The sequence below is a fragment of the Pleurodeles waltl genome, chromosome 11 (genome assembly GCF_031143425.1).
Source record: "Pleurodeles waltl isolate 20211129_DDA chromosome 11, aPleWal1.hap1.20221129, whole genome shotgun sequence".
In the NCBI taxonomy this organism is placed as follows: Eukaryota; Metazoa; Chordata; class Amphibia; order Caudata; family Salamandridae; genus Pleurodeles; species Pleurodeles waltl.
Window position 1 is genome coordinate 119,810,859 of NC_090450.1, and position 1,153,433 is coordinate 120,964,291.

A 1,153,433-nucleotide genomic window follows, 5' to 3' on the forward strand; every position below is an offset into this window, starting at 1 on the left:
CAGTCAAATCAGAGCCTACGAATCAGGTCTGTACGGAGCAAGAGGAGATTGAGGGGGCATTCGTATCTTTCTTTCAGGAGATATATTCAGAAAGTTCGGTTAACTTAGAAGAGCCGGTAAGAGAATTCTTAGATAATGTAGATCTCCCAGTTTTAGAGGAGTCGAAGATGCTCCTACTGAATGATAAGTTAAATGAGGCTGAGTTGGTGGAAGGTCTAAAGGCACTAAAAAAAGGTAAGGCAGCGGGGCCAGATAGTCTCCCTAACGAATTATATAGGGCTTTGGGGGAGGAACTTACCCCTTTTTTATCAGAGTTATTCAACTCTATTTTGATAGAAGGGACCCAAATTCCCAATTCCTGGAGAGAGGCGACAATTTGCTTATTGCTAAAGCCGGGTAAGGATTCCACGTCTTGTTCCTCCTAGAGGCCCATCTCTTTGCTGAACGTAGACTATAAACTTTACTCAGGACTTTTAGCCAAGAGACTGGGGAGAGTTGTTGGCAATCTAATCCATTCGGACCAAAAGGGCTTTATGAAGGGGAGGCAGCTTCACGAGATAACTCACGAGTTATTTGCTGCAATTGTTTTGGCGGTTCACGAGAAGGCGCCTCTGGCGATCTTGTCTTTTGATGCGGCCAAGGCCTTTGACCGTGTTAATTGGTTGTTTCTAAAGGCGGTTCTGGAAAAATCGGGCTTGGGAATCCCTTTTATCAGGGCAATAGGAGAACTGTATAGATGTCCTCTAGCGAGAATTCTGGTCAATGGCCATTTAACTCAAGAATTTAGGATTTGGCGAGGTACGAGACAGGGATGCCCCCTATCTCCTTTGCTTTTTAATTTATACATTGAACCCTTGGCAACTTTACTCCGGTCTTCTAAAGAGATTATCCCATTTCGAACTGGGGGATGGGAAAAAAAACTAGCTTTATACGCAGATGATTTGATGATATATACGAGTGATGTTAGCTCTACTCTACCTAAGGTCATTGCTTTGATGGTACAATTTGGAAGACTTTCTGGGTACAGCATAAACGCAGAAAAGACAGAAATAATGTGTTGGAATTTGATGTATGCTTCCCCTTTAGTTAAAAAAGAGATCAGATATTTGGGTATTCGGTTAACAGCTGCTCTTAACGAGGTAGCTAAATTGAACTTCGATATAGTATATAGGGAAACCAAAAAACTGTTAAAAGCGTGGGCTGCTCTTCCTCTTACGATAATTGGGAGATCTAATATCTTGAAGATGTGTATCCTTCCAAAATTTACTTTTTTGTTCAACACTATCCCATTAGAGTTTGAGAAGAGTTGGTTTAAAAAACTACAAGGGGAGCTATCCTCATTTGTATGGGCTTCCAAGGGAGTTAGGATTGCTTGGAAGAAGTTGAGTAGAAAAAGGGAATGGGGAGGTATTGCGTCTCCAGACCTTTTTAAGTACTATTTGGCTTTTCACTTAAAAAATATTAGAGTTTTATTGAATAAAAGGACTGAGCACGATTCACTCTGGGGAGCATTAACGGCTCACCTAGAAGAAGGAGCAGATCACTTTTTATATAAATTTGGACACCCCAGTTACTTCAAGAAAGTTCGCTTGAAACTCCCCAGACATGCATGTAATGTTTGGATGCATTTTCGGAGGGCGTTAGAGATACCTTATTTTTGTAGCTCAGCTCCCATTTGGGATTCGCCTGGCACTCCGGAATGCCTCATAGACAATCTATCAACTCCTTTGAGAACAAGTGGGGTGGAAAGATGGGGACAGTTGATGGAAGGAGATGAAGTGTTAAGCTGGGGCGCATTCCAGGAAGGTACTGGTGGGACAGTTTCTAGATTTAAGTATCTTCAAATATCTAGTTGGGTAAAGTCCCGTCGAATTGGAGAAATAGGGAGGAGTATATGGGAAGGGAAGCTAAATCAGAGAGCTATCAACAAAGAGGTTGCATTGTGGTACCACGCTCTGTTAGAATCATCAGATGATAGCGCTTCCCTCCCCTTGTCGAAGTGGGGAGCAACTTTTCCAACTTTAGATGTTAAAACACTGTGGCAAAAGTCTTGTTCAATACTGTGGCTTACTACTAGTCCTGCAGGGCTGAAGAAAAATCATTTGTTCACACTCCATAGGGTTTACTGGACTCCGGCCAAATTAACAGCTATTGGGAAATCTCAGAAAAATTGTCCAAGGTGCGGGGATGATAAGGCGGATGATATCCATATGTTTTGGCATTGCACTAAGTTGTTGAATTATTGGGGGGACATAGAGAGTATTTTTAAAGTAATTTTTAATGTAAACTTAGTTGTAAATCCAGCATTGGTGGTGTTTGGGGTGTGGGATCAGGATACAAATTATCAGAAATTGTCAGTTCAGCAGGAGCATTTGCTGTTCATATTAATTCTTCTAGCTAGGCGAGAAATTTGTCGTAAATGGATTGATCCTCTGCCTCCTCGGGTGTTGGATTGGCAGATAGCTGTAAATCGAATCTGTACATTGGAACAATGGGGCCCCTTGTCTAGAAAAGATCATTTTTGGTTATATTGGGAAAATGTGTATCAATAACATACTATTTTTTTTTTTTGTCATATAAGCTCCGTATACTTTAAAAAAAATTAAAGTCCAATGATTAAGATCTCCCCCTCGCTCTCTGGAGGTGCTGCTTTGGCTACGATTGAAAGTGACAACTTTTGATCAATGACTCCCGTACGAGAAAGTACAATCAGTAGATTAGAGGGGATGATCTACTGAGGTTTGGTGGCATGTTGTCGTTTGTTGTGCCAATGCCTTTTTTACTTAACCAAAGCAGGGGGGATGAATATGAGGACAAAAAAAAAAAAAAAGAAATATTGAATAATGCACCACTGCTTTTCATGGTGGCCTCAGGTCAGGAGATCAACTGAGTAGATTGGATGTTTGTATTACTGCTTGTGATAATGTTGAAAAGTCAATATTGTGGACAAAGCTTGCCCAATGAAATGCACCTCACAACTCATTTATTTATTTACATTTTTCTAACCACTTCATAGTGATAATTAAGCTCACACAGCGGAACATTCCTTGGGATGATTGTCTAAACATGTACTGATTCAAAATGATATATGCTTGGGTTGTGTCATTTTGGAGTGGACGTTTCCTGGCATAGGTTACTCAGAGCTTTTCTGTCAAATTGGATCCTCTTATATTCCATGCCTCTTTTCTGGTGATGACCTGGCAGAGCCAGACTATATGGAAATGCACTTCAGCATTTGTTAATAGCTCTAAAAAAGTTGTAGGAGATTAATGTGAATTTAGAAAAAAACCTATTGGTTTTGGCTGATCCAGAGTGAAGGGTGTTTGGTGGTCTGTGGGCTACAGCTCAGAAAGAGTTCTAACTTGTAGATATTTATGAATGACATTTTCAGTTTCTGTTTCCATATCTCTTCATCTGATGTTGTCTTGTGCAATTACATCCATGTCCTGATTATTTAGATCTGTTGCCATCTTGGGTAATTCTGGTTTTGCATCCTTATTACAATGTCTTTATTCCTTCAGATTTTTTTAAGTAAAACTATGATTTCTTCTGTGTGTAGAGAAGTGATAATGGACAATGCTAGGAAAAGTTACCAGGGTGTTAGACCTGGCAGCTTTTTGGTGTGTCTCCCCTGTCTTTTTGCCTCCTGACCTCTTGTTTTCTGGTGTACTGGACTCTGTTTTTGCTGCTTCATTGTCTCGGCGCACTTTACCACTGCTAATCATAAATAAAAGTGCAAGTGCTCCCTATGGAAATTGTAGTGTTGATTGGGTTATCCATGATTGGCATGTCTGATTTACTGGTAAGTCCCTAGTAAGGTGCACAAGAGGTGACCAGGGCCTGCAAATCAAATGCTACTAGTGGGCCTACAGTACTGGTTGTGCCACCCACATTAGTAGCAGTGTCTGTGTGTGCACTTTTAAACTGCCAATTCGACTTGGCAAGTGTACCTATTTGCCAGGCCTAAACCTTCCCTTTTACTATATGTAAGGCACCTCTAAGGTAGGTCCTAGGTAGCCCCATGGGCAGGGTGCAGTGTTTGTTATAGGTGGGACATGTACTGATGTGTGTTACATGTCCTAACAGTGAAATACTGCCAAATTCGTTTTTCACTGTTGCAAGGTCTATCTCTCTCATAGGTTAACATGGGGACTGCCTTTAAATAACTTTAAAGTAGAACTTCTCTTTGAGAGCAGGTAGAAATATGGAGTTTAGTGTCTCTGAACTCGCAATTTAAAAATACATATTTTAGTGAAGTTGTTTTTTAAATTGTGTGTTTGAAAATGCCGCTTTTAGAAAGTAAGCATTTTCTTACATAAACCATTCTGTGACTCTGCCTGTTTGTGGATTCCCCGTCTGGGTCAGTTGACAGTTGCCCTGGGCTGATGTTGTTGGCTGGGTGGTAGGGGTGTTAGTGGTGTCCTGGGAGGGGCTGCTGGATGGTGACAGTCCAGGACTGTGTGAGGGGCCAGGGTGTTTGTCACTTTCCAGGGTTCCCTCTCCAGTGTCCTGGGTGGTGCCTCTCTCCCCATGTGGGGTACTGCAACTCCTTGTCCTGTCCGTCAGGGTGGCATGGGTGGTGGTGCCTATTGGGGGAATGGACACGTCAGTTACAATTGCATGATCGGATGAGATGCAGAGGGCTGGGCTGTTTTGTGTAGGTTTTACACTTTGGGGCCATGCAGGGTGCCTTTGTGAGGTTTGCATTGCATTTTGCTTAGGATGTGGAGGTGCATTGTGGGTGGTGTAGTGCCTTTGTGATTCCTTGCAGGGGTGGGTGGCTGTGCACAGGGGGAGCGATGTGGGCCTGTTAGTGGGTTTGTGGGCATGCAGGGTAACTGTATGTTGTGAATGTGGGCTGGGTGGCGTAGTGGTCCTGGTGGATGTTGGAGGGGTGGGGTGGTGCATGCATTACAGGTGTGATGGATATGGGGTAATTCTAGATGACTTACCTGAGTCCATTCCTCCAGTGACTCCAGTGAGGCCCTCAGGGTGCAGGATGGCCAGTACCTTTTCCTCCCAGTCAGTGTAGTCGGGTAGTGTTAGTGGAGGTCCTCCCCCAGTCTTCTGGACTGCAATGTTGTGCCGGGATGCCATGTACCTGACCTTTCCGCGCAGGTCATTCCATCTCTTGAAGATGTCGTCCCTTGTGCATGGATGGTGTCCCACTTCATTGACCTTGTTCACTATTGTCTGCCATAGCTCCATCTTCCTGGCAATGTGTGTGTGCTGGACCTGTGCCTCGAATATTTGTGGCTCGACCTTCAGTATCTCGCCCACCATGGTCCTTAGCTCCCTTTCTGTGAAGCGTGGGTGTTTGGGGGGTGCCATGGTGTGTGTTGTGAGTGGTGTGTTGTGTGGATCTAGGTGAGGGTGCTCTTGTGTGGTTGGGTGGATGTATTGTGTATTATGGCGTTCAGTGTCTGCTTTTGGAGTTCTCTGTATCAGTTGTCCAAATGTCATTGCAAAGGATTGTGGGGTGTGAGTTTTTTATAGTGTTGTGGATTTGTGTCAGGTGTGTGGGTTTCAGACTTGCCAATGTATGCAGTTCTTACTGTTGGGTCCCATTGCTGGCTGTGGCGGGCAGTACCGCCTATGGTCGTTCGGCTTCCACTGACTGCCGCAGTGATTTGTGCATCATTATTTGGAGGGTGGGGAGTTTGTGTGCTCGGCGGTGGCGGGGGGAAGGTCCTGCATTTCCGCCGACAAGGTTCTGGCGGTGACTGTTGGCCTGGATTTTTTTTGCAGAATCTGATTTTTGCATCTTTATATGGCGGGTTTCTGTTCAGCCAATGGCGCTCTTCTGTTCACTGTCGCCACGGCGGCCTATGGTGTTTACCGCTATGTTCATAATGACCACCTGAATGTGCACTCTTTCACCTACATCACCCAGAAGAGAGGTGGAACTTTGTGGCAATACTACCTGCCTCCACCACAGCTGCTTGGTGAAACAGGTGCAAATAAAAGTGAATAGAACAGAAACCTGGCAAGGAATATTCAAAATAAATGCACACAGGCAGTGCGAAACAAATAAAGCGTGAAAATAAAGTAAGAAAATGTGAAAGGTGGAACAGAATGGGGTGAATTGGGAATTATAGAGCCTAGAGAGCAAGAAACACCACTGTATTACAAAGCAGGAGCAGACTGGGGTAAATAAAATGACAGAGCACTTGCGCAACACGTTACTAGCAGATGGAGAAAGCAAGCCTCCACTTTGCCTCGGCATTGTAAAGCAAAGAGGTACAAAATATGATACTATCTGTTCATTATGTCAGGCACATCCTTCTTACCGATGTGATTGACATCACCAATGCCTTTATGTAATTTATTTTGGACATTTTATCATTGTGCAGTCTTCTGATATCACAATTGCAAATACATTTCTGGAGGATGTTATTGTAATGGAATTGTCAAAGTAGGATAAACAACTCAGAGAGGGAGAGATATCATTTCAATAGGTATTAGAAGAATTAGCAAGATGAACATATTATTTGGTGATTATATGATTCCAGTTTTGTTTTATAAAATAAACAGGACTCAGATTGCCAAAATTGTCCCTGATGTTTACATGGAAGCAGAAACCACAGGACCCCTTTACCCTAAGTTTAACAAAGCAATTATTTACCTCATACTCAAACCTGGCAAAGATGTTATTATGTTCTAATTGATACCCTGATTCTCTTCTTTTCGTGGATGTCAAAAACCTGGCAAAGTCAATGTGACTAAATTAAGAAAGGTCATCTGTAATCTTATACTTAAAGTTCAGTTGGATTACTGCCTCGGTCTTTGTCCAGAGATCATGTATGCATACTCTTACCTACTATGGCAGGTTAAGGATTACTCAAGTGAAAGTGTGGTGATTTCATTGGATGCCACGGAGGTATTTGAACAAGTGGACTTGGCTATCTTTTTAGAACCATGGAAAAACAAGTCGGCCAGGAATTCATTTAAAAAGCCTTATGGCTATGCTCAAACCCTATGACATACATTGACTGTGGGAGATTTCCGACTGAAACATATGAGATATATAGAGGCACACAACAGGTTTCCCACATTTACCTCTCACTTGTTTATTACACTAGAACTATTATCAGCAGTTATCAGACAGCATCACTTATAGAATAGAATGTATTGAGTCTCCATCTGGTCATTATAAGGTCCCAGTCTTCCCCAACAACATCCTGCCTAAACCCAGGAACTCCTGCCTTCCACATGTATAGATTAATTCTTTCTTGTGTCCTTCAGTTTGCAAACATTAACTAAAAGCTGAGTGTTACTGTTTTCTAGAGAAACCCCCATGTGCATCTGTGGATGAATACTCAAAAGGCTAATGAACAATCTCCGATTCTTAGACATATATTGGTGAAGATTGGATTGGCACATATGGTTACTGATAGAACCATTAATCACTAAAACACGTACCAATTACTTATTTATTGATAAATATCCCACTACATTATGTAAAAAAAATGGGGTTTCTGAAGTGATTCTCAAGTTGTTCATGAACCGCCCTCCTCTTGAATCAGTTGTAGTGCACTCCTTAAAGCTGATACAGATTTAGGTACTGATTTAAAGTTTGGTGGATGGGTTACTCCATCACAAATGTGACGGATGTCTCACCCTCTGAATTACGATGTCCATAGGACATAATGGAGTCATAATAAGGCGGATGGGTATCTGTCACGTTTGTGATGGAGTAACTCCACCCGCTAAAGTCTAAATCAGGCCCATAGAGATTTTGTGGCCTGGTTAGCAGTACCCTCTTGTCCTGAAACTCTCTACCTCTCCAGGTGTCCCTTGCTTTTCTGCCCTAATGATCATGTTGGTAGTAAATAATAGGGACAAAACTGATGTTAACAACGTAGAAAACAGACTCGGTACTGTATCAAGTAATGAAAGACTGAGCTGTATAATTCACATTTATATGCCCAGCTGGGTTACCCGACTCAAAGCCTGTGCTCTGTATATACACACTCGTATTTCCTACCTTTGCTGTTTCTCACTGTGTGATCACCAGGTACTCCCACCACTTAAGTCTTTTTTCTACTTTGTCTTTTATGGAATCTATTTAAATATGATTTGTTTTATCGGGTAGTCTCTATACTTCTGAGTTATAATAATCGTGTTTCAATATTGAATTGTATACATATGCGTGAAAAAGTGCACTGAATTATTTCATAGTGAACTACTGTTCATTTTACCCGTACATACGGAGTATCCTAGTAGGCAAATTGGCTAGGATTTGTCCTTGTTGTTACAAAGGAATAGGGCAGAGTTTGAAATTGAATATTTGTTGAATGACGCTCCTTAGCCAATTAACATTCACCAAAAAATGTCCAAACAGCAAGGTTAGGCCATCCTGTGCATTGTCATTCATAACTTTGCAAAATGTACACAGTGTTGTATAGTGAAAGGGTATCAAGCCACTGCGCAGCCGTTGTAGAAGTAATTTGAGTCAACTAAATACCTTCCCACCCTATCTTCTTACTAAACAACTAGATTAACTATGGCTATGAAACTATATTACGTAAGTAAAAAAACACAATATTCTTACCTTATGTTTTTCTGCCCTTCAATTTACTTGGCTTGGCAATATTTTTGACATGATGTTGTTGCAGCATTATATTTTTAAAACAGTATTTTTGTCATTCACCTCGCATCACAGTCTTCAAACCATAGGTAATTAAGTTTAAGATAGGTTCTTTACAGATTTGCTGTTTATTTGGATTTTATGCTTATGAACAAAATAAGAATGGTTAAGGTGATAGCATTTATTCAACCAGTAGTACGTTTTGCTGATAGTGAGTCTTTCTAAGATGGCCATTGCTAGCGCAGGTGGTTCATAAAAATGATTCATGAGTGTTCATGTATTCTGAGTAATGGATTTGAGTAGAAAATATAATAACGTAGAAAAATAATGCACATGTTTGAAAATGCGATTACGATGAGTGGCCGCCAATATTCACAAAGTGTACTTATTAATAGTGTAATGCTGTGAAAAGTGGAGCATATGTTTGACTAATGAAGTAATATGTCATATTAAAGGTTATGCATTACGTATTAGCTTTATTAGTTTTAGGCCCTAACTTAGCGAATGCCTTGGCCTACTTGCCAGGCCAAGCTGTATTTCTTAAAGTTTACTAAATGGCTGTCCTAGAGAGTCAAACTGTGATTTTCCATTGTATTGTGTAAATGTGCTCACAGCTGAGAATCTTTTCTCTTGAGAACCGACTACTAAAAGATGCTGTTCTTACTAAATGTAACATTATGTGTGTAATCTGTGTGAGACTGACAATGGAGACACTGACTGGAGTAGAAGCAACAATATTGTTACCTGACGAGCCGGATGATGAGGACATTGCAGGAAAAAACAATCAGTGATATGTGAACGGAGTAATGGTAGAATTCATAGATTTGGAGTTTTAGTTTTATTGGACAAAGTGTGAACATGCGATCCCTTGACCAATAGGATTTTGGGAAGTAGTTTTAGCATATTTAACTTAACGGGACTGCACTGAGAGGAGACCAGCATTTGTATTTGCCATTAGCCCATTGCCCATTTTCCATCTTAACAAGACACATGCTTAACTTTAGTGCTTGAAGACTTTGCGTTTCCTGATCTTTGATGCTGAATCCTGATGCCTTGCTGATCGACTGATGTCCTGATGAAGAAGGCTATCTTGTCTTGCCGATCCAATTGAGGACAGGTATTATTTATACACATGTGTTAGTTATGCATATTTGCTGTTTCTTTCTAGGTACTAACTGCACTGTTTAACAAGAGCAATAGTTAGATGTTTTTCCAAATTCGTGCTACAAAATTGTTTTGCATAAAACCCAACATGCTGATGCCAATCAGGTGTTAGTTAAGGATCCTCACTAATGAAAATCTACTAATAAGGAATGATGCTTGATGAATTTCTTGGCTGAATCTACTTATATGTGATCTTGTGCGCAATTGTTCTTGTTATTAATTTGCACTATAACCTTAGAATGTGTAATAGTTCAAGCTTTGATTACGTTTTCCGTTGCTTTGGACAGCCAGTGTTGTATGTGTATCATTTGATCTTGAGGTTAATTTTACCTGATGTTAGCATTGTAAATATAGGGAAATAAATATGCTAATGCTTACTAAAAGGTGTGGTTATTCATGTCTGAAAAGTCATGGTACGTGACAATTACTGACTCTTTTGATCATTCATTTTATTGTATATTGTTAATTACTGATATTGTGTATTGGTTATTGATTATTGATCTGCATATACTGGAATTATGGTGGGATCACCTAAATTGCAAGTCAAAAGGTTCATCGACCTATTCACGTCCCCTGGAAGTTTACATATAAAGGTCAGACGTGCTAATACCCTCACAGTAGCTATGTTTGCTCCATGTTTTTTCTCTCTTATAAAGTACAGTGGTCATTTCTCTCTTTCACTCTGGTCATACCCAGAGAAGAAGACATAATGAAATAATGTGTAGACTTTTATTTCATGCTTTGTGAGTTTATGGCTCCATACTCCCTGACTCTTAAAATAAGATTGCAGAGATAAATAAAGGTTGTGAATTTGGTAAGAGGTTATGGGGGTGATTCTCAACCTGGCGGGCGGCAGAGGCCGCCCGCCAGAGTTCCCCCCTCCAAAATACCGCTCCGCGGTCGAAAGACCGCTGAGGGTATTTTGGGTTTTGCACTGGGCTGGCGGGCGACCGCCAAAAGGCCGCCCGCCAGCCCAGTGCAAAACAGCCTTCCCACTAGGACGCCGGCTCAGAATTGAGCCGGCGGAGTGGGAAGGTGCGACGGGTGCAGTGGCACCCGTCGCGTATTTCAGTGTCTGCAAAGCAGACACTGAAATACAAAGTGGGGCCCTCTTACGGGGGCCCCTGCAGTGCCCATGCCATTGGCAAGGGCACTGCAGGGGCCCCCAGGGGCCCCACAACACCCCATACCGCCATCCTGTTCCTGGCGGCAGAGCCGCCAGGAACAGGATGGCGGTATGGGGTGTCAGAATCCCCATGGCGGCGCAGCGAGCTGCGCCGCCATGGAGGATTCTACAGGGCAGCGGAAAACCAGCGGGAGACTGCCGGTTTTCCCTTTCTGACCGCGGCTGAACCGCCGCGGTCAAAATGCCCTGCGGGGCACCGCCAGCTTGTTGGCGGTGCTCCCCCCAACCCTGGCCCCGGCGGTCCATGACCGCCGGGGTCAGAATGACCCCCTATGTTTTGGAAAGGTTTCTAGTGCTGCTTGATTAGAAGGCATTTTCAGGTACCAAATCTGTAAAATATTTGCCTACTAATATGTCATGTTTTATAGAAAATTAAGTTTATTCTTACTCATTGCCTTTAAAATAGTGAACAAATATTCTTAGTTCTTTATATGATCAACCCCTATACTCAGAAATGTACATAAAATATGCAACAATCATAATTCCTGGAAATTCTAAGAAATGGCCCAAATCAATCACTATATCTCAACATTTTATCAGGTGTATCAAGTTCATTGCTATTTTACTTGATACCAGAAGTGGGCAGAACTTGTGAAGTTTCACTATGTGGAATTCCGCAGAGTTACATAAGAACTCTGCGATATTCCTCAGAGTTCAGTGAACAAGAGGAAATCAGAACATCACTCTACTCATTCTGATTTTTAGCACCAACAGCTTGTTGCATGCTGAGAAATTTGAACAAACTACACCACACAGCACACCAGAGGGTGCTGCTGCTCGAGTTTGTTTGCTGCTGCTTGAATAGATTTTCCACTTGATCTGCAACTTTTCCCAAATCGAACGATTGCAACCACTCACATTGGGCAAAAAATTGCCTGGTGCCCTCCTAGCACGTGTAAATCACACTGGATATGCCAGTTCTTCCTTGCACTCTGCAACTTACTGTTGGTGAGCTGTGTGCAAGAAAAAAACTCCACCACAGGGCAGAGTGTGGAATTTGGCCTGAATGCCGTGTTACATGTCAATGAGAGCTTGAGATGCAGGGTCTGACATCTCACAGTCAAAGTAATATGGCAGTTCTGAAAAAATATGAGACTACAATAAGAGAACCTGCACTGTCTTTGAGGCTCTCACCAACAAAAGGTTTATAATGCAAAGGAAAGATCTGCATCAGGGAAGCTTTGCATAGTGGCGATTCTAATGCAGGGTGCAAGATCTAAGCAGAATACTTACTCTGAGAGAATCCTTACAGCAGAAGTGATGCATCTGGTCTGCTCGTGCTTGTGCCATAAGTGGAAGAGATGAGTTGGTTCTCCTGGATCCACAGACAGGCTGGCAGAGCACCTTTGGGCCCACTTCAAGGGTCCAGGCCTGCGGAGTCACTACTTGGCAGTGTAGGACTCACAGATGGCAGCGACCGGGTGCTAGGTTCAAGGTTATTGTAGCATTCTAGTCCCAAAAGGCACTCATCAGGAGGCCAGCTTACAAGTCCTTGTAATCACTCGGGGGTCCTGGGTTTGTGATCCTAGTGAAGAGATCCGGGGAGCGGCATCCCTGGCGTCGCGATGTCAGTTCCAGAGTCGGTCCCGGAATCATCAGGACTTTGATGTCATATGCATTGCAGATTGAACTCTGGGCTGATTAAGTCAGGAGTGCTGGCGTGGATGACAGTGCGACTCGAGAAGATACAACATGGGGTGCCCACAGGTCATGTGCATGCAGCAGCTCGGTGACGGCATCCAGTGGTGTTGGTGAGAACAGGGCTGCGGACTGAAGCGGGCGGTGTGACGTGCGGTGTCCCCAGGTCACGGTGCAGGCAGTGGCATCGTTGTTGCGGGAGTGCTGTTGTTGGGAGGCCCAATCCAGCGGGACGGGATGGTGCTTCGTGACCCTCACGAGCTGTGTCCACAGAACACGATGCAAACAGGGATGTCGGGTGACGACAATGGAGTCAATGGTGATGGCGTCATTGGACCGGGGCTGCGGTGCGGGACAGGACAGTGCTTAGTGCTCCTCATGAGTGGTGTCCACAGTACAGGTAGCAACACCGGTGTCAGCAGGAGTAGTGTAGTCAGAGATGCCCAGGCTGCGGTGTGAGCAGGTGATGCCGGAGTGTGGGGCCCACAACTCGCGGCGCAAGCAGCGGCTCAGTGAAGACGTCCGATGATGGTGTTAGTGAGACAAGGGCCACAGTGTGAAGTGGGGAAGTGCGGCTCTGTGCAGCATTGGCAGGTCACGGTGCAGGGCATTGGCTTCGTTAGTGGAGTCACTGTGGCTTCTCCTCTTGATCAGCACAAAACGCACAGTTCCCAGTGCTGTATATCAGGGAAAATGAAGTCTTTGGTGTCCCTCAGACTTTCAACAGGAGGCAAGCTCTACTCCAAGCCCTTGGAGTAGAGCTTGCCTCCTAGAGTATAGTAGAGCAAAGTTCACCCTTTGCACTCTTTTCAGCCAGAAGCAGCAACAGTAGACCAGTCCAGCAAAGCAACACAGCAAAGGGACAGTACTCCTCCTTCAGCTCTTCAGCTCTTCTCCTGGGCAGAGGTTCCTGTTGATTGCAGAAAGGTTCTTAAAGTCTGGGATTTTTGGTCCAATACTTATACCCTTTCTGCCTTTGTAGTTGGATCCTTCCTTGTCCAGGCCAGGCCCCAGACACCCAGCAGGGGGTTAGAGACTACATTGTGTGAGGGCAGGCACAGTCTTTTCAGGTGTAAGTGACCACTTCTCATGGACAGAGACCACAGTTACCCCCTACCAACAGGCAGGAAGATGATGGCCCCAGTACAAGTGGTACCACCAGACCTGTCCAGGGGACACATGCACAGGGGGCTAGGCCCAGTGGGAGGGCATTAGTGGCCCAGGGGGAGGCCACTGGATGGATGCTGCAGCCCAGGATGTGATATCTGAGGCCCTGGGAGCATACCACCATACCCAGGACAGATTGGCCCAGCTAGTTTCCACCCTGGAGCAGAGTCAAAGGATGCAGCTAGCACACCACCAAGAGGCCATGGAGCAGTGGAAACTGCACAATTCCACCATGACCACTATAGCAGGAGCGCTGCTGCACCTTGTCTTGTCCCAACACAGCCTGAGGCCCTCACAGACCAGGAAGCCCCTACTACAGGCCAAGATATAGACCGGTCAACAACGTCAGCAGCAGCAACTGGACTTGTGCCACCATCTCAGGACACACAGGGGACCTGCATCTCAACCCGTACTGGCCAACACTATGCACCCACACGGTCCCACAGGCCCAGATATGGCACAGGAACACCTGGCAAGACCAAGGCCCCCTCATAGAAGTGACTCTGGCAAGAACTGTCCTCCAAGTGTGCCACTGAACCACGTCCACACCGTGTAAAAACAACCCCAAAAACTGTAAATATTAGATGGACATACCACCACTGCCAACAAATTCTGCGACCATGGAGCCATATTGGACATCCACCAGTAACCCACTCCCATCACTGTAAACTTCACGATGTAATCGCTGCACCAAATAAAACACCTTGTCGTAGTTTGGACTCTTGCTCTGAGCAAGACTGCTGGTTTAAGGATAACAGTACTTTTGCCTGTAGGCGACTGAGTCTTTCATACAACAAGTCGCAACTGTTGTCCCAACCTTACCAGCTCACTAGCTGTACCTCACCAGAAACACAATAGTAAAAGGTGATTTATGGCAGTCGCTTACGCATGGACTCAAAGTAAGATATCTCAGGGTATGTCGTGGTTAAACGGAGATTACCCTTTTCTCACAGATATATTATGTCTCATACAAACACAGGCAATGACACAGATGCAGTAAAGTTATAATAGCTTTTTATTTAACATAACTGCAATTTGCGATAAGTTGCATGGAATGCAATGATTAGGACAATGAATATAGCAAGTAACAGTATTGTGAAGAAGAGAGTCATTGTTATAAAGACCCTCACCATTTTGCAATACATGAAAAAGATATATAAGATGGAATATGCCCTATTACCCTCATGTGAATAGGCCTAACCTCCTACCTAAAGGAGAGTGGGGTTCGCTAAACCTAATCTGCCAAAGTCGTGTCCATGAGAGGAGCCCCCAACCCTCGTTACCTTGGAATGAGGTCTCTATCTCAGACTCCGTAGGGACACGAAGACTGGGTCAGCGTCAAGACGACTGCAGCATCGGTATCAGCGATGGTGGCGATGCCCTCTGGTCGGAATCCCTCTGATTATCTGTCTAAAGTGTGATGTATTTATACAGATCTACAAGGTCCCCTGACGTAGGTGTATTCCAAAACAATAGATAACAGGCATGCTTGGGATGGCAATTAATATCAACAATCCCTCGAAAGTATAGAGAGGGAAAATCCCTAAGTGTGAACACCTACTGTTTGTTTGTCTTTGGTGCTTGATCTTGACGCCTTGGCACGGTGACACTGATAATGTAACTCATAACAAGTGGCCTAACTATAAACAAGGCAGCCATCTTAGAAGAAATAAATAATTAAATGGGCTAAGACAGAGCAAGCTAAGTAGGTTAAAAGTCACTAGGTGACGGGGGCACGAGTCTACAAGCCAGCGGCTAAGCTAACTCCTGCCATCCCATTAAAACGAACTACGATTCACTACAACCTGTTCACCAATGTCAATGTCCACTGTCATTATGTTGAAACAAATGGAATTGCGGATGCAATAGTCTTAGAAATCTTTTATTCTTATCTGAGTAGCAGGAATTGCACCCCACACATAACATGTGGTTGTGCCAACAGAACTGTCAAACAATTTGACCATAACGCTGCATGTCCCATGCAAATTGGGTCACAGTGACAATGTTTATAGACCCAACACCCCATAGAGGAAAAAGCACACTGACAGTATGCTGCACAGACTGCAACATCATCGAATAGTCCCACATAGTTATTGTAAGTAAAGTTGTTTCTGTTGGTTCCTGGAATGTACATCTTCCCCCTCCTCATCATCACCATCACTCTCATCCCCTCCCTGAGGAAGCTAGTCTAGATATACAGCACCCACCTCCTCCAAGAGGGGGATAGAATTCCTCACAGCCACGTTGTGCAACATGCAGCAGGCCACCACTATTCACACCTTTTCAGGCTCATAGGCCAGGGATCCGACAGAGATATGGAGGCAACAGAATCTTGCCTTCAGGAGACCTATTGTGCGCTCTATCACCCTCCAAGTCCATCCATGGGCCTCATTGTAATTCCTCTCTGCATCTGTCCTAGGATTCCTCACTGGTGTCAGGAGCCAACGCAAGTTGGGGTAGCCAGAATCACCTAAAAAAGGCTACAAAACAGGACTGTCACTGACAACCCTCAGTGGCAGACAGCCTGGCAGTCTGCTATGTGCTAATAAGTGTCTGACACACTTACCTATGATCCATCCTCTGTACCCTTGTAGTTGTTCCATCTTGTGTAGCCCACTACTGTTCCTCCGCACAAAGGAATCATGGACTGATCCAGGGAACATGGCATTCACATGGGAGATGTACTGGTCTGCAGTACACACCAGTTGAAATTTCATGCGGTGAAAGTTCTTCCTGTTTCTCTACACCTGTTCACTGACTATTGGGGGATGAGAGCAATGTGATTGCCATTCATGTCACCTATCGCATGGGGAATGTTGGCAAAGGCATAGAAGTCCGCACTTTGGGGAAACCTCACATAGAACTGCAGGTGTCGTACAAATGCATTCAGGAATCTGGACAGTATAATGCTAAACATGGGCTGTGAAAAACCTGCACCCATGCCCGCTATCACTTGAAATGAGCCCATGGCCAGGAAATGGAGTGCAGAGAGCACTTGCACTTCAGTAGGCATGGCATGCTGATTCCGATTAGCCGACCTCAGTGCTGGATCCAGTAAAGCACAAAGTTCATGAATATTAGTCTGTAATTGATAATGATGTGACGCTCCACCATGGCCCTCAAATCAAAAGGTGGTCTGTATACCTATGGGGCCCTCCCTCGCCACAAGGGTCTGTACTTAGGAGGAGTATAGAACACATGTGAGGAACACACATACATCTGCCCCAATGTTTCCTATTCAGCACAGCTGGCATACAAGTCGACAACACATAGGGGGTCATTCTGACCTCGGCGGTAAAAGGCGCTTACCGCCGGTCAGAAGACCGCCATAACACCGACACGTCCGCGGTAAACCGCCACGGTCATTCTGACCCGCAACTACCAAACCGCCGAAAACCCGACATCCTCATTAATCCGCCACACCAAAGGTCAGCGAAAAAATGGCGATGACCAAACCTCCACCGTCACGCCAACAGAAATACGCCCATACCATTCCGACCCACAAATCCACGCGGCAGTCTTTCAAACGCGGTATTCCATTGGCGGTACACACCGCCGCGGTCAAAATACACACACCCATAGAAAACTCAGCCACATTGGTCAGTTCGAAATACACACACCTGATACACATACTAACACCACTCCCACACACCCAACACAATATAAAACACACACCCACATCATCGACAAGCCCCACGACCCGAAATCATTGACGAAGGCTAGAGAACGAAGGCTAGAGACAGAGCACAGAATAGAGAATCCCACAACACAGAGGCACACAACACCATCACGCACACAGAATCCACGCACCAAACACCACCACACGCACCACACTCATCACCACAAACGCCACCCACACCTCAACCACACCACCCCATGGCACCCCAAAGACACCCCAGGTTCAGTGACGCCGAACTCAGGGTCATGGTGGAGGAAATAGTCCGTGTAGAGCCCCAGCTCTTCGGGGCACAGGTGCAGCACACCACAATTGCCAGGAAGATGGAGCTATGGCAAAGGATAGTGGACAGGGTCAACGCGGTGGGACAGCATCCAAGCAATTGGGAGGACATCAGGAAGAGATGGAACGACCTACGGGGGAAGGTGCGTTCCATGGTATCAAGGCACAACATAGCGGTGCAGAAGACTGGCGGCGGACCCCCACCTACTCCCCCAGAATTTACCGCGTGGGAGGAGGAAGTCTTGCACATCCTGCATCCTGAGGGCCTCGCTGGAGTAGGCGGAGGAATGGGCTCTGGTAAGGCAAATCTTCACTACTGCTTCCCACCCCCACCCCACCTGAATGCCAAATCATACCCCTACCCTCAACCCCTCCCCCATCACACCAACCCCTAGCGAAAGCCTCACCATCACAACCCACCCATCCCAACACCAAGCCCTGCATGCGACCCCAAAGCATGGACACCCATCACCAAAGCATGCCCACTGCACACACACATCACCCCCACAAGCCACCCTCACAAAAGCCCCCACAAGGAAATGCCTGCACATGGGTACACGGACACCCACCCATCACACGAAATCCCACACACAGAAGCAATAACCATACCTTTATACCCCTGCAGGACCCGAACGCCACCACAATGCCACGGAGGGTCCAGAGATGTCCATCCAAACCCCAGAAGAGGCCCCCAGCGATGACAGCAGCTCTGTCTCCCTGGACCCTGATGACCAGCCCGGCCCATCGGGGACCTCTGGACAGTCGGTTCCCCACAGACAGCCACAGGCTACACCAGACCCAACCCCCTCTGGGAACACCAGCACAGCTCCCACCCAGCGGGCCCATGCCTCTGTCTCCAGGGCACGTAAATCAGCGGTGTGTCCACCACTACAGGTCACCCAGGTTGACCCACCGCCCCAACAACAACAGGGACCTGGGGGCAGTGGTAGTGGGCACACCGGCCAGGGGACAGAGGCCCAGGAACACAGGGGAACTGGGAGGGCTGCTGTGCGACAGGGGGGGGGACAGGCCCGGGGAACCGACTCTCCAAGAGGCCCTCTCCTCCATCTTGGGAGCATACCACCGCTCCCAGGAGACGATGGCGACGGTACTGGCCCGGTTCCAGGAGATCCAGGAACTGCAGGAGGAACGGTACATGGGGTTCAGGGAGGAACTGAGGAACATCGGTTCCGCAATGGGGACCATCGTCCTGGCCCTTACCCAGATCGTCACCACATTGCGGGACCATGTGGCACCCCAAAGGGCCCCTGTCACTAGCCCAGGCCAGGAATAGCCTACCACCTCCGCCGGCGCCAGTGGACAGGAGGCCCCCACACAACGACAGGCCAACAGAACCCCACCTCCTGCAGAAGAAGAACCACCCCGCAAGTGGAACCTGAGATCTCACAAGAAGACAGAGTAGGATTGCAAGACCCCCGCCAGCCTAAGATACCCCCTGATGTCATCCCACTGTCCCACATTGTCACCCTGTCCAACCTTGAACTGCCCCTGCTCCATCCTTCCACAGGCATATGGACAATGCACGTGTGCGACTGAGAACTGGACTCTGCCATGGACATTACTCCACCCCCACCCATCCCCGCTTCCCAATCATTTACCTATATCTAGCACTTTAAATAAATCACTTATTCCACTTAAATAAACAGGAGTCTGCTTGTATTCTTAACAAATGTATTACACATAACGGTTCAATAATGTCCAGTTACTTTGTGATGACAACATACCAATTTCAATAAGCTTTAGTCCATGGACAAACAAAGCTGAAGTCAGGCAGTGGGTCATACAGCTCTGAAAAGGGAAGGAAAAGTCACAAATCAGTTAACAGGAACTGGGGGGAAACACAGACAGTGGAGACGCATGAGGCCTTAAGTAAATGTAAATTGGGGTGGCTGTTTCTTACCTGTGTGCTACTGAAAGTATTGTTGTATGACTGTATCCCTGTTGTCCGTGTCGTCCCCGTCGTCTTCCTCCTCTTGACTTTCCACAGGCTCCACAGCTGCAACAACACCACCATCTGGACCATCCTCCTGCAGAAAAGGCACCTGGCGTCGCAATGCAAGATTGTGAAGCATACAGCAGGCCACGATGATCTGGCACACCTTTTTTGGTGAGTACATGAGGGATCCCCCTGTCATATGCAGGCACCTAAACCTGGCCTTCAGGACCCCGAAGGTCCTTTCTATGATCCTCCTAGTTCGCCCATGGGCCTCATTGTAGCGTTCCTCTGCCCTTGTCCTGGGATTCCTCACTGGGGTCAGTAGCCACGACAGGTTGGGGTAACCAGAGTCACCAATTAGCCACACACAGTGTCTCTGTAGCTGTTCCATCACATAAGGGATGCTGCTATTTCGCATGACATACGCGTCATGCACTGACCCAGGGAACTTGGCATTAACATGGGAGATGTACTGGTCAGCCAAACAGACCACCTGGACATTCATCGAATTATAACTTTTTCTGTTTCGGTACACCTGCTCACTGTCTTTGGGGGGAACCAAAGCCACATGGGTCCCATCAATGGCCCCAATGATGTTGGGGATATGTCCAAGGGCATAGAAATCACCCTTCACTGTAGCCAATTCGCCCACCTCAGGGAAAATAATGTAGCTCCGCATGTATTTCATCAGGGCAGACAACACTCTGGCCAAAACCTTAGAAAACATAGGCTGAGACATCCCAGATGATATGGCCACTGTTGTCTGAAACGACCCACTTGCCAAAAAATGGAGTACTGACAGAACCTGCACCAGAAGGGGAATCCCTGTGGGTTGGCGAATGGGGGACATCAGGTCTGGCTCCAGCTGGGCACATAGTTCATGTATAGTTGCTCTGTCAAGCCGGTATGTAAGTATGATATGTCGTTCTTCCATTGTCGACAGGTCCACCAGCGGTCGGTACACGCGAGGATTCATCCTTCTCCTCGAAAGTCCCAGCGGACGGTGCCTAGGAAGGACAACATGGAGCACAGAGTCAAGCAACCCACAGGTTCGTTCACACAGCTTGCACAGTACACGAATCGCTATGCATGGAACGGCTTGTATGAGTGGTAATGCAAGGCCTAGGCCTGTGTGACGCAGTAGAAATCATGCCATGTGGGCCCTTGAAATGGCGGCTGCCTGACCTGTGAAGTGTGACAGTGGGATGTGAGGTCACTGCGCTGGCGTGGCACACCGTGGCGGTAGGCGGTCGAAGACAGCGGCGCAAAGCAGCATTGGTTAACATTGAACCCTATGGGTCTCAGGAGCCAATGACGATGTGCGCCGGCGGTCGTGGTACGCACCGCCGCGGTACGCACCGCCGCGGCCGTGAGCGCCATTTTCTATCTGATTAATCACTCGAGACCTGATCATCCACAGGAGAGGACCTATACTACAAGTGCTGCTGTGACCTCGGTCTGGGAGATACAATGGCTGCTGCGACTGGGGAAAGGGCCCCTGCCTTCACTTCCGAAGAATTGGAGAAACTTGTTGATGGGGTCCTCCCCCAGTATGCGCTACTCTACGGTCCTCCAGACCAACAGGTTAGTACACAGGGTGCACGCTGAATGGGCTATGCCTGTGTTGAGTGGGGTGGATGTAAGATGGTGGGGAGGGGAGCGAATGAGGAGTACAACGCACGACAGATGGGAACATGTGCCACATGGCAAGGTTGGGGAGGGGGGGCCACTCACATCTACCATGCAGAAAAGTGATGATATTTCCTTTCCCACCCTGTACATGTCAAATAGGTCAGCGCCCATCAGAAGATCGACATTTGGCGTGCCATCGCCAAGGACGTCCGGGCCCTGGGGGTCCACAACAGACGGGCACCCACTGCCGAAAGAGATGGGAGGACATCCGCCGCGGGACCAGAAAGACCGCTGAGTCTCTGCTGGGGATGGCCTCCCAACGTAGGAGGGGTGCCAGCCGCCAATTGACCTCCCTGATGTCCCGGATGCTGGCTGTGGCCTACCCCGATTTGGATGGGCGCGTGAGGACATCACAGCAGACACAAAGGGGTGAGTATCAGCACATTCTGCTATCTTTGCGCGCCGTGGAGGTGTCTGGGTTGGGGAGGAGGGCTGTGGGTAACTCAAGGCCAGGGCGCTTTCTGTAGGCTAGTCCCCTCCGTTAGGCATGGCCCTGTGCCCCCGCCCCCCACCTCTGTAGGGTGCCAAGTACAGCTATCCATGGTCCTGCATCACCCATGTGTGCATTTGTCATCCATAGACCTGTAGGCCTAGTCACAAGAACTGAGTAGTGTACCCCGATTGCGCAGCGTAGTGCAGGGGGCTTCTGTGTCTGTCCTCTCCGCCAACGGTGTTGCCAATGCATGCACTCAACCTGTCTTCATTTCTCCCCCCCCACCCATTTTCTTTTTCTTCCTGTGCATGTGTGCATTAGCATCATCAGGCGGAGGAGAAGTGGCATCGGCGCACGAGGGAGCTGCATCTCACATGGCCCCGGAGGGCCATGCAACCGACTCCGAGTTCAGCAGTGAGACGGAGGGCGAGGGGAGCTCCACAACGGGGACCCGTGGAGACGTCAGCGACACCGACACGTCCTCGGAAGGGAGCTCCCTTGCAGTGGCGGCAGCATCCGTGCCCACCGCAACTACAGGTACAGCCGCCACCCAGCGCACCAGCTCTGCCCTCCAAGCAGCCCCTCAGCGTTCGCCCCGTGCCCGCTCGCACACCAAGGCGGGCATCTCCTTCGCCCCAGGCACCTCAGGCCCTGCCCCAGTCACCCCTGCTGCCCTCAGTGAGTAGGTCATTGGCCTCCTCCGGACGCTCATTGTTGGGCAGTCTACCCTTTTGAATGCCATCCAGGGGGTGGAAAGGGAGGTGCATCGGAGCAATGCATACCTGGAGGGCATTCATTCGGGTCAGGCTGCTTATCAGCGATCGTTCAACGCTCTGGCCTCAGCACTGACGGCAGCCATTGTCCCTGTCTCCAGCCTCCCTCTTCTAACTCCCTCCACCCAGTCCCCTGTTCCTCAGCCTATCCCATCCACACCATCAGACCAGACTGCACACACCTCAACACCCAAGGGCAGTTCATCCGGACATAAGCACCACAGATCCCACAAGCATTCACACAAACAACATCCAGATGCAGACATGCCAACAGTCACTACCACCTCTGTGTCCCCCTCCTCCTCGTCTCCCTCCTCCCTCCCTGTGACGTCTCCACTCACACCTGCATGCACACCACCATCAGCCAGTACTTCCATCACCAGCACACCCTCCATTACAGTCAGCACACGTGCAGTCACCACCCCCACTGCCATTTACACGTCCCCTGTGTCCTCTCCCACTGTGTCTGTCACCCCCTCTTCCAAAACACACAAACGCAGGCAGCCACCCACCCAACAGCCATCCACCTCACGACAGCCTCCAGCCCAAGCACCTGCACTTAAGACAGCACACTTGACTCTCCTACAACCGCATCCTCTTCCTCCACTCCCATACCCACTGCACCTACCCTTCCCATTGCTCCTAAAAAACTTTTCCTCTCCAAAATTAACCTCTTTGCATCACCTGACCCACCCCCTCCATCTGGTAAGAGTCCAAAGAGCACCTCAGCCACCACCAGCCCTGCATCTAGTATCACCATAGTGCAGGGCTATTGGAGTCCACGAGCTCCTAGGGAAGGAACATGGGCCAGCAGCAAGGGGACAGCCAGCCCACCCCCTGGGAAGAGGACAAGAAAACTTAAGGGCCGGCGCGAAAAGCCTGAGATGGCTGCCACCAAGGAGAGTGGCCTTGCCACGTCACCTGCCACATCATCTAAGGGAGGCAAGGGCCAGAGAGCTGCAGCGAAGGAGGGCAAGGGCAGCAGGGCGGAGAAAACATCCAGCAGCCGAGCGCACCAGGAGGGCCCCACCAGCCCCATACCGGGTGTGACGGACGACACCCACGGGCACAAGACTCCATCACAGGAGGGCCCCGCTACCGCAAGGTCGGAGGGTGACTAAGCGGGGAGTCTTGGCCAGGTCTGGCTCCCTTGAAAGACAGGACAAGCACCGCTGAAGAGGGCCCCGCCAAGACAGGCACCGCTGAACAGGGCCCCGCCGTGAGTAGCACCGCTGAAGCGGGCCCCGCCAAGACAGGCACCGCTGAACAGGGCCCCGCCGTGAAGAGCACCGCTGAAGAGGGCCCCGCCAAGACAGGCACCGCTGAACAGGGCCCCACCATCTCAAGCACCACTCCGCTGGGCCCTTCATCTCAAGCACCGCTCCGCTGGGGCCTTCCTGTAAAGCACCGCTCCGCTGGGCACCGCCGTCTCAAGCACCGCTGGTCCATTGACAGTGCCGGTTCTGTGTCCAGCAGGTGTTCACGATGCACTCTGGGCACCATGCCTCCTCCAATACCAGTGGAGTCAGTTATCCATCTGATGGACTGTGGCTTTGCACTCCCCAGGATGGAACAGTGGGCAACCCTCCCACTGTAGAGACTTGTGAGACTGTGGCTTTGCACTCCCCAGGATAATGCAGTGGGCAAACCACCCACTGTAGAGACTTGTGAGACTGTGGCTTTGCACTCCCCAGGATGGCAGAGTGGGCAACCCTCCCACTGTAGAGACTTGTGAGACTGTAGCTTTGCACTCCCCAGGATGGCACAGTGGGCAACCCTCCCACTGTAGAGACTTGTGAGACTGTGGCTTTGCACTCCCCAGGATGGTACAGTGGGCATGGAGGCCCCTCGTGGATCTGGTGTCGTGGACTCATGTGGCTGAGGTGCCCCCCTTTCCCTTCCCCCTGAGGTGCCTGTTGTTTTATCATCTGATGCCCCTGCAGTGTTCTCTCCAATGGTATCCGGTCTCCTGTGTGGGCTTTGCCCATGTGTTTGTACACATTGGCCCACGGACTCTGGATATTGAACGGACTGTGCAGGACTTATTGACTATGTTTATACTTTGCACTATGTTCATTATTTCTTTTGTATATTTCATATGGCATATTTACCATGACTTCAATGAACCTATTTTATACATAAATTTTAAACTTCATTTGAATTATGTCTTTGCATTCTTCCGGGGGGTTTGGGGGGTGTCACTCTGACTTGTTGCTCTGCATTGGTGTGTAGGTATTGGGGGGGTGGGTTGGGGGGGTGGGTGTATCGCGTATGTGTGTGCACGTAACCTTTCCTCCTCCCCCCTCCCCTGTGTCGTAGGTGCAGTACTCACCGTTGTCGTCTGCGCCGGCGTTCGTACTCCTGGTAGATGAGCAGGTACACAATAGCCGGTAGGATGTGAAATTCGGGCTCCATGCTGTCCTCCTTCCTCGTGGAGTGTGTATAGGTGAGCGTTTTCCCGTTCGTAGTCTGCTTCCGCCGTGTTTTTATCGGCGGGGCTCCCGCTCCGGAAAAGGTGGCGGATTGGTGAGTTGTGATAGGGTGGGCGGTACATTGTCTGCCGCCTGCCTGTTGGCGGTGACCGCCGCACTGTTTGTTGGTCACGCCGTGGCAGTCGGAGTGTTAATGTGGCGGTCTGTGCTGGCGGTTCCCGCCAGGGTCAGAATTCCATTTTTTGGACCGCCTGCCTGTTGGCGGGTTGGCCGCCGCTTTATCACCGACCGCCAGGGTTAGAATGACCCCCATATACATAGAAGGTGTGAAATTGTGAAATTGGAGTAACATGTCCTCAATGATACATCAGGACTGTTGTGGTGAGTAAATGTATACTTGTTCATTCCTATGGGGGTTTGGGGACAATAGGGCCTGCATGGGGCTGATGAGGATTTAACAACTGTGTAGTAAAGGCCAAAATGTCTGCCCCCTGTAATCCAGAAATGTTGTAGTGGAAGTGACCTCATACTGCTAGCAGTTGACGTAATAGCATAAGGCGGTGTTCACTGCCGTGCGACCATTCATTGGTTAACATGGTTGTCAATGGGGTTTCTTAGCATATCATAATCACCGCCAGCAGTGATGCTGCACACCGCAGCGGTGCGTACGCTAACTCATCAACCCAACTTCACTTGACTCCCACATCTCATGCATGCAGGTACTCCACTGTGTGTGCTGCTGTGTCCTGCCTCTGGTCATGGAAAAGGCATGTGTGGCAGGGGAAAGGGCGCCAGCCTTCACCAGCGAGGAATTGGAGAAGCTCGTGGACAGGGTCCTGCCCCTGTACGCAAAGCTCTACGGTCGACCAAAGGTTTTGGTGAGTAGGAGGATTGGGGGAAATGGATGTGTGTAATGGTGGAAGATACCTGTAACCATGTGTGCACGTTTGACACTGTGCAATCTTGGGTTCCTGACATGCTGCATGTGTGTGTGTGTTCATCCCATAGTGGACGTTTAGCCAGCTGTATGGAATGGCCATTGTCTGACCTCTGTGTTCCTTTTTCTGTGTGTCCCATATAGGTCAGTGCCCATCAGAAGAGGGGTCTGTGGCAGGCCATCGCCAGGGAGGTGCGGACCCTGGGGGTCTACAACTGGCAGAGCACCCATTTCAGGAAGCGGTGGAAGGACCTGCGGCGCTGGATGAGGAAGACCTCCAAGGCCCAGCTGGAGAAGTCCTCCCAATGAGGAAGGGGTGCCCATCGGGTACTGACCCTCCTTATGTGACAAATTCTGGCACTGGCGTATCAGGACCTGGATGGGCAATTGAAGGCTGCACAGCAGTCACAAGGGGGTGAGTACCGAAACCATAGTATGGCCCCTTGATGGATGTGTGAGTTTGCTGTGTTGTGTATGCTGTCTAGTGCCAGGGACTCTGACTGGTGGTCTCTTACATAATGGCCCCCGTGGGGAGTATGGTTGTAAGGGTCAGCTCTAAAGTACTTCAGGTCTTTCAGTGCTGTGGGCAATGACTGTAGAGCAGGATTGTGGCAACTAGTCAGGGGCATAGCCATGTGTATAGAGGTAGGTGCTGCCTGGTGGAATATTTGCAGGGTGGGTGTATGTGAACCACTTATGTACCTCCATTCAGCTATTTACTATTGTCTCTCCTGTTTTGTCGCCCCATCCCTGTTCTCTTGTGTTGTCTCTGTACATCAGCATCATCTGGCAAGGGAGCTGAGGTACCAGTGAGTAGGGATGCAGCGGCCCACAGTTCCTCGGAGGCAGAGTCATCCGACGCCAAGAGGACCAGTGGATTGGAGGGCGAGGGGAGTACCACGGGGGATGCAACTACCACTGGAGGTAGTGTCTCTGATACCTCCTCCGATGGGAGATTCCTGGCAGTGGTGGACCCTAGTGGGCCCACTCATTCTGTGTCATCTTCCACCACTCCCATACCATCACTGCCCTCCCATTTAATCCCCACCGAGTTGCCCGTGCCTGCTCACCCAGAAGGGTTCACATCTTCTTCGCCCCAGGCACCTCCTGCCCTGCCAGAGTCAGCCCTGCTGCCCTCACGGAGAAGGCTATTGACCTCCTAAGAACCATCTCTGTAGGGCAGACAACCATCGTCAATGCCATCTAGGGGCTAGCATCAGAGGTGCAGCAGACCAATGCCTACCTGGATGGCATTCACACTGCCGTGTCTGGCCTATGGAGATCTTTTCAGGCTCTGACCTCCTCTTTAACGGCAGCCAGTGTTCCTGGTCATTCCGTCCCCCCTCCAACCACCTCTACCCCTTCCAGCACCCCTCTCCCTTCACCCGTCTAAAGCACACATTCTGACACACAGGCACACACCTCAACACACAAGAAGCACATTTCAAAACGCAAGCACCACACATCCTACCACAGGCATACACACAGCCAGCATACACAGGCACACACACCAACATCCTCTTCCCCCAGTGTGTCCGCATCTTCCGCCTCCCTGTCTGTCCCCTCTTCATGCACACCCACAGGCACTGCACCCTCATTCAATGTTGCTGTCCCTATTTTTGCAGTCACCACAAAATCAGACATCCATTCATGCACCCCAGACACCACACCTGTACTCACCACAACAACTTTAGTTGACACATGCAGCACACTCACCAAACTTGCAGACACACAGACAACATACATTTACACTGCCAGCCTGTCTTATCCCACTGTGTCCACCCGCCTCGTCCCAAGACACTCAAATGCACCAAAACACCCTCCCAACACACACCCACCACACCTCAGCATACTGTCCAGTCACCTGCAGCCACGTCATGCACACCTATAACTGTCACAACCACTCCCTCTACCTCCACTCCCTCGCCTTCCTCCAGGTCCACCCCAATTGCCCCTGAAAATCTTTTCCTATTCCGTATATACCTTTTTGAACCCACTGGCCCACCCCGTCTCGTCCCTAAACGTGCCCACCTCCTTGCCCTGTTCACTCCTCCCACGTCACAGTCCCCCTGTCCGCCCTTCCCATTCCTGTGCTATCTCCCCTGTGAGCAAGAGACCCCGTGCTGGCCCTGGAACATCTGCTGCACCCCAGGCCAAGTCCGCTCCAACTGCTTCGAGGTCCAGATCCAAGCCCCCTCCACCTCTGAAATGTAAGTACAAGCCCACCCCTCCCAGTCGTAACTCCACCCCCACCACTCCCTGCCCCTTTTCTCTGAGGTGCCTGGATGCCCCACTGTTGCCCCTATGAGGTGGAGTACCTTTGCACTTGGTGGAGTCAAGTTGGGGTCCAATTTGACCCATGGGACTACGTACTATGGATTGGCCATTGGCCTTATGTTGCACTTATGTTGCTCATTGAGCTGAATTAAAATTTGTGTGGCCAGTGTTGCTTTTGGCACACTCTGGATCCATGGTTCATTGGTTCTTTGGTTGCGGGTGTTGGGCACATGTGTGTACTTTGCAAAGGTTGGATTTGCCTAGTGTTTGGTAAGTACCTCTTGCTGTGGGGTGTATCGCTTGTGCGGTCTTGATCGTGAAGGTATATGGCAAGGAGCAAGGCTGGCATAATCTGCAACTCTCTATCCATGTCTGCTCCGGCGTGTTGTGTGAGCCTCCGGTGAGTGTTTCCTTATATGTGGTTCATTTCTACCTGGCTTTGGGTGTCGGTGGTTCCCGTCCCGGAACTGACAGTGGTCTAGTGCGTCATTATTTGATGGGCGGGTAGGGCCTTTCCGTAGGCCTATGGGTGGGCTCTGCCTCGTTGTCGGCACTCCTCTGCTGGCGGTGAGTGGTTTTTAGGCTGCCTGTTTTTGAGGTGGTTCATAATTTGGCAGTCCAGACCGCCCGACTGTTGGCGGTTGTTACCTCCACCACTGCCGGAGTGGTGTTTACTGCCGTGTTCTTAATGAGGGCCTTAGTTTTTCAGTGAGGTGGAGTTGGCTGATATAATTTGTTTTCACGCAGACAACCTCCTCCTTTATGCTGGTAACATACCGCAGGTACAGAAAGAGCTACGGCTTGGCAGAGTGACAGCTGCAGGGGAAGAGAGAGCGAAGCAGTATGCATTGCCCCACCAGGGTGTTCTGCACCCAGCAGCAAGACATGCACTGGCGTGCCAAGATCCTGGACAGGGAGCAGGACTTAATAACAGTCTAAATGATGGGACTAGGCAGGTGGGGTTTTGTATTATTATAATATCTATTACCTCACACATGGCATTATGTCATAGATACGTTTATGATATATATTTATATATATATGCATATTTACACATAGGATTTTAAACAGGAATAGCACCCAAACCACTGGACAGAATTACAGCAAATTTGGCAGAAAGGTAGCTCTTGGTCCAGAAAGCACCCTTTATGTTATTTGGTGTAAATCTATTCAGTAACTTTTAAGTAATTAAAGAAAAAAACTAATTTGTATATACAAGGACGCAAAGGCTACGCAAACCCTCCCAATCTCATGCTGAGATCTGATTGTCTGCCAACACTTCAACAAGCGTTGGCAGTCTTGTTGGGACTCGGCTGAAGCTTTGGAAAAAAAGATGGAAAAAAGAGAAAAAGGCCAGGGTAGGGATACCCTAATCCCTTAGCTCTGGAGCTGGGGTGCCAGAGGGACCCCCCCCCCCCCCAGAGCAAAAAAGCATTTATTTTTACATTTTTGGTTGGGGATGTGGCAGATCCATGTATCTGCTGATAATTTAAAAAAAACAAAAAGCAAGAAAACACAAGCATGGGCTCTGGCTTGTTTAAATTCAGCCTCCAGGTGGGCCAGGTCCTGGGGCATTACAATTTTGAATGTGGGAGTGAGGGCACCCAGCCCACTGCAGCCCCTAGAACTGCCACCCCCGGGTCACATTGTGTAATGAAATACATGGGGCTGGCTGGCTCCCTCTTCAGGTCCAGTGACAGCTACCGCCACAGTGCTACAAGTAAAGATTATGCGGGGCCTGCATGGCCCCCCTGCAACACTGGGGACCACCTACTCCCTGTGGAACATTGCTTAATGAAATGTGGGAGACCTTCCATCCCCCTCACAGCCCCGATGACTGCCACTTCCCAGAGAATACAACTAAAGATAATGCTCGGTCCCCTGCACCCCCATGGACCACCACCTCCCTGGGGCAATAAGTAAAGAGAATGCAAGGGGGCGCCTGGCCCCCCACAAAGCCCCAGGGACCACTACTTCCCGGGGCTAAAGCTAAAGAGAATGCAGGGGGGATGCAAGCCCCCCCAGAGCCCTGGGGACTGCCACCACCCTGGGGCTACAAGTAAAGAGAAGGTGGGGTAACACGGGCCCTCCTCGCAGTTGTGGGGCCCACTCCGGGGAACACTGTGCTTATTGAAATGTGGGCGCCACGCAGCCACTCTCAGCTCCTGGGAGCACCACTTCTCTGAGGCTACAAATAAAGAGAATTTGGATGGGCTGCCCGGCCCCCTCCAGCCCCGAGGACCACCACCTCTCCAAGGCACAATAAAAGAGAATGTAGGCTGCTTCCCACCCCTGACAGACCCAGTGACTGCCACCTCTCTGGTGCTGCAACTAAAGAGAAAGCAGGGGGGCTGTCTGACAGCCCTGGGGGCCACCACCTTCCCAGGGCTAACACTTACGTGAATGCGGGAGCTACCCGGCCCCCCACAGCCCCAGGGACTGCCACTTCTCTGGAGTTCAATTTAAAAAATAAAATGGTGGTCCATTGCAGACCCCAAGCCCTGGGGACTACAATATCCCTGGGGCTATTTAAGTTGGAGGAGGCCGCATGGGCCCCCTGTAAGAGTCACATATGGCCCTTGTGACCACCACCCCCAGGGCTGGCTTCTGCTATGTCCTGGGGTCCCCACCCCCGGGAAATAGCTGTTTGTCCTGACTTAACAGGAACTTTGACAACTCCCACTAACTTAGAGCAAACACGCTTGGAAACAGAGGAAACATTGTATGTTTAGCAGCTCCCTCTCTGTGACAGCAATGCCGGCTCCCATAGGAGGTGAGGAGCCAGCTGGGTCCATGGGGGCCTTCAGGCTCCCCCCACAGGCCCCAGCATTGCGACAGGGTGCCCTGGGGGGCACCCGGGTCACATCCCCAGACCCTGGGGGGACCCAAGTGGCCCAGGGAGAGGGGCTGCGCACCCCTTCACTAAAAAAAAAAAAAATAATTATAGGCTGGGACCTGGGGGATGGGTTCCCCGGGGCAAAGACCAGACTGGAGAGAGGGCCGAACACTCCCCTCTCCCCCTCAAAAAAATAAATATTTAGGCCAGGCCCTGAGGATGGGGTTTCCAGGGCCAAGTTTGGCCTGGGGAGGGGGGCTGCACAGCCCACCTTCACCCAAAAATTACATATTTTGTTTAGGCCGAGCCCCAGGAATGGGGTCCCCAAGGCTGAAATTTTGGCATAGGAGGTGGGCCCACACTGATCTGGGACCAACTTTTAATGCGCATGTCAAAAGGCCATACACACATGGGGTTGGGTGGTTAGTGGTGTTGGTTACAGGGAGTGGCTGCAGGCCAGGCCCTGCTGCTAACCCTACCACACGTGCCCGGCACAGGGTTGGGTGGCTCATTTTATTTTATATTTGATTTCACAGCATAAATATCAAAGAAATAAAATACTTTCGTTTATAAACAACTATTTAATTTTAAACTTAATTTGAAAACCAACGGCTAACGCAAAGTTATAGTTAGGAAATCTTTATGTATTCTTTCTATACAAACCCAACTTAAACTATACAAACTTTAGAAATTCTAGTTATAGTTCTAACTTAAATTTCAAATGAACACATCACCATTTATAACTTGCATTTATAATTTATGGATCTTCAGTTGACTATATGTCGCACACTTCTGTACACGTCCTTCTTGTATCACTCGCCACACTGCAGTGGAATAGCATTTAGTGGAGTGGTGTATGATGGAGTGTCCTAGACTGGACTGGCATACAGTGGGGTAGAGTGGATTAGCATACAGTGAAACAGGGTACACTTAACTAGCATATAGTGGAGTGCCATACAGTGGAGGGGCATACCATGGAATAACATAAATTGGTGTGGAGTACAGTAAATGCCATAGAGGAGCATGGATTATCATGCAGTGGAGGGGTTTACAGTGTAGTGACATACAGTGCAGTGGCAAACAGTTGAGTGGAGCACAATGGAATAGCATAGAGAGGAGCTTGCCAGAATGGAGTTGCATAAAGTGGAACAGAATATTGCAACAGAGTAGATTGGGGTAGGGTGGAGTAGTGTACAGTGGAGTGTCAGAGTGGAATAGCACATAGTGTGGTGGCATACCGTTGATTAGCGTAGAATGGAGTAGTGTAGTGTCAACTGGCATACAGTGGAATAGCGTGGAATGTTATACAGTGGAGTCTTGTACAGTGGAATGGCTACAGCAGTGGTTCCCATCCTTTTGACTTCAGTGGACCCCCACTTTATCAAAACTGGAACCCGGGGACCTCCACTGAATCATAAATGGAATCCGGTGACCCCCCAATGAGTCATTACTGTTAGCTGGTGACGTCATCTGTTAATATTATTTAATTTTCTAAGCAGTCGTGGACCCCCTGAGGAGGCTTCGTGAACCCACAAGAGTCCACAGACCACAGGTTGGGAACAACTGGTGTGCGGTGAAGTAGCACAAGTGGAGTGACATACAGTTAAGTTGCATAGAGTAGAATGGCATACAGTTAAGTGGCATAGACTGGAATGGCATGCAGTGAAGTGTGGTAGAGTGCAGTAGCATTTAGTGCAGTGGCGTAGAGTATAGATGCATACAGTGGAATAGCATAATGTAGATTGGGGTATATTGGAGGGGCATATAATGGAGTGGCATAGAGTGGAGTGCCTTATAGGGGAATAGCATACAGTTGAGTCATGCTCAATGGAATGGCATACAGCTGAATGACAGACTGGAGTAGTGAACAGTGGAGTGGCATACAGTGGAACAGCATAGAGTGAAGTGGTGTAGAGTCTACTGGCATACAGTTGAATAGCTTACAGTGGTGTGGCATACTATAGAACAGCATAAAGTAGACTATTGTAATGTGGAGAATCATATATTCCAGTGCCGCTACAGTGGTGTTTAGTGGAGTGGCCTAGACTTGATTGGTGAACAGTGGAGTGACATGCGCTGGAGTGTCAAATAGTGGTATAGTGTAGAGTGGGGAGGTATAGAGTGGAGGCATGTACAGTGATATAATGTACACTACAGTAGCATACAGTAGAGTGATGTAGAGTGTAACATTGGACGGTAGAGGGGTATAGAGTGTAGAGGCATAGAGTGGAGTGTGGTAAATTGGAGTGACATACAATGGACTAGTGTATAGTGAAGTAGCATACAGTGGATCACCGTAGTATAGTTATGTAGCGTTGTTGGTAGAGTGTAATTGCATACAGTGGAGTAGCATAGAGTAGAGTGTGGTACTTGAAAGATGTAGCATGAAGGTGGATGAATAAATCTAGATGTAATTTGGAAGGAATGTATATTATGTGGTGCAATTGCTAATTTTTGGTAGTATGTGAAAATAGTGTAAGTAGTTCTAAAGTTATAAGTGTTAAAATCCGTAGTAATATATTGTGCCACAATGTACTGCTTAACTTTGCAGTATACCTCGGTACATGCCGATAACAAGGTAGTATCTGATGGTTAATGGATGTGTATACAGAACGGAAAAGGCAGCCATGTGGTTTTTATCACACTTTTGCTGTTAGACAGACCTCAACTTACAGTTTGATACTTGAGTGATTAGTCTGCATGTTCCTATTGCCTCTTGAGTGACCAGTGTGCATTATCCTTTGTCACTTGAGTAACTAGTCCTACTCCTAAATTAATCAACTCACCTCTTTTCAGTACACAGGAGTAGGCCTCTTTAAGTACTCTTGTTTCCCATAAAAGTACACAGGCATTGTTGCTTCTTCTGGACATTCTTAATGGTACTTGCAGATGCCCTTTCATCCAAAAGGCCTGTTGAACAAGAATATGAAACAAATGGTCATCTTAGGCTAGTCTACATAAACTGAGTGGTCTCAGAAGAACCTAAAAATGATGTACTTAAATTAACGAAAGGGCATCAAAGTAATGTAATTAACAAGATCAGTGAGGCATGAGCGCATCAATAAATCCAGAACAATCACTTAAAAGTTACATATCAAGTTTAGTTTACCTGTAAGGAGTCTGACTCAATCCATGCTATCACATGAATATTGAATAATCATCATTTGGTATACTTTGGGGCATGTTACCTGTTTCAGGTTCGGTGTCCCCACAGAAGCAATATTATTACAGTGCAGCCTTTTTAAACTTCACACTCTGCATGGTAATAAAGCAAAGTAAAGGGGTGGATGCACCTTCTTGTTCTTCTGTTTATGAAATTAAAGCTTACATTGGAGACCATTGCTCTTTTAAAGTCTACACTAGAACAATTTCATTTTGTAGCCTTTAATTGGTGTTCAAATGAAAGATTAATCTGTTCACTGAAACAGCTGCTTCTCCACTGACAATGTAAAATGTTTCTTCCATATTTTGTCATTCTTCCTGCAGCAGATGAAACAAAGAGATTGCTCTGCACAAGGTACTGTGCTTACTGACTTCCAGTGTGATGATTTCAAAAGACAGTAACATTTGAACTAGGCACTCTACTAGCTCCCATTTGTTCACCACTCTTGTCATGGCTTTGGCTGTAGCATGCCCTCTCCTTTGAAGTGTGTAGTCACTGATGCGCCTGCACTGCTCAAATAGTTGTTGCAGTATGTAGTAGGCAGAGCTCCATCAGGTTGCCCCCTAATGTTTGAGGGATTTCACAGGTCTTCTATTACCATGCTGAATAATCCTCAACTACTTCCAGCCCTTGAATGAATGGTGAAGTGGGTACATAATTCTGCAGACGGTGACAAGTGTATTGTTGACTACATATTTTTTTGAGAAAATTTAGCTCAATTATGTTGATGAAATGTGCTAAACCATGTGTCTCCAAACTTTTCTGTAATAGGACCTACTTATGTTCAATGAAAATCATCCTGTGCTGCTAATAATATTACTGTTGCAATAGTGACAGCACCAGGGTAAACTTGTAGTTGTGGCCACCTGAAGCAAGGCTTTGAGCAGAGATCACATCAGCTTACAAAGCAGGGTTGCCAGAAATAATGTAAAACAGCTTTGTAAATGTGAAATGTTCCTCCATAGGTAATAGTTAACAGCCATAGCTGCAGCGCCCTTGGTACTTGGTATTAGGAATAACTCTCCCCAGCACCACATGATTAATCTGTTAATATCAGTTTTAAATATATTTTGGAAATTCACCTATTTATCTCCAAAACTCAGCTAATGAGTTCTGAAAATGTATATATTTTCATCTCAAATATGTGTTTTTAATATCTGGTATACATGTATTATTCAGCAAAGCAAAGCTTCTGATTTGTTGGGCTCGTCTGCACATAGGAGAGCTACTTACAGGTAGCTGGAGAGCTGCTAATAGCTCACAAGCTACTCATTGGAGAAACCAACACTAAACAAAGGACTCTAAAATATCTGCCATCAGCGGTGGCTTTGAATATATTATTGCCACTGTCAGTGGCAACAAATCCAATACTGAGACCTTTTGGTTGAAGCCTTTTTTAGACTTTGATATTTAACTCATCCAAGATGCTGGCAGCTTGAAAGGATTTCTCCATGATGAACTTCGCTACTGATGCATGCTGCTGACTGCATCAAAAGGCATCACCAACAGTGACAACATCAGCTGCTTTTGATTAAATCCCTTAAGAAAGTTCTAGTATGCAGTGATGAACATGTAATCAGTTCCCTTGTCAATTGGTCCATATGTCTGTGGTGGGTCTGTGTTGAGGTAGACGGCTAGAACAGTGGACAGAACATTGCTCTTCTTCATATTGTTGCCAATATTTAGCCATTCAGGGTGCTATGACAGAATATCAAATTTTAGGTATCATGATACATAAATATTGTTATTGAAACACTGTCAAAAATATATTTGATAATAATATTGAAGGCAAGAATATAATTTGAGGATTTTTCTGAATACCACTGTAAAATATATCATTACCTAAAATATCCTTATTGATTAATAGTTGTTACACTATTCTTGTTAATTTAGGGTGCCATATATATATTTTCTGTTTTTATTCTAAAAATAACTTGATGTTATGTGTAGTTCCTTAAAAAATCTATTGCAATGTTTTAATTTGCTGACATTTTAATAAAAATATATGGTTAATAAACTTTTTAGTAGCGGTATGTTGGTTTTATTCAGAAAAAAGATGGGGACATTTTTAAAGTATGCTTGATAAAATAATTATTTTATATAATATTTTGAAACATAAATGTAGGTTTTTATTTGTAATTTTATAATATATACATTTTTTGCTTAAAAATATGAACAGAAAGTTATTAGATAGTTAGTGCTATTGTTATGATCAATAAGGTTTAAATTATTTAACAATAATTTAACAATTTAACATAATTAAGGCCTCATTACGAGTTTGGCAGTCGGACCGCCCGAACTCCAATGCGGCGGTGACGAGGCGGCTGCCAAGTCGGCAGCCTCCCTACTGCCATATTGAAATGTTTCTGCCAGGCTGGCCTGCGGAAAGTGCAGTGGTGTTGGCATCGGTGCCCTCAGTGAGACAAGGACAATGCTGTCGCACAGTGCTCCCAGCATCCTCGGAATGTGCACTGTTTTCTGTACCAGAAAGTGTGCTGCCTAGTGTGCTGAAAAGGGGGCCCCTGCACTGCCCACAACATGGCAGTGGGCAGTGCAGAGGACCCTCTGTGGCCCCCAACTCTACCTTTCTGCCAGCCTTTTCATGGTGGGGAACATGCCATGAGAAGGCTGTCAGAAAGGAAAGTTGTTATCAGGACAGTGGTGCTGAACTTGGCACCACCATTGATAACCTCGACTTTCACCGCTGCCAACCCATGGGCATCTCTGATCCTGGCGGTAGTGTGCTTGCGGTCTGACAACCAGCATCGTAATGTGGCGATTGGACCACCAAGATTGCAGATGTCATAGCCCGCCACCTCAAGTTTGGTGTTCCATGGACCGCCATACTCTCAATTAGGCCCTTCGTTTTTTATGCTTATGTTACGTTATTGTATGTATATTTTGTGTTATTTTGTGAAACAAATCACACATTTTAAAAGTGTATTTATATGTTTTTAAGACATTTGTTATAACCTTATAGGCTATACAGGCCACTGAAGGCCTGCTCCAGCATTAAAAGCCGAAGGCAAGGGCTGTTAACAAGGGAGGTGTCCCTTTCACGGTGGGTATAGTTCAGCTACGGCCACTATAAGACTATTAGAACTTTCTGCCATACGAGGGCAGAATGTTCTAATTAATAAAACAAAGGCCTCACACAGCCCGAGAGGCCCGAGGGGATTGAAAACCTTCGGGCTCTGGGAGCCCTTTATTCAGAGCAACAGCTGTGAACGACAATCATTGGAATGTTGGAGCTTAGGGCTTCTACCATCCATTGGGATCCCGGAGCATTCTGTTATCTTCAATGAAGCTCCCAACATTCCAATGTTCTAGTTAGTTGTAATTTCTATGGAAAAAAAAGCCAACATTTGTTACTATTATATAAATGTTTTAAAAAAAATGAATAAAGCTTTTGGAGAATATAAAATCTGTATTCATTAATTTAAGAAAATTATGATTTTAAGATTATTTTTAATTCTTTTTACAACAAAATGCTTAATAAGATTCATGTACGTAGGATGTTGGGTTGTTAGGGGAAAAGAGCCAGAAGATTTTTTAAAGTATGCATTTTTATATTTGAGTTCATTTTTTAGATTGTAATTGTAACTAGATTGATTCTAAATGTATATTTAAAAATAATACTTAAAAAATTTTTTTTTTTTAAATATTTATATTTGACAACTTTTAATTGTTTTGAATATTCCAATTAAATAAACAATGTAATTATAAAAAAAGTCAGTAATTTGACAAAAAAAACAATGTATTTAAAGACAATGGAATTATTATGTGTTTGAGCATTTATTGCATGTGTGTATTATTTTAACTTTAATAATACATATATTTTACATCTATTTATGTATTCAAAACTATTGAATTTTAAATAAATATTAGATCAGGTTTTTAATTATTTGTTTGTAATTTTTTATAATGTTTTAATTATTTGCATAGTTGTTTCTCAAAATTGTAAAATTTGAATAAAAAAAATATTAATATGTGCTTGATGGTTTTTATACATATTTAAATATTTACTTTTATAATGCTTGATTTTCTTTTTACTTTAGAAAATTGTGTTTCCAGTGTTTCATCTTAAATTGTGTTATGATCATTTATACGGTATTTAACTTATATGTAAATATTTTTTTGCAACAAAAATGTTTTGTGTTTATATAATTTGAATACTTTATAGACTGCTTTATAGTGTTGTGTAAGTAGCAAATTTGATCCTTCTAGTTTCCAACGCATTCCCAAAAATGGTTTAAACTGAATTGGGAATAATAAATCTGACCCCTTTAGTGTCTAACACCTTCCCCAAAATGTTTCATATTGGATTGGGAACAGTGAATCAGGCACTTTTACTGTCCAATACCGTTCCCAAAATGGTGTATTGAAGTGGGAATAGTAAATCAGAACCCTTTAGGTTCTAAAACTTTCCCCAATATGGTTTATATTTGAGTGTGATTAGAAAATGTGACCCTTTTAGTGGCCAACAAATTCCCCAAACTAGTAAGGTTTGAGTAGAAATCGGACATTTGACCACTTCAGTGTCCAACAACATTCCCAAAATAGTTTAGGTTTGAGTGGAAATAGGAAATGTGACCCCTTTAGTGTCGAACATCTCCCCGAAAAGATTGTAGTAGTGATATTAAATGTGCACCCTATAGTGTCCGGAAACTTCCTCAAAATACTTTTGAAAAGAGTGGGAATAGTAAGGGTCTAATTTATAAAAAGTTAGCGCTGCCTTTACGCCATTTTTTTATGCAAAAGCGGTGCAAACTTACAAAATATAATTATGTTTTGTAAGTTTGCACCGCTTTTGTGTAAAAAAATGACATGAAGGCGGCGCTAACTTTCATAAATCAGGTCTTAAGTGTGACCCCTTTTACTGTCCATCACATACCCTGCAATGGTTTATAGTTTAGAATTATGTGTAGTGTGTATTTTCTTAATAGTGATGAATACCTTGTAATGTTTTTACATGTTTTTATTTGTATTTATTATCCTTTTCACTTAGTGATCATTCTCCATTTTTTAAGTTCACATTTTAAGGAAGAAAACAAACTACATTCTTTTTATAAATTAAAATGGTACAATATTTTATTCAATATCTTGGTAATGTATCAGCTGTACTGTATTTTAACTAATTTTTAAGCTATGTATATTTTTAAATATTTTTTGAGAAATGCTAAGTAATTTTTCATAAATTTATTTTTTATTCATAGTACCATAGGGGATTTACATTTTTAAACTAAATGTTTAATATATTAATTAGTACCATTTATATGAATATATTAATATAGTGCTATTTCATTTATATTTCACATATAACATGTGTAATCCATTATTTACCATTTTGTAGATATTTTAACATTTTTACATTCTTTGTTGAATGTTTTTTTTTTTTTGCCGTTACCATTGAGTGTTTTTCTGATTATAGTCTTTCCTTTATTTCCATTAGGCATGAATAATTGTGGGGCGTATTTTGTGCCTGTAGGTTACTGTTTACTATTGCTGCTCGACTGATACTCTAAGAACTTTTGAAAGTTATTGTTTAGCTGTCTCAAGTTAAGGGGGATTTGGACAGGTATAGTTATTGTGGGATTAGTGGTAGATTGTGTTTCAGTGTTATGTAGTGCAGTAGGTATAGTTTGTTTGTGGTGCGTTGTTATTAGGCATTGTGATATATTCTATGATCTTTGTAAAATTGTCATATTATGTTTCCATTGTGTGTGGGATGTATTTTTGTGATGGTGGTATGTTATGTTTCATGTTGTGTATTTTACAGTTTTGCTCATTGAAGTTCAATGTTTATAACAGTTTTCAATGCATTTTAAAAAAACACAATTAATTTGGTTTAAACCAACAATATTTTTGATTTAACCCAACAATATTTTAATTTCATTTTCCTTAGAGTATTCCTGGAGTGCCATTTTCTTTGAATTTTTGATTTTCAAATACTGAGGTTTGCTGTGGTGATTTTTTCTTTGTCGATTTCACTTTTGGATTTGAATTTTGTGTTTCTTTGTTTTTATTTTTCACTTATTTGGAAATTGTAATTTTTGGAAAATGAGGGAGCTCGTGACTATCATGTACACAATTGTAAGCTGTATATTTTAGTTTTTAGGATGGCACGTTATATTTTATTATGTATGTATTTTGTGTTTAGTGCAATTTAAATGTTTCATTTTTTATGTGTGCGCTAAATCATGTTCTACATTTTATAGGTTTTATATGTAATATTTTTGTTATGATTGTTTCAATTTAAATACATTATTTTTTATATATTAGTCTTACTCTATAGATTGTAATATGTTTTAGTATTGAGTGATTTATAAATATATTTTCAAAATATCTCTTTAAATTGTGTATAATATGATGGTGTTGTTTTTTGTCATGTTTTCTTTGTGAGTATATTTGTAGGTAAGTTATAATGGTGATTACACTTTTATTTCAGGGCAGTCTAATTCTTTGTTATTAACAGAGTCTGACTTTGAATTGTAGCACTTCGTACATTTCTTTATTTTAGGTATAATTTGGTTTACTAATTCTTCTATTCTTAGTAGTTAATAGTTTGTTATTTGTGTAGAGCTCATATGCATTGTATAGTGTTGCTTGGCTTTGTCCTAGGGAGCATCAGAAGGCACTGTGCTATCCTTTCACTGTGTTGTAGATTTTGACTTGTTGAGCCTTGGTGCTCTTGTATACATTCCTGAATATTATTAGGAATTTGGGTCGGCAACTGTGACCAGAACAGTGGGTCTGCCAACCAAAGTGTCTTTGAAGTAATCCATTGGTGGACTCGGCCTAATTATGAGTTTGGTGGTCCAAGGACCATCAGACTTGCAGTGGCAGTCTGACCACCACATTATGACATTGGTGGTCAGTCTGCCAGGGGCCCGCTGTCCCCTCCAGAAACATGTGTCCCGACGGGCTGACATCAGTTGGAGTCGTGCTCAGCCACCGTGCTGTGCACAAGCCTCCTTTCTGCCAGCTTTTCCATGGTGGTTGAACCGCCTTGGAAAGGCTGGCAGAAAGTCTGTGCGGGGCCACAGGGGAGGCCAATGCACTGCCCACAAACATGTCATTGGCAATGCAGAGCCCCCTCCCCGCCCAGCACCCTCGGAATGTGCACTGTCTACTTTGCAGACAGTGCACATTCTGAGGCTGCTGTGGTACTATGGTATTGGCCTTGGGTCCCTTAAGGGAGCTAAGACAGATATGTTAGCACTGTTGCCGCTAGGCAGACCGGCAAAGAACATTGTAATATTATGTTCATGCCTGTCAGCCCTGTGGAAACACCATAATACGGTGGGGGTGAGGCAGCCAGGTTGACAGCCCCCTCATCCCCATGAGTTTGACAGTTTGCTTTTCCGATCACCAAACTCGTAATGAGCCCCTTAATTTTTGTTTCTTCTTTGATAAAATGGGTATTATATTAACTAGTGGTGTGTACATCAATGACAGGTACACATGCTAGGGCTATTCATTTTTTAATTTAAAAAGAAAATTGACAGTTTGCTGCATATTCTACACTTGATGGAGATTTTTGCAGATGTTTCCAAAAGTTTGGTTGAGGTTGTAATAGAAGCTTCACATGGTCTTGTGTGTGCATAGTTTTAATGTTGTTTGTATCATTGTCTGTTCAAAGTGTAGTATAACTATATAAATTATTTATTATTATATTATGTATGTTTGTAATTTTGCTTGGAGAATAGTTGTTAGTTTTATTTGATGTAAAAGTACAAAGTTAGTTGAACTTTTCTTGTTAGGCAGCAGTGTGTAAAACAAGGGCATATTGGTATCATGATGTTCACATTGTATGATGAATACTGTAGCTGTGTAAAAGGTGGAGAGCACATTTTCAAAGTTTTGTCCATCATAAATGTTTCATATTGGCTTAGGGCCTCATTACAAGCTTGGTGGTTGGGCCATCGACCACCATGTTGGCAGTACTGAAAAGACCACCACACTGGCGGTCCCCCAGACCTCCATATTATGAATTATACAGGCAGGACCGCTGATCGCAAAGCAAAAAAGGCAGACTGCCAGCGGTGCAGCAGCCTGACTATAGGCGGCCCGACATTTAGCACCGTCAGCATCGCGGCCAACCACAGAGGATATTAAAATCATACAGTCACCATGGCGGTCCCCTCCTGGCGTTCGACCACCGCAGTTTGTGATCAGCAAAGTAACAGACATCTGCACATTGGATGAATTAAAAAGCAACACAGCTGACACACGTTTGTCAAGTGAACACACCTGCAAAGGACACTATAAAACACCCCTTCACAGACCACTGTCCTTTGCCTTTTCACTGGAAGACAACAAAGCATGATCACCTTATTTTGTAGTGTACATAGATTAGACGCCCCTTTTTTCACCATCCCAAAGAACACCATGCACACAATTTTGTCCATTCACACCCAATTGCACTTCCCTTGTTAAGTAAGTCCCAGTCACTCTTTTTCATTTTTTCCCACCATGTCACGTTCAAAAAATCCCTGTTTTTCTGAAGATGAGTTAAGAGTCGTGGTGGCTGAAATCATACAAGTAGTCCAACATACTCCTCTCCATAGGAACATTGAAATGTGGGACAGGATTGTCAACAGAGAATGCTATAGGTACCACCCTGTGCACAAAGGAGGACACTAGGAAGAGGTGGAATAACATCAGGGTTAACGTCCGTTCCCTGGTCTCCAGGCACCAGTTGCACGTAAAGAAGACTGCCAGTGGCCCTCCCAGTGTACCATTGGCCATCCTGCACCCTGAGGGCTTGACAGGAATACCTGGGAAGTGAAGTTCGGTAAGTTAGAACACAAAAAAGTCACAAAAATACACCATCCATGGTATGCGCCAAAATTAAAATGTATGCTCAAACATAAGTGCAGCCTCCCTACAGATATGTAATACACAACAGTTGTCAAGTGCTGGGGAGCACAAAGAGTGACCTGACTGGAACTCCCAGCAGGCCCTGTTTCTGTAACTCCACACACCAACTCAGTGCTCCCTTGCCACAGTATATCTGTATGTGAACTCACAAATTATGTTTACTCACCTGGGGGGGAGAACATTCATCAAGTGTTTGTAGTAGAGAGAGTGACCTGACTGCAAATCCCAGCAGGCCTGGTTTCTGTAACTTCGACCATCAGCCCAGTGTTCTCAATACATCTGTAAGTGAACTTACAAATGAAGCATACTCACCTGGGGGAAGAACATTTTTCAAGTGTGTGTAGTGGAGGGAATGCCCTGACTGCAAATCCCAGCAGGCCCCATTTCTGTAACTCCAACTACCAGCCCTGTCTTCACTTGCCCCAATACATCTGTAAGTAAACTCACAAGTGAAGTATACTGAGCTGGGGGAAGAATATTTGTCAAGTGTGTGTAGTAGTGGCTGTGACCTGACTGCAACTACCAGCAGGCCCTGTTGCTGCAACTCCAATCTTCTGCCCAGTGGTCATGTGCCTTTTACCCCTATTTGTCAAGTCACAAATGAAGTGTACTCACCTTGGGTGTGAGGGGACATTAGTCAAGTGCATGAAGTAGACGGTGTGACCTGACTGCAACTCCAAGCAGGCTCTTTTTCCGTAACTCCAAACATCAGCACACTGTTTCCATGTCAAAAAACCCTGATTGTCAACTCACCAATGAAGTATACTTACCTGGGTGCGATTAAGCACAGATCATGCTCAAATCAGAGACGTGTCTATCTACATAGCTCCATCTTGACATGCTATACCAAGGTGAAACTATTGAGGACCGGAATGACACTTTACCCAGTGTGTACAATAAGTATTCATAAGGCCTCAAGAAGCATCACAGGTTTTTGCAGAAGCAGCAGGCATATTGACACAGCACTGTGCACATGATCACTACAGTCACATATACAACAAAGTCCTGGGTCTGCCTTCATCACACTCAACTATGGCTTAAAAGGAAAAGTAATAACTTGACTCTCCACCGTGTTGGCTGCACTGGTGGCAAGACGACATTTTCAGGCCACCCTCCAAAGTGCAACTGATATGCATATCTCAGCAGCAGCTTGGGTGAAATTGGGTTGCATGCTTCACACATGTCATGTCATATCACCCTATACCATGGTTACTTGCCACAGCTGGATTAACTGCAACCTAACTTTGTCCAAGATCTACGCTTACCGTAACACAGGACTGTTGGAGGTAGATGTCACAATACAAACAGTAACAATGTACGTTATACATCAACAGGTGGATCTGCCGCTGGGCACATGGAGGCCACAGAACAGACTGCCACTACTCTTCTGGATGTAGCCCTCGGTGATGGCAACATTCCTGGATGCCTGAACATGGAGAATGGTTCTGGCCCATCTGGGCAACCTGGTCAGATGGCAATAGTGAGTCACACTGTGCCCACAATGTCACCTCCCAGCCCTGTTGTTTCAACACCCCAGGCAACCATTTGCCCCAAAACCTGTATCCCTATCACAGTGTCCACCATATTTGCCCCCCAGTCTAGGATCCAGAGTTGCAGTGGAACACTTTGGACAATGAGAGTCCAAGAACAAGTTGGAGAGGGCACCCTGTGGCAAGGGCACAGGCCCCTGGAAGGGGGGTGGGTGTTGGAGGGATGCTGTGAGCCAGCAAGGTGAGGCCACTAGGGCTGCTGTTGGCCAGGACACCATCAGCGATGTCATGGGGGTCTACCAGGAGTCCCAAGGTGTGTGGCCCATGTGTTGACCGAAATCAAGCAGATACAGAGGAACATGCATAGGGACATGCGGGAACTGATGAAGGACCGCAGTACCAACATGATCTCCCTAACAGCGGTGTTGAGGGACATACACACCACCCTGATCACTGCTTTGCAACACCAGTCTACCCCTTCCTTTGGCTAATCAACAGCAGGCCCATCAACATTGGTGGCAGACACTGGATGAGAGGTGCTGCGAGAAGAACAAGAAGCCCCAGAGACACCAGCCTCTGTAGCAAGAGAACCCCCATGCAAGAAGGGATGTCCAGCAAAGAATCCAGGAGGTGTGGATGGCAAAACACCCACCACAGTAAGTAATAGCCCTCTTCCTTAAGGATCTCCTTTGTGGATTATACATTCACTGTGGACTGATCCTGAGCCACTTACTTTTTCTAATGGGAGGAGAACTCTGTCTTTTGATTCCCAGTGGTGTGGCATCTGCTCTAATTATTTCAATCACCATGACTGACCCTTCACATTTGAATTTTTGTTGATTCATCTCATGTATATATTCTATGTTAATCATAGCTGCCTAATAAAATCACCCTTCGCTGACTTATTATCTGCCAATTTTGATTTCATATTTAGCCATGTAGATATGTCAGACCATATGAGCCATACAATGATGATCCAAGGTACTTCTTCAAAATTGGATATGTAGTATGTACACAGTGTCCAGCTCAGGATTACAAACCCTCCCACGCAAACATACATAAAAGTGTTGACTCAGACTAAAAGTGTTATTACAGTATTCAGCACACAGGCTGTCAATTTATCTGAACTACTGGAAATCATGAATGATTGACTCATACTGAGTAAATACAAATATTGACAGGTACAGACCTCCAGACCACAGAAGGAAGGGATTTTTCTGACATTTTCATACAGAATAGGCAAACATTGATGTGGTTGATGTCATCAGCTTGGCCTTTCTTATCACATACCACACCAAAGCAATCCAACATCACATAATCCAAGATACAGACAGATGGCAGTGTAACAGTCCCTGATCACAGGGCCAACATAATCCAATGCCCAAGCATTTGGGGGTATAACAACCATATGTCAGTGTTGTGGACAGGTACTCTGGCCTACAATGATGACACATATACAGCTATATACAGCCTATACAAAAAGAGTGTTTAGCCAATGTGAAGGAAAAATGACTTGTTCATAAGCTAGTAATACATATTTTATGACCACATGAGGCATCAGGTCCAACGCAGCACACAAAAGTCCAATGGGCACTTTTGATCTTCCACCCAACCATTGTGCAAGCTGTCTTGGCACAGGTCTCATACCCCCAAACTCTGTGACCTACAATACCTGAAACAACCCATGTCCACTTCGTATGTCAGAACAGCATCACATACCTGCCAATCTCACAACTCTGAAATGCCCACATGAAGATGTCATGGTGAAGTTACCTGTACAATGAACAAAAACAAGGGATATAGGCTTGAGACCATACTCATGACACAAGTCACATAACAAGCAAACTGACACAAACAAAGGGTGATAGAGCACAACCATGTGGGGTAGCATCTGGCCACGGTACCTCCAGTCATGACACAATGGACACAGAGGGACACAGTGGCCTTAAGGGTGAGGGGAGTGCCATGGAGGAGACTTGATCAACATTGTTATCATTGGATTCTACTTCCAGTGGCCACTCCCTAGTGGTGGTGGGACCATTAGGACCTACAATTGAACCATCTTTGTCTGCCACACCCAGATCTACGACCACTCTCCTGGTTGCTCCCCACCCAGTTGGCTGTGCCCACTCACCCAAGAGGGTGGGTGTCTCCTTTGCCGCAGGCACCTCCACCCCAGCCCCTGTTACCCCTGCTGCCTTGAGTGAGGAGGCTATTTACCTCCTGAGGAGTATCTCTTTGGGGCAGACAGCCATTGTGAATGCCATCCAGGGGTTGGCCAGCCAACTTCAGCAGACCAATGCTTTAATGGAAGGCATTCATAGTACCATGTCTGACCTACAGCAGTCTTCTCACTGACAGCAGCCAGTCACTCCTCACATTCCTCCGCCCTCTACCTCTCTCTTCCCAATCCAATCCCCTATTGCACTACCTGTACCAAACACACAGACACATCCACATGCACTCACCACAACAAACACAAGCAGCACACATCAACATACCGCCATGGAGGCACTCAACATACACCCACAAACATGACGGTCACCACTTCACCACCAGACACCCCACCACCAACCCACATATCACATACAGCATACCCACAGAACCACCACAACAGCCAGTGACAAATCCACAACACCCATCATACACCCAGACACCAGCACAACACAGACATCCTCCACATCGAGCAAACTCAAGGACATCACCCCAACAGACACACAAACATCCAGCATACATCCAGATACCACCCCAACACACACACACACACACATCCACCACTCAAATACCCAGCACCTCTACATCCCAGCCCCCCAGCCCTCAAGACACACAAACACCCACTCTCACACATGCAACTGACTCCATCCGAACAGAAGCATACCTCACACATGCACACACCCAAGGCATCTACACCCACACACAAGACAACCACTCCCGCAACCTCCAAATCCCCAACCCCTACTTCAGACCCTTCCTGTTTTCCCAAGGAGAGTTTCCTTTTTTGCTTGCCCTTTCCCCTGTTCCCTCCAACTCCCCTCCCAAACTCAAGAGGCCCCCATCTGCATCCCAACCCATCCGTTCCTTATCTAATTCCTCCCCTGTCACATCTGCCCCCCCCTGAAAGCACACAACCCTCCCCCAAGAAGAAGCCCACCCATTCAAGGAAAAAAGACCCCCCAAATCCTAAACCCAAACTCATCCATCCCAAATCTATTCCCACCCCACCCAAAGTTGTGTTTTTTTGGGCACACATTTGCCCTGCAATTCCTTTTCTACCTTTATGTTGCTCCTGAGTAACTTGTTTTGTATTCCTACAGTGTTGTGTGTTTCAGCCTGATAGCTGATGAAATTGCTGTTGTTTGCAGTGTCTGACTTTATGGGCAGTGCTGGTGTCACCCAAGAAAAAGGTAGATGTTGACTGTATGGATATGTGGGTGTTAATCTAAATGTGGTGTATTTGCACTATGTTTTATTTGGTATGGCAAATATTTAATCTTGTGTCGTCCAATGTCAGCATGTATGGTTTTAGACTTGACACCCTAGTATGAATTGTATATTCATCTCATGTATGGAAGCTGGAGTTTTGTGTGTCCACACATGGAGGGTGTTCAATTCCGCTAGCTTCCTTTGCATTTGACTGTGTCTACCTTGCAACTACTTCATCTACATGTATGGCCCATGCTGTTGTATTTGCTTTCTTGAATTGTACTTCCACATTATGCAGATAGGCATGGCACTTTACTCTACTATTGTTTCCCCCTGAGATACAAGAATGTCCAGTTCTTGTGCAAATGTTGTTTTAGGGGCATGCACAAAGTGTAATATGTCCCAGGGCAGCATCCTTCCATAAGTGCTCCTGAAGCCCCCATCTCCATCGAGCAGGTATTGGTTGCATAGTGAACTTTGGATATTTGTCTCACAAACTTCTGTGCATCCCTTTCTCTTCCATTGTCTTGCAATGTGGGTGATTTGTGGGTCCATTTCAGGGCTGTTTCATGAGAGGGATACATACATATGTGTGTTCAATCTGACGACAGTCCATGGCATGCGTGCAATGTGATGGTGTCAGTTGTATTGGTAGATGTGATGTTGCTGTGTTATTACATGACACAATGTTGTGTACACTTCTCTGTCCCTGTGCCTAAGATGGTCAGGCATGTGTTTTTATGGAGTTTTGTGGAGTAGTGTTGTGCCCAAAGGGGACATTTTGTTCTTGTGTCATTCATTGTGAATAACTCCGACTGTATATGCAATGACACATATACCCGGTGCGTCTACAGTGGGCCCCATGTTGAAGATGGTGCGATGATGTCTTGAAATTAATGACACAGGTAGGAGTGTGTACTTACCGTCAGTTGCGTCCACAGTGGTGTGGATTTTGGCCACCTTTGATGAGCAGCAGTAATGGCAGGACGTGTGTTATGATGTGCTCAATGATGGCACAGGACGTCTAACGCTGCTTGCAGGTGACTTACTTCCTTTATGCTTTCCGTTTCTGCCATCTTGGACGTGGTAGTTGCACCGTCACAGACACATTTGTGGTGTGCAACATCATAACGAAGCCGGTGGAAATCCTGGCTCTGCCGGCCTGTGTGGCCTGCCTCGTCACTCCCTTAGTCTGTGCTGCCAAGTGGTGCCGTCTGGACCATGATGGTCTTTGCTCTATAGGCCTGCCAACATCGTAATACAGTGGTCCGACCACCAAGCTGATGGCGGGATCACCAAACTTGTAATCAAGCCCTTTGTCTTATGAGGTTGTTTGCATTTTAAATATGAGATTTCACCTGTCATAATTGTGACTGTTATGCAGGAGGAAGGGTTTATTGTGTGTAGTGGTTAGGAATTCTACAAGTCCATCATCTAGTGTCAGGAAGGGTTTAACTTGTGGCTTTTTAAGTAGGTGATATTATTTTTTCAAATTGCTAGTAGCTGAAATGTTATGTTCTCTGACACTCTGGGGATTATGGTGGTCAAAGGTGGTGGTTTCACTGCCAACAGGCTGGTGGTGAAGACCACTGCATTATGAGTGTGGCAGGTTGGCCTCTGCCAACCCATAACATCTCCACTTAGACCACCATGGCGGTCAGAGCCGCTAGGACGGAGATGATCATCTCTGACCCAGTGGTCTACAGAAGACCCTCTGGTGGTATTAGGAGCCGTTTTCCACCAGGGTTTCCGCGGCAGTAGCACCGCCACAAAAACCCTGATGGAAAGGATACCACTGACAGGGAATTTCTTCCCTGTCACAGGTAGATGACTCCTCTATCCCCCAGCAAGCACTGAACCCTCCCACTCCCCCTACAGACACAGTGCACCCTCCCCATTCCCCCTCCGCCTTCCCCCTTGAGACACAGTGCCCCACATACTTGTACATGCACACAGACACCCACATCCACCACGGATACAATCATTCACCTACACTTGCATACACGCATTCACTCACACGCATCCATACTCGCATTCACCTCAGCAGTCATACACGCATTCAACCACACATACTCACACCCATCCAAACACTCATATACACATGCATACTCACACCTGTCCAAACACGCATACTCACACCCATCTAAACACGCATTCACCACAACACTCATACTCACATACACACACATACACACTTACATGCATACACAAATTCACTTCTACATTCAGACATGCATACAACCACACTTACAGACATCCATGCACACTCACAGATACCACACACTCACACACGCACACACAACAACCTATACCCTCCCACCCCCTCTAACCCCCCTCCCCTCTTCGGACGATCAACTTACCTGGTCCAGGGCGAAGGTCGTCCTGCAGGGAACGGGAAAGGGCGCTTCCACCGTCAGCAGTGCCCAACCAGCAGGACACTGCCAGCCTGTATTACAGCTCGTAATACGGCTGGTGGAGTCCTTTTGGTGTGGCAGGCAGGTGGTGGAACCGCCCCAGTGCCTCCCCCCGCCAGCAGGACTACTCAAAGTGGGCGGAAATCCAGCAGTACCCGTAATATGGTGGGTGGAAGACCGCCAGCACTGGCAGTCTTCTGGCGCCCATGGCTTTGGCGGTCTTCAAGGAAGAACGCCAAAGTCATAATGACCGCCTATGTCTTTTAAAAATTATGTAGTGGGATCTTGGGAACTAGTGCTTGCTTCTTTTACATCTTGAAATGCATGCCTTACTTCTATCTTTGCTATATTTCTGTGACGGTTATGTTCTTTGACGTTTATTACAAGAACGTTTTTCATTGTAGCCTTCTCATGAAAAACATTTGCATAATATTTAGTGCATTTTCAATTCAAATTCTCTCTGATTGTGCTTTCCCGGTTGTATGTGTTGTCCTTGTGTGATAGAAATTGTTTGCCTTTCTGTGATGTGATATACAGGACTCTGTATGCCGGTCTGCTTGAAGGCAGAATAATTTTATCAGTTAATACCTTTGTAATTAATGTTTATCATTTTCACTAGTAATATTTAAACATGCATTAACATGTTTTGTATTTTATCCTTACACATGTGCTATTGCACTTGATTTTCTACCATTTACCTTTGATTTAATCAAGGTTTTGGCCAAATGGGGCTCTCATTTCTTTTTTTTTTTTTTTGATGCTATGTTAAAAATATAGGTTCTCTTAGTTGTGGGTGTTGGTGGGGTTTTACATTTATTGTACCATAAAGAGGTTGTTTGTTTATTTTATTTATTATGCTTTAGGTGTCTTTGTCCAGCTTCTGAGTGAAGAGTGGGAGTTCTCAGTGAGCAGGATTATGTTTTTGATTAAGTGTTACTAGGATTGAAATGCATGATAAAATAGAGAGTCATATTTATCATTATTGTTTCTGTGCACACTCATCGTTATATTAATGTAATTGTTTTTGTTCTTTTAATTTGTTTTTGAAAAGCAGATATGGGGTGAGTAGATATGGTTTTCTATATGAATCATTGTATGCTTGTGGTTCTAATGTATATTTTTATTTTAATGAACCATGTTTTTCAATAGTTTTTAATGAATATAGCATAAAAAGTACTTTATAATTTAGAATGATAATGTTTGGTTAGTTGTTCTGATATTATTGTAGTTGATGTTGTGTTTCTTTTATATTTGTTACATTGTGTATATAGTTCAATAGATATTGACAGATCCTGTGGGACCCATATGGGAGTTATGGGGGGCAGGAAAATGTCATAAATGAATAAAATAGTTGCTAGAGACCAAGGGTGTTTGTGGGTGGCAGTAGATTGCATGGAAAAACTGAATATGAATATGAAAAAATGAATATGTTAACAAAATAGTTGCAGGAGTCCTTCCAGGGCTAAGGGGTGAAGGGGGAAAAACTAATTAATTAGTCAAAACAACAAAAAACAAACACAAATATCATTTATCGCTGTTCCTAAGTAATGTTTTTTAAAGGTCAAATTAAAGAATTGAAACACACACTGGAGGCACATAATAGTGGTAGCAAGCTCATCTGTCCACTTGTTACCTGAAAACAGAAGAACATAAAACAGACCAGAAGCCCCCCAAACACACACATTCATTGGTTCCACCAAAAAGTGGTCACATGGCCAGCAAAGAAGGAAGCGTAGAGAACAAATTACATTGTTGCATTGTCCTTCTTGGATCACCTAACCAAAAAAGCATCTTGCAGGAAAAGGATTATAAAAATGTATGGGAGGTCATAAAGAAGAAGCTCTACCCTTACTTTTTCATCCACCATGACCCTCCACTCGTCATCAGTAAAACGTGGGTGTTTTTGTGGGGACATGGTTGTGTGGACGGTATGTGGGGGTGTAATGAGTGTAAGGGTACAGTGTTGGGTAATTAATGAGGTGTATGCTGCGATGTGAGTGGAAGACTGCTGCAGCAGATTGTGTGTGCTAGTGTTGTGTGAATTGTAATAGTTGTGCTGATGTGTGGTGTGTGCAGAGTGAAATATGTATGTGTGCCTATGGTGTACAAGTACAAAATCTTTTCTTTTTGGCTTCCTGGTGTTTATGTATGATGTTCTGGATGCAAAGGGTTGTGTATGGATGTGTTATATAGTGCAGTGAGTAGGTGTGTCTGGTGTGTGAATGTGTGTCCATTATGAGGTATTCAAATTATCCAATGTGGTGTTGTGTTCTGACAGGAGTGAGTTATGACTGCTGCGTTTCGGAACACCAATGGTTTTCTGCCATGGAAGAAATGCTATGGTGATTGGTGGATCGAAATTTGGTGGGTGGATTTTGTCGGGTTGGCAGTGCAGGTGGTGGGACTAACTCTTTTCTCTTTTCCATCCTCCAGTGTCCTGGTGGTTTTGGAAATTTGGCGGTCTCTTGGCAGCTTCCACTGCGGCAGTCTTGCCAAAAGACCTCCAAAGTCATAATAAGGCCCATAATGTTTACCCTAAATGTGTTTGGCCCACAAACGCCCCCCATTACCCACCAACGTTGAAACAGCTATAACAAAAAGGAAAATTAACTTAACTTTAAAAAATCCTTAACCACCAATAGTCCAAGGCACCATCAATTACTCCTCCAATATGCTTTTAAATGTTGCAGAAAAAAGTAAAACACAATAGATCAACCATGTCATGCATACACAAACTCACAACAAATTATAGGCACCCATATGGAGAGGAAGATAGCTGGTGTGAGGATCTGGCTGTACTATATGATTGGGCTAGGTAGCCATATTATGGAGTACACTCACAGAGACCTGTGTTGGAAAGAACAAGACCTAGGCAGAGTTAGCGAAGACATGCTATTTAACTCTACAAAGTGGTTAAAATATTCTGCCTCCCTATACAGAGTTTGCGGGTGGGTCGATTTTCCCGGCGTGCCCATTCTTGTTGTGTTTTATATAAAACATAATGCAGAGTACATCCTAGTGTTCAAATTCACGCATGAATGGCACCAAGCGATTTACATGGGCACTGTCATCTTGTTTTCTGACTGTTCATGGTGCTGGGCCTGTTTTGAATCCCTTCATTCCTCTGCCCTCCTAATTAATCTACCCCTAATTTTTATTTATGGGATTAGTGTGTGTTTTTGTGTCTGCGTATTTTATGTTTTTTTCATATTTTTTCATGGCATTTTTTTAATTTTTCCGTCCTTATTTCCTTCCTTCCTTCCTTCTCCTGTTTTTTTATCCCATCCAGCACCATGCCAGAGCAGGGCGACTAGGGGAGCAGTGGTACCAGGCCAGCTGAACAGCTAGCAGCAGCCTACCATGTAAACAGCAGCACCGCCAATGGGGTGCAGTCCCTGGGAAATCGTTTGTGAGGTGGAGATGGCAGCACTGCTTTTTCCTCATGCAGCACCACCTCCCCTCTCTGCTGGCTGCATTTGGGGGAGGATGAGAAGGTGTATGCGGTGCACCAGAGAAGTCCAGCGCACCACCAAGCAGCTGACTCACTGATGCTCGGATATCCTGGACCGGGAGAAGGACCTGCTCAACTTGCTGGGCATCGAGATTCTGGAGCTTAGTGAGTATTCATTGTAATATTTGTAGTGTTTGTGTTTTACAATGCTAACCTGTTTTTCTGAATAGCATGCTGCTCATGCTCAGAGGTAAGTTATGTTTAGTTTATGTTATGTTATTATTATGTGATCCAGTTTGAGCTAGGTAGTTGTGCACCTCTACTTAATCGTACTAGTTGATGCTCACCATTCTAGACTCTTTTATCCTCTATCACCATAGTGAAATAGTGATATCAGTGAGTTAGCTTTCTCTGTGACTTTCTTTGTGTATTTCGTACAGTCCCAAGCAATTTCACAGTGATGTTTAGTACTACTATGAATCTATGTATTGCAAAAAAGGGAGACTAAATTGGTCCATTAATGGGGTTGAGAAATGAGAATAGAGTCAAAGTTCATTCATTGTAATGCATTAGTTCCAAATGTAGTTTTTGTTAAGGACATTTTTAATAGGGATTTTAGGACTAGTATGGCCAACTAGTCAATACTAGTACCATAGGTAATGTGATATAGATAAGTAAAATTTTACTGTGTTAGATAATAATTTTATGGAGATTAACTGTACTATTAATCTTTTTTATCTTCTTTATTTCTTACATCAGCACCCAAGGGAAGAAGAGGGGCAACATAGATGAGGGTCTGGGAAGAGCAGGGGAGGAGGTACTGCTCACCAGCGCCACTACCGAGGGCTCTGCTCAGCCCAGTAAGTCCTATAATTTATTGTTATTATTTCCCCAACTGTTACCTTTGCCCACTATTATGTGACTTTTAATTTTACCTTTTTTATTTTTTTATATTGTCCCAGCATTAGATTTCTCCTTATTTCAAGTTTTTTTCTTTCAGTAGCTGACTTTTTCCCAGTCTGTACTAATCTGTAGTTTTCTTCTACTTTGTTGGTAATCTTTGCCTCTTCCCATTATATCTTGTGGTACTGTAAGACTAACAGCAGACTATTGGTACTCCGTTGTCCACTGTGAATATTGCAGGCCCAAGAAAGTCAGCATTACAAATAATATTCACCTTGTATGTTTGTTGATAAGGCTTTCTTTTTCTTTTTCTTGCTCATGCGCTAACAGTTAATGAGATAGAGTGGCCATGGTCAAGGAACACCCCCCTCACCCTCCCTGACCCCAATGTTGTGCTGTATCATTAATTTATACAGTATACCAGCAGCTTCCATGACAGTGCAGCACAGGTGGAAAGTATGAGATCCATTGTATTTGCCAACAAACACCATGGCCCTCATTACAACCCTGGAGCGACCTCTGACCTGATTTCGGTCAAGAGCTCGCTCCCCCACGTCCGCAGCACCACCTTGCTGTGTCTGTGTCCCTGACACCCGCCCACGCTGCTGCTAGCGTGTTCGAGGCCCTCCTCCACCCGCAGGCATCCACCTGCGCCTCATCCCTGGTGTCTAGTGGGCCTCTGGTAAGCGTCGCTAGACTCGTGTGCATTGTGCCGTTTTCACCGTATTTGTGACTGTATTCTGTGCCTTACTTTATTGTGCCTTTTTGCTCCATTTGCTTCCATATGTGCTTTTTTGACTTTTTTGTGACTGCTTTTGCCCCTTGTGCGCTCCCCTTAGCCATGTTTCCCCGCCGCTGCCTCCCTGCGGCCCCACCCCCCTCGCGCCCCCATTTGCCGCTCCCTTCCGCCTCCCAGCTGCTCCTCCCTCCCCCTCCCTTCTTAATGGCTGGCGCTGCGTGTCGAGGGTGAGCGACCTCTGACCTGATTTCGGTCAAGAGCTCGCTCCCCCAAGCCCTCAGCACCACCTTGCTGTGTCCGTGTCCCTGACCCCCGCCCACGCTGCTGCTAGCGTGTTCGAGGCCCTCCTCCACCCGCAGGCATCCACCTGCGCCTCATCCCTGGTGTCTCGTGGGCTTCTGGTAAGCATCGCTAGACTCATGTGCATTGTGCCGTTTTCACCGTATTTGTGACTGTATTCTGTGCCTTGCTTTATTGTGCCTTTTAGCTCCATTTGCTTCACTTTGTGCTTTTTTGACTTTTTTGTGACTGCTTTTGCCCCTTGTGTGCTCCACTTAGCCGCGTTTCCCCGCCGCTGCCTCCCTGCGGCCCCGCCCCCCTCGTGCCCCCATTGGCTGCTCCCTCCCGCCTCCCAGCTGCTCCTCCCTCCTCCCTCCCTTCTTAATGGCTGGCGCTACGCGTCGAGGGTGAGCGACCTCTGACCTGATTTCGGTCAAGAGCTCGCTCCCCCACGTCCGCAGCACCACCTTGCTGTGTCCGTGTCCCTGACCTCCGCCCACGCTGCTGCTAGCGTGTTCGAGGCCCTCCTCCACCCGCAGGCATCCACCTGCGCCTCATCCCTGGTGTCTAGTGGGCTTCTGGTAAGCGTCGCTAGACTCGTGTGCATTGTGCCGTTTTCACCGTATTTGTGACTGTATTCTGTGCCTTGCTTTATTGTGCCTTTTTGCTCCATTTGCTTCCATTTGTGCTTTTTTGACTTTTTTGTGACTGCTTTTGCCCCTTGTGCGCTCCCCTTAGCCGCGTTTCCCTGCCGCTGCCTCCCTGCAGCCCTGCCCCCCTCGCGCCCCCATTTGCCGCTCCTTCCCGCCTCCCAGCTGCTCCTCTCTCCCCACTCCCTTCTTAATAGCTGGCGCTGCGCGTCCACGCCGCTGACTTTTTTGTGACTGCTTTTGTCCCTTGTGCGCTCCCCTTAGCCGCGTTTCCCCGCCGCTGCCTCCCTGCAGCCCCGCCCCCCTTGCGCCCCCATTTGCCGCTCCCTCCTGCCTCCCAGCTGCTCCTCCCTCCCCCTCCCTTCTTAATGGCTGGCGCTGCACGTTCGCGCCGCTGGCACGCCGGAGGCGCACCAGAGGCAAGCCCGTCTGCGCCCGTCTGCACCTGGACCGCGCCCAGAGCCACCCACCCGGTCCGCACGACCCCCGCACCACCAGATGCCGCTACTCGACCAACCAGCTCATCGCCCTCAACCCCGGCTGCTCCACAACTTGCTTCCAGGCTTCACCAAAGAACACCAAAGGACCCTTCTCCTGCCGCGCCTGCAATTTCACCTGCGACAGAACAAGGAAACCTGCAACAACCGGCACAAACCACCTCCACTGCATACTCCTCAACACACGCTCTGCATGCAAGCACGCCATCGAGCTCTGGGACCTGCTCGACACCACCGCCCCAGACGTAGCCTTCCTGACCGAAACCTGGTGGAACGACTCCTCAGCACCTGACATCGCCATAGCCATCCCGGACGGCTACAAGATCACCAGAAGGGATCGCCCCAACGGAATCGGAGGAGGAATAGCCATCGTCCACAAATCCACCCTCAAAATCCACACCCACACGGACAACACCCTCAAGACCGCCGAACACCTACACTTCCGGATCCACACTGACCCCAACACCACTCTCAGGGGAACGCTCATCTACAGACCCCCAGGACCACGAGCACCCTTCAGCGACTCCATCGCCAACCTCACGAGCACCCACGCGCTCCCTTCTAAGGACTACATCCTCCTTGGAGACCTCAATTTCCACTTGGAGAACAACAACGACGCCAACACTGCATCTCTGATTGACAACCTCTCCAACCTCGGCCTCAGACAACTGGTCAACACACCCACCCACATTGCCGGCCACACGCTTGACCCGATCTTCTCCGCAAGCAACCACGTCACCTTTAACCACACCACCGAACTTCACTGGACTGACCACCACTGCATCCACTTCACATTCAAGAAGCACATCGAGCACCACCGCACCCAACAACCACCACAAAAGAGCAAAGTCACCGATGACCAGCTGACTAGCACCCTCACCCAGAACCCACCCACTGACTCCAACGACCCAGACACCGCCGCACTCAACCTACGACGGTGGATCAACCACTGCGCCAACACCCTCGCACCACTCAAGAGGTCCACCGACAACCAAGAAAGAAAAAAAGCTGCCTGGTTCACTGACGAACTCCTAACCTCCAATTGCGTCTGCCAGAAACTAAAGAAGAAATGGCTCCTTGAACAAACACCTGACAGCCTCTCAGCCCACAAGGAGGCCACCCGCAAGCACCACCAGCTAATCAGACTCGCCAAACGATCCCACTTCACAGAACGCCTGAACAACAATGCACACGACAGCAAAGAACTCTTCTGCATCGTGAAAGAGCTCTCCAACCCGAGCGCCAACGTCAATGACATCCCACCATCCCAAGAACTCTGCAACGCCCTGTCCACCTTTTTCTATCAGAAGATCGCCGACATCCACGACAGCCTCAACACCACGCCTCCGTCAGAACCCACCCCCGAAAACTCCACCTGCACCAACCACTTGACCACCTGGACCTACGTAGACGACACTGAAACACGCAAGATCATGAACTCCATCCACTCAGGATCCCCTTCAGACCCATGCCCCCACCACGTTTACAACAAAGCCGACTCTACCATCGCCCCCCAACTTTGAAAGGTCATCAACTTATCCTTCGAAACCGCAACTTTCCCGGAAAGCTGGAAGCACGCCGAAATCCACGCCCTCCTTAAGAAGCCCAAGGCAGACCCCAACGACCTCAAAAACTTCCGACCGATCTCCCTGCTCCCCTTCACGGCGAAGGTCACCGAGAAGATCGTCAGCGCTCAGCTTACCCACCACCTCGAGGACAACTCCATCCTGGACTCCTCCCAGCCCGGTTTCAGATGCAACCACAGCACCGAGACAGCACTCCTCGCCGCCACAGATGACATCAGACAGCAAATGGACAACGGCAAAACATCAGCCCTCATCCTCCTGGACCTATCCGCAGCCTTCGACACGGTCTGCCATCGCACCCTGTTAACACGCCTCCACGAAGCCGGAATACAAGAAAAAGCCCTCAACTGGATCTCCTCATTCCTCTCCGGCAGAACCCAGAGAGTCTGCCTCCCACCCTTCCACTCCGAAGCCACCAACATCATCTGCGGCGTACCCCAAGGATCCTCACTGAGCCCGACGCTGTTCAACATCTACATGGCCCCCCTCGCACAACTGGCCCGTCAGCACAACCTCAACATTCTCTCTTACGCCGATGACACCCAGCTCATCCTCTCCCTCACCAAAGACCCACACACCGCCAAAGCCAACCTCCACGAGGGAATGAAGTCCATCGCCGAGTGGATGAGATACAGCCGCCTGAAGTTGAACTCTGACAAAACGGAGGTCCTCATCCTCAGACGCACCCCCTCCGCCTGGGACGACTCCTGGTGGCCCACCTCGCTGGGAGCCCAGCCGACGCCAGCCAACCACGCACACAACCTGGGTTTCGTCCTCGACTACGCCCTCACCATGTCCAAGCAGGTCAACGCAGTTTCCTCCTCCTGCTACAACACCCTCTGCATGCTCCGTAGAATCTACAAATGGACCCCGACGGAAACCAGAAGAACGGTGACCCTGGCCCTCGTCAGCAGCAGACTAGACTACGGCAACGCACTCTACACAGGCATCCCAGCAAAAGACCAACGCCTCCAGCGCATCCAAAATGCCTCCGCCCGGTTGATCCTCAACGTACCCCGCCGCTGCCACATCTCCCACCACCTGAGAGACCTCCACTGACTCCCCGTGGACAAGAGGATCACCTTCAAGCTCCTCACCCACGCTCACAAGGCACTCCACAACGCCGGACCAGCCTACCTGAACAACCGACTCAACTTCTACGCCCCCACCCGCCAACTCCGCTCTGCCAACCTCGCCCTCGCCATCGTTCCCCGCATCCAGCGCAAAACCTCCGGTGGCAGATCCTTCTCCTACCTTGCCGCCATGATCTGGAACACCCTCCCGACCTCCCTGCGACAGACCCAGGACCTTCTCACCTTTAGGAGACTTCTTAAGACCTGGCTCTTCGACCAGTAGCAGCACCACCCCTCTCAGCGCCTTGAAACCCTAACGGGTACGTAGTGCGCTCTACAAATGTTGTGATTGATTGATTGATTGATTGGTGGTCGGTGTTAAAGTGGTGGTAATACTGCCAACAGGCCAGCAGTAAAAAAAAGGGGAAACACCCACAACCCCACCCTCACCCACAACCATACACACAAACACATGCATCAACATTATATTTATACCCTGTGACCCCCTGGAAGAATGCAAGGACAAAAGCAATAGAGTCCAATCAGTGATATTTTAGAAATTGACAGATATACGTAACGAATATAAAAACAGTATTTACAAAAACATACAATATCTACATAAGGCCGTACATTGTCCTTTGCAAATGTCCGTGGGCCACTGGGACAAAATCATGGGCCAAACCCACACTTGACTCCTGCCTCAATACGGAGAGAACACTGCAGGGGCATCAGGTCGTAAACACACAGGCACCTCAGAGGGATAGGGAAGGGGGGGGTGCTCCCCAGCCGGAAGATGGTACTACACCACTGCTCCTCGAGGGGGCTACATGCCCACAGCGATGTCCTGGGGGGTGCAAAGCCACAGTCTTTCAAGTGGGTGGGGTGCCCACTGCTTGGTGCTGGGGAGTGCAAACCACAGTCTCTCAAGTGGGTGGTTTGCCCACTGCTTGGTCCTGGGGAGTGCAAGGCCACAGTCTCTTAAGTGGGTGGTTTGCCCACTGCTTGGTCCTGGGGAGTGCAAGGCCACAGTCTCTTAAGTGGGTGGTTTCCCCACTGCTGGGTCCTGGGGAATGCAAGGCCACAGTCTCTCAAGTGGGTGGTTTGCCCACTGCTTGGTCCTGGGGAGTGCAAGGATGCAGTATCTCAAGTGGATGCTTTCTTCCACTGGTTCTGGAGGGGGCCTTGTGCCCAGTCTGCTTCATCCTGCCAAGGAAAGGGTGAGTGGATGCATATCTCCACTGGTTCTGGAGGGGGCCTTGTGCCCAGTGTGCTTCATCCTGCCAAGGAAAGGGTGAGTGGATGCATCTCCACTGGTTCTGGAGGGAGCCTTGTGCCCAGTCTGCTTCATCCTGCCAAGGAAAGGGTGAGTGGATGCATATCTCCACTGGTTCTGGAGGGGGCCTTGTGCCCAGTCTGCTTCATCTGCCAAGGAAAGGGTGAGTGGATGCATATCTGCACTAGTTCTGGAGGGGGCCTTGTGCCCAGTGATGCAGCACTTGAGGTGTGGCAGTTCACATTCCCTCACCTGGGTGTATGAGGCACGAGAATTGCAGGGACCAGGTAGCATGAAAGTCCATGGAGGCAGGGCCAGACTCCATCATGCGGCGACTAAGGCTGCAAACTGGTGGTAGTGCTGGTGCTGATGTGGTGTTGCCAGTGGTGGTGAGAGGCTCCAGGCTGTCTCCTGCAGCCTCGGATGGACACACACTGGAGCTGCTGCTACTTGTAGTGGTCCTACTGTCAGCGGTGCAGGTGGCGGTGCTTGCTGCAGTGCTTGCGGCGGGGATGCTGGCGGTGCTGGCTGTGATGCAGGTGCCGGTGCTGCCAGTGGTGGAGGGAGGCACCAGCCCTTCTCCTGCAGCCTCGGACGGCTGGCCACTGGGGATGCTGCTACTGACAGTATGGTGGCAGTGGCAGTGCAGGTGGCGGTGCAGGTGGCGGTGCTTGCAGCGGGGATGCTGGCGGTGCTGGCCACGGTGCAGGTGGCGGGACTGTCGGTTCTGATGGTGGCCACCAGGCCCTCACCTGCAGCCTCCGACGCCTGAAGTGCCTTGCCGTGGCTTTTCTTCCCCTTCCTCACCTTGGCAGATGCTGTTGGGACCTTGGCTCTGGCAGCTGGACTTTTGGAGGAGGCCTTGCTGGGTGGGTCGTGCTCCTTGCCCTTGCTGCATGCTGTCCCCTTCTTCACCTTGGCAGGTGGCGAAATGGTTTGGTCCTTTGCAGGGGTCGGTGGCACACTGGCGGGACTGACAGGTTCCCGCTTAGAGCATCAGGGAGTTGCAGGTACCACAGCGGATGCCGACTTGGTGGCTGAGATGCTGGCCTGGGTTCTGGACACCCTGGCCCGAGGGCAAGGATGGGAGGGGGAGGGGTAGGGAACAGGTCAATGTTTGCCAGAAAAGTTTTTTAGACACACTGGGGCGGGAAGATGGAGAGGGTTTGGGAGTGGAGGAAGAGGGAGTGGTTGTAGGAGGTGTCTGATGAGTTTGGGTGAAGGTGCATGGGTTGGATGCTATAGTGAGGTGGATGGCTGTTGGGTGTGTGGGTGCTTGCGTTTATTTACTTTGGGAGGAAGGGTCACAGATACACTGGGAGAGGACACAGGGGACGTGTGCATTGATGTGGGGTTGGTGACTGCTCGTGAGGGGTGTGTTGTGATGGGCGTGCTGGTGATGGAGGTAGTGGATGAGGATGTAGTGCATGCAGGTGTGAGTGGAGATGCTACTGGGAGGGAGGTGGACGAAGAGGAGGAGGGGGATGCAGTGGAGGCAGTGGATGTTGTTGTGTTTTCATGGGTATGGTGCTTGTGTGAGTGACTGTGAGATGAAGTGGGGTGCTTATGTTTGCCTGAGCCACTTTTGTGTGGTGATTTGGGGGAATGCTGGTCTGAAGGTGTGCTTGAGATAGGCTGGGGTTGAAGGGATTGGGGCTGGGTAGAGGAAGTTGGAGGGGGGAGGCTAGAGACAGGGACAATGGCTGTCATCAGTGAAGAGCCCAGATCCTGAAACGCTCTCTGTTGGGCTGCCACTTCAGAGTGAATGCCCTCCAGGTATGCATTTGTTTGTTGCAAATTCCTCTCGACACCCTGGATGGCATTTAGAATGGTTGACTGCCCAACAGTGAGGGATCTCAGGAGGTAAATTGCTTCCTCACTGAGGGCAGGAGGGCTGACTGGGGCAGGGCCCGAGGTGCCTGGGGCGAAGGAGATGCCCACCCTCCTGGGTGAGCGGGCATGGGAAACATGCTGAGGAGCTGCTGGGAGGGCAGTGCTGGTAGGTGGGGTGGCAGCTGTACCTGTTGTTGGGGTGGGCACAGAGGTGTCCACCACCATCAGGGAGCTTCCATCGAAGGAGGAGTCGCTGTCTGTGGTCTCCCCTCCTGTCCCCGTCGTGGTGCTCCCCTCGCCCTTCTTCCCACTGGTGCCCTCAGCCTCAGTGGATTCGGCCTCCGGGCCCATGTGGAATGCAGGTCCCTCCGTCGCCGGTGCCTCTGCTCCTCCGCCAGATGATGCTAATGCAAATAAGGACAGGGTGACAAAACAAAAAGGAGGGGAAGAGACAGAGAATACACTTGGTCAATGCAAGCAACACCACTACCGTTGGCATACACAACACACAGGGAGCAGCCCTATGCACCGTGACCCATGACCAACCATTTACTAAGACAATCACCCATCCATGGGGTACAATGCCTAACGCCATCAGCTGCAGACCAGAAACCCACAGGACCCTGCCCAGTAGTAGATGCCCACTGACACTTTTGGGGTAAGAGTGTTCCAGAGCCTGCCCAACAAGGGACCTACCCTGTAATTTTCGCCCTGGCCTAGGGGCACCCATTGCCCACATCCCCCACCTAGGTACCTCCTAACGTGCACAAAGTCAGGTTTCAGATTCAGTACTCACCCCTTTGTGGCTGCTGTGATGCCTTCAAGCACCTATCCCACTCTGGATAGGCCACCGCCAGGATGCAGAACATCAGGGGGTTCATGGTGTAATGGGAAACCCTTCCTTGTTAGGAGGCTAGCCCCAGCTGGGCCTCCGCCGTCTTTTTGCTCAGCGGCGCATGTCCTCCTACCTCTTGCAGCAGTGGGTGCTCCGCCTTTCAAAGACTCCCAGGGTCCGCACCTCCTTGGCGATGGCACGCCAAATACCCTTTTTCTGGTGGGTGCTGACCTGCAGGAAAAAGACAACAGAAAAGGGAATTAGTCACCCGTCCGGACCATCAGACTCATTGCCCACCAAATCCCACCCATCCCCTGATGCACATACATTGACCACCTTACATGCTGCACTCTGGCCAGGACCCCTCTGCCCCCCTACACGTGGCTGACACACACACCACTCCATACATTTATGTCCCACGCATCATGCTCACAGTGTACTTACCAGTTTGTCTGGAGGACCTTAGAATAACGTGTACTGGGGTCGGACCCCATCCACCAGTTTCTCCAACTCCTCCGCAGTGAAGGCAGGGGCCCGTTCCCAAGACACATGAGCCATGGTCAGCTCCAGACACAGGTCACAGCAGCACTTGTAGTGTAGGTCCTCTCCTGTTGAATGTCAAGTAGCAAGTGAGTGATTAGATAGAAAATGGCAGAGACGTCCGCGGCAGTGTGTACTGTCACCGCCAGTGTACATCACCATTGGCTCCTGGAACCCATAGGGCCCAAAGATAACCAATGTGATTTTGTGCAGCGGTCATCGACCACCTACCGCGATGCCGCACAACGCCAGCGCAATTACCTCATTTCCACTTGTCCTTCCTCACATGTCAGGCAGCCGCCATTTCAGGGGGGCACAGGGAATGGCACCTAACTCATTTGACAGACTCCAGATTTGTATTTGTTCCAAGGGTGTTTATTTAGGTGCTCATAAGTAGAGGGGGATGTGTAAGGGGCTGGCCTGATGGTGGGGGAAAGTTCAGGGTAGCGTCCAGTCTCTTGGTATCACAGGTGCAATGTCCAATGGGGCATAGGAAGGGGAGTAATGGCAGTCAAGGTGGACAGGGTGATAGTGTGGGACACAAGGGTGATAATCAGGATAGTCTTATTTCCTGGTGTGGGTCTTGGCAATGTTCTCTGGCTTCTGCCTGGATCGCAGGGACTGTTTGTGGGGTGGTTCTCCTTCTGCAGGGGGTGGGGGGCTGGTGGCCTGTTGGTCCTGTGGTGGTGCCTCCTATCCACTAGTGCCAGCGGAGGTGGAAGGCTGTTCCTCGGTTTGGCTACTGTCAGGTGCCCGTTGTTGTGCCACTGCCTCCCTCATGGTCTTGCCCATGTCAGCCAGCAACCCTGCAATGGTGACCAGGATGGTGTAGATTTTTGTTAGGTCATCCCTGATCCCCAAGTACTGTCCCTCCTGCAGCCACTGGGTCTCCTGCAACTTGGCCAGTATATGTTGGAGAGTGCCTCGTGGAGAGTGGGTTCCCTGGGCCTGTCCTCCCCCGTCGCACAGCATTCCTCCCCCTACCCTGTTGTCCTGTGCCTCTGTCCCCTGAACCATGTGCCCACTGCCACTGACCCCAGGTCCCTGATCGTCCTGGGTTTGTGGTGTTGCCTGGGGTCCTGAACACACTGCTGATTGACGTGTCCTGGGGACAGTGGCATGGGCCCACTGGGTGGGTGCTGTGCTGGTGTTCCCTGAGGGAGGAGGCTCTGTGGTGGGTTGGGACTGTGGCAGAGGAACCGACTGTCCAGAGGTCCCGGATGGGCCAGGTTGGTCATCGAGATCCAGGCGTGGAGAGCTGCTGTCATCACTGTGGGCCTCTTCTGTGGGGGGACTGGATCTAGCTGGCACCTCCTCTCCGGTGACGTTGAGTATGGGTCCTGTGGGGATGCAAATGCACTGTTAGTGTATCTGTGTGTGCCATCTTGTGCATGGGTGTGTTTCCATGTATGATTGTGATTTCCCTGTCAGGTTGGCCTTGTGTGAGTGGTGAATTTGGGGGCTGGGTGAGTCTCTCTACTGGGCATGCTGTGGTGATGGGTGTCCATGCAGGTCTGTGATTGGGGTCCATGCATTGGTGTTGCATGCAGGGCTTGGTATTGGGATGGGTGGGTTGAGATGGTGGGGTATATGTGAGGTGATGGAGTGATGGGAGTGAGGGTAAGGGTGGGGGCATGTGATGGCATGCAGGTAGGGTGGGGGATAGAGTAGCAAAGATTTGACTTACCAGAGTTCAGCCCTCCTGATACTCCTGACAGGCCCTCAGGATGCATGATCGCCAAGACTTGCTCCTCCCATGTTGTTAGTTGTGGGGGAGGAGGTGGGGGTCCACCGCCAGTCCTCTGTACTGCTACCTGGCATCTTGCTACCATGGAACACACTCTTCCTGATGTCATCCCTGGTTCTTGGGTGCTGTCCCAGGGCGTTGACCCTGTCCACGATTCTCCGCCATAGCTCCATCTTCCTTGAAATGGACGTCTGCTGCATCTGTGATCCGAATAGCTGTGGCTCTACCCGGATGATTTCCTCCACTATAACCCTTAGCTCCTCCTCAGAAAACCTGCCGTGTCTTTGGGGTGCCATGGATGTGGTGCGAGTGATATGTGTGTGAATGTGTGGGGTGATGTGTGGAGTGATGTGTAGGGGTGTATGCGGTGATTGCGTGGATGGTGTATGGGTGATGGTGTTCTGTGCCTCAGATTGAGTGCGTTCTCCTGGCTTGTCTCTCTCTGTGTGCTATTGTTTTTTCACTGTAAGGGGTTGTGGGTAATGAGGGTTTGTGTTTTATAGTGGTGTGGGTGTGTGGGTGTGGTGTGTGTATGTGTGTCAGGTGTGTGTAGTTTGAATTGTCCAATGTGGTGCAGTTTTGTAAGTGTGTGTACATTTTGAGCGCAACGGTGTGTACGCCAATGATTTACCACGTTTGAAAGACAGCTGCGGTGGTTCGTGGGTTGTGATACTGTGGGCGTATTCATGTTGGCGTTTATCACTGACCTTTGGGCTGGCGGACTTGTGTGGGTGTCTGTATTGTGGCGGAATTCTCAGTTTGGGTCATAATACCTGTGGCGGAATACCGCCACGTTTGTAATGAGGGCCCATATGTCTTTCATTGACTATTAATATATCACCCATCATTGTGCTCCAATGATTCATAGTCATCATCATATGCTATCGCTCTGTAACTCCATTACAAAAAGCTTTCCTTTGGCTTGACTACATGGCTTTTCTAACATTGTGAACCAACAAAATGACCAGCGTGATATTTTTAATAGATGATAAAGCAGTGCTAACCGAACTGTGGTGATTTATTGCGTTGTATTTAAAAAAAATAAAAAAATAAGGGGAGGCATATGTGGCATCTAAAAAATTTATAATATTTTTTTCTAGCCGCACAGAGTGCAGCGGGCTCAAGTGCTGCTGCAGGAGGAGAAAGAAATTACGTTGGAGGAGGGGGAAGTGAAGTGGTGGCAGGGACGGCGTGGTATGTCACATTGGGTATTGACAATTACTATTATACACACTAGCTACAAGGGCGTAGTTGTGACTTGTGACTCTGAACCCTTTGCTTACTATGTACAATGGTGGCTGAGTTATGGCCTCTTCTATCTGCAAGTCAGCAAAAGCTCACATAATGTACGCTAAAAATGATGGCTAGATGGAAACGGAAAAGAACGGAAGGTTAAAAGAAAGGATGTGTGCCTAGTTAAAAAGATGCTTGGGTGAGTATTGGATAAATGGATTGATGGATGGGTTAAAGGATGATTGAACAAAAGGGTAGATACTGAATGGTTGGAAAATGGATTATACATTTTGGTGAAAGACAGTATGAGAGAAACTAAAGCTTAAATCCTTGTGGCTATCTGTAAATATAGCAGGAAGAATGAAAGAATGATTGAATAATTGCTTGGGTGAGTAGACCAGGGAGCTCTACAGGAGAGGGGCATGCTGCTTACTTTGTTTTACAGTTATCAAAGATATGGTTCAAATTGAGTGGTATTTTAATTGTTGTTCTAATCCCTTGACTCACTGTGTTTGTTAAGTGAGGCATATATTTATCCAACCTATTTCGCCACCCTTGACTAAAGTGCAGTATGGTTCAATTCATGACTGCAGTTTTGGCTTTCCAATGTGCATCTTCTTCAGTTAATGTGGCATTTACAAAGTTATCAATGCATTGCAAACAAGCATGCAAGGGTTGTGTCCCTTTGCCCACACAGTCACCTCTTAGTACTTCACTCCACTATTCTTTCCTAAGTTTTTCCATCCCAGCTTACCAAAAAATTGAAAAATCCCTTATTGGCATGTCCCACATTTTTATGGCCATGTGAAGTGATTTTAAAATATGTTTTATGGTTTTCCATAACATATTTATTTTTTGTCTGATTTGTCCCCTTAGACTTTTGTCTATTATAGTGACTAAATGAGCCAAAGGATAGGCACATGATGAATCAATGATTGGTGACACCCCTCTATTCCATAGCAAAACCTCTCCCTACCCGCCTAATCCCTGTACCTTACCCTGTAGTAGAGTAAGCCCCTTCCTTGCTGCCCAGGGAATTAATTTGTTGGAAGTAATTTGTGGTGGTGGGCGAGGCCAGTGAGTAAAGTAGGACTAAGTAACTGATTTGATTTCAAGTTTGGCATAAGAGATACTCTGTGATGAACATGCCAAATACAATCTATAAAGCTCATCTTTTTCCCTGTAGTGCAGTGCATTATTTTACCCACCACCTACTTACGGCAGACAGGATAATAATATCCGCATTTTATGTGTGATGTAGTATCATATTTATTATTCATTTAAATCTTTGGCGTCAGGGTGGACATTGAAAGGCATTTGGAGAAGAGCAGGGCAATAGTATTTAAAGATTGATAATTGTCAACTGCAGCTGCCCCAGATGCAAACAGTAGCAAAGTACTTGATGCGCTGGCTAGCATGCCTCCTTCAATTTATTAATTGGGCACATCTTGTACTTCATAATAAAAAAAGCCTTACTCATTAATGAGAGGTCATTTAGGATTATTTTTCCATTCAAAGTGTCTGTTTAGTTACTAGAAAACCCTTTAAAAGAAAAAAAATAAAATAACTTTTTTGATTATGGTGTTATTCTGCCTTAATTAATTTCTGTCAGACAGTCAGTACTTTTTATGTGAGACATGTATAGGTAAACAATAAAATTGGCCCAGTGACTCTAATCATAATCATATTAAATTCCAATGGCTCTAGGGAACTAGCAATGTACTGCTATTGAGCCTCCCACTACATAATTTTAAAGTATTTTAAGTGTGCACAGCAAATTGTTCAAAATTTGTCTTTTTATTTTTGTTTTCATCAATATACCTACTCCTGTTAGTCCACCAGCACTGCCCACCAGGTAAGAGATACAGGCCTGTCTGCAGCGGCAGAGCTGGAGACCAACCCCTCCTGCTCCGAAAGGTGGATAGGAAGCATGGAGCAGAGCCTGGACCAGCTCAAGACCCATACAGACAATGCCCTCTTTTTTTAAGGCCTTTTTTTTTTTTTTTTTTTTTTTGGGTGGGTGAGGGACGTTGTTAAGGGAGTTGGGACTGGGCATTGTTTTCCTGGATTTTTGTTGAACATTGGTTTGAGATAGGTGAATTACTTTGGAGAGAGGGTGGACCTATTGTGGGCAGAGAGTGTGGGTGTTTTGCACAATATTAATGGGGAATCCTATTTACCACACTGTATGGCTGAAATAGTTTATTTGTGTTTTACGTTTACTGAATACTGCTGCCTTTTTGGGAAGCCTGTTTTTTCTTTTTTTTTATCTGTTTATAAAAGTGAATAGCTGTTAGTTGTACTTAGTTATATGCCCTTGTCTCATTACCCTCTGTAAGTATCTTGCCCATTTGGGGGATGCTGCCATGACCTATACTGCCTAAAACAACCTAGATAAGCGATTACTTATCTGCAGTAGCGTACTTACTACTAACTTAACTAGTTCACTTCACTCCCTAGTTATCTTACCTGAATATAGATGAAAGAATAACAGGGAAGGCATTACAACTTCACAGGCAAGGTCCCACTCCCACCCAGGTGAGCTCTTATTGTAGGGTTAATCGGAAGGATTATCCATCACAGGAAACTAAATGGAAAAAAAAACACTGAGTGAGTGGGTGATAAATTATATCACAGCTTTACAAAGAATTGAGACCAGAATACTTCATGACACCAAAGAATATAATAGTGATAAAATAACAGAAAATAGCAATAGTAACTTCTGCTGAGCAATGGGGATCTAGTATTTAACTAAAACTAAGTGTCATGATTCACCTTTGGCTTACCGCCCATATCAGATGGGAATGGAGTGTGGCCTCGGATATTGCAAGTCCTACTCTGGCCGAGGTAGGGGCGACCACTTCCAGTAGCCACGGTGCTGCTGACAGTAGTACGGCACCACAGTCTGTGCCCTCCAGAAGGAGTCCCAGAAGAAAAACCCTGAAGGGAAAAAACCTCTAGACAGGAACTCCCTGTAACAGAAAAGAAGACACAAGGAATCAGAACTTCGATGCCTGGAAAATCACTGGAAAGGCAGAGGAAAAACAGGAGCAAAAACTGGAGTCCAAGAGAAGACCAGCCAGAGCGTGACCACCACAGGAGAAGCATTGCAATGCAAAGAGAATAAGAATCTATCCCCTTATGTGCCCCTTGACAGGAAGTGACATGCAGGAAGAAGTAGGACTGCCATCTTGGATTGGGAAAGGGGCTATAGAACAAGATAGGAAAAGGCACCTGTGTAGTAAGGGGAACAGATGCATGCAGGGAAGGTGAAGGATACTGGTATCCTGGGAAAGGGAAATCATGGCTCCTCCAGGAAGAAGAAGGAAAAAGGAGAAGGCCCTAGAATGGGGCACCAGGTAAGCGTAAGGACCGAGGGAGGGGTTTGGGCACCTCGCAACAACACCTGTGGCGCGCATTATATGCCAAAGGACCGATGCCCAATCCTGGGCCTACGGCCCCACCACGGTAAAGGAAACAGAGAGCGGATGGAAAAAAGGGCCGCGGCGGGTCCCGCGATTCGGAAAACGGACCGCAGCCCCCACTGCGTCCTCAGCGGGAGATGGCGCGGGCCTCCGCGGCATGAAACTATGACAAAGACAAACACTACACAAGGTCAATATTTGTCTGGGCGATGAACAGCACATTATTGTCATCTATCTGTTGTGGAAACAAGGAAACAAAGGGGTGAGTATAACACAGTACAGTTTAATGCATTGCAAACAGTCCTTCTGCCCCAGAGACCCAAGTTATCAAATATCTAAATGTTCTGACATTTAAGGTTGGAAAAAAAATCTAATTATGGAGGAGAGAATCCACCCAGTTCTAAAAATATGTTTGTTAAAAGAAAGATTATACTCTATTGCCAAAATGGGTGGTGCATCTGCATTCTCCTTGGGAATATCCATCACACTTGGGTGCCTGTCTGGACCGGACCAGTAGGTAAGCAAGAGTGTTGAGCTCAACATTTGCCTTTTATTCACAAAGAAGACAAGAAAGCCGTTGAATTCTAAAACAGAAACAGTATTGTAGAGTCAAGGAGAAGGACAGAAGGAAGGTAAGCTTCATAAGGAGTGTCCTAGGAAGACTCAGAGGCATAGCAAAAAACAAGAGGACTCGTAGTTTCACTTTTGCCACCCATGCATCACACACTCAGTAGCATTTCCCAGATCAACACACCTCTCTCCATTCCACTGAGCTGAGTACTAGGCCTCATAGACATGAGTCCCTATGAAGTTGATAACGTTTCCTCTAGCTGTTGATGAGGTAGTCCTGCCAAGAGTTCTTCCATCCTCCTAACGTCATCCCAGTCCCAACCCAAGCATGATAGACTTGTAGTGTACTGCTGTTCAAGATCAAATAGAGAAACAGAACTGCAGTATTTTGTGCAGGTTCTTGTTTGTTAACTAAAGTGACTGCTCTGGTCATTGAAGTACCAGAAAAAGGAGTAGACCCTACAAGGGAATCTGGCTAAGTTTAAAAGGGCTAATAACCACCAGGTAAAATGATCACTCATCATTCAGGACCCAAACATTGGAAATCAGCTCAATCAAGTTTAAAAATTACAGTTGAACATCTTCCATCACTTTCTGCCATCACATGAATCACTAATCATCACTCTCACCCACTGTTGCAATAGTTGTAGTTACTTCTTCCAATACAAGCATGGGTAGGTTAGATCCTAGATAGACAATTGTGTCTTTGATCCAGGTAACACATTGGATTTTGATAATGGCAGTCCTGTAAATCAACTATATTCTGGAGCAGTCTGCATAAGTGATGCAAAAAAAGACAAGCATGCGAGGGAGGCAGGCCTTGTCTCCAATGTCAGGAAGGAATGGTGGAGGCTTCTTCTCTGCACCCATGGTCAAACAACAACAACAAGGAGCAAGAGGGCATGGGTAATAAATAAAGAACAGATGCAAGCCTATGGCAAAGGAACACTGGCAAGATGCACAAAATGGCCGTCAGCCACATGGTCAGAAAACTACACCAAGGAGCAAGGAGGCATGGGGGAGAAAGAACACATGTAAGCACATGGCAAAGGCACACTGGCTGGATGCACAAAATGGCTTCAAGCCACATGGTCAAACAACAAGGAGCAAGGAGGCGTGGGAATAAATAAAAAACACATTCAAGCCTGTGGCAAAGGCACACTGACTAGATGCACAAAATGGCCACCAGCCACATGGTAAAACAACAAGGAGAACTAAGAACACATTCAAGCCTATGGAAAACACACACCGGCTGGATGCACAAAATGGCCAACAGACACATGGACAAACAACTGCGATCAAGGAGGCATGGAGAACAAAGAATACACGTGAGCCAAAGGACATACACTACACAAAATTGCACCTGGCCACACAGCATGGAGAACAAAGACAAATGCTGGACAATGAAAAACATACACACACACACACACACACAGGCCATAAAGAGGCATGGTAGTGACACTGAAGAAAACACCAACATTATTTCAGCAATGCAAAACATGAAAATTAACTGTGCTATAACAATTTCACAACACACATCCTTCTATGCTACTGAATATTATCCCACAACACATAAAAGTTTTGCCAAAAAAATGAAGTGCAAACAATAGCCAACATTTATAATTTAATCCTATTCCAGCCCTGCTCTAAATGAATATTTAAAAACATATACCACTGAAAGTTTTATTTCACGCACTGACAGCCACTAGCACTGGGCCTATTGGTTAGATGGCCTATTGGAAATCCAGGCTGCTTAGTAAAATAATACTGCAAATGTTATAAACATGTGGAAAAGGTACTGAGCTGTGCAACAATTTTTCTTTATAAAAGATGAAAAATCAATGAAATGCAAAATAAATAATAACTAGGCCCATACTTAAACTCCAGGTCCCCCAACACTATAAAATGTAAAAATCAAATTAAAGGGCAAAAAAATACTGATGCATGCCCATGCAAACAAACACTGTTATACAATAGTTTTTGAACTTGTGTAATTTCACAAAAAAAGGGTCTGGTTTACAGTTTGGCAGATGGGTTACTCAGTCCCAAACATCATGGATAACCCATCTGCTGTATTATGATTCACATAAGATACAATGGGATCATAATACAATAGACAAGCTATTCGTCATGTTTGTGACAGAGTAACCCCATCCACCAAACTATAAATCAGGCCCAAAGTCCTTAAATCCAAAGGTACATCCAGGAGAAAAAGTAATCTCTCCACTTCAAAATCCAAGTTTAAAATGGCCAGGAGATTGACAAAGCACTGGGAGGAGCCTGCTGGACAGGAACAAGAAGTTAAAGTCTCTGGGACCCTTCCTCCTGGTTGAAAAAAAAAGGTTAGGGGTAATGGCAAAGAGGAGTTAGCAGTGTGGCACACTGCCCTTTACATATGCAGTGGCAGACTATACTAGGGACTTATAAATAAGGCAGTGCTTGCCTATTGGGGATAGCCAATGAAGCATACTTTTGTAGAGGGTTAAATCTCTGGCACTGAGGTCTGAGTTGTAAGCCTCAGTGAAAAACCAGCAGCATCAGTCCCAAAATGTGGGGTTGAACATGCAAAAGGATGTACTTCCTTCTAGCTGAGAAAAAAGGAACATGTTTGACTGCATAGGCCTGGACTCCAGAAGCCACCTAGACGTAGCCACCAACAGGCACAGGTAGACATGAAATAACCTACATGTTTCATTTAATACAAGGCCATTTTCAACCCCCTACATGTTTTAAAAACATAGCACAGTAGAAGTGAGAATGTAAAAAATATTTCAAACATACACCTGAGGCCTCCTGCAAGTCAGACAGAACCTGATCAGCAAAAACAACACTACAGTAAATTGATAACGAAATCAGTACAACATACTCAAAAAAATGGAGAAAAGGTATATTTAACCCTAGGCTTCCACCAACCAAAAATGTACAAACATTTTCCCTTAAAAAAGTTAATTCCACATGGGCCTCTACTCTAAACTTCAGGTATTCAACCAATAAAGATATGAGAAAAACACAAAATATTGGTGCTGGCCCTCCCTCAAACAACAAAATGTTGCCAAAGACCTGCACTGAACGTACTTGATTTTTGTAAAAAAAAAAAAATGAAGATTCCAAGGGTGAATGCAGCAGATTGCAGACAAAATTAGAGTGATGCTTTCCCCCTAAAATACTATACATTGATGACTAAGAGCTGAACAAACCAGATAGAGGAGTCTTGGTGGCAGGAAGAGGAAGTTCCTGTTGTATGTACGGGGTTCTCCCAGCCTTTATGGCACTGTATTCCTGTGTGCCTTCCTATGTTTAGAGTTGGTTTCCCAGTACCTCACATTCAAAACACTCCAACTCAAGTTTGGATTTGTAGTTTACGGATCAAAAATTACCCAAACAATCCACTCAGGTAAAATAACTTACCTTATGTTTGTTTGTGGCCTCTGTTTAAAGGAACTGCTTGCCACTTTTGGAAGATGCTGCCTGTGTTCCTGATGGGTTGTGTCCTTAGATCCTGTATTACAATTTCTCCCTGAACAGAACTGATTTAAGTGATGTGGTGCAATGGTTCATCTCAGTAATTACTTGTAGATTTTGGCACATGAAATTATGGCAATGACCCCCCTTATATCAGTGTAATTTAAATTTTACGCAGGTTTATTAAGAACGCTGCTACTGTACAAAAGCAGGAATAAATGTCATCCAAAAAAGGTGGCCAAAGTAACTCTTTGTGAGGCAATGACATTTGTTGCAGAAGCTGCGGTACAGTAATATTCTTGGGATGAGAGGTTATCTGAACCTGAGCAGTAGGTAAAAATAGTAACATGGTATTCCAAAATAATTGTGGTTACGTGAATGATAATAATTATTGTTTTTGCTTTTATTTTTAATATAATGCAGTGTTTCAGCAATCATAATATAATCCACACCCTTTGTCACACGACAATTGTATATAAAAATGCCTGATTTTCTATTGGATAGAACATCAGATGGGAATAGTTGCCAGGCAATATGTTTAGGGTTGGCTATAAACGCCTTTATCTGTCCATCATGACATCAACACAAATACAGGTTGATTGAGATTTGGGTCGTACACTTTACGCATTGGCTGAAGGGTAAAATCTGCTTTCACCTATTGTTGCTTGTTTAGTATGACTTTCATATTTAGTATGATCTCGGAGAGATATTGTCCGGTTATGTATTTCACTATTGTGATTTTATTTTGATGATTGACTAAAAGGAGTCTGCTACGTTTTTGATTCTCCCTTACATAAGGTGAGCATCAAATCAAGGTGATGATGTTGTGAACATCTTATATGAGCAGAATCAACTGGCCATGCCTTCAAAAAGAGCCACCTCCGGTTTTCAGTTTCAAGCATAGTGACACAGAGGACCTCATATCAAGTGTGGTGGTCTTAAGACCGCCACAGCTGTGGTGGTGATCTTACTTCCGCGGACCCGGCGGTAAAGACCGCCACATTACATTACAAGTAGGCTGAAGACAAACCGCCACAACGCCTCCTGGCCCAACGGTGTGGTTGTACCGACTTTATTATCCACATCAGAACTGTGAAGCATGTAGAGGTTACCTTAGTTACCTCAGGCTTCATAGTAAGCTTCTCATTCAACCAGAAACCAAGGTTCTTTACATTGGGTGACCGGTCTAGGAGGCTACCCATAGCCTCGGGTCAATGGTGAAGGCCCCATAATTGAGGAATTTTCCCCAGGACCATAGCCTCAATCATAGCGCCATTGAGCTTGAGTGAATTTGCTCCCATCCATGTGGAAATCCTGCTCCGACATAGGTTCAGGGTTCCAGTGCCATTACCTTGTGTGATGACAAAGCAACGATGATCTGTGAGTCACCTGGATACAAGAACAAAGTTAGACCGCAGCTCTCAACCACCTCCGTGAGGGGGACATACATAAATGTTGAAGAGCACTGGGCCTAAAATTGACCCTTGGAATATCACAAGCAAGTGCATACAGTTCTGACCGAGCACTGTGCAAGAAGACTTGCAATGAGTGGTCCTCGAGAAACAGAGATATTCAGGTCAGTGCAGTACTCTACAGACCCAATGATTTTAGCCTTTACAGGAGAATGGAATGGGACACAGTGTCAAAAGCCACAATGTGGTCTAATAAATTCAATGCTTCTGTGCCCCCTCATCTAAGATGTTCCATGACCCATAAGAGAGCAGATTCAATGATGTGTCCCCGCCAGGAAACCTAACTGCGATAGATGTAGACCATTCTGATCTTCCATGAAGGGACTACGCTATGAATTAACATGCATTTCCAAAAACAGTGGCACTTAGGTGACAAAATGGCTTTTATATGGATTGCAATATTCCATCATATATTTTTAATGGGTTTAAAATATGTTTTTTGGTTAAGCATGCTGAATATGAATCAAATAATTCAAACCATATGCTTCTGCTTCCTTGAGAAAGACCTCGAATAACAATCTGCAATAAAGCACTCATGCTTCCAACTTCAGAGAGATATCTAATAACGATGTTAAATTCTAAACAATTTCTGCTTACTTCAAAAGACCATCTAATATGGACAGGTGGTATTGCACCCTTGTGCAGTTGGCAGCATAGGAAAGAATCATTAGCTAACTAAATGACTGATGGTTAAGGATGATGAGGGTATAGTGTTAACAGCATAAACACAATGGGTTCCAATTCACAAGGCTCCTTTTAGTTGTTAATATTCTTGTACAACAGAAAATTATCCATTTGCACCTGTTAGGCATCCAAAAAAGGTATGCATGCTTTTACTATTCTTTCAATGCAATCCTCAACTGCATATAGTTACACAGGAAAAAACCTAATAAAGGGGGCTGAGAGTGTGTAAATCAAGCTGTGGTTTGCCATGTGTTTATGAATGGTAACAAACTCATGTATTTGAGGAATTCACAAACTGCTAATATACCTTTAATGACTATTAAATGTTCTGATATTTACTCCAGCAAAATGATAGTGTTAATCTACTTTGAGGGTAGGAAGTAAAATGGTATATGACAGAAAGACCACAAATTTTGTGGCGGGTAGGGGATGGGCTTTACTTTACCCACAGAGAAAAAAAAAAGAAGTAGAATGCTTTAGCAGGGAAAGCTACTTTTCTACAAAGCAGACCTCACAGAGTGAACCACAAAAGTCACTACATCAACCTGTGCTTAATCCTCTAATAGCTTGGCATCAATGCAGTCAGGCTTAACTTGGAGCAATGTGAAAACTTGTATGCAGGACACAAACAGCAATGCAGGTAAAAAAACAACACAAGATAAACCAACTTAGAAACTAGAGTGAAGTTTAATGAAATTACATTATACCAGAATCACAAAAATCAAATCTGTAGAACCGGAGGTATGCAATTTTATAGTTTTTAGTAAAAAGAACACCTAAAAACACAAAATACCACTTGTGGTCATTTGGTTGTTCTAGACCAGGGAAAAGTCCCAACTTCAGTGCCAACTGCGAGGGTTAGATACAGATACCAGGTTAGAACCACCTAAAAAGGTACCTTTACAAAGTCCATTGCCATAAAAGGAGGTTGCGAGGAACAGGGAGCGTGCCACAGATAGTTGTCACTATAGTGCTATGAGTTGTCGGACATCATGGATGGTCGTTGCTGTAGCTTCCCATTGGTGGTTACGGTGGGCTGTTGTTTCTGTAGGACAAAGAGCAGCTCTTGTGTTGTCGATCATCACTAGCAGTGGCTGTAGTGTGAACAGAAGATCTCATGGTAGCTTTGTGTTGGCGATCAATGCCAATGGCAGAGTCTTGGTAGTAATGGGCATATTTGTGGTTGTGAGACACCAAAACCTCAGGATTTCCACCTTTTCCTTAAAAAGGAGTACACTTGGAGGTATGCCAAGAGTCCACAACGTCAGGAATCACCTCTTGGGGGATCAAGGAGTCACTGCAAAAGAGGTCAGCAGGGCTCAGGCAGGTCTAGGTTCAGGTCCAGGCAGGTTCAGGTGCAGCAAATCAGCTGGGCAGTTGCAGGGAGAACTCAGGGGCTTGTTATATCTCTGTGCCTGACAAAGGAGGTCAACCAACTGACTTATGAAGTCATTCAGGTTAACCACAACCAGTCTTTCTTCTCAAGAAGCAAGGCAGTCTTCAGCAGCAGGCAGTCCTTAGTCTGTAATGTCTACAGGTCCATGAGTGTTCTGAAGAGTAACTCTGGACATCCAATATTTATAATTGGTGCCAGTCTTTGTGTGTGGCGAGTCCTCTCCTATCTCCTACATCTTCTTCTGAAAAGTTCTTGCTTTCCTTTATCAAAGCTCTAACAAATCAGTGGTGACAAAAGGCTTTTGTCAGGTTCCTTTGTGTGTGCTAGAAGAAAGCCCTTTGAGTTGAAAACAGAGAGGGGCACCTCAGTCATCCTACAACTAGTTCTCTTTGTGTCACTGTCTGGGAAGAATACAGAAACCCTAACAGCAGAACTATTCACAGTCATGTGACTTGTGGTACTGGCAGGAGGCACAAATGTTTGGGACAAAAAATTCAAACTTTCTAAAAGTGGCATTTTCAGAATTCTGGCCCAATATCCGACTTTACCATTGGAGCAAATTCTGCATTTCAATTATCATTCATTTAAGTGTAAACCCCATATCTCTTCTCCCAATCAAAGGTTATTAGTTATTAAACATATAGTCAATGGGAAAGATAGGCCTTACAGTAGCATGTTTTCATGTCCTGGTGGTGAAAAACTGCAAAAACTTAAACCCACATGTCCTACTTTTAAAATACCATGCACCCTGCTCTTTGAGGATTTAGGGCCTACATCAGGGGAGACATAGGAAAGTTTAGGTCTGGCAAAAGGTTAATTTTCCAGGTCGAAATGGCAGTTTAAAACTGCACCACAGGCTGCAGTGACTGGCCTAAGCATTGTTTTGGAAGCCTACATCAGTGGGTGGCACATTGAGTGTCCCAGGCCCACTAGTAGCATTTGATGTACCGTCTACTAGGTACTGATAAGTTAATACAAATGTGGCAATTTTTACCATGTTTGAAGGAAAGATTCAAAACACTTTAGCACTGGTTAGCAGTGGTAAAGTGTGCTGAGTCCCAAAGCTAGCAAAACAAATTCAGAAAAACGAGTGAAGGTAAAAGGTTTGTGGGAATACCATACCAAGGATACCTGATCTAACAGCACCACTTGCGGTCACCAGTTTGTACCAGGCTAGGGGAAATCACAAGATTAGGCTGACCTTGATGGACAATGGTTTGGATACAGGGACCAGATTACTTCTGTTGAAAAAGTTACAGTCCCAAAGTCCTGTGCAAAGAGTTCCGTTTCTGGTGGAGGAGGGAGAGTGTCATGGATAGTCATCGCTGTAGCGCATATGAGCAGACAGGGCATCGTGACCTACCATTACTGTAGTTTAAACAGAAGGTTGGGCATCACAGACAGTTATTTCTGTAACTTCACCTCAAGCATTCACTGCAGGTTTTCATCGCTGTAGTGTGAACTGCAGCTATCGATTTGCCAGCTGTTGCAGTAGTCACTGTAGCGCAAAGAGCTCTTCTCACTGGAGCTTCATGTTAGCGGTTAGCACAGGCAGTAGAGTCTTGCTGCAATTGAACCCATTTGCGGTCGCAAGGAGCCCAAGCATCAGAATGTTCACCTTTTCTTGCAGAGAAAGGCACTCAAATGCTAGTCAAGGGTCCAAGATCTGGGGGATTAGGGACTCACTCCAACAGAGGCCAGATGGGCTCAGGCAGGTCAGTTGCAGGTCGAGTGGCAGCAGGTCAGCTGCGCAAATGCAGGGAGGTCCTTAGAGCTTATAATGTCCTTGTAACTCACACAGGAGGTCAGCCAACTGACACTTGGAGTCACTCAGGTTAGCCTTGGATGAAGGTAAGTAGGCCCAGTCTTCCTTCTTAAACAACAAGGCTGTCTTCAGCAGCAGGGCAGTCCTCTGGCAGTGGAGCAGTCCTCAGTTTGTGATGTACACAGGTCCAGAAGTGTTCTTTAGAGTGGCTCTGAATGTCAAATATTTATACCTGGTGCCAGCCTTTGTGAGGGTAAGGTAACGTACACAGTTCCAGAAGTGTTCTGAAGAATGGCTTTGAATGCCCGATATTTATACCTGGTGCCATGTTGCCAGCCTTTGAGAGGGGGGGTAATTCCCTCACCTACTCCTACATTTGGTTCTTGAAAGAATCACTTATACCACCAATGCTCCAAGAAGAGTCAGGTAACAAAAGGCTGTTGTCAGGTTCCTTTGAAGGTGCTGGAGGCAAGCCCTTTGAAGTGCAAGTGAGGCAGACCTCCACGGCCACTGCTACAGCCACCCAGTCAGAATGTTCCATCCTATTCAAACCTAGTCCTCTTTGTGTCACTGACTGGGAAAAATACAAAAACCCCAATAGTAGAGCCATTCACAGTCATGTGAGCAAAAGCACAGGCCTAAGGAGCAAATGGCAAGGAAAAGAAAATGCCAACTTTCTAAAAGTGTCACTTCCAGAATTGAGACCTAAAATAGAACTTTACGATTAAAAATAATTTAAAATTATAATTCCATTGAGTGTAAACACTATGGCCCTCATTACAACCTCGGCGGTCTTCTTAGAAAACCGCCAAGGCAGCGGGCACCAGAATACCACCAGTGCTGGCGGTATTCCTGGCTCCCTATTTCGACTTTTCCGCTGGGCCAGTTGACGGTACCAGTGTTACCGCCCGCTGGCCCAGCGGAAAAGTCACATCAACATTGCTGCTGGTTCGTAATGGAGCCGGCGGCAATGCTGATGTGCAGCTGGTGCAGTAGCACCCGTCGCGCATTTCACTGCCCGAAATTCGTGCAGTGAAATGCGCGATGGGGCTATGCCTGGGGGCCCCAGCACTGCACATGCCAAGTGCATGGGCAGTGCAGGGGTCCCCAGGGGCACCCCAAGTCTCCCTTACCGCCAGCCTTTCTATGGCGGTGTTTACCGCCACGGCCAGGCTGGCGGTCGGGGTATGACCGCCAGGCGGAAACCTCGCGGTATAGTGCAGGGCCGGCCGTGTGGCCATGGCTACAGCACCATGGTCATAATAGCTGGCGGAACACCGCCAGCATGTTGGCGGTGTTACCGCCAGCTTACCGCCGGCTGCCAGGGTCGTAATGAGGCCCTATATTTCTATCTAAGCCAAAGTTGTCAATTATTAATTTTAATAAGGTAACCCTGTGTGAGTCCATGTGAGAGATAGGCCTTACAAGAGGGAACAACTTTAGAAGATTTTTATTGCCAGTACTTGTAAAACCTAAGTACACATGTCCTACTTTCTGATTACAATGCTCATTGCACTATGAGTCTTCACCGCCCACTTTAGGGTCCACTTTAGGGCTGACATATGTGTATTAAAAAGGGAGGTTATGTCTGGCAAAAAGCTATTTTGCCAAGTCAAAATGGCAGGTTAAAACTACATTACAGGCTGCAGTGGCATGCAGAGACAAGTTAAAAGGCTACTTTAACGGGGTCAAAAGTTGGTGCTGCAGGTCCACCGAAAAGCAGAAGGAGTGAAGAAAATGTGTTTGGGGGACTATCACACCAAGGATGTCAGATCTAATGGTCCCTGTGCTATTTATATATAACATTATATTATATATGGGATAAATTACCCTATGCCATTGATTATCTATATAATACACTTCAATGAGGAGTTCTGTGACCAAGGCCAAAGACTTAGGACCTGAGTTTGGAGGATTGGTTTCTCCATCACAATTTTGATAGATATCCAGTCCTCCGTATTACTTCAAAATGGGATCGTAATATGGTGGACGGGATATCTGTCATGTTTGTGATGGAGCAACCTGCTCCTCCAAACTCTGAATCAGGCCCCAGTTTCCTTATAAATTCATGGAACTCCGAGGTGACTTACAATACCATATTAATGTACAGGAGGCGGTACTTTATTCCCTATTACACATAGGCCCTCAGTACGACGCTGACGGTCTTCAGACCGTCAGCCTCATGGTGGTGGTCAGGACTGCCGCTGCTGTGGCAGTCCAACCACCACATAAAGATCCAAGCGTTCAGATTGCCAGGGTTCCGCCAACACCGATGATGGATGTGATCATAATCCACCAGAGCAGTGCTGCATGCAGCGCTGCCCTGCGGATTAGGACCTTGTTCTTCTCCAGCCTTTCATGGCAGTGAAACGCCATGAAGAGGCTGGTGCAGAACAGGGGCAGGGGCCACAGGGTGGTTCCTGCTCTGCCCATGCACTAGGCATGGACAGCGTAGTGGTCCCCTGCCCAGAACCATCTCAATGTTCACTGTTTCTCTTGCAGAGAGTGAACATTACATGGATGCTGGTGCACCCTACGGGCTACAGCATTGCCGCTGGCTCAATTATGAGCTGGTGACAATGCTGGAGACAATGCTGTAGCCGGTTTCCCGCTAGGCTGGTGGGCAGAAACTGAGGTTTCTGCCCGCTGACCTAGTGGGAAACTCCTAATAGGTCAGGCGGGGTTGTCACCACAAAGGCAGTGGCCACCTTGTCAGGAGTTTGGCAGACGGGCTTTCCCATCTGCCAAACTCTTAATCGGGCTCATAGTCACACATTCATGCAAATAAGGACATTTGAGAGATAAGTCATACTGAAACATTCACTAATTGTAACTGCCATCAGGGGCAAATTCTGAACATGCAATTAGTAATAATGAGGGATGGCGTACATCTGAACATGCATTAAAGGGGGCAAATCTGTACATACATAACTGTGGCAATTCTCAACCTATGGTGGGCATTCTTGGCTTAATGATGCCCAATCCCATGTGAAGCATACACGGGCATAATGGTTTTAGCTGATTTTAGCTGTTAACACCTTTGTGTAATGCAGTAGCAAAATGTTAGTGTTTCTTTACATGTATTGTGAGAGTACTTATCAGGACAAGACCCAACCTTGGAATCACATTGAAAATTACAGATTTTTTATCACACTTTGACTACTGCCGTTATTAAGACTGGTGTAACCTGTTCCACCCATCTGTACAAGCACTTTTTTCACACTTACCATATTTATCCAGCCATCTGTCAGCCCACTTATTCAACCATTCATCCATCTGGTTATCCATGCCCCCAGACACTTACTTATGCACCCAACCATGGACGCTCTCATCCACCAACTTGTCACACATCACAACATGCACCCAATTAGACACCCCTACAAATAACCCACCAGCCAACCTCAAAAAATCGTTTTTATATTTACAACAATCTGATATTTGGTTTGGCAATTGTTTTCTCTGGCGCCTCTAGCATTATATTTTATGAGGCATATTTATACTCCGTCTGCGCCGAATGTGCGTCAACAATTTTGACGCACATTCAGCGCAAACCATGCCCCGTATTTAAACTTTGACGCCCGAGCCCACGGACAACAAACTTCCGCCGTGTGCGTAATTTTCTGGATGCGGCAACCCGTCTTGCATTAATTATATGCAAGGTAGGCGTTCCCGTCCAAAAAATGACTTAAATGGCTGTGTGTCGTATTTATGCTTTCGAGCAAAAATGACACACGGCCCGGAGGCGGAACCGGAAAATGACGCACAGCCCGATTTGCGTCAAAATGTAATGCCTGGGTCAGGGCAGGCATTAAAATGGGGCACACACACCTGTATTTAATCAGAACACACAGAAGCAACAGCAGAGCAGCAAAAGGGAGACATGGAGGTGCTTCTCATCCAGCGTGGACGCAGACGCAGAGCCCAGCAGCAACAACAGAAGCTACCACAACACCAGCAGGGACCCCAAAGGCAGCGCAGAAGGCGGGAGAGGATATTCCACCCCAGAACAACCCTTCATGGCCTCAGGGAACATGACATCATCCAGAGGTACAGGTTGAACTGGCAGGCTATTCAGCAGCTGCTGCGAGAGCCACAGTTGGCACCCACCTTGCTGACACCCCGCACCATCCCAACAGAAACCAAGCTGCTTGGCGTACTTCACATGCTGGCAAGTGGCTCTTTTCAAAGAACTGGTGCCCTGGTTGCTGCAATATCACAGCCGTCATTCTCTGCCTTTTTGCCCAAAGTACTGGATGCCATCATTGGACTCACACCCTGCCACATCTGCTTCCCTAACACACTGCAGAAGCAGCAGGAAACAAAACAGGGGTTCTACCTCATTAGTGGCTTCCCACATGTCCTTGGTGCAATCGACTGCAAACATGTACGCCTTGTGCCACCTGCTGCAACTGAACACCTCTACCGCAACAGGAAGCACACACATTCCATCAATGTGCAGGCCATTGTCGATCACCAAGGATTGATCACCAACATCATGGCTAAATATCCTGGGAGTGTCCATGACTCATTCATCTTCCGTCACAGCACCATCAATCAACACTTCCAGGATGGACAGTATGGCAATGGACTACTTGTTGGTAAGTACAAAAACCTACTTATATACACACTGCACAGCAACCCTCTAGGACACACAACACATACACCACAACAGGAACATGTCGACAGGATCACACTGAGGTTGTGACATCGCTAGCCATGTTTCATAGGTCACCATTGAACCTGTCACACATCTGAAATAACTGTACAGCCTAATGTTAAGACGTCAATGATCACAACGTTTGGAGTGGGTTGCCTAAATGTCACCTTGCAAATTGTAAGCGTCTCAATTATGTTTACAGTAATCCATTGCATAAATCTAAAGGTATGGGATGTCCAGGGTACATTGATATGAATGTGTTAACAACACTGTCAATGTTAACCTGTGTATGGAACTATCATCTCACCCCCAGTGAAGACACAGGGACACCTGTATCACAAGTCACAATGCTAGGGAGGGCACACTGTACTGCAAATCCCAAAACATACTGCTGACAACTGGTCAGCAGCCAAACACTCGTCCAGCCAAGGAAACAACACAATGCAGAAGGTACATCCTACAAGCCTAGGATGCAACATAATAACACAAAAGAGTCACAGACAACAGAAGACAACTACTGCCATGCAAGGTGATATCAATAGGGCTAGCTTAATCAACATGATCCCATTCATTTTCTCTTTCACATGATCAGGGGTATGGCATCCAGCCATGGATAATGACACCATTTGGCAACCCGAGTACTGCAGCAGAGTGTGCCTACAATGAGGCACATAGGAGGACACGCATCATAGTCGATAGGACCTTCGGCATCCTCAAGTCGAGATTCCGGTGCCTCGACATCACTGGTGGTAGCCTCCTATATTCCCCAGAAATGGTCTGTAAGATCATTCTAACATGTGCCATTCTGCATAACATTTGCATAAGAAGAAAGATTCCCCTCCTGGAACCAGAGCCACCCATGCCTGAAGAGGAGGAAGAGGAGGATGGTGGCCTGCAACATGAGGGGGGACAACAAAACACGGCCGCTGGTTTGCGTAGGCGGCAACATATCGTGAACAATTTCTTTTGAATATAATCACCATCACCACTTTATGAACTAATTTAAATAAACTCCTATCATAATCACCATATCATGGTTTGGCTATTCATTTCTGCACACCTTTATCACTAACTATCAGAATAAAAGTGTTCCCTCATGGAGCATTGCTGATATACCAATTAGGACACTGAAAATCCCAGAGCAAATGTGAGGCGTACCACACAACGGTCACATACACACACACTGTAAATGACATACATCCTGTACATTTCACCTTTGAAGGGCAATAGCAGAGGACCACACCTATTTCACACATACATGATGGAAACATGGTTCATCACAGCATATGGCTCACAACTAAGACACCATCACTCAATAAGGGGAAAACATGCCTCATACATGAGGCAGTTGATGTGCTTTTGTATCAGTAACAGGAATGTATGACCAGACCCTTGACAGCAGTAAGTCCAACTGCATCCAATCTTTGCAAGGACTATCTGTTACTAGAGTTACCTAGAATCAGAACATACACAGCACAAGTGCCACACATATGAGCAGCATTGCACACGTCATTCCATATACATGTCAGCCCATTTCCTAACTCCTGACACACCCATGCACCTGGTCACAACCCACTTGTCTGAAGAGGTCCTTGGAATAGTAAGATGTGTACCCCAATATTCCCTCCTCTTCACACACAGACTAACAAAAGCAATCCAGTGTGCTACACCCTTTCTTATGGTATACCATTGTCATAGTACATCTGACTGCATGGACGTCAGGTGAATTAATACACTGGCTTCTAGTTTCTAAGCCCTGTTAGCACCTGTAGATTGCTTCCCATGTGAAAATGTCTGTTGGCCATTAGAATGCAAATCTCACCTACAGGACTTGTGAGAAACTGATGCAGCCCACACCTGTGATCACCTCCATGCACAACACCCATTTCTACATGCACTGCCCCTGCTGATGCCTGGAAAAACATAGGAGTTGCCATTTAGTCAAATACACCATTAAGCATTGCTACTAATTAAGCTGTGTAACACAGCCCTTGGGTTCATGTGTCACCTTCAAAAACACAGGACATACACAGTTTTACATGTCAACAGTCTAGTTCCTCCTCCAAACAGTCTTAGTCAGACCACTGATTATGTAACATGTAAAATTGCAGGATCCTGATTAACCCTGCATCCTGTCAGCCTGACTGGCATCTGTCTGTTCGTCACCCTAAAGTTTCCCTGTGGCTACATATGTACCACACTTGCTTTACCAAACCTCTCATTCCTCAAAGGGTATTTTGTCATGTGCTTCATCAATGCATACCCAAATACATTGTATAGCATCATCTGCCTTTTAATTGTACCATATGAGTTAAATCCTCTGTGAATACCAAATTTCATGGCCTATCCCTTGTCTGGGTCTCATTTATGCATGAACGACAAAGTGTGACAGTGTCCCAGGGCCGTATGCAGGGATTGGGTACAGGGCCTTCAGCAGAACCAGCAACTTCTGATAATGTCCATGAACAGTCCACACATGTCAGGACCCTGACAGTTCACACACAGAATTACATTGCTCACAACTTATTGATGGGCGGTGTGTGGTGATTACCTGCAAGAATAATCAGCACAGAGGCTATGAAGTTCCCAGAAGTAGTGGGAATTGCAGAGGCCAACCTGTGTACAAATGTTGTAATGACACCTGCTGGAACATTACACCTGAGACATTATCTCACTCAGCAAACCAAGGTTGCCCTGTTGACAGTCTCATTACACGTCTTCAGTGACAGGGTGGGACCATCTCCATGTAGGTTCTCATGTCCTCATCCACTGTACTCTTATTGATCAACCAAGAATACTCAGTAGATACAGGAATAGCTGCCACTGACTCATGATGAGACCTGGACCTAACTGTGACAACATATACCCCTAAAATATACAGGATCAACATTGGACCACACACATGAACAAGACACCTCTGTGCAATTGATCACTGGAAATATGTGGACACGTGCTGCCTCATCTGCTTGTCCACCACAGCCACTGGAGAGTTGTGGGTCAGTTATATGACCTCAACTGTGGTGTCATCATACATTTGTGGATCACCTTTGGCTGTCTGGGCCAATTACATTGTACCCACTTCCTCAATGCATGTGCCTGGCTCACTGTGGGATTCACCAACAAGTGCCTAGGAAGCTGTTACCAAAAATCTAGGACATAGGAACGTGAAATAGTGGATCATTGACATAAACAAGCGTCTGCCATCTATCTGGTGCATGCTTTGTCATTTGTGGTGTCTACGTTATCCAAACTCATTGAAGTGCACATAACAGATGTTGCTACATGTATGACTAACACATGTCCTCTCTCATTTCCACAATGACTTGCATCTAAGGTATGGACACATGAACTTCACATTCATACAAGCATATGTTCAATAATGCATCTTGTGATGCACACATACTCGGTCACAAACTACATTAGTTGCCACTGCACACACATTGAGTCATAGGCATTGAGGAATTGTACTTATGTGCGTCACCTTGCTATCCTCTCATGATGCCAAACATGCCCAAATTGTGCAATAAATATATGTAGGCCCCACATATGGCCATCTAGTGCGTCAGCCAACCGTCCAAATCCTGTTAAGGAAGTAGCGGGTCATAGTCTGCTGCAGTATGATGTCTCACATGTGAACATACACCATCAACATCAAAGTGGGTGCAATCAGCCTATCTCCGATGCATCACAAATGTAATATAACATAAAAACTGAAAAAATGCCCAAAACCACTTCATGCACTGAAATTTTGACGTTGCTAGCGTTATGCGTCATTTTTTTCCACCAACACAGATTGTGCTTCATATTTTTTGACGCACAGGAGTGAAAATTAGGCCGCATCCAAATAATTGTACAGACTATTTACTATTCTTTGGATGTGGCCTAATTTTCACTCCTGTGCGTCGAAAAATATGACGCACAAACTGTATGCGTGAAAAAATAAGACGCATAACGCGAAAAACGGCTGCCATTTTATGCAGGAAGTGATGTAATAGGATATTCTGTTTACAGATTATGTACAGTTGGTGTACTTTCACTTTCACTTTGCAGTCTGTGAATCTTCTAGACTGTGTGGCTGTTTTCAGAGTGGTGTCCAGTGATTTTGTGCTTTTGTGTCCTGTGTGCTATCTCAATTGTCATTTTGTGAAATAAATATTGTTGTTGTATTGTGTCCTAGGGTGTTTTGTTTACATTTGCACTGTATTCTAGTGTTTTTGGTGTTTGTGGGAGTCTGTTGTGGGGATAGTTGGGCTTTTAGAGGTTAAGTTTACTTTTCTTCTTTTTTTGTACCTCTACTTTCCCATTTTTCCCCTTTCTACTTCTTTATCCCCTATTCCCCTTTTCAATGCCGAGATGTCTGGTAGGCCACGTCTTGGCAGGATGGGTGAGGAGGAGTTGGGAGCCTTATATGGCATGTGTGCCATTACCTACCACTGATGATCGAGGCAGGTGGCAGGGTGATACAGGGGTATCACACTGAGGCGCACAGAATCCGGTGGGGAAAGGTGCTGCATCACCTGCAGCGCGTGTATGCCAGCCATAGGAGTGACCACCAGCTGAAGCACCGGTGGGCTGACCTCATCACCATGGAGAAAGATCTGCTGGACCACCTGGGAATAGTGATTGGTGGCCGTGTTGGTGAGTACTAATCATGTAAATGTGCCCAATTAAATGCTCTGTAGTGACATCAGATGATTTGTACAATATCTGCCAGCTAAGTTGCTGACTGTGTGTAATGCTGCAGAAACATACAGGATAATCGATGCACTGTGTGAAGGGTCACAATTGCTAGCTGTCAGGAAGCACGGGCTCTGCAAACTTTCCGGATACTTTTCCATTAAGTGAATTGGTGCCGCCTTTGTGTCAGACAACCAAACCAAATAGGAGCCAATTATGTCTATATAGGTCACATTTGCCAGAGAAGTAAAGATGTACTAAAATATTGGCTAACTTTTTTTGACACAATAGCTAGACTGACTTTATAAACACTACATGATGCAGAAAATGAGTTCTGGCTTAACGTCAATTGATGATAGCAAAGGGGCCCAGACATATGTCTCATGTGAGTCTGGTGAGTGTGGAAGGAAAGCGTTCACGGAAGTTCTATGAATGTTAGGGATAATTGTGGTCCTTCATCTTTTTGGATACATGTCAGATATGGATTTGAAAACATTGTGAAAAGGTGTAAGGTGCCCTCAGCTAACATCTTAGACTGGTATTTGGAGTTAGTTGTGCTACATTCCAATTAGGGATGGCAGTCCAAAGGTATGCACATGGGTTCACATCTCCATGGTTGGTGCAAATCACCATTGCTGGCCCACATCAAATGAAGAAACTATAACAACAGGAGGGCTTACAAAAGTCCATGACCCTCTCTCTGTATATTGTACCTATGCGTAAAAAATGTGTCATGGCCACATGGGCTGTTTGACTGATAATGCAGTCCTCACGTAACCAGGCTTTGGATGTCTCTCTTGGATGCACAAGATGAGACGATTACACTCCATTATTATTACTGATCACTAATGACGGAGCATGTTTGCCACCACATGATAGTTAGGGCCACTGCATGTGTGCAGATATGTGTGTGTAACTGTCACAGGAGACGCATGCTATGTACACGTTGGCCGTGATATATCAGATGCTGTATCATCATGTCTGAAAGGCGGTCATTTCCTTATTCAGTTTACACATTGTATATGTCTTTGAAATCATTGGTCAGTGCACAGATTCTGAGCACATTTCTTCCTTCCATGCCTTAAAGGTGGACCAGCACCCTACACTGTGGGAGAGGTGGCTACATTTGAGGACCCTGACCACTCCAGTAAGTATTGATATGTCTGTTATGTGTTGTGTTTGCTGGTGATGTGTGATGGACTCCTGTGTGTTGAACACATAGCATGGTGTGATGTGCTGGCCAATCATTTGTCTTGTTCCATGAGTGGGATTTCAGTTTCTCAAAAGTTTTGAGTTGGCCAATGCTTCTCCGATTGTATTATCTAGGGATTGTAGGTCATTCCTGTAGGCCCCACAATGAGTACTGGGGTGAGTCATGTGGATAACACTTGTATCAACAAGAGTCGCACTGGAACTCAGCTCAGATTTAGTCAGCCTGTCAGACCCACATTCTCCCAGATTGGTACTGCAAATCGCTTTGAAACAGACTTCTGCTTCCCTATTCACCAAAGTACTCATGAAACTGTAGGTAGAGCTTCCCAGCAGCATGTACTTCCACATGTAGTGCTACTGGTATGTGGAACTTGAGTGCAATGGCCTAGGTGTGCATGCCAATCATGATCATGGGTGTTCTTGCAACTCTGTGTCTGGTGTAAGTCATGCCTTACTGGAAGTATATGATGTGTACCAAGCTCTGCATTTCCCGACATGTGTGGTGCTATGATTGGTCAAGGGTTTGCAGACTCCTAATTGTTGATAGACCTTACCTGTGGTGTGTGTGTAGAGCCAAACACGTGTGGAGTTTTCTATACACTCCTGGGCGTCCATGTTGTTTGGAAATGTTCGTTGTTTCTCCACCCCCCTCTCAAACACAGGCATGGGTTTGTGAATAGGGTTCCTAGGATTGATGCTACCAGTATGTGACACATACATGTGAATAAGTGACTGTTTGGTCAGAACCTATTATACACACTCAGGTATGGCACATGGGTACTATACTAGCAAGTCCAGTTACAACTTGCAGACCATGTGGCTTTAGTTTTTCATTATGTACACTGACATCTGTAGCCCAGGCATTGGCGGAGGATGTGCAGCATGATTGTTAGCTGGTAACTGGCAGAACTCAGACGGCAAGTCAATGCCAGTTGTTACCCATCTCGTAGGTTTTGAATGTGCTATGTGTGATGTGACCTTTGTAGGCTGGCCTGCCATGTCCTTCCTCAGGGACATTCAATGATCTGTATGGTGATATGAGCTGTTACAAGTACAGTAGATGTATTGTCTGATTTACTTGTTGTGCCCTTTCAGACAATTCAGTTCCTAATGTAAATTATCTGCCTTTGTCATCACAGCTGCAAACATGACACCCAACCAGGTCCGTGAGTTCCAGCGGTGGGCCATGAGATACCAACATATCCTGCTGGTAGAGTCGGGGTTCAGGAGGATGACCCGTCGATACCGCCATGAACGGGCATCTGGAGCATGGAGGGCTTTCCCACAGGGTGGCCCTACTTTGCCCACCACAGCCACCACCAGCACAACCACTAGTTCCACCCAGGTGGCACCACCCACAGCTGGGACTGTTGTCCCAACGTCTGCTGTAGTTCCAGGTCCCAGCATTGCAACAGCTTCAGGACAGCCCTAGCCTTGGCTCTACACACCCACAGACCTCTTCCGCCGGTACCCAGACTGCCCCAGCTCCAACAGTTGACCCTGCAGCATTCCACGAAATAGAACGTAAGATGGACCGTGTGTTGCGGAAGATCAGTAATCTGAGCCGGGATGTTCAGCATATTAACAGGCGTGTGAAGTCCATAAAGCGGACCCTCCAGACGGCCAACCTCTAGACTTTGAGGACAATGGACATGATTCCCTCCCCTCCCTCCTCTTTCCTTGTTCTCATACTTAGTGGGCTTAGGGAGCTTAGTGTTAGGTTAGTATAGTCTGTTAGTTTAGTTAGTGTTAGTGGGTGTGGGGTCCTGATTCTTTCCTTTTTAACTTATTAAGTGTGTGGGTTTGGGCTATGTTGGGGTTCTTGTGTGTTTAATAAAACAAATAAAAATAATAACAATAAAATTAAAAAATACAAAAATATATATTTGTTTAGGATAGTATAGTATGTGTTTAGGTTAGTATGTGCTGTCCTCCATGTGTCCCGTCTCATAAGAGGGGTTGGGGGTTGATGTTTAGAATGTTTCATTACTTGTGATAAGTAATTTTAGCTTAGGTTAGTTAGGGACAGTTGTGGGTAATGAGTAGTCAGGGTAGATTAGGGTAGGTAAGACTTTTCCCTCAGTTTCCTCTTCTGTGATTACCATTTAATAAATAAAGTCAACCCTTTACAGTATGTGTTAATTGCTACTTGATCATGGCCTTGGCATTGGTGTACATGAATTTTGTTTGATTACATTTATGTCCTATGCTACGAACAAATCCCAACTGAGCTGTAAGATTGGCAGCTACCCCAGAGCTACTTTGCAAAGATTCCACCATTCGTTGCAACCACCAATCACAGTTAATATGGATCCCAACAAACAGTGCTTCCAGACTGGGGATTGGGGGAACAGTTTCAGGTCTGACTGCAGTTTGATGTTCAAGGACACCCTTATAAGATGAGTTGTTGTATGCACTTTTGTAGTCTTGTCTTCATGACTCACATAGATCATTTGTGACACTGTTCAGCATGATTACCTATTTGGATGTCAACTCACACAACTTCATTCATGCAGTTTTTGTAGTGTTAGCTTAGATTTATGTGCACTGTTATATGTGTTAGTATTGCATGGTGACAACATTTTTCTGCCACTATTTTGTTACTTAGATATCCCTAGAGGAAGCATTATTCTGTCCAACACAGCATGATGGTGTATGGTTTCTCACTTCATCAGATATTACCCTCAGGAAGGGCAGAGTATGATGCAATCCTGGCCACTGTGCAGATTTATCTGACTACATAACATCAGGACAGTTGTATTGACAAGCTACGCAATTTGACAGTAGGCACATTTCAGTTATCTACTGCACAGTTGATGTATCACATTACACAGAGACAAAGTTGTTGTGTAAGTGCTATTTATTGAAAAGTACTGTAGTGCTATATGTACATTGTCCATGATTGTAAGTCCATTATAGTGACATCTTACATAGTGATCCTACACAAGGGTTTAAGGAAATGCTTTTGACATGCTGGGGTGATGTTTCAGACAGTGCAGAGGGACAGAATTTGCCAATGAGTAAGAGAGAGACAATCACTGGGCAGCCTGACAAGATATAGAGTGGTTAGCAGAACAGTCATTGAGTAGAGTTGTTGTAAGACTGGCATTTTACAAAACGCAGGACCTTGGTAATAGTTTGCCATGTGGCAGGGACTAGTGCTTCCGGGTACTTTTCCGTGTGAATGTGATATGTTCCATGTCTTGTTCTTCTGTTGTGTGTGTTCCCTCCTCTGTCCTTGGTGGTGGTGGTTGTGAAGGGGCAACACACACCTCAGTGTTAGAAGATGTGGAGTCAAACATCCCGGTCGCTGCTACCTGTGAAGGTCTTAAGGGCAGTACTGCAGCAAGGAGGATCTGCTGATTCTTAAGAATAGCAGCCACATCACGATGGTAGGCAGCCAGGTTGGCCCTGAGGGGTTCAATGTTGCATTCGTGCACGCGTTGACAGGATTGCTGTTGTAGGTGTTGGGTCAACTGTATTACAGCTGTGCTGATTTCCTTCAGGCTTTTTTGCTGTTCCTGCAAGACAGATGTTAGCCCTTGCATTGCTGCTGCCTGATCTGTAGATGACATCATGCACGAACGCACCTCCTCTAGGCTGGCTGCCATAGTTTGCATCCCTACCCGCACCTCATTGGCCAGCTCCTGCTGTACCCCAACTACAGTTCTCTCAAAGCTGGTGCCTGTGTCGTCAGAGTCCTCAGCTGTATTGGAGCTGGCAGGTCTTACAATTGGGGTGGTGGGTGGGTCCTCTGTGATGGCTGCTTGTTCTGTGCTCCTCCTTGTGACTGAAGGTGGGGTCTGGAGGGTTCCTAGGACCTCTTGGATGATCTGCTGGGGAATGTTTGTCAGCTCGTCATCCATGTCATCAGGGTATTCTGGGACAGGCAAATCCGCAGGAGATCCATCTTCCTCTGCAATGAAACGGGGTACAATTAGTGGGTCTGTGTTGTGGCATTAGTGATGTGACATGCCTGCCTTGTGATGATTTCACATTGTGATCTTGTTTTGTGTTCATTGCTCCAGTCTTTCAAATGGGCATTCTCCCAGGCCTATGGCCCACCTGCATGTCACATGTATAGTATTAAGTTATTGGACTTCCCAGCATCATCTCCTCTAGTATTGTTTTAGGCCAAATAGTGAATTACCACCTTCTTGTCCTACTCAACCCTCCATCTACATCCATTCTCATGGTGAGGCCTTTCACTGGCTGTGGGTGCTCTGATGGCACTGGCAGCACACTTGACACTCTGGACCTGCCCCATTCTCTGATCTTTCACATCCACTTAAATGTAGTTGACATGTAGCGTATCCTATGCATAGCATTGTTATGGCACAATATGGATGTTGGCATTGGTAATGTGTACTCCTGATGTTGGGAATGTGTGGTACATTGGATTGCCCTGATAATCGTATCAGTGTCCTATTTCCTCCCCTGACTGTGCAGGTGTATTTCAGTGACCAGTTACATGTGTCCTCCCCCTCAATGCTGTTGTCTGAGCAGTATGACATTTGGGATGTTACATTGTGACCCAGGCACAGGATGGACCCTGACATATGCAGCATGGGTATGTCCTTAGTGCTGTGTAGCTCCTATTGTTGATAACATTGGCTGATGTTTGAGAAAACTATGGGCATTGACATTTGACAGTACTGGGGCCTTTGTCTTGTTTCAGGGGATTACTGGAGTTGTCATCCTCTACCCACTAATTTAGGTGTGTATGATCCATGGGGAAGTCACTGCCATTGGCTACTTGAGCTGCACACAGAGCGGAGGTGGTAGTGGCAACTGTTGTCGCAGTTACATTCCAGTTGTCGGTATGGCTAGAGGTTGTTAATAGGGCCCTATTTAATGTAGGGGGTATGGTGGCTGACGTGTGCCGGGATGTCAGTTTGATATGGTGCCCTTCCCTCCTGGCGTGGCTTTACCTTTGCTCCATCATTGGCATGGCAGCATGCCCCCATGGGACTGTTGTTGGTGTAGTGTAATGGGGTGCCCCAGCTTCTGTCTGTGCAGGCCATGCCCCCATGCCATACCCCTTTACCCATGCCACTCCATGGATATGATGACTTCCATGCATTTTGTGGTCAGTATCCCCCCGCTTACGGTTGACATCAGTGCATTTTAATTCCTCATGCGACTTACCCTGCATGTGCGTTGTCTCCTGGTATTCTGCGCTGTCCTGTCCTTGAATCCCTGTGACGATCTCCTCAGGGATGACGGCTGCGACCATCTCCTCCATGTGGTCCAGGGCCTCCTGGTGTGCTGGACTCCCACCTCCAGTCTGCAGTGCTGCCTTCCTGTTCCTGGCCATCTTTTCCTTGGTCCTGCGCTTGCAGTCATGCCAGCGTTTCTTGCACTCGATGACTGTTCTGCGTACTTCTGCCACACTATTAATCTTGTCAACAATTTGTTGCCATATAGCCTCTCTCCTACTAATTGGCAATTTTGAGGTGACAAACAGTTGGTGCTGGTGTTCCGTCACCTCTTTAACCAGAATTTCCTGTTCCTCTGCACTGAAGCAACACTTTCTTTTCTTCTTAAAGGTGTCATGGTTCTTGTGTGGGTCCTTCTGACTGGTTCCTGGTCTGTTGTCATCTTCCTGGGGTCTGTAGAGGCATCTGGGATCCATTTTGGCTCTCCTCTGCTGAAATAGCAGTGTTCACAGGGAATTTTGATGCTATTGCGTCAAAAAACACCGCATATCCGGTTTGCGGTGTCGTAAATCGACCCACAGTCATTTCTGCTGCGTTAACGTCGTTTTGCTTTACAACTTGACGCTGCGGTGTGCGTCAAAAAAATTACTCACACCTGTGGTTTGCGTCAAAGTATAAATTTGATGCCCGCACGGCGCACCAAAATGGCATTAACCGGCGGTATTATTTTTGGCGCAAAACTGCTCCAGCGCAGTTTTGCGTCAAAAAGTATAAATATGGCCCTAAGTGTTTGTATTGTATTATATTTTTGTGTGGTATTCAGGGAAAATTGTGATGGGAACACAAATTAACAACATCATAGTGACAAGTTTATTATTATTGTGTTGTTGATTTACCATTTCTCTCAATGCTAGAAAGAAAATCATCACCACCGAGATAACAAGTACAAGCTTAAACAATGCTGAAGATCATTAAAGACGATCAATAATCCATAAACAGATTAGATTCCTCATAAATATGAACAAGTAAAAGCACACATCATTCGCGAAAACAATGTACGAATAAGGCCACCCAAAATCTGTCAGCAGCAATCGTAATACCTCACCTTTTCCATATTCTCAAAAGAAAACACAAAGCATTAGTTCCAACTCGGAAATATACAAGCAATCTTGAACTAGAGTGAAATGCAATAAAGGCATATGAAGCACCAAAGCTGCAGCAGACACAGGTGGGCAAATGGGTCACAAATGATCTTTGAATGCATAATTTCCCCTGAGACTAACAGCAGGTTTTGTTAGCTTTTGTGTCTGAATGTGCCTTGCGCATTAAATGATATAACCAGATGGCACCCTGTTTAGAGTTAGATGGAAAAAACGGGGTTGGCTGTGCAAAGCTATTGGGGATTTTCTTTGAACAGCTTATTAATAGCCAAATAATTTAATAGTTCTGGAAAACAGTTATTATGGGTAAAGAATAATGAAAGTCAGAGGTAATTTATGAGTATATAGTTATCTCCGGGAAGTGAAACCAATGTGGCGAAAAAATACATAAAACTGGAAACAACTGTCATACTAACCCTACATTCACCTATGTTTTACTACAGTGCAAAAGTCGAAGTTTATGTTATTAGAATAGCACAGCCTGAGTAACTGGTAAAATTACTGCTTACTGTCTGAAAGGCTCCAAGCTCTCAGCACTTATTTTTACACAACCCGTTTCTGTAAAATAATATTATTAATTAAAAAATAATAATAATCAAGCTCCTTTGCCTAAAAATAGTATGCCACCAAAGTACTTTCGGGGTCAGATGTTGACACTGCGTCTCCAAATATAGAATAGATAATGATAAAAATACCACACTGGGAGTAAAAATACTAAATTTGTTTGCTTCTGTTGGACAGAGAATACAAAATGTGACTGTTCCAAAGTCCAACACTTACCCTTCTGTTTCTCAAATTGGCATGTGAAGAATCAATCTAACCCATCCAAAGTCCAGCACTTTCCATGATTTTGTTTACATGGGGTTGGCAACGCTGAATTTGACCCTTACAAAGTTTAACACTGTTTTACATTGGAGTGGGGACTTTAAATCCATCCCCTTCAAAACCCAATGCTTTCCATACTACTGTTCAATTAGGACTGATAATAATTTAACATTTTAAAAAAAAATACTATTTATAAAAATAAGCATGTTTAAGTTTTCATTTATATTTTAATTTAATTAATGGTGTGTTCATTTATTTTTTGAGTGGATTTAATAATGTTGTGTTATATATATGTTTTTATTTTAATTATTAGCAATTAAATGGAAAATGTAATAGATTTTTAATTGTTTACATATTGCAATGTTTTAACAATATACATATATGTAATTTACATTAATAATTTAAAATAGTTTTTATATTTTTAAATATGTGCATGTTTTCTATTTTATAATAATGTGAAACATTTTGTATATTTACAATAACATTTTTATTTATTAATTGTTTACATTTGATAGTTTTATTTAAAAAATATTGTTTCTTTTCTTGTATTAATTTCAATTGTTTGTTGTTTTGGATGTCAGGAAGGGAAGTAAATGTATTTTAATTATTTTTATTTTTTTTCTTATTTTAGTTTTCAATATGAACTTTTTATTTGTAATTTAATCGATTTTAAATATATTTGATCAACATTTATGTTTATTCTACATATGTTTAAATATCATTAATATTTAATTAAAAAAAATGTTTATGAGTTTGAATGGTGAATCTCACTTGTAAGAAAGTCATCCTTGTTGCCCTGCTCACCCCCATTCTTTGACTGATACTGGTGTGTGCCGGCTCTGATTGTGCCCTAGGCTCTTCTAACCACACCTATGGCCAGTGCTCTGTTTAAAAGGTATAACGTAATTGGTGGAATTACAATTGGTTCAGACAACCTACCTGAAAGTCCCTAGTATATGGTAGGGCGTGTAAGTTTAGAGATCCCATAGGACGTAATGCACTAAAAGCCCATATTTATACTTTTTGACGCAAACCAGCGGCGGTGCTGGTTTGCGTATTTTTTTTTTACTGCCAGCTAACGCCATTCCTATGCGCCATGCGGGCGCCTTATTTAAGGAATGACGTTAGCCGGTGCTGCGGACTGGTCAGAGTTAAAAAAAATGACTCAAACCAGGCAGCGCCGGCGTAGGGGAAAATGGGGGTTGTGCGTCAAAAAATGGTGCAAGTCAGGTTTGAGGCAAAAATCATGCCTCAAAACAGACTTGCGCCATTTTTTGACACACAACTCCCATTGAAATGACTCCTGTCTTAGCAAAGACAGGAGTCATGCCCCCTTGCCCAATGGCCATGTCCCCTGGGCATGGTCATTGGGCACATTGGCATGTAGGGGGGCACAAATTAGCCCCCCCATGCCACTTTAAAAAAAAAAAAAACACTTACCTCAACTTACCTGTACTTACCTGGAATGGGTACCCCCATCCATGGGTGTCCTCCAGGGGTAGGCGAGGGTGGAAGGGGGTGTCCAGGAGGGCAGGGAAGGGCACCTCTGGACTCATTCCATGGTCAGAAACCATGGAAGTGAGCACAAGGGTCCCTTAACGCCTACCCTGACCCACATCAGGCTGTGCCCCATTTTTTAAGGCCCGCCCTCTCCTGTGCGTCAAAATGACGCAGGAGTATAAATAAGGCACACAGGCCTTAAAGTAATTTTTTAGGCTGGAACGCCTACCTTGCATGTCATTAACGCAAGGCAGTTTCCAGCATCCAAAAAATGACTCACACAGAGGAATTTTGACGTCCGCGGGCGTCAATGTTTAAATACGGTGCACGGTTTGCGCTGAATGTGCGTCAAAATTTTTTATACACATTCCGCGCAAACAGAGTATAAATATGACCCTGGATATCCTTAAGTTACCTAAAACAGCCCTGTAGCAGCCTCTTCAATTGGCCACACATTGAAAACCAGATTCAAGCTCCTCCCTGATTAGGTGTAAAGAGGCCTGGGGAAGAAACAACATAGGCATCTGATGAGTGGAGATATTCTGGCACTAGATGCCAGGACAAGAAGGGGCTGGGTAGCCAAACTGGCCTTCAAAGGGAGAAGCAGCGAAAACACCAGACTCAGGACCACTCCTGTGACCAAGGCCAAAGACTTAGGACCTGACTTAGAGTTTGGAGGATCGGATTCTCCATCACAAATGTGACAGATATCCAGTCCTCCATATTACTTCAAAATGCGATCCTAGTATGGTGGACGGGATATCTGTCATGTTTGTGATGGAGCAAACTGCTCCTCCAAACTCTGAATCAGGCCCTAGTTTCCTTATAAATTCATGGAACTCAGAGGTGGCTTACAATACCATATTAATGTACAGGAGGTGGTACTTTATTCCCTATTCCACATAGGCCCTCATTACGAGGCTAATGGTCTTCAGACCATCAGCCTCATGATGGTGGTCCGGACTGCCGCTGCTGTGGCAGTCCAACCACCACATAAAGATCCAATCGGTCAGATTGCCAGGGTTCCACCAGCACCGGAGGAAAGGCGGGCATCACTGTTTAAATATGGTGCACGGTTTGCGCCGAATGTGTGTCAACATTTTTGACACACATTAAGCGCAAACAGAGTATAAATATGCCCCTAAGTGTGCACAGCTATGTCATTTTAAAGCCAGCCCTGCCTTGCAGGCTGGTTTTAAAATAAAGTATATCCAAATATGAATTTGGAATTAAAAGCCCCTGCAAAGTCTCAAACTACCTTTGTTTTACATATAAGTCACCCCTAAGGTCTGCCCTAGGTACCCCAAGGGTAGAATGCCCTGTTACAAAAAGCAAGGACATTCCCAAAGATGTTTTATATGTCCTGGTGAGGGAAAAGTTGCCAATTTCGATTTTTCCCATTGCAGTGCTCCTAACCCCAAAGGCTCATGGGAAGGCTTTAATAAACTTTAATAAAGTCTAACTTTTTACAGTAATGATCTACCAACTATATTCAAAGTCACAAAATAGTTACAATAAATCCAACAACTTGTCAAGGTCAGATTCATTATAACTATTGCTCAAAAGTAGTTTTAGTACTAGGGCCCATATTTATACTTTTTGACGCAAACCAGCGCCGGTGCTGGTTTGCGTAAAATTTTTTACCGCCAGCTAACGCCATTCCTACGCACCATGCGGGCACCTTATTGAAGGAATGACGTTAGCCGGCGCTGCGGACTGGTCAGAGTAAAAAAAAATGTCTCAAACCAGGCAGCGGCGGCATAGCGGAAAATGGGGGTTGTGCATCAAAAAAAGGTGCAAGTCAGGTTTGAGGCAAAAATCATGCCTCAAACCAGACTTGCACCATTTTTTGACGCACAACTCCCATTGAAATTACTCTTGTCTTAGAAAAGACAGGAGTTATGCCCCCTTGCCCAATGGCCATGCCCAGTAGACTTCTGTCCCCTGGGCATGGTCATCGGACACAGTGGCATGTAGGGGGGCACAAATTAGGCCCCCCTATGCCACTTAAAAAAAAATATATATATATTTACCTCAACTTACCTGTACTTATCATGGGTGTCCTCCAGGGGTGGGCGAGGGTGGCAGGGGGTGTCCCTGGGGGCAGGGAAGGGCACCTCTGGACTCCTTCCATGGTCAGAGACCATGGAAGTGAGCCCACTGGTCCTTTAACGCCTGCCCTGACCCAGGCGTTAAAAAACGGCACACATCAGGCTGTGCGCCATTTTTTAAGGTCATCCCTCTCCTGTGCGCCAAAATGACGCAGGAGTATAAATAAGGCGCACAGGCCTTAAAGTCATTTTTGGGCGGGAACGCCTACCTTGCATGTCATTAACACAAGGCAGTTTCCCGCATTGAAAAAAAAATGACTCACACAGAAGAATTTTGACGTCCATGGGCTCGGGTGTCAATGTTTAAATATGGTGCACGGTTTGCGCTGAATGTGCGTCAACATTTTTGACGCACATTTGGCGCAAACAGAGTATAAATATGCCCCTGGTTATCCTAAATTTACCTAAAACAGCCCTGTAGCAGCCTCTTCAATTGGCCACACTCTGAAAACCAGATTCAAGCTCCTCCCTGATTAGGGGTAAAGAGGCCTGGGGAAGAAACAACATAGGCATCTGATGGGTGGAGATATTCTAGCTCTAGATGCCAGGACAAGAAGGGGCTGGGTAGCCAAACTGGCCTTCAAAGGGAGAAGCAGCAAAAACACCAGACTCAGGCCCACTCCCACTTCCTGCACCACCATCCAGATGGGGGTCTCTCTAATTAGATTAGGAAAGGGTCTAGAAGGGGAGTGTAGAGGACATTTAGTCACACAGGTGGGTTGGGTTCCAAGGAGAGATTTTCTCCATTTTTATTTTTGTAGAGATGTGCATTCTGGGATAGAATATGATACATTTCCCCGGAAGTAGTCATAACAGACTGTGGCAACTTCAACCCCAATATGCATGCCAGCTCATACGAAGATAAAAAATTGACTGGCCCCAACCATTCATTGAAACCTGGCCCGCACTCCATCGCAGTCAGCCTAAAACTTTTACGTGGTCCTGGTCCAGCTTGACCAGATAGTCGCGGTTGGTGTTTTTCACTTTTAGGCACTAGAAAGCACATTTTTGCATTTAGGGCCTGATTATGACCATGGCAGATGGAATACTCCGTCACAAATGTGACGGATATCCCCCCTGCCTGTATTACAAGCTTAATTATATCCTATGGAACTGGTAAAACAGTGGATGGGATTTCCGTCTCATTTGTGACGGAGTAACCCATCCGCCAAGGTCGTAATCAAGCCCTTACTTTCTTAAAGTTAATATCTCTGAATGCCTACATTGGATTTCTGTTGTTTTGTTGTCAATTTAATGATAAAAATATTCTCTATTTTTATAAATTGGTGTTGTATTTTTGTTGTGTGTTGTGTCTTACTTAATTACTGTTTTGATGATATTAAATGCTTTACATACCTGTCTCCCAAGTTAAGTACTTACTGCTCGTTAGCCAAGCTACCAAGGAATGAGATTTGACCGAACCTTATTTGTGATTGTGGTGCCATTATTAGTTTAAGGTACCTACCAGTACGTCCCACATTCCAACATGACACTCCCCGAAAATAAATGTACCCCCTCCAAAGTACAACACTTTCCCCAATGTTGCTCAGGTTGAAGTGGGAATAGTAAATCCACCCCCATGCACAGCCCACAACATTTCCTACTGTTCCCCAGACTGGAATGGGAATAGTAAATCGCACCGCTCCAAAGTCTAAACTTTTCCCCTACTGTTATAAATCATACAACTCTAAATACCCCTACGTGTATTATGATATTTATGTTGCTGATATTTGGTTACATAACTGTAATTAGAGTGATCTACTAAGTAGAGCTTGAGGATCTCATCATGTATGTTACTCAAAATAGAACTCAATGACTTGTATGTGTCATTCACCTCAAAAGGTTATAACACCACAGACACTGCAGTCAGAATATATTGCAATGATGCACGAAGAATTGTATTTTCCATATTTGAGCATAATTAATAACCTGGACAATTATATGCAAACCTCCTAAGCCACCTTGACTTCTGACAGTCCATGTTCTTTCAACAAATATCCAAATTGAAGATTTTCTTTTTGTAATATTTACTGAATAGGTCTTCAAAAAATATTTTTGTTTTTCTTCTGTTGTAATACAATAAAAATCGTTGTTACAAAACATGATTTTCCATAAGGAGAATACATACCTTGGAAAGCATACACTCCATATCAAAAAACTGCTTAATTTATATACTTTTATTTAGGAAGAAGGCATGTGACTCCCCTCCACAGGCCTTTCATTGCTGGGGACCACATTCCTGAACCCAATCCCTTTTTTAAAGAGGAGGGTGTGTGCGGTATGCCCTCCTTGTGGCTTCTGAAGGCCCCAAGGACCCCAACCCTGGGCCAATATGTATTTTTTGGGGAAAAGGTGGCATGATGTCCACCTTCCTGAGACTTGGAATGGCCCAAGGACCCCATTCCCTGGCCAAAAATTGTCTTTATGAGGAGGATGGCATAGGGCCTTTCTCCCTCAGCCATCCAGTGGCCCTGGGACCCCATTTCCTTGGCCTTGATGGCAGCAATGTCCGTGGACCCAATCCCTTGGGACACTACCGGTTCCTGCCCACAAGAACACAGACTGGGAGAACTTAAGAAAGCAAGGCCCATATTTATACTTTTTGGTGCAAAACTGGGCACACACAGTTTTGCGTTAAAAAGTATAGCGCCGTCCAGCGTCATTCCAGAGCGCCAGCAAGGCACCAAATTTATGGAATTCCACAAGCCGGCACAAAGGGTGGGCTAGCGTCTGGGAAAATGACATTATCCAGGTGGTGGTGGTATGGGGGAAGGGGGTTTTGCCTCAAAAAATGATGCTTGGCTCAACAGAGTAAAAAAAATGCCTTTAACCAGCCTAGCGTCATTTCCTGATGCAAAACCATCCATTCCACATGACACCTGTCTTGTAAAAAACAGGAGTCATGCCCACCACCCAAATGGCCAGCACAGGTCACTAGTGTTCCCTGGGGATGGCCATTGCACCCTGTGCCATGTAGGGGGGCCCATTTCAGGGCCCCCAATGGCACTTTAAAATAAAATGTTTAAATACTTACCTATGCTTACCCTACTTACCTGGGATGGGGTCCCCCATCCTCTGCTGTCCCTCTGATGTGGATGGGGGTGTTCCTGGGGCTTGGGTTAGGCACCTGTGGGCTCTTTCCATGGTGTTTGACCATGGAAATGGGTACATAGGTCTCCTAACAACTGCCCTGACCCAAGTGTTAAATAATGGCGCTAACCAGGCTTAGCTCCATTATTTAGGCCGGCCTCCCCCCCGTGCACCATTTTTGCAGGGGAGGATAAATAAGGTGCTAGGGGCTTGTAGTCATTTTTTGGACGGGAACGCCTACCTTGCATCTCATTGGCGCGAGAAGGTTTCACGCATCCAAAAAATGACATTAACTCCAATATTTTGACACTAGATGATCTAGCATCACAATATAAATATGGAGTTAAGTTTGCGCTGAATTTGTGTTAAAACATGACGCAAATTCGGAGCAAACATAGTATAAATTTGCCGCAGGTTTGTGCCCACCAGCAGGATCAGAAAGAAAAACTGCTCCCACCAAGTGGAGCCAAAAAATGCAGCTGGTTCTCACCACACTGGAATAGGTGCAGTTAGAAGGGGCCACAGGAGGCCCTGCAGCTCCCCCCACCACAATCCCAGCACCTGTAATTGAGGTGAGTGTATGAGGTGGGACTGGGACAACCACAACTTAGCTGGCTCAAGAGTTAAATAGGGCCATACATAGTCTAAGGGGGGGGCTGCACAGTGCCTGCCCTTTGAAGAAGGATGCAGTCCTAGGAGATGGTATCCTTGGGACCAAATAATGGCTCCGAAATGTGGAAGCGCATGCTCCATTCCCTTAAAAATTAACATTCAGCCCAGGGTATGATTTGTTTATTTTAATGGTTCATGGATCCACAGTCCTGTCAAACAAAAATACTATTTGTGACCCCAGAGAGATCCCTCCTCCACCCCCGCTGCCAGGCCTAGGGGTGTTCATGCGCTGACCTCCATACTTTTTCAAATATTGTTTTTCATGGCACTGGGACTGAGCCCCTAAGTCCTAAAATGGACTGCAGCTAATCAGATCTAATTTCTTGATCTCTCACATCCTTGGGTTCTCTGCGTCCTGAAATATAGGTACATTTTAACTACAATTCTCAAAAAGTACTAAATGGATATACACCAAATCATGAAAAGCACAATTTCTGAGTAAAGATCTTGCTTTCTGCCAAATATAGTGTAATTATGATCAGCCATTTTTTTAAATATCGCTGTTCAATTTCCCTATTTAAAATTCCACTGGGAAATACATTTAACCCCCCTTCTTGTACTCGACCTCTGCTTAATTGATCACACTGAAACTTTGCAGTAAGAAGCTGAGGTGGATGAGACATTGTGTTGGAAAGTTTACTGAAGATTCTTCAAATGTCACCACAATTATTAGCAAACCAAAACAATTCATTCCCTGTGGAAACATGGTCCTAACTATGATTACCCAGTGGTATGATATAGCTAGATAGCTAGATTCTTTTTTCAATTTGGTGATTGTGTGCACATGGTTTCGGAATTTTATGCTTATATATACTTACGTGAAAAATTACTACTTAAAATCGACCTAAATAAACTAACAAAAGAAAATGCAATACTGATCTATATGTGATTTGTTTATCCTTTCATTAGTTTAAATTGATAAAAACTCTTTGTAAATTATGCCCCTTCGTGAAATTTAGTGCAAAAGTGCACAAGCAAATTGGATGGAATATCTCAATATCACGCTGAAATAAAGTGAGTGTTGGAAATGTGTATGAATCAGTTGAGAGGGGTCTATTTGTCTGTTGTTTAGTGGTATGTGCCACTGTTCTAAGTCATCAACGTTAGATGTACGTGGGTGAAAGGCATGAAAAGTGACATACTTTGTCACTTTAGTTGAGGGGAATGAATACCAACCTTTAAATCCTGCATCCTCATTCTCAAGGATGTGTAAGTACCTGGTTTCCCCCATAAGAAACGGAAGAGGGTCATGCAAATGAGGACACTAAGAAAATACTCAGGTCCTAAACTTTGATTTTTGCCCACTTGGCCATGCTGGGACATCAGAATGGCATTCATGCTTTTGGCTGAGATCCATATTTTAGGTACGGTTAGTAACCATAGTGCAAGCTGCTTGCAAAACAGGCAGCTGACCTAAAGATATGCCAATCTGTCACACAGAGAAAGAAAGAAACTGAGAATTTTTAAGACTAAGAGTCATAGACTGACATTTCAGCTCAGAGTCTCACCTGCAAGGCTCATAAAGGCATGAATCCCGAGGTGGACGTGCCTCCCACACTTACACAGAAGTGTAGGATGGGATGCAAGGCCTCCAAATACTAATTAGTTATCATGTTCAGCATTGGAATGCATCTGTTTAAAGTAGGAAGAGTGTCATTTGCTCATGTCCTCTACCTATACATCCTCTTATTAGCCCACAGTTTCCCTTAGGTTACAAGCGGAGGAAGAGTTAAAGAAGAAGCAACTAAGGGCTTTATAGAGTGCTTGAATGCCCAAGGGTGTCTTGGCACTAGTTTTCCTTAACAGAACGTTAAATTAGTGACAAGTTAGTTGAAAGCTTGAGAAAAGAACCAACTCTTCAACCCGTTCCTAAAAAACTCAAGTTTGATTGGGATCTTAAAAAACAAGGCAGAGAGTTCCATTATTTGGAAGTGCAGAAAGAAAAGCTCCTGCCATCCCATTTTGCTTTTTTTATTCATGGCTTAGCATTTAATTTTGTCCTACTGGACCTAAGAGTACGTCTGGGTAGATACCATTTGAAAATATTCAGGACCTGTCTGGTGGAGGGCTTCGTGAACCACACAAAGGGCCTTAAATGTAATCCTTTCCTGAACTGGGAGCCAGTGAAGGCTCGGAATTTACTGTGAAACTAATCAAATTTTTGAATCTTCAGAAGCAGCCCTGAAGAATCTGTAATCTTTCTTAAGGTTCTAACAAGGTAGAAACAGGCTTAGGTAATTTGAGTAACTTGCTATGAGAAGGATAGAGTCCTATAAAAGATAACTCCCAGATATTTTACATTGTTTACTGAAGTCTGGAGTGGGCCTTAATTTGATGGGCACCATGTAGTGTCACAAAAGGAGCTATTGTTTCCAAAGAGTACTACTTCAGTTTTGTCTGAGAAGCATTTGGTCTACTTATTCCATTGGCTCCAGGATGACTTTCCCATGGGTTTGATCACAATTGAGTTAACATTGATTCTACTGGGGACAAACCGCCCTTGAAAACTGAACCCCAATGATGTATTTCCAAACTGGGGTCCTCAGGTAAGTCCCCCTATACAAAGAGTTACTAGCATGAATTTACTGCTTCCTAAGGTTAGACTTGTGACTTGGTATGTGAATGAAGGATCTATATACTGGTTTATATCACAAGTTTAATCACACTGAAAGACGCCAATTGCTATAAATAAATTAAAGAAGCTTCAGACCGGGCCTATCAAGAGATTTCCCTTTCTAAGAATGTGTGGTAAATGTTTCATGCCTTACCACAGTATTTCCAAGGCTGATGCGGTGCATTGCTCCACAAATAGTCCATTCTGAACTGTAACATCTTTCAATTATATTGTCTTGCCACTGTAGTTATACCACATAACCTGTTTTCTTGCATATACGCTACCTTTCCTGACTCCTTCTGGCCACAGGTAACTGATACAACAGCCCTGTTGAGGGCCTCATTAGCAATTTGTTTGCTCTTGTGTCATAAAATCTGTTTGTTGGCTTTCCACACAACAAGAGACTCCTACTTTTATTACCAGTAGCCATGTTTTCTGATTAAAGATAGTTTGCTATTGGTTCAAGCTGATGGGCAAGTTATAAATGGCATGATGTGATTGGCAAAACTGTGAGTGTGGGAGGAAAACTGCCAATGCTGGGCCGGGCCAGCTATTGGGATGGAAATTCAATGGTCTGTATCCACACGTCGAAGAGAGGATAGAAGGAAAAGAAACAAACAGTCTGGATTTCCCTAACATCACATCGCCATAATGTCGAGGGTAATACCTCTTTCATTGACAGTTCTCACTAACAAAGAACATGCAAAATAGATCCATTTCTTTGCAGTATATCACCAGAGAATCCCTAACATCATGTTTTACTGATATATTTTAGAAAAGCATTATTGTGTTTTTTTAAAGTATGATATGTGAATAATGTTCATCATAATAAAACTTGTCAGTCTAATTATTGACCATTAAAGCACATACAATAATACATCTTCAAATAAATAGTAAAATTAGATCAAAACAATATTTACATAACAAAAGAATTGGAAAAATGAGCTACAATTTCAGTCCCCGGCTGAACACTGATAAAAACACCTCAGATAAAACTTAATATAGCACATACATGCAACCTTACTAATCAGTTTAAGTGCCATATGTTTTCTATAATTTTAAGGCAGCTCTGATGTAACTCACAACAGAAAAACACATTTCCAGATTAGCAACAAATTGCAAATATCTTAGGCCATCCCTTTATGATGTAAAGTGCTTGAGCTTTAAAATGGGGCAGAGAAACTGACCCCTAAGCAAAGAATACACTTTGCAGAAAAGCATAAAATGCACAGTTGATTGTGGCAAAACATCATCACATGGGGAACAAGAAAGTAACTCTTGAGGCAGCTACAGGAAAGGCAACTATATGATGAACTGTGTTGAGCCCGAGCATGGTCAAGTAAAATCTATACTAGGCGCCTCATTTCAACCTTGACAGTTCAAGGACCGCCAGAGCCATGGTGGCGGCCTGACACTGCCAGGTTGCCACCAGCTGATGGCCTGGCAGTGCCGGGGTCTCCATCCGCTCGGGCAGCACTGTAAGCAGTGCTGCCCTGGGGATTACAAGTTCCCTTCCCGCCACCCCCTGCATGGTGATCTCACTGCCATGCAAAGGCTGGCAGAAAGGGGGCATCATGGGCCCCATGGGGGACCCTGCACTTGGCATGGGCAGTGCAGGGGCCCCCATGGACAGCTCCATCGTGCTTTTCCCTGCCCGAATTACGGACAGTGAAAAGTGCAATGGGTGCTGTCACACCTGACATAGCACAAAATTGCCGCCTGCTCAATTACGAGCCAGGGTCAGTGGTGTGGTGGGAGTCCCACTGTGCCAGCCCGCCCCCCGGCCCAGCAGGAGACATGTAATGGGACCAGCAGGTGGAAAACCGAAGTGGGTGTTTTCTGGCCCAATGTGTTTGGCGGGTGGCCTCCACCAACCCACCAAACACATAGGCCCTCACTATGGCCTTGTTGGTCAAAAACGACTCCCGCTGTGGCAACTGCCACCAAAAGACCATTGCCACGTCAATCAGCCACCCGCCGTATTTTGACCACAGCTGGATTTTTGCCAAAAGGATGGCAGAAATCTGTCTGTGGCCATGCTGGCAGATGGCTGTAAGGTGGCGCTGCTGCCAGCAGCAGCACCACGCAGTAGACTGCAGCCGGCTATATTCTGACAATAATACGGCCTGGCGGTGTTCTGCTGGCGGACGCTGTGCTGGCAGCAGCGCCCCATACCTTCTCCTGCCAGAGGACCCCCTGCACACAGGCAAGTCCGGTGCTCCCATGGGGGAGGAGGGTGAGGGGTATTGTTTGTGTTTGTGGGGGGGGGGGTGTATTTCTGTGCGTGTATGCGGTGTGTGTTGCGTGTTGTGTGTGTGTGCATGTATGGATGTGTGAGCGTGTGTATGTTGAGTCATGTGAATGTGTGTGTGCGTGTATGTATGTAAGTGTGTGAATGGATGTATGCATGCATGGGTGAATGTTGGAATGGGTGTGTGTATGCGTGTGTGCATTTGTGACGGGAAGGCGTGTTTGGGGGGGTTTGGAGAGAAAGGGAGGTTGGGGGAAACCTGGGAAGGGGAACGGCAACGAGGAAGATTCCTATCAGTGAAAGGGAAGGGATTCCCTGCCACTGATAATGCCTACCGCCAGGGTTTTCGTGGTGATAAGGAAGCCACAAAAACCATGGTGGTAGGCGGGGTCTCATTCTCGCAGGCTGGCAAGTGCTGGCCGCCGGGCTGGAGAGCGAAGTCTCCAGCATGGCGGTCGTTACTGCCGTGGCGGTCAGAGTGGTACATTGGCGGTTTGGCTTTAGCCAAACTGCCAATGTCATATTATGGAGAAAAGTACCACCAGCCTGTTGGTAGTGCTTTCCTCCATATTAACACCGACCGCCGGGGTCATAATGACCTCCATAACGAGGCCCTGAGTGTTAGTTAACCATAATAAATAAGAATTCATAGCAGAGGCATTAAAAAAACACCATGTAACCCAGCACAGAATCCATATTAAGAGACCTTATGATTCTCCATTTGTCTCTATGAGACAGAGAACACGTTTTGACTCTTTCCTTTATTTGAGGTCAGATATTTTCAGGTCCATCAAATGGTGAGCTCAGATCAAGACTGTAAAAATTACTATTGACGTATTCCAACCAAGGAATGTCATACCTGTTGTCCAGGTTTAGGCAATCTGCTATTATTTCCTGGGAAAATATTGCCTTGGTGGTAACTCCATATTTTAAACCATAACAGAAAGGGAGCTATACCCACAAAATCCTTCAAGAACTCCATTTCAAGTTCAAGACGTGAAATAAAACTTGCCGTACTTTGTGGTATTGCTTAAAGGCGACTGCCAAACCTGTTCTCAATGGCCTGCAGTTTCCCTGGTGCAGCCCCAAAAACCTGCTCCACACACACAAAGCGGGAAACATGTACTCCTTATAACTGGGTCAATTCCCTAATTGGTTTGCTGCCTAGCCTGTTAAATTTAAATATCAGGTCACAAGCCACTCACATTTTCAGTGCTCTTTGGGCAATGAGCGTCTCTCCCAGGATCCACTAGCATCAATCAGGTTGGCTAAATAACTCAAAAAAGATACTTCCTTCATGGCCGGCCCCCCATATTAAAACTTTTAGTTGTAGTATATTTACGCCCACTGGTCAATACAAATGATTTTTGATGGTTAACTACTTTAAGGTGTAATTTTGCCATGAGACCCTTGAATCTGTTTAAAAGATTTTGAAAGTCAATTGCCGTTAATGCCAAAATGACTGCATCGTCCACATACTAGAGGACCGGGAAAGGCTTGCTCGCCAACTCGGGGGACATCTTTACTGTATGACTCTAGAAAAGAACATAAAGATGTAATGTATAATAAACAAAAAAGGAGTTAGAATGCAGCCCGGTCTCACACCTCTGGAAACCCTAAGTGGTCTTGTGCATTCCCCAGACAATGTGTAACGCACCTTCGTAATTGTATCCATATGGAGACGCTGCACTAGATCCAACAATGTATGATCAATTCCCGTCTGTCCCATTAAGTCCCATAATATTTCCCGATCCACTAAGTCGAAGCCACGGGAGAGGTCCATGAAGGCCATATGAAGGACACCTCTCCTAGTTTTGACATTCTTTTCCCCAAATAGGAGTCAAATTTGAAGACTGCCCTACTGTCACCATACAGAGTCTAAAACTATATTGTAAAGGGGGTGGGGGGGACTCATCCCACAGCCCAGGTCTCTAATTTGTCCAAAAATACCCACCCAAGAATCTTTACTGTAGAAGCTAGCAAAGAAATTGGGCAGTAACAAGAGAACAAATTCCAACTGCTCTTTTTAAATATTGGGACTATGATGGATTCTCCCCACGAGCCACGAGTCCATAAGATGACATGCTACGGTTCTGCTAATTTTATTAAAACTCTCCAAAATATCTTCAGAAGACCTATCTGATGACAGACAGCAAAAGATATCACCAGCCGTGGTAGTAATTATCTTATTAAAAAACTTTCAGATTAATATTATTCCACTTTAAGTATACCCCTCTATTTGCCGTATAACTAATGGGAAGGTTAATTGCCTCTGCAGCATCAGGACATTGGTTAATGGTCAAGCAAATATGAATGGGATTGTGTTCACTAAAGGGTGCACTTTAAAATAACCTAAACTCCATGCAGATTCAGAAGTCCTGTAAAGGTAAGGGGATTTATAACATTCTGGCCTTGTAAATCTGATGTGAATAATGTTAAAGACTCCATTTAAAAAAACAAAAATCATGATTGAAAGCTACATTTACAGACCTTTTAAACATTGCATAGTTATTTAAATAATCATGCCATAAGAGAAGTACTCCTGCAGTAAGTGGAGAAATTGCATTGTCTCCGATAGTTTTACTACAAAGAAGTTATTTACGAACATTAAATATATCTCTTTGAATTTGTATTTTTTATCTGCTCTCGCTCGTACTTTTATCGCTTTATCGTACATTTTGCTAAAACATTTGTCAAGTATGTATGCACATTATAATGTAGGGAAACTGCCCTTTAGAAAATCTAAAGGGAGGACAACCATTGCAATTTGCTTCATTTTACAAGTCTGCATTTTTATTTGAGAAACACAGAGTTCTTATGTACTTAAAACGACAAGAGAAAAACAAAGCCAAGAAAAGTAACTGGTGAAAAGGCATCCGGACAAATGTCCTGGCAAGAGAGCGCATACAAATCATAACGATGCAATGTTGCAAAGCAGGCTGCCAATTAAATGTAAATATATTTTGTAGCACCGAAGTGCAAAAGGAAAATATACATATAAACGGGTTCTGCAATTGATTGGAGGAATGCACTTGACCTAATCTTAATGGAATTAGGGCACCCTTAACGGGTGTTATTGTAATCAGTCATTGGCCTCCACACACGACTCAATTATGTTGCTGGTGCTAAACCGTGGTAATTTTTTTGCAAGATCCATTCATTGTGGAATTACAATAAACAGGGTCCAAATGGGACAGAAAGGAGGCCTGGATAAACATTAGCGAATTAGAAAGCTAAACAACGCCCCATGTTGTCACATTTGGGCAGTACTGAACTTATAAAGACGCGTACCCTGATTCCATAAAGGTAAACTTCAATGTTCGTGTAAGTTTACCATTGTTTGCAATTCACAAAGATATTTACGCGTAGTATTTTAGGACTGCAGAGTCTCCCCACTTAATAAAGACCTGTCTTTTTCTGTGCGGTGACTCCTAAAGATGCTACTCGTTACTCCTTTTCTGAATAGCAAATAATCGTGAATTTACAGAAGAGTGTAAATCCACCTTTTTGAATCAGGGCCACTCTGTAAAAGTGCTTTCCAAGCTACAGAAGACTGCATGGGTTTAAGCTTGCTGCAGGCAATATTTGTTTTTACATCAGGGAAATCAAGAGTGAAAACCGGCCAGCAGACAACAAAACAGGGCCACAAACAGCCAAAAACTGACCTACTCAGACAGGCACACCAGATGAAAAAGACTCAGAGTCCGGTGAAATAACCCTCCAGCTCCCCATCAATCCAGAAACGCATGCACACCAGTGGCTGTGGGGCATTGACAAATAAGGTGCCTGAGCTGGTGGTACACTGACACCAAGCAAGGGAAGTTGCACTCCCTGAAAGGCAATGCCGTATTTGTGGGAGATTTGTGTTAGCATCTATTTGTATTTTTTTGTGTAATTTTATGTAGCACCGTAACGCCACGTCCTCTCCCTCTTAGTAGCTAAATTACTAAAACTGTATTTCCCTTAATCTCAAATTGTAGCTGCTCTACTCCTGGTGTATAGCAATCGTCTAGAAAATGTGCAGGGGGTATTCCTCATGAAATTTTGGGGGTGGTTTCCTCAGAGCATGTTCCTATTACGAGACGTGTGCTAGGGCATGTCCAATGGTAACTGCATAATGTGTACTATCAATGTCAAGGTGTACGCAGTCACTGCCGTCTTTTCTTCTCATGAAGTGCGGTGGACTTTTAAGAGCCTGTAAAAGATGCTGTATGTGACTTGGTATGCGTATCTGCTGCACACACAATTAGGGAAAAAACCTAAGGAGAAACTGCAACTGAATTGGCAGTGTTTATTCAACCCTCCACTACACTGCATTTCGAGCAGTACTAGCACTTCTTCAAGGAGAAATGAGCTACAAGTAAAACTTATTTACCAACATCATTAAAGAGGCTCGAAATATAAAGACCTCGCTGTCTACTAGTAAACATATTCTCTGGTGCGACAAATGTACCCAAATGACTGTTTCAGGCAGTATCCATTGTTCATAGTGTTACTTTCATAAAATACACCTGAAAACAAATAAACACCGGTAATCAAAAAACGGTAACAAAACTCAAGGTGAACCATCAAGAAATCCAACACAAGCACCGTGATAAATGACCGCTCACCCGGATAAACCAAGGGTGAATATCCACTTGAATTAATAAATATTCACATCTTGTTAAACCTGACAGCCTTTGGGTGCTCTTCCCCCACACGTTTGTGCCTGCCTTGCCTCACTTTTTCTGATCTGTTTTTGTTGGCCTTAGGACTCTGGGCACTTTACCACTGCTAACCAGCGCTGAAGTGCATGTGCTCAGTACCCTAAAATGTGGTAGCAACTGTGTATCAAAAACTGGCACATTTAATTTACTTATAAATCCCTAGTAAAGTGCATTATATGTTCCCTGAGCAGGTAAATTGAAAGCTACTAGTGGGTCTGCAGCACTGATTGTGCCACCAAGTTAAGTAGCCCTTTAAACATGTTTCAGGACTGTCACTGTAGCACCTGTATGTGCAGTTTCACTGCCATGCTGACTTGGCATTTAATAACCCTTGCCAAGCCTGAAACTCACATTTTATTACACATGAGACACCCAAAAGGTAGGACCTACATAACCCATAGGGCAGGGTGCTGTGTAATAAAAGTCAGCACATATACTTTTTAGTTTAACATGTCCTGGTAGTAAAACACTCCCATATTTGTTTTTCACTACTGTGAGGCCTACCCCTTGTGAGAAAATGCCTCTTTTTGTCATGCTTAGCAACCACATTTTGCTTGGTATGTGTTAGTAGCCTCAAAGCTGTTAGTGCCCAGGGGCCCTGCTAACCTGGTTCCCTCGGCCAGATCTCTTTCCCTAAAAGTGTTGTGATGCATTGGCACAAGTGCAACACCTTTGGCTGCTACTATAAGTCCCTAGTAAATGGTGCCTAGGTACTTAGGGCATGAGGTACTGAGGGTTGGCCCCTGAGGGAAGCAGCACAGATTGTGCCACCCTCTAGGGCTATGCATCTAGAACCACCCTGCACTGTCATTGCAGGCTGAGTGTTCTGATGCAATCCTAAAAGAGATACGCAACATGGCACACAGCCTGTGTGCCCTGTCCACCATACACTGCATGCACTATAGGTAAGTCACTCCTCTGACAGGCCTTCCGGCCCTAAGGCATGGTGCACTATATGGTATGTGTTGGTATGTGTGGGCATAAATGCATGAGCAATATGCCCCTACTGCGTCCTTTCCACACCTGGGACATAGTAAGTGAACAGGGCAGCCATTTGCCAAGTTTAGTGGCACTGCAGACTCCAGTGGCCAGAATGTGCATTAGCCCTAGGCACTGGTCACCTCAGGTCGGATACCCAGAAGGACGGTCCAGTCTGGACTGAAAAAGGACCAGAGGAAGCCAAGTTGAGCGACCTCTGGAGCCACCAAGACCCCCCACCAGAGTGCCCCTGCTGAGCTGCAAGCAACCCTAAAAAAGTGATCTACCTTCTGCTTCCAAGGGGTCCTTTGCACACAGTTCCTGGCTCACCGATTTGCTCTGCACCCGGCTGCCCTCTGCCCTGCACCAAAGAGCCAGCTGTGCCCTAAGGGTTCTGCACCCCTTGTGAGCTGAACACCTCAAGGGGACCCACTGGAATTACCTTTAAGTTGGTCTGTGCAGTACTTTTCTAAGTTGTCCCTTGAAGTGGCCTGGCACCAGCTCCAATGACTTTCTGCAGCTGTGCCCCTCCCAGAACGGGGAGCCACCCAGCTGGTCCAGGATACCCATCGATGACCTCAACATTCCTGCAAAATGAGACATTGGTAATTGCTCAGTGTGCCACGCTTTGCACACTACCTAGTGGGCCAGCATCCTGCAGTCCTCTCGAAAATATAAAATTGGGGATTCTTTAATACATTTATTAAGTGTAATTCCTGATTGGAAGGAGGTAGAGCTGTCATTCTAGTACAGCTGCATATGAAGGTTTTTCCAGATTACATTACAGTGATAATAGGTTATATTAAAGTGTACCTATCACAATAAATTTAAATTTGACAAAAAATGATGTTTGATCTGTAACTATGGGATCTGACTGATGCAGCTTTATGTAAGTAGTTCGCCTGAGAATGGAATCTTTTTGACTGTAAATCTGGGCGGATTACATTGACTGATGGGTCATTAGACTAAAGGCAATGGAACTCAGAATGAACGAGGATAATGAAATGTATCCATTTCAACAGTAATGATATATGTATCATATTGCAACTGTGTGATGTTAGTATCATTTTGGTGTAATGGACATGTGTGGATTTGATGTATACTCAATATTTGATCATCAGGAGTTTAATCTCCTTAGTAATACATCAGTACAATGTGGATTGTATGTATTAGCAAACGATGATACACTTGAACTTGAAATAATTTGTTGCCACATTACATCAATGGTCTCTATGTATAAGACTATCAATGTATCTAATTGTTTTCAGATGGACTATATGTCTAACTAAATTGGAACCTTTATATGTAGGAAGAAATTGTCATGTCACCTCACTGGGTATTTGCCGAATATGGGGATGATTGACGGTCACCTCCTTATACCTATTTTTACACTCTTAAGTTTTCTGGTGTACATCATTAAATGAGGTGCATGATCAAATAGTTGTAATTCGGCTGTATGTGTACGTGGTCACAGAAAAATATGGAGCTAGAAGGTTGTTCTACAACTCCTTCACTCAAACTGGTTGCAGATCAGATGTGGTGTTGCTTGGGATACAATTTCTGTCCCTTTACTTAGAAACTTTTTTACATTTTACAGCACACACTTTTTAACCACGTGCATGGCCGGATAGTCAGAATTGGGCAGCATGTACAATCACAGAGAATTATTGAGCCATTATGCTGGGATACAACTCCTTGATAAGATCCATATCAAGATGACAGTATGATTAAGGAGAGATGTAGTCCTTTGGCCTATGAGGCTCCCTTCTTTTCTATGTGTATGTGATTAAGCAGCAGGGTTTAAATGACACGCTGTTTCAAGTTTTAAGTCAAAATAGTGCAATACCACTCTGTAATGAACACAATTTCAGGATGGATGTGCCTGTTTTGTGTTATTGCCCTTCTGGGTTTGTTGCCCCCCCCTTTGTGGGTATGTGTGGAAACATACCTGGGGTACAACAACTCATGGCTTAAGTTTTTAATGTTTGATGGGGCAGGATGCACTTGGCAATCCGCACATACATTAAGAGTTATAAAGTGATAATCATCAATCAAAAAACTGGATATACGGCATATTGCTAACAATTAAATTAATTTATTTGTGATATGGAACTCACATGAAGATCCACATAAAATACGATATAAATACAAGAAGAAAACCCTGAAATTTACAATCTATAAGCCAACCAAACAGTATACCGACCCCAATTCTAACCAGTTAATTTAAATCATGTAATTAATACAATAAAAAAAAACACTTAAAAAAGTTAACAATTCCATAGCAAAACAATTCATTTGGTGGGACATAAAGAGAGTAGGGAGAGTTGGCGGCAGATTTGGCCTAACTATTTCTAGTGATATAACAACAAAGCAGGGCAAATATAAAGAACATGGTTCATATCTTGGATACCATTCGGACAAAAATTACAAATTGCAGAGAACCCACACCATCTTGCCCATATTACATTGAGCGGTAGCAGCCCCTGTCATAACAGGAGCCAGAAGTGTCTAATCCTGTGTGTTTCATGAACAGCGTAGTCCAGGTCCCCAGCCCCCTGTGACGCTCAGCTTCTGAGTTGTTCTCCCTTGTCCTGGGACTTCCGTGGGTGCTACCTGGTCTTCTGAGTGTTCTCTAGAGGGCTGAGAGACAATTCTGTCTCCTCAGTCTGAGTTGAGACCACCAGGTCCCTCCTGAGTCTGGGCAGCTCCTCTGTGATGCAAAATGCGTTCTTGCGTGAACCAAGGCTTGATGGCGGAATCCAGCAACTCATCCCACTATTTTAGTGCATGTTTTGTGTTGACCCTAGCTCCATTACAATCTATTGTTTTTTTCCCTGTTTGCACTATGCTATGACTGTTTACTTACATGATTTTGGTTACTAGTGTATATATTGTGTATAGTACCTACCTCCAATAGGTGTATTGCCTCTAAGATGTTTTTGGACTTGTGTCACTAAAATAAAGTACCTTTCTTGTTTGTAACACTGAGTATTGTCTTTCTTGTGTATCAGTACTGTGTGACTATAGTGGTTTTGCAAGAGCTTTGCATGTCTCCTAGTTCAGCCTTGGCTGCTCTGATACAGCTGCCCCTAGACAGCCTAAGCTCCTAGACACTGCCTACTTTTCACTAAGGTGGATCACTGGACCTGGTATAAGGTGTAAGTACCTCTGGTACCCACTACAAGCCAGGCAAGCTTCTCAATTGTTGGTGCAGCTGTAGGATAAGTACTTGCAATTGCCTGATCACTTTGTCACTGGTGTTTTTCACAGGAAAAGTATACTCTAATACTTAGAGTTATACCTAGCAGCCTCAATCACACTCTAAAGAAATTGTGTCCAATTTTTTTTCTTTCTCTCTAAAAAGTTAGGTGTAATAGTTGCACTTTCTTCTTACTCCTTTTCCTAACTTTTCTATCACAATGTCTTCTATTGAGGCTACCCCCAGGGTTGTCAAGACAACTTATGAGAATATTAATTTCAAAAGACAGAGGGGACTCTACTTACAAAAAAGCTTAGGGATTGGGAAGAACCCAAATAAGGATTTCCTCTTGAATCTCCTCTTGACGAGGACCAGGAGCATCCTGTAGGTTATGTAAAACCAGAGAGGGAGATAGAGGGGAAACCTGACCAGGTAGATTCAGGAGGGGGCCCTGAAGATGCGGGGGAGGGTCTTTTCACAGATCTTTCTCTCAACAAACCACCTAGTGTAGCTGATAGTGGGAAGGGGTCACACACAAGTAATGCACCCTTCACACCTGGAGGCCAGGTCACTTGGATCACACAAGTTATGGAAAGATCAACCTCTGCTCATTCCCATGTCATTTCTGCATCAGAAGTGTCCCACACATCCAACCCAGAGGACCAGTCCCTAGATGAGGAACTCAGAAAGCTGAGGTTGGAGGAGGCCATACTGAGGTTACATCAGCAACAGTTGGCCTTAGGTAGGGAATCCCCAGCTGTGAAAAGGGAAAGAGAGGAGTTGGGGTTAGTTCCCCATTGTGGCAGCAGCAACAGCAGTTTTAGAAGTTACAATGTCAAAGAACATACATTTGATTCTAGAAACCTGCATAAGATTGTTCCCCCTTACAAGGAGGGGATGACATATACAAGTGGATTGATGCACTTGAGAGGGCCTGTAAAGTTCAGAGGGCCCCTGAGGTATAGTGTGCTGCTATTCTGTGGTTGTCCTTCTCTGGCAAGGGGAGAAATAGGCTCCTTACTGTCAGAGAAGCAGATTCAGATAATTTCAATGTTGTGAAGACTGCCCTCTTGGATGTTTTTGGCTTAACCACTGACCAACATAGGATTACGTTCAGAGAAACCAGAAAAGAGTCCTGACAAGATTGGATAGACTTTGTGGACTGTTCAGTGAAGCCCTTAGAAGGTTGGTTACATGACAGCAAGGTGTCTGATTATGAAATGTTATATAATCTAATCTTGAGAGAGCATATTCTTAACAATTGTGTGTCTGATTTGTTACACCAGTATCTTGTGGACTCAGATCTGACTTCTCTCAAAGAATTGGTAAAGAAAGCAGACAAATGGGTCAGAACAAGGGTGAGCAGAAAAGCTCACACAAGGGGTGACAAAGAAAAGAGGAAAGATGTTGAAACATCTCAGGAATAGCATGGGGATAACAATAAACAGGAAGATCCTTCTTCAGGTCCACAACACTCCTCTGGGGGTGGGGATAAATCATCTTCCACTTCTTCACACTCTACACACAATACAAAACGCTGGTGCTATGTGTGCAGAAGTAAAGGCCATAGGCCAGGGGATAGGTCCTGTGCAGGTAAAGCCCTTAACCCTTCCACCACTAATATATCCACTTCAAACTTTAGTACCCCTAGCAGTAGAAGTAATAGTGATGGGACTACTGGCAATAGTCAAACAAAAGATGTAGTTGGGTTCACTCAGTCTCTCCCCTTAGCTGTAGTGCAACTTAGCTGGGGTGGAGTTACTGGCCCAAAGCAGGTGGTGGTATCACCTAGCTTACTTGTAGACTGTCTCTGAGGTAATGACCTAGAGACCTCAGGTTGGGTGGAGGTAGAGTTTAAGGCCCATGCATCCACAGTGGGTATCCATGAGGAATTGCTTCCTCTCATTTCTGGTGAAATGAAAAAGCAAAGAAGAGAAAGAGTCCTGAAGTCTCAGGATCCTTCGCATCCAAAAAGGGTATCAAAGTATCCCTTTTCCAATCTACCACTAAGGGTACCATTCTAGTGGTAGGGGAAGCCTCTCCTGGGGTGGAACCTGTACCAAGGAAGCCCACAGCTACCACAGCTGAACTCCCAGAGGTAAAAGTCACTCTCTGTGGAACAAGGTAAACAGATAAGCAAAACTGCACTGTTTTAGTAAATGTGGAGCAACTCCACAGCCCTCCCAGAGAAACTTTAGTGCAGCATCCCTGCACTACCTCTGAACACATAGGACAGCAGCCCTGTCCAGGTGTGGAGCTTTATCATCTACCCAAAGGGAAAGAGCAACCCTATTCTCTCTGTCAGCCATATGGACAAGCTTTTTGCCTAGCTATGGCTTTGCTGAGACAGCATCCCTGTCTAGCATTCCCATCTTTAGGACAGCAGCTGTGTCTTGACATAGGACCAGTGGAAAAGTTACACTGCCCCACTTTAAACTTTACAAATAGAGAAACTGTGAGTAAGCACTGTCACTGTTTTCCAGGTACAAATCTCCAAACAGGATGGTTTACCTCCCCACAGGGAAGAAACCAGACAGTGAATGATAAAGGAAGTAACCACTCTATTGCAGAGCCACCTATCACCAGTTAGACAATAATGTCTCAACTGGCTACGGTTAGCCTTATTGTCCCTCGTTTGAAGGCAGTTGTGTCGGAAGGTGGCTTTCTTCTAGCATGGTTACCCCCATTTTTTACCTGTTTGTCAGTCTGTTTTTACTTTCTTACTGGGATCCTGCTAGTCAGCACCCCAGTGCTCATAGTTTTTGGCCTATATGTGTTGCCAGTATGCTTGACCGTGTCACTGGAGCTCTGCTAACCAGAACTCCAGTGCTTACGCGCTCTCTGTTTACCAAATTTGTCACTATAGTCTAGTGACCCCATATTCCAATTCAGATTGGCACACTGGACCCCCTTTATAAGTCCATAGTATATGGTATCTGGATACCCAGGGCATTGGGCTTCCAGGAGATCCTTATGGGCTGCAGCATTTCTTTTGCCTCCCATAAGGAGTTCATACAAACACTCCTCCAAGACTGCCACTGCAACCTGAGTGAAATAGTTCACACACTATTTCACAGCCATTTTCACTGCACCTTATAAGTCACCAAAATATCTAACCTTCTGTTACTGAAGGCTAGGTGCAAAGCTACTGTGTGTGAGAGCACCCTTGCACTAGCAAACGTGCCCCCATGCTGTCCAGGACCAATTTCCCAGACTTCGTGAGTGGGGGGACACCATTGTAAGCGTGCACTACATACATGTCAACACATATATGTATCTTCACAATGGTAACTCCGAATATGGCCATGTGAGGTGTCTAAGATTGTGAAATTGAGCCCTTCATCCAAAGCTGGTATTGGGGGGTCAATTCCATGCACCCTGGAGGCTCTACCGTGGAGCCCCAGCACTGTCAAACCAGCTCTCTGAGGTTTCCACTGCAGCCCCAGCTGCTGCCACCTCACAGACAAGTTTTTGCCCTCCTGGGGATTGAGCATCTCAATCCCAGGAAGGCACAACAATGCTTTTCCTTTAGGAGAGGGGTGATATACCCTCTCCCATTGGAAATAGGTGTTACAGGCACAGGAGGGGTATCCTCCCAGAGCCTCTGGTAACCCTCTGAAGGGCACAAACGGTGCATAATCCAGTCTACACCGGTTCAAGGACCCCCAGTCCCTGCTCTGGTGCAAAACTGAACAAAGGAAAGGGGAGTGACCACTCCCCTGTCCATCACCACCCCAGGGGTGGTGCCCAGAGCTTCTACAGAGTGTCCCTGGGTTCTGCCATCTTGTTTTCAGGATGGTCAGGAAACTCTGGGAACATCTGAGTGGCCAGTGGCAGCAGGTGGCATCAGAGACCCCTCCTGATAGGGCAATACTTGCTTAGGTGATGAATCCCCCTCTGAGGGCTATTTAGGGTCTATCCTCTGGGTGTTTCCTCAGATTCGGTTTGCAAGACTCCACCAGGACTCCTCTGCTTCAGCTTCTGACTGTCGGATCAACCGCAGACTGCTCCAGGAACAGCTGTAACTGCAACAAAGTATCCCGAAAGGCTACTGTGACCCTGCAACTTCAGCTCCAGCCAGCAACTGCAACAGCTTGCAGGTTGTACACTCTCTGAGGACTGCATATCTTCATTCTGCACCAGAAGGACCGAAGGAATCTCCAGTGGAGTGACAGAGTAATTTCCCCGATTCAGCAGGCACCTGTCTGCAATGACAACCAGTACTCTGGGACCCCTCTCATGTCAACAAGTGTGATCCCTGGAACACAGGAGGTAGACCAAAGTGATCCTGACTGTCCAAAGGTCCAGCTGTCCAAATTTGGTGGAGGTAAGAGCTTGCCTCCCCGTGCCAGACAGTCCCACTCTGCCCCATGTCTTCTACAGCTCCTTTGGCTTCTGTGCACTCTTCCAAAGGTTCTTTGTGCACAGAGTAGCTCAGGTCCCCAGCACTCTATCCTGTGACACTCAGCTCCCTGAGTTGTTCTCCGGCGGCGTGGGAACCCTATTTGTAGTGCTGTGACAACTGCAATTTGCAACTCCTTTGTCCCCATGTCCTCGGACTCCTGTGGCCGCTGCCTGGTCTTCTGAGGCCTCTCTAAATTGCTGAGAGACCCTCTGTCTCTTCAGTCTGAGTAGAGACCCCCAGGTCCCTCCTGGGCCCAGGCAACACCTCTTTGACACAAAACCCATCCTTGCATGAACCAAGGCTTTTTGGTGGAATCCAGCAATGAAAACAGCCTGCATCCAACGAATCGACGTGGGACATCTCTTGCACTAAGCAGGAACCCTCAGCTGTCTTCTTTGGTGTATTTCTGTACTTTTCTTCTAACCGGAGAATCCACTTTTGCACTTTCATCCAGGTTGGTATGGGCTCCTGTTCGTCCTGGACTTTTCATCGACTTCTGGACTTGGTCTCCTCTCTCCACAGGACTTCAGGTCCAGGAATCCATTGTTGGTTTCTTGCAGTCTTGCTTGGTTTTTGCATAATCCTTTACCACGACTTCTAGTGTGTTCTGAGGAAACTTGCTGTACTTTACTCCTGATTTCCTGGGCTCTGGGGTGGGGTATTTTACTTACCTTTGATGTTTTCTCACACTCCCAGCACCCCTCCACACACTACACTTGCCTAGGGGGAATCAGGCATTCGCATTCCACTACTTTAGTATGTGGTTTGTGTTGCCCCTAGGCCCATTGCAATCTATTGTGTTTTTCACAGTTTGCACTATTCTATGACTGTTTACTTACCTGATTTTGGTTACTAGTGTATATATTGTGTATAATACTTACATCCAGTAGGCGTATTGCCTCTAAGATTTGTTTGACCTTGTGTCACTAAAATAAAGTACCTTTACAAGTCAGGCCAGCTTCTCACACCCCCTCTCATAAAGACATAGGGGGTTATTCTAACTTTGGAGGAGGTGTTAATCCGTCCCAAAAGTGACGGAAATGTGACGGATTTACCACCAGCCGTATTACGAGTCCATTATATCCTATGGAACTCGTAATACGGCTGGTGGTATATCCGTCACTTTACCGTCACTTTTGGGACGGATTAACACTCCTCCAAAGTTAGAATTACCCCCATAATTTTTATTATTTACCTGAAGGGCGGAGATTTTATCAATTATTCCATGCTTCCTTCTGAACCCCCATTATTCCAGAGGGGTAATTTTGTTTCTTTCTGCCCATTCACCAATCTGAGACAACAAGCATTTAGCAAATACTTTACCAACCGCGTCTAGCAGAGCAATCTCACGATAGTTCCCAAGGCAACTACGATCTCCCTTCTTAAAGGAGGAAACAATAATACTGCCCTTCCAAGATGGAGGAATTTTCCTAGTTTCATAACAACACTGAAAGACCTGAAACAAAATTTTACTCCAATTAAGGACATTGGGGGTCATTCCGACCCCGGCGGTCAAGGACCGCAGGGGCCGGGGATGCGGGAGCACCGCCAACAGGCTGGCGGTGCCCCGCAGGGCATTCTGACCGCGTCGGTTTGGCCGCGGTCAGACCAGGAAAACCGGCGGTCTCCCGCCGGTTTTCCGCTGCCCTGGGAATCCCCCATGGCGGCGCAGCTTGCTGCGCCGCCATGGGGGATTCCGACCCCCTCACCGCCATCCTGTTCCTGGCGGCTCCGACCGCCAGGAACAGGATGGCGGTGAGGGGTGTCGTGGGGCCCCTAGGGGCCCCTGCAGTGCCCATGCCAATGGCATGGGCACTGCAGGGGCCCCCGTAAGAGGGCCCCACTTTGTATTTCAGTGTCTGCTTTGCAGACACTGAAATACACAACGGGTGCCACTGCACCCGTCGCACATACCCACTCCGCCGGCTCCATTCGGAGCCGGCTTCCTCGTGGGGAGGGGTTTCCTGCTGGGCTGGCGGGCGGACTTCTGGCGGTCACCCGCCAGCCCAGCGGGAAAGCCAGAATGGCCTCCGCGGTCTTTCGACCGCGGAGCGGCCATATGGCGGCTCCCTCCAGGTGGGCGGCTCCCGCCGCCCGCGGGGGTCAGAATGACCCCCATTGTGTTTTAAAACTAAAATAGGGATTTCATGTGGCCCCATTGCTGCCAAGCTACGCATGCCTCTAATAACCTCCTTAATGTCTTTTGCAGAGGGGGAAGTATATAAAGAAGATTCGCTACCAGCTAAAGATCGTTCCTCTAGTATCCCATTCGTAGAGTAAAGTCCTCAGATAAATGGGGACCAGCTTGCTTCATTGATGACCAATCTGGAGCGATCTTGTTCTCGAGCCACACCCTTCAGCCACTAACAACCAAAAACACCTAGACTGGCCTTTATCTACTGCTTCACTTATTTTGACCCAAAAACTGTCACTTCCATCTCTTTTTAGGCATGCCCTCAATTGCCTCCTTCTTTTTAGTAGGGACAGCTGAATATTTCTTTACAAAAGTATTCCCTATATTGTTTACGGATGAGGGCATTCATCTCTCTATTTAATAACAGTAAGGGAGGAGATTTTGCCATAATCTTGCCCATGGTCATCTGGCGGGAGTTCTCAAGCAGCTGCTGCATAAGCTTAGAGAACTTCTCAAACACATTTCTGGCCCAGCTTTTAAGATTTCCTGAGGTGGTTTCGAATTTACTTTTCAAAGCCTCAATCCTGTCATGGGTCCAGTGTGTGTTTTAATGTCAAATTTTGATTTAGAACCATCAAAACCCCAAGTATCGGTGGGGAGCACTTTCAGGTTAAGAGACAAAACCAGAATATTATGATCACTAAAAACTGTCTCTATCACTGTTATATCATGTAACAAAGAGAATGTCTGACAACCCGTCACCAGATAGTCTAAGATTGACACTCCCCCTGATGATTTATGTGTATATTGTGCCGGCGAATCTGAGGGAAGTCTACCATTCGCAATAATACAATCACTCATCTTCAATTGCTCAAGGAAGAGCTTTTCTTCTCTGTTCTTATTTTATGGGGAAAAACACATGGGGGGGATTCGATAAGCTTTCTCTTTCCTCATCCCAAAATTGGTGGTGGGCATGACTCGAGACTTTACAGTTTAGGTCCCCAACCAGAATAAAATCGAGGTGCATGCTCCCTTTCACAGAATTTACTGATAAATAAAAATACTTTATTTAGGAGAGCATCATGTGTGGCGCCGAGGGGAATATACTGTAAGCAGTAACGAACATCAAGGGAGCCTTAGCGGCCACCCCTTCCAAACAGCACATAATTATAGCCATTAACAGGTTGCTAGGGTCTCTAAAACATTCATAATGCCTTTTAAGCCTTGTAGTCAACAGGAAAGCTATCCCACCCTATTCGTGACCTCTCATGGAAAGGGTAGCATTGCAATAAAATGAACAAGAATTATCACACAAAAGCACCCGATCACACCAAGGCCCTCATTATGACTTTGGTGTTCTTTCGGCAAGACTGCCGCAGTGGCGTCCACCAACAGACCGCCATGTTGGTGGTATTCCAACTGCCGTATTGAGAGCCAAACACTGAATACTGCCATAAAACAGAAAAAGAAAAACAACCCACCTCCTAATTGGTTCTAATACTGGAATCCTTATAGTGATTCTCTAAACGTCAAGCAAAAAATTATACTTACAAAAAATATTGAACATGATTATTTTTATTTGTATCTATACAAATTATTATTTAATGTCACTATATCTATATCACAAGAAGAAGGACCAACATTAACACCTCCTATTAAAATCATTCATACCCACATACTTTCCTCATTCCCACCAGTTAGAAAAGGGTAAAAATAATACAAATTGGCTAATAGATATTGCTCCCATGCCCCTCCACTGATAAAAAAAAAACAGTAGCATCAGTCGTTAAATTTAATACACAGAGATACTTTTCCAAATTAGACTCAAAACATTTATATTCATCCCAAGTCTTATTGTATTGTTATAAATCAATCATGTTATAATGATCCCATTATTTGATGAAACGTCCTCCAAACGTCTATCGCAATAAGATGTATGTGGAATGATTCAAGGAGAGAAGCATCAAGACTCAGGAGGGCGAGAAGGAGGCAGTTTCACCACCTGTACCACCACACGGACAACTTTCCACCCACCATATTATGACCCACAAATCAGCACATCAGTCCTTCCATGGTGGAATACCATTGGTGGTACAAACCGCTACGTTCAGAACATGCTCCTGTCAGAACTTAACACCACATTGGACAGTTTGAATACCCCACACCTGACACACATACAGACACCAAAATAAGATACTCCCTGTACTATATAACACATCCCCACAATCCTTTGTGACAATAACAACATATAGTGAGACGAGAGCAGGCACAATCACAAAAGTTGCAACTATACACTAGAGGTACATATACACTGCACGCTCAGCGCACACCACACAACTGCATGAATAACACCATACACACATCACAACTACACACAAACACCACAACCTACCAGCACTCACAACCAAACACCCCCACCCACCCAGCACCCTACAATGCACCCTCACACACAACACCCACCCCCACCCACAACGCAACCACCATGTCCCATCAAAATCACCCACACTTCACTGATGATGAGTTGAGGGTCGATAAAATCATCTGGGTAGAGCCATAATTCTTGGGAGCACAGGCACAGCAAACATCCATAGACAGGAAAATGGAGCTTTGGCAGAGAATAGTCGACAGGGTCAACTCAGTGGGTAACCATCCACACACAAGGGAGGACATCAGGAAGAGGTGGAACGATCTACGGGGTAAGGTGCATTCCATGGCGTCACAACACCGGATGGATGCGCACAAGACTGGCAGTCAGCCCCCATCTCCTCTCCCAGAGCTCCCATCATGAGAGGAGAAGGTCTTGGACATATTGCATCCTGAGGGCCTGACTGGAATCACTGGAGGACTGGACTCAGGTGAGTAACTACTACTCCCCTGGCACTAATTTGTCCTATCCAGCATGCTACCTCACCTCCCAAACACTCCCTAATTCACCCCATCTCCCACTACACCTCCTGGCCTTATCACCTAATGCCCTTCACCTGCATGCCACAACACCACCCATCCCAATGCCCACACAGTCCCTTCCAATTACACGCACAGCACATCCAATTACAATCACTATGACTCCCACAATGCACTAGCCCATCTACATCAAAACCTGCAATGTGTACTTCACATCATACCTCTTGCATGTATGACTATTGTACTAACTGCAAAAACTGGATGCTATGACGGAGGACCAGTACATGGCAATGACAGCAATGCAATGGTACTACACAATGCAGAAGAAACCCAAGCACAGCTACAGTACTGTCACCAATCCTAGAGGCCACTGATCCTGGCCTACTACCCTGAAATGGACTGATGATGGTCTTGAAAGTAAGAAGGTGTACACCATGCACAACAGGCACACACAGGACAAACAGCCTTGCACACACACACAAACCCTCCTCCCACTTGGACACCATGCTACAATGTACAGCCATTCCCACTCACTTCTATCAAGTCACAATGGCCACCAGGTTACACCTGTCATGTGAACCATCATGCAGAAACAGAACCCACCCACATAGCCAAAGTTACCAAGCCTGATTCACAACAACCCCTATGGAGCATGGTACACATGTCTCAATCCACTATTCACATACTGTGTTAGCTGTGCTGCACCTGTCATCGCTGGGAATCAAGTCAAGCCACTGTATGCCTCAGACAAACAGACAACCATTTACACCTTCACTATTTAACTTTCTCACTCCATCCACAGAAACCCCTGCCACTGCCACCACAGAGACGTTACCAGAGACAGCCAGCCCTCTTCTGGATAAGGGCCCCAGTGAGAAAAACACTGCTGGATGTCTCAACAGTCTACCAATCTCTTCCTCACCCTGCCACATCAAACCCCACCACCGTATCGCACCAACATCTCAGCCAACCCTTCCTGCCTAAATCTGTGCCCAAGGACTGTTCAATCACTAGTGTGCCCCACAGTACAGGGACCCCAGTCGACCCCTCCCACCCAAGACAATGAAGGTCCTGGTGGAACTGGGAGTGGGCACACCGTTCCATGGCCACGGGCACATGGGGGCAGGGCTAGATTTCATGTGCGCCAACTCTTACCAACTTCTGATTGAGTCGAGCACACATGGCACACACAGGTACTCTTTTGGGTCATTGTACACACTCAGCGAGAGCAGCCTCATCTCTTCGAGGCATGAATACCCTAAAACATCACCAATTGTAGCATCCAGACCAGGAGTATGTGAAGACCATGCCACACACAGAACTCTTGATTAGATGTCTTTGTTCCTCCACATACAATCACACACTAAATAACTGATTATGTCATATCCGTTAATAACCACACCCTAACACTTCCCAGCAGGTTGCGCAATCTCTTCTCTTAGTCCACCTCTAACTGCAAGGGTCTTAGTGCACCTAGGGCTACATATACGTACGTTTTGCGACTCGCAAATCAGTCACAGCACTATTTGCGACCGTGCAAAATGTGAAATGGTATGTTCCAATGCCATTTCGAAGTCCCAAATAGCGATGCGACCAATTACTGAATCGCAAAAATTTGCGACTCGAGTTTGCGAGTCGCAATTAAGAAATCGCAATTTGCGAGTCGCAAAACCAATATACAAGGCAGTCGCAAATTGCAAATAGTCGCAAATAGGCCATTTTTCACACCTAGAATAGCACTGATTCCAAACACGTGGTAACCAGAACCAAAGTATAAAAGCAGACCCAGAAGGCATCAGGGTTTTTCAAAATGGCTGCACTCTACGTGATTGCATGGTGGAGGCGAGTCCAGGCTGCCCAGCAGAGGAGGAGGAGGAGGAGACAGGAGAGGATATACAGAACCAGGCAGACCATATTTCAACAAACTGAGGAGGAAATATGTGACAAATAGAGACTGAGCAGCGCAGTTACCTTAAAGATTACTGAACTGCTGAAACCTCAGCTAGAACTTCAAACCTTGTGCAGCTGCTCCATCCCCACACATTTGCAAGTGCTGTGCTCACTGCACCTCTTGGCCTTGGGTAGCTACTAGGGGGTGATTGCAGTTGCTGGTGGGGTGTCCCAAAGTGCCTTGTCACATTTTTAGATGGTTCTTAGATGCCATACTCACACACATTTTCAGATACATATACCTACCCAATAATGAGGAGGAAATACACAACACCAAATTGGACTTCTACAGAATTGCAAACTTTCCCTATGTAATAGGGTGTGTGGACAGGACACATATACCCATATGTCCACCTGTAAATTGGAATATGTGTTCAGCAATAGGAAATGTACTCGCTCACTCAACATCCAGGTGGTATGCGATGCCCATAATGTCATAACTGATATAGTAGCAAAATTCCCAGGAAGCACACATGATGCTAACATATTCAGGCACAGTGGGATACACCAACACCTAGAACATGGGGAGTTTGGCTGAAGGATATTTTTTAGGTACTGTGTAGTACACGCCAACGTAAGAAATGCATTTCAATGCATAACTATGTGCAGCCATGCTCATATCTGTTGTTTTGTTCCACAGGTAACAGTGCATACGCTCTGAGGCCATGGATACTCACCCCATATCTAACACCTGCCAATCAGAATGAGAGACGCTTCAACATTGGACATCTCAATCCAGAACCATCATTGAGAGGTCCTTTGGCATGTTAAAGTCACATTGTAGATGTCTGCACAAAAGTGGAGGTGCACTCCAGTATGCCCCAAAGACTGCATGCAAGATTGTGGCGACATGTGCCATCCAACACAACATAACAACCAGACGTGGGCTACATCTCACCCTAGATGACACAGATTCGGAGGATGAGGAGCAGGAGCCACCACAACGACAGCCTGGGGAAGGTAGCATCGCAATGGAGGGCAGACAGAGACGAGACCACATAGCAACTCACTACTTTGGCAGGTATGTGGCAACCGTTACAGGACTCACAAATGTAAGACACACATAGCCAGGTTGTGTAAAACAAAACTTTCCTTTAATGTCAGGAGTCTCTTATGGAAATGTTGGCGTTTAGCTAGCAGTAAAGAAGTAAAATGTAAAAAAGTCTGACACATTAATATCATGTGCCTCAGGCTAAACCCAGGGAGACAACATCACACCCTCCTACAGCTACGTCCACTGTGGCCTGTGCTTGGTTGATGCCCTGATGACTGGCGGGCACTGCTACTACGCAGGATGCGGGCATCTGAGGAGAAACGCTGCTTACACTTGATATGTGCCCACTGTCCTGAGGGGTGTCACCAATACCTCCTGCTGCCTGGTAGGTATGTATGAGGTCAACTGCAGCAGTAATGCATCCTTGTCCCCTTGCCACATCTCTGGCAAAATTGCCTAGTTCCACCTGGAGCGTGACAGTGCACCTTGACAGGCAGGTAGTTGTGGTGGCTAGGTGGCCCATGGACAGACTGAGCCGATCCAACTGTGCAGCTGTGTTGCACTCTCTGTGCCTTGCATGGACCCAATCCTCAACCATTTCCCTACACAGGTCATTGATGGCTGTGGTGAGGTTGACCATGTTGGTGTTCGTAGTGGATAATTGGTTCTCAATATTTCCAAATCCCTGTGTGAGGGTATGTTGAATTATGTGCAGGTTCTGGTTCATCCTCTGCATTTGTTTGTTTTTCAGGTGGTAACTGCTCAGTAGGGATGCCTCCAGTCCAAGGAATTATTCTGTTGTGACATCCTCCTCACCTGCATCATGTGTTCGAAGACACCTTCTACGCCCAGACCCTGTTGTTCGCAGTGGCCGACTCCCACCCGTCTGTGGCCCCGGTGTCAGGTTTCCTGCCTCATTGTCCAAATCTGTCTCTTCTGTGGTCTCACGTGCATGATGGACAATCGGTGTGGCACTACACTCCTGTAGGAAAGTACCATCTTGCCTGGCATGTTACCCCCATATTTCACTGTATAAATAAAGTTTTAGTGTATGTGTCACTGGGACCCTGCCAGCCAGGGCCCCAGTGCTCATAAGTTTGCCCTGTATGTGTTCCCTGCGTGATGACTAACTGTCTCACTGAGGCTCTGCTAACCAGAACCTCAGTGGTTATGCTCTCTCTTTGCTTTCCAAATTGTCACTGACAGCCTAGTGACCAATTTCACCAATTCACATTGGCATACTGGAACACCCTTATAATTCCCTAGTATATGGTACTGAGGTACCCAGGGTATTGGGGTTCCAGGAGATCCCTATGGGCTTCAGCATTTCTTTTGCCACCCATAGAGAACTCTGACAATTCTTACACAGGCCTGCCACTGCAGCCTGAGTGAAATAACGTCCACGTTATTTCACAGCCATTTACCACTGCACTTAAGTAACTTATAAGTCACCTATATGTCAAACCTTTACCTGGTAAAGGTTGGGTGCTAAGTTACTTAGTGTGTGGGCACCCTGGCACTAGCCAAGGTGCCCCCACATCGTTCAGGGCAAATTCCCCGGACTTTGTGAGTGCGGGGACACCATTACACGCGTGCACTGGACATAGGTCACTACCTATTTACAGCGTCACAATGGTAACTCCGAACATGGCCATGTAACATGTCTAAGATCATGGAATTGTCACTCCAATGCCATCCTGGCATTGGGGAGACAATTCCATGATCCCCCGAGTCTCTAGCACAGACCCGGATACTGCCAAACTGCCTTTCCCGGGGTTTCACTGCAGCTGCTGCTGCTGCCAACCCCTCAGACAGGTTTCTGCCCTCCTTGGGCCAGCCAGGCTTGGCCCAGGAAGGCAGAACAAAGGACTTCCTCAGAGAGAGGGTGTTACACCCTCTCCCTTTGGAAAAAGGTGTCAGGGCTGGGGAGGAGTAGCCTCCCCCAGCCTCTGAAAATGCTTTGATGGGCACAGATGGTGCCCATCTCTGCATAAGCCAGTCTACACTGGTTCAGGGATCCCTCAGCCCTGCACTGGCGTGAAACTGGACAAAGGAAAGGGGAGTGACCACTCCCCTGACCAGCACCTCCCAGGGGAGGTGCCCAGAGCTCCTCTAGTGTGCTCCAGACCTCTGCCATCTTGGAAACAGAGGTGCTGCTGGCACACTGGACTGCTCTGAGTGGCTAGTGCCAGCAGGTGACGTCAGAGACTCCTCCTGATAGGCTCTTACCTGTGTTGCTAGCCTATCCTCCTTCCTAGGTAGCCAAACCTCCTTTTCTGGCTATTTAGGGTCTCTGCTTTGGGGAATTCTTTAGATAACGAATGCAAGAGCTCATCAGAGTTCCTCTGCATCTCTCTCTTCACCTTCTGCCAAGGAATTGACCGCTGACTGCTCAGGACGCCTGCAAAACCGCAACAAAGTAGCAAAGACGACTACTGCAACCTTGTATCGCTGATCCTGCCGCCTTCTCGACTGTTTTCCTGTTGGTGCATGCTGTGGGGGTAGTCTACCTCCTCTCTGCACTAGAAGCTCCGAAGAAATCTCCCATCGGACGACGGAATCCTCCCCCTGCAACCGCAGGCACCAAAAGAACTGCATCACCGGTCCTCTGGGTCCCCTCTCAGCATGACGAGCGTGGTCCCTGGAACTCAGCAACTCTGTCCAAGTGACTCCCACAGTCCAGTGACTCTTCAGTCCAAGTTTGGTGGAGGTAAGTCCTTGCCTCCCCACGCTAGACTGCATTGCTGGGTACTGCGTGATTTGCAGCTGCTCCAGCTCCTGTGCACTCTTCCAGGATTTCCTTTGTGCACAGCCAAGCCTGGGTCCCCGACACTCTAACCTGCAGTGCACAACCTCCTGAGTTGTCCTCCGGCGTCGTGGGATCTCCTTTTGTGACTTTGGGTGAGCTCCGGTTCACTCCTCTTTGTAGTTCCTGCTCTGGCACTTCTGTGGGTGCTGCCTGAGGGCTCCCTGTCTTGCTGGGCGCCCCCTATGTCTCCTCATGCAAGTGGCGACATCCTGGTCCCTCCTGGGCCACAGAAGCATCCAAAAACCCTAACTTTGACCCTTGAAGCTAGCAAGGCTTGTTTGCGGTCTTTCTGCGTGGTAACACCTCTGCAAACTTCTTCACGACGTGGGACATCCATCCTCCAAAGGGGAAGTTTCTAGCCCTCTTCGTTCTTGCAGAATCCACAGCTTCTACCATCCGGTGGCAGCTTCTTTGCACCCTCAGCTGGCATTTCCTGGGCATCTGCCCAATCTCGACTTTGTCGCGACTCTTGGACTTGGTCCCCTTGTTCCACAGGTACTCTCATCCGGAAATCCACTTTGGTTGCGTTGCTGGTGTTGGTCTTCCTTGCAGAATTCCCCTATCACGACTTTTGTGCTCTCTGGGGAATATAGGTGCACTTTACACCTACTTTTCAGGGTCTTGGGGTGGGCTATTTTTCTAACCCTCACTGTTTTCTTACAGTCCCAGCGACCCTCTACAAGCTCACATAGGTTTGGGGTCCATTCGTGGTTCGCATTCCACTTTTGGAGTATATGGTTTGTGTTGCCCCTATACCTATGTGCACCTATTGCAATCTACTTTGATTCTACATTGCTTGCATTACTTCCTTTTGCTATTACTGCATATTTTTGGTATTGTGTACATATATCTTGTGTATATTTGGCATCCTCATACTGAGGGTACTCACTGAGATACTTTTGGCATATTGTCATAAAAATAAAGTACCTTTATTTTTAGTATATCTGTGTATTGTGTTTTCTTATGATATTGTGCATATGACACCAGTGGTATAGTAGGAGCTTTGCATGTCTCCTAGTTCAGCCTAAGCTGCTCTGCTATAGCTACTTTCTACCAGCCTAAGCTGCTAGAAACACCTCTTCTACACTAATAAAGGATAACTGGACCTGGTACAGAGTGTAAGTACCCCTTGGTACACACTACAAGCCAGGCCAGCCTCCTACAACTCCCATGCGGAAATGCTCACTGCCTCGTCTGCTGTCATGGTGGCATCGTCAGCTCCCTCCACACTAGGGTCATCGGTGGATACTTGAGGGAGACCTATGGGACACAGGGGATACACTGTCAGTGCCTCTCAGATGTGTGGCATATCAAAATAGATATTCCTAAACAGTTGGACTACTGTACTACATTACCCATAATGCACTGACCTGGAGGTTGGCATATAGGCATGGAACAAATTTGGATAATGCATGCTTTTGTGGACTGTGGTTGTGTGCATGGTGCCTTGAATAATGTAAGTAAGTGAGATATGCTACTTACTTTTGGAGGTTCCGGGTGTTGAACTGTCTAGGTCCCCAATTCCTACCACAGCCTCTGGTTCCAGAGTGGTCTCCACCATGCTCTCTATTGCTGTGGGTGGTGGTACTATGGACGGGCCTCCACCTTATCCGTGTGCCTCCTTCAACTGCTGTGCCACCCTTTCCTTGGCTCTGGACCTGTGGTCATACCATATTTTGCGCACCTCCTCGATGGTGCGATGGCTGACTCCTATAGCATTAATCTTGCTCTGTATGTCCAGCCAAATCTTCTTTTTTTGTGCGTCAGGGACACTCATTGCTGCCTTGCCAAACAGGACCTCATGGTGTAGGCAGCTCTACTCAGTCAAGACCTCCAACTCTTTATCAGAGACTTGCCATGGCTGCAGTTGCTCCTCTCAGCTGGGTGTGCCTCTGCAGTATGTGCTGGCTAGATTCCTCCCACTTCCATGTGGGGAACTTCTTGGTTCTGAGGTCATCATCCAGCACCAGGAAGAGTGTTTTCTCTTTACTTTTGCACCCGTTCGCTAATTGCGACACAGTCTCAATTTACGATTCTGTGACACACCCATGTGCACTTTAGGAAATTGCAATCTGCGATTTCACAGATTGCAATGCCACTCAGCACCGAATCGTAAAATGGATTTGCGATTTTTTGTTACATCCCATTTTGAGAGTTGGAAATAGCGAATCGCATTGAGTCACTATTTCCGACTCGCAATTTTTTACCTTCGTACATGTGGTTCCTAGTCTTACAACAATATACTATCCAGTTACAATCCATGCTCAATGCTGCTACCCAAGCCTGCACCATGTCTAACACACCAATCACCAGAGTAAAGCTAATGCAAGCATGGCAATATTTAAATAATCATTTCACAGCTATTGAAATAATAAATCAAAACACATGCTTTCCGAAAAGCTATGAAGAAAGAGAGCATGTGGACCAGTATTTAGCATGGTCAATAAAGAAAAGAAGGAATGATAGCACAGTCAAAACAATGTAAAGTTGTCACTCAGCCAGACTCATTGAAGAGGTTTTTCTTAAACACTGCGCAGTTTTTTACACAATAACTGATAAATCTACAACTGAAAATATAAATTACAATTTGAAATCCTTTAAGCTGACTTCTTTAGCATTCAATCTACAAGATGTAGCTGCTGCGCCCATCACACTATCTGAAGTGGTGAGTGCAATAAAAACATTCCGTAATGTGAAGGCTTGTTGGAGAGATGGCTTACCCGCAACTGATTAAATATTTAGTCACTAATTACAATGACATTTTAGAAAGTAGGGTCCTCCCTAGTTCCTTTACTGAGGCAGTCATCATAAGCTTTTTGAAAAAGGGTATGTCTTTGGATAAGTAAATGAAAGAGGGACAGGGAGATTAAAGGTCCAGTGTATATTCTCCCAAACATATTAGCAAAAAATACAGAATACACTGTTCCTAATAAAGGTAAACACAGGGTAACCCTTAGGTTAGAAGCTAATGCACTCACACATCCAATCAGATGTCATGCTTCATCATCGGGCAAGCTCCTTGTCAGACCGGCGCTGCAATGTCTGATGGGCACCCCTGGACGGGGGCACTGTGCCGGAGATCTTTTTCTCAATGGCACGTTGCCGAAAGTGAATAGTGCCCCAATTTCAGGTACCACGTGAACGAGGTGGAGAAGAAGTGAAAACAAGGGAGTTAAAATTGACTCAAAACCCTAAGAGAACATCAAACTTTAATGAAAACAAGGGTGATGGCCAAGGATAAAAACAAATAGGAGAGTGAGGGTTTAAATAATGTTCAACCACTCTCACATTATGCCTAGAAGCAAGAGTTAAGGAAATACCCTAAATCCTAAGACAAAGGGGTCGACATGTTTCGTGTCCTAGTGGTCACAAAGGATCCAACGACACTTCATCAGGACCAACACATCTATCTCACTATTTCTCCGAACAAAAGTATAAATCGTCAAACCTGTCAGTCACATTAAACTCCAGTCACTTAAAAAAAGACTGCACGTCATGCTAGTCAGAGGTAAGGGTCAACCATCCCAATAAAAGGATCAGGTGTCATAGTAAAACACGAGCCCAGCGGACAGTAATGATATTCCCAATTGAAGCTCTTCAGCCGGGACCTACACGTGGCCGTGTTCCTGCTTTGGTATTTTTTGCTATGTCTTCGGATAGCCTTGGTTCTTATTTTCCCTTTAATAACATTTTTGCAGACATAATCACAAGAATACTGGTCTCGCTAGCCCAAATTCTGTTCGACCAAGATAAAAACTGATTTTTACCAAGAAGATTGATATCCACTGACACTAACTATTTAGTTCAAGCTATTGATCATCATTCTGTTAATGATATTAAGGCAGTCATTATTATGTTAGATGCTTAATTAACTTTTGATTTCTTTCATTGGAAGGACATTTTTGCTATATTTATGAAATTCTGGTTCCCACCTAAACTGGTTAACTTGAGGCGGAATTTATGTAAAAAAGCTGATGCCAAAATTGTAATTCATTCCAAAGTAGTAGGGCACATTATGATTAGAGGGAACAAAGCAGCAATGCCCTGTGTCATCCTTTCTTATTGCACTATTCATCGAGTCGTTGGCCTGTGCACTAAAGCAAGACCCTCGCATTGATGCCTCGGGCAAAGGCACTGCAATATTAAAACTCTTCGCCAATTATACCAAACATCCAAAATATGTTTGCCAGATTGGAGGAGTTCAAAAGTGAAAAAGGTATAAAATCAACCATTCAAAATTGGAAACCTTGTTGTATAATAGCTTTGCTTCCCTTCTACCTGCCAAAATTGGGGCCCATTACAACACTGATGATCCCATCAGATATTTGAGGATTCACGTTACAACTAATTTTGCCGATCTATTTCGTCTTAATTATACCTAAACTTTGACTAAAGTACGTGGGAAAAAAGGAGGTCTAAAATGTAAAATGTTAACACATATTTAGTCTTAAGTTTACCTATAACTGGTGAGTTTCACTGTTTTTTCAAATGTTAAGTTCAAGCGAATATTTTCACCTAATTATGACCTCCTTTAAACTTTGCTTTTTTCAGTACATATTGATCTATCTATCTATCTATCTATCTATCTATCTATCTATCTATCTATCTATCTATCTATCTATCTATCTATCTATCTATCTCTCTATCTGTTTATCCCTCTATCTATCCTTTCTTTCATTTGCAGAGTTCTCCGCACCGACTGCTAATTTACCACAGTCACAAGGAAACTTTTAAATCATTTGGGAATAACAATAAAGAGTAAACTTACACAAAAGTGTAAGTTTGCCTTTGTAAATCAGGCCCTAAGAGTGTGGTGAAAGTGTAAATCCACAAATCTGTTTAAAGTTTTCATCCATTTCAGCAAAACAGTCTAATTTTCATTATGGTGGTGATAGTGGATTAATTCATACACTGTACTGCATTATGTGAATTCTGTGTGAAGCAAAAAAAAAGGATAAAATTAAGAATCACGTACAAAAATGTCAGTGGCCCTAAGAGATGAGCAATGTTGTCTTACTCTCAGACTATCTAATTGCCTATTTGCTGTGAGTACTAAAATTCATGTCTACTTCATTCTTTCCTTGGATTATCCAGGTTCAGGATCCAGCAGGATCTCAGTTGTGTTTCCAGAAGAGAAAGGCCTTTGCAGTGGAGTATTACCACAAAGGCTCTCATGCAGCAACTCCTCAAAATCCTGCAGGAGGCGAAGGAAGTCAAGCAGGCCCTTTAAAAACATATAGGTGGTCATTACAACCCTGGCGGTCGGTGTTAAAGTGGCGGTAAAACCGTCAACAGGCCGGCAGTACAAAAAATTGAATCACGACCGTGGCGGAAACCGCCAACATACACAGCCACTTTAACACTCCCACTGCCACGGCGGTACAAACAAACACCGCAGCGGTAACCGCCAACAGACAGGCGGAAGACAAGGTTCCGCACACTGTATTGTACACAGTCCAATCCGCCACCTTTTCCGGGGCGGATTCAACGTGAACAAAAACACGGGTGAAACAGGACTTAGAAGGGAAAACGCTCACCTCTACACACCCCAGGAGGAACCAGGACACCATGGAACCCGAGCGCCAGATACTCCCAGCCTTTGTCTTCCTGCTCCTCTACCAGGAACATCAAAGACGGCAGCGAAGACCACTTGAGTACTGCACCTACGACAGAGGGAGAGGGAAAAAAGAGTGACACACACACGCAATATGCTACACTCCCACCCCCTCCCTCACCCACTACAACACACAGACAAGTACATGTTGATACATTACATTTGCAACCCCCAACCCCCCCTGGAAGAATGCAAGGACAAAAGGAAATGAGTTGAACGTTTGTAATCTATTAAAATACAGTAATCAAAAATATATATATATTTACACTATAAACAAATATATACACCAAGAATACAAGTCCAAGGTATTCCACTATTAAAGTCCGTGGACCACTGGGCCCAAAATGCATGGGTGAAGCCCACACAAGATACCCGATCAAAACGGAGAGAACACTGCTGGGGCATCAGATAGAAATACAACAGGCACCTCAGGGGGACGGGAAGGGGGGCACCTCAGCCGGATGAGTGCACAACGCCAGATCCACGAAGGGCCTCCATGCCCACAGCTGTATCCTGGGGAGTGCAAAGCCACAGTCTCACAAGTCTTTACAGTGGGTGGTTTGTCCACTGCTGCATCCTGGGGAGTGCAAAGCCACAGTCTCACAGTCCTTTACAGTGGGTGGTTTACCCACTGCTATATCCTGGGGAGTGCAAAGCCACAGTCTCACAAGTCTTTACAGTGGGTGGTTTGCCCACTGCTGTATCATGGGGAGTGCAAAGCCACAGTCTCACAAGTGGATAACAGTCTCCACTAGTTCTGGAGGGGGCTTGGTGCCCAGAGTGCTTCATCCTGCCAAGGACTGAGGTAGTGGATGTGAATCTCCACTGGTTCTGGAGGGGGCTTGGTGCCCAGAGTGCTTCATCCTCCCAAGGACTGAGGTAGAGGATGCCTTTCTCCACTGGTTCTGGAGGGGGCTTTGTGCCCAAGTTGCTTCATCCTGCCAAGGACTGAGGTAGTGGATGCCTTTCTCTACTGGTTCTGGAGGGGACTTTGTGCCCAGAGTGCTTCATCCTGCCAAGGACTGAGGTAGTGGATGCCTTTCTCCACTGGTTCTGGAGGGGGCTTGGTGCCCAGAGTGCTTCATCCTGCCAAGGACTGAGGTAGTGGATCTCCACTGGTTCTGGAGGGGGCTTGGTGCCTAGAGTGCTTCATCCTGCAATGGACTGAGGTAGTGGATGTGAATCTCCACTGGTTCTGGAGGGGGCTTGGTGCCCAGAGTGCTTCATCCTGCTTGTGGCGGCCTCAGTAGCGTCTGAGCTTTTGGTGCTCATTGGCCTGCGGTGCTGGTGGCAGCGGTGTCCTGTTCAGCGGTGCTGGAGGCGGCGGTGTCTTGTTCATTGGTGCTGGTGGCGGCGGTGTCCTGTTCAGTGGTGCTGGTGGCGGTGACGTCTTGTTCAGCGGTGCTGGTGGTGGCGGTATCCTGTTCAGCGGTGCTGGCGGTAGCGGTGTCCATGGCAGCGGTGCTTGTGGCAGCGGTGTCCTTGGTAGCGGTGCTTGTGGCAGCGGTGTCCTGTTCAGCGGTGCTGGTGGCGGTCTTGTCTGCTGTGCAGGTTTCTGGCGACTTGCCTGTTTATCTGTGCCCCTTCCCCACCTTGGATGGTGGCGCAGCTGTCCTCCCACTCTCAACTGTACTCCTTGGAGAGGCTTTGGTGGTAGATGTTTTGCCTCTCTCCCGCCGGGCAGTGGGCAACTTTTTTTGCTTTTGAGGTGGGGGACTGTCCGTGGTCTGGCTCCTTGACACACTGGATGCCCTGCTGCTTGGTGCACTCCAGAAGCCAGTTACTACTGGCACCACTGTTCCCGCAGATGTTGTGGCTGAGGTGTTGGGTTGGGACCTGGAAAGGCGTGCCCTAGAGGACTGAAGGGGTGGGGGAGGTGAGGGGAAGAAGTCAAGGTTGGACAGGAAAAGTTTTTGGGACACACTGGGATGGGTAGATTGAGGGGTTTGGGGGTCGAGGAAGAGGTAGTGGTTGTAGGAGGTGTACGTTTGCTGACTTTGGGTGAAGGTGCATGGCGTGGAGGCTGTTGTGAGGTGGATGGCTGTTGGGTGGGTGTGTGGCTGCGTTTGTATACCTTGGAAGGTGGGCTCACAGACTCACTGGGAGAGGACACAGGGGATGTGTGAATGGTAGTGGGGGTGGTGAGTGCAAGTGAGCGGGGTGTGATGGTGGGTGTGCTGGTGATGGAGGTAGTGGCTGAAGATGTAGTGCATGCAGGTGTGAGTGGAGATGAGACTGGGACGGAAGAGGGAGACGAGGAGGAGGGGGACACAGTGGAGGCAGTGGATGTTGCTATGTCTGCATGGGTATGATTCTTGCGTGAGTGCCTGTGGGATGTGTGGTGCTTATGTTTGCCTGAGCTTCCCTTGTGTGTTGAGGTGTGTGCATGCTGGTCTGATGGTGTGCTTGGGATAGGCTGAGGTACAGGGGTTTGGGTCTGGGAGGAGAAAGTTGGAGGGGGGGCTGGACACAGGAACAATGGCTGCCATCAGTGCTGAGGCCAGAGTCTGAAAAGCTCACTGTTGGGCTGCCTGACCAGAATGAATGCCCTCCAGGTATGCATTTGTCTGTTGCAACTGCCTCTCTACATCCTGGATGACTGCCCAACAGTGAGGGACCTGAGGAGGTCAAAGGCCTCCTCACTGAGGGCAGCAGAGCTGACAGGGGTAGGGGCTGAGGTGCCTGAGGCGAAGGAGATGCCCACCCTCCTGGGTGAGCGGCCACGGGGCACACGCTGAGGGGCTGCTGGGAGGGCGGTGCTGGTAGGGAGGGTGGCGGCTGTACCTGTAGATGCGGGGGGCACAGAGGGGCCCGCCACCACAAGGGAGCTTCCATCAGAGGAGGAGTCTGTGTTGCTGGTTTCAGCTCCTGCCCCCGCTGTGGAACTCCCCTCGCCCTCTGTCCCACGGTTGGCTTCTGACTCCGTTGTGTCGCCCTCCAGGGCCATGTGGGATGCAGCTCCCTCCTGCTCCGGTGCCACTGCTCCTTCGCCTAATGATGCTAATGCACACAAGAACAGGGAGACCACAAAAAGGGGGGGAAGACAGAAGAAAGACATGTTGAGTGCATACAATAGCGCTACCGTTGGCGTACACTACAGACACAGAAGCCCCCTGCACTACGTCGTGCACTTTAAGTTCCCTAATCAATCACAGGGACATGAGGTACACGGCCTATATTCGATTGCTGCACACATGGAAGTTACAGGAGCCTGACTAGGTGTAGTTGGCTCTGAACACAGGTGGGGTGGGTCGCCACATGGCCTGCCTTACGAAGGGACCTTGCCTACTAAACTCGCCCTGGCCTAGGGGAACCCACAGCCCACCTCCCCACCCAAACACCTACAATGCACGCTGAATCAGCAGACTGAGAGTGTACTCACCCCCTTGTGGCTGCTGTGATGCCCTCAAGCGCCCATCCAACTCCGGATACGCCACCGCCAGGATCCGGAACATCAGGGGGTTCATGGTGCGATGGGCATCCCTTCCACGTTGGGAGGCCATCCCCAGCTGGGCCTCCGCCGTCTTCTTGCTCCAGCGGCCAATGTCCTCCCATCTTTTCCGGCAGTGGGTGCTCCGTCTGTGGTGGACCCCCAGGGTCCGGACTTCCTTGGCGATGGCACACCAAATATCCTTCTTCTGGTGGGCACTGACCTACACGAATAGTACAGGGGAAAAGGAGAAGATATAACCATCCTCACAGTCACAGTCATTGGCCTGCATCCCTACCCTTGCCATGACGCACATGCACTCACCGTCAATTCATGCACGCCTCATTCCCCTCCCCCGTCTTTCATCCTCACCACTCCACACAGGCATTGCCCATTCGGCATGCTCACAGTGTACTGACCTGTTTGTCTGGAGGACCGTAGAGTAGCGTGTACTGGGGGAGGACCCCATCCACTAGTTTCTCCAACTCCTCTGTGCTGAAGGCAGGGGCCCTCTTCCCAGACACATGAGCCATTGTCTCTTCCAGACTGTGGTCACAGCAGCACTTGCAGTGTAGGTCCTATCAGGTATCAAGTGAGTGAACAGAGAGAAAATGGCGGTGATGTCCGCGGTAGTGCGTACCGTCACCGCCGATGTACATTGTCATTGGCTCCTGGGACCAATGTTAACCAATGCAGGATTGCGCCACGGTCTTTGACCGCCTACCGAGACGATGTACAACGGCAGCGCAGTTACCTCATATCCCCTTGTCCCACCTTACAGGTCAGGCAGCCGCCATTTCAAGGGGCCACATGGCATTAATTTTGACTGCGTCACACATATCTAGGCCTTGCATTAACACTAATACAGGCATACATCGATTTTCAAAAAGTATGGAATAAAGTTGTGTTTACGTACCTCAGTGTTAGTTGACTCTCTGCTCGCTGTTCTCCTCCATAGAGCACGTCCGCTGGGGCAGGTGAGGAGATGGCGGCATCCTCCAGTGTACAGACTGCTGGTGGACCTGTTGACAATGGAGGAGCGACATGTAATTGTCGCCTACAGACTTGATCATTCCACAATCCAGGTGTGCCCTGTTGGAGCCAGACCTGATGTCAGCTATCCGCCATCCCACAGGAATCTCCCCTCTAGTGCAGGTGCTGTCAGTACTCCATTTCCTGGCAAGTGGGTCTTTTCAAACAACAGTGGCCATAGCATCAGGGATGCCCCAGCCTATGTTCTCCAACGTGTTGTCCAGAGTGTTGTCTGCCCTGCTGAAATAGCTACATTGTGTTCCCTCAGGTGGACGATTTGCCTACAGTGAAAGGTGACTTCTATGCCCTGGGACATATCCCCAACATCATAGGTGCCATTGATGGGACACATGTGGCCTTGGTCCCCCCCGCAGGAGGGAACAGGTGTACAGAAACCGGAAGAGTTACCATTCTATGAATGTGCAGATGGTGTGTTTGGCCGACCAGTACATCTCCCATGTGAACGTCAAGTTTCCTGGCTCAGTGCATGACGCTTATATTCAAAGGAATAGCAGCATCCCTTAAGTGAGCAACTCCAGAGGCACTGTGTGTGGCTATTAGGTGAGAACATGGACTCAATACAGTGTGACTAGGTGTCTGGGTCTGGGGATGTCCCTAAGAGTTAGTGTGTGTCTAACAGGTGTCCCTCTACATTTGCAGGTGACTCTGGTTACCCCAACCTGTCATGGCTACTGACCCCAGGGAGGAATCCCAGGACAAGGGCAGAGGAACGCTACAATGAGGCACATGGGTGAACTAGGAGGATTATAGAAAGGACCTTCGGGCTCCTGAAGGCCAGATGCCTCCATCTGACAGGTGGTTCCCTATTCTACTGACCAAAGAAGGTGTACCAGATCATCGTGGCCTGCTGTATGCTTCACAACTTGGCTTTGTGACAACAGGTGCCTTTTCTGCAGGAGGAAGGTCCAGATGGAGGTGTTGTGGCAGCTGTGGAGCCTGTGGACAGTGAAGACGAGGAAGCAGAAAAAGAGGACATAGACAACAGGAACACAGTGATTCTTCAATACTTCCAGTGAGACACAGGTAAGAAGACAACACTGCCTGCTACATCTGTTTTAATTCTGCTATCTCTCATCTGTCTGTCACTTTCACCCAGTGTATGGACCCTGATTTGTCACTTTCCCTTTCAATTTCACAGATATGGGTCCCACTGTGTGACATCTACTTTGTTTCCGCATGGACTAGAGCTGTGTGACATAGGTACGTTGACAATACATTGGATATAGTATTTTTCCAGTTATCGCAAATACACATTTTCGAAAGACTGACTCTAGATTGTTTTGTGATTTAAGGGTGTTTATTTAAGTGCAAAATAGTGGAGGGGGTTGTAAATTGGTCAGGGATGATGGTGGAGGAATGTCCATGGCATTGTCCAGTCTATTAGTCTCACAGGTGCATTGTCCAAAGGCGCATAGGAAGTGGAGCTAGGGGAGTTTAAGTATGGACAGGGTGACAAAGTGGGACAGAAGGATGACAATCAGGGGGTCTTATTTCTTGGCAGGGGTCTTGGCATTGTTCTCTGTCTTTGTCCTGGTTCTCAGGGACCGTTTGCGGGGTGGTTCTCCATCTGAAGGGGGTGGGGTGCTGGTGTCGTGGTCCTGTGGCGGTGCCTCCTGTCCACTAGCTCCGGCGGAGGTGGTGTGCTGTTCATCCTCCAGGCTAGTGTCAGGGGCCCCTTCTTGTGCCACAGCGTCCCTCCTGGTGTTGACGAGTTCCTTCAGCACCCCTACAATGGTGCCCAGGGTGGTATTGATGGATTTGAGTTCCTCCCTGAACCCCAAATACTGTTCCTCCAGCAGCCGCTGGGTCTCCTGAAACTTGGCCAGTACTGTTGCCATCGTCTCCTGGGAATGGTGGTAGGCTCCCATGATGTTGGAGAAGGCCTCATGGAGAGTGGGTTCCCTGGGCCTGTCCTCCCCCTGTCGAACAGCAGCCCTCCCAGTTCCGCTGTGTTCCTGGGCCTCTGTCCTCTGAACCGTGTGCCCACTACCATTGCCCCCAGGTCCCTGGTGTTGTTGGGGTGGTGGGTTAGCCTGGGTTCCCTGTAGTGGTGAACACACTGCTGCTTGGCGTGTCCTGGGGACAGAGGTATGGGCCCGCTGGGTGGGTGCTGTGCTGGTGTTTCCAGAGGGGGGAAGCTCTGTAGTGGCCTGTGACTATGTGAGGGGAACCGACTGTCCCGAGGTCCCAGATGGGCCGGGCTGGTCATCTAGATCCAGTTGGACAGAGCTGCTGTCATCACTGTGGGCCTCTTCTGCGGGTGGATTGGACATGTCTGGACCCTCCTGTCCGGTGACTTTGGGTAGGGGTCCTGCAGGGGTGTAAAGGCATGATTATTGCATCTGTATGTGCCATGGTGTGCAATGGGTGTGTGACCCTGTACCCCAGTGCTTGCATTCTTGTGTGCGACCTTGTGTGATAATGGTTTAGGGGGGTGTGTGGGTATGTGCAGTGGCCATGCCTTGGTGATGGGTATCCATGCTTTGGTGTTGCACGCAGGGCTTGGGTTTGGGATGTGTGGTTTGTGATAGTGGGACATGTGTGAGGAGTTGGAGTGATGGGGGTGAGGATGAGGGTGGGGGTTTGTGATAGCATGCAGGTAGGGTGGGGGATGAAGTAGTTAAGATTTGACTTACCAGAGTCCATTCCTCCAGCTACTCCTGCGAGGCCCTCAGGATGCAGTATAGCCAAGACCTGCTTCTCCCATGTTGTTATTTGTGGGGGAGGAGGTGGGGGTCCACCGCTAGTCCTCTGAACTGCAATCTGGTGTCTTGAGATCACGGAACGCACCTTCCCCCGTAGGTCGTTCCACCTCTTCCTGATGTCATCCCGTGTTCTTGGGTGCCGTCCCACTGCGTTGACCCTGTCAACGATTCTGCGCCATAGCTCCATCTTCCTAGCTATGGTGGTGTGCTGCACCTGTGATCCGAATAGCCGGATGATTTCCTCCACCATGACCCTGAGCTCCTCCTCAGAAAACCCGGGGTGTCTTTGCGGTGCCATGGTGTGGTGTGGGTGATGTGTGGGGTGGTGTGTGTTGTGATGCGTGGGGTGATATTTAGGGGTCTGTTGTGTGGGGTGCATGGATGTTGTGTGAGTGATGGTGTTGAGTGCCTGTGGATGCTAGTGTTGTTTCTTGTGGCGTCTCTCTCTGGCCTTCTGTCGTAATTTTTGTCGTAGGGGTTTGTTTGTGATGTGGCTGTGTGTTTTATAGTGTATTGGGTGTTTGGGTGTGGTGTGTGTATGTGTATTAGGTGTGTGTATTTCGATTTGTCGAATGTGGATGTGTTTTGTAAGACTGTGTGTATTTTGAGTGCAGTGGTGTGTACCGCCAATGGAATACCGCGGTTGAAAGAACGCCGCGTGGACTCATGGGTCGTGATAGTGTGGGCGGATTCCTGTTGGCGTGACTGTGTCGGTTTTGGTATTGCCAGTTTATCACTGACCTTTGGTGTGGCGGACTTGTGTGGGTGTCTAAATTTTGGCGGATTCCGAGCTGTGGGTCATAATAGCTGTGGCGGAATTCCGCGGCCGGGGCAATGTGTTGGCGGTCTTCTGCACGGCGGTAAGCGGCTTTTACCGCCAATGTTGTAATGACCCCCATAATGATGTACTAAGGAGCCCGGAGGATAAAAAGGATTGTTACTAAAGGGAAGATTTGGGCATGTTGAAAAATGTGAGGAAGAACAGTGAAGAAAAAGATGGGCAATTTGGTTTGTAGTATAATATAGTGAGTTTGTAAAAATTTACCAGGAGGAAAATGGGCATGGGAGTTTAGATTTTATTTTTTATGTAAATAAATGTTTTTCTTCTTGAATATGTTTTTTTTAAATGTATAATGAAGTACGTCTTGCTGGTTTAGCACCTCTGTTAATTAAACAGTAAGGGCCTGATTTACACTTTTTTAGTGCAGCATTTGGCTCATTGTTTGACGCAAAAGTGGTGCAAACTTACAAAATATAATTGAATTTTGTAAGTTTGTGCCATTTTTTTGTCAAAAAGTGACGGAAATGTGGCGCTAAGAAACTATAAATCAGGCCCTAAGTTCCTACAATGTAGTAATGACAGAGGGTGAAACCCACACCTAGACCATCACAAATCAGTTTTCTAACTGTGTACATCCCTTTTGTCCTCTCTTTAGTCTCACTTTACTTGAGTTCACTCTTTTGCCAGGCTAGGACGGTTACCTTACCTTATCTCCTCAAGTCCACCTTCTAGCAATCTGTGTTGGAAAACTGGCCATGACCATGCCCAACCCTGCCCCCTTGTGTGTCTCCAACAGGCTCTGCAACACCCTCTTCATGTTAGTAATTGTTTTACATGTATTACCCCTGCCCTACCTTTGCCACCTGTTGACCACTAATACTGTTGCCTGCACAGAGCCAAATTAACAATTCCATCTTCCCTTTCTTAGAACTTATTTTCTTTCCTAAGTAGAAAAAGTGATATCTGCCACATCCTCCAATTGGCTTAATACCTTAAGGCAGGATTTACTTATCAAAGGACCTAAATCATGGTGACCCGCCAGTAAAGGAATGACAGTCCATCATAGGAACAACAATGTTCTTCTTAGTCCGAAAAATGCTTATGTGAAAGCCAAAGGATTTTCATTCTGCATCACAGAAACTAGACTAAAATAAAACACAGATTGAGTGACAAATCCAAGACAGATACTATCATGATAAAAACAACTAAAAACATAGGGCCTGATTCAAAAAGATAATTTGCCTTTTTGAGTAAATTTACTACTTTGTAGTATTCATAAACTACCAGTGTAAGTTACTGCTGATAAAAGACAGTAGTAAGTGTAGCACCACACATGGTTGACCACTGGTAATGTAACATCCTCCCATTGGCCACATCTAGCGAGGAAATGATTATTTTTTTTTAGCGGTAACTTACACTTCGAGTTTGTGAATACCAAAAGGTAGTAAACTTACTCATTCAAAAGTACTCAAAAGTTCAACTTTACTCAAAAAGTGTAAGTTACCTTTGTGAATCAGGCCCAATGTGAAGAGTTAATTACTAAAACTAAGTATAATGAAACTCTCTATTATCAGGACACTTGAAAACATTATTTCAGTAGAATCCACACGACATAGATTATGGAAAGAAATGTGCACTACTTAAACTTGATCAGTCACTGTTGTAATTTACTCTCTGTACTCTGGTGTCCCTTTCTTGCCTGAATAAGAGAGGTGGCATGGGCCAATGTGCAAATTTCAGAACCTCCTCTTGTGACACTTAGTATAGGTTTAACTACATCTGCCTCATCCAAGTGAGAGCTCTGATGATGATGGGAATTAACAGCACAATAGATCGCACTATTTGGGGAAGGAGAGTCAGGGATTTGATGAATGATAGGTAGGAGGAATTAGAGAAAGGTGATGTAGGAGGCTGGCCTGGCTTATAGTGGGTACCTTGTGGTACTTACACCTTATGCCAGGTCCAGTTATCCCTTATTAGTAGGTTAGAGGTGTTCTAGCAGCTTAGGCTGATAGAGATAGCTATAGCAGAGCAGCTTAGGTTGAACTAGGAGACATGCAAAGCTCCTACTAAACCACTTATATCACTTAGCACTATATCATACAGTACTCAAAATAAAGGTACTTTATTTTAGTGACAATATGCCAAAAGTATCTCAGAGGATATACTCCCTTAGGAGGTAAGTAATATACACAAAATATACACACCCAAACCAAAATCAGGTAAGTAACAGTTAGAAAAGTAGTGCAAACAATGTAGAACACAATAGAATGCAGTAGGAGAAAATAGGCCTAGGGGCAACACAAACCATATACTCCAAAAGTGGAATGCGAACCACAAATGGACCCCAGGCCTAGTGTAGTGTGTAGAGGGTTGCTGGGAATGTAAGAAAACACTAGGGGTGTCCAAGATACCCCATCCCAAGACCCTGAAAAGTAGGAGTAAAGTTACTCTACTACCCCAGAAAGACAGTAAAGTCGAGATAGGGGATTCTGCAAGGACAACAACTGACTGCAAAGCACTGAAGACAGATTCCTGGAACTGAGGACCGGTAAAGGAAGGGGACCAGGTCCAAGAGTCACGCAAGTGTCCAGGGGGGCAGGAGCCCACTAAACCCTGGATGAAGGTGCAAAAGGGCTGCCTCCGGGTGGAAGAAGCCAAAGATTCTGCAACAATGGAAGGTGCCAGGACCTTCTCCTTTGGTCAGAAGATGTCCTACGGTGTGTTAGAGGACACAGAGTTGTTTCCACGCAGAAAGACTGCAAGCAAGCCTTGCTAGCTGCAAGAGTCGTGGTTGAGGATTTTGGGTGCTGCCAGGGCCCAGGAAGGATCAGGAGGTCGCTCCTTGAAGGAAGAGACAGAGGGGGTTCTCAGCAACACAGAGAGCCCACGCAGAAGCAGGCAGCACCCACAGAAGTACCTGAACAGGCACTCAGAAAATCTGAGGACGACGGTCGACTCAGAACAACAAAGGAGGGTCCCACGACGTCGGAGGCCTACTCAGTGAGTTGGGCAATGTAGGACGGAGTGCTAGGGACCTGAGCTAGCCTGTGCATAAAGGAAGTCTTGCAAAAGTGCACAGAAGCCCTAGCAGCTGCAGTTAACACAGTACACAGGATTACTGTCTGGCGTGTGGAGGCAAGGACTTACCTCCACCAAATTTCGACAGAAGGGCCACTGGACTGGCAGGGACACTTGGACCCAGCTCCTGTGTTCCAGGGACCACGCTCGTCAGCATGAGAGGGGACCCAGAGGACCGGTGATGCAGACGTTTGGTGCCTGCGTTGGCAGGGGGAAGATTCCGTTGACCCACAGGAGATTTCTTCTTGGCTTCCAGTGCAGGGTGAAGGCAGACAGAGCATGCACCACCAGGAAACAGTCGAGAAGGCCGGTAGGATGAGGCGCTACAATGTTGCTAGTAGTCTTCTTGCTACTTTGTTGTGGTTTTAAAGGCGTCTTGAAGCAGTCAGCGGTCGATCCTTGGCAGAAGTTGAAGAGGGAAGTGCAGAGGAACTCTGGTGAGCTCTTGCATTTGTTATCTGTGAGATACCCACAGGAGAGACCCTAAATAGCCCTCAGAAAAGGATTGGCTACAGAGAAAGGTAAGCACCTATCAGGAGGGGTCTCTGACGTCACCTGCTGGCACTGGCCACTCAGAGCTGACCATTGTGCCCTCACACCTCTGCATCCAAGATGGCAGAGGTCTGGGACACACTGGAGGAGCACTGGGCACCTCCCCTGGGAGGTGCTGGTCAGGGGAGTGGTCACTCTCTTTTCCTTTGTCCAGTTTCACGCCAGAGCAGGGCTGGGGGGATCCCTGAACCTATGTAGACTGACTTATGCAAGGAGGGCACCATCTGTGCCCTTCAAAGCATTTCCAGAGGCCAGGAGAGGCTACTCCTCCCAGGCCTTTCACACCTGTTTCCCAAGGGAGAGAGTGTAACACCCTCTCTTAGAGGAAATCCTTTGTACTGCCTTCCTGGGACCAGGCTGCCCAGGCCCCAGGGGGGCAGAAACCTGTCTGAGGGTTGGCAGCAGTGGTAGCTGCAGAGAAAACCCCGGAAAGTTAGATTGGAAGTTCCTGGGCTCTGTGCTGGAGACCCAGGGATGCATGGAATTGTCCCCCCAATACCAGAATGGTATTGGGGGGACAATTCCATGATCCTAGAAATGTCACGTGGCCATGTTCGGAGTTACCATTGTGACGCTTCATATAGGTATTGACCCATATGTAGTGCACGCGTGTAATGGTGTCCCCGCACTCACAAAGTCCGGGGAATTTGCCCTGAACAATGTGGGGGCACCTTGGCTAGTGCCAGGGTGCCCACACACTAAGTAACTCTGCACCTAACCTTCACTAAGTGAGGGTAAGACATATAAGTGACTTATAAGTTACTTAAGTGCAGTGTAAAATGGCTGTGAAATAACGTGGATGTTATTTCACAGAGGCTGCAGGGGCAGTCCTGTGTAAGAATTGTCTGAGCTTCCTATGGGTGGCAAAAGAAATGCTGCAGTCCATAGGAATCTCCTGGAACCCCAATACCCTGGGTACCTAGGTACTATATACTAGGGAATTATGAGGGTGTTCCAGTGTGCCAATCAGAATTGTTAAAATAGTCACTAGCCTGCAGTGACAATTTTAAAAGAAGAGAGAGCATAAACACTGAGGTTCTGGTTAGCAGTGCCTCAGTGATACAGTTAGGCACTACACAGGGAACACATACAGGGCATACTTTATGAGCACTGGGGTCCTGGCTAGCAGGATCCCAGTGACACAGGCAAAAATAGACATACATACAGTAATAATGGGGGTAACATGCCAGGCATGATGGTACTTTCCTACAGGTGAGAGATAGACAAACAAAATGTTAATCAAGTTCATGATCATGTCACATCTGTCAAAGAAGGAAGATGACAGTTCATTTACCTAATTCATTCTTTCTATTTAGCAGCCCTCAGACTTCCAACTTAGCTAATAATTACATAGGCTGAAAAATGGAAAATAGGGAACCACACAGTTCAAAAACATTTACAATAACATAATTAAACTTAAATACAAATGGGGGTGCATCTACATTCTTCTGGCATTGACAGCCATTGGTGCAGAGTTGAGCCTCAGAGCACAAGCTCCATGGAGGTTCCTTGCAGGATAAAAGGCCTGTGGAATGCGAAAAGATAATGTCAATATTAGATAAGCATGTTGCATGATGAGTCTGAGGTGAGAGCCAATATCATACTGACCCTATACATCTAGCTACATGTACAGGGCTGATTACCCAAACATTAAACAGGTAATTACTGTGGCCATCATATGAAATATACAGACAACATCACTTAGAGTTTGTCACTTGAACCACCAGTCTACATTATTCTAATCAACACATGGCTCCAGAGTTTACAGAGGATTCTTTGAGTTCTTCGTCTGGCTGTTGGAATTTGCAGATATTATTCAATCCAAAAGGATGTCACCTCCAACCAAGAAAATTAAAACAAATTGAGTCTTAGTCTACTCCAGTTGAACTGAGTGATCTCAGAAGTACACAGAGATGATGGTCTTTTAAGGTAACTGAAAGACATTCAAGAAAAGTGACAATCCCAGCGGCATCTGGAAAGAAATAAAATGATCCAGAATGATCATTCCAGCATTACACATCAAGTTTAGTTTACCTGTACAGACCCTCCCAGTCATCACATAAATCATCATCATTTGGTGTTCACTGGTGCAAGTTACTTGATCCAAGAGTGGTGTTCATTTACCTCAGTGTCTCTCTTTCCAATTGAAGCAATATGAAATACATGTAAGCAGTGCATTCTTTTTAATCTTCACTGGCAGGCAAGCATGGGAAGGAACCAAAGGATAGAGGTAGAAAGGATTCTCTTGCTCTTGTTATGAAACGGAAGCTTCCATTGCAATGACTCAATTTGTCTTTTCAAAGTCAGCTGTTGGATTTAAGGTTGAATTACTCTCTCTTACCTCTCACACCCACTCACTACTAAGTCAACTTTGGCAACAAAATGTCTGTCACCCTTTACTGACTATTGCTGTACATACTGGCCTGTTAAGGTTTAAAACTGTCTGCCTTTCCATCTTGTGACCCTATCCATAGCTCCCGACTACTCAACTTAGATGTTAAATAGGTGCAGAAGTGGACCTGGGATTCAACTCAGAAGGGAACGAAACATGCAGATTTGGATCAGTATTTCCTGGCAAACATGCTATTAATGATTCTAGGGGAAATATTTCAAAATATCCATATTTATGTTTTCAGGTTCTAGCCAGAAATGGTTATTCCACCACCCAGCACTTAACTCCAGTTCTTTTGTAGTTGGGCCATGTTGACAAATGGATTATTGGTAAGGGGAGGTAAGTACCTACACTTAGCAATAGGCCACAAACCCCAACGAGGTCCAGTCAGGTCCCAATAAATCAATCCAATCTCATCCCTTGGCAGCTTGGCAACAAGCAGTTAGCCTTAACTTAGGAGGCAGGTGTGTAAAGCATTTAAAAATCACAAAACAGTAAAGAAAACACAAAACACAATAAAAATCCAACAACAATTTATAGAAATAGATTATATTCTTATCTTTAAAATAACACTAAAATTACAAAGATCCAATAATGGGAACTGGAGATATATATTTTTAAAGATTCAATGCTTTCCAGCGCATAGAAACTAAAAGCGCCAATCTGGACATCTAGTCGCACTCGACATGGACAAAGTCAAAATTTGAGGCAGACCGCAATGCAGCCCTGCTCAGGTCCAGTGAGCGGGAGGCCTTGGTAACATTTTTTCCTTTGGACATAGTCTTTTCCTTGATGATTTTCTGGACCGGGACAAAGTAACTAGTTGAATCTGACCTCCCTGGAGTCCTCTTCGGATATGTGTCGCAGGAGACCTCGGTCAAGGATTCTACATTCAGACTTAGATGATTTGTCAGGGCAGATCTTCCTCCGGGACCAAGTTGAAATTTAAGCCGACCTCCCTGGATCCTTCCTCGGATCAACTGCACAAAAGGCATCAGTCATCTTTTTACGTAGGGATTTAGAAACCTTTTTAAAGCTTTTTCTCTCCGACGTCAGACGACCCTCCACAGCAAGACGATTTTGAGTCAGTGTCATCGGATTGCCTTTCCTCGAGCTCCTGATGAAATCCTGGAATTCTGGGGCTCCGGAGCTTTTCAGCAGTACAGATCTGCAAGTCAGGCCAGGTCACAGTCGACATAAGCCGGCTTGACTCACAATCGGTCCACTTATGGAGCTTTTTTCCAAAGTTGCTCCAATCTTCTCAAAACTTCTGGATTGTCTTCCAGAAGTTCATCCAAGGCTCTTTGGGAGTTCATGACTCACCCCAAGGTTCCAGAAGCTCTGAGCTGCTCCTTGAGGGTTAGGACTCCAACTCCCAGAATGCACATTGCTCAAATCCAAAAATGACCACTTGTCAGTTTCTTCAGGGCTTGATGCAGGGACCTCTGGTTGGGTTCTACCTGTAGCATAGAGGGAGTCCCTTCTTGAAGCATTAGAAGCCAGGCAAAGTCCTTTTAGTGGTAAAGCCCAAGTGTGCAGCTGGTGAAGTCTTTCTGAGTGTAGTGTCCAGGTGCAGGCCAGGGGTTCAGCAGGGCAGTCCTTCTTCTTCTTGTCTTGTTCCTGTAGGCATCTGAGGTGGTGTAGGCATCTGAGGTGGGGTACAGCTCTGCCAATTTTATCCTTGCTCCTGTTGTGGAAGGCAGGGAGGGCCACTGTGCAATGATGTGCAGGCTGCCACCACCCTCTTGAGTGACCACTTCCTGGGAACGGTGGCAAAAATCAATCCCAGGAAGCAACATTCCTCCAAAATACAAGATGGCAAAATTCAATCTTAGAGTTTAGGTCTGGCTGAGCCCATAGGTTGCCCTTAACACACCCCTTCCTTAATCTAATCAGCGGGCACCAGGCCAGTTTAGCTGTGCTCCCCCATCCTGTTCTACCATCTGCTGAGGCAGAGGATGACCATTCAGAGCAGGGCACTGTAGGGCTGAAACTGGTAACTTTTGGTAAGAGTTTAAAAACTCTTTCTAGGTACTAGTTATATTAAATTCAACAGTGGCAAGTTGTTGTTTAATTTCAAACTAAACAATCCATATTTAACTAATTCCTATGGAAAATAAGACTTTATTATTTTAAAATTAAGTCTCTCCATGTCCTCCTTTATAGCCCATTCACAACAATGGGGAAAAATGAATATGGCTATTGTTCCCTTACCAGGGCTTATAAAACATCTTATATAAAGTCCCTGCTTTTAGTTGTACTGCACCCAGCCCTGGGGGCAGCCAGGGCACACCTTAGGGGTGACAAATGTATAATTAAGATAGCTTAGGAATTTGGAAGTACTTTTAATTCAGAAGTCGAATTTTGGGTTAACTTTAACTTAAAAGCAGCCAGCAAGGCAGGCCTGCTTTTAAAATGACACTGGGCACCATAACAGTGTGCCTATTGTGTACTACCTACGCTGGGGCCCCTAAACCTACATGCCCTGCCATATACTAGGGACTTATAGTGAAGTTTTTACAGCCAAGTATACTTTGCCTAATTTCCATATCCATTTTAATCAGAGCACAGGCTCTGGGACTGGTTAGCAGTGTCCAGGGCACCATCAGAGTCGGAAAAACAACACTATAAGTGAAAATGGGGGCAAAAAGTTAGGGGGCTTCTGATGTCAGCCCAGTTTTCCCACAGGCCAACAATAGTGAATAGCATAGTAACACATTTTATGAGGTTCAAAAACGTTTTACATCAGGCTTCTTTTGTCCTCTGTACTATTCAATAGTCCCTGGAAACTCAGGAATTTGCCATAAGAATTTTTAAAAGTAAAGTATTTACTGAGTTAAAGCCTAAGAATATGCTTTGCACAAATCTTGTTAAATATAGTGTTGTCCTCTTGCTACCTCATTATCAGTCAGGTGGAGTGGTATTGTCTAGTTGGATTCCAGTCTGACAGATTATGACTGGTAAGATATTTCCTCACTCGGCTTTTAAAGCCAGGTTATACAAATTGGTAAAACTATATGAGGTTTTGACTGCAAAACCTGCCAAGCCTTGTCCCTGATGACTTCTGAACTTTTTCTCTCACAAGTAAGCTCCACCTTTTTTAATTATTCTTTCCTCCTCTATCCTTGATATCCTCCTGCTCAGATGAGGCCAAAAATGTATGTGTTAAAATCACTCAGAATAGGTAATACAGTGTAGGTTTCTGCACAGTAATTCAATGTCCCTAGAATTATTCTACATTCTGAGAGTTTTAACTCATAACAGGTGCAAGTCCAAGTAGTGGTACTGGCCAGTAGCATTAATTCAGGCTTCTGGAAATCTCTGCATGGAATTCCAGAAAATGTGAAATCAGGTCTTAAAGGGGAAAAATTATTTTACAGCGAATTCCCATGTGAGCATGCAAGATGTGGAAATCATGTCAGTGTCTGAACTTTCAGAGTAAGTTAGCAGCACTTTAGTTAATAAAAACAATTAAAAGAAGTGTGTATAAACGTAAGATCCCACCCAAATTCTATTGCTTCATAATAGGAGTTATATTACGTAATGTATGCACTGCTCTAATCTGTGCCATGGTACAACAATAACTAAGTACGCCCAACACATACCTGTTCAGTGCACCCTAGTATAGACAATGTACTCCTCCCCGGGCAGCTAAACTAGAGGCTGCCAGAGGGCATGTCATTAGTGAAATAGGACTGGCTATTTGAAGGCAGCATTGTGGCCTGCTATTGAAAATGAGATTAGAGATCCCCTTTCAAGCACCTCCACCCACCTCCAAGAGGATGCCCTTTCCCCCTTAAAAAAAACGCAACCTCAGAGAGTGCACTGACTGTGAGCCACTTTTGATGTGCACAGTTAGGGGCATATTTACATGAAAGTGGCACATCAGCATTGATGAAGCACATTTCTTGTGCACCCCTGCACCCCCCCAATGGCACCATGCCACTATTGTGGTGCTTCGTTACATTAGTACCAAAAATGTTGATGCTAATCCAGCAAAGCATAGGGAGGCCCATAGGAGATGGTGGGTGTGTCATTTTAACGCTGCTATGAGCAGGCATCAAACATAAAATCAATTAAATTTCACAGTGCAATTTTTTCAGGCCTCCCGGTGTGGGAATGCCCCCCTTGCATACGTTATGCCTGGTGCAGGCATAATGTGGCACAAGGGTTTACAAAGTGGTGTAATACATGCATTGTGCCACTTTGTGAATATGGTGTGAGGAACTTGCTTCCTTAACACCACATTAGCATAATAAATTATGCTAGTATGGCGCAAGGAGGCACAAAAGGGCTTGTAAATGTGCCCTTTAGTGTGCCTCGTAACAGCTCTTTGTCTCAGCACCTACATCTATAATATGGTAGATTCTGATCTGGAAGAAGTAGCCCTGTCATGTTTTTTATTGCCAGAATGGTGATAGAAAATCCTGCTTACTGGTAAAGTTGGATTTAATATTACTATATTTCAAATGCCACTTTTAAAAGATGGGCATTTCTCAGCACTTCCTGCCATCTGTGCCTTACAGCTCCGTCTCCATTCTACGTCTGGTCTGTGCTGTTTGACAGCTTCTGTTGTGCTTTCCACCCAGACATCAATAAACATTAGGCAATCAGTCACAAGTGCATTTATCTGCATACTGAATGGATCTCCCTGGGAAGGAAGGGTGGACGGCGCTCTCTTACATTTCAAAGGCCAGACGCCTGCACTCAAACTTATAACCCCCCACTGGGATCCTGACAGACAGGACTAGGCTAAAAGGGGAACTTGTGCACTTTAAAATCACTCTTTGAAGTTTCCCCTAGTTGAAAGGCATTTTGGGGTATATAAAATGGTCTCTGAACCCACCAAATCAGACACTTCTTGGTCTACACCTGAACTCTGTCAGAGGAGCTGCCTTGCTACCCAAGGGAGTCCTCTAGACTGCTTTGCTGAGAAGGACTGCTGCCCTGCTGTTGCCCTACTGCCTGCTGTCCTCTGACTGTGCTGGAAGGACTCAGCCTTCCCCAAAAGTGCTCTCCAATTGCTTGGATTGAGCTTGTTTCCGGTTCTGAAGTCTTAGGGACAGACTTCATCTACTGGCTTTTAGCTAGTTTTCTTACTTCAGTGATGACAGGAATGACTTCGGCGACATCAGCACTGATGCCTCAGCCTGCTCCTGCTCCATGGACAATGTTACATGTAATTAGTAAGGCCTGCAACACAAGTCTGACATTGCCACAACCCCCCCCCGACGTCACACAGTACCATCACAACACTGTGAAGTTGACACATCACATCCTGACGACTGGATCCATCGACCCTGCCAGGTCACAAGGAACCAACGCCTCGCCAATGATGGCGCACCAGCTCACCCTTCAACCGGGCGGGGCCGACACCTCACATCCCCTGCCTTGCAGTGCGGAACAAACGCCTAATCTCACCGGACACCGTAAGGGACTGATGCTGCACCGGCCCCCAGCAATGCCTCGTCTCCACGACTCCGTGCAACATCTTTGTTTCTCCATTTTCAAAGGTACTATACCAGGGGGTCCATGCGACTCCGTGCCTGGCACCAGTGGCATCGGACTATTGGGAATGACTCTGTTAATGCGCTGTGCTAGCCCCATTTGGAGCTATTTTGTTTCTAAGCGCTACAGTGGGATTTAATCTTTAAAGTTCATAACTTTGCCTGTGTACATTGGGTTTTCATTGTTCCAAGCTTATTTTACTCAGATAAAAATTGTTTCTAAGCGCTACAGTGGGATTTAATATTTAAAATTCATAACTTTGCCTGTGTACATTGGATTTTCATTGTTCCAAGCTTATTTTACTCAGATAAACATTGTCCTTTTTTCTAACGCTGTGTGGTGTATTTTTGTGGTGTTTTCACTGTGCTACTGTATGAATTATTGCACAAATACTTTACACGTTGTCTTCTAACTCAAGCCTGCCTGCTCTGTGCCAAGCTACCTGAGGGTGAGCAAAGGATAATTTGGGTTGTTTTGTGACTTACCGTGACTAGGTTTGCGGTTCATACTTGTAAAATGGTGTATACCTCTGCCAACTAGAGACTCAATTTCTAACACACCTGATATCGATAATACTGGGGGTCCTATTATGAGTTGGTCAGTATTTTCTGCCTACTATGAAGAGCTTGGAGTTCCGAAATAGGAGGCATTTATCGCACTCTATAATTACTATGCCCATTAAATGACGTTCCTTTCACTTCATTTTGGGAGGTCAAACTTACCTAAATTTAAGAGGTGAAAAACATACATTATTATCCGTAACATGCAGATTTTTGTGCCTTAAGCACTAAAATCTGCATGTTATTCCGCCAAAAAATTCAGAATAGGTCTTATTTATCACATCTCATAAATTCTGAACCCCATGGTATCAGATCTTTGAGCGGTGCACCTGCACTCATGACAAACTCAGAATCAGGGTCTTCAGATACTTTAGGTCTTTTTAGAAATTGGCGGAAGAGATAATGCATGCGGGCCCTGTTCTTATAATTTGCACCAATTTACCACCTGCTTTGAGTTGGTGGTAAATTGCACATGCAAACTGACCAAATTGCGATTATTCATAATTTGCGACAGGCTCATACATACATTTTGCTACTCTGTATTAGCGAATCGCTAATACCTAATCGAAAAATTAGGTCGTAATTTTAGCAACTTTCAAATCGGTCAAAGGGTTTGCTAATGGGTTTCTTTCATAATGTAAGGCACGTTTTGGAGTCGCAAACCTATTTGCGACTAGTTTGCGAGTCGACAAAAGGTCATACATCTTGCCCTTAAATCCTTGGCAGCTGATCCCAGAGCCATCCCTAACCAGCTCTGTTTTGGGACACATTTTAAAATGCTTCTATTCATGTTTGATAGAATTCCTCATATACAAACTGTTTTAGTGTTTGCAAACCTTCCTATTTGAAAAATAAGGAGGTTTGCACATGCTGAAATATTTTTCAATGTGTCAAACACATTTAACTATTGAAAAAAGTTTTTCTGAATCATTAAATGGGTTTAGGAAACAATTAGGAATGTACACTTTCAATGTACATGTTAAGAGTGTCCCTTCCAAACACCAATTCCTTAACGAATTAATTAATACTTTGCCACGGAAATCCAATCACAAACCTTTAATATTTTACCACCAACTCTAAGGAGTTGGCGCACATATGTAAACAGGAAGACATTTCTAAGAAACCTCATCTCATCTCATTCTTTGTGAATGTTAACATGAACATGTTTTAGGAGCAAGTTGTAGTCGATGGGACCACTGGCTACATCTAAAAAAAAGTTTTTTAAACTTTTCACCGGTATCCTTTTTTCAACAAACAACCTGCATTTTTTTTTTTTTTTTTATAAAAGAAGACTGCTTTATTTAGAGGCAATTAGAGGTATGTGGTCTGTTTACCCTAGCATGCCACCGTGGTTGGGACGGTATTCAATCATATTGAGCAGCAATTTGAGACCTACCTCCTGCATATTAATCAGATCGGTGACAAGCTACATTTCAGTATGCTTTCACCTATTGATTAGTACATAGGATGGTTGTCAAACTGTGAGCACTTTCTACCGAATACAATTTAATACATTCCAAATAAGAAATCGCAAATGATGATTCGTCATTGTCCACACCCTATGATTTCTTATTTGGAATATTAGCACCTCCTATTTGTGTCTAATTCCTTTGTTAAGTCATTGAGCTCGCATTTTTGTGAGGCAATGGGGATTACATAGGGTGTGTAAATTGTGAACGGCTGTTGTGCTAGTTATGGATTGTGAATTTAACCATAACTCGTCAACTGCAGTGGTTCTTAAATGTTGAGGTGCAACCATAACTGTACTCTAACTGGGTTTTTTAAAGTTATTTTTTATAAGCTGACAAAAGGTATTTTGAAGTTCTTCAAGCAGCACTTCATGGGTACCTCACACCTACTTAATAGAGTTAATCGGACCCCTAGTAATCCTTTCCATTAGTCTCATGACCCATTCTTTCTCCAATTTAGTTCTAGGCATGTGTAAAACGGGAATTAAATCAGAGTAAACTGGGTAATTTTGCTTTACTGTTTTGACATAAAATTAACAAAAATTAATTGATTAGGCCTGTTCGCGTTCTTCTGAGTGATTTAGCACAAAAATCATACTGCAATACAGGATAACAAATTTAGCGAGTAGGAGCAGCTGCTGGCTGCTGTAGTTCATGTTCTCTTCAATTTTTAGCGATGGTCTCAGCACAAAATATATCCTCGGGTCCATATTGGACGAGAGGCTATATTTTACATGAGAAAATAGCACTAAGGCCCACATTTATACTTTTTGGTGCAAAACTACGGTAACACAGTTTTGCACCAAAAATTATAGCGTTGGCTTGCGTCATTTTACAACGCCAGCCGGGCGTCGTATTAATAGAATGGTGCAAGCCGGCACTAAACTTGGGCTATAGTCTTAAAAAAAGACGCTAGCCGGGTGTTGGTGGCGGTAGGGAAGAAGGGGGTTGTGTGTCAAAAAATGACGCTAGCCTGGTTAGAAGCAAAGAAAATGCCTCTAACCAGACTAGCGCCATTTCCTGGTGCACAACCACCAAAAACATGACTACTGACTTAAGAAAGACAGGAGTCATGACCACCAATCCAACGGCTAGCACAGGGGAAAAGTGTCCCCTGGGCATGGCCATTGCACCCTGTGCGACAGAGGGGACCCCAAGTTAGGGGCCCCAATGGCAAAAAAAAATATTTTAAAAATACTTTCCTGCACTTACCTGGGCAGGGGTCCCCCATCCTCCAGTGTCCCTCTGGTGGGTGTGGGGGTGCTCCTAGGGCTTGGGGAGGGAACCTGTGTTTAACCATGTAAATGGGTCCAGAGGTCCCCTAACGCCTGGTCTGAGCCAGACTTTAAATAATGGTGCTAAGTCACTTTAACAGCATTATTCAAGACCCTCCTCCCACCTGTGCGTCATTTTAGGATGGGGGATAGATATGGGCTATGGGGATAGCACCATATTTTGGATGGGAATGCTTACCTTGCATCTCATTGACGCAAGGTAGGTTCAATCATCCAAAAAATGGTGCAAACTCCTATATTTTGACATTAGACGTGCCTAACGTCAAAATATAAATATGGAGTTAAGTTTGCACTGAATTTGCATTAAAAAAAGAATGCAAATTAGGCGCAAAAGGAGTATAAATATGGGCCTAACTGCCGGGTGATGCTAATCGCGCACATCAGCATAATCTCGCATGACTTTGCTTTAATTTCATATAATCACACTAAAGCAAATTATACGAATTATGCCGACTTGTATCTCATACCACATGCCATTGTATTACCGCTCCTCTTTTATGGATTGATGGTAGACCGGTGAAAGCAGGGGGCTTTATAATACAAAATCCAGTGGACCTAATTCAAACAATCACTATGACATTCGGGGCCATATTTATACATTTCGACGCACAACTGCGCCAACGCAGTTGTGCATCGAAAAAGTTAACGCCGGCTGACGCCATTCTGAAGCGCCATGCGGGCGCCGTATTTATACAGTGACGTTAGCCGGCGTTAGCCGGCGGCGCTGCCTGGTGTGCGTGAAAAAAAATGACGTACACCAAGCAGCGCCGGCGTAGGGGAATATGGAGCTTGGGGGCCAAAAAATGGGGCAAGTCAGGCTGAGGCAAAATTATCGCCTCAACCCGATTTGCGCCATTTTTTTCGACTCCCAACCCCCATTGAAATGACTCCTGTCTTAGCAAAGGGGACTTCTGTCCCCTGGGCATGGCCATTGGGCATAGTGGCATGTAGGGGGGCACAAATCAGGCCCCCCTATGCCACAAAAAAAAAAAAAAAAATTACTTACCTGAACTTACCATATGTTCCCTGGGATGGGTCCCTCCATCCTTAGGCGTCCTCCTGGGGTGGGCAAGGGTGACAGGGGGGGTCCCTGGGGGCATGGGAGGGCACCTCTGGGCTCCTTCCGAGCCCACAGGTCCCTTAACGCCTGCCCTGACCAGGTGCTAAAAAATGACGCAAAAGCGGCTGGACGTCATTTTTTTTCACCCGCCCACTCCCGGGCGTGATTTTTGCCCGGAAGTGTAAATACGGCGCACATGCCTCGGAGTCAATTTTTTAGACGGGAACGCCTACCTTGCATATCATTAACACAAAGTAGGTGTCCACGCTAAAAAGTGACGCAAACTCCATGGACTTTGGCGCTAGACGCGTCTAACGCCAGAGTATAAATATGGAGTTAGTTTTGCGTCGAATTTGCGTAAAAAAAACGACGCAAATCCAGCGCAAACGGAGTATAAATATGCCCCTTAATGTTTCTACTTGTACTCAATGACCAGTCCGGTAAGCTCATAGTGATGGCTTTGTATAGCCTTAATGTAAGCAATAGGAGCAGTAACACCGCACGGTTTAACTCCACAGCGCAGTGAAGAGAGCCTCTAGGCAGCGAATCTGTCTACTTCCATTCTCTAATTAGTGATGTGTCATTTCATCTCTTAGTAAATCAAACTTCAGTGACAGGAAAAAGAAAAAAAACAGGCCTCGTACTGGTATTCGGTTGAACAGACAAATGAATATATTATGGCACTTTATTTTTAAAATGTATGATCTCGTGTGGTTTATTTTATTTCACTTTCAGATAGTAATTTGAGCTGCCGCTCTGATTTCCACATTTCAATTTTTTAAAACATGCAAAACAAATGTCATGTGGATCCTTCAGCGTAGCGTCTTCATTTGTCAGCAATTCAAGCGAATCTTTTCCAGCACCCGACTCCATCCTCTGCTGATGACACCCCTGTGGTGTCTAAATGAAAGGTAACCACTTTCACTCCAGTTAGAGTTTGATGAAATGCAAATGAGTATGTCTGACACAGAAAGAGCATACCAATGCGGTATTTCTGAAGCATGGGTGCCTAACAAATGGCATTTTGCGTTGAATGCCCTCGTTCAAAAACCCAGATGTATCAATTTTATCTGGAGTGTTTTAAAATGGGTATATTACAAGTTGCAGTTCGATAAATGTGACTTTTAAATTCCGACAAAAGCTCAAATCGTTTCAAATTCCTTTCAATGTTGGTGGACAACAAGGTCCAGGTGAAGGAAAGTCATGAGCAGAGTCAGGGATTAACAGAAACTCGCAAAGATGGATGTCGCAAACAGCAACATAATTAGAAAAGAGCATTTGCTTTAATCAAACAAACATCCATTATAAACGGTTCTATGCACAAAGATTACTTTCACTTGTGAGTAATTTATACATAGAATTTACACTTTTCAGTAACTTTGCTATTTTTGGCTATCACACAAAATCTCGTAGAGTAACTCAAAAGTGTAGGGTTACATGTCTCCACCCCTGAAAACGGGGGTGGAGCCAACTTTCTGTGTATAATATACTACTGCCAAAATTAAATAGTAGAATGTCGGCACCACACATGGCTAACCACTGATATTACAAATATGATAATAATCGAGCTTGGCCCTTAAAATATAGGCCCATATTTATACTTTTTGACGCTAAACTGCGCTAACGCAGTTTAGCGTCAAAAACTTTTGCGCCGTCTAACGCCATTCTGAAGCGCCATGCGGGCGCCGTATTTATGGAATGGCGTTAGACGGCGCAATCAGACCGGCGCTGCCTGGTGTGCGTGGAAAAAAACCACGTAGACCAGGCAGCTCCGGCGTTGGGAAAAAATGACGTTAGGGCGTCTTAAAATGGCGCAAGTCAGGTTGACGCTAAAAAATCGTCTTAACCCGATTTGCACCATTTTTTCGACGCCCAGACGCCATTTCATGACTCCTGTCTTAGTAAAGACAGGAGTCATGCCCCCTTGCCCAATGGCCATGCCCAGGGGACTTGTGTCCCCTGGGCATGGTCATTGGGCATAGTGGCATGTAGGGGGGCACAAATAAGGCCCCCCTATGCCACAAAAAAAAAAAAATTAATAATAATTATACTTACCTGAACTTACCTGTACTTCACTGGGATGGGTCCCTCCATCCTTGGGTGTCCTCCTGGGGTGGGCAGGGGTGGCAGGGGGGGTCCCTGGGGGCAGGGGAGGGCACCTGTGGGCTCATTCTGAGCCCACAGGTCCCTTAACGCCTACCCTGACCCAGGCGTTAAATTCAGGCGCAAATGCGGGTTTTTTTGACCCGCCACCTCCCGGGCGTGATTTTTGCCCGGGAGTATAAATACGACGCATTTGCGTTGCCGTCATTTTTTTAGACGGGAACGCCTTCCTTGCATCTCATTAACGCAAGGAAGGCGTTCACGCAAAAAAATGACGCTCTTTCTTCATACTTTGGCGCTAGACGCGTCTAACGCCAAAGTATAAATATGGCGTTAGTTTTGCGCCGAATTTGCGTCGAAAAAAACGACGCAAATTCGGCGCAACCAGAGTATAAATATGCCCCATAACGTCATTGGAAATAATGCTAAATTTAATTCAATTATGTAAAATAGTTTAGAATATGACTACCTGAAATTCAATTATAAACATATCTAAAGATAAACATTTATTATTAAATTATAAGATGTTTTAACAAACGTTTTTGAATTTAGAAAACAATGTTACCTTAATTTTCAATAAAATGAAAATAATCTCCTTTCAATTAATGCTATACATCACTTTTAATGTTTACTAATTCACAATAAAATATTTTTTTCTTTATGTGGAAATTGATTTTTTAATTTTAACTTGGGAGACAATATTGATTTATTTAATATATTTTTTTTTTGTAAAGATTAAGGGCCTCATTACAAGTTTGGTTTTCTGTGCACTACCATGGTGGCCGACCATCATTGGCTTGGTGGTCGGACCACTGTATTACAAGTCATTCAGGCCTATGGAGCAAAGACTGTCACGGTCCCACCAGCACCGCCAGGCAACGCAGACGGCTGTGGTGACGAGGGAGGATAAACAGGCTTGCGGAGCCTGTGTTTCCGCTGAACACATTATGAGGTTGCACACCACCAATGTGAGCATAGCGATCCAACCACCCCATCACAGCGAGAAGAAACAGAGAGTATAAAGGGAGCAGCTCACCTGCAGGCAGCATTACATGTTCTGTGCCACCATGGAGCCCATCACTCACATACTGCCAATGTTGTTGCTGATCAAAGGTGCACAAAATCCACACTGCCGTGGACGCAACTGACCATTAGTACACATACCTACTTGTGTCATTAAAATGAACAACAGATTATTTGTGCCGTCATCCACATGATATAGGGGTCACGGTACGAGCAGCGATTACACAGTCGGTGTCATTCACAAAGAACAACACATTAACAGCCATTAAACACCCCCTTTGGGTAGGTCACTCACACTGTTCCGCAACACTACACAAAAACACATGTCTGCACATCTTAGGCACAGGGAAAGTGAAGTGTCCACGACATTGTGTCACACAACAGCAACAACACAGCAACATTAAATCTACCAATATAAATTACACCTTCACATTGCACACATGCAATGGACTGTCTTCAGATCCAACACACATATGTATGGATGTGTCATGGAACACAAACACCCCTCCCATTAAACATCCCTGTAATTGACTCACACATCACCCACATTGCAACACAATGGAAGGAAAATGGGTTGCACAATTGCCAGAGAGACAGATATCCATCAGGAGAACTCAGGTAAGGAAGCTCCACTGGGATACATCACACTTTGCACATAAAACAACATTTGCACAGAAACTGGCTCTACATGTATCTCAGGGACAAACAATACTGGAGCCATGTGGAATGCCTATCTGCAGAATGTGGAAAGTGTGAGTCAAAAAAGGAAATACAAACTGCAACTGCTTGGGCCATACATCTAGATGAGGTAGCTGCAAGGTACACACATCAAAATGGGCAAATGCATAGTCAAATGCAAACAATGGTAGCCCAACTGAACACCCTCCAGGTCTGTACAAAGAGAACTTAAGCTGCCACACATGAGACAAATCTACAATCCTTATCAGGGGACTGGTCCAACACCATACATGCTGATATTGGACCACAGAAAATGAAATACTTACCATACCAAACACTACACAATACAATGACATCACAATCACATCAACAAACACATAGCCATACAGGCAACATATACCCTTGTCATGGGTGACACCAGCACTGCCCACAAAGTCAGATTTACATAACAACAGCAAATGGATCAGCAATCAGAATAAAACACACACAATTGTAGGCAGATAATACTAATATCTCTGGAACAACATAAAGGTAGAAAAGGAATTGCAGGACAAATGTGTACGCAAAAAACAATGATTTGGGTTTATGAAATAGAAAATTCATATTAGCAAATCCCATTGGCCAGTCCATTTTAAATTCTTTGCACAGTACCTTGCCTACAATTGAATCCTATCACTCCAGGAAACCTCCACAGGAAGGGGCATCAAGTGGGCAGGCAGGTACCTCAGGGATCATCCTTGGGGTGGTTGTGGTTTAGGGATGGGTGGGTTCAGCTTTGGGAGGGGTGGACTGTTTATTAGGAGGGTTGGGCTTCTTCTTGGGGGCAGGGGTATGGGTGCTTGCAGTGTAGCAAGTGTGACAGCAGAGGAATTGAATGTGGAAGGGATGGTTTGGGATGAGGGTTAGGGCCTCTTGGGTTTGGGACGGGGTGGAGGGAACAGGGAAAGGGCAAGCTTAAAAAGGAAACTCTCCTTCAGAACACAGGGATGGTCATCAGAAGGGGTTGGGGATTTGGGGGTTGAGGGAGTTGTCATCTGATGTGTGGATGTAGATGTCTTGGGTGTGTGCAGTTGTGAGGTATGCTTATATTTGGTGGCGTCTCTTGCATGTGTGAGTGTGAACATTTGTGTGCCTTGGGGTGCTGGGAGGTAGAAGTGCTATGTGATGGAATGGTGGATGTGTGTGTGTCTGTTGAGGTGATGTCTGTAAGTATTCTGTAGTGGTGGATGTTTGTGCATCTGTTGAGGTGAGGTATGTGGGTATGGTGGGTGTGGTGGATGTGTCACTGGCTGTTGTGGTGTTGTCTGTGGGTGTGCTTGTTGTGGTGCGTGGGTCAGTGGGGGTATCTGCTGAAGTGGTTACTTATGTGTTAGTGGGTGTGTGTTGAGTGACTGTGTGCCGGTGTTTCTTGAAGTATTTGTGTTTATGCTTGCTGCTTGTGTGTGTTGAGGTGGGTGCGTGCAAATGTGTTGGTATGCTTGGGATAGGTATGGGAATGGAAGATTTGGATTTAGAAGAAGGATGTGGAGGGGCGGAATGTGGGAGGGGGGGCTGGCTGTTATCAGCGAGGAGGCCAGGGCCTGAAAAGATCTCTGTAGGCCCTTCCAGGAAAGCATTGGTCTGCTAAGGTTGGCTGGCTAACCCCTGGATGGTTTTCATTAAGGCAGTCTGACCACCAGTAATGTTCTTTGGGAGATTAACAGCCATTTCACTAAGGACAGAAGGGGTAACAGTGGCTGGGACGGAGGTGCCTGTGGCAAAGGAGACACCCACCCTCTTGGGTGAGCGGCATGGCCAACTGGGTGGGGAGCAAAGATGGTACATGAGTGTGCCCTGATGGGTCTGCCACCACTACGAAGTGGCCACTGGAGTTTGAATCTGATGATGATGATGTAGATCTGGTCTCCTCATTGGCACTCCCCTAACCCTCTGGGCCTCAGGGCCCCTCCGTGTCAGTAGTGTCTTGACCGGAGGTACCATGGCCATGTGCTTCCCCACTTGGTTGTGCCCTGTCTCCTTCACTTGCCTGGGCTGATGCTAAAAATGCAAAGAGTAAAAGAGTCACCACATGTTCCTGTTCACACGTGAGCAACAGCTGTGATTAGCAAACATTACCATGATGTCAAGTAGGCCCCAGCAACAAACTCCACCAAAGTGGCCCCTACATGCACCATACCATATGCATGCATGTCATCTGAACTGTCAAGAGTTTCCGATAGGAAAATCAGGACCTCAAACACAATTGACTAGAATTGCATGTCTGAAGTTGTGCAATCACAGTAAACATTCAACAACTAGGAGACCACTTCACCTTCAATGCTTTACCGCATGGAGCATACCTCAATTACCTGTTTTTATACAATAGTAGCCCAATGCAAAGTTCATTCCTAGAAATTCCACCCAACATCATGCAGACATTTTTTTGTCACATGCATCTTAACTCAACAATGTGAAATGATGCTCCTAGAACATGCCATGTTGCTGACCAGTAGAGCAGCTTGGAAAAGTTGGCATGGAATTACTCATGTCACACTGGAAACATATCAACATTGCACACTTCACCAAGTGAAATCTGTTCCAATTGAATCATGTAGGTAGCGCTAATGTTGCTCAGTTATGCCACACATTTGACTCTGAAATTTACACTGTAGACATAAAGTGCAACTTGACAGGGACATATGTCCCTAAAATCCACAACACAATGAATCAGCAAGCCCCAGGGAAATCACCACTAATGACTGGCACACCTTTTAATTACATAATCTGATGGCATCAGTAGACGCCTTAAGGCCCATATTTATACTTTTTTAGTGCCGCATTTGTGCCGCTTTTTGACGCAAAAGAGATGCAAACTTACAAAATACAATGGTAAGTTTGCGCCGCTTTTGTGTCAAAAAAAGAACTCTAAAAAAGTATAAATATGGGCCTAAGTTCTTTGTATGTTGGAGAGGCCCAGATATTTGCAAGTACTTGTAGAAAGCGCTCAACGTGTTGCCTAATGGGAAGCTACATCACTGTCTCCATTTTGGACCTGCAAACCCAGATGTCTGTGGATGAATGGTTATACCCAACCATATGTGATTTCAACATAACTGCAAGTCACTCCATGATGCATGCCAACAGTCAGGTTACAAACCTTCCTCATTACACTTTCCTACATGATGCCACATTAATAGTTTGGAAATGCACTTTGTGGCTAAAAAATCTAGTCATACATGTCTTGCCCTTCATTACTACTGCAGTTGTACATGCAAATGACATGCAATGATGGTTGAGGGTATGTATTGGCTAACAATCAATTGGGACATACTTCTGTCTGTGGCACCACATGAAATGTACCCCCATTACAAATGTCCAATTCCAACCAGAGGTTGGCATGCATATATATGGGAGGAAATAAATAAATCATCCCTTGAACACAGTCAGACCATGCACGAAACAGCAGCGTACAAATTTTGTCAAAAGAGAAAGGGACACATGCTAACATGTAGGCACGAGGGATGTTGGCAACAGTGATAGCACACAAATTATGACAATGGACATTCTCACTTACCAAGGGACGCCACATGTATGATGGCCATTTTCCCATTACAGACAGTAGTGAGGCACAAGCACCCATCACACACTGATGACAAGTAGCCTCTGGGTGGCAGATGCCAATATACTCATTTGACCAGCAACATGGCTGAGGACAGTGATCCATCACTTCCTTTCCTTTGGCCTGTAACCCTGAGGAGTAGTGGTCTGTTGCATAGAATTTACACCCACTACAACAACAAACAGTACTTGGATGATCAATGTACACAGCCATAAATGCTTCTGAGCCAATGATGCTAAAGCATATGCTAATTTTGTGGCACTGATATAGCCATTGTCTAAGGTTGCATAAAACGTGTAGCCCAGGTTCTGCAAACAATGCCAGCAAAGTATCGCAGATTTTAAGTAATTTTATTCTCAGTTTTCCTTCTTGAATTAACCCTTGGGTAATAGTTCTGTTATGTTGTGTGGCTTTCATACATTTTCAGTATGTTTTGTGCTGAGGATTGTACACAGTGTATCCTAGGTCCCTAGGTCAACAGGCAAGGCACATCAGTATGCACCACATGACATATCTAGACAGTCACTCATCCTCTATGTCACACATGGCTCATTCCTAATCGTCAGGGGGAGATGTCAGAACCTAACACATTAACTTGGCAATGTGAGAGGTAGGTATGCCCCCCTCAAACACCCATTAAGGTCTGGGTAGGCCACAGCCAGAATGTGGGCCATTAGGGGATCATGGTTTGACATGCACCCCTCCCACATTGGGAGGACAGCCCCAGCTGGACCTCAGTGATCTTCTGGGCTCAACATCTCATGTCCTCCCACCTCTTGCTACAGTGGGTGCACTGCTGGCTGCAGGTCCCCAGGGTCCACACCTTTCAGGTGATGGCAATCCATATCTCCTTCTTCTGACAGGACTTTACCTGCATGGATGGAAAAGACAATTCAAGAGATTAAAATCACAACTTTTGGTACAAATAGTTAAGTCACACACGTCAGAAACAGCAAGCTAGAGTAAATCACATACCCAATAAGTACAGGAACATGACTATAGACATATATATACATCTGCAGACTAACCCACTACTCTGCTCAGGGGATACAATGACTAAGCAGGCCTACTGACATCAGGTAGCTTATGCATCAGCAACATGTACTGTGATGTGGCCCACACTGAAACACTACACTCATATGTTTCTTCTGAAGGGTAAATTTCTTAGGCCTGAATGGACCAACACATTCACATTGTGTGAGACTGACTCACTGCATACAGTTCCTACAGGCAACTTCGATAGTACAGACTTCGCCATTACACTTGAGTGACAATGGAGGGGCTGCCATGATGTGTACAGAAAATGTCTTCCTTGTGCATGTGTGGACATGTGGCCTACCAACTGCAGACACATGCCACTTCAGGGGATGGGTTCTGTGGTATGTACCTTTACCACAGAACACTCCTTTGGACATATGTGTCTGTCCTACAGAGAAGGCATCCAACATACAAAGGTATGGATTGCACAATTCTGCTATGTGACCAAGGCACTGACTCACATATCATGGCCTCCCAGGAATCAACACACAATCTGCACTGTGGGACTGTCATTTGTGCAATAAGCCTGTATAGGGCAAATATGACTTATGTGAAGATGACAGCAGAGCTGTGGGAGTAAGTGACCCGACATTAGGCAAAGCCATGCATTGCAATGATGCATAATGCACATAAGGGCTGCTTCTGGGATGTACCTCTGTACCAATTCTTAATTTAGTCAATGGACTGAGGCATTGAGGGCAAGTTTTGACTCTAGAGCATCATATTGTCCACATGCCAGGATCTGCTGGTGTACAGGGAGTGGGCACAATGCCACAGTTGCATAGCCACAGTGACTCTCCCACAGTCTGAAATAGGTCTCACACTGGGAGATACATTTAATTTAACAGGCCCTGGTTTCTGTGGGCTGAGCACACAGAACCTACATGTCACTCGATTTCCATCACTTCCATGCATGACAGTACATAATGTGGCTATCAGGAATGTGGCATGTGGTGTATGTGGAAACCTGAAAGGCAGAATGAGTCAGGATATGGACTATAGTTTGGCAAGGCCAGATGTGAGTTTAAAGATCATTGGTTGTATAAACATTGCTTACAAGATCCTCAAATGACTCATATAAGATGCATACACAGATCACTCTGTCATGCACATACATGTTCTCCAACATTTACAACAATCATGAAGAAATAAATGTCATTGGATGACAATAAAATATTTTGCCTACTTATGGGGATCCAACACAAGGAGGATCAAAGACCCCAAAGATCTCACCGAACACAATGTGACTCAACTTAACATATAGTACTGGCCACCAATACCTGCACAATGTACATCCCATGGATGCCACACAGACTGCAACAACAGGCACACAAGAAGTCTAACTGGCATAAAGGGACACTTTGTAGCCTGTGAGGAGGGAAAGAATGGTGTAGAACAGAATCGGTTTTGCCTATGAGATTCTTACCTGATCCTCTGGTGAGCCATAGAGCTGTTCATACAGGGGTAGGACCTCATCAACAAGCCTCTTCAGCTCTTCTGGAGAGAAGGCGGGGGCTGTATCACCTGCTGGGTGTGACATGACTGCTCCCAGAGGTGATACACAGCATCTCAGGTAGGGGAGGTGTTGCCGACAGCAGTGTCAGGAGTAAAGTGAGTAAATGTGTACAACATGGAGGTCACATCCACCACATATGCAGACATCACTGCCAGCGGACAGAGCCATTGGTCCACGACCGCCACCGGAATTAATGTTAGCCTATGGCTGTGTCTGCTGCATTTGGAACCACCCACCACACTGATGACTTTGGCCAGTGGTCGCAGGCAGTTCCTAATGTCCAGTTGAGGAGGTCAGGCATCTGCCATCTTGGCGGCCTAAAATGCTGTGTTTAGCTTTGTAAACTGTGTCACACCTACAATACATGTGTTGTAGCATCACAAATATCCTTATTCTGTCCTGTCATATAGGTCCTTCTACGCAACAACAAGTGTATTGTGTTGCAGGGCACAGATGGCATTTGACAATGGCGCCCACTCTACCACCACTGACTGTCATTTTGGCAGTCGGAATGTACAGTCACATTTCGAGTGACAATTGTGTAGCACATCTTTGAATTTCGACACATGTGTTAACAACCATGGGGGTCACATGTGACCCTTTTGTAGTTGCCAGCTGTGATGTGTACTGTGTGACATGTCTATCCAGTCAGAAATGCTTTGTCACATGAAATTTTTGGCATGCATCATGTATGTTGCTGTGGACACACTGACTAATGTTACAAATCATGTCTTTTCATACATAGGCACCCTGGGAGCGGGAAGATGAGACATCCTCCTGTCTATCGTCAACTGCCAAACCTTCACACCATGGAGCATTGGCATATAATTATGTTATTCCACCTGGATAGGCAAACAATAGTGGACCTATGCCATCAGCTGGAGCCTGATCTGATGCCAGCTAACAGTTATCCAACCTGCATACCTCCCATTGTACAAGTCATGTTACAATTTCACTTCCTATCCACAGGGTCCTTCCAACATACAGTGGCCCTATCTGCTGGTATGTCCCAAACTATGTTCATTCTGGTGAGGATTTCCTCTCAGCAATGTTGAAACACATTGAAAGCTACATCAGGTACCCCTGACGTGAGGATTTAACCAATGTGAAGGCTGACTTTTATGGTTTTGCCTGCCTTCCACATGTGGTGGGGGCCATTGCTGGCACACATGTTGGCTTGGTGACACCGCAGGCCACTGAGCCAGTCTATTGTAACAGAAAATACTTCAATTCCATCAACGTGCAAGTTGTCTGTTTGAGGGATCTCTACATCTCAAATGTCTGTGCCTGTTAAATAGGATCAGCCAATAATTCCTTCATAATGCGGAATGGCACCATATCCCAGTTGATGTCATAACTGCACCTAGAGAGTAAATGGCTGCTTGGTAAGTCACATCTGTCCTGATTGTGTGTGTACAATGTCAGGAGCCACAATTGTGAACTGAGTGACTGATTGTTGCATTTATGTCAAAAAGTTTTTAACAGGAAACTCTGCATATCCAAACCGTCCTTGGTTGTTGACACCACCGACAAATCCAACTACGCCAGGGGAAGCCTGGTTTAAAGCGGCCCATGAAAGAACACAGCAGGTAGTTAAGTAGACTTTGGGCATCCTGAAGGCCAGATTTAGGTGTCTAAACTCACCTGGGAAAGTGTGTCAGATCACTGTGGCAAGCTGCATGCTCCACAACATCGCCCTGTGAAAGAATATCCTGTACATCCCAGAGGAGAGGAGCCTGCAGTGCCACTGGATGAGACTCCTGAAATGCCAAGTGGGGATGACAGTGGTGAAAAGGAAGGAGCTGACTTGCAAGAAGATCTCATCAACAGCTCCTTTTCATGAGTGTATGTCATGTGATGTAACAACTGTGACTGTACAATGAACTGTAGTTGTGTGAATGTATAGAATTGGGTATTTTTTAAACAGCAGGGAGCTTGTACTCTGCAATATTCAGCCAAAGGCTGCTTTATGAGGTATACTTTGACACATCCCCACCTTGATAATGTTGCTTTGTTTGTATCAGTTTCCTTGCAATGTACTTTGTTTTCCAGTTGCCTGCTGTGTGACTTGTGTCAACGGTATGATTTCAAGCCTCCTTCCTTTGTTCTTTGTACAGGTACCCTCACCATGATATCTTCAAGTGGGCATTTCAGAGTTGTGACATCGGCAGGTATCTGATGCTATTCTGACATAGAAAGTGGACATGGATTATTCCAGGTATTATAGGTCGCCGAGTTTGGATGTATGAGACCTGTACCAAGACAGTTTGCATAATGTTTGGGTGGAGGTAGAAAAGTGCCCATTGCACTTGTTTTGTGTCTTGATGTGGGCCTGATACATCATGCGCGTCATCATGTGGTCAGATAATATGTAGTTTTAGCTTTTGACCAATTCATTTTCCTTCACATTGGCTAAAAACTGTTTTTTATGACCTGAATATAGCTGTAGAAGTGTTTCATCATTGTAGGCCATAGTGCCTGTACACAACACTAAAATATGTTTCTGTCATACACCAGATACATAGGAATTGGGTAATGATTATCTGTGATCAAGGACTGTTGTATTGCCATCTGTCGGTATCTTGGATGATGTGATGTTGAATTACTTTGGTGTGGTATGTGGTAAGGCTCAAACTGCTGACATCAACCATTTTATTGTTTGTCTATTCTACAGGACAATGTCTGACAAATCCCTTCTTTCTTTGGTCTGGGGGTCTATACCTGTAAATATGTTCATTTACTCAGTGTGAGTCACTCATTATTTTTTCTAATAGTCCAGACATATTGATAGCCTATGTGCTGAAAACATTTTTGGTTTGACCAGGCACTTGTACTAATGAGTGTAATGGTTGTAATCCTGAGCTAGACACTGTTGGACCTGGCTTTTTGACAGGGTCATCCCCAAACTTTTTGCCTTCCTCCTTCTCTTTATCTGACCTCATTTTTGCTGGCTTTTAGACTCTGCACACTTTACCACTGCTAACCAGTGCTAAAGTGCATATGTTCTCTCCCTTTTTAAACATGGTAACTTTGGATCATACCTGATTGGACTATTTAATGTACTTATAAGTCCCTAGTAATGTGCACTACATGTGCCTAGGGCCTGTAGATTAAATGCTACTAGTGGACCTGCAGCACTGATTGTGCCACCCACTTAAGTAGCCCCTTAACCATGTCTCAGGCCTGCTTTTGCAAGGCCGGTGTGTGCAGTTTCACTGCCACTTCGACTTGGCATTTAAAAGTACTTGCCAAGCCTAGAACTCCCCTTTTTCTACATATAAGTCACCCTAATGTGTGCCCTAGGTAACCCCTAGAGCAGGATGCTGTGTGGGTAAACGGCAGGACCTGTACCTGTATAGTTATATGTCCTGGTAGTGTAAAACTCCTGAATTAGTTTTTGCACTACTGTGAGGCCTGCTCCCTTCAGAGGCTAACATTGGGGCTGCCCTCATACATTGTTGAAGTGGCAGCTGCTGATCTGAATGGAGCAGGAAGGTCATATTTAGTATGGCCAGAATGGTAATACAAAATCCTGCTAACTGGTGAAGTCGGATTTAATATTACTATTCTAGAAATGCCACTTTTAGAAAATGAGCATTTCTTTGCACTTAAATCTTTCTGTGCCTTACAATCCATGTCTGGCTGGGCTTGGTTGACAGCTCCTTGTGCATTCACTCAGACACACCCCAAACACAGGGTACTCAGCCTCACTTGCATACATCTGCATTTTGAATGGGTCTTCCTGGGCTGGGAGGGTGGAGGGCCTGCTCTCACACAAAGGACTGCCACACCCCCTACTGGGACCCTGGCAGACAGGATTGAACTGAAAGGGGACCTGGTGCACTTCTTAGCCAGTCTTTGAAGCCTCCCCCACTTCAAAGGCACATTTGGGTATAAAACAGGGCCTCTGCCCTACCTCATCAGACACTTGCTGGAGAAGAAACCCGAACCAGAAACTACATCCTGCCAAGAAGAACTGCCTGGCTGCTCAAAGGACTCACCTGTCTGCTTTTCTACAAAGGACTGCTGCCTTGCTTTTAGCCTGCTACCTTGCTGAACTCTTCTCTGGCTGTGAAAGTGCTCTCCAAGGGCTTGGATAGAGCTTGCCTCCTGTTCCCTGAAGTCTCAGGACCAAAAAGACTTCTCTTTTTCACCTGGACACTTTGTGCGCCGAAATTTTCGACGCACAGCTTCTTCTGCGGCGAGAAAAACGCCGCACAGCCCCGCAGAACGACGCACAGCCGGAAAACAAGCAGGAGAATCCACACACAGACCCGGGACATCTGGTAATCCCCGCGACCCATAGAAAGAGACTGTCCGCGCACCGGAAAACGACACACGACTTCCCCGGATGAAAAATAACGACGCAAGTCCATGTGTGCTGGGAAGAAATCGACGCACACACTATTTTTCCACGTACCCCTTCTTCTGCGGCCCTTTGTGGAGATTTTCCACTCCAAACCAGGTACTTTGTGCTTGAAAGAGTCTATGGGGGTCATTCCAACCCTGGCGGTCGGTGAAAGAGCGGCGGCCAACCCGCCAACAGGCAGGCGGCCAAAAAAAAGGTATTCTGATCCTGGCGGGAACCGCCAACACAGGCCGCCACTTTAACACTCCGACCGCCACGGCGGGACAGACAAACAGCGCGGCGGTCACCGCCAACAGGTAGGCGGCAGACAATGTACCGCCCACCCTATTACAATTCACCAATCCGCCACCTTTTCCGGGGCGGGAGCCCCGCCGATAAAAACACGGCGGAAACAGACTACGAACGGGAAAACGCTCACCTCTACACACTCCACGAGGAAGGAGGACAGCATGGAACCCGAATTAAACATCCTACCAGCTATTGTCTACCTGCTCATCTACCAGGAGTACGAACGCCGGCGCAGACGACAACGGTGAGTACTGCACCTACGATACAGGGGAGGGGGGAGGAGGAAAGCTTACGGGCACACACATGCGCCATACACCCACCCCCCACCCCAAATACCTACACCCCAATGCAGAGCAACAAGTCAGAGTGACAACCCCCAAACCCACCGGAATAATGCAAAGACACACTTAAAATGATCTATCAAATATATGTATAAATAGCTCCATTGAAGGTATGGGAAATATGCTATATGAAAGATACAAAATAAGGAATGAACATAGTCAAAAATATATACATAGGCAATAAGTCCTGCACATTCTGTCAAAGTTCCATAGTCCGTGGGCCAATGTGCACAAACACATGGGCAAAGCCCACACAGGAGACCAGATACCATTGGAGAGAACACTGCTGGGGCATCAGATGATAAAACTACAGGCACCTCAGGGGGAAGGGAAGGGGGGGCACCTCAGCCACATGAGTCCACGACGCCAGATCCACGAGGGGCCTCCATGCCCACTGTCCCATCCTGGGGAGTGCAAAGCCACAGTCTCACAAGTCTCTACAGTGGGTGGCTTGCCCACTGTGCCATCCTGGGGAGTGCAAAGCCACAGTCTCTCTAGTCTCTACAGTGGGTGGCTTGCCCACTGTTCCATCCTGGGAAGTGCCAAGCCACAGTCCATCAGATGGATTACCGACTCCACTGTTAATGGAGGAGGCAAGGTGCCCAGAGTGCTTCGTGAAGCCCTGCTCGACACAGAACCGGCACTGTCAATGGGCCAGCGGTGCTTGAGACGGCGTTGCCCAGCGGAGCGGTGCTTGAGATGAATGGCCCAGCGGAGCGGTGCTTGAGATGAAGGGCCCAGCGGAGCGGTGCTTGAGATGAAGGGCCCAGCGGAGCGGTGCTTGACAGGAGGGGCCCAGCGGAGCGGTGCTTGAGATGAAGGGCCCAGCGGAGCGGTGCTTGACAGGAAGGGCCCAGCGGAGCGGTACTTGACAGGAAGGGCCCAGCGGAGCGGTGCTTGAGATGAAGGGCCCAGCGGAGCGGTGCTTGACAGGAAGGGCCCAGCGGAGCGGTGCTTGAGATGAAGGGCCCAGCAGAGCGGAGCTTGAGATGAAGGGCCTAGCGGAGCGGTGCATAGACGGCGTTGCCCAGCGAAGCGGTGCTTGAGATGAATGGCCCAGCGGAGCGGTGCTTGACAGGAAGGGCCCAGCGGAGCGGTGCTTGAGATGAAGGGCCCAGCGGAGCGGTGCTTGACAGGAAGGGCCCAGCGGAGCGGTGCTTGACAGGAAGGGCCCAGCGGAGCGGTGCTTGAGATGAATGGCCCAGCAGAGCGGTGCTTGAGATGAAGGGCCCAGCGGAGCGGTGCTTGAGATGAATGGCCCAGCGGAGCGGTGCAGAGACGGCGGGGCCCAGCGGTGCTTGAGATGAATGGCCCAGCGTAGCGGTGCTTGACAGGAAGGGCCCAGCGGAGCGGTGCTTGAGATGAAGGGCCCAGCGGAGTGGTTCTTGTCACGGCGGGCCCCTGTTCAGCGGTTCTTGTCACTGTGGGCCCCTGTTCAGCGGTGCTTCTCCCGGCGGGGCCCTGTTCTGCGGTTCTTCTCCCGGCGGGCCCTGTTCAGCGGTGCTTCTCCCGGCGGGGCCCTGTTCAGCGGTGCTTCTCCCGGCGGGGCCCTGTTCATTGGTGCTTCTCACGGCGGGGCCCTGTTCAGCGGTGCTTCTCACGGCGGGGCCCTGTTCAGCGGTGCTTGTCCTGTGTTTCTAGGGAGCCAGACCTGGCCAAGACTTCCCGCTCAGTCGCCATCCGACCCTGCGGTCGCGGGGCCCTCCTGTGATGGAGTCCTGGGCCCGTGGGTGTCGTCCGTCACAACCGGAATGGGGCTGGTGGGGCCCTCCTGGGCAGCTCGCCTGCTGCCTGACTTCTCCGCCCTGCTGCCCTTGCCCTCCTTCGCTGAAGCTCTGTGGCCCTTGCCTCCCTTTGATGATGTGGCAGGTGACGGGGCAAGGCTACTGTCCTTGGTGGCAGCCGTCTCAGGCTTGTCGCGCCAGCCCTTTTTTTTTTTGTCCTCTTCCCAGGGGGTGGGCTGGCTGTCCCCTTGCTGCTGGCCAATGTTCCTGCCCTAGGAGCTGGTGGACTCCAATAGCCCTGCACTATGGTCACAGTAGATGCAGGGCTGGTGGTGGCTGAGGTGCTTTTTTTACTCTTACCAGATGGAGGGGGAGGGTCAGTGATTGGAACGAGCTCAAGATTGGAAAGTAAAAGGACTTGGGAAGGACAGGGACGGGTAGGTGTAGTGGGTATGGGAGTGGAGGAAGAGGATGTGGTTGTAGGAGAGTCAAGTGTGCTGTCTTTGGGTGCAGGTGCTTGTGACGGAGGCTGTCGTGAGGTGGATGGCTGTTGAGTGGGTGGCTGCCTGCGTTTGTGTGCTTTGGAAGAGGGGGTGACAGACACACTGGGAGAGGACACAGGGGACGTGTAAATGGCAGTGGGGGTGGTGACTGCACGTGTGCGGACTGTAATGGAGGGTGTGCTGGTGATGGAAGTACTGGCTGATGGTGGTGTGCATGCAGGTGTGAGTGGAAATGTCACAGGGTGGGAGGAGGGAGATGAGGAGGTGGGGGACACAGAGGTGGTAGTGACTGTTGGCATGTCTGCATCTGGATGTTGCCTGGGTGAATGCTTGTGGGATCTGTGGTGCTTATGTCTGGATGAGCTGCCCTTGGGTGTAGAGGTGTGTGCAGGCTGGTCTGATGGTGTGGATGGGATGGGCAGAGGAACAGGAGACTGGGACTGGGTGGAGGGAGTCAGAAGAGGGAGGCTGGAGACAGGGACAATGGCTGCCGTCAGTGCTGAGTCCAGAGCGTTGAACGATCGCTGATGGGCAGCCTGACCCGAATGAATGCCCTCCAGGTATGCATTGCTCCGATGCACCTCCCTTTCTACACCCTGGATGGCATTCAAAAGGGTAGACTGCCCAACAATGAGTGTCCTGAGGAGGTCAATGACCTCCTCACTGAGGGCAGCAGGGGTAACTGGGGCAGGGCCTGAGGTGCCTGGGGCGAAGGAGATGCCCGCCTTTCTGGGCGAGCGGGCACGGAGCGAAGGCTGAGGGGCTGCTGGGAGGGCGGGGCTGGTGTGCTGGGTGGCGGCTGTACCTGTTGTGGCGGTGGGCACGGATGTTGCCGCCACCGCTAGGGAGCTCCCTTCCGAGGACGTGTCAGTGTCGCTGACGTCTCCACGGGTCCCCGTTGTGGAGCTCCACTCGCCCTCCGTCTCACTGGTGTACTCGGAGTCTGTTGTATGGCCCTCCGGGGCCATGTGAGATGCAGCTCCCTCGTGCGCCGATGCCACTTCTCCTCCGCCTGATGATGCTAATGCACACATGAACAGGAAGACAAAGAAAATGGGGGGGGTGAGAAATAAAGACAGGTTGAGTGCATGCATTTGGCAACACCGTTGTCGGAGAGGACAGACACAGAAGCCCCCTGCACTAGGCTGCGCAATCGGGGTACACTACTCAGTTATTGTGACTAGGCCTACAGGTCTATGGACGACAAATGCACACATGGGTGAGGCCGGACCATGGATAGCTGTACTTGGCACCCTACAGAGATGGGGGGCGGGGGCACAGGGCCGTGTCTAACGAAGGGGCCTAGCCTACAGAATGCGCCCTGGCCTAGAGATAGCCACAGCCCTCCTCCCCCACCCAGACACCTTCACTGCGCGCAAAGATAGCAGAATGTGCTGATACTCACCCCCTTGTGTCTGCTGTGATGTCCTCACGTGTCCATCCAAATCGGGGTAGGCCACCGCCAGCATCCGGGACATCAGGGGGGTCAATTGGCGGCTGGCACCCCTCCTACGTTGGGAGGCCATCCCCAGCAGAGACTCGGCGGTTTTTCTGGTCCCGCGGCGGATGTCCTCCCACCTCTTTCGGCAGTGGGTGCCCCGTCTGTTGTGGACCCCCAGGGCCCGGACGTCCTTGGCGATGGCACGCCAAATCTCGATCTTCTGATGGACGCTGACCTATATGACATGTACAGGGTGGTAAAGGAAATCGCATCAGTTTTCTGCCTGGTCAATGTGAGTGGCCCCCCCCTCCCCAACCTTGCCATGTGGCACATGCTCTCATCTTTCGTGCGTTGCACTCCTCATTCGCTCCCCTCCCCACCATCTTACATACACCCCACTCAACACAGGCATAGCCCATTCAACGTGCACCCTGTGTACTAACCTGTTGGTCTGGAGGACCGTAGAGTAGCGCATACTGGGGGAGGACCCCATCAACAAGTTTCTCCAATTCTTCGGAAGTGAAGGCAGGGGCCCTTTCCCCAGTCGCAGCAGCCATTGTATCTCCCAGACCGAGGTCACAGCAGCACTTGCAGTACAGGTCCTATCCTGTGGATGATCAGGTCTCGAGTGATTAAGCAGTTAGAAAATGGCGGAAACGCCCGCGGCGGTGCGTATCGTGACCGCCGGCGCACACCGTCATTGGCTCCTGAGACCCATAGAGTTCAATGTTAACCAATGCTGCTTTGCGCCGCGGTCTTCGACCGCCTACCGCCACGGTGTCCCACGCCAGTGCAGTGACCTCACATCCCACTGTCACACTTCACAGGTCAGGCAGCCGCCATTTCAAGGGCCCACATGGCATAATTTTTACTGCGTCACACAGGCCTAGGCCTTGCATTGCCACTCATACAAGCCTTTCAATGCATAGCGATTCGTGTACTGTGCAAGCTGTGTGAACGAACCTGTGAGTTGCTTGACTCTGTGCTCCATGTTGTCCTTCCTAGGCACCGTCCGCTGGGACTTGCGAGGAGAAGGATGAATCCTCCCGTGTACCTACCGCTGGTGGACCTGTCGACAATGGAAAAACGACATATCATACTTACATACAGGCTTGACAGAGCAACTATACATGAACTATGTGCCCAGCTGGAGCCAGACCTGATGTCCCCCATCCGCCAACCCACAGGGATTCCCCCTCTGGTGCAGGTTCTGTCAGTACTCCATTTTTCGGCAAGTGGGTCTTTTCGGACAACAGTGGCCATATCATCTGGGATGTCTCAGCCTATGTTTTCTAAGGTTTTGTCCAGAGTGTTGTCTGCCCTGATGAAATACATGCGGAGCTACATTATTTTCCCTGAGGTGGGCGAATTGGCTACTGTGAAGGGTGATTTCTATGCCCTTGGACATATCCCACACATCATTGGTGCCATTGATGGGACCCATGTGGCTTTGGTTCCCCCCAAAGAAAGTGAGCAGGTGTACAGAAACAGAAAAAGTTATCATTCGATGAATGTCCAGGTGGTCTGTTTGGCTGACCAGTACATCTCCCATGTAAATGCCAAGTTCCCTGGGTCAGTGCATGACGCGTATGTCATGCGAAATAGCAGCATCCCTTATGTGATGGAACAGCTACAGAGACACCGTGTGTGGCTAATTGGTGACTCTGGTTACCCAAACCTGTCGTGGCTACTGACCCCAGTGAGGAATCCCCGGACCAGGGCAGAGGAACGGTACAATGAGGCCCATGGGCGAACTAGGAGGATCATAGAAAGGACCTTCGGGGTCCTGAAGGCCAGGTTCAGGTGCCTCCATATGACAGGTGGATCCCTAATGTACTCACCAAAGAAGGTGTGCTATATCATCGTGGCCTGCTGTATGCTTCACAATCTTGCTTTGCGACGCCAGGTGCCTTTTCTGCAGGAGGATGGTCCAGATGGTGGTGTTGTAGCAGCTGTGGAGCCTGTGGAGAGTGAAGAGGAGGAAGACAACGGGGACGACACGGACAACAGGGATACAGTCAGACAACAATATTTTCAGTAGCACACAGGTAAGAATCACCCACGCCATTTTACATTTACTTAAGGCCTCATGCGTCTCCACTGTCTGTGTTTCCCCCCAGTTCCTGTTAACTGATTTGTAACTTTCCCTTCCCTTTTCAGAGCTGTATGACCCACTGCTTTGACTTCAGCTTTGTTTGCCCATGGACTAAAGCTTATTGAAATTGGTATGTTGTCATCACAAAGTAACTGGACATTATTGCACCGTTATGTGTAATACATTTGTTAAGAATACAAGCAGACTCCTGTTATTTTAAGTGCAATAAGTGATTTATTTTAAGTGCTACATATAGGTACATGATTGTAAAACGGTGATGGGTGGGGGTGGAGTAATGTCCATGGCAGACTCCAGTTCTCAGTCGCACAGGTGCATTGTCCATATGCCTGTGGAAGGATGGAGCAGGGGCAGTTAAAGGTTGGACAGGGTGACAATGTGGGACAGTGGGATGACATCAGGGGTATCTTAGGCTGGCGGGGGTCTTGCAATCCTACTCTGTCTTCTTGTGAGATCTCAGGTTCCGCTTGCAGGGTGGTTCTTCTTCTGCAGGAGGTGGGGTTCTGGTGGCCTGTTGTTGTGTGGGGGCCTCCTGTCCACTAGCGCCGGCAGAGGTGGTAGGCTGTTCCTGGCCTGGGCTAGTGACAGGGGCCCTTTGGGGTGCCACATGGTCCCGCAATGTGGTGACTATTTGGGTAAGGGCCACGACGATGGTCCCCATTGCGGAACCGATGTTCCTCAGTTCCTCTATGAACCCCATGTACCGTTCCTCCTGCAGTGCCTGGATCTCCTGGAACCGGGCCAGTACCGTCGCCATCGTCTCCTGGGAGTGGTGGTAAGCTCCCATGATGGAGGAGAGGGCCTCTTGGAGAGTCGGTTCCCTGGGCCTGTCCCCCCCTGTCGCACAGCAGCCCTCCCAGTTCCCCTGTGTTCCTGGGCCTCTGTCCCCTGGACGGTGTGCCCACTACCACTGCCCCCAGGTCCCTGTTGTTGTTGGGGTGGTGGATCAACCTGGGTGCCCTGTATTGGTGGACACACCGCTGATTGACGTGTCCTGGAGACAGAGGCATGGGCCCGCTGGGTGGGAGCTGTGCTGGTGTTCCCAGAGGGGGTTGGGTCTGGTGTAGCCTGTGGCTGTCTGTGGGGAACCGACTGTCCAGAGGTCCCCGATGGGCCGGGCTGGTCATCTGGGTCCAGGGAGACAGAGCTGCTGTCATCGCTGGGGGCCTCTTCTGGGGGTGGGATGGACATCTCTGGACCCTCTGTGGCGGTGTGGTGGCATTCGGGTCCTGCAGGGGTATAAAGGTATGGGTTATTGCTTCTGTGTGTGGCATTTCGTGTGATGGGTGGGTGTCCGTGTACCCAAGTGCAGGCATTCCCTTGTGGGGGCTTTTGTGAGGGTGGCTTGTGGGGGTGATGTGTGTGTGCAGTGGCATGCTTTGGTGATGGGTGTCCATGCTTTTTGGTCGCATGCAGGGCTTGGTGTTGGGATGGGTGGGTTGTGATGGTGAGCCTTTTGCTAGGAGTTGGTGTGATGGGGGTGGGGGTGAGGGTGGGGGTATGATTTGGCATGCAGGTGGGGTGGGGGTGGGAAGCAGTAGTGAAGATTTGACTTACCAGAGTCCATTCCTCCACCTACTCCTGCGAGGCCCTCAGGATGCAGGATGTGCAAGACTTCCTCCTCCCATGCTGTAAATTCTGGGGGAGTTGGTGGGGGTCCGCCGCCAGTCTTCTGCACTGCAATGTTGTGCCTTGATACCATGGAACCCACCTTCCCCCGTAGGTCGTTCCAGCGCTTCCTTATGTCATCCCGATTGCGTGGATGCTGTCCCACCGCGTTGACCCTGTCCACTATCCTTTGCCATAGCTCCATCTTCCTGGCAATTGTGGTGTGCTGCACCTGTGCCCCGAAGAGCTGGGGCTCTACATGGACTATTTCCTCCACCATGACCCTGAGTTCGGCGTTAGTGAACCTGGGGTGTCTTTGGGGTGCCATGGGGTGGTGTGGATGAGGTGTGGGGTGGCGTTTGTGGTGATGAGTGTTGTACGTGTGGTGGTGTGTGGTGTTTGGTGCGTGGATTCTGTGTGGGTGATGGTGTTGTGTGCCTCTGTGTTGTGGGATTGTCTATTCTGTGCTCTCTCTCTAGCCTTCGTCAATTACAACTTTGGAGGAGGTGTTAATCCGTCTCAAATGTGACGGATATACCACCAGCCGTATTTCGAGTTCCATAGGATATAATGGACTCGTAATACGTCTGGTGGTATATCCGTCACTTTACCGTCACTTTTGAGACGGATTAACACCTCCTCCAAAGTTGTAATAACCCCCTTTATATCACTTTTCAGTGATATCTTTACAAATTCACATTGCAACTTTATTCGTTTTGACCTTCAAATATCCTGATAAATATTATATATTTTTCTAAACACTGTGTGGTGTATTTTTGTGGTGCTATATGGTGGTATTGTATGATTTATTGCACAAATACTTTACACATTGCCTTCTAAGTTAAGCCTGACTGCTCGTGCCAAGCTACCAGAGGGTGGGCACAGGCTAATTTTGGATTGTATGTGACTTACCCTGACTAGAGTGAGGGTTCTTGCTTGGACAGAGGGTAACCTGACTGCCAACCAAAAACCCAATTTCTAACAGACACTATGGGGGTGATTCTAACATTGGCGGGCGGCGGAGGCCGGCCGCCAATGTTCCCCCGACAAAATACCGCTCCGCGGTCACAAGACCGCTGAGGGTATTTTGAGATTTGCCCTGGGCTGGCGGGTGGCCGCCAAAAGGCCGCCCGCCAGCCCAGGGCAAATCTACCTTCCCACGAGGACGCCGGCTCCGAATGGAGCCGGCGTAGGTGGAAGGTGCGACGGGTGCAGTTGCACCCGTCGCATATTTCAGTGTCTGCTTTGCAGACACTGAAATACTCTGTGGGGCCCTCTTACGGGGGCCCCTGCAGTGCCCATGCCATGGGCATGGGCACTGCAGGGGCCCCCAGGGGCCCCGCGGCACCCCCTACCGCCATCCTGTTCCTGGCGGGAGACCCGCCAGGAACAGGATGGCGGTAGGGGGTGTCAGAATCCCATGGCGGCGGAGCGCGCTCCGCCGCCATGGAGGATTCTCCCGAGCAGCGGAAAGTCGGCGTAGTGGGAAGGTGCGACGGGTGCAGTTGCACCCGTCGCGTATTTCAGTGTCTGCTTTGCAGACACTGAAATACTCTGTGGGGCCCTCTTACGGGGGCCCCTGCAGTGCCCATGCCATGGGCCTGGGCACTGCAGGGGCCCCCAGGGGCCCCGTGGCACCCCCTACCGCCATCCTCCCGCCAGGAACAGGATGGCGGTAGGGGGTGTCAGAATCCCCATGGAGGCGGAGCACGCTCCGCCGCCATGGAGGATTCTCCCGAGCAGCGGAAAGTCGGCGGGAGACCGCCGACTTTCCGTTTCTGACCGCGGCTGAACCGCCGCGGTCAGAATGCTCGACGGAGCACCGCCAGCCTGTTGGCGGTGCTCCCGTGGTCGGTGTCCCTGGCGGTCACCGACCGCCAGGGTCAGAATGACCCCCTATGGCCCATATTTATACTCCCTTTGTGCTGGATTTGCGTAATTTATTTTGACACAAATTCCACTCAAAGCTAACACCATATTTATTCTTTGACGCTCGACCCGTCTAGCGTCAAAATATCCCAGTATGCGTCATTTTCTGGATGCGTGAAACCACCTTACGTCAATGAGATGCAAGGTAGGCGTTCCCGTCAAAAAAATTACTTAAACACTCGTGCGCCATATTTATCCAATGGCGCAAAAATGGCGCACGGCTGGGAGGCTGAGCTGGAAAATGGCGCAAATCCCGATTTGCGCCAAAATTTAACACCTGGGTCAGGGCTGGCGTTAAAATGGGGAAAACACACCAGTACTTAAGGAAAACTCACAGAAGCAACATCAGAGCTCAAAAAGGAAGACATGGAGGTGCTTTTCATCCATCATGCACGAAGATGCAGAGCACAGGAGCAACAGCAACGGCTTCCACCACACCAACATGGACCCCAAAGGCAACGCAGAAGGCAGGAGAGGATATTCAGGATCAGGACAACCCTTCAGGGCCCCAGGGAACATGACATCATCCAGAGGTACAGACTAAACTGGAAAGCCATACAGCAGGTGCTGCGCCACATTGAGCCACAGTTGGCACCCAGCTTGCAGACACCCCACATCATTCCACCACAGACCAAGCTGCTAGCTGTCCTGCACATGTTGGCAAGTGGCTCTTTTCAAACCACTGGTGCCCTGGTTGTCGGGATCTCACAGCCTTCATTGTCTGCCTTCCTTCCCAAGGTACCTGATGCCATCATCTCCCTCACACCCTGCCACATCAGCTTCCCCAACACACAGCAGAAGCAACAGGAGGCCAAACGGGGGTTCTATCAAATCAATGGCTTCCCGCACGTGCTTGGTGCCATTGACTGCACACATGTAGGGATTGTGCCACCTGCTGCAACGGAGCATATATACCGCAACAGGAAACACACACACTGCATCAATGTGCAGGTCATTGTGGATGCCCGGGGATTGATTACCAACATCGTAGCAAAGTATCCTGGGAGTGTACATGATTCCTTTATCTTCCGCCACTGCACCATCAATCAGCAATTCAAGGATGGATGATATGGCAATGGCCTACTTGTTGGTAAGTACAGAAACCTAGTTATATACACACAGCACAGCAACCCTGTAGGACACACAACACATACACCACTACATTGACACGTGGCCAGGAAGACACTGAGGTTGTGACACTGGTAGTCATGTTTGATATCCTGACCCAATGGGATACACACCTATGGACAAATGACAGATGCAAATAACAAAAGATGCCACTCCAGAGCCACAAGGGACCAATTTAAAACCACACAGGTTTTGACATGGCCTTAACTGGCAGTACAACTTGGAAGATCATTCTTCGAATATCACATCAATAGCACTCAATCACACACCCTTCCAAGCAATACTTACTGTGTAAGGGGTGTGTAATGTGTTTTGCTGCAGGTCCAACACCATTACACACATAGCATGATGATGCTGACTCTAATGAAGGTGACATGGAATCATTGAGGTAGTACCAACATCTCACATCACTCCTAGGGTGACATTGCCAGCTAGCAATAAGGAAGTGGACTGTCCTATGAAAACATGTGGATGTGACACTAACACAAAGTGCACACTGCTACACATACGGATTGAGACAATTCCCCATATACATAACAGATGTACAGGCACATGGACCTTCTGAGACTAAAACCCTCACCCCCACAACCAAGTTGGCCAGCTTACCTGGAGCAAATTCAGTAGTGTAGGTACATGTTTGCACACTTGATGAGGGCACAGAAATAGGTTTGCATAGAACTTGTCACACATGGGATAATTGTGCATTGCCAATTGTGAACACTTCAGTGCCGCCAACTTATGGAGATGTGTTGTACATTGCCACCTAGCCAAATCATAGGGCCTCACTGTTGCATTTCACATGAATTACATATGTTGAATTTGATGGGGTGTTCAGCCCATATAGTGCAACCGTGTTACCACCACAGTGGAATCGATTGTGTGTGTGGAAGTATCATGTCACCTCCAGTGAAGGCACATGGACACTTCTTTCACATAACATAATGCATGGGAGATACACACTGAACTGCAAGTTTCAAAATATACCGCTGATATCAGATCAATCTGCCAGCCAAACACCAGTTTTGATAGTTAAATAACCCAGTGCAGAAAGAACATCTTAGAAGCCTAGGATCTCACACAATTCCACAAACACAGATGAGTGACAGACGACACAAGATAACAATTGCCATGCAAAGTGATAATCAAGGTGCAACCTACAACCAAATATGTACCCTCATTTTCTCTTTCAGCTGATCAGGGTTACGGGATCCAGCCATGGATCATGACCCCATTTGCCAACTCAAGCACAGCAGCAGAGCGTGCCTATAATGAGGCACATCCTAGGACACGGAACATAGTTGATAGGACTTTTTGCATCCTGAAGTCCAGATTCAGGTGCCTGGACATCACCAGAGACAGCCTGCTATATTCACCTGAAATGGTCTGCAAGATCATTTTGACCTGTGCTATCCTGCACAACATTTGTGTAAGGAGGAACATTCCCCTATAAGAACCAGACCCACAAATGCCTGAAGAGGAGGAAGAGGAGGATGCTGTCCGTGAAAATGAGGGGGAACACATCGTACAAAACTTCTTCTAACTATAGTCACCATCAACACTTTGTAATCATATGTCATTAAACACCTAACTTCATCACTCAATCATGCTCTGGGTAATTTTTTATGCATCACATGAACCCTAGGAATCACAATCAGAGTTAAGCCTCATGGAGCATTGCAGAAATACAGATTAGTATACTGAAAAAGCCACATCACATTTGATGGGTATGAATGTACAGCCAACATCACACACACTGTAAATGACATATATCCTGTCTATTTCACATGCGAAGGGCTATATCAGAGGACCACAGCTATGAGACACATCCATGTTGCCATCATGGTCCATTGCAGCACATGACACACGACAAAGACACCATCAATCATAAGGAAAAAAAGTGTCACATCCATGAGGCAGTGGATGTGCTATTGCATTGGTAACAGGAATGTATGACCAGACCCTTGACAGCAGTAAGTGTGACATCAGCTATCTCTACAAGGAGTATGTGTGATAAGAAGTCCATATAAGCTGAAAATGGATAGCACGAGTGCCCCAAGTATGACAAGCATTGCTCACAAAACATGCCCTGCACAGTCCATCCCAGGTAATAAGTCCTGTCACTGCCATGTTTTAGGTCTCTCCCCACACTTCTCTATGGGCCCCTGTAAATGGACCATCTCTACCCTGCGATTCTTCAGCTACATACACCCAGGCTCCCATTTTGAATCCGGTGTGCTTCCCACTTCAGGATGGCATGCTATAGTCATAGTTCATCAGTCTGCATGGACTTCAGGTCAAATAATGCACTGGCTGGTAGCCTTTAAGACCTGTAATCAGCTGTCCGTTGCTTCCCATGTGAAAGGTCCAGTTGGCCCTTTGAACTTTATTCTCAACTCCACGACTTGTGAGAAACTGAAGCTGCACACACCTGTGAGCACTACCATGCAGACCAGCCATTTGAACCTGCCCTGCCCTTGCTGCTTCCTGGAACTGCTTAGAAACTGCCATTTTCAGAATTTCCTTGTTGTGCACTGGCGTACAAATCACTTGTAGACCAGAGCCTTTAGGGGATTGTGTAATGTTGCAGACCACAGCACAAACTATTTTTAGTTCCCACAGTGTTGTTCCTCCTTTTCCCAGTCTGAGCCTGCTCACTGTGTATTTGCCTTGTTCATGTTTGTTCCTGACAGAGCCTGCATCCTGTTAGCCTGACTGGTTCCAGTCTTTGCGTTAAACATAGAGGTTCGCTGTGGCTACATTTGTCTCATAGTTGCTTTCCGTCCCCTCTCTTGCCTCATGGGTTATTGTGTGTGGTAGGTCTACAATGAATCCTCAAATAGATAGTATATTTTAATCATGTAACTCATCGTAATCAGTTCTGGGACATACATTCAAATGGTCTAATCCAACCCCCATCCCTTGTCTGGTATTGCCTGTAATTATGTTTGCCAAACAGTGACAGTGTGCTATGGCCATATGCATGGATTCGGTATGGTGCCTCCAGCACAACAAACAAGGCTTGCCAATGTGTATGTGAGGACAAAACATGTTTGTGCCTGACGGTCCACATACAGAATGACTTCTGCCGCCAACTTTTGATGGTGCTTGCGTGGTGACTAGCTGTGAGATTAATTAGCACAGAGGCTCTGATGTTCCCTGTTGCAGTGGAAATTTTCAAGACCACCCTGTGTACACATGTTGTGATGAAAGCTGCCTGTTACCTATTACTCATCCATTAAGTTTTTGAGCACACCAAGGTTGCCCTGTCGTCAGCCTTATTAAAGTTCTGCAGTGCCATAGCTGGGCTATCACCATGTGTGTCATTAGTTGATTCTTGGCTTTAGGTCAAATCTGCTTTGAAGGATACTCTGTTAATTGAAGGCATGGCTCCACAGACTCATGACTAGACATGCACTTAACTAGGTCAACATGGAGGCCAATACTGACACAGGGTACACATGGCCCCACACTTGAACTGGACTCTTTTGTGAAATGAACCACTGGAAATATGTGAACACATGCACCATGGTCTGCTGGTCCTCCACAACCACAGGAGAAACATAGGTCATTTACATTAGTCAAACTGTGGTGTACAAAACAATTTTTGGATTGGATTTGAGACTCTGTGTCTCAAACACTGTCCCATGCTAACATGTTCAAATGCCTGACTCATGGGTAGTATACACACAAGTTACCATGAAGTGGTATCCAACATTTCATTACATGTGATGGGTTACATTTCTGACATTGCCATTATCAAACGTCCTCTATCTATCCTTTGTATAGTTTGTCATGGTCGATGTTTTGTCCCCAAAGTCAGGGAAGTTCACACAGCATAAGACGCAACAGATATAACAAACACATATCATGACTGATGTACCTCAATGAATGGCATCTGATGGTTATCCACAATTACAACACATTCATACAAGCACATTATGCAAAACACTTTTGGTGACTTTCACACAGAGGCACAACAATTTTTGAAATAGCCAATTCACAGACATAAACACACAGGCCATGAGTGAATTTTTTTAGTTGCGTAGCCTTGCTATCCTCTATTGATGCAACACCTGCTCAAACTAGGAAATACCAATTTTATTCCAAAAGTTTGTGTTGCTGTTGCGTCAGTTAAGAGAGCTAATCCAGCACAACAACATGAGTATTATGGTCCGCAGTAGTGTGGTCTGCCGCATGTGCCCAAACACTGGAACACACACAGCAGGTCATAACATCTTATCTTTATATAGTTATAGCCTTCATGTATGTTAAATAAAGAAAAATGACACAAGCAGTTATAGACAGATATTTTGATGCAAAAGTGTAAAAAAAAACGCATATGCGTCAAAATGGCGCTCACACCCATAATACATCGATTGGTCCCTAGCGTTAATTCCAACACTGCACCCCAGGAAATCGGTTATCCATTAAAAAAGTATGGATCCTTGAATGCGGGAGAATTTTTAAGCATATGTGTCAAAAAATATTGAGGCAAAGCCTGTAAGCGTCATAAAATTTCACGCATTATAATAAAAACGCAACTCATTTGATACAGGAAGTGATGTAATAGGATATCCTGTTTACAGAAATGGTACAGTGGGTGTACTTTCACTTTCACTTTGCAGTTTGTGATTCTTCTAGATTGTGTGGCTGTGTATAGAGTTGTGTCTGTCAATATTGTGCTTTTGTCTCCAGTGTGCTATTTCCATTGTCATCTGTTGTTTTTGTAAGTGTCTGTGTAAATCAGTATAAGTGTGTTTTTGTCATTTTTTAAGACTAGATTTGTCTTTGTACTGTTGGGAGTGTGTTAGTGGGTATTGTTAGTTGGGGTATTGTTGGGCTGTTCTTTAAGTGTCCTTTCCATACCTCCTTTCCTTGTATTTCCCTCTTTACCCTTTCCTATAATTATTATTTTTGAGATGTTGGGAAGGCCACGTCTGGGGAGAATGGGTGAGGAGGAGCTGGGGGCTTTTACATGGCTGGTGTGCCACTTCCTACCCCTGATGTTGGAGGCTCGTGGCAGGGTGACACATGGGTATCACACCAAGGCCAGGAGGCTCAGGTGGGCAAAGGTGCTGTTCCACCTAAAAAGACTGTTCAACAGCCAGCGCAACGACCACCAACTGAAACATCGCTGGGCTGACCTGGTGGCCCGAGAGCAGGACCTACTGGGCCACCTGGGTGTGGTGATTGGTGGCCCTGTTGGTGAGTACAAATTAGACTAATGTGAAAAGTTAAATGCTCTGTAGTGACAGTCGCAGATTTTGTGACATGCTGCATGCAATGTTTGTGGACATGTGGAATGTTGAACAAACTATGGGTCTGATGTATACTATTTTTGCTACGCATTACCGTCATTTGTTGACACAAAAGCTGCACAAACTTACAAAAGACAACTTTATCTTGTTAATTAGTGCTGCTTTGACGTCAATAAATGATGGTAATGGGGTACAAACAAAGGTATTATTCAGGGCCTGTGAGTGTCCCAGGAATGAGATGTATTTCACAGGCTAAAGCAAGAAAACAAAGTACCCCCCAATTTTTTTAATACATGTCTGCACAGTATTCATGGCCCTACATACAAAGATCTCCCTAACCTCTGGTAACATCTTAGGCTGATATTTCAACTTGGTTTGTGCAGCATTTAAATTAATTAAGGATGCCAATGTAATGCACACTTGATAATATCTAAATTATTTGTGCTACTTTCCATAGCTGTAGCGTAAAAAAATGAAGCCAATGCTACACATAACTAAAAATAACATCCGACCCTAAGTTCATGGTTTCTGTGTGTTTAGGTCTGGACAGATAATCTTTCACATTGCCAAACGTAATTGTGCCCGAATTCTAGCAGATTGCAGTAGCAGTACACAGGTTCCTCTTGTGGCTTTTCAGAGTAGGCGTAGAAATCCTATCATTGAGTAGCATGGCCCAACTACATTTTTGCCTTGGGCACAATTGCTTGTACAGAGCTGGTGCATTTGCCGTCGGTGTCACTTTATAGCCAAACAATTTTATAAAGTTAATGGGTCATCATGGGATCCCTCAACTTTGTGAATGCATGGTAAGAAATTATTTATTTGCATGATGTGGTGCGAGGAACCACTGACTGCTTCCATCATACATTTAAAGTGACAAAATAGTTTGCTAGTTTACGTATGGTACACCCCTGCTGATCTAGGGCAGCATATGTACAATTGTTAACTTCTCAGTATGAAGGCTATCACAGACATGGTGGTATGCTAAGATCAGCAGGCCAGCATTCCTGTGAGTGCTGCCATTCCCAAGGTGCTTACAAATAGAGACCTACCTCATCAAGATTGCAGAAGTAGGACATTTGCTAGACCATGTTTCAATTAGCAGACAGTGTCAATTTGATTGTATAACCACAGATCACCCAACTTGGCAAATATAAGCTAATGAATGTGGAAAACTGTGATCAACAATACCTGATGAAGGTACACAGGGCCCAGAGGAACACATTTCAGGCGTAATGACTACACCTGTGCCCATGCATTCTGTAATGGATGATCAAATTAGACACTGTCAGCATATATGTTTTTGTTGTTTTGATTTAGATAAATGGCTAATCCATGTTTAGCGTAACATTTTCATCAAGCAACACACATGATCCCTGCCATCATGGTGTCATAGGAGGAATATACGTCTCTGGGTACACTGCCAATGTGGCATTTGTAACCTACACACAACACAGGTATACATATAATAGACCATTGAAAGCACAATAATTCCAGAACAAAACTCAACCCACATGAGCATCACACAGTAACTCATTGTCCCTTGATGCACAAGCTACAATACCTGAGTCACTGGTGTTACAGTGCACTAGGAATGTGCCTTTGCATGTCTCTCATAATAACAAATGATGAAATGGAGTACCCTCTAGAAATTGTTCTACACAAAATTGGGTAATCATGTTTGGCACCACATGATTGTTAGGGCAAGTGCATGTGTGCATATGTGTGTCTATCACTGACTGGAGTGACAGTGTCAGTGCATGTTTGCAGTAGTATGTCTATTGGGGTGTGTACATGCCTGATGTGCTGCTCTATCATATAAAATGTCACACACAGTACTTTGTTGATCCAAGTTTTGTGCAGGAAGCAGACAGTGAGCACATTTTACCCTTCCATGTTTTACAGGTGGACCCGCTCCATATACAATCAGTGAAGTGGCTCGATTTGCGGACCCAGGCGTATCCTGTAAGTGTTAATATGTTTGTCCTGTGTTGTGTTTGCAGCTGTTGTGTGATTGACTCCTGTGTGTTGGACTCATTGCAAGGTATGATGTGCTGGCACATGATCTGATATGTGACTTGACTGGAGGTTGACATTTTGTTCCATGTTTGAGTCGGACATTCTGTGGCGGAGAGTCATATATTGGGAGTCGAGTGCTGCGCTATAGGCACGGGTAGGTGAACAGGGTGTTTTTTTGCTACATGTATGCCAATGATTAATTTGGAGGTGGACAGTTTCATGATTTTGTCAGCAAGTCATACCCTGATTAACACAGACCAGTGATGCTGAAGTCTTACCCAAAGACTTGAGCATCCCTGTTAACTAATGAACATGTAGGACTGTATGTTTGACTTCCTAGCAGCATCTAGCTCCACATGTTGTGCTCCGTGTATGTGGCACTTGAGTGAAATGTCATAGGTGTGCATGCAGGTCAAGCCCAAAAGGGGTCTTGCATCAATGTGCTTGTTTTTGGAAAGGTATCAGTGAGATCTAATGATGTTGACAATTGTCTGCAATTAGAAACATAAATGTGGATGTGATTGTCCAATGTTTGAGTCAATCCTAGTTGGCAACCCTCCTTACCTGTGGTGGACTGACTAAACCCATGGACACCTGTCCAAAGCTTCCTGGCTGTCCTTGATGTTTGAAAGTATATGTTGCATGTCCATCCCCCACTGAGGCACAGGGTTAGGGTTAGGAAATATGTGTACCTAGGTGTGAGGATCCCAGTGTAGAAGACAGACATGTAAATCTAACATTCATTTGTTCCAACCTAGGATGCCCCCTCAGGATTAGCAACTGCATACCATCCAGGCAATTCCATTTACAAATCACAGGTCTTGTGGGCCTTGATTGGCATCCAGAATATAGTCATTAGTTGGTCTGACACATGTGGAGTACTTGCAGCTTTTGTCATGTGACTAATAGCAGTACAATGATGCACAGATCATTTAATTAGGTACACACCTTGTTGTGCATTGGTGTGCTGTTAGATAGTACATGTGTAGGCTGCGTTGGCCTATCATTCCTCAGGGACATTCTATGATCTGTACTGTGATTTGGACTGTATGTGCTATTTTTGAGGAAGTGTTAGAATGCCATCTGTAGATGTATCACACAATGATGTCACTAATGTTTGGCTTTCTCTATTTTTACAGCTGCCAACATGAATGCCCTTGAGATCAGGGAATTCTAGAGGCAGGCAATGCGTTACCGGCACATATTAGATGTGGAGTCTGGGTTCCGCAATATGGCACTCCATTATCACCATGAGAGAGCCACAGGGGTCTAAAGGGCATTTGCCCAAGGGGGTCCAGCCTTGCCCACAACAGCCACCACCCCCACTACAGCTGAGACCACAGCTGCCCAAAGGATGACAGCTACTGTTGCAGGTCCCTCAACCTCATCTGCTCCAGGCCCACAAGCAGCAGATCCTGCACCTCCCCCTCCAAGCATGACACCGGCACCAACAGTGGATTCAACAAGTGGAATACAAACAACCCCACCTGCTGTGATAGACAATGTTGAATTTCAGACCATGAGACGTGACATGCAACGGATGTTGCGCAGGATGGACAGGATGCAGCAGGAGGTGACCCACATTAGAAGGAGACTGCAGGGTATTAAGAAGATCCTGCGGAGGGCAAACTTGTGACTTTTGGATCCTCACCCATGATTCTCCTCCCCTCCCTCCTCTTTCCTGGTTCTTATCTTTAGTGGGTTTAGGGGGTTTAGTGTTACGTTAGAGTAGGCTGTTAGTTTAGTTAGTATAAAGGGGTTGGGGTGGAGAGGGTTATATTGTTACATGTTTTTTTGTGGGTGGGTGGGGGATGATGTTGGGGTTTATGTGTATAAAAAAACAACAACAAAAAAATTATATATATATATATATATATATATATATTTGTTTAGGCTAAGTTAGTATGTGTTTAGGTTAGTATATGTTCACCAAAGCTAATTCTCTATGCATCTGCCATCCATTGCACCCACCACTCAAGGTTACTATGTTTCCCAATGTGTTGTGAAGGTTGGATGTGTTCTTAAATATGTCACCGTTTGAGTCCTGATTTGGAATCTTGGGCACTGTTGGACGTCTTTTTGCAGCCTGATGTTCATGTGAACCTTGATAAGCTGAGTGATGTTATAATCTTATGTAGTATTGTATACATAAATCACACCTATCATTTCTTACATTGTACTGGCAGGTTACATATTTGTCCATGCACTCGTACACATCCATACCTGCTGTATGGTGTGTGTGTGATTAATGTTTAGAGTCACATGTCACATACATAAAGATTGTCTTGAAGGGAATGTTGGCCACATTGAGTTCCAGCTTATGCATACCTTGAAGCTGACTTTTTCTGTCCCACACAGCATTATACTGTTTGTTTTCATTTCACTTCAGAAATAAGCCTCAGGAAGCACAGATGATGATAAAATCCAGGCCTCAGTGCATAGTTATCACCCCACATTCTTCCTACATTGTTGTATTGACATTCTATGGCCATTGACATGTGACATACATCACTAATCGCCTACACAGTGGATGTGTCACATTACACAGAGGTAAAGTTTGTTGTGTAAGTGCTATTTATTTTAAAGTGCTGTACTGCAATATTTACACTGTCCAGGATTGTGAGCCCATCAGTGTGACGCCTTCTATTGTGATGCAACACAAGTGCAATGGGGCATGTCATTGGACATGCTGGGGTGAAATGTCAAACAGTGCAGAGGAACATGAATTGCCAGTGAGGTAGTGAGAGACAATTACAGAGCATAGTGTCAAGGTAAACAGTGTGCTGGAGAACAGTGCATGTTACCAACTGTAGCAAGACTGGCATGTTAACAAGCACAGGACCTAGGATATCAGTGCCCATGTGGCATGGACTTGTGCTACCGGGTACTTCTACGGGTGAAGGTGATCTGTTCCACGTCTTCATCTTCTGATGTGTGTGTCGTCTCCTCTGCCCTTGGTGGTGGTGGGTTTGGAGGGGCAACACACACTTCAGTGTTTGAAGACGTGGAGTCAGAATTCTCCGGTAGCTGGCAACTGTGGGGCTATAAAGGGCATTATTGCAGCAAGGAGGAGCTGCTGGTTCTTGAGTATAGCAGCTTCATCACTGTGGTAGGCAGCCAGGTCGGCCAGAGGGGGTCATGATTGCATTCGTGCATGCAGTGAAAGGTTTGGGATGCCAGGTGTTGTGGTAACTCCCTAACTGCTGTGGTGAATTCCCTAACACATTGTTGTAGTCCTTTCAGGAGGGATGGTAGCGCTTGCATGGCTGCTGCCTGTTTTGCAGATTACATCATGCACGTGCGCATCCCCTCAAGGCTGGCTGCCATATTTTGCATCCCCACCCGGACCTCCTTGGCCATCTCCCGCTGTACTCCCACTACTGTCCTCTCAAAGGTGGTACCAGTGTCCTCAGAGTCCTCACCTGGGTTGGAGCTGGCAGGTCGTACTATTGGGGTGGTGGGTGGGTCCTCTGTGATAGCTGCTGTGTCTGTACTCCTCCTTGCGACTGAAGGTGCGGTCTTGAGGGTTCTAAGGACATCTTGGAGGGTCTGCTGGCTAATGTTTGTCAGCTTGTCATCCATGTCATCAGGGAATTCCATGACCGGCGTATCCCCAGGAGAGCCATCGTCCTCTGCAATGAGATATTTTACAAATAGTGTCTGTGTTGTGGCAGTTGTAATGTGACGTTACTGACTTCCTATTAGTGGAACATTGTAATCTTGGTTCCTGTTCATTGTTCCTGTCATTAATATTAGCATTCTCCCAGGCCTATGCCCCACCTTCATGTCACATGTAGTGTGGGCAGATGGGGAATTGTCCGCGTCACATCCTCTAGGTGTAGGTTCTGTCCAAATTGTATGTTGCCACTTTATTGTCCTACTCAACCCTCTGTCTACTTCCATTAGCATGGTGAGGCCTTGCAATGGCTGTGGGTGTTCTGATGCCACTTACACCACACTTAACAATATGGAACTGACCCAGTCTCAGATATTTCACATACATCTATATGTTGCTGAGACCTAGCATATACTATGTATAGCATTGACATGGCACAATACAGGTGTCAGCATTGGTAGTGTGTAATGTTGATGTTGGGGAATGTGTGCTACATTGGATTGCAGTGATGGTCCTGGCAGTGTTCCATTTCCTCTTATGACGATGAGGGTGTGTTTAACTAACTAGACAAATATGTCCTCCCCCTCAATGCTGTTGTCTTAGCAGTGTGACAGTTGTGATGTTGCAAGGTGGCATTGCAGCTATTGTAACACAGGCACAGGGTTGACCCTGAAATGTGCAGCATGGGTATGACATTACTGCTGTATACTTCATAATGTAAGTAACTATACCTGATGCTTTAGCGCCTATAGACATGAGCATTTGACAGGATTTGCACTTTTTTAGGAATTACAGGGGATAGATAACGTCGTCATCCTGAACCCTCTATTTTGGGTGTATTTGATCCATGGGCACTTAACTGCCATTAGCTACTTAAGCTGCACACACAGCACGGGTGGTAGTGGCAACTGTTGTCAATGGTAAATACCACTTGTGGATATGGCCTGAGATTGGAAATTGAACCCTAGTTCATGTAGCGACAATACCAGCTTTCGTGTGACAGCAGGCCAGTTTTACATTGTGCCCTACCCTCCTAGACTGCCTTTGCCTTTCCAACATCCTTGGCATGGCAGAGTACCCCCATGCAAAGGTTTTGGTGTAGAGTTGTGCTGTGCCCCTGGTTTCCCCTGCACAGTCCATGCACCCGTGCCATGCCTCTTTGCCCTTTCCACTACCTGATTTTCATGGCTGACATGCATTGTGTAGTAGGTATGTCCCTCCCTGCTTACAGTTAACATTTAGGCATTTTGTCCCCCATGCAATTTACCCTGCATCTGTGTGGTTTCCTGGTAGTCTGTGCTGTCCTGTCCTTGAATCCCTGTGACAATCTCCTCTGGGATGATGGCTGCTACCATCTCCTCCATGTGGTCCAGGGCATCCTGTGGTGCTTGACTCCCACCTCCAGTCTGCAGTGCTGCCTTCCTGTTCCTTGCCATCTTTTCCTTGGTCCTGCCCTTGCAGTCATGCCAGCATTTCTTGCACTCAGTGACTGTTCTCCCTACTTCTGCCACACTGTTTATCTTGTCGACAATTTGTTGCCAAATTGCCTCTCTCCTCCCAATTGGCAATTTTGAGGTGACAAGCAGTTGATGCTGGTGTTCCGTCACCTCTTTCACCAGTAGTCCCTCTCCTCTGCACTGAACCGACACTTTGTTTTCTTCTTCTCTCCTGGGTCTTGTCTGGGTCCTCCTGGCTGGTTCCTGGTCAATTGGAGTCTTCCTGGGGTCTCTCATGGCTTCCGGGATCCATTCTGGGGCTCCTTTGTGCATTTTGCTTTGTTAGTGGCGCTTTTGGACGCTATAGCGGGAAAAAAGGCGCGTGTCCGGTTTGCGACGTCGTAAACCGGATTAAAATCATTTTCGCCACCTTAACATTGTTTTTCTTTACGACGTGGTGCAATGGTTAGAGTAAAAGAAAATGACTCTAACCCGTGGTTTGCGCCACAGAGCGTCAAAGTACAAATTTGACACCCGTGTGGTGCAAAGAAATGGCGTTAGCCGGCATTAAACTTTTTGACACTAAACTGAGTCGGTGCAGATTTGCGTCAAAAAGTATGAATATGGCCCTATGTATTTATAACATATCCCTGCTTGCACAAGTAGCTTGCATCTTGATCATATGGTTTACATGGTCTTACATCTCTACATAGCTAAATGTGAAAACTAAGCAAGCAATGAGTTTGTAATGGGTGAATGTATTACAATGGTAATTCAGAAAATAACAGAAAGAAACAAAAATATAAAGTGAATGGGTCAGTCAAGGTGAATGAAATTATTGGAGTAGATGCCACACCATTGGGAGTCCAAAGTCCAGAGTACTCTTCCCATTGGAAATGGTAGGTGATTGAGGATTAGTCAACTGAGTGAATGAGTGGCACACACAGGCCGACCTTTAGGAAGAGGTTACTTGCTGGCAGTGGTGGGTGTCTCACCTTCTGCACCTCCTGGTTTCTTTGCTGGATGTCCCTGCTTGCGTGGGTGGGGGTGACTGCTGCTACAGAGACAGGGGTGTCTGGGGCTGGTTCATCCTCTGGAAGGGCCTCCCTTCCAGTGGCTGTCATCAATGTTGACGTGACTGGGGCCGATGAGCCAATGAGCCAAAGGGAGGGGTAGACTGTCGTTGAAAAGCCCTGTTCAGGGTGGTATGTATGTCCCCTCAGTACCTCTGTTAGGGAGGCCATGTTTACATTGTGGGTCTCCATCTGTTCCCACATGTCCCTGTGCATGTTCCTCTGTAGATGCTTGATTTCCTGGAGTTCAATCAAGGCCTGGCACATAACACCTTGGGACTCCTGATGGACCCCCAAGATGGGACTGATGGTGTCCTGACCAAGAGCAGCCCAGTGGCCTCACCCTGCTGGACCACAGCATCCCTCCAACAAACCCTGCCCCGAGGGGACTGTGCCCTTGCCACAGGATGACCTCTCCAACTTGTTCCTGGACCCTCACTGTCCGAAATGTTGCACTGAAATTCAGGATACAGGACTGGGGGGGTGTGAGATGGTAGCCACTTTGCTAGGGACACAAGTTTGGGGGCGAATGGTTGCCTGTCATGTTGAGACAACTGGACTGGAAGGTGTTGATGTGGGCACAGTGAGACGACTCACTGTTGCCATTTGACCAGGCTGCGCATCTGGGCCAGAACCGTCCTCTGTGTCTAGGCATCTAGGAGTGTCTTCTTCATTGAGGGCTTCATCCAGGGCACTAGTGGCAGTCTGTTTTGGGGCATCTTTGTGCACTGGCGCAGCTCCACTGTTGATGTAAAATGTACAATGTTACTGGTTGTATTGTGACACCTACTTTCAACAGTTTAGAGTTACAGTACACAGAGACCTTGTACAAAGTTAAGTTGTAGTTAATCCTTTTGTGGCAAGTGACCATGGTATTTGGTGTATTGTCATGACATGTGTGAAGCATACCAATTCATTTTGACTCAAGCAGCTGCTGAAATATGCAGATCATTAGCACTTTAGAGGATGGTCTGAAAATGACATCTCGCCACCAGTGCAGGCAAAACAGTGGCTAGGCAAGATAAGGCTTTGCCCATTTGAAGGCCTAGTTGAGTGTGATGCAGGCAAACCTAGGGCTTTGTTGTATATGTGACTGGAGTCATCATGTGCACAGTGCAGTGTGAATGTGTCTGCTGTCAATACCAATCTGGTGGCACATCTTGAGGCCTTATGAATACTTCTTATATACACCGGGTAAGGTGTGATTCCTATCCTCAAATATTTCATCTTGTGTAAGTCAAGATGAAGCTGTGTTGACAGACACATCTCTGATTTGAGCATAATCTGTACTTGATCACTCCCAGGTGAGTATACTTCATTTGAAAGTTGACAAACAAGGGTATTTGGACAAGTGGCCACTGTGCTATTGGGTTGAGTTAGAGTGACAGGGCCTATTGGACTTTGCAGTCATGCCACTCCCCCTACTTCCCAGCACTAAGAGCACTAAGTAAATGGTATCCTCCCAGGTGTGTACACTTCAATTGAGAGTTGCCAAACAGGGGTATTTGCTCAAATGAACACTGGTCTTGTGTTTGGTGTTACAAAAACAGTGCCTCCTGGGAGTTGCAGTCAGGTCAGACCCTCTACTTCACACACTTGACAAGCAGTATCCTCCCAGGTGAGTAAACTTTAATTGGAAGTTGACAAACAGAAGTCTTTGGACAAGTGAACACTGGTCAGGTATTTGGAGTTAGAGAAACAGTGCCTCCTGGGAGTTGCAGTCATGTCACTCTCTCTACTACACACTCTATGTACATGGTATCCTCCCAGGTGAGTACACTTCAATTGAGTTGAGGAACAGCAGTATTTGGGCAAGGGAACACTGAGCATTGGAATTATAGATACAGGGCCGCCTGGCCTTATCAGTCATGTCACTGCCTGTACTCCACACACTATACAAATGTTATCCTCTCAGGTGAGCACACTTCATTTTTGAGTTACCAAACAATGGTATTTGCACAAAAAGAATACTGGGCTGGTGAGTGTAGTTACTGTAACAGATCTTCCTGGCCTTAGCAGTCATTTTGCTCCTTGTACTGCACACATTATACAATTGTCATCCTCCCAGGTGAGTACACTTCATTTGTGAGTTGCCAAACAATGGTATTTGGACAAGAGTACACTGGGCTGGTGTGTGGAGTAACAGTAACAGAGCCTCCTGGCCTTAGCAGTCATGTCCATCCCTGTTCTAAACATCCTATACAAATGGTATCCTCCTAGGTGAGTACACTTCAATTGATTTAAGAAACAAATGTATTGGGACATGTGACCACTGTGCTGGTGGTTGGAGTTACAGTAAACAGGGCCTGCCAGGAGTTGCAGTCATGTCACTTCGTGTACTACACACACTATACAAATATTATCCCCTAGATGAGTACACTTCATTTGTGAGTTATCAAACAGGAATATTTGGACAAGTGACCACTGGTCTGGTGTTTAGAGTTACAGAAACAGTGCCAACTGGGACTTTCAGTCAGGTCATTCCCTCTACCTACTTCACACACTTCACACTAAAATCCTCCCAGGTGACTAAACTTCAATTGGGAGTTGCCAAACAGCAGTCTTTAGAAATGTGTACCCTGGTCTGGTGTTTTGAGTTAGAGACACAAGGCCTGCTGTGAGTTGCAGTCATGTTACTCTCTTTACTACACATTCTATACACATGGTATCCTCCCTGGTGAGTTCACTTCAATTGAGAGTTGAGAAATAGTGGTGTTTGGACAAGTGAGCACTGGGCTGTTGGTTGGAAATATAGATAAATGGCCACCTGGCCTAAGCAGTCGTGTCACTCCCAGTACTACACACACTACACAAATGTTATCCTCCCAGGTCAGTGCATCTGGTGGTCTTCATTTGTGAGTTACTAAACAATGGTATTTGGACAGGAGAACACTGGACTGGTGAGTGGAGTAACAGTAACAGAGCCTTTTGACCTTAGAAGTCATGTCAATCTTTGTACTACACACACTATACAAATGGTATCCTCTCAGGTGAGTACACTTCAATTGAGAGTTAAGAAACAGATGTATTGGGGCATGTGACCACTGTGCTGGTGTTTGGAGTTACAATAAACAGCGCCTGCTGGGAGTTGCAGCCATGTCACTCCCTGTACTACACACACTACACAAATGTTATCTCCCCAGATGAGTACATTTATTTTGTGAATTACCAAACAGGAGTATTTGGATAAGTGACCACTTGTCTGGTGTTTGGAGTTAGAGATACAGGGGGTCATTCTGACCCCGGCGGGCGGCGGAAGCTGCCCGCCTGGAGGGAACCGCCGAATGACCGCACCGCGGTCAAAAGACCGCGGCGGCCATTCTGGCTTTCCCGCTGGGCCGGCGGGCGACCGCCAGAAGGCCGCCCGCCGGCCCAGTGGGAAACCCCCCTCAACAATGAAGCTGGCTCCGAATGGAGCCGGCGGAGTTGTAGGGGTGCGACGGGTGCAGTGGCACCCGTCGCGATTTTCAGTGTCTGCAAAGCAGACACTGAAAATCATTATGGGGCCCTGTAGGGGGCCCCTGCACTGCCCATGCCAGTGGCATGGGCAGTGCAGGGGCCCCCAGGGGCCCCACGACACCCGTTCCCGCCATCCTGTTCCTGGATGGCGGGAAGGGGGTCGGAATCCCCATGGCGGAGCTGCAAGCAGCGCGCCGCCATGGAGGATTCCCTGGGCCAGGGGTAAACCGGCGGGAAACTGCCGGTTGCCCTTTTCTGACCGCGGCTTTACCGCCGCGGTCAGAATGGCCCAGGAAGCACCGCCAGCGGGTTGGCGGTGCTTCCGCAGTCCCCGGACCGCCAGGGGTCGGAATGACCCCCACAGTGCCTACTGCGAGTTGCAGTCAGGTAATTCTCTCTACTACACATACTATACAAATTGTATCCTCCCAGGTGAGTACACGTCATTTAAGAGTTGAGGAACAAGGGTATTTGGACAAGTGAACACTGGTCTGGTGTTTGGAGTTACAGGCACAAGTCCTCCGGGGAGTTTCAGTCAGGTAGCTCTCTCTACTACACAACTACAGTATACACATGATATCCTCCCAGGTGACTACAATTCAATTGCGAGTTAACAAACAGGGGTATTTAGGCAAGTGTTCACTGGGCTGGTGGTTGGAAACAGGCCTCATTGCCTTAGCAATCAGATCATTCTACTTAGCACACTATACTAATGGTATCCTCCCAGGTGAGTAAATGTCAATTGAGAGTTACCAACCAGGAGTATTTGGACAGGTGACCACTGGTTTGGTATTTTGAGTTAGAGAAACAAGCCTCTTGTGAGTTGCAGTCAGGCAAGTCTCTGTACTACACATACTAGACAAATGTTGGGTATGACATATCTGTATGCAAACTGCATTTAGGTTTGGGCATACATTTACCTGTTGAGATATATCATGTCTATTGAAATATTTACAGACTTCATTTGGACATATGGCATGTGATGGACCTTAGTAGCTGTGATGTTTGGTACAAAACTACGGATTGACAGTGTCAACACCCAGATACTCTTTGAAATGAATGTTTGTGGGGTACATGAACAAGACAGTGGTAAAAGATGAGCTATGAGCATGCATGACGTAGCATTTCTGTGACATATTTTTTCTGTTGTGACTTACTAGACTCCACTCTCCCACGTATTCCTGTCATGCCCTTGGGATGCAGGATGGCCAATACCTTCTCCTCCCAGGGAAAGAGATGTGATGGGAAACTTAGAGGGTCACCACCAGTCTTCTTGGCCTGCAGCTGGTGCCTTGAGACCAGGGATCAGACCTTGTCCCTGAGGTCATTTCACCTCTTCCTGATGTCCTCAATCGTGTGCAGGGTGGTGCCTACAGCATTCACTCTGTCAGCGATCCTGTCCCACATTTCCCTTTTCCTTCTGAGAGGAGTATGCTAGACTTGTGCTCAAAAACAAATGTGGGTCTACTCTTATGATTTCATCCACCATGACTCTTAACTCATCTTCTGAAAAATTTGATTTTTAGAATGTGACATGGTGGAAAAAAAAGAAAAAATGGGTGACAGTGACTTACTAAACAGAGGAAGTGCGAAAGGGTGTGAACTGACAAAATTGTGTACAGGGTGTTCTATGGGATATTGAAAAGTAGGGGTGCCTAATATATATGTACTCTGTGGGAAAAGGCACTCTGGCTTCTTTGTCTCGCTGTGTAAATGCAAAGGATTGTGGTCTGTGATGGGGTGTGCTTTATAGTGTCCTTTGGAGGTGTGTCTACTGTGTCAATGTGTGCCAGCTGTGTTGTTTTCAAATTCATTTAATGTGTAGTTGTCTATTACTTTACTGACCATCAACCTCTGTGATTAGGACCATCATTGGCTGACCACCATATAGGGACGGTCACAGCGACTGTGTGCTTGTAATATGCTCGGTGTTTGGTCATGGTGCTGACGGCCAATTTCAGGACGACGCACTGCTGGTGGTCTGCCATTTTGGCTTAGCAGTCAGCAGTCCTGCCTGTCTAACTCATAATAGGGTGGTCTGAAAGTCTGCTAACATGGCAGTCTTTTCAGGACCGCCAACATGGCAGTCTGGAGGTTGAACCTCCAAACTCGTAATGCGGTCCTTAATTTAAAATTACGTTACTAGTGCTGTAGCATTTTTTATTTTGTTCTTCATTAGAAAAAATACAAAATGAAGTTGTAACACATATCTTATCACTTCCCATCTCTGCGGTCAACATGTTTAGGCTCAAATTTAACACAGATGCGTTGATGACATTTGTCAGGACTCTCAGATTCCTATTGTCTCCAACCCTTGGATGGGCCTTGGGGATTAGTCATGTAGCCACTCATTTGTCGAGGGATTGATTCCATATCCTAGATGTGCTGCTACCTTCCAAAGTTGGGTGCCCACTTGGGTTAAATTCCTGTTGAAACATGTTGAACCCAGACATGATAGGGTAGTACGTGCCCAGTAACCATCTACATATAAGTTTAACCCTGTCAAAGAGAGCCCACAAATAAAGTCAAATAGATTAGACATCTCTTTAGGCAGCTTTAATCTCTGGTTTTGATTGATCCCTATGTATGTGTCAAGAGCTTAGACACTCCAATACAGCTCCACCATTGTACAAGCTGATGCTGAGTACTATGCCCTATGATGAAGCTTGCAATAATAAGGCATTGGTTTAGAAAGTGGTGGCTGAATGACTAATATTCTTCAATCTCAGTGTGTGGCACAAGTTTAAATGAGGAGGTTGATTGATGAATTCTTTCTCTCCCCTCCGTGACCAACTTTTATAAACTGTGATCACCTGAAAGTTTTCTTTGATCTGACTAACATGTACAGCACTCACCACAATCTCTGTAGGCAATTTCAATTCATGCAGGACACTCACTCGTAAAATGCTACCACAGTAAGTGACAATCTCACCAATGATTGTGAAATCATCAATTTCATTGAGTGGCCCAAAAAAGGTGCTTATGAAACATATTTATTAAACCCCCGTTACTGAATGTTACATGGCAGTCTACAACTGCTAAAGAAACCCAAGGGCTGCACCACTGAAAGGTCATCTTACAGGACATCCTGACAGAGCAGACCCAATGGTCTCACAATACATAGATTATGAGCTCACAAAAACAAGACACCATAACTTCAGATGTTGGCAACCATGAATAAATGCTATTATGTTGCATCACATTACATCACATTATGTTGCATGTCATGTTATGTTTTGTTTTTATGTTACATTATGCTATGTGTAGTCCACCACACCAGTGGCATGCAACCAAGACGGGTAACCTCACTAAAGATAGAAATCCTCACATTATCACATGAGATTTCACCTCATGGGTTAAAAATGGAATTCCACAGAAAACTACTTTGAATTACATGCTCAAGTTATTCTGTGAGAAAGCATAACACTCCATGTATCATTAATATGACAGTGCATTTTTTCATAAAACAGATATTCAATATTAAAAAAACAATTATGTAATTCTAAAAATAAAATTTTTATTTAAAAAAATGCAAACAAAATTAAAAATGTGCTATGCTAAAAATGTAACTAATTTGAGCAAAATAGTGTGTGAGTTTTTTATCAGTTATTCTGAGCAGTGTATGTGCATTAAACATTCCCATTTTATGTTTTGCTTGTCAAAGACTATGGGCCTCATTACGACTTCAGCGGTCTTTTTGTAAGACTGCCAAAGCTGCTGCTGCCATATTAGGAGTCATTGGAGGACTTCTGTACATTTATGGGTGGAAGTCTGACTCTGAAGAGGCGGTTGCATGGCCAGCACCGGCATGCCAGCAAGACTCCCCCCACCGTATTATGAGTCGTACTACAGCATGGCGGAGTCTTGCTGGCATGGTGGTGCTGGCTATGCAGAACCGCTAGGACCCATCCGCTCCCAGACGACCAGCTCGCCAGAAAAGGTAAGTTGATCATCCAACTGTGGGGGAGGGTGTCTGTGTGTGTGGGTGCGTGAGTGCAAGTATGCGGAGGGCGGTGTAGTATAAGTGGGAGTATGCGGAAGGGGGTGGTAAATGCGTGTGTGTATGCGATTTAATGTGAATGTTTGTGTGCGTGTATGTGCGCGTGAATGGGGGTGTCCAAGTACCTGTTTGTGAGCAAGTGGGGGTGTGTGTCTGTATGTTTGCAAGCAAGTGGGGGGGGTGTCTGTATGCATGCGAGTGAGTGGCCGACTTTGTGAATTTATGCGTATGCCGAGGGGTGTGTATGTGAATGCATGCATGCATGAAGAGGTGGAGGGTGTTTGTAAGTGTGTGGACGGGTGGGGGGTGTCTGTATGTGTGTGGATGTTTGGGGGTGCGTGTGCCGGTGACATGAATGGGAACTCCTGTCACCGGGTGCGTTACTACCAGGGTTTTTGTGGCGGGGTGACTGCCACAGAAAGCCTACCGGTCTGCAGCTTTGTAATCTGGCCGGCAGGCAGAGGCCTGCAGCCGGGCTGGAGGAGCTCACTGCCAGCCGCATCGGTGCAACTGCACTGGCAGGCCAGGTGGCTTTGTGGCAGTTTGGCTTCTGCCAAACCCCACAACTCGTAATGTGGCAGTCTTCACTGTGAGACCACCACCGCGGCCCTGGAAGTCTTCGGACCGCCACTGTCGTAAGGAGGGCCTATGTATTTTTAAATGCTTATTTGTGTACACATTTATATTGATGTAAATGTGTGAACAATAAATTAAGTCATATACTCTATCAGAGTTTATTTTATTTGGTTATTGTTCAGTTATAGGTGATCTTGTTTTGCTCTCCATCCCTGTAAACAGCTTTGTTGCAAAAAGTAGGTGGAGCACCTATGAAACATGGCAGAAGTAAAGAACTAGCTAATAAGTGGCTCATTCAGAGATGGTCATGGATGTAAGTAAAACGATTCAGGTGCACAGACAAGTTTGATGACTAACAAAGAAAGCTTTATTTGCACCCCCAGCCAACTCCCCACAACAACAGCCACCTCTACTCAACCACCCACATTCTAAAATGTGCCCCCCCATAAGATCATTATTATGTTACAATATCTATGGTAGAGGCAGCCTGGTGATATCATAATAACAAGCACAACAGTATGTAATACCGACTGACAGCTGTATCTGATTATATTAGTTAGAAAAGTCCTTATGTCTCTTTATTTTCCCATTGTTCTGTCCTATTCCTATTCTAGTTGGTGTGTGTTGCCCTAGTGAGGTCAATCAGCCAAACATAGCATTTGTAATGTGCAGTACTATCACCCCTGAGAGTATCTAGGCTCTGAGGTGCTGTGTCTGCCTGGAAAAGCCACGTCTTGAGTCTACTTCTGAAGTCAGCCAGGGAGGGAACTATTTTGAGGTGATGGGCCGGCTGTTCTAGGACTTGGCAACTGTGTAGGAGAAGGAGCGGCCTCAGCTGTGGCTGCTATGAATGTGGGATGAGTATGCAAGGTTTAGTGAGGTGAAGTGTTGTTATCTTGCTGGGATGTAGAAGCTCAGTCTGTGGTTGCTGTAGGGCGGCCCTAGTTTGTGAAGAGCCTTGTATGCGAGTGTGAGGATTTTGAATAGGCATCTCTTCTGGACAGGGAGCCAATGGAGGTTACTGAGGTGTGGGGTGATGTTGAAGTGCTTTGAGAGGTTGAGGATGAGTCTGGCTGCCGTGTTCTGTACAGTCAGGAGTCTTTTAAGTAGCTGGGAGGACACTCCAGTGTAGAGAGTGATGCAATAGTCGAGGCGGCTGGTGACCAGGGTGTGCGTGAATATCTTTCTGGTGTCAATAGGGATCCACTTAAAGATTCGACAGAGCATACAGAGGACGTGGAAGCAGGAGAAGGTGACTGAGTTTACTTGTCAATTCATGGATAGTTGGTAGTCGAATATGATGCTGAGGTTTCATGTGTGGTTTATTAGAGAGGGTTTTGGTCCCAGTTCTGCTGGCCACCAGCTGTCATCTCATATGGAGGTGTTCTTCCTGAAGATTAGGAGTTCTGTTTTGTCTGTGTTTAGTTTGAGGCAACTGATTTTCATCCAGGGTGCTACGTTGGTCATGGCTTTGCAGAAGTTGGCTTTGGCGCTGTGGGGGTCTTTGGTGAGTGAGAGGATTAATTGAGTGTTGTTGGTGTAGGAGACTATATTGAGTCCATAGTATCTGATGATGTCTGCGAGGGAGCTCAAGTAGATTTTGAACAGGGTTGTGCTGAGGGAGGATCCTTGGGGCATGCTGCAGGTGATATTCTTGGGTATAGAAGTAAAGGAAGGAAGACAGATGCTCTGCATTCAGCCTGAGAGGAAAGAGGCAACCCACTTAAGGACATTTTGTTGAATTCCTATGTTGAGGAGTCTATTGAGAAGAGCGTGGTGAGAGACTGTATCAAATGCTGCCGGGAGGTCCAGAAGGATCAGAGCTGCTGACTTTCCTCAGTTGAAGAGAGTCCTGATGTTGTCCGTGGTGGCGATCAGTGCAGACTCCGTGCTGTGGTTGGCCCAGGATCCTGATTGTGAGGGTTGAGAAGGTGGTTTCGTTTGAGGTAGTCGTTGAGCTGTTGGTTGATGGCTTTCGGAAGCACTTTGGCAGGGAAGGGGAGCAGGGAGATCGGTTGTAGTTTTTGAGTAGCTGTAGTACTCAGGGTTTGCGATAAAAATAACAGATGTGGCCAGGCGGTAGCTGCTTTCTAAATGTTTTCAGCCTGTAGAACTTCAACCCTGTTGGTAACACTTCAGCCAGAGCCAGGGCTTGGCAAATAAAAACAAACTGGGCTGTCTTGTGAGATTAGATTTAGAATAGAAAATCTCACTGATTTTATTTATACACTTTCCCTAAGTTTAGTTACATTGGAGTCAAAATTGTAAGTCATAAAACATGATTTTCGCACTTTCTTCCATATTTGTAAGAACTACTGCTAAGCATATCAAATCTCACCCCTTTCACTTTCATACTTTCAAGAACTTTAGTTGAATAGGTTGTAAAATTATATATTTCAGACTTCTCTCACGATTTATGTATTTCCCCAGTGTTTTAGAATACTACATCTCACACTCTTTATCTATGCACTATCTCAAATTTTATTTAAACTGGAGTTAGGATTGTAAATCTCACCCATTTGATTGACGTATTTTTCCTTATGTTTGTGAGCCTTGGGTTTTAAAAGGAAATCTCATCTCCTTTAAGTAATGCACTTTGCCCAATTATTGTCTCATGACCCATCCAAATATTTTTTTTAATTTTTTTTTAGGATTCTTATTAAATTAAAAAAACTATATATTAAGGATTTTGAAAACCAATAAGATTTAAGAAAACAACAATTAAAAATCCAACATTCTTAGTAGACGTTAACACTGGTACACATTTATGGATGAGCCGTCTTGGGATAATCATCATATTACATCATCTCGGCATCACAGATAACGACAATGTTTTAAAGGTTTTCACATCAAGTACATTTTGCAATTGTTATATACTCAATACTGAAAGAAACAACACAAGCCTAACTCCCACACTCCAGAGCCCACACGGCATAGCCATCTGGTGAGCCACCCCGTGAAAATATGAGTATTTGCAGTTGGAGGGCTGAGGATTCACTACCGGCATGGGGCGAATGTCATTTTCCTTTTTTTCTGCTATATAATCTCTATAAGGCCCCCATGTATCATTAGGTGGCACCTTTGGGTCTGCAACGATGCATATCAATCAGCGGGTTCTCTGCAGAAAACTATGGTGGTCATTATGACATTGATTGTGTACTGAATGCCACTGTTAAAGTGGTGGTAATACCACCAACAGGCTAGAGGTAATTACTGCCAAATTATGACCATGGTGGTGAGATGGCCCATAGACAGCCAATGTACCACACCAGCCACCAGGGCGTTAACACCACCGACCACAGCGGTAGCCACCTACAGCCAGGCGGAAGTCAAGGTACAGCCCACCATATTATGACATAGCAAACCTCCAGGATTTCCGGGGCGGTAGCAACGCCATCAAAAGCCTGGCGAAAACACATCACAGAAAAGGAAAGACTCACCTTCAGGGACACAGAGGACTCCGCTGCAGCCATGGAACCGGAACTTCAAGTCTTCCCGATGCTCTACCATGCCATGGCCGTCCTGGAGCACCAACGCTGATGAAAACGACAATGGTGAGGATAGCCACCTAGCACACAAGGGAGGGAGGGAGGAAAAAGAGAGTGACACACACACATGCACAACACACACGATAAACACACAACATACCCACATAACCAGCTGCAAAGTAAATCGACTGTAACAGAACACAAGAGCAAAGAATGCAAGGACACCTACCTGTAGTGCAAACACTGTAATTTGCTACCAACAGACACCATAGTGAATTATGAATTTACAATGTACCGGTCAATGTATAGATTAGGCCAATGGCCAGTCCAAAGTACCAAAGGCCCACATGGCCACAGGGCATCGTCCAAGCCCCAACTTGACTACTGACATCATCCGAACTCCACTGTTAAGGGGCATCATCTCGGAAATTGGCAGGCACCTGAGAGGCAAGACGGGTTGGGGACACCTCAGCTGTAGTGGGTATCATGCCCACTGGGTCTGGAGGGGGCTCCTTGCCCACTGGTTCTGGAGGGGGCTCCTTGCCAACTGTCTCTGGAGGGAGTCTTAGGCCACAGTCTCTGGAGGGGGGCACCTTTCCCACTGGTTCTGGAGGGGGTGCCTTGCCCACTGTCCCTGGAGGGGGGGGATTCTAGGTCACAGTCCCTGGAGGGTGGGCTACATGGCTTCTGGTGGGGGATGGGTATCCTTGCCCTCTGGTGGTGGAGGGGTATCCTTGCCCTCAGGAGGTGGAGGGGTATCTTTGGCCTCAGGTGGTCAGGGGGATCCTTGCCCTCAGGTGGTGGATGGGGATCCTTGCCCTCAGGTGGTGGAGAGGATCCTTGCCCTCTGGTGGTAGATGGGGATCCTTCCCCCTAGGTGGTGGATGGGGATCCTTGCCCTCAGGTGGTGGAGGGGGATCCTTTGCTTCTTTCCTGTAACGAGCCCCCTTGTTCATGTGACTTGTGTCCTTGCCTCCAGGTCTAGGAGTTGCCTCCACTGACCCCTTCTCCTGTCCCTTAGGTTTCGCCACCCTAGACCTCCGTTTTTGAGTCGGAGGTGTGTTCTTGCTGGGAGTGGCTGCCGTCCCACTCAGGGTCCCCTTAGTGCCAGCAGCAGATTTCTTGGTGAGAACTGTGCCAAACTTGTTGGCTGAGGTGTTGGGCTGGGTGGATGGGATCCTGCACTTACGGGTAGGATGGGGGAGGGAGAGGGGGAGGAAAGAGGTCAAGATGGGTAAGGAAAAGCTTCTTAGGGACATTGGGGCAGGATGTGGGAGGAGGGATGGGAGTGGAGGTAGAGGGAGTGGCTGTAGGAGATGTATGTCTGCTGGATTTGGGTGCGGGTGCATGGAAAGTGTGCATGTGTGAGGTGGATGGTTGTTGGGGGTCTGAGTGTGAGGCTTTGTGTTTCTTTGGAGGGAGGTAGACAGGGTGGGAGAGGACAAAGAGGCTGTGTGGATGGGTGTTGTGGTGGTGTCTGCAAGTGAGGTGTATGTGCTGCTTGAGGTGGTGATAGTGGTGGTGACTGCACATGTGATGTGTGGGGTGCACGTCTTCCAGTCTGCTCTTGTGGTATCTGTGGGCAAGTGTGTACATGTGGCAGGGTCTTAGACTGTTGATGCAGTACATGCAGGTGTGAGTGCGGATGTGACTGTGAGGGAGGAGGAGGAAGCGAGGGAGACACTGGAGGCAGTGGATGTTGTTGTGTTTGCAACTGTCTGTTGTTTGTGTGAGTGCTTGTGGCTTGATGTTTGGTGCCTGTGTTTGTCTGTCCACTCTTGTGTGATGTTTTGTGTGCATGCTTAACTGTATGTGTGCATAGGATGGGTTGGGGTTGAGAAGACTGGGACTTGGAAGTAGTAGTTGGAGGGGGGACTGTAGGACCACGGACACTGGCTGCCATCACAGAGGAGTCCAGAGGCTGTAATGACCTCTGTAGGGCCGCCAAGCCACCCTCCAGAAAGGCATTACATTGCTGCATCTGGGTTTCCAGCTCCTGCATGGCATTCACTATGGTTGACTGCCCTACAGAGATGGATCTCAGTAGGCCAATAGCCTCCTCACTGAGGGTAGCAGGGCTCACTGGGGAAGAGCCTGAGGTGCCTGGGGCAAAGGAGGTGCCCACCCTCCTGGGTGAGTGGGCACGAGCAACTCGGGGGAGCTACTGGCAGGGTTGTGCTAGTACAGGGGGTGGCGGCTGTACCAGTAGTAGGGGTGGTTCCAGATATGTCCGCCCCCACCAGGGAACACCCATCGGAGGAGGTTTCAGAGTCAGTGTTATCACCTCCTGTCCCCGCCGTGGTGCTCCCCTCACCCTCCGTCCCATTGGTCCCCTTGGCATCGGTGGGCTCTGCCCCCTGGGTCCCCGGGGCTGCAGCTCCCACACTCGCTGGTGTCCCTGCTCCTTTGTCAGATGACCCTAATGCACACATGAACAGGATCACAGAAGAAAATAGGGGGGAGAAAGAAAGGGAGCGTGGGTCAATTACAGCACCGAACCACAGATGGCATACACATGACCATCGCACACAGAGACCAAGACTGAGCAGTATGCACTGCACTGGCACCAGGTAGCATAGCAGGATGAGAGCCAAACACTACCATCTGCACCCCTCTTGGGACCTACTAAGCCCTGTCTGACAGAGAAATCCACATAGCTAGCTATCCAGATTTTGATATTCACCCATTAACCCTGAGCTGGACCACGCAGCAATGTATGAGCTGGCATAAAGGGGCATCCACTGACTAAAATCCACCACTAAAATCCCATGCCAGGCAAAAAAGATGGTTGTCACACACACTAGAAATACTCCCATGTGGCTGCTGTGATGCCCTCAATCGCCCATCCAGCTCTGGATAGGCCACCGCCAGTAAGCGGGCCATCGGGGGGGGCCGTTTCTGACGGGCACCCCTTCCTCATTGGGAGGCCGTCCCCAGCTGGGCCTCCGCTGTCTTCTGGGCCCAGTGTCTCAGGTACTCCCATCATTTCCTGCAGTGGGTGCTCCACCGACTATAAAGGATCCGCACCTCCTTAGTGATGGCACATCACAAGCCCTTCTTCTGATGGGCACTGACGTGCAGGGAAAACACAAACTGATGGACACCATGAATATGCATGTCCAGCTTGTCACACATATGGCATTCACACATCGTTTGCCCCTCAAATGGCACACACATCATCCAGAGCCCTGCATGTACACTATCACCAACCATGCCCCCCACCCAATTGACACACTGCCAGAACACACACATCTCCATGCCGCCTTATCGCATGCAACGTCCCCATGGTGTACCCACCCGTTGGTTTGGAGGCCCATACAGCTGTCCATACAGAGGTAGGAACCCATCCACCTGGCGCTCTAACTCCTCCGAAGTGAAGGCAGGGGCCCTTTCTCCTGTCAAACAGGCCATGCCAGGTTCCAGACACAGGTCACAGCAGCACACGCAGTAGAGGTGTTGTCCTGTGGAAAGTCAGGAATCAAGTGAGGTAATAGTCAGAAAATGGCGGTCAAGTCCACTGCCGGTGTTCCTCTTTGGATACTGTACCCCATAGAGCCCCAATTTAGCCAATGAGGAATTGCACGGTGGTGCAAGACCACCTTCGGCCATGGCACCCAACGCCGGCGGAATGACATCACTTCCACCTGTCCTTACATACAGGACAGGCAGTCCCCATGTCAGAGGCTGGTAACAATTTTGGAATGATAACTGCATCATTGCTGTTGATTGTACATACATAGCCATTTACATTGCCCAGTTATATACATGCTCTATGTACACTGCAGTAGTGGTTCCCTTTTTCATTTTGTCACTCCCTTCTCACTCTTGTGTCCCTTAGGTACCTACCACTGTGAAGGAATAGGAGGAGGAGGCAAGCCCCCATGTACAGCCCCCTTGTGGACTTGGCTACACTGGAGGACAGGCACTTAATAGTCACCTATAGACTGGACAGGGCCACTATCACAGATCTGTTTGCGCAATTGGAGCCTAATCTCATATCTGCTATCCGTCATTCCACTGGGATTCCCCCTCTTGTCCAGGACATATCAGTGCTCCATTTCCTAGCAACTGGCTCTTTCCAAGTGACAGTGGGCTTGTTTGCAGGAATGTCACAGCCAATTTTCTCAAAAGTGCTGGCAAGGGTTTTGGCTGCCTTGCTCAAACACATGTGCAGATACATTTGCTTTACCCCAAGTGGAAGATTTGGCCTCTGTGAAGGCTGGTTTCTATGGAATGGGACATATTCCAAATGTTATTGGGGCTATTGACGGAACACATATATCGTTTGTCCCCCCCAAGGGCCAATGAACAGGTGTTCAGGAATAGGAAGTTTCCACTCAATAAATGTTCTCATGGTGTGCCTGGCTGACCAGTACATCTCCCACGTCACTGCGAAGTATCCTGGGTCAATGTATGATGCCTTTGTTCTGAGGAATAGCAGTGTCCCACAAGGGATGGCACAACTACAGAGGCACAGAGTGTGGTTTATAGGTGAGCCTGAGTCCCCACCCAATGTTTGGCAGTGTATGCCTTCAGGAGTCATCCCACATGCCATTCTGCAAGCCTAATGTTTGTCCCTCATTTCTTGCAGGTGACTCTGGCTACCCAAACCTGTCTTGGCTCTTGCCTCTGCAAGGAATCTGAGGACAGGGGGTGAGAATAGGTATAATGATGCTCATGGGCATAAAAGGAGGATTATTGAGAGGATCTTTGGTCTCCTGAAGGCCAGGTTCAGGTGCCTCCATCTGACAGGTGGATCCCTTTGCTACTTCCCTGAGAAAGTCTGCCAGATAGTTGTTGTATACTGCATGTTGCACAACCTTACCATCAGACGACATGTGCCCTATCTGCAGGATGACGAGGGTGAAAATGCTCCTGTGCCAGCAGTGGACCCTGAGGACAGTGAGGAGGAGGAGGAAGAGGATGAGGATGTAGACAACAGGACATCTGTTATGTGGCAGTACTTCCAATGACACAGAGGTAAGACAGTGGAACTGACCATTCCTCTAATACATTATTTTTCTTTGTGGCTGTAGCTTGATGGCAGTCACTTCCATAGCATCCCAACTGACTGTCACCTATGCCTTCCCATTTTGCAGATGTTGGTGTGGTTACAACTGTGTACTGATGTGATGACTACAAACTGCTCCATTCCATTTTTTGGATGGTATCACCAAGGTCTGGACAATTGCACTGGATGATACAGTTCAATACATTGCAGATTTCTGTCAGATAAAGCAATATTACTCAAGTTGTGTTCAGGGGTGTTTATTGAAGTGAAAATTATGAAGGAATAGTGCAATGGACTGGGGTGATGGTAGAGGAAAGTCCAGAGTATTGGTCCAGTATGTTTGTAGCACAGCTCCAGTGTCCAAGGGGCCATAGGAAGGGGAGCAATGGCAGTTCAAAGTGGGTGAGGTGACACAGTGGAATACAAGGGGGACATTCAGGTGGGTCTCATTTCCTGGCGGTGGTCTTGGCAAGTGTCTCTGGTGTCTGTCTGGGTCACAGGGATGGTTTGCCGGGTGGTTCACCTTCTGCAGGGGGAGGGGTGCTGGTGGCATGTGGGTCCTGTGACAGGGCCTCCTGTCCAGTAGCTGCAGCAAATATTGAGGGCTGGTCAGTAGACTTGATAGTGAAAGGGGCACGCTGGTGTGATGTGTAGTCTCTCATGATGTTGGCCATTTCATCCAGCACCCCTGCTATCGAGATCATGGTGGTGATGAGGGCCTGCAATTCTTTCCTGATCTCCTGATGGTGTTCCTCCTTCAGCCGCTGGTTCTCCTGCATGATGTGTATCACCTGACTCATCTTGTCCTGGGATTGATGGTAAGGCCCCAGGCACATTGGTGAGTGCCACCTGGGCAGTTGGTTCCCTGGGACTGTCCTCCCCCTGGGTCACAGCTGTCCTCCGAGTGTCCCTGGTCCCCTGTACATGTGTCCCCTGAACGGTGTGCCCACTGCCACTGACCTCAGAACCCTGATTGTCTTGCCTCTGAGGTGTGGACTGGGGACCCTGTAGAGGTGGGCACACTGCTGATTGATGTGTCCTGGGGTCAGAGGTCTGGGGACATTGGGTGGCTGCTGTGGTGTTGGATACTAAGGGGGGGGGGGCTCTGTGGTGGACTGGGTGTGGGCTGGGGTATCCAACCGACTGACCAGTGGTCCCTGATGGACCAGGGAGTTCATGCAGATCCAGAACTCCAGAGTTGCTGTTTCAACTGGGAGCATCTCCTGGTGGGGGACTGGGTAGCAGTGGCACCTCCTCTCCACTGAGAATGGCTGGGGCACCTGTGGGGATAAAAATGGTGTATTATGCTACATGTCTATGGCATATTCTGCATCCCTAGCTTCCCCTATTTGTTGCTGTTGGCCTGCCACCTTTGTTTGTGTATGGTGATGAATTGTGAGATTGTAAGTTCTCCATGCTGTGCATGCCTTGATTATGGGTGTACATGCAGCGCTGGGAGTGATGGGTATGCAGTGGGTATGGCATGCAGGGCTTGTTATTGAGGTTAGTTTATTGTGGTGGTGCACTATGTGGAGGGGGGCAGTGAAGTGATGGGTGTCAGGGTGAAGGGTGTTGGCATGCAGGTTTGGGGGGATAGGTAGTAAATATTGCCTTACCAGTGTCCAGTCCTCCGGCAACTCCAGTGAGTCCCTCAAGATGCAGTATTGCCAAGACTTGCTCTTCCCATGCTGCCAGCTCTGGGGGATGAGAGGAGGTCCATTGCCAGTCCTCTGGAAAGCGAGCTGGTGCCTTGCTTCTATGGAATGTACCTTCCCCTGTAGGTCGTTCTACCTCTTCCTGATGTCGTCCCCTGTTCATGGAGGCTGTCCCACGGCATTCCCTTCGGTTCACAATTCTGCGCCATAGCTCCATCTTCCTGGCAATGGAGATTTGCTGTACCTGTGCTCCAATCAGCTGTAGCTCTACCCTGAGTATTTACTCCACAATGATCTGCAACTCCTCATCAGTAGAACAGGGGTGCCTTTGTGGCGACATGGGTATTGTGTGGTGTGTGTTGTGTTGTGCAGAGAGTGTTGAGTAATGTGGTGGAGTGTGGGGTGCGTGGCGGATGAATGGATGTTTGTGGTGTGTCTGTAGGTGTCTCTGTGATATGCGTAGCTGGCTATTGGGGTCTTTTCGTGCTAGCAAAGTGTTTGTGTAATGTGGGTGTGCATTTTAAAGTGCTGTTTGTGGGTGGGTTTGGTGTGTGTATTAGTGTCAGCTGTGTATTTTTGGTATTGGCCAATGTTGTGTTTTGTTTTTGGGTGGCCATTCTAACAGCACCGGTGTGTACCGCCAATGGTTTACGCAGGTGAATGTCCGCAGTGGTGATTTGTGGGTCATAAAGTGGAGGGCGTTGTTTGGTTGGCATAAAGTTATGGGTGTTTGTACCAACAGTTTAACACTGACCTTTGGTCCGACGGATTTGTGTTTGTGTCAGTATTCTGTTGGTTTGGTGTGTGTGTCATAATATGGCGAACTGATGTTTTCTTCCATGACGGTATTTTGGCAGCCGTCACCGGGGCGGTAAGCGGGATTTACCACCAATGTCATAATGAGGGCCTATGTCTCATAAAGGCTCACAGACCCTGAGTATGGAGCATCTGGTCCAGGCCCTACCAACTTGCTTACACCTATTACAAGAAACATCTGAAATGAAACCCAAAAAGAGGGGAAGAAGCACACAGGTCAGGAGAATACCCACAATCTCATTGACAAAAGGGACAAATTAAATTACAGAGATTCTGAATTGGCTGGTTATGTTATGTTATGTTAATAGATAGTATCTTCTTCTGCACAGATACGTATGGACCACAGCACCTGGAAGGGAGAGATTAGTGCTTGATGCACAACAGCCAAAGTTTTCAGAAGAAACCCTTGTAACTTCTCCTTCTTGAACAGTTCAAGTTAAATCAGGCTTGGTTATTTTAACTTGGAACAAAGCAAGCCAGTAAAATTACATCATCAGGCTGGTTCTCCATTGTGAAAGTGTATGTTTGTTTTAAACTTAGGAAAGACTATTTGGAAATGATCAAATGTGAACTGCAATATGAAACAATATGCTTTGTGTTGTTAAAGGGATGGTTTATTATACCATTCAGTAATATTGACTGATTTTGGTTCCCTCAAATTCCCAGATCTGGAATGAAGGTACATGTTTATGAAGTAATGTGCTGAGTTCAAGCTCTTGAAGTTTCTAAGTCAGATTTATTATTAAATTATTGAGTGTTTTATTTATGAAAAAGGCGGTTCTGCGAAATATTGTTATTTGATCTCTCAGTCCTTGGGCAGTGGAGGTAAAGAAACTAGAAAGGAATGAAAGTTGGTATGCAGGATTTACAGTCATCTGTTAACAGGTATGTTGTGGAGCATGAGCTGGATGTGTAGCTAGATACCAGCCTGCGCCTGCTGTATCTTATACCAACATATTTATTTATTTACCTCTCTACTATGTTGAAGGCAAGTTGACAGAGGCAGGTGAATTGTTTAAGCACCAGTATGCCACTTGTTAGTACCTCGGATTCTTCGTATTATTTTATTTCTTCTGCGTTTGAACGGTATGATGAGACACTTTAACGTATTTATTATTTAAGAATTTATATCGAAAAAACAGTCAAAGGCGTCCACAAGTTACTGCATGGAGAATTTCTGGAAAATCAGTGGAATCCCAAAAACATGTTTTAGGTATTTAAACGCAGGGCCGAAGGGAAATAAATATGTTGGGTACACTATGGAAAAATCAAGAAGCAATAGTTAACTTGAGGTGCACCGAATATGGCCAAAACGTGATCAGGTTTATGAGTAGAAAAGCACTTCCTGAGGGCGAAAGGCATTCTTTAAATTTAGACGACTCGGGGTAGCATAACTGATACCTGTTACTAGCAGGTCTGCAGGGATAGTGTTCTTCATCCAGTCACATGATCTAATCATCACAACTTTCACGAGGAGGGTGCCATTGTTAATTTGCTGAAAAACAGATCTACAAGTGTACGCCTATAAGGAGCTGAGAGTCACTTAGTGGTAAGTTATCCAGCATCAACTTTTTATAAAATTTTAGAGAGTTCCTTTGTGAAGTAAGTGGCAATGTTGGTGGGTGGATATTGTTCAGAGCGGGTTTCGGAAATGGACTGGGGCAATATTTAATAGTTGGGAATGTGCTTTCAGTTGTTAATCTAACTGTTAATTTGATCTTGAATGAACTAGTCTTTCAGAGTAATCAACTGAGATCACTGTATATTTTTCTTTATTCTCAGCAATTCCAATACCCGGCGAAATGAACGGAGCCCCAATTTACTTCCAGATTCCTAAATAATAATTTACTAGCAGTGGCTCCTTGTAAATGTTAGAATTTGGTAGGTTGATATCAAGGTCTGATAAGTTACCATCTGACACATGTATGAGAGAGATGGGTAAGCACGTTCATTCTTCAACACGCATTAAATATTTGAATTCTTCCAGTAAAGAGTTCAGGACAGAAGACTGGCCATCCTGCACAATGTTTAAGTTGATTGTTTTACCTTTTAAAGGCACAGGTTTCTTTTAGAATAAAATATAGAATGAGAGGCTGCAAAGAGGACACGCAGCATTGACCAGTTCAAATAAAGCATTTTCACAAATAGGAAGATTGGTGGAGCGAGTAATACATCCACCTATTTCTTTATATGTTGATGGGAAACAAACCCTCAAACTGGAGCAGGTATTTCTCAGACAAGAGAATATAGGATTGGGCAGCATTTTTCAATGGACAAGAATATATTAAATGAACATGTTGAGGAGTTTGGAGGGTTGTAGATGACATCATATTGTAAGTAACGTTTTACGCCAGATGCATTTCTGATAGGTCTACGGAGTAGGTGAAAGTTTAGACAGTTTTTAAGTGAGATGATAATGGAGGTGGACAAACATTCAGATGAAGAAGTGGAGATACAGTTAGCAATATTACTTTGATATTTTCTGAAAATGAATGTAAATTCACTGTTGGAAATGGCCTTTCTGCAGAGACACCGCCAAACATTTTGCCTTCCTCCTTCTCTTTTACTGACCTCCTTTTTGCTGGCTTTAGGACTCTGCACACTGCTAAACAGTGCTAAAGTGCATATGCTCTCTCCCTAAAACATGGTGACATTAGCTCATACCCAATTGGCATATTTAATTTACTTGTAAGTCCCTAGCAAAGTGCACTACATGTGCCCAGGGCCTGAAAATCAAATACTACTAGTGGGCCTGCCGCACTGGTTGTGCCACCCACATAACCATGCCGCAGGCCTGCCATTGCTGGGCCTGTGTGTGCAGTTTCACTGCCACTTCGACTTGGCTTTTAAAAGTAATTGCCTTAAACTCCCCCTTTTCTACCTATAAGTCACCCTTAAGGTCTGCCCGAGGTAGTCCATATGGCAGGGTGCTATGTAGGTAAAAGGCAGAATATGAACATGTGTGTTCTATATGTCCTGGTAGTGTAAAACTCCTAAATTTGTTTCACACTGCTGTGAGGCCTGCTCCTTTCATAGGATAGCATTAGGGCTACCCTCACATACTGTTTGAATGGTACATTTTGATTTGAAAGGAATAACCTGATCATATGTACAAAAAACAAATAGGGGTGAATACTGTGTGAGTAACTGGCGCTCTCTCTCAAAAATATCTCCTACCTATTCTAGATTCAATCGGTGCCTCTAACTAGGGCTTCACCCCCAAATACACCCCATACGATAACCTAAATAGTTATCCAAACCAAAACTTTTGTAGTAGCACACGTTTGCATCAAAAAGATAATTTTGTGCCAATGATTCAAGTTAGTATAAAGTCCATAATATAATTATTTCATATATCCAAAACAAACTATTTATTCTGAGTGATATACTGCGTTCCAAATGCAATTCACATCTCCATTCTTCAAAAATGTTCCCAATTCCACTTATTCTTCAGACAAACTGTTTATTCTGAGTAAAGTACTCCATTTCAAATGAAATTAACATCTCCAATCTTCAAAAATGTTCCCAATTCAACTTGTTCGTCACTTGTTCGTCAACACGTGTTTCGTCAGGGGAATACTCCTTGACTTTCTCAGGACCTCCTATAACAACATTCCCATGTATAACAAATCATTAGAAAACACATTATGTATTTACAATCACAGCCTTCTTTGTGATTAGCAAAATATACATGCTTAATAGTGGAAACCATAGCCCAATATGTTATATATATTACAGCACATTATATTGACTGTTCTTGCTCTTATAAATCATTACGTGTGTGAAACACTCAAAATTGTGTTATGCGTTTTGTTCCCTCATTCGTGTAATATACCATCACTACTTAAAACTAAAGTCAATTCAAAACAGTGCAAGATGCAGGAAATATCACAGTTGTACAATACATGCACAAAGACATGCTGAAAAACTTGTTGTGAACAAGCTGCAGAACCCAAGCAAAACCATTGTGCTAAAACACGTCCAAACCTTTATAGTGCCCCTAGTGAATAACATTGACTTCATAACTTCTATTTATAAGTATGATTCCTATACTTTCTCCAACAGAGAATTGGCTTTAAGAAGAAAGGAATCTACATGGATTATATGATTGGGAGCTGTAGAGCGTGGTTCAAATTCGGATTCTGAGATGGAGTATTTTCTTGGTGATTAATAAATAGCTGATAATTTAGAGAGATGTTATGAGGAACTGATTAACTTTGTATGATTGCCCCCTTGGTGGTATTTGATATTATCTGTTTATTTCATTAGTTAGGGTCTTATTTTCAATTTGGTACAAGATATAATCTTTGTGCATGAGTTACAGTACAAGAGATGCAGGCTCTGGGAATGTGTTGGATAGCAATGGTATGAAGTGCATAAAAGACCTTTACATAATTGGGAATGAGAACCCAAATATTTGCTGCTTCGGAATTATAATGTGAATATTTTGTAAGATGAAAATCCTGAGAAGCGTCCTCTGTCCAGTGTGAGTGTGCGGGCATGACTATTTGACTGTGTTGTCTCCCCCGATATTCAGCTCCCAAGTGAGTGATGATGGCAGCCATCTTACAGCCTACCTGGAGATCGTATGTGTAAAAGTGAGGCCTACCTCACATAGTTAGCAAACAGAGAGAGGAGGAGGGGGAAGACCCAGCCAACATAGACTCATGAGCTATAGCTGCAAACTTTAAGTGGATTGAGGAAACGCGTTCCATTTCCCCCCTTCTTGCACTTGTGCATGTAAGGACATAATGGTCTGCCAGCAGCTCAGAATTAAGTGTTAGGACCCATTTAGCACAATGGCCTCCTCATGGTTGCCCCATAAATTCCTGTGGGCTAATTTTCTTTGACTCCCACTGAGTCAGAGATTTGGCTGGACTGATCTAGGGGCTACCCAGTAGGGTCCTATTGTGATGAAACTGATGATCGACTGTATGTCTCGCAAGCCAGGGAGACAGAAACAGATTGGTGACTACTGAGAGGGCCTGGAACAGGATACTCTCCCTAGGTGCAGACCTACCTACATCACATTCATACTCCACAATGGCTAGTAATAAGGGGACCTGAAGACTTCCAAAACGAAAGATGATCTGAAGAGCTTTCTAGTTTGACCTGCATAATGAACTTACCAACATGGTAACAACACAAATGCAGGCTCCCAAGGTGGATTTAGCTTCTGGACTCTTGGAGGTAGCTAAGAATATTCAATCATTGGGTGGCAAAAAAGTAGACTGACTTTTTTGCCATGAGCCAGGACAACAAGAATGTACATGAATCCCAGTCTAAGAAGGAGGAAGAAATCAGGCACTCTGGAAAAAATTTGCAGATCAGAAGGGCCATCAAGGTGGGATAATACAAGGGTCTGGAATGTCCCGGAACTTGGGAAAGGAAGCAATGTCATCATTTACTGTAAATTCCTTTTCTAATTCATTATTAAAGAAGGCTCCTTGTATAAACTTCACATAATGTGGGTGCATAGATTGGGAGCATCAGGGCACTTACCAGCCACCAACCTATACAACATCATAATCAAGCTGGGGTCGTCACATCTGAAAGACATTGTAATGCAAGAAGTGAGGAAAACAGATCCATTAACTTTAAGAGAGCATGTCCTCAACTTCTTTCAAGCTTTCTTTCAAGCAACCTTAAAAAAGAAACCTACACTCTCAACTGGAGCCACTGAAACTCAGAAAAACACTTTTATTACATGTGAATGTTGCCTTCCTCAATATGGTTTCAGATAGGCTCTTGCAGAGCTTCGTCTCTCAAGAAGCAGCCCGAGCCTCTCTGAAATGCCTGATCACAATCCATTAGAGGAGCATAGAGAGAATCTGAAATCTAAGGTGAGAGACGAAGATAACCGACCCTGGAAACTGAGAGCAATATTTGAGAAAGCAAGTAAAGCAACTTAGAGAAAGACTACAGGAGTAATGAACAATTTGTCAGCAACACATAATTCAAGAGGCATGGGGAACATCCCTCTTTGACTCCTGGATCAAGCAAGACCCACAGAACACTTGTAAGAAACTGGGTTGCTGGTTGACTGGGTTTGAGCTCAGGTTGAGCAACAGCCACAATCTCTTGCAGGCTAAACCACAAAAACCTAACAATTTAACATGTGTTGAACCCTTTGTAACTTGGCACATAAAGCAGTCAGGCTTAACTTAGAGGCAATGTGTAAATTATTAAACCAGCACACACAGAGTACTAAAGTGAAAGAACATCCAAAGAAAAATCCCACACCAAGTTAGAAAAACAGAGTTAATTTTAATAATTTTTTTTACACTGAAATGACAAAAAACAATCAGTAGAAGCAGAGTTATCATTTTTAAAATGTTTTGGTAAAATCCAGACCCTAAAAGATCAAAGCACCCACTGTGGACATCAAGGGGGTCATTATGATATTGGCTGTGAGTGGAACTGTGGCGGTATTACCGCCAACAGGCTGGCAGTACATACCGCCACATTATGAGAAAGGCGGGTTTGCTGCAGCCAACCTGCCACTTCTCCACTCATACCGCCATAGCGTATCAGATGCCAGGCCGGAGATGTCAATCTCCAGCCCAGCGGGTGGCATAGTACCGCCGGCGGCATTATGAGCCTGCCTACCATCATGGTTTTCATGGCGTTAGCTACACCACGAAAACGATGGTGGCAGGCCCTACCTGTGACAGGGAAACTTGCATAGCAACACAACAGGAGAATCAGTGGCTCAGACTTCTTGAGAGGGAGAACTGTGAAGAGAGAATGGGCCTGAGAGGTGCCAATGGGGAAGCAAGTATGACATGGATTATTCAGGTTAGGAAGGTACCACAAAGGAAGGGTGACATAAGCCCAGCAAGCATAACCCACCACACATAGGGCACAAGATGGAGTTGTGACAATAGACAGATGGGTTCCCTAATGACTCAGCAACTGTGAATGTATAGCTGAAGGGACAGATTGACTTACTGGCCATGGAGAATGCAGAAAAAGATTTTATGAACATGCTAATAAAACAGGCTCTTGATTGGCAAGGTGGCTCCAGCAATTGAATTTGCTAGACACCATTCTGACCTAAGTTGGCACTGAGGGTCAACCTCTTGGTGGAAATGCTGGGAAAAGTGATACCTTTAGAGATTACTCCCTCTCTTCTGTGGAGCCTGTGTCAATAACAAATGTAAAGGTAAGGAGTTGTGTCCAAGATGGTGAGTGAGTCATACAACACTGAGCTCTACGACCCTCTGCCTGCAATATGGCAGCCTGCATCATCCTCGGGGGCCCTCCACTGCCAGAAGTACTGGCCGCTGATGGCGGTTCTTGTTAGCACAGCACAGGAGCCCCTTTCTCACCCACCAGGACCTCAATGCGCATCTGGTTGGTGCACCTGAATTGCAGCCTCCTACCTACGAAAGGGCCGTGATTCACTACCAAGCCTGTGACCAGCCCAGGAGGCCTGCTGTGGGCAAGAATGCACGAAGCCCCCATGGGCTGCAGTTTGGGAGGCCCACAGGGACACTGCTTACCTGCTCTCCCCAAGGAAAGACTGAGTAAAAGTCAGGAGCACAACTTTGCTGTGCCTGCTCCTTTCATCTGGGAGTAATTGAATGGTGAGGCTGATTTAGGAGCAGGCGCCCTGGGGGTCTACTGTTCTCAACACAATCAGGGCAATAAGCTGGATCTGTGAGCTGTGCTGACTTTGTTTTAGGTGAGGTGGGAAGCCAAAGAGGAAACTTATAGACACAATGCCTAACTACGTGCCTAATTGCCTCCCAGTGGACGAGGTTGATGCCGGGAGTTATTGTCATCACATTGGCCTATTCTTCCAGCCAAGATCCTGAGGCAAGGTGGGCTGCCCTAGACCTTCGGTGTGACGGAGTACTCCACTCACAGGGTGAGTGAGATCCAGTTCCATTGCCGGGGTCTCGCACTTCCCTGACAGTGGTATTGTGGGCTTTTGAGTCCCTTTCCTCCCTGACCTGCCTCCTGAGGTGAGAAGCTGAAGTGAACCATTGTGTGGACCTTTTACTGCCCTTTTCTTTATTAGACTGCAAGTTTGCTGAACTGAGGGGCATATTTATACTCCGTTTGCGCCGAATTTGCGTCGTTTTTTTCGACGCAAATTCGACGCAAAACTAACTCCATATTTATACTTTGGCGTTAGACGCGTCTAGCGCCAAAGTATGAGGAATGAGTGTCATTTTTTTGCGTGAACGCCTTCCTTGCGTTAATGAGATGCAAGGTAGGCGTTCCCATCTAAAAAAATTACTGCGACGCAAATGCGTCGTATTTATACTCCCGGGCAAAAATCACGCCCGGGAGTGGGCGGGGCAAAAAAACCCGCATTTGCGCCTCTTTTTAACGCCTGGGTCAGGGAAGGCGTTAAGGGACCTGTGGGCTCAAAATGAGCCCACAGCTGCCCTCCCATGCCCCCAGGGACCCCCCTGCCACCCTTGCCCACCCCAGTAGGACACCCAAGGATGGAGGGACCCATCCCAGGGACATTCAGGTAAGTTCAGGTAAGTATAATTTTTAATTTTTAAAAACAAAATATTGGCATAGGGGGGCCTGATTTGTGCCCCCCTACATGCCACAATGCCCAATGACCATGCCCAGGGGACATAAGTCCCCTGGGCATGGCCATTGGGCAAGGGGGCATGACTCCTGTCTTTACTAAGACAGGAGTCATGTCAATGGCGTCTGGGCGTCGTTAAAAATGGCGCAAATCGGGTGGAGGCGATTTTTTTGCCTCTTCCTGACTTGCACCATTTTAAGACGCCCTAACGCCATTTTCCCCAACGCCAGCGCTGCCTGGTGTACGTGGTTTTTTTCCACGCACACCAGGCAGTGCCGGTCTGCTAGCGCCGGCTAACGCCATTCAATAAATACGGCGCCCGCATGGCGCTTCAGAATGGCGTTAGCCGGCGCTAATCTTTTTGGCGCAAAACTGCGATAGCGCAGTTTTGCGTCAAAAAGTATAAATATGGCCCTGAATGTCTCAGTGGTGGATGGAGGATTGAGGATTAGGGAGCCTTGACAAGGGCCATCCTAGGTCGTCAGCATACTGGAAGGAAATATGTGCCTTCTCTGAATGAAAAAACTTCAACGTACCCCATGGTCCACAACAGCAGGGCTCAGAACAGAGCCCGCCTGGATTTCTTTCACCTGTGTTACTGTCTACCACGTGACTCCCCCTTCATGGTCTGCAGAAAGTATGACAGGGCCACAACAGTGATGCCCAGTTCCCAGGGCAGCAGTGGGGGTCAGAAGTAACTAACACCCTGTGGACATGTCTCTAGAGAGAACACTCACATAGGTTTGACAAAATCTTGTCCACTGGGCTGGAAATTAAATCCTCCCTAGAACTGAAAATTGATGCCCTGACGATTGATATGGGCCTCATGAGGGAGTTAAAAGTTAAATGAGTGGGATGAAAATGCAGAATTAACCCTGCCCGCTGTCAGAACAACAGTGATGGAGAGTGGCACACACGTAAGACCTTGCAAGACGAGGTCAACTATTTCCGGAGGCGTGCTGACAATCAGGAAGGCAGGTCCTTATGCAACAGTGTAAGGATTGTGAGCCTCCCTGAGCAAGTTGAGGGCCCAAGTGTGGAACGTTACCACAAGGAGTGGTTCACAAACACAATACTACAAGGCAAACACTCAATCTTCTTCTCTATGAAACGTGTCCATAGGGTCCCGGGCAATCACCCCCTTCACAACCCTCTACACAGCTGGTAGTCGGCCACCTCTTCAATTATAGAGACAGCGATCATATCCTGCATGTAACTCAAGCTAAAGGCCCATGGACGACTGGCAACTCCTAAATCAACATTTTCCCTGATTACACACACTATGGAGGTACAGCGATAAAGATCATCCTTCCTGGCTGTGAAGAGGTGCCTCCATGACCATTGCATCAAATACACTCTGCAATTTTCTGCCACACTTAGGATAATATATGAGGACACTACCACTTTGTGTACGACACCTGAAGATGCCTGGACTTGACTAGAACACAGAGGCATCACAACTTCCCCCACTTGAAAGACCAACATTTCTATCAAAGGGAAAGTGCAAAGACATTGTAGGCCTCAAAACAGACAGAGCATGATAGGCCCTTCAAAGGAACAGGCTGACAAAGAGAGAGCCCAGGCGGTTGCAGATGTGGAACAGCATGAGGTGACTCCTACTCCCACTGGTTCAGAATCATGGAGACTTGATGATGATGTATTGGATACGACTCTGACATTGGTCAATATATTTCTTAGGGGGACAATTATTACCCCTCAATCAGCTGAGGACATAGTTTACATGACTGGTTCAAGATTTGTAGCATGCCTTACTTGAGTCTCTGTGAGCATTGCACAATTTGTAATTGGCAGATGAGCACTACACAAGTGCGGCGGTCGAGGGTCACAAGCAGTTCCTTCCAGGATGGCTGTTATTGATATATTGCCAGTACCCCACAACTGAACAGTGATACAGATTTTGTCTGATATATAACTTTGTTTGGATTGCATTACACTGCTAATGGCCAGACAGCCGTTGGTTTGCTGGCCTAGGAGGGGGTGTTTAATGCTTATTGCTTACTTGTTTTGCTTACTGAGTTCTTATTTATTGAATGATATGGAGGGTGTGCTGGTATATGGAGTTTGGGGGTATTCCAGGATGGGGGAGGGACACCATGGAGCAGTGGAGTGAATGTTTGCTCCTTACCTACAATAAACAGCTGCCAATGTTGTTATGACAGGGACGCTGTTAGACTTTTCATCCTTGGCGTGGTCTCCTTTAACTTTTTGTCTCTGTTCCCCAGGTTGTTGATGTGTGCTGGACTCTGATTTTGCTGTTTTTGTTACTCTGGGCACTTTACCACTGCTAACCAGTGCTAAAGTGCAAATGCTCCTTTACAAAATGTGTATGTAATTGGCTTATCCATGATTGGCATATTTGATTTATTAGTAAGTCCCTAGTACAGTGCACTAGAGGTGCCCAGGGCCTGCAAATCAAATGCTACCAGTAGGTCTGCAGCACTGTTTGTTCCACCCACATACGTAGCTCTGTAATAATGTCTCAGACCTGCCATTGCAGTGTCTGTGTGCTCAGTTTTAACTGTAAACTCGACTTGGCAAGTGTACCCACTTGCCAGGCCTAAACCTTCCCTTTTCCTACACGTCAGACACCCCCAAGTTAGGCCCTAGGTAGCCCCAAGAGCAGGGTGCAGTGTATCGTTAAGGTAGGACATAGTAATGTGTTCTATATGTCCTGACAGTGAAATATTGCTAAATTTGTTTTTCACTGTTGCAGGGCCTGTCCCTCTCATAGGTTAACATGGGGGCTACCTTTAAATCTGATTAAAGTGTAGATTCCCTTTGAGAGTGAATGGACATGTGGAGTTTGGGGTCTCTGAGGTCAGAATTTAAAAATACATCTTTATTAAAGTTGATTTTGAGATTGTGTGTTTGAAAATGACACTTTTAGAAAGTGAGCATTTTCTTGCTTATACCATTTCTGTGACTCTGCCTGTTTGTGGATTCCCTGTCTGGGTCAGTTTGACAGTTGGGCTGGTTGCACCTCACTCTAGACAGTGATACAAGGGACCTGGGGTGTAGCCTGCATATCCTGATGAGCCATCTGTGCTAGGAGGGAGGGGAGGAGTGGTCACTTACACCTGAAAGGGCTCTGCCTGTCCTTACACAATGCAGTCACCAACCCCCTGGTGAGTGTCTGGGACCTGGCCTGGGCAAGGCAGGATTTCACATTCAAAGGAGACTTTACTTTGAAGTAGGCCTACTTCAAAGGAGAAATTTGGGTATAAGAAGGGCACCCAAAACCACAGACTTTAAAACACTTCTGGAAACCAAGAGGAACCTCTACCTGGAGAAGAGTTGAAGAGCTGAGGAAGAAGAGCTACCCTGCCTGTGACTATGCTTTATGGAGCTATCCTGCAGTTGCAGCTTCTGCCAGAGTAAGAGGGCAAAGACTGGACTTTGGCATATTGAAAACAAGATGCAGGTGTGTGGACCTCACCCATTGTGTGCAAAATCATTCTAACATGTGCTATCCTGCACAACATATGTGTATGGATGAAAGTTCCTATGTATGACCAGGTTGATAACCTGCCTGAGGAGGAGGAGGAGGAGGATGGTGGTGACGATAAGAAGAGGGAATAGAACAACACAGCTGCTGGGGTACGCCAGAGTCAGAACATAGTTGACAACATTTACTCTTAAGAATGACTGAATTTAACATATTAATTTGGTAAATAAACACTTCATATATACAGCCAATCCTGCTTTGGTCTCTTCGATCTCCACTACATATACCATAGTTATGTGAGCCTAACCTCAGGGAGCATGTTACAAATACAAATCTGACATGTACTGTTGTGTCATCATATGTGATGTGTAAGATTGTTTTGCCACCATCACGCACATCACTAACAGCCTCATCACTGGTATGTGACAACTGAAGGACACAATCCATGGACCACAACATATTTTGTACATCCACATTGCCAATTTGTTAATCAATAGCTCATCACACACAACTACATCATGTCCAAATAGGATGTATTCAAGGGGCCCACACATGAGGTAGTGGATGTCAAAAAATAGAAATTAAGTCATGTTGGAACTGAACACTGTCACAACTCAGTGTGAGAGTTGCAATGGCTGCATGGAACATGTGTGACAAGGGGGGGACATAATTGGTAACTATGGTCATCATGAATTGCCCAGGTATAACAACCAATAGAAGAAGTTGGGACTGCACAGGCTATCCATGGTAATCTGTCCTGCCACTGCCATGGGGTACAATCTTGACATAGGATACACATGACCTCACATATTGCCCCAACATGTCTGTGGAATGCACATCAATATGGATGAGAACATATGCATGTAGTGCTGCAGGTCCACCACACAAAACCAACAACCAATGGTAAATGCAACAAGTTTAATCAAACTCTTGTGATCAAAATATATTTTGGGAGGAATGTAGGCAGAGTGTGTCATACACACTATGTAACAAAGATGTACACATGTCAGACAAATATGCAGGCTTCACACAGGCTTCCATAAACTCCAAATCTAAATTCAGACAGATGTCGGGTCTTATTCCCTAGGCAGCAATGGTTCACCCATCATCAATAATGCCTGACTAGTGTATGCAGCTTTAAATATTATGCTCTGTATGACAACATCACACATTACATACAAAAACACAACACACAATCAGAAATCAGAACTATTGCTTTGTACTGAATGCCAAACATATGAGGATAAACTGTTGTCACACATGCATATATATATATGCACGACTGCAACAATTTTCATGCTGTTGACTCCGTAACACACAAATTGGTGGGACAGACCAATCACACCCTTACCACATTGTTGCATGGACTACCACATGTGATCATACCAAATATGCCACAATGCAGCACAGCCCATGTCATATGTTTGTTGATTCGGGGTGCTTCTACAGACAATGCAAAGAAAAGCACAATCAGAAAATGAGTAAAAAAAATATGACACAAATGCCTCCAAAATATCCGCAAAAAACGCAAAGAAAATGACACATGGGCCCTTGGCGTGTGAATTCTACCTTCACACTCCTCTTAATGCTGCCTTCTGTAAAATCGACGCATAACCATCATGCATCAATGTAAATGACACACATGCATTAGGCGTCTGAAAAAACCTATGCAAATGTCAAATGCTTCAAATTAATACAAGCATAACTGAAATATGTGATGCATGGGGACAGAAAGTGATGTAATAGGAAATCCTGTCTACAAGCATGGTACAGGTGGTATAGTTTCACTTTCTCTTTACAATCTGTGTCTTTGTGACTGTGTGGTTGCATTTTGGAGCTGGTGGTTGAGTCTTGGTTGTGCCTTGTAGTTTATGATGTCCCTCCTGTCATGTCCTGTTGTATTTTGTGTGCATTGTGTCCCAGTAGTTGTGGTTTTGTGTAGTTTTTGTCTAGATTTGTATTTGTACTGTGGGGTGTCGGTCTGGAGTTGTTACTCATTTGGAGTAGTTGGGATAAGTTAGTGGGGTTAAGTTTCCATTTATTTTTTCTTTCTTTGTATTTGTGGTCAACTTTACCATAATTCAGCATATCTGGAAGGGGGAGGATGACCAGGATGTCAGAGGATAGGCTTGGCGGATTTGTGTGGCTGGTATCCCAATACCTGCCAATGATGTTTGAGATGGGTGGTCTGGTCAATCTCGGATACTGGACTGAGGTCAGGCGGCTGTGGTGGGGCACGGTGCTCCACCACTAGAAGCGGATATAGAGGACAGGCATGAAAGAGCAACAGCTAAAGCATCGCTGGGCAGATCTGGTGGCCAGGGAGCAGGATCTGCTTGATCACCATGGGATGAGATCGGCGGCCATGCTGGGAAGTTCCCATTGGCATACTATTGACGTTCACTGCTCTTGAATGACAGTAGCAGATGAGTTGGAGTGCTGCACGTAATGCTTGTGGACAGGTTGTATGCAACCAGAATGAAGTGTATCTGCACCAGTCTAGGCCTGGACTTTACAGGTCCAACAATGATACCAATGCAGGTCAGAAGTCTGATGAGTCCTACATAACCATAATGAAGGCACACATTTCAGAGCCCATAGCGACACGTGCCCCGGCATAGTGGCATCTATGAAAAGTCAAGGCACCACCAGCCTATTATATTTTCCCTTGATTGTGCCAACAAAGTGGCGCAATGCATGCAGAGCGTAACTTTGTCAACATTTCACACACATGACTCCTGCCCCAGCCATTATGTTAGCAAAGGGAGTTTACCCACCTTAGGGGGCAATGAATACGGGGCATTTGATACCATTAGACAACTTTGTCACATCAGTTGTGGATTAATCAATGCATGATCAGTGCAGACTTCAAACTGAGTGGCATGTCTATCACAAAGCGCCTCTAGGTGCCTTGCAGGACAAGAGTATTTAGGGCCAGATGTATCAAACAGTTTTGCGATTGCAAACGGCCCAACGGAAAAATGCATTTTGGTGTGAAACAAGTCAAATTTGCGATTTGGTAACTTGTTACCGAATCGCAAATTGGATGTGCAACTACTTACCGATTCAGTATTAGGAAGGGGTGTGTCAAGGTCGTCCCTTCCTAACACCGAATCGCAGAGGTATGTATGATTGTTTTGTGACCGTGAATGCGGTTCCAAAACAATCGCAATTACCACCAATTGCAAATTGGTGGTAACCCATTCACAAAGAGTAAGGGGTCTCCAAAGAACCTCTTCCCCTTTGTGAATGCATGCAAAAATGTTTTTTAAGAGCAGTGGTCCCACGGACCACTGTCTACTCTTAAAAATTGAAAAGAAAACTTTAAATTTTTCAATTTTAAACGCATCCTGTTTTCCTTTAAGGAAAACGGGCTGCATTTTTTAAAAAAATTGCTTTATTGAAAAGCAATCACAGACATGCTGAGCCCAGTAGGCCACCATCCCTGTGATTGTGGCCATTCACAATGGCTCACACATTACAACCTACCTCATGAATAATAATGAGGTAGGTCCATTTGCGAGCCCTTGCGAATTGCAGTTTGAAACTCCTGGAGTTTCATACATTCTAATAGAGATTACTTAATTGCGATTTGCTAAAAATCGCAATTAGGTAATCGCTATTGTGAAGAATGATACATTTGACCCCTAGTCTTGCAAAGCACCAGGGTAGTGTCTTGTGTTTTTTACACAACTCCCCCTTATACCATATTGTTCCATCTTCGATAGATGGCCCACATATGGATGTTGCAGGGTGTCACACGACATGAGTCACAGGCCCAGTGTTAGTGTTCAGATGTGTGGCACTAACTCACCTGAGTGTGTGATCGTAGAGGTGTGTCTGTTGCACTGTTTTCCACTCGAGTAACTAGCTCACTCCTCTCAAATAGTTCACACAGAAATTTGTTGTCCACTCACAGTGACCATGATTTGACACTAAGCATGGTTTACCATTCATGTCTTTCAGGTGGACCTGCCCCCTACACGATTATCGAAGTGGCGCAATTTGAGGGACCAGATGTATCTAGTAAGTGTGATTGTATTCAAAACACATGACTCACTCAGACCAGACCCTGGATTGCTTCACAGGACACAGGACTATGAAGCATTCCAGGGTTTGGTGTGGGTGAGTCATGTGATATAAAGACAATGCCAGATGTGATAAGCTGTCCAATGATCAGATATCGAAGTAGGATGGATGGTGACATTATGGCCCATTTAAATGATCCCCATGCACCACCAGAGAGTCACATCTAGTGAGGCTTGTGGTGCACAATGGCAGCATCGTGTACACAAGGTGGTGACAAGCCACATGTTGGGACATGGGTGACTAAGAATGACAGAGTGCAACGCTTTGAGAATATTGACAGTGGCACACTCCATCATTCTTACAGCACAGGGATGTACCATATTGAACCCAGTTTGGTGCATCCCTGTTTTGTCATGAAGATGGAGGACTGGGCAGGCTATTGCCCCCAGCATGGTGCTCCGTCTTTTGCACTCTATGTATATTACACTTATGAAGAATGTAATTAGCTTGCAATGCGGTCAAGGCCAAACGTGTGCTGGCATGGAAATGGGTGTGAAAAGAATGGTAGTGGCAGATCTGATATTGATGGCTGTCTACACCTGGACACATGAATGTAGATGTGATAGACCTATGGAAAACAGCTTCCTAGTTGTCAGCCGTCCTAACATATGGTCTACTCCTTGACTCAATATATGAGTGGGCAGGCCTTGGTGGATGATCAGGAAGCTGAGATGATGGATTGCATGGCCATCCCCCTTAGGCTCAGGGGGAGAGGAATAACAAATGTGTAGATAGATGCAATGCTCACAGTGTAGGTGACAGTTATATTGATCAGGTTTGCATCAAGCATGGGCTGTGCAGGGGAGCACATACCCTGCCCCTTTTCCCTTTCCACTGCCTGATTTGCAGGGCTAACAGCAGCATGTCCTATCACACCCAATGCACCCCAAGACTGGCATTAACTCTATTTGATCCATCAACAATGTTGTGCTAAGTGTCCCACAGAGCTACAGTGAGCAGACAGATCCCAACATGTGACTCATACTGCCAACCGCAAAGTATACACTACACTGGGAGTCTTACCAACACCAGACTTGGCCATGCACCATCCCCAGCCCGTCATTGTGAAATTGTACACCATTATCTTCACAGTCATACACCATGTGTTGTATGTGTGTGGTTCTTTTCCCATTCCTACGTGTCTCATATGGTTGTGTCAGAGTAGTTGTGGGCTCAGCCTGTATTTGTTGTGACCTACAGTTTTCAATCTCTAGTACATATTTTCTGTAGTGGCACAGTTCTGATAAGCATGAAAATGTGTGGCTACACACTACACCAGTTTAGTTGTTCTGGGTAGAGCATGTTTCCAGTGATACTGGACCACCGTGCTATTCCCCCAGCGCCTGCCCAGATTATTTTTCCCTCCACTTAGGGGCCATCCTTACTGCATGATGGAGTGGTGGCTGCCTTAGTGTGCGGGGTGGTGGTGCTACAGGCACATGTCTGGGTACTGTTGGGAACGGTTGCAATGAATTGTGTGCTGTAAGATGCAGCACACATGGGTTTGGGCAATAAGTCAAGGCAGTTGCAAAGTGTTACTGCAAGGGGCACCACCATGACGTAACCCCAGGAATGGTATTGACTGACTTCCTAGTCTCTGATGTCTTGGTCGTGTTGGCAAGGTTTATTTGACTATCTGCAAGGGATGTTGTGATGACACAACCAGAGGCACAGTCATTAGACATGCCTTCCATCCTATGTGCTGCATATGTACATATGTTTTCCCAACAGGCATATGGCATCCCAATGGGCAGATCTGGAGGTACCATTTCCGAAAGCGGAAATTGCTGATACGATTAAACAGATCGCACATGGCAAGACCCCCAGTGCAGACGGTTGATCTGTGTAATTGTATTCTACTTTTAATTCTTGACTCACTCCACACCTGTTCCAAGTCTTTAATTCAGCTTACTCTGCGGGTATACTCCCCTCATCTCTCCGGGAGGCGGTATTGGTGGTACTATCTAAGTCAGACAGAGACTCCCTACTATTGGGGTCATATCAGCCTCTCTCCTTATTGAACTTGGACTATAAAATCCTTGGCAATGTGTTGGCAAACCTGCTGATTCCTATAGCACAGAAGGTAACACACCCTGATCAAAACACGTTCATGACTGGTAGGAATATGATATTGAACTTATGCCATCCTTTTCATATTAATGGGCTGTCCATGATCGATGGGCACACACCCCTGTGATGTAGAAAAGGTGTTTAACACCCAGGGATGGGATTACTTGCCGAAAGTCCTTACAACGTTTGGATGGGGCCCAGATTCCTTAAAATGATTGCATTATTGCACAACCTGCCACTTGCTCTGGTGAAAACTGCTAATTCTATTGCCGACCTGTTTTGCAGCAAGCGTGGCACCCAGCAAGGCTGTTCCTAAGAAGTTATGCACTAGATATGGACCCACTTGCATGTGCACTCCAGACACAGGCCTCAAGATAGGGAATTCAGGCTGAAAATGTCTGGCATATAATTTCTTTGAAGGTAGATGATGCCTTGGTATACCTCTGGGATGATAGTACTGTGATCCCATGGGTCATAGAGTTACTGCGTCAATTTGTAGAAGTCTGTTGAGTGAGGGCTGAATTAAGAAAATTCTCATTTTTGGGACCACTTGCCAGGTCTTTCTGCTGCTCCTGAGTGCCCTGCTTCCTTGGACTTGTGACTTGTTTAAGTACTTGGGGATCCTTACGTGTCACTCCAACAGGAACTTAGTAGACGGCAAATTAGGTCGAGCCCTGTCTGGGGTGAGATTCTCTCTCCAATTGTGTACATCCTTGCTAATTTCCCAATGTGATGAATTGCCATATCTAAAATGCTGATCCTCCCCAGTATTTTTTATCACCATTCCTGTTCCCAAATTCCATTCAGTGAACTGTGCAAACTCTTGACCTCATTGATCTGAGGCGGGGCAGGAAGTGGCTGGAACACACCAAGCTGTATGCCCAATTGGAGGAGGGTGACCTAGGCACTATTATGAATATTATTTTGCTGCTGCACAGTTACAGTGGATTACCCGCTGGCTGGTGGGACAAAATATGGCTGACCTGGGATGGTGGTTAGACAGGACAAAGCCGCCTCCAGTGCGGCAATGTGGAAAGTATTTGTACTAACACACACAGTAATACAATGAAAAAACTACAAAATGGACACCACACCAGTTTAAAAAAATAGGCAATATGTATCTAAATTAAACAGGACCAAAATGAGAAAAGTCCAACATACACAAGTTAAAATATGAATTTTCAAAAGAATTAGAGTCTTACTCCATAGAAAACAATGAAAATGATGATTTTTACGCTAACAGTACCTGGTTAGCGTAAAAAATAAAGCTGCATGCACAAGGGTGCGTCGGAAAAGGCAGCGATGCGTCGATTACTTCCTCATAAGCGAGGCCGTGCGTCGTTTCTTCTCCGATCGGGTCAGCGATGCATTGTTTTGCTCCCTCGCAAGAGAGCGATGCGCCTATTTCCATACGGGGCTCCTCGGATCCGCACAGAGTAGGGATGACTTTGATGCCCAGGGACGTTGTGTGGAAAATCCGGTTACATGGTGTAAGAAAACTGCGCTGCGTGTGGTTTGTGTCGTTATCAGCAGCCGCAAGCGGGTGTTGCGCTTAATTTCTCAAGCCACGATGCATCGAGCCCCCAGCTGCGATGCAGGTGGAGCGTCAAATTTAGCTGCGAAGCTGGCGGTACACCATTTATCAGCTGGGTTGCAGATGGTGGGTTGAAAATTTCTTCGCACAGCGTTCTGTGCATTCATTGTCAGCTGTTGTTCTGCCAACGTCACCTTTCAAGGGCTCAGGGACTGGATAGGGCACCACTTGGCAGGGCAGGAATCTCAGCAGAGACTCCAGGTGCTGGCAGAGGAAGACTGACACTTCACAACAGGAGGCAAGCTCATTTCAAGCCCTTGGATATTCTTCACAAGCAGGAATATACCACAGCGTCCAGTCTTTGTCCCCTTTCACAGGCAGAAGCAGCAACTGCAGGATAGCCCAACAAAGGACAGTCACAGGCAGGGGCAGCACTTCTCCTCTGCTCCTCAGCTCTTCAGCTCTTCTCCTTGGCAGAGGTTCCTCTTGAATCCAGGAGTGATCTACTTTTCAGGGGTTTTGGGTCCAATATGTATACCCCTTTCTGCCTTTGAAGTTGGCAAACTTCAGGTGTAAGTGACCACTCCTTCATCCACTCTAGCTCACATGACTTATCAGGATATGAAGGCTACACCCCAGCTCCATTTGTCTCACTGTCTAGAGGGGATTCACAAATAGCCCAATGGTCAGTCTGACCCAGATAGGGAATCCACTAACAGTTAGAGTCTCAGAATGGTTTTTAGTAAGAAAATGCCTACTTTCTAAAAGTGGCATTTTCAAACTAACAATTTAAAAAACAACTTCACTAACAGATGTATTTTTAAATTGTGAGTTCAGAGACCACAAACTCCCTACTTCCATCTGCTCTCAAACGGAATCTGCACTTTAAGAATATTTAAAGGCAGCATGTTAACCTATGAGAGAGATATGCCTTGCACAGTGAAAACCAAATTTGGCAGTATTTCATTGTCAGGGCATGCAAGAAACATCAGTATTTGTCCCACCTTTATCAACACTGTACCCTGCCCACGGGGCCAACTAGGGCCTACCTTAGGGGTGCCTTACATGTATAAAAAGGGAACGTTTAGGCCTGCCAAGTGGCTACACTTGCCAAGTCAAATTAGCAGTGCAAGACTGCACACACAGACACTTTAATGGCAGTTCTGAGACGTGTTTACAGGGCTGCTCATGTGGATGGCACAACCAGTGTTGCAGGCCCACTAGTAGCATTTGATTTACAGATCGTAGGCACCTCTAGTGCACTTTACTATGGACTTACCAGTAAATCAAATACACCAATCATGGATAAACCAATCAACAATATAATTTACACAGCAAGCATATGCACTTTCGAACTGGTTAGCAGTGGTAAAGTGCCCAGAGTCTTAAAGCCAACAAAAACAGGTCAGAAAAAGGAGGAAGGAGGCAAAAAGATTGGGGATGACCCTGTGAAAAGGGCCAGGTCCAACAGATGGGCTCCAGACTGAACACTGAGTCATGGTCAGATGGTGGCCTCATAACTTGGGGTGATTTATTTAATGATAGGATTCTCATTATGTTCGAGAGCATGGTGGACGTTTACAGTATACCACCAGACTCCTTCCTTACAAGACACCTACAGTGAGTGTGGCATAGAACACATACTGAACCAAGATCGCATCACTCCTACAGGTATTACTGACACATGGGGTTGGTCGCCGATCTGTCACATACCTTTATGGCTCCTTGTGCATAGACAGGGGACCACCGCTCCACTCTCTCCAAGCTTACTGGTATGCCGCACTCAACACCACAGACACGAACAAACAATGGACACTGTTTGTGGGGATATAGAAACTAATTTTCTCAAATGCCAGGCTCAAAGATATACAATTTAAGCACCTTCACCACATCTACATTACCCCATGAGATTGGCGTGTATGTACCTAGTGGGCCCAGATTCCTGTCCACACTGCCATACTGCCAAACCACCACAGCAGATTGTTGCACATGGTCTGGATCTTTCTTCAACACAATTCCTATTGGGATGGAATAGTGGAGATGCTCTTGGAAGCCTTTGGCTCTCCGCTCCAGCGAAAGGGTCTGCGCTGCTTGGCAAGTGTTGCTTCCCATTCTGCAACATGGAACGCTTGTCAATAAATTAATTGATTTAGTATTGCTCCTAGTTAAACGCAGGTTAGCCATGAGCTGGAAATCTGTTTCTGCACCGACCATCCCACTGTGGCTGTCCCACCTGCACGGTGGTTTATTGGCTGAGAAAGAGGCACTGCATGGTGGTGGAATAGGGCGCAAAATACTATCGAAGCCACCAAACTGGCAAACGTCCTTGGAAATGGTGGAGGCTAAGTTTGATGGCAGGCCTCCCTGAACACATAGGCCCTCATTCTGACCTTGGCGGTCTTTTCGCAAGACCGCCGAGTTACCGCCGCGGTGAAGACCGCCGACCGCGGCGGTATGCCGCTGTGCGCATTCTGACCGCTGGGAGCGTTCCGCCGGAAAACCGCCAGCAGCCACACTGGCGGTCGGTGGGAAAGTGGAGACTGGTCAACCTCCACCGCCACGCCAGCAGAACACCGCCCACAGAATTACGACCCACATTTCTGTGTGGCGGTCTTCTGTTGGCGGTCTTCTGTTGGCGGTCACCTCCCCATGGCTCCCGTCGCCTCCCGGAGGACCAACGCACAAGGTAAGTTGACCGTCCGTGAGGGGAGGGGGTGGGGGGGTGTTGTGTGATGTGGGCGTGCATGGGGGTGTGCGTGTGAGTGTGTAGAGGGGGTGTGTGAGTGCGTGTATGCGGGCGGGGGTGCTGCTGTGTCTATGGGTAATGTGTGCTGTTCGGCAGGTGCGCATGTCTGCATGTATGTGTGCGGGTATGTGTCCCCGTTGTGTATGTGTGTGTAGGGTGTGTGTATATGTGCATGTTGGGGGTGTGTGCATGTCGGGGTGCATGTATGTGCATGTCGGGGTGGGGGTGGGGAGGGGGTTCGTACCACCTCTGGGGGGTGGCAGGGGGGTGGAGGGTGTGGGGGGAGGACTCGGGTGGGTAGTGGGGGGTGGGGGAGACCCCTATCAGTGCCAGGGAAGGAATTCCCTGGCCCCGATAGTGCTTACCGCCATGGTTCGCACGGCGGTTCCCGCCCGCAAGAAACCGCGGCGGTAGGCAGGGTCATAATACCCTTGGCGGTCTTGGGACGACCGCCGGGCCGGAGTGCGCAAACTCCAGCCCCGCGGTCATGACCGCCGTGGCGGTCGGAGTGGAGAAGTGGCGGTCGGTCGCGGCGGGGACCGCCACGGTCAGAATGCCATTTTTAATACCGCCGGTCTGTTCGCGGTCCGACCGCCGTCTCTCCGCCGACCGCCAGGGTCAGAATGAGGGCCATAGTTTGTTGCCTCATGACTGGAGGTACTAACTTGAGGTACTGTTGTTGTCTTTGACCCCACTCTGCCAGCTGAGGATGTGGCATGCTGTTGGCAACAGCCTTCTTGGAAATGCAGACTACTTCTGTGTTCATATTGGCAGTGCCCCCGACACACTGGCGAAAGGTGGCCTTTCTCCCCCTCTCTTCCCTTTGCTCCTGCTCCCCCTTCTCTTAAACGGGATGGGTAGCTGTACACCTTAGTTTGGTTAATTCTCATTGTTTATGGTATGGTTCATAAATACTGAACAGGTATAGCAAAGACTGCGATCGCTACTATTCAAATACAGACACTAAGATAGATTGTACTGTGTTGGAAATGTTAAACACCCAAAATACTACATTATACATGAAAGTACAGGAATATTACACTACTGGTCATTTCCGATATTGCAATGTTTGCTATTGCTATTGATTTTGTTATTTATGCAAATAAAGATCTATTTAACAAAATAAAATAACAGATGTAAAAGCCTGTCTCACTCTCAGTCAGGAATTGGAAGGGAAGAGGTCTTGAATACATATCTGCTGTGCACCCTGTAAAAGCCCCCAGGCTGGATGGCCTCATCAACAGATTCTATAAACATTTTGCATCTGACCTGATTCCTCGTTTAGTAGCGCTATTCAACTTTTTTTGCAATCTCCAAAAGTCTCCAACAGTCACACAAACAGTGAAAGGCAAAAATCACTCTCATTCATGAGTCTAGTAAACCGACAAATAAATGTGAATCCCAATGAACAACAGCACTTTTGAACTTGGATATTAATATTATTTTATTGAAGTGCTGGCCGATGGGTTGATGTCCTATCAGCCCTACCTTATTGCCCTTGGTCACTCAAGTTTTATTCCATGCAGACAGGTGGTGGATAGCATCCAGTGACTTTTATATCTGAAGCAAGAACCCTCTAATGAGTTTCTCTTTAAATGCCAAAAGGCATTTGAAAGGGTCAATTAGGGATTTCCCTTTCAAGTATTGTAGGCAATAGAATTGGGCTCTAATATGCTTACCTGGATAGTGGCTAGTTATGAACGGCAAAAGTCTTGTTTAACGGGACAAGTTCAGAGACTATCCCCTTGTTGAGAGGGACAAAGCCGGGGAGCCCCCTTTGCCCCTTTTATACATACTGGAATTGAGCCTCTATCAGCCATGATCCGGTGGCACCAGGACATCCTTGAGATGTCCTTCAGTGATGACTAACATAAAATCCACCTATTTGCAGAAAGTGTCTTATTGACCCTGGTGGATCCTGAACACTGAATCCCCATAGCAATGAAGGTTCTGGAATCCTATGGGAAACTCTTGGGATTCAAGGTAAGCAAATCTGAACTGCTCATTGTAGGTATGCCACCAGATGTTAAAATTAAACTCCAAGAGGTCACCCCTCGAAGTGGGTACAGAAGAAAATTAAATATTTCAAGAACTATGCCACTGGTAAACAACGCTTTTTGTATGCAGCGACATTCCCTCATCTGCTACATATTATTACTAATGACCTTCATGAGTGGAGCAACCACTTTCTCTCGTGGATGGGCAGGGTGGTGGAAATTAAGAGGAATGTACTTCCAAGATTGCTTTACTTCTTCCAGGCACTCTCAATAATCCTTCTTGATTCTGATGTAGGATATCTACAAAAAGCGATTGATTCCTTTTTATAAGCAGGTAAAAATTAAAGGGTTTTGAGGAAACTACTCACTGACACAAATGCTTCAGGGGCATGGTGTAAATCAGATAATAGGAAACAATATTAGGCATTTCAACTCTGCATCTCTTTTTTGAAGTCTCTCTTAGCGAAATGGAATGCCATTGGATCCATATGTATGCAGGGGTGATGAACCATGCTCCAAGGGCCATTCCGTGATTGCCTACTAAACAAGCAAGACACAGGTTGGCTATTATTCCAAACTTTTAAAACCAGCCATGAGAACATGGGGTTCACCTATGAGAAAACAAATGCTTACCTCCTTCCCATCCCCTTATGCACTGTGGATGGTCAATATAGATTTTACACCAGATTGTGTCCAAAGCGGTTTTGTATGTTGGTCAGAAAGAGGGTGTAGGATGCTATGAGACCTTTTCAAAGGACTGATATTAAACCCTTCCCTCAATGTCAGCTAGAATTGAAATTCAAGGACATAGCTTCCCCTATTTTCATTTGTGGCTTTGGGTTCTTTACCCCAACAATAAAGTTACAGCACTTTGGCCACTGACTGCTTTTAAAAATGTTCAACTATGTATGATGGACCCAAGGATGTTGTATCAAATATATATGCAATTTTGTCAAAATGTAGGAGACACACCGGTGTGATCCTATATGAAGCACTGGCAGAAAGCCTTAGTACTGCACTTCTTTTTGACTCAAGTGCTCAATGGCAGAAACTCTGGAGGTCCTCTCGCTGTGCAAAAGTGTGCAGAGTAATACATTACTTTATAAGATAATGATGGGTTGGTTTGTCATGGCAGTGAAGCTGAAACATGTGTATTACTGTCTTTGCTGGGAGGGATGTGAGCAGAGGAAACACACGTTGCATGTAAAGTAGGCATGCTCTAGGCTCACACTCAATTGGAAGGAGATCCTGAGTCACATTATTGAGGTAATTGACTATGCCTTACAGCCCAAACCAGTGTCTGTGGTGTTTATTGTAGAGTCCCTGAGATTAAATGTATATCAAAACAGGACTGGAGATTAATTACAAATGTGACACTGGCAGCAAAGCAACTCATAGTACTTAAAATGAAAATCTAATCGGAAACTCTGGATGTTGTTAAGAATGGAGAATTTGACCTGTGGACTAATAGACATGGGGCACAAGTATGAAGAACACAAGTATGAAGAGATGTGGGCCCCCCTGGGCCACTATTTATGAGTAAAAGACTGTGTTTGGCTGTGCCAAGTCATTGTGCCTTACCTCATAAACGAGCACATATAGTGTTGCCTACTCTTAATTGCTTGATTTATCAAGCTCCAGAGGTGTTGTCGTGTAAAAAACTAAGATATTGAAGCCATACCTATGGAGTCGACATGGTGGAGAAGAGGAATAGGGGGTGGGGTTTGTGGAGGGACTTGCTATTGGAAGTGTTTTCTATATGCCATGTTGGAAAGTTCATACTGTTAATATTCGTATTCACCGAAATCCAGTAAAATATTGCTAAACATGAAAAGTAAAATAAAAAACACAACAAAATCCACAAACAATTTCTAAAAGGTAAGACAAATTTAGTAAGAAAAATGACACCAAAATGATCAAAATCCCATATGGGGAGCTGATATTCCGAATTTTGACATTCTAAAGTAAGGAAAATTACCAATAATAATTCACTTTTCATTGTTTGGCTGGAACCTTAGCATGATTCCAGACTCATTGTGACAGAGCAGAGGTCAGTTGGACCAAGTGTGTCATTCTAGGCATATTTTCTGCTTTCCAATTGTTTTTTAAAAGAAGTTAAAATCCTCCAGATGGGCAAGTTTGAAGGCAGTATTCAGAAATGTCCTCTAAAGTTGGATAGAGACTGGATGAGGTCCTGCTGAAGACATTACTTTTCATGGAAACATTTTCAAGCAGGAAAATTCAAATTTTGCACCTAACAAACATTTTTCTTCAGTCAGATATTTTTCACACTGTTGCCTGGTCAAGATTTCTAACTTCAGATGTAGTCTCTTTTAGGGAGCTCAAAAACCTTGCATGGGGAAGCATGGACCTGTATCCAATGAAGTTTTTTCAAATCAGATACCTTTCAATTAGATCCCACTAAAGCTCAGGAGGTCTTGGAAGTTCTACTTTTACTCCTTTTCTGGAGTAGCACCCCTTGGACACTTCTAAGGCTCCCAGGACTTTAGTAACATCACTTATGTGCCAGAACTCTCTCCAGCACAGGCCATAAGCATAGTCCAAATCAGGTCAAGTTGCTACTAGTCAGATAGTCATTACAGGAAAAGGGCAGCTTGCAGATTCTGATGTCCCTGTGGCCACACAGAAGGTTAGACAATTGACCATGATCCCCCACTTCCCAGATCTGGCTATAAGTCAGTGTAGGTCCAGGTCCAGATATGTTCTGAGGTTGAAATGTCACTTGTGTACAATCCAATAACCACTGGCACAGAAAGGGTGAATCCTGGCAACTCCCTAACCAATGTAAAAAAAGGTTCAGAATGGCGTTTCTTCTCTCTTTTTCATCATATGCTGTTTGCATTACTGCAAACTATCCCACAATGCACCATTCCCGGTGAAATTCAATATGTTAGACTTTTTCTCCCACTGAGACATCTGGTGGCCCAATCAGGAATGTGTCTGGGGAAATGAACAGTTCCCTCCTCCTCAACACATCAAATTAGTTCTGAGACAAGCTCCCCTCCAACTAGGATGGAGCCTGGTTCACTGCAGTTGATCCGAGAAACCAAGGACATCTCGTTCCCAGGTCTCACTTTACACTTAACTAAGATTTGGTAAGCTTCATCCTGGTCCATTTCAAGTTAGTGCAGTTCCGGTGCCTTCTTCAATTGTCTTTCATGAGAAAGATGAATCACATACATCATACCTGGTCTGCCTATCAAAGATCCCAAGCCACTGTTCTGCTCTGCTCTGACAGTAGTTTTCCCACCTCAACACGGAAAAATCACTTAGGGAGGGGAAGCAGCAGGCTTACTTAGCCCACTTCAGCATCAGGCAGACAAAGTTTAACTTTTTAAAGTTATATTTTCTGCGCGTGTATCAAAAATCTAACTTCAACATTGGATTAGATTTTAATGGATATTACAATAGTGGTTGAAAGAATTCTGTAGCTTGCTTCCAAACAAAGTTACAGAATGAACATTTTAACTGTACTGTATCTTTTGAATGTGAAACATTCCACAGCCATATACTGTGAAATAGCTTTGATGGTTAGTCACTGTACTTTTCAATTCCAAGTGGCTTACCTTGTGTGCTACACGGCCTACTAAGGGTGTCTTCGGGATGATTTGCTTAAAATTTGAAAGTAGGGATCCTGCATTTCAAAAGGACTGCATGTTTGCATGCAGGTGTAAAAGCTGTAGCAGTCATGCTACAGATAGGCCTGCAGCCATTTTTCTTTGCCAATTGGATGTCAAGACATGACTGGAGTTCACAGGTGCCATTTAACTTTCTATTCCATTTGTGTATTTTGCTGTACTATATACTCCAGCCTTACTGGGAAGTCCAATGTGCTAATTAGGAGTTAGCCATTTCTTTCATGTGGGTGCTGGACAGCAGGGCCCCAATGTGGAGTTCAAGAGCCAGCAGCATCAGTCAGCACAAAATGGGGGTGACCACACAAAAGAGGTACTTTATGACACTAATGAGGGATGCTGGATCAGAATGTTTGGAATCACCGTAAAGGAGTTTGTAGAAAGGTATTTACATAGAAGATTATTGAGGGTAGGGAAACCTTCAGTGAAGATGGTGCAAGCTGGCAATTTTCCTTTGAACTTTAATGAAGTCAGCGTGATGAAACATTGTCATATAAGCCAACCTTCACTAATAGAACATCTGAAAAAGAACTTGTTTTTGCATAACTGGCCACGCTTAGAAGATGGTGGATGAAAAATCAGTGTGAATGAATGGTACAAGCAGATTAACAAAAACACACATTCATCTTTTTGTAAATGCCCAGAACTATTATGGAGGAATGGGAAGCAGGCATCAGTCCTTAAACACTGTGGGCCTCATTTACAAGAATCTGACGCTTCTGCATCAATGCGTAAGATTTCTAGCACTTCCCTAAGATCCCCTAAGAATGCCATGGATGCGCTATATTTACAATATAGAACGCCATGGTGCATGTTTTCACATATGCTTCAGAAATTTTGATACATTTGTTAGCACTAAACTTTGCTGGAGTAGCCATGTAAAAATGATGTTACTCCTGCAATGAGAGGAGGATTACATTAGAAAAAGCCCTGCATCAATTTTATGCCTGCTTTGATGAGGCGGCAACATTCTGACACAGTAAAGTTGCAGAATTATGTAGTGAAATGTAAATTTCACTCTGTCAGTTCAACGTGGATTTTTGCCTGTGAACTCCTACCCTGCATACATTATACCTGGAGCAGGTATAATCTGACACATGGCTTGACATACTGATGCATTGGGCCCAATGCGTCAGCTAGTGCCACAGCTGCATCAAAATAAAATGATGCAGCAGTGACACAAAGGGCTTGTAAAGGAGGCCCTGTGTCCCTCTTTTAGGCCTCATTTGAGGATTCCATTAATAATCAGCTAATACTGTACCCATAAACCAAGGCTATATCTTAGTCAAGATTTTTAGAAAAACAAGCACAACTTCTTTCTTGCTCTTCTATCAATCTCCATATACCAATAAATGCCATTAAGTCCCGAACAAATCTTTGAGTGGTTAAGTAAATTTAGCATCATATTATGGTGAAGACCTATGGATATCATGATGTATAGATATATTAAAGTCACAATCTATAATATCAAAAGCATGTAAATTGTTAAATTAGTTAAAGATTAATACAGTGACCCAGTGTCATATTCATTTGGCCCACAAAAATGAAACTATAAATCTATCTTAACAAAACGTTAGTTTAGCCATCTTTCTCTCAGTGTCATCTACACTGCTCATTAAAACTTCTTCTGGTCTCGCGGGAACAACCAAAACTCTAATTTACACGGGTCTGTATGTCACACAAAACACAATGAAGTACCTACTCATACTCGAAATTCTTGACTTCAGTCCGTCTTAATAGAGAGCCCTATCTTTTTATGTTTGGAGTTCTCTACTCGGACCATTGAGTTTCTGCAGTCATAAAATTACTATACGTAAAAATATATCTAGTTTGTGAAAAGCAGAAAAAGTAAACTTACAAAAAAGTATAAAAGTGTTTTTTGCTATTTTTGTGTAAAGTTATGCCTCGAGTATTAACATGGGTGTTCATATTAAATACCAACGGGCATATTTGCCGATGTTGCGGGAATATAAATCCATTTTGGTTGAAAAAATTAAGAAAGGCAAAAACACTGTAGAAATGTTTCCGTTTAAACTTCAGCACTGAGCAATACAATGATTTCAATGTTCTATCTTTTTCGAAATGTGTCTAGAAAATTTCTGTTTCATTGTTGTACAAATTATACGCATGAAAAAAAGCGCTAGTCATAGGAAGACCACACTTACAAGTAAAAGTAACAAACCAGAAAATAACACATACAATTATATGTAATAATCCGCTTTTACGCGCATATTTAAAGGTGTCGGCTTCAAGCTGGTTGCTCGTCTATGTAATGCGCGGTGTAAACATGCTGACGATGTATCCCTGTGGTTTGCAATGACATTGGAATTTGTTGTGTTAGGATAAGTGCAGGTTTCTATTACTATGATGGAAGAATGCCAGCCGGTTTCTATAAACACAATCCTAGCAGATAGTTTGTCTCATTTGATTACTTTCTTTAATATTTCATTCATTTCACAGTCTTGGCATATGTTAAGGTATCCCCTGTTGGATTTTTACAGCTGCAAACAGTAAACTGTTCAGGCCACAGAGGAACGGAACTACCAGCATGTGAGTTGAGTTTCATCAAAGTGATGGCGGTATACATAAATTAGGGAAGTCAGCTGTGATGTTTGTGTGGATAATTGAAGTTCCCTGTAGAAATTAAAAATATGCAAATGTTCACAGCACAACGTTTGATGTCAAAAAAATCAACGAGAGAGAACCCAAAAATCAAAATAAGTACGTATTCTCAATGTGAATCCCTCTTAATTTATCATACAGTTGTATTAGATTTACAGGTTTTCCATATTATTTTAGGACGTTGATTTTCTTTGTATAGTATGTTTATTTTTCTAGAATAAGAAATGGTGCTATGGAGAAAGCCTTGAAGCATCTGCTTCACCTCCAAAAGACTACCTTTGTTTCAATTCAAAGTAAAAAAGACTGTATATATAGCCCACACAAAACATTTTCCAAAAACGAGTTTGATATTTTATGATGCTAGGGCAAGTTTCGTTTTTTTAATAAGATTAGCAGGAGAGTGCGTGCCACCACACCAATGTACTTGTGTTGTTTATTATTTTCATTTGAAAAGATAGTGCTGCTGGCAGTCAACTCAGACGTGTTTGAGTGGATCGAGGAGATTGGTTTTATGAGACTAGAAAACAGTGAAGTTACAACATTCAAGAATGAATAGGATCCTGAATGATGGAAATAGCCATCTTTGGAGTGGTGTACCTGCAGATTTTTCCCTTCACTGTTTTTGCTGATTGAAGAACTCTGCGGACTGCAGCAACCACTGTCCTTCCCACTGCTTTCTATTTAATATTTACAGGTCACTCCTAAGAAGGCTCACTGCCCATAAGGCAGGGCACATGATATTTAAAAGTAGTACATGGAAAAGTTTAATGTTAAACATGGCTTTACAGTGAAATGCACCAAAATATATTTTCACTGTAGCCGGGTTGGCTGTTCAATAGCTTTGGGATGTAAATTTAATATTGTTATCTCTGACTAGGAAACACTTGCAAGTTTAATTTTTGAACTTTTTGAATTGTTTTTTCACAATACCAAATCACTGGTGAAGTCAGATTTGTGATAAATATTTTGGAAAAGGTAGTTTTAAAAAATGTTACATTTCCTCTTGTATAAAGTCTCTGGATTTTGCCCCCGGGCATTTGCATGATCTCCACCTATAACATTGCAACAGAATAGCCTCCTTGATGAAATGTGATCTTGCTCTCGGGTGGGTAAAAAATGCCTTGTGTGTGGGGAGGTGTTGGTCCATCTTGACATGATGGCCTGTGGGCTGAGCCCAGGAACTTGATTAACTTCAAACAGGCCTAATCTGGCACACACAAATGTTAGCTGACACCTGCGTAGGGCACTTCCTTTTCCCATCTCCTCCCCCTGATCACAGCGAGTCAAATCCTTCTTGAATAGCAAATCCTGCTCAACATGTCTGCTGGGGTTTTATACATAACAATTGGGACACACTTCAAAGGGCAAAGACAAGTTGCAAAACAATTCCTCTGCATCCAATGTCTGGTTGCTGTAAACTCTGCTTTTGTTTCACCTGACGTCTGTCTTTGAATATGTTGTGGGTATAGGACCTGCTCCAAATTGGATTTTAGTGTTAGATGTGGGAGGACATTAGGATTATCAAAGCACACTTTCTCAGAGCCCAAGTTTTGTGTGGCTGAAGATTTTCACCATCTTGAAATTACTCAAAGTGGGTAGGGTTAGCTCCAGGAATTTTTAATCAGTTTATTATGGTGTCCCTAAGTCATTTCCATCCACTAGCTTGTGGCAGGTATAAATGTGACATTTCCAGAGAACCTTTTGAAAACATTCCTAGACCCGAGGAAGATAAGCAGAGGACTGAACCTGCTTTATGAAACATGATATGAGCAAAGAAGACTGGACCTGCTCTCCTTCTGGTACTCAGACTTAGGGTCTGATTTAGAACTCGACGAAAGGGTTACTCCGGCACAACAGTGACAGATATCCCATCCTCCGAAATCTAAATCCCATTATATTCTATGGGATTTCAATTTCGGCGGGCAGGATATCCTCCACTGTTGTGGCGGTGTAACTTGTCTGCCAGGATCTAAATTGGGCCCTTTGTTTTGTATCTAGGGCAAGTGTACTCTAAATCTCATCAGGTTGTCCTCCTAGTAAAGCTACAGAGACACAACAATCTACAAGAGGCTTTTTCCTGCAACTGTCTAGCTGAACAGAAAGAACTGGATCTGAAATGGATCCTGTTGTTAGGGCCTCTTCCTGGCACACTCTAAGTCAGAATGTAAAATCTTTGAGCAGTATGAACCTGGTTCGTGTATTTGACTCACACTCTATCACTACCAGAGTCAAATTACCTCAACTCCCATTCTACTGTGACAATGGACTATAATCATCACTTTAGGTTTGTTGGTATTATTCCTACTTAAAACTTAAAAAATGTTCTGTACCCCTTATTGGATTTTTCTTATTTTTGGTGTCATATTATTTATTGCATTTCACTCTATTTTTGCACTTCATTTAGGGATTTGTATTGTTTTGCATTTGGCTTCATTATTGTTTCAGCCCTTCATAGATGTTGCCTCTAAGTTAAGCCTGTCTGTGCTGTTCCATAGCTGCCGGGGGTTAAGTTCAGGTTTATTTAGTGACTTTAATGGTCCACCTCAACAAGGTTTATGATTATTACTTGCTGTGGGTACTTACCCTCTCAATTAATAGCTCCATTTCTTACACTCAACATTGAAGATGCAGATGGGATGAAAAGTCTGGAGAATGACCAAGTGGGTGCTAAACCAGCAGAAGTCTATTTGAGTGGTAGGCGTTGTCTCAGGCATTTGGTTATTTAAAAGTGAGCGGGCTAAAAATCCTAGGGGGTCTGAAATAGGTTTAGTATCATAGACATAGGCTCAGTGGTAGAAGTGAGTCTTAAGGACTCTCCAGGACTTTAGGTTGAGTGGTAAAGGGAAGGCTTCCAGACAATCCAATACCTTAAGCAGTCTTTTTTAAAGCCTTATGTTTGAGGACAGCTCGTTTATACTGAGGTTCCCCACACATGAAACAGTTAAAGCTCTATTGTACTAATGGAAGCTTGTGAAGTTTGAAATAGGTGGGGAAGTATAAGTTCCTTTAAACTGGGCTAACATAAAAAATGTCTGTTCAACCTTCTTTGAGAAGGGTGTCCTGTCTTAAGAAAAAAACAACCAGCCTAAAATGTACAGCAGAATAAAAAAAAAAACTCTGGCTAAAAATATGAAGTTCAGAAGTTCAGAAGATTTGAAAATGAAATATTCCAGTACATGTTTAGCGTGCTAAGCAAGGTTAACCTTCTCCAGTGGTGGCGTGATTCACCCTCTTGATAGGTTGAAGCAAGGAATGCAAAATGGTGGATGTTTCAACACAATGGGGGTCATTCTGACCCCGGCGGTCTTAGACCGCCGGGGCCAGGGTCGGCGGGAGCACCGCCGACAGGCCGGCGGTGCCCCGCAGGGCATTCCGACCGCGGCGGTAAAGCCGCTGTCGGACCGGCAACACTGGCGGTCTCCCGCCAGTGTACCGCCGCCCTTTTGAATCCTCCAAGGCGGCGCAGCTAGCTGCGCCGCCGACGGGATTCCGACCCCCCCTACCGCCATCCAGTTCTCGGCGGTCCGCCCGCCGGGAACCGGATGGCGGTAGGGGGGGTCGCGGGGCCCCTGGGGGCCCCTGCAGTGCCCATGCCACTGGCATGGGCACTGCAGGGGCCCCCATAAGAGGGCCCCTACAAGTATTTCACTGTCTGCTTGGCAGACAGTGAAATACGCGACGGGTGCAACAGCACCCGTCGCACCTTCCCACTCCGCCGGCTCGATTACGAGCCGGCATCCTCGTGTGAAGGGAGTTTTTCCCTGGGCTGGCGGGCGGTCTTTTGGCGACCGCCCGCCAGCCCAGGGAAAAACTTAGAATACCCTCCGCGGTCTTTCGACCGCGGAGCGGTATTTCGGAGGGGGGAACTCTGGCGGGCGGCCTCCGCCTCCCGTCAGGGTCAGAATGACCCCCAATGTGTCCTAGTACTTGGTTCAGGAGCTACGTGCATTATAGACAGTTAAGAAAATCTAGTTGTGTGAGGCCATTGGGACCATAACATTATTTATTATCTTTAAAAATATATTCTCAGCCACGTCCCTTTACAAAGACTACATGCAAAAGGCAGAGTGAACAAATCACATTTTTTACACATCTCACATTTACATGCTGCAAATTCAAGAATTATATAAATCCGATAGAATCATAGCAGGTCAGGTCCTTTAAGGCTACATGCCCAGTGCTCTAACACTAGTAGAAACATTACCAAAGCATGAAATAATAAGCAAAGCAGTAAGTGCCCTGTGGCACCATGAAACCAAAGCGACACATCCACCAACCTCAATAAATGCTCAAACATTAGCTGTGAATGTACTTCAGGAATGGAGTTATTTTTTGTAAGAAACAGCAACCTAGAAGTTTTTGAAAACACGGTTGAGATGAAATACATTTCCATTTTGGATTAATAGAAGTTATTCATTTCAATGGGCAAACCGACATTTTGTCCTAAAAACCTGATTTTATTTTAGATCATAAATCTTTCGTCCTCAACATTAACTTGTCATTTTCTGATTACTATTAATTATCACTGTCACAAATGGTGAGAAACAGCCAGCCATACAGCGAGCATGTTTCTCAGAAAACCCTCATATGTCTACTTGAGAAATCAACATTATTTCAGGTACAGCTATCACGTCGCCTAAATGTCTATATATATGTCACATAGGGGGCCACCATGTTTTCAAGAAAAGGCAACATTTTCCCTAGAATTGTCAAATACTTTTATGACAAGGAAATCTAGCCAGCACGTAGCTTTGAATGAGTAAACAATGGCCACACTTCTGTTTTAAAAGAGAGGTTTATATAGCAATTGAAAATGCGTATTTTCTTCCAGTCCATTTTTCCAAACCCAGATAAATCGGTTACTGTTTGATAAAGTTTCTGGAGCACTTCAGTACACAAGAAATCCATAAACTCTGCCTCAGCTTCACAAAAATGGTGACAATAAGTAACGTGTGACGGAACAGAACACATACAGATGCTTTTGTAGGGCTGTTTCCCATGCAATGTGTCATTAAAACTCAGGTTTCAAGCCTATATCTCCACGCTGGTACATCCGTTTCAGATCAGCTGCCTTTTCTGAATCATATGAATCTTCAATCGCTTTGAGATTTTAGAACTACCATCAAACTCAAGCAATCTTTCAGAGAGGAAACTGTCTTTCAATTGGCTTGATTTCATCAATTTATGTTTACATATTTCACTTTTACTCCACAGCAACCTTGGGTGATTGAAACTAAAAACATTTGGTAATACTACCTGTCGACAAATGGCCCTCTCTGAAGGGTCACCTCAAACTTTTTGCCTTCTTCCTCCTCATATTCTTACTTCATTTTTCATGTCCTTCGGACCCTGAAGCCTTTACAACTGCTGACCAGTGCTAAGGTGCATGTGCTCTCTTCCTAAAACACAATTTGATTGATACATTCCCAATTGGTATATTTAATTTACTTATAAGTCACTAGTAAAGTGCACTACATGTGCCCAGTGCCTGTAAATTACATATCATTAGAGGGCCTTAAGCACTGTTTGTGCCACTCACTCATGAAGCCCATAAACATATCTCAAGTTTTAAGACTTGACATTTGTCTTACACATACGTCACCTCTAAGGTAGGCTGTAGGTAGCCCATAGGGCAGGGTTCAATGTAATTAACAGAAAGGACATACTTTACATGTCCTGATAGTGAAACAATCTCAAAGTTGTTTATCACTAATGTGGCCTACTGTGAGGCCTACTCCTCTCATGGGATAACAATGGTGATTCCATAATGCATTTAATAAAATGTATTCCTGATTGAGAAGGAGGAGGCCTGACAGTTTTAGTACCAATAGAATTGTAATGATAAAACCCTCTTTCATTGTAAGGTGAGATTCACTATTACAATTTGAAAATTGCCACTTTTAGAAAGTTGGTATTCCCCTGCTCTTAGCCTTGTGTGCCTGTAACTTTCTCTAATACACTTCTGGGCTGAGGTAACTTCTAGATTTGCTTCATTCTCTCTGGACAGCCTCACACAAAGGAAGGGTAGGTGTGACTGAGTGGCCATCTGGATGTTGATCGACCATCCTGTACAGGATGGGAGGGAGGAGCTGACACACCTGAATAGGCAGTGTCCTTCCTTCACACAAAGGACTGCTTAACCCCCTGTTGTGACTCTGGAACTAGCACAGGAAGGGAGGAACTCTGTGGCCTTGAAAGACCCCTCTTTGAAGTCACTCCGATGGTTGTATGTCAGAAAAATGCATGGCTTTACCACACATGCTATTACATTGCGGGCATTACAAAGAATGTATCTTTACCACGCATTCCGCTATCACAGATATCATTGCACGACATACTTTATGGAAAGTGTTTGACTTGGGAGAGATATAGGCCCTCATCATGACATTGGTGGTAAATCCTGCTTACTGCCACGGTGACAGCTGCCAACATACCGCTGCTGGGACGGATATCCGTTCACCATATTATGACACACACGCCAATCTGACAGAATACTGCCACATACACAAATCCACCAGCCCAAAGGTCAGGGTTAAAGTGTCGGTACCAACACCCATACTGTTACGCCAACAATACAACACCGGCGGTAAACCATTGGCAGTACACACCAGGGTGCTCAGAATGGACACCCAAAGACAAAACAACACTAACTTGGCCAAAACCGAAATCACACACCTGACACTGATACACACACCACACCCACCCACCCACAGCACTATAAAACACACACCCACATGACACACAATCTTTTACGAGCACCAATTATTGCCACCATACTGAAACCAAGACAACTGGGAGAACTAGACACACACACCACAAATACCAATGCAAGCGTCACGCATCCCACATCCCACACCCCACCACATTACTCATAACCTTCTCACCAACACACACCACAAAACACCCAAGTCCCCACTAAGGCACCCCCGTTTCACTGATGAAGAGTTGTGGGTCATGGTGGAGGAAATAATAATGGTAGAGCCACAGCTGTTTGGAGCACAGGTCCAGCAAATATCCATTTCCAGGAAGATGGAGCTATGGCGGAGAATCGTGGACAGGGTGAACGCCGTGGGACAGCATCCAAGAACAAGGGACGACATCAGGAAGAGGTGAGTGACCTACGGGGGAAGGTACGTTATGTGGCAGCAAGGCACCAGCTCACCATCCAGAGGACTGACTGTGGACCCCCTCCTCCCCCACAGCTGACAGCATGGGTGGAGCAAGTCTTGGCAAAACTGCATCCTGAGGGACTAACTGGAGTTGCCGGGGGACTGGACACTGGTGAGTCAACATTTACTACTTATCACCCCCAAACCTACATGCCATCACACCCCCTGACCCTCACTCCTCTCATGCCACTCCATCTCTCAAACTGCACTTACACATATGACTAACCCCAATGCCTAGCCCTGCATGCTATACCAATGCATGGAAATCCCTCTTCTGCCCTGCATGTACACCCATCACAACAGCGTGCACAGCATGGAGAACTAACAATCCCACAATACATCACCATACACAAAGAAAGGTAGATGCGCAACAGCAACGATAGATGGGAAGCTAGGGATGTACAATGTGTCACAGACATGAGGCATACAACATCACTTACATCCCCACAGGTGCCCCAGCCAATGTTAGCAGAGAGGAGGTGCCACGTCCAACCAGTCCACCAACAGAAGATGCCCCCAGTGATGACAGTACCTCTGGACTTCTGGATCTGGATGAACTACCTGGCCCACCAGGGACCACTGGTCAGTCAGCTACCCGAGCCCACTCACAGTCCACCACAGAGCCTCTCCCATCAGTATCCAACACCACAGCACCCACCCAACGTCCCCACACCTCTGTCCCCAGGACACGTCAATCAGCAGTGTGCCCACCTGGAGGGGTTATCTATTTTTCACCTGTAGCTAGGAGGGAGTCCATTCTTGAACCAGTTGAAGCCAAGTAAAGTCCTTTTAGTGGTAAAGCCCAAGTGTGCAGATGGTGCAGTCCTTCAGAGTTCAGTGTCCAGGTGCATGTCACGTGTTCAGCAAGACAGCCCTTCTTCATCTGTTGTTGTTCCTTGTGGGGTTCTGAGGTGTGGATGCAGTGCTTCCAAATGTATCCTTGCTCATGGGTAAAAAGCAAGGGGGGGGGCATCTGTCCAATCACAGGCAGGACACAATCCTCTTGGATGACCACTTCCAGCAAGATGTGACCAAAATCATATCCCAGGGAGCAACATTCTTTAACAATTCAAAATGGCTAAAACTGAATTTTGGAGGTTTGGTCTGGCTGAGCCTACCCACTGGTTTGGCTAGAAATCCTTAACACATCCCTTTTCTGCCCTCTCCTAATCTAATCAAAGGGCACGTGGTTGTCTGGGTATGCAGGAAATGGGAAAGGTCCTGAGCTGGTCCAAATGTACTTCCCTCCTTTGAAGACCAATTTGGCTGCTCTCCCCTCATCCTGTTTCACCATCTGCTTGAGGCAGATCTCCTGGCCCAGACAGATTCTTTGTCTTCAGCACAGGCCACTTCACAGCTCATCAAGGCAGCTTAGCCAGGCTGCCAGAGGCTGGCCAATTCAGAGAAGGGCACTACAGAGCTGAGGTTGGCAACTTTCAGGTAGAGTTCTAAAACTCTTTCCCTGGACTAGTTATACTAAATTCAACAATGTCAAGTTGTTGCATTTATTAGAACAATCAGTTAGATACCAAACTTGAAATATCTAGCTCCTATTATGTATTTATTATTTCAAATAAAGTTTCCCCATTTTAGCCTATGGAGACCATTCACAACAGTGAAGGAAAAACAAATTTGGCTATTTTACCTCAGAAAGGTTTATTAAAAAATTGGTATAAGGTCCCTGCTTATAGTTACATAGCACCCAGCCCTAGGGACACGTAGGGCACGCCTTAGGACCTTAGGGGTGACCTATATGTACAAATAAAGTAGATTAAGACTTTGGAGGTATTTTTAATTCCAAAGTTGAATTTGCATGTAACTTTTGTTTAAAAGCAGCCAGCAAGGCAGGCCTGCCTTTAAAATCACACTGGGCACCTCACAAGTGCACTTATGGGTGTACGACCTATGCTGGGGTCCCTAAACCTACGGGCCCTACCAAATACGAGGGACTTATAGGTAGGTTGATACTGCCAATTATATTGAACTTAATGTGCATATCCACTTTACAAAGATACTGCTTCTCTTGGGCACAATTAGTTAGAAAGTGCTCCCTCATAATCATACTGTGAAGCCCCTCAAAGGTACTTGCCTTGTTGCCCTGTAACCAGCCCTCTAGAGCCTTAACTGAGATGTCCACAAAATCACCCCCAGAATAGGTAGCTATCTTCTGGGTGTCCTTAAAATTGAGCCTGTACTGATCTGGGGTCAGACCAAACTTCTTAGTTAACCACCTCTTCATACTAGGGTAGGAGCCTGGTTCCTCCCCACTTAGGGTTAGGATTGTATCCCTCCCAGAAGGTGGGACCAACTCCCATCTGAGTGAAACCCAATACTGAGGTGTAACCCATCTCATCTGGAGGGCCCTCTCAAAGGTCCCCAGCCATATACCTACATCATCCCTCTCTAGAAAAGCAGGAAATAAACCCTTGGACAGTCTGGGACAAAGTCCTCCACTCATGAACATCTTGACTTCTCTGTCACTGCCACCATCTCTTTTCTCTTCCATTGTCCACTGTTTCTTCTCCAGGTCCTCTACCTCCAAAGCTATGTTTGCCAGCTGGGCTTCCAGCTCTCCATCTCTCTTTAAAACACAGGTTATTTTCTTCTGAAGGGACTCCCTTCCCCCAGTTGCTTTGGTTATGGCCCTGGTGACTGTGTGAAGTGAGAACCGCCTTCCTCTTCCTTACTAAGGTTCAGATGCCCTACCTCCCCTGAGTGGTTGGAGCTGGCATCATCCTCTACTTTTTCTTCTCCTGGAGCTTCCTACGTGCCTTTTTCTTGGGCCTCAGCCCAGGCTGTCAGGGATTTAATCAAAACATTTTTCCTGAAGTTAGTGGTTGCAGACAACGCCATCTCAGTACATAACACCCTAATCTGGACTACTGTCATGGTGTTTAGGCTAGCCAGATCAAGCTTCATGGTTCCCTAGTTTTATGTCACATAAACACCTTTGCAAAAATTGAAAGCAAGAATTTAGAAAAATCACAAAAATGCAATAATTGAAATTAGTCCAAATAAAACATTAAAAAAAGTTTGCACTAAAGGATTTTTAATCTGCTTTTCTTAAAACTGTTGTGTGATACTGAACACACGTTCTGGATTCCACCACTGCGGACAAAAAATGTTGGAAAATGGATTAATGGTAAGGGCAGGTGAATACCAACACTTAGCAATAGGCCACTAACCCCCACTAGGTCCAGTTAGTTCTAAATAAATTAACCCGATGCAACCCTTGCTAGCTTGCCAATGAGCAACAAGGCTTAACTTAGGAGACAAAGGGGCTCATTACGATTTCGGAGGTCCTTTCACAGGACCGCTAAAGCCACTGCAGGCAAAATACCACCAGTAATGGAGGTCTTTTTCTCACCCTATTAGGAGTTTTTGGCTGGGCGAGCGGGCAAACACAGCGTTTCAGCCTACAGGCCCAGCGGAAAACTCACCACAACATTATGATCCGGCTCATAATAGAGCTGGCTGCAATGTTGAGGTGCGTCGGGTGCAATAGCAACCATCGCACATTTCACTGCCTGTATCTCGGGCAATGAAATGTGCGATGGGGCTGTCCATGGGGGCTCCTGCACTGACCATGCTAAGTGCATGGGAAGTGCAGGGGCCTCCATGGGTCCCCAGATGCCTCGTTTCCACCAGCTTTTGCATTGCGGCGAGACCACTATGCAAAGGCTGGTCAGACCATGACACATCTGCCACAATTATAATAGGGTAGTCGGACCGCCCTGTCTGCGGCGGTCCGACTGCCATCGTGAGTGTGGTGGTCTTGAGACCGCCACACACGTAATGAAGGCCAAAGTGTGTAAAGCATTCAAGTATCACAATATAGTAATACAATAAAACACAGGAAACAGTTTAAAATTCCAAGACCTATTTATAAAAATAAGTAAATATTTTTATCTTTAATTTGTCACCAAAACAAATAAAATCGGACTAGGGGAATGGGAGATATGATTTTTAAAATAATTAATGTTTTTTAGTGCATAGAAACTAAAAGCATCACTCCAGTTATCTGGTTGCACCTCGACCATGGCAATGTCAAAGTTTAAGGCCTACCGAGATGGAGCCCTGCTCAGCTACAGCAAGCGGGAGGCATCAGTCAAAAGTTTACCTTCAGACTTAGGCCCTCATTAACACATTGGCGGTATTGACTGCCTACCGCTGCGGCGACAGCAACCAACATGCCGTCGCCGTGGCTACCATTCGCCCACCCGCATTATGACGGGAAGGCTGTCGGAATACCGTTGGCGGCAGATGGCGGTAAGGTGGTGCTGCTGTTAGCAGCAGCGCCACACCAACAAAACACCGCCGACCGTATCATGAGCATTGATACGGTCTGGCAGTGTTTTGCTGGTGGACGCTGCTACTGGCAGCAGCTCCGCGTTCCCGACTCCTGCCGGAGGACCCCCTGTACGCAGGTAAGAAGGGTTCTCCAACAGTAAAGCAGGGTGGGGGGTGGTGTGTGCGTGTGTGGGGATATTGTGTGTGTCTGTTTTCATAAGCATGCATGCGGGTGTGAGTTTTGTTGAATGAGTGTATGAATGACTGAATGTGAGTGTACATGTATGTTGTTTGTTGTGGATGTGTGTGTGCAACAATGTATGTTGGTGTGTGTTGCGGTGTGTGGGTATGTGTGTGGGTATGTATATGTGCATGCATGGTCGATGTGGGTATGCATGTGTGTATGAGTGTATGAGTGTGTACGTGTAAGCATGTGGGTGTGTAAATGTGCGGGGCAGGAGAGGGAGGGGGAGGGTGAGGGTGGGGGAGGACTCTGGAGAGGGGGCGAGGGAGACCCCTATCACAGCCAGGGAAAGGAAAACCATGGTGGTAGTAGGGAAGGAATTCCCTGGCACTGATAGTGCCTACCGCCATGGTTTTCGTGGCAGTAAGCTTGCCAAGAAAACTATGGCAGTAGGCGGGGTCATAATCCTGAGGATGGGATTGTGACGGCCACCTGGCTGGAGACCGAAGTCTCCAGCCCAGCAGCCATTACCACCCTGGCGGACAGAGTGGTACATTGGGGGTTTGGCTTGAGCTAAACCACCAATGTCATAATTTGGGAAAAGGTACCGCCAGCTTGTTGGCAGTACCTTTCCCCAAATTATCGACGACTGCCCGGGTCGTAATGAGGGCCTTAGTCTTTCTCTTAAAGATTTCTTCAGCAGAACGAAGTCACCAATCAAATCTGACCTCCCTGGAGCCCTCTTCTGATATAGATCACAGGAGACCTCGATGAAGAATTCCACGTTCTGACTTGGACAATTTTTTAGGCTGGAAATCTTCGCCTGGGCCAAAGTTGAATATTGATCCGACGTTCCTGGAGCCCTCCTCTGATATGCTGGGCGGGAAGTCCCGGTCAACTTTGTATGTTCGGACGTTGTTACTTTTTTGGAGCTTTATCCTTCCGAAGGAGGTAATCCCTCCACAGCAAGCCAATTTTGATGCAAGGTCTTAGGATTACCTTTCAAGGAGCCCCGGGTAAAATCCTGAAAGTCTGGGGCTCCAGAGCTTTTGAGCAGGATGAACCTGCAAGCATACTGGGACGCGGTTGAGGTAAGCCAGCTTGACTCACCACGGCACGTTGGTCCCTTTATGGAGCTTTTTACCAAAAGTTCTCCAATCTTCTGGATCTTCTTCCAGAAAGTCTTTGAAGGTCCTCTAGGAGTCCACAGCTCACCCCAAGGTTCCAGAAGCTCTGAGTTGCTACTTGAGGGCTAGGACTCCAACTCCCAGAAGCACCTCGCTCAAACGCCAAAATGACCACTGGTGGGTGGTAAGCTGGTCAGTTTCTTCAGGATTTGATGCATGGGACTCTGGTTAGCTATTTCTCACCTGAAGCAAACAGGGAGTCCCTTCTTGAATCAGTTAAAGTCAGGCAAAGTCCTTTTAGTGGTGAAGCCCAAGTGTGCAACTGGTGCAGTCCTTCAGCGTGCAGTGTCCAAATGCAGGTCAGGAGTCCAGCACGGCAGTCCCACTCATTCTGCTGGTGTGGTTGCAGCTTTGCCAGATTTATCCTTGCTTCTGGGGTGAAAAGCGGAGGTGGGCAACTGTCCAATCACTGGCAGGACACCACCCTCTTGGATGACCACTTCCTGGGAAGTATGGTAAAAATCAATCCCATGGCGCAACATTCTTTAAAAATTCAAAATGGCTGAAACTGAAGTTTGGAGGTTAGGTCTAGCTGATCCCACTCACTGGTGTGGCTAAAAATCCTTAACACACTCCTTTCCTGCCCTCTCCTAATCTAATCAAGTGGGCACCTTATTGTCTGGGTTTGCAGGAAATGGGCGAGGTCCTGAGCTGCTCCTAACGTCTTTCCCTCCTTTAAAGATGAGTTTGGCGGCTCTCGCCCATCCTGTTTCACCATCTGCTGAGGCAGATCTTCTCCCCCAGGCACGTTCTTTGTCTTCAGCCCAGGCCACTTCACACCTCATCAAGACAGCCTCGCTCAGGCTGCCAGAGGCCGACCAATCAGAAAAGGGCACTACAGGGTTCAATTTGGTAACTTTCAGAAAGAGTTCTAAAATTCTTTCCCTGGGTTAGTTATATTAAATTCAACACTGGCAAGTTGTTGTATTTATTCTCGCATTTCATTTGATACCTAATACTTGCAATATTTGGCTAATCTCTATGGAAAGTAGGACTTTTTTATTTTAAAATAAAGTCTCTCCAGGTTAGCCTATGGGGCCCATTCACTACACTAGGGAAAACAAGTTCAGCTGTTTTTTTCTCACGAGGGCTTATAAACCATCTTTCATAAAGTCCCTCCTCATAACTACACTGCACCCAACCCTGGAAGTACTTAGGGCAGACCTTAGTGATGACTTATATGTAAGAAATAAGGTTGTTTATGGCTTTGGAAGTACTTTCAATTCCAAGGTTGAATTTGAGGTTAACTTTACCTTAAGAGCAGCCAGCAATGCAGGCCTACAATGTCAAATAGCACTGGACACTGCAGCAGAGAACCCATGAGTGCGCTATCTATATTGGGGTCCCTAAATCTACATGCCCTACCATATACTAGGGACTTACAGGTAGGCTGTCAGAGCCAATTATAATTGTGCCTAGTTTGCATATCCCATTTTAAACAAATCACTGGCCCCGGGACTGGTTAGCAGTGCCCAGGGCACAGTCAGAGTCAGAAAACACCAGTGCCAGCTATACATGGGAGCAAAAAGTGAAGGGACTTCTGCAATCTGCCCGGTTTTCCCACAATACTAATTTGACAATCTCCCCCAATTTTGAAATGCCAGAGAACCTGATGTTAAGTGAAAATTGAGACCAATTTCCCATTTTACTTTCAAGTGTCCTTCTAAATATGTGATCATCTTAACACTTTAATTATGGTATCCATGGCACTTAAATGGCATTTTAACACATGTAACACTTTTCTAATTGAATCATGGTCAGAGACTAAGGCCCGTATTTATACTTTTTTTGCGCCGCATTTGCGTCGTTTTTTGACGCAAAAACGGCACAAACTTGCAAAATGCCATTGTATTTTGTAGGTTTGCGCCGTTTTGTGTAAAAAAGCGGCGCAAATGCGGTGCTAAAAAAAGTATAAATACGGGCCTAAATGTAAAACCAGTTAGTACAATGATTCACATGTTGCCATATCAAGGCAGCACATTTTTGGGAACATTTCTAGGAAGCATTGAATTTTAAAGTACAATCAGCTGGTAGGATTATGAAAAATTGATAGGATTTTGAGGTCAATTTACAGGATATTTCACGATTATCCTTTTTTTTAAAAAACTTTATTTTTTCATTTTTGTTTCAACTCTCGGTACATTCTAAACAGTGCACCATGAACACGTTTGCACATGTAAGCCCGTCCCCCACATACTTCCACACGACATTTCATCTCAGCAGTAGACCCCTCCCAGACACAAAAGGCACCAAAAAAGAGGATTGTACCTCGAGACATCATGTTTCCCATCACGGTGCAAGCCCCATACCCATTCACATAGCCTATACCATTACGATTCCAGATTTCCCAGCAAAACCTCCTGCTCAGTTTCCTCGACTATGTCAATTTGTGTAAGTATCTCCTGCCATGTCTGCAGATCCTCCACAAGGCGATCATTCCTCCTAACTCGCCACAAGCATATTTCCACTGCCGCTGCCCATTCCTTGATGTCTTTGCGCAATCCTTGTAGGCTGGGACCCCACATGTTCATCCAGGCAATCGCCACCCTGTGCCTGGCCAACACCAATGCTAGTTGCATAAATTTCCATTCCAATTTTTTACCTTTTTTCTCCTTACATCTCCCTGAAGGCATTGCACAGGGTGTGCTCGACTCATACCCCCACCCCCCCTAAGGTCTGGACCGCAATCTGCCAAAAGCTTTGTACCATGGAACAATGCCATGCTAAATGTAGAAAGATTGCAGGTCATGTACTACAGCGTTGACATCGGTCCTCTCTGGCAGGGTCAATTTTATGGAGGAAGACAGGGGTGACATATGTGCAGTGAATGTAATTAAAATGTATTAGTTTAAATCTGGTGTACGTTACATATCCCTGGCATATCAGGGCACATATTGCCTTCTACTGTGTCTCTTCCAATGGGGTACCCAGATCTACATCCCAAGCCTCCCGAGCCCGCAGAACAGACGTAGGTGTATCTGCCACCATTGCCTTATATATGTGGGAGATAAGATGTTTGCCCCCCCATATTCCAGGAGCACCCCAAGGAGTGCCAAGGAGGCGGGGGACTCTGGGTAGGTGGACCGTTTCTCTCGGGCAATATTAAGTTTACTAGCATAGGTTAAAAACTGTCCCTGATTCAACCCGAACGCATTTCGTGCCCCCTCGACGACTATAAAGGTCTCACTAGGATAAAGGTTTGCAAGCGTTAAACACCTACCCTCCTGCCAGGGTCATTCATCCACTGTCAAGGCCAAGTGTCAATATGGCAGAAGGTCCCAAAAATAAAAGCTGCAGGCAAATGATGGGCGGTGCAGTGCTACTTTCACGGATTGCGTCCACAGAGTTGCTGTATGTGTTATCACGTATGGGAGTGATGGGTCCCTCCCACTGCCCATGTGCAGCAGCTGTGCAAGGGTGTCTCGCCGAATGCCATCCCTAAGAAGGATTTTCTTCCAATTGTCACCCTCCGCTAGCCAGAGCGCTGCATATTGTAACTGAGAGGCTAAATAGTAATACTCTAAATTGGGTAACGCAAGACTCCCTCAACAAGCAGGAGTTGGAGAGTCTCCCGCTTCACTCTACAGTGATGCCCTGCCCATACCAGTGACAGCAGGTGGGAATGGAGATGCCTGAATACTGACCAAGGGAGTGTATCAAGCGAGTTCTGCAATGTTTATAGGCATCAAGACAGAAACATCATCTTTGCTACCGCCACTCGCCCCATTACTGATAATGCTCGGGTGTTCCAAAATCGCACCGACCTCTCCAAGCCTGTGAGTACCCTCTCAATATTGAGTTGGCAACGTCTCTGGGCAGTAAAATCCACCATAATCCCGAGATATCGGAAGTGGTCAGTTTCCCATTGCAGGAACATGAACAACAGTGTCCCCAGTGGGAGCCGAGCTATGCCCCCCAGGGGGAATATCAGAGATTTGTTTACATTAATACGTAGGCCAGATAAATGCCCGAAGTCCTCAAACTCTTGCATCAATCTAGGGAGTTAAATTCTGGGGTCCCTCAGGTAAAAGAGCGTATCATCAGCATACAGTGACAGTAGGTGGCGCGTCCCACCCAGAAGAATGCTCCACCTATCCATGTCGCACCTAAGTCTCTGTGCCAGCGGTTTCAAGGCCACTGCAAAAAGCAATGGTAGCAGAGGGTACCCCTGTCGTGTCCCCCTCTGTATCTTATCTGTGTCTGACCTCCCGGACCTCGCCCACAGTTCAGTGACACCATCGCCGACCTCATCAGCACCCACGCCCTCGCTTCCACGGACTACATCCTCCTCGGGGACCTGAACTTCCACCTTGAGAACAACAACGACGCCAACTCCACCGCCCTGATCAACAACCTCGCCAACCTCGGACTCAAACAGCTCGTAACAACACCCACTCACACCGCTGGACACACGCTCAACCCCATCTTCTCCGCAAGCCCCCACGTCTCCTTCAACCACACCACCGAACCACACTGGACCGACCACAGATGCGTCCACTTCACCTTCAGAAAACCCACCACACACCACTGCACCCAACAGCTACCACGCCACTGCTGGGGCAAGGTCACCGAGGACCAACTGACGACCGCCCTCGCCCTGAGACCACCCACCGACCCCACCGACCCAGACACCGCCGCGACCAACCTCACACAGTGGATCAACGCCTGCGCCAACACCCTCGCCCCTCTCAAGACCTTTACAACCAACCACACCAACAAGAAAGCCGCCTGGTTCACCGAGGACCACCGGATCTCCAAGCACACCTGTTGGAAGCTGGAGAAGAAATGGCTCCATGACCGAACACCAGACAACCACACAGCCCTCAAGAGCGCCATCCGCAGACATCACCAACTCATCAGGACCGCCAAGAAGACCGCCTTCAAGGACCGCCTAGACAACAACGCACACAACACCAAAGAGCTCTTCAGCATCGTGAAAGAACTCTCCAACCCCAGCTCCATCACCAACGACATCCAACCATCTCAAGACCTGTGCTACTCCCTGGCCACCTTCTTCCACCGCAAGATCACCGACATCCACGACAGCTTCAACCCTGACCCCACCACCGAGTCCACCACCCCTGCGACTACCACTCGCACCAGTCGCCTGACCATCTGGTCCAGCGTCAGCGACGAAGACACCATCAAAACCATGAACTCCATCTACTCCGGATCCCCATCGGACCCCTGCCCTCACCACGTTTTCAACAAAGCCAGCGCAACCATCACGCCCCACCTCCGGAAAACAATCAACTGTTCCTTCGAGACAGCAACCTTCCTAGAAAGCTGGAAGCACGCCGAGATCAACGCCCTTCTGAAGAAGCCCAAGGCAGACCCCAAGGACCTCAAGAACGTCCGGCCCATCTCCCTGCTCCCTTTCCCGGCAAAAGAGACCGAGAAGATTGTCAACAAACAGCTGACCCGCTACCTCGAAGCCAACAACATCCTGGACCCTTCCCAATCCGGTTTTCGTAGTAACCACAGCACCGAGACCACCCTCATCGCCGCCACTGACGACATCCGGAACCTGATGGACTAAGGAGAAAGAGCCGCCCTCATCCTCCTGGACTTATCAGCAGCCTTTGACACGGTCTGCCACCGCACCCTATCAGCACGCCTCCATGACGCCGGTATCCAAGAGAAGGCCCTGGCCTGGACCACATCCTTCCTCTCCGGCAGAACCCAGAGCGTCCGCCTCCCACCTTTCCGCTCCAAAACCACCGAGATCATCTGCGGCGTACCACAGGGATCCTCCCTCAGCCCAACACTGTTCAACATCTACATGGCCCCCCTCGCCCACGTCGCACGACAACACAACCTCAACATCATCTCCTATGCTGACGACACCCAGCTGATCATATCCCTCACCGAAGATCCCCACACCGCCAAAGCTAACCTCCACCGAGGAATGAAGGCCATAGCCGACTGGATGAAGGACAGCAGACTGAAGCTGAACTCAGACAAGACGGAGGTCCTCATTCTCGGACCCACCCCATCAGCCTGGGACGACTCTTGGTGGCCCACGTCACTAGGCACAGCCCCGGAACCAACGGACCACGCACGCAACCTGGGCGTCATCCTCAATTCCACTCTCTCCATGACCAGGCAAGTCAACGCCGTCTCCGCGTCCTGCTTCAACACCCTCTGTATGCTCCGCAGGATCTTCAAATCGATCCCCCTCGACACGAGAAAAACCGTTACCCAGGCCCTCATCACCAACAGACTCGACTACGGCAACGCCCTCTACTCAGGAACTACAAACAAGCTCCTGAGACGACTCCAACGCATCCAGAACGCCTCGGCCCGACTCATCCTCAATGTCCCCTGCCACAGCCACATCACACTCCACCTGAGAGGCCTGCACTGGCTCCCCGTCAACAAAAGGATCACCTTCAAGCTCCTGATCCACGCACACAAAGCACTGCACAACACCGGACCCACCTACCTCAACAACCAACTCAGCTTCCACACCCCCACCTGAAGCCTCCACTCAGCCAACCTCGCCCTCGCCACAGTCCCCCGCATCCGAAAAACCACAGCCGGCAGCAGTTCCTTCTCCTACCTCGCCGCCAAGACCTGGAACACTCTCCCCACCATCCTACGACAGACCCAGGACCTGCTGGCCTTCAGAAGACTCCTCAAGACCTGGCTCTTCGACCAGTAGCACCCCCCCCTCCCCAGCGCCTTGAGACCCTCGCGGGTATGTAGCGTGCTTTACAAATGCAGTGATTGATTGATTGATCTTTAGTGTGTCTGAGCAGTGTCAACCCATTCTGACCCTCGACGATGGTTCTGTGTAAACGAGGTTGTCCCACCTCTGAAATTGTGGCCCAACCCCAAAGGCAGCTAGGACTCGGAGGAGGTAAACCCAATTGACGGTGTCATAGGCTTTAGGTTTATCATTCGAGGCCAGTGCCATATCTTCAACCCCTTGAGGACATGCATGAGGCATCAGGTGTTCATCGTGGTACTTTGTTCCGGGATGAGCCTACATTTGTCAGGGTGCACCAAATGGGCCACCTCCGGTGCAAGGCGCGTCGCAAGGATTTTACATAAAATTTTCCCATCAAGATTAATCATTGTGATATGGCGATATATTGCCGGATCCGAGGAGGCAACCGTCGACTTAAGAATCATCGCAATGAGGCCTTCTCGCATCGAGTCGGACAGTATGTTAGAAGTTAACGCTTCCTTGTACACCTCGGGGCGAGCACACTCGCAAACATCTGGTAAAATTCAGCTGTAAATCCGTCACTACCAGGGCTCCTCCAGAGAGGGAGAGATTTAATGGCCGCCATAACCTCCTCAAGTGTAAGTTCAGCTTCCAGCACCTGCACCCCATCTCACCCAGTCGCGGGAGTTGTGCCCCCACTAAGTACTCTCCTAATATTGCAGGGCCTGGGTTGTTCAGGCTAACATATACTCCCTCAAGGTGAACCCTGAAGACTATAATTATGTCATGTTGTGTGGTCGCCTCCCCCCTCAGAGGTGTGTAAGCTGGAGTACTAAGGAGCGTGGCTGTTCCCTACAAAGGATCCATGCCAGCAGCCTCCTGGAGCTGTCACCCTCACAGTGTAGGAGTTGTCGATATTATTTTAAGGTGTAGCATTCCAGCCTATCTCTAGTTTCAGTCACTTGACGGAGAAGGTGAGTCTCCTCCTGGGAACTATCGCGTCCAGGCGCTGCATTCTACTGGCACACTGCCAGGGCATCTTCCTTGTCAGTCAATTCTGCTTGCAATGCCTTCAGGACTCCACACGTAAACCCCATAAAGCCCCCCCCGGAGCACGTCTTTACATGTTTCCCATTCCGTCACCCTCATGTGTATGGCCTTCCAATTATGTTCCATGTATTCTGTTAGTGTTGTGCGATTGTATCTCTGCCAACTGGGTTCTGAAGTATTTCTGAGGGGAATCTCCAGTTATACAAGGTTCAGGAGGGGCAACCCCACTGAAACACACACATCACTGGAGCGTGGTCTGACAAGTATCTTGTAAGGTGAAATACCCTCTGTACTTTGGGGGTGGTATGTTTAGTGAGCAGTATATGATAAAGGCGACAAAGGGTATTGTGTGTATTCAAATGATATGTGTATTCCCTACAGTCTGGGTGTGTTTCCCTCCAAATGCCTGCAAACCCAAGGTGAGCCATTATTGTTTTTAAGTCTGCAGTCATCCTAGACTTAGTGCCCTGTCTGGGGGGTGTCTGTCCCTGTCACCATCTATAATACAGTGAAGTTTCTCACCTTAAAAATGTTAGACTCCATATGGATGGACAGTTCACTAGTCATTGTGGGGTAGAATGAGTGGTCACCCGTACTGGGGGCATAAGAGTTGAGTATCTCCAATTGCTGACCATCCAAGACCCCCCTAAGCAAGACATACCTACCCTCTACAGCTGTCTCCATTGAGTGTAAGACAAAAGGGACTCCAGAGGCTATCCAGATATGCACCCCAGAGCAAAAAATTAGAAAGTAGCATGATCAATTTGTCCCCTCCATTTTTTGGCCAGCTTTTGTGCTTCGGCATCCATTAGATGAGCTTCCTGCAGGCAAGCTATACTGACCCCCGGAGTTTAAGCAAAGACATCACCCTGTATCGTTTTGTAGCAGTACTAAGCCCTCTCACATTCCACATGAGAAGTAAATAGGTGTTTCTGACTACTACTGTTTGTGGCATTTCAAGTATCCCCGCTGTGGGGGTACCTTCGGACGCTCCCAACCATAGTGTGCAAAGCAAACCAACATGCATAACATACTCAACTGAAAACAGAACTTCCCCAATAAGCTCCCCCCTCTCACGGACAACCGTAGCATAAACATAAGACTGTAGGAGCCCACTCCCTGTTGTGTGCAGATGTCGACACATCTCTTGCCGGTCCAACCTGGACCTGAGCACCTAACTGTCTACTCCCCCAATACCAACAGTCTTGCCGCATCAAGTCACCCTGCTTTCTGCATATTTTACCAACATGAAGCATGGTTAAGAGTCAGCACAGGGACCCCCAGGGTTTTGATCAGACATTCGGTCACTTTCCACTTCATCATCATCATCATCAACACATCGCTTTATTCGGTTAATTTTAAACCATCAAAGCATAAATCACACAATACAAGAATAAAATTTTAAATCATACATATCTTACATTCAAAAATACATGAAAGGTATAAAAACATAAATACTAAAATCAAGGAGGTATTTCTCTTCACACAGTGCATAACTACCTAAACCTTGTTCCTCAAGATAGCCAAAATATCATCCAGTGAACTAACACCCTAATCATAGGGCCTCATAATAATAAAAAATAATTTTTTAACTGGCAAATTCGTATATGCCATGCAGCCGCAAGAAACTTGCTAATTGCACAGAACAGGGGACAGGATGTGTCCCTCATCATAATCCTTAAAGCATCTATACAACATCTGATCCCCATGTTCTTGCAAACTGGACGAAGTCACCTCTGACGAGCAATCCTGTATGCTGGGCATATGAGCATAAAATGCACAATGGTTTCCGGAGAAGTGCTACAACTCGGGCATAGATCAGTTCTCGGAGCAGAATTCCCCCTATTGCAAAAGATTTAAGAGGTAGGCATCCATATCTGAACTGAATATACAAACTCTTGCTTCATGGATCAGTAATAAGATCCATAAACAGTTCAAAACACGGATGCCACTTGGTGTCAAGAAATTGAGAAGTCAATCTGCCATGAGACAAATGAATCAAGTGGTTTCCCCTGACATACGCCCAATAAGCTGTTTTTAGATGCTTCTTCTGCTCTTTCCTTAAGTTGTAAGGATGGCTCCAGTAGTGACTAAGACCCAGAATGTAAAACCATTTTGATATGTGTTTAAACCAAGGAATAGTAAGCATGTTAGGTCTGTCTAAAATATCTTGGATTGATTCCTTATATGTGAGTAGCTCAGGAGTAGTCCAAACACGTACCCAGAAAGGCAGCGGTCTGAGATACGTGCAAGTCCGAGATCCCAAAACATTGGTAACAAAGGAGTATTACGTGGACAAGCCAAGAGTGATCTTACAAAATTATTTTCTCCTATTGAAAGTTTACCAGCATTTGAGTATCCCCAGACTTCTGCCCCGTAAGCCACAGCACTCTGAGCCTTTGCCCGATAAATATTTACTGCTGGAGTCACTACTCTCTCGATAGTCGACTTGTGGAAGCGCAGAATTGCCCCAGATCTATGTGCCAGAAGGGCTGAGCTTTTATTAATCTGGGCCTCCCACTGCATATCCTTACTTATTCTGACCCCCAGGTAATCAATGGAGCAAACCTTACTCAGTGGAGTCCCTTTGTGAAGGATGGTATATCCTTTGGTGGGACCACGTCCCATGGTCATAACTTTAGTTTTGGTGTGATTAAGCTCCAACCCAAATTCATCACAAAACAAGCTAAACCTATCCATTAATACCTGTAGGCCCATCGGTGTTCGAGAGATCAAGAGAGAATCATCAGCGAATAGCAGAATCAGGATTTTTGTGTTCTTAAAAGAGGGAGCATAATTTTGGCAATTAGTAATAACTTGCACTACCTCATTAATGAACAAAATGAAAAGAGTCGGAGCAAGGACACAACCCTGTCATACCCCTCTCCTGATATCTATTATGTCAGTGAGTTCCCCATGGTTACCTCATCTTACTTGTGCATAAGTATTCTTGTGCAATCTTTGGATTAAATGTACTAAGTTCTCTGGGGTACCAATTTTGTTCAGAACTCCCCACAGTTTCTCTCTTGGCACAAGATCAAAAGCAGATCTCAGGTCTACAAAGGCCACATATAATTTCTGTCTGGCTAAGGTGACATACTTCCAGAATAATAGTGACAACCTAAAGGCTTGGTCCATAGTGTTCGTTTTTTAACTAAATCCAGCCTGTAGAGGGGATAAAATCTGGTTCTTCAAAACCCACTTTCCACTTCAATGTCTCAGACCTCAAACTTTGAGCAGTGCCCACCTGCTGGGGGCCACATCTGATGCCATCCCGGGGCTGGAGCGCTGGCTGCGTGAGACAAACCCCTCCCCAGGGTCCCCGCACAAGAGCAGCTTTCCTTTCCCTGTGAGCTCGACTGCGACTAGTGCATATCGCCATCCTCCCCTATACTGATCCTGTGAGTGGTCGACAATTCTCCCTCCCAGCCCCCAGCGGTAGAGTCAGTAGGAGTTGCGCGTGATCTCTCGTCCTGTGTCCTTTTCCCTCTTCTGTTCCCTTGGCCCTGGCCCGCAGCCTCCGGCAACCCAATTACCAGCCAGTCCCAGACCTCAAATTCTTCCCACATTTCTCTGTGGGATCACCACACCGGGACATATTTCCTACCTCCCAACATTCACCTGAGTCTCCCGGTAAAAATGATACCTCACTTGTGTAGGTGGGGCAAGTGCCTATGACAGGGAAGAGCCAAAAACAGGTTGAAATTGAGGGGGAACCAAAGCGGATCTAAAAAGGCAGTTTGAAAAAAATAAATTTTTCGGCTGACAAGTGGGGCAGAAGTTTTATTGGTATAGATGTGACAATGCTGGGTGGTAGGAATTTTGTGAATTCCTGCAGGTTCCAGAAGGGCCCATCAGAAAAATGAGGGAAAATGTGTGATTTGCAGCAAAATTTGAGGTTTGCAGGGCATTGTGTTCCCTTGGCCCCGGCCCGCAGCCTCCGGCACCCCAATTCCAAGCCAGTTCCAAACCTCCTGTGGCGTTTCAAGAAAGTGAGATTTGCCATTGTGGAGCACTTTCAAATTGGCAGGATACAACAACATGTATGTTAGTCCCATGGCTTTATGTTCCTGTTTTGCTGCAAAAAAGATTTGTGCTGTTCCTGCACCTGTTTGGTATAGTCTTGAAATATAGCAATACAGCAATTTCTATAGACCTGCTACTCACGGGCCACTCTTAGGATGCATGTCCTATGCTCTCCTACCAAGCTCGGCCACCTCGGCACTCACTATGGTCATCTGCCTCTTCAGTGTGGCTATTTCCCCTTGGAGGGACCTTATTTTGGTTTCGGATGTATTACCTTTCTCTGAGACTTTGCGGAGTTCCGCCCTCAACAAGTTGAGGTTGATGGACAAAGACTCTATCTGGTTATCTAATGCTGAGCGGAGTCCCTGAATGGCCTGCATCAAGTCCGCCCTCGATTGCTCCGCTGTGTCTCCCCCAGGGGTGCCTCCATCTCCTTCCCCTGCCTGCGACATGAGCAGCTGCATAAATTGCCGCAGTGTAGTATATTGTGTGATGGAGTGGGTTGCAGTCTCCTTCGCTGCTCTATCTGCGCACTCCGTCCATGCCCCCACAGTCCCAGAGCCACAAGGAGGTCCGACTCAGACAGTAAAGTGCTTCCCTCCACAGGATACTTTATCTGTGGGGCCCAACAGCGACCCAGGAGAAGCCACCGGCCAGCAGGCCCACGCGCTTCCTCTCCCCTGGAGAGGGGACAAAGAATCAGGCCACTACTCCAGGGAAACTCGCTGAACAACAGCTCATCCCTCTTTCTCTCAAGAGCTGCTCTGCCGACTGCAGGGTGCCCCCGGGGGCCGCTCATGTTCCAGATTAAAAGCCAGGGCGAATTCCACCGCCTTGGTTAGCTAATGCCCCCACATCATCTTCTTCATGTCTCCTCCCGGATCCCGAATCTCCAGCACTCACTGCTCCATGGGCTCTCCTCCAATGTCCAGAGCCTCTCCTCACCATGTCAGTACAGGCTTCCTGACTGCATGTGCCTCCAAGCCGCTCCACACACGGACCGCCATCACCCGGGCAGCGTGAGCAGCTCACCCTTCTCTGGCCGCTGCACTCCTCCCCAATTAGGGTCAAACCACAAGGCCCGCCACCGGAAACGGCTCCTCTCCCTCAGCCTTCGGACCGCAGCGGACCGCAGCTGTCCTCTCTTCCACCCTGCTGCAGGCCTCTCTTCATCAGAGGCCACCCCGCAAGTATCTGTTCAGGGGGCACGAGCACTGCCAGCCCAGGAGACACCAGGGGGCCCACGGGGACCACCACACCCACCTCAGGGAGATTCAGGCCAAGGATTACTGGCGTCCCGGCCAGGAGGCGGCCCCTCAGCTGCCTTCCCCCACCGCCACAGGACGCGAGGGCAGGATCCGTGGCCGAAGCCGGCCGCCGCAGGCCATACGCCCGCTCCACAAACGGGGGACTCCCTCCGGTGCACCAGGCTCCCCAACCAGCACACACCTCAAATCCAAGGTGAAATTACCAGGGTGGCAGAATTAACCCTTCGCTTCCGGGCCTTTTTCCCCTCAGGTGGCAGGATATTTTTTGGCTATTTGGGCAGTTCGCATTTCACATTCTTACTCTTAACTTTCTTGGCGCATTGCAGTCCTCTCTTGGTAACCAGTCAGTTATCTTGTATCACAATCATTTTGTTTGCATTTTCTATATTATATAATTCTCTTCGTCACTTTCCACAATAACAATAAAAATAATTTGTTTGTCTTTTTTAGCCCCTTGTCCGCTTTATTTCTCTTTCCTAGTTTCAAACATCCGTTCCAATATGGCGTTTGCTTTCAGCCTATCTGCCGGTTTTTTAATTTCCTCTTTCTTTCCACTCATTTTCCGGCGTCACCTGCCCCAATATGGCGGCGCGTTTGGTCCTATTTTTGTTTTTACTTTGGAGATTGGCACTCCCATTTCCGGGCACATTTATTGTGCATACCGGGACCGGAATCCAGGCGTTTTGACGTTTACGCGTCGCGGCCGGCTAGTTTACTCCAGGCTGGCCACACGTGCTCTCTGGCGGTCGTTCTGACCGCAGTTTGAACTCAATTCTGAGCTTTCTGACACTGCTCTTCCTGTAAGGATGGTAAGCGCTTTGGATTTGGCATTGATTAATTTTTTTTCCGATCTTGGGCTATTTGATTTGTTTCTTCCCCCCTTTTTTGAATTTTCTTTTAACTTTTTGTTTTTTTTGTTTTTTCAGGCGTACTTTCACATTTTCCATGTTACACTGGGCTGGCCATGTGTGATTTTTTACGATTTTTTGGATCGTTTTTTGGGAGTAATTTCTTTGAATGACCTCCTAGTGGTAAGCGTCTCTCCCTTTACCTTATTTACACGTCTCAGGACCATGAGACTTTACTAAGTCATATCCTATAGGTTGTTCTATTTTTCATCTCACTTATTCTGGATTTTGTTTTTTAGGTATTTAACATACTTATTTTTGTTGTTATTATAACTGACTGGATACCATTCAGGGTACGTGTTTTCTGGAGTTTGTTTCCCTTGCACAACCTGATACTTAGTCACTTTTTTGACTTTTGGGATCTTACCTCTTATTACTTTCATCATCAGTTGATACACAGACACTGATGGGATTGGTCTTATTTTATACATATTCCTACCTACCTCTTTATTACTGATACACACTGTACAATATGCGAGTGCATGATGAAGAATACTTTGCACACGGGTTCGCCACTATTATTAATGTGTTGGTACACTATTGGATTTTTCCCTCTCATATTCATTTTTTATTTTCTATTTCTCCTTTTTTTGTCTATGGCACTTCTGTACCTACACATCTAGCCACACTTCCTGGATTATAGTATAGAACACATATGTTGTTTTTGATTATGTTACAGCCCTGAAGAAGCCCTATGTTGGGCGAAACAAGTTGGCTATCCATCGGCTATTCATCGTGAACATATCACTTGTCCATGAAATTGCAGCAATTACACAGATAAAAAGCTTTTGTTCTGTACAATTTGTGGTCACAACTTCCCCCAAGTCTCCTGATAAAAATGGTACCTCACTTGTGTGGGTAGGACTACTGCCCACGACAGGAAATGCCCCAAAACACAACATGGACACATCACATTTTCCCAAAGAAAACAGAGGTGTTTTTTGCAAAGTGCCTAGCTGTGGATTTTGGCCTCTAGCTCATGTGGCACCTAGGGAAACCTACCAAACCTCTGTATTTTTAAAAAACTAGATACCAAGGGGAATCCAAGATGGGGTGACTTGTGGGGCTCTCAAAAGGTTCTGTTACCCAGAATCCTTTGCAAACCTCAAAATTTGTCGAAAAAATGCTTTTTCCTCACATTTCGGTGACAGAAAGTTCTGGAAACTGAGAGGAGCCACAATTTTCCATCTACCCAGAGTTCCCCCAAGTCCCCCAATAAAAATGGTACCTCACTTGTGTGGGTAGACATGGTGCTCACAAAAGGAAATGCCCCAAAACACTATCTGACACATCAAAATTTTCAAACACAAAACTACCTGTTTTTGCAGTCGGGGCACCTGCATTTTTGGTCCTGGGCTCAGCACCCATAAAGGGAAACCTACCAAACCTAAGCATTTCTGAAAACTAGATACCTGAGGGAGTCCATTTAGGTGTGACTTGCGTGGATTCCCCAGTGTTTTCTTACCCAGAATCCTCAGCAAATGTCAAGGAGACCGGATCCTCAGGATTTGCGCCTGTTCCCAATATGTCCACCTTTTGGCCGCTCCAAACTCTCCTAGCTATCATTGCACAGAGTTAAAGAATGGACAAGCGGTAGATCGGTTTCAGGTTGGGAACAGCGGGGAAGGAGACCTGTGGGAGCAAGAGTTAAGAACACAATAGCAAGATTATTCACATTGATTTTCATAAACTTTGTTCCAACTATTTATATAATAATGATAACATGAATGATCAAGGGCTTTTCTATAACATAACCTTATTAGCTCTCGGTACCTGGAAAATAAAGAAGGATTATGCAAACTTTCATATGAGCACTTTTTAGAATTACCTCTTATGCTCTGAACGTTGAAATTTCTCAAGTTAGTTCTTGGAATAGCAATTATGTTATAACAAGAATCAATTAACACGTTAATTTTCATGAATGGACTTCGATAGACTCATAAATTATATTGCAAGGTCACTCTCTGTTCTGAATTTCAGAATTCAATAGTGTAGAAATTATTATGCACTTTAATACCAAACTATGCATCAAGATTTCAATGCCTAGAAATGATCGCGCGCTCTGCCGATCTGAAACACAAAAGATAAATGCCAAGACTGAATCACACACACTGCTGTTGATTCAACCATCATAATTTCAATGTCTAGAAACAATCACGCATTCTGCCGATTTGAACTGCAACGGTTAAATACCAAGAATGAATTGCACACTCTGCTGCCGGTTCCACCATCAAGGTTTAAATGCCAAGATACGATTGCACACTCTGCCGATCTGGACTGCAGGAGTTTTTTGGCAAGAATGAATCGCGCACACTGTTGACGATTCGTACATCAAGATTCAAATGTCATGAAATGATCGCTCACTCTGACGATCTGTACTGCAAGAGTTAAATGCCAAGAATGAATCGCGCACACTGTTGCCAATTCGTACATCAAGATTCAAATATCGTAAAATGATGGCGCACTCTGCTGATCTGTACTGCAAGAGTTAAATGCCAAGAATGAATCGCGCACACTGTTGCCTATTCGAACATCAAGATTCTAATGCCATTAAATGAACGTGCATTCTGCCGATCTGTACTGCAAGAGTTAAATGCCAAGAATGAATTGCACACACTGTTGCCGATTCGGACACCAAGATTTAAATACCATGAAAACAATCGCACACGCGATTAACCAAAAGGCCCAAAACTCGAATGTCTCTGAAAACGGAGTTGGGGGCCTAACCCGACCTCCGCCTTACCGCCCCGCTTGAGGATCACCAAGATAATAAGGACAGGGCCTGGATTAGCCTAGGTAGGCCTCCTGAACATGAGCTCAGGAAAATGCTGCTGCTCTGCACCGGGACCTCTCAATAGTGAGCACGTGGAGCTGGGCTGGGTTCCTTAAATAGACCCAGACCCCGCCCACGTGCCACACTCAGCCAGACTGCAGGAAAGGATTCTAGAAGGGCTCAGAATAGGGAACACACTCTAACCACTCCCTGTAATCCTGCAGCAAAGCCTTTAAAATGAACAATACATTGCAAACAGTATTTTTGACATTTCAAGATAAATCTCAGCAATGCAAAAGGTTAACATACTGTATCAACACACAATGCATGAATTATTACATTGCATAGGGATTGGCTTTTTTCATTATGTCGCCCGTAGAGAGCGCACTGTCCTGAGGTTGACAGCAAAGCTCAAATTTAGAAAAAAAAATCAAAATTTCCCCACATTTCTCTGTGGGATCACCACACCGGGACATATTTCCTACCTCCCAACATTCCCCTCAGTCTCCCGGTAAAAATGATACCTCACTTGTGTAGGTGGGGCAAGTGCCTGTGACAGGGAAGAGCCAAAAACAGGTTGAAATTGAGGGGGAACCAAAGCGGATCCAAAAGGGCAGTTTGAACCAAAAATATTTTTAGGCTGACAAGTGGGGCAGAATTTTTATTGGTATAGATGTGACAATGCTGGGTGGTAGGAATTTTGTGGATTCCTGCAGGTTCCAGAAGGGTCCATCAGAAAAATGTGGGAAAATGTGTGATTTGCAGCAAAATTGGAGGTTTGCAGGGCAATGTGGGTAAGAAAATGGTGCGGGGTTCATGTGAAGCACACCACCCTGGACTCACCCAGATGTTTAATTTTCATAAGTGTCTATGTCTTGTGGATTTTTCTACATGGCAGCATTCCAAAGTCCAAAAAGTGCAGCCCTCACCTTTCAAGTAGGATTATTTTGAGAGGTAGCCAAGCTCTCAAGGTCCAAATGTAAAACCAAAACCCAAAATAATAAAATGTCCTCTTGCTTACCGTGGGATACATGTGTTAGTGTGCAGGGGAGAGCTGAAGGACTGTTATCCCCTTCAGTTGGGGTGGGAGCATAACCATGCCCATACTGGTTGGTAGCTACCAGCCAAATATTTTTTATTCTTTTTTAATTCCCTCACATCTAGTAGGCTTTCTGCCCCCCCGGGAATGAATCGGGGGTAATTGCCCCATCTGCCCACTGGTGGGCAGAACAACTTTGTTCCCAATTATTTGGGGTGGGAGTATGGCCATACCCCTACCCTTTTTTTTTTAGAAAAATTCTTCCCTGTTGTTTGGTGGGGTTGCTGCCCCCCTTTGGGGGCAAATGAGCCTTACAAAAATAGGCCAATTTGCCCCCAAATAGGCCAATTTGCCCCCCAGGGGAGCAACTCTTGCCTAAAGGGGTGCTTCCCTTGCGTGAAATTGGTGCAAAAAAAAAAAATCCTTGGTGTCTAGTGGTTTCTGCCACCTTAGGGGGCAGATTAGCCTAAGAAAAATAGGCCGATCTGTCCCCAAGGTGGGCAGAAATGGCCTAAAATAAATTTGCCCCCCAGGGGAACAACACTTGCCTAAAGAGTCGCTCCCCATTTGCAAAAAAAATAAATAAATCCCTGGTGCCTAGTGGTTTCTGCCCTCCCCCAGGGGAGCAACCCTTGCCTAAGGGGTCGTTCCCCTTGTGTGAAACTGACCTAAAGAAAATTCCTTGGTGTCCAGTAGTTCATCACACAAGCTTTATTCGGTCATATTTAACCATCAAAGCAGATAAAAAATCACAACGACTAGAAAAGTAGTGTATAATAAATACAAAGATAAAAAATGGGTAAAAAAAGACAATAAACATACAAAGAAAAAATAATTAAGAACCATATGTACATGTAATCCTTAACGTACTACCACAGGAAACTGTCTAACGCCTTAGTGATTAGGAGAACTATCTCTCGTCAGCGTCCTATTTGTAACTTGGGATATCTCACATAGTTTTTATTACATCAGCCACAGATTGGTCACAGTAATCATAAAACTTGTTTATAAAAATAGGTAGATAAATAGATTAAGAACAATGTTCAACTGAGGACAAATCATTTTGGCTTTTTAAAACCCGAGTACGAATATGCCATGCGGCCGCAAGAACTTGCTGACCGCACAGATTAAAAGAGTAGAAGTGTCTCTTATCAGCAACCTTAGTGCAACTTTACAATGTCTCAATCCCATATTCCTACAAGCTGGGCGAATCCACTTCCGCCGAGCAATCCCATAAGCAGGACAGATAAACATAAAATGTACTGTAGTTTCCGCAGTACAATGACAACTAGGTGCTAGAAAAGGACTTCAATGGTAGGCACCCATACCTGAAACAGGCATACAAGCTTTTACTTAATAGGTCAGGAATTAGATCCAGGAAGGGTTCAAAATAAGGATACTACTAGAAATCAAGGAATTGTGATGTCAATCGATCATGTGACGTACATAGCAGATAATTATTCCTGACATAAGACCAATAAACTGATTTCAGATGTTGCTTCTGGGCCCTCCTTAGATTATGGCGTTGTCTCCAAAAATCCTTGAGTCCCAGAGTGTGGAACCATATCAAAACATGCTTGAGCCAGGGAATGGAAAGTGCATCGGGTTTATCTAAGATGTCTTGTAGGGATTCATTGTTTACAGCTAGTTCAGGGGTAGTCCAAATATGTACCCAAAAAAGTAAGGGTTTTAAGGTTATTAAAGGGAAATATGGGAAAACCCGAGGTCCAGAAACACTGGAATCAGTGGGGTACTGCGAGGACATGCAAGGAGAGATCTTATAAAGTTGTTTTCCCCCACAGATAATTTGCTAACGTTAGAGAATCCCCAAACCTCAGCATCATAGGATGCCGCGCCCTGAGCTTTTGCTAAAAAAATTTGATGGCTGGGGAGACAGCTTTCATGGAAGTAGATTTGTAGGAGTGCAGGATAGCCCCAGATCTGTGCTGTAAAAGTGCTGTGTTCTTATCAATCTGGGCCTCCCATTCCCTATTGTTGCTAATTCTAACCCCCAGGTAATCAATAGAACATACCTTACTTAAGGGAACCTGGTTGAGTAAGATAGTACATCTTCTCGTAGGGCCTCTGCTAAAAATAATATATTTGGTTTTGCTGGGGTTAAGCTCCAATCCATAGTCTATACAAAAAGCACTGAACCTATCTACTAGGACCTGAAAATCCATGGGGGTTTTGGAAATCAAGAGGGAATCATCAGCAAATAACAAGATTGGAATATTTTGGTCATTCAAGGAAGGAGCGTCATTTTGACATTTAGATACAACTTGCACCACCTCGTTAATAAACAAAGTAAAAGGGGTAGGAGCGAGGATGCAACCCTGGCGTACCCCCGCCTGATATCTATTCGATCAGTGAGTTCACCCTGATTACCCCATCTCACTCGTGCGTAAGTATTCTCATGCAACCTTTAAATTAGATACACTAAATTCTCCAGGGCACTGATTTATTCAAGACTTCCCAAAGTTTCCCTCTGGGTACCAAGTCAAAGGCAGATCTTAAATCCACAAAAGCAACATACAATTTATGTTTTGCTAGAGTGACATATTTCCAAAATAACAAGGAAAGTCTAAGGACCTGATCCATAGTACTAATATTTGGGCGAAACCCGGCCTGGAGGGGAGATAAAACCTGATTATCTTGAATCCATTCCATAAGCCTGTCTAAAACTTGCTTAGCAAAGATTTTTTGCAAATTATCAATAAGGCTGATTGGTCTATAATTGACAGATGAGCCCATATCACCTTTTTTGTATATAGGAATTATTTCCGCCCCATACCACGTATCTGGGATAGGGCCACCTGCTGCTATGGAATTTGATAATGTATTTATATACCACACCCAAATGACAGGTTCAGATTTGAACAAGTCCCCTGGTATCCTATCGGGACCGGGAGCCTTGGCTGGTCTCAAGGAATTAATAGCAGCCGTGGTTTCAGCTATTGTAAAAACAGTATCCACCACTGAGCCGTCAGCAGAAATTCTGCAATCATCGCCCCCATAACACACAGAGTCCTGTTGTTCAGGTAAGGGTTAAACTCGGAAAAGTAGGCCACCCATCTTTCAGGCTGGATATGAGTGCTAATAGTATCATTACCCCCTCTATATCTACAGGCCAACAGCCACCAGAAGGACAAATTATCTTGGTTCTTAATTGCATCCAACATCCTCTGCCAAGTAACATGTTCCCAGTTTTCTTCGCTAGTTCCAAGGCCTTATTATACCTGAATCTGGCATTTCTGATCTCCCCCTGAGAGTTCATTTTAAGGGCTGATTTTAGATTGGACTTCGCATAAATGCAATCCTTGTTAAACCATTCCATAGATTGAGTATTGTCAGGGGAATGCCTAGAAATGGTTTCCTTATAAAAAATGCCTTGTAAGGTACTTGCCTTCTGCATGGATTCTCAGGATTGGAATACTACTAACCTCTTGCTCATCAAAACTAGAGAAAGGTTTTAGAAATGATAAATAGATTTCCTTAATCAGGTATAGATTTGATAATACTTTTGGCCAACTAACACAAGTTAGTCTATGATTTATGAGAGGGTTCGGAACATCAGTAATCTCAGAATTCTGAACTCTCTTAAATGCGTGGCTGGTTAAAGTAAGGCTCAAAGGGTTATGATCACTATCATGGCGAGGTTCTACCTTCATATCTAGAGTGCTTGTCCAAAGCCTAATATCCACCAGTGTTGGAAAATGGGTTATTGGTAGGGCAGGTAGGTACCTACACCTAGCAACAAGCCACTAACCTCCACATAGGTACAGTTAGGTCTCAGTAAATTAATCCCAGCTCTACCCTTGGTAGCTTGGCATCGAGCGTCAAGGCTTAACTTAGGAGACAAAGTGTAAAGCATTCAAATATCACAAAACAGTAATCAAATAAAACACAGGAAACAGTTTAAAAATCCAAAACCAATTTATAAAAATAGTTTATATTTTTATCTTTAAAATGACACAAAAACAATTAAAATCGGTTCAGGGGAACCGGAGATATGAATTTTTAAAGAATTATTACTTTTCTACTGGTCATCTGGTTGCACCTCGACCGGGGCAAAGTCAAACTTTCAGGCCGACCGCGATGGAGCCCTGCTCGGCTACAGGTCGCGGGAGGCCTCGGTTAAAAAGTTACCTTCTGACTTAGTCTTTATTTTGAAGTTTTTCTTCACAGGGACGAACCTGCCAGTTGAATCCGACTTCCTGGAGCCCTTGTCCGGATACGCGATGTGGGTTTCCTCGGTGGAGACTTTTACCTTCGGACTTAGTCGTTTTTTCGAGATGAAAATCCTTCGACCGGGGTAAACCTGTATCTTGATCCGACGTCCATGGAGCCCTTCTCGGATACGATGGCTGGGAGGTCCCGGTCAACTTTTTACGTTCGGACTTAGTCTCTTTTTTGGATGTTTTTCTTTACCGGGACGAACCACGAAGTCAGGCCGGGTCGCGGTTGAGGCAAGCCGGCTAGAATTTCCGCGGCGGGTCGGTCCCTCTCTGGAGCTTTTTTCCAAAAATTCTCAAATCTTTTCCAAACTTCTGGGGCTTCACCCAGATGTTCTTTTAAGGTTCTTTTGGGGTCCACAGCTCACCCCAAGGGTCCAGAAGTTCTGTGATGGTCCTTGGGGGGTGCGGACTTCAACTCCCAGAATGCACCTGGCGCAAACTCCTTTTTGACCACTGGACAGTGGTCAGCTGGTCGCTTTCTTCAGGAGTTGGTGCAGGGGACTCTGGTTTAGCAATTTTTCACCTGTAGCAAACAGGGAGTCCCTCCTTGAACCAGTTGAAGCCAGGCAAAGTCCTTCTTGTGGTGAAGCCCAAGTGTGCAGCTGGTGCAGTCCTTCTGAGTGCAGGGTCCAGGTGCAGGCCAGGGGTCCAGCAGGGAAGTCCTTCTTCTTCTTTAGTTCCTTTCTTGTTGAATTCTGGAGGGGATCTGAGGCGTGGGTGCAGGTCTGCCAGTTTTATCCTTGCTCCTGGGTGAAAAGCAGGGGGGCTCTGGTTCCCCAATCAGGGACAGGGTCGTCCCCCTGTGATGACCACTTCCTGGGAAGTGTGGCAAAAATCCATCCCAGAAGGCAACAGTCTCTAAAAATCCAACATGGATGAATCTGATTTTTGGAGGTTACATCTGGCTGAGCCCACCCACTGGTGTGGCTAAAAATCATAAACACACCCCTCTCCTGCCCTCTCCTAATCTAATCAAGGGGGCACCTAATTGTCTGGGGTTGCAGGATGTGGGGGTGTTGCTGGGTGCTGCAAATGTCCTTCTCTGCCTTTGAAGACCAGTTTGGCAGCCCTCCCCCTTCCTGCCTCACCATCTGCTGAGGGGAGATTCTGTCCCCCAAGCACATTCCTTTGTGTGAAGCCAGGCCACTTCACACCTAATCAAGGCAGCCTGGCAGAAGCTGCTGCAGGCTGGCCAATCAGAGCACAGCACCAAATACAATGCAGAGCTGAAATTGGCAACTTTTTAGGTAAAGTCTAAACTTTTTACCTGAACTGGTTATATTAAATCCAACAACTGGAAGTTGTAGGATTTATTACAACAATTAATTTGATACCAAATTCTTGGTATGCAACATTTAAGAGACTTTAGAATTTAAAATAAAGTCTGCCCATTCTAGCCTATGAAGGCCATTTACTTCAATGAGGGAAAAACGAATTTGGCTGTTTTTACCTCACCAGGGCTTATAAATCTATTTTTATAAAGTCCCTGCTTATAGTTACATGGCACCCAGCCCTAGGGGCACATAGGGCACACCTTAGGGGTGACTTATATGTAAAAATAAGGTAGTTTAAGACTTTGGAAGTACCTTTAATTCCAAAGTCGAATTTGCATATAACTTTAATTTAAAAGCAGCCAGCAAGGCAGGCTTGCTTTTAAAATGACACTGGACACCTCAGCAATGCACCTAGGTGTGCACAACCTATGCTGTGGTCCCTAAACCTACATGCCCTACCATATACTAGGGACTTATAGGTAGGTTAACTTAGCCAATTATAATTAGCCTAATTTGCATATCCATTTTACACAGAGCACAGGCCCTGGGACTGGTTAGCAGTACCCAGGGCACCATCATAGTCAGGAAAACACCAGCATAAAGTGGAAAATGGGGGCAAAAAGTTATGGGGCCTCTGCAATCAGCCCTGTTTTCTCACACAACCCCCCCCCCAGCCCACACGCCCAGGAGACTCAGCCCAACCCTGGGAGAGTCTTCCTGGCTTGTTAGGCGAGGAAGACAGTGAAGAAAACTGGCTGTCCCTTTGCAGGGCCTACTCTGCCTTATATCCTCCTGTCAGGGTCACTCCCTCTGGGTAGTGAAGCCATCCCAACAGTAAAAGGACCCAACTCAAACTGAAACTTCCCTCTAGGGGGGTCTTCCTCCTCTCTCTCTGCCAACTTGGGTAGTGAGGTGCCCACCTCCCCTACTCCTAACTTTGCTAGGGCAACACCTAGCTTACCCAAAGAGGTCACCCAACACTTGAGCAACCCCACCATGACCAATAGGGTCAGGGGGCCTACTTTGCTATTGGCCCTAGGGTCTGCCTCCCAGGCCAAGTACAGTGCTGCCAGGAAGGCTAGCACCCAGCAGAGGCTACTGACAGCTGTCAGTACCCAGAACCACACCCTAAGCTCTCCACTGACAGGTGGCTGAGCTGCTTTAGGGGCAACTTTGGGGTCCTGGCACCCCTCTTGCTGTCTAGAGTGGGGGGCTACCACCTCCTGTGGCAGACACCCTCCTTCCACTCTCCCTTCTGTCAGTGCAGGGGCAACACCTTGCATCTGGACAGCTGCCTGACTACTCAGGACTTCCTTGGGGTCAGGTGAGGCCTCACCAGTGCCAACTCTGGGCTCCCCCCTTACTGGGGCAGAAGGCCCTTGGCTCCCTGGAACTCTCTTTAAGAGTGGCCTACCCTTCCTTTTCTTCTTTCCTTTTCTTGGGGACCCCTGTCTCCTAACTGTAGGGACAGACTCCCCAGGACTTTGGGTTGGGGGGCGCACTGGGCGACCACCCCATCTGTGACCAGACTCACCTCTGGGAGGTCATTGCCCAGGATACAATCTAGGGGAAGGTCAGCACTGACTACCACCCTAATCCAGTCAAGGATACCCTCCCTCTCTAGGGGCACTATGGCTACAGGTTTGGAGGTGACCTCCCCTGTGGCTATCCTGACTTTCTTTGTCTTTCCTGGGACATGCATGTCTGGCGTCACTAACCGGTCACTCACTATAGTGTGACTGGCACAGGTGTCCCTCAGGCCAGTGGTAGGGATCCCATTCACTTGAACATGGTGGAAGTGCCTACTCCCACCCTCAGGGATCACCAGCTTACCATCTGGTCCTGTCTCCCAGCACAATGCTAGGAGGACTTCATCATCTGAGGAATCCTCCTCTATGGCTACACTGGACAGCCCAGTGCTAACCACCTTCCTTGGACAGGCTGCATCTCCTCTGAAGTGACCTGTCTGCTGACAGTCAAAGCAAGCCCTACTGTCCAAGAGTTTTTTTAACCCTGGGTCTCCCTGTCTCTGCTTGTCAGAGTGGGAGTGGGATTTACTCTCCTCCTTCTTAGGGTTCTGGGGTACAGAGGGAGTCTCTGTGGTGGGCTTACCACCTCCCTCCTTAGGTTTTTGGGGACCTGTTCCCCCCTTCTTGGAGTCTCCCCCCTGGGACTTGACAACCACCCTGGTTCTCAACCACTCATCAGCTGCCTCCCCTAGCTCTCTAGGGTTGGTCTGCTTAGAGTCCACTAGATGCTGGCGTAACCTTTCTTGGGTACAATTGGTCAAGATGTGCTCTCTCATGATCAGATTGTATAACCCCTCATAAGTATCTACTTTGTTACCAATAATCCAGCCCTCTAGTGCCTTTAGTGAAATGTCCACAAAGTCAACCCAAGACTGGGTACTGACCTTCTGGGTGTCCCTGAACTTCATTCTATATTGCTCTGGGGTCAGACCAAACTTCTTGGCTAAGCACCTCTTCATACTAGGGTATGAATCTGCCTCCTCCCCCCTTAAGGTCAGAAGCCTATCCCTCCTGAGTTGGGGACCAACTCCCACAAAAGGGAACCCCAGTATTGAGGCCTAACCCTTCTCATTTGGAGTGCCCTCTCAAAGGCCCCCAGCCACTTATCTATGTCATCCCCCTCTACATAAGCAGGAACCACCCCCTTGGGTAATCAGGGGCAAACTCTCCCACCCATGGACACCTCAGCTTCTTTATCGCTGCTTCCATCTCTTTTCTCTTTGTATGCCCACTTTTTCTTTTCTAGGGCCAGCTTCTCTGCTTCCAAAGCTATGTATGCTAGCTGGGCCTCCAGCTCTCTTTCCCTGATGGATGGGTTCTCTCCTCCTGAAAGGACCCCCTTCCCACCACTAGCTTTGGATCTGCCCCTAGTGACTGTATTTACTGAGGACCGTTCTTCCTCGTCCTCACTTAGGGTCAGATGCCTTCCCTCCCCTGAGTGGTTAGAGCTTGCATCCTCCCTTCTTTCTCCCTCCTCTGGAGCTTCTTCTGACTCTACCTCTTGGGCCTCAGCCCATGCTGTCAGGGATGTGATCAGGATTTGCTTCCTGAGATCAGTGGTTGCAGGCAACCCTCTTTCAATACACAACCCCCTAAGCTGGACTACTGTCAGTGTGGGTAGGCTAGCCAGATCAAGCTCCATGGTTCCCTAGTTTTGTGTCAACAAAAACTCTTCGCAAAAATTGGAAACAAGAATTTAGAAAAATTACAAAAATTCAATAATTGAAATTAATCCAAATTAAAAATTAAAATCAATTTTTGCACTAGGACAATTTAAAGGATTTTTAATTTGTTTTACCTAAAACTGTAACGTGATATTGAACACAAGTACAGGATCCCATCGCTGCTTCCAATTATGTTGGAAAATGGGTTATTGGTAGGGCAGGTAGGTACCTACACCTAGCAACAAGCCACTAACCTCCACATAGGTACAGTTAGGTCTCAGTAAATTAATCCCAGCTCTACCCTTGGTAGCTTGGCATCGAGCGTCAAGGCTTAACTTAGGAGACAAAGGCCCTCATTCTGACCTTGGCGGGCGGCGGAGGCCGCCCGCCAAAGTCCCGCCGTCAGGTTACCGTTCCGCGGTCGAAAGACCGCAGCGGTAATTCTGACTTTCCCGCTGGGCTGGCGGGCGGTCGCCTTCAGACCGCCAGCCAGCCCAGCGGGAAAGAGGCTTCCACGATGAAGCCGGCTCGGAATCGAGCCGGCGGAGTGGAAGCTGTGCGACGGGTGCAGTTGCACCCGTCGCGTATTTCACTGTCTGCGCAGCAGACAGTGAAATACATGTAGGGGCCCTCTTACGGGGGCCCCTGCAATGCCCATGCCAGTGGCATGGGCACTGCAGGGGCCCCCAGGGGCCCCGCGACCCCCCCTACCGCCATCCGGATCTCGGCGGTCCGACCGCCGGGATCTGGATGGCGGTAGGGGGGGTCGGAATCCCCGCGGCGGTGCAGCAAGCTGCGCCGCCGCGGAGGATTCAATGGGGCCGCGGTACACTGGCGGGACCCCGCCAGTGGTGCCGGTCCGACCGCGGCTTTACCGCCGCGGTCGGAATCCCCATTGGAGCACCGCCGGCCTGTCGGCGGTGCTCCCGCGGTCCTCCGCCCTGGCGGTCAAAGACCGCCAGGGTCAGAATGACCACCAAAGTGTAAAGCATTCAAATATCACAAAACAGTAATCAAATAAAACACAGGAAACAGTTTAAAAATCCAAAACCAATTTATAAAAATAGTTTATATTTTTATCTTTAAAATGACACAAAAACGATTAAAATCGGTTCAGGGGAACCGGAGATATGAATTTTTAAAGAATTATTACTTTTCTAGCGCTTAGAAACAAAAAGCGCCATCCGGGTCATCTGGTTGCACCTCGACCGGGGCAAAGTCAAACTTTCATGCCGACCGCGATGGAACCCTGCTCGGCTTCAGGTCGCGGGAGGCCTCGGTTAAAAAGTTACCTTCTGACTTGGGCCCTCATTCTGACCTTGGCGGTCTTTTCGCAAGACCGCCGAGTTACCGCCGCGGTAAAGACAGCCGACCGCGGCGGTATGCCGCTGCGCGTATTCCGACCGCTGGGAGCGTTCCGCCGGAATACCGCCAGCAGCCACACTGGCGGTCGGCGGGAAAGTGGAGACTGGTCAACCTCCACCGCCACACCAGCAGAACACCGCCCCCAGAATTACGACCCACATTTCTGTGTGGCGGTCTTCTGTTGGCGGTCTTCTGTTGGCGGTCACGTCCCTATGGCTCCCGTCGCCTCCCGGAGGACCAACGCACAAGGTAAGTTGATCGTCCGTGAGGGGAGGGGGTGGGGGGGTGTTGTGTGATGTGTGCGTGCATGGGGGTGTGCGTGTGAGTGTGTAGAGGGGGTGTGTGAGTGCGTGCATGCGGGCGGGGAGTGCTGCTGTGCCTATGGGCGATGTGTGTAGTTCGGCGGGTGCGCATGTCGGCATGTATGTGTGCGGGTATGTGTCCCCGTTGTGTATGTGTGTGTGTAGGGGGTGTGTATAAGTGCATGTTGGGGGTGTGTGCATGTCGGGGTGCGTGTATGTGCATGTCGGGGTGGGGAGGGGGTTCGTACCACCTCTGGGGGGTGGCAGGGGGGTGGAGGGTGTGGGGGGAGGACTCGGGGGGGCAGTGGGGGGTAGGGGAGACCCCTATCAGTGCCAGGGAAGGAATTCCCTGGCCCCGATAGTGCCTACCATGGCGGTTCCCGAACGCCAGAAACCGCGGCGGAAAGCAGGGTCATGATACCGTTGGCGGTCTTGGGTCGACCGCCGGACCGGAGTGCGCAGACTCCAGCCCGTCGGTCATGACCGCCGTGGCTGTCGGAGTGGGGAAGTGGCGGTCGGTCGCGGCGGTGACCGCCGCGGTCAGAATGCCATTTTTAATACCGCCGGTCTGTTCGCGGTCCGACCGCCGCCTCTCCGCCGACCGCCAAGGTCAGAATGAGGGCCTTAGTCTTTATTTTGAAGTTTTTCTTCACCGGGACGAACCTGCCAGTTGAATCCGACCTCCTGGAGCCCTTGTCCGGATACGCGATGTGGGTTTCCTCGGTGGAGACTTTTACCTTCGGACTTAGTCGTTTTTTCGAGATGAAAATCCTTCGACCGGGTTGAACCTGGCTCTTGATCCGACGTCCATGGAGCCCTTCTCGGATACGATGGCTGGGAGGTCCCGGTCAACTTTTTACGTTCGGACTTAGTCTCTTTTTTGGATGTTTTTCTTTACCGGGACGAACCACCAAGTCAGGCCGGGTCGCGGTTGAGGTAAGCCGGCTAGAATTTCCACGGCGGTCGGTCCCTCTCTGGAGCTTTTTTCCAAAAATGCTCAAATCTTTTCCAAACTTCTGGGGCTTCACCCAGATGTTCTTTTAAGGTTCTTTTGGGGTCCACAGCTCACCCCAAGGGTCCAGAAGTTCTGTGATGGTCCTTGGGGGGTGCGGACTTCAACTCCCAGAATGCACCTGGCGCAAACTCCTTTTTGGCCACTGGACAGTGGTCAGCTGGTCGCTTTCTTCAGGAGTTGGTGCAGGGGACTCTGGTTTAGCAATTTTTCACCTGTAGCAAACAGGGAGTCCCTCCTTGAACCAGTTGAAGCCAGGCAAAGTCCTTCTTGTGGTGAAGCCCAAGTGTGCAGCTGGTGCAGTCCTTCTGAGTGCAGGGTCCAGGTGCAGGCCAGGGGTCCAGCAGGGCAGTCCTTCTTCTTCTTTAGTTCCTTTCTTGTTGAATTCTGGAGGGGATCTGAGGCGTGGGTGCAGGTCTGCCAGTTTTATCCTTGCTCCTGGGTGAAAAGCAGGGGGGCCCTGGTTCTCCAATCAGGGACAGGGTCGTCCCCCTGTGATGACCACTTCCTGGGAAGTGTGGCAAAAATCCATCCCAGACGGCAACAGTCTCTAAAAATCCAACATGGATGAATCTGATTTTTGGAGGTTACATCTGGCTGAGCCCACCCACTGGTGTGGCTAAAAATCATAAACACACCCCTCTCCTGCCCTCTCCTAATCTAATCAAGGGGGCACCTAATTGTCTGGGGTTGCAGGATGTGGGGGTGTTGCTGGGTGCTGCAAATGTCCTTCTCTGCCTTTGAAGTCCAGTTTGGCAGCCCTCCCCCTTCCTGCCTCACCATCTGCTGAGGGGAGATTCTCTCCCCCAAGCACATTCCTTTGTGTGAAGCCAGGCCACTTCACACCTAATCAAGGCAGCCTGGCAGAAGCTGCTGCAGGCTGGCCAATCAGAGCACAGCAGCAAAAACAATGCAGAGCTGAAATTGGCAACTTTTTAGGTAAAGTCTAAACTTTTTACCTGAACTAGTTATATTAAATCCAACAACTGGAAGTTGTAGGATTTATTACAACAATTAATTTGATACCAAATTCTTGGTATGCAACATTTAAGGAGACTTTAGAATTTAAAATAAAGTCTGCCCATTCTAGCCTATGAAGGCCATTTACTTCAATGAGGGAAAAACGAATTTGGCTGTTTTTACCTCACCAGGGCTTATAAATCTATTTTTATAAAGTCCCTGCTTATAGTTACATGGCACCCAGGCCTAGGGGCACATAGGGCACACCTTAGGGGTGACTTATATGTAAAAATAAGGTAGTTTAAGACTTTGGAAGTACCTTTAATTCCAAAGTCGAATTTGCATATAACCTTAATTTAAAAGCAGCCAGCAAGGCAGGCTTGCTTTTAAAATGACACTGGGCACCTCAGCAATGCACCTAGGTGTGCACCACCTATGCTGTGGTCCCTAAACCTACATGCCCTACCATATACTAGGGACTTATAGGTAGGTTAACTTAGCCAATTATAATTAGCCTAATTTGCATATCTATTTTACACAGAGCACAGGCCCTGGGACTGGTTAGCAGTACCCAGGGCACCATCAGAGTCAGGAAAACACCAGCATAAAGTGGAAAATGGGGGCAAAAAGTTATGGGGCCTCTGCAATCAGCCCTGTTTTCTCACAACCAGGAAATAATCAATGGTACCAGATGAAGACCCACGCGTAAAAGTGGGGGCACGATTTAAATCAGATCTGGTACGGCCATTGCATGCTCTTAATCCAAATCTGAGGCAGAGGGAAGCCATCTGCGAGGCAGCAAAAGAACCAATACAGTGGTGATCCTCCTTCGGTTGAGGAATACCCCAAAATTAGTCCTCCTCAGTTGTCAGATTGCTAATAAGATTATTGGTTTTAAAGGTACAGTTCATGTCTCCCGCAACCACCAGGTAACCTGATGGATGCAGGAGCTCCATATACTCGGCTAGCTGGACAAGTACTCTGGACTCAATACCTCGCGAAAAGGACCTTGCGTACACATTAATCAAGATCACTAGAAAGCAAGGTTGGAATGTAAATTGAACAAACAGTAAGTCATGCGAATTAAGACGTAATACTGAATGATTACATTCCAATTTTTTGTTCAACAGGATCATGAGACCACCTTTCGATCTACCAAAAAACCCCAGATGCAGGTTGGGCCGCAGAGAAATATGTTATAAACCTGTCTAAATAGATCACTTCCTCAGCCCAGGGTTCCTGGATTAGGCATATATCTTGTTTGTTGATGAAACTAACCCACTCCGGATCTCCCAGCTTTTTCCCAATTCCTTCCACATTCCATAACATGATAGTGAGTTCTGGGCACACTGTCTTAGTCCTAGATCTCGAATGTAAAACTTCCTCTAAATTACTGGTCCATTGTTCTCTACTAACCCCAGTAACTATAGTGGAAGTCCCTGCAGGAAGGGCAGTGTTTGGTCAGTGCAGGTCAGATAACAAAGGAGAGGTGTTCTCTGTTGTAGTTGGAGGACAATTCTGGTATAAAACTTGGGCCCCACTCGTATAACCATTGGATGGAGTGCCACAGCTACTAGTCTTGCCACCAGGTGGATACATGTGAACACCAATACCTATTCCACTACCAGCCCTCAAGGTACTGGTCCTTATATCAAAGGCAATAAGATTATCCACCAGACTAGTATCACAGAAGAGAATTGAGATAATATTGAGGGGCTCCTCAATATTGCCTCAACCTCCTCAAACAATGAATCAATAGCTTTAAATTGAATGCTGCTGGTATGGGAGCATCCATCCACTTTTCCACTTAACCGTTTCTTGTGCTTTTCAGCTCCAGAGTGGGGCACAGGGATGTCGACAGTATTCTGCTTCCCCATAACTTGAGCAAGTGATCAAGAGTTGTGTGGAGAAAAAAGGAAGGAATAGAGCAAGTACCAAGGAAAGTTCCTTAGGTCTCCTTCCCTGATACACTAATGCTCCAGATGTAAAGAGGGTGGCCTATCCCAGTCTTGGCCCAGTCTTCGCACGGGCACGCGCCCAGGCGAGTCCCGCGCGGCAAAGTACAAGGCCCCTGTAATAGGGCCAGCGATGCAAGGAATGCTGGGGGGTGTGGTTCCTGCTCCCCCTGCTGATGTGTCAAGTTTCTTTGATATGCCCGTCTCGTGTGGCGAAGTACAAGGCCCCTGAAATAGGGCCGACGATGCCAGGAATGCTGGGTGGTGTGGTTCCTGCTCTTCCTGCTGCCGTGTCAAGTGTCTTCGATATGCGCATCCCCCCTGGTGTCTAGTAGTTTCTGCCCCACTTGGGGGCAAATTGGCCTAATAAAAATAGGCTGATCTGCCCCCAAGGGGGGGCAGAAGAGGCCTAAAAACAATTTGCCCCCCAGGGGAGCGACCCTTGCCTAAGGGCACCCCTTATCAATGTAAACAAATAAAAATAAAAACCCTGGTGTCTAGTGGATCAGCCTAATCAATATAGGCTGATCTGCCCCCAGGGGGGCAGAATAGGCTTAATAATATGATTGCCCTCTGGGGAGCGACCCTTGCCCAAGGGGTCACTCCCCTTATGATACAACACAAAAAAACAAAGTCCCTAGTGCCTGGTGGATTCTGTCCCCCCGGGGGCAGATTGGCTTAATCAACATAGGCTGACATGCTAAAGGCCTAATAATTATTTGCACCCTTGGGAGCGGCCCTTGCCCCAGGGGGCGCTCCCATCATGTAGTAAAACACACAAAGAAAAAAGAAATCCCTGGTGCCTATTGGGCATTTCTGCAGCCCGATCGCATCACGATCGGGCTGCAGAAATGCTTACAGAGACATGAAAGGAAAGGAAAGGCCTTTCCTTTCCTTTCATGCTTCTGCCTACCCCCTCCTCCTGAGCGGAAGAGAAATGCTTAGCATTTCTCTTCCACATCGCGCTGGAAGCATGGGAGGTGATCTCTCATGAGGTCAGCCCGCGATTGTGTGCTGACGTCATGAGACATCACTGGGGGGGCGGGGGTGGAAGGGAAAGCGATTCCCCTTCCATCCCTGCACATGGGAGGGGTGTAAGAGGCCCATGGGGGGAGCGCTAGCACTGCACCTGTGGGCAAGGTCCAGGATGAGGAGGTTACGTCCGTGGCGCCTGAGCGCCGCGCCACCAAACGTAACCACCTCGTCCTCTGCACCCAAGGAGTTAATAAGGATTTTGGGAGGAAAAACCTCCATATTGAGGGAAAGAGCTCGGGGATCATGTCCTTGCGGCCATCTTGTCAGGCCAGGCCCCATCAGGATTATCCTTTAAATGAATTCTGCATTAAATTTATGATAAACGGTGCAGCTTAAAATACATCAATTAACTCATCCAGATCAATAGGGATGTCTGAGGGGGGGTTGGTCACATCATCTGCTCTGCACAACTGCTAATATTCTCCAGCTCTTACAGCAGTAAAGCAGTAGTCTTTAAGAGATTAGCCCACCTGGTACACACAAATACCCCATAGAAGCAGAAAAACAGCCCAGATTGTGCTACTGGTCCAGTCTTTCTGCCATTGATCTATTAAAAGATAGGGCAGTAAAAGAATGTTTTCCATGGCGGACTATGGAACCATTTAATGTGCAATCTCTGTCTGTTCTGCGTGTGCCTCTTGATCCTTTTGCAGGGTTGCACTCTATAAAAAATGCTATATAGATAACGGTGTTGATTTGGTCAGAAATGAAGTGCGGTGTACAAAATACTTCTCATTCCTTGCAACCAGTTGCTAATCATAGAGCTGCAGATAGACAAAATTGAAACCATTTCTACCTAAGTAAAAGCAATTATATTATGTTTAATTATTGTAATTATAGGCCACTGTAATTGACTAGAGATTCTGCATTTCGTATGACAAGGGTGTATTGTATTATTGGTGTGAAAGGAGATGTTGACATTTTTGGAAATCTGTATCTCAGCTCATGTTACACTTGAGGAGTTTCAGTAATTATAGCTTGGATTTATATTGGACTTGTAATGTGCTAAGGGACTAGGTGCCAATATGTTGTAGCTTATTTTTGTGGCACTAAATAGTATTTTGCATGAAAGTTCATCCTTAAGATGGAGCTGAGCTCTACACTACTGTTGACTATAAATATCTGCTCAGTTTAACAAACTACAAATTCCCAAACTCAGCTGCCCATAAAACCAGCAGTTTTGCTAATCTTGTTTGTTTTACAAAGTATAGTAACTCACATTAAAACTTTCTAAGCAGCTCTTTTTTAGTGTGTTATATTTTTTAATAAACTTTTAACTTTTATTTAGGTTTGCCAAGATTAAAGACAAAGTCAAATCGCGATTCAATTTCTTAGTGCTGCTAAAATATACAGAACGACATGCTCTTTGAACACATGAGGGTCAATTCACAAAACAATGATTGTATCACTGAACATTGACACAAAGAATATTGTGGTAGAATACTGAGGACCGAACATGGGGGGCAAAATATCGAAAGGTAAGCCCACATAGGAAAGTATAGTTTTATCATTCATAACTTCACATCTAAGTATCTTAAAGTTACATGTGTGCTTAGGTACATATATATAAAGTTAAATATGGAAAATCTTGACTTACCTGCCCTTTGATTTTTTTTTATATTTTGGGCCTAAGTTATATATTGGCAGATTGGTTAGTCTGTCACAGTAGTGACTGATATCGGGTTCCCCAAAAGCTAAATCCCATAGCAAATAATGGTATTTCGATTTTGGAGAATGGGCTATCGTCACCGTTGTGACGGAGTTACCCAATCCGTCAATATTTAAATCGGGCCCTGAGTCCTTAATATTTAGTAACCTCTATATTCTGATTTCAATATTTAGGGCCTGATTCTAACTTTGGAGGACGGTGTTAAACCGTCCCAAAAGTGGCGGATATACCACCTACCGTATTACGAGTCCATTATATCCTATGGAACTCGTAATACGGTAGGTGGTATATCCGCCACTTTTGGGACGGTTTAACACCGTCCTCCAAAGTTAGAATCAGGCCCTTAGTATGCACACTAAAACAGTGATACATCTAAATCTCTACAACTACACCTACAGTGTCAGTAAATTCAGTAAGTCTAGGTCCCTTAGCTTGCAGAGATGACTATTTATTCAATGCATTCTTCCTATAGACTCTCATAGACCAGGTGAAGCATTTAAACACATCTGTGGGTTCTTTTTTACATTGTATCTTTCACTGGTTGCTATTGAGCTGTCACTTCTACCCCTTGTTTTACATTGCAAACTAGCATCCTATGCATTCTTATGGGAAAACTACTGAGACCTTAGTTTCGCTTTAGTACCCCCTTAAACTACTGTTATCCCATCCCTCACCACCACCCTTCCAAATGCCTCTTCTGAAAGGATATTAACTAGACTTCACATTGCAAATCAAACAAACACCATTTACCCTTCACACCCTCACATCTTACCACCAGTGAACTCTCGCTCCTCGAAATCGTAATACCCACAACCACCACACATGAAAACAACAAATCACTAAAACCCAACATCCACCCTTCTCTCTATGATGCCATTCCAATGATGATCTAGAGTATGCCGCAACCTCAACTGCCTTTATGGTATACTACCTACCCTTTAATCCCATATTCTCGCAAATGTTTGCTCCACCTTGGCTCTCTAGGTTGAGTGGGGTGCACCTCATTTGCAATTATATTGCTCACTTGGGTTAGAGACCACTCAAACTGAGCCAAGTGAAAATATAAGGGGAAGAAAGAGGTCAAAATGAGAAAATATAGGAATAGGACACAAAAATGGGTCAGGAGGCAAAGAAGGATACACATGGAAGAACATACACTTGAAAAAGGGACTCACATATAATAAGAGAGGCTCAGGCATGGAACACAGGGACACATACATTGGGTCAGAGACAGCTAGGGCCAGTTCGAAATTGGAACAATTATTAACTAGGACAGGCATTTTCTATGACGATATGACTTTGGGACATGAAGACATAGAAAAAAATGTGACAGATATTGGTAAAGAGTCACTCAGACACTAGTGGAGGGAAATATGGAAACTAGGGGATCCGTGGAGACTAGGGGACAGATGAACAAAGCCCTTTATCATTTCTTAATGGTCCGAATCGGTACTGCGGACCATTTAGAAATGAAAAATTGTGTTTTCTGATGTACAAAGGCCTTTAGGAAATCACAAATTGCAATTTCTACCCTCTAGACTTCACAATTTGTGATCCTCAGAATAGGAAATTGCAAATAGGGATTACCTATCTGTGATTCCTGATGTACAAAACATTTCCTAAATCTAGGAAATGCAATTACCATCGACTTCAAGCCAATGGTAACTATGTGCATTTTTTAAAAAGCACCCCAAAATGCTTTTTTAAAATTTCAATACAGAAATCTCCATGTGCACCACTATTTTTGGGGTGCACCAAAGGGGGCCTTTTGCACATTGTCATCCTTGGTCTTGTGTTTCCCAGATGGAGATTTCTTATTAGGAAAGGTTTGTTTGGAAAATGCAAAACCGGGCCATTGACACAAATGCAATGGGATTCCTTATTTGCGATTTCCCTATAGTGAGTCCTACTTTGAAGGAATCACTATTGGTCCCCAGGGCCATCAGAAGCTCCGCAAGGGGGGCCCGACAACTTTTGCATAGGCTCAGGAAGTTGGTGATCCCCGGGGCTAATGAAACCCTTTGCATTATTAATTATGTGCCCCGGAGAGGGGTGATCCCCGGGGCATGGGAGGGAGGCCATCAGGCATCCCCCACATCAAAAAAACAAATCTGCCCCAGGGGTGTTGATCCCTGGGGCACAAGTGAGGCTATTGGGCCTCCCCCACCTATAAAAAACATTTTGCCCTGTGAGTGGTGGTCCCCAGGGTGCCGGTGGCCACCAGGTCTCCAGCTCATAATTCAGTGTAGCCCCAGGGAGGTGGTGGTCCCCGGGGCAGCGGGAGGGCGCCAGGAGGCCTCCCCTACATTTTTTATCAAATGCCCCTGGTATTTTGCCCACCGGGAGCTTTATCATAATGAAACGCAGGAGCCCTCGCTCTGTTTTAAAAAAAATATTTACAGTGGATCCACAGATCCACCACAACTCAGTCCGTAAAACCAAACAAAAAATGCTTTTTAGCCCTGGAGAGTCCCATTGGGAGGCCACCACCAGAGCCAAGGGGTCCAGGTGTTCGTAACCTGACCCCTTTCCTTTAATTTTAATTTTTTTTCAGGGACTCGGCTAACAAGATAGCTGCCAACACTTTAATGACTTCTGTTGTTGAAGTGTTATCAGCCAATCAGATCTCAGTACAAGATCGGGAGGGGTTTTGAATCCTTCATGTCCCTATATATATAAATTTCGATTTTCTGTATTTTTTCTAAAACTAATGAACAGAATTAAACCAAAACAAGTAAACCACTTGGACCAGGATCTACCTTTCTGCTGAAGTTGGAGTAAATCTGTCAAATAGTTTTGCCTCTTTCATTGTTCAAAATCAGTACGGAAAAGAGAATGGGGAAAACGTGTTTAGAGACCCCCTCTTTTTCTTGGCCTCCCCGGATGGATCATCTAGAAACTTACCAGGCAGCAGCTGCTATGAATGGCAAAATGTTGGGAAAGTTTTGTGAAGATTCGTCAAGCGACGTTAAAGATATAGAAAATGCTTTTTATACAGAAACCTGGGGGCATATTTATACTCCATTTGCTCCGAATTTGCGTCATTGTTTTTTACGCAAATTCGGCGCAAAACTAACTCCATATTTATATTTTCATGTTAGACATGTCTAACATGAAAACATTTGGCGTTTGCAACATTTTTCAGATGTGTTAACCTACCTTGCGTCAATGAGATGCAAGGTGGACGTTCCTATCTAAAATGGTGCTAACCCCATAGCCCCATATTTATCCCTGATGCTAAAATGACACACGGGTGGGAGGAGGGGCTAAATAATGGTGCAAAGCTTGCTTTTCACCATTATTTAATGCCTGGGCTGGACCAGGCATTAAGGGACCTGTGGACCTATTTCCATGGTTAAAACCATGGTTAAACACCATGGAATGGGTCCATAGGTGCCCTCCTCAAGCCCCAGGATCATCCCAACCCACACCCGAGGGACACCGGAGGATGGTGGCCCTCATCCCAGTTAAGTAGGGTAAATAGAGGTAGGTAATTTTTCTTTTTTAAATTAAAGTGCCATTGGGGGCCCAACTTGGGGCCCTCTGTATTACACAGGGTGCAATGGCCATGCCAGGAGGCAGTGGTCTCCTTTGCTGGTCACTGGGGTGGTGGGCATGACTTCTGTCTTTTCTAAGACAGGAGTCATGTGGTATGGATGGGTTTGCATCAGAAAATGATGCTAGGCTGGTTAGAGGCATTTTTTAGTGGAAAACCCCCTTCTCCCATACCACCACCCCCACCTGGCTAACATCATTTTTTTATGCTAGCCCACCGTTTGCACCAGCTTGTGCCATTCCATAATTATAGCGCCCGGCTGGCGCTCAGGTATGGCGCAAGCCGGTGCTAAACTTTTTGATGCAAAACTGCGTTAGTGTAGTTTTGCATCAAAAAGTATTATCATGCTCCTCGGTCCTAACTATAACTACCTACTAGCGACTAACTATGACTACCTACTGGCACCTCAGGGAGCCGAAACCAATGCAGTCACACAGAGGATGCCCCAAGCTCCCTCGGAATGTACACTGTTTGCTGCAGCAGACAGTGGGAATTCTGAGGGTGCTGGGTAGGGGGGCCTCATGACATGGTTGTCGGGGAATGCAGGCCCCCCCTTTCACCCCCAGCACTGCTTGACCATTACTTCAACTGCCACCAACCTGTCAGAATCCATCATCATATCGGTGGTCCCCTGGCGGTCCAACTTCCAGGGTCTTAATCAGGCGGTTTGACTAGCAGGAGGGCAGCGGTCCAACTGCCACAGTGAGTTTGGAGGTCGCAAGACTGCCAAACTCTTCATTAGGCCCTAAGTGTGATGCATATGCTATTTTTGAAGTTACTGTTCTTTTCAATGGGTATTGTGCTTTACTTTCCCGATTTTTGATTTGCAATGTCTTTTACTTTGGGCTGCTTTGATGGATCTCCATTGGTCTTGTTATTGTTTCATTTTTTGGGCTTTATAGTTTCTTTTTTCATTGCTGGCTTATACTTTTTGATTACATGGGCACAAAGGAGGATCTGCAGATACAGAACAGTATGTAATATTTAAGCTTTTGTGCTGAGTGGGAAATGTTATATATTTTTTAAACTATGTCAGTTTTATGTGATTGATATTTTGTAATATATATTTTATGTGTTGTAACTAGTTTTTACAATACCATTTATGTGTTTTGGGAATTTTCCTGGTTTGGACTCATATGTTGATCTAAATAATATACATAATATTTTATTAATCAGTCTTATTTGAAATGTTAGTTTTATTCATTTTTTGATTGATGTGAAAACTAATGTGTATATTCTATATTTAAAAATATTTTTGTTATGCTGATTTGAGTTATGTTTCTCATTTTTTTGGTCTTTTTCAGGTTATTATTTATTTTATAATAAGGTTTTGGCTATGTATTCTAAGTAGTGAACTCATTTGTTGTTGTTTATATGGTTTTACTTTACATTGTCATTTGATTGGTTTGTTTGCTACTTTTTGTTTTAATCTGGGGTAGTGATTGTTCCACTTGTAGTTGTTGGTAGCTGTCAGACGTGGTATCAGTTCGCCTGTTTCTCACTGTGTACTGCATTTAGTTTTTTCTGGTCTTTGGATTCTGGGCATTTGACCACTGCTAACCATTGCTACAGTGCAACTTATCTCTGTGTAAATGTTATTGGTGATTGGTTTATCCATGATTGGCATTTTTGATTTACTAGTAAGTCCCTAGTAAAGTGCATCATGTGTGTCCAGGGTCTGTAAATAAAATATTACTAACTGGCCTGCAGCACTGATTGTGCCACCCACATGTGTACTTAAGCAAACATATCTCAAACCTGCCGCTGCAGTGTCTGTTTTTGCAGTTTGAACTGTTATTTTGACCTGGCAAGTACACCCACTTCTCAGGCCCAAACCGTCCATATTACTACATTTAAGTCACCCCTAAAGTAGGCCCAAAGCAGCCCCATGGACAGGGCACAGTCTACATAAAAGGTAGGATATGTACTGGTGTGCTTTACTTGTCCTGATAGTGAAAATAATAATAACTTTGTTTGCACTATTACAAGGTCTATCTCTCCTTTAGGGTAACATGGGGATTGCCTTTAAATGTCATTTTAAGTGTACCTCTATCTGTCTGCTGAATACTCGTCTGGGTCAGGATGACAGTTGGTCTGCATGTGCATTCACTCTAGAGAATTAAACAAAGGGAGCTGAGGTGTGCCATGCATATCCTGATTGAACATGACCAGACTGATCGGTCTTCCTGAGCTAGAGTGGTGGGAGGAGCTGACACTTGCACCTGAATAGGGCTGTGCCTGTCCTCACAAAAAGCAGTCTCCAACTCCCTAAAGTGTGTCTGGGGCTAGGGCAGGGAGAGACAGGGTCTTGAGCACTACAAAGGCTTTTCTATGAAGTTTGCCTACTTCAAAGACAGAAACGGGTATAAGTACTGGACCTCAAACACCACATAGTATTAGAACACTTCTGGACTGAGGACATTCTGCCAGGAAGAAGAGCTGGATGCTGTAGGAAAGACTGCCACTCTGCTTGTTGCTTTGTTTTGCTAGGCTCCTACTTGTTTCTTCTGTTCTGGGAGTGAAAGGACTGGATTTGGCTTTCAACATCCTGCTTTCCAAGGTTCTCAAAGGGCTTGAACCAAGTTTGCCACCTGTTAAGAAGTGTCAGGGCCATCGGAGACGTCCCCTGCCAGTGCCTATGCTCTCCTGCTGAGAGTTCCGACTTGCCAAGTGGTGCCAAATGCAGTTCCGGGGCTCTTGGAAGTGAGCGCTAAGTACATTGACTCCTGAGCGAATTCAGAATCGGATCCACTCTCTGACTCTGTGCCATGCCTGCACTGGAGCTGTAGTCCCCACTGAATGCAACAACAACTACGACCTACAAAATAGACCCTATGCTGCTGCAGCACCTCTGAAGTCCCACCACAGCGTGAATCTTGAGTACCGTGTCACCGACGTCCATGACACCCTACTCCGTTGCAGCACCTGTGCCCTTGTGGTGTGACCATGACACTGCAAAGTCAACACCTTCCATCTTGATCTGCTGGATTACTTGACCCTGCCTTGTTGTAAGGAACCGAGGCCTCGCCACTGACGCCACATTACTTCCCCTGCAATCATAAGGAACCAACACCTCACCTCCTCTGTCTAGGAATGAGGAACTGACTCTCATCTCCCCAGTAGCATTAAGCAACCAATGCTGCACCAGCTCCAGTGACGCCTCACCACTAATTTTGACTTTATTTCCTCATCATTTTCCAAGGTAGTGTTTTTAGGGTCCATGTGATTCTGTGATCGGCCTGCACTCCCTCACGAGTGGCTTCAGACTGTTGGAGACGATTCTGTCAAGATGTCATGAAAGCTCCCATTTGTAGCTATTGTGTTTCTAAGCCCTATACTAAAATGTAATCTTTGAAAATCCACATCTTTGCTTGTATATTTTGTATCTTTGTCATTTTCGTCTTGTTTTACTCTATACTATTGTGGAGTACTTTTGGGGTGCTTTCACCGTGTTACTGTGGGTGTGTACAAATACTTTACACATTGCTGCCAAGATAAGCCTGACTGTAAATGCCAAGCTACAAATGGGGTGAGCGGGGGTTATTTCACCTGTGCAGCTCCCTTACCCTGACTAAAGTTAGGGTCCATAATTGGACCGGGTGCAAACCACTGCCAACCAGAGACCCCTTTTCTAACAGTATCTTTAATCTTTTTGTAGAGCTTCTATAAATTTATAAAGTGTATGTTGGGTTCTTCCTAGTGTGTTTTTAAAGGCATTGTGCCATCCTTCCACTGTGTTGTTTGTTTTGGCTCCCCGTACCATGGTGCTGCCCTAGACATTCCACAATGGTATTTGAAATTTTGGGTTGGCATCTGTGTCCAGAGCGATACAGTCTGCCATCCCAAGTATCTTCAGAATTATCCATTAGGGGGCTTATTTTGTGTCTGTTCTGTGGATAGAACCAACTTTCTAGGTATAAATTGTACAAAAAGAAAAAAGGGAGCACACTGCCTCACACTCCAGCAAAACGTTAGCCCCAATGCATCATGGTAAATGCAGACACTTTGTTTTGTTTTGAAAAAGTAATCAAAAGTCTTTCACCTAAGTAGGAGCAGCAAGTGCTGTGTATCTCTGGACACGTGTTTCTAGGTATAAATTGTAGTAGTTAGCTAGCTCTGTGACAGGGACATGGTTTAGTACAATCCTTTTTTCTTATTTCATAGGCAATTTGACTGTTTGTAGAATATTCTACACAGTGCAGATTGTTGAAGCTGTCTCCATATACTTAGATGAAAATGGTAGATGCAGCTGCGTATGGCTGTGTGTGGGTAAAGTTCTAAAATGGTTTGAATCATGGCTTGTTCAAATGTATTCCATTATCTTTTTGTGGGCAGTAGTGCTTTAATTGTAATGTGGTTTAATACTTTGTAGAAGTGATACTTTGTTAAGCAGGTAGTAGGTCATATATGAATGGTATATTTGAGTTTTGATATTCACTATGTATGGTGTATGTCTGACTGAATGGTTTGTGGCACATTTTGAAGGCCTTAGGATTTGTTTATTATTGTTTAGGTTATCAAGTGAGGAAAGGTTCCTCCTTTTCTGTGGTTATTATGTGCTCAGGAATTTTGATATCTTGGTGTCTTTTAAGCGCAGGAGGGGTATCCATGATGGCTTTTTAGCTTGTGCAATTAAGCGTTTTAAGGTTGGTATAGCTGGTAGTAGGCCTGTGATGTTTTTTGGAAGTTTAGAGAGTAAGGGCCCCTTTAGGAGGTTTACGGGCCAAACATCGGCCTACCAACCCCTTGGAGAGCTGTTGGAAATTTCTGCCCCCCTTGGGGGCAGATTGGTCTATTATTTCTTAAACCCATCTGCCCCCAAGGGGGAACAGAATTCACTTAGGCACCAGGGATCTTGTGTGTGTGTTTGGTGGGGGGGGCGGCCCCTTTGTCAAGGGTCGCCCCCCCAAAGGGGGCACATTACTAATGGTCATTTCTGCTCCCGTTGGGGGCTGATCTGCCAAATTTTTTTAGGCCCATCTACCTCCAAGGGGGAGCAGAAACCACTTAGGTACCAGGGACAATTTCTCAGTTCTTGGTGGCGGGGTGTTTGTCAACTGGCAAAGTATTTGTATTTGTGATTATAACAGTTTATTTCTTCTTTTTGTTCTAGTTCAAAGCTTTTGCTTCCTTTGCTGTGGATCCTTGCGGTTTTGGTTTGCATAGTTGCATGTTTAAGGTAAGTAAAAGCAATTTATTCCAAAGGAGTGTTGTTGACACGCATGAATGAAATGTTTGTAGGTGGTGTACTAAATGCATGATTGTGTGTGAAATTGTCCTTAAATTTGAGCACAATGATATTTGCGTTGTCATATGTCTAATTTTCTTTTTTCTTTTTTCTTTTTAGTGGGATATCATTGGTGAGTGCTGTGTCTGTGCAGAGTAGTTGCTGGTGAGTAGCTTTTTCAGGCAAGTGAGTGGTATAGTTTTTAGTACATAAATCTTTGTGATAAAGCTACACTTTGTTTATTACTTATTTTAGTGCTGGTTGTTGTTGGCAATCCATTTGTTGATAGAAAGGATCATGGTTAGCCACAGAGTGACCACCCAGCAGGTTGTTGGCATGCTTTTTGGGTTGTCTTCTGACCATGATTATGAGACTGACAGATTCTGGCAGTGAGTTTTCTGTCCGAGAGTATCCTTCTGATGAGGAAGCCACTCTTAGTGCAGATGAAGGGCCTGTTTTAGAGGAGGACATTGATGTGCCAAGAGTGCAGCAGCCTGGGGCTGAAGGGTTTCCCATTAGAAGACCTGACACCTGGATTGCCCCAAACATGGAACAGCCACAGTTACCTGCATTTACTGGTTTCCTAGGGTGTAGAGTCAATACGGAAAACTTTTTGCCTGTGAATTTCTTTCACTTGTTTATGGACGATGTATTTTTGGAAGAGATTGTGGAGCAGACTAATTTGCATGCGGAGCAATATTTGAAGGACAGCGCTGCCAGACTTAGGCCTCAGTCTAGAGCTACTCAGTGGGTTCCCACATATCTAGAGGAGATGAAAAAGCTTTTAGGTTTGACTTTTTTGATGGGGTTGATAAGGAAGCCGTCACTGGCTTCTTATTGGTCTACTAGTCCCTTGATGGCAACAGCTATATTTCCTTCAACTATGACTCGTAATCGCTATCTGCTTCTTTTTCATATGCCGCATTTTGTAGACAATGCTTTAGCCTTGCCACGAGATCACACTGATTGTGACCGCCTTTTTAAGATTAGGCCTGTTCTTGATCATTTTGTAGATCGGTTTTCAGAGGTCTATGTTCAAGACAAAGAGATAAGTGTGGATGAGTCTTTGGTACTATTCAAGGGGCGTTTATTTCTTAAGCAGTACAATCCTAGTATGAGGGCACGGTATGGAATTAAATTGTATATGCTGTGAGAAAGTAGTACAGGATACGTGTATAATTTCCGGGTCTACACTGGTAGGGATTCCAGTATTGACCCTCCTGGTTGTCCGCCCACTTTTGGAGTTAATGAGAAAATTGTGTGGGAACTTGGTAGACGACTGTTTAACAAAGGTCACCATTTGTACATAGATAATTTCTACACTGGAGTGCAGTTGTTCAAGGAGTTATTTAGAGCGGACACTGTTGCTTGTGGCACTATCTATTCTGACCGGAAAGGCTATCCAAGGGAGCTTGTCTGTAAAAAACTTGAGAGGGGACAGTGCAGTGCCTTGCGGAATAATGAGCTGCTAGCTCTGAAATTTTCAGACAGGAGGGATGTGTACATGCCATCTACCATCCATGATGAGAGTACTTCCCCTGGGACTGTTTGGGGTCAGGTTGCCAAAGTGCCCAAACCTGCGTGCCTTTTGGACTACAATAGGCATATGGGTAGTGTTGATAGAGTAGATCAGAGGTTGGAACCTTACACTGCTTTTCGTAAGTCTTACGTGTGGTATAAAAAGTTGGCCCTACATTTATTTCATTTGGCAACTTTTAATACTTTTATTGTGTTTAAGGATTGTTCACCTGAGTCAAGGATGAAATTGTGAAATTTCAGGAGTCAGTGATAGAGAGCCTTATTATGGTGGAACAGGCAAGAGTTCCTGGAGTAGCAGTGGTAGAAGATGTGACTAGATTGAAAGGTCGCCACTTTCCAGATCATGTTCCTCCCACTCCCATAAAAAGACTTGCCCACTAAGAAACATAGAGTATGTGCCCGAAGAGGTATCTGGAGGGAGAGCTGGATGTACTGCCCCGATTGCCCTTCAAAGCCTGGGCTGTGTGTGGCTGGCTGTTTCAGGAGTTACCACACCCAAAAAGAAATTGGGGAAATACCGTGAGTATAAACTGCCTATTTTATATTTTCATATGTTCAGTTTCACAGTTGGCATTACTGTCATGTATTTAGTTAGAGCTTTTGTGTTTGTAGTTTAGTACTTATTTTATAATAAGTTAGCGGTTTCCTTGTTGTTTATAAACAAAAAAAAGTGATGGCGGTGTGCGTGGGGTAGCGATTGGCTGGCAGTGTGCGTGGGGTGGTGCTTTGCAGGTGGTGTGTGTGGGGTAGTGCTTGGCTGGCGGTGTGTGTGGGGTGGCGCTTGGCTGACAGTGTGTGTGGAGTGGCGCATGGCTGGCAGTGCCAGCCAAACGTTAGTCCACACACTCCCATCAACTAGTGTGATTGCTGTATCAGGCATGTGGGTATATGTAAGTGATGGGCCCTTGAGTGGCGCTGTCTGTCGATGTGAGTGTTGTAATGTCCAGGGCCCATGGCTGGCGGCATGAATGGTCTTGTGCATGTCATGTATGAAAGGTGTGTGAATGGACTGTAAAATGGTTGGTGCCTTGATGTGGCTTTACAGCTCACGAGCTGTGAGTCATTGGTTCAGTTTTTTAGCCTTTCAGTTATTAACAGTGCATTTCACTTTTGTGAAATCTCTTGTTAATAAAATTTGATCTACTGAACCATCACTCACCCCCGTGCCAAATCCAACCAGTATGTGTGGTAAAAATGACAAAACCTGCTCCGCTGTAATCAGGTGTCGCAGCACACTTGTGACACGCTAGGTGTCTCAGGTGGGACCCCGATAATGAAGCATGCCACCTACTTGGTTGGTGGGTGAGGGGTCTTTTTCACATAATCTAAGTGTGTTTCTTTTCACAATTTTAGTGTTTCGCATATCAGAGACGTACGTGGACACATCAAAATGATATATCACAAAACTACCTGTGTTTGTGGGAGAGGGGGCACCTATGTTTTTGGTCCTGGGTGCAGCCTTCATCTAGAGAAACCTATCAACCCCAGACATTCTTTAAAACTAGACACCCCAGGGAGTCCAGGGAGGTGTGGCTTGCGTGGATCCCCCAACATTTTCTTACCCAGACTCCTCTGCAAAGTTCAAAATGTCCTTAATAAAGCATATTTTCCTGACTTTTCTGTGTAGGATCACCGCTCCGGCACAAAATTCCTACTCCCCAGCATTCCACTCAGTCTCCCAAATAAAATGACACTTCATTTGTTTGGGTCCCCAAAGCAGAGTCAGCCTAAAGATGAATAAAAGAAAAATATGTGCTTATCAACTCGTTGTGCTATCCCCTCAATCTCTACAGGTTTTTGGGCTTTTTCTGTTGCAGGCACCTGGCCCACCAGCACAAGTGAGGTGTCATTTTTATCAGGAGACTTGCAGGAATGCTAGATGGAAGGAAATCTGTGACTCCTCTCAGATTCCAGAACTTTCTGTCACCGAAATGTGAGGAAAAAGTGCTTTTTAGCCAAAGTTTGAGGTTTGCAAAGGATTCTGGATAACAGAACCTGGTGAGAGCTCCACAAGTCACCCCATCTTAGATTCCCCTAGGTGTCTAGTTTAAAAAAATGCACAGGTGTGGTTGGTTTCCCTAGGTGCCGTCTGCACTAGGGGCAAAATCCACAGCTAGGCACTTCTGTTTTCTTTGGGAAAATGTGATGTGTCCACGTTGGGTTTTGGGGATTTCCTGTCGCGGCAACTAGGCCTACCCACATAAGTGAGGTATCATTTGTATCAGGAGACATGTGGGAATGCTGGGTGGAAGGAACTTTGTGGCTCCTCTCAGATTCCAGAAGTTTTTGTCACCGAAATGTGAGGAAAAAGTGTTTTTTTAGGCAAATGTTGAGGTTTGCAAAGGATTCTGGGTAACAGAACCTGGTGAGCGCCCCACAAGTCAACCCATCTTGTATTCCCCTAGGTGTCTAGTTTTCTAAAATGCACAGGTTTTGTAGGTTTCCTTAGGTGCCTGCTGAGCTAGAGGCCAAAATTCAGAGCTAGGCACTTTGCAAAAAACACCTTTGTTTTCTTTGGGAAAATGTGATGTGTCCATGTTGTGTTTTGGGGCATTTCCTGTCGCAGGCACTAGGCCTACCCACACAAGTGAGGTACCATTTTTATCGGGAGACTTGGGGGAAAATAGAATAGCAAAACACATGTTATTGCCCCTTGTCTTTATCTACATGTTTTCCTTCCAAATATAAGACAGTGGGCCTGATTCTAACTTTGGAGGACGGTGTTAAACCGTCCCAAAAGTGGCGGATATACCACCTACCGTATTACGAGTTCCATAGGATATAATGGACTCGTAATACGGTCGGTGGTATATCCGCCACTTTTGGGACAGTTTAACACCGTCCTCCAAAGTTAGAATCAGGCCCAGTGTGTACAAAAGATGTCTTTTTGAGAAATGCTCTGTGATTCACATGCTAGTATGGGCAGCCCGGAATTCAGAGATGTGCAAATAACCACTGCTTCTCAACACCTTATCTTGTGCCCATTTTGGAAAAACAAAGGTTTTCTTGATATCTATTTTTTACTCTTTATATTTCAGCAAATGAATTCCTGTACACCTGGTATAGAATGAAAACCCACTGCAAGGTGCAGCTCATTTATTGGCTCTGGGTACATAGGGTTCTTGATGAACCTACAAGCCCTATATATCCCCACAACCAGAAGAGTCCATCAGACTTAACAGTATATTGTATTCAGAAATCTGACATCGCAGGAAAAAGTTACAGAGTAAAACGTAGAGAAAAATTGCGCTTTTTTTCTCTTCAATTACAATATTTTTTTATTTCAGTTGTCATTGTCTGTAGTTAACCCTTGTAGGATCTCTACAAATTACCCATTGCGGAATTCAGAATTTTGTCTACTTTTCAGAAATGTTTAGGTTTCTGGTATCCAGCATTGGTTTCACACCCATTTCTGTCACTGACTAGAAGGAGGCTGAAAGCACAAAAAATTGTCAAAATGGGGTGTGTCACAGTAAAATGCCAAAATTGTCTTGAAAAATTGGGTTTTCTGCCTGTTCCTGAAAGCTGGGAAGCTGGTGATTTTAGCACCGCAAACCCTTTGTTGATGTCATTTTCAGGGGGAAAAACACAAGCCTTCTTCTGCAGCCCTTTATTCCCATCTTGTTGAAAAAAATTAAATTTTCCCTGTATTTTGGCTAATTTCTTGGTCTCCTTCAGGGGAACCCACAAAGTCTGGGTACCTCTAGACTCCCTAGGATGTTGAAAAAAAGGACACAAATTTGGCGTGGGTAGCTTATGTGGACAAAAGATTATGAGGGCCTAAGCACGCCCTGCCCCAAATAGCCAAAAAAAGGCCTGGCACCGGAGGGGGTGATAGGCTTGGCAGCAAAGGTGTTAAATATAGTAAGCTGATGTTTTTGTGAACAATATTTATTTTTCAATATTTTTGTGAATTGATATTGTGTCTTTGATGAAATTAAGATATTGCAGATGTTGTTCCTCATTCACTGTGATCTATTTATGACTTTCTTCAATTTTACAGAGAGGAGTACAATACGTCTGAAGACTGCTCATCTTAAAATGCAGGTGGGGTTTTACGCAAAATGTCCATAAACAGGGACATACTCCATAGTCAGTTGAATGATTTTGCAGCTTTCTCTTCTAGTATATAAAGATGTGTTCTTTCCCCACAAATCTAAGTCGGTCAACATGAAGCGAAGATAAGGAAAATGGCCTATAAAATGGAAGATAAGGAGAATCGCATGCAACATATTAACCTTCAGATACTGGGTATACCCACGGGAAATTAAAGCATACAATGTTAACTTATTCCAAAGTTATTCCCTTAGTTGAATGATTGGGACATGGAATTACTCCTTGGGCAAGGTGGCTCCCCTTTTGGGAGTGAATGTGTTGTCTTGTGTGCAATTTTCTTTTGTTTTTCCTTTCTAGTGGGATATCGTTGGTGGTGGCTGTGTCTGTGCAGAGTAGGTGCTGGTGAGTGTAGCTGTCTCTGGCAAGTGAGTGGTACTTACAGTGAATAGGTCTTTGCGTGTTTTGATTTGATTGACTTTACCTTATAATTTGTACATGCCAATAGTTGTACTTTTTATTTGATCAAGCCACACTTTGTTTATTGCTTTTTTTACACAGTGTTGGGTATTTTCGACTTGTTTGTCAAGTTACTTGTTCTAGTAAGGATTATGGCTAGATGCAGGATGACCACTCAGCAGGATGTCGGTATGCTTTTCGAGTCTTCTCTGACCATGATTATGAAGCTGACTCTGCATCTGAGGCAGAGGAAGAATGCCAGGATTCTTGCAGTGAATTTTCTGTCCGAGAGGAATCATCTAATGATGAAGCCACTTTCAGTTCAGATGAAATCCTGCTTTTAGAGGAAGACACTGATGATCCAATAGTGCAGCAAGAGGCATCTGGATTACAGCCTGGGACTGAAAGGCTTTCCTCTGGAAGTGCTGGACTCTGGGTTGCCCCAAATATGGTACAGCCAGTGTTGCCTGCCTTTAGTGGGGTTGCAGGGTATAGAGTGAATACAGAAAACATTTTGCCTATACATTTCTTTCAGTTGTTTATGAATGCATTTTTAGATGAAAACGTTGAGCAGACTAATTTGTATGCTGAACAGTATTTGAGGGACACCAGTGCCAGACTTCGGCCACACTCTAGAGCTACCCGGTGGATTCCCACAAATCTGGAAGAGTTAAAGAAGTTCTTGGGTTTAACTTTTTTGATGGGGCTGATAAGGAAGCCGTCACTGTCTTCAAATTGGTCTACTAGTCCCATGATGGCAACAGCTGTATTTCCTGAAACCATGAGTTTTAATTAGTATTTGATTCCTCTTCAGATGCTGCATTTTGTTGATAATGCTTTTGTGTTGTCACAAGATCACCCTGATTGTGACCGTCATTTTAAGATTTGTCCTGTTCTTGATCACTTTGTAGATTGGTTTTCCGAGATCTATGTTCCAGGGAAAGAAATAGCTGTGGATGAGTCTTTGGTCCTGTTCAAGGCCGTTTAGTTTTTAGGCAGTACATTCCTAGCAAGAGGGCATGTTATGGAATTAAGATGTATGCTGTTAGAGAGTAGTATAGGATATATCTATATTTCTGGGTCTTCCCTGGTAGGGATTCCAGAATTGAGCCCCCTAATTGTCTGTCCACTTTTGGAGTTAGTGCGAAAGGTTTGTGGGAACTTGGTAGACGACTATTTAACAAATGCCATAATTTGTATCTCGAGAACTTCCACACTAGTGTGCAATTGTTCAGGGAATTGTTCAAAGTAGACACTGTTGCTTGTAGCACAATCTGCTCTATCTGTAAAAGCTATCCAAGGGAGCTTCTGGGTAAAAAACTTGAGAAGGGAATACTGCAGTGCCTTATATAATGATGAGCTGCTAGCTGTGAAATTTGCAGACAGGAGGGATGTCTACATGCTGACTACCATGCACGATAAGAATACTTTACCTGTGACTGGTTGTGGTCAGGTGCTGAAGTGTGCAAACCTGTGTGTATTTTAGACTAGAATAAGCACATGTGTGGTATAGATAGAATAGATCAGAGGTTGGAACCTTACACTGCTGTTTGTAAGGCTTATGTTTGGTATATAAGATGGCTATACATCTCTTCCATTTAGCAACTTCAATGATTTTGTTGTGTTCAAATATTGTTCTCCTGAGTCAAAGATGACATTTGTTAAGTTTTAGGAGTCTGTGATAGAGAGCCTTGTGATGGAACAGGCAAGTGTTCCTAGAGAACACAGGTACCGACCTACAAAAACAGGTAGTTTTAAAATAGAAAATTTGATGTGTCCATGATGTGTTTTGGGCCCTCCTTAGGCATACCCACACAAGTGAGGTACCATTTTTATCAGGAGGCTTGTGGTAATGCTGGTTGGAAGGAAGTGTGTGCCCCCCCCCCCAGATTCCAGAACTTTACAGCACCAAAATGTGAAGAAAAGGTGTTTGTTAGTCCAATTTTGAGGTTTGCAAAGGATTCTGGGTGACAGAACCTAGTGAGAGCCCCACATGTCACCCCATCTTGGATTCCCCTAGGTGTGTCTACTTTCCAAAAATGTACAGGTTTGGTAGGTTTCCCTAGGTGCCAGCTGAGCTGGAGGCCAAAATCCACAGCTAGACACTTTACAAAAAACACATCAGTTTTCATGAGAAAAATGTGATGTGTCCATTCTGTCTTTTGGGGCGTTTCCTGTTGAAGACACTAGGCCTACTCTCACAAGTGAGGTATCATTTTTGTCAGGAGACTTTGAGGAACATGGAATAGAACAAGTGTCATTGCCAATTGTCCTTCTCTACATTTTTTCGCGCTGAATGTAAGACAGTGTGCAAGAAAGAAGTCATTTTGAGAAATGCCCTTTAATTCACATGCTAGATTGGGAACCCTTGAATTCAGAGATGTGCAAATAACCAAACAAATACATTTCCTGGCTGGAAACATCAAGAGAAGAAAGATTGCCATACTGAACCCCTGCTTTGCACCACAAGAGGAATTTAATCTTAAAAACTGCACCTGCTGCACACTTTGAGCTTCACAAAAGAGTATTTTGTCTTGTTTAAGGACTGGACTCACCCAAACCAACACGTATAAAAGAGCTACAGGATAAAAGAGTCATCTACAACAACTTCCGCAAGAATATCCCAGCTGACCAAAGTCAATGGACTTTTAAGGATTTGAGCATGTGCATTGAGGTAATTGTAGTGCAAACCCTCCAAGGAGCACCTCAGTGCTACTGGAACCTTGGCTGATGTTGTGGACCCTTCAAGACCCCAAAGGACCTACTAGAAGGAGCTCCATAAGTTGACCAACCTGTCGTCGAGAGCCAAGTCGGCAATGTTGAACTGTGACTTGCCCTGAAATTCAGTTTTGTCCCTCTCAAGCTCCAGAGGTCTTCGTCGATGAGAACCAAGAACTCCTGGGCTCACAAAGGCTTGGCGGTGAAGCAAGCCACCTGCCAAGGAGACTCCCTCAAAGTCGAGAGTAAAATAACCAAAAAATGACCATGTGCGAAGGTAAAATATTGACCAAGGCATACAGCTCAGTGTAGCCAACCCAAGCTCCATTGCCCAGACAGCCACAGTTGGCTCTTTTCACTTTCTGCTGCAACAAAATATATTTTTACATTTAGGCCCATATTTATACTTTCTGATGCAAAACTGCGCCGACGCAGTTTTGCGTCAAAAATATTACCGCCGGCTAACGCCATTTCTTTGCGCCGTGAGGGCGTCAAATTTATACTTTGAAGCACGGCGGCGCAAACCACAGGTGTGAGTCATTTTTTTTTACTCAAACTAATGTGTCACGTCGCAAAGGAAAACGATGTTAACGCAGTGAAAATGACTGTGAGCCGGTTTACGATGTCGCAAACCGGATACGTGCCATTTTTTGACGCAATTGCGGTAAAAAGCGCCACAAACACTGCAAAATGTGCATAGGAGAGCCAAAATGGATCCCAGATGCTTGCCCAGACCCCAGGAAGATGACAACAGACCAGGAACCAGCCAGGAGGCCCCACAGAAGACCCAGGACAGGGAGAAGAAGAAAAGAAAGTGTTGCTTCAGTGCAGAGGAGCAGGAAATTCTGGTTAAAGAGGTGACGGAACACCAGCACCAACTGTTTGTCACCTCAAAGTTGCCAATCAGTAGGAGAGAGGTAATATGGCAACAAATTGTTGACAAGATAAACAGTGTGGCAGAAGTACAGAGAACAGTCATTGAGTGCAAGAAACGCTGGCATGTCTGCAAGCGCAGGACAAAGGAAAAGATGGCCAGGAACAGGAAGGCAGCACTGCAGACTGGAGGTGGGAGTCCAGCACCGCAGGAAGCCCTGGTCCACATGGAGTAGATGGTCGCAGCCGTCATCCCTGAGGAGATCATCACAGGGATTCAAGGACAGGACAGCGCAGACTACCAGGAGACAACACACATGCAGGGTAAGTCGCATGGGGAATTAAAGTGCACAAATGTTAACTGTAAGCAGGGGGGTGGACATACCTACTACACAATGCATGTAAGTCATGATATTCAGGGAGTGGAATGGGTAAAGGGGCACCGCACAGGGCGTGGCCGGTTCTGAGGAAACCTGGGGAACGCTACTACACAACACCAACAACCTTTGCATGGGGGTATGCTGCCATGCCAAGGATGTTGCAAAGGTAAAGCCAGGTCAGGAGGGCAGGGTAAAACGTAAAACTGCCAGCCCATCACACGTCAGCCAGTATTCTCCGTACAGTAACTAGGGCCCAATTAACAACCTCTGGCCATACCTGCAAGTGGAATGTAACATTGACAACAGTTGCCACTACCACCTCTGCTGTGTGTGCAGGTCAAATAGCTAATGGCAGTAACGTCCCCATGGATCAAACACACTCAAATTAGAGGGTTTAGGATGACAACGTTATCAATCCTCTGAAATCGAGACAAATGTTCCAATGCACTCAAATGTGATTGTCCAAAGTTGCTACAAACATCAGCCATTGTCATTAACATTAGGAGGTACACAGCACTAATGCCATACCCATGCTGCATATGTCAGGGTCCCCCCTGTGTCTCGGTCACAATAGCTCCAATGACACCATGCAACATCCCAAATGTCATACTGCTCAGACAACAGCATTGAGGGGGAGGACACATGTAAATGGTTACATAAATACACCTGCACAGTCAGAGGAGGAAATAGAACACTGCTACGACTATCAGTGGAATCCAATGTATCCCACATTCCCCAACATCAGCACTACACATTACCAATGCTGACATCCATATTGTGCCATAACAAAGCTATACATAGTGTATACTACATCTCAACTACATTTAGGTGGATGTGAAATATCAGAGACTGGGGCAGGTCCAGATTGTTAAGTGTGGTGCTAGTGCCATCAGAGCACCCATAGCCAGTGAAAGGCCTCACCATGAGAATGGAAATAGATGGAGTGTTGAGTACGACAAGAAGGTGGCTATTCACAATTTGGCCTGAACCAACACCTAGAGGATGTGATGCTGACAAGTCCACAAACTGACCACAATACATGTGACATGCAGGTGAGGCATAGGCCTGGAACCATGGTCATATTATAGACAAGAACAATGAACAGGAACCAAGATCACAATGTGAAAATAATCGGAAGGCAGGCATGTCACATTAAAAAGCCCACAACACAGACACACTAATTGTACCATATCTCATTGCTGAGGACGATGGCTCTCCTGTGGATATTTCTGTCCAGGTCTACCCTGATGACATGGATGACGAACTGAAAAACATCAGCCAGCAGACCCTCCAAGGTGTCCTTGGAACCCCCCAGACCCCACCTTCAGTCACAAGGAGGAGCCCCGAACTAGCAGCCATCACAGAGGACCCACCCACCACCCCAATTGTACGACCTGCCAGCTCCAACACAGCTGAGGACTCTGACGACCTGGCACCAGCTTTGAGCGAACTGTAGTTGGAGTACGGTGGGAGCTGGCCAAGGAGGTGCGGTGAGGATGCAAACTATGGCAGCCAGCATAGAGGGGGTACGTTCATGCATGATGTCAACTGAAGAACAGACAGCAGCTATGCAAGGGTGAACAACAATCTTGCAGGAAGTTGAAAAAAGGTTGAAGGAAATCAGCACAGCTGTAATACAGTTGACCCAACACCTACAATGACAATCCTGTCAACGTGTGCACGAATGCAATATTGAAACCCTCAGGGCCGACCTGGCTGCCTACCACTGTGATGTGGCTGCTATTCTTAAGACCCAGCAGCACCTCCTTGCTGCAGTACTGCCCTTAAGACCCCCACAGTTAGCAGCTACCAGGATGTCTGACTCCACGTCTTCAAACACTGAGGTGTGTGTTGCCCCTTCACATCCACCACCACCAAGGGCAGAGGAGACTACACACACATCAGAAGATGAAGACATAGAACAGATCACCTTCACCCATAAGAGTACCCGGTAGCACTAGTCCCTGCCAAATGGCCACCTATTACCAAGGTCTTGTGCTTTGTAACATGCCAGTCTTGCAACAACTGTACTGAAGCACTGTTCTTCAAACCACTGTTTATCTTGTCACCCTGTCCTGTGATTGTCTCTCACTAACTCATTGGCAAGTCCAATGACATGTCCTTATGCACTTGTGTAGGATCACAATGGAAGATGTCACACTAATGGACTCACAATCAAGGACAATGTACATATAGCACTACAGCACTTTTAAATAAATAGCACTTACACACCAACTTTGTCTCTGTGTAATGTGACACATCAACCGTGGTGGCCATCAGTGATGTTAACCTCAGGTCAATGATCATTGATTGTCTATACACTGACCTGAACAAATCTTGGCTGATAACTATGCACAGTGGCCTGGATTGTACCATCATCTGCCCTCCCTGAGGGTTATTGCAGAGGAAAATATAAACTATACACCAAAATGCTGTGTTGTACAGAATAACGCCTCCTTAATGAATGTCTAAGCCAGAAAATAGTGCCTTTAATTTTTACTGAAAGTCAAAACTTACAAAACATTTTTCCCAATTTTTACCTAACACCCACCAAACAGCATGAAGGGATGTGTATGAGTTTCCATACAAATAAGAAACCGTGCTGAACATTGTAACAAATGATAGGTGTGAGTTATGAACCATACTGCATGAGAGCATACTACCACTCACCTTATAAGGATTTGCTTGGACATCAGGCTGCAGGCAGACTTAACACAGTGTCCCCAATACCATATTTATTAGCAAAGTATGTAACATTGAAAACATACATCACAAAATAACCACACTTTGGGATCCATAGTAACCGTAAGTGGTGGGTGCAATGGATGGCTGAATCTTAGCTAAGTAGCTTTGGTGTAGCTGCCAGTGTAACAGCTCAGTTGGGATATGGTTGCAGCATGGGACACAAAAGCTAATACAAAAGAGACACTGTTCACTCATGCCAAGGCCCTGATCTACAAGCATTTGACACATACTGTAAAGGGTTAGCTAGATATTTATTAAACAGTAAAAACAGAAGCTAAAACCAGGGGAAAGACCTTACCTAACCTAATCTACTCTAACTACACATTACCCACAGCTGTCCCTAACTAACCTAAGCGAAACTTACTTATCACATTTAATGAAACAATCTAAATATCACCCCCCTCACGCACCTTATAAGACAGGACACCTGGAGGACAACAAATACTAACCTAAACACATAGGGCCAGATGTAGGTAGGTTTCATATTGCGACTTGCAATTTGCGAGTCATAGCAACTCGCAAATTGCAACTCGCAATATGAAATGCAGAAAGGTGTCTCAGACACCTTCTGCGACTCACTATGGGGTCGCAAAGACCCACCTCATGAATATTTATGAGGTGGGTCGCAGTTTGCGACCCCATAGTGAGTCTAGGTACTCAAGGGTATTGTGGCCTGCTGGAGACAGCAGACCACCATGTCCATGACTGCTTTTAAATAAAGCAGTTATTAAAGGAAAACGAGCTGCAAAAAGAACAAATACCGAAACCTTTTTGTTTAGGTTTTTTCAGAGCAGGCAGTGGTCCATAGGACCACTGCCTGCTCTGAAAAAATATTTTTGTGGGCATTCACAAAGGGGAAGGGTTCCCATGGGGACCCCTTCCCTTTTGCGAATGTGTTACCATCCACTTCAAGTGGATGGTAACTGCGAGTTGGTTTGGGACCGCTTTCGCGGTCCCAAAGCAACTCTGCATCGCGATGCGGTCGCAAATAGGAAGGGAACACCCCTTCCTATTTGCGAGTCGGAATCACATTTTGCGAGTCGGTACCGATTCACAAAATGTGACTCTGCATCGCGGAAGGCCTTTTGCGCCTCGCAAACTGCGTTTTTTGCCGTTTGCGAGGCGCAAAAGGCTTCCTACATCAGGCCCATACTATCTTATACTAAACAAATATACATTTTTTTGTATTTTGTTTTTTTAAAGTTTTTTTGTTTGAAAACACCAAAACCCCAACATTGTCCAAACACACATAATAAAAAACAGTTGAAAAAAGTATGAAGCCCCCCCCACCCACTACTACTAACTAAACTAACAGCCTATGCTAACCTAACACTAAGCCCCCTAAACCCACTAAGTTAAAGAACCAGGAAAGAAGAGGCAGGGGAAGGAATCATGACTGAGTATAAGCCTACGAGTTGGCCCTCCTCAGGGTCTTTTTGATGGCACGCATCCTCCAGTTTACTTGTGCCACCTCCTGCTGCGGTCTGGTCATTTTACGTAGGACACGGTCCAAGTTCCTTTGCATCTGGCCAAAAGCTGCAGGGTCTCTGGCTGCAGCAGGTGTGGTCTGGGTGCCAGTGGATGAAGTATGGGCCCTTGTTGGTGCCATGTCCGTAGGCTGAGGTGCAGGTGGTGCTGCAACAGGTCCTGGAGCTGTTGCTGTTGATGGTCCAGCAAAGGTCCCTGCTACTGTTGGTGCCACCTGGGTGGTAGTGGTGGTGCTGGTAGTGGTGGCTGTGGTGGACACAGAAGGGCCCCCTTGGGCAAATGCCCTCCACACTCCGGAGGCTCTTTCATGGCGATATTGTCTTGCCATGTTGTGGTACCCAGACTCCACATCCAGAATGTGGCGGTAATGCATTGCCCTGCGCTGAAACTCTTGAATCTGGATGAAAGTCATATTGGCAGCTGCTAAGACAAATAGAAAACCAAACATTAGGTACTTCATTGTGTGAAATGGCTCAATAAGTAAATCAGACAATACATCTAATGTACCTGTAACGACTGTACGACGAAACAACGACTTCAAAAACAACTACTGCCTTAACAACGAGGTCGGAACACCGACCTCGTTGCTACTACTAATGATTTTACCACGAATGCCTTAACAACAATATTTCGTTGTAAAGGCATTCCTGATAAAATCATTAGCAATAGGCACCATTCACGCTACATCCCTCACCCCACCCCCCCAACCCCACCCCAAAACCTAAAACCCTCTGACCCCCCACCCACTCCCCAAAACCAAAAACGCCCCACCCCCCCAACCCCACCCTAAAACCTAAAACCCCCTGACCCCCCACCCACTCCCCAAAACCAAAAATGCCCCACCCCCCCAACCCCACCCTAAAACCTAAAACCCCCTGACCCCCCACCCACTCCCCAAAACCAAAAACGCCCCACCCCCCCAACCCCACCCCAAAACCTAAAACCCCCTGACCCCACACCCCCTCCCCAAAACCTAAACCCACCACTTACCTTCGCCAACTCACTTCTTTGTACCTTAACCACGCATGTTCGTTGTTCATAGTTAAGGCACAAAAAAACGGAGTCGTGGTAAAAAAAGCGTTGTTGCGCTTTCGTTAACCACGACTTTCGGAGAAAAAAAAGTCATAAAAAAGGATGTTCCCCACCTGTAACAGCCCATATCATCATACAGATCACTGATTGTCCCTGAGGAAGTACATGGCAAGCCAGCCTTCACATTTCCTATCATCAAACAGCACATCAAAACCCTACAAGATGGGTAACAACTGGAATGACTTTGGCATCATTGTTCTGCCACTTGTCAGGTAAAAATCATGCTGCATATCTTCCACCACTGACAGGCCAACACATTTCTATGTTCTTGATGGCAATCTAGGGCCACAAGATCTGAGAGTTGTAAATGGAATTGCCAGTATAGAATGCAAGTGCTAATCATGAGTGGGTATCCTAGGTTTGAACAAGTGATTTACAGATTTACATGTCTGTGTACCAAACTTGGATCATCAGTCCTAGGTACACTATTCACAACCCTACACCTGTGCCTCAGGGGGAGGTGGACAAGCAACTAATAATTTCTAACAACAAGGACACCCAGGAAGCTCTGGAAAGCTGTACATGGGTTTGGTCAGCACACCACAGGTAAGGAGGAACTCCAAATAGGATACACCCAAACTTTGGACAAGCACATCAACACTTATATTTGTAAATGCAGGCCATTGCCTACATCATTTCCTACCAGTAACTCATTACTTACAACAAACAGTTAGATGCAAGCACACCTCTGGCCATGAGCTGCATGCACACCTAGACCATGGTACTCAAGTGCCTCATAGTTGTGGCACAACATGTGGAGCTACATGCTGCTAGGAAGTTAAACATACAGTCAAAAATGTTCATTAGTGAATAGGGAAGCTGAAGTCTGTGGATAAGACTTTGGCATCCCTATTCTGGGAGAATGAGGGTCTGACTGGCTGACTAATTCACTGATATGGTCCACTGCTACATTTTCTGATTTCAAGTTTTATCCACATAACTCATCCCTATTCACATTGCCGTGACTAAAGGACTGACCTAGAATCCCAAATTATGACAATACGATAAGGATTGGCCAACTCAAAGATGGGGAAAAAATGATACTCCACTCAAGGAACAAAACAGATCATTGACCAGAGCATCACATCTTGCCATGTGTCCAACACACAGGAGTCAATCACACATCATCAGCAAACACAACACAGAACAGAAATATCAATACTTACTGGAGATGTCTGGGTCCGCAAATCGAGCCACCTCTCCGATAGTGTACGGTGCAGGTCCACCTGTAAGGCATCGAAGGGAGAAATGTGCTCAATATCTGTGCACTGTACAGCACTTCCAACTACAAATACTATGTGTAATATTAACTCAGAAAGTAAAGCCTCTCAGACATGATGATACTGCATCCTACATACCACTGCAAACATGTACAGACCCGGGGACTCCAGTGAGTGATACACACATATCTGCACACATGCAGTAGCCCTAACTATCATGTGGTGGCAAACATGCTCCTTCATTACTGAGCAGACAAAATCATGGCGTGTATTCCTCTCATCATGTGTATCCATGAGAGACATGCAAAGCCACTTTCTGTGAGGACTGCAATAACAGTCAACCAGACATTGCAACTAAGACCAATTTTAGACACACAGGTACAATGTACAGAGGGCCAGGGACAGTTGTTAGCCCTCAATTTGTATAATTTTCTTCATTTGATGTGTCACAGCTATGGTGAGTTGCACCAACCATAGAGATATGAACCCATGTGCATAGCCTTTTGCCAGCCATCCCTAATTGAAATGTGGCACTACAAACACAAAATATCAGTCTAAGATGTTACCTGAGGTAAGCGCTAACTTGTTACGTATGTGTCAGAATCCAGTTCAGACATGTATCTGAAAACAATTGAGGGACACAATATATCTTGAAAATTTCTGGCATTCCAAGATATGTTTCCTGATACACTCATCGACCACACATGAAACATATGTTTAAGCCACATTGCCAGCATCAATTGACGTGAAGCCAGCACTAATTCTCAGGCTCCTGTTGTGTTTTGAAAGTTAGTCTAACTGTTGCGTCCACAAATGACGGTAATGTGTAGGAAATTTGTATACCTTATACAAATTTTGCACCGCATTTGTGTTCCTGTTTGACACAAAGGCAGCGCAAACTTACACAACTACATTTCTATTTTGTAAGTTTGTGCTGCTCTTGCTTCAAAACAGGTCGCAACAAAGTAGAAATATGGCCCTGTATGTTTCACTAGCATTCCACATGTTCAAAAACATTGCGGGCAGATTATGAACAAATCAGCTACTGTCACTACAGAGAATTTAAATGTGCACATTACTCTGATTTGTACTCATCAACGGGGCCACCAATCACAATCGCCAGGTGGTCCAGCGAGTCTTGCTCCCTGGCAACAAGATCAGCCCAGCGGTGCTTCACCTGGTGGTCATTTCGCGGTGTGTTGTATATTCTCTGCAGATGGTACAACACTTTTGCCGACCGGAGCCTCCTTGCCTCTGTGTGATAGCCTTGGATCACACGACCACTTGGATCTATCATTAAGGGTAGGAAGTGGCACACCAGTCAAATAAACCCACCCAGCTCCTCCTCTTCCATCCTGCCATGACAAGGCCTACCCAATATTATTGCACCAAAAATAAAGAGGGGGTAAGGGGTACAAAGGAGAATAGAGGGAAAGTAGGACAGGAAAATGCAAAATAACTAAGAACACAGCCCAGCTATACCCAAACTACTACTACCCACAACAGAATCCCAACACATCAAAGACAAAAGTTGACAACACAAAAGAACAAAAAACACTCAGACAGGATAACACAGACAGGTATTATACACAAAAAGACAATTTAAAGACCACACTGGAAACAAAATCACAAAATGCACAAAGTGACAAGTCGAAACACAGCCACACAGTTAGGAAATATCACAGTCTGCAAAGTGAAAGTGGAAGTACACCCATTGTACCAAATCTGTAAACAGGATATCCTATTACATTACTTCCTGCCTCAAATGCGGTGTGTTTTTCTTGTTATGCGTCAAAATATTATGACGCTTACAGTCTGTGCGTAATTTTTGTTTGATGCACATGATTAGAAATAAGCCTGCATCGATATTGTTAAATATGTTTCATACTTAACCAATTTCCGGGGGTAAAGTGTGGGAATTACCGCTCAGGGCCAACGGATGTTTCCTGGCATTGTGCGTCATATTTCGACTCATATACGTCATTTTTAGACGCATGTGCGTCTTTCTTTGATGCATATGCGTAAAAATTTCTGTCATTAACTGGGTTTGGGTCATTTCTCATTTGTAATGGGACATGACAGTTGTGACAATACAGAGATAGGCTGATTGCACCCACATTGGGCATTACGGTGTATGGGCACATGTGACAGATCATACTACTGCGGACCATGAACACAGGAAACAGCTTAATCCAAAACCAATTTATAAAAATAGATTATATTTTTATCTTTAAAATGACACAAACACAAACAAAATCGGATAAGGGGAACCGGAGATATGAATTTTTAAAGAACAGGGGGGGGACAGGCCCAGGGAACCCACTCTCCACGAGGCCCTCTCCTCCATCAAGGGAGCCTACCATCATTCCCAGGAGACGATGGCGACGGTACTGGCCAGGTTTCAGGAGATCCAGCTCCTGCAGGAGGAACAGTATTTGGGGTTCAGGGAGGAACTAGGAACCATCAGTTCCGCCCTGGGCACCATTGTAGGGGCTCTGAATCTGATAGTCACCACATTGCGGGACACTGTGGCACCACAAATGGCCCCTGACACTAGCATGGACCAAGAACTGCCTAGCACCTCTGCCGGCGCTAGTGGACAGGAGGCCCCGCCACAGGACCACCAGGCCACCAGCACCCCACCCCCTGCAGAAGGAGAACCACCCCGCAAGCGGGCCCTGAGATCCAGGAAGAAGACAGAGTAAGATGCCAAGACCCCCGCCAGGAAAGGATACCTCCCTGATTGTCATCCCACTGTCCCAGATTGTCACCCTGTCCATCCTTAAACTGCCCCTGCTCCACTTTCCACAGGCATTTGGACAATGCACCTGTGATACAAATAGTCTGGACTCTGCCATGGACAATCCTCCACCATCACCCCTCACCGATTTGCAACCACCCACCAATATAGAGCACTGCAATAAACACTGTTATTGCACAAAACAATCAGGAGTCTGGCTGTGATTTTGAACAAATGTATTAGACATTAACGTGCCAAAATGCTTATTTACATTGTGATGCCAACATACCAATGTCACACAGCTGTAGTTCATGGGGAAACAAAGCAGATGTCACGCAGTGGGGCCCACATCTCTGAAATCGGAAGGGAAAGTCACAACTCAGTTACCATACACTGGGGGAAAAGGACAGACAGTAGAGAGGTAGTAGTGTTTAAGTATATGTAATATGCCGGTGTGTATTCTTACCTGTGTGTCATTGGAAATACTGCTGTATTACTGTGTTCCTGTTGTCTATGTCGTCTTCTTCGGCTTCCTCGTCTTCACTCTCCACAGGCTCCACAGCTGCTACAACACCACCATTTGGACCATCCTCCTGCAGAAAAGGCCCCTATCGTCGCAAAGCCAGGTTGTGAAGCATACTGCAGGCCACGATGATCTGACACACCTTCTTTGGTGAGTAGAATAGGGATCCACCTGTCATATGGAGGCACCTGAACCTGGCCTTCAGGAGCCCGAAGGTCCGCTCGATCACCCTCCTAGTCCTCCCATGGTCCTCATTGTAGCATTCCTCTGCCCTTGTCCTGGGATTCCTCACTGGGGTCAGTAGCCATGACAGGTTGGGGTAACCAGAGTCACCAATTAGCCACACACGTTGCCTCTGGAGTTGACCCATCACGTAAGGGACGCTGCTATTCCACATTATGTACGCGTCATGCACTGAGCCAGGGAACTTGGCATTAACATGGGAGATGTACTGGTCTGCCAAACATACTATCTATACATTCATCGAATAATAACTCTTCCTGTTTCTGTACACCTGTTCACTCCTGTGGGGGGGAACCAAAGCCACATGGGTCCCATCAATGGCACCTATGATGTTGGGGATATGTCCAAGGGCATAGAAATCACCCTTCACTGTGGCCAAATCCCCCACCTCAGGGAAAACGATGTAGCTGCGCATGTGTTTCAGCAGGGCAGACAACACTCTGGACAACACCTTGGAAAACATAGGCTGGGACATCCCTGATGCTATGGCCACTGTTGTTTGAAATGACCCACTTGCAAGGAAATGGAGCACTGACAGCACCTGCACTAGAGGGGGGATCCCTGTGGGTTGGCGGATTGGTGACATCAGGTCTGGCTCCAGCTGGGCACACAGTTCATGAATAGTGGCACGGTCAAGCCTGTATGTCAGTATGACATGTCTTTCCTCCATTGTCGACAGGTCCACCAGCGGTCTGTACACAGGAAGATTCCGCCATCTCCTCGCATGTCCCAGCGGACGGTGCCTATGAAGGACAACAGCGAGCACAGAGTCAATCAACCCACAGGTACGTAACCACAGCTTGCACATGACACGATTCTCACTCCAATTAATGCTTTGTATGAGTGTTGATGCAAGGCCTAGGTATGTGTGACGCAGACCGCGGCGCAAAGCAGTATTGGTTAACATTGAACCCTATGGGTCTCATGAGCCAATGACGATGTGCGCCGGCGGTCGCGGTACGCACTGCCGCTGTACGCACCGCCGCGGCCGTGACCGCCATTTTCTATCTGCTTAATCACTCGATACCTGATCTTCGACAGGAGAGGACCTACACTGCAAGTGCTGCTGTGACCTCGGTCTGGAAGAGACAATGGCTCATGCGACTTGGGAAAGGGCCCCTGCCTTCACAGCTCAAGAGTTGGAGAAACTTGTGGATGGGGTCCTCCCCCAGTACGCACTACTCTACGGTCCTCCAGACCAACAGGTTAATACTGAGGGAGCATGCTTTATGGGCAATGCCTGTGTTGAGTGGGGTGGATGAAAGATGGTGGGGAGGGGAACGATTGAGGCATGCATCAAACGACGGTGAGAGCATGTGCTACATGGCAAGGGTAGGGATGGGGGGCCACTCACATTGAATATGCAGAAGGTGATGACAATTTTTCTCCCCCTGTACATTTCACATAGGTCAGCGCCCACCAGAAGATCGATATTTGGCGTGCCATCGCCAAGGACATCCGGACCCTGGGGGTCCACCGCAGACGGGGCACCCACTGCCGGAAGAGATGGGAGGACATCCGCCGCTGGAGCAGGAAGACGGCGGAGGCTCAGCTGGGGATGGCCTCCCAACGTGGGAGGGGTGCCAGTCGGACTTTGACCCCCCTGATGTCCCGGATCCTGGCGGTGGCCTACCCCGATTTGGATGGGCACGTGAGGACATCACAGAAGACACAAGGGGGTGAGTACACTCTCATCCTGTTGACTTTGCGCGCAGTGGATGTGTCTGGGTGGGGGAGGAGGGCTGTGGGTATCCCTAGGCCAGGGCGATTTCTGTAGGCTAGGCCCCTCCGTAAGGCATGGCCCTGTGCCCCCGCACCCCACCTCTGTAGGGTGCCTAGTACAGCTATTCATGGCCCTGTGTCATCTATGTGTGCAGATGTCGTCCATAGGCTTGTAGGCCATGTCCCACGGATTGAATATTCGACCCCAAGTGCGCGGCGTAGTGCAGGGGGCTTCTGTGTCTGTCCTGTCCGCCAACGGTGTCGCCAATGCATGCACTCAACATGTCTTTATTTTCCCCCCCCCCCCTTTTTGTGGTCTTCCTGTTCATGTGTGCATTAGCATCATCAGGCGGAGGAGAAGTGGCATCGGAGCACGAGGGAGCTGCATCCCACATGGCCATGGAGGGCCATGCAACAGACTCCGAATTCACCAGTGGGACAGAGGGCGAGGGGAGCTCCACAGCTGGGACTCGGGCAGACATCAGTGACACCGACTCGTCCTCTGAAGGGAGCTCCCTTGTGGTGGCGGCAACATCTGTGTCCCCCGCAACAACAGGTACAGCCGCCACCCACTGCACCAGCGCCGCCCTCCCAGCAGCCCCTCAGCGTTTGGCCCGTGCCCGCTCACCCAGGAAGGTGGGCATCTCCTTCGCCCCAGGCACCTCAGGCCCTGCCCCAGTCAGCCCTGCTGCCCTCAGTGAGGAGGTCATAGACCTCCTGAGGACGCTCACTCTTGGGCAGTCTACCATTTTGTATGCCATCCAGGGTGTAGAAAGGGAGGTGCACCAGAGTAATGCATACCTGGAGGGCATTCATTCTGGTCAGGCTGCCCTTCAGCGATCGTTCCAGACTCTGGCCTCAGCACTGATGGCAGCCATTGTCCCTGTCTCTAGCCTCCCCCTCCAACTTCCTCCACCCATACCCTATCACCTGTACCTCTGCCTATCCCAGACACACCATCAGACCAGCCTGCACACACCTCAACACCCAAGGGAAGCTCAGGCAAACATAAGCACCACACATCACACAGGCATTCACCCAAGCAACATCCACATACAGACATACCAACACCCACTGCCTCCACTGTGTTCCCCTCCTCCTCGTCTCCCTCCTCCCTCCCTGTCACGTCTCCACTCACACCTGCATGCACAACATCTTCAGCCACTACGTCCCTCAGCAGCACACACACCAAAACACCCCGCACACGTGCAGTCACCACCCCCACTGCCATTTACATGTCCCCTATGTCCTCTCCCAGTGTGTCTGTGACCCCCTCTTCCAAGATACACAAACGCAGGCAGCCACCCACCCAACAGCCATCCACCTCACGACAGCCTCCAGCCCAAGCACCTGCACCCAAAGACACCAAACTTACAACTCCTACAACCACAACCTCTTCCTCCACTCCCATACCCACTACACCTACCCGTCCCACTGCTCCTAAAAAGTTTTTCCTGTCCAAACTCAACCTCTTTCCCCCAACTCCCCCACCCCGTCCATGTCATAGGACTACAGTCAGCACCTCAGCCATGACAAAACCAGCCACTGTCATCACAGTCTGCCATGGACTGTGGAGTGCCCCACCCTCCAGGGCAGCCAGTTCGGTACGAAGCCAAGGCACGGGCAGCCCACCCCCGGAGAAACATCCAAAGATAGGCAGTGGCCGGTGCGAGAGGGGGAAAACACCAGGGACTAAAACCCCTACCATGGCTCCGGCAGGAAGTGTGGAGACAGCTGGCACACCGCCCAAGGTGGGGAAGGGCCACAGGCGATCAGGGAAGGCTGGGAAGGGCAGCACGCCCGACAACACCGCCATCAGCCCAGCTGGCCAGGAGGGCACCAACAGGCCCGGCACAGCTGCCCAGGAGGGCCCCACCAGCTGTAGGACAGCTGCCCAGGAGGGCCCCGCCAGCCATAGGACAGATGGGCAGGAGGGCCCCGCCAGCCACAGGACAGGTGGCAAATGACCTCCCCACCATAGCCGGATCCGCTGCACTGGGCCCTTCATCTCAAGCACCACTGAACTGGGCCCTTCATCTCAAGCACCGCTGCACTGGGCCCTTCATCTCAAGCACCGCTGAACTGGGCACCGCCGTCTCAAGCACCGCTGAACTGGGCCCTTCATCTCAAGCACCGCTGCACTGGGCCCTTCATCTCAAGCACCGCTGAACTGGGCACCGCCGTCTCAAGCACCGCTGCACTGGGCCCTTCATCTCAAGTACCGCAGGCCCATGAGCGGCAGGGGCTGGCCCGCATCTGTGTCGGGCAGGGCTGCACGAAGCACTCTGGGCACCAGGCCCCCTCCAGAACCAGTGGAGACTGTTATCCACTTGTGAGACTGTGGCTTTGCACTCCCCAGGATGTAACAGTGGGCAGCCCACCCACTGACTGGACTTGTGAGACTGTGGCTTTGCACTCCCCAGGATGTAACAGTGGGCAGCCCACCCACTGTCTGGACTTGTGAGACTGTGGCTTTGCACTCCCCAGGATTGAACAGTGGGCATGGAGGCCCCTTGTGGATCTGGCGTCGTGCACTCATCTGGCTGAGGTGCCCCCCCTTCCCTTCCCCCTGAGGTGCCTGTAGTTTTGCTATCTGATACCCCTGCAGTGTTCTCTCCGTTGGAGTCAGGTATCCTGTGTGGGCTTTGCCCATGTGATTTGAGCCCAGTGGTCCACGAACAATGCCTGCTAGAATGCTTGGACTTGTACATTTATGTATATAAGAGTTTTTGATGTGTATATATATTTTTTTGTCAGTAATAGAATATATACTAAGTCGGGAGGGTTTTTGTATATACCTTGTTTAATCATATACAGATGGGACAAATTGGTTATTTTTCTGGTTTAAACATCAGGAGACTACATATTTGGGTTTCTTAAAATCTTATAGCACCAACACAAACAAGAGGGATCTTATTTGTGTGTTAGTTTGAGTATACTTGTTGATCTAGCCCAATTGCCCGTTATTGCTTCCCACATTTCTGGGAGTATCAAGTATTTTTTATTCGTATGGACGTTTTAAACATCAATTGATTTATATTGTATATTCTTCAAAAATATTGGCCTTCATTCAGTGCGCCCCTGTAGTTTTGTGGTTGTCTGAATTGCTAACCATCGGGTTTAACATTGGTGGCACAAATGGCAAACAATGGTGCTTTTCTCTGCATTGTTTTTGAAGTTACTCCGACTCCTTTAACTTATATTAGTCTGTTTTCTGTTTCTATGGTTCAGCGCGCGTGCTTTCCGGGAGTCCGTCTTTTATTTTCAAGACATCACGTATACATTGGAACTGGCGGCTCAGTTTTACTTCCGGGTCTTAAACGCCAGGCTCGGGAGTCGCGTACTCGCATATCACAGCTTCTCACTACGCGATATTTGCGTACTCGCTTGTCCCTGTTCCTTTCACATTCGCCAGTGGGGCACACTTCAAATACATTTCGGACGCGGTGGGTAGCGGTGTTGTTGTGATTGTCATAACATTTATTTTGTGGGTTAGAAAACCCGATCATGGTTTTGTACTGTGTTTAAATTTTTTCGGCGTTTTACCAGCCTTTATAAACGATACAATTTAAGTGATGTATTAATACCTATGATGGTTTTTTTTTGTGTATACATCTCTACACTTAGGATTAGTAATATGAGATATTTGGAGTTTTGTCTCGATCTAATATTATTTATTTACAGTGATGTTCAGACCAATTTAAGATGGTGGTTACCTAATTATTCTCATTTTGTTTGATTTTACGCTAGATTTGGAGTTTTAACAAAGACTGATGTACCTAATATTTACTGATCCTTGGATTCGACACTTATATTGATATGAAATCGTACCTTAAAGGATATAACCCTGTGAAATTAGGTAATTATAAGTGGAGCATTGTAGGCTCACTTTTAATTTGAGGACTTTCTGCGCAAGGTTTAGCATTATTCTTTGTTTTTTCATTTGCATTTTTTATTTTTTAGTTTCTAACGTGTGCATACACTGCATATAGAATTTTGGGGTCATCATTTACTTACCAGTTTGTATTTCATGGACGCTGTTGGTTTACGGTTGAAATGGGTCAACCTCTGAAGGATTAGGAGGTATGACTTCTAAGTGTTTCTGCATGATTATTAACACAGTGGTGTCTTTTCACATGAACACTTGAACTTGTGGCTAGTGCAAGCCAGTGGTTGTTGTTCTATTAACCATTTAGCTTGGTACTTGTGGGTAGACGTATCTAATTCTATTTCTTTGGGTCCCTTTCCACCTATTTGGGATATCACTGTTAGAAACAAGACACTGTACGGTCAACACTTCGGCCATTTTGTTTTAGGCTCCAGCTGGAGTTTTTTCACTAAGTTTCTTACTAAATCTCCTTTTCGAGACCTTTAAAGACCGAGTTCTAGTATTTTGGTTGCTAATTCAATGTACATATTTACAATTTTAGCCCTGAAGAAGTCGTTTGGGAGTGGATTGGAGTTTTCCCAAGACGAAACACGTGTTGGCTTAAATTGTACTGTCATGGAGATGTGGTCAAACGCGGCTTGAGTTGTATTGCTATGAAGACATGTGTATATTAATGAGGAACAACTATTCAAAGCACTGAACAAGAATGGACTTTTACAATCATGTATTAAAAGTTGATGCTGGACTCTCTTTAATGATCTATTGACTATCTTTATAATAAGTTTCTGTTAGGTGTGCCGCACTACATATTATTGTTTGTTGGGTTATTCAAACCTGTAAGGGATGGGTGTGTTCCCTTGTGCTGGCACCCTTGCATTCTCTGTTTTCATGTTTACTTGAATTAAATTAATGCCATTTATGATCCTGAGCGCCTGCGTAACCCCAATTTTTCACCCCACTATTAGAATTCCATAGAATATATTCAAATGTTTAGAATCATTTCCTTTTGTCTTTGCATTCTTCCGGGGGGTTTGGGGGGTGTCACTCTGATGTGTTGCTATGCATTGATGTGTGTGTTGTAGTGGGTGAGGGTGGGTGTGTCGCGTATGTGTGTACCTGTGATAATTTCCCCTCCCCCCTCCCCAGTGTCGTAGGTGCAGTACTCACCGTTGTCTTCTGCGCCGGCGTTCGAGCTCCTGGTAGTGGAGCAGGTACACTATCGCTGGGAGTATGTGGAGTTCGGGTTCCATGCCGTCCTGATTCCTCGTGGGCTGTATGGAGGTGAGCGTTTTCCCTTTGAAATGGATGTTTCCGCCGTGTTTTTATCGGCGGGGCTACCGCCCCGGAAAAGGTGGCGGATTGGTAGGTTGTGATACAGTGGGCGGTACATTGTCTACCAGTCGCTGTCGCTGTTGGCGGTTTCCGCCAGGGTCGGAATTCAATTTTTTTTCCCGCCAGCCTGTCGCTTTAACACCGACCGCCAGGGTTGGAATGACCACCTTAGTGTCTTTTCTGAAGATTTTCTTCAGCGGGACGAATATGCCAGTCCAATCAGACCTCCTGGAACTCTTCTCATGATACGCGTCACGGGAACCCTCGGTGGAGATTTTTACCTTCGGACTTAGTCGTTTTTTCGAGGTGAAAATCCTTCGACCGGGGCAAACCTGGATCTTGATCCGACGTCCCTAGAGCCCTCCTCGGATACACTGTCTGGGAGGTCCCGGTCAACTTTTTACCTGCGGACTTCGTCTCTTTTTTGGAGATTTTCTTTACTGGAACAAACCTGCAAATCAGGCCGGGTTGCGGTTGAGGTGAGCCGGCTAGAGTTGCCGCGGCGAGTCGGTCCCTCTATGGAGCTTTTTTTCAAAAGTTCTCCATAGTTCTCCAAACTTCTGGGGCTTCTCCCAGATGTTCTTTTAAGGTTCTTTTGGGTTCCACAGCTCACCCCAAGGGTCCAGAAGCTCTGAGATGATCCTTGCGGGTGCGGAGTACAACTCCCAGAATGCACCTGGCGCAAACTCCTTTTTGGCCACTGGGCAGTTGTCAGCTGGTTGATTTCTTCAGGAGTTGGTGCAGGGGACTCTGGTTAGCAATTTTTCACCTGTAGCAAACAGGGAGTCCCTCCTTGAACCAGTTGAAGCCAGGCATAGTCCTTCTTGTGGTGAAGCCCAAGTGTGCAGCTGGTGCAGTCCTTCTGAGTGCAGGTTCCAGGTGCAGGCCAGGGGTCCAGCAGGGCAGTCTTTCTTCTTCTGTAGTTCTTCTTGGTAGGGATGTGGTAGGGAACTGAGGTGTGGGTGCAGGTCTGCCAGTTTTATCCTTGCTCCTGGGTGAAAAACACGGGGGTCCTGATTCTCCAATCAGGTGCAGGGTCCTTCCCCCTGTGATGACCACTTCATGGGAAGTGTGGCAAAAATCAATCCCATGAGGCAACATTCTTCAAAAATCCATCATGGCTGAATCTGATTTTTGGAGGTTACATCTGGCTGAGCCCACCCACTGGTGTGGCTAAAAATTATAAACACCCCCCCTCCTGCCCTCTCCTAATCTAATCAAGGGGGCACCTAGTTGTCTGGGGTTGCAAGATGTGGGGGTGTTGCTGGGGTGCTCCAAATGTCCTCTGCCTTGGAAGACCAGTTTAGCAGCCCTCCCCCTTCCTCCCTCACCATGTGCTGACGGGAAATTCCCTCCCACAGGCACATCTCTTTGTGTGAAGCCAGGGCCCTTCACACCTCATCAAGGCAGCCTAGCCAGGCTGCCAGAGGCTGGCCAATCAGAGCACAGCAGCAAAAACAATGAAGGGCTGAAATTGGCAAATTTTCAGGTAAAGTTTAAAGCTCTTTACCTGAACAAGTTATATTAAATCCAACAACTGGAAGTTGTGGGATTTATTATAAAAATCAATTTGATACCAAACTCTTCGTATCTGTCACTTTAGAGGACTTTTGAAATTAAAATAAAGTCTCCCCATTATAGCCTATGAAGGCCATTCACTACAATGAGGGAACAACACATTTGGCTGTTTTTACCTCACCAGGGCTTATAAAACTATTTTTATAAGGTCCCTGCTTATAGTTATATAGCACCCAGCCCTTGGGGCAAATTGGGCACACCTTAGGGGTGACTTATATGTAAAAATAAGGTAGTTTAAGACTTTGGAACTACTTTTAGTTCCAAGGTCGAATTTGCATATAACTTTAATTGAAAAGCAGCCAGCAAGGCAGGCCTGCCTTTAAAATAAATTACACTGGGCACCTCAGTGGTGCATCTATGGGTGCACTAGCTATGCTGTGGTCCCTAAACCTACGTGCCCTACCATATACTAGGGACTTATAGGTAGGTTGATTTAGCCAATTATAATTAGCCTACTTTGCATATTGATTTTACACAGAGCACAGGCCCTGGGACTGGTTAACAGTACCTAGGGCATCATCAGAGTCAGGAAAACACCAGCCAAAAAGTGGAAAATGGGGGCAAAAAGTTAGGGGGCCTCTACAATCAGCCCTGTTTTCTCACACAAGCCCCCCCAAGCCCACACGCCCAGGAGACTCAGCCCAACCCTGGGAGAGTCTTCTTGGCTTGTCAGGCGAGGAAGACAGTGAAGAGAACAGGCTGCCCCTTTGCAGGGCCTACTTTGCCTTACATCCTCCTGCCATGGTCACTTCCTCTGGGTAGTGAATCCATCCCAACAGTAATAGGACCCATCTCAAACTGAAACTTCCCTCTAGGTGGTCTTCCTCCTCTCTCTCTGCCAACTTGGGTAGTGAGGTGCCCACCTCCCCTACTCCTAACTTTGCTAGGGCAACACCTAGCTTACCCCAAAAGGTCACCCAAAACTTTAGCAACCCCACCATGACCAACAGGGTCAGGGGGCCTATTTTGCTTTTGGCCCTGGGGTCTGCCTCCCAGGCCAAGTACAGCGCTGCCAGGAAGGCTAGCACCCAGCAGAGGTTACTGACAGTTGTCAGTACCCAGAACCACACCCTAAGCTCTCCACTGACAGGTGGCTGAGCTGCTTTAGGGGCATCTGTGGGGTCCTGGCATCCCTCTTGCTGTCTAGAGTGGGGGGTACCACCTCCTGGGACAGACACCCTCCTTCCACTCTCCCTTCTGTCAGTGTAGGGTCAACACCCTGCATCTGGACAGCTGCCTGACTACTCAGGACTTCCTTGGGGTCAGGTGAGGCCTCACCAGTGCCAACTCTGGGCTCCCCCCCCTACTGGGGCAGAAGGCCTTTGGCTCCCTGGAACTCTCTTTAAGGGTGGCCCACCCTTCCTTTTCTTCTTTCCTTTTCTTGGGGATCCCTGTCTCCTAACTGTTTTAAGGTTCTTTTGGGGTCCACAGCTCAACCCAAGGGGCCAGAAGCTCTGAGATGATCCTTGGGGGTGTGGACTACAACTCCCAGAATGCACCTGGCGCGAACTCCTTTTTGGCCACTCGGCAGTGGTCAGCTGGTTGATTTCTTCAGGAGTTGGTGCAGGGGACTCTGGTTAGCAATTTTTCACCTGTAGCAAACAGGGAGTCCCTCCTTGAACCAGTTGAAGCCAGGCAAAGTCCTTCTTGTGGTGAAGCCCAAGTGTGCAGCTGGTGCAGTCCTTCTGAGTGCAGGTTCCAGGTGCAGGCCAGGGGTCCAGCAGGGCAGTCCTTCTTCTTCTGTAGTTCTTCCTGGTAGGGATGTGGTAGGGAACTGAGGTGTGGGTGCAGGTCTGCCAGTTTTATCCTTGCTCCTGGGTGAAAAACACGGGGGTCCTGATTCTCCAATCAGGTGCAGGGTCCTTCCCCCTGTGATGACCACTTCCTGGGAAGTGTGGCAAAAATCAATCCCAGGAGGCAACCTTCTTCAACAATCCATCATGGCTGAAAATTATTTTTGGAGGTTATATCTGGCTGAGTCCACCCACTGGTGTGGCTTCAAAACATAAACACACCTCTCTCCTGCCCTCTCCTAATCTAATCAAGGGGGCACCTAGTTGTCTGGGGTTGCAGGATGTGGGAGTGTTGCTGGGTTGCTCCAAGTTCTCCACCTTTGAAGACCAGTTTGGCAGCCCTCCCCCTTCCTGCCTCACCAACTGATGAGGGGAGATTCCCTCCCACAAGCACATCTCTTTGTGTGAAGCCAGGTCACTTCACACCTCCTCAAGGCAGCCTGGCCAGGCTGCCAGAGGCTGGCCAATCAGAGCACAGCAGCAAAAACAATGCAGGGCTGAAATTGGCAACTTTTCAGTTAAAGTTTAAAATTGGAAGTTGTGGGATTTAAATATAACAATTAGTTTGATACCAAACTCTTTGTATCTGTCACTTCAGGTGACTTTTAAAATTAAAATATAGTCTCCCCATTCTAGCCTAAGAAGGCCATTCACTACAGTGAGGGAAAAACAAATGTGGCTGTTTTTACCTCACCAGAGCTTATAAAACTATTTTTATAAGGTCCCTGCTTATAGTTGCATGGCACCCAGCCCTAGGGGCACATAGGGCACACCTTAGGGGTGACTTATATGTAAAAATAAGGTAGTTTAAGACTTTGGAACTACTTTTAATTCCAAAGTCGAATTTGCATATAACTTTAATTTAAAAGCAGCCAGCAAGGCAGGCCTGCCTTTAAAATGACACTGGGCACCTCAGCAGTGCACCTATGGGTGCACTACCTATGCTGTGGTCCCTAAACCTACATGCCCTACCATACACTAGGGACTTATAGGTAGGTTGAATTAGCCAATTATAATTAGCCTAATTTGCATATTGATTTTACACAGAGCACAGGCCCTGGGACTGGTTAGCAGTACCCAGGGCACCATCAGAGTCAGGATAACACCGGCCAAAAAGTGGAAAATGGGGCAAAAATTTAGGGGGCCTCTACAATCAGCCCTGTTTTCTCACACAAGGCAACACAACTCACTACATTAACTCAGTGCCTATGGGTCAATGTGTGTGATTTGGCTACTACTATTGTTGTTGACCCACTGTGTGAGCATCACAAGATGCATTTTTGCAAATCTGCTTGTATGCATGTGGAGTCAATGTGTCCGACCCTCAGATGCAAGTCAGTGTGGAAATTAGAGATGACATGTGTTAGTCATTCACATAGCAACAACTGCTGTGTGCACTTCCTAGGTTTTTTGGAACATAAACACCACCAATGACAAAGCATGCACTGGATAGATAGCACACGGTTGTTCATGTCAATGTTCCAAAACTTAGGCATCACATGTCCTGGAATGTTGGATACTACTTCCTAAGCACTTGTTTGTTAACCCACCATGAGTCAGGCATGGGATCATACTATGTGGGTACCGTGTTTGTGACACGGAGTCCCAAATATAATACACAATTGTAATGTTATGCCATAGTTGGAGTCATATAACTGAGCCATGTCTCTCCTGTGGAAGTGGAGGACCAGAAGATCAAGCAGCATGTGCTGCTTGATCTTCTGGTCACATATTCACATATTTCCAGTGGTAAAATGCACAGAGGTGTCTAGTTCATGTGTGTGTGTGCCAATGTTTAGCCTGTGTAATTATTGGGGTCTATGTTGTCACAGTTACGTGCAGGTCTAGTCATGAGTCTGTGGAGCCATTTCCTGTATCTAAAAGTATCCTTTGCAGATCATTAGAAGGAAAGCCAATGAGGATTTGAGAACACACATAGGGATGGTCCAACCCTGACACTGCAGACGTGTTATGAGACAGTCAACAGGGCAACCTTGGTGTGCTGACAAAGTTAATGTCTTAGGATTCTTATACCGGCAGGTGTCCTCACAACATTTGCACACAGGTTGGCCTCCTCAATTCCCACAGCATCTGGGAACATCAGTGCCTCTGTGCTGATTAATCTTGCAGCTATTCACCACACAAGCCCCATCAATATGTTGGGAGCAATGTGAATCAGCGTGTGGACTGTCTGGGTCCTAACATGTGTAGACATTTCATGCATATTATCTGACTTCTTTGTTGTGCTGGAGGCACCATACCCAATCCATGCACACAGCCATGGTACACTGTTACTATTTGTCACTCATGCAAACATGAAACCCAGACAAGGGATAGGCCATGCTTCGGCTATTTGGAGACAAGTTCACCCCCATGGTACAATAAATAAACTGATTATGCTATACAATGTATTTGAGTATGCATTGTAGACCCACCTGACACAATACCCCAGGAGGAATAGAGGGTTGGGAAAGCAACTATGATACAAATGTAGGCACAAGGAAACTTTAGGGTAACGCATAGACAGAAGCCAGTAAGTCTAACAGGATGCAGGGTCAATCAGGATCCAAACACTTCAAAAGGTAAATATACATGGTCAGACTGAGACTGGTCAAAGGTGGAACAAGACTGTGGAAATGGAAAACTGTGTTTGTCCTGTGTGTTGGAACGTAACACATTACCCCAAGGGCTGTGTTACACAGCTGATTTATACGGCAATGCATAACAGTGTTACAGATAAAATGGCTGCTTCTATGTTGTTCCAAGTAGCTGCAAGGGAAATGCATGTTCAAATGGCTGGTCTCCATGGAGGTGCTCACAGGTGTGTGCAGCATCAGTCTCTCACAAGTCCTGTAGGTGAGATTCAAGTTCAAAGGGCCAACAGTACCTTTCACATGGGGAGCAATGTACAGGTGATTACAGGTCCTACAGACTACAAGCCAGTGCATTATTTAACCTGATGTCAATGCAGACAGAAGTAAAATGACTATGGCATACCATACCAAATAGGGAGGCACACTGGATTTACATTGTGAGTCTGGGAATGTGTAAAGGAGGAATTATCTGGGGACACATATTCCCATTCCAGGGACCTCTGAATAATGGTGGGGTGAGACAGGGAACATGGGTGTGTCTGGACTTAGGACATGGGCTGCCATGTGCAGGGGATGTCATGTGAGCAATGCTAGTCATACCTGGGGCACTATGAATTTGCTGCTTATATGGAAATCTAGTCACACATAGTCCTTGCAAAGATAGGTGATGTGAGACTTACTGCTGTCAAGGGAGTGGCCATACATTCCTGTCACCAGTGCAATAGCACACCCACTGCCTCATGTATGAGGCATTTTATTCCCTTATTGACTGATGGTGTCTTAGTTGTGTGCCATATGCTGCGATGAACCATGTTGCCAACATGTATGTGTGAAATAGGTGTAGTCCTCTGCTATTGCCCTTCAAATGTGAAATGTACAGGATATATTTCATTTACAGTGTGAGTGAATGTGGCTGTACATTCATACACATAAAACGAGTTTAGGAATGTTCTGTGTCCTAATCTTTATTTCAGCAATGCTCCATGAGGCTACACTCTGATTCTGATAGTTAGAGATAATGTTCTGCTAAAATGATTTTCCAGACCATGATACAGTGATTAGTATAGGTGTTTATTTACATATGGTAAGACAGTGGTGATGGGTGAGTAGAGTTAAAAGAAATTGTGGAAAATATGTTGTCTCTGACGCAATCCTGCAGCTGTGTTTGGATGGTCCCCCTCATGTTGATGGGCAGCATTTCCTCTTCCTCCTCTTCAGGCATTTGTGGGTCGGGTTCAGATAGGGGAATGTTCCTTCTTACACATATGTTGTGCAGGATGGCACAGGTCAAAAATATTTTGCACACCATTTCTGGTGAGTATAGGAGGCTGCCTCCGGTGATGTCGAGGCACCTGAATCTTGACTTCGGGATGCCAAAGGTCCTCTTGACTATGGTGCGTGTCCTCCTATGTGCCTCATTATAGGCACACTCTGCTGCAGTGCTTGGGTTTGCAAATGGGGTCATGATCCATGGCTGCATCCCTTACCCCTGATCAGCTGAAAGAGAAAATGAGTGAGAAAATGTTGATGTTGCTTGCACCATGATTATCACTTTGCATGGCAGTTGTTATCTTGTGTTGTCTGTGATTCATCTGTGTTTGTGTTATTGTGTATAATCCTAGGCGTCTAGGATGTACCATCAGCATTGGGTTGTTTCCTTATCTGAACGGGTGTTTGGCTGTTGACCGGATGTCAGCAGTATTTTTGTAGAGTTGCAGTACAGTGTGTACTCCCTTGCATTGTGACTTGTGAAATAGGTGTCCCTGTGTCTTAACTGGGGATGAGATGACACTTCCATACACAGAATCAATTCGACAGTGGCGGTAACACGGTTGAATCTATATATCCTGGACGTCCCATACAATTTCACATATGCAATAGAATTATTTAACCATCAGTGAGACCCTTAGATTTTGCAAGGTGACAATGTGCAAAACATCTCCGTACGTTGTGAGCACTGACGTGTTAACAATTGACTATGCACTAATTTCACATGTTTGACAAGCTCACTGCAGACCTATTTCTCTGCCCTTGCCAAGTCAACTCAGGTTGTAACGTGTACCTTTACTACTGAACATGTTCTAGTTCAGATGGCTAACTTGGTTGTCATTTAGAGTTTCAGAAGGTCCGTATGCCAATACATCTGTTGTGTGGGTGTAAATATGTTGCAATGCGTATGTGTAGGAATGTGCACTTTCCATATTGTCCCATCAATATGTGTTCTTCACACAGTCCTCTTGCTTTTTGGTAGTGGGCAATGTGAGAGCAGGAGTGATGTGAGATATTGGTACAGCCTCAATGATTGCACGTGACCTTCATTTGAGTCATCATCATGCTATGTGTGTCATGGTGTTTGACCTGCAGCAAAAACCATTACACACCCCTTACACAGTACGTATTGGTTTGAAGGGTGCTGGATTGAGTATTATTGATGTGATATTGAAAGATCAATCTTCTCAAATATACTACCAGTTGGGGCCATGTCTTTGTCATTGTGTTGTTTTAAATGTTTCCCTTGTGTCTGTGGAGTGGCATCTGTTGTTATTTGGAATTGTCATTTGGCCCTAGTTGTGTCTCCCATTGGGTGAGGATATCAAACATGCCTAGCGGAGTCACAACCTCAGTGTGTTCCTGTCCTTGTGTCAATGTCGTGGTGTATGTGTTGTGTGTCCTAGAGGGTTGCTGTGCAGTATGTATATAAGTAGGTTTCTGTACTTACCAACAAGTAGGCCATTTCCATATCGTCCATCCTGGAAGTGTTGATTGATGGTGCAGTGACGAAGATGAATGAATCATGTACACTCCCAGGATACTTTGCCACGATGTTGGTGATCAAACCCCGGTGATCGACAATGGCCTGCACATTAATGGAGTGTGTGTGCTTCCTGTTGCGGTATAGATGTTTGGTTGTAGAAGTGGGCACAAGGCTTACATGTGTGCACCAAGGACGTGTGGGAAGCCATTAATTTGGTAAAACCCCCGTTTTGTCTCTTGCTGCTTCTGCTGTGTGTTGGGGAAGCTGATGTGGCGGGGTGTGAGGGAGATGATGGCATCCAGTACCTTGGGTAGGAAGGCGGAGAATGATGGCTGTGAGATCCCAGCAACCAGGGCACCAGTAGTTTGAAAGGAGCAACTTGCCAACATGTGTAGTACAGCTAGCAGCTTGGTTTCTGGTGGATTGGAGTGGGGTTTCTGCAAGCTGGGTGCCAACTGTGGCTGAATGGCTTGCCAGTTAAGCCTGTACCACTGAATTATGTCTTGTTGGCGGAGTCCCAGAAGGGTTGTCCTGGTGTGGAATATCCTCTCCTGCCTTCTGCGTTGCCTTTAGGGTCCCTGCTGGCGTTGTGGAAGCTGCTGTTGTTGGTCCTCTGCTCTTTGTCTGAGTGCATGCTAGGTGAAAATAACCTCCATGTCTTCCTTTTGGAGCTCTGCTGTTTCTTCTATGTGTTTTCATTAAGTACAGGTGTGTTTGCCCCATTTTAACCCCTGCCCTGACCCAGGCATTAATTTTGACGCAAATCGGGCTGTGCGTCATTTTCCTGCCTCCGCCTCACGGCTGTGCGTCATTTTTGCATGGGAGCATGAATAAGGCGCACGGGCCTTTAAGTCATTTTTTGGACGGGAACGCCTACCTTGCATGTCATTAACGCAAGGCAGTTCCCCGCATCCAGAAAGTGATGCACAAGGCAGAATTTTGACGTTCGCAGGCTCGGGCGGCAAAGTTTAAATATGGTGCACGGTTTGCGCCGAATGTGCGTCAACATTTTGGATGCACATTCGGTGCAAACAGAGTATAAATATGCCCCTAAATCTTTAGTATTATCTCAGCTTCCTTACATTGGATTTTTGTGGTTTTGGTGGTATTTTCAAGATAAAAAGTATTCTCAATCTTTATAAACTGGTGTTGGATTTTTATTGTTTGTTGTGTCTTCCTTATTTACTGGTTTGTTGATAGTGAATGCTTATCTTACCTGTATCCTAAGTTAAGTCTGCCTGCTTGTAAGCCATGCTTCCAAGGGTTGAGCAAGGATTGATTTATTGAGATTTTGCCTGGACTTAATTTGTGATTGTTGTATTTTTATTAATTGTAGATACTGCACCTACTAATATACCAGGATCCAGCACAGGAAATTTTATCCAGGCATTCATCTCAGTCTTGACTCTACATCACTGGTATATGTGGGTCATTTATATATTTAAAAAGCAAAAATGATCAAAATCATATGACTTAATAGTAGGGGTAGGTGGCTTTGGTGAAGTTTTATTCCATGGAATTCTATGGAATTACATTAAATTATGTGAGATTCCGCAAAAAAACATCAAGGAACAGAGTGGGTACTGAAAAGTGCAGTATATACCACTCATTGCCCTTAAGTAAGTATATAAGGGCACTGAGGAGTGTGCAGTGCAATGCATACACCTTGGTGCCATACATAAGTATGTAAGGGCACAAAGGGGTATCCACTTCAGTGCATACTACTCAGCACCCTTACATACCTATGTAAGGGCACCAACGGGTAAGCACTGCAGTGCAGTGCATACCATCACTGTACTCAGACACTGAGGGCTAGGCCCTGCTGTGCATTGGTCTAAACAGGGCTGGAAGAGGGAGCAGACTTGCTATGTTTAAAAACCACTGCGTATTAAACTTTCTGTGCAGTGTTTTCTAAATACAGAGGTACTGTTCCCTCTTCCAGCCCTGTTAAATTAAAACTGCTGCAGATTAATTCCAACAGTGGAGAAGTGGAATTTAATCAGTAATTCTGCATTACAAGAGTAACATATAATTACCAAATTTCTCCAATTCCGCTGGTGGGATTAGAATTCCACCCACACCTACTTGATAGATGCATGGAGAGTATGCCGCCCATGGATATGGCTTTAAGTTTTTTCCATGCCCCATTAGTCTCCCTCCGGAATATGTGTTTTGCTAGGTATTATATTAATCCATACTTCAATATAAAACTTAATGTGAGAATTGTTTTGAATCACAATGCCTTTTTTTGTTCACCAAGGTTGACTATTTTCAAATACACATGCTCAGCATTGATTGACTTAAGATTGTAAATTATTACTATAGTGTTCTTATATCAATTTTGTAGAGGATTGCCTAAGAGGATTCGTTGATCATAATGTTGGCAAAGAAGCAATAAGTAAAACATGGGGTACTACTAAAACCTTTAGTCATGGGTAGACAATGAGCTTTGCTATACATCAGAGGAAGGATAGCGATATAAAGGCAAGCGTACACTCCAGACGCCTTCAGCTTCGGCTTGAGTTTTAACTATGTATTATGGGTCAAGTCACAGATTGCTGGGCATCTCTTATCTCTGATCAGAAAGAAAGGATGTGGGATGGGCCTGTTTCAAGACACAGGCTTAACAGAGCTGTCCTTTAGAAAAAAGTGAAGAAATGGGTAGTTTACTTACATTTCAAGTCAAGGAAAGAATTCAATTCTGAATATTAGGAATGCTGCAGGCAAGGTAAAAGGTGTATGGTCTGATATCCTGTCAGGATTTTATCAGTACTACTCTAACCTGTATACAGAAGACTGTATAGCTTCTCAAGTCTGATCACTGATATTAGTGAATCCATTTTTCAACATTTGGCAGCAAAACAGACAAAGAAAATATTTTGACTATTCTACCTGAAGACATGAAAATCTGTAATCATTTAGCACAATTGATCCTTGATGTCTTACATCTCTATGACATCATTTTAAAATACCAATGATCTCTACCACACTTCATACAGATGACATAAATGGGGGGCTTTGTGACAACTCAAGGTGTTCTCATTGTAATTCCAATAATGCAAACACCATTGATATTTTTTCGGTATTACCTTTACTGGTTTCAGACATTTTGCCAACATAGTCAATTATTAGGGAAATATATTTTTGAGATGAAAAAATTATAATATTGGGTCACTCAGCTGAAAAGCCTCATTCTAAGTCAGGTATTCCCTTTTTTTTGCTTTTACCGTCACTAGACTCTCTTTGTGGTTTGGAAATTTCAGCAAATCAAAACAGTCCCCAACGGTGCAAGCTAAAACCAAATTGGGATCCCATTAAGGAATGGTTGGTCTAGATCACTCTTGGTTATACCTTGGAAATCATATGAAAATAAACTGTTTTGGGATGCATAGTTTTAAATCTGTTTTGCAATATTGACATTTAGGGGGTCATTCTAACCCTGGTGGTCGACGACCGCCAGGGCTAAAATGACGGGAGCACCGCCAACAGGCTGGCGGTGCTCCAATGGGCATTCTGACCGCGGCGGTACAGCCGCGGTCAGAAACGGAAAACCGGCAGTGTCCCGACGGTTTCCTGCTGCCCTGAGGAATCCTCCATGGCGGCGCTGCAGGCAGCGCCGCCATGGGGATTCCGACCCCCTTACCGCCAGCCTGGTTCTGGCGGTTTTGACCGCCAGAACCTGGCTGGCGGTAACGAGTGTCGTGGGGCCCCTGGGGGCCCCTGCAGTGCCCACCCGTCGCACCCTTCCCACTCCGCCGGCTCCATTCGGAGCCGGCATCCTCGTGGGAAGGGGTTTCCCGCTGGGCTGGCGGGCGGCCTTCTGGCGGTCGCCTGCCAGCCCAGCGGGAAACTCAGAATTACCGCGTCGGTCTTCTGACCGCGTAGCGGTATTCTGCCGGCGGAACTTTGGCGGGCGGCCTCCGCCGCCTGCCAAAGTTAGAATCACCCCCTTAATGTATGATGCATAATGAGTTCCAATTTGTACTCATTTTTGATATGTTCTTGTAATGAGGTGTGTAGAGTTGTATTTATGCTCAATTAGTTTTGATACTTTCCTAATTTTAAAAAAGCATAATACATTCCAGTATAATAAATTTTTATACTTGCTGTTTCAAATTACAAAAGTCAAATAAATCCAATTTTTACTAGATACTAAGAGCCTGATTTGGAGTTCGGTGGATGTGTTACTCTTTCACAAATGTGATGGATATCCCATCTGCCTTATTACAAGTGCCATTCAATATAATACACTTTTAATGAAGTTGATGGGATAGTTGTGATGGAGTAACTCATCCGCCAAACTTTAAATCAGACCCTAAGTCACCTGGCACCATGGTGCTTCCGCAAAACACATGCTGTACACTAGTACCTCAGTATTTATTTTTAAAAAATCCTTCAAGGTTAACTTTGCAATTTGTATTAAGAACTAAGGGCCATATGTACTAACATTAGGAATACTGACTACCTAATTGCAATTCCCTCCGAATTGCAAATCAGTATTATTAATGTATCAAACTCCTTTGATTTTCAGTAGTGATTTCTAGTGGGCCACAAATAGACCTACTTTAGGCATATTAATGAGGTAGGTCACAGTTTGTGACCCAGTAGGAATCGCAGCCATCACATGGATGGTCGCCTGCTGGGGTCAGCAGACCCCCTCACCTGTGACTGCTTGTTAATAAAGCAATCTTTTTTTTCTCTTTTTTAAATGCAGGCTGCTTTCCTTATTGGTAAATGGGATGTGTTTGAAAATAAAAAAATGAAAAGTTTCATTTTTATTTTTGAAGAGTAGGAAGTGGTCCATGGGACCACTGCCTGCTCTTAAAAATGTTTTTGTGAACATACTCAATGGGTCTCCGACACATTTGTGAATAGGTTACCACCAACTTTGAGTTAGTGGTAATGTGGAAATGTTTTGGTGTAGTAATTCAGTAGCAAACATTCATACATCCCTTTCTGATTCGATATTTCACCCTCAACACACCCCTTCCAAGCACCAAATAGGTATTGCAATTTCAAACTGCAATTAAGTAATTTGGAAATAATACATGCCAACATGAATTTTTCTGGTAGTAAACGGCCGGATTCTGCCAATCAGGCTTTTTGTGAGCAGAAATTTTTGATAAATCTGCCCCTTAGTGCAGAAGGAGTGCCCCAAATTGCAAACTACAGTGAAGTAGAAACATTTTTTCAAGAAAGGAGGAATCAAATAAAGTATGTTGCGAGCTGTAATTTTATCCTCACTATTGCAAAAAGGCTTCAAAAAACACACTCCATTAAGTCGTAGCTGCATTTTTAGCCTCACATAAAATAATGTCATTTAAAATAGGCAATTCAACTACACTTACAAAAGTCTTTCATAAAGTCATACATCTCACTGAATATCAATCTCTAAAATGAGAATTTCATTACAAGCCCTTTCTCTAGTCCATTTCAAGAATTGATAGAATGTCTCATATACAGTTTCAGATCGTGGCTAGTGGTGGAATTGTGAGGTAAATCACATCATCAGTTTCTTCCCTGCACTGGTTCCTATGTCACGTTCCCGACACGTGTTTTAAAACAAAATTGTGTGTCTCCACCTTGTTCATTCATTTTTTATGTTGGTCAGTGAGTGTAGTCTGTAAAACACGATAGGAAAAGTTTGTTGTTCCTTTGTTTTCAAAGCATATTTTATGGATCAAATCTGTTTATTGAGTTTTCAATTATAGAACATCGCATAAGCACTACATCACAATATTGCCAAAAGGCCGGTTGTTAGCTCACTCCATGCGAAACAATAGAAAGAAAGAAGATTAAAGTTCTAATACAACCATGTTTCCCCACTGCTGGCCACCAGTACAATAATCGAACAATCTCAGGCTCTTTTACCATATAAGTCTGGTCCTATATATACATCTCCTTGAAGGTACACTCCCGCTTGCTCAATTCAAATTCAGGACCCTCAAGTAAATTGGACATGTCAGCTCTGAAAATTCCCCAGATAGAATACGCAAGAGTGGTTGCCAAAGTTCTTTAAAGTCCCCGCTCCGCTGCTGAGAGGTCAGGGTGACCTTTTCCATAGCGAGGATAAACCAGAGCTTGTGCAGCCATGAAGTTATCGTCGGAATCTGCTCGGACCCCCACACAGATAACAACAGCTGTACTGCAGCATTCAAGGCTATAGCCATCTGCCGTCCCTTCAATGTTCGCAGGGGAATGGTGAGAGGATTGGGGAGGCCCAACAGCGCATAAGCAGGAAATCTAGGGATCTGAGTGTCAAAAACCAATGCCCACAGTGTCTATTATGTCCTTCCAATACCGTTTTAATTTGGGACAATGCCACAGTAAATGCACAAGCGTGCCCCTCCCCCGCACCCCCTCCAGCAAAGACTAGTTTTGTCGTGATCCCAAGCATGGATCCTAGTTGGGGTGTAATACCAGGAGGAGGCTACTTTATAGGCTGTCTCTGTACCTGCTGAGTTGTAAGCTGTGTGGTGCGCCCTATAAAAAACACTCTCCCACTCATCCTCCGATAGCTCCCTCCCCAGTTCCTTCTCCCATATCAATTGACCCTTAGTCTTGGGTGCGCGAACCTCCCCCCGCAAGAGGGCATAGAGCTCAGAAACCACGCGCTTATCGCCCTTCTTCATTTGAATCCACTTTTCAAACGGTGTCAACGGTCTATCTATTAACATCCTGTTGGCTGGAAGCATGGCCCAGTGTCTTATTTGGTAGTACATCATCCTATCAGCCTCAGTTAGGCCGTATAACTCCCTCAGCTGATCGAAGGGTATAACCCCTTGCTCATCGAAGAGACATCCCACCCTTTTGCACCCCCTCCATACCACTGACGCAATGCTTCAGTCTGTAGACCCGGACCAAAATCGGGGTTCGCTCCCAGGGGAGTCATTGGGGATGGGAAAGTCGTCAAACCCACCCTGCCGGCTACTCAGTCCCACACTCTCATCGAGACCTCCGTAACCGGGGATATATACAACCCCTGTGCCCTGTGCCGATGCTTGAGCCAGGGTTCCTTCCACATGTGAGAGCCAGCCACTGCCTGATCCATAAAACGCCAATGCTTCTCAGAAGACGGTTGGCTCCATTCCAAGAGGAAACGCAGCTGTGCTGCTTGGAAGTATCGAAGGAGGCATGGAACCGCCAACCCCCCCTCCCTCTTAGGGCGATACAGGACCTGCTGCGATAACCGCGCCGCCTTCCCTTCCCATATAAATCGTAGAATAGGCATCTGGAGGATCGCAATCGTTCGCGGTGGGGGCTCCAGCGGGAGCACCTGGAACAAATAAAGTATACGAGGTAGGGTGGTCATCTTCACTGCCACAACCCTGCCCAACCAGGACAATTTAAGTTTCCCCCACGTATCTAGATCGCGTTGCACCTCCTGGGTTAGTTTCGCATAGTTCAATGTCGCTGTGCGGGCGACTGTAGAGCCCAGCTCATCCCCAAGTACGGATGCCCCGTAGAGGTCCATGTAAAGTGGAATCGGGCCCTCAGGTCCCTTTCATGTTCCACACTGATAAATTTGCCCATAGCCTGCGATTTAAGCATGTTCATTCGGAACCCCGAGACCTGTCCAAACTCCTCTAAAACGCCCATTAGCGCCGATAGTGAGGTCATCGGCTCCACCAGAGTAAGGATGACATCGTCCGCGTATAGCGATATGAGATGTTCATCCCCCCCAAACTTCACGCCCGTGATCTGAGGGTTGTCCCGAAGCATCTGCGCCATAGGCTCCATGTAGAGCGCGAACATGAGGGGCAAAAGTGGACACCCCTGCCTGGTCCCTCTATGGACGGCGAACGGCAAAGAAAGTGTCCCATTAACTCGAACCGCCGCCCAAGACTCCTGATAAATGCAACGGATCCACGCCCTAAAGCCCGTACCAAGTCCGAAGCGTTCGAGCACCTTGAACAGGTATGGCCAATGAACCCTGTCGAACGCCTTTTCAGCGTCGATAGATAGGAAGAGCGCCGCTCTACGGGAGCGTTCGGTTTTATCCAAGAGGTGAAGGAATCGCTTGGTATTATTGCTACACTGCCTATGCAGAATAAATCCCGCTTGGTCGGGATCGACAAGCCCCGGCATATAATAGTTGAGGCGGTGTGCCAAAATGCCAGTGAACAATTTGGCATCAATATTCAGGAGGGAGATCAGTCTGTATGAGGCGCATTCCTCGGGATCCTTCCCCGGTTTCGGGATAACCACGATAGTAGTGTCTAACATACTAGGCGTAAGAACACCCGTCTGGCGAAAGGAAGTAAAGAGTCGCACAAGGACGGGAACAAGTTCCACGCAGAAGGATTTATAAAAAAGCGTAGAGAAACCATCTGGCCAGGTGACTTCCCGGTCTGCAGCCGAGCGATCGCGGATATAACCTCCTCTGCCCTTAGAGGTCGATCTAATGGGGAGGAGCTCCTGGGATGCCAGAAAAAGGTCCAACCTAGCGTATGTTTTGGTTGCTGATGTGTAAAAAGAGTAGTCCCTCAACGAGGGGTGCGCACTCCTCCACACATCCACCAGTCCACATTCACTCAACCACTGCCGCCCTGCGTCCGACAAAGATCCCGTCTGCCCATACCGATGGCCCGAACTATCTAGGTCCCCATCCATCACCAGATTAAAATCACCCCCAGCAATATAGCACCATCAGGAGATTGGAGCAGCGGAGTCAAAGACTGCCTTAGGAAGGTTTCCTGTTGGGAATTAGGTGTGTACAAGGAACCAATCGTAAAGGAAAACCCTCCTAGTCTAAGCCTCATGGCCAAAAGCCTCCCTGGAACCTCATGCAATCTTGATATCACTTCCCCCGGAAATGAGTGTGATAATAGTGTCGCCACCCCTGCATGTTTTGATGGCAGCGAGGACCAGAACTGCCTGGGGAACCATTTAGAACACATACGATAGGTATCTTTGAAAACAAGGTGCGTCTCCTGCAAGAGACATATATGACTCCCGGATCTCTCTAACGCTGATAAGATGGCTAGCCGCTTGGTAGGGTTATTGAGCCCCCTAACATTTAAACTTATACATTTAATGGTCATAGCCTATACTGAGGAGAGAAAGCAGAAGAGGCGGGAGCACAACAGGGGAACCCCCCTATATTAATACCTAGCCCCCCTAGAGAACGCAGGCCTGAAGGTGTCTCTACAAAGAGCCAGCATTGCAGGGAAACCCAATAACAGACAACTAATAAGCACAACAGGTGCATAGAACACAGAAGTCCTCGGTCATCCATCCTCACGAGGTGCAATCTCCACGGGGCAATATATCCAACCATGTCGGGTAACCAGGTCCATTGCCCCCGCCACCCCGGCCCTCTCCGACAGTCAGCATATTGTTAGCAATGCGGGCGATAACAATCCCAAGCGCCCCCGGGTGTCCACACTAGGTTGAGGTTCCTGCGGCCACACTGTTCAAAGCGTCTTCTCTCTCTGATCTCAGCTCTGAGGCCGTTGGGTGCTGAAGCCTCCTTTTCTTCTCTTTTCTCCGCCACCGAGGAGGGCCACCGGCTGGCAGAGCCGCCCCCTCGCTCGCCTCCCGGGCAACATCCTCCAGACCCAGGACACGGCTAGCTTTCAAAACGGATTTCACCTGTCGGAGCTGCTCCTCCCAGCAAAAGACCAAGCGGAATGGATGGCCCCAGGAATTAGACACATTGTGCTCTCTCAAGTGATCCGTGATCAGTCTGAATTCTCTCCACCTCTGCAGAGTCCGCACAGGTAGGTCATGGAATAGCTGGAGTTCACGCCCACGAAAGCGTACACTCTGGAGGCTGCGGGCCCGCTGTAGAATTTTCTTTAAGGACAAAATTGTGGAGGCAGGCTAAAATGTCTGGGGGATGGTCTCCAGGGCTCCCGGCGCACCCAACTTGATGTACCCAGTCCAAGACTACTTCCTGCAGCTCATCTGTGCCAAGCAGGGAGCGAAACAGATCCACCACGTAGCCCCCAATGTCCTCCTTTTCAGCACCAACCGGGGCCCCTCTAATACGAATATTTTGTCGCCTCGAGCGATTTTCCAAGTCCTCCACTGTCATCTGGAGGAGGACCTGCTGCTCTCGGAGGCGGACTACCTCCTGTTGCAGGCCTGCAACCTCTTCACCGCGAGGGATCTCACTGTCCTCTAGCTGCGATACGCGTTCAACCAAGGAGGTAACCTTTCCTCGTAGCTCCTTCACTTCCTGTGAGATGTCCCTACGCAGTTCTTGGATATCGCCCCAGAGTGACTCAAACAGGGAGGACAGAAAGCCCTTCGTAACGGGAGAACTCTCCTCTGGATCCGTCTCCACCCGGCTCTCCAAGGCCCTCGTCTCAGGTAAGTCTTCCGCCGCAGTCCCGGATGTCAAGCGCGCCCCTGCCAGCATGTCCCTCACTGAGCGCTCGCGTTTGGCTTATGATGTCATCATGGCGCGCCAGCCTGATCTCACTTCGCCGGTTCAATCCCGCAGGGCCCTCAGGGTCTCCGTCCGAGACCGATCAGAACATGCCACCCCGTCCGGTCCGCGACCAGGCCCAACCACAGCAGCCACCACCTGCAGATATCCGCTCCTGGCGCCTTTTCCCAATGGAATGCAGGACCAAGCTTGTCAAAAATTTTAATGTGGAGTGAAGCAGTTCAAAGGCCAGGCAACTGGGCCCCTACCTTCCGCTGGGGCATCGCACTTCACAGGGCCCCACTCCGATGCGCCCGATCAAGGAGGCCCTGCCTGCGGCCCCTGGTCCTAAGGAACATGTGGGAGCGCCCCTCTCCCTCAGGGCGCTGAAGTCACGAGGCGCCGGGTCCCACGGCACAAAACAGCTGCTCCGGGGCCCAGAATGAGCCCCCAGTCCTCATCAGGAAGCCCAGAAGGGCCGCCGGGGAAGGGCCCGTCCCGCGGCCCAGGCCGCCTCGTGCGCCGCTCCGCAGCCCCGCCCTGACCCTGGGGCCGGAGTCAGCTCCTCCTGCGACCCGACTGAGCCGCACTAGACCCCCGGGGGGGCCTCACGATACTGGGGGAGCCTCCAGGCTTCCCCCAAACGAGCTGCAAAGCATTTTCCTGGGCCGAGGCGGCGGAGCGCTGACAAACTCGTCTTAGCACTCTGCCATCTTGGACACGCCCCTCAAAGCATATTTTAATTCCACATTTCCAGTTTTTTACGTGTTTGCATTGAACTGCTGCAGTTTCAACAATCGAAGTAATTAATTTCATCTGTAATAGCAGTTTACATGTGAGTTTTGGTTGTGAAAGTATACAAATAAACAACACATGATGAATATTAAATACCAATACAAGTAAATTCTTATTGCCAAACAAGTCCGAATTTCAAAGTTGTGTTTCAGCTCCAGACATGGATAATCAAAAAGAAGTGGTAATTAAATGCACCAGTAATTTGTATAGCTAGCATTGCAAGTAAAAAAAAAAATACTGACTGGCTGCACTTTCATTGGATAATGACATCTGCAACTTTACACGGGTAGGAGAAATGACTACAAGTTTTCACCTCCATCCTCCACTAAAAGGCCAAGGGGTAGCATAGGAAAATATAAAGGAACTACAAAGGTGGTGACGGAGATGAAATGAGTGATTCAAATGTTATCTGCTGTATGTCATAAAATGAGTAGTGGGGGCCAACATTTTTCTTACATGCACAGTTTCATGCCCTTTGTGGTAAGTTTGGACAGTGCTGTCCAAACACCCTTTTCCATTGTATTATGAAAACAGGATTCTGGAGGTGGTAATATGTGACCAAAAAAAATAAAAATTTAACTTTTCATTTTTTTGTGCACATTTTTTGTGTGGAATTTTGTCATGATGGTGATACGTTCTGTTGTTTTTTATGATTCTGTGTTTTAGTGCTGCTCTATTGCAATGTGATTTTAATGTGGTTATACAACAGTTGAGTACTGTTTTGATGATTTTGTTGCAATATGCCATGTTATGTTTAAATTGTTTTACTGTGTTGCTTTGCCTATGCTAATGTGTTATGTTCTGTTGTTTACTTACATATTTGTCAACAAATGTTGACACATTGTGAGCCAACAGCAGCACATTCTTTCAAAGATTCTTTGACAAGCAACTATTTACCACTATACAAGGTGATACAATGGCACACCTCTAGCACTAGTCAGTCCAAACTGTGTTGAGAGTCCGGATCTTAGTTTAACACTCAAGTACTCTCTTAAAGGTATTTCCCAGAAGTGCTAATTATTATAGGTCTCTGACAGCGTTTTAGTCTGATTGGTACCTTAAATTCTTGAATTGTTGACGTTTGTCCATTCACTCAGCTAATACCCAGAAACACTCACTGCTCTTGTAATCCACTTTAATATGTCTGTTGTTCAACAACTACAAATAGGCATGACCACTGAAATTATGTGAAGTTTCAGCCATGTAAGATTCATGATTATATGTTGTGTGGTTGGCAATAAAATGGTGAAGTGTGTGGTCCAGTATTAATGTGTGTCGAAATTGCAAAATAGCAAAGTAGTAGTACGACAAACTGTTCTGCATATTGCAACATAGCCAGCTTTTTCTTGCTGCTTCTTTTAGTCAACCCTGCAAGTAGCGTGTTCCTCCACTGCTTTACAATTCATGTGGCCCTGCATATACATCTTCACCCGCAATAATTGTTTAATAGCTCCACCCTCTTGAGATACTAACATTGGGGATACTGATAACTCCAAAGAAGGGGATTACACACAGATTACAAGCAGGGTCCCGTGGGTCTTTTGGAAATGATACAATATCAAGAAATTTGGTAATACTGGGCTCTGAATTTTAGCTATTCCTAATTTCTGAGAACGGTTGTGGTACATGTCTGTCTTTCACATTTGCATTTCAGAACAAAAATAAAGACTATTTCTTTAACCACGACTGAGCAATTGTTTCTTTGAAGCATTGATCACTCGACGTGCACTCTAAATATGAAATGTTAGGCTCCGTTGTGAATAATTTGAAAGGTTGAATCCTTACTTACAGAGTGCTGCTTCCAGTTCTTTTATGCCCCTATTCCTCATTTCTCTATGTTATTTGACTAGGATACCCGATCAGCTTTTTACTCGTTTTGAGCAGGTAGAGACCATTGTTTTTTTATCTGCGACTGCTGATTTACAGCAACACTTGTCATTCCAATGGAGCAGGAAACTCCCATCACTGGCTGCATCGGAATTAAGAGGGTACTTGTGAAGACACCTTTGAGTGATTTTGATAATGGCACTTTATAGCAGTGTACCTGTTTGAGCACTATATGATGTCCTGGAACTTCACACATATGTGTCACATTTTTTGATAATTGAGATGAAACTCAAGAACATTGAGTCACAAGTGGCCAGGTATCAACCACTTACTGGTTCTGAAGTCAAAGTGTCTGAATTAAAAAAAAAACATAGTTAATAAAATCACACTAATTAAATCGTGGGTGGTAGTCTTACTCATTCTGTGGTTGGATTTAGGAAAGTCTACTCCAATATTGGCATTAGCTTGGGGTCAGATGCTATCTTTCATCATCAATGGTTTTTTTTTTCTTATTGCTCTGTGTTTGATAATTACAAGTCTGCCATATACTCTTTCCTTTCCATTCCCTTTACTTCCTCATCCCCTTAAACACAAGTTCATGATCTTTAATATGTAGCTCTTTATCCTCCATTTACTTGTTCAATATGAGCTAGTTTCTTTTAATTCTGAACTTGATATGTTCAAAACAAAGCCTGGAACATATTCTCAGTTTTCAGATAAATCTAAAATCCAACCCCATTTCCGTTCTATTACTTCTTCTCAGTAGGACTGGGCTAACATTGTTTCCTAATTCCAGCATAAGTGCTGCTCATTGTCAGCTAGCAGCAGGTACTTCCTTCGTGCAATTACCATGTTATTACATGTGTACACCAAAGTTTCAAGCAACATTGTGATGTTGAAATGAAATGTTGAAAATCCATTTAATCATTCCATAATCATCTTAATTCATGTATATAAGTAGTCAAAGTGGGTAATTTATTGTTTTGCAGATTGGATGTAAAGCCATAAATTAGTGACGTTCCAGTCTTGCCAAACATGCATTTTCCTCACCTCATAAGAGAGACTGGGTAGACTGGAAAGTTCCTCACAGTGGAAGCTAAGCTATTTCTGCTCTGGAGAAATCCTAAACCATGCTACCTGTCCTCCATAGGGCTGCAGAGTCACACTAGTGACAGGCAGGTAATTTCTAGAGCAGGGTGTCATTCACTGATTATCCTGCATGTGAATTCAGATTCTAGCCATGGCAAAATCAGACGGGAAAAAATGAAAATGAGCGTTCTGGCAGTGAGGAATCTCTTTGGATGTTAGACCATTCCGTTTATCTCTGCCTCACCTACATCAACATGGTGATCCAATCAGTTTTCAGATGTGCAAAACGTACATCTGCTGCACTAAAGGAAGCACCTTTTGATAAAGGAAGCTTCACCAGGCAGGTCGTGATTTCTAGATGGAACTGTTATTCTTTCTTTGGGCATGCAGAGCCATGGCCCTCACTCGGCCCCTTGCCTGGCTCTAAAATATTCACAAAAATAAAAATACTGATAACCATATGCTGCATCCGTAATAGAATGTCAAAAAATAAACCTTACAATATAAATTTCTACCACTCTCTGAAATCCACGTTAATCCCATGCCTGTATACAAATAAATATTCATAATAAATAATAATGTAACAACACAATAGTCCCAAAAATAAAAAACTTATTTTTAGTTTTCATTTAAATAAATAACATGAATAAGACATTTTTGAACCTCAACATTCAATTTTTTTATAGGTTTGAAAATCAATTAGATGAATAACTACTTTAAAAAAATGTAAATCTTATAAAAATGTCATATTATTCAACAAAACTTTTCATGTACACTTACCACCCAAACGCCACGAAAACATAAACTTACCCCATACATTCACTACATATAAAATAATTTTAACACACGCACAGAGGAAACTAGTTGATGAACATTTAAAAATAATTAAAAAATAAATATTAAATTATTGATCATTTAAAAGAATTTTCTTTAAAATACTTCCAACCACACTCTGTAAACCCCGAGAGCTAAAATAAAATAGTAATTCATTCGCAATGACTACTGCAACCAGCAGAAATAAAAATACAATCATTACAACAAAATAAATAGATTAATAATTAATTAGCAATAAATAAACATAAATTCAACATTTAGTATTAAAAAAGTATGATTTGCATAAAACACCACCCACTCAGTCCCCCAATAAAACATACAAAACCAAAAAAGAAAAAATATATATTTCTTACTGACTATATGATTAAAATATATTTTTATATATAACTATTAATAATTATTCATGAAACATTCAACCTTAAAAAATAAACACAACATGTCCCAATAAACCCTACTGTGCGAAAAACATGTATTCAAAATTATAGTAAAATAAAACAATATTGCAATATAAATTTCAACTTGAAATAATTGACAAATATAGCATCATATAACACTTTCTATTTTGATATGATTGTTAAAAACACAAAGTTTTACTTGCTTCATTGATAATTTTGTAGTTGAGCTATTGTGACCATGATGGCATGGTCACTCAAAATTTTGGAGCCCATATTCATCATTAGTATCTTTGTAGATCTGGTGTGCTGTGATCTGGTGATAGAGAGATCCACTTTAGACATGGGACCCCCAAATATGCACAAAGGTTCTGCTAATAACAGTACACTTGTAAATGTGGCTGTAGGAGGCTTCACCTCTCATTTGAGGGGTTGACACTTGAACTCTAAACCTAGGTCTCTTCACAGAATAATGAATCACAACAATGAGCTTGGCATCTGAACGTAGGCAGAAATCTCTGTGTGGTGAGAGCTCTTCATTGATAAATCCCTTTATGAAGAGGCCCCATAATGTTAGCTTATCTCTGAGATCAGGGTTTAGACCACTAGCTTGATTCACAAAAGCAGATGTCCAGTTCACAGATGGTTGTGTTTTCTAGTGAGGTACTTAGATTTTCTAGAGATGATCTAGATCGGAAGAACAATTAATTTATTAAAATCCGTCGTACAGCCCATTATTCAATAATTTAGAGTATAATTGTGAAATCATTTGTTATATGTGGTAGTTTGAAGACCTAATACAGGATGACACATTTAAATGGCAAAAGATACATGATTAAGGGTCTGATTGGGAGGCTAGTGGTCTAGAGACCGCCACCCTCATGGTTGCGGTCCGACCACAGCATTACAACCCTGGTGGTCAGACTATCAGGGTACCGCCGTCTCCGCTGGGATCAGTGATCCCAATGGGCTGACATTGGTAGAGGTCGGAATCAACCAGGGAGGTGCTACATGCAGCGTCTCCCTGCTGTTACGACCTGGTTCTACGCCAGCCTTTTCAAGGTGGTACCACCACCATGAAAAGGCTGGCGGAGAACAGGTGCATGGGGCCACAGGGGGGCCCCAGCACTGCCCATGCACTTGACATGTGTAGTGCAAGGGGGCCCCCTGCCCAGCACCCTCGCAATGCTCGCTCTCTGCTGTGCACCCACTGCTATAGAGCATTATTTTTACATTTTAGGGCCTCATTACGAGTTTGGCGGACCGGATAACCTGCCCGCCCAACTCGTAATGAGGCCCTAAACTTTATTAAAAAAGCTCTGTTCCAGTAGAACAAAGACTGGAGATGTTTTAATGTTGATCTACTGTACAGCATATGTCTTTTTTTCCTGCGGTATCATTTGTATACCAGCTTCTTGCTTTCATTAAGTTTGTGTGAAAAAATACATTCTGTATTTACATTTTACTAGTTACATTTGAACCAATGAAGCCACTTATTGATTCACACTCAAAAACATACAAACTAGAGGCTGGACGATTAGAAAGATTAACATGCAGTCTGAAAAAGAAATAGTTATAAAAATCAGTTTCACCGCCAAGAAAAATATTACTTATCTAAAATGATATGTTTTGCGCTGAAAGTAGGTGTTAGGGAAAGCAATAAGTAGAGCACAGTTCCATTATATAGATAAATAGATTTTCTCTATGAAACTAACAACAGCATCACTTAAAGTTACTAATAAAAAGGAGAATAATGAGAGAAGGCAAATAAGTTATTCATTTAGATATAAACAAGGACATCTTTCAGTGTCTGATCATCGTCCTAATAACACCCGCTCCTTAATGGGTCTTACATGAATTCATCCATGTGTTTAATGCTAGAAAAAAGTATTTTTTCTTTCGGATTGTGTGAATGGAATGCTCACGGTATAGGATATTTAATTGTGTAGTTTAAAATCAAGCAACATTTGCAGGAAAATTTACTCTTTGAATGGAGAATGCAATTATTAAAATTAGCATTTTTTCCCGCCATTAACATATATTGCTTCTATATCTTGCCCCCACTTGTCAAAAATGCCTAAAAGTTTGTGGAATACAGAATACAGAATTGAGTGTCATTTTACAAAAAATAATGGTTTGTCCATGACTTGGCATCGTTCTATAATCTGAACCTTAAGTTAAAGACGTGCTTTGAGCAAACAAGAAAGGAGCTAGAAATATCAAACTAGAAGGTAATTAAAGAAGTTAAGCACAGTAACTAGGAAATCAGTAACTAGTGAATGCTTATGTAAATAAACAAACCTGCAATATCAGACTATGAACTCAGGAGTCCAATGTTTCATGGGTGCATACTTTGGGATTTGTTGAACTGGTGGATGGTTTTCCAGCCCTTCTTTGAAGCCTGCAAAAGTTGCAGGTACCCTGGTAGTATTCTGAAAAATATTTGTGAATTCCAAACCTGTGCATGTCTTTGTATGAGAGGATAGGTAGCACCTGTGCAAATACACCTCCTCCGTTGTTGTTCTCCGCTATGAAAGATTTCCCAATGATGGGAAACCCATTTAACCTTCTCCTTTGCCTAATAAGTGTGTTTCTCTCCCATCCCAAAGGGATTTTATTTTTCCATTGACAGGATTAAATAACTGATTTTTTCAGAAGCAAGTACTATTGTTGGTGTTTGAAAAATCACAGAGCATTGCTGCCCTGCTATGTCCCCTTGGTGCCCTCTACTCACCCTTCCCTTTGATTTACTCACCCACCACACTCCAATCATCAATATCATGCATGCTACTCAAAACCCTGAGCAAACAGGCACAGAGATCTAGAACCTGCTGGACTATGCCGTCCCCAATCTTCTTTTTCTCACTAAAACATGTCTAACTGCGGCATCAACACCAGACATCACTATGCCATCCCCGCCTGTTACAAGAGTATCAAGAACGCGAACACAGACCCAGAGGAGAAATTTCTATAGAATTCAAGGACACCATCAGCTGCAGCACGATCACATAACTAGGGCCGACTACAATGAACACCTTAACTTTAAACTTAATTCACTGCCAGCTTCACGCTGGGCTGAATCCTAGTCTATCAATCCCCCCAGAATCACAAGTCAACTTCACCATCAACTTCCCAGAACTCGATGTCCCACTAATCATAGATTTGTGCACCTACATCCTCCTAGGAGATATCAACTTTTATCTATAAGACAAGACTGAACCTAGCTCATTCACACTTCTTGAAAACCTTGAAAACCTCAGACTCACCTAACACATCTCTACCTCCACCCATGCTGTCAAGCAAATGCTAGACCCAGTTTACACGTTGTTCAACAATTCCATGATCAACACACGCACTTCCTTCAGGTGGACTCACCACACTGTCGTCGGTTTCTCAATAACCATTCCCATCACAGGAGAACTACAATAAAAGGCCGTCACCTCCAATACTGGAGCAACAGATCTGAGGTAGAGTGGGCTTCCGACTTCCACAAAAACCAACTATAGCTCACAGATCACATATCCAATGACATCAACAACTTTAACAATTTGATCCCTGCCTGCTCCCAGTTACTAGACCCTCAGGAAAAAGCAAGGTAACAAGAACGCGAATGCAGGGCAACTAATACATGAGTGAACTCAGGATGACCAATTGGCATGACAGCAACTGGAAAAGAGGCGGAGAGTAAGCCAAGAAGAATTAAGGAAGAGAGTATTCAAATCTGCCCAGGGATACTACCAACAGCAAATCTATGAAACTAAAAGGAAGGTCTTAGCCAAACCCATTGAAAACAGCATGAACAATAGCAAAGCCATTTTGGTTATCATCAAGGATTTCACCACACCAGCAACAACCATCAGAAAAATCACTCCTTCATCAAGAAGTGTACAATGGCCTCTCAGACTTTTTCTGCAACAAAGTCAAAGTTATCCACACCAACTTGGACTCTCAACCAGTCCCCATCAGCATTGCAATAAATCTTCCGGGATCACACAAAGCAATACCGTGACAACATTGAACCCTATCCCCACAGAGGAAACCACAAGAATAATGCAGACCATCCACTCTGGGGCCACGAATGACTCTGAACCTTGCCCCAACCATGCCTTCTACAAAATGGCCTACCCTCAGCTCATCCTCAACACCTCCACTGACAAAACTATTTTCCTAGGAGCCTCGAAGCATGCAGCTCTTAGTAGTCTTTAGTAGACCCAGCCAAGCTTGTAAACTTGCATACTGCCAACCAATCTCCCTTCTCCCCTACCCAGCTCATGTCTTAGAAAATACATTAACAGATTCCTTAATGATCACCTTGCCTACCACCAGCTCCCTGACACCACGCAATTAGGCTTCAGACCAAACCATAGTAAAGAGATAGCCCTCATCGTAGCAACAGACCAGATCCGGATGATCCTCAATAGAAGAGAAATCATAACCTTTGTCCTACTCAACCCCTCTGCAGCCTTCAATGCAGTCTTTCATCCCATTCCCATCAGATGGCATCATAAGGCAGGCATTGAAGGACCTGCCTTCCAATGGATATGCACCTTATTGCTGGAAAGACACAAAAAAACATGCCACCATACACCTCAGAGGCCCTGAAACCCATTTGAGGAGTCCGTCAGGGTTCCTCACCTAGACCGACCGTCTTCAACATCTACATGACGTCACTAACAGATGTCATCTGTGCCCATGACATGCAACTGATATTGTCCGTCTCTGACAAAACACCCAACACCACTAACAACTTCAACCTGTGCATGACCGAAGTGGTCCCTAAATGAAGTCAAACTGCCTCAACCCATCACAGAGGAGTGGAGATCCTCGTAAAAGAGGCCTGGTGGGCTATGGACTCTGGACCTACCCACAGCACTCAACCAATCTTGTAATCATTATCAAAAGCAAGTTGGACATACTCACCCAGCTCAACCCTATCACCATGGCCTGTTTCCACAGCCTGGGGATACTGGAAAAAGTATTCAAGTGGCTACCCAGCAACACCAAGAAAATCATCACCCAATCACTTATCAAAAGCAGATTGGATTATGGGAACATCCTCTACACAAGAGCCACCAACCCACTCACAAAAAGTCTCCAGATTGTCCTGAAACCATCAGCGAGACTGGTCCTCAACCTCCAATGCTGGTCTCATGTCACACCATACTTAAGGGAACTACACTGCTTTTCTATACATAAGTGCACACACTTCAAGATCCTTACCCATGCATACAAACACTACACAACACAGTTCCAGGCTATCTGAACAGCTGCATGCAGTTTCATCAACTCATCCAGCACCTTCACCTATCCTAACACTCACCACCCATGTGCCATACATATGCAAAAGCAGATCAGGAGGAATTGTCTTCTCATACTGTTGGAAAATAGGTTATTGGTAGGGCAGGTAGGTACCTACACCTAGCAACAAGCCACTAACCTCCACATAGGTACAGTTAGGTCTCAGTAAATTAATCCCAGCTCAACCCTTGGTAGCTTGGCAACGAGCGTCAAGGCTTAACTTAGGAGACAAAGTGTAAAGCATTCAAATATCACAAAACAGTAATTAAATAAAACACAGGAAACAGTTTAAAAATCCAAAACCAATTTATCAAAATAGTTTATATTTTTATCTTTAAAATGACACAAAAACGATTAGAATCGGTTCAGGGGAACCGGAGATATGAATTTTTAAAGAATTATTACTTTTCTAGTGCTTAGAAACAAAAAGCGCCAATCGGGTCATCTGGTTGCACCTCGACCGGGGCAAAGTCAAACTTTCAGACCGACCGCGATGGAGCCCTGCTCGGCTACAGGTCGCGGGAGGCCTCGGTTAAAAAGTTACCTTCTGACTTAGTCTTTATTTTGAAGTTTTTCTTCACCGGGACGAACCTGCCAGTTGAATCCGACCTCCTGGAGCCCTTGTCCGGATACGCGATGTGGGTTTCCTCAGTGGAGACTTTTACCTTCGGACTTAGTCGTTTTTTCGAGATGAAAATCCTTCGACCGGGGTAAACCTGGATCTTGATCCGACGTCCATGGAGCCCTTCTCGGATACGATGGCTGGGAGGTCCCGGTCAACTTTTTACGTTCGGACTTAGTCTCTTTTTTGGATGTTTTTCTTTACCGGGACGAACCACCAAGTCAGGCCGGGTCGCGGTTGAGGCAAGCCGGCCCGAATTTCCGCGGCGGGTCGGTCCCTCTCTGGAGCTTTTTTCCAAAAATTCTCAAATCTTTTCCAAACTTCTGGGGCTTCACCCAGATGTTCTTTTAAGGTTCTTTTGGGGTCCACAGCTCACCCCAAGGGTCCAGAAGTTCTGTGATGGTCCTTGGGGGGTGCGGACTTCAACTCCCAGAATGCACCTGGCGCAAACTCCTTTTTGGCCACTGGACAGTGGTCAGCTGGTCGCTTTCTTCAGGAGTTGGTGCAGGGGACTCTGGTTTAGCAATTTTTCACCTGTAGCAAACAGGGAGTCCCTCCTTGAACCAGTTGAAGCCAGGCAAAGTCCTTCTTGTGGTGAAGCCCAAGTGTGCAGCTGGTGCAGTCCTTCTGAGTGCAGGGTCCAGGTGCAGGCCAGGGGTCCAGCAGGGCAGTCTTTCTTCTTCTTTAGTTCCTTTCTTGTTGAATTCTGGAGGGGATCTGAGGCGTGGGTGCAGGTCTGCCAGTTTTATCCTTGCTCCTGGGTGAAAAGCAGGGGGGCCCTGGTTCTCCAATCAGGGACAGGGTCGTCCCCCTGTGATGACCACTTCCTGGGAAGTATGGCAAAAATCCATCCCAGAAGGCAACAGTCTCTAAAAATCCAACATGGATGAATCTGATTTTTGGAGGTTACATCTGGCTGAGCCCACCCACTGGTGTGGCTAAAAATCATAAACACACCCCTCTCCTGCCCTCTCCTAATCTAATCAAGGGGGCACCTAATTGTCTGGGGTTGCAGGATGTGGGGGTGTTGCTGGGTGCTCCAAATGTCCTTCTCTGCCTTTGAAGACCAGTTTGGCAGCCCTCCCCCTTCCTGCCTCACCATCTGCTGAGGGGAGATTCTCTCCCCCAAGCACATTCCTTTGTGTGAAGCCAGGCCACTTCACACCTAATCAAGGCAGCCTGGCAGAAGCTGCTGCAGGCTGGCCAATCAGAGCACAGCAGCAAAAACAATGCAGAGCTGAAATTGGCAACTTTTTAGGTAAAGTCTAAACTTTTTATCTGAACAAGTTATATTAAATCCAACAACTGGAAGTTGTGGGATTTATTACAACAATTAATTTGATACCAAATTCTTGGTATGTAACATTTAAGGAGACTTTAAAATTTAAAATAAAGTCTGCCCATTCTAGCCTATGAAGGCCATTTACTTCAATGAGGGAAAAACGAATTTGGCTGTTTTTACCTCACCAGGGCTTATAAATCTATTTTTATAAAGTCCCTGCTTATAGTTACATGGCACCCAGCCCTAGGGGCACATAGGGCACACCTTAGGGGTGACTTATATGTAAAAATAAGGTAGTTTAAGACTTTGGAAGTACCTTTAATTCCAAAGTCGAATTTGCATATAACTTTAATTTAAAAGCAGCCAGCAAGGCAGGCTTGCTTTTAAAATGACACTGGGCACCTCAGCAGTGCACCTAGGTGTGCACCACCTATGCTGTGGTCCCTAAACCTACATGCCCTACCATATACTAGGGACTTATAGGTAGGTTGACTTAGCCAATTATAATTAGCCTAATTTGCATATCCATTTTACAGAGAGCACAGGCCCTGGGACTGGTTAGCAGTACCCAGGGCACCATCAGGGTCAGGAAAACACCAGCATAAAGTGGAAAATGGGGGCAAAAAGTTAGGGGGCCTCTGCAATCAGCCCTGTTTTCCCACACATACTTTGCTACTAAAGCATGCAACTACCTCACACACCGTTTTAGAGCCTCCTCATTGCTTCTTGAATTCCACAAGAAGCTGAAGACCTGGCTCTCTAGGTAAAGCCCCAAGGACTACCCACACATCTGCAAAGAGCCACGATGCCCTCATGGATGAAAAGCGCTACAAAAATCAATATAACATAACATTGCAAAATATTTGAGTTAAAACCATGTATAAATGGTCTTTGCCTTTCTAAAAAAAGCTATTTGTGCATGTTTGTCCAGCATACACATACAAATACAAATAGCTCTGAAAATCAACCATGTTGCTGTTACTGAAATGCCTATTTACTCTCTGCTTGCTTTATTAACATGCAATATATTGATGTTGACATTTGTTTATAATCACACATTTGAAAACACACCTGTGGCTAGGTAAAACAAAACAAATAAACTCTACTGGTATGTCCAATATCCTATTGCATACGACACAACTGCGTTGAACAGATCGTAATAAGTGTTTGAGGAAGGCTTTTGCATTGTTTTCCTTACCTAATTCTAGCAATTAATTGGAGACTGCAGCTGACAAATAACCTTCATTCTAGTAGGCATTTTGCAAAAGGAAAATAACAACCATCAAATAAGTATGTCATACATATTCAAGTTGCTGCAGAAGATTCATTAAGACAATCTAATGGGGAAACAGGAAAGAGAGAGCATGCAAACAAAAAACAAAGCAGAATCATTACAATCATTCATTTTTTACAGCCATTGACGTATTATATTCTACTTCTATCATTGCAAAGCAACTATGCATTATTACCATTTCCAAGTTATTTGTTCGGTAAAGAAGGCCAAACATCGTTTATAATTTACTTAAGATGTACCATCGAGAAAAGATGGCCTTAGACAGGCAGTGGGATGGCTGAAGGTCGAGCGATGTCCCTGTTTGTCCTAGCTACCCCAATATTCCCCGAGCGTCCACGTAATTCAATTTCCTTGAACCATGTACACAAAGGTAAATACTCATTGGACAGGATTCTCAAACAATTCATAATTCACATTAGGTGTGCGAAAAAATGAAGTTGTGAGAGCCAGAGCTGCTTTGACAATTATTCATGAATATTTACGAGTACGTACATTTCGTCGGTATTGTAGAAATACATTCACAACTTTATGGCTAGGAACTGGCTTTGGGAATTTCAGGGGTGGCCTACCTCTAAAGGTAGGTGAACACCCACAAAATATATTTTGGAAATTCAGATACCTTTTGCAGTGTCTTCCTCTGGGGATCCACACAATGTAGTCTGTGAGCATCACAGATAAGTATTTACCCCTGAAAAGAACAATGCTGTTTTTTTTCCAAATGAAAAATATTTTCCTCAAAGGGAAACAAAAATAATTAAGTATGCAAAAGGCCATTACTTTAATTTCCAAATGCAGATTTTTTAATCTGGCAAAATTCCACATGCCTAATCTCTATTGATGGCAAACTGTGAAACTACAACGGTAAATTTTCTAGAAGTATTCCTTGCATCCTTTGCGAATCTCTGAAAGTCAGAGATAATTTCTGAACTTTACCACACATACCATACATGCCCACTTGCAGGTACTGCAAGGGACTCAAACTTAAACGAATAGAGGCAGAGAAACATTACCTAGAAAAAGATGTACTCTCGTAAAAAAATGCATTCAAGGAAAAAATGGGGCCATAACCTTGGACATTTCAGACACCACACAAACCACAGAATAAAAATATAAAAAACATTAAACTATGCAAGACATAAAACTAATGAAATAGTCACCATGTAAACAAATCAAATGCAAATATGTAGAAAATGACAAATTTGTAAATTGCTAATGAATATAAACGACAGATCTCACCTGAAACCACCATACAGACAGACAGTCAAAAACACATTATGCCATATTACATGTCTCAAAACACACGCTTTCAGACACAAACACACATACACACAGCACAACTGTAGGTCATGTCTGGCACCACTCAAGGGTAAGGGAACAGAGCCTAGGGTGTGCTTTCAGGCATGATTGTCAGGTGTGTATTTTTTTATTAGGTTATTCTTGTTCACTTGGAGGCATATTTATGAGACTCTTGCACCATCAAAGCGTCACTTTTTGTGGATCAGTGGAGCAAACTACAAGGTCATATATATGAGGCCATGCAAAGCTACTTTGCGTGGTTTTGAATGGCCTTATAGATATGGAGTAAGGCAAGGCAGCAAAAAATCGCTCTAGAGGCATTCCATGGGTGTTGTGGTGGGTGTTCCCATGCAACACCCATAGATTTCGAAGCTTTCCCAGATTTACAAAACCATATAAACCTGGAGATGTGCCAAACCTCACGCCTCCAGAGGTGAGGTGTAATGAGAAAAACCTCTATTTCTTCTAATTCTGCAGCACACATAGAAAAAGGAAAATGCCTCAGGGGATTGTTTTTGAGCAGGAAGGTGCCCCTTGCTGCACAACATCCATCCTGCCAACAACACAGGTTCCCTTGTACCATACTTCAAGGGTGCCTGCATTGGCACTAGGTTGCCAAAACTGCACCAGGCAGGGGGAAAGGACAGGAATGCACCATATTGGATAAATATGGTGCATTCCTGTCCTTTCACTTTGGCTTGTGGCAGTGCAAGAAGGTGACTTGCTGCGCTGCCCTACACCAAATCCCCATAAATAATGGCCCTAGTCTTTACAATTTGTAGTTCTACGTAGCGTATAGGCAGACATCTTTTCCTACATTCTAAATTTAGTAGATTTACAACTTATACCTTAAAGTTATCATCAGTAACTTTTTAGTTGTTTTTTTAGTTGTATTTTTCACCACCTCCAGACTGCCAATAGGGATACATATGTCTGCAATATGCAGAATTCCCAGCCCCTGTTTCTGAACTGCATCTGGGCAGTGATTTTAGTCCAGGTCTATGCAAAATCTCAGAGCCTAGAGATCTCTAAACATAAATATACCTTTCTGAATTGCCATTCGTTGTCTGAAAATGTCCCAGAGTGGCACACATGCCCTTCTCCTTCTAATCTCCCTTATGGTCAGTTTACATTTAGGATGTGAGTTATCTAGCTGTTGTTTATTGAGCAATTTCTTTTCCTTTGTCAGTTTCATTTCCGGTGATGTCAACCCGCAACCCCATTTCTACAAAGCAGTTGTGTATAGTTCATGTGGACTACAGCACCTGCCCTCCACACTCTGACAGACTTCATAGAATATTTTTTTTTCATGTCACTTAACAACAGACCTCTCCAGTATGGTCATAAGGCAGGAATTAATAATTAGGATATATTAGTTGTTATGCATTTTGTCAATTTGTCCTGTTGCCCGTACATTCAAAAGCACTGTGATTAGTTGGCTAGAACCACTGAGAGCTGATGAAAGCTGCTATAAATTGTATCTTACAGGTCCAGTCCTTTAACTGCTTTAGATATTCCTAAACAATGCCATTGGGGAAATAGTGAAAGTTGCGGTTTTCAATCCTTCAGATTTGAAATCTTCTAACAGTAGTTTCTCTGTCAAAACTACAATTTTCAACACTAATGATCAGCATTTCTAATTAGGAACCCAATCTCTTTTAACCCCTTGGGCACCAAGGACGTAATGGGTATGTCTGGTGGCACGGTGCTGAGGCGCCACGGACGTAACCATTATGTCCAAGTACTGGCCCTTGGGGGAATCGCTTCCCCTTCCACCCCCAGACCCCCCTAATCCCTTCCACCCCCCGACGCCTCCAGTGACATCTAATGATGTCAGCATGCGATGGCGTGCTGACCTCATGAGAGGTCACCTCCCATCACGCTGGAATCATGCTTCCAGTGTGATGTGAAAGAGAAATGGTCAGCATTTTTCTTCCGCTTGGGAGGAGGGGGCAGGCAGAGGCATGTCAAGTCTCTTCAAGCATTTCTGCTTCTTGCTCGCGATGCGTGGGCAGCAGAAATGCCCACTAGGCACCAGGGATTTTTTTTTATACTTACTCCCAAGGGGAGCTGCTCCTGGGCAAGGGCCACTCCCCAGGGGGCCAAATTATTTTAAGGCCATTCCTGCCCCTGGGGGAGAAACTCCCTAGACACCAGGGATAATTTTTTTCATTTTATTTTTATATTTTTTGTGGGGAGCGAACCCTTAGGCAAAGGTCTCCCCCCGGGGGGGGAGCAAAATTACTTTTAGGCCGTATTTTTATTAGGCCAATCTGCCCCCAAGGGGAAGAAACCACTAGACATCAGGGATTTTTTTTTATACTTGCACATAAGCGGAGTCGCCTCGTGGGCAAGGGACGCTACCCAGCAAGGCCTTTTCTGCCCCCCCAGGGGTAGATTGGCCTATTATAATTAGGCAGATCTGCCCACGGGGGCAGAAACCCCTAGAAACCAGGGATATATTTTTTTGTTTACTTTATGTTTTTATGTATGGGGAGCGACCCCTTAGGCAAGGGTCGCTCCCCTGGGAGGCAAATTGTATTGAGGCCATTTCTGCCCCTCTTGGGGGCAGATCAGCCTATAAGCAAGAGGAAATTTGATTATTTGGGGTTTTGGTTTCACATTTGCACCATGTGAGCTTGAGCTGGAAACTAAATATCTGGGTGAGTCCAGGGTGGTGTGCTTCATATGCACCCAGCACCATTTTCTTACCCACAATGCCCTGCAACCTCCAACTTTGCTGGAAATCACACATTTTTTCCACATTTTTGTGATGGAACCTTCCAGAATCTGCAGGAAAACACAAAATTCCTACTATCCAGCATTGTCTCATCTATACCGATAAACATTTTGCCCCACTTGTCAGCCTAAATTTTTTTTTTTCAAACTGTCCTATTGGATCAGCTTTGGTTCCCTCTCAAATTTTGACATGTTTTTGGCTCTTCTCTGTCACAGGCACATGGCCTACCTTCACAAGTGAGGTATCATTTTACCGAGAGACTGAGAGGAATGTTGGGTGGTATGAAATTTGTCCCGGTGCGGTGATCCCACACAGAAATGTGGGGAAAACGTGATTTTTTAGGTAAATTTTAGGTTTGCTGAGGATTCTGGGTAAGAAAACATTGGGGGATCCACACAAGTCACACCTCCCTGGATTCCCTTGTGTGTCTAGTTTTCAGAAATGTTTGGGTTTGGTATATTTCCCCAGATGGCTGGTGGACCAAAAACGCAAGCCCCCCCTCAAAAACAGGTAGGTTAGAATTTGATAATTTTGATGTGTCCACATAGTGTTTTGAGGCATTTCCTTTTGCGGGCACTAGGCCTACCCACACAAATGAGGCATTATTTTTATCGGGACAATTGGGGGAAGGATGGGTGCAAGGAAATTTGTGGCTCCTCTCAGATTCCAGAACTTTCTGTCACCGAAATGTGAGGAAAGAGTATGTTTTGGCCAAATTTTGAGGTTTGCATGGATTCTGGGTAACAGAACCTGGTGCGAGACCCACAAGTCACCCCATCTTAGATTCCCCTAGGTGTCTAGTTTTAAAAAATGCACAGGTTTGGTATATTTCCCTAGGTGCCGGCTGAGCTAGAGGCCAAAATCCACAGCTTGGCACTTTGCAAAAAACAGCTCTGTTTTCTTTGTGAAAATGTAATGTGTCCAGGTTGTGTTTTGGGACATTTCCTGTCGCGGGCGCTAGGCCTACCCACATAAGTGGGGTACCATTCTTATCGAGAGACTTGGGGGAATGCTGGGTGGATGGAAATTTGTGGCTCTTCTCAGATTCCAGAACATTCTGTCACCGAAATGTGAGGAAAAAGTGTGTTTTTGCCCAAACTTTGAGGTTTGCAAAGGATTCTGGGTAACAGAACCTGGTGAGATCACCACAAGTCACCCCATCTTAGATTCCCCTAGGTGTCTAGGTTTAAAAAAAGTGCAGATTTGGTATATTTCCCTAGGTGCCAGCTGAGCTACAGGCCAAAATCCACAGCTGAGCACTTTGCAAAAAACAGGTCTGTTTTCTTTGGGAAAATGTGATGTGTCCACGTTGTGTTTTGGGGCATGTCCTTTCGCGTACGCTAGGCCTACGCACACACGTGAGGTACCATTTTTAATAAGAAACTTGGGGGATCACTGGGTGGAAAGAAATTTGTGCCTCCTCTAAGATTCCAGAAATTTCTGTCACTGAAATTTGAGGAAAAAGTGTTTTTCTGGTCACATTTTGAGGTTTGCAAAGGATTCTGGGTAACAGAATCTGGTGAGAGCCCCACAAGTCACCCCAAATTGTATTCCCCTTGGTGTCCAGTTTTCAAAAACTTGCAGGTTTCTTAGGTTTCCCTAGGTGCCGGCTGAGCTAGAGGCCAAAATCTACAGATAGGCACTTTGCAAAAAACACGTCAGATTTCATTGTAAAAATGTGATGTGTCCATGTTGCGTTTCCTGTTGCAAGCATAAGGCCTACCCACTGAAGTGATGTACCATTTTTATCGGGAGACTTGGGGGAACACAGAATAGCAAAACAAGTGTTATTGCCCCTTGTCTTTCTCTACATGTTTTCCTTCCAAATGCAAGACAGTGTGTAAAAAAGACTTCTATTTGAGAAATGCCCTGTAATTCACATGCTATTATGGGCTCCCTGGAATTCAACGATGTGCAATTAACCACTGCTTCTCAACAACTTATCTTGTGCCCATTTTGGAAATACAAAGGTTTTCTTGATATCTATTTTTCACTCTTTATATTTCAACAAATGAATTGCTATATGACCTGTATAGAATGAAAACCCATTGCAAGGTGCAGCTCATTTATTGGTTCTGGGTGCCTACAGTTCTTGGTGAACCTATAAGCCCTATATATCCCACAACCAAAAGAGTCCAGCAGACATAACAGTGTATTGCTTTAAAAAATCTGACATCGCAGGAAAAAGTTACAGAGTAAAACGTGGAGAACAATTTTTTCACCTCAATTTCAAATTTTATTTTATTTCAGCTGTTATTTTCTGTAGGAAACCCTTGTAGGATCTACACAAATTTCCCCTTGCTGAATTCAAAATGCTGTCTACTTTTCAGAAATGGTTAGGTTTCTGGGATACACCATTGGTTTCACATCCATTTCTGTCACTAACTGGAAGGAGGCTGAAAGCACAAAAAATAGTAAAAATGTGGTATGTTCCAGTAAAATACCAATATTGTGTTGAAAATTTTTATTTTCTGATTCAAGTCTCCCTGTTCCTGAAATCTGGGAAGATGGTGATTTTAGCACCGCAAACCCTTTATTGATACAATTTTCAGGGGGAAAAAAGACAAGCCATCTTCTGCAGCCCTTTTTTCCAATTTGTTTGAAAAAAACGTTGCTGTATTTTGGCTAATTTTTTGGTCTCATCAGGGGAACCCACAAATTCTGGGTACCTCTGGAATCCCTAGGATGTTAGAAAAAAAGGTCACAAATTTGGCATGGGTAGCTTATGTGGACAAAAAGTTATGAGGGCCTAAGCGCAAACTGCCCCAAATAGCCATAAAAAGGCCTGGGACCTGAGGGGGAAACGACCTGTCAGCGAAGGGGTGAAAATTTGTATAATGGTTTTACATTCTAATTATTTATCTGTTTATTTAACATTTGCATGTACCAAAGGAGGGCTTAGGATGATTTATACCACAGTGAGTTACATTTAAATTGAGTGGCGTGATATTGATCAAGAAAGTTACTGTAAACAGAGAAATATTTCCTGGTCAGTGTTTCAAATGCAGTGTGGATCAGACTGGTCGAACTGTCAACAGATTAAGACAAAAGAGAGAAGAGAGATAAAGCTTGCTTCAGGTAGACATTGAAGATGTGAGTTTTTATGTGTTTTCTTAAAGTAGTAAAAGTGAGTTTCGCTCTAATACCATGTGACAGACTATTTCAAGCAGAGGATGCCACACCAGAAAAGGAGTGTTTTATAATGGGTTGTGAGTGTCAGTTGTCCTATCAGCGAAGATAAGTAAATTTGACAGTGATCTGTTCTGTTTACTTGCATTGGTGCATAGTAAACATTCAAGTTCTCCATTTAAAAAAAACAAAAATCAAAGGAATATTTTGTCTGTAAGTGCTCACTTGCAGTCACCTTCCTGCTGCAACTTTTCTTCACAGTTTACTGCAGAGAACTTGCTGACAACCATACAGTCTCCCTGTGTGGTGTGCTTGGTTACACCATACTGGCACCTAGCTGCTGCAATCATCACAGCATTCTCTCACCAATAAAGGAGTCAGTATGAATATCAGTTAGTCTATTGCTGTGCCACCTTAATTTTGATTCCAGCAGGGAGACCCACCTATTGAATGCACAGAATGGAGGGAACCCTTTGAGAATTAATTGGTGGCTCTGGGTGGGACAAACCCATTAGAAAAGAAGTGTTGTTAATAGACTGTTTGGGCACTGAAGGTCACCATATTTTCAAATATTTACCACATACTTGGTGATGTAATGGAGGATGTATACAAAAAAGCAAATTTGTAACTACAATCTCACTTTGGTAATACTTTGAACATTGTTATGCAATGTCATAAATTCTACAGATTAAGAAAGCTAGCAACAAAGTGCAAAATTGGGTTGTTAACGAAGGATTTAATTAGAGATCAACTCATAGTCCAATGTAATAATAAAAAAATGCAAGTGCACATTTGGGCTGCCAGCAATCCGACATTAAAGGAGGCTATCAAGATAGCCAAGGTAGTTGAAGAATCACAAAGGTATATGAAGGCAATGCAAAGGATTGACAGTAAGAGCACCACTGAAGTGGCAGAAGAGGACAAGGATTCTGATTTGGTGGCTTTAGTTAAGAGAACATTAACTGTATCTGGGGCAACACAAAACAGACGGGGAGCTGTGAAGGCTACCAATTTTCAATCTGCACAAAGCAAAGTTACATTAAGAGTGTGTTACATGTGCAGTGACAATTTTAATCTTGGTGACTTAAAAAATGGTTAAGCCATAGGCAAAAAGTGTTGTCCCTGTAGCAAGAAAAGTCATTTTGCATGGGTGTGCAAGGCAAACAACGGACGGGTAATCGCTATATCGGAACCTTTGAAGGCAGTGTAGCATAAAATTGTCATTGTTAAGTCAGATGAGCTGGAATTTGCAAACGTCGATGAAACTAAAACAAAAATACATCCTAAAGTGCATTTAAAGATGGATGGATTTTTTTTTTCATCCACCTAACTCTGATTCACTTCATACATAAACATGTGTTCGACCTAATATGGCCTGGGAGAGTGGTACATTCTACTAACATTGCATTGAAAGGGTAAAAAGGAGCCAGTATTGGAGTTATTGGTTATGTATGTGCCAGAACTGAGTTCAAGGACCGTCAGACTCAGGGAAAAGTGTATATAGCCTTCGAGGGACAATCCATTTTAAGCTGGTCTCACCATTTTGGCTTGAATATTATAGTTGATTCTCTTGCAGAGAATAAAGTCATGGTAATTGGTCATGGTGATATAACTGTTTTATTGGCACAATTTAGACAGATCTGTGCTCCAGAACAAGTTGGGGCAAGCATAAGACTATCAACACAGAATCACCCTTAAGAAATATGCCATTCCAGGAAGACATGTGGCTAGGAAAATTCCAGTGGCAATACTGGCTGAGGTGAAAAAAAATCATTCAGCAAATGATTCAAGATGACATTATTGAGCCTGTTGAAGCCATGCAGTGGTTAACTCCAATAGTGTTAAAAAGAAAGCTGATGGGTTATTGAGATTTTGTGTTGACCTTCACAGTTTGAACCACAATGTGGTGATGGATCATTTTCCTCCCCCAAACATTACAGAGTTGATCGTTTTGTTGGCTGGCAGAAAGATTTTCACCAAATTGGATCATAAAAGTGCTTATCATCAGGTCAGATTGCACCTAGACTCTAAGCACCTAACTGTCTTCATCACAACAGAATGGATTTTTCATTTTAACAGAATGCCATTTGGACTGTCTTCAGTGGCAAGTGTGTTTCAGAGACTCATATCCAATATATTTTCCGGAGTCATCAATGTTGGCTTTTTTCCACTATGATATTTGTGTTTGGTAACAGTATTGATAAACATAATGACGCTCTAAGAGAAGTATTGTCCCATTTGTCCCAAGAGGTTGTGATTGATGTGGAATAAGTGGTTGAAGATATGCAAGGAACAGTGTCAGTGGAAGAGTGGCCAAAAGCAATGAATGAGGATGTGGAACCTAAGGTGGTGATAAGAATGATTAAAGAAAGTGTACGAGGAAGAGCACATACTCAAATGCTATGAAACCTTATAAGGTAGTGGAGGAATTGTCGGTGAGTGATAGCAAACTTATTATCAAAGGTGAAAGGTTTGTACCTCCAAGTTCAGCAAGAAACACAATTATTTGATTAGCAAATGAAGGCCACATGGGGCAAAAGCTTACCCTGAGTAGGTTAAAAATTAATTGAATTTTTGGCGCCCCGTGATGGCTAGGGATGTTGAGCAGTGGATGAAAACATGTGTAGAATGCACAAATTCAGAAAAAAGGCTGGAAGTGGGATTGAGCATCAGTGGCAAACAACAGCATGTGCCACAAGCAGAGTGTGGATGGGAAAAAATAAGTTTAGACTTGTTGGGGCCTTTTGAATTTCTGAGTGAACAAGAAAGGTTTGCAGCAGTTCTAATTGATGCCAAATCAAAGTGGTTTGAAGTGGCCTTTATGAGGAATGCCATGCTAGAAGAGGTTTTTAGAAGAGAAGGTATACAATACAAAATTATCACTGACAATGGTACTCAGGTCATGTCTTATGAGATGAAGAAAGTTCTGGAAAACTTCAGGGTAATGGTCAGGTGGAAAACATAAATCAGTTAATTAAAGGGACCTTGAGTGTGCATAGATCAGCGAAGGGCATGTTGTGGGTGCATTCCACCAAGCCCAAAGCTGCTACTGGGAAAACTCCATCTGAAATACTGAGGGGTAGGAAACCGGGCATCAAACTGGTTCCTGAATGGCTGCATGAAGGCAATGTTGAGATGGTCGAAAGGAAAGTGGTTTGCAGTCCAATTGAAGGTAGAATGGTTGTGGGAGATTGGGTGAAGGTAAAACCTGGGGGAGTGAGTCACAGATTGTCAAAGTTTCAGGGTCGTTACAGAGAGAAAGGGGGGGACCAAATTAGGTAAATTTGGACTATAATCAGACATGTAACAATGAGGAGAGTGGCTTTGTTTTAAAAGAGTGATGCAAGATTATCAACGCCAAAAAGAACACCGGGGTCTTGCTCAGGATTGATGGTGATGGGTAATGGTGACTTTCAAATGAATGCAGCTTGGAGCAGTGAGGTAACTAGGATAACTCATGATCTCAGAGATGGTCCAAAAGTGGATGATAATCGGGTGCTGGCAAGAGAGAGTGAAAGTGTATTAGACCACCAGGATGGTTAGTGGATTATGTGTATTGGTAGAAATGGGGTTTCTGGTTGGCTAGAGTATGCACCTAAGCCAGCTAGTCAAGGTGAGGGAGTTACACACCCAAGATAACCCCTGCTCACCCTGTTAGCTTAGCACGAGCAGTCAGGCCTATCCCAGAGGCAATGTGTAAAGCATTTGTGCAACACACACAACCCACGTGAGACACTACCCCTCCACAAAGGAAACCCAACACCAAGTTATATAAAAATAAACTGTATTGTACACAACATCATTAGACCAAACACAAGTCAATAACATCCTGCTACCCGAGCAGTTGTCAGAACATACACAGCATTAGTACTCTGAGAAAACCAGCAGTAGTCACATAAAACACACAGATTACTGATTATTCGGAGACATATGCAGTAGGCAGGAGAACATTACTTCAGTAATGCATTTGTCATAAAATCATCATACATGCCAATAAAACGAACATCAGAAATCATGTGGCAAGTCATGAAAAATACAATATCATAAATGCCCATAACAGGAACATTAGAAAACATATTCCCAAGTCAGTCAAATGTATCACCCTAGCTGCACAGATCATGAGAGGACATGTGACCATTGCTGCAAAGACAAACAATCTCATGAATACACGTAGCACAACAGCAGGACTGCATATGTTAGTGAGCAATATTCGTATGGGTGCCACAAACCTGAAACAATGCAGGCAAAACATGGACATCCATAACCCAATATCAGAGCTCCTGCACTCCAGTTGTAGCACCTGCTGTGCCCAGTGACAATGGGGGACCTCTGTCAAGGTTTTCTCACCATTTGTGAGCCGAAACCATAAAGAGGGGGCCCAGCAGCACGCGGTCCTCCATTGAGGCTTCCGCTTCACCTGTAATTCTTTTAGTGGGGGGCTCGGTGGAGCGGGGGCGTCAGCTGATGCTCCCTCCCCATCTGTGTGCCCAGAACCACGAAGGAGGGGGCCCAGCGGGACAGGGAACTTCTGTCAAGGTTTCCCTCCTGCCCGCGAGCCTCCTGATCCGGGAGGGAGGCACAGTGACACCGGCAGTGTCCTAGAACGACAGGGGAAGGGGCCCTGTGGTGCGGGGAGCCTCCAATGAGGCTTTCCTCCCATCCGCAGACTGCACTCATAGTACGGGGGCGGGCAGGGCGAGGGGCCTCCGATGATGTCTCCTCCCCTTTGAGCAGCCATGCCCCCAATGTATAACATGCCTACACCCAGCGTGGTACTCGAGTTCCTCCGGGCCACGGTGGTGATGGGCCAGGAGCAGGTGCATGCTCGTGTCCCAGGCGCACTCCTCACAGCACGCTCCACACCGTGGGCACTGTCAAAGCACAGTCGCTCTGGCTTTTACTTCCTTGTGCTGCGGGGGTAAGCTACACAGCACACTTTTGACCGGCTCAATGTTCATGAACGCCCAGGGTTACGGCAGTGACCTCCTCGCTGGGCAGGATAGAGGAAGTACTGTCAAGCCGCTTAATAAATAAAACAAATCGCTCTCCAGGTGTCCCAATGAAATAAAGAGAAATTCTCCTTAGGCCCTATGTACTCAGGGCACAGCACTCCTTTGCGCCGAAAAGCAGAGAGATGTAAGGGGCAGGGACCACAGCCCCCAGCCCCTGGAGAACACAAGGTGGAGCACAAGGCAGTAGGGCCCAGCAGCAGGCCAACCCAAAGAGTTGCAGTCAGTGGCAGTCCCTCCTAGGTACCCAGCAGGTCAAAACTCAGCACAGCATCAGCAGTCCAGGCGGTTCTTGGTGAGTCCCTCCAGCAGCATTCTGTTTGTAGATGTCTCTCTTAATGGGAAAAATCTCCGGCATGGGTTCCGGTGCTGCGGGTGAAGGAGTGGAGGTGTCACAAAGAGGCGTTGGGTCCTTGCTGCGGAGCGGTGGAGGTGAGGAGGCGGCGTCGATGTGAAACGTTGAGTCCGCGCACTTCGGGCATCATCGGTCACGACGTGGTGCGGCGACTTCCACATAGTCGTGGACTTCGGCATGGCTGCAGCGATGTCGGGCCTGCGAGGGTCATCACACTCCAATGAGGACCAGGGCGTCCATTGGAGGCGTTGTCACAGGATTTGGCAGCGGCGTCAGTCCGAAATCGTCTGAAGTCAGTTTTCTTGGATTTTCACCACATTTTCCTTTCAAGGGCCCAGGGACTGGATAGGGCACCACTTGTCAGGGCAGGAGTCTCAGCAGAGAGTTCAGGTGCTGGTAGGGGAAGTCTTTGATGGCCGTCAGACTTCAGAACAGGGGGCAAGCTCAGTCCAAGCCCTTGGAGATTCTTCTCAAGCAGGAAACACAACAAGTCTTTGTCCCCTTTCACAGGCAGAAGCAGCAACTGCAGGATAGCTCCACAAAGCACAATCACAGGCAGGGCAGTACTTCTCCTCAGCTCGTCAGCTCTTCTCCTTGGCAGAGGTTCCTCTTGATTCCAGAAGTGATCTGATCTATAGGGATTGTCTGTCCTCTTCTTATTCTCCTTTCTACATTTGAAGTAGGCCTTCTTCAAAGGAATGTCTCTCATGTGTGTAACATCCTACTTTGCCCAGGCCAGGCCACAGACACACACCAAGGGGTCGGAGACTGCATTGTGTGAGGGCAGGCACAGCCCTTTCAGGTGTCAGTGACCACTCCTCCCCTCCATCCTAGCACAGATGGCTCATCAGGATATGCAGGCTACACCCCAGCTCCCTTTGTGTCACTGTTTAGAGAGAGGTGCAAACAGCCCAACTGTCAAACTGACCCAAACAGGCAGAGTCATGAAATGGTTTATCCAAGAAAATGTCTACTTTCTAAAAGTGTTTTTTTCAAATCCACAATCAAAAAACCAGCTTCACTAAAAGATGTATTTTTAAATTGTTGGCTCAGGGACCCTAAATTCCACATTTCTATCTGCTCCCAAAGGGACTCTACGCTTTCATAATATTTCAAGGCAGCCCCCATATTAACCTATGAGAGATAGGCCTTACAACAGTGAAAACTGAGTTTAGCATTATTTCACTGTTGGGACATGTAAAACACATGAGTACATATCCCACCTTTTAAATACACTGCACCCTGCACATGGGGCTACCTAGGGCCTACCTGAGGGGTGCCTTACGTGTAAAATAATAAGGAAAGTTTAGGTCTGGCAAGTGGGTACACTTGTCAAGTCGAATTGGCAGTTTAAAACTGCACACACAGGCCCTGCGGTGGCAGGTCTGAGCAATGTTTACAGGGCTACTAATGTGGGTGGCACAACCAGTGCTGCAGGCCCACCAGTAGCATTTAATTTACAGGCCTTTGGCACTTCTATTGAACTTTACTAGGGACTTACTAGTAAATCAAATTATGCTAATCATGGAAAGCCAATCCACAATACAATTTCCATAGAGAGCATATGAACTTTAGCACTGTTTAGCAGTGGTAAAGTGCCCCTAATCCTAAAGCCAACAAAAACAGGTTAGAAACATTAGGAGGAAGGAGGCAAAAAGATTGGAGATGACCTTGCAAAAGGAAAAAATCCAGCACAACCCCCACCAGCCTAAAGCCAGGGGAGACCAATCAATACCTTGATGGACTTCCCTGATTGGGGCGATAGAACAGGGACCCAGACCCACAACAGCAGGGGCATGTTCCAGTTCTACACCTTCCTGATTCCAGTTGGATCCCACTGTCCATACTCTGAGGGCCCTCTAAGCTAACACATGGGTAGCCCTTCTACTTATCTGTAGATACCATCTGTGCAGCTCTTAACCTTACTTTGCTCACAGATGCATCCCAGGGGGTAGATAGTACCACCATGGCCAGCACATTGGTGTGGCCCACTCCACCCTGGGGTGTGACTCTTGTCCCCCACCAGGGCAACTCTGTCCACCAGGACAGCAAGTCACAGTGGCCACTGACAGCTGTCAGGGATGAGAGCCAGGGATGAGAGCCAGGCCCTGGGCCTTTCAAGGCCCTCCAACCACTATGACTGTGGGTAGTGGGGGCAGTAGCCCCAGGTGCCTGGCACCCCTTTTCCACTCTCCCTTCCACCAGGTAAGGAATGAAAGCATGACACTGGTCCTCCTCTCTGGGGCCCTGTACCCTCCCCCTAGGAGCGTCACCCCAGAGTCCAGAATTGTCAGGTGACTGAGGAAGTAGATCTGCACAATTCTCCCACAAATGCATGGATGTTAACCTGCAACTGGTCTCCCAACCTGGGGTCTGTACCTTCAGGTTGGACCAGGGCCAGGGTTGAGGCTTCCCTCCCCCTGCCCTTCCTTCTGGGGTCCTGCACCCCAACATTAGGGGTGCACCCCCAGAATACAACATGGTAGGGGCACTGTTAGCAGTAGCTCCTCTCTGCTGGTCAGGGGGGACACCCTGAACCTGGTCCTTCAACCCAGGGTCTGTACCCTTGGATTGAACTGGGCTTAGGGGTGAGTCTCTCTCTCCCCTGCCCCTACTCCCAGGGTTCTGCACCCCCCCACCAGCGAGAGTACCCCTAAAAGTCTAACCGGGGGTGATTGTGCCAACCGCCCTCTCATCAGGTCAGGGTTTGCCCCCTGCACCTGACCCTTCAGCCTAGGGTTTGTACCCTCAGGCTGGACCACTGCCTGGCAAGCCGGGACTTCCTGGGGAGCACACCTATCCCCCACAAGGCAAATACCTTCCCTAAGGACCATATGAGAGTCCAGCCGGTGCTGGCCCCCTGACCTCTGCCCATCTGGCAGATCCTGGGTCCCCACCAGCCCAAAAATGGTATCACCAAATTCATTCCTGGGGGGGCTTTGAACTCAGAGCTAACCCCTGACCCTCCAGGTTCTCCACTGGGGCCCGCGACGCCCTCTCAACCCTCTGTCTGGGCTTCTGCACCCCCTCACTAGGAGTGGCACTGCCAGACACCGCTGTTTACAGCTGCCCCCCCCACGTTCTCCTTACACTTCAGGGTCTACTCCAACTGGTGAGCCCTCTCGCCTGCCTGTCCTGCAATTCTTCAGGAGTCATACCTCTGGATGACACACTGCTACCTATTCTGGAGACTCTCCCCACATGTGTAACAGGTACATCCCCTACACCATTATGAGTTTTCTGCACCTCCTCACCCTCCTCCTCCTCCTCTGTGTGCCCCCAGCCTCCTTGACTGCCACCCAGGCCCTCAATGCCTTTTGCAGCTCCTCCTTCCTGGTGGAGCTCCTGATGGGGCAGGCAAGATCCTTACAAAAAACTCTCCAGCTTTTCCAACTCAAAAACAGCCTTTGCAGACACAGCTGGTGCATATCCAGATTGAGGCATGTTGGTAAGGTTCACTCACAGATGCAAAGTCACAAAAAGAACAGAGAGTTCCCAATGAGAAGTTAAAAAATCAGCAAAGACGATCACCAAAAATATGGAAGCAGGAAAAAGTCCCAAAAAAGAGAAAAAGCTAAATCACAAAGACAAGTAGTAGTGTACACATAATCACTGTATGTCAAGTACAAATGCAAGTCCAATCCTCACCGCTGATCACCAATGTTAGAAATGGGGTCTTTGGTTGGCAGTTAGGTTACCCACTGTCTAACCAAGGACCTTCACTCTAGTCAGGGTAAAGGAGAATCACCCTCAGTTAACACCTGTTCACCCCTTTGGTAGCTTAGCATGAGCAGGCAGGCTTAACTTCAGAGACCAGGTGTAAAGTATTTGTAACAACACACAATGTAATATAGTAAAAACACCACAAAATGACTCAAGAAAGGGTTAGAAAAATAGCAGATATTTATCTAAACATAACAAGAGTAAAACAACAAAAATCCGACATACACAAGTCAAGTTATGAATTTTTGAATGTTAAACTAAAAAATAATGCTTAGAAACACAAAATGCTTCGATGAGGTGATAACACGCTGTCGTGACAGAGTCGTTCTCAGCAATTCGACACCAATGGCGTCGGGTACGGAGCCACGCAGGGCCCCAGGTACAGTACTTTGGTAAAATGTGAAGTCGGGGATCAGGTGTAGCAGAATCCGAGGTGGCGCTGGTTCTGGTGCTGTGGTGTGAAGGAGCCGAGGCGTCACAAAGAGGCATCGGGTCCTTGCTGTGGAGCAGTGGAGGTGAGGTGGCGTCGGTGCAATAACGTGGTGCGGTGACTTCAACGGAGTCACGGACTTCGGCAGGGCTGCAGCGATATCAGGTCTGCGAGGGTCATCGCACTCCAGTGAGGACCACGAGTTGGTTGGATGTGGAGTCACGGGATTCGGCAACAGTGCCGATCCGAAGCCGGTTTTCTTGGATTTTCACCAGCTTCTCCTTTCGAGGGTGTTAGTGCACCTGGTCCTTAGTAAATAAACTTACAAGGGGACGCATATAGGTCGATTAACTTTTTGGATCGCATGGAGTATCCTAGCTATGAAGTAACTGATGACCATCAATAATCAATGTACGTATCAATAATCAATAAGCAAAACAATAGTCATCAATTGGTAACATCAACATTTCATGAATAACCACAACTCAATTATGTGTTTTATCAATTTTATTTCCCTATTAGTTATAATACTAGTCCATTGGTTAATTCAAACTTTATTCAATCAGCTCAAAATTATTTCATTAATGACCACCAATAACATAATCTAATCAGAACTTGAGAAAACATGCGCTTGAATGCTTTAGGATAAGCCATGAAAGATGAATATAACAGCTTTAATAGAAGAGTTCAGTAATCAGTTTGTCAATCATTTCTCACTGTCAGCGTTACCCAAAGGAACCCTGCCTAACCCAGATCAGCATTAGCATGTGGGACTTCATGCGAAAACTATTTAGAACCCGAATTTAGAAAACATCTAGCTAAGAGAAAAAAAAAACTATTTAAACAGCGCAGTTGGTACCTAAAAAGAAAGGCACAAAAAGTTAACAGTCACATTGTCATAGCTACCTTTCCACAGAATGGATCAGCAACAAAGTCAGTCTTCGTCTTCAGGTCATCAATCAATCAGCAACGCATCAGGCTCTCAAGAGAATGAGCCCAATGACAAAATCTTCAAATCACATCTTCTAACTTCATCAATTCACCCCTCGCATCTGAGGTTTTTGCCCTTTGTCATGACTTTTTATTAAGGTTTTCCAGTCCATCCCCCTAATTCCTAATTGGTCAGTCAGTCACTAGTTATTACCCTAACCAATAACTTTAATTTTGCAAATCTATTAATTCTAATACTACGCCGTTCTCAGGGTGTCAATTGGTTCACTGTACGATGTCCTCATCATCCGGCTCATCAGGTATCGAAAATGTTGCATCTTCAGTGTCTCTATTGTTCTAGGCATGGGAAAGTGCATCTTGTCTGCTCTACACAACATATGTTGCGATTTGATTCACTCATCTCTAGCTAAGCAGGCTTTAACAGCAAATGGTTCACGGTCAGTTCAATACATCAGCTTTCTCTAAAGTGCTAGTAATTTAGCTTCTGCATGAGGCCTGGAAAAACTAGGCCACAACTTTTTCTAAGTTAGCTCTACAATATAATGCAAAACACACGTTATACATCTTAATATGACATACTACTACATTATTATTATGCATTTTCCATTTTTTATGCATTTTTAATAATTTTAGTTAAAATTTGAATAAACTGGCTGTCACTCTTCGTGGGCACATTTTCAAACGTGCACATTAATTTTCTACATTTAGGCCCATATTTATACTTTTTGACGCAAAACTGCGCTAACGCAGTTTTGCGTCAAAAAAATTAGCGCCGGCTAACGCCATTCTGAAGCGCCATGCGGGCGCTGTATTTAATCAATGACGTTAGCCGGCGTTAGCCACGGGCGCTGCCTGGTGTGCGTGGAAAAAAACGACGTACACCAGGCAGCGCCGGCGTAGGGGGATATGGGTCTTGGGCGTCAAAAAATGGGGCAAGTCAGGTTGAGGCAAATTTTTCGCCTCAACCCGATTTGCGCCATTTTTTTTCACTCCCAACCCCCATAGAAATGACTCCTGTCTTAGCAAAGACAGGAGTCATGCCCCCTTGCCCAATGGCCATGGCCAGGGGACTTATGTCCCCTGGGCATGGTCATTGGGCATAGTGGCATGTAGGGGGGCACAAATCAGGCCCCCCTATGCCACAAAAAAAAAAAAAAAAGACTTACCTGAACTTACCTAAATGTCCCTGGGATGGGTCCCTCCAGCCTTGGGTGTCCTCCTGGGGTGGGCAAGGGTGACAAGGGGTGTCCCTGGGGGCATGGGAGGGCACCTCTGGGCTCCTTCCGAGCCCACAGGTCCCTTAACGCCTGCCTTTTGCAGGCACAAAAAAACGGCGCAAAAGCGGCCGTACGTAATTTTTTTTGACCCGCCCACTCCTGGGCGTGAATTTTGCCCGGGAGTGTAAATACGACGCACATGCCTTGGAGTCAATTTTTTAGACGGGAACGCCCACCTTGCATCTCATTAACGCAAAGTAGGTGTCCACCCTAAAAAATGACGCAAACTCCATGGACTTTGGCGCTAGACACGTCTAACGCCAAAGTATAAATATGGAGTTAGTTTTGCGTCGGAATTGCGTCAAAAAAAACAACGCAATTCTGGCGCAAACAGAGTATAAATATGCCCCTTAATTTCTACTATAATTTCCTTGTTAATCAAAATGCATAAACATTAATTAATTCTCTCTAATTAATATAGCTGCATCGGCAAAGGCACAGGGACTGGGTAAGGCACCACTTGTCAGGGCAGGAGTCTCAGCAGAGAGTCCATGAGCTGGTATGGGAAGTCTTTGATGGCTCTGAGACTTCAGAACAGGGGACAAGCTCAGTCCAAGCCCTTGGAGATTCTTTTCAAGCAGGAATATACAACAAAGTCCTGTCTTTGTCCCCTTTCACAGCCAGAAGCAGCAACTGCAGGATAGCTCCACAAAGCACAGTCACAGGCACAGCAGCACTTCTCCTCAGCTCTTCAGTTCTTCTCTTTGGCCGAGGTTCGACTTGATTCCAGAAGTGGTCTGATCTTCAGGGGTGTTGGGTCCTCTCATACGCCTTTCTGCCTTTGAAATAGGCCTACTTCAAAGGAAAGTCTCCCTTGTGTGTAAGATCCTGCACAGCCCTATCAGGTGTCAGTGACCACTCCTCCCCTCCCTCCTAGCACAGATGGGTTATCAGAATATGCAGGCTATACCCCAGCTCCCCTTGCGTCGCTGTCTAGAGAGAGTCGCAAACAGCCTATCTGTCAAACTGACCCAGACAGGAAATCCACAAACAGACAGTCACAGAACGGTTTAAGCAAGAAAATACCTACTTCCCAAAAGTGTTATTTTCAAACACACAATCTAAAAACCAACTTCACTAAAAGATGTATTTTAAAATTGTGAGCTCAGAGACCCTAAACTGCATATTTCTATCTGCTCCTAAAGGGTATCAGCACTGTAATAATATTTAAAGGCCGCCCCCATGTTAACCTATGAGAGAGATATGCCTTACAACAGTGAAAAACGAATTTAGTAGTATTTCACTGTTGGGACATATAAAACACATAAGAGCGAACTCTGACCTGTTTCAGGTCCTGAGCTCGCCCCCCACGACCGCAGCACCAACCTGCTGCCTCCTGCCTGTGTCCCCCGTCCACGCTGCCGTTTGCGTGTTCGAGGCCCTCCTCCACCCGCAGGCATCCTCCTGCGCCTCATCCCTGGTGGCTAGTGGGCTCACTTGACCCGTGTGCCGCTTCCGCCGTCCTGTAAGTTGTTTTTTCGCTTTTTCTGCGCCTCGCCGCCGGCGCTTCTGCCCCCATTGTGCCCCCCTGATTGCTGTCTCCCCGATCGTGTATTGTGCCATTATTGTATTTCTGATTGTGTGGTTTTCTTATTGTGACTGCCTTTAATTTTGCTCGTTTTCTGTGTTTTTGCCCCTTGTGCGCTCCCCGATCCCTGCCGCTGCCTCCCTGCGGCCCGCCCCCCTCGCGCCCCCATTTGCCGCTCCCTCCCGCCTCCCGCCTCCCAGCTGCTCCTCCCTCCCCCTCCCTTCTTAATGGCTGGTGCTGCGCTTCCGCGCAGCGGACGCGCTCAGCGGGCCAGAGGCAAGCCTGTCTGCGCCCGTCCGCGCCTGGACCGCACCCAGCGCCACCCCCCCTGGTCCTCGCGCCCCCCGCGTCCGCTACTCAGCCAATGAACTCCGCGCTTTCAACACCGGCTCCTCCATGGAGTGCTTCCAGGCGTCCCCGAAGCACACTAAAGGACCTTTTTCCTGCCGCTCCTGCAACTTCTCCTGCATCAGCACGACAAAACCAACAATAGAATCACTCAACCCCAACCACCTGAACTGCATCCTCATCAACACCTGCTCCGCACGAAAACACGCCATCGAGCTCTGGGATTTGCTCGACTCCACTGCACCCGACGTGGCCTTCCTGACCGAAACCTGGTGGAACGACTCCTCGGCTCCGGACATCGCCATCGCCATACCGGACGGTTACAAAATCACCAGAAGAGACCGAACCAGCGGAATAGCCATCGCTCACAAAGCTACCCTCAAAATCCACACCCACACTGACGACACCCTCAAGACAGCCGAACACCTCCACTTCCAGATCCACACAGACCCCAACACGACCCTCAGAGGAACCCTCATATACCGCCCTCCAGGACCAAGAGCCCCCTTCAGCGACACCATTGCCGACCTCGCAAGCACCCACGCCCTCGCTTCCCCGGATTACATCCTCCTGGGAGACCTAAACTACCATATGGAAAATAACAACGACGTCAACACCGCAGCACTGACCTCCAACCTCCTCAACCTTGGACTGCGCCAGCTGGTCAACACTCCCACCCACATCGCTGGACACACCCTCGACCCCCTCTTCACCTCAAGCAACCACATCTCTTTCAGCCACACCTCCGAACTCCACTGGACCGACCATCACTGCGTCCATTTCTCCTATAAGAAAATTACCGAGCAGCACCGCATCCATCTACCCCCCTACCGCCGCTGGGGCAAAGTCACCCAAGACCAACTGACCAGCACCCTCGTTAAAAACCCTCCACCCGACGCGACCGACCCGAGCACAGCCGCCATCAACCTCCATCAATGGATCCTCGACTGCGCCAACACCTTAGCCCCACTCAAGAAGCCCACCGCCAACCAAGGAAAGAAAAAACCAGCCTGGTTCACAGACGAACTGACCACCTCCAAAAGCCGTTGTCAGAAGCTCAAAAAGAAATGGATCCTAGAACGCACGCCCGACAACCTCGCCTCCCTCAAAGACGCAAACCGTGAACACCACCAACGGATCCGCATCGCCAAGCGCGCCCACTTCACCGAACGCATCAACAACAACGCCCACGACTGCAAAGAACTCTTCGGCATCGTGAAAGAACTCTCAAATCCAAAAGCCAACGCCAACGACATCCCGCCCTCCCAGAAACTCTGCGACGACCTCTCCACCTTCTTCCACCAGAAAATCGCTACCATCCACAACAGCTTCAACACCGGCCCACCGCCAGATCCCCCCCGACGTCTCCAACCGCGACTGCCGCCTCACCGCCTGGACCCACGTGGACGACGCAGAAACCATGGCAACCATGAACACCATCCACTCAGGCTCCCCCACGGACCCATGCCCTCATCATGTTTTGAACACAGCCAACGCCACCATCGCCCCCAAACTCCGCAAGATCATCAACCTCTCCTTCACTTCCGCCACCTTCCCGGACAGCTGGAAACACGCTGAAATCCAACCCCTCCTCAAGAAACCCAAGGCCGACCCCAACGATCTCAAAAACTTCCGCCCGATCTCTCTCCTCCCTTTTCCAGCAAAAGTCATCGAGAAGATCGTCAACACACAACTCACCCACTTCCTCGAAGACAACTCCATCCTGGACCCTTCACAATCCGGATTCAGACGAAACCACAGCACGGAGACTGCTCTCCTCGCCGCCACAGATGACATCAGACATCAAAATGGACAACGGCGAAACCTCGGCCCTCATCCTCCTCGACCTATCAGCCGCTTTTGACACAGTCTGCCACCGCACCCTACTGACCCGCCTCCAGGAAGCCGGCATCCAAGACAAAGCCCTCCACTGGATCGCATCCTTTCTCTCCGACAGAACTCAGAGAGTCCGACTCTCCCCCTTTCGCTCCAAAGCCACCAACCTCATCTGCGGCGTCCCCCAAGGATCCTCCCTCAGCCCTACTTTGTTCAACGTCTACATGGCCCCCCTCGCAAAACTGGCCCACCAGCATCACCTCAGCATCATATCCTACGCCGACGACACTCAGCTCGTCCTCTCCCTGACCAAAGACCCACTCACCGCCAAAACAAACCTCCACGAAGGACTAAAATCCATCGCCCAATGGATGAACAACAGTCGCCTGAAACTCAACTCCGACAAGACGGAAATCCTCATCCTCGGGCGCTCCCCTTCGGCCTGGAACGACTCATGGTGGCCCGCCGACCTCGGACCCCCACCCACCCCTGCCAGCCACGCAAGAAACCTCGGCTTCATCCTGGACTCTGCACTCACCATGTCCAAACAGGTCAGCACCGTCTCCTCCTCCTGTTTCAACACCCTCCGCATGCTCCGCAGAATCTTCAAGTGGATTCCAACAGAGACCAGAAAGATGGTGACCCAAGCCCTCGTCAGCAGCAGACTTGACTACGGCAACGCACTCTACACAGGCATCCCAACCAAAGACATCAAACGACTCCAGCGTATCCAAAATGCCTCCGCCCGACTGATCCTCGACATACCCCGCCGATGTCACATCTCCCCTCACCTGAGGGAACTCCACTGGCTCCCGGTGGAGAAGAGGATCACCTTTAAACTCCTCACCCACGCTCACAAGGCACTTCACAACGCCGGACCCTCCTACCTCAACTCCAGACTCAATTTCTACGCTCCCACACGTCAACTTCGATCCGCCAACCTCGCCCTCGCCGTCGTCCCCCAAATCCAGCGCAAGACCTGCGGCGGCAGATCCTTCTCCTTCCTCTCCGCCAAGTCCTGGAACTCTCTCCCCACATCTCTACGCCAGACTCAGGACCTCCTCGCCTTCAGGAGACTCCTCAAAACCTGGCTCTTCGACCGCTAACTGCAGCACACCTCCACCCCCCCCCCTTCCCCCCAGCGCCTCGAAACCCTGACGGGTACATAGAGCGCTTTATAAATATCGTGAGTGAGAGTGAGAGAGAGAGAGAGAGTACATGTCCCACCTTTTAGATACACTGCACCCTGCCCATGGGGCTACCTAGGGCCTACCTTAGGGGTGCCTTACGTGCAAGAAAAGGGAAAGTTTAGGTCTGGCACTGCAGTGGCAGGTCTGAGCCATGTTTACAGGGCAACTAATGTGGGTGGCACAACCAGTGCTGAAGGCCCACTAGTAGCATTTGATTTACAGGCCCTGGGCACTTCTAATATACTTTACTAGGGACTTACTAGTAAATCAAATCTGCCATTCATGGAAAGCCAATCAACAATACAATTTACACAGAGAGCATATGCACTTTAGCACTGTTTAGCAGTGGTAAAGTGCCCAGAGTCATAAAGCCAACAAAAACAGGTCAGAAAAATTAGGAGGAAGGAGGCAAAAAGATTGGAGATGACCCTACAAAAGGGAAAAAGTCCAACTGTTATGAATCACATTAAGCTTCTGACTGTTTTACTTTCACTATGACTCAAGAATGTTGCCAATCAGAATGGGAATTGGGACTTCAACTGCTTTCGTGAAAATAAGATTTCAAATGATGTACCAGGACTGCGATCTATACCAGGAAAGAGTGGTACTGGATAAATGTGTTGTTATGCTTGCCATAGTGACCATTAGTATGTAAGAGATGGTTGATCATATTTGTCATTTGATGGCCAGTTTAGTGGAGTCTCCAACCCGCATACTTAATAATGATAAAAGAGGAATCACTGAGGAGTTTCTCTTTGACTATTTAGGAACACAAGTCCAGAGACTGACTGTTGAGATGACAGAAAACTAAAGTGACTTTCAATATCAATTTTATTGACTGCCAGGAATATTATGTTCCTGAAAATGCACAATGATTTGAGGAGGACAAAACAAGGCACTGGAATTGAGTTCAGAAAGCATGATAGGGCCTAAGATGCGTCCAAAATAGTATTTCCAAAGACATGTTATATCTACGTTAATAGCTCATGTTTTTGGTGGTATGCTGGGCCTGATTTAGATCTTGGCGGGGAGCACCGCAAGCTGAATTGGCTTCTCCCTGCTGTATTTAGATGTTACATCTCTGCAAGTGGATTGAATGGCGAACGATTGCTGGTGAAGGAAGACAGCGGCGTTACCCAATGGACTTCATACAATGTCAAGGGCTACAGAAGAGTGGTAAGTGACACACACACACTCTACCTTAGCCATATGTGTACCCCTGCAGTTCACACTGCACAACACAACACATTCACACAATAACCCATTGCCATTCTAATACAACACAACCTGTACATGATGAAAACACACATTGACATACATCCATGATACAACACACACACACCATTGACGCTGCATCCACACATGACACCCCCACAACAACCAAGATAACTACACACAGATACACAAGGCACCACAACTGCATACATCAGAACAACAACCACCGCACAACAACCACAATCACCTGAATGTGTTGCACAGCAACACACACATACACAACATCAGTCTCACATGGAAGTGACACTCATGCAGACACAACCACACCACCCAGTCTAGCTCTCTTAACCTCAACCAGGCAATCCACACACACACACACACAAGTACACACTCACACACAACAGATAGCACAAACCTACCCAAAGAGGTCCCCTTGCAATGCATTCACACAGACAGTATTTTTTGGCAGAAACAGTAGTCCTAATGCAGGCTTTCGTCTATGGGACCTCCAATACGGAAGGGTCAACCGTCAAGGGGGCGGACGGGTTTACAGTTGAAAAGTCGATGACAGGACCATTACCACCAAGATCTAAATCAGGCCCATACTGTCCCCACTACATTTTGAAATCCAAGGAGTCACGTTTGATTGTTTTCTACCCATTCTGTGGAGTTTCATCCACAACACGTGTCCTTCACTTAAAAGTATCTTTTGAGCCTCTGTTTAACATAGATCTTAGAACACCCTCAGGGAAGTGCAAAATAAAACAACTTACTTTCAAAGATATCCCCCAATACAATACTCCTTATCCTCTCTTCTCATGTATGGTATTTCAAGCTGACCAGAATTATAGTATCACTCAGGTGGGGAAGAGCACTCATTTGCAGCTAGTCCAATTACAGGATACTGAACCCAGACAATTAGAGACATATTTCTGAAGCAGTTCTGGTGTTAGAGTGTGCTTGTGTTAGGAAATATTGTAATAAAAAAAATACAAAAAATAATAGTTATAGTACATCGTAACACAGGGACAGAACAGTACCATTTGTACAGTAACTATTATTCGGACGAGCAGTGCTGAGGCATCACAGAAGTTAGGTGTATTCCACAACCTTGTTCTGTGGACGATGTTTGAAGTCTGAGATATGTACACAAACATCAGAATTTGAGATTCCCTGACCATCACACTCAATGCCTTCACATTGTACTAGATGGGCAGCACACCCTGATTCTTGTTTCTGTCTAAGGAACGTGATTAGAGAGGATCATCCACTCACAAATATGTCACAATATTTTTCTGCACAAAACAATCCTTAGAAGCATTTTCCTCTTTCTCTTTGCACTGCAAAATACAACACATGTAGAAGGAGGAACTAACAAGAAGAAATAAAGATATTTTTCCTCTGTTGGATGGTGTACCATTTTGATGCATTCCCAGGTTTACTGGGCTTACTAAATCTGTGAATGCAACAGAATTCATGGGTGAATGTATGGGAACACCCACAATCCACCCATGGAATGCCTTCCCATTGCAGAGTAATGCAAGGCAACGACTTGAGCTACCTTGGGTTACTGCAGATTTACATGCAGAGTCACTCATGGTTGCTTTGTGCTTCCTTGTGTGGTGCAGTGGCAACACAAGGGCTTTTTATATCTAGGCCCAAGGATGTAGCCATTTAATTTCTGAGCATCCACCCATTTGCAAAACTGATGTGACTAAAGAATTGTTTTTTAGAAGTTAATGTTCTCTTTTACTTACAGTGTCATGAGTCCCTACACATTTTCGGCTGTCAACTTACGAATTCCTTTTCCAAAAACATAGGAAAAAATATTATAAGATAGCTACTGAACATGTATACTCACACTTAGTGGCCATTTTGGAATTAATTATTTACAATCTAGGGGGCATATTTGCAAGCCCTGTGGTGCAGGGCAGCACAGCAAGTAACAGAAAGTAACCTTGCTGCGTTGCCCTGCGCCACATGGAAAGGGAGAAATGCACTGTATCTAAAAGATGCAGTGCATTTCTGTCCTTTTCCCCAGTGCTGATGCACAAATTGCTGCCTAGCCCCAATGCAGGCACCCTTGCACCATGTTGCAGGGGTTTCTACATTGTCAGCTGAACTGTTTTTGTGCAGGAAGGGACACTTTCCTGCACAAAATAAATCCTGGAAGGTATTTTCTTCTTTCTATGTGTACTGCAGAATGCAGCACACAACAAAAAAGAACATAACAAGGAAAAATAAAAAGATGTCTCCTCGTCACGCCTGCCCTGGGGAGACATAGAGTTTTGACAAATTCCCAGGTTGACAGATTTTTGTAAATTTGAGAATGCATCAAAACCCATGGATGTTGCCTGGGAAAACCCACCAACACACATCCCTGATGCAGTTTAAGGCAACTCAGTGACTTGTGCTGCATTGCCTTACATCATATCTATAAGGCCATGGAAAATCACAAAGTGGCTTTTGGTGGCCTTGTAGATATGGGCTTGCACTATGCGCTGCTGGTGTGTCACAAAACGTGAAGCACCAGCAGCACATAGGGCTTGTAAATAAGCCCCTAGATGTCACTTGTCTTTGCAGTTGCGTGTGATGTAATTCAGCAAGCTCTGGCAAAGCCAACATCTGGAGTAGAAGCAACAGCAGCGAATTGCAGCAGAACCGCATCCGGCCAGAGAGAGCACACAGACATCGACGGGGACAGGTGGAACTGGCCAGAGCTGACCACTGGGTAGTGCTTAATCCATGTCCTAATACAAGAACCTTTGCAAAACATAATGGCAAAGCTATGTGAACATACACAAAAGGTCTTGGATTTAATAACAGATAACCAAACGAATAGCAACTCTTAAAAAAATACCACCAGCCAACGACTGAAGGGGCTGTTGAAAAACGCCAGCTTGCTGAACTCTATGTGCATGTTGCATGTAGTAGCCTATTGGTAATCTGTGAACACTCTAGTGCTGTTTGTTAGTGAGAATTAAAACAACGGCTGCCTGACCATTAACACACTGAAAGATATATTAATTCTAAAACTGGCTGTTCGGTTTCTGAAAATGTAACACTCTACTCTAGTTTGTTTAAAAAGACTAACTGCTTTTGATTCTTCTAATGCAACCACACGTGCCTGAATGCTTTACTAAAAATGGCTTTTGTGGTGCACTTTTAATATACTAAAGGGTGCCGTTAAATTTATTCTCGGAATGCAATACCATCAGCGCAGATAATTTCTACTTCAATAGATACATGAATGAACAACCCATATAAAAGTTTTAGAAGTCTTAAGGGGCATGCATATTGAACACAGTAATTTCACTACCATTTTGTCTCTGGAGTCACAAAGCTGTCAAGACATGCAGTTTCTCTCGCACATATAATCAGATTTTAAATTAAGAACAGTGCCATCATCACTATTAAATCGGAGTTGTTTTCACTAAAGTATTAAAATTAAAAAGATCATTATTATTCAGCCAGACTCACAGCAATAATTATCACCGAGATTCAAAAATTGAAGATTATACTGTCTTGCTTGATGGATTTTTTTAAGTGGAACATCCCTGAAGTCCCTTGTCGTCTAACAAGAAATGTAAAACGCAAAGCATATATTAAATTTGCCCAATAAAAACACCAATTCAGTTAACTGCAATACAATCTTTTAGTATCGATTAAAAGTAGAAATGACAAATCTAAAATTACAAGCCGAATATTGTGGCTGAAATCGGGAACGTTTCTTGAGGCAAGTATGATTTAGGAAGGTGAATCCTCTGTGTAGATGGCAATATTCACTTAAATGTCTTGATGAATATTAAAAGCTTTGCAATGTATTTTACCAATTCGTTTAGCTACAAGATGCATGTAACTGGAAAAATGAAGTGTCCCTGAGCGGACACAAAAAAAATATCGGGGTAACAGACAAAGAAATAATGTTTGTTTGGTTCAGAAGAAGTAGCCTGTTTTAACACACAGTAGGCTACAGGTGCACTTCACACAGCCAATCAATCAATCAATCAGGAATTTGTAAAGCGCACTACACATCCGTGAGGGTCTCAAGGCCCTGAGGGGTGAAAGGGTGGGGGGGTGCTGCTACTGCTCGAACAGGCAGGTCTTGAGAAGTCTCCTGAAGGTAAGGAGGTTTTTGGTCTGACGCGGGTGGGTGGGAAGAGTGTTCCACGTCTTGGTGGCGAGGTGCGAGAATGATATGCCTCCGGTTGTAGTTCTGCGGATGCGTGGGACGATTGCGAGGGCGAGGTCAGCGAAGCGGAGATGCCGGGTCGGAATGTAGAAGGAGAGCCGTCTGTTGAGGTATACTGCTCAGGTATTGTGCAGTGCTTTGTGAGTGTTGGTGAGGAATTTAAAGGTGATTCTCTTGTTGACTGGGAGCCAGTGCAGGTCTCTCAGATGGTTTGTGATGTGGCAGTGGCAGGGATGTCCAGGATGAGACGTGCGGAGGCATTCTGGATCAGTTGCAGTCTCTTCTGGAGTTTGCCCGTGGCTCCTGCATAAAGGGCATTGCCGTAGTCCAGTTTGCTGCTTACGAGGGCTTGGGTGACTGTTCTGGTTTTGGTGGGGATCCATTTGCAGATTTTGCGGAGCATGCAGGGGATATTGAAGCAGGAGGAGGAGATGGCGTTGACTTGCTGGGTCATGGATAATGAGGACCCTGGGGTACGCCGCAGATGATTTATTGTTTTTTTTTATTATGATTTATTGTTAGAGCAGAAACTAGAATGATAAAAGATACCACAAAAAGAAGCAACAAACGGTTGTACGATAAGTATTTTATGTCAAAAGGTGACACAAGCACTGCACTAAGGGCCTGATTTATGGAAAGTTTGAGCCTCCTTAGCGTCATTTTTTGAGGCAAAAGCGTCACAAACTTACAAATTACAATTATATTTTGTAAATTTGCACCACTTTTACATCAAAAAATGATGCTAAGGAGGTGCAAACGTTTCATAAATCAGGCCCTAGATACTATTGAATCATGTGTCACCAAACCTATGATAATTGATGCAAAAAAGCAGGGTCGGACTGGGACAAAAAATAAGCCCAGGCAACAAAATAAAAATGGGTCCCATCAGCGAACCAAATAGTTAAAAAACTGGTCCACTTTTGTAAAGATGCAGCATTGAAAGCATAGATATTTTGCAATATATATTTTGCAATCTATAGGAAACATCAGCCATTTGTGTTTGTTGTTGTATTAGGGCAATTAACAGCAAAAACCAGCCTATAAACTGCTAAAAAAACAGCCCAAACATGAATCTGTCATCCCATCCCATCTGACTTTATGTGAAATCCTGCTGTCAAAAGTAATCAGGCACACACAATGGACAGAATTAAACTGTGTGATATTTTCACTTGGAATATGTCTAATATCCACAAAAATTGCATGTTATGTGATTGACCACAAAGCAGTCAGCTGAGCACGGCAATTTGTACTCTATGTGTGTCTTGAGTACAAAATTCACACACAACACCCTTTGTGGTGTGAAAGTGTGAATTTTCTAACATGTTTATTAATTATTTTAATATACAAATTACATAATGAATTAACGTGTAAAACGGGTGAGTTTTGAAAATGGTCGCCACAGTTCATTTCTGTTCCTAACTGAGTAAAATTCTAACTAAGGCCCTCATTACAACCTTGGCGGTAAATGCTGCCTACCGCCGTGCTGACGGCCGCCAATATACCGCTACGGGTATTATGACCCACACACAGAAATCCGCCACCATACAGACACCCACACAAGTCCGCCAGCCCAAAGGTCAGTGATAAACTGGCAGTACCAAAACCTACACCGTTACGCCAACAGGAATACGCCCATGGTATCAGGACCCACGAATCACCGCAGCGGTCTTTCAACTGCTCTAAACCATTGGCGGTACACACCGCCGCGCTCAAAATACACATACACTAACAAAACGACACCACATTGGACAATTCAAACTACACATACCTGACACACATACACACACCACACCCACACACCCAATCCAATATAAAACACACACCCACATTACCCACAACCCTTCCAACAAAAAAAAAGATTGCCAACAGAGAGAGAGAGAGACAAGCCAGGAGCACCCACTCGATCTGAGCCACAGAACACCATCATCCATAAACCATCCACGCACCTCACAGCACACCCCACAGCACATCACCCCACACATCCTCACACATACCACTCACACCACATGCATGGCACCCCAAAGACACCCCAGGTTTTCAAAGGAGGAGCTAAGGGTCATGGTGGAGGAAATCATCTGGGTAGATCCACAGCTATTCGGATCACAGGTGAAGCAGATGTCCATTGCAAGGAAGATGGAGCTATGGTGGAAAGTCGTGGACAGGGTCAACGCCATGGGACAGCACCCCAGAACAAGGGATGACATCAGGAAGAGGTGGAACGACCTACAGGGGAAGGTGCATTCCGTGGTTGCAAGACACCAGGAAGCCGTACAGAGGACTGGCGGTGGACCACCACCTCCTCCCCCCCAACTAACAATATGGGAGGAGCAAGTCTTGGCAATAATGCATCCTGAGGGCCTCGCAGGAGTAGCAGGAGGACTGGACTCCGGTAAGTCAAATCTTAACTACTATGTCCCCCACCCTACCTGCATGCCATCACAAACTCCTACCCCTACCCTCACCGCCATCACTCCACCAACTCATAAATACCCCACCATCACAGCCCACCCATCCCAATACCAAGCCCTGTATGCAACACCTATGCATGGACACCCATCACAGACCTACATGTACACCCATCACTAAAGCATGCACATTAGAGAGAATCACCTAGCCCACAAAATCACCACACACACAAGGCAAAGCTGACAGGGCAATCACAACCATACAGGGAAACACACCCATTCACAAGATGGCACACGCAGATACAATAACACTGCATTTTCATCCCAACAGGACCCCCACTAAACGTCAACAGAGAGGAGGTGCCACCAACATCTAGTCCCCCCACAGAAGAGGCCCACAGTGATGAGAGCAGCTCTGCACGCCTGGATCACGATGACCAACCTGGCCCATCAGGGACCTCTGGACAGTCGGTCACCCTGCCACAGTCCCATACCACCACAGAGCCTCCCCCCTCAGGAAACACCAGCACAGCACACACCCAGCGGGCCCATACCACTGTCCCCAGGACACATCATTCAGCAGTGTGTCCACCACTACAGGAACCCCAGGCAACCACACAAACCCAAGAAAATCAGGGACCTGGGGTCAGTGGCAGTGTGCACACGGTTCAGGGGACAGAGGCACAGGACAACAGGGAAGCTGGGAGGACTGCTGTGCGACAGGGGGAGGACAGGCCCAGGGAACCCACTCTCCACGAGGCACTTGCAGGGTTCCTGGGAGCATACCACCATTCCCAGGAGACCTTGGGCAGATACTGACCAAGTTGCTGGAGACCCAGCAGCTGCAGGAGGGACAGTACCTGGGGATCAGGGAGGTCCTCAAACACATCCACACCATCCTGGTCACCATTGCAGGGGTGCTGGCTGACATGGCCAACACCATGAGGGAGGCTGTGGCACAACAATGGGCCCCTGACACTAGCCACACCGATGAACAGCCCTCCACCTCCGCCGACGCTAGTGGATAGGAGGCCCCACCACTGGAACAGAAGGCCACCAGCACCCCACCCCCTGCAGAAAAAGAACCACCCCGCAAACAGTCCCTGCGATCCAGGCAGAAGCCAGAGAACATCGCCAAGGGCCCCGCCAGGAAATAAGACTCTCCTGATTGTCACCCTTGTGTCCCACTCTGTCACCCTGTCCACCTTGAACTGCCATTGCTCCCCTTCCTATGTCCCATTGGACAATACACCTGTGATAGCAAGAAACTGGACTCTAACTGGACATTCCCCCACCATCACCCCAGCCCATTGCACATCCTCCACTACTTATTAACACTTAAATAAACACCCTTGGAATAAATACAATTCTGGAGTCTGTCAATTGATTCAAATATGTATTAGCACAACATTCTGAAAACATTGCAATTCATATGTACAGCAATTTATACATTGGTATGACCTGTAATGGGCAGCAGTAAACACACCAGGAGCCAGAGTGGGGCACAGAGATCTGAAAATAGAGATGCCAAAGGGTACAGTAAGTGGCCATAGGCATAGGGAAATCATGGTACCATGTGCAATGTCCAACACAAAACTGAAAAGTAAAGTGAAGTTACAGTGTCTTACCTTGTGTCTTTGGAAGTACTGCTGTATGATATTACTTCTGTTGCCCACATCTTCTTCCTCTGCCTTCTCTTCCTCACTGTCCACAGGCTCCACCGCTGCCAAAAGCCCACCTCGAGGCTCCTCCTCCTGCAGAAAAGGCACCTGGTGGCTCAAGGCCAGGTTGTTTAACATGCAACATGCTATGAGGATCTGGCACACCGTCTTGGGTGACTATTACAGGGATCCACCTGTCAGATGGAGGCACCGGAACCTGGACTTCAGGAGGCCGAAGGTTATCTCAATAATCCTCCTTGTTCGCCCATGTGCCTCATTGTAACGTTCCTCTGCCCTTGTCCTGGGATTCCACACTGGGGTCAGTAGCCATGAGAGGTTGGGGTAACCAGAGTCACCTGCAAATGTCGAGGGACAACTGTTACACACTAAACCTTGCGGACAACCCCACACCCAGACACCAACATATACTGGGTAGGAACCTTGGGCTCACCTATTAGCCACACCCGGTGCCTCTAGAGTTGAGCCATCACATATGGGATGCTGCTATTTCTCAAGATAAAGGCTTTATGCACAGATCCCGGATACTAGGCATTCACATGGGGGATGTACTGGTCAGCCAAACACATCATCTGCACATTCATAGAGTGATAGCTTTTTCTATTCCTAAAAACCTGTTCATTTCTCCGGGAGGGGGGACAAATGCCACATATGTACCATCAATGGCACCAATGATGTTGGGGATATGTCCCAGGGCATAAAAGTCAGCTTTCGCAATGGCCAAATCCTCAACCTGGGGGAATACGATGTAGCTTTGCATGTGTTTCAGCAGGGCAGACAACACTATGGTCAATACGTGGGAGAACATTGGCTGAGGCATCCCTGATGCCATGGCCACTGTTGTTTGGAAGGAACCACTTGCCAGGAAATGGAGCACTGACAGGACCTGCACTAGAGGGGGGATACCTGTGGGCTGGCGGATAGCTGACATCAGGTCTGGCTCCAATTGGGCACACAGTTCTTGGATTGTGGCCCGATCAAGTCTGTATGTTAGGATAATGTGTCTGTCCTCCATTGTCGCAAGGTCCACCAGGGGTCTGTACACTGGAAGATGTCTCCATCTCATATCCATCCTTAGTGGTTGAAGCCTAGGAAGGAAAACAGTGAGCAGAGGGTCATATTCACACATCAATTGCAATAATGATGCATCTCTTCATTTACAGAACCAGTATGTGAATCCGAGAGTCAGTTGATGTGCCAATGTCTGCTGTGACACAGTTAGGTGCCATCACCTGTGTCCCCTGAAATGGTGGCTGCCTGACCTGTGAGGAGGGACAAGTGGAAATTAGGTAATTCCACTGGTGTTGTGCTACGTTGTGGTAGGCGGTGGACGACCACAGCGCAACTCCGCATTGGTTATCACTGGGCCCTATGGGTTCCAGGAGCCAATGGCGATGTACGCCGGTGGTGACGGTATGCACCGCCAAGGACCTGACCACCATTTTCTATCTATTCACTAACTTCCTACCTGACCTTCAACAGGAGAGGACCTGCACTGCAAGTGCTGCAGTGACCTGTGTCTGGAAGCGACAATGGCTCATGTGTTTGGGGAACGGGCCCCTGCCTTCACTGCGGAGGAGTTGGAGAGAATGGTGGATGGGGTCCTACCCCAGTACACTTTACTCTATGGTCCTCCAGAAAAAAATATGAGTACTCTGTGAGCATGAGGCGTGGGCCATGAATGTATGGAGTGCTGTGTGTGTAAGCCATGTGTAGGGGGGCTGAGGTGTCTTGGGCAGAGTGAATCATGTATGGTGGTCAATGTATGTGCGTTAGTGGATGGGAGGGATATGGTGGGCCATGAGTGTGACGGTCTGGATGGTATTACTAATCCCTTTTCTGCTGTATTTTTCCTGCATGTCAGCACGCATCAGAAATATTGTATTTGGCGTGCCATCGCCAAGGAGGTACGGACCCTGGGGGTCTTTGACAGGCGGAGCACCCACTGCTGCAAACGGTGTGAGGACCTCCGCTGCTGGCCAAGGAAGATGGCGGAGGCCCAGCTGGGTCTGGCCTCCCAACGATGAAGGGGTGCCCATCATACCCTGACCCCCCTGATGTTCCAGCAGTCTGGCGGTTGCCTATCCGGAGTTAGCTGGATGCTTGAGGGCATCACAGCAGCCACAAGGGGGTGAGTACAGATTCAGAACCTTGACTTAGCACGCGTTAAGGGGTTACCTGGGTGGGGGATGTGGGCTGTGGGTGCTGTTAGGCCAGGGCGAACATGGTAGGGTAGGTCCCTTGTTTGGCAGGCTCTGAAGCACTCCTAACCCAATGGTGTTAGTGGGCATCTACTACTGGTCAGGGCCCTGTTTGTTTCAAGTGTGCAGCTGATAGCGTTATGCTATGTACCCCATGGGCTGGTGAATATCTTTGTAACTGGTAGTGCATGGCCTACTGCATAGGGCTGCTCCCGGTGTGTTGTTTACGCCAACAGTAGTGTTGTTGCTGGCATTGACCAAGTGTATCCTCTGTCTCTCCCCCCCTTTTTGTTTTGTCACCCTGACCTTGTGTGCATTATCATCATCTGGTGGAGGAGCAGAGGCACCAGCGATAGAGTGAGCTGCATCCCACAATGGCCTGGAGGCCAAATCCATCGAGGGTGAGGGCACCAGTGGGACGGAGGACGAAGGGAGCACCACAACTGAGACAGGAGGGGACACTACAGACAGCGACTCCTTCTCCGATGGAAGCACCCTGGCGGTGGCAGACAACTCTGTGCCCACCCCAACAACAGGTACAGCCACCACCCCCCCACCAGCACCTCCCTCCCAGCAGCTCCTCAGCGTGTTTCCCATGCCCGCTCACCCAGGAGGTTGGGAATCTCCTTCGCCCCAGGCACCTCAGGCCCTGCTCCAGTCAGCCCTGTTGCCCTCAGTGAGAAGGCTATTGACCTCCTGAGATCCCTCACTGTTGGGCAGTCAACCATTCTGAATACCATCCAGGGTGTCGGGAGGCATTTGCAACAAACAAATGCATACCTGGAGGGCATTCACTCTGGTGTGGCGGCCCAACAGAGAGCATTTCAGGCTCTGGCCTCCGCACAGATGGCAGCCATTGTCCCTGACTCTAGCCTCCCCCCTCCAACTTCCTCTACCCGGTCCCAATCCCCTCAACCCCAGCCTATCCAAAGCACACCTTTAGACCAGCATTCACCCAAATCAACACACAGAAGTGTCTCAGGCAAACACAAGCGCCACACTTTATCTCAGAAGCACTCACACAAGCACCATCCCCAGGCAAACACACCAACATCCACTGCCTCCACTGTGTGCCCCTCCTCTTCCTCATCCACCTCCCTCCCAGTAGGATCTCCACTCACACCTGCATGCACTACATCCTCATCCACTACCTCCATCACTAGCACGCCCATCACTACACACCCCTCACTGGCAGTCACCACCCCCACATCCATGTACACGTCACCTGTGTCCTCTCCCACCGTGTCTGTGACCCCTCCGCCCAAAGTACACAAATGCAAGCACACACCCACCCAACAGCCATCCACCTCACAACAGCATCCAGCTCATGCACCTGCACCCAAGCACAGCAGACTGACACCTCCTACAACCACTCCCTCTTCATCCACTCCCAAACCTTCACCCTCTTCCCACCCAAATGTCCCAAAGAAGCTTTTCCTAGCCACATTGACCTGTTCCCTACCCCTCCCCCATCCTTCCCCTCGATCCAGGGTGGCCAAAACCCAGCCCAGCACCTTAGCCACCAAGTCCATGTCTTCCAGGGTTCCTGCAGCTGTTAGAGGCTTAAAGGGGGCACCCATCAGGCCAGCCAGTGTGCCCCCAACCCCTGCCAAGGCAAAGAACATTCTGCCACCTGGCAAGGTGAAGAAGGGGACAGCATCCAGTATGGGGAAGGAACCACAACCACCCAGCAAGGCCACCTCAAAGACTCCAGCTGCAAGACCCAAGTTGACACCACCATCTGCCAAGGGCAGGAAGGGGCACAAAACAACAAACAAGGCACTTCAGCCGTCCAAGCCTGCAGGTGAATGCCTGGTGGCTACCAGCACAACTGCCAGCACCGCCACCTGCACAGCGGCCTGCACTGGGGCCAGCACCGCCACCTGCACCGCCGTGAGCTCAGCCGTAAGCACTGCCACCTGCACCGCCGCAAGCACCACTACTGTCAGCAGCAGCAGCCTCAGTGGACAGCCGTCCGAGGCTGCAGGATAAGGGCTGGAGCCTACCCCCACAACTGGCAGCACCGGTGCCTCCACCTCAGCCAACACCACCACCTGCACTGCCACAAGCCCTACCGCAAGCACCGCCACCTACACCGCTGACAGTAGCACCACTGCCAGCAGCAGCAGCCCCAGTGGGCAGCCGTCCGAGGCTGCAGGAGAAGTGCTGGAGCCTCCCCCACCACTGGCAGCACCCCCACCAGCACTGGCACTACCACCACTGTGCAGCCATAGCTGCTGGCTGATGGACTGCAGCACTGCCTCCATGGAGTATCATGCATCCTGACCACTGCAAATCTTGTGGGTCTGACACCCAGGTGAGGGACTGTGACTTGTCATGCCCCAAGTGCTGCATCACTGGGCACAATGCCCCCTCCAGAACCAGTGGAGAAAGGCATCCACTCACCCTATCCTTGGCACGATTAAGCACACTGGGCACAAAGCCCCCTCCAGAACCAGTGGAGAAAGGCATCCACTCACCCCATCCTTGGCAGGATGAAGCACACTGGGCACAAAGCCCCCTCCAGAACCAGTAGAGAAAGGCATCCACTCACCCTATCCTTGGCAGGACGAAGCACACTTGGCACAATGCCCCCTCCAGAACCAGTGGAAGAAGCCATCCACTTGAAAGACTGTAGCCTTGCACTCCCCAGGACCAGGCAGTGGCAAACCTCCCACTTGAGAGACTGTGGCCTTGCACTTCCCAGGACATCGCTGTGGGCATGGAGCCCCCTCCAGGAGCAGTGGCATTCTACCATCTTACAGCTGAGGTGCCCATACCTTCCCCGTCCCCCTGAGGTGCCTGTGTGTTTTCGACCTGATGCCCATGCAGTGTCCTCTCTGTTTTGAGGCAGGAGTCAAGTGTGGGCTCGGCCTATGTGTTATGGCTCAGTGGGTCATGGACTATTTTTGTGTGGACATTGTCTCTCATTTTGTATATATTGTATATATTGTACATACTGTTTATTTATTCATGAATGTATTACTCGAGAATTCTCATATTACACTAATTTGACTCAATTCCTTTTGTCCTTGCGTTCTTCCAGAGGCTTACAGGGTGTATTTGTAATGTTGTTGCATGTGTTTGTGTGTATGGTGTTGGGTGTGGGGGTGGGGATGTTGTGTATTGCGTGAGTGTGTGTCAATCTCTTTTTCCTTCCCTGTCTACTAGGTTCTGTACTCACTGTGGTCGTCGTCACCGCCGTTGGTGCTCCTGACACATGAGAAGATACACCAGCATTGGCAGGACATGCAGCTTGGGCACCATGGCGTCCTGGTTCTTCGTTGAGTGTCGAGAGGTGAGTGGTTTCCTTTCCAAGTACTGTTTCCGCCGTGCTTTTGATGGCATTTGTAGCACCCCGGAAAAGCTGGCGGATGGGCTTGTTGTAATGGGGTGGGCGTTACATTTACAGGAAAAAGAGGAGGGACCGTGAGATTACTTGGTCCAGTGTACATTCTCCCAATAATAATACGACAAACCAAAAGTACACTGTTCCATACAACGGGAATATGAATGAACTAGGGGGACCTGAATTATCAGGAGCGAGTGCCCTCAAGCATCACAATGGATGGCTGGCATCATCATCGGGTAATGCTCCTCGCCAGGCTGGCAGTGCAACGCCTGACGGGCTCCCCACATCGGGGGGGCACTAAGCCGTATTGTACCGATGGTCACTACAAAGGTAGCACCATCCAAACGGACATGCCTACACTCAAGCACCCGTAAAAAGGAGAGAACAAGAAAAATTAAGAATAAAATTGGTTAAACATCGCTGCATATATCATCATTTAAATCAATAGTCAGGGATGACACCAAGGTTAAAAACACAGGAAAGTACTAAAAATGAGTGTCAATGCTCATTTACTTTCAGAGAACGGAAAGAGGGGGGGTCTGACTATTTACAAAACTTCCTCAGACAAGGTCGACATGTTTCGCGTCGTGCGGTCCTCTCGGATCCAGTGAGGCTTCATCAGGACCAGAACAATCAGTATATAAACTCCTCTCCAAATACACAAAAAACAGTGATATGGGAATTACATCAATAATTAATATAGGCCGGTCACTTACATTGAAGTACACTAAGCCAGGTCAACAGTCAGGTCGCCCTAGAAAACAAACAGTGAGAACAAACACCAAAAAATACCCAGAGAGTGGTCATCGGTGTAGTAGTGCAAACATTGTGCAAATAAATCGAAAAAAACGGAAGAGGAAGATGACAAAAAGTGGGCTTACCACCCCCAAGTAGGGGAACAGGCTCAGTGGTAAGCACGTCCCAAGGACTCGGCTAACAGCTAAAATATGGTGAGCATAAGTAGTCAATCTAAATGCATAACAAATTGTTTGTCATAAAAAAAAGGTAAACAGTCCCAAATTAATTCCTCATTTGGTAATACATATAATAATAATTAAAGAAACTACCCAGAGGATTCTCAAAACACAAGGTATGTAAATGAATAAATGCAGTTTTAACACGTTGTGCATAAAAGTGCAACTTACAGCCAATAGGGTAATAATCATTAAAGCTAGTATCGCTAGGATCAAAATTATCCATGTTGTTCGAGCAGGAGTGCCACCATAACAGTCCCCGATTCAATGTTCGGATTGCCACATTTAAAAAAAACGCCCGTAGCGGTAAAGTTGGTCGCCATAAGATCATTTATGATGAGCAAACGAACTTACTTGTGTCGCGCTGGTCCACAGTAATAGACCTACCCTCCGGGGCGTGCAACCGCAGACAAACGCAGAGGAACGCCACCGGAGTATAAAAGCTCTCATGTACCCGGAAATCGGTGTATTTCTCTCGTCCGAGGTAGATTCAGAACGGGAAATAGAGGAAGGACTCTGGTTCGTCTCGGAGTTGCGTAAACACTGAGGAAGGACTACAAGTCTTGGATGCAAACGATAAATACATCGAATAAACAAAAGAATGTTCAGTATTAAGGACCAAAGTGGTCGTTCAGTAAAAATGCACAATACTCATTAAAATTATAAAGGTTGGTAGTTGCTCAAAATTGAAAGTAGAGAAAATCACGTTCAGGAAATGTGTGGTCCTGATAAATGGCAGCATGAAATCAAAGCCTAGAGAAGTATTACACATCACAATAAAAACCTCATGGCAAATATCCCAGAGGGGGGGGGGGGTTCAATAGATACTCAAACCCTAAGTCGTTCCAAGTTCAATGGATACATTAATGGGGAGTCCAACCTAGAGAGACACGATCAAGATAACGAAGTCCAGGGGATGTCATCATTCAGACCTCGTATGTGGGTGCCCAATTTGAACACCCATCTCTGTTCTGTCCTTAAAAGATGCCCTGAGTCATTAGGTCGAACCTTTGGTGCTTCTAGAACCAACCACCATAGTTCATCAGGAGAATGTTTTCCAGCCAGGAAATGAGTACTCAATTTCGTAGTAATCCGGTTACACCGGATGTTGCTTCGGTGTTCATTAATACGGTTCTTAACAGGTCTTGACGTCATACCAATGTAACGTAGATCACAAGGACAAGTGATCATGTAGACACACTTCCTTGTGTTACAATTGGTATGTTTATTTAGATGCCATGTGCCTATCGGGTCCAGATACACAGAAGATAAATGTCTGGTCAGAGTACATATTACAATTACCACACAGGTGGTGGCCTACAACAGGTGGAAGACCCCATAATGTCTTTTGGGTATCGATAACAGAAGGTGGTCGCGGACGGGTATGGATGACCATGTCCTTAATATTAGCTGAACGCTTAAAAGCGAACAGGGGTCTTTCAATCTCATAACCTCCGCTAGTCAGAATCGACCATCTTTTGTTAATCAGTTTCTTAATGGAATTCGAAAGAGGGGTAAAAGTGGATACGCAAATAATTCTAGACTCAGGTGTCTTATCAAAAGTAGTGAGTAAGGTTTCTCTATTATTGTTCCTTGCCCTTTTCGGTGCTTGATTTACAATTCGAGGCGGATAATGCAGTTCGAAAAGCTTATCTTGAAGAACGTCTGCCTGACGATCGAAATCAAGAGAGGAGCTACAATTTCGTCTGAGTCGTAGGAATTGACCAACAGGCAAGTTGTCCTGTAACGATTTTGGATGGTGACTTTCATACAGTAACAAAGAGTTATGATCAGTAGTTTTATGGTAAACCGAGGTGATTAGTTTACCATTGTGAATGGTAATCATTAAATCAAGAAAAGGTAAATGAGTAGCAGATACCGTGGTCGTAAATCTTAAGAAAGGATCAAGAGTGTTGGTCCAAGTTGTAAATTGATCCGTAAGTTGCAGAGGACCATTCCAAATAATGAGAATATCATCAATGTAGCGCCGCCATAGTGTAACATGTTCATTGAAAGGATTCAAAAGTGATAGAATAAATTTATTTTCAAAATCAAACATGTATAAGCACGCTAAACTTGGAGCAAAAGTACTGCCCATTGATGTTCCCCGAATTTGATGGTAAAACTGATCCTCAAATTGAAAGAAGTTTTCAGTCAAAGCCAATCTGGCAAGGTGCATAATAAAAGTTACGGGAGTGGAAAGGGCCCTTGATGACTCTTGAAGAGCCGATTCAATGACTTCTAAAGTAGCCTCTTGTGGAATGTTGGTGTATAATGCCTCAACATCCATAGTGATAATGCCTTGTACAGTGCCAGAGGTATTGACCGATTCGATCAGATTTAGGACATCTTTGGTGTCCTTCAAATAGGTGGAGGAGTTCTTAACTAGAACCTGCAGGAAATGATCACAAGAAACTGATAGGGGTTCTAGGACTGAACTGATACCCGAGACAATGGGGCGTCCTGGTGGTGGTGTTACGCCTTTATGAATCTTGGGCAGACAATAAAAATAGGGGACACGGGGATTTGATGTGTCCAGGAATTCAGCCTCCTTTAATGAAATCCACTGATTATTCTTGGCTTCCTCAATAAGGATCCTAATCTGAGTCTGTAATCTAGATGTAGGATCACACCTGATTTTGGAGTAGTAAGTCGAATCGCCTAAAAGGCAGAGACATTCCTGTTTGTAATCCGTGGAGTTCATGACAACAATAGCTCCACCTTTATCAGCTTGTTTGATGGTGATCTGTGGGACAGATGCTAAATCAAGGAGAGCCTTCTTCTCTTTATTGGGAATGTTAATAAAAGGATGTTTAGGACACAGTTTATTTATATCAGCGAGTATTGCTTTCTCAAAAGTAACAACTTCGCTGGGCATGCCCATTAATGGTGGCACAAAGGTCGATGTTTTTTTTAGACCAGAATCGAGTTGTGTAGGTCGTACTGGCTTATCCTTAAAGAAAAATTGTAATCGGATTTTCCGAAAGAACTGTGACATTTCGATGTGTAGACGAAAGAAATCCTCCTCAGGGGTAGGGACAAAGCCTAAACCCCTATTGAGTACATCTAGTTCAATTGGCGTGAGAGATCTAGATGATAAATTGACAACTAGGTTCTCACTGAGGGGCCTTTCGTTTGGCTCCTGGTCAACATCTGGGGTTCCTCTCTGGACCACTGCACGCATCTGCCTCTCCCTCTTCTTCTGCCTCTGCCCCTGCCCCGGCCGTGGCCTAAAAAAGGCATGTATGGCATCATGGGGCGGGGCTGGAAGAAGGGATAAGGGAATTGCCAAGGCATGGATTGGTGTACTGGGTAGGGAGGATAATTATAAAAATTGTGTGGTGAGTTATCATCTGTACTCCACCCATCAGATGATGAACCACTGCTGTAAGTACGAGTCTTTTTGGGGGCTGTCACAGACTCATCAGATGATCGAGACTGATTGTCAGCTTCATAATCATCTTTGATGTAAGGATACACCTTTTCTCGACTAAATCTAACAATATCCTTTTGTAGTTTAGTGATCTTTTGTTGTGTCAAAAAATCTTTTGTCTCATTCAATTCAGCTGTAATCTCAGAAAGACGGCTTTTAAAAGCTGTTAGTGTGATCGTGGTCTTAAGACTATGTTCAATAGCATTGATTTGAATGGTGATAGTGTCAGCCAAACGTTTAGAAGTGTTAATAATTAAGACCAACCAATCTCTCGTACACTTCCAGGCTATTTGAGCCCAATCTTTTCTGAAAGATAGATCTTGTAAAAATATTCGGGAAATGTTAGAAACCAACAAACCATTAGGAGCGATGTTAGCGCGTAAATACTCTGTCATGATGGTCCCATGCATGACCGTCTTAATCAATTCTTTTTTCAAAGAGGATAATTTATCCCACTCAGATTTTAGACTACTTGTGGCGGCAGACCCCTCATTGTCAAGAATAGAGGGTGTCTGTAGAATAGCTGACACAATGTCATCGTCATAGCTTAGGCCCTGGAAATCTTCCATTATGAAGATTAACAGCAGGAATGCCTAGATTATCAGAAGAATTCTATAATGGTCCCACAGAACAACAGCTGTTCAAGCATATACAGGAAAAAGAGGAGGGACCGTGAGATTACTTGGTCCAGTGTACATTCTCCCAATAATAATACGACAAACCAAAAGTACACTGTTCCTTACAACGGGAAGATGAATGAACTAGGGGGACCTGAATTATCAGGAGCGAGTGCCCTCAAGCATCACAATGGATGGCTGGCATCATCATCGGGTAATGCTCCTCGCCAGGCTGGCAGTGCAACGCCTGACGGGCTCCCCACATCGGGGGGCACTAAGCCGTATTGTACCGATGGTCACTACAAAGGTAGCACCATCCAAACGGACATGCCTACACTCAAGCACCCGTAAAAAGGAGAGAACAAGAAAAATTAAGAATAAAATTGGTTAAACATCGCTGCATATATCATCATTTTAATCAATAGTCAGGGATGACACCAAGGTTAAAAACACAGGAAAGTACTAAAAATGAGTGTCAATTCTCATTTACTTTCAGAGAACGGAAAGAGGGGAGGTCTGACTATTTACAAAACTTCCTCAGACAAGGTAGACATGTTTCACGTTGTGCGGTCCTCTCGGATCCAGTGACGCTTCATCAGGACCAGAACAATCAGTATATAAACTCCTCTCCAAATACACAAAAAACAGTGATATGGGAATTACATCAATAATTAATATAGGCCGGTCACTTACATTGAAGTACACTAAGCCAGGTCAACAGTCAGGTCGCCCTAGAAAACAAACAGTGAGAACAAACACCAAAAAATACCCAGAGAGTGGTCATCGGTGTAGTAGTGCAAACATTGTGCAAATAAATCGCAAAAAACGGAAGAGGAAGATGACAAAAAGTGGGCTTACCACCCCCAAGTCGGGAACAGGCTCCTTGGTAAGCACGTCCCAAGGACTCAGCTAACAGCTAAAATATGGTGAGCATAAGTAGTCAATCTAAATGCATAACAAATTGTTTGTCATAAAAAAGGTAAACAGTCCCAAATTAATTCCTCATTTGGTAATACATATAATAATAATTAAAGAAACTACCCAGAGGATTCTCAAAACACAAGGTATGTAAATGAATAAATGCAGTTTTAACACGTTGTGCATAAAAGTGCAACTTGCAGCCAATAGGGTAATAATAATTAAAGCTAGTATCGCTAGGATCAAAATTATCCATGTTGTTCCAGCAGGAGTGCCACCATACCAGTCCCCGATTCAATGTTCGAATTGCCACATTTCGAAAAAACGCCCGGAGCGGTAAAGTTGGTCGCCATAAGATCATTTATGATGAGCAAACGAACTTACTTGTGTCGCGCTGGTCCACAGTAATAGACCTACCCTCCGGGGCGTGCAACCGCAGACAAATGCGGTGGAACGCCACCGGAGTATAAAAGCTCTTATGTACCCGGAAATCGGTGTACGTCTCTCGTCCGAGGTAGATTCGGAACGGGTAATAGAGGAAGGACTCCGGTTCGTCTCGGACACTGAGGAAGGACTACAAGTCTTGGATGCAAACGATAAATACATTGAATAAACAAAAGAATGTTCAGTATTAAGGACCGAAGTGGTCGTTCAGTAAAAATGCACAATACTCATTAAAATTATAAAGGTTGGTAGTTGCTCAAAATTGAAAGTAGAGAAAATCACGTTCAGGAAATGTGTGGTCCTGATAAACGGCGGCATGAAATCAAAGCCTAGAGAAGTATTACACATCACAATAAAAACCTCATGGCAAATATCCCAGAGGGGGGGGGGTTCAATAGATACTCAAACCCTAAGTCGTTCCAAGTTCAATGGATACATTAATGGGGAGTCCAACCTAGAGAGACACGATCAAGATAACGAAGTCCAGGGGATGTCATCATTCAGACCTCGTATGTGGGTGCCCAATTTGAACACCCATCTCTGTTCTGTCCTAAAAAGATGCCCTGAGTCATTAGGTCGAACCTTTGGTGCTTCTAGAACCAACCACCATAGTTCATCAGGAGAATGTTTTCCCGCCAGGAAATGAGTACTCAATTTCGTAGTAATCCGGTTACACCGGATGTTGCTTCGGTGTTCATTAATACAGTTCTTAACAGGTCTCGACGTCATACCAATGTAACGTAGATCACAAGGACAAGTGATCATGTAGACACAGTTCCTTGTGCTACAATTGGTATGTTTATTTAGATGCCATGTGCCTATCGGGTCCAGATACACAGAAGATAAATGTCTGGTCAGAGTACATACATTACAATTACCACACGGGTGGTGGCCTACAACAGGTGGAAGACCCCATAATGTCTTTTGGGTATCGATAACAGAAGGTGGTCGCGGACGGGTATGGATGACCATGTCCTTAATATTAGCTGAACGCTTAAAAGCGAACAGGGGTCTTGCAATCTCATAACTTCCGCTAGTCAGAATCGACCATCTTTTGTTAATCAGTTTCTTAATGGAATTCGAAAGAGGGGTAAAAGTGGATACGCAAGTAATTCTAGACTCAGGTGTCTTATCAAAAGTAGTGAGTAAGGTTTCTCTATTATTGTTCCTTGCCCTTTTCCGTGCTTGATTTACAATTCGAGGCGGATAATGCCGTTCGAAAAGCTTATCTTGAAAACGTCTGCCTGACGATCGAAATCAAGAGAGGGCGTTACATTGTCTTCTGCCTGACTGTTGGCAGTTACCGCTGCGGTGTTTGTTGCTACCGCTGTGGCAGTCAGAGTGTTAAAGTGGCTGTATGTGTTGGCGGTTTCCATCATGGTCATGATCCCATTTTTTTTAACGCCGGCCTGTTGGCGCTATTACCGCCACTCTAGCACCGACCGCCAGGGTTGTAATGAGGGCCTAAATGTTGTGGTTATTTTCCATAATTCAATGCTTATATAAAAATGTACTTGATGATTTTATAGATGTGTCCACAGCTACCCCTAGTGGGTTGCTGCATTATGTCTTACAAGGTCATGGTTAACTAAATTCTTTAAAAAAATGTATGTTTTATTGTTTGAGAATGTTACTAATACATGGTTTGTTCCTCGAGGATGGAAGTGAATGTAGCAAGTGAGAAAGTTTCTTCCTGAGAAGAGAAGTTTAGACGAGATGGAACAATGGAGCTACAGATGAGACGGAAGAGGAAAAGTTAATGTTGAGAACATATCCTGGTTAATGCGATGATGTATTTTAGGTTATCAATTAGCATTGCAATTGGTTGAAACGTAACACCCAATGAGCTGACCAATCATAAGCTTTTTGAAGATTATTATAACAAGCTGAGTAGGATTTTCTTTAGTCAGGATTCGAGATTTTAGAATTGGAGAACTGGAGGCTTGGAGATCTGAGTCATATTAGCAGTGTGGGTTTAGCTGATGCTAGGCCGATTCTTCTGAAGACATACTTGATAGTGTACCTTTGCTGAAGTAGACTGCTTGTTGTTGTCATTGGGGTAAAGCATGCAATTGGTTTGTTATATGTGTCTCTTTTGCTTTGGAGGTTCCAGCTGCAACTTATAATTTGATTTCTGCATATTAATGATGTTTTTTTATAATAACCTGAGTTAAAAAGATTTTTCCTACATTTGTGTTTCTAAATTATTTTACATGAAGCCCAACATGTTGATGCTAATTCGTGATTAGTGATGGGATTAATACTGAATGCTCATTATTTACACTCTTTGAATGTTGTACTAATGCATACATTGCCATAATTACCGATTTTGGTATTGCTTATTAGTGGTATTGTTTTGGAGATTATTTGTTTGACTGTTTTGATTAAACTCAGATATATTAGATGTTCTAATCAACCATTATTAATTCTATATGCTTACCGTTTGTTTTTTAGAGTTATTTTTGGACATTAGCATTGTGAATCTAGGGAAATACATTTTATAATTCTTCTTAATAAACTGGTGTGGTTATTGTTTGAGGTTCAAGATCATTGATTATATTGATTATTGTTGATGCTTGCATTCCTCATTGATGACATCCCCTCAATTCTATGTCGCTTCGATCCATTGACCTCTTGCGCAGAATCCACTATTCAGTTTAAGTAATAGCTAGGATTTCGTGGTGCTGCAGCAGAGGTGTAGTGCATAATTGCACTTACCATCCCTCAAAAACAGTATATTTAGCATCTGTGAGCCCCGTAACATCATCAAGTGCATTATAAATATGGTTCTGCACTATATTTAGTTGTGAGAGTATGCAATGCTACTGATTTTCAAGCAGCAATGTGTGTTGTAATTCTTAGTAAAGGTACATCTCTCTGTTAAGCAGATGTGGACTACCAAAGAAGTATGTGGAAGTGGAGGACCAGACTACATGGCACAGTCAACTACATTATATGGAAAGCAAGGACAAATTATGCTGTATATTTTGTGACTACAGGCAAATTGTGCAACTTGTTTGGTGGATTGATTACCTAGCTATTTTGACATGTTAGGACAGTGGAGGAAAATGGATTTCAGTATTATTAAAATGCATCATCGAATTTTGGGAAAGTAACCCAACTTCAAAATTTGATGGAAGGTTTCACTCACGTTTAGATCAACACAATTGACTTTCTGGGTATGTGTCATCCTCAGTGCTTAATTTGTGCTTGTTGTTATTTTTGAGGGCCAGAGTTTATTCTTCTGCCTCAAGCATTTGCTGCGAGCAAAGGACACATATGTAAAAGACAGAGAAAGAGAAAGAAGGAAAAGTGTCACAAAGGGAGAAAGCAGAAAGCTGCAAGAGTGAGCTGAAGGGGCAGGGAGTGGCTTTAAATGGAGTGAAGAGGCCGAAGATGGCTTCAAGATAATGCTGCCTCAGTATTCCGTGCTCGCACATTTAATTACAGAAGCATGTGATGCTTTGGGCACCAGCATATTTTTATTTTCAAATTAAACCCTGGGCATCCTCAACTGTTCTAGCAAATCGAAATACCTATAAATTGACAATACAGCCACGTTGTAAAAAATATTTCATGAAGAGAAATCTAATATATGCTTTTGAATAACCAATCTTGCCTTGAACAGAATCACAGGAACACCATTTTATTAGCACTCTCCTTTTCTACTTACCGGAGTAGTTTACACCGTGTAAACATGTAAAAAGTTGTGGTCAAATAAAAATAATCCAATTTGTATTCAGATTTTGCAGCTGAAAGTGTGCCTCATTTAGTTGCTGCGTCGAATAGCCCTGCATACAGTGTGCTACGTTTCCAATTTATTGTGTACACTCAGGGTCTCTATAGGAGAAACGTTTGACTGCAAGAGATTACATATTAAAAAGAAATGCAGCGTGTTAGGAATTCTTTCAAAATCTAAGTGCCCACCTTGAAATAATTGCTCTTTGTGAACTGTGTTTGTAATATTAAAATGAACTTGTGTAGAAAGTGAAACAAAACAGTCATTACAAAAAGCTAATGTTTTTTAACCCTGTTTGAGCTACGTTTTTTTCTTACGAATATTTATTTCCTGTTGCAAATGAAATCTTTCGCCCTCCGCAAGTATACAAAGTAACAAGTACATTACTGCAATCAAAAGCTAAATCGTGACCAGTTAACTTGCTCAAGGTCGATTTGTTTGAAAAATACATTTTTCCGTAAAATCTGCAAACTGTGCAGCAGATGGTGAGTGCTATGGCTAGTGTTATCAATTCAAATTTAGAAAGAAAAAGATGCAGCTGAACAATTGTGTTTCTCCAGTGAAGCTCCAGATAGTAAGGAAGATATTACATTGTAAAATACAGACACACTCTCATTTCCTGTGAGGTTTGCACCAGTTATGAAAGTTCAATAGTCTCACCTTCACCATTTCATCTTGTAATAAAGCTGCTATATAATTTGCAGGTTTAATTTAAAAAATACATCTTTGTTCCTTGCGCCAGCAGGTTAAAATTTACTAAAAATACAGCACCACACGTTGCCAAACAACAGAGGTTGGTCAGCTTGTGTGGCTGTTTGCTGGATGCAGATGTTAAACTGGTACAAGTTGGTTTATTATGTGCCCAGACAGTATTAATACATTTTAACATGACAAAATAGTAAAGTGATACTACCACATAATGTTTTTCATAATTTGCCATTTCACGCTACATAATGTTGTCAAACTTGCCACATGATTTGGTCCTTCACTGACATATATTGACATATAATTCCAGATACCCTAATTTTATTGTATTGTGCGGCCTCCGTTGATAGTCCATTGCATAGCCCATCCTGAGCATGTGAGTGCACTTACCTATATCAGAATAATGTATTATCAGACTTTTCTCAGGCTGTAGAAGTATTTGCAACTATTAACTTTTAAAACACAGATTCATATGAGTTCAAACACATAGGTGGTCATTACAACTCTGGCGGTCGGTGTTAAAGCGGCGGAAAGACTGCCAACAGGCTGACGGTAAAAAAAATGGAATTACGACCGTGGTGGAAACCGCCAACATAGACAGCCACTTTAACACTCCGACCGCCACGGTGGTACAAACAAACAGCTTGGCGGTCACCGCCAACAGACAGGCGGAGGACAATGTACCGCCCACAGAATTACAACCCACTAATCCGCCACCTTTTCCGGGGCGGATTCACCACAAACAAAAACACAGCGGAAAAAGGACTTCGAAGGGAAAACGCTCACCTCTACACACCCCACAAGGAACCAGGACGCCATGGACCCAGAGCTACATATTTTTCCAGCCTTTATCTTCCTGCTCCTCTACCAGGAGCATGAACGCCGGCGGCGAAGACCACGGTGAGTACTGCACCTACGACACAGGGGAGGGGGAGGGAAAAAAGAGTGACACACACATGCAACACCCCCACCCTCACCCACTACAACACACACGCTAATACATCATGACACATCACAGTTACACCCCCCAACCCCCCCCGGAAGAATGCAAGGACAAAAGGAAATGAGTCGAATTATTGTGATATATTCAAAAACATGATTCAAAAATATTTACAAATATATACATTTATTTATACTATATACAATTAAATACACCAGCAACACAAGTCCAAGGTATTCCACCATCATAGACCGTGAAACAGTGGGCCCAAAAGGCATGGGCAAGGCCCACACAAGAAACCCGAACAAGACGGAGAGAACACTGCAGGGGCATCAGATAGAAACAAAACAGGCACCTCAGGAGGAAGGGAAGGGGGGGGCACCTCAGCCGGATGAGTGCACGATGCAAAATCCACGAGGGGGCCCCATGCCCACTGTTCAATCCTGGGGAGTGCAAAGCCACAGTCTCTTAAGTCTCTACAGTGGGTGGTTTGCCCACTGCTATATCCTGGGGAGTGCAAAGCCACAGTTTCTCAAGTCTCTACAGTGGGTGGTTTACCCACTGTTCAATCCTGGGGAGTGCAAAGCCACAGGCTCTCAAGTCTCTACAGTGGGTGGTTTGCCCACTGTTCAATCCTGGGGAGTGCAAAGCCACAGTCTTTCAAGTCTCTACAGTGGGTGGTTTGCCCTCTGTTCAATCCTGGGGAGTGCAAAGCCACAGTCTCTCAAGTGGATAACAGTCTCCACTGGTTCTGGAGGGGGCTTTGTGCCCAGAGTGCTTCATCCTGCCAAGGACTGAGGTAGTGGATAACAGTCTCCACTGGTTCTGGAAGGGGCTTTGTGCCCAGAGTGCTTCATCCTGCCAAGGACTGAGGTATTGGATGCTTTTCTCCACTGGTTCTGGAGGGGGCTTTGTGCCCAGAGTGCTTCATCCTGCCAAGGACACAGGTAGTGGATGTAAATCTCCACTGGTTCTGGAGGGGGCTTTGTGCCCAGAGTGCTTCATTCTGCCAAGAACTGGGGTAGTGGATGCCTTTCTCCACTGGTTCTGGAGGGGGCTTTGTGCCCAGAGTGCTTCATCCTGCCAAGGACTGAGGTAGTGGATGCTTTTCTCCACTGGTTCTGGAGGGGGCTTTTTGCCTAGAGTGCTTCATCCTGCAAAGGACAGAGGTAGTGGATGTAAATCTCCACTGGTTCTGGAGGGGGCTTTGTGCCCAGAGTGCTTCATCCTGCCATGGACTGGGGTAATGGATGCCTTTCTCCACTGGTTCTGGAGGGGGCTTTGTGCCCAGAGTGCTTCATCCTGCCAAGGACTCAAGGACTGAGGTAGTGGATAACAGTCTCCACTGGTTCTGGAGGGGGCTTTGTGTCCAGAGTGCTTCATCCTGCTCGTGCTGGCCTCAGTAGCGTCAGAGGTTTTGGTGCTCATGGGCCTGCGGTGCTTGTGGCGGCGGTGTCCTTGGCAGCGGTGCTTGTGGCGGCGGAGTCTTTGGCAGCAGTGCTTGTGGCGGCGGAGTCTTTGGCAGCGGTGCTTGTGGCGGCGGAGTCTTTGTCAGCGGTGCTTGTGGCGGCGGTGTCGTTGGCAGCGGTTCAGCTGCTGGCGGTCCTGACTGGCAGAGGGGCTGCTGGCGGTCGCCTCCTGGGCAGCGGGGCTGCTGCTGGCGGTCCTGTCTGGGGCAGTGGGGCTGCTGTCGCTCACCTCCTGGGCAGCGGGGCTGCTGCTGGTGGTCCTGTCTGGGGCAGCGGGGCTGCTGGCGGTCGCCTCCTGGGCAGCGGGGCTGATGGCGGTCTTCTCCGCTGTGCCGATCTTTCCAGACTTGCCGGTTTTCTTGTGCCCCTTCCCCACCTTGGAAGGTGTCACAGCTGACTCCACAATCCCAACTGTACCCCATTGGGAGCGGCTTTGTGTGCTGGTGTCTTACCCCTCTCCCGCCGGGCACTGGCCAACTTTTGATGCTTGACAGGTGGGGGACTGTCCGTGCTGTGGCTCCTTGCCACACTGGCTGCCCTGCTGCCAGGTGCACTCCAGAATCCGGTGACTACTGGCACCACTGGTCCCGCCGATGTTGTGGCTGAGGTGCTAGGTTGGGACCTGGAGAGTCGGGCCCTAGGAGAATGATGGGGTGGGGAGGTGAGGGAAAGAGGTCAAGGGTGGCCAGGAAACGTTTCTCAGGAACACTGGGAGGGGTAGATGGAGGGGGTTTGGGAGTGGAGGAAGAGGTAGTGGTCGTAGGAGGTGTACGTTTGGTGACTTTGGGTGAAGGTGCATGGGCTGGAGGCTGTCGTGAGATGGATGGCTGTTGGGTGGGTGTGTGGCTGCGTTTGTGTACCTTGGGCGGTGGGCTCACAGACACACTGGGAGAGGACACAGGGGATGTGTGAATGGTAGTGGGGGTGGTGACTGCACGTGAGTGGGGTGCGGTGGTGGGTGTGCTTGTTAGGGACGTAGTGGCTGAAGATGTAGTGCATGCAGGTGTGAGTGGAGACGAGACTGGGAGGGAGGAGGGAGACGAGGAGGAGGGGGACACAGTGGAGGCAGTGGATGTTGGTATATCTGTATGTGTCTGATGCTTGCGTGAGTGCCTGTGGGATGTGTGGTGCTTCTGTTTGCCTGAGCTTCCTTTGTGTGTTGAGGTGTGTGCATGCTGGTCTGATGGTGTGCTTGGGATAGGCTGAGGTACAGGGGTGTGGATCTGGGTGGAGGAAGTTGGAGGGGGGAGGCTACAGACAGGGACAATGGCTGCCATCAGTGCTGAGGCCAGAGTCTGAAAAGCTCGCTGAAGGGCTGCCTGACCAGAATGAATGCCCTCCAGGAATGCATTGGTTTGTTGCAACTGCCTCTCTACACCCTGGATGGCATTCAAAATGGTAGACTGCCCAACAGAGAGGGACCTGAGGAGGTCAATGGCCTCTTCACTGAGGGCAGCAGGGATGACAGGGGCAGGGCCTGAGGTGCCTGGGTCGAAGGTGATGCCCACCCTCCTGGGTGAGCGGGCATGGGGCAAAGGCTGAGGGGCTGCTGGGAGGGCGGTGCTGGAGGGGGGGTGGCAGCTGTACCACTAGATGCGTGGGGCACAGATGGGCCCACCACCACAAGGGAGTTCCCATCAGAGGAGGAGTCCGTATCACTGGTGTCAGCTCCTGTCCCCGCCGTGGAGCTCCCCTCGCCTTCCGTACCACTGGTGAATTCGGAGTCCGTAGTCTCGCCCTCCAGGGCCATGTGGGATGCAGCTCCCTCCTGCTCCGGTGCCACTGCTCCTCCACCTGATGATGCTAATGCACACAAGTACAGAGAGACCACAAAAGGGGGGGGGGAAGACAGAAGAAAGACATGTTGAGTGCATGCAATACCGCTGCCGTTGGCGGACACTACAGACACAGAAGCCCCCTGCACTAGGCCGCACACTTGGGGTCCACTATTCAATCCCTGGGACATGGCTTACAAGGCTATGGCCGATTTCTGCACACATGGATGTCACAGGAGCCTGACTAGGTGTAGTTGGCACTGTACCCAGGTGGGGTGGGGTGACACAGGGTCTGCCTGAAAAAGGGGACTTCACTAGCAAACTCGCCCTGGCCTAGGGGAACCCAGAGCCCACCTCCCCACCCAGACACCTACAATGCATGCTGAATCAGCTGAATGAGAGTGTACTCACCCCCTTGTTGCTGCTGTGCTGCCCTCAAGCGCCCATCCAACTCCGGGTACGCCACCGCCAGGATCCTGAACATCAGGTGGGTCATAGTGCGACGGGCACCCCTCCCACGTTGGGAGGCCATCCCCAGTTGGGCCTCCACCGTCTTCTTGCTCCAGCGGCGAATGTCCTCCCATCTTTTCCGGCAGTGGGTGCTCCGTCTGTGGTAGACCCCCAGGGTCCGGACGTCCTTGGCGATGGCACGCCAAATATCCTTCTTCAGGTGGGCGCTGACCTACAGGAATTTTACTGGGGAAAAAGGGAAGAAATTACCAACTGCACCATCACAGTCATTGGCCCGCATCCCTACCCTTGCCATGTGGCACATGCACTCACCGTCGTTTCATGCACGCCTCATTCTCCCCCCCCCCATCTTTCATCCACCCCACTCCACACAGGCATTGCCCATACAGCATGCTCCCAGTGTACTTACCAGCTTGTCTGGAGGACCGTAGAGTAGCATGTACTGGGGGAGTACCCAATCCACGAGTTTCTCCAACTCCTCCGTGCTGAAGGCAGGGGCCCTTTCCCCAGACGCATGAGCCATTTTCTCTTCCAGACTGAGGTCACAGCAGCACTTGCAATGTAGGTCCTATCCTGTCGAAGATCAGGTATCGAGTGATTGAACAGATAGAAAATGGCGGTTACGTCCACGGCGGTGCGTAACGTCACCGCCGGCGTACATCATCATTGGCTCCTGGGACCATGGGGTCCAATGTTAGCTAATGCAGAATTGCGCTGCGGTCTTCGCCCGCCTACCGCGACGGTGTACAACGCCAGCGCAGTTACCTCATATCCCATTGTCCCACTTTACAGGTCAGGCAGCGGCCATTTCAGGGGCCCACATGGCTTTATTTTTTACTGCGTCACACATACCTAGGCCTTGGCTCAACACTCATACAGGCAAATTTCGGGTTATGTATAGTTTTCTGAGTAAGCTGTGTGTACGTACCTCAGAGTTGGTTGACTCTGTGCTCGCTGTTCTCCTCCATAGGCACCATCTGCTGGGGCATGTGAGGAGATGGCGGCATCCTCCGGTGTACAGACCGCTGGTGGACCTGTCGACAATGGAGGAAAGACATGTGATCATCACCTACAGGCTTGATCGTGCCACAATCCTGGAACTGTGTGCCCAGTTGGAGCCAGACCTGATGTCAGCCATCTGCCATCCCACAGGAATCCCCCCTCAAGTGCAGGTGCTGTCAGTACTCCATTTCCTTGCAAGTGGGTCATTTCAAACAACAGTGGCCATAGCATCAGGGATGTCCCAGCCTATGTTTTCCAATGTGTTGTCCAGAGTGTTGTCTGCCCTGCTTAAACACATGCGGAGCTACATCGTTTTCCCTCAGGTGGAGGATTTGCCTAAAGTGAAAGATGACATATCCCTAACATCATAGGTGCCATTGATGGGACACATGTGGCCTTGGTCCCCCCCCAAAGGAGTGAACAGGTGTACAGAAACCGGAAGAGTTATCATTCGATGAATGTGCAGATGGTGTGTTTGGCAGACCAGTACATCTCCCATGTTAATGCCAAATTCCACGGCTCAGTGCATGACGCTTACATCCTGCGGAATAGCAGCATCCCTTATGTGATGGGGCAACTGCAGAGGAACCATGTGTGGCTATTAGGTGAGCACCTGGAACCAAATCAGTGTGAATAGTTGTCTGGGGATATCCCTAAGAGTTAGTGTGTGTCTAACAGTTGTCCCTCGTCATTTGCAGGTGACTCTGGTTACCCCAACCTGTCATGGCTACTGACCCCAGTGAGGAATCCCAGGACAAGGGCAGAGGAACGCTACAATGAGGCCCAAGGGAGAATTAGGAGGATTATAGAGCAGACCTTCGGCCTCCTGAAGGCCAGGTTCCGGTGCCTGCATATGACAGGTGGTTCCCTATTCTACTCACCAAAGAAGGTGTGCCAGATCATCGTGGCCTGCTGTATGCTTCACAACTTGGCTTTGCGACAACAGGTGCCTTTTCTGCAGGAGGATGGTCCAGATGGAGGTGTTGTGGCAGCTGTGGAGCCTGTGGACAGTGTAGACGGGGAAGCAGAAGAAGAGGACATCGACAACAGGAACTCAGTGATCCTGCAATACTTCCAGTGAGACACAGGTTAGAAGACAAACCTTGCGGCCACATGTACTTTAACACTACTACCTCTCTACTGTAAGAGTTGTCACTTTCCCTTACCATTTTATAGATGTGGGTCCCACTGTGTGACATCTGTTTTGTTTCCTCATGGACTAGAGCTGTGTGACATAGGTATGTTGACATTGCATTTGAAAGAGCATTTTGTCACTGTAATTGCTAATACACTGATTCGAAATCACAGACAGACTCCAGATAGTTTTGTGCTTTAAGGGTGTTTATTTTAGTGCTCAATATTGGAGTGGGTTGTAAAATGGTGAGGGGTGATGTTGGAGGAATGTCCATGGCAGAGTCCAGTCTATTAGTCTCACAGGTGCATTGTCCAAAGGGGCATAGGAAGTGGAGCTGGGGCATTTTGAGGATGGACAGGGTGACAAGGTGGGTAAAAAGGATGACAATCAGGGTGGTCTCATTTCTTGGCGGGGTCTTGGCATCGTTCTCTGTCTTTGTCCTGGATCTCAGGGACCGTTTGCGGGGTGGTTCTCCATCTGCAGGGGGTGGGGTGCTGGTGTGGTGGTCTGTGGCGGTGCCTCCTGTCCACTAGCGCCGGCGGAGGTGGTGGGCAGTTAATCATCCAGGCTAGTGCCAGGGGCCCCTTGTTGTACCACAGTGTCCCTCCTGGTGTTGAGGACTTCCTTCAGCACCCCTACGATGGTGCCCAGGGTGTAATTGATGGATTTGACTTCCTCCCTGAACCCCAAATACTGATCCTCTTGCAGCCGCTGGGTCTCCTGAAACTTGGCCAGTACTGTTGCCATCGTCTCCTGGGCATGATGGTAGGCTCCCATGATGTTGGAGAGGGCCTCGTGGAGAGTGGGTTCCCTGGGCCTGTCGCACAGCAACCCTCCCAGTTCCCCTGATTCCCTGGGCCTCTGTCCCCTGAACTGTGTGCCCCCTGCCACTGCCCCCAGGTCCCTGTTGTTGTTGGGGTGGTAGGTTACCCTGGGCTCCCTGTAGTGGTGGACACACTGCTGATTGACGTGTAACGGGGACAGAGGTATGGGCCCGCTGGGTGGGTGCTGTGCTGGTGTTTCCAGAGGGGGCAAGCTCTGTGGTGGCCTGTGCCAGTGTGAGGGGAACCGACTGTCCCGAGGTCCCAGATGGGCCGGGCTGGTCGTCTAGATCCAGTTGGACAGAGCTACTATCATCACTGTGTGCCTCTTCAGTTGGTGGTGTGGACGTGTCTGGACACTCCTGTCCGGTGACTTTGGGTAGGGCTCCTGCAGGGGTGTAAAGGCATAATTATTGCATCTGTGTGTGCCATGGTGTGCAATGGGTGTGTGACCGTGTACCCCAGTGCTTGCATTCCTGTGTGGGACCCTGTGTGATGATGGTTTAGGGGGGGTGTATAGGTATGTGCAGTGGCCATGCTTTGGTGATGGGTGTCCATGCTTTGGTGTTGCATGCAGGGCTTGGTGTTGGGATGGGTGGTTTGTGATACTGGGACATTTGTGAGGAGTTGGAGTGATGGTGGTGAGGGCGAGGGTGGGGGTATGTGATAGCATGCAGGTAGGGTGGGGGATGTAATAGTTAAGATTTGACTTACCAGAGTCCCTTCCTCCAGCTACTCCTGCAAGGCCCTCAGGATGCAGAATAGCCAAGACTTGCTCCTCCCATGTTGTTAGTTGTGGTGGAGGAGGTGGGGGTCTGCCTCCAGTCCTCTGAACTGCAAGGTGGTGTCTTGAGACCACGGAACGCACCTTCCCCCGTAGGTCATTCCACCTCTTCCTGATGTCATCCCTATTTCTTGTGTGTTGTACCACTGCGATGACCCTCTCCACTATTCTTTGCCATAGCTCCATCTTCCTGGCTATGGAGGTGTGCTGCACCTGTGATCCGAATAGCTGTGGCTCTACCCGGATGATTTCCTCCACCATGACCCTGAGCTCCTAAGAGAACCTGGGGTGTCTTTGCCGTGCCATGGGGTGGTGTGGGTGATGTGTGGGTTGGTGTGTGTTGTGATGTGTGGGGTGATATTTAGTGGTGTGTTGTATGAGGTGCATGGATGTTGTGTGAGTGATGCTGTTGAGTGCCTGTGGATGCTTGTTTGTAGATTGTGGTGTCTGTCTCTGGCCTTCTTTCTGAATTTTTGGTAGTAGGGGTTTGTGGGTGATGTGGGTGTGTGTTTTATATTGTATTGGGTGTGTGGGAGTGGTGTGTGTATGTGTATCAGGTGTGTGTATTTGGAATTGTCCAATGTGGTGATGTTTTGTAAATGTGTGTGTATTTTGAGCGCGGCGGTGTGTACCGCCAATGGAATATCGCGGTTGAAAGACCGCCGCGTGGATTCGTGGGTCGTGATAGTGTGGGCGTATTCCTGTTGGCGTGACAGATGAGTTTTTGTTTTCACCAGTTTATCACTGACCTTTGGTGTGGCGGACTTGTGTGGGTGTCTAAATTTTGGCGGATTCCGAGCTGTGGGTCATAATGACCGTGGCGGAATTCAGTGGCGGCGGCGGTGTGTTGGCGGTCTTCCGCACGGCAGTAAGCGGCTTTTACCGCCAATGTTGTAATGACCCCCATAGTGCATTAGTCCAAATATATTCATTTATTGCAACTCATCTTTGAAAACATTTGTGAGATGAGAAAAAAGCAGAACTGTTTATCAAGTCTGGCGCACATTCATTGATCCTTAGAGGTTTTTACAAATTGGCCTCATCACCTTTTAGCAAAGCCAAGTTTTGTGGAGCAGGGGGCACTGTACTACACAGAAAGTCCTCCACATCCTCCATATTCTTAATAGATGCATTGGAGTTCCTATCTGAAAATCTATGCAGCTGGGGGAGCACTTTCCCGAAGAGAATATAGACTATGTCAAAGAATTACTACTTCCCCCATGAAAAATAACAAGTTTGTATGGGTTTATATTGCCTCTTTATTTTGTTGTTTTGTTGATCTGTACAAATTTGCACTCATATAACTCATGATGCCCTTTTCTGTGCTGCCCTGGTGAAGACGGGGTCTGGGTGCTTCGATTTGGCATCTTCAGCATCTACATTAATTTGAAAAATCGCTGAGCTAACACGTTTTGCTGATAGCAGATCTCGAAAACACATGGCAGTAAATATCTCTTTGTGTTTAAAACAACAATATATTAAAATGAAAGGATCAATTGAAAAAAACAATATTCAGTTTATTTACAGAAAAAAATGCTTTTCTTTGAAACCAGTACTTAATATAACATTCATATTCCCAGTGGTAGACAACCTCAACCTTAATAGGGATCTACATTTCAAATGTATTTCATTGAATCTGTCCTACTGTGGTGCTCCCCGTACTCTTATGGAAAAGGACAAGGTGCTGGTGGGAGGACTTCTCGCAGGTGTGGCCACTAAACCTCTGAAACTTTACATACCATAGAAACAGTCCACTCTTTGCTGTGGTTGCTCTTGCAAATGGCCACTCATGCCGGACTCACTACATAGTTTCCTTTTGAAAACTTCATCCCTGCCACGAACACTAAAGAAGGGTGTAATGGTCAGACTACAGAGTGCTGGACTGCTGCTGGTGGGGCAGTTCTTTATTGACAGTAGGTTCTTCACTCTCAACAAGTTTAGATGGGGCTGGACTCCTGGATATATTTGACTATATGTGATTACACCACATGGCAACGTTAGCATGACCCGTCTTTCCAGACAAACTCCTAGAGATTCACTCTCTTACCTCACTGATCCAAAAACCAGAACAGTGAGGCTGTGCCTCTACAATTTACAATTTATATACATAACTATGAATTCATGCAGATCATTGAGCCCTGGGGAAAATGAAAACTAGACATTAACTGTGATTTTAGACTAGATGCCCGGAAGTTTTAACCAAACTAAACTGTCCATCAATTACTAACACAAGTTGCTCCAGTTCAATTTTCTTCATATATTATATTTATCCTCCTAATATCCAGCATAGAATGATCCCAGAGAAGTCCTCAAAATGTCTCAGTTGTCCTTTGATCCAACCAGTTTCAATCACCTGGCCTGGGGAGCCCTCCTGTCAGGCTTACTAGAAGAAGCGTCTCACACTATAGATGAGATAGCTGAATCCCTGGTGAGTGTCCTCCCCTACTGGTGTTACTGGGACACAATAAACACCTTCTGAGGCCTACCAGACAACTAATAGCAACTCTACACTTTAGGCTCATTGGAGGATGTGGGCCACCCACCTAGAGGCAAGAACCGACGAAAAGACAGAGCCCTCTTTCATGAGCAGGCCAAAAACTGCAGAGCTGCATCCAGCTCAGTTGCTCTAGATCAAAAGCTGGGAGCCATTGAGGATTTATCTTCTGTCAAGACCCTCTACTATTACAACACCCCAGACTGACCCACCTAACTTGTAACTCATGACCAGTTCCACTGAACTTTGCTTGTATGATGAATCCATTGTGTGTAACTCCTAGGCTTCACCGTAACATTGAAAGATGCTTTCCTTAATTATATTGGTATTGTGGTAGTAGATATGATGCTGTTTTTCAAAGCAGTGCAAAGTAGTGGAGCAAATTTGCTTGCTTTATTGTGTTGTGTCACATTTTAGTACATTTCCTCTCAAATGTGTAAGTGTCCGAAAGATCAAGAGAAATGACCAAGGCAAATCAGGTAAAAATTCTGATTAAAACACTCATTTGCTGCCGCTCTGCAGACAGCATACATCAAGGGTGTTGGCTAAGGCTACATTTGAAAGGATTTAAAGGTTTACAATTTCACAAAGATAATATAGGAGGTGGCACAGGTGATTAGTGTTTTGTCACATGTGGACACACAGGTACACTAAGAACGTTCACTAACAATAATCTGTAGTGCGCAAAATGTCCTGGTGCAAAGGAATTTATATTCTTGAAGCTGCAAGGAAACTACAGCAGTGACTAGTTTTCATATGGATGAGTTTACCTCTGTACATACTGCTGGATGGAAATAGAATGATTAATGCTGCATGCGCAATGAGACAAAAGTCAATGTAAGAAAGACCAGACATCTGAGCTGAGACTTTGGATGAATATTTTGAAGAGAACTGCCCAAAGTAAGAAGAAAGTCAGTGGGTAGGGGCTGTAAATATGCAAGCCCGTAAGTCAAAAATCAGTGTTTACCACCTTTTAAAGTGCCTGAGTGTCAAGGCTGGGTTTATTGGGAAACATCTCACTCCGTAAATGCAGAACAAATCTACAGGCCCCACACTTGCACGTACTTTGCACCAACACAAAGTCATGAAAGGTGCCTTTTCCTCACTGCAAACACGACTTTGCACTGCTGTTTCAAAGTACATTGGTTCCGAGCGCCATTATATACATTTATTGAAGCTTCATGAAACAATTCTATGCATTCTTTGGATAAAGGAATATGGACCTAGTAATCAATTTAACATTTATTTGTTCATTACATTTCTATGTTTTTTTCAAAATAAATCAAGATTTTATTGCATATGTGACTATGCGTATCCGCCCAATGCATGATCTTTGGCTGTACATGGCAAGGATTAGCATTATGGCCTGCCACCCTGCAGGTGGCCAGGCTCACACTGTGCACAGCCTTCAGCTGCATCTGCACCCAATACCCCCTGGAGTAGTCAAGCCCCTGACACACACATCCTTTTTTCAATCATTTTCTTGATCCCTCAGGACTCCCACAAGAGTCACTCAGGAGCCAGTGTGTCTGCCTTTACTCCTGTGAGGCTCTCACGAGAGCACTGGTATCCTCTCTGGCTTCCTCGAGTCTCCAGTGGGATCACGTCACCCCAAAAACTCATTTTTTTCATGTTTGATCCCAAGGACAGTTGCTTATTGACTTCAGAGACAAGGGTTATGGGTCGGGTAGCATGCTTGAAACCTAATTATTTTTCATTTTCATTGCATGGGGACTGTAGCCTTGAGTCCCTTAATGGCAGCTGCAATATTTCTGTATGTGTTGTGGACAATCGGAGTGAGAGCTCTCTGGGGACTCAAGGTAACCCCTCGCACTTGCAAAAGTGAGGCTCAAAAGGGAAAAATGACCCTCATGTCAATAATATAGCTCCCTTATTTGAAGTTGCTTGTCTGTGCATGTCTCACAAGACTTTTGCATACCCAACTGCCCAGCTATCTATACATTTAGCATTTTAACCTCTCTAAAATTTCTAAACAGATTTGAACCAAAGCACAAAAGCATGCTTTCTGGGTAAAAATGTAGCTTTTTGCCATATTTGGTGTAATTCTGTTCAGTCTTTTTGGCTGGATAGTTGTCTAAAATGTCCATGGGAAATTCAATGGGGAAATTACCTTTTGGGCACCTCCTGTTTTTTTAGCTCCTAGTTGATGTATCATTGCAAAACGTCCCATGAAGGAGCTCAAAAATACCATGGTTAAAGTCATCATGTTATAGTTAGTTAATAAAAATTTATCAGACAGTGCTCAAGGTTTTAGCAGAACAGAAAAAGCTCTTCCTATGGAAACTTTGACCTAACTATAACTACACAAATAGTTATAGCAATAGATGGAAAGATATTGATATACATATAGATTCCCTGTGGTGGTTGCCACTGTGTATTTATAGTTAGGTCAACTGTTCCATAAGAAGAAAGTTTTTTGTGTTCCTAATAACGTTGGCCATTTGACAAGTCTCCTGAAACATTCCAAAATGGTGCTACATTTTGACTAGCTAGTTCATGGAAAGTTTTGGGGTGATCTGTCAAGCGGGGTCAGGAAAAATGAGGGTCCCAAAATGCAAAATCTTCATGCATTTTCCATAGGCTTCTTTAAGAAGTGCTACTGCAAAAACTGCTCAATAGAATTACACCAAATTTGTCAAGAAGCTAGTTCTTGGTCCACAGATTGTGCGTTTTGTGATAAGGTGTAAATCTGTTCAGTAGTTTTTGCGAACTTAAGGTTCACAAATATTTGTGTATCTGGACAGTTGGGTCCATGAGACGCTCAGGATACTCTTCTAATTCAAAAGTAGAGCTTTCTGTTTGACCAAAAGACCTTTATTTCCCTTGGGCCAATTCTCTATCCTGAGAGTCTGACTCCAGCAAGAGTGATAGCTCTGATGGCTGCCAGCAGCATTTTCCTGATGTTCCATTACAGGACTTGAGGACTTAGGCCCTCATTACGATTTTGGCAGTCAGTGGACCGCCGTGGTTGAGATGACAGTTGCACCGCCCCGGGCCTGGTGGCATAGACCGCCATATTAAGAGTACTGGGAAGGCACCTGCAGAACACTGTCAAGTTTCCGTCCTGACCGCCATTGTGGGTGGCCCGTTTTTGTGGGCCGAAGATCTCTTCAGGCCTGCAGTCACACAGTTTCCACCCATCGTATTACGAGGTTGCACACCGCCAGGACTTCGGGGGCAGTCTAGCCACTGTGAAAACCATGGCGGAAATAAACAACATAAAAGGAAGCACCCACCTTCTGGAACACAGGAATGTTCATAGGCGCCATGGCACGCAAATTGCAAGTTTTTCCAATGCTCCTTCTGGCCACTGACATCCGGGACCAGCGACGCCAACATAGACACCAGCCGTACGCACCCCAGCCTAGCACCCGCTGGAGGGAAGGACATTAGTATACACACACACGCACAAACACACAGTCACCATACACACATGCGCAAGAAGAGCTAGGACAAGCTATGTAGCATTGACACCAACGGTGCTGTTGTAGAGAAATATTATTAGCAATATCAGATATGTAATCATAACAACTATTTACAAAATGCCACAAGGGCCAGGGCATCATTGTCCAAATGTCCTGGGAACACTGGGCATGTTAGGACTGCCCAACTTGGCTCCTGAGTGCAATGTGCAGTCCTCCACAGAGGAGAGGCATCAAAGGGGCATGCAGGCACATCAGGGATGGGGGGGAGATGTGATCAGGGTTAGTATGGGGGAGTCGCACCTCTTCTTTTCAGGCTTCCCCTCCTTACTGTCCTGCTTTCGCGGGGACACCTTAGCCTTGCCCCCCTTTCCTGATTTCTTTGTTGGGACGGTGGTGGAGCCCACTATAGCAGGGGACCCAGATGGAGTGCTACTAGCAGAAAACAGTTTCAATGAGGCCCATGGTAGGACCCGACAGGTAACCGAACGCACCTTTGGAGTGCTGAAAGCGAGATTCAGATGCCTTGTGAAAAAGGAGTAATGACAGTGGACAGTCAACAGGGTGTTGCTATGAAACACAAGGTGGTATGTTCTGAAGTGGCTCACTTCCTGGTGGTGGTCTTTGTCTTGCCATCAGTGGAGGCAGGATGTCTGGTTGGAGGGGCTCCTCAGCTACAGGGGATGGGGTGCTGGTGTCCTGCGTGTCCTGTGGCAGGGCCTCCATTCCATTGGTTGCGGCTGACGTGGAGGGCTCAGATGTGATCTGGCTAATGGAAGGAGCCTGCTGGTAGGAGGTAGACTGATGCAGGATTGAGGGAAGTTCCGTTAGCACCCCTGCTATGGAGGCCATGGTGGCATTGTGTGTCTGCCACTGCTGCATGGCCTCCTGATGGTTCTCCCTCTGTAGTCTCTGGGTCTCCTGCAGAGTAGTGAGGATCTGGGCCATGGTGTCCTGGTTTAGGTGGTATGCACCCAGAACTTGGATGAGGGGCTCCTGGCCAGTCCGATGTTGTTGCAACCCCCCCCCTTGGACCACAGATCCCCTCCCACTAGCCCTGGCCCCCTGTGCCTGTCCCCCTGGCACAGTGTGCCCATTCCCAGTAGCACCAAGACCTTCATTGACTGGGGCAGGTGCCCTTGACTCAGGCCCCTGTACTGTAGGGCAAACCTCTAAAATGTGGTACCTGAGGTGCAGGTTTGGGGAGGAGGGGCTAGCTGTGGCGTTGTAGCCACACAGGAGGGTGAGTCCGTGGTGTCTAGGTTGGGGCTGCTGGAGGTGGACTGGTCAGTTGACCCAGATGGCCCAGGCAGTTCGTCGTCCTCCAGAAATCCACTGGGACCTTCGTCCTGGGGGGGATGTCTGACCCAGGCACCCTCTGCTGGATGGCAGTAGGGGGGTTAGCTGTGGATGGATTGAAAGGGTGAGAGTTAGTACATAGAAAAGCCATTGTAGTGTCATGATGTACTGCTTGCAGTGGGTGGAATCGTTACTCAGGGATGGCAATGACATTTGCAGCAATGCTGACACTGCATGGTGAATGGCCTTTGGGCCAAGCTTGTCATATCTATTGTAGTTGCGGGTTTGCTGTTTGACATTGCTGTAATTGGCATAGGTAGTGAGGTGGTGTTGGCCAGGAGTCTCGGTGGGCTCTGGGATGATTGTCCATGCAGGTGCACCATTGTGAGTTGTGGGTGTAACTCGGATCCAGCATGCCTAGTGATGGATTGTGGGAGTAGTAGTTGAGGAGATAGTGAAGGTTTGGCATGCATTGTGCAGGGTGGGTGTGTGGATGGTGGGAGAGAGGTGGTGTGCCATGCAGAGTAGAAAGGTGGGGTGATAGTGGGGGGTGCAATCTTGTGGGGAGTGGTAGGAGCTTGGGAGGCATGCAGGACTGGATTGGTTAGTGCTCAGGGGGATAGGTTCTTTACCAGTATCTATCCCTCCAATGATTCCAGTTAGGCCCTCAGGATTCATTATGTCCAAGACCTTCCCCTCCCAGGTTGTCAATTCAAGGGTAGGAGGTGGTCTACCGCCAGTCTTGTTGAGGGCGATGTTGTGCCTGGACACCATGGAACGGACCTTCCCCTTGAGGTAGTTCCACCTCTTTCTGATGTCCTCCCTTGTGCTTGGGTAGCTGCCGACGTTCATCCTGCTGACGATCCTCTGCCATAGCTCGGTTCTCCTGGCCATCGATGTTTGTTAGACTTGTGCTCCCATCAGTTGTGGCTCTACTCTGATGATCTCATCCAGAATGACCAGCAACTCATTGTCAGTGAAGCATGGGTGCTTGTGGCGTGACATGTTGTGGGGGTGCGTGCACCATGAGAATTCAATGGTCAATGTGAAGTGGTTCGTGGGTCATGTATCTCTGGGTTGTGGTAGTATTCACAAGGGTTTCAGGGGGCGAGAGGGTGTGTTTTCTGGTGCATTGAACAGGTGTGTGTAGTATGTGTATGTGTTTCTGGTGTGGGGTATTCGAACTGTCCAATCTGGTGTTGCCTTCTACTGCCGGTGATTTTGTAGCTCGCCGCAGTGCACGCGGCCAATGGTTTCCCTCCGTGCATGTTCCCCTGTGCTGAAATCTGATTCATAATATGGCGGCCGGTGTGGTGTTGGCGTGGTGGGCCCGTCGGGCGGACAGTTGCTCTTTTGCTGTCAGTGGCACTGGCGATGTTGGATTTCTGGCTGTGTCTCATTGGATTGGTGTCTGTAACTCATAATACAGCGGTCACTGTGCCGCGAACATGGGCAGGATGGGGGGGCGGTAGTTTATATGGCAGTCTTGTCTGAATATCGCCAAACCCGTAATGAGGGCCTTAGTCCCCTGCCCTGAATTAAAATAAATAATATAAAGGGTCAGGCTAGGAATCTCCTGCTTCCCCCTAGATCCCATTGGAGGGACAATTTATGCTGTGATCTTGTGGGATGTTCTTGTCCTGCAGGACAGAAACAAAATGGCTTTCTTGGCCACATTCTTCAATTATAGGCCCTCACCAGCCCACAACCAGGGATCCATTGATTTTTAAAGGGAGGGGTGTGGCCTCTTCGCCAGGGGCTGGTTGAAGGCAGGTCCAGGAGCTGTGGTTGATGAGTTGAAAGCCTTTTGTGTCCCTGAAACTTCTGAAAAGATATAGAACCCAAGGAGCCCACCTCTGGGACCTAATTACATAAGGGGAGTGGGTACTGCAGCCCCCCACCAAAAGCTGTTTTCAGCCCTGAGGATCCCATCCCTCAGGCCCTAACTAATAAATCGCAGGTGGGGCTGCCGAGGCATTGTGGGTCCATTGGAAGCCATCCCCTGTGCTGAAATGCCAAGGAAAGGAGGGGTGCCGTACAGCCCCCTATCCCGAGCCTTTAATGTTTAAGGTGCCCCATCCACTAGGAGTGCTAAACTTTTTTAAGGGAGGGCTCACATGCTGTGTCCCAGGGAGGCCACCCCTGGGACACAGCTGTTGCCCTTCCAAGACCCCGGTGCAGGCAGGGAGACTCATGTTTGCTCCCACATGGCAAACGCATTTTCAAATATCCCGGCAAACAGGAAAAAACACAAATTCTGCTCACAGTTGGCAGGAGCTTTGAAAATAATCCTGCAAGCTAGGAGCAGACTTTCAATCTGTTTCCCTGCTGCAATCATCACCCAGGGATGGGGTTCTATCTCCCTTTTATCTTAATTAGAGGTCCTGGGGAATGGGGTTCACAGGGCTTTTAAATGCTTGGGGGACCCGTAGCCTCTCTCCCCTTAACAAAAAAACTCAAAAAACAGACCCAGAGGGACGTTCCTAAGGGCCTGTGAAGGCTTGGGGAGACATGCCTCCCTCCCCTTATCTCTATTCAAGGAAGGTTTAACATTGCAGCAACTTTTAAAAGATTCCACATTTTCCAACTCTGCATGTATGATACACTGTATACACCAAAAACAAAGTGACAAAAGTATTAAAGCACATGTTAGATCCGTCAAACTTAGGGTGGTCTTCCCGCAAACATTTTGCCTGTTTGCCTCCCATTTGTGCTGATTTCTTTTGTGGGCCTTAAGACTCCGAGTACTTAAGCACTGCTGAACAGAGAAAAGTACATGTGTTCACTCCCCTAAACATGGTTTCATTGTTACATTCACAAATTGGCATGTTTAATTTACGTATAAGTCTCTAGTAAAGTGTAATACATGTGCCCAGGGGCTATAAATTAAATGCTATTAATGGGACTACAGCATTGCTTGTACCACCCACTCAAGTAACCCTTAAACATACCCCAAGCCTGCCATTGCAGAGCCTGTGTATGGAGTTACACTGCCAGGTCAACTTCGCATTCCAAACCTCTTGCCAAGCCTTAAACTCACCTTTTATTACACCTACGTTACCCCTAAGGTAATCCCTAGGTAGCCCAGAGGGCAGGGTGCTATGTAATTAAAAGCCAGGATATATAGTTTTAAGCTTTACATGTCCTGGTAGTGAAAAACTCCCAAACCCGTTTTTCACTACTGAAAGGCCTACCACTCTCATAGGTCAACATTTGGATTCCTTATCACATTTAGTAAGCTGTAATTCCTGATTGAGAAGGGGTAGATGGAGCTGAGGAAAGGATATCCAGCATGGAGGATGGCACTTTCGACATTGCATATCACCTTGAAAGGGTAGAGTGCCTTATCAATTCTACTATGGTAAAGAATGAAGACCTGGAAGCCAGGTCTTGACTCAACAACTTACATATTTTAGGAATAGCAGAGACCCCCAACACTGGCCACTCTTTGTTGATAAACTGCTGGTTAAACTCTTTTGTTGCCAAGTCTTCATGGTTACATTTGTCGTTGAGTGGGCCCATTGTTCCTTGGCCCCCTGCCCTCCTGTTGGCACAGTCTTTGTCCAGTTATCACTCAGCTTCTTAACTATCACTACCGCAACATGACACTCCAGCTGGCCCGTGAGCATATCCCACTGGAATACCAGGGCTCTACTTTGTCCTTTTTTCCTGATTTTATGCAGGCTGTGCAAGAAGCCAAGCGTGAATTTACTGATGTTAAGAACATTCTTTGTAAACAGGGTTAGAAATATAGCATGCTCTATCCAGCGCGTCTTTGCATTGAGATCAATGGTCATCAGCATATCTTCAGCAGGCCCTCTGAGGTGACCCACTTCTCCAAACAACATGTAGGAGGCAACTGCTCACTCAGATAGACAACAACTGGCCGGCTGCCCGAGGCCACAGACCACATTCTGGCGCAGGACCCTCCAGACTAGTCACCCGATCATTGTTTACTCTACTCCTTTTTCATCTAGAACTGGATGTCCTTCGGCCCCTACACCTGATTGCACTGTTATCTTAATTCTGAAGAACATCCTTACTACCTTCCTCTATTTTGTGGTTGGCTGAACTCTTAGGAAACCTCCATTGTTACTATTCTTTTACTTGAATCGCACTCTCTGAGGCATTGCCACCTCTCTGATGTGTACACCAACTGTACGATGTTTTGTTCTGTTTTGGATTTTTTGGGGGGGAATGCATCAGTCACTGGACTTTGGTTTGAGTGGGGGAAAGGAGGTTGTTTGTTATTAGTTCATGTTTGTCTTTTTATTTGCTTTTATTATTCCAATGCATTCATGGATCTGCGAACTAGGCTCCCTATTATTGCTCCATATCAATTCCACACATTCTCAAACTTCCTCTGGATGCCTCTGACTTAACCTTCATATCTTTATTGTGAAATACCCGTGGCCTAAATAACCCAAGGGAAGGGTACTTGGTATTATCTTACCTCAACAGGCAGGGAGTTACAATGGCCTTTCTTCAGGAGTCACACTTGTCACTACATGATGATTGCCTGGGGCGAGAATTTGTATTTCTCTTACTGTAGCACTTATTCCAGAGAGGTATGCATCTTGATCCATAAATCATACCCCATCATTTATCATCATCATGTTGTGGAAGCTGGTGGCAGGTATCTATTGGTGGCGGGCTCCCTTGCTGGTAAAACAATCCCATTACTTAATGTCTATGCACTAAAGGCGGACCCACCTGACTTCTACCACACTTACTTGATTGTTATACAGCTGACCTTGTCCTCTTTGGGGACGACTTCAATATCTCCCTCAGTCCCATGATTGACTCTAGTGGCCCCTCCATTCTTACTAACCCTTGCTTGCATTGTGCACTGCAAAGAATCCTGGACCACAACTTTGTGAATCATGGCATGCTCTCCATTCTCATGCTCAGGACTTCATTTTCCATTCCTCCGTGCATGAATCCTAGTCAAGCATATATTATTGTTTTTTATCCCGTACTACCATGGTTCTGCTCTCAGAGGCTGCCCATTTCCCATCCACACTTTCGGACCATGCCCCCATTTGCATCGCATTTACTATTCCATTACCTGTCGCTCCAACACAGTCATGGCACTTTCTAGAAAATGCACTATTGGATCCTGCATTCAAGTCTGAGCTATCGGATTCAATCAATGATTACTTTAAGTTCAATGTCGGCTCGATAAAAAAATACACAACACTTTGGGAGGCCTTCAAAGTTTATATCTGGGGCATTTGCATATCTATTCAAGCAGGAGCCCTCCGCTGTATTCGGGCTGATCCGTCCTAGGTGGAATAGGACCTCCTCACCACTGACTCTTCTCATAATGGCATTGTGAAGGGCTTGCAGTCACATAGGTACTCAGTCCTACTGCAGGAGTTCCAGGAGCACACTGACCATGAATTGCGCCTGCTGCTATGGTGAGGATGAGAGACCTGGTCGCATCCTTGCCCAGCTGCTTCGTCCCACCTACCAAAGTTCCTATGTCACAAGTCTTGTCACTGAGACACGATCTACCATCACTGATATTGCCTCCCTTGTTCGAACATTTCCGTCCAATTATCAACAGCTTTTACCACACAGCTAACAGGTAGAATGGACGCAGTTAACACCTATCTCTCTGAAATAGCTACGGTATGGATAACTGATGGACACTGGCAGTTCTTGGCAGCTCTTATATCCGATGATGAAAGCAATTGATGATGTGGGAGGCTTTTAGGCCCCTGGCCTAGATGCCCTGACTGACAACTTCTATAAAGCCTTTAAACAGATGTTAATACCTGACCTCCCACATGTATACAATGAAGCCCTTGAATACGTGTTTCTCCTGCCTACAATCTGTGAAGCGGTCATTACTCTCCTATTCAAACCGGGTAAACCAACCAATCTATGCACATCATATTGCCCACTCTCTCTTCTTAATTATGAAAACAATATCTTAGCCAAAGTTGTGGCGACATGCCTGGCTCTGTTACTAGAACACATTATTTCCCCATTTGCACCACACAGATCCACAGCGATTAACCTTTGCACTTTATTCTCAGTCCAGAATCAAATATCCCCCACTCTTCCCGCTGTGGTGGCCCTACTAGACGCTGAGAAAGCCTTTGATTCCCTTGAATGGTCTTTTTTAAAAGCTACCCTTCATAAATTGGGCTCACCACGTAATTTCTGTGACCTTATTATGCTTCTGGATGCCTCCCCAATGGCTTCACTGTGGGTTAATGGGCATCTCACTGATGCTTTCCCTATCTCCAGGGGCACACACCAAGGCTGTCCTTTTTTGCCCCCAACCCTCTGTTTTGTTATTTACAAGTGCGCCACCTCCACAGAGGGCTTTGTTTCACCAAGGGACCCCTCCTGGCAGCTTTCTATGCAGATGACATTCTTCCATTTTGTGCGCCATACCCTAAACATCTTCCACCAATCATTAGGGAAATTATATGCTATAGGGTGGTCTCAGGACTCTCCATTAACTCTGAACTTTTACCGCTGACTGACGCCACCACCCCTTGTTTACTAGAATATCCTTTGTGATGGTTCATTGACCCCCCCAAATATCTTGGGATCCTTCTGCAAATGAATAAGGAGGAGGTGATTTGCCTTTACTACGGCCTTGCAATTGACAAACTCTCCACACAGATAGATTGTCTCCTACTCACTATTGCTGGGACAATAGCCATCGTTAAAATGGTGGTTCTTCCATGTTTCTCATATATATTTCTGAACATCCTGATTGCCCCAACTAATTCCTTCTTCTCGACCCTTTGTGATTCGCTTACTCAGTCAATTTGGGCTAATCACCGCCCCAGAATTAAATGGGAAACCTTAATCCTCCTGAATGCCCAGGGCAGTTTTGGCATGGCGGAATACCAGTTATATTTTCTGGCCACTTAATGTTATTTCTCTTTCTATTGGTACCACCCAGATGCCAGGCTTCCCTACCTTGAGCATGAATGCAACCAAGCACAATTGATACCTCTAGCCTCGACCTGCTCTACAGCTCACCTAGAAAACCCTCCGACACCCATTCCTTGAACACAACCTGCTGGGCCTGGACCAAACAGTGCAAATTGCTGGGTGCTCTCCTTCAATACTCTCCTCACATTACCCTCAAAAGCAATCCTTGGCTTCCTTTAACCCAGAACGCATTGGTGCCTCAAGCACTCTCTTCCCTTCAATTACATAGTAGGGGAGAACTATTCACTAATGGCAGGGTTGACCTACGTGCTCCCTTTGAATCTGCCAGGACTCCATCACCCATTAATAGGTTTATTAGCATGTGCCTTCACCTGCGAGAAGCTACCCACCTACCCAGAAGAACCCGTATAGTTCCTTCCCTTCTCCCTAGTGATTTCATCTAGCGACAGTTCTAGAATCGTCCCCCGACTCTATCACTCCTGTCTGGTGATTCAGTAATTTCACACACTCCCGTCACGAACAGCATGGGAACTTGATCTGGGCTACTCCCTCCCTGATAAAACATGGGCTTACTGTTGCACACAGACTAAGTGGGTATCACCAAACAATCACACAAACTCCTGCACTACAAATATCTACACAGAGCATATATTACAACCAAGGCACTCGCCTGCTCTAACCCCTCACATTCACACCAATGCCCAAGCTGTTAAGCTGATCATGCCAATTTTCCCCCCCTTCGTGGAATTGCAATGTAGTCAAGGCCTACTGGACAGCCATATTTGCTCTGATCTCTAGCATACTAGACCATACTATAGACCCGGATCCCCTAGTGGCATTTCTGGGAAATGTTAAATCCTTGAGCCCCATCCTTTGCAGATTCACTGCCATGGTCTTGCTCTTGGCTAAGTGACGTATAGTCCTTCACTGAGGTAGTAGTGCACAACTCACCACTGCTGATTGGCTTAAGGAAATGCAGTATTGTGACTAGTAAACTCTATGCCTCACTACAGCCTCCTACCTCTTTACCTATAGACATTTAGGAACCTCTCCTGACTCTGGACTCTGCTACTTCTTAAGGCGCCACTGCCTGCATCACTGATCTTCTCCCTCCCTTCCCCCCTCCCCTTCTCCTTCACTCTCAATCCTTCACATATACCGGGGATGCACTCTTCAATATTGACATTATGGCCCTCATTACGACCATGGCAGTTGGTGATAAAGTTGTGGTAATACCACCAACTGGCTGGCGGCAACTACCGCCAAATTATGACCGTGTCGGAAAGATCTCCGAAAGACAGCCAATATACCACACCAACCAGCAGGGCTGAAACAACAGCCACCATGGCAGTAGCCGCCTACAGTCAGGCGGAAGTCAATGTTCCGCCCACCATATTATGACCCTGCAAACCACCACCTTTTCCGGGGTGGTACCAACGAGATCAAAAGCCTGGTGGAAACTGAGCTCAGAAGGAAAAGGACTCACCATTGGAGACACAGGGAACAACCATGCTGACATGGAACCTGAACTGCATGTCTTCCCCATGATCTTCTACGTTCTACTCCACCACGAATACCAACGCCGGCGAAGAAGGTGACTGTGAGTACAGCCGCCTAGCACACAAGGGAGGGGGGAGGAAAAAGAGAGTGACACACACACGCACAACACCACCACCCAACACCATACACACAACCAGCTGCATTACAAAAACAATTTCACCCCGTATCTCAGATGAATAATGCAAAGACAAAACAATTTCGCAAAAGTGAATGTAATGAGATCAACACAGCAAGAAAAATAAGTTAGGCAAGGTAATAGATATATACATATGTACAGAAAAAGGGACACAGCCCAGTCCACTATTTGCGTAGTCTACACAGCCACAGGCAAAAGTCCAAGGCCACACATGTCACCTGCTTCAACATGGAGAGAACACTGCAGGGGCATCAGTTGGTAAATAGGTAGACACCTCAGGGGGATGGGGGGCTGGGAGGCAAATCAGCCTGGAGATGTTACAAGTCGACTGGTCCTGGGGGGGGGCAACGTGCCCTGTGATTGGTCCTGTGGAGTGCAAGGTCACAGTCTCTTATGTGGGTGTCTCTGGAGGGGGCAACGCACCCTGTGCTCTTGGTCCTGGGGAGTGATTGGCCACAGTCTCTCGAGTGGGTGTCTTGCCCACTGGTTCTGGATGGGGCATCGTGCCCTGTGCTTGATCCTGGGGAGTGTTGGGCATGTGGGTGTCTTACCCACTGGTTCTGGAAGGGGCAACTTGCCCTATGCTCTTGGTCCTGGGGAGTGATGGCCCACAGTCTCTCGAGTGGGTGTTTTACCAACTGGTTCTGGAGGGGGCATCGCGCCCTGTGCTTGATCCTGGGAAGTGCAAGGTTACAGTCTCCCAGGTGGGTGTCATACCCACTGGCTTTGCAGGGGGCAGGCTGCACAGCAGCCCAGGGAGACAGGATTACATACTGTCCGCCGGTGGTGACGGTTGTCCAGTGGTGTTGCTGCTGGTGGTGGGGGGCGGCTCCTGCCTATCCCCTGCAACCTCAGACGGCTGCACAATGGTGGTGGTGCTGCTGGTGGGGGGAGGCTCCTGCCCATCCCCTGCAAACTCGGATGGCTGCACAACCATGGTTAGTGGTGGGGGCTTCGTCACAGTTCCTGCACCAGGCCCCTTGGTTTTCCTGCCTGCTCGTGCAGGATCCTTGGTCTTTCTGGCAGCTGGGGCAGGCTCCTTCCCCTTGAGGCTGCCTGGTGCAGGCTCCTTCACCTTCAGGGCCTGTGGCTTGGATCCTTTTCCACCACAATTGGGTGTGGTGACGACTGGGCCCGTGGACTGTGTGGCCGAGGTGCTTGGCTGGGTTCTTCCTACCCTGTCCATACATGCAGGAAGGGGGGAGGTGTAGGGAAGAGGTCAATGGTGGATGGGAACAGTTTTTTAGGGACGTTGGGGAGGGAAGAGGGAGAAGGAATGGGAGCGGAGGAAGAGGGAGTGGTTCTTGGAGGTGTCTGTCTGCTGCTTTTGGGTGCAGGTGCATGGGCTATATTCTGTTGTGAGGTGGATGGCTGTTGCGTGTCTGAGTGCTTGCGTTTTTGTACTTTAGGAGTGGGGACAGACACAGTGGGAGAGGACACAGGGGACGTGTGCATGGCTGTTGTGGAGGTGTCTGCCAGTGAGGTGTGTGCTCTGCTTGGTGTGGTGATGCTGGTAGTGGATGATGATGTAGTGCATGCAGGTGTGAGTGTGGACGGAACTGGATGAGAGGTGGTGGAGGAGGATGAGGGGAGACAGTGGAAATAGTGGATGTTGGTGTGTCTGCAACTGGATGGTGTTTGTGTGAGTGCCTGTGGGATGATGTGTGGTGCTTGTGTTTGCCTGTGATACACTTGGCTGTTGTCTTGTGCTTGTGTGCATGCTCGTCTGCCTGTGTGCTTGGGATGGGTTGGGGTTGAGAAGGATGGGACTGGGCAGTGGAAGTTGGACAGGGGAGGGTAGAAACAGGGACAATGGCTGCCATCGGAGAGGAGGCCAGAGCTTGGATCGATCTCTGTCGGGCCGCCAACACAGTGTGAATGTCATCCAGGAATGCATTAGATTGTTGCATCTGGGCTGCCAGCCCCTGGATGGCATTCACAATGATTGACTGCCCAACAGAGATGGATCTCAGGAGGTCAATACCCTCCTCACTCAGGGCAGCAGGGCTAACTGGGGAAGCGCCTGAGGCGCCTGGGGCGAAGGAGATGCCCACCCTCCTAGGTGAGCGGGCACGGGAAACTCGATGAGGGGCTGCTGGGAGGGCAGTGCTGGTGGGGGGGTGGCGGATGTACCTGTAGCTGGAGTGGTCACAGAAGTGTCTGCGACCACCAGGGAGCTTCCATCAGAGGAGGTATCTGTGTCAGAACTGTCCCCTCCAGTCTCCGCTGTGGTACTCCCCTCGCCATCTGTCCTACTGGTGCCATCAGCATCGGCGGACTCTGCCTCATGGGTCCTGTGGGATGCAGCTCCCTCCATTGCCATTGCCTCTGCTCCTCCGCCATATGATGCTAATGAACATAAGGACAGGATGACAAAACAAAAACGGGGGGAGGAGAGACAAAGAATTCACTTGGTCAATGGCTGCACCAACACCACCGTTGGCGTAGACAACACCCTCACGCACAGGGAACAGGCCTAGGCAATATGCCATAGCACTACCAGAGAAATAGTTAGCAGGAAAGGCATTGGGGGGGCACACATGCCAAATGCAGCACACCTGGGACCCACCCAGACCTGACCAGTTGTGGATGCCTATGAGCTAGGTAGCAAGATTTTCCCTCTGAACCCTAGCCACCAGGGGACCTACACTGCAATGTCAGGCCTGGCCTAGGGTCACCCACTGACAGTCATCCCCCACCCAGATACCACCCTATCATGCGTAAGTTGTAATGATGGCCACTGTACTCACCCCCTTGTGGCTGCTGTGATGCCCTCAGCGCCCATCCAGCTCAGGATAAGCCACTGCCAGTATGCGGGCCATCAGGGGGGTCAGGGTTCAACGGGCACCCCTTCCTCGTTGGGAAGCCATCCCCAGCTGGTCCTCTTCAGTGCCCAACTTCTCAGGTCTTCCCACCGTTTGTGACAGTGGGTGCTCCACCTGCCATAGACCCACAGGGTCCGCACCTCCTTAGCGATGGCACGCCATTTACCCTTCTTTTGATGGGCGCTGACCTGCAGAGGCAATACACACAGGAAAATAGAATTAGACAATAAGTCCTGCCTGCTACACATATGGCCCACCATACCCCTTCACATCATGATTTACACACACATGGGACAGCACACAACATGTGTGCCACCAAGAGCACCTCCACCCACCCCCCTTACACAGGGCTTTCACACACACCACTCCATGGATTCATGCCACATGTATCGTGCCCACAGTGTACTCACCTGTTGGTCTGGAGGCCCATACAGCAGTCCGTACTGGGGTAGGATCCCATCCACCAGTCTCTCCAACTCCTCCGAAGTGAAGGCTGGGGCTCTTTCCCCTGTCACACGGGCCATGGTAGGTTCCAGACACAGGTCACAGCAGCACATGCAGCGTAGGTCCTCTCCTGTGGAAGCTCAGGTAGCAAGTGAGGAATCAGATATAAAATGGCACGTCCACGGCGGTGCATACTGTCACCGCCGGCGTAGATCACCATTGGCCACTGTAACCCATAGGGCCCAATTATAACCAGTGAGGAATTGCACTGCGGTTACCGACCGCCTCCCGCAATGGCGCCCCACATCAGAGAAATTAACTCACTTCCACCTGTCAATCCACACAGGACAGGCGGACACCACTTCAGTGGGGGCAGGCCCAGGAAAATTGCTGTGTCCCTGGTGAAATTGGGACATACTGGACAAATCACACTGACCCATTCCAAGTTAACAGCATGCAAAGTTCTGTTGTAGCTCCATTGTTCAATTTGTGACCGGCTCCTCTCTCTTTTGCCTCATAGATTCCTACCGCTGCGGATAAATAGGAGATGGAGACATACCCTCGTGTACACACCCGTGGTGAACTTGGCAACACAGGAGGACAGGTACATTATCCTCACCTATAGACTTGACAGGGCCACAATCACAGAGCTGTGTGCCCAATTAGAGCCTGACCTGATATATGATATCAGTCACCCCACTGGGATCCCCCCCTCTTGTGCAAGTCCTATCAGTGCTACATTTCCTGGCAACTGGTTCTTTCCAAGTGACAGTGGGCTTGACAGCAGAAATGTCACAGCCAATGTTTCTCCATAGTGCTGACGAGAGTGTTGCCTCCCTGATTAAACACATGTGCAGCTACATAGTTTTCCCCCAGATTGAAAATGTGGCCACAGTGAAGGCCGAGTTCTATGCAATGGGACATATCCCCAACATAATTGGGGCGACTGATGGAACACATATTGCATTTGTTCCCCCCTGCCAGAACGAACAGGTGTTCAGAAATCGGAAGAGTTTCCACTCTATGAATGTACAGATGGTGTGCTTGGCGGACCAGTACATCTCCCACGTCTGTGCTAAGTATCCTGGGTCAGTGTATGATGCCTTTGTCCTGAGGAATAGCAGCATCCCAAATGTGGTGGCCCAACTATGAAGGTACAAGGTGTGGCTAATAGGTGAGCCTTGGTTCCCACCCAGTAGATGTTACTGTATGGGTATGGTGTGGGCCATATGGGATAGTGCGTGGCTAAATGTTGTCCCTTAATATTTCAGGTGACTCTGGTTACCCCAACCTCTCATGGCTGCTGACCCCGGTGAGGAATGCCAGGACAAGGGCAGAATAACGTTATAATGAGGCCCATGGGCGAACTAGATGGATCATTGAAAGGACCTTTGGCCTCATGAAGGCCAGGTTCTGCTGCCTCCATCTGACAGGTGGATCCCTGTGCTACTCACCCAGGAAGGTCTGCCAAATAGTGGTGGCATGCTGCATGTTGCATAACCTGGCCCTCAGACTCATGTCCAATTCCTGCAGGAGGAGAAGGCTGGAGATGCCTGTGTGCCAGCAGTGGACCCTGTGGACAGTGAGGATGAGGACAACAGAACATCAGTGATCAGACAATACTTCCAATGACACACAGGTCGGACAGTGTTACTTCACATTTCAATGACATTTGCTTGAATTTCTGTGGCACTGGCATGCTGATATTTCCCACCTCTATGTCCACTTACTGTTCCTTCTGGCAAAACATTTTGCAAATGTTGGTGACCTCACATATACTCCTGGTGTGATCACTGCAGCCAGCTACAGGTCATTAATCTATGCTCATTTTCTGTACAGTCGAATTGCAATGTTTGTACCTGTTTCAATGAATACATAATTGATATACATGACATACTCCAAACTTCTTTTTTTTCCAAGGGTGTTTATTGAAGTGTTAAAATATAGAGGGGCAAGTGCAATGGGAAGGGGTGATGATGGAAGAAAGCCAGGGTATTGTTCCAGTCTGTTTGTAGCACAGGTGCATTGTCCAAGGGGACATAGGAAGGGGAGCAATGTCAGTTCAAGGTGGACAAGGTGATTGAGTGGGACACAAGGGTGACAATCAGGAGAGTCTCATTTCCTGGCGGGGCTCTTGGTAAGTGTCTCTGGCTTCTGTCTGGATCGCAGGGAATGTTTGTAGGGTGGTTCTCCTTCTACAGGGGAGGGGTGCTGGTAGCCTGTGAGTCCTGTGGCGGGGCATCCTGACCACGAGCGGTAGCGGAGGTGGAAGGTTGTTCGGATGTCTGGTTAGTGGCATGGGCCCGCTGTTGTGTGACTGCCTCCCTCATAATATTGCCCTTGTCTGCCAGCACCCCTGCTATGGAGTGCATTGGTAGAGCATGCACGGCTTGGCATTGGGATGAATGCGATGAGATGGTGGGGTGTGTGGGAAGTGGTGGAGTGATGGGAGTGATGGTGAGGGTTGGGTTATGTGATGGCAGACAGATAGGGGGGCAATGGTATTAGAGAGTTGACTTACCTGAGTCCAGTCCTCCTCCTACTCCAGCCAGGCACTCAGGGTGCAGCATTGCCAAGACATGCTCCTCCCATGATGTTAGTTGTGGGGGAGGAGGTGGGGGTCCACCGCCAGTCCTCTGTGCAGCGAGCTGGTGTCTTGCTGCAATGGAACGTACCTTCCCCCTTAGGTTGTTCCACCTCTTCCTGATGTCATGCCTAGTTCTTGGGTGCTGTCCCATGGCGTTAACCCTGTCCACGATTCTCTGCCATAGCTCCATCTTCCTAGCTATTGATATATGCTGCACTTGTGCTCTAAATAGCTGTGGCTGTACCCTGATGATTTCCTCCACCATGACCCTTAGCTCCTCCACTGTGAAATGGGGGTGTCTTTGTGGTGCCATGGGTGTTGTGTGAGGTGTATAGGTAAGGGTGTGCTGGGTAATGTGTTGGGGTGTGTGATGTGGGGTGCGTGTGTGGGGTATAGGAGTGTATAGTGTGTGGCTCTGGTTGTGTCTGTGGTCTTGATGTCTCTCTGTTGGCAATGGTTTGGAATGGTAAAAGGTTGTGGGTAATGTGGGTGTGTGTTTTATAGTGGTGTGGGTGTGGTGTGTGTATGGATTTCAGGAGTGTGTTTTTGAATTGTCCAATGTGGTGTTGTTTTGTCTGTGTGTGTCCATTTTGAGCGCAGCGGAATGTACCACCAATGGTATACCGCCAATGAATGTCCGCCGTGGTGATTCGTGGGTCATGATGTGGTGGGCGTTGTTCTGTTGGCGTAATGGTGTGGGTTTGGATGCCACCAGTTTATCACTGACCTTTTGTAGGAGGCTGGACTGGCTTGTAGTGAGAACCAAGGAGTACTTGCACCTTGCACCAGGCCCAGTTATCCCTTATTAGTGTATAGGGTGTCTAGCAGCTTAGGCTGATAGATAATGGTAGCTTAGCAGAGCAGCTTAGGCTGAACTAGGAGACGTGTGAAGCTACTACAGTACCACTTAGTGTCATATGCACAATATCATAAGAAAACACAATACACAGTTATACTAAAAATAAAGGTACTTTATTTTTATGACAATATGCCAAAGTATCTTAGAGTGTACCCTCAGTGAGAGGATAGGAAATATACACAAGATATATATACACAATAGCAAAAATATGCAGTATAGTCTTAGAAAACAGTGCAAACAATGTATAGTTACAATAGGATGCAATGGGGAAACATAGGGATAGGAGCAACACAAACCATATACTCCAAAAGTGGAATGCGAACCACGAATGGACCCCAAACCTATGTGACCTTGTAGAGGGTCGCTGGGACTATTAGAAAATAGTGAGAGTTAGAAAAATAACCCTCCCCAAGACCCTGAAAAGTGAGTGCAAAGTGCACTAAAGTTCCCCTAAGGACAAAAGAGTCGTGTTAGAGGAATAATGCAGGAAAGACACAAACCAGCAATGCAACAACTGTGGATTTCCAATCTAGGGTACCTGTGGAACAAGGAGACCAAGTCCAAAAGTCACAAGCAAGTCGGAGATGGGCAGATGCCCAGGAAATGCCAGCTGCGGGTGCAAAGAAGCTTCGACTGGACAGAAGAAGCTGAGGTTTCTGCAGGAACGAAAAGGGCTAGAGACTTCCTCTTTGGTGGACGGATCCCACTCGCCTTGGAAAGTCGTGCAAAAGTGTTTTCCCTCTGAAAGGATGCCAACAAGCCTTGCTAGCCGCAAATCGTGCGTTTGGCGTTTTTGGACGCTGCCGGGGCCCAGGAGGGACCAGGAGGTCGCAACGTAGACCTAAAGAGAGAAGGGGCGTCGAGCAATACAAAGAGTCCTCACTGAAGCAGGTAGCACCCGGAGAAGTGCCAGAAACAGGCACTACGAGGATGCGTGAAACGGTGCTCGCCGAAGTTGCACAAAGGAGTCCCACGTCGCCGGAGACCAACTTAGAAAGTCATGCAATGCAGGTTAGAGTGCCGTGGACCCAGGCTTGGCTGTGCACGAAGGATTTCCACCGGAAGTGCACAGGGGCCGGAGTAGCTGCAAAGTCGCGGTTCCCAGCAATGCAGCCCAGCGAGGTGAGGCAAGGACTTACCTCCACCAAACTTGGGCTGAAGAGTCACTGGACTGTGGGGGTCACTTGGACAGAGTCGCTGGATTCGAGGGACCTCGCTCGTCGTGCTGAGAGGAGACCCAAGGGACCGGTAATGCAGCTTTTTGGTGCCTGCGGTTGCAGGGGGAAGATTCCGTCAACCCACGGGAGATTTCTTCGGAGCTTCTGGTGCAGAGAGGAGGCAGGCTACCCCCACAGCATGCACAAGCAGGAAAACAGTCGAGAAGGCGGCAGGATCAGCGTTACAGAGTTGCAGTAGTCGTCTTTGCTACTATGTTGCAGGTTTGCAGGCTTCCAGCGCGGTCAGCAGTCGATTCCTTATCAGAAGGTGAAGAGGGAGATGCAGAGGAACTCGGATGAGCTCTTGCATTCGTTATCTAAAGTTTCCCCAGAGACAGAGACCCTAAATAGCCAGAAAAGAGGGTTTGGCTACCTAGGAGAGAGGATAGGCTACTAACACCTGAAGGAGCCTATCAGCAGGAGTCTCTGACGTCACCTGGTGGCACTGGCCACTCAGAGCAGTCCAGTGTGCCAGCAGCACCTCTGTTTCCAAGATGGCAGAGGTCTGGAGCACACTGGAGGAGCTCTGGACACCTCCCAGGGGAGGTGCAGGTCAGGGGAGTGGTCACTCCCCTTTCCTTTGTCCAGTTTCGCGCCAGAGCAGGGGCTAAGGGGTCCCTGAACCGGTGTAGACTGGCTTATGCAGAATTGGGCACATCTGTGCCCAAGAAAGCATTTCCAGAGGCTGGTGGAGGCTACTCCTCCCCTGCCTTCACACCATTTTCCAAAGGGAGAGGGTGTCACACCCTCTCTCAGAGGAAGTTCTTTGTTCTGCCATCCTGGGCCAGGTCTGGCTGGACCCCAGGAGGGCAGATGCCTGTCTGAGGGGTTGGCAGCAGCAGCAGCTGCAGTGAAACCCCAGGAAGGGCAGTTTGGCAGTACCAGGGTCTGTGCTACAGACCACTGGGATCATGGGATTGTGCCAACTATGCCAGGATGGCATAGAGGGGGCAATTCCATGATCATAGACATGTTACATGGCCATATTCGGAGTTACCATTGTGAAGCTACATATAGGTAGTGACCTATATGTAGTGCACGCGTGTAATGGTGTCCCCGCACTCACAAAGTTCAGGGAATTGGCTCTGAACAATGTGGGGGCACCTTGGCTAGTGCCAGGGTGCCCTCACACTAAGTAACTTTGCACCTAACCTTTACCAGGTAAAGGTTAGACATATAGGTGACTTATAAGTTACTTAAGTGCAGTGTAAAATGGCTGTGAAATAACGTGGACGTTATTTCACTCAGGCTGCAGTGGCAGGCCTGTGTAAGAATTGTCAGAGCTCCCTATGGGTGGCAAAAGAAATGCTGCAGCCCATAGGGATCTCCTGGAACCCCAATACCCTGGGTACCTCAGTACCATATACTAGGGAATTATAAGGGTGTTCCAGTAAGCCAATGTAAATTGGTAAAAAATGGTCACTAGCCTGTTAGTGACAATTTGGAAAGAAATGAGAGAGCATAACCACTGAGGTTCTGATTAGCAGAGCCTCAGTGAGACAGTTAGTCACTACACAGGTAACACATTCAGGCACACTTATGAGCACTGGGGCCCTGGGTTACCAGGGTCCCAGTGACACATACAACTAAAACAACATATATACAGTGAAAAAAGGGGGTAACATGCCAGGCAAGATGGTACTTTCCTACACAACCCCCCCCCCCAAACGAAGGACAATAAGATTAGCCATGACCTGATGAGTCTTCATTGTCTAAGTGGAAATATCTGGAGAGTCCATCTGCATTGGAGTGGCTACTCCCAGGTCTATGTTCCACTGTATAGTCCATTCCCTGTAGGGATATGGACCACCTCAACAATTTAGGATTTTCACCTTTCATTTGTTTTAGCCAAAGTAGAGGTTTGTGGTCTGTCTGAACAATGAAGTGAGTGCCAAACAGGTATGGCCTCAACTTCTTCAGAGCCCAGACCACAGCAAAGGCCTCCCTCTCAATGGCAGACCAACGCTTTTCTCTAGGGGTCAACCTCCTACTAATAAAAGCAACAGGTTGATCCTGGCCCTCAGAATTAAGTTGTGATAGGACTGCCCCTACTCCTAATTCAGATGCATCAGTTTGGACATAGAATTTTTTAGAGTAACAAGGGCTTTTCAGGACCGGTGCAGAGCACATGGCCTGCTTCAGCTCCTCAAAAGCTTTCTGACAGTTTGCTGTCCATAATACCTTTTTAGGCATTTTCTTGGATGTGAGGTCATTAAGAGGGGCTGCAATGGAGCCATAGTTCTTAATGAACCTCCTGTAATACCCAGTGAGGCCTAGGAAGGCTCTCACCTGAGTCTGAGTGGTAGGGGGAACCCAATCAATAATAGTTTGGATTTTCCCCTGAAGTGGTGCAATCTGTTCCCCACCAACAAGGTGTCCCAGATAAACCACCTTACCCTGCCCTATCTGGCACTTTGAAGCCTTGATAGTGAGGCCTGCCTTTTGCAGGGCCTCCAAAACTTTCCATAGGTGGACCAGGTGATCATCCCAGCTGGAGCTAAAGACAGCTATATCGTCCAAATATGCTGCACTGAAAGCTTCCAGCCCTTGCAGGACTGTGTTCACCAACCTCTGAAAAGTGGCAGGTGCATTTTTCAAACCAAAAGGCATTACAGTAAACTGGTAATGTCCTCCAATGGTAGAAAATGCAGTCTTAGGTTTAGCATCTTCTGACAATTTGATCTGCCAATACCCTGCAGTCAAATCAAAAGTGCTTAGATACTTGGCAGATGCCAGTGTATCTATGAGCTCATCTGCCCTGGGTATAGGGTGAGCATCAGTTTTGGTTACCAAGTTGAGACCTCTATAGTCTACACAAAACCGCATTTCCTTCTTTCCATCTTTAGAATTGGGTTTTGGTACCAGTACCACAGGAGAAGCCCATGGACTGTCAGAGTGCTCAACCACTCCTAGTTCCATCATTTTCTGTACTTCTTGCTTTATGCAGTCCCTTACATGGTCAGGCTGCCTATAGATCTTACTTTTGACAGGTAAACTGTCTCCAGTATCTATAGTGTGCTCACACCAAGAAGTGGTACCTGGCACAGTAGAGAAGAGTTCAGAGAATTGATCTAGGAGATTTATGCAATTATCTTTCTGCTCAGCAGTAAGACAATCAGCCAAAACTACACCTTCCACAAGAGCATCTTGTTCTGTGGAAGAGAAGAGATCAGGTAGAGGATCACTGTCTTCTTCCTGTCCCTCATCAGTTGCCATGAGCAGGGTGAGATCAGCCCTGTCATAGTAGGGTTTCAGGCGGTTGACATGGAGCACCCTAAGGGGACTCCTGGCAGTGCCTAAGTCAACCAAGTAGGTGACTTCACCCTTCTTTTCAACAATTGTGTGGGGTCCACTCCATTTATCTTGGAGTGCTCTTGGGGCCACAGGCTCCAAGACCCACACTTTATGCCCTGGTTGGTACTGAACTAAAACAGCCTTCTGATCATGCCATTGCTTCTGGAGCTCTTGGCTGGCCTGAAGGTTTTTACTGGCCTTTTTCATGTACTCAGCCATCCTTGATCTGAGGCCAAGTACATAATCCACAATATCCTGCTTAGGAGCTTTTAAAGGTTGTTCCCAACCCTCCTTTACAAGTGTGAGTGGACCCCTAACAGGGTGTCCAAAAAGAAGTTCAAAGGGGCTGAAGCCCACTCCTTTCTGGGGTACCTCCCTGTAGGCAAAAAGGAGGCATGGTAGAAGGATATCCCATCTCCTGCGGAGTTTTTCAGGGAGACCCATAATCATGCCTTTGAGAGTTTTATTAAATCTCCCCACCAGTCCATTTGTTTGTGGATGATAGGGTGTTGTGAACTTGTACGTTACACCACACTCCTTCCACATGGCCTTTAAGTATGCAGACATGAAATTGCTTCCCCTGTCTGATACTACTTCCTTTGGGAAGCCCATCCTGGAAAATATTCCCAGGAGGGCCTTTGCCACTGCAGGAGCTGTAGTGGTCCTTAAAGGAATAGCTTCAGGATATCTTGTGGCATGGTCCACTACCACCAAGATAAACCTATTGCCTGAAGCAGTAGGAGGGTCAATGGGGCCAACTATGTCAACCCCTACCCTTTCAAAGGGAACCCCAACCACAGGCAGTGGGATAAGGGGTGCCTTTGGGGTGTCACCTGTCTTGCCACTGGCTTGACAGGTTTCACAGGACTTACAAAATTCCTTTGTGTCCTCAGACATCCTAGGCAAATGAAACAGGGGAACAAGCCTGTCCCAAGTTTTCATTTGTCCTAGATGCCCAGCTAAGGGAATGTCATGTGCCAGTGTTAGGAGGAACTTTCTGTACTCCTGAGGAATCACTAATCTCCTGGCAGCTCCAGGTTTAGGATCCCTATGCTCAGTGTACAAGAGGTTGTCCTCCCAGTAAACTCTGTGAGAGTCACTGACATCCCCATTAGCCTGTTTGACAGCTTGCTGTCTGAGACCCTCTAATGTGGGACAGGTTTGCTGTGCCACACTCAGCTCCTCTCTGGCAGGCCCCCCTTCACCCAAAAGCTCAGCAGTGTCTGCTTCCAGCTCCTCTGGTGTAGGTTCTGCACAGGGAGGGAATTCTTCTTCCTCAGAAGTAGAATCCACTGTAGAGGGAGGGATAGTAGGAAGTGGTTTGCTTCTACTAGCCCTAGCTTTAGGGAGCACTTGGTCCATTGTTCCAGGATCCAAGCTTCCCTGTCCTTTTTGCTTTTTGGCCTGAGCCCCTGTCAAAGCAAAAATATGCCCTGGGATGCCCAGCATTGCTGCATGGGCCTCCAACTCCACATCTGACCAAGCTGATGTCTCCAAATCATTCCCTAATAGACAGTCTACAGGTAAATCTGAAGCTACCACAACTTTCTTTGGACCAGTTACCCCCCTCCAGTTGAGATTTACAACAGCCATGGGGTGGCTTTGTGTTATGTTGTGAGCATCGGTTACTTGGTACTGGTGTCCAAGTATGTGTTGTTCAGGGTGCACCAGTTTCTCAATCACCATTGTGACACTGGCACCTGTGTCCCTGTAGGCCTGGACCTCAACACCATTTATTAGGGTTAGTTGCTTGTACTTCTCCAAGTTATGGGGGCAAGCAACCAAAGTGGCTAAATCAATAGCCCCTTCAGAGACTAAAGTAGCCTCTGTGGTCTCCCTAATCAGACCAACCCCAACTAAGTTACCAAAAGTGAGCCCAGCTACTCCCTTGGATTGGCTATTAGTAGGTTTGCTCCCACCACCACTGCTATTAGTAGGGACACTAGGTGTAGCAGTAGGGGTTGTAGTGGTAGGAGCTGTGGTGCCTTTCTTTGGACAACTGGGATCTGTTGTCCAATGGCCTTTTATTTTACATAAATAGCACCATGGTTTCTTTTCCTTGTTCTGATTAAAGGAGGATTTGGACCCACCACCCCCACCAGAGTGTTTTTGTGGGCCTGATGAAGACTCATTTTTAGATTTGTCCCCACCCTTGTCAGAAGACTTACCATCCTTCTTTTTGTTGCCATCTTTGTCACCCCCTGTATGAACTTTTCTGTTCACTCTTGTTCTGACCCATTTGTCTGCCTTCTTTCCCAATTCTTGGGGAGAGGTCAGATCAGAGTCCACCAAGTACTGGTGCAACAAATCAGACACACAATTATTAAGAATATGCTCTCTCAGGATCAAGTTATACAGGCTGTCATAATCAGTAACTTTACTGCCATGTAACCACCCCTCCAAGGCCTTCACTGCCTGGTCAATAAAATCAACCCAGTCTTGTGAAGACTCCTTTTTGGTCTCTCTGAACTTTATCCTGTACTGTTCAGTGGTTAAGCCATAACCATACAGGAGTGCATTCTTAAGAACTTGGAAATTATTAGCATCATTTTCTTTCACAGTAAGGAGCCTATCCCTACCTTTTCCACTAAATGATAGCCATAGGATAGCAGCCCACTGCCTTTGAGGGACATCCTGTACAACACAGGCCCTCTCAAGTGCAGCAAACCACTTGTTAATGTCATCCCCCTCCTTATAAGGGGGAACTATCTTGTGCAGATTCCTAGAATCATGCTCTTTTGCAGGATGACTATGGGGAATACTGCTGCTGCCACCATGGGTATCTAAACCCAACTTCTGTCTTTCCTTCTCTAATTCAAAAGACTGTCTATCCAAATCCAGCTGTTGCTTTTTAAGCTTCAGTCTGGTTTGTTCCACCCTCAACTTATTGAGTTCCCTCTCTAACATTCTGTCATCAGGGTTGGTGGGAGGGACATTTCTAGAAACAGAGCTATGATGGGAATGAACAGAAGGAGACCTGTCCCTTACAGAAGGCACCCTAACAGCTTGGTTTACAGAAACATTACTACCAGTATGGTGAGAATAAATGCTTTTGCTATGATGTGAGACAACACTATTTATTTGGTGTGGCTCATCATCATTACCATCTATGCTAGATTGTCTAGTAATGGGCAGGCTAGGAAGTTTCTTTCCTGAATCTTTTCCTGGGGGAGTCCCTGAATCAGATTGGGAACTATTAGGTACTTTTTCAACAGATGGGGCACCTATGGCCTTATCCTGTTCTCTAAGCATGTTAAGTAACAGTTCCAAGGAAGGATTCTTCCCTACACTCAAACCTCTCTCTATACAGAGACTCCTTGCTCTTTTCCAGCTAAGGTTGTCATATGCAAGTTTGGACAGATCAACACTTTGGCCTGTGCCAGACATTTTTTTAGAGAGAGTTAAAGTGATAGAAAAAGAGAAAAAAGTTTTCAGAACTTTTTGGAAAGACAGAAAAAAACTTTTTAAACTTTTAAGAACTTTTTGAAAGTTTAGAAGTACTTTTCAGCACTTAGAAAAGAGTGAAAAGAGGAAATGCAAAACTTTTTGGCTATGTGTATATACACTGACCTTGTTTTGTATATTTTTCTCTTATGAAAAGTACAATGACAAGAGTGGTAAGCAGTCTCAAGCACTTATCCCACCACTGCACAACCAATGTAGGAGGCTGGACTGGCTTGTATTGAGTACCAAGGGGTACTTGCACCTTGCACCAGGCCCAGTTATCCCTTATTAGTGTATAGGGTGTCTAGCAGCTTAGGCTGATAGATAATGGTAGCTTAGCAGAGCAGCTTAGGCTGAACTAGGAGACGTGTGAAGCTACTACAGTACCACTTAGTGTCATATGCACAATATCATAAGAAAACACAATACACAGTTATACTAAAAATAAAGGTACTTTATTTTTATGACAATATGCCAAAGTATCTTAGAGTGTACCCTCAGTGAGAGGATAGGAAATATACACAAGATATATATACACAATAGCAAAAATATGCAGTATAGTCTTAGAAAACAGTGCAAACAATGTATAGTTACAATAGGATGCAATGGGGAAACATAGGGATAGGGGCAACACAAACCATATACTCCAAAAGTGGAATGCGAACCACGAATGGACCCCAAACCTATGTGACCTTGTAGAGGGTCGCTGGGACTATTAGAAAATAGTGAGAGTTAGAAAAATAACCCTCCCCAAGACCCTGAAAAGTGAGTGCAAAGTGCACTAAAGTTCCCCTAAGGACAAAAGAATCGTGTTAGAGGAATAATGCAGGAAAGACACAAACCAGCAATGCAACAACTGTGGATTTCCAATCTAGGGTACCTGTGGAACAAGGGGACCAAGTCCAAAAGTCACAAGCAAGTCGGAGATGGGCAGATGCCCAGGAAATGCCAGCTGCGGGTGCAAAGAAGATTCGACTGGACAGAAGAAGCTGAGGTTTCTGCAAGGAACGAAAAAGGCTAGAGACTTCCCCTTTGGTGGACGGATCCCTCTCGCCTGGGAGAGTCGTGCAGAAGTATTTTCTCGCTGAAAGGACGCCAACAAGCCTTGCTAGCTGCAAATTGTGCGTTTGGCGTTTTTGGACGCTGCCGGGGCCCAGGAGGGACCAGGAGGTCGCAAATTGGACCTGAAGAGAGAGGAGGCGTCGAGCAAGACAAAGAGCCCTCACTAAAGCAGGTAGCACCCGGAGAAGTGCCAGAAATAGGCACTATGAGGATGCGTGAAATGGTGCTCGCCGAAGTTGCACAAAGGAGTCCCACGTCGCCGGAGACCAACTTAGAAAGTCGTGCAATGCAGGTTAGAGTGCCGTGGACCCAGGCTTGGCTGTGCACGAAGGATTTCCGCCGGAAGTGCACAGGGGCCGGAGTACCTGCAAAGTCGCGGTTTCCAGCAATGCAGCCCAGCGAGGTGAGGCAAGGACTTACCTCCACCAAACTTGGGCTGAAGAGTCACTGGACTGTGGGGGTCACTTGGACAGAGTCGCTGGATTCGAGGGACCTCGCTCGTCGTGCTGAGAGGAGACCCAAGGGACCGGTAATGCAGCTTTTTGGTGCCTGCGGTTGCAGGAGGAAGATTCTGTCGACCCACGGGAGATTTCTTCGGAGCTTCTGGTGCAGAGAGGAGGCAGGCTACCCCCACAGCATGCACAAGCAGGAAAACAGTCGAGAAGGCGGCAGGATCAGCGTTACAGAGTTGCAGTAGTCGTCTTTGCTACTATGTTGCAGGTTTGCAGGCTTCCAGCGCGGTCAGCAGTCGATTCCTTATCAGAAGGTGAAGAGGGAGATGCAGAGGAACTCGGATGAGCTCTTGCATTCGTTATCTAAAGTTTCCCCAGAGACAGAGACCCTAAATAGCCAGAAAAGAGGGTTTGGCTACCTAGGAGAGAGGATAGGCTACTAACACCTGAAGGAGCCTATCAGCAGGAGTCTCTGACGTCACCTGGTGGCACTGGCCACTCAAAGCAGTCCAGTGTGCCAGCAGCACCTCTGTTTCCAAGATGGCAGAGGTCTGGAGCACACTGGAGGAGCTCTGGACACCTCCCAGGGGAGGTGCAGGTCAGGGGAGTGGTCACTCCCCTTTCCTTTGTCCAGTTTCGCGCCAGAGCAGGGGCTAAGGGGTCCCTGAACCGGTGTAGACTGGCTTATGCAGAATTGGGCACATCTGTGCCCAAGAAAGCATTTCCAGAGGCTGGGGGAGGCTACTCCTCCCCTGCCTTCACACCATTTTCCAAAGGGAGAGGGTGTCACACCCTCTCTCAGAGGAAGTTCTTTGTTCTGCCATCCTGGGCCAGGCCTGGCTGGACCCCAGGAGGGCAGATGCCTGTCTGAGGGGTTGGCAGCAGCAGCAGCTGCAGTGAAACCCCAGGAAGGGCAGTTTGGCAGTACCAGGGTCTGTGCTACAGACCACTGGGATCATGGGATTGTGCCAACTCTGCCAGGATGGCATAGAGGGGGCAATTCCATGATCATAGACATGTTACAAGGCCATATTCGGAGTTACCATTGTGAAGCTACATATAGGTAGTGACCTATATGTAGTGCACACGTGTAATGGTGTCCCCGCACTCACAAAGTTCAGGGAATTGGCTCTGAACAATGTGGGGGCACCTTGGCTAGTGCCAGGGTGCCCTCACACTAAGTAACTTTGCACCTAACCTTTACCAGGTAAAGGTTAGACATGTAGGTGACTTATAAGTTACTTAAGTGCAGTGTAAAATGGCTGTGAAATAACGTGGACGTTATTTCACTCAGGCTGCAGTGGCAGGCCTGTGTAAGAATTGTCAGAGCTCCCTATGGGTGGCAAAAGAAATGCTGCAGCCCATGGGGATCTCCTGGAACCCCAATACCCTGGGTACCTCAGTACCATATACTAGGGAATTATAAGGGTGTTCCAGTAAGCCAATGTAAATTGGTAAAAAATAATGGTCACTAGCCTGTTAGTGACAATTTGGAAAGAAATGAGAGAGCATAACCACTGAGGTTCTGATTAGCAGAGCCTCAGTGAGACAGTTAGTCACTACACAGGTAACACATTCAGGCACACTTATGAGCACTGGGGCCCTGGGTTACCAGGGTCCCAGTGACACATACAACTAAAACAACATATATACAGTGAAAAATGGGGGTAACATGCCAGGCAAGATGGTACTTTCCTACACCTTTGGCGTTGCGGATTTGTGTCCGTGGCTGAATACTGTTGGATTGGTGTCTGTGTGTCATAATATTGTGAATGGCTATCCGCTGCGGTAATTTGGCGGCAGTCAGTGTGACAGTAAGTGGGATTTACCGCCAATGTCATAATGATGGCCTATATCTCTATCCTGAAACGTATTGTTTGCATATGGATGTATCACTGCTTCTCTCCTGTTTTCTGATGGTATTATGGCAGCATTGATTATTTCTATTTAAATCTAACAAAAACATTACAAAAAAATCCACTTTAGTGGTAAAGTGTGACTTATTTTTACATGTTTGAAAATGTCATTTTTAGAATTTGACATTTTCCTGCACTTAGCCCTGTGTGCATGCAGCCTATCTCCAATACGTGTCTGGGCTGGCTACCAAGCTTAGGTGTGACTGATGGGCCACCAACATCATGTTGGGCTATCCTGGGCAGGATGGGAGGGAGAAACTGCATAGGAAGTGTCCTGCTTCAACACAAAGGGCTGCAAACCCCTCTGTAGTGAGTGTGGAGCCAGAACAGGAAGAAAGGACATCTGTGAGCTTCAAAGACCCTTCTTTGAAGTCACCACCACTTCAAAGGCACAAATAGGTATAATTACTGACCCTGTGACCATACTGACACTTCTGGACCTGTGGACATTCTGCAAGCAAGAAAGACCGCTGTGCTACTACAAGGACTGTTACCATGCTGAACTGCTGCTCTGGACGAACTGCTTTTCTGCTGTGCTGACCTGCTGCCTGCTGCCTGCTGGCATCCTTACCTGGGGAAGAAGAACTGGACCTGCAACTTCATCTTGAACCCAGGACCCCAGAGTGACTCTAAGGGCTTGCTGGTTTGACTCCTGTTCTTTGGAGGACTCAGGGACACAAAAGGCTTTTAATTCATCACCCACAGCTCCTGGACCCACCTTCTACCCGCTCCTGACCCCCAAGAGGTGCCTTTCAGGTCCTTGGCCCTTGGAAGTGGTTTTATTTTTGGGCTCCTAAAATCAGGCATTCAAGCTTTTCGCAATCGGGAAATAGCCAGTTTGTTTCGGAACGGCGACACTCGCCTGAAGAATCGGTGCAAGCTGCTGAAAGTGCTTCACATAGCAAGCTTCGCCGCTTGCGACAGCTCCAGCCAGCCCGTCCGCAACGCCTGGCTAACTCCTTGCACCCGCAGGCCAGCGAGACTTGTCTGGGACTCTATCCGACCCTTAATCTTTTGTGGTCAGCCTGAAATTTGGGATTTAAGACAATCTAGCGTGATCAAATAGTCCAGGTTGCAATTTATGCTTTAAGCACTCTATATTTGTTTATTCTTTAAAAATTCATATCCCACATATCTCAACTTCTACTAATTGGGTTTTTGTCATTTTGGTATATTTTTTTCATAAAATTAAGTGCTACCTGTTTTGGAGTCTTTTGAGTTGTTTTCACTGTGTTACTCTTTGAAGTGCTGCACAAATACTGTACACTTTCCCTCTTAAGTTAAGCCTGCCTGCTCTGTGTCAAGCTACCAGAGAGCGATCACAGGTTAATTGTGGTGTGTATCTGACTTACCCTGACTTGAATTGTGGCTCCTGAATGCACAGGGTGCCTAGCTCTGCCAGCCAGAAACCTAATTTCTAACAGCACAGTTGTATACTGGAAGTTTTTCCTTCCAGTAAACGATCTCTGCTTGACAAATACTACTCACTCTTGCACAGTTTTGCAACGGTGTGTGCATTGGCAGATGGCAAGCTAAAGTGTGCCAGTTCAGAGAGAGAAAAAACAGAGTTATAAGTAAATAGATATGGGACGTTCCTGCTCGCTCCTTTTCACACACTGCATCCATTTTGGTACTGCACTGAATTTCGTGAAAAATTAGCAAATCTGTCACTGAAACTCTGCCGTTCCTTGCTATGTCCCAGAAATTAAGCCCTTCCCAAGTTTCCCTGAAACTAGGCCAACATTATGAATTGTGATAAATGTTTCATTTCAAATTCAAAAACTGCTTTGGAATGGCGCTGTCACCTGATGTGATTTGATGCATAATACGTTTGCAAATCAAAAGCTTTCCGTTCAACTGTAAAGTTAATTTATTTACCTTCACCTTCCTGGGTGTCTGGCAAAGGGGGCAAAAAGTGAGTCTAGGAATGGCTGCCCCTCTGGTCCCCCTAATAGTTCCTCTACTGATGCATTTATGTGGAAAACATAAAAACTTTATCAGTTTCAAAAAATCGCAAACATAAGGGAAAATATAAGGGAAAATAGGAAGATTCTGTTTTAATAAGAAGAAAAGTTTGATTGACGCTTAAATGCAACCCTAGTTTAAAATGTAGAAATAACAGGTCAATTCACTTCCCAAATGTGGTCCTAACAGTCTGCTCACTGCCAGAATAGAGCATTTGGCATGAGGTATTTTCTTGAATTAAATCATACAAATGCTACCTGAATCGATGATGCAGCATCCTATACTGAAATGCACCAGAGCAGACCTGCGGGAGCGAGTTAACTATGAGGGATAGGATGCCTAACCTGAGGTATTTTCAATCATGCCATTAAAATGGATCAGGTGAAAAGGTGCAAGTGATTTGGAATTTCAAGCCCTAGCAACTTTATCTCTTGAGAACCGAAATGTACTGCAGCAAACAAAGGAAGAGTCTCTGGGGCCTAGTTCTAATAGCTGGCACTAGTTTAAGCCTACTGTTTATTTAATAATAGGTCTCTGAGAGAATGCCTTGACACCTCCACACCTAAGCAGGGCCAGTAACCAATCATCATTACACAAGCACTTGTCACATTACTCTGGTAAACACGTTTTAATGCGACATATACTTTTCAGTTTAATAAGTGGTATTTATTGTCAAATACCATTAAATACAGGAATGGTTGAAACTACTCCTATCAACGTTAATAAGACGATTAAATATATACCGTTAGAATACATGCATTTTGATATTAGTTCTTAAAAAAAAAATTCTCAGGATCCTGTGAAGAATTACTATTTTGCATTTATTTGTTAAACAAGAATGGGTACAGTGAAATGCGAAAGTTTTCGCGTTACTGGTATGTACCTAGTTTAGGATTTTGGAAAAACGCATTTAGAAAATTGTAAAGATTATAAAACGCAACATAGTATGTTACAATTAGTAATATTGTTTAGCTGGGCTATAAATGAATGTCAAATGTTGGGTGAAATCCACTTGAGCAAATCCTAATGCGATATGCATGTCAGCTTTAAATAATCTGCCCTAGGCAAACATCAGTCTCCTTATTGGTTTCAAAGATGTTAATCATACTTCAATGGGCATGATGTATGCATGTGGAATTGCCACTAGGTGGAAAATTCACCACATGGAAAATTCTGTGTGCAGGAATCATTAATTATTGTGCAATTGGCAGTATAAGTTTTCTCAGCATAGGGTTTTTTCCTCTGAGGAAAACTCTTCTGTGATAGTGCCTTAAATATGTCTGTGTTTCCTCCTCTTTACCGACCTGAAAAGGCACCTATTCCTGACTTTCATAAGACCAAATGCATGTACATTGTCAGGGTGGGAAACTACGGGAAGCGGTTTGCTGATGCGATTAAACATTTTGAATTGTGTCGTGTGTGAGTGTGAGTGGGGGGAGGTAAACTAATTTGTAGTGTTTTCCACCCACACACATCCACTGGTAGGCTAAATTCTAAATATAACGAAGTTCCACTTCTGTCAGATTTCTGCCTTGGTAACACACTTCAAGCATTCCATTACAATACTTATATTGACATTTTCTATCTTTTTTAAGGTCCCAAAGCGCTTGTGGATTAAGACATCTGGTTTTGGCTCTGAAGTGCATGTTTTGAAGCAGATATGCTAATTAAGAAAATTAATAATGATCTATATGTTATTACTAATAAGAAAATGTGTAAAGAAAATAAATGTGGAAAAATAATGTGCACGTTTGAAAAATGTGCTTTCGGGGTATGATCACCATGTGTACTAAAACGACTGAAAATGTGCAAAATAATGAAAAGATGTGTCAAAATTGTAATAATGTGTCATAATGAGATATATAACCTATGTTTTACATTCATTTATAGTACTAAGTTAGCTGAACTAAATGCCTAGTTCCACTGGGCCTCGCACACTCGAAACATGGAAAAACCGGACGCCTTGCAAAGGACTGGAAACTATTGCATACAACTTTGACCCGTCCGAAGTTCAAGTTACTTAGCTAGCATTTTCTGCAATGTACCGGCGGACAGGAACTGATGAAGACAATTTGTTACTATTATTTGTAGAGTAGGCTAAATGTACTTTCCCAGGACTTGAACAATAGAGGCGCTGACTGAAGAGCCATATGCAACAATTTTGATACGTGATGAGCCGGATGATGAGGGCATTGCATGAAGAATTAAACCACTTCTTGTGACTTGGGACATATGAAAATTAGTAAATTTGGTCAACAAAAACTGTAGGTTAAAGTCATATCTGCTTACTGACTGACCAATTAGCAAGCAGGGGGATGGACTGAGAAACCATAATAAAAAGTCATGAAAAGGGGCGAGAAATCAGAGTTGCGGGAAGAAAATTGATGACGTCAGGAGACGCTGTCCGAGGTGCTGATATTGGTTTCATACTCTGTGAGCCTGATTTGTAGCTGACTAATTGATGACCTGAAGATGAAGACTGGTTTGTTGCTGATCCATCCTGGATAGGTAGCTATAAAATGTGACTGACAATTTTATGCCTTTTCTTCTAAGTACCAAATGCGATGTGGTTTTAAGATTCACACTTTGGTAGACTTTTCCAAATTGATGTTTTCTCTAAATTGTTTTCACTTGAAGATCCCCATGCTAATGCTAATCTTGGTTAGGTAGCCTGATAGGGGTGACGTTGACAGTGACAATGACTGACCAACTTAATTGCTGAATTGCATTATTAATGCTGGTATTCTTAGTTGTGGTATTGTATTGTCGTATAAGTTTTCCTTAAGAATTGATGTCTTTTATGATGGATTAATAAAAAGATTAATTTGAATAAAAACTGAACTAACAGATGAATTAGAATTGTAATCAATAGGGAATAAAGATTGTTAAATTAATTCCTATATAGTGGTTATTCTTGATTAATATGGTTTAGGGCTGTTTTTCATAGAATGTTCTTTGATTATTGATGTTAGCTATTGATTCAATAGTCACTGCATGACTAGGGTACCCCATGCGATTCAAAAGGTTCATCAACCTATATGTGTCCCCTTGTAAGTTTACTTACTAAGGACCAGGCGCGCTAGCACATGGATGAGGGAAGGGTGTTGGCAGATGAATCATCTATTAGTGTCAAGAGAGCATTGGTGGCGTGTGGTGCATCGATAGGACGCTTCAAACTGTAACAGCATTGTTGGACTTAGTCCTTTTTGCAGGATCTTCCCAGATTGGTGCCTTCCATAGTTGAACCTATTTTTGTTGGCTTTAGTACTCTGAGCACTTTACCACAGCTAAATAGGGCAAAAGTGCTTGTGCTCTCTCCCTAAACTGTGGTACAATTATCATTTATCTGATTGGGTTTGAACCAGTCATGTGAACAAATGTTTTATCGGAAAATAGCGCACCCAGAATCACATTTTTTAAAATAGCATTGCAAGGTGGAGCCAGATAAGATAAATTCTATAGTTGCAAGCAAAATTCCATGGGTGCCACATCAATATTTGCACAACCTTAGAACCTGAAAACAAATGTTTTCACTGGGTGCAAAACTTTTGGTTAACAGCAGTGAACAATTTCAGTGAACCATTTTAACTTCATTGCAGATTTCAGTAAATATTGCTCTAAATAGAGCTTAAGTCGCTATTTTGAAGTATAGTATATTTTTTCCCAAAAGACATACACAGTTTTTAAATGTTATATTTTGCTACGTATATTATTCCTGAAAAAAAGGCTGTCTTTATTTTGTCAGTGCAAGCAAATGTACCTCTTTAAATAACCATGTTATAATGTTTGTTTGACTTTAATTAGTTGAAGACCAGTGGGCTTACTTCCACATCTAAAGAAATTGCTATTTGTTACCCTGATTAGATTGTGAGAAGAGATTGTGGACTAGTTGTTGTAGAAAGGAAGTAGGACTCAGTGTGCGAACTTAAGCTGTCATTATGAGTGCTGGAATAAGCCTAGATCCTGAATCAGCTAGTAGCTGGTTGAATCCTGACCACAAAGTGTGGGGAAAATGCACAGCATTAGGTTATTTCCTGGATACTTTTCACCTGGAATAACTAGATAGAACATACCTGATGAAAAAATATGGGGTTATGAAAATATGTGTGGAGATCAGGGTGGAAATGCCTACTCAAATGGTAATTCCCCAGCTCCATGAACAAAACTTGTAATGGGATGGTAATGCCACACCCTAGTAACTTTGGTGCATTAGAGTATCGATAGTTCTGTATGGATTATCACCAGCGGCGCCCACTGAAAATCTCAAGGGGAGAGGCAGGCGGGGAGGATTGGGACTGGAACGGGAGGGGGAATATAAAAAAAACTTACCTTCACGGACACAGCTGGCCGCCTCGAGCTCCTCTTCTCTTCTGTGTCCCAGCATTCCCTGGGACATCAGCACAGGCTCTCCAGAAATCCTGGTGCTGCTTTCATGCTAAACCTGGCATTTATGCAGCATCAGGATTGGTCTGAGCGGGTTGGACTGCCACTCAGACACAATCCTGGGGTCTGTGCAGTTTCTCCAGCTGGGCTATTCAACATAGCCGAGCTTGACAAACCTAAGTGTGCATGTGTATTTGGCCATCCTATGATAGCCAGCCAAACACACATGCGCGCTTAGGTGCACACTCTCCTCCTTCTCCTCCCCACGCCCCCTCCCATTGCCCAGCCCCACCCTGCCCTTCCAGTACATGACTGAGCCAGCAGCTGTAAAATAAAATGATGATTAAATATCATTTTATTTTACAGCTCCTTGCTCTTAGCCAGGGGAGTGACGATCCGTCGCCATTGTGAAGGAGCCATCCCTGGTTATCACATGCATATTTTTATTGCATATCTTATGATGAGGGCCAGAAATGTAAAAAAGAATGTCCACAGCCACAACATAATTGCGCCAAAGCATTGCCTTTATTTGTATTTGCAGTCCGTCTATATATATATGCGGGGCTAAAGAATGTCTGACGTTTGGATCTTCTCTTGTTATAATAATGTCATTAACATAAATATAAATCAACGTTTCATTGCTCAGAAGATTTATAACTGAAGTTTTATTAAAATCAGCAAAAAATATGAATACTCAGTGAAGGATTTATATTCATGGATATGTGGATAAAAAAAAATACCAAACTCTGTGCCTGACCAATTAGGGTAGTCTGTTGCAACAAATACGCCATATCCTCTCCACTAACCTGAATATCAGCCGCAGTCATTTACAGCGGGGAGGCCCTTTAGTAGATCCTGCTCTATCTCTGTCAGAGATGTGCAACTTCGATGGTCTGAAAGTCTAATGGGCGTAGGAAGTTTTGTCATTTGTCTGCTCACCTAATGTAGCGTGAATGGCCAAATTGAACGTTTTCACTGTCTGTCACCACCAGGTAAAACCTGGTGGTAAGGGACAGTAAAAACTATAAAATGATCCACACACCATGGGCAAATACATAAATGGTGAGGGTGGGGGTCCTTGATTTTCTTTTTTTTTTTATTTTTTAAATCCAGGTTTGGGATTTTGATTTTGAAAATAAAATCAGAGAGACGGCTCTCATGTTGTTGGAACCATCCATCGAATGTTCAATCCATTTACAGGAAATGGCATCACTGGGGTTCCTATAAATGCAAGAGATGTCCACTTGGCTAGTGAACATCTCTAAATCTGATGGGCGGAGTACCCCTGCCATGGTGGGAATAAAGTACTCCCACATGGCTGTAATAAATACACCATTCACCAAACTCTAAATCAGGACCTCTGTGTGTCATTTTAACTTAGTAGTAAATTCACCAGGATTTCAGGCTATCAGTACTGTATGGATTGTAAGCATGACTAGTAAAAGCACTTCCTTTGATGCAGACACATTTGGGGCAGAAACGTTAGTGTTTCCATTACATCTTTACATGTGTTCATTAAAGGCAGGATTTTCAAATGGCAAATTTGACTACTGCCGCAAGCAGACAGTTCACTCTAAAATCTGCCTCTCCTTAGACTAACTATGCTTATTAGGAAATAGACAAATGCAGAGTACACCTTCTAGCCATCTCACTTCTTATTTTACCCACACACTGAAAAATATATAGGCTCACAATATCGGTGCCAGAGGTGGTGCACCAATACGGAGTAGTGTACAATAACATACTGTGAGAAAAGGCAAGTGAAGTTATATAAGAAACAGGAATAGGACAGAGAAGGCAAGGCAACCCTAATATGCACAGACAGGGAAAGTATCCAATAATGGACAACACAACAGTTTACTGCTAGAGTTGTACACAGGAAAAACTCCAAACTACCCACACCGAGAGGAAAGTCAATGTGTTTGTGCAGATTACTTTTACAGTCAATTAGCAAACACCATACAAAGGAGGCAGCAGAAGTGATTCTCTCTCTCAATCCTAGGTCACAAGCAAGAATTGCACTTACGTATATGTATCTCCAGGCGACAGCAAGCCCTGGGTGCATTCACAAGTTTGGGCTGTACAAGACTAGTCACATGGGTGTGCAATTCTCTCACAAACCCTGAAAGGGAAAATCCAATACAGAGGAACTTCAGGAATGGTTTAATTAAAAGCATTGCACAATACATGGTAGTGCATTATGGGAAATGTAGGATTTACACTGTGTCAGGGCTTGAAATGACATGCTGGAGTGGTTATATTGTGACTTTGCATGAGTTCTAATTTCGAGGGTGCAGTTGGTCCATTGTCAGCATTACCCGGTGATGGAGCAATGCAGCTGTAACAAGCCGCGCCCATGTGAATTTTCTAGTTATAACAAGGTATTGCCTACACAGTCTCAGAACCAAAGTGGCACATTGAACATTGCTGAACCCCTTGTATGCTATGGACTGAACTTACCCATCCACAGCATAATCCATTTGGTGAGCTGAAGGGGAGTTGAGGGAATAGTCCTTCTTTTGCTTGCAACAAAAAGATTTTCCTGTAAAGTCTCCATCTTAGGTTGCCAGTGAAGATCTTCCCTTTCAGCCCAACACAGAAATAAATAGCACAATATAAGCAAGCCACATCATACAGTTTTCTATTTTTTTTAAATGTCTGAGGTTGGTAGTATTCCTTGGGTGTCGGTCACCATCAGGCCCAGTTATAGCACCTACCCAATCCCAGAAATGGTAGTATATTTTTTATATATGTCAATTTGTATATATATATATATATATATATATATATATATATATATATATATCATTGTCACCTCCTGCTCCGTAAGGGGCCACAGACCCTGCAGGGCGGCCTGGGTTACTGGGGGGAAGCATCCCACAGAAAATATCTCCCAAACACGAAAAGCACAGGCACCAGTCCCTGTTAAAATCCAAGCATTTAATAGCATTTCTGAGCAGCAAGACAAAAAATCCTGACGCGTTTCGGCAACAGCATGCCTTGTTCACAGGTAAGTAAGAGCAGGTGTGAGTGAGCCAGTGCTTTTTAAATTCACAGTCATGTGACTTCAATAACCAAACTCCAACTCCCATAATGCACAGTTCCATATAAATAACTTTCTGAACTGGAGCGCTTAATTTCCATATAGCTGCAATAGCTGTTGCCGAAACGCGTCAGGATTTTCTGTCTTGCTGCTCAGAAATGCTATTAAATGCTTGAATTTTAACAGGGACTGGTGCCTGGGCTTTTCCTGTTTGGGAGATATATCTATCTATATATATATATATATATATATATATATATATATACATATATGTATATATGTATATATATGTATATAAAACACCAAAACACTTCTCGTTGTATCCCAGCCACTTGAACACGGCAAGCTCACGGCAGAGTAGCAACCCGTGACCAAGGAGCGAGAGCTCCGAAACGCGTTGGGTTGATATTGCTGCTGTAAATTGAAATAAAGTACATTGTGTGGATATGAGCCATGGTCCGTCGTCTACCTTGTGTTTTATTCTTGCATGGAGGTGACAAATGAGTGTTGGATATACATATACATATATATATTCTCTAGCAGGATTGATCCCAACTCCATTGATTTTTTGGATGTTCGGATCAGTGCTGTTAATAACAAATTGATGAGTATTCTTTATCGTAAAGAGACTGCAGGAAATAGTTTGCTTCATGCAAGCATTGGTCACCCCAAGAAAGTAATACAAAGTATCCCATTTGGAGAAATGTTACGCGCCCGCCGTAACTGCAGTTCTGATCTAGCTTTTTTCGGCGAAATTAAAGTTATGACTGAGCGGTTTCTCCAAAGGGGATACAATAAAGGTGTGCTCGATCAGACAGTGGCTAGAGTTTCCCGAATCAATAGATCTAATCTACTGATTAGGAAGAAACAATCTAACACACAACAGCTTCAACCAATCAGATTAATTACTACATATAATAATGGTAGCAATGAAATAAGAAATATCTTTTCTAAATTCTGGCCTGTATTAAAAACTGATGAAACTTTTGCAAATGCCTTGGGAGATTTCCCGCGTTTTACTTTTAGAAGAAACAAATCCCTGAATTATTCTCTTTGCAATAGCCTCATTCCACAACCCAGAATTGAGAACCCTGTCCAAGGATTTTTCATCTGTGGTAGATGTAAAGCGTGCAAGAATAGTACTAATGTAAAAAGTATCCAATTTCCAACTGTTTCTACTCCTTTTGTAATTCGTAAACATGTGTCATGTTTGTCAGACCATTGTGTTTATACTCTAATTTGTCCTTGTAATAAATTCTACATAGGAAGTTTTATACATCCGGCTAAGAAACGAATTCTCGAACATATGCGAGCTATTGATCATGTAGATAAAAGTTATCCAGTAGCAAGGCATTTTAGAGATTTTCACAATCGAAGGGTTGACCTTTTGAGATTTGTTGTTTTAGATCAGGTCCCTGTAAGAGAGAGAGGTGGAAATAGGGTGTTGGAATTGAGGAGACTTGAATCTAGACTCATAGTTGGTATGAGTACATGGTACCCAACTGGACTCAACATGGATGAGGAATTGTCAATACATATTGGTAATTAGTGTTCTTTGGGCTTTTGTTATAATAGTTTTCATATACTAGAAAATTTCTTCGGCTGCGTTTCCCTTCTCATTTTATTCATATGTATATACTTTATTTTATTTTTCTGATTTTGCTATAGAGTGTAGTATTGGTTATTTTGATTATGACATCACTCTTTTTTTCTTTCCCTAGGTGGTGTAGTTATGAATATTTCAACAAGAAAGATCCTTGATGTTTTTTTACATCTTGGAAAACGCAAAAGAGCTAATATATCCTTTTTTGTGTAGAAACAGCTTATTCAGTAGTATATTTTTCTCCGGGATTTCATATAGTATTTATTGTATATTTCTAGTTGCAACAATAAATTTTCATAGATATTGGGCTTCTCAATAAGGACTATGCTCATTTAAGGCATAGATGCAGTTTAGCTATATTCAATATACCATTTCTTGGCATTATTTATAATCAAATATGTATTTCTGTTTCATTTCCATACATTTGTATGAATATATAAATAATTAGGATTTGGCACATTACAGATTAATTAATATATTTATATGTAAATGGTTACGAAAACTTGATTGATTTAGCGCTAATACTTTTTGGTATCGGTTATGTGAATATAGAAATATGTAAGGATGAGTTATTCACGGATTATCAATATTTTCTTGTTTAAAAAGTGTAAAGATTTATTTGTATTTGTTTCTGTTTAGATTGGTCATTTCAAAATGGCCGACACACTTTATGTGGGAAACAGGGAGGGTTTTCTGTTAGTCCTTTCTTTATTTCGTTTATATATTTGACGCTTGGCATTGAATGTATTTAAACTCAAAGTAAATGCGTGTTTTGTTACCTGTGAACAAGGAAATTTTAAATTTCCGAAACGCGTTGGGTTTTTCGCCAATAAAATACCTGCATTACGAATCTCTCGAGTGATGGAGACTTGTCTTTAAACGCCTGGAGCACTGTTATACTTCGGCTCCAGACGCTGCGGATTTTCTTGTTTTAAGTTATTGGGGGTCGCGACCCCGTCTTCGTCTGCCGCGCGGTGGCCACGATGATGCGGTTTGGTTGTCTTGTGGTATATATATATATATATTCATATAAATATATAAATATTTATATATATTCACTTAAAAAGCCAAAGGTCACAGGGACCTCATAGTTAGGTTCTGAACCTACTTGTACTAAACCAGAGAAATTCAGCAGTTAGAGTTATTTCAAGTAACTATTACTAGTGCCCTAAGGTAACTATATCTTGTGCCCAGATGGCTGCCAACACTTCCTTTTTGAGGTGTTGACAGGCAATCAGACTGCTGCAGATCTCTGCATGGGCTTGTTATTATTCGCGAAGTAGTCGCAGCCACAGATATACAAATGTGGATTTCCTAAAATATCTCAGCAATTACTGTATTAATTTACACCATATAACAAAAAGCATAATCTGCATATTGAAAGATACCTTTCTGCCAAATTTGGTGTTATTCGGTCCAGTGGTTCAGGCTGTAGTTGTTTTTAAAACTCCTGTGGGAATTAACATAGGAAACACAGGTTTATTTAGCCCCTTTTTTCTTGGCCCCCACTTGAAGGATCACCCCTAAACCTTCTGTGCACCACAAGAATCACCTGCACACTTTTTTCAGAAAATTTTGAAAGATCTGTCGTACAGAGCCAACGATATAGGTAAGTCAAAAAACACTTTTGCTATGGAAACATGGTCCTAACTATAACTACCTGCAGCAGACTGCCAGTAAGTGATAGATAGATAGATAGATAGATAGATAGATAGATAGATAGATAGATAGATAGATAGATAGATAGATAGATACATTTTCTACATTTTTAGCTTTTAATAGTTAGTCAGTGGGCACAAAAACAACACATTTTGTTAAACTCTTTCAAACTCACCAAACACTATGGTGATCTCATGGTGACCCCCAATGTATTCTGATATGAATAATTATTTTTCCTAAACTCATATTCTTGGGCACATTTAGAAGATTATTAACTTTCCTTTATTTTCATTTTTCATTCATTAAATGTTACTTTAGGAATGGATGCATTGTCAAAACACAAACAAGATGCATGCCCAACCAAATTGGTGGCTCTGGGTATTGCATGTTTATGGACAACTGAGAAAATCAATACAGCTGTGTCACCAGAAAAGCCTGAGCTATATAACAGCTTAATATTTTTGTAGTTTGTCCTTCAGTGCAAAAAACTACAGCTGGAAACATTGTCATAGATTTCTCCTTTCCCTTCATTAGTTTCATTTTTTTTTTTATTTCAATGATTTGTTTCTTTCAAAGATCAACAAATAATCTACACAAGTCTACCTTGCAGAAATGTATAGATGTCTGGATACATCCTTAGGTTTCACACTTCTTTCCCCCACAAACTGCCTGTAGGAAGAGCTTACAAAATAGGAACTGGTAAAAACACTCAAGAAAATTTTAATTATCCTGAATCTAAAAAATGAAAGGATACAAGTTATCCATTTAAACACATGATGAAGAGGCTGTGCTCCAGGGCAGGGAGAAGCACAAAATGAGGAAGGAAAGTCACATATAAGAAGCTAGCAAAAGAATGCTACAAGAATGCCAACCAATGATAAGCAATGGGCTGAACCACAGCCATCTGTAAGTACTGATATTGCCCACCATAGTTCTTAGACAACAGACACCTAAGGAGAGACCTAACTACAGGGCTTAGCAGCGAAGGGACACCCTTTGTAACTAAGCAGTCAGAATTAATCAAGCATTTAACTAAGATTCGGGCAAAACCTTTTTTTTTCCCAGCTGTAAACAGACTATTGCCAGTTACATTACAATGAACAAATGAAGTAAAATAAACCAAGATGTAACATATAATATGTTCTGTGTTGGATCATTTGCAGGGTCTCCCTCAGAGTTTTGCCTTTTGTCACTGAACCGTTTTTTTTTGTTGGCATTAGGACTCTGTATCCTTTTCGCTGCTAACCAGAGATAAAGGGCTTGTGCTCTTTTTCGAAGTATGGTACAAACGGACCATGCACAACTGGCACATTTAATTTACTTGTATCCAGGGGCAGTAAATTAAATGCTACTCACTGGCTTGCAGCACTCATTGTGCCACCCACTTAAGAAGCCCCTTTAATCATGTCTCAGGCCTGCAATTGCAGCCTGCGTGTGCAGCTTAAGGCTTCCATTTAAACCTAGCAAAATAAACCTGTGTAAACCTTCCTTTTTTAAATGTATAAGTCACTCCTAGGCTACGCTTTAACCACATATAGGGCAGGGTTCATTGTATTTAAAAAGTAGGTCATGGATGCTAATGTGTTTCATGTCCTGGCATTGAAAAACTCCTAAAGTCATTTTTCACTATTGTAAGGCCTATCTCCCCCTCTGACTAACACTGGATTACCAGTTAGAACATTGGATATGCTAATTATACTCAATGAATTGTAATTTATAAATCCTCTTTATACTAAAGTAATACTGTATGTCACAATTCTGAAAATGCTAATTTATGAAAGTGGGCAATATGCTGCCATAGCCATATGTGCGTTCTGCCAGTATCTTGTGTCACATGAGTGTGAACAGCTCTTCTATTGGGGTTTGTGTATTGCTTTCCGACAGTAACAGAATGAGGATGTAGGTGTGAACAGGATAGGCAATTCTGGCAGGATGACTGGGAGGAGCTGTACCCAGCCCCACTAACATTTCAAATGGCTTTGCCTCATTCAAACACAAATTAATCTGACTGTTCTGCTGCCAGCAGATTGCTTTTGTAGATTTGACCATCATTTGACCGTCAACTCCATCTTGTTTGAGTGATTCCATTTTGTGTCCTGCTGGAGTTGCAGGGCTGCACAGGTGTTTCTCCTCACAGAATTTGTTTTTCTCTTCACCAGGGGAATGTCAAACAGCACTGGAACGTATTATGTGAGATGCAGACTGGATAAGAGTTCACAAGGCTGAGACTGTTTTTTATCAGAGGAATGTACTAATCTGTCTCAAAGCAAACATTGATAGCCTGGCCAACTTCTATTGGTGTTGTTGAAGCATATGAAGAACAGCCCACGTTTAGTTTCATTACAGAAGTGGAGGGAGTTCTAGAACTCCCTTCTTGAGGTGTTTAAAGTATGAAAGATGAGGAGACTTGGCGCTCAGACAGGAGCTCATCTGTGGAATGGACGCGTTGCCCAGGATCTGATTTGTGATGTCGATCAGTTCTCCTGCCTGACTTATCTGGGGGCTCCTTCAGTCACATTGGTGAGGATGATGACTTCAATTCAAACAATATGCTGCCATAGCCATATGTGCGTTCTGCCAGTATCTTGTGTCACATGAGTGTGAACAGCTCTTCTATTGGGGTTTGTGTATTGCTTTCCGACAGTAACAGAATGAGGATGTAGGTGTGAACAGGATAGGCAATTCTGGCAGGATGACTGGGAGGAGCTGTACCCAGCCCCACTAACATTTCAAATGGCTTTGCCTCATTCAAACACAAATTAATCTGACTGTTCTGCTGCCAGCAGATTGCTTTTGTAGATTTGACCATCATTTGACCGTCAACTCCATCTTGTTTGAGTGATTCCATTTTGTGTCCTGCTGGAGTTGCAGGGCAGCACAGGTGTTTCTCCTCACAGAATTTGTTTTTCTCTTCACCAGGGAAATGTCAGACAGCACTGGAACGTATTATGTGAGATGCAGACTGGATAAGAGTTCACAAGGCTGAGACTGTTTTTTATCAGAGGAATGTACTAATCTGTCTCAAAGCAAACATTGATAGCCTGGCCAACTTCTATTGGTGTTGTTGAAGCATATGAAGAACAGCCCACGTTTAGTTTCATTACAGAAGTGGAGGGAGTTCTAGAACTCCCTTCTTGAGGTGTTTAAAGTATGAAAGATGAGGAGACTTGGCGCTCAGACAGGAGCTCATCTGTGGAATGGACGCGTTGCCCAGGATCTGATTTGTGATGTCGATCAGTTCTCCTGCCTGACTTATCTGGGGGCTCCTTCAGTCACATTGGTGAGGATGATGACTTCAACTCAAACAGTCAAGGAGGTTAAATCTTGATTTTTTTAGCTCATGTATACATGCTCTGTTGATGCATTGCACATTTCTTTTTAAGTCATGACCACTTGATTTATTCATTTATCTATGTGTACACATGTTTTGCAGCACATTGAGTTACATGCTTATTTTCATATATTTGTATGACTTTTTTATTGATATTTGGAAATGCCTTAACAAATTCATTATTTAGACTAGTGCTGAATTCCTTTGGCATTGTGTCCTCTCAGTTTAAATTAAAGCAATACACTGCTCTACTGCTTAAGACAGCCTTGCTGTCTGAGAAGGAATATTGAACCTGCTTACCTTCATCCCAGGCAACTTGGGTGCCTCAAAGGGTCAGTTGGCTGAACTCTTGGTTGAGCTACTGGGTCATAATGTGAAAATTTCATCAAGGTGTGGATCTATGCTTGCATTTTTCTGGCTTCCTATATTAATCGAGCCCATTTCCTTATCAAGTAGGTTACTTTATGAATGATTAAGATTATCACCAACAGCCAATAGTATGTGGTGACAGAAAGTAATACTCTTTTTGGCACACCCTTTATACATATTTTAAACAATTAGTAACAAAAGGTAAGCAGACTACTGTGTTATGCTTGAAACCTAACAAAAGAATGTTTGAAAAAACAAACACAGGGACACAAGTAGAATTTGGTGGATGATAATCTGTACACCAGGGTGGTGGAGGACATTACATCCACCACATTGAAAGACTACCTTCCACCATATTTAGAGATCACCCAAGCCCAGCACTGAGCTCTATGTCTTGACAGGAGCCTGTTGGTTCCTGTTAAGATACAAAACGTATGGTGAATGGTGCCACTGATTTTGACTGTTGTCCACTCATTTTTTACCAACTTGTTCTATTCAAAAACAAATTGTCAAAGTTTGAGTTTTGTGTTGAAAAACAAAAACCTGATTAAGTCTACACCTAAAGAGTTTGGTGGGTCATTATTTGTTTTCTCTGTGGCCCAGAAAAAAGACACCATACCTTCCAAACTAAATAGTGCAGGCCATGTAAATCCCTTCCTCTGGCAACCCCTACTACATTGGGTCATTGAAGGAAGCTCTACATCGACTAGGGCCTTCTAACAGAAAGGCGATGGTCTTCCTGGCCCCAAATAGGTTGGTCAGACTTTCAGTTTTGTGGACACAATGATACATTGGATTTGTGAAAGAGTACCTTGTCTACAAAATTCTAATTCACACGCTTAGATTGTTTTACCGATCGGGGGACTATTTAGTGAAATGTGATATTGTGTCAGTTGTCTAGAATGTTACACCTTCAAGCAGGAAGAACCTAACTTTGCAGTTAACCCCTTTCTTGCATGCAAATATTTTTCTGACCTTTATTAAGTTGGAAACTTCAGAAATATGTGAAACACTTAAACTAATTCTAATGTGTTTTGTTTGTGCAGGGGAACGAACGTTTAGTTTGTTTTAAATTTATTTTAATACTAGCGATTGGTGGTTTGAATTAACTTCATAGCAGTTATGATTTCCATTTTTTTTTTTTTTTTAGGAAAACTATATATATTGTTTTTGCTTCTTGAAAGTTTGCATAGTGCCTGTTCAATATTTCGGAGAACTCAAAGTCAATTAATTAATTGCAATATTAACAATAACCTTTTCGTAGGGATGAACACATAGCACAAGAAATTGATAGAGTGATTTTACCTCAGAGGGTTTTGTGCAATGTCGTTTTTGGGAATATTGTTTTACTTCATCAAAGTTTTTTTCGCAAAATTAATGTTAAGGGCATTATTTGAAAATGGGAAAGCGCACCTAGGTCTCTTCAGCATATACTTCCCCGAAAAGTGTTGTAAAGCAGGTTTTTAATGTTTAGTACAGTGCAGGGACGATGAAACTTTGCAGTGAACACGTTCAGTTTTATTTGAAGCAAAAGCACTTCTGACACGAGTTTTGTAGAAAATGTAAAATGTCAGCTTACCCAAGAATTAAAACTGTTTCCTTCAGGAATAAAAAGCAATATTATTCCCATTACATGTTTTTATATTTGGGTAAGAATGTGAAGTTGAGAGAATCAGTGGGATAGTTGAAAAACGAAACGTTGGCTGTAGAGCTTAACTCTTTCGATTTTCTATGACTACCTCTGTCCATAGGAAATTGTCATCCTGCAAGATTTGCTGAGAAACGATCAAGGTTATTGGAATGCTCAGGGCTTGTAACCTTATCTCAGAAGAGAAGTAAATTGCTTCATAAAGGAAGGTTAGCGCAGATTTTACTGTACTTCAGTAGGCTAAAACTAACTTCAATGTTATAGATATTTTAACATAAAATTTCTATTGGAACTCTATAGATGTAAAACATGTTTCGGGGGAAGTTACCAAGAATTATGTGAAAGTCAACGCGTAAGAAATCATTCTTTTTATCCTACTCTTTCGTCAAAATCCGTTTAGAACTTATTTATCATTGTTTGCTCTACAAATTCATTAAAATATACACATTTAATTAACTGAATGCTTTTAGCCTAAACCATAGCATTTCTTACTTGTACTTTTGAGTTTGCCATTAATATTAACCAAACTATGACAGCCGCTCTGAACAAGGCCATAGAGGAAGAAATACTTTTTCACATGCACGAAGAAAAGTTGGGCACATTACTTTAGAGTAGATTTTCTTAGCATAAACATCTGCAACTTTCAAGGTCAGGAAATATGTCTTTTGCCCTGTAATGTGTTGCCTATATAAATATAAATTGCACTCTTTTACAAACTGGGGCCCATATTTATACTTTTTTAGCACCGCATTTGCGCCGCTTTTTAACGCAAAGGCGGCGCAAACTTTCAAAATCCAATTGTATTTTGTAAGTTTGCGCCGCTTTTGCGTTAAAAAAGCGGCGCAAATGCGGCGCTAAAAATGTATAAATATGGGTCTGGGTCTCTAGTTGTCACAGCTGTGCACCCTGTATAAGTAGGGACTACAATCCCAGTCAGGGTAAATCACAATGTACCAAATTATCCTGTGCTCAATCTCTGGTAGCATGGCACAGAGCAGGCAGGCTTAATTTATAAGGCATTGTATGAAGTAGAAGCGCAAATACTCATACAGTAATACAGTGAAAACACCTCAAAAAGACTCCACACAAAGTTAAAACAAGACCAAAATGACAAGAAGACACCCAGTAGAAGTTGATTTATGAATTTTTAATGATTAAGGCCCTCTTTTCGAGTTTGGTAGGTGGAAAAGGCTGCTGCCAAACTCCTGCGGTCAGGTCACCGCCAGTGCAGTGACTTTCCAGCGGCCCCTGTTATGAGTTTCCTGCTGACCCAGCGGGAAACAGCAAATAACATTGATACTGCTCGTAATTGAGCTGGTGGCAATGTTGAGGGTCGTAGAGTGCAACAGCACCCGTCGTGTTTTTCACTGTCTGCTAAGAAAACTGTGAAAAGCACGATGGGGCCCCCTTCCCTCCATCTCTGCCAGTTTTACATGGCGGTGCAGCTGTCATGTTAAAGCTGGCGGAGAGGGGAGTTGTAATCCCCAGGGCGGTGCTGCATGCTGACTTGCCCTGGTGGATTAGGACCACTGCCACCACCAGCCCCTCCTGTGGCAGTCCTACTATGGCGCTTTCACCATGGTCACAATGTGGCGGTCTGACCACCGCCAAAGATGTCGGACCACCGCTTTGGTGGTGGTCAGACTGCCACCACGAATCTGGTGGTCCTAGGACCTCCAGACTTGTACTTAGGGCGTAGGTCTAAAATAGTGCTTAGAAGTCACTAATGGTCAAAAGGTTATTTGAGATTGCAAGGAATCGATTTAATTCTAAAGTTCAGGCTGGCCGCAATGGAGGATAAGACAGCTACAGAACCCATGCAGGGTCAGCGGAAACATTAATTTTGATGGAGAAAAGAATTGACATTGAGGGCAAGATGTGTTGGTATTTTCCACGCTGCCCAATCACTGTGTCCACGCGAAACTCCGTTGAAGTGAATGTGGTGAGTCATTGTTGAGCCACACAGAGAGTCATCGTCACACAAGCTTTGGATCTGCCATCGTTAAACAGCCTCTGCGTTGGCGTCAATGGAACAATGTGGTGGAATGTCTCAAGCCCTCGAGGTGATGCGTTAGTTTTTGCATAAATCAGCTTCAGAACCCGCTTCTGAGGCCCAGAGCTTGGAGAGGGCACCTCAAGCAACAATGGGACTCACAGGAAGCAAAGTCCAGCAGCAACTGGAATGATGCAGGTAGTCTTTGATGTCCCTGAGACAGCAGGAGAACAGGGGGAAGGCAAGCAAGCCCTTGGAGAACACTTTGGAGAGAAATAAGAGTCCTTCCAGCAGAGTCAGGTAGTGTCAGGTTTGCACAAATGCTGAGCGGGAACCCCTGGGTGCCTTTAAGGGGTGGAGCGCATAACCTTTTTAGGAAGCTTCTCGCCATTTTAGTTGCTTTCCTTGGCTGTGGCTTCCTCCTTGCACTTACCAGACTTTGCAATCCCAGGAGTCTGGCTTCCTATCATCCTCCAATGCTCACTGGCATCTTTGGGGACTTCCTTGCTGTTTGTCTTCTTGGCTCAGCCGCAGTTGTTTATGTCTAGTATTCCTCACATTTTTTTGGGACATCTTTCTACTTCAAGATCTAAAAGTAACAAAAACAACAAAAAGCCATCCAATGTGTGAACTTCATTTAGGGAATCCAGTCCTGTCTGCCAACAGGGTCGTTAATCTTTTCTGTAGTAAAAGCTACTTATGTTCAATGGAATTCATCCAGAGCTGTGAATACTATTACAATTTTAATACTGACCAAATCAAACAAGTGTCCATGTTATTTTAAATATACACTTTTCAGTTTTTGTAGACTGGACTGCACACAGGAGAGCTACTTATGAGTAGCACAAAGTGGAACTGTCAACATGCCCAGACGTGTATTGGAGACAGGCTATAAGGAACAAAGAGCAATAATATTGGAGGAAACAGGAATGCTAAATCAGACTTTACCAGCAAAGACGATTTATCATTACCATTCCAAATATATGAAACATGATGTTGCTGCTCCTTTCTATTCAGGAATTACAGCTTAAAAGTATATTAAGGAATTCTCAGTTCTGGCATATGAGAAAAATAAATGTCACATTAGTGAAAAACGACTTTAGGAGTTTTTCACTAACAGGACATGTAAAACTTGAAAGTACATGTCCTGCCTTTTAAATTCACTGCATCCTGCACTGAGGGTCACATAGGGCCTACCTTATCGGGTGACTTAAATGTACTAAAAGGGGAGTTTAATACTTGGCAAGGGGTTTTAAATGTCAAGTTGAGGTGGCAGTATACTGCACACGGCTTGCAATGGCAGGCCTAAGACATGATTAAGTGGCTACTTATGTGAGTGGCACAATCAGTGCTGCCAACCTATTAGTAGCATTTAATGTACAGGCCTTGGGCACATGTAGTGCAGTTTACGAAGGACTTATAAGTAAATGAAGCATACCAATCGGGTAGGAGTCAATGTTACCATGTTTAGGGGAGAGAGGCAAGCACTTTAGCACTGGTCAGCTGTGGTAGAATGTGCAGAGTCCTAAAACCAGTAAAAACAATGTCAGGCAAATGGAGGAAGGAATGCAGAAATTTGAGAGAAGACCACCCTAAGGCTGTCAGGTGTAACACACACAATACAATGATACCAGTGATAATGTTGGATTATTTCCTAGATTACTTTTCATTGATATGCATTCCTGTTAGTCAAATTCAGGTTACCAGAAAATAGAACATAAGACATTGACAGCAAAGTTCATACCATCTCTATCAATTCCATATATTCCATAAAGTTGGATAAAACTACTGAGATCTGCCCAAGTTGCAGGTCTGCAAACTTCCAACAAGGGAACACCATTTTATTCATTGCAAGATGCTGACAATTCTCTTGTTCATCTCTCTTCAATGACATCATGGAGTGGGCAATCTATCATGAAGTAGGCAAGACCAATAGATCTGATCCACCTACTGATTAACCTAGGCAAAGCCTACTTTCCTTGCCTTTCTGATCCAAAAGTAATAAATGAACGACCAGTCTTCCTAAAAATAAAACATCTTTCAAGGTAAATACCGAGAGCCCTCCTTATATCTAGTATATGAAGTTTTGCTTCTTCAGGAAATTAAGAAGTTGGAAAAAAGCTGGGTAAGTCACTCATTGACAACTAGGATCTGCTTTACAGTTTAGTAGACCGGAACTCAATTAGAAACACAGCAGAATGCCATGTCCACCAAATGACTGTGTATAGACCATATTTAGGGCCAGGAGGACCACCAGTATTCCATTTGCAGAGACCCTCTTGGATCTGTCAAAGTAAAGCTTCCTCCAACAGCCCAACAGAGTAGGGTCATTGGAGGAAGGACATTACATTGTCAGTCCTATTGATTGTGGTCAACATGATGTTCTTTCTTCAGTCTCACATCACCAGATAAAACCTTACAGTGATGGACAGAACAAAACAAATAAGGACTCAAGTTCCCAGGATATGGAGGTCATTTGTAAGTTTTGCCAAATACAAACTCCCAACCTTGGAGGTTTTTTTTCTTAAAAAAGTTAAAGGTTTGGTGGACATCTATAAAAACTGACTGCAGCCATCCACTAAACATTTGTGCCCTGAAGTGCATTTCCTTTCAATGTACAGAGATGATTGATGGGTCATTCAACTATAAATAGAAAAACTACCATCTGTCGATGTGCCATCCTGAGGAAAGGTACTTTGTCTTCAGGCTTTAAATTAAATGTTAATTCACAGAAGTAGGAATTGTTGGGAGAAAAATCAAATCATGTTTTGGAACAATTTTATCTGCATTGATGGAAACAAAAAAGGCTCACTGCCTGGCAATGCTTCAAATGTACCAATTACTTTTGGTTAGGCAATAGCCACCATAAAAGTGATTTTAATTGTTAAGAATTTTATATCAACAGTCTTCAAACTTTAAAGGGATAATTTTGAACCACTAGTAGAACCAACCCTAAAATCCAAGAAGGTATAAGAACCCTACTACTAAGCCTTGAAATGAAAGCGCTCCTTAAAAATGATAGGGCAGTTTTTTTTTACATTTATCCAAATTTTTCAAAGGTTCTCAAAAGGCTTTTATTGGGATCTCATTCACTGGATCTCATAGTAGAAATGGAAAGATTTTTGAAGAACCACAGACAGCTTCCATGGCAGAGTTGAAAAGGAATGAATATCACACCACATCTAAAAGCTTTTCTAGGGTTTCGTAAAAGCCTTCAAAGTATAGGCTCTGCTATACCATTAAACTCCTTTATCTTATTGAAATGGAATGCATACCCTTTGCAGCCCTTCTTTCTCATTTTCCAGACTGAGAGCTGAAGATGATACAGGGGACACCTTATTCAATCGAAATTGCTGCAAATGCTGAGGAGAGCATGGAGAAATAGACTTCAACCATATTGTCCATGATGAAATAGAATTACCATAATTACTGTGAAAAACGACTCCTGATCTTCTCCATCTTTCGGGAATTAATGAGAATCGAGGCATAAAGGAGTTTTTAAGGCTGTTGTGCCAAAAGCACATCCATCCCTTTGCCTCCTACCCAGGAAGCTTCGAGAGAAACCTTCTGAACTGCCTGTTCAAACTTTATGCAAACAGTTCGAGAAATGGAGCCCCAAGCCTCTTGCAAATTTCCCAAAATATTTTAGGCAGAAGAGTCATTTTCAGTGACCGGGGAAATGATGACTCACAATGTTCCCTTTGAAGTTGTCTAGTCCCCGTATATAAGCTACTTCAAACACACAATATGTTTCCCCAACAAGATTAAGGGGGTCATTTCAACCCTGGAGGTACAAGACCACCAGGGCTAAAATGACGGAAGCACCGCCAACAGGCTGGGGGTGCTTCCAGGGTCATTACGATCGCGGCGGAAGCACCGCGGTCGCACCGCTGGGGCCGGCTTTTTTCCACCACAGTGACCCCGGCGGTAGTAATCCGCCAGGGCAGCGCTGCCCAGGGGATTACGAGTCCCCCTACCGCCAGCCATTTCCTGGCAGTTTGAACCGCCAGGAAAAGGCTGGCGGTACAGGGAGTTGCGGGGGCCCCTGAGGGGCCCTGCACTGCCCATGCCACTAGCATGAGCAGTACAGGGGCCCCCTCACAGGGCCCCATGTGGCTTTTCACTGTCTGCTATGCAAACGCAAGTCGCACGGCCGCAACACTGCCGGCTCTATTTGGAGCCGGCTCCCATGTTGTGGCCCACATCCCCGCTGGGCCGGAGGGCGGAAACTCTGTTTCCGCCCTCCGGCCCAGCGGGGATGTCATTATGGGCACCGCAGGAGTGCGGCCGCATTGGCGGCCGCATGGCGGTTACAAGCCCCGCCCGCCAATGTTGTAATGAGGCCCTAAATCTTCCAGGTACTTTTTCTTAGGAACCTGGACTTTTTCATCACCAATGGGCCATGTATGAGACTATTACAAGTTGTCTGATTGAACTATCTCTTGTTTATTATGAACTAGATTTTGACCGGTTGTAATGCCTTGTATACCACAGTTAGTTCTCTCCATTTGGATAGGCAATTGGGTTCCATGAATGCCAAGATACAGGAATCGCATAGTCCTTCAATGCGGCTTCTCACTCAAAGTAATTTGAATCTGTTTTCAGGATGCATAGACCTTTCAAACAAAAAGGAAAACCCATAAATCATTGGAAAGGATCGGCCACCACAGAATTTCCTGCTTCACCTCATGTGAAATTGGAATTCATATCTCAAAGTTCGGAATTCTTGGCGACTAATAAGTATAAAAAAGTTCATAATATGAGATAATGATGGGACCACCTAAGGAACCAGAAATATTCAGTATGCCATGAGTCTCTGCAACCTCAACCATAGATGTTATGATGTTGAAGAAAGATTAAGGAATGCTGCATCACTGGTCCCAGGCAGGAAAACCAAGCTGATTTGGGGGTTGAGTGCCCACATAAGTGTTGAGATTTGAGAATCAATTTCTTGTCCCTATAAAAAATAGAATTTGTGACTGAAAACCTGCTATTTCTTTAAATTGACACTACAATGATGCTTTAAACAGTCTTCTAGTGCATTCAAACCCTCCTGAGTGTTGAGTTTCAGCAGGACACAAAGGATCCAGTGATCAAGGTATGGAAAGTCGTTCCATCCTCTTAGAGGGAAAGGGACAAGAAAAGGTGAAACCATCTTTGAAAATACCCAACTTTTGTCTGAATAGCAACATCCTTAATTGAAAATGGAGATTTTTATTACACCAAAATAAATACTTTACAATGTTGACGTGCTTTGAAAAATGAAACTAAGCATCCATCATGTCATCGTTAATAGGAAACTTCCCGAATTGAACAAGTGGCAGTATTCTTTGGAGAATCTCAATCTTGAAGGTAGTGATCTTACCCTAATATTCATGAATTTCAAGTTGATCACCATCTGGGATCCCTCTAATCTTTTTCTTCTGCGGGACTGGGGTTTTTGTATTCTTCTTCAGATATTCCTTGATAGATTCCAGAAATGCCACATTCTTCTCTTGATTTCTGGGCTGTCAATTATCTTGACTACAGACTCTGGGTGCATGGCTTTAAAGTTTATGAGGTACCCTCTCTGGATACCAGAAGGATCAAAACATCTGAGGTAGACCTTTCTGTAGCATTCTAGATCTGCCCCTCTTCATGTATGTCCCAATCAATCAATCAATCAATCAATCAATGCATTTATAGAGCGCGCTACTCACCCGAGAGGGTCTCAAGGCGCTGGGGGGGAGGGTTACTGCTGCTCGAAAAGCCATGTCTTGAGGCGCTTACTGAAGGCGAGATGGTCCTGGGTAGTTCTTAGGTGTGCGGGGAGGGAGTTCCATGCTTTGGCTGCCAGGTAGGTGAAAGATCTTCCTCCGGCAGTGGTTCTGCGGATGCGCGGGATGGTGGCGAGGGTGAGGCTGGCTGAGCAGAGCTGACGAGTGGACGTGTAGAACGAGAAGCGTTTGTTGAGGTATTCGGGGCCCATGTTGTGGAGTGCTTTGTGTGCGTGGGTGAGGAGCCTGAAGGTGATCCTCTTGTTGACGGGGAGCTAGTGTAGGTGTTTCAGGTGGGCGGATATGTGGCTGTGGCGAGGGATGTCGAGGATGAGGCGTGTGGAGGTGTTCTGTATGCGTTGTAGGCGTTTCTGAAGCTTTGCGGTGGTACCTGCGTATAGGGTGTTTCCGTAGTCCAGTCGGCTTGTGACAAGGGCATGGGTGACTGATGAAGGCGACGTCTGGTGCTGTTGTGTCCAGTAGGTCCCATAGTTCGATGGCGTGCTTGTGGACGGAGCGTGTGTTGAGGAGGAAGCACTTGAGGTGGTTGTTGTTGCGAGGGCCGGTGGGTGGTCTGCAGATTCGGTGGAATGTGTGCTTGCAGGCTTGACAGGTGAAGGGTCCATGAGTTCATTTAGGGCTGGCTTGGTAGCAGGTGACTGTTCGTCCGGGGTTGAGGGCGTTGAGGGAGGCGGCGTCGTATCTTAGTCGGGTGTTTTGAGTGCGGTGGGGGCCAGGGGTTCTGGCGCGGGGCACGGTCCAGGCGCAGACGGGTGCAGACGGGCTTGCCTTTGGCGCGCCAGCGGCACGGCCGCGCAGAGGCCGCCATAAGAGGGAAGGGGGAGGAGGAGGGGTCAGCTGGGAGGTGGGAGGAGAAAGGGGGGACAGCGAATGGGAGCAGGGGGGCGGGGCCACACGGGTGGCAGCGGCGGGAAAAGCGGAAAAGGACAAAGAAATCAAGGAAAAGGAATTCAAGGAATTCAAGATGCCAAAAAAGAAGAAAAATACCTAAAGAGCGTGACAGGGGCCTGGGCAGGTGGAGCTGCAGCGACGGGAAGCGACCTACCCGAGAGTCAAGGGTCGCTGTCTCTGCCGCGCAGCAGGCGCCACAAGAGGGAAGGGGGGAGGAGGGGTCAGCTGGGAGGCGGGAGGTGGGAGGGGGACAGCGAATGGGAGCGGGGGCGGGGCCGCACGGGTGGCAGCGGCGGGAAAAGCGCAAAAGGACAAAGAAATCAAGGAAAAGGAATTCAAGGAATTCAAGACGCCAAAAAAGAAGAAAAATACCTAAAGAGCGTGGCAGGGGCCTGGGCAGGCGGAGCTGCAGTGGCGGGAAGCGACCTACCCGAGGTAGCCACTGCAGTGGCACTGGCAAAGTCAAGAACAATTTTGCTTGTTCAAAGATCAAGGCTGTTTTTTCTGCTGGCCCTTACTCAGAAATATTTTCCCTTGATACTGATATTGGGACCCATAAATCTTCTTTCTGGATTGGTCAGATGTGTCCTGTTCCTCGTGTCTTGCACAAATATTCAGGGTTCAACCTCAAGACACCACCAAATCTGATTGCTTTTATAGCTCAGATTAAGAGAGTGGTTGTGTGAGGGAAAGGGTAGGGAGAGAGAAACTGGAGGAGGATGATCTGGAAGAGAAACAGAAATTATTTGAATGTGCTAACACGTTCTTTAACAATTCACACTGTAATAATCACCTGAAAAGGAAATAATATCTGAAGTTTTTATCTTGTTTAAATTTATGATAGTGTTTCCTAAAGATTTCTTTGGAAGAGACTGTGTCAACATAAAATACAGAATTAAAATCAGGCTACAATCGACAGCTACCTATTGACAAAAATGTGTTTACATATCATAATATGATTTCCCTTGCTTATAATATCTACCTTCTAAAATGTAGTAGTCAACTGTATTTGAATTATGTTGCCACAATGGTCATGCTAACAATTTAGCCACAATTTTGCCTCAAGAACCCCCAGATGAGTCTTGCCACGCATAAGTCCTAGCTTAAGTCTTCGTAAAGCAGAAAAAGACCATGCAGTGGATCTTGAGACAGGAAAGGCCACCTGAATCATGACACAATGATTGCCTGAATTAATTCTTTTTAGACTCACTTGATTAAAGAGGGTGAGAATGCTGCTGCCTAAAAGACAAGATTTTTTTTTTTTCTTAAACCATACAACTTCCTCTAGTTCACATTCAAAATGTTTCAAACCTTGAAAAGGCTTAAGCAAATCATTCGGATTGTGTGGCAGTTCACTCTATTAATCCTTCAAAACTAGGGGCCACATGTACGAAGATCAGGTTTTGAGACTCGCAATTTGTGAGTCGCAAAACCTGATGTACAACAGTGTCAATGACACTGTTTGCGATTCACAATGGGGTCGCAAATGACCTACCTCATGAATATTCATGAGGTAAGATGCAATTTGCGACCCCATTGGGAATAGCGGCACTCACAGGGATGGTGGCCTGCTGGGGTGAGCAGACCACCATGTCTGTGACTGCTTTTAAATAAAGAGGTTTTTTTTTGCACAAATGTAGCCTGTTTTCCTTAAATGAAAACAGAATGCATTAAAAAAAAAATGAAAAGTTTTCTTTTCATTTTTTCAGAGCAGGCAGTGGTCCGTGTTTTTGCATAAATTCACAAAGTGGAAGGGCCCCCTTGGGGACCCCTTCCGTTTTGCAAATGGGTTAGCACCAATTTGAGACTGGTGCTAACTGCAAATGTTTTGTGACTGCGGTCACAAAACAATCATAAATCAGACTACGACTTGCCTTTAAAAAGGGAATGCCCCCTCCTAATTGCGACTCGCAAACCCTTTTTGCGATTCAGTAAATAGGTTTCCGATTCACAAAAATGGGTCCGTACATACCAAAATGCTTTTTCTTGTCGAATGAGAAAAAAGGTACGTACATGTGGCCCCTGTATTCTTCTCTCAGAACTTGAAACGAGCATAGACACTTCATTATTCACCTCACTGCTGTGGTAATAGCAAAGAAGCTTCATCTAGCTGCTGGCTAAATAGCAGACAATGGTGGTCATTCTGACCCTGGCGGTCTTTGACCGCCAGGGCGGAGGACCGCGGGAGCACCGCCGACAGGCCGGCGGTGCTCCAATGGGGATTCCGACCGCGGCGGTAAAGCCGCGGTCGGACCGGCACCACTGGCGGGGTCCCGCCAGTGTACCGCCGCCCCATTGAATCCTCCGCGGCGGCGCAGCTTGCTGCACCGCCGCGGGGATTCCGACCCCCCCTACCGCCATCCAGATCCCGGCGGTCGGACCGCCGGGATCCGGATGGCGGTAGGGGGGGTCGCGGGGCCCCTGGGGGCCCCTGCAGTGCCCATGCCACTGGCATGGGCATTGCAGGGGCCCCCGTAAGAAAGCCCCTACATGTATTTCACTGTCTGCTGCGCAGACAGTGAAATACGCGACGGGTGCAATTGCACCCGTCGCACAGCTTCCACTCCGCCGGCTCGATTCCGAGCCGGCTTCATCGTGGAAGCCTCTTTCCCGCTGGGCTGGCGGGCGGTCTGAAGGCGACCGCCCGCCAGCCCAGCGGGAAAGTCAGAATTACCGCCACGGTCTTTCGACCGCGGAACGGTAATCTGACGGCGGGACTTTGGCGGGCGGCCTCCGCCGCCCGCCAAGGTCAGAATGAGGGCCAATATGCGCAAATTGGCCTGTGGAAATGCATTTAGCAGACATTCTTTCCACTATGCTCCCTAAATAAATATTAGAAATGACTAAATGACTGCGTGTTTGGCAAGGATATTATTAATCAAGTCTAATTTCGTTAAAAATAAGTGAAAGGGACAGTGCATAAAAGGATACATCCTGCTTAATCTGATTTCTGAATTTTTGATTCTTAAAAGTTAACCTCTCTACATTCCAATTTTAGACCTGTTGAAGTTCCAAACCCTGTGCATTGATTATCCTCTCCTTGCAATGTTTTAACAAATAATGTTGAAAAGATTTTATAGAGCCACTACACAGACTACAGAGTCAACAAGTGTGCTGAGGTTGAATATTAGCTTCTCTTAAGTTTTCTGCATATAAATAAGATGCATGCATTCTTTTAAAAGAATAATTTCTATGCCCCATAGACCAATAATGCACTGATTCTTCCTTCCCTATGCCAGTGTTGGGGTACTTGAGGTATTAACTAAGAATATATGGGGGAAATATATAGAAAGATTTTAAATGTTCCCAGAGTAATCAACATGAGAGGTAGAGGAACTTAAGGAGTGTTTTTGTTTCATTGATTATTGAATTTCACTCCAAAGATCATAAAGGTTTAACTAAATTAATCAGAAGAAAGTTCTCTGCATGGCTGGTGTTAGAAATGAGGTCTTTGGTTGGCAGTCAGATCACCCCCTGTCCAAGCAAAGACCCTCACTCTAGTCAGGGTAAGGGAAGATAATCCAAATGATCCTGTGCCCACCCTCTGGTAGCTTATGCTCAGGCTTAAGGCAATGTGTGAAGTATTTGTGCAATACATCATGCAGTAACACAGTATAGACCCACAAAAATACACCACACAGTATTTAGAATTTAGAAATATATATAATATTTATCTGGATAAATGCAGGTCAAAACAATCAAAAGGCAATAAGCATATCTTGAGATATCACTTGTATAAATTATATAAAGTGTCTTTAGTCTCTTAAAAACAAAAAAATGTCTCTTGCAAGTACAAAGTACCTGGTTTGTGGTCAAAATCTCCGCAAGGGACTGCAGAGGAAGCGATGCGTGGAAAACAGGGAGGTGTGCGTCGGTTTCGCCTCTTCGCACACAGACTTGCGTCGTTATTTTCCATGCAGGGGAAGACTTTGCGTCAATTTCCGGCGTGCGGATTTGGATCCTCTTCGGGTTGCGGGTTTTCGGACCCTTAGGGATGATGCATGGAATCCTGGGCTTGCGAAGCGAAGTCACAGGAACTGCGTCAATCCGGTGGGTGTTGTGTGGACATTTCTACTGCACAGCAGGCGCTGCGTCGATTCTTCTCTGGAAATCGGGCTGCGTCACCCCGGGTCAGCTGTGCATCGATCCGGTGGGCCGTGCATCAAAGTTCTGGTTGCTACGCTAGCACTGCATTGATCTTCTTGTTGCAAAGTCAGGCTGCGTTGTTCCGATTCGGCGTGCAGTGAAATTATCACTGCGATAATTGGAAGGAATTGCAAGGAAATTGGAACCATCAGAAGACCTTTGACCAAAGATGAAATCAAACCAAAGAACAAGAAAGGTCCAGTTCAGAAGGTCGCAGCCAATGCACCAGTCGAGTTGGAAAACTAAAACACCCAAAATGCAGAGAAGGGTTGCTCTTGGATGTCACCGTGGACCCTTCACAATCTAGACATCTTAAACTGGAAATAAGAGTTCAGTTCAAGAAAAAGATCTATTTAAAAAAAGCTCTAGTCGATTCTGGGGCTACTGGAAACTTTGTTGATGTCCAATTGGTTCGTGCAAGGGGGATCCCATGTATTGAAAAGAAGGTCCCAGAAATCATCCAGGCAGTCGATGGAAAACTCTTGACTGGAGGTCCGGTAACTCTTCAAACTATCCCCTTGTCGATGATTTGTGAAGATAAGAATCAAAGAAAGAAACATAAAGAGAAAATCATCCTTGACGTGATCCATGCTCCCCAATATGGGATTATCCTCGGCTTGCCATGGTTAACTCATCACAATCCGGAGATCAATTGGGCAGAACGAAAAATCGTGTTCTCATCTGTGCTATGTAACAAACAATGTCTCAAAAAGATTCAAGTACCAAAAGTTTGCAACTCTTACATAGCTACTGCTGCGGAGAAAGAAATTCAGCTGCCAAACAGTATTCATCTTACAAAGATGTATTTGATGAGAAAGGAGCAGAGACTCTACCTCCTCATAGATCTTATGATTGTCAAATTGATCTAGCCCCAGGTGCGATACTTCCCAACTGTCGTGTATATGCCCTGTCAGAACATGAAAATAAACATTTACGAAAATACCTAGATCAATTTTTGGAGAATGGCTTCATACGCCCCTCTAAGTCTCCTGCAGCTTCGCCTTTGTTTTTTGTTCCAAAAGCTAATGGAGAACTTCGAACTTGCATCGACTATAGGGGTTTGAACAAAGTCACCATCAAGAATAAATATCCTTTACCCCTAATTCCGGTCTTATTGACCTTCGAGGTGCTTATCATTTGGTCAGAATGAGAGAGGGTGACGAATGGAAAACAGCGTTCAAGAGAAGATATGGCCTTTTTAAATACACCGTCATGCCTTTTGGTCTGTGTAATGCTCCAGCAGCATTTCAATTTTTCTTGAATGACGTTCTTAGAGAGTACCTCGACATATTTGCCATAGTCTACATCAATGACATTTTCATGTACTCAGACAATGAAAACGAACATGTCCAACATGTCAAGAAAATTCTTGTAGCCCTTCGGAAACACCATTTATATTGCATACTAACCAAGTGTGAGTTTCATATTACCACAGTTGAGTTTTTAGGGGTTATTCTTACCCCTCAAGGTATGGTGATGGCAGAAAAGAAAGTAAAAGCCGTATCTGATTGGCCCACCCCAAAGACTGCAAAAGGTTTTGCAAATTTTTACCGGAGGTTCATAAATCATTTCTCCCAGACAGTGTCTCCAATCACTAAGCTACTAAGAAAGAAAGAAAAGTTTGTATGGTCCCCAGAAGCTGATCAAGCCTTCTCGATTTGAAGGAAGCTTTCTCCACTGCCCCAGTCTTGACTCATCCTGATGCGAATCAACCTTTCATAGTGGAAGCTGATGCTTCAGATGTAGCAATAAGAGCCGTCTTATCACAACGAAATAAAGACACTGGTCAACTTCATCCTGTAGCTTATATGTCTCGGAAGTTGAACGAAGCCGAACAGAACTATGTCATTGCTGAAAAAGAGCTTCTGGCGATTCGTGACGCCTTTAAAGAATGGAGACATCATTTGTTGGGTGCCAAATACACTGTCACAGTATATACTGATCATCGTAATCTTCAATTCATGAGTTCCGCCAGACTTTCGACCCCTCGGCAATTACGCTGGATGCTTTTTTTTGCCGAATTTGATTTTGTAGTAACCTTCCGGCCTGGTAAAGATAATCGCAAGGCTGACGCCTTGTCCCGTCAAGAGTCTACCACGTTGCCTGCATTTCAAGCCTCCAGAGCTATCATTGCTCCTGACAAGGTTCTATGTATCATAAAAACTGAAGATTTCTTTGAAGAAATTTGCAACTCTTTCACTGTTGAAAAATGGCAAACATGGGCCCAAGCAGATACCAAAAGGTCAATCAAGAAAGGTTTACCATTTCATGATGCTCGTTGTTCGTACCCACTACCAAACTTCGCAAGATGGTGTTTCATTGGTTGCATGTTATACCTACGGCAGGTCACCCAGGTACTCCTAAAACTCTTGAACTGATCCAGCGCTATTTTTCAAAAGATATAAAAGCAATGGTAAACAGCTGTGAAGTTTGTGCTCGCATTAAAACAAGTCATTCAAAACCAAAAGGGTTGTTACATCCACTTCCAACCCCAAGTCGTCCATGGGAGCACATTCTTTAGACTTTATTACAGGTCTGCAAGTGGTTCAACAGCATTCAGTAATTCTGGTGGTAGTAGATAGTCTCACGAAATATGGACATTTCATCGCCTGTAAAAAATTGCCCACTTCTAGTGAATTGGCAACTATTTTACTGAACAGAGTGGTTTGTTATCATGGATTGCCAAAGGTTATCGTCTCCGATCGGGGGGGTCACAATTTTCCTCCAATTTCTGGAAGACATGGTGTAAAACACTCCAAGTGACATCTACGCTATCTACTAGTCACCATCCTCAAACAGATGGTCAAACTGAGAGACTAAATCAGACTTTGAAACAATACCTACGTGCCTACGCTGAAAAGGCACTTCATTCTTGGACATCTATGCTCTGGTTAGCTGAGTTAGCTTACAATAACTCATTCCACACTTCTATTGGCGTTACACCCTTTTTTGGTTTAATTGACTATCATCCTGACACCTTGCCCATCACAATTCCCCAAGAAAGTTCTCTTACTCCAGCTGTGTCAGAAACCATTCAGCATTTACATCAAAACCCAGAAACTGATTCAACAGCATTTAGAAAAAGCCAAATAAAAATATAAAAGGCATTATGACAAGAAACATTGTGAGGGACCGCAATATCAACCAGGTGACAAAGTGTGGCTTTCCACAAAACATATAGGGGGTTATTACAACTTTGGAGGAGGTGTTAATCCATCCCAAATGTGACGGATATACCACCAGACGTATTACGAGTTCCATAGGATATAATGGACTCGTAATACGGCTGGTGGTATATCCGTCACTTTACCGTCACTTTTGGGACGGATTAACACCTCCTCCAAAGTTGTAATAACCCCCATAGACTTCAAGAAGAAGCACATGTTTAACCCCAAATTCATAGGTCCTTATACTGTCCTTCAGCAAATCAATCCAGTGACCTATAAACTACAATTGCCCAGATCCTTACGGATTCATCCAGTGTTCCACACTTCCCTCTTGAAAAAGGCAGTCCAAAAGGTCCACCCTCATCCAGCTCCTGTTCTAGTACAAGGGGAAGAAGAATACAAAGTCAAGAAAGTGTTGGATTCTAAACTGAGAGGGCGTAAGCTATGGTACTTAATCTCATGGAAAGGTTATGGTCCTGAAAGTAACTCATGGGTTTCCGCATCTGATGTTCATGCTCCAGTACTTGTGAGATGCTTTCATCGTCTTAATCCAAGCAAACCAGGCCCTAGAGCGCGTCTGGGAGAGGGGAGTACTGTCAACACCAGAGCAATACGCACTCCATTGGCGACTAAAATGCAAAAACCCAGCACTCTCAAAAGAACGTAATTTATGCATTGTGCTGATATGTTGTGGTTAAACCTTTTGCATTGCAGAGTTCAATCCTGAAAACTTATTTTTAATATGCTTACAAATACTGTTCCTTTGCAATGTATTGCTGTAGGTTTTCAGAGTGTGTTAGGGTGTGGCCCCTTTCCAGGGCCTTCCAGAGACTTTCCCTGCAACATGCCTGGGCGTGGTTCTGGGCTGGGCCAAGTCTCTATAAAAGAGAGCCAGCCCAACTCCCAGTGCTCACTATTCAGAGGTCTCGGTGCAGAGCAGCAGCTTCTTCCTGAGCTCCTGTCCCGGTGGCCTATTTGGATCTTCCAGTCTTCTGCCCTTCATCTTTCATTGGTGATCATTGTTCCAGGCGGTAAGACGGTGGTTGGACTGTTCCGACACCGTTATTGAGAATTTTCATATTCTTGGTTTAATTCTTAAATGAGTAACAGATTACTTGCGCGCTACCATTTCTTGACATTTATATGGTAGTTTACAAATAGGCAAGACGCGCGATTTGTTTCATAAAGGTTTGACTTTGTTATTCATTGTGTGCTACCATTTCTTGACATTGGCATGGTGGCTTAAGAATCGGCAAGACGCGCGATTCGTTTTATGGTGTTTAAACATTGTTGTCCATTGCGCGCTACTATTTCATGAGATTTACATGATGTTTTACGAATTGGCAGGACGCGCAACTCGTTTCATGAGGAGTTAACTTTGTTGTTTATTGCGCACTACCATTTCTTGACATTTACATGGCGGCTTAAGAATCAGCAAAAGAAGTGCGATTTGTTTTATTGTACTTTGATCTTGTTATTTATTGTGAGCTGTTATTTCTTGACATTTACATCATGTTTTACGAATCGGCAGGACGCACGATTCGATTAATGATGATTTGACTTTGATATTCATTGCATCCTACCATTTCTTTGTATTTTACATGGTGACACTCGAAACGGCAAGACGCACGATTTTCTCCTCGAGTTTATTTCATGTTGTTTATTGTATGCCACTATTCTAAGATATTTATTATGTAATATTCGAGTTGACAAGTTATGTGATTTGTTTCCTGAATCCATATTGTGTTAATCATGGCGCACAATCCTTTTATGGTGTTCACTATATATATCTCTGCAATATGCGCAATTTGTGTTGAAACATTTTAAGAGTACACAGAAGGCCAGAGTTTCTAGATGCAATATTGTAGGGTCCTAGTATACATTCTCAAAACAGGATTTATATGACTGGTTTAAAATTTAGTCAGAATGTTTTTTCTGATTCTCATGTAAAGGAAAGTACTTGAATAAGAAAGTTTTCATTTAATTCATCTTGATTCCCTTACAGGTATCCGGCCATCTTGAAACTTAGTCATATTAATCTTAACCCTTAGATTGTTCAGGTTTTCAGAGTGACTAGGCTTAGAATCATAGGGGGTCATTCTGACCCTGGCGGTCACCGACCGCCAGGGCCAACGACCGCGGAAGCACCGCCAACAGGCTGGCGGTGCTTCCTGGGCCATTCTGACCGCGGCGGTAAAGCCGCGGTCAGAAAAGGGGAACCGGCGGTTTCCTGACGGTTTTCCCTTGGCCCAGGGAATCCGCCATGGCGGCGCTGCTTGCAGCGCCGCCATGGGGATTCCGACCCCCTTCCCGCCATCCCGTTCCTGGCGGTTTCTACCGCCAGGAACAGGATGGCGGGAACGGGTGTCTTGGGGCCCCTGGGGGCCCCTGCACTGCCCATGCCACTGGCAAGGGCAGTGCAGGGGCCCCCTAACAGGGCCCCATAATGATTTTCAGTGTCTGCTTTGCAGACACTGACAATCGCGACGGGTGCCACTGCACCCGTCGCACCCCAGCAACTCCGCCGGCTCCATTCGGAGCCGGCTTCATCGTTGCTGGGTCTTTCCCGCTGGGCCGGCGGGCGGCCTTTTGGCGGTCGCCCGCCGGCCCAGCGGGAAAGTCAGAATGACCGCCGCGGTCATTTGACCGCAGTACGGTCTTTTGGCGGTCTCCACCCGGCGGGCGGCGCCTGCCGTCCGCCGGGGTCGGAATGACCCCCATAGTCTAGTATTGATTTCAGGAGATATAATTTTCATATTGTGTGTTCTAACCTTTTTCTTACTACAGGTCTCCTTCCCAGCTGTTCCCTTCCTAATCCCCTCTTCCCCTCTTGAACTCTCTCAGTCTCTGTGATTTATCTATCAGAGCCTTGGAGCTGTTCAGGGGTGGACGTGTTGGGAACGTGCACAGACCCCAAGGATCTGGTGACTCTGACACAGGGTCACTACCCTCCTCCTCAGAGTATTCCTTCTCCTTAGAGTAGTCCTCCTCCACAGACTCATCTGGTGGTGTTGCCTGATAGCGTTTCAACTCATACTGAAACAGGGCTGACTCATGATCCTTCCTTCTCGATTTCTTATTTACAGCCAGTCCCCTTTCCTTGCAAAATACTTTTTGCTCCCTCTTTTTATAGATGACTAGGTGCCAAAAGTTGACTTCCATTCTGCCAAGGCCTCACAGGTGCAACCCAAAACGAGAGTCCAAAAATATCAATAGTTTATCCAAAGTGACACCAGAGAACAAAAATCAAAAAGATGAAAAATCAAGTTGACCTTCAACTGTGGGTAGGTAGTGAACACTTAGCTATTGTATGTCACTGCACAAATACAAGTCCTATCCTCACCGCTCATCACCAATGTTAGAAATGGGGTCTTTGGTTGGCAGTCGGGTTACCCCATGTCCAAGCAAGGACCCTCACTTTAGTCAGGGTAAATCACACACAATCCAAATTATCCTGTACCCACCCTCTGATAGCTTGCCACTGAGCAGTCAGGCTTAACTTAGAAGGCAATGTGTAAAGTATTTGTGCAATAAATCATGCAATAACACAGTATAGCACCACCAAAATATACCACACAGTGTTTAGAAAAATATATAGTATTTTCCTGGATAAATGCAGGGCAAAATGATCAAAAGGCAATAAGCATACGTTTATATATCACTTGCAAAAATGATATGAAGTGTCTTTAGTGTCTTAAAAACAATAAATGTCTCTTGCAACCACAAAGTACTTGGTTTGCAGTCAAAATCTCCACCAGGGACCGCAGAGGAGGCGATGAGTGGAAAACGGGGAGGTGTGCATCAGTTTCACCCCTTTGCACACAGACTTGCTTCATTATTTTTCATGCAGGGGAGGACTTTGCGTCGGTTTCCGGCATGCGGATTTGGATCCTCTTCGGGTTACAGGGTTTTTGGATGCCTCGGGGACGATGCGTCGAATCCTGAGCTTGATAAGCGAAGTGATAGGCACTGCGTCGATCCGGTGGGCTTTGCGTGGAAATTTCTCCCACACAGCAGGTGTGGCGTCAATTCCTCTCTGGATGTCGGGCTCCGTCATCCCGGATCAGGTATGCGTTAATCAGGTGGTCCGTGGGTCGAAGTTCTGGTCGCTACGCTGGCACTGCATTGTTGCAAAGTTGGGCCGCATCATTCCGGTTTGGGGTGCAGTGAAATTATCACTGCGATGCAAGCTGTGTGTCGAATTTTCACAGCACAAGGAGTCCAGTTTCAGGAGTGAAGTCGTTTTGGTCCTGAAACTTCAGGGAACCGGAGGAAAGCTCTATCCAAGCCCTTGGAGAGCACATCTTACCACAGCCGGAGAGCAGCAAGGCAGCAGGACAACAGCAAGGCAGCATCCCCTCTCAGAAAAGCAGTCCAGATGAGTCCTTTGGGCAGCCAGGCAGTTCCTCTTGGCAGATCTGGTTCAGGGATTTCTTGTCCAGAAGTGTCCATGAGGTAGAGTGTCTACTCCAAGAAGTGTCTAAAGTCTGTGGATTTAGGTGCCCTTCTTATACCCATTTTGGCCTTTGAAGTAGGCTTACTTCAAAGGAAAGTGTCACTTGTTTGTGAAATCCTGTCTTGCCCAGGCAAGGCCTCAGACAAACACCAGGGGGTTGGAGACTGCATTGTGTGAGGGCAGGCACAGCCCTTTCAGGTGTGAGTGATCACTCCTTCCCTCCCTCCTAACACAGATGGCTCATCAGGATCTGCAGGCTACACCCCAGCCCCCTTTGTGTCAGTCTAGAGAGAGGTGAAAACAGCCCAACTGTCAAACTAACCCAGAGAGGGAATCCACAAACAGGCAGAGTCACAGAATGGTTTAAGCAAGAAAATGCCCACTTTCTAAAAGTGGCATTTTCAAAAACACAGTCTTAAAACCAACTTTACTAAAAGATGTTCAGAGATCCCAAACTCCACGTCTATCTGCTCCCAAAGGGAATCTATGCTTTAATCGTGTTTAAAGGCAGCCCCCAGGTTAACCTATGAGAGAGATAGGCCTTGCAACAGTGAAAACCAAATGTGGCAGTATTTCACTGTCAGGACATATAAAACACATTAGTATATGCCCTACCTTAACCATAAACTGCACCCTGCCCATAGGGCTACCTAGGGCCTACCTTAGGGATGTCTTACATGTAGGAAAAGGGAAGGGTTAGGCCTGACATGTGGATACACTTGCTGCCAATCTGAATTTACAGTTTAAAACTGCACACACATACACTGCAGTGGCAGGTCTCAGACATGATTACAGAGCTACTTATGTGGGTGGCACAACCAGTGCTGCAGGCCCACTAGTAGCATTTGATTTACAGGCCCTGGGCACCTCTAGTGCACTTTACTAGGGACTTACTAGTAAATCAAATATGCCAATCATGGATGAACCAATCAACAGTAGAATTTACACTGAGAGTATATGCACTTTAGCACTGGTTAGCAGTGGTAAAGTGAAAGTGCCCAGAGTCCTAAAGCCAACAAGAACATGTCAATCAATCAATCAATCAATCTATTTGTAAACGCACTACATACCCGTGAGGGTTTCAAGGCACTGGGGGGGGGTGCTGCTACTGCTCGAAGAGCCAGGTCTTGAGGAGTCTTCTGAAGGAAAGCAGGTCCTGGGTCCGTCTCAGGTCAGACGGGAGGGTGTTCCAGGCCTTGGCAGAGAGGTAAGAGAACAATCTGCTGCCGGAGGATCTGCGGCGGAAGCGGGGGATGGAGGTGAGGGTGAGGTTGGCGGAGCGGAGATTCCGGGTGGGGGTGTAGAAGCTGAGTCTGCTGTTCAGGTAGGTCGGTCCGGTGTTGTGGAGTGCTTTGTGTGCATGGGTGAGGAGCTTGAAGGTGATCCTCTTGTCGACGGTGAGCCAGTGAAGGTGTCTTAGGTGGGGGGTGATGTGGCTGTGGCAAGGGATGTTGAGGATGAGTCGGGCGGAGGTGTTTTGGATGCGTTGTAGGTGTTTGGATGGGATGCCGCGTAGAGGACGTTGCCGTAGTTGATTCTGCTGTTGACGAGGGCCTGGGTTACTGTTTTTCTTTTTTCAGTTGGGATCCATTTGTAGACTCTGCGAAGCATGCAGAGGGTGTTGTAGCAGGAGGAGGAGACGGCGTTGACCTGTTTTGACATGGAGAGGGACGAGTCGAGGATGAAGCCGAGGTTTTGTGCGCTGTCGGTGTGTGTCGGGGGGAACCCAGCGAGGCCGGCCACCATGAGTCATCCCAGGCGGAGGGGGTGGGCCCAAGGATGAGAACCTCTGTTTTGTTCGAGTTCAGTTTTAGCCGGCTGTCTCTCATCCAGTTGGCGATGGCTTTCAGTCCCTCGTGGAGGTTGGTTTTGGCGGTGTGTGTGTCCTTGGTGAGGGAGAGGATGAGTTGGGTGTTGTCGGTGTAGGAGATGATGTTGAGGTTGTGCTGACAGGCCACTTGTGCGAGGGGGGCCATGTAGATGTTGAACAGCGTCGGGCTGGGGGATTAGCCCTGGGGTACGCTGCAGAGGATGTTGCAGGCCTTGGATTGGAATGGGGGAGGCAGACTCTTTGGGTTCTGCCGGCGAGGAAGGATGCGGTCCATTCGAGGGCCTCGTCTTGGATTCCTGCTTCAAGGAGGCGGATTTTCAGAGTGTGGTGACAGACAGTGTCAAAGGCGGCCGATAGGTCTAGGAGGATGAGGGCTGATGTTTCTCCATTGTCGAGGTGGCTTCTGATGTCGTCTGTGGCGGCGAGGAGGGCGGTTTCGGGCTGTGGTTTCGTCTGAATCCGGACTGGGAGGGGTCGAGGATGTTGTTGTCTTCGAGGCACTGAGTGAGCTGTGTGTTGACGATTTTCTCAATGACCTTCGCCGGGAAGGGGAGCAGGGAGATGGGCCGTAAGTTCTTCAGGCCTTTGGGGTCCGCCTTTGGTTTTTTGAGAAGGGCGTTGATTTCGGCGTGTTTCCAGCTTTCCCTGAATCTTGCAGTTTCGAAGGAGATGTTGATGACCTTCCGTGGGTGTGGTGCGAAGGCTGTGTCTGCTTTGTTGAAAACGTGGTGTGGGCAGGGGTCTGATGGTGATCCGGAGTGGATGGAATTCATGGTCTTGTGGGTTTTGTCGTCGTTGACGCTGGTCCAGGAGGTCAGTCGACAGGAGCGGGTGGAGTTCGTAGAGGGCGGAGTTGGAGTGTCCGAGGTGTGAAGGGTGTTGAAGCTGTCGTGGATGTCAGTGATTTTTCAGTGGAAGGCGGTGGCTAGGTCTAGGTCAGGAAAAAGGGACAGGTCCAACACCTGGGAAATGCTGACACAACGTACCCTGTGAGTTATTCTGGCTATTTATGTGTTCTACCCTGGTGAAATGAACAATGACGAACAATCATGTGTGTACTCTGCAAGAGATCCATCCTTTTTCTTTTCCGTTTGATTGGTTTCTCATAGCTGGGGGACACCCACCTTATACTTATTTTGAGTTATATTGACTACTGCCCTATCAACCTAGGCTATACATGACTGATCCTACCAGCAGAAGATTAATATTGTATAGGCAGAAGACATACAACCTACGTCACTGTGGGAGATTGACTATTGGTTGCACAGATACCAAACTGTGTATTCCTGCCTTCATCATTTATGGAAGATTAGTGTTGGATGCCAGATAATTATAAGCATTGACTTTATAAAAGGTGTTTTATAGGCCCTAGTGAGGGAAAAATAGCTAAATTTGTTTTTCACCATTGTAGTGAATGGGCTTCATAGGCAAACATGGAGAGATTTGATTTTAAAATCATAAAGTCTTATTTTTCATAGGAAGAAGCTAAATATGGCATGTTTAGTATCAACTAAAAAGTTATCATAAATCCAAGAACCTAGAAAGAGTTTTCAAACTCTTCATAAAAGTTATCAACTTCGGCCCTGTAGTGCCCTTCTCTGATTGGTCAGTCTCTGGCAGCCTGAGCTATGCTGCCTTGATGAGGTGTGAAGTAGTCTAGGATTAAACAAAGGAAGCATATGGTTGGAGGAGATTTGCCTCGGCAGATGGTGGAACAGGATGGGGGAGAGCAGCCAAACTGGTCTTCAAAGGAGGGAGGGACATTTGCAACAGCAACTGTATCACCCTCATTTCCTGAAAATCCAGATAGCCGGGTGCCCCCTGATTAGATTAAGAGAGTGCTGGAAAAGGGTGTGTTGAGGGAAACCTAGTCACACCAGAGGGAGGGATCAGCCAGATCTAAGACTGAAGTTTTGCCATCTTGGATTTTGAAGGAATGTTGCTTCATGGGGTTCATTTCTGCCACACTTCCCAGGAAGTGTTCACTGAAGAGGGTGGTGGCCTGCACATGACTGGACAAGAACCCCCCACCCTTTCCACCCAAGGAGCAAGAATACAATTGGCAGAGCTGCACCCCACCTCAGATCCCTACTGTAACAAGACAATAAGAGGAAGGATTAGCCTGCTGGACCCCTGGCCTGTACTTGGACACTGCACTCAGAAGGACTAGTCTAGCTGCACACTTAGGGCTTCACAAAGAAAAGGACTTTGCCTGACTTCTAAGACCTCAAGAAGACACTCCCTGTAAGCTACAGGTAGAAAGAAGCTGACCAGAGTCCCCTGCAGCAATTCCTGCAAAAATAGCCCAGCTGACCAGTGGCCTGTGGTCATTTTTAGATTTGAGTCAGGTGCAACCTGGGAGTTGAAGTCCCAACTCTCAAGGAGCAACTCAGAGCTTCTGGAACCTTGGGCTGAGTTGTGGACACCTAAAGAACATTAAAAGACCTTCTGGAAGAAGATCCAGACGTTTGGGGGAGTTTCGAGCAACTTTGGAAAAAAGTTCCAGAAGTGGACCGACGCAACGTCGTGAGTCAAGACGGCCAACGTTGACCCAGCCTCACTTGCAGGTTCGTCCTGCTGAAAAGCTCTAGAATCCCACACTTCCAAGATTTCACTGGGGTCTCGTGGAGAGGCACTGTTGCATCAAAATTGGCTTGCCATGGATGGTGTCTTTATAGAAACTTAATTATAAATATAGGCATCATTTTTCTTCCAGTGATCGTATTGTATATTAGTCACGCAAGAAAATACTTTTATTGGCTCGATATACAGCAGTTTGCACCTGGATATCAACAGCTCATGTGACAGTTATTACAAAGAAAGTTCCTAAATAATCCTAAACCTGCAGTCCTGTCCTTCATCCCTACCATTCACCAAATGCCACTTTCACGAATAATTTCTAAAGGGAAGCCTATCTTCCTACCACACTTAATTGCCTGGGTTCCCTCGCTGGTTTCAGAAATATCAACATTACACTTCCACTGTCTGGGAAAATAACCTCACCTCCAGTTTTTTTGGTACATGAATTGGTGAAGGAGTTCCAAAATGGAACCCACAGGTTTGTGTCACTCGGACACTAATGCAGTGTTCAACATGCATTTCACATATAACACACATACATCCATTCACTCAGGATCTCAACACTGTGAATCTGGGTCCATTGTTAGCAGTGTAATGTTTTTTTCTACTGGGCCTGTAGGCTTACTTTCATGATGCAGGTAAAATGGCCTTGTCACGATATGATCACTACAAAACATGGTATGCTGCAACCACAGCACTGCTCACATGACTCTGTGACAGGTATAGTAGTCCTCTGCCTCTACTAACATCTATTTGGTGCACTCCTCCAGATTCAAACATTCCCAGTACCAAACTCAATGCAGGCATAGGCTTTTGTTAGATTATTGTGAAAATGGGCCAAAAATACGGAATATGGGATACCAGAAACTCACAGTTAGGTACATATCGCAGGGGACACAGCGGTACACCATGAAGGAGATGTTCCAGTCTCAACAAATATGTTCCCGTGTGCGATGTTAATGCCCCAAGGGCTAGTTTCGTTTTTATAAAGACCCCTGATTAAATGAAAATAAATACGTTGTTGACCTACGAGCACTCATACAACTGAGGGGGTCAGGAAACGAGTTTACTACATTACACATCGCAAAACACATTGTTTGGTACCCTAGGTAAGCAATGCTTTCCTATTTACTCTCCCTTTTGGCTAAAAGGATGCCATCCAGCTTGTTTGTAGACAAGATAAATGTTAGTTGTACAAGGCCTCAAAAACGTAAATGTATTCTTTCCATTTCAGTAACGAACTGGTTGAATGCCTTCAAAGTATTCCTATTACCCTCACCGTGAATAGGCATTGCCTCGTCCTCCCAAGCGTTCTCATCGAGTGCCTGAAGAATATACATAGGGTTGTGTCTCGGGAAGCTTTGGTTCATTATGTCTAAAAATCATATAGGCAAATAACAATATAAAATGCCTGCGTGTATGCTTTGATGTAAACATAGGTTGAAGCGCTTTTGCATGCATACAAAGGTACTATGGACTAGCAAGTATCAAAGACTGATCTAATAGATCTATTATATTTGCTTGTTTGCTTCATTCTGACAATTGGCTAAAAGGTTTTTTTTTCCCTAAGGGATGTTTTAGCAGTAAAAGTCATAATGAATGGCAAGGTCAGTATTTGATTTCACAAAGTACATACATTTTTTCAGTGAAGTGATCGATTTCCAGAATAGAAATGTAGTTCAATTTACTTTTAGAACAGAAATCAGACAGTGGTGCCAATGCACATTCTTCTCTGTCAAGCTGTTCATTTATTGCACTCATGAAAAGTTGTCAGCTGTCCTGCAGCAATGTTTTGCTGGCTTTCAAATAGAATTTGTATTTCCTCCAGCAAAGGAGAAAACAACCTGCTGCATGTCAGTGTCTGGATTAAAGACACATTTGGAAGGTTTATTTTCGTACTTGGATTAAACCGGCAAACAAGCATTGGTGAGATAAATGGCACTCGTTATAGTGGTTGTTTGGGCTCTCCTACATGCTCAAATCAACTCTTATTTTCTTACGGCAAATTACATGTTTTTCCACCCGAAGTATTATTAGTAATACTTGTAGAGACGTATCAATCACTGTGCGTACAGTAACTTGACACCCATGTCAACACAAAATCAATAGGCATTTTAAGGATAGTGCAGCTGCATTCTATGTTTACAAGGAGTATCATTTTATTCTGTTCATTCTGGACTAAAAGGTGATATTGGTGTGGTACGGTTTGCTTTTCCTTTTGTACCAGAGCACTGTCCATACCCATCCCACCCAGGATGACTATCTTAACATACTAGAAATATTAGCATAAATCAGCTCATTATTGGCACCATACTGTTTGCGAAACACTCCTGCCCTTCCCGTGCTGCTGTCATGGAGGATGTTATGTTAACATCACTGTAGGTATCTGCCAGAGAAGGCTACCAACGAAGGTCACATGACAGGGCCAGATTGCAAGAAAATAGCTCAAAAGGACTTTAGGCCTGATCTGATTTAGATTTTGATACCCCATCACAAACCTGATTATTACAAGTGCATTATATCCTATAAGACTTGGACTGGCCTATGGGGGAGTCTGGAAGAGCCTAATGGGCAGGTGTGAGTTTGTGGCCCATTTTTATAACTACTTATGGGTCTGTTGTATGGTGTGAAAGGTCAGTTTTTATTGCTGATGTTTCCCTGATATTAAAGCAAACAAGCTCAAATTTATGCAGTATTCCATACCTTTCAAACAGCCAAACAGATCCCCAATTTGCAAATATTCAAAAATGAGCCACTTTTTTCGCTATCTGATTCACTAACAGAGGCCCTCTTCGTTTTGGCCTATCTTTAGTCCCAGTTTGCTTCCTCGTCCTATTACAGTTGAAAAAGCAGAAAGGATATCCATGGTGTTTGCGTCGGAGAAAACTCTCCACCTAACTCTAAATCAGAACAGCTCAAAAAGCCAATGTTGATCATCCCTGAATGTACCATGAAAATCTAGACACAGAAGCAGATTGCAGGAGAATACTTCCACAGGCATTCAGCAACATTGAACCATAACGGGAGCATCCATTTGTTAGTTGCACATCAATTACCACAGCCTGCCTCATTTACCCTAAAATATTTACACTGAAGTTAACTTGGCTAAAGTTATAAGAAATGTTTTATTTCCTTGCTAACTTGCTTCCATTTCACAAGACCAAAAGAAATGTGGTGCACAATGAGCACATTCCGATAAGTTTTGTCAATTACAGTTTTGCTAATCTGTCAAAGGGGGAAGATTAAAAAAGAAACACTGTGGGCCTCTTTACAAGGCTGGTGGTCTTAAGACCACCAGCCTTGCGAAGGCAGTCGGACCACCGCAGGCAGGGCGGTCCGACTGCCCCATTATGGTGGTGGAGCCTCCACGGTCCAACCACCAACACCACCAGGCTGCAAGCAGCGCTGCCCTGGGGATTACGAGTTTCTATCCGCCAGCCTTTCAAAGGTTGGCGGAATGGGGTTGTCGGGGGCCCCTGGGGGCCCCTAAACTGCCCATGCACCATCACGCATTTCACTGCCCGAATTACGGGAAGTGAAATGCGCAATGGGTGCTGTCTCACCAGACGCACCACCACATTGCCACAGGCTCAATTACGAGTCGGCGACAATGTTGTGGTGGGTGTTCCACTTGGGACAGCAGGCAAAAACGCTGTTTTTGCTTGCTGGCCAAGCGGAACACTCCTAATATGGCTGGCAAAAGACCTCCAGTATTGGCGGGCTTTTGCCTTCGGCAGCTTCAGCAGTCCTGTGAAAGGACCGCCGAAGTCGTAATGGAGCGCTATATGTTTAGCTCAATGGAATTACACCTCACTTTACATGAATCTAGTATTTGAAGTTTGGTTCAAATCCATTAAACAGTTTTTGAAATACATTGAAAGCTGTATTTGTGAATCTATATTCACAAATATTCTACCCATTTTTTTAGAACTGTGATTGTTAGTGAGAAGTTTCAATGTGTTTTTCTTCCATCATATCTTGAATTCACAAGTTACATAGAAATTTGTGAATCTGGTGTTGTGGAGAACATTTATGAAGCAGAACTAGGGTTCTGGGGAGTCTGAGTGGATTACAAAGCAACATAGTGCAAACCTTTGAACGGGTGTAAAAAATCATTTTGGCTCTGCAACAATGTTGATTTTCTTACAAATGTCATTTTAAATATGAAAATGTGAACCAAACGTTGCTGTTAACGTTATAGAATTGCTTTTATTTGCTGATAACATTTCACAGATCACCACTTGCTCATCAAATCCCCTGTTCTTGAACTCACACATGACATGGCAAATGACAGTGCAAATGGCATCACTGGTGACATTGCCTATCGCCTAACCTTTGAAAAGTTGGATGAAACCATTATGGATACAACATCATTTTGTTTGGATATGTGGTGTTATTTCATGACATTAGATTTATAATGACTGGTATTTATTGACATAAACAGGACGGCAGCCACAAGTATGTCCTTAGAGGAGCATGGCCCCCAGCTATGATCAAACATTAAAGCTGTGCATTGTGCATGAATTCTTTCCCAAACACAGATTGAAATACTAAATATTGACACCAGGATATCATGGTACAAGAATATCAAGGGCACACTATCAATAGGCAAGTGCATATAGGAAGCATGGATCTACTATTCCTAAGTCCACATTTATGTACCTTGAAGACACAGATATCTTGTAGGTACAGATATGTTAATTGAAGTATAGAAAATCTAAACTTTCTTGAGTGTCAATATTTTGGATTAGATTTTCTGTACTTCATATGTTGTGCCATCAATATTCTGGTTTCAATAGTTTAGGATGCACACTGTTGTAATTCTAAGAACCTGATTTATACTTGTTGGTGCAAAACTGCACTAACACAGTTTTGCACCAAAAAGTTTAGCACCGGCTTGCACCATTTCTGTGCACCAGCCGGGCACCATATTTATGGAATGGTGCAAGCCGGTGCAAAGGGTAGGCTAGCGTAAAAAAAAGTGACTTTAGTCGGGTCGGGCTGGCGGTATAGAAGAGGTGGGTTTTGCACCAAAAAATGACATTTGGCAGGTTAGAGTAAAAAAAAAAGACTCAAAACTGCCAAGAGTCATTTTCTGACGCAAAACCATCCATACCACATGACTCCTGTATTAGAAAAGAGATATCATGCCCACCACCCCTTTCGCCAGCACAGGGGACAAGGGACCCCTGGGCATGGCCATTGTACCCAGTGCCATGTAGGGGGGCCTATTCCAGGGACCCCGATGGCACTTAAAAAATAAAAACTTCCCTTTACCTACCTAAATTTCCCTGGGATATGGTCCCTCATCCTCCACTGTCCCTCTGGTGTGCGTGGGGGTGTCCCTGAGGCCTGGGGAGGGCACCTGTGGGCTTAATCCATGGTGTTCCACCATGGAAATAGGCCTACAGGTCCCCTAACACCTGCCCTGACCCAGGTGTTAAAAAATGGTGCATTTATGGACCCCTTCTCCTTCGCATGTATGATTTTAAAAGAAATGACACAAATTGTGCAAAAAAACAAGTATAAATATGCCCCTATGTGACCATAATCACCTTTCCTCAATCCAACTTTAAATCCTATCAATTAGATTGGAATTATTTAAAGTAGAGAGGTTTAATGTTGTAAATTAGAATGAGTCGCACCTTTGTGTATTTTCTGAAGAAGGCTAAGGCATTGGCATAAACCCCTCACATTTATATGCAGGTTGTGTGTAAGTTGTTATACAGAAGAACACCTTCATCATACATTGACCAGCAACATAGGTAGGCATGGTAAAGGATAGATAATCGTGCAAGCCAGGATGGGAGCAATGAGGCCTTTGACCTGGATGCCTCTAAGGCTTTGAGTGGTGGTTTCACTGTTTTCATGTAGGATCCTGCTCTCAGATAACCTTTTTGGTGCTGCTTGCATGGTACATCTCATCCGGATGCTACAGAGTCCTCCACTTTAGGAATTATGGACATTCCCCACTCCTTCAAATACAATAGACTATTTGCATAAAACTATAAGACTGCACTATCTATATGCCTAAAATTGCTTGGATAAGCATGCACTTTCAAAGTAGCAAATAAAGAAAGCATGGAAGACTGCTGTGTTTAATAGAAATGTAAAATATTTTCATGCAGAGATATTGGTCAGCATTACTACAGAAGCAGATAAAAGTCAAGCTTCATGTTATGAAGCAGTCAAGAGACTACCATATTTAAATGTACACTAGAAAGCCAAATCACCTTCATAGTAGTACTTGTTCTTCTCGGCAGTTAGGTTGTACTTTCCATTTACTATAACAGCAAATGTAGACATGGCTGATATGGACTCTGCACCAAAAGCACGTAGTAACAATTAACATGGAGATGGCGTTGTTAAGCAATTTGCAAAAAGCAATGTGGGTCAAGTGACAATGGTCAGATCTTGATAGGTCTTTAAGGACCGATACCCAATGTGATTTTTAGATCTTTTATTAAGATCTCTTTTAGAAAATAAGTCCCTACTGAAACAAGACAAGTAGAAGAAGGACTGTCCTGCTGGGGCTGTCACCTGGACACTGCACTGAGAAGGACTACACTAGTTACACACTTTGGTGTCAACAAGAAAAGGACTTTGCCTGTACTCTACTACTCCAAGAAGGGACTCCCTGTAAGCTATGATTAGAAAAGAGCTGACCATCAAACCTGCAAAAAATAGACCAGTTGACCACAGACCAGTGGTCATTTAAGGATTTGAACTTGGTGCATTCCAGGAGTTGGAGTTCTAACCCATGAGGAACAACTCAGAGCATCTTGAACCTTGGGTGAGTTGTGGACAGCTGAAGGACCTTACAGGTACTTCTGGAAGAAGAGCCAGAAGTTTGGAGAAGTTTCAGGCAACTTTGGAAAAAAGCTTCGTAAGTGGACCGACCCGATGTCGTGAGTCAAGCCGGCCTATGTCGACCGCGACCCAGCCTGACTTGCAGGTTCATCAAGCTAAAAAGCTCTGGAGCCCCAGACTTACAGGATTTCAGCGGGGGTTCATGGAAAGACAGCCTGGTGACATTGCATGGAAATCAGCTCGCTGAGAAAGGTCGTCCAACATCGAGGAAGAAAAGTCTGAAGGCAAAAGTTTGACCGAGGCTTCCAGCACAGGTTATCCGTTGAGGGCCCCATCAAGGTTGACTTCAACTTTTGACTTGGTACCTGGCGAAGCTTTCCATCCCAAAAACATTTCTAAGTCCGAACGTAGAAACCTGGACTGAGGCCTCCCGTGACATGTATCTGAAGAGGGCTCCAGTGAGGTCGACCTCAACTTGTAAATTCGTCCCAGTTAGTGAGAAAGCTACCAAAATATTTGTAAGTGTGAAGGTAAAACTTTGGCCAAAGGCTCGTGCTCCATGCAGCCGTGCAGAGCTCTATATCAGCCGGCCTCAACTTTTGACTTTGTCCCAGTTGGGTGCGACCAGATGTCCAGGGTGGTGCTTTTAATTTCTAAGCGCTAGAAAACATTTAACCTTTAAAAATTCATATCTCCGGTTCATTTTTTGGGATTTTTGTAGTTTTCCTGTCATTTTAAAGATACAAATATAATCTATTTTTATAAATTGGTGTTGGAGTTTTATTGTGTTTTCCTTATTTACTGTTTTGTTTATATGAAATGCTTCACACACCTCTCTCCTAAGTTAAGCCTAAGTGCTCATTGCCAAGCTACCAAGAGCTGAGTCAGGATTCATTTATTGAGACCTTGACCTGACCCAGTTGGGGTTTGTGGCCTATTGCTAAGTGGAGATATTTACCTGTCCTGGCCAATAATCCAATTTCCAATATTTGCCAAAACAAGATAAGTTATAAATTCAATTTCAAAGCTATCGTCACCTTTTCTTTGCACTTATTTATCTCTGATTTTGCTCATCTCAACTCTTTCTTACTTTCTATCTTCTCTCTTCTCTCTCCCTCTCCTAATCTCTCTCTCCATTGCTTCCCTGAGGCTTTTCACTACTACCACTTTCAGTTTGCTGCTGCATCTACCTTCCCCTTCCCGATCTTTCTTGCTTTTTTCTATTTACTCTCCCATTTTCTGTACTTTTCAATATTTTGTATTCTCTCTCTTCCCTCTTCTCAACAAACTTTCTTTTGGCTGTGCCTGGCCATGAGCTGCAGCTGCTACATTTCTTTTGCCACTGTTCTTTTCACTTTTCCCCAGTCCTGGAAGCTCACATACTACGACCTTCAGGAATGGGACAAGTCACCTACCAACATTGAACAAAGAAGTCAGTGCAATACGGCCACCATATCTTTGCAGTTTGTTGTCCATTCTTGATGGACAGAACATTGAGCAGCTTGCGTGTGTTGAGTTGTAACCATTTCTTAACCATATTTCTAAGCAAACACCAAACTATAGCTAAGTCACAAACTTTCCTTATATTTATGTGAAGGAATATTCCAGCATATGTGAGAATCTATAAAATCCCTATACCCCAATGTTTCCTCACATCTCCCAATAAACCAATACACCAAATGTTCACCAAATATTATACATCTAGTACATCAAAAAAATAATTTATTTAGTATGATAATAAATTAAATAAATATAAAGCAGTATTTTAAAGAAGTCAATACATTTAAAAAAGTAGATGCATCCTACACAGATCTGAGGTTACTTTATCTAAAAATCAGACAATGTTAGTTGATGTTGTACGGAGTTGTCTAGAGAGGTCAATTTTTATACAAATGCTTTCAAACACAGATGCCCATACTACAGTTTGCACTATAGTTGGTTCAAGGAGATGAATCTTAAACATATTGACTCTGGTAGGTTGTAGGAATTTGGGTAATTGTTTGAGGGGTTCACTTAGGTGACTACTACAATTATTCTCAGGGTGAACCAGAAAAATCACTAAATTAACCTGTATTTAACTCTTTGGTAACTTGCCATAAAAGTAGTCAGGCTTAACTTAAAGGCAATGCAAAAAAGTGTGTAATAATGTGAAAATACAGCACAATAAAAATCCCAAAACAATTTAGTAAAATAGAGTAAATGCTAATGAATAAAATTATACCAAAAAAAATCCAATTGGTAGAACCGGAGGAATGCAATTTCAAGGTTTTAGCTAGATATAACATCTAAACGCACAAAACTTCATTTAAGGTCATCTGGTTGTGCTACAACTGTGGAAACTCACATGTTCAGGAGGTCCCTGATGGAGCATGGGCTGGATAGAGGGACCAGGTTGGTCTTGCTGAAAAAGTTACCTTCTCAAAGTCTGTTGTGAAGAGTTCAATTCATGGTCGGTTCACAATGGAGGAGGCTGTTTGTAGCAGGGAGTGCATCGCTGATGGTCATTGCTGTAGTGCACAGAGCAGGCCTTGTGTCATGTACAATCACTGCTGTTGTGTGAAGATCCAGTTGAGCATTGCAGAGGTGTCTACTTTAGTGGGTGGCACAATAAATGCTGCAGGCTCCCTAGTAGCATTTATTTTACAGGCGCCTGGTACATGCTGTATCGTATAATAGGGAACTACAAGTAAATTAAATGTATCAATCAAGTGTATGCCAATTTTACTATGTTTTAGGGACTGAGTAGAAGCACTTCACCACTGCCTAGCAGTAAATAAGTGCACAGAGTCCGAATGCCAACATAAAAGGGTTCCCCATCAGATGGCAAAAATCTGGAGCATTCCTGCAATAAGGGCCAAGTAGTCAAACACAGGGCTTTGATAGATATTAAACCACCTTTGCAAGATATATAAGCCGTTATTACTTCCTTTGTGACATGCAGGCTATATTAGGTCACTTCAGATTCATTCTCCTGCTAGCTACAGAGCTCACAGCCCTCTGCCTCAGGCATATTAACCTAACAAATTATCTGGCTCCTTCAAACAAAATACAGATATCTTGAGCACATTCAATATTTCACCAGGCTATATTTCAGACCAATGTAGGCTTGATCAATGTCAGTCCCAGCCCAATAGGCTAACCAAAGCACTTTGCAATATTGGAATCTGGAGATTTACTGATTGGACATTGCTTCTAAATGGTAGGTTTAGGCTGTGAATAACACATTTTTATTAGGAATGGGAAAGGTCATGAAAGTTGCTGGCTAAATTGAAACGTGACATGTGTGCAAGCGTTCACACAGCAAATATTGTTTTACATATAATATCTGAAAGTTGAGAAGGAATTTCAACTGATACCCATTGAATTCTTGGCCTCTCAGCTGTGACTGTGAAGTAGTGCTGGGACTAACTTTCTAATTAGCTCCTCACACACAACACTGTGGCATCAATAAGAGTCAAGTTCAAGTTTCAAGTTTATTTATTTACGATTTGGAACTCCTGGGAGACCCACATTAAATATGTCAATATATAACAAAACAACATAACTACATACTCAATAGAATGACATTTACGTTACCTTATGAATAAAATGCAACAATGTACGATCTGTCTAACTCAAAGAAATAAATGATGTATAAAGTGCATCCCTAAGGCAACTGCAAACTCTCAAGGCTTTGCTGCAATACATTTCCTTTACGGTGCATCAATATACAATCTGACAAACTCTATAAAATGATTTATATGAAAAGTACATTCTCTTATAAACCCACATTCTCTATAAAACAATCAATATAAAAATGTCCTAAAATGTTAAAATCTCAAAACAAAAAATGTAATTTGGAAGCTTAAGCATTAGTTCAAGAACTTCACTTACTAAACATACCCTAAATTTCTAAAAGAGGAGTTTCATCAATTTTTTCCTCAGAGGCAACAAAGAGGGACAAGCAATTAAAACATGCTTAAGATCTTGAACATCCGTTTGACACAAATTACACATATTTGAAGTGCCATCCCATTTATGGGTTAAGCCCTTTAGCAGCAATATATTCAGCCCTAAAAATTGACAAAGTGTCCTCTCTCCCTGAGGAAGATTCCAAGATAAACAGAGCTGTGTTCTTTTTAGAATCGCCGAATTAATGAAGATATTGAATCTCTTCTTTTGGCTACAAAGCTCCATATCTATCTGATAACCTTTGCACATTATGACCTCCTTTAAACCCATTTTACACTGAAGAGGCGATAAAACGAGTTGAATCAGAATCTAACTCTAACAATTCTAAGACATGTTTATAATTTCTATCAACATTGAGAATTCTCTCTCAATTTTCCAAAGACTTCTTTGTAAATAAGAAGCCTTAATGAAGATTCATCACTGTGAAATAGGCAAAAATCCCTTCAAACCACCCCTGCTAAGCCCTGAACATAAGACATTTTTTATATCAAACTCCAGTCGTAGGTCTGCAATAGATGACAGGGTATTGCAGGGAACAAAGGGCCAGATTTATACTTTTTGACGCAAAAATGCACTAACGCAGTTTTGCATCAAAAAGTTTAGCGCTGGCTAGCAACATTTCTTAATGCCACCCCTGCGTCATATTTATACTTTGATGCTGGGTGGCGCTAAGAAGAGTTTAGAGTAATTTTTCCTGACTCTAACCATTACACCTTGTTGAAAGGCAAAATAAAGTTAACGCAGGATAAATGACTCTAAACCAGTTTACAACATGGAAACACGCCGCAAAACAGATATGCGCCATTATTCCCCAATAGCATCAAAAAGTGATGCACATGGAGCAAACAGTTCAAAGGAGCCCCAAAATGGATCCCAGAAGCCAGGAGAGACCCCAGGGAGACCCCAGACAACCAGGAACCAGCCAGGAGGACACCAACAAGACCCAGGGGAGAGACAAAAAGAAGAGGAAGTGTTGCTTCAGCTCAGAGGAGCATGAAATACTGGTGAGAGAAGTGACGGAGCACCAGCATCAACTCTTCATCACCTCTAAATTGGCAATTGGAAGGGGAGAGGCAATTTGGCAACAGATTGTGGACAAGATTAACATTGTGGCAGAGGTCAGGAGAACTGTCACTGAGTGCAAGAAACGCTGGCATGACTGCAAGCTGCAAGCGGAGGACAAAGGAAAAAATGGCAAGGAAAAGGAAGGCAGCACTACAGACCGGAGGTGGAAGTCCAGCACCGCAAGAGGACTTGGACGAGATGGAGGAGATGTTTGCAGCCATCATCCAGGAGGAAATCATCACTGGTATTGCAGGACAGCGAAGACTACCAGGAAACAACACATGCAGGGTAAGTTGCATGGGGACCAAATTTCCAAACTGTCAAGTGCATGAAGGGGGAGGCACATACCTACTATGCAATGCATGTCAGCTCTGCAAATCAGGCATTAGAAAGGGCAAAGAGGCACAGCACGGGACGACCTGCACTGTCCATGCCAGGTGCATGGGCTGTGCAGGGGCATCTAGGGGCACTGCACAACACAACACCAACAACCTTTGCATGGGGATACACCACCCTACCAAGGCTGCTGGAAATGCTGAAGCAGACCAGGAGGGCAGGGTAGAACGTAAAACTGTTCTGGTGTCACAGGATTGCTGGTATTGTCAGAATTTAAACTAGAGGATAATGCCCAGTCTCAGACCATTGGCTCAAGTGGAATTCCCCATTGACAACATTTGCCACAACTACTTGTGCTGTGTAGGCTGGTCAATTAGGAAATGCCAGGTATGTGCCCATGGAACAAACACACTCGAAATGAGGGTTCAGTATGACTACGTTATCAATCCCCATCAATCCCTATCCAAGTGCAACTCCTGTCAACTGCTCATGTCCATAGACTAAATAACCATCAGGCACTGTCACATACATAATGATGTACACAGCAGTAATCTCAAACCCCTGCTGCCCATCCATGGGTTTACCCCTGTGACTGTGTCATAATAGCTGCAATGCCACCATGCAACATCTCAGGTATCATAGTGCTAAGACAACTGCATTGAGGGGGAGGACATACGTGTGTAGGAAGGCAAACACATCCGCACAGTCACAAGAGGAAACAGAACTCTGCCAGGTCAATCACTACAATGCAATGTAGCACACATACACAAACATCAACATGAGAAACTACCATTGGTAACGTGCATTTTCTCATAGAAATGCCGTGCATGCTGTGGTGCTAGGTCTCCGCACCTCATAGGTGTATGTAAAAAATGATAGACTGGGACAAGGCCATATTGTTATGTGTGGTGCTGTGGCATCAGCACACTAACAATCATTGCAAGGCCTCACAATGCAAATGGAAGCAGAGGGAGGGTTGGTGAGGACAAGAAGGTGGCAAGCCACTATTTGGACAAAACCCACACCTAGAAGATGTGATGCATGCAGACAATTGCCCAAACTGCCCACACTACATATGACATGCAGGTGGGGCATAGGGCTGAGAGACTGTAAACATTAATGACAGGAACAATGCATTGGAACCAACATGACAATGTACCCCCAATAGGAAGTCAGTGATATCACATTACAACTGGCACAACACAGACACACTAATTGTACAATATCTCATTGCAGAGGACGATGGTTCTCCTGTGGATCTGTCTGTCCTGAACTACCCTGATGACCTGGATGGCCTACCCTGATGACCTGGATGGCCAGCTGACAACCATCAGCCAGGAAATCCTCCAAGATGTCCTGGGAACTCTCCAGACACCACCTCCAGTCGCAAGGAGGAGCATTCATGTAGCAGCCATCCCTGTGGAACCCACCCACCACCCCAATAATACGACCTGCCAGCTCAAACACAGCTGAGGACTTTGATGGCACAGGGACCACCTCTGAGAGGACAGTAGTGACCAAGGAGGTGTGGGAGGGGATGCAAACTATCGCAGCCAGCCATGAGGGGATGCGCATGTGCATGATGATGTCCGGAGAACAGACAGCAGCCAAACAATCCCTACTGCATGGAGTCCAACAGTGTGTGAGGGACCTAACCACTTCCGTGAGGGAGTTGCCACAACATCTGGCCTCCCAATCTTGCTGCTGCATGCATGACAACAAGCAGGACCCCATGCACCGGGAACTGGCCTCCCTCAGGGCAGACATGGCTGCCTACCACAGGGATGTTGCTGCCATACTCAATAATCTGCAGCTCCTCCTTGCTGCAGTGATGCCATATGTAGTTCCACAGATGGCAACTTCTGGGAATTTGGTGTTCACTTCTCCAACTACTGAAGTGTGTGTGGCCCCCTCAAACCCACCACCATCAAGGGCATAGGAGATGACACACACATCCGAGGATAAAGATATGGAACAGATCATCTTCACCCGTAGGAGTACCCGGTAGCACCAGCCCATTCCGTATGGGCAGTGATTTCCCTTTGTCCTGTGCTTGACAACATGCCACTGTGTTGCTACAGTTGGTGACATGCACTCTTCACCGACAAACTGTTAACCTTTCCACTATAGACTGCAATTGTCTCTCACTACTCAATTGGCAATTCATGTTACCCTGCACTGAACGAAACTTCACCTCAGCATGTCCGTTGACATGTCCCTCAACCTTGCACTTGTGTTGCGTCACAATAGAAAGTTTTACACTAATGGTGACACAGAGCTGGACTATGTAAATATTGCACTACAGCACTTTAAAATAAACAACACCTACACACCCACTTTGTCTCTGTGAAATGTGACACATCTGCTTTGCTGGAGATTTGTGATGCGTGTAACATATCTATCGTCACAGAGTGTCAATACCACAGTGCAGAAATAATGTGGCCAGATATCTACGCACAAGGAAGCTACAAGATGAACGTCAATGCTGGCCACATCTCCTACAAGCAAGTCACTGTGTATGTGACATTTGCTTTAAAACATACATGCCTCACCCACAACATACAGCAGAAATGGCTGTGTAAGAGTGCTCAGCCAATAAAGTCAGCTGGAAGTACAAGTAAAACACATTGGCATGAAATTTGTATACTTGATCTCATCTGAAATTGGCACTACTCAGTTTAGCAGTGTTGACATGAACTTCAGGCTGCATGCAGGCAGAGGTCCCACAGTGCCCAACATCACAACACAGGATCAAAACAATTACAGCTTAAAAAGCACACCTACCTGTCCAATACATGTGAACCATAGTCATGTTGAGTGGTGGGTACAATGGATGGCAGATGCATTGAGATATAGATTTGTTGTACCTGCCAATGAGACAGCTCAGTTGGAATTGGAAATTAACATGTCAAGAGAGAGATTTGGATGCAGGACAGAATTCACAGGCCAACAGACAATTGGCACTGTACACTCATGCAAAGACCCTGAGCCCCAAGCATATGACACATGCAGTAAGGGAGTACCTACATTTTTATTAACTATGTATGGAACAGAACTTAAAACTATGTAACACACCTATACTAACCTAATCTATACTAACGATACATTACCCACAACTGGCCCTTACTGCCCTATGCTAAGCTTACTTACCACATTTAACAACAAACTGTAAACATTTGCCTCCCGCCCGTTATATGACGAGACACATGCAGGACAACATATACTAACCTAAAAATATTCTACCTAATACTAAACAAATATATATTTTTTAAAATGTGTTAATTTATTTTTAAATATACAAAAGCCTCAACATTAACCCCACACACACATCTACAAACTAACATTTAATAATATAAAAAAGCACCCCCAAACCTACTTATCCTATCTAAACAACTACCCTATTCTAACCTATCACTAAACCCCTTAAACCCACTAGAAAACAGGATGAGGAATGAGGAGGGAGGGGACTGAACTAAGTGCGAGGGGAGGCAAGAGTTCAGAGGTTAGCCCTCCTCAGTGTTTTTTTAAATGCCTTCAGTCTCATTGTATTTTTCTTCTGAATGCTGTCCAGCTTTTTTAGGACCTCTTTCATGTCCCTCTGGAGCTCCCCTATTGCGGACATCTCCATTACAGCAGGTGTGGTGGTCTGTGGTGCAGAGGTTGATGGTGCAGCAGGTGTGGTGGTCTGTGGTGCAGAGGTTGATGGTTCAGCGGGTGGGGCAGATGTGATGGTGGTGGCTGTGGTACTGTGTGTAGTTGTGTTGGTGGCTACAACCTTTGTGGCCAATGCCATTCCCCCTTGGCTGAAAGCCCACCATTCCCCTGTGGGTCGCTCTGTTTGATAGCGTTGTGCCATCGTTCGGTACCCAGGCTCAACATCAAAGATGTGTGGGTATCGCACTGCCCGCTTCTAGAAAGACTGATTTCCACAACATCAATGTTGGCAGCTGTAAAAATGAGACAGGTAACCATTAGTGTCATCATTGTGTGATGCATGTACAGATGATAATCTAACACTCTGCCTCAATTTGCACATGCAATCGAAATCACAGTCCAGATAATACAAGGTCCCTGATAAATGTAATGGCAACGCTGCCTACCCATCATGTCTTTTACTCCACAGTAAATAATAAGGTATCCATAGGTCATTCACATCTACATTCATGTGTCCAGTTGTGGACATCCATCAACACCTGATCTGCCAACACAATTCCCAAAACAACCACATTGATGCCAGCACACGTCTGGCCTTGACCTGCATGCACGCCTATTACATACCACATAAGTGTCACGTAAATTGAGTACAACTTATGGGGCTAGATGCTGTAGAACAGTTACCCATACAGTCCTATATGTACATTACAATACAGGGATGCACAATTTTGTGTGAAAAACTGATGCATCACTGTGTTGTGAGAATGAGGGTATGATCCTGTGCTGATAAACTGACACTGGAGCACTTCCAAGTCAAATGTGGGCCTACATGTGGCTAGAAATCACCTTGTGCACACAGTGCTGCCTATTGTGCAGCACAAGACTCCCAAGATATGGCTCTCTGCCTGTGAATGTGTAACCCTTGCACGGAACACTATGTCAACATCCAGTTGAGTAAGATATCAGATCATGTGCCAGGTTATCACATCTTGGAATTAGTGCAATACGCAAGAGTCACTACCACACAACAGCTGCAATCACTACACGGGATAGACATTATCACACTTACTGGATATGTCTGGGTCCGGAAATTAAGCCACTTCCCCGATGGTATAGGGGGCAGGTCCACCTGTAAGACATGGAAATAAAATATATGCTCAGTGTCAGATTACTGTACAAACGTGTGGACAACATATCACAGTGTGTAACATTTTACATGAGGTAACGGGTGATCCTGCATGTAGACAGTACAACAAGCATACCACTGCAAACACACATTGACACTGACACTCCAGTGAGTGATAGCCAAATATCTGCACACATGCACTGGACCTAAAAATCATGTGGTGCTAAACCCTACTACACCATTTGTTGCTAATCCATGTCAGATGGTACTTCATGGCATGATTTGTATTTTGGTGACAATTTCAATAGCACTTCCCTAGTGCACTGCAATACAAGTGACTCAGGTATTGTGGCTTGTGCATCAAGGGACTCTGAGTTACTTTGTGAAGGACATGTGGCTCAATTTTCAGTCTGCAGTTATCATGCATTCAGTGGTCCATGACTGAGGTGACACAGTTATATGTATGTAACAAATGTCCCATTGGCAGTGTCCCCTGAACCATGTATGCCCCCTTTGCCAACATAATAGCAGGGATCATGTGTGTGTAATGATGACAATGTAGTGCTAACCATGGATTGGCAACTTTGCTGTCCTGATATAGTGAAATGTGGTATGCTGACAGTGTCTTACCTGATCATCATTGCCAGAATGCATGGGCACGGGTGTTGGCATTGCACATGAAACGTGTGACTGAGGGCCACATGTACGAAGATCAGGTTTTGTGAGTCGCACTTTGCGAGACTTAGCAACTCACAATTTGCTAGTAGGATAATCTGATGTACAACACTGTCAATGACACTGTTTGCAAATCACAAATGGGGTAGCAAATGACCTACCTCATGAATATTAATGAGGTAGGTTTCATTTTGCAAACCCCTTGGGAATGGCGGCACTCACATGGATGCTGGCCTGCTGGCTCAGCTGACCACCATGTCTGTGACTTCTTTCAGATAAAGATGTATTTTCTTTTTTTAAATACAGCCTTATTTCATTAAGGGTAAAGAGAAAGCATGTCAAAAACAAATTATATAACTTTTTTTTTTTTAAAGCAGACAGAGGTCCGTGAGACCATTGCCTGCTCTGAAACAGTTTTTTGGCATGCTTTCACAAGGGTTAAGGGATCCTATGGGGACCACTTCCTTTTTGCGAATGGGTTAATACCAACTTGAAATTGGTGGAAACTGCAATTGTTTTGGGATGGCATTCACGGTCACCAAACAATAAATCAGTGGTCTGCAACTCTCAAATAGGAAGGGAACGCCCCTTCTTGAATTCCACTAGCAAATCCTGTTTTATAATTCGGCAATGTGATTGCAGAATGACAAAATTGGGTGTGTGAATTGGAATAAACATTTTTTCTTGATGTAAACACACAAATTCGGAAAACTAGGCCATTTGTGACAATTAAAAATAGCTTTGTACGTGTGGCCCTAAGTGATAGTCGTACATGACTCAAAAAACCTCAAGCCTGCATTGTTAACATGTATAGACATGTGGACTCCATCTCAGTACTGGGACACTAAAACTTTGTCCTGCTTGCATTCAACATGGCCACAAACATTGCATGCAGCATGTAAAGACATCTGCTATCACTCAGGAGCATTCTACAGTACACATTTGTCAATGTGGTACTCACCAACAGGGCCACCGATCACCATACCCAGGTGGCTCAGCAGATACTGCTCTCCAGGTCAGCCCAGCGATGCTTCAGTTGGTGCCAATTCCTGCTCATATGGTAGACTCCTTTGAGGTGGTAGAGCACCTTGCCACAACGCAGCCGCCTCGCCTCTGTGTGATACCCCTGTATCACCTGCCCACCCATCTCCAGCATCAAGGGAAGGAAGTGGCACACCAGCCACACAAAGCCCCCAAGCTCCTCCTCCCCCATGCGGATCAGCCTCACCCTTCCCGAAATGTCCCTGAACAACAAATCAAAACTGAGAATGTGTAAAAAAAAAGAAAAATAAAGGAAACTTACAGCCCAAACCTAAGAACCCCAACTAACCCAACTAATCTAACCCCCAGACAGACACCCTGTACAAATACATACTGAAAGACACTAAACTACACAAAATCACACTAACAGTTACAATAAACAAACAGAATTCACAAAAGACACAAGAGAGACACCACAAGATACAATAAACACAATCAAGATTCCAGCAACACCGAGACATAGTCACACAGTCTAGAAATAGCACAGAATGTAAAGTGAAAGTGCAACTGTGTGCTTTGGGTGTGATTGATCAGTAACAACAATATGTGTGTTTCTGAAGGAAAAGCATGCAGTACATTGGATGTCATGCAAATGTATGAATGTGTTCCAAATGGGTATCTACATCTGATGGCAATCAGTGATCTACAACAGTCATGATATGTGTTGGTAATATGTGTTGACTCATGTAATATGTGTAGTGGTTTGACTTAAGGGACATTACATTTCATACGACAAACAAAACTCAGGTATGATTGAGGATGGCTGATGAGTGTTATGTAGGATATGTTACCCCACATATGTCATTAATTGTTGGTTACAACTTCATTGTGACTGATGTGTGGACTACACAAATGTCTGACATGTGTACATGTTTAGTACGTACTGTATTTGAGACACTGAGTCTTAATTCCACCCATAAAATGTTTGGTACACGTCAGTTTGACTCATTACAATTACCTATGTTACTTGTGTTGCTATAGTGTACCTGCTGCCCTGGCTGCATGTGTTCACATATTTTCAGATGTGCATTCCACAGAAGTGTCCAGTTCACGTGGGTGGGTATGTGTACCCTGTGTCAGGATTGGTCTCCATGGTGTCACGGTTTTGGGCGGGTCTAGTCAGGACTCTGTTAGAAACACCCCTTGAGTTCACAGAGTATCTCGCAAGGAGGTAGTGTACCAAAGCAGAAGAGCCGCTGATGGCATACAACGGGAAAGGCCAGCTAGTGTAAGGCAGAGAAAACAGAAATGTGAAGGCAGAGCAACCTTAGTGTGCACAAATATGGAACAGGTGAGTAATTGACACTGCGGTTATAACTAAGGTTGTACACGGGGTAGGGATCAGAACTTTCCACATCAACAGAGAACGTCAATGCCTCTATGCAGATAAATCTTACAGATAGTCACCACGCAAGCCCCATAGAAAGGAGGCAGCAGAAGTGATTCTGTGTCTGGACTCTTGGGCACAAACAAGGATTGTACTTACATACACGAGACTAGCCCTAGTGGGTCCAGCTGGAGGCACAGTGGGAATTTCTGGAATACAGCCATAGCATACTGTCACCGTTAGGTAGTAAAGACTACATGCAACACTAGACAAAGGATGGGGGTTGAATTTGCCTCCTGGAAACCAGGTGCCAACCCAAGTACAAAGGAAAACACTTCTACACAGGTGAGGACTGATAGGACACTTACCAGACACGATAACCCAAGAGGAAACAGAGAGCGAAGGAACCAACTAGGAGGCAAAGCCAGGAACAGGGAACAGGCTAAGGCTGACGCAAAAGCTTGGAACAGGTCTGGGAAACAGAAAGCAGGCTCTGGCAGAAACAAACATGAACAAAGCTGAAAAACAGGGAGCAGAGTCTGACTGGAACAACCAGGGACAGGACTGGGTAAACAGAGAGAAGGTTCAGGCTGAATCAGGACTGTAACACAATCCAACAAGCGGTTTGGAACACAAAGGAATCTTACTCCAATGCACAATGAGGAGCTTCAGGGTATGGCAGCTTATAAGCAGTTCCAGGCAGCAGCAAGGCCAGGGCAGAGTCACATGGCTGGGCTGAACAAGAGAGGTCACAGGTGTGTGCAGCTTCAGTCTCTCACAAGTCCTGCAGGAGAGAATCCAGTAAGAAGGGACAACCAGACTTTTCCCATAGGAAGTAATGGAGAGAAGATTACAGGTCTTACCAGCTACCAGGCAGTGCATTATGGGATCTGAAGTCCATGCAAGCTAATGTAGTTCTTCTATAGCATGCCATATTAAAAAGGGAAGCAAACAGGAGTCAGAAAGGGACTCTTTGTGAGTGTTAATGATAATTCCCAGGGTACAGATAGTCAGTTTACCTTGCCCTCTAGAGATGGGAGGGTAGAGACGTAACAGATGGCAGTGGCAGGACCTATTTCCAGGGATGGACTGCGCAGAGCATGTGTTGTGAACATTGCTTGTCATTCCTGGGACACTCATGCTATCCATTTTCACAAATGATGCCCCCCTTGTCACACAAGCTCCTTGCAGGGATTACAAATGTCACACTTACTAATGTCAGGGGTCTGTTCATACATTCCTGTTTCCACTGATATTTCACATGCACTGCCTCATGTATGGGGCTCGTATTTACCTTATGATTGGAGATGTCATAGTTGTGTGTCATGTGCTACAGTAGACCATGTTTGCAACGTGGATGTGAGTCATGTACTGTGGTCGATTGATTTTGTCCTTCATATGTGAAATTCAAGAGATGAGTATTTTTTATATGTGTGTGATGTTTGCTGTACAATCATACGCATCACATGTGATGTTGTATCAGAAGTAGTCAGATTTGTCTTTGTAACATGCTCCCTGAGGTAATACTCACATTCCTAAGGAAAATGTGATCTGGAATGAAGAATCCAGAGCAGGATTGTGTGATCAAGTAAGGTATTTATTTACATATATTAACAAGGTGTGTAGAGTGACTATTGAGTGAAAACGTTTTGTACAGTTTGATGTCTGCGGCGCATTCCTGCAGCTGTGTTCTGCTGTTCCCCCTCTTTTTCCTGCCACCATCCTCCTCCTTCTCCTCCTCCCCCTCAGGCAGTTCTTTCTCTGGCTCTTATAGAGGGATGTTCCTCCTCACACAAATATTGTGCAGGATAGCACAGGTAAGTATAATTTTACACACAATGTGTGGGGCAAATAGGAGGCTGCCTCCTGTGATGTCCATTATCAAGAGACTACAATGCCCACTCTGGAAACAAATCTAATAACATACATATATCCTATAGTTAACATGCAGCATAATGAAAACAAATTAGTAAAATATCCTTTATTTATATACAAAGGTTATATCCCATATACACATAAGAAACAACCCCTATCACAAACATAAAATAAGAAAGACAAAAGAAAGTGCTGAGAAATCCAGTGCACGTGATTAAGAAAGAAAAAAGACCATAAGTCTCAAAGACATCCAATAGAAACATAAATTTAAAAATAGAAGCCTGCTGGTTCAACCATTTCCTCATTGAATCATTAAGATAAATACAAGAGTAATAAATCCTCATTCAAGTCCTCCTTTCATTATACAAAAGAGAAAATACATCCAGGCTCAAACACCATCGTCGACGTTTCGACCCCCTCCAGTCATTACATCTGGATGATGTCCTGTTCCCTGAGGCCATGGAGGGTTGTCCTGTTCTTGAAAACCCTCTCCTGTCTTCTGCGGTGCCTTTGTGGGCTGCGCTGGGGTGGTGGTGGCTGCTGCCGTTGGTCCAGTGGTCAGCGTTGTCTTGCAAGCTGCAACAGTAGCATCTCCATTTTGTGCTGTTGGTCTGTGATGTTGCTTGTGTGTGTTATCCTCAAATAGTGGTGTGTTTGCCTCATTTTAACACCTGCCCTGACCAAGGCATTAGCGTAATTTTTTGGGTCCGCCTCCCATCTGTGCGTCATTTTTGCCCTGTTGGATAAATATGGCGCTAGATTGTTTGAGTAATTTTTTGGACGGGAACGCCTACCTTACATCTCATTGACGCGAGGCAGTTTCACGCATCCTTAAAATGACGTTAACTCCATATTTTTGGTGCTAGACAGGTCTGGCGTCAAAATATCAATATGTTGTAAAGTATGCGCTGGATTCGCGTAAAATAAAATGAGGCAAATCTCCCGCAAACAGAGTATAAATATGGGCCCAAGCATCTTATAATTTGCCCTTCTCTTCTATCTAAGAAACCCCATTCTGCTACATTTGTAAGTTCTACTGTGAACAACAAAGTAGCAGGGACCTTTGCTTGATGAACTGACTATAAATGAGCAAAGTGTTGCCTGCCAACTGCCTTATAGAATACATCTAACCCTTGTGCTTGTGAGCAGGCCTTTCACGCATTACTAGATGAATGTTTTGAGACACTGAGGGAACTAGTCATAATTTTTCCCAGAAAACTTTAAGACTTTACGCGCTCAAGCTTATGATAGCCAACATACCATGAGAATTTGTTTTTTTCCACAATATTATTTTCCTAAAAAGCATACTAGTTGTGATTTGGTCAACATAACTACTAAGGGCTGCCAGACATGACCAATCCTTTTGGGGAAAGGTCAACAACTACAGTGCCATCTGAGTACAATAAACAAGACACCTGACACCCTCCAATACTGTTGCAGAACTGTAACTTTCCATTAAAGCAATAGGTAAATTATAAATATACAACAAAAATCGCAACTGGGCAAATAGACAAAAAAAAAAAGTTTTTGTTGGAAATTCAATTGACAAACCCCAGGCACCATCTGACAATCAGAGTCCATTATACCTCCATTATTCAAAATCAATCTAACATCCTTACTGAACCTGATTAAAACATTTAACCTCACTGTTACAATGATGCTGATGACACCCAAATCATTTTAAAAACAAATAGCATGAAATTTAAAACTTGATGACTGTCTTCAGGCCATAAATGCATGGATGATGAATTACCATCTAAAGTTCAATACCAAAGATCATGACATGCGGACGATGACAAAAATAGCCCAGCATCATTGAGCCAAAGCAATCTGACACCCTCCAACAATATCAAGAGAAGTCAGAAATCTTTCCACACCCTCATTCATTGTATGAACAAACAACTAATCCAAAATGTTACTGCAAGACATCATCTCCAACTTGATCCAAGAAAGCATATGACTCCAGTCTGGCGATCACTCTACTGGCAAACCTTTAGTTAGAAGAGGAATGATCAAGGCACTTTACATTATCCCTAGGCTCCAAAGGAAAAGACTGCTAGTTAAATTCAAACAATACAAACCAAACAGTACACAGTAATCCAGACTTGCATCACAAATCATCAAACAACCTTACTATAAGCAATCCATAAATGACATGTCTTTCTCAGTACAAGCCGCCAAGCTCTGGAACTCACTACCACCCAGAACTCAAAGCATCCAGGAGCATATACACTTCACAAGACAGTTGAAACTATGGCTATTTCCAAGACAAGAATACCACCCCGCATCCTGGCAACTGGACCCGGAAAGGCAGTTGCACCCTCAAACTCAATCTTCTGCTTACAATCCACAAATTTGAACAACCCAACCAGCAGACGTCTTTTAAAAGGCAGGTAAATTAAGGAGGGCTAAACTATGGTTTGCTGAGGTATTATAAAGTTATGTAATTTCATATGTAACATTTTTGGCATACCCCAATACTAATACCGTAACACTCAAGGGTCTGCAGCCAACTGTAACTTATATCTCTTGCATAATCCATATCTACAATTAAGGTTGTCCTTCACCAGAACTTTGTAGCCAATCAACCTGCCATCACCAAATGAGCAGGCATGGAATAACTGAAGAGATCTGTCACACACTGCTGGTAAATTAGAGGACTTTAATCTAGTCCATGAGTGCAGGTCACAAATATCTATACGCTATGGCTGCTTCTTTACATATCACAATGACACTCAGGTATGGGATGATAACACTGCCCATCTCAGCAGATCTCTCCACTTATCTCTGTCTCCAATCAAGCAAGCTCAGGCTGAAAACTATACACACAATGTCTGATTCAACAACCAAGTTGGGTAATCAGCCAAGCAGACTATGTTCATGAGAAATACCAAAAAGGAACCATTAGTGCTTTTCAAGGCTGCCAGCATACTGGAAAATCAAAAACTGTGCCTCTGTGTCTTTCAAACCCCATCATCCACCACACTGCTATTGACTCTGGCACTCATTACAACATTGGCGGTAAAAGCCGCTTACCGCTGTGCAGAAGACCGCCAACACACAGCCGCGGCAGCGGAAATCCGCCACAGCTATTATGACCAACAGCACGGAATCCGCCAAAATTCAGACACCCACACAAGTCCGCCACACCAAAGGTCAATGATAAACTGGCAAAAACAAATCCTCCACTGTCATGCCAACAGAAATATGCCCACACTATTACGACCCACGAATCCACGCGGCGGTCTTTCAACCGCAGTATTCCATTGGCGGTACACACCGCTGCGCTCAAAATACACACACTTTTACAAAACACTACCACATTGGACAATTCCAAATACACACACCTGATGCACATACACACACCACTCCCACACACCCAATACAATATAAAACACATACCCACATCACCCACAAACCCCTACAACCACAATTACTGAGAGAAGGCCATAGAGAGACACCACCATCAACAATACTAGCATCCACAGGCACACAACACCATCACCCACCTAACTTCTAGCACCTCACACAACTATATATCAGCACACTTATCACCCCACACACCACCCCACACATCACCTACACCACCCCATGGCACGGCAAAGACACCCCAGGTTCACGGAGGAGGAGCTCAGGTTCATGGTGGAGGAAATCGTCTGGGTAGAGCCACAGCTATTCGGATCACAGGTGCAGCACACCTCCATAGCTAGGAAGATGGAGCTATGGCGAAGAATAGTGGACAGGGTCAACGCAGTGGGACAGCACCCAAGAAATCGGGAGGACATCAGGAAGAGGGGGAAGGTGCGTTCCATGGTCTCAAGACACCACATGGCGGTTCAGCGGACTGGTGGCGGACCCCCACCTCCTCCCCCACAACTAACAACATGGGAGGAGCAGGTCTTTGCGATTCTGCATCCTGAGGGCCTCGCAGGAGTAGGTGGAGGAATGGACTCTGGTAAGTCAAATCTTAACTATTACATCCCCCACCCTACCTGCATGCCAGCACATACCCCCACCCTCACCCCCATCACTCTAACTCCTCACAAATGTCCCAACATCACAAACCACGCATCCTAACACCAAGCCCTGCATGCACCAACAAAGCATGGACACCCATCACTAAAGCATGCCCACTGCACATTACAATACAACCCCCTAAACCATCATCACACAAGGTCCCACACAGGAATGCAAGCACTGGGGTACACGGTCACCCACCTATTGCACACCTTGGCACACAAGGATGTAATAAACATCCTTTTATACCCTTGCAGGACCCCTACCCAACATCACCAGACAGGAGGGTCCACACATGTCCACACCACCAACAGAAGAGGCCCACAGTGATGACAGCACCTTTGTCCAACTGGATCTAGATGACCAGTCCGGCCCATCGGGGACTTCTGGACAGTCGGTTCCCCTCACCCAGTCACAGGCCACCACAGAACTTCCCCCCACTGGAAACACCAGCACAGCACCCACCCAGCAGGCCCATACATCCGTCCCCAGGACACGTCAATCAGCAGTGTGTCCACCACTGCAGGGAACCCAGGCTAACCCACCACCCCAACAACAACAGGGACCTGGGGGCAGTGGTAGTGGGCACACGGTCCAGGGGACGGAGGCCCAGGAACACGGGGAACTGAGAGTGCTGCTGTGCGACAGGGGGCGGACAGGCCCAGGGAACGCACTCTCCACGAGGCCCTCTCCAACATCATGGGAGCCTACCACCACTCCCAGGAGACGATGGCAACGGTACTGGCCAAGTTTCAGGAGACCCACCGCCTGCAGTAGGAACAGTATTCGGGCTTCAGGGAGGAACTCAGAGCCATCAATTCCACCCTGGGCACCATCGTAGGGGTGCTGAAGGAAGTACTCAAAACCAGGATGGACACTGTGGCACTACAAGGGGCCCCTGACACTAGCATGGACGATGAACTGCCCACCACCTCCACCGGCGCTAGTGGACAGGAGGCACCGCCACAGGACCACCACACTAGCACCCCACCCCCTGCAGAGGGAGAACCACCCCGCAAACGGTCCCTGAGATCCAGGACAAAGACAGAGAACGATGTGAAGACCCCTGCCAAGAAATGAGACCACCCTGAATGTCATCCTACTGTCACACTTTGTCACCCTGTCCATCCTTAAACTGCCCCAGCTCCACTTCCAATGCCCATTAGGGCAATGCACCTGTGAGACTAATAGACTGGACTCTTGCATGGACATTCCTCCACCATCACCCCTCACCATTTTGCTACCCCCTCCAATATTGAGCACTTAAATAAACACCCTTAAAGCACAAAACGATCTGGAGCCAGTCTGTGATTTCGGAATAGTGTATTAGCAATTACTGTGGCAAAAAGCTCTTTCATTTGCAATGTCAACATACCTATGTCACACAGCTGTACTCCATGAGGAATCAAAGCAGATGTCACACATTGGGACCCACATCTGTGAAATCGTAAGGGAAAGTGACAACTCAGTGACCATACACTGGGTGAAAACGACAGACAGTAGAAAGCTAGTAGTGTTTAAGTACATGTAGTAGGCAGGTTTGTATTCTTACCTGTGTTTCACTGGAAATATTGCTGGATCACTGAGTCCCTGTTGTCCATGTCTTCTTCTTCTGCTTCCTCGTCTTCACTGTCCACAGGCTCCACAGCTGCAACAACACCGCCATCTGGACCATCCTCCTGCAGAAAAGGCACCTGTTGTCTCAAAGCCTAGTTGTGAAGCATACAGCAGGCAACAATGATCTGGCACACCTTCCTTGGTGAGTAGAATATGGATCCACCTGTCATATGGAGGCACCTGAACCTGGCCTTCAGGAGGCCGAAGGTCCGCTCGATCACCCTCCTAGTTCGCCCATGGGCCTCATTGTAGCGTTCCTCTGCCGTTTTCTGGGATTCCTCACTGGGGTCAGTAGCCATGACAGGTTGGGGTAACCAGAGTCACCTGCAAATGGCGAGGGACAACTGTTAGACACACACTAACCTTTAGGGATATCCCCAGACCCAGACAACCATTCCCACTGTCTTGCTTCCAGGTGCTCACCTAATAGCCACACAGTTGACCCACCACATAAGGGATGCTGCTATTCCGCAGGATGTGGGCGTCATGCACTGAGCCAGGAAACTTGGCATTCACATGGGAGATGTACTGGTCTGCCAAACATACCATCTGTACATTCATCAAATGATAACTATTCCGGTTTCTGTACACCTGTTCACTCCTGTGGAGGGGGGACCAAAGCCACATGTGTCCCATCAGTGGCACCTATGATGTTGGGGATATGTCCCAGGGCATAGAAATCACCTTTCACTGTAGGCAAATCCTCCACCCGAGGGAAAACGATGTAGCTCCGCATGTGTTTCAGCAGTGCAGACAACACTCTGGACAACACGTTGGAAAACATAGGCTGGGACATCCCTGATGCTATGGCCACTGTTGTTTGAAATGACCCACTTGCAAGGAAATGGAGCACTGACAGCACCTGCACTTGAGGGAGGATTCCTGTGGGATGGTGGATAGCTGACATCAGGTCTGGCTTCAACTGGGTACACAGTTCCTGGATTGTGCACGGTCAAGCCTGTATGTGAGGATTACATGTCTTTCCTCCATTGTCGACAGGTCCACCATCGGTCGGTACACCGGAGGATGCCGCCATCTCCTCACATGTCCCAGCGGACGGTGCCTATGAAGGACAACAGCGAACACAGAGTCAAACAACTCAGAGGTACGTACCCACAGCTTACACAGAACACCAATCATAATCGAAAAAATGGCCTGTATGTGTGTTGAGTCTAGGCCTAGGTATGTGTGACGCAGTTAAAAATGAAGCCATGTGGGCCCCTGAAATGGCGGCTGCCTGACCTCTAAAGTGGGACAATGGGAAGTGAGGTAACTGCACTGGCGTTGTACACCGTTGCAGTAGGCGGTCGAAGACCGTGGCGCAATGCTGCATTGGTTGACATTGGACCCTATGGGTCCCAGGAGCCAATGACGATGCACGCCGGCGGTGACGGTACGCACCGCCACTGACGTGACCGCCATTTTCTATCTGTTCAATCACTCGATACCTGATCTTTGACAGGAGAGGACCTACACTGCAAGTGCTGCTGTGACCTCGGTCTGGAAGAGACAATGGCTCGAGTGTCTGGGGAAAGGGCCCCTGCCTTCACATCGGGGGATTTGGAGAAACTTGTGGATGGGGTCCTCCCCCAGTACGCGCTACTGTACGGTCCTCCAGACAAACAGGTAAGTACACTGGGAGCATGCTGTATGGGCTATGCCTGTGTGGAGAGGTGTGGATGTAAGAAGGAAGGGGGGAGAGTGCGCCGTGCATGGAATCAACGGTGAGTGTATGTGCCCCATGCCTAAGGTAGGGATGGGGGCCAATGACTGTGACAGTGCAGTTGGTAATAAGTTTCTCTTCCCCCTGTACAAATCATGTAGGTAGTGCCCACCAGAAAAAATATATTTGGCGTGCCATCGCCAAGGACGTCCGGACCCTGGAGGTCTATCACAGACAGAGCACCAACTGCTGGAAAAGATGGCAGGACATTCACCGCTGGAGCAAGAAGACGGCGGAGGGTCAGCTGGGGATGGCCTCCCAACGTGGGAGGGGTGCCCATCGCACCATGACCCCCCTGATGTTCAGGATCCTGGCGGTGGTGTACCCGGAGTTGGATGGGTGCTTGAGGGCATCACAGAAGCCACAAGGGGGTGAGTACACTCTCATTCTGCTGATTTTACGTGCATTGGAGGGGTCTGGGTGGGGGAGGTGGGCTGTGGGTTTCCCTAGGCCAGGGCGAGTTCCGTAGGCAAGGTCCCTCCGTAAGGCAGGCCATGTGGCACCCCACCGCACCTCTGTAGAGTGCCAAGTACACCTAGTCATGCTCCTGTGTCATCCATGTGTGCAGATGTCGTCCATAGCCTAGTAGGCCATTTCCCAGGAATTGAACATTGGAGCCCAAGTGCGCAACGTAGTGCAGAGGGCTTGTGTGTCTGTCGTGTCCGCCAACGGTAGCGGTAATGCATACACTCAACATGTCTTTCTTCTGTCGTCGTCCCCCTTTTGTGGTCTCCCTGTTCTTGTGTGCATTAGCATCATCAGGCTGAGGAGCAGTGCCACCGGAGCCCGAGGGGGCTGCATCCCACATGGCCATGGAGGGCCACACTACGGAATTGGACTTCACCAGTGGGACGGAGGGCGAGGGGAGCTCCACGGCGGGGACAGGAGCTGAGACCAGTGACACGGATGCGTCCTCTGATGGGAGATCCCTTGTGGTGGTGGCAACATCTGTGCCCCCCCATCTACAGGTACAGCCGGCACCACCCCTTCCAGCACCACCCTCCCAGCAGCCCCTCAGCTTTTGCCCCGTGCCCGCTCACCCGGGAGGGTGGGCATCACCTTCGCCCCAGGCACCAGGCGCCCCAGTCACCCCTGCTCCCCTCAGTGAGGAGGCCATTGACCTCCTCAGGTCCCTCACTGTTGGGCAGTCTACCATTTTGAATGCCATCCAGGGTGTAGAAAGGCAGTTGCAACAAACCAATGCATTCCTGGAGGGCATTCATTCTGGTCAGGCGGTCCTTCAGCGAGCTTTTCAGACTCTGGCCTCAGCACTGATGGCAGCCATTGTCCCTGTGTCTAGCCTCCCCCCTCCAACTTCCTCCACCCAAACCCAATCCCCTCTACCCCAGCCTACCCCAAGCACACCTCTAGACCAGCAAGCACACACGTCAACACACAAGGGAAGCTCAGGCAAACAGAAGCACCACACATCCCACAGGCACTCACGCAAGCATCAATCAAATGCAGACATACCAACATCCACTGTCTCCACTGAGTCCCCCTCCTCCTCGTCTCCTTCCTCCCTCCCACTCTCGTCTACACTCACACCTGCATGCACTACCTCTACAGCCACTACTACCATCACCAGTACACCCACCATCACACCCCGCTCACGCGCAGTCACCACCCCCACTACTATTCACACGTCCCCTGTGTCCTCTCCCAGTGTGTCTGTGACGCCCCCTCCCAAGATACACAAACGCTGGCACACACACACCCAACAGCCATCCAACTCACGACAGCCTCCATGGCATGCACCTTCACCCAAAGTCAGCAAACGAACACCTCCTACAACCACAACTTCTTCCTCCACTCTCAAACCCCCTCCAGCTACCCGTCCCAGTGTCTCCAAAAAACTTTTCCTGTCCAACCTTGACCTCTTTCCCACACCTCCCTCACCCTGTCTATCTCCTAGGCCCCGAACTAGCAGCTCAGCCACAACATCTCCAGGACCAGTGGTGCCTGTAGTCACCGGAATCTGGAGTGCGCCGGCCACCAGGGCAGCCAGTGTGGCACGGAGCCACACTACAGACAGTCCCCCACCTGCGAAGCATCAGAAGTTGGCCAGTGCCCAGCGGGAGAGGGGGAAGACTCCAGCCACCAAAGCTGCTCCCAGGGGTCCCAGTGGGAGTGTGGAGTCAGCTGCGACACCTTCCAAGGTGGGGCAGGGCCACAAGAAACCAGGAAAGTCTGGGAAGAGCAGCACGGCGGAGGAGCCCGCCATCATCCCCCCTGCCCAGGAGGCCACAGCCGTCATCCCCGCTGCCCAGGAGGCCACAGCCATCATCCCCGCTGCCCAGGTGCCCACAGCCGTCATCCCCGCTGACCAGGAGGCCACAGCCATCATCCCCGCTGACACAGAGAGGACTGTCAGCACAAGCCCCACTGGGCTAGAGAGGACCACCAGCACAAGCCGCGCTGGGACAGAGAGGACCACCAGCACAAGCCCCGCTGGGACAGAGAGGACCGCCAGCACAAGCCCCGCTGGGCTAGAGAGGACCGCCAACACAAGCCCCGCTGGGACAGAGAGGACCGCCAGCACAAGCCCCGCTGGGCCATGAAGGACCGCCAGCAGCTGAGTCACTGCAAAGGAGCCCGCTGCACCAAGCACCGCTGAACAGGGCACCGCCGTCTCAAGCACCGCTGAACAGGGCACCACCGTCTCAAGCACAGCTGAACAGGGCACCGCCATCTCAAGCACCGCTGAACAGGGCACCCCCTTCTCAAGCAACGCTGGCCCATGAGCACCAAGGGCACTAACGCTACTGAGTCCGTCACAGTCAGAATGAAGCACTCTGGGCACCATGCCCCCTCCAGAACCAGTGGAGAGATCATACACAACCTCTGTCCATAGCAGGATGAAGCACTCTGGGCACAATGCCCCCTCCAGAACCTGTGGAGAAATACGTCCACTACCTCTGTCCTTGGCAGGATGAAGCACTCTGGGCACAATGCCCCCTCCAGAACCAGTGGAGAATGACATCCACTACCTCTGTCCTCAGCAGGATGAAGCACTCTGGGCACAAGGACCCCTCCAGAACCAATGGAGAATGACATCCACTACCTCTGTCCTTGGCAGGATGAAGCACTCTAGGCACAATGCCCCCTCCAGAACCAGTGGAGAATGACATCCACTACCTCTGTCCTTAGCAGGATGAAGCACTCTGTGTACAATGCCCCCTCCAGACCCAGTGGAGAGATCCATCCACTACCTCTGCCCTTAGCAGGATGAAGCACTCTGGGCACAATGTCCCCCCTAGAACCAGTGGAGAGATACATCCACTACCTCTGTCCTTAGTAGGATGAAGCACTCTGGGCACAATGCCCCCTCCAGAACCAGTAGAGAGATCCATCCACTACCTCTGTCCTTAGCAGGATGAAGCACTCTGGGCACAATGACCCCTCCAGAACCAGTGGAGAATGACATCTACTACCTATGTCCTTAGCAGGAAGAAGCACTCTGGGCACAATGTCCCCTCCAGAACCAGTGGAGACTGTTATCCAATTGAGAGACTGTGGCTTTGCACTCCCCAGGATTGAACAGTGGGCAACCCACCCACGGTAGAGACTTGAGAGACTGTGGCTTTGCACTCCCTAGGATTGAACAGTGGACAACCCACCCACTGTAGAGTCTTGAGAGACTGTGGCTTTGCACTCCCCAGGATTGAACAGTGGGCAAACCACCCACTGTAGAGACTTGAGAGACTGTGGCTTTGCACTCCCCAGGATTGAACAGTGGGCAACCCACCCACTGTAGAGACTTGAGAGACTGTGGCTTTGCACTCCCCAGGATGGAACAGTGGGCAAACCACCCACTGTAGAGACTTGAGAGACTGTGGCTTTGCACTCCCCAGGATACATCAATGGGCATGGAGCCCCGTCGTGGATCTGGCGTGGTGCACTCATCCGGCTGAGAACCAGTGGAGACTGTTATCCAATTGAGAGACTGTGGCTTTGCACTCCCCAGGATGGAACAGTGGGCAAACCACACACTGTAGAGACTTGAGAGACTGTGGCTTTGCACTCCCCAGGATACATCAATGGACATGGAGCCCCCTCGTGGATCTGGCGTGGTGCACTCATCCGGCTGAGAACCAGTGGAGACTGTTATCCAATTGAGAGACTGTGGCTTTGCACTCCCCAGGATTGAACAGTGGGCAACCCACCCACGGTAGAGACTTGAGAGACTGTGGCTTTTCACTCCCTAGGATTGAACAGTGGGCAACCCATCCACTGTAGAGTCTTGAGAGACTGTGGCTTTGCATTCCCCAGGATTGAACAGTGGGCAAACCACCCACTGTAGAGACTTGAGAGACTGTGGCTTTGCACTCCCCAGGATTGAACAGTGGGCAACCCACTGTAGGAGGCTGGACTGGCTTGTAGTGAGTACCAAGGGGTACTTGCACCTTGCACCAGGCCCAGTTATCCCTTATTAGTGTATAGGGTGTCTAGCAGCTTAGGCTGATAGATAATGGTAGCTTAGCAGAGCAGCTTAGGCTGAACTAGGAGACGTGTGAAGCTACTACAGTACCACTTAGTGTCATATGCACAATATCATAAGAAAACACAATACACAGTTATACTAAAAATAAAGGTACTTTATTTTTATGACAATATGCCAAAGTATCTTAGAGCGTACCCTCAGTGAGAGGATAGGAAATATACACAAGATATATATACACAATAGCAAAAATATGCAGTATAGTCTTAGAAAACAGTGCAAACAATGTATAGTTACAATAGGATGCAATGGGGAAACATAGGGATAGGGGCAACGCAAACCATATACTCCAAAAGTGGAATGCGAACCACGAATGGACCCCAAACCTATGTGACCTTGTAGAGGGTCGCTGGGACTATTAGAAAATAGTGAGAGTTAGCAAAATAACCCTCCCCAAGACCCTGAAAAGTGAGTGCAAAGTGCACTAAAGTTCCCCTAAGGACAAAGTAGTCGTGTTAGAGGAATAATGCAGGAAAGACACAAACCAGCAATGCAACAACTGTGGATTTCCAATCTAGGGTACCTGTGGAACAAGGGGACCAAGTCCAAAAGTCACAAGCAAGTCGGAGATGGGCAGATGCCCAGGAAATGCCAGCTGCGGGTGCAAAGAAGCTTCGACTGGGCAGAAGAAGCTGAGGTTTCTGCAGGAACGAAAAGGGCTAGAGACTTCCCCTTTGGTGGACGGATCCCTCTTGCATTGGAGAGTCGTGCAGAAGTGTTTTCCCGCCGGAAGGACGCCAACAAGCCTTGCTACATGCAAATCGTGCGTTTGGCGTTTTTGGACGCTGCTGGGGCCCAGGAGGGACCAGGAGGTCGTAAATTGGACCTGAAGAGAGAGGGGACGTCGAGCAAGATAAAGAGCCCTCACTGAAGCAGGTAGCACCCGGATAAGTGCCAGAAACAGGCACTACGAGGATGCGTGAAACGGTGCTCGCCAAAGTTGCACAAAGGAGTCCCACGTCGCCGGAGACCAACTTAGAAAGTCGTGCAATGCAGGTTAGAGTGCAGTGGACCCAGGCTTGGCTGTGCACAAAGGATTTCCGCTGGAAGTGCACAGGGGCCGGAGTAGCTTGCAAAGTCGCGGTTCCCAGCAATGCAGCCCAGCGAGGTGAGGCAAGGACTTACCTCCACCAAACTTGGGCTGAAGAGTCACTGGACTGTGGGGGTCACTTGGACAGCGTCGCTGGATTCGAGGGACCTCGCTCGTCGTGCTGAGAGGAGACCCAAGGGACCGGTAATGCAGCTTTTTGGTGCCTGCGGTTGCAGGGGGAAGATTCCGTCGACCCACGGGAGATTTCTTCGGAGCTTCTGGTGCAGAGAGGAGGCAGGCTACCCCCTCAGCATGCACAAGCAGGAAAACAGTCGAGAAGGCGGCAGGATCAGCGTTACAGAGTTGCAGTAGTCGTCTTTGCTACTATGTTGCAGGTTTGCAGGCTTCCAGCGCGGTCAGCGGTCGTTTCCTTATCAGAAGGTGAAGAGGGAGATGCAGAGGAACTCAGATGAGCTCTTGCATTCGTTATCTAAAGTTTCCCCAGAGACAGAGACCCTAAATAGCCAGAAAAGAGGGTTTGGCTACCTAGGAGAGAGGAAAGGCTACTAACACCTGAAGGAGCCTATCAGCAGGAGTCTCTGACGTCACCTGGTGGCACTGGCCACTCAGAGCAGTCCAGTGTGCCAGCAGCACCTCTGTTTCCAAGATGGCAGAGGTCTGGAGCACACTGGAGGAGCTCTGGACACCTCCCAGGGGAGGTGCAGGTCAGGGGAGTGGTCACTCCCCTTTCCTTTGTCCAGTTTCGCGCCAGAGCAGGGGCTAAGGGGTCCCTGAACCGGTGTAGACTGGCTTATGCAGAATTGGGCACATCTGTGCCCAACAAAGCATTTCCAGAGGCTGGGGGAGGCTACTCCTCCCCTGCCTTCACACCATTTTCCAAAGGGAGAGGGTGTCACACCCTCTCTCAGAGGAAGTTCTTTGTTCTGCCATCCTGGGCCAGGCCTGGCTGGACCCCAGGAGGGCAGCTTCCTGTCTGAGGGGTTGGCAGCAGCAGCAGCTGCAGTGAAACCCCAGGAAGGGCAGTCTGGCAGTACCAGGGTCTGTGCTACAGACCACTGGGATCATGGAATTGTACCAACAATGCCAGGATGGCATAGAGGGGGCAATTCCATGATCATAGACATGTTACATGGCCATATTCGGAGTTACCATGGTGAAGCTACATATAGGTAGTGACCTATATGTAGTGCACACGTGTAATGGTGTCCCCGCACTCACAAAGTTCAGTGAATTGGCTCTGAACAATGTGGGGGCACCTTGGCTAGTGCCAGGGTGCCCTCACACTAAGTAACTTTGCACCTAACCTTTACCAGGTAAAGGTTAGACATATAGGTGACTTATAAGTTACTTAAGTGCAGTGTAAAATGGCTGTGAAATAACGTGGACGTTATTTCACTCAGGCTGCAGTGGCAGGCCTGTGTAAGAATTGTCAGAGCTCCCTATGGGTGGCAAAAGAAATGCTGCAGCCCATAGGGATCTCCTGGAACCCCAATACCCTGGGTACTTCAGTACCATATACTAGGGAATTATAAGGGTGTTCCAGTAAGCCAATGTAAATTGGTAAAAATGGTCACTAGCCTGTCAGTGACAATTTGGAAAGAAATGAGAGAGCATAACCACTGAGGTTCTGATTAGCAGAGCCTCAGTGAGACAGTTAGTCACTACACAGGTAACACATTCAGGCACACTTATGAGCACTGGGGCCCTGGGTTACCAGGGTCCCAGTGACACATACAACTGAAACAACATATATACAGTGAAAAATGGGGGTAACATGCCAGGCAAGATGGTACTTTCCTACACAACCCCCCCCCCAAACGAAGGACAATAAGACTAGCCATTACCTGATGAGTCTTCATTGTCTAAGTGGAAATATCTGGAGAGTCCATCTGCATTGGAGTGGCTACTCCCAGGTCTATGTTCCACTGTATAGTCCATTCCCTGTAGGGATATGGAGCACCTCAACAATTTAGGATTTTCACCTTTCATTTGTTTTAGCCAAAGTAGAGGTTTGTGGTCTGTCTGAACAATGAAGTGAGTGCCAAACAGGTATGGCCTCAACTTCTTCAGAGCCCAGACCACAGCAAAGGCCTCCCTCTCAATGGCAGACCAACGCTTTTCTCTAGGGGTCAACCTCCTACTAATAAAAGCAACAGGTTGATCCTGGCCCTCAGAATTAAGTTGTGATAGGACTGCCCCTACTCCTAATTCAGATGCATCAGTTTGGACATAGAATTTTTTAGAGTAACAAGGGCTTTTCAGGACAGGTGCAGAGCACATGGCCTGCTTCAGCTCCTCAAAAGCTTTCTGACAGCTTGCTGTCCATAATACCTTTTTAGGCATTTTCTTGGAAGTGAGGTCATTAAGAGGGGCTGCAATGGAGCCATAGTTCTTAATGAACCTCCTGTAATACCCAGTGAGGCCTAGGAAGGCTCTTACCTGAGTCTGAGTGGTAGGGGGAACCCAATCAATAATAGTTTGGATTTTCCCCTGAAGTGGTGCAATCTGTTCCCCACCAACAAGGTGTCCCAGATAAACCACCTTCCCCTGCCCTATCTGGCACTTTGAAGCCTTGATAGTGAGGCCTGCCTTTTGCAGAGCCTCCAAAACTTTCCATAGGTGGACCAGGTGATCATCCCAGCTGGAGCTAAAGACAGCTATATCGTCCAAATATGCTGCACTGAAAGCTTCCAGCCCTTGCAGGACTGTGTTCACCAACCTCTGAAAAGTAGCAGGTGCATTTTTCAAACCAAAAGGCATTACATTAAACTGGTAATATCCTCCAATGGTAGAAAATGCAGTCTTAGGTTTAGCATCTTCTGACAATTTGATCTGCCAATACCCTGCAGTCAAATCAAAAGTGCTTAGATACTTGGCAGATGCCAGTGTATCTATGAGCTCATCTGCCCTGGGTATAGGGTGAGCATCAGTTTTGGTTACCAAGTTGAGACCTCTATAGTCTACACAAAACCGCATTTCCTTCTTTCCATCTTTAGAATTGGGTTTTGGTACCAGTACCACAGGAGAAGCCCATGGACTGTCAGAGTGCTCAACCACTCCTAGTTCCAACATTTTCTGAACTTCTTGCTTTATGCAGTCCCTGACATGGTCTGGCTGCCTATAGATCTTACTTTTGACAGGTAAACTGTCTCCAGTATCTATAGTGTGCTCACACCAAGAAGTGGTGCCTGGCACAGTAGAGAAGAGTTCTGAAAATTGTTCTAGGAGATTTATGCAATTGTCTTTCTGCTCAGCAGTAAGGCAATCAGCCAAAACTACACCTTCCACAAGAGCATCTTGTTCTGTGGAAGAGAAGAGATCAGGTAGAGGATCACTGTCTTCTTCCTGTCCCTCATCAGTTGCCATGAGCAGGGTGAGATCAGCCCTGTCATAGTAGGGTTTCAGGCGGTTGACATGGAGCACCCTAAGGGGACTCCTGGCAGTGCCTAAGTCAACCAAGTAGGTGACTTCACCCTTCTTTTCAACAATTGTGTGGGGTCCACTCCATTTATCTTGGAGTGCTCTTGGGGCCACAGGCTCCAAGACCCACACTTTCTGCCCTGGTTGGTACTGAACCAAAACAGCCTTCTGATCATGCCATTGCTTCTGGAGCTCTTGGCTGGCCTGAAGGTTTTTACTGGCCTTTTTCATGTACTCAGCCATCCTTGATCTGAGGCCAAGTACATAATCCACAATATCCTGCTTAGGAGCTTTTAAAGGTTGTTCCCAACCCTCCTTTACAAGTGTGAGTGGACCCCTAACAGGGTGTCCAAAAAGAAGTTCAAAGGGGCTGAAGCCCACTCCTTTCTGGGGTACCTCCCTGTAGGCAAAAAGGAGGCATGGTAGAAGGATATCCCATCTCCTGCGGAGTTTTTCAGGGAGTCCCATAATCATGCCTTTGAGAGTTTTATTAAATCTCTCCACCAGTCCATTTGTTTGTGGATGATAGGGTGTTGTGAACTTGTATGTTACACCACACTCCTTCCACATGGCCTTTAAGTATGCAGACATGAAATTGCTTCCTCTGTCTGATACTACTTCCTTTGGGAAGCCCACCCTGGAAAATATTCCCAGGAGGGCCTACGCCACTGCAGGAGCTGTAGTGGTCCTTAAAGGAATTGCTTCAGGGTATCTTGTGGCATGGTCCACTACCACCAAGATAAACCTATTGCCTGAAGCAGTAGGAGGGTCAAGGGGGCCAACTATGTCAACCCCTACCCTTTCAAAGGGAACCCCAACCACAGGCAGTGGGATAAGGGGTGCCTTTGGAGTGCCACCTGTCTTGCCACTGGCTTGACAGGTTTCACAGGACTTGCAAAATTCTTTTGTGTCCTCAGACATCCTAGGCCAATGAAACAGGGGAACAAGTCTGTCCCAAGTTTTCATTTGTCCTAGATGCCCAGCTAAAGGAATGTCATGTGCCAGTGTTAGGAGGAACTTTCTGTACTCCTGAGGAATCACTAATCTCCTGGCAGCTCCAGGTTTAGGATCCCTATGCTCAGTGTACAAGAGGTTGTCCTCCCAGTAAACTCTGTGAGAGTCACTGACATCCCCATTAGCCTGTTTGACAGCTTGCTGTCTGAGACCCTCTAATGTGGGACAGGTTTGCTGTGCCACACTCAGCTCCTCCCTGGCAGGCCCCCCTTCACCCAAAAGCTCAGCAGTGTCTGCTTCCAGCTCCTCTGGTGTAGGTTCTGCACAGGGAGGGAATTCTTCTTCCTCAGAAGTAGAATCCACTGTAGAGGGAGGGATAGTAGGAAGTGGTTTGCTTCTACTAGCCCTAGCTTTAGGGAGCACTTGGTCCATTGTTCCAGGATCCAAGCTTCCCTGTCTTTTTTGCTTTTTGGCCTGAGCCCTTGTCAAAGCAAAAATATGCCCTGGGATGCCCAGCATTGCTGCATGGGCCTCCAACTCCACATCTGACCAAGCTGATGTCTCCAAATCATTCCCTAATAGACAGTCTACAGGTAAATCTGAAGCTACCACAACTTTCTTTGGACCAGTTACCCCCCCCAGTTGAGATTTACAACAGCCATGGGGTGGCTTTGTGTTATGTTGTGAGCATCGGTTACTTGGTACTGGTGTCCAAGTATGTGTTGTTCAGGGTGCACCAGTTTCTCAATCACCATTGTGACACTGGCACCTGTGTCCCTGTAGGCCTGGACCTCAACACCATTTATTAGGGTTAGTTGCTTGTACTTCTCCAAGTTATGGGGGCAAGCAACCAAAGTGGCTAAATCAATAGCCCCTTCAGAGACTAAAGTAGCCTCTGTGGTCTCCCTAATCAGACCAACCCCAACTAAATTACCAAAAGTGAGCCCAGCTACTCCCTTGGATTGGCTATTAGTAGGTTTGCTCCCACCACCACTGCTATTAGTAGGGACACTAGGTGTAGCAGTAGGGGTTGTAGTGGTAGGAGCTGTGGTGCCTTTCTTTGGACAACTGGGATCTGTTGTCCAATGGCCTTTTATTTTACATAAATAGCACCATGGTTTCTTTTCCTTGTTCTGATTAAAGGAGGATTTGGACCCACCACCCCCACCAGAGTGTTTTTGTGGGCCTGATGAAGACTCATTTTTAGATTTGTCCCCACCCTTGTCAGAAGACTTACCATCCTTCTTTTTGTTGCCATCTTTGTCACCCCCTGTATGAACTTTTCTGTTCACTCTTGTTCTGACCCATTTGTCTGCCTTCTTTCCCAATTCTTGGGGAGAGGTCAGATCAGAGTCCACCAAGTACTGGTGCAACAAATCAGACACACAATTATTAAGAATATGCTCTCTCAGGATTAAGTTATACAGGCTGTCATAATCAGTAACTTTACTGCCATGTAACCACCCCTCCAAGGCCTTCACTGCCTGGTCAATGAAATCAACCCAGTCTTGTGAAGACTCCTTTTTGGTCTCTCTGAACTTTATCCTGTACTGTTCAGTGGTTAAGCCATAACCATCCAGGAGTGCATTCTTAAGAACTTGGAAATTATTGGCATCATTTTCTTTCACAGTAAGGAGCCTATCCCTACCTTTTCCACTAAATGATAGCCATAGGATAGCAGCCCACTGCCTTTGAGGGACATCCTGTACAACACAGGCCCTCTCAAGTGCAGCAAACCACTTGTTAATGTCATCCCCCTCCTTATAAGGGGGAACTATCTTGTGCAGATTCCTGGAATCATGCTCTTTTGCAGGATGACTATGGGGAATACTGCTGCTGCCACCATGGGTATCTAAACCCAACTTCTGTCTTTCCTTCCCTAATTCAAAAGACTGTCTATCCAAATCCAGCTGTTGCTTTTTAAGCTTCAGTCTGGTTTGTTCCACCCTCAACTTATTGAGTTTCCTCTCTAACATTCTGTCATCAGGGTTGGTGGCAGGGACATTTCTAGAAACAGAGCTATGATGGGAATGAACAGAAGGAGACCTGTCCCTTACAGAAGCCAACTTAACAGCTTGGTTTACAGAAACATTACTACCAGTATGGTGAGAATAAATGCTTTTGCTATGATGTGAGACAACACTATTTCTTTGGTGTGGCTCATCATCATTACCATCTATGCTAGATTGTCTAGTAATGGGCAGGCTAGGAAGTTTCTTTCCTGAATCTTTTCCTGGGGGAGTCCCTGAATCTGATTGGGAACTATTAGGTACTTTTTCAACAGATGGGGCACCTATGGCCTTATCCTGTTCTCTAAGCATATTAATTAATAGTTCTAAGGCAGGATTCTTCCCTACACTCAAACCTCTCTCTATACAGAGACTCCTTGCTCTTTTCCAGCTAAGGTTGTCATATGCAAGTTTGGACAGATCAACACTTTGGCCTGTGCCAGACATTTTTTAGAGAGAGTTAAAGTGATAGAGAAAGAGACAAAAGTTTTCAGAACTTTTTGGAAAGACAGAAAAAAAACTTTTTAAACTTTTAAGAACTTTTTGAAAGTTTAGAAGTACTTTTCAGCACTTAGAAAAGAGTGAAAAGAGGAAATGCAAAACTTTTTGGCTATGTGTATATACACTGACCTTGTTTTGCATATTTTTCTCTTATGAAAAGTACAATGACAAGAGTGGTAAGTAGTCTCAAGCACTTATCCCACCACTGCACAACCAATGTAGGAGGCTGGACTGGCTTGTAGTGAGTACCAAGGGGTACTTGCACCTTGCACCAGGCCCAGTTATCCCTTATTAGTGTATAGGGTGTCTAGCAGCTTAGGCTGATAGATAATGGTAGCTTAGCAGAGCCGCTTAGGCTGAACTAGGAGACGTGTGAAGCTACTACAGTACCACTTAGTGTCATATGCACAATATCATAAGAAAACACAATACACAGTTATACTAAAAATAAAGGTACTTTATTTTTATGACAATATGCCAAAGTATCTTAGAGTGTACCCTCAGTGAGAGGATAGGAAATATACACAAGATATATATACACAATAGCAAAAATATGCAGTATAGTCTTAGAAAACAGTGCAAACAATGTATAGTTACAATAGGATGCAATGGGGAAACATAGGGATAGGGGCAACGCAAACCATATACTCCAAAAGTGGAATGCGAACCACGAATGGACCCCAAACCTATGTGACCTTGTAGAGGGTCGCTGGGACTATTAGAAAATAGTGAGAGTTAGCAAAATCACCCTCCCCAAGACCCTGAAAAGTGAGTGCAAAGTGCACTAAAGTTCCCCTAAGGACAAAGTAGTCGTGTTAGAGGAATAATGCAGGAAAGACACAAACCAGCAATGCAACAACTGTGGATTTCCAATCTAGGGTACCTGTGGAACAAGGGGACCAAGTCCAAAAGTCACAAGCAAGTCGGAGATGGGCAGATGCCCAGGAAATGCCAGCTGCGGGTGCAAAGAAGCTTCGACTGGGCAGAAGAAGCTGAGGTTTCTGCAGGAACGAAAAGGGCTAGAGACTTCCCCTTTGGTGGACAGATCCCTCTTGCCTTGGAGAGTCGTGCAGAAGTATTTTCCCGCCGGAAGGACGCCAACAAGCCTTGCTACACGCAAATCGTGCGTTTGGCGTTTTTGGACGCTGCTGGGGCCCAGGAGGGACCAGGAGATCGCAAATTGGACCTGAAGAGAGAGGGGACGTCGAGCAAGATAAAGAGCCCTCAATGAAGCAGGTAGCACCCGGAGAAGTGCCAGAAACAGGCACTATGAGGATGCGTGAAACGGTGCTTGCCGAAGTTGCACAAAGGAGTCCCACGTCGCCGGAGACCAACTTAGAAAGTCGTGCAATGCAGGTTAGAGTGCCGTGGACCCAGGCTTGGCTGTGCACAAAGGATTTCCGCCGGAAGTGCACAGGGGCCGGAGTAGCTTGCAAAGTCGCGGTTCCCAGCAATGCAGCCCAGCGAGGTGAGGCAAGGACTTACCTCCACCAAACTTGGGCTGAAGAGTCACTGGACTGTGGGGGTCACTTGGACAGCGTCGCTGGATTCGAGGGACCTCGCTCGTCGTGCTGAGAGGAGACCCAAGGGACCGGTAATGCAGCTTTTTGGTGCCTGCGGTTGCAGGGGGAAGATTCCGTCGACCCACGGGAGATTTCTTCGGAGCTTCTGGTGCAGAGAGGAGGCAGGCTACCCCCACAGCATGCACAAGCAGGAAAACAGTCGAGAAGGCGGCAGGATCAGCGTTACAGAGTTGCAGTAGTCGTCTTTGCTACTATGTTGCAGGTTTGCAGGCTTCCAGCGCGGTCAGCGGTCGTTTCCTTATCAGAAGGTGAAGAGGGAGATGCAGAGGAACTCGGATGAGCTCTTGCATTCGTTATCTAAAGTTTCCCCAGAGACAGAGACCCTAAATAGCCAGAAAAGAGGGTTTGGCTACCTAGGAGAGAGGAAAGGCTACTAACACCTGAAGGAGCCTATCAGCAGGAGTCTCTGACGTCACCTGGTGGCACTGGCCACTCAGAGCAGTCCAGTGTGCCAGCAGCACCTCTGTTTCCAAGATGGCAGAGGTCTGGAGCACACTGGAGGAGCTCTGGACACCTCCCAGGGGAGGTGCAGGTCAGGGGAGTGGTCACTCCCCTTTCCTTTGTCCAGTTTCGCGCCAGAGCAGGGGCTAATGGGTCCCTGAACCGGTGTAGACTGGCTTATGCAGAATTGGGCACATCTGTGCCCAACAAAGCATTTCCAGAGGCTGGGGGAGGCTACTCCTCCCCTGCCTTCACACCATTTTCCAAAGGGAGAGGGTGTCACACCCTCTCTCAGAGGAAGTTCTTTGTTCTGCCATCCTGGGCCAGGCCTGGCTGGACCCCAGGAGGGCAGCTGCCTGTCTGAGGGGTTGGCAGCAGCAGCAGCTGCAGTGAAACCCCAGGAAGGGCAGTCTGGCAGTACCAGGGTCTGTCCTACAGACCACTGGGATCATGGAATTGTACCAACAATGCCAGGATGGCATAGAGGGGGCAATTCCATGATCATAGACATGTTACATGGCCATATTCGGAGTTACCATGGTGAAGCTACATATAGGTAGTGACCTATATGTAGTGCACGCGTGTAATGGTGTCCCCGCACTCACAAAGTTCAGTGAATTGGCTCTGAACAATGTGGGGGCACCTTGGCTAGTGCCAGGGTGCCCTCACACTAAGTAACTTTGCACCTAACCTTTACCAGGTAAAGGTTAGACATATAGGTGACTTATAAGTTACTTAAGTGCAGTGTAAAATGGCTGTGAAATAACATGGACGTTATTTCACTCAGGCTGCAGTGGCAGGCCTGTGTAAGAATTGTCAGAGCTCCCTATGGGTGGCAAAAGAAATGCTGCAGCCCATAGGGATCTCCTGGAACCCCAATACCCTGGGTACCTCAGTACCATATACTAGGGAATTATAAGGGTGTTCCAGTAAGCCAATGTAAATTGGTAAAAATGGTCACTAGCCTGTCAGTGACAATTTGGAAAGAAATGAGAGAGCATAACCACTGAGGTTCTGATTAGCAGAGCCTCAGTGAGACAGTTAGTCACTACACAGGTAACACATTCAGGCACACTTATGAGCACTGGGGCCCTGGGTTACCAGGGTCCCAGTGACACATACAACTGAAACAACATATATACAGTGAAAAATGGGGGTAACATGCCAGGCAAGATGGTACTTTCCTACACCCACCCACTGTAGAGACTTGAGAGACTGTGCCTTTGCACTCCCCAGGATTGAACAGTGGGCAACCCACCCACTGTAGAGACTTGAGAGACTGTGCCTTTGCACTCCCCAGGATTGAACAGTGGGCAACCCACCCACTGTAGAGACTTGAGAGACTGTGGCTTTGCACTCCCCAGGATGGAACAGTGGGCAAACCACCCACTGTAGAGACTTGAGAGACTGTGGCTTTGCACTCCCCAGGACTGAACAGTGGGCAACCCACCCACTGTAGAGTCTTGAGAGACTGTGGCTTTGCACTCCCCAGGATTGAACAGTGGGCAACCCACCCACAGTAGAGACTTGAGAGACTGTGCCTTTGCACTCCCCAGGATTGAACAGTGGGCAACCCACCCACTGTAGAGACTTGAGAGACTGTGGCTTTGCACTCCCCAGGATGGAACAGTGGGCAAACCACCCACTGTAGAGACTTGAGAGACTGTGGCTTTGCACTCCCCAGGATTGAACAGTGGGCACGTGGCCTTCTCATTGATTTGGCGTTGTGCACTCAACCGGCTGAGGTGCTCCCCCTTTCCCTCCCCCTGAGGTGCCTGTTTTCTTGCTCTCTGATGCCCCTGCAGTTTTCTCTCCATCATGGTCAGGGATCTTGTGTGGGCCTCTCCCCTACGGTGGTGGCTCAGTGTTCCACGGACTTAATTGGAGCACTACCTAAACTACTATGCTTGGTGTATATTTTGTTAATGGTGTATATATATATTTTTGCATACTTGCTTTAAATATATTACAATGGTTACACTCATTTTCTTTTGTCTTTGCATTCTTCCGGGGGAGTTGGGGTGTGTAACTGTGATGAATCAATATGTATTAGTGTGTGTGTGTTGTGGTGGGTGAGGGTGGGGGTGTTGCGTGTTGCGTGTGTGTGTCCCTGTTTTTTCCCTCTGCACTCCCATGTGTCGTAGGTGCAGTATTCACCGTGGTCTTCGCCGCCGGCGTTCGTGCTCCTGGTAGAGGAGCAGGAAGACTATCGCAGGGAGAATTTGGAGTTCCGGCTCCATGGTGTCCTAGTTCCTCGTGGGGTGTGTAGAGGTCAGCGTTTTTCCTTCGGAATCCTGTTTCCGCCGTGTTTTTATCCGCGGTGAATCTGCCCCCTAAAATGTGGCAGATTGGTAGGTTGTGATACTGTGGGCGGTACTTTGTCCTCCGCCTGTCTGTTGGCGGTGACCGCCGCGCTGTTTGTCTGTACCGCTGTGGCGGTCGGAATGTTAAAGTGGCTGTCTTTGCTGGCGGTTTCCGCCATGGTCGTAATTGCAAAAATTTTACCACCGGCCTGTTGGCGGTCTTACCACCGCTTTAACACCGACGTCAGGGTTGTAATGACCACCTCTGTCTCATAACTCAATAACTAAACCTTGGTTGTCATTGTGAACAACATGGAAGCACTCATCACATAGGATCACAAAACAAAGACAACACTCTTCCAACCACCTAGGTGCAGTGTGATAAGCTAATTATCAGATGCAGATTTCACCCTGTCCTAGGAAATGGATCAATCATATAAAATTTCTCCTATTGTGTGCGGAGGCTTTTGTTTCATAACCTTGTGTCAGAGTCTTTCTTTTACTATCTCAACACCACTTAATGTAGCCATAGAGCTAACCACAAAGATCGCCACGCTCCCAAGAACAACATTTCCAACTTTGACAATACTTAAAATCAATGAAAAACTTATCCCGGGGACAGGGATTAAATTCCTCTGGAGTCACAGGGTTAATTTATTAAAACATTCTTGAGTTGAAGCGGCTATACTCCTTACTCCCCATAAGCACTCTCAACCTCATTTGTGGTGCCCCTGATCAGTCTGGCACCATCACAAGAAACCAACTTAAGCTACTAAGCCCTTGCAGGGCATTATAGGGTGTACCAGACCTGCAATCCATGAATAACAAATGAATGGCCTTGCTGTGTGAAGATGAAGGCTTTCCACGAGGTTTTCACCTTGTAGAAGCTTTACCACGCTTCTCAGTTTTTTAATGGCTGTGTGTCCTCACTCATGTTAAGGGGCACCTAACTCCAGTGCAGTGGGGCAGTGCTTGGAGCTGACACCTGCAATGTTCAGCCAGCTCCCCTGCTCAGCAACCCACTTTGTGCCAGTGCAGAATCCAGCATGTTTCTCCTCCCACCTGTATACAAGGCAAATGAAAATCTGCTGACTGCTGTTCCTGTCCCACTATAGACATGGACACAGAGGAGTAGGTAGGACACCAGTCACACTCCCTTGGCTATGGCATGCCGGGGCAGCCACCCTCACAATGCATTTTGGGACCCAGAGGGATGGGGTTCCCAATCGCATGAATACATTTGCAGAGTGGGTCCCACGTGTGCCCCCTTTCTGGGCTTCAAAAATGTGAATTTTGCAGTAATCCTATGAGCTTTGGCTTCCTCAGAGAAATTCAAGAAATCTGTGCAGAGCACAACCCACTTTGTTCTCTGTCTGGTCTCCCAAGGGAACAGGCTATATATTTGGCCTCAGACAGATGATTTCAATTAAGGAAATGTCATTTTACTCTTGTTGGTGATCTCTAGCCTCCAAGAGCATCCCCTTCCGGCTTCTTAGCCTCTCTAAATACTATGTGGCAGGGAGCTGTTTTTGTGCAGCTTCCCATGCCAGCCCTGTACCTTACTTGGATCCTAGTCCTCTTTTCCACCTGATAGATATTTTTTGTGCAGTTACTCCATGACCAGTCAGCAGAATAACCAGCCATTCACCGTCCCCAGGTCCTTGCATCTTGAAGGGCACCCAATTGGGAGTAGAGTCCAGTACGTTTCTCCCAACTGGCACTCAAGGAGCATAATGGAGTCAATGCCACTGGCCCTGGAGAGATTCATCCTAGGACTTCGGGTCAGCTGTAGTCAAAGCCCTTAGTCGATCTTTGCAGGGCATCAGGTAGCTTCTTCTTCCAGCTGGGCTTCCTTCTGCTGTTGTTGCTTTGAGGTCCCGGGTCTTCTCAACTATCTCTCCCATGTGCATGAGTTGTTAAGCAGGAGTGGAAAGTTTTAGACTATATGCCACTGGCCAATTCTACTAGGCCACATCATCATCCCTCCATCCCTCTTCCAACCCTTCTTCACAGCAGTCAGAGACAATCCAAAATAATAACTTCAAGTTTTCTCTGGTAAAAGTTCTTCTGAGTGCCTTAGCTCTGTCCCCAAGCTAACATCACTGCATGTTCCTTCCCACAAAAACTTCATCGGAGAGACCCTTCTATGTTGGCTCCAGATGTCTGGCACTCCTCTTTGTTGTAGTGGGCCTGGGCTGTCCAGGCCTAGGTGCAGTGTGAAAAGCTAATTATCAGATGCAGATTTCACCCTCTCGCAGGAAATGGATCAATCATAGAAAATTGCTCCTTTTGTGTGAGGAAGCTTTTGTTTCATGTGCTGGAGAGCAGTGTAATTAACTATAAAGACCATCCACTGAGGGGTTTCATCTGATCCTTTACCCACCACGTCTTCCCCAAAATACTCCTACTAATCACCAAAGCACAAACACCTATCCTCAATGCCTCCATAGGTTTAACCACATTCTGGGACACCTGGAAACGAGCCACTGTCATGCCCTGGCTCAAGAAATATCCTACAGACCCAGCCATGCTTTCCAACTACAGAGCATCTCTGTCCAACCATACCCGTCAAAGGTGTTAGAGAAACTAATCAACCAACACAGACTCCCACCCCATCCTCATCTGGCACCAGTATGATACTGGCATCTATGGATCCATTCTTCACTAGATCTGTACCTTCCTAATGTATAGAGCACAAGTTGTCAGCTTGGCACCTTATTCTTATATGCCCCCAACTCATCTGTAGAGTGCTTAAAGCCCTACCCTTTTTGAAACCATACGTGATTTCTCAGGCCAGATTTATCCCCACACACAGCATTAGCATCCTCTCCTACACAGATAACACAGAACTCATACTCTCCCTCTTGGACAAGACCCACAACACAAGCAACAAGACCAGCCCCTGCATGACCGAAGTCAAAAACTGGATGAGAGCCAACTGTCTCAGGCTTAACACCAACAAGACAGAAGTAGTGATCTTTGGCATGACCGTCTCACCATCGTACTCAAATTGGTGGCCAGCTAGATTCAGACCCAGACCTACATCCAGAGCCTCTATCAGGAACTTTGGAATAATTGTCAAAGGCAAACTGTACATGACCACACAAATCAGTACTGTCACTGAATCCTGCTTCCAGACCTTTAAGATGCTGTGGGAGATCTTCAACTGTCTCCCAGGCTACACTAGAAAAACGGTCACTCACACCCTAGTCACCAGCAAATTGGACTATGGAAGCACCCTCTATGGAACACCTAGTAACTCACTAGTAGACTACAAACCATTTAGAACTCAGCAGTCAGACTCATCCTCAACCTTCCACACAGAACTCACATCACACCACACCTCAAGGAACGATGTTGGCTCCTGATACACAAATGCACTCAATTCAAACACCTCACACACACATTCAAGGTTCTACACAAATCAGGCTTCGCCTACCTGAACAATCAATTCTACTTCAACCAACAACCAAGACACCTCCACTCAGCAGGACTTCTTCTTGCATAAATTCCACACATACACAGAACCTGATCAGGAGGACAGGTATTCTCATTCATCACTCCTAAAGTGTGAAAGACCCTCACTCCACGTCAGGGACTCCTCCTCTCATCCTCAATTTCACAAAAGATGCTGAAGACCTGGCTTTACATTTAGCAACCTATTATAGGCAGCGCTGGGCACACACATCTACTCAGTGCCAGGATACTCTCACGGGTGAAAGAGAGCTTTACAAATATACTTAACATTACATAACAACATAACATACACAACATAGCAGCATGTGAATGCTAAGTAATATAATATTTCTCAATAATTTAAATAAAACTTCACAATTTTGTTACAAATTCCAATTCAACCATCCCTTGACAAGCATTGACATAAAAATCTTCAAACCATTGAAAACACAATTAACCAAAATTCTCCAATCAGCATCTAACATCTTGAACTATAGCTAGTGCCAATCTGATGAAGCTAGTCATTAATTTATAAACACAATCACATTTCAGAATGGATTGAAATGGTACTCAGCCTATAAGTGATATTGAATAAAGATGTCTCAAGTGGAAACTCCTAGGTTTCCACAGAAATATGCAATGCTTCCAATTTAAAACATTGTCATTTTATACCAAGAAAACCAATGCTATCAGGGATTGGACCTTTAACTGAACAAATGTCAGAATGTATAATTGCATATTGGAAACCTCTGTTTTGTAATTTACCTTCATTCATAAAGAACACCACAACTATACTGGCAAAGCTTGTTCATGTGCATCAGGAGGAAGATTCCATGATGTTTGTGCCATTAGATATAGTTAGATTATACACACAAACATATTAAAACATAATTTAGATGTAGAACCTTGAGGCCATGCCTGGACTCTAGCACAGCAAATAACTATGATTAGTCTATTATTTTAAATACAATGTCAGATGTTATATTCTCATACAATTTATTCATGTTCTGGAAAGCTTCACACAATCAGTTGCAGAGTACTGACTAGAATACCACGTTTGCCTTTTCTTAGTTCCCATTTGAAGGGTTGTTGTGAAAGGAAACATACCTGACCTAGTAACTGGATAAAATGTGTCTACTTTTAGGGTAGATGCAATGCCAATATTATCTTGAGATGGACTGGTTTAATGAACCAAATGAACAAATATTTTGGGCTTCTGAATAGTAATCTTTACAATGTGCAATTTGCATTGTTTATAAACAAGAATAGGATGGCCTTCCAGGGTGTAGAATTCTACATCATCAAGAACAGAATAAAGAGCAGTTTATATTAGAAGAAAATTACAAGTGATAATACTTCATGAGCAGATAGTTCTCACCTAAGACCAGTCATCAAATGCATACTCTTTGAGCAAATGATTTGAGTGTGTAGGAATTGCAGTGAAGCAAAGCACTTTGCTGATAATTTGTCAGCTTTAAAAACTTAGGTCACAGCCTAGGGTCCCTATGTAAGGTGGAAGCAAGATTATATATAAATAAAAAAAATTGATATATTGTTGAAAGGTAAGGGATCAAACAAAAAAAAACAATTGTCTTTTATTGGTAACACAACAATTACTGAAAGGATTCATACAGCGTGGTTAAAACAGTCTAACCTATTAAATATTAAGGGGCATATTTATACTCTGTTTGCACCGAATATGGGTCAAACATTTTGACGCACATTCGGCGCAAACCTTGCCCCATATTTAAACTATGACGTCCGACCCCGCGGACGTAAAAAAACCTCCATGTTCGTCATTTTTTGGATGCAGGAAACCGCCTTGCGTTAACGACATGCAAGGTAGGCGTTCCCATCCCAAAAAAATGACTTTAAGGCCTGTGAACCTTATTTATACTCCCACGTCATTTTGACGCACAGGAGGGGGTGGGCCTTAAAACATGGCGGTCAGCCTGATGTGCGCCGTTTTTTAACGCCTGGGTGAGGGCAGGCATTAAGGGACCTGTGGGCTCACTTCCATGGTCTCTGACCATGGAAGCAGTCCAGAGGTGCCCTTCACTGCCCCCAGGGACCCCCCTGCCACCCTCGCCCACCCCAGGAGGACACCCATGGATGGGGGGGACCCATCCCAGGTAAGTACAGGTAAGTTGAGGTAAGTATAATTTTCTTATCTTTTAAAGTGGCATAGGGGGGCCTAATTTGGGCCCCCCTACATGCCACTGTGCCCAATGACCATGCCCAGGGGACAGTGGCATGCCATTGTGCAAGGGGGCATGACTCCTGTCTTTGCTAAGACAGGAGTCATTTCAATGGCTGTTGTGCGTCAAAAAATGGCACAAGTCCGGTTTGAGTCATGATTTTTTACTCAAACCTAACTTGCACCATTTTTTGATGCACAACCCTCATTTTTCCCTACGTCGGCGCTGCCTGGTTTGATTCTTTTTTTTTTTACTCTGACCAGCCCGCAGTGCCGGCTAATGGCAATCCTTAAATAAGGTGCCCGCATGGCGCGTAGGAATGGCGTTAGCCGGTGGTAAAAAAATTTATGCAAAACCAGCGCCGGAGCTGGTTTGCGTCAAAAAGTATAAAATTGGGCCTAAATCTGTTGCTTCCGAGTTTGCCTCTCTCTCTTCTGCTGCTATTTTTTAGGCTTAATCTGCACTATACCTAATTACTGCCTTTAAGACTTTCTGGTGCTGCTATTACTTTTAACTTTCAAATTTTAGAATGCCTCTTTGCTTTTTAAAAATTGCAGAGCCACACAAAATGGTACCTGCCTTGTGTGGGTAGACTTAGCGCCCGTGACCGGAAATGCCCCAAAACACAACGTGGACACATCACATTTCCCAAAGAAAACAGAGCTGTTTTTTGTAAAGTGCCTAGCTGTGGATTTTAGCCTCTAGCTCAGCCGGCACCTAGGGAAACCTAGCAAACTTGCACAGTTTTGAAAACTAGACACCTAGGGGAATCCATGATGCGATGACTTGTGGAGCTGTCACTAGGTTCTGTTACCCAGAATCCTTTGCAAACCTCAAAATTTTGCCAAAACACATTTCCTCTCATTTCGGTGACAGAAAGTTCTGGAATCAGTGAGGAGCCACAAATTTCCTGCCTCACAGTGTTCCCACAAGCCGATAAAAATGGTACCTCACTTTTGTGGGTAGGCCTACTGCCCGCGAAAGGAAATGCCCCAAAACACTATCTGGACATATCAAAATTATGAAATACATAACAACCTGTTTTTGTGGGGGGGGCACCTGCATTTTTGGTCCTGGGCTCAGCAGCCATCTAGGGAAACCTACCAAACACAGACTTTTCTGAAAACTAGGCACCCGAGGGAGTCCAGGTGTGACTCCCGTGGATCCCCCAATGTTTGCTTACCCAAAATCCTCAGCAAACCTCAAATTTAGCTAAAAAATCACATTTTTCCCACATTTCTGTGTGGGATCACCACACCGGGACAAGTTTCATACCAACCAACATTCACCTCAGTCTCCCGGTAAAAATTATACCTCATTTGTGTAGGTGGGCCAAGTGCTTGTGCCAGGGAAGAACCCAAAACATGTCAAAATTGAGGGGAAACCAAAGTGGGTCTAAAAGAGCAGTTTGGAAAAAAACATTTTTAGGCTGACAGGTGCAGCAGAATTTTTATCGGTATACATGAGACAATGCTGGGTGGTAGGAATTTTGTGGATTCCTGCAGATTCCGGAAGGTCCCATCACAAAAAGTTTGGAAAAATTTGTGATTTCCAGCAAAGTTAGAGGTTTGCAGGGCATTGATGGTAAGAAAATGGGGCGGGCGGATGTGAAACACACCACCCTGGAATCACCCAGATGTTTAGTTTTCAGATGTGTCTAGGTCTTGTAAATTTTTCTACATGGTAGCGTCCCAAAGTACATAAAGTGCAGCCCTCACCATTCCAAGTGGGACAAGTTTGAGAGTTAGCCAAGCTCTCATGGCCCAAATGTAAAACCAAAACCCAAAATAATCAAATGTCCTCTTACTTGCCATAGGATAAGATGTTTTAGTGTGCGGGGAGAGCTGAAAGACTATTACCCCCTTCAGTTGGGGTGGGTGCATAACCAGGCCCATACTGGTTGGTAGCCACCACCCCACTTTTTTTTTTTAATTCCCTGTCATCTAGTAAACTTTCTGCCCCCGGGGTGTCGATCAGGGGTAATGGCCCCATCTGCCCACTGGTGGGCAGAACAACTTTGGCCCTATTTATTTGGGGTTGGGGGTATGGCCATACCCCACCCTCTTATTTTGGAAAAAAATCTTCCCTGGTCTCTGGTGGGCTTTGGGCAGATGGGCTTTCCAAAAATAGGCAAGGGGGGCAGATATGGGCAACAGTAATGTGCCCCCAAGGGGAGCGACCCTTACCCAAAGGGCTGCCCCCCTAAAGGAAACACACACATACACACACACCAATCCCTGGTGCCTAAGTGGTTTTTGCCCTCCCGGGGGCAGATCGGCATAATAGAAATATGCTGATCTGCCCCCAACAGGAGTAGAAATGGCCTAAAATAAATTTGCCCCCCCAGGGGAGTGACTCTTCCCTAAGGGGGTCGCTCCCCTTGCGTGAAATTGGCTCAAAAAGAAAAATACCCGGTGCTTAGTGGTTTCTGCCCAATTTGGGGGCAGATTGGTCTAACACAAATTGTCCGATCCGCCCCCAAGGTGGGGCAGAAATGGTCTAAATAAAATTTTCCCCCCAGGGGTGCGACCCTTGCCTAAGGGATCGCTCCCCACCTCTAATAAACAAAAAACACACAAAAAAATGATCCCTGGTGCCTAGAGGTTCCTGCCCCCCCCGGGGGCAGATCGGCCTGATAACAATAGGCTGATTTTCCCCCCATGGGGGTCAGAAATAGCCTAAAATAAATTTGCTCCCCCCAGGGAGTGACTCTTGCCTAAGGGGTCACTCCCCTTGGGTGAAATTGGCGCAAAAAAAAATCCCCTGTGCCTAGTGGTTTCTGCCCCCTTTGGCGGCAGATTGGCCTAACATAAATCGGCCGATCTACCCCCAATGGGGGCAGAAACGGTCTAAATACAATTTTCCCACCAGGGGAGTTACCTTTGCCTAAGGGGTCGCTCCCCACCTCTAAAAAAAAAAAAAAGATCCCTGGCGCCTTGAGGTTTCTGCCCCCCCCGGGGCCAGATCGGCCTAATAACAATAGGCCGATCTGCCCCCGAGGTGGACAGAAATAGCCTAAAATAAATCCCCTCCCCCCGGGAAGTGACCCTTGCCTAAGGGGTCACTCCCCTTGCGTGAAATTGGCGCAAAAAAAAAAAATTCCCGGTGCCTAGTGGTTTCTGCACCCTTGAGGGCAGATTGGCCTAACAAAAATCGACCGACCTGCCCCCAAGGAGGGCAGAAATGGTCTAAATACAATTTGCCCCCCAGGGGAGCGACCCTTGCCTAAGGGGTCGCTCCCCACCTCTAAGAAACAAAAAAAAAGAAATAATAATAATCCCTTGCGCCTAGAGGTTTCTGCCCCCCGGGGGGAAGAAATGGCCTAAAATAAATGTGCCCCTCCCTGGGCAGTGACCTTTGCCTAAGGGGTCGCTCCCCTGGCATGAATTCACCTTAAAAAAATACCTCCCTGGTGTCTAGTGGTTTCTGCCCCCCTTGGTGGTAGATTGGCCTCATAAAAATAGGCCGATCTCCCCCCAAGGGTGGTAGAAATGGCCTAAATATAATTTGTACCCTAGGGGAGCAACCCTTGCCTCCCTCCCCACCTCTAAAAAAAAAAAAAAAAAAAGAAAAATGATCCCTGCCATCTAGAGTTTTCTACTCCCCCTGGGGGCAAATCGGCCTAAAAACAATAGGCCTATCTGCCACCGGGGGGGGCAGAAAAGGCCTTGAAAAAAATGCCCCCTGGGGAGCGACCCTTGCCCAAGGGGTCGCTCCCCTAATGCCAATTTCTAAATATAAAATAAATCCCTGGTGTCTAGTGGCCATTTCAGAAGCCTGATTGCTTCACAATCCGGCTTCTGAAATGTTCTGAGAGACTTCAAAGGGAAGGAAAATCCTTTCCATCCCTTTGAAGCCTCCAAGGCCCCCATCACATGATCAGAAGTGAAATGCTGAGCATTTCACTTCCGATCGTACTGGAAGCTGAGCTTCCAGACCAGGCATTAGGGGACCTGTGGACCCATTTCCATGGTGAAACACCAGGGAAAGGGCCCTCAGATGCCCACCCCAAGCACAGGGAACAACCAAACCAGAGGGACACCAGAGGATAAGGGACTCCATCCCAGGTAAGTAGGGTAAGTATAGGTAAGTATTTAAACAAAAACAATTGAAGTGCCATTGGGGGCCCTAATAGGGACCCCCTGTATGGCACTGGGTACAATGGCCATGCCCAGGGGACGCTGGTCCCCTGTGCTGGCCACTGGGGACCTGTGGACCCATTTCCATGGTGAAACACCAGGGAATGGGCCCACAGGTGCACACCCCAAGTCCCGTGAACACCCCCACCCACACCAGAGGGAAACCAGAGAATAGGGGACCACATCCCAGGTAAGTAGGGTAAGTATAGGTAAGTATTTGAAAAAAAAATGTAAGTGCCATTGGGGGCCCTGAGAGGAACCACCTGCATGGCACTGGGTGCAGTGGCCATTCCCAGGGGACCCTGGTCCCCTGTGCTGGCCATTGGGGTGGTGGGCATGTCTCCTGTCTTTTCTAAGACATGAGTCATGTGGTATGGATGGTTTTGCGTCAGCAAATGACGCTAGGCTGGTTAGAGGCATTTTTTTGGCCTCTAACCAGCCTAGCATAATTTTTTAGGCAAAACTCCCTTCCCCTTTCCCTGTACTGTCACCCCCACCTGGCTAACATAATTTTTTCTGATGCTAGCTCACCCTGAGCTCTGGCTTGTGGGGTTCCATAAATCTGGAGCACAGCTGCCACACTGGAATGACGCAAGCCGATGCTATACTTTTTGGCGCAAAACTGCATTTGCGCAGTTTTGCATCGAAAAGTATGAATATGAGCCTAGGTGCATTGCTGGTGAGCCGAAGGCACACCAAATAATAATAGTATTAAGACTCAGAAACCATATCGCTACTTCTTACGAAGTGTCCCTGTGTTAGGATACTGTCTCTCAAAACAGAGGTTGCCCACCATGCTGAGTCAGTTCTCAACCAGACCTAAAAAGAAAGGTTTTACATTTCTTTTCCTTAAAGGAGTCTCAGATGAAGCCAGCCAGTTTGAAGAAATAAGAGCGATCCAGATTTTTGTGCCTGACACCAGAATAAAACTTCACATATTGTGTTATACGGGGCCCCTCTCTCATTTCTCTATTCACTGCTCTCCTACTGCTACTGTCACACTCACAGACCTCTGCTTTGGGATCTCCCAATCCTGTCTGAGCCCATCCATGTCTGGGAGGTGCCAGGGGCCAGGAATGCTGTCGGGTTTGACTTAACCCCTAAATAGGGTACTTGTATATGGTAGTCTTGGTCGGAGCTACTTGAGTGGTGCCCTAAAGGTGAGAATGAGGGGTGAAGCACCCTCAACTTTGTTAATTAAATTGGATAATTGTTGTGCTAATTGTTCTTGGCATATGAATCTGATGATCGTTTTGGTTCTGCCTGTGTCTCCACGGTCATAGAAATGGTGGAGGCCACTGAGAGGGGGATTGCACATATAGGAGTATGTCACCTGTGCATTAGTCAATGCATGTTCGTTGATTAAACATAATTTGGAAGTCTTCAGTTTGATTCATTCCTTGAGTTAAGTCTGCTTTGATGGTCAGATTTGGTGGCAGTGGTCCCCAGAGGCTACACTATTGTTAGGCATGAATGACCCCTTCCTAGGGATGGTGGGTTAGCCACTATATCAAGGAACTTGGTAAATGTTTCTTAGAACCAGTGACCCTTGGCTCGCAAAGTAGCGTGGTTCAGATTAAAAGCCAGCATGAAAAACACTCTCTCTAGGCTTTTATTTTACTGCCCCGTACCTCTCAAACTCACTTCCACAAGGCCTGGAGTCAAGTCTTAGAACCTTTTATTGCTATTTCCAACTTCACAATTTTTGGCGATTTTAACTTTCATTTCAGTGATAACTCTTGTAAGGAATCAAAGGCTTTTCTTCAGCTTATGACAAACTTTGGATTTACTTAGATGCTTAAATCTCCCACTCATATGCTGGTCACATGTTTAATGCTATCTTTTCCAACTATCCGGGTTTGGCTGTGGGGGATTTACTTCCTTTAAGTTGGCCTGATTTCCGAGTGGTGACCTATTTAAATTGCAATGTCGGAGAGGGTGGAGCAGGCGCAGCGAATATTGGTCTCATAGAGAAATTGGCTTAAATTACATATGATGAAATAGAACCAGGCCTTCATTGGTATCAACCATTCACAGGTTCCTGCTGTAGAAGATGTTGAAGGATGGGCTAAGTGCGTAATAGACAAAGTGGCTCATTTGAAAGCTAAGGTTTGCTAGAACCAAAGCAGATGTACCCTGGTTCTCGGACAAACTTAAAGTCCATATACAGAAATACTGGAGACAAGAACACAAATGGAGGCAAACTTTGCCCCAGAAGATACAGAAAAACATAGAGGACGAACTGTTGGCATAGCCAAATCCCCTTTTTATGTTGACTAAATCAAATCTGCAAATAATTCCCCATATGACCTCTTCAATGTGGTAAAGGGGCTTTCTATTCCTCCTGTCCAACAGATATGGAGAACTCTCAAAATCTTTGTGATAAGGTTGCTCTTTACTTCAGAAATAATATTCTTAAGATCTACTCAGATTTTGACATTAATGATGATAGGTTTGTACCCTCTGACTTGAATTCCTATGCAGCTTTGTCGGTGTCTCCTCAGATCTCAACTCTCAACTCTGTAAGTCTTATGAAAATAACATCTGGTTCACTTGATGATCGTTGCCCGCCTAGAATTTTGCAACTTGCTCTGATCTGATTGTGACTTTTTTTGCTTAAGTTTTTTAACAGGATATGATAAACAAGAGTGTATCCGACTCCCTGGAAGGAAGCTATTGTGATGTCTTTACAAAAGAAACCAAATGGAGACACAGACGACTTTAAAAACCTTTGCCCCATCTCACTCATGCCCACTCCAGCAAAAATGTTAGAAAAATATGTTACCCAGGAGCTGGTAAAGTTCATTAACACTCCTGATATCCTGGCTCAGTCTCAAAATGGGTTCAGAAGTGGTCACAGTATTGAGTCTGGGCTTGTTGCCACTGCAGATTCCATTCGTTGCTGGGTTGATCATGGGGTGCCGCCACCTTAGTGATGCTGGACCTGTTGGTGGCATTTGATAACAAATCACCCTCATACCTGGTTAAACACTCCATCAGGTGGGAGTGAGGGCTACTGCTTTGGACCTATTCTGCTCCTTTTTGATAGGCATTGTCCAAACAGGGGTCCTCCCTCAGCCCCCCTCGCAGAGTTGGTGTGTTTGTTCAGTTTCCAAGTGTTATCCTATGTGGATGACATTCAAATTATTGTTTCCATTTGGACAATCTGACTCAGGAAGCAAATAAGTTCAAACAGTGTATAAGCGGCACCAGTGTGTGGATAAAGTATAACTATTTCAAATCGAATGATATAAAAATGGGGATCCTGGTCTTCTGGACTCAGCTATCAGTGAGGGGAGAGATATGGTGGCCGGAAACATGTAGTACTTTACCAGCTCTGGTTGAATCTGCTAAAAACTTCGCTTACCTAGGGTAGTTCCACTTTTCTTGCGCCCCTTAACACCCTCCCAATGCCACCATGGGTATGTTGTGTTTAATATACTGTGCACCATGGTGGTAGTTAGGGAACTAGCATTGGAATTTTTTATGCTAGTTCGGTGCTTTGCAGAATTGGCATCAAAAATGTTGACGCTAATGCTGCAAAGCACCCAGAGGCCCATTGAAACTAGTGGGAGCCTTCTTTTAAAGCCTGCTGCGAGCAGGCGTTAGAAATCCTGGAAAAAACAACACAAAGAAATCTGTTAGATTTCTTTGCACCATATTTACGGCCCCCCTAATGGCAGAATACCCTCTAGGTATACAGAATGCCTGAGGCAGGCATAATGTAGCACAAAGGGTTTCAAATGGGTGCAATGCATGCACTGCACCACTTTGTAAATATGGGGCAGCATTTTTGGCGTTCTAACACCATATTAGCATCAAAACAATGACACTAATGTGGCTTTGGAATGGAGCTAGGCCCTCTTTTATCTGGGCCTTGGGGTTTATTTTTGATAACTCACTTAACTTTGACTCCCAGGTTAGTCAGACTGTTAGCACCTGTTCCTTCACCATCAGGACTTTGAAGATAATTTTCTCTTTAATCCCTCCTCAACTTTGAATGGCACTGGGCATTGCCTTGATAACATCTTGCCTAGACTAATGCAATGCATTATATCTGAACATCAATCAGTCAAAGCTGAATAGGCTGCAGGTTATACAGAATGCAGCAGCCCGCCTTATTCTAGGTGTGCTTAAACATCTCTTAGTGTGTGATGCCATTCACTTCCTACTCTGGCTGCCAATATTTAAGTGGGTTGTATATAAAGCTCTTTGCATGGTGTTCCTGAATCTCCACCACCATGGACTTGTGCTCTTTAGAACATCTGTCCAGGGGGACACATCTAAACGATTGTTCAGATCATCTTCCCACAGGAGGTTGATTGTCCCTAAATTCCACAAAACCAGATGTAGTGGACACTCCTTTTCAGCTCTAGCAGCTAAATCATGAAATATTTTACCTACACCCATCTGTACCATGGAATCTTTCTCCGTGTTTCACAAGCATCTCAAAACATGGCTCTTCTCTCTTCCGTGAATGTTGTTGTTGGTCTCTATCAGATGTTTCCTAGTAAACACTAGTGCTTTGATATCCTCCGATTTAGTGTGCCTCATAAATTTCATTTAATTTTAAATACAACTCCAGATCTAGAGGATGTAGTATCAATAAAACCAAAGATGTCTTATCATAGGACTATCAGTTGAAGGAAATCATTACGATAAAAAATTGATTGGTTACATGAACCTCCTAATGGGTCTTTACATATGGAAGGCACAGTATTTTTTTTGGCATAAATCATATCAAAGGGTTTAGCACAAATGTATCAAATCAATTGGTTTTTGACTGCAGCAGCACATGTGTAGGCTATGTCATTGTGTGTATTTGCGATCTGATGTGTATTGGGAGCATGACCAGATATTTAAAACAAGCAATACAGGAACTCACTGGGGTAGTGAAAAACGTTGATAGAAGACATGCCGTAGCTGGGCATACATGAGATGACCACTACGGACAATTGAATTATAACATGTACAGTATAGACTCTGTGCAGAATGATCTTAGGAGCTGGGATATGAAAATTGTCTTGAGACAAATCGAAATAGAATATGAAGTTTCGTAATGTCTGTTTGACTGGGCCCTCACTGCAGGGTCACCCCAGAATATTGCCTTCCTTTTGGTGAACCTGTTTTTGTTGGATTTTCAGACTATCTGCAGTTTTCACATTGTAATTAGTGGCAATGTGTTCGGGTTCTCCCTCCTAAATATGGTACAATTGGTATACACCTGAATGGTTCATTTAATTTACTTCTACGTCCATAATATATGGCATTACATGTACCCAGGACCTTCAAGTTAAACACTTCTAGTGGGTTGCAGTACTCATTGTGCTACCCTCTAAAGTAGCACCACAAAACGTGTCTTAGGTCTGCCACTACAGCCTGTAGTGCAGATTTAAGGTGCCATTTCACCCTGGCAAACATAAACATCCCTTTTTAATACTTATGAGTCACTCCTAAGGTAGGGCCTAAAGGCCCGCTTTGAAGAGGTGCATGGTATTTTTAGAAGTAGGGCATGTGTGTAAGAGTTTTACATGCCTTGAGAGTGAGAATCTCATTGGGTCATTTTTCACTGTAGTAACGTTGTCTCTCCCATAGACTAACACTGGGTTACCTTATTACACGTAATACATGACAACTTCACATTGGGAACAGAAATAATTTTTCTACTCATTTGGGCCCATATGCATACTTTTTTAGCGCCGCATTTGCGTCGCTTTCTGACGCAAAAACTGCACAAATTTACAAAATACAATGTATTTTGCACGTTTGCGACATTTTTGCGTCAAAAAATGACGCAAACGCTGCGCTAAAAAAGTATAAATATGGGCCTTGATTTGTAATTTAAAATCCTCTTTAATGGTAAAGTCTGATTTCAAGTTGCTAGTCTGAAAATGTTACTATTAGAAAGTTGGCATTTTTCTCCCTGCACCAAATGTGGCAGCGTCCAGAGTCACATGAGTGGGAATGTCTCTCCTGTGTTGTTCTGTCTCTCCCATCTAGACACGGGGTCCAAGTGGCCTTGGATCTGGGGCAGGGTGCTGAGCAGAATGTCTTGAGGGGTTGTGCTTAGCCGTTCCAAATTTCAAACAGGAGAACAAGGCTAGCCAGGACCAAATGCCCAGCCAGTACCAAATGCAGGTTGCACCTAGGCCTGCCCATCATTTCTTACCCTAGACTGTTTGGCGTCAAGACCAGGAAAAGGGGAAAGTTATACGAAGGAGGTATCCCCCACCGAAGACTGTGAGTAGTTATGAGAATAGCACCTTTAGAAACTCTCATATAAACACTTTTGGACCTATGGAAGATTCAGAAGGACTAACTAGGTGTCTGAATAAGGAAGACTGGCCCTGCTTGCTTTGAACCCAGGCTCCTGAGAAATGACTTCAAGGGTCATGTGGCTGATCTTTTGTTTGAGATACAGGGACACATGTAGCATTCAGAGGCCTCCTTTCAACAGCCAAGCTGACCAGAATCAACAGGACCTGCCTGACCTTGCCTGAGCTCTGCTGCTGGCCTCTGCTGTAGTGAGTATGTAGTGAGTCCTGACCCCCATGGGTGCCGCCCAGGTTCATGACCACAAGCTGGCATTAGAGTGTATACCTCCGGTTCTCTGGTGAAAAATCCAGAAGTTTTTACTTGTCGCAAGCGTGAACGGGCACTTTGTTGCAAACCATGACCAGCCGCCATACCTGATGATGAAAATCTCTAGTGAAGTCTGCTGATCGCATCCACAAAGACAGTCCACATCACCAGCAAAAGTTAATGTTGAATGCCAACACTCAACAAGGTAGATTCTGTGCTATTTCTAGGGCAAAGACATATTGGAATGGATGCAACAATCAATTAGATTCCAAATACTTAAATCGCTGGGATTTAATGTTTCTCCAAAATATTAGAAAAAGTTGTCAATAATGAAATAGGCCTATATTTTCCCAGAATAGATGTATCAGCTTTTTTAAGTGAGGTATAGCTTAGCTTGTTTCCAAAAGCTAGGGAACAGTTTGAAGTTTTATATTTCAATATTTAATAAAGGGCAGTTGTAAAGAAATTCACAGAGAAGCTTTTACATGAATTCACACAAAATATTAGACTTCTTACCTTTCATATATTTCACCTTAAAGATGGTGCCAAATATGTACATATTTTGATAGCATGGACAACACATTTGTTGATCCTGAACTGAGGATATTTCTGGGTTTAAGCAGACACATAAACACATCATTTTGGATGATGTTCGGGATGATTGTCAACTATTGGGATGTCTCACACCATGGGGGGAGATTGATCTAAAGAATGCTAAATGTGAAGACTGTGGAAAATGTAACATAATTTATTATTTATAAATATGTCTGTCAAAAATTAAATTGGGCTTATTGCTGAGAAAATGTTATGCTACACATGACTATCAAGAATTTTCTGTAAGACTAGAATCAACACTGTATATAAATGGATAAGACGTGATTGATATAAGCACATTAGAAATATTATTGAATATGCTCGAACCAAGAGAAACATTCCTGTTAAGGAACATTTGAAGTAGTATGCTGTGTGCCTTATTTACCCTGATTTGAACAGCTGTAAAATGCTTGGAAGGGTTTTTTGGGTGGAATTACATGCTATGATTTGGTGAGGTAATAAACTGTATTATACAAATTACTTTGAAGCTTGCAGAGTTTAAGTATTATGATAATATGGGTGACATCAGTTCTTCATTTAGTGAGGCGAGAGTCTCATTATGTAATACTTGCATGTTACGCAGAAGTAGATGTTGATTCACACCAGTAAACCTTAGCTCAGTCCTGGTAGAGAAGCAAAGAGCAGTCAGGCTACAGAGGTATAATGTGTTAAGCACTTCACCAACATGGACAACAAAGTAATTGACAGGACTCGAAAGAAACCTGACACCAATTTAGAAAAACAAAGCAGATTATTTTATTAATTTAGACACCAAAACCAAGTCAATACTTTACAGATAACAGGAGTTGTCAATTTTAGAGTGTACAATGAAGCAGTACTTTGCAGAGCAGTGAGACTCAGTATGCAATCGGTCACTTGTGGGGTGAGTTCTGTGGCACCCACCTGGGGTTAAGGTCTTGCAGGTCCCTAGACCAAGATGCAACCACAGTATTTCGTTACCTTGCCCATGGAGTCCAGGTGCAGAGGTGCTCTGGCTGTCCTAGCTGCTGATGGGATTCGGTCACATTGTCAAAAGTTCAGCACTTGACAAAAACACACTTGAAGATGGATCTACACCTTACCTTTGAAGAATAGAGGACTTTGTGGTCCTAGGACCTGGATTCCACAGCTGTAACTTTGCTATGATGTCTTGCGACTCGGTGTAGAGGAGCTCTCAATCACGGGAGGGTCATGCCAAAGATGATTTGGCACTTGGTCAAAGTCATCTTCTTTAGGATGCAGGATCTCAACCATGGGGTTGTTGCCAACATCCGTCACTATTGCTGGGAGTTGCTCTGGGGATGCTGGTGACTAACAAGCCTTGGCAGTGGCAAAAGTAATCCATGAGTGCTTTGTTGGCTGGAACTTGACAGAAGTGGTGTAGCAGCTCACTACAAGTCCCAAGGTGCAGGGTGCCACTTTTCTTTGGGCTCACTCAAGAGGGGCCTGATAGCTCTCACTTCTTGTGACACAGCATGACGATTCTTCTACTGGTTGCAGGTGACTGAATCTAGCAGTCCGGGGAGTCTGCTTTAGTTCACTGGAGTCCCTCTTGCTGGGGGCAATAAGGTTTTGCCACAGCCAGATGTCAAACACACAGTTCTAGGACATGGTTTCCTCAGAGCACTTAAGGTCCCTGCCTTTGCGCTGAGGCAGAGACCAAAGTACTGTTGTCAGTAATGGTGTCTTTTCTGTGCCTTTTCTCAGGTCCAAAGTCAGAACTGAGGTTCTGGTGCCAGGTGTGAGCTTCTTAAATTCTAATTTAGGGGGCATTAAGGGTGTGGGAGACAGTGGCCAATGGGATACTGGTCCCTGTGGCTTGTCTGCCCATAAGGTGATGACGTCCTCTGAGAGTACATCACTCTTCTACCCAGAACCCACTAATTCAGGGTCTGCCAAGATGGCAGAACCCTTCCTTGACGGTACAGACCTCCTAGACCACCCTATAAGTGTGGCTAGCCATTTGGGGTGTATGCCTCATGAATACCTAATTTTCCACCTGTTAGCTTGGACAGGGCAGGAAGAGCTATGTCCTCGAGTGGGGGACAGGAGATCATGTATCACGGGCAGGGGGAAGCTTTGAGGCTCAGCGCCTTCATTACTGTAAACACTAGTGATCCTGAGAGGAAGGAGGTCAAACCTCCTTCCTGCCCAGGTCCTTTATCTCCATCCTGGAGAAGTGCTAGCACAACCAACAGGAGGGCAGACTCTTGTCTTGGTGGCAAAAACTCAGGGAAGCCCACCAAAGCAGTAGAAAGCTGGCAAACCTGGTGGGCCTCCTCAGAGGATGCCACCTGGGAACATGCTTGTTAAACCTGGGCACGAGACTCGTGTTCAGGGTTAACAAGCACAGTGTTTAACACCAAACACGGGGGAATTCAGTTGGGCCCTTATGGAGCTGGACATCTGGGGATTACCTGGGTGATAGCCCATGTTATCATGTGGACCCCAGTCAATTGCAATAGCATTAAGTTTTAAATGCTATCACAGGGCCTTACAGGGGTGGTAAAATCCTTGCCTGTTGGGTTTACCAATCACCAAACAATTTAAGGGAATGAGCACTGGCACTGAGAACTGGTTGGCAGGCATCAGTGCACTTTCTGTTCAAACACAACATCATCAAATAGTCTAAATAGGGGCATAAATGGGGGGCGGCAAAAAGGCCAGTTTCTTACACAACTCCCCCCAAGTCAACATGCCCAGGAGAGGAAGACTGGGAGAGTCATTCTGGCCTGTCAGGTGAGAAAGGATGTAAAGAAACTGGCTATAGTATTGCATGGCCTACTCTGCCTTACATCCTTTTGCTTAGTTAACTGCCTTTAAGCAGTTGACCTATTTCAACACTGACAGGATGCAGTTTAAACTGAAACTTTCCTACTGATGTGACTTTTCCTTCCTTCCATTTTAGCTTAGGTAGTGAGGTATTCACCTCTATCTTTGTTAGAGAAACACCTAACTTACCTACAGAGGTCAGCTAACACTTGAGCAACCCTACCATGACCAGCAGGGTCAGAGGGCCTAACTTACCTTTGGCCATGGGTTTTGCCTTTATTGATAAGGGCAGTACTCTCATGAAAGATTGCACCCAGCAGAGGCAACTGACAGCTGTGAGAGTCCAGAACCACAGCCTAAGCTCTCCACTGACAGGTGGTTGAGCTGTTCTAGAGGCAACAGTCGGTTCTTGGAACCTCTCTTGCTGTTTAGAGTGGGGGTTTACCACATCTTGTGGCAGGCACCCTTCTTCCACTCTCCCTTCCGTCAGTACAGGGGGCACCCTGCTGACTGACAGCTGCCCGACTGACTAGGAATTCTTTTGTGCAGTTGAAACCTCACCAATGCTCACCTTGGGTCATTCGCTCTTTAGGACTAGACCGACCTCTGGGAGGTCAATGCCTAGGATGCAATCTAAGGGGAGGTCAGAACTGACCACTACCTTGCTCCAGTTAAAGGCACCCTTCCTCTCTAGGGGCACTATTGCCACAGGTTTCTCTATGGCCTTCCCAGGGATCACCCTTAACTTTATTATCTCTCCCTCTACAAACTGATCTGACACTAACCTATCAACCACAATGGTGTGACAAGCACATGTGTTTCTTAGGCCAGTGGCAGGGATCACATTCACCTGAATGGAGTGGAAGTGCTTACTACCACCCTCAGGGATCACCAGTTCACCATCTGGACCCTTCCCCTAGTTAAATGCTATGAGGACCTCCTCATCTGAGTTGGCCCTATGGCTTTGCTGGACAGCCCAGTGCTAACCAACTCTATGAACAGACTGGGTCACGTCACTTATGTCCTGTCTGCTGCCAGTCAAAGCTTGCCCCAGACTTCTCTGGATCCCAGTTTTTACCCTGATACCCTATTCTTTTTCACTGGGAAGAGTCTCGGTGTCCAACCTCCTTAGACGTGTTTTCAGGGCCTACTGAGATCTTTGGCCCTCAAAATGAACACGGCGGTCGCAACCGCTGTGTTCATGCTGGCGGTCAAACCACTGACCGCCAGCGTCTCCGGATCCCCACTGGCCGTATAATGTACATTCTTGTGGGCCAGCGGGTGGAAACATTGTTTAGCCCGCTGGCCCATAGGAATGCCTGGCCGAGTCATTGTGGAGCCGCCGCCAATACCTCTGTGAGGCGGGTGCAGCTTCACCCGTCGTGCAGATCACTGCGCCGGGCAGTGACTTGCGCGATGGGGCACTGCACAGGGGCCCCTGGACTGCCCATACACTTGGTGCACCCCTTCTGCCAAGGCTGGAGGCTGTGGAATCATTATCCGAGGGGCAGCACTGCTACCTTGTCGGATAATGATTCCAACCACCGCCAGGCTTCCTGACGGAGGAAGCCTGACGGTGAGTGAGGGCCGCCAGTGTTCATAATGTGGCGGTGTGGCTCGCCATGCCGGCTGGCGGGTTTTCCCGTCACCTCCGGCATAGCGGGCCACACCGACATGATCGTAATGACCACCTTTGTCTTTTTGCCTTTGCTGATGCAGCATTCTTGGAGTCACCTCCACTATTGGTCTTGCTCTGGGTACCCCTGGATCTGACCAATTTGTCTGCTATCTTCTCCAGCTATATGGGAGAAGACAACTCAGAATCTACTAGATGTTGTTACAATATCTCTGAGGAACATTTTTTCAAAATGTGCTCTTTCATCAACAGATTATACAGCCCTTCATATGTGTCCACTTGATTGCCATTTATCCAGCCTTCTTGAGCGTTGAATGCTGAGTCAACAAAGTCTACCAAAGTTTGGTCTTGGCCTTTACAATTGTCCCTCAATGTGTCTCTGTACTCCTCTGTGGTCAGTCCAAACCTTTATATGAGGGTCTCTTTCAATTCGGAGTAGGATTCAGTCACTTCCTCAGGAAGGACTCCCAAAGTGGAGAGCCCCAGTGCTGGCTTCCTACCTTCTTCATTCTGCAGCACCTCTCAAACACTGCACACCATTTATCAAGGTCATCTCCTGAACTGTACATGGGGACAATCCCTTTGTGGATTTTAGGGTCAATAGATCCCTCACTTTCCCTATTTATTTTGCTGCCACCATCCTTGGGTGCTAGTCCCAGTCTAGCCCTTCTTTTCTCCAGAGCTAGCCTCCTCTCTTTGGGTTCAAATCTCCTTTATTCAGGGAGAGCTGCTGAAGCTTGTTCTCAAGAGTCCTAGCTACCCATCCAGTGGGGGGAGGGGGAGGTGGCACTAGAGTCACTCCTGTCCCTTCTCATTGGTGAAGGATGCCTGGGGAAGGATTTAGAATCATGTTCCTCACCTACTTCCCCTTCAATATCTTGGGCCAGGCCATCTTCCTCAACCTCTATAGGTATTCCTTCTGAGAAGGAAGCCTCTTCCCTAAATTGTTTTCCTAAAATGAGGTGAGGGCCTTTTCAAGGTCCTCTCTTTTAGCAGTAGCTCTGCAGCCAAGGGCCCTTACTTTGCCCATGGCTCTGAGGTCACTCATCCTTAAAGCTGGCAGGATGGACAAATTGAGGTTCTGTCCATTCTCCATTATGCTTGATTTATCTGTGAAGTTGGGTACTTTTTAACTTTTTAGAATACTTCTACCTAACTTCCTAGATACTTATGAACACTTTTGACCTTTTTGTGACCTATTTGAATGAGGATGTAACACAGGGCTCTAGTAATTCCAATTTGTTGGAAATGGGGTCTTTGCTTGGCAGTCAGGTTACCCCTTGTCCAAGCAAGGACCCTCACTCTAGTCAGGGTAGTCTCACACAATCCAAATTATCCTATGCTCACCATCTGGGAGCTTGGCACTGAGCAGTCAGGCTTAACTTAGAAGGCAATGTGTAAAGTATTTGTGCAATAAACCATGCAATAACACAGCATAGCACCACATAAATACACCACACAGTGTTTAGAAAAATGTATAATATTTATATGATAAGATGCAGGTCAAAACAATTAAAATGCAATACATATATGTGGAGATATCACTGTAAAAGTGATATAAAGTGTCTTTTCGTCTTTCAAAAGCAATAAATGTCTCTTTCAACCACAAAGTACCTTGTTCATGTTCAAAATCTCCGCAAAGAACCGCAGAGGAGGAGATGCGTGGAAAACAAGGGGGTGTGCTTCGACTTTTTGGGCCACAAACGGCGATGTGTCATTTCGTTTTCACGCAGGGATGGCTATGCGTTGATTTCCGGTGCTCGTTCATGGATCCTCTTCGGGTTGCAGCATTTTCGGACGCCCAAGGGACGATGAGTAGATTTCTGGCACTGACAGGATGAAGTCACAGGGGCTGCGTTGATCCGGTGGGCATTGTGTGGAAATTTCTACCGCACAGCAGGCGCTGCGTTGATTCCTCTCTGGAAGTCGGGCTGTGTTGTTTCAGCTCAGCTGTGCCTCTATCCAGTAAGCAGCGAGTCAAATTTCCGGTCACTACACTGGCGCTGCGTCGATCTTCCCATTGCGAAGTCGGGCTGCGTTATTCCAGTTCGGTGTGTGGTGATTTTTTCACCACGATGCAGGCTGAGCATCGTTTCTGGCAGGCTGCGCGTTGTTTTTTGCCACACAAGGAATCCTTCTTGTAGAGATGACGTTTTTTTGGTCCTGAGAATTCAGGGAACAGGAGGCAAGCTCTCTCCAAGCCCTTGGAGAGCACTTCTTACCACAGCCAGAGAACAGCAAGGCTGCAGGCCAACAGCAAGGCAGCAGTCCTTCACAGAAAGCAGTCAGGTGAGTCTTTTGGGCAGCCAGGCAGGTCTTCTTGGCAGGATGCAGGTTCTGGTTCCAGTTTTATTCTCCAGGAAGTGTCTGAGTTGGAAGAGGCAGGGGCCCTGTTTATATACCCACATGTGTCTTTAAAGTAGGGGAGACTTCAAAGAGTGGCTTAGAAGTGCACCAGGTCCCCTTTCAGTTCAATCTTGTCTGCCAGGGTCCCAGTAGGGGGTGTGGCAGTCCTTTGTCTGAAGGCAGACTACTGTCCTTTGACATGTAAGTGTCAGGCCATCCACCCTCCCAGCCCAGGAAGACCCATTCAAAATGCAGATGTATGCAAGTAAGGCTGAGTATCCTGTGTTTGGGATGTGTTTGAGTGAATGCAGAAGGGAGTTGGGTACTGAACACAGCCAGACATGGATTGTAAGGCACAGAAGGATTTAAGTGCAGATAAATGCTCACTTTCTAAAAGTGGCATTTCTAAAATAGTAATATTAAATCCACCTTCACCAGTCAGCATGATTTTGTATCACCATTCTGCCCATACTAAATATGACCTTCCTACTCCTTGCAGATCAGCAGCTACCACTCAAGCAATATATGAGGGTAGCCCCAATGTTAGCCTATGAAGGGGGCAGGCCTCACAGCAGTGTAAAAACGAATTTAGGAGTTTTACAGTACCAGGACATGTAAAGTACACAGGTACATGTCATGCCTTTTGCCTACACAGCACCCTGTCATATAGGTTACTTAGGGCATACCTTAGGGATGACTTATATGTAGAAAAAAGGGAGTTTTCGGCTTGGCAAGTAGCTTTAAATTGACCCAGTGTAAGGAGTGAAGACTCTTTTCCTCCTTCCTTTTTTCTTAGGAGTATAGGAGACATTATTCCCTTGAGACTCCTACCTGTTTTTAACCTTGGCCTGACCCCTACTACAAACAATAAATTTGGCAACCAGGTGTGCAGAGCCAATTTTATTTACCCTTCACTCTCCTTACCTCCTCTGTTAGCACGTCCTGCGGACCTAAGAAGATCTGTAGTGTTATCTTTCGGATGTAGAGCCACCACCTTTTGGGTGGTGGCCCGTCAGATATTGCAGTGCCGGTCTGACGAGGAGTTAGCCCGATGATGATGCCTAGCATCTCAGTGTGATGCTTGAGGGCACTCCTACAAGACCTTCTCTCAGTCTTCTGTCTCTGTCCTTATTGACAATATCTTCTCTTTGGAACAGTGTACACGTTTTGATTACAAGTTTACGTTTAGGGAGCAAGTACACTGGACCAGATTAATTCTCCCGGTCCTCCCCGTTTATGTAGCTTTAAATCCCATGTCAAATTGGCAGAGTGTAACTGCACACACAGGCCTTGCAATGGCAGGCCTGAGTCAAGGTTAAGCAGCTACTTAAGAGGGTGGCACAGTAACTGTACATGCAGGCCTTTCAATGGAAGGCCTGAGACCAGGTTAAGGAGCTACTTAATTTGGGGGCCCACTAGTTGCATTTAATCAACAGGCCATGGGCACATATAGTGCACTTTACTAGGGACTTATAGGTAAATTAAATAGTCCAGTTGGGTATGATCCATAGATATCATGTTTAAAGGGAGAGAGCATGTGCAATTTAGCACTGGTTAGCAGTGGTAAAGTGCACAGAGTCTTAAAACAAGCAAAAATAGTATTTACAAAATTGAGGGAGGCAGGCAAAAAGTTAGGGGTAACCACCCTTAGGCTGTCAGGTCTAACACAATTATACGCAATATTTAAAAAGTGAAAAAAATGCTGAGAAGCTGCCAGTAGGTAGTTATATGAAGTTATAGTTAGGGTTATATTTCCTTTGAAAAATCATTTTTAGACTTGCCTATATCTTGCACTGTTTGACAAATCTTTACGAAAGTTTTTTTTAAAACTGTTCTTGTGAATCTAGTTGGACCTGGGAAAATTTAGCGTGATCCGTCAAGTGGGGGCTGAGAAAAGGGGGGGGGGTCAAAAAATGTGTTTTTTCCATTACAATTCCATAGGGATTTTAGATGCGACTACAGCCCCAACCGCTGGACGGAATTACACCAAATGTGGCAGAAAGGTAGCTCTTCATCCAGAAAGAGTGCTTTTTGTTATTTGGTATAAATACATTCAGTACTTTTTGAAACATAAAAAGAAAACTAAAATAGATATCTAGAAGCATGAAGGGTTCACAAACAATAACAAGCTTGTGCAGAGAAATGCAGAGCTCCGATTGGCTGCCAGTACTTCAACCAGGAAGTGTTGGCAGACATCGTGGGACACGGCTTTAGCCGCGACCCACATAAAAAAGATTTTCAAAAAAAGTAAAGTGGTAGGGTAAGTACACCCTGACCCCTTAGCTCTGGTGATGGGGTCCCAAAGGAAACCTCCCAGGACAAAAAATCATTTTTTTTTAATTTGCGCTGTGAATTTGTAGTGGATCTGTGAATTCACGGCAAAACAAAAAAAAAAAACATGGGTGGGCTTCCATGCTTCTTTTTAAGAAGCCCTGAGGAGGGCCAGGTCCCAAGAGAATGTGAAAAGGAAGGAGGGGCCAAATAGGGCCCCTCTCCTGAGGCAGTTTGATGCCGTGGGGACCGCCTCCCCCGGGGCTTATTTATATTGAATGCAGGGGCAATGTGGCCCTTCCCACAGCCCCAGGGACCACCACCTCCCAAAGGCTTTGATTTAATATAATGGTGCCCTGGATACAACCAGTTCCCTGGGGCTTTAATCTAATATAATGATGTTGGCTTTGTGGACCTCTGCAGCCCCAGGGGCCTTCACCTTCACAGGGCTATTTTCCATTGGAGGGATGCCGTGCGGCCCCCCTCATGGAGCCAAAGATGGTCCCTGGGATAGCACCATTCCCCAGGGCCAGTTCCTGTGATGTCCCATGGTGCCCACCCGAGATATAGCTGTTTGCTCTCACTTGGTTCCTGCCAAGTCAGAGCAAACACTTCACCTTCTGCAACTATCACTAAAACCCCATGATATGAAACAGATAAATGAATAATGTAAAATGTTGGACAAGATGATCCATAATTTGTTTGAATTTCCTATGTTGTAGTTGCACAAATAAATTATTGATTGATGTATTTTATGAATTACATGATTATGCATGCATTGGCTAAAGGCTCTGTTCCTATACCTTGATAAAAAAAATATACCAATTTTTTAGTGAGCAAAATAGAAAGTGATGTGTTGAATTGCTTTTGTTAATTGATATCAGGGTTCACAGTGATTTTTACTTTGAATAACAATATTCTAGGATACATGAGACATTGATAACAGACTGATAAATAATGCGCCCAAGACATATTGATGTGTTTTCATCTCACTGAACTTTTAATATTTAAATAATTCTGAAATTTTGTTGTGGAAGGTTGCCTGGCTGTTATTTGAGATAATTGCTAAACTATTTCTCCTGGTGATGAGGCACCTCTAACAATTGTTTGAGAGTTGCAGTGATATGGAACCAAATTGTAAACTATATCTGTTTTGAAGTAATTTAGAGAATGTTTTATTTACATGTTTTGAAAAATCATCTTTTTACAAGTTACAAAGGTGATGGTCTTTTTAATAATGATTTTGAACCTTTGTAGGAATGTAATACATTTTATTTAGATTTTCTTCTTGTTTCCTGACATTCAACAGGACGAAATTGACTTTAATGGGCAAAATGAAATATTGTTTTTGCTATGTTTTTTCTTTTGTAGAAATTTTTGCATAATTCTTCAGTTGGTGGCGTATCACAGTTGAAAGAGGACAAAAACTGCTGTTGTGGACAGGTGAGAAACTTGGGCACAGATTTACTAATATTATGTTCCTGATTTTCATCACAAAAGTGACATGGACCAACACAAAATGCTGTTTTGGACTTTATTTTCTAGAAACACCGCAAACATGACTGCATCCACCATGCTGAGTGAGATTGCAATGGCATAATTCCAGTGCATTCTACTCAAAGCATGATCGCTCGTCAAACACCCCATGGAGATCTGGGAGACAATCTCATTGCTCCCGGACGTCATTTTCCTCACAGAGATCTGACTGAACCCGACCTCCATGCCGGACATCGCCATCACCACTACCAAAGGCTACAAGATCACACACTGGAACCTCACCATCAAACAGGTCGAATTGCTATAATACTAGGACACCATCCACTGCAGAACTTCCTCAGACGACTCTCAAGTTCCAACACCACACAGACAAAAAAGAGCACAATCAGAGGCACCCATGCCTACAAACCACCAGGACCACACCCCATCTTCTGCAACACCATCCCTGACCCCATCTCCTAAATTGCCATAGACGCTGAGAAATACATCTTCCTAGGTCATCTCAACTTCTACCTTGATGACCCTAGCAACACTAACACAACCGACATCCTTGAAAGCATGAGCAACATTGTCTTCAAGCATATTGTCACTGACCCTACCCACATCACAGGACACACGATCAACCCATTTTTCTCATCCAGAGACAGATTCACGCACACCCATGTCTCACTCCTCACCTGAGTCCCCTTCACCATCTCAGGATCTACCAGCACTGGCACCATGTGCCCCGGCTCCATTTGCGGAAACCGGAAGAAGATATCAGGAGACCAGTGAACCACACTCACAACTTCCACCTCTCAGGCACAACATCCAACCCAGAACAGGTTGAGAAGAACTTCTCCCAGTGGATCACAGAATGTGTCAACACAATTTCCCCCACCAAACCAGCCAAATCTAAAGGATCAGCTAAAAGAGCCAGCTGGTTCACCGTGGGGCTGAAATCCACCAAATGCAACTGCCAGCAACTAGAAAGGAGGTGGCACACCAGTCAAGATACTGGAGACCACTCCACCTTCAAGGCAGCACTCAACCAGTACCACCATCTCCTGAAAGAAACAAAAAACACCCTATCATTCCACATAGATGCCACCACAAACTCAGCAAGACCGCTTCACCCTACTGAAGGTGTTCTCCAATTCCACAGCTACCAGGAACAAAATCACCCCCTCCCTAGAACTGTATGACACCCTGGAGGACTTCTTCCATGACAAGATCTCAGTCATCAATGGAAAATTCAAACCCCCAACCCTCCTCTGCTGACAGCATCAACCTGCTCCAATCCATGAATTCAAACACAGAACACCTGCTCACCCATTGGGTCCCTCTCACGACTCACGCCACAATCTTCATCATGAACTCTGTGCACATGGGAACACCCAGTCCTAAACCTAGGGAGCAAGGCAATTGGCGACAAGCTCAATAAAGTGCTGAACACCTCGGTCACCTTGATCACCTCAGCCTCCTTCCTAGAGGACTAGAGGACTGGGACCATGCTGAAATGAGACCCCTCTGAAAGAAACCATTTGCCGACCGAGTGGAACCGAAACGCTACTGGCACATCTCCCTACTCTGCTTTTCAGTGGAGATTCTCTGGAAGGCAATCAACAAGGCAACTCACCAAACACCAGGAATACAACAACCTCCTATACCCCTTTCAATCCAGATTCAGAGCCTACCACAGCACAAAGACAGCTCTGATTGTAGCCACTGATCACATCAGAGCCCTCGAGGGCCACAGTAAAATGTCAGCCACCATCCTCCTGGACATGTCAGCCACCTTCAACTCCATCTCCCATCACATCCTGATAAGAAACTCCACCACTTTGGAATCCAGAGAGATGCCCTCAAATGGATGACCTCATACCTCACCAGAAGAACCCAGAGAATCCTTGTCCCACCATTCACCTCAGAATCCCAAGAAGATCATCCGTGGTGTCCCCCAAGGACCATCTCTCAGCCTCACTGTCTTTAACACAACCATGAACCCCCTGGCCAACACCGTCGGATCGCATGGAATTAACATTATCGCCTATGCAAACAATACTCAGCTCATCATCTCGCTGTCAGAAGACCCCTTCACTGACAAAGCCAACCCACACAGATGTATAATGAATGTCGCCGACTGGATGAAGGACAACTGTCTCAATCTCAGTTGGACAAGATGGAAGCCCTCATCTCTGGGAACGACACCTAAGCATGGAACCAAGAATGGTGGTCTGCTGAAATCGGCCCTTCCCCTGCCCGAACAAAGTATGCTTGCAACCTCTGCATCATCTTGGACAGCAAACTATCCATAAAGAAACAGGCAAATGCAGTCTCATCCACTGGCTTCCACACCATGGGCATGATCAACATGATCTTAAAGTGGCTCACAGTCAACACCAGAAGGACCTTCATGCAGACCCGCATCACCAGAAGGCTGGGTTTCAGTAACACATTCTCTGTAAGTATCACTGCATGCATCGTGACTAGACTACATATAATACAAAACTCAATGACCAGACTTGTCTCCGACTTCCCCAGATGAGTCTAAATCGCACCACTCTGGCTCCCAATCCAAAAGAGATGCCCGATGTTGACCGATCCATACAAAGCTGTGCACAAGAGGGATCAACACGCATCAATAAATGGATAAATAAATAGATTTTTTTTAATTCTCCAAATTTGTTCTACTTTGTATGTGAGCTGAATATGTACAGCCCAAATATAAAGTGGCAAAAGGTTTAAAAGTTAATCTAGCTATGGCATTTTGTACTAAAAGGGGGTCTTTCTGTTACAAAATCTACACTAGACATAAAACTGGCAAAATTGCACTTTTATGCCATGGTGTGCCCATGACCCAAGGCAACCCGGTTGTGCACGTGCACCAGAGAAAGTGGGAACCTTGCCATATCTTAGTAGATATGTTGGTGCCCTGCTTTCTCCCTCTCATGCAACACAGCGCAATATTGTTGGTTGTTATGCTGCATTGAGCAAGGTTTTAAGATAACTAACATTCAACATTTTTTACTTTTTTCAGCTGTTTTTGCAATGACTATAGCAGGAATATTTGGGTACGGGTTAGGTTAGGGTTTACATTGAAGACTAGGGCCCACATTTTAGAAAAGTTAACACAGGCTTTGTGCTATTTTTTCAGAGCACCACCTCACCTTGCGTTGTTTAATGACAATGATATGCAAGGTAGGCATTCCTTCCCAAAAAATTATGCTGGTCGAGTAGTGCCATATCAACAAGCCGATGGAAAAACATCACACTCATGGGACCGTGTCCAAAAATAACACTAATCCAATTAACATAAACATTTTATTGCCTGGCCAGACCAGGTGTTAAAAAGAGGCCCAGCCACAACTACATAAGGCAAACACACAGAAGGAACACTGGCAAGCAACTGGACAACATTGACCTGCTATTGCTACAGTTTGGGATGACAGGGATGACGCCAAGTGCCACTAGCTCCACAGCAGCAACCTCAGCCACTATCACTGCAGCCACAAAGGCAACACAGAAGGAGGGAGAGGATATTTCGGCAGCGCGCACCCATTCTTGGCCTCAGAGAAGAAGAGGTCATCAGCCTCTAACGTCTGAAGCAAGATGTCCATTGTATGGCTGCTCCACCACATTACTCCTGACATCACAGCAAGAGTGGAAAGTCACACAACCATGCTGTTAGAAATGGGGTTTCTGGTTGGCTAGTGTATGCACCTAAGCCAAGCAGAACCCACCACTCTAGTCAGGGAAAGGGAGTTAGACGTCCAAGATAACCCTTGCTCACCCCCTTAGTAGCTTGGCACGAGCAGTCAGGCATATCGCAGAGGCAATGTGTAAAGTGTTTGCACAACACACACAACACACATGATGCACTATCCCCACCTCGAAGGAAACACAACACCAAGTTATATGAAAATAAACTGTATTGTACACAATGTAATTATAAGACCAAACACAGCATGGCAGTACTATCCTGCTACCTAAACAGTTGTCAGAACGTTACACAAGTTGTGCAGAACCAGCAGTAGTCACACATAAAGCACAGGTTACTTATTATTCTGCAATATAAGCAGTAGTCAGGAATCACATTACTAAAGAAACGCACTTGTCATAAATATATCATAAATGCCCATATCAGGAACATTATAAATCATATGGCAAGTCATGAAAACATATCGGCAGGGAATACCCATAAAAGTAACATCAGCAAACATATATGGCACATCATCAGAGAACCAGGAAAACATATCACTCCACAATGTCCATATCAGGAACATAAGAAATGAGTATCTCCATTAAAAGTAATTGTTTATCTGGTGGCATGGCACCTCTAGTGCCACAAAGCACAAGGGGGATCCTGGCACTCCTTGTGCTCCACCCGGGCTTCTCACTGATGGTTATGTGGGAGGGGGCAACATGTACCCCCCCTGCTTTTATAATGGGCCCCTCCTGGGGCCAACGATCTCTGGGGGCCGCCCTGGGCTGCAACTGGCACTCCAGGGGGAGGCCAAAGCCAGCACGATAATACGGGGCCCAAATCTGGGGACCTAAGGGTGCGGGGGCCTCTGGTGAGGCCTCCGCCCTGCCCGTGATCTCCAAATATGCACTTAAGGCTCTGGTGGGGCAGGGGAGCCTCTGATGAGGCTTCCTCCCCTCCTGCCATATCCAGGACAACTGAGGGGCCCGGTGCGGCGGGGAGCCTCTGATGAGGCTTCCTTCCCTGCCTGTCTCCACCAGGCAAGGCACAAAGCCCACCGGGCCACGCAGAAAGCAGGCACCAGAGTGGGTGCCTGCTTGTGCCCCGGAGGCGCTCCTCAGAGCGGGCTGTGCCCTGGAGCACAGTTGAAGCGTGTTCGCTCATTTCCTCACTTTCAGTGATGCCCAGGGGGCACCGGGGACAGCGCGTTCTTGACGAGCTCTGTTTTTGACGAAGCCGGGTCACAGCAGTGAATCCTTTCCTCTGCAACGTGCTTTTCAAAGTGCTGGGGACAATTTAAAGATCCCAGGTCACGGCGGTGAATTCTGGCACAACAATGCACTTTCCCAAAGTGCACTAAGAAGAACCCAAAGAAGAAGGGACTTTCAAAGGACTTATGAGCCAGAAGAAAAAACGCTCTCCATGCACTATGCTTAAAAAGACAGTGCAGGGGTCAGGTGCCATGGCACCCTGCTCCTGGGGACAACAGCAAAATGGAGCACAGGGTGGCAGCACGAGGTGAATACAGACAGTCGACAGTTCCTCCAAGTGACCAAGCAGGTCATAAGTCAGCACAGCAGCGGCAGTCCATGGCGGTTCCTGGTGAGTCCCTCCAGCAGCATGCTGTGTCCAGTTCCAAAATTTCACCAAATTGTGAGGAAAACTCCCCAGTACTTATGCTCATTTTTGCAAGTGTTTCACAAAGAAGGGGAGAGGAGGTTCAAACCAGTTACAACTGGTTCTGGGAGTGCCCCTCTCTCTTCCAGCACAGCCTCCAAACATCAGTTGGGGACAAACAACCCTTTTGTGTGAGGCCAGGGCACAGCCTTTACAGATGCATGCGTGCCCGACCTCCCCCTTCTCTCAGCCCAGGAAGACTATTCAAAATGCAGATGCACCTCTGTGACACCTCCACCCTCCCTGTGTACAGGCTGTCTGGAAAGTATGCACAAAGCCCAACTGTCACTCTGCCCAGACGTGGATTGGAGTCAAGCTGCAAAACACCAGAGCCATAAGCACAGAGAAATGCTCACTTTTTAGAAGTGATATTTCTGTAATAGTAATACAAATCCACTTACACCAGTAAGCAGCATTTCTCACTACCATTACAACCATTCCAAACATGCCTACGTTACTCCTCATAAATCAGACAATACCCCCTAGACATAAGGCAGTGCATTTCCAATGCAATCCTAAGAGAAGGCAGCACTCACAGGATTGAGAAATCAAATAGGCTGTGTGATTTACAGGCCCTGGCTATAGAGATACCACTGTACAAGGGACTTACAGGTAAATTAAAATGCCAATAAGGTATCAGCCAATCATTCCAAGTTTAGAAGGGAGAGCACCTGCACTTTATCACTAATCAGCAGTGATAACGTGCTGAGAGTCCTGGAGCCAACAGCGAGAGGTCAGAAAAAATAGGAGGAAGAAGGCAAAAAGTCAGGTGATGAACCTCCCAAAAGGGCCAGGTCCAACACATACCACCCATGACCAGGTTCCTGGCTGTCCTACACATGCTGCATGTCCAACTTGTCCCTCCTGCTGCAACCTAACACCTCTACAGGAACCGCAAACATACACACTCAGTCAATGTGCAGGCCATTGTGGACCATCGTGGAATAATCTCCAACATCCTTGCAAAATAAACTGACAGCGTCCATGATGCCCATATCTTTAGAAACTCAACTAACAATCAACAATTCCAGGATGGACAATATGGCAATGGCCTACTCGTAGGAAAGCCAGCATACAATTCATAACACAGAAAACACACCAAACTTGTGGGACAAACAATACCTATACCACACGAAACACACATGGACAAGAAAACACAGATGATTAGACAATAACACATATGCCACATGCCACAATAAATCACATTCAATGCACACCTCCTTCACATACACCCATATGTACAGGTTCTTTGCACCACCTGACTGACAACATTATGGACAGGAGAAACTATGTCCCCTTGCACGCAAAAGCTGGGGTCAAACCACTACATGTGTCCACAGATTGACAACAACACACATATCCTTCACACATAACACTAGGAAGGAATAGCTCAGCTATGTGTATTGCATTGGCCATACCACCATCAACCAACTCACATAATGGCACTACTCCACATTTACCATGTTTTAGAAACCTGGCGCCACGTAATATTAAATGCCATCCTAGAGGTGCCATTACCATCTACATATCACCAAAACATACCTGATATACCCATTGTTTTCACCTTTCCCTTGCGTGGTGCATAGTGCAGCAAACAGTGAAATACAACCTCTCCGTCATTGAAAGATCATGTGTAGGAATGGAACCTCACAGCGCACCAACAATAATACCCGTAAATCCCACATTTATTTACCATGATACGAGGGTACCAACAGTGGACAGTAGCAGCTGAACTACTGCCAATGTACTGGTAGAGGCCAGACATACGTATGATTGAGGAGACATTTGAGGGGACTTAGCAGGGCTGGACAGTTGATGCAGGGCAGTGCAGAAAAGCACATCATGCCTTGTCCTGTCCCACAGGTGTCTGAAAACTCTTTCGCACATTGCAATACATCCCATACAACTGTGCCACACTGTGCATATGAACCACATGCACATATGCATGCTAGCCAGCAATTGGCAACAACAACCCTTTGTGCAAGGGAGGTAATACAAGGGTAAAGAGGTGGGATCCACATGCAACACAAATGGCGCAATACCTGTTACATTGCACACAACACAAAAAATAGGTACAAACTTACCTAACATCACTCTTTTGCAGGTCTAAAGTTAAGGGACTAAGGGCCACATGTTAAAAAAGTGGTGCAGCACCCAAAGCAGCGCCAATTTTCTTGCACTTCTTAGCGCCCCCTACTGCCACCATGTGTGCACGTTATACTATATGTGATACACCATGGCACCGGGCAGGAGCAATAGTGTCAAGATAATTGACCCTATTGATGGACTGTGTAGGATTAGTGTTAAAGCTCTGTGCAGGCATCAAAAGTAACCGCTAACAATGATGCATTGGAACCTCTTAGATTCCTTTGCACCATTTTTGCAGTCCCCCTAACCGCGGAACACCCCCCCCTTGCATACATGATGCCTGGCACAGGCATAATGAAGCGCAAGGGATTACACAGTGTCACACTGCATGCGTAGCGCCACTTTGTGAACATAGTGCAGTGATTTTGGCCTCATTGGGCCACATTAGCGTCAAACAAAATTATGTTAATGTGGCGCATGGAGGTGCTAGGCCCTCATAAATTTGGGCCTCAGGGTCAAATAAAATATAGACAACACCACACATATTCTGCATGGGTGAACTGTCAGGCCAGAAACTAATGACCAATCCCCAGGTCCCTGAGGCACAACACATGATTGGAAAGTGCACCACCACACACCAATACAACCATCCATTCAAACAGGAACACACAAAATACCAGATGCAAGTCTAAATCACCCTTCCACTTACAACAGATATGTGCCATGGCACATAGCAAATAACAAATATGCATGTCTGACACCTTTTCTCACATTCTTTTGCAGCGGACCAAGGTTATGGCATCCAGCCATGAGTCATGACCCCTTTTAGAAATCCAACAACTCATGATGAGCAGGCTTACAATGCAGGAAAAAGAAGGAGCAAGAAAGAGGTGGAGAGGACATTGGCCTCCTTAAATCCAGGGTCAGGTGTCTGGCTGTAACAGGAGGAAGCCTGTCATATGCGCTATCCACTTGTATGTAAAATAATACGTGTGTGTGTTATTATACACAACATCTGTGTACCCACCAATGTCCCCTGGGACGAACATGTAGATGTCTCCAATGAGGACAATAAGGACATTGATGCAGAACAGGAGGATGGGGGTAAACAAACTCTGCTGCTGGAGCACGCAGAAGAGAGCAAATTGTGCACAAATTTTTCTCTTAGACACTGTACACCAAGATTCAATCATTTAAATATTGTAATAAAATCACTTTAACTCAGATGTTCATGGTATTCTCATTATCACTATCACATTCCATTTTTAACTCACCCATATCTCAGGGGGCATGACTAAACAACAACAGTTGTAAATAACTTTGGAACATAGTCTGGAACTTAAAACAACTAAAAAGAATGCACTGCCACATGAGATTTTGGGTGGAATGTAGGCATAATATGTAGCAATTACAATTTACATTGTCAAACCATATCACACAAGTGTGTTGGCTTGACATATGCCTGCAACAATCCTGGAAATACACAGGAAGACTGTTGTACAGATGAATGGCCTAAGTAGGAAAAGGGTAGCAATTACCTTCTCGGAAGGTTTGTGTTTGTAGGCAACCAAGCAAAGTCTGAATGACACTATCACACGTGATAACTGAAAACATTCTCCTCAATGGCACTCACATGTTTGACCAAGAGAGAGTGGCATACAGGGACCAAAACACCTAAATGTCTAGGTCTCTCACGCTCAATCCAGTTTGGAATATGCATGTAAGTCAAGCGATGTCCAACCAAGTCACAGACCCTTGCCAAATTGTACGTGTGATAAAGGAGACAGATAGGTTGAAAGTTGCATCTTCTCTACTCATAGCATGAGTACTCACACATACAAAATGCACTCATGGTGAATGTGACATAAGTTGTAGAATGCAGATGTGAGGGTGTGTACATGTTGAATAAAGGATGTGGAAGACCAGCTGGGAGACTGCCTTACATCACTTTGAAATCTAAAATGTGGATGTCACTCAAACACTATATAAGTGCTCTGGCTGGTGTTCTGTAATATGTGGGGGTTGGTCATGTGATCTAGCAAAGCCTGGAAATGTGAGGGATAAAATTGCTGAGCCTGAAGAAGAAGCTGTGTTCATCTACAAAGTACACAAGTCTAACTTAATATGCTGTGCATGAATGAAGGGATAATGTTGATGATGAAGACAGATATTAAGGGTAACCAGCAGAAATAATGCCAGCAATGTTGACCTAGAGCCATACCTGACAAAAATGCCATCAATGTCTGTGAAGGAACACACATGCACTAATACTCACTGTAGAAACATAAAATTGTTTCCATGTAACACCGGATACATAGTCACAGCGAATGTGTAGGTCAGTAAATTTTGCAGTCACATTGGAAACAACTACAACTATGTGCTTGGGCAGCACAAACAAGTGTGACAGATGCAAGTCACATGACAGTATTGGTACCCTAGGTCTAAAGATAAGACCCAGTTCCAAAATCTAGCAATGACCAAACCAAGCATCATAGGAATAATCTCACCTATGTATGCCAAGTGATGTCAAACTATAGCAAATGATGAGACATGTCCAACACAAACAAGCTGAAAGTCCCCAGTATATAATAGGGAAGCCCTGTGCACAGTGAACTGAGCTGAGGTGACCACAGTCAACCTGTGTCGATACAAGCAACAATTTCCCTGTGTGCTACTGGAGCACTGATGATCAGTGTGCCATCACTGCCTGAGAGCAGCCCTGCCATAGAGATTGTATTCTATTAGGTAACTCTGGCAATAAAAAAAGGATGAGTCATTGTAAAGTCCAAGTGTATGTGCAAAACATATAATACCTACATTTTAGTACACATGTGCCACCTTGCTGGACCAGGCTTGGTGCCATCTTTTTGGGTATGGACAAAAGGGAACAATTCACAAGTGAAAATGTGTATGTGGCACATGTGTACTTACAAACTTATATGAACAGCACATATGTTCCCACATAGGGAAACAGTTACACAGATATGAGTACGGAGCCTTGAGACAATGGCCTATATATATATATATCCATGCTGTAATAGAGAATTGTTTTTTTTTTCAGATTCCTAAAAACTCCACTGTAGTATGCATCACATATCATGCATGAAACATATCATTACCCACACAAACATGTAACATACATACCAAAAATGACACATCAGCACACCGCCGCCAACAATTGGTATGCATGGGGAACTATGGCCCTCATTAAGACATTGGCGGTAACTGCCGCCTACCGCCACTGTGACGGCCACCAACATATCGCCGCCGTGGCTACCAGCTATCCACGCGTATTATGACCATCAACAGTATTCCCCCAGAAGGCTGGCGGAATACCGCCGACGGTTATGGCGGAGGACGGCGGTAAGGTGGCGCTGCTGTCAGCAGGACTGCCATACCAGCAAAACACAGCCAACCGTATCATGAGCAATGATACGGCCTGGCAGTGTTTTGCTGGCGGATGCTTCTGCTGACAGCAGCGCTGCGTCCCGTCTCCAGCCGGAGGACCCCCTGCAAGCAGTTAAGTCGGGTTCTCTGTCAGGCAAGGGGGTGGGGGGCGTTGTGTGTGTGTGTGTTGTGTGTGTTGGGGGTGTGTGTGTGTATGTTTTGGTATGCATGCATACGGCTCTGAGTCGCATTGAATGAGTGTGTGAATGACTGAATGTGAGTGTCCATGAATGTTGTGTGTTGTGAATGCGTGTGTGCGACAAAGTATGTTTGTGTGTGTTACGGTGTGTGGGTATGTATGTGTGCATGTGTGCATGTGTGGGTGGATGTGGGTATGCGTGTGTGCATGTGTGTATATGGGTGCGCGTGTGGGTGTGAAAATGTGCAGGGCAGAGGAGGGAAGGGGAGGGGGAGGAGTTTGGGTATTGGGAGGGAGCAGGGGAGACCCCTATCAGTGCTAGGGAAGGGATTCCCTGGCACTGATAGTGCCTACTGCCATGGTCTTCATGGCAGTAAGATTGCCATGAAAACCATGGCAGTATGCCGGGTCATAATCCCGAGGGTGGGAATGTTACGGCCGCCTGGCTGGAGACCGAAGTCTCCAGCCCAGCGGCCATTACCACTCTGGCGGTCGGTGTGTTAAAGTGTCTGTCTGTGTTAACGATTACCGCAGTGGTCAGAATCCTTTTTTTTTTACCACCGGCCTGTTGCCGGTATGAACGCTGCTTTAACACCGACCGCCAGGGTCATAATGAGGGCCTATATTTTACATATGTTGCTTTACATCATGAAGTCTCGTCGTTAGAACACACCAGAGTGTGGGAATACTTGTACTCACAATATAATGTGTTATCTGAACCCAACCTTAGTCAACAGCATACTTTGCTAAAGAATTGTCAAGGGTATTATATGCATGAACATGTTTTGAACATGGCCCATCCTATCTTATGCTGTGTTGTGGAACATTTGGTGGGAATTCTGACTTGACAATGTGGTAGACACACACTATGAGTTCTATCACATATGTAGACTCACAGTACACACATTGTACACATGTGGAAACCTGTATGTGGAAATTAGTTTTCATACGCATGCACATTTGCAATAGTATCAGACCTCCCGTGCATCACACACACCTACAAACATTTGGAAAAACATCTGTTGGAAATGGCCTTTCTGCAGGGTCACCCCCAAACCTTTTGCCGTCCTCCTTCTCTTTATCTGACCTCATTTTTTGCTGTCTTTAGGACTCCGCACACTTTACCACTGCTAATCAGTGCTAACGTGCATGTGCTCTCTCCTTAAAACATGGTGGCATTGGCTCATACCCAATTGCCTTATTTAATTTACTTGTAAGTCCCTAGTTAGGTGCACTTCATGTTCTGAGGGCCTGTAAATTAAATGCTACTAGTGGCTGCAGCACTGGTTGTGCCACCCACATAAGTAACCCCCTAACCATGTCTCAGGCTTGCCAGTGCAGGGCCTGGGTGTGCAGTTTCACTGCCACTTCGACTTGGCATTTAGAAGTAATTGCCAAGCCTTAAACTCCTGTTTTTTCTACATATGTCACCCCTAAGGTAGGCCCTACGTAGTCCACAGAACAGGGTGCTATGTAGGTAAAAGGCAGGACATGAACATGTGTGTTCTATATGTCCTAGTAGTGTGAAACTCCTAAATTCATTTTACACTGCTGTGAGGCCTGCTCCTTTTATAGGATAGCATTAGGGCTAACCTCATATTCTGTCTGAGGGAGAGATTCTGATCTGAAAGGAGTAATCAGGTCATATTTAGTATGGCCAGAATGGTAATAGAAAATCCTGCTTATTGGTAAAGTTGGATCTAATATTGCTATTCTAGAAATGCCACTTTTAGAAAGTGAGCATTTCTCTATACATAAATCCTTCTGTGCCTTACAATCAACGTCTGGCTAGATTAGTTGACAGCTCCCTTGTGCATTTCACTCAGACAACCCCAACCACAGGTTGCTTAGTCATACCTGCACACATCTGCATACTGAATGGGTCTTCCTGGGCTGGGAGGGTGGAGGGCCTGACACTTACATATCAAAGGACAGTGGCCTGCTGTGAGAAAACAGGGCAGATTGCAGAGGCCCCATAACTTTTTGCCCCCATTTTCCACTTTTTGCTGGTGTTTTCCTGACTTTAAAGGTGCCCTGGGTACTGCTAACCAGTCCCAGGGCCTGTGCTCTGTGTAAAATGGATATGCAAATTAGGCTAATTATAATTGGCTAAGTAAACCTACCTATAAGTCCCTAGTATATGGTAGGGCATGTAGGTTTAGGGACCACAGCATAGGTGGTGCACACCTAGGTGCATTGCTGAGGTGCCCAGTGTCATTTTAAAAGCAAGCCTGCCTTGCTGGCTGCTTTTAAATTAAAGTTATATGCAAATTCGACTTTGGAATTAAAGGTACTTCCAAAGTCTTAAACTACCTTATTTTTACATATAAGTCACCCCTAAGGTGTGCCCTATGTGCCCCTAGGGCTGGGTGCCATGTAACTATAAGCAGGGACTTTATAAAAATAGATTTATAAGCCCTGGTGAGGTAAAAACAGCCAAATTCGTTTTTCCCTCATTGAAGTAAATGGCCTTCATAGGCTAGAATGGGCAGACTTTATTTAAAATTTTAAAGTCTCCTTAAATGTTACATACCAAGAATTTGGTATCAAATTAATTGTTATAATAAATCCCACAACTTCCAGTTGTTGGATTTAATATAACTAGTGCAGGTAAAAAGTTTAGACTTTACCTAAAAAGTTGCCAATTTCAGCTCTGCATTGTTTTTGCTGCTGTGCTCTGATTGGCCAGCCTGCAGCAGCTTCTGCCAGGCTACTTTAATGAGGTGTGAAGTGGCCTGACTTCACACAAAGGAATGTGCTTGGGGGAGAGAATCTCCCCTCAGCAGATGGGGAAGCAGGAAGGGGGAGGGCTGCCAAACTGGTCTTCAAAGGCAGAGAAGGACATTTGCAGCACCCAGCAACACCCCCACATCCTGCAACCCCAGACAGCTAGGTGCCCCCTTGATTAGATTAGGAGAGGGCAGGAGAGGGGTGTGTTTATGATTTTTAGCCACACCAGTGGGTGGGCTCAGCCAGATCTCTCCTCTAAAAATCAGATTCATCCATTTTGGATTTTTAGAGACTGTTGCCTTCTGGGATGGATTTTTGCCACACTTCCCAGGAAGTGGTCATCACAGGGGGACGACCCTGTCCCTGATTGGAGGACCAGGGCCCCCCTGCTTTTCACCCAGGAGCAAGGATAAAACTGGCAGACCTGCACCCACGCCTCAGATCCCCTCCAGAATTCAACAAGAAAGGAACTAAAGAAGAAGAAGGACTGCCCTGCTGGACCCCTGGCCTGCACCTGGACCCTGCACTCAGAAGGACTGCACCAGCTGCACACTTGGGCTTCACCACAAGAAGGACTTTGCCTGGCTTCAACTGGTTCAAGGAGGGACTCCCTGTTTGCTACAGGTGAAAAATTGCTAAACCAGAGTCCCCTGCACCAACTCCTGAAGAAAACGACCAGCTGACCACTGTCCAGTGGCCAAAAAGGAGTTTGCGCCAGGTGCATTCTGGGAGTTGAAGTCCGCACTTCCCAAGGACCATCACAGAACTTCTGGACCCTTGGGGTGAGCTGTGGACCCCAAAAGAACCTTAAAAGAACATCTGGGTGAAGCCCCAGAAGTTTGGAAAAGATTGGAGAATTTTTGAAAAAAAGCTCCATAAAGTGACCGACCCGACGCGGAAATTCTAGCCGGCTTGCCTCAACCGCGACCCGGCCTGACTTCGTGGTTCGTCCCGGTAAAGAAAAACATCCAAAAAAGAGACTAAGTCCGAACGTAAAAAGTTGACCGGGACCTCCCAGCCATCGTATCCGAGAAGGGCTCCATGGACGTTGGATCAAGATCCAGGTTTACCCCGGTCGAAGGATTTTCATCTCGAAAAAACGACTAAGTCCGAAGGTAAAAATCACCACCGAGGAAACCGACTTCGCGTATCCGGACAAGGGCTCCAGGAGGTCGGATTCAACTGGCAGGTTCGTCCCGGTGAAGAAAAACTTCAAAATAAAGACTAAGTCAGAAGGTAACTTTTTAACCGAGGCCTCCCGCGACTTGTAGCCGAGCAGGGCACCATCGCGGTCGGCCTGAAAGTTTGACTTTGCCCCGGTCCTGGTGCAACCAGATGACCCGATTGGCGCTTTTTGTTTCTAAGCGCTAGAAAATAATAATACTTTAAAAATTCATATCTCCGGTTCACCTGAACCGATTTTAATCGTTTTTGTGTCATTTTAAAGATAAAAATATAAGCTATTTTTATAAATTGGTTTTGGATTTTTGAACTGTTTCCTGTGTTTTATTTAATTACTGTTTTGTGATATTTGAATGCTTTACACTTTGTCTCCTAAGTTAAGCCTTGATGCTCGATGCCAAGCTACCAAGGGTAGAGCTGGGATTAATTTACTGAGACCTAACTGTACTTTTGTGGAGGTTTGTGGCTTGTTGCTAGGTGTAGGTACCTACCTGCCCTACCAATAACCCATTTTCCAACATAATTGGAAGCAGCGACGGGATCCTGTACTTGTGTTCAATATCACGTTACAGTTTTAGGTAAAACAAATTAAAAATCCTTTAAATTGTCCTAGTGCAAAAATTGTTTTTAATTTTAATTTATTTTTATTAATTTGGATTAATTTCAATTATTGAATTTTTGTAATTTTTCTAAATTCTTGTTACCAATTTTTGCAAAAAGTTTTTGTTGACACAAAACTAGGGAACCATGGAGCTTGATCTGGCTAGCCTACCCACACTGACAGTAGTCCAGCTTAGGGGGTTGTGTATTGAGAGGGGGTTGCCTGCAACCCCTGATCTCAGGAAGCAAATCCTGATTAAATCCCTGACAGCTTGGGCTGAGGCACAAGAGGTAGAGACAGAGGAAGCTCCAGAGGAGGAAGAAAAAGAGGAAGATGCTAACTCTAACCACTCAGGGGAGGGAAGGCATCAGACCCCAAGTGAGGAAGAGGAGGAACGGTCCTCACTGGATACAGTCACTAGGGGCAGATCCAAAGCTAGTGGTAGGAAGAGGGTCCTTTCAGGAGGAGAGAACCCATCCATCAGGGAAAGAGAGCTGGAAGCCCAGCTGGCCTACATAGCTTTGGAAGCAGATAAGCTTGCCCTGGAAAAGAAAAAGTGGGCAAGCAAAGAAAAAAAAGATGGAGGCAGCGAGAAGGAAACTGAGGTGTCCATGGGTGGGGGAGTTTGCCCCAGATTACCCAAGGGGGTGGTTCCTGCTTATGTAGAGGGGGATGACATAGATAAGTGGCTAGGGGCCTTTGAGAGGGCACTCCAAATGAGAAGGGTTAGGCCTCAATACTGGGGTTCCCTTTTGTGGGAGTTGGTCCCCAACTCAGGGAGGGATAGGCTTCTGACCTTAAGGGGGGAGGAGGCAGATTCATACCCTAGTATGAAGAGGTGCTTAGTCAAGAAGTTTGGTCTGACCCCAGAGCAATATAGAATGAAGTTCAGGGACACCCAGAAGGTCAGTACCCAGTCTTGGGTTGACTTTGTGGACACCTCACTAAAGGCACTAGAGGGCTGGATTATTGGCAACAAAGTAAATACTTATGAGGGGTTATACAATCTGATCATGAGAGAGCACATCTTGACCAATTGTATCCAAGAAAGGTTACGCCAGCATCTAGTGGACTCTAAGCAGACCAACCCTAGAGAGCTAGGGGAGGCAGCTGATGAGTGGTTGAGAACCAGGGTGGTTGTCAAGTCCCAGGGGGGAGACTCCAAGAAGGGGGGGTCAGGTCCCCAAAAACCTAAGGAGGGAGGTGGTAAGCCCACCACAGAGACTCCCTCTGTACCCCAGAACCCTAAGAAGGAGGAGAGTAAATCCCACTCCCACTCTGACATGCAGAGACAGGGAGACCCAGGGTTAAAAAAGCTCTTGGACAGTAGGGCTTGCTTTGACTGTCAGCAGACAGGTCACTTCAGAGGAGATGCAGCCTGTCCAAAGAAGGTGGTTAGCACTGGGCTGTCCAGTGTAGCCATAGAGGAGGATTCCTCAGATGATGAAGTCCTCCTAGCATTGTGCTGGGAGACAGGACCAGATGGTAAGCTGGTGATCCCTGAGGGTGGGAGTAGGCACTTCCACCACATTCAAGTGAATGGGATCCCTACCACTGGCCTGAGAGACACCTGTGCCAGTCACACTGTAGTGAGTGACCGGTTAGTGACCCCAGACATGTATGTCCCAGGAAAGACAAAGAAAGTCAGGATAGCCACAGGGGAGGTCACCTCCAAACCTGTAGCCATAGTGCCCCTAGAGAGGGAGGGTATCCTTGACTGGATTAGGGTGGTAGTCAGTGCTGACCTTCCCCTAGATTGTATCCTGGGCAATGACCTCCCAGAGGTGAGTCTGGTCACAGATGGGGTGGTCGCCCAGGGCGCCCCCCCAACCCAAAGTCCTGGGGAGTCAGTCCCTACAATTAGGAGACAGGGGTCCCCAAGAAAAGGAAAGAAGAAAAGGAAGGGTAGGCCACTCTTAAAGAGAGTTCCAGGGAGCCAAGGGCCCTCTGCCCCAGTAAGGGGGGAGCCCAGAGTTGGCACTGGTGAGGCCTCACCTGATCCCAAGGAAGTCCTGAGTAGTCAGGCAGCTGTCCAGATGCAAGGTGTTGCCCCTGCACTGACAGAAGGGAGAGTGGAAGGAGGGTGTCTGCCACAGGAGGTGGTAGCCCCCCACTCTAGACAGCAAGAGGGGTGCCAGGACCCCAAAGTTGCCCTTAAAGCAGCTCAGCCACCTGTCAGTGGAGAGCTTAGGGTGTGGTTCTGGGTACTGACAGCTGTCAGTAGCCTCTGCTGGGTGCTAGCCTTCCTGGCAGCACTGTACTTGGCCTGGGAGGCAGACCCCAGGGCCAATAGCAAAGTAGGCCCCCTGACCCTATTGGTCATGGTGGGGTTGCTCAAGTGTTGGGTGACCTCTTTGGGTAAGCTAGGTGTTGCCCTAGCAAAGTTTGGAGTAGGGGAGGTGGGCACCTCACTACCCAAGTTGGCAGAGAGAAAGGAGGAAGACCCCCCTAGAGGGAAGTTTCAGTTTGAGTTGGGTCCTTTTACTGTTGGGATGACTTCACTACCCATAGGGAGTGACCCTGACAGGAGGATATAAGGCAGAGTAGGCCCTGCAAAGGGACAGCCAGTTTTCTTCACTGTCTTCCTCGCCTAACAAGCCAGGAAGACTCTCCCAGGGTTGGGCTGAGTCTCCTGGGCGTGTGGGCTGGGGGGGGGTTGTGTGAGAAAACAGGGCTGATTGCAGAGGCCCCATAACTTTTTGCCCCCATTTTCCACTTTTTGCTGGTGTTTTCCTGACTTTAAAGGTGCCCTGGGTACTGCTAACCAGTCCCAGGGCCTGTGCTCTGTGTAAAATGGATATGCAAATTAGGCTAATTATAATTGGCTAAGTAAACCTACCTATAAGTCCCTAGTATATGGTAGGGCATGTAGGTTTAGGGACCACAGCATAGGTGGTGCACACCTAGGTGCATTGCTGAGGTGCCCAGTGTCATTTTAAAAGCAAGCCTGCCTTGCTGGCTGCTTTTAAATTAAAGTTATATGCAAATTCGACTTTGGAATTAAAGGTACTTCCAAAGTCTTAAACTACCTTATTTTTACATATAAGTCACCCCTAAGGTGTGCCCTATGTGCCCCTAGGGCTGGGTGCCATGTAACTATAAGCAGGGACTTTATAAAAATAGATTTATAAGCCCTGGTGAGGTAAAAACAGCCAAATTTGTTTTTCCCTCATTGAAGTAAATGGCCTTCATAGGCTAGAATGGGCAGACTTTATTTAAAATTTTAAAGTCTCCTTAAATGTTACATACCAAGAATTTGGTATCAAATTGATTGTTATAATAAATCCCACAACTTCCAGTTGTTGGATTTAATATAACTAGTGCAGGTAAAAAGTTTAGACTTTACCTAAAAAGTTGCCAATTTCAGCTCTGCATTGTTTTTGCTGCTGTGCTCTGATTGGCCAGCCTGCAGCAGCTTCTGCCAGGCTACTTTAATGAGGTGTGAAGTGGCCTGACTTCACACAAAGGAATGTGCTTGGGGGAGAGAATCTCCCCTCAGCAGATGGGGAAGCAGGAAGGGGGAGGGCTGCCAAACTGGTCTTCAAAGGCAGAGAAGGACATTTGCAGCACCCAGCAACACCCCCACATCCTGCAACCCCAGACAGCTAGGTGCCCCCTTGATTAGATTAGGAGAGGGCAGGAGAGGGGTGTGTTTATGATTTTTAGCCACACCAGTGGGTGGGCTCAGCCAGATCTCTCCTCTAAAAATCAGATTCATCCATTTTGGATTTTTAGAGACTGTTGCCTTCTGGGATGGATTTTTGCCACACTTCCCAGGAAGTAGTCATCACAGGGGGACGACCCTGTCCCTGATTGGAGGACCAGGGCCCCCCTGCTTTTCACCCAGGAGCAAGGATAAAACTGGCAGACCTGCACCCACGCCTCAGATCCCCTCCAGAATTCAACAAGAAAGGAACTAAAGAAGAAGAAGGACTGCCCTGCTGGACCCCTGGCCTGCACCTGGACCCTGCACTCAGAAGGACTGCACCAGCTGCACACTTGGGCTTCACCACAAGAAGGACTTTGCCTGGCTTCAACTGGTTCAAGGAGGGACTCCCTGTTTGCTACAGGTGAAAAATTGCTAAACCAGAGTCCCCTGCACCAACTCCTGAAGAAAACGACCAGCTGACCACTGTCCAGTGGCCAAAAAGGAGTTTGCGCCAGGTGCATTCTGGGAGTTGAAGTCCGCACTTCCCAAGGACCATCACAGAACTTCTGGACCCTTGGGGTGAGCTGTGGACCCCAAAAGAACCTTAAAAGAACATCTGGGTGAAGCCCCAGAAGTTTGGAAAAGATTGGAGAATTTTTGAAAAAAAGCTCCATAAAGTGACCGACCCGACGCGGAAATTCTAGCCGGCTTGCCTCAACCGCGACCCGGCCTGACTTCGTGGTTCGTCCCGGTAAAGAAAAACATCCAAAAAAGAGACTAAGTCCGAACGTAAAAAGTTGACCGGGACCTCCCAGCCATCGTATCCGAGAAGGGCTCCATGGACGTCGGATCAAGATCCAGGTTTACCCCGGTCGAAGGATTTTCATCTCGAAAAAACGACTAAGTCCGAAGGTAAAAATCACCACCGAGGAAACCGACTTCGCGTATCCGGACAAGGGCTCCAGGAGGTCGGATTCAACTGGCAGGTTCGTCCCGGTGAAGAAAAACTTCAAAATAAAGACTAAGTCAGAAGGTAACTTTTTAACCGAGGCCTCCCGCGACTTGTAGCCGAGCAGGGCACCATCGCGGTCGGCCTGAAAGTTTGACTTTGCCCCGGTCCTGGTGCAACCAGATGACCCGATTGGCGCTTTTTGTTTCTAAGCGCTAGAAAATAATAATACTTTAAAAATTCATATCTCCGGTTCCCCTTAACCGATTTTAATCGTTTTTGTGTCATTTTAAAGATAAAAATATAAGCTATTTTTATAAATTGGTTTTGGATTTTTAAACTGTTTCCTGTGTTTTATTTAATTACTGTTTTGTGATATTTGAATGCTTTACACTTTGTCTCCTAAGTTAAGCCTTGATGCTCGATGCCAAGCTACCAAGGGTAGAGCTGGGATTAATTTACTGAGACCTAACTGTACTTTTGTGGAGGTTTGTGGCTTGTTGCTAGGTGTAGGTACCTACCTGCCCTACCAATAACCCATTTTCCAACACCTGCCCTCACACAATGGACTGCCAAACCCTCTACTGGGACCATGACAGACAGGATGGAACTGGAAGGGGACATAGTGCACTTCTGAGCCACTTTTTGAAGTCTCCCCCACTTCAAAGGCACATTTGAGCATTTAAACAGTGCCTCTGACCCTACCAACTCAGACACTTCTGGACAAGATACCACTGGAGAAGAAACCCTGAACCAGAACCTGCAACCTGTCAGGAGGTGCTGCCTAGTTACCCAAAGGACTCACCTGACTGCTTTTCTGCAAAGGACGGCTGCCCTGCTGTTGCCCTACTGCCTTGTTGTCATCTGGCTCTTCTGAGAAGTGCTCTCCAAGGGCTTGGATAGAGCTTGCCTCCTGTTCCCTGAAGTCTCAGGTCCAAAAAGACTTCATTTCTGCAACAAAAAAAAACACTTGTGCGGCAAAAATCAACACACAGCCTGCAAGAAACGACGCATAGCCTGCATCACAGTGAGAAAATCACCTCAATGCAGCCCCACTTCCCGAAGAGGAGAATGACGTAGCACCAGTGTTGCGACCAGAAATTCGACGCATGGCCCACTGGATCGACTCAATGCCTAACCGGAATGGCGCAGCCCAACTTCCTGCGAGAATAAATTGACACAGCACCTGCATTGCAGCAGAAATTTCCATGCAGCGGCCACCGGATCGACGCAGCCCCTGTGACTTCGTCCTGCATGCTCAGGATTTCAATTCATCATCCCCAGGGTGTCCAAAAACCTTCCATCCCGAAGAGGTTGCCAGTGTCTGTATCGGAAATCGACGCAAAAGCCTGCCCTGCATGAAAACTCAAGGACGCATCTTCTGTGTGCGCCAGAAAAATCAACGCACACCTCCACGTTTTCCACGCAACACCTCCTCTTTGGTCTCTTGCAGAAAATTTGAATGAAAACTAGGTACTTTGTGCTTGCAAGAGACACTTGTTGCTTTTTAAAGACTAAAGATTCTTTTTATCATTTTCTGCTTTGATAATTCAAAGTGTACTTAATAAATCCTGATTGTTTTGACCTTCATTTAATCACATAAATATTATATATTTTTCTAAACACCGTGTGGTGTATTTTTGTGGTGTTAAACTGTGTTATTGCATGATTTATTGCACAAATATTTTACATATTGTCTTCTAAGTTAAGCCCGACTGCTCAGTGCCAAGGCACCAGAAGGTGGGCACAGGATAATTTGGATTGTTTGTGACTTATCCTGACTAGAGTGAGGGTCCTTACTTGGACATGGGGTAACCTGACTGCAATCAAAAGACCCCATTTCTAGCAACATCTCAATGTTACCAGTACACAGTGAAATACACATGCATACACATGTTGCCCTACCATACAAACAACAAAGATGCGGAGCCCCTGTAACTAGGAATGTGAATCTGGGTGCCCTGTCAGCCTTCCCTCCAAAATCCATGCATACACATCATGTGTCAAAACAAAATTACACATACAGTAGTTCTTTGTACATCGCAAATCACTAAAATGACGCCTCGTACCATGCACATCTAATCTAATTCATCATGCCTTGTCAGTCTTCATAGAAAAATCCAGGTATGGCCATCATGCGTCAAAAAAAGACATATATGGTAGTCCTTCAAACATCGCATTTATCAAAAATGACGCGTCGCTCCTGTGACTCTCATCTAAGTCATCATGTCTTGTCAACCGTCATAGAAAAATCCACACATGACCGTCATGCATCAAAAAAAAAACACAGATCAGAAAACTTGATGCATACTCCCATGAAATGATGTAATAGGTCTTCCTTGCTGCACATGTGGAAAACTGAAGTTACTTTCACTTTTATATTCTGTGATTAAGAGGGGTTGTGAGGAGTGTTGGATTTTGAGTCTTTTGTATTGTGTCTTGACTGTGTCTTGTCATTCTTGTAAAGGTTTTTGTACATTTGTGTCCTGTTTTTTTGTAAGTACTGTCGGGTGTCTTGGGCGAAGTTAAGTTTGTTGGGGTAGTTGGGGTTAGTTGGGGAATAGTTTTCTTTGGGGTTATTTAGGTTGCAGTGGAGGGAAACTGCAACATGTCAAGGAAGGGCACAGAGGATAACTGAGATGAACTGCGAGGGTACATATGCTTTGTGTGCTGCTACCTCCCCAACAAGGTGGCTATGGGTGGCTGTGTGATCATGGGCTCCCCAGCAGAGGCACAGAATCGGCTCTAGGCAAGGTGCTCTCCTGGAACACCTGGGCATTCGGGTCAGCTGAACTGTTGGTGAGTACCCCTTATACATTGCAACATCCTTATTTGCATGTGTATGACAGTAGAACATAAGGATAATTTCAGCATGTCATGACAAAGGTAAGGACAGCAAGTTTTGTGTCTCAGATAACCTGTATTCATGAGAGGGCAGCAATGCACCGGTTGCAGACTATTTGCACATTCCTCTCTTTGTTCCTTGTGTATCACATATAAATATTGAAGTGCCAAATACACCAGACATGTGCAATGGTGCAAGGGTACATGTTTCCCAGGCACAAATGTTCATGTCCATCATGGGCTTGACAAATGGGGGAATTTGCAAAGTAATGTTTAAGTGATGAAAAACATGACGCTGGAGTATTGGTAGTCATGGGTGTGTGTGTTCCTTGAATCATATATGTGCAAAGTGACACAACAAGGACACAAATATAAGAAGGACATATAGGCTGCTACTGCAACATCAGTGTCATAGATGTTGTAGGTAATGTAGCTGATGGAGGCAAGTATTACCACACCATATGTCAAAAGTTGTGTAATGCAAGCATTGTGGCAGTTTTAAAACCTGGTGCAACATGATGCCTGCAGGAGGCATGATTAATGCGAGGTGTATATTGTTGGGGTAGGACGTACACATAAAATGAGCATTTAAATCTACCAGTTTCCACTGTGCAATTTTTGGAGTTAACTTGAATGTGTGTCCAAGGCAGCTTGGTTAAATGACCATCCCATTGTTTTCAATATGCCTATTGTAACTTAGCAGGATTGGTGCTTACATGTATGGTGCAAAGCATGCTAAGTGCCACCATAATGTCATAGTTTACAACATTAGTGTCCTAACATGCACCATGGTGTGCCATATGTCAAATATGGCACCCACATGATGGAGTTATGTGGTGGTAGTAGGCGGCTGAAAAAGTTGCTCCATTTTCAGATAGATTTACTATAAAGTACTGAGCGTCTGTCAATTGCCAGTATCCTGTCCCCAAGAAATGATAACATATGTATCTGAGACATATATGTATGGGTGAACGCCTTATCTGTACATGTTTTGGTGGACTAACAATGTCTGTCTGAATGACATGTTAAAGATGCCAGTTGGTCATTCCTAAATCTAAATTGACTAGGTAAATCAACTAAAGTGGAATGTGTAGCAGTTGTCCATGCTTTTCTTTGTTCAACAATCACAAAGCTAAGTTTTCCTGTCATGTCTTGTAGGTGGTCCTCCACCCTACACCATTGGCCAGGTTTCCCGTTTTGAAGAGCCCAATGCAGCCAATAAGTGTTACCTTGTCTGTCAAATGTGTAGATCAAGGGTTGTGTTTGAGAGAGTATGATGAGAGCTATGCTATGTTAAAATGGCATGTGTGTCAATTGAGACACCATCATCTATCCTTGGGTATCAACATTATGTCTGATGGAATTTTGAGAATGTGGAATGAGTTAAATGATGCACAGATACAAATGTGTGCTGCAATAGATTTGTGAGTCTTTGGAAAATATAATTATGTGCACAAACACAGTGATGTCAGTCAAGTAATGTGTCAGAGATGCTGTTTTTCAGAAATGTATGTATGTTGGAAAGATATTTGTCACTGCACGTCACTGAACTGTGTGCCACACATTTCTCAAATTTACTCTGGACATGGTACAATTTATGCACATGTGTTGTGGTCTCCAAGGGGCTTATCATGGAGACACTTGCACCACCAGTGCTTCACTACTCTTCAGAAATTAGATGAAGCACCGGCCATGCAAAAATCTTCTTTAGAAGGCCAACAGTAAGTTGAGTACACAGAGAGATTTCAGCTCTTCTCCAGATGGATGAGGGACATGCCTACGGATTTTATCAAACAAAATGTGTGCAGATGAACCTACGTGATCTATCTAACATGATGATTGTGAGCAAGCCTGGGCACATCACGAGTATATGAGATGTGCATGCTGAGTGTTTACCTGCCACGTAGGAGATGTTTCAAGCTTGTGTACAGATAGTGTGCAACATTGGATAGCCATAATCCCTGCAACATGAACAATATATTGTAGATGCTTGGGAAGCTGATTGGTATAGATTTGATGCTTGACGTTTTTTAGGATGTCTGTTGGACAACATGTGTCATCTGAAGATGCTGTTTCCATTGCATGCTTGTTCTTCCTCTACTCCATGCAGTTTTGATGACATGTTCTCCTCATGTTTTAGCAGTCACACTGACTTCAGCTCAGAAGCATGCCTTTGAAAGTAGAGCTGAGAAATATAGGCACATCTGTGAGGTCCAGAGAAAGTACTGCAGGATGGACAGATGGTACAGGAGGGAGAAGATATCAGGATTGTGGCAGGCATTTCCACAAGGAGGACCGGAAGAGTGTGATATCAACGCAGAGGGTGAGGAGTGAGTCTGCAGGTTCGGTCCCCCCAACATCCATGGCCCCTACCACAACAGCTTCCCTGCAACAGCCACCATCAGCTGCCACTGGCACAATATTTGAGGACGAAATGCACAAGGACATGGTGGAGGTGAAATCAAGGTTGGCCAATCTGAAGGAGGCAAATAGGCACAACTACAAACTGTTGAAACTCATCAAGTAAAAGCTGAATAAACTCTAAGTGTGGACAGCTTCCTCTTCCCTGTACCTTCCCTTCCCCTGGTTTTCATTGTAAATAGTTTAGGTGGGTTTTAGGTGGGTAGGCATAGGTTAGGTAGCATAGAGTAGGTTGGTTTTAGGACATAGTTAGTATAGTTTGGGGGTGGGATTTAGGAATCTTTTTTTTCTTCTGTGGGGCATTGGGGGTTATATAAAGGGGTATATCTTTAGAAAAATAAAAATAAAAAACAAAAATGTATTTAAAAAAATACAAAAAGATATATATTTGTTTAGGCAATGGGTTTAGTTAGTCTATGTTTAGCTTTTGTTCATGTTGTCCTTTTCGTCTATTGTCTCTTAAGGGGACTGGGGGACCAATGTATATTGTGTGGCTTTACATGTATAAGATATGTTTGGATTATGATAGTTAGCTTTAGAGACAAGTTAAGATAAGTTAGCATGGGTTTAGGTTGGTTGAGATTAGTGTCTAGTTTAGGTTTTAGTTAGGTAGTGTTTTTCAGTACTAACAAATCTTGTTAGTTTTCTACAATATGGTGTCCATGATGATTGACCATCAGGGTGTTATCATGTCTGCACTGGCCACATTAGACAAATGCCTTTGGGTGTGGATTCAGTATTGATTTGGCTGTCTGATTGGCAGCGGTATGACATCAGCTACTCAGTACACTTTATAGCTCAGTTAAAACACTCTGATTGTGTATGGATACAAATTCTAAGACAGGTGATCATGCAACATCTATTGTTTGTGCTAAGTTCTGTAACACTCATTCTTGAAGTTTAGCACATTGCACTTCACCTCATTTAGGGAATGGATACTGGCCCTCTAACAGCTGCCCCTCACAATCTTACATATGCTTATTTTTATAATCACATCAATGTTGTACTGGTACAATCATCAGGGATATTTCCAGACACTAGTGTTCTGAACCACACATGCCACATGTAAACTTGCATGGTACCTGTTTATCATATGCTTAGAGTACTCAGAAATGTTTTCGTAGTTCACAATTCTATCAGTCACCTTAATCATGTTTGAGTCTATGTGTGTAGCTTTGTGATTGACAGAAAGCCACATGTGTCCTTTTGTTTTGTAGTCATTGTTTTAGCTTCACACAATTCATTCATTTGAAACAGTTGATGGATCACTGAAAAAAAACAGTACATAAGTGATTTTGGTAATGTATTTACATGTGCAAGTTTTGTATCAGATGATGAACAATGTACAGTTCACTGACCCCATAAGAGATACCAAGCCATCGAATGTCTAGTCAGAGTCCAAGGGTGAGGGACATGTCAGGAGACATATGTAGGAGAGGAGGAGTCCACATTGACAAAAGTTAGGAACTGGGACTATGGCGGTCCAGATATAATGAGCCAACTCTGGTAGAGTGAAGAGGGCATGTTGGAAGCTGTCAATACACTGGTATAATCTTAAGCACAGAATTAAAGCGATACTGTCCATGTGGCACAGACTGTAGCTACCGGGTGGTTTTTCTAGTGAATGTTGTTCCTTCCATATCTTGATCCTCTGATGTGCGTGGTGCCTACTGTGCCATGGGTGGCGTCATTGTTGAAGTTGAGGGGGGTACACACACATCAGGGGATAGAGATGTGGAAGCAAAGGTCCCTGCAGCTGCCATTTGTGGGAAAACCAAAGGCATCACTGCAGCAAGGAGGAACTGCTGTTTTTTCAACACAGCAGCTACACTGCGCAGGTAGTCAGCCATGTTTTCAATGAGGGAGGCAAGATCCCACTGCATGGACTCCAGGACTCCAGGACATTTTGGGTGGCCCCCAGCCTGTTGTTACTCATGCTGCTGCCACTTTGGGAGGGCAATTGTTCCAGCCTCTGCCTCAGGACAGCAGCTATGACAGCCAGGGAGTGCTGTAGTCCATGTAGTGGGTGCTTTTGATGCAGCAGAGTTGTCCTTATTTGGACTGAGGCACCCCTGCACTCCCTCTAGGCTGGATGACATGGTACCCATCCACACCAGTACCTGCTGTGCTAGGTCCTGCTGGACTGCGACCACTGTGCTCTGATAGGCAATTTCTGGGTCCTCAGAGTCCAGGGCTGAGGGTGGACTAGTCAGTGCAGTGTGTTGGCTGTTGGGTGGTTCATGTGGAGACACATCAAACTGCTGTGTATCCTCCCTGTGACTGCAAATGGTGTCTGAAAGGAACCCAGAACATCCTGGAGAGTGTCAGCATTGATGGTTGGCAGCTGGTCATCTATGTCATCAGAAAAATCCAGGACAGGCAGCTCCGCAGGAGGTAAGGCTTCATCCTCTGCAATGGGATCATGAAAGATCATTATTGGACTGTTGTGGCTGTTGACATGAGTCAACATTAACTTGCTACTGGTGACTTAGAGCCAGATGTAGGAAATTCAGAGTTTGCGACTTGCAAATTGCGACTCTGAGCGACTCGCAATTTGCAAGTCGCAAAGTCGGATGCAGGAAGGTGTCCCTGACACCATCTTCCGATTTGCAGCACTCACAGGGATGGTGGCCTGCTGGAGTCAGCAGACCACCATGTCTGTGACTGCTTTTCAATAAAGAAGTTTTTTTTGTTGTTGTATTGCAGCCTGTTTTCCTTAAAGGAAAACGAGATGCAACACAAAAGAATAAATGAAACGTTTGTGCTTCATTTTTTCAGAGCAGGCAGTTGTCCATAGGACCACTGCCTGCTCTGAAAAAATGTTTTCAGGGCCATTCACAAAGGGGAAGCGGTCCCATTGGGACCCCTTCCCTTTTGCGAATGGGTAAGCACCCATTTGAAATGGGTGCTAACTGCAAATTGCTTTTCGACCTCGTTCGTGGTCACAAAGCAATTCTACTACGCGATGCAAATCGCAAATAGGAAGGGGAACACCCCTTCCTATTTGCGAATTGCATTCCCATGTTGCGAGTCTGTAACCAGGTTACCGACTCGCAAAATTGGAATGAGCATTGCAATGTGCTTTTTGCATGGTGCAAAAAGTGAGTTTCGCTGTTTGGGCCATGCAAAAAGCTTCGTACATCTGGCCCTTAGTGACATGGTACTGACCCACACATCAACACACATAATTATGGACCCCCAGTGGCACACTGTGCCACCTGAGCATCATTTCTATGGAGTCACTGTTGGCACAGTCTGCCAGTCCACCTTTCCCCGTGAGTTGCATCCACCTTGATTGCCTTATTGTGGTCTTGTGCATATGTAGCCCTTTCATTGATTTGAGTGTGTTACATACACATGCTATGGGTGTTGTTAGGGATTTGTGCACACACCATAAATGGAGATGTACCAAATAATTTACATTTGGTTTTAGAGATAATTGAGTAAGTAACTGACTCTTCTGCCACCTTTCAGGTGTTGTTGGGGTGATGGGAGGGTTTGATCTGCCAACATGCATCCTCCTAGCCACTTTGAGTCATGTGGCCAGCATCCTGCACCAGCATTGTGAGATTCTGCCAGCTCGTGTGTATATGTGCAAACAGGAATTTCTCCCTTCTTGCAGGACAACACTCATCCATGCATCACAGGTTTTCTTGTTGCAGAGCTACAAGGATGTCTTCATCTCTGACATGAGTGCTGTTTTGCTGGAAGGCAGACCTTCCTGTTTGCACATACATATGTGGTGATCCATTGTTATTTTGTGTGGTGCAGGATGCTGAACACATGACTCAAAAGGATGCATGAGGAAGCCCCCCATTTCTATCACTCTGACAACACACATGAGGTTTCATGAGGACATTACACATTTTGAGGCTTGTTGATGTGTGGATGCATCATGTTGGGACGCCACATCATTGTAGTACTGGTGACTGACATTGTTGTAAACCTATTGAGGACTACATTCAATGTGTGTTGAAATCACCATCAATCTTTGTAAGTGGCAGACAGCATTCCAGTTAGTTGAATTTGCAGGATGTGTACCTTCCAGCACATGTGCATTAGGAACGGCAAGAGGGGCAACCCTACATCATGCAGTTCGTGTGGCAAAGTTGGCTTTGTCCGTCATATGTTTTGACATAAACAAGGTTAGTAGAGGGATGCATTGCCTATCTATGACAATTACACATCTCTCTGTACATTTGAAATGATGCAGCACAGCACAGCAAGCTGAGCTCTAGCACTGCGTCTTTCTTCATAAAAGGGTGCATATGTGCCACAATATCTGGACACAGACATCATAGTGCTCTACCAATGCATATTTTTTCACCTTACACACTGTGGTGGATAGCAGTAGCTCATAAGCAACATGTCAAGGTAAGGCACCTTGCATACCTTATCCTGTTTTAAATCTCACGCCCCCCTCTGACACCTGACACCGCATGTACTAGGTATTCCCTGTGCATATTTGGGATCTTCCCATGCAACACATGTGTGAACCACCCAGCTTCTGAAGCCATTACAAATAATGCACATCTGCATTTGGTTCAGTGTAGTCCAGGAATGCAAGGGTGGTGAGGGAGTGACAAGTGGGTGTATGACAAGTTTGCATTTCCAAAGATTGTGGTTGTTCATTGTGTGTTGCATTGTGCATCACACATAGCACAAATCTTCTGTATATTTGGTACATTGATCCCAGACCACCAATTTCTTAGCAGCCCCCTTACCCCAGGCAATAACACCATGGAAGCACCTTATTCACATTACTGGTCACCATGGTGGATGTTCTCACAGTAGCCTCTTGAGTTTTGTCACTATTGTGGTGCTTTACAGCATTAGCACCATATATGATGTCACTAGTGCAGCATGGCCCAGGAAGGTCCATCACTTAGACTACTTGCATCACTTTTACACATCCCTTTGGCAGGCCTCACAAATTTGGTTTACAGATAGCACAGAGCAATCTTTATGGAATGTCTGCCCCATTTGTTCTTCCCTCCCTGTATAAGAAATATTTTCTTCCGTACATAATATATATGGCACAGGAATATTGTGGTAAAAGGACGTACAAATTGAATCTATGCATGCATTGTGTGACTTTGTTAAGGTAGCACAAGGGTAATAGGTAGCTTGAGTACACGTTGGCATCTTTCGGGGCTTGTAAATATGGCCCCCTCGTGAGACAGGGACACCACTTGTAGCTGATGTTATGCACAAAGGTGTCTCTTTGTGGACAACATCAACCATTCCCACTACACGGGCAACCTTGCCACTTGGTGACATGGAAGCTACTTGTACAGCAGCACAGATGATAATCACAGACATGCCTCATATGTTATGTCTGATCACTTTCAGGGCCATTCACAATGGTGCAAGGAGGCGTCTCGCAGTTCTTGTTGGCCCACCCTGTGCAACTAGTGTTAGACATGTAGCCCAATGAGTGTTACCTGTGGGCAGGTGGTTCAGTTGCAACAGTGTAGGAATTTATGTGAGGGTTGGCTAGTGATCTGTGCATATAGGGGGGAAGGTGTGAGTGCCTTTGAAGTGTTTGCCCATTATTGTATCCCAATGCGACCCTTTTGCATGCATTCAGTATGACCTATGTGCCTCCTCCTTCTGCCATTTGTTAGTTTCAAGATTGCCCACCACTGCAACTTACACTGCATTTGTGGTAGGTCTTGGAAGTCTGCGCTGTCCTACCCTGCGACTCAGTTAACCATCTCCTCCAGGTCATCCAGGTCCTCCTGAGTTGTGGTACTTCCACCTCCAGTCTGCAGTGCTGACTTTTGGTTCTCAGACCAATTTCTCTTTAGTTCTGCACTTGCAATCATGCCAGCACTTCTTACAATCGATTACAGTCCCCTTCATCTCTGCCACACTTTAGACTTTATTAACAATTGACTGCCATATGGCCTCCTTCCTACTTATTGGCAATTTGGAGGTGACAAAGAGCTGGTGTTGGGTCTCCATCACCTCTCTGACCGAAATGTCATTCTCCTCCTCACTGAAGTGACACTTCTGCTTCCTTTTCTCCTTCTCTGATTTTGCTGATCCATCCTGGTTTGTACTGGGCTGGGTTGGCTATCACTGGAGTGTCTCCTGTCCTGCATTCTCCATCTTGGGTCCTTGTGCTTTGTTTTCCTTCTTGCTGTTTTTTTAAATCATTATTAGCACAAAAAAACGTGCAGCTAATCATGATAATGCCAATTGTGCAGCATTAGCGATTTTTTTCCCTTATGATGTGTTGCAAATGTTAGCGCCATTTTTTTAATGCTAATCTTTCCTTAGCATCACGGTGCATCATTTTCTAAATTTGATGCATGAATGGTGCAAGGAAATGTCGTTAGGCGGCGTTCATAGTTTTGACGCACAAATGCGCCCCATGCAACATCCATAGATTTTGATGCATTCTGACATTTGCAAGGTTTTGTAAACTTGGGAATGCTTGAAAAACCCACGCCATCCCAGGGGTAGCGTAAGGGTGACACAAAGGGGGAAAATATTTTATTTCTCCCTGTTTTTTTTTTCCTCTTTCCATGTGTGCTGCATCTTGCAGCACACATAGAAAAAGGAAAACACCTCTTGTGATTTATTTTGTGCTGGAGGTTGGCCCTTCCTGCACAAAAAAAATCATCGCCACAACACAGACACCCTTGCACCATGGTGCAAGGGTGCCTGCGTTGGCACATGGCGGCATTTTGTGCGCCAATGCAAGTGAAAAGGACAGGAATGTGATGTATCTTGCTCATACGGTGCATTCCTGCCCTTTTGTTTTGATAACCTATGGGTTGTTAAGTGATTTATTTATTTTTCTCTTGCTGCAGCATACTGATGAATCACCTATTGAGCATGTGGAGGATTGTTTAAAAAAAAAAAAAGAGAAATGGGTGTCTTGGGACCCCTCGAATAATACAACTTCGCACATAAATATTTTGGTTTTATGGGCGTTTGTTAGCAATTTATAAGTGTTTTGGGGTATGGATGGTTTTGAACTTGGATTCAGTACCTGAAGTAGAGGCACCTGAGTAGGAAAAAAGGGAGCGGTTAAGGAAACTTCCCCAAAGAACACATACTTAATCTACAATTTTTAGATTTCCTTGAGCGTTTTTTCACTTTTTATGTGTTTTGGGGATTTGAGTAGGTTCGGCCTTGGATTGAGGAGCAGGATGCAGTAAAGGCAATTGGATTTTAAGTAAAGGCAATGTGGCAGGGGTCTCCCCTGACAATCACACCACCCTACCTTGATTTTGATATGCCTTTTTTTGTCTTTGTTATGTTGTTATGTCACTTTATTGTATCTTTTGGGCCCTTTTCTGCTGTTTCATGTTTAAACCAAAGGCTGCAGCTGCTTTAGAATTACAACAAACAACCATTTACCATTCTCAAAGGTGAGTTATTTAGTCACATATTTTAAAGATGCAACTCAAAATTGTGGCAAAGACATGCCTCAAATCTTTTTGTGATATGACCCAGATATTGGAGCTCTGGGATTGCCTCTAGCAACATTTTACACATTGCATCAGTAGGATGTAGGTCATTCCTTTTGTTGCCACTGAATTACATCCTATATATTTTGGACCAATGTTGTTCGCCTAATGTGTATTACAGAAACTGTACTGGAAACGCACTTTTCTGAAATGTAACGAGTAGTGAGATAACACTCGGCACACGTACCAAAGTATTCTTCAAATCCTACAAGATTTGTCAGTCTTTCTGCCTTTGTGCTTGCATTGCCCCATTTTCCACTACCATGCTTAAGAATTTCTTTGGGGCACCCCTTCCCCAAAAAACGGTATTAAAATACTGCAAAAGGTTGGCCAAAAATACTTCCTGAAGGTGCACACAAATCCACCATTTGCCACTACATTTGCCCTGGTCGTCTTCTCAAAAATACTGCACTAAACTGAACTTGAATCAGAGTTTTGTATCAATTGGGTACAAGAAGTAACTGCACAACCTTACCATGCCCCTCCTCCTGTAAAAGGAGAGGCATATTGGATTTGAAATAATTGCACCCAGCTCAGAGGAATACCAGATTCCCTTCAATACAAAAAATAATCCAGGAAACAGGCATGCAAGGTAGAGTGTACCTGTGAAGTATATTTTTGTATGTTGTACTTTTATGCATAATCGCAAACGAGGAGTTCAAAAGTTCATGCTCTACTGGCAAGTGAATAAATTGTACTTTTATGTATGTACCCATATATAATCTGTGACTTAAGTGCCTCACCTGTATAAGAAATCAAGCTGTCTCGACCGCAAGGAATTTGATTAAATGTCAGAATTTCTATTTTTGAATATTTCAGTTTGTACCAATCCAATCTGAAAGTCTGTACTTGTGGCGACATGATTGAGTTCACGCTAGTAAAACAGTTTCAGCCTATGCCTGGATTAAATGCAATGTTTTTTTTTTTATTGAGAAACAACCTTTTAGTCATTTGCAACATTAGAGAGCACCTCTTCACATGATGTATTTTTCGCAACAGCGTTTCATCTAAAAAAACAGTAAAAAGCATTAACTGTTCTCATTTTCTAATCAGTAAATAACACGTTGTATTTAAATTAGAACATTAACATCTGTTTCCACACGAAAGGTATATAGCACTTTTAACCGAATATGCTTGAACCGTGTTTTCTTTGTAATTATAATGACAGCAATGAGGTCGTTTAATTAACAATGAGAGGCAAGTAAAGCATGCAAAAATCTTGTTTGGTCAGTAGGCAGAAAATTCAGGATTGAAGCTGTTTTCTTTTACAGGTGTTAAAAAAAAGGAATCCCTCTTGTGTTATTAGAATAATTGTTTCACACGCAGAAGAGCAAAGTGTCCCTGCAATCATAACCTTTTACCATTATGGATAATTAAAATCTTGCATTGACATAATTAAGATGGCTAGATTAACATAAGGTTTTCAAAACACAAAAATAAGATATATTGGTTCTGGGGCTCACCGATGACAGATACCTGCTCTTATCATAAAAGCCTACAAGAACTGTAACTGGTATTAATATTATTAAAGTATTACATTACTCCAGACTGCACTAATGCACCTTTCTTTCATCCATGCAATCCTCAGGGAATGAAAAGATCATGCCAATCAAGATAGATCAATGGGGAAGGGGTGTTCAGAGCTCTCAGTAAACAAGAAAGAGAATTATTTCTTGATTACATGCAGTTGTAATGATTCAGTCTTCTTTTGTTGATTTGGACTTAGAAACAGGAGTCATTGCCATAAATGCATTAGACTTCACTTAGCATATTAGAATGTTCTTTCATCAGTCTGCGTCGTTAATATAATTTCAGGATGCCACTCAGATAAGATAATGACGAGTGTGTAATGCAATCTACGATTTAAAAGCCATGCAGGACACTCCACATTAAAAGTCATATTTCAGAGTGTGTCCGTTGTTTGCCATAATCCAATCCGTTCCTGCCAATAGATAATTGTTTGAGACCTTTTTGTGCTAAAATTTGCAAATGAAAGTTTTGTGCTATTTTTTTTTTACATGGTGATGCATTTAATTTTCTTTTCCAGGTAAAGATGAGTGTTTGTGTGCGTGTGTGTGTGTTTGTGCATGTGTGGGAAAGTCCCCCTTTATGTGTGTTCACACCCTGATGTTTGCCCCCAATGCTGATGTGTAAGACTCTGTTAGTGCACTGGAAGCCTGTTAATCAGGGCCCCGTGTCCACTCCCTAAATTGGTATGCCCACTTGGTAATTACCTGATTGGCAAGACTTTACCTCCCTTCAAGTTAAGGCCGTAGTAGATAGTACACAGGATACCAATGGCAAAGGTGGTAAAGGGGTCCACAGGGCTGCAGCACAAGTTTGTGCCACCATGTGTGACCCTCTCAAAGTATTGGTGGCATGTCTTTAATTGCAGACTGCCAGAGCAGTGCAAGCTGCTCAGGTTCGACTGTGCCCTCATCAAGAGTGGCACAGTGCCATGCACTGCCTTATATGTATGTCACACAACCCTAACGTAGGCCTCTGCAACCTGGGAGGCAGGATGCAATATATTAAAGCTGCAGAGATATAAGCACAAGTTTCTATGTCTCTAGAGCATCCTTTCCTTTAAGGTACTCTATAAGTGCAAATCGGTCCATAGGATAACATCAACATGGGACTTAAGCCCCAGTTTATCAGGGCTGCTAGCTCCATTATGGTACTGCCTAAATATGTGGAGTTGGACGTCACACTGTTTGACTTCTCTTCCCCAACATGAACATCATGTCAAGGAACAGCTAGCATGCACCCAAGGGGCACACTAGAGGTTGCACACCTGTTTGCCACCTTACTTTGTGCTCTGGCTGAGCTTCCCATGCTTTTCCCTCTCTTGCTGCCACCAAGACAGGTTTTTGACCTCCTGCCAGGCAGCCTGGGCACTCTCCGAGGTCAGAAACAACATGCTGAGGAAGGAAGGAGGTCACAACTCCCACCTCCCTTCCAGACTGAAGAATAGCGATATCAGCTTCAAAGGCTTCACCGCCCCTGATCGGTATCAGTACTGTCCTCCAGTGAGGAAACAGCCCTCCTCCTATCCACTTGCACATTTACTCATAAACAGGTGGGTAATTAGGTATGCAGGACTGTACACACCCTCAGCAGGTTGACCACACCTCAAATGTAATCAGCCCAGTCTGTGCATCTTAAGAGTGGTAGAATAGAGAGTGCTGGGTAGCTAAAGGTTACCAGTCACACAGATGTGCTCACCTCAGGGGTGGATTAGCTTTTAGGATTTAAGGGACACTCTTGACACCAGAACCTCAGATCTGATTGACCAACTTCAAAGATCGACCAAGAAAAGCTCTGTATCACCGACAACATCACTCTGCCCACGGCTCCACAGCAAAAGAGGGAACACTCTGTTCCTGAGGCAACAGACTGAAAAATGCATGATCAACTTTCGGCATTGGCTTAAACTCATCACTCTCGACCGGAGGGACAACTGTGGAAGCCTGAAGCACCTTCTGTCTCCCTTGGACTGATGGCACCAGTCCCCTACAAACCGCATATAAAAATAACCGTAGGATTTGAAGTTTCACTGACCATCGGGCCCCCCGTAGGATCATTGAAAACCAGGTGAGTCCAGTGTCTTCTCAGAGTCGTAGTCTAGCCTGCCTCCAAGTTTCAGGATGCTACCTCAGCCCCGGTAAACACCCAAAGGATTTTTGCACCTTTACTGCTGCCAAGGCTTGTTGGTTGCTAGCCCAAACCCTTCACTCGATACTGCAGGTGCAACCTGCATTTGACATCTTAAACCCAGCCCCAGCTGAGAGTTTGCATCCCCTTGTCAGCATTGTTTTGCAAGTGATAAAATCAGCATCAGCATAAGCCCCATTCTGCACCATGGACAGCCAGGACAACTCAGCACCCAGACCCTACGGACCTAGTAGAAGTGAACTGACTGTGGTTGCCTGGTTCTAGCCCCACACAACCTAAACCTTGCAAGGGTTCCCCGCAGCTTGACCTTCCCTGCCATTGACTTCAATATGAGTCCCATTCACCACCACAGACCACCTGGACAACTCTGCACCCGAACGACACAGGTCAGGTAAAACTGCTCCGACTGTGGTGTTCTGGTCACAGAGACTGTACTAGCTTAAACCCCCACCCCCAAGGGTTCCATGAAACTCGCCCTTTAAATGCATCTTTGCAACACTTGACATTTTGCTGTTGACTTCAATGCAATGCTTAAATGCCATTTCTGCAATGATTTCTATTGCTTCTAAAATCATTATCTCTGGTTCTACTCGACCTATACTAATTATTTTGGTGTCTAAAATGATATACAAATATGCTCTATTTTTTAATAAATTGGTGTCTAATTTCTTTCGAGCATCTCAATTACTTATTGTCCATGTTTCTGCTGTGAAATGCTCAACACATGTTCCTCTAAGTAAAGTCTGAATGCCCTTTGCCACACTACCATGACTAAGCTAAGGATTTACTAGTATGAATCCAAGGACCATCTTTGCGGTATTGTGCGAGCATTACATGGTGAGGACTAACTCCCACACAACATAATACTCCACTTTCCTACAATGTGTGTAAGTGTCTGTGTGTGCGCGCACACATGCACCCGTGGCATGTTTTGTGGCGAGTCACACTAATGTCAAGGCAAGATGTTCATAATATTCTAAGCTATAAATTCAACACACTGCCTTGCAGCTCTGTTAGTGCAACCTTAAGAGAACAGCCCAATCTAACCCTCAGTTGGCTAGTTCAGTCTCCTCTGTGTCTGCTTTGTCATGAAATTTAGGCTAACTGATACTCGTAGAACATTTACCATCCATTGGAGAGTCCTCTCGGTGCTGAAAGGACTAGCATAAAAGAAATGCAGGGTACCAAAAATGACAGCTTTGAGAAGGTTTTGCTAATAATCAGAGGCTGAAGAAATAGTTGAAAATATGCTCCCTTGATTCACCGGCCAATAATCAGGGGCTAAATACATAGATGAAACAGGCTGGCTTGATGGACTGGCCAGTGAGGACCAAGGCAAGTAATATCTCCTGAAATCTTCTTTTTCTCGGTCAGAACACAACAAGAATCACGGTGAGCCAAACAGATCAATGAACGTCTGGGGTAAATCAGAAAGACAGAAAACAGTCTTCAAATGAAACAGAGATAGAAAAGGGGAGTTAAATTCCAGGACAACAGAGAATGGCACAGTTATAAAATGACCACAAGCAAAGCACTGACTCGAACAGCTACACATGCATCACGATGGCACTATTTCCCCAAATGTTGGTTTAAAGTGAAGGTTTCAATCACTTGCGTAGGTTCACACAAGCTTACAGCTGCGGAAATGGTAAACCCCTACTCCTATACAACTGCAGACGAGTACTGTGAGCAGAGCACTGCACAAAGATCTCATGTACTTGAATATCATTAAGCCCCAAAAGCACACCTCTAATAGCGCTTAATTTGTTACATGTACATCCTCCTTCTGTCTTTATTCATCCAACCCAAACTTCACTGATATTGACACATTCACCTGACAGAGGCACACTCCTACTCGACATTGGTTGCACATGCACACAAACTAAGTCAGACTACAGCTTGCAGTATAAACCTCAGGATCCCTGTCGACATCGAGCTGCTTAAAAGGCAAATATAAACGAGAAATTATACTATACTAGCCAAACCTTCATATATTAATGAAACAACATTCATTAAATTATAAACACAAACAGTCCAGTCAAGGGTTTGATTTATTGAACCTTGCTCATTTTACTGAGTCCTCATTATATGTGTTTGCATTATGAAAAATGACAAGTTCCATATTTTCTTTCTGAATTTACAATTCAAAGCTGACAGAAAAGGACTCCCAATCCCTTAGTGATTAATCTACATTAAGGAGTCACCGACGGCTGAGTGTTCCAAAGCAGTCTTATTGAAGCAACGAAAAACAAAGGCAAGGATGTATGCCCTGTAATTCATCTCTGACTTATTATTTGATTTCGCTTTCCTATGCAATGTAAATGCTGTAATGACAGAATGTCATGTTATGGCAAGGGTCTGCTTCGCAGTCAGCTGATAAATAAAGCAGGCAATAAGGTCTTCAATGGGTACTTTGTCATACGTATTGTGGATGCAAAGAATCGAGCGCTTGTTTACAAGACCGCCTACAGAGTAGCCTTCTGTTACTACCTCGTCCCTCTCCCTTCTCCCAGTCTTTACATTGTGAGGTTTGTCCCGTTTTTCTGACAGGAGTTTCCTACCACAGCCCTTAAAAAAACTAAATTCAAATATCTACATCTAGTTCTTACGTTAGGCTGCCCCCGTCTTCCTGAAAGCCATAAAATGGGAGACCCACTACCATAGTCCGTGTTTCTTGTTTGCTTCTGTCTCACAACACAGGTTAGCTACCTTCTCTTTCAGCAAGAGTTTTTTTTTTTCTCTACATTTTCCCACACTCTAAATTCCACTACCAATAGCAATGGACCATTATTCAGTGAAGGTAGCACATCTTCTGGTTTGGTAGTAGAATTGGTCTATATATTCAGGGTGTGGTGGGTCCCTCAAACCAGTGTGTTTTGGCCCACTGTACCTGCTGCACGATTTATAGCTATCAGCCTGTTGTTCACTGTCCTTATTGTTCTGCCGTATCACCAAGGACAGTTTCTTTTCAGCCAGAGTAGGCGCTTTTAGTCAGTTGAAGGAATCCTACTGTAACAGTCTTCTCTACACCCCCATGCTCACAGAACTTTCCACCTCTTACCAGTCCCGCCCTGCAGTTGGGTGTTTTTAATCTATTTATTCATTCAGGCTGTGGGTCTGCTGGTGGTGAGAAGAGCATCTGGGTGAGTGTGCCCTAGTGGCGGTGCAGATAGTGGCACAAGGGGGTTGTGCTCTCATGCTGGAGGATATATGCCTCTCTTTCTTATATAGGGTATATCCTGCTTCCAACATGGTGGTCTCCTAGGCTTTGTTGTGGCCTGCAGGTGCAGAGGGGACAGGAGAAGGCTGGAGACACCTGGAAATAAAAATTGGCCCAACTTATAAGGTTACAATCTACACCCATGTCATTGATGCTGTTTCCAGTCCCAGAAACGGTTTATGCATTATTGACTCAGGACTTTTGGCACTGTATGTGATGGTGCGAGGTGGTCACTGTGGGCTTGACCACTGTCGCCCCATACTATCTGTGTGCTGTTTACCAATACGCATTCCTTCCTATCCACAAAGGATGTGCACTGAGTAAGGATAGCACAGGTCTGGGTTTGAAAGTTTATGCTTTAATGCGTAATTACTTAAAATCATTGCAACCGTACAAGCGGAGACGCTAAAAAACACCATAAAACAATTAATACATTCTTGCTTTCTTTGTGGTTTTTAGTCCAGTTAAGCCCTGTTTACGTGTCGATCGTCTTGAGATGTTTAGTCTTACTTACGGACAACACTGAGTTACTGACTGTTAAATTAGACATTTCTCGAAGGGAATCTAGGAGAAAAACATCAGAAAGCATTTTTTGTTTTCTTAACTGAAAAAATATAAATAGTTCAGTCAACAGGAGGAGTATACGGAGTGCCATTGGTGTGGATGCTGCAGCTATTACTCATAAGCCTGTGGCTGCCAGTGCTCATTTCCTATGTCAGTTGGGGGCTTGTTTTCTTCCCTTGGATTTTTATAGCATGTTTTAAGGAATGTTCTGTTTTCAAAATACATTTTGCAAAACAGGCCATGTGTTGTGGAGTCAATCCTTTCAGACTAACCAGGATAGCCTGCCGGCATGTTCTGATACCATTGGTGTTGAAAATGTTTTTCAGATACAGCTTTCTCCAGGGTAGTAGAGCGGGGCAAATACAAAAGATGTGTATAAAGTCTTCCCGGTGATGTGCGCAAAGTCTACATCGTCTGTTGTTTGTGTATCTAAGCCATTTTGGTGCAGCCTCCAATGCAGGTAGCAGTCCAAGTCTGGTGTGTAGCACCTTTATTTTTAGTGTCATTTTTAATATTTCTGCCATATAAGGTTGTGCTGTTGGAACCGTATATGTGTTAATTGTCATCCAAGACTGAGATAGATTTCTGAACTTATCTTTGTCCTTGCTCCAGGAGAGCATCTTGATTTGTTTGTTTAGAATTTGATTCAAATTGTTATGGGGTAAAGACTTTTGCCATAACTTCCTTTGCCTGCAGATAAAGAAAGATGGAGATGGAGAAAGTGATTCTCTTTAGCCCTGGATTTGGGACTTCCATCTGGTTTGTGTTGGTTTCCTCCCAAATCAGTGCCTTTAGTGTGTTTGATTGGGCCTGTCTTAGCATGGATGCATATTTGAGCAATGCCCCGTCTTGTACTAATGTTTGATCTTGTAATCTGAATTCCAACCTAATCTGTGCTGGCGAGGAGCTGTGTGGAAGGTGCAAGAGAAGGTGAAAGACATTGCTTTGTGCAATGTTCATGAAGTCATTCAGTTGCTTGGATATATTTGCGAACTGTATGTTAGGGCTGGCAGGAAGTTTGCCTTTATCACTGTAAGGAGTGGACACCAGATAGGGGTTTGCAGTTTTGAGGCCAGGGCTAGGACTGATGCAAGTAGCGATGCCATCCTCGCTTTTCGGGTGTTTAGGTGCAGGTGATGCGACCAGCGCTCCTGTAGCCAGACGCCAAGGTATTTATAGCTTCTGCTTCTTTCCACAGATTGATTCCCACAGAACCATTTATTTTTCTTGATTGTCCGTGTGCTAAAGATGATTACCTTGGTTTCCTCCATGTTTACCACTGGCTCATTAGTCATGCAATATTGACTTTTTGGAGTCCTGTACCTGAGAGATTCAGTAAGATAATGTCATCTGCATATAATAATGCTGTTAGGGGGTGGTTACTCAGTTTTGGGGGATGGGAGCTAGTGGTGGATGGGAGCTAGTGGTGTTTTGCTGTGTGCACAGATCTGCCAGGTAAAGGTTGAAAAGCATTGGAGCCAGAACACAGCCCTGCTTAACACCTCTATCTGAAATCAGGCCGATACTCTTCCGTTATTTCCAATCTCACCCAATTTTCTGAGTTCAGAAGCTGTATTCCTTTTAGCAGCTCTGACGGGATGTTAAGGTTTGCTAGTTTCCCCCACAGCTTGTTCCGGTCCACTGAATCAAAGGCTTTGGACAAGTCCACGAAGCAGGTGTAAAGGGCCATTTTGTTTTTGTATATTTTCCAGCGAGCATGGCTAGCATTATCAAGTTGTCAGAAGTGTTTCTTAATGGCCAGAGGCCAGGCTGATTCAGAGGTATTAGATTGCATTTGCTAGTCCACTCTTTGAGATCCTCGAGCAGGAGCCCCACAAATAGTTTTGCGTTGATGTCAAGCAGTGATATTAGTCGATGGCTGTCTGGGTTCCCATAGGGGCCCTTCTTGTAGATTGGGTTGAAAAGTGCCCCATTCCAGGAATCTGGAATTTTATTTTCTGTGCTGCTCACATTAAAAAGGTTTCAGAGCAGGCCAGTCCAAAGGGTAGGGTTGTGTTTTAGTATTCCCGCTGGGACACCATTTGGCCCAGGAGCCCCATTCTGTCTGCAGCGTCGTAGTTGTTCCTCGACGTTTTTTATTTCGATTGATAATGGCTTTGCTTCGCTGCTTGCGGTAGGAGATGGATCCTCTGTATTGGGGCTGAATGTGCAGTGTTTATAGAGCACTAGATTTAACCCATGAAGAAGGTCGATTGCCAATTGTCGTTTGCCATGATCTGGCAAGTTTGCTCAATTACAAGTGTATGTTTCAAGGTCAACAGCTCAGAAATGTATCATCATATTTCTGTGAATTCCTGGTAGACTTGCAGGGGTCAATATTATACAAAATTATGAGAACAATTTTTGTATGCTCAATGAAGGACTTTGCACGCTGAACTTCTGTGTCACTGAGTGCTACTTTGACGAATGTAAATACTTAAATACTACTTTTTGCTAATCAGTAGTTCAAAACTACAATAAAAAAGAATAATAACGTGGAAAGTCTTGCAGTGCTTTCTTTAGCTGTCTGTACACAAAGGAGTATTTGCCATTTAAATAAAGTTTGCTTCTAAATCATAAATCATGGAATGATATTTTAGTCACTCATTTTTATCACTAGCAGCGGGACTGAAACATTTTCTGATGTGTTTTACAGCTCTGGGGATGATGAGTTTTGCACCTTATGATTGATTACTTATCCTTCGGATCATGTTAATCGTAGATGAAAAAACAGTTACTGTATTACCTTATGTAAATCAAAACAATACATATACATAAATATTGTAGGAATCTGCTTGGCATCCTATGTGACTCTGGTGCTCAATGAAGAGTTGTGGCTGTACTTGAATTTAGCCTAAACAGAAAGATCCTAAAGGTGTTCAGATTATTTCAGCAAGGGCAGTTATCCTTGGTTCAAGTGTTACTAGTTTTGTAAAAGTAGAAAAGGTTTCCTTAATGAACGTATGTGAGCAACTGCCTTTTTTGCGTGGCCACCCCCATTTTTTGTGGACTAGTGTTTATTTAAACTCCATATGCCTTTGCCACTGCTGTCAATTCCCAGTCTATGTGCTCCAACCTCATTCTAAAACATGGTAATATTGTCTATTTTCCAACTGGTATATTTAACTTCGCTGTAAAGTCAAAATACATGGTGTAGAAAATACACCAGATATTAAATATCCCCTTTTGACTACAGCACAAGTTGTGTCATGCACTATGCAGACAAAGAAAACATGACATCAGGCTTACCCGTGTAGCCAGACTCTTGTAGATTATAAACCTGCAGGTGAAGCTCTCAAAACATCCCTTTTTGACAGGAAAAAACCCTACTTTTAAAAATGAAATGTCACCCAAAGTAAGCCTTGTAGACCGCTAGATGTGGTGCCTACTACTTAAAAGTGGCTGAAGCAGAAATCTAGTATTAGCATGTACCTACAGTGACCAGCCACCAAAATTCGTTTGCACTGTTACGGGCAGTAGCAGCCCTTCAAGGAAAGCCAATGTTAATAATGAGAGCAGAATTCTTCTAACTTTGGTTTGGGTCAAGCTACCTGAACAATTGAAGCAGCACTTTTAAATTTGATTAAACATCCAATTCAGTGGCACAGTTGGATATTTAATAAATATTTGGGAACAGTGGCTAAAAAGCCAAAGCTTCTCTGCCTGAACCTCCGGTGCTATTAGTTTTAGCCTGCCAGCAGCTGGGCACTATCACTGCTTCCCTGTAATAAGAAGTAAAAACTGCACCCAGATGAGGAACAATGACTTTGGCATTTTGGATGGAAGTCCTTGGTGTGGGGTGTGTGACTGTTATCAGCTTAGGAAGGGGAGCTGGGGAGCGTTCAACAACTTCATTAACTTGAACGGGACTAGGATGAGGATTAACAATTCAGATTTAAAAGTAAAGGAAAACTTGGTGAAGAGAAACCTTTTGTCCCTTTGCTCCCTTTAGCAAGCATGGCACAAAGTCAATGGAGGGGGGTGGTCCCTAAACCAGTTTATTGCAGTTAAGTAGAAGGAGACTGTTCATTGCCACTAACACACCCTTGGATGGCACATAAGCAACCCCAGAGGGCTGAAAGGTGCTGCATCTTGGATTTGCTTCAGAAAGGCACTGTGGGATACTTCGTAGTAGGGAAAACAGAATGTGCTTTTTAGAAATGGGGTTTCTGGTTGGCTAGGGTGTGTACCTCAGCCAGGCAGAACTTACCCACTCTAGTCAGGGCAAGGGAGTTACACGTCCAAGATAACCCCTGCTCACCCCCTTGGTAGCTTGGCACGAGCAGTCAGGCTTAACCCGGAGGCAATGTGTAAAGCGTTTGCACAACACACACACACATGTGACGCAATATCCCCACCACAAAGGAAACACAACACCAGATTATATGAAAATATACTGTATTGTACACAACGCAATTATCAGACCAAACATCACATATCAGTACTATCCTGCTACCTTAGCAGTTGTCAGAACGTTACACATTAGTTACTCTGCAACCTAGCGGTAGTCACACATAACACACAGGTTACTCAGTATTCTGCAACATAAGCAGTAGTCAGGAAAACATGTTATTAAATCACAGCACTTGTCATAAGAATATCATAAAATGCCCATAGTAGGAACATTAGAAAACATATGGCAAGTTAGAAAAACATATTAGCAAGCATGTCCATAAAAGGAACATTTGCATACACATATGTAAAAACATCAAACACAGGTAGGTAATATATGAATCAAACAAAAGTCTGTAGAAAGAACTTTGGATTGCAACTATATTGGTCCTTTAAACAGTACCTGCTTGGATGAAGGCACCTCCAGTGCCTAGAAGGCAAACAATTGGGCCCCCAGTGCTCCTATGCGCAAAACGGGGGCCTCCCTTATACTCTGGGGTCAGAGGAGGGCGACATGCACCTCCTCTCTTTTATAGACAGGCCCCTCCGGGGACCGTGATTACTGGGGGCCCCCCAGGGCCTCAACTGGCCCTCACGAGGGGGGCCAAAGCCAGCAAAAACAACTGAGGGCAGGAGGGGGCACCACGCACCCCCTCCGGTTTAATGACAGGCCCCTCCTGGGACCCGTGATCTCTGGCGGACCCCCCGGGCCTCCACTGGCCCTTCCACCAAGGGGGGGCCCACAATAATGCCCGTTTTACCTAACAGCAGAAAAGGAGCGTCCTGCTCCTAACGCAGAGGCCAGGGGGAAGGGGGCACTCCCCGCGCCTTCCCCTGGTCCTGCCGTGAAGCCACAAGAAGATCAGACCCCTCCTGGGGCCCGAGCAGACACTCGCCTGCACCCGATGCGGTGCGCGAGTGTTCTTCCAGCTTCCCGGGCTGCTGTGGTGATCTTATCTAAAGGGGCACAATGCAGCAAGGAGCCTACGAGCTCCCAAGGCTCCATAAGCGCGCTGCAATCAGCGCTATGGCAGCCGCAACCACGGAGAACCACCCCTCGTGAAGAAATGGATGCAGGGGTCAGGGGCCACAGCACCCTGCCCCTGGGGAGCAGAATCTTAAGACAAGGTCCTCTGGTGGAGGGCCCAGCTACTGGCCAGCACAAGGGAAAGGCAGAAAGTGGCAAGTCCTTCACAGTGACCAGGCAGGTCACAGGTCAGCACAGCAGCAGCAGTCCATGGCGGTTCCTGGTGAGTCCTTTCAGTCTTTGGTGTCCAGTTCCAGGATGATTCCAAGAGTCTCCAAATTGTGGGGAAAATTCCCCTGTACTTATAGTCAGTTCTTACAGTGTTTTACAATGGTAGGGAGAGGAGGTTCCAGCCAGTTACAACTGGTTCTGGGAGTGCCCCCTCTCTCCTTTCAGCACAGGCTCCACACATCAGTGGGGGGTTAACGACCCTATTGTGTGAGGCCATGGCACAGTCTTTACAAATGCAGGTGTTCCCCGCCTCTCCCTTCTCTCAGCCCAGGAAGACTATTCAGTAGGCAGATGCACCTCTTTGACACCTCCACCCTCCCTGTGTACAGGCTGTCTGAAAAGTATGCACAAAGCCCCAACTGTCACTCTGCCCAGACGTGGATTGGAGTCAAGCTGCAAAACACCAGAGTGATAAGCACAGATAAATGCGCACTTTCTAGAAGTGGCATTTCTGTGATAGTAAAAAATACACCCACACCAGTAAGCAGCATTTATTATCACCATCACAACCATACCAAACATGCCTACGCTACCCCTCATAAATCAGACAATACCCCTTACACATAAGGCAGGGCATTTCTAATGCAATCCTTTGAGAAGGCAGCACTCACAGCAGTGAGACACCAACTTAGGCTGTTTGTCACTACCAGGACTGGCCACGCAACTTGGCACATGTCCTGCCTTTCTACATACATGGCACCCTGCCCATAGGGCTAGCTAGGGCGTACCTTAGGGGTGACTTACATGTAGTAAAAGGGGAGTTCTGGGCCTGGCCAGTAAGTTTAGATGCCAGGTCCCTGTTGCAGAAAACTGCGCACACAGGCCCTGCACTAGCAGGCCTGAGACAGGTTTGAAAGTCTACTTCAGTGGGTGGCGCAAGCAGCGCTGCAGGCTCACCAGTAGTATTTAATTTACAGGCCCTGGGTATAGAGATACCACTGTACAAGGGACTTATAGGTAAATTAAATATGCCAATTAGGTATAAGCCAATCATACCAACTTTAGATGGGAGAGCACCTGCATTTTAGCACTGGTCAGCAGTGATAAAGTGCTCAGAGTCCTAGAGCCAACAGCAAGAGGTCAGAAGAACCAGGAGGAAGGAGGTAAAAAGACTGGGGATGACCCTATGTAAGGCAAAAAGTCCAACACAACCCCCTACCAGCCAAAAGCCAGGGGAGAACAATCAATTCCTTGATGTACTCCCCTGATTGGGGCGATAGAACAAGGACCCAGGCCCACAACAGCAGGGGCATGTTCCAGTTCTACGCCTTCCTGACTCCACTTGGATCTCTCTGTCAATACTTCCCAGGCAGCCTAGACCAACCCACGGGGATTCTCTAGCTGTCAATGGCCAGAACCAGGCCCCAGGCCATCTAGGAGCCTCTGGTCTCTGAAACCATAACGTGTGGGGGGTGGTAGCCCCAGGTGCAAAGCAACCTGTCTCCACTCCATTTCCAATCAGTTCAGGGGCTCTACCCTGCCACTGGTCAGCAGTGATAAAGTGCTCAGAGTCCTAGAGCCAACAGCGAGAGGTCAGAAAAACTAGGAGGAAGGAGGCAAAAAGACTGGGGATGACCCTGCGTAAGGCAAAAAGTCCAACAGTGCTAAAAACTGTGAAGGGATGCCCCTGGAAACTTGGCAAGGGTGCAACCAAGAGTCACCCCCATCTACAAGCTAGTGAAACCTACAAAGCCTCACCCAAAACTTATCTGAGCACTCTCTCAATCTGTGGATGAACAGTACAAGGCTTTACTTGCTTTTTGCTTTTGAAACTGTTGTAGAGGCCAGAAGCGCTGGACCTGCTCCCACTACCACTTACACCCAGGACTAAGAAGTGGACTCCAGGGGATAGTTGGCTGACCTCCTGTGTTACTACAAGGACACAACCATCTGCAAAAGGCCTTTTCCTACCGCATCCAGTGTACTCTGCTTGGCAGCCTCTGCTAGAGTGTGCCCAGACCCCTAAATGCTGTCTTTGTGGTCCTGGCAAAATTAGAAATGACCAAGAAGAGATGCTCCTGCAAGTTTAAAAATCTGTGACTTTCAAGACCTCTGAAGTATCAGCATGATCTTGTGATAAACTGCCCAAATGTATTGGACTTTGTCATATACAACTTCAGGCTTGCTCCACTTGAGGATTTGAACTGTCCTAAAAAAGATTAATTCCGAAGGCAGAAATCTCAACTAGGCAAAGTGCAAAAAGTATCCATCTGATGAGAGGCATTGGCTGCAGGTAACTTGCATTTCACATGCTCTGAGCTTCAAACTCAGCTCTGGGGATTTTCACCACTCCAGTCAGGAAAATGTAAGGAGGTGAGAGACAGGGGAGAGTGATGTAGGGGGGCAGGTGATTGAGAGAGAGAAAGAAGGTAGAAGCAGACATGAGATGGAGATAATTGAGGAAGGGAGTGGTAGGGTAAAGAGAACAATGTGAGGTGGCCAGAAACACACAGAGAGGTAGAAAGGGAAAGAGGAAGGCAGAAAAGAGAGTCCCAGATCAGTTTCAGAGTCAGGTACAGAAGCAAAGAAAGATACAGGGAGTAGAAAATATAGGCAACTGGAAGTAGGTGTGGTACACTGAGGGATGAGGCAGAGAGAGAGGTATGTGCAGATTTATCAGTTCGTACAAATGAAGTGAAACATCTGCACATAAACAATGATATGCCAGAAAATCATTGAAGTAAATGCAGAATTATTTTATAACTTGATGTTGATTAGGGGGTATTCAACTATTTTTCTCAGAACTATTTTTCACCCCAAAAAAATATTTTATTTTTGAAAGGGCACAGAGGTCTCCTTTCCTTGTGAAATCAAAGCACATTTTTCCATAGCAAATTTTCATTGGTGAAATTAGACTTCTGCTGATCGAATCTCTATTGCCATAACTATGTTGGGCTCCTGACAGCATTCTTCTCTAAAGCAGAATTTCCAGTACACCACGCGTAGAATGTTATTGCAGTAGGAAGGGAATTATATTAATTGCAACAAGAGTTTTTAAGGGGTATTTTAACTATGTGTTCATTTTAATGTTCACCTACTAAGCATCAGTGTAGATGCTGGCAAGGGCAGGATGCATGTTATAGTGGTCTAGGTGGCCCATAATCAGTTTCAGAACTTGCATGGCTGCATAGCAGACATAGGAGATTCACTTTTCAGTAGCAGCAGTTTTCATTGGGAAATTATTTTTAAGTACTGTGGACCTGATTACAAGTGAGACAGAACACAATTAAGGCATGCATTTATGCATTGATTTCGCTCAGCCTTATTACTGCAGGTTAGGTTTTTCTGCAACCAGTTTTATCGAGAGTAGAAGAACCTGACCTGCTGGAAAAATCCACAAAAGGCATTGGCTGAAGGGGCATCAAAGGCTCATTTTGTTTTTCCTTCTCCAACTATCCGTCTGCACGCACCGCCCCGCATACATTTACCACTTGAAGCAGGTGGTAAATGTATGCAATAAACCTGCGAGGAATAGGGGAGTAAGAAAGAACGGTCCCATGTTGTAATTTACAACTCCATGGGGTTTTATTCCTAGTTGTGTAGTATCCTGGTGATATTACTGGGTGAAAGTTGTAAAATTGCAAGCAGATTTGCTGCACACTCAGCAATATCTTAAACTCAAAATCAGGACGAAGTGTTTTGATTCTGTATCTATCAGTATTACTTTTATGTGATGATTTGCAAGCATATGGTACAACTGGACACACTAAACAATGCAACAAGTAATTCTTGGACAGATGAGTGGGGTGCATCAAAATATGCTCATTATATTGAACATACATGCCAAACCAGGGGCCGATGTATCAAACATTTTTGCAATCGCAAATGGCCCAAATGCATTTTGTTATGTCACAATTCCTGTTTGCGATTCAGTAACTTGTTACCGAATCGCAAATTGGATTTGCGACTACATACCGATTCGGTATTAGGAAGTGGCGTGTCAAGGGCATTGTTAGACTTTTGAGTTTATGCAGGGTCATCCCCAATCTTTTTGCCTCCTGCCTCCTTTTTTTCTGACCTGTTGCTGTTGGCTTTTGAACTCTGAGCACTTTACCACTACTAACTAGTGCTAAAGCGTATATGTTCTCTGTGTAAATTATATGGTTGATTGGTTAATCCATGATAAGCATATTTTATTTACTAGTATGTCCCTAGTAAAGTGCACTAGAGGTGCCCAGGGCCTGTAAATCAAATGCTACTAGTGGGCCTGCAGCACTGGTTGTGCCACCCACATAAGTAGCTCTGTAATCATGCCTCAGACCTGCCACTGCAGTGTCTGTGTGTTCGGTTTTAACTGTAAATTCAACTTGGCTTTTCTTATATGTAAGGCACCCCTAAGGTAGGACCTGGGTAGCCCCAAGGGCAGGGTGCAGTGTATGGTTAAGGGAGGACATATAGTAATGTGTTTTATGTGTCCTGACAGTGAAATATTGCTAAATTTGTTTTTTCACTGTTGCAAGGCCTGTCCCTCTCATAGGTTAACATGAGGGCTACCTTTAAATCTGATTAAAGTGTAAATTCCATTGGGGAGCGGATGGAGATGTGGAGCTTCAGATCTCTGAGCTCACAATTTAAAAATATATCTTTTAGTAAAGTTGATTTTAAGATTGTTTGTGTTTGAAAATGTAACTTTTTGAAAGTGGGCATTTTCTTGCTTATACCATTTCTGTGCCTCTGCCTGTTTCTGGACTCCCTGTCGGGGTCAGTTTGGCAGTTGGGCTGGTTGCATCTCACAGTGACACAAAGGGAGCTGGGGTGTAGTCTACATATCCTGATGAGCCATCTGTGCTAGGAGGGAGGGGAGGAGTAGTCACTCACACCTGAAAGGGCTGTGCTTGCCCTCACACAATGCAGTCTAAAAGCCCCGGTGAGTGTCTGGGGCCTTGCCTTGGCTATGCAGGATTTCACATTCAAAAGAGACTTTACTTTGAAGTAGGCCTACTTCAAAGGAGACATTGGGTATAAGAAGGGCACCCAAAACCATAGACTTTAGAACACTTCTGGAAACCAGAAGAGCAAAACTCCAGGATTGGAGAGGGTCCAAGTTACTATTCTCCTGTGTAAGTGCCTTATTCATGAAATGGGGGACTTGACCAGAGGACAGGGACCCAACGTCCTCTAAAATAGAGTATGCAATGCAGGAAAAAGGCAAAGTCCCACTCAACGAATTCTTGGGGTTATCAAATTCAAAGTTTATTTCATTGCTATTCAAACATTTTACTTCCAAAAGTTCAAAGAAAGTCACTTCATTTCCTTTAGCGAAGACAACATCCAAAGTACTGACACGAGAAAAAAGAAACAGCCAACACGTGTTTCGCCCCCTCTGGCATTATAAGCCGGGGCTTTCTCAAGGCTGAAAGAAAAAAGAAAAATCAAGACTCGTTGATAGTGTTGATCAAGATGAAGCGAAGGAAAATTATCGAAAAGCCTTCAAGAACCACCGAAACGTGAACAAGAAAGCTAAATTCTGTGTGAAAGGTGTTACCGATATGGAGTTCCAAAAGTTGGAAGAATCTTAAGCCCAAACATGGGAAAGAATTGTTTTATTTTTTAGTAAACTATTAGAGTGAGATACAGAGTCCTTGGGAGTTAAAGATAGAGCCAAATATAGAGCATTTTGGAATCATATAAGAACTGAACATGCTACCGGTTTTCTGATGTTATTCTGTCCGAGTAGTTAGAAAGAAAATACATTGCAAATATTAAGGGGGTCATTCTAATCCTGGCGGTCGGCGACCGCCAGGGCTAAAATGACGGAAGCACCGCCAACAGGCTGGCGGTGCTTCCTTGGCCATTCTGACCGCGGCGGTAAAGCCGCGGTCAGAAAAGGGCAACCGGCGATTTCCCGACGGTTTACCCCTGGCCCAGGGAATCCTCCATGGCGGCGCTGCTTGCAGCGCCGCCAAGGGGATTCCGACCCCCTTACCGCCATCCTGTTCCACAGGATGGTGGTAACGGGTGTCGTGGGGCCCCTGGGGGCCCCTGCAGTGGCCATGCCACTGGCATGGGCACTGCAGGGGCCCCCTAACAGGGCCCCACTAAGATTTTCAGTGTCTGCAAAGCAGACACTGAAAATCGCGACGGGTGCCACTGCACCCATCGCACCCCTTCGACTCCGCCGGCTCCATTCGGAGCCGGCATCCTCGTAGAAGGGGGTTTCCCGCTGGGCCGGCGGGCGGCCTTCTGGCGGTCGCCCGTCGGCCCAGAGGGAAAGCCAGAATGGCCGCCCGGTCATTCGGCGGTTCCCGCTTGGCGGGCAGCGACCGCCGCCCGCCAATGTAGGAATTACCCCCTAAGTACCAGAAATAAACGTGGTCATTTGCGAGTAGTTTCATAGTCACTCAAGTTTAAGGGAAATCTTTTTTAAGAATTTTTTTTTAATTATTTTTATTACAGAGAGGTGTACAGGAGAGTGATGAAATAGTGATGGAGCATCTAGTGCCCAAGTCCAGAAAAAGCTGAAAGTATCCCAAAGAAAGAAAGGATAAACCAGTACTAGAGAGTAAAAAGTGAGATAATACAAGTAAGAAAATGATTATATTAAGCTGAGCATACCGTAAAGATTAACAAGCATTTATAATTAGAATATTAAATCAGTCATATTCTGTAAGAAAATATATTAAACAAATGTTGAGGCATTTCAACATGAGAAGAAAAAGTAATGATATTCGTGATATCAACTATAGTATAATTAAATGACTAACTTAGATGAACCTACAAATTATATTAGACCATCAAAACACACATTTGGTGTTTACGGGGCTAGTTGGTCAAGAGGACCACCTTACTAATGGTAAAATGGGTTATACTTGTTAACTAAAGGCATACGCTGGGTCAAATAGACTAAGGCCCTCATTCCAACCCTGGCGGTCATGGACCGCCAGGGTGGAGGGACACGGAAGCACTGCCAACAGGCTGGCGGTGCTTCCAGGGCCATTTTGACCGCAGCGGTAAAGCCGCGGTCAGAAAAGGGGATCCGGCGGTTTCTCGCCGGATTTCCCCTGGCCCGGAGAATCCTCCATGGCGGCGCAGCTTGCAGCGCTGCCATGGGGATTCCGACCCCCTTACCGCCATCCTGTTCTCACTGTTCTCCCGGTTTTCACTGCCAGGAACAGGATGGCGGTAACGGGTGTCGTGGGGCCCCTGGGGGCCCCTGCAGTGCCCATGCCACTGGCATGGGCACTGCAGGGGCCCCCTAACAGGGCTCCACTAAGATTTTCAGTGTCTGCAAAGCAGACACAGAAAATCACGACGGGTGCCACTGCACCCGTCGCACCCCTTCGAAAATAATTTAAAAAAAGTTCTTAAAAAAGATTTCCCTTAAACTTGAGTGACTATGAAACTACTCGCAAATGACTGCGTTTATTTCTGGGACTTAGGGGGTCATTCCTACATTGGCGGGTGGCGGTCGCTGCCCGCCAAGCGGGAACCGCCAAATGACCGCACCGCGGTCAAAAGACCGTGGCGGCCATTCTGGCTTTCCCGCTGGGCCAGCGGGCGACCGCCAGAAGGCCGCCCGCCGGCCCAGCGGGAAACCCCCTTCTACGAGGATGCCGGCTCCGAATGGAGCCGGCGGAGTCGAAGGGGTGCGACGGGTGCAGTGGCACCCGTCGCGATTTTCTGTGTCTGCTTTGCAGACACTGAAAATCTTAGTGGAGCCCTGTTAGGGGGCCCCTGCAGTGCCCATGCCAGTGGCATGGGCACTGCAGGGGCCCCCAGGGGCCCCACGACACCCGTTACCGCCATCCTGTTCCTGGCAGTGAAAACCGCCAGGAACAGGATGGCGGTAAGGGGGTCGGAATCCCCATGGCAGCGCTGCAAGCTGCGCCGCCATGGAGGATTCTCCGGGCCAGGGGAAATCCGGCGAGAAACCGCCGGATCCCCTTTTCTGACCGCGGCTTTACCGCTGCGGTCAAAATGGCCCTGGAAGCACCGCCAGCCTGTTGGCAGTGCTTCCGTGTCCCTCCACCCTGGCGGTCCATGACCACCAGGGTTGGAATGAGGGCCTTAGTCTATTTGACCCAGCGTATGCCTTTAGTTAACAAGTATAACCCATTTTACCATTAGTAAGGTGGTCCTCTTGACCAACTAGCCCCGTAAACACCGAATGTGTGTTTTGATGGTCTAATATAATTTGTAGGTTCATCTAAGTTAGTCATTTAATTATACTATAGTTGATATCACGATTATCATTACTTTTTCTTCTCATGTTGAAATGCCTCAACATTTGTTTAATATATTTTCTTACAGAATATGACTGATTTAATTTTCTAATTATAAATGCTTGTTAATCTTTACGGTATGCTCAGCTTAATATAATCATTTTCTTACTTGTATTATCTCACTTTTTACTCTCTAGTACTGGTTTATCCTTTCTTTCATTGGGATACTTTCAGCTTTTTCTGGACTTGGGCACTAGATGCTCCATCACTATTTCATCACTCTCCTGTACACCTCTCTGTAATCAAAAAAATGTCCCCCAATTTTTTTTTTCTTAAAAAAGATTTCCCTTAAACTTGAGTGACTATGAAACTACTCGCAAATGACCGCGTTTATTTCTGGGACTTAATATTTGCAATGTATTTTCTTTCTAACTACTCGGACAGAGTAACATCACAAAACCGGTAGCATGTTTGGTTCTTATATGATTCCAAAATGCTCTATATTTGGCTCTATCTTTAACTCCCAAGGACTCTGTATCTCACTCTAATAGTTTACTAAAAAATAAAACAATTCTTTCCCATGTTTGGGCTTAAGATTCTTTAAACTTTTGGAACTCCATATCGGTAACACCTTTCACACAGAATTTTACTTTCTTGTTCACGTTTCGGTGGTTCTTGAAGGCGTTTCGATAATTTTCCTTCGCTTCATCTTGATCAACACTATCAACGAGTCTTGATTTTTCTTTTTTCTTTCGGCCTTGAGAAAGCCCCGGCTTATAATGCCAGAGGGGGCGAAACACGTGTTGGCTGTTTCTTTTTTTTCGTGTCAGTACTTTGGATGTTGTCTTCGCTAAAGGAAATGAAGTGACTTTCTTTGAACTTTTGGAAGTAAAATGTTTGAATAGCAATGAAATAAATTTTGAATTTGATAACCCCAAGAATTCGTTGAGTGGGACTTTGCCTTTTTCCTGCATTGCATACTTCTGGAAACCAAGAGGAACCTCTGCCTGGAGAAGACCTGAAGAGCTGAGGAAGAAGGGCTGCCCTGCCTGTGACTGTACTTTGTGGAGCTATCCTGGAGTTGCTAATTCTGCCAGAGTAAGAGGGCAAAGACTGGACTTTGTGTGCCTTCCATCTTGTGAAGATCTCCAAGGGCTTGATTTAGAGTTTGCCTCCTGTTGTTTGAAGTCTCAGGGACAGCAAAGACTTCTCTCTCCCAGCACCTGGAGTCTCTGGAGAGACTCATACTCCGCCCTGTGGTGCCCATCAAGTTCCTGGGACCCTGAAAGGAGAAGTTGGCAGCGTAAGAGTAAAAAATCCATGCACAGTTCGCCATGTGGGTAAAAGATTGAAGCGACTCTGATCTGCTGCTGAAGAAACGATGTGCCACCGGCTCCGCGGCTTAAAATCGACACTCGCCAGAAACGCGACAAAAGAATCGATGCACGGAGCTGGAGATACGTCGCACAGCATCGCTGACGGAGGCTGGGAGATCGCAACCTGTGCTGCGTGGTTTTCGGATTATCGTGCGGCTGGAGTTCTGACGCAAATACTGCTGGGCGTGTAAAAACAACGCAAGGCTTGCCTGGACCCGAGAGTGCTGACCTGATCGACGCATCGACCTCCTGTGGAGAGAAGAAACTACGCACGCCGACCCAACTAAAGGAGAAATGACGGTCTCGCTCGTGAGTGAAATCGATGTATCGCAAGCCCTTTTTGATGCACACTTGCCCGTGTGCGTTTATTTTTAATGCACCCAAGGTACATTTTCACGCTAACAGTGTTAGTGTGTGTTTTAAAATTGCACGAAGACTCTTTTTGCATTTTTTGTGATAACTTGACTTGTGTATTGTGGTTTTTTGTTGTTTTGGTCTTGTTTTGTTTAGATAAATATTCTCTATATTTCTCAACCTGTGTTGTGTCATTTTGTAGTGGCTTCATTGAGTTACTGTGTGTGTTGGTACAAATACTTTACACATAGCACTCTGAACTTAAGCCTACTGCTCTACCAAGCTACCAAGGGGGTAAGCAGGGGTTAGCTGAACGTGATTCTCTTTTACCCTGATCAGACTGAGGGTCCTTGCTTGAACAGGGTGTAACCTGACTGTCAACCAAAGACCCCATTTCTAACAGGCGTCCCTTCCTAATACTGAATCACAGAGGTATGTACAATTGTTTTGTGACCATGAATGTGGTCGCAAAACAATCGCAGTTACCACCAATTTCAAATTGGTGGTAACCCATTCGCAAAGAGGAAGGGGTCCTAAAGGGACCCCTTCCTCTTTGTAAATGCATGTGAAAACGTTTTCTTAAAAAAGGAAAATAAATCTTTTCATTTTTCATTTTTGCATGCATCCCATTTTCCTTTAAGAAAAACGGGCTGCATTTAAAAAAAAAAAGGTTGCTTTATTAAAAAACAATCACAGACATGGTGGTCTTCTGAGCCCAGCAGCAGGCACCATCCCTGTGATTGTAGCTATTCGCAATGGCTCACAAATTGTGAAGTACCTCTTGAATATTAATGAGGTAGGTCCATTTGCAAGCCCTTGCGAATCTCTGTATGAAACTGCTGAAGTTTCACATATTCCAATAGCGATTACTTAATTGCAATTCACAAAAAAATCTTAATTAGGTAATCACTATCGTGAAGAATGATACATCTGGCCCCAGGTGTCTAACTATAGCAGTAGTCTTCTCCTACTTATATTTTAGTGACAGGTTTCACTTCAGTTTTTGGAACTGAATCATTATCAATGTTAGAATCTAACCATTTTTTTAAGCCCACCACATAGTGATGTAGATTAGGGAAGAGTTTAAAGTTTTCGTGTGATGTCAACATATGTCAATTGAGAATGATTAGTAAGTGTGTGTTGACTATTTCATTAGTAGCGACTGATGTAATTCTTAACCTGTGATCCGGTGACCCCAGAGGAACTATGTCTGGATGAATGCATATGTGAATGCGTGTATGCCAGTGAATGCGTGTATTGCAGGGGTGGGGGGGAGTTTGAATCGGGGGTGGGGTTGGGGGTTGTTTGAATCAGAGGGTGGGGGGTGTTTGGATGGAGCGGGGTGGGGGTGTCAGATGAGTGTTGGGGGGGATCTGCCTACCGGTGACAGGGAAGGAATTCCCTGTCACCTGCAGTGCCTACCGCCATGGTTTTCATAGAGTTGCTAACGCCACGGAAACCATGGTGGTTGGCCGGCTCAAAATGCTGCTGGCAGTACTCTGTAGGCCACTGGGTTGGAGATTGACATTGCCGGCCCGAGCGGCTCATACCGCCATGACGGTATGAGTGGAGAAGTGGTGGTTTGGCTGCAGCCAACCCACCACACTCATAATGTGGCGGTATGTACCACCAGCCTGTTGACAGTAATACCACCACATTAACCCTGGCAGTCAGAAGACTGCCAGGGTCATAATGAGGGCTGTTGTGTTTTTTTTCTGTCTTTGTGCACAGCTAGATTGATTTTCAAGTGGTTTCATAAAAATAAAAGGAAGTGCTACATTTTCACTTCCATGTATCCATCATGTAGGTTGTTGCAATTTCAATTTCAGTTAAGATTTTAGGTGGTTACCTTTCCTGTGAGCATTCTAGATATGTTTTCTGGTGTTCATGATAATTGGTACATGAGAGCCTCTGTAGGATCTACTCTATTAGTGTATATGATGAAAGCAAGCCTTGAATGTCTTTGGGTTCAGAGGAGGGTCCTTCTAACAAATGGTCCTCGAATAATATGGAGACATGATAAGTGAAGCATTTTGTGGGAGAGAAAGCAAGGTTTGATTAGTATTTTATTAATTACATTTACCCTTTTATGTCTGTTGCTCCAGGCACTCTTGAGAACTCAGCACATAAGACATAGGACTGACATAGACTGACATAGACAGATATCTCTATGTAAACATTTCATTTATGGATAGTTAAAGAAGTACTACAGGAATAATAATACATATTCTTAAATGTCTTTCTTATTTTGGATTTTCTTGATACCTTTGTAATGCTTAAATGGGTAATATCAAGTACTCTTAAAATATACTCTTGATTTAAATATTTTTGGATTATTTGCATGTGGAATTTGTTGCAGGACATATGAATCACAAATGAAGACTTCAGGCTGTTTTCTAATGCTTATGCATTTTATTAAAAAAATGAAGACTGAATATTTTTGGAACTCCAGTTTTTGTTACTGCTTCCCCATTCTTGAACAGAAGATCATCTAATCTACCTCAAAGTGAACCCTTTAAAACAACCCTTTTAGTTTGCTGTCTAATTAGAGCTTTGTTCTGATTAAACAAATATATTGTAAACCTTGTGATTATGCTACTCTGCCACTGTATGAAGGTAACGTTCACTAGGCCACTAAATAAAAGAAAATCCAACTCCTAAATAAGTTTACATTAGATCTTGATAATCTTGACAACAGGTGGCCCTTTTCTCACCTCCCTTCATCAGCAAGACTACTGGATGACAGTTAATCTAGCTTCAGATGAAGCTGCAGTGTGGAAACTCCTACCTTACACATTGTAGATGATGCCCTCTGATAACTGTTGAAGATGATCCATGCCTCCTAATATTGCAGGACCTCACAGTTTCCTTTGTCCCGGTCAACCATCCAACTTTTCATCCACACCTTGGAGTCTTGAGTGCAATTCACTTACAATGCCCTTCCTTTACCCTCCATGTAGCTATCAAATCAACATCAAATTGTTCACAAGGGTGCCTTCAGGTCCCAAAAGATCCCTATTACCTGCCAAGTATCTCTGGGTTGCATACTGCCTTCTTACATCTTCATCTTCCACACCATCACAAATAGAGCATCATGTTTCACCAATTTGTCAAAATACACAAATCTATCTGAAAGTCTTCTCTGCTCCAGACACTTCAAACATAGCCTGCATCTGATACAGACCTAAATGTCCAGTGCCTACATGAAGGTAAACCCAACCAAGACAGAAATTGCAGGATGCATGCAGGTCACATCTGGGCGAAGCCCAGGCCAGGAAGGACCATCTTGTGCCCATCATTGCCCCGAGGAGGCTGGTCCCCCCAATACCTTTCCTTTCAGAAAGGTACGCTTAGTTATTTTTTCTTAGTGGAGAATCTCTACTCCTGTAACTTGATAAGACTGTGGTGGAGACCTGTCTATATCTGCGTTGGTGTCAAGAGGGGAAAGCAGAGCATCGCCAGGGACTTGAAAAAAGCCTAAAACCCCAACTCCCGAACCAATTTTTTCCAAATTGCTGGGGCTCTGAGAATGAGGACGCACAAAGCATCAATGAGAATGGGCAAGCCCAGCAGCTGATGCTACAGGTCCCCCTAATTTCAGCACATAATGTTCTCCTGGAGCATTTCATTGAAATTGCTCCACTTGCTCAAAATTAATCCAGAGGAAAGAGGAAACAAGCCGAAACTCGCATCAAATCAAAATTCCCTCAGACTTTGGCTAATAATCTGCAGGAGGCGATAAATGACAGCACTGAGGACAACATTGAGGATCTATTGGGACATTTTTTCACAAGGCGATTGAGGAAATTGAAAGGATATTGAACCCGTTACACAAATGATTAACAGCAAGAAAGGCAGCTCTTGATAATCTTAAATCACCTCTGCCACCCACCACAATGCCCATGATTCCTATTATAACTGTGCCTCAACCCAAGCCCAGTAGAGCTGACACATATATTCCTGCAAACGATAGAGATGCCGAGCGCATGGAACAGCAGTTCCAAGCAAAGGCTGTACCAACCTTCCTATACGGCTTGGAAATTACCCCCAGAGGGTAACCCATCTACATGTGTAGTACATTAGCGGTGAATTGGACTGGGAAGGTGCGGGTCTCAGGAATGATATGTGAAATTTCTCCAATCTCCCAAAGAAACGACTTGAATACAGTGTATTCGATCTCCCTCCTGAAGCATGTCAGTTAGTGGTAGTAATAACTAATGTACCAGGTTTAGCAATGAATACTGAAAAATAAGGTTCTCCATTGGTTGCATTTTATGCTAATTTCCCATATCAAATGGCCTCCACCATACTTATGGTATGGAAGGAGGGGTGGGTTGGCCCACTGCCTAAGCAACTTTTGAGTGACTGTGTGACCTTTAATCTTAGTTCTGCTTTCATTTTCCATTTAGTTCTCTAATTGTAATTCTGGGTTATTATATACAATTAGCATTAGTCCTACGCCCACTGAGTTTCTTCTACCCTCCTGTACACACTGACTTGACCACTATAGTATAAAAAAAAGATTTTTGGTCCCTCCGGGGGAAGAAAATGAATTAACTTCCACAACAGTGGTTGTACTATAAAGAACTTTCTGTAGCAATGAAGTTCGTAAATAATATATCACATCTACTGGAAACTTAAAGTCCACAACTTAAAGGCAAGTACTAAACCCAAACTGTGGTAAAAGCTCGAGGTATCTGATGAACACTTCTAACATTAAGTGTTGTTAGCCTACTGAATTGTTTAAAAAAACAATCCACATTTCAAATTTAATGTTGACGTTTTGACCCCAAAATAACAAAATTAATTCAGGCGGGTCATCATCAGTACAGAATATTGAAATAGGAAGCACCCTCCTTCATATCAATCAAACACATCCTAGTTGGGTTAACAGTAAAACTTTGCCAATCGGCCATCCATTTCATGTAGCCTTGGTGTGATATCAATAGCACCATTCTTTAACATCACCGTCTAATGGCTTGTGGAAGGTCATAAATAATTCCATGAAAAGGAGCCACTTGTTTAAGGTCCTTTTAAAATGTGACAACAGGGTCCTATATCTGAATTAACATAGGATCAAGGATCTGTGGTCCTGATTTAATCAGGATAAATGTTCTTATTTTGGCTGGTAGTGCAGTGGCACGAATAATCCATGGCTGCTACACGAGCCTCAGTCCTATCGCAGAGTGGAAGCCATCATACCCGAGAGATACACCAGCTATTCCTCTTGTGATAGGATATTCCTCCTCTATGGTATTGCTGAGAGGAAGGCACCACTCCCTTAAGGAAACACCATCCACCCCTTTTCCAATTACCTCAGATAACTTGGTGAGCATTCTGAGCTGGAACTTTGCTATGGGTCTAAAATGATGATCCAATATGGGGACAATTTATAGATAAGCACCAAATATATTTGTTCCAAGAAACCTTGGAAATTAATCTAATATATAGGAATGGTTACAAGATTTTCTGGATCCTTGACAGTTAGTTGGCAGCAGGATGGCCATGAGAGGCTTACTTGCAAGGGTAAGCGTCACTCCTCTGCACTGTAACTGAACTTAGGCCCTCATTATGAACCTGGTGGTAAACACCGTCGACACCCATGGTGACGGCGAACAGAAGACCGCCATTGGCAGTGAACAGAAACCCGCATATAATGATGCCAAAATCTGAATCCGACAAAAATCACCCTGCCACTAGTCACCGCCAGGACCTTGTCGGCGGAAATGCTGGACCTCCCACCCCACCACAGCCGAGCACACCAACACACCGCCCATCAAATAATGAAGCACAAGGCACCGCGGCAGTCAGTGGAAGCCAAACGACCATTGGCAGTGCAGACCACCACGGGCGGCAAGTGGACCAAACAGTAAGAAGTGCACACATCGGAAAAGTTAGAAACCCACACGCCTGACACACATCCACACCATAAAACACTCACAGACACACCCCACAATCCTTTGCAATGAAAGTACGCCAATGAAGACAGAGAACACCAGAAGCAGACACCGAATGCCACAATCCACAATACTTACATCCAACCATACAAGAGCACCATCGCCTAGATCCACACAAGACACCGTTTACAACACTCACCGTGGCACCCCCCAAACCCCCATGCTTCACAGAAAGGGGGCTAAGGACCATGGTGGATGAGATCCTGAAGGTCGAGCCACAACTATTCTGGGCAGAGGTGCAGCATATACCCATCGCCAGGAAGATGGAGCTATGGCAGACAATAGTATACAGGGTCAATGCAGTGGGACACCATCCACGCACCAGGGACGACATCCGCAAGAGATGGAATGACCTGCGGGGGAAAGTCAGAGCCATGGCATCCAGGCACCACATTGCAGTCCCGAAGACTGGGGGAGGACCTCCACCAACACCACCCGACTACACTGACTGGGAGGAAAAGGTACTGGCCATCCTGCACCCTGAGGGCCTCACTGGAGGAATGGACTCAGGTAAGTCGTCTACAATTACCCCAGATCCATCACACCTGTAATGCATGCACCACCCCACCCCTCCAACACCCACCAGGACCACTACCCCAACCTGCCCACAAGCACTTAATCCAGTCCCCCTGCATGCCCACTAACTCACTACCAGGCCCACATCCCTCCCTCTGTGCACAGCCACCCACCCCTGCAAGGAAACACAATGACCTACAGAAACCACAATGCACCTCCAGATCCCAAGCTAAAAGCAATGCTAAACTCACCAAAGCATCCTGCATGGCCTCAAAGTGTGTAACCTGCACAAACCCTCCCAAGCCTGTGCACCCCATCCAACCATGCTAATGTAACAGACATGTCCATTCCTCCCAACAGGCACCACCACCCATGTCACCCTGACGGACAGGACAAGGAGTGGCAGTGCCCCACAGGGAGACAGAGGCATCTTCCAGGACACTGGGGATGGCACCCTGGACACTGACGATCCGCGTGGCCCCTCACACAGTCCTGGACTGTCACCAGCCAGCAGCCCCACCATGGATACCGCTGACACCCCTACCACCCAGGCAATAACATCAGCCCAGGGCAACCATCCACACACCTATTTCTCTAGGCCACAGACTGGTGGAACACAAGTACAGAGGCCACAGTCACCCCCTACCAACAGGCAGGAAGACAATGGCCCCAGTACAAGTGGTACCGCGAGACCGGTGCAGAGGTCACAGACACAGGCACAAGGGGCTAGGCCCAGTGGGAGGGCATCGGTGGTCCAGGGGGGAGGCCACAGGCTGGATGGTGCAGCCCATGATGTGAGTTTGGAGGTCCTGGGAGCATATCACCATACCCTGGGACAGATTGGCCCAGATAGTATCCACCCTGGAGGAGAGTCAAAGGATGAAGCAAGCACACCACCAAGAGGCCATTGAGCAGTACAAACAGCACAATGCCACAATTGCCAGCATAGCAGGTGTGCTGCAGCAACTTGTCCAAACACAGCCTGAGGCCCACACAGAACTGGAAGCCCCTTCTACAGCACAGGATACAGACCAGACAACAAGAGCATCAGCAGCAACTGCACATGAACCACCCTCTGAGGACACACAGGGGACATCCATCTCAACCCCTACAGGCCAACAACAGGTGCCCAAACGGACCCTCAGGCCAAAATATGGCACAGCACTCCGGCCAAAGACAAGACCACGTCTAAGAAGTGACCTACCACTACTGCCAACAATGCTGCAACCATGTTGCCATATTGGATAACCACCATTAGGCCACTCCCATCACTGTAATCTGCACGATTTAATCCCTGCACCAAATAAAACACCCTTTTACCTGTCATTAAGTTTGAACAAAGTGAAATATGGATGCAACTGGTTGATAACTCCTTTATTGGTATCTGAGTAGCATGAAAAGCACCACACGACTTACATGTTGCTGTGCCGACATATGTGTTGAAATATTAGACTAAATTGTAATCTGTCCTACGCAGACCTGGTCACAGTGGCAATTAGTATTGACCCAACACCCCCCTAGATGACAAGGCACACTGACAGTATGATGCACATACACCAATCTCATCCAATTGTCCCACATAGTTACTGGAAGTAGAGTTGTATCAGTTGGGTCTTGGAATTTACACCCCCCCCCCTTCCTCATCATCATCACCCTCTCTGAGGAAGCTGTTCTGGATATACAGCACCCTCCTCCAAGAGGGGGATAGAATTTCTCACAGCCACGTTATACAGCATGCAGCAGGCCATCCCTATTCTACACACCTTTTCAGGCCATAGGACAGGGAACCACCAGAGATATGTACACAACAAAATCTAGCCTTCAGGAGACCTATTGTGCACTCTATCACCCTCCTACTACGTCCATGGGCCTCATTGTAATTCCTCTCTGCATCTGTTCCAGGATTCCTCACTGGTGTCAGGAGCCAACACAAGTTGGGATAGCCAGAATAACTAGAAAAAGGTGCAAAACAGAACTTTGATTGACAAGCCTCAGAGGCAGACAGCCTGGCTGTCTGCTGGGTGTCAATAAGTGACAGAAATACCTACCTTTGATCCACCCTCTGTCCTCTTGTAGTTGTTCCATCTTGCGTGGCACACTACTGTTCCTCAGCACAAATGCATCATGGACTGAACCAGGGAACATGGCATTCACATGTGTGATGTACTGGTCTGCAGTACACACCTATTGAATGTTCACGGAATGAAAGTTCTTCCTGTTTCTGTACACCTGTTCACTGACTCTTGGGGGGATGATAGCTATGTGGGTGCCATTGATGGCACCTATCACATGGGGGATGTTGGCAAAGGCATAGAAGTCTGACATAATGGCAGGGAGATCAGCACTTTGGGGAACCCTCACATAGGACTGCAGGTGTCGTACAAATGCATTCAGGAATCTTGACAGTATAATGCTAAACATTGGCTGTAAAAAACCTGCACCCATGCCCACTGTCACTTGAAATGAGCCTGTGGCCAGGAAATGGAGTGCAGAGAGCAGCTGCATTTCAGTAGGGATGGCATGGTGATTACGATTTGCTGGTGTCAGTGCAGGATCCAGTATTGAACAAAGTTCAAGAATAGTTGCACGAGTGAGCCTGTAATTGATAATGATGTGACGCTCCACCATGGTCTGCAAATCAACAAGTGGTCTGTACACCGATGGGTCCTTCCCCGCCACAAGGGTCTGTACCTAGGAGGAGTAGAAAACACGTGTGAGGAACACACATACATCTGCACACATTGTTATTCATTCAGCACTACCAGCATGATAATCGTCAACACTAATGCATAGTGTGTGTGACAGTACCGCAACATGACCACAATGATAGATCAGGGCTGGTCAGGTGAGATAATGTTATTTGTCACATGCCTATGGGTGTTTGGGTAATAATAGGGCTTGCATTGTGCAGATAAGAGTTTTACAACTGTGTAGTTTTGGCCAAAATGTCTGCCCCCTGTAATCCAGAACTGTTGCTGTGAAAGTGACCTCATACCGCTAGCGGTTGACGTAACAGCATAAGGCGGTGTTTACCACCCTGTGCAAATTCATTGGTTAACATGGATGTCAAAGGGGAATCCTAGTATATCATGATCGCCGCCAGTGGTGACAGTGCACACCGCCACGGTGTGTACGTGAACTCGTCACCCCAACTTCACTTGACTCCCTGATCTCGTGCAAGCAGGTACTCCACTGAGTGTACTGCTGTGTCCTGCCTCTGGTCAAGGAAGTGGCACGTGTTGCAGGGGAAAGGGCCCGGGCCTTCACCCAAGAGGAATTGGAAAGGCTCGTGGATGGGGTCCTGTCCCTGTATGCTAAGCTCTACGGTCGACCAGAGGTACAGGTGAGTAGGAGGATTGGGGGCCATGGATGTGTGTAGTGGTTGGTGTTAGCTGCATACGTGTGTGTACCTCTGACACTGGATGGTCCAGGGTTCCTGACATGCTGCATGTGTGTATTTTGTTAGTCGGTTTGAACTGTCTGTCACATAGTGGATGTAGAGCCAGGTGTATATGATTGGCCAGTGTCTGACCTCTGTGTTACATTTCTGTCTGTCCCTTTTAGGTAAGTGCCCACCAGAAGAGGGGACTTTGGCATGCCATCGCCAAGGAGGTGCGGACCCTGGGGGTCTACAACCAGCGGACACCCACTGCAGGAAGAGGTGGGAGGACCTGCGGTGCTGGGCGCGAAAGATCTGCGAGGCCCAGCTGGGGAAGTCCTCCCAACGGGGAAGGGGTGCTCCTCGGGCACTGACCCCCCTTATGCAACGCATCCTGGCAGTGGCGTACCTGGACCTGGATGGGTGCTTGAAGGCTGCACAGCAGTCACAAGGGGGTGAATACACATACCATATTTTTGACCCTTGATGGATGTGTGTGTGTGTGCATTCGGATTTATGCTGCCTAGTTGCAGGGACTATGACTGATGTCCATCTACATCATGGCCCTCGTGGGGAGTAGGAGTCATTTGGTCAGGTCTACTACACATCAGGTCCTTCAGTTATTTGGGGAATGGCTGTAGAGCAGGGTTCTGCCACTAGTCAGGGGCATAGCCATGGGTATAGTGGTAGGTGCTGCCTGTTTGAGGCTTTTCTGGGTGAACCAGTATTGTACCTCCATTCAGCTATTTACAAAATCTCTCCTGTTTTGTCCCCCATCCCTGTTCTCTTGTGTTGTCTGTGTACATCAGCATCATCTGGCGAGGGAGCTGAGGCACCTGCGAGTGTGGTTGCAGCAGCCCATGGATCCTCAGAGGCAGAGTCGTCCGACGCCAAGGGAACCAGTGGGTTGGAGGACAAAGGGAGTACCACGGGGGAGGCAACTATCACTGGAGGTAGTGACTCAGATACCTCCTCTGATGGGAACTCCCTGGTGGTAGCAGACCCTAGTGGACCCACCCCTACTGTGTCATCTTTTGCCACCCCGTGCCATCACTGCCCTCCCATTTGCTCCCCACTGAGTTGCCCGTGCCCGCTCATCCAGAAGGGTGGACATCTCCTTTGCCCCAGGCACCTCCTCCCCTGCCCAGTCAGCCCTGCTATCCTCACGGAGGAGGCTATTGACCTCCTGAGAACCATCTCGGTAGGGCAGACAACCATCGTCAATGCCATCCAGGGGTTAGCATCAGAGATGCAGCAGACCAATGCATATCTGGATGGCATTCACGATGCTGTGTCTGGCCTACAGAGATCTTTTCAGGCTCTGGCCTTCTCTTGGACGGCAGCCAGTGTCCCTGGTCATTATGCCCCCCCCCCTTCCAACCTCCTCTGCCCCTTCCAGCACCCCACTCTCTTCACCCGTCCAAAGCTCACATTCTGACACGCAGGCACTCACCTCAACATACAAGAAGCACACTACAAAACACAAGCACCACACTTCCCACCACAAGCATACACACAGCCAACATACACATGCACACACAACAACATCCACTTCCCCCATTGTGTCTACCTCTTCCGCCTCCCTGTCTGTCCCCAATACATGCACACCCCAGGCACTGCACCATCATTCACTGTTGCTGAACCTATTCGTGCACCACAATAGCACACATACATTCAATCACCCCAGACACCACACCTGCACTCACCACAACTACTTTAGTTGACACATGCAGCACACTCACCAGACATGCAGACATCCAGAGACGAAGAAGCCCCGTGCTGGAACTGTTTCATCTGCCACCCCCCAGTCCAAGCCCACTCCCTCACCTTCCAAGGGCAACCTCCCTGAGGTCCCTGGATGCCCCATTGTTGCCCCTATGAGGTGGAGTACCGTAGCACTTGTGGGAGTCAGGTTGGGTCTATTGTGGCCCATCGGACTTGTTTTATGAAGGACTGACCATTGGCCTAATATGCACTTCGGTTGCTCAGTGAGCACAATGAAGGTTAATGTGTGGCCTGTATTTATGGAGGCACACTCTGGAGCTGTGGTCTCTTCTTTCATTGTTTGTGGGTGTGGGGCACATGTATGTACTTTGGTCAGGTTGGATTTGCCTTGTGCCGGGTAAGTACCTCTTGCTGTGGGGTGTATGGCTTGTGCTACTGTGAAGGGTTGTGGGAGCGTTGCAGGGTGGGTGGAGTGGGTGGGTATGTAACTGTGCCCTTTCTTCCATTGTTTAGTAGCTTGCAGTACTTACCGTCATCGTCTTCGTCGGCGTTCTCAGTCGTGGAGGTATATGGCAAGGAGCAGGGCTGGCATGATCTGCAGCTCTCTATCCATGTCTGCTTCGGCGTGTTGTGTAAGCCTCCAGTGAGGGTTTCCTTATATTTGGTTGATTTCCACCTGGCTTTGCGTGGCGGTGATTCCCACCCCGGAACTGTTGGTGGTCTTGTGCCTCATTATTTGATGGGCGGGTAGGGCCTTTCCATCTGCCTGTGGGTGGGCTCTGCCGTTGTTGTCGGTACTCCTCTGCTGGCGGTGAATGGTTTTCAGGATGCCTGTGTTTCAGAGGGTTCATTATTTGGCGGTACAGACCGCACGTCTTTACCGCCGTGTTCATAATGAGGGCCTTAGTTTAGGATCTCAAGTCATCCAAGGGCTAGTCTTTTCTCTGTGAGTGCTACATTACAACTACTAGCTAACTTTCTTGCTGGTTATATGGGGCTCAACTGTACGATTATCATGGGTGATTTTATTCTTACCTTTGTGCCTAATTCCATTTTCCAGGATTTATCATGTGAAGAAGATCAAATAGGGGGCATCCCGGAGTTGAAAACCCTATGAAGAAGACTATTATCTAGGGTAGCTTTGCAGGTAATGGATATCACATTGGCTCATTGGCTATGTGCATGTAATGGCCGCTCAACCTCAGATGTCATTCCTGCTCCCACATTCAGGTGTGGGACCTACAAAAGCCACACTGACTATGTTCTTTTAGATATTCAATTTCAATTTCAGCTAGATATTAGATTATGGAAACACATGACTGATGTGGATGCAACTGAGCGTGATGAAAGTGATCATCAACCCCTGGTACGTTCTATAGAAAAATTATTATCATTGGCCACCTCTTAGCACTCTGGGAAATATGAACCACAACTTAACGTGACCAATAACCATAGAAATGTTAAAAATGTAAAACAGCTGTAAAACATTTCCCTGCTGTAACAGCTGCACTATATCAGACTCTTCCTGCATGGATGGAGGCCATGCTCATAAACTGGAATGTTAACAGGAAGATCATCAAGGAACTTACCAAATTCTTAATACCCTAAGGGACTTCTTTGTAGCCAGGTCCATTAATGCAGGCAGATGTATTTCCAACAGTGGGTGGTTTAATGACAGTTGTAGAAAGACCAATCACACCCTACTTATAGCAGGGAGGTGTAGATAGATCAGGGCAACTAGATCTGCATACAGGTGAGAATACAAACAGACAAAAGGGCCTGGAATGGCAAGCTGTGGACAGACCTACCTGAAGCAGCCCAGAATAACAATCAGAAAAGTTTCTATCGGCTTGTTAAAAGCATTAGCTGGAATTCACAACCTCCTACAAACGCCAATGCTAATGGACTGGCCACTTTAGTAATCTGTATTCCTGACCACCTGACACTGACCACTCTTAGATAGGGCTGTTTTTGCTAACCTTGGAGATGAGGATCATGTTTCACTGGAATTCTCACCTGCAGAGACATCTGCTCAAACAAGGAAAGGCCCCAGGCTTGGACAAAATATCAGGTGATTTATAATTCCAACATTAGCATCTGGGTCCCTTATATTAACACTATCACCAATGCAATTGCCGATGGTGCACCAGTACCTGCAACGTAAAGGGGACAGAGATTGTGCCTATATTTAAAAAGGGAAGCCCCAAAGACAGTCCAATTAGCCTTCTGGAAAACCTCCAGAATTTTTTTTGTTAGCAAGTGTTGGATTGGTTAGTAGATTGGATTGATGAGAGCAATGTAATTTCAATCTCCAAGCAGGATTTAGACCCCTGAAAAGGCTGATCAACCAAGCATTCAAATTCATGCAGATGAAGTAGAAAACTGTGGATTGGGGAGTCAGAGAATTATTTCACACAGGTTTTGATCTGGTCCCAAGAGGAAAGCTGAAGGCTACTCTCTGGGAGATGGGGGGCCAGAGCAAACTGGTAAATATCATAGTGCGCAACATTAAGGGAACTATGGCAAGAGCAGCTATGCACTAAGGGCTAACTAACAGACCTAGTAAATGTTAGCAAGGGGGTCAGGCAGGGGCGCATCCTGGTGCCCACACTTTTTCTCCTGTATATTAGCAACTGAGTTGCTGATCTAATTGTGTCAACAACACCCCTTCATTCGCCCGACAGAAAATCCCTGGTTTGTTTTATGCAGATCATACCTTTTTACTAGCCAAAACTAAGGATGGGCTCAAAAATCTGGTGAATACCTTTTGTGCTTTTTGCAAAGATTTTGGTCTGGAAGTAAATATTGACAAGACCAAGCTGATGGTATACACCAAATAGAAGTGGCTGAATGGAGTGGTTACACTGAATAATGAGACACTGGAAAGGGTCTTTGAGATCGATTATTTAGGCATCAGACTGGCGGACTCTGGATCATGAGTCTCCCAGATCACTGAAGGTTCTCACACCACAAGCCATAGAGCAGAATGGCAAAAAATACACAATGCTTCCCAGTCAATCATGCTGTAGAAACACATAAATTGCAGGTAGAGGGAGCAGCCGTTTATGAGGCATAACTGGGGTCAGTGCAACCTGTGCACTATGGGAATAAACGAGAATAACTACCTGGGAGCCAGGAGAAGGGGAAACCTGCTGCCCCTAACACTAGATCTTGGGATCCACCCTGTTGCAGAACTTGCAGCTTTAAGATTGCTGCTAAACTGGGTCCGTGTTTAGAGCTGCAGTGAACTCCAAAGTTATAGGTCTGGCCTTAGTGATGTCATGCTCTTTCAGTTAGCAGCTCAGAAGATCGACCGGTTAAGGAACTTGAGGAAATCATGGTTGGGGTTAGGATTAGTAGACTTCTGGGAAGATCCTTGCTCCATCCCGATCAATGCAGCTTTAATGGTCAAACAGAGATATGAGAAAAGACAGACTCCTGAATTGAACAGGAGAGCTGCAAAGGAACCCTTACTAGATGCTTTCTAATGTACACATCAGAATTTAAAGCTGAGGAGTTCCTTGATTACATCCGCCTAGTACGAGCTTGCATTCTGTTCCTCCAGTTCAGGTATGGAACCCCCTCCCCCCTCTGTTGCTTTTACTGCATGCTGGGCTTCCTCTGCAGATGGTTCTAAAAAATGTAAATTCTGTATCACTAGTGATGAAACAGAGGATCATCTGCTCTTTTTCTGCCCCAAATATATCATACCTAGGCTTAGGTGCATCGCTCCTTTATGTAGGAGCCTGACAATCACAGATCGAGTTAATGCTTTAGGGATCTGCAAGAGTGAATCCACCTTAGTGGTAGTGGCAGCAGTCTCTATTTGTTTTTGCAGCCTGGACTATTAGAATTAAGAGTTACTGTAATTAAAATGAACCAGGCATCTAGGCTCATAACCTGTTTGCAAAATGACCACACTCTTAGCTTTTTCGATTGTGCACGATCTTATGTATGTTCTTAAACTCCATTTTGATCTATTTGTGTGATATTGCATAGCTTTTTATCCAAATTATTTTGAATTGATGGGGCATTGCTTTTATATGTTGTATGATGATGAAATAATTTGTTTCAATCTGTCAACAAACGTGAAACTTCAGAGAGTACGTAAGGTCAAAATGACCGATATCCATTCTTTGTAAAAAACAGTTGCCTCCAAAGGCATAAACATCCGCAACAGTAATAGCACTGATCAACCAATGATGAACCCAGGACACATGGTTCTAGTAGAGTTTAAATGGAGATTCTTAGTGCAAGAGAAACTAACGAAATGGTATTAATCAGTATGTGCAAACTCCTATAACTAAGAAATGTTGTTCCTAGTTATTTTCTTTCACGAAAACAACAATAGTAACACATAAACTCGAGTGGGCCTTAATAAATACAGATGTAGGAACGCTCAAATTGGTGAATATAATCATCATAAACAGAAGAACAATGACTGGAAATAAGGATGAAATTGCTATTAGTTCCAGGAGGTAATGCATGTGTATATTCTTTCTAAACATTTGCCCTTTTGAATAAATGACGTTTTACCTTCCTCACACAAAACTGCTTCCAAAGCATTGCACAAATCTCATGGCATCCCTTAATTTCACTTTCTTGGCAAATTATGTTGTAATGTATGGTTATTGTAGAAACCCCCACTTGTTTATTGACTGAATTATCAACATGTTTTATTCTCAAAGTGATCATCGAATGAATAAACTGTATCTCAGCATAACTGAAATCGGACATGTCACGTCAACAGAAAAAATAATTAATTCTAGTATAGTATAGATACTTGACTGGAAATAATGTATATGCTGGATCATATATCAATGGTTACTACATTACATATTATATATTTAGCTAATTGGTTACTACTATAGTGGAGGTCCTGATTGTAGGTATCAATTCAGGGGGTAACCCTTTAATATTCTGTCCACAGGCATACAAAAAAAATCAATCTGCTGTAAACTTTATGGACATCCTAACAATACAATTTGTAACTTGTCATTGGTCCATCTGAGTTTAAATAAGAGATTTGTAAGTGGCCATGAGCATTTTACATGTCTAGTTGGAAAATATTCTATAGTTTAGGCCCAAGGTCTCTGAGGGGTCACTGTCCACATCTAAAGAAAGGAATTATCAGACACAGAGACGTGATCAAACTTCCCCATTTTCAGACTGATTTAATGGCCATGTTGTCAATCCTGGGAGGCTTTTTCCTCTTTCCATGTTCGATGCCGAAAGCAGCACACATGGAAAGAGCCAAAAACGAGGAGAAATAGCAATATTTCTCCTGGTTGTGCCACCCCTGGCGAGACGTAAGGTTTGGGCGCATCTCCAGGCTTACAAGGCTTTGGGGAAAGGGGCTCTTCGTGGCCTCATAATTATGAGTTATTGGTTTGCTCTGCCGTTGCATCACACAGCTCAAGGACCTAACAAATATGGGCCTTTGTGCCTTGTTTAAAGTTTGGCAGACAGGATACTCGTCACAAATGCAGCAGATGTCCTATGCACTGCATTACAAGCTATTTGTAGTCTGTGGCACTTGCATTATGGCGGATGGTACACCCTCCACTTTTCAACAGAGTATAACATCTCCCTAACTCTAAATACATTTCTAAATCTGATAGGACCAAATACAAGGTGTTGCCATGACCCAGGGGTGTCACTTTCCGAAGGTGTGGCCCATTTGCTATGTTTCATGCATAGTGGTTTGGAACTACTGCTACCACAGGGGCCATGCACCATCTCTGCTTTGGCAATGCTCTTCAAATGTAGACCTGTTTCCTGCCATACTAATGGCAGATCAATCAGGAGTACAATGTGCACGATGTGGGCACCACTCAAAAAGTTTTTTTGGACTGGGGATGAATTTAGGCTGCTGCTCAGATCATTTTCAGTTGCATCTGTTTCCAGGTTTGGGAGCTTGGTCGATAGGAAATTATACTCCTGTTGATTACATTTGTCAATGGCCTCAAATTATTTTAATATGTCATTGCCATACACTCATGGCCATCTGAAGAAAAAGTTCCTTGCACTTCAATATTTATTTTGGTTGCTGCATCATCCTGTAGGCATCCATTTTCCACAGTAACACTCTTCTTTCGAATTTACATCCCTGCAGCTAAGTTTCAATGAAATATGTATTTGGAAATTTTGGTAGCCCTCTTCAACATGCACGGATATTAGCAGATGCTGAATTGCATTGATGTGTTGCACAATTTTTTGGGGGTGATTTGTACCTGAGCAGCAATACATGGCATCGAAAATCATGTTGTTCCCCAGCCATCATGATGGTCCCTTCCGATCCTAATGTTATATTAAACTATCTTCTAGCCTAATCTTCTGGGCTTTCTTGCTTGAATGTCAACCATGTACATATTATCTAAAGCACTTCGAATATAGATTTTTCCTGTGTGTGCATCTAGCTATGTTGCCATGTTTTCTGATTTTTTAAATGGTGCAAAAATATATTGTTTACACCTGACTTGAATTCAGATTATTGACTGTCAACTATATATTAAACAGCATAGGGGTGTCTGTTGTTTAAAGGATTTTTATGCTCGACCTCAGAGCATCCTCAATCTATCTGTTTGCGGGCAGTAACAATAACCTATATGCAAATATTAACAAAGATCCAGCGTTAGCTTGCAAGAGAACAATACATTACCGATTTATTGAGGACTGAAGTCTTTGCTATGTATGCGTTTTTTTTCATTCGGTCCAGATTTATCATTATTTGGGCCATGGTGCAAGACTTCTTGCATTGCAGGCAGGACTGTTTTTGTGCAGGAAAGGACACCTTCCAGCAAAAAGGCAATCCTTAGAGATGTTTACCTCTTTGCAACTGGGCTGCAGATTAGAGCACACTTAGAAAAGGAAAACAAAAAGGACAAATAACAATATTTCTCCTTGTGACTTTATCGAGAAGATGTATGATTTTGACTTATTCCCAGATTCACCAGTCTTGGTAAATCTGGGAGTGTGGCAAAAAGCATGGGTGGATGGGGTGGAACACCCACAGCCCACCCATGTAATACTTTTGCGGCACAGAGTATGCAAGGCAGTGACTTGCACTGCCTTGCATTACTCCAGATTTATCAAGCAACTGGCCTTGCGTAGCTTGGTATATCTGGCTCAAGTACTGCATTACCATTATGTCACTTCGTGTGACTCAAGAGCAATGCAATTCTTTGATACATCTGGAGCTCAGTTTTTAGAGTGACCCGATCCACAAAGAAAAGTCACATGCTTACATCAGTACAGGTGTCTTTTCTTATGATTGCAAATGTGTAACATTTGTCAGTTCACCAATATTGCTAGCAGTTCGCCTAGAAAGCTGGACCTGTCACGTATCTCCAGGAGTAGTAATGGGAAGGCCAGGTTACATCTGCTGTTCCCATAATTCAGAATTATATAGAGGATTAAACACTACATTTGGGACAGATTACATGCTGTGCAAATGCAAACCTGTCCAATTTAGTCACTCCCCGAATAGAGGTATTCTGTTCTTGTTCTCACCATGAAATTGGAGTTACTCTAATCCTTTGCTGGACTAAAATCCAGTCATTCTTATTGTGTAAAAGGTGTCAGAGGAAAATTGGCAAATAAACAAAATCATGCGCTTGTTTCCGTTCAGATCTCTCAAGAGAAACCTCGCCGAGAAAACCTCACCTCATCCTCCCACAATTATACTGGGTTTACTACTGCCTAATTGTACAGGGTCTTTGCATACAGTCATACAGCAGTAAAACCATTATTCCTGACTAGTACCGTTTTGCCAACATCTGACAGGAATAAATGCAGTCGTTTTTCGTCTAAAGTGACTTATGGCCTCACACTGAATTGTGGCATACAAAGTTTGCCTGGTCTTCAATATGTTGTTGTAGCTTTTTTTCCTTTATATTTTGACTCATACAGGTAAATTGTATTTGTTGTAGATTAAGCCATTGAGACTCATTTTTGCTGTTTGTAAGCCATATCTCGCTTGCGGAGTGGAATTGGGTTTGCTCTGCTGCTGTACAGATGAAAAAAGCCCAAAGTCCAAAACCCAACATTACAGTTGCTCTTAGGGGCACTGTGGAGACTGAAATAATTGTAATAAGGTAAATACATTGCTCGGACCCTTGAAAGCAACTACCCCAGCAAGTAAGACTATGTGAAGCGCCTGCCTGGAGTGTTCTCCTGGCGCTACCGTAGGTAGATGCCTCACACTGGATCCCCAGCTAGGAAACCCACTTCCGTGCACTGTCAAGGCAAGGGCTGTGTAATTAAAGCAACCAGAATTAAGATAATTACCAGCCTCTGACAATGCTAGCCAGCGCAAGTATTCCTTACTCTGTGAATTCCTCTCGGGACAGAATTAAACAATTTATGAGCTTTATACCTGAGTTCCGTCTATTTTTTCAGAGATAGATAATTCTTGTGCTAAATTAGCATTCTGCCTGCATCTCGTCTTTTTTAAACGACAGATGTGAAACCAATGGAATTGAGAGAAACTATCTCAAGTTTTGCATCCCTTTACTTCGGATTAAAAAAATGAATTAACTCAGCCTTACTCCTCTAGCCCTATCGTTAGCGAATAGTAGTTTTGGTGTTTTGCTCCTTGTGGATTTTTTTTCATATGCAGGGGCCTTCCTCGTCTCCTTAACCTATCATAGAGCTTTGGAGTGGTTTCTTAGATCAACTATGTTTACAAATGTGTTTGGAGGCTGAACCAGGTCAAATATACAAGGAGCTTCTATTTGACGCATTTGCAGCACATTATTTGTTCCATGTTGCCCCATATTTACAAAATGATGCATAGGGCCCAATGCACCAGTTTTTGATGGGCTTCATCAACAAATACCTACGCTGGAACTGGCTGTACCACGCAGTTTATAATGTATGCAGGGCAGGTGTTCCTTCGTAAAAACTTACTTAGTACTTACACAGTGATATTTACAAGTTTTCCACTGTGTGACATACTCGAGATGCATAATTTTAGCCTGGAATGTGTCAATATCCTATCCTCCTTAACCCATGCATAGGAAATGACACAGTGGCTTTTCAATAGGAATCTGACCAGCTGGTCACCTTACATGCTGGAATATGTCCTCCCTATTAGTAGTGGGTCTACAGACGTGAAAATCATGTTGTAGGACTCCTTGACCAAGCTGGGACCATGGCACCTATGAGTTTATCATCCACTGTAGCAAAGCAATGCAACATTGTGAACCCTTTTAGGGGACAGGCCAGGATTGTCACTTCTCCATGGAGTAAGGGGTCCCCAAGTCTGGTCATGCACAATGCAAAGGACAACAGGTCCTTTGCATTGTGAACATTATATACACATATAAGGTAGGTGAACATGTATTGCCACTTCACATTCCAACACATACTTGTATTCATTTACATTACACTGTCACTCACTATGTCACACTTACCCAGGTCTCTACATACACATAAGTACACTTTCCCCACTGTAATGTGACACATAGCCACAATGCATACGTTACCTCTGACATCCAGGACCAATGTAAAAGTGTAGACTATAATATTACACCATTTTTTTGTCTTTTCCATTGGTTCTCACACATCAGACTTCTTGCACCAATCTGTACCAATGCATCGCCTAAGATTTTGACGCACTGCAGAAGTTGCGTAACTCCCGACACCAACTTCATCAATGTGTCACTTTTTGAGTGGATGCTATGTGGCATGCTTCTCTTGGATGCATCAGTGTTTCTGATGCATCCTGTGATCCTACGCATTGGTGCGCTATATTGTAACTATGACCCATCAATGGCGTTGTAAGCTTTCTTGCCACAGCACAAGTATTTTTGACACATCGCTGATGCATTGTTGCCACAATGCAGCAGTGTGTCTTTTCTTGCAAAATGGCCCATAATACAGATCACTTCTGTAAGCAGAAAAACATTAGGTTCTGCTTCTACTGTCCAATTGTGAGTCTTGTGGAGCGGTATAGGGGGTGATGGGGAGACTTCAAGAATTGTTTGGAGCACTTTAAAAATATATAAAGTTCTTCTATTGATGTAGATCAGTGGGAGTTGGAATATGTTTAAAAGGATATTCTAATTCCAGTTTTACCAGAGTGTGGGAAAGTAATCCTTTGGCTCTGATCACCCCCATTTTATGACTGATATTGGTGCTTACTGACTCTGACTGTGCACTAAGCTCTGCTAATCAAGCCCAGGGCCAGTGCCCTGTTTAAAAGATATACAGTAATTAGGCATATTTATAATTGGCTCTGACAACCTGCCTGCATGTCTATAGTATATGGTAGGGCATGTAGGCATACGAAGTTAAGACACTTATGGGTGCAGTTCTGTGGTGTCTGATGTCAGTTTAAAGCAGCCCTGCCTTGCTGCCTGTTTCAAAATAACATTATCTAGATTTGTCTTTGGAATTATAAGTAGTTCCAAAGTCTTAAACGTTTTATTTTTACATATATGTTACCCCTAAGGTCTGCCCTAGGTGTCCCAGGGGTAAGGTGCAGTGTAATCATAAGCAGGGACATTTTAAAAGTTGTTTTGTAAACCTTGTTGATGGAAACAACTGTCAATTTCACTTTTCGTCATTGTAGTGCATTGGTGCCTTAGGCTAACATCAGAAGGCTTTATTTTAAATTAATAAAGTATTCCCTTTGATAGTAGTGAGCTAACAATTTCATTCAAGGTATCACATTAATAGTTAGAATAAATCCAACAACTTCACAATTTTAGATTTATTATAACTATTACAGGGAAATCATTTTAGAACTCTTTTATAAAGTTACTAAAAATCAGCCCTGTAGTAGCCTTTTCTGATTAGTTAGCCTTTGAAAAGCTGAGCCAGGCTACATTAATGAGGTGTGAAGTAGCCTGAGCTGAGACAAAGGAACAATATACTTTGAGGAGAACTGCAGCAGCAGATGCAGAGCAGGAAGGGGTCTGGCTGGCCCAACTGATCTTCAAAGGAGGGCTAGAGACATGGGACAGAAACGAGAACTCCTTCATTTCCTGCATCCCCCATCCTGATGGGAGATCATGTAATTAGATTAAGTAAGGGGAGTGTAGGTAAAAGTTAGCCACACCTATGGTTGGACTTAGCCAGACCTGAACCTCCAGGAGATATTTTCTCCATCTTGACCTTTTTTGGAAATGGTCAGGGGTGCCCCCATGCTTGCCAGCCTAAAAACCTGGATAAAAGTGGAAGAGCTTCCCAGCAACTCAGATCCCTGCTGGAAGAAATCAGAAGAAGAGGAACTGCCCTGCTGAACCCCTGACCTGCACCCAGAAGGACTGCATTCTGAAGGACTGCACCAGCTGCACACTCAGGGCTTCACCACAAAAATGACTTTACCTTGCTACTAAAGGCTCTGGAGTGGCCTACCCGTAAGCAACAGGTACAAAGGAGCTACCAAGAGTCTCCTGCATCAAGTCCTGCAAGAAGAGCCCACCTGATAAGCCTCCAGTGGGCTTTTAAGAATTTTACCAGGTGCATTATGGGAATTGTAGTCCCAACTCGCAGAGCTTCTGAACTCTTAGATCAGTGTTGATGCGAGAGATAGGGCAATATGCCCCAGAGTCAGCAGATGGTTGCTCCATCTTAGGGATATCAACTATGGTTGCTAAGTCAATTTCCCATGGAAAGGACCCTATTTGTATTACTTTGTTGTAGAGCTTGACAATTGTGGGGATAACATGTATCAAAAGTTATAGAACTACTAAAGAGGAACCCTGTCTGGGGTCTTCCCGGGTTTTCAGTCCTTGATAGTCATTTGAATTTCCTTTAATAAGAGGTGCATTCTAAGATGCTTGCTATTCTCTGGTGAGAGTCAGGAAGGGTATGTCTGCCAGCAGTGGCTGATCATGCTCTGTTGGAGTGTGTGGTTGGGAGGCATGTAGGTTACTATAATAGGCAGCAAAGGAAGTTGTGACATCAGAGGCAAATGTAGCTAGGGCACCCATTTGGAATAAATTGTGACTCGAGGCTCTTGGTGGCTGGTCCATGGAGGAGGGTACTGTTTTTCTCACCTTGTTCATACTCATGTTGCATAGTTGCTTGCCAACATTGTCTGGCATTGCAGGAGACCAAGTGGCGAAGAGATGTTCTGTCTAATTCAAGTTGATGAGTCAATGCTTCATTTGCATGAAGTGCAAGTGAGGTTTCAGTGGTGTTCGGACAAAATATTGGGCATCATTATGAGTTTGGTGGTCCTCGGACGGTCGACTTGCCGCACTCCAGGCAGTCTGACTGCCACATTACAACACTCGTGGGCTGATCCACCCTGGGACCGCCACCACCACCAGGAACATGGTTCCCGATGGGTAGACGGCGGTGTGAGTGGTGCTTGGCCACAGTAGCGCTGAACTCAGCACCACCATGCTGATGACAACTCAGCTTTCCGCCAGTCTTTCCATTGTGGTCACCCTGCCATGGAAAGCCTGGCGGACAGCCAGTGCCCGTGGTCCCCCTGCTCTGCCCCATCGGAATGCACACTGTCTGCTTTGCTGTAGTGCTACAGTATTGGTCATCTCTCCCTTAAGCTGAGTTGACCAGCAGGAGCATCCTAATACAATGTTAGCGCCGGTCAGCCCTGCCGAAACATTGTAATACGACTGGGGGACACCACAGGCATAACTGTTGTGTCCTCCCTTGCAGCATTGGCAGTCGGCGTAATCAGGCCCATTGTAAAATATAGAGTCACAGAATTATGAAGTTTTAAATATAGTGACAGTGAAATATCATGAGCAAAAATTTTGTTGACAAAAATATTGTTGTTTTAAGGTGAGAAATATCAATTTTTAAATTATTTTATGTGTTTAATAATATCTTAATTGTCTACGTTTTATATTGTTTGTATAATTGTTAATAATGTTTTAAAATATTGTTTGCAATCTTAAGTTATTTATATTTGTAATTGAATTGTAAAACAGTCATTTTCAGTGTTGTAGCAGGTTGTGAGGTGTGTAGGAGTTCAGGGTGGAAAGTTAATGAATTGAAACACATTTATGTACTTTTTAATAATTATTAATTATGTATGTGATTATTAGGTATGTAAATGGTGCAAATATTATTTTTTAAGTTATATTTTAGGTGCAGGTTGTTGGGTTTGTAGGGGCACAGGGTGGGAAGTCAATTAAATAGTACATAATATTTTAATAATTATGTATAAATTAATAATGAATTAATTGGCAATTAATTATGTAAATTGGGTATTTATTATCCTTTTTTTAATTTACATTTTAGGTGCAGGTTCTTTGGTTTGTAGGGATATGGGTGGGAAGTTAAATTATAAATGATTAATTATAAATTATTTGTTTATAATTATCGCTTCTTACTTAATTATGTATGTTGTATAAGTTATATATATTTTTTTTAATTTAGATATCTGTTTAATATCTAGTATAATGTGGGAATTTAATGAAATAATTAATAAATAACATTATGTTCTTAAATTAATTATTAAAAAAGATACTTTATTTAATTGGTTAACTGTTTTTTAATGTAAATATTTAATTTTATGTTAAACGTTTTCTAATTTGATGAAATTAATACTTGAATTAAAATGAGATATGTGCTTGAAGTCAAGTACTTTCCCCTCCTGAGTCCAGTGCTTTCCCAATGCTTTCACTACTGTTGCACAAACTGGAGTGGGAACAGTAAACGTTATCATTCCTGAGTCTAAGGCTTTCCCTACTGTTGCCCAGACTGGAATGGGAACAGTAAAGTTAACCCTCCTGAGCCCCACGCTTTCCCTACTGTTGCACTGACTGGGCTGGGAATAGTAAATTTGACCCCTCCTGAGTCCTTTGCTTTACCTGGAGTGGGAATATTATGTGTGTTATTCCTACAAAATTATAGTGTTGTTAATGTAATTTAAAATTATATTGGTTTGATATTTCAGAGTATTTTAAAATATATTATTCATTTAGAAATGCTTGCAATATATAATACAATAATAATATTTTTTAGCAAAATGTATTTTTATATTATTTACTTTTTATGTGTAATTAATTCTTATATTTTTTTTATTTTTTCCACTTTATTTGTTACAGTTTTTAATTTATGAAATATATATATATATGTTCACTTTAAAAAAAAGGTTACAGAAATGTTATCATTAGGCTCTTATTTCAAACATACAAAACCATAGATGTTCACCAGTTATAGTTAGATTTACCTCAAGTAATTATAACTTGTGCCCTAAGATAATTATAACTCACACCCCCACAATACACAGTTTTTTCAACAAACATTTTACTACAAGGAATGCATTGATATTATCAATGATGTTATCAAAGATGTCATGAGTGCCGTAATTTGTGGGGTCATTAGCAGTGCATGGCAATGGTGCGAGTTATAGTTACCTTAGGGCATGATTTCCCAGGTCCTTTGTTGACGTCAAAATATGAATGAAGATTCTCGGCCAGGTGTGCAACCAAGTCGTCATCCGAGAGGAACCATGCACTAAGGCACCACATTGGGTGCCTGTAGGGAGCCAGCGAGCCACGTCTGAGAGTCTGTGAGGAGTGATCAAAGATACAGCGATTAAGCATGAAGGCCCCAGATGTAGCTGGAAGGTCAATGGCTCAAAGAAGAATGCAATCGATATGGGACATAGTACAGGTAAATGCAGAAATGTGCATAAAAGCAGTGGTTTGGGAATTCCAGACTCTCCAGTGATCACCAGTGACTAGGCCAGAGACATGAGAGGTCAGATCAGCCACTGCATTGAAATCACCCCCTAGGATCAAGGTACATCGTGGCAGAGTTGCTATCAATCTGGTCAGGTCATGAAATGTGGTCTTATGTAGTTGTGGGGGCTGTAGGAAATTTAAAAAGCATAGGTCACCTTATAGTGTGCCCATCATCCTGATATTCCTGCTTTGAGGATTGTGAAATATTTGGGTGACCACCAGGGGAAAGGATTTATGGAGAGAAGTGCGGTACCTCTAGAGCCCCTGGCAAAGCAACAATGGAAGTCTCAGTTATAACTGAACCTGCATAAGAAGGGGCAGTGAGAGCCCAGGAGATATGTCTCTTGCCATAGAGCCAAGCATGGGAGGTGGAAATAGAGGAATTTAAGGGCAGAGGTGTTTAATATGATCTTACTGAATGTGTACATTCCAGGAGAGAAGAGTAAACTCCATATGGGGATTGATGGTGGTTATGTGATCATGGATGAGATTAATTGCAGAAGGACAGTCACATACCAGACAGGTCATTCGGAGGAACATACTTTCAAAAGAACATAAGGTAAGAATAGAGGAAAACCACGCAAAACAACAAATTTAACAATCTCCGCCACCCCGCCCCACATTTCCACTCGGGAAGCCTCTGTCACCCTTGGAACAACCCTCAACAATACTGAAACACATATATAGTAGGGCCTTCAAAGAAAACCTCCCCATCTTCAAATATCATGTGAAAGGATACAGATATCATTGAGCACCCTGGTCAAGGGTTCAGTCCGTAAGTTACTTATGGAGACAATAATGATGTCAGTGAGTCAGTTGGAAAATCTGTCACAGTTGTGCTGTCATCACTTTCAGGCTCGGGCCGGGCTGGGAGAGTGGAGGTGCATGCAATCTCCAGATTCAACATGGGAGCCATTGCGATCAGTTTCCGAAACCTCTGGACAGTGTTCTTATCTCCCCTTCCCTTGCTTGGATTTGGGGTGATGACAAGACCTGGATCAAAAATTAGTTGGTCTCAGAACATTGGAGGTTGGTTGCAGGCCTCCATGTGGGGTGTTGTGTTTGCAGAGAGATCATTATTCAGTGGCCTATTCCCTGGGGGCTTCTGGAGTGTCAATAAACAAAGTGCATGAGTTGTGAGCAACATGTAGTTTCACTGGGAAAATCAACACATAGGGAATGGAAATCCATTTGAATTTTTGTTTAATGGCATTCATGAACTTCCTGTGTTGCTTTGGTGTTGTTCAGGAATAACATAATAAGGGATGATTGATAAGGAAGCTGGCCTTGGCTGTGGCCCCCACAAAGAACTGTGTCTCAGCCCCAACAGTTTAAGAGTTTAACAATCAATGGATGGGGAGGAGCCCTGGTGGGGGGCAGTCGCTGGGACAGGTAGCGATGCACCCCAGTAGACATGAAACAGGATGATAATGAGACGTCCAGCAATCAGGAGTGGAGTCATTCCTTGAAGAAGGTTGTTGGGTGTGGGGATTCATCCTCGTCCAGAAAGTCCACTAGATGGAAGTTGTTTCTCTGGGAGCATTTTCCAGCATCCACCTCTCTAGAATCTAGAGTGGGGACCATTGTCATTAGTGATACTACCTTAGATTTAAGATCAGAAGAGTTATCTTCTAGTGTGAAGCCCCAGCCCTCGTTCACCGTCACTCGGCCTGCCACTGTTCTAAGACCTTGCTGTAGTAAAGTAACTTTAACACCCACCTCTCCAGTAAGGGACTCCAGGGCTTCTCAGAATGCCTGAATAGCATGGATGATGTGACGGATGTCAAAGGGCACATCATCCATCCCATCGCTGGGTTTCTTGGAGTTATCAGAAGCATTGGTAGTGAATGTATACATTTTTGGTTGAGAGCTGGTTTCTGGAGGTCTGTCTTCGCCCTTGGTGATTAGCAAAGAAGGATGGGGAGGGACGGATCTTACAAGAGTCCACGCTGCTATGACCACAAGGCCTCCATTAGAGTGTGAGGAGAAGGCAGGGGAGGCATGGGGGTGAGGAGAGTTCCACATCGGGCGTGAGTCACATAAGCATTGACTCCTGAAGGGAGCTGTAGGAATCACACACAACCCACTTCCCCTGCATAGGGGCACCACAAGCAGTTGGGGAGAAGCAGCCAGATAGGTAGCCATGGTCAGGTAGCATCAGCCTCCAGTCCCAACCCCACAGATCTCACACCTCTCTCACCAAGCAACACCAGACTTTTGTGTGGTACCAAGAAAGCTGGGGTTTGTAGGTGAATAAGGGACTCAGTGCTGCATTGTTGTAGGGGGAGTATTACCCTACAGTCTCTGCAGAGTTAGTGGAAAGGATTAGGTGGAGTTTCATGGGTCCCTGCACAGTTGCTAGGATGAAGATTCCAGTGAGGCACAGAAAAAGATGAGGGCTAGCACGAAAAAGCACAGTGTTTAAATTATAAGGATGTGAGGTCCTTAATGTGGCCGATGTAGTGATAAAATGGAAATAGGCAGTGTTATAAATTGATTCTCTAGTTGGCATAAGTATACATCCTTGTCCAAGTAGGGACCACAATCCTAGTCAGGGTAAGTCACAACACAGCACAAACTTTCTTGTGCTTATCCTCTGATAGCTTGGCACAGAGCAGGCATGCTTAACTTAAAAGGCAATGTGTAAAGTATTTATGCAATAACTCAGAGTAAAACAGTGAAAACACCACAAAAATACACCACACAGGTTTAGAAAAACTGATAGGTTTTATTTGAATACAATTCTGTTGAAACAATGAAAATCCAATGTACATAAGCAAAGTTATGAATTTTTGGAGATTAAGGGCCAGATGTAGGAATGAAGCAAATTGCGACTTGCAATTTGCGAGTCCGTGCGACTCGCAAATTGCAAGTCGCAATTTGCTATGCAGAAAGGTGTCTCAGACACCTTCTGCAACTCACAATGGGGTCGCAAAGACCCACCTCATTAATATTAATGAGGTGGGTCGCAGTTTGCGACCCCATTGCGAGTATGGGCACTCACCTGGATGGTGGCCTGCTGGAGACAGCAGACCACCATGTCCGTGACTGCTTTTTAATAAAGCAGTTTATTTTTTTCCATCTGCAGCCCATTTTCCTTAAAGGAAAATGAGCTGCACTTGGAAAAAAATACCGAAACCTTTAGTTTCGTTTTTTTTCAGAGCAGGCAGTGGTCCATTGGACCACTGCCTGCTTTGAAAAAATATTTTTGTTTCCATTCACAAAGGGGAAGGGGTCCCATGGGGACCCCTTCCCGTTTGCGACTGGGTTACCATCCACTTCAAGTGGATGGTAACTGCGATTTCATTTGCGACCGCTTTTGCGGTCGCAAATGAAATTGCATAGCGTTGCGAGTCGCAAATAGGAAGGGAACTCCCCTTCCTATTTGCGAGTCGGAAATGCATTTTGCGAGTCGGATGCGACTCGCAAAATGCATTTCTGCATCGCGGAGAGGCTTTTGCGCCTCGCAAACGGCGTTTTTCACCGTTTGCGAGGCGCAAATCCTTTCCTACATCTGGCCCTAAATCCCACTATAGTCCTTAGGAACCCAATAGCTCAAACTGGGGGTATCAATGCGTTGTTGACGGAGTCATTCCCAGTAATCCAACTCCACATGCGCTGGTCACAGAGTCACAAGGATCCCTATGTAGAGTACCTTTTGAAAATGGAGAAACAAAGATGTTGCATAGAGTTGAGGAGATGAAGCGTCGCTAGGGCTGGTGAGGCATCAGTCCCTTACGGCATCCGTGGTTCCGCACTGCGAGGCGGGGAAGGCGAGGCATCAGTTCTGTAAAGTTGCAGGGACAGCTGGTGTGGCAACGGTGGCAATGTGTTGGTTCCTTGTGACCCAGACATGATGTGTGAACTTCACAGTGTTGCAATGTCCTTGCGTGACGTCAGCGGTGTCATGGCAATGTCGAACTTGTATTGCAGGCCACGGTCGTTGCATGCAGCGATGTCCATGGAGCAGGAGCAGGCTACAGCATAGGTGATGGCGTCGCTGAAGTTGTTCCTGAAATGCTGATGTCGGAAAACTAGCTAGAAGCTAGATGGTGAAGTCTTTGTTGGCCCTGAGAGGTCAGAACAGGAGGCAAGCTCAATCCAAGCCCTTTGAGAGCACTTCTGGGGAAGGCAGAGTCCTTCCAACAAAGTCAGAGGCCAGCAGGGCAACAGCAGGGAAGCAGTCCTTCTCAACAAAGCAGTCTAAATGAGTCCTTTGGGCATCCAGACATCTCTTCTGACAGAGTTCAGATGTAAATCCAGAAGTATCTGATTTGGTGGGGTCAAAGACCCAGTTTATATACCCATTCAGTATTCAGATGAATGCAGAGGTGACTGAATGTCCTATGTTTATGGTTGTCTGGGTAGAATGCACAAGGGGAGCTGTCAACCAGCACAGACCAGATGTGGATTGGAGACAGGACTATAAGGCACAGATGGCAGTAAGTGCAGAGAAAGGCCCACTTTGTGAAAGTGTCATTTCTAAAATAGTAATATTAAATCCAACGTCACCAGTAAAAAGGATTTCTATTACCAGTATGGCAATACTAAATATGACAGGCCTACTTCTTCTAGATCAGACTTTCCCATTCAAAAGTATGTGGGGGCTGGTCTAAGGCTAGTCTATAAGGAGAGAAGGCCTCACAGTAGTGGAAAACATTTTTTTTTTTTTACTACCAGGACATGTAAAACACCCAGGTGCATGTCGGGCCTTTTACCTACATAGCACAGTCCCCTATGGGTTACCTAGGACCTACCTTAGCTGTGAGGTATATGAAGAAAAGGAGAGTTTAAGGCTTGACAAGTAGTTTTAAATGCCATGCCAAAGTGGCAGTGAAAATGCACACAGGGCTTGCAATAGCTGGGTAGGCCTGAGACATGGTTAAGGGGCTACTTATGTGAGTGGCGCAATCAGTGCTGCATGCCCACTAGTAGCATTTAATTTACAGGCCCTGGGCACATGTAGTGCACTTTATTAGGGATTTACAGGGAAATTAAATATGCCAATTAGGTAGGAACCGGTGTTACCGTGATTAGGAGAGAGAGCATATGCACTTTAGCACTGGACAGCAGTGGTAAAGTGTGTGGAGTCCTAAAATCAGCAAAAACAGGGTCAGAAAAATGGGACGAGGCAGGCAAAGGTTTGGGGGATGACCCCCCTAAGGCTGTCAGGCCTAACTGGCAGTGTCTCTGGGGTTATGGCGCCACAGCTGATTGGACTACAAGGCTTTGCATGCCCTAAGGAAGGCCATGGCAGCAGGAAAGGTAGAGGGTAGCAGCGTGCAGACTATGAACAAACATAGGGTGGCCAAAGTTCTCCTCACCTTGTGAAACTGCATGAGCCCCGCCGGCCTTGCCTGTTCAACAATTCCAGGTGAGTAAGGGTCCAGGTATTCCGGGAAACATCAAAGATGGCCTTAAGGCTGTGGCGAGGACCTCAGTACCCTCACCGCACTCTCTGCGGTGGTCTCCTCACAAGCTGCGGACCTGTGGGACTGACACACTCCTGGCAGTCCTACCACCACTTTATAACCCTGACATACGGGACCGAGTAAAGACTCCCGTCACTGCCAAGAACATGGTTCTCAACGGTTAGACGGAGGTCTGAGTTGTGGACAGCCACTGCGGCGCTGATCTCAGGCCCACTGCGCTCATTACAACTCAGCTTTCCACCGGCCATTCCATGGCGGTCACCGCGCCATGGAAAGGCTGGCAGAAAGCCAGTGCCGGGGACCACAAGGGGGCCCCTGCACTGCTTATGCCCATGGGTGTTACCGTGATTAGGAGAGAGAGCATATGCACTTTAGCACTGGACAGCAGTGGTAAAGTGTGTGGAGTCCTAAAATCAGCAAAAACAGGGTCAGAAAAATGGGACGAGGCAGGCAAAAGTTTGGGGGATGACCACCCTAAGGCTGTCAGGCCTAACAGGCAGTGTCTCTGGGGTTATGGCGCCACAGCTGATTGGACTACAAGGCTTTGCATGCACTGAGGAAGGCCATGGAAGCAGGAAAGGTAGAGGGTAGCAGAGTGCAGACTATGAACAAACATAGGGTGGCCAAAGTTCTCCTCACCTTGTGAAACTGCATGAGCCCCGCCGGCCTTGCCTGTTCAACAATTCCAGGTGAGTAAGGGTCCAGGTATTCCGGGAAACATCAAAGATGGCCTTAAGGCTGTGGCGAGGACCTCAGTACCCTCACCGCACTCTCTGCGGTGGTCTCCTCACAAGCTGCGGACCTGTGGGACTGACACACTCCTGGCAGTCCTACCACCACTTTATAACCCTGACATACGGGACCGAATAAAGACTCCCGTCACTGCCAAGAACATGGTTCTCAACGGTTAGACGAAGGTCTGAGTTGTGGACAGCCACTGCGGCGCTGATCTCAGGCCCACTGCGCTCATTACAACTCAGCTTTCCACCGACCATTCCATGGCGGTCACCGCACCATGGAAAGGCTGGCAGAAAGCCAGTGCCGGGGACCACAAGGGGGCCCCTGCACTGCTTATGCCCATGGGAATGCAAACTGTCTGTTTGCCGACAGCGCACATTCCGAGGGTGCTGGAGTACTACGGTATGTGTCTTGGCTATCTTAAGGGAGTCAAAGCCAATACAGTAGCACTGTTCCTTCTGGTCAGCCCAGGCGGAATGTTGTAATACAATGTTCCCCCCAGTCAGCCCAGCAGGAACATTGTATAACGACTGGGGGGGATGCCACCGGCATGGCGTCCTCCCCGCAGCACAGGCAGTCCCATGGTGGGACAACCAATTTTGTAATGAGGCCCTCTGTCACAAACATGCTGGAAATCCCGTCCACCATATTACAACGTCCATAGGATATCATGGAATCATAATATGGCAGACAGGATATCCGTTACGATTGTGACGGAGTAACCCCATCCGCAAAACTCTAAATCAGGCCCAGAATCTCCTTTACATAAATTCATAGTCTATGATAGGGCATATCGATTGGTGTGATGGGACTATGATGGATCTAGCCACTGTTAAAAGCTGGTGAGCCAATGGGTCCGTTAAATTAGATGATTTTCCTTCAGGTGACAAATAGAAAAACTGCCAGGAAATTGAATCTTCAATTAGTCATAAACCCTAACTCCAATGGTCATACAGGGCTATTCATTGCAATTTACAGCACATTTTCCCTATGGCCCTGGTCGAGAAGAAGGAGTTGGCAGAAAATGTAATTAATTTCCCACAGAAGAAGTTGAAGCTTGATATCTGTATCTGCTATCATGCGATAAAGGGGACATCTACAGCCGGATCTCTGTGAAATGGAGTTAAGAGGAAGGGATAACATTGACATGAGAGGTGTGACATGCTATAAATTAATTGAATTTTAAAAGACTAAAGGGTTAAAATGTTCTCAAAATACAGTTTTATCTAAATGGTTAATTTATCAGACTCTCAAATTTGTAAGTGAAATAAATAAGAATCTTCCGAATTGATGTCCCAGGTGTGAGGCAATAGACAATGGAAAATGGATCCATATGGGTTGTCATTGCACGAAGTTGGGTAATTTTTGGCAGGAATATTCAGATTTTTGGAGGACGAATTGCACCTTGAGATCACCCAACATCCTTTTCTCAGGCTCCTGGGCTATTGCCATATTATTTATTATTACAGAGATATTGATTAACGTATGACTTCTATTAAATATTTTTATACATTTAATTACACCTCTGCAATAAAAAATTCAAAACAAAAATGTCCTTGTTTATAATTTGTAACAGGAGCAAAAGAAGACAAATTGTTCTAACATGTGTACAGAGGTCTCCTCACAAGGACAAAATAAGATGGATACTATTATATTGCCCACACAGAAAACAGACATCTATTCCTATCCTCTCCATCTGAAATTATAACAAAAGCTGCCTTTGTCAGGTTTCTTAGTGTAAGCCAAATACAATCCAGGTCTGGTGGGTTTGGTGACATTGTCAGTGAATACTGGTTTCCCTAAATCCTTTTTTCCCTAGATATATTGCAGTATGTCAAGAATAAGTTCTTGATCCGACTAATTTCTGGCTTGGTTAATGTGATGGGAGGCAAATTGGTCATGCCTTCCTATCGTTTTGTCGCAAAGTCTCAATGTAACCAAGCCAGGGGATCGCATAGCCCTTACCACAAGTCAAACAATCTAGAATAACGATCCAATCAAAACTTGGGTGTGTGTTGGCCCAATCTGAAACCCAGAGCACAAAAGGTGCCAACATGAATAAATCCAGCACATACCATACCTCTAGCTCCTCATTCAGGGAAAATGTGGGGTCGATTGGGGAAGGCATAATAAATGCCTGCAAAATCGATTCTCTTTGCTTGTAGATCAAACACATGTCAGTAATCCCAAAACCCGGCCCAAGACATTAGACCCACATGACAATTACACTCATAAACTTCCTTAATGGACTGAGTTGGTTTATTGCCCATCTCTCCTGGCAAAATCAAATAGCACCCCACAGTTTGGCTAAAGCTCTAACATCTGTTAAGAGTGCAGGCCAATCAAGCACTCCGACAATAAAAGATTATTCCCAAATATGTAAAACTATTGACCTTCTCCACAGCTTAACCTTTCATTTAAACAAGGTCTGTTTTGTTCATTTTGGGCCTATAGATCATAAATTTAGGGGCTGATTTATGGAACGTGTCGCTGCATTGAGTGCAGCGACACTTTCCCTTCGTCCCTTAGCGCCCCCTACCATCACCATGTGTGCACTGTATTTAAAATGCGGCGCACCATGGCGTATGGCAGGGAGCAATAGCACCATTCTATGTGCCGCTACTGATGTACTCTGCAGGAGTAACACAAAAATGTTGGCACTACTCATGCAGAGTACATAGAGGCCCATTCTAAATAATGGAAGCCCCCTTTTAACGCCTCCTCCGAGCAGATGTTAAAAGTGCCGTATAAAATGGCTCAAGGAAATCTTTTAGATTTCCTTGTGCCATTTTTTCAGCCCCACCTAATGGGGGAATGACGCCTTTGCATACATTATGCCTGGTGCAGGCACAATGTAGCACAAAGGGTTACAAAGTGGCTCAATGCATGCATTGTGCCACTTTGTAAATATGGCCCGAGGATTTAGACATCGTTAAGCCACATTAACATAATCAAAACTCACGCTAATGTGCTGCAAGGTGGCACTAGTGGGTTATAAATATCCCCCTTAGATTTAGAGATATTTGTCTCAAGGTCTATGTTATGCATTGTTAGACCCGACAGCCTTAGGGTGGTCACCCCTAATTTTCTGCCTGCCTCCCTCCATTTTTTGGAGACTGTTTTTACTGGTTTTAGGACTCTGCTCACTTTACCACTGCTAACCAGTGCTAAAGTACATATGCTCTCTCCCGTAAAACATGGTGACATTTGTTCAGTCCCAATTGGCTAATTTAATTTACTTATAAGTCCCTAGTAAAGTGCACTACATGTGCCCGGGCCTACAGATTAAATGCTACTAGTGGGCCTGCAGCACTTATTGTTCCACCCACATAAGTAGCCCCTTACCCATGTCTCAGGCCTGCCATTGCAAGGCCTGTGTGTGCAGTTTTGCTGCCAATTCGACTTGGCAATTGAAAGTACTCGCCAAGCCTTAAACTCCCCTCTTTCTATATGTAAGTCACCCCTAATATAGGCCCTAGGTAAGTAGAAAAAAAAGGGATCTATGTAGATAAAAGGCAGGACATATACCTGTGTAGTTTATATATCCTGGTAGTGTAAAACTCCTAAATTCTTTTTTCACTGCTGTGAGGCCTGCTCCTTAAACAGGCTAACATTAGGGCTACCCTCGTATACTGTTTGAGTGGTAGATTCTGATCTGAAAGGCGTAACAGGGTCATATTTAGTATGGACAGAATGGTAACACAAAATTCTGCTGACTGGTGAAGTTGGATTTAATATTACTATTAGACTTTTCATCCTTGACGTGGTCTCCTTAACTTTTTGCCTCTGTTTCCCAGGTTGTTGATGTGTGCTGGACTCTGTTTTTGCTGTTTTTGTTACTCTGGGCACTTTACCACTGCTAACCAGTACTAAAGTGCAAGTGCTCCTATACAAAATGTGAATGTAATTGGTTCATCCATGATTGGCATACTTGATTTACTAGTAAGACCCCAGTACAGTGCACTAGAGGTACCCAGGGCCTGAAATTCAAATGCTACTAGTGGGCCTGCGGCACTGGTTGTGCCACCCACATTAGTAGCTCTGTAAACATGGCTCAGACCTGTGTGTGCAGTTTTTTTCTTTTTTTTTTAAGGTAAATCATCTTTATTAAAATCAAAATATATATGGGTCTTATAATAACAATACAAGATATCTGTCATAATGGTAATGATATAATTTTAAAAGGAATTGTAAAAGCTGTTTAACATTTTAAAATATAAAATGGGGGAAACAATAAAAAAAAACGGAACAAGACCGATTAATATAAGAAAGATACAGTGGGTATTAAAAAGCTAAAAACAGTGATATTCAATAAAGCATAAAGTTGAACTAAATTTAAATTCAAATAAGAACAGAGAAATTAACAATTCATGGTGGCTTAAAATGCTCAGATAATGTACAATTCGTACAATTGCCAGCAACAGTATTACGATAATCAGTCAAAGGTAACCAATATAGATCTCTATATTATGGAGGGGCAGCATAAAGAGGTAAATGCAATATCTAGCCTATGGTAATGGCAAACATTATACCACCAAGCTTTATAGGAAACGTTGGATTAATTTTTCCAATTAAGAGTAATTTGCTGGAAGGCTAGAGCTAAATTATCAGCATCTGAAACTATGTCAGCAGAGAGTCTACCTAGAAAAAGCACTGAGGGAGATAATTGAGAACGCAAATGAAAAATGGAGGTAAGCTGATGCCAAACTTTTCTCCAAAAAGAGACAGTGGGAGGACATTCAAAAAGAATATGCATAAGATCTCCCTTTGGGCTATCACAGGACCAACAGTTTGAAGTTCAGCTACAGAAAATGTTACTATAGTTGAGGGGGTAAAAGACAGTCCGTGGTAAAGAAAGAAAAGTGATTGTGTGGTAGAAGCTGTTCTAAATATTTTATAGGATCAATGCCATATCTTATTCCAGAAGGAAACATTCCAGGTACATCTCAAATTCAATTCCCATTGAAATTCAATTTTAGATTTCGGTCGTGTCAAAACATGAAAAAGTTTATAAATATTTGATGCCTTAGGAGATGTGGTAAGAAAGGAAAAGGTAATTCCGAAGAAGAGAGAGGGGAAAGCAAGGAAAAAAGTACATCCAGAATAATATTAATAAGAAGAAGATATTTAGGCATAAATGAATTGGGGCACTGAAATAGAAGTTCGAATTGTGAAAAAGCAAGTGGAGTATCATTGTAAAATAAGTCTTTGACCCACGCTATATTTCTTTGTCTCCAGGTTTTCCAAAATAAAGGTTTTTTATTGATAGTGATGAGACGAGTATACCAAATAGGAGAATTCAGAAAAGAGGAGTAAGTGATGGTTGGAGGTAAATAATGAGAACGTAGAAGAGCACAAGTATGTTTAAGAAGCGGGGAGGAGATAAGTGAAATTTTATGAGAAAAGGAAACCACCTCACGAAGAGAAAAAGGTAGAAGAAAAGAACATTCAATATCCAACCATAAGGGAGTAAACACAGAGCATGACAAGGAAATTTATTTAGAAGCTTGACGCAAACAAAAGGATTTGTGATATAGTCTGAAATCAGGAAAATTGGCTCCCTCCCTCCTGTTTAGAATGACGAAGGTGACCAAAGGAGATTCTAGATTTCTTATTGTTCCAGAGGAATTTAGACAATCTGGAGTCCAGTTGTTTAAAAAAAGTAACAGGTAGAGGAATCGGAATCATGGATAGGATATATAAAATATTAGGAGAAATCATAATTTTGATAGAGTCAAGGCGACCCCACCAGGATAAAAATAAAGGATCCCATAACAAAAGGGATCTATCAACCTTTTTCTAAAGCATCTGAGATATTTATTTCAATGGACTTTTTAATGGATGAGGTGAACCAAAAACCTAAATATTTAATCTGAAAGCCAGTAATATCAAACGATCTAAACAACATTTTGTTAGAGGAAGGATTTCAGTTTTATCTGAATTTATCTTGTAACCTGAAATCAAAGAAAAATCTTCAATCTCTCGAGAGTTCAGGGTTTTAGATATATAAAAGTATATCATCTGTATATGCCGTTAATTTTAAGCGTTTCTCACCATATTGGAAACCCTCAATTTTAATGTTATTTCTAAAACAGGATAGAAAGGGCTCTAGAGCTAGAATACATGGGAGTGGAGAGAGCGGACACCCTTGACGAACACCATGACGTAATACAAAGTATCTAGACAATTTCCCATTCACCAATATCGATGCCATTGGGGATTGATAAAACCAAGAGCTAAATTAAATGAAATGAGGCCCCAAAGTATGCCAGGCTAAAGCTTTTAATAGAAAAGACCAGTCTAACCGATCAAACACTTTCTCAGCGTCAGTGGAAATTGCTGCTAAGGAGTACGAAGAGTGGGAGCTTTGCTGAGTACATTGAAGAATGTTCTAGAGTTGTCAGAAGCAAGTCTCCCTTTGACATAAACCTGTTTGTTCCTTATTTATCAGTGCAGGTAAAGGGGTATCAAGATGTAAGGCTAATAATTTAGCAAAGATTTTATAATCTGTATTAAGGAGAGAAATTGATCTATAATTTTTACAGAAAGTATGATCCTTACCTTCCTTTGGAATTAAACAAATCGAAGCGTCTTGAAATGTTTCCCCTGTACAACCAGAACCGGTGAAGAATTGAAAAAGCTGTTAAAGTTTGGGAAGTAAAATGTCAGAAAAATTTAGAACAAATTCCACTGTAAATCCATCCGTACCAGGAGTTTTACCTTTTTTTAGAGATTGAAGGGCTTTAAAAATTTCTGACGAAGAAATATCTACTTCAAGTGAAGAAACATCAACTAGCGTCTTATTAGGGTTTGGAATGTTCTTTAAATAATCATCAATCTGTAAAGAGGTCGGGACTGATTCAGGAGTATAAAGTTTCTGGTACTAATGAACAAATTCAGTTAAGATATCATTATCTTTAAAAAGGGACTCACTAGTGTCTGTAACTATAGACTTCACTGTGTGGTGTTGCTTTCATACTTTTAACTAATTAGCCAGAAGTTTCCCCGATCTACTTTGACATCCATAATAGCGGGCGCTACTGCGTAGAAGAAAAGAGAAGGCATTATCCATCGAGATTTTGTTAAATTGCAATTTTCCTTGAATAGGTTCTTGTAAATTAAAATTAGAAGAAGAAGAAGAATATTGATGTTGTAACCATTTAATTTTGAGAAGTAGAGACTGATGGTGTGCATTAAAAATATTTTTTTTATTAGAGACAAAATTTATTATATGACCATGAGCCGCAGCCTTAAACGAATCCCAAAACAATTGTGGGGAAACATGAGAGTCATCATTAAATTGGAAAAATTCATCTGCAAACGCAACAAAGGAAGTGGAAAATTTAAAATCAAGCAACAAAGAATTATTAAATCGCCACCTATTGGATTTGGGATGCATCGGGAGCAAATCAAAATCTGTGATGACTGGAGCATGATCAGAGATTACCATAGGTTCAATGGAGGAATTAAAAAGATTTTGGGATAGTGATTTTGAAACGAAAATATGGTCAAGTCTAGATAAGGAGCTATGTGCTGGAGAATAAAATGAAAAATCCATACTGTCAGGATTACAGGTTCTCCAAGAATCAATTAAATTACATTGTGAGAGAAATGCCTTAAATTGTTTATGCATTTTATGAGGAGAACATTTAATTACAGATTGCCTATCTATAAAAGGATCAATAATTTGATTACAATCCCCTCCAAGAAGAAAAAATTCATCATTATAATGCAAACATTGTTTAGTATCATTAGGCCAGAACAGATAATCTGGGTGATTAGGACCATAAATATTACCAATAGTCATTATAATCCCATTAATACTTAGCTTCACAAAGAGCCACCTACCATCAGAAACCGAGTCTTGTGAAATAACATTAACTGATACTTTTTTATGGCAGAGCACAATTACACAATTTTTCTTTGTAGATGAACGAGAAGTAAAAACATTTCCTACCCAACCTCTTTTAAGTTTCAAAGCTTCAGAATCCGTCAAAAGGGTCTCTTTTTAAAGAACCAAGTCTGGATTATATTTAGCTAAATGGGATAAAATTATCTGCCTTTTTATTGGGTTAATAAATCCTTTGACATTCCAGGAATTTTTACGTCACAGAACCATATACATATATACACGAAAGGTCTTGTACCATAAATAATCGAAAATACATATAAGGTAAAGGAAAACAAGAAAAACAAAGAGGGAGAGTGGTAAAAGGGAAACAGCAAGAAAAAAGACGGAAAATAGTCAAGAAAACAAGAAGAGACAGTACATGTCAAATAAAGACGACTGCAAAAACATACCTGAGATGAATGAACAATAGGAAAGGGGTGGTGACAGCACAGACTGAAAACGGCACAGCAAGGAAAGGGAACGCATCAACGGACAAATGTTAGGATCAAAAATGATGATTATAGAACACCAGGAACCTGTGGAAAGAAAACAATACATTAACAAAAAGGACCTATAGTCACATCAATATCATATAAAATGTATAGACTGCATATGAAGGACCATCAACTGTATCGTAATAGAAATGGACAAGGGCATAATAAATTAAGAAACGTATATATTCAACGTGTAGAAGGACCAACTGTTTCCTTAGGGTTCGTGTAGTGTAGTCTTAGAGAATCGCGAAGAGCTGCAGGGGAGGTATATGAAGTGGTCTTGTTTTGATATGTCACATTGAACAAACAGGGATGGAGTAATCCAAAACGAGCTCCCAAGTCACGAAGCTGTGGATGAAGATCCAAAAATGCTTTCCTCCTGTCTGCTGTAGCTTTGGACACATCCTGTGAGATGAAGATTTTACTTCCCTGGCAAGAGAGTTGTTTTTTGGCTTTTGCAGCATTAAGCACTCTCAATAGATCAGTAAATTCAAGAAAGAAAATAATCACGCCTCTTGGTTTAGATATGGAGGAATGTGGAGGATGATGGCCAATGCGATGTGCCCTTTGGATGTTCAAAACTGTAGAAGATGGTAGGTCTACTTACTTTGGAAAGAATGAAGTAAAAAAAATTAATTGGATCACTCCCTTCAAGACCCTCTGGTAATCCATAAAGGCGAAGATTATTGCGCCTGTTTCTGTTTTCCAAATCTTCCGCAAGTGTCTTCAATTTTGCCACTTCCTTCTCCAAGTTAGCAATTTTATTTGTATTATCTTGCACATCACTGACTCTTTGTTCTAAAACAGAAACTCTCACTTCCATTTGAGACCACTCAGTATCAAGATTTTGCATCCGAGAATTTGTTTCTTCAATAAAAGGATGTAGTGCACGTATTTCTTTTTTGACCTTCTTATGAGTAGTTATAGAGATATTCTGGGAGACTTTAGGTGAGGAAGAAGATGAGGAAGACATCTTTGACTTGGCAGAAGAAGACACGGTAGCAGAAGTATCCAATTGTAAAAACTGAAAAAGTTTATCAGTTGAGGAGAGCTGATGTGACAGAGATTTTATTTTGTTTAGTTTGCCCATAAAAATAAAGATCCTTCAAAAAGGAGACGAGTGGTCCAGGAACTCCAAATATATATTGGTGGGATGGTAAAAATAAATTACATGGCTTGCGCAGAAAACTGCGAACAAAAAAACATCAAAGGATAAAAAAACAAGTAAATAAGAACATTGTAGTGGTGAGTTATAGTTTTAAAAATTGACGCATTTTCTGAGGAGAAATGTAGAGACCTTTTTAAAAGTAAAAAAAATAAGCTAGGTGGCATTTAAAACATGAAAAATGCGCACCAACAGATCCAGCAGGCAGTTATGTGTCAGGGGCCATGAAAAGTAAAGGAAAAATGACTCCTGTGTCGGAAACGCGTCCGATGATGTGAGGAGCTCCATTAATTAGCGGCCATCTTAGCTGGCGGCTCGCGGACATCTCCCCTGTGTGTGCAGTTTTAAACTGTAAATTCGACTTGGCAAGTGTACCCACTTGCCAAGCTTAAACCTTCCCTTTTATTACATGTAAGACACCCCTAAGGTAGGCCCTAGGTAGCCCCAAGGGCAGGGTGCAGTGTATGGTTAAGGTAAGACGTATAGTAATGTGTTTTATATGTCCTGACAGTGAAATACTGCTAAATTCGTTTTTCACTGTTGCAAGGCCTGTCCCTCTCATAGATTAATATGGGGGCTACCTTTAAATCTGATTAAAGTGTAGATTCCCTTTGGGAGCGGCAACATATGTGGAGTTTGGGGTCTCTGAACTCACAATTTAAAAATACATCTTTTAGTAAAGTTGGTTTTAAGATTGTGTGTTTGAAAATGCCACTTTTAGAAAGTGAGCATTTTCTTGCTTAAACAATTTCGGTGACTCTGCCTGTTTGTGGACAGTTGGGCTGTTTGCACCTCTCTCTAAACGGTGACACAAAGGGAGCTGGGGTGTAGTCTGCATTTCCTGATGAGCCATCTGTGCTAGAAGGGAGGGGACGAGTGGTCACTCACATCTGAAAGGGCTGTGCCTGCCCTCACACAATGCAGTCTCCAACCCCCTGGTGTGTGTCTGGGGCCTGGCCTGGGCAAGGTAGGATTTCAAAAACAAGAGAGACTTTTCTTGGAAGTAAGCCTACTTCAAAGGGCAAAATGGGTCTAAGAAGGTAATCCAAAACCACAGACTTTAGAAAACATTTGGAAACCAAGAGGAACCTCTGCCTGGAGAAAACCTAAAGAGATTAGGAAGAAGTGCTGCCCTGCCTGTGATTGTGTTTTGTGGAGCTATCCTGCAGTTTCTGCTTTTGCCTGTGCTAGAGGGCAAAGATTGGACTTTGTGTGCCTTTCTTCTTGTGAAGAACTCTCCAAGGGCTTGAATTAGAGCGTGCCTCCTGTTGTTTGACGTCGCGACGCACCACCGCCTTTGTGGCTGAAAAGATCGATGCACGCGGCTGGGGAAACGAGGCGCAGCAGTGCTGACGGAGGCTGGTGAGATCACAACCCACGCTGCATGGTGTTTGGATCACTGAGCATATAAAAACGACGCACGGCCTGCCTGGATCCGAGAGTGTGTTTCGAATCGACGCATCGCTCTCCTGCGGAGAGAAGAAACGACGCACGCCGACTCGACTGAAGGAGAAACTAAGCACAGTCTCGCCCGTGAGTGATATCGACACATCGCAAGCCCTTTTTTGGTGCACACTCACCCATGCTGGGTTATCTTTGACACACCCAGGTATATTTCCACGCTAACAGCATTAGCGTTGTGTTTAAAATTACATGAAGACTCTTTTTGTTTTTTAATTGATAACTTGACTTGTGTATTGTGGATTTTTGTCGTTTTGGTCTTGTTTTGTTTAGATAAATATTTTCTATTTTTCAAAATGTGTTTTGTGTCATTTTGTAGTGTTTTCATTAAGTTACTGTGTGTGTTGGTACAAATACTTTACACCTAGTACTCGGAAGTTAAGCCTGCCTGCTCAAGCCAAGCTACCAAGGGGCTGAGCGGGGTTTAGCTGAGGGTGATTCTCCTTTACCCTGACTAGAGTGAGGGACCTTGCCTGGATGGGGGAACCTGACTGCCAACCAAAGATCACATTTCTAACAATTACTATTTGAGAAATGCCAGTTTTAGAAAGTGAGCATTTCTCTGCATTTTAATCCTTCTGTGCCTTACAATCCACGTCTGGCTGGGTTAGTTGACAGCTCCATTGTGCATTTCACTCAGACAACCCCAAACACAGGATGCTCAGTCACACCTGCACACATCAGCATAAAATGGGTCTTCCTGGGCTGGGAGGGTGGAGGGCCTGACACTTACATCCCAAAGGACAGCGGCCTGCCCTCACACAATGGACTGCCAAACCCCCTACTGGGACCCTGGCAGACAGGATGGTACTGAAAGGGGACCTTGTGCACGTCTAAGTCACTCTTTGAAGTATCCCCCACTTCAAAGTCACATTTGGGTATATAAACTGGGTCCCTGACCCTACCAACTCAGACACTTCTTGGCAAGATACCTACTGGGAAAGGAACTCTGAACCAGAACATGCAGCCTGCTAAGAGAAGCTGTCTGGCTGCCCAAAGGTCTCAACTCATTGCTTTCCTGTAAAGGACTGCTTCCTTGCTGTTGCCCTGCTGCCTTGCCGCCTTGCTGCCTTGCTGCTCTCTGGCTCTGCTGAGAAGTGCTCTCCAAGGGCTTGGATTGGCTTCCCTCCTGTTTCCTGAAGTCTCAGGGCCAAAAAGACTTAATCTCTGCAAAGAACTTCTTGTGCAATGAAAATTGACGCACAGCCTGCCGGAATCGATGTGCAGACTCCCCTGTGGTGAGAAAATCACTGCAACGCTGAACCAGAATGACACAGCCCTGCTCCCAGAGTGGCGCCAGCATTGCGACCAGAATTGTGATGCACGGCCTACTGGATCGACACATAGCCAAGCCAGAACGACACATCCCAACTTCCAGTGAGAGGAATCGACACAGCACCTGCTGTGCGACTGAAATTTCCCTGCATTGTCCACTGGATCAATGCAGCTCCTGTGAGTTCATCCTGCATGCCCAGAAATACGCTGCAACCCGAAAGGATCCAAGTCTGCACAGCAGAAATCGATTGAAAGCCCTTGTTGCATGGAAGAGCATTGACGCATCGTCTGTGTGTGCCCGGAGAAACTGACGCACACCTCCCCATTTTCCATGCAGCCCCTCCTCTGTGGTCCTGTGCGGAAAATTTAGATGCAGCCAGGTACTTTGTGCTTGCAAGAGACACATTGCTTTTTAAGAACTAAAGACTCTCTTTATCATTACAAAAGTGATATTTCCACTTGTGTTTATCAAATCTTGATCGTTTTTGACCTTATTCTACTCAGATAAAAATTCTATATTTTTCTAAACCTGTTTGGTGTATTTTTGTGGTGTTTATACTGTGTTATTGCATGATTTATTGCACAAATACCTTACACATTGCCTTCTAAGTTAAGCCTGACTGCTCAGTGTTAAGCTACAGAGTGTGGGCACAGGATAATTTGGACTGTGTGTGATGTACCCTGACTAGACTGAGGGTCCTTGCTTGGACAGTGGGTAACCTGACTGCCAACCAAAGACCCCATTTCTAACATGCATACATTCAACAAACCTTTCAACTAAAGCTCTCAGGCCCTCATGCCCTTCGAGAAAGCATCCAGGCATGGTCAGCATAAAACAACACTGGGGCTATGACAGAATTAATCTTGGGCATGTTTTTTTACAGACCTTTGGAAATAAGCATTTATCTCATAAATATAAAGTCAAAATAAAATGGGCGCCATGACACAGCCTGGTTGAATTAGTTAACATTGCACGTGTGTATGCGTAGGTGCGAGTGCTTGTGGATGGCTGAGTGTAAGCGTGTGTGCATGCACGTGAATAGCTGGGTATGAGTGTGAGTGCTTGTGTATGTGCAGGTATGAGTATGTGTGTGCACTTGTGAGTGGATGGGTGAAAGTGAGGGTGCATGTACATCTGCCTATGCTCCCCCCATTATTCTTAAAACATATGAGCCATATACCACAGTGCATTTCATAATTAGTTCCTAAGAATTATAGGCATTCTTTAAGAAAAATTACTTGCTAGGAATCCATGGAGTGGGCAACAGTCACACTGGGGTTCCCAGAATATGAGAATAGAGTAGTTTACTGGACCATCCTGGGTAACTCAATATGTTAAAACAACTCTACAGAGTGGACTCTGAAATGGGTGGACGGGGGGGTCTGGTTGCAAACTCACATTGTTGATGGCCTGGGAAAATAGCTGATTTGTAAACACTTCAATAATCAAGGGCAAAATGTGCGCTTCAAATAGATGAGGACCTGGTGACTTGTTTAGACAATCACTTAGCAGCTTTGTGGAGTCAGTGGACCTCAGTGGACCCCAGATCCATAGTGCTAAGTCTTGGCTTCCTATTTGACAACATTTCAGTAATTGGCACTGAGAATGGATCTGGCCCATTTTCTAGTTTCTCTAGTTCTGACAGACCTTTTTAGGAGTTCTGAAAGGTAAGGGGTATCAAATCAGTACTTTCAAATCAATTAACAGGGTAACCCATTTTCTCACACATTAAACCTCAAAGACAGAAGTTCAAATTCAAAGATTTATTACACATTTAAGGCCAGACTTATGTAAATGAGTCTCAGAAACATGTTACATGGATAATAGTCAAAAGTGTCAGCATAACAGAAGTCTCAGTAGATGTTCTGCAAGAGAGATGTGCAGAGCATGAAGTCACTCAGCCAAAGCACAAATAGAGAGATCTTTAACCCTCTAAGTTGCGAAGAATCTGCTCTAGTCACAGGGTAGAAAGGGTCTGCCTCACCTAACTGAACACCATTTAAGACCTTACAGAACCTTTGAGAATCCACTTCATCATCACCTGTAGTTCTCCATCTTCCCTGCACAGTTTGGAATTTGCAACTACCCGCTGGACTTTCACAATCCAAATATCAGGACAACCTTGGGTATCTCCATGGTCCAGAAGCTAACAAAGGAGTTCTTCTTTATCCTCTGTTTGTTAGCACTTCTTGTCCTTGTCAACATATCTTTTTGTACCCCTTTATATCACATCCACAACATGCCTTTCATTAACTGTAGACTTGTATACCCACCCCTGCAAATAAAGAATAATGTAACATGAACAAAACTCCACATTTAAGGCGAAGCATAGAAAAACATTTCAGACTTTCACTTGAGTCAACTCAACAAGCAGTTCAATGCACATTTAAAATACACAGTTAAACATGCATTTCTCCTTATAAGTATAAAACATGGCAACCAACTGTGATTATATAACTTTTAACTGCAATACTGTAATCCCAATACATTGAATATAAATGCATACATGCATTAAGTTTCAGGCAATTATCTTGTTCTCAATACATACATATACATTTCTGTATTTCTTCTTGTGAGTGCACCTCGAAAAGTATGATTTAGATGCACCACTTAGCATTGATAGCTTAGAGCACATGTTACATATGTCATTGGTTACATTTTTATGTCACTTCTATAACTCACAATGGCACAGCCAAATTGTGGTTTTTCAGCAACATTTGAAATTAAATTGATGGGTCTGTTAGAGCTATGGGATTACGATTCTTAAGACATTCTCCACCCATTGGGTCCCTGTTTAATAATATATCAGCTGACTTAGTCTTCACCAGAAAAGATATATAGTATTACCCCTCAAGGGAGTAGTTGGAAACCCCAGAGAGAAATGAAGTGATAAGGAGGAAAGGTATGGAGAAAAGTAGACTCGCTAAAGTGTTTCAACTTTTTCATTTACAAAACAGGAGGTCTCAATGAAAGAATCTTAATCTTAATTATCATGGAATGCTACTCAAGGTGAGGTATGGCTGCGGAAATAATAAAATCAAGGTGGCTTTCAAAGCACATTGTGTGCAGACTGTATTGTCTTTCGTTGCTGGCAGGAAAAATGGTCAGACTTTGACAGGAAGAACAAAAGTAGCTTAAGAAGTAACTTGAAGGTAAACATTCTTGATTCATTTTCTTGCACCCCCCTGCTTGCTTTCCTCCTACGTAAAGCAAGGCTCTCGCCAGTGGAATTACTCTCTCTTTTTAGAATTCTTTACTCATGCAATTGTCTTTGCAGCTCCCCCTGTCTAACTGTGTGTGGGTTGTAGTATTCCTATCATATTGTGGTGAATGAAGTTTATTCCCTTCCACCTTCCTCCCAACCCACTTTGTTCACCATTTCAGGTAGTACATGTGTGAATATTACAACCATTCCTCTGCCCTCCTGTTACTCCTCTGTGGACTGTGAGTCAATTTTTAAACTCACCTTTATGAAATAATATTTCTGGAATATTTTTAAGCCCATACTAAGAGTGGCCAAGAATGGTCTCCATGAACATCAATTCACCAAAATGCCAGGGATAGCGGAATGGCATCATAAGCCATTTGATATTTACTTTCACTCACACACATGTGCTTACACATATACACACATTCACACACTCACGTAAACACTCTCACCCACAAACATTCACGTAGCATACATCTAAAAGCATTTTATTGCCTACCTTAATCGCTAGGGAAATTGATAGTCCAACTATTCCACTCCATTCCTTATTACACTAATAGTGACTAATATAATAATATTCACTATTAGTGTGATAAAATATTTCAAGAAAACAAGTAAACTAAAGCCCCAACCAACGTCCATCAGGATGGGTTTCCCCTGTCTTCCTGACACAGATCTTGTCACCTCTAAGACCAGCAGTCGCAAAGGCATTGCCAGGGGTTGCAAAGAGCAATCCAGGGGGTCACAACAGCGACCCCTGGTAGCCCCTAAATTGTGTTCAAGGTGGTATCCCTGGTGCGATAGTGCTCCAGGACATATCAGGTTGCCTTCTGTCTACAGGCCTCAAAATACTGGTTATGCAAGTACATGAACTATTTATCCCAGACCTACAGGCAGCAGAGCTTTAAGTAAAGATTCAGGGACAACAATCAGTGCACTTATCTGTATCTGCGCACTATGGCTACAGCACTGATATTTTTTACAGACCTAAATGTATCTTAAAAGTTGGAGGTTGCTGTTGGAAATGGCCTTTCTGCAGGGTCACCCCAAACTTTTTGCCTTCCTCCTTCTCTTTTTCTGACCTCATTTTTGCTGGCTTTCGAATTCTGCGCACTTTACCACTTCTAATCAGTTCTAAAGTGCATATGCGCTCTCCCTAAAACATGGTGATATTGGCTTTTACCCAATTGGCTTACTTAATTTACTTGTAAGTCCCTAGTCAAGTGCACTACATGTGCCCAGGGCCTGTAAATAAATGCTGCTAGTGGGCTGCAGCACTGGTTGTGCCACCCACATAAGTACCCCCTAACCATGTCTCAGGCCTGCCATTGCCTGGCTGCCCAAAGAACTCACCTGGACTGCTTTCTGAGAAGGACTTCTAGCTTGCTGTTGCCCTGCTGCCTTGTTGCTTTCTGGCTGTGCTGGGAAGTGCTCTCCAAGTGCTTGGATAGAGCTTACCTCATGTTCCCTGACGTCTCAGGACTAAAAAGACTTCATTCCTGCAAAAGAACTCTGTGTGCGGCGAAAATCGACACACAGCATGCAAAAAACAATGCACAGCCTGCATTGCAGTGAGAAAATCACCGCACGTTGAACCGGAATGACACAGCCTGACTTCACAAGGAGAAGATTGATGCGTCGCCAGCATTGCGACCGGAAATTTGACAAACGGCCAACTGGATCGATGCAAAGTCGAGCCTGAATGACGCAGCCCAACTTCCTGAGAGGAAACGATGCAGCGCCTGCCGTGCCGTAGAAATTTCCATGCATCACCCACCAGATCGACGCAGCCCCTGTGACTTCATCCTTAAAGCAACGGATTTCAATGCAACGTCCCCGGGGCGTCTGAAAACCCCGCAACCTGAAGGGGATCCAATTCCGCATACCGGAATTCGACGCACGGCCTTCCCCGCATGGAAAATAAACTATGCATCGCCTGTGTACGGTCAGAGAAACCAACGCACACCTCCCCGTTTTCCACACATCTCCTCCTCTGCGGTCCCTTGCAGAGAATTTGAACGCAGACAAGGGACGTTGTGCTTGCAAGAGATACTTGCTGCTTTTGAAGAGACTAACAACATGTTATATCATTTTTTTCAGTGATATTTCAACATATACTTATTGCATCTTGATCGTTTTTGACCTGCATCTTATTAGATAAATATTATATATTTTTCTAAGCACTGGGTGGTGTATTTTTGTGGTGCTCTACTGTGCTTTTGCATTATTTATTGCACAAATACTTTACACATTGCCTTCTAAGTTAAGTCTGACTGCTCAGTGCCAAGCCACTAGAGGGTGGGCACAGGATAATTTGGATTGTGTGTGACTTACTCTGACTAAAGTGAGGGTTTTTGATTGGACAGGGGATAACCTGACTGCCAACCAAAGGCCCCATTTCTAACAGTTGCACTTTTTGGGCCAGATTTATCAAGGGTTTGTGTTGCCCTTGTGTCACACAAGGGGGTGCAAAGGCAACGCAAGCTCTTAAGTGAGATTTACTATTCCACACAAAGCCTCCTTGATTGATTTAGTAGCATAGTCAATCTGGACTAACACAAGCCAGCACAAGTACCTATCTTGCTTTACTTTGCCTGGGATTGCGTTACATGGGTGGAGTGCTCCCATGCAACTAACAAAGGTTTTTGTGCATTCCTAGATTTACTAACACTAGTAAGACTGGGAATGCATCAAAATAGTACACCAGTTCCCAGGCATTCTGCAGCACATACAGAGGAAAACCCCACAGGGGATTGTTTTTTATGCAGAAATGTGTCCTTCTTGCACAAAATCAATCCTGGCTGTAATGCAGGCACCCTTGCACCAAGGCATTGGCGCTTGGCAGCGTCAAGAGGGAGAACAGGAGTGCGGAAGACATCAGCAATTATAACACAATTCTTCCCTCTCCATTAGAAGCAGCAAGATCTCTTCCAGCATTTCATCAAATATTAGAAGGTATGGGACATATTTATTTGGATATTCATGCAGCCCAGCTAGTCATCTTTCTGCGCTGTGGGACTGGTAAAGGTCAGGAATGTGCCGTATTTATAGGAATACGGTACATTCCTGCCTTTTCCCCCTGCCCCGGAGTCCCATTGGCTGCCTCAAATCAATGCAGGTGATTGTATGAAGGATTGTTTTTGCGTAGAAAGGGGCACCTTCCTGCACAAAACCAATCCAGAGAGGCCTTTTCCTCTTTCCATGTATGCTGCAGAATATAGGAGATAAAGATATTTCTTCTTGTTACGCCTCTCCTGGCAATAACTTTTTGTCGCATTCCCACCCACACAACACCCATGGAAATGCCTACCTGGCACAGAGTAAAGCAATGTGGCTGTTTGTCCTGCCTCACATTTCTTGAGATTTATCGCGCCATGTAAAGTTGCCTTGCGCAGTATGATAAATCTCATTTTTCATTTGTGTCATTCTTGCACCACATTTAACAGAGCGACTCAAATGTGGTCATAAATATGTCCCTTGGTGTTAACAACAGATTGTGCCCAAGCACTCATTCAATATTTGTCGCATTTCGAGTCTGTTGACGTTCTGCAAAGCCCTTTGTGCATGATGAGGTGAGTGGAGCAAGTGACTCTGTCCAAATAAAACGATTAAAAGGATACGCGTTCACTGGCGGTCTGCAGCTGATGATCCATATTCATTCCCTGGCAAACTCTACAAAGCTTTCACTTGCATATTTTTTATACTTTTCTGGTTGGCAATGCTCGGAAAATTTGGCAAAGCAATTTTCCGAAGCAATCTGCGAGAATTAGGCAGTATATGTTTTCCTGCTGTTTTACAAAAAAAAGTGCTCCAGCTTCCAGATCAGCACTTTTAATGCAACCCAAATTAGTTTAGAGGCAGCTCGAAAACACTTCATTGTTTCAGATTGTTAACCACAATGTCTCAAAAAATGAAGCATGTTTACTGTCATTTTGCAAAAGTCATTTCTTCCTTTATGAATCTGGCAATGAAAAATTTAAAATATACCAGTGAGGGAATGTTATGGTGCACAAGCCAAAGCTGTCAGGCCTCATTAGTTCCAAGACAAAAATTACAGAAAAATGTATTAAACGCGACAGAAGACCCACGCAAAGTGGCGTGACTGTGCAGCGGTGCTAGAGTGACACCATCCGTCCGTGATATGAACTGCACCACTCCCCCTCCCCCTTCATACTTCGGTAAACAGACGTCTATGGCAGGATTAGATTGTAGTTGAAATTGGACTGCAGCATTCTTTTTCATATACCATTTTCACAGATGTCTTCATTTTTGCAACCAAACAGAACATAAATACATAGGAGAAGCATTAGCGCTACATTTTAAAATCTCATGCTCATGTCTATGTTCTGCTTCATGGCACATGACGTTTCAATGAGAAAAACAAACCAAAATATAAGTGTACGAACTGGATATGAAACTGATTTATAAAATCCCGAATTCTGGTCGACGCTAATTGACCACTTGTATGTGCAAGGTATTTGAATTATTCAGGAATTATTAGATTATTTTTTAGTCATAGTTCTTGAAGTCGAATTTGAAGGAGCACACTGTAATTTCATATGAATAATAATAGCTAATGGAAAATGGAAGACATGTCTAGCATAAATCAGCCTTTCCTTCACTTTCCTTTGTAAAATATAACCATCATAACCTGATGACTAGAAAACTCATTTTAAACAAGCTTTGGCAAAGCCAATAGGTACCACGTGTGCTTTGTCAGTGGTTTTAGCCAAGTAGCACAGCAGTCATGACGTAATGGCTAACATTTTTCTCTTAAAGAAGGACAATCTCGAGGCCTTCATTGGCTGCCATAGTGTTTTTATACTGCTGGCGAGAGACCGGGACAGTTAAACTCTCTGGTTAAACACAGGTCGGGATTTGCCGATGCTCATTTAGCAAAAATCAGAATTAATTAAATAGTCATGGGTCAATTTTTTACTCATGGGTTTGAAAAAGCATCTTCATTTTACTGTTCCTAACCAAAAACATAGATTTCCAAACGCTCGATGAGTATATGCCTTTGTGTAAAATGGAGATCATCTCTCAAGTTTTCCCTCTGAGCCTTGAGAAAAAAAAAAGTAAATAAGACAAATGTACTCAGGGCCTTTTACAGATTGTGAATTCACAGCCCACAAGAGTTCCTGGGACCCCCTTGTCACACTTTGAAATTCATTCACCCACGGACAAGTCAGGTAACAAGAGACAGGACCTTATCGTAACCTCATCTCACTGAAGGCCGAGCAGGGAGGTCCGACCGTGAAGCAATGCAGCACCAGGCCTTGGTGAAACTTTGTTGGTACAGTCAAGCACACCTTCGGAAGCAAATGCAAATAACGGGCACATTACGAAGCGGAAACATCCTGTAAAGACGTGGATTTGGTAGACTATAGGCTGGCTGAATGAGTTGAACGCTCGCCCTTTAAATATGCGGTGAATTCCAGGTCTCTAATTCGAATCTATCTTCGAGAAAATTGGTAAAATGATTAGCAAGAAGATTGGATAATGCCAACAACTGTGATTTACAGCGCTTGGAAGCGCAGTATGACGCTTGTTAGGCAGTTGAAGCTCCCCCAGACAAGAAGTGACTACTGCAGCCCCTCCATTCTCTTAAAAGTCTCCAGCTCCGTCAATGCACGTGCAATTTTCAAAAATTAATTAGACAGAACTAAGACAAAGAGACTGAAGGTTAGAGTAAGAAAGATGATGTCATACAATTTTGCTGTGAATTTTACAGAATAGTGACCTTGCAGCGCTAGTGCATGAAATGCTCAATGACACCATGGTCTCCAAACACTCGGCTTATAGACTGGAGTTTGCATGGACCGTGGAAGTCCTTGTGATTTGTATTGTTATATTCAGGAGTGTGCTTCTGCGAGCTCAATTTTTGTGCCCCACATCATTAACAAATCACGAGAAGCCTAGGTAGCTAGTTCCTCCGTTTGGGACATTCCATTCGTGGTGCTGCCAGACTCCAAGGTGGGCCACGGGCCCTTACCTTGGAAAACTGTGCTGGTACCCGCTGTGGGGCAAGTACAGGCTCACTGCACAACGAGTCTCGGCGATGCCGCAACACCCTGTGAGCCTGGGCAAATCACTCCCCTGCCGTGCTAAAATGAATGTGAACGTGTGTAAAGTTACTGGGGCTCATGTAAAGCACCCCAATACATTTCGGTCAGGTCGAGTTCACGCAATTCGAAAATCTCAGAAATAAATAATTAAATAAATAACAAATGTATCCTATATCACGGCGGATTTGGATTGACAGTGTGAGGCAAGTGCGAGGACCGCGGTACTTGTGGGAGACTGAAATATTAACGCAGTGCCCAGATGAACCCTCGCGCGCGAATCGCCGGGCAGAGGGCAGCTGCGCTCATACATGTATTTATTCAGGACTGTGTGAGTATTTATGCGTGTGCTGATTGTGCTTGTTCGGGTGCGGAAGAGAAGAGAAGTGTTGTGCTACAGGAAGCCAAAACACTTGGGCCCATATTTATACTTTTTTAGCGCCGCATTTGGGCCGTTTTTTGACGCAAAAACTGCGCAAATTTACAAAATACAATTGGGCCATATTTATACTTTTTGACGCAAAACTGCGCTAACGCAGTTTTGCGCCAAAAAAATTAGCGCCGGCTAACGCCATTCTGAAGCGCCATGCGGGCGCCGTATTTATTCAATGACGTTAGCCGGCGTTAGCCGCCGGCGCTGTCTGGTGTGCGTTGAAAAAAACGACGTACACCAGGCAGCGCCGGCGTAGGGGCAAAATGGCATATGGGCGTCCACAAATGGTGCAAGTCAGGCTGAGGCAAAAAAATCGCTACAACCCGATTTGCGCCATTTTTTTACAACGCCCATCCCCCATTGAAATGACTCCTGTCTTAGCAAAGACAGGAGTCATGCCCCCTTGCCCAATGGCCATGCCCAGGGGACTTCTGTCCCCTGGGCATGGTCATTGGGCATAGTGGCATGTAGGGGGGCACAAATCAGGCCCCCCTATGCCACAAAAAAAAATAAAAATAAAAACTTACCTGGACTTACCTTAATGTCCCTGGGGTGGGTCCCTCCATCCTTGGGTGTCCTCCTGGGGTGGGCAAGGGTGGCAGGGGGTGTCCCTGGGGGCAGGGGAGGGCACCTCTGGGCTCATTCTGAGCCCACAGGTCCCTTAACGCCTGCCCTGACCCAGGCGCTAAAATCCGGCGCTAATGCGGGTTTTTTAGACCCGCCCACTCCCGGGCGTCATTTTTGCCCGGGAGTATAAATACAACGCATATGCATCGGAGTCATTTTTTAAGACGGGAACGCCTACCTTGCATATCATTAACGCAAGGAAGGTGTTCACGCAAAAAAATGACGCTAACTCCATGAACTTTGGCGCTAGACGCGTCTAACGCCAAAGTATAAATATGGAGTTAGTTTTGCGTCGAATTTGCGTCGAAAAAAACGACGCAAATTCGGCGCAAACGGAGTATAAATATGCCCCAATTGTATTTTGCAAGTTTGCGCCGTTTTAGCGTCAAAAAATGACGCAAATGCGTCGCTACGAAAGTATAAATATGAGCTTTGGAGAGAGGACGTGGCATAACTTTGTTAGGGCCAGGGATGCCGACTGTACAACCGAGGAACCAGGCTGGTGTCGGTGTTGCTTCAATATCTTGGGATTCTGGTCAAATCACTCTCCTGCCTTGAAAAAAATTAATGTGAACTTGTGTAACGTGTAAATCACCCCAATACATTCTAGTTCTATCGACTTTGGGCTGTATCAAAATGGACGGACGGACAATAACTAAGTAAAATCACTCCGTACTTGGCCCATGCTCCACATGAAGACAAAAAAGTCGGGCAGGAACAGGCCCTAATCATCAGTCAGGGGTCAACAGAGAAATCTCTAGAATACATTTTATAGTGCATTTTTTTATTAGTAGCTGTTTTACTTGTGTACTGATAGGGAGAAAAATACTGCCTTTAGATGATTTTTCCTATTTTTCTACTGTCTGAGACAAAACTCTGCGCATGCCGTAAAAAGAAAACAGCCGGGTGGCGACCTTAGCTCATCTCTGAAGCAAGCTGCAGTGGAGGTGTGTGTTGGGTAAGAGGAGACAGGGGTTTTACTTCCAATGATGCAGCAGGTGCAGTGGCACCAGAGCCCAGGTTGTAGGCTACCTCCAGAATTGTCGAAAATTTGGTACACATTAGCCCACCCAAACGCACCCTTGGCCCATCTAGATATAAATTACTTGAACCAGGCCTGCGCAGGAAGTGACGGCATTTCAAGCACTGCCCAATTAGAAAACACCAAAGAAGAGAGATACATATGCCAAAGAGTGGTAAGTATGGATAGGCTAAAAGCCCCTTTTTACAGAGTTTTGTTTTTAGAATAGGCCGCCAAGCGACAGCAGCCATCCGCTCTACCTGCAGGCTCGACCTAAAAATCATAGTTGCAAACTCCTGTTTATTTATATAAATCACTGCTTGTGACCAACACATATTTTACTATGTGTTGTTATAACTAATGATTTTTCAATATCTCTCAAATAGATGACAGGTAATGGAGGCTTTGATGAGGACCAGTTATGAATTGTGTAGTTTTGTTTTTGGTGCACATTATCCATTTTAATGTTCCATGTAAACTTTCCATATTCCAGTTAACTTCCTGAAAGAGGCTTTTGTTCATAAACCTTCAATACACAGGAATTGTAAGTAAGTGTGCGGAGGTTGGGGGGCTGCAGTATTCACAAAATAACCATGCTGGAGTTTAGAAGGTAAATGTGCAGTAAAAATGTCTTTAAATTGTTTTCTTCTTATATCATCACAGACGTCATATGTCAGGCTATGTCTATAAGCCTCTGTGTGCAGTTTAAAGCTGTGATGTTGACATGACAAAGTGAACCATTTTGCCAGGCCCAAACTATCCTTTTTAATACTTATAGGTCACCCCTAAGGTAGGCCCTAGAAAGCCCCAGGGGCAGAGTTCAGTGTATTTAATCATTGTGTCTGTATCTGTGAGTGGCAGATACAAGTCCTCCTTGAGAATAAGTCACATTACACTGACAATAAAACAAATAACAAATATGCAATAAATGATTCAACCTACAAATAGACACATTACTAAAAGTATGTGAATCACTGATGTGAGAATCTGTACGTAACATGGACAGAGAAAATCTGTCCCACTACATAAACCAAATGTACCTGTAGTATCATTAAGTTAGTCAGGTCCCCGGGGAACACACTTTGTGCAAAATGTTTGGATTTTTACAAATCTACTTGTTCAGATACACATGCTTAGGCTCTCTTCAATAGCTTAAGAGCTATGGTCACCTGAATGACCAAACTCTATATGTCCACAGAGATCCTGTAGATGTGTCCTTTGTATCACTTACATGTTGAGAGAGTATTACGCCAAATTGCTCATCACCCTACATCCAACTAATTGAGCATTTTGCTCTGCAGGGTTTCCTCCATGAAGCAAGTTTATCCTCCCTATGCGCCAGTACTGCACTGATTCACCTATAATACATAGAGTATGGATAGGGTATCCAAGGTTATTCTTTGCAGATGATAGATGACAGAGATCATTGCACTTATTTTGTGACCAGCATACATGTGGAATGCAGCTGTCTCACCTGCACAAGCAGCAGTGAATGCAAGGTCTGGGTTTCTTGTGCTGTGCCTGTGACAGTGCCTGCGATATCATGGGATGTAGATGAACTTCGGATTCTGCTTTGCTTGCCGAGGCCCTTGGTTTGGCTGTGTTTGAGGTAGCTGTGGTTGTGGCACATTGGACTCCTCACTTTTGTAGATATACAGAGTATGATTTGCTTCTTCTTCAGTGCCAGCTCGGATTTCTACTTCACCTAGGTACAAATTAAAAGGTTAACACTGTCGTTTCAGTGTAAAGAGAAACAATAACTGAACGATTAGTGAATACTATAGCATACTATTTATGGTGCTTTTGTTTATTCCCCTGAGTAAGCTATGCAGTTTCATGGCTGTTTGTTATATGCTTGACGTATTACATTGTCAGTGCAGGCATCGTCCTTTGGCAATGACCAAGTAATTTCCCAAGTCAGTGCATGTTATGGTGCTTCAGTACACCTGTAATGCCTTTGCTATGTGACCTTTAACATTACAGAAATGATGGCACTGACAGCACACCACATGCTATTATGCGTGGAAAATGGCAAGGCCTGGGAGAAAATTACATTATGTGGTGTAACCCCTGCAATTTTGGGAATTTCACATTACACCTTTTACTTGAAATTCCCAGAATTTTACCATTATGCCATTTGGTGCAATTTTATGCCGTTTGCTGTATAAACGCAAGCACCTGTTGTCCGCGGTGTTGTTTAAATGTGTCCATGAGCCAAAAATTGATGCAAGAATGCATTCTGCTGTAAAATACAGCATGAAATGCCTCGTTCGCATTTTGCATAATTACACATAATTTAGCTGTAATTTCACGTAATTACGTGATAACGCATTACACAAATTTCACACACCCCTAAACATTGCCTAGAAATGATGAGGTACTACTACTTGGATACACATGAGTTTTTATTTCTATTTTTAAACATGAATATTGCCTGTTTTGTCCAACGTGTTTCTAATGCATTTGTTTCGTGTCTCATTAAGCTTCCACACGTTGTTTTACAGAGGCATCAGTTAGATGTGCAGTCGTACATGCTCCTGCATTACACTTAGGCCCATATTTATACTTTTTTTGCGCCGCATTTGCATCATTGTTTGACTCAAAAGAGGCGCAAACTTACAAAATATAATTGTATTTTGTAAGTTTGCTCCGCTTTTGCGACAAAAGGTGATGCAAATGCAGCACTAAAAAAGTATAAATATGGGCCTTAGTGAATGCCTTCAAGGACCTTATTTTGCATATGGATTTTAACATTCCACAAGTCTATTTCAAGGTTAAGAGATTAGACTTGTCTATTAAGGTTCATGCATATACATCATGTTATGTACCGTCGGTGGTAGTTGGTTGACACCCTATATTTGACACCAAAGTGCATTGCACCATGCCTTCCATTGTTGTTGGGATTATTTCATGACCTCTTCTTTGTTCACCAACATATGCCTCACTTAGGGGCTTATTTGCAAGCCCTGTGGCGCAGGGCGCCACAGCGAGTGTCTTACTGCACCATCCTGGGCCACTGGGAAAATGCAGAAATGCACTGTATCTACATTTCTGTCCTCTCCCCATGCGTTGGTGCAGAATTTGCTCCATAGCGCCAACACAGGCACCCTTGCACAATGGTGCAAGCATGCCTGTGTTGTGGGAATGATTGTTTTTGTGCAGGAAGGAACACCTCCCTGCACAAAAATAATCAATAGAGGTGGTTTCCTCTTTCTATGTGTTCTGCAGAATGCAACTCACAAAGAAAGAGTTTAAAACAGGAGAAATTAAGATATATCTCCCTATTGTATCACTTATACTCCACCTCTGAGGTGGTGTAGGACTCTGATGCATTCCCAGACTTCTAATTCTGGGAATGCGTCAGATTCCTTAGCGTTCCATGGGTTTTGCGTGGGAACATCCACAGCAATACCCATGGAACTCCCATTTCACGCAGCTTAATCGTGAAAGGGGCCCATATTTACAAGCCCATGAAAAGCCACGCAAGGTGGCTCTGCATGGCCTTGTAAAGAATGCACACTGCAGCACCGCAGCATAAAAAAAAATAACGCTCTGGTGGCGCAGTGTGCTGATAGGGCCCCATAAATTAGGCCCTTAGATTTTCTGGAAGGTTGGCATTTTTCTCCAACTCTTCAGTACTGCGTTAATTCATTCCAGCAGCATTTACAAGGCATCGGAATCACACGTTTGTCGAATGTGACACTTTTCTTGGTGTTATCCTAAAGAGTTGACCTTGTTGTGCTCATACTTCCTATGTTAGCATCTCTAAAATCTTAGCTGACACCTCTTTGTGTGCATTCTCTGCTCTTTCTGTGCCAGTGATGTGCCCTGACTGAGCATTTCAAACATACCTGACCCCCCTGGCTTATTGTAGAAGTGTTATCCTGCACAGCTTTATTTACACGTGGTTTCACTTCATTGATTGCTTTAACGGTGCTGGTTATTTGTGATTTTCACTAAATTGAAATTGCCTCTTCTCTATTTTGCAATTGTGAATTTTTCTCAAGTTCAAATTTGATGTATGTTACTCAGTATGCTGGAAGACATTAGGTCTGCCACCCTGATGGATTACTGTCTTCCAAATTTACATATTACCACAAGCCCAGTCGTGATCTCTGTACCTTGATAGGCACTGCCATCATGGTGTTACAAAATGTTTGGTGAATGGCAGCTATCAGCTTTGATGGTTGTCCACTTAGGCCCATATTTATACTTTTTTAGCGCCGCATTTGCATCATTTTTTGATTCAAAAGCAGCCCAAACTTACAAAATACAATTGTGTTTTGTAAGTTTGCGCCAATTTTGCATCAAAAAGTGGCACAAATGCGGTGCTAAAAAAGCATAAATATGGGCCTAAATATTTAAAATGTTTATTTCTCAAAACATACTCCCAGTGTGGGAGTATGTTATTGAAATACACAAAACTGCTGACACCCACACCCTGGACATTTACTCCCAGGGATTTGTTTTTCTGTCCCTCACTGCTGGTTTTTCCTGATGGAAGAAGAAATAAAAAATAAGATTTTCCACTTTAAAAAGAGCGAGTGGTTCAGTGCTTGTATTCCAACGACCACTACTCTCTTGGACCGTCGGAGGTAGCTTTCTATTGATGAAGCCAATGAGAGCTCTGTCAATGTAAAGCTGATGTTCCATCCATTTCTAAATGAGAGAGTGAACTGTCAGTCTAGTATCTGTGACAAAATTCCCTGGCCCATAGTTATACTTTTTGACGCAAACCAGCGGCGGCGCTGGTTTGCGTAAAAAAAGTTACCGCCGGCTAACGCCATTCCTACGCACCATGCGGGTGCCTTATTTAAGGATTGACGTTAGCCAGCGCTGCAGGCTAGTTGAGTAAAAAAAAAAGACTCAAACCAGGCATCGCCAGGGTAGGGGAAAATGGGGGTTGTGCGTCAAAAAATGGTGCAAGTCAGGTTTGAGTCATAATCATGTCTCAAACCGGACTTGCGCCATTTTTTGACACACAACCCCCATTGAAATGACTCCTGTCTTAGCAAAGACAGGAGTCATGCCCCCTCGCCCAATGGCCATGCCCAGGGGACTTCAGTCCCCTGGGTATGGCCATTGGGCACAGTGGCATGTGGGGGGCAGCAAAATTAGGCCCCCCCTATGCACTTTAAAAAATAAAAAAATAATACCTCAACTTATCTGTACTTACCTGGGATGTATCCCCCCATCCATGGGTGTCCTCCTGGGGTAGGGTAGTGTGGCAGGGGGTGTCCCTGGTGGCAGGGAAGGGCACCTCTGGACTGCTTCCATGGTCTGAGACCATGGAAGTGAGCCCACAGGTCCCTTAATGCCTGCCCTCACCCAGGTGTTAAAAAACGGCGCACATCAGGCTGTGCGCCATTTTTTAAGGCCCGCCCCTCCTGTACGTCAAAATGACGCAAGAGTATAAATAAGGCGCACAGGTGCTTAAGTTATTTTTTGGAGGGGAACGCCTACCTTGCATGTCATTAACGCAAGGCGGTCTCCCGCATCCAAAAAATGATGCACACAGAGGTTTTTTGACGTCTGCGGGGTCGGGCGTCATAGTTTAAATATGGGGCAAGGTTTGCGCCGAATGTGAGTAAAAATTTTTGACGCACATTCAGCGCAAACAGAGCATAAATATGCCCCCTGTGTAGTAAACTTTAAATAAAGCTTATAGTTTGGCGAATTGCAGTTTTTGATTTTGTAAATGTACACATTATGAATCACAGAATGGAATGTTACTACACCTATCCTCGATTTAAAAAAGATGCATTTTTGCAGGCTGCTTTGCTACCAGTGCTCTCCAGTGGACTTGTCAATGACCAGACAAAACCGTTTGGATGTTGGTGTATGTATTTGTGTAAACGACGGACACTACGCCTATTTAAACATTATAAGGTCCTCTTTTCTGAGTGTACACACTTGTTTTCATTTTGTTAACATTTCCTGCCGTTGGAAATGTAAAGGTATTAAATAACAACATGTTCTCAATTGATGTAGTTCATGTACAATTCCCGGCTTTCAACAAATGGAAAAAGTAGTAGATTGATCAAAGGAAATGCAGGAGCAGATTGTGCATTTCTCTTTTGACAGCTTTGCATCCATCAATAGACCGTCCTCGTTTGTTGGTGTTGAGCAGACTACAGCTTGCATTGACCACAGTTGGGGGCTCGTTTGCTACTGCAGTGTTGATGCACATTCTCATTTTAAGTGCAACTAAGTATTACTTTGGAAGTTCAAACTTATCTGCGCAATGTAAACGTGTTTCCTTTTGTGAATTATCACATTTCGCTCTAGTGAAAGTCATTTATACATAGTGGGTGTAAATGCCTTTGATAAAAAGATTCCCTTTTTAGGTCTTGCTAGAGGCAGCCTTGACTGTCAGTGCAATATACAATATATAACAAATAATGCAACGTGCATATATAGTGTGAAGTTTGGTCAGCCTCCTTCAGCCGTTGATTTGTTTGTGCAAACCTCTCCAGGTTTCGGATTGTTGGGTTTTCTGCAAACATTTTGATGCAGCCTATGGCATTTTGCAGATGTTAACATTGTACATTTGTAGGCTTCCATTCGTTGTGTAGTATTTTGTCTCTGATCTTCACTGCTACTTTTATTCACAATGTTCTTCACTGATTGTGTGCAAGCACACATACGGCTATTAATCATATGTACTGAAGTTGATCTGTGGTGCATCTAGCTACTCTCCTTGCATCCAACAAGGTCACGCAAGCTTTCACAGTTAGCCATGCACGCTGCTGCTTCTTGCAAGCCCAACGGTGTCTGCTTTGTAATCATCTCCCGGGCCTAGCTAAGTGTACCAGCATTAAAATGTGTTACCACTACACCTTTCCTCAAATTAGTGAGATAGGGAAGAAGCGCCGGGGCTTCGGGGAAACTAAATTAGGGATGGGTGATAGTGAAATTACTTTTTGTGAAATTTCCTAAAATGCTGTTATATTCACTCGGAGGGACAGCTGCATGGTGGTCCCATCATGCTCAGTGGCTGATGATTGCTTTCAGGTTTGGCAAAGGCATTCTGGCCGAAGGTGGTGGCGCGAGCTTCAGAGCGTGACTCTCTCCTTCGTTTATGAGGACCATGGGAGGCTATGATATGTGTGACATACGTGATGGGAATACACAGACACACACATACAACATTTCTTTGATTTAGTGTGGGTGTTGGTTTCTTTGGTTTTATAGGAAAGTTGCCAATGATGAGAAAGCAAACTAACTGGTGAGTAACAGCCAATTAGTGCATAGTGGCCTCTTACATGAGGCACTTCCTATACATATTTTTTACATTTTTCACACAATCGGAATGGATTGATGTGTATGTCCCGGGTGACTGGACCTGGTTAAAGCATAACACACAGGCACAGAGGTTGTCATGAGATGGACACTAGGACAGGACCCTCCCTTAACATAAGTCCAATGTGTTTATGGATGCTAGACAATTGAGAAATAGAGTGTGTTTGATCTATTAAAGGCATTGTAGAAATTGGTGAGATTAGCAGTGGTGCCACAATTCTGACATTAGATATTAACCTGGACTTGATTGAGATAGCTACTGCTTCTTTACAAGACTCATCAGCACAAACAACTGAGACAATCGAGAATCAGAACTCTCAAGGCGTGGAACTTCCAGCTGATAGCTGTTCAGTGGGTCTGGGTATGGCAACATTGAGAGAGTCATTACCCCAAGGCTCAATCGCAGCAGTTTTCACAGTGCAGCAGATAAGTCATCAAACCACAGTGCACAGGCTAGTTCCATCTGCGCCACTGCCTAGAGCATCACATCTGATCTTTTTACATCCTCCACACCCCTGAAGGATATTCTGCTTCAATCAAATTATACTGTCACTGAATGTAACTCAGAACAACCCATACACTAATAACGTACCACACAAGGAGATACTAACACTTGTAGGAGTGTATTGCCTTGAAGAGATTCCCAGTTTGAACATTGACAATTAAGAGACGGGGGACCTTTTCTCAAGGATCGTAATCTACAATTTTTTCTAGATATATGGTGAAGATTTTATCACTCTATGTTGTCACAGATACAGGTGCAACAAGATGGGTTGAGTGATGCGCACTCTCCAACATCCGCTTCGATTAATCCCCAGCCTTACACTCCACAGATAGCTGTGATACTACAGCAAGATTTCAGGAACATTTGAGAAATGAGAGACTGCTGTGCTGCTGAAAAGACTGTCACTGCTGTATTCTTCTGGACTTCTGCTCTGCTGTGCTGACATGTTGCCTGCTGCCATTCTTGCCTGGGAATGAGAAGGACTGGACCTGATTCTCTCCAAGGGCTTGCTGGCTTTCCGCCTGTTCTTTTGAAGTCTCAGGGACACAAAAGACTTCCTTCAAGTCTGCTACAGCTCTTTAACCTGTCTTGAACCAACTCCTGACCCCCAAGAGGTGCCCCTCCAGTCTGGAATCTCAAAAGTGCCTTTGTGGCTCATGAAATCAAGCATTTGGGATCTTTCTGACCCCAAATGGACCCACTTGCACCAGAACTATACCGCTCGCACGGAGAGGCAGCGTGAGTCACTGCAAGTTTGTACCTTTACACAGCAAGCACCAATGCTCCCGGCCAGGAGGCTCTAGTCCACCTATCGATGATGCCAGGCTGACTCTTCAAGCTGGTGAACTAATGCCAGCAATGCTCTGAACATTTGGATTTCACCTGTTCTATCATATTGCCCCTGTTGGTGCTTTATGCTTTTAAGCACTATATAGCAATTCATTCCATAAAATTGCATATCTCAATTTCCACTCATTTAATTTTTGTTGTTTTGGTCTTGCTTTACTCATAAAATTAAGATCCATTTTTCTAATCAGGTGCCGTATATTTTTGTGTGGTGTGTTCACTGTTTTACTGTTTGAAGTGTTACACCAATACTTTACTCATTGGTTGGGCACAGGCTAATTTATGTTGTGTATGTGACTTACCCTGACTAGGATCGTGGTTCCTGCTTTGACAGGGTGCATGCCTCTGCTATCCAGAAACCCAATGTCTATCAATGAGCAATTGCCCTCCATAAATGAGAAACTGATCCAATGCAAACAGAAAAGAGGATCTCTCATCTCGAAGACAACTGTAATCGGTTAGATAGCCTGGCAGAAAGATCGAAAGATGAGACAGACAAACTTAAGTTCAATCTGGAAGAAATGGGAGATAGAGCTCACCGGTTGAATCTACAGTTTGTGGGCATACTGGAAGGGCTGGAGCTGGACCAAAATGTTGACAAGGTAATAACTGATCTGACCAAGACATACATAATTACTGACTCTTCCACTAAAGATCAAGACTTTGCAATTATGCATGCCCTTAGTGTCCCTGGCAATGTGTCTTCCAAAGCAAGATACCCTTGAACAATTCTTGTCAACTTCGAGAATTACCATATCAAAGAACAGATACCGCACTGCAGTCTAAAATCTTTCAACCTGCAGATAATTATTCAGTTTGAATCTTTTCTTATATGCCATTATATACCACCTGAAGGCACAATGAATTTACCTCCATGATTGGTCAGTCCAGAAAAGTTGAAGTACAAGCAGGTCTAGTCCAGCAGGAGAGGCTGAATGTTATCTATAAAGGAGGATTCCATATATCTACATAGACCCGCATGCTGCCACATTTTTGGAGAGTCCTAACTCTTCTTTTTTTTAAGTTTGTCTTTATTTTGAAACAGCAAAAGACACATTTTAGTACAAAGGATAAACTGCAAAAACTGATAGGGCAATAATAATAAACATTGAATATAATAGGAAAAGTGAAAATATAAATAAATATATGAAAAGTAATGCAATGCACCTATGCTAGAGAGTAACTGAATTGGAAAGTCATTAATGGGGAAGGGTAAGGAAAGGGAAAATGATCTAATTATGTTGAAAGAATATAACAAGATACACATGAAAAACTGTAAACATGAAAACAATTTAAGTATGATAATCTAGAAAAGTGCAATTTTAACATAAGAAGATATCATTATAAAGGGTAGATACAGAAACAAGCAACAGGGTGTTCAGGGTGGTCTTCTTACTTCAGCTGATACAGTAATAATTTTAGGAATGGGAGTGGAGATTAGGGAAAGATAGTTAGGGGAAGCCATAATAAATCTCTCTTAATAGCTAAACAGGACTGGAAACAGGAGAAACATAGTGTCCAATCTGTGATGAAAACAAACAGCATTCCACCAAGCTCGAAAAGTTACACAACTGGCTTGTTTCTATTTTAATGTTATTAAATGCAATACGACTGCTAACAGTAGATCTATCAGTTTATATTTCAAAGTTACATCAAGGCTGCGAGGGGCCAAACTACCAAGAAAAATATTTGTAAGAGAAAAGGAACATTGGTTTTGAAAATCTGCCAGAATAATCTCCAGAATAGGGAAATGAGAGGACATTCAAATAACATATGTTTTAGATCTACATTTGGATATGAACAGGATGAACATGATTGACTGCTACCTGTAGTGACTGTAGAGAAGGAATTAAGGGGTCCTAACTCTTCTAAGCAATAGGATCTGATTACTTGTCCTGCATGTTTTTATCACTGCATTGTTATGAACAATTAATTATCAAAAGGTCTCATGGACATTTATATAGGGGATTTGATGATATGCAATGTGATTGCTTCACCAGCATTATGGTCAGCTCTTATTGGATGAGCTCTTATCCTTTCATCTCTCTTTTTATATACTATTTTGTGGAGGCAGCACAGTTTATCTTTTGTATTGCACATGTAGTTTGGAATATTAAGGACATTTAACATACGTATTTTGAGAAAGTGATGTAATTTTATGTTGAGGCCATAAGGCTCAGGGTCATGAGTGAGGATATGAGAATCAGACAGGTTCCCATAACACCTGACATAGCAGCCCTGGATTCATCACCAAAGCACTCCTTCCACGAAGCTCCAGTGGAGGAAATGGTATGGGAGGCCACCTGTGAGTGGGGCGTAAGGGATGGGATCCTCAGGAACCATGATGGGTGGGGCCTAGGAATGATCCACAAGGGAGGGTGGGCAGTTTGGGTTGGGGGAGTGGATAATTGGGTGGAAGGGGGTGCACCTCAGTAAAAAGGGGCAAAACACTGATAAGTCACACTAGAATATTCTCAAAAGGTAGTGACTAGATGTCGACAAGCAGGATTTCACATAACACAATGTGTGAGTAGTTTTTCTAAGGAAGAATATATTACAATTGATTATGTTGTAGGGGTTGCGACCATTATAAAAAGGTAAGTATGGTAGCTAACCTTCTAAAGGTGGCGTCTTGTAATGCCAATGGTATTATTAATAAGTTTAAGTATCAATCAATATTGGTGTGACTGAAAGCATCTAATACAAGTGTTATATTTTTACAGGAAGCTCACCTTAAATTCACATCGCCCCAGCCAATCATTCCAGACTTCATTACTAACGAGCTTTTGCTTCAGCCAATGCAGCAGTAAGAGGAGTGGCCATAATGATTTCCAAGGAGCTTCAATGCAATGTGTTCTGGTGATAAAGAAACTAGTAAGGAGATGAATCTGAGTTCAAGTCTCAATACAACAACAATTTGTTAATTTTAGAAGTTATTATGACTTTATAGAATATAACGTTTCCACCCTTCAAGAAATAAATGATTTAGCAAAGGGAACAAGGGGTCAAATGTACTTGAAAGATATCTTAACATTTTCAAAGTGTAAAGCTTGGCTGCTCTAGAACTAACAAACAATAAAGAAGGCTAAATCAGTTCACTTTCTGACAAAGGTGAAACAAGACCTGCCTTAGTATACCTGTGGCAGGCATAGTACCCACTGGGTAAATCTTATGCGAGCTTGAACTCAGCTTTGGGTATTGCTTTTTTTAGTGTTGCTCTCTCTGTCCAAAGTTAAGGTGGATAATCTAGTCAGCACTTTTCCTGATCACTCCGTTCCCATTAACAAACTTATTAAAGATCATCCTCACAAAATGACCTCTAGATGGTGTTTTGACAAAATCTATGCTTACTAATGAGTTAAAGCTTCAGACACTTTTTTGAAAAGGAACATTGGTACTGCTTCGTCCTTTTCAGTCTGAGGCACATTGAAAGCTTTTATTCATGGCAAAGCTATCTCTTTCAAAACACAGACTATTAAAACAAAACAAAGAGAAAGCTACCCAATTACGTCTAATACGCAAGCGGCCAAAGTAAAGTGAACCCAAGGTTGACAAAATTGAAAAGACCATTTCATAGTTGCAGAAACAGTAAATTGAAATCCATTTTTTCAAAAAAGATAAGAGAAAAGCAAACATGTTGGTCGTTACCAAGCCTGGTCAGTAAGGAAAAAAAAAGAATTATAGCATTATCAAATCAATTTTCGATGCAACTCAAAACAAAATGGTCACTCTTTCAGACTTAATTGGCCACGTCTTTCTCAAACACTCATTTGATCGTTGCTCTTTAACAGTAGAACCTACACCAGAAAGTATTAGTAACTTTTTGAAAACCATAAAATGTTAATTTTATCAAGTGATTTACAAAAAGCAGCCGTTGTGCACATTACAGTATCCGGAGTATAAAACAATATTACAATGTCTCAGTATGCAAAAATGTGTGGGATTAATGGTCTACCTGCAATACTGTGCAAAAGATTATGTAGTAATTAGGTGAATGTTTGATTATTCTTTTTAATGAAGTCCCGGAGGGTAAAGACATCCATCTCTTCCACTGAAGCAGCCATTGTAAGTTTCTTAAAAAAGGACAGCCATCGGAAATCTCAGGTTGATGCGGTCCTATTAGCCTACAATATTTGTATCAACTAGCACCGACTAATTAGTACAAGCCATTGTCTATTATTCAGGTAATGAGACCGAGACAGCCTTTATTATTCTTGACACAGACAAAGAATTTTATTTGGTACAATGGGAGGTGCTATTTGCAATTTCGATCAAATTTAGGTTTCCACCAAGATTTTTTGATCTACTGTGTAGTCCATATAAAAAGGCCAAGACTAATGTCATAATCAATTCTAAAGTTTGATGCTTTGCTGATCAAAGAAAAACAACACTCCTTTGGGAAAAGAGCAAGGTGTTGTTCAGAGAAAATTTTGATCAGTGTCAGGTATTCAGAGTATTGTATTCAATAAAATCATGTATATGCTGCTCCTTCTAGGTACTTTATTCTCAAGGGGAGACACATTCCTTGCTGCCTGCCGCTCTGTCTGTCAACGGCCGAATGCGCTAGAAATTCTAACATGTCACGTATGGAATTCATAGCATCACATTGTTAACATTCTGTTACAGCGAGTTGACTTCCATGAAGCTTACAACAGAGAGGAGGTCTGGATGGAATAGTTTACCTATGAGCCACAGGTGGTCACTCGCAGGAGGCAGATTATCATCAACAGTCTAGTTCTTTTAAAGACAAAACATTAAAAAAGTCCAAAAGCCACATTAGTATCATATGTAATATAAATGTCTTCCTATTAATGACAATTATTTTAACTAATTAGCTACATGTCATGAGAATGAAATTTCGAAATATTTTCTCTCTAACGTCAGTCAAACCTAGTTTTACCAGTCAGTAGACTTCGAAAGACCTGGAGCTATGCAGCTGCTGCACGGTTACGAAACTTCAGTGGCCTTTGTTAAATGTGTGTGCATGCACAGCTTGCATGTCACATGTATGAACTTTGTGTAACTTTGCAGGCGTAGATGCAACAGTTTTGACCAGTCCAGCTATAAATTCCCTATTGCAAATATGAACATTGTTCAATGATTATTTCTGACACGTGGGCATAGCCTAAAGTGCTACTTGGCTGTTCCTAAACTCTTGTTGCATGCTTAGCCATAAAAGAGAAAGGTACAGTCTTTGTTTGCAGATGCACATTCGGAATTTAACACGAAAGCAGCTTCCATTTTGAGGCAGGCACTTGCATCTTTGTACCTGGTTGGGAGACCCAAACTGCTTCAGGATCATAGGTAAAAGTGCTTTATAGTCCAAACATCGAAAAAAGTCAGTTAAAAATTTGAGAATAAGATACATTTATTTCCTGAGGAGACTAACCAAATTAAGCTGTAAAAATATTCAGAAAATATTTTTGAACTCATCAAGTACAATTGTAAATGCATTGATAAAAAGTACATACTGATTACAAAATACTTTTAAGGTAACAGGATTATGATCAGGCACCACTCTGTCCGCCTTCATTTTACCAACACTTTTTTTTACATACCCACCTCTGTCACCAATCAGATATAATGCTAGTGACAATACCACCAACATTAATAATTTTTGCTGGTCAGATGCTGCAATAATTGCTCTCAAAGTGTCCAGTCTTCACTTCGTCTGATGTTAAGGACATAAACCTTAAAATTGTACATATTGTTGTGAATCAGCTAACTCCTTGGTCGCCATTCCGACTTTCTTCAGGGACAATGTTCATAAAGTGACTATAATTATTGTCAGAAATTGGGTTATAAATTTAGAAGGATGTAAATCCTGCCAGCCCAATAAACACTATCTGAATAAGTGAAAACAGAGTTCTGAGAAAAGCTCCGTTCAATCTCTGGGAACAATGGTACAATCAGTGGACAATCTCCGGAGAAGTATGTGTTAGGTTTAAGCACTTCCAATAATTTTAAAAAACAAATTTCAATGAAAATTACCAAACCAATTTAGAAATATAGAGAGAATGAATTCTACTGAGCAAAATCACATCAAGACCATAATGAAAATGTTTGAGGGGACCCAACGATATGAGTTTTTTAAGTTTCAAGACAAAAAGTCCTGGAAAAATGAAGCATTTTTGAATAAGAGAGTTTATTATTGACTAAGACTAAGGTGCAGCTTTTGGCTGTCTGCAAATAAGCAGAGGGCAGATACAGAGCTGGTCATCCTAATAACATTTTTACCTTTGTTCTCAAAATTCTGAGTTGGGTGGTATTTATAGCACCATGTAATTTTTGGGTGCATTACAAACCTCAAACCTCTTTACATTGTGGTAGTTCAAAGTTACTGAAATGTAACAGTTGAAAAGAATATGACATTTATTAAGACATGCAATCAATTCCACAGCAGTTGGGTCAGGACTCCAATGATTTCAGCCTTACCCACCTTGACTAATAGAAACCACTCCCAGGACACAGGAGGAATGGGGACTGGGAAAAGACACAAATGCTGCCTAGCGCCCTCATCTGAACCCACTATGGATTCTTCTCCTATCCAGACATTTAAATAATAATAGGGCCTTAGAACAACTAAACAAAGGCAACATTATCTCAGCAGTCTAACAGGTTCATCACACTTAGGGTATTGCATTGTGGTATACCTTTTAGCGTGAGCCATCGTCCTGTGCTAAATGTGCTGAATGCAGATTAAGTGATTCTCTGGAAACACAGAACAATATGGTTAAAATACATGTTATACCTATGTATACTGTCAGTGTGATATGCATGCACTATCTATACGTCACAATACTCCAGGATAATAAGAAAGGGTGTTGAGTGCAGCTCACAATATAACTTTACAGAAACAGCCAATATCTTGTTTCAAAGTCATTCAGGAAAAAAGGGTTATTAATGTACTAAGAGATGCAGTTCAACTCAACACTAATTGTTTATTTAGTCAGCATTCAAACACATAGTAGTGCCCTTGGAGAAACATCTATGTCCTTTGAAATAATAGAGAAGACAGTCTGGGTGAAATCAGTCACCAAAGAAAATACTCCAAACCTTGGAGTGAAGAACATGGGTGAAACTGATCCAATGATTTCAAAACAAACTGCCTGCAAGCACACTGAGACAAAAGCAAATGAAAAGCACAGCAGTTTATGTTAAGCATCTTAATATAGTAAAGGTTAAAAAACGACCACCACTAACTATATTTGTTCTCATTTGATAAACAAAATCTTGTGTGCAGTACTTGGATTAGGAAGATCCACAAATCTCTTTATAGAGAGGATCCTCCATCTTGGATGGAAACATTGAATGTTACTGTTGCAGCATATAATATTGGAAAGGTTCTTTCATGGAATACACCAGACATATAAGTGTGCGTCAAAAATAACAACGCACGGGGGCTACAGAGGAAGAGATGCATTGAAAATTGAGGTGCCCGCACTGGATTTTCTGGTGCGGCACAGACAATTTGCCATTTCTTTCCACGCGTCAAGGTGATACGTCAATTCCAGAAGCGTAGCCTTGGTTCCTCAATGCGATGTGGGGATATTTTGATGTCCAAGATCAATGCATTGAAGATCCTTAATGCATTGGTGAGAAGGGGCAGGTGCTGTGTCGATCCGGTAGGCAATGCAGTGATTTTTCAGGTGTGAGGCAGGTGCTGCATTGATCTCTGCAGGTGCTGCATCAATTTTCTGATGCACATGTATTATCTTCTTTTTGGTGAAGTCTTTATGGGGCTGAGACTTCAGAACAGGAGGCAAGCTCGATCCAAGTCCTTGGAGAGCACATTTGGGGAAGGTAGAGCTCTTCCAGCAGAGTCAGGGGCCAGCGGGCAGCAAGGCAACAAGCAGGGCAGCAGTCCTTCCAGCAAAGCAGTTCAGATGAGTGATTTGAGCATCCAGGCACTCCATATGAAGGAGTCCAGTTGTAGATCCAGAAGTGTCTGATTTGATGGGGACAGAGACCCAGTATTTATATACACACCCAAAAGTGCCCTTGAAGTTTAGGAAACTTCAAAGTGTGGTTTTGAAGTGCACACGTTCCCCTTTAGATCCAGCCCTGTTTGCTAGGAGCCCTGTGGGGGGTTACCAGTCCTTTGTGTGAGGGCAGGCCACTGGCCTTTGAAGTGTAAGTGAGAACCCCTCTTACCTTCCTGCCCAGGGAAACCCATCTGTATGCAGATGGAGCTCAGTGTCCTGTCTTTATGGCTGTCTGGGTGGGATGCACAGGGGGAGCTGTCAACCAGCACAGACCAGACGTGGTTTGGAGACAGGGTATAAGGCACAGATGGCAGTAAGTTCAGGGACATACCTACTTTCTAAAAGTGGCATTTCTGAAATAGTAACGAAAAATCAAATTTCACCAATAAGTAGGATTTCATACTACCATTCCAACATTCCAAAGCATGACAAGTAAACTCCACTCATATCAGAATTTAACACTTAAAAGTATATATGCAAACTTCTAATGCTGGCCAATGAGAGGAGCAGACTTCACAGTAGTGAAAAATGACTTTGGAAGTTTTTTACTACCAGGACTTATAAAACTTGTAAGTACATGCCCTGCCTTTTACCTATAAGCACCCTGCCCAATGGCAAACCAAGGCCTACCCTAGAGGTGATTTATATGTAAGAAAAGGGGAATTTAAGGCTTGGCCAGTTGAAGTGGCAGTAAAACTTCACACACAGTACTTGCAATGGCTGGCCTGAGACATTGTAGAGGGGCTAATTATGTGAGAGGCACAATCAGTGCTGCAGGCCCACTAGTAGCATTCAATTTACAGGCCCTGGGCGCATCTAGGGCACTTTAATATGGACATATAGGTGAAATAAATACGCCAGTTGGGTATGAGCCAATGTTACCATGTTTAGGGAAGAGAGCACAAGAACTTTAGCACTGGTCAGCAGCAGTAAAGTGCGCAGAGTCCTAAAACCACCCAACAAAAATGAGGTCAGAAAAAGAGGAGGAGGAAGGCAAAACCTTTGGGACGACCCCTCAGAGACGGTCATTTTCCACCACTCAGGTTAACAAAAATCTGATTTGAACATTAAATCCGATTTCGAAAAGTAAGGATGAAATACTTTTGAATGACTTTGCCAGCATTTCCCCAATCGGACACATATGATTAAGGGGGTCATTCTGACCCCGGAGGTCTCAGACCGCCGGGGCCAGGGTCGGCGGGAGCACCGCCGACAGACCGGCGGTGCCCCGCAGGGCATTCTGACCGCGGCGGTTCGGCCGCGGTCAGACTAGGAAAACCGGCGGTCTCCCGCCGGTTTTCCGCTGCCCCACAGAATCCTCCATGGGGATCTGACACCCCCTACCGCCATCCTGTTGGAACAGGATGGCGGTAGGGGGTGCCGCGGGGCCCCTGCCAATGGCATGGGCACTGCAGGGGCCCCCGTAAGAGGGCCCCACTTTGTATTTCAGTGTCTGCTTTGCAGACACTGAAATACGCGACGGGTGCCACTGAGCCGGCGTCCTCGTGGGAAGGTTGATTTGCCCTGGGCTGGCGGGCGGCCTTTTGGCGGTCGCCCGCCAGCCCAGGGCAAATCCCAAAATACCCTAAGCGGTCTTTCGACCGCGGAGCAGTATTTTGGTGGGGGAAGTCTGGCGGGCGGCCTCCGCCGCCCGCCGGACTCAGAATCACCCCCTAAATATTTTAACTTCACTTGGGCCTATCTTATGGAACACGTGGTTGAACCTGCACAGTGACAAAGCTTTTAATCAGTCAACCACTGTGAGAGCACACTTTTTAAAAATATACCATGACACCTTCCTATAAATTAAGCACCCTTCCTTGTGGGCCTACAAGACAGACTTTAGGAATTACATTAATATATATTAAAAACAAGCTTTCTTACTTGGCAGAAGCACTTTTCCTTACTATGTGTTATGACCGTGCCTTTACATTTTAGTTAATCCTTGAGGATGCTCTTGGCAGCCCAATCTTTTTTTCATGTATGTGGGTGGTGTAAATACACCTTGCAGCCCACATGAACTCTATCCCCTTTGGTACAATCTCTGCACCATCTGATAGGACCTTAGAGTGAAGATAACAAGACCAATTGTTGCAAAACGATTTTACAAATACGATTGTAAAGCAGACGCAAAGGCAGTGTGGCACTGCATTTGATACACTTGTCTAGTCAGTTTTCTGAAAATTGTGTTTGGGGGGTGCTATTTTTTATCTCCAACCATTCCCTACCTTCACTTTGGTAACATTGTGGGATACTGGATTTAGTTCAGCCCTATTGTTGCAGCAGTATTCTGTAGTGCCCTTTTTCATATACATATCAGCCTAGATTTACTAAGATTTTGCATTGGATTGGTGTCAATTTTGAGGGGCAGGTCTGATGCCAAATCCACTTTGACAGTAACTGAGGCATGCAAGGTCAATTTGTGTGGGTTTGCTTGGTTTAGTAAATACTAATTAAAGCAACACACTCCATAATGCTGTCTTGTGTAACTAAGCATTGGGTAGGAGTTGCCTTGGTGGGGCATGGATGTTCCAGTACACTCACATAGGTATTTTGATGCAAACCCAGGTAAAACGGGGGTGCACCTGACAGAGGCATAACAAGGAGAAATATTTTATTTTCTCCCAGTTACTTCCCCTTTCCGAAGCGGAAAATGCCTGATTAGAGTTTTTGTGTGCAGAAAAGAGCCCATCCTGAACAAACACAGCCTGTCCGTGATGCAGCACCGTTTTGCCATGGAACAAGGGTGTCTGTGCCGATGCTCTACAGCCATAATTATGCCAATGCTAGGAGAGAGCTGAACTGCATAATATCTTTCTATATATGGCATAATTTAGCTCTCTTCCATACACGCAACACAGCACAGCAACTTTCTTTGCTAGCCATATTTTCCAGGCTTTTCCACAGAAAAAAGGTACCGGGTTAGGACAACCAATCCTCTTGTTTCATTGTTCTGATTTACCTCCACGCAGACTACACCTCCACAGCCAACCGTGCATGCAGCCAACTCCATGCAGTCAACTCCACCTCACCGAACCCTATTGCAGGCAACCCCATGTTGTTCATGGCCTTCGTCCGTGTGCAGCGGGGGTTCGTGTGTGATTGGGTGTATTTTTTTTTTCATTGTGCTTCAGATCTGCGGATCCATTGCAAAGTTACACTGGAGGATGCACTGAGTGCCTCAGTGGATATGCAGCTCCATATATCGACCAAAAAAAAAATGTTGGACAATTTCTTGCCCATAAGGGGTCTCTCAAGGACCCCTCCATGTGTCCTATGGGGTCAGGATACCTGTATCCTGACCCCTTAGCAGTTTTCACACTTTATTTTTCCTTCCCTCAGGCCAAGTGTCGAACACAATGGTGGTCACAACTTTCCTTTCAAGTTGCAACCAGCCAAACAGGGCCCTGCTGTTTTTTTGTTAAACTTTCTTTATTAAAGTTTTGATGGTACAAATAAAAATGACATTTGAAATATTCATGAATTGTCATTTCCAGCCATAGGCTACAAATCGGTTCATCAACAGTACATGGCTTACAGTGAAGGGGAAACAAAGTTGGTAGGTAGACATCCCCTACTCATCCATACTGTATCATGCTGACATAGGTACCACGGTATTGATTTATGAGAACATAACATCAACAAAGTATAACCAAACTAGGCTAGCATTACAAGTGAGACAATGGAGGCATAGACAGCTGACTCTTACTGCTTCACTTCAAGGGAGCCCCTTTACACATTGAATAGATACAAGGCCCTCAGGCGCGTGCGGCAGGACACCAGTGGAAGACCCCAAGAGAGAAACTGCACCTGGGGGTCCCATAAATACTCAAAGCCCCTTCGTGAATCTGTCAATTTGGCCGCCAACCTTTCCATGGAGAGGAACTGCCACAATCTAGCGTGCAACAGTGCTATGGGGGAGTTCTAGTTTCTTCCAATACGCTGCTCCCAGTTCCAGACACATTATGGAACGATTACTCACTTTTTGGTGGTTCAGGACTGGGTCCTGCATACCTAGTAGGACGTGTGCTGGATTATGGGGTAACCCAGAATCTCCTTGATTTGTGCCAAAAGTTCCTTCCAGTAGGGATGGATAGTTGGGCAGTCCCACCATATATGCTGAGAGTCCCACAATAGGCCACAGATTCTTCAACACGTTTTAGACATATTAGGGAAATTTTTGAAAAAGTTTTTCTGGGTACAGTTACTAGTTGTAAAGTAGTTTATATTGTGCTTCTCTTACCCCCATGGGGCGGTTATATTTGGCAATATCTCGGGAGAGTACATTCCACTGTTTCTCCTCAATTGCTGACTCCAGGACCTGCTCCCAGAATGTGATGTAAGGGGGAGTGTAAATGCGATGCACAGACATCAGTAATTTATACAGAGTGGAGATACTTCCCTTCTCTATCCCTACTAGTCGTACAAATTGTTCAATCAGGAGCAGTTCCCTGGTGGCCGCCAAACATATTTGAGCTTTTGTTACCCAGTGCTTTAATTGCACGTAATGTAAGGGTTCTGACGGGGGTAGTTGAAACTCCCTGCAGCAAATTCACAAATGTAAGAATGTCATCCCTGTGATACAAGTCTGAAATCCGCAAACACCCTCCTTCCCGCCACCTGTCAAATGGTCCTGTGTCAACGCCGGGGGGGAAGGCCACATTATAGTGAATGAGAGTGTATGCGGTGGGGAAAGTCTTCACTCCATAGTTCTTCATTATTGTGTTCCAGAATTTGAGTGTGTTTGCTGATGGAGTACTCAGACTGGCATTTCTTGACCGATCATCACTAGGTTTCCAGAGTATATTCCATATGGTCTGTCCTGCCACTGCACAGTCCATATGGAGCGATAGTTTATCTGATGCCAAAGGGACCATTAGGCAATGATGTGAAGTTGGGTCGCTTTGTAGTAGAGTTAAAGGTCCGGGAGAGCCAAGCCTCCCATCTCCTTCAACCTTCTGAGCAGTTTATTAGATAGTCTGCCACTGCTTCGCTACCATATGAATCATGTAATCATTGTACGGGCTTCTGTAAAGAAGTCTTTGGAGACATCGATAGGTAAACCCTGGAACAGATATAATATCCGGGGAGGTACTGTCATCTTGATGATGTTAATATGTCCCATCCAGGTGAGGAAGAGGAGAGACCATTGCTTAAAGTCTGTTCTCAGGCGTCTGAGAAGGGGGAGGAGTTAGCTTTAAATAGATTGATAACTTTAGGGGTAATTGTAATGCCTAGGTAAGTGATTTCCTTCTTATCCCATAGAAAGGGTTTTTCAGAGGCCATCGCTCCCATTTCGGTTGGGGGTATCGTCACATTGAGCATACATGATTTCCCCATATTAACCTTAAATCTACTATCCACTCATACACAGCGAGTTCCTCCTAGATTGCAGGCAGAGTGGTTTAGGGATCAGTGACAAAGAGGAGAATGTCATCCACAAACAGTGAGATTTTTGTGCTGGTCATGACCAAAATGAATACCCTGAATTTTCGGTTGCACCCGAATTCTGGCCGCCAAGAGCTCAACACTGAGTGTGAATAACAGGGGGAGAGGGGGCAGCCATGTCCCATGCCCCTTGTCAGGTCAAAGAATGCTGATGCCACCCCATTCACCATAATTTGTGAGTGGGGGCAAGTATAATTGCTCCTTATCATAGCTATAAATTGGTCACCAAATTCGAATCGTCTTAAGGTAGCCACCAAGAAAGACCACTCTACTCGGTCAAAAGCCTTTTCGGCGTCAAGTGCAAACAACATAGTAGGTATATGTTTTTAGTTACCGTTTCCGTCAGGTGGACTACACGTTTAGTTTAGTTTATAGATTTGTAGAGCGCATGGCTACCCGGGGGCATCCCAGCGCTAAAGTACACCATGAATGTCGGAAGAGCCAGGGGAAGCAGATTAACTGGGAAAGAGAATGGTTTTCAACTTCCTCCTAAAGAGAAGTTCAGGTTATCATGTGTTTGACGACCCTTAATGAATCCCGGCTGGTTGGGGAGTATCAGATCAGGCATCGCATCTTCTAATCTTTTGGCCAGAATTTTAGAGTACAGTTACGCATCCAGATTTAGGAGGGCAATAGGTCGGTAGGATGCACAAGACTGGGGGTCCTGACCAGTTTTAGCAGTAAGTGTAATTAGAGCTATGCCCATGGTGGGGGGCATAGTATGTCCCGTCCTTAGATCAGTTTAAATAGCTCAGTGAGGTGAGGCGTCAGCTCCACACCAAATGTTCTGTAGAATTGTTGTTAATCCCATCTGGACCCGGAGATTTGTGTAGAGGGAGAAAGTCAATAGCTGTCTGTACCTCCTCCCATGTAAAAGGATCTGTCAAGGTGTTGCTGGTTTCTTGGGGAAACTGCAGGAAATTCAAATTCTGTGGGTAGGCATCTTGTGCAAGGGCTTCAGGTGGTAATAATGTGTATAGATGGGTGTAAAAGTCTTTTCCTCCTCTGCATGATATTCGCCGGACTCATCTTGTATTTGGGTGGTATATTCTCTTGCCTGTTGGGGGCGAAACTGTCTTGCTAGAAGCTGGCCTATTTTGTTTCCCTTTTCATAGGAGGTTTTCTTGAGGCGTAGCAATGAGATTTCTGCTCTGTGTGTATGGGTTGCAGATTACCTTTTAATGAGGTCACCTTCTTCTGTGAGAGCCAGGTAGGAGAAAGTTTGGGGCCTGTTCCACTACCGTCAGTTTGTTTTCCAAGTCTTGCCTTCCCTTAGCCTTTAATTGGTGCAGAGAGGTTGCTAAAGGGATGCATTTACCCTGTACGACTGCCTTGAATGTATCCCAGGTTGTGAGGTTTGAAGTGTCAGCGAGGTTGTTATGCTGAAAGTAGTCCCAGATTGCTTTCCATAGTTCATCTTGAAGTATTTTTTTCTTGGGTTAGAATATTAGGGAACTACCATCTACTGAATTTAGAGTGTGTTGTGAGCCAATCAATTCCAATCCCCAGTGCGGTGTGGTCAGAGATGATAATTGGGCATATAGTTGCTGATCTGAGTGATTGTCGTAGGGGTTGGCTCATGAATACATAATCAATCCTTGAATACAATCTATGTGAGTGGGAGAAAAAGGTGTGATCTTTTACCATGGGGTTAAGAGTTCGTCATGCTTCAAAAAGACTCAGCCTATTAAGGGCTGTCCTAACGGATTTCGGAAAGGTGCTCATTTAGGCTCTTTGGGGGTGAGTTGTGTCCTGGGTGCTGTCCCATATCAAACTGAAATTGCCTAGCAGGAGAATATCTCCTTCTGTGTACCTCTCCAACATAGACAGAAAGGAATTGAGTTTGACTACTGTTGGGTGCATACAAGGTACCTACTGTACATATTTTCCTTCTGATACTACCCTTGGTTATTCAAATATCTGCCATTCTTTGTCCTATGTTTTGCCCTGCAGCTGGAAGTGGGAGGAATTGTGGAACCTCAAGGCTGTCCACACTGTTTTGTGGTTGCTGAGGCTGTGTATACAGGCGAGTAGTGTTTGTGGTGCAGCCAGTATCCTTCCCCCTTCTAAGATAGATTTCCTGCAGGGCTATTATATCACAATTATGGTCCCCAAAGTATTTCCAAAGTTGTGACCTTTTGTTGGGGGTGTTCAATCCAATAACATTCTATGATGGAAATTCAAGCATCTTCCTTTTCTAATAGCTTGTGCTAAAGCTAGCTTTGCCCCTCTTAGGGAGTAATCGATGGCGCACCTCTTCCATTCTCTGCCCAAAGTCTCAAAGCCTCGTCTATGCCTGTTCATACTAGCTCTGAACATAAAACGACAAAAAAACATAAAGACAACATAATAACTGTCAATGAGCAAACATGTTGTTGCTTCATATCTAATCATCTTGAGGTCGTCATTGTGGGGAGTGAGTACACATCACCCTAGTCCCTCACAGAGACTGCCTATTGAATCGTTATGACTGTCATCTGTCATCATATTAACTTCTTGTTGCTCATGAAACCTGATATTAACTTGAAGCCTGGGGATTCTCCCAGGCCTCTTTTAAATGCTCTTTCCTAGGTCTCCAACCTTGCATCGGGTAGATCTGCAGTTCTCAGGTGTCCGGTCATGGGACTAGATAAGTCTCATGTACCCCATTCCCATTCATCACAGGGGTCTTTATATCCTGTGGCTCCTTTTTCACTTTTTCTGTTGATTCCAAGAGTCTGTGGAGGCTGATGTCTCTCCCTTCCTTTGTGGCACATCCAAGTGTCCTGCAGTCTCTTTAGTGCTCCTTTACTGCAGGTCCAGAAGGGCCGAAGCCTCCTCGAAGTCTGTGAAATGGTGTTGTTTGTTGTTGAGATCAAAAGCTATGCCAAAGCGGTAGGACCTGACATTTCTAGCCCTCAAGGCTTCTGTGACCAGTCGGAATTTCAGTTTGTGGGCTAAAGTTGCTGGTGCTACATCATGATATAATGCGCATTCTGCATCCTAGAAGGAGATGATGTCCTGCTTTCTCACCCTTTGGAGGATCAACTCCTTCACCTTAAAGGAGCTCACCTTCACCAGGATGTCTCTGGGTCTCCTCCCTTCACTTGTGGTGCGAATACTTTCTCTGTGCACTCACTCCAGATGGACCTCTGGGTGTTTGTTGCTTAGAATAGTAGAGAATAGGCCAACCACAAATTATTTGAGATCTTGGCCTTCACTGCCTTCTTCAGCCCCCTCACTTGAATGTTGCCTCTACGGGAGCAGTTTTCCAAACCTTCACACTTGAGGAGGGTTAGATGCAGTTGCACCTTCAGCTGGGTGATACCACCTTCTATAGGAGCTATTTATTATTCCAACTCTTGGACCTTCACCTCGAGGTCTAGGGGCGGCTCCCCAATGAATCAACATCGGATTGGAGAGAGGTCAGACGGGTATTAATTTCCAGTTTGAATGATTTGAGTCTTGATATCTGCCGTCAGTTCTTCGCGAAGTTCTGTTTTGAAGTCGTGGAGCGATGTCAGGAGGTCTTTTTTGCCAGCGCCATTTTCTCTGCCAGCGACTGCATGGGTCCATCTGACCTGGGCACAGCAGGTCCAAAGCTGTTAGATTGCAGCTTTCTTTGGAACATAAATGCTGCTCGTGGATTAGCAATCTCCCCCCACTCACATTTGGTAGTGGTAGTTGTCCCTGCGGCTCCAGGCCAGGCAGTTCCCTCCTATTTATCTCCTTATGTCACGCCTGGTGGACCCGGGTGGACGTGCGCTGTAGCCGTTTACTAGTCCTCGGGGCCAGCAATGAGAGCACCTCAGTCATGCTCCTTGCCACCCTGTGTCCCTGCTGTGTGTCTTGGAGCTCTTGTCCGGTGTGGCAGGGGGTTTTGCTGTGCAGCGTTGGGCTTTGGCTCGCCACCCAAGCCTCCTCTTGCTTCACCCTGCACGTTGCTTGTGGGTGCCATATTAGGGCCAGGCGTCCTGGGCATTAGGCCTTCTTCCACTCTCCCGGGGTTGCCTCTAGGCTTTGGGCTGCATCGTTGTCTAGACGGCTCAGGCTGCTCACCTTCCTTCCCCAAGCTCTCACTTGGTGCACTGCTGGCAGCAGTTCTCAGCCCGCATACTGCATCCGCATCTAGTGCTAGGCCGGCCCCAGTAGACTGCTTCACTCCCCCTTGCCTGCTGTGCTCTTTGATCAGACCCCACGCCGGCCTCAGGATCCAGGCAGCCTAGGTCCCTGCTTTTTGCCCAGATTCACGGATCCCCGCGAGTGTTTCCACAAAGGACCCATGTCTCTAAATATCTTTATTTTTTTTTACCGTTAATAACTTTAAAACTACTTAACAGATTTACAACAAATCACAAAAATGGCTCTTTCTAGAACAAGATCTAACTTTCTGCAAATTTGATGTAATTTCCCTACAGCGGTTCAGGCTGTAGCCATGTCTAAAAATTGCAAAACTCCCCAAAGATATTGCATGGGGAAAAAGTGTTTTGGGACTCCCCTTTTTCTTGGCTGCTGCTTGATGAATCACCTCAAAACTTTCCAGACAAGAGGTAACGTTATTGGCAAACTACTTTTGTGAAAATTCATCAAACGGTGCCAAAGTTATTTTCAAAGCAATATATATATATATATGTATATATATATATATATATATATATATATATACATACACATAAACACACAATATTTTCTTATATGGGCTTTCAGTCAATCCTCTCTATTAACTTACTCTGTTGTTATACTCATTTACCTTCATCCCCCTTCTGCATCCACCTTGCGGTACTAGATCAGCCAACTTAAGGCTGAGGAGCTTTGAAACCACATCATGCCGACTTAATCCAATGCCAGGCACTCTGCCTCTTTATCCTGCTCTTGCAGGGCCCTGCTTTCTCCCTTTGAATAATTGTTGCCGTTTTCCTCTTCCTCCTGCTTTCTGCTTTGTGTGACTTTCCCTCTCCTGCTCTTGGTAAATGTTATCAAAAATAAATGCTGTTGGCCCCCACCGGCAAGCACCAGCTAAAATTAAGCTTTGCATCTTTCAAAGTTTTTTTTAATTTTATTGGACTGGATTTAAAGGTATATGCCTGGGTGGCAAATTCTGAATTCTAGGCACCAGGGGCCAGATGTAGCAACTGACGAATTTGCGAGTTGCAAAGTGCGAGTCCATGCGACTAGCAATTTGCAACTCGCAAATTCGTATGCAATACGGTGTCTAAGACACCGACTGCAACTCGCTATGGGGTCGCAATGACCCACCTCATGAATATTCATGAGGTGGGTCGCAAATTGCGGCCCCATAGCGAGTATAGGCACTCGCTAACATGGAGGCCTGCTGACGTCAGCAGACCTCCATGTTCGTGACCTGCTTTTAAATAAAGCAGTTTTTTTTTTTTAAGTGTAGCCCGTTTTCCGTACAGGAAAACGAGCTGCACTTAAAAAAAACGAAACCTTTAGTTTCGGTATTTTTTCAGGGCAGGGAGTGGTCCCTTGGACCACTCCCTGCCCTGAAAAAATATTTTTGGGTCCAGTCACAAACTGGAAGGGGTCCCATGGGGACCCCTTCCAATTTGCGAGTGGGTTACCATCCACTTGAAGTGGATGGTAACTGCGATGCCATTTTGGTCGCAAATGGTATTGCGTCCCACTGCGAGTCGCAAATAGGAAGGGAACACCCCTTCCTATTTGCGAGTCGGAAATGCATATTGCGAGTCGGTACCGACTCGCAATATGCATTTCTGCATAGCAAAGAGGCATTTGCACCTCGCAAACGGCGATTTTCGCCGTTTGCGACGTGCAAATACTTTGCTACATCTGGCCCCAAGAAAGGCCGTGAGCACAAATAGCAACAACAACACAGTTGCGAACACCCAGCAACATGCTAATTTTTAACGTTCCCGAAGTGCCATTTCGCTAATAAATTGTTTCTATTATCGTGTGAACTGGAATTACATTTGAAATTAAACTGCACACTGAGTTTTTACACGCATGTTTAAAAACAATGTGTTACTCAACATTCTCTTCAAAGCACCACTACCGAAAACCCTCCTCCTCTAAGGTCACACCTGATGTACATATGTTACATTTATACATTCGACAAGAGTATCCATGAATTATGCATATAGAAAAGTGCCCATCAGCCCTCAGCTGTATCCTTCAGTGTCACAAGAGGAATATAAAAATGCACAATTCGCACATCCGAAGACATGTGATTTGAATCGAGAAGGCACTGTGCATATCAATGTTTTCGTACATTTTCACTGCTGCTTGCATTCTTGAAAAATGTTTTTTTTATTCGTCAATGCGGGATTCTTAATAGTCAAATACTTGGATGTGGTGTTCATAAACGTGTCATGTCGGAAAACGTACTGGATATATTTCAGCATGTTGCATTAATGTTAGGTAGTTTTACATAAAATAATACAGCATGCTTGATAACCCAAAAAATGCAGGCTTCCAGCAGTGTGCCATCGAAACTTCTCTCTGGCGTTTCACATTTTCATCTCTATATTATGTCAGAAAGGAACCCTAAAATACTTTTTAAAATGATGTATAGGATATTTAATCCCCAGGAGATTAGGGCCTGGCTATTGTACAGAGATATACATTTATTTGAATAGAACAGTTCATTGAAGTTTGAGATCCCATTTATTTGTGCCGTTCCCCTCAATGACCTTTCAACATCTCTGGTCAGTGGGACTGATGTTTTTAATATATTTTTTTCAGATTGTCTGACCTCAGAGTAGAAGAGGTTACTTTTCCAATAAACCCATATCTGCAGCAGTCCCCTCTCAAAGTGGTGCAGTGAGATTAAACCAAGTTCTCAGAAGGGAGCAGTCTGGCTTTACAGCTGCCACTTACAAACACTCTGATGCTTTTTGAATGGTGGATGTTCTGTTCCAATTTTGCCTAAGTGTCTGGGTTTACAACATCTGAGGTTTGTGTGAGCGATCCCTGAGTGAAGTACGCATGTATAATACTGAGAGGATCTAATGAAGAAGAATCATGCTGCTAAAGGGTTTCCCCTTCTGCATTATTTGCAATGCTGTGATAAAATCATTTATTTTTCGAAGGTGAGCCAATGCAATGCTTGTCAGTGCATATATTGCATTGTAACTATAAAGCAACCAAACCACATAAATATAAATGAACGAATCAGATTTCCTATTTATTGATGACATCTGGTTATTGTTAAAACAGCCACAACAGCATTACATAACCTGTAGCATGTTCATTTTATAACCATAGCATGTACTGAAAATTGCATACGCGTTAGTAATTCATTAATGCTGTTGATAGTGATTAAAAGGTATATTGGAAGTAAACAAGCAACATAAATAACGTGAAAATGCTTATTCCAGCTCTATCTACCTTTGTTGTTCACTTTCCCTTTCATTGGAAACTGACAGAGGTCGAAAGTTGACAGCCTGGTGCATGTTTACACTTTTTCTTTATGCATGAGATAATGATACGCATATGAAGAGTATGCTAATTCAATTGGTTCTGAAAAGTATAAACCCTCCTGAATATTAATCGTGTTCGTGGTGACTCTCAAATGCCTTCATTGCACCTGGAATTCAGCTGATATGTTCTTCGATGCTATAACAGCTCAGGGACTGTGGCACGCAGCATTCCTCAACATAATCCGTCTTCTCATTCTAAGCCATAGTGGTGAATTGTGAACACTGAACTAGTCCAGTTCACAGGTGAAGAGTGGTCATTGGACAATTTCACTAAAGGTACAGCTGTGAGCCTTCAAAATTTATTTATTCTATTGTCTTTGTAAAGCGCCTGTACAACTGATGGATGTTTGAGTGTGGCAGCCAGGAAAAAAGTCATTCAGAGAAGAGACAATAGGTAGAACTGACCCTGACAAAATCAGTGAGGGCCTCATTTACAAGGCCCTACTGCGTAATTGGAGCATCATTTTTTGTGATGCGCCAGTGACGCAGTGTGCCGGCCCATATTTACAAGGCCACACAAAGCCACCTAGTGTGGCTTTTCATGGCCTTGTAAATATGGCCCCACTTCGCTCATAGCACTGCGCGAAAGGGACGTTCCCTGGGTGTTGCTGTGGGTGTTCTCACTAAAAACCCATGTAATCTAATAGAATCTGATGAATTCCCATATTTACAAGGCTGGGAACGCATCAGATTCCTACACCACCTCAGGGGCGGAGTTAAAGTGGCGTAATAGGGATAATTAACATTAAATCTCCCCATGTTGTCCTCTTTCTATGTGTGCTGCATTCCTCATCACACATAGAAAGAGGAAAATGCCATTAATGATTGTTTATGTGCAAGAATATGCCCCTTCCTGCACATAAACCTGCACATAAACATCATCTCTGCAATGCAGGCACCTTTGCACCATACTGCAAGGGTGCCTGCATTGGAGCTAGGCAGCATTTTGTGTGACAATGCAGAGGAAAATAAAGGAAACATTTTATTTCTGTAAAAACAGCACATCCCTGCACTTTCAAAATGATGCAGTGTGGTGCAGCAAGCCTTGTAACTGTGGCCCTGAGTCTGGAGATGTTTATAAAGTGACAGCCTCTGAGGCACTCCACAAGACACACACTATGGGGAAGGAGCTTTTGGAAGGACTTCCACCAGCCTGACTGCAACTTATAATTTCCTACTTGACTGTGATTTCTAAACTAAGTTGGCTAACTTAGGAAATGAAGCCTAAGATCTCTATGAGCCCTATTTCCTCAAGCCTTGAGAAAGGCCTAGGCTTGCATGCCAAAAGAGAGTGAAAGACATGTTGGCTACTACATTAAGCAACAATCAGCTACCTTGGATAAACCAAACACCATCAATTGAACTTCAAATCAGTAAATAGGCTATGCCTACCAGCAGCGTACCAAGAAGGTTAAAAATTAAGTAAGCTTTACTAAAGTACTTTAATTGTTATGTGTATTTGTAAAGCACACTATCACCCGCACAGTAATCCTGGCCTTGAGCAGGTGTGTGCGTTAGTCCTGCCTATGGCAGTTTGGTTGATTGAAAAGCCGTGTCTTTAGCTTCTTGCAGAATTCAAGAGAAGAGGAGGCTCTGATTTGGAGTGGGAGGTCGTTCCACATTTTAAGAGTGATGTAACAGAATGCCCATCTTCTTGATCTGGTTCTGTATATGTATGGTATGTGCTCGAGTAGGAATGTGGAGCTGAGGGGTCTGGGTGATTAATGGAAGGCGATGAGACTGTTCAGGTAGGTAGGATCTGAGCCGTGTAGTGCTTTGAATGTGTGTGTGTGAGGTGTCTGAATTGAGTGAGTTTGTTCATCTGGAGCCAGTGTAGTTGCCTGAGGAGTAGGAGATGTGGGCTCGGTGTCGGTGGTTGAGGATGAGTTTGGCTGCCAAGTTCTGAATGATTTGTAGTCTTCTAGTGAGTTGCTTGGTGATGTCAGCAGAGTTCAACCTTTTGGTGACTAGGGAATGACTGACAGTTTTTCTAGTGCTGTTTAGGAGCCATTTGAAGATCTTCCTCAGCATCTTCAATGTGTGGAAGCAGGATACAATGATGGAACTTACTTGTGCAGCCATGTCCAGTTTGTTGTATATGATTATTCCAAGGTTACTGGCATGAGCTCTTGATGTAGGCGTGAGTCTGAGTTCAAGCTTTCTAAAAAAAATTAAACATATGAGGACTGTATAGATTTATTACCATACACTTTAATTATAATTCATCTATACTATAGCCACTTGGCAATAATTCAACAAGTAATAGACTGGTTATTTACAATAGCACAACAGCACCATCAGCAACGGTCTGACCCATACCGCCACTTCGTCTCTAAAATCAAGTTTGTTGACCCTATAGATGAGGGTGCTGCAGACAATAGCGTCAAAGGCAGATGACAGACCTAAGAACAGTAGGGCTTTCGCACATCTGTTAATTATTTGTTTTAATAATTTTTTGAGGTGTTCATGCAGCATTGCTTAACTAAGCAATAATGAAGTGCTTTGACAGTAACAGCAATTGCTCTCTAATAATTATTCAAAATGTATGTTCCAATCATTGTATCCATACCAATGATGCTATGGAAAGTAACAAATAAATAATATAGAAGCATGTACAAGAATTGAAATAATCATGTGCGACTTCAGAAAACTATGGACGGCCGCTCAACGTGAGGGTTATGGAACTATAAACAAGTAGGATTGAGGCACTTTCTCAATTGAAATATAGTTTGAGATACTTTTCTTTCATCTGGGGGAGCATTCTATTTTTCTGGGGCAATATAAAAGCTTTCACAGTTCCCTTTGTTTTTTCTTGTCATGTGATGACTCCTACCAATGATGAGTTTATTGCACAGGTACGCTAAATATAACCTTAAGGCGCTTCCACAGTTCAAGCAGGCATACAGGAAAGGCAGAGGTAACACATGAACCTCATTAAGAACAAGGCCCCACAATATATAAAGCCCTGGGAGTGCACGTTTACTATTATTTAATGATTGAAATGGAGAGAGCAGAGATGCTTCCATATTTACAAAAATATGAAGCATTTCTACTCACTCTTTGTGCTGGTTCACTGTGCGCCAACTTGCGCCAACTCGGGCACCCTTGCACCATAATGCAAGGGAGACCTTCTGGCATAAAAATATTCTTTAGAGGCCCATTACTCTTTCTACATGTGCTGCGTAATGCAGCACACAAGGATAATGAAGTAACAAGGACGAATAAGGATATTCTTTCTTGTTATACCTCTGTCAGGTAGTTGTTCATTTGTATTTACTAAACCATGCAAAGCCACACAACGTAGCTTTGCAGGCTTAGTAAATGCCAAGAATGATTTGGATCGGGGATTCACCACAAAAGTTACGTAACCCCAATGCATGTCATAGCAAATCTGGGCTTGGGTCTATCGGGCTATCACAAAAACAAGGTTTTTAGAATGCACTAAAAATATCTGAATCACTCAAGTGCAATCAGTGGTTGTGTAGCCTATTTACTAACTGAGCCAAAATGTATCATCTGATGCCATTTTTATCAATGGCTAAAGTATGGATTTATTTTGGCATCGGCAATAATGAGAGCAAACAAAACTAATGCAACCTTCAGATTTCTCTAAAGCAACACACGCAGACATGTTGTTCATATGTTTTTTCTATTTGGATATAAAGGAAGCAAGTGGGAGAATCACCATTGTATATCTGAAAAACAAAGGTTTAGCTAACAGCGGCTGTATTTCATCATATGCACCCTTCAAATTTAGGTAAACTTTTGTTTTCAAAGTCAGTTTAGTCAATGGGGCCTATGCTAATTTTGCAAACATCCCTTACCGCAAACCTGCTGCTGAGCATGGTTTCTTCCATCAGCCTATTTTCTATAGATAGAACATCATCCTTTTTATTTTATTGTGAGTGGGAGTTGACTACAATATAATTTTAATCTGGATTCCCCACTAAAACTAAAAAATATTTATATTTGTGAGTAGCAATAAATATCTAGAATCCTTTACAGTTCATGGATGTAGAAGAGTGAAAATGTATCTTGAAAGGTTGTTTGGAGATCGTTATGCTCCAGCTTGATGTTGGTTATCATTGATTTATGGTACATTTTCATGCCCAGGTTCAGAGCCACACTTTCCTCAAATGCTTCTATCAAACCGAAATCACCTGAATTTGGAATGAATTTAGGTTTAATTTATTTTGAAGTAAATTTAAAGAGCAGTGTCCGACGACAATGTTCAATATTTTTCAAGTTATCCAGTTTATTCAGTTTCAATTTTCTTCCCAATTTAAAGATATCAATTCTTACATTCATTAAATCTGCACATCTGCTAGGACCAAGCACTTCCTCTTCTCATGATGAAAACTGTTAGAAATGGGGTCTTTAGTTGGCAGTCAGGTTACCCTCTGTCCAAGCAAGGACCCTCACTCTAGTCAGGGTGAAAGAGAATCACCCTCAGCTAACCCCTGCTTACCCCCTTGGTAGCTTGGCACGAGCAGTAGGCTTAACTTCAGAGTGCTAGGTGTAAAGTATTTATACCAACACACACAGTAACTTAATGAAAACACTACAAAATGACACAACACAGGTTTAGAAAAATAGAAAATATTTATCTAAACAAAACAAGACCAAAATGACAATACTCCACAATACACAAGTCAAGTTATCAATTAAAAAGCAAAAAGAGTATTTATGTAGTTTAAAACACACTCTAACACTGTTAGCATGAAAATGTACCTTGGATGCGTCAAAAATAACCCCGCACGGGCGAGTGGGTGTCAAAAAGGACTTGCGATGCGTCGATTCCACTCACGAGCGGGACCTTGCGTCGTTTCTCCTTTCGTCGGGTCAGGCGCGTCGTTTCTTCTCTCCGCAGAAGAGCGATACCTCGATCTGGTCAGCACTCACAAGTCCGGGCAGGCCTTACATTGTTTTTACACGCCCAGTGGTACTTGCATCGGAAATCCAACCGCACGATGATCAGAAAACCACACAGCGCTGGTTGCGATCTCACCAGCGATGCTGCGCGTTGTTTGTCCAGCTCCGTGCATCAATTCTTCGGTCATGTTACAGGCGAGCGTTGATTTTCAGCCTTGAAGCTCACGGCGTGTCAATTTTTCAGCCGCAGATTGGAGTTGTGTCGATCTTTTCCCCGCACGGCGTTCTGTGCGTGGATTTCTTCCTCTTAGGCTGCCAGCTTCTCCTTTCAGGGTCCCAGGAACTGCAACACTGGGCAGAGTAGGAGTCTCTCCAAAGACTCCAGGTGCTGGCAGTGAGAAGTCTTTGCTGTCCCTGAGACTTCAAACAACAGGAAGCAAGCTCTAAATCAAGCCCTGGGAGATCTTCACAAGATGGAAGGCACACAAAGTCCAAACTGTACAAGTGCTCCCAAGCAATCAGATTGAAAGCCTCTCATACGTAGTTACCTTACTGCCCTTCACTCAACCATCCAGTGACCTGCAAAAAGAATCAACACATTCCAACCACGTTTGGGATTCCTTTTTCTTAGAGGACCTAAACTTGTCCTTATACTGCTCAGGGGTGAGACCATACCTTGTGAGTAGGGCATCCTTCATGATAGTGTAGGTGAGACTCTGAGCATCCCCTAAGGCTGTCAATGTATCCCTCCCCTCTACCTCAAAGTGCTTACACAGAGCTGCCCCCCAAAGAGCTTCAGGGACCAGGTTCATGTGGAGAGCCGACTCATACCTCTTTAACCATAAGTATATGTCATCCTCCCTCTTGTAATCCCTCACTAGGTCTTTTGGGATGTGTACCCTTCTTTCAGGCTGTACTGTACTGTTGCTGCCACCATCTATACTAGACTGGCTTCTCTGATCTAACTCCTTTAAGCTAAGTTCATGAGCCAGTAATATCTTCCTTTCGTCAATGGTCATCCTCCGGTCCTCCCTTTCCCTCTCCATCTTGAGCTTGAGCTTTTCCAGCTCTAATTGGTTCTCACTCTCTTTCTACCTGTCTGTCCTATAACTCTTCAGGTGTCAGACCCTTAGATGAGACACTGATATCTGCCCTGGTGACCTTCTCCCTGGACCTAACAGGCACACTCACAACACCACTGTGTATGGAACACTCTTCCTCCTCCTCCTCATCTCCCTCACCCTCTGTGTGTCCATCAGTGCTCTTGGCTGTCACCCAGGCCATCAGCACCTTTTGCAGCTCCTCCTTCTTGGATGAGCTCTTAATGGGACAGTCACAACTTTTACAGAAATGCTTCAACTGAGCCTTGGTATAACTCTCCAATTTCTCTAGGTCAAAATCAGCTCCAACTGATGCATCTCCAGCTTGGTACGTGATGGAAATTCAAAACCAAGTGCAAAGTTCCAAAGGCAGAAAATCAAGTTCCCAAATGAAGTTTAAAAAAAGTCAGTCAAGGGATCAGCTAGAAATAGAACAAAAGGAAGTTCCAAAGAGAAAAGCAAAAATCACAACACAAGTAGTATGTGGTCAAGTATAGGTCTGAACTGAAAACAGTAGTGTACACTTAATTACTATATGTCTAGTACAAATACAAGTCCAATCCCATCCGCTGATTACCAATGTTAGAAATGGGGTCTTTGGTTGGCAGTCAGGTTACCCCCTGTCCAAGCAAGGACCTTCACACTAGTCAGGGTAAAAGAGAATCACCCTCAGCTAACCTCTGCTTACCTCCTTGGTAGCTTGGCACGAGCAGTAGGCTTAACTTCAGAGCGCTAGGTGTAAAGTATTTATACCAACACACACAGTAACTTCATGAAAACACTACAAAATGACACAACACAGGTTTAGAAAAATAGAAAATATTTATCTAAACAAAACAAGACCAAAACAACAAAAATCCACAATACACAAGTCGTTATCAATTAAAAAGTAAAAAGAGTCTTTATGTAGTTTAAAACACACGCTAACACTGTCAGCATGAAAATGTACCTTGGGTGTGTCAAAAATAACCCCGCACAGGCGAGTGTACATCAAAAAGGGCTTGCGATGCGTCGCTTCCACTCACGAGCGGGACCTTGCATCGTTTCTCCTTTCGTCGGATCGGGCGCGTTGTTTCTTCTCTCCGCAGGAGAGCGATGTGTCGATAACGTCAGCACTCTCGGGTCCGGGCAGGCCTTGCGTTGTTTTTACACGCCCAGCGGTACTTGCGTCGAAAATCCAACCGCACGATGATCTGAAAACCATGCAGTGCTGGTTGCGATCTCACCAGCCTCCGTTAACAAGATAATATTCACACTAGGGCACACCATAGTAGTCCATGATATTTAGGTTGTTGGAAATAAGAATTCAGTGCAAATATGAAGTTATAATCCTTAAGCTTTCCTTCTAATAGTTACATGAAGAGGAAAAACACCATAAGTCCAAATGTGTAAACTTCGTGATACTTTAATGACCCTTGAAGTAGTTTGTTAGAAAACAGGGCTGACTGCAGAGGCCCCCTAACTTTTTGCCCCTATTTTCCACTTTTGGCTGGTGTTTTCCTGACTCTGATGGTGCCCTGGGTACTGCTAACCAGTCCCAGGGCCTGTGCTCTGTGTAAAATCAGTATGCAAATTAGGCTAATTATAATTGGCTAACTCAACCTACCCATAAGTCCCTAGTATATGGTAGGGCATGTAGGTTTAGGGACCACAGCATAGGTAATGCACCCATAGATGCACTGCTGAGGTGCCCAGTCTCATTTTAAAGGCAGGCCTGCCTTGCGGGCTGCTTTTAAATTAAAGTTATGTGCAAATTCGACTTTGGAATTAAAAGTAGTTCCAAAGTCTTAAACTATCTTATTTGTACATATAAGTCTCCCTTAAGGTGTGCCCTATGTGCCCCTAGGGCTGGGTGCCATGTAACTATAAGCATGGACCTCATAAAAATAGTTTTAGAAGCCCTGGTGAGGTAAAAACAGCCAAATTTGTTTTTCCCTCATTGTAGTGAATGGCCTCCAGGGGCTAGAATGGGGAGACTTTATTTTAATTTTAAAAGTCCCCTTAAGTAATGGATATCAAGAGTTTGGTATTAAATTAATTGTTATAATAAATCCCATAACTTCCAGTTGTTGGATTTAATATAACTTGTTCAGGTAAAGAGTTTTGAACTTTACCTGAAAAGTTGCCAATTTCATCCGTGCATTGACTTTGCTGCTGTGCCCTGATTGGCCAGCTTCTGGCAGCCTGGCCAGGCTGCTTTGATGAGGTGTGAAGTGGCCTGGCTTCACACAAAGAGATGTGCCCGTGGGAGGGAATTTCCCCTCAGCAGATGGTGAGGCAGATAGGGGGAGGGCTTCCAAACTGGTCTTCAAAGGCAGAGAAGGACATTTGGAGCACCCCAGCAACACCCCCACATCCTGCAACCCCAGACAACTAGGTGCCCCCTTGAATAGATTAGGAGAGGGCAGGAGAGGGGTGTGTTTATGATTTTTAGCCACACAAGTGGGTGGGCTCAGCCAGATGTAACCTCCAAAAATCATTTTCAGCAATTATGGATTTTTGAGGAATGTTGCCTCCTGGGATTGATTTTTGCCACACTTCCCAGGAAGTGGTCATCACAGGGGGAAGGACCCTGCACCTGATTGGAGAACCAGGACCCCCCTACTTCTCACCCAGGTGCAAGGATAAAACTGGCAGACCTGCACCCACACCTCAGTTCCCTACCATATCCCTACCGGGAAGAACTTCAGAAGAAGAAGGACTGCCCTGCTGGACCCCTGGCCTGCACCTGGACCCTACACTCTGAAGAACTGCACCAGCTGCACACTTGGGCTTCACTACAAGGAGGACTTTGCCTGGCTTCAACTGGTTCAAGGAGGGACTCCCTATTTGCTACAGGTGAAAAATTGCTAACAAGAGTCCCCTGCACCAACTCCTGAAGAAGTCAACCAGCTGACCACTGTCCAGTGGCCAAAAAGCAGTTTGCACCAGGTGCATTCTGGGAGTTGTAGTCCACACCCCCAAGGATAATCTCAGAGCTCCTGGACCCTTCGGGTGAGCTGTGGACCCCAAAAGAACCTTAAAAGAATATCTGGGAGAAGACCCATAAGTTTGGAGAAGTTTGGAGAACTTTTGAAAAAAAGCTCCATAGAGGGACTGACCTGCCGCAGCAACTCTAGCCAGCTTGCCTCAACCGCGACCCGGCCTGATTTGCAGGTTCATCCCGGTGAAGAAAATCTCCAAAAAAGAGACTAAGTCCGAACGTAGAAAGTTGACCGGGACCTCCCAGCCAGCGTATCTGAGAAGAGCTCCAAGGACTTCGGATCAAGATCCAGGTTTACCCCGGTCGAAGGATTTTCACCTCGAAAAAACAACTACGTCCGAAGGTAAAAATCTCTACGAGGATCCCCGCGACGCGTATCCGGAGAAGGGTTCCAGGAGGTCAGATTGGACTGGCAGGCTCGTCCCGCTGAAGAAAATCTTCAGAAAAACGACTAAGTGCGAATGTAAACTTTTGACCGAGGCCTCCCGCGGCCTGTAGCCGAGCCGGGCTCCATCGCGGTTGGCCTTAAACTTTAACTTTGCCCCGGTCGAGGTGCAACCAGATGACCCGATTGGCGCTTTTTGTTTCTAGTCGCTAAAAAAACAATAATTCTTCAAAAATTCATATCTCCGGTTCCCTTATCCGATTTTATTCGTTTTTGTGTCATTTTAAAGATAAAAATATAATCTATTTTCATAAATTGGTTTTGGATTTTTAAACTGTTTCCTGTGTTTTATTTGATTACTGTTTTGTGATATTTGAATGCTTTACACTCTGTCTCGTAAGTTAAGCATTGTCGCTCATTGCCAAGCTACCAATGGTTGAGCTGGGTTTAATTTACTGAGACCTAACTGGACCTAAGTGGAGGTTAGTGGCATATTGCTAAGTGTAGGTACCTACCTGCCCTTACCAATAACCTATTTTCCAACATAGTTCATGAAGAGGACAAATATAATCATTCCATAAAAGCACCAGCCAACACGTGTTTCGTCAACAAGACTTTTTCAAGGCTGTAAGATGTAAATACACAACATAAACATATATGTTCTAAATTATATATGAACATCATGAACAAAAAACATAAGTTTTGAGGAAAGCACAAACCCTAGAGATCACAGCAAGAAACCTCAAGCACATAGGCCCATATTTATACTTTTTTAACACCGCATTTGCGCTGCTTTTTGTCGCAAAAACGGCGCCAACTTACAAAATACAATTGTATTTTGTAAGTTTATGCTGTTTTTGCGTCAAAAAGTGGCGCAAATGTGGCGCTAAAAAAGTATAAATATGGGCCATAGTTCCTTAATGTGTAATGGATTAAGGAAATAGCATGTGTCCACAAACAAATATATGTCTCTGATGGTGTATCATGAAACCAATGCCACCAGAAAGCACAGGTGACCATAAATCCAAAGATTGATGTGGAAAGGTCAAAAAAGAAAGAAAGGGCCACGCCAAAAACAAATGCACCCTAAGTGCACAGGATTAAAATTAGTGCGAAAAGGAAAAAGCATAAGGACAGTAGACCAGTGAAGAAACATACCTCAAAATCGGACATAAACCGAATATACTGTGTAAACATGTCGCCGCAATGTCGTTATCAAACCAAAGTATGAAATATGCCTCTTGTATAAATGTTGTGTATAATATTTTTTTAGATATCCCTCTTGAGGCATACACAAATACCAACTGACCATGATAAGCCTAAAAGATGAGATAAAGAAATATTTGTACATTTGGAGTCCCAAACCATGAGCATAGAAACTTGTTAGCCTCACAAAAGGACGCACAAATAAATATGGACGACCCCCACCGATAGACACGCTGAGAAAATCGCGCAGTATGAACCCATAAAGGGATAAAAAAAAAAACAGAAATTAAATAAAAACAACCAGCCCTCCAAACGTCGCAGGCAAAATATTGACTGTAGCAATGTAAAAACCCCATAGAGACATTAAGGCCCTCATTACAACTTTGGCGGGTGCAACTGCCGCCTGCCAAGTTGTAACCGCCGCGCGGCTGCCAATACAGCCGCACTTCCGCAGTGGCTATCACAACATCCCCGCTGGGCCGGCAAGCGGAAACGAGTTTCCGCTTGCCGGCCCAGCGGGGATATCAGCCGCAACACGGGAGATGGATCCAAATGGAGCCGGTGGTGTTGCGGCGGTGCGACGGGTGCAGTTGCACCCAACGCGCTTTTCACTGTCCGCTATGCAGACAGTGAAAAGCTCCATGGGGCTGTGGCAGGGGGCCCCTGTACTGCCCATGCCAAAGGCATGGGCAGTTCAGGGGCCCCCAGGGGCCCAGCAACTCCCCTTTCCGCCAGCCTTTTCATGCCAGTTCCTACCGCCATGAAAAGGCTGGCGGTAGGGAGACTCGTAATCCCCTGGAGGATTAAATCCGCCGGGACCAACGTGGTGGTAAACCACCGGTCTCGGCGGTGTGACAGTGGCGCTTACGCCACAGTCGTAATACGTGAGTATGCACCGCCAGCCTGTTGATGGTGCTAACTCCAAAACAGCCCTGTCAGTCTTTGACCGCCAGGGTTGTAATGAGGGCCTAAGTCATAAGACGTACACCCAAATAAAATAAATATATATTACGATGGTGGTCCTCGTATAGGATGCCACTAAAGAGGAGACATGCAAATAAAAAAGCGTATGCTGACGAAAAAGCCAAAATACGAAAACAGCTCATCTTATAACCAGAAACGATACCAAACATGAAAAAATTAAAAAAAAAAAAAACACATGGATGAGACTGAAAGGGCTAACAGTTACAGTGTGCATACTACATAAACTAGGACATAAACTCCAAATGAAAACATTGTGGCACCAAAGCAAAAAAACTGTGTCTTACCAGACAATCTGAAGAGTACTGCTTCTATGTTTGAAACAAACTAAGCGGGCGCTGCCATTTTGTAGCCCTGAAATATCCCCAAAAAACATAAACATAGAAAGAGGACTGCACATAGCGATCGATAGAACGAAGTGCTGATATAGAACCAGAAACATTGCCCTGTGGGCTAGACGTGAGCGAACAGAAAAGTGCCACCATAATGAGACGTGTGTCTTTATGGAGAAAATATTTAGGAAAAATAAGTAAAAAGAAAGAATGGTTCTTTTGATATAACGAAGCATGATATGCTAAAATTCAAACCACGTAGCGCCTGACACAGGTAATACGTGCATTCACAATGAAAAAATTTAGTAGTATAAACAATGGCAGTCTAATAAATGAAATAAAAATCGAAAAAAATTAAACATATGAATTTTGTAATTCGTTTGGACAGTAAACACTTAGGCCCTCATTACAACCCTGGCGGTAAATGCCGCTTACCACTGTGCAGAAGACCGCCAACATACCGCTGCGGCCGTGGAATTCCACTTCAGGTATTACGACCCACAGCTCGGAATCCACCATAATACAGACACCCACACAAGTCTGACACACCACAGGTCAGTGATAAACTGGCGATAACAAAACCTCCACCGTCACGCCAACAGGAATATGCCCACAGTATCAAGACCCACAAATCAACGCAGCGGTCTTTCAACCGCGGTAATCCATTGGCGGTACACACCACCACGCTCAAAATAGACACACATACAAAACACAACCACATTGGACAATTCAAAATACATACACCTGATACACATACACACACCACAACCACACACCCAATCCAATATAAAGCACACACCCACATCACACACAAACCCTTACTACCAGAAACTTGAAAGCAGGCCACAGAGAGACACTACCTTAAACAACACCAGCATCCACATACACACAACACCATCACTTACACAACATCCACGCACCTCAAACAACACACACCAACACATCCCCTCACACATCACAACACACACCACCTCACATGGGACCTCAAAGACACCCCAGGTTCTCTGAGGGGGAGCTCAGGGTCATGGTGGAGGAAATCGTCTTGGTAGAGCCACAGCTATTCGGATCACAGGTGCAGCAGACTTCCATTGCAAGGAAGATGGAGCTATGGCGCAGAATTGTCGACAGGGTCAACGCAGTGGGACAGCATCCAAGAACACGGGATGACATCAGGAAGAGGTGGAACGACCTATGGAGAAAGGTGCGTTCCGTGGTCTCCAGACACCAGATTGCTGTACAGAGGACTGGCGGTGGACCCCCACCTCCTTCCCCACAACTAACAACATGGGAGGAGCAAATCTTGGCAATACTGCATCCTGAGGGCCTCGTAGGAGTAGCAGGAGGACTGGACTCTGGTAAAGCAAATCTTAACTACTTTATCCCCAACCCTACCTGCATGCCATCACATACCCCACCCTTACCTCACACCCATCACCCCAACAACCCACAGATATCCCACCAACACAACCCACACATCCCAAAAACAAGCCCTGCATGTAACACCAATGCATGGACACCCATCACCAAAGCATGTCCACTACAGATACCCACACAGACCCCAAACCAACTATCACACACGGACCAAGCCAAGAATGCAAGCACTGGAGTACAGGGTCACTCACCCATTGCAAACAATGGCACACACAGATGCAATAATCATGCCTTTACACCCCTACAGGACCCCTACCCAACGTCACCGGACAGGAGGTGCCAGACATATCCAGTCCCCCCCACAGTGATGACAGCAGCTCTGCACAACTGGATCAAGATGACCAGCCTGGCCCATCAGGGACCTCGGGACAGTCGGTTCCCCTGACACTGGCACAAGCCATCACAGAGCCTCCCCCCTCAGGAAACACCAGCACAGCACCCACCCAGCGGGCCGATCCCTCTGTCCCGAGGACACGTCAATCAGCAGTGTGTCCACCACTACAGGGAACCCAGGCAACCCCACTAACACAGGACGATCAGGGACCTGGGGTCAGTGGCAGTGGGCACACGGTTCAGGGGACAGAGGCACAGGACAACAGGGAAGCTGGGAGGACTGCTGTACGACAGGGGGAGGACAGGCCCAGGGAACCCACTCTCCATGAGGCACTCTCCAACATCATGGGAGCTTACCATAATTCCCAGGAGACAATGGCAATGGTACTGGCCAAGTTTCAGGAGACCCAGCGGCTGCAGGAGGAACACTACCTGGGGATCAGGGAGGACTTGAAGTCCATTAACAACACCCTGGTCACCATTGCAGGGGTGCTGGCAGACCTTGTCAACACCAGGAGGGACACAGTGGCACAACAAGGGGCACCTGACACTAGCCTGGACAATGAACAGGCCTCCACCTCCGCCGGCGCTAGTGGACAGGAGGCACCGCCACAGGAACACGACACCAGCACCCCACCCCCTACAGATGGAGAACCACCCCACAAACGATTCCTGAGATCCAGGAACAAGACAGAGAACATTGCCAAGACCACCGCCAGGAAATAAGACCCCCTGCATGTCACCCTTCTGCCCCACTTTGTCACCCTGTCCATCCTTAAACTGCCATTGCTCCAATTCCTATGCCCCTTTGGCCAATGCACCTGTGAAACAAATAGACTGGACTCTGCCATTGACATTCCTCCACCATCCTCCCAGCCCATTTCACAACCCCCTCCACTTATTTGCACAGAAATAAACACACTTCAATCACAAAACAATCTGGAGTCAGTCTGTGCTTTCACAAATGTGTAATTGCAATAACCATGGAATATAGCAATGTCAATTTACTTGTGCACATACTGGTGTAACACAGCTGTAGGCCTGGAGGAAATATAGCAGAGGGCACAAAGTGGGACCCACATCTGTGAAATGGAAAGGCACAGTGACAAGTCAGGGTCCATACACTGAGTGAAAATGACAGACTTATGCTAGCTCCTGAAATTGTATGAGATGTGGGAGGCAGTGACATCTTCTTTCCTGTGTCTCACTGGAAGTATTGCATGATTATGTTGTTTCGGTTGTCAATATCATCTTCTTCTGCCTCCTCTTCGGCACTGTCCACAGGCTCTACAGCTGCCACAAGACCACCAGCTGGCCCATCCTCCTGCACAAAAGGCACCTGCCATCACAAAGCCAGGTTGTGCAGCATACAGCAGGCCACAATTATCTGGCACACCTTCTTTGGTGAGTAATAGAGGGAACCACCTGTCATATGGAGGCACCAGAATCTGGCCTTCAAGAGGCCGAAGGTTCGTTCGATCACCCTCCTAGTTCGCCCATGTGCCTCATTGTAACTCTCCTCTGCCCTTGTCCTGGCACTCCTCACTGGGGTCAGTAGCCATGACAGGTTGGGGTAACCAGAGTCACCTGCAAATATCGAGGGACAACTGTTAGACACACACTAACCCGTAGGGACAACCCCATACCCAGACACCTATTCACACTGTATTGGGTCCTTGGCCTCACCTATTAGCCACACACGGTGCCTCTAAAGTTGCCCCATCATAAGGGATGCTGCTATTCCTCAAAAAATTTAAGCGTCTTGCACTGAGCCTGGAAACTTGGCATTCACATGGGAGATGTACTGGTCTGCCAAACACACCATCTGCACATTCATTGAATGGTAGCTTTTTCTATTTCTGTGCACCTGTTCACTCCTGCGGGGGGGTACTAATGCCATATGTCTCCCATAAATGGCACCAATGATGTTGGGGATATGTCCCAGGGCATAGAAGTCACCTTTCACTGTGGGCAAATCCTCTACCTGAGGGAAAATTATGTAGCTGCGCATGAGTTTCAGCAGAGCATGCACATGTGTTTCAGCAGAGCAGATAACACTCTTGACAACACGTTAGAGAACATTGGCTGGGACATCCCCGATGCAATGGCCACTGTTGCTTGAAAGGAACCACTTGCCAGGAAATGGAGTATTGACAGGACCCGCATTAGAGGGGGTATCCCTGTGGGATGGCGGATAGCTGACATCAGGTCTGGCTCCAACTGGGTACACAGTTGATGGATTGTTGCACAATCAAATTTGTATGTGACTATTATGTGTCTCTCTTCCATTGTCGACAGGTCCACCAGCGGTCAGTACACCGGAGGATGCCGCCATCTCATCACCTGCCCCAGCAAACGTGCCCTATGGAGGAGAACAGCGAGCAGAGAGTCAGCCAACACTGATGTATCCCAAAATGTAATTTGCACAAAATTATTAATCCGCAATGTGCCTGTAACTGTGTGTATTACAGGCCTACATAGGTGTGACGCAGATATAATTAATGCCATGTGGCCCCCTGAAATGATGTCTCCTGACCTGTAAGGTGGGACAAGGGGATATGAGGTAACAGCGTTGGCGTTGTACACCGTCGCAGTGGGTGGTCGAGGACCGCAGCACAATTCTGCATTGGTCAACATTGGGACCTATGGGTCCGAGGAGCCAATGACGATGTACGCCCGCGGTAACGGTACGCACCGCCTCGGACGTGACCGCCATTTTGTGTCTGTTCACTCACTTGACACCTGACCTTCAACAGGAGAGACCTACACTGCAAGTGCTGCTGTGACCTCAGACTGGAAGCGACGATGGCTCATGTGCCTGGGGAAAGGGCCTCTGCCTTCACTTCAGAGGAGTTGGAGAAACTAGTGGATGGGGTCCTCCCCCAGTACTCTCAACTGTACAGTCCTCCAGACAAACAGGTGAGTACACTGTGAGCATGCCACATGGGCAATGCCTGTTTTGAGTGGTGTGGATGGAAGATACATGGGGGGGGGTCTGAGGCCTGCATGTGCGGATGGTGAATGTATGTGCGTCAGGGCAAGGGTGGGAACGGGGGGCAATGAGTATGACGATCTGGACAGGTAAGTAATTTCCTTTCCCCCGTACCATTCCTCTAGGTCAGCGCCCACCAGAAGAAGGGTATTTGGCGTGCCATTGCCAAGCACGCCTGGACCCTGGGGGTCCACCACAGATGGAGCACCCACTGCCAGAAAAGATGGGAGGACCTGCTCCGCTGGAGCAAGCAGACGGCGGAGGCCCAGCTGGGGACTGCCTCCCAACGTGGGATGGGTGCCCGTCGCACCATGACCCCCCTGATGTTCCGGATCCTGGCGGTGGCGTATCCGAAGTTGAATGGGCGCTTGAGGGCATCACAGCAGCCACAAGGGGGTGAGTGCACTCTCATTCAGCTGACTTTGCGTGCATTACGTGGTGTCTGGGTGGGGGAGGTGGCCAGTGGGTTCCCCTAGGCCAGGGCAATCTTGGTAAGTAAGATCCCTTGTGAGGCAGGCTATGTGGCACCCCAGCCCCTTGTGGTTAGAGCCATCTACACCGAGTCAGGCTTCTGTGACTTCCAGGTGTGCAGCAATTGGGCTTAGGCCTCCGTACCCCATGGGCATGTGATTAATCTAGGAAGTATAAGTGCATGGCGTAGTGCAGAGGGCTGCTCACTGTCTGTTGTGTCCGCCAACGGTAGTGGTGTTGCATGCACTCAACATGTTTTTCTTCTGTCTCCCCCCCCATTTTTGTGGTCTCCCTGTTCTTGTGTGCAATAGCATCATCAGGCTGAGGAGCATTCTCACCGGAGCAGGAGGGAGCTGCATCCCACTTGGACCTGGAGGTTGAAGCTACAGAGTCTGAAGGCACCAGTGGGACGGAGGGCGAGGGGAGCTCCACAGCAGGTACAGGAGCAGAGACCAGTGACTCCTCCTCTGATGGGAGCTCCCTTGCGGTGGCGGCCCCCTCTGTGCCCACCGCAACAACGGGTACAGCCGCCACCCCCCTACTAGCACAGCCTCCCAGCAGCCCCTCAGCGTGTGTTCTGTGGCCGCTCACCCAGGAGGGTGGGCATCTCCTTCGCCCCAGGCACCTCAGGCCCTACCCCAGTCAGCCCTGCTGCCCTCAGTGAGGAGGCTATTGACCTCCTGAGATCCATCACTGTTGGGCAGTCTACCATTCTGAATGCCATCCAGGGTGTTGAGAGGCATTGGTAACAAACAAATGCATACCTGGAGGGCATTCATTCTGGCCAGGCAGCCCAACAGAGAGCATTTCAGACTCTGGCCTCAGCACTGATGGCAGCCATTGTCCCTGTGTCCAGCCTCCCCCCTCCAACCTCCTCCACCCAGACCCAATCCCCTGTACCTCAGCCTGTCCCAAGCACACCATCAGACCAGCATGCACACACATCAACACACAAGAGTGGCTCAGGCAAACATAAGCACCACACATCCCACAGGCACTCACCACAAGCACCATACCCATGCACACATACCAACATCCACTTCCTCCACTGTGTCCCCCACCTCTACATCTCCCTCCTCCCTCCCAGTCTTGTCTCCACTCACACCTGCATGCACTACATCCACAGCCACTACCTCCATCACCAGCACGCCCATCACCACACACCGCTCACGTGCACTCACCACCCCCACTACCATTCACACACCCCCTGTGTCCTCTCCCAGTGTGTCTGTGAGCCCTCCTCCCAAAGTACACAAATGCAGGCACACACCCACCCAACAGCCATCCACCTCACAACAGCCTCCAGCCCAAGCACCTTCACCCAAATTCAGCAGACGTACACCTCCTACAACCACTACCTCTTCCTCCACTCCCAAACCCCCTCCATCTACCCGTCCCAGTGTGTTTAAAAAACTTTTCCTGTCAAACCTTGACCTCTTCCCTTCACCTTCCCCCTGTCCTTCCCCTAGAGCCACACTTTCCAGGTCCCAGCCCAGCACCTCAGCCACCACATCCCCAAGCACAGTGGTGTCAGCAACTGCGGGGTCATGGAGTGCGCCAACCATTATTCTGCCACCTGCCAAGGTGAAAAAGCTGCCCACATCCTTAGGGAGAAGCCGAAAACACCAGCCACCAAGGGGTCAGCGAAAACGAAAGGGGATAGTGGCAAGACAATTGCGCCACCATCAAAGGTGGGGAAGGGCAAAAAACTGAAGGACAGGTCAGAAGAGGGCATGGTGGCACAGACTGAGGGACAAGTGTCACACCTTCTGTCCACGTCCACGCCAACCTGTACGGCAGCGAACACTGCCTCCGGCACATCTCCATCTGCTGCGACAGTCTCCAGCGTCTTCCCCGGTGGGCAGCCGTCCGAGGCTGCAGGAGACATCCTGCTTTCTCGCTCAGCAGGTGCTGACACATGCCCTACCACCACAGACCCCGCCGCCAGCACAGCCGCCACAGACACCGCCGCCAGCACCGCCACAACAGACACTGCCGCCAGCACCGCCGCCAGCACCGCCGCCACAGACACCGCCGCCAGCACAGCGGCCACAGACACCGACGCCAGCACCGCTGCCACAGACCCCGCAGCCAGCACTGCTGCCACATACCCCGCCGCCAGCACCGCCACGACAGACATCGCAGCCAGCACCGCCACCACAGACCCCGCCGCCAGCACCACCGCCACAGAACCCGCCACCAGCACCACGGCCACAGACCCCGTAGCCAGCAACGCCATGACAGACACCGCCCCAAGCACCGCCAGTGGCCCCGCAACGTCCTCGGACAGTGGCACCACCGCTGATATCCCTACCATCCCCAGTGGTCAGTTGTCCGAGGCTGGTGGTGAGTTCCAGGACCCTGAGTAGCTTCCATGAAGCATTACTGTCATCACTGTTGACACCTGCAGGTGGAATGCGAAGCCGAAGCAGTGTGGGGTATGTCGCTGCCTCCATGGCGTATCATGCTACCTGTACCTCAGCAATCTCGTGGCACAAACCCAGGTGAGGGAATTGTACCGGCCACACTGCATGTGGAGCACTCTGGGGACCAGGCCCCTTCCAGAACCAGTGGAGAAAGGCATCCACTACCTCAGTCCTTGCCAGGACGAAGCACTCTGGGCACCAGGCCCCCTCCAGAACCAGTGGAGAATCACATCCACTACCTCAGTCCTTGGCAGGATAAAGCACTCTGGGCACAAAGCCCCCTCTAGAACCAGTGGAGTAAGGCATCCACTACCTCAGTCCTTGGCAGGATGAAGCACTCTGGGTACAAAGCCACGTCCAGAACCAGTGGAGAAAGACATCCACTACCTCAGTCCTTAGCAGGATGAAGCACTCTGGGCACAAAGCCTCCTCCAGAACCAGTGAAGAAAGGCATCCACTACCTCAGTCCTTGACAGGATGAAGCACTCTGGGCATAAAGCCCCCTCCAGAACCAGTGGAGAATCACATCCAATACCTCAGTCCTTGGCAGGATGAAGCACTCTGGGCACCAGGCCCCCTCCAGAAACAGTGGAGAAAGGCATACACTACCTCAGTCCTTGGCAGGATGAAGCACTCTGGGCACAAAGCCCCCTCCAGAACCAGTGGAGAATCACATCCAATACCTCAGTCCTCGGCAGGACGAAGCTCTCTGGGCACCAGGCCCCCTCCAGAACCAGTGGAGAAAGGCATCTGCTACCTCAGTCCTTGGCAGGATGAAGCACTCTGGGCACAAAGCCCCCTCCAGAACCAGTGGAGAATCACATCCACTACCTCAGTCCTGGGCATGATGAAGCACTCTGGGCATCAGGCCCCCTTCAGAACCAGTGGAGAAAGGCATCCACTACCTCAGTCCTTGGCAGGATGAAGCACTCTGGGCACAAAGCCCCCTCCAGAACTAGTGGAGAATCACATCCAATATATCAGTCCTTGGCAGGATGAAGCACTCTGAGCACCAGGCCCCCTCCAGAACCAGTGGAGAAAGGCATCCACTTGAGAGACTGTGGCTTTGCACTCTCCAGGACAAAGCAGTGGGCAAACCACCCACTGGAGAGACTTGAGAGACTGTGGCTTTGCACTCCCCAGGATACATCAATGGGCATGGAGCCCCCTAGTGCAGCAGTGGCGTGGTGCGTTCATCTGGCTGAGGTGCCCCCCTCCCCCTGAGGTGCCTGTTTCATTTCGATCTGATGTTCCTCCAGTGTTCTCTCCATTTCCAGTCAGGTATCATGTGTGGGCTTTGCCCATGCATTTTGGGCCAGTGGTCCACGGACATTGATTGGTGCACTATCTGGACTTGTGTAGTTGGTGTACATAATTGCGTTTACTGGATTTTTAACTCTGATAATGAGATTTCACATGATTACATTTGTTCAAATCAATTCCTTTTGTCCTTGCGTTCTTCCAGGGGGTTGGGGGTGTATGTGTACTGTTGTAGCATGTATTTGTGTGTATGGTGTTGTGGGTGTGGGTGGGGGTGTTGCGTGTTGCGTGTTGCATGTGTGTGTCACTCTCTTTTCCCTCCCCCCTCCCCTGTGTTGTAGGTGCAGTACTCACCGTGGTCATCGCCACCGTCGTTGGTGCTCCTGATAGAAGAGAAGGAAGACCAGCATCAGCAGTATCTGCAATTCAGGCTCCATGGCGTCCTGAATCCTCGTGGGGTGTGGAGAGGTGAGTGTTTTCCCTTCTGTGTACTGTTTCCGTGTTTTTATTCGCGCTGGTTCCGCTTCTGAAAAGTTGGGGATAGGCATCTTGTGATAGGGTGGGCGGTACATTGTCTTCCACCTGTCTGTTGGTGGTGACTGCCGCCCTGTTTGTTTGTACCGCTGTGGTGGTCAGAGTTTTAAAGGGGCTGTCTATGCTGGCGGTTTCCGCCACGGTCGGAATCCCATTTTTTTTCCGCCGACCTGTTTGCGGTATTACCGCCGCTTTAACACCGACCAAAAGTGTTGTGATGAGGGCCTTAGTGTAGATGTTAAAGCATAATTTACTAAAGATCAGGCCAACAAATGCCTGAACTAGATAATACATACATTCACAGTATAAACTGTAGTAGTATAAATAATGAGAGTCTGATAAATAAGATAAATCTGAAGAAAAAAAACAACTGAATATAGAGATTCAATTAAACAATGATCACTTAGTGTTACAGAAAAACATGTAAATCATTTGTAATGTTAAGCCCTTCTTCCACTGCTCTCAATTTCAAAATCCATTTGCTTTCCATGCGTCTTAGCATCAGAGTCTTATTACCTCCACAAGGACAGATTCCCAATGTATCAATCCCATGTACCTGGATGCCCAAGATCTCTCTTTGACCATGTGCGGAGTTGAAATGGGCTGCGAAAGGTTACTCAATATTATTGTTTCTAATAGCCCTGATATGCTCCTGGATCCTTTTCTTAAACGGCCTAATAGTGCTGCCAAAGTAAATAAGTTTGGAAATACAAATTATGCAATTAACAATATACTTGGTGTTATAATTCATGAATTTCAAAATCTTATATGATTTATTCATATTATATCGGAAGGTCAATGTTTTATCCTGTACATGACAACAGATATCACAACATCCACACTTATAGAAGCCACTAGGAGGTCTGAGTAACCACAATTCCTTATTGTCAGGTGGTATATAACTATGGCATAGCTGATTCTGTAATGTACGTCCCCTACTATGAATAATTTTGGGTCTTTTATTTAGCCCACTTCTGAGGGTGTCATCGGCCAGTAAGAAAGACCAATTTTTATTAAAGATCTTATGTATTTGTGGGCTAATAGTACTAAATGGACCGATACGGGATAAGCTGTTGTGTCGTGTAAATTTCTTAGTAGTATAAGTTGTAAGAAGAGCAAGTCGGTCAGTTTTCAAAATTCTAGTCCTCGTTTTATTGAGAAAGGTTTTATCAAAACCACGAGTAGCTAAACGATCTTCCATTGCCTGCAATTCAGAAAAAAATATCTCATCCCTGCTACAATTGCGTCTGATTCTAATTGCTTTGTGATTTAGGATGTGCACTTGTAGCATGTAGTAAGGAATTGCCTCCGTTAACAATGCTGCACGTCGTTTCTCTAGCTCCGTGAATCACGTTGCAGGTGAGTGTCGATTTTCAGCTGCGAAGCCGGCAGCGCGTTGAATTTTCAGCCGCAGATCGAAGTCTCATCGATCTTTTCCCTGCACGCCGTTCTGTGCGTGGATTTCTTTCTCTTAGGCTGCCATCTTCTCCATTCAGGGTCCCAGGAACTGGATGGGCACCACAGGGCAGAGTTGGAGTCTCTCCAGAGACTCCAGGTGCTGGCAGAGAGAAGTTTTTGCTGTCTCTCAAACTTCAAACAACAGGAAGCAAGCTCTAAATCAAGCCCTTGGAGATCTTCACAAGATGGAAGACAGACAAAGTCAAGTCTTCGCCCTCTTACTCTGGCAGAAGCAGCAACTGCAGGATAGCTCCACAAAGCACAGTCACAGGCAGGGCAGCTCTTCTTCCTCAGCTCTTCAGCTCTTCTCCAGGCAGAGGTTCCTCATGGTTTCCAGAAGTATTCTAAAGTCTGTGGTTTTGGGTACCCTTCTTATACCCAATTTCTCCTTTGAAGTAGGCCTACTTCAAAGTAAAGTCTCTTTTGAATGTAAAATCCTGCCTTGCCCAGGCCAGGCCCAGACACTCACCAGGAATTGGAGACTGCATTGTGTGAGGGCAGGTACAGCCCTTTCAGGTGTGAGTGACCACTCCTCCCCTCCCTCCTAGCACAGATGGCTCATCAGGACATGCTGATTACACCCCAGCTCCCTTTGTGTCACTGACTAGTGTGAGGTGCAACCAGCCCAACTGTCAAACTGACCCAGACAGGGAATCCACAAACAGGCAGTGTCACAGAAATGGGACAAGCAAGAAAATGTTCCCTTTCTAAAAGTGGCATTTTCAAACACACAATCTTAAAATCAACTTCACTGAAAGAAGTATTTTAAAATTGTGAGCTCAGAGACCCCAAACTCCACATGTCCATCCGCTCCCAAAGGGAATCTACACTTTAATCATATGTAAAGGTAGCCCCTATGTTAACCTATCAGAGGGGCAGGCATTGCAATAGTGAAAAGCAAATTTAGCAAAATTTCACTGTTAGCACATATAAAACACATTACTATACGTCCTACCTTAACCATACATTGCACCCTGTCCCTTGGGGCTACCTAGGACCTACCTTAGGGGTGCCTTACATGTAAGAAAAGGGAAGGTTTAGGCCTGGTGAGTACGCTTGCCAAGTCGAATTTACATTTTAAAACTGCACACACAGACATTGCAGTGGCAGGTCTGAGACATGATTACAGAGCTACTAATGTGGGTGGCACAACCAGTGTTGCAGGCCCACTAGTAGCATTTGATTTACAGGCCCTGGGCACCTCTAGTGCACTGTACTAGGGGATTACTAATAAATCAAATATCCCAATCATGGATACGCCAATTACATACCCATTTTGTAAAGGAGCACTTGCACTTCAGCACTGGTTAGCAGTGGTAAAGTGCCCAGAGTAACAAAAACAGCAAAATCAGAGTCCAGCACACCTCAACAACCTGGGAAACAGAGGCAAAAAGTTAAGGGAGACCACCCCAAGGATGAAAAGTCTAACAAAAATGATTTCATAAATGAATAAATAATTGTTTGTCTATGAAGTCTCCTGGCTCATCGACTTGAGTGTGTTTGCATGTCTTTTGTTTTATCTTTTCACTCCTTGTTAGACTCTTCATGTATTTCTCTTTATTGATCTTCATTTCGCATTTAATTTTCACAAACCCAAACTCGTCAATTACTATTGCTTCTGTCTGTGTGGCCTGTAAATCAATTAAAATGTATATCTGCATCAGAGCTCGTTCCTGTTCAACAGGGATCAATGACATAGGACCTGATTACGAGTCTGGCGGTCTTAGGACCCACATGTTGGTGTTGGCAGTCGTGCCGCCAACAGGCTGGCTGAGAAGACCTCCAAATTATGACGATGGTGGTATTCACAACAGAATGGCACTGCAGTCAGGCCGCCACAGATGACGGTAGCCACCTGCAGGCCAGCGGAGACCATTTTTCCGCTGGACAGATTATGAGGTTACACACCGCAAAGGTTTTGCCACGGATGCACCACTATGGAAATCCAGGCAGAAAACAACTGTATAAAAGAAGACACTCACCTTCTGGAAACCACAATTGTCTGGAGCCACCATGGAACATGAACTACACGTATTCCCGCTGCACCTGCTCAACCAACGACTTCGGAATCTACGACGACGACAGCTACAGTGAGTACACACACTTACCTGTCATTGTTGTAAAATGTGAAAGTACCAACTCACACACAACAAACAAATTGGGAATGGATAGCAAGGGTGACACATACACAAAACCACACACTGACACGCACACTCACAGCTAGCCACATACACACGTGCACATACACATTACACACACTACGGCCATCACACACATACACATTAATAACACACACCCACCCCCAGAAACACAGCACTGGCACAGTCACCCATAACAACACAGAACACCACCATACAACGCCACAAATACAACACCATCAGAGCATTGGCAAGCACCCACAACATACACTACCCATTGACAAATCACATATACAACACAACGTACCATCAACAGGGAACAAACACACACTACCACACAAACATACAAAGCAGCATTTGACATACCCAGACAAGCACACATCACAACAAACCTGACACACTATTCATCACATACACTCATCCACCCAGTCCAAGCATACAAAGGCACACAACACTGCAGCAAACACATGTCAACACCAACACCACTCAATACCATCACAACAACATGTCTCCAACATGCCCATCACACAACAAACCCATCACTGCGGGGCAAATGCACTGCACACAACCTCACATGCTGCCCAGACAAAACAGGTAGCACATCCACCACATACACATAAATATTCACACACAAACACTGTCAGTCAGGAACAGATATGTCCTAACAAAAGGAATGCAGGACAAAAATGTAACTTTGAAACCAACAACAGGTTGGCCCAAATATGTAATAAGGGAATACATAATTAAAAAATGTCCAAGGCCAGAAGCCAGTCTAAAATAACAATGTGCAACATGCACACAATGCACATGTGTGTGCCCTCAACTTGACTCCTGACTGCCAAGTAACTTTCACAGGTAGGGGCATCAGGGGGGCAGGCAGGCACCTCAGGGATTAGGGAGGGCACAAGGGGATGGTATGGACTTTGGATTGCGAGGGGGACCTTTGGGTTTGGGTTTGGGCTTGGGAGGGGGGTTTAGGCCTAGGCTGAGGGGAAGGTTGGGTACTCTTGGGAGGGGTAGACGTCTTGGCAGGGTAGGGGCATGGGTACTTGCAGGGAGGGCAGGGGAGGTCTTGGAGGTGGAACGGCCGGAGTTGAGGAGGGACACAGAATGTTTAGGGGGTATCACTGGGTGGGAGAGGAGTAGGAAAAAGGACAAACTCTGAAAGGAAAGCCCTTTTAGATATACAGGGATGGTCATGGCAAAAGGGTTTGGGTGTGGAGGGAGAGGGAGAGGTAGTGGCTGTCTGAGGTGCTGGTGTAGATGTTTTGGGTGCATGTTTGCGCGAGGTGTGATTTGGGTGGTGGGTGTCCGTTGGGTGGGTGAGTGTGGGTATTTATGTGTCTTGGGAGGAAGGTGGTGGAAGTGATGGGAGATGCCATGGTGGGAGGATGAGTGTCTGTTGGGGTGGTGACTACAGGTGACTGCAAGTATGGTGGATGTGCTGCATGTCTGTAGTTGTGGTGTCTACAGATGTGGTGACTGGGGTCGATGTCTGAGGGTCCTCTGTTGTGCTGTCTGTGGGTAAGATGGGTGTAGTGGCTGGACCAGTGAATGTTGCTGTGGTGTCTGCAGGCGTGTCTGGTGTACTGTCTGTGATACTTGAGGTAGTGGGGATGTCAGGGCAGGTTGTGACTGTTGCTGTGTCTGCAGGTGTATGTTGTTTGTGTGCATGCCGGTGGGGTGTCTTGTGGTGCTTGTGTTTGTCAGAGCTACCCTTGGTTGTTGAGGTGGATGCATGCTTGTCTGTTTGTGTGCTTTGGCTGGGTTGAGAAAGAGGGGATTGAGAAGAGGAAGGTGAAGGTGGAACAGAAGACAAAGGGTGATCGGTTGCCATCAATGTGGAGGCCAGAGCCTGAAAGGATCTCTGTAGGTCAACCAGTGCACTGCGAATGCCCTCCAGGAATGCATTACTCTGTTGGACTTGAGTTGCAAATCCCTGGATGGAATTCACAATGGCCGACTGTCCCACAGATATTCACTTCAGGAGATCCATGTCACAAGAGGATACTTCCAGCTTTCCGGTTTGACAACATTCTCACCGACAACATAAGCCAACCATCTGACAACTACTTGACCATCCCATCAAATCACCTGTTACTCAAAAGCATCATACACTAGATTGATAGGCTAAAGCAAAGCATTGGTCCCATAACAGCTCATCACTGTCCATCATAACATCAGTCTAAGGAAATGCAAGTTACTGATAACACAATATCATGCCTACTCCGACTGCACACCATTTTAGTCCGTCATCAAACGTCATGTTCCATGAAAGGTAAGTCATCACACTTCACATACGACACAGCATGATGCCTTCCAATCACATGCCTAACTGATCATGCTGAACATTACTTACACAATGACATAAGTTTCTGATGAATACACTACATGTGTCATTTTTATACTGTGGACATCACTAATTCACTGTACATGTCTGGGAAACATCTATCTAAATACTAGTTATAGATACAGCAGGAGTTTCCGCTCCCATTAATCAGATACATTGTCACATAGACAACAACTCTAAGTACTGCAATTGGGTGTGACCTAGCACACAGGATACATCCACAGACAACCACAGGGAGCACTGTTACACCAACAAAACTATGGACACTATACATTGTGCTTGAAGGGCTTTATGCCATTCCACCAGATATGCTGAATAGAAGCCTCCACATAGCAACATAAGAACACCTACATCACTAACAACTGTCTTGACATGTGATCCTCACTACCTAAGTCCAGCATTAACACTTACACAACTTATTATCAGTGTACCCATGAATGACACATTCACCTAGAGGAAAGCTGATGTACTGCCAACATATCCCACAACACCAATAGGTGTATGTGATATGGATCATCTGCTTCACCATTTAGTCAGGCAGAAATGAGCGTAACCATAACTGTCCAAACAGCATCAGATCAGCTAAGGTAGGTCTGGGAAAAATTAGGCAACAATATATAGTCAGCCACAAAGTATCAATTGACACATCATGTAGGCGGCAAATAGCATATGTAGCACTCCTAGAGGTATAGCATTGGCCTATCTAGAATCGACAATACACATGGGCTATGGGTTAAGCAGCCTAGACACTTGCCTTCTTTTTTAAACCTGCTAATAAAATACCATGGAATGTGAAGTTCTAATGGACTACATGAGTTCCACATTGTAGGAGGTCCACCCTTACCAAACTTCACATTTTCCATTGTATGAACATGACATGAAAATGGGGATACCTTCTCAAACCTCATTGGGACAGGACGAAGTTGACCATAACAAAATCCAGGTTTGGATGACAGCCTCACATAAAGTGTAAAACTATTTCAGGACACAGGATCACTTGGCCCTGTAACTCATCTGTCGGACCAAACGTTGCACATAGAGCAGATCCTGTGAAATGGGAGTGGTCAGACACCTTAGAGCTACATGACTCACCATTTGGATGAATGGCCTTGGGGATATTAGGTGAGAAGGATGACACAGCAGGGAAGAAATATATATGGCTGAGCAGAGTCACAAATATGACTCAGTCACATGTGCATCTCCACATGCAGTAATACTATTTGCTACATATAGGTGAGCAACATGTTTCCATGGATATTACAATAGTCACATCTGTGTCTCCATATTGGCAACTCGAGTACCATGTATTCCCAGTAGTCAACAAACCTGTAGCACTTACAACATTGTCTCAGCTGCAGTACTTAGACAACATACAGTAAACTAACAGAGGAAAGTACATGGGTTCTGTCAGTAATTACCCCCTTGTGGCTGCTGTGCTGCCCTCAAACACCCATCCACCTCAGTGTAGGCCACTGGCAAAATGCAGGCCACTGGGGGGGGGGCGTCAAAGTCCAACAGGCACCCCTTTCTCGTTAGGAGGACATCCCCAGCTAGGCCTCTGTGGTCTTCTGGGCCCAGCGTCTCAAGTCCTCCTACCACTTCCTACAGTGGGTGCTCTGCCGGCTTTGGACCCCCAGGTCTGCACTTGCTTGGTGATGGCATGCCAGATTCCCTTCTTCAGATGAGGGTTGACCTGGATGGATGACACAGACAAAAGGAGAAAGTCATATCCACATGCACCATACCAATAGTAGTGGAGAGAACACATCAGTAACAGCAAGTAGGTACACATTCCCATCCTCTCAGCTCACACTCCTTCACAAAATACCATCTGGATGCACCAACACCTCCACTAGTTTACATTAACGGTACACCTTCATACACCACACCTATAACACATTGGTATGACATTGGACACACCTGCTCCCCTGGTGCACCATATAGCTGTTCATGTAGGGGTAGGACCTCCTCCACTGGCTTCTCCAGCTCTTCAGGGGTGAAGGCAGGAGCCATATCACCTGCAGGACATGGCATGATAGCTTCCAGAAGCAGTACACAGCAGCCAGGTACTGGAGGTCTTGCTGGCAGCAGTGTCAGGAGTCAAGAGAGCAATATTGCAGAAGATGGCGGTCACAGCTGTCACATACATGACCATCACCGCCAGCGGACATTGCCATTGGCCCAAGTCCACCAAAGGCAGCAATGTGTTCCAATGGCAAATAACACCAAGGTTGTAACCGCCTATCTCCATGACGAACACCGCCGGCGGACTTCGGTCACTTCCACATGTCCAGTCCAGTAGGTCAGGAGGCTGCCATTTTGAACACATTTCATGTACGGAAGTGAATAATAATCTGCATCATTAACTATACCGCATTTTGTGCTGTACATTTGTAAGTATTGCCCTCATGTTTAGGTGACTTTTGTGCATCTGTGCTGTAACTGCAATGTTGTTGAAAGACATGTGGTGACAGCAATGTACAATTACTCTGAGGTTCCTATGTGTTTTGAAAATGTTGATATTGTCCCAAAATATCTGTGACACATGTCCAGTAACAGGTGTATTATAAAGTGTAGTCCCTTATGTAGTTAAGACAATGTTGACCAAAGAGGGTGTCATCGGATGCACAGTTATGTGCTGTACTGTATATGTCAGAGGTAGTGGCTGTCCTCGACAGCTGTTATGTGTGAGTAATTTTATTAACTGTACTTGATGTGTGCATACTGCATGTCACATACTATGTTTACATGTTTTCACACAGTTACCCTGCCATGAAGAGAGGAAGACGACTACCGGTGTACTGTCCACTAGTAAAACTGCACACCATGGAGGAAAGACATTCTATTCAGACATATCATCTGAATCGTCATACTATCATGGATCTTTGTAAACAGTTGGAGCCAGATCTGATGCTTGCCATGCGTAATCCCTATAGCATACCTCCCATCATTAAAGTCTTGTCAGTGCTACACTTCCTGGCCACTGGCTCCTTTTAGAATACTGTGGCTCTAACTGCAGGGATGTCTCAGCCCATGTTCACTGGTTCTCTTATGTTCTGGTTTTGAAGGATGTACAGTGTGCATTGTTGACACACCTGGACAGCTGTATCAGGTTTCCCCAAAGAGCGGATTTGGCCTATGCGAAGACAGACTTTTATGCAATGGGACACATTTCACATGTGGTTGAAGCCATTGATGGCACTCATGTAGGTTTGGTTCCCCCAGTGCCAATGAACAGGTGTATAGAAACAGGAGTCCATCAACATTCAAGTGGTGGGTCTGGCAGACCAGTATATTTCACAAGTCACAACAAAGTATCCAGGATCAATCCATGATTCCATTATCATGCATAACAGCAATGTCCCACTGCTAATGACATGACTCTCCACCGAGAGGGCCTGGTTGGTTGGTAAGTTACAAATGAAATGTGTGTTTGCAATGTAAGTCTCCTGCCATTGCAATGTTGCATGTCCCACATACATGTTTGTGCTGTTCAACCATTTTGTTCACAGGTGACTCTGGCTATCCAAATCTTCCTTGGCTGTTGACACCAGTAAGGTCCCCAACCATGCCAGTGGAAGTCAGCTACAATGAGGCCCACAGGAGGACAATGGGGGTAGTTGAGTGGACCTTTGAGCTCTTGAAGGCAAGATTTAGGTGCTTGGACTCATCAGGAGGAGCCCTCCTCTACTCACCCACCAAGGTATGTAAAATAATAGTTGCCTGCTGCATGCTCCACAATCTTGCCCTGCGACGTCAGATACCATTACTACCAGGTGAGCAGGAAGCAGCAGAACCTGTGGGTAGAAATGCAGAAATGCCAAGTGATGAGGAGCCAGAGGAAAATGAAGCAGGTGACTCTAGGGCAGATCTCTTCAATCATTACTTCAACTGACTAATAGGTATGTGAAGTTGATCTATTGTTGTGATGTATTTCTGCAACTAGATGATGATGGCTAGTATGTCACCTCCTTTCCTGCATCATCTGAGGGGGTGTGGTGAGCTCAAATGCCGATGAGTGACTTGTGAATGCAGACTGAAAGTTTGCATTGTGTACAGGGCAGAGTGGTCTACAGTATCATGTATTGTAACAACAGGTGCAAACTTACACTTCTGGACATGCCTTCTCTGATGTGAGGATTGTATTCTTAGATGTCCTATCCTTTTTCCCTTTCACTCACAGTTTGCCCTAGATCCTATTTGGCTCAGCAACCTTGGCTAATGGAAGACAGTGTCAGAAGCATATGGGAATTGCTGAAAGACATGAGAAGTGGACATGATTGAACCCAGGTGATATTATTGTTGTTTAAGTGGGGTGTGACCAAGACTGTTATACCGACAGGACACTGAGGTGGAAAAGTGTTTTCCCATATATTTCACCTGTTGGACACAGGAGGTTGTCAAATGGTGTATAGTGTGTCTTTAGATGTGTCTGGCTTATGTGTAAATGTTGGATCATAGGCTCTTGCATTACAGTGGGTTTAGTTTTTTGTGTCCTAAATTGGACCTAGCTGTCATTGTGTTCATACTTTGCAGACCAAGATGCATATCACTGTAGACTGACATAGGTGAGTGACAATTCTACAGGTATGGAATCAATGTAAGTGAAAGGTTCCAGGATTGGGTACTTTAGTAATCATCTTTGTATGTTCGATGGGATATGTGAATTTGAAGCTAAGGTATGGGTATATGATGAGGCTATACCAGGTGATACAGAGGACCTATCAGTGTGCCTCCTGACTTGTAGGATGTTTACCATGGCCCTGACTTCTGTATCCTGTGCTATATGATTCCCAGGAATGACATTGACTTTAGTTGTACATACAACTCTGTAACTTGATTTCCATACTCCATGTAAAAAGTTGTTCAACTACGTTGGTAGTGATTGCACGGCTGATGGCATCTGATATTGTCTGATTCTAGACATGACTGTTCACCTCTGTTACCTAGTGAACAGTCAGGCATGCTAATGGCACAAATAAGATCTGTACAATACACATAGGAACATAGTATGCGAGTAAATAAGGGACATTAACCTGTATCTGGATGTACTGCATGTGCATCAACTCAAACATCTGACTTTCTAACCTAGGTGAGTCTATTTCTAGCTTGGGATTCTTAAACTGTGGCCCTTATTAATGGGTTCACATCTATAGCTGTGTTGTGCCTGGTATGCAAGTGTGAGTGAGCCATAGCATTGCTGTCATTGCCATGTACTCTTCCACACTAGAACAAGATGGTGTAGATGCTTAATTAGTGAAGCATGCACTTTCCAGGTTTTCACAATGATGCCATAGTGCAATCTGGGAGGTGAAGCAATGGGATTAGCCAGTACTTCACATGCCATTTCCAAGGGCTGTGAGGCCAGATGAGTTCAGTGCAGATTTGGCATGCCAGAGAGTGGTATTAGGTGATTTGGACAGAGGTGTAGTAGGTGGATGTTAATTGGGGTGGGTTTAGGTGGCGAGGGACCATGCAGGACAGGAGAATTGTTTTTACATGAATGTTGGAGGTACTTACCAGACTCCACTCCCCCAGGCGTTCTTAGTAGGCCCTTAGGATGCAGGATGTTCAAGACCATCTCCTCCCATGATGTGAAAGTCTTCTGAACAGCTAGCTGGGGCCTGGATGCCATGGAACGCACCTTCCCCCTGAGGTCATTACAACTCTTCCTGATGTCCTCCCTTGTGCGAGGATCACTGCCCAAAGAATTTACCCTGTCGACTATTCTTTGCCACACCTCCTTTTCCTGGCAATAGATGTTTGTTGGACCTGTGCTCCAAACAGGTGTGTCTCTACCCTTGCAATTTCATCCACCATGACCCTCAACTCGTCACCAGTAAAACATGGGTGTTTTTGTGGGGACATGGTAGTGGTTGTGGAGACAGTGTGTGGGGGTGTTGTAAGCAGGTGGGTGCAGTGTTTGGTAAATGGTGAGGTGTAGGTGCTGTGATGTGAGTGGGTGATGGTTGTATTGTGAATGTTTTGCTGATGTGGGATTAGTGCTGAGTGAAATGTGTATGTGTGCCTACAATGTAAAATAGCAAATCTATCTTTTTTGACTTCTCAGTGTATGTGAATGCCGTTCTGGATATAAAGGATTGTGGGTTAAGAAGGGGCGTGTTTAATGAGTAGATATGTCGGGTGTGTGGATGTGTGTCAGGTGTGGGGTATTCAACGTATCCAATGTGGTGTTGTCTTCTGACTTACTACTATGATTCGCACCGCCAATGGTTTTCTGCCATAGAAGAACTGTTGTTGTGATTTGTGGATCGTAATATGATGTGAGGGTTTTTGTTGGGTTGGCAGTGCTGGTGGTGGGACTGCCTCTTTTCCGTCCTGCAGTGTCCTGGCAGTTTCTGAAGTTTGGCTATTTTTTGGTAGAGTTCTTATTGTGATTCGTAAGAGGGCGGTCGTATGACTGCCAACTTGGCCAACTTGGTCATTGCGGCGGTCTTACCATCAGACCGCCAAATTGAAATATAGGGATACACAAATACTGCGTCAAAAATATTGTCGACACAAATATAATTTCCCTGTGCGTATAGTGAAAAATCAAACATTGAAAAAAATATATCATTTCACAATAGTATAGTAAAAAATAAGTCAAAATATAGTTTTTATTAAATAGACACTTTAAAATAGTAAATGTTAAATAGATTAATATAAAATTAACAAAATTAATATGAAATATAATTAAGTGACATTTATTATTAAAAATAAATGTATATTTATATAAACATACACACATAAATATATATACAGGTGTATGTGTAAACAGACATATATGCAATATACCACTGATATTTAAAAATATGTTACATTATATTTTTTTAATGTACTAGTATAAAATACATATATATGTATTTATGTATCCATAAATATATAAAGTATATATAATGTAACAAAATCAAACCTAAAATATTCGAGGCCAGAATTAAGAAAAGTGGCACTGCACCCAGCACAGCGCCACTTTTCTTGCGCTCTTAGCTCCCCCCTTATGCCACCACGTGTGCGCCGTATCTAAGATATGGCACACCATGCCGGTAGTTAGGGAACCAGTTTGAAACTTTTGACAATAGTTCATACCTTTGCAGGACTAGTAGCCAAAATGTTGATACTAATCCTGCATAGCCCTTTGAGGTCCTTTGTAAACAATGCTGTGCCTCCTTGTAACACCTGCTCTGAACTGGCGTTAAAGTTAAAATTGCACAAAAAAATGATGCGAAGAAATCTCTTCAATTTCTTTGCGTAATTGTTTCGGCCACCCTAAAGGGTGAACACCCCCTCTGCATACATTGTGCCTGTCCAGGCATAATCTAGCACAAAGAGTTACAAAGTGACGCAATGCATGCAGGCGATTTTGGTCACGTTGGCCCACACTAGCGTAAAAAAATGACACTAATGAGGCACAAGGAGGCACTAGGAGCTCTTAAATCTGCCCCTAAATAACTTATCAAAATAATTAAAATAAAAAAAACAGATTAAGACAAAAAGCATTTAATAATTATATGTATATGATTATTTAATTTTTTATATATACTGTATATATATATATACATATATATATATACATAATCAGATAATTATATTACAGAAATTTAAGCAATATTATTAAATATATTAAAGTCTGCTAATAATAGCATTATACTTCATAAGTCCTACTCCAGACGGTGCAACAGTAGGAAAACTGTTGGACTCAAGAGGGGTAATATTTACTATTCTCACTCCAGTCTGTACACTAGGAGGGAAAGTGTTGGACTCCAGTGGGGTAAAACCTATTATTCCCACTCCAGTCTGTGCATCAGTAGGGAAAGCACTGGACTCCGGAGGGGTAACATTTACTATTCCCGCTCCAGTTTGTGCAACATTAGGTTAAGCGTTGGACTCAACAGGGGTAAAATGGACTATACTTCCTCCAGTCTGTGCAACAATAGGGAAAGTGTTGGACTCCAGTGGGGTAAAATGGACTATTCCCACTCCAATCTGTGGAACAGTAGGAAAAGCTTTGGATTCTGAGGTGGTACATTTACTATTCCCACTCCAGTCTGTGCAACAGTAGGGAACATGTTAACTTGGAGGAGCAAAAGTTACTATTCCCACTTTAGTCTGTGCAACAGTAGGAAAAGCCTTGGACTCAGGAGAGGTAAAATTTACTATTCCCACTCCAGTCTGTGCAACAGCAGGGAAAGTGTTGACTCCAGAGGCAAAAGATTACTATTCATACACCAGGCTGTGCAACAGTAGGGCAAACATTGGAAAGAAGAAAGTAGTTCACTTAAAACACACAGTATAACTTAATGACTCTATTAATTCACACAAATATATAACCATTGTAATATAAAAATTATATATATATATATTTTTTAAACATTTATACATATCACATATTTATTACATTTAAAAAAATAAATATTAACAAAAAAAAAGCTATCAATTGATGAGTTAAGTATATTCTCACACTATACTCCCACAAACATAGCAGCCCAGATTAATATGTAATCAAAATAAAGTACCAAACAATTTAAAGTTATTCATAAAACATAATTATTAGAAGTTAACTATTATGTGGTAATTAATTATTACTTAAATAAGTTACTATTACCCTGCAAACACAACAACCAGCTGCAACTAATATATAGCTTTAACATATAATCATTAAACAATTTACATAGTTATAATGCAATTAAATATTTTAATTAAAAAAAATATACATAATTAATAAGCAATTATTACTTAATTAACTAACAGCCCTATGCTCATACAAACCAAACAACCCAAATGTAAAATATAAATTAAAAAATATAATAATTACACATCTAACATAATGAATAATCAATTAATTATTACTATCAATAATGAATTAATAATCAATTCTTACTTAATTTACTTCCCATCCTATATCCCTGCAAACCCAAAAACCCACAACTAATATGTAACATAAAAAGTATAAATATTACAAAAATACATAAAATTCAATCAAACATTTACATAAAAAGTAATAACTAATTTGTAATTCATTATTGCTTACCTTCCCACCCTATACCTCTACAAACAAATAATTGCACCTGCAATATAAAAGATTAAATAAAATAATTACACAATTAACATATTTAATAATAATTAAATAATTAACAATAAATTATTAATTAATTTATAATTAATTGTTACTCAATTAACTTCCACCTCATACCCTGCAAACACAACCTGCAACTAACATCTAACATGAAAAATATGAATCATAATTCAATTACATATTTTGATCCAAATTGTTAATTAATTAATTTTTAATTACTACTTAATTAACTCACCACCATGTACTTCTACAAACCCAATAATCAGCTTAACTTAAAAATGTTAATAATTTCACAATTTACATGGTTATCACTTAAGTAAATAATATTAATTAAAATGTAATTATTAATTAATTTTACTAAATTAAACACACACCCTGTACTCCTAAAAGTTTCACAATTCTCAACAACACTCTAAAGTACTATTAACAATTAAATTAAAAATTATAAATAACTTAAAATTGCAAAATATATTAAAAAATATTAACACAAATTATCATAGAAGGATTCTTAGACCCAAGTTATGAGAGGTCCCCAAGTATCAGCCCTCTTGTCCGGCGAGCATCAGGAACTAAACCCAACTGGGCAAATGACTCAATAGGGGGTGTGGAATGGGGGCCTACTACAGGCAGAAAATGCACAACTCTATTGATATGCAACATCATACGGAAGCCTCTTATCATCTTGATGAAGGTGTAATATATATGGACAATAAGGGTAACTGCAGGGCCTTGCCCCATGCTACGCCAACCTCAATTCAGGGGGTACTGCAGTGTTGTATATATATCTCTGTTAATTAATGGTTAAATGCAGAGCATGCTTTTAGTTGTTAGGTTATGCACATGCCATTAGGTTCTATAAAAACCTGTGTTTATACAAGCTGTGTTCTGTGTTCTGAAACTGGCTCTGAGAGCCCTTAAGGATTGCTATGATTTAAGTTCAACCGAGTTGCTCTGGCTGGTTCAGCTTGGCGATTACAGCAGTTGACTTATGACCTCGAGTGCATTGGTGTTTATCTTTGTGGGCTCTTGTATGTATGCAGCAATAAATATCTTTACGGCAACAGACATTTCGTGTCCTTGAACATGTTATTGAAAAAGAGGCATACAACAATTTGACGACGAGGATGGGAAAAAGAAGTTAAGCAGTTTTTGGAGATATTTTCTTTACGAGCCCATAAGGAATATATTCTGCAGGCTGTTTATGCTGATTTACCGAACACAGTGAATCATTGGCAAGTTGTATTGGTTGGATTCTGGCAGTTGTGGCAGCATTTCATCGTGTTCCCTGAAGACCGGCTGCAGGCTTTTATTTTGACAGCTCAGAAACAACTTCCTGGAAGCTGTCTCATTTTGGTGCATGAGCAGTGTTGTGCACACACGATATGACAAGATTTATTTTCACCCAGGCTGTTTGGGACTGGTTTTCAGGAGCCTATCAACGGTGATAGGCACACCAAGTTACATTAATTATTTCCTGCATTTGCTTGTCGGTGACAAGCACACCTTGACTGTTTATCACTACTAGTGTAGAACTCAGCTATTTCTATTGCCATGAATAGACACAACAAGTCTGCACTAGTCATTTTCTACACGTCTTTGTCGGTGACAGGCACACCTTTGGCTGTTCTTTATGGTTATTTAGTTAGGTTACTACTTTATACATATTTAAATTATATGTACATCTGATTTATTACTTAAAACATGTCTTACTTACCTGCAAGCAACTTAGCCAATATTATTCCGTTCCTGCAGCAACCTGTAAATGGAACTGTTGGTTACGCTCTTTTGAAAACTATTTGGGTGCTGTTGGTGCAGATGATTATGAACCCAAACGTAAAGCAGCTATTTTATTTAGTCATCTTGGCAGTGAAGGACAGCAGGTGTTTGACAACCTACCTAAAATTGTTCCCGCTCAGGATGCAGCAGGAGATTGGAACGTTTTTGCGGAAGCCATTGCACGTTTAGAGAAAACATTTTCTGAAAAGCCAACTGTCCTTCTAGAAAGGTTTAATTTTTTTTAAAAGAGACAATCTCCAGATGAATCTGTTGAAGATTTTGTGTCAGCCTTAAGAGCACTTGCTACTACATGTAACTTTGGGGCAGCACTTGATACTTACTTACGTGATCAGTTTGTTTACAGTTGTTACTCTAAAAAAATTCAAGAAAGGTTATTAAGCTGTAGGGATTCATCGTAAGTGAAGTATTAAGCTTAGCTAAAAGTATTGAGAGATCATTAATTTCTTCACGTGTCATGTCACAGGAATGCATTAATTCTTCTTCGAATGCTGTAAATACAATTAGGGAAGGAGAATAGGTAGACCTAGTTCAGGTCAAAGGCAAAAGTGGGAAACGTAATACTCTTAAAGGTAATCTAATTTGTTTTAGGTGTGGTTCAAGAACACATTTGGGCAATTTTCCTCAATGCCCAGGTCGTGGGAAACGCTGCACAGGATGTAGAAAAATAGGACATTTCCGTAGTGTTTCTAAAGCTAGCAACAATCTGAAGGTTCAAAGTATCAGTTTGGATGAAAATAATGATACACTATTTGTCAAATTCGGTTCTTAATTTAGAAATTGAAGAAAATGCAGGTACTAGAATCAAAGATCGTGAGTGGCAAGTACAAATTGGTGATTATACTACTATGGTTATGATGTGTGATTCCGGTGCACCTATCACTATCATCTCAGACACTTTGTTCAACACACATTGGAAAGGCAGGGTGAAATTAAAAGATACTGATGTTCATCCTAAGGCTTATGGGGATCAAGATATTGACATGGTCGGTTATTTCGACGATCAACTATTTTGCCTAGGCAGGAGTATTTTTACTAAGATTTACATTGCTGTTAAGGGCAGACACACCTAAAATATTACTTAAATGTTTTTATAATTTCATAATTTACATGGTTATCACTTAAATAAATAATATTAATTAAAATGTAATTATTTATTAATTTTACTTAATTAACCTCACACACTGTACTCCTAAATGTCTCACAATCCGCAACAACACTCTAAATTACTATTAACAATTAAATTAAAAATTATAAATAACTTAAAATTGCAAAATATATTTAAAAATATTAACAAAAAATATCATAAAAGGATTCTTAGACCCAAGTTATGAGAGGTCCCCAAGTATCAGCCCTCTTGTCCAGCGAGCATCAAGAACTAAACCCAACTGTGCCAATGACTCAATAGGGGGTGCGAATGGGGGCCTACTACAGGCAGAAAAATGCACAACTCTATTGATCGGGAACATCATATGGAAGCCTCTTATCATCTTGATGAAGGTGTAATATATATGGATAATAAGGGCAATAGCAGGGCCTTTCCCCATGCTACACCAACCTCAATTCAGAGGGTACTGCAGTGTTGTACATATCTCTGTTAATTAGTGGTTAAATGCAGTGCATGCTTTTAGTTATTAGGTTATGCACATGCCATTAGGTTCTATAAAAACTTGTGTTTATACAAGCTGTGTTCTGTGTTCTGAAACTGGCTCTGCGAGCCCTTAATGATTGTTATGATTTAAGTTCAACCGAGTTGCTCTGGCTGGTTCAGCTTGGCTATTACAGCAGTTGACTTATGACCTCGAGTGTATTGGTGTTTATCTTTGTGGGCAGTCAAGAGAAGCATCCAATCAAGGGGTAATGATTGTCTTACTCCTCTAATAATGGGCACTGAGCCCATTCATTGCCTAGCAGCCAATGACAGGCCAGCAAGACTCAGAAGATGCCCAGACAATAAATAACAACATCTCCTACCCATCTTCTACCTTACAACTCAGGAATGGGAGGTGATGTTAGCCTTGTAGGCTCAGGGGTCACCTCACATGAGCAGAATTGAAAGCACCAAATCTAAACCAGGGCCAGAAGAAGAATCTCACATGGAAAGTTTCTGGACATCCCTATTAAACACCATGGAGCTATCAGTGGATGCTCTACAATATCAGTCTAATAAAATAGACATCTAGATATTACTTAACACACTCGCAAAATTAGGTGACCTAAATAATCTTATTAGGCAAGCCTAGTTTGACTCGCAAATGCCACAAGCAAGCTGCCCCTGCGCCAGTCTTGGACAAACTATCCTACCTTCCTGTTATGTTCAGTGACCTACTTAAAAATTTAAAACAAAACACCTTGCCTGCAACAGGACTAAAGTCACAACTTCCTGCTAAGAGCAGACCCGATCATTGCAGTGATGCAACTATGTAAAAAACGCAAACCTCCAAATGTACTCAGAATTCCTCATTAAACAAGCAGGTGAGAACTTTGGGCAAAGCAAAACCCAATCCGTCAAACATTCCAAAGCTTCCGGGCAGCAGAATTAGGCTGAAGTTCTATGAAATCAAATAAGGAAAGTCCAAAACAAAAAGCATGACACCACTAACTAACCTGTGGAATACCCTATATTTAGATCAGTGACAAGGTCTTGCAAGAACAAAGACCCTGAAAGATCACTCAAACCGCAAGCAGCATTAGTAGTGATTAAGCACTTTGGGAAAGATGCTGGAGTCGGTAGCGCTTAACTCTGTGATGTAGTCATTGACGACGCTCTGAAGGAATGAATGAGCAATTAAACTAATTTAAAAGAAATTGAAACGTCACGGGCTCAAATGATTCATCCCTGAGCTTAGAAGATACAAGCACCTCTCCACTAGGAACAGAAGCGCTAGAGCTAGGTAATTCCCAGGATAGAACAATAGCGGGCAACCTTGCACTAAGGATATGCCTAGCACATCATTGTCAGGTGATCTAGTGGGAAATTCTCCACCAACATTGATGGCAAACAAGAGACAAGAAGTGCTCACAGCAGAGCAGGAGCACATTCAGACAGCTGCTCTCAAGTCCATAATAGCAAATGAACATCTTGTCTTAAGGGCCACTAGCCCTAATGCACTAGATGCTCCCTCTCCTAGTATACAAGATCCCAGCACAACTCAGTTTGATCCTCAGAAAATTCCTGACGATTAGCCAGACACAAATATCATAATGTTTCTACCAGAACATAGATCTAAATGCACTTGTGATATCTTAAACAGCGGCAATAGTTTACTGCTATTAGCTCTAATGCCAGATTTTGAAAATCGAAGGTCAATAGACTTAGCTTCTATCAAATTTGCTCACCATAGAAACTCATTGGAGAATGAAGCAACCAAGGCTTCTAGGAGGTCACCAGATATAGCCCGGATGGTTCTAATTGAGTGGCCTACCCCTAGGAACTGCGGAATAAGGCTGAAACCCTATCATGAACAAGGCAATCCTCTTCCTAGTTAGCCCCAGATCAACCCAAAAATGAAATTCATCCATCTACAGCCACACATTCAGCCCTGAAGGTGCACTGGTAAAATCACCACCAATAAGAGATGCACCTAGAAAGCAATCAAGGCCAGATGTGCATATAGCTGGGACTCCAGAACCAGACGGGCAATGGCTCTTGCGAACAATAAACTACGCACAATGGAATCTGTGACAAAACTTGGCAACCCTAGCAAATTCCAAAGAAAAGTTGAGAGCTCTACTACTGTATTCTTGTAACATTAATGGTCTAAAAAGCAAAACATCTGATAGATAATTTTTTGCCTATTTGGAAAACTTTGACATTAACCTTCTTCAGGAGACATGACTTGAAGTTCCTTTCCATATAGGAGGTTTGCGAATTTCTCTGTGCCGGGTTGCAAAGGACCGAAATATGGCCACTCAAAGGATGGCCTGGCAGTTTACATGTTCGCGACAAGCATAGGCTCGTCCAAGGCATTGCATTATAACTCGCTTGCAAATAATACAGGACCACTATTCACAGCCAGAATGCTAAAACTGAAGTTGTAATTGTTAAAGTCTACACACCTCCCAAAAATAGGACAAAGGCTTCAAGACCGCTACTTGAGGAAATTCCAAGATACCAGCAAGAAGAACAAACCTCTTCAGGATGATCATGTTGCCTGTGAATCTGCTGGCTGGGCGCTGAGTGATCCCAATGCACCATCCATCTGGAGGACACTAATCTGGCACTGGAGTTTCACCGTTACGTGGGCCCGGGTGAATCAGCTCAAGGTAGAGTGCACCTAGCTAATCGGCCTGCTGAAGGATCTGGCTGACTGCCTTTTGAGGCTGCAGTTGGCTGTGCTTTAAATACAGGCCAGTTGTAGGCCTACATAGGCTTCTGGACACAATTGATCTCCCTTCTTCACCCCTGCACCTGATCACTGAACCCTACTGGGCTGCATTGGGCACCCAAGCAATCTGGCTATCACCAGGCACTCCCTCTGCTCCAAGCTGCCTCACTGTGAGTGAACACCCATACAGCTCCCTGCTGTGGGACCCACCTGATAGGAGTAACCAGCATGACATTTTGTAGCTTCCATCCGATGGTCCTGTTATTGCCTCTGTCTCCCACCCAGTTTGAAAAATTAACTGCAGCAGTCCCAAATCACTCCTATGGTGGATCACCAAGTGCTGGGGGCTGATTGGAGATTCTGGGCCTGTGGGGTGGACCTTCTGATTGGCAGCCAGCATGCTGCAGCCCAGCTGCAACCACTTTGCACTGCTTTTGGCCAGTGTGCCTGATTGTGGCATCTCGAGCAGGGGTGAGTGAATCACTGTGGCACCTGAATTGCTCGTACTGCCTTTTATCTGCTGCATTCTTCAGATGGGCTCAATGAACTGAAGTAACAGACATGTTGTTCATTCCTCACTTTGCTACTTAAGGGCACGAGCATCACAACACTAAACAATAGTCACGGGTCGACCATCTTTGAGGCTAATGTAGTACATGTAACCATTCATACTGGTACACTGCTATTTGTTGGTCAATTTACAAGAGAGGCATCTTGAATATGCTTGACATGACTACACTTTTGGGCATAATCCTAACACTGCCTGTCTCGCCCAGTTTCATTGTGTACCATACTGCCTCATTTTGACATTCACATCTTGCCCTTTAGCACTAAACAATGGTAGTGAGCGGGTAGTGGCCCTCGGACCTGATCAGTGTTAACCTGAGCCCCCTGCTTTTGGTTAATTTAGAGGTCTAATTTGATCCCCCTAATATGGGCATCTGTTGTTTCTGATCCCCTGCTGGAGAGCTACACAGGCTTCTAAGTGTTTGGGTCTGCATGTGCTAGATGTTCGATGTGCAAGCAGGCCCTGTCCACAGCTGCATCCTCGCTGGTGCTGCCTCTGACCAATGACTGGGTGTTTCTACCGACCAACAACACTGTCACACCCAATCCTCATCTCTATTCTGCATTTAAAAGTCCAAAGAGTTCCCACCTACTGATACTACATCTGAGACTAACTGAAGAGCTGCTTGTGCTGCTGTGTGGCTCTGTTATTTATGAAACAAGTATGCGGTCTCACTCTCAATGCCTCTGAACATCCCAATATCCCCAACCTGTCAGGCCAACACATGAGTCGCCTGTGCTTCAGCGCCACGGGTGCGCCATCACACCAATTTATTTTCTCTGGATCCCTGTCTGACTTGATAGACCTTCCCATCTGTTTGGATGGCACCACAACACTTGAAGTCAATCTGGACACAGCCCTGATCCATTGAAAATAGATAATTTCACTTGAAAATAAGATTGATACAGTAGCGGCAGACTTTAGTTTCCTTAATGCTGATCACCGGAAGCTGGCTGATAAGATACACGATATGGAACAGTCACTTGCTACCTTGCAACCTCAGACACACACATCGAAAACTCAAATTAAACAACTGAACTTACGGAACACATATGTGTACTGGTTGAGAGGACGGGTGATGCGGAGGGCAGCTCAAGCCGGAACAATATCCAAGTAGTAGGCTTTTCAAAGAACACCGAGCGTCAAGACGCAGTTACTTACAATGAGCAGCAGATCTGGGAGCTGGTCACTCCGCCAACTTGTTCGCCATTCGTCTCTAATGAGAAGGCACACAGAGTAACTGCCCGGAGACCTTTGCAGGAGCTAACCCTAGACCCCTGGTCTTTAAACTGTTGCATTACCGTGACTGGGACCCTATCCACAGAGAAGCTCACATGTTAACTGACCTCACTGTAGCCAATGGCCGAGTAATGCTCTTTCCAAATTACATGCTGGCAGCGCAGCATCAAAGGAGCTCATTCTTATCAGTCAAGTGCTGCTTGCGCGACCTTGGGGTGAAGTACTCCCTCCTCTTCCTAGTGAAATTGAGGGTTCTGATGGGCGGCAAATCCTACTTCTTTACAGACACCAAGGAGGCATGGGACTGGATCGACACAAGAGGACCTGCATCACAACCCCCATCTCAGTCTGGAGATGAACCACTGGGGCTCTCCCATAGAGACCGTGGCTGCAGAAGGTGCCAAGAGGAAGAGCGCACCTCTAAACATCAGGACCACTCCTAATCAAGAACAGGTGATACAGTAACAATGACATGCTCTGCAGATGGCTGCCGATATCCAGGAAAATACTCCCAAATCAGATGCTGACAGAATCAGTGAGGTCCTCCAGTGAGGGTAGTTCAGTTGCCACTTGGCCATTTAAGATTGATGTGGTGACAATGCCCGAAGTCACACCGCAAACTGCAGATGATCTCATTTGATCTTACTGACAGGGTGTTATTCCTCCCAAATCTGCAATTGTTGGTCACAGTTGTATTCTATGTTTGGATTTCTTTTTCTTTTTTCCAATGTTAGGTTCTCATGTCCACACCAGGCCAACACACACTGCATCAGATATGGTTTTCACCTCTTTAACCAAAATGGAACCATGTAACACACTCAATGTGTACCAATCCTGGCACCAGCGTGATAACATGGAATGTTAAGGGCATATACACCACTTCACGCAGATATGCAGTGTACTCCTATCTCTGCTGACACAATACCAACGCTACTTTCCTGCAATAAACACACTTAATCACTGCTGAAGCTAACAAGCTGCAGAAATGTTGGCAATGACTGGTGTACTCTACCTATTTCTTGACATGCAAGGGGAGTGTTGGTGTGGGTCAGGCCTGGTATCCCCTTTCAAGTGGACAATACCAAAATTGATCCAGATGGCAAATACGACTTAATAAAGGGTAAGATGGATTGCCGACAGGTGGTAGTAGGGAACATCTATGCCTCTAAAACTGCCAGACAGCATTCCTAAATCAGCTGTCTGAAGTGCTGTTGGATTGGAGCGGTTTGTCCTAACTACTGGGAGGGGATTTCAATAGTATGCTCCAGATTGATCTAGACTGCTTGTTCCCCCCTCTCCCCAACGCAATTGCCACAACAAGTGCCCACCATCTTGTGGAGGGGCTCAGACATTGGCATCTGGTTGACATTTGTTGCACACATAATGGAAATACCAAAGTCTACTCCTTTTACTTCTGTCCATCTGATTTACATGTCCGCATTGACCCTATTGTTGACTCCCCCAATACCCTCCCACACATCACACATAATGATTATTTAGGGCATACACACTCAGATCACAACCCTCAACATCTACACTTTGATTGGGAAAAGAAGTCACTGGCTGTACCCACATAACATTTACAACTGACTGCCTTGGAAGACACCGTCTTTTGTATCTTCCTAGACACTGCCATCACTGATTATTTCAAGGCCAACGATGACACAGCCAGGTCCCATCTAATTGAGAGGGGCGCCTTTAAGGTTACAATGAGAGGGCAGTGCATTGGCACCACTTGGATAATCTACCACCAGCTAGACAAAGATATCATGAAAATTGAACGTGGTATGCTGGGGCGCGAGACTCACGCCATACAAGACCTCGCGCTCCGGATTAACCTAAAGCTCACACAATGGGAACATACTGCCCTGCTGGAGAGACTTTGTTGTCTCGATTATGTTGCCTACTCTGCCAGAACCCATGTCAAGGCTCCAGGGGATCTTCTTCACACACAGAGTGACATTTATGTGGAACTGACCAACCACTACTCTGCGCTATACCAGTTGATGACTACATCCACCACAATGGACATAGATACTTTCCTTGCTTATATTGCTGCACCTACTAGGTGACGTTTGAACAGAAGGTGGAACTCATGGTCCCCTTTCCCTTTTTGAAATTTGGGAAGACATTCACTCCTTGGCCACTTGCAAGACACCAGGCCCAGATGGCCTACCATTCAAATTCTATAATGCATATGCTTCTATCCTAGCCCCCGCCTATTAACAGTATATGAGGACGCGCTTCGGGCTTCCTGCTTCCCAACTTCGCCTTGAGAAATGTTACTCATATCTCTCCCCAAACCGAGAGAGACCCAACTTTTCTGGGGTCCGATGGGCCTTTAGCACTTTTACACACTGATTATAAGAACCTGGCCATGGTAGTTGCTGCTCATCTGGCACTTCTGATGCTGACATTGGTACATCCGGACCAAAAGAGATTTGTTCTGGCCCAAAGCACCTCCCTTAATTTATGCAGATTTTTCAGGATGTTGGAATATGCCTCAGGTCCCAGGCCACAGTCTTACTACATAGTGCTGGATCTGGAGAAGGCATTTGACTCTATGGAATAGCCTTTTCTTTTTCAGGTCTAAACAGCGTTATGGCCTTGGACTTTGTTTCATTCACTTAGTCAAACTCCTTTACACTCTTCTGCTAGCTTGAGTAAAATCCAAAGCACTCATCTCTGAACCCATTGCAATTGCCAGACGCACAACACCAGGGCTGTCCCCTTTTTCCCATCTTCTTTTGAGTAGCCATTGAGCAGGAGTGCCTGTGGACACACTTGGGGAATTCCACTAGGATATAGTTTAAACTCAGTGTCTTTGTGTTCTGATGACCTATTATATTCTAAGGATGCAATAATAATTCTGGAAACCGTTGCCTCCACTTTTGACAGATTTACAGCCTTGTTGGGCCTGAAAGGGGTTATGTGCACCTTACTATACAATACTCATACGTCACGGATGCAGGCACGCATCTGACCCACTGGTTAACTGAATCTCTATGCACATCAATCTCATTTCTTCCCCTACACCACCACTGTGAAACGGATGCACAGATAAAGAATGAGCATAGCTCTGGAGACCCGCAGAAGATCAGTCTGTATTTTCTAAGCACTGATACCAACTGCCCCTGATGCAACCTCATAGATGCTGACATTCTACACACGCTCTGGACTTGCCCATCCTTGCATTCATGTTGGAATGAGGTAACCACATGCCTGGCAGATTGCACTGGGAACCCAGAGCTGCATACCTGGGAATCATGTATATTTGGGCTGCATAGTTATTGCAAAAAACACAGAGCCACAGACAAATTTCTTGACTAAGGTCATTTGTTGACCAAACAACTCATCACACGAAAATGGAAATCCTCCCTCCTCCCACATAAGTCACTTGGGAATGGTCAGAGATCACCTGGGCTCAGGCAGAGAGGGTTGCCCTACACATGGAAGGTGCACTGGTAGTACATAAATATCCCTTGGTTACCAACTTGGACACTATACCTGCGGATTTCCAAGCACCAGCTCAACCACCAGGTGACTCCTAATGATGATTCCACTTGCATATAGATATCTCCCTTTACATTATGTTATAAACACCGGATATGCAGAGCAGGCCCCCAGTATATAACACAGCATTCCCCAGCATCCTCATTTTGACGAATCATGTCAAGTGTTTTAGTCAGATTACTTTTTGAATATACTGGCTAGGTGCAGATTAGTTTATAGTTTATTATACACTTACGTTATTTCCATTGCATTTAAACATACCTGAATCTCTATTGTAGATACAGCCTGATGTCTTAGTTATGTAACTATTCTGTGAGGTGACACTACATGTGTCACCCTTGTTGTACAACTATTATGCATTATGCACTGCATATGGTTTGGTATTTTATGAATATACGGATGACAATTCCACGCTTTTATGTTACACAAAGCTCTATACGACACATCTCTGTCATGCAATACTGTGATGTTGTCCAGCTGCTATCATCTGTGCTGTATGTATAGATGTAAGTAAAGATAAAAAACAATGTTAATAAGCATATTCAAATATAATTTGAGACATACCAGATCAGGGTGGAAACGGAACTGGCAAATTAAATAAGATTGGGTGATTTAGAGCACTTAAGCTTCTGCCCACTCAACAGCCGATTCCGTTGGGTTAATCTCCCAGTAGCCTCATTCCACTCAAATTTTACCAGCTCTACAGTTGATTTCACCTTTGTCACCTTCGCATTAATACGCTATGTTTACTCATTTCATCTTGGTGAGTAGGGGGTAGTGACCATCTCCCGCAACAGGTGACATTCCAGTCAGCCCCTGCTGCATTTCGCCATCCAGACGAGGTACCCGGCTCAGCACTCATTATTAATAAAAAAAAGGATCAAATATTCCCTTTCATCTATAAATGATCTGACGGAATCAGTGAACGTTTTGGTACAACAACACCTGGCAAAGTTTAACAATGCTATAACTACCTGGGAGTTATTCACCAAGGGCTTGCTGACAAATTGGCAACCCCAATAAGAACCAAACATGAAGTACCTGACAACAGGGATCTATTCCTCTGGCACAAATCAAACAAATGAAGACAACTAAAAGGCTCATAAATAAAAAATTAGGAGCTATCCACCAAATGCCGTGACATGCCTATCTGCAATCAGCGGCGAGACGCCATAAACCCTCACTAAACTGAAATGGGCCATAGAAATGCAGCAGGATGACTCCCTATGGGCCAAACTACTTTTTGATGTAACAAATAATGATAGTGTGCGTTTTTGGGAAACAAATAATAAGCTACTGTGACGTACATGAGGAGGGATCATATCACATCTGTCAGAGGAAACGTGGGCAAAATCTTTGTCTGAAACACTTTCATCAGCAGCCGGCTGGAGGAGCCACTAGTCTGGCCTATGATTGAATACAGACAACAAGCCTTACCAACCACAACTTAATGGCAGTTCAATAGCTATTCATACCACTTCTACTAATAACAGGCCTCCTCAAATAAAACACCTCTGGTAAACACTGGATCAGATGGCAAAGAGCAAATGGCAGACGTGATGGGGCCACGGGTCCACATGGTGTTTCTCCAGCTCTATTTGAGCACAATGCAGGATACTGGGCAGAAAAACTCAAACTTGTCCTCAATGAAATTATAACTGAGGGAGTAATATCGCCTTTATGGAGAGGGTACATATTTTCCCCAGTTTTTAAGAGCTGAGACAGATATGCAAAATACTACAGCCTTGTATTACTCATTGACAATGATGCCAAATATTTTGCAGGCACACTTCTGGAAGGAATTAACAACCTGAGCCTCTATCAATGCTATAGTCTCACCAAACCAGATGGGATTTTCCAAACTGACTAACTACAACTAACATTTTGGTCCTGCCCCTTCTTATTAATACAGCAAAAGAGCAAGGCTCCCTTGGTATTTGTGCTTCATTGACTATAGGTCAGTTTTGACTAGGGGAAACTTAGAGGCAAAGTGGTGAATTGGAACTTCTCACCGGCCCTCCTGGGCTTGTTCATACTTCGACACATGAACCCAAGGGTGCAGATCAAGCTGGGCACCGGAACACACTCCTTTAAGCAAATTCAAACAACCAAAAGCCTAAAGCAGGGGTGTTTGTTTGAGCTCAACCTGTTCAATCTCTTCCTCGCAGATTTAACATTAAATCTAAAAACCAGTGACTCTTATGCTCTGAAACTAGGAGGAATGGTTCTCCCCAGTCTCCTATATCCTGATGACTTTGTTGTAATAAGACGCACATAGATGGGGATGCAAGACTTACTTAACATCACTCAGGAATATTCAACAGAAATCGCCTGGCTATCAATCTAGAAAAAATGAAAACCATGTCAATTACAATGCAAGGAGAAGAACACTAGGGTGGTATTTGGCCATGAAAGGGCTTGACCTAGTAGAGGAATATGCATATTTGGGAGTCATCATTGATAAAAATGAACCATTTGTTCCCCAGAAAGAGGCAATGAGAATAAAAGGCATCATACTGGCCACAACCTTTAAAAATCTAAAGAGGAAACTATCTCACACCATTTCTTCAAATAGTCCAGACAAAGTTGCCACCTACCAGAGCATATAGGAGTGAACCTTTGAGAGGGAGAGATGTGATCAGCTCGGATAGCATAGTGATGAGAACGTACAGAATGACTTTTAATCTTTCCAAATATATCTCCCCAGCACAGATAAGGCTGGAATTTGGTCTCCAGAGGCAAACTCTGGCCAGACACAGGGTCTATATAATTTGTTGGAATAAAATCATGAAGGTCGCCCCTAATGCTTTGAACTTCCATCTGTGGAAAGAGTTGCAGAATAGGGATACCTCAGCTGCCAGAGTATATCACAATGAGTCTCTAACTGTAAGTTGGTTGACCCACCTTTGGAAACCCCCACCAGTCATCTATGCTTTAAAAACGTAGTTAGCAAAACCACTAGGGGCCTGATTTAAATATTGGTGGACATGTTACTCCACCAGTACAGTGATGCATATCCCATCTGCCGAAATCTAAATCCCATTTGATATAATGGGATTTAGATTTCGGCAGATGTGATATCCATCACTGTTGTGATGGAGTAACTTTCCCATCAATATCTAAATCAGGACCTAAATCTCTTTCAGTGATTGAGGATAAGGCTGTCTTAAAAGGAAGAGCCCATGCTTGGATTATTTCAAACTGTTATAGAACAGCGATTCTCAACCAGACTTTCACACTGGGTAAACAAACAACCTTACAGAGAAGTTTTAGAAATATTACTTAGGCCTACTTCCATCACGGTTAGTCTTACCCCATGCCAACGAAATCCAGGCTTGAGTAGCTGCCACCTATGCAGTGATTGCAAAGAAGACCTGCAACATCTAATATGTTCTTGTAAAGAGCTAATGGCTGAATGCAGGCAACTAAAAAAAACGTCCTTCAAACAAAGAGAAATCAGCATACAAAGGCAGGCCATGCTAGCTTGCTTTGCCCCAGCAGACCTGCAGCTGAATTGCCGCTAGTGAAGTTTCTTAGAAAGGTGAAAGGGCAAATGACAGCACTAGACAGATCGCTGGGGCCTACTAATTGTCCTTGACTTCCTGTGTACTTACAGCATTATTGAAAGCCCCTATAGGCTACTTTGCAATCTGTTAGATTTGTGTCCTCTAACCCGTGTGACTAATCAGGCACAAATTATATATAAAGCAAATAAGTGCCTCAAAGGGTGGGAAGGGAGTTTCCTCTAATTACCTATTGGTCCTGCTAATACTGAGGATTCGATTCGATATAGAGTTGCTTTAAGCTTGCAGGTAATTTCATCTTTATCACGATTGTTTATTTTTCTGACTGTCTGAATATGGATAATCTTTATCATTCACATACCCCTGTGGCACTAAACAGACCAATGAGGTTCTAGAAGAAAAGGAAAAGCTTGAATATTAACAAAGATAGCAAAGACCGTGGGCTAGATCTTCATCAACACTTTATCTGCTTGCTTGGGAAGCGTATCCTATCGAGTCCTAGCACATCCCTGCTCCTGATCCCCCTTGAGGTTTTGCACATGCCAGAGGGCAGCCAACTTTTCAAGATTTGCTCTTGTATGCACTTTACCTGTTTTAACAAGAAACTACTTACCCGATTTGCAGCTATACTTTATCATTTGATCTCACATTTTCCCCATTTCTGAACAAAGTTCATAGGTCATAGTTTTATACACATCTTATTTGCCCGCTAGGAAGGTGTATTTCATTTTGAGTCCTTGCATATCCCTTTTCTTGATTTTTCTACTCGGTTTTCACATATTTGAGTAATGAACCTACTGTTTGTAGAGGGTAGTAAAATACTGCAGACCTGCTTATTATGCAGTTTATTGTTTTATAAGTATTTTACTTACTCGATCAGCACCCATATTTTATCTTGTTTATACCTGTTGTAGCTGATATTATAAATTAAGGCATGGTGTTAATTGAACTTGAATTTTCTAATTATGTCTTTCAATGATTTAATTGGTTTGCAATGGTTTTAACTAACCCAGCTATAATAAATAAACATGAAACTTGAAACAATTTCCTGTTTAACAGTAATGAAAATCAAAAAGATAATCCCAGAAATTCTGTGTTTGGATTGATGCACCTTAAACACATCACTATTTGTCCTTTTTGTGCAGATTGTTCACTAGTGATCCTGACTGTACAATGTGCAGTCGTTCTTTATTGCACTCTTTATTAAATTATCAGATTTGATTCCAGTTTTGGTGAGAAAAATGAGCCCAGATTGCAGCAAAAGGTGTTGTGTTTTCACCTTCTTACTGTTTGTGTGCTGCATAAATACTTAACACAGTGACTCCAAGTAAAGCCTGACTACTTTTGTGCCAAATTACCAGAGAGTTAAGCACGGGTTAATTTAATTACTGTTAGGGTTCACCCTGACAAAGAATGTGAGTACTGTAGGAAACCCAATTTTTTACAGTAAGCAAATCTGGGGAGCCAGGTACTTTAGTGTGATAACGACAGGCCATGTGTTCCACAAGTAGGTTTTAGCCTTGTATAGATGTAGGACATCTCATAAGCTTTCTATTTTGACTTTCCTTGCATCTGTTATTTCAGGTGTCTACTTAAATGGCCAGTTGTGATAGTACAAAAATACCACAAATAAGAATGTATTCAGGTGGAAGCACTAAGTGATGACCTTGAGAGAGCATAGCTTATATAATCTATATTAACATGAAATGTTTATATATCAATGTGTGATGATGCTGCATAGAAATTATAATGATAGTGATTTTGTTTAGACATGCATCTAAATTGTGACCACGAAGAGTGGCCACCAATGTATACGTGAACTAAAATGATAATCAAATGTTTATATTATGTTCAAATAAGCTTATACTAACAACCGCGTTATTAAATCTGTATTGAAAATCTCATAGGCCTTAAGTTAGCATGAGCCGAAGCTTAGCTGCCTGGCTCTCATATTAAATGCATTTTTTTATTTTTCAGTGTGCTGACTCACAGGGGACATGACCCTGTTTGTTCTTTTCTCTTCAAACTTTGAAGGATGAATGTAACCATCTAAATCCGTTTCCCACTGCTTCTCACCGTCTTGCAAAATAAATGTTAAAATAACTTGAAACAGTGTAGAGTAATGTAATGTACAAGGTCATTCAAACCGGTGAAGACAATGGAGCTGCTGACCAAAAGATGTGCAAAGAATTACAAAGGGATGAAATCACACCCGACGTGCCACCTCTGAAAACGTCAATTATGAAGACCAATCAAAAACTTGTAAAACAATATGGGGTGAAGATTAGGATTACCTAATGTTTAATTTGATAGGTTAAAGATAGTGGGGTATAGTTAATGTCCAATAGGATTTTGTGGGAATGTACAATGGAAAAGGGATAAAAACCCATGTCACGGGGTGTCATTTAGGTGGGTTAGGGAATGCTATTGATTTTATCCAGAAACTCTGTCACTCTGTTTGGTGACTTGTTACTTTATTAAAACCATCCTCGCCCTTAGTTTGTCCTTTTACACTTTTCCTCCTTATGAGGGAAGTGCCCTTTTGCCCCAGAGCTGAGTTCTGACTGATGGCGATTTGACTGATGTCCTGAAGACTGAGCCTGAACCCGTGTGCTGACTCAATCTTGGAGGGTAATTATGACAATGCAATTGTAATTTGTCTGTTTGCTTTTCCTTTCTAGGTACCAACTGCTGGATTTTGACAGAGACCTCAGCTAGATGTTTTCCAAATTGGTGTACTAAATTGTTTTGCATGAAGCCCAACATGCTAATGCTAATTAGTGGTTAGGACAGGTGTTCATTAAAACTGACGCAAATAGACAAACGACCGAATCTATGTTTTTTGTTGAACTGACGCATTATTGACACTCTGCTAAATTGTTCTATGGTCACGCCATGTTATGTTCTGATGTTTGTGATTCTCGCCTTAATGAAATCTTATCACAGTTGTCATATTGTGACTATGCTATTATGTTTCTTGGTTTTCAGATTGACGCATCTGATATTAGAATTGTAAGCAATAGGGAATAAAACTCATAAAATTCTACTAAACCGGTGTGGTTATTCATGGCTGAAAGGTCATGGTAGCGTCGTTGAATTGATTAATGACTTTTACTAAAGTGAAATGCATTGTCGTGATAAATATTGATGACATTATTGATGTATTGATTGACATGTTGATCAGCTATCTTGTCCTAAGGTATCTCTCAACTGGGTCAAAAGATCCATTGGCCTAAAACGAGTCCTGATGTGTAATAAATTATCATAGAGGGACGCGTTAACAACCTGAAAGTAGTGACTCTCTCTAATGGCTGGAAGAATGAAATACCATACCAATCGGCGAATCTCCACTTCTCCAGACAGACTAGAACTAGATAGAATAACCTGTGAATTGAAGAAGGGACTGTTCTTAACTCAACCTTCACTGCTTTAAACTGAGTTTACCTTAGCAGTTGACAATACGAGCCTCTCTTTAGCACCTTACATTAAGGCAACACTCAAGACCTCTGATTTCAATCAAATGGTATTAAGGAATTTAAAAGCCAGAAGCCCTGAGTAACCTTGGTATCTGGAAACTTTACTGGGTCCTTGATCCCTTGGCTCAGTTATGTGTCATAGAAAGCAGCAGAACCACTCTGCATCTCAACTATTTCCAAGTACATTACATTAGCTTCTTCACTTTTCTTGCTATTCTTTCCTAATGTGGCATTCAGATGATTGTGTACAGCAAAATGTTGATTGTACTGCAAAGCCATGGAAACACCAACATTTGATTTATAGTGTGAGTAAACGTAAAAAGAAGTATTGTTGCAGAAGTTACCAACAGTTCCTTCACTGCCTTGATTTTAAGTTACAGTATGGATGCACACCTTTCTCTCAGTCATCCTTCTTGACTCTGATTGCAGTTTTCGCTTCTCATTTTCATTCATTTTCTCTTGAGCTACCACAAAATGCATAACTATGATGAACCTAAAACCTGATGACATGAAAGACCCCGTAAGGTTGTGTAGAGTTTGTTATAAGTTTGATCATACTAAAAAATATTTCTTTAGTCTGTATTGCCCTGTAGGCAGACATAATGCAAGGGAAAAAAATATATCTCTTCTTCCTCAGACACTCTTCCGGTTCATACATTATGGTGTTTAGGACATTTTAAGTTCTTCCAACAAATAGAGAACAGATCTAAATTAATACACACTAATCCCTTCATGAAATTGGTTCATGTGTGACTTACAAATTCCTTGGGTAACCCTACTGTGCTATTAGTGTATTCATAGCTCTGCACACCAATGAAGCAGTAAAGCTGCATCTCCAGTGAAATGCTCTGGCACAAACAATGGAAATTAATTCCTGAAGCTAGACTCACAGTCTAGTGGTAAGAGAGAATCTTTCCCCGCTATCAAATCAGGTATGTTTACCCCTGTTAGTAGTATAAAGGGAGCCTTCGGGACTTCTCCAGATTCTAAATTGGCTCAGTAATTCCAGCTGGAGCAAGCATATTCATTTTAATACTCTTCTGTAGCCATTGAAAATGGCTGTATGGTTTGCCAAGGGTTGTAGTCAAATGAAGGCATGCTGATAAAGGAATCTTGTGATCTAAGCCCTATGGGACACTAATAACCTTCTAGCTCCTCCAGGCATTGGATTCTAAAGCTCATTATCTTAAACAGTCCCTGGTATTTATCATCTCCTTGGGCTGAAGCCTCCTTATGAAGTGTTTAAGTGTAATGCACTCTCTGCATACCATCAGGAGGTATGTGTAGGCTGGTCCACTTGCTGTTGGGAACCCAGACAGCACATGCAACAAAATAAAATAAATAGAGCCGAGTAATGGGGGCATTTCCTTAAATTAAACTAAACACTAGATATGCCTTTGTGGCAACTATTGCTAACTTTTAACTTGACAAGCTATGCAATGGGCAGAATTTACCAAATTGCTCTATCAGAAGACCAGCACAACTCTCCTCTGAGCAATGAAATTATTAATCTGAATGTCACATATTTCACATTCTTACCCCCTCTTGGGCGTGCCTTCATAGTAAGAAATTGAAGTGAATTGTACAGGGATTCTATCAGGTCATATTGAGGTAATCAGGGGCCTCTTCTCATCCTATAGCTCGGGATCCACACCTTGGATTGCTACACACCCTCATGAGTTGTATTCTGTTCTCCCAAGGCTCTGGAGTTTAATATTTTAATATTTTATACAAAATGGCACCTAATTTATCTTCACTGAGAAGTCAGGGTCCTTAGTAAAGTGTGTAAATCAAGAGATCTGCTCCTGAAAGGGATAATAATAAAAAGGATTTTTTTTATTTATTTTTTGCATTCGTTTACCACTAATCTTACTCAGCACAAAACATACTGAAAATGTATGAAAGCCACGCAACATAACAGAGCTATTACCCAAGGGTTAATTCAAGACGGAAATTACTTTAAATCTGCAATACATTGCTGGCGTTGTTTGCAGAACCCGGGCTACACGTTTTATGCAACCTTAGACAATGGCTATATCAGTGCCACGAAATTAGCATATGCTTTAGCATCATTGACTCAGAAGCATTTTTGGCTTGAATTAGAAGCGTTCCAAAACAGCACCTGTTAAAAATGTTTCAACTGTTTGAGCACATAGTGCCATTGTCTACAGTCTACAAAGTCTAAAGAAAAATAAATTCTGTATTTATTTGAAGGTACTGTTTGAGTTTGAAGTATTGATTTTTCTGTGACTTTGTGTTAGAGCAGATGAAACACTGCTTCAGGGGCTAATTCGATAATCTTCTCGATGTTTAGAAAAATAGTTTTCAGCTGAAAAAGTTATCCTTCGTCACTTTATTCTAATTGATCACAAGCAAAATATGCTTTTTGTCTCAACCAGATGAAAGCTATCCAATATAGCAATGCATTTTTCAAAAACGTCTTCGGAGAACAAAATAAATGAAAACGAACCGTGAGTGTTATTTTTGGCTCCATTGTTCAAGAGATTATGTTGACACATTTTTAGGGCTTTTTAGCAATACGGAGTCAGCTTTTCGCATGACTACGGGCAAAATGATAAGGGTTCACCGGGCAAAAGCAACTTCCTTTGCTTTCAACAGTTTTATAATAGAGAGGAAAAATTTGACCCTATTATACCAGATGGCAGATAATTTTAATGCTCCACAAATGCTGTCTGGCCTTTGCACGCTCCTCTTCTAGCAAACTCCTCTAGCCTTGAACTTACAAATGTATCAATCACCCCGGGAAATAAAATGAGAACATGAAACTATTTATGACCCGCACGCACGCACACATAAACCGCAGTTAGAGTGTAGTTCTATGTATAATGTAAAACCTGAACACATTAGTTCCCCAGTTTTAGAGTCAGCTATGCAGATTCTCAAACTATAAATCACACATACCACGTATGACCTTTCAAATGACATTATTGAAGACGTCACCAGTGAACTTACATAGGACAACATCAATTACATGACATCTTTGATAACATCACTGCTGTAGCCACTAATGATATTGCAAATTGGTTCCTGGCCATCAATGATGTAATAAATGGCAAACACCATTTTAGGGTATAGTTTCGGAGGGTTAATCCTATAAAACCAATACTAGAACTTCCATATATTCAAAGTAGGCTCTTGGCATACACAAAATATTGACAACATTTAGGCCCGTATTTATACTTTTTTTAGCGCCGCATTTGCGCCGCTTTTTGACGCAAAACGGCGCAAACCTACAAAATACAATGGCATTTTGCAAGTTTGCGCCGGTTTTGCGTCAAAAAACGACGCAAATGCGGCGCAAAAAAAGTATAAATACGGCTAGTACATTGATTTACATTGTTTTGACGAACACACCTATCTTTCAAACTGCCTATTTATCTTATATAACAAGCTTCAAGAATATTGTGCACATATATGAAAATTCTACACAACAATGAGGTGTAAGCTTAACCCAAAGTTGGTACTTTTTGGTACTTTTTGCTCACTATGCCTCCTACAAGTGATACTTGGCGCAGAATTTCCAAGACTCAATTGAATATTGTGCTTAATCTTATTATTTTCAGAAGAAAATGTAATTCGTTTCTCCTCTGCCATGAAAACGCTTCCCTCTGTTTAATAAGTGAAAAATACCAGGCACCCAACATTCTTCCTGCAACCGTTTCTATGGGAAAATAATTTTAAATTGTTTCTACATGACATATAATAATGTACATTTCTAATTATGTTTGCAATCTCGAGTCGTGCACACTGAGCAGATTTGAATCTGGTGCAAGTTATACAAAGGAAACATTCTTGACAAATTAGGGGCCAGATTTACAAGAAACTGGCACCTCCGTACTGATTTGCTAGTAACTGGTGCATCAGTACTGATATGCCAATTTGATTCCGTATCCCCTGCCACCTAACAACACCATCTGTGCTCCGTATTTATAATACTGCGTAATGTGGCAGCCGTTAGGCCAATAGCAACAGAATTTTTGAAAAAAATGTTGACGCTAGTAGAGAAAAGTGCAAGGAGGCCCATAAGTTAATGTGGGTTAGTCATTTTAATGCTTGCTCTGAGCAGGTGTTAAAAATGATGGCAAAAATGGCGCAGTGAAATCTTGTAGATTTCACTGCGCCATTTTTGCAGGCCTCCTAATGGCAGAACACCTCCCTTTCATACATTATGCCTGACAGAGGGATAATGTGTCGCTAGAGTTTGCAAAGTGACGCAATGCATGCACTGTGCCACTTTGTAAATTTGGCACAGGGAATATTGCCTCCTTCAGCCACGTTAGCTTAAAAAAATGATGCTACTGTGGTGCAAGGAGGCGCCAGGGCCTTGTAAATCTGGCCCTTGGTCTCACTGGATTCTTACATGTGAGCTGACTTATGGTTCACCACATTCACCTTGGAAAGGCATACGTGAGCCAAACTGAGGCAGTCATCAAACACACGTTTGGGAGAAAGGGTCACTGAAGGGTGTCTGGAAAATAGACACAATCTTAGTTGGTACTTAGAGGAATTCAGTTCAGTTACATATGCTAAAAAAAGCCACAATTATAGTATAGGCTTAGAGTGAGCCAGTGACTGAGAAGATGCACCTGTCTTCAACTAGTGGAGGAGAGTAGATGGAATGGTGTTGTTACATTGCAAGGGAAAGAAAACAGTTACTCAATAATCCAAAGTCATTCAAAAAGCAATGTTGCTTGGTCTTATGTGCACATGTACTCACCACATTATTCCTAAAATGCTAGTGCTACAGTTCATCTTAGTTGATGTAAGTCTGCATACTAATTTGAGAGTGTGTACCAAGCCCACAAAAGTGCTGGATATTTGACCATGGTATTTCTGAATTGGGATGGGCTCAGGGCTGGGCAACTTCCACTGAGCACAGCCGAAGGCTGAGTTCAGTGGGAGTTGACCTTTCCATGAGAGGTTGAGTGTCCCCATGGGGTTATCCAATGGGCTTGGCTGCAGGCCAAGCCCTGCAGCCAGCCCCTGATGGCACGGGCTGGCTACACCATGGTATTTTTGGGGTAAGTGCATTGCAGTTGATTGCTTCATTGGGGATTGGTGGCGCACTGGTGGGCTGTGTAAGGTGCAATGCCCTACATTCAACACCCACTGCGCACAGCTGAAAGTTATGCAGAGCCGGTTTTGGCCACTTCATGGTGGGTTGGTAGCAGCCAGACTCTGCACCCAACCCTCGCTGTGCATGCTGAAAGGTGGCTGTGTACTTAGGGACTGGGCTCTCTACTGAGGTTGGGAGCAGAGTCTTCCACATGCCTTGCCCTACATCAATACCCATTGTGCACAGCAGTGTGCTGCACCATTGGGGTTGAGCATGCTGCTGGGGATTGAATGTTGGGCTTGACAGCAGTCCAGACTTTCACCCAGCGTGGGCCCAGCACTTGCTCAATCCATTTAAGCCTCCCTGGACCTCAGACCACTAAGACTGTGTCTACATGATGTTGCAGAGAAAGTATATGGCATTGTGGAGTCCTATTGGGCTACAGCTTTCAGCCACAACCTGCTTGAGGAATCCAAGCTCTCAAAAAAGTGACTAAGTCCAAACACAGAAATCTTGAACAGGCAAGGGGGACCCAACTCCACAGCTGGCGAGGGACCTTCCTTAGGTGCAGATTTTGAATCTCATCCTCTTGTCACTTTGCTGGGACCTGGTCCGACAGCATTCGGCCTTGTGGATGCTTTCTTGGCCCCAACCTGCTGCCTTGCCCTGCTGATTACTTTAGACTTCTATTTTAGAGGCCTAGGGCCTTATTACGAGTGGGTTCATGTATTCTGACCCATGTGTAAAACCCTGTTTGAGCATGGGTTGGAATTAAGAGTTTGGAGTTATTCATGGCATCCAACAATAATCAGATGCATTAAATACCTCAACGTTCATTAAATCTCAACAGGTCAAAGCTGCTGAATTTTAACACGGTTTATGTGTACAGTATTTACAATTTCATGAGGATTTTGGTGTGTTCAGCACCAAAATCCTCATGTTATCCCCAAAAGCCCTTAATAGGGGTTATTTTATGCGGCCAGTAAATAATGTACCTTGGAGTATCATTATTTATGACGTGCTATAAATAGCACCTTGTTTCAATATGAACTCTTAATCAGGAACTAAATCAGAAGGCAAAGCAAATGAGTAGGATGAACCTAGTTTCTGTATCTGACCCACTCTTCATTGCAGTTGGACTTAAATTGAGCCTAGTTCTCATTCAAACACAACCAGATGACCTTGTTTGGTGCCTAACGCTTGCTGTTGCTAATTTTATTTAAACTTTAAAAATATATTAATCTGCTGGTCCCTTACTATATTTTTGTTTTTTGGTGTCATTTGTTTTAATTAAATTGTTACCTTTTCCATATCAATTGCTATTGGATGGTTTGAAGAATATATTGATAAAATGGATGTAAAAAAAGACACCAAATTAGGCAATAGCTAGAACTTAGTGCTTTTTTGTGATTCAAGGGAAATCTGTACAGCTGTTTTCAAGAAATACGCATTTAAAGAGGTGATTTGTACGGGGTAAAATGGAAAAGAACACTTTTAAGATCCACCTTTTTCTTGGCCCTCACTTAACAGATCAAGGTGAAACTTTCCATAAATGACCCAAAGTGGCTTAACTTGTATTTTGGAATGTTTCTTTCAGATTTGTTAAACGGAGCCAAAGTAATTAAAAAAAGTCTGACCTATTTATAACAACACTGGTGTTATCCAACCTAATTTTTGGTGCCATTGTATAACAAGCTCAAACATATGGAGAACAAGATTATGAAACTAGCCAGATTTGGTCAAGATTGTTTAAATGATTCACAAGTTTGAATGAGAGAGAGTGCCACAACCTTTCACTTTCTAATTAGAGTTTTCTGGTATCAGTCTTTGGGTATGTAAACTAGGAATCTGCAGGACAAACGTTCATCTTTTTTGGTTTGGTAAATTTTAGGCTAGTTGTTCCGGTGATTCATGCTTGTTGTCAGATCGGGTCAACCATTAGAAACACCTACCTTTTTAGGAGGAGAACTACACAGACTTCTCGGTCGATTTCCAATACTTGCAATGTAGTTTTACTGAATTGCACAGTTCTTTTGAAGGAAGCTTTGGCAAGAGTTGCCTGAATTTATCCCGAAGAAGACCATTGTTTTTCATAGGTTGAAACAACATCACCAAATTCAGCAACTAGACTTTGATGTTTGGACCAAGGCTTGGTCATGGACTAGTACATCTGATTGAGTCTGTGTTCAAAAACTCTAAAAATGCAACAGCCATTGCTTCACTTTTATTATATGTTATGTTAGGGTGCATATGTTTATTAGATGTTTCTCTTTATGTTGTCACTCCTCAAATATCTTGTTGGATTGGATGAATTTGTCAAAATCCTTTGATATGGCATTATATTTTAGTGTTAAATTCCATTAATAAAGTGTCAAATTCCTCCAATATAGTGTCAAATTTTAGGACATATTAGAATATGTCAATTTAGTCATTGCTTTGTATCCTATTTGTCATGGTAAATATTGAATTTGAACTGCATTAGTAACAAAATTTGACTTATTGACTTCAATTGATTTACATATGCACTACTGCATCAAACTGTCTTGAAACCCTTCGGTTATGTGTCTTGAGATATAATTCATAACTGTCTGTGCTGCACATCAGATAGTACTGTATTTGTTTTGTTTTTTGCACATGTTCTTCTAGGAAAAAAAAAGAAATGGAGGGTACATAGTGAACTTTAGGTACTTGCACAGTAGGAACTTATTTCCCCTTTTTCCTTGTATTTGGTAATTAAGAGAGGGAGGGGAAAATGGATAAAATTGCACAGTGATGAAGCCATTGCTACAGTACGCCCACAATGACAGGTCATTCAGATCTATACCTATGTTACTGAAATGTGGAACATGTTTGTTAAGCGGGACAAAGGAATGTATTGTCTAAGAAAAGCGCACACAACATTAGAAGCACACACTTGTGAGACCGCTGAATTCCTCTCGGATCGCATTAGTAAGTATAAAGCTGTCCTTTGAACGTGGAGTAATGTCGTAATAGCCAGAGCTGCTGACTTCAGCACTAGGCAACCAGGTTCTACTCTCTACATCCACTCAAAATCCTATGATTTTGAGCATATCACTTAATCACCCCATGCTTAAAAAAACAAAAATGGATGTGTCCTTGTGTGATGTAACCGTTTGTCATGTAAAGCGCTCCAATACCTTTGGGTCATTCACTGACTGACTGATATATAATGATGATACTATATTACATTTGTGGTTGAATGTTTGATTGAATCAAGCACCATTCCCAGGGTGAGTTTGATAATCTACCAAGTCTCAATGCGTTCAACATTGTTTGTCCTTTGTTTTATAGTTGAACATTAAAACAATTGGGGGCATATTTAAGAGCACCTAGCGCCTACTTGGGCCTCCTTAGTGTAATTTTTTTTAATGCTAATGTGGCTTAACAAGGCCGAAATCACTGAGCCAGATTTACAAAGTGGCCCAATGCATGCATTGCGCAATTTTGTAACCCCTTGCGCCACATTATGCCTGCGCCACAAATAATGTATGCAAGGGGGACACATTAGTGGGGGCAAAAAAATCGCGCAAACAAATCTAAAAGATTTCTTTGCGGCATTTTTTTCAGAATTTTTAATGCCTGCTCAGAGCAGAAAAGGGGGCATGCCATTGTTTTCAATGGCCCACTATGTACTGCTCAGTACATCAATAGCGTCAGAAATTCTGACACTATTGCCCCCTACCTTCTGCCATGGTGTGCCGTATTTTAAATATGGTGCACACATGGTGGCGGTAGGGGGGGCGCAAGGGGCCGCAAGAAATGGCACTACATGTGATGCAGCACCACTTTTCTTAAATCTGGCCCTTGGCCTTTTTTCCAAACAATTATATGAGTTATCAATTTATTTAAATTGTTCAGAACCTAACTTTGATTTTTACTTTAACTCTTTTCCTTTGTCTGGACAGTGGGAATTCTATGTTATGTAAGAAAAAATTAAGTAAACAAATCAATTTTTAAAGAGAAATGTAAGATAGTTATTTTTCAAGTTTATAGTTTAAGAAATTGGGTTGACTTATTTCCATGGCTTTTTAGCAATATAGAATAAGCGCCGGAGTCAGCTCTTTACAAGAATGGTTATGGGCAAAAATGAAAAGGTTCACAGTACCAAGCAAGTTTTATTGCTAAGAACATTTTATTGCAGAGAGAGAAGTCTTGACCCTACTGAATAAGATGCCAGGGAGTTTGAATGCTCCTTAAATGTCGGCTGCCCTTTACACACTGGCCTGCTGGCAAAAATCTCTAATCATGAAATGATACATTTATCAATCATTATTCTGGCAATAGGAAATCGTTTCTGAAAAAAAGAATAAGGCATTATGGGCAAAGGAATGAAAGAATGTTGTGGTTTGTTAGATTTTGTTTCAATTAGTGTGTACGTGAACTTGAGTCTGTATGTATGTGCGTGCTCTTTGTGTGTTCTCAGGGGGGAGAAGTATATGTGTCACTAGAGGCAGTATTAATGGATATGCCTTTAGGAAATACATTTTTTGCAAATAACATTGACGATGAAGTGCTAATCTGCAAGAAAAAACACGCCATACAGTTCTTCCTTAAAGGTTCTGTGCACAAATGCCAAGAGGGGAGGCGCGGTTAAAGAAAGAGGCACTCTAAACATGATCGTGATTTTCCCATGTTAATTTCCGTAGCATCCCTTTGGGCTAGATGAGGAAGAGCTGGTTAGAACCATACCAAATTTAGCATGCCCACAGGGACCAGTTTCTACTTAGTGCCAATCAAAATGTGTTGTAAATGTGTTCACTATATTTTTTTAAATAGGTCATTGTCAGCCATGTTTGTAGGTTTTTTTTTTATTTCTTATAGTCACATTCACGGATGACAGAGCCCCCAAAGAACGTTTCAGAGCTGGCCCTTTTTGGTCGTGTGCCACTTTAGGATGTGCATGATGCCTGTGAACTGTGTTATCATTTCGCAAAAATCTTCCTAGGGATATGGGCATGATGGATCCTCCCTACTGCTAGGAGTATTGGGATGGTCCAGATGCATGGTAAAAGTGGGATTGTACCTGAATGTCAAGTATTAAATGTTGTTCGATCAGAATATTGTGCCAAAAATATCAAGACTGTAAAGAGAGTGTTCTGCATAATAACACAGTTAAGAGCATTTTTATTTTATTATCGACATTGAGCTTAAATATATAGGAGCATATTTACAAGCCCCTAGCGACACTGGAGCATCACTTTTTGTTGTGCACTAATCCATACTTACAAGGCAACACTAAGCCACTTTTTGTGGCTTAACGCCACCTTGTAAATACGGCTCCTTCGCACGCAGCATTTTTGATGAAAGGGGCGTGCAATGGGTGTTGCTGTGGGCATTCCACAGCAACACCCATTGTATTTTAATGCTGCCCCAGATTTACAAGAAATCGTAAATCTGTGCCAATGTCAAAATCGAATGCCACCCCAGGTGTGGCGTTAGCATGGTGCAACAGGAGAAATGCTTTAATTTCCCCCGTTTTTTTGCTCTTTCTGTATGTGCTGCATTCTGCAGCCCATATAGAAAGAGCAAATTGCCATTGAAGATTGCTTATGTGCAGGAAGGTTTCCCTTCTTGCACAAAAACAATCTCCTCTGCAATGCCGCCATCCTTGCACCATGGCCCCTGGGTGGCTGCATTGGCGCTAGGCAGCTAATTTAGGGCTGGCGCAGGGGGAAACACAGGGATGTGCCGTATTTTTGTAAATATGGTGCATCCTTGCGTCTCAGAACTGATGCAGAGCAGCGCTGCCAATTTTGGTGGAGTGCTGCGCCAGTCCTGTGTAAATCTGCCCCATAATATATTATAGTTTTGTAGGATTAAACATCGCAATATATATGTTTTTGTGACACCTTCAAGGTTAAGATGTTATGAGTTAGGTATTAATTTAGTTTGTTGTCTACATTCTTTTTGGAGATTGGATTATATTTTCTTTGTGAGTTGGTGAGTATAAAAATTGAATTGCTAAATGTTTCTTTCATAAGGGATTTTACAGTGGAATTAAAAAAATAATTTGGTTATTCTCATGTATACACCTTTAATTGTAATATAATATAAATATATGTATATACATTTTTAATTATTGGCAATCATAAATTGTCCTATAGATAAGTAATATTTTATATTTATCTAGCAGTTGTTTGAAATATTGCGGCTCTGAGTAAGTATTGTTTTACTTGTTAATAATCTTTGTTTACTTTATGTGAAATCAGGTTTTCAATCGTTATTGTATTTACGATTCATTAAATACAGATTAGTAAATGTAATATAAAAATATGTGGGTTCAAATATAATGCAGTATTTTTCTCATTTTAGCATTTCTTGGTATTCAAATGAGGTTTCGGTATGTTTCATTGTCTATCTGGGTTTTGTATTAATAATCGATTTTTTTTACAATAAAGATATTTAAGTGCATTTCATTTTTTGTTACATTTTTAAGACCAATTGATAAATGTAAGTTAGCAGGGTTTTAGCAAATCTACCCCTCTCCCCATTTAGACTACTAGCTGCTGGGTTTTCGACTTTGAGAGTGCACTTAGTCCCGCCAACCAAATCTTAGTGCCAGTGTTCTGACCCATAGCAAAGTATATATTGAATTGGCTATACCCAATTATCAAGTGACTTACTTATACACCCCTAGTATATGGTACCCAGGGTATTCAGGGCATGTAAGGCAGAGTGTCCACCCAGGGGTGCAGCACAGATTGTGCAGGAGGGTGTCCCTTCGTGCACAAAAACAATCATCCCCACAATGCAGACACCCTTGCACCACGGTGCAAGGGTGCCTGTCTGGCACATGGAAGCAATTTGTGCACCAGCACAGGGGGAGATGACATAAATGCACTGTATCTTGTAGATACAGTGCATTTCTGCCCTTTCCAATTGGCACATGACAGTGCAGCAAGGCACTTGCTGCGCCACCCTGCGTCATGGGCCTTGTAAATATTGCCCTAAGTTCCTTTGTTAAGCCTTACTGCTCAATTCACACCTACCAAGGATTGAGGTAAAGGTGATACAATTGAGCCTGACTGGACCGAAGAGATTTCTTGCAATTGTATTCAACGATAAGGCCCCACAGGCATATCATATAATATGCCCAAATCACATTGGTGCCATGCAGCGGGATCCAGAACTTGTGTTGGTTGTACCAGACAATTAATAAGTTGGCTACCACAGAAAGAGCATACCAAAGAGAGTCAATGGGAACAGTTTCAGAAGTTTTGCCAAAGTTTTCCATGTAGTAGCCACTGTTTTTCTAAAGAGTCAAAGAAGTCGAGAGTCAGTTATTCCTAAGCAGCTAAAAGTTTTTGCAAAGGCTTAAAGATGGAAAACATGGCACTTGACTTGTCTGCCCACAATGAAAATCAGTGTGTTGAGTGGGATGTGCAGGAGAAGAGAAATTGGTCTAGGCATGACGCCTAAAAGGAGGAGTTGGAGAAAGCCCCAGATGAGGAGAGCCCAGCCCTACTTGGCAGGAGAAAGCAAAGGAAACTGTAAAATGAATCTAATGTGGTAACTAATTGATCTACAAAATCGATTTCAAGGTAAACACTTGCATTGATCACCTGCATACTGGTATATTAATCACCAAAACAATCTATGAAATCTTTTTACACAAGTTCAAAGCCTGCCTTCACATGGCTCCTATCTGGAGCAAACTTCTAAATCTTCATAAAGACGACATAAAGATATTGTACACATTGTCATACATATATATATATATATATATATATATATATATACATACATATTATTAAACACGCTCTCTAAATCCAAAAGAGGACCAGGACACCTCCGTACAAAAGTCCACAAGGTTAATTTGCAGCAAAACAAACTACTCCAACGCATTTCAGCATTACTCCTTGTTTACTGATTGAGTCCTATTTCCCCTCCTCATTTAAATATATTAGTGCACTAACATAAAAAAAGGACTGATTCCATAAAGATCACATACATGGTGGCCATCTTAGAAAGTCCATTTAAATACTTGTATGCATTGGGCAAATACAGCACTACAGTATGTCCATATCCAAAATTATTTTCATGTAATTATGTAATCAATATATGCAAAAAGCAGTCTCTTCAGAATTGAGATTACTCCCATATACCATACAAATCATAATGCATTTTAATTACATGAAAAAAGTTAAATGAAATAGAATAACAAAAATATACATATAGCAATTAATTCCAAACATATTGCCCAAGTGGGCAAAATTACTTAACCATGCTGTTCATCCTCTGCAATTTCCTCAATACAGATCTAATCCCCCTTTCCCTGCTAGACCTGATGCAGTCCTCATCTCAGTGAAAAACTAAAAGAAAAAAGTGTAAAGAAATATAACTCAACCTAAAACTACATCATAGCTTATGAATAACCTATAATATACATCTTTATCCCAAATGAATACTTAACTCCTCACTGGAATTCAGCCCCACAGGGTCCATTGTCTCAAAATCTATAATATAGCATGATTCCATAGTTCTCAAAGCTCTTTCTCTATTACCACCACGTTTACTACTACACTTAACCTGGTCTATAACTACAAATTGTAAAAAATTCTCATTGCCATCATGTTTACTGGAAAAATGTCTCGCCACTGGATAACTCTTACCATTGTTCTTGATTGCTTGCTTGTGTTCTAACACTCGTTTCTTTGCACTGTGAATTGTGCTTCCTACATACAGTTTTTCACATGGACATGTTAGGCAATATACACAGGATGTTGTCCCACAGTCATAGCTTCCACTGATAACAAAATCCTGTTTTTTCTCTGGTATCCTCAATTTTTCACAGCTATTACTTACTTTACACGCCTTACATTTCACACAACATGAAAATCCATTAGCTATATTGCCCTTGGCCTCACCTTCACGTGATACGTCACTTTGACATAAGTCGTCCCTCAATGATCTGCTTCTCCTAAAGGTTATCTGGGGTTTCTCATTAATACATTCAATAAGTAATGGGTCTGAATCTGCAATAGAAGACCGCTTTTGGAAGGGGATTTCAAACGTGCATGTTGCGTGCGGTTTGAATTTGATATTAGAGGACCGTTCGGAACATTGAAGAGATTCCGGATGTGCACGCTGTGTGAAAGCGACACAGCGTGAATGCAGTTTCCCTTGTGTATGGATCTGTGACCGTCTTTCGAACACAGGGCTAAACATGCGTATGGTACGCGGTTTAAACTTCTCAACGGGAAAGCGGCACAGCGTGATAAGCAGTTTTCTCTGGAGGCGAGTGCACAGTACCAGCTATGGTGTTCTCGTGATGTCGAGACTGCGAGGTAAAGCAATTTAGAGTATTAAACAGCGTATACTGTGAGTTTTTGTGAACTTTCACACGCCGTATTGAGTTAAAATACTGCAATGCCACGTTTTGGATTGGATTTAAAGGGGCTGCATTCCATAGAAAATCACAGGTATATTTAAGCTCATATGGTTATTATTTTTGGACATCTTTGTAACCTCACCTTTTTCAATATTGCTTATTGCAGTAACAGAGTGGATGATACAGAAATAGTATAATATTGATTTGTGTCCACATCCGTACATTTTGTGTGGGGTATATTGACAATTGATTAAAAACTATTGCAGCAAACATGGCTTCTGTTTGGGAAGCCCGACGTAAAGAAAGATCTAGGAAAATGTTTTTTTTCCCAGATGGATGGAATACAGCCCACTCAATCTGGTCAGAATAATATTGGAATGGAAGTGAAACTACAAATTTTATATGACAAATTGGAAAGACTACATAAGAAGGAGCTCTCTAAATGGTGGGAGGTTGAGTCACTGCAAAAATATATTGATGTGGAACGAGTCCCTAGGGGACTGAGGATATATACCATACCAACATATGAGGACCCAGATCCGGAAATGCTGGAAGAATGGGCGGATAACTCTAAACAAAGCACAATAAACATGATGCGGATATTAATAAAGTATGCAGTTAAGGACAGGAGTAAAATACTAGAGGAGATTGATAAAACTCGGTTAGAGTTACTAACCATTATCTCACAAGAGACACTGGACGAATTAATGAAAAATTTGGAAAAGAAATGATCAAAATTAGAAGAAGATATCACGAATGAGAAACAAAGGAAGTTTATAAGAGACTTTAAGGATTATCAGTCAGGCCGTATTTTAACTTTTCATCGTAAATACGACCATATGTATAAGGATGAGGTGTCTGAAGTGAGCTTGAGGAATTTGGACATGGCAACTACATCTACAGAGGAACATGTAGAGAGTGATGTTTCGGATGGCAATTTGTCGGATGTATCAGACACGGTACTATCCAAAGGTTTGGTACCTGATAAGGGAATGGAGAGATCACATTTTTAAAAATAATTTCGACTCTTGAATCAGCGTCGAACAGGCCAGTTCAAGGATTCTCCCTTCCAGAGGGGCAGGGGGAGTGGGCCCAGAGGAAAAAGAAGAGGAACAGACAGGCAAAGAACAGGAGATGGAGAAGGAAACATAAGACCCTTAGGCATGGTGACTCATGCTTGAAAGTGAATATTATGAATGTTATCAATTTATCTAGTAAAACGCTGTCTGGTGTGGAAGAGAACCTTCTAGCCCTGGGTCTTTCTTTCTGCCCTACTGGGTGCTTTAATTATGTACAAACAAGGATAGACACTTTTAAATTTGTCCGAAAACTGAAATTGAAGAAATGGTATAAGACCAAAGCCAAAAATAAAAGTGAATAAGAGGCAGGTGGAAACAGAAATATATGAGTATAGCAATTTATGTATTTCAGATATTGAGATCTTACACACACTTACAGACCTCTATGATGGCACAATTGCACATGAGGATTCAATTTTGAATTTGGAAGGACTGGGTATTCCTTCAAATGTTGCATGTCCTAGTAACTTCAAACCAAAATCTACATTTTTACCGACGATTCAATGTGATGCTATTGATGTATTTGAACGTGAGGTTATCAAACATTTGAAAAAAATGAGGTTTAAAGGGAGAGATGGTAGAAAGAATTTAACAGGAGTACAATGGAAAGCTCTCCAGGATTTGACTAAAGACAGCACTATTTTCATTCGGCAGTCTGATAAGGGGGGTAATGTAGTGGTGCAGGTTGTTAATAAATATGTGGCTGAAGGATTAAAACAGTTGAGTCAAAGTGACTGTTACAAGCAGATTAATTATGAGGATGTTAAACTGATGAATAATGAGTACTATGGTATTGTTAGTTGATTGGAGGGAGAAAGGCTTACTAGAATGGGAAGAATTCCTGATTCTTAAATGTGATCACCCCAAAATTCCAATATTATACCTTCTACCCAAGATCCACAAGAACAGGGCAAATCTGCCAGGGAGATCCATAGTTTCTGCTATGGGCTCTCTTTTGGAAAATACATCTAAATATATTGATTACTTCTTGCGTCCTTTGGTTGAGGCATTATCATCCTATTTAAAAGATACAACACACTGTTTGAAGATTATTGAGGGCATTGAGTGGGAGGATGACTATCTCCTTCTAACACTGGATGTTACCAGCTTATACACTTCTATAGATCATGATCTAGGGGTGAATGCTACTAAACACTTTTTGAGGGCAAGATCGTTATCACTGTTTTTTCACTCAGAAATGCTTTGTGATATGATGAAGTTCTGTCTTAGAAATAATGTGTTTATTTTTGACAACAAACTATACAAACAGTTACAGGGTACAGCTATGGGTACCTGTTTCGCCCCCAGTTACGCAAATTTATTCATGGGCTGGTGGAAGGAGCAGGTATCGGAGTCCATGATTGAATTTGAGAGGAATGTGATTTTGTGGTGTCGCTTTATTGATGACATTTTTGTAATTTGGAAAGGGAATGCGTTGTCAGCAGTGCAAGTTGTACAAAAGCTGAATGATAATGAGTATAATTTGAGATTTACGAAACATTTACACCCTAGTCATGCGGAATTTCTCGATGTGGAGGTTACAGCAACTAAGGAGGGTTTAATCCCGAAGTTACATAGGAAAGAGACAGCTGGTAACAGTCTGTTGGAAGCCAGGAGTGCACACCCTATGAGTTTGATCCATAGTATCCCTTATGGTGAGTTATTAAGAGCCCGGAGGAATTGGGGAGATGAATTGGATTTCCATCAAGAATGTGATAAAATGTGTGAAAGATTCAAGGAGAGGGGTTATGGAATAAGGATTATAGAACAAGCAAGAAGAAAAGTGGAGAAATTGAGCAGGGATGATTTACTATATCATGTTGATAAGGTAAAAAGTAAGAAGGAGGACAATGTTAGATTTGTGACAACATTTAGTAATCAAGCACATAAGATACGGAATATACTGAGTAAAAGTTGGCACATCCTACAAACTGACCCATTACTTAGAGAATATATTAATGAGAAACCCCAGATAACCTTTAGGAGAAGCAGATCATTGAGGAACGACTTATGTCAAAGTGATGTATCACGTGAAGGTGAGGCCAAGGGCAATATAGCTAATGGATTTTCATGTTGTATGAAATGTAAGGCGTGCAAAGTAAGTAATAGCTGTAAAAAATTGAGGATACCAGGGAAAAAACAGGATTTTGTTATCAGAGGAAGCTATGACTGTGGGACAACATACTGTGTATATTGCCTAATATGTCCATGTGAAAAACTGTATGTAGGAAGCACAATTCACAGTGCAAAGAAACAAGTGTTAGAACACAGGCAAGCGATTAAGAACAATGATAAGAGTTATCCGGTGGCGAGACATTTTGCCATTATACATGATGGCAATGAGATTTTTTTTTAATTTGTAGTTCTAGACTAGGTTAAGTGTATTAAACGTGGTGGTAATAGAGAAAGAGCTTTGAGAACTATGGAATCGTGCCATATTATAGATGTTGAGACAATGGACCCTGTGGGGCTGAATTCCAGTAAGAAGTTAAGTATTCATTTGGGATAAAGATGTATTTTATAGGTTATTCATAAGCTATGATGTAGTTTTAGGTTGAGTTATATTTCTTTAAACTTTTTTCTTTTAATTTTTCACTGAGATGAGGACTGCATCAGGTCTAGCAGGGAAAGGGGGATTAGAACTGTATTGGGGAAATTGCAGAGGATGAACAGCATGGTTAAGTAATTTTGCCCACTTGGGCAATATGTTTGGAATTAATTGCTATATGTATATTTTTGTTATTCTATTTAATTTTACTTTTTTCATGTAATTAAAATGTATTATGATTTGTATGGTGAATGGGAGTAATCTCAACTCTGAAGAGACTGCTGTTTGAATATATTGATTACATAATTACATAATTACATGAAAATAATTTTGGATATGGACATACTGTAGTGCTGTATTTGCCCAATGCACACAAGTATTTAAATGGACTTTCTAAGATGGCCGCCATGTATGTGATCTTTATGGAATCAGTCCTCTTTTTATGTTAGTGCACTAAAATATTTAAATGAGGAGGGGAAATAGGACTCTATCAGTGAACAAGTCGTAATGCTGAAACGCATTGGAGTAGTTTGTTTTGCTGCAAATTAAACTAGTAGACTTTTGTACGGAGGTGTCCTGGTCCTCTTTTGAATTTAGAGAGCGTGTTTAATAATTTGGGGCGTCTCGGGCCCGACCAGGACCGCTGTGATGTAGCGGCAGCACTCCGAGCTTTCTTCGTGGAGAGACATATATGCATATAAATATATATATATATATATATATATATATATATATATATATATATATATATATATATATATCTCACCCCATCCTACTAACATGACTGTTACAATATGGGATAATGCGATATTACACTTAACAGAATTACAACATACGTACATTGGTGATTAATGTACCAATATATTGATGACAAATGTAAGAGTTTACCTTGAAAGTGATTTTGTCTACCAACTTGTTCCCAAATTAGACCCCTTTTTTGGTTTTCATTTCTTTGTACGTTGCCGAAGGAGTATGGGGTTATTAGGGCAAACCCCACCAGTACGGTAATAGCACATGGCAAGGGAAGTCTTTACTGATAGTGGTGATGAAGAGGACAATGAATGTAACATTTTGAAACTGAAAGGGACAACAAAAGTGTGGTCTCCAGAGTAAGATCAAGAAATGGCTCACTATATGGGAGTGGAAGTAGAATCACTTCCACAAGAAGAGCCAGGAAAATGGATATCAAACTTAGTCTCCTGGACCTTGAAGAGGAGAAGATAGAAATCTAAGTAGGAACGCTGACCCTAGCCAAGAAGAGGGCCAATCTGGGGTTACTTCCCCAAATATACAGTGGGAGCAACAAAGAGTCAGAGATGCATAAAGGTGGTGCAGATGATCCCAGGTTGCCCAAAGAGATAGTTGCCAAGTAAGTAGAAGGGACTGATATTGGCAAGAGTCTGGCATCCAATGAGAGAGCTCTCAGGATGAGAAGGGTGAGTACTCATCATTGGGGGCCCTATTGTGGAAGTTAACACCAACAATAGGGAGAGATAGGTGGCTGATATTAGAGGATGAGGTGGCTGAATCTTTCACCTACATGAGAGAGGCGCTTTGTGAGTTGTTTGGTCTCACCCTGGAGAAGTACAGTCTTAATCTGAGGAACATAGCAAAGGGGTCAACACAGACATGGTTGGACATTGTGGATGCATTTGTGAAGTCACTGGAATGCTGGATTAGGGGTAAAAATGTTGACACCTCTGAGCGGCTCTACAATTTATTGGTTAAGAAAAACATTCTCACAAATTGTACCCCAGAGAAGTCACACCAGCATCTAGTAGCTTTCAAGCCCCAAGAGTACCCAAGAAACCCCAGAGGGGTGATCCCAAGAAAGGAGGGTTTGGTCCACAGAAGACAAAAGTCCACAGAAGACAAAGGGAGTCTCTTTGTTCGGTAAACCGAACAAAGAGACTCCCTCAGAACACCAGAACAACAAAGGAGAAGAGATCAAGACCCTCTCCACTTCTAGTAAACAGAGTAGTGGGGAACCAGGGCTTAAAAACTCTTGGACAGTAGTTTGTGCTTTGTTTTACAGCAAATGGGAAAGGGCCAAGATGCTGAGTTGGTGATTCCTGACAGTGGTAGTAAACACATCCACCACCTCAAGGTTAATGCGATCCCAATCAATGCCCTGAGAGACACATGTACCAGTCACACTATAATGTTGGACAGGTTAGTGTCCCTAGACCAGTACCTGCCAGGAGAAGTAAAGAGAGTAAGGGCTATCGCAGGGTAGGTCACCCTAAAGATAGGTAGTACCCTCAAATGTGATAAGGTGGTAGTCAGTCCTAACCACCGCCAGCAAGGGGACTCAACTCTTAGCAAGAGACCCAGAGAGCCAATAGCAATCTAACCCAGTGAGGAAGAACCCCAAGACTGGCACAGGCAATGTGTCACATGTTCCCCAAGATATCCTGAAGAGTCAGGTAACTGTTCAGCAACTGGGTGTCACCCCTCAACTGACAGAATGAAGGGTGGAAGGGTGTCTGGCACATAAGATGGTAGTTCCCCACTCTGAAGAAGCAGAGAGGATCTGTTAGAAACCGAGTCTCTAGTAGGCAGCCTTACGCACCCTGTCCAAGTAGGGACCACAACTCTAGTCATGGCAAGTTGTGATACAACATGAATTAGCTTGTGCTCACCCTCTGGTAATTTGGTGCAGAGCAAACAGGCCTAATTTAAAAGGCAATGTGTAAAGGATTTGTGCTACACACACAGAATAATTATGTGAGGTATTCCACAGAAAGAGACTTCACACCGGTATTTAGAAAATAAAGATTGTTTATCTAGATACTTTTTATGTGCAATACGATACAGAAGTATTTAGCTTTGGAGACTGAAGGCAGTACATTAAATGTGCAAGAAAAGAGTACTAGGACAAAAAGATGGTGCCGGGGACTCCTCGGCACAGGTGTCCAATGTCCAGGGTCGTGCTCCTACCAGGAGCAGGATGGGCTGGCATGGAGCCCCCCGGGTTGAAGATGATGAGCTGCGAGCTGTTGAGCTGGGCAGGGGCCGCTCGAGTGAAGTTGATGAAGGCTGAGTGGCAAGCTCAGGGTAGAGGCCGCTCGGGTGAAACTGAAGAGCGGCAAAACAGGGTACAAGCAGCTCTGGTGAGGTTGCTGAGATGAGAGTGGCAAAGCCAGACCGGAGCCGTTTGGGTGAAATTAATGCAGTGTGTGTGGCGAAGCAGGGCAGAAGCCGCTCGGGTGAGAAGTCGATGCGATGAGAGCAGCAAAGCAAGGCAGAGGCCACTTGGTGAGGTTGATGCGAGTGGCAAAGTAGGTCAGGAGCTGCTCGGGAGAAGTTGTTGCTATGAGAGCAGTAAAACAAGACAGAGGCTGCTCGAGTGAGTTTGATGAGAAGCAAGCAGCAAAACAAGGCAGAGGCCACTTGGGTGAGGTTGATGCGATGCGAGCGGCAAAACAGGTCAGGAGTTGCTCGGGTGATGTTGTTGCAATGAGAGCTGCAGAGCAAGGCAGAAGCCACTTGGATGAGGATGATGCGATGTAAGTGTCAAAGCAAGTCAGAGGCCACTTGGGTGAGGTTGATTTTGGCGCTAAACCATCCATACCACATGACTCATGCCTTATAAAGGACAGGAGTCATGCCCACCACCCCAATGGCCAGCACAGTGGACAAATGTCCCTTGGGCATGGTCATTGCACCCAATGCAATGTATGGGGGCCCATTTCAGGGCCCCTAATGGCACTTTAAAAAGAAAAAGAAAATACCTACCTCTACTTACCCCTACTTACCTGGGATGGGGGTCCCCCATCCTCCGCTGTCCCTCAGGTGTGGGAGAGGATGCCCCTGGGGCCTTGGGAGGGCACCTGTGGGCTTATTCCATGGTGTTCCACCATGGAAACAGGCCCACAGGTCCCCTAAGGCCTGCCCTGACCCAGGTGTTAAAATAATGGTGCCAAACAGGCTCAGGCGCATTATTTAGGCCCGCCTACCTCCCTTGCGCCATTTGTGCCCAGGACGATATAAAAGGCATTAGGACCTTTGAGTCATTTTTTGCCCGGGAACTCCTACCTATTATCTCATTGACGCAATGTAGTTTTCCGCAAGCAAAAAATTACGTTAACTCCAATATTTTGGTGCTAGACATGTCTAGCGCCAAAATATAAATAAGGAGTTGAATTTGCGTCGGATTTGCATTAAAAAAAATGACGCAAATCCGGTGCACACAGAGTATAAATATGCCCCTTAGAGTCCTAAGGCTGAAAATAAGATACAGCAACAAAACAGGAGGTAAAGGCAAAACGTCTGGGGATAGACCACCCTAAGGATGTCAGGTCTAGCATGTGTCCCCCAGCTGAAATTGGGGAAAGCTACCCAACCTCTAGGGACATTTCCTCATTAAGGTGGAAGGACCTGGAGAGATCATCAGCATTGCCGTGGTCTTCCAGGTCTGTGATCCACCCTGAAGTCCATGCCCCAGGAAAATTCAGTCCATAAGGATAGCACCCAGCAGAAGCCACTGACAGCGGCCAGCGTTCAGGGCCAGGTCCCAGACCACCTAGTGGCCTCTATCTCTGTAGTTTTGCAGAGTAAGGGGCAGTGGCCCAGATGCATCACATTCTTTCTCTCCTCCCCTCCACCTCTCACCAGTCCAGAGGTTCTCCCCAGCAATTGGTCTCCCAACCCAGTGTCTGCACCCTCAGGCTGAGCCGGCATCAGAGGTGAGTCCTTTCTCACTCTGCCCCACCTTCCAGAGTTCTGCACCCTCTCACCTGGAGTGGTACACCCAGAAGCCAAATTGGTAGAGGCCCTTGTGACAGCCTCCCCTTCTCCCATGTCAGGGGTGAGACCCTGACTTCCCAGTCCTTACCCAGAGGCCTGTTCCTTAATAAAAACGTCCTGGGTTCAGTCAGCTTGTAATCCACCAGGTGTTACCCCAGCTCTGGAAAACAACGATCAGGTATGTGCTCCTTCAAAAATGAATTGTACAGCCCATCAACATCATTCACATTGCTGCCCTTCACCCAGACCTTCAGTGACTTGCCAGTATAGTCTAGAAAATCTACCCCTGTTTGTGTGTTGAGTTTGCAACTGACCCTGAACTTCTGTCTATATCATTCAGATGTCAGACCAGACTTCTTGACTAAAATGGGTTTCATACCAGGATAGTTGGTGTGGTCCCCCACCTCTAAAGTAAGAAGGGTGTCCCTCCCCAACGGAGGCATGTACCTCCAAAGACTACCTCCTCAGAACTCCTCTGGGATCCCGTGCACTCTTAAAGCCACTTCATAGGCTGCTAGACACTTTTCCACATTGTTAGAAATTGGGCCTCAAGTTGGCAGAGGTATGCACCCTGTCCAAGTAGGGACCACAGTCCTAGTCAGGGTAAGTCACAACATAACCTAAATTATCCTGTGCTCACCCTCTGGTAGCTTGGCACATAACGGGCAGGCTTAGCTTAGAAGGTGATGTGCAAAGTATGTGTGAAATAACTCATACAGTAACACAGTGAAAACCCCACAAAAAGTACTCCACACCAGTTTAGAAAAATAGATAATATTTATCTGAATAAAACAAGACCAAAGATACAAAAATACAATATGCAGAAGTCAAGATATCACTTTTTGTAGGTTTAAGTACATCTTAATCCATAGGAATCAGTGGATGTATCTCTTTAGTACAAATTAACTGGGATCTGTCAAAAATAAGGACGCAGAGGGCTGCATAGGAGGTGATACATCAGAAACTAAAGAAATGTGTTGATTTTTCCAGTGTGGAAGAGGTGAGGGGTGATGCACTCATTCTTTCCTTGCTGGCAAGGTGAGGCGTCAACTTCTGGGTGCACAGCCTTGGTTCCTTACTGCCGTGCAGGGATAATTTGTCACCCAGGGATGATGCTTGGAAAACCCAAAGTGCTGCGATGATGAAACAGGCACTGCATTGATTCAGTAGGGACTACACCGATTTTTCACCTGTGAGACAGGTGCTGCGTCAATTCTGCAGGAATTGTGTTGATTTTGCAGACGTTGCTTTGATTTTTCCAGCTGAGTGGATTTTCTCCCTCAGCTGAAGCTTTTGATTGCCCTGAAACTTCTAAACAGGAGGCAAGCTCAGTCAAAGCCCTTCGAGATCACTTGTGTGGGAAGGAAATGTCCTTCCAGAGGAGTCAGGGAGCTGCAGGCAGCAGGGCAACAAGCAAGAGAGCAGTCCTTCCAGAAAAGCAGTCCAGATGAGTCTTTCTGAGAGAGTCCAGTTGTAGGTCCAGACGTGTTTGATTTGAGGGGGTCACAGACCCAGTACATATACCCAAATGTACATTTGGAGCGGAGGAAACTTCAAAGAGTGGTTTTGAAGAGCCCCATTTCCCTTTTGAACCCCTTCCCTGCCATGGACATAACGGATACGTCCTTGTCTGTGGCATTGAGGTTCCAAGGACGTAACTGTTCAGTACTGGACCTGGCTCATGAAGTGAGCGCTAACGCTCCCCCCATGAGCCTCCCACCACCCCTCCCATGGGCAGGGATGGAAGGGGAATTGTTTCCCCTTCCTCCCCCACCCCTCCAGTGACGTCTGATGACGTCAGCGCGCGATCGAGTGCAGAAATGCCCACTAGACCCCAGGAAGTTTTTTTTTTATATAAATGATAAACAAGAGTGACCCCTTGAGCAAGGATCGCTCCCATGGGCGGCATTTGTTATTAAGGCCTTTTCTGCTCCACAAGAGGCAGAAGGGCCAATTATAATTAGGCAGATCTGCCTAGAAGCCAAGGATCTTTTCTTATTTTTATTGTTTACATGTGGAGAGTGACCGCTTAGGCAAGGGTCTCTCTCCTGGGGGGCAAATTGTTTTTAGGCCAATTCTGCCCCCCTTGGGGCAGATCGGCCTATTTTTATTAGGCCAATCTGCCCCCAAGGGGGGGGGGCAGAAACCACTAGACACCAGGATTTTGTTACTGATGGGGAGGGACCTATTTTTGTAAGGCCCAGCTACCCCCAAGGGGGGCAGGAAGCCTAGCAGCCACCAGGTAAGTATTTCTTTAAAAAAAAGAGGGTGGGGGTATGGCCATACCCCCACCCCAAATAAATGGGGACAAAGTTGTTCTGCCCACTGGTGGGCAGATGGGGCAATTACCCCCAATCCACTCCCCGGCGGGGCAGAAAGCCTACTAGATACCAGGGAATTTAAAATATATATATATATATATATATATATATATATATATATATATATAGTGGGCTGGTGGCTACCAACCAGTATGGGAATTGTTATGCTCACCCCAACTAAAGTGGGTAACAGTGTATCAGCTCTCCCCCTGCACACTAAAAGATCTTATCCCAATGGCAAGCCAGAGCGCATTTGATTATTTTGGGTTTTGGTTTTACATTTGCGCCATGAGAGCTTGTTTAACTTTCCAAATTGTCCCACTTGAAATGGTGAGGGCTCCGCTTTTTGGACTTTGGGACGATGCCATGTAGAAAAATCTCTGAGACCTAGATACATCTGAGAATTAAACATCTGGGTGAGTCCAGGGTGGTGTGCTTCACAGGCTCCCCGTACCATTTTCTTACCCACAATGCCCTGCAAACCTCCAACTTTGCTTGAAATCACATATTTTACCCACACTTTTGTGATGGACCCATCCAGAATCGGCAGGAATTCACAAAATTCCTAACACCCAGCGCTGTCACATCTATACCGATAAATATTCTGTCCCACTTGTCAGACTAAAGTTGTTTTTTTCAAACTGCTCTTTTGTACCAGCTTTGGATCCCCTTCATTTTCGACATGTTTTTTGGCTCTTCCCTGTCACAGGCACTTGGCCCACAGACACAAGTATTGGGAGATTGTGAGAAATGTTGGGTGGTAGGAAATTTGTGCTGGTACGGTGATCCCACACAGAAATGTGGGGAAAAAAACGATTTTTTTTTAGCTACATCTGAGATTTGCTGAGGACTCTGGGTAAGAAAACATTGGGGGATCCATGCAAATCACACCTCTCTGGACTCCCTCGGGTGGCTAGTTTTCAGAAATTGGGTTTGGTACGTTTCCCTAGATGGCTGCTGAGTTCAGGGCAAAAACTGGCAGTTTTGAATTTGATAATTTTGATGTGTCCACATAGTGTTTTGGGGCATTTCCTGTTCAAAGGCACTAGGCCTAACCACACAAGTGAAATCCCAATTTTGTCAGGAGACCTGTGGGAATGCTAGGTAGAAGGAAGTTTGTGACTCCCCTCAGATTCCAGAACTTTGCTGCACCGAAATGTGAGGAAAAAGTATCTTTTTTGCTAAATTTTGAGGTTTGCTAATGATTCTTGGTGACAGAACCTGGTGAAAGCACCACAAGTTACCCCATCCTGGGTTCCCCTAGGTGTCTAGTTTTCAGAAATGTCCAGGTTTCCTTTGGTGCCGGTTGAGCTAGAGGCCATAATCCACAGCTAGGCACTGTGCAAAAAAGAGGTCAGTTTTCTATGGGAAAATGTGAAGTATCCACGTTGTGTTTTGGGGCATTTCCTGTTGCAGGCACTAGGCCTACCCACACAAATGAGGAACCACTTTTATCAAACGACTCAGGGAAATACTGGGTGGAAGGAAATTTGTGGCTCCTCTTAGATTCTAGAATTTTTTATCACCGAAATGTGAGGAAAAAGTGTTTTTTGCCAAATTGTGAGCTTTGCAAAGTATTCTGGGTAATAGAACCTAGTGAGTTACCCCATCCTGGGTTCCCCTAGGTGTCTAGTTTTAAAAAGTGCACAGGCTTGGTTGGTTTTCCTAGGTGCCGGCTGAGCTAGAGACCAAAATCCACAGCTGGGCATTTTCCAAAAAACACATCAGTTGTCAATGTGAAAATGTGATGTGCCTATGTTGCGTTTTGGGGCGTGTCCTGTCGTGGGCACTAGGCCTACCCACACAAGTGAGGTACCATTTTTATTGAGAGACTTGGGGGAATACTGGGTAGAAGGAAGTTTGTGGCTCCTCTCTGTTTCCAGAACTTTCCATCACCGAAATGTGACGAAAAAGTGTTTTTTATGCCGAATTTTGAGGTTTGCAAAGAATTCTGGGTAATAGAACCTGGTGAGAGCCCCACAAGTCACCCCATTCTAGATTCCCCTATTAGTTTAGTTTTCAAAAATGTATATGTTTGCTAGGTTTCCTTAGATGCCGGCTGACCTACAGGCCAAAATCCACAGGTAGGCACTTTCCAAAAAACACGTCAGATTTCAAAGTAAAAATGTGATGTGTTCATGTTGCGTTTCCTGTTGCGGGCATTAGGCCTACCCACGAAAGTGAGGTACCATTTTTATCGGGAGACTGGGGGGAACACAGAATAGAAGAACAAGTGTTATTGCCCCTTGTCTTTCTCTACATTTGTTCCTTCCAAATGTAAGACAGTGTGTAAAAAAGACGTCTATTTGAGAAATGCCCTGTAATTCACATACTAGTATAGGGATCCCGGAATTCAGAGATGCAAATTACCACTGCTTCTCAACACCTTATCTTGTGCCCATGTTGGAAATACAAAGGTTTCCTTGATACCTATTTTTCACTCTATATATTTTACCCAGTGAATTGTTTTACACCCGGACTACAATGCAAGGTGCAGCTTATTAATTGGCTCTGGGTACTTAGGGTTCTTGATGAACCTGCAAACCCTATATATCCATGGAACCAGAAGAGTCCAGCAGACAAAACAGTATATTGCTTTTAAAAATCTGCCACAGCTGGAAAAAGTTATAGAAGAAAACATGGACAGAAATGGCTCTTTTTTCACCTCAATTTCAATATTTTTTCTTTTAGCTGTTAGTTTCCTTTGAAAAACCTTGAAGGATCTACACAAATGACCCCTTGCTGAATTCAGAATTTTGTCTACTTTTCAGAAATGTTTAGCTGTTGGGATCTAGCATCGGTTTGACAAAATAATTTCTGTCACTAACTGGAAGGAGGTTGAAAGCACAAAAAATTGTAAAAATGGGGTATGTCCCGGTAAAATGCCAAACTTGAGGTGAAAAATTAGGGGCCATATTTATACTTTTTGATGCAAAACTGCGCTAATGCAGTTTTGCGCCAAAAAAATTAGCGCCGGCTAACGCCATTCTGAAGCACCATGCGGGCGCCGTATTTATTGAATGGCGTTAGCCGGCGTTAGCCGACCGGCGCTGCCAGGTGTGCGTGAAAAAAAACGACGTACACCAGGCAGCGCCGGCGTAGGGAAAAATGGCGTTTGGGCATCCCAAAATGGGGCAAGTCAGGCTGAGGCAAAAAAATCGTCTTAACCCGATTTGCGCCATTTTTTTTGGGCGCCCAGACGCCATTAACATGACTCCTGTCTTAGCAAAGACAGGAGTCATGCCCCCTTGCCCAATGGCCATGCCCAGGTGACTTATGTCCCCTGGGCATGGTCATTGGGCATAGTGGCATGTAGGGGGGCACAAATCAGGCCCCCCTATGCCACAAAAAAAAAATTAAGAAAATACTTACCACAACTTACCTTTTCTTCCCTGGGATGGGTCCCTCCATCCTTGGGTGTCCTCCTGGGGTGGGCAAGGGTGGCAGGGGGTGTCCCTGGGGGCAGGGGAGGGCACCTCTGGGCTCATTCTGAGCCCACAGGTCCCTTAACGCCTGCCCTGACCCAGGCGTCAAAAAGAGGCGCAAATGTGGGGTTTTTTGCCCCGCCCACTCCTGGGCGTCATTTTTGCCCGGGAGTATAAATACCACGCACATGCCTGGGAGTCATTTTTTAAGACAGGAACGCCTACCTTGCATCTCATTAACGCAAGGAAGGTATTCACGGCAAAAAATGACGCTAACTCCATGAACTTTGGCGCTAGACGCGTCTAACGCCAAAGTATAAATATGGAGTTAGTTTTGCGTCGAAAAAAACAACGCAAATTCGGCGCAAACGGAGTATAAATATGCCCCTAGGTTTTCTGATTCAAGTCTGCCTTTTCCTGAAAGCTGGGAAGATGCACCACAAACCGTTTGTTGATGCAATTTTCAGGGAAAAAACACAAGTTTTCTTCTGCAGCCCTTTTTTTCCAATTTTTCAGAAAAAAACTAAATTTTATCTGTGTTTTTGCTAATTTCTTGGTCTACGCCAGGGGAACCCATAAACTCTGGGTACCTCTAGAATTCCTGGGATGTTGGAAAAAAGGACGCGAATTTGGCAAGGGTAGCTTATATGGACAAAAAGTTATGAGGGCTGAAGCGCCAACTGCCCCAAATAGCCAAAAAAAGGCCTGCCACCATAGGGGGGAAAAGTCTGTCAGCGAAGGGGTTAACCCAGACCTGTATGCCAGGAGATCTGTGGATGGTTATCAGTCCTTTATGCGGGGTCAGGCCACTAGCTTTTGAAGTGTAAGTGTGAGCCCCTCCACCCTTCCTGCCCAGGAAAACTCATCAGTGTGTAGATGAATGCAGATGCAGCTGGGTGCCCTGTGTTTATGGCTGCCTGGGTGGAATGCACAAGGGGAGCTGTCGGCCAGCACAGAACAGGATTGGAGACAGTCTGTAAGGCACGGATAGAAATAAGTGCAGAAAAATGCTCACTTTCTAAAAGTGGCATTTCTAAAATAGTAATGTTAAATCCATTCTCACCATTAGCAGGATTTCTCACTACCATTTAAAACATAACAAATATGACAATGCCACTCCTTTCATATCAGAAATTACTGCTTAAAAGTATATAATACTTTCCTCTAGAACAATTTTACTCTCCTTGCAGGCCTGCTCCATCCTTGCAAGTTCTAAACTGAGGGCCGGATTTAAGGAAAAGTGCTGTGCTGCGCAATAATTGGCTGCGCCATGCTGTGTCACTTTAGAAACGGAGGGATGTGCCATATTTGAGTGAATACGGCGCACCCCTGCATTTCCCCTTGTGCTGGCACTAAATTTAGCTGCCAGAGCCAACCAAGGCATCCTTGAACCATCCTGCAAGGATGTCTGCTTTCAGGGGTGTGCTTGTTTATGTGCGGGAAGGTGTCCCTTCCTGCACATAAACAATCAATAATGGTGATTTGGCACTTCTGGGTGTGCTGCACAATTCAGCACACTCAAAAGTGCTAAAGTGTCATTTACAAATGATTGTTTATGTGCAGGATTGGACACCTTCCTGCACATAAACAATCATTCCTTGCATTTTTCTCTTTCTAGGTGTGCAGCAGAATGCAGCATACATAGAAAAAGAAAAAAAACAAGGAGAAATAAAAGTATTCCTCCTCGTTGCGTACTGCTAACTCCACCCCTGAGAGTGGCATTTGATTTTGCGCTGCCTCAGGTTTACGAAATTTCATAAATCTGAGACAGCATCAAAATGCAATGGGTGTTGCTGTGGCACTCCCACAGCAACAACCATTGTATGACCCTTCCACGCACCGTGCTGCGTGGGAGGGAGCTGTATTTACAAGGTGGCGTTAAGCCACAAAAAGAAGCTTAACTCCACCTTGTAAATACGGCACAGTGCTTAGAGCCACAGGAGCGTCACAACAAGTAACGCTCCGATGGTGCTAGGGGCCTATAAATACAGCCCTGAGTTTCTTCTCCTCCCTTCGGTCCACAGATCCTCTGGCGACAGGCTACTGGAAAAGATACTGCTCCCTCATGTAGAAACCACTGTTGCTCCAGGTAAGCTGCTAGTCCTTACCACAGTTAGTTCTACTTCCTCCTGAGAATGCAAGATCAGATCCGCCTCCTCCATAAGATTTTCCTGCTTCTCCTCTCCCATGTCTTCCCCTGCAACCTGGGCCTCTGCCCACGCACGCAAGGCCTTCTGAAGTACTATCTTTCTAGCAAAACCCCTTGTAGACACTTGAAAGTCCTTGCAGATGTCCTTTAGTTGCTGCACAGTGTAAGATTCTAACCTGTTCACCTCAAAGTCAACTGCTGCAGGTGCAAGTAAGGCTTCTCCAGAGTGAGACATAATTGAGCAGAAAAATTCAAAAAGGCCAATTAGGGAAAATTGGAAAACAACATGACAATTGGTGCATGGCAAGGAAAAATAGGAGTCTAAGTTTGAAATTGTTGTATATACTGAATCACTATGTGGTATTGCACAAGTAAAAAGTCCTATCCTCACCATTGATCACCAGTGTTAGAAACTGGGTCTGTAGTTGGCAGTGGTAAGCATGTCCAATAAGGACCACAGCTCTATCCAGGGAAAGTCAGTGACACATTATAAATTAGCCTCTGCTCTCCCTCTAGTAGCTTGGCGTAGAGTAGGCAGACCTAACTTTAAAGGCAATGTACAAAGTACTTGTGCTACACACACACAATAATTATGCAAGGTACACCACAGAAGGAGACTTTGCACAGGTATTTAGAAAAATAAAGCTTGTTTATCTAGGTACTTTTTAGGTTCCTATACGATACCAAAGTATTTAGTTTTGGAGACTGAAGGTAGTACGATAAATGTGCAAGAACAGAGTACTAGGGCAAAAAGATGGTGCTGGGGACTCCTCTGCACAGGTGTCCAATGTCCGTGGTCATGCTCCTACCAGGAGAGGGGTGTGGCTAGGCAGGGTCAAAGTCACCCAAGTTGATGTTGATGAGGTGCGAGTGGAGGAGCTGTGCAAGGGCCACTCGAGTGAAGTTGATGAACGGTGAGTGGCAAGAGCAGGGCAGAAGCTGCTTAGGTAAAGCTGAAGAGACAAGAGCAGTGAAGCAGGGTAGAAGCCACTTGGGTGAGGTTGCTGTGATGAGAGCGGTGAAGCCAGACTGGAGCCATTTGGGTGAAGTGAATGCGGTTCGAGCAGCGAAGCATGGAAGAAGCCATTCGGGTGAGAAGTTGATGCAATGAAAGCAGCTAAACAAGGCAGAGGCCGCTTGTGTGAAATTGATGCAATGTGAGTGGCTAAGCAGGTCAGGAGCCGCCTGGGTGAAGTTGTTGTGATGAGAACAGCAATGCCAGGCAGAAGCTGCTTGGGGAAAGTAAAAGTGTTGCAAGGCGAGTGGTGAGGGGAAAGCAGGACTGCTCAGAGTCACTCTAGGCTTGGAAATCATGTGTTGGGTTGCCGGGCAGAGATGTGCAGGCAGCAGGGTGACACAATCAAGCAGAGCAGTAGTTCCAGGTAACAGTCAGTCATCGAGGAGTGGCAATCCTGGCACACAGCAGTCCTTTCTCCAGGTCCGTGTCTTGAACCCAGGAGTGTACTCTCTTGAGTGGGTCATGGGCCCAATATTTCTATCAAAAAGTGCCTCTGATATGAGGGGTGACTACTGAAGAGTTTTTGTGAATTGCACAAGTTCCTCCTTCAGGTCAGCCTCGGCTCCAGACCATCAGTGGGAGGTAATAAGCCCCATTGTGTGGACTCCAGACACTACCCCTCTGAGGTGTAAATGTGAGCCCTTCCACCCCACCTCCCCAGGAAGACCCATCAGTATGCAGATGCATGCAGATGCAGTTGAGTATCCTGTATTGTAGGTGTCTGAAAGGAAATGCACAAGTGTAGCTGTCACCTAACCCAAGCTAGACATGTATTCGAGATAGGCTGTGGGCAAGGAGGGCAGTGAGTGTAAAGAAATGTCTACTTTTTAAAAGTGGAATTTCTAAAATAGCAATAATAAATCCGACCTTACCAGGAGAGAGGTATTATTATTACTGTTCCAATGGTACTAAACATGATGCAGCCTCTCCTCTCAAATCAGGAGTTACAGCTTACAGGTAATAAAAGGAGTTCCCAATACTGTTAATGTTGGACAATGAAAGGGGCAGGCCTCACTGTACTCAAAAGCAACTTTGGGGAGTTTTTCGTTACCAGGACATGAGAACGTAAAAGTATATGTCCTGCCTTTTGCTTACATTGCACCCTGCCCTATGGGATACCTGGAGCCTACCTTAGTGATGACTTAAAGCTAAGAAAAGGGGAGATTTAGGTTTGGCAAAGGTTTTAAATGCCAAGTCAGGGTGGCAGTTAGACTTAGCACACAGGCTGTGTGGTGGCAGCCTGAGACATGTTTACAGAGCTACTTAAGTGGGTGCTGCAGGCCCACTAGTAGCATTTAATTTGCATTACCTGGGTATACCACTTTACTAGGTACTTATATGTAATTTAAATATGCCAATTGTGGATGCACTAATGCTACCATGTTTTTAGGGGGAAAACACATGCACTTTAGCACTGATCAGCAGTGGTAAACCACTCAGAGTACTAAGGCCAACAAAAAGATACAGCAACAAAACAAGAGGTAAAGGCAAAAAGGCAAAACTTCTGTGGATAGACCACCCTAAAGATGCCAGATCTAACGGACTCCAGCAACCCGAAGCAACCCCTAGGATAGCACATTCACCTCTCAGTGGAGAGGTAAGGGTGTGGTTCTGGGCACAGACAGCTGTCAGTGGATTCTGCTGGATGTTTGCCTTTCTGGCACCACTGCCCCTAGCATGATGGGCAGATCCCATCACAGGAAGCAAAGTAGTCTTCTTGACCCTGTTGGTTATGGTGTGGCTTCTTCAATGTTGGATAACCTCTTTGGATAAGCTGGGTGTTGCCATATTTAAGGTAGGTTTAGGTAGGTATCTCACTGCCCAAAGGAAAAGTCAAGGGTGTGTGTGTGTGTGTGGGTGTTTGTTTGGTTTGTGTCAGTGTGTGTATTTTTGGATGTATGTTGTGAGAGAATAGGGCTGATTGCAGAGGCCCCTTAACCTTTTGCCCCCATTTTCCACTTTCTGCTGGTGTTTTCATGACTTTGATGGCGCCCTGGGTATTGCTAACCAGTCTCAGGGCCTGTGCTCTGTGTAAAATAAGAATGCAAATTAAGCTAATTATAATTGGCTAAGTCAACCTACCTATAAGTCCCTAGTATATGGTAGAGTGGAGGTTTAGGGACCCCAGCATAGGTAGTGCCCCCATAGGTGCACTGCTGAGGTGCCCAGTGTCATTTTAAAGGCAGGCCTGCCTTGCTGGCTGCTTCTAAATGAAAGTTAAATGCAAATTCGACTTTGGAATTAAAAGTACCGTAGTTCCAAAGTCTTAAACTACCTTATTTTTACATATAAGTCACCCCTAAGGTGTGCCCTATGTTCCCCTAGGACTGGGTGCCATGTAACTATAAGCAGGGACCTTATAAAAATAGTTTTATAAGCCCTGGTGAGGTAAAACAGCCAAATTCGTTTTTCCCTCATTGTAGTGAATGGCCTTCATAGGCTAGAATGGAGAGACTTTATTTTAATTTTTAAAGTCCCCTTAAGCAACAGATACCAGAAGTTTGGTATCAAATTAATTGTTATAATAAACCCCACAACTTCCAGTTGTTGGATTTAATTTAACTTGTTCAGGTAAAGAGTTGTAAACTTTACCTGAAAAGTTGCCAACTTCAGCCCTGCAGTGTTTTTTATGCTGTGCTCTGATTGGCCAGCCCCTGGCTGATCAGCAGATGGTGAAGCAGGAAGGGGGAGGGCTGCCAAACTGGTCTTCTAAGGCAGAGACAGACATTTGGAGCAACCCAGCAACACCCTCACATCCTGCAAACCCAGACAATTAGGTTCCCCCTTGATTAGATTAGGAGAGGGCAGGAGAGGGGTGTGATTAGGATTTTTAGCCACACCAGTGGGTGGGCTCAGCCAGATCTAACCTCCAAAAATCACTTTCAGCCATGATGGATTTTTGAGGAATGTTGCTCCCTGGGATTGGTTTTTGCCACACTTCTCAGGAAGTGTTCATCACAGGGGGAAGGACCCTGCACCTGACTGGAGAACCAGGACCCCCCTGTTTTTCACCCAGGAGCAGGAATAAAACTGGCAGACCTGCACCCACACCTCAGTTCCCTACCAGGAAGAACTACAGAAGAAGAAGGACTGCCCTGCTGGACCCCTGGACTGCACCTGGACCCTGCACTCTGAAGGACTGCACCAGCTGCACACTTTGGCTTCACCACAAGAAGGACTTTGCCTGGCTTCAACTGGTTCAAGGAGGGACTCCCTGTTTGCTACAGGTGAAAAATTGCTAACCATAGTCCCCTGAACCAACTCCTGAAGAAACCAACCAGCTGACTACTCTCCAGTAGCCAAAAAGGAGTTTGCGCCAGGTGCATTCTGGGAGTTGTAGTCCACACCCCCAAGGAGCATCTCAGAGCTTCTGGAACCTTGGGGTGAGCTGTGGACCCCAAAAGAACCTTAAAGGAACATCTGGAAGAAGATCCAGAAGTTTAGAGAACTTTTGGAAAAAAGCTCCATAGAGGGACCGACCCGCCGCCGCAGATTTAGCCGGCTTGCCTCAACCGCGACCCTGCCTGACTTGCAGGTTCGTCCCGGTGAAGAATATCTCCAGAAAAGAAACTAAGTCCGAATGTAGGAAGTTGACAGGGACCTCCCAGCCAGCGTATCCGCGGAGGGCTCCAAGGACGTCGGATCAAGTTCCTGGTTTGCCTGGGTCGAAGGATATTCACTTCGAAAAAACGACTAAGTCCGAAGGTAAAAATCTCCACCGAGGGCTCCCGCGACGCGTATCCGAGAAAGAGTTCCAGGAGGTCAGATTGGACGGGCAGGTTCGTCCCGCTGAAGAAAATCTTCAGAAAAATGACTAAGTCCTAAGGTAAGCTTTTGACCAAGGCCTCCCGTGGCCTGTAGCTGAGCCTGACTGGACCTAAGAGGAGGTTAGTGGCCTATTGCTAAGTGTAGGTACTTACCTGCCCTTACCAATAACCCATTTTCCAACATATTTTTTTCTGGAAAGTACAAGACCATTGAAATTCAGCAGTTATACTTATAGTAATATTTACGCTAAATAACTATAACTCATTAACTCATGACCTAAAGTTACTTAACGCTACAAGTTATAGTTTCTTAAAATAAATGTAACTATAAGTATAACTATAACTGCAAAATTTCTATGGTTTTATGTGGGTAAAACATGAACCTAACTATAGCTTCCCTTAACCATTTTTTTCCTCTGAGTTTCTAATTTTTTTTACATATAGTAATATATAATTACTGTACATTAGTACAACCACTGCACAGCCTTTAGTCATGTGCAGTGGGGGTGCCAGAACCTGCAGGCAGTCTCCGCATGCAGCCAACCCCATGTGGCGCACAGCATTCGGCCAATGTACGGTCGGGGCTGGGTGTGTGAGTAGGTTTTTTTTCCATTGTTTATCGGATCCATGGATCCTTCGTAATGTTACTCTGGGGGTTGCACTGAGCACTGCAGGGAATCTGCAGATTGGCAAAACAAAATTGGGGGCACATTTTTGCCCATAAGGTGTCCCTCAGGGACCCCACCATGTGCCCTATGGGGTCAGAATACCTGTTGTCCTCACCCCTAATGTGTTCTTATGCAATATTTTTCCCTCCCCAGGCCTGGCAACAGCAGCTGCAACTTTCCTGTAAAGTTGTGGCTAGCAAATCAGGGCCTTGCTTTTTATTTAGATACGAGGATCCTCCATGGGTGGATTCACGGTTGATCAGTGTCCCTAGATATCTAAATTTTTATATCTTTAATAACTCCAATACTACTGAACAGATTTTCACCAAATAACAAAATACTAAAAAGAGATCTTTCTGGAAAAAGATCTAGCTTTCTGCCAAATGTGTCCTAAATCCGTTCAGCAGTTCCAGCTGTAGTCATGTTCAAATCCGTGGCCAGCCAGTTTTGGTGGCTTAGTGGACTAGTGGACCAGTGCATCCACTATAGAAGCCTCTTTTTCACCTCATGGTCACAGGTTCAAAGCCCAGTAAATCCACTCAGCCTTTGATCTTTCTGAGGTCAATAAAATGAGTATAATTGATTTGGGTAACAATAAACACATGTTATTCAGAGCCAAGATAAACTTCTGTATGAATGTGCATTTCACCGATACACGTTATGTCAAAAAATGCAAAATCCCCATAGACACTGCATGGGAATTTAATGTTTTGTGCCACCCTTTTTTACTACCCTGGCTTGACAATTCAGTGCACAACTATCTATAGAGCAGCTGAACTAATTAGAATACTAGTTTTGAACATTTCATGAGGATTTGTCAAACGGCACCAAAGTTAAGCAGAACAGTTAAGCAAAACAAAATCGCTTCATCTATGGGAAAAGTTGGTCCTAACTATAACTACGTACTGGCTATCGCTAGTGTGCGTGACCTTGATAATATTGTGCTATGGTAGTGGCCCATTGGCATCACATTTGTGACAAACATTTTGGCGCTAATGGGTGCAAGGGGTTTGTAAATCTGGCCCTTGGTGTCTATTAGTTGCGGCGCTATCACTTTTCAAAATCGCAATGGAAAAATGAATGGTGACCCCCCTTTTTTCTCGCCACCCTGGACGAATCACCCCAAAACATTCCAGACAGCAACTGATGTGACTGGCAAATTTTTGGGGAAAGTTTATATATACTTATATATTATATAAGTTATATATTGTGTTTATGTGTATATATATATATATATATATATATATATATATATATATATATATATATATATAAATATATTCTGCAGCACACATAGAAAGATAGCTATTGTGCAGGAAGGTGCCTCTTTCTGAACAAAAACAATCCTGTATGCAACGCAGACACCCTTGCACCAAGGTGTAAGTGTGCTTGCATGGGAGCTAGGTGGCCAATTGTGCACCAGCGAAGGGGAATGGGACAGGAATGCACCGTATTGAGTAAACGCAGTGCATTCCTGCACTTTCACATTGGCAAAGGGGAGCGCAGTAAGAAGACATGTTGCGATGCCCTACGCCAAATCCCCATAAATAGGACCCATTATAATTAGGTATGCTAATGAGAAGTCAGAATTTTTCGTTTCATATTTGTGTTGATTTTGAAGTCTATAAATTAGCTTTATTTTTCTGCGATTAGCAAGAACTGAAGGTTGAAACTGCAGATTCTGGAGAGAGTCCATTAGTCAGTTGTTTGAGTCAGGCTATAGGCCATCCAAGTCATCGATTATTTATGAAGCATAAGTATAGGTAGGGTCATAAATTCAGATTTCTATGCTTCCTGTATGTTTTGTTAGGAAGGCTGTGGTATCAAGAGCTATATGAGAACAATATATTATGGTCGTGATGATGATGATGAATATTATTATTACCACCAGAACAAAACATAAATATTCTGTTAGTCTGTTCAACAACTGAAAATGCAGTCCATTTGTGTTTTTTGTGTGTACTAAACAATGCACAACTATTGTTTGTTTATCTTGTCCTTTAAGCTTCATCCTGAATTTGTTCATATATCATTAGCTTCTACTCTCACAAGACAGTGCTATCAATTGAAAGAAGATAGAACATCTCCTGTTCAAAAGGTTGGCTGCAATGTTTCATCAATATTGCATGACGCCTGGGAGAAAACGTGTCAGAATGTTAAGTATGAAAGGTAAATTCATGAAATGTTGGCAGAACGTAGCCAATTTTGATCAAGACAGATGCACCTTATGCTCGGATGAAGAAACACATTTATACTGTGGAGACCCTGTGGGCATGCGTCCAAAGAAGTGATTTGTAATTTTGTGACATGGTGCACTATGTGGGACAGAGTGCCTGTCATGGCTACTTGTTTACACTTCGAAACTCTAACATACCTATTTTGTGTGTTTTAAAGTGCTAAATAAAGTCAGATATGGTAAAACACAGTCCGATGTCTGCTAAAGGAAATGCATTCTTACAATTCAGTTGCCAAACTTTAGTAAATTCTCACAAGCACTATTTTTAAGTGAGACAATGTGTTTCAAGGCAATTAGTGGGTCAAGGTTTTATGCATTTGAGGTCTAAAGTGAGGAAACTGGATGTTTTTGATTACCTCATTAAATATTGTTCTTTGTCTAGAGGTGGATAAATGTTTGTACTTAATTTTTATGATTGTTTCCAATGAAAATGTAGAGAGCCATAATGAAGAAAGAAGTACCTACTAAAATAGGTTGCAGCATAGCCCAGCGGGCATATGCTTTTGTTCCAGAGATGCGTGGGTTATTGGTAGCTCATCAATTTTTATTATGAGTGTGATAATCCAGCCAAACATTCTCGAGAGATTGACGCAATCAGTAAAAGTGAATTTGTTAATTTAAACCCTTGGAGCTGTATTATTGAAAGTTCCCCGGGAGCACAACGGGTATGTGTAGCCATTTTACGGGACCGCGGGGCAACTTGGTATCACACAAAGGGCCGCAGACACTTGTGCAGCCCTTTCTTTAATACAAATAGCACTGCCACACATATATCACCAGCGCTATCACCAGAGGGTGTTCTCTCATTTGCATGATGGGGTGACCCCATATAAATGAGGGAATCCCTTTGCCACTGTACTATAGAAGCGGGCGCAAAGGCAAAGAAGCTGTCAGGAGGCACTGACAGTGCACCACCTGAAAGGTGGCGCGCTGTCAGTGTGCCCCCTAATGGCTGCCCTCTAGAGGGGGTGAAAGGGGGCTCTTTGGACCACTAGACATCTCCTTGCAAGCAGCTGTAGTCACTCACTGCACCTGCATCCAAGGGGATCTCTAATCCCCTTAAAAGTGCAGATAGGTTGCTGCCTGCACAGTGAAACCAGTGGTTTAAAGTATCTGGTCAATTTTTTACTTGAATGCTCTGCCCCCAGGGTAGCGTGAGTTTGTGTCTGCCCTGGGGGCAGCGCATTCAAGCTATTAGGGCACACTATCTCTGTTTGCACCCTGTGCACCTGTTTCAAGGTGCGCCATGGCACAAACAGAGATAGTGCACCCTATATGTAAAAGGGCTGCTGTTTTTAGAGCACTTTATCACCAGAGTTTACCAAAGTATGGAAAAAACTGTTTAGAGCACAGAGTAAAAAGTTGGAGATGTGCTAAGGAATGGGCAAAGTGGCTGTTTGTCCCGGGCCCCCACCTTATAATATTCTTCCTTAGTCCCTCTCGATTTATCTCCTTAAATGATTTCTCTTATCTGAACCTCTCACCATCTCTCTTCCTGGTTCTACCTTACATTCTTTCTATCCATTGTGAATTTATGGATGCTTTGACCCCAGGCAAGAAATATTTCAGCTATTTTGTGTGAAAAATGTAAATGTAATTCAATATTGTTTGGTATCGAGCAGGCATTCGTTTTTAGCAAATAGGTAATACAAGTAAAAGTTCTTCTGAGCACAAGGACACAAAATACGTCTGGCCCAGGACCCCAAAATTCCTGAAGGAGACATTGCAAAAAGCGATTGAAATCTCTAAAAGAACAGAAGTAACACTTTCAAGAAACTGGAAAGATGGGAAGGGACAGCAAATGAGAGTAGGGCCAGACTGTGATCCAAAATCACCTCTAGGAAAAATGTTCAAACCAGACCCACAGTCCATTGTTCTAAACAGAAAGCTTGGCCTTTTGCAAGGAGGATTGGGAGCTGGGAACTTAACTTGAATTTAAGAAAAGTCCCAAATAATGCATTAACAGACAGTTCTGAAGGAGATCTAATGAAATATTACGACACCTCGAGGCATATAAACATGTAGGTTTTTAAAACAATTGTTAGGATTAGGTATTAATTTGTTAAAGGTAGGTAAATAAAAAGTTTAGCAAAAAATACATGGGCCCTGATTACGAATGCCATATTAAACTCCAATATGTCTGGTAACTCCTGTAACAAATCAACTGAATACTGAGAGCAAATTAATGCGCCAATTGTAGCTTTCCTCTGGTACATTTTTGCAGCTCAAACTTGCAAAAATGTTCCTGTGGAAAATGTCTTTTTAATTTCAACATTTGCAGACTTTGGCGAAAGAATCATCAAATCGCAGGTATTTCCCCATTTTTCGTGGTTGAATTCAGAATAGGTGATCATTTCTATGCCAAGCAAATCCTTCAACTCATGTAAAGATAATAGTAGGGCCCGTATTTATACTTTTTGACGCAAAACTCCGCAAACGCAGTTTTGCATCAAAAAATATAGTGCTGGCTTGCACCATTCCAGGGCACCAAGCCAGGCACCAAATTAATAGAATGGCGCAATCTGGCACCAAGGGTGGGCTAATGTCATGGAAAATTACGTTAGCCAGGTGGGGACAAGGGTGTTTTGCACCAAAAACTGATGCTAGGCTGGTTAGAGTAAAAAGAAGATGACTCTAACCAGCCTAGGGTCATTTCTTGATGCAAAACCATCCAAACCACATGACTCCTGTCTTATAAAAGACAGGAGTCATGCCCACCCCCCAATGGCCAGCACAGGGGACAAGGGTCCCCTGGGCATGGCTGATACACCCAGTGCCATGTATGGGGGCCCTTTTCAGGGCCCCCAATGGCACTTAAAAAAAAAGTGAATTAGTTACCTCTTCTTACCTATACTTACCTGGGATGAGGTCCCCCAACCAGTGGTGTCCCTCTGGTGTGGGTGGGGGTGTTCCCGGGGTTTAGGGAGGGCACCTTTAGGCTCTTTCCATGGTGTTTCACCATGGAAATTAGTCCACAGGACCCCTAACGCCTGCCTTGACCCAGGTGTTAAATAATGGCGCTAAGCAGGTTAGCGCCATTATGTAGGCCCGCATCCCTCCCATGCACCATTTTTGTACAGGTGGTTAAATAAGGCGCTAGGGTCTTAGAGTCATTTTTGGGTCAGGAACCGCTACCTTGCATCTCATTGAAGCAAGGTAGGTTCACACATCCAAAAATTGACTTTAACTTCAATATTTTGGTGCTAGACTTTTTTAGCGTCAAAATATAAATATGGAGTTAAATTTCTGCTAATTCAGCGCAAACAGAGTATAAATCTGGGCCTAAGTGTATTATACAACTCAGCCCATTCAGATGAACAATTCAAGCCTTTGTAAACTTAAGTGATATTACAAAGAACCCCAGCATTACTTTTGTAAACAGAAGTTTAAAAAAGGATAGCACATCACCTTTCTTCCTCTAAATCCCAGATCACTTTTACAGGCATTTTAAAGGCAAGATACAGTGCATTAATTAATTATCAGTTTGCTTCATTACTTCTAGTCATACTCAAAGCTATTGCACTGCCTAAACAGTGTCAGTGTAAAAAGAGGTGACCGGCAGATTGTGGCTGCTGGATGTCCCACTGCGATCTTTAAAATATTGTGTATCAGTGCTTTACAGAATAGGGATATGGGATATAAGAGGCTAACACACTTCATTTCCTCTGTAACTAGTTGTGGACACCAGACCGACGTTGGTTGCAGGCAAGAACATCCCACTGACATAGCTGCTTATGACGGCAAGAAAATGACCAATGTTTGGAGCCGGTTCAGCCCCAGATGCTGAGAAGCACATGGGAGATTATCTGGGTGACCTAGACTGCTTCTGGCTGTCAAAACAAAGATGGTGGTGACAATAAAGAGGTAACTCAAACAATGGGAAAAAACCTGGAATGGAACATGCTTGGACAGAACTAAAGAATGCTCAGCTCAACAACATTCCTGAACTTCCTGTTTGGAATGCACAGTGCAGCAGCAGCAGTGGCACGAGTGTCCATTAGGCCTGCTGTCTGATGTCAGAGGAAGAAGAGGAAGCATCAGGGTGGGAATAAGATCATAGACATCTGATTTCAGGCACTTTTGATGGGAGCAACACAAAGGATCAAAACAAAACAGAACCAGAAACAACAATATACTTAGAAGTGTCAATTTTACTACTCCAACCCTACATACTGTAAAGTAGAGAAGGTGTTGAACGTTGGAGGGGTCAGATTTACTATTCCATTAAGCCGATTGGCTGATTTCACTTTCACTGCATAGGTGCTCGTGGGGCTATCGCAGCCCCGAGCACCTAGGCAGATGGGAGAAGTTTCTTTAGAAAGGGGAAAATCTATTTTTTCCAACTTTCCCCTTCCCTCGTGGATCCCTCCTTGGGGATCGTCACAGGAGGGCATCCCCAAGCAGGGTGCCACCGCTAGGCAACGGGGGGGCAGGCCCATGGCCAAGGACTTTTGCTCCCCCCAATGTTTTCTGGATGCCAACCTGCCCCCCCAGGAGGGCAGAAAGCCCACTAGACACCAGGGATTATTTTTTTAATACCTAGGGTTGGGGGCTGCCCAGAATCGGTAAACTGGTGCCCCCACACCCCCAGACACTAATAATAACAGTCTTTCTGCCCCCACTAGAAACCAAGGATTATTTTTATATATATATAAGAGGGGTGGGGGCTGCCCACAATGGCTAAGGCCATGACCCCACCCAGAATTAACTGCCCCTTGGGGTGAAGTGGAGACAATAGCCCCTGAAGCCCATTAGGCACTAGGGATATTTTATTTTACTAAGTAGAGGTGGGGCTTGCCCAAAATAGGCATGCCAATGCCCCCACCCCTTCCAAACACAAATGGGCACATTCCGTTTGCCCCCCCAGGGGACAGATGGGGATTATTACACCTTCATCTGTCCCGGGGGGACAGAATGCCCACTAGAGACCATGTTTTCATGCGAGGACTTCCATTGTCCTTGGTCTGTTGTGTTGCTGTTGGGGTACTAGACCCAGCAACACAAGTGGGGCAGCGGTTTCATCAGCATGGGTGGGGTAATGCTGGGTTTTAGGAATTATGTGGATTCCTGCAGATTCCGGAAGTTTCCATCATTAGGCTTACCCAACAAGTGACGTACCATTTTTATTGTGAGACTTAGGAGAATGCTGAGTGGAAAGAATTGTGGGGCTCTACGCAGAGTTCAGAACTTTTCTATCAGAGACATGTGAGGACTTTTTATGTCAAACCTTGAGGTTTGCAAAGGGTCCTGGGTAAATAAATGTGGTGAGAGCTATGCAAGTCAGCCCACCCCCAATACCCATAGATGTTTAGTTTTCAAAAATATACATGGCGGCTAGGTTTCCCTATGTGCCAGTTAAGCTAGGGTCCAACATGTACCCACATTGGAAAAAGAGGGTCAGTTTTCAGTGGAAAAATGCAATGCGTCCATGTTGCGTTTTGGGCTGTTTCTTATCACGGATGCTAGGCCTACCCACACAAGTAAGGGAGAGCTGTAGGAGCAAACAATAATAGAACAATTGTTCTTACGAATTGTAGTACGCTGCATTTGTGCCTTTCAAATGTAAGCCAGAGTACAAGAAAAATTACATTTTGAAAAACACCCTCAAAATCATACGCTAGTATGGGTACCTAAAAACTTAGCGGTGTAGAAATAATCACGGCTCCTAAAAGTTTTCTTGATACCAATTTTCCTCTTTGCCTATTTCACTATACAAATTGGTCTATATTTGGTACTCAATGAAAACCCATTGTAAGGTGCAGCTCAGTTGTTCTCTCTGGGTGCCTTTGGTTCTTGGAGAACCTACAAACCCTATATATCCCCACAACCAGAAGGGTCTAGCAAATGTAATGGTATATTGCTTCAGGCAATCCTCAATTGTGACAAAAAGTTATAGATGAAAATAATGTCACAAATCATAATTTTTTCCTAGTCATTTTCTATATTTCTTATTTTCAACAGTTATTTTCCTTGGAAAAACCCTATGGGATCTACACATATGACCCCTTGCTAAATTCAGAATGTCGACTACCTTTAAGAAATGTATAGGTTTTCTGGATCACCCATGGGTTTTTATACTAGTTTCCACCACAAACTGGAAGTAGGTTGATGGCATAAAAAAATAGGAAAAATAGGCTATCACTTGAAAAAAGGCTAAAACTGTAGTAAAAATGTATTGGTTTGATTTAGCTAGTCACACACTTCTGTTGTATTAATGAGGCTGCTGGATTTTGGGTGACAGCACCACAGAGTATGGGAGACTGAGTCTGATCCCAAACCATGTGACAGCTGTCAGCCTAACCCTTCCGGCTAGCTAGCAGCATCTCACCAATACGAAAGATAAGAGTGATTTGTGGCAGCCTAACACAAGACACTCAGACTCCTCTGGGAATTTGTGGTGGAACAGATCATACCCTTTTCTCTCATTTATACAAGTCTCATACATGCAAAGACAAAACAAAAGCAGGATCTTGGTTCAATAAGTTTATATTGAAGCAACTGTGTTCTATTGAAAAAGGCATGAATTGCAGGATAATGAAACACAGCATTATTACAGCAGTGACCAGGAAAGTGAAACATAAGAAGAGTCCCACCATATCACCACAATAGCGCGTCTAACATTTCTACCTACACTACTAACTTTCTGAAGGAAAGCAAATAGATGTGGTAGCCCTAATCTGCCCTTCTGGTCCGGGGAAGGAAGCCCATGCACCATACCTGAGTTCAGAGGTGAAGAAGGTGAAGAAGAAGCCTGTTAGTCTGCTGGGAGTCCTCCCACATAGATTAAGAGGAACCACAGGGTTTCAGCAGAAATTGCAAATGTGCAGCATGAGATGGCAAGCTGGCTGGAATGTCCCCCCTAAAATGGAGTGAGCAGTGTGATGTTTTATAGTAACATATCTGTTATTCTAAGAACTGCCCTGATGTGACAACACATATTTTTCTGTGTAGGGAAGGCAATGTACTCTTTTGACAGGCAATACCAAGTAAATATCGTGTACAGCCCTGGATCGAGCACAGGATGAAAATGTCACGCAAAGAAATTAATAACAAATTCTGTTTGGAAGGGCAACTGATAAAAGAATGAAAAAAAAATTCCTCAAATTGAAGCATTGCTAAAAAATTAAAAGGAATACAAGCAAAATGTAACTAGGTAGAAGGGCACAGGCCTTAGGCCCAATACTAAATATTGTGCCCGTGTAAATGCTAAAATAACCTCACAACACATTCCCCACTGTCGGTTCAAAGGTGCAGATAATACAAAAAATCACCTTTCCTAGATTAATAACTAGAAGCAAGCTAAAATATATTGAATAAGATAAAGATAAAAAGATAAAATGTCAATGCCGACAAGCACAACAGAACAAATCTGAGCCAAATTAAAACAGTCAATTTAGAATTTCCAAAACTCAAACATCAGTTAAGGCCAAATGTCATGAAATCAACAATAATCATAATCTTTTAAAAAATCGCCAATATCATTATTTGTTATTGACTTCAGGAAAGGCCCCACTTCAGCAGATGGCAAAGTAACCAGTTCCTTGATAAGGAAAGTGATGGAGCACTTATGTCAATAGCTTTGGCTGAGGTGGCATTTTCCTGTGGCAGATGTTGTTGCACCAGGAGCCATTTGATCCACAAAGGGCGGCTCATAGAAAGCTTCCCGTAGCAATCGCAATCTCAATATGTATGTCTGGTAATGAACCCTTATCTAGAATACCATCAGATCAGCGTCCAAAGAAGGTATGCACTGAATGGTAAGATACATTCTGGTGCATGTTCGAATGGGCACCACAAACATCGAAATACGTGCTGCTTTCAATACAGAGCTGGTCTCAATGACAAAGACCAGTTGGACTCCAGTTCTTCCAGGAGTGGTGCTCCAAAATACTGCATCATGCAGTCAAGAGACAGTTGGGCTTGTGGAAGTGCGATCAGTCCTCCTTATTGAGATGTGGCAACCATTGCAAGTGAAAAGTAGCAACAACAAAATGCTGCCAGTTATATAACAAAAAAGTAACTGGGAATCTCCCAAAGACACTTGAAAAACTGAAGTGTATGGCTGAAGGTATTATGCCAAATATAGAGGAGAACCTACAGCCTTAAAGAAGTGTACAAGCCCAGTGATGCATGAGTTTACCAAAATGTCTTGTAATGTTTGCATTTAAAAGGGTACCTCTGCGGAAGACTTTGCCAGTAGGAGAGCATAGGTCTTGCGGGCATATGTAAGCACCACATGTTATTGAAACAAAAGAGCCTTTAGTCTGCTCAGCTTGGTAATATTTATATTTGAAGTACCAATATGAGGCCAAATTTCTGATACTTTTAACTTTTGTGTGGGGGAGCACATTTCGTAACAATTTGGGAGACCAGAACTGTATAGGCAATTCAGGCTCGCATACCGCAACAGCTGATTCTGTTCAGCATCATGTAGCTTCCATTCAAGAGCACCTGGAATGCTGGACAAATCAATGGGAGAGGGACATCCTTCAGATAACAAGCTACATTTTCAGCTGAAGCATTACATGCTCCGTGCAAGGACATCTGTTTACAAATCTTCAAATGATTTACAGAAGTCTCACATTCGCTTCCACTAAGAAAGACATCCTTCATGCCATTAAAACATTTGTACATATAGGATAGCTCCCACACCTCATGGATTAAACAATGTCCTAGCTTTTCAAATCTGCCAACAGGAATGTTCCTCAAACAGAAGGTGATTTGAAGTGTTGAAATTGGCAGATTAATAACCCTGTGCATTAACCAAACTGCAGATGGTATTTCTCTTCACCTGTAGATTGCCAGTCGGTCTGAACTGTGGCAGCTCCCGCTAAGCAAATTCTGAATAAAGGTCCTACACCAAAGGGGTATGCATCCCCATGGAACTTTCATCGGCTATAGCCATGTGGTTCATCCTGCCAGAATTTTTGTTTTACTTCCAAAAAAGGGACTAAGTCCAAACATGGAACTCTACACTGCAACGTGATACAGCCCCACTGCCTGCAACCTTGCCCTGCTCAACTTTGTCTTTTAAGAAAGCTTTCTTCTGAATTTCTACTAAATCTGAAGTTAAGCACTGACCAGGCCACATTGACTTCTTGAATCTGATCTGTGCTTCTTCTCAGTTGGACATATTTTTTTACTTTGACCAGGACTTGCAAGACTAGATGTCAGTGGTTTGCACTTACATTTTTTTTTAGGCGCTAGTTTTTACCTTAAGCTTAAACAAATCATACTCCAATTGTATTGATTGGATTGGTGTCAAATGATTTATTCTATTTTTCTAAATTGGTGTGGAATTCATGTTATGTTTTCACTTTATTACTATTTATGTGCTGCATTAATAGTTTCCACATTGCTAGAGCTAGGAGAAATTTAGCCATATAGCCACCCTGTCCATCCCAGTGATGCTGGTCTCCTATGCTACCCCTCTAGGTACCAGCCCTTATCTTAGGTTCTGCTTGGATTACTGGTGGCTCAGTGCAGTTACACCCTATCCCCTGATCTGATGAGCTCATTGGTCTGTTAGGGGCTGCTAGGTTCCTCAGTGTGTTGATTTGAAGCCTGGCTACTGGCAGATTGCCTTAATTAAGGGTCCAAAAAGAGGTCTGTGTTATTTACCCTGGAAGGCCACTTCCAATTGTGGGTGATGCTCTTAGGGCTAACGAACGCCCTTGTCACTTTCCAAAAGTAAATCAGTCTTGACCCTCCTCCATATGGGAACAGTCCATCCCGAACTGCCAGGCCATCCCAGTACAGGAAACAAGCATCCTGGGACCGGTTTCAGGGTATCACCCTTTGATCAGTGTAGGGAAAGGTGCGGAAGACATTGTGATGCGAAGGCTTAATTAGTCTGAGCAGTGTAGATGAGCGAGATGCATGCAGAAACCTAAACAGTACATGATGTCATTTTCAAGCTTGTTCTCCAACATTCCATAGATAAAATTATCCGCAGCCTGCATGTGCAAGAAGCAGGAAGTGTGGGAGAGGGACGCGAAGGAGTCCAGGAAAAGGCCAGGAAAATAATGGCTAGTGAACAACAGGGCAGCCAAGGGACGTGTGCTGATAGCATAGCTAGAAAATGTGAGAAAGGAATAGAGTCCAAGCTTCAGGTTATTTAAGCACTGAAGCGCGGGTGAGGGGATTAAAGCTCGCAGATGGAGTTGTGCAAGCTGCCATCGCCCACATCGCTGCCTCCCTGGCTGTGCTATTCTTAGACCATGACGCTCGAGGGGGAGAGAGGTTCGAGCAAGCGGGAGAGGGCTTCCCAGCATTGTGGATAAAGTTAAGTTCCACCCAGGGATAAAAGGCCTTTGTTTCTCTGCTTTATTTTTGATTGATGGACATACTAGCGCTATGTTTATAATCTGATCTATTCTGCTTGTTTATATTTGACTTTTCTTTGAGCGTCTTAACGTGAATATGATGCAGTAGCTGACGTGCATTTCGTAGGCAGTCAATTAATGCAGTATTTATATTGGGGAACTCTTTGCTCATGTATAAATAGATACTCCTTATTGATATTTTTCATTCTACTTTGTTGATGTGCCAAACGTATATATATTTCACAGAAAATTCTATTAAAAGCTAAGTTGTGTACATTATTGATGTGTGGTCCTTCATTGAGCGTCCTTATTGACTTATATCGATCAGATCAGGTGTCAATCAATCACTTGGATAGGACATTTTGGTACCAGGAGTGGGGTATAAGTCAATAATGCCTCTTTGGAGATGTAAGAAGAGTGGGGCAGAGAGCAAAAGGCAGCATGGGGCAGAAGCCAGGTCCATTCCTGGGTGGTTAGCAACTGACCCATTCTATGGCGTAGCGGGACTCCTGAACCGGTGGGCAGCACCGCTTTTATGGGAAGCACTAAATGAGAATGTGACTCCTCTTTTAGTGGAAGATGCAGTTGAGAGTGTGAAACTAGGAGGGGCAAAGCTGGAGCTGAAAGCAGCAGGGCAAGTGGGATGGCTTTTCCTGTCTGCGCTCCATACGGTGTACAGGAAAACATTAACTCAAGATGCAGAAATAAGGAAACTGCGGGATGAGGTTGCAGCCTTGCAGGAAAAGAAGTTACTCATGAATGAGACTGTAGAAAGTGCAGTGACTCATGGCGATCAAATGGAAGCAAGGTGCACTGCATTAGCAGTACAATTAGCACGACAGAAGAGTAGACAGAAGCCTAAAATACCCTCGGCTGTGCAAGTGAGAGCATTGGTATATAAAGAAAACTGGGATCCCTATACTTGGGATGGGACATTCTCTGATAATGGTGACGATTGGAATTGGGAGGATGAAGTGGAAGTACGTGTAGCAGAACTAGGTGAAGTTGAAAGTGAGAAGGAAAGTGTGGTGGAGGCTCGTCCACTTGTGCAAAACAAATCAAAGGGATTAAATGGTGGGCAAATACAGAATTCTTGTTTAGTAAGAGATTACACACAAAGTGAGCTGTTGGAGATAACCAGCATGTTTAGACAAATGCCTGCGGAGCCTTTGTTTAAATGATTAGTGAGATTGTGGGACACTGGAGCAGATGGTACATTTTTATCACCAACTGGACTTTTGAAAATGGGGTCAGTAACTACACATGCCATGTTAGGGCAACGGTTGCGAGGTGCACAGGGGCAACAAGCTTTTTCTCTGAAGGGTTGGCTAATGGAAGGAGTGAAGCAATTGTATCCAACTGCTATAGATGTGGAAGACAGTTGGGGCCCTTGGCACACAATTTCAGAGGCAAATGAGCAATTACGAGAAATGGGGATGCAGAACGCAGTGTATTTCCAACAATTTGCAGGGCCTGATGTCGAACCTGTCACAGCAGGGATCAGAGCTCGACTGATTAGGAATGCCCCCCACATATGAAAGAGGCCTTATTAGCTCTTCTAGGACCAGCTCAGGGAAGACCAGTGGGGGACGTGGAATTATTAATGGCACAAATGGAAGGGCTTGACAGGCAAAAATCAGCAAGAGCTGTGGGGCAAGACAATAAATATATGGGAGGAGAGTCTACAATAAAAGTGACCAGACAACAGATGTGGATAGATCTATTGAATGCTGGGGTGAAGAAAGAGGAAATAGATGGGAAACCTACCCCTTATCTGCTTAATAAATGGAAAGCATTGCAGCGAAGACAGAAAGAAAAGGAGGCATTCGATGAAAAGCAGCCTTCAGCACCACCAATGGAGGAGTCTCAGAAGGAAAAAGCAGAGTCAGGGAAAAATAGGAAGGTGTCTGTCTCGACTCTATATCCCAACTTGTCAAACGATGGCTGGGAAGTCCCAGACCCCTTATTATGAAGGTCAGGCCAAACCCCGGGAATCAGAGCAGTGCAAGAGGTAAGCCCCGAGGACAGGCGGCCATATGTACCTCCTATTATTTATTGGCAAAAAGGAACACAACATGTTATGGCACTGCTTGATACAGGTGCAGAAGTAACTCTGATAAATGGGAATCCTAAGAGGCTGCCAGGTAAAAGCGTGATCATTAATGGTTATGGGGTTGCTGAGACAGAGGCTAAACCCGTTACACTCAAATTGTCAATTGGTAAAGGACCCCCGTTCACGGCAGAAGTATTAATGGCTGAAGTACCAGAATACATTAATGGTGTGTATTTGTTACTAGGCAAAACTACTGAAACGCAATGGGGAACATTCACTTTTGGTGTGAGGAACGTACATATAAAGAAATCTATGACAATCTTGATTGGGCATGCAAAGTGGAGCCCATTACATGTGCCTCCTCCAAAGGAGCCAGTGTGTATCAAACAGTACTGAATACCTGGAGGTCGCAAGGGGATTTCAGAAACCATTCAAGGGCTACTAGATGCATGTGTGCTTAGGCCAGCCATGATCCCATTTAACTATCCTATATGGCCCGTAAAGAAACCAGACTATACATATCGACTGACTGTTGATTATCGACAACTGAATAAAGTGGCCCCGCCCTTGGCAGCCACAGTCCCAGACATCATCACGCTAGTTGAACATTTTAGCAGAGTTGTGGGGGAATGGCATGTTGTAATTGATTTGGCAAATGCCTTTTTCTCGATTGACATTGATGAGGCAAGTCAAGACCAATTTTCACTAAGCTGGCAAAACAGACAGTTCACATTCTGAAAGTTGCCCAAGGGCTATGTACATAGCCCCACCTTGTGTCATGGACTAATAGCCAGAGATTTAGCCAACTTCTCGTCAGGGAACACCCGACTTGCGCTTTACATTGATGACATCATGATCACGAGGAGACCAAAGAACAGGTTTGAGACACACTGGAGAGGTTAATTGAGTACTTACAGCAGAGGGGATGGGCTATTAACCCAAAAAAGGTCCAAGGCCCTGCACAAGAGGTTAAATTCCTGAGCGCTATTCGGTCAGGGCCAGTAAAAAGAATACCACAAAAGGTGATTGATACAGTACAGCAGCTAAAGGTTCCTACAACAAAAGCAGAAGCACAACGATTCATTGGTTTGATGGGATTGTGGAGACAGCATATCCCTCACTTAGGATTAATACTGTGACCATTATATCAAGTCACACGAAAAAAGCACGCTTTTCAATCGGGACCTGAACAGCAAGAGGCCTTTAAGGGGGCAAAAGATGCATTACAGAACTATTTTGCATTAGGTCCTATCACAGAAGGAGACCCGTTTGAGTTGGAAAGGATAGTACAGGATGATGTAGTGGTGTGAAGTCTATGGAAGAGGCAAGGGAAAAAGAGGGTGCCACAAGGATTTTGGTCAAAGAGATTAACACCATCCCTGAGTAATTAAACCCCATTAGAGAAAGAACTAGCAGGAGTATACTGGGCATTAGTGGAAACGGAACGCATAACTGGTGACCGGCCAGTTACCTTAAGAACACGGGTCCCTTTACTAGGCTGGATAAGAGAAGGAGGGGCTGGCGCTAAAGTAGGCAGGGCACAGGAGTCTACCATCGTAAAGTGGAAATGGTACCTGCAGCAGAGGGCAAATCCGGGGCCAGCAGGAGTGTTGAAGTTACAAGAGGATTTGCTAGGGACACTGGACTTGCAAGCAATGGCCCTCTTGCCAGAACTTACTGAAATGGAACCTTCACCGTTTAAAACAGACCCACCTTTTGAGCAACTTACTGAAGAAGAACGACAAAATGCATGGTTCACAGAAGGCATGGCCCGGTACCATCAAGAAAAAAGACAATGGCAAACAGTTGCATAACAGCCTGCTATAGAAACGCTGTTGTTGAGAGGAGGAGATAATGGATCAAGACAGCTTGCGGAACTGCAGGGGATAGCAGCAGTAGTCAAACAGGCCCCCATTGGAGAGAAAACATTTGTGCACACTGACAGTTGGGCCACTTACCAAGGACTAGTAAGCTGGGCCCCAACTTGGCACAAAGATGGATGGAAAATCAAAGGCACTCCCATCTGGGGAGGCGAGCAGCCATGGGAAGAGATGTGGAAGAAAGGGCAAAGTTATCAAATCTATGTGGGGCATGTGGATGCTCATTGCCCATCGGACACCTCTCTTGAATCTCTATTCAACAATACTGCATATCAGATGGCCAAGACACGAACAGTGGTCATCAATGAGGAAGCTGAAGATGCTTTAGCAAACTGGGCCCATGCAACATCAGGACATCTAGGAATAAATGGCACTTATGCATGGGCACAGCAACGACAAATTCCAGTTACTAAAGAAAAAGTGCAACAAGCAGTAAAGGAGTGCCCTACATACAACCAAATTAGACAAATGCCTCTGCAAAAGAAGCCTAGTAGGCATATCAAAAGAGGAACTGCAGCTGCCACGGTGTGGCAATTGGACTATATCGGGCCACTACCAAGGAAGGCGGGAAAATCTACGTGTTGACCATGGTGGACACCTACTCTGGCCTTATGTTGGGTATGCCTTGTAAGTCTGCAGACCAGAAGTCCACTTTGCGAGGGCTAAACTACCTGATAAAACATTATGGGGTACCTGATGAAATCCAAACAGACAGGGGCACACACCTTTCAGGGAAAGCAGTGCAGGATTAGGCCCAGGAACGGGGGATTCAGTGGATATTACACCTTATCTATTATCCCCATCTGCAGGCATGATTGAGAGATATAATGGATTGTTGAAAGAACAGCTAAAAAGTTATCAGCACATCAGACTCTAAAAGGTTGTAGTAGTAATTTAGACTAAGCCTTATTTGAATTGAACAACAGACCAGTTGGGCAGCAGACTCCTTTCATTCGAATAACAGGGCATGATAAAGAACCTACACATACAATGATTGTCTGGAAAACAGACCCTCGAGTGCAATTACCTTTGCAGGCTACTCCTGGCAGTATAGGCCTGGATCTGTACGCTCCAGAAGATGGAGAAGTACCTGTAGGACAGGTAAAAAACATACCCCTAGGAATAGGAGTGAGAGCACCACCAGGAACCTATAGTAGAATTGCCCCTCGATCTAGCCTAGCCATCAAGGGAGTGTCAATACTTGAGGGAGTCATTGACCCAGATTATAGAGGAGAAGTCAAAGTAGTATTGTTGAACCAAGGAAATGCTGCTGTATCCTATAAAGCACATGACAGACTTGCACAATTGATTAGTGAACAAGCGTACACTCCCCATATAGAAGAGAGATATGCCCCCCCCGATAGAACCCAGAGCGGTGAGGGAGGATTTGGAAGCAGAGGAAAGAATGTGTGGGTGCATCATCCGGGGAAAAAGCCAGAAGCGGGAGAGATATTGAGTCAAGGGGTGGGGAGCACGTATGTTGAACTTTTAAAGACCTCTAATGTACCTGTGTTTGTACCTGCAGGGAGACTCACCCGTGGTCATAAATTATGACATCTGAATCAGTGATGTGGTTCCTGTTTGCGGTCATAATTGCAACTGGAGGAGCCGTTTGGGTTCGACCGAATATAGTGGAGAATGTTGTTACGGATCTCCATGTCACATGTGCACCACGAGCACCTAATGTTACTGATGACAAGGGGAAGATTTCACTTTGCAACGTAAAAGTACCTGGAGGCAAGTGGATGGCTGCCAAAGCTGTGACCTGGAAGGCAATAGGACAGAAAATCTGACATGCTAATGGACTAAACGAATTGCAAGGAACACCAGCAATAGTACAAGCTTTAAATTACACCTTGAACATGATATGCAGATATTGTGATAACAACGTGCCGTTTACGCCAGCACCGACATATCCATGTAAACCCTATAATTGTTCTGACAAACAAAGTATTTCACCAGGACATTTGGTGGTTGTTACAATGAACAATGGAACCAAAGGAACTCGATGTTCCAAACCACCAGCATTTATGTTTTATTTAGCTGAAAGACGCATGATTAGCAATCTAGGCAACATTTCCATAGTTCTGTTTAGAATATGATGTAAATAAGCTTTGCATGCAAGCATAATTAACCATATTGTATTACAGATAAATATTGCTAAAGGAAATATCTCAAATTATGATCCACTATGCGCACCATGGACATTACAGACATGGCCATTGCCAAAGTTATGTATTAGAAGAGATCTGGGATACTTGATAGCCAGAGCCACCGAAATAGGGGTAGGGGCCATCAATTCTTTTGATATTGAAGCCATTAGGAATAAGTTATCATCTACAGGATATAGTACAGGAGAGGCCATAAAAGTCATTTCTCAATGGGGGCCTACACACTCAAAGGAGGTATGGGAAATCCTACGAGGGTTGTACCATGATTGGCAATGACATAATTTCACATATTCGCAATTTGGAAAAAGCTTTCAAAACACACAGGCAGTGTCCAAGGGTATCAAATGTATATTATGGCATAGCACTGTTAATCAACAATATGCAGATTTTAAGGCAGAATGGGGACAGCTCAAGACGAGTACTGGAGACAACAATTGCATTTATCCAAGGAGATATGGGTAAAGCCCATACAGTTTCATTGTGAAAAAGAAATGTGTTATGCTCATTTTGATATAGCAAGAAGTGATCTTCCTCCTGAAATATGGTGCCCATTTAAATTTCTCCCCTTAGTGATAGGTAAAGAATGGTGGCTACCTCATACTGACAAAAAGTGGATTGATCAGACAAACCACACTGTAGATCCCACCAGATGTGCAGATTGGTCTAAGGGGTGGGTATGCACCCACACAGGACAGGTGCTAGATCCATGCCTTCACCCAATACCAGGAGAATGCAAATGGTTACCTTATCCTATTAATGGCACAGACTTATATCAGATAGGGACGGAGAGTATATGTTATGTTACTGATCATCCCTTACTCATTAAAGGATTTGTACAAACCACAGGGGAACAAGTAATGTGTATGTGCAACATTACCAGCATTATTGACATAAGTACTCACATCCTATACCGGCCGACTAAGCTCACCACAACCACATTACAGACACAAATGCGAGCACAACTAGAATGGACCATCCCGCTTGTTGTTAAGCCACCCAGACTAGAGGCAATCAGGCACTATGAACAAGTCACATTTGCTAAATTTGATATGGCAGCTAAATACACCAAGGATACAGCCATGTAGATGACCATAGATGCTAAACAGCTTATACACACTGCTTCACGCTTCTACCAAGTAACTGAGCACCACTGGTATGATACTTTCTTGGGCTGGGCACCAGGAGCTACAAAAACGCTAAATGTAATGTTGCATCCTTTAATTTGGTCACTGATTGTTTGTGTCATACTGATGGCTATATGTATGCACTAAACAGCTTTTTACTAAAATGCAAGCACTTAGAATGATGCTGATGGGTATTCGTAGCAACCTAGCTGGAGAAATGGCAAAGTAAATGATTTTTGTTTTGCATGCATCGCGCTCATCTAAGGGGTGGAGTGATCAGTGTAGGGAAAGGTGCGGAAGACATTGTGACGCGAAGGGTTAATTAGTCTGAGCAGTGTAGATGAGCGAGATGCATGCAGAAACCCGAACAGTACCTGGAAAAATCCACGATGTAGTTTTCAAGCTTGTTTTCCAACATTCCATAGATAAAATTATCCGCAGCCTCCATGTGCAAGAAGCAGGAAGTGTGGGAGAGGGACACGAAGGTCGCTCTAACCCTGAGAAAGGGAGTCCAGGAAAAGGCCAGGTAAATAATGGTTAGTGAACAACAGGGCAGCCAAGGGACGTGTGCTGATAACATAGCTAGAAAATGTGAGAAAGGAATAGAGTCCAAGCTTCAGGTTATTTAAGCACCGAAGTGCAGGTGAGGGGATTGAAGCTCGCAGATGGAGTTGCGCAAGCGGCCATCACCCACATCGCTGCCTCCCTGGCTGTGCTGTTCTTAGACCGTGACGCTCGAGGGGGAGAGAGGTTCGAGTAAGCGGGAGAGGGCTTCCCAGCATTGTGGATAAAGTTAAGTTCCACCCAGGAATGAAAGGCCTTTGTTTCTCTGCTTTATTTCTGATTGATGGACATACTAGTGCTATGTTTATAATCTGATCTGTTCTGCTCGTTTATTTTTTACTTTTCTTTGAGCGTCTTAATGTGAAAATGATGCAGTAGCTGACATGTGCATTTCGTAGGCAGTCAATTAATGCAGTATTCATATTGGTGAACTCTTTGCTCATGTATAAACAGATACTCTTTATTGCTATTTTTCATTCTACTTTGTTGATGTGCCAAACGTATATATATTTCACTGAAAAGTCTATTAAAAGCTACGTTTTGTGCATTATTGGTGTGTGGTCCTTCATTGAGCGTCCTTCTTGATTTATATCGATCAAATGTATCTCTATTTTTCTGTGGAGCACCACATTACCCAAGAGACTTTGGTGCCATCTGTAAGAACAATGAATTAATAGAAAAACGCAAAATCTAATTTGATGTCAGAAACTGGGTTCTACATTTCAGGTAGGGTTACCCCTGCTAACAAAACGACCAGAGTCAGGTTAGATCATAACGCATTTCTAGGTGAATCTGTGTTAAACTCTGATAACTATGGCACAAACAAGAAGCAGTTCCTAAAAGAAATGCATGCTAAATTCAAACAGTTCTAAACAACATTATAGTTCAAAAACACCCAATGAAATTGAACAAATCAAATAAAGATAATCAATAACAATTTAGTATGCAAAAAAAATACATAGATTTGGAAAATTGGGTAAGGAACTGCACACACAAATTTAAAAAAAATAAAAATTGCCAAGAATACAGATGTAAAAGTGTCTCTCAGTCTATGTGGATTACCCAAAAAACGCAATCCAGTGCCAGAAACTAAAGCATGGATATTTTACAGGTAAACTGTTCTGAATTACAGATCTCAAGAGGACATAGGAGAGCCAGTGATCTTCGATGCTGATATACTCCTTCACTTGTATCAGTACTCATGGTGGTCTCCTGGTGAACCCCAGTCACACCCAATGGTGAGAGTCCATTCTGCAACTGCTCCTTGTACACGTGAGAGCCACCATATTGCTTCATGCTTGGAAAGTCAGTCTTGGTCTCTCTCACATCTCTTAAATCAAAATCAAATCAAAAACATTTATAAAGCGTGCTACTCACCCATGAGGGTCTCAAGGCGCTAGGGGGAGGGGGTTACTGCTGCTCAAAGAGCCAGGTCTTGAGTTGCCTCCGGAATGCGAGGTGGTCCTGGGTGGTCCTGAGGTTGGTGGGAAGGGAATTCCATGTCTTGGCTGCCAGGTAGGAGAAGGATTTTCCACCTGCCGTGGTGCGGCGGATGCGAGGGACGGCGGCGAGGGCGAGGTTGGCGGAGCAAAGTTGACGGGTGGGTGTGTAGAAACTGAGGCGACGGTTGAGGTATTCGGGTCCCTTGTTGTGGAGGGCTTTGTGTGTGTAGGTGAGGAGCCGGAAGGAGATCCTTTTGTTGACGGGAAGCCAGTGCAGGTGTCTCAGGTGGGCGGAGATGTGGTCGAGGACGAGGCGGGCGGATGCGTTTTGTATTCGCTGCAAACGTTTCTGGAGTTTAGCGGTGGTTCCTGCATATAGGGTGTTACCGTAGTCCAGGCGGCTCGTGACGGGGGCGTGGGTCACAGTCTTTCTGGTGTTGGCGGGGATCCAACGGAAGATCTTTCGGAGCATGCGGAGGGTGAGGAAGCAGGAAGATGATACGGCGTTGACTTGTTTGGTCATGGTGAGAAGTGGGTCCAGGATGAATCCGAGGTTGCGTGCGTGGTCTGAAGGGGACGGTGCGGTGCCCAGGGCCGTGGGCCACCAGGAGTCGTCCCAGGCGGATGGGGTGTTTCCGAGGATGAGGACTTCCGTTTTGTCTGAGTTCAGTTTCAGTCGGATGAGTTTCATCCATTCTGCGACGTCTTTCATTCCATCTTGCAGGTTGGTCTTGGCGCTGGTGGGGTCCTTGGTGAGGGAAAGTATCAGCTGAGTGTCGTCGGCGTAGGAGGTGATGTTGATGTTGTGTTTGCATACGATGTCGGCGAGGAGGCTCATGTAGACATTGAAGAGAGTCGGGCTGAGCGAGGAGCCTTGTGGGACGCCTCAGATGATCTCGGTGGAGTCTGAGCGGAACGGTGGGAGGTAGACTCTTTGGGAGTGGTTGGAGAGGAAAGAGGTGATCCAGTCCAGGGCCTGTCCTTGGATACCGGTGGAGCGGAGGCGGGATATTAGGGTTCGGTGGCAGACGGTGTCGAAGGCAGCCGAGAGGTTGAGGAGGATGAGGGCGACTGTTTCTCAGTTGTCCATCAGAGTTCTGATGTCGTCTGTGACTGAGATGAGGGCGGTGTCTGTGCTGTGATTGGCTCGGAATCCGGACTGAGAGGGGTCGAGTAGGTTGTTGTCTTCAAGGAAGTTGGTAAGTTGCTTGTTGACGGTCTTCTCTATGACTTTGGCAGGGAAGGGGAGGAGCGAGATGGGGCGGAAGTTCTTCAGGTCGCTGGGGTCCGCCGTAGGTTTCTTCAGTAGGGCGTTGACTTCTGCGTGTTTCCAGCTCTCGGGGAAGGTGGCGGAAGTAAACAAGCTGTTGATAATGGTCTGGAGATGCGGGGCGATGATGTCGTTGGCTTTGTTGAAGATGAAGTGTGGGCAGGGGTCCGAGGGGGCACCGGAGTGGATGGAGTTCATGGTAGCTTTGGTCTCTTCCGTGCTGATGTGAGTCCAGGCGTTGAGGGTGATGGCTGGGGTTGTAGGTTCTGTGGTGGTTGGTTGGGTCTGGTGTCCGAAGCTGTCGTGTAGGTCGGTGATCTTACGATGGAAGAAGGTGGCAAGGGAGTTGCAGAGGTCTTGTGAGGGCGTGAGGGCGTTGGCGTTGGCATTAGGATTGGAGAGCTCTTTGACAATGTTGAAGAGTTCTTTACTGTTGTGAGTGTTCTTGTCCAGTCTGTCTTTGAAGGAAGTTCTTTTGGTGGCGTGGATCAGTTGGTGGTGTTCGCGGGTGGCGTTTTTGAGGGCAGACATGTTTTCTGCAGTGTGGTCCTTGTGCCAGGCTTTCTCGAGGGTGCAGCAGGTTTTTTTCGATTCCTTGAGGGTGTCTGTGAACCAAAGAGGTTTCCTGGTGTTGGTCTCTCTTGGGAGGCGTCTGAGGGGTGCGAGGTTGTCCCCGCAGTTGGTGATCCAATGCGTGAGGCTGAGGGCTGCGTCGTTGGAGAAGGTGGGTTGGTTGTATCTGAGAGTGGAGAGAAGCTGTTCCGTTGGGATTTTGTTCCAATGTCTGCGTGGGATGGGTTGTGTGCGGAGGTGGAGAGTCTCGCGTCGGAAGGTGAAGTGGACACATCTGTGGTCGGTCCAGTGTATTACGGAGGAGTGGCTGAAGGATACGTGGTTGCTGGCGGAGAAGATGGGGTCGAGCGTGTGTCCGGCGATGTGGGTGGGGGTGTTCACCAGTTGCTTGAGACCGAGGTTGGCGAGCAGGGCGGTGGTGTTGGGGTCGTTGTTCTGTTCCAGGTGGAAGTTGAGGTCACCGAGGAGGATGTAGTCCTCCTCGGTGACCTCAACTTCTTAGATATTCTGGGCTGTTCATAGGAAGCTAGATCTGCTCTGGAGGAGAGAAACCTTTCAACTTTTTGTTTCTTCGTAGCAGCAACACGAGAAAAGCAAGGTGATCTTTAGAAAGCAGTTTCTTCAGTTCTTCCAGCCCAATAAATATTCTTGGTTTGGTGGTGGTCATGTGTCATTATTAGCCTGTGCACTTGCCAGTGATTTGACAATTTCAGATATCTTTCTGCCTTTATTGTTAGCCTTTGAGGCCTGTCCAGCATTTAAAGGGGGGAGTGGGGCATGCAGCGGCCTTCCCCGGGCCAATATTGGCCTGTGGTCCCCATCCCGAAGCATGACCAACATTTAAATGGGGCACGCAGCTCCCTCCCTGGATCAATATTGGCCCCAGAAAAAAACCCTGCCCTGGAGGCTTCCCAGCATTTAAAAGGGGAGGGGATATGCAGACTCCTGGGGACACTATCCCCTGGAGCTTCAACTTAAATTGTTGGGTGCCCTGGTCCCACCCATGGAACCCATTTCCTCCTTGTTGGAGGCCTGGGGGGAGCCTCAATGTAGGACCTGGGAGAAGGGAGGGGTTCTAGGAGGTGGAGGATGGAACTGGGCAGGGATAGACAGGAGGCGGGAAAGAACAGGCAGCATGCAGGAGTGGCAATAAGGTAAAAAGCAAGAAGAAAGCAGTAAAAATGAGGGAAAATCATGGAGAAGGCTCACAAATAATGGGTAAAAAAAACAAGTAGAAAGCAATTAAAATGAGGGAAGAGCAAAGAGGAAGCACACACAAACTGGGGGAAAAAGCTAGGAGAAATGAGGGAAAATGAGGCAAAAGCAAGGAGAAGGCACACACAAACAGTGGAAAATGAAAGGAGGAAGCAGTAAAAATGAGAGAAAGCAAGGAGAAGGCACACAAAAACTGGAAGGAAAGCAAGGAGAAAGCATTGAGAATGAGGGAAAAGCAAGGAAAAGGCACACAAAAAACTGTGGAAAAAGCAAGGAAAACAGCAGTGAAATTGTGGGAAAAGAAAGGAGAAGGCACACAGAAACAGCAGAAAAAGGAAGGTGAAAGCAGTGAAAAGGAGGGAAAAGCACAAAATATATATATTTATATGTGGCCCGAGGACCTGGCCCTACCGGGTGTTGCAATATAAACAAACAAGAGACCACGTTTGTTTTAAAAAAAAAATTCAGCATGAGATCTGTCAGATGCAAGGAGATATACACCATCTCCCACGGCCCGTCAAATTAAAATAAGGAGAGGGCACATGCCCCTCCCCTTCCCAGGCTGATTTTGGCCCATGGGACCCAATCCTCAGAGGTCCAGACAAATATTGAAAGGGGGAGGGATCTGGGGGTCTCCCTCCCAAAGCAAATTTTTGCCCCTAGGACTCCATACCCCAGGGCCCAGACAGTTATTAAAAGTGGAGGGGGGCACATAGCCACTCTCTCCAGGCCGATTTTGGCCCCAGGGACCCCTTCCCCTGCAGCTCGGCCACATGTTCTTGAATTTTGGGAACTGCGGGGGGAGACTTAGGGCCAGATGTATCAAGCCTTTTTGCATTCGCAAACGGTGCGAATGCCCATTTGCGAATGCAAAAATGCCTTTCGGTATTTATGAAAGTCATTTGCAACGCATTTCCTTAATGCCCAATTCGCACATAAGGAATTGCTTGTTACATGTGGTTTAGAAATCGCAAATAGCGATTTCTTAAATTTGCGAGCCTGTTTAGAGAATCGCAAATTGCGATTCTCTAAATAAGAAATCACAAATAAGGAATCCTTATTTGCGATTTCTAAACCACATGTAACAAGCAATTCCTTATGTGCGAATTGGGCATTAAGGAATCGCTATTACCACCAAGTTGAACTTGGTGGTAACCATGTGCAAATTTTAAAAATGCATTTTTAAAATTGACATCTAATGCACATATGCCCCTTTGGCATGTGTGCGCCTTACATGTCCTTAAAAAACTTCTTGGGGTGCAGCAGAGGGGGCCTTAGGCCCCCAGCACCCTGGGTTCGCAATTTGGGAAATGCAAAAAAAATTCAAATATAGGTGCGAATGGGGCCGGTATCGCAATTTGCGATTCAGTAATAGCATTTGCGATTTTTAAGAAATCACTATTACCGAATCACAAATATGATACATTGCATTTTGCGATTCAAAAATAGCGATTTCTTAAAAATTGCTATTTTCGAATTACAAATGCCTTTTTTGATGCATCTGGCCCTTAATCCCTGTGGTCCCTACATGCATGTTACTGGGATGTATGTTTCCGTCATGCAACCCCTAGAAAGTGCGGTTCACCTGCAGGACGAGAAACAACTTTTGCTAACTGCTCACTGTGAGGCATACATTTATTTAATATTTAGTATGCCCCACTTTTATACATTAAGCTCCCAACCTTGCTGAATTACAAGTTGCCCTTAGGGGAGACTTAGCTATGTGTAAAGTTTGGTGTTCTACATGGCAAAGTATTTAGGGCCTGATTACGACCCTGGTGGTCTATAGACTACCAGGGTCGCGGTGGGGGTTTGACCGCTGCCAAAGCAGATTGCCAGCACCGCCAGTCTTCCGCCACAGGAGGGTCTGGCGGTGCTGGCAGCCCTAATCCACCAGGGCAGCACTGCAAGCAGCACCACCCTAGGGACTATGACCCCCTCTCCGTCAGCCATGTAAATGCTGGCAGAGTCGGGGTGCAGGATGCCCCAGTGGGACCGCTGCACTGCCAACGCATGAACACCCCTCACAGACCTGCCTGGACACCTATCACTAAAACATGCACACTAGAGAGAATCAGCTAGCCCACCACATAAGAACTCACACGAGGTAAAGCTTCCAGGGCAATAACAGCCATAGAGGGCAACCTACCCATGCACAGTATGTCACACATAGAAACAATAACAATGCATTTATATCCCCACAGGGATCCCAGCCAATGTCATAGGAGAAGAGGTGCCAGCAACATCCAGTCCCCCCACAGAAGAGGCCCACAGTGATGACAGCAACTCTGCTCGCCTGGATCTGGATGTCCAACCTGGCCCATCAGGGACCTCCGGACAGTCGGTTACCCAGGCACAGTCACACACCACCACAGAGCCTCCCCCTCAGGAAACACCACCACAGCACCAACCCACTGTGCCCATACCTCTATTCCAAGGACACCTCAATCAGCAGTGTGTCCACCACTACAGGGACCCCAGGGCACATCTCAAAACCAAGACAATCAGGGACCTGGGGTCAGTGGCAGTGGGCATAAAGTTCAGGGGACAGAGGCACAGGACAACAGGCAAGCTGGGAGGACTGCTGTGCCCCAGGGGGAGGACAGGGCCAGGGAACCAACTCTCCAGGAGGCGCTTACTGAGATCCTGGGAGCATATCAACATTCCTAGGATATGCTGGGCCAGATCCTGGACAACGTGCAGGAGAACAGGTAGCTGCAGGATGGACAATACCAGAGGATCAGGGAGGAATTGAAGGCCATTAACACCACCCTGGTCTCCATTGCAGGGGTGCTGGCAGACATGGCCAATATTATGAGGGAGGCAGTGTCACACCTTTGGGACCACCCTGCCACTAGCCAGGCTACTGAACAGCCTTCCACCTCCGTTGCCGCTAGTGGACAGGAGGCCCGCCACAGGACCAACAGGCCACCAGCACCCCTCCCCCTGAAGAAGGAGAACCACCCTGAAAAAGTTCCCTGCGATCCAGGCAGAAGCCAGAGACTATTGCCAGGACCCCACCAGGAAATGAGACTCTCCTGATTGTCACCCTTGTGTCCCACTCTGTCACCCTGTCCACCGTGAACTGCCATTGCTCCCCTTCCTATGTCCCCATGGACACTGAACCTGTGCTACAAATATAATGGAACTATACCCTGGACTTTCCTCCATCATCACCCCAGCCCATTGAACTTGTCCCTTTTCTTCATAGCACACGATAAACACACTTTGAAAAAATATAGAGTATGTCAAATGATTTCAGTATGTATTTGTTTAACAAGGTTTAAACATTGCAATTCAACTGAACAGTAATGTTTACATAGAAAAGACCTGTATTTGGCTGCAGTGAGCACACCAGGAGCGATAGTGGGGCACCAACATCTGCAAAAAGAGTTGCCAAAGGGTACAGTGAGTGGTCATAGAATTGGGAAATCACAGCCTGCCAGTTACAATGTGAAACAAAAAACTGACAATGAAATGTGAAGTTACACTGTCTTACCTATGTGTCATTGGAAGTACTGTTGTATCACTGCAGTTCTGTTGTCCTCCTCGTCTTCACTGTCAACAGGGTCCACTGCTGCCACACGGCCATCTCCAGCCTCCTCCTCCTGCAGAAAAGGCACATGGTGTCTAAAGGCAAGGTTATGCCACATGCAGCATGCCACGATTATCTGGCAGACCTTCTTGGGTGAGTAGCACAGGGATCCACCATCAGATGGAGGCACCAAAACCTGGCCTTCATGTATGTTTAATGATCCTTCTTGCTCGCCTATGTGCCTCATTGTAACGTTCCTCAGCCCTTGTCCTGGGATTCCTCACAGGGGTCAGTAGCCATGATAGGTTGGGGTAACCTGAGTCACCTGCAAATATCGTTGGACAACTGTTAGCCACACACTATCCCTGATGGCCCACACCAGACCTATACACCAACATCCACTGGGAGGGAACCAGGACTCACCTATTAGCCACACCCTGTGCCTCTATAGTTGGCCCATCACATTTGGGATGCTGCTATTTCTCAGGATAAAGGCATCATGCACTTTACCCAGGATACTCAGCATTGATATGGGAGATGTACTGGTCCGCCAAACACACCGTCTGCACATTCGAGTGAAAACCTTTTCAATTTCTGAAGACCTGTTCATTTTGCCAGGGTTGGGGGGCAATTGCAATATGTGTTCCATCAATCGCCCCAGTGATGTTGGGGATATGTCCCATTGCATAGAAGTCAGCCTTCACTGTGGGCAAATCCTCCACCTGGGGGAAAACAATGTAGCTGTACATGTGTTTGATCAGGGCAGCCAACACTCTTGTCAGCACTATTGAGAACATTGACTGTGACATTCCTGCTGCCAAGCTCACTGTCACTTGGAAAGAACCAGTTGCCAAGAAATGGAACACAGATAGGACTTGCATAAGAGGAGGGATCCCAGTGGGGTGACGGATCGCAGAAATCAAGTCAGACTCCAATTGGGCACACAGCTCCGTGATTGTGGCCCTGTCAAGTCTGTAGGTGAGGATAATGTAAATGTCCTCCATTGTTGCCAAGTCCACCAGGGGTCAGTACATGGGGGGATGTCTCCATCTCCTATTCATCCTCAGCGGTTGCAGTCTAAGGGACAAAAGAGTGAGGAGCCTATCATAAACTGTACATTGTAGCCACTACAGTTCAATGCATGATGTGATTTTTAAATGTATTAGTGGCATATGTCCTGTATGTACAGTTGTGATCTGTGACACAGTTGTGATCCATGCACTTTCTCCCCCGAAATGGCATCTGCCTGTCCTGTATGGAGGGACAGGTGGAAGTGAGGTAAATCCTCTGACGTTGTGCACCTTTGCGGGAGGCAGTCGGGAACCGCGATGCAACACCTCATTGGATAATATTGGGCCCTTTGGGGTAGAGTGGCCAATGGTGATGTACGATGGTGGTGACGGTATGCTCCGCCATGGACTTCACCGCCATTTTCTATCTGTTCACTCACTTGCTACCTGATCTTCAACAGGAGAGGACATACACTGCATGTGCTGCTGTGACCTGTGTATGGAACCTAACATGGCCTATGTGACTGGGGAAAGGGCCCCTGCCTTCACTTCGGAGGAGTTGGAGAGACTAGTGGATGGGGTCCTACCCCAGTACAGACTGCTGTATGTGCCTCCAGACCAACAGGTGAGTACACTGTGAGCATGATGCATAGGGCATGAATGCATGGAGTGCTGCGTGTGAAGCCTCGTGTAGGGGGTGGTTGGTGGATAGGCCCTGGGCAGCGTGCAGCATGTATGCTGGGCAATGTCTGTGCGTAAGGGGATGGGAAGGGCTCTGGTGGGCCATGAGTGTAACAGCCAGGACGGTCTAACCAATACCTTTCCTTGTGTATATTTTGTCTGCAGATCAGCACCCATCAAAAAGGGGTATATGGCATGCCATTGCCAAGGACATGCGGACCCAGGGAGTCTACGGCAGGCGGAGCACCCACTCTCGGAAATGGTGGGAGGACCTGAGACGCTGGGTCCAGAAGACAGCAGAGGCCCAGCTGGGGACGGCCTCACAATGAGGAAGGGGTGCCCATCAAACCCTGACCCCCTGATGGCCTGCATACTGGCAGTGGCCTATCCGGAGCTGGTTGGGCGCGTTACAGAGCATCACAGCAGCCACAAGGGGGTGAGTACAGTGCCCATCATTACTACTTATGCATGGTGGGGTGGTATCCGGGTGGGGGATGTGTGTCTGTGGGTGCCCCTAGGCCAGGCCTGACATTGCAGAGTAGGTTCCATGTTGGGCCCAGATCTGATGTGAAATTCCTCCAAACTAGCTACTAGGCATGCAATGCTGGGCAGGGCTGTGTGGGTCCCAGGTATGCTGCAGTTGGCGGTATGTGTCCCTCCCCATGCCCTGGTGACTAACATTCTTACTGGTAGTGCATTCCATAGTGCGTAGGGCTGTTCCCTGTGTGTGAGGGTGCTGTGTATGCCAACGGTGGTGTTGGTGAAGCCAATGACCCACTGTATCCTTTGTCTCCCCCCCTTTTTGTTTTGTCCTCCTGTCATTATGTGCATTAGCATCATCTTTCAGAGAAAAAGAGGCACGGGCGATGGAGGGAGCTGCATCCCACAGGAGGCAGAGTCCACTGACGCTGAGGGCACCGGTGGGGCGGAGGGCGAGGGGAGCACCACGGCGGAGACAGGTGGGGACAGTTGGGACAAGATGGAAGCTCCCTGGAGGTGGTGGCGGACACCTCAGTGCTCACCCTAGCTACAGGTACAGCCACCACCCCCCTACTAGCACCGCCCTCCCAGCAGCCCCTCATTGAGTTGCCTATGCCCGTTCACCCAGGAGGGTGGGCATCTCTTTCACCCCAGGCACCTCAGGCCCTGCTGCCCTGAGTGAGGAGGCTATTGACCACCTCCTGAGATCCATCTCTGTTGGCCAGTCAACCATTGTGAATGCCATACAGGGGCTGGCAGTCCAAATGCAACAGACCATTGCATTTATGAAGGGCATTCACACTGACTTGGCGGCTCAACAGAGATCAATCCAGGCTCTGGCCTCCTCTCTGAGGAGCAGCCATTGTCCCTGTTTACACCATCCCCCCTCTAACTTCCTCTACCCAATCCCATTCCCCTCAACCCCAACCTATCCCAAGCACACAAGCAGACCAGCATGCACACAAGACAACACACAAGAGTAGTTCAGGCAAACACAAGCACCACACTTCATCCTGTCACTCATACAAACATCATCCAGATGCATACATACCAACATCCACTGCCTCCACTGTGTCCCCCTCCTCCTCCTCTTCCACCTCCTTCCCAGTTGCGTCTACACTCACACCTACATGCATTACATCCTCATCCACTACCTCCATCACCAGTACACCTACCAGAACACACACCTCACTGGCAGACAACACCCTATCAGCCATGCACACGTCCCCTGTGCACTCTCCCACTGTGTCTGTCCCCCCTCCCAAGGTATACAAACGCAAGCACTCAGACACCCAACAGCCATCCACCTCATAACAGCATCCAGCCCATGCACCTGCACCCAAACACAGCAGACAGACACCTCCTGCAACCACTCCCTCTTCCTCCACTCCCAAACCTTCTCACTCTTTCCGCCCCAATGTCCCTAAACAGCTTTTCCTCTCCACCATTGACCCCTCCCCCCATCCTTCACGTCTGGCCAGGGTGGCTAAAACCCAGGCAAGCAACTCAGCCACCCAGTCCAGGGGCCCAGTAGTGACCACAGCTACTTGTTGTGCGAATTTAGCCTAGGCACCAGGCAGCCACATGGATAGGGTGCATGACCCAAGTGCTGCCAGGAAGGGCAAGGAGCCCTCCCCAGCTGCGGCCAGGAAGATCAAGGTGCCACTCCCAGCTGCTGCAAGGAAGGCAAAGGAACCACCCCCAGCTGCTGCAAGGAAGGGCAAGGAGGCACCCCAGCTACTGCAAGGAAGGGCAAGGAGCAATCCCCAGCTGCTGCCAGGAAGGGCAAGGAGCAATCCCCAGCTGCTGGCAGGAAGGGCAAGGGGCCTGCACCAGCAGGCAGGAAGGACAAGGGGCCTGGTGCTTGGACTCAGTCGGAGCCCCCACCACCAACCATGGTGGTGCAGCTGTCCGAGGCCACAGGGGATAGGCTGGATCCTCCCCCACCACCACCAGCAGCAGCAGCACCGCCACCAGCACCGTCACCATCACCACCACCAGCAGCAGCAGCACTGCCACCAGCACCACCACCAGCAGTGGGCAGACGTCCAAGGCTGCAGGGGTGAGGCTGGAGCCTCCCCTCGCCACCAGCGGCAGCATCAGCAGCATCACCACTGAGCAGCCATCACCGCCGGCGGACAGTCTGTAGTCCTGTGTCCATGGGCTGTTGTGCGGCCTGCCCCCTGCAAATCCTGTGGGTATGACACCCACCTGAGAGACTGTGACCTTGCACTCCCCAAGATCTGCATCATGGGGCTCAATGCCCCCTCCAGAACCAGTGGGTATGGCACCCACTCACCCCTTCCTCTCTGTTGATGGAGATCACAGGGCACAATGCCCCCTCCAGAACCAGTGGTAAAGACACTCACTCACCCTATCCTCTCCAGAATGAAGATCACAGGGCACGATGCACCCTCCAGAACCAGTGGTAAAGACCCTCACTTGAGAGACTGTGGCCTTCCACTGCCCAGGACCAAGCACAGGGCATGTTTTCCCCTCCATAGCCAGTAGGCAAGTCACCCACTTTAGAGACTGTGGCCTTGCATTCCCCAAGACCAAGCACAGGGCATGTTGCCCCCTCCAGAGCATGTGGGCAAGTCACCCACTTAAGAGACTGTGGCCTTGCACTCCCCAGGACCAAGCACAGGGTATGTTGCCCCCTCCAGAGCCAGTGGGCAAGTCACCCACTTGAGAGACTGTGGCCTTGCACTCCTCAGGACCAAAAGGGCATGTTGCCCCCCCCAGAGCAAGTGGGTAAGTCACCCACTTGAGAGACTATGGCCTTGCACTCCCCAGGACCAAGCACAGGGCATGTTTCCTCGTCCAGGACCAGTGGTGTTCTTCCATCTGCCGGCTGAGGTGCCCACCATTCCCCGTCCCCCTGAGGTGCCTGCCTATTTTCAAACTGATGCCCCTGCAGTGTTCTCTCCGTGTTGTTGCAGGAGTCAAGTGGGGCCTTGGACTTTATAATGTGGCCCTGTGGCCCACGCACATTGAGGACTGGGCAGTGTCCCTTGTTTGTACATATGTATATCCTTTTAGATTGAATTATCATATTTCTACTTTAATTATATTATTACACTCACTTACATCCATTCCTGTGGTCCTGGCTGTTGGCGGCTACCGCCGTGGTGGCTGTTGATTCCGCCCTGGTGGTCGGTGTGGTAAAGTGGCTGTCTGTCTGAGCTCTTTCCGCCATGGTCATAATTTGGTGGTATTTATCTCCAGCCTGTTGGCAGTATTACCGCCACTTTATCACCGACCGCCAGGGTTGTAATCAGGGTCTATGTTTGCAAACATGAAGAATAAAAATACCTTTAGTGAAAAATCAACCCCTGTTAGATATTTTTTGCAAAAGCATATTCGAATTAGTTCAATACAAGTCAGTTTTTTATCAAAAAAGTTACAGTCACTTGATTTGTAGAAACATGCAGAAAAACTCTGTATAATTATTTAAGGAGTGCAAAAAATAAACATGATCTTTCTGCTTGTCACTGCAACCTAGAAAAATAGAGCAGAAGAAAGAAAATCGACATTTCATTTTCATTGCTTTAAACACTGCTGCATGACCTAACCTGCCTTTCACCAGGGCTGCTGAAAGAAGACATAGGCCCTCATTACAACCCGGTCGGTCGGTGTTAAAGCAGCAGTAATACACCCAACAGGCCGGCGGTAAAAAAAATGGAATCACGACCATGGCGGAAACCGCCAACATAGACAGCCACTTTAACACTCCGACCGCCACGGCGGTAGAAACAAACACCACAGTGGTAACCGCCAACAGACAGGCGGAACACAATGTACCACCCACTATATTACAAGGCACCAATCTGCCAACTTTTCCGGGACGGTACCAATGCCATCAAAAGCACAGCAGAAACAGTACACAGAAGGGAAACCACTCACCTCTCGACACCCTACGAGGAACCAGGACGCCATGGAGCCCGAACTTCAGGTGCTACCAATGTTGGTTTACCTTCTCTTCTTCCAGGAGCAGCTAGGACGGCGGTGACGACCATGGTGAGTACTGTACCTAGCACACAGGGGAGGGAGGAAGGAAAAAGAGAGTGACACACACACGCAACACGCAACACCCCCACCCTCACCCACAACACCATACACACAAATACATGCAGCAACATTACATATACACCCCGTTACCCCCTGGAAGAACGCAAGGACAAAAGGAAATGATTGTAACAAGTGTAATCATCAAAAATTCAGATATGGAAACAGGTCTGTAACAGATCAGTATATACATATATGTACAGTATCTACACAGGTCCGGATAGTGTTCCAATCATTGTCCGTGGACCAGTGGTCCCAAAATGCATGGGCGAAGCCCACACGATACCTGACTCGAAACGGAGAGAACACTGCTGGGCATCAGGTCAAAAATAAGCAAGCACCTCAGGGGGAAGGGGAGGGGGGGGCACCACAGCCGGATGAAGGGACAACACCACTGCTCCACGAGGGGGCTTCATGCCCACTGCTTGGTCCTGGGGAGTGAAAAGCCACAGTCTCTAAAGTCTCTCAAGTGGGTGGTTTGCCCACTCCTTTATCCTGGAGAGTGCAAAGCCACAGTCTCTCAAGTGGGTGGTTTGCCCACTGCTGTATCCTGGGAAGTGCAAAGCCACAGTCTCTCAAGTCTCTCAAGTGGGTGGTTTGCCCACTGCTGTATCCTGGGGAGTGCAAAGCCACAGTCTCTCAAGTGTGTGACAGGTTCCACTGGTTCTGGCGGGGGCTTGGTGCCCAGAGTGCTTCATCCTGCCAAGGACTGAGGTAGTGGATGTATCTCTCCACTGGTTCTGGAGGGGGCTTGGTTCCCAGAGTGCTTCATCCTGCCAAGGACTGAGGTAGTGGATGACTTTCTCCACTGGCTCTGGAGGGGGCTTAGTTCCCAGAGTGCTTCATCCTGCCAAGGACTTGGGTAGTGGATGCCTTTCTGCACTGGTTCTGGAGGGGGCTTTGTGCCCAGAGTGCTTCATCCTGCCAAGGACTGGGGTAGTGGATGCCTTTCTGCGCTGGTTCTGGAGGGGGCTTTGTGCCCAGAGTGCTTCATCCTGCCAAGGACTGGGGTAATGGATGTATTTCTCCGCTGGTTCTGGAGGGGGCTTTGTGCCCAGAGTGCTTCATCCTGCCAAGGACTGGGGTAGTGGATGCCTTTCTCCACTGGTTCTGGAGGGGGCTTTGTGAGCAGAGTGCTGCACATGCTGTGTGGCAGGTCCCATTCCCTCACCTGGGTGTGTATGCCACAAGATTGCCTGGGAACAGGTAGCATGATACTCCATGGAGTCAGAGACTCACTCCACCCTGCTGCGACTTTGCCTGACAACTGCGGGTACTAACAGTGCTGGTAGTGGTGCCTCACGTACGCTGTGCAGGGTCCAGGACTTCTCCTGCAGCCTAGGATGGCTGTCCACTGGGAATGTTGTCCATGTCGGCTGTGGTGGCACTGTCTGTGCATGTCGCGGGGCTGGTGGCGGTGGCAGCGGTGGTGTCTGTGGTGGAGATGCTGCTGGTGGTGCATGTGTCAGCACCTGTGGAGGGAGACAGCAGGACGTCTCCTGCAGCCTCAGACGACTGCCCACTGGGGATGATGCTGGGGACTGTTGCTGAGGCAGCAGACGTGCAGGTGGCAGTGCAGGTGGCGGGGCAGGGCAGGTGGCGGTGCAGGTGGTGGTGTCCACCACCGTACAGGTTGCTGCTCTGTTTGCCAGAGGGGGTGACACCAGTCCCTCAGCCGGAGGCTCTGTGCCCTGTGCTGACTTCCCCTTAGCATTGTGTCCCTTCCCAACCTTGGAAGTGGCTGCTGGGACCTTGGAACTGTCCCTTTTTGTCTTGGAGGAGGCCTTGCTGGGTGGTTGTTGCAGCTTTTCCCTACGGCATGTGGGCACCTTCTTCACCTTGGCATGTGGCGGAATGGGCTGATCCTTGGTCTCGCTAGGTGGCACACTGGCAGCCCTGATAGGTGCTGCCTTCGATGTTCCCAGACTTGCAGGGATCACAGTGCTGGAGGATTTGATGGCTGAGGTGCTCGGCTGGGATCTGGACATCCTGGCCCTAGGAGAAGGATGGGGGGAGGTGTAGGGAAGAGGTCAATGTTAACCAGGAAAAGTTTTTTATACACACTGGGATGGGAAGATGGACGGGGTTTGGAAGTGGAGGAAGAGGTAGTAGTTGTTGGAGGTGTACGACTGCTGAGTTTCGGTGAAGGTGCATGGACTGGAGGTTGTTGTGTGGTGGATGGCTGTTGTGTGGGTGTGTGCCTGCATTTGTGTAGTTTGGGAGGAGGGCTCACAGAAACACTTGGAGAGGACAGAGGATGTGTGAATGGTAGTGGGGGTGGTGATTGTGTCAACACCAGGACAGTGCGCGCTCTACGGGCATCTAGAATGCAAAAACCCAATACTCACAAGATAAAGTAATTTATGCATTGTGATGATACGTTATTGTTTAACCTTTTGCATTGCAGAATTCCATCCAAAAGATTCATTTTTAAGGTGCTTATAAATACTGTACATTTACAATGTGTTGCTGCAGACATTCAGAGTGTGTTAGGGTGTGGTCCCTTTCCAGGGCCTTCTGGAGACTTTCCCTGCAACATGCCTGGGCGTGGTTCTAGGCTGGGCCAAGACTCTATAAAAGAGAGTCAGCCCAACTTCCAGTGCTCACTATTCAGAGATCCCGGTGCAGAGCAGCAGCTTCTTCCTGAGCTCCTGTCCCAGCGGCCTATTTGGATTTTCCAGTCTTCTGCACTCATCTCTCATTGGTGACTGTTTCCAGGCGGTAAGACGGTGTTTGGACATTTCCCAACACCGTAATTGAGAATCTTCATATTCTTGATTTTAATTCTTAAATGAATAACAGATTACTTGTGCGCGGCCTTTTTTCGACATTTGTATGGTGGTTTGCAAATAGGGAGGACGCGCAATTTATTCCATAAAGATTTGACTTCGTTATTACATTATTCTTCATTGCGCGCTGATATTTCTTGACATTTACATGATGTTTTACGAGTTGGCAAGACGTGCAACTCGTTTCATGAGCATTTAACTTTGTTGTTCATTGCGCGCTACCTTTACTTGACATTTACATGGTGGTATTCGAATCGGCGAAACGCGCGATTCACTTCTCATGTGTAATTCATGCTGTTCATTGTGCGCTACCATTTTCTGGCATTTACATGGTGGCATTCGAATCGGCAACACGCGCAATTCTTTCCTTGAGTGTTTTTTCATGTTATTCATTGTGCGATACCATTTCTTGGCTTTTGTATGGTGGCATTTGAATCGGCAAGATGCGCAATTCTTTCCTCGTGTATAAATAATGTAAGTTACTGTGCGCTACCATTCTAAGACATTTTCTTGGTAGCATTTCAAGTTGACACATCGCGTGATTTATTCCTTGAATCTACGGTGTGTGATTTCATGGTGCACAAACCTTTATGGTGTTTAATACTCATATAAAAATCTGCAGTGTGCGCAATTTACTTCCCAATGTTTTTTCTGAGATGAACACAACACAATATCAGAGTTCTAGAGGTAATTCTGTGTGTTCCTGATATGTATTCCTAAAAGGAGATTCATATGGTTGTTTAGAAATTGCTCAGAGTGTTTCCTGATTCTCATGCTAAAGAAAGTACTTGAATCTGAAAGTCCTATTTAACTTTTCCTGTTTCCTCCTCAGGTATTCGGTCATCTAAAGCCTAGTCAGTTTTAGGATTATTCTAGGGTTGTTCATGTTTTTCAGAAAAGACGAAGCTTAGAGTTGTAGCATGGTACTGATTTCATGAGATGTAATTTTGATGTTGTGTTTTAACCTTTTGCTTCCTACAGGTCTCCTTCCCAGCTGTTCCCGTCCTAATCCCCTTTTCCCCACTTGGACTCTCTTAGACTCTGTGATAAATCTAATCAGAGTATTGGAGCTGTCTTGTGGTGGAAGTGTTGGGAACAGGATCTGGTGATTCTGACAGATTGCACCTCAGCAGTGTGTGGTGATGGGCGTGCTGGTGATGGGGGTAGTGTCTGAGAATGTAGTGCATTAAGGTGTGAGTGGAGATGAGATTGGGAGGGAGGAGGAGGACGTGGAGGAGGGGGACACAGTGGAGTCAGTGGATGTTGGTTTGTCTGCATGGTTATGGTGCTTGTGTGAGTGCCTGTGGTATGTGTGGTGCTTATGTTTGCCATGTCCACTCTTGTTTGTTGATGAGTGTGCATGCTGGTCTGATGGTGTGCTTGGGATAGGCTGAGGTACAGGGGATTGGGTATGGGTAGTTGAAGTTGGAGGGGGGAGGCTGGACACAGGGACAATGGCTGCCATCAGTGCTGAGGCCAGAGCCTGAAATGCTCTCTGTTGGGCTGCCACACCAGAATGAATGCCCTCCAGGTATGCATTTGTTTGTTACAAATGCCTCTCAACACCCTGGATGACATTCAAAATGGTTGATTGCCCAACAGTGAGGGATCTCAGGAGGTCAATATCCTCCTCACTGAGGGCAGCAGGGCTGAATGGGGCAGGGCCTGAGGTGCCTGGGGCGAAGGAGATGCCCACCCTCCTGGGTGAGCGGGCACGGGAAACACGCTGAGGGGCTGCTGGGAGGGCGGTGCTGGTAGGGGGGGTGGCGGCTGTACCTGTTGATGCAGTGGGCACAGAGGTGCCCGCCACTGCAAGGGAGCTCCCATCAGAGGAGGAGTCGCTGTTGCTGGTGTCTCCTCCTGTCCCCGTCGAGGAGCTCCCCTCGCCCTCCATCCCACTGGTGCCTTCAGACTCAGTTAATTCACCCTCCAGGGCCATGTGGGTTGCAGCTCCCTCCTGCTCCAGTGCCAATGCTCCTCCGCCAGATGATGCTAATGCACACAAGGATAGGGTGATAAAACAAAAAGGGGGGGAAAGACAGAAGAGACACATGGTCAATGCCTGCAATACCACTACCGTTGGCGGACACAACAAACATAGAGCAGCCCTATGCACTAGCCCATGCACTAACAGTTCAGGGGAAAAGTACATGCCCATGGGTGACTCGGCCTAGACCCATTTGATGCACACCTGGAACCCACAGGAGCCTGACTAGGTGTAGAGGGCCACTACCACTTTTGGGGTTGGATTGGCACTGAGCCTGCAAAACAATGGATCTACGTTGGCACGTCTTCCCTGGCCTAGGGGTACCAACAGCCCACTTCACCTACCAAGAAACCTCGTACAGCGTGCAGAGTCAGCTGAATGTACTCACCTCCTTGTGGCTGCTGTGAAGCCCTCAAGCGCCCATTCAACCCAGGATATGCCACCGCCAGGATCCGGTACATCGGGGGGCATGGTGCGACGGGCACCCCTTTCACGTCGGGAGGCCATTCCCATCTGGGCCTCCGCCGTCTTCTTGGTCCTGCGGCACAGGTCCTCTCATCTTTTGTGGCTGTGGGTGCGCCATCTATGGTAGACCCCCAGGGTCCTCACTTCCTTGGCGATGGCACGCCATATACCCTTCTTCTGGTGGGTGCTGACCTAGAGGAATAGTAAAGTAAGAATGGATGTTACTCCCCCGTCTGGTTCTTCTTACTCATTGGCCACAAACCTCCCACCATGGCTCAGAAAAACATACACTCACCATCCTCACATGCTGGCCTCTGCCCCCCCTGTCTCTTCCATCCACAACACTCCATACATTCATGTGCCATGCATCATGCTCACAGTGTACTCACCTGTTTCCCTGGAGGACTGTAGAGTAGCGTGTACTGGGGGAGGACCCCATCCACCATTTTCTCCAACTCCTCTGCAGTGATGGCAGGGGCCCTTTCCCCAGACACTGTAGCCATTGTCACTTCCAGACTCAGGTCACAGCAGCACTTGCAGTGTAGGTCCTCTCCTGTTGAAGGTCAGGTATCAAGTGAGTGAACAGATAAAAAATGGCGGTCACGTACCGTCACCGTCATTGTACATCGTCATTTGCTCCTGGAACCCATAGGGCCCAATGATAACCAATGCTGAATTGTGCCGCAGTCTTCGACCGCCTACTGCGACGCTGCACAACGCCAGCGCAGTTACCTCATTTCTCTCCTTACAGATCAGGCAGCTGCCATTTCAGGGGGGCACATAGCAGGGCAACTAACACAGCACTTTTGACCAGGAATACGGACAGACAGTGCCACACACCTATTACATCACGATTTTTCTGAGCAGCCTTGTGAGACCTATGTGGTGTATGACCCTTTGCTCACCCTTCTCCTCCATAGGGCACTTCCGCTGGGGAAGGTGATGAGATGGCGTCATCCTCCGGTATACAGACCCCTGGTGGACCTGTCAACAATGGAAGACAGACACATCATTATCACCTACAGACTTGATCGTGCCACAATCCATGAACTGTGTGCCCAGTTGGAGCCAGACTTGATGTCAGCTATCCGACATCCCACAGGAATCCCCCCTCTAGTGCAGGTCCTGTCAGTGCTCCATTTCCTGGCCAGTGGGTCCTTTCAAGCAACAGTGGCCATGGCATCAGGAATGTCACAGCCAATGTTCTCTAATGTGTTGTCCAGAGTGTTGTCTGCCCTGCTGAAACACATGCGCAGCTACATCGCTTTACCTCAGGTGGAGGATTTTCCCACAGTGAAAGGTCACTTTTATGCCCTCGGACATATCCCCAACATCATTGATGCCGTTGATGGTACACATGTGGCATTTGTCCCCCCCGCAGGAATGAACAGGTGTACAGAAACCACAAAAGCTACCATTCTATGAATGTGCAGATGGTGTGTTTGACAGACCAGTACATCTCCCATGTGAATGCCAAGTATCCTGGCTCAGTGCATGACGCTTACATTTTAAGGAATACCAGCATCCCTTATGTGATGGGGCAACTCCAGAGGCACTGTGTGTGGCTAATAGGTGAGCCCAAGGTCCCAACACAGTTGACATAGGTGTCTGGGTATGGGGAGTCCCTAAGGGTTGGAGGATGTCTAACAGTTGTCCCTCAATATTTGCAGGTGACTCTGGTTACCCCAACCTGTCATGGTTACTGACCCTAGTGAGGAATCCCAGGACAAGGGCAGAGGAACGCTACAATGAGGCACATGGGCGAACTAGGAGGATAATAGAGCGTACCTTCGGCCTCCTGAAGCCCAGATTCCAGTGCCTCCATCTGACAGGTGGCTTCCTATACTACTCACTGAAGAAGGTGTGCCAGATCATCGTGGCATGCTGTATGTTGCACAACCTGGCTTTGCGACGCCAGGTGCCTTTTCTGCAGGAGGATGGGCATGATGATGGTCTTGTGGCAGCTGTGGAGCCTGTGGACAGTGAAGAAGAGGAGGCAGAAGAAGATATAGACAACTGAAACAACATCATCATGCAATACTTCCAGTGAGACACAGGTAAGAGGATGGCACTGCTTCTCTCATATCATACTACTGTAGGACATAGCATAAATCTGCCTTTTTACCTCTGTGTATAGACCCTGACAGTTCACTTTGGCTTTCCATTTCACAGATCTGGGTCCCACTTTCTGCCTTCTGCTATGTTTACTGCTGCCCAACAAATGTCTAACATTGGTATGTGATCATAAACATTGACATTGCTATAATTCTGAGCGGTTGCAATTACACATTTGTGAAAGTACAGACTGACTCCAGATTCATTTGTGATTCAAGGGTGTTTATTTCTGTGCAAATAAGTGGAGGGGCTGTGCAATGGGCTTGGATGATGGTGGAGGAATGTCCATGGTAGAGTCCTGTCTATTGGTCTCACATGTGCATTGTCCAAGGGGGCATTGGAAGTGGAGTAATGGCAGTTCAAAGTTGTCAGGGTGACAAAGTGGGACAAAAGGGTGACAATCAGGAGAGTGTTATTTCCTGGCGGGGTCTTGGCAATGTTCTCTGTCTTGTTCCTGGATCTCAGGGACCGTATGTGGGGTGGTTCCCTTCTGCAGAGGATGGGATGCTGGTGGCCTGTTGATCCTGTGGCGGGACCTCCTGTCCACTAGCGCCAGCAGAGGTGGAGGGCTGTTCATCGTCCAGGCTAGTGTCAGGGGCCCATTTGTGTGCCACTGTGTCCCTCATGGTTTTGGCCATGTCTGCCTGCACCCCTGCAATGGTGACCAGGGTGGTGTTGATGGACTTCAAGTCCTCCCTGATCCCCAGGTAGTGTTCCTCCTGCATCTGCTGGGTCTCCTGAAACTTGGCCAGTACCGTGCCCATGGTCTCCTGGGAATTATGGTATGCTCCCATGATGTTGGAGAGTGCCTCGTGAAGAGTGGGTTCCCTGGGCCTGTCCTCCCCCTGTTGCACAGCAGTCCTCCTAGTTTCCCTGTTATCCTGTGCCTCTGTCCCATGAACTGTGTGCCCACTGACACTGACCCCAGGTCCCTGGTTGTCTTGGGTTAGTGGGTTTGCCTGGTTTCCCTGTAGTGGTGGACACACTGCTGATTGACATGTCCTGGGGCCAGCCGGGTGGGTGCTGTGCTGGCGTTTCCTGAGGTGGGAGGGTCTGTGGTGGTTTGTGCAAGTGGCAGGGGAACCGACTGTCCAGAGGTCCCTGATGGGCCGGGCTGGTCATCTTGATCCAGGCATGCAGAGCTGCTGTCATCACTGTGGGTCTCTTCTGTGGGGGGACTGGATATGTCTGGCACCTCCTGTCCGGTGACGTTGGGTATGGGTCCTGTTGGGGTGTAAATGCATAGTTATTGTATCTGTGTGTGCCATCTTGTGCAATGGGTAAGTTACCCTATACTCCTGTGCTTGCATTATTGTGTTGGCCCTTGTGTGATTAGTGATTTTGGGGCCTGGGTGAGTATCTGTACTGGACATGCTTTGGTGATGGGTGTCTATGTAGGGGTGTTGCATGCAGGGCTTGGGATTGGGATGGGTGGGTTGTGAGGGTGGGGCATATGTGAGGTGTTGGAGTGATGGGGTGAGGTGAGGGTAGGGGTATGTGATGGCATGCAGGTGGGGTGGGGGGATATAGTAGTAAAGATTTGACTTACCAGAGTCCATTCCTCCTCCTACTCCTGCGAGGCCCTCAGGATGCAGTATTGCCAAGACTTGCTCCTCCCATGTTGTTAGTTGTGGGGGAGGAGGAGGGGGTCCACCGCCAGTCCTCTGTACTGCTATCTGGTGTCTGGATACGACTGAATGCACCTTCCCCCGTAGGTCGTTCCACCTCTTCCTGATGTCATCCCGTGTTCTTGGATGCTGTCCCACTGCGTTGACCCTGCCAGCATTTCTCCGCCATAGCTCCATCTTCCTAGCAATGGAGGTGTGCTGCACCTGTGATCCGAATAGCTGTGGCTCTACCCGGATGATTTCCTCTACCATGACCCTGAGCTCCTCCTCAGAAAACCTGGGGTGTCTTTGAGGTGCCATGATGTGGTGCGGGTAATGTGTGAGGTGATGTTTGTTGTGCTGTGTGATGTGTTGTGTTGGTGTGTGTTGTTTGAGGTTCGTGGATGTTGTATGAGTGATGGTGTTGTTTGCCTGTGGATGCTGGTGTTGTGTTTGCTATTCTCTCTCTCTGTGCGTCTTCTAAAAAATTCATTGTAAGTGGTTGTGGGTAATGTGAGTGTGTGTTTTATAGTGGTGTGAGTGTGTGGGTGTGGTGTGTGTATCTGTATCAGGTGTGTGTATTTTAAATTGTCCAATGTGGTTGTGTTTTGTAAGTGTGTGTGTATTTTGAGTGCGGCGGTGTGTACCACCAATGGATTACTGCGGTTGAAAGACCGCCACGTTGATTCGTGGGTCCTGATACTGTGGGCGTATTCCTGTTGGCGTGACGGTGTGGGTTTTGGTATTGCCAGTTTATCACTGACTTGTGGTGCGGTGGACTTGTGTGGGTGTCTGTATTGTGGCGGATTCCAAGATTTGGGTCGTAATACCTGTAGCGGATTTCCGCCGCGGCCATGGTATGTTGGCGGCCTTCAGCACGGCGGTAGGCGGCATTTACCGCCAGGGTTGTAATGAGGGCAATTGTGACATCAGAACTGAATTGTAATAAGTTATTACAGTTGAGTTCTGGTGTATTTTCTTTATAATCTGTGACTATGTGCATTACAAGTTGCCGATTATAAAGAAATTAGAGATGTGTTTTTCTACATGGATTTCATAATCCCATGTATTATATTGCTGTGACTGAGCTCCCACACAAAATGGTCACGAGTACCTTACAGGAGTAAAACAATTGTTCCTCTGGTACTGTCTCATGGGTCACCTACTGCTACCTTGGCTGAAAACAAAGATTAATCTTTCAAAACAAAGTCGTAGTTGGAACTGCCCAGTAACTGACCGCCTGTAGTTAATTACATCAGTAATACTAGGGATTTTACAGGGAACTTCTTATGGGGTCTTAAAAAGCATGGGACAAGCCCATTTGCACAGCTGGTTAATATTACTAAATTGTAATTGGAAAAATCTTAATTTATGCATTGCAGTGTTCAGCAGTAAAGAGAGGATCCTATTCTGAAACAGGAGAGAATGCTAAATTTTCTGGCTATAACACAGGTTCTCCACCTCAAAAAAAGAAGCAGTAAGTAGGATTATCATCCTATTTAAAAAACAGGTACAAAAAAATGAGGCAACAAAAAATTGGTATTTGAGTTACACGAGAAACAATTACAGGAGGCATGGTATGACATTATTTGGTTTCTTGAAGTATAGAAAAAAATGGTAGTTTTGGATCAGATTAATGGGTAAACGTGTGGAGCAGTACATGGAGCACAAACAAAAAGTTAAATTATGATTATATGCTATGACATTGCAGCCAAATTGACGAGTATATTTGCCAACATGCTGATGGATTTTGGGGGAGTAGGAAACCAAGCATATTAAAGTCCATGTTTGTTGTTGTATGCTGAGCTCAAACGTTATTAGAAGGAAACCCTTTGTGCAATAAAAGACAGAACTGGCTTTATGGTCCAAGGGGATCCAAGTAACACTAATCTCTGGCTTAAAGGTGAGACTCCAAGATAAGTCATAGCAGGGCAGATGGAGGCGCTATACCTTGCTTGATTTATTCATGAATGCCCAATTCAATCTCTTGTCAGTCATTAATTGTCTTGACCAAGAATAAAACACATAATTTAATTTTAGAGTGCATGGCAATCCAAATAACACACTATGCTATGGCTGAGAGACCCACACTATGAGGGAATATCTCATGAGAACACAACATTAATGACTTGCACACATTTAGAAATGAACATGGCCTCTGCAGCCAACTGGAAGAGTGATACTGTGGTTCTTGAACACTTTGACAACCTGATAACAGAACATTTAACCCAGATCATAAGAGGGAACGATAAACAACTCAACCTACTTTCTTCAGGACATAGAGGGGCAAAACCTTGTGTATTTAAAGTGTAAAATTGGGTGCTATCTTGTCAGAGAATGTCTGCTTTGGACATTCACTTCCAATTGCACCTTATAAAAGATTACCATCTGACAACTTGAATGGCTTTTGCATGAGCATTGCAATTTGCATGTACGGGTTACGTGTGGAGAGTAAAATGTTAGAACATCAGCGGAACTGTGTGATATACTTGTCATAAAAGAAAGGGACCATCTGAAGAATCAAAGAAAAGGACACCTACAACATTAAAATTAGATGTAGGGCAACCATGTTTTTTTTCTTTGTCCAGTTTTCAGTCTTAGATAATATGAGCCCAGAAAAAAACAAAAGAATATATGTCTGGGAAAAAGCTTACTTGAACCGGTGTACACGACCTTTGATGGTCAAGTAACATGTTGAAGGATATTCTTTTGACAGTTGAAAGACGTGAAAATTAACCACAATTAAGCATTTTTGGTCCTTCTTGAATCGCGATGTGGTGTTTATGCATTAACAATTACCATTTTGCAACTAGTTAGCAATGCACAAATTGCTTGTCCTTAGTTTATTCTTTTCACGTAATCAAGTGACCCTCTGCTAAAGAGGTATATGCATCCTGTCATATGCATTAAAAAGGCATAAGTGGAGATGTCAAATGTCGTCTATGGCTCCATAGTCCGGCAGCAAATAATGCAACAGTTTTTAGAAGCTTTTGAAATCTGCTTTGAAACAGAGAATGTGATGTTTGCTAGAACTGCTGACATTGGAATCCTGAGCCAGGTTATGGACAAATCACTTAGGTCCTGATTTAGATATTTGCAGAGGGTTTAATCCTTCTCAATAGTGATGGATATCTCATCTCCCGAAATCTAAATCACATTCTATCCAAACCAGACCTTTAATCTCCACTGCCTGAAAAAATCAATCTAACCTTATGTAATGCAACTAGTGCTCATGTAAAGCGTTCCAATGCCCCTGGGCTGTGTGAAATGACAAAAACATAATACCAAAAAAAGCTCATGCTAGTGGGGGAAACGTTCTGCTCCAGGTAAGGCAGGCTGGAGGCCAGTGGAAGGAGACACAACTTGCTTGATTTATTCATGATTGCTCAATGGCACCTTTTCTTACTTATGAAATCACTTGCCCACAAGAGCGGCTCAGAGAGTGGAGGGGGATACTTAGAAAACCTTATAGCATACACAAGTAAGTGTTCACAAGAGTCGTTTTTCATGTCAGAGACCAAGTGACCTCATTACTAACTCAGATGTTGCCAGTAATTTCTCTTTAATGGAAAATACCATAATTGATGCTTATTACTGTACAATGCTAAGAGTAAAACATTAAGGAGGCCCAGCTTTAACTCTGGCAAATGCCTGCCAGTTGATTCATTCATGCGAGTAAAGGTACTGAGGGCCATATTTATACTTTTTTAGCGCCACATTTGCGTCATGTTTGGACGTAAAATCAGCGCAAACACACAAAATACAATTGTATATTGCAAGTTTTCGCTGCTTTTGCGTAAAAAAAATACGTAAATGCAGCGCTAAAAAGAATAAATATGGGCCTGAATCTTGCAAGTTCTAGAGCCGGGCAAACTCCATCTCCATATACGAGCATTCACTGCACATTACAAAAGCATCTGGGACATACATTACAGTGCCAGCAATCACCCGGTTAACCTACATTGTAAACACTTGAAAAACACCCCAAAGAGACCCTATAGATGATTGAACTAGTTGTTATATTTCTATGCATATTTTTTGTGGTGTTGTGATTGTTCTGTGACCCCTGATTTCTCTCATTCAGGAAATCAGTGCAACAATTAAAGTATTAAAGCATTTAATAATTGTACATGGCAACTCATTTTAGGTATTTTCTTTAAGGTCTTGGATAGCGCTGTTCTTCACCTTGAGGGTTAGATTTAAGAGCCCCTTGCACCATAATATCGCCACATTAGCTTTATTTCTTTATGCTAATGTGGCGATACTATGTCAAAAATGCTGCAACAGATTTAAAAAGTGGCGTAATGCATGCATTGCGCCACTCTGTAACCTCTTGCGCCACATTATTCCTATGCCAGGCAAAAGGGCGTATCCGTGTTAGGGGGCCTAAGCACTGGCGCAAAGAAATCTAAAAGATTTCTTTGCATACTTTTTTTCTGCATTTTTAACGCCTGCTCAGAGCAGGCGTTAAAGGGGGCACACCATTATTTATAAAGGGCCCCTATTTACTGTTCACTATTAGTGGCAAAATTTTGCGCCACGGTGCGCCGTATTTTAAAAATGGCACACGTATGGTGGTGGTAGTGGGGTGCTAAGGGGTGAAAGGAAAGTGGTGCTGCACTGGGTGCAGGGCCACTTTTCTTAAATCTGCCCCTGAGTGCTTGCATGCTTTACATTATTAAATTAATGCAACGCTACCTGAAAGTCAATGTACAAACAACAGCCATAGTTGGAACCCTATTCAATGATTGTACTACTGAATACCGACCCCCAGCATATCGACATACAAGATTTACTATTTCTACCTCCACTTCGACGTATCTTAAGGATATATGTACAGCGTAGAGACATGAATGTGAGGTTATGTATGTAAAATCTAGACGTGCTAACCTATTGATATTTTTTTTGATATTTTGTCCTTGATATTTAGACACATATTTTTGGGAAAATCAGGAGGCACAGCGCAGAAAGCCACCTTGCTGTGCGATAGGGAAATGGCAGGAATGCGCACATTTAAAAGAAAACGGCTCATTCTTTTGTGCCTGGGCTGGTGCCATTTTAGCTGCCTAGTGCCAAAGCAGGCACCATGGTGCAAGGATGCCTGCATTGTAAGGAGGATTGTTTTGGTGCAGGAAGGGCTGCCATCCTGCACAAAATCAATACCCTGAGGCATTTTCCTCTATGTGTAGAAAAATAAAGATATTCCTTCTTGTTATGCCTCACCTGGGAAGGTGTAGCATTTTGGTGCATTCCCAGCTCCACCACTTGTAAATCTAGGTATGCATCAAAATTCATGGGTGTTGCGTGGGAACAGCCGTGCAACACCCTTGGACTGTCTCCCTGGGGCAGAATAACACAACACAGTAATTTGCGCTGCATTGTGTTACTCTGGATTTACCAAGCCACTCAGGGCCCCGCAAGGTGGCCTTGCGTGGCTTGATAAATAGCATTTTGGGCTTGCGGCGAGCATGCACCAGGGTGCGTGGTGCAAGAGGGATGCAACCCCTCATAAATATGCTACTTAGTACCCTTGATATTCTGATTTTGATATTTAATAGGCACACCTATTCACCAACTGTTTGGGACCAGAGGTAATGGTGTAGAGGGGAAATTGTGCAGTTGTATACTGTATATGCTTCAGAAGTGTATTTTGATTGAGCCCAAAGATGTAAAGGACACCGAGACATATCTACATTTCAGAGCTATTTCTTAACCATCCCATCTTTCACTTCCAATAAACTCTTTGTCCTAAGTGACTGTGAGAATAGAATGCTTAATGTGTTCAGCAAAGCATCATCCTCTGCATAAAACATGACACTGTCAAACGAAGAGGCCTACACAGTTCACTGCAGCCAGACGAACTCATCGATTCTTGCATTCATTTCATCTACTTTTAAAATAAATGCGTTATGCTGCATTTCATAAAAGGTTGACATGTGTCAGAATATGCTTTTACATACTGATGCAATGCATAACCATCAGGCGAAGAGGAAAAGAGCCTAATGAGGGTAAAATTCTGATCAGTGCAGTTGCTTGTTTTCTGCATTTTCATAATTGCCAAACAGCATCATTCCATCATGGTTTCCATCAGAGAGCACAACAGTTGCTAGTCTATCACCAGGAAAAAATGAAGCAGGTAGCGTACAGCAAACAGATGGAAAGATAAATCCTCATAATTTGCTTTTCACATCTGTCTTTTTAATGCATAATTGATTTGCATTACTGAATTTATGAAATGAGGATTGTAATTGAAAAGCCTTTTAATGATAAATGATAGTAATAAAGAGTATTCCTGAGATATTTAGTAATAAAGCAATTTAGACTTTGTTCAGAAATGCATATGGTGAAGTGTCTTTCTGTCAATGTACTGGCAACATAACGTGTAGTTCTTTCATGTGCGCGCTACTGAAAGACGTACCTTAGGTACCATATTGTGTAATAAAATGATAAATAATTCCCAATACATATTCATGAAATATTGCACCTTTTTAGCCATAGGTAATAATTATTGAAGTCTTAGTTGGCTCTATTTTGTAACCTAAAAACTCTCATAGAAAACACAACATAAAATTAAAGATAATTTTAATAAATTCAAAATAACAGCAGTTAAGTTGATGGGTGAGGTTAGAGATGAATGGAGCTTGGATACTGATCACCAAAATGGCCACAGTGTGCGACTGACTTAAGGCAGCTTTTGATGACTGATGCCATCACATTGTTGACCCCGTATTCCACTTTGAGCGCCTCAATAGCCTTCACTTTGACGCTGAAGCTAAGAGAATGTGGCTTGACCTAATTTAGGAGAATGAGGGTCGGGGTACTTTAAATATGGCAAACAGAAAAATGCCTTCATTCTCGTGAATTATAGCAACATGATTCAATCGTAGACATGCAGACCTTTTTCAGGATTTTTGTTTTCATTTGTACATTAAGTCATAATTTTCCAAAACTCAGCGTTTATTTTTTCAATTGTTTCCAAATGCTTCCACAACATAGATTAATTGATTATACCATTTGGTAAACAGTTCAAAGACAAAATTAATTTCAAATTGCCGCACATCTTAAATCCAAACCGTGCCTAATCAAAACGAATAAAAACTTTGAAAAGACAAAGGAGGGGTAGGCCTAATCTATAATAGACAAACATACCAATCCCAAATGCCCAACATAAACGAAAGTAGAACGGTTTTCACCAACCCATTTATTCAGCATAAAGTTTTTATAGTAATGTGGGTGTTATTACGCGTACTCTAGTCCAATTTTAAGGGCTTAATCCCTTCTATTGGTTGCACTCAAACACTGTGGCGCCATGCCTACATGTTTTGATCTTCCTTGATTCAACAAGATCTTCCTCTGGGCCATTCAATTGTAAACAAGCGTGTATGACTAATCAAAATATTTAATGCTGGGTGTTTCTGTATTTCAAAAAATTACTTCATCAGTTTTAGTGATGTGCCCAGCAAAACAGTTGCAACTAGACCAGAACTGAACCCGGCTGGTGGCTCTACGTTTGTGACTTAAAGGAGCTGCTCCAGAAATTCAGAAAACTTGTGACTTAGAAGATATTTTAGCTTTCACTCTGCTCTTTTCCTACTGAAACCAGTGGCAACAACAGGACCTGCTAAAACATGATCATTTCCATTTCGGAGAATAAGTCAGAAGATAAAATTATTGACAGGGACTTGCTATATCCAAACTGCATTTCATTGCACCCCAAACAGTGTTAGTCATTTTTTATTTTGTTGGTGTTTTTACCGTTAATATTTAAAAAATCAAATTGCAAGTTCCCTTTTTCAATTTTTGTCATTTTGGTGTCAGTGTGGCCATTAATCCTTTCTCTATTTCTTACATTTTTTGTTGGATTTTTATTGTGTTGTATTGTGTCACTGCTGAATACTTTACACACTCAGTTAAGCCTGTCTTCTCTTTGCCATAAAGCGGTTGAGCATAGGATTAAGGGCCATATGTAAGAACACATTTTCCAATTGACACAGAATGGGAAAAACCCTTTGATACATCTGGCCCTAAATTATTGAAACTGTGTTTTACCTAAAAAAGTTTGTGGCTCTATTTTTTTAGTTGGACCCCCCTCCACTTCAATTAATAATACACTTTCTAGCACTAGCCATCCCAGTAAGATAATGTTTTAGTTCCATTTTATTGCATATATTCTGTGTGGGAAGCTAATTGATGCAAGGAGATGCTGTTTTAGAAGTCAGCTCAGAACAAATGTCTAGGGTTCTCTACCATCATGTTGGTAACTATTACAGAGGCCTGCTGCGAAAGTATGAATAATTACCAAGGTATAGATCCTTATAAACTTAATAAACCAGTGATTTTTTGGAGAAAAAAACGGTTCGGTGATAAATCCTGGGATTAATCCCTGAACAGAGCAGTAGATATTTCCTGAGGGAAATATGGGTCAATAATTCGAGCATTAGCAGCACATTATAGTCAGAAAATAAAACAATGACATTTCCAACTCAATTTAGTAAACAGAAGTGCAATTTATTGATTATGACTAGAAAAACACAAAAACGGATAGTAGGCTAATTAATATTCACGAGCAAAAAAACATTTTATTAAATGTTCCTAGGAACAAACAGGTATTAAAGTCAATATCAGACTGTATGATTTACCATAAGTGCCACCCTTAACCAGCTACCAGCTGCCTCACAGCCTAGCGGGGCATGGGGAGGGTCAGTCACATGTTTCCAATATTCATGCTACATAAAGTCACAACCATAGTTAAAAGGGAAAACATAACTCTTTTTCTCTGCTTGCGATTACAGTGACAATGTACAGTTCCAATTTATTCAGATGCTGGATAATGTCCTCCTAGTTTGTCCTAAAGATCTCAAACAACATGAGGAAGATTCAGAGGTACTTGTGGGATAACCTGATCTTAGGCACTAACCTGAAGTGTGTCTCTGATCTGTAAGGAAGTGATTGTACCCACCCTCTCAGTGACGTGGCATATCACTTTAAAACAGAACACTAATGCAACACACAGACAGGGAGGGAAAGGGAGTTTAGTATGAAAGAGAAAAGGTGAAGTGCCCTTGATTTAGCTCCACTCGATGAGGCTGTCAAGTGGTCTTATGTTGTCTAATGATTGTCAACACGTAGTCTACTACAAGACATGTTGGACAGATTAACAGTAACATTATGAACAGCAATAAGCCTGTCTAAGTGAGACTCTGCTTGTATCTATTCTCCATATTAATAATACCTGTTTTCTCTCATTTGAATATTCATTCGTATTGTTCTTTGCATAGTAGCAAGTTGAACTACTGATCACTCTAGAATCCTATTGTAAAAAGACATATGATATGTTGCAAAATTTGGCAACATTGAATAAACATTCATACTTTTCCTACTCATATACTGCATAACCCTTGTTTGTTTTTGAGTCATTCTTTACAAATTAGGTCTCAATACTTATTGGTTATCAGTGGTTTTGACCCAAAAGATTTTAGGTTTCTCAGTCCTTTAGTAATTCCAAACAGTCTGCTCAAGCTTTAACACCTTTGAAGCCAGGACTTGTCCCCTCCTGTGCCAAGCCTATTTTTTTTAGCTATTTGGGGTAGTTTGGGGTAGGGGTGGCTTAAGCCCCATGCCTTTAATTCCACATAAGTTATCCATGTCAAATGTGTGTCCTTTTTTCCCAACATTCTGAAGAATCTAAAGATATCCAGAGTTTGTGAATTACTTTAGAGGAGAACAAGAAATGAGCCAAAATACAGCTAAAATGTGTGTTTTGTGGGAAAAATGAGACAAAAAATGCTGCTGATGAAAGAATCTGTTTTTTTCCCTGCAAATTGCATCAACAAAGGCTTTGCGTTGCTAAAAACACCATCTACCCAGCTTTCAGCAACAGGCAAACTTGAATCACAGAACAAAATTATTGAACACAGTTTTGACATTTTACTGGGACATAACCCATTTTTTCTACTTTTTGCTTTCAGACTCCTTACAGTTAGTGACAGAAATGGGTGAGAAACCAATGGTTTATTCCTGACAGCTGAACATTTCTGAAAAGTAGACCAAATTATAAATTCAGCAGGGGGGTATATTGTGTAGCTCTTTCAAAGTTTTCCTATAGAAAGTAACATTTGAAATAAAAAAACATTGAACTTGAGGTGACAAAAATAGCCATTTCTACTTTTTTCTTCTGTAACTTTTTCCAGCTATGGTAGATTTTTTAAAGCAATACACCGTTACATTTTCTGGACCCTTTTGGTTGTGGGGAGATATAGGGCTTGTAGGTTCATCAAGAAGCCAAGATACCCAGACCCTATAAATGAGCTTGCAATGGGTTTTCTTTGTATCCCAGGTATACAGCAATTCATTTTGGTAAACTATAAAGAGTGAAAAATAGGCATCAAGGAAACCTATGTATTTCCGAAATGGGCACAAGGAATGGAGTTTAGAAGCAGTGGTGATTTGCACATCTCTGAATTTGGGTGTCCCCATACTAGACTATGAATTACAGGGCATTTCTCAAAATGACTCCTTTCTTACACACTGTCTTACATTTGAAAGGCAAAAATGGAGAGAAAGATATTGGCAATAACACTTGTTCTTCTATTCTGTGTTCCCCAAGTCTCTGATAAAAATGGTACCTGACTTGGATGGGTAGGTTTAGTGCCTGTGACATGAAATACCCCAAACCACAACATGGACACACCACATTTCTCCACTGAAAACTGACGTGTTTTTTGCAAAGTGCCTTGCTGTGGACTTTCGGCTCTATCTGAGCCAGCACTTAGGGAAACCTACCAAACCTGTACATTTAAAAAAACTAACACCTAGAGGAATCCAGGATGGTGTGGCCTGTGTAGCTCTCACCAGGTTCTGCTACCCAGAACCCTTTGCAAACCTCACAATTTGGCTAAAAACACTTTTTCGCCACATTTCGGTGATGGAAAATCCTGGAATGTGAGGAGAGCCAGAAACTTTATTCCACACAGAATTCCTCCAAGTCTCCTGATCAAAATGGTGCCTCACTTTAGTGGGTAGGCCTTTTGGCCGCAATAGAAAACGCCCCAAAACACAATGTAAACACACCGCATTTTTACACTGAAAACTCATGCATTTTTTTGCAACATGCTTAGTTTGGATTTTGGGCTCTAGTTCAGCTGGCACCTGGGGAAACTGACCAAACCTGCACATTTTTGTAAAGTAGACACCTAGGGAAATCCAGAATTGTGTGACTCGTGGGGCTCTCACTGGTTTGTGTTACCCAGAACTCTTTGCAAACATCAACATTTGTCTAAAAACACTTTTTCCTCACGTTTTGGAGATGGAAAGTTCTGGAACCTGAAGGGATCCACAAATGTCCTTTTAGCCAGTATTCCCCTAAGACTCCCAATAAAAATGAATTCTCACTTGTGTGGGTAGGCCTAGTGCCCATGACAAGAAACACACCAAAATGCAATGTGGACACATCACATTTTTACTCTGAAAACTGACATGCTTTTTGCAAAGTGCCTAGATGTGAATCTAAGGCTCTAGCTCAGCCAGCACCTAGGGAAACCTACCAAATCTGTAGATTTATGAAAACTAGATGCCTAGGGAAATCCAGGATGATGTGACTTGTGTGACTTTCACTGCGTTCTGTTACCCAGAATCCTTTGCAAACCTCAAAATTTGGCTTAAACCACTTTTTCCTCACATTTCGTTGCTGCAAAGTTCTGAAATCTGAGGGAAGCCACAAACATCCTTCCACCCAGCATTCCCCTAGTCTCTTGATAAAAATTGAACCTCACTTGTGTGGGTAGTCCTAGTGCCACGATAGGGAAGGGCACATAACACAACATGGACACATAAAAATTATCAATTACAAAACTACCTGTTTTTGCAGGGGGCACCTGCTCTTTTTTCCTGGGCTCGGCATCCATCTAGAGAAACCTACCAAACTTAGATATTTCTGAAAACTAGACACCCGAAGTAGTCCAGGGAGGTGTGATTTGTGTGGATACCCCAGCGTATTCTTACTCAGAATCCCCTGAAAATCACAAATTTAGCTAAAAAAATCCATATTTTCCTCACATTTCTGTGTGGGATCACTGCACCTGCACAATGTTCCCACCACCCAGTGTTGTTCTTGGTCTCCTGATAAAAATGATACCTCACTTGTGTAAATGAACCAAGTGCCTGTGACCAGGAAGGGCCAAAAACATGTACAAATTGAGGGGGAACCAAAGCAGACCCAAAACAGCAGGTTTTTTCCAAACTTTTTAGTTTGGCTTTGCTTTGGACACCCAAACAAGTGGGGCAAAATGTTTATTGATATAGATGCTACAATGCTGAGCGGTAGGAGTTTTGTGGATTCCCGAGGATTCTATTAGGTTCCATCACAGAAATGTAGGAAAAATGCATAATTTAAGGCAAAGTTGGAGGTTTGCACAGCATTTTGTGCATGAAAATGGTGCCGGTGCATGTGAAGCACACCACCCTAGACTCATCCAAATGTCTAGTTTTCAGATGTGTGGGTCTGGTAGGTTTTTCTAGGTGACAGGATACCAAAGTCCAAAAAGTGCAGCTGCTCACCATTGTGGGACAATATTGGGAGTTAGCCAAGCTCTCTTGGCCCATATGTAAAATCAAAACCACAAATAGTCAAATGTCCTCTTGCTTGCCATTGGGATGTGATGCTTTAGTTTGCAGAGGGGACTGAAAGTGGTTGGCATCCCCCACCCCTCTATTTTTAATTTGATGGCATCTATTGGGCTTTCTGCCCCTCCCGGGGGGGGGGGCAGATAAGGGGTAATTGCCCCATCTGCCCCCCAGTGGGCAGGACAACTTTGTCCACACTTATTTGGGATTGGGGCATGGCCATACCCTCACCCTCATTTAAAAAAAAAAAAAATACCCTGGTATCTAGGGAACTTTTTGCCCACCGTGGGGGCAGATGGGCCTAACATAAAGATACCAAAATGAATGCCCCCCCCAAAGTGGAACAACCCTTGCCCAAGGGGCTGCCCGGCAAACAAAAAACATACACACACAAAATAATCCCTAGTGCCTAGTGGTTTCTGCCCCTCTTGAGGGCAGATGGACCTGACATAAAGAGGCTGATTTGCCCCCAAGGGGGGGCAGAAATGTCCAAAATGAATGTTCCCCAAATGGGAGAAACCATTGCCCACAGGGACTGTCCCCCCAACCAAAAAACATGCACCCACATAATAATCCCTGGTGCCCAGTGGTTTCTTCCCCCATTGGGGGCTGATGGGCCTAATATAAATAGGCCCATCTGCCCCCAAGGGAGTAGAAATTGCCAAAAGTATTGTGCCCCAAGGGAGAGCCACTCCCCCTACAGAAAATGCAAAAATAGCCAAACTCCCTGTTGTCTAGTGGGCATTCCTACTGCAAGATCGCTATGTAATCGTGCATCAGGAATGCTCAAAGAGACATCGGACAAAAGGAAAATCCTTTCCTTTCCCTCCATGCCTCTTTGATCTCACCAGTCCCCCTCCCAGAGGAGAAACTCAGCAGTTTCTCCAATGACAAGCTGGAAGCAAATTGCTTACAGCGTGGTGGGGGTGCCCTCTAAAGATGTCAGTGTGCATGTATGCAGACATCATTACATGCTGTGGGGGGGGATCTGGTGTGGCAGCGGAAGTAGTACTGCTGCAATCCCTGCTGGAGAGATGTGGAGGGGTGGCCCACGGGGACAGAGCTAGCACTCCCACTATGGGTCAGTGACAGGAAGTAATGGTAATGTCCTTTGCACAGTGCAACCGCTGCCGAAGATGCACCATTACATCTGCGGCATTGAATCGGTTAATCAACACTTTAGTGGTCATTACAACCCTGGCGGACGGTGTTAAAGCGGCGGTAAGACCGCCAACAGGCCGGCGGTAAAAAATTTGCAATTACGACCGTGGCGGAAACCGCCAACAAAGACAGCCACTTTATGACTCTGACCGCCACGGCGGTACAAACAAACAGCGCGGCGGTCACCGCCAACAGACAGGCGGGAGACAATGTACCGCCCACACTATTACAACCCACCAATCCGCCACCTTTTCCGGGGTGGATTCACTGCGGATAAAAACACGGTGGAAACAGGAATTCCGAAGGGAAAACGATCACCCATACACACCCCACGAGGAACGAGGACACCATGGACCCGCAACTCCAAATTCTCCCTGTGATAGTCTTCCTGCTCCTCTACCAGGAGCACGAACGCCGGCGGTGAAGACCACGGTAAGTACTGCACCTACGACACAGGGGAGGGGGGAGGGAAAAAACAGGGACACGCAACACGCAACACCCCCACCCTCACCCACGACAACACACACACTAATACATATTAATGCATCACAGTTACACCCCCCCAACCCCCCCGGCAGAATGCAAAGACAATAGAAAATGAGTGAAACCATTGTAAAATATTAAAATCAAGTAGGCAAAAATATATATATACACCATTTACAAAATATATACCAAGCATAGTAGTCCAGGTAGTGCTCCAATAAAGTCCGTGGAACACTGGGCCCACACGGTATGGGCGAGGCCCACACAGTCTCTCAAGTCTCTACAGTGGGTGGATTGCCCACTGTTACATCCTGGGGAGTGCAAAGCCACAGTCTCTCAAGTCTCTGCAGTGGGTGGATTGCCCACTGTTACATCCTGGGGAGTGCAAAGCCACAGTCTCTCAAGTCTCTACAGTGGGTGGATTGCCCACTGTTCCATCCTGGGGAGTGCAAAGCCACAGTCGCTCAAGTCTATACAGTGGGTGGTTTGCCCACTGTTCCATCCTGGGGAGTGCAAATCCACAGTCTCTCAAGTGGATAACAGTCTCCACTGGTTCTGGAGGGGGCATGGTGCCCAGAGTGCTTCATCCTGCCAAGGACTGAGGTAGTGGATGCCTTTCTCCACTGGTTCTGGAGGGGGCTTTGTGCCCAGAGTGCTTCATCCTGCCAAGGACTGAGGTAGTGGATGCCTATCTCCACTGGTTCTGGAGGGGGCATGGTGCCCAGAGTGATTCATCCTCCTAAGGACAGAGGTAGTGGATGGATCTCTCCACTGGTTCTGGAGGGGGCATGGTGCCCAGAGTGCTTCATTCTGCCCGTGACGGACTCAGTAGCGTCAGTGCCCTTGGGGCTCATGGGTTAGTGGGGCATGAGGCGGCGGTGCCCTGTTCAGCGGTGCTTGAGACAGCGGTGCCCTGTTCAGCGGTGCTTGAGGCGGCAGTGCCCTGTTCAGCGGTGCTTGAGGCGGCTGTGCCCTGTTCAGTGGTGCTTGAGAAGGCAGTGCCCTGTTCAGCGGTGCTTGAGGCGGCGGTACCCTGTTCAGCGGTGCTTCAGACGCCGGTCTCCATTGTAGTGACTCAGCTGCTAGCAGACCTTCATGACCCAGCGGGGCTTTTGCTGGTGGTCCTTCATGGCCCAGCAGGGCTTGTGCTGGCGGTGGCCTCCTGGGCAGCTGGGCTGGTACTGGCGGGGACCTCCTGGGCAGCTGGGCTGGTGCTGGCGGTGGCCTCCTGGGCAGCTGGGATGATGGCGGTCTTCTCCACTGTGCTGCTCTTCCCAGACTTGCTGACCTTCTTGTGCCCCTTCCCCACCTTGGAAGGTGTCGCAGCTGACTCCACACTCCTACCTGTTCCCCTGGGAGCGGCTTTGGTGGCTGGAGTCTTCCCCCTCTCCTGCCGGGCACTGGCCAACTTCTGATGCTTCACAGGTGGGGGACTGTCTGTGCTGTGGCTCCGTGCCACACTGGCTGCCCTGGTGGCCGGTGCACTCCACATTCCGGTGACTACAGGCACCACTGGTCCTGGAGATGTTGTAGCTGAGGTGCTAGTTCGGGACCTAGGAGACGGACGGGGTGGGGGAGGTGTGGGAAAGAGGTCAAGGTTGGACAGGAAATGTTTTTTGAACACACTGGAACGGGTAGCTGGAGGGGGTTTGGGAGTGGAGGAAGAGGTTGTGGTTGTAGGAGGTGTTCGTTTGCTGACTTTGGGTGAAGGTGCATGCGTTGGAGGCTGTCGTGAGGTGGATGGATGTTGGGTGGGTGTGTGCCTGCGTTTGTGTATCTTCAGAGGGGGCGTCACAGACACACTGGGAGAGGACACACGGGACGTATGAATGGTAGTGGGGGTGGTGACTGCACGTGAGCGGGGTGTGGTGGTGGGTGTGCTGGAAAGGGAAGTAGTGGCTGTAGAGGTAGTGCATGCAGGTGTGAGTGTATAGGCGACAGGGAGGGAGGTGGGAGACGAGGAGGAGGGGGACGCAGTAGAGGCATTGGATATTGCTATGTCTGCATGTGTGTGATGCTTGCGTGAGTGCCTGTGGGATGTGTGGTGCTTATGTTTGCCTGAGCTTCCCTTGTGTGTTGACGTGTGTGCATGCTGGTCTGTAGCTGTGCTTGGGATAGGCTGAGGTACAGGGGATTGGTCGGGGTGGAGGAAGTTGGAGGGGAGAGGCTAGACACAGGGACAATGGCTGCCATCAATGCTGAGGCCAGAGTCTGAAAAGCTCACTGAAGGGCCGCCTGACCAGAATGAATGCCCTTCAGGAATGCATTTGTTTGTTGCAACTGCCTTCTAACACCCTGGATGGCATTCAAAATGGTAAACTGCCCAACAGTGAGGGACCTGAGGAAGTCAATGGCCTCCTCACTGAGGGCAGCAGGGGTGACTGGGGCAAGGCCTGAGGTGCCTGGGGCGAAGGTGATGCCCACCCTCCCGGGTGAGCGGGCACGGGGCGATGGCTGAGGGGCTGCTGGGAGGGCGGTGCTGGAAGGGGGGGTGGCTGCTGTACCTGTAGATGGAATGCACAGATGTTGCCACCACCCCAAGGGAGCTCCCATCAGAGGACGAGTCCGTGTCACTGGTCTCAGCTCCTGTCCCCGCCGTGGAGCTCCCCTCGCCCTCCGTCCCAGTGGTGAAGTCCGACTCCGTAGTGTGGCCCTCCATGGCCATGTGGGATGAAGCCCCCTGGTGCTCCGGTGCCACTGCTCCTCCGCCTGATGATGCTAATACACACAAGAACAGGGAGACCACAAAAAGGGGGGGGGGGGAACGACAGAAGAAAGACATGTTGAGTGCATGCATTACCGCTACCGTTGGCGGACACGACAGACACAGAAGCCCAATGCACTACGCCGCGCTCTTGGGCTCCACTGTTCAATTCCTGGGAAATGGCCTACAAGGCTATGGATGACATCTGCACACATAGATAACATAGGGGCATGACTAGGTGTACTTGGCACTCTACAGAGGTGGGCTGGGGTGCCACATGGCCTGCCTTACGGAGGGTCCTTGCCTACGGAACTCGCCCTGGCCTAGGGAAACCCACAGACCACCTCCCCCACCCAGACCCCTCCACTGCACGCAAAGTCAGCAGAATGCGAGTGTACTCACCCCCTTGTGGCTGCTGTAATGCCCTCAAGCGCCCATCCAACTCCGGGTACGCCACCGCCAGGATCCTGAACATCAGGGGGGTCATGGTGCGACGGGCACCCCTCCCACGTTGGGATGCCATCCCCAGCTGGGCCTCCGCTGTCTTCTTGCTCCAACGGCGAATGTCCTCCCATCCTTTCCGGCAGTGGGTGCTCCGTCTGTGATAGACCGCCAGGGTCCGGATGTCCTTGGCGATGGCACGGCAAATATATTTTTTCTGGTGGGCGCTGACCTACATGATTTGTACAGGGGGAAGAGAAAGTTATTACCAACTGCACCGTCTAAGTGATCGGCCCCCATCCCTGTACTTACCTGTTGGTCTGGAGGACCGTAGAGTAGCGTGTACTGGGGGAGGACCCCGTCCACGAGTTTCTCCAACTCCTCCGATGTGAAGGCAGGGGCCCTTTCCCCAGACACTCAAGCCATTGTCTCTTCCAGACCGAGGTCACAGCAGCACTTGCAGTGTAGGTCCTCTCCTGTTGAAGATCAGGTATCGAGTGATTGAACAGATAGAAAATGGCGCTCACGTCCACGGCGGTGCGTACCGTCACCGCCGGCGTACATCGTTATTGGCTCCTGGGACCCATAGGGTCCAATGTTAACAAATGCAGCATTGCGCCGCGGTCTTCGACCGCCTACCACGACGGTGTACAACGCCAGCGCAGTTATCTCACATCCCATTGTCCCATTTTACAAGTCAGGCAGCCGCCATTTCAGGGCCCCACATGGCTTCATTTTCAACTGCGTCACACATACCTAGGCCTAGACTCAACACACATACAGGCCACTTTTTGATTATGAATGGTGTTCTGTGTAAGCTGTGGGTACGTACCTCTGAGTTGTTTGACTCTGTGCTCGCTGTTGTCCTTCATAAGCACCGTCCGCTGGGACATGTGAGGAGATGCGGCATCCTCCGGTGTACCGACCGTTGGTGGACCTGTCGACAATGGAGGAAAGACATGTGATAATCACATACAGGCTTGACCGTGCCACAATCCAGGAACTGTGTACCCAGTTGGAGCCAGACCTGATGTCAGCTATCCGCATTCCCACAGGAATCCCCCCTTAAGTGCAGGTGCTGTCAGTACTCCATTTCCTTGCAAGTGGGTCATTTCAAACAACAGTGGCCATAGCATCAGGGATGTCCCAGCCTATGTTTTCCAACGTGTTGTCCAGAGTGTTGTCTGCCCTGCTGAAACACATGTGGAGCTACATCGTTTTCCCTCAGGTTGAGGATTTGCCTACAGTGAAAGGTGACTTCTATGCCCTGGGACATATCCCCAACATCATAGGTGCCATTGATGGGACACATGTGGCTTTGGTACCCCCCCACAGGAGTGAACAGGCGTACAGAAACCGGAAGAGTTATCATTCGATGAATGTACAGATGGTATGTTTGGCAGACCAGTACATCTCCCATGTGAATGCTATGTTCCCTGGCTCAGTGCATGATGCTTACATCCTGCGGAAAAACAGCATCCCTTATGTGATGGGTCAACTCCAGAGGCACTGTGTGTGGCTATTAGGTGAGCACCTGGAAGCTAGTCAGTGGGAATGGTTGTCTGGGGATATCCCTCCAGGGTAGTGTGTGTCTAACAGTTGTCCCTCGCCATTTGCAGGTGACTCTGGTTACCCCAACCTGTCATGGCTACTGACCCCAGTGAGGAATCCCAGGACAAGGGCAGAGGAACGCTACGATGAGGCCCATGGGTGAACTAGGAGAGTGATCGAGCGGACCTTCGGCCTCCTGAAGGCCAGGTTCAGGTGCCTCCATAGGACAGGTGGTTCCCTATTCTACTCACCAAAGAAGGTGTGCCAGATCATCGTGGCCTGCTGTATGCTTCACAACTTGGCTTTGCGACAACAGGTGCCTTTTCTCCAAGAGGATGGTCCAGATGGCGGTGTTGTTGCAGCTGTGGAGCCTGTGGACAGTGAAGACGAGGAAGTAGAGGAAGAAGACATGGACAACAGGGACTCAGTGATCCAGCAATATTTCCAGTGAGACACAGGTAAGAATACAAACCTGCCTACTACATGTACTTAAACACTACTACCTCTCTACTGTCTGTCGTTTTCACCTAGTGTATGGTCACTGAGTTGCCACTTTCCCTTACAATTTCACAGATGTGGGTCCCACTGCGTGAAATCTGCTTCGATTCCTCATGGACTAGAGCTGTGTGACATAGGTATGTTGCCATTACCAATGAAAAAGCTTCTTGCCACAGTTATTGCTAATACAGTATTCCGAAATCACAGACAGACTCCAGATTGTTTTGTGCTTTAAGGGTGTTTATTTAAGTGCTCAATATTGGAGGGGGTTGTAAAATGGTGAGGGGTGATGGCGGAGGAATGTCCATGGCAGAGTCCAGTCTATTAGTCTCACAGGTGCATTGCCCAAATGGGCATGGGAAGTGGAGCTGGGGCAGTTAAAGGATGGACAGGGTGACAAAGTGAGACTGTAGGATGACAATCAGGGTGGTCTCATTTCTTTGCGGGGGTCTTGGCATCGTTCTCTGTCTTTGTCCTGGATCTCAGGGACCGTTTGCGAGGTGGTTCTCCCTCTGCAGGGGGTGGGGTGCTGGTGTGGTGGTCCTGGTGCGGTGCCTCCTGTCCACTAGTGCAGGCGGGGGTGGTGGGCAGTTCATCGTCCAGGCTAGTGTCAGGGGCCCCTTGTTGTTCCACAGTGTCCCTACTGGTGTTGAGTACTTCCTTCAGCACCCCTAGGATGGTGCCCAGGGTGGAATTGATGGTTCTGAGTTCCTCCCTGAAGCCCAAATACTGTTCCTCCTGCAGGCGCTGGGTATCCTGAAACTTGGCCAGTACCGTTGCCATCGTCTCCTGGGAGTGGTGGTAGGCTCCCATGATGGAGGAGAGGGCCTCGTGGAGAGTGGGTTCCCTGGGCCTGTCTGCCCCCTGTCGCACAGCAGCCCTCCCAGTTCCCCTGTGTTCCTGGGCCTCCGTCCCCTGGACCGTGTGCCCACTACCACTGCCCAAAGGTCCCTGTTGTTGTTGGGGTGGTGGGTTAGCCTGGGTTCCCTGTAGTGGTGGACACATTGCTGATTGACGTGCCCTGGGAACGGAGGTATGGGCCCGCTGGGTGGGTGCTGTGCTGGTGTTTCCAGAGGGAGGAAGCTCTGTAGTGGCCTGTGACTGGGTGTGGGGAACCGACTGTCCCGAGGTCCCCGATTGGCCGGGCTGGTCATCTAGATCCAGGTGGACAGAGCTGCTGTCATCACTGTGGGCCTCTTCTGTGGGTGGGGTGGAGATGTCTGGACCCTCCTGTCTGGTGACGTTGGGTAGTGGTCCTGCAGGGGTGTAAAAGCATGATTATTGCATCTGTGTGTGTCATGGTGTGCAATGGGTGGGTGGCCGTGTACCTCAGTGCTGGCATTCCTGTGTGGGGGCTTGTGTGATGATTGTTTAGGGGGTTGTATGGGTATGTGCAGTGGGCATGCTTTAGTGATGGGTGTCCATGCTTTGTTTTTGTACGCAGGGCTTGGTGTTGGGATGGGTGGTTTGTGATATTGGTACATTTGTGAGGAGTTGGAGTGCTGGGAGTGAGGGTGAGGGTGGGGGTATGTGCTGGCATGCAGGTAGGGTGGGGGATGTAATAGTTAAGATTTGTCTTACCAGAGTCCATTCCTCCACCGACTCCTGCGAGGCCCTCAGGATGCAGAATCACCAAGACCTGCTCCTCCCATGTTGTTAGTTGTGGGGGAGGAGGTGGGGGTCCGCCGCCAGTCCGCTGGACCGCCTGGTGGTGTCTTGAGACCACGGAACGCACCTTCCCCCATAGGTCGTTACATCTCTTCCTGATGTCGTCCCGATTTCTTGGGTGTTGTCCCACTGCGTTCACCCTGTCGACTATTCTTCGCCATAGCTCTATCTTCCTTGCAATTGAGGTGTGCTGCACCTGTGCTCCAAATAGCTGGGGCTCTACCCGGACGATTTCCTCCACCATGACCCTGAGCTCCTCCTCTGAGAACCTGGGGTATCTTTGCTGTGCCACTGGGTGGTGTGGGTGATGTGGGGTGGAGTGTGTGGTGATAAGTGTGGTGATATGTAGTGATGTGTGGTGTTTTGTGCATGGAAGTTGTGTGGGTGATGGTGTTGTGTGCCTGTGGATGCTGTTGTTCTTGCTGGTGTTCTCTCTCTGGCCTTCTTTCGGAATTTTTGGTCGTAGGGGTTTGTGGGTGATGTGGGTGTGTGTTTTATATTGTATTGGGTGTGTGGGAGTGGTGTGTGTATGTGTATCAGGTGTGTGTATTTCAAATTGTCCAATGTGGCGGTGTTTTGTATGTGTGTGTGTATTATGAGCGCGGAGGTGTGTACCGCCAATGGAATACCGCGGTTGAAAGACCGCCGCGTGGATTCGTGGGTCGTGATAGTGTGGGCGTATTTCTGTTGGCGTGACGGTGGAGGATTTGTTTTCGCCAGTTTATCACTGACCTTTGGTGTGGCGGAGTTGTGTGGGTGTCTGAATTTTGTCGGATTCTGAGCTGTCGGTCATAATAGCTGTGGCGGAATTCCGCTGCGGCAGCGGTGTGTTGGCGGTCTTCTGCATGCGGTAAGCGGCTTTTACTGCCAATGTTGTAATGACCCCCTTAGTCTCTTTTTTGGAGATGTTCTTCACCGGGACAAACCTGCAAGTCAGGCCGGGTCATGGTTGAGGCAAGCCGGCTAGAGTTGTTGCGACTGGTCGGTCCCTCTATGGAGCTTTTTTCCAAAAGTTCTTAAAAGTTCTCCAAACTTCTGGATCTTCTTCCAGATGTTCCTTTAAGGTTCTTTTGGGGTCCACAGTTCACCCCAAGGTTCCAGAAGCTCTGAGACGATCCTTGGTGGTGTGGACTACAACTCCCAGAATGCACCTGGCGCAAACTCCTTTTTGGCCACTGGACAGTGGTCAGCTGGTTGGTTTCTTCAGAAGTTGGTGCAGGGGACTCTGGTTAGCAATTTTTCACCTGTGGCAAACAGGGAGTCCCTCCTTGAACCAGTTGAAGCCAGGCAAAGTCCTTCTTGTGGTGAAGCCCAAGTGTGCAGCTGGTGCAGTCTTTCAGAGTGCCGGGTCCAGGTGCAGGCCAGGGGTCCAGCAGGGCGATCCTTCCTCTCCTGTAGTTCTTCCTTGTTGGAATCTGATGGGGATCTGGTAGGGAACTGAGGTGTGGGTGCAGGTCTGCCAGTTTTATCCCTGCTCCTGGGTGAAAAACAGGGGGGCCCTGGTTCTCCAATCAGGTGCAGGGTCCTTCCCCCTGTGATGACCACTTCCTGGGAAGTGTGGCAAAAATAATTCCCAGGTTCAACATTCCTCAAAAATCCATCATGGCTGAAAGTTATTTTTGGAGGTTACATCTGGCTGAGCCCACCCACTGGTGTGGCTAAAAATCCTAAACACACCCCTCTCCTGCCCTCTCCTAATCTAATCAAGGGGGCACCTAATTGTCTGGGTTTGCAGGATGTGGGGGTGTTGCTGGGTTGCTCCAAATGTCCTTCTCTGCCTTTAAAGACCAGTTTGGCAGCCCTCCCCCTTCCTGCCTCGCCATTGCTGAGGGGAGATCTCCTCCCACAGGTACATCTCTTTGTGTGAAGCCAGGCCACTTCACACCTCATCAAGGCAGCCTGGCCCGGCTTCCAGAGGCTGGCCAATCAGAGCACAGCAGCAAAAACACTGCAGGGCTGAAGTTGGCAACTTTTCAGGTAAAGTTTAAAACTCTTTACCTGAACGAAGTTCTATTAAATCCCACTACTGGAAGTTGTGGGATTTATTATAACAATTAATTTGACACCAAACTCTTGGAATCTGTTACTTAAGGGGACTTTTAAAATTAAAACAAAGTCCCCCCATTCTAGCCTATGGAAGCCATTCAGTACCATGAGGGAAAAACAAATGTGTCTGTTTTACCTCACCAGGGCTTATAAAATTCTTTTTATAAGGTCCCTGCTTATCGTTACATGGCACCCAACCCTAGAGGCACATAGGGCACACCTTAGGGGTGACTTATATGTAAAAATAAGGTAGTTTAAGACTTTGGAACTACTTTTAATTCCAAAGTCGAATTTGCATGTAACTTTGATTTAAAAGCAGCCAGCAAGGCGGGCCTGCCTTTAAAATGACACTGTGCACCTTAGCAGTGCACCTATGGGTGCACTACCTTTGCTGGGGTCCCTAAACCTACATGCCCTACCATATACTAGGGACTTATAGGTAGGTTGACTTAGCCAATTATAATTAGCATAATTTGCATACTGATTTTACACAGAGCACAGGCCCTGGGACTGGTTCGCAGTACTCAAGGCACCATCATAGTCAGGAAAACACCAGCAAAAAGTGGAAAATGGGGGCAAAAAGTTAGGGGACCTCTGCAATCAGCCCTGTTCTATCACACAAGCCTCCCCAGCCCACACGCCCAGGAGACTCAGCCCAACCCTGGGAGAGCCTTCCTGGCTTGTCAGGCGAGGAAGACAGTGAAGAGAACAGGCTGTCCCTTTGCAGGGCCTACCCTGCCTTACATCCTCTGCCATGGTCACTCCCTCTGGGTAGTGAATCCATCCCAACAGTGAAAGGACCCATCTCAAACTGAAACTTCCCTCTGGGGGATCTTCCTCCTCTCTCTCTGCCAACTTGGTTAGTGAGGTGCCCACCTCCCCTACCCCTAATTTTGCTAGGGCAACACCTAGCTTCCCAAAGAGGTCACCCAACACTTGAGCAACCCCACCATTACCAACAGGGTCAGGGGACCTACTTAGCTTTTGGCCCTGTGGTCTGCCTCCCAGGCCAAGTACAGTGCTGCCAGGAAGGCCAGCACCCAGCAGAGGCAACTGACAGCTGTCAGTACCCAGAACCACACCCTAAGCTCTCCACTGACAGGTGGCTGAGCTGCTTTAGGGGTAACTGTGGGGTCCTGGAACCCCTCTTGCTGTCTAGAGTGGGGGACTACCACCTCCTGTCACAGACACCCTCCTTCCAATCTCCCTTCTGTCAGTGCAGGGTCAACACCCTGCATCTGGACAGCTGCCTGACTACTCAGGACTTCCTTGGGGTCAGGTGAGGCCTCACCAGTACCAACTCTGGGCTCCCCCTTATTGGGGCAGAGGGCCTTTGGCTCCCTGGAACTCTCTTTAAGAGTGGCCCACCCTTCCTTTTCTTCTTTCCTTTTCTTGGGGACCCCTGTCTCCTAACTGTAGGGACTGACTCCCCAGGACTTTGAGTTGGAGGGGCGCCCTGGGTGACCGCCCCATCTGGGACCAGACTCACCTCTGGGAGGTCATTGCCCAGGATACAATCTAAGGGGAGGTCAGCACTGACTACCACCCTAAACCAGCCAAGGATACCTTCCCTCTCTAGGGGCACTATGGCTACAGGTTTGGAGATGACCTCCCCTGTGGCTATCCTGACTTTCCTGGTCTCTCCTGGGACATACATGTCTGGGGTCACTAACCGGTCACTCACTATAGTGTTACTGGCACAGGTATCTCTCAGGCCAGTGGTAGGGATCCCATTCACCTGAATGGGGTGAAAGTGCCTACTCCCACCCTCAGGGATCACCAGCTTACCATCTAGTCCTGTCTCCCAGCCCAATGCTATGAGGACTTCATCATCTGAGGAGTCCTCCTCCATGGCTACACTGGACAGCCCAGTGCTAACCACCTTCTTTGGACAGGCTGCATCTCCTCTGAAGTGACCTGTCTGCTGACAGTCAAAGCAAGCCTCACTGTCCAAGAGCTTTTGTAACCCTGGGTCTCCCTGTCTCTGCTTGTCAGAGTGGGAGTGGGATGTACTCCCCTCCTTCTTAGGGTTCTGGGGTACAGAGGGAGTCTCTGTGGTGGGCTTACCACCTCCCTCCTTAGGTTTTTGGGGACCTGACCCCCTCTTTTGGAGTCTCCCCCTGGGACTTGACAACCCCCCAGTCCTCAACCACTCATCAGCTGCCTCCCCTAGCTCTCTAGGGTTGGTCAGATTAGAGTCCACTAGATGCTGGCGTAACCTTTCTTGGATACAATTGGTCAACATGTGCTCTCTCATGATCAGATAGTATAACCCCTCATAAGTATTTACTTTGTTACCATGAATCCAACCATCTAGTGCCCCAAGAGAGGTGTATACAAAGTCAACCCAAGACTGGGTACTGACCTTCTGGGTATCCCTGAACTTCATCCTATACTGCTCTGTGGTCAGACCAAACTTTTTGGTTAAGTACCTCTTCATACTAGGGTATGAATCTGCCTCCTCCCCACATAAGGTCAGAAGCCTATCCCTCCCTGAGTTGGGGACCAACTCCCATAAAAATTAACCCCAGTGTTGAGGACTAACCCTTCTCATTTGGAGTGACCTCTCAAAGGCCTCCAACAACTTGTCCATGTCATCCCCCTCTACATAAGCAGGAACCACCCCTTTGGGTAATCTGGGGCACCCCCCCATGGACACCTCAGCTTCTCTGTCGCTGCCACCATCTATTTTCTCTTCCCTTGCCCACTTCTTCTTTTCTAGGGCCAGCTTCTCTGCCTCCAAAGCTACGAATGCTAGCTGGGCCTCCAGCTCACTTTCCCTGAGGGACAGGTTCTCACCTCCTGAAGGGACCGCTTCCCTCAACTAGGTTTGGGTATGCCACTAGTGACTGTGTGTAGTGAGGACCGGTCTTCCTCCTCCTCACTTAGGCTCAGATCCCCCCCCTCCCCTGAGTGGTTGGAGCTAGCATCCTCCCCTGCTTCTTCCTCCTCTGGAGCTTCCTCTGGGCCTACTTCTTGGGCCTCAGCCCATGCTGTCAGGGATTTAATCAGGACATGCATCCTCAGGTCAGTGGTTGCAGGCAACCCCCTTGCAGTACACAACCCCCTAAGCTGGACTACTGTCAGTGTGGGTAGGCTAGCCAGATCAAGCCCCATGGTTCCCTAGTTTTGTGCCAACAAAAACGTTTTGCAAAAATTGGAAACAAGAATTTAGAAAAATCAAAAAAATTCAATAATTGAAATTAATCCAAATTAAAAATTAAAAAACATTTTTGCACTAGGGCAATTTAAAGGATTTTTAATTTGTTTTACTTAAAACTGTAATGTGATACTGAACACAAGTACAGGATCCCACCATTACACACCAAAATATTGGATAATGGGCCATTGGTAAGGGCAGGTAAGTACCTACACTTAGCAACAGGCCACTAACATCCACTTAGGTCCAGTTAGGTCTCAGTAAATTAAACCTAGCTCAACCCTTGGTAGCTTGGCAACGAGCGACAAGGCTTAACTTAGGAGACAGAGTGTGAAGCATTCAAATATCACAAAATAGTAAGTAAATAAAACACAGGAAACAGTTTAAAAATCCAAAATCAATTTATAAACATAGATTATATTTTTATCTTTAAAATGACACACAAATGAATAAAATCGGAAAAGGGGAACCGGAGATATGAATTTTTAAAGAATTATTGTTTTCTAGCGCCTAGAAACAAAAGGGGCCAATGTGGTCATCTGGTCGCACCTCGACCGGCGCAAAGTCAACATTTAAGGCCGACCGCGATGGCGCCCGGCTCGGCTACAGCCTGCGGAGGCCTCAGTCAAAAGTTTACCTTAGGACTTAGTCGTTTTTCTGAAGATTTTCTTCAGCGGGACAAACCTGCCAGTCCAATCCGACCTCCTGGAACTCTTCCTCGGATACGCGTCACCGGAGCCCTCAGTGGAGATTTTTACCTTCAGACTTAGTCCTTTTTTCGAGGTGAAAATCCTTCAACCAGGGCAAACCTGGATCTTGATCCGACGTCCTTGGAGCCCTCCTCGGATACGCTGGCTGGGAGGTCCGGGTCAACTTCCTACGTTCGGACTTAGTCTCTTTTTTGGAGATGTTCTTCACCGGGACAAACCTGCAAGTCAGGCTGGGTCATGGTTGAGGCAAGCCGGCTAGAGTTGTTGCGACTGGTCGGTCCCTCTATGGAGCTTTTTTCCAAAAGTTCTCCAAAGTTCTCCAAACTTCTGGATCTTCTTCCAGATGTTCCTTTAAGGTTCTTTTGGGGTCCACAGTTCACCCCCAAGGTTCCAGAAGCTCTGAGACGATCCTTGGGGGTGTGGACTTCAACTCCCAGAATGCACCTGGCGCAAACTCCTTTTTGGCCACTGGACAGTGGTCAGCTGGTTGGTTTCTTCAGAAGTTGGTGCAGGGGACTCTGGTTAGCAATTTTTCACCTATAGCAAACAGGGAGTCCCTCCTTGAACCAGTTGAAGCCAGGCAAAGTCCTTCTTGTGGTGAAGCCCAAGTGTGTAGCTGGTGCAGTCCTTCAGAGTGCCGGGTCCAAGTTCAGGCCAGGGGACCAGCAGGGCGATCCTTCCTCTCCTGTAGTTCTTCCTTGTTGGAATCTGATGGGGATCTGGTAGGGAACTGAGGTGTGGGTGCAGGTCTGCCAGTTGTATCCCTGCTCCTGGGTGAAAAACAGGGAGGTTCTGGTTCTCCAATCAGGTGCAGGGTCCTTCCCCCTGTGATGACCACTTCCTGGGAAGTGTGGCAAAAATCAATCCCAGGGAGCAACATTCCTCAAAAATCCATCATGGCTGAAAGTGCTTTTTGGAGGTTACATCTGGCTGAGCCCACCCACTGGTGTGTCAAAAAATCCTAAATACACCCCTCTCCTGCCCTCTCCTAATCTAATCAAAGGGGCACCTAATTGCCTTTGTTTGCCGGATGTGGAGGTGTTGCTGGGTTGCTCCAAATGTCCTTCTCTGCCTTTGAAAACCAGTTTGGCAGCCCTCCCCCTTACTGCCTCACCATCTGCTGAGGGGAGATCTCCTTCCACAGGCACATCTCTTTGTTTGACGCCAGGCCACTTCACACCTCATCAAGGCCGATCAGAGCACAACACCAAAAACACTGAAGGGCTGAAGTTGGCAACTTTTCAGATAAAGTTTAAAACTCTTTACCTGAACAAGTTATATTAAATCCAACAACTGGAAGTTGTGGGATTTATTATAACAATTAATGTGATACCAAACTCTTGGTATCTGTTACTTAAGGGGACTTTTAAAATTAAAATAAAGTCTCCTCATTCTAGCCTATGGAGGCCATTCAGTACAATGAGGGGAAAACAAATTTGGCTATTTTACCTCACCAGGGCTTATACAAATCTCTTTATAAGGTCCCTGCTTCTAGTTACATGGCACCCAGCCCTAGGGACACATAGTGCACACCTTAGGGGTGACCTATATATGAAAAAATAAGGTAGTTTAAGACTTTGGAACTACTTTTAATTCCAAAGTCGAATTTGCATGTAAGGTTAATTTAAAAGGAGCCAGCAAGGCAGGCTGCCTTTAAAATGACACTGGGCACCTCAGCAGTGCACCTATGGGTGCAATACCTGTACTGGGGTCCCTAAACCTACATGCCCTACCATATACTAGGGACTTATAGGTAGGTTGACTTAGCCAATTATAATTAGCCTAATTTGCATTCTGATTTTACACAGAACACAGGCCCTGGGACTGGTTAGCAGTACCCAGGCCACCATCAGAGTCAGGAAAATACCAGCATTAAGTGGAAAATGGGGGCAAAAAGTTAGGGGTCCTCTGCAATCAGCCCTGTTCTCTCACAAAAACAGAATATGTAATCAAGAACTGACAGCAAGTGGAACAAGTAAAACAGAGCCTCTAATGCACAAAGATCGCAAACACTGACAAAGCTTCCTAGACTGGGTGAGGCTTGAATACTATGACATGTCCAACATGGCTGCAAGGATCATGTGATCAAAACTCTTCCTGCAAGACTTCTTATGTTTCACAAGGAACACCCAGATCAAAGTGTGAACAACAGTTAGAAAAAAGCATTGTGAATCCCAAAATAGGACTCCAGGCCACATAATGTGGGAAAGGGAGTCCACCTATAGTTGTGGTGACTTGTTTCAGTTTTCGGCCATCACAGAGACAGATGATGATGGGGCACTTTTAATTGGATACACAGACTACATTTTTGGCGTGCCATTTATGTTGATATGAGAGTAACAGGCCAAAGTCAGTATTGTGAGCAAGCTGAGCTGTCACCTTCTCCAGTGAGGGCTTCTAGGACAGCTCCTAGTGCCAACCGTTCTGCTGGTCAGTCCTTCAAGGTGCCCTTTATTTGACCATTTATATCCCTATTTTGTTACTGCTTAATACTTTACACACTAAGTTAAGCCTGTCTGCTCTCTGCGATAAGGGGGTTGGGCATAGGTTTAAATTACTGAAACTGTGTTTTAGAGGGATAATTCATTCATCTCTTGATAAGCTCTACCAAAGCTTGGGTACAAGAGAGAAGGATCCAAGGCCTCAAGTCAGCCCCATGTAAACACAACAACATGTGTTGTCTATTCTTTCTCCAAATTCAGTTGTGTTTCCAGGGGCTGATGGCAGCGACTTTTCTTATAGAGGTCACTTACATGTCATTGGCAATAAAGTCTAATCTAATCATAGGACAATTCCTACAGCTAAATCAACCTTTGTGTGCAGCAGTCCCAGTTGCTTTGATGTGAACAATACCAGGTAACCTTGCTAAAGTGGTCTTTCAAAATGCCAAAATACAAATGTCACTGCCTGGATCTCTTATTTGCCAACCAGAAGACTGCCAGATTGAAAGGACCTCCACTTAAAAGCCACCACTGGCTGGTTCGGGGGCCACTTATCCCCCACTCCACATACTCCTCTTGAAAGCAGAAATGTATCTCAGAACAGACCATCATCAAAAACCTACCTCACAACAGGACCATCATTTACTATCAACATGCCTATTGTCCAGGCTTCAGCTGGTTTGTGTGATGCCATCTTCAATTGCTCTCCCCTTCTCTCTAAAAAATTATGTGATCATGGTCTGCAATGAACTTCTCCATGCCTTCCTGCCAACAGACCAAATATGTTGTTCTCTCTCAGGAAATATACTTCACATCTCATTGAAGAGTTAATTATTGACAATGCAGACTGGACAAATAAATGAAATTTCTGTTTGACTCTCAAGCAGAGAAAAAGAAGATTTAATAAATTCATTGCTGCATTAAAACTAGTAGAAATATTTGTTTCACACTGATGTATTTCCTGATACATTTTGAAATGGTGATCAGTTGAATTCTGTACTATTCAATAATAGGAAAAAAGTATTACTTTTTAAAGATATTATTCAGATCTGAAAAGGATGAAAATAATGTGTATCTAAGTGCTGTTGCAAACTTCAGTTATAATGGAAAAATCTAATATGGTGTTAAATATTGAAATAAGAAATCCTTCCAAAACATCATTATAAACAAAATGTAAAATTCGAAAGTGAGGGCAAATTAAATAAAATCTATACAAATCAACATTAGTAAAAACAAAAATATCCATGAGACTACAAGGAGTCACACATTAGTAGTAACAAAGAAACTTAATGGAGCTATGGGTCTAAAAATGATTGTACATTTGTACAAATGTATGTTTCTCTTCATTACTATTGTTAGAAGCATTGATATTGCAGCCCTTTAAGAAAATACATTTTCTTGACGTTTTCAGTTCATTTTGTGTAAATCTATTCACAAAGAGCATTCATGTATCTATAAATAATATCCATTATGCTCACTGATTCATTAATTCCCTAAAATATATGTTATTTGTGTTGCCAAATCTGTCTTTGATCTCATTTACATATTTATATTTTGGCTGCTCCTCTGCTGCAGTCTGATTCTTTCCAATTCACTGTTTTCCTACCTGGTATTCTGCCATTTGCTCAAACAATAAAGCAGTGTTTTGTTTTACTTAATCATTGAAGGTAATTGTTGCAAGTACACCAACATCTACAAAAGGAAATAATTGAAAAAAATGTCACTATCTCACCCTCCTGAGACAAAGAACCAGGGCACCGGGGGTAGGAAAGCAAAAAAGTAATGAATTACATGAATGGTTTGCATTGATACAAAAGAATAACTATAAACTTTGATGGAAGGGTATAAACTGTGCCAAGTCCCTCTGCAGATTTTTAGAATCTGATGTAGTTGAAATTTTAGTGCTGTACCTCAGGTCACAGAATTCACCAATATGTGACAGTTTATGCATTAGGTTAATCGAAAGCACTTAGGCCCGTATTTATACTCCGTTTGCGCCGAACTAGCGTCGTTTTTTTCGACGCAAATTCGGCGCAAAACTAACGCCATATTTATACTTTGGCGTTAGACGCGTCTAGCGCCAAAGTATGGGCAAATAGCGTCATTTTTTTGCGTGAACGCCTTCCTTGCGTTAATGAGATGCAAGGAAGGCGTTCCCGTCTAAAAAAATGACGGCGACGCAAATGCGTCGTATTTATACTCCTGGGCAAAAATCACGCCCGGGAGTTGGCGGGTCAAAAAACCCCGCATTTGCGCCACTATTTAACGCCTGGGTCAGGGTAGGCGTTAAGGGGCCTGTGGGCTCAAAATTAGCCCACAGGTGCCCTCCCCTGCCCCCAGGGACCCCCCCTGCCACCCCTGCCCACCCCAGGAGGACACCCAAGGATGGAGGGACCCACCCCAGGGACATTCAGGTAAGTTCAGGTAAGTATAATTTTTTATATTTTTTATTTTTTTTTGGTGGCATAGGGGGGCCTTATTTGTGCCCCCCTACATGCCACTATGCCCAATGACCATGCCCAGGGGACATAAGTCCCCTGGGCATGGCCATTGGGCAAGGGGGCATGACTCCTGTCTTTACTAAGACAGGAGTCATTTAAATGGCGTCTGGGCGTCGAAAAAAATGGCGCAAATCGGGTTGAGGCGATTTTTTTGCCTCAACCTGACTTGCCCCATTTTAAGACGCCCTAACGCCATTTTCCCCCTACGCCGGCGCTGCCTGGTCTACGTGGTTTTTTTCCACGCACACCAGGCAGCGCCGGTCTGCTAGCGCCGGCTAACGCCATTCCATAAATACGGCGCCCGCATGGCGCTTCAGAATGGCGTTAGACGGCGCTAAATTTTTTGACGCTAAACTGCGTTAGCGCAGTTTAGCGTCAAAAAGTATAAATATGGGCCTTATTGTTTGAACATAACAATTGCACCGACACATCTTTACTAATGTGCATTCATTTACACTGTAGTGTTTGACACAGGTGGTATTTGAATTGAATCAAGTATTTGCATGATTTACATGATGTCATGTTATAATTTAGGTCTTAGACTAACAGAATGTATTGAAACAATATTGAATTTCTAATGATTTACAAATGAAATATGCATGGAAAAATGAAAGAAATGTACTTCCCCAGTATACCTAATGAAATGAATTAATACAGTTCTTTTCCCATTTAAAATGATTGTAACACATTTATGAATTAAGCATTGTTAATATTGAATTTATAGGTTTGCTTATTAAAAGTATGACCATCAAAATATATTTATTGAATGTATTGTAATTCGGTGAGGCCTTTTAGTTTTGTATTTCATCACTGCACAGGAAAAATTGGTTAATTTTTTCACATTGTAAACTTTCTTTCAGACTTTGTTTCCATGAAACGACTAGCTTTGGTAATAGGTCTTATTGTTTAGATATAGAAACAAGTTGCAACTGTGTCCTTGGAATCGGAACATCCTGAATAGGTGGACTAATAAATTATATAATTGTTTCAATCCTTTGTGGAATTACATGGATGAATGGGATTCCGCATGACCAGATCTGGGAATGGAAGTAGAAGTTGCAACCTGGAGTCGTGTGAACGAATATTATTGGATGATGCCCTTTCAACTTATTATTGACTTCTTGACAGAGTGAATTAAATGGTTTTACAAACTTTGTTATACTATTCATCAGTTGGAATTTAGTCAGATGCTTTGCAGATTTCCAGATGCCCTGTGACCAGAACCTTTGTAGATGAAGAACCCCACATGCTGAGCCCCTTGGAGAGAGTTACCTTCCTCTCTGATTGCCCCTTTGAGATGCCCCACTGGGATTTAGAGAATATTTCCTAATCCCTTCCAAAAAACTCTTGATCGAGCTGCTGAATGCTGACACTTTCCCCTTTTACCTGTCTGTTGCTTAACTTAGTACCCTTTCCCCGAGATTTCCTTTTTACAAATTCCTTTTTCCATTTTTGTCCTTTTGTCTTTTCCCACATGTGTTCTGCCCCACACATGCTAATCCTTAATTTGTCCATGGTAGGGTTCTTCCCTCATTACGACTTCAGCGGTCTTTTCACAAGACCGCCAAAGCCGCGGATGCCAGAAGAGTGCCACCAAGACTGTCATATTGTGAGTCAAGATGGATTTCCACCCATTTACGGGTGGAAATCTGACACCATCTGCCTGGCCGACGGCAGAAGAGAGGCATTTCCACCACCAGCACCACCATGGAAAAAGGACTCCACCTGCTGTATTATGTTTTCTCGGCTGTTTCCTGAAAGGCGGTGCGGTGCTGGCAGTGGAAAGCACCCAGACCCATCCTCTCCTGGATGACCATCTCGCTGAGACAGGTAGGTAGACTGTCCGAAAGGTGGGAAGGGAGAGTGGGACGGGGTGTTGTGCGCAGGTGTGTGGTGTGTGTGTCTATGTGTAGCAGTATGGGTGTCCGTGAGTGCATGTGTGTATAGATGTGTGCATGGAGGGTGTGTGTCTGCATGTATGTGGAGGGGAGGGGGTGTCAGGGTACGAGTGAGTAGGTGTGTGTATTGGGATGCATGCGAGTGCGGTGCATGTGTGCAAGTCTGCGAGTGAGTGGGGTCTGTGTGCAAGTCTGTGAGTGAGTGGGGTATCTGTGCAAGTCTGCGAGTGAGTGGGGATGTGCATGTGCAAGTGTATAGCTGAGGGGGCAGTGTGTGAATGTATGCAAGCATGGAGGGGGTGGGGTGTGCATGAATGCTGAGGAGGTGGGGGTGTGTATGTCTGTGTGAGTGCGGGTGGGGGTGTTTGTATGGATGTGTGAGGTTTGTTGGGGGTGTTTACAAGTGTGTGGACAGATGGGGGGTGTCTGCAAGTGTGTGGATGGGTGGGGATTGGGTTGTCTGTCTGTGTGCGTAGTTGTGTGCTTGTATGTAGAGGGGTGGGGGTATCTGTACGAGTGCATGTTTGTGAGCGAATGGGATGTTCGTGTGCATGTTTGGGTGCGAGCGGGTGGGTGTGTTTTTCAGCGAGTGAGTGGGGTTAGTGGGCGTGCATGTCTGTGGGTTTGTGGATGAGTGGGGGATGTTTGAATGTGTGTGGACGTGTAGGGGTGCGTGTGCCGGAAACAGGAATGAGGATTCCTGTTGTGTTACCGCCAGGGTTTTCATGGCGGTACGACTGCCACAAAAAGCCTGCCAATGTGCCAACTTGTAATACCGCTGGTGGTCTTACAGCTGCTGCTAGGCCAGAGGTGCTCACCTCAGGCACGGTGGCCTGACCACCCTGGCAGTACTGGTGGCGTTGTTGCAGTTTGATTTCGGCCAAACCACCAAAGTCATAGACCGTCACACTTGTAATGAGGGCCTCAGTATCTGGTGAGTGCCCATTTGCCCCGCTATGAGAAGGTTATACTTGCCTCCCCGAATATTAATCTCAAACGCTGTAATGTTTTGACACCAGCTACTCTTTTGCCCAATCCTGTTGAAAATGTTCATGACCATGAGAATGAGTATGACTGTCTTGATGTTACTGAACTCTGCACCAAACCAAGACCTTACATTAAAGATGCCCCCTTTAGATGAAAATGACAATGTCATATTTGCTGATGGCTCTTGTTTAAGAGATAAAGATGGTACCCTGAAAGCTGATTATGCAGTTTGTATTGTCTTAGGAGTGATAGAAGTCCCCTAGCATCAAGGAGTCTTTTCTGCCCAAATAGTCAAATTGGTGATTCTTTCCAGAGTCTGCTGTGTTTCTGAACACCTTAAAGTGAACATCTTCACTGATAGCCAGTATGGTTTTGGTGTTCTTTATGATTCCAAACAGTTGCAGTCCCAGAGAGGTTTTATGACCTCCTTTTATGACCTGCTCTGGATCCCCTATCCGTAACAGTGATAAGAATTGCAATTTGTTGAATGTATAACAGTTGCCTGCAAAAATTGCTGTTGTAAAATGTGCTGGCTATAGAAAATCTTCTGACTATGTGACCTTAGGAAACACATATGCCAATGCAGCAGCAATATATAGTGCCTTTATCTGCAGCTCCTTTAATGGGGAATGGAGCAATGGAAGTAGTGATGAGACATGTCAAAATATCTTACTAACTGCTATTGATACTTTCGAAGAAGTTAAGAGACTGCAGGAAGAAGCGACAGAGGAAGAACAGCAGAGTTGGGTCAGTGCAGGTTGTGTTAAAAAAAGAGGATGATGTTTGGGTTGCAAGTGATGGAAGAGCAGTGTTGCCAAATAGTTAATTGTTCCCTATGGCTATATATTATCATGGGCAGGCACAAATAGGCAGGGATGCAAAAATCAGAACATTCAGAAAAGCTTGGTTGAACCCCAGATTCAGACTGACTGCAGAAGTCACATGCCAGAAAATAAATATAGGAAAGCGCACTGTTGTTGCATTGAGTCATACAGGCAGATCAGGAGGACAGTTCAACAGACGTCAGCTTGACTTAATAGAATTACCTGTTTGTAATGAATTGGGATACATTTTAGTTGTCTGAATTTTTTCACACTAGGTTGAAGCTTACTTGATTAGAGAGTTGATTCCATGCTTCAACTTTCCGACTTTTGTAGAGTAAAACCAAGGAACTAATTTCAACAGTGAGATCCTTAAATTGTTGTATGCAGCATTACAAGCTGAGCCAAGATTGCATTGTAGCTACAGACCTGAGGATTTGTATAACAGATTAATTGAATTCTAAAGTCCAGACTGGCAAAAGTTTGTGCATTCACCACTTTAAAATGGCGAGATGCATTGCCTCTTGTCTTGATGAGTATGCACAGTACACCCAACAGAAAGACAGAAAGACAGGATTATTCCCTCATGAGATTGTTTTGGGGAGAGCTATGAGATTGCCAGCAGTGCCTGCAAATGTGGTTGTGAACATTACAGATGAACTGGTGCGGGATTATTTCAAAGGACTGGCAGATGTGTTTTGTTCTTTGTCTGATCAGGTTGAAGAAGCTACAGCACAGCTGGAGATCTGTCACGACCTATGTCCTAGTGACTTGGTCATGAATATGGAACATGTGAGGAAAACGTGCTTGGAACTGCTACAGCATTAATGTGTGCTTGTCTCCTGAACTGGATTCATGCGAGCCATACTTGCAAAGATCCAGGTCCCCTAGATAATACAGTACCTGTTCCAGAAGGGTTGGTTACAGTGAGTGAGAGGCATCTGTTCGCCTTGCTCTGATGGCGTTCTGAGTGAGTTGACAATGGGTGGATGATACAGGAGGGTCAGGTCAGAATCAGTTGACTCATGCTCACTTGGATAGTGACGAAGGACCAGTTGTGCTAGAGAAAAGAATGTATCTGGAGACAATTGGCCAAAGAAGCATTCAGTTTCAGGTGTATAAATGCCTCCGACAATTACGAAGGAGACTGAAGATTTAAGTGAGTGACAGTGATGCTGAAGGTAGAGTAAACAGAAGGTCAAAGAGGAAAAGAGTGCCAAGTCATAAATATTCAGCACACGAATGGACATATTTTTCTGTCAATGACTGGGATCAGGAGTTTGTCACTTTTTGTGCTAACAATTCAAATCCAGTGAAATTGCAGTGGAGCTGAACTTTGAAATCTAATTACCACTTGATGAAGAGCGTTACATTTTAGAGGCGATTATTAGTAATTACGAGCTATGTGTTTTTATGGAGACATTTTAACTTTATGGGAGGAGCTTTTTGAATATTTGCAAGTAGAGAAATTCTTGATGAACTTTCTAGAAGATTAAGGAAACTTTATGAATAATTTGAATTTAAATTTTAACTTTTTATTTTTTAATTCAGAATTTTTGGTTTGAATTTGGAAAAGTCATGGAGTTGAATTGCAATCAGCAGTGTTCTATCAGCAGGGTAAATATGAATACTTCTATTCTTCTATTCAAATTATGATCCGGTATTTTCAATGTTTCCCATCATGAAGCATTTGAGTAACATTTCAAAAATGAAAATAATGACACAGTGGGAGATTTCTTTGAGTCTGCATTGACATTTAGAACAGCTTATGCTCATAAGAATAATTTGACCTGCATACTTGCACACACAGGCCCTCATTACGAGTGTGGCGACCTTAAGACTGCCACACTTGCATTGGGGGTCTAATCGCCGCGGACCCAATGGTAAAGACTGCTGCATTGTGAATCGTGCGGTTTGGCTGAAGCCAAAACTCCACAACGCAGCCAGTTCCACTGGTCCAGTCGAACCGCTTCGGCCAGTGGTGAGCTAATCTGGGCTGGCGGCAGGCCTAAAACTGCCAGCTGTATTAGGAAGCAGCCAACCGCCAGGCTTTTCGCGGCGGTCACCCCGCCATGGAAATTCTGTCTGTAACGCTCCAGGTGACAGGATACCCCATTCCTGTCACTAGCACACGCACTCCCACACGTCCACACACTCTAAACACCCCACCACCCATCCAGACACTTGCAGACACACACCTTCACCTGACAGCACGCATACATGCAAGCACCCCTCTTGCTCTCACACTTACATACAAACACCCCCACTCGCTCTCACACTGACATACAAACATCCCCACTCACTCTCACACTGACATGCAAACACCCCCACTCGCTCCTACACACATGCACCCCCCTCAGCATTCATTTACACTCTCCCCCACCACGCATACATACATAAACACACTCCCCCTTCATGCACGCATCCATGCACACACTGCTCCCTACATGCACGCATACAGTCACACACACACATATACACACACACACCCATTACGACACACACACACACACATTCTCGCACACATACATGCAAACACGACACACATGCACCTGCCATTCACACACCCACCTTTCAGTCGCTCCACCTACCTGCCTGGGCCGCAGCTCATGTCGAGGTGGTCATCTGGGAGGGGGTGGATAGTGGTGCTTCCACCGCCAATGCCGTGCAAGGACAACCGTGACATATTACTGCTCTCTGACTTGTAATATGGTAGTCTTTTGACGGCCGCCAGCATAGCAGTCTTCCAAAAAGATCACCAGTGTCATAATGAGGGGCTCAGTGACTGGAGGTCAAAGATTCCTGGCCTTAGATTAGAAATATGTAGGGAAATTATGTGAATATAGACCTATATTGAAGAATCACACCTTTTTTGTAGGAACTACTGAATTTAGACATGTATTTGTGTTTAAAAGTGTTTGGACTTTCATGTTGAATGAACAGGATCTAGCCACACCAGTGTGCCTTTCATACGTGGGAAAAATGCCTATCACAAGTTGTCAAAAAGCTGGTGTGGTATACGTTAACTGGGAGTAGTTTTTCCAAAAATATATCAAGTGGACCATTTTCATGGTCCAGTCTGCAATGAAGAATCAAATACCAAAGTCAAAGGAGGAGCTAATGCTTCAGAGATTGTGGGGGATATTTTTGGTGCCATAATTCCATCCAAACGTATCACCCTGAATAATATCAATATTAAAAAGCTATCAGCAATAGTAAATAAGTTATCTACAGAGACTGCAGGTGCCGTATTATTAATGGACATTGGAGTGATTGCTATAAGATCAATGGTTTTGTAAAATCCCTATGCTTATAATATGCTCCTTGCAAAAGAAGGTGGAGGTTGTAAAATGTTACATGCACAAAATTGTTGCACTTATATAGCTGTCAGTAGTAAAGAGATAAGAAAATTCATTGCAAATATGACCGACGTGAAACAGAACCTGAAAGAGTTAACAGTAACAGGCACCTGAGAAGCTATAGGTAATGGTTTGCAGCCATTGAAAGGTGGTTAGAAAACTTTGGGAGAGGAATTGTGGGAACCATTGTAAGACCCCTGTTGATAATAGCTTTGTGTGTTCTATTTGCATCTGGTCTGTACAAACTGATCAAAAGGCTGAAAGGAAACAAAGCAAAGAATAGAAAGAAAGGGGAAGGGATTGAAATGGAGACTAGGAGAAATATATACTGTTGTAACCTTAAGCGGTTAGAGGACTACAGAAGACCATTATCAGAATAAGCCTCTAAAAGTTTGAGCTGTCTCATTAAACAGAGAGTTGAAGTATTTTGTGATGGACAAATTCTCCATCATTCATGGGACCAATGTAGTTTAAATGTTAGTGCCAGCCCTCATGTCACAGAAGTCATCAATATGTGACAGTTTATCCCTTAGCTTAATCAAAAGCACTAATTGTTTGAACTTCAAAATTGCATTAGCGCGTCTTTATAAATGTGCATTCATGTACACTGTAGTGTTCAACATAGGTGGTATTTGAATTAAATTGAGTATTTGCAAGATTTACATGATGTGATGTTATAATTTAGGTGTTAGACTGACAGAATGTATTAATCATGTATTAATACAATATTGAATTTCTAATGATGTAATAATTAAATAAATATGCATGTAAAAATGAAATAAATGTACTTCCCCATTCCACCTAATGAAATGAATTAATACAGTTATTTTCCTAATTAAAATGAATGTAACATACATATTAATGAAGCATTATTAATATTGAATTAATACGTTTTCTTACTAAAAGTATGCTCATTCAAATGTAATAATTCAATGTATTGTTGTAATTCTCTTATGTTAGCCAAAGTGATGCCTATACGTTTTGTATTTCATGAAATGCTCATTTATTATTTCACAATGTGAGCTTTCTTTCAGACTTTGTTCCCATGAGAAGACTATCTTTGGAAACAGACCCTATTGTTTAGACTCACAGAGAAGTTGTAACTGTGTCCTTGGAATCAGAAAATCCTGAATAGTGGACTAATAAATTATACAATTGTTTCAATCCTGTGTGGAGTTACATGTATGGATGAGGTTCCCATGATCAGACTTGGGAATGGCAGTAGATGCTGCAACCTTGAGTGTTGTGATAAATTATTAATGGATGATACCCCTTCAACCTATTATGAACTGCTTTACGGAGTGAATCATGTTGCTTTATGAACTTTAATATACTGTTGATCAGTTGGACCTTGGTCTGATGCATTTACAGATTTCCAGATGCCCTTTGCCCCGAACCTCTGCTGATGAAGAACCCCGCCTGCTGAGGCCCTTGGGGAGATATCTTCCTGTCCGCTTTGACCCTTTGTGCTGCCCCACTAAGACTTAAAGAATCTTTCCTAACCCCTTTCAAAAGACTCTTGATTGAGCTTGTGACATGCTGACAGTTTTCTTTTTACCTATCTTTTGAGCACCTTACTTAGTACCCTTTTGTCCGAGATTTACTTTTTCTGAATTCTTTTTGCCCTTTTTGTCATTTTGTATTTGCCCCCATATATCCCGCCCCGCACATGCTATTCCTTAATGTGTCCATGGTAGGGATTTCCTTTGCTCAGCTGAAAACTGTAACTTTAATAATTTGAAACTGGCTAATGCTGGCTAAGCCTGAGCAGCGATTAGTTTCTATCTCACAACTGATTTTATTAATGGTTGGTGTTTTCCTCATAAATGCTTAGTTTTATAATGCCAGTATGCTTGAATTTATTTTGTCACCTTGGGCAACCCTTGGTGATACTGTATCTTTATAATCTTGTATTGAGAGTAATTTGCATGACTTTGAGCTTGAGTGTATAATAAATCCCTTAACATTATTTCTGACTGGAATTTTCTTTGCATGGCCAAATGGGTCATAGTGTTTAATTTAATTGGTCACACCCTCCTGCAAGGTCCAAAGGTCCGTCGGCTTCAATGAGCATTGATTCCTATGAGGGATGACAATGCTCCACTAAATCCCTAAACTCATGTTCTACTGAATATTATTTCAAGCTTGACAAACACACTTAAATTATAGTTTATGATTGAATATCGCAACAAAAAGTATATCATACTTCTTTGCAAACAGTATATCCAGGAAAGATGCAAAACTTCACCAGAATCACAATTAGGAACATAAATAGTATGTAGTTCAAGTAAAAAGTAAAACATTCTACGTAGTGAGAACAGACCATCTCTCTCTGTATATTTAGTTGATTAATTTAATTTCTTACCTTTAAGACAGTGCAGCAAATGTACATCATTTATTTATTTTGACACCAAGTAGTTCAAGTTTCATTAATTTCTTTCAAACACACTTTAAGAATCTACTCACATTCATTCAGAACTAAAGAATGTCCAATAACAACAATAAAGTCAATGTTTTTCTTATAATCAACCTTTGTTTACTGGCTGTAGTAAAGCCTTTTCAATTGTAGTCTGAAAGGCATTCCCAAAATATTACCTATCTGTATACTAAAGGTTTCAAACTTCAATACAAATGGTGATATAGCAAACATAAGTGGTATAAATAAAAAGGCTAAGGGGTTACAACAAGTAGAACTGGCGAACAAGAGATGGTGACTGTGCCACTGGATGTCATTGCTGTTTTCCCGACCACACAATACCCCAAGTCACTGAAATGATCTGCTTCTGAAGCTGCGGTGTTTTACACATATTATATTTCTGGATTTGTCACATCACACTTACCACATAATTCAACATTGACTGCATAATTTGAATGATGCTCAATCATTTGTACACCATTATGGCAAAAATTACAGATTCTTTCGCCCCAGGCTATGTTTTGCCATGCATCGGTTACAGTGTTTAGCGGCAAACATTTCATCCTAAATAACTTTATGCACCTTTGCACCCTGTGTCACATGTTCTAAGTTAAACATACTAGTGGTGTGGCTGCCTGGCATGATTGAATGATACCATGAAAACAAGGTTTTGCACTACATAAATCCATATCATTTATAATGGAAGAATTATTCATATAGTACTATGAAACGTTTTTAAGGTGAACATAGCTCATATCCTGAATGTCTAAACTGGTCAGAGAAAAGTGCTGCAGTTCAAATAGAATATTAGTTAAACACATCCCAGTATTTGCAGAGGGAAGAAGGCATTTCATAGCTATAAGACTTCTTAAAGACTTTTCTTTTGCATGTAAAATACAATGGTACCATCTTAAAATAGCCTCTAATTCTCCTATATAGGTGCTCACCAAGCCTAATTCTAACCTTAGTGGTTCTACTGAGACAATTTTTTGAAAAACAGAGGTTCTTATGAAAAGGCAGTCTCGATTATTAGAAGTAAAAGGTCAAACACTGAAATCTGTCTTTATGCCAATGTATTTGTGCAAAGTTCATATATGATTGTGAAATGTTCCCAAACACATGGAACCTACAATTTTCAGAAGACACACATATTTAAACATTACAGCATACAAAAAAAGGTTTCTGAAATATGGCCAATACGTACCCTATTTGTATGTATGCCTTACAAGGATGTGGAAAGGAGCATCCTAAGTCACGTTGCAGACTCCATTCTTCCCTCAACAAACTGGTGCCAAGAACAATGCCAACCCTCATGCATGTGTACTGCTGCATGGAATGAAATGCTAAATTGCCAGAGACCTTCAGACAGAAAGTCATGACCTCTAAGAATTCCAACTGTTAGACCTGACAGCCTTAGGTTGGTCTTCCCCTCAGCTTTTGCCTGCCTCCCTTCATTTCCTGACCTTGGTTTTGATGGCTTTGGGACTCTGTTCATTTTACCACTGCTAATTAGTGATAACAAGCTTGTGCTCTCTTCCCTTAAGCATGCATAACCTAATTGGAATATTTAATTTACTTTTATGTCCCTAGTAAAGTGGACTATGTGTGCCAAGAGCTACTTGAGTGTTTCAGCACTGATTATGCCACCCACCTAAGTACCCCACTAGCCATGTCTCAGGCATGCCAATGCAGATCCTGTGTATGCAATTTTTACACTGCTATGTTGACCTGGCAAAACCCCTTTTTCAAGGTCCAAATATTCCCTTTTTATACATATAATTTACCCTAAGGGGGACCTTGACAATCTTGAGGGAAGGGTTCAATGTATTCGAAAGGCAGGACATTAACATTAAAATTGTTCATGTCTTGGTTGTGAAAAACTCCCACATGTCTTTTTTCACTACTGCAAGGTCTATCTCTCCCAAAGGTAAACATTGGGATTACCATAATACAATGTATAAGCATAATTCACAATCTGGAAGACATATGTTTGACAACTTTAGTGTCGCTAGTCTTACAATTCAAAACCACAACTCATGGTGAAGTAGGATTTAAAATTGCAGTCCTGAAAATGCCACTTTTAGAAAGTTGGCATTTTCTTACTTTTGCCATTTGGTGCCTAATTCCTGTGTTCAGTACACTTCAGGGGTGAGACAGCTGAGCTTTACCGTTCCCTCTAGTTATCTACAGACAAAGGGAGCTTAGGTGTGATTGATGGGCCAGCAACATCCTGATGGGCCATCCAGAGCAGGATGGGAGGGAGGAGCTGGCACACCTGAAAAGACAGTGTCCATCCCCACACAAAGAGCTACATACCCTGCTGTAGTGAATCTGGAGCCAGGGCAAGAAAGAAGGACCTCTGTGTACTTCAACCCTTCTTTGAAGTCTGCTCCGCACCACTTCAAAGGTACAATTGGATACAAATACTGGACATCTGACACCATCAACTCAGTACATTCCTTGACCTGTGGATACTCTGCCAGGAAGAACTGCTATGCCGCTACCAGGACTGCCACTCTACTGAGTTCCTGCTTTGCTGTGCTGACGTTCTGCCTGCTGATCTCTTGCCTATGTATAAAATGCTGCTTCAACCAGAACCTACACATCCTCCTTGGAACCAGCACATCTTTGCTTTTGCATGAGTCATAATCAGTGCATCCTTGTCATTGACCAGAGAGGACCTGACACATCACCCTCAGAGCCGGCGCATCACTTTCAGAATTGATGCATCACCTACTGTTGGAGCAGCAGCCACACATCACGTTCGGAACCAGCCTGTCACACTCGGAAAAGCTGCATCAGGGTAGTTATGTGGAGAAAATTGATGCATCTAATCCACTGCGTGGCTCGACACATCCTTTCAACTGCACCTTGCTTTTTTTTGTCCATGACAACGCATCCCTGATCAAGGTACTTTCGGTCAAGGGGACTAAGGGCCAGATGTGGCAAACTTGGAAATTGCGACTTGCAATTTGCGAGTCGGAGCGACTCGCAAATTGCAAGTCGCAATTTCCAATGCAGAACGGTGTCTCAGACACCGTCTGCGAGTCGGTATGGGGTCGCAAAGACCCACCTCATTAATATTAATGAGGTGGGTCGCAAATTGCGGCCCCATACCGACTATGGGCACTCGCAAACATGGAGGCCTGCTGTATTCAGCAGACCTCCATGTTCGTCACTGCTTTTAAATAAAGCAGCTTTTTTTTTTTTTAAGTGTAGCCCGTTTTCCTTAAAGGAAAACGAGCTGCACTTAAAAAAAAAAAACGAAACCTTTAGTTTCGGTATTTTTTCAGGGCAGGTAGTTCCAATTTGCGAGTGGGTTACCATCCACTTGAAGTGGATGGTAACTGCGACACCATTTGCGACCGCATATGCAGTCGCAAATGGTATTGCATACCACTCCGAATCGCAAAGAGGAAGGGAACACCCCTTCCTATTTGCGATTCTGAAATGCATTTTGCGAGTTGGTCCCGACTCGCAAAATGCATTTCTGCATTGGAAACTGGAATTTGCGACTCGCAAACGGCATTTTTTGCCGTTTGCGACTCGCAAATAGTTTCCTGCATCTGGCCCTAAGTGCCTCTCTATATCCGGCCCACACTCCATCACGGTTGGCCTCAACTTTTGACTTACCCCGGTCTAGTGCAATCAGATATCCCATTTAAATGCTTATTGCTTCTAAGCGCTACTTTACTTTTATTCTTTACAAGTTCTTATCTCAACTTCTACGTATTAGATTTTTGTCCTTTTAGTCTGGGTTTCTTTATTAAATTAATGTCTATTTTTCTAACCTGGTGTGGGTTATTTTTGTGTGGTGTTTCACTGTTGTACTGTTTGAAGTGTTACACAAATACTTTACACACGGTCTCTTAAGTTAAACCTTATTGCTCTGTGCCAAGCTACCGAAGGGTAAGCACAGGTTAACCTCGGATATGTTTGTGACTTACCCCAACTAGGACTGTGTTTGCTGCTTGGACGGGTTGCATACCTCTGCCAACCAGAAACCCAATTTCTAACAACAAATAAATAATAAATATGTTTATATATTTTAAACATCAATTCATATGTAGTCCTATTTTTAACCATTTTAGGTAATTTGAAAATGTAATCTAACTTTTGTTCCCACCGGGTTTTATTTTAAGTCCCTAACGCCATCATTTTCTATGGGAGTGCTTTGAAGTACCTGTAGTTTGCCATATGTAGTACTGGATTTACTACAAAAGTGCAAGTTGTAACAAAATTGTACGTTACTACAAAAGTGCATTTTGTGAACACTGAAAAATATTAAACTTACTCTGAAGTGTTAAGTACCTCAAAAGTTACCTGTCTGATTCAGGCCAAATGTCTATGCAGAAGTATGTGGTATATATGCTGAAGAAGTTTTCTTTCATACAAGGTTTCAAATAAAGCCTCGTGTTTACCAGTCTCAGTCCTGTAATCTCTTTTTTTTTACATTGTTTCCATATCTGTGTATGAGTGCTTACATCTCTACCACTAGGGGTCCTATGCTAGGTTAAAACTGCCTTCCACCACTATGTCCCATTTTATATCATGCAACTTAATATTAAGTGATGGGCAGGAAGGATTGATGAGCATTGTTTGGATAATAGATGCTTAAAAAGAATGAATGAATGAATGATAAATTGCAAGATGCAAACAGATACTTCGGAAAGATGTGTCCCAGTGCCAGTGAGGTGATCAGATCTAACAGAGATGATAAGAAAAGCAGCACTGACCACTAGAAAACAGCCTCCCATTCTAGTTTCCTTGTATTTTGGGGTAATTACCAGAAACACATGTTTGGATCTTAGGGCCATTGGTGGTTGGTACCGGAAAACAAGGAGAACATAATGTTTCTGGACCAGTCTAATGAATTGTCCTATGGCAGGGGCAACAAGGTTTAAAATAACATATTTTCACAACTGACATCTAGTGGAGTTGATAGAGATGGTTTGTGATGGAGGAACCTCTCTTTCATCCCAGAATTTTATGTGCTGCTCAGTTTTGAAGTATCTGTGATCTTTGAACGAGATCTTTCAGTAGGTTCTCCAGCATAGAGTTGCATCAATTTATTGTGGATTAGATGCAGGTTCGCTCCAAATCTGCCCTGAATGAAGATGGCAGAAAAATATTTTTCTAACGATACTTAGCATGCAAAACAAATGATGGAGATGGATTTGAAGTGTTCCTTGAAAGACAGTTTAGAGTTAATTATGCCTCCCAGTTCCTGGCTTGATGAGAGAAGGGAGGTAAAGCTCCCTGGGTTTCAAGCCATTACTATTTAGTCTTCACAGTGGAGGTGCCAAAGATAATTACTTCTGTTTTGTTACTGTTAAGGGGGCAGGGAGATTGAGTTAACAGAAATAGAGACTTTGTTGAGGCTGGAGCAAAGGTTCTGCACAGCTCCACTTGATTCATTTTGCACTGTGAAATAGCAATGCCAATGTTCTGACAGTGCATACCTCTTGTCACCCTTACATGCTCTGTAGTGATTATTGCACAGTATGTAAGGGCATCGAGGGTCCTGCAGAGCAGTGCAGTCAGTGGTATTTAAACAGGGCCAGAAGAGGGTGCTGTCCCTCTATGTTTAGAAAACACCACAGACTAAAGTGTAATCTGCAGTGATTTATAAAAACATGGAGGAACTGCTCCCTCTTTCAGCCCTGTTTAAAAATCTAACAGTGCTACTTAGTTCCGTTACGAGAAGGGTAGAATTAATCAGTAATTCTGTGTTACAACACTAATTCCAAATTACTGAATTCCTTAATTCTGCCACCAGAATAAAAAATTACGCCCACCCCTAGTGGTGAGGAAGACAAAGGATGTTAACAGTGACCTGTTCCTCATTTACTTGTTCAAAAGTAGATCATACATACTGGTGAATTGGTGAGAGTAGATTATTATGTGTTCCTGTGAGAACTTTTTAACTAGGTAGGCAATCTTCTCATGGAAACATTCGGACAGAATGTGCATAGTACTTGAAATGGTTTAATGTCATTACCATCGGCCTGAACACACACCATGATATTATTCAATAGGAACACCTGTTAAGCTAGGACCCTGATGGTGTCACACCACCTCAATGCAATGCCATCATTGTTTCTAGAAATGTTTGTTGTATCCTTACTTATGTGCAATTTACAAAAAATGGCTACCCCAGCCACTTTACTCTCAGCTGAAGCCCAAAATTGTTGAGGATATCTTATATGGCACGTGCACTTTTTTAGGAAGATGGGTCTCTTGCAGGAAATAAATAACAGGGTTTCTACATGAGTTCTTAACTGGTAATGTAAGCCCTCACATTTAGTTATATGAGTTCATTCATTCAGTGGAGTAAGTGTGCACTGAAGCTCAAATCATAGCGGGCCTCTGGGCCACAGTATGTTCCTTGCACTGCCCTCTCACATGCATCAACAGCTAAACATCTTCACAAAGGGACCAGATAAAGTGTCCTCACGTGAACAGGTATGAACCAGAGAATAACAATAATAATTTTATTCATGTTCACTTACTATATACCCTAGTAGAAAATGTTGAAAAAATTACTTAAAATTATACCTTCTGCAAGATTTAACCCCTTCACTGCTAAGCCTTTCACCCCCTGTTCTAAGTGTTTCTTGGCTATTTGGAGTGGTTTGCATTTTGGGCCCGTAACCTTTTGTGCACATAAGCTATCCATGCCAAATCTGCACCCTTTTTTACCAACAACCAGGAATTCTAAAGGTGCCCAGAATTTGTGAATTCCCCTTGAGGGGACTGAGAAAATAGGTGAAATACAGCAAAATTGTGAAATTTTTAAAAAATAGGGAAAAAGTGCTCCAGATAAAAGTGTCTGTATTTTTCTCTAAAAATGGCATCCACAAATGTTTTGCTGTACTAAAGTCACAAGATCTTCCCAGTTCACAGGAATATGCAGAGCTGAATCAAAAAATCGAATTTTGTAATACAGTTTTGGCATTTTATTAGGAAGTAACCTATTTTCCCTATTCCATGTGCTCTGAACCGACTTCCAGCTTGTGTTGATCCAGGAAAGCTATAGATTTTAGACAGATAGATATAATTCTTAATTGAGCATGGGTTAATATGTGCAGATCCTTCAAGATTTTCTCAAGGAAATAGCTGTTGAAAATAAGTTTTGAAAAAAAGAAATATTGAAAATGACTAGGAAAAAAGGGCATTAGTGAGAACATTTTCATCTGTAACTTTTTGTCACAGTGGCAGATTTACAGTACCAATATATCATTATGTTCACTGGCGCTTTCTGGTTGCAAGGATATATAGAGTTTGCAGGTTCTCCAAGAACCCAAGCTACCCAGAGCAAACAACTGAGCAGCACAGCAAAAGGGCTTCTTTTAGCGAAATAGACAAAGTGAAAAATCTGTTTCAAGGAAACTTATGTATTTCTGAAATGTGCACAAGATATAGAATTTAGGAGCAGTGATTATTTCTGAATCTAGGTAGGTACCTGTATTAGTGTATGATTTTTAGGGTATTTTTCAAAATGCCATCTTTCTTATACACTGGCTTACATTTGAAAGGCACAAATGCAGTGAAATCCAATAGGTAATAACAAATGTTCTACTATTCTATGCTCCTACAAGCCTCCCGATAAAAATGATACCTCATTTGCATGGATAGCCCGAGTGCTTGCGACAGAAAACAGCCCAAAACACCACATGGATGCAGCACATTTTTCCACCTCTTTTTCCGACATGGGTAGTTTTAGATTTTTGACCCTAAGTCAGCCAACACCTAGGGAAAACTATCCAACCTGAACATGTTTGAAACCTAGACAACTAGAGATATCCAGGTTGGGCTGATGTATGTGACTTTCACCACATTTCTTTACCAAGAATCCATTGCAAACCTAAAACTTTGCCCAAAAAACACAAGTTCTGGAATCTGTAGGGAGCCACAAACTTCCCTCCACCTGGCATTCTGCCAAGTCTCCTGATAAAAAGGGTACCTCACTTGTGTGGGTAGACCTAGTGGCCACTACAGGAAATGGCCCAAAACGCAATATGGAAACAGCTCATTTTTACACCAAAAGTGACCATCATTTTCCAATGTGGGTAGCTCTAGATTTTGGACCCTAGCTCAGCAGGCACCTAAGGAAACCTAGCCAACCTGTATATTTTTGAAAACTAGACATCTTGTGGTACCAGAGTGGGCTGACTTGTGTGGCCCACACCCAATTTTTTTTACCCAAATCCGTTACAAACCTCAAACTCTGACTAAAAAAAACACACATTTCTCATACTTCTGTGATGGTAATTTCTGGAATCTGCGGGCAAACCACAAACTTCCTTCCACTCAGTATTTCCCAAAGTCTCCTAATAAAAATGGTACCTCACTTGTGTGGGTAGACCTAGTACCCGTGACAGGACCCGGCCCAAAATGCAACATGGACGCAGAGTATTTTTTCCAGCAAAAACTCACTCTTTTTTTCTGTTGTGGGTTCCTCTATATTTTAACCCTACCTCAGCCGGCACCTAGTGAAACCTATCCAAAATGTACATTTTTTAAATCTAGACACCTGAGGAAATCCATGATGGCAGGTCTTGCTTGGATGCCATTAGGTTTTATTGACCCACAATGCCCTACAAACCTCCAACTTTTCCTGAAACTAGGCATTTCCCTTACATTTCTGGGATGGCAACTTCTAGAATAGCACAATTCACAAAATTCCTACCACCCAGCATACCCCACCTGTGTAAATAAAAACTCTGCCCCACTTGTGTGGCTGGGCCTAGTACAACTACAGGAATGGATAAAATCAAGGACAAAGGGAGCTGTTGCATGAAGGCTCCTATTGACCATGGTTGGATCTGTTCCTGTTGTTGCCACTAGGCCCAGCCACACAAGCGGGCAGAGTTTTTATCAGTATAGCTGGGGCATTGTTGGGTGGTATGAATTTTATAGATTCCTATGGGTCCTGGAAGTTTCCTTCACAGAAATATGGGAAAATGTGTGATTTCAGGCAAAGTGGGAGATTTGCAGGGCATTGTGGGTAAGGAAATTGTGTGGGGTGCATGTGAAGCACACCACCCTGGACTCCCCCAGATGTCTAGTTTTCAGAAATGTCTGGGTCTGGTAGGTTTTTCCAGGCGGCAGCCTACCCGACCCCAAAAAGTGCAGCCATTCACCATTGTAAGTAGGACAATATAGGGAGTTAGCAAAGCTCTCCTGGCCCATATGCAAAATTAACACCCAAAAGAATAAAATGTCCTCTTGTTTGCCACTTGCATGAGATGCTATAGGCAGCAGGAGAAGCAGAAATACTATTGCCCCCTTTAGTTTGGGTGGGGACATAACCATCCTCATGGTGGTGGACAGTTTGGACTCCTCTTTTTTCCCAAAAATATTGCCCGGTGTCTGGTGGGCTTTTGGCCCCCCAGGAGGCAGAGAAAGGGTAATTACCCCTTCTTCCCCCCAGACTGTGCACATTTCTGGGAAGCTCACACCTATAGACTTTAAAAAAAACCCTGGTACCTAGTGGTCTTTCTACTCCCTGCAGGGGGCAGAAAGGCTGATTATGGCGAAGCAGATTTAGGGGAGAGCAAACACCCTTGCCCCAGGGTTGGTCTCCCCTCCCTGGTGTCTAGTCGTGGATTTCTACTTGGGGATCACCTTCCACAATTGAGGAATACCATTGGAAAGGGGAGATGCTCCACTTTCCAATGATACCTCTCCCGTCTGCCTCAGTGCTCCGGGGTCTGAGATAGCGCGCGCTGATTTCATTGAAACAATAGAAACAGCCTCAGGAGATGGGGAAGCTTTTCTCCATCTCCCAAAGCTGTTTCTTTGAGAAGGGGATCCCTCTGGTGCCCGCACTAGACAGTTTTCGATTCCATGTAAAGAGGTTACAGCAGAATTAGTGGTCAGCATTAAAATTCCTTATTATAAAACTTTGTAAACATTAGCTATACTGTTCTTGGGCCTTTGTTACACTTGAGCTAGGCCATCTTGGAACTTTTCAGGATCTAGGGCCAGTCACTGTATTACAGCATTTAAAGTGTTTTAAAACGTATCCATTTTCACCTTCCTAGTTTGTTGTCGAATTTGAGTTGCTTGGGAAAAAATGGCCATTCTCAGCCTGTTGGTACATTAAGCAGTGTACATCAGATAACATCTGTGAATTTGTCCAACCTGGCCAGAGTCTGTAGTGTATTGGTGGAGAGGCATAGGTCTGATGTTTTTCTACAGTCTCTGATGTCATTGGTCCAGCATAAAGGAACTAACAGATGATGTTGATCACTGGACAGATTGGGGCAGCAGCACAGCAGGTGAAACCAACATTCTTGGTGATAGCTACATAATCAGCAGGCTGTTACCTTGTCCCTACATGCCAAGGCTGGGTTGAAGTCTGCAATAGGCAGCACAAGAAGCCTGATCAAGGTGTTTTTCCTTCAAGCCTGGGCTTACATTAGTTTCTTAAAATATGGCGTGGCTTTTCCCGAGGTGTAGACGACATCTAGTGTGGTAAAGATGGTTCTGTGACCAAGACTTTCCATGTACTGTAAACCAGTTGTAAAGCCTCCTATAACCCTCCATTGTCGGTAGGCACATATTAAGAGGACAGCTTGAGATGGGATAGCTATGCTATACCACTAGGAGGTACACCATTACAATTGTCATTGTAGTCTAGATGGATCTTTTCAGCCCAGCTTCTCCTCCTGGCCCCTCCTAGTTCTCCTCTCCTGTGAATAAATAAAACGATTGCAGTTTGGGGTTATTTTCTGTATATGCCCAGAAACCCACTGTGTTTGGGGGGGGATGTTCAACCTCCGGGCAGGAGGGCTCTCCTCCACATTGTTTAAGTGAGTTATGATATTGGCTTTGGCTTCTTTAGTGCATTTGACTATCAGTGTATCAGTCTGGAGTGACAGGAAGTAGTTTGCTACTTATGGCAAAGCGCCTGCCATTATGAGGAGACTCCTGGGTTGAAGATGGCATTGTTCTGTGTTAAGAGGGGCACCCAGGAATAGTCTGGCATCCATCAAATATCAACTGAACCACTGTCTCCCCTGCCATTGAAAAATAAGTCTAAATGTATGACCTCAAGGGTATCAGATACAATGTTTATGCAGGAAGCCTGTGCTAGGACAAAAGTTCCTGCTCTTTGGCAGAGTGATTACGGGGAGCCATGATACAGTTCGATATGACAGTTTTTGTAGGTTGTAGATTTTTACTTGCAATCATCATCAAAGATTCCATGTAGTTGAAGAAGTATATACCTATCAAAATATACTCAGTGCCAGGAGACCTGAACGGGGTTGCTGCCATCCCGTGACCACGGTCAAGTCTAGTCGGGGCCTTCTAAAGGGGCTGTACCAGTTTGCGGTTGAAATACAAGATGTAATTTACTTACTTGCCATAAGGAATTCCCCTGATGCAAATATTATTGCAGTGGCTTCGATTTTTTAGATCTTCTTGCTTCATTTGAAGCAATATAGGGCCTCATTATGACCCTGGCGGTAGAGAACCGCCAGGGCCAACGGGGGCGGGAGCACCGCCGACAGGCCGGCGGTGCTCCCGTGGGCATTCTGACCGCTGCGCTTTGGCCGCGGTCAGAACGGGAAAACCGGCGGTCTCCTGCCAGTTTTCCACTGCCCCTAAGAATCCTCCAAGGCGGCGCAGCTCGCTGCGCCGCCGAGGGGATTCTGACAATCCTTACCGCCATCCTGTTCCTGCCGGCTCGCCCGCCAGGAACAGGATGGCGGTAAGGATTGTCGTGGGGCCCCTGGGGGCCCCTGCAGTGCCCATGCCAATGGCATGGGCACTGCAGGGGCCCCCGTAAGAGGGCCCCGCTAGTATTTCACTGTCTGCGTAGCAGACAGTGAAATACGCGACGGGTGCAGTAGCACCCGTCGCACCTTCCCACTCCGCCGGCTCGATTACGAGCCGGCATCCTCGTGGGAAAGGAGTTTTTCCCTGGGCTGGCGGGCGGTCTTTTGGAGACCGCCCGCCAGCCCAGGGAAAAACTCATAATACCCTCCGCGGTCTTCTGACCGCAGAGCGGTATTATGGAGGGCGGCATCCTGGCGGGCGGCCTCCGCCGCCCGCCAGGGTCATAATGAGGCCCATAGTCTGTTCCTCAAGTGCTTGGACCTTGTACCAGGGAAGTTCCTGGTCTTCTGAATGAGTGGTGATACTTTTCAGTTCATCCTTTCTGGTTCCGAGAAGGCCTGAGTGGGTAGAGTCCCGCTAGGTTGAACTGCCCAAAAAACTCAGCTGCGCTGTGCAGAGTACAGCGGGTGGGCGGAGGTCCCCGTCACACCCGTCGCATTGTATTTTACATCAGATGCAATGCAAAGTACGTTCTTGGTTTCAAAATCATGCACGAGCAGCCCCATGTGGTTCACATGGGCAAAGGCATCTTGTTTTTCACTCTGTTTATGGTGCTGGGTCTGTTTTTTTCATCCTTTGTTAATTTTTTCAGTCCTCCACCTTTCCAAATAATCTACCCCTAATTTTTAGGGTCAAGCACAAATCTGTGGTGTAATCTCTCTGTTGGCTTTTAACCACACCTATTTCAGGCCCGTCAGTTTGTTGGATCATGGGCTTTCCTTTTAAAATTTGCTTGGTTTAATTAGTGAAAGGCATACATACATCATGCCTTTTCCTGTGTTGAGCTCGCCTCAAGCGCACCGGCCGACTACCGAAAACATAAAAGGCTACATAATTTCGGTATGGTTTCTGGAGTACTTTTTCTCTTTAATTCATAGGCAGCGTGATCTCGCTGGGCAGTAGTCGAGCGCTTTGCATGATATCTATCCTGTTACATAGATATTTGCACTTTTGCCGGTTACATTCATAATTGCACTTTTTCCGGTTACATGGATTATTGCACTTTTGCCGATACGTTTCACTGAGAGCAAACTTCTGTTTCCTTTTGTGTGTCTGTTTTGCGCTCATGGCGACTGTTGGCTTGCTTATGTGAAACTGATTTACTTTTCATTTTCAGTTTATGTGGCAAGAAAAGTCCGGTTAGGAGTTTACAATGCTAATAGCTCTAACTGTTTGTGGATGACTAGTTTTAATATTTTTTTCCTACTTTTTATGACTGTTTGTCCCTTTCTTTATTTTTCCCTTATTTATTTTCTTCCTTCCTTCTCCTCCTGTTTCTATTCTTCTTTAACCTACCAGCCAGCACCATGGCACAGCAGTGTGGTGCCAGTGAACACGGGAGCGGCACCACCAACGGGGTTGCAGCCTTGGCTCATCTTTAGTCAGCAGGGGGTGGCAGCAATGTTTTTTTACATGCAGCACCACCTCCCGTCCATGCTGGCAGCAGGTAGCAGGCCTGGGAGTGGTTACTCCCTGGAGCATCAGCTGGGTTAGGATAGGGTGCACCGATGTGTCCAGCATATCACCCAGGTCCAGGTCACCACCAAAAAGCTGTTGCACCACTGGACAAACATCATCGGCATTCAAACAGAACCTGCTTGACCTGCTAGGCATTGAGATTCTGGGGCTCAGTGAGTATTAATTATATTGTTTGTTGTGTTTGTGTTCTACAATGCTAATCTTTTTTTCTGAATAGCATGCTGCTTACACTCAGAGCTAAATTATGTTCAGTACACTTTAAAAATATTAGGCGATCCCGTTTGAGCTAGGCAGGTGCTTGGCACTACCTAATCATACTTGCCGGCACTCGCTTTGGCTGGCTATTTAAGAAGCCATTGCAATGCATACTCCTCTGTCCTCCGGTCACAATAGTGAATTAGTGGTATCAGTGAGTTAGCATTCTCTGTGACTTTCTTCATCTAGCTCGTACAGTCCCAAGTAATTTCATACTGATGTCTAGTACTAGTATGCATCTATGCAATGCAAAAAGGGAGAATGAGCTAGTCCATCAAGGGTGTTGAAAAATGAGAATATAATCATTCAATGCAATGCATTGGTGCCAAATCTAGTTTTTGTGAAGGAAATTTGGAATAGGGATTTTAGGAGTATAGCCAAATCAGTGATAGTCGATCATACTAGTACCATAAGTGATCTCTTTAGATAAGTACAATGTTGCTGCGTTTGCCTGTTATAATCATTTTGTGGAGATTAACTGTACCGCTAATCCGTTTTTTTTTCTTCTTACATCAGCACCCAGGGGCACGAAGAGGAGCACCCCAGAGGCGGATATGGCGGGAGCTGGGGAGGCGCCAACCACCAGCACCAATGCTGCGGGCTCTGCTCATCCCAGTAAGTCCCATTATTTAATATTATTATTTTCCTAACTTTTACCTCTACCCAATATTACACTACTTTTAATTTTGCCTTGTTTACTTTTTTATACTGTCTCGCTTTTCCAATTCCTCTATCTAATTTTTGTTTAATTCTTGTTAGCCTTACATTCTCTGTCTTTCATTAACAATGTTTATTCCACCCCTTCATTTCACTTCAATCATTCCCAGTCATCACCATCATAGGCTATAGCTCTGCCCCTCCATTACGTAAAGTTTTTGGTTTTCTTGATTACCTGGCTTTTCTAACATTGTGAACCAACGAAATGCCTAGAGAGATACTGCAGTGCTAACTGAACTGTAAAGATGTATTTTGGTTGCATTTTTTTATTAAAATTATAAAAGGGAGGTGTACCTCGCATCTAAAAACTGTGTAATGTTCTTTCCTAGCCACACCAACTACAAGTGGAGCCTGCTCAAGTTCTGCTGCAGGAACGGATAGAGCAGACAGAGAAGCGGCGGCAGGGATGGGAAGTGGTAAGTCACATTGCTTGCTTTTTGATAATTACTAATACTCACTAGCTACAAGGACGTCGTCTTGATTGTGAACCCCCACATTACAGCAACAGAGGTGGTTGGGTTACTTATGGCCGCTTCTATCTGCAACTCAGCAAAAGCACCCTTAATGTAAGCTAAAAATGATGCATTGATGAAAACTGGAAAGAAGAGACGGCTAAAAGAAATTACGGGTGAAATGAGTGAAGGGAAATGATGCATGGGTGAGTATTGGGCAAATGGATGGATGGGTGCAAGGATGGCTGAAAGAAAGGGTGGATAATGGACACTGAATGGATGGACAAAGGATTATGATTTTTAGTGAAAGACTGGACAAAAGAAAGTAAAGCTTAAATCATGGTGGCTAAGGATGAACATAGTAGGAAGAATGAAAGGATGAACGAACTATTGATTGGATGAATAAATAAGGGAGCTCTTCTTGTAGAGGGGTATGCTGCACACCTACCTCACTTACTTTATGTTTTATGGTTATCAAAACTATGGTTCAAAGTGCAGGGTATTTTAATTTGTGTTGGAAAGTGGATTATTGGTAAGGGCAGGTAGGTGCCTATACTTAGCAATAGTTCACAAACGCCCCCACTAGGTCCAGTCAACATCTCAGTAATTGAATCCTTGATCAACCCTTGGTAGCTTGGCCCATGAGTAGTTAGGCTTAACGTAGGAGACAATTATGTAAAGTATTTAATATGAACAAAACTGTAAATAAGTGAAACACAGCACACAATCAAAATCCAGAACCAAAAAATAGGAAAATAGGAAAGATTTTTATCTGTGGGAACCGAAGATGTGAATTTTTAAATATTACATTACAAAAATGCTTTCTAGTGCCTAAAAAACAAAAGGGCCAACCAGGGACATCTGGTCGCACTCCTCCAGGGCAAAGTCAAAGTTGAGGCTGCCCGCAATGGAGCCCCGCTCAGATACACTGAGCGGGAGACCTCAGTGAAACTTTTACTTTCACACTTAGAAACCTTTCTGGAGCTTTTCGTCATCGACGTCGTGTGGTCCTCCTCAGCAGGCCGATTTTGATGCAACCTCATTGGATTTCCTTTCCGCGAGCCCACGGTCAAATCCAGGAAGTCTGGATCTCCTGAACTTTTTAGGGGGATGAACCTGAAATTCAGGCCGGGTCTCAGTTGAAGGTAGCTGACTTGAATCTCAATGTCGGGTCGGTCCACTTATAGAGGTTTTTTCCAAGGTTGCTCCAAACTTTTCCAAACTTCCGTATATTCTTCCAGAAGTCCTTTTTGAGTCCTTGAAGTGTTCACATAGTCGAAGTTCTGAGTTTCTCTGTGGAAGTTGGGACTACTTTTCCCAGAATGCACCTGGTCAGACTCCTCAAATGGCCACTGGACTTTGTCAGCTGGGCCCTTCATGCAGGAATTAATACAAGTTACTCTGGGCAGCTCCTTTGTACCTGTAGCAAAGTCCTTTTCTTGGTGAATCCCAAAGCATACAGCTGGTGCAATCCTTGTGAGTGTAGTTCTTCAGTTGCAGACCAGGGTTTCAGCAGAGCAGTCTTTCTTCTCCAATATTTTCTTCCAGCAAGGGTCTGAATTTTGGGGCAGCTCTACCATATCTATCTTTGCTCCTGGGTGCGGAAGCAAACGCAATGCTCCTGTCCAATGGGTGCAGGGCAACACCCTCTGGGGTGACCATTTCCTGTGAAGTGTGGCAAAACTCAATCCCAGAAACCAACATTCTCTAAAAATCCAAGGTGGCAAAAATCCATCTTTAGTGGTTAGGTCTGGCTGGGTCTACCCATCGGTGTAGCTAAGTCTCTCTTAACACACCCCTTCCAACCCCTTTCCTAAAATAATCAGTGGGGCTCCCATCTGTCTGGGGGAGCAGGAAATGGGAAAGGTCCAGTTTCTGCCCCCAGTTTAGCTACTCTTCCCCCATCGTGCTTTGCCATTTGCTGCAGCAGCTCACCCCCCACCAGGTGCTTCACTTGACTCATCCCAGGCCACTTAATGTAATACCTCGTTAGGATAGCGTGGCTCAGGCTGCCAGATACTGACCAACCAGAAAAGGGCACTACAGGGGTAAATTTGGTAAGTTTCAGAAAGAGTTCTAAAATGCATTCCTTGTGCTAGTTATATTAAGTTCAATATTGACAAATTGTTGGATTTAATATAATATTTAATTTGGTACCAACCTTGCTATATTTAGCTCATCTCTATGAAAAATACAACTCTATTATTTTAAAATAAAATCTCCCAATATTAGACCATAGAACCCATTAACTACAATAAGAAAAATGAATTTGGTCTTTTTCCCTCACCAGGGCTTAAAAAACATATTTTACAGGGTCCCTGCTTATATTTACAATGCTGCCAACCTTGGGGGCACCTGGGGCAGACGCTAGGGGTGACCTATATGCAAAAATAAGGTAGTTGGAGACTTTGGAAGTACTTTTAATCCCAAAGTCACATTTAGGGTTAATTTTAACTTAAAAGCAGCCAGCAAGGCAGCCCTCTTCAATGACACCAGGGGCTACACCCAGCATTGCAATCAGGGGTGCCCTATCTAACATGGGGTCCCTAAACCTAAATGCCCTACAATTTACTAGGGACTAATAGGTAGGTGACAGAGTCAATTATAATTAGGTCTAATTTGCATACACCATTTTACATAGAACACTGGCCCTAGGACTTGTTAGCGGTGCCCATATCACAGTCAGAGTCAGTAACCACCAGTATCAGTCAGAAAGTTTGGGGGGTGATCAGGGCAAAGAGGATGATTTTCCCACTCTCACTGTATTTGTTAAATGAGGCAGATATGTATCCCACTCGTCATCACCATTCATCAACCCCCTCCCTGCTCATGGCATTTTGCCACTCATGACCGAAGAAGTGCAGTATGGTTCAATTCATGCTTGCAATGTTGGCTGCGCAATGTGCATCTGCTTCAGTTAATGCAGCATTTACAAAGTTTTCAATGCGTTGCAAACCAAACACAAAAGATGTGTTGTTTTCCCTTTGCCCACTCAGTCACCTCCTACTATTTCAATCCTTTATTCTTTTCTAAGTTCTATCCCAGCTTATTAACAAATTGAAAATCCATTCTTGGCAGGTGCCACATTTTTATGACTATGTGAAGTGTTTCCAAAATATTTTTCATGGTTTTCCATAACACATTTATTTTACGCCTGTTCAGAGTTTTTCCTTTACACTTTCATCTACAAAGTGTCTGAATAAGCCAAAGCGTAGCACATGATGAATTGATGATCAGTGACACCCCTCTATTCTACAGCAAAAGCTCTACTTATCAGCCTAATCCCTCTGCCTTCCCCTGTAGTAGAGTAAGTCAAGCATTCTTTCCTCACTGCCCAGCGAATTAATTTTTGGGAAATAATTTGTGGTGATGGGTGAGGCCAGTGAGTAAAGTGGTACTAGTAAGTGCCTGATTTGATTTCAAGCTTGGCATAAGGAATACTCTGTGACAACCATGGCAAATACAATTGTGGTCCATTCCTTTCCCTGTAGTGCAGTGCATCGTTTTCCCCACCTCCTACTTATGATAGATAGCATAAATATATTTGCATTTCATGCATGACATGCATGACGTATCTTATTTATTCATCTGCCTCTTTGGAGTCAAACTAAGTTAAAGGCATTTGGGGAAGAGCAGGACCATTTAAATTAACGATAGATCATTATAATTTACAGCTGCCCTAGCTGCAGACTGTAGCAAAGTACTCAAAATGTTGGCTAGCATGCCTACATTAATTTGGCACAAACAACTTGTACTGCATAGTGCATAATGCCTTACTCATAAATGAGAGGTAATTCATTTTCATTTTTCCATAAAAAGTGTTTGTTTAGTTACTTGAAAAGCCTCATTATTTTTTTAATTTGGTGTTACTCTGCTCTAATATTTTTCTACCAGACAGTCAGTGCTTTTTATGTGAGGCATGTGTGGGTAAGCAAATAATAATGTCCCTGTGACTCTCCTAATCATGATCATATCAAATTCCAATGACCCCAGGGCACCAGAAATGTAGTGCTACTGTGCCACCCACTACCTATTTTTGAAGAAGAGTTTGTTCAGAGCATTGTTTACAATCTGTCTTTTTTATTTCTGTTTTGCTACTCCTGCTGGACGACTACCAGCAAGGCGATAGTGGCCCGTCTGTGGAGGCAGAAGCTGGAGAAGATCCAGGCCGAATACTGATGGTCCTGGAGGAGGAAGAGGCTGAAATGTCTGCCTTGAACCCAGGACCCAGCCCAGCAGCACATCAGCCTCCCACCTCCCGACCACTATATCACGGGCGCCCTTGCCAGTGGTCAGGGTCCCTGACTGCGATTGCTGCCTTCCCATACCACTCGGATAGGCTATTCTAGTTCTGTGTCCTGTAGTGGCTCGACGGCATGGAAAGCTGGGTCAGGAGCATAGAGCAGACCCTGGACCGGCTCCAGACCCATATGGACAATATGCTCTTCTAAGCCCTTTTTTTTACATTTTTAGTTTTGGTGGGAGGGACATCTTGTGGGTGGAGAGGATGGGGGTAAGTTGGGACTGGGCTTCACCTTGAACTTTAGTTGGACTTTTCAGGGATGGGGCTATTTGTTTGGGGAAGGGGTGGGCCTTTCGTGGGTGGAAAGGGTGGGTTTTTGTATTTGTTAAAAATAAAAAGGGGATAATTTATTTAACTTGATTTACACCTCAAATGTTTGCTTTAGTGTTTTAGTTTGCACTTCTGTCTATTGGTATAACCTGTGTTCTAAATCTGCTACAAAAGTGTATGTCATTTACTTATACCCTTGCATCACTGCCTTCTGCAAATATATTGACCACTAGGGGATGATTGTCATTGCCTATTTTGCCTACAAAAGCCTAAATACACACAGGCATCTTCTTCAGTAGGAGTTAGTTGCTAACTAAGCAGGCTAACCTCACGTTAATTCTTCTCTTACCTGAATGGATGAAGCACAGGAGGCTTCATACTGCAGGGCTTTTCCCATGGTGGCATCTTAAGGAGGTAATTGGTATTAGTAGTAAGAAGGCTAGTGCATTAACAGGGAAGAAAAAAGGTGCCACTCCCACCTAGACAAACTCCATGTGCAGGATTAATCAAAAGGTTATCCATCACTGTCAACTAGATTGAAAGAAAAAAGAGAGCTAATGAGTCATATTATATAATAACTTTAAGAAGACTGAGACAAGACTACCACAATGCCAGTATTTGACACACAACAACAAAGACCTGTTATGATAATAAAAACTAGCAATATCATATTTTTCTGATCAATGATGGGTGAGCTAGTATTTAAAAACTAAACTTAGAAAATGAAATCATGAAGTTTGGAGAAGCTGGCTCAGAGTCAAGAGGGGTTGGACAAGGTTAAGCGTTTACACAACACACAACACAATAGGTCTTTAAGATAATGTTGATGGGGCCAATGCGGAATATTGTTCAGGTAATAGAAGATTATGCAGTGAGTTGTTGTAGCTTTCAACGCATCCACCCCAGCCAGTGTGTGTGATACATTATAGTTTAAAATTAAGTCACACCTAAAAAAAAATCTCACAGCTCGGGGGAAGAGGGCTAGGGGGCTTGAGGAATGGACGGGACAAGGGATTTGGGGAAAGGTGTGACAAAGACAAACATAACACAAAGGAAATCATGACAATATTCATTGGGCGTTGAGCAGTACACCATCATCAATCTGATGTGTAAGGAAATGATGAAGGTATAAGTATGACACAGTTCAGTTAAATGCATTGTAAACCATCCTCCTTCTGCCCAAGAGAGACACAAGATAGCATATCTCTAAAAGTTAAGTTTTCTAGGTTTGCCAAATACAAATTATGGAGGGCTGAAGTTATTTAACCCACCCAGTTCTAAAGATTATTAATGTTAAAAGGATAATAATACAGTATTGCAAAATAAGGCAGGGCATCCCCATTCTTCTTGGAATGTCTGTCACTCTTGAGTGCCTGGCTGAACCTGTCCGGTAGGTAAGTTGGAGTCTTGAGCTTTCACCAAGTTTTGTTTGTTCATGAGAGGAGTTGGAGAAGACCTGCATATTGAAAAAAGCACTAACTATATCATAGAATAAAGGAGAAGGACAAAAGGAAGCAATGTGAGCGTCTTGAAAAGTCAGGAGAGTACCAAGAAGACTCAGAGGAGTTTGACATTTGAGCTACCAATGCAGCAAACACGTACTCAGCGGCATTTCCCAACAATGCACCTCTCTCCAGTCCACAGAGAAGAGTGAGTATTAGGCCTCAGAGTCTTCTCCATCATCATGGTTTCCCTTTGAAGTTCATAACTTTCTAGCTCTTGAGTAAGTCCCACCCTGAGTCCTTCCATCCTCCTCTTGATTCTGAGGAACTTCATCCCAGTCCCAAGCTGAGCGAGGTTGACCTTTATAGTCAAGTGCACTGCTGTTGAAGAACAAATGGAGAAACTGAGCTAGACCATATTGAGTAGATTTGTGTTTGGTAACTAAAGTGATTAGTCTGGTCTGAGGAACCAGAAAAAAGAAGTGAACGCTGCAGATAATCAATCACTTTCAGGAAGAAAATGACCCATCAGCCCCCAAACATTGCAAATCATCAGAATCAAGTTTACAAATTTAATGAAAACCCTCGCACATGGCCATGACATAATCAGTCATCATTCACAATCACTCAACATATCACAACTAACTGGTGCAATAGTTAGTAGTTACATCTTCCAATCCAAGCATGTGGTTGAGCAAAATATGATCTCCTCCACTGGTAGCAAATAGAAATACACTGGAATTTGGCTTGGCACTGTCAGTCTTTAATTAATGATCCTCCGTGGCAGCCCTGATAGGTGATGTAAAAAACTAAAGAATAGGCAATGGCAAGTGAGAGAGGCAGGCATCATCTCCAATGTCCAGAAGGGAATGTGGTGGCTTCTTCACTGCACACTGGTCCAGATCCAAACCAGCCATGTTATGATATGTGACAAAAAAATGGTGGGGCAGCCTAAATCTGACACAGACATAATGTTCCACTAGCATGTTTTTTGCAAAGAAAGAAAGTAAGACATTCAATGAAAAATAATTAAAAAGTTCTATGGTGGCACTGGCATACTCAGTCTGGGAAGTAGAGTTTGTCCTCTAACTCAGGTGGGTCACCCATAAGTTGGTCAACAAACACACTTGGTTGTGACCAATCATCCTCTTCCTCCTCCTAAGGTGTTTCGGGAAAAGTGTAATCAGATGGCATAAAGTGCTGGTTCATTTTGATCATGGTTAATGCCTTAATGTTTTGAGGTGAGAGACTGGTCCTTATTACTGTAGCAACTGCACCAGCTGCACTGAACATAAGTTCAGCAGACACTGGCTACATGACAGGCCAGCGTGCTGAGCTCTGACCATGGGTGCATCTTCCCATACCAATACACCAAAGGGTTTTGATCCACATACACCTCTTTTGCGTCATCCAGATACTCCTGGAACATTCTCTGAAGTGTGAGTAGTGCTGCCACTTGCTCAACCTCTTTTGCCTTCATCTCTGCACTGGACTTGCCACTTGAAACCAAGCAAATGTAAAGGTTGGATCAGATTCTTCTGATGCTGTTTTTGCTAGTGTTGGCTGATGTGAGACAAGACTTCCCTCTCCGGAAGTTGAAGGTGGCACCCCAGAACTGCAGAGTGGGACTATAAGTTACAGATCTTCTTCTTCCAGTTCTCCAGCTTGCTCAACAATCCACCTCTTGTATCTTTAAACTTCCTCTTCAGAAAAAGGAATGAAAGAGGATTTTTTTTATAGTTTGACTCAAGTATGGAAGGACAGATGTACTATTTGGATGAGATAATGTCAATTTCCAGGCTTGCATTACAAGTCAAGCGATAACTGAGGCTCTCAACCAAGGTATGCACTTCAGAGTATTCATTCACCCCTACGAGTGCGAAACTTTCAGAGACCTTCTTTAGCTGGGCTTGTAGCAGATGCAACGAGATAGCTTGGCCCATCGTACTGTGCTCCTTGCTAACTTCCCGCATGAAAACCTCAAAAGGGAGCAGCATCTGTGTGCGTCATTTGACTAGACCCTAGTTGTCTGCATCCATGGAACCATGGTCATAGCTTTCCCAATTGCATTCCCTCCTCTTAGAATGACATAGTCATAGATCTGTCTGTACTGCTCAAACAGAAGTTGCAACACATAATAGGTTAAGTTCTAATGTGTTGGCACCTCCTGTATCAGGGCTTTAACTCGTACTCTGTTACCACACTGAATAATCTGCAACAGATTCCGGGCTTTAAAAGAATGGCTGAAATGAGTGCAGATTCATCGACAGGTGGTCCGTGTGTTGCTGATTGTCATATTTATTGAAAAGGTCTTGTACAACCAGATTGATGCAGTGCGCCAAACACAGGCTCCTGAAATAGCCACCATCTGCCATGGCCTTGACTATGTTACTGCCATTTTCCATGACAACAAATCAATTTGGAGACCTCTGGGCCGCAGCCATTTAAACACCATTCTATTAAATTCCTCCAAGATGTGTGCAGCTGTGTGTGATTTCTCTGTGGGAAACATGGCTAATGGTGCCAAGCCACTGAAAACTCTTAAAACGTTCTTCAGAGCCAAGACCTGTAGATAGCTTTTGCTTTCCCTCCACAAAAGAGATCCAGCGTGCAGTGATGCACATGTAATCCATCACCTGACATCTGGTCCACTTGTTTCTCATCAGGTGGATAGTGTAGACAACCATTTGCTGCAAAGCTTGTCCACCCAATTGCAGCACATCTTGATGCAGCACTGGAGCAGAAGCTCTGGCAAAATAGGTCCAACTTGGAACCTTCCATTTTAGGCAGGTGACCGCCACAAACTGTAAGAATCCCACTCCTTCCACAAAACAAGAAGGGAGGAGTTCCAGTGCTAATATTTTTGCCAGCTGCCCATTGTACAAGCGTGCTATTGAGTGGTTGTAGTCGTAGGGCCTCTCCTGCCTAAACATGCCCATAATTGTAGCCTGGATTTTCTTCTTTTGTGGGGCCACTGATGCCAGCAACCTTTGTGATGTAGATGGTGGCACTCTCAGGGGCATATTTATGCTCTGTTTGCGCCGAATGTGCGTCAAAATTTTTGACGCACAATCGGCCCAAACCCTGCCCCAAATTTATACTTTGACGTCCGACCCCGCGGGTGTCAAAATTCCACCATGTGCGTCATTTTTTGGAAGGGGGAACCAGCCTTGCGTTAATTATATGCAAGGTAGGCGTTCCCTTCCAAAAAATGACTTTAAGGCCTGTGCCCCATATTTATACTCAGACGTCATTTTGATGCACAGGAGGGGGTGGGCCTTAAAAAACGACACACAGCCTGATGGGCGCCGTTTTTTAACGCCTGGGTCAGGGCAGGCATTAAGGGACCTGTGGGCTCGGAAGGAGCCGAGAGGTGCCCTCCCCTGCCCCCAGGGACACCCCCTGCCACCCTTGCCCACCCCAGGAGGACACCCAAGGATGGAGGGACCCATCCCAGGGAAGTAAAGGTAAGTTTGGGTAAGTATTTTTTTCAGATTTTTTCTGTGGCATAGGGGGGCCTGATTTGGGCCCCCCTACATGCCACTATGCCCAATGACCATGCCCAGGGGACATAAGTCCCCTGGGCATGGCCATTGGGCAAGGGGCATGACTCCTGTCTTTGCTAAGACAGGAGTCATGTCAATGGAGGTTGGGCATCAAAAAAAATGGCGCAAATCCGTTTTGAGGCCTGAATTTTGCCTCAGACCTGACCTGCCCCATTTTTTTACGCACAACCCCCATTTTTCCATACGCCGGCGCTGCCTGGTGTGAGGCATTTTTTTTGACGCACACCAGTCCGCAGCGCCGGCTAACGTCATTCCATAAATAAGGCACCCACATGGTGCGTTGGAATGGCGTTAGCCGGCGGTAAACTTTTTGACGCACAACTGCGTTGGCGCAGTTGTGCGTCAAAAAGTATAAATATGGGCCCCATTGTGCACCATGGTGCAGTCAACTTTTGCTGTGGCATCTCCATCTGACTCTGAGTCTTCCTTTGCCATTGTGAGGTCACTGAGGCGGGTGATTCTAGTGCACTGCAGGGGACAGACCTGCTTTGCATGAGGATGTTACCCTCTTCTTCCTCATCTTCCAGGTGGGTGTGTCGATTGCCTCTCTGCAGTGCATACTTCTATTGAGGAACGATTTGGTGTAGGTCTCTGCTGGGGCCTTACAAATAAGGGAGCCGGGAGTGCTCCCTGTGCCACATAGCTCGGAGCAGTTTGGATAGCAATGTCAGACTCCTCTATGCCAGCTTCCACAATGACTGGCTCATTGTCAACATCCTCTTCATCATCATCCCCTTCCATGATTCTAAGACTTTCTGGAACTTTTCTTTTTCCTTGCTGCTCCTTGCTTCTCCTGGACTCAGCTGGGGTTCACTCCATGTCCCTATCATCATCATCAGAAGTGCTGCTTGGAGAAGATGGTGGAGTAGTACCCTTCTTTTTTCTTGCTGGAGATCAGGAAGCCATTGATTCTAAAAGAGAAGGTTCTTGCTCAGCAGGAAGCTTGACCTTCTGTTCTGCTCTAACTTTGGGAAGATCTACTATTGCTGGCTGCAGCTGCTGTCCACTTTGCTCTGTTTCCTGAAATGATTGGGGACTAATTGTGAAAGGGACAAATCCAATTCAATGTCACTGTTCATCAGCGCTGCCATGATTTTAGTGGCTGCCCCACTGACAGACATGGTCTTGGGCTTAGGTTTGGGTAATGCTGTTGATGGGGGAGAACACATGCAAGCCTATGGCAAAAAGAAACTGGCTGGATGCACAAAATGGCGGCCAGACACATGCTAAAACAACAACAAGGAGCAAGGACAACACAGAACACATGCAAGCCTTTGGAGAAGACATGCTGGCTGGATGTACAAAATGATTACCAGCCACACGGCCAAACAACAAGAAGGAGCAAGGACGAATGGCAAACAAAGAACACATGCAAGTCTATGGCAAAGGGACACTGGCTGGATGAACAAAATGGCTGCCAGCCACAAGGTCCAAAAAAAATAACAAGGAGCAAAGATGCATGGCAAACAAAGAACACATGCAAGCCTATGCAAAGGGACACTGGCTGGAAGGACAAAGTGGCTGCCAGGCACATGGTCAAACAATAATAGCAGGCTAGCCTATGAAAAAAGAACACTGGCTGCATGCACAAAATGGCTGACAGTCACATGGCCAAATAAAGACAACAAGGAGCAAGGAGGCATGAGGAACAAAGAAAGAACACTTGCATGCCTATGGCAAATAAACAATGGCTTCATGCATAAAATGGCTGCAAGCCACATGGGCAAACAACAAGAAAGAGCAGGTAGGCATGGTAAACAAAGAACACATGCAAGCCTATGGAAAAGGGACTCTGGCTGAGTGTCCAAAATGACTGCCAGCCACATGGTAAAACAACAACAAGGAACAAGGTGACATGGCAAACAAAGAACACGTGCAAACCTATGGCAAAGGGACACTGGCTGGTTGGACAAATTGGATGACAGCTACACCATCAAACACCAATAACAAGGAGCAAGAAGGCATGGGAAATAAAGAAAGGACACATGCAAACCTATAGCAAAGGGACACTGGCTGCATGCACAAAATGGCTGTCAGCTACATGGTTAAACAACAATGAGGAGTAAGGAGACATGGCAAACAAAGAGTACGTGGAAGCCTATGACAAAGGGTCACTGATTGGATGGACAAAATGGCCTTCAGCCACATGGTGAAGCAACAACAACAAGGTGCAAGGAGGCATGGGGAACAAAGAAAGAACACATGCAAGCCTATAGCAAAGGAACACTTGCTGCATGCACAAAATGGCTGCCAGCCACAAAGACAAACAACAACAAGGAGCAAAGAGGTATGGTAAAAAAGAACACATGCAAGCCTATGGCAAAGGGACACTGGCTGGATAGACAAAATGGCCACATGGTCAAACAATAACAACAAGGAGCAAGGAGGCATGGCAAACAAAGAAAGAACACATGCAAGCCTATGGCAAAGGAACACTAGCTGCATGAACAAAATGGCTGACAGCCACATGGTCAAACAACAAGGAGCAAGGAGATCAAAGAAGAACACATGCAAGTCTATGGCAAAAACACACTGGCTGGATGCAGAAAATGGCCGCCAGCCCCATGGTCAAACAATAAATGTGAACAAGAAGGCATGGAGAACAAAGAACACTTGCAAGCCTATGGACATAAACAAACTACACAAAATGGCCCCTGATCCCACAGCAAAGGCTAATGGTGAATAATGACAAATGCACGCATACACACGCAGTCACACACACACACACACACCCACCCCTACACACACACTGGTCATAAGGAGGCATAGTGGTAACATTGAAGAAAACACTAACATTTATTCATGCCAAACACGAAAATTAACTCAGCTATACAATTTGCACAACAACAGTACATATATCCTCCTATGCCGTCAAATATTGCCAAACAACATATACACGTTCGGCAAAAAAAAAATGAAATGCAAAAAAAAGCCAACATTTTTAAATTATTCCAATGCCATTGATGCCCTAAATGAAGTTTCAAAGACACATATCACTGAAACATTTATTTCATGCTCCGATGATTACTAGTACTGGACCTTCTGACTAGATGACCCTTTGGATATCTAGGCCACATAGTAAAATACAATTTCAAATGTTACATGTAGAAAAGGTACTGAGCTGTGCAACAATGTTCCTTTACAAAAGTTAAAACATCAATGAAATTAAATAATAACTAGACCCATACTTAAACTCCAGGCCACCCACCACTACAAAAATTGCAAAATCAAATTAAAGTATAAAGAAATGCTGATGCTGGTGTTTTGTTTGCCTGTGCTGGTGCATGCACAGGCAAACAACACATTTATTCAATAGTTTTTTAACTTACTTGTTGGATTTCAAACAATCCAAAGGTAGATCCAGGAGACAAAGAGAGTGATCCTTTTACCTTGAAATTCAGTGAAAGTGACCAGGAGATGGGGAAAGCACTGGGAGGGCCCTGTTGGGCAGGAACAGGAAGTTGGAGTCTCTTAAGCACTTCGATGCTGTCTGAAAAAAAGGCTTCTCAATCTAAAAAACAGCTTGAAGGGTCAATTGGAGAAGGAAACCCACTCAAAAATACTTTTTAACTACATTTGTGAGTGGTACTGTCTTTGCTGCTGCATGGCCAGAAGCAGCGCGAGTGAATACGAAGTCTCGTTCCTGCGGCCAAAAACAGAATGATTAAATACAAAGTCTTGTGGGTGCTAGCTAGTGGCCGAGGAGTATCATGGCGCTTGTGAATGAGCGCCAAACCACAATCTCATGCATGCACAGGAACTCTGCTCTGTGCTGGAATGCAGAATTCAGGAAATCCAAGCTACTCCAAGTACGGCGGTTTTGCCAGAATACAGTAGACTCTGCCCGCAAAGCGAATTTCTATGCCCGGGCTTAGTTCTTAGCTCGGTGATTTCACCACACACTTCCTGTAAGCTGGATTTAAGTTATGTTTTGATGGAGCCGATCATGGATCGATTTTCACCTACTAACTGTTTCATGTAGTCTTGGTAGATCAGAGTGGTTAAATCTCCACCAGGTGTAGAGGAGCTGCTTTTCTCTTGAGCAGGGCACTCTCTGTAGGAGACATGTAACCACATATCAGCAACCACGTTTGTGTGATGTGGATTGCCTTGGGCCATTTTGGAAAGTCTATGAATCTCGTGAGAAGGCAAAGAGCAGAGGAAAGAGTCTGACCACCATTAGCGTGGAGAGCAATTGAACTATTCCCTATTGGTGTATGATCTAGAAGAAAGAGCCAGTGAAACGGTTGTGTGCAACTCAGGCTCATAGAGGGTGTCATTATCAGGGCCTGTGATAGATGCTGGGTGAAGCAGATCCAGAGAAATATTCAGTGAGCCCCTTCTTGGCCTCTCATACAAGTGGCATTAGCCATTGGTGTACCCCATCTTGCTCCTTCTTCGAAGGGTACCTGGTGCTCCTTTTGTGTGCTTGTGAACGTGAAGTACAGTGGGCCCTTTGCCATGTATTGGGAGGGGATGATCCTAATGTGTGGGTCACATCCAACTAGTCTGTCACTAGTCCAGCAATCTCGCTATGTAGTCTAGAAACAACTGATAGCTCCTTGTGTTGGGGGGGCAGAAAGTGATCTGGTTGAGCCACTGGATCGGGCGCGTCTTCACCTGCAACACAATTCATAGAAGGGAACTTCCTTAAGTCTCAGGTCATAGGATTTAACAGCTGAAAATTTCCAGGCCCCAGGCACTGCACAACTCTAGGAATTGCTTGTGATGCAGATGAGGCATCAGTTAAAATGAGCCCTACGTCTGTTGCTGCTGAAAGGCCACTGCTGCTCTGCTGCTAATCAGTCACTGACCCATTAAATTATCACCTGAAGGCCCTCTTCATGTTGGTATGGCAAGCTGGCAGCTTCAATAAAAGGAAGTGCAAGGCTATTCAAGGCAATTTGTCTTCATAGGACCCCTCAGGCCCAACAAGCGCTCCATTGTGGGTAACATGGCCTGCATTGTGCGGGAACATGGTCACCCTAGACGGCCATGATGGAAGAGAGAGAGGAATGCAGGCCACTTGGTGGTGCGCTAGTGCCCATTACGATCCTCATCTGTGTCAGCCCTCCCGAGGGCCCGAGTGCACTGCTATCAGTGCTCCTACCTGAGTCCCAGAAGCCTCCATGGCCTCACAGGTCCAGCCAGGGCAAGTCCAGTCACAGCTCCCCAGCATACAGGCAAGATGCCAGCTGTGTCCTCAACTGGGGCCTGGCTAACAGGGCAAAAGTTTTGGGGAAAATCTAACAGGGTCACAAAGCCCTGCTTGTCCTACCGCTGGCCCTGTCGATCATCCTTGGGAGCACAGGACAAAGGATACACTGGAAGGGAGAGCATTTCCAGGATTAATGGCTGGGCTGGAGAAGAGCATACATGGTGAAATAAGAGGAAGTTGATGCATTTTACACAATCATTTGGTTTTTATTTAAGTAATAAGATGCAAAAGTTGATTTTTTTTTAAACATATGAAATAGTACTTTCTGTTTGCAGTTTAGTGATTATGGGGGTCATTACAACCCTGGCGGACGGTGTTAAAGCGGCGGTAAGACCGCCAACAGGCTGGCGGTCTTTTTTTGAGTATTATGACCATGGCGGTCACAACACACAACACCCCCCACCCCCCTCCCTTAACGGATGATCGACTTACCTTGTCCGTCGATCCTCCGGGAGGGGACGGGAGCCATGGGGGCTGCTCCGCCGACACCACACCGCCAACAGAACACCGCCGCGCCGAATCACAGGACGTGATTCGCTGGGCGGTGTTCTGTTGGCGTGGCGGTGGAGGTGGAGCAACCTCCACTTCCCCGCCGCCCGCCAGTATGGCTGTTGGCGGTTCTCCGTCGTAAAAAGGACGGAGAGCAGCCAACAGTCATAATACGCCGAGCGGTAAACCGCCACTACTGGCGGTCTTCCGCACGGCGCCGCCGAGGTTGTAATGACCACCTATATGTTTTCAGAAGCATTCTTCCACTGCAATTAAGAACAAGATGAATCATACTATGTAAGTAAGGGCCGAGCACAAAACTCTGTTATGGAACATGCATTTGTGCAGTGAACAATTCACCCTGGAGCGTATCCTGCAACTGAAGACAATGCTGTATGGGCCCAGTTAGGGTCAGGGCTAGGTAAAGAGCCATGCGTTCAGTTTATTGAGGTATTCAGGATCTTAGGAGAAGGCTCTGATCTGCAAGGGCAGGTCGTTCCAGACACTAGAAGCAAGGTAGGAGAAGACATGAACACTAGATCTAATTCTGCACATGCAGAGGGTTGTGCAAGTAGGAGTTGGGCTGAGCAGAGTGTTCACTTTTTCTTAAAACAATATGATCATCTTATTCAAATGAATACCACACAAAGTCATCTGACAGCATCTATCCATTCGGACTCGACCTCTTTGAGTGCTCCTCCAACTAGTAATAGTGACACTAATGGGGGGCAAGGAACAACGTATCAAAACTTGCCTACAAATAAGAGTACTTTTTTACAGGCAATTTTGAGAATCAAACAAGGAAATCGAGATCAGAACAGAAAAAGGGACTACACAGGAAAACCCAAAGGGGTATGAGAGGAGGAGACTCCTAGAGAAAGAGGAGGGATGAAGACAAGGTCATGGAACAAGAAAGTGTAGGGGTTCTTTCAGAGGGATTGATTAATGTGGTTTACTTAGCGGACAAGATTCTATCACCAGACATGATATCACTTTTATGCAAGGGTCTGAATTTTTGTCCAGCTAGTATTGGTGAGTTATGTAGAATAAAAATAGATCTTTCTTAGATGCCTTAAGTTAAAGAGACATTTTAAAATAAACTCTGTTCAGAATCAAGACCCTAAATCACCAGTAAAAATGGTGGAGAGCAGTAATTTATCAGTTCAGGACATACATGATACTATGGCATTATTATCAATTACAGACTGTGAGGAGGATCCAACTACTGTATTGAAAGTTTTGAGTGACTTGAACATAGCACCAGATTTGAATGTAACTAGTGCATTGAAGAAGAAATCATGTTTGACACCGAGGGTAGCGAGTGATAACAACACCGATGTATTTTACAAGATGGTATGTAGAGATCTGGATGCACTTATGACTAGAGGTAAGATGAGGAGACCTAGTAGAAACCTAAGTGATGGGGAACAGCAAGCATTAAAGATATTGCCGAAACATGACAGCATTATAATCAGACAGGCAGACAAAGGGGGTAACATTGTGGTCATGAATCAATTGGATTACGAAGAAGAGATGCATACTCAAATGAGTGATGTAAATTGTAATGAAAAAATAACACATAATCCTACTTCATGTTTAATGAATAAGATAAATCATTTGTTGGTGTTAGAAATGGGGTTTCTGGTTTGCTAGGGTATGCACCTAGGCCAGGCAGAACCCACCCACACTAGTCAGGGCGAGGAAGTTACACATCCAAGATAACCCCTGCTCACCCCCTTGGTAGCTTGGCGCAAGCAGTCAGGCCTAGCCCAGAGGCAATATGTAAAGCATTTGCACAACACACACAAAACACATGACGCAATGAATACACCACAAAGGAACACAACACCAAGTTATTAAAAAATAAACTGTATTGCACAAAACGTAATTAGACCCAACATTACATGTAAGTAATATCCTGTGACCCAAGCAGTTGTCAGAACATAACATAGGTTACTAGTACTCTGCAGAAATAAGCAGTAGTCATAATCGATCACATAGGTACTCAGTATACTGCAACATGAGCATTAGTCAGAAATCACATTACTAAAGAAAATGCACATCATGCTACACATTAATGCCCAGAGGAGTAACATTAGCACATATGGCAATCACAAAAAAGAATATGTCATCGCAATTGTGCATAGTGTAGTAAATACATCATTATGGTAAGGATTAACCGCAATCCCTTCGATATGAGGTTGCCAGTGCTCCAGCGAGTCTATTAAGACAAATGTGGTGACTGGGGTGTACTTCAGCCCCACAGGGGCTCCTACGCACCTATTATTGTGGTCAGGCAGAATGTGAGGATCCATGAAGGCTGGGCCGATACAGGACCTCCAATGAGGTTTCCCTTCTCCTGTCCGGCCAGCCGTGCCTGCTGTGTCCCCTGAGGAACGATGTCCCAGGAGAGAGAGGTTTATGGGCTATGGGGTGGTGCGCATACTGAAAACACAGGACAGGTCAAAGGGACCACTCAAGTTCGGTGATCTTCCATGAAAGGAAGGCCCGTTGGGGCCCTGGGGGTACTCACCCAGAGCTCCTGTGCCCCTGTGCCCCATGGGACCCTCTGAACCATGCAGTAAAGCGCTCTCCAGGCCCTATAAAAATGACTAAGGTGCTTTCAGGGCGTTTGGAGGCCAACTGCGTAGAGCGCACTCCAGGTGTTAGGCAAAATACAAAGAAGGTACTCTTCCAGGCACTAGCTGTAATGAAAATGAAGTGTTCCTCCTGCATTACTCCAATGCAGGGTAAACAGGGATGCAGGGGAAACAGGGGCCACAGGATCCAGCCCTTGGAGACAATAAATGGAGGTACAGGCAGCAGGGCCCAGCAACAGGCCAGCACAAGGAAGATGCAGTCAGTGGCAAGTCCTCCTGTTGACCCAGCAGGTCCCAGGTCAGCACAACAGCACCAGTTCCTGGGGGGGGGATCCTTCCAGCAGCATTTTGTTTCCAGTTCCAAGTATGTTTCTTGTCTAAATTGTGTGGGAAAATCCCCTGTACTTATAATCCGTTTTGCAAAGCATTTCCAATGAGGAGGTGAGGGGGATTCAACCAGTTACAACTGGTTCTGAGAGTGTCCCCTCTCTCCTCCAGCACAGGCTCCAAACATCAGTTGGTGATAAACAACCTTTTTGTGTGAGACCAGGGCACAGCCTTTACATATGCATGTGTGCCCGCCTCCCCCTTCTCTCAGCCCAGGAAGACCATTCAAAATGCAGATGAACCTCTGTGACATTTCCACTCTCCCTGTGTACAGTCTGTCTGAAAATTATGCACAAAGCCCTACTATCACTCAGCCCAGACGTGGATTGGAGTCAAGCAGCAAAACACCAGAGTTATAAGCACAACGAGATGCTCACTTTCTAGAAGTGGCATTTCTGTAATAGTAATGAAAAATTCACCTACACCAGTAAGCAGCATTTCCCACCACCATTACAACCATACCAAACATGCCTACGCTACACTCCATAGATCAGATAATACCCCCAAGACATAAGGCAGGGAGTTTTCAATGCAGTCCTATGAGAAGGCAGCACTTAAAGCTGTGAAAAACCAAGTAGGCTGTTTGTCACTGCCAGGACATGCCACGCTACTAGGCACATGTCCTGCCTTCTACATACACAGCACCCTGTCCATAGGGCGAGCTAGGGCCTACCTTAGGGGTGACTTACATGTAGTAAAAGGGGAGTTCAGGGCCTGGCAATTAGATTTAGATAACAGGTCCCTGTGGCAGCAACTGTGCATGCAAGTCCTGTGCTAGCAGGTCTGAGACAGGTTTGAAAGGCTACTTCAGTGGGTGGCGCAAGCAATGCTTCAGGCCCACTAGTAGCATTTAATTTACAGGCCCTGGCTATAGGGAGAGCACAGGCACTTTAGCACTGATGAGCAGTGATAAAGTGCCCAGAGTAATTACGTCAGCCAAAAAGGGTCAGAAACATTAGGAAGAGAAGGCAAAAAGTTTGGGGAATAACCCTGTTGAAAGGGCCAGGTCCAACAGTTGGGAATATGGCACCAACCAGTGTTTACTAGATGATGATGAATATTTTTACCTTAAAGTTGACCGCCCGAGGTTCCGTTGTCTCTATACTCTTTCTAAAATCCATCAAAATCTCCCCTTTCTTCTGGGGAGACCAACTGTGTCTGGCATCTCAGGACAGACAGAGAGATTATCAGAATTTGTGGATGTTTTTTTACAGCCCTTGGTAGCTAATCTTCCATCTTATATTAAGGACACCAAACACATCTTGAGCCTGTTAAGTGATGTTCAGTGGGAAGCAGGCATGATGATGGTGACACTTGATGTAGTCTCATTATATACTAGTATAGGACATGGGGTTGGACTATGAGCACTATGTCATATTTGAATAGAAGATCTGCTAGTTTATGGGAACATATGGACATGATCAATTTGATTTTAAATAACAACTTTTTTCTATTTAACAAGGAAGGGTTTAGACAAAAACAGGGAGTGGCTACAGGCTCCAGGTTTTTTCCTTCATACGCCAACCTCTTTATATGGTGGTTTGTGGAGAAGTGGCTCTGGGGACTGGGATCTCTACATTAGCAGGCACATATTCTTTATTGGGCTCAATATATTGACGGCTGCATTATGATTTGGACATGTAATACTGATCAGTTAACAGATTTTTGCAGCTACCTGAATAACAATGATGCAAATGTCAAATTCAATTATCAGTATAGTCAGAAGAATGTTGAATTTTTGGATGTTGAACTGTCTATTGTGGATGATAAACTACACAGTAGACTCTTTTGTAAACCGACGTCTCGCAACTCCATCCTACATGCGTCAAGCGCACACCCAAGGCACCAAATCCAGGCAATACCTTTTGGTGAAATGATTCGGGCCAGACGAAATTGTAGCAAAGAATACAATTTTCTACAATGTGTAGAAAAAATGGTTCAACATTTCATACTGAGAGGTTACCAAGTGCAAGATATTGAGAAAGCACAACGGAGAGCTATCAAAACTTCTAGACAGGATACATTGAGGCTCCTTCAGGCTACAGTTAGTAATGATAAAAAAGATAGGGTCAGGATGATGACTGACTATACAATGACCTCTGCTGTTTTGAGGAAGTTGATGAATAACAGTTTGAAAATTTAATCACAGGATATAACCTTGAAGGGCTGTATTACAAATAGACCTGACATTACATATTGGAGGGGTGGATCCTTAAGGAGCCTTCTTAGCCCCAGTTACCCACTATATCAGTTGCAGGATCATTGGTTGTTCAAATACAAAACGTTTTTTTCAAATGTAGTCAGTGTGGTGTCTGCAGGTGGGCATGTCATGGTAAGAAAGACTTTGGAAATATTGGCAATCGGATATTTAGGATTGAATCTAACATCAATTGTAGTACAAACTTTGTGGTGTATATCATACTATGTATTTGTGAACAGATGTACATTGGGAGCACAATTCACCCCTTCAGAGTAAGGATTAGCAAACATTTGAGGACACTGAAACAGGACAGTAAATGGTATCCAGTTGTACTACATATGAGCATATGTGAGAGACAAGGAGCAAGTAAGGTTTTTAGATTTTTGGGGATTGAGCATGTACCCAAAGATCCTCGGGTGGCAACAGAGAATTGGATCTTAGGAGGAGGGAATGACTGTGGATCATGCATCACAGGGCAGTTGAGGACAGATTAAATATGGACCAGGAACTGGAGTACTTTTTAGGGAAATAAGATTGTTTATTTTAATTGCTTTTGACTATATAGTAGGGTTGCACAGCAATCTAGATATCAGCAATATGATTAATTCAATGTCTGAAGTTTGGACGTATGTATTAGTATGAACTATGAGTTTGAATTCATATTCATGAATTCTATGCACACACAAGGAATTAAGGGCCAGATGTACGAAATTTGGGAATTGCGACTTGCAATTTGCGAGTCGGAGCGACTCGCAAATTGCAAGTCGCAAATCCCAATGCAGTACGGTGTCTCAGACACCGACTGCAACTCGCTATGGGGTCGCAATGACCCACCTCATAAATATTCATGAGGTGGGTCGCAAATTGCGGCCCCATAGCGAGTATGGGCACTCGCTAACATGGAGGCCTGCTGACGTCAGCAGACCTCCATGTTCGCGACCTGCTTTTAAATAAAGCAGTTTTTTTTTTTTTAAGTGTAGCCTGTTTTCCTGACAGGAAAACGAGCTGTACTGCAAAAAAAACAAAACCTTTTGTTTCAGTATTTTTTCAGGGCAGGGAGTGGTCCCTTGGACCACTCCCTGCCCTGAAAAAATATTTTGGGGTCCAGTCACAAACTGGAAGGGGTCCCATGGGGACCCCTTCCAATTTGCGAGTGGGTTACCATCCACTTGAAGTGGATGGTAACTGCGATGCCATTTGCGACCGCGTACGCGTTCGCAAATGGTATTGCATCCCACAGTGACTCGCAAATAGGAAGGGAACACCCCTTCCTATTTGCGAGTCGGAAATGCATATTGCGAGTCGGTAACGACTCGCAATATGCATTTCTGCATGCCAAACCCACGTTTGCGACTCGCAAACGGCGATTTTCGCCATTTGCGACTCGCAAACGGGTTGCTACATCTGGCCCTAAATGATTATGGAAGTTAACAACTAAATATATACATTTTAGCAGTTAACATATTCTATATCCAATGGGACACGGAGAAGGTGGTTGGCTCATAACCGTATTGGTGAATTTAGGCAAATATGGAGGTAGTTATTAATTTCTTTGTCACTTTTCCTCATTATATGGTTGAGACTAGGAGGCAACATTAAGATATCTTGAGAAGGACAGTTAAGTTTGTAGCTGTTTATGGTCGATTTAAAATATGGGGACCTTTGGAGGCATGAAATTAGTAAGAGTTTTTCAGTGTGTGTTTTTGGATAATCTTGGCATGGGGTTAACAAGTAATTACTCTTTCTTCTAAATAGTCATAATTCAGGATGTAAGCAGGCATTTATGTACTATCTTACAGTGTATGAAATTGGCCCTAAGTGTATGGGTTATCACAATCACTAGGCTAAGATGACGGCAATGTTTTATTTTAAGATATAGGTGCCTGGAGGAGTTAGTCCCATGTTTATGTCTACTATCCTCATATGTGGGTCTATTCGGAGAGGGACTATCCCTAAGAACGGCATTACGGTAGCGTACTCTCAGTGCATTCTCATCATGGATAAGAGTTCACTGGTAGGCACACATTTTATGATAATATCATGAGTTAATAGATTATGGCATGGGGTTTTCTGTTTTTTTTGTTTAATTTGATAGGTTACTAAGAAATTCAGTTAGTTATGTTTGTGAAGAGATAATAGTATAATATGCAAGCGTTGTGGTTCTCAATGTTCAACTATACTAATTTCTGCAGGAGGTAACTGGTGGCTAGATGATGTGCTGTTAAGTTAGTAACGTTCTGTTATGAGTGGTATTAGGAGGCATCTTGTTTGATATGTGACACACAAATTAGCAATGTTGGGCACACATGCGAGATAATGGCATTCTAATGGGTTTGCACTGAGGACATTGCAGTAGGAAAAGGTGGGCCTGCTGATATAACCCGTGGATTTACCTTTCACTCAGAGCAGAGGTAAAAAATCTGTTTCAAAGTTGAGGGAGATATCCCCTTTAGAATGCCTGCTCAGACAGTCAGGAAGTAATAAGTAGGAGAGCACAAGGTGGACTGGAATGTCATAAACTACATATGTCATCCTCGTCTATACAGATCTCTCCTCCCAGCCCCTTCCCATGGCTTAATCAAGCCCTCACCTACAGTTAAAAAAAAGGAACTGTTACATTTCTGTGCTAGTTCAGTTGCTCACGTTCTGGCCAGCTGAGCCCCCTCCATGTTTTTTTAAATGAGTTATTACATCATTATTAGCTTCTCCTTTGAATGTGATGACCAGTGTCTCCGTCTGTGGTGTGGCAAATAGTTTACCACTCACTGATAAGCTCCTGCTGACACTCGTGAGTAGGAGGCGAGTCATCAATGTCCTGAGGAAGACTTTGGAGTAGTTTGGCTTCCGTCATAGATTGTATGAAGTCCTTTTTTCCCTGCAATCGAAAAATAAGGCTGAAAAGCTTACCCTATTGGTATATAGTGTGATATTCATGCAGAAAGTTAGTGATAGGAAGAAACTTGCTGTTTTTCCGCAGGCTATTACAGAGAGGTCCTAATACAGTTGTATAGGATTATTTATTTTGGTATAAGCCTCCTTTTTTTCTGGTAAGAGTCATCAAGGAATCCTTCTCACTGAAGAAGTGTGTACGAGTGATATCTTTTGTGTCAGCAGAATATGAAGAAGTTGCCTCCACTCTGTGAGTGCAGTCAAGTTTGATAGAGAGGACACCTACATCCACTCAAAGGGGCTTTAGCAGGTTAAAGATGAAGTTAAAGTTGTTCTCAACTTCCACACCATGGGGAATTCCTCTGATGTGAATATCTTTGTGGCAATCTCTTTTTTGAGTTCTTACTGCTTCATTTGAAGCTCTATATTCTGTCTATGTAGTGTGTGGACCCTGCACCAGAGAAGTAAGTGGTCATCAGAGTGAGCGTCAGTGCTCCATTCCAGACCCTGCACTCTGGCTCCAAGTTTGTTGGTGTCCCCACAATGTTTCCTGCAGTAAGGTTTTAAGTTGAATGTTGATGGCGGTGATCTTGCAGCGAATTTCACCCAGAAACCATTCCATGAAATCTTTGGACATAGGAGTGGGCAAACCTCCACTAGACATAGAGGAGCTGTATTTCCTTTGGTGGGACCCCCTATGTGAGAGGCCTGTGACCACACATCAGCAACATAGTTTGTATGGTATGGCTTGCCTCAGACCACTTTAGAAAGTCTATTTAGTGGTTCTAGTGCAAAGGAGAAGAAAAAAGGATGGATATGTCCACTCTATAGCATGAAAAGCAACAGCACTGATCCCTGCTGGAGGCATGATCTGGAACAAAGAGCCAATTAAACGGTTGTGTGAAGCCCAGGCCCACAAGGGACGTCAAGACTATGACCTACAATTGGTGCTGAGGGAAGATGACCCACAATGAATGTAGAGTGGATAGCCCTGTTTTACCTCACAATAGGGGGGTTTATGCATGGGGTACCTCTTCTTGGTCCTTCTTGAGAGTGCACTTGGGCCTCGCTCTGCTTGCTGCAGATGTGGAGATCAGTGGGCCCTATGCCATGTATTGGGAGGACATGGTCCTAACCCAAGTCCTGGTGGTCACCTCCAAAATGGTCCATCACCAAACCAGCAGTCTTGCCATGTAGTCCAGATTTATAAACACCTTCTCATGTGATGGGGAGCAGAATCGGATCTTGCTGAGCCACTAGGTCATGCCCTTCTTTGCCTTCTGCGAAATTCATGGAAGGGAATTTTCATGAGCCCGGGATAGGGGTACACCAGCTGAAATTGAGGCAGGAACAGGGTAAGGTACATGAGGAATGTCTCTGGGCCCCCTGCCCCTCTGCCACCCCAGAGGGGCTGTACGACATCCCTGGTAGTTTGACAGGGACATATTTTACAAGGGGCTCTACTACAACTGCTGCTGATAAGCCTCAACTGAACATCTGCCACTGCCACATTAGTTCCCCACATGGCCTGTGATATGCAGGTGAAAGGTCATCACAGAAGGACCAACATGGAAGAAGCAGGGGATGAGGGCCTGCTCATGGTGAGTTGGTTCAGATTTTGAGTCCCCACCTGTGACAGTTCCTCCAAGAGCGGAAGTGTGTTGCTGCCAGCACCCCTACCTAGGTCCCAGAAGCCTCCACAATCGTGCAGGTCCTGGCAGGGCAGGATAAACATAGTCCCAGCTCCCTGGCCTCCAGGCAAGATGACAGCAGTGGAGCTAGTCGCTAGAAGCCTTTACAGTCTTGCTGGTCTGGCCAAGGCAGTTTAGGCCCAGTCCCAACTCTATGGTGTTCAGTCAACATCACAGCCGCAAACACCACTAGGAGGTGGCCGACAGGGTCCAAGGCTGGGGATGAGTTCCACCAGCACTGCCAATCCTCTTTGGGAATCCAAGACAAACTGCATAAGACAAAGCAGACACAGTAAGCGGTAACTTTACCAGGATTATTGGCCAGGGAAGAGAAGAGCATTGGGGCTTTTTGTCCTAATCCATTCCCAGCAAGGCATTGACCCCCCTCTGTCAATATTTACTATATGATTGGAATATGCCGAGTTTATACATGTGCACATTCCTTTGCATAATGCACAATAGGTATTTAACTGATATAGGCCTTCATTACAATCCTGACGGTAAATCACGCTTACCGCCATGCTGACGGCCACCAACATACCGTGGCCGCGGCGGAAATCCGCTACAGGTATTATAACCCACATCTAGAAATCTGCCACAATACAGACACCCACACAAGTCCACCACACCAAAGGTCAGTGATAAACTGGCAATAGTAAAACCTACAACTTCACGCCAACAGGAATACACCCACAGTATCACGACCCACGAATCAACGCGACGGTCATTCAACTGCGGTAATCCTTTGGCGGTACACACCGCCGAGCTCCAAATAAACACACATTTACAAAACACAACCACATTGGACAATTCAAAACACACACACCTGACACACATACACATACCACACCCACACCACTATAAAACACCCACCCACATTACCCACAACCCTGTACAACGAAAATTTTGGAAGAAGCAGAGAGAGAGAGAGAGAATAGCAAGCACAACACCAGCATCCAGAGGCACACAACACCGTCACTCATTCAACATCCACGCACCTCAAAGAACACACCCCAACACATCACATCACACATCACAACAAACAACACCTCACACATCATGCACACCACATCATGGCACCTCAAAGACACCCCAGGTTTTCTGAGGAGGAGCTCAGGGTCATGGTGGAGGAAATCAACCGGGTAGAGCCACAGCTATTCGGATCACAGGTGCAGCAGACATCCATTGCAAGGAAGATGGAGCTATGGCGGAGAATTGTCGACAGGGTCAATGCAGTGGGACAGAACCCAGGAACACGGGATGACATCAGGAAGAGGTGGAATGACCTACGGGGGAAGGTGCGTTCTGTGGTATACAGACACCAGGTAGCCGTACAGAGGACTGCCGGTGGACCCCCACCTCCTCCCGCACAACTAACAAAATGGGAGGAGCAAGTCTTGGCGATCATGCATCCTGAAGGCCTCGCAGGAGTAGCAGAAGGACTGGACTCAGGTAAGTCAAATCTTTACTATTATATCCCCCAACCTATCTGCAGGCCATCACATACCCCTACCCTTACCCTCACTCCCATCACTCCACTACCTCACAGATACCCCACTATCACAACCCACACATCCCAATACCAAGCCCTGCATGTAACACCAATGCATGGATACCCATTACAGACCTGCATGGACACCCATCACCAAAGCATGTCCAGCAGATAGACTCACCCAGCCCACAAAATCACCACTCAAACAAGGGCCAAGGGAATAATGCAAGCGCAGGAGTAGAGGGGAACTCACATATTGCACAAGATGGCACACACAGATGCAATAACTATGCATTTACACCCCAACAGGACCCCTACCCAACGTCACCGGACAGGAGGTGCCAGCCATATCCAGTCCCCCCACAGAAGAGGCCCACAGTGACGACAACAGCTCTGCACGCCTGATCAAGATGACCAGCCCGGCCCATCAGGGACCTCTGGACAGTCGGTTCCCCTGCCACAGTCCCAAACCACCACTGAACCTCCCCCATCAGGAAACACCACCACAGCACCCACCCAGCGGGCCCATGCCACTGTCCCCAGGGCAAGTCAATCAGCAGTGTGTCCACTACTACAGGGACCACAGGCAAACCCACTAACACAGGACGATCAGGGACCTGGGGTCAGTGGCAGTAGGCACACGGTTCAGGGGACAGAGGCACAGGACAACAGGGAAGCTGGGAGGACTGCTGTGCGACAGGGGGAGGACAGGCCCAGGGAATCCACTCTCCATGAGGCACTCTCCAACATCATGGGAGCATACCACCATTCCCAGGAGACCATGTTCACGGTACTGGCCAAGTTTCAGGAGACCCAGCGGCTACAGGAGCAACAGTACCTGGGGATCAGGGAGGACTTAAAGTCCATTAACACCACCCTGGTCGCCATTGCAGGGGTGCTGGCAGACATGGCCAACACCATGAGGGAGACAGTGGCACACCAACGGGCCCCTTACAGCAGCCCGAACAATGAACAGCCCTCCACGTCCGCCGGCGCTAGAGGACAGGAGGTCCCACCACAGGCCCAACAGGCCACCAGCACCCCACCCCCTGCAGAAGGAGAACCACCCCGCAAACGGTCCCTGCAATCTAGGCACAAGACAGGGAACATTGCCAAGTCCCCCGCCAGGAAATAAGACTCTCCTGATTGTCACCCTTCTGTCCCACTATGTCATCCTGACCACCTTGAACTGCCATTGCTCCACTTCCTATGCCCCTTAGACAATACACCTGTGATACAAAGAGACTGGACTCTACCATGGATATTCCTTCAACATCACCCCAGCCCATTGCACACCCCCCTCCACTTATTAGGACTGAAATAAACACCCTTGAATCACAAAACGATCTGGAGTGAGTCTGTACTTTCACAAGTGTGTTATTACAACCTCTCTGACAAATATCAATTTCAATGTTCATTTGCACATACCAAAGTATGACAGTTGTTTGGCAGCTGTGAACATAGCAGAAGGCAGAATGTGGTACCCAGATCTGTGAAAATGAAATCCAAAGTGAACTGTCAGGGTCCATACACAGAGGTAAAAAGTCAGACTTATGCAATGTCCTACAGTAGTCTGATATGAGAGGAGCAGTGCTAGTCTCTTACCTGTGTCTCACTGGAAGTATTGCATGATAATGTTGTTTCGGTTGTCAATATCTTCTTCTTCTGCCTCCTCTTCTTCACTGTCCACAGGCTCTACAGCTGCCACAAGACCAACATCAGGCCCATCCTCCTGCAGAAAAGGCACCTGGCATCGCAAAGCCAGGTTGTGCAACATACAGCATGCGACGATTATCTGCCACACCTTCTTCGTGAGTAGTATAGGGAGCCACCTGCTAGATGGAGGCACCGGAATCTGGCCTTCAGAAGGCCAAAAGTCTGCTAAATAATCCTCCTAGTTCACCCATGTGCCTCATTGTAGCGTTCCTCTGCCCTTTTCCTGGGATTCCTCATTGGGGTCAGTAGCCATGACAGGTTGGGATAACCAGAGCAACCTGCAAATATCGAGGGGTATCTGTTAGACATACACAAACCCTTAGGGACTCTTCCATACCCAGACACCTATTCATACTGTGTGGGGACCTTGGGCTCACCTATTAGCCACACACGGTGTCTCTGGAGTTGGCCCATCACATAAGAAATGCTGCTTTTCCTCAAAATGTAAGCGTCATGCACAGAGCCAGGATACTTGGCATTCACATGTGAGATGTACTGGTCTGCCAAACACACCATCTGCACATTCATTGAATGGTAGCTTTTACGGTTTTAGTACACCTGTTCATTCCTGCGGGGTGGGACAAATGCCACATGTGTACCATCAATGGCACCAATGATGCTGGGGATATGTCCCAGGGCATAGAAGTCACCTTTCACTGTGGGCAAATCCACCACCTGGGGGAAAACGATGTAGCTGCGCATGTGTTTCAGCAGGGCAGACAACACTCTGGTCAACACGTTGGAGAACATTGGCTGAGACATCCCTGATGCCATGGCCACTGTTGCTTGAAAGGAGCCACTGGCCAAGAAATTGAGCACTGACAGGACCTGCACTAGAGGTGGGATTCCTGTGGGATGGCGGATAGCTGACATCAGGTCAGGCTCCAACTGGGCACACAGTTCATGGATTGTGGCACGATCAAGTCTGTAGGTGATAATGATGTGTCTGTCTTTCATTGTCGACAGGTCCACCAGGGGTCTGTACACCGGAGGATGACACCATCTCATCATCTGCCCCAGCGGATGTGCCCTATGGAGGAGAATGGTGAGCAGAGGGTCATATACCACATAGGTTGCACAAGGGTGTTTTGCACTATTGTGATTTAATTGGTGTGTGGCGTTGTCTGTCTGTATTCCTGCCCAAATGGGCTGTGACGCAGTTAGGTGCCAAGCCAGGTGCCCCCCTCCTGTAAGGAGGAACAAGGGGAAATGAGGTAACTGCGCTGGCGTTGTGCAGCGTCTCGGTAGGCGGTCGAAGACCACTGCGCAGTTCTGCATTGGTTATCATTGGGCCCTATGGGTTCCAGGAGTCAATGATGATGTACGCCAGCTGTGAAGGTACGCACCGCCGTGGACGTGACCACCATTTTCTATCTGTTCACTCACTTGATACCTGACCTTCAACAGGAGAGGACCTACACTGCAAGTGCTGCTGTGACCTGTGTCTGGAAGCAACAATGGCTACAGTGTCTGGGGAAAGGGCCCCTGCCTTCACCGCGGAGGAGTTGGAGAAAGTGGTGGGTGGGGTTCTCCCCAGTACACGCTACTCTACGGTCCTCCAGACAAACAGGTGAGTACACTGTGAGTATGATGGATGGGACATTAATGTATGGAGTGGCCTGGATGGAAGATACATGTGGGGGGGGCTGTGGCCTGCCTGTGAGGATGGTCAGTGTATGTGTTTCAGGGCATGGGTGGGAAGTTGTGGCCAATGAGTAAGAAGAACCGGACGGGTGAGTAATGTCCTTTCCTCCTGTACCTTTTCTCTAGGTCAGCGCCCACCAGAAGAAGCGTATTTGGCGTGCCATCACCAAGGAAGTGCAGACCCCTGGGGTCTATCATAGACAGAGCACCCACTGCTGCAAGAGATGGGAGGACCTGCGCCGCTGGAGCAAGAAGACAGCGGAGGCCCAGCTGGGGATGGCATCCAACGTGGAAGGGGTTCCCATCGCACCATGACCCCCCTGATGTTCCGGATCCTGGTGGTGGCATATCCGGAGTGGATGGGTACTTGAGGGCATCACAGCAGCCACAAGGGGGTAAGTACAGTCTCATTCAGCTGACTCTGTGCACTTTACGAGGTGTCTGGGTGGGGGATGTGGGCTGTGGGTTCCCCTATGCCAGGGCGAACTTGCTAGGATAGGTCCCTTGTTAGGGAGGCTCTGTGGCACTCCAACCCCAATAGTGGTAGTGGCCATATACAGCTGGTCAGGCTCCTGTGGGTTCCAGGTGTGCAGCATATGGGGTTAGGCATAGTCCTCCATGGGCAGGTGATTTTCCTAAGAACTGTTAGTTCATGGCCTAGTGCATAGGGCTGCTCCCTGTGTGTTGTGTCCGCTAAAGGTAGTGGTGTTGCTGACATTGACCATGTGTCTCCTCTGTCTTTCCCCCCCTTTTTGTTTTGTCACCCTGTCCTTTTATGCATTAGCATCATCTGGCGGAGGAGAAGTGGCACCAGAGAAGGAGGGAGCTGCAACCCACGTGGCCCAGGAGGGTGAATGTATGGAGTCTGAAGGCACCAGTGGGACGGAGGGTGAGGGGAGCTCCACGACGGGGACAGGAGGGGACACCAGTGACAGCGACTCCTCCTTTGATGGGAGCCCCCTTGCAGTGGTGGGCACATCTATGCCCACCGCAACAACAGGTACAGTCTCCACCCCCCCTACCAGCACCGCACTCCCAGCAGCCCCTCAGCATGTTTCTCGTGCCCGCTCACCTAGGAGGGTGGGCATCTTCTTCGCCCCGGCACGTCAGGCCCTGCCACAGTCAGCCCTGCTGCCCTCAGTGAGGAGGCTATTGACCTCCTGAGATCCCTCACTGTTGGGCAGTCAACCATTTTGAATGCCATCCAGGGTGTCAAGAGGCATTTGCAGCAAACAAATGCATACCTGAAGGGCATTCATTCTGGCGTGGCAGCCCAACAGAGAGCATTTCAGGCTCTGGCCTCAGCACTGATGACAGACATTGGGGGTCATTCTGACCCTGGCGGTCACCGACCGCCAGGGTCAACGATCACGGAAGCACCGCCAACAGGCTGGCGGTGCTTCCTGGGCCATTCTGTATCGCCGCGGTCAGAAAAGGGTGACCGGCGGTTTTCCCGCCGGTTTACCCCTGGCCCAGGGAATCCTCCATGGCGGCGCAGCTTGCAGCGCCGCCATGGGGATTCCGACCCCCTTCCCGCCATCCTGTTCCTGGCGGTAAGATGGCGGGAACGGTGTCGTGGGGCCCCTGGGGGCCCCTGCACTGCCCATGCCACTGGCATGGGCAGTGCAGGGGCCCCCTAACAGGGCCCCATAATGATTTTCAGTGTCTGCTTTGCAGACACTGAAAATCGCAACGGGTGCCACAGCACCCGTCGCACCCCTGCAAATCCGCCGGCTCCATTCAGGGGCTTTCCCGCTGGGCCGGCGGGCGATCTTCTTGAGATCGCCCGCCGGCCATGTGGGAAAGTTGGAATCACCGCCGCGGTCATATGACCGCGGTGCAGTGTTTGGGCGGTTTCCGCCCGGCGGGCGGTGCCCGTCGCCCGCCGGGGTCGGAATGACCCCCATTGTCCCTGTGTCCAGCCTCCCCCCTCCAACCTCCACTACCCAGACCCAATCCCCTCTACCTCACCCTATCCCAAGCACACCATCAGACCAGCATGCACACATATCAACACACAAAAGTGGCTCAGGCAAACAAAAGCACCACACATCCCGCAGGCATACACACAAGCACCATACCCATGCAGAAACAACAACATCCACAGCCTCCACTGTGTCCCCCTCCACCACGTCCTCCACCTCCCTCCCGGTCTTGGCTCCACTCACACTTGCATGCACTACATCCTCAGCCACTACCTCCATCACCAGCACACCCATCACCACACACCACTCACGTGCAATCACCGCCCCCACTACCATGCACACGTCCCCTGTGTCCTCTCCCAGTGTGTCTGTGAGCCCTCCTCCCAAAGTACACAAACGCCAGCATACACCCACTCAACAGCCATCCACCTCACAACAGCCTCCAGCCCATGCACCTTCACCCAAACTCAGCAGACGTACACCTCCTACAACCACTACCGCTTCCTCCACTCCCAAACCCCCTCCATCTTCCTGTCCCAGTGTGTATAAAAAACATTTCCTAGCTACCATTGACCTCTTCCCTACACCCCCCCCCATCCTTCCCCTAGGGCCAGGATGTCTAGGTCCCAGCCCAGCACCTCAGCCACCAAATCCTCGTCCAGTGTGGTCCCTGCAAGTCCGGTAACACTGAAGGGGCACCCATCCGGGCTGCCAGTGTGCCACATAGTGCGGCCAAGGACCACCCTATTCCGCCACCTGCCAAGGTAAAGAAGGGGCCAGCAGGCCGAAGCGAAAAGGCACACCCACCACCCAGCAAGGCCTCTTCCAGAACCAAAGTGGACAGTGCCAAGGTCCCAGCAGCGACTTCCAAGGTGGGGAAGGGATACAAGAGCAAAGGAAAGACAGCTCAGGGCATGGAGCCTCCGGGTGAGGGACTGGTGTCACCCCTTTTGCAAGACAGACCAGCAACCTGTACGGAGGTGGGCACCGCTGCAACGCCTGCCACCTGCAACGCCACCTGCACCGCCATCTGCACCGTCACCTGCATGTCTGCTGCCTCTACTACAGTCACCAGCATCATCCCCAGTGGGCACCCTTCCGAGGCTGCAGGAGACGGCCTAGTGTCTCCCTCCACAAGTGCAGACACCTGCACCACCGGCAGCATCACCACCACAGACACCGCCGCAGCCACCGCCACTTGCCCCGGGACGTGCCCTGCCAGTGCCACTACAGCGGACATCAGCAGCATCCCCAGTGGGCAGGATTCCGAGGCTGCAGGAGACGTCCTGGACCCTGCACACTCTACATGAGGCACTACCAGCAGTTTGTAGCCTCAGTCATCACAAGGAGGAGTGTGGCTCTGCCTCCATGGAGTATCATGCTACCTGTTACTGGTAAATCTTGTGGCTCAGACTCCCATGTGAGGGAATGGGAACTGCCTAACCGCTTGTGCAGCAATACTGTGCACCATGGCCGCTCCAGAACCAGTGGAGAACAGCATCCACTCACCCAGTCCTTGGCATGATGAAGCACTCTGGGCACCATGCCCCCTCCAGAACAAGTGTAGAACAGCATCCTCTCACCCAGTCCTTGGCAGGATGAAGCACTCTGGGCACCATGCCCCCTCCAGAACCAGTGGAGAACAGCATCCGCTACAGAGACTGTGGCTTTGCACTCCCCAGGACCAAGCAGTGGGCAAACCACCCACTTGAGAGACTGTGGCTTTGTACTCCCCAGGACCAAACAGTGGGCATGGAGCCCACTCGAGGAGCAGTGGCGTCGTCCCATCATCCGGCTGAGGTTCCCCCCTCCCCTTCCCCCTGAGGTGCCTGTGTTTTTTTCGACCTGATGCCCCTGCAGTATTCTCTCAGTTTTGAGGCAAGTGTCATGTGTGGGCTTCGCCCATACTTTTTGGGACCACTGGTCCACGGACATTTAATGGGACAGTATACAGACTTGTGTACTTGCTGTAAATATTTGTATATACTGATGATTTAAAGTTATCTTGGCCTATCTGAATGTTCAATTATTACACTCGTTAAACTCATTTCATTTGGTCCTTGCGTTCTTCCAGGGGGTGATAGATGTAAATGTAATGTTGTTGCATGTGTTTGTGTGTATGGTGTTGTGGATAAGGGTGGGGGCGGGTGTGTTGCATGTTGCGTTTGTGTGTCACTGTCTTTTTCTTCTCCCCCTCCCCTGTGTGCTAGGTGCAGTACTCACCGTCGTCGTCACCGCCGTCTTTGATGTTCCTGGTAGATGAGGAGGTAAACCAACATGGACAGGACCTGTAACTCGGGCTCCCTGGTGTCCTGGTTCCTCGTTGGGTGTCGTGAAGTGAGTGGTTTCTGTTCCAAAGACTGTTTCCGCCATGCTTTTGATGGCGTTGGTACCGCCCCGAAAAAGCTGGCAGATTGGTGCCTTGTAATACTGTGGACGGTACATTGTCTTCTGCCTGGCTGTTGGCGGTTACCGTCACGGTGTTTGTTTCTACCGCAGTGCGGTCGGAGTGTTAAAGTGGCTATCTGTGTTGGCGGTTTCCGCCATGGTCATGATTCCATTTTTTTTACCGCCAGCCTGTTGGCGGTATTACCGCCACTTTATCACCAACCGCCAGGGTTGTAATGAGGGCCATAGTCTAAAAAATACTTTTTCTGAAGTTATTAAAGATTACTTTCTTTTTATAGTTTAGTGATTCTGAAAGTAGGATTCCACTCCAATTAAGGACAAGATGAGTCATCTATGTATGTTAGGCCTGAGCACAAAGCTCTTACAGATTCCACCAAATTTTGCCCATCAGTGGCATGTCAAACACATTGCTGCATCTGAAAGCCGAAATTAGATTCCCCTTCCTGACCCCGATTTCTTCCTCACTGCATAGTAGCATGAACGACTTGAAGTAGCTGCTGTCATTCCGCCGTCTAACACCTGCTCCCCTCAGAGCACTAGTGATTAGAGAGAAAGATTGGTTGCTCGACATCTTTGTCAGGGTGACTTCCTACAGTTGGCCCTGCTTGTGGCTTTCTATCCTACTGCCAAAGGGCTGACCCAAAGTCCCCCTTTGTATTCTTTTTTGATCAGTGACGAAAAGTCTAACTCATCAGAAGTAAAAACTAAGGCCCGTATTTATACTTTTTGACGCTAAACTGCGCTAACGCAGTTTAGCGTCAAAAAGTTTAGCGCTGGCTAACGCCATTCTGAAGCGCCATGCGGGCGCCGTATTTATTGAATGGCGTTAGCCGGCGCTAGCAGACCGGCGCTGCCTCGTGTGCGTGGAAAAAAACCACGTACACCAGGCAGCGCCGGCGTTGGGGAAAATGGCGTTAGGGCGTCTTAAAAATGGTGCAAGTCAGGTTGACGCTAAAAAATCGCCTCCACCCGATTTGCGCCATTTTTAACGACGCCCAGACGCCATTTACATGACTCCTGTCTTAGTAAAGACAGGAGTCATGCCCCCTTGCCCAATGGCCATGCCCAGGGGACTTATGTCCCCTGGGCATGGTCATTGGGCATTGAGGCATGTAGGGGAGCACAAATCAGGCCCCCCTATGCCAAAAAAAAATATAAAAAAAATAAAAATGTATACTTACCTGAATGTCCCTGGGATGGGTCCCTCCATCCTTGGGTGTCCTCCTGGGGTGGGCAAGGGTGGCAGGGGGGGTCCCTGGGGGCATGGGAGGGCAGCTGTGGGCTCATTTTGAGCCCACAGGTCCCTTAACGCCTGCCCTGACCCAGGCGTTAAAAAGAGGCTCAAATGCGGGGTTTTTTGCCCCGCCTACTCCCGGGCGTGATTTTTGCCCGGGAGTATAAATACGACGCATTTGTGTCGCAGTCATTTTTTTGGACGGGAACGCCTACCTTGCATCTCATTAACGCAAGGAAGGCGTTCACGCAAAAAAATTACGCTCTTTCCTCATACTTTGGCGCTAGACGCGTCTTACGCCAAAGTATAAATATGGCGTTAGTTTTGCGCCGAATTTGCGTCGAAAAAAACGACGCTAATTCGGCGCAAACGGAGTATAAATATGCCCCTAAATGAACTAGTTTAATTGGTTTACCTAACTCCAGAACAGTCAACTTTCTCTTAGAAGGCATTGTCGTTCAGTTGCTTCTCGGTATCTGTAGTGGTTCTATCTTGTTAACATCCTTACCCATGTACTCCCATCTAGTGTGAATCATCTTTCTGCTTCCAGAAAGTCTTGTCTCGGAGCCAATCACTGTATTTCTTTCAAGTTTGAGATAATGTGTCAAGCTGTAACAACGCCTATTCGAATCTTTTCGGTCTCCATTAAATGTCCCGGGGTGTGACAAGTTAATGTTTGTTGATGTTTTCTTAAGGACTGCCTGTTTAAAAAGGGTAATAATAACTCACAGACACATGTAGCCTCTTGCATTCCCCTTATGTTTTGCTCTATTTACTGAAATATTTTTGCTTTGAACACTTCACTGCTGATTATTTGATTACTGATTAGGACTGTTTCTTTCTCCTACACAGCTGCTTCGTGGCAGCGAATTAGTAATTAGATGACTGTTCATAAAGGTGTTTGCACATTTATTCATACATAATTCACGTTCTGAACTTTACAGCCACTTAATATTTAAATCACATCCACACTAATAAATTAAACATTTAAATCATACCTGGCTATTTATTCAATATTCTTATGGGTGTTTAGGTGCATTGAAATATTCAATGAAGTCAAGATTTCTCAGCCTCTTGTCAACAACGTCAACAACAATTTAATATTACCATGGTTACCACTTCTAAAAGTGGAGCACAGTGTTTAACAATATTCGCTCATCCCTCAATAAAACATTTAAGGGAGTTCAGATAGATAGTAAGCCACCATTGTGTCAAGAGTGTGAATTTGTATTTTCCTACAGTTATACTTGACGGTCATGGCCATTTCATCGTCTAATAATATGAGCCCTACTAGAAATGGTTGAATTTGCACATCATTTGTGGTTCTTGGTCTTCAGTAGGACAGATAACACAGACGTTTTCCCAGTTACAATCTGTGCGAGAGTAGCAATTTGTGTTATTGCATGCCCAATTTGCTCAAGGTTTGAGCTGGTGAGTTCCATTCTGGCAAAAACTATTGGCTGCAAAATTAGCACAACAGGGTCCACATTACAGGCAGTGTACAGTGGCCCACTCTGCACCACAGAGCATGCTGAAGTGTGGCTGTCGGATGTAGACCAGGGCAGTGCACCATATCGCAGCAGATGTGTCTGTTCCCAGTGTCTGCATGAACCTAGTTACCTTCAGATTAGATCCAATGGTTATAGTATTTCTTAAGTGCACCTTTTGCATTTAGAAAATGCTATGTACATGTCGTTAGGAAATCGCAACTAGGAAATCTCTCATTGCGATTTCCTATTTTGGTACTCGCAAAATGCGATTTCTACCGAGTAGAAATCACTGTCATTGTCTGTGATGCAAGCCCTTTTGTACATTTGGGAAGCGTGTTTTGCATTTTTTAACTAGTCAAAATTGCGATTCGCCTCGTTAAGAAAAGCAAATTCCTTTTGTACATATCGTCCTAAATGTTACAGCTCATCAAATTAAGGCCCATATTTATACTTTTTTTGCGCCGCATTTTAATCAGTTTTTGATGCAAAAGTTGTGCAAACATACCAAGTACAATTATATTTTGTAAGTTTGCGCCGCTTTTGCGTCAAAAAGTGACACAAATGCGGACAAAAAAGAATAAATATAGGCCACATTTTTTATAAATTTTAATTACATTAATTATAATTGTTTAAAATAATGTTAGAAAAACCTGTCCTCACTATCATCTTTATATTTAATCATTAATTAGTAAAGTTTATTAAAATTAGATTGTTTGCTTTAAATAAATATCTTTTTCAAAATGTTCATAGATGTATTTCATTATTTTTAAACAAAGATATAAATATGAATTTATTTACTTAAACATTAAATTGAGTATTATTTTTAATATATTATTTTTAATATAAATAATACTATATTCACGTCTACACACACTGAGGTGTGTGTTGCCCCTTCACAACCACCACCAACAAGGGCAGAGGAGGCAACACACACATCAGAAGATGAAGACCAGGAACAGATCACCTTCACACGTAAAAGTACCCGGTAGCACTAGTCCCTGCCACATGGCCACCTATTACCAAGGTCCTGCGCTTTGTAACATGCCAGTCTTGCAACAACTGTACTTAAGCACTGTTCTGCAAACCACTGTTTATTTTGTCAGCCTGCCCAGTGATTGTCTCTCACTAACTCATTGGCAAGTCCTGTCCCTCTGCACTGTCTGACACTTCACCCCAGCATGTCCAATGACATGTCCTTTTGCACTTGTGTAGGATCACAATGGAAGATGTCACTATAATGGACTCACAATCATGGACAATGTACATACAGTATAGCACTACAGCACTTTTCAATAAATAGCACTTACACAACCACTTTGTCTCTGTATAATGTGACACATCAACCGTGCAGTAGATCAGTGAATTTTGCAACCTGTCAATTATCATAGATTGTCAATACAACTGTCCTGAAATAATGTGGGCTGATAACTATGCACAGTGGCCTGGATTCTACCATACTCTGCCCTTCCTGAGGGTAATTTCTGAGGAAAAGATAAACTATACACCATAATGCTGTGTTGGACAGATTAACGCTTCCTCAAGGGATGTCAAAAGCAGAAGATAGTGCCTTCAAAATGTTGCTTCAATGCAAAACTAACGTATGTAACATTGCCCACAAATATAAGCTAACACACACCAAACTGCATGAATGGAGGTGTATGAGTTTACATCAAAATAAGTAATCATGCTGAACAGTGTAACAAATGATCTATGTGAGTTATGTACACTAAACCACAAGAGAGCTTACTACCACTCACCTTATAAGGGTTTCCTTGGACATGAGCCTGCAGTCAGACATTACACAGTGTCCCCAATACTAAATCTGGAAGCACAGTATGTGACATTGAAAACATACATCACGTTAAAAAAAAAACTTTGAGATCCATAGTAACTGTGATTGGTGGTTGCAATGAATGGCCGAATCTTAGCTAAGTAGCTTTGGGTTAGCTGCCAATGTTACATCTCAGTTGGGATTTGTTTGCAGCATAGGACACAAAAGTAATACAAAAGAGACACTGTACACTCATGCCAAGGCCTTGATCTACAAGCATGTGACACATACTGTAAAGGGTTACCTACATATTTATTAAACAGTAAAAACAGAAGTGAAAACTTGGGGAAAAACCTTACCTACCCTAATCTACTCTAACTACTCATTACCCACAACTGTCCCTAACTAACCTAAGCTAAACTTACTTATCACATTTAACGAAATGTTCTAAACATCAGCCCCCCACCCCCTTATGAGACGGGACACATAGAGGACAACAGATACTAACCTAAACACATACTATCCTATACTACACAAATATATATATATATATATATATATATATATTTTTTTTTTTAATAAACATAAGAACCCCAACATTGCCCCCCACCCACCCACCCACACACATAAAAATAAACAGTAGAAATATTCAGGAACCCCACCCACTAACACTAACTAAACTAACAGCCTATATTAACCTAACACTAAGCCCCCTAAACACACAAAGTATTAGAACCAGGAAAGATGAGGGAGGGGTGGGAATCATGTCCGTCTCATTGTCTACAGGTTGGCCCTCCGGAGGGTCTTCTTGATGGAACGCACCCGCCGGTTGACCTGTCGCACCTCATGCCGCAGTCTGCTCATCTTCCTAAGGACACGGTCCAATTTCCGTTGCATTTGTGCAAAAGCAGCAGGGTCAATGGCTGCAGCAGGGGTAGTCTGGGTGCCAGCCGAGGAAGTACGGGCCCGTGTTGTGTCCATGGCAGTAGGCTGCCCTGCAGGTGGTGCTGTGCTTGGGCCAGGAGCAGTTGCTGTGGATGGTCCCGCAATGGTCCCAGCTGCTGGTGGTGCCACCTGGGTGGTAGTGGTGGTGGTGCTGGTGGTGGTTGTGGTAGGCAAAGAAGGGCCTCCTTGTGCAAATGCCCGCCAGGCTCCGGAGGCTTATTTATGGCGATATCTGCGGGCCATTTTTCGGTACCCAGACTCAACATCAAGGATGTGGCGCTATCTCATTGCCCGCCGTTGAAACTCCCTGACCTGGATGGGAGTCATATTTGCAGCTGTTAAGACAAATAGAAAATCTATCATTAGGTACTGCATTGTGTGAAATGGCACAAGAAGTAAATCAGACAATACATCTATTGTACTTGTAACAGCTCATATCATCATACAGATCATTGATTGTCCCTGAGGAAGTACATGGCAAGCCAGCCTACAAGGGTCCTATCACACATAGCACATCCAAACCCTACAAGATGGGTAACAACAGGCATGATTTTGGCATCATAGTTCTGCCAGTTGTCAGCTAACAATCATGCTGCACATCCTCCGCCACTGCCAGGGCTACAAATGTCATTGTACGGGATGGAAATCTAGGGCCACATGACCTGCGAGTTGTAAATGGACTTGCCAGTATAGTAAGCATGTGCTAAACATGAGTGCTTGTACTAGGTCCAGACAAGTGATTCACTGATTTACATGTCTGTGTACCTAACTTGTATCATCAGTCCTAGGTACACTATTCACAACCCTATGCCTGTGTCTTGGGGGGGGGGTGGACTATCAACTAATAACTTCTAACCACAAGGACACCCAGGAAGCTTAGGAAAGCTGGACATGTATCTGGCCCAGCACACACACAACAGGTAAGGAGGATCTCCAAATAGGAGAAAGCTAACCCTTGACCAATCCCACTGACACCCATGTTTGGAAATGCAGACCATTGTCCACATCATTTACTACCTTTCGATCTGGAAAAAGGCAAAGTATAATCAACTACATGGCAATAAACATCGAAGCCTGGCATTATGTCATCGATATGGAAATAAGGGACAGGATTGAGAGTGATCACGACCCACTGCTAATGGAGATAGTCCATCCGGACACGAGCCCAGGGAAGGCTGAGTCTCCATTCAATGGAAATAGCTTAACAATAACCATGAGACCAAACAGGAAAAACATATTAAGGTCAAATGAGGACGAACCTTATATGAGTGCACCTAGTCAAACCTGGTTGCAATCACTTAGCACGTTTTTAAACCTACCAGTTAACGAAGCCTCACCCCTCCTGCATAATTTTAATAATTTGCTAGTACAAACAAAAAAGGAAAAGACCAAGCATCTTCAAATTAATCCTAAAATGATGGAGGGCTGGTTCGATGAAGAGTGTTTGAAGCTAAAAAAGACCTTATCACAAGCACTAAAGAACCGGCATTTGAACAACTTCAATGAGCAATATTTTCATGACTGCAGGCAACAGTACAAAAAATTACTGAGATACAAAAGGAAGATATTCCCACATAAACTCTGGAAAATTCTACTGCAGGCAATATCGGCAGGGAACTGCAAAAAGTTTTGGGAGATAGTCAGGTGGGGATGCGAAGGTCCTTCGAAAAATCTAGAACTGAATATCAACCCACAACTTTGGGTAAAGCATTTTACCGCCTTGTACCAGGAAGTGGCCAAGACGGCATCCGGGAGCACCAATAACTCAAACACTCTCACTCAAGGGCTGGTAGGCAGAAATCAAAGATCAACTAAGGTATTTCCACCTCAAAAGACTTATGCAGTATCTTCAAATTGGCTTGCTAGATTAGCAAATGAAACCCAGAATGAATTAGTCCCTAACGAATTCCCCAGCACAAATTCCATGCAGGTAGCCTATGCCATTCCGTGTGTAATGGAGCTAATACCGGAATTCAGTGAGAAAGAGATTAAACAAGTTATCCTCCTCCAAAAGCCGCATAAGGCCGCAGGCCCAGACGGCATTCCTTTAGACGCTTACCGTAACCAGCTAGCGTTATGGTTACCTGCTCTAGCCCGTCTATTTAACAGTGTTTGGCACCACGAGGTAATCCCTACCTCTTGGAAGAAATCAATAATTGTTCCAATTCACAAAAAAGGGCCTCGGGATATGGTGAGCAATTACAGGCCTATTTCACTGCTTGATAGTGTTGGAAAGATTTTTGCCAAAATTATTCAGTCGCGCCTAGACCAATGGTTAGAGGATGGAGATCTAATATCAACACACCAAGCTGGTTTTAGGAGAGGCCAAAGTACAACAGATCAACTTTTTAAGCTAAACATGATCTGCGCTAAATATGCCACCCTTAAAGATTGTCCATTATATCTGGTCTTTGTGGATCTTCAAACAGCCTTTGACAGCGTAAATCGCCAAACTCTATGGCAATTATTGACGGAAATGGGCATACAAGGAACATTTTTAAGGCTGTTAATTCTATTGCATACAGGAAATACTGCCAGGGTCAGATACACCACGAGAAATGATTATACGGCAGAAATTCCAATCGAGCGAGGTGTAAAACAAGGCTGTGTTTTGGCCCCAACCTTATTTAATTGTTATATAAATGAAGTAAGTCAAGTCCTGAGGGAATTAAATCTGGATGTGCCAAAACTAGCCAATGAAAGCATACCTATTCTGCTCTTTGCTGATGACGCTGTACTACTAGCAAGAACGGAGATAGCAATGCATCGACTACTCAGGGGTTTCGAATCATTTTGTACCTCAAGGAGCATGGTAATCAACGAGGGGAAAACAAAGTTTATGATTCTTAACCAAAAACAGACGATGCAATCGACTTTTAGGGCAAACAACAAGCCTTTGGCCTGAGTGGCTACTTATGATTACCTGGGTTGCAGATTAGACAAAAAACAGACATGGAAACCACAAATCTATAAAAGTAGTATTTCCTTGGCCCAACAAGCTGGAGCAGTACTCAGATTTGCAAAAGCTACAGGCAACCATTCTGTGAGTTCTGCACTGCTTGCATATAAAACAAAAGCAAGAGCTGCAGCACTTTACAGCGCAGAGATCTGGGGATTCAGAAAGACGCCATCAATACAAGTAACCGAGAATACATTTTTACGCCGATTACTTTGCTTAGGCAATGCTACACCAATGAATGCAATAAGACTTGATCTTCAAATGAGAAAGGTTGAGGACTACATTGCTCTGGCTCCAGTAAGATACTGGATCCGTGTTTGGTCAAAAGAGGAACTTAAACCATACAGAGACGTACTTAAGGACATCATGAAGCTACAAAGCCATCGGAAATTGCCCTGGTTCAAACATATCTCAACTACCCTGGCTGCTATCGGCCAGGGAGACCTCTGGCTCCATCCAGAAAAAATCAGAAGGCCTAGTTTAGCTGTCATAAAAAAGGCATATTGGGAGCAAAAGACTGAGATTATGTGTGAGTCACCTAGCCCTTTATTTAAGCGCTACATTTTGTTTAACCAAGAACTTAAACCAGCAATATTCATAGACAATATTTTTCCGGAGGAAAAAAGGGTTCTCTATTTTAAATTCCGTATGGGCACACTACCTGTGACGGCGGTGGTAAACAGATGGCAACCCGTTCCTCTGGGTAGATTAGAATGTTGTCAATGTCTTCATGGTGGCCCAGAAACACTTTCCCACTTCCTTTTATTATGTCACTTTACGCTCAAACTCCGCAAATTGTATTTACGCCCACTTTTCAGATCTTACGGAGTTAGGAAGTGCAAGGAGGCGGAAGTGTTATGTATGCGATCAGACGAGAAACACATCGTGACAAAGGTTTCAACTTATATCTTGGAAGCATGGAAGTTACGTTCATCAATGCACCCACAGTTGGCACAGGCATAATCGCTTATGTCATCCCATAGCTATCCAGCTTGGGAAATCGGTGCAGGGTGGTGTAAAACTGGGTTAGGCCTCGGGCTTCCATTAAACGTTTGGCAGACACTGCAAGGTCCCAAATGATTTGTGCCAGAACAAGATATTTAAATATTAGATTTATAAAGTTTTTAGAATAAGTTAAGTTTTTATGTAAATTATGGTTATATATTATGTTTTATGATAATGTAGGGTAAATCGGATACATTTCGGCACATGTTAAATCAATAACTTAAGCACAGTTTCCTTTTCTACTGAGATGTTTTATTAATGTGATTTTTACCGAGTGTGATGGATTGATATTTATTGTGTGATTATTGTTATGGCCGGATAGGCTAACAACAATTAAATAAATGGTAAATGGACTACCAGTAAGCCATGACTTACAACAAACACAGATATGCAAGAACACCTCTGGCCATGAGTTGCATGCACACCTAGGCCATTGCACTCAAGTGCCACATACTCGTAGCACTGCATGTGGATTTACATGCTGCTAGGAATTTTAACCTACAGTTCAATAAGTACATTAGTGAATAGGGAAGCAGAAGTCTGTGGGCAAGCATTTGCCATCCCTATTCTGGGAGAATTTGGGTCTGACTGGCTGACTAATTCACTAATATGGTCCAGTGCGACTTTTTCTGAATCAAGTTTTATCCACATGACTCATCCCTATTCACATTGCCGTGCCTACAGGACTGACCTAGAATACCAAAATATGACAATAGGATAAGGATTGGCCAACTCAAAGATGGTGATAAAATGATATTCCACTCATGGAACAAAACAAATGATTGGCCAGCGCATCACACCTTGCTATGTGTCAAACGCACAGGAGTCCATCACACATCACCAGCAAACACAACACATATCAGACATATTAACACTTACTGGAGTTGTCTGAGTCCTTGAAGTGAGCCACCTCGCCAACAGTGTATGGTGCTGGTCCACCTGTAAGGCATGGAAGAGAGAAATGTGCTCAATGTCTGTGCACTGTACAACAATTCCAAAGACAAATACTATGTGTAAGATTACCTCAGATTGTAAAGCCTCTCAGACATGATGATACTGCATCCTACATGGCACGGCTAACATGTACAGACCATGAGTCTCCCGTGAGTGATACACACATATCTGCACACATGCAGTGGCCCTAACTATCATGTGGTGGCAAACATGCTCCTTCATTAGTGAGCAGACATAATCATGGAGTGTATTCGTCTCATCATGTGTATCCATGAGAGACATCCAAAGCCACTTTCCGTGAGGACTGCATTACCAGTCAACCAGCCATTGTGACTGTTAGACCTGACAGCCTTAGGGTGGTCACCCCTAACTTTTTGCCTTGCTGTTCCCTGGCTGTGGTGAAGAAGTGCTCTCCACAGGCTTGGATAGAGCTTGTCTCCTGTTCCCTGAAGTCTCTGGACCAAAAAGACTTCTCTCTTGCAACTGGACTCCTTGTGCAGCGAAAATTAGACGCACAGCTTGGTAAAAACGATGCACAGCCTGTTCCGCTGTGAAAAATTCACCGCACGCCGAACCGGGACGATGCCGCTCGACTTCGCAAGGAAAAGATCGACGCGCCGCCGGCGGTGAGACCAGAACTCTGCCGCACAGCCTACCAGATCGACGCACAGCTGACCTGGGACGACGCCGCCCGACTTCCAGAGGGGAAATCGACGCAGCACCTGCCGTGAGGGAGACATTTCCCGGCATCGCCCCCCGGAACGACGCAGAGCTTGTCACCAAGCCCAGGATTCCATGCACAGACCCGGGGGCGTCTGAAAACCCCGCAACCCGAAGAGGAGCCACGTCCGCATGCCAGAAATCGATGCAACGTCTTCCCCATGTGGAAAGTAACGACCAAGTCCGTGTGCGAAGGGGCGAAACCGATGCACACTTACCGTTTTCCACGCACCTCCTCCTCTGCGGCCCTTTGTGGAGATTTTTCACTCAAACCAGGTACTTTGTGCGTGAAAGAGACTTTGGCGGTCATTCTGACCGCCGCCCGCCAAGCGGTTCCCGCCGAAAGACCGCACCGCGGTCAAAAGACCGCGGCGGTCATTCCGGCTTTCCTGCTGGGCCGGCGGGCGACCGCCAGAAGACCGCCGGCCGGCCCAGCGGGACAGCCCCTTCAACAATGAAGCCGGCTCGGAATGGAGCCGGTGGAGTTGAAGGGGTGCGACGGGTGCAATGGCACCCGTCGCGATTTTCACTGTCTGCTAACCAGACAGTGAAAATCTTTGTGGGGCCCTGTTAGGGGGCCCCTGCACTGCCCATGCCAGTGGCATGGGCAGTGCAGGGGCCCCCAGGGGCCCCACGGCACCCGTTCCCGCCATCCTGGTTCCGGCGATGGACACCGCCAGAAACAGGCTGGCGGTAAGGGGGTCGGAATCCCCATGGCGGTGCTGCAAGCAGCGCCGGCATGGCGGGTTCCCTGGGCCAGCGGGAAACCGGCGGGAAACCGCCGGCTCCCCTTTTCCGACCGCGGCTTTACCGCCGAGGTCAGAATCGCCAAGTAAGCACCGCCAGCCTGTTGGCGGTGCTTCCGCCGCCCTCCGCCATGGCGGTCATGGACCGCCAAGGTCAGAATGACCCCCTTTGTTTGCTTTTAAAAGACTTAAGACACTTTCTATCACTTTTCAGTGATAGCTTTACATGTTTTTATTGCATCTTTGATCGTTTGTGACCTACAAATATCCAGATAAATATTGTATATTTTCCTAAACACTGTGTGGTGTATTTTTGTGGTGCTATATTATTGTATGAATTATTGTACAAATACTTTACACATTGCCTTCTAAGTTAAGCCTGACTGCTCAGTGCCAAGCTACCAGAGGGTGGGAACAGGATAATTTGGATTGTGTGTGACTTGCCCTGACTAGAGTGATTGTCCTTGCTTGGACAGAGGGCAATCTGACTGCCAACCAAAGACCCCATTTCTAACAGTGACCATGACAAATTTATGACACACAGGTACAATGTACAGAGGGCCAGGGACAGTTGTTAGCCCTCATTTTGTTACAGTTTCTTCATTTGATGTGGCACAGCTATGATGAGTTGCACCAACCATGGAGATATGAACCCATGTGCATACCTTTGGCCAGCCATCCCTAATCGAAATGTGGCACTACAAACTCCAAATACCAGTCTAAAATGTTAGCTGAACGCAGCTAGAACTTGTTACCTATGTGTCCAAATCCAGATCAGACATGTATCTGAAATAAAGGAGGGGCACAATAATCCCTAACATGTTTGGAATTTCCATGATCGGTTTCCTTACACACTCACCAACACACATGAGACATATGTTTGGGCCACATTGCTATCATCAATTGACGTGAAGCCTGCACTCATTTTCAGCCTCATGTTGTGTTTAGAAAGTCAGTCTAGCTGTTGCGTCAACAAATGATGGTAATGAGTTGGAAATTTCTATACCTCACAGGCAACTGTGGCCTATATCTATACATAACTCCTGATTTGTGTTGCTGTTCGACACAAAGGCGGCACTAACTTACATAATGCAAACGTATTCAGTAAGTTTGCGGAGCTCTTGCATCCTAACAACTAGCAATTGTGGTCCTTAACAAAGTAGAAATATGACCCTGTATGTTTCAGTAGCATTCCACACACTCAACAACATTGCCAGCAGATATTGTAAAAATCAGCTGATGTCACTACAGAGAAATTAAACATGCACATTAACATGATTTGTACTCACCAACACGGCCACCAATCACAATCCCCAGGTGGTCCAGCAGATCTTGCTCCCTGGAGACAAGGTCAGCCCAGCGGTGCTTCAGCTGGTGCTAGTTTCTGGGTGTCTTATAAATCCTTTGCAGATAATGCAACACCTTTGCCCACCGGAGCCTCTGTTCCTCAGTGTGATACCCCTGTAGCACACGCCCACCCGCCTCAATCATTAGGGGTAGGAAATGGCACACCAGCCAAATTAATCCACCCAGCTCCTCCTCTCCCATCCTGCCAAGACGAGGCCTACCCAACATATTTGTACCAAAAGAGAAATAGAGGATAAAGGGGAACAAAGGAGGATAGGGGGGAAAGCAGGAGAGGAACAAATCTAAAAAACTACCAACACAGCCCAAATATACCCAAACTAACACTACCCACAACAGACTCCCAACAAAACAAAGACAATAGTTTACAACACAAATGACCACAAAAAACACTCAGACAGGATACTACAACAAGTTTTTAATCACAAAAAGACAATAAAAAGACCACACAGGAGACAAATTCACTAAATATACAGAGACAAATTGAGACACAGCCACACAGTCAGGAAATATCGCAGACTGCAAAGTGAAAGTGAAAGTACACCCACTGTACCTATTCTGTAAACAGGATATCCTATTACATCACTTCCTGCCTAAAATTGCGGGCGTTTTTATTGTCATGCGTCAAAATATTTTGACGCATACAGTCTGCGCGTCATTTTTTTTGACGCACAGGAGTAGATTTCAGCCTGCATTCATATGTTTCTAAATAGTTTTAAACGTAACCAATTTTCGAAGGTACAGTGTGGAAGATACCGCTCAGGGCCAATGGTTCTTTCAGGGCATTATGCGTCGTTTTTTTGGCCATAAGCGTCATTTTTAGATGCATGTGTGTAATTTTTTTACGCGTATGCGGCAACATTTCAGGCATTAACTGGGTTTGGGTCATTTTACCATTTTAATGTAATATTACAGTTGTGACAATACTGAGATAGGCTGATTGCACCCACTTTGGGCATGACGGTGTATGCACATATGTGACACATCATACTACTGCGGACCATGATCAGCTACTTCATGTACAGGATTTTCACTCTTGACTGACACAATAGATGGCCAAACGTGTGGCCTACATATATGTGTTGCACAAATTGGGCATGTTTGGCGTCAGGAGAGGATAGCAAGGTGACGCACATAATTACAATACCTCAATGCCTATGGCTCAATGTGTGTGCATTGGCTACTAATATTGTTGTTGACCCACTGTGTGAGCATCACAAGATGCATTATTGCAAATATGCTTGTATGCATGTGGAGTCAATGTGTCCAACCCTCAGATGCAAGTCAGTGTGGAAACAAGAGAGGACATGTGTTAGTCATACATGTAGCAACAACTGCTGTGTGCACTTTCTAGTTTTTGGGTAACATAAACACCACAAATGACAAAGCATGCACTGGATAGATAGCAGATGGTTGTTTATGTCAATGGTCCAAAACTTGGCCATCACATGTCCTGGAATTTTGGATACTGCTTCCTAGGCACTTGTTGGTGAACCCACCATGAGTCAGGCACATGTACATACTAAGTGGGTACCGTGTTATTGACACAGAGAGCCAAAGATGAACCACATTTGTAATGTCACGCCACAGTTGAGGTCATATGACAGAGCCACAAATCTCCTATGGCAGTGGCGGACCAGCAGACCAAGCAGCACGTGGCCACATATTTACAGTGATCAATTGCACAGAGGTGTCTGGTTCATGTGGGTGGGCCAATGTTAATCCTGTATATTTTTAGGGGTTATGTTGTCACAGTTACGTCCAGGTCTAGTCATGAGTCAGTGGCGGCTATTCCTGTATCTACTGAGTATCCTTCGGAGATCAATGGAAGTAAAGCCAATGAGGATTTGAGAAGCCACATGGGGATGGTCCTACTCTGTCACTGCAGACGTGTTATGAGACTGTCCACAGGGCAATCTTGGTGTGCTGAGTAAGATCATATCTCAGGATTCTTGTACCGGCAGGTGTCATTACAATATTTGTACACAAGTTGGCCTCTAAAGTTCCCACTGCATCTGGGAACATCCTAGCCTCTGTGATGATTAATCTCGCAGCTATTCACCACGCACGGCCCATCAATATGTGAACAATGTGAATCAGCGTGTGAACTGTCAGGGTCCTAACATGTGTGGACTTTTCATGCACATTATCTGACGTTGCTGGTTCTGCTGGAGGCACCATACCCAATACCTGCATACGGCCATAGTACACTGTGACACTTTGTCGCTCATGCATACATGAGACCCAGACAAGTGATAGGCATTGATTTGGGTATTTGGAGACATGTTCCCAATGATGGTACGATAAATAAGCAGATTATGCTATACAATGTATTTGAGTATGCACTGAAGAACCACCTGACAAAATACCCCTGGAGGAATGTGAGGGTTGGGAAAGCAACTATGATACATATGTAGCCACAAGGAACCTTTAGGGTAATGCACAGACAGGTGCCAGTCAGGCTAACAGGATGCAGGGTCAATCAGGATCCAGCAATTTCACAAGGTGCATACTCAGTGGTCTGACTGAGACTGTTCGGAGGAAGAACAAGACAGTTGACATGGAAAACTGTGTTTGTCCTGTGTTTTGGAAGGTGACACATAAACCCAAGGGCTGTGTTGCACAGCTTATTTTTCTGGCAATGCATAACAGTATAATCGATAAAATGGCAGCTTCTATGCTGTTCCAAGCATCTGCAAGGGCAGTGCATGTTCAAATGGCTGGTCTGCATGGAGGTGCTCACAGGTGTGTGCTGCATCAGTTTCTCACAAGTCCTGTAGGTGAGAATCGAGTTTAACTGGCCAACAGTACCTTTCACATGGGAAGCAATCTACAGGTGATAACAGGGCTTGTAAACTACAAGCCAGTGCATTATTTAACCTGACGTCCATGCAGACAGATGTACAATGACTTTGGCATACCACACTAAAGGGTGAAGCACACTGGATTAATATTGTTAGTCTGTGTGTGTGTAGAGGAGGGAATATCTGTATACACATATTACCATTCCAAGGTCCTCTTAAGACGGGTGGGGTGAGACCGGGAACATGGGTGTGTCAGGACTTAGGACATGGGCTGACATGTACATGGAATGTCATGTGCGCAATGCTTGTCATAGGTGTGGCACTTGAGCTCTCTATGTTCTGCTTATATGAAATTCTAGTCACACATGGTCCTTGCAAAGATAGGTGATGTAACAGTTACTGCTGTCAAGGGTGTGGCCATACATTAATGTTACTGTTGCAATTGCACATCCACTGCCTCATGTATGATGCATTTTGTTCCATCATTGACTGGTGGTGTCTTTGTTGTGTGCCATATGCTGCAAACAATCATGTTGCCAACATGCATGTGTGAAATAGGTGTGGTCATCTGGCATTGCCCTTCAAAGGTGAAATGTAAAGGACATATGTCATTTACAGTGTGTGTGAATGTGACTGTTGAATAATATGCATTACAATTGCTTTGGAAATTTCTGTGTCCTGATCGGTATATCAGCAATGCTCCATGAGGCTACACTCCTATTCTGACAGTTAGAGATAAAGGTGAGCAAAAATGATTACCCAGACCATGATATGGTGATTATTATAGGTGTTTATTTACATATGTTAATACAGTGGTGATGGTGAGTTGATTCAAAATAAATTGTTGACAATATGTTGGCGCCTACGCAATCCTGCAGCGATGTTTGGTTGGTCCCCCTCATGTTGATGGCCAGCATCCTCCTCTTCCTCCACTTCAGGCATTTGTGGCTCTGGGTCTAATATGGGAATATTCCTTTGTACACAAATGTTGTGCAGCATGGCACAGGTTAAAATGACCTTGCAGACCATTTCTGGTGAGTATAGGAGGCTGCCACCAGTGATGTCGAGGCACCTGAATCTCGACTTCAGGATGCCAAAGGTCCTCTCGACTATGGTGCGTGTTCTCCTATGTGCCTCATTGTAGGCACGCTCTGCTGCAGTGCTTGGGTTGCCAAATGGGGTCATAATCCATGGCTGGATCCCATACCCCTGTTCAGCTGAAAGAGAAAATGATTGAGATCATGTTGATGTAGCTTGCCCCATTAATATCACCTTGCATGGCATTAGTTCTCTAGTGTTGTCTGTGACTCATTTGTGTTTGTGTTATTGTGTTGATTCCTAGGCTTCTAGGATGTACCATCAGCATAGGGTTGTTTCCTAGGCTGAACCAGTGTTTGGCTGCTGACCGGATGTCAGCAGTATATTTTGAGAGTTGCAGTACAGTGTGTACTCCCTAGCATTGTGACTTGTGATGCAGGTGTCCCTGTGTCTTAACTGTGGATGAGATGATAGTTCCATACACAGAATAAATTCGACAGTGGTGGTAACACATTTGCATCTATGTACCCTGGACATCCCATACCTTTTGACATACGGAATGGATTAATTTAAACATCAGTGAGATGCTTACATTTTGTAAGGTGACAATTAGCCAAACTTCTCCATACGTTGTGATCATTGATGTCTTAACATTTGACTGTACACTAATTTCACATGTGTGACAAGTTCACTGCAGACCTATTTCTCTGCCCTTGGCAAGTTGACTCAGGTTGTAAAGTCTACCTAGACTACTGTACATGGTCTAGTTCAGCTGGCTAACTTGGTTGTGAGGTTGTTGTTTTGAGTTTCAGAAGGTCCGTATGGCAGTACATCTGTTGTGTGTGTGTTAATTTGTCACAATGCATATGTGTAGGAATGTGCACCTTCCATATAGTACCATCAAGATGTGTTCTTCGCACAGCCCACTTGCCTCTTAGTAGTGGGCAATGTGAGAGCAGGAGTGATGTGAGATTTTGGAATGGTCTCAATGATTGCATGCGACCTTTATTGCGGTCATCATAATGCTGTGTGAGTCACGGATTTTGACCTGCAGCAAATTACATTCCACACCCCTTACACAGTACGTATTGGCTGGAAGGGTGTTTGTTTGGGTGTTATTGATGTGTTATTGGAGTTTTATCTTCACAGATGTCATGCCAGCTGGCACCATGTATTTGTCATTGTGTTGTTTTACATTTTCCCCTTTTGTCTGTGAAGTGGCATCAGTTTTTATTTGAAACAGTACTTTGTCCCTAGATGTGTCTCCCATTGGGTGAGGATATCAAACATGCCTAGTGGTGTCACAACCTCAGTGTGTTCCTGTTCACATGTCGCTGGCATGGTGTATGTGTTGTTTGTCCTAGAGGGTTGCTGTGCAGTGTGTATATAAATAGGTTTCTGTACTTACCAACAAGTAGTCCATTTCCATATCGCCAATCCTGGAAGTGTTGATTGATGGTACAGTGACGGAAGATGAATGAATCATGTACACTCCCAGGATACTTTGCCACGATGTTGGTGATCAATCCCTGGTGATCCACAATGCCTGCACATTGATGGAGTGTGTGTGCTTCCTGTTGCAGTATAGATGTTCAGTTGCAGCAGGGGGCACAAGGCGTACATGTGTGCAGTCAATGGCACCAAGGATGTGTTGAAATCCATTAATGAGGTAAAACCCCTGTTTTGTCTCCTGCTGCTTCTGCTGTGTGTTTGGGAAGCAGATGTGGCGGGGTGTGAGTGTGATGATGGCATCCAGTACCTTGGGCAGGAAGGTGGAGAATGATGGCTGTGAGATCCCAGCAACCAGGGTGCCAGTGGTTTGAAAGGAGCCACTTGCCAACATGTGTAGTACAGCTAGCAGCTTGGTTTCTGGTGGGATGGTGCGGGTGTCTGCAAGCTGGGTGCCAACTGTGGCTCAATGTTGCGCAGCAGCTGCTGAATGGCTTGCCAGTTCAACCTGTACCTATGGATGATGTCATGTTTCCTAAGGCCATGAAGGGTTGTCCTTGTGCGGAATATCCTCTCCTGCCTTCCGTTGCCTTTGGGGTCCCTGCTGGTGTTGTGGAAGCTGCTGTTGTTGTTCCTGTGCTCTGCGTCTGCATGCACGCTGGATGAGATGCAGCTCCATGTCTTCCTTTTGAAACTCTGCTATTGCTTCTGTGTGGTTTCATTAAATACAGGTGTGTTTGCCCCATTTTAACGCCTGCCCTGACTCAGGCTTGAATTTTTTACGCAAATCGGGCTGTGCGTCATTTTCCGCCTCCGCCTCCCGGCCGTGCGGGATTTTTGCGCGGTAGCATAAATAAGGCGCACGGGTGTTTGTGTCATTTTTGGGATGGGAACGCCTACCTTGCATATCATTAATGCAAGGCAGTTTCCCGCATCCAGAAAATGATGCACACAACGGGATTTTGACGTCCGCGGGCTCGGGCGTCAAAGTTAAAATATGGTGCACGTTTTGCACCGAATGTGCGTCAAGGAGTATATATATATGCCCCTTTATATCACTTTCCAGTGATGTCTCTACATTTACTTATTGCATCTTTGATCGGTTTTGACCTGCATTTATCAAGATAAGTATTATATATTTTTCTAAACACTGTGTGGTGTATTTTTGTGGTGCTATGTGGTGTTATTGTATGATTTATTGCACAAATACTTTATACATTGCCTTCTAAGTTAAGCCTGACTGCTCAGTGCCAAGCTACCCGAGGGTGGGCACAGGATAATTTGGTTTGTGTGTCACTTACCCTGACTAGAGTAAGGGTCCTTGTTTAGACAGGGGGTAACCTGACTGCCAACTAAAGACCCCATTTTTAACACAAAGCATTTATGAATCTCCAAAAGTTGGTGATGTCCCAACCCTTGGCCGTTATCTGTGGTCCATGTCACCAATGAAGGAAAGTACTTTACTTGCCATCCTTGCTGCAGCCTACATCTTAGGCTGTGTGTAGGCAGCAGCTATGCTCCTTTTGGAAAAAAAAAGTGTCCTTCCTCAGTAGGAATGGAAGAGCTCCAAAGCGCAACTCGGGGCCTGATTGTGACCTTGGATACCCAGCCTGCCGGTTTACAGGTTCCTTAGGATATAATGGTACTTGTGATTAAGCTGACGGATAACACTCATGTTTGTGACAATTATCCCTTCTGCCCAGGTCGTAATCAGGCCCTGGGTCTCTAGTAAAATGCATACTTCTTATTCCTTATTGTTGGACATGTACACCTTCTGCAGGGTCACTCATTTTTTTTTGTTTTTACTGGACCCTGTATTTTTGCTGGCTGCAATTTACTCCTACTAACCAGTGGTAATGTGTCTATGCCCCTGCCCTTTCAACATGGTGACATTGGCATAGCCCTGGTTGACCTGTTTAATGTACATATATATCCCAAGAATATGGTACACAATAGAACACAGGGCCAGTAATTTAAATGTCACTAGAGGGCTGCTGCACCCGTTGTGCCACTAACTACAATGACAATGAAACATGGCTGCAGGTCTTAAATGTGTAACCTGACTGTGCAGATTTTAGCTTTAACTCTCCTTTTAAATATTGAAACGTCTCCACTGTGTAAGCCTTGCTGCCCATAAGGCAGGGTACATGGAATTTAAAGGTAGAACATGTAAATGTTTAATGTAAAACAGATCCTTAGAGTGAAAAGACCTCAAAAGCTATTTTCACTGTATCAGGGTTGGCTGTTCCACAGAAAGGTATAAGGATACAATTTTAAATTTAAGATTGCTATCCCTAGCTAGGAAAGAGCTACAACATTCATGATTTAACTTTTTGAAATATTTATTTCAAGCCCAATTCACTGATGAAGTCCAATTTGTAATTCATATTTTGGAAAGGGTAAAGTTACCCTTCCCTGGCCTAAAGCCTCTAGAGGCCCAATTGCATCAGCTGCAACTGTCATCCAGGAGCTGAATAGCTCCTTTGAAGAAGATTGAACTTTCTCCCAGAGTGGAGCTGAAGGTCTTGGTTGTTGGGCAGTGTTCTGTTCCTCTGGCAGGCGAATCATCCCGGCTGTGCCCATGGAACTGATTATCTTCTAAGAAACCTATGCTATCACAGGCAGATGTAACCGATGCCTGGGCCTATCCCCTCCTTTATCCTTATTAGCCAGCCAGGGACCAATATCTGTGGGGGAGGAGCTGTCTCCAAAACCACTTTTGATTGACCACAGAAGAGGGTTTGCTAATTTCCTTGGCCATACCTATAGGGTGGTCACTGGAGCTGTGCACAGGGAAAGAAAGGTCCTGCCATCATGATTTTAGAGAGAGGGCCACTGTGGGAGTGTTTACAGTAGAGCACCCAGTAACTACTGCAACCATGAGGTGGGCTCCCCAGTGCTTAATTTGTAAATGAATGAGTGCTGGTTCCCAAAGCTCTGATCAGAAGGCCATGCTCTGTGCAATTAAATGTTGGTGCATTGAAAACCAAGGCTGCATAGTCTGTATTCCACTTCATGCCTCTTTAATTTACTACCAAGTACTCCCTGCCCCATGTACCTTACCCTTGCAGGTTCCTGCTTTATCTCTTTATGACAGTCTTTTCATTTTTATTTTTCTCCGTCTTTCAATTTTGTTTTATTTTTTTCTCTCGTCTTCTCCATAAATGTCTGAGGCAGAAAAATAAGTGCTGATCCCAAAAAATCAAGTGCCAGGGCTCCTATCAGCAATTACTAGGTCAAATTAAGTACTGGGGTTACCCCTAGGAATATTGAACTCTTTTGTTAGGGAGTTGCCAGGAGGTGACCTGCCCACAGGTGTGTGCCAAGCATAAATGCGGCACCTACTTTACCCTCTTTGGAACATTTTCCCGACCACTGGAAGAACAGAAGTCAGGACCTACTTTCAGTGACTTGACTTTGCCACGGAGACTGGATCTGCTCTCCCTCCTGTACCCAGGATAAAGAAGTTTAAGATGCAAGTACACAACAAGCTACAAGAGGCTTTTTCAAAAACTGCCCAGATTCGCAGTTCCCATTATATCTGCCCTAAACCCGTCTGCTGGCCTTTGCAGGAGTGAGTCTTGTCCCAAATGGGCCGACCACAAGGGCTTGGATGCTTGGCTTGGTCAATGTATACTTCTTGTAAAGTCTGCTGAAACCTAAGACATACAAACATTTTGGGGGTCATTCTGACCCTGGCGGTCATGGACCGCCAGGGCCAACAACCGCGGGAGCACCGCCAACAGGCTGGCGGTGCTCCCATGGGCATTCTGACCGCGGCAGTACAGCCGCGGTCAGAAATGGGAGACCGGCGGTGTCCCGCCGGTTTCCCGCTGCCCCTGGGAATCCTCCACGGCGGCGCTGCAAGCAGCGCCGCCATGGGGATTCCGACCCCCTTCCCGCCAGCCTGGCTCTGGCGGTCTGACCATGAAACCTCATTCCAAGTAATGAGGGTTGGGGGCTCTGCTAATGGACATGGTACTGGCAGATTAGGTTTCACACCTAGCTCTCTTTAGGTTAAAGATTAGGTTCATCATGCTAGGGTATTAGGGCATATTTCAGATTTCATGTTATTGCTCTCATCTTTACAATTCTGCTTCTTGCATTATTCATTATCCTACTCATTGCAGCCCATGCATTTTACAGTATATTGCAGCCTTTTTAACAAACCTATTGCTAGCTTTCCTGAATCTCCTTCTTTCCCTGTGTGTAACTGAGACTTATTGCTAATGTGATAAAAGGGTAACTTCTGTTCACCACGGCTCTCCGGAATGTCGCCGACAGTTGCGACTTGTTGTAGGATTGGCCTAGTCGCCTACAACAAAAGTGCTGTCATCCCTAAAGCAGCAGTCTCGCCCAGCAGCTAGAGTCCAACTACGACAAGGGGCAAGGCATGATACATTATGGAAAAGGCAGGTATTGACCTTGCTCTGATCGATATTTTGAAACGTCTGCACTGGGGAACGACTGCCCAGGTTCGCTTTGGTATAAATGGTGAATGTACAGCTTCCTTTAACTGGAGCAAAAGTGTGAGACAATGTTGTATTTTAGCACCCTTTTTATTTCTTTTTATATAAATGCTCTTGAGTCGGCGATGGTGACCAGAGGCATGGACATCCCCACCCATTTCTTATTTTACTGTATGCGCTTGTCGTAGGTTTAATCGCCCGCACCGTTAATGCATTGCAGTGGCTTCTTGGCTATTTTAATTATTTTAAGACAGGGCTAAATTTAAAAGTAAACGTTCAGAAATCATATATAATGATCTGTGGACTAAAAAACACTTGCATAAACACACACAACATAGATAGAATCCCAATTACCAAAGGCAGAATTTTTGCTATCTTGAGGTTTTGTTGGTGGAAAATTTGAGAAGAGCTAGGCTCCTGAGTCAGAGAGCCTGTAAATTTGCCGAGGTCATTGATGCAACTTTAACATTTTCAAAGAAACTTGGCCATAAGCCCATTAAGGAGTTAATTACATTGTAGAAAAGTAAATGTTTTACTCTGGGGACTTATCAGGCTGGTGGTTGGGGTTATACTTTCCAGGGTTGCTTAAAAAGTATGGAGAACAAATCCCTATGCAGATTGCTGGTGTCTCCCATGAGTACTACCAGCCTTATTGTCTATTTAGAACTTTGGCTACCTTTTTTGGAGGACATAATTAATCTTTGGCTCAAGATCTGGCACTTGCCGCATACATTTTCCTGATTGGTCCTTGTATAAGAAAACACCATATGGACTCCATTCCCTGGTTAGCTTACATTAAGAGTGCTCTCTTAAACATTGGTTTACCAAATTTGTTTTATTCACCTGAAGAAATTGATAACAACTCGAAAAAGTTAGTGAAATCCCATTTTTATCAACACTGAAATCAGGCCAGACTTTCCAAAGGTTTATCTATGACTTTGGTTTGTTGTTATCTAGACATTAAATCTATGTAAGGGATAGAATGATATGTTTTTGCTATTTTTATCCTTTATAGGTTTGCACAAGATGAGTTTTGACTTGATTGATAAAAAATGACCAGATTTGACCTGTTATAACATTGCACTTCATATCTTGATACACATATGCATTAATTCTTTGTGATTTTATACTGGTTATTTGTTTGTATGTATTTGTGTTTTTGCTGATGTTTTACCTTTTTATGGCTTTTAGCTGAATAAAAGTACTTGACTGACTGACGTACTTCCATTTCAGAGACTAAGGGCCAGATGTAGGAAAAATAAAAATTGCGAGTCCGCAGATTGCGAGGTCGCTGTTTGCGAGTGTGCAAAAAACGAACTCGCAATTAGCGAGTTGGTGTCGCAAATTGCGAGTTCCATCAAAATTGCTTGCAGGTGCAGCAGAACACTCCAGAAAGCACACCAAAACACTCTGGAAACACTTCCTGGCACATGATGATGACATCACAGCCAGGAAGTTAACAAATACACCTGGGAGGAGGCTGGACCACACCCTTTTACAACTGCCAGTCTGCACACTGAGCTAGCTGCAGCAGCCATGGAGGGAACCCCCCGAAAAAGGAAAATTAAATTCTCTGAGAGGGAGCTTGAGGTGCTGACCGAAGAATGTTGTCAGCACCATGATGAGCTCTTTGGGAGAGCTGCCCTCACTGTTCCAGAGGCCACCAAAAAGAAAATCTGGCAGGAAATGCAAGAGAAAATCAATGCCCTGGGGGTGAGCCACAGGACAATTGAGGACATAAGGAACAGGTGGTATGACCTCCGCTCCCGGACCAAGGAGAGGGTGGCAGAAAGGCTCCGGGAGATGAGAGGCACTGGAGGGGGACCATCATCTGTGCCACCACCCACACCCCTTGAAGACAGGATTGAGCAAACCTTTGAGCCGGAGGCAGTGTGTGGATTTGGGGACCTGGACACTTCAGAGCCCAGCACATCAACCGGTGAGTACCATGTGATAAGCCTGTACCCCTATCAATGTCATACCCCACCCACCATGTACACATGTGCATGCACAACCAAATTAGCTCCATTTCAGGGTAGAAAAAGCCAGAATGATGCATTATGGGAAATGTAGTCCAATAGGCAGTGCATAGGCAAATGTTTATTAGGAATTGTGCAAAAGATACTAGACACTGACAGTGTGTTCCCCATGTCCCACAGGTCTCCAGCAAGACACCCCCTAAACCCCAAGCACCCAGGCCCAGGAGGACACCCCAGGACCCTCCAGCACCCCCACATGCACAGTCAGCAGCATTCCTGCAGTTGTAACGCCTGCTGCAACAGCAACGCCAGGAGCTGCCCCAGCAACAGCCAGGGAGGATACAGGTGCGAGGACAGGGCAGCCACCACTGCGCAGGCGTCGCAGGGCAAGAGCGTCTGATTTCCAGATTCATCCTCCAACCAGCAGTGAGGCACATCTGCTGCGGGGTCAGCGCCTGCAGAACACAATAATGGGCAGGATCAGTGGGGTGCTGCACCGCATAGAAAGACAAAACCATGCAAACATGCGGCACCTCAACAGGCGGATGGACCTGATGTGCCAGAACACTGGGGACATTGCCTCTGCCATCAGGGAACTGGCGGCCGGACTGCTGGGTCAGGCAGAGGCTGGGCGGCGCAGAGATCGGCAGATTATGTTAAGACTGGACAGGATGGCCACATCAATCGGCAGGCTAGCCATCAACACAACAGGCCTGTCGAGGAGGACAGTTGGCCTGCAAATTGAGATGGGCCATTTTGCTGGGGATGTTGCCAGGGGCCTGGGACGTCTCACACATATCATAGAACTGATGGAGACACGTGAGATGTCGAGGGCCACCGGGGAAACACCCCAAGATAGTGAAGAGGGCTCCACAGTGAGCAGTGTATCTGCCACAGACAGTAGGGTGCTAAGGAGTGGGTGGCAGAGCACTATAGATGCGGCTGGGACCAGCCAGGCTGGCAGGAGGGGCAGGAGAAGTTAGCCAACAGCTCGGACAAACAAATGTGGCACATGGCTTTAATGTGCCACATGAGTGGTTGGCATTTCCCTGCCCATGGACAATTTCATCTTGTATATAGTTCATGCATTACATTATTAAAACAGTTATTTTTCTTCCACTTAACAAAAGGAGTGTTTGGTTAATGGGTGAGTATGGTGGGAGTTTACACGTACCGTCCAAAATATTGCGTTGCAATGTGTTCCCGTCTCAGTCTGCCTTGATTAGCTAGACTCCTATCCCCATGATGGCGGTGTGGTTGTTCTTGCTCTTCCTCATCAGGATCTGGGTCTGAAGGGGTGAGAGGTAGCCCACGTCTGGTGGCTATGTTGTGGAGGATGGCGCATGCGACCACAATTTTGAAGGCGGTAATGGGGGTGTATTGGAGGGCGCCTCCGCTGCGGTGGAGGCATCGGAATCTTGCTTTCAGGAGTCCGAAGGTGCGCTGTATGAGGTTCCTGGTCCTCTTATGCGCACTGTTGTATTGCCTCTCTGAATCATTGCTGGGTGTTAAAAATGGAGTCATGATCCATGGCCTTAGAGCATATGCACTGTCACCTGTTGGGCACAAAAGTACACTGTTAGTAAGTCCAGATAGTCGTGCACAGTGACCTGTGTGTATGTCTGCAAGGTGTATGCAGCTCTACCTAGGAGGTATCCGTCTCCAAACTCCCCACGTTCCAGGCGTTGATGTATCCCACTATGTCTAAAAATGTATGAGTCATGGGTACTGCCAGGAAACTTAGCTACGATGTCCGTGATGACGTAATGGGCATCACAAACAACCTGTATGTTGAGTGAGTGGGTACACTTTCTGTTGCGGAATATATGTTCCAGATTAGCGGGGGCATATTTGAATGTGTGTCCCATCTACACATCCAATGACATGGGGGAAGTGGGCAATGCGGTAAAAGTCCAGCTTCGTGCTGTTAATTTCTGCCTCATTCCTTGGTAAGTATATGAACTGAGACCTGTGCGCTACTAAGGCAACTAGGAACGCCCTGAGGAACCTTGACACTGCACTTTGGGATACCCCACCTGCCACGGCAATGACCCCCTGATAGCTCCCTGAGGCCAAGAGGTGCAGTGCGCATAGTACTTGCACATGCGTAGGGATGGCGCAGCCACGCAGAGTCTTGTGTTCTAGCTGTGGTTTTAGTAAATCTATTAAGTCTAGAATGGCAGCACTGCTAAGGCGGTATTTATCATAGATCTCCTCTTCAGTTTGCTGGAAAAGGGTCTGCCTTGTTCTATATATCTTCTCCTGTCTGTGACCCCTCCTCCTCCTCTGCTGGGCTGCGTAGACTCTCCTCCTCACTGCTATCAGGTATATGTCCGCCATCTTGAGTGACCCAGATGCCTTCTGGGTCTCCTTTTATACTTTGATAATGGTTACCACCTGCTCTGAGTTAGTGGTAAATGCGACTTGCAAACTGTTTTTTTTGCGACTAGTCGCAATTTGCGAGTTGCAATTGCATATGGGTTGCGACTCGCAAATTGCGACTCGCACATTGCGGGTCGCAAAAGGGGGTCGCAACGGGTGCGACTCGCAAACGGGGCACATCGCTTTTTGCGAGTCGGAAATGGGCTTTTTGCATCCCATTTCCGATTTTGCACTGTCGCAATTTGGAAACATTATGCAATGAGTTTACATCACAAAGTTAGAGTTACTTTCTGGTGCACTGGAAAGATTTGTCAAATTTGTACAGCAAGCCAGTGCTTCTCATTACTCCCCATCAAGGGGGTGCTCCATGGCTTGTGCATGGGTGTTCCCATACAACCACCCATGGTTTTTGATGCAAAACTCTTTCTACTAACAATAGTAGACTGGGGTTGTGCCAACAAATACCACCACATTGAAGTAGGCAATAAAAAGTTGAAATAACTTTATTTCTCCTCATCTTTCCCGCTTTGCATGTGTCCTCACTATACAGCATACACCTGCAGTGGGAATGGTTTTAAAGTTAGTCAAGAGGCTGCTTATAGGTTGAGGCTTTTATTGATCCCTCCGGCATCCCTGAGGTACGGCCAGTTGAAAGTGCTGTAGAGGTTGTGATTACCTGAACGAGACTTTAGAACACATAATATGTTCATGCCCATACTTGCTCTGGTTCTGTAGAGCCCTCTTGCTTCCTTGTTTTCTCAGGTTAGTAGTTCATATAGTCAAAGGTGCAGTCTTTTACTTGCTGTGGAGTACAGACTATCATCCAATCTGTAAATTGACAAAAGTTTTAAATATGGCAGTTGGAAAGATGGATAAAAAACGAAAGCCATCTGCACTCTGTGAATTGCCTTGAGAAATATTCTAAAAGGTGTAGGCATTCTGGTACTTTGCAAGCTTCCATGAATATGGGTTACCCTTGCATGGATTCACTACTATCCCCCTTTCAGGAATTATGACCTATGCAATAACTGAGAAATTAGTATGAGAAACATGAACACTATCCAATTGAAGTCTTTTTTTTTTTTTTTTTAGAAGATTAATTTCTGGACGTGGCCATAATATCAACTTGCTGACCATAAACTGTTAATTATACTTGATTTTGATCACAATTAACGTGTTGGACATCCATGTTTTTAGCCTTATTGACTAATATTAATTGGATTTGCTCTTTATTTTTAGCTATGCAGGAAATATAGTGTAAATTAGATTAATCAGATTATGCAGGTTAATATTTATTGCACTGACTATTTCTAGCAGAGCTGGAATCTTTAATGCAGGTACTTGAAAACTAATTATATTAATCAGTTACTAGGTCATGACATCTTGGTGCAGGAGATGTATAAACAATGTATTTATCATTATTACACGTGTATTTATATCACTCTCTTTGAAAAAGGTTTTAATTTATTTAAAGGAAGTATCAAATAAATAAACAGATCTAGGCACAGTATTTCTTACTGGAAGGGTAACCTTCCAGGACAAAACTTATACTAAACTCATGCAGACACCTTTGCACCATGTGTGTCACTCTCAGCCTAATTGGGTACTTGCGCTAGGGAGAAAGCAGGATAGTGCCATATCTTAGGTAATACGGTGCTTTCCTGCTCTCACTCTCTCATGCAATGCAGCACAGCATCTTCTGGTGATGTGTGTCAATGTGTGAGAGCTTTGTAAATCTGGTCCTAAGTTCAAAGGAAAGACATCCAACGGGGTCAAACCTGATTTCTGTATCTGACCTGTGCTTCATTGTGGTCAGCCTCAACTTGTGCCTAGTCACCGATTAAGCACAACCAGATACCACATTTGGTGCATACTGCTTTTTAGTACTATTTTAAACTTAAACTTTAAACATTTATAGCTCTGGTTTCTGTTGCTGGAATTTTGTTATTTTTCAGTGTTGTTTTTTTTAAAATGCACTTTCCTTTTCTAAATGTTTTTTTTTTTTTTTCGTTTTGCCATATGACTTTATTATTATTATTTGAGTACTGCATAAATATGTTACACATTGCCTCTAAGTTAAGCCTATCTGCTCTGTGCCAGAGCCACCCGGGGACTAAGCTCATGTTAATATAATAACTTTAGGGGTTCTTCCTGACAAGGAGAGTGGTTATTATTTCAGACTGGTGTTCATCCCCCTCCACTAAGACCCCAATTTCTTACACGTATGATGTGGATTTCCTTTTGCCTAGATATTGCCATTTTTCTTGAATGTGTCTGTTAGAAATGGGGTCTCTGGCTGGCAGTCAGTTGCACTCTGTCCAATCAATAACCCTCACTCTAGTCAGGGTAACAGAATTACACTCCTAAAACAACCCCTGCTCACCCCTTTAGTAGCTTGGCACAAGCAGTCAGGCTTACCTCAAAGGTGATGTGTAAAGTATGTGTACCAACACACAGAGTAATACAGTGAAAACACTACAAAATGAACACCATACCAGTTTCTAGAAAAATAGTCAATATTTACCTAAATCAAACAGGATCAAAACAACAAAAATCCAACAAAAATCCAAATATCCATAAAGAGTCTTACTCTATAGTAAGCATTGGAAATGCTATTTTTACACAAAAAATAAAGATACTCGGGCGAGCGTACGTCGGAAAAGTCAGTGATGGGTTGATTCCTTACTCGCAAGGGAGGCCATGCATTGCTTTTTCTCCAGTCGATAGGTGATGCGTCGTTTTCTCTCCTGCAAGAGAGCGATTTCAAGACAGAGCACCTCGGTTCCGCACAGGTTCACAATGACTTTGATGCTCAGCGATGATGCGTGAGAAATCGGGCTGCACAGTGATGGAAAACCGAGCTGTGTGGGGTTTCAATGTTTTCAGCAGCTGCAAGTGGGTGAAGGGTTGTTTCCCCAGCTCTGATGCAGGTAATGCTTTGAAATCCGCCACAAGGTGGGCGGTACATTGTTTTTATAGCTGAGTTGCAGGTGGTGCATCAAATGTTTCCCTGCACGGCTCCTTGAGCATGGATTTCCATCTTTATTCTACAAGCTTCATCTTCCAAGGGCCCAGGAACTGTAAGGGCACCACTTGGCAGGTGCTGGCATAGGAAGTCTTTGATGGCCCTGAAACTTCAAAACAGGAAACAAGCTCAGTTCAAGCCCTTGGAGGTTCTTCACAATCAGGAATATACCACAAATTCCAGTCTTAGTCCCATTCCTCAGGCAGAAGCAGAAACTTCAGGATAGCCCAACAAAGCACAGTCACGGGCAGGGGCAGCACTTTTCCTCAGCTGTTTAGCTTTACTCCTTGCCAGAGGTTCCTCTTGATTCCAGAAGTAAATCTAAAAATCTGGGGTTTTGGGTCCACTACTTATACCCCTTTCTGCCTTTGAAGTAGGCAAAATTAAAAGGAAAATCTTTCCTGTTCACAAGATCCTACCTCAGCCAGGCCTTGCTCCAGACTCACACCAGGGGGTTGGAGACTGCATCGTGTGAGGGCAGACACAGCAAATTCAGGTGTAGGTAACCACTCCTCCCTGCACTTTAGCCCAGATGGCCCATCAGGATATGTAGGGTACACCCAAGCTCCCTTTGTGTCACTGTTTAGATGGGATTCACAAACAGCCCAATTGTCAGTCTGACATTTCTTTTCATGCCTAAATGTCGTTCAAAGACTCGGTGGCTGCTTAGAAATTGATCTACACTTCTTTGCCAGACATTTTCCAGTGCAGTACAAGTAGTTTATCCTAGCATTGTTTTCTTTGTGTACTTTTTGAATTTTTATGAATTGATTCTCATTGAATCCGTGGACACAGACCCATATCATAGCTGGGTACTGGACTCTAGATGCACCTTTCCTCAGATGGATGTTGCCCCCAATGCAGGGGGTGCAGCAAGAATATAAACTGCTTCTGTGCTGTCACTTTTTTGTAATTTCTGCTTGCGACTACTCATCTTTCCAATACCATAGGCTCGTGTGGTTTCTGAGCCACAAAACACTTCATCCATATGACGTCACATGTCGCTGGAGCAGAGTTCCCTTTTGTTAAGGCTGGCCTAATTGTTTTGGAGTTGGTTGTTGTGTACGCATCGTGGTTTCCAAGTATCTTTCAGATACTAGTGCCAGGTTCCAGTTCTAACTAACATGCTACAGGATTGCCATTATTATCGTGTGTAACTCACATTCAACTCCAGTGTACATTTGTCACATTCTAGAATCAACAACAATCTTTTTACTAACAGCATTATAAAAACACTGACGATTGTATTTAACAGACAATTAAGCGTATTACATTTGTTTGCTTTTCTCAGAGCTAAATACTAACCCTAATTCCAATAGTTGAACTACTTCAATAAATTACAGTTAATAATATCACCTGACTCATGCTTGGTAATTTCTAGGCAGCCCATCTCAGCTGGGTGTACCATCATACTCCCGAGCCCAACGGTGCAGCATTTCAGTTCACTGGCCTGTGAAGCCAGAGGGCTCTCTGAGGCTGAATGTATTAGAGGTGGGGGTAAGTTGTGTGGGGGATTCTAAAAAAGACGGCAGAATGAGAGGAGGCAGATGAAAGGCATGTTTTACATGATACAGGTCGGAAAGGTTCTTGCTAGTGGGGACCTGGATTCCGCCTCCATCCCAGCCCCCTCAGTGAGTTTAAGCTGTCCACCAAGAACTCTGATCTCATTACGGCCCTCCTTTTCCAAGGAATTCCAGTATCAGGTCAAGTATGAACAATACTATTCTATTTATCACTCCACTCGTGCCAAAATGACTCCCACAGTACTCATCTATCCCCTCACTTTTAAGTATAGATCTCACACATCACTCACACACAGCTTTCTTCCTCTTTAGAGTGAGAACTGATTACACTAAACATATTGTCTTTCAACTGTTCTTTATACAGCGCCCATGCCTAGTGCATTACAGGCGAGATCTGGACCAGCAACAGTACTTTCTATGGCAGGGACATATCCAGAACTGGCATCTTCATCCCGGGCATACCTCACTGCTGTCAATGTCATAAAGACACTCTTGATAGTTGTGGTTCAATATTTCTATAAATATGTCTTCTTTGTGTATGCTAAGGCAATGTAGTATCACACAATTCTGTACTGTAAGTTAAGAGGGTTCCAATTTGCTCATCCTAATCAAGTCACTGTCAGATTTGCAGGTCCTGTGTTGTAAGCCTCTGAGCCACCTACCATCCCTTCCACTGCTGCTGCATTGTCTACCGCATCATGTGGTTTGACCTCAGTCACCATAAAGGTGAAAGGACCTGGTAGGTCAAAATCCATGTCAGTTGTGATGAGTCTATGCATCTCTCCCTCCGCACAAGTGTGAGGTCAGTAACAAAGCGATTCTACACCACAATAGGAACGCCAGGTTCAGCTTATCTAGGCAACAGGTGGAATGTTGAAGGTACAGGTCCGTTGACTCTGCCCTTAAGTCATAAAGTTACATTCTTCAAATTCCTTGCCTGGATGGTAAGTAAATGCGTATTTTTCCTAGCACCCACTCAATCTGCCCTTGCCGTAATTGTAGCATATCATAGAGTGATCTCTTTTTTTGTAGTATCTAAACCTTTCTCACGTTACTTTCATGTCTGCCTCTACTTGACACAAGGCGTCCAGTTACTGTCACCCAGAACCCCCAACTCTGTGGATGCTTAATCAGCTAGTGACTCTAACATGTTCTCATAGCCTCATACTATTTGTGTTGTAACATTCCAATATGTATGTATGTCTCACTATGTTACAGTAGCTTCTGGTATCCACAATAGGACCCACCCATCACACCACATCAGGATATATCCTTCCAGCTGAAATTCTGACATTTATCAACCATTTGTCAGCTAACAGTGCAACCGTAACACATATTCAACTATGTATACATTTGCATCTCATTGAACCCCTTTCTCCTATCTAACGCGTCTGTTCATTTATCATTTTGTGAATGTGAAAGAAATATGCCATCTCCCTGTCTACGTCTGTCTGTATCTGCTCAATGTGTTCTCAGTTATACTGTCAGAGGTAAATAGTTTCTCTTTACTAATTTCCAGAGCTTCCACCGTAAGCAACGCATAATCACAGCATCCTTGGTGGACTGTAGGTGAGTAGCTCACATCATGGGGTCTGGCCACACAGCAAGCGTCCATGGAACTGACAGGTAAGGCGCTATTCTATCTTAAATCCAATGGGCTATCCCAATCAACAGATACCCACAAAAGGGCAATTTTATATAATATCTGACTTTTTAAAAGCATCATCTATGCCAGTAGTGTATAGTATAGCCTATCTTGCTGCTGTTGCAATTTTTCAAATATCAAAAAGTATTCCCGTCTCCTGCAGCAGTAGTGTCCAAACTGCCAGACAATGATGGAATTCCACCCACAAGTGGGGGGCGACATGTATTTCCTGTAAAAATGCCAATCCTCCTATTAACTATTTTTGTGGCTACCTTTGCTGCAGAGGAAAAGATGTTGGCCCAACCAGGATGACAATTCAAATGGAAATTACTCTAGAGGCCAGCAGTCTCTGCCCGAGGCCAATTTCTTAGATGGCATGTCCCCAGACACTAGCAAAAACGTAATTGATGCTAGTCAGGGCAAGTAGGACTAACCTCCAAACACCCCTCAGTCAGTGGGTACTTCAGTTCTAACTTTCCACCCAGGTACAACTCTGGTCTTCTCTTCATCCCTTCAGATAGAGAAAAACTCAAATGAGGCAGCTTTTTCCCAGTATATGCTGTCTACTCCACAACCCCCCTAGTGTCAACCATCAGGAAGGGGCTACAGAGGTGGGGAGAGAAGCAATTCTTTGCATCACCTGCAACAAAGATGTGATGTTTTCCCAGTTCTCACAATGTCTATGCTACATACATACATAGAATCAAATTTACTGTCATGGATGTATTGGAATGGGATAACATTATGTGTCACAGTCTCAGTGGAGCCATTACTCAGCCATACCTGCAGCCCCAGGCTGAGATATGTAAATATGTCCAGTAGGCCCATGTCACTGTACTCCCCATCAACCAACTGATGTACACAAGGTCACTGTGAGAAGATGTATCTGTCATGAGTGCACCCAGATAAGTGAGAGAAGCAGTCCCAAGGATCAGAAAATAACTTGCACACTGATGGCACACCAGCTGTCTCTATTTTGGAAATATAGGTGATCAATTTGACATTGTCGGTAACCTACCGCAGCGGTGACAGATGCCAAAATACCATCTCCGCGGCTACACTCCGTCCGCCATATTATGATCACTGCCGGACTACTGCCTCAAGAAGGGTGAAAATCTGGCAGTGATCATGCTGGCAGAGGGTGGCAAGATGGCACTGCTACCACCAGCATCGCCACACCAGTTGAATGCCGCCAGCTGTATTATGACAATTCATATGGTCCAGAGGTGTTCTGCTGGTGGGGTGCTGCTGGCAGTAGCAGTGCCCCTTCCCATTCCCTGCCGGACGACCTCCTCGTCTGACAAGGTAAGTCAGGTGTCTGACAGGGGAGGGGGTGGGAAGGTTGGGTGTGTTGTGTGTGTGTGTGTCTAAGTGTGTGAGTGTGTGTGCGAATGCGTCTGTGTTGTGTAGTTTGCATCTTTGTATGCGTGTGAGTGAATGCCTGTAACAATAGTGGTGAGTGCATGTCAGTGTGATTGAGTAAGAATGTATGTCAGTATGTCTGTAAGTATTCATGTCTGAATGCGTGTATGCAGTGTGTGTATGAATGAGTGCATGGCAGTGATAGTGAATGGGTGTATGTGTGGTGTGTGTGAGTGTCTGTGTGTGTGTATGAGGGGAGGGGGTGACGTGTGCATGTTTGGCTGTGGGGTCAGTTGTGTGGTGTGTGCATGTATGGGGTGTGTTTGTGGATCGGAGGGGGTGGGGGAGTGTGTGTTGATCAGAGTGGGAGGTGTGTGTGTTGATCAGAGGGGGTGGAGGTGTGTGTGTTGATCAGAGGGGGTGGGGGATTATGGATGAAGTGGGGTGAGGGGAGTCTGGTGAGTTTTGGAAGTGTGGAGGAGCCGCCTACCGGTGACAGGGAAGGAATTCCCTGTCACCAGTAGGGCCTAACACCATGGTTTTCGTGGTGTTGCTAACACCACGAAAACAACGGTGGTAGGCAGGCTCATAATGCTGCCGGCAGTACTGTGCTGGCCGCCGGGCTGGAGATTGACATCTTTGGCCAGGTGGCTAATACCGCCATGGTGGTGTGAGTGGAGAAGTGGCGGGTAGGTTGCAGCCTACCCACCATTCTCATTATGTGGTGGTATGTTAGCCTGTTAGCAGTACTAGCGCCACATTAACACTCACTGCCGGGGTCATAATGACCCCCATAGTGTCTTTCATGGGAACCTGAGGGAAGTTGGAAATGGAATAGAATTCTCTTGTAATTTCTTGCCTTTATATCAGTGACTGCTACACGGTGATAAACTGGCACACTGGAATTTACTCCATGTCCGCAGTGATGCTCTGAAATGATCGAGAGACCTGGAAATAAACTGCAGTTCAGCCAGCTTTTGCCACGTGTAGAGTTGACCTTAGAATAAGCTGTAGTGGCAGTGTTAGTTCACTCATCTCCATGCATTCATAGATGTGTTGAATGGGAATTTAGCCATGTAGACATGTGTTCCCTGGTCAGTCTATCTAATGTGAAGGTCTCTTCCTATGATGTGTGATTTGTGTGTTTTTATGTATTGTTTTACATTTGAATATATTTTCCTTCTGTGGAAGTATGTGGAAATATTTTATATATTTTTCTCTTTTTCTATTTTTCCCTTTGAGGTGGTAATAGTATTCCCCGTCTCAACGGTATTCTCTGTATTCCCCTTGCAGTAGCTGTGACTGGTTATAGGTTGCATGAGACTTATGCCATGACTTGGCTGGAGTAGATTGTAGCCTGTTTGGATTGTGGTACTACTGGAGTATAACTAAATGTAACTGGTGAATAACATTCAATTTAGGTGTGTTTTGTCTCCAGTTCCATCCCTGGGCCCATCCTTGAATGTACCTGGTGAGTAACATTCATTTTAGGTGTGTATTTGTCTCCAGTTCTCTCCCTGTGCCTATCCTTAATTTCGAATTTGTTCCTTCCATTTTGTAGGGCATGTTCCCCATTCTACTGCTATTCCCCTCTACCCCTCCCCCATTTATGCTAAAAGCCTATTCCACACTCATGGGGGAGAACCCTGCATCTAAAGATAAGAGAGATGAGGGTTGAGAGCTCCACTAGAGGTGTGTGAAATTCACATAATTTGCTTTTTCATAATCACTAACATTTCATGAAAATTATACAAAATTTCAAGTAATTACACAATATGTAAATCTATCATTTAGTGGTATATTTTAGCAGAAAATTAATTACCGTGTTAATATTTGATGCAAGGATGCATTACAAAATGAGAAATTGCAGGGAAAACGCAATTCACAGTAGCAAGAGCTGCTTGCGTTCTGGCTGTTCTCATCATTTCCACATGCTCAAGGAATAAATTTACCACACACAACACGTAATTATGTATTATGGTGTAATGACATAATTTTGAGAACTATATACAACAAGCAGAACATGAACGTCCTGAAATTAATTGAGTCATGCAGATGTAACATAAATGTCACCCAGGCCTAATCTCCACTTGGGTCTTAGTGAATATCTTTAGTGAGTATGAATATCTTTAGTGGGTATGTAGTGTAACACTACAGGAATACTCTTTTATATACTCACAAATTAGTATGAGTAGGCCTTTCATTGTGTCTAGCTCATTTTGCACACATGATTCAGAGAATCACAAGAAACCCAATTAAAATGCTGCAAATTTTATTTTTGCTTTAAAGGAATCTGTTGTATTAGTTCCTGATGCATGTAAGAAATAGGGTTACTGGTTGAGGGGGTGAAACCCTATTTAAGCGGCAACCACAATTCATGTAAGGGATAAACACAAGCAGACCCAAAATTAACCTGTGGATAACCCTCTGGTAGCTTGTCACAAAAGCAGTTAGGCTTAATATAGAGGCAATCTGTTAAGTATGTATGCTGAACTTCAAACAGCAATACAGTGAAAACACAGTATAAGAAAAATCCCAAACCAATTCAGAAAAATAGAGTAAAATTTAATAAATTATTTGAAACCAAAATGACAACATTTTGCAAAGTAGAACCAGAGATATGCAATTTTGATGATTTAACTGAAAAGAGTGTTTAGAACCACAAAGAACCAACTGTGGTTATCTGGTCACGCCAAACCGGAAGAAAGTCACAAGTTCAGACCAGCAGTGATGGATACAGGGACAAGTTTAGGCCCTCTGAACAAAGAACTGTAAATCCAGGTTGCACATCGTTGCAAGATTGGGCGTTAAGGATGCGTCACACCACAGTAGCTGTGAGGTCTTGCGTTGAGGATTCATCATGCAACAGCAGGTTAGAGAAGCTGAGGACTTTGATAAGAGGTCTTGTGTTAAGGATGTGTGCTGCCTCCGGGATGCAATGTGCTGCACCGCTTTTGATGCAAGATTGCAAGGCCATACATCACGCTGTGTTGGTTCTGCTGCAGGTTGGGCTGGTGAAGAACCTTCAAGCCCACTTCCAAGATTCCAGCACTGCAGAGGCACCACTTTGGAGCAAGGCTCATTGCAGGCCGAATCCAGGTGCTGGGTTCATGGAGGTTGGTGTCTTTTCTGTCCCTGAGGCTCTATCCATAACTCAATCAACTAGCCCTTGGAGTCACTCTGGTGGTCCTGGGTTCGGGATGCAGTTCCAGTCTTTCTCACATATACAGCAGGACAGCAGCATGGCAGTCCTTCTTGCAGAGTAGCACAGCAGTCCTTCTGAGCCTTCCACATGTGAAGAGGTGTACTGAATAGTTAGGACTGAGGGCCCAATATTTATACCTTGTTCCCACTTTGAAATAGGATGAGTATCTAGAGCCTTCTGCCCCTTGAGGTGCTTGAAATTACTTGCCTCCCTGCCCTGACCTAAGCTTGTCTGAGGCCACAAAAGGCTAGTGTCAAACCCTTTGTGAGTGTGCTCCGGCAAACGCTTTATGATGTGCAAGTATGGTACTTATTGAATGTAATAAGGGAACCCAAGGTTATCCTATGTATCTATGGGTTTTTCACTACCAGGGCATGTACAACTTAATTGTACACGTCCAATCTTTTAAATACACTGCATTCTGCCCTCTAGGCTGTGTAGTGCCTATCCCTGGATTGATTTATATGTATTGAAAAGGGAGGCTTGGGCCTGGCAAAATGTTTATTTTGCCAGGTAGAAATTGCAGTTTAAAACTGCACACAGGCTTTAATGGGTGGCCTGTAACATGTTTAAAAGACTATTTAAGTGGGTGGCACAGCGAGTGCTGCAGGCCCAATACAAGCATTTAATTTACAGGCCCTGGGTACGTGTAGCACCACTTTACTATGGACTTACAAGTAAATTAATTATGCCAATTGGGTGCAAGCCAGATTTACCATGTTAAAGGAGAGAACACAACCATTATAACACTGGTTTGAAGTGTTAAAATGTGCAGAGTACTAAGGCCAGCGAAAACAAAGTCAGAAAAAAATGGGAGGATTGAAGGTAACAAGTTGATGAAAGACCAAGCCAAGGATGTCAGATCCAACAGTGCATAGGTCACATTTGAGGGAAAAGTAACATGGTGTTTCAAGGTGAGCCCAACTAAGATGCTACTTCACAGGGCTTCCTATTTTTGTAAGAAAATGTTTACATCTAATTGAAGTATTTACCTGAAAACTGTAGTGCATTATCTGTTGGCTATAGAGAGCCATGTGCTTAGGCTTAAACGATGTAGTTACTTTACTTTATGGGACTGTAACAAACAGTCCCATAGTCTGTAATAATTTCCATTCTAGCACTTAAAGCCCAGCTTGGGATGTCACCAAATCTGGGTTCCCTTTGAAAGACTGATTAAAATTGGCACACACAGAAAAATGTACCCTAGAGAGAAAAAAAACTAATGCTAAATGGTGTCCTGTATTCTGCTACACAACAGTTTTCTGTACACACTACAGCAGTCTAAGCCTTCTGAATGCAGCATCAGCGAACTGACAAAACATGACCTGAATTCTCTTGGAACCCATGATGGCCATGTCCTCATACCATGTGTTGTCTAAGAGGGCACTGTGTAGTGACTGTTGAATACTGGTGTTGGGTTCAGTGTAGTCATAAAAAAACAATGGAGATGTCCCTACGCAAGTGCTGTGACAATTTCTGGGTGGACTCCATTTGAGAAGGCAGTTCTTTGGCAATAAACAGATGCAGCAGCACCCATAGTAAACAGACGGTTTACATATGTGCAACAATACATAACTTATTTAGCATTGCAGGTCTTGCAATAAATCCAGGGGAGATGTCTGTAGCCTTCAGGTGATTGGGGGTTTCTTAGTTTTTACAGTTAAAAATGTTGTGGTGCCCTTCACAGGTCTTGATCCTGTTGGGATTGTTTATGTGGTCACTGAAAAAGTGATGGTCTGCGGTAAAGGTGGTGCAGCTGGAGGTTCAATTGCAGACCTGTTGGTTTAATTTGTTATTTTAGAAAAACATTGCATCCTTGCATGTGTAATCAATCATTTTTTTAGGGGTTCCTGTGCTCTTCTTTTGGGGCATGTTTTTTTCACGCTTCGTTTGTGCAACCCTTAGTGAGGCACTGGAAGGCGGCCCCACTCAAGGTATCTATTTTGAAAAAAAAGTGGCTTATTGTTTATGGGCGCATTGATTTTTATGGGTTGTTGGGCCTTCCTCCTCTCCTTGACTGACTAGGTGCACAGCGGTAAAGCATTTTTACAGGGTAATCTTCTGTGCATATGCGTTATTTCAGTTATTAACTAGTGCTCTGTGGGGGCCGCCAGCTCTCAAGAGTCCTATCCCTCCCAGTATGTGTAGGAAAGTACCCTGTTTCTTGCATGGTTACCCCCTTTTTCTGCCTGATGTCAGTGTGTTTGACTGTCTTCATTGGGATCCTGCTAACCAGGACCCCAGTGAGTATGCTCTCTCAATTGACATACTGGTGCCCCCTTGTAAACCCTTAGTATATGGTACCCAGGTACCCAGGGCATTGGGGTTCCAGGGAATCCCTATGGGTTGCAGCAGTTACTCTGCCACCCATAGGGAGCCCATGCAAAGGGTTCTGAAGGCTTGCACGCACCCGTTTTCACTACAAGTCACTGCAACAGGTCAATGTGAGTCACCTCTGTGGTAGGCCCTCTCAGCCTAGAGGGTAGGGTGCAAGTAACTGTGTGTGAGGGCACCCCTGCACTAGCAGAGGTGCCCCCATAAACTCCAGATCCAGTTTCCTGGTCTTTGTGAGTGCTGGGACTCAATTTTACTTGACGTAGGTCACTACCTATGTCCAGCTTCATAATGGTAACTCCGAACCTAGGCTTATTTGGTATCAAACATGTTAATATCATACCCCAATACTTTTGCAAGTATTGATTGTATGATAGCATGCACTCTGGGGGCTCCTTAGAGGACCCCCAGCATTGCTCCTACAATCTTCTGAGGTTTTCCAGGCAGCCCAAGCTGCTGCCACCTCACAGACAGGTTTTTGCCCTCCTGTTGCTTGAGCAGCTCAAGCCCAGGAAAGCAGAACAAAGGATTTCCTTTGGGAGATGGGTATTACACCCTCTCCCTTTGGAAATAGGTGATACATGGCTTGGGAGGGGTAGCCTCCCCAAGCTACTGGTATGCTTTGAATGCACATTTGGTGCCCTCCATGCATAAATCAGTCTACACATATTCAGAGACCTCCAGTCCCTGCTCTAGCGTGACATTAGACAATGGAAAGGGGAGTTACCACTCTCCTGCCCATTACTACCCTAGGAGTGGTGCCCAAAGCTCCTCCAGAGAATCCCTAGGTTTTGTCATCTTAAAATTAAGGTTGGTAGGGAACTCTGGAAGCATCTGAGTGGCCAGGTCAGGCCGGTGATGTCAGAGCCCCCTCCTGATATGTGGTCACCCAGCTAGGTGACCAATACCCCTTTCAGGGCTACTTAGGGTCTTTTTTTAGGGTGGTTCCTCAGATTCAGCTTGCAAGATTCCAGCAGGATTCCTCTGCAACCTCCACTTCAACTTCAGACTGAAGAAACTGCATCAGGACCCTGCAACCTGCAACAAAGACGAAGACTTTGCCTGCAAAATTGTTTCCACGGCTGCTTCCAGCTTTGCAACATTTCCCCGGTTGTGCATCCTCTGAGGACAGCCTGTCTTCAGTCTGCATAGGAAACAATAAGGAATCTCCTTTTGGGTGAAGGAGTCCCTCCCCTGCATCTGCAGGCACCAACAGCAACAACGACCGGTGGCATTGATCCCTTCTCCTGCAGAGCTGCGTGGATCCTGCATCACGGGTGGTGGATGAAAGCGGTCCCATCAGTCCTCTCTACTAGCTGTCCCACTTGGGTGGAGAAAAGGCCTTGCCTTCCCAGGCAGGATAGTACCCCTGTGCACCCTATCTTTTGCAGCTGTCAAAGCTTGTTGGCACTTCTTCCAATGTGTCTTCAGGCATTGTGTAGCTACAGCCCCTGACACTCCTTCCTGTGATGCACAGGTCCCTGAGTGACTCTCCTGTGAAGAGGGACTCCTTTTCGTAGTGCTGCATGGGCTCCCCTTGCAACTTCTGTGTCCCTGTCCTGTGGGACTCCTGTGAGTGCTGCCTGTGCTTTTGTGGGCTCTCCTCATGGGTAGAGTCCTCCAGGCCCTTGCTGTTCCTTGGCAGCACCACTTTCCAACAACCGCAAGTTTTGCCTGTGCCAATGTTTGTTGGTGGAATCCGAACATGCAAACTCGACTGCAATTTTCCTTCCAGCGTGGGACATCAGCTCCATTATCCAGGAACTCAACTCCAATTCCACGGCTGCAGTGCTGACTTTCCTTCCTCACCGTCAACCATCTCCTGCCATCCTCAGCTTGGTGGGTAGGGGCTCCTGTCCCCACTGGACTCTGCTATGTTTTCTGGACTTGCCCAACTCTTTTCACAGATCTTCCTGTCCATGAATCCACTGCTAGTTTCTTGCAGTCAAGTTTGGCAATTCACTTATTTTCTTCTAAGTGGGTGTTCTGGGATAATTCTAGCAATGTACTACTGCTTTCCTGGTCTCTGGGGTGTTGTGATACTTACCTTTGTGCTTTCTTGGTACCACCAGTGCCCCCCTAACCACTCCACTTCCCTAGATGGGGGTGACACTCTTGCATTCCATTTTTTTAGTTTATGGTTTGTGCTCCCCCTAGAGCCACTATTCGCTATTGTGTTTAACACTATTTGCACTCTTTTCTAACTATTCTGATGCCTATTTCTGACAACTAGGGTATGTATTTTGTGTATTACTTACCTCCTAAGGGAGTATTGCCTCTATCATATTTTTGGTACTGTGTTACCATAATAAAGAACCTTTATTTTTGTAACACTGAGCGAGTTTTGTTTTGTTTTGTTATTTTGAACCGCCATGACCCGGTGAGCAGGCTTAGGTTCCTTGGAAATCTCTGTGGGAAAGGAGAAGGTGAAATATGTTTGTATCAATGGTCCAGTGCAAGGCCAAGAACTCATCAAAATTTGCCCACATGATGATAATAGAATGGATGGATGGTTGTTTTGGTGAACTCCTTGTACCAGTTCCGACATATAGAATAAGTAACATGCCTGATTTCTGTCAGTGTAAGGGGCCCTCAGGTTAAATGTTTATGCTTCTTCCTAACTTGCTATGCTCCAAATGCTGGACTAAGGCTCTGATGTAGTCTCTTACCCCAATGCAGCAGCTTCAGGGTGGACCTCCACCTGCACATTCAGCAACGTCCAATCAATTGTGGTGTTTGCTCACCTTTCCTTGTCATGCAAATGTGAATCCATCCAGGTAGGGGGGGTCCCTTCCTTTAGCTGCAGTCAGGTCTGAGGTACCAATCAGCTCCTGGCTAGCTCGCCAAAATGTTTCTTGAATTGTAATTTACCTTGAAAAAACAAAAGACAAGAGGCGTTAAGCAAAACAGGAACAGTTGGTTTAATTAAACACTACGGCCTGGAGAACATTTACAGAAATGGAGTCTGAGGACTGGCCCAAAGTACAATCGATCTTAGCAGTGTTTTATAAATTTCTCTGGGCACCATAAAACAATTTCAGCATTCCTTTTTTTTAGGTAAAGAATGTGGGCCGCTGTCTTGGAGTCGCAAATAAGGTCCTGATAACAAATTAAGGTGGGCCTCGATCTTGCATGGACACAATAAGGGCCAATGGGTAACGTGTCCAGATGTCTGGCTTGAACGGAATCTGATCATGGCATGTTATTGTGTGTATTGTGTTCTGAGCGGCTAGGTGGTCTTGATGGGATATGACTTTATGATGTTTTGGGAGTGTGCACTCCCCTCCAGCCATGTGTGTTTTATTGGAGCCATTTTCATTGGACCATTGTGTTGTCGATGCGCCTATCTGTGGAATTAATCTGACATTCTTGTTCAGGCATTTGTCTTCTGGCTATGTGCCATGCCACCTGTGACCTGTCAATCAGTAACCTCAGGCCTAAGTCTCAGAGCCAGCTTGACCATGTATTTCTAAGTCGGGGTTAATGGAGAATTCATGATTGATGAATTAAAAAAATGGTGATGCAATTTCATTCTTATATATGAATGCATCATTGTGTGCATTGACTTTGAATTTTTCAATATTAACACTATATTGTTCATTACTCGATGAATCAAAGAGAATGTGCACAACTGACACATGACATTGTGTGAAATACCAGTGTGGTCCCAAACTATATTTTCCTGTCAACAACGCTTATTATGCAGTGTCTTCAAAAAACAGCCAAAACAAATCTATTAACACAAAGTAAAAGATTATAAATCTCCAAAATCTAATAACCTGACAACGTGATTATAAAGCCATTGAGAAAAAGATAAACCCAACCATCAGTATGAATAGTTACTGTTTGGCATGAGAATACGAAACAAAGTAAATTACATGTCACATACTACCTTAGATAAATAGGATCTTGTCAAGTTTACAATTCATAGATTACCGTCAAAGTGCAGGTTCTCAAACATGATTAAGTGATACTCATGTGAAAAACAGCAAATGCAGTATGTGCCAGTGAATTATTAAAGAATAGGTATGGATACTAAAATAATGCTGCATCTCTATTTTTCTGTCTCCCTCTATGCGTCGTCACTCTCTATAGTTCAAACTATTTTTTTCTACTAGGAATTTAAATATATATCATGACTGGAAATGGTTAACCTTTTGAGAATAGCCAAAAGTGATGCCACGAGACAGCTGGAGATTGCCATCGAGGACTACTTCTTTTATGGTGCTTTGCACCTGGTGTCGCAGAGGACTGCTCCCTCCCTATGATCCGCAGTGCTATAAAGTGCACTTTGATGCCCGCTGCGCGGGACATCAGAAGACCGTTCGGGTCTGCAAGGGGGGGTTACACTTTCCTGGGTGCTTTGCACCAGGTGGCGCCAATAAGGTATCCTGCCCCTTGCTCCGCAGCACTATAAAGCGCACTTGCACGGCCACAGTGCAAGACAACTTGGTGCTGCCATCAGGGACTGCATCTTCCACGTGCTTTGCGCCAGAAGACATGGATGACTAATCAGAACCTCTTACTCAACATTGCTATAAAACACACTTGCACATCCACAGCGTGGGACACCGCAAGGCAACTGGAGGCTGCCAGCGGGGACTACACCTTCCAGGGTGCTTGCTTTGCGCCAAGAGATGCTGATGACTGCTCCCACCTCTTGCTTTGCAGTGCTATGATACACACTTGCACACCCGTATCACTGGATGCCACGAGATGGCTGGGGGCTGCCAGCAGGGACTACACCTTCCAGGGTGCTTTGCACCAGGAGGCATCAGCTACTGCTCCCGCCACTTGCTCTAAAGTGCTATAAAGCACACTTGCACACCAGCTGTGCTGGACCTCAACGGGCCAAGATCAGGCCAGCCTTCACCCATCATCACTTGGAAGGGGCTGTGCTGGCCACCCCTCTTTGCACTGTTCGTCACAAAGGTACTGCTTGCCTCTACCAATTATATTTATTTTTTAAACTATTACAAATACCTGCTCTTGCTATTTAGGCTAGCATGGGAAGTGGTGAGCACTGGAGAGTGGGGCTTAGATGCCACCGGATTCCAGCCTAGACGAGTCCTTCCAGAGAAAGGTGGACCTAATCAACAAGGAAATTGATCTTGTGGAACATCAATTATATATCTCCCCCCCTTCCTCTGCCTCCTCCTTGTGATCCCAGGCTACCGCCAACTAAAGTGGCCCAGAGCTCATCGGGTGCTCCATCCCCCAGCACTAATCTTAGAATTGGGTCATGTCCAACTATTTGCATGCCCACTGCTACATCTGAGGAACTGGGAGGGTCCCCAGTGCACCTATTGAGCCTTCTCCCATGGCTTACAAGCCCTACACCAGTTAAAGAAGTAGGAGGCAAAAGGATGAGGGCAGCTACCAACATTAAAGCAAAGAGACTGTGTCCCCCGGCCCATGTGGTGGTGGGTGCATTAGAAGACGGGGCACAGGACCTGTGTGACAAGTTCAACTCACTTGTATCGAAAACATTAAAGCTCATCTACCAGCGCTTTGGCATGATGAAGTCCGAAATTAGGGAACTGAAGGAGACAGTAAACTCCAAGCATGCAATGCCTCAACCCCACCCAGTGCTCTCCACCAACAAGCCACGTTCCTCCACTTGTTCCCTAAGGGAGGTGCCACATGCCAGCAGTTGCACCCTACAGGTAGAGTACCTGGCACTAGAGATAGCCGCCCCCAGAAAGGTAGGAAGAAGAGAATGCTCCCCACTGGGACCAACAGCTGGGCCAGAGAGGGCTGGTGAATGGGTGACAGGGTTGTCATGCCCAAATAGGGATCCGGCAAAAAGGCATAAGACTACATCATTGAATTTGCCTCCAAATGCCTACCCCTACATTGCTATGTTGTCTAATGTGCCCGGTTTAGCAAATGGGGTAGTAGAATCCGTCTCACAACTGAAAAATAAGACTCTGCTGTCGCGCCGCACCGCGCGGCGCGAGCCGAGAGCTCGACTTCTGCCGGGCGTTCGGCTCGGGCCGCGCACCGCGTTATTAAGACGCGGCGCGCCCCCAGCCTCTCTTGCGCGTTTCGAGGCCCCAGATTTGCTTGGGGCCTCGTTCTTCCTTCTGCCTTTCACTGTCCCAGGGGTCTCTGAACCCTCTTACCTGTTTTTCTTCGTTTCTTTGTCCTTTCTTCTTTTTTGCAGTCTGTTGTGTGCCTTTCTTTATGTTTTTTCCTCCTTCCCAGATTCCTGTGCTTTCCCAGCATTCCTTGTTCCCTATTCTCTATGGTTCCTCTACTATTCTGTTCTATGTATTGTTTCCCTATCTAAGATGGTGTCCTTTTACTTCCTGTGGGTCACTTCCTGTTTTTTGGTATATAAGGGCTGTGTTTTTCCTCTTTCTTTGCGCTGCAACACTTTCTGCTCAGTTAGTGTCTTCGCTCCTGATTTCCTTGCCTTTTGGTTTTGGATTCAGCATTCTGTGTTTTCTGATTTTTGCTCCTTTTGGATTCCTGTTTGTTTGTTCTTGTTTTTCTCCAGGAGTCTTCCTGTTTGGAGGTTTTTTCCCCTTTTTAAGGGGTTTTTTCCCTCTGGCGCTACTTTCTGAAGGGCACGGTCTGTTCTTGGTGTCTCCATTGCCTAACAGCACCGTGGCTACCAGAAAGAGTCGCCCCTTTTTGGGCCAAAGCCGAACATTGAAGATTCACGCCACCATATCTGCAAATTCCAGGCGCAAGCAGCACGTGAGTCGTGACATCTGCACTGACTTTCCACCTATGCTGGCCTTCGTTTATCGGTGCCTGACATAAATTGTTGGTTAGGCGGTTGGACTGGATATGGCCCCTGCAATATTCTTATGGGGGCGATAGTGTTGTTGTAAATTTCAGGGCCCCATCCATTGTCTGCAATCTCCTTAACAGTTGTACTCATCGAAACAAGGCAGGATCTAGCATTTCTCTTTTTGCCACTGGACTTTCCTTATCGCCACCTCAAGGATAGGTCTAGGCCTGTCCTCCAGCCTTTGCTAGCAGGTCAGCAAAATTGGTCTGGGGAGAATGTATTGCCCTGTGGAGAAACCCTTTTATAACAGAACTTCCCTCTTCACTAACAGAGATTGACGCCATACTAACCAGATGGGCCTCAATAGCAATGGGATGCTGGGTTCAGACAGCACTAGCTATCATCTTAGTCTAGAATATTTATTATTGTCTGCTAATACAATAGAATGCCCCCTGATGGGTATCGTTGATCTCTGCATCGGTTTGCTCCAGGAGACATTAGCTTTATACCAAGTAAATAGGAGAGGCTACAAAAGTTATAGCATCTACATTAAGTCTAGTGCTGGGCCTCCCTCTGGTGGACTACTAGTCCTGGTCTTATCCACCATATCCTTTACTGATAACCCCTCCAAGTGGATTCTCCTGATGTCCAAAGGTTAATCATTTCCCGCTCTAACTCACAAACTCTCAAGATAAATAATATTTAATATCTATTATAGGAGTAATAGTTACAGACAAGAATCCAAAATGTTACACTTACTGGATAGAGTGCTAGACGACTACTCAAGTACCCATTACATGCTTGCAGCAGGGGATCTTACATTTAAGCCGAGCAGCTTGGCTTGCGAACTGTCTAGGGATGAGAACATACCTGGGGTATCCCAGGTCTTGCTTGGGAAAGGCAGACCTCTGAAAAGCTATGAAAGGGAGAGGCACACAGGTTACAAGGTAACATAAGGCCACCTACCGGGCTAATATGAAAAAAGAAAAAGCAGCTTGGGAAGATGGTATTTGATCCAACCTATTGGATGCTGCTGTAGAAGATGATCGAAAGAAATTCTGGTGAGCATGAGTGATGGGAGTCCAGGTAATCCTGTAGAAACACCCGTCCTACTGTGTGACTGGGTCGCCCATTTTGGGAGCCTGTACTCCTCTAACATTGTAACTGAGGTTGACCCAGTATGTGGGAGTTCTCCTAGAGTAAATAATCAGACCTTTCCCCAGTAATTGTCACCCTGGAGGAAACTGAGCAAGCTGTGGTCTAATTCAAACCCAGGAAACCTCCAGGTCTTGACAAAATCCTTGCAGATGGCTTCAAGTCAGATCTTAGGGTGTGGGTTGCATACATTATTGTCGTGTCAAACACCATTACGATGGAGGCGGTAATCTGTTCATTGTGGAACAGTGCAGAGATTGCAACAATTTAATAAAGGAGAGCTAGCGCTCCCTCCAACTACTCAGAGACAACCTGAGAAAACATTTTCTGTAAGCAGGTCTTAGTGTGGTTGTTGGATTGGTGTGATAAAAACCACATTATTTCCGGTCTGGAAGCAGGATTTAGACATAACACTAGTGCCATTGATGAAGCCTTCCGGTTTCTCTTGGTAAAATGGAAGACAGTAGACCTGGTCAAAGGAGATTTTTAACTGGTAGTTATCAATTTTCATATCACCTTTGAGGGAAGTTATGGGAGCGCTCCTATGGATGGGGACCCCCAGACCTTTTACATTTGTAGCAACAGATCCATGAGGGGAAGTTTGCCAAAAATCAGGTGAGGCGTGAATGGAGGGTTAACCAAAGCCTTTCCTTTAAACCAAGCTGTGCGTCAGGGCTGTGTTCTCGCCCAAACCCTCACCTCCCATACATTAACATATGTCTTGCTTACTTATTAAATTGTGTCCTCTTTGTGGACAACACGTTATTGCTGTTCAAACCAGGAGGGACCTACAAAATTTAATTGATAGTTTCAACCAGTTTTGTGGAGACTTTGGCTTTAAAAACCAAGACAAATATATGATTTACAGTAAGAGAGGGAGGGTGAGAAGGGTATTAAGGTGGGACCTGAAACATTTAAAAGAGTCCAGGAGTTCGGTTACCTAGGCACCAGGTTAGATGATACTGAATACTGGGACCCCCCAGATCTCCAAGAATACCCTAATTGTGAAGCATCAAGCTGGAGCTATACATAAATTTGCCAATAAAGCAGACTGGTCCCCTGTATGTCCAGAGATTTAAATTTATAAGGCCCAGGCTAAAGGGGCAGCACTCTATGAGGCAGAAGTATGGGGCCATTGTTACACCAGTGCCCTGAGCATAGTAGAAAACAACTCTAGTAGAGGCATCTTAAGCCTAGGGAAGGGTACAAAATTGGTGCTACTTTGTTTGGATCTTGGGATCCATGAGATATTAGCACTGATAGCATTGACACCACGATTGTTCTGGATTCATATTTGGAGTACTTATGAATTGCATCATCTGAGAGAGAACTTGCATGAGGTCTTCGTGGCAAATGAGGCAGGGAAAGTCAGATGGCTGGGTGTCTTGAAAATACCTGGAATAAACTAGGTCTAAGGAAATTCTGGAGTGAGTCCCAGTCAATTGGTCGAGGAGACATCCCTAGAGGCAAATTGGTCTGGGAGAAAGCTATCATTAATAAGTACCACTCAAGCTCACTGGGCCGCCTAACAAGTGCCTTTCTTCTTCACAAATCTGTAAGTAAGGCTGATAAATTTCTGGATTTTATCCAACTGGCACTTGCCTGGTCCCTGTAATTCCAATTCAGGGATGGGATTCTCCCAGTAGCAGCCTTCACTACCAACTGGGGGAAGCCGAGGCAGGGATCCAACCATTGTTTTTATTGTGAAAATATACATGAAAGTGAGGAGCATTTGCTGTTTTTTGTCCCCTTGATTTTTAACCTATACACAAATGGATTGTTCCCTTGTGCAGATCCCTTAGTTTACATTTAGAGGAGAAGCTTACAGAATATGCAAAACAACACCTCCTCAATTGTGGTTGCTGCTGTTTCCAAATTCCTGTATATAGCTTGACTCAAATGGGCTGATTTAAGATCCCCTAGCACCTCCTTGCACCACATAAGCATCATTTTTTAGGCTAATGTGGCCCAACGAGGCCAAAACCTCTGCACCAGATTTACAAAGTGGCGCAATGAATGCATTGCACCACTTTGTAACCCTTTGGGCTACATTATGCCTGCACCAGGCATACTGTATGCAAAGGGGGTGTTTCCCGTTAGGGGGGGGATGTAAAAATGGTGCAAAGAAATCTAAAAGATTTTGTTGCGTCATTTATTTTGGCACTTTTAAACCTTGCTCAGAGCAGGCGTTAAAAGGAGGCATTCCATTGTTATCAATTGGCCTCAATTGACTTTGGAGGATTAGCATCAACATTTTTGATGCTAATCCTGCAAAATTCGAACTAGCGGAAAAAATGATGACGCTAGTTCCCCTAACTACCACCATTGTGCGCTGTATCTTAAATACCGCGCACACACAGTGGTGTTAGGATGGCACTTTGGGGTGCACGAAGAGTGGCACTGCAATAGGTTTTGGTCACTTTTTTAAAATCAGAGACAAAGTATTAGGACCTGCATAAAAGCCATGCCCTAGAAGATTTCTTGCAGGACCCTACTTTTTAGGTGATGGTAACTGTTGAATGAAACATCACGCGTGACTTTTTAGATATGTATTGTTGTTTTAAATTGTTCTAAAGATTGCAATATGTTCTTAATAATTTTGTGATGTACCCTTTGATGATAAAACTAATGTTTAAAAATATCACTAAATGAACGAACAAATCTAGAGGTGAGAAGAGCTTTGAATACAGGTCTTCGTTGTAGATCAGGCCTAGCACCCAAAGCCCACTGTGCATTTGCAAAGGTTATGTCCAGATGGTCCTGGGGAAAGACGCAATCAATGCAGAGCCTATGTCCAGAAAATGGATGTAGAGCTCAGTAAACAAGCCCATAAGCAATGCCCAGTAGGTGCTCAGAGTAAGGTTTATGGTTCTGAGCCTGTACAAAGATTTAACCTTACACCTATACCCTTATGGAAATGTCTGAAGACCCTTAGAATGGGGGCCCAGAAATTAGTAGTTTAGTGGAAGGTTCAATCCTTGTTCAGTGCTTACTTGTCAGCGACAAATAAGCTCTGGCTTCAGAACCACTTCCACCTCACAATTGGAGCTGGCCAGAGGCTACCTGGGTGTGGTTAAAGGTTGGGACCAGTGCACTCTGTGCTACTGTTTTTTATGAGCCTACTCAAGCCCTCACTACGAGTTTGACGGAAACCGTACTGACATGCCGGCGGTCGAACTGTCACCAGGCCGGTGGTGCAGACCGCCAAATTTCGACCCTTAGGTAAGCCGACTGTAACACAGCCAATTCACCGCCAGTACCTCCACTGCGGTCCATCCGCCGTCGCCTGCAGTTGCCATCTCCATGCTAGCGGAAAGAAATCACCTCCCGCCATATTACGAGTCAGCAGACCGCCACAATTTCTGGGGTGGTCTGACCGCCATGAAAAGCCTGGTGGAACCCACCAGTGTATAAGGTGACTTTCACCTCCAGAGACATAGACGAGTCCGCGGCTGCCATGAAACTTGAAGTGGAAGTCTTCCCGATGCTGTACCTCATCATACACCTACAGGACCAGCAGCGGCGATGAAGACGACAACCGTAAGTACACCCGCCTAGCACACAATAGAGAGGAGGGCAGCGTTCAGACATGCAAAACATCACCCGTACCGAGATACACAGATACATCCCCAGGCACAGATACAGAAAGAAACCATGTAAACGCACAACCGAAACACACACACATCACGCCTAACACACACGTCATCCACACCCACCCCGATGCTAAAGAGATCAACGACACCTCACATCCTCCAACCCAGAGCAACCCACACTGAATAGCCGACAAAAGTACAGTAAACACCCAAACACTTCTGCAGAAATGGCCTCGAAGCATATACACTTGTCGACACAATCTGCATGACAAAGGAAATACACAAAACAACCACTGAGGGCTCGGACATCCATGCAATGGCACAGTACTTAGGCCATGTACACACAGCATACAAATCTCCCCACACATGCATCAAAATATACGTCCACATAACGTACACAACTGAGCATACACATACACACCATTCCAAACACATAACAATATTCACACTGCCCAAGTAATGGAGGCAGCCAATGCAGTCATATAGGCACAAAGCATATACTGTACATGCATTAAAAGCGGCATCCAAAAACATGAGTAACATAAGTATGTAGACTGAAAGGCTGGACAAATATGAGCAATTACCACCAACATCGTATGTTGGGCAGATGTATTCATTAAATGTCAAAACATCAGGATTCATATACAAAAGTGGGTCATTGGCCAGACCACAATTACACATGCCACAGTCTCACAGGGCCAGGCAATTGTCCCAGCTTGACTCCTGACAGCCTCATGTCCTCCACAGGGCAGCGACATCAGTGGGGGAGGCAGTCACCTCAGAGATCAGGGGGTGGGGGTGGCGGCAGGGGTTTAGATTTGGAAGGGGGTGTCAACATTAGGACAGTGCGCGCTCTATGGGTGACGTAAATGCAAAAACCCATTCCTTATGCAAGGGCATATTTCATGCATTGTGTTTTTATACAGTATGTTAACCTTTTGCATCGCAGCGCTTTCACCTTGAAAAGTCATTAATGCTGTTTGTAATACATTGTTGATTTGCAAGGCTTGTTTGCAGGATTACAGGGTGTGGTCCTTATTCTAAGACATTCTAGAAGCCTTTCCTGCAGCATGGTTGGGTGTGGCTCGTGGGTGGGGCTTGGCTCTGTATAAGGGAGCCAGCCCAGCTCCACGTGCTCACTATTCAGAGGTCCGGTGCAGAGCAGCAGCATTTTCCTGAGCTCCTGTCCCGGAGGCCTATCCAGTCATTTCCAGGCCTGCCCTCATTTATTTGGTGATCTTCAAGCAGGGCGGTAAGGCAGAGGTCGGGTTAGGCCCCCGACTCAGTTTCCAGTGACATTCGAGTTTTGGGCCTAAACATAAAATCGCTTTTGTGATTGTTTTCCTGGCATTTGGCTCTTGGCATTCAGGTCAGCAGTGTGCGCGATCATTTCATGGCAATTGTATCGTGATGTTCGAATCGGCAACAGTGTGCGCAATTCCTTCCTGGCATTTAATTATTGGCATTCAGATCGGCAGAGTGCGCGATCATTTCATGGCCTTTCGTTCTTGATGTTCGAATCGGCAACAATGTGCGCAATTCATTCCTGTCATTCAACTCTTGGCACTTAGATCAGCAGTGTGCGCGATCATTTCATGGCATTTGGTTCTTGATGTTCGAATCGGCAACAGTGTGCGCAATTCATTCCAGGCATTTAACTCTTGAATTACAGATCGGAAGTGCACACAATTGTTTCATTGCATTTTAATCTAGATGTTCGAATCGGCAACAGTGTGCTCCATTCATTCCTCGCGTTTTAACTTTTGAAATACAGATCGGCAGAGTGTGCAATAATTTCTAGACATTGAAATCTTCATGTGCAATTTGATTAAGGTGCATAATAATTCCTGAGCATTTGATTCTTGGAACTCTTAATCAGAATGTGACGTAGCAGTGTTATTCATGATTCTAGTACAGTTCATTCATGCAGAGAAAACCAGGTGCTCTTTGATTTTTGTTGTAATGCAGTGATTATTCTAAGAACTATTTGAAGAGCATTCATTGTTCAAAATATATGTTAATTCTGGAATGTTGATATGAAACTTTGCATAACCTTTCTTGATTTCCAGGTACGTAGATTCCTGAGGCCTAGTTATAGTGAAGCTTTAGGCCATTCATGTTTTCATTATACGTGTTATTTGAAACAAAGCTTATTGAAAGTCATTGTGATTAATGTTGCAATTGTGTTGTTTAACTCTTGCTCCCACAGGTCTCCTTCCCTGCTGTTCCCAACCCAAAACCCATTCCACCACTTGGCCATTCTTTAACTCTTGCTATAATACCTAGTGGAGTTTGGAGATGCGAAGAGGTGGACATGTTGGGAACATGCTCAAGCCCCAAGGATCTGGTCTCCTTGACAGGGGGGACCTTGAGCTTAGGTTTGAGGGAGGTGGTCTGGGCTTGTTTTTTAATGCAGGGGGTGGGTTTGAATCTGGGGGTGGGAGTTGACACAATTTCTTTCGATGATGTAGGCTTTTTGGCTGGTGAAGAGGCATGGGCAACAGAAGGGGTGTCATGGGAGGACTGGGAGCTGGAGGGACTGTGCTTGGGGATGGCAACATGATAGCGAGGGACAAGGGGGGTGGGACTGGATCAGGGAAAAGATGAAGGCGGGCAAGGAAAAGTTTCCTAGGAATAGGGGTGATGGGCTTGGGAACAGGTCTGGGAATGGAGATGGAGGGAGTGGGACGTGTAGATGCGCTGGTTGTTTGTGTGAGGTGGTGAATGTTGAGTGTCTGAGTAGCTGTGTTTACGTGTCTTGGGAGGAGGGCAGGGAGAAGACAGAAAGGTTGTGTGAATGTATGTTGGGGTGGTGTCTGCAAGTAAGGTGGGTGTGCTGCATGTGGTCGTGATGGGTTTTGTGGTGAGTGCGGATGAGGTGTATGGGGTGCATGTCTGTGTGCCTGCTGTTGTGGTGACAGTGGGCAAGATTGAACTGGTGGCAGGTTCTGGGAGTGAGGATGCAGTGCTAGCAGATGTGAGTGGTGATGTGACTGTAGGGCAGGAGGTGACAGGGAGACAGTGGAGGCAGTGGCTATTGTTGTGTGTGTTGAGTGTGTGCATGCTTGTGGTGTGGCTTGTGGTGCCTGTGTTTTTCTTTGCTTACCTTGTCTGTTGCACTGGGTGAATGCTGGTCTGATTGTGTGCTTTGGATAGGTGAGGGGAGGGGGCTATGAGATTAGTCACGGGTAGCTGAAGGGGGGATGGAAGAAGTAGTGACACTGGCTGCCATCAAAGAGGAGGTAGGCATTGCACTGCTGCATCTGGGATGCCAAGCACTGGATGCCATTCACAATGGTTGACTACCCCACAGAGATGGATCTCAGGAGGTCAATAGCCTCCTCATTGAGGGCAGCAGTGCTGACTGGGGCAGGGGGAGAGGTGTCTGCAGTGAAGGAAATGCCCACCCTCGTGGGTGGGGAGCTACTGAGAGGGGGTGCTGGTAAGGGGGGTAACAGACGATGATGTTGCTGGCCTGGTCCCAGAAGGGTCCACCACCACGAGGGAGCTTCCATCAGGAGAGGAATCAGATTCAGATGTTGCAGTTCCTGTCTCCCCTGTGGTGCTCACTCACCCTCCAACCCATGGGTCCCCTCAGTACAGTGGGCTGCAGCCTCCCCACTCGCCAGTGCCACTACTCCTTCGCCTGCTGATGCTAATGCGCACAAGGACAGAAGAGAACAATGAGGGAGGGTGGGGATGAGAGAAAGGGAGCATAGAGTCAATACCAACACATCTAGCACAAATTACCATCACTTTTTCCCATTTACAAAGGTCATAACAGAATGTTGAACCCACTACCTGACCACACTATTGCCTACACACAACATGAGACCCTGATATATGAAGCCACACCCACATTCAATCAACAATACTACACTGGTTCCCCTGCAGACTCTCAAGACTCAGAAAACCATGGTTGGGAGTATGATAAGGAACACCTTCACGTACTCCATTACAGTGTCTGACCAAACTGCATTTGCCTGTAAATACCACATAGATATGGGAAACAGCTCCACATGAGTTAAACTATGGTACAGTTTAATTCTAGGATATACCCCGCTAGATATGAAGCCATGCATTGGAAATCACAGCTACCTACCACTAACATACCATTAAGCCATTAAACTATGATCTCAGCTACATACCCTAGCATGGATTGCTCAAACATCCTCCATTCATTGGCAAACCTATTCATTCCCTACAGAAGTCAATACAACATGAAGCACACTCTGAGTACCCACCCATTTGTGGCTGCTGTGCTGCCCTCAAACACCCATCCAATGCTGGATAGGCCACTGCCAGTATGCGGACCATCGGGGGGTCAGGGTCCGACGGGCACACCTCCCTCTTTGGGAGGACGACCACACCTGGGCCTCTGCGAGCATCTGAGCCCAGCATCTGAGGTCCTCCCACTGCTTTCTGCAGTGGGTGCTCTGCCAGTTATTGACCCCCAGGGTCCACAGTTCCTTGGTGATGGCATACCACAGACCCTTCTTTTGATGGATGCTGAATTGGATTGGAGACACAGAGAGAAGTGCACTTTCAAGTAGACTAATCACCCTGCAACGTTAATGGACTACATACTGTTTACATCGCACATTAATGCTAGACATGACACCTACCAATTTGCAAAGCATGCTTCTCCGACACAACACTCTTCAATGGGCATACAGCATACACATACATTCATTTACATAGAATCATGTTGCATCAAATATACACATATGCTACTTACCTGCTTATCTGGAGCCCCATACAACTGTCCATACAGGAGTAAGACCCCATCCACAAGCTTTATCAGTTCCTCTGGTGTGAAGGCTGGGGCACTATCCCCTGTAGAGCGTGGCATTGTGGCTTCCAGATACAGGACACAGCAGCACGCCCAGTGGAGGTCTTGATGGTTGTTGAAAATGGCAGTTACGGCAGTAGCGGTCTGCACCGTCACCACCGGCGGTGATCATCATTGGCCCCTGGTCCCCATAGACATCAATATTATCCGGTGAGGAGTTGCACAGCGGGTCCGACTGCCTACCGCCATGATGACTTATGCTGGGGGAATGAGGTCACTTCCATCAGTCCTCTTCATGCTGGACAAGCAGCTGCCATTTTACACAACAATTGAAGATAGCACAGTATTCAATGTGGCATTGTACATGCCACACAAAGGGCGTTGTGAATGTTGTTATTAGGAAGTGGTGTGAGTACCATTTGTATAATACCCATTACAGTAGTTCAAACTCTCATAGTTTAGGATATGTGAAAATCCACATGGTGTCAGCGTATCCAAAACTCTGGTTTAAATGCATTGTAAAGCTATGATGTGGTCAATAATGATTAGTTGTGGGGGTTGTTTTAGATGTCTGATTTATATACAAAAGTATATAATGGCTGAGAAGCCAAATAGTAGCATGTGAAGTGGAAATGACAGCATTTATGTCACAATGGGAGGGTTACAACATGTGTGCATTGTCACACTTGTGTTGTTTGCTATGTCTAGATACTGACCAATGTGGAGGCTGAAGAATTCACTGCTGTGCCACCCCATAGTTGACCTTGTAACCATCGAAGAATGACATGTTATACTCACCTATAGTCTGAACCGTATGACAATCAGGGAACTGTGTACCCATTTGGAACCAGACCTACAGCCTGCCATACGTCATCCTCATTCTATTCCTCCAAATGTGAAGGTGCGTTCTGTGCTCCACTTTTTGGCCAATGGCTCATTTCAGGGGACTGTGAGACTGGCAGCAAGTATGTCTCAGCCTATGTTCAGTAATGTGTTGAAGGATGTCCTGTCTGCCTTGCTCGAACTTCTTGACAGCTACATCAAATTCCCCCAAAATGCTGATTTTCCCACTGTGACGGCAGATTTCTATGCAATGAGACATATCCCTCATGTTATAGGGGCCATTGATGGCCCCATATAGCGTTTGTACCTCCCAGGAACACTGACCAGGTGATTAAAAAGAGGAAAAGTTTTCATTCAATGAATATGCAGGTGATGTGTCTTACAGGCCAGTACATCTCCCAAGTGACTGCCACATATCATGGGTCTGTGCATGACTCCTACATTCTGACGAACAGGAGTGTCCCACACATGATGTCACAACTACAGAGGGAGAGAGCCTGGCTCATTGGTGAGTGAGATTTGTGTGTTTAGTCACTGTAACTACATCTATCCTTTCCCTTCTCCACTGAGTATAGCAGAACTGTCATGTATGATTCCAATATTCCCAGGTGACTCTAGCTATCCTAACCTATCCTGGCTGTTGAGACCAGTGAAAAATCCCGGGGCAGAGATTGAAAACCGCCACAAGGTGGCCCTTGGCTGGACTAGAAGGGTGATAGAGAGGACATTCGGCTTTCGGAAAGCAAGATTTCGGTGTCTGCATCTCTCAGGTGGTTCCCTGGTCTACACCTCTCAGAAGGTCTGCAGATAGTTATGGCCTGCTTCATACTACACACTTTGGCCCTAAGAAGGTTTGTTCTATTACTTGAAGAGGAGGGAATATCCAATGCACTGGTGGCAGAAGAAGGAACACTAGACAATGAAGACGATAGGGAGGAGGAGGATGTGTACTCAAGAACTCAGCTAATTCAGCAGTACTCCCAATGACAGTCAGGTAGGTATGTGCCTTTACTTTGCTCAAAGTATCCTGAAGTGCAGTGTGTCAACTGTTAGTAACCATTCTGTGGTGTGAGCACTGTTCTGTCTCAGTGACTTACATCAGTTCACATTGCTGTACAGGTAGGATATATTGAGCTAAAGTATTCATGCCTTTGCAGTGTTTATCCTGTGTGTTCCAAAGTTGTCGCTAACCATTTTCTGTCTCTGATATTGTGCTAGTTTTGAAGTGATTTTGGAATGTACCTTCATTACTCATGTCCAAACATATACCCTCAGTTAATTTACTATCCCTGACTGTTCTCCCAGCACTGGCTGTCAATCAGGAGAGGGTAGCATACAGACAATAGAGCTAGGCTGTAATCCTGGCATGTGTCATAAGGTCAATACTGTTGTTGTGTGATGTGTGTAGTCCAGTGACTTATATCTGTTATGGGTTGCATATTCTGCAATTGATGCCAGTGATGGTAGACTGTCTTATAGACAGGATCATGGTGTGTAGCAATTTTTTGGTTGTATTTTATATCATGTCTTTTGGCACATTTCACAGGTGTTATTTTGGTGGGTACTGAGTTCCCATACCTTCCTGCTACCTGATTACACAGACGTGTTGATGGGGAATGGTGACAGGCAGTTACACAGAGGATGATTACCCCAACCTGACAGAACTATGGCAGAAATCTGATGTTTAGTATCATTAACAGTGTATCATTGTAGTACAAACATTCTATTGACAGATAATAAATAGACATTGACAGTAGAAGTGCTCAAGTGTGTTCATTGTGATTGAAAATTAGAAGGAATGGTGGAGAAGAGTGGGGTCATGGTGGTCGAATTCATCAGTGCGGGAGCCCAAGCAGTTGGTAGCATAGGTCCAGAATCCAGGGTCCATAGCAAAATAGTGCTATGGCAGTGGAGAGTCAACAAGGTGTCTCAGTGGCACACAATGGAGATGGTTCAGGAGAGGGTCTTTTCCCAGCAGTGGGGTTGGTCTTGGCTTCAGTCCCTGCAGGATGTCTGGCTCGGCAACCACATTTTAGTTGGGGTCCCTCAGCTACAGGGGAGGGGTGCTAGTAGCCTGTGAGTCCTCTGGCAGGCCTCCATTCCACTAGCTGCTGCAGATATAGAGGGGTGGGGAGGACAGTGGCTAGTGGAAGGGACCTGCTGGGGGACTCACGCAGGATGGATGTCAGCTCCTGTAGCACCCTTTTAATGGCAGTCTTGGTGGCATTGTGGGCCTGACACTGTTGCATAGCCTCCTGATGGTGTTCCCTCTGCTGCCTCTGGCTCTCCTGCAACATGGTCAGTATCTGGCTCATCTTGTCCTGGGATTGGTGGTATGCTCTCAGGACTTGTGATAGAGCCTCCTGTCCAATTGCCTCCCTGTGTTGCCCCACCCTTTGGCCCATAGTTGCCCTCCCACTGGCCCTAGCCCCCTGTGCCTGTGTCCTCGGCACAGTGTGCCCACTCCCACTTACACCAGGACCTTCATTGTCTTGAGTGGTAGGTGTTCACTCCGGTCCCTGTACTGGTGGGCACACTGTAGTATGACGGAGACACTGGTTTGGGGGTGTTGGGTGACTGGTGTTTTGGTGGCCACAGTTGGGGGGGCTCCATCGTGGCATGGGTTAGGCTTGCGAAGAGAGACTAACCAGAGGTCCTAGATGGCCCAGGGAGGTCTTCCAGTTCCAGACATCCCGAGTTGCTGTTATCACTGGGGCCTTCTTCTGGTGGAGGACTGGGACGTTGTGACACCTGCTGGTGGCTGACATTAGCAGTGGTACCTGTGGATAGCGAAGATTTTTATTCACATCTGCCTGACGTGTTTGACATTGGCTAACCCGGGAGATGGTGCCCGATAGATGCTTCCTAGGAATGGCATTGGCAGTGGTGATTATAAATTATTTTCTAATCCAGATGGGGTGAGTTTGTAAATTGTCTACTGATATGTGATGACATAGTTGTTTGGCATTGCTGACATTGCCATCTCCTGGATTGCTATTGAAAACTTCTTAATCAGTGCTATTTGGAATGCTTCAGATTTCAGGGTTACTTATGTGTATGGGTGTGTGCATTGTTCGGTTAGTAAAGAGTGATGAATTGTGGGATTCCTAGTGCTTCATACTCAGCATGCCTTAAGTCTATTTGTAATTGCCAACGTTGGGATGGTGTTGGCATGCAGGGGAATGGATATGGGTGGTAAGGAGGGTGAGGATCATTGTGGGGTGGGGTGACATCGGGAGTGGTAGGGGGCTTGCAATACAGATGAACTTGTTGCTAGAGGAGTATAGGTGACTTATCGGTCTCCAATACTCCGGTGATTCCACTAAGGCCCTCAGGGTGCAAGATTGCCAGTCCCTTCTCCTCCCATGATGTAAACTCCATGGGAGAAAGTGGTGGCCCACCGACAGTCTTCATCACAGCAATTTGGTGCCTGGACGCCATGGACCACACCTTCCCCCTCAGGTCATTTCACCTGATGTTGTCCCTTGTGCATGGATGGCTTCCCATCGAGTTCACCTTTTCGATGATACCCCGTCATAACTCCATTTTCCTGGCAATGGATGTATGCTGGACCTGTGCACCAAATAGCTTTGGCTCTACCCTGATGATTTCATCCACCATGACCTGAAACAACTCATCTGTGTAATTGTTTGTCGTTGCAGAGGATTGTGGGTTATGTGGGTGTGTGTTTTATAGTGTTGTGTGTGGGGGTGTGTGGTGTGTGTATGTGTATCAGGTGAGGGGTATTCGAATTGGCCAATGTGGTGTTGTGCTGTGGTGGAGGTGCCACTTCGACCACGGTGGCCACATTGCCAATGGATTACCGCCGTTGACGGACTGCTGTGGTAATATGTGGGTCATAATATGGAGGGCGGGATATTGTTGGTGTGGCGGTGGAGGTGGTGGGACTGCCTCTCTCCCGCCATCCTTTGGCCTGGTGGTGTCACATTTGTGGCTGTTTTCTGGCAGGTTTGTTTTTGTGACTCGTAATATGGCAACCAGTTTGCCACCTACGCTGCAGTATCTTGGCCGTTGCCGGCATGGCGGTCTTTGGAAAAGACCACCAAACTCATAATGACCAGCTAAGGCCCGTATTTATACTTTTTTCGCTCCGCATTTGCGCCACTTTTTAATGCAAAAGCGACGCAAATGTACAAAATACAATTGTATTTTGTAAGTTTGCGCCGCTTTTGCGTCAAAAATGACGCAAATGCGGCGCTAAAAAAAGCTTAAATATGGGCCTAAGTATCCAAATTATAATTTGGCAATTGTGCTGTCCTCCGCCATGCTGATGGAATAATTCACTCAGTTGCCATGGCAGAGGTCCCACTGCCAAATCATGAAATGTCCCTCAGCTCAGCGCACATTTCAAGCATTTACAGGGGTCGCCATCAAGGTGGTTCCTGTGAATGCATTGAAACTTTGGCGTACAGCTCTGTCAGACATGATGGAGGTGTGTTGCAAAGTTTCCAAAGTTTTTGTTAAATTAAATTAAATTAAAAAACTTCTAAAGTGAGTTTTGCTTTTGTAAATAAATAAATAACAATGTCCCCCTTGCAATGCATGCCCTGGAGTCAATCTCGTCTTTTCTGGACAAGCTTCAAGGCCACACCTGGGTGGAATCCCTCAAAGTTGCATCCATCTGAAGCCATTTGTTTTGGTGCCCAAAGCACCTATTTGGGACAGTGCGGAATTTCATTGCCACTGAGGATTCATAATCCCTTTGCCGCTTGGATGGATTTGCCGCCTCTACCCACTCCCAGGTTTTACCTTTAGATTTTTTTCGATCTCAGAGTACTTCATATCAGCATGGCTCGAAGATATAGCCAGGCAGGGCCAATAAGGCTGGATACCTTTACTATAAGGTCCTGCTGAACCAATTTGTAGTCATGCAAAGACCTCTAAGCAAAGAGAAGCTAGTTTCTTCCCTGCCTTTATCACAGCCTTCCTGAGCAAGCCTCAGCAGGCCTGTGGAGTTTGACAAATTACTATGTCCAACTTTTCTCCAACTTCTGGGAATTTGTTTCTGGTCACTACTGCAGCTATAGGTTCATCACGGTAGGCTTCTGGGGATCATGTCTCACGTTAATCAGGGCTTTTGCAAAGCTCCATCTTTAGTGGTCAACTGGGCCTTGTTCATGTCAGGAGTCCTTCTGCCTTTTGTGTCCCTCTAAAAGGCAAAGATGAGGTTAGCTACCTAATCCCTCAACAGCAATCCCTGTCACTGTTAAAAACAAGAAAAGCAGATGTCTTCTTTCCCCCTACAAGTTCTTATTATTTCGGTATATTTCACAGGTCTAGAAATGTTCTGAGGAGGTAGTAGTGAGATACCACTCCCACTTTGTACACTAGCTAGGGACTGGAGAATATTTCCTACCCAATACTGTTCATGTTGTTTCATTATGCCCACCTCCTTTTGTATTACTTTCTCTTCACTGTGCTGTTTAAATGTAAAGAATACCTGTTGGACTTTTTTGCTTATGCAGGGTCATCCTCAATCTTTTTGCCTCCTGCCTCCTATTTTTTCTGACCTGTTGCTGTTGGCTTTTGAACTCTGAGCACTTTACCATTGCTAACCAGTGCTAAAGTGCATATGCTCCGTTGTGTAAATTGTATGTAATTTGTTTATCCATGATTGGCATATTTGTTTTACTGTTAAGTCCCTAGAAAAGTGCACTAGAGGTGCCTAGGGCCTGTAAATCAAATGTTACTAGTGGGCCTGCAGCACTGGTTGTGCCACCCACATAAGTAACCCTGTAATCATGTCTCAGACCTGCCCCTGCAGTGTCTGTGTGTGTATTTTTACCCTGTAAATTCGACTTGGCAAGTGTACCCACTTGCCAGGCCTAATCCTTCCCTTTTCTTACATGTAAGGCACCCCTAAGGTAGGCCCTAGGTAGCCCCAAGGGCAGGGTGCAGTGTATGGATAAGGTAGGACATATAGTAATGTGGTTTATATGTCCTGACAGTGAAATACTGCCAACTTCGTGTTTCACTGTTGCAAGGCCTGTCTCTCTCATAGGATAACATGGGGGCTACCTTTAAATATGATTAAAGTGTAGATTCCCCTGGAGAGTAGATGGACATGTGGAGTTTGGGGTCCCTGATCTCTCAATTTAAAAATACATCTTTTAGTAAAGTTGATTTTAAGATTGTGAGTTTGATAATGCCACTTTTAGAAAGTGAGCATTTACTTGCTTAAATCATTCTGTGACTCTGCCTTGTTTGTGGATTCCCTGTCTGGGTCAGTTTGACAGTTGGGTTGTTTTTCACCTCACACTAGACAGTGACACAAAGGGGGCTGGGGTGTAACCTGCATTTCCTGATTAGCCATCTCTGCTAGGAGGGAGGGGTGGAGTGGTCACTCTCATCTGAAAGGACTGTGCCTGCCTCTGACAATGCCGGCTCCAACCGGCTGGTGTGTGTCTGAGGCCTTGCCTGGGCAAGGCAGGATTTCACAAGTAGGTGTGAGTCCCCTTTGAAGAAAGGAGACTTCAAAGACTAAAATGGGTATAAGAAGGGCACCCAAATCTACAGACTTTAGAAACACTTCTGGAACCAAGAGGAACCTCTGCCTGGAGAAGAGCTGATAGCTGAGGAAGAAGTGCTGCACTGCCTGTGACTGTGCTTTGTGGAGCTTTCCTGCAGTGCTGCTTCTGCCAGAGTAAGAGGGCAAAGACTGGACTTTGTGTGCCTTCCATCTTGTGAAGGAATCTCCAAGGGCTTGAGTTAGAGCTTGCCTCTTGTTGTTTGAAGTCTCAGGGACAGCAAAGACTTCTCTCTGCCAGCACCTGGTGTCTCTGGAGAGACTCCTGCCCCGACAAGTGGTGCCCTATCCAGTCCCTGGGCCCTTGAAAGGAAGGCTGGTGGAATCCAAGGAAATCGACTTCGGACGACTTCGGACCGACGCCGCTGCCGAATCCGGTAACGCTGCCTGCACCTGACGCCGTGACCTTCGCTGGAACGCGACGCTCTTCGCAGGCCCGACGCCGCAGCAGCCCCGCTGAAGTCTACGATTCTGTGGAAGTCGCCGCACCACGTCGTGACCGACGCCGCTCGAAGTGCACGGATTCAACGTTTCGCACAGACGCCGCGATTCCCGACTTCGCGCATCAGCTTGTTTTCACTCTTCACCAAAGGTACTGTACTTGGGGGTCTACATGACTCCGTGTCCGGCGCCGCTGGTGTCGGCTTGTTGGGAACGACTCCGTCACTACGCCGTGTTAACATCTCATCGAAGCATTTTTGTTTCTAAGTGCTATTTTTGAGTTTAATCTTTAAAAATTAATAACTTGACTTGTGTATGTCGGATTTTTGTTGTTTTGGTCTTGTTTTGTTTAGATAAATATTTCCTATTGTTCTAAACTGGTGTTGTGTCATTTTGTAGTGTTTTCATGAGGTTACTGTGTGTGTTGGTACAAATTCTTTACACCTAGCACTCTGAAGTTAAGCCTACTGCTCTGCCAAGCTACCAAGGGGGTAAGCAGGGGTTAGCTGAGGGTGATTCTCTTTTACCCTGACTAGAGTGAGGGTCCTTGCTTGAACAGGCGGTAACCTGACTGTCAACCAAAGACTCCATTTCTAACAATACCCAACATTATTGCGACTGAACCCATCTTCTATCAGGAGGGTTTCCGGCTTGCTCTAAATTTACCGTCCTAGTTATAGGCGTTCTCCTCTTTTTTGACAGCATAAAAACTGGTTTCTCTCTAGTGCTGAGGTAAATGCCAAAGAATCTAGGAGGGCTTTAGGAAAGAACGGTGACAGCCCAACATAGCATCTCCAAATCAGAAGAGATAGCAATAAGTCCGTTATTTCCTCACCCAACCTTTTCTGTCCACTTTCTGATGACTAATTCCTGCTAAGTGGTCAGTTGTTGACAACACTCAATCCTTCCTGGGTCCAATGGCCGCACCATTGCTCTCTAGAGGACAGGACCAATAACTTCCACCAAGAATGTGAATTGGCCTCTGGAAATCAGATGAGTACCAGAAATGGTTGCAATTCAATTTTAGTTCAGGCAGTATGAAAACCATTTTTATTAAGCTACCTGTCCCCTACAGTTATGAAAAATCTGATTTCACAATTATATAAGTGTTATAAATTAGGTAATTGATTGTAGAGTGGAAGCCTTACTCATGCAACAACCACAATTGTTTTCAGTAGGGACCACAAGTCATTAAATTAACCAGTGCTTAACCCTCTGGTAGCTTGGCACAAAAGCCGTCAGGCTTAAATTCGAGACAATTGGGTAAAGAACTTATGCAGCACACAGTAATGAAGTGAAAAACAATTTAAAAAACCCAAATCACTTTAGAAAAATAGAGTAAATTGTAATAACTAAAATGAGCCCAGAATGACAAAGATCCAAACATTTCAACCGGAAATCTAAAAAAAAAAGTGCCACTCGCGGTCATGCTAGAATAGGTGAAAGTCACAAATTCAGGCCAACCACAAAAGAGTGCAGGTCACACACAGGGACCAGGTTAGTCCCACTGAAAATTTACATTTGAAGTCCTGCCTTAAGAGTTCCATTTGTGGTGGAGAAGGCCTCAAGGAGGAAACTTAGCATCACAGATGTGGTTATTGCTGTGACACGTAATGCAGGTCTTGGGTTGCTTCACATTTGCGGTCATCTCAGGTGGCAGAGTCTTGATACCAATGAGACCAACAGTTGCAGACGGGGGCTCTGAAACATGTTGTGCCCCGGTAACTCACACAGAAGGTAGGCCAACTGACCCTTGGAGTCACTCTGCTTAGACTAGGACGAAGGCAGGCAGGCCCATTCCTCCTTCTCAGACATCATGCAGCAGAGCGGTCATCTGGCAGCAAGGCAGTCTTTCTTCTGTATCTTCCACTGGTCTAGGAGTGTTCTGATGAGTGGCCCTGGAGTTCCAATATCTATACCTGGTACAAGGCTTTGTGTGGGGGGACTCTGCTTCCTTCCTTTCCTACCCCCTGGAAAGTTCTTTCACCCCCTTGTCATGGATTCCAACGGTGTAGTGCTGATAAAAAGCAGGGCAGGACTTGTGTGAGTTGAAGGCAAAGTCCTTTGAAGTGTAAGTGTGGCTGGGTACAGCCCCCCAGTCATCAAGTCAGGATTGTCCATTCTGTCCACACCTAGGTCCCATTTGTGTTACTGTCTGGAAGCAATACATTAAACCCAAAAGCAGAGCCATTTATAGTCATGTGACTCAGAACACTGTCAAAAGGCAAAAATAGTTGGAACAAGGAAATGGCACAAGAGGACAGAGCCACGTGTTTATGCATGGATTACTCTACTCCAGCTGTGGAATCTCCACAGACATAAAGTTACTATTAAATTGGAGTTTATGAATACCAAAAAAGAGTAAACTTATAGAAAAGTGTCAGTCTGCCTTTAAGAATCAGACACCATATTCACTTGTTCTTTCAGTAGTAAGTGCTGTATCAAACTTTACCACTAGTTTCTGCAGAAATTAAGCTGAATTTAAACTGAGTTTCTAGTAAGGATGGAGGCCAAAATCCATATTTCCAAACTAATGTCTCCCAAATGGATTGCTGGATGCTGGTCATATGATTATAGGGGGTTTCTGCATTGGTAGTGGGCCTCCGCACCAAACACAAAGGATTTGGATGTTCTCGGCACACACGAAAGCAGTGAGACCACACAACTGTATCATACAGAGCAGTAGGACTGTGTACAGGATGAAGGGTTAAGTTGGAAGGTTTGAGCTTTGGAGTATTCCAGACCTCAGTGATGTTTTCCCTGAACTGTAAGGCCTAAGGTTGCCTGTATCGGTTGTTTAGACAAAAAAAAACCTCTTCAACCATGCATTTACTGTGCCTCTAATCCCAAAACCATAAAGACAATCAATTAGCACCTGACGATCAATGATGCTGATGCCCTAAAACCAGCGAACATGTGTTTTTTAGTGATAGATTATACTTTTTCTAGCAACATTGTGAGAATTAGCAACACTTTCTATGAAGCCTAGAAGGGAGATATCAGTATCAGACTCTGGTGGTTTACTGCTTTTTATCAAGGCAATAATGTCTTCAGGCTCAAATCGTGTAAACTGGCCTAGGGATTCTTTAATCTCAAGGCAGGTCCTCGTGCCAGCACACCCTATGACAGTCTCCTGTCCAGCTTGCCTGCAGCCATACTCTGCTGCCTGGGTTTGTGACACTTATCTGTTCCTTTTTCCCTCTCTCCTGCTCATTTTTCCACTCCTTTTTCCCTCTCTTCTGCTCATTTTGTCCTCTCTTCTACTCATTTTTTTTCCTCCTCCCTTTCTTCTGCTCATTATTTGGCTCCTTTTACCCTCTTCTGCCTGTTTTTCTGCTCATTTCTCCCTTCTTTTCTGCAAATTTTTCTTCTCCTTTTTCCCTGTCTGCCGCTTTTTTTTCTGCTTCTCCTCCTCTCTTCCCGCCATTTCCCTCCTCCTGCTATTTCCCACCTCCCACCTCCCGCCACCCAGTGCCTTGCCCTCTCCCCAGGACCTACATAATGGAGGCCACAGCATGACCCCATTGAGCAGGTACTCATGCCAGCTTCCCCAGTGCCATTCGCCTATCCAGCCTGACCACAGCACCCTTTGTTGCCTTGGTTTGTGTTGTTCTTTTGCACTTAATTCCCTGTTTTCTGCTTGTTTTTCTGTTCCTTTCTCCCTCGCTTCTGCTGGTTTTACTGTTCCTTTTTCCCTCTCTTCTGTTTATTCTTCTGCTCATTTCTCCCTCTCTTTTGCTCCTTTTTCTGCTCCTTTTTCCCTCTATTCTGTCCACTTTTCTGCTCCTTTCTCCCTATCTTCTGCTTGTTATTCTCTGCTCCCTTGTCCCTCTATTCTGTAAATTTTTCTGCTCCTTTATCCTTATCGTCTGCTTGTTTTTTGCTCCTTTTTCTCTCTCTCTTGATCATATTACCACTCCTTCTCCGCTCTCTTCCCACCATTCCCCTCCTCCAGAGCTTTCCAGCCTCTGCCACCCAGTGCCCACCCTCCCCTAAGGACCTACTTAATGGAGATCACAGTATGACCCCATTGAGCAGGTCCTCGTGCCAGCTCTCCTGTAACAGCTTCCTCTCCAGCTTGGCATCAGCCACCTTCTCCTGCTTTGGTTTGTGCCACTCTTTTGCTCCTTTTTCCCTCTCTTCTGCTTATTCTTCTGCTCCTTTTTCCCCTCTCTTCTGCTCATTTTCCAGCTCATTTTTCTCTCTCTTCTGTTTGTTTTTCTGCCCCTTCTCATTGCCAATAGAACTCCTGTCATCTATAAGATGATACACCAAGACCCAACCAAAAACTCAACAGGGCATCACCATCATCTTCAAAGAAACTATCCGATACACCATTGCCGACCCCAAGCGTTTCATGGAACACCTCAACTTCCAACTACAGATCGTTGCCAAGACCTCGATAAGCTACCCCGACCAGCTTTCTGTGATGCCATCTCTAACCTCATCGCATCACCAGCCATCAACTCCTACCATTACGTCCTACTCAGTGAACTTAATTTCCACATTGATGACCCCAACGCCAACTCCTCCACCCTCCTTGAGAACCTGAACAACATTGGCCTCACTCAACTGATTAGTGTATCCATTCACATAACTGGTCACACTTTTTATGCCATCTTCCCTACAAGCCACAAAATCAAATTCAGCCATGTCACAGAACTCACCTAGACCGACCATGCGATCATCCACTTCACGATCTCCAATGCTCAGCAATCCATCTCCAAGCATCACAGCTTTTCCCACCACAGCTGGTATAAGGTAACCGAAACACAGTGGACACAGACCCTCTGCACCATCCAACCCAAAACATCATCAGACCTTCACAAACCATCCAGAACTTCTCTACATGGATCACCAACTGTGCCAACTGGGTCCCCCTGTTGAATCCAGCAAAAAACTGAAAAACCTCAAAACATCCCAGCTGGTACACCCCAGAGCTCAGAACCATCAATTGCAACTGCTACCACCTCGAGAAACAATGGTGTGCCACGAGGAACCCCTCTGAAAGCGCCAGCTATAAAGTAACCCTTTGCAACTACCACTTATGCATCAAGAAAGCCAAGAAAGCAGCTGTCACAGCCCACATCAACAGGGTGACCAACCACAGGAAGGAGCTCTTGAAAATAGTTAACAAAATCTCCAACCCGAAAGCCACAGAGAACAACATCCACCCCTCCCAAGAACTCTGTGACTCCCTCTTGGAATACTTCAACACCAAGATCGCCTCCATCTACAATTTGGACCCCCAAACCATGTACCTCAACCTCAAGTGCCTCAACCAGCCAAGCACACCAGCTGAATTAGCTTCACTTGGTCTCTGTTTACCACTAGACCACCATGGCCATCATGTCTTCCATCCACTCTGAGGCACCCACTCACCCCGGCCTCCACAGTCTCTTCAATCGGTCAGCACCAAACTCACCAGCATCATCAACACCTCAATCTCAATGACACCCTTCATGGACAGATGGAAACACACAGAGGTCAGACCCCTCCTAAAGAAACCCTTTGCAGACCCCCAGTGATCTAAAAATTGCTCCCCTACCCGACCAAAGTACTTAAGAAAGCCATCAATCAACAACTCATCAAACGCTTGGAAAAAAAAAACCTACCTGATGCCTCACAATCAGGTTTCAGTGCCAACCACAGCACTGAGACTGAGCTGATCGCTCACAGATTACATCAGATCACTCCTTGACTGCAAAGAAACTGTGGCTCTGATCCTCCTCGATCTCTCTGCTGTGTTCAACACTGTCTCCCACCATACCCTCATCAACTGACTTTGCAACATCAGCATACAGTAAAACACCCTCAAGAGGATCACCTCTTTCCTAATAGGTGGCACACAGAGCATCCAGCTGCCTCCATTCACCTTCAAACCCAAGTACATCATATGCAGTGTACCCCCAGGACCATCTCTCAGCCCCACCCTGTTCAACACCTTTATCACACCAGATGTTGTCAGATCTCACAGACTCAACATAATCTCCTACACTGATTACACTCAACTAATCCTTTCACTCTCCCAGGAAACCTCCAATGCCAAAATCAACTTCTGCGATGCCATGACCAAAGTAGCCAACTGGATGAGAGAAAACTGCCTCAAACTCAACTCAGAAAAGACAGAAGTACTGATCTTTGGGAAGAGCACCTCTGCTTGGGACCAGCAGAACTCAGACCAACACCCATACCCACAGACCATGCATGCAGCCTACGCATCACCCTCTACAACAAACTGACCATGAAATGACATCAATGAAATCGCCTTATCCTGCTTACACACCCTTTGCATGGTCCCCAGAATCTTCAGATAGATCCCAGTCAACACCAGAAAAACTGTCACCTGAGCCTTCATCACCAGCTGTCTCGACTACGACAATGCTCTCTATGCAGGCATATCCTCCCAGCTCCTTATGAGACTCCATTCCAAACAGAATATGGCAGTCAGACTCATCCTGGACCCCCCCAAACAACCCACATCACCACCCACCTCAGAAACCTCTATTGGCGGCCCATTCAGAAGATGTTCTAATTAAAGATTCTCACACGCACCTACAAAGCTCTAGACAATCAAGGGCCATCCTACATTATCCATTGACTGAACTTCCATCTACCTCCAAGACACCTGCACATCTCCTCTCTTGCCCTTGCGGAAACTCCCCACATTCGTCTTAGCTGCAGCTGGGACCGCTCCTTCTCCCACATCGCTGCCAAGACCTGGAACACACTACCCCCCTTCACCTCTAAACAGCACTCATCCTGGCAGACTTCAGAAAGAAACCCAAGACCTGGTTGTTCGACAGAGACTTGGCACCCTCAGCACCCAGATACCCATAGGGGTGATACTGCTTCGCTTTACAAATGCTGATTGATCAAAAGATTGATTAATTGACATTCTGTAATCCTGGCAGGCTCCTGGGGCAAAGACTTGTTGGCTCCCAATTGAAATTTTAATAATACCATTTTATTGTCAAATAAACCAGTGAATTTGTTGCAAATAGACTCAGGCTGGGATTCCAGCAGTTGACCTAGAGTTTGTGTTTTTTTTTAATCCTTAGCGGTTGCAAAGATTGCTTTAGATATGTTCGAAGACTTTAAAAATGTAATAGCTTAATAGCTTGCGTTGGCCTCTCATTAATTTTTATAGTCTTTTTTTAAACAAATACATTATTTTTTATAGAGGAAACTTGGGTGGTCATTACAACCCTGGCGGTCGGTGTTAAAGCGGCGGTAAAACCGCTAACAGGCCGGCGGTAAAAAAAATGGAATCACGACCGTGGCGGAAACCACCAACATAGACAGCCACTTTATGACTCCGACCGCCACGCCGGAACAAACACCGCATCGGTAACTGCCAACAGACAGGCGGAAGACAAGGTTCCGCCCACTGTATTACAACAGTCCAATCCGCCACCTTTTCCGGGGCGGATTCACCGTGAACAAAAACACGGCGGAAACAGGACTTGGAAGGGAAAACGCTCACCTCTACACACCCCACGAGGAACCAGGACTCCATGGAACCCGAGCTCCAGATACTCCCAGCCTTTATCTTCCTGCTCCTCTACCAGGAACAACAAAGATAGCAGCGAAGACCACGTGAGTACTGCACCTACAACACACAGGGGAGAGGGGAGGGAAAAAAGAGTGAAACACACACGCAACATGCAACACTCCCACCCCCACCCTCACCCACTACAATACACACACAAGTACATGTTGATACATTACATTAACAACTCCCCCCCCCCGGAAGAATGCAAGGACAAAAGGAAATTAGTCAAACGTTTGTAATCTATTCAAATACAGTCATAAAAATATATATATATATATATATGTATATATATATATATATATATTTACACAATAAACAAATATATACACCAAGAATACAAGTGCAAGGTATTCCACCATCATAGTCCGTGGACCACTGGGCCCAAAATGCATGGGCGAGGCCCACACTCAATACCCAATCAAAACGGGGAGAACACTGCTGCGGCATCAGATAGAACTACAACAGGCACCTCAGGGGTAAGGAAAGGGGGGCACCTCAGCCGGATAAGTGCACAATGCCAGATCCACAAGGGGGCTCCATGCCCACTGCTGTATCCTGGGGAGTGCAAAGCCACAGTCTCACAAGTCTTTCCAGTGGGTGGGTTGCCCACTGCTGCATCCTGGGGAGTGCAAAGCCACAGTCTCACAAGTCTCTCCAGTGGGTGGGTTGCCCACTGCTGCATCCTGGGGAGTGCAAAGCCACAGTGTCACAAGTCTTTCCAGTGGGTGGGTTGCCCACTGCTGCATCCTGGGGAGTGCAAAGCCACAGTCTCTCAAGTGGATAACAGTCCCCACTTGTTCTGGAGGGGGCCTTGTGCCCAGAGTGCTTCATCCTGCCAAGGACTGAGGTAGTGGATGTAAATCTCCACTGGTTCTGGAGGGGGCTTTGTGCCCAGAGTGCTTCATCCTGCCAAGGACAGAGGTAGTGGATGTAAATATCCACTGGTTCTGGAGGGGGCTTTGTGCCCAGAGTGCTTCATCCTGCCAAGGACTGAGGTAGTGGATGTGATACTCCATTGGTTCTGGAGGAGGCTTTGTGCCCAGAGTGCTTCATCCTGCCAAGGCCTGAGGGAATGGATGTAAATCTCCACTGGTTCTGGAGGGGGCTTTGTGCTCAGAGTGATTCATCCTGCCAAGGACTGAGGTAGTGGATGTGATACTTCACTGGGTCTGGAGGGGGCTTTGTGCCCAGAGTGCTTCATCCTGCCAAGGACTGAGGTAGTGGATGTAAATCTCCACTGGTTCTGGAGGGGGCTTTGTCCCAAGAGTGCTTCACCCTGCCAAGGACTGAGGTAGTGGATGCCTTACTCCACTGGTTCTGGAGGGGGCGTTGTATCCAGAGTGCTTCATCCTGCCAAGGACGGAGGTAGTGGATGTGATACTCCACTGGTTCTGGACGGGACTTTGTGCCCAGAGTGCTTCATCCTGCCAAGGACTGAGGTAGTGGATGCCTTACTCCACTGGTTCTGGAGGGGGCCTTGTGCCCAGAGTGATTCATCCCGCTCGTGGCGGCCTCAGTAGCGTCAGAAGCTTTGGCGCTTATTGGCCAGCAGTGCTGGTGGCGGCGGTGTCCTGTTCAGCGGTGCTGGTGGCGGCGTTGTCCTTGGCAGCAGTGCTTGTGGCGGCGGTGTCCTGTTCAGCGGTGCTGGTGGCGGCAGTGGCGGCGGTGTCCTGTTCAGCAGTGCTGGTGGCGGCGGTGTCCTTGGCAGCGGTGCTTGTGGCGGTGGTGTCCTGTTCAGCGGTCCTGGTGGTGGTCTTGTCCGCCGTCCAGGTTTTCGGCGACTTGCCTGTCTTTGTGTGCCCCTTCCCCACCTTGGATGGTGGCACAGCTGTCTTCACACTCCCAACTGTACCCCTGGGAGAGGCTTTGGTGTTAGGTGTTTTGCCTCTCTCCCGCCGGGCACTGGCCAACTTTTTGTGCTTTTGAGGTGGGGGACTGTCCGTGGTCTGGCTCCTTGGCACACTGGCTGCCCTGCTGCCTGGTGCACTCCAGAAGCCGTTTACTACTGGCACCACTGTTCCCGCAGATGTTGTGGCTGAGGTGCTGGGTTGGGACCTGGAAAGGCGGGCCGTAGGAGACTGAAGGGGTGGGGGAGGAGAGGGGAAGAGGTCAAGGGTGGACAGGAAAACTTTGTTTGGCACACTGGGACGGGTAGATGGAGGGGGTTTGGGAGTGAAGGAAGATGTAGTGGTGGTAGGGGTGACTTTGGGTGAAGGTGCATGGGCTGGAGGCTGTCGTGAGGTGGAATGCTGTTGGGTGGGTGTGTGACTGCGTTTGTGAACCTTGGGAGGTGGGCACACAGACACACTGGGAGAGGACACAGGGAATGTGTGAATGGTAGTGGGGGTGGTGACTGCACGTGAGCGGGGTGTGTTGGTGGGTGTGCTGGTGATGAGGGTAGTGGCTGAAGATGTAGTGCATGCAGGTGTGAGTGGAGACGAGCCTGGGAGGGAGGAGGGAGACGAGGAGGAGGGGGACACAGTGGAGGCAGTGGCTGTTGGTATGTCTGCATGTGTATGATGCTTGCGTGAGTGCCTGTGGGATGTGTGGTGCTTATGTTTGCCTGAGATTCCCTTGTGTGTTGACGTGTGTGCATGCTGTTCTGATGGTGTGCTTGGGATAGGCTGAGGTACAGGGGTTTGGGTCTGGGTGGAGGAAGTTGGAGGGGGGAGGCTAGACACAGGGACAATGCCTGCCATCAGTGCTGAGGCTAGAGTCTGAAAAGCTTGCTGTTGGGCTGCCTGACCAGAATGAATGCCCTCCAGGTATGCATTGGTCTGTTGCAACTGCCTCTCTACACCCTGGATGGCATTCAAAATGATAGACTGCCCAACAGTGAGGGACCTGAGGAGGTCAATGGCCTCCTCACTGAGGGCAGCAGGGCTGACTGGGGCAGGGCCTGAGGTGCCTGGGGCGAAGGAGATGCCCACCCTCCTGGGTGAGCGGCCACGGGGCACACACTGAGGGGCTGCTGGGAGGGCGGTGCTGGTAGGGGGGTGGCGGCTGTACCTGTTGATGCGGGGGGCACAGAGGGGTGTGCCACCGCAAGGGAGCTCCCATCAGAGAAGGAGTCCGTCTCGCTGGTCTCAGCTCCTGTCCCCGCCGTGGAGCTCCCCTCGCCCTCCGTCCCACTGGTGGTTTCTGACTCCGTTGTGTCACCCTCCAGGGCCATGTGGGATGCAGCTCCCTCCTGCTCTGGTGTCACTGCTCCTCGGCCTGATGATGCTAATGCACACAAGAACAGGGAGACCACAAAAAGGGGGGGGAAGACAGAAGAAAGACATGTTGAGTGCATCCAATACCGTTGGCGGACACTACAGACACAGAAGCCCCCTGCACTACGCCGTGCACTTAGAGTTCCCTAATTAATAACAGGGACATGGGTTACAAGGCCTATGCCCGATTGCTGCACACATGGAAGTCACAGGAGCCTGACTAGGTGTAGTTGGCTCTGAACACAGGTGGGGTGGGGTGCTACAGGGCCTGCCTTAAGAAGGGACCTTGCTTACTAAACTCGCCCTGGCCTAGGCAAACCCACAGCCCACCTCCCCCACCCAGACACCTACAATGCGCGCTGAATCAGAAGAATGAGAGTGTACTCAACCCCTTGTGGCTGCTGTGATGCCCCCCAGTGCCCATCCAACTCCGGATACGCACCGCCAGGATCCGGAACATCAGGGGGCTCATAGTGCGACGGGCACCCCTCCCACGTTGGGAGGCCATTCCCAGCTGGGCCTCCGCCGTCTTCTTGCTCCAGCGGCAAATGTCCTCCCATCTTTTCTGGCAGTAGCAGGCTCCGTCTGTGGTGGACCCATAATGTCCGGACTTCCTTGCCGATGGCACGCCAAATATCCTTCTTCCGGTGGGCGCTGACCTACAGGAATAGTACAGGAGAAAAGGAGAAGATATAACCTTCCGCACCGTCACCGTCATTGGCCCCATCCCTACCCTTGCCATGACGCACATGCACTCCCCCCCCATCTTTCATCAACACCACTCCAAACAGGCATTGCCCATACAGCATGCTCACAGTGTACTCACCTGTTTGTCTGGAGGACCGTAGAGTAGCGTGTACTGGGGGAGGACCCCATCCACTAGTTTCCCCAACTCCTCCGTGCTGAAGGCAGGGGCCCTTTGCCCAGACACCCGAGCCATTGTCTCTTCCAGGCTGAGGTCACAGCAGCACTTGCAGTGTAGGTCCTCTCCTGTTGAAGATCAGGTATCAAGTGATTGAACAGACAGAAAATGGCGGTGACGTCCGCGGCGGTGCATACTGTTACCGCAGGCGTACATCGTCATTGGCTCCTGGGAACAATAGGGTCCAATGTTAACCAATGCAGGATTGCGCCACGGTCTTCGAGTGCCTACTGCGACGGTGTACAACGCCAGCACATTTCTTCATATCCCGTTACCCCACATTACAGGTCAGGCAGCTGCCATTTCAGGGGGCCACATGGCATTAATTTAGACTGCATCACACATATCTAGACCTTGCTTAAACACTAATACAGCCATATTTCGATATTCAAACATTTTCCTATTAAGTTATGTTTACGTACCTCAGTGTTGGCTGACCCTCTGCTCACTGTTCTCATCCATAGAGCACATCCGCTGGGGCAGGAGAGGTGATGGCGGCATCCTCCTGTGTACAGACCGCTGGTGGACCTGTCAACAATGGAGAAGAGGCATATAATTGTCACCTACAGACTTGATCGTACCACAATCTTGGAACCGTGTGTCCAGTTGGAGCCAGACCTGATGTCAGCTATACGCCATCCCACAGGAATCCCCCCTCTAGTGCACGTCCTGTCAGTACTCCATTTCCTAGCAATTGGGTCTTTTCAAACAATAGTGGGCATTGCATCAGGGATGTCCCAGCCTATGTTCTCCAACGTGTTGTCCAGAGTGTTGTCTGCCCTGCTGAAACACATGCGCAGCTACATTGTTTTCCCTCAGGTGAAAGATTTGCCTACAGTGAAAGGTGACTTCTATGCCCTGGGACATATCCCCAACATCATAGGTGCCATTGATGGGACACATGTGGCCTTGGTCCCCCACGCAGGAGTGAACAGGTGTACAAAAACCAGAAGATTTACCATTCTATGAATGTGCAGATGGTGTGTTTGGCCGACCAGTACATCTCCCATGTAAATGCCAAGTTTACTGGCTCAGTGCATGACGCTTACATTCTGCGGAATAGCAGCATCCCTTATTTGATAGGGCAACTCCAGAGCCACCGTGTGTGGCTATTAGGTGAGTACATGGACCCAATACAGTGTGACTAGGTGTCTGGGTCTGGGGATGTCTCTAGGAGTTAGTGTGTGTCTAACAGTTGTCCCTCGCCATTTGCAGGTGACTCTGGTTACCTTAGCCTGTCATGGCTACTGACCCCAGTGAGGAATCCCAGAACAAGGGCAGAGGAACGCTACAATGAGGCCCGTGGGCAAACTAGGAGGATTATAGAGAGGACCTTAGGCCTACTGAAGGCCAGGTTCCGGTGCCTCCATATGACAGGTGGTTTCCTATTCTACTCACTAAAGAAGGTGTGCCAGATCATCGTGGCCTGCTGTATGCTTCACAACTTGGCTTTGCGACGACAGGTGCCTTTTCTGCAGGAGGATGGTCCAGATGGAGGTGTTGTGGCAGCTGTGGAGCCTGTGGACAGTGAAGACGAGGAAGCAGAAGAAGAGGACATAGACAACAGGAACACGGTGATCCAGCAATACTTCCAGTGAGACACAGGTAAGACAACACTGCCTGCTACATCTGATTTAATTCTTCTACCTCTCATCTGTCTGTCATTTTCACCCAGTGTATGGACACTGAGTTGTCACTTTCCCTTTCGATTTCACAGATGTGGGTCCCACTGTGTGCACTCTGATTTGTTTCGGCATGGACTAGAGCTGTGTGACATAGGTATGTTGACATTACATTGGATATAGCATTTTTCCACAGTTATTGCAAATACACATTTTCAAAAGCACAATCTGACTCCAGATTGTTTTGTGATTTAAGGGTGCTTATTTAAGTGCTAAATAGTGGAGGGGGTTGTAAAATGGTCAGGGGTGATGGCGGAGGAATGCCCATGGCAGAGTCCAGTCTATTAGTCTCACAGGTGCATTGTCCAAAGGGGCATAGGAAGTGGAGCTAGGGCAGTTTAATGATGGACAGGGTAACAAAGTGGGACAGAAGGATGACAATCAGGGTGGTCTCATTTCTTGGTGGGGGTCTTGGCATTGTTCTCTGTCTTTGTCCTGGATCTCAGGGACCGCTTGTGGGGTGGTTCTCCATCTGCAGGGGGTGGGGTGCTGGTGTCGTGGTCCTGTGCCGGTCCCTCCTGTCCACTAGCGCCGGTAGAGGTGATGGGCAGTTCATCCTCCAGGCTAGTGTCAGGGGCCCCTTGTTGTGCCACAGTGTACCTCCTGGTGTTGACGACTTCATTCAGCACCCCTACAATGGTGCCCAGGGTGGAATTGATGGATTTGAGTTCTTTCCTGAACCCCAAATACTGTTCCTCCTGCAGCCGCTGGGTCTCCTGAAACTTGGCCAGTACCGTTGCCATCGTCTTGTGGGAATGGTGGTAGGCTCCCATGATGTTGGAGAGGGCCTCGTGGAGAGTGGGTTCCCTGGGCCTGTCCTCCCCCTGTCACACAGCAGCCCTCTCAGTTCCCCTGTGTTCCTGGGCCTCTGTCCCATGAACCGTGTGACCACTACCACTGCCCCCAGGTCCCTGGTGTTGTTGGAATGGTGGGTTAGCCTGGGTTCCCTGTAGTGGTGGACACACTGCTGCTTGACGTGTCCTGGGGACAGAGGTATGGGCCCGCTGGGTGGGTGCTGTGCTGGTGTTTCCAGAGGGGGGAAGCTCTGTAGTGGCCTGTGCCAGTGTGAGGGGAACCGACTGCCCCGAGGTCCCAGATGGGCCAGGCTGGTCATCTTGATCCAGTTGGACAGAGCTGCTGTCATCACTGTGGGCCTCTTCTGTGGGTGGAGTGGACATGTCTGGACCCTCCTGTCTGCTGACGTTGGGTAGGGGTACTGCAGGGGTGTGAAGGCATGATTATTGCATCTGTATGTGCCATGGTGTGCAATGGGTGGGTGACCCTGTACCCCAGTGCGTCTATTCTTGTGTGGGACCTTGTGTGATAATGGTTTAGGGGGGTGTATGGGTATGTGCAGTGGACATGCTTTGGTGATGGGTGTCCATGCTTTGGTGTTGCATGCAGGGCTTGGGTTTGGGATGTGTTGTTTGTGAAAGTGGGACATGTGTGAGGAGTTGGAGTGATGGGGCTGAGGGTGAGGGTGGGGGTAGGTGATAGCATGCAGGTAGGGTGGGGGATATGGTAGTGAAAGATTTGACTTACCAGAGTCCATTCCTCCAGCTACTCCTGCGAGGCTTCAGGATGCAGTATAGCCAAGAGCTGCTCCTCCCATGTTGTAAGTTCTGGGAGAGGAGGTGGGGGTCCGCCACCAGTCCTCTGAACCGCAATCTGGTGTCTTGAGACCACGGAACGCACCTTCCCCTGTAGGTCATTCCACCTCTTCCTGATGTCATCCCTAATTCTTGGGTGCTGTTCCACTGCGTTGACCCTGTCCACGATTCTTTGCCATAGCTCCATCTTCCTAGCTATGGTGGTGTGCAGCACCTGTGATCCGAATAGCTGTGGCTCTACCTGGATGATTTCCTTCACCATGACCCTGAGCTCCCCCTCAGAAAACCTGGCGTGTCTTTGCAGTGCCATGGGGTGGTGTGGGTGATGTGTGGGGTGGTGTGTGCTGTGATGTGTGGGGTGATATTTAGAGGTGTGTTGTATTAGGTGCGTGGATGTTGTGTGAGTGATGGTGTTGAGTGCCTGTGGATGCTAGTGTTGTTTTTGGTGGTGTCTCTCTCTGCCCTTCTGTCACAATTGTTGTAGGGGTTTGTGGGTGATGTGGGTGTATGTTTTATATTGTATTGGGTGTGTGGGAGTGGTGTGTGTATGTGTATCAGGTGTGTGTATTTGGAATTGTCCAATGTGGTTGTGTTTTGTAAATGTTTGAGCGCAGCGGTGTGTACTGCCAATGGATTACCGCGCTTGAAAGACCGCCGCGTGGATTCGTGGGTCGTGATAGTGTGGGTGTACTCCTGTTGGAGTGACGGTGTTGGTTTTGTTATTGCCAGTTTATCACTGACCTTTGGTGTGGCGGACTTGTGTGGGTGTCTAGATTTTGGCGGATTCTGAGCTATGGGTCATAATGGCTGTGGCGGAATTCCCCAGCCGCGGCGGAGTGTTGGCAGTCTTCTGCACGGCGGTAAGTGGCATTTACCACCAATGTTGTAATGACCCCCTTGGTCTTTTTGCCATTTGAGCTCTAATTAATGCAGTTTAAATTTTTGTTTTGCTAGTTCTTCATTATGCCAATTTTTGTCCACTATTGACTACTTCCCTTTAACTTTTTTGCCAGGGGATTACTCAATGAAACATTGGTTTTATTTGTTCATTTATTGCACTAGAAATATTTAGCTCACTGTTTTTTGGGGTTTAAATAACTAACTATAACTAGTTTCTTTGGCTCTTCCACCCAAATGGATTTATACATGGCATACAGTCCACAGAGAAAAGGCAAGATAAAATGGTCTGTCCCAGGCACAGCAAAATCAGTTTCAAACTTGTCAAAACTATTATCACTGCAACTTATCTCTAACACGTTTTTTTGTTTTTTTACTTCCAGAAAATTTCAGTTGCAAAATTCTAGAGATGCTTTGTATTATTCTGCATGTAGCTTGTTGTCAGGTGTCTACCTCAGTGAGAGGCAGATAAAAAAACAGGACGTGTTTGGGTCGATTCTTATTCCTCATGTGGGTGGAATAGTGGGAGTACAGAACTAGTTAAAAATACAAATACATTTTACCTAGGGCTTCCAGTTGCCTGTCCCCTTGGTTGGTTAACCCTCATAAATTAGGTCAGTGATGTTAGAGAGGGATGAAGTTGTGATGAATATTCGGATGCACTGATTAGAATAGGACAACTATCATGCAATATCCACGTTTGTACAGGAAAATAGCAGTAGCAAACAATATCCTTAAAAGCTCCTTCCCCAAGCACATCCTTAAGTGCTGCTTACTTGACGCATGTGGTACAAATCTAGAAAGTTTCAATTTATTAGCAGAATTGGTTCCAGGCCCAGTGTGATTTGTGCGATGTTCCTTCCACGATTTCTTTGAATTCTTAATCACCATATTATCTGTTCATGGTACAAATCACATTACTTCTACATTTATGGATTTTTTTTTCTTTGCATCTCCCTCTAGGTCATCAATTTCTAGAGTCCTTTAGACACTTAGGCCTGAATTTAAGAAAAGTGGCACTATATCCAATGCAGCAACACTTTTCTTGTGCCCCTTAACACTCACCTACCGCCATCATGTGTGCCCCGTATTTAATGTACGGCACACCATAGCACAGGGCAGAGGTATTAGCATCAACTTTTTTTACGCTATTGATGTACTCTGTAGGATTAGTGCCAAAATGTTGGCGCTAATCCTGCACAGTACATAGGGGCCCATTGAAAACAATGGTATGCACCATTTTTGCAGTTCCCCTATTGGGAGAATGCCCCCCTTGCAAACATTATGCCTATAGCGGAAGGAGGCACTAGGCCCTATTAAATCTGGGCCTTTAACTTTTTCCGGATGCAGAAGCTTCCTGATTCCAATTTCATTTGAGAGTTACTCAGGTTTAGCAATAGTACTCCAATCAATTTTCTGTTATGTTATGTATATTTGTAAAGTGCACTGTTAGAAATAGGGTTACATATGGACTGGTCAAGCCACAACCACAATCCTAGTCAGGTTAAGGCACAATCACCCCCAAATTAACCTTTGCTCTACTCCTTTACAGAGCAGTCAGGTTTAACTTAGAGGCAAGGTGTAAAGTATTTGGTCAACATTTCAAATAGTAAAACAGTGAAAATATGACACGAAAAACTATACCACACCAGGTTAGAAAAATAGATCTTAATTTAGTAAATAAAAACAGACAAAAACCACAAACACCCACGTAGCAGAAGCAGAGTTATTATTTTTCAAAGAATAAACTGCAAGATAGCATCTAATAGCAGAAAGTGCCAACTGTCTCTATCTGGTCCCACTGGACCGGGTCAAAGTCAAAAGTTCAAGCTGACCGCAATGGAGCATGGGTCAGATATACTCCCAAATTAGCCCCACTGATGGTTTACCTTCTCAAGTTTTGTGCCAAGAGTCTCGTTCACATTGGAGACAGTAGTTGAGAGCAAGGAGAGGCAGCAGCAGTTTGTATAGCACAAAGAGCTGGCAGGGCATCATGGGCGGTCTGGCCGTAGCTTCGCGTTATCAGTCCTCCTTGGGCTGAGGATGCTGCTGTGTGAAAAGAAGGACTTGCAGTGGCTTGTGGTGCTTGTTGGTGCAAGTTGCACAGTTCTATTGCCAACGGGTCCTTTCGGAGTCGGGCATGTCCCAAGAGCTCAAGAGCCACACTATGTGTCCAGTAGCTCAGAGGCACCTCTTAATTGTCAGGGGCTCACTAAAAACGAGCCCCTGAGGCTCAGATCAGGAGGCCAGAAGCCTAGCTTTATGAGTCACTCTGCGGTCCTCGGTTCAAGATGCAGTTGCAGGTCCAGTTTGTCTTCCTCAGACAAGAGGGCAGTAGACAACAGATCAGCACATCAGGACAGCAGCCTCTTGTAGAGCAGCAGCCCAGCAGAGTGGCAATCCTTGCAGCGGCTCAGCAGTCCTTCTTTCTAGCAGAGTATCCATAAGTCCAGATATGTACTGAAGTGGTGGTGCTCTGAGGTCCCTATTTTTTACACATTGATGCTCTCATTGTGGAAGTTTGGAGACACTTATAGACACTATCTTTGAAGTGCATGGAATGCCCTACCTCACCTGCCCTGGCTTCAAGCTGGCTGAAGTGACAATGCAGGTTCATTAAGCCCTTTATATGGAGAAAGGGCACAGCTTGTTCAGTTGTAAGTGAAGCTGGTCCCAGCTCCTCCATCCCATCCTGCCAGTAATAGCTCATCCAGTCACACATAAGCTCCCATTGTGTGCGGCTGTCCAGGAGGAATACAAAAAGCCCAACTGGCAACTACACCCAGCCAAGTAACTAGACACAGGCCACAGGCATCAAATGGCTTAGGCAAGAAAATGGCAACTTTCTAAACATGGTATTTTCATAATTGTAATTCAACTTAACCCTGAGTTAGGATTTAAAATGAGGATTTCAGAGACACCAAACATGAACAAGTTATCTCTTCCCATTTGGGATTTGCACCTATAAAATGTAATAAGGCATCTCCAACGGGAGAGATAGGTCTTGCAGTACTTAAAGTTGAATTTAAGAGTGTTTCATTGTCACTATGTGTCAAAATTAAAAGTACATGGCCCACTTTGTCCAGGGCCAACCCTGAGGATTAAGCATCTGTATTAAAAAGGAAGGTTTTAGCCTGGAAAAGAGTTTATTTTGACAGGTTGACACAACAGTTTAAAACTGCACACACAGGGTCTGCAGTGGCAGGCCAGAGACATGTTTAAAAGGCTACTTAAGTGGGTGACACAATCAGTGCTGCAGTGGTCCTATAGGGTGAAATGACCTCCCTCTCCACATCGGAGCCTCCTCCACTCTTCTTGAATTCCACAAGAAGCTGACAACCTAGATTTTCACTTAACCCACCTATCTAGGCAGGGCTAGGCACACACACACACCTCCTCAGCACCAGGAATGCCCTCGAGGGTGATAGTTCATTTTGGAAATGTCCCTTTCTGCAGAGACATTCCCACATTTTTTGCCTTCCTCCTCCTACATTTTGCTGAACTCATTTTTGTTGGCTTCAGCACTCACTGCACTTTACCATTATTAACCAGTGCTAAAGTACTTGTTCTCTCTCCTCAAAACATGCTAGAATTGGCTTATACCCAATTGGCATTTTTAATTTACGCATAAGTAAAGTTGTACTACATCTGCACAGGGCCTGTAAATGATACCAGTGGTTCACTAAATTTGTGAAACAACTGTGGTACATAGCTGTATACTTATTTAAAAATATATAAATGAATATAAATACATTTCTCTACCTATTTCCACTTTTATAAAGTGGTAATAGGTATGGACCTCTGACTTACCTATCTCCAAGGCCCTAACACTAAACACAGACGAAGTATAGTAAAAACAATATAGCTGCCTTTTCATTCTCAAAAAAACATAACTAAGGCCTTGCTATGTTATTGGATTGTAGTACCCTTGCGTCACTCAAGGTGTCGAATGGGCAATGCAATACTTACAGTTTTACAAAGGAATGCAAGGTCACCATGCATGGCCCTGCATTGATAGGTAAATCTGGAGAAACGCAAGTCAGCACAATTTGCTGTTTTATGCAACTCTGCACACCATAATCTGCACTGCTGTTAAATTTCACATACATCCATGTGCCATGCCACTTTAGCCACTCAACTATACGCTCTGTGATATTACACTCTGCGCAATGCCATTGTGCACCACTCCAGTCTATATAACTCCACTGTACGCCACTCCAGTGGATGCTTCTCCACTGTACGCTATTGCACTCTATGCCATTCTACTGCACGCCAGTCCACTCTATTCCACTCTATGCCACTCCACTCTTCAACATTCTACTGCATATGATTCCACTCTATGCCACTCCAGAGTACTCTGCTTCACTCTACGCTATTCCAGTCCACACCACTCTATTGTACACCACTCTATTCCACGCTATTCCACTGTATGCCCCTCAACTACACACCACTCCAGTGTAGGCCACTCCACTCTATGCCACTCCTATCTCTGCTAGTTCATTAGACACCTCTCCACTTTGCGCCACTTCACTATATTCTATTACACTCTACCCCACCTCACTGTATGCCACTCCAGTCTACACCACTCTATTATATGACACTTCACTGCACACTACAAACTACACACTATTACACTCTATGCCATTTCCTTGTACAACACACAAGTACTCCAGTCCACTCAACACTATTACAATGTACACAACTGCTCTCTACTCCAGTCCATTCTATGTAATTAAATTGAATGGAACTCATCTCTACGCCTCTTCAGTGTATGCCACCTCACTCTACGCCACGCCGCTATATGCTACTCCAGTATATGCTATTCCACTGTACACCACTCCATTCCATGCTTTTCCATTGGATGTAACTCCACTGTATGGCACTCCACTCTACCTCAGTCCAGTGTATGCCACTCCAGTCTACACCACTTCAGTGTACACCATTGCATTCTATGCTATTCTACTCTACGCTATTCCACTCTACGCTATTTTACTATGCCACTCCACTGTACTCCACTTTGCACAATTCCACTGTATGCCACTCCATTCTACTCTATTAAACTGTAAATACCTCCTCCACTGTATGGTCCTCCACTCCACCCCACTCCACTGTACCCCACTTCACTGTATGCTATTACTCTTTAACAAACCACACAATACACACTCCAGTCTAAACCACTTCACTGTCTGTCAATCCAGTGTACACTATGCGCTTTTACACTTTACACCACTGGTACACTACTACACTATAAGCTATTACACTGTACACCACTCCACTCTACACCACTCTAGTACTACGCTATTCCACTTTATGTCACTCCACTGTATTCTACTCCACTCTATGCCACTCTAGTATCCCCTCCAACACTCTATATAACCCCACTCTACAAAAGTCTACTACACTCTATGGTACTCTACTAGACACTACCCCACTCTATCCCTGTAAACTCTACTGTCCAAATTTGCACCCAACTCTATGCCTATATACTCCTTTGTACAACACTCTACTCCACTCTACAACAGTTTCCAAAACTGTACTACACAGCACTCTACAGTTACCTCAACTCTATGCTAATCCACTTCAATGTATGGCACCTCATTCTACGATAATCCACTGTATCCTACTCCACTGTATGTCACTCCACTATACACCACTATATTCTGCACTATTCCACTCTATGCCAATCGACTCTGCTACACTCCACTGTATGCTATTCCACCCTATGCTACTCCACTTTATGGTAAGCCACTTTATGCCAGTACAATGTACACTACTGTACTCTATGCCATTCCATTGTATGACACTCCCCTCCACTCTGTATAACACCACTCTATAAAAGTCTACCATACTTCATGGTACTCTACGACATTGTACTCCACTGTTCAATTCTATACTCCACTCTATGCCTGTACACTCAAATGTACAACACTCTATTTCCACTACATAAAACATTTCTATATGACACAGCACTCTACTCTACTGTACGAGACCCCACTCTAATTTAAAACTGTTTTCTACCAACACCACTACACTCCATTCCAAGCCACTCTACTCTGCAACACACTAATACACTCTATTGTACTTTACTCCTCACTACGTTACACCACTCCACTCAACTCTGTTCCACTGTACAAGACGTTACCTCACTCTTGCTACTATACAACAATCTACTCTAAGCATCTCCACTGTTTCACACACTACTGTACTCTATGCAACTTCACTCTACAACACTCTACTACACAGTATGCCACACGCTGACACTTTACTCCTGTCTATACCCCGTCACTCCACTGTATAACACTGTACTATATTGCATGGCACTGTAAAATATTGTACTCCACTTTACTCTCCGATACTCTAGCCTACTATACAACACTATACACATCTCTTTGTATGCCACTACACCACACTATATTCAACTTGCCTCTTACACAATGCTCCACTGTGTGCCACTGTACTCTATGCCACCATAACACTGTATGCAAATCATTGTACCATACTCTACAACACTGTACTATACTGTACACCACTCTACTCTACAAAAATCAACTAGACTGTATGCCACTCTACTCTACTGTAGTCTACATCATTTTTAAAACTATAGACACCCCAATACACTCTACTGAACAACATGGTGCTCCAAATTATGACACTTTACTGAATTGTATTATACCCTATTCCACTGTACTGCATTCCAAGCCACTATAATCTACAACACTTCACTCCACTCTATGACACTTGATACCACTATACACTACCTCACTCCAGTGTACTTCATTTCACTATACTCCACTCTACTACACTTTAGCCCACTCTATACCACTGTACTATAGTCCGCTCTATGAAGCTCCACTGTCTGACACTCTACTCCACTGTAGGTAACTCCACTCTTCAACACTCTACACCACTTTGTTCCCATCTACTCTATGCCACTGTACTACACTGTATAACATTCAATGACACACCACTCAACTTCTCTCTACGCTACGCCACTCCACTATATGACACAACCCTCCACTCTGCGGCACCCTCCTCCACTATACTGTATAACACTCCACTTGATGATACTCCACTGTATAACACTCTATTTCACAAACTCCATTCTACTTCACTCTATGACATTCTATGACCCCTACTTCACTGTTTGACATGCCACTCCCCTGTACAAGTCACTGATTTAGTCTACTATACTTGACACCACTATATGAGACACCATACTGCTACACCATATAACACTTTACTATACTGTACTATACACTACTACACTACACTCCTTTTGCTTCCAATCTATAATACTACAGTCTATGGCAATAGACTTTACAACACTCTCCTCCACTGTACTGGACAACACTACACAGAACAGCTCTCCACTTGTGACACTGAACTGTATTCTTTGAAACAAATGTTCATGAAAAATTGAAAAATACATTGAAATTCAATGAAAAAACACAAAGATTAAAGCTCAGTAATGGTTGGGAAAACTTATTTTCCCTATACAAACCAAGTTAAAACTGCACAAACATAAAAAATTCTAAAGTTATCATTATAACTTTCATTTAAAATTTATCCACATCCTTCAAATTACTATATTAGCGGACATCATTATACACTCTTTTCAGCTCACTATCTAGGCAACACTAACTAAAACTCACCCGGGTTTTTATAGTTAGGATCAAGTTTCCACAGGAAAAGCATTTGTTGGTGTGCTTACAACTTCGGCACTGTTTGACGAATCTTCATAAAAGCTTTTTCAAAAAAGTCTTATTCACTTCAGCTCCTTCCTGGAAAGTTCTAGGGTGATCTGTCAAGCAAGGCTGAAAAATAAGTTGAGTTCTGAAACACATTTGCACATTTTTTCCCAAAAGAAAATTAGGAACAGCTACGATGATAATGGCTGAATTAAATTACACCAAATAAGATACAAGTTAAAAAAACATATAGGAGGGCTTGGTAGAGACACTCTGCATTCCCTAGGCTTGGAGGCCAATAACAATATTTTATTTTTTTACCAGTGATGTGGATATATGGAGAATCCACAGATCTGATAAAAAAATAATGACTCTCTCCTGCCTCTTATTAAATCCCCCTGGGAGAGATGTATCTATTCTTTTGGTGGTGGGGGCATGCAGTCTCTCTCTTGAGTATTTATGAGGCACTAGGGCCCTCATCCTGTGGTGGCTGTATCTTTAAAACTAGGAGAGGAGGCACAGGGCCCACCTCCACAAGCCTCTGTGAGGACCCAGGGATGCCATCCCTTGTGGAAGGAAATTTAATTTATGTGAGGGAGCAGGGAGCATTTATGAAGTTACATCACATAATCAACCATGACATCTAGCAGGGTTTGGGCATAGATGGCCAGGCAGTACACCAATCCCATGTCACACAAAGCCGAAGGCAGTGCAAAGTGGGAGGTTGGCCACCAACGAATGGTTGGTCACATGGCCTATCTGAATTGCAGGCCCTCTGCTCAGTACCTTGCTTTGCAGCAAAATGCATGCAGCACATGGCCAAAGGCTGCACTCTTGGGAGGTATAGGATGCCATGTGGAATGTGCCCGACCCCATGCGCGTTCAGCCAAAGGCCATGCTCTATGCTTGGGTAGTGCACCCAACACCATGAAGTGCACAGTTGAAAGTCATGCACAGTAGATGGTTGGACACCAGGAGGGTGTTGGGTGTGGGACCTGGCTGCAGGCCAGGCCCTGCACCCAAATCCATGCAGAACACAGTGATGGACATCTCGCTTTGCAGTAAACAAAATAGAAATGTACTATAACAACCAAAGGTTAAAGTGGCATTATAGTCAGAAACTGTAATAAGATGTTACGTTACATTCACAAAACACAAAAATTCACTGGGAAAAATAAAGTTTAAAGGGATGTTGTAGCTGGGGGAAAGTATCAGTTAAAACGTACTGGGGCATATTTACAAGAGAGTGGTGCATCATAAATCATATGCCACTTTTCTTGCGTCCCCCCACCTATCAACACCATGTGTGCACCGTATTCACAATACAGCACACCATGGCTCACGTTAGGACAATAGCGTCAAAAATGTTGGTGCTATTGTGGCGCTTTGGTGGATTAGCGCCAAAAATTATGGTGCTACTCCACCAAAGTCAAAGGAGGATCATTGAACATAATGGGAGAGCCACTTTAACACCTACCTAAGGCAGGTGTTAAAATGACGCTAAAAATGCCGCAATAAAATCGTGTCACCATTTTTCTGGACCTCCTAATTGGGGAATGCTGCCCTTTCATACATTATGGGGGTTATTCCAACTTTGGAGGAGTGCTAATCCGTCCCAAAAGTGACGGTAAAGTGACGGATATACCACCAGCCGTATTACGAGTTCCATAGGATATAATGGACTCGTAATACGGCTGGTGGTAAATCCGTCACTTTTCCGTCACTTTTGGGACGGATTAACACCTCCTCCAAAGTTGGAATAACCCCCTATGTCTGGCGCCGGCATAATGTGGCGCATGGGGTTACAAAGTGGGAAAATGCTTTCATTGTGCCACTTTGTAAATATGGTGCGTTAAAAATGCCTCCTTATCACCACATTAGCATTAAAAAAATGATATAAATGTGGCACAAGGAGGCACCAAGGGCTTGTAACTATGCCCCACCATTTTAAACAAACAAAACCACTTAAATTCTCCAGTTATAGTTATCTCACATAACTATAACTTGTGCCCTAAAGTAGCTTTAACTCAAACCGTCACTATGCCCAGCTGTTCACCTCTAACATTACATCAGTCATGACCTGTTCAATTACATTATTGATAACATCACTGTAACGTCTGTAATTACATGATTGATAACAACAATGTACAATCTTGATTATTCCATGATTGAGTGCCACATACAACAAACATTTGATGAATGGGTCTGACCATTTTCACGTTGCCTGTGTTGATTATTGATAGTATGAGCTTTGCCAGACACCTAAATAGATATTCAGGATGATACAGTTAATGCAGGACCACCCCCAAAGTCATTATGCTGCATATAATCACCCTCTGAGAGTGGGAGATCTTAGAGTAAGTCCACTGTACAACTCTGCGGTTGCCTGACCCAAAAACTCAGGGCTGTTAGTCAGGTTCCCACAGAGAGCAGCTACAATTTCACGAACCATTGTGCACATTTAAACATGGACAGAGAGATGGGGGACTGTCGTTTTGGGATACCTTAGTAGGGTGGTAACGTTTTCAATTTATCTGTTCTAAGCCACACAGTAGTTTATTTTTTATCAGAGGCAAGTTAGCAGCCTGTTGTTAAGAAGGCAATTGAGAACATGGTTAAATTATTTTGACAAATAGAAGATTATTGGTATGTGCCAGTCAGAGTATATTTACAGGTATTTCTCATCCAGACTGGAAGTTGTGCCGCATACCATACATCCTGACACTTAGGCTCTCTCTAATAAATATATGTGCAAGATATCTACGCCAAAGAAATATTAACTGACATTCCACTGGTCCTCATGCTGCAGATGCACTATGTCAGCAACTTATCACCAAATGCAGTTGCTGTATTTTATAATCCTACACTCCGAGGCACTGGGTGAAATCTGACAAACCATTTGATTGATAAGGCTGCAGAGAGGAACCTGGAAATCGAACTGTGTTCTTGTTTAAAGTTCTAACAAAGTTTTATTCCAAACTTTATGATTGAAGTTGGTGCCAGATTTTATATTTTTAATTCTATAAAGCTTGCTGGGGTCTTTTCTCAAGGTACTTCATCAAAGTAACCAATTTTAGACAGTACACATGGTGAAAAGAGAAGAGGTTTTATTGTAGTACAAATGCATCCTAATAGGCAGAAAACATCTTTCACGATTTTAATAGCAGCAAACAGGAAAAAGAGCGATTTTAAATGTGCTACTGTTATGTTCTGTTCATGTTGGTCACATGGTAAAACTATGGGGGTGGATCTTCCAAAAAGGATAGCAATGAATCAAGACTACTACTCTTCTGCTTTATGATGTAGAAAGAGATAGATGCATTTTTTATATTTCTTTATTTACTTATATTATATTAGTATGTTTCTCCATGGATTATATATGTGTGTGTGTGTGTGCGTGCGGGTGTTTGTGTGTGTGTGTAAGTTCACTGAAAAAAAACAAAGGTTACCCGACACGTTATTGTTGGGAAATAGAATTTTAAAAAACATAGAAATTCACTTAGAAATACAAAACCATAGAAATACAGCAGCTATACTTATGGTTAGCTGAAGCAACTATAATTCATGCCCTGAGGTAACTATTACTATAACACACTCCCCTGCCATGCACAGTTATCTCACCAATAATGTTACTGCTAATGTTACATTGATAATATCAATGATGTTATAAAAGATGTCATGAGTGATGTAATTTCTGGGTAATTAGCAGTGCATGGCAAGGCCATAATTTACAGTTACCTTAGGACACGAGTTACAGTTACTTCAGCTAACCACAACTATGACTGCAGATTTTCTACGGTTTGGTGCGAGTAAATTCAGAACCTAACTATAACATCCTTGTATCCTTTGGTTTTTGTAAGTGAATTTCTTTATTTTTTTAATTCTTTTTCACAACTATAGGGTCCGTATAACCTTTGGTTTGTTCAGTGACTTTATAGAGTTCATTAACATTAAGTAATTTAACGGCAGTGGTTGGTTTCTGTGCCTAGCCTGTGGCCAGGCCCTGTGGCCTACCCCCCCATAAACACTCATGCCCGTGCAACGCATGGCCTTTGGCCGTGCATGGAAGACACTGGCTACAGGGTCTGGTCACTGGGCCTGCCCTCTATAACCACCCAAGCCTATGCAAAGCACAGCCTTCGAACATGCTTATCAGGGGTTGATTGAAAGGCCTGGCCTGTGGCCAGGTCCTACAGCCAACCCTTATAAAGACCAAACGCTTCGGCCATGCTTGGTGGAGGGTTGACCGCAGGGCATGGTCTGCGACCCAAACCCTATTAACCAGTCACCCCGTGCCACGCTCAGCCTTCCAAAATAAAGCAATAGGGGTTAGGGAAAGAATACCATAACCCCTAGCCTTGATGCTGGGGTACCCCTGGGATCCAGCCAAGATAAAAAAGTATTTTTGAAAATGTAGCCACAAATTCACAACAATTTCATGGGACCCACACTTGTTTTCAGAGAAAGCCTCCGGGTGGACCAGGTCCCGGGTGCATTCTGAATTTTTTTCCCAGGGCAAAATAAATATTAATATGGAGACCACGCAGCCCCCTGGCAACCACCACCTCCCTGGGGCAAATTTCATTTAAACTTATTGAAGGGGGCCACAAAGGCCCTCTTATCAGGCCTATTTTGGCTACACAGCCCTGCCATGTCCTGCTTGGTGCTTATTAGTAGGGGGCTGCGCAGACCCCACCGAGCTCCAGGGACCACCTCCTCCCAGGGCCAAACTTTATTTTCACTTTTTGAAGTGGCCCACATAGGCCCTCTTCCAGGGCCGATTTCGGCCATGAGTACCCCATCCCCCGGGACCCACCCATGTCCTGCAGGGTACACTGGGTGGAGCTCAAGGCCACTATGGTCTCAGCTGGCTCCCCACATCCTGTGGGAGCCGCCATTGCTCTCACACACAGGGAGCTGCTAAATGTGCAGCTCCCTGTCCGCAGGAGCAATATTTTCATCTCTTTCATGAGAGCAGGCAGGGAAGGAGATGAAAACTCCACTCCCAGCAAGCAGGAGCAGTTTAACGCTCCCACTTGCTGGAAGCTGAGTTATGTTTGCTTTTGCTTGGTGGGAGCTATCGTAGCTTTTGCCAAGCAAAAGCAAACAGCTATTTCCTGAGGGTGGGGATCTCGGGAGATAGCATTAGCTGGCCATAGTTGATGGCGGCACCCAGGGCCATTAATGGCTCCAGTAAGGGGGCTGCGTGGCACCCCTGCTTTGATGTGCATGGGCCTGTCCCGTGGAGGTGGTGGTCCCCAGGGTCATTAATTGCCTGGGATGGGGGAACACATGTTTTCATTTTAGAATTTTGCCCCAGGGATGTGGTGGTCTCCAGAGCCCATCCCTATTGTTAACTTTTGCCTTGGAGAGATAGTGGTCCCAGGGGCTTTTGAAACCTCTAGGAGGGGGGGTCCATACGGCACCCCTCCTTTCTAAAAAAACACCACAGGGAGGTAGTGGTCCATGGGGCCCAGGGCAGTTTGTGTGCCCCCCTATTTTATTATATAATGTAGCCCAGGGAGGTGGTGGTTTTCAGGGCTCAAGAAAGCCCTTGGAGGGGGACCCCATGCTCCTACTTCCATTTTATTATATAAGTAATATAAGCCGCTGGGACCTCGACCACACAGGAGTCCAACTGAAAACAAGCACAGGAGACCATGCGTGTTTTTCGTTTTTTTTTTATTCACAGCAAAATTTGTGCATATTCACAAATTTCTGTGAATTTAAAAATAAAGCTTTTTTGCCCTGATGGAGTTCCAGGGGGACCTCTACACCAGGGATAAGGGGTTAGAATGAAAGTACCCATCCCCTTTTTCTTTCTTTTTTTTGTTTATTTTCTTCTTCCTGGTTGAACTGTTGGCAGCCAATCAGATCTCTTCATGAGATTTGTAGGAATTCCTCTAGATATACAAATATGGATTTCCTTTAATTTTTTTTAAAACTACTGCAACGGATTTACACCAAATATCAAAAAGCGTGCATTATGGATCAAAAGTTACCTTTCTCCTGAGTTTGGTGCAATTCAGTGAAATGTTTTGGGCTGTAGTCATATTCAAAATCCCAATGTGTGTATATATAGTAATTACCTAGTGGTGGTTGCCACTAGGTAGTTATAGTTAGGACCTAGTTTCTGTATAAAAAAGCTTTTATTTTGCTTGCCTATATATTTGGCGCCACTTGACAAATCTTCATGAAACTTTCCAAAGAAATTTACCAGTCATGTCAGCTGGTGTCTAAAAAGTTTCATGGTGATCTCTCCGGGGGGGGGAGGGTGAAAAAAAGAGGGTGTCCCAAAACACTTTTTCTTCATTCATTTTTCCATAGAGATTTTGAACAGCAATAGCACCGAAACTACCAAACAGAATTACACCACATTTGCCAGAAAGGTAGGTCCTGCTCCAAAAAGCACCTTTTTTTCCATTTTGGTGTAAATCTGTTCAGTAGTTTTTGAGAAATTAGGGGAATGGAATGTGTATATATCGGGACGCAAAGGATTTGCAACACCTCCCAATTTTGTGCTGAGATCTGATTGGCTGTCAATACTTCAACCAGGAAGTGTTGGCAGCCATCTTGGGACTTGGCAGTGGAGACCAAGAAAATAATGTAAAAAAAAAAAAAATGGGCCAGGGTAAAGACACCCTGATCTCTTAGGTCTTGTGGTGGGGTCCCATAGGGACCACCTCAGGCTAAAAAGCATTCTTTTTTTTATTTTTGCCCAGATGCTCCCCCACAGCCCCAGGGACCATCACCTCCCAGGGGTGAAGTAGAAATTATGTGTGCCCCAGGGATCACCACCTTCCCAGGAATTCTTCAAAGTTGGAGGGGGGCCGTCGAGGAGCCACTGATGGCTCTGGGGTATGCCACCCCCCAGGGTTGGCTTCTGCTATGTCCCGGGGTGTCCACCTTGGGACATAGCTAATTGCTTTGGCTTGGCTGCAGCTTTGTAGCTGCAGCCAAGTCACAGCAACCATAACTCCGCTTTTTGACAGCGGGACCTGTCAAACAGGTCTCGCTGTCAAAAAGCAGGGTTGTCATCTCTGTTCCCTGCATGCAGATATGTGTGCAGGGAAGAAAGGAAAGCTTTGATCCAGCAAGCACAGAGCTGCTGCTTAAAGTAGCTGCCTGCTTGCTGGAGCAATGGGACTGCAGGGGAGGCCTTGAGAATATTACATTGATATTATTAGTGATGTTATGAAAGATGTCATGCGTGCTGTAATTTGTAGGGTAATTAGCAGTGCATGGGGAGGGTTTGAGTTATAGCTACCTTAGCACACAAGTTATAGTTACTTGAGATAATTTCTATGGTTTTGTGTGCTTAAAATGTGAGCCTAACTGTAATGTCCCTGTAACCTTTTCTTCTTTAGTGAATTTCTCTGTTTTTTTAAATTCTATTTTCTAAGTATAATGTCCCTGTGACCTTTGATTTTTTCAGTGAATTTCTATGTTTTTTTAATGTATAGTAAATTTCATTACCATACGTTAATCCAACCACCGCCATACACCACCTACGGCCATGCGTTGCGGTGGTTGGCCAGGCCCTGAGGTGCTTCCAAAATACACATTTTATTAATACCTGTTGTGTATGTTGTGCATTGCTGTCCCTTCAGCACCTCCAGACATAGTAAGTTCGATATAAAAATAAATTTACAATTAAAAGCAAGCACTTCTTAGCCCAGTTATTTATTTTTTGCTCAAAAAGAATAAGGCCCATATTTATACTTTTTGACGCAAACCTGCACTAGGGCAGGCTTGCATCAAATAGATTATCGCCGGCTACCGCCATTTCAACGTGCCAGGCGGCCGTCATATTTAAGAAATGACTGTAGCCGGCATTGCAGCCTGGCTAACGTCAAAATAAATTACGCTAGCCGGGCAGCGGAGGCGTAGGGTTGTGCGTCACAGAATGGTGCAAGTCAGGTTAGCATAAAAAATATTGACTATTTTTTCCCACTGTTCAAGGATGATTCTTTATATAGTACATCATTAATTTTGTATAAGCAAGAAAGCTGAGATCAGTAAAATAAGGAAAATGAAATGCTTATTTTTATTATAGCATAGCATTAGAGCATGGGAGATGTGTAGTGATGTCTCGCTCAAGGGGCTCCCTTTCTGGTCTTATGATTGCCCCGGGAATGCCACCTCCCAGGGCTTATGGTTTGTAAAATGCAGGGGGGGGGGCGTGCCCATGCACCACATAGACCACCACCACTCCGGGGCAAAACATAGTAATTTAATTGGGGAGATCCTGTGGAACCCCCACAGCCCTGGGGACCACCACCTCCCTGGGCTAAAGAAAGTATCAAGTGTGGTGCCCCCTCTCAGCCCCAAGGACTGCCACCTTCCAGAGTCTAAATTTAAGTGAGATGGGGGCCTTTGCAGTCCCTCCCATCCCAGGGACCACCACCTCCACAGGGCTAAAATGAATGTTGGAGGGGGGCCAAGTGGCCACCCTCGTGAAGGAGCAGATGGCTCTGGGGACCGCCACCCCCAGTGCCGGCTCCTGCTATGCCATAGCTGTTTACTATGAATGGCAGCATCTTTGACAGCTGCCACCAAGTCAGCGCAAACACTCCGGTTGCATTGACGGAGAGCTGTCAAACAGCTCTCCCTCACTGTGATCAGAGTTTTCCTCTGTTTCCCTGCCCCACAATGTACTAAATGCCCTGGGGAGATGGTGGTCCCCTGGACTGTGGGGGCTGAACGGACCCCTGCATTGTTTTTCTTTAGTGCCATGGGGAGGTGGTGGTCCCCAGGGCAGCAGGGGGCATGCGGTCCCCCCACACACACTGTACTAAATGCTCCAGGGAGACAGGGGTCCCTAGGGCTGTCAGAGGGATGCATGGTCACCTGCTTGTTTTTCTTCAGTGCCCCTGGGAGAGGTGGTCCCGAGGGCATCCGGGGAGGTGGTGCTCTCCAGGGCTGCAGGGGGGCTGGGCAGTTTCCCTGCATTACAAACATCAATGCCGTCGGGATTTGACCCACCCGGGGGCTTAGATATTAAGAAGCATGGAATTCGCACTTCATTAAAAAAAAAAAAAATTGTTGTGGATATGCAACCCTATCGCGATTCTGCAGCAATTTTTAAAGTACTTATTAGTCCTGGGTTAGTCCCTCTGAGATCCAAGCACCAGAGCTAAGGAGTCTGGGTGCCCCCACACTGGCCCCTTTTTCTTTTTTTACTGTTTTTTTTAGGACTCAGCTTTCTTGTTGAAGTGTTGGTAGCCAATAAGATCTCAGCACGAGATCAGGAGAGGTTGCAAATACTTTGCATCCCTATATATTCAAATTTGGATTTTCTTTAATTACTCTAAAACTACTAAACAGATTTACACCAAATATCAAAAAGGTCACTTTCCAGACCAAGGGGTACCTTTCTGCCAAATTTGGGGAAATTTAATCCAGTGGTTTCAGCGCTAACACTGTTCAAAATGCATTTTGGGACCACTACTTTTTCTCGGCCCTTCTTTACGGATCACACCCAAACTTTACAAGGAGCAGTTGACATTACTGGCAAATGTTTTTGGAAAATTATGTGAAGATTCATCAACTGGGACCAAAGATATAGACAAGTGAAAAAATAATTTTTCAATAAGAAAACACTAGGTCAGAACTATAACTATCTTTGGTCGAAACACATTGCCATTTTTAAACCACCAGTACCTGCACTTGTATGCTGAAATCAACTGAATAAATCACTTAATGAGCATCTGAAACTATACCCGGGGTTGTGCTGCCTGTTTTTTTCCTTGAGGAGCCATTTGACTTGAGGAGGAAGCTGTGACTCAACTTATATATATATATATATATATATACATATATATATATATATATCCAAAACCAACAATTGTCAGACAATTGATTCGTTGCACTCCAGGAGAGTTTTATTGCTTATATCCAAAGAAGTATAAAGACACCACCAATACGTTTCAACCTTTCGGTCTTGATCACAGAAACTGTGCCATCCTCCCCCGTCAAAATTCCAGGCCATCTGATAATTTAAAAAAAATGAACTAAAATAATGGTGCCTGCCCTCCAAACCTTTTTTCGAACATCCGTGTTCAGTTAAGCCTACTAGGGTTATTTCTGTGTTCCTACAACATTTTTTTATCCAGATGAAATCTCATTTATGCAACCAGACATAACCTAGACTAGAGCATTATGCGCCACAGCCGTCTCACCCGAAATTGCGTTCTTGTAAACTAAAATACGCCTGGGTTTGGTATATTTGGCTTTGTGGATAATCCCCAGATTTGCCAATTTTTGTTGGCTTTTGTTTGTTCACAAACCTATTGGCTTAATTTCCGTTCGATGGTACAACTTGAAAACCTTTGTAATTTAGTTGTTCAACACAAGATTGCCATCTACTGGTAGGCAGTAAAAATGCCATCCTTATAATATATTAAACAATTGAAGTAACAATACCAAGCCCTCAGCGCACTCAATAAAACTGTCATGCTTTGAGAATGGGACATTCTTTAACAATAAACATAAAGGGAAGAGGCTTGGAAATGGAAACACTGAGAACTGCAAATCGTATTATTTGAAATGATTCCATTCCGCAATCTAGCGGGGGGTCATTATCTTTATGGAGCTGAATTTTTCATTAATATTTTATGAAGTTACATTATCACATCCTTAAGAGGTTAGCAGTTCATTAAATTGTATGTATTACCGAATTTTATATTACACCATCCCCCAACTGCATTCATTTATGCTCGAAAAGAGATATGCTTCATATATTAATACGTGATATCACTATGACCAATAAAGTTGAAATATTCTTTAGGGAATAGTGCCCTGCTAAATTCCAGGCAGCCATTCTATGAAGATATAATAGCAACTGGGCACGACAGGGCAATCATAACTTGAATTCCACCTTGAAGGGACAAATTATTTTTTTGGAAAGCAGTCTAATGCCAGTGTTAAGCCCATTTCTCATATCCACGAAAGTCACATTTAAAATGATTTAGATGACCAAGAAAGATCTATTTAATTGCGGTGAAACGCAAAATATTTCTAAAGCAGTGCATACAAGAGTCTGTATGCAATCCGCTTTACCCCAAGGCCCGTTAGAAGATCACCATTATTCATGTCCATCTTGCAGTCCTAATCAAACTAGAGCCTTATTCACAGAAAATTGGTATCTATCCCGACTGACCTCTTTTCAGTTAACCTGCACCTTTAGAAATAAGGGTTATGCTGAGTTCTTGGCCTGGGAGCTGTCGGTACTGAGAGGCGCAGTTATCAATATTTCACACAGCGCAGCAAGTCATCTTAACATAATACGGCAAATTCCTGTCCTTTGGTTGTGCTGGCGAACAATGTGCTGACTTGCGCAATGCATTACAGTCAGGATTGTTTTGTGAAGAAAGGGGCACCTTCCTGCATAAAAGCAGACACCTGAGGCATTTTCCTCTTTCTGTGTGTGCTGCAGAATGAAGCATGAAGCACACATAGAAAGAGAAAAATACTAAGATAAATTAAGATTATCTGTCTTCGTTATGCCTCACCTGGGAAGGATTAGCATGTTGGCACATTCCCATGTCTACCACAGAGCTTACTTTGTGCTTGTTGTTTCCGGTGCTGAGCACCAGCACTGATTGTTGAGGGCCGGGGCTTATTCTTCTGTCTCAAGCATTTGCTGTGAGCAGAAGAGACATATGGGAATGACTGAAGAAGGGAAAAACGAAAACGCATCACAAGGGGAGAAAGTAGAAAACTGCAAGAGTGAGCTGAAGGGGCAGTGAGTGGCTTTATATGGATTAAAGAGGCCCGAGATGGCTTCAGGATTACACCGCCTCAGTATTCAGTGTTTCCACATTTAATTGCAGTAGACGCATGTTTAAGAGGAGGGCTTTGGGCAGCTGCACGTTTTTATTTACAAATTAAGCATTGGTCTACCAGTAATGGTAATTATGGGAATAAACTAAAATCTATTGGTGAGTGCGTGGGAACACCTTAGTTCTTGACTGCATCACACAGGTGACTAATGGCGGGCCTGATGTTTTTATTTTATTTTAATGACAGCCAAAGTTTCATTCCTCTCATACACTCGCACTCACACAGAAGGATAAGGTGGTAAAGTCTCAAGGAAACTGAATATATGACAGTGACTAATGTGCAGCAAATAACGGGATAATGCAACCACTCCCAGGCAAAAACACACTCCAAGAATGAACCTCAAAACTACATGGACATGAAACGGAAGAGAAGACCTTACATGAATACAGGCATCTGAGCCTGCAGAATTTGTGAAATGATATTATGAATCGTGATACACACTTCTGAGTCACTACTGGCATTTCCTGGAAGGTGGCTGTTGTTTCGGTGGGATTACAAAGTCAGGGTGGCGGTAGCATGTCCAGCTCGGAGGCATGCAGAGAGCGTACAGAGATGGTGGACAATGTTGGGCCGGATGATGATGATGTCTCAAGCAATGACTAAAGTGCCGTTTGGGCCATTCTTGGCCCTGTTGCCTCAAACAAGTAACTAACAGACAAATGACTCCTTCCTTAATCCGCTTGCAATGCTATCATTTGCCACTCATGGCTCAACTTCAAGAAATGGTTGACTGATGAATTGGGTGAAGCTTTTTAAGTTCACCGTCACGAGGCTTAACTTGGACATGCTACCGGGGCAAAATATAACTGCAGCATTGTGTTGGGCCACAGTTTTTCCATTTTTTCTGTAGCCCCGCTGACCCCTCTCTGGCCCCTAGAAGTAGCCTACAGTGCCCTGCAGGGTACCACGGGCATGAAATACGATAGCTGCTTGAAAATGTGCTGTAACATGTCATTTGAACCATGTGACAGCTGATGTGAGGATGGAACTGGCCCCTCCTTTACATGTATGCACCATGATGACTACCTTCAATAGCTTTGCCTTGTGCGTCTTCAGATGGATGAGCAGTGTCTTCCTGTTGAAGTGTCACATCTGCTTTCCTAATCGGTTTCAGCACCTCATAAGGCAATGCCACTGGTACTGAGACCATAGATATTTGCAGACAATTAAAAACAGGATTCTAAGGCCCATATTTATACTTTTTTTGCACTGCATTTGCGTCATTTCTTAACGCAAAAGCGGCGCAAACTTACAAAATACAATTGTATTTTGTAAGTTTACGCTACTTTTGCGTCAAAAAGCAGAAAAAATGCAGTGCTAAAAAAGTATAAATATGGGCCTAAATGTCTAAATATATATTATAGAGTCCTCTAGAGTCTGTTATATTCAAGTGCAGACTTTGTCCACAGGTGAATTAAGTTACATAGAATTACCGTTACCAGCTATGCTAGAGTAAAAATTGTTACTGATACTGTGGCAAAACTTTTGGGAAGAACTAAGGCCAATATTTATACTTTTCTAGCGCAGCATTTGCGCCGCTTTTTAACACGAAAGCGACGTAAACTGTTTGCGCCACTTTTGCGTCAAATAATGACGCAAATGTGGCACTAAAAAAGTATAATTATGGGCCTAAATTTGTCTCTTTTCACGACAGGAAATTTTTGTTGTTTTAAGATATGAAATAGCATATGATAGATGATACATGCGTTATTTCTCATTGAAGTGGATAATAGCAATGTTTTGCCTCCAGAATTTGTGTACCTATTGTACTGCACGAGGAGTTTTCTACTCAATAATGGGATTGCAATAACTCCTGCAATTGGAGCATTTGCTTTTGTGCCAGCAAGTATGGAGAATAAAATTTATTATCTCTGGGCTGCATGTCCATTGATCTAGTGTTCAGTGGGTAGTATGCTTACAAAGAACTTCCCATCCATTCCTTGAACATGGTGAGAATAACATCTGCTTCCCCGTTGGAACAATGCTGGTTATACTAAGTTAGGGTTGAAAGGTACCAATATCCAGCCTCCTCCACTGTCCTTCCAAACTGAAATATCTGCTTGCTGACACTAACCACTCTGAGTGCCAATAGTCAAATTTAGTTACATAATGATCTGCTCACATTATGGCCAAAGGAACATGAACCATAAAGTTGGTTTACAAAGTCGTCATTTTGACTAATTTTAGTGCACTTATCACGTGTGATCCCCAAGGCTACCACTGAGGCACTCATTATCAGTTGAATTGTGTTTGGTGCAGAGATACCTGGAACAAAATCAACTTTACCAGCAACTATATCCACACAAAAGTCCATCTACCATGAGGTTTTACCCCAGCATTGAGAATAGCTGCTCAGAACCAGAGTTAATGGATGCTTTTTCAGGCAGTTTTTCCTGATTTCTATGATAAATTCACCTACATTTTCCACATGCACTGTTCTTAAACAACTTCCATGTATGCTTTCCCCTTGTATCCAGCATCTGAAACATTTATCCATCAGGGATTTTATGGTGTCTGTGACTTTAAAAGTCAGCATGTTTTTAGACTATAATTAATGTAAGTGTACCAGCAAAAAATATGAACTGATTAGGTAGGTTCCTAAGCCCTGTTATGAGGGCCTAGCACCACTTTAGCACTGCCATAGCATCATTATTTTTTATGCTAAGGGAGCCCTAAGGTGGCCTTTTCCTTGCGCCATATTTACAAAGTGGCGCAATGCATACACTGCATCACTCTGTAACCCTTTTCACTACATTATGCCTGCGCCAGGCATATTGTATGCAAAGGTTGCGTTCTCCCTTCATGGGGGAGGAAAAAATGGTGCAAAGAAATCTAAGAGATTTCTTTGCATCACTTTTTTTGGCACGTCTAATGCCTTCTCAGGGCAGGTGTTAAAAGGAGGCACACTATTGCTTACAATGGGCCTCAATGGGCTTTCCAGGATTAGCGTCAACATTTTTTATGCTAATCCTGCAAAGCTCTGAACTAGCATCAGAGATTTTGAGGCTAGTTCCTTAACTACCACCATGGTGCGCCGTATCTTAGATATGGTGCACACATGGTGGCGTTAGGAGGCACTTTACTTAAATCTGGCCCCTACTTTCTAGTGATGAGTTGAACATGGAGCAGCGAGTTGCTGATAATTCAAGAGTGAGAGAAGTTCTGATAGAAATAAAGGCATGGGTTCAGGCTTATGGCAATCTGTTATTTATAGTGACTGACCCAAATGGTGAACAAGGATGGACAACTGGGATGATTTATAAAAGATTGTGGAAGTGAAGTGTGAGTGAAGATGTCTTTGTGGATGACAGAAGTGTTCCTGTGGATGAGGGGAGATTGTCTGCAGATGATTGTGGCCTCAAATTGGGATTAGAGCTGGTGGAATATGTCTCTGAAATGTAAGGTTCAGGTGAATTGGGAAGAGTTGGAGGCAAACTTCTGTTAAGGGCTTCCCCAAGGCACATTTATTGTTCTATTAAAAAGAAGTTACGATAGCAGATATTTTTTAAAGAATTAAAGATGGGATATGAGCAGGAATTGAGTAGAGATAGAAACAAATAATAGGAACCAACTTTATCCTGATAGAATCCAATTTACCCCACCATGGGAGAAATAATGGATTCCATTGGGAATCAAGGGTAGATACAGTTGTAGGAAGAGTAGTAGAGTTAAGAGAAACAGTATCTTTAAAGGAATCAGTAAAACCAAATTCCAAAAAGTTTATTTTTTACAGGATTTTAAATAAAATCCGATGACAAGAAGTAATTTATTAATAGGGAGAATCTCACATTTGTCAGAGTTAAGTTTATAAGCCGAAAGTGAGGCAACAGTAGAAACTGTGTCCAAAAATCATTGTAGGGATGAATCAGGAAAATACATATATAGAACAACATCCTCAGCGTGAACTGAGAATTTACCTAAGGCCATGTATGCTGTGAAGTTGCTGAATCTTAGATAAGAAGTGCTAGGGTGCTAGAAGAAAGAGGAGAGAAGAGAGTAAAACAACCTTACTTTACTGTTCCATGAACGAGGTCAGGGGGGAGAGATTAAGCCAGTAACAAAAACTGATGCTTTAGAAGATTACTATAAAAGAGAGACTAGCATAATTAACTTCTGTCCAAAACCAAACTAAGTAAGACTAGAAAAAATAAAACTCCAGTGCATTTGTTCAAAGGATTTCTCTGCCTCCAAGGAGTTAGCTGCTAATTAATGTTTAAACGTTTTGGATTTACTCAAAATGTCAAATAAGAGTCTGGTGTTGTCAGAAAGATGTCTATCTTTAACAAATCCAGACTGTTCTCTGCCAATTAAATTCAGGAGGACGGGATCTAGACATAAAGCAAGAATGTTAACAAAAAATGTATAATCAGAATTGACAAGGGAAATCGGCTTATGGTTTTGTGCATAGTTTAGGATCTTTATTATCTTTGGGAATGAGGCATGTTCAAGCATCTTGAAAAGTACCAGTAGCAGTTTTAGAAGTGGTAAAGAAAGTAAATAGTTGCTCTGATTTAGGAAGTAACACTTTGGAGAAATGAAAATTAAATTTGATGAGAAATCCATCCGGCACAGGATCTTTGCCACTTTTAATATAATTAACAGCAATGCAAATGTCCTGATATCCTCTTCAAGGGAGAAAAAGTCGGTGGTTAAACCAAATTTATAATTAATAGAAGAGAAGTCAAAATTGATATCAGTTTGAAGAGGATTATTTTCTGGTCTATAAAGAGCTTTATAGAATTTGGTAAATTCGGCTAACATATCATTGTCCTTAAATATGGGCATGTATCATCACATAAAACTGTTTCTACTTTGACATATCCTTTTTTCCACTCTAAAATAGTTTGCCAAAAGTGTGCTTGCTTTATTTCTGCCTCCATAATACTTGACACTGGTCTTAAGAAGATAAAGGTTTATTAAACTCAAATGTGGCTCTTACTAATTTATCTAAACTTGACTTAGATTTGGACATAAAGTAGGTGTGCTCTAGTGCTTTCATATGTTGTATGTAATGCCTTTTTTGAAATTGCTTTCTTTTTGTTGTGGACTTAAGCCATAAGAAAGTCAACCGAGGCAGCTTTAAAGGTATCTCAGATGGTTTGAAAAGGAATATCCATAGATTCATTCAGTGTAAAAGAATTCAGAAATAAAAGTGTCAAAATGTTGCAAAAAGATATTATCTAATAAAAAGGAAGTATTAAAGTGCCAATGAATGTATATACTTATAAATGGGGATTGAAAAGTCTCAATGAATCTATAAGGGATCCTTGTTTGAATGTTGTGGTCAACTGTTTGTGGATGGAGGAAGTAACAAATGTGGTTTCAGAGGAGCGATCCAAAAAAAGATCTAATACAAGATTGCAATCTGTCACCAAATATTAAATAATCATCTGTAAAAGACATATTATTGTGTAATAGTGGGACAGAATGATTTATCAAAATGTGCCTGAGCATATGCATTGAAAATAGTTAGCACAATCGTATATACTGTTAATTTCAATATCAGCCAACAACCTTCCAAATCTAATTCTTGCGATCTTATTGTGACATCTAAGGTTTTTATTTTTTACAAGGAATTACATTGCCATTGCGTTTACTAGATCCTGGTGAAGTGAAAACATGGCCTACCCAATTTTGAACTAGTTTCTTGGCTTCCTGCAAAAAAGAAATATCAGCTTTTAAATTGGCTAAATGAGTTAGCATCTTTGTCGTTTGATGGTTAAACCCAACCCTTTAACATTTCAAGTAATTATAAGGAGAGTCATAGAGAACAAATTGAAATGAGACTAATGTACTCCACATATAAAGAGTTGAAAGAATAATCTGTACTTATAAAATAAAACTCTGCATCTATAAACATTTAAAGAGAAAGAAGACAATGTGAAATGTTGAGAACAGTTGAAAATCATAAAATGACCTGGGGAGGTGTAAGAAAAAAAAATGAGAAAGATATGATAGGGGAAAGAGAGGGACATGTAATAATAAAATAACATCAAAAAGAGAGAAAATACATCAAAACGTGATACAGGAGGATATAAGTGACATACTAGGCAGCAAGACAAATGGTTGGGGGAGGTGTGCCCACATCAGGAAGATGTCATGACCAGAATCCAGAGACAATCAGAAGGGGGTAATCCAGAACATACACAGGTGTATATATATCTAAAATCATAAGAGGAGAAAAGTGTTGCCTATGGGAGAAAGAAAAAGAGGTAAGTTATTGTCTCTTATGAAATACATAAGGCATAGCTTTGAAGAACATGAAATGATATAATAAAATACATAGGTGCAAAGATAATATATATATATATATATATATATATATATATATATATATATATATATATATATATATAATTACAATATTAGGATGTTTCAGAGTAAAACATTCAAGAATATGAAAGTTTAGAAGTGACCGTTGCTTCAATTTTATAATTGCCTATAAAGCTCTACAACATGGAAGGGTTCTCGAAGTTTGTTGTTTTGTTCTTATAAGCCACTCTAAAGAAAAACAGATGAAAGAGACCAAATCAGGCATCAAGGAAGCGTAGTGCAGGGTGCATGTCTAGAAACAATTTCCATCTGTCTGCTGTAGGTTTGCCCAGATCCTGAATAAAAAACATGATGAGTTACTAGACCAAGTAATGCAGCCTTTGTTTTTGATACCTTAATCACCATGAGGAGATTTTGGTATTCCAGAAAGAAGATGATGACACCTTGAGGTTTGTTCAATGATGAAGCATGTTGTGAATGATGACCAAGACTGTGGACATTGTCTTTTTTGAAAGACTGAATTCTGGCATATCAAGGATTTTGGAAATAAATGTTGGAAAAAAAAATAAGTTGAGATTCCTCCTTATCCTCAGCAACACAATAAATGCAAAGATTGTCATAACAATTGTGATTTTCCAAACTGTCTGTCAATTCTTTGGAGGTATGCAACTTGGTTTGGAGAAGTTTGACATCTTGAGCAGTATCTTGTATGTCACTTATCTGCTGCTGCTTAGCAGTAACTATATTTTTCATCAAAGACAACTTGTCGTCAAGCTGCTGAAGTAACCTATTGGTATCCTCCATGTAAGGCTTCAAAGTTTGGATCTTTTCCAGAAGAAGTTCCATGGAAATAAAGGCAATAGATTTTACAGAGGAAGGAGGATCTTTAATAGGTATTTTAGTAGTTGGTGAAGGTACTGTTGTAGGAATTTTAGAGAGAACTTTAGAGGAGGTTGTGGGTCTGAAGGATGGGCATGATGGATTAGCTTCTGAGGGGGAACATTGAAATTCTCCATATTAGAATCCAGAGCAAAGAAAGAGTTTGTGATATCAACGGTACATTGAAGAGAAATGGGCATAACAAGAGGCATGTTTGGTTTTAAGTTTCTGTTTTTTCCATAAGTAAGAGTAGGAGTAGGTAAAATAAAACCACTGATAGTGTTTACTAGATTTAAATTGGAAAGATAAAGCAGAGTTTTAAATGTTTAGGGTCATATTTATACTTTTTGACGCAAAACTGCGCTAACGCAGTTTTGCGTCAAAAATATTTGCGCCGGCTAACGCCATTCTGAAGCACCATGCGGGCGCCGTATTTATTCAATGACGTTAGCCGGCGTTAGCCGCCGGCGCTGCCTGGTGTGCGTGAAAAAAAATGACGTACACCAGGCAGCGCCGGCGTAGGGGAATATGGAGCTTGGGCGCCCAAAAAATGGGGCAAGTCAGGCTGAGGCAAATTTTTCGCCTCAACCCGATTTGCGCCATTTTTTTCAACTCCCAACCCCCATTGAAATGACTCCTGTCTTAGCAAAGACAGGAGTCATGCCCCCTTGCCCAATGGCCATGCCCAGGGGACTTCTGTCCCCTGGGCATGGTGATTGGGCATAGTGGCATGTAGGGGGGCACAAATCAGGCCCCCCTATGCCACAAAAAAAAAAAAAAAAAATACTTACCTGAACTTACCTTAATATCCCTGGGATGGGTCCCTCCAGCCTTGGGCGTCCTCCTGGGGTGGGCAAGGGTGACAGGGGGGGTCCCTGGGGGCATGGGAGGGCACCTCTGGGCTCCTTCTGAGCCCACAGGTCCCTTAACACCTGCCCTGACCAGGCGCTAAAAAACGGCGCAAAAGCGGCTGGACGTCATTTTTTTTGACCCGTCCACTCCCGGGCGTGAATTTTGCCCGGGAGTGTAAATACGGCGCACATGCCTCGGAGTCAATTTTTTAGACGGGAACGCCTACCTTGCATATCATTAACGCAAAGTAGGTGTCCACGCTAAAAAATGACGCAAACTCCATGGACTTTGGCGCTAGACGCGTCTAACGCCAAAGTATAAATATGGAGTTAGTTTTGCGTCGGAATTGCGTCAAAAAAAACGACGAAATTCAGGCGCAAACAGAGTATAAATATGCCCCCTAGTCTTTTCCACACCTGGCAATGGGATTTACTGAGACAAGCACTAACAAAAATGCTAGGCAAAATTGAGGCAGGAGTAAAAGAAAATAATATAAGGAAATTAAGTGCTCTCAATAAGGTCCAAAGGTCAATAATGTGATGTGCGATATCGAATATTAAAGATGGAGACAAAAAATGAGGAGGCGTGGTGTAAACAAAACTGACACTCACCTCAAGGAAGTGTTCAAAATAGCAGCTATGACAGGGCTGTCAACAATCATACCGTTTTTTCGACAAAGTCAGCAAAAAAAAAGAATGAGTTAAATTTTTGTATTATTTTGTGCATGAGAAATTCAGCTTCATGCATTGTGAAGAGGATGCGGGTGGGCAGCTAGAAAGACGATGACATGCAAAATTCTCCCCCAGCAGAGACAGAGCTCAGTTAGAGGGAGACCATCTTCATAAGGTGCAAAGCCACACACCCCAAAAGGCACATTTTTGTGTAGTGTGCCTTTTTACTCTTGCAGATTGCAACTTGGTAGGGTTTTAAATGTTGGAGGAAATTTAATTTGCCAGGCTCACTACCGACCTTTCAAAATGTTTACGTTCCATTAGTGGGTCATCCTGGAGCATGACACCATCATAGGAGGGTGTAGTACCTGCAAGCAAGCGCTCCTGAACACGGTGACAGTGGGAAGGGCAGTAGTAAGACATTCTTTGCTGGAGGTGGGATTGAGCATCATGACCAGGCCATTGCAGCAGTTTGGTTACCTATAAACACTGAGACCATGGGACTTTGCCTTGGAGTGGAGACCAGAATTTCCTTGGTGTGAAGCTGATGCAGGGACTGGGGAGCAGGATTTCTACTAGGATCAGGAGGTGATTGCAATGTATGGGATCTGGGAACATGATTTAATCTTCAGAATTGGGAAGCTCTTGTGATCAAGCAGCAGAAATGCAACAGCAACATTCTCTCAAGAGCAGCCCACTGCCTCTGTGGCGAAAAAAATCTGCTGTTGTAATGGATTGCTAAACAATTCACTTAAAAAAAAAATTAAAGTTGTTAACCTTTAAACAGCCTTACCTGAAAATAAATTCATTACATTTTAATCTCTAAGTTATAGAAAAAATGAAGGTGTGTACTCCCCGGCTCATAAATCAAGGTTCGCAGTAGTATGTAATGCTGAAAAAAAAATCTGATCCATATAAGTATTGTGTGTGTTGCCACAGCAGCTATGCTCTGCTCCGGTTCACTAGTCGGGAAACAAGCTGAGATGATGCACCTCTCTGCGCATTGAATGCGCCTAGATATACACCTTCTACACTTGGTCTTGCAGCTCAGGACATATTTTGCTTTTGGCACGATGTGCTTGTGCATGAGTCAAAATGTGCACAAGCAATTTATTCTGCACAGTCTGAAAACCATTGCTTGATTTATCACATGCACAAAATGCACTTGCTATTGATTTGCGCTGCTGCGTTTTGGAAGAAACGTTTTTCTGGATCTGCCCTGCTATGTGAACTCATATCTCATTCCAAATTTCCAGTCAGTCAGTTAAATTCTTCATTTAGCTTCATAAAACCATAAAAACTGCAAAAAGCATGACAACACATTATAATAAAAAATATTGAAAACAATTTAGATGCCAAATAATAAAGTCACACCATAAGTTTCACCATATGCTCAAAAGTGATAAAAAGGCAAGTGAAATCGAACTTTTAAAACTTATCTACAGGATGCTACCCAAAACAAAGACATCTGCCATGCACTCTCTCTGGTACTAATTAACCACTGCTATGCGTATGTCTTCTGTATGCAAAAAAGTAAGTGCAGGTCTTCATTGGCTAAAAATGAGGGCTCTAAACAGAGGAACTGATATCTGTTTTCTTGGTACCAAATAAAATGGAGAAACATAAAATTAATGATACACTGAGCAGAACGGCTATAAAACGGTCAAAGCGGCAACTCCATAGTCCAGGAACAAAAGAAAAGGACATTAAAAACAAGCACTGGCAAAGCCAATAGGGCTGCTGTGCACGGCCGTTCTTCTTCCAATTCTTATTTTGTTTGTCATGGTTTTCTGTAATGGCTGAAATTGGCTAACATTGCCCCTCCATGTATGCTGGAGGGAGTGGGTGAAATACAAATATAAATGCCACGATCACAGATTAATGGTTGAAATCTGGCTAAATCACCTATAGGAAACTATGTAATACACACTTTCAGTATGATCAAAAGGCCTTGGCTAGCACAAACCTAAAAAAGGCCATAGGTCTGGCATTGGCTGCTAGCCTAGCGTTAGAGAAAGAAGCCAGGATTGAAAGGAACAAAGCAAGGAAGGAATTAAAAAAGAAACAAGCCAGACAAAAAATGATGAAAGGCACACAAAAAAGAGGGAAGGAAGTCCCTCTGAGTAAATATAATGTACATATTATTTTAGTGAAATCAAAAAGTATTGACTAGGACCAGACCTAAAAAAAAACAGAATTTAACCTGAAATATGCCAGAAGAAATCTGTATTGCATTTTTACCAAGTATAAGATGTATCAGTAGTAGAGGACAAAGATTAAGCATCAACATTTGATTTACAAAATGTGCCACTCTAACCGCAGAAAGTCATTTAAAAAATAAAGGCTCAAGAATGTTTATGATCAAAACTTTATTGGAATCATGATTCAAATCTAGCTCTGTTTTTTTCAGTGTAACACATTTTTTTTATTAATACAGAAGTGCATGGTCCAATGACAAGCAGTTCTGAATAAACAAGCGATTAAGCATGTGTCCGTCTTTATCCAAATCGACAATCATAATGACAGGGGCAAAATATGAAACAAAATCCCCCAAGTTAATAATCCACATTTCTAAATGACAGGAGTATATAGAGCTACCGTGAGGGACGACAAGCAGCCTTTTCAAGAAAGGAAGAAACCATTTTCAAACTTTTGTAGGCAATTTCAGTCAGTATAACCCCACAATCCTGCACCACAGGTAACCACAGATAGACAGTTGCTGTTGTAGATTGTGGACATTGCTCTAAGTGGTGTCAGACTTAGGGGTATATCACTTTTATTGATGCATGGGTGGCACAAACCTATCAACCATATCTATGAGGCCATGAAAAGCCAATTTGCGTGGCTTTATATGGCCTCTTGGATAGGGAGTAAATCAAAGCAGTGCAAATCGCTGCTGTGCCTTTCTCTGCATTGGGAAGGCGTTCCATGGGCATTGAAGTGGGTGTCCCCATGCAACAATTAAGGACTTTGATGCATCTACAGAGTTACACGGCCATGTAAACCTGGGGATGTGTCAAAATCATCCACAGGGGAGGTGTAACAAGGAGAAATATCTTTATTTCTCCTCATTTTTCTCACATCCTGCAGCACACATAGGAGGAGGAAAAGGGCTCCCAGGATTGTTTTTGTGCACGACGGTGTCCCTTCCTCCACAAAAACAATCCTGAATACAATGCAGACACCCTTGCACCATGGTGCGAGGGTGCCAGTGTTGTGGCTAGGCAGCCAAAATGGCACCAGAGGGGCAGGACAGGAATGCGCCATATTGCATAGATACAGCACATTCCTGCTCTTCCCTTTGACACAGTTTATTATGTGGTGTAGTTGTGAAACCTCACTGTTTAATAAACTCACAGATCAGTCATGGGTCCAGGCAAGCTCATTTGTAAACTCAACTCTGGGTAGGTGTGGCTTTCAATAGTCTGGCTTTAACAGAAGAACAAGTGCAAAGCATTTAAAACTACCAAAACAGCTAAATAATAAAGAAATTGTGCATAAAATAAGTTTCACATCAATTTATAAAAACACATGGTATTTTTAGGAATTTAGACACCAAAACAAAAAAATCCATGGAATGGTTCCATAGACTCAAATTATTGTAATCATAATTCACGGCTTTTCACTCAAATTGCAATCGAGCATTGGCAACTACTGCAGTTGGCAGTTACTTTGACATCTTTATAAAGTTATACTCTGATACTCCTTCCCTCTTTGGGTGACCAACTTCGTCAAGGAGGGAGTAACAGGGGCAAATAAGGCTTGGTGTCTGGTCCAAAGCAGTCTCCCGTCCAGTTCCAAGTTCTATGGGCATACCACTATAGACTTTAATGGAGTGGCCTGATGCAATGATACAAGATGCTTAAGATGCTGAAGGATGCTGAGGAAGCTAATGCAGTCCAGTCTTTGGTGAAGTCTCTCTTTGCTGGGTCCAGGTAACAGCATGGCAGTCCTTCTTTAGTCCTCTCTCCAGTGCACATTTGAACTGAGGTCTAGGCGCCAGGGATGCCACTTTTATGGCCAGACATTTCCCTCGGGATGCAGTGACTAATAGCCAATGGACTACCATGTTCCCTCTTGGCTGATGACGACTTCCTCATAAGTGTAGCATCAAGCTAACCCAGAAGGAAATACTCCTCCCACTCCAAAAATGCAGAACCTCTCTAGGTGTGTTGAGTTTAGTAGACCACCCTAGAGTTGTGGCTACCTTAGGGCTACATGTCTATCTAAAAACTGGTTTGACAAATATGTTCCCCTATATGTCCCTGACTTCAATCTTTCTTCCAGAACGAAAGAGCAGCCCCTCACATGTGTGTGCACATTTTGCCCTTCAAAGAAGGTTTCTCCTTTAAATGTTGCCATTTGGACTCACACCCTGGTTGGTCCTACATGCGAAGATAAGGTAACACCTCTTCCAATGGCAGTCCCTTTTGTGTATCTTCCTGAGAGTCATTTACACCTATCCATAGGAAGGCATAAGGCTGTCTTGTATCTAGCAGCTGTACATGGTCACTGGAAAACATTGGACAACACAATGGTACCTTTCTATAGTTGCCATTCACTTAAAAGTTACATTAAATATGACTTGGGCATCAAAGCGGGCCTAATGTAATGATTCTTTTGATACTTTGAAATATCAACTTTAGCAGCCCCATTCAGAAGATAGCACAGCTGAGTTGTCAGCATGTAAACCTTTACTCGCCATGGGGCTACTAGCGTTTCTTCAGCAACAACAAACATTTGGGATTTTTACTGTTAGTACATGTAGTATCTGCACAGATATTTTTTATTAGTTAAGAAAAATCATAAAAACTCCAAAGAGTGATAAAAAAATCCATCAAACTGTGTGCAATACAATACAGGGGATTGACCTTAAAACATTCTCTAAAAGGGGGCAACGTGCAACATTTAGCAAAATGTGCCAACAAACCAATCATAAGTTTAGACAAATGAAAGTTGCATAATAACTGGCCTAATGGGTACAGATTATAACTTTAAAAAATCTGACATTGAAATGCCCATCCCAAGTCCTTCGCAAACTGCCATAGATCCTAAATGTTCACTGACAAGTTTGTTGTGCAAAGGTAAGCAAAAGGTGCATATTGTCTGCTCTTCATAAAAAAAAAAATATGTATATATAGGCTAGTAATAGGCGGATTAACCTTTACCAAAATGTCCAGGCACTGACCAAGCTTGTTTGCAATATAAAAAGTTATATACAATGTGCAAAAGAAACAGTGTGTGATCCCAAGAAAAACCTGAAAATAAGACATTGATCTTGAGATCTTGATTTTAATAGCAATCTGGGCTAACAGCTAGCTAAAGTGCCAAGTGTTTTCAAACTTTCCAGAAACTGTATCAGCCTGATGTTCAACATTGTGTTCCTTGGGTCAAATGGCTCAATGAGGGCTGGTCTACAGGACCTGATCCCCAGTGCATTCAGTTCTTTTTTCAGCATACTTCTTTTCTGCTTAGCCAGAACATACACCAATGTGTCATCGACCTGGTGGCATAGGCGGCATTTCTGATTTCCTCTTTTGACGTCCTCCTTCCATTTTTACTGAAATTCTGGCGTTGGGATATCACCAAGTCTTAGCCTTAGAAATCTCTGCATTGTTCTCAGAGAATAAGGGGAGACCAAGATGGGTGACTCTTTATGAGCTTTATAAGATTTTAAAACCAGTCACCCATGCGACCGCTTAGATATTTCCTCCTTATCTTCTGTCCAACTTTGCAGTTTGTTTGATTTATTTACTGCTTTCCTAAAGGCTGGCCCAGACATATTAAGGTCCCACAAGGCACCCAGCATCTTTATGCCTTTTTCTAGATATTTCTTATAGCCACCAGTACCCCTTTCAAGATTGATTTCCAGGAAAACAAGATTTGCCAACGTTCCTTCGTCAGATTGCTGCAGTTTGTGAACAGCATTTTATAAATGCTATGGGCTTGGCAAGCAACTGTCTTAATAGCAAGAATTCCAGCCTAACTTGAGGGAGTGATGCCAACCTAGGGAACCGAAAGGCTTGCTTATAGGATCTTATCATTAATTTAACCAGAACTCTCTCATATGAAAGAGTGGGTAATAGTTTAGACCTCATAAGTGATGCTAGTGGCTTAAGAGTATGCCCTCAAATAGTTCTTGCTAATGTTCCAAAGGCATGATTGAGGGCTTGAGCTTTTTCCTTTATCACTTTCCTTTGGGAAATAAGTATACATGGCAATTTCCTTGATTAGCTTCCCATTTAGGTGCCATTTATGCTGATTGGAAATTCTGCGATTAAGGGCAATAACTTTTATTTTGTTTCAGTTTATTTTTCAGGTCATTGCTCTTTGCATACATCACTATGCAAATCAGCAGTCTCCTCAAACCTATTCTACTATTACTAAGCATAGCAGATCATCCTCATGCAACATGTTAGAAAGTTACTGATCGCCAAGGCTAGGTGCATGTGCTGACTGACCATCTTGCTCCGAGGAGAGGTCTGTTGTTTAAAGATTAAAAAGAAGTGGTGTTAGAATATGGCCTTGTTTTAGACCAAGTGTTGTTTCGATTTCCCTGGAGAGGTGGGTACCCTCCGTAAGCTTGATCTTGACCCACGTGTCAGAATAAAGCATTCTGATGGTTCAGAATATTTGATGGTAACCCCCATTGCTGTAATTTTGCCCATAGTCTACTAAGAGGGATGCAGACGAAAGCTGTTTTGAAATCAACGAAGCACATGTAAAGTGGGGTCCCAGTGGCCTTTGCTTTGTGAAGGATCAAACCCAACACCAGGAGGTTTGTTATAGTACCTTGGTTCTTGATGAAGCCAGTTTGATTGATGGGTAATCTGCCTTTGTCTGCAGCCATGACTCTAGATCTTGAAGCAGGCGCGTAGAGAAATACTTGAGGTCCACATCCAGGAGTGCAATTAAGTGATAATTACTTGGAGAGGCGGCGATACCTTCCATATAAATGGGGTGGATTATTGATTCTTTCCAACTAATTAGGATGACCTAGGATGCCAAGATATGATTAAACTTTGCTGCAAGGAAGGTTGCCCAACTTGATGTTAAGTGTTTAAACAGCACTTGTGGTAACCCGTTGGGGCCTGGTGCCCAATCAGTTCATGATTTTTAAATGATCTTAATTATTCCTGTAGGCACAAACATTGGGAATCCTGTGCCTCTGGGGTCCAGGGGTCCCTCTCCCATTGTACGGGCATTACTTCATCCAGAGTACTTTCTTTAAAGTGAGATTTCTGATGCCCGACCCAAGCCTCCTCACTTATGTTTGCATTATTGGCAGCTTTGAAAGCATTTTGAATCAGCTGAGTTTGATACATGCAGCAGTTTAGCCCAAAGTGTTTCCTGTTTGATTTTTTTAGCAGACCATATCTCCCTTTTTAATAGTTTCCTCTCTTCACAAAGACTTCTTAGTAACATTTCATCCTTTGGGGATTTGCATAATTGCCTTAGCAGCCTACCCACTGCAGGTTTTGTCATGCACACTGATCGAGGCGTGGATATACCATTGCGGTGCCCCAGACGGGCTCCCTTCTTCACTCCTGTGGAAAAGATTTGGGCCCATAGCAAGCCAGGCACCATATTTATGGAATGGGGCAAGCGGGCGGTAAGGATCTGATAGCGTCAAAAGAAAAGATGCTAGCCGGGGGAGCGGTGGTAGGGGAAATGGCGTTAGGGTGCCAGAAATGTCGTTAGGCTGGTTAACGCCAATATATATGGCGTTAACTAGCCTAGCATCATTTCTTGACACAATAGCACCCAAAAATTACTCCTGTCTTAGCAAAGACAGGAGTCATGCTCACCACCCCAATGGCCATGCCCAGGGGACCAGTGTCCCCTGGGCATGGCCTTTGGACCCAGTGCCTTGCAGGGGGGCCCATGTATGGGGCCCCCAATGGCACAGCCCAAAGAAATTGTTTACTTACATATACCTACCCATACTTTTCCAGGATAGGGTCCTCCATCCTCTGGGGTCCCTCTGGTGTAGGTGGGGGTGTTGCTCGGGCATTGGTGAACATCTGTGGGCTCATTCCATGGTGTTTAGCCATGGAAATGGGTCCACAGCTACCTAAACGCCTAGTCTGACCCAGGAGTTAAATAATGGTGCTTAGCAGGCTTAGCCTCATTATTTAGGTCCGCTTCCTAATCGAGCCCTATTTTTGCACGGGGCTAAATATGGCGCTACGGGCTTAGAGTCATTTTTTGGACTGGAACACCTACCTTGCATCTCATTGAGGCAAGATGGCTTCATGCATCCAAAAAATGGTGCAAACTCCAATATTTTGACACTAGACGTGTCCAGCATCAACATATAAATATTGAGTTAAGTTTGTGTCATTTTAGCGTCAAAATAAATGATGCTAAAACAGCACAAAAAGAGTATAAATATGCCCCTTGGTTTATTAATTTTTTGTGAAGACCTCCCAGACAAATGCCAGGTTTGTATTTCTTGCAGCCATGCATTCCAAACTGGCCACCGCCTCCTCCACTTGGGCCTTAACCGAGCGGGAACTCCACTTCAAACGCTTTAGATTTTCAGTGCCAATCTCCCCCTTGAGGACTGCTGCTTCTTCTTGATTGTGCACAGTTGTCTGAACCATGATTATCTGTGGATGATGGTTAATCTCCTCATGATCCTACACTCTGAAGTCAATTACTTGCTTATGCAATGGAAAGTTTACCAAAGTATAGTCTAAGTATGAGACCGATTCACCAGAGGCTCTTGTCAATTTTTTAAGTGAAGCAGATGTGCAGTAAATTTATCTGCTGCTGTGGCCTTCCTTTTCGGGTTGATGTATACATTTATGAGAATGAGAGGTTTGTGTAAATTCTTTGCCCAGCCAACCAGGCGGACCGAAAAGAAGGGCTGTTCATCCATATGGAGATCTGAGGTCTTAACAGAGAGATTGTTATTAATATAGATCGCCAGGGCGGTTTTTGCCCTTTCAAATTGGCTAGTTTTCTCTACCAATTTGTTAAAATCTTCATATCCAATGAGGAGTATACCCACTTGTGCCCTTGACACTTGAATCCTTATTATATCAAAAGCTCCTTGAAACTGAGTGAAAGTTGGGTCTTCCATTTTTGCCTGTAGGCCCCCTATATTCTAGGAGCAAATACTCATCCCGTGTAGTTGTAGTCAACTTTGTTGTTATTCACTTCTTATGGGTCGTTCCTTGTGATAGCACTGTGGGCAACCAGCTCCAGTTGTCGTGAGGGTCACATTTCATTATAATTTTCCTGTGCTGCTCTTTTCTTGATATTTGAACTCTCACATTAGACTGATCTATGGCTCTCCTATTTGCTTCCCCAGAAATAAATCTTCCATTTGTCCATTGCAGATTGGACCAGAGTAGGTCTGTTTTCTTGTCAGGGCCATGCTCCTCTAATAACAGGTAAGAATATCTATCTCCTTGGTAGTTTGTTACTTCAATTCCTCATGCCTTCGGAAACATTTTCAGTTCTTTGATCTGGGCAGGGAGATCTAAGGCTGCAAACGTAACTAAGGTTGGGTCCAAATGGTGTCTCCCTCTTGCTTGTAAAAACTTTATAGCCAGGATATCTTTGGAGGTAATGTGATCTAGGCTGGGTAGTGCCTTTATTAATTTTAAGATACTTGTGCAGTTAAGTGCATCCTGAGGACCCCTAGACTTGAATTCAGGATTCCAAAGTCGCTGGCACCCCTGCTCTAGGTTGGTCAAAAATGGATTGCTGTCGATGTTCGACTTTTGCTGAGCATATGTTTCATACAGTGGGACTGTTTCCATTTGTAGGGCAGTCCGTTCCTACTGTTGGGCTCTGAGTTGTTATTCCTAGTTGCTCATTAATAGAGCCTCTGTTTGCCTCTGGGGGCGCATTTACGGGTGACAGTGGCATTGGTACTTGAGGGGCCAGAGCTGTCTGGGATGTAGACTGAATTTATTCTCTCTTGGAGCTTCCCAACTGGCAACACATCCCATAGCTACAGCTACCTGGTGCAGGGCTCCCTTTCCTTTTGGTTAGGTCCTTCCGATTTCCTGAGGACATGGTTGCTTCCATATGCATTGGCTCCACATCAGGAGGTCAGGAACTTGCTGTTGGTGTGAGTTATGGCTCAGGCATGTTAATCTCCTGTACCAAGACATTTTGCTTGAGACTGCCATCTGACTTTTGCTCTGACTTTGATTCCTTGTCATCCTCCTTTCCTTTCTCTATTGCTACTGCAGTTGCTTTTAATGCACATGCTTCACTGAGGGGGGCATTCTTCCTGCCTTTTCTTGCACGCTTCTGCTCCCCCTTTGTCATATGCGAGGGGGAGTGCATTTCTGTTTCTGTTGAACTTGGTAAATGAGCCGAGACTTCATGAAAACAAGAGGCACTTCCTTGCTTTTCTTTTAACTGGATTTGTGTCTTTTGCCTCTTCATCATCTATTGTTCCAGCTAGGACCTCTTGCTCCGTAAGACAACTGTGCTACACTCGATCCACAGATGGAATTGCTGATGGCAACTTGGCCTGTGTATCCCCCTTACAGGTCTGGTTCAAACCTACCCCGGTATTACTTCCAAAGTCACCAACAGTTGAACTAGTCTATTGACTACCTCCTTACATGAGCAGATAGTAAAGTTGTTGAGCTGATTTGTTTAGGGCCCTCATCATCAGGGAATTTAATTTTTCAAGTTTGCCATCAATTCCAAAGACGAAAATGGCCAGAGTGTTTGTTATGCCATTAATTGTGTTTGACCAATTACTTTGTGTTTCACCACTGCACATATTAGTTGTTCAATGTTCATCAGTGGCACATTAAATGTTGTATTCAGTTTAGCTGCCTATTGGCTTTAACATGGCATTAGACATTACATTTGGTACTTAGGTTAGCTGCCTATTGGCTTTATCGTGGAGTTCGACATTGCAGTTGAGACATTGCAGACGAGCTGTGTTTTTCCACATGAGAGACCAAGCTGTATTTTTCGTATTGAATTCACACCGAACCTTAGCGTGGTAAGAGAGTGTATATTTTGTGTTCACCTCTCTGTTCAGCCTGGGAACGAGCGAGGTTTGGGGACTTGGACACTCTCCAAGTCTTGTTCTGTTCCCACTCCAGCATGTTTTGACTCAGGGGCCCGTTAGCAGGCTTTTTACGATGTCCGTGGGCAGCAGCAAGGGGGAATTTTCCACGACTTCAGTCAGAAGCGGACGTCAGCTGCCTGACCTCCCGTTTGGGTGGAAAATCTCCTTCTCACAGTTGAACAGGAGTCATGAAGAGCAGTGCCCTACGGTGATGAATTTTGACTTTTATTCTTTGCTTTGAAGTTATGCTATAATATAATCACATATATTTGCTGTGTACATTGCAATTGAGAAGTACTTTGATATATTTTCCTTTCATTGCTGTGACTACTTTTAAACGTGTGCTTCCAACCTACTAATCTCGTCTCTCAGGAACCTCGTGGTGAAGTAATAATAATAAATGTCTTTTTTAAACTAAGAAGTGCATTCCAGAGAAGTTTTGTCAGCTTGGTCATAAGATAAGGAAAGCAAAACAGTGTTTAACAAATCCACCTGGATATCCATTTTATTTGAGTGGTGCCTGAGGGGCGTTACTTTCACATGCATTGAATTTAAAATTGTAACCCATATGTTTTTCAGGCTCTTTGTGGCTTGCAGGTCCATGGAAGTGTCGACAACCTTCCCTGTAGCATGCGTTGTTTGGACACCTGTGGGAGTTGCCCAGTCACCTTGTTCTGACTGGCCATGTTCCCTTCACAGGGCCCCCTACTCTTGTCGGGCAGTCTTGAGTGGACCAGCTCTGGCACATTGTTGCTTGCTCTAAAAACAGGGAAGGAGTAAAGCCTGGTCATCGGACTCAATAACAACTCATGATTTTCTATAATGGTGTCCACATCGGCAAACTGGGACTCTCTCCGATGGCGGCAAGGTGGCACGGCTGCCACTACACAGCTCACAGGGAATGCCACAGTCGAAGCAGGGCAGGGCAAGGTAACCCAACCACCTCCCCAGGACAAATCATGATCGTGGAAAGCGTTTCAGCTCCAAGCGACTCTGAGCGCTCTAGTCTCTCCTGCTTGCTCATGCACTAGTTCCACCTCCTCCACTCTGCCTCCTCGCAGCCTCATCACGCCATCACTGCACCTCGAGAGAACCCATAAAAAAAAAATTGGAGGATCGGAGTTACTTCCCCTCCAGCGCTGCAGGAACCCCACCACACAGTACATATATATATTATTGATTGACAGCATCCACAGACTCAAAACAGTCATCTCGGGCACAATCTGGTCGCTTAGAATTTAACTGTTAGTGCATGTAAAAATGCATCTAGTAAAAAACATGTTTTACTTTTTGTGTACTGCACCCTGCTTTAGGGCTCGATAGGCCAGCCTTATAGGTGACTTATATATACTAAAAAGAAAGGTCTGGACTTTGTAATTGTTTTAAGTGGTGAAGTTGAGTTAGCAGTTTGAAAATCACTCTGCCAGCCAGCAATGGCAGGCTGGGAATGTTGCTTTTACTTTGTCACACTTGTGCTGGCACAATAAGTCATGCTGTCAACAAGTTACACTTTAACTTACAGGCCTTGGATACGCCTGGTAGCATACGCTAAGGACTTAAAAGTAAGGCAACCTATGATGATTCTGGGTGAACCAATCAAGCATGCACAATGTAAGGGTCTGAACACTGGCACTGGTGGCTGGTTGGCAGGATTCGTTGCACTCTTAGAGACAAAAAAACAGCAACATCAGTCGAAAACCTTGGGGGAGAGAATTCCAAAAAATACATTTCCTTTCAATGGTTACAAGCAAACACACAGTTGAAGAGGATTGTGAACACTGGGACAGTTCACTATTGCACATAAATCAGAAATAAAACGGCTCAACTCCTCAGAGAAAATGATAAAAGCAATGGTGCTGGCTACTGCCAGGTCAATCAAAGTAGGAGCCAGTGAAGGCACTAGAGGTGCATTCATCAGAAGCAAAAACACATCAATGTATTACCATAGTACTTATTATCGAAATGGAGGTGATCATCCTCACTTATATTTCAAACTCCTCAAACCGCATTTGCTGGCAGATGACAAATATTAAACACCCCTCTAAATGAAATGCACACATTTTTCCGTTTGGGTTAAGTTGTTTTCCTAAATCACGACCGAGTGTCTTTACAATATTCTATGTCCCAGTGGTCAAACGTATTATTGTAAAAGTTGACCACCAAAATATTGTGTCAGCATGCCTGGGCAGACAATGAAAAACTGTGTTTTTCAGATCGATCCAGTTTTCCTTTCGATTAACTCTCAGAATGACAATATTAGGGAGTAGCATCTGATGGTAACTGTGGGGGGCTTCGTTGAGGCAGCAACAGAATTATGAACAACTGCAGGATCATGCCTTGCCAAGAATTAGTAGTACCACAAGCAAAGTCACTGGGCGCCTTGGCCTCTGACCTGATCTCCACGCGAGCTCCTTTAAGGAGTTGATAACACGGTTAAACGCTAAATTGGTCTCTTGATCACCTGGCACTGTTACAGGAACAAAGCGTGGCCTGCCTTCAGAGCACAGACCAGTTTGACACTCAGTAAGATTAGATAACAAATATTCAGTGTTCTTAAGTTGAAGAAAAATGGCATAAAGATGCTCTTAACAAGGCTTTCCACAGTGATTAGGAGATTAATTGTTGTAGCTGGTCAAGCTTCTCACCACTGGCCACAACAGCTTTCCCACTGGTGGAATACGGAGGAGATGCAGTCCTAATTAAATTATCTAAATTGCTATATCAGATCAAGCACGTATGTAAGTTTTCTCTGTGTATTACTTCTGCATCCTGCCTTACACACTTTAACACAATGCATAAATAATTCTCCTTTGAAGAAGGTACAAAAAAACGTGAATAGAAATTTGCAATAGACTACTCTGAAAAGAGAAGAAGGACCAGTTCATAGCTATGTTGCCACGTTATACCAAAAATACATATTTTTACCGCCAGACCCTCAAACCCAAATCCTAAGTCTACAGCTATAAAAGTAAAATGATGGTCTGGAATTGAGGCCCATATTTATACTTTTTTAGCGCCGCATTTGCGTCATTATTTGACGCAAAAGCGGCGCAAACTTACAAAATACAGTTGGCCCATATTTATACTTTTTGACGCAAAACTGCGCCATCGCAGTTTTGCGTCAAAAAAATTTGCGCCGTCTAACGCCATTTGGATGCGCCATTCGGGCGTCAAATTTATACTTTGACGTACGGCGGCGCAACCAACAGGTGGGAGTCATTATTTCGTGACGCAAACAGCGTCGGTCTGTCGTAAGGCAAACCCACGTAAAAGTGACGCAAATCACTGTGGGTCGATTTACGACAGCGCTATCGTGAATACGCCGTTTTTTTTCACGCTATTGCGTGACATTTTTGCGCGAAAACTGCACTTACAGGAGAGGAGACCCAAAATGGATCCCAGATGCCCCAACAGACCCCAGGAGGATGAGAGCAGACCAGGACCCAGCCAGGAGGAAGCACACAGGAACCAGGACATGTTAAAGAAAAAAAGAAAGTGTCGCTTCAGTGCAGAGGAGCAGGAAATCCTGGTGAAAGAGGTGACGGAACACCAGCACCAACTTTTCATATCCTCAAAATTGCCACTCAGTAGGAGAGAGGCCATCTGGAAAGAAATTGTGGACAAGATAAACAGTGTGGCTGAAGAACGCCGGACAGTCACCGAGTGTAAGAAACGCTGGCATGACTGTAAATGTAGGACCAAAGAGAAAATGGCCAGGAACAGGAAGGCAGCAATGCAGACTGGAGGGGGGAGTCCAGCACAACAGGAGGCTCTGGACCACATGGAGGAGATGGTCGCAGCCGTCATCCCAGAGGAGATCGTCACAGGGATACAAGGACTGGACAGCGCAGACTACCACGACACTACGCACATGCAGGGTAAGTCGCATGGGGAATTACAATGCAATAATGGGGACTGTAAGCAGGGGGGGGATACCTACTACACAATGCATGTAACTTAGCACATATATGAAGTGGCATGGGGAAAGGGGCACGGCAGGGGGGAATGCCCAGTACTGACCATAGCCGGGGCACGAAAAAATACTGCCACCACTACAGTCCCATGGGGACATCCTGTAATTACAACAAGAGAGCCAAGGGAAACCAGTGACAGGTGGGAAGGACACTACCCTGAATCCACATCCAGGCACTTGTTTTGCACAAACTATTCCCCATCAACTAGGTCCCTACCTGTAATGCAGTAGCAAATACAACAACTGCAACTTAACTGCCACCACAGTTGACAATAACACCTCTCATCTCTGGGCAGCTATAGTACCAAATGGCAGGAACCCCACCCTGGAACATACATTCCTAAATTAGGGGGTGAGGATGACATCTGCAACTACTCCTAGAAATAAGACAAAGCTACCAGTACACTTAAATGCTGAATGTCCATAACTGACACATACATAAGCCTAAGTAAACAGCAATAGGAGTCACACAGCACTAACGACACACACATGCTGCATACGTCAGGGTCCCTCACGTGCCTGCCTAACAATGCTACATCACAAATGTCATACTGCTCAGACAACAACATTGATGAGGGGACACAGGCAACTGGTCAATGAAACACATCTGCACAGTCTAACCAAAAATAGGACATTCATACGATAAACAGGCCAATCCAGTAAGACACACATGAGACCCCATCAGATACAAACATCAACAATGTTTACATCCATACCACATCCTAACATTGACATACATAGGTCATGCCACCTAACATGTACAGATCATGCAATGTGAATAAAAAGTGTATGGTGCAGGGCCTGTGAGGCAAGTGTGCTGGCAGGGCAGTCACAACACCCACAGTCAGTCAAAGTGTAGCGTGGCAAGTGAAACGTATACTTTGCGCAATAGCCTCAGGCTGGAGGCCTTTGTGCATCTTACCCTGAATGTACTTATACTCATTTGCTCACATCTAAGTGCCTCAGAGCACTTTGCACTAAATGAATCTCATTGCCCTTCCTATCAGTTAATGTAGCAAATAGTCAGTCCTAAGGTGTTGGCAATTAGTCAAATCACCCTGTTTTGCCTACTTCTGCACTGGAGTTTGCCAGAACATATTCACTCTGTGGCCCAGTCAAGGATACCGTCTGGTTCGTTGATGATAGATGTGGTAGGGGTTAAGGTTTGCCATTCCTGCGTAGGGAAACTTTGTCATCACAATGACATATGTCTTTTAAATTCACTTCCTCGTCCCAAGACACGCATGGGGGAGTTTACAAACAGAAAATCACATCTAGATGCTGCCTGCCTTGCTGCTGATGCACAACCAGATCCCAGCCCATTCCTCTGATATGAGGGATGATGTCTCCCCTGTGATTCAGACAGCCAAGCTCCAAACTTAACATGCAGTGCTATATATAGAACAAGCAGAGGGAGAGTAGAAACTGTCAGGCACCATGATAGCTGTGTACCAATGTATTACTCTCCTGCGGACTATTTCAGTTCTAACTGTGTGTATTGTTTTGGTTATTGGGGCTCACACCGAAATTCCTACAAGTCAGTTGTACAATGAAACTTCATATCCAACAAATACTGTCTGTGTCATTTGTGTATGGGAACATACCGGAAAAGATAGAAATGTGTAGGACCTGAGTGACCATCACTTCCCTGAGAAGTCCCAAAGATGTCATGGGCTTGGACTTCTAAACATTCCTCTGTTGTGGGAGACCAGAGGCACTGCTAGTCTGTCTGAGCTAAATACAATATCTGGGTGACAGAGTTATTTACAAGTGGGTCAAACTTAGTCCCCCACACCATTAGCTATCCTGCTGCGTAGAAAGCCAAGAATCACATGTAGGATAATGAGAGCCCACCCAAACAAATGTCCCTCCATAACAATAGTGAAACACCGAGGGAGGAGTAGGACAAAAAAATGCATATTCCAAAATAATTACAAATCAACACCTAGAGATGACCTGGCAGGCATGTCTGATAGCTCCATATCATATATGTGACACACAGGTGGGCCATAGGCCTACAACAATGCCCTATGACAGACAGCAGATACCAAGACAAAATCAGAGTACAAAGTAAAGGCATCCAAAGGCTTGTATCTTAGTGCTAAATGATCTCAACACAGACACACTAATTGTACCCTGTTTCTTTGCAGAGGAACACGGATCTCCTGCCGATATGCCTGTCCATGAGTTCCCTGATGACATGGATGACGAGAACATCAACCTCACACAAGAGACCATTGACATGGTCCTCGAAAGCCTCCAAACCCCCCCTTCTGTAACAAGGAGGAGCCAAGATGAAGCAGCCACCACAGTAGAACCACCCGCCACCCCAATTGTAAGACCTGCCAGCTCCAACACAGCTGAGGACTCTGACGACACTGGCACCAGCTTCGAAAGAACAGTCGTTGGGGTCCAGCGGGAGCTGGCCAAGGAGGTGCGGGTGGGGATGCAAACTATGGCAGCCAGCCTTGAGGGGGTGCGTTCGTGCATGCTGTCAACTGCTGATCAGGCAGCTGCAATGCAAGCCAGAACATCGCTGTTGGAGGAACTTTTAGTAACACAGAAGGCAATCTGCACAGCTGTCATCCAGTTGACCAAACAACTCCAACAGCAAGCCAGTCAGCGTGGGCACGAATGCAACATCGAACCCCTCAGGGCAGACCTGGCTGCCTACCATCGGGATGTGGCTGCCATTCTGAAAAACCAGCACGCTCTCCTTGCTGCAGTACTGCCCTTCATAACTGGACAGGGATCAGCCCCCGGGATGTCTGCCTCCATGTCTTCTGACACTGAGGTGTGTGTTGCCCCTTCAAAACCAACAACAACAAGGACACACCAGGCAACACACACATCAGAAGAAGAAGACATGGAACAGATAACATTCACACGCAAGAGTACCCGGAAGCCCTAGTCCCTGCACCATGCCCCACTCTGACCAAGGTCCTACGTTTTGACACATGCCAGCCTCACTCCAACTACCCTCAATGACTGTTCGGCAATCTACTGTTTAACTTGTCCACATTGGCTGTAAATGTTTCTCTCCTACCATTTGGCAATTCCTGTTCCTCTGCACCGTCTGTGACATCACCCCAGCATGTCAGGAGCATCATCCACACCCTGTAAATAGGATCACCATTTAAGAATGCACCAGAACGGACTCACCTAACATTGTTAATGGACTTTTTGCACTACTCCACCTAAAAATAAATATCACTTGCACACCAATTGTGTCTCTGTGTCATTTCACACTTCAACTGTGCAGTACATAACTCCAAAGTGGCTGTGTGGCAACCATGTTGATTCTCTAGACTACTGTCCTGATTTCATGTATACTGAAACATCTGTGCAGTGGCCAGGATTGCATCATATCTTTACTAGACTGAGGAAAATAACTGATGTAGGGACTAAGCACACACAATCATGCTGTGTTGGACAGAATGAGGCCCCATCCATAGCTTTTCTAGACAACTAATGGTGGATGAGAAATGTAGGCACCTTGCGATACTAACACAATACATTATGCTGTAAAATGAAAGGAATGATAACCAAATTACACTGCATCAATCACCCTTACAGCGTATACTACCATGAAGGAAAGTCATGCTCAAGCAGTACACACATGATGTAGGTCAGCAATGACAGCAACAAGACAAGAGTGTGAACAAATACTCATCTACAAAGCTCTCCCTGAACTTCACAATGCTGTCCGACCTATCTATTTACCTACAAAATCAACTCTGGAAGCACTCTTTGTGAAGTAGGATACATACCAACCCCAAATCTTGATGATCTATGCACACTACCAATGGTGGCTCTCCCACACGGTGGATACTTACCAAGTTAGCACACGGGTAGCTGGCATGTTAAACCTCAATAGCCTGGGGATAGCGAGCATAGGACACAAATGTCATACTAAAACTTTCTGCAACACTGATGTCAAGGCCATGAAAAGGTAGCACCTAACGCATCTGGTAAAGGGTTAACAAATTTTTTATTTCCAATAAGTAAGAAAAGAGGCAACTAAGGGAAAGATAAACCTACACTAATCTAACCTGACTACTACTAACCCACAACTGTCCCTAACTAACCTAAGCTAAACTTACTCTACACATGTAACGAAACGATCTAAACATCAACCCCCCACCCACCATTATGAGACAAGACACATGCAGGACAACACTTACTAACCTACACACATACTATACTATCCTAAACAAACATATATTTTTTTGTATTTTTTTTTTTTTTTTTTTTTTATCAAACAGGAATCCCAACATTGCCCCCCACCCACCCACCCACACAAAAATATTAGATAGAAAGTATAAGGACCCCCCACCCTCTTACCTAACACTAACTAAGCTAATTACCTATACTTATCCTACAACTAACCCCCCAAACCCAACTAACAGTATGAAAAGAGGAAAGAGGGGAGAGGGGAGGGGTAAAAGTTCAGGAGGGCAAAATAACTAAGGATTTGCCCTCTGAAGTGTGCGCCGGATGGAGCGCACCTTCTTTTTAACCTCCGCCATGTCCTCCGTCAGGTTGTCAACCTTTTGAATTAACCTGTCCAGTTTCCTAGACAATGCCTGGAAGGCTGCAGGGTCAATTGGAGGGTCACTGCTGGTCTGCGTGCCGGTGGAGGATGAGATTGTCACTGGAGTGGAGTGGCCACGGGACAGCCCTGCTCCCAACACACGGCTGGGTCCAGGTCTTGAGGAAGATGGCTGGTCCGTCGCTGGGTCCCCTTGGGCAGACCTGGTGGTTGTAGGTGGCACCGTTGGTGGAGCCTGTGGTGTGGCATACCACGCCCCGGAGGCCCGTTCCGAATTGTATCTGCGGGCCATCCTCCGATACCCACACTGCACCTGCAGGATGTGCCTGTACCTCATTGCACGGCGCTCAAACTGGTTGCGAGCTGCGGCACTCAGGTTTGCAGCTGTGAAGGGAAAAGGCAAATATTGAGCATAGAATTTACAGTGGGTTGAATACCACAATGGGTAATTTGACCATTACTAGCAATGTATTGGTTGCAGCAATTGTTACAACATATTTCACGGGAAGGCTCAGAGGAAGTACATTGGAATCATGCATACTGAAGGGCATATCACATATAGCATATCCATGTCTCTACATGATGGATGACATCACCCTAAACTACTCCTACAATTCATACCTAAGCCATTATACATTATGGCACCAGCTCGTCCGCATACTGACTTCACTACATATGTCATTCTATGTGATAAGAATCACACTCCTCACTCAATGGCATTTCGAAATAGTTGTGTGCTAAGATTGAACCCCTGGCCATGAATCATATGTCGACACTATGGGCCAGATGTAGGAATTGATGGGAAATCAACTAGCAAATTGCAAAGCTGAACGGTGTCTCTGACACCGTCTGCGAGTCACTATGGGGTCCCTAAATCCCACCTCATGAACATCAATGATGTGGGTTCCAACTTGCACCACCTTAGCAACTATGGGCACTCACGGGGATGGAGGCCTGCTGGGAACAGCAGAACTCCATAGACGTGACTGCTTTTAAATGAAGCAAGTTATTTTTCACCAAGTGTAGGCCCTTTATCTGAAAGGAAAATGAGCTGCGATTTGTTTAAATTCACAACAATTGATTGTTCGTAATTTACACAATAATTATTGCTCCCCTAGACCACTGGCTGTTTTGTGCAGGAGTATTTTGGTCCACTCACAAAGGTGAAGGTTCCCAATGAGGACCCCTTCCAGTCAGCAAGTTGGTTAGCAGCCACTTCAAGTGGATGATAACAGCTACTCACTTTGCAACCACGTACTCGTTAGCAAATGGGATTGCCTAACACTGTGATTTGCAAGTAGGGCTGGTAAACTCCTTTATTTTTTTACTTTAGAAAAGCATTTTGCGAATATGTACATGACCACCAAAAACATTTCGGATTAGGAAACAGACGTTTGCAACTCACTAACATCAAATTATGCTATTTGCAATGTGGAGACATTTTGCTACATCTGGACCTAGGTACAAACTCAAGTCACAAAAGGTGTTAAGTACGTGTAACATACTGGTTGCTACAGTCCTAGGTACCCTGTTTCACAGTAACATCCCAGTCTTTGTGGGTGGTGTGGGAAGAACAAACAACAATCCCATGATCAATGCACAACCAGGAGTGTACAGAAAGTGCAACAAGCATGTGCCTTCACACACAACACCTATGAAGGGCTAGCAACACGTTGGAGTCAGCCCAACCTTGTCACATCCCAGGTCCACACATGTCAAAATGATATGACTTAGCCAAACATAACATACTATTAGTGAGGCATGTTTTACAACACACACAGAGGAGGTAGAACACCCATTCACTTGATTCAACAGAACACCTAGGCCATTGCACTCAAGTCACACACACTTCGAGGTCACCTTGTGGAAGTACATGCCCCCGGAAGATCCGACCTACAGTGTACACAGTCCATCCTCAACTAGGAAGAAGCACTTGTCATCGAAGCCATGTGCCTAAGCTATCTGGGAGACTGTCAGTCTGATATGCTGATTCAGTTAATGGCAAGTTCCTGACCAAGTCTAACATTGACTAGTGTGTTCAAAATGAGTCATGCTATTCCCAATAGTCGCACTAATTGAATGACCTACTGCCCCTCAATCTGAGAGATGACTAGGGATTGCTTTACCGAAACATTATTCCAATTTGATATCACACCAAAACAACAAAGCCAATGAACGGCCAGCACATCATATCATGAATTGTCCTGAACACACAGTAATCCATCATGCTTCATTTCCAAACAATGTAAATAGCACTTAGGCAACACTCACTGTAGGTATCGGGGTCGTCAAAATGGGCTACCTCACCAACGGTGTACGGGGCTGGTCCACCTGTAAAGCATGAAAGGAAGATTATACTCAGACTGGGTGAACAGACAAATAATTTCTGTTACAATGACAGTGTGTGAATATTACATGGTAATGATACACTTTCACACATGCTCATCCTGCCTGGCTGACTTTGTATTCTAGATTATCATTGGATGAGTCTCCTGCTCCAGTGACACACCCTACTACACTCATGCAGTGGCCAGGACAGTCATGTGTCGTCCAAGTTACTCCTCCATTAGTAGGCCCGAACAATCATGTGATCCATACATCTCAGCATGTGCATCCCAGAGAGAAACATTTCACAACTGGTTCCATGAGGACTGCATGACCACTCACAATCAAACAGGCTATGGGGACAGGTTCAACACACAGCAACCAGACACACATGTGACATATGTGTGGACAACATGACTAACTTCATGTGACGTGAAGGCAACACACAGGTGTTGCATCATCATGTGTTTGCAATTTTCGGTCTAGCTATGGCATCTACATATGTAGGTATGTTGTTTCTACATGACGTACTCACTGGCCATTATGACCAGTAGAGTACAAATAGAGCAGTTCACGTGTTGCTTTTCAGACACAAATGCAACACTACATTCCATGCAGCTACAGCCATCTGGTATGTGTTGCAAAGATAAGGCATCGGCCTGGTAGCATAGGTCTTCATACACACCCGGCAACAAATACACATTTGGGCACATATGTATACCTTTGTAGCGCAGCATTTGCATCATTTTGTGACGCAGAGAGGGGGCTACTTAGCAAAATACAAATAGATGTTGCATTTTACTGCTGTTATTGGGTGTACATGTGTAGCAAAAATGGGGATTTATGTGTATGCCCATGGGCCTAGGTTTCCCTAGTATAACACGCAGTCAGCTACTTATTTTGCAGATTGGCTACCAATCATCACATGTTCACGCACACATTCCTATTATTCCCATGTAATTGATTATTACTCACCAACATAGCCACCAATCCGGAGTCCCAGGTGGTCCAGCAGGTCCTGTTCCCTGCTGATCAGATCTGCCCAGCGGTGCTTGAGTTGATGGACATTCCTCATACTCCCGTAGACCCGGACCAGGTGATGGCGCACCTTCTCCCAACGTATTTTCCTCGCCTCCGTGTGATACCCCTGTATCACACGGCCCCCAGCCTCCAGCATCAGTGGGAGGAAATGGCTTACGAGCCATATGAAGCCCCCCAATTCGTCCTCACCCATCCTGGACAGGCGAGGCCTACCTGACATGATGCGAGGTGTAAAAAAGTACCAAAGAAAAATGAAAGAAAAAGTGGGAAATGGGGAAAGGTAGAGGTGTGAAAGAAAAAGAAGAAGGAGAAAAATAGCCCAACTAACACCCCAAACTATGCTACCCACAACAGACTCCCACAGACAATACAAACTATCACAGGTATAGACAAAACAACACTAAACAGACTGAGACAATGTTTGACAACAATAAAAGATTGACACAAAGACAAAATACAAGGCACACAGGACACTAAAGCAGTAAAACACAGGACAACACCTTTCACAAAACCACACAGTCTAGATAACTCTGAGACTGCAAAGTGAAAGTGAAAGTCAACTCCCAGTACAGATTTGGTAAACAGGATATCCTATTACATCACTTCCTGCATAAAATGGCCGCCGTTTTTATTTTCGCGTAATGCGTCATATTTTCACGCATACACAGATGTGCGTCATATTTTTTTGACGCATTACAGTGCACATGATGCGGAGTGTAAAAATATGCTATGAATATTAAAATTTCAAATTGTACATGAGATGACCAACATATTGTGCATGTAGCGTCAATTACACCACGCATACATCATGGGCGTCGTTTTTTTTACACGTACAGTGGTGCACATGATGCGGAGTCAAAAAATATGATATGAATATTAATAATTGATAATGTACATGAGATGACCAACATATTGTCCATGTAGCGTCATTTTGACCACGCATACATCATGTGCGTGGTTTTTATTACACGTACAGTGGTGCACATGATGCGGAGTAAAAAAATATGATATGAATATTAATAATTGATAATGTACATGAGATGACCAACATATTGTCCATGTAGCGTCATTTTGACCACGCATACATCATGTGCGTGGTTTTTATTACACGTACAGTGGTGCACATGATGCGGAGTCAAAAAAAATGGTATGAATATTAATAATTAATACTGTACATGAAATGAGCAATATATTGTGCATATAGCGTCATTTTGACCACGCATACATCATGTGCGTGGTTTTTATTACACGTACAGTGGTGCACATGATGCGGAGTCACAAAAAAAGCTATTAATATTAATAATTAATACTGTACATGAAATGAGCAATATATTGTGCATATAGCGTCATTTTGACCACGCATACATCATGTGCGTGGTTTTTATTACACGTACAGTGGTGCACATGATGCGGAGTCAAAAAAAATGCTATTAATATTAATAATTAATACTGTACATGAAATGAGCAATATATTGTGCATATAGCGTCATTTTGACCACGCATACATCATGTGCGTGGTTTTTATTACACGTACAGTAGTGCACATGATGCAGAGTCAAAAATATTGTGGATGTAAATAATAATTTGAAGGTGAAATATCAAGACACTTTTGGATACATTTGTATCTGACTCTGCATTGTGTGCACTCATGTACATGAACAAATTATGACGGCCATGCTGTATGCGTAGAATATGGAGCAAATTGATCCAAATGTCTTCATGTGTTTAGCTTTGGAAAGGTGATTTGTCATGGTAAAACGGTGCGATGTGAGACACATTTGTGTTTGTATCTGACAAATGTCCGTACTTTTATGTATAGACGGCCTTCACACTGTGATGTTTGGGATACGTTAACTAATGTATTGACCATATTTGACATCATATTTGGTGTAATTGCTGATGGCTATTTTGAAATGAGGTTTTTGATACCATTATGTATTCCGTCTCCAAAATGTCCCCACCTTTATGATGGGGATGCTTTTATCTGTAGTCCTAACAGGGAGTGGGAGAGTCACTTTCAGTTTTTAGGGGGCTGACCATGTCCCATTATGATTTTGTGTTTCATATTTGTGTAGGACTTGTGACATTGAGGCCACATATGTGCCTTATGCATGTGTTTAGTTCACAAGTACATGATTCCTGTATGTTTTGGGGGTGGTAGAGGTGGAGTTAGTCCCCCAGCACCCTAGGATTTGACCATCCAGAATAGCTACTGTATCCATGGAGTATTTTTATCATATCCTGGCAAACCTGCAGCAGCGGGCAAATGTAAGGCCATATGGTATGAATGACTGTTGACCATTCATTCATCTCATTAGCCCATTTGACGTTTGCAGTATTGATGATTTGGAGCTAAGTTGCATACCATTTTCATATGACTAAGGGGGTCATTCTGACCGCGGCGGGCGGCAGTCGCCGCCCGCCAAGCGGTTCCCGCCGAAAGACCGCGGCGGTCATTCTGGCTTTCCCACTGGGCTGGCGGGCAACCGCCAAAAGTCCGCCCGCCAGCCCAGCGGGAAACACCCTTCCCACGAGGACGCCGGCTCACAATGGAGCCGGCGGAGTGGGAAGGTGCGACGGGTGCAGTTGCACCCGTGGCAAATTTCTGTGTCTGCAAAGCAGACACTGAAATTCTTTGTGGGTCCCTCTTACGGGGGCCCCTGCAGTGCCCATGCCATTGGCATGGGCACTGCAGGGGCCCCCAGGGGCCCCGCGGCACCCCCTACCGCCATCCTGTTCCTGGCGGAAGACCCGCCAGGAACAGGATGGCGGTAGGGGGTGTCAGAATCCCCATGGTGGCGGAGCGCGCTCCGCCGCCATGGCGGATTCTCAAGGGCAGCGGGAAGTCCGTTTCTGGCCGCGGCTGAACCGCCGCGGTCAGAATGCCCATCGGTGCACCGCCAGCCTGTTGGCGGTGCTACCGCCGACCTCCGCCAGGGCGGTAATTACCGCCAGGGTCCGAATGACCCCCTAAGTTTGCAAGACTCTCAGCGTTCACGATGTGATAATGCAAAGATTGTTTTGCTTGTCTGTGTCCCTTTCTGCATAAACTGGTTTAGTGTCATGTTACAATCTTCCTGCTAGGTTCAAACTGGGACACAACTGTGATGGTCTACTTTCAAATATTAGGTTGGTTGTATGACATATGTGTACATGTGTGTGGGAATGTGGATCCAGTATGACCTGTCTGTGTGTATGTTGTCACTGTAACTTCAAGGTCTCCTCCTGAGTTAGTGGCAGCTGATGTTGTTGCAATTGTGTATTGCTCACATCATACACTTGAGAGAAGCCATTGATGACATGTTCACGTACACATGGATGGTCCCACCCTGTCTCTGAACCCGTGTGATGTGACTTTCAAATGATCTCCAATTTTGGGCTGGATGAGAGACTGTTTCAGTTGTTTGGATCCGGCATGTCTAATTGTCACATTTGTACTCTTGTTGGGCTCTGTGTATGGTAATGTAACATGTCACATCCTACCCTCTGTGCATACAGTTGTGATGTTTATTTTTGGTGTGATGATTTTTAATGGCATTCTTGATCAATGAGACGACATTCATCTTCAGCTATTTCAAACTAAAGGTGGTCAGAAATGAATAGGCCAAAGCATGATGTGGTGTTTGTGATCTGTGTTTATTTACAAGTGTGGAATACAAGTGATTATAATGACTTAAGTAAAAAAATTGTTCACAAGCTGTTGGCGCCTACGCACTCCTGCTGCGGTGTTAGGTTGTTCCCCCTCCTGTTGCAGGCCAGCATCCTCCTCATCATCATCCTCAGGCATGTCTGGGTCCGGTTCAAGGAGGGGAATGTTCCTTTGTACACAAATATTGTGTAATATGGCACAAGTGAGTATAATTTTGCATACCATCTCTGGGGAGTATAGTAGGCTTCCGCCAGTGATGTCAAGGCAGCAGAACCTTGACTTTAGGATCCCAAAGGTCCTCTCCGCAATGCTGCGTGTCCTCTTGTGGGCGTCATTGTATGCCCGCTCAGCAGCAGTATTTGGGTTCCCATATGGTGTCATTATCCAAGGCTGGATGCCATACCCCTGATCAGCTGAAAGAGAAACACAGAATGGTATCAATTAGATGTAGAAGGCACTGTTGTACGTATCTTTGATGGCAGTAGTTGTGTTGTGTTGTCTGTGACTATTTTGTGTACTAATGTGACAACCTATGGTTGTTGGTGGAAACTTTGGCATTGTTTTTTTCCCTTGGCTGAGCAAGTGTTTGTTGTCTAACTGTTTGTCAGCAGGATGTATTGGTTTCTCAAGTACAGTGTGCCCTCCCTTGCATTGTGACTTGTGACACAGGTGTCCGTGTGTCCTCACTGGGGGTGTGATGATAGTTCCATGCAGAGTTGAAACATGAAAGGGTATTAGAAACGTCCATATGAACATAGCCAGGCCATCCCATCCCTTAAAAGTTATGCATTGTATTAGTGTACAGGTTATTGTGAGACTTCCAATTTGCAAGGTGACATTTAGGCAACCACAGTCATGAATGTCTTCACACTAAGCTGTGGAGTAAATTCAAATGTGTGAGAGGTTCAATGGTGACTTGTGACACATGGCTAGTGATGTGAGTACCTCAGTGTGTTCCTGTCTAGGTGTTGCTATTGTGGTGTATGTGTTGTTTATCCTAGAGGGTTTCTGTGCAGTGAGTATATAAGTAGATTTTTGTCCTTACCAACAAGTAGTCCATTGCCATACCGTCCATCCTGGAAGTGTTGGTTGATGGTGCAGTGACGGAAGATGAATGCATCATGTACACTCCCAGGATATTTAGCCACGATGTTGCTGATCAGTCCTTGGTGATCGACTATGGCCTGCACGTTGATGGAATGTGTGTGCTTCCTGTTGCGGTAGAGGTGTTCACTCGCAGCAGGTGGCACAAGGCGTACGTGTGTGCAGTCGATTGCACCAAGGACGTGCGGAAAGCCACTGATGGCGTAGAACCCCTGTTTTGTTTCCTGCTGCTTCTGCAGTGTGTTAGGGAAGCAGATGTGGCGGGGTGTCAGTCCAATGATGGCATCCAGTACTTTAGGCAGGAATGCGGAGAAAGATGGTTGTGAGATTCCACCAACCAGGGCACCAGTTGTCTGAAAGGAGCCACTTGCCAGCAGGTGAAGTACGGCAAGCAGCTTTGTTTCTGTTGGGATAGTGCGTGGAGTCACTAAAGTGGGGGCCAATTGCTGTTCAATATTTGTCAGCAGCTGCTGAATGGCCTGCCAGTTCAACCGGTACCTCTGGATGATGTCTCGTTCCCTGAGGCCATGCAGGGTTGTTCTTGGGCGGAATATCCTCTCCTGCCTTCTGCGCTGTCTTTGGGGTCCCTGCTGTTGTTGTTGTGGCTGCTGTTGTTGCTGCAGGGCTCTGCGTCTACGTGCACGTTGAAGAAAAAGCACCTCCATGTCTCCCTGTTGCTGCTCTGCTGCTCTGTTGTTTGTTCTGTGTGTTCTGATTAAGTACAGGTGTGTTTGCCCCATTTTAACGCCTGCCCTGACCCAGGCGTTAAAATTTCACGCTATTCATACTTTGAGCCATTTTTTTGCGCCGCCTGCCGCGCGGGAGTGATTTTTGCCCTGGAGCATAAATACCACGCACCGCTATGTGCGTCTGTTTTTAGATGGGAACGCCTTCCTTGCATCTCATTAACGCAAGGAAGGCGTTTACGCCAAAAAATGACGCTATTTGCCCATACTTTGGCGCTAGACGCGTCTAACGCCAAAGTATAAATATGGCGTTGGTTTTGCGCCGATTTTGCGTCGAAAAAAACCACGCAAATTCGGCGCAAACGAAGTATAAATACGGGCCAGTTGTATTTTGTAAGTTTGCGCCGCTTTTGCGTCAAATAATGACGCAAATGCGGCGCTAAAAAAGTATAAATATGGGCCTGAATGTTTTGCAGTCTTTATATTGCACTTTGTGAATGCCCTACTAGATGAGGACTTAACACATACGTACAGAATCAGTGCCTGAGAAAGTCAGAATGAACTTTGCAGCTGAAAGCATTTCAGTAATGCTGGTCACTCAAATCTCAAATATATGTCCTTTCATCACATCACAAACACATGAGCACTGTTGCTTGTGGTCTGTGCTTGTCACACAAGCCAAATCCTTCAGCTGTGACTGAGATTAATTACTAACCGAGGCCTACTGGGGAATAGACATTATGTCTAATGACTGAGTGGTCTGAATGCCATATAAAAACGTGTTATTTCTGGAGTGGGTTGCTTCCCCTGTGGAACCATTCTACTTTCAGCATAAAAGTGGAAGATTTTGGCTGCATATTCCCAAGCATGATGCTACTCTGTCATTGCCAGGGGCCGACTAGTACATACTATCTCTGACAAGATGAGAGGGCTTGGCAGGACAGTGTGAACGAGGTCTACACTGGCAGAGCATGTTCTGTGAATGAGTTCCCAGTTTGTCAGTCAGGCTCTCTCCTCGAGCACTAAAATTTGCCAATAAAAGGAAAACAGTATAAATCAGAGGTTTCTGGTTATCACAGGCTGTCCCAAGGTTTATTACCTGCCATGAAAAACAGACATATCGCCTCCTATGACAGGAGAAAAAACTCACACTGCTGGCTTCCAGAACACATATACTGAATTAGACACACTCAACGGGCTGGCGGTGTGTTAGGTGGGTTTTTGATATCATAAATGGTTCTAAATCGTAAAAAAAGAAACGAGCTCATAAAAATTAACAGCAACTGTGTTTGATGTTTTCGCCCCTGCTAAGAACAAAAAAAGTTCGTCTTAGCAGGAAGAGAGGGAATTGTATGGTTAACGTAATTTTGCTCGTCAATGTATGTATTATATTTTCAGAATATCGGATGTAAATGTGGTTAGTTTGATTGTGCCTCTCTGCTGCAGTTTTGCCACTTTGTAGCCCTGTGCACGTCGTGAATAGATTTCCTTCAGTTTTCTCAGTCTGCTTCGCTTTCTATCTTCAAGCAGTATATTACTCGCTGCTATTTCCTGTTCCGCTTGGTATTGAGAGTTCAAGCGCTAGGATGTTATATCATGTGTAGTAAATAAATAAATATGGAGCGCAGACAGAAATTGAATTTGTGAAGTGGATTAAATCTGGGAATGTCCTTGAGTTTAAGGAGGAATGTAAGCCTTGGAAGATTCATAAACCTCAATCGGTCTTTGAAATGTTCCTGGAAATATATTTGCTGCGTCATTACCTCAGAGTAATGTGGCATTTTTCAATCTCTGCATATTCAGTAGGAATAAACAGAGCGATTCTAGGAAAGGACCCATAATTATCAAGGTTTTATACATGTTACATTTGGAGACTGTTTTAGCATAGGTTAGTTGGACTTAAAAAAAAGACTCTCTTCTTTGCAGGTGTACCAAGTGCAAAATAACAGAATTTTGCATGCTACAAAGGATCAAAGCGTGATCTTAAATGCACATTTTACCATTCTATTCAACATCTGTGAAGTGCTAAAGATCAAAGAAGGGCATAGTAGCAATGAAAGAGCAAACATTTCTAAAACATGGCGGCTTCGGCAATGTCCCTGAATGTAAAGTGGTTATCTGTTTTACTTAATTCATCTAGAGGCTCTTCCAACCCAGTGTGACTGTGAAAAGGAAACAGCTGTCGAGGGATCCAACATGTTAGTAACCTAGTACTACCACTGATCTGATGTGCACAGGGACTTCAATAGTCAGTGGCATTAAATCTAGTCTTTCAGATTAAGGTGAGCTTCACCAGACAGTGCTCAATAGCATAGCCAGTGTGCCATGGGCCCCAGAGCAAGAAAGGAAATGGGCCCCGTGGCCTTTGTTTGATTTACAAACTAGGCAATAATCAGAAACAGTGAGGAACGATGTGCCTTTTCTGAGCTGCCTGTCTAAAATAATGAACTAATCTGGAGAAAGTTGGGGTTAACTTAATTGACTTTACATTTTTGCGCTAAGCCAGTGGAGCTCCTCACGGTATAGCCCCAGCACTGTCTGGGGTATAGAGTACATTGGTACATCAACTGCAGTGGCAACAGAGCCATAAGACCATTGAACCCAGATTGTACTGTCTGAAAATGAAGCTCTAAATCAGAGAAATAAGTGGTGAAATGTATTGACTTTGTGCACTGCAGATGCGTAAAAACAGGAGCTTGGGGTTACAAATGAGGCAGCGAGGCCCATCATGATACGGCCCTTGTTGAGCACTAACCAAGATTTTAAGAGTAGTATCAGGAACCTCCAGCAGCCAGTGTAGGTAATGTTGCACTGAGCCCATATCTAATTATTTTGTGTTCCTGTAGCACATTACAATACATTTACGGAGTGGCAATGAACAGCAGCACCAGCACAGCCAAATGATCTAATGGGTCATTTATGCCTACATAGTTTCAGGCAATGGGCCAATTTATGGCCAACAGCAGTCACCAGAGTCAGCATGGGTAAAAAAGAATAAAATAAAATTCAAGGCATCGAAATATTGCAAACAATTCCGTCATATTCTGCTAGAAAATGAAATGATGGTAAACCTAGTATACAGTAAATTAGAAGGTGTTGCACAAAGCATGTAATTTGAAATGAGCCAGTTAAGTATCCACTTTTGAATATCACTGTACACTTCACAGAATCACAGTGAAATTCGAAGCAAAATTGCCTGCAAGTCTAAACATGAACTGTTACTTCGAAAATGCAAAGAAAATATTTGCATTAACTGTTGGTGGAATTTAGTATGTCACAACCATAGATTGAACAGATCAACAACCAATTATTTATCTCATTGTGCTAATATTAAGCCCCTGGATGTCCGGAACGAGCTAGTCTCATCCTCAGCCATGGTTCCTGTGTGCCAGGGACGAGACCAGCTTGTCCTACACCGGCCCCCGTGGGCCTCCCACCAACACCCCATGTCAGGGATGGAAGGGGAATTGCTTCCCCTTCCACCCGACCCCTCCCCGGTAATCTAATGATGTCAGAATGCTCACAGCATGCCAAAGTCATCAAATGCTGCTGGGGACGCGCTGGAAACTTTTTGCTTTCAGCACGTGGAGAGAGAGGACCCTTACCAGATGAGTCCTTCTCGTGGGGGATGGTTGGGGGGGGAATAGATACTGGGGGAAAGGAAAGAGTTTTTCCTTTCCCCCTGTGCCTGTTTTCAATAGATTCCTGCTCCACGATTGAAGGTGAGGCCAGCAATCGTGGAGCAGGAATCCACCACTAGGCACCAGGGATGTTTTTTTAGTTTAGTTTGGTAATCAACCCCTTAGGCAAGGGTCCCTCCCCTGGGGGCATTACTATATCCGCCCCCCCCCCCCGGGGGCTAGATTGGCCGTTTTTTCGGCTGATCTGCCACCCGGGGGTGGGGTCGAAATCCAGTATGAACCAGGGATGATGTACAGTTGGAAAATGGGTTATTGGTAAGGGCAGGTAAGTACCTACACTTACCAATAGGCCACTAACCTCCACTTAGGTTCAGTTAGGTCTCAGTAAATTAAACCCAGCTCAACCCTTGGCAGCTTGGCAATGAGGGACAAGCCTTAACTTGGGAGACAGAGTTTAAAGCATTCAAATATCACAGAACAGTAATTAAATAAAACACAATAAACAGTTTAAAAATCCAAAATCAATTAATAAAAATAGATTAGACTTTTATCTTTAAAATGACACCAAAACTAATAAAATCGGATAAGGGGAACCGGAGATATGAATTTTGAAAGAATTAATGCTTTCTAGTGCATAGAAGCAACGGGCGCTCAAAGGGTTAAAAAAGGTCACACTGGAAAGGAACAAAGTCCAGAGTTCAGGCCACCCACGAGGTAACACTGTCACACTTACTTTCAGAAGTGTTTGATTCAGGAAAGTAGTCCACAGCACCAGCGAAGGGTTCAGAGACTCTGGTGTGCCTCTTGCTGTCTGGGATGACAACTCCCACAATGCACCTCTTCAACTTATGGAGTTGCTCCAAACGTCTCCAAACTTCTAGATCTTCTTCCAGAGATCCTCTTTGTGTCCTTGAAGTGTCCACAAATTGATCCAAGGTTCCAGAAGCTCTGAGTTGCTCATTGGGAGTTGGGACTACAATTCCCAGAATGCACCTGGTCAGAATCCTCAAATGGCCCCTGGACGCTGGTCAGTTGGGCTCTGCTTGCAGGACTTGATGCAGGGGACTCTGGGCAGCTCCTTTGTACCTGTAGCAGACAGGGAGTCCCTTCTTAAAGCAGTAGAAGACAGGTAAAGTCCATTTTAGTTGTGAAGCCCAAGTGTGCAGCTAGTGCAGACCTTCAGAGTGCAGGGTCCAGGTGCAGGCCAGGGGTCCAGCAGGGCAGTCCTTTGTCTCCTGTAGTTCTTCCTTGTTGGAATCTGATGGGGATCTGGTAGGGAATTGAGGTGTGGGTGCAGGTCTGCCAGTTTTATCCCTGCTCCTGGGTGGAAAACAGAGGGGTCCTGGTTCTCCAATCATGGGCAGGTTTCTTCCCTCTGTGATGACCACTTCGTGGGAAGTGTGGCAAAAATCAGTCCCAGGGAGCAAAAATCTTCAAAAATCCATCATGGCTGAAAGTGATTTTTGGAGGTTACATCTGGCTGAGCCCACCCATTGGTGTGGCTAAAAATCCTAAACACAGCCCTCTCCTGCCCCCTCCTAATCTAATCAAGGGGGCACCTAATTGTCTGGGTTTGCAGGATGTGGGGGTGTTGCTGGGTTGCTCCAAATGTCCTTCTCTGCCTTTGAAGGCCAGTTTGGCAGCCCTCTCCCTTCCTGCCTCACCATCTGCTGAGGGGAAATCTCCTCCCACAGGCACATCTCTTTGTGTGAAGCCAGGCCACTTCACACCTCATCAATGCAGCCTGGCCAGGCTGCCAGCGGCTGGTCAATCAGAGCACAGCAGCAAAAACACTGCAGGGCTAAAACTGGCAACTTTTCAGGTAAAGTTTAAAACTCTTTATGTGAACAAGTTATATTAAATCCAACAACTGGAAGTTGTGGGATTTATTATAACAATTAATTTGATACCAAACTCTTGGTATCTGTTACTTAAGGGGACTTTTAAAATTAAAATAAAGTCGCCCCATTCTAGCCTATGGAGGCCATTCACTACAATGAGGGAAAACGATTTTGGCTGTTTTAGGGCATATAAAACTATTTTTATAAGGTCCGTGACAATAGTTACATGGCACCCAGCCCTAGGGGCACATAGGGCACACCTTAGGGGTGACTTATATGCAAAAAATAAGGTAGTTTAAGACTTTGGAACTACTTTTAATTCCAAAGTCGAATTTGCATATAAATTTAATTTAAAAGCAGCCAGCAAGGCAGGCCTGCCTTTAAAATGACACTGGGCACCTCAGCAGTGCACCTATGGGTGCACAACCTATGCTGGGGTCCTTAAACCTACATGCCCTACAATATACTAGGGACTTATAGGTAGGTTGACTTAGCCAATTATAATTAGCCTAATTTGCATACTGATTTTACACAGAGCACAGGCCCTGGGACTGGTTAGCAGTACCCAGAGCACCATCAGAGTCAGGAAAACACCAGCAAAAAGTGGACAACGGAGGTAAAACGTTAGGGGGCCTCTGCAATCAGCCCTGTCCTCTCACATGTACAATATAATGTTTTAGGGCAATGACCTCTTAGACAAGGGTCGCTGCCCTAGGGGCAAGATTTTTTTATATGTTTCACCCCCCCGGGGCTAGATCGGCCATGTTTTCGGCCGATCTCACCCGGGGGAATGTCGAAACCCACTGGGCCCCAGGGATTGTGTAGTGTGTGTGTGTGTGTTTTTGTGTGTTTTTTTGTGTCTTGGGGGCACTCCTTGGTCAATTGTCACCCCCCCCAAAAGGGGCACATTAGTGATGGCCATTTCTGCCCGCCGTGGGTGCAGATTAGCCTATATTTTTAGGCCCATTTGCCCCAAAGCGGGACAAAAGCCACAAAGACGCCAGGAATTTTTTTTTTTTTTGTTGAGGGGCATGGAACTGTTGGCCTTTTCTGCCCCCCTTAGGGGCAGATCGGCCTATTTGTTTTTAGGCCCTCTGCTCCCAAGCGGGGCAGGATCCACTTAGGCACCAATAATCTTGTTTGTGGGTGTGTGTTTTGTGTGGGGGGGTGGCCCTTTTGGCAAGGGTTTCTCCTTAAAAGGGGGTACAGAACTGTTGGCTATTTCTGCCCCCTTGAGGGCAGACCGGGCAATTTTTTGGGGGCCCATCAGACCCCAAGGGTGGCAGAATCCACTTAGGCACCATGGAAAACTTCTAAATGTCAACCTGCAAGGTATTTGCATTTGTGATTACAACAGTTTATTTCTTCTTTTTGTTCTAGTTCAAAGCTTTTGCTTCCTTTGCTGTGGCTCATTGAGGTTTTGGCATAGGTTGACCTGCGGTTTGCGTAGTTGCATGTTTTAGGTAATTAAAAACAGTTTATTCTAAAGGATTATTGTTGCCATGCATGAATGACATGTTTGTAGGTGGTGTACTAAATGCAGGATTGTGTGTGAAATTGTCCTTAGATTTGTGCACATTGATATGTGTGTTGTCTTATGTCTAATTTGCTTTTTTCCTTTTACTGGGATATCATTGGTGTTGGTAATGGCCATTCTGCATGGTCACCCCCAAACTATTTGCCTTCCTCCTTCTGTTTTTTTTACCTCATTTTTGCTGGCTTTAGGACTCTGCGCACTTTACCACTGCTTATCAGTGCAAACGTGCATATGCTCTCTCCCTAAAACATGGTGACATTGACTCATACCCAATTGGTATATTTAATTTACTTGTAAGTCCAAGAAAAAGTGCTCTACATGTGCCCAGGGCCGGTAAATTAAATACTACTAATGGGACAGCAGCACTGTTTGTGCAACCCACATAAGTAGCCCTTAACTGTGTATCAGGCCTACCACTGCAAGGCCTGTGTATGCAGTTTCACTGCCACTTCGACTTAGCATTTAAAAGTAATTGCCAAGCCTTAAACACCACATTCTCTACATATAAGTCACCCCTAAGGTAGGCCCTAGGTAGCCCATAGGGCAGGGTGCTATGTAGGTAAAAGGCGGGACATGAACATGTGTGTTCTATATGTCCTGGTAGTGTAAAACTCCTAAATTCATTTTACACTGCTATGAGGCCTGCTCCTTTTATAGGATAGCATTAGGGCTACCCCCTTATATTGTTTGAGTGGTGATTCTGGTCTGAAAGGAGTAACCAGGTCATATTTAGCATGGCCAGAGTGGTAACAGAAAATCCTGCTTATTGGTGAAGTTAGATTTAATATTACTATTCTAGAAATGCCACTTTTAGAAAGTGAACATTTCTCTACACTTCTGTGCCTTCCAATCCACAAATGACTAGGTTAGTTGACAGCACCCTTGTGCATTTCACTCAGACAACCCCAAACACAGGATGCTCAGTCACACCTGCACACATCTGCATACTGAATGGTTTTTCCTGGGCTGTGAGGGTGAAGGGCCTGGCACTTACACGTCAATGGACAGTGGCCTGCCCTCACACAATGAACTGCCAAACCCCCTACTGGGGCCCTGGCAGATAGGATGGAACTGATAGGATTCCTTGTGCACTTCTAAGCCACTCTTTAAAGTCTCCCCCACTTCAAAAGCACATTTAGGTATTTAAACCGGGTCTCTGACCCTACCAACTCAGACACTTCTTGACAAGATACCTACTGGGAAAGGAACTCTGAACCAGAACCTGCAACCTGCTAAGAGAAGCTGCCTGGCTGCCCAAAGGGCTCACCTGACTGCTTTGCTGAAAAGGACTGCTGCCTTGCTGTTGCCCTGCTGCCTTGCTGCCCTCTGGTTCTTCTGAGAAGTGCTCTCCAAGGGCTTGCTTTGAGCTTGCCTCCTGTTTCCCGAAGTCTCAGGGCCAAAAAGACTTCAACTCTGCAAAAGAACTCCTTGTATGGCGAAAATCAATGCACAGCCTGCCAGAATCAATGCACAGCCTCCACTGTGGTGAGAAAGTCACCACACCGAACCGGAACGACGCAGCCCAGCTCCCCGAGAGGAGATCGACACAGCGCCAGCATTGTGACTGGAACTTCGACGCATGGCCCATTGGATCGACGTATAGCCTAGCCGGAACGATGCAGCCTGACTTCCTGCAAGAGGAATCGATGCAGTGCCTGCCGTGTGACAGAAATTTCCCCGCATCGCCCACCAGATAGATGCAGCTCCTGTAAATCACCCTGCATGTCCAGGATTTTGACGCATGGTCCTCAGGACGTCCAAATACCCCACAACCCAAAGAGGATCCAAGTCGAAGCGCCAGAAATTGACCCAAGGCCCTTGATGCTTGGAAAATATCAATGCATTGTCTGTGTGTGCCCGGAGGAACCGATGCACACCTCCCAGTTTTCCATGCATCTCCTCCTCTGTGGTCTCTTGCGAATAATGTAGACGCAAACCAGGTACCTTGTGCTTGCAAGAGACACTTATTGCTTTTGAGAACTTAAGACTCTTTTTATGATTGTTTAAAGTGATATTTCAAAGTGTACTTATCAAATCTTGAGCGTTTTGACCTGCATTTAATCAGATAAATATTCTATATTTTTCTAAACCTGTGTGGTGTATTGTTGTGGTGTCTATACTGTGTTATTGCATGATTTATTGCACCAATACTTTACACGTTGCCTTCTAAGTTAAGCCAGACTGTTCAGTGCCAAGCTACCAGATGGTGGGCGTAGGATAATTTGGACTGTGTGTGACTTACCCTGACTAGAGTGAAGGTCCTTGCTTGGACAGGGGGTAACCTGACTGCCAACCAAAGAACCAATTCCTAACAATTGGTGATTGCTGTGTCTGTGCAGAGTATTTGCTGGTGAGTCTAGCCTTTTCAGGCAAGTGAGTGCTAGTTTATGAGTACATAACTCTTTGTGATAAAACCACACTTTGTTTATTATTACTTATTTTAAACAGTGCTGGTTGGTGTTGGTGCATTTGTCAAGTTACACTTCTTAGAAAGGATCATGGCTAGCCGCAGAGTGACCACTCAGCAGGTTGTTGGCATGATTTTTGAGTCTTCTTCTCACTATGCTTATGAGACTGACCCTACATCTGAGGCAGAGGAGGAAGTGAGAGATTTTGGCAGTGAATTTTCTGTCCGAGAGGAATCTTCTGATGAGGAAGCCACTCTCAGTGCAGATAAAGGGCCTGTTTTAGAGGAGTACACTAATGTGCCAATCATGCAGCAGCCTGGGGCTGAAAGGCTTCCCATTGAAAGACCTGATTTCTGGGTTGCCCCAAACATGGAACAACCACAATTGCCTGCCTTTACTGAGTGTAGAGTGAATTGTTTATGGATGATGTATTTTTGAAAAAGCTTGTTGAGCAGACTAATTTGTTTGCAGAGCAGTATTTAAGGGACAATGCTGCCAGACTAGAGCTACCCATTGAATTCCCACAAATCTGGAAGAAATGAAAAAGTTCTTGGGTTTGACTTTTTTGATGGGGTTGATAGAGAATCCATCACTGGCTTTTTATTGATCTACTAGTCCCTTGATGGCAACGGCTATATTCACTCAACCATGACTCATAATCGGTATTTGCTTCTTCTTCGGATGCTGCGTTTTGTTGACAATGCTTTGCCTTGCCAAGAGATCACCCTGATTGTGACCTTCTTTTTAAGATTAGGCTTGTCCTTGATCATTTTGTAGATTCGTTTTCAGAGGTGTATATTCCAGGGAAAGAAATATCTGTGGGTGAGTCTTTGGTTCTGTTCAAGGGGCATTTGGTTTTTAAGCAGTACATTCCTAGCAAGAGGCCACGGTATGGAATTAAGATGTATATGCTGCCTGAAACTAGTACAGGAAATGTGTATAATTTCTGGGACTACACTGGTAGAGATTCCATTATTGACCCCCCTGGATGTCTGCCCACTTTTGGTGTTAGAGAGAAAATTGTGTGGGAACTTGGTAGACGACTGTGTAACTAAGGTCACAGTTTGTAAGTAGATAACTTCTACACTGGAGTGCAGTTGTTCAAGGCATTGTTCAGAGTAGACACTGTTACTTGTGGCACAATCCATTATAACAGGAAAGGCTATCCAAGGGAGCTTGTCTGGAAAACACTTGAGAGATGAGATGACAATGCAGTGCCTTGCATAATAATGAGCTGCTAGCTCTGAAATTTGCAGACAGGAGGGATGTGTACATGCTAACTGCCATCCATGATAAGAGTACTTACCCTGTGAATGTTCGGGGCAGGTTGCAGAAGTGCGCAAACCTACGTGCATTTTGGACCACAATAAGCACATGGGTGGTGTTGATAGAGTAGATCAGAGGTTGGAACCTTACACTGCTCTTCGTAAGTCTTACATGTGGTATAAAAAGTTGACCATTCATTTGTTTCATTTGGCAACATTTAATGTTTTTGTTGTGTTCAAGGATAGTTTCCCTGAGTCAAGGATGAAATTTGTTACATTTCAGGAGTCAGTGATAGAGAGTCTTATTGTGGTGGAACAGGCAAGATTCCTAGAGTAGCAGTGGTGGAGGATGTGGCTACATGAAAGATCGCTACTTTCCTGATCACATTCCTCCCACTCCTAAAAAGATTTGCCCACTAAGAAATGTAGAGTTTGTGCCCGAAGAGGTATCTGGAGGGAGAGCTTGATGTACTGCCCAGACTGTACTTCAAAGCCTGAGCTGTGTGTGGCTGGCTGTTTTAGGAGTTACCACACACAGGAGAATTACTGGGAACTACCGTGAGAGTAAACTGCCTTGTTTATATTTTCGTATGTTCACTTTCACGGTTGGCATTACTGTGAATTATTCAGTTAGAGCTTTTGTGTTTGTAGTTTTGTACTTATTTATAATTAGTTAGTGGTTTCTTTGTTGTTTAAAAAAAGTGATGGCGGTGTGCATGGAGTGGTGCTTCACTGGCAGTATGTGTGGAGTGGCGCTTGGCTGACAGTGCACGTGGAGTGGTGCTTGGCTGCCAGTGTGTGTGGAGTGGCGCTTGGTTGGCAGTGTGCGTGGAGTGGTGCTTGGCTGGCGGTGTAAATAGTGACTTTCTGTTGGCCACTGCAACACACTGCCAGCAAAACGCCAGGCCACACACTCCCTTTAGCTGGTATGATTGCTGTATCAGGCATGTGGGCGTATGAAAGTGTAGGGCCCTCGAATGGCGCTGTCTGTTGATGCAAGTGTTGTAATGTGCTCGGCCTGCGTTTGGCGGCATCAATGGTCTTGTGTATATCATGTACGAAAGGTGTGCAAATGGACTATAGAGTGGTTGGTGCATTGACGCAGCTTTACAGCTCACGAGCTGTGAGTCATTGGTTCAGTTTTTTGGCCTTTTAGGTTTTAACAGTGCATTTCATTTTTGTGACATCTCTTGTTAATAAAATGTTATCTACTGAACAATCAGTCACCCTTGTTCCAAATCCAACCAGTATGTGTGGTAAAAATGAAAACACCTGCTCCACTGTAATCAGGCATCGCAGCACACTCGTGACATGCTAGATGTCTTGGGTCGGATGCCAATGATGAAGCATGCCACCAACTTGGTTGGTGGGTGAGGGGTCTTTTTACCATAACCTAAGTACATTTAGTTTCACAATTTTAGTGTTTGGAACATCACAGAAGGACGTGGACACATCAAAAATATCTATTACAAATCCACCTGTGTTTCGGGGGGGGCTGTGTTTTTGGTCCTGCATACGGCCTTCATCTAGGGAAACCTACCAAACCCTGACATTTTTGAAAACTAGACACCTGCAGAAGTCCAGGGAAGTGCGGCTTGTGTGAATCCCTCAACATTTCTTACCCAGACTCCTATGCACACCTCAACATTTGCTTATAATTTCCTACTACCTAGCGTTCCCCTCAGTCTCCCAAGTACAATGATACCTCACTTGTGTGGTTCCCCTAAGAAGAGTCAGTCTTAAGATGTATAAAAGAAAAAATTGTGCTTATCAACTCTCTGTGCTATTCCTTCAATCTCTACACATTTTTATTATTTTCCTGTTGCAGGCACCTGGGTCATGCACACATGTGAGGTATCATTTTTATCGGCAGACTAAGGGGAACATTGGGTGTTAGGAAATTTGTAGCAGCACAGAGATCTGACAAAGAAAGTGTGCAAAATGTGATCTTTTTAGCTATGTTTGAGGTTTTAAGAGGAGTCTGGGTAAGAAGTTGCTGGGGGATCCACACAAGTCACACCTCCCTGGACTCCTCTGGGTGTATAGTTTGAAAAAATGTCTGGGCTTGGTAGGTTTCTCTAGATGACAGCCGCACCTGGGACCAAAATCGCAGGTGCCCCCGCAAAAACAGGTAGTTTTTTAATAGATCAATTTGATGTGTTCATATTGCCTTTAGGGGCATTTCCTGTCACGGGCACTAGGCCTACCCACACAAGTGGGTACCATTTTAATCGGGAGAGTTGGGGGAACACTTGATAGATGAAAGTGTGTGGCTCCCTTCAGATTCCAGAACTTTTCATCATCGAAATGTGAGGGAAAAATGCTTTTTTTTGTCAAATTTGGAGGTTTGCAAAGGCTTCGGGGTAATGGAACCTGGTGAGAGCCCCACATGTCACCCCAACATGGATTCAGCTAGGTTTCTAGTTTTCAAAAATTCACAGGTTTGGTAGGTTTCCCTAGGTGTCGCTGACCTAGAGGCCAACATCCACAGCTAGGCACTTTGCAAAAAACAGACCAGTTTTCTTTGGGAAAATGTGATGTGTCCACGTTGCATTTTGGGGCATTTCCTGTAACAGGCAGTAGGCCTGGCCACACAAGTGATGTACCATTTATATCAGGGGACTTGGGGGAACGCTGGGTAGAAGGAATTTTGTGGCTCCCCTCAGATTCCAGAACTTTCCATCACCAAAATATAAGGAAAAAGTTATTTTTTTTGCCAAATCTTGATGTTTGCAAAGGATTCTGGGTAACAGGACCTGGTGAGAGCCCCACATGTCAGCCCATCCTGGATTCCCCCAGGTATCTAGTGTTGAAAAATACACAGGTTTGGTAGGTTTCCCCAGGTGCCGGCTGAGCTAGAGGCCAAAATCCACAGCTAGGCACTTTCCCAAAAACATGTCAGATTTTTATGTGGAAATGTGATTTGTCCATAGTGCATTTCCTGTCACGGTCATTATAGGCCCACCAACACAAGTGAGATACCAATTTTAATGGGAGACTTTGCGGAACACAGAATAGAAAAACAAGTCTTCAATACATCTTGTGTTTCTCTACATTTTGTCCTTCCAAAGTAAGACAGTGTGTAAAAAGATGTCAGTTTGAGAAATGCCCGGTAATTCACATGCCAGTATGGGGATCCCGGAATTCAGAGGTGTGCAAATAACCAGAGCTTCTCAACACCTTATCTTCTGCCCATTTAAAAAATACAAGGGTTTCCTTGATACCTATTTTTCACTCTTTATATTTCAGCAAATTAATTGCTGTATAGCCAGTATACAATGAAAACCCATTGCAAGGTGCAGCGACTTTATTGGCTCTGGATGCCTAGGGGTCTTGATGAACCTACAAACCCTATATATCCTTGCAGCCAGAAGAGTCCAGCACACATAACGGTATAATGCTTTTGAAAATCTGACATGGCAGGAAAAAAGTGCAGAAAAATTTATGTTTTTTTATCCTCAATTTCAATATGTTTTTATTTCAGCTGTTATTTTCTGTAGGAAAACCTTGTAGGATCTACACAATGACCCTTTGCGGAATTCAGAATGTTATCTACTTTTTAGAAATGTTAAGCTGTCCGGGATCAGCATTGTTTTCACACCCATTTCTGTCACTAACTGGAAGGAGGCTAAAAGCACAAACAATAGTAAAAGTGGGGTATGTCCTAGTAAAATCTCAAAATTGTGTTAAAAAATGTGTTTTTCTCCTTCAGGTCTGCCTTTTCCCGAAGGCTGGGAAGATGGTGATTATAGCACCACAAATCCTTTGTTGATGCCGTTTTCAGGGAAAATAAACACAAGCTTTCTTTTACAGCCCTTTTTTCAAATCTTTTTTTTTTTTTAAACAAAATTTTTGCTGTATTTTTGCTAATTTCTTGGTCTCCTTCAGGGGAACCCCCAAACTCTGGGTACCTCTAGAATCCCTAGGATGTTGGAAAAAAAGGACAAAAATTGGGCGTGGGTAGCTATGTGGACAAAATGTTATGCAGGCCTAAGTGTGAACTGCCACAAATAGCCAAAAAAACGCCTGCCACCTGAGGGAAAAAAGGCCAGGCAACGAAGGGGTTAATGCTGCTATGTTTTCACAGGACTAAACACCTTTATTAATGAATTTATTCTATGCTATGAGTTATTATTAATTTTATATTTCACTTGGATTTTAATCTGATTTTTTGTTATCATCTCTTACCATATTAAATGTTTGCATCAACATGTATTTTAGATCCTTCTTGCTTTCTTATTTCCACTCTCTTCAATTTCTTCTATTTTTTCTCCTTCTAGCCTTATGTTTTCTTTTCTATTATATCAGTTTGTATATAGCTTTTTCAGTGACTTCTTGTTTTTGATTTTGTTTTTTAAATCTTTATTTTGATAAATTATTAAAATCATTCTGTGGTGTTGACTATACAACCTTCTGGCTTATGCTATAACTTATTGTTTTGATTCTTCCATTAAAAAACAAACTAAAAAAACAGTGTTGGACTGGCTTATCAGGCAATCAGGTGACCTGTGACCCTGTGACCTGAAGAACATTCAAAATGGCATTAGGAATATCACAGCATAGGCCTCAACATCATGATCATCACAGAGAAAAAGCATGCATACTTGAATAAACCATACCCAAGGACTCCAGTGATCTATACTCCATTGAAAATCCACATGAATAGTTAAGAACCACCTGGCAGACCAGTAGTCTCACAGTGTGGATCAGTCTTAGAGCCTGTGTGTACATTTGTGGATTATAACATTAAACAATATGTTCCCAAGATCATGTCCTATGTCAAGGACAGTATGGATGTTATGAACTTAGTCGACTTCAATGTTAAGACAAAAATTCTGGTAATACTCAATACAGAATAATTGTACATCAATATACCACAGACGTCAGCCCTCAAAACTAGAAGAAGAACATTCAAAACAGATTTTACAAAGCAATATCCCATTGTTTTTATTCTTACACCTCAGTGGAATTGCCCTTAAAAAGAACTATGTTATGTTCAAGAATGAGTATTTAATGCAGAAGATGGGTGTAGCTAAGGTAGCTTATTTTGCCCCAGATTTAGTAGAATTTGAGAATAATACCATCCTTATCAACTCGAATCCACACAGAAAGAACATTCTGACCTGGAAAAGATATATAGACAATGTATTTATGAAATGGGAAGGGAACCAAAAGGATCTTATGAATTTAGTCACATGGCTCAGTGAACAGAACCCTGACTTTACATTCACATAAATTCCAGTAAGGAACAGATTAATAATCTAGACTTTCTAGTGAAACATGAGAAGAGGGAGATGTACACAATATTGTACAGGAAGCCTACAGATGAAAATGAATTATGAGCATATAACAGCTTTAATCCTAGAGCATTATGTGATAACTTATCTTACGGCCAATTCCTTTGGTTGAGACAGAGCTGCACACGTAGACTTGACTACTTTAAATAAGCTGAACTGCTCACTACCGAACTGATAAAGAGATGATACCCCAAAACCATAATACATAGAGCCTGTACTGCCCACTGGAAAATCTCCTCACACCTAGACAGGATTGAGATAAGAACAATCAGTGTACTATCATGATCTCCACATTCAGTCTACTGAATAACTCTACAAGCAAAATCAGTACTAGACACAGACATCAGGAGGAAGAGAGTGGACATCCCCTATTCGCCTACAGAAGAAACAAAAGCATCAAGGACCATGTGGTGAGAGTCCATAAAGAACAGATGAGAGTGAAGACTATAACTCAGACTTGGGGACTTCCACCAATCACAGATCACTTCTATTGTTGCAATTGTGTAGTATGCAAGTTCGCAAATGACACAAAGATGATGAAATAGTCAAGCAATTGTATACAACTATGGGATCACTCTAATTGCAACAGTAAGAATGTCATATGTCTTATTACACGTTGATGTGAACTAATGTACGTTGGAAAAAGACTCAAAGGGAAAACAAAGAAGTTGTCAACATCAAAGCTGCATCAAATTTAGAACTGAAGGAGCACCCCTGGCCAAACACTACAATGAGGCAAACCATACAGAGGATATGCTATGCTGGTATGTTTTAGAAACAGTAAAATTGGACACAGTGGTGGAAAATTGGACACCTATTGGTGACATGGCAAAGCTGATGGATGGACCACCTGAAAAGCACAGAAAAAGAGGAGGGATAAATGACGTATGTGAACCCAGAGAGAATGCGGCTACCTTGTCCTCAACATGTATGATATGTACCTGCGGATTGGCACTCTGTTCAAATGACTTCAGTACCATAACAATATCACTGGTATCAGGTTAACATTATAACCAATATGGTGTTATGGGATATGCTGTAATAATGACATAAGCTTGGGAAACCTCTTTATGATATGTTGATTGATTCACTCTGATATCATGTCAATGAGCTGTGATAGTCTGGATAGGGTGTTATGCATGACCAGCACTACACAAATAACATTTGAACTAGGGCAAACTTGGTTTTGACCCACTTGCTCATTAACACATGTATTCATGACTTCCCGTGATACATTCATAACATGCACATATATGGGGTACAACGGGCCTCTTTGATTAATCACACGTGAAACCTCAAGTACCTTTGGAGCATTTATTACAGGCAGGGGTGACAGGCTTAGGTATGGTGATTAATAGGCTCACATCCAATATGACAGCTGAGGTGAGCAGTCTAGTGTGTATAAAGGGACTGCAGGAGATAAAAGTGTGCTCTTCCCTGCGCTGCTTGTTTACTTTGACCCCTGTTGGGGGAAGATGGGGGGCATCTATTTAAACACGACCTGATGGGGCGAAAGGGTAGTGCAAATATTGCACATTAATAGGTATAAATAGGGCACACTGTTTAACATAGATAGCTTGTCTTTTAAGTCACACAGTGGTTAAAAGGGAGTGCATATACGCTAATGGAGGGTGTGGTTATACAAGAATGCATATTCATGGAGAAGTGCATACAGAGGAGAGTCAGTATCAGGTTCGGGCTTGTGAAACTGCTACTGGGTCAACAAACCGAGAATTTTGAGGGTCTTGGGTAATGTGGCTAATCTTCTTGGGGGGGGTCACATTTCTATGCACTGCATGCCATATCTACTAATGAAGGGTATAACCATATAATAGTACAGTGTCATGGAAGAATGTATATGGAGAGGTTCATTATCATGGCCTCTCTTGTGAAGTTTCATATACTGTTGGTAAACTAAGCTCTCTGGGGGACACATATGGTGCAGTACATGTCAAGAATGGGATATGTGATCACCAGTCTAGTGAGACTATACAACAGAATGCTTGGGGGCAGGAGTTGAATAATTTACACTCTTACAGTATTCTTGCATGTCATTATCCATTAGGAAAATGGGGATTTATGGGGACATAGATTAGGCTGCACATTTGAGCAATTACAGACATATGGTAGTAAACATCGAGACTGGGATGCTTCTCTTATGCATTCCATTGTAATCTTTCCAGCACTAATGCAGACATTGACTTTGACTATACCCCAGCATGAGGGAAGTGTACATGGATTGGAGGTATGTTTTAACTCATTTAATGTATCTTTATAAGTACAGATTGAAATAACACAAACTATATAACATCGATCCCTCTTTACATTTTTCTTGAAATAACCAGAAACTCTACTAGATTACATCATTAATACTACTACTGCTACTACTACTACTACTACTACTACTAATAATAATAATAATAATAATAATAATAATGATAATAATACAAACAAATTGCAACATTATTCACCAATTAAAACATTTTAAAAATTGCAATATAACATTTTCCACCCTAATCCACCAACAATTGCAACAACTAACAGTAACACATTAAAATATTTTAATCAAATACCTAATTTATATCATTAATGTTGTTAGACTTTTCACCCTTGGCGTGGTCTCCCTAAACTTTTTGCCTCTGTTTCCCTGGTTGTTGTGTGCTGGACTCTGTTTTCGCTTTTTTTGATACTCTGGGCACTTTACCACTGCTAAAACCAGTGCTAAAGTGCAAGTGCTCCTATACAAAATATGTATGTAATTGGTTTATCCATGATAGGCATATTTGATTTACTAGTAAGCCCCTAGTAAAGTGCACTAGAGGTGCCCAGGGCCTGGACACCAAATGCTACTAGTGGGCCTGCAGCACTGGTTTTGCCACCCACATAAGTAGCTCTGTAATCATGTCTCAGACCTGCCACTGCAGTGTCTGTGTGTGCAGTTTTAACTGTAAATTCGACTTGGCAAGTGTACCCACTTGCCAGGCCTAAACCTTCCCTTTTCTTACATATAAGACACTCCTAAGGTAGGCCCTAGGTAGCCCCAAGGGCAGGGTGCAGTGTATGGTTAAGGTAGGACATATAGTAATGTGTTTTAAATGTCCTGACAGCGAAATATTGCTAAATTCATTTGTCACTGTTGCAAGGCATGTCCCTCTCATAGGTTAACATGGGGGCTTCCTTTAAATCTGATTAAAGTGTTGATTCCCTTTGAGAGCAGATAGACATGCAGGGTTTGGGATCTCTGAGCTCACAATTAAAAAATACATCTTTTAGTAAAGTTGATTTTGAGATTGTGTGTTTGAAAATGCCACTTTTATAAAGTGAACATTTTCTTGCTTAAACCATTTCTGTGACTCTGCCTGTCTGTGGATTCCCTGTCTGGGTCAATTTGACAGTTGGACTGGTTGCACCTCACACTAGACAGTACACAAAGGGAGCTGGGGTCTAGTCTACATTTCCTGATGAGCCATCTGTGCTAGGAGGGAGGGGAGGAGTGGTCACTCACACCTGAAAGGGCTGTGCCTGCCCTCACACAATGCAGTCTCAAACCCCCTGGTGTGTGTCTGGGGGCTGGCCTGGGTTAGGCAGGATTTCACAATCAAGAGAGACTTTCCTTTGAAGTAGGCCTACATCAAAGGGCAAAATCGGTATAAGAAGTGTACCCAAAACCACAGACTTGAGAACACTTCTGGAAACCAAGAGGAACCTCTGCCTGGAGAAGAGCTGAAGAGCTGAGGAAGAAGAGCTGCCCTGCCTGTGACTGTGCTTTGTGGAGCTATCCTGCAGTTGCTGCTTCTGCCTGTTCTAGAGGACAAAGACTGGACTTTGTGTTGCCTTCCTTCTTGTGAAGAACTCTCCAAGGGTTTGATTTAGAGCTTTCCTCCTGTTGTTTGAAGTCTCAGGGACAGCAAAGACTTCTCTCTGTCAGCACCTGGAGCCTCTGCTGAGACCCATACTCTGCAAAGGGGTGCCCATCCAGTTCCTGGGACCCTGAGAAGAGAAGTTTGCAACCCAAGAGTGAGAAATCAATGCACCGACCGCTGTGCGGGAAAAAGATTGGAGTGACTCTGGTCTGCGGCTGAAAAATCGACACAACGCTGTCTTCGGGGCTGAAAATCAACACTCGCCTGCAACGCGACCAGAAGATCGGTGCCCAGGGCTGGAGAAAAGATGCACAGCATCGCTGACGGAGGCTGGTGAGATCGCAACACGAACTGCGTGGTTTTCGGATCATCGTGCGGCTGGATTTCCGAGGCAAACACAGCTGGGCATGTAAAAACGATGCAAGGCCTGCCTGGACCCGAGAGTGCTGACCAGATCGACGCATCGCTCGTCTGCATAGACAACAAACAATGCATGCCGATCCGACTAACGAGAAACAACGCAATGTCTCGCTCGTGAGTAAAAGCGACACATCGCAAGCCCTTTTTAATGCACACTCGCCCGTGTGGGGTTGTTTTTGATGCACCCAATGTACATTTTTATGCTAACATCATTAGTGTGTGTTTAAAATTTCATGAAGACTCTTTTTACATTTTTAGTGTTAACTTGACGTGTATTGTGGATGTTTGGGTTTTTGGTCTTGTTTTGTTTAGATAAATATTTTCAATTTTTCTAAACCTGTGTTGTGTCATTTTCTAGTGTTTTCATTAAGTTACTGTGTGTGTTGGTACAATTACTTTACACCTAGCACTCTGAAGTTAAGCCTACTGCTCATGCCAAGCTACCAATGGGCTAAGCAGGGATTAGCTGAGAGTGATTCTCTTTTACCCTGACTAGAGTGAGGGTCCTTGCTTGGATAGGGGGGTAACCTGACTGCCAACCAAAGACCACATTTCTAACAAATGTCATAATTATTCAATTAAAATACAATTTAATGAGTACAAAACAAATAATTAATGTATAAAAAGATTTACACAAATAAAATATAATTAATTCATTGAATCAATAGGTATTTTATTAATATAAATTAACTAATGCAGCAATGGAACAATGTATAAAATTATCATGCTAATTAATCAATCACATTTGACACATTGTAATTATATATTAAAATATATATATATATATTTAAACATCTTTCCACTATACTTCCCTACAAATTCAATATCCTGCTGTTACAAATTGAGCCCCTCTTTATGAACACTGTGGTCCGTACTGCGCCGCCGGTGTTGGCGGTAAAAACCGCCAACAGAGGAGCGGGCCGGACCACCAAATAATGAACCAAACGAAAGACAGCATCCCGAAAACCACCCACTGCCAGCAGAGGAGTGCCGACGATGACGCCAGAGTCTGCCCACAGGCCGACAGAAAGGCCCAACCAGCCCATCAAATAATGAACCACCAGTCCGTCGCCAGTTCTGGGGCGGGAGCCACCGCCACGCAAGGCCAGGCGGAAATTAACCAAATATAAGGAAACACTCACCGGAGGCCCACACAATGCGCCGAGGCAGACATGGAAAGAGAGCTGCAGATCATGCCAGCCCTGTTCCTTGCCATATACCTCCACGACCAAGACCGCCGACGAAGACGACTGGATGGGTGACAATGGATGACAATGGTTGTCTGCCCTACAGAGATGGTTCTCAGAGGGTCAATAGCCTCCTCTGTGAGGGCAGCAGGGTTGACTGGGGTAGGGGAGGACGTGCCTGGGGCGAAGGAGACACCCACCTTTCTGGGTGAGCAGGCATGGGCAACTCGGTTGGGAGCAGAAGGGAGGGCGGTGATGGAATGGGGGTGGCGGAAGATATCACTATAGTGGTGTGGCCACTAGGGTCTGCCACCGCCGTAGTGCCCCCATCGGAGGAGGTCTCGGAGTCACTACCTCCTGTGGTAGTTGCCTCCCCCGTGGAACTCCCCTCACCCTCCCACCCACTGGTCCCCTGGGCGTCGGATGTCTCTGCCTCTGAGGATCTGTGGGCGGCTGCTTCCCCACTTGCCGGTGCCTCAGCTCCCTCGCCAGATGTTGCTGCTGTACCAAACCAATACAAGAGAACAGGGATGGGGAAACAAAGCAGGAGAGACAATTGTAAATAGCTGAATGGAGGTATATAATGGCCAGACATACACCCACCCAGAAGACATATCCAACACGCAGCACCGTTCACTATGCCCATGGCCATGCCCCTGACTACTGACCAGAATACTGCTCTACACCCATCCCCTGGACTACCTAAGGAGGCGACTTGTGGGAGTCCTGACAAAGACACCCCTACACCATTTGGGGACCATAAAGTAGATGGACACCAGTCGGAGTCCCTGCCTCTAAGCAGCATGAACCCTAATGCACACACAGACATCCTTCCAGACTTCCCCAGCTGGACTTCACAGATCTTACGCACCCAGCACCGCAGGTCCTCCCACCTCTTTCTGCAGTGGGTGTTCCGCCGGTTGTAGACCCCCAGGGTCCGCACCTCCTTGGCGATGGCATGTTAAAGTGGCCTCTTCTGATAGGCACTGACCTAAAAGGGTGACACAGATATGGAACACAGAAGTCAGGCACTTGCAAGATAGGTACAGCTGGCTAATTGTCCACTAAGGGACGGACAGTACTCTCAGACTTACAGGCCATGCGCACGCAGCATGCCATGCACCACGGCCCATGCAGGCTCAGAGGTGCACACATATGTCCATTCAACACCATCCATTACACCCAAACAGTGCCCTCCAACCCAGACTCACCTGTACCTCTGGCCTTCCGTACAGTTTTGCATACAGGGGCAGGACCCCGTCCACTAGCCTCTACAATTCCTCCTGGGTGAAGGCCGGGGCCCTTTCCCCTGCAACATGAGCCACATCCATTGCTAGAGGCAGGACACAGCAGTACACACAGTGGAGTACCTGTCCGCATAAGATCAGGGATACAAGTGAATTATCGATGACGAACTCGCACACGTTCCACAGCAGTGTGCACCGTCACCACCGGCGGCGATCATGATATGCCAGGATTCCAAATTGGCATCCATGTTAACCAATGATGGTGCGAACGGCGGTAAACACTGCATTACGCTGTGACGTCAACTGCTAGCGGTATGAGGTCACTTCCACAACGAAAGGCTTGGATTACAGTGGGCAGACATTTTGACAGTAACTACGCATCTATAAATAAAAATTTGCACAATGCAGGCCCTGCTAGCCACATGAACACCTAAGCATGTGTCCATTCCGTAATATACCACACATGGAATACTCTGTTCCCTCAATGTGATGTAAATGTAGATCTGTCAGGAAGCAGTTAATGTAGAGTCACTACAATAAACTATGCAGTGCACAAATGATGAAATGTGTGCCTATGTATGGGTCTTCATCACACCTTTTTGAAACCCCTCGTAAGTACCGACCCTTGTGGCGAGGAAGGGCACCATTGGCGTACAGACCACTTGTGGATAAGAGGACCATGGTAGAGCGTCAGATCATAATCAATTACCGACTCACACGTGCAACAATTCAGGGACTTTGTGCTTTACTGGATCCTGCACTAACTCCAGGAAATCGTAATCAGCATGCCCCCCCCTACTGAAGTGCAGGTGCTCTCCGCACTCCATTTCCTGGCCTCTGGCTCATTTCAAGTGACAGTGGGCATGGGTGCTAGATTTTCACAGCCAATGTTCAGCATGGTACTGACAAGATTTCTGAATGCATGTATGACACCTGCAGTCCTATGTGAGGTTTCCCCAAAGTACCGACCTCCCTGCCATCAAGTCGGAATTCTATGCCTTTGCCAACATACCCCATGTTATAGGTGCCATCAATGGCACCCACATACCGATCATCCCCCCAAGAGTGAGTGAACAGGTGTTCAGAAACAGAAAGAACTTTCACTCCATGAACATCCATTTGGTATGTACTGCAGACCAGTACATCTCACATGTGAATGCCATGTTCCCAGGTTCAGTCCATTATTCCTTTGTGTTGAGGAACAGTAGTGTGCCACACAGAATGGAACAACTTCAAGAGGACAGAGGCAGAGGGTGGATCATAGGTAAGGGTGCCTGTCACTAACTGACACATAGCAGACTGCCAGGCTGTCTGACTAAGGGGCATATCAATGACAAACTGTATTGCACCTTTTTCTAGGTGATTCTGGCTATCCACACTTGCGTTGGCTCCTGACACCAGTGAGGAATCCCAGGACGGATTCAGAGAGGAATTACAAAGAGGCCCATGGATATACTAGGAGGGTGATAGAGCGAACAATAGGTCTCCTGAAGGCTAGATTTCATTGTCTACATATCTCTGGGGGTTCCCTGGCCTATAGACCTGAAAAGGTGTGTAGAATAGTGGTGGCCTGCTGCATGCTGCACAACGTGGCAGTGAGACATTCTATCCCCCTCTTGGAGGTGGAGGGTGCTGTATGTCCTGACCAGCTACCTCAGAGAGGTGAGGAGAGTGATGGTGATGATGGGGAAGGGGAAGATGTCAATTCCAGGACCCAACTGATACAACTCTACTTCCGGTAACTGTGTGGGACTTGGGCCTGACATTGGGGTTTGTGACACATACTGTCAATGTGCTCAGTCATATGGGGGGGTCGATAATGACAGCTGAAACATGGTCCACTTCTGCATGGAACAGATTGAAATTTTCTGCATTTACTTATTGCCAACATTTAGGCACACAGGACTCCCTTTGTGCACAGATTTGACAATAAAGTAGTTATCAGCCAGTTGCATCCATACTTCACTTTGTTCACAATTTAACACAGGGGACAGTGTTACAGGTGTGATATGTGTTTTATTGGTTGAAGTGAGTGAATGGTGCTATTTACAGTGATGGTAAGTCGTAAGGGGTGGGTGTCCTCAAGACCAAAATGGTGGCAGCCTTGTTGGTTCTAATGATGGGTCCATCTTTTTTTACATTAGTTCATGTTGCCTCTTAGCAACGTGTGGTGGCTGATTGAGTGGGATGGTTGCTGTGCAGATTATTGCTGAGTTACTTCTTGAAGGGGGCCTTGTTCTTTGCTGGGGTTCCAGTGCCATATCTTGGCCTGAGGGTCCGTTTGGGTGCCTGCTGTTGATCTTCAGGGGATGACATGGTAGGCCCGTGGGTTTCCTGTAAGGGTAGTTCCTGGGATGTTTCTGCTGATGGTGTATTTTCATGGTGGGTGTCCGGTGCTGTATTTGGGGCCTCTTGTCCTGTGTGGGTGTCAGACTGGTTTTGGGCCAGCTGTGGCAGTGTTCCTGCTATGGTGGCCATTGTGGCGTTGTGCTGTTTCCACTGCTCCATGGCCTGTTGGTGGTGTTCCTGCTGCATCCTTTGCTCCAGGGTGGACACAATCTGTGCCAACCTGTCATGGGTAAGCTGGTAGGCCCCCAATACCTCTGATATCACGTCCTGGGCTGCTGCATCCATTCTGTGGCCTCCCCCGGCCCACTCCCACTCCCACCCTTGCACTTGCCGTAGCCCCCTGTGCCTGTGTCCCCTGCCCAGGTCTGGCAGTACCACTTGTACTGGGGCCCTCGCCTTCCTGCAGGTTGGTAGTGGGAGACTGTTGCCCCTGTACCTGTGTTCCACCAGTCTGTGGCCTGGATATACTGGTGTGGAAATGCTTGCCCTGGGCTTCTGGTCTTGACTGGGTGGTAGGGGTGACAGTGGCTTCCTGGGTGAGGCTGCTGCATGGTGAGAGTCCAGGACTGTGTGAGGGGCCTGCCTGCTCATCAGTGTCCAAGGGTCCTTCACCAGTGTCCTGTGAGGTGCCTCTGTCTCCATGGGGGGCAGTGGCACTCTGTGTCCCGTCTGTTAGGGTTGCATGGGTGGTGGTGCCTGTTGGGGGACATAGACATGTCTGTTACAGCTGCATGAACGTTTGAGGTGAACAGGACTGGGATACTTTGTGCCGGGGTTACTTTCAGTGGCCTTACAGGGTGCCTTTGTGAGGTGACACTGCATTTAGCATCGGCTGTGGGGTTGCATTGTGGTGGGGGTGTCGTTCCATTGTGGGTATTTGCAGGAGTAGGTGACTCTGCACAGGGGGAGGGATGTGGGCCTGTTAGAGGGTTTGTGGTCATGTAGAGACGTGGATTTAGTGGCTGATGCCCGGGTGGGGTGTTGGTCCTCATGGGTGTGGGTGGGGTGGTGCATGCATTACAGATATAGTGTATATGTGGTATATGTTGATGACTTACCCGAGTCCATTCCTCCAGTGAGTCCAGTGAGTCCCTCAGGGTGCAGGATAGCCAGTACCTTTTCCTCCCAGCCTGTGTATTCTGGTGGTGTTTGTGGCCGTCATCCCCCAGTCTTCTGCGATGTGGTGCCTTGATGCCATGCCCCTGACATTCCCCCGCAGGTCGTTCCATCTCTTCTGGATGTCGTCCCTGGTGCGTAGATGGTGTCCCACTAAATTGACCCTGTTCACAATGGTCTGCTATAGCTCCATCTTCCTTGCGATGGGTGTGTGCTGCACCTCGGGCCCGAATATTTGTGGCTCCACCTACAGGATCTCGTCCACCATGGTACTTAACTCCCCTTCGGTGAAGCGTGGATGTTTGGGGGGTGACATGGTGAGTGTGGTGAATGGTGTCAGGGCTGGGAATGCAGTGAGGGTGCTCTTCTGTGGGTCGGTGTGTGTCTCCTCTATGCTGGAGTTCGATGTCTGCCTCTGGTGCTCTCCGTCTTCTTGGCCTGGTTTTATTGCAAAGGATTGTGGGGTATGTCTGGGGGTGTTTTATGGGGTTATGGATGTGTGTCAGGTGTGTGGGTTACACGCTTATCCAATGTGTGCACTTATTGCTGTTAAGTCCATGTCGGTGGTGTTTCCCGCCGTGTTCATAATGACTGCCTGAGCCTTTAGTTGGCAGAGGTCTACACCCTGGCCAAGGAGGGACCACAATGGGAGCACTTTATATGGGGCCCCTTTTAGAAGCTTTGCTATATTTTGGGAGGCTACAAGTATCCCTCTGCGATGAGTACAGCAAAGACATGTCAGTGTTGTTGGGGTCATTCCAGGTATTGAGTATGAATTTAAAGTGTGTTTGTCTTTCAATGTAGGGAGTGCAGAGGAAGCTTTAAGAGCGCTAGAGTTTCAAGTCGCCAGGGATTACACTACCGCAGCTGTGGCTTGAAACCAATACAGTGTTGAGGTGGGCCAGCGCTGTGGCATAAACCAGAATTGTGCCCTAGCATAGCTCGTTGGCACAGGAGGTGGAGGCAAGTGTAGCACATCTCTGTTGCCTGGGCAACCAGGTGGGGACTTTGTCAGGCACTGTGTCACGGAGAACAGTGAAAGTGACAGATGCGGCAATGGGCCGTGCCCTTTAGGAAGTCCTCAGCAAGGGTTGTGCATGTCAGGTGTATTCCGCCGTCCAGCTGACCGCACCAGAAGGCTCTCCTCCATATGGAGTGGATCTCTGCAGTATGGAGCAGCAGCTGAAATTAAGTCACTCATGGAGTCCTTGTGAAATGGGGCAGCCAACTGAAATGAAGCTGCTCTGCAGTCGTGGCACCACGGGACATAGGCTGAAGGAAGCCCTTCACAAGGTCTTTGATGTCACAGAGACTCCTAGTAGAACCAGAGGCAAGACAGCAAAGCCTTGGAGTCCCTCTGGGGCAGTTCTTGGTTTTTTTGGTCTACAAGGCAGAGGTCAGCAGGCAGAAGGGCAGCTCAGCAAAACAGGACAGCAAATCCTAGTTAGCAGTGGTATTGTATTGTAATTGTATAGTAATTGTATTTATATAGCGCTTACTACCCCTGACGAGGTGTCAAAGCGCCTTAAAGTAAAGTGGTAAAGTGCTCAGAGTCCTAGGACCAACAAAAAGATACAGCAACAAAACAGGAGGTAAATACAAAAAGTCTGGGGTAAGACCGCCCAAATAATGCCAGGTCTAATGCCCACCAATAATTAAAATAAAAGAAAAGAAACTCAAACACAGCACTTAAACAAAAAAAAATAGAAAACAAATGTTACAAACAACTACAATTAACATATTAATAACTTGAAAGGCATACAATCAAAAACACTAGATATAATAGAACTTAAAAATATTAAACACTTTAATATGCATTTTACCTGCAATATTGTGTACCATGACATTCTTGTCAAAAACGTTTTTTTATATATTTGTGCTTGACAATATTTTTAAGATGATATATTAAACAGTTATCTTGTGGAAGTCCGGAAATGTCAATACTTTATCAACGAAAAAGAATGCCAGATTGTAACTTCAATCAAGTTTGAGAGGTGATATTGTCTACTAGCGCTGCTAAAGTGTTTTAAACTCCCATATTACATATTAACATTAAGGGCACATAGCTCGAGACTGAATTGAGCTGTTATGTAGTTTTCCGTAATCGTGACTATATCCTATTTAGATGACGTTATGGCATTAGGGCCATTGCTCTGCATTTTCGTAGTTTACAACTCGGTTGTTTCACTTTCAGGCTATACTACTTACCTACTGTCCATTCTTTAAAAAATACGCCACTTTGAGGGATCCTGCTGTTTATTTATTATCTTAAACCAGTTTAACGTAACTCACATCACCAGAAACTTATAAATCCAATATCACAGTGTGTAGACTAGTTAATTTAGGCATATACAATTCATACAATAAGGAAAAACATATTAAATGGCAATCACCACATAGAGATTCAGTAAAAAAAATATATAATGCAATATTTATAACATAGCAATCCTGTTGTAAATGCATTATCTCAAATAATGCATATCAATGGTCTCTGAAACGCACTCATAGAAGGACTAGGAGTAATATGAGATCCTGGACTTCATTAACTGTTTGGCAGAGTGGGAGGAAGTTCATAAACAACATGGGGCCAGATGTAGCAAAAATAAAAATTGCGACTCGCATTTTGCGAGTTGATGCGACTCGCAAAATGCGAGTCGCAAATTGGAATGTCACAAAAAAAAGCGATCCGATTTTGCGACTCGCAGCTGGACTCGCAACGCTGTGTGCGAGTCCGCAGTTTGCGAGGTCGCTGTTTGCGAGTGTGCAAAAAACTAACTCGCAATTAGCGAGTGGGTGTCGCAAATAGCGATTACCTTCAAAATTGCTTGCAGATGCAGCAGAACACTCCAGAAAGCATACCAGAACACTCTGGAAACACTTCATGGCACGTGATGATGACATCACAGCCAGGATGTTAACAAATACACCTGGGAGGAGGGCTCAACAGTGAGCAGTGTCTCTGCCACTGACAGTAGGGTGCTGAGGAGTGGTAGGCACAGCACCATGGACGCAGAGGGGACCAGCCAGGCTGGCAGGAGGGGCAGGAGATCATAGATAACAGCCAGGACAGATTAATGTGGCACATGGCGTTAATGTGCCACATGACTGGTTGGCATTTTCCTGCCCATGGACAATTTCAACTTGTATATAGTTTCTTCATGACATTAATAAAACAGTTATTTTTGTTCCACTTAACAAATGGTTAATAGGTGAGTATGGTGGGAGTTGACACGTACCGTCCAAATATTGCGTTGCAATGTGGTCCCGTCTCAGTCTGCCTTGATTAGCTAGACTCCTATCCCCATGATGGCGATGTGGTTGTTCTTGCTCTTCATCATCAGGATCTGGGTCTGCAGGGGTGAGAGGTAGCCCACGTCGGGTGGCTATGTTGTGGAGGATGGCGCATGCGACAACAATTTTGAAAGCGGTAATGGGGGTGTATTGGAGGGCGCCTCCACTGCGGTGGAGGCATCTGAATCTTGCCTTCAGCAGTCCGAAGGTGCGCTCGATCAGGTTCCTGATCCTCTTATGCGCACTGTTGTATTGCCTCTCTGATTCAGTTCTGGGTGTTAAAAACGGAGTCATGATCCAATGCCTGAGAGCATATGCACTGTCACCTGTTGGGCACAAAAGTACACGGTAAGGAAGTCCAGATTGTCGTGCACAGTGACCTGTGTGTATGTCTGCAAGTGTCTGTGGCTCTACCTAGGAGGTAACCGTCTCCAAATTCCCCACGTTCCAGGCGTTGATGTATCCCACTATGCCTAAAAATGTATGAGTCATGGGTACTGCCAGGAAACTTAGCTACGATGTCCGTGATGACATAATGGGCATCACAAACAACCTGTATGTTGAGTGAGTGGGTACACTTCCTGTTGCGGAAAATGTGTTCCAGATTAGCAGGGGGGCATATTTGAATGTGTGTCCCATCCACACACCCTATGACATGAGGAAAGTGGGAAATGCGGTAAAAGTCCAGCTTGGTGCTGTTAATTTCTGCCTCATTCCTTGGTAAGTATATGAAGTGAGACATGTGCGTGACTAAGGCTTCTAGGAATGCCCTGAGGAACCTTGACACTGCACTTTGGGATACCCCACCTGCCACGGCAATGACCCCCTGATAGCTCCCTGAGGCCAAGAGGTGCAGTGCGCATAGTACTTGCACATGCGTAGGGATGGCGCAGCCATGCAGAGTCTTGTGTTCTAGCTGTGGTTTCAGTAAATCTATTAATTCTAGAATGGCTGCGCTGCTAAGGCGGTATTTGTCATAGATCTCCTCTTCAGTTTGCTGAAAAAGAGTCTGCCTGGTTCTATATATCTTCTCCTGTCTGTGGCCCCTCCTCCTCCTCTGCTGGGCTGCGTAGACTCTCCTCCTCACTGCTATCAGGTATATCTCCGCCATCTTGAGTAACCCAGATGCCTTCTGGGTCCCCTTTTATACTTTGGTAATGGTTACCACCTGCTCTGAGTTAGTGGTAAATGGGACATGCAAACTGGCCTTTTTGCGACTAGTCGCAATTTGCGAGTTGCAATTGCATATGGGTTGCGACTCGCAAATTGTGACTTGCAATTTGCGGTCGCAAAATGGGGTCGCACCGGATGCGACTCGCAAACGGGTCCCATCGCTTTTTGCGAGTCGGAAATGGGCTTTTTGCATCCCATTTCCGATTTTGCACTGTTGCAAATTGCGATTCGGCCCGTTTGCGAGTCGCAATCGTTTGCTACATCTGGCCCTTATTCACCTACCTTACCAAACCCATGGACTATCCAATCAAGGGAGTAGTTGGGTTACTTTCACTGTGCCTGTGCTGGGTCTGCCAACAAATACGTCTGATTCAGTGTGGCATCTAGCACTGGACCACTAAATCACAGTGGCAGTCAACCAACCCTACTGAGTGCGAGTATTGATCACTAATTTTCCTGCCCATGACCATCGTGCAACGCATGAACAGCAAAAATGTTAAATGCCCCCATATGTGTTGAGAACACTTCCTGAACATTGGGCCATTTATATTTGCTCAGACAAAGAAAATTCCTGTTTAATTCCTGTTTTAAGAGTTTGGCTCATATTTATTAAGATTTCACGGAAATCAATAGTGCAAGGGAAGTAGCTGCACTGTGTCCCGTGAATGGGAGAGAGCGAAACTGTGCAATATTTACAAAGATATGACGTAGTTCTGCTCATTACCCGCGCTGCCACACTTGCAGCTACCTAGCATAAACGCAGGCACTCTTGTGTCATGTTGCAAGGATGTTTGAGTTGTGGTAAGGATATTTTTTTGTGCAGGATGGGATGCATTCCTGTACAAAAACTATCCTTTAATACTATTCCTTCTCTGTATGTGCACTGCATCTGCAGCACACAAGAAAAGAAGAAAGAACGACGTGAAATAAAGATATTTATCCTTATGCCAGTCTGAGGTAGTTGTAACATTTTGGTGCAAATTCCTGTTTACAGGTCTAACTGGTTTGCATCAAAATACCTAGGAGGATGCACATGAACACAAATGCTCCACCAATGTACTGCCTATCTGATGCAATGTAACACAAGGCATTGTCTCAGAAAGGGCTTTGTGCAACTTTGTAAATCCAAAAGCAGATTTTGCTTCAGGCTTCACCATCAAAAATGAACAAATCTGGACTCAAAATCTTAGTAAGACTTAGGGGGTCATTCTGACCCTGGCGGTAAATACCGCCAGGGCCGGGGTCGGCGGTAGCACCGCCAACAGGCTGGCGGTGCACCGCCGGGCATTCTGACCGCGGCGGTACAGCCGCGGCCAGAAGCGGAAAGCCGGCGGTGTACCGCCGACTTTCCGCTGCCCATGGGAATCCGCCATGGCGGCGCAGCTTGCTGCGCCGCCATGGGGATTCTGGCACCCCATACCGCCATCCAGTTCCTGGCGGTTCACCCGCTAGGAACAGGATGGCGGTATGGGGTGTCGTGGGGCCCCTGGGGGCCCCTGCAGTGCCCATGCCAATGGCATGGGCACTGCAGGGGCCCCCGTAAGAGGGCCCCATAAAGAATTTCAGTGTCTGCTTTACAGACACTGAAATTCGCGACGGGTGCAAGTGCACCCGTCGCACCTTCCCACTCCGCCGGCTCCATTCTGAGCCGGCTTCCTCGTGGGAAGGGTGTTTCCCGCTGGGCTGGCGGGCGGCCTTTTGGCGGTCGCCCGCCAGCCCAGTGGGAAACCCAGAATGACCGCCGCGGTCTTTTGACCGCGGTACGGTCTTCTGGCGGTTCCCGCTTGGCGGACGGCGGATCAGGGCCTTAGACTTTTTTTATCTCTGATAAAAGGGTTTGCCCGAATCATCAGAAGGAGTAAGGCATCTGTGGTTCACTGTATGTGCTGTGTAGTCAGTGATATTTTTTGGGAGAGCATACACATTAACAGGATAGCTTCAGAATTCAGACTGATCGATTACCCGAGAGTAAAGGAGTAAATTGACCTAAGAGTTTGTAAGAGGACTTACTTAAAAAGTGAACATATTTTAAAATCAGGATCGACCTTAATGGAAAGAGCAATCTGTCCTGCCAGAAAGATTAGTGAGAGAATATAAAAAAAAACTTTGGTCCAGCGTCTTGGACAACACATACTGATACAGATATTTATAAGTATTGGCATAAAGTGCACCAATTCGCATGTCAGCTAGGTTACAAACAGCATGATACCCAGTATCCGTATGCTTGACAACGTTACTAATAGTGTGAACCATCTCACTAACTCGAGTCCCTTAAACTAGCATTTACATTTATAACTTGTACACATTTTTAAATTTCTGCTGAGAGTATTATAAATGGCAGGATGCTAAATTGAAAGAGTATAACTATGTTAACCTTTATGCTTGAATAAATCACAAGCGGTTGGTTTCCACAAAACACTTGGCTCTCACAGAGCAGCCTGCAGCAAAGTGCGTCAGCACCTCTTCAGAGGTTGTAAACGCTCTATAGTTTCTGATAACGCAGATATACTAATTAAAAATTATTAATGAATGTTTAAGTATTTTGAGTATTTAATGTAGAAAAATAATGTGCACATTTAAAAATGTGCCCTCGGAGAGCGATCACCAAGATTCACAAATGTACTAATAAAATGAATAACCTGCATGAATTATAGAAAAACATATTGAATATTGTAGTAAAATGTCATATTAAGATATATAACATATTTTGCATTATATTGTAGAGCTAACTTAGCCGAAGTTGTGGCCTAGTTTGCCAGGCCTTGTGCAGAAGTCAAATATTAACACGCAATGTAGAAAAGCTGATGTGCTGGACTGACCATGAACCCCTTATTGTTTAATAAAATCTGCTCAGCAAAAATCCTATGTGTGAACCATGAACAGGAGATGACAGAATAAAGGTTTCTATCCAAACCAGTGGAAAGCATACCGGATGTACTTTCCCAGGAATTGAACAATGGAGACACTGACTGCAGAAGAAAATGCAACATTTTAGATGCCTGACGAGCCGGATGATGAGGACATCATACAGTGAACCAATCGACATCCTGAGAACTGTGCAATTTTAGACTTAATAGATTTGGAAAATGTAGATAATTGGACGGAGTCATAACTGGTGATTATTTGACCAATTAGGAATTGGGGGATAGTCTGGGTGACTTTATTATAATGCAGTGACAAAGGGGGAAAACTTCAGAACTGTTAGAGGTTAGGGGTGGATGTTTGGAGAGATTCAAGATTCCGTCATTAGGCTCATTCTCTTGAGAGCCTGATGAGAGGCTGATCGACTGATGACCTGAAGACAAATACTAACTTTGTTGCTGATCTATAACGTGGATAGGTAGCTCTGACAATGTGACTGAATCAACTTTTGTGCCTTTTCTTTCTGTTTTTATAGTTTTTCTCTTAGCTATATGTTTTTCCAAATTTATGTTCTAAAACATGAAGTCCCACATGCAGATGCTTATCTGGGTTAGGTGAGGGCCCTACCTTAAGATATTGACCAACGCAGAGACAATTGATTGATGAACTGGTTTGCTGAACTCAGCTATTCATGTTGACTTATTCATTCCTTGTTCAGTTATTGACTTATGCTACTGCTTTAGGATGTACTCTGATGCAAGTTTTGATTACATTATGTTTTTGGCCCTTCTAATGAACTAATATGAATTTGCTTTAAATGAAGTTTGAATTAACCCCATGACTTAGTATTGTAACTAATAGGGAAATAAAATTGATAAAACGTATATTGAGTGGTGGTTATTTATGACTGAACGTCATGGTGTGATGTTATTAATTGCTGATTAATGTTTTGCAAATGAATATTTATGTGTGTATTGATTATTGATGAACATTGGTTACACCGTAACTAGAATACTCCATGCGAATCAAAAGGTTCATTGACCCATACTCGCCCCCTTATAAGTTTACTTATTAAGGACCCGGCATGCTAACATTTCCCAAACCCATATTTTAATCCAATGAAAAAACAGGTCAGACACCAGATTCACAGAGTTCTGTTTTTCCCAGGTGTATGTCAGACAACAGCTGAGAAGAAAAGCTAGTTGTGGGAGCTGAGATGATCCTTCATTGATTTGAAGGCACAAGCAAGCATACTGTATCCAGTGCAGGTCTAAATCGTGGTAGAGATGAAAGCCTTAATATTTAAGTAAATGTAAGCAGTTAATTATTATTTGAAGCTATAAAATTGAACAATTGATCCAAAACTTTGGTTTCTGTCCTGGCTTGCCAAGCTCCTGATAAAAGGGCAGATTTACAAAGATTTTATGCAATTTAGTAAGACAACTTGCTGCACTGCATTAAATGGAGAGGGCAGGAATGAACCATATCTGCTAAGATATGGCACATTCTTGTTTTCCCTCTCTGCTGGTGCACTGTCAGTGTAGTGCCTACGCAGACACTCTTGAGCCATTGTGCAAGAGTGTCTGCACTACAGGCTGGATTGTTTTTGTGCAGGAAGGTGCACTTTCCTACAGAAGAACAATCCTCTGAGGCATTTTTGTCATTCTTCGTTTGATGCAGTTTAGAACAGAAGATGACAAGACGAGTTCCTTACTTGAAGAATTCCTCTCTTTCCGGGATACAACTGTGCAGAGAGATACCTCTGGCTCTGGTTTCGATTAACTATGAGAAAGCTATTTCACTACACTAGATGAAGGAGCATCGGTCAATGGAGCTTACAAACGAGGAGTAATGATTTTATGATCCCCAACCCTCTATTGGCTAAGATTGGTGGTATTCCACTTTTTCTGAGGACCCTGAAATAGCAAATTATCTGCAATTAGATAAGTCCCACATGTTTTCCTTCAAAGTCATGCTTACTGTGGAGTCGCCTAACTAGGGACCATATTTTTTTATGAACTTCAAGCTTGATGTACTATTTTTTGGGCAAACCAGAGGTCATGCAACAGAGGGGTGCAACAGCCATTTGAGCCTGCTATGTGTACATACAGGACGCTTTTTTATTACAGGATGAGTCGCACAAGCAGCACAGATAGCGCTGGCGCATGCACCAGCGCTATCAGAGGGCATTCCCTCTCTTTGCCTTTCCTTCTGCCCCGTATTTCTGATGTGTGCACAGAGGCAAACCTGCCTTTAAAAGGCGCATTGAAAGTATGCCACCAAAAGGTGCGCCTTCTAAATGCAGCCCTCTAAAGAGATAAAAGGGAGTCCCATGCATTCCTGAGACATCCTATTGCACGTGGGTGCAATCACTGCAATGGTATCTCTTGTCCCTTTTAAAAGTGCAGGCAGGTTGCAGCCTGCACAGAAAAACACAAAACAGCGTTTAAACAGTTGCTCTGTATTTCTCATGAATGTGTTTTCCTTGTGGCAGCACGGGTTCGTGGTTGCTCAGAGGGCAGCACATCTTGTTTTAAGTGCGCAGCGGCGCAAACATGGAAAGTGCGCCCTCTCTGTAATAAGGGCCCAGGTGTTTGCTGGCCACCTCGTTTGTGAGTTGGAATGCAATTTGTGATGCAGCCTAGGAACCAACAGGTTGCTTCACAAATTGTCCATTGGTGGAGGTGGGGGCAAAAACCAACCTGCCTAATGGATAATATATAGATTCTATGATCGACCTTCTGTGATAATAAGACAGGTTCCTATATTCGACCTTTTGTGATCGACTGAGTGGAGGGATTGAAGCCTGAAATTGACAGCAGAGATCAACTGTCCATTTGCTTTCCAAAAGGGGAAGTTTCTTTTTAAAGCAGCTCGTGTCCAGTAAAGAGACAAGCACGGCTGTAAAAAAAAATCCTTCCCATTTGTAAATCTCTGTATCACCCCCAAGTCAGGGGTTGGTAATTGGTAAATGCGGATACATGTCAACATAGTTCTGTTTTACCTTGCCAGTGTGTATTTAGATAACAAAGCAGAACAACTCCCCGACATGTTTGGAGGAGATATGCTAACATTCAGACTTTTAGGTATGCCGATGATGTAATTTTCAGGTCCCAAACAGATAGCATGTGATTCCACCAATATAGTGAATGTTCTTTATTTTGCCATTGCAAACTATTCTTCCAAGTAAAAGGCAGCAATGGGGACCTATCTTTCACTGTTCCAAAGCCCACCGCCATTAACTGTCACAAGGTGTTCTTCGCATCCTTCTTCATTTTATAGTGTAGAATGTCTCACTGCGGGTACTGTGGAATGCTGGAGTTGCAATGATCCATTACTAGCATTCAAAGGCTATGAACCCAGTACCACCCCAGGTGAAAACACCTGCTTCTCCACAGCTCCTCTGACTCTCTCATGAGCATTGGCAAAATTGTTCGACAGAAAGCTGTAAAGCCAGAGGGCAGCACGAATTCTCACCAGTCTCCCCTGTACAATATAAGAAAGCACTCGATATATCATATCTTGCGTGTTTGCAATAACATTCTTGAATACGGTGTGTCAGATTTTTGTTTCTACGGTTTATTGCACACACAGTGAACTTTTTATGTCTATACAGGATATATTACACATGCTTTGTGCAAAAAAATTAATAAAATGTGAATTAGGATCCATATAAACATTACCGAGTTTCAATGGCAGCTGTCAACAAATTGAGCATATACAACTCCAAGGGCCACATGTACGACTATTAGGTTTTGCAACTCGCACATTTTGAGTCATAGGGCCAGATGTAGGTAGTTCCGATTTTGCAAATCGGAAATTACGAGTCGGTGAGACTCGCAATTTCCGATTCGCAAAATCAGGTGCAGAGCGGTGTCTCAGACACCGTCTGCGATTCGCTATGGGGTCGCAAAGACCCACCTCATTAATATTAATGAGGTGGGTCGCATTTTGCTACCCCATAGGGAGTCCCTGCACTCACAGGGATGGTGGCCTGCTGAAGACAGCAGACCTCCATGTCTGTGACTGCTTTTTAAAAAAAGCAGTTTTTTTTTGTTTTTTTTTGCAGCCTGTTTTCCTTAAAGGAAAACGAGTTGCAAAATAAAAAAAATACCGAAACCATTTGGTTTCGTTTCTTCAGAGTAGGCAGTGGTCCATTGGACCACTGCCTGCCCTGAAAAAACATTTTGGGCAACATTCACAAAGGGGAAGGGGTCCAGTGGGGACCCCGTCCCTTTTGCGAATGGGTTACCACCAGTGTGACACTGGTGGTAACTGCGAATTGCTTTGCGACCATATTCGCGGTCACAAAGCAATTTAGCATAGCGATGCAAGTCGCAAATAGGAAGGGGACACACCTTCCTATTTGCGAGTCGCATTCACAATTTGCGAGTCGGTACCGACTCGCAAATTGTGAATGTGCATCGCGATGGGCATTTTGCATGGCGCAAACTGCGATTTCCGCAGTTTGCACCATGCAAAATGCTTGCTACATCTGGCCCTTAGTGACTCGCAATTTGTGAGTTCCAAAACCTGATGTACAACAGTGTCATTGACACTGCTTGTGATTCCCAATGGGGTCGCAAATGACATACCTCATAAATATTCATGAGGCAGGTCACAATTTGCGACCCGATTGGGAATGGCTGCCCATACAGGGATGGTGGCCTGCTGGGGTCAGCAGACCACCATGTCTGTGACTTCTTTTAAATAAAGCAGTTTTTTTTTTTTTTTAAATGCAGCCCGTTTTCCTTAAAGGAAAATGGGATGCATTTCAAAAATGAAAATGAAAAGTTTTCTTTTCATTTTTTCAGAGCAGGCAGTGGTCCGTGGGACTACTGCCTACTCTGAAAAAATATTTTCGCTACCATTCACAAAGGGGAAGGGGTCCTCTGGGACCCCTTCTTATTTGGGAATGGGTTAGCACCTATGTGAAACTGGTGCTAACTGCGATTGTTTTGTGACCGCATTCATGGTCACAAAACAAGCCTACATCGCACTGCGACTCGCAATTAGGAAGTGAATGCCCCTTCCTAATTGCGAATTGCGCACCAATTTTGCGATTCAGTAAATTGATCACCGAATCGGAAAATAGGGTCTGTACATACCAAAATGTTTTTTTTTCTGTCGTAAATGGCCCGATTCTGTGAATCGGGCCTTTCAAAAAGAAAAATGGTACATATATCTGGCCCCAAGCCACATGAGCACACATTGAAAACTATCTGAAAAATGTTGCCTCGTTTGAGCCGGAATTGAGACTATTACTTATGCTCAGGCTCAGCTGCTGATGTGCAACGTTTTCAGCATAGAGTTAATAAGTAATCCTCTATAATGGGAAACCAAAGAATCAATGGAAAGTCTAGCGGTTTCTCAATAATCCACAACTTGCTTCTTTTTTATGACACAATCACATTTATCTTAAAATAATAAGTGCATTGTGCCTATGTTCTTGCAAAGGTTTTGCTGCAAAGACACTGTCAGCAAGGGTTGTAGCCAATATTGCTGTACTATGGAACAATTGTATGCCTTTCAGCTACCTGTTTTTGCTGGCTTTAGGACTCTGCACACTTTACTGCTGCTAATCAGTGCTAAAGTGCTTGTTCTTTCTCCCTTAAATATTGTAAAAATGGGGTACACCCAATTGGCATGCTTAATTTACTTTGAAATTCCTAGTAAAGTGGTTCTACACATACCCACGGCCTGTAATATAAATGCTACTAGTGAACCTGCAGCACTGATTGTGCCACCCACTTAACAGCCTTTTTAACATGTAACAGGCGCATCATTGCAGTTTTATGTGTGCAGTTTTACACTGTCATTTTGACCTTGCAAGATAAACCTCTTGCAGGCCCAAAGCTCCCTTTTTAATACACCTAAGTCACCCCTAGGGTAGACCCTTCACAGCCCAGAGGGCAGGGCGCAGTGTGTTTACAAAGTTGGACAGGGATGTTTAAGGTTTACATGTCCTTGTTGTGTAAAACTCTTAAATTCACTTTTCACTACTGTGAGGTCTACCTCTCCCACAGGGGCGAGCTCTTGACTCCCAAGAGGTGCTCTTCAGGTTGTGGATCAATGGTGTGGCCCCATTTGATCTCCTCCCCAAAGAAAGGGAGAAGTCCTGAAGTTTAGTACTCTTTGCAGATGCAAACTTGCCTGTTTGCCCAAAGATCTTGCTGCCTGCGCTGTCTGCCAGTGCGAGGTTCTGGTGAACCCAACTCTTCGTGCCACAGCAACCGACAACGATGCCCAGCAGGGTGAGATCTGTGTGAGATCTGCACTTCGGGCTACAGCATCATCAGCTGGTGGTGATAGCCAACGTGAAGTTTCAGCAGCACCGTCTGTGACACCCAACAGGATCTTCACACTATAGTGATGAACGCCGACAATGACCTGCATGCTCCACGTGCTACATCGATGATCATCCACAATGCTCTTCTTGCTCCTGATGGCCCATTCCACCAGAAATGGAACCTATCACATCAAACTTTGAAGGTGACTCTTTTATCAGGACTAACCTGGCCCATGTGTATGGCCTATACTAAATTACGGTCAGCCTGAGCTTCACCTGGTCTCACATGACCAGATAACTGCAAGTCGCACTTTTAGCTTTTAGGCGCTTTACCTACCTGAAATCTTTAAAATTGCATCTCTCTGGTTCTACTGATTGGATTTGTGTTACATTTGTGACAAATAATTTATAAATTTTTAGTCTATTTGCTTGAAATGGGGTTTCTGGTTGGCTATAGTATGCACCTAAGCCAGGCAGTACCCACCCACTCTAGTCAAGGCAAGGGAGTTACACGTCCAAGATAATCCCTGCTCACCCCCCTGGTAGCTTGCACAAGCAGTCAGGGCTATCCCAGAGGCAATGTGTAAAGCGTTTGCACAACACACACACTAACCCCACCACAAAGGAAACACCAAGTTATATGAAAATATACTGTATTGTACACAATGCAATTATTAGACCAAACACAACATATCAGTAATATCCTGCTACCTTAGCAGTTGTCAGAACGTTACACATTAGTTGCTCTGCAGAACCAGCAGTAGTCACAAATAACACACAGGTTACTTAGTATTCTGCAACATAAGCAGTATTCAGGAATCACATTATTACACAAATGCACTTGATAGAAATATCATAACCACCCATATTAGGAACATTATAAAACTTATGGCAAGTTAGGAAAACATATTAGCATGTTATGCCCATAAAAGGAACATTAGCATACATATATGAAACACCTAATAAAAATAGGCAGATAAAGATATAAACCAGTAATATCCATATAAGGAACATATGACTTATGAAGATCACAAGAAAGTACCTTTTTTATGACATAGAGGCACTTCTAGTGATAAGAAGATCAAAATGGGCCCCCCGGCGCTCCATGCGCTCACTCGGGGGCCACTTTGATGATTGGGGGGCGGAAGGGGGTGACACACACCCCCTCTGGTTTTATAATGGGCCTCTCCTGGGGCTCGAAATCTCTGGGCCCCCGGGCCTCCACTGGCCTTCCAACTAGGGGTGGAAACAATGCCCCAAAACAACAATAGGTGGCCCGGTGGCACAGGGAGCCTCTGATGAGGCTTATACCCCGCCCACCGCCAAGATATCGTATCGGGCCCCTCCTAGGACCCACGATCACTGGGGGGGCCACAAAGGGATGCCATCAGTGCGGGGGGCCTCCGGTGAGGCTTCCACCCCACCTGCCATCTTGGTAGATGGTTGGGGCCTGCATTGGGGCAGGAGGAGCCTCCGGTGAGGCTTACTTCCCCCCTGCCTGTCCACACAGACACAAAGGGGTCCGGTAGGGTGGGGAGCCTCTGATGAGGCTTCCTTCCCCACCCGTCTCCTTCTCCGGCAGCTCGGAGCTGGCTCGGCCTCAGTAGTAGAGGGCAGGCACCAGAGTAGGTGCCTGCCTGTGCCCCGGGCGCTCCTCGGAGCGTGCTTCACCCCGTGGGCACCATAGGAGCACGCTCACCCCTTTCTTTTCTTTTAGTGGGACAGAGCGACTCCGGTGCGCTTTCAAAACAAAAGCCGGGTCGCGGCGGTGAATCCCTCATGGCAATAATATGGTTTTCAGATCGCAGGGATGCATTCCACAAGCCTGGGGCACGGTGGTGATTGTAGGATTCCAGCAGAAATGCATTTCCAAGTGCAATGGCACCACACAGGGAGCGCTCTCAAATAGCTAAAATATCATTAAGCAGAGCACTCTCAGTGCTGGGGTATAAACAGAAGTGCTGTCTAGGCACTTCATCCGATGATGGCAGGGGCCAGGGGCCACAGCCCCCAGCCCCTGGAGAACAACAGTACCAAAGAGGAGCACAGGGCAGGAGGGCGGCAGGGCCCAGCGGCAGGCCAGCACAAGGTGAATGCAGGCAGTTGGCAGTTCCTAAAAGTGACCCAGCAGGTCACATGGCAGCACAGCAGGAGCAGTCCATGGCGGGCCCTAGTTAGTCCCTCCAGCAGCATTGTGCCCAGTTCCAAAATGTCACTAAGAGTTCCCAATTGTGGGGAAAATTCTCCTGTACTTATACTCAATTTTACAGTGTGTTACAAAGGAAGGGGAGAGGAGGTTCCAACCAGTTACAACTGGTTCTGGGAGTCCCCCCTCTCTCCTCCAGCACAGGCTCCAAACATCAGTTGGGGTAGATGTATTGTATGCGGCCAGGGCAGAGCCTTTACAAATGCGGGTGTGCCCTGACTCTCCCTCCTTTCAGGCCAGGAAGACTATTCTGCATGCAGATGCACCTCTGTGACACCTCCACCCTCCCTGTGTACAGGCTGTCTGAAAAGTATGCACAAAGCCCAACTGTCACTCTGCCCAGGCTTGGATTGGAGTCAAGCTGCAAAACACCAGAGTCATAAACACAGAGAAATGCTCACTTTCCTGAAGCGGAATTTCTGTAATAGTAATAAAACTCCACTTACACCAGTAAGCAGCATTTCCTACCACCATTACAACCACACCAAACATGCCTACGCTACCCCTCATAAATCAGACAATACCCCCTACACATAGGGCAGGGCATTTCTAATGCAATCCTATGAGAAGGCAGCACTCACAGCAGTGAAATACCAAGTTAGGTGGTTTGTCACTACCAGGACAGGCCACGCAACCTGGCACGTCCTGCTTTCTACATACATAGCACCCTGCCCAAAGGGCTAGGTAGGGCCTTCCCTAGGGGCGACTTACATGTAGTAAAAGGGGAGTCCTGGGCCTGGCAAGTAGATTTAGATGCCAGGTCCCTGTGACAGAAAACAGCGCAAACAGGCCCTGCACTAGCAGGCCTGAGATGGGTTTGAAAGGCTACTTCAGTGGGTGACACAAGCAGCGCTGTAGGCCCGCTAGTAGCAGTTAATTTACAGGCCCTGGGTATAGTGATACCACTGTACAAGGGACTTACAGGTAAATTAAATATGCCAAATAGGTATAAGCCAATCATACCATCTTTAGATGGGAGTGCACCTGCACTTTAGCACTGATCAGAAGTGATAAAGTGCTCAGAGTCCTGGAGCCAACAGCGAGAGGTCAGAAAAAAAAGGCCGAAGGAGGGAAAAAGTCAGGGGATGAACCTGCCACAAGGACCAGGTCCAACACCATTTTTCTAAATTGATGTAGGATTTTTATTGTGTTGTTTTTTCAGTTTATTTCTGTTTGAAGTGCTGCATAAATACTTTACACATTGCCTCTAAGTTAAACTTGACTGCTTTGCACCACGTTTCCGGAGGGTTAAGCACAGGTTAATTCTGGGTTTGCTTGTGTTTCTCCCCGACAGAGACTGTGGTTGCTGCTTGAGTATGGTTTCACCCTGCCCCCATAGCCAGTAACCCAATTTTCAACAAAAATTTTTTATCAGCACACCTTTGAGTACCTGCTACTAGTGATAGGCAGAGTAAGCAGCCCCCAGCATGTACCCAGCTCCTGTTCACCTGTAGATTAGATTTCAGGGAAATCTAGCCTGAATTTGCCCCCAGACAGGAAGAAAGGACAGTTATTTCTCTCGACAGCATGTTGTGATCATGTAGCTAATTTTGTAGCAATGCCTTTATCCTGTACAAAAGTCTTCAGAGAAGCCTGACAGCTACTTTTGTTAATCTGACACACAGTAACTAAGGCTGCTGCAGGACATCTCTCCACCTTCATCACTGAGGTTGAGCTGCACTTGGTTACTCCTCACAGCAGACATCAACCCACTCGTTGTGTCTAACAAAAGATTGGGATGCTGTCAGTAATAAGAACATCAGCCGGAGAATGACAGGAATGTGCTTTACCACCAGAGTGCAATGTGCTTTGGGAGTCCTTGTGTTTGGCTTGTTGTCCAGATTAGCTTTTGATTAATAAGTGGACATGGCTGTTTCCCGAGCCCCCATTCACAAAACTTTTCCCCACACAAGTCAAAGGTATTTGTGCAAGTAGAGACATTACAAATAGATCCTAGTTCACCAAATCGGGATGTGCAGGTTTTTTCTTGGGCAGATTGTTCTTATGCCTGTGTGCTTAACTGGCAGAGTGTAAGTTAGGGGTTAGTATATTGAGGTTCCAAGGGGATGTCCTAAGAGTTGGATAAGGAAATGTGCTGCAAACCAACAAAGTTAAGGCGTGTGGATATGCACAAAGACATTTCCCCACATCCACAACACTTCTAAATGAATACCTACATCAAGTAGGTGTATGTGGCTCAATAAAAAAGAAACATTTTCAGGGGTGTAATTAAAAAATGAGATTTCTTCACAAAAAATATGTGTTTCCATGTTAAGACGTTAATTTAAAAAGTACCAACACATCTTCACCATAGCCATACTCAATACTTTAACTTTTCAATAAAAAGGGGGTTTGTAAGTGACAGAAAATGCAGAAACTGGCTCTTTGCATGCTCGAACTTTCTCATTTTTGTTTCGTTGGCAACACAACTCATGTTTTGCTTTGGAAAGTTGCCTGAAGTGAATCATTACTGGGGCTAAGGTGGCACATCTTCGGTGGTACATTGCATTCCCCGGCAGTCACCCCTGAGTTTTGACACAAATCCCTACCTATTAACGTTGGCAGACAGGGATTTGGTAAAAAAAAAATGACATCAACTTGAGACAGTTACAACAGTGGTACAACTCCACATTTTTTAAACTTTGCATGTGTGCTGTACTGTACAGACCACATACAAAGGCGGAAAACATACATTATTGTGTCCTTGAAAGGTCCTTTTCTAGTACAGATCTTATGCATGACAGGACGACCACAGGTGCATTGGTGCATGGCAATCTAAAATGCTTCCCATGCAAAACCCATGGATTTAGATGCTCCCTTCAGCACTGACGGAGAGATAAAAAACGCAATAACCGTCGTAGATTTTTATCTCTTACCCTTTGACACAATGCAGCAGCAACTTTGGTCTGAATTTGCAATGTAAGGCTGTAAAGCCTACTTAACCAAAGCACACAGATACGTTTCCTGGAGTCCCGGTGTGCTTTCTGGCAAGGTTCCTGATCCACCGAAATCCCTAACGGTGAAATACAAACAGATCATTTTGCCCATTTCAGTTGCTCTCCAGTTATTCTCCTGAGAGAGACAAACTGTAGTCAAAACGTGTGATTTGTAAGTCATCACACACATATGTCAGAAACAAAAGTTTAATACACTTAGACATCTTCTCACTTCCCAATTGATAGATCATAGCCGGCATACACGTAGGCCAGGGCGAATTTACCAATAAGTCATCCATGAATCTCTGTAAGTCACCCATGGTTGTTCAATAGATTCACACGCAAAGTCTCCAAAAAGTGAGCACTGAATTTGTGGGTTGTGAGCACCCTGTCTTAATTTTACAGCGAAGTATGTGAGAGAGACGGTCCTTTCATGGCAGTGCAACATGTTATTTACTATTTCTAGCTGTAAAGAGAGAGCAGTTCTTGTATATCAGTAATGATTTGTTGATGTTTTCATTTTTTAAATATAAGTCACCATTTTGCAAGTGTGAAGTTATTAAAAACAGGGTTTTGAATCTAAGAGAAGTCTGGTATTTACAAAGCAATATGCTATGACCGAGCAGTCTCATATCCATATGTCAGACCAGCAAACTCTGGCCGATGCTACTAAATTAACACCTCAAATAAGGACAGATTTTGACTATTAATTGATTTGTAGTGCCAAACATCTTACATTAAAGGGTTAAACATAAATGTTTCTTTTTTTGCACAAATCATGAGCACAGTGTCTGCCATGTAGAGCCTGCGTTGAAAACATAAACTCTTATCGAGCCAGATTGGATGACATTCCAAGGGATGTAAGGGAGGCTCTCCAGGACACTACCTGACTGAAGGGCATTCAGAAGACAGTGGTAAACATATTTACAGAGCTGGAAAACAGAGCTATCCTGTACAAGGGAATGAAATCGAGATGTTCGAGGTTGGCGCTCATCTAGAGTGGATCTGATCTTCCAAGGGTGTTGCAAGCTTAGATTTTCTTTGAGCTGTCTTTTGTAATACTCCACGCTTTACTATCCCAGCGAAACGCAACTTGAGAGAAACATTACTTCAAGTTGTGTTCCACTTGAAACAAAACTTGCATTCCATTGAAAATTGCAGAACTTCTGGAACAGATCTTTAAGCGGGTCAGTTACCTAAGGTATCTCTTTTGATTTATTCTTAAATATCAATGCAAATAGTGACTAATATTACCTCTTTATAGTTGTTCAAGAGAGATCGCTCTAATAAGAGAGAAATGGTATAACGTTCCTTTGTCTCCAGTCAAAAGATTTTGAAGCTGAGATGGCCCTTGACATACATATCTTAACCTCTTGGAGTACCCCTCGTGACTATGTTTTGGGCAATGAAAGAAAACTCAATTAAACCTGATAGGGGTTCCCAATGGAGTGATCATTTTTTCCTGTAGGAGAATTATATAAAAATACTCTTAGTGCACTAGAATGATAGGAAAAGAATAAGTATACCACGTGGCTTCAGCATTGTCCATAATTCCTATCAAGCCTTACACATTCCAAGAGCAGACCAACAGTTCATTAAATTTGCTACTACAGTTTCACATTATTGAGATGCCAATTTATTATTAGGTTTCATAATTGACTGAAAATACTTGTCAGTGTTAGGACTGTGGTTATCAAGCCCTAATTAACCAATCCTGTCCTATTGAGTTCTACATGGGTTAGGATCAATGTCCTGATGCTCCCAAGTTCACAACTCATTTTAATAAATGTATCTCTGTCGTGAGAAATATGAGGGTCTAAGGCATTCTTCAAAAAAACCTTTTTTGATTTCACTGCTTCTATCACCGTTTGTTGGAACAAAACAAGTAGGTAATATTCATATTCAGGTTTAGAGGTACTGATTTGTCAATCCTTGAAAATATGTTCCTTCTCATATTCATACAATGTAATGTTTTTGTTTCCCAACACAGCAACAGTAATTTCTGCATTCTACAGCACACATAGATAGAGGACTGTGCCTTTCTGGATTATTTTTGTGCAAGATGGTGCCCCTTCCTGCACAAAAACAGTCCTGGCAGACCATTGTGCACCAGCGCAGGTGGACAGAACACAAATGCACTGTATGCCATAAACATGGTGCATTCCTGCTCTTTCCCAGTGATGCAGTCCCACTTTGCCATAAGTCTGGCCCAATGTCGTTGGTACCTACATGTTTTATTATTTCTGATTTCTTAGCAACCAGCACGTCACCATTTTTGACAACCCTTCATTTGTATTCAGGATTACATTTGATATTATCCTTACCAGTACACCTGGCAGGCCATTAGTACTCCCTTTCTCCTCCATGATCTGATTAGTCAAAAGGGGTAGTTTAGAGCATCGTTTGTGAGCACAGCCCTCTTGTTTTAATTCAGGTGCTTGATAATAATAAGAACACCTTACCCAAACCTGTGGTACTATGTTGCTCCCATTCCAATATTTTTCCCTGATGATGGAACTCTTTGCAGAGCTAGTTGTTTACCTTGTTCCCTAAGATGGTGGGATAAACAATGGAGGCCACACAAGGATTCAGTTGTCCACGGACATTTTCCAGCAAGTTGAAAGTTAGCCTATCTCTATTTAATAGTTGAGTGTTTGGTCAAACACCAACATCTAGCTCCTTTTTCCTCACTATTACAAATATATAAATCTTCAATCTTAATTCTGTTTTCTCTGTTTCTCCCTCCACTACATCCAATGTAAATATCACAATACGCCTGTCAATAACAGCCTATGAGCTGCTTAGTTCTTCTGAGAAAATATCCAAAACAGCTAAATCAGAGTCTAAAATTTCAACATCTCAAGTTTTTGCCCAATAACTTTTTGCAAGAGAAATCACCTACTTTATGTACTTTGACCTTGTGGTTAAGGGTAGATGATTGAGTGCTAAGAGAATGGGAACCTCTATTTTAAAGGGCTACTGGAAGGGGGTTTAATTTAATTTGAAGAGCAGTTACGTTTTGAATTCCTACTTCTCCCTTGCTCATCGTATCAATGTGTGCAACCTCTCTGAAATAGCAGGTGAACATAAAAAGCTATAGCTTTCAAAACAAGCATTGGCAAATCAAATATTTCTCTGTGTGTGTACAAAAGTCATCCTTTTTGCCCTGATCACACCAATTTTTTGACTGATATTTGTGGTTACTGATTCTGAAAGTGCCTTGGGCTCTGCTTACCAGGCTCAGGGTCAGTTCTCTGTCCTCCAAAGGTATCTGGTAATTGGTATAATTCTAATTGGCCAAGCCAATCTACCTGTAATTCCACAGTATATGGTAGGGCATGTAGGTTTAAAAATCCCAGTGGACTTAATGCATTTATGTGTGCCCTGCTTTTGTGTCAGGTGTAATTTGAGAGTCAGGGGTGCCTTGCAGGCTGGTTGTAAAATATAACTGTGTCCAAATTCAACTTTGGAATTAAAAGTACTTCTAAATGCCTACAATACATTTTTATAACTTTTAGGTCACCCCTAATGTCTGCCCTAAGTGCCCCAAGGGTAGGGTCCCTTGTTATAAAAGGCAGGGGAAATAAAATATGTTATACATGCCCTGGTAGGGAAAAACAGCAAAAGTAATGTTTCCCTATTGTTGTGCTGCGAGCTCCATCGGCTAACATCGGAAGGCTTTATTAAACTTACTGAAGACTTTGAATGCAGCTAGCTAGCACTATCATTTAAATTGTCAAAATAATGACTACAATAAATCCAGCAACTTGGTAAGATTGGATTTATTATAACTGTTACAGGAAAGTAGTTCTAGAACTTACTTTTGTGAAATTATCTAAATCAACCCAGTAGCAGCCTCCTCGATTGGTCAGCCTTTTACAGCCTGAGCGATGCTACTACCTGAGTAGGTGTGAATAGGCCTTGGGCTCAAACAATACAGCCATTTGGTGGGAGGAGATTTGCTTCTTGGAGAAGCCAGGGAGAGGAAGCAGGCTGGGAAGTTAACCAGGACTTTAAAGGCTTGAGACTGATGTCACAGGACAGCCCTCAGTTCTATGATTCCCAGCCAGACGGGTCCCCCCTAAATAGAATAGGAGAGGGGCTGAAAGGGGAGTGTAGTCAGAAGGTAGCCACACCTCTGGGTTGGGTTACACACACACCCTCTCCAAGGAGAGAATTTATCAATTTTGATTTGTGTCTAAACAATGCATACTGGGTCAAATATACGCCACACTTTGCAAGAAGTGGTCATACCAGAGGGAGGAAACTTTACCCCTGTTGGTGGGGTGCCCCCTCTCTTGCCGGCCCACAATAGAAAATAAATATGAAAGGGCTGCAGGTGATCCTCAGATCACTTTCCTATAACAAAAGAAGAAGGGCTCCCCTGCTGGACTCTTAGACTGCACCACAGAAGGTTTGTACACAGGACTGCACCTGCTGTACTCTCAATGCAACACAAAAGGATGATGGACGGAGTGCTGAACAATGCAAACACTCACCCCCAGTCACAGATCTGGGTTTAATCCATCGTTCTTTTGCTCACCATGCCACCCCAGTTTGGACCCAGCCATATGCAAATCAGTCTTGACCCTGTTCCTCATGGGAACAGTCCAGCCCGAACTGCCAAGCCAGGTCCTCACTGGACTGGAAACAAGCATCCTGGGACCGGTTTCAGGGTTTCACCCTTCATCAGCCAGGCTAGCTTGAATCCAGTGGCATAGTGAACAAGGGACCCACGTCTGGGCATACCCTTCCCACTTAGGCCAACTTTAGCAACACAAAGAAAGGACTGTGACTGACTCAAGGAAAAGGAGTAGACTCCCTGAGCAGAAACAGGTAGAAATGCACTGACGGAGGTCATTTGCAGCTGACAAAGAGAGGAAACCCTTCCTGGACTGTACATGTGCATAGTGGAAGATTGAGTCTACCCCCAAGAGGCACCCCAGAGTTTCTGAACACTTGGTTGGTGCTGCTGGACACTTTGTCCCCAAAGGAAACAACAATGAAGAATTTCAGAAAGCTTGGAAAACTTTCTTCAAAGTTTTGCTAAAAAGCTCCGGGAGATGACCGGCTCAACGTTGAGAGTCATGCCACAGTTGTTGAGCTACAAATTGGCCTGACCCTGCTGGTGTGTTCCACTGATGGCTCAAGAACTCATCTCCATTGACACTGAGGACAAAGACTTCCAGGGGCTCGCTGAGGTATTGTGCTGCAGCAGGATGCCATCATCTACCAGAACTCCAGATTTGAAAAACCAGAGGAATTGACACTGAGATAAAAACCTCCAAGAAAAAGACTAAGGGGCATATTTATGAGTCCCTTGTACCACCAGAGCCTCACTTTTTGTGATGCGCCAGCAACGCAAACTGCAAAATCACATCCATAAGGCCACGCAAAGCCCTATTGCATGCCATTGAATGTTCTCATAGATATGGAATAAGGCAAGGTAGCCCAAATTGCTGCATTGTCTCACTCTGTGCTTCGTAGAAGTTCCATGGCCATTGCGGTGGGTGTTCCCATGCAAAACCCATGGATTTAGATGCTTCCTAAGATTTACAAAAGCATGTAAACCTGGGGATGCGCCAACACCTTGGGCCTCCCGAAGTGAGGCATAACAAGGGGAAAAAACGTTATTTCTCCTTGTTTTTTTTCTTTCCATGTGTGCTGCATTCTGCAGCCTACATAGAGGAAAATGCCTCTCAGGATGCTTTTGTGCAAGAAGGTGCCCCTTCCTGCACAAAACCAATCCTGCCAACAACACAGACTCCCTTTCACCATGGTGCAAGGGTGCCTGCGTTGGCGCTAGGCATGCAAAACGGCACCAGTGCAGGGGGAAAGGAGAGGAATGCACTGTACTGCACAAGTACAGTCCATTCCTACCCTTTCACTTTGGTGTACGGCAGTGCAACAAGGTGACTTGCTGCGCTGACATACCCCAAATCTCCATAAATGAGGTATTTAGGGGAAGATTCATACCTTTTCATGCCAAACTGCGTTAGTGCAGTTTTGTGTCAAAAAGTATAGCGTCATTCCAAGACACTGGTCGGGCGCCATATTTATGGAATGGTGCTAGCCGGCGCTAATGCCCTGTCAGCGTCCTTGTAAAGGACGCTAACATGGCTGGAAAGGCATATAGAAAACCAGGGCTTGTGCACCCAATTATGGCGCTACACTGTTCAGAGGCAGAAAAATTGCCTCTAAGCCGTGTAGCCCTATTTTCTGCGCACAACCTCCATGGACATGGCTCCTGTCTTAACAAAGACAGGAGCCATGCCCACCACCCCAATGGCCATACCCAGAGGATGAATGACGCTAATTCAGCGCAAAACGAGTATAAATATGGGCCTGAGTCCAAAAGTAAACTTAAGACCAGGGCCTAGCGTTTATGCTATCCAACCTGTGCTTCATCACAGCTAGCCTAAAACCTTGACTTTGTCCTAGTCCAGCGTGACTAGATAGCCATGAGAGCATTTTATGCTTTTTGGCGCTAAAACGCACATTTATTTAATTCAATATTTCAAAATTTATATCTGCTGTTCCCCTACATTATATTTTTGTCATTTTTATGTAAATTTCAAGATAGAAATATTTTTTTTTTTATAAATTGGAGTTGTAGTTTTAGTGTTGTGCCTTTTACATATTTACTGTTTTTCTGATATTGAATGCTTTACACTTACCCATCTCCTAACTTAAGCCTGACTGCATGTTTGCTATGCTATTAAGTGTTGAGTAAGGATTAAGGTATTGAGACTTGACCGGACCGTATTAGTGACTGGAATATTATTAACAGCTGAAGGTGCATACCTCTATCTGCTTATAATCTAGTTTTCCACAGTGTGTGTGTGTGTGGTATTATTCATGGGCAAATGAGTACATTAAAGAATGTGTTAGTGAGTAGTTGAATAGATGTTTGCATGCATGCATATAATCCTTCCTACGTTCTTCAGTCATATTTTTAGTTAATCATCTTTGAAATCTGCATCCATTTATTCATCCACTGACTCATTATGCTTTCTCCTACTTGTACCCTGACAATACTACAAACTCACAAATCAACGAAGAGACATTTCCACTTATGCACCAGTTGTGTCAGCTTTGCTGGTCCTTGTCTATAATTAATGTTGCCTCGTGTTGGACCTGTCCCTTTTTGCAGGGGGCATCCAGAATTGTTGAGCCTCCTTCCTCTTATTTCTTCTGAACAATTTTTGTTGGCTTTAGGACTCTGGGCACTTTAACACTGAGAACCAGTGCTAAAGTGCATCTGACCTCTGTGTAAACTATATGTGTAATTGACTTTTCCATGATTGGCATATTAGATTTGCTAGTGGGTCCCTAGTAAAGTGCACTAGAGGTGCCCAGGGCCTGTAAATCAAATGCTACTAGTGGGCCTGCAGCACTAATTGTGCCACCCACATGAGTAGATCTGTAAATATGTCTCAGACCTGTCTATGCTCTGTCTGTGTGTGCAGTTCTAAATGTCCAATTCGGCCCGGTAAGTATACACACTTGCCAGGCCCAATCCTTTGCTTTTTAGACATACAAGGCACTCCTAAGGTAGGCCCTAGGTAGCGCCATGGGCAGGGGGCAGTGTATGGTAAAGGCAGGACATGTACTGATGTATTTTACATCTCCTGACAGTGAAATACTGCCAAATTCAGTTTTCACTGCTGCAAGGCCTATCTCTCTCATAGGCTAAAGGGGGCTGCCTTTTAATATCTTTTAAGTGCAGTTTTCATTGGGGACAGATGGAGAAATGGGGTTGGGGGTCTCTGAACTCACAATTTAAAAATACATCTTTTGGTAAAGTTGGTTTTTAGATTGTCAGATTGAAAATGACACTTTTAGAAAGTGGGCATTTTCTTGCTTAACCCTTCTGTGCCTCTACCTGCTCATGTATTCCATGTCTGGCTCAGACTGACAGATGTGATGTTGTGAATTCCCTCTAGACAGTGACACAAAGGGAGCTGGGGTGTAGCCTACATATCCTGATGAGTCTCCTGGGCTAGAGTCGGGAGGGAGGAACTGACACTTACTCCTGAATGTGCTGTGCCTGTCCTTGCACAATGCAGTCTCCAACCCCCAGGTATGTGTCTGGGGCCAGGCCTGGACAAGGCAGGATCTTGTCAACAACAGAGACTTTCCTTTGAAGTTTGCCTACTTTAAAGGCGGAAAGGAGTATAAGCAGTGGACTCAAAACCCCAGACTTTTAGAACACTTGTGGATCAAGAAGATCCTCTGCCAAAGAGAGGAGCTAATGGAGGAGTACTGTGCCTTGGCTGTGTGTGCTTTGCTGGGTTGGCCTGCAGTTGCTGCTTCTGCTTAGAGACTGGATTTTGCTGTGTATCCTGGTTGAGAAGATTCCCCAAGGGATTTGACTGAGCATGCCGCCTGTTCTGAGGTCTCAGGGCCATCAAAGTCTTCCTGTAGCAGCATCTGGACTTTCTTGCTGAGACTCATAACCTGTCAAGTGGTGCCTAAACCTGTCACTGGGCCCTTGAAAGTGGGAGCTGGTGTAAAATCAAGAAGAATCAAGTGCACTGACTTCAGATGTTGCCAGGACTGACACAGCTCCCATATCACTCAATACCACCTGCAACTAAACCCGTGGTCCCTGCTGGAGTGTGGCGACCCCGCAGGCCTGAAGCCGCCCCAGCCTCACCGAAGTCCATGACTCTGTGAGTTCCACAGTGCCCTGTCACCGACGTCCATGAAACCCAACTCCACCACGGCGCCTGCAGACCCGTGTGTGACCGCAACCCTGTGTGGTCGCTGCACCACATCGTGACTGCTGGATATTGACCTGCCGGAAGTACGAGAATCTGACGCTTCACTCCAACGCCACCTCAACTCCACAGCTCTGCAGCAAGGACCCAATGCCTTGTACCGACATCTCCGCTCCTTCACTCCGCAGCAGTGGAACTGACTCCGCACCGGATCCCGTGACGCCTCAATTGCCAATGCCGTGCATCTACTTGTTTCCTCATTTTCCCAAGGTACTGTACCTGGGGTCTGTGTGGCTCCGTGACAGGTGCCATTGGTGTTGGATTACTGGGAACGACTCCGTCATGATGCTGTGATATTACCAATTTGAAGCATTGGTCTTTCTGAGCGCTATATTGAAGTTTCATCGTTCAAAATTCTTGCATTTGCTTGTGTATGTTGAATTTCTGTCTTTTTGTTCTTGTTTTACTCAGATAAATATTGCCTATATTTCTAACCTGTGGTTGAGTCCTTTTGTGGGGTTTTCACTGTGTTACTGTGTGTGGTGATACAAATACTTTACACATTGTCTTGAGATGTGCCTGACTGTTTGTGCCAAGCTACCAAGGGGGTGAGCAGGGGTTGTCTTAGGAGTGTAACTCCATTACCCTGACTAGAATGAGGGTCCCTGCTTGAACAGGGTGCAAACTGACTGCCAACAAGAGACCCCATTTCTAACATCTCTAAGTTATGTAAAGTGAGCTTTGCAGATACTTTCATGAATTTCCTGGCATATCTCGTTATCCACAGTTGAACTACGTACATAAATCTGGTCACCCTGATGTTGGATGCTGGTTGTTTGAATGGTGTACACAGGAACATATGGTGCACCATTATTTTAGGTACCCATTTGTCTTACATGTGTTTATTGAGTTGAAGAAGACTTTGGACATAGACTAATAGGTGTCAGAATCAACAGTGGTTAGACCCTTTTTCTTTGAGGAAGGAGTTAATATAACACACACTAGTGTGGGAACAGCTTAGCTATTGTGGAGAGAGCCAATATTTAAAATAGTGAGGATGTGCTAGGGTTCACTTTAGAAGAGACTGTTTCAGGTTTTTGCATATTATGGTTCTACGCACTGATTAAATGCCAAAGTGTACTTATGTCAGCCGTTATCGCTTTCATCATGAAATACATCGGTGTCACCACATTGTGATGACCTAGAAGCCTGTAACCTTTTAATGTTTGGTTCTTTCGAGCTGGGCCTGGAATTCCAGTCTGTAACCCGCAGATAAGTGAAATTGTAGTGGCAGTGGAAAACTTGACTGATCATGTTTTAAGGCCAGAATCTTTCAGGAAATATTGAGTAAACTAGAGAATTAAATTCAAATGTAATATTCTTACTTGGCAAACCTATTTGATTGCAAGCAAATCAATGTTTCTTACTGTGACACTTGTCATCCGGCTAGATAACATTTTTTTTTACTGTGACATAGAAAATTAGCCATTACTTTTAACACAGAGAAAAGCTAGGATGACAAAATTGATGTAGATGAGACTTCTTTTCCACGTACCTTTTGCCAAGAGCCGTGCCAAGAGCCACTAACAGCAACAAATAATACAGAATAGTATTCCATGCTAAAATACAACTAACAGAGGTCCTTCGCCAGATGCAGCACAGCCATAAACTAGTGGAATGCCAATAGGATAATACGACAAAAACAAGCCCTTCTCATCAACAGCAGTAATGGCACATACAAAAGAACTGAAAGAGTTTACAATAAGAACAAATATTTTGAATAAACACGTACATGTGTACGTTTTCTCAGGTACATCAGGGAAGTCAAAATTCAGCTTCCTCTGAGAATTTCGTCTGTTTTGTGTTAGCCCCCACCACCTCTCCTTTGCTTCTAAATTGTTTAGGCTACAATTTTATGGGCTAAAAATATGCCAAAGCTATGTGATGGTGGCATTAATCATTATTGTGGCATTACTTCGTTTTATTTTGTGGAAGAAGCAGGTGAAGACACTTTCATTTTTTAAGGTATTATTAGACACTGGTACTGAAAAGTGCATTAATTCTCTTATTGAACAGCTCGTTATCTATTTGTCTTGATGAACATTTTGCCAAATAGGAATTGCTCAGTATTAGACTCCAGCAACAGAGAATTTAAGAGAACAGATGGAGTGCCAGACGCCCACTCCAAGGGAAAATGAGAACAGCTGCAATCTCAGGGATTGACTTCTTGTTTAATCACCACTCCGAAATGTAAACCTGCAGTATACTCCTTCCACAGATCCAAGATGTGAGAGTGGAAAGAGACCTGAAAGGCATGCCAGAATAGAGATGAGTCAAGAATGTTTATTTCAGATCCTTTACAAAGTTTAAGAGGAAATAGAGGAACTTTTTATTCCTTCCTTGAGCTTTTATCTTGAGAGTCTCCAGGAAATCCAGTGTTTCTTTTCACTCTAGTCACTCGAAATACCAAAACAACACATAAATCCCAATTAGGCTTTAGAAATGTGAACAACAATTACCAGGCACCTTCAGGTATCTGTAGGTATCAAAGTATAGGCAGACTATCTGGTTAGGTAAATGGAATAAAAAATATTAACGGCACAAAATTGCCTCCTCTCTTTTCCCGTGAGCATTACTATTTAAGAAATGATAGAGCCTCAATTGGCCATTTGGCATAAAAAATAAATAAAACATGGTTTCGAGCTCCCTTCTGCTGTTGGTATTGGGGGTTGTTAGAAATGAGGCCTTTGGTTAGCAGTCAGGTTACCCCCTGTCCAAGCAAGGACTCTCACTCTAGTCAGGGTAAAAGCGAATCACCCTCAGCTAACCCCTGCTTACCCCCTTGGTAGCTTGGCATGAGCAGTAGGCTTAACTTTAGAGTGCTAGGTGTAAAGTATTTGTACCAACACACACAGTAACTTAATGAAAACACTACAAAATGACACAACAAAGGTTTAGAAAAATATGAAATATTTATCTTAACAAAACAAGACCGAAACAACAAAAATCCACAATACACAAGTCAAGTTATCAATTAAAAAGCAAAAGGAGTCTTCATGTAGTTTTAAACACACACTAACACTGTTAGTGTGAAAATGTACCTTGGGTGCGTCAAAAATAATCCCGCACAGGCGAGTGTGCGTCAAAAAGGGCTTGCAATGCATCGATTTCACTCATGAGAAGCCCTTGCATTGTTTCTCCTTTCATCAGGTCGGGTGTGTTGTTTCTTCTCTCTGCAGGAGAGCGATGCGTTGATCCGGTCAGCACTCTCGGGTCCGGGCAGGCCTTGAGTATTTTTTCCACACCCAGCAGTACTTGCGTCGGAAATCCAGCTGCACGATGTTCCAAAAACCACGCAGCGCGGGTTGCGATCTCACCAGCCTCCATCAGCGTTGCTGCGCATCATTTCCCCAGCTCCGTGCATCGATCTTCAGGTCGTGTTGCAGGCGAGTGTCGATTTTCAGCTGCAAAGCTGGCAGTGTGTCGATTTTTCAGCCGCAGATCGGAGTCGCGTCAATCTTTTCCCTGTGCGCGTTCTGTGCATGGGTTTCTTCCTCTTAGACTGCCAGCTTCTCCTTTCAGGGTCCCAGGAACTGGATGGGCACCACAGGGCAGAGTTGGAGTCTCTCCAGAGACTCCAGGTGATGGCAGAGAAAAGTCTTTGCTGTCCCTGAGACTTCAAACAACAGGAGGCAAGCTCAAAATCAAGCCCTTGGAGAGATCTTCACAAGATGGAAGGCACACAAAGTCCAGTCTTTGCCCTCTTACTCTGGCAGAAGCAGCATCTGTAGGATAGCTCCACAAAGCACAGTCACAGGCAGGGCAGCTCTTCTTCCCCAGCTCTTCAGCTCTTCTCCAGGCAGAGGTCCCTCTTGGTTTCAAGAAGTGTTCTAAAGTCTGTGGTTTTGGGTGCCCTTCTTATACCTATTTTCTCCCTTGAAGTAGGCCTACTTCAAAGGAAAGTCTCTCCTGAATGTGAAATCCTGCCTTGCCCAGGCCAAGCCCCAGACACTCACCAGGGGGTTGAAGACTGCATTGTGTGAGGGCAGGCACAGTCCTTTCAGGTGTCGGTGACCACTCTTCCCCTCCCTCCTAGCACACGTGGCTCATAGGGAAATGCAGGCTACACCCCAGCTCCCTTTGTGTCACTGTCTAGTGTGAGGTGCAGCAAGCCCAACTGTCAAACTGACCCAGACAGGGAATCCACAAACAGGCAGAGTCACAGAAATTGTATAAGCAAAAAAATGCTTACTTTCTAAAAGTGGAATTTTCAAACACACTATCTTAAAATCAACTTTAATAAAAGATGTATTATTAAATTGTGAGCTCCAAAGGGAATCTACACTTTAATCAGATTTAAAGGTAGCCTCCATGTTAACCTATGAGAGGGACAGGCCTTGCAACAGTGAAAAATGAATTTAGCAATATTTCACTGTCAGGACATATAAAGCACATTACTATATGTCCTACCTTAACCATACACTGCACCCTGCCCTTGGGGCTACCTAGGGCCTACCTTGTTGTGCCTTACATTCAAGAAAAGGGAAGGTTTAGGCCTGGCAAGTGGGTACACTTGCCAAGTCGAGGTTATAGTTAAAACTGCACACACACACACTGCAGTGGCAGGTTTGAGGCATGATTTCAGAGCTACTAATGTGGGTGGCACAACGAGTGCTGCAGGCCCACTAGTAGCATTTGATTTACAGGACCTGGGCACCTCTAGTGCACTTTACTAGGGAATTACTAATAAGTCAAATATGCCAATCATGGAGAACCAATTACACATACATTTTGCACAGGAGCACCTGCACTTTAGCACTGGTTAGCTGTGGTAAAGTGCCCAGAGTATCAACAATGTCAACAACAGATTCCAGCACACATCAACAACCTGGGAAGCAGGGGTAAAAAGTTAGGGGAGACCACGCCATGGATGCCAAGTCTAAAAGGTGCCACTAGTAACTATAGAGTGGGTGCCCAGTTACTAGGAGAATACAAAGTTATCCTAATGGTCCTCTTACAAATGAGTAATTACCGTGAGAATAAGAATTCTGGTTTTGATTCTATGCTAATTCTTAATTTCTCCTCAGTTTCAATCAGATATTTCGACATTCCTCTCAGCAGCAAAAATCAGCAGGTGATAAAATGCATCCAGCATGTCTCTGCAGATCTCGTAACTTCATGGGTTTGGTAATTCTTGTTAAAATCCCACATTAATTACAAGATAATTGATAGGTAGCCCATAAAGGGCACATTTTTACTGCTTCATCATAAGTGATTTATGTGTAGTTTCAAGGCATGGGGCACCCCAAAAGACAAAATATTTATGGACAGATATATTAACATTTCCCAGCAATGCAAAACAGCAGTTGTATAAAATGAACAGCAGAAATAAGGCATATCTACTGAAAGATAGCACACTTCTGCTCCATCCTAGCGCTGGTGTATTGTAAGCTGTCTTGCGCCAAAGCAGGTACCCTTCCTCTATTGTGCAAGGAAGCCTGTGTTACGAGCTTGATTGTTTTTGTGCAAAAAGAGATCCCTTTCTGTACAAAAACTATCCCTATGGTCTTAAGCTTTTTTTCTGTGTGCTTCAGAAAATGGGTGGATGCACAGGAACTCCCATTTTCTACCTGTGGTGTGTCAATAACGTATTGTAAGCAACATAGTGCAAGGCAGTGTATTACATTACATTCCTTTACAGTGTCGTGCAAGGCAGTGCTAATCGCCCCTTGTCTGGCTTTGAAAATCCCATTCAATCACTACTGTTGCCTTGCAATGACTTGCTTCAGGCAAGGACAACGCAAGTCCTTAGTAAATTAATTACATTCTTTATTTTTTAACATTTCACATGTACCCCTGGAAACACCATAAAATCCACTTCAAGCAGGAAATGCCATAGCTTGTTAAGTTCCATACTCCCATTAATAAGAAATGTATTGATGAGAGATTTATTGATTTGATATAGGTTTAATAAAGTGTATTGGGAAAGGAAAAATCAAAAACAGAGATGAAGAAAAGGAATGTAGGCACAATATTTTCACGCTAGAAATTCTAAACAAATGAAGGGTGACTTTTGATAATTTTGAAAGGTTTACATAAAGTTGTGCCCTGAAAACTACAATTTTACTATATAGAAGTCAGTAGTGGTCGGTCTGATTAAACCATGATGACGCATATAAATAAAGTTGGCTTGAAATCTCCTAAATCTAAAGCTGTGTCACGTTGTTCAGCAGCTGAGGCATCTACAAGTCAGAGTAGTGTAGGAGAAGCATATATTTTCAGCATTTTCAGGCAACACACAGATTCCCAGCAAGTTTGACATATGGCCAAAGGCAAATTTTAGAAAAGTTTTATCAAGGGTATATGTATTGGAAGGAGCTATTATATCAGATGAGCCATTGTGCCACTCTTCACTCACGAAGCCAAGCTGCGTATAAGAGGCTAAAAATAACTGCTCAATCACTGGAAACAAATTCAAGCAATTAACTGGGCCCCTATGTGGCAAAGCCAGGGCCTCCTTTAGGGAGTGGAACTAGTGCGGCCACACTGGTTGCTGACCTGTAGGGCGGCGGTGATCTTGGGGTGGGGGGTGCTGTGTTTAGCAATAACTTACAATTTAAAAGCATGAGAAGCAGAGTTCCATGTGGTTAAGCTGTCAGGCAATAATAAAAATGTCAGGATAACTCTTGTGATTAATGTTCCTGAGAGAGAGATAGGAGTTTTGTCAGTGGCAGTTTTGACTCGTCATACAGTAGCACAAGGGGTTTAGTTCAGATATCTATTTTATGTGGCTAGCTAAGTGGATTAGTAAAGCTAGCCTTTACCAGAGCTTTAAAACCAATGAAACATATGTGAGAGAAGTGTTGGGGAGAGATATAGGGCACCTTTGCTGGGTGGCAGTGGTGGAATCCACGGAGGAGGTCATGGGGGTGTGGCACAGGTTCGTCACCACTGCTAAAGCAGGCCCTGGGCACAGCTACCAGTAAACAGAAGCACTCCCAGTGAGCACTGACACAGTGACAGTCGCTGAATCACTATTTTATCTTTTTTCTCCTCATGTCAGTCATTCAGTGGATTTTTATGCAATCTGTTCCACTCAAGGGTCTATATTATACTAATTTCAGGAAATTGTGAAAAAAGTCTTGCCATACATTTTATGGTTTTCTATGAACTATTCATGTTCACCTGTGTCTTGCCTCATCAGAATCTTTGCCACAGTTTTTTTCTCAAAAGATGCCAACTTAAACAATATCACCAGCATACACTTAGCAATGCTGAAGCAGTTCCATGTTGAGTGTATCTCTGATTCCTGGTGTCTCAGCCATTGCAGCCCAGAACACACAAGATGAAGTTCTGAACTTCATCCTCCCTGCTGTTGTCTTTGCCACAGAAATGTTGCCTTGTCAAAACACAACATATCTCACCTCCAAATGATTTTTGGGTTTAATACCTCCATAACGTTTTATGTTTTTTCTAGTTTTTTTTGTCTTAAAGTGACAAATTGCCAAGTTTTTTTGCACTCAGTACACCCTGCACTCTTTACATTAATGGTGAGAAGTAAAACACCTCAAAGGCTTCAAAATAAATTTTTAGAAATGTAGGTTGAGAGGGCCTTAATTAATCTAACACCCTACTTGTTATGTTATGGTATGTTGATTTTTAGAGTGCAACTAATTACTCATGAGGGCATCCAGGCACTGAGAATGGCAGGCCTGAGGGGAAAGGAGAAGATCATCCATGTTTAGTGTGAAAGAGCCAGGTCATGAGGTTTCTTTGGAAGTTCGCGGGGGATTCTGAGGTGTTGCAGAAGGTCAGTACAGGTCTTTGCTGTGAGATGTGAGCAGGAGTGTCCTCCATTTCTGGCCTTTTTGAAGTGAGGGAGGTTTGCTCTTGCCGGGGAAGCAGATTGAAGGTGTCTGGTGGCTTGGTAGAAGTTAAGGTGGTGGTTGAAGTTTGCTAGGCCAGTGTTGTGGAGAGCATTGTAGGTGTGGGTAAGTAGCTTGAACTTACATCTTTCTTGGAATGGGAGCCACTGGAGATGGTTGCGGTGTGGAGAGATTAAGGGCCAGATGTAGCAAAGGATTTGCGCGTCGCAAATGGCGAAAATCGCCGTTTGTGAGGCGCAAATGCCTCTTTGCTATGCAGAAATGCATATTGCGAGTCGGGACCGACTCGCAATATGCATTTCAGAATCGCAAATAGGAAGGGATGTTCCCTTCCTATTTGCGATTCGGAGTGGCATGCAATACCATTTGCAACCGCATATGCGGTCGCAAAGGGTGTCGCAGTTACCATCCACTTCAAGTGAATGGTAACCCACTCGCAAATTGGAAGGGGTCCCCATGGGACCCCTTCCCCTTTGAGAATGGACCCAATACTATTTTTTCAGGGCAGGTAGTGGTCCAACGGACCACTACCTGCCCTGAAAACATACCGAAACTAAAGGTTTCGTTTTTTTTTTAAGTGCAGCTCGTTTTCCTTTAAGGAAAACGGGCTACACTTTATAAAAAAAAACACCTTTATTGAGAAAGCAGTCACGAACATGGAGGTCTGCTGACGACAGCAGGCCTCCATGTTTGCGAGTGCCTAGGCTCGCTATGGGGCCGCAATTTGCGACCCACCTCATTAATATTAATGAGGTGGGTCATTGCGACCCCATAGCGACTCGCAGACGGTGTCTGAGACACCGTACTGCATACCAATTTGCGAGTTGAAAATTGTGAGTCGCATGGACTCGCAATTTGCAACTCGCAAATTTTCTTTTTGCTACATCTGGCCCATTGTTATTTCACAGAATGTTAAGGATAAGTCTGGTGGTGGCATTCTGGGTGGTTTGGAGTTGGTGTAGAACATGGGCTGGGATTCTGAAGTAGACAGCATTTCAGCAATCAGGTCTACATGTGATAAGAGCCTGGTTGACTGTTCATCTGGTGTTCAGTTGCAGGATGTGGAAGTATGATGAAGCGTCTGTGTTGATCTGTCTGCTCATGGAGAGGTTTGTGTCCAAGATGATCCTGAAGTTCTTGACAGGGTCCGTTAGAGTGGGATGGGGGTCCAAGTTTGGAGGGCCAACCAAGGGCATCCCAGGGGGTGTGGTTTTTGACAAACATAAGGACTTTGATTTTGTCTGTGTTAAGCTAGATGCAGTTGTTTTTTATCCAAGTAGCAACATTGCTCATGCAGTTGTCGAAGTTTGCTTTGGTGGTTGTGGCTGAGTCGGTAAGGGAAAGGATGAACTGTGTGTCATTGGCTTAGGATACTATGTTTATGCTGTGGGATCTGACGATGTTGAGGGGGTCATGTAGATGCTGAGGAGTGTTGGGCTGTGCAGATGAGTTCCTTGAGGGACTGCGCATATGAGTTCCTTGGGTTCTGAGGTGTTGAGGGAAGTCTAACTCATTGAGTTCTGTCCAGGAAGGAGGATATCCACTTGAGAGCTAGTCTGCAGATACCCAAGTCATGAAGCTTTCTGATGAGTGCAGCTTTCTGGTGAGTTGTGGGAGACCATATCAAAAGCTGGAGAGAGCTCAAGAGGACAAAAGTGGTCATTTCTCCTTAGTTGAGGATGCTTCTGATGTCCTTCTTGTTGTCCTCAGTTGTGGATGCTTCTGATGTCATGTGACACTTCATGGCCTAAGTTAGCATCCAGTCTCAAACAAGAGATACAGTGGGTAATAGACTTACATCAAATGGTGTACCTTCTGCTCTTTGTCTTTAGATTGTAAATGTATCATAACATTCCCCTACCTATCTAAAAAGTAGCTATCATGCTTGCTCCCTAACTTCTTATAGGTGGCCACACGTAAGCATCTCTATTCTTGGATCATTTAAGGCAACCTGTTCTTGTTGCCTAAACTCTTAGTCTCCTTTTGCAGTCTTAAACCATTACATTTTGTAAGGAAATGGCATAATTAGAGCTACTTTCAACATTTATGTCCTTGGGATTCCTGCCCATAACCAAATACTTTCTGTTGGTGCTAGCACGTGTCATATTTTAACTTCAGACTAGACTTGTGCCAGTTTCAATTTGACTTCTGTGCTAGCAGTACCAAACACTGGCAGAATGGCAGAAAATTCAACATTCAGAAAACATTTTCCGAATCACAAAATGGGTTTAGAAACCCACACCAAATCTCAATTTGGAAGCGGCTTGCTACTGGTGTTCCTCCTGAATTGTCTGCCATGTCTTGCTTTCTACAGTACACCTATGTACATGAATCTGGTCACAATGTTTGTGGAGGCTGGTTGTTTAAGGGGTGTGCCCAGGAACATCCTTGTGCACCACTATTTCAGTTAACCTTATGTCTCCGATATGTTTACTGACTTAAGTCATGAAGATGATGTTGAACATTGACCAATAGCTGACAGGATCAACAATGGGTAGCCCCTTTTACTTCCAGACAGGGGTAGCTATAGCACATCTGAGTGTGGAAATAACTTTCATGGAGAATGACATTATTTAGGCTAGTGACAATGTGCTGGGGTTCAATTTACACAACAGTATTTCAGGCTTTGGCATATATTGGTTTTGAGCACTGTTTAAAGCACTAGCAGTGATTACTATCTCTTTCATCATAAGTTGCTGTCAAAGTGTGATGCAATGGAAGCCTGTAACCTCTAAATGATTGGGTTCTCATGCATCTGAGTCTGGAATTCCAGTCAGTAATTCATGGGAAAGTGACACTATAGCGGGACTGGGCAGCTTGACTTAACATATTTTACCGCCAAAATATTTTAGGAAATCTCATGGAAATTAGCGAACGGAACTCAAAAATAGTTTTTCCACTTGACTTAACTGTTTGATTCCAAGCAAAACAAATTCTGTAGCTGTAACACGTGTTTACGGGATAAATCGATTTTCCCTTGATATAGAAAATTAGCATTTAGTTTTACCACACATAACGGCTCAGTTAACAAGTTTGTTGTAAGTCTGACTTTATTTCCAAATGAATTTTGCAAGAGCCTTATTGTAATAGTCTTTGCTAAGACCACTGAATGATCCATGACAGTTAATTTTTCACCAGGCTTCTGCAATGATTAGCTCATGAGCTACTGGTAGCTCCCAACTTCCTCTGAGTAACTCTCCTGTGTGCAACCCAGACTATTAAATTAGAAGCTTTGCTTGGTGTACCAAAACTGAAAAGTTTTTATTATTTATGGTATTTTCAAAACCCATAATTTCCAAACCATATTTAAAGCTGATATTAAATGATAAATCACGCAGCATTGGGAGACTTGTTACATAATATTACCTTGGTGACAGAGGCATTGCATCTGTGGCTGTTCATTATTACGATTGTGGAGTGACTTCAAATTGATAAGGCCTTTTTTACATTACTGCTGGCAATCTGAGTTGATCTTGTATAAGCGGTCACTATTGTAATCTTTTTGGATGGGTGCAACACTGATAACATTAGTAGCTCGGGATGATTTTCTGTGAACATAAGTTGCTCTTCTAACTAGCAAGGTTGGAGATCCCTGGGTTACATACTACAATCCAAAAAATGGATGCCCTTTGCTGGTTTCAGCAGAGACATAGAACTACCAGAATGTAAATAAGTTAATACCACAAAAACATAAATTCTCATTAACGGCGGCGAAGCACACAGAGAAGGACTGAAAGAGTTTATAAGAACAAAACATATTTTGAATAAACACGTTCTTAATTATGATGTACGTACTTTTATTGTTGCTTTTTGCTTCCCAAAAAGAAACTGAATCTAAACACCTTTTCAAGTACGTCAGAGAAGGTAAGCATCAGTTTAATTGGGGTCTTTCATTTATTGGGAAAATGTACCCCACATATGAGATTTAACAAAGTTCGTGGAAGAATAATGATAGTCCGAAACGGAGATGAAGAAAAGGCATTTAGGCACCATACTTTCATGCAGAAAATATAAAGGACAGTGATTTTTGATAAGTCGGCATGGTTACATAATGTTATGGCCTAAAAACTTAAATATTGCTATAAAGAAAGCAGCGATGGTCGGTCTGATTAAACCATGATGAAACATCACTGCAGTTTAAACAAATTTGACGCCTTGAAGTCTCCTCAATCCGTTCATTGAGTGTGACATTGTTCAGATTCTGAAGCATGCTCAAGTCACAGTAGAATTGAAGAAGCATAGTTTTAAGCATTTTCAAGCACCGCACAGATTTCCAGCGTGTTTGACAGATAAGCCGTTATGTCACTCTTCACACAGGAACCAAGTTCAAGAGAGCAAGATGAAAATAAGTCATCCGTCATTGAATGCAAATTCAACTAAGTTACTGGCGCCACTTGTGTTACAGTTAGCAGTGAACCGAAGCCCTCCCAGTGAGTATTGTCACAGTGACAGGCATCAAATCACTATTTATCTACTTGTCCACGTCAGTCGTGTCTATTTTTATAAGCAGTTCCAAGTCAAATGCGCCATTGATTTCTGCTGCCTCGGCCCTTAAAACTAGTCTTACATAAATGACAGATTCTGACCTTCAACTTCCCTGCTGGTGTCTTGCCACATGAATTGTGCCTTGTGAAAAATAACACATTTCTCACCTACAACTGGTGTTTAGATTCAATACCTATACGTATTCAGATTTTTTTAGTTTATGTTTTGCCTTATAATGTCAAATTTCTAAGTTTTCTTTTCTTTGTTTGCAGTCAGTACATCTAGAACTCTTCACATCACTGGTAGAAATGTCAACACCTCAAAGCCTTCAAAGCAATGTTTTTGTGGATGTTGCTTGAGAGGAGCCCTAATGAATATGATGCCCTACTTTATCGTCTAAATGTACATCCAGTCTCCAACAAGAGTTGGATTGGGTGGTAGACTAATACCATATGGTGTACCTTCTGCGCTTTGCCTTTAGATTACAAATGTATCATAACATGAAACTACTTCTGTTAAAAGCAGCCATCATCCTCGTTCCCTCACTTCTCATAGGGAATCATAGGTAAGCATCCCTTATCCTGGATCATCTAAGGTAACCCCATCTTGATGTCTAAACTCATACTTCCCATTGTTGTAATAATACATTACTTCCTGTAACCCTGAGACACCTCATTGGAGCTTCTCCCAGCATCTGTGTCCTTGGCTTTGCTTCCCAAAATCAAAAAGTTTCTGTCTGAGCTAGCATCCCTAATTTTTAGGTCGAGGATGAGCGTTCAACCTTGTGTTTACTTTTAGTGTACTTCTTAAGGCTTAAAACTATTTCATTTGTTGGTTGCAATGCCCTTTAAAAATTATTGCTCGCTAGTGGTCAGTTCTGTCTTTTTCTCCCTCCTTTTTCTGTTTCAGAGCAGTAAGCAACTACTGTATTATTCCACTAAGGTTTCTTTACCTGTTGCTGCAATGTAGTATTTTTGTTATTTCTTAGGTGCCCCCCCTTTACCTGTGGGTGTATTAAACTGGTAGCTGCCTGCGTTTTGTTGCAGCATTGTTTTGGCTTTATTTCAGTGTTGTCCTTGTTTAGCTCTGGCTCCTAAAATAAGCTTATTTTACAAAAGAAACACCTGGTCATTTAGCTTACTGCTCACAAAAGTTAAAGTATGCCCTTTCTGGTAGAATGTAGATAAACATAGAAGCAATGATGTGAAACTTGCTTAGCCTAGCATCACATCTTGAGTCTCTCTCTCCATGTCCCTTCTCTGCCAGGACTCATGACATCAACATCGCACACAGGGTATTGCTTATTTTCATTATTGGGGCCATACATCTTCTCAGGCTGCTCTGCTCTTTGAAATGTGAGGCAAGAATGCTTACAAGACTTTTCATTCTGATATAATAAAAAGAAAATACTTTTCCAGCCTTATTTTCCAATTTCTGTTCAGACATTCACACAATGCAAGGTAAGGCAATTATCTCATCTCTCCTCAAGGGCTTGTGATTTCTGATGTCAGTAGCCGCCAGTGACCACCAAAACATGGCAGGAAAAGACAAACTTATGAGGCAAGGCTGACCAATTTCTGTGGCTAGAAAAGTCCAGTTCTGAATTTACAATGCCAATAGCTCTAACTCAAGAAAATGTGAGACCTATTGCATTGCAAATGCTTGTTTCACTTGAGTCAACGCTTCTGCTAGTTTTAGTCTAGTGTCAGTGCCGGTGATGCCAAACACACGCAGAATAATAGCAATTTGAACATGAGCATTTATGGCCTGAAAGTGATCTGGGTGTCACAAACCCTGAATTATAGAGTTTACAGCTGTTAAATCACTTTTTCTAATGGAGTGATCAATTTTGTGATTCAGAAAGGATTTTAAGAATCACAAAATGGGTTTAGAAACACAAAACAAATCACAATTTGGAAGGAACATGTTAATTGTGTTCCTTACAAGTTGTGAGTTGCTGAGGTATGTATCAATGGATTGTAGAAGCAATTCCAGTTGTAAACTGTTAGATCTGTCAGACTTAGAAAGGTCTTTCTCTAAAAGTGTTGCCTTACTCCTCCATATTTTTCTGATCCTGTTTTGTTGGTCTCAGTGCACTTCATTCTGCTAACCAGTGCTAAAATGTGTGAGCTTACTCCTCAAAACATGGTAACACTGGCTTAACCCCAATTGTTATATTTAATGTACTTATAAGTTCCTATTAGAGTGGTACAACCTGTGCCCAGGGCCTGCAAATTAAATGCTACTACTGGGCCTGCAGCACAGATTATATCATCCACTTACGTAACCCTTTTAAACACGTCTCAAGCCTGCCCCTGCAGCCTCTGTGTGCAGTTTTTAAAAAGTAATTTTGACCCGGGAAAATAAAGCTTTTGCCAGGCATAAACCTTTGGTTTTAATAGATATGTCACCCCTAAGGTCGGCCCTAAGACAGCCTACAGGGCGAGGTGCAATGTATCTAAAAAGTAGGAAATGCACTTTTAAGTTTACATGTCAGATAGTGAAAAACTCTTTAAATTTGTTTTTCACTATTTCAAGGAATACCTTGCCCATAGGATAACACTAGAGTTACTTTATTACACGTAATAAGCTGTAACTTCCAACCAGGAGCAGGTAAACTGTTAATGTTTGGTGTTTTTGGAATTGTAAGGTTACATTTGGTAAAGTTGGATTTTAAATTACACATTTTTAAATGCCACTTTTAGAAAGTTGGCATTTTCCTGCCTTAGCCATTTTGTGCCTGTAGTCTGTCTCTGGTTCACAGGACTGGATGTAGTTGGCAGTTGGATTTTGTGTATCCCTCTTAGGCAGCCACACATAAAAGAGAGCTTAGGTGTAACTGGATGGGCCATCACTGACAGGATCGGAGGGCAGAGTTGGGTGCAGTTCTACTTACACTTGAATAGGCTGTATCCTGCCTTCACATAGATGATTGTATACCCCTTGTAGTTAGTCTGGAACCGGGGAAGGGCAGGTAAGAAGACTGTGCACTTCAAAGGGAAACCTCTAGAAGCTTCTCCCACTTCATAGGAGGCACCAGGTGTAAATATTGGACCTTCAACACCAACACTTCAGTACACTTCTGGACCTGTGGAATACTCACTCCACCACGAAGAAGGACAGCTGTGCTGCTGAAAGGACTAACTCTCAGTTGGGTTTCTACCCTAAATAACCATTGCCTTCTGTGCTGACCTGCTGCCTCTTGCCTAGGTGAGAAGGCCAGGACCTGCAACCTGTACCCATGACCACCAGAGTGAATACAAGGGCTAGTCTCTTGTAACCATCACATGGACTGTGCAACTGTGAGCCCTACCCTGCCAGGTGGTGCAACCCCAGTCCTAGACCCATGGAAATGGACCTGAAGGTGTTCTTCTAGCCCATCTGTTGATCCAGCAGAACCAAAGTATCTCTTCTTCTGCACATCACAACCCTGAGCAGAACTGTCTCATCGCTTCTGCTGCGTGGACTTTAATGGTGCCAGGATTTCACATCACAGCCTCACAGCTCCTTAAAAGTGATGCATCGCCTCAGCTGTGCAACTTTTCCTTGATGCCAGTTCATGCATCACAAGCCCTCCTTAAATGGATCCTTAACAATAACACAGGACTTCGCATGGTAGTCTTGTAGCTCCTTGCAGCTCGTTAGAACCAATGCATCACCTTGGCTGCGCGACCTATCCTGGATGCCAAACTTTGCACCACAAGCCCTCATCGACGGGATCCTCGATGACTATGCAGGACATCACATTGCAGCCTTGCTGATGGATCACCATGATTGCACAATTCATTCTCAAGGCAGGACCGCATAACATTCCCCAACAAGGATTTAAAGTATCCTTATTTAGTGGGTGTTGAACCTGGCTTTTTGACAGGGACATCCCCAAACTTTTTGCCTCCTTCCTCCTATTTTTTCTGACCTGTTGTTGTTGGCTTTTGACCTCTGGGCACTTTACCACTGCTAACCAGTGCTAAAGTGCATATGCTCTCTGGGTAAATTGTACTACTGATTGGTTTATCCATGATTGACTATTTAATTTACTTGTAAGTCCCTGGTAGAGTGCACTACATGTGCCTAGGGCAGGTAGATTAAATGCTACTAGTGGGCCTGCAGCACTGGTTGTGCCACCCACCTCAGTAGCCCCTTAACCCTGTCTCAGGCCTGCCATTGCAAGGCCTGTGTGTGCAGTTTCACTGCCACTTCGACTTGGCATTTAAAAGTACTTGCCAAGCCTAGAACTCCCCTTTTACCACATGTAAGTCATCCCTAATGTGTGCCCTAGGTAACCCCTAGAGCAGGGTGCTGTGTAGGTAAAAGGCAGGACATGTACCTGGGTAGTTATATGTCCTAGTAGTGTAAAACTCCTAAATTCGTTTTTACACTACTGTGAGGCCTGCTCCCTTCATAGGCTAACATTGGGGCTGCCCTCATACACTGTTGAAGTGGCAGCTGCTGATCTGAACGGAGCAGGAAGGTCATATTTAGTATGGCCAGAATGGTAATACAAAATCCTGCTGACTGGTGAAGTCGGATTTAATATGACTATTCTAGAAATGCCACTTTTAGAAAGTGAGCATTTCTTTGCACTAAAATCTTGTTGTGCCCTTCAATCCACGTCTGGCTAGGTTTAGTTGACTGCTCCTTGTGCATTCACTCAGACACACCCCAAACACAGGGTACTCAGCCTCACTTGCATACATCTGCATTTTGAATGGGTCTTCCTGGGCTGGGAGGGTGGAGGGCCTGTCCTCACACAAAGGACTGCCACACCCCCTACTGGGACTCTGGCAGACAGGATTGAACTGAAAGGGGGCTTGGTGCATTCCTTAGAGACTCTTTGAAGTCACCCCCACTTCAAAGGCACAACTTAGCATAAAACAGGGCCTCTGCCCTACCTCATCAGACACTTGCTGGAGAAGAAACCTGAACCAGAAACTACATCCTGCCAAGAGGAACTGCCTGGCTGCTCAAAGGACTCACATGTCTGCTTTTCTACAAAGGACTGCTGCCTTGCTGTTGGCCTGCTGCCTTGCTGAACTGCCTGGCTGCTCAAAGGACTCACCTGTCTGCTTTTCTACAAAGGACTGCTGCCTTGCTGTTGGCCTGCTGCCTTGCTGAACTCTTGTCTGGCTGTAAAAGTGCTCTCCAAGGGCTTGGATAGAGCTTGCCTCCTGTTCCTTGAAGTCTCAGGACCAAAAAGACTTCTCTCTTTTACTTGGACGCTCCGTGCGCTGAAAATTTCGACGCACAGCTTGTTTCGCGGCGAGAAAAACGCCGCACTCCGACGCTGATCGACGCGACGCTCTTGGGACGATCGAAGATCCGACGCACGGCCTCGCAAGGACATTGCCGCCCGACCTCTAGAGGAGAAATCGACGCGACGCCTGCCGTGAGATCGTAATTTCAACACGCAGCCCCGCAGATCGAAGTCTAGAGGAGAAATCGACGTGACTCCTGCCGTGAGATCGTAATTTCGACGCACAGCCCCGCAGACCGACGCGCAGCCGGAGAACAAGCAGGAAAATCCACGCACAGACCCGGGACATCTGGTAATCCCCGCGATCCACAGAAAGAGACTGTCCGCGCGCCGGAAAACGACGCCGACTTCCCCGCGTGGAAAATAACGACGCAAGTCCGTGTGTGCTGGGGAGAAATCGACGCACACACCCTTTTTCCACGCACCTCTTCCTTTGTGGCCCTCTGAGGAGATTTTCCACCAGAAACCAGGTACTTTGTGTTTGAAAGAGACTCTGTTTACTTTCTAAAGACTTAAGACACTTTATATCACTTTTCAGTGATATCTTTACAAATTCATATTGCAACTTTGATCATTTTGACCTGAGGATACCCAGATAAATATTATATATTTTTCTAAACACTGTGTGGTGTATTTTTGTGGTGTTATGCTATGGTGTTGTATGATTTATTGCACAAATGCTTTACACATTGCCTTCTAAGTTAAGCCTGACTGCTCGTGCCAAGCTACCGGAGGGTGAGCACAGGCTGATTTTGGATTGTGTGTGACTTGCCCTGACTAGAGTGAGGGCTTTTGCTTGGACAGAGGGTAACCTGACTGCCAACCAAAAACCCCATTTCTAACAGTGGGCCTAACTCAGTCCCTGCAGGCAGCTCGTTCTCCATCGTGGTCAGCCTGAGCTTGTGACTTTCTTCTAGTCTGGTGCAATGAGATATCCACGATTGGCGCCTTGTTCTTTTTGGTGCTATTTTCACAGAAATATTTAAACCTGCATTTCTGCAGTTATACTGATTGGATTTTTGTTGTTTTGGTCTTGTTGTATTTACTCCAATTTACTTTACTTTTAAAATCTGGTGTGGGATCCTTTTTGTGGTTTGTTTTTACTCACTGTCATACTGTTTGAAGTGTTGCACAAATACTTTACACATTGCCTCTGAGTTAAGCCTGACTGCTCTTTGACAAGCTATCCGAGGGTTAAGCATAGGTTAATTTAGGGAAATGCTTGTGACTACACACTGACAAGGACTGTGGTTCCTCTTGAGTAGGGCTTCACCTCCCCAAACATTAACCTCATTTCGTTTACAAACCATATGTTACCATCTTCGAGGTTATAGTGCTAAATATTTCGCAAAGTTCTCCCTTTTAGACTACAGGGAGTGCAGAATTATTAGGCAAGTTGTATTTTTGAGGATTAATTTTATTATTGAACAACAACCATGTTCTCAATGAACCCAAAAAACTCATTAATATCAAAACTGAATATTTTTGGAAGTCGTTTTTAGTTTGTTTTTAGTTTTAGCTATGTTAGGGGGATATCTGTGTGTGCAGGTGACTATCACTGTGCATAATTATTAGGCAACTGAACAAAAAAAAATATATACCCATTTCAATTATTTATCATTACCAGTGAAACCAATATAACATCTCAACATTCACAAATATACATTTCTGACATTCAAAAACAAAACAAAAACAAATCAGTGACCAATATAGCCACCTTTCTTTGCAAGGACACTCAAAAGCCTGCCATCCATGGATTCTGTCAGTGTTTTGATCTGTTCACCATCAACATTGCGTGCAGCAGCAACCACAGCCTCCCAGACACTGTTCAGAGAGGTGTACTGTTTTCCCTCCTTGTAAATCTCACATTTGATGATGGACCACAGGTTCTCAATGGGGTTCAGATCAGGTGAACAAGGAGGCCATGTCATTAGATTTCCTTCTTTTATACCCTTTCTTGCCAGCCACGCTGTGGAGTACTTGGACGCGTGTGATGGAGCATTGTCCTGCATGAAAATCATGTTTTTCTTGAAGGATGCAGACTTCTTCCTGTACCACTGCTTGAAGAAGGTGTCTTCCAGGAACTGGCAGTAGGACTGGGAGTTGAGCTTGACTCCATCCTCAACCCGAAAAGGCCCCACAAGCTCATCTTTGATGATACCAGCCCAAACCAGTACTCCACCTCCACCTTGCTGGCGTCTGAGTCGGACTGGAGCTCTCTGCCCTTTACCAATTCAGCCACGGGCCCATCCATCTGGCCCATCAAGACTCACTCTCATTTCATCAGTCCATAAAACCTTAGAAAAATCAGTCTTGAGATATTTCTTGGCCCAGTCTTGACGTTTCAGCTTGTGTGTCTTGTTCAGTGGTGGTCGTCTTTCAGCCTTTCTTACCTTGGCCATGTCTCTGAGTATTGCACACCTTGTGCTTTTGGGCACTCCAGTGATGTTGCAGCTCTGAAATATTGCCAAACTGGTGGCAAGTGGCATCGTGGCAGCTGCACGCTTGACTTTTCTCAGTTCATGGGCAGTTATTTTGCGCCTTGGTTTTTCCACACGCTTCTTGCGACCCTGTTGACTATTTTGAATGAA